The 1,068,704-nt window shown below is 39.2% G+C and overlaps 3 protein-coding genes, 1 non-coding gene and 3 pseudogenes across 16 annotated transcripts; 5 read left to right on the top strand and 2 right to left on the bottom strand.

Annotated features, from left to right (window-relative positions):
* Window positions 1–97,439: 97,439 nt before the first annotated feature.
* LOC118146485 (U6 spliceosomal RNA) lies at window positions 97,440–97,546 on the bottom strand. The gene has a single exon (XR_004732345.1). It is a non-coding gene; the product is annotated as a U6 spliceosomal RNA (small nuclear RNA).
* A 12,915-nt stretch (window positions 97,547–110,461) lies between these two features.
* Window positions 110,462–991,142, top strand: HPSE2 (heparanase 2 (inactive)). Of its 2 annotated transcripts, XM_035268743.3 has the most exons (13): window positions 110,462–111,603; window positions 112,254–112,297; window positions 115,415–115,572; window positions 219,877–220,038; window positions 682,212–682,385; window positions 688,084–688,255; window positions 720,874–720,921; window positions 788,446–788,539; window positions 821,790–821,896; window positions 827,455–827,569; window positions 958,690–958,835; window positions 966,085–966,231; window positions 988,477–991,142. In XM_035268743.3, the coding sequence occupies exons 1-13, from the start codon at window positions 111,601–111,603 to the stop codon at window positions 988,640–988,642; spliced, it is 1,536 nt and encodes a 511-aa protein (XP_035124634.1). In that variant the 5' UTR covers window positions 110,462–111,600; the 3' UTR covers window positions 988,643–991,142. The 2 variants fall into 2 exon arrangements, with proteins under 2 accessions (XP_035124634.1, XP_002756552.1); XM_002756506.5 differs by lacking the exon at window positions 110,462–111,603 and having other exon boundaries at window positions 111,975–112,297.
* On the top strand, window positions 332,749–406,150 carry LOC128929214 (ADP-ribosylation factor-like protein 5A pseudogene; annotated as a pseudogene).
* LOC118146484 (U6 spliceosomal RNA) lies at window positions 757,816–757,916 on the bottom strand (annotated as a pseudogene).
* LOC103796837 (60 kDa heat shock protein, mitochondrial pseudogene) lies at window positions 901,253–902,952 on the top strand (annotated as a pseudogene).
* Window positions 991,143–1,000,425: 9,283 nt separating the features above from the next.
* Window positions 1,000,426–1,030,325, top strand: HPS1 (HPS1 biogenesis of lysosomal organelles complex 3 subunit 1). Of its 10 annotated transcripts, none has more exons than XM_035268740.3 (20): window positions 1,000,426–1,000,475; window positions 1,001,972–1,002,086; window positions 1,004,093–1,004,209; window positions 1,011,466–1,011,603; window positions 1,011,823–1,011,965; window positions 1,013,116–1,013,224; window positions 1,015,586–1,015,746; window positions 1,016,214–1,016,313; window positions 1,016,965–1,017,063; window positions 1,017,211–1,017,280; window positions 1,019,586–1,019,635; window positions 1,020,878–1,021,045; window positions 1,021,143–1,021,322; window positions 1,022,526–1,022,587; window positions 1,023,650–1,023,784; window positions 1,023,868–1,023,933; window positions 1,025,028–1,025,172; window positions 1,027,315–1,027,428; window positions 1,029,086–1,029,168; window positions 1,029,618–1,030,325. In XM_035268740.3, exons 3-20 carry the CDS (start codon window positions 1,004,093–1,004,095, stop codon window positions 1,029,778–1,029,780), a joined length of 2,103 nt encoding a protein of 700 aa, XP_035124631.2. In that variant the 5' UTR covers window positions 1,000,426–1,000,475; window positions 1,001,972–1,002,086; the 3' UTR covers window positions 1,029,781–1,030,325. The 10 variants fall into 10 exon arrangements, 7 of the variants coding, with proteins under 7 accessions (XP_035124631.2, XP_035124625.2, XP_035124627.2 ...); XM_035268734.3 differs by having other exon boundaries at window positions 1,023,868–1,023,977; window positions 1,025,036–1,025,172; XM_035268736.3 differs by having other exon boundaries at window positions 1,000,426–1,000,610; window positions 1,023,868–1,023,977; window positions 1,025,036–1,025,172.
* A 1,822-nt stretch (window positions 1,030,326–1,032,147) lies between these two features.
* On the top strand, window positions 1,032,148–1,068,353 carry PYROXD2 (pyridine nucleotide-disulphide oxidoreductase domain 2). 3 transcript variants are annotated; one of them, XR_624610.5, is made up of 17 exons: window positions 1,032,148–1,032,333; window positions 1,036,000–1,036,019; window positions 1,038,963–1,039,056; window positions 1,039,244–1,039,317; window positions 1,046,476–1,046,631; window positions 1,049,167–1,049,320; window positions 1,051,284–1,051,345; window positions 1,051,442–1,051,539; window positions 1,053,606–1,053,747; window positions 1,054,119–1,054,253; window positions 1,055,545–1,055,617; window positions 1,055,873–1,056,029; window positions 1,058,099–1,058,253; window positions 1,059,338–1,059,444; window positions 1,061,508–1,061,628; window positions 1,066,768–1,066,917; window positions 1,068,039–1,068,353. XR_624610.5 is itself a non-coding variant. In XM_035268741.3 (17 exons), exons 2-17 carry the CDS (start codon window positions 1,032,593–1,032,595, stop codon window positions 1,062,770–1,062,772), a joined length of 1,632 nt encoding a protein of 543 aa, XP_035124632.1. In that variant the 5' UTR covers window positions 1,032,148–1,032,333; window positions 1,032,506–1,032,592; the 3' UTR covers window positions 1,062,773–1,063,013. The 3 variants fall into 3 exon arrangements, 2 of the variants coding, with proteins under 2 accessions (XP_035124632.1, XP_002756551.1); XM_035268741.3 differs by lacking the exons at window positions 1,066,768–1,066,917; window positions 1,068,039–1,068,353 and adding exons at window positions 1,032,506–1,032,605; window positions 1,062,702–1,063,013; XM_002756505.7 differs by lacking the exons at window positions 1,066,768–1,066,917; window positions 1,068,039–1,068,353 and adding an exon at window positions 1,062,702–1,063,013.
* Window positions 1,068,354–1,068,704: the final 351 nt, after the last annotated feature.

Here is a 1,068,704-nt window from a genome sequence, read left to right as displayed (position 1 = left end):
ATCTTCTGGATAACTGGTGAGGCTTCTACATCCAGCACTTGCTGCTTCACCTTGTAATTTTATGTTATGAAGATGGCTTTTTTCCTTAAACCTCAAGAACCAGCCTTTACTAGCCCCAACTTTTCTTGGGCAACTTCCTCACCTCTCTCAGCCTTCATAGAATTGAAGAGAGTTAGGGCCTTGCTCTCAATTAGGCTTTGGCTTAAGGGAATGCTGTGACTGGTTTGATCTTCTATCCAGAGCACAGATTTTATCCATATCAGCAATAAGGCTCTTTCAGTTTCTTATAATTTGAGTAGCACTTTTAATTTCCTTCAGTAACTTTTTCTTTGTATTGATAACTTGGCTAACTTTGGCACAAGAGGCCTAGCTTTCAGCCTGTCTCAGCTTTTGACATACCTTCCTCACTAAGGTTGATTATTTCTAGCTTTTGATTCAAAGTGAAAGATGTGTTACTCTCCCTTTCATTTGAACACTTAGAGGCCATTTTAGGGTTATTAATAGGCTTGATTTCATTATTGTCATATCTCAGGGAATAGGAGGCCTGAGAGGAGGGAGAGAGAAAGGGGAATGCCCAGTCAGAGGCACAGTGAGAACACATATATTTATTGATTAAGTTTGTCATCTTATATGGGCATGGAACCCCCAAACAATTACAATAGTGATATCAGAGATTACTGATTACAGATCACCATAACAAACATGATAGTAATAATGAAAAAGTTTGAAATATTAAGAATTATTGCCAAAAAGTGACATAGAAACATAGAGTGAGCACATGTTGAAAAAATGGCACATTTAATGTAGGATTGCCACAAACCTTCAGTTTGTGAAAAACACAGTGTCTGCAAAGTGCAATAAAGTGAAACCCAATAAAATGAGGTGTGCCTACACATTGCCAATGCAATTTTTATGTTGAATATCTATATACATTTTATGATGTTTATGTTATTTTGCTCAATTGGGTACTACTAATAATTATCATGACAATATAACTCAGAAAACTTTTTAAAATACTCAGAGCCTTGTGGTCAGAAAAGTTAAAATATTAAGTTTGTCATACTTTTGTATACAAGAATTATTATATGATTGATAGATCTTCAAATATAAAAGTATAATACCCTTAGATTAAACGCAGTAGGGAAAGTGGAATGAAAAATCATGTTACAGGAGAATACAACTCCTGTTGTAAAACTGAAGTTTAACAGTAGTGTAGGTACTCAATGACACCTGATAGAGATTCTTCCATTCTGATTGTAAACGATCTTCAGAGGATCCTTCTTTCCAAGTTTTTAGCAAGACTAAGTTTTCTGGTTAAATAGGGAGGTTAATTATTTCCCTTTGTGGAGGGGGCAATATTTTATTTCCATATGCTTGGAGGGCCTTTGGAACCTGGCCTAAATTAATAATATGGGTGCTCATTCTCTGTGTCTCTTAATCAAGCAGGAGGTCCGAAGTTTAAGAGGGTCTCCCATAAGTCAACTCGAATGGACTAAGTTTTAAAGTTTCCTTACACATAAAAGGGCTATTGGTAAGAGAGAAACCCAGGCCTCAGATCTTCTGACAGAGCTTTGCTAATGTCCTTTTTAAAATATGAGCTTTTTATGCCTTACCCTGAGGATTGAGGTCTCCAGGAGGAGTGAAGTTGATAGGTAATACCTAAGGCTGAGGAAATCTGCTGGGCCATGTTAGCTGTGAGGAGGGTCCATTATTACTCTGCAGACTTTTAGGTAATCCAAACCTTGGGATGATCTCTTTAAGTAAAAATTTGGGTACTTTTAGTGCCTTCACTGTCCTTGTAGGGAAAGCTTCAATCAACCTAATGAAAGTGTCTATAAGTACTAGCAAGTATTTTAGTCCCCTGCAATATGTCATCTGAGTATTTGCCAGTCCTCCTCATGCTATGTCCCTTGATGTTGTACAGGTTTGAGTAGAGGTGGGGCTTCCTGGACCACTACAGGCACAAAGTTCACAGGCCCTGGTTACCCTCTTTATAGTCTGGAATAGTTCTTTTCCTAAAAAAATTGAAAACCTAATTTGAATATGGAGTCCCAAACCAAATGTGAGGAGTCATGGGAATACTTAACTATCTTCCATTGCTCAACCTTGGGAAGAAAAAGTTTGTTGTTTCCTAGTAACCATCCTGAGAAATCTTTTTGTATGCCTTTCTGTTCTACCCTATTATTTCCTCATGGGTGTAATATTGGGTGGCTGGCAAGGGTGGAGTAGCTGGCATTAATGCAGCGGCTTGTAATACTGGTGTTCTTCAGCTGTGGTCTTAGCTGCTCTGTCAGCCAGAGCATTTCCTTTGATAATAGAGTGAATAGTGAATAACTGTTACCTCCTTTGGGAGCTGGAGAGAATGTAAAAGTTTCAGGATCTCAAAGTGATATTATATGAGGGATCCCTTAGTTGCTAATAATCCCTTTTCTTTCCATATAGCAGCATGAGTATGGAGCACCAGGAACCCATATTTAGAGTCAGTATATATATTGACTCTTAAGTCTTTTCCCAGTTGGAGGGCCCTGATAAATAAAGCAATTAGTTCTGCTTTTTGAGTGGAAATCTAGGGAGACAATGCTTTCGTGTTAGTGACTGTTTGTTGGCTAACTACCACATAACTCACCCTTTTTACTCTCTCATGTGTAAAGCTACTCTTATCTATAAACCCTTCAACATCAGGATTAGTCATGGGCTCATCTTTGAGGTCAGGCCTGCTAGAGTAGATCTGTTCTGTGGTTTCCACATAGGAATTGATGAATTGGGGAACCGTTTCCTGGGACATAAACTTTGGTAACAAGGTAGCAGGGTTTAAAACTTGACACACTTTAAGAGTTACATCTCGGGTGTCAAGTAGAAGGGCCTTGTATTTAGGTAAGTGAGCTCCTGTTAGCCACTGGTGTCTTTCTGTTTCTAAGACCTCTTATACTTGGTGGGGGTCATGACATCTAATTGTTGTCACAAGGTAAACTTTCTGGCTTCTTCTACCAATAGAATGGTGGCAGTCATGGCTCACAAGCACCCTGGCCACTCAGCTGCCATCTAGTCTAGCTGTTTATAAATGTAAGCCACTGGTCTGGGGCTATTCCTGAACCTTTGAGTTGGGATGCTGTATTAGTCCATTTTCACACTGCTGATAAAGACATACCTGAGACTGGGCAATTTACAAGGGAAAGAGGTTTAATTGTACTTATATTTCCATGTGGCTGGGGAAACTTCACAATCATGGTGGAAGGCAAGGAGGAGCAAGTCATGTCTTACATGATGGCAGTAGGCAAAGAGAGAGCTTGTGCAGGTAGAGTCCTGTTTTTCTTTTTCTTTCTTTTTGAGGTGGAGTCTCACACTGTGACCTGGGTTGAAGTGCAGTGGTATGATATTGGCTCACTGCAACCTCTGCCTCCCCAGTTTAAGCAATCCTCCTGCCTCAGCCACTTGAGTAGCTGGGATTAGAGGTGCCTGCCACCACACCTGGCTAATTTTTTGTATTTTTAGTAGAGATGGGGTGTCACTCTGTTGGCCAGGATGGTTTTGAATTCCAGACCTTGTAATCTGCCTACCTCAGGCCCCCAAAGTGCTGGTATTACAGATGTAAGCCACCATGCCTGGCCTGAGTCCTGTTTTCCAAAACCATCAGATCTCATGAGACTTACTCACTATCATGAGAACAGCGCAGGAAAGACCTGCCCACATGATTTAATTACCTCCCACCAGGTCCCTCCCACAATGGTTGGGAAATCACAATGAGATTTGGGTAGGGACTTAGCCAAACCATGTCATTCCACCCTTGGCCTCTCCCAAATCTCATGTCCTGACATTTCAAAACCAATGCCTTCCCAACAGTGCTCCAAAGTCTTAACTCATTTCACATCTGGTGAAACTTATTCACTATCAAGATGAGATTGGGGTGGAGACACAGCCAAACCATATCAGATGCCCAAAGCCATCTCTTGTTTTTCAGCCATATAAAGGGTGAAGAGTTTTTCTAAGTTAGGAATTCCCAAAGCAGAAGTAGTTTCCAGCTTTTCTTTTAGGGTTAAGAAGTTTGTTCCTAGCTTTCATCCTAATGTAAAGGCTCATGATTACTCCCTTTAAAGCTTCAAAAGTGGCTTTGCTATAAACACAACCCCACGACTCTAGATCTTGCAGAATCTAGCCATTATCCAAAAGATTCTTAACTGTCCTATAATCTGAGGGGGCTGGACTGCCATGATGGTCTTTTTTCACCCCTGGGCCAAAATCTTTGTCCCAGGAGTGAGCACATACCCCAAATATTTAACCTTCTGCAGAGATTTGGGCCTTATATGGGAGATACCCAATACCCTCACTTTCCCAGAAAATTAAAGGCTGGATTGTGTCTCTGTCACAGTCTTCCCTAGCAAGGCTAGAAACCGATAAGTCATCTATGTATTACAAGAGGGACCCATTAGTTTACTCTAGTTCCCTTAACTCTTTGGCCAAATCATTGCCACAGAGGTGGGGACTATCTCTAAAACCTTGGGGAAGGACTCTCTAGGTAAGCTGAGGTGCAGCATGAGTGTTTGGATCATTTCATTGAAAAGCAAAAATATACTAGGAATATAAAAAAAGTGTCCTTTAAGTCTAACAGTGTGAACCAATGCACATTTTCAGGGACTTAGGTCAATATTGTATAAGGATTAGGAACTATTGAGTGAGCTGAGACTACCACCTTATTAACTATCCTTAGATCCTGAACAAATCTATATTCCCCATTTGGTTTCTTTACAGGTAAAATGGGGGTGTTACATGGAGACTGACAGCACTGTAATAATCCATACTTTGGGAACTTTGTTTTTAGGGCCTGGATGCCACTCTGAGCCACAGGTCTCAAAGAATACTATTTTTTCCATAGGTAATTAACATTGGGCTTTAAAACAGCCTCAACTAGGAATACATTAACAGCTCTGCTGGGAACTTCCATGTCCTAAACAGAGGGGTCTACTTGAGAAACGATATGTGATGAAAGGAAGGTCTTCTCTTTTTCTGTGTTAAGGCAATCACTTAGAGTTAGAAGAAGTGTCCCTTTCTTGTCTGTTGCCTTCTCATGAGGCATCCCAAACTGAACTTTGGCCTGTAATTGGGAAAGCAAGTCTATCCTCATTAGAGGGATAGAACACTCAAGCATGAGTAAGAACTTGTGGGAAAATGCATGGTACCCCATGGTAAAACCAAGGGGGTGGGTAAGTCTCCTAATTTTTGTCTGGCCATCAATTCTCATTACTGTACAAGAGTGGGAAGACAGTGGCCCTGGGAAATGGGTTAAAACTGAGCAGGCTACTGCTGTATCCAATAAGAACTCAAGTATTTTTTCCTGCTACATCAGGAGTTACCTCAGGCTCTTTTGTGGAGATTGTAAGATGTCCAGTGGGAGCTGTAGAGGACCTTGGGCCTTATCAGTCCTCTACCTTCTTGGCCATTATGGGTCTGGATGTCTTAGACTCCCTCTTAAGCCTGAGACAGTCTTTCTTCCAATGGCCTTCTTGATTACAGAAGGCACACTGATTTTTGCCTAGAGGCTGGTGAATGGTGGGGAAGCTCTTGTCTGAACATTCCAGTTGCTGATCTCATGACATTTCCTTGATGGGGGTAACCCTGAGGCAGTAGGGGGCCTATAGCAGCCTCTAACAGTTGTGCTTTTTGGCCAATTCAGGTTTTTTTTTTTTTTTTTTTTTTGCCTCTTCCTCTGCCCTGTCCCTATTATTGTAAACCCCAAAAACAGTGTTTAAGAGTTGACTCATGGAGGTTTGGGGTCCCATTGATACTTTTCATAGCTTCACTTCTTAATGTCGGAGGCAGACTAAGTAACACAGTGCACACCCAGGAGAGCTCACTCTTCCAGGGAGTCTGTAATAGTATATTTCCTGAGAGCGTCAACTAAACAGCCCTGAAATAGAGCGAGATTTTAGTCTTTCTTCTGAGTTATTTCTCTCACCTTTTCATAATTTACTGGTTTAACTGCATACTTCTTCATACTGACTATTAAACAAGTTAACATTTGATTTCTAGATTCAATATCTTGAGATCCTCTTTGGTAATCCCAGGGCCTAGATCTGGAACTGCGTCTCCTCCCACACTATACATGGCATGGCCTGGATTATGCACAGCCACTCCATTTGCATGTTCATGAGCAATACCTTGAATTCTTCGTTTTTCCTTTACAATACAACAAGTGGATGATAATTTCTTCATGTCATGCCAAGTTAAATCAAAAGACATGGTCAACTTAACAAACTCTTCCATAAACTTTTTTGGGTCCTCCAAAAACCAACCACATTTTTCCTTGCATAAAGCCAAATCAAACATGGAGAAAGGCACATATACTCTGATTGTTTCTCCATTTCCATCAGCTGCCTCCTGCAATAGACACAAGTTCAGTTTAGGGGGCTGATATGGGGCCCACTCCTGGTAGTACTAGTAATACTGGTTGGCTTATTTCCTCAGGCAGTGGAAATAGGGACCAGGGCTTGTTGAATGAAGGGGAGGGGTTCCTGATGACTTTGGAGTAGAATTTTGCACTAGAGAACTGGTGGGGCCCCTCTCAGAATGAGGGTGTTGGGGAGGCTCCAAAGTGGAAGCACAGACCTCCTATGGGGAGCAATTAGGAGGGGGTCATCTAGGATACCTGATGCAGCTTCCAGGTCTCTGGCAGTATGAGACATTCTATGCCAGAGACATTCTATAGCTAGAATATTCCAGAGACATTCTATAGCTAGCCCTTGAGGTAGCATTCTGGTAGAGGGTTACAAAAGCCTGTACATAGAGTACTTCTTCCCATTTTCTTTCCTTTTTATAAAAGAAGTCTAATTGTACAATATCATTATGACATAAAGAACCATGTCTAGGCTAGATTTGTTGATTTGCCAATTTTTATTGAACCCAAACATGATTGCCATAGTAAATGAGTTTTTTCTTTTTTAATTTGGCTGATAATGTGAACTTACTCTAGTGTCTAAAAGACACTCTAGTGCAAGTCTTTTAGGATACTTGCTGTTGTCCCTATGTCTAGTGAGGGTTACTACAAGGGATTTCGGTTAGCCTAAATTTAGCAAATGCCTACTTACTTTTCTCTTTTCATTTCCCACTTTCTATTGATAGCAAGGTGTTACAAAAATAGACTACAAGCTTCAAATGGGCTTAGGGTGTTAAGCCTAAATTCCACAGAGAGCGAGGGTTGTGCAGAGAGAGAGGCAAAATGGTGACTGTGTAAGGGAGAAAGAGAAGGGTAAACAGTGTTGCCAAGATGGAGATCTCAGAGGCTCTGACTTGCCAGAGAACCTACCTGGTAGCAGAGACACTGAAAAAGAATATTTGGGTGGCCACTTGTCTATGCTGTAGGTGGCTTTGGCAGGCTAGGGGCCTGGGAACTACCATTTCCTTTGACCAAGAGGGGCTTGAGCAAGGCAGTTATAAGACAGCACATAGGAAAGTGTTTGCAATTGGCAATTAAGAAAATAATACTTCTAACATTAGGGCAGAAAACGGTAAGACCAATATTACCCTGGGGGTGTGCCTATAACCACAATACTAGAGGGAATGTCAACACCAAGTACCCCAAAGCTTCTGGGGGCAGTCAAATTACCAATGCTGAAAATTCACAGTGCCCAAATTACAGCCAGTAAGGGTTCCCTTGCCAAATGCTGAAAACCCTGGGCCACCCAGGGGGTGGCCAGCAGTGAACCCAAGACCAAGTTGGGGTCACAGAACAACATGACTCTGGCATCTCAGAGTGAACAAAATGGGTCTCTCACAACCAAGTGTCTTGCTTTAATTGCCCACACATAATTAACAGAAAGTTAAAAGCAAACACAAGACTACCCATTTTAGGACTGAAAATGAAATGACTGATGGAACAATACAATGGAGTCAGAAGACAAAGAACTGGGAGAAGGGGTGACAAGGACCTGCTTTCCAGCACTCAAATGATAAGGGACGTCTAAGCTAAAGGCTGTTATTTTATTCCCTAGTTCTCCTGATACTATGTGAGTGGGGGTGGAAGGGCCAGTCACTTCTTCACCAGAGCAGAAACGGAGCTGACTGATCTTTTGTGTGGGACCTGGGTAAAGATGTCTCCAGGATACCTCAGCTTGCTTGGGCTTGGCTCAACTGCGGCAGTGGGAAGGGCTTGCATGTGTGGTAACCCACTGGGCTGCCAGTGGGAGGGGCTGGTGTCACATGAGGTAGACTGCACTATGGCCACTCCACCAGTAGGCTCAATTGTGGCAATGGGATGGTCCTGCCCAGGCTGGTAACCCACCAGACTGCGGGCGGGAGAAGCAGGCCTTACACAAAGTAGTGGCACTATGGCTGCTTGCCCTTCTGATGAGCTCTACTGCCTGCCAGGGAAAATGTCGCTCTGAACAGAGCCCTTCATTAGTGTTTTAAGGCTATGCTTTGCTTCCTTTCTGCTCCTCATCTCGCCAACTGCCATACCATTGACTGCTCTCCTGCCTTCCTGCCCTCCTGTTGATGATCGCCATCCTGCCAACTGCCATCCAGATGATTACTTTCCTGCTGACTGTCACCCTGTGGATTGCCAGCAGGCTGATCTCTCACTGCCGCCTGGCCAGTCCTTGACTACTGCCCAGCAGACTGCCGCTGGCTGACTGCCACCTTGCAAACTGCCACTCCCAGATTTCTGACTGCCATCTCTCATGAAGGCATCTTCTTTCTTCACCCTGCATTGGGTGCCAAGCTGATGCAGAGCAGGCGAGCCCCAAAGTGGATTTTAGCTCAGGAGGGTTCTGGGCTTTGCCCAGGAGAGAATTCAAGGGCAAGCCAGAGATAGAAGAAAACAGCATTATCAAATAAGCAGTGTTACAGCTCTGTGACTGCTCCTGCCTGTCACTGCTCCTCTCTCTCCCTGTAGGCAGAGAGAAGCAGCTCAGGAAAGTTTTGTGGTCATATTTATGCCCACTTTTAATTGCATGCAGATTGAGGGGTGGTTTATGTAGAAATTTCTAGGAAAGAGGTAGAAATTTTTGGCTCATTGGGTCATTTCCACGGAAAGGGGCATTAACTCTGTGTTGCCATGGCAAATGCAAATTGAAATGGCACACCACTTTGGGGGCATCTGATTGAAAGCTGCTTCTGTCCTGGACCTGTTTTAGCTAGTCCTCAATCTGGTCCAGCATCTGAGCCCTGGCTCTGGAGTCCAGTCTCACCTCCTAACTCATATCCAGCCTTTCCTTACAGTTATTATTATAAGTGGTAATGTTTACATGCTTCAGACTACTCCATCCTCCAGGGAAAGCTAAGTGTTCAGAGGCCTGTATTTAAAAACAGTCTTTTTGGAAGGCTATATGAGCAAGTTTTTGAAGTCTGCTGCAAACTTCAGGATAGCTAGTGAAGACCCCCCAAATAGAATGTGATAAAACAGACAATACTGCAGTGTGATAAGTGATATGTCACCTTTAGGGGAGTAATTGCTACCTAAGTCAAGGCTAAAGAAGCTAGATTTAGGCAGTCAGGGGACACCTTTTGGAGGCAGTATTGTCTAAGATGATGACCTAAAGGTTATGCTGGCCTGTACCTCAGACTGAGGAATAATACCAAATTTCTTTCCAATTTGTTTCCACCTGAGCCATCTTATGTGATTTTTGCAGTGATTGTAGGGTTTGTTTATATCTCCACTCTACAATTGAGGATAAATCTTCCTTACAGGATTTAGGTAGAGTGTTCAGGTTTTTCAGCTTATGTGTTTTGATTCCGCAGCTGTAATCTTTATTTGCCTTACCTTGCTGTTTTTCATAAATATGTTTTGAAAACAAAGTGTGTCATTGAGATATATTCTCTCATCAGTGAAAGTATGGCTGTACTTTCCAGTTGCCTCTTGTGTAATGTAAAAAGTTAGATACAGTATTATAAAGATTTTAGAGGGAAAAAGGGAAAAATTTTCTTTAATTCAGTCTTTTCTTTTGCCTTGCTTTTATGTAGTTGGAATAATAACCATAAGTGTGTTTATGTATATATGTTTTTTCAGGAAAAGCAGGAATTTCTTTAGGTTTAGTATTTTTTTTGTGTGTGTTATTGTGATAATTTTTTTATTGCATTTTAGGTTTTGGGGTACATGTGCAGAACATGCAAGATAGTTCCATAGGTACACACACGGCACTGTGTTTTGCTGCCTTCCTCCCATTCACCCACATTTGGCATTTCTCTCCAGGCTATTCCTCCCCATCTCCTCCCCAACACCACTGTCCCTCCCCTATTCCCCCAATAGACCCCAGTGTGTAGTACTGCCTTCCCCATGTCCATGTGTTCTCATTTTTCCTCACCCGCCTATGAGTGAGAATATGTGGTATTTCATTTTCTGTTCTTGTGTCAGTTTGCTGAGAATGATGTTCTCCAGATTCATCCATGTCCCTGCAAAGGACACGAACTCTCATTTTTGATTGCTGCATAATATTCCATGGTGTATATGTGCCACATTTTCCCAGTCCAGTCTATCATCGATGGGCATTTGGGTTGGTTCCAGGTCTTTGCTATTGTAAACAGTGCTGCAATGAACATTTGTGTGCACGTGTCCTTATAGTAGAACGATTTATAGTCCTTTGGATATATACCCAGTAATGGGATTGCTGGGTCAAATGGAATTTCTATTTCTAAGGCCTTGAGGAATCGCCACACTGTCTTCCACAATGGTTGAACTAATTTACACTCCCACCAAGAGTGTAAAAGTGTTCCTATTTCTCCACATCCTCTCCAGCATCTGTTGTCTCCAGATTTCTTAATGATCACCGTTCTAACTGGCATGAGATGGTATCTCAGTGTGGTTTTGATTTGCATCTCTCTAATGACCAATGACAATGAGCATTTTTTCATATGTTTGTTGGCCTCATGTATATCTTCTTTTGTAAAGTGTCTGTTCATATCCATTGCCCATGTTTGAATGGGCTTGTTTGTTTTTTTCCTGTAAATCTGTTTGAGTTCTTTGTAAATTCTGGATATCAACCCTTTGACAGATGGGTAAACTGCACAAATTTTTTCCCATTCTGTTGGTTACCGATTCACTCTAGTGACTGTTTCTTTTGCCGTGCAGAAGCTGTGGAGTTTGATTAGGTCCCATTTGTCTATTTTCGCTTTTGTTGCCAATGCTTTTGGTGTTTTGGTCATGAAGTCCTTGCCTACTCCTATGTCCTGAATAGTTTTGCCTAGATTTTCTTCTAGGGTTTTTATGGTGCCAGGTCTTATGTTTAAGTCTTTAATCCATCTGGAGTTAATTTTAGTGTAAGGTGTCAGGAAGGGGTCCAGTTTCTGCTTTCTGCACATGGCTAGCCAGTTTTCCCAACACCATTTATTAAACAGGGAATCCTTTCCCCATTGCTTGTTTTTGTCAGGTTTATCAAAGATTGTATGGTTGTAGATATGTTGTGTTGCCTCTGATGCCTCTGTTTTGTTCTATTGGTCTATATCTCTGTTTTGGTACCAGTACCATGCTGTTTTGATTACTGTAGCCTTGTAGTATAGTTTGAAGTCAGGTAGTGTGATGCCTCCCGCTGTGTTCTTTTTTGCTTAGAATTGACTTGGCTATGCGGGCTCTCTTTCACTTCCATATGAAGTTCATGGTGGTTTTTTCCAGTTCTGTGAAGAAAGTCGATGGTAGTTTGATGGGGATAGCGTTGATTCTGTAAATTACTTTGCTCAGTATAGCCATTTTCAGGATATTGATTCTTCCTAACCATGAACATGGAATGTTTCTCCATCTGTTTGTGTCCTTTCTTATTTCGTTGAGCAGTGGTTCATAGTTTTCCTTGAAGAGGTCCCTTACGTTCCTTGTAAGTTGTATTTCTAGATATTTTATTCTTTTTGTAGCAATTGTGAATGGCAGTTAATTCTTGATTTGGCTTTCTTTAAGTCTGTTGTTGGTGTATAGGAATGCTTGTGATTTTTGCACATTGATTTTATATCCTGAGACTTTGCTGAAGTTGCATATCAGTTTCAGGAGTTTTTGGGCTGAGGCGATGGGGTCTTCTAGGTATATTATCATGTCATCTGCAAATAGAGACAATTTGGCTTCCACCTTTCTTATTTTAATACCCTTTATTTCTTTTTCTGGCCTGATTGCTCTGGCTAGAACTTCCAATAGTATATTGAATAGGAGTGGTGAGAGAGGGCATCCTTGTCTAGTGCTGGATTTCAAAGGGAATGCTTCCAGTTTTTGCCCATTCAGTATGATATTGGCTGTTGGTTTGTTGTAAATAGCTTTTATTACTTTGAGATACGTTCCATCGATACTGAGTTTATTGAGGGTTTTTAGCATAAAGGGCTGTTGAATTTTGTCAAAGGCCTTCTCTGCATCAATTAAGATATTCATGTGGTTCTTTTTTTGGTTCTGTTTATGTGGCGAATTACGTTTAAAGACTTGCATATGTTGAACCAGCCTTGCATCCCTGAGATGAATCCTACTTGATCATGATGGATAAGTTTTTTGATGTGCTGTTGCAATCGGCTTGCCAGTATTTTATTGAAGATTTTTGCATCGATGTTCATCATGGATATTGGCCTGAAGTTTTCTTTTCTTGTTGAGTCTCTGCTGGGTTTTGGTATCAGGATGATGTTGGTCTCATAAAATGATTTGGGAAGAATTCCCTCTTTTTCGATTATTTGGAATAGTTTTAGGAGGAATGGTACCAGCTCTTCTTTCTGTGTCTGGTAGAATTCAGCTGTGAACCCATCTGGACCTGGGCTTTTTTTGTGTGGTAGGCTCTTAATTGCTGCCTTGACTTCAGACATTGTTATTGGTCTATTCATAGTTTCGGCTTCCTCCTGGTTTAGGGCTGGGAGGACACAGGTGGCCAGAAATTTATCCATTTCTTCCAGGTTTAGTAGTTTATGTGCATAGAGTTGTTTTAGTATTCTCTGGTGATGGTTTGAATTTCTGTGGAATCTGTGGTGATTTCCCCTTTATTGCTTTTTATTTATTTATTTATTTTTTATTTTTTTTATTTTTATTTTTTTATTTTTTTAAATTTTTTATTGGATTATAGGTTTTGGGGTACATGAGCAGAGCATGCAAGACAGTTGCGTAGGTACACACATGGCAGTGTGCTTTGCTTTTCTTCTCCCCTTCACCCACATTTGGCATTTCTCCCCAGGCTATCCCTCCCCACCTCCCCCTCCCACTGGCCCTCCCCTTTTCCCCCCAATAGACCCCAGTGTTTAGTACTCCCCTTTCTGTGTCCATGTGTTCTCATTTTTCATCACCCGCCTATGAGTGAGAATATGCGGTGTTTCCTTTTCTGTTCTTGTGTCAGTTTGCTGAGGATGATGTTTTCCAGATTCATCCATGTCCCTACAAACGACACGAACTCATCATTTCTGATTGCTGCATAATATTCCATGGTGTATATGTGCCACATTTTCCCAATTCAGTCTATCATCAATGGGCATTTGGGTTGATTCCAGGTCTTTGCTATTGTAAACAGTGCTGCAATGAACATTCGTGTACATGTGTCCTTATAGTAGAACAATTTATAGTCTTTTGGATATATACCCAGTAATGGGATTGCTGGGTCAAATGGGATTTCTATTTCTAAGGCCTTGAGGAATTGCCACACTGTCTTCCACAATGGTTGAACTAATTTACACTCCCACCAACAGTGTAAAAGTGTTCCTTTTTCTCCACATCCTCTCCAGCATCGGTTGTCTCCAGATTTTTTAATGATCGCCATTCTAACTGGCGTGAGATGGTATCTCAATGTGGTTTTGATTTGCATCTCTCTGATGACCAGTGACGATGAGCATTTTTTCATATGATTGTTGGCCTCATATATGTCTTCTTTCGTAAAGTATCTGTTCATATCCTTTGCCCACTTTTGAATGGGCTTGTTTGTTTTTTTCCTGTAAATCTGCTTGAGTTGTTTGTAAATTCTGGATATCAGCCCTTTGTCAGATGAGTAAATTTTTTCCCATTCTGTTGGTTGCCGATCCACTCTAGTTACTGTTTCTTTTGCCGTGCAGAAGCTGTGGAGTTTCATTAGGTCCCATTTGTCTATTTTGGCTTTTGTTGCCAATGCTCTTGGTGTTTTGTTCATGAAGTCCTTGCCTACTCCTATGTCCTGGATAGTTTTGCCTAGATTTCCTTCTAGGGTTTTTATGGTGCCAGGTCTTATGTTTAAGTCTTTAATCCATCTGGAGTTAATTTTAGTGTAAGGTGTCAGGAAGGGGTCCAGTTTCTGCTTTCTGCACATGGCTAGCCAGTTTTCCCAACACCATTTGTTAAACATGGAATCCTTGCCCCATTGCTTGTTTTTGTCAGGTTTATCAAAGATTGTATAGTTGTATGTATGTTGTGTTGCCTCCGGTGCCTCTGTTTTGTTCCATTGGTCTATATCTCTGTTTTGGTACCAGTACCATGCTGTTTTGATTACTGTAGCCTTGTAGTATAGTTTGAAATCCGGTAGTGTGATGCCCCCCGCTGTGTTCTTTTTGCTTAGAATTGACTTGGCTATGCGGGCTCTCTTTTGGTTCCATATGAAGTTCATGGTGGTTTTTTCCAGTTCTGTGAAGAAAGTCAATGGTAGCTTGATGGGGATAGCGTTGATTCTGTAAATTACTTTGGGCAGTATAGCCATTTTCACGATATTAATTCTTCCTAACCATGAACATGGAATGTTTCTCCATCTGTTTGTGTCCTCTCTGATTTCGTTGAGCAGTGGTTTGTAGTTCTCCTTGAAGAGGTCCCTTTCGTTCCTTGTGAGTTGTATTCCAAGGTATTTTATTCTTTTTGTAGCAATTGCAAATGGCAGTTCGCTCTTGATTTGGCTTTCTTTAAGTCTGTTATTGGTGTAGACGAATGCTTGTGATTTTTGCCATTGATTTTATATCCTGAGACTTTGCTGAAGTTGTTTATCAGTTTCAGGAGTTTTTGGGCTGAGCGATGGGGTCTTCTAGGTATACTATCATGTCGTCTGCAAATAGAGACAATTTGGCTTCCACCTTTCCTATTTGAATACCGTTTATTTCTTTTTCTTGCCTGATTGCTCTGGCTAGAACTTCCAGTACTATATTGAATAGGAGTGGTGAGAGAGGGCATCCTTGTCTAGTACTAGATTTCAAAGGGAATGCTTCCAGTTTTTGCCCATTCAGTATGATATTGGCTGTTGGTTTGTCATAAATAGCTTTTATTACTTTGAGATACATTCCATCGATACCGAGTTTATTGAGGGTTTTTAGCATAAAGGGCTGTTGAATTTTGTCAAATGCCTTCTCTGCGTCAATTGAGATAATCATGTGGTTTTTGTTTTTGGTTCTGTTTATGTGGTGAATTACATTGATAGACTTGCGTATGTTGAACCAGCCTTGCATCCCTGGGATGAATCCTACTTGATCATGATGAATAAGTTTTTTGATTTGCTGTTGCAATCGGCTTGCCAATATTTTATTGAAGATTTTTGCATCTATGTTCATCATGGATATTGGCCTGAAGTTTTTTTTTCTCGTTGGGTCTCTGCCGGGTTTTGGTATCAGGATGATGTTGGTCTCGTAAAATGATTTGGGAAGGATTCCCTGTTTTTGGATTGTTTAAAATAGTTTTAGAAGGAATGGTACCAGCTCCTCCTTGTGTGTCTGGTAGAATTCGGCTGTGAACCCATCTGGACCTGGGCTTTTTTTGTGAGGTAGGCTCTTAATTGCTGCCTCAACTTCAGACCTTGTTATTGGTCTATTCATAGTTTCAGCTTCCTCCTGGTTTAGGCTTGGGAGGACACAGGAGTCCAGGAATTTATCCATTTCTTCCAGGTTTACTAGTTTATGTGCATAGAGTTGTTTGTAATATTCTCTGATGATGGTTTGAATTTCTGTGGGATCTGTGGTGATTTCCCCTTTATCATTTTTTATTGCATCTATTTGGTTGTTCTCTCTTTTATTTTTAATCAATCTGGCTAGTGGTCTGTCTATTTTGTTGATCTTTTCAAAAAACCAGCTCTTGGATTTATTGATTTTTTGAAGGGTTTTTCGTGTCTCTATCTCCTTCAGTTCAGCTCTGATCTTAGTAATTTCTTGTCTTCTGCTGGGTTTTGAGTTTTGTTGATCTTGCTCCTCTAGCTCTTTCAATTTTGACGATAGGGTGTCAATTTTAGATCTCTCCATTCTCCTCATATGGGCACTTATTGCTATATACTTTCCTCTAGAGACTGCTTTAAATGTGTCCCAGAGGTTCTGGCACGTTGTGTCTTCATTCTCATTGGTTTCGAAGAACTTCTTTATTTCTGCCTATATTTCGTTGTTTACCCAGTCAACATTCAAGAGCCAGTTGTTCAGTTTCCATGAAGCTGTGCGGTTCTGAGTCGGTTTCTGAATTCTGAGTTCTAACTTGATTGCACTATGGTCTGAGAGGCTGTTTGTTATGATTTCAGTTGTTTTGCATTTGTTGAGCAGTGCTTTACTTCCAATTATGTGGTCAATTTTAGAGTAGGTGTGATGTGGTGCTGAGAAGAATGTGTATTCTGTGGATTTGGGGTGGAGAGTTCTGTAAATGTCCACCAGGTTTGCTTGCTCCAGGTCTGAGTTCAAGCCCTGGGTATCCTTGTTGATTTTCTGTCTGGTTGATCTGTCTAGTATTGACAGTGGGGTGTTAAAGTCTCCCACTATTATTGTGTGGGAGTCTAAGTCCTTCTGTAAGTCATTAAGAACTTGCCTTATGTATCTGGGTGCTCCTGTGTTGGGTCCATATATGTTTAGGATCGTTAGCTCTTCTTGTTGTATCGATCCTTTTACCATTATGTAATGGCCTTCTTTGTCTCTTTTGATCTTTGTTGCTTTAAAGTCTATTTTATCAGAGATGAGAATTGCAACTCCTGCTTTTTTTTGCTTTCCATTAACTTGGTAAATCTTCCTCCATCCCTTTATTTTGAGCCTTTGTGTATCCTTGCTTGTGAGATGGGTTTCCTGGATACAGCACACTGATGTGTTTTGGCTTTTCATCCAATATGCCAGTCTGTGTCTTTTGATTGGTGCATTTAGTCCATTTACATTTAGGGTTAATATTGTTATGTGTGAATTTGATACTGCCATTTTGATTCTAAGTGGCTGTTTTGCCCGTTAGTTGTTGTAGATTCTTCATTATGTTGAAGCTCTTTAGCATTCAGTGTGATTTTGGAATGGCTGGTACTGATTGATCCTTTCTATGTGTAGTGCCTCTTTTAGGAGCTCTTGTAAAGCTGGCCTGGTGGTGACAAAATCTCTGAGTACTTGCTTGTTCGCAAAGGATTTTATTCTTCCTTCACTTCTGAAGCTCAGTTTGGCTGGATATGAAATTCTGGGTTGAAAGTTCTTTTCTTTAAGAATGTTGAATATTGGCCCCCACTCTCTTCTGGCTTGTAGTGTTTCTGCCGAGAGATCTGCTGTGAGTCTGATGGGCTTCCCTTTGTGGGTGACCCGACCTTTCTCTCTGGCTGCCCTTAGTATTCTCTCCTTTATTTCAACCCTGTTGAATCTGACGATTATGTGCCTTGGGGTTGCTCTTCTTGCGGAATATCTTTGTGGTGTTCTCTGTATTTCCTGCAATTGAGTGTTGGCTTGTCTTGCTAGGTGGGGGAAATTTTCCTGGATGATGTCCTGAAGAGTATTTTCCATCTGGGATTCATTCTCTTCATCCCCTTCTGGTACACCTATCAAACGTAGGTTAGGTCTTTTCACATAGTCCCACATTTCTTGGAGACTTTGTTCCTTCCTTTTTGCGCTTTTTTCTCTGATCTTGGTTTCTCGTTTTATTTCATTGAGTTGGTCTTCGACTTCAGATATTCTTTCTTCTGCTTGGTCAATTCGGCTATTGAAACTTGCGTTTGCTTCGCGAAGTTCTCGTATTGTGTTTTTCAGCTCCTTTAATTCATTCATATTGCTCTCTAAGGTATCCATTCTTGTTATCATTTCCTCGAATCTTTTTTCAAATCTTTTTTCAAGGTTCTTAGTTTCTTTGCATTGATTTAATACATGATCTTTTAGCTCACAAAAGTTTCTCATTATCCATCCTCTGAAGTCTAATTCCGTCATTTCGTCACAGTCATTCTCCATCCATCTTTGTTCCCTTGCTGGTGAGGAGTTTTGGTCCTTTCTAGGAGGCGATGTGTTCTGGTTTCGGGTGTTTTCTTCCTTTTTGCGCTGGTTTCTTCCCATCTTTGTGGATTTGTCCGCTGGTCGTCTGCGTAGTTGCTGACTTTTCGTTTGGGTCTCTGAGTGGACACCCAGAATGTTGATGATGAAGTATTTCTGTTGCTTGGTTTTCCTTCTACCAGTCTAGCCCCTTCGCTGTATGACTGTTGAGGTCCGCTCCAGACCCTGCTTGTCTGGGGTGCACCTCTAGTAGCCGTGGCACAGCGAGGGATGCTACCAGTTTCTTTTTCTGCTCTCTTTGTCCCAGGATGATGCCTGCCTAATGACAGTCTTTTGGATATAGAGGGGTCAGGGAGCTGCTTGAGGAGACAGTTTGTACTTTATAGGGGTTTAATTGCTGAGCTGTGCACTCTGTTGTTCATTCAGGGCTGTTAGGCTGCTATGTTTGATTCTGCTGCAACACAGCTCATTAAACAACCCTTTTTTTTTTTCTCAAATGCTCTGTGTTGAGGGGTTTGGGCTTTATTTTTGGATGTCCGATCAGGTGTCCTGCCCAGCTCAAAGGCAGTCTAGCCACTGTTTGGCTGCCGAGGCTCCGCCCTGCTGTTGTGTGATTCGCGCTGTTCTTGCGGGCTCTGCTGTGGTCTCCGCCACGCCCTGCGGCGGAGTCTCTTCGTTGTAGCGTGTTGCCTCAGCAACGGCAGGCTGCGTCAGCAGTGGGCGTGTATCTCAGTAGGGACGGGTTGCCTCGGCAATGGCTGGCTGCGTCAGCAGTGGGCGTGTATCTCAGTTGGGGCGGGTTGCCTCGGCAACGGCTGGCTGCCTCAGCAGTGGGCGTGTATATCAGTTGGGGCAGGCTGCCTCCGTAGTGGTGGACGCCCCTCCCCCACAGAGCGTCTCGGACCGTCTGCCCGGGATAGTTTGAAATCGCGGTTTTTTTCATCCCACTGGGTATCCCAAACGATCTGTCCCTGCAATCCCCTGGGCTGGGCTACTGTGCAAGTCTCATTCAGTCTCAAGTCCAGCCCTCTCAAGTCTCAGGTTGCCAGTTCAACAAGGCACCCGGACAAGCGTGCCCTGTGGGGATTGCTGGGTAGGGCCGGTCGCCGCCGCCCCGGCTGCCGGCTTCGCCAGGCAGACCTACTGCCTGGCGTCCCGTGTCTTTTTATACTTGGGAGTTTCCTTGTTCTGTGGGCAACAAAGATCAGTCTGGAAATGCAGCACTGACTCACCGTTTGCGAATTCAACGTGGGCTCCAATCCTGGGTTGTTCTCACAGCGCCATCTTGAGTCCCCTCTCCTATTGCTTTTTATTACATCTATTTGGTTATTCTCTCTTTTCTTTTTTATCAGCCTGGCTAGTGGTCTATTTTGTTGATCTTTTCTAAAAACCAGCTCTTGGATTTATTGATTTTTTGAAGGTTTTTTTTGTGTCTCTATCTCCTTCAGTTCTGCTCTGATCTTTGTTTTTTCTTGTCTTCTGCTAGGTTTTGAGTTTTTTTGATCTTGCTCCTCTAGCTCTTTCAATTTTGACGATAGGCTGTCAATTTTGGATCTCTCCGCTCTTCTCATGTGCACACTTATTGCTATATATTTTCTTCTGGAGACTGCTTTAAATGTGTCCCAGAGATTCTGGTATGTTGTGTCTTCATTCTTGTTGGTTTCGAAGAACTTCTTTATTTCTGCCTTCATTTCATTGTTTATCCAATCAACATTCAAGAGCCAGTTGTTCAGTTTCCATGAACCTGTGAGGTTCTGAGTTAGTTTCTGAATTCTGAGTTCTAACTTGATTGCACTATGGTCTGAGAGACTGTTATGATTTCAGTTGTTTTGCATTTGCTGAGGAGTGTTTTACTTCCAATTATGTGGTCAATTTTAGAGTAGGTGTGATGTGGTTCTGAGAAGAATGTATATTCTGTGGATTTGGGGTGGAGAGTTCTGTAAATGTCTATCAGGTTTGCTTGTTCCAGGTCTGAGTTCAAGCCCTGGATATCCTTGTTAATTTTCTGTCTGGTTGATCTGTCTAATATTGACGGTGGAGTGTTAAAGTCTCCCACTATTATTGTGTGGGAGTCTAAGTCTCTTTGTTAGTCATTAAGAACTTGCCTTGTATATCTGGGTGTTCCTGTATTGGGTCCATATATATTTAGGATTGTTAGCTCTTCTTGTTGTATCAATTCTTTTACCATTATGTAATGTCCTTCTTAGTCTCTTTTGATCTTTGTTGCTTTAAACTCTATTTTATCAGAGACAAGAATTGCAACTCCTGCTTTTTTTTGTTCTCCATTTGCTTGGTAAATCTTCCTCCATCCCTTTATTTTGAGCCTTTGTGTATCCTTGCATGTGAGATGGGTTTCCTGGATACAGCACACCGATGGGTTTTGGCTTTTTATCCAATTTGCCAGTCCGTGTCTTTTGATTGGTGCATTTAGCCCATTTACATTTAGGGTTAATATTGTTATGTGTAAATTTGATACTGCCATTTTGATTCTAGCTGGCTGTTTTGCCCATTAGTTGATGCAGATTCTTCATTTTGTTGATGCTCTTTAGCATTTGATATGTTTTTGGAGTGGCTGGTACTGGTTGTTCCTTTCTATGTGTAGTGCCTCTTTCAGGAGCTCTTGTAAAGCTGGCCTGGTGGTGACAAAATCTCTGAGTACTTGCTTGTTCACAAAGGATTTTATTTTTCCTTCACTTATGAAGCTTAGTTTGGCTGGATATGAAATTCTGGGTTGAAAGTTCTTTTCTTTAAGGATGTTGAATATTGGCCCCCACTGTCTTCTGACTTGTAGGGTTTCTGCTGAGAGATCTGCTGTGAGTCTGATGGGCTTCCCTTTGTGGGTGACCCGACCTTTCTCTCTGGCTGCCCGTAGCATTTTCTCCTTCATTTCAACCCTGGTTAATCTGACGATTATTTGCCTTGGGGTTGCTCTTCTTGATGAATATCTTTGTGGTGTTCTATGTATTTCCTGGACTTGTTGGATTCATTCTCTTCGTCACATTCTGGTACACCTATCAAATGTAGGTTAGGTCTCTTCACATATTTCCACATTTCTTGGAGACTTTGTTCATTCCTTTTTGCGTTTTTTTCTCTAATCTCCCCTTCTCATTTTATTTCATTGGGTTGATCTTTGACCTCTGATATCCTTTCTTCTGCTTGGTCAATTTGGCTGTTGAGACTTGTGCATGCTTCGCAAAGTTCTTGTGTTATATTTTTCAGCTCCTTCAATTCACTCATATTCCTCTCTAAGTTGTTTATTTTTGTCATTTCCTCAAATCTTTTTTCAAGGTATTTAGTTTCTTTGCATTGATTTAGAACATGTTCTTTTAGCTCACGGAAGTTTCTCATTATCCACCTTCTGAAGTCTGATTCCATCATTTTGTCACACTCATTCTCCTTCCAGCTTTGTTCCCTTGTTGGTGAGGAGTTTTGATCCTTTGTAGGAGGCGAGGTGTTTTGGTTTCCGGTGTTTTTCTCCTTTTTGCACTGGTTTCTTCCCATCTTTGTGGATTTATCAACCTGTCATCTGAGTAGTTGCTGACTTTTCGATTGGGTTTCTGAGTGGATGCCCAGGTTGTTGATGATGAACTATTTCTGTTGCTTAGTTTTTTTTCTAACAGTCTAGCTCCTCTGCTGTACAACTGCTGAGGTCCACTCCAGGCCCTGCTTGTCTGGGGTACACCTGTAGCAGCTGCAGAACAGTGAGGGATGCTACGAGTTTCTTCTTCTGCTATCTTTGTCCCAGAATTATGCCCGCCAAATGTCAGTCTGATCAGTCCTTTTTGAGATGACTCTTTGGATATACAGGGGTCAGGGAGCTGCTTGAGGAGATGGACTGTACTTTATAGAAGCTCAAGTACTGAGCTGTGAGCTCCGGTGTTCATTCAGGGCTGTTAGGCAGGTGTGTTTATGTCTGCTGCAGCAGAACTTATAAATCCCATTTTTTTCCTCAGATGCTCTGTCTTGGGGAGTTAGAGCTTTCTTTATGAGTATCTGTTGCACTGTTCTGCTCAGCTAGGCGGCAGTCTAGTCCCTATTTGCCTGCCGTGGCTCCACTCTTCTACCACGGGGTCCGCTCTGTGGCCATGGGCTTTGCCCTGCTGCCGTGTGCTCCGCCCTGCTGCCATGTGCTCTGCCCTACTGTCATGGGCTTTGCCCTGTTGCTGTGGGCTCCGGCCTGTTGCCCGTGAGCTTCACCCTGCTGTCATAGGCTCCTCCCTGTTGGTGGAGTCTCTCTGTTATGGTGGGTTGCCTCGGCAACAGCAGGCTGCGTCAGCAATGGGAGTGTACCTCAGTAGGCGTGGAATGCCTCGATAGTGGCAGATGTCCCTCCCCCACCGAGCTGCACTGTCCTGGATTCAGCTGTGCCCATGGTGAAACTCTCAACCCCGAGCGTTTCGAATCGCCATTTTGTTTGTCCCTGTGGGGGTGGGACCCGCTGAGCCTGATCACCTGGCTCCCTGCCTCAGAGCCCTTACTGTCTCTCTCTCTTTTTTTTTTTTTTTTAAGTTGAGCGGTTGACTCTCTCCCAGGTGTTTTAGTCGCCTGCTGAAAGGCCACTGGGATGTGTGCGATTTCCCCTGAAGTGACCCACTGCACCAACTAAAATGTCACTTCCCAGGAATCTCCTGGTCTGGTTCTCTGGCCAAGTCCCGTTTAATCAGATGGATATGCTAATTTGCCCTCCCAAATCTCAGATTGTTGATTTAACAGCCACCCAAACCAGCACATTTTGTGCAGGGTGCCACTGCGCTGCGGCGTCAGCTGAAATGGCGGCGCAAGCTGAGAAGGCTGCGCTGGCGTCCCATGTTTCTCCTACTCCTGGGAATTTCCCCGTTCTGTGCGCAACAAAGATCTGTCTGGAAATGCAGCTAGGACTCACCCTCTGCACCTTCACTGCGAGCAGCAATCCTGAGTTGTTCCTACTGCGCCATCTTGGAAATTTCCCCTAGGTTTATTTTTATTTATTTATTTAAATTTTTATTGCATTTTAGGTTTTGGGGTACATGAGCAGAACATGCAAGACAGTTGCGTAGGTACACACATGGCAGTGTGTTTTGCTTCCTTTCTCCCCTTCACCCACATTTGGCATTTCTCCCCAGGCTAACCCTCCCCACCTCCCCCTCCCACTTGCCCTCCCCTTTTCTCCTCAATAGACCCCAGTGTTTAGTACTCCCCTCCCTGTGTCCATGTGTTCTCATTTTTCATCACCCGCCTATGAGTGAGAATATGTGGTGTTTCATTTCTGTTCTTGTGTCAGTTTGCTGAGAATGATGTTCTCCAGATTCATCCATGTCCCTACAAACGACACAAACTCATCATTTCTGATTGCTGCATAATATTCCATGGTGTATATGTGCCACATTTTTCCAGTCCAGTCTATCATCAATGGGCATTTGGGTTGATTCCAGATCTTTGCTATTGTAAACAGTGCTGCAATGAACATTTGTGTACATGTGTCCTTATAGTAGAACAATTTATAGTCCTTTGGATATATACCCAGTAATGGGATTGCTGGGTCAAATGGAATTTCTATTTCTAAGGCCTTGATGAATCGCCACACTGTCTTCCACAATGGTTGAACTAATTTACACTCCCACCAACAGTGTAAAAGTGTTCCTTTTTCTCCACATCCTCTCCAGCATCTGTTGTCTCCAGATTTTTTAATGATCGCCATTCTAACTGGCGTGAGATGGTATCTCAATGTGGTTTTGATTTGCATCTCTCTGATGACCAGTGACGAGGAGCATTTTTTCATATGATTGTTGGCTTCATGTATGTCTTCTTTCGTAAAGTGTCTGTTCATATTATTTGCTCACTTTTGAATGAGCTTGTTTGTTTTTTTCCTGTAAATCTGTTTGAGTTCTTTGTGAATTCTGGATATCAGCCCTTTGTCAGATGGGTAAACTGCGAAAATTTTTTCCCATTTTGTTGGTTGCTGTTTCACTCTAGTGACTGTTTCTTTTGCTGTGCAGAAGCTGTGGAGTTTGATTAGGTCCCATTTGTCTATTTTGGCTTTTGTTGCCAATGCTTTTGGTGTTTTGTTCATGAAGTCCTTGCCTACTCCTATGTCCTGGATGGTTTTGCCTAGATTTCCTTCTAGGGTTTTTATGGTGCCAGGTCTTATGTTTAAGTCTTTATTTTTTTTTTTAATTTTTATTTTATTTTTATTTTTATTTTTTTTAAATTTTTTATTGTATTATAGGTTTTGGTGTACATGAGCAGAGCATGCAAGACAGTTGCGTAGGTACACACATGGCAGTGTGCTTTGCTTTTCTTCTCCCCTTCACCCACATTTGGCATTTCTCCCCAGGCTATCCCTCCCCACCTCCCCCTCCCACTGGCCCTCCCCTTTTTTCCCCAATAGACCCCAGTGTTTAGTACTCCCCTTTCTGTGTCCATGTGTTCTCATTTTTCATCACCCACCTATGAGTGAGAATATACGGTGTTTCATTTTCTGTTCTTGTGTCAGTTTGCTGAGGATGATGTTTTCCAGATTCATCCATGTCCCTACAAACGACACGAACTCATCATTTCTGATTGCTGCATAATATTCCATGGTGTATATGTGCCACATTTTTCCAATCCAGTCTATTATCAATGGGCATTTTGGTTGATTCCAGGTCTTTGCTATTGTAAACAGTGCTGCAATGAACATTCGTGTACATGTGTCCTTATAGTAGAAGGATTTATAGTCTTTTGGATATATACCCAGTAATGGGATTGCTGGGTCAAATGGGATTTCTATTTCTAAGGCCTTGAGGAATCGCCACACCGTCTTCCACAATGGTTGAACTAATTTACACTCCCACCAACAGTGCAAAAGTGTTCCTTTTTCTCCACATCCTCTCCAGCATCTGTTGTCTCCAGATTTTTTAATGATCGCCATTCTAACTGGCGTGAGATGGTATCTCAATGTGGTTTTGATTTGCATCTCTCTGATGACCAGTGACGAAGAGCATTTTTTCATATGATTGTTGGCCTCATATATGTCTTCTTTCGTAAAGTATCTGTTCATATCCTTTGCCCACTTTTGAATGGGCTTGTTTGTTTTTTTCCTGTAAATCTGCTTGAGTTGTTTGTAAATTCTGGATATCAGCCCTTTGTCAGATGGGTAGACTGCGAAAATTTTTTCCCATTCTGTTGGTTGCCGATCCACTCTAGTTACTGTTTCTTTTGCCGTGCAGAAGCTGTGGAGTTTCATTAGGTCCCATTTGTCTATTTTGGCTTTTGTTGCCAATGCTCTTGGTGTTTTGTTCATGAAGTCCTTGCCTACTCCTATGTCCTTGATAGTTTTGCCTAGATTTCCTTCTAGGGTTTTTATGGTGCCAGGTCTTATGTTTAAGTCTTTAATCCATCTGGAGTTAATTTTAGTGTAAGGTGTCAGGAAGGGGTCCAGTTTCTGCTTTCTGCACATGGCTAGCCAGTTTTCCCAACACCATTTGTTAAACATGGAATCCTTGCCCCATTGCTTGTTTTTGTCAGGTTTATCAAAGATTGTATAGTTGTATGTATGTTGTGTTGCCTCCGGTGCCTCTGTTTTGTTCCATTGGTCTATATCTCTGTTTTGGTACCAGTACCATGCTGTTTTGATTACTGTAGCCTTGTAGTATAGTTTGAAATCCGGTAGTGTGATGCCCCCCGCTGTGTTCCTTTTGCTTAGAATTGACTTGGCTATGCGGGCTCTCTTTTGGTTCCATATGAAGTTCATGGTGGTTTTTTCCAGTTCTGTGAAGAAAGTCAATGGTAGCTAATGGGGATAGCGTTGATTCTGTAAATTACTTTGGGCAGTATAGCCATTTTCACGATATTAATTCTTCCTAACCATGAACATGGAATGTTTCTCCATCTGTTTGTGTCCTCTCTGATTTCGTTGAGCAGTGGTTTGTAGTTCTCCTTGAAGAGGTCCCTTTCGTTCCTTGTGAGTTGTATTCCAAGGTATTTTATTCTTTTTGTAGCAATTGCAAATGGCAGTTCGCTCTTGATTTGGCTTTCTTTAAGTCTGTTATTGGTGTAGACGAATGCTTGTGATTTTTGCACATTGATTTTATATCCTGAGACTTTGCTGAAGTTGCTTATCAGTTTCAGGAGTTTTTGGGCTGAGGCGATGGGGTCTTCTAGGTATACTATCATGTCGTCTGCAAATAGAGACAATTTGGCTTCCACCTTTCCTATTTGAATACACTTTATTTCTTGTTCTTGCCTGATTGCTCTGGCTAGAACTTCCAGTACTATATTGAATTGGAGTGGTGAGAGAGGGCATCCTTGTCTAGTGCCAGATTTCAAAGGGATTGCTTCCAGTTTTTGCCCATTCAGTATGATATTGGCTGTTGGTTTGTCATAAATAGCTTTATTACTTTGAGATACCTTCCGTCGATACCCAGTTTATTGAGGGTTTTTAGCATAAAGGGCTGTTGAATTTTGTCAAATGCCTTCTCTGCGTCAATTGAGATAATCATGTGGGGTTTTTTTTTTTTTTTGGTTCTGTTTATGTGGTGAATTACGTTTAAAGACTTGCATATGCTGAACCAGCCTTGCATCCCCGGGATGAATCCTACTTGATCATGATGAATAAGTTTTTTGATTTGCTGTTGCAATCGGCTTGCCAATATTTTATTGAAGATTTTTGCATCTATGTTCATCATGGATATTGGCCTGAAGTTTTCTTTTCTTGTTGCTCTCTGCCGGGTTTTGGTATCAGGTTGATGTTGGTCTCATAAATGATTTGGGAAGGAATCCCTCTTATTGGATTATTTGGAATAGTTTTAGAAGGAATGGTTCCAGCTCCTTTTTGTGTGTCTGGTAGAATTTGGCTGTGAACCCATCTGGACCTGTGCTTTTTTTGTGTGGTAGGCTCTTAATTGCTGCCTCGACTTCTGCCCTTGTTATTGGTCTATTCATAGTTTCAGCTTCCTCCTGGTGTAGGCTTGGGAGGACACAGGAGTCCAGGAGTTTATCCATTTCTTCCAGGTTTACTAGTTTATGTACATAGAGTTGTTTGTAATATTCTCTGATGATGGTTTGAATTTCTGTGGAGTCTGTGGTGATTTCCCCTTTATCATTTTTTATTGCATCTATTTGGTTGTTCTCTCTTTTATTTTTAAACAATCTGGCTTGTGATCTGTCTATTTTGTGTATCTTTTCAAAAAACCAGCTCTTTGATTTATTGATTTTTTGAAGGGTTTTTCGTGTCTCAATCTCCTCCAGTTCAGCTCTGATCTCAGTTATTTCTGTCTTCTGCTGGGTTTTGAGTTTTTTTAATCTTGCTCCTCTAGCTCTTTCAATTTTGACAATAGGGTGTCAATTTTGAATCTCTCCATTCTCCTCATATGGGCACTTATTGCTATATGTTTTCCTCTAGAGACTGCTTTAAATGTGTCCTATAGATTCTGGCATGTTGTGTCTTTGTTCTCATTGGTTTCAAAGAACTTCTTTATTTCTGCCTTTATTTCATTATTTATCCAGTCAACATTCAAGAGCCAGTTGTTCAGTTTCCATGAAGATGTGCAGTTCTGGGTTGTTTTCTGAATTTTGAGTTCTATCTTGATTGCACTATGGTCTGAGAGACTGTTTGTTATGATTTCAATTGTTTTGCATTTGCTGAGGAGTGATTTACTTCCAATTATGTGGTCAATTTTAGAGTAGGTGTGATGTGGTGCTGAGAAGAATGTATATTCTGTGGATTTGGGGTGGAGAGTTCTGTAAATGTCTATCAGGTTTGCTTGCTCCAGGTCTGAGTTCAAGCCCTGGATATCCTTGTTTATTTTCTGTCTGGTTGATCTGCCTAATCTTGACAGTGGAGTGTTAAAGTCTTTAACTATTATTGTGTGGTTGTCTAAGTCTCTTTGTATGTCATTAAGAACTCGCCTTATGTATCTGGGTGCTCCTGTATTGGGTCCATATATGTTTAGGATCGTTAGCTCTTCTTGTTGTATCAATCCTTTTACCATTATGTAATGGCCTTCTTTGTCTCTTTTGATCTTTGTTGCTTTAAAGTCTATTTTATCAGAGATGAGAATTGCAACTCCCGGTTTTTTTTGTTCTCCATTTGCTTGGTAAATCTTCCTCCATCCCTTTATTTTGAGCCTTTGTGTATCCTTGCATGTGAGATGGGTTTCCTGGATACAGCACACTGATGGGTTTTGGCTTTTTATCCAATTTGCCAGTCTGTGTCTTTTGATTGGTGCATTTAGCCCATTTACATTTAGGGTTAATATTGTTATGTGTGAATTTGATACTGCCATTTTGATGCTAAGTGGCTGTTTTGCCCATTGGTTGTTGTAGATTCTTCATTATGTTGATGCTGTTTAGCATTTAGTGCGATTTTGGAATGGCTGGTACTGGTTGTTCCTGTCTATGTGTAGTGCCTCTTTCAGGAGCTCTTGTAAAGCAGGCCTGGTGGTGACAAAATCTCTGAGTACTTGCTTGTTCACAAAGGATTTTATTTTTCCTTCCCTTCTGAAGCTCAGTTTGGCTGGATATGAAATTCTGGGTTGAAAGTTCTTTTCTATAAGAATGTTGAATATTGGTTCCCACTCTCTTCTGGCTTATAGTGTTTCTGCCAAGAGATCTGCTGTGAGTCTGATGGGCTTCCCTTTGTGGGTGACCCGACCTTTCTCTCTGGCTGCCCTCAGTATTTTCTCCTTTATTTCAACCTTGTTGAATCTGACGATTATGTGCCTTGGGGTTGCTCTTCTTGCGGAATATATTTGTGGTGTTCTCTGTATTTCCTGCATTTGAGTGTTGGCCTGTCTTGCTAAGTGGGGGAAATTTTTCTGGATAATATCCTGAAGAGTATTTTCCAGCTTGGATTCATTCTCTTTTTCCGCTTCTGGTACACCTATCAAACATAGGATAGGTGTCTTTACATAGTCCCACATTTATTGGAGACTTTGTTCATTCCTTTTTGCGCTTTTTTCTCTGATCTTGGTTTCCCATTTTGTTTCATTGAGTTGATCTTCCACTTCAGATATTTTTTCTTTTGCATGGTCAATTTGGCTATTGAAACTTGTGCATGCTTCGTGAAGTGCTCATATTGTGTTTTTCAGCTCCTTTATTTCATTTATATTCCTCTCTTAGTTATCCATTCTTGTTATCATTTCCTCGAATCTTTTTTCATTTCTTCTTTCAAGGTTCTTAGTTTCTTTGCATTGATTTAAAACATGTTCTTTTAGCTCAAAAAAGTTTCTCATTATCCACCTTCTGAAGTCTAATTCCATCATTTCATCACAGTCATTCTTTTTCCAGCTTTGTTCCCTTGCTGGTGAGGAGTTTTGGTCCTTTCTAGGAGGCCAGTTTTTCTGGTTTTGGGTGTTTTTCTTCTTTTTGCCCTGGTTTCTTTTCATCTTTGTGGATTTATCCACTTGTCATCTGCGTAGTGTCTGACTTTTCGATTGGGTCTGTGAGTGGACACCCAGATTGTTGATGATGAAGTATTTGTGTTACTTGGTTTTCCTTCTACCAGTCTAGCCCTCTCCCTGTATGACTGCTGAGGTCCACTCCAGGCCCTGCTTGTCTGGAGTGCACCAATAGCAGCTGCAGAACAGTGAGGGATGCTACCAGTTTCTTTTTCTGCTATCTTTGTCCCAGGATGATGCCTGCCAAATATCAGTCTTTTGGATATAGAGGGGTCAGGGAGCTGGTTAAGGAGACAGTCTGTACTTTATAGGAGCTCAATTGCTGAGCTCTGAACTCTGTTGTTCATTCAGGGCTGTTAGGCTGCGATGTTTATTTCTGCTGCAGCACAGCTCATTAAAAAACCCGTTTTTTCTCAGATTATCTGTCTTGGGGGGTTGGGGCTTTATTTTTGGATGTCCGTTGTGCTGTCCTGCCCAGCTAGGAGGCAGTCTAATCACTATTTGCCTGCCGAGGCTCCGCCCTGCTGTTGTGAGGTTCGCCCTGTTGCTGCAGACTCTGCTCTTCTGCTGCGGTCTCCGCACTGCTGCCACGGGCTAAGCCCTGTGGTGGAGTCTCTCTGTTGTATTGCGTTGCCTTGGCAACGGCAGGCTGCGTCAGCAGTTGGCGTGTATCTCAGTAGGGGCGAATTGCCTCGGTAATGGTGGACGGCCCTCCCCCATGGAGCGTCTCAGGGAACGTCTCCACTGGGAGCGTTTGGAATTGCTGTTTTGTCCATCCCACTGCACTACCCCAAACGCTGTGTTTCTGCAGTCCCCTGGGCTGGCCCAGTGTCCAAGTCCCGTTCAGTCTCAAGTTCAGCCCTCTCAAGTCTCAGGTTGCTGGTTCAACAGGGCACCTGGACAAGCGCGCCCTGTGTGAAGCACTGACTAGGGCCGGCCACCGCCATTTCGGGTGCCGGCTGTAACAGCCAAAACCTCTGCCTGGCGTCCCGCGTCTCCTTTATACCTGGGAATTTCCCCGTTCTGTGGGCAACAAAGATCAGTCTGGAAATGCAACTCTGACTCACCTCTCCGCACATTCACCGAGAGCTTCAATCCTGGGTTGTTCTCACAGCGCCATCTTGAGTCCTCCTCCAATTTTTGTACTTTTAGTAGAGATGAGGTTTCACCATTTTGGCCAGGCTGATCTTGATCCCTTGATCTTGTGATCTGCCTCGGTTTATTTTTAATACAAAAATAAATAGAAGCGCAAGAAGTCCATAGAAAAATAAATACAAATGGCCAATACATAAATGGAATGATACTTGACTTCATAGAGAAATTGTATGTAAAGCAGAAGTATATTTAATTTCACTTATTAGAATTCTAGGTAGTATTGCTGAAGACATGGGGAAATAGGCATCCTTCTACAGTGCAGATAGATGTGTAAATAGGAACAGCTTTGGGGGACAATTTGACACTTTTTTTAAAAGACATATAATAATAAATGAATTTATTTGATTTTCAAATTTTTTTATTAACAGAAAAATTCTGAATTACAAAAGACAAATTTAACCTGCTTGTTGATATTTTTTAGAGGTGAATGTTCACATTTTATTTGATAATATATAATTTGGTCCTATAATTGCTTAGGCACTTAGGCATTAGTTAGGTAAGTTTTACAGTGTGTCGAGCAACTCACAAAATAATATATTAAATTTGTGTGTTTATGTGTAGAACATATTTTTTTTATTTTAAGTTCTGGGATGCATGTGAAGAATGTGCAGGTTTGTTACATAGGTATGCATGTGCCATGGTGGTTTGCTGCACTCATCAACCCGAATTTGACTTTATTAATTCTCCTGTAAATAACCTATCCTATGTATATGCTCATAAAGTGATAATCCCAAAAGAATACTGAAGTATGTATATATACGTGTGTGTATATATTTATAAATTCATATATATGTGCATTGATAATCATAAGTGTATATATTGCATCAAATGCAAGGCTTAAAACATTCTAAGTGTACATGTTGAGGAACATAGTTTAATATATGATGATATATTTATAGAAAAGAATAACGAGAAACTGTTAAACATCAATGAAATTGATGGGTATATGCTTGATAGGGAAGGCTCTGCAAGAGTTATAGCTCATTTCTTTTTATTTCTTAGCTCATGTAGACTGGTTTTATGTAACTTGACTTATGGAAAGTACCCAGCACTGTTTTCTTTTTTGTTGTATTTGACAGCTTTATTGAGTCATAATTCACATAGCTTATTATTCACCCTTTAAAGTGTACAATGCATTGGTATTTAGTCTATCTACAAAGTTGTGCAACCAATACCAGAATCAATTTTTGTCCCCCTCATAAGAAATCCTGCATCCATTAGTGGTTACTTCCCATTACCACCCAACCCCTAGCCCTAGACAATGACTAATCTACTTCTTGTCTCCGTATATTTTCCTCTTTTGGATATTTCTTTTTTTAAAAAATTATACAAGGTCTGGGGTACATGTGCAGAACCTGCAGGTTTGTTACATAGGTATACATGTGCCATGGTGGCTTTCTGCACCCATCAATCTGTTATCTACATTAGGTATTTCTCCTAATACTATCCCTCCCCTAGACCCCCACCCCTGACAGGCCCCAGTGTGTGACGTGTGTGTACACACATGTTCTCATTGTTCAACTCCCACTTATGAGTGAGAACATGCAGTGTTTGGTTTTCTGTTCTTGTGTTAGTTTGCTGAGAATAATGGTTTCCAGCTTCATCCATGTCCCAGCAAATGTCATAAACTCATCCTTTAATGTTCTATGGTTTATATGTGCCACATTTTTTTCAAGCCAGTCTATCATTGATGGACATTTGGGATGGTTCCAAGTCTTTGCTATTGTGAACAGTGCCACAATAAACATACCTGTGCATGTGTCTTTATAGTAGAATGATTTATAATCCTTTGGCTATATACCCAGTAATGGGATTGCTGGGTCAAATGGTATTTCTGGTTCTAGATCCTTGAGTAATCGCCACATTGTCTATCACCATAGTTGAAGTAATTTACACTTTCACCATCAGTGTAAGAGCATTCCTATTTCTTCACATCTTCTCCAGCATCTGTTGTTTCCAGACTTTTTAATGATTGCCATTATAACTGGTGTGAGATGGTATCTCATTGTGGTTTTGATTTGCGTTTCTCTAATGACCAGTGATGATGAGCTTTTTTCATATATTTGTTGGCTGCATAAATGTCTTCTTTTGAGAAGTGTTTGTTCATATCTTTTGCCCACTTTTTGATTGGATTGTTTTTTTTTCTTGTAAATTTATTTAAGTTCTTTGTAGATTCTGGATACTAGCCCTTTGTCAGATGGATAGATTGCAAAATTTTTTTTCCCATTCTGAAGCTTTTCTTTTTTTGCTGTGTCTCTGTCAGGTTTTGGTATCAGGATGATGCTGGCCTCATAAAATGTGGTAGGGAGGAGTCCTTCTTTTTCTGTTGTTTGGAACAGTTTCAGAAGGAATGGTACCACCTCTTTTTTGTGCCTCTGGTAGAATTTGGCTGTGAATCCATCTGGTCCTGTGCTTTTTTTGGTTGGTAGGCTATTAATTTCAGAACTTTTTATTCTGCCTCAATTTCAGAACTTTTTATTCTTCTGAAGGGATTCAGCTTCTTCCTGGTTTAGTCTTGGGAGGGTGTATGTGTCCAGGAGTTTATCTGTTTATTCTAGATTTTCTATCTTATTTACATAGAAGTGTTTATGATATTCTCTGACGGTAATTTGTATTTCTGTGGGATTGGTGATGATATCCCCTTTATATTTTTTATTGTGTCTATTTGATTCTTTTCTCTTTTCTTCTTTATTAGTCTGGCTAGCAGTCTATCTATTTTGTTGGTCCTTTCAAAACAGCTCCTGGATTCATTGATTTTTTGAAGGGTTTTCCATGTCTCTTTTCAGTTATGCTCTTATCTTAGTTATTTCTTGTCTTCTGCTAGCTTTTGAATTTGTTTGCTGTTGCTTCTCTAGTTCTTTTAATTGTGATGTTAGGATGTTGATTTTAGATTTTTCTTGCTTTCTCTTGTGGGCATTTAGTGCTATGAATTTTCATCTGCATACTGCTTTAAATGTGTCCCAGAGATTGTGGTACATTGTGTCTTTGTTCTCATTGTTTTCAAAGAACATCTTTATTTCTGCATTAATTTTGTTATTTACCCAATAGTCACTCAGGAGCAGGTTGTTCAGTTTTCATATAGTTGTGTGATTTCGAATGGGTTTCTTAATCCTGAGTTCTAATTTGACTGCAGTGTGGTCTGAGAGACTGTTTGTTATGATTTCCATGCTTTTGCATTTGCTGAGGAGTATTTTGCTTCAAATTATATTTTAGAATAAGTACGATGTGGTGCTGAGAAGAATGTATATTCTGTTGATTTGGGGTAGAGACTTCTGTAGTTTCTATTAGATCTGCTTGGTCCAGAGCTTTGTTTAAGTCCTGGATATCCTTGTTAACTTTCTGTCTCATTGATCTGTCTAATATTGACAGTGGGGTGTTAAAGTTTCCCACTATTATTGTGTGGGAGTCTAGTCTCTTTGTATGTCTCCAAGAACTTGCTTTATGTATCTGGGTGCTCCTGTATTGGGTGCATATATGTTTAGGATAATTAGTTCTTCTTGTTGCATTAATCCCTTTACCATTATGTAATGCCCTTCTTTGTCTCTTTTGATCTTTGTTGGTTTAAAGTCTGTTTTATCAGAAGATTAGGATTACATCCCCTGCCTTTTTTTTTTTTTGCTTTCCATTTGTTTGGTAAATGTTCCTCCAACCCTTTATTTTGAGCCTATATGTGTCTTTGCATGTGAGATGGGTTTCCTGAATACAGCACACTAATGGGTCTTGACTCATTATTCAGTTTGCCAGTCCGTGTCTTTTAATTGGGGCATTTAGCCTGTTTACATTTAAGGTTAATATTGTTATGTGTGGATTTGATCCTGTCATTATGATGCTAGCTGGTTATTTTGCTTGTTAGTTGATGCAGTTTCTTCATAGTGTCGATGGTCTTTACAATATGTTTTGGCAGTGACTGATACTGGTTGTTCCTGTCCATGTTTAGTGCTTCCTTCAGGAGCTCTTGTAAGGCAGGCCTGGAGGTGATAAAATCTCTCAGCATTTGCTTATCTGTAAAGGATTTTATTTCTCCTTTACTTATGAAGCTTATTTTGACTCGATATGAAATTCTGGGTTGAAAATTCTTTTCTTTAAGAATGTTGAATATTGGCCCCCACTCTCTTCTGGCTTATAGGGTTTCTGCTGAGAGATCTGCTTTTAGTTTAATCTGATGGGCTTCCCTTTGTGGGTGACCTGACCTTTTTCTCTGGCTGCCCTTAACATTTTTTCCTTCATTTCAACCTTCATGAATCTGGCAATTATATCTTGGGTTTGCTCTTCTCGAGGAGTATCTTTGTGGGGTTCTCTGTATTTTCTGAATTTGAATGTTGGTCTGCATTGCTAGGTTGGGGAAATTCTCCTGCATAATATCCTGAAGAGTGTTTTCCAACTTGGTTCCCTCCTCCCTGTCTCTTTCAGGTACACCAATCAAATGTAGATTTGGTCTTTTCACATAGCCCCATATTTCTTGGAGGCTTTATTTGTTTCTTTTCACTCTTTTTTCTCTAATCTTGTCTTCTCACTTTATTTCATTGGTTTATCTTCAATCTCTGATATCCTTTCTTTCACTTGATTGATTTGGCTATTGATTCTTGTGTATGCTTCATGAAGTTCTTGTGCTATGTTTTTCAGTTCCATCAGTTCACTTATGTTCTTCTCTAAACTGGGTATTCTAGTTAGCAATTCCTTTAACGTTTTTTGGAGGTTCTTAGCTTTCTTGCATTGAGTTAGAACATGCTCCTTTAGCTCAGAGAAGTTTGTTATTATCCATCTTCTGAAGCCTACTTCATTTAATTCATCAAACTCATTCTCCATCCAGTTTTGTTCCTTTGTTGGCAAGGAGTTGTGATTTTTTGGAGGAGAAGAGGCATTATGGTTTTTGGAATTTTCAGCCTTTTTGTGTTAGTTTCTCCCACCTTTGTGGATTTATCTATCTTTGGTCTTTTAAGTCGGTGACCTTCAGATGGGGTCTCTGGGTGGACGTCCTTGTTTGTTGATGTTGATACTATTCCTTTCTGTTTGTTAGTTTTCCTTCTGTGAAGCCCCCCTGCTGCAGGTTGCTGGAGTTTGCTGGAGGTCCAGTCTAGACCCAGTTTGCCTAGGTATCACCAGTGGAGGCTGGAGAACAGCAAATGTTGTTGCCTGTTCCTTTCTCTGGAGGTTTCATCCCAGACGGGCACCTGCCATATGCTAGCCAAGCTCTCCTGTATGAAGTGTCTGTTGGCCCCTACTGGGAGGTATCTCCCAGTCAGGATACACAAGGTTCAAGGACCCACTTTAGGAGGCATTATATCCCTTATCGGAGCTTGAACGTTGTGCTGGGAGATCCGCTGTGCTCTTCAGAGCTGTCAGGCAGTGATATTTAAGTCAGCTGAAACTGTGCCCACACTGGCCTTTTCCCCAGGTTCTCTGTTGGGAGATGGGGGTTTTATCTATAAGTCCCTGACTGGGGCTGCTGCCTTTTTTTTCAGAGATGCCCTGCCCAGAGAGGAGAGGCAGTCTGGCTGCAGCAGCCTTGCTGAGCTGTGGTGGGCTTTGCCCAGTTCAGACTTCCCAGTGGTTTCGTTAACACTGTGAGGGTAAACTCAAGCCTCAGCAATGGTGGCTGCCCCTCCCCCCACTAAGCTTGAGCAACCCAGGTTGAACTCAGACTGCTGTGCTATCAGTGAGAATTTCAAGCCAGTGGATCTTAGCTTGCTGGGCTTTGTGAGTGTGGAATCTGCCAAGCCAGACTACTTGGCTTGTTGGCTTCAGCCTCCTTTTCAGGGGAGTGAATGGTTCTGTCTCACTGGCATTCCAGGTGCCATTGGGGTATGGAAAACAAACTCCTGCAGGTAGCTCAGTGTCTGCTCAAATGGCTGCCCAGTTTTGTGCTTGAAACCCAGGGCCCTGGGGGGGTAGGCACCAGAGGGAATCTCCTGGTCTGTGGGTTAGAAAGACCATGGGAAAAGTGCTGTATTTGGGCTGGAGTGCATGGTACAATCCCTAATGGCTTCCTTGGCTAGAATAGGGAGTTCCCTGACCCCTTGTGCTTCCTGGGTGAGGCAACGCCCTAGCCTGCTTCAGCTCACCCTCTGTGGGCTGTGCCCACTGTCCATCCAATCCCAATGAAATGAACCAGGTACCTCAGTTGGAAATGCAGAAATCACCTGCCATCTGCATTGATCTCACTGGGAGCTGCAGCTTGGAGCTGTTTCTTTTTGGCCATCTTGCCAGCAATCCTCATGTATAATTTTTATCTTGCTTTTCTTAATTTAACATTACAATGTAAGCATTTTCAAAGTTTGACTATATCGTTCATAAACCCAAATCAGTGTTTATTTAGTAGTCTATTGTGTGGACATACTATAATTCCATTCTCCTGAGAGGCAGTATTTTATGGTTGTTAAGAACACAGACTTTAGATTATTTCCTGGTTCTACCACCTTTTATCTGTATGACTTTGGACATCTTAATTTGGATATTTCAATTTCTCTATTTTAAAATAGAGGATATAGTACCCCTCTGTTGAAAGGATTCAATGAGTCAACACAGGAAAAACCCTTAGAATATTGCCTAATACAAAGTACATGCTATTTATGAAAGGCTGCTATTACTGTGAATTTTCCACTGATAAATATTTGGCTTAAATTCATTTCTCATCTAACAGATAATGCTATTATGAACATCTCTGTTTTTATAGATTTTTGCAAGACTATAGTTACTTCAAATAGAATTCAGGGAGTAGAATTACTGAGTTAAAGTGTGTGTGTGTGTGTGTGTGTGTGTGTGTTTTGAGACTGAGTCTCACTTTTTCGCTCAGGCTGGAGTACAGTGGTGCGATTTTGACTCACTGTAACCTCCACTTCCTGGGTTCAAGTGATTCTCCTGCCTCAGCCTCCAGAGTACCTGGGATTACAGGCATCTTACCTGTAACTGCCTGGCTGATTTTTTGTATTTTTAGTAGAGACAGAGTTTCATCACATTGGCCAGGCTCTTCTCAAACTCTTGGCCTCAGATGATCCACCTGCCTCAGCCTACCAAAGTGCTGAGATTACAGGTGTGAGCCACCACGCCTGGAAAAAGTGTATTTTTTTTAAAGCTCTTGAAATATCTCTCCAAATAGATTGCTAATTTACAGTTTGCCACTCCCACTTACAATGTCTTAGAGTGAGTATTGCTCTGTCCTGTTACTGCTGTTGGGAAAATATAATAAATACAGCACAACTACACACACTCACACACACACACACACACACACATATATGGTTTATATATAAATATATATCTAAAAACATATATATGCAAGTTTACATATATAGTATATAAATATAGCATAGCTCTCTCTCTCATATATGTATGCACACACACAAATATATATATACATATACATACACATATATATATACTCACACACACACATATATACACAAATTAGAAGATTAATCTTCATAAGAGTGGGGATTGAAAACCTGGTGGTTTAATGCTCAAGTCTGCACTATTTACTACTACTCTATTTTGAACTTTAAAAGGTGTCAATTAAGGTGCAATCTTGTTAGATATAAATTTTAGAACATAATCCACTTGTCAGACACTACTGCCACATTCATCTGAGATAAATATCTTGAAGAAGGGTCATTTATGCCCTGAGTAGGTTAGCAGCAGGTGAAGACTGAGGATGAAACCTAAATCTGGTTTGGAGTTCAAGACATTAGCCTTGTCCATCAGTGCTGGACCTGGAAAAGAATTTGTCCAGGCATTTGGACAAGCATTTTGTCTGATGGACTTGGGAAATTACAGGAATGACTTGGGTTTGGACTGAGAGAATATGTCATTTATACCTTTCTATTTAGGCCCTGCTCTGCACATATTTTCCATCTCTTGTAATTGACTATAATCTAGTGTTGAAATTTTGAAAACTCATAATTGTTATATTATTGATTAAAGTATAATTTTCTGTTTCCTTGATTAATTTTTCAGTTATACTTTTGTCACTATATACCGTTTTAAATTTTTAAAAGATAAAAAAAGGTTTGCTAGTGACTATTTTCTTTTAAAACTGGCAGCTGTAAAAAACAGTTATGTTGCACTTGATCAAGACACTTAATCTACTACCCTACCCATTTTTATATGAAGGACTAAATGTTCTTATCTCTTTCTATAAAAGTTATCCTAGAATTGGGTACACAATCTTCTCAGAAATTTTAAAAAATGCATTTTAAGTCATGACTTGACCAAGTTTTCAAATTCTTATTTTTATATGACAAAGGCAAAGTATTTTATGTTTTATTTCAATGTGACTGTTCATTTTTCAATATACAGTTCAAATCCCATTCCCCCAATAAAGGTTTATTTGACTGCTCTGGCCTGTCCAATATTTCTCAATTCTAACTCATACCATTTGCTGTATGATCAGGCACTACTTTTTGAATCAACTTATATGGTTTTTTTTCTTTTTTTCTGCTTACTTCCCATTTTACTATTTTATTTTCTATTTGTGTGGTGTTAAGATTTTATGGCAATTTTCAAATAGATATATGTGTGAGTGGTAGGTGGAGTATGGGTCACTAACTATCAGACCTTACAGGTGAAGAGGGTTGCTGTATGTTGGAAACCCATAGAACTTTTGGCCCTCTGCTTTAGGCAGCAAAGCAGAGATTATCAACTGGGTAGGAAAGGAGGGGCAAAAGTGGAGAGATAATTCCTCCTTGAACAAGGAAGGGTTTGGGTAGGTGGGAGCAGAGAAGATACATATAAAAAACTTCAGACAAATGTAATATTTATGTTTATCAAAAGAAGTTTGAGAAGTATCATTCTCTATCTGTACTATCCAATAATGTAGCTCACATATGGTTTGTGAGCACTGGAAATGTGGCTAGAGTGAATTGAGATGTGCAAATACACAGTGGATTTTAGACTTAGTATGAAAAAAAGAATGTAAAATATAAAATATCTCATTAATTATTTTATATTAATTACATGTTGAAATAATATTTCAGCTATGTTTGGTTAAATAAAATATATTATTACAATTAATATATCCATTTTTTAACCTTTTAAAATATGGCTGTTAGAAAATTTAAAAATATATATGTGGCTCATATTTGTGGTTCTTACTATTTTTCTGATGGACAGCTGTGCTCTAGAATGTGAGTTCCATGAGTGCAGAGGCTGTCTCATTGTTCTCCATTATACCTAGCACCTAGCACCTAGCACTGTGCCAGGCATGTGGTAAGCACTCCCTGAATGCTTGTTTAATCATATGTCTTCCCTCCAACTAAATTATAAAGTTCTTATAACTCAGACTGCATTTTAATGTTTTGAGTACTTCCTTCTAGGCTTAGAAGAGTGTTATACACTAGTAGGCATTCAGAACATGTTTATTAGATGAATGAATAAAAGAATAATGCTTTCTGATGCAAATTTCCAGCCAACTTCCCAATTGTTTACTTACTCTGCTTTTAGTCAGTTCCCAGCCTGTTTTCAAACATTTTCCATATGATATGTCTGGCTGCTTCTTCCTCTCCCCTCTCCTCCCCTCCCTTCACACTGTAGTGAGCCCCACTGAGAAAGTCCTGAACAGGCATCTGGGCAGAGAGAGAAAAGCCAGATTCTTTCATTTGATTTGACTCCCCCCCTTCCCCTCTCCCTCCCCTCCCCCTTTCCCTCCCCTCCCCCCTCCCCCTCCCCCTCTCCCTCCACCTCTCCCTCCCCCTTCCCTCTCCCCCTCCCCCCTCCCCCCGCCTTCTGCTTTTCGGACATTTTCAAACCAACAGGATATGTAGGCCCTTACAACATTTTATTTATTTCTTCAAAAGCCATTTATTTTGCCCCTTCTGGTTTCTAGATTTTTTGTTCATTCTTAAAAATTTCATTTAAATTTAACTGGAGGGGAATGGAGCTTGCCAAAAGCTGAATGGAAGAATCTGGCTTTTCTTTCTCTCTGCCTAGACACCTGTGCAGCCCTTTCTCAGAGAGGCTCACTACAATGTGATTTACTCAACAGATTGGAACTCAGTATAGACCATTATCTTTTATAACAAAATGACTAAATGGGAGTGAGAACAAGAGAGAGAATGTGAGCCAAGGAAGAAAAAGTATGTAAATCTAGATCTGAAGATCTGGGTTTGTCTCAGTGATGGGCATAGCCCTATCACTTACTAGAAGTGTAGTTTTGGAAAATCTCTTCTCTTGGGGCTTCACAGATCTTCATCAGAAAAAAAAAAAAAGGAGGATAATGATGATTTCCATGGTCTCTTCTGGTACCAACATATGGCGATTCTTTAATCACCAGAGAGGGCAGAAGTGAGAAGCAAATGAAGATTGGACCCTTGTAAATTCAGGATGGGAACTCCATTGGTTTTGATCCATCCCCTGTGGCCTTGTGTGCTAATTCATGTTATTCTAACATCAACCTTGTAAACTCTTTTACCCTTTAATCCTACTTGTAATTGTTTCCTCCCCAGTATTCTTTCTAGGGACAGAATACCTTTAAGAAGGGGGCTCCTTCATGGTTCACTTTAGCTCAAATTCCTTTTCCTTGTTCAATAATTACTTTTACCCGTTTCACTTATATCAGACCAAAAAGTCTTTTTAAACCATTGCTAAGAGTCATTAAGTATCCCAAGGACTTAATTTTCTTTGTTAGAAATATTGACTACACCTCTAAATATCCTCAGAAATCTTCAGCTTTGTTGATCCAGGAGCTCAAGAAAGTTCTACACTTCATATTCTAATAACTTGTCTGGGTCATCTAAGGTCACAGAATGGTAAAGTTGGATTAGACCTTTGAGATTATTTGGTATAACCTTCTTTTACCATTAAATTGAGACTTGGAGAAATTGTTCTTCACATAGCTAGTTTGTGGGAGGTTCATAACTAGAAACCAGCTGTTCTATTCCTTAGGACTCTGTGCCCCAAGCCATTATGGGCCAATAGGCCATAAATGGAGCGGTGATCAAAGAGAAACACAAGAACCACCTAATCTGAGGTGAGAAATTCACTCAGCCTTTTTGCTCCATTGATAGCTGTATCTTAGTAAATCACATGATCATCTCCAGTAAAGAGATGGATTCCTTTTTTTAAAAAAATATTTTATTGCATTTTAGGTTTTGGGGTACATGTGAAGAACATGCAGGATTGTTGCATAGGTACATACATGGCAATGTGGTTTGCTGCCTTCCTCCCCATCACCTATATCTGGCATTTCTCCCCATGTTATCCCTCTCCAACTCCTCACGCCCTCCTGTCCCTCCCCTAGTTCCCCACGACAGACCTCAGTGTGTGATGCACTCCTCCCTGTGTCCATGTGTTCTCATTGTTCAATACCCACCTTTTAGTGAGAACATGTGGTGTTTGATTTTCTGTTCTTGTGTCAGTTTGCTGAGAATGATGTTCTCCAGGTTCATCCATGTCCATACAAAGGACATGAACTCATAGTTTTTTATGGCTGCATAGTATTCCATGGTGTATATGTGCCACATTTTCTGTGTCTAGTCTATCATTGATGGACATTTGGGTTGGTTCAAGGTCTTTGCTATTGTAAACAGTGCTGTGATGAACATACATGTGCATGTGTCTTTATAATAGAATGATTTATCGTCCTTTGGGTATATACCCAGTAATGGGATTGCTGGGTCAAATGGAATTTATATTTCTAGGTCTTTGAAGAATCGCCACTTTATCTTCCACAATGGCTGAACTAATTTACCCTCGTACCAACAGTGTAAAAGTGTTCCTATTTCTCCACATCCTCTCCAGCATCTGTTGTCTCCAGATTTTTTAATGATTGCCATTCTAACTAGCGTGAGATGGTATCTCAATGTGGTTTTGATTTGCATTTCTCTAATGACCAGTGATGATGAGCATTTTTTCATATGTTTGTTGGCCTCATGTATGTCTTCTTTTAAAAAGTGTCTGTTCATATTCCTCACCCACTTTTGAATGGGTTTGTTTTTTTCTTGTAAATCTGTTTTAGTTCTTTGTAGATTCTGGATATCAACCCTTTGTCAGAGGGGTAGATTGCAAAATTTTTTTCCCATTCTGTTGGTTGCTGGTTCACTCTACTGATTGTTTATTTTGCTGTGCAGAAGCTCTGGAGTTTAGTTAGATCCCATTTGTCTATTTTGGCTTTTGTTGCCAATGCTTTTGGTGTTTTAGTCATGAAATCCTTGCCTATGCCTCTGTCCTGAATGGTTTTGCCTAGGTTTTCTTCTAGGGGTTTCATGGTGTTAGGTGTTATGTTTATGTCATTAATCCATCTGGACTTAATTTTAGTGTAAGGTGTCCAGAAGGGGTCCAGTTTCTGCTTTCTGCACATAGCTAGCCAATTTTCCTAACATCATTTATTAAACAGGGAATTCTTTCCCCATTGCTTGTTTTTGTCAGGTTTGTCAAAGATCAGATGGCTGTAGATGTGTGGCATTGCCTCCAAGGCCTCTGTTCTGTTCCATTGGTCTATATCTCTGTTTTGATACCAGTACCATGCTGTTTTGATTACTGTAGCCTTGTAGTATAGTTTGAATCAGGTAGTGTGATGCCTCCAGCTTTGTTATTTTTGCTTAGAACTGACTTGGCTATGTGGGCTCTCTTTTGGTTCCATATAAAGTTTAAGGTGGGTTTTTCCAGTTCTGTGAGGAAGGTTATTGGTGGCTTGATGGGGATAGCATCGAATCTGTAAATTACTTTTGGCAGTATGGCCATTTTCACAATATTGTTTCTTCCTAACCATGGGCATGGAATGTTTCTTCATCTGTTTGTGTCCTCTCTTATTTCATTGAGCAGTGGTTTATAGTTCTCCTTGAAGAGGTCCTTTACATCCTTTATCAGTTGTATTCCTAGGTATTTTATTCTCTTTGCAGCAATTATGAATGGCAATTCATTCTTGATTTGGCTCTGTTTAAGTCTGTTATTGGTGTATAGGAATGCTTGTGATTTTTTCACATTGATTTTGTATCCCAAGACTTTGCTGAAGTTGCTTATCAGTTTCAGGAGTTTTTGGGTTGAGACAATGGGGTCTTCTAAATATACAATCATGTCATCTGCAAATAGAGACAATTTGACTTTCTCCTTGCCTATTTGAATACCCTTTATTTCTTTTTCTTGCCTGATTGCTCTGGCTAGAACTTCCAATAGTATATTGAATAGAAGTGGTGAGAGAGGGCATCCTTGTCTAGTCCCAGATTTCAAAGGGAATGCTTCCAGTTTTTGCCCATTCAGAGAGATGGACTTTTTAATAGTGAGTTGCCCTGTTGTCATTTGGGCTCAGTGGTACCCCTTGCCCTCATGGAAGGAATGTAAGAAGATATGTTTGACTGACATCATTCGAAAGCCTTACATAGACCTTCTTCCATAACGCTTTTAGAACTCTTACAAGGTATGAGTCATAGTGTTGGGTACTAGGGACACAGAGGTGAATGAAATACTCAGGGTTCTGCCTTTTAGAAGCAAAACATTTAGGTTGATTCTATGTCTTTGCTATTGTGAACAGTGCTGCAATAATTTGTACAACAAAATTCCATGACACAAGTTTACCTATGTAACAAACCTACATTTGTACCAGTGAACTTAAAATGAAAGTAAAAACTATTTTTAACTTCAGTGAATGCTGCTTACCTATTTTTTCTTCTGTTGCTTGTGCTTTTGGGACCATATTTAAAAAGCTGTTTTCAGCTGGGTGTGGTGGCCCATGCATGTAATCCCAGCACTTTGGAAGATCAAGACAGGCAAATCACCTGAGGTCTGGAGTTTGAGACTAGCCTGATCAACATGGAGAAAGCCCATCTCTACTAAAAATACAAAAGATTAGCCAGGCATAGTGGTCCATGCCTGTAATCCCAGCTATTAAGGAGGCTGAGGCTAGAGAAGTGCTTGAACCTGGGAGACGGAGGTTGCAGTGAACCAAGATCATGCCATTGCACTCCAGCCTGGGCACCAAGAGTGAAGCTCCATCAAAAAATTTTTAAATAAATAATAAATAAATAAATAAAAAGCTATTACCAAAAAAGAGAGAAACCGTTGCCAAATACAAAGTCATGAGGATTTGCCCATGTTTCCTTCTAAGAGAAAACTTAGAAATTTTGATAGTTTTAGCTCTTGATTTTAAGTCTTTGAAGTTAATTTTTGTATCTGGTATAAGGTAAGGTTCATCTTCATTCTTTTGCCATTGAGTATGATGTTAGATGTGAGTTTTTTGTACATGGCCTATATCACTGTGAGGAATTTTTCTTCTATTCCTAGGTCAAGTGTTTTTATCATGAGAGGGTATTGGATTTTGTCAAATTCTTTTACTGTATCAACTGAGGTAATAATATATTTTTTCTTTTGTTCTGTTAATATGGCATATTACATTGATTGACTTTGTATCTTGAACCATCCTTGCATTCCTGGGGGTTAATCCTACTCACTTGATTATGGTAAGTATCCTTTTGATATGAAGCAATTAATATGATTGCTAGTAGTTGAGGATTATTAATGTCTATGTTCATAAGGGATATTAGTTTGTAGTTTACTTGTGTGTTTCTTGGGCTTTGGTAACAGGGTAATGCTGGCCTTTTAGAGTGAGTGAATGTTTCTTTCTGTTTAACTTTTTTGGAATAGTTTTTAGAAGGATTGGTGTTAAGGCTGGGCATGGTGGCTCACGCCTATAATCCCAGCACTTTGGGAGGCCAAGGTGGGTGGATCACGAGGTCAAGAGATGGAGACCATCCTGGTCAACATGGTGAAACCCTGTCTCTACTGAAAATACAAAAATTAGCTGGGCATGGTGGCATGCGCCTGTAGTCCCAGCTATTTGGGAGGCTGAAGCAGGAGGATTGCTTGAACCCAGGAGGTGGAGGTTCAACCCAATGAACTGAGATCACACCATTGCACTCCAGCCTGGGTAACAAGAGTGCAACTTCGTCTCAAAAAAAAAAAAAAAAAAAAAGGATTGGTGTTAATTTCTTTTTAAATGGCAGAACTGGTAAAACTCATCAGTGAAGTCATCCAATTCCTGACTTTTCTTTGTTGAAACATTTTTGATTGCTGATTCACTCAAGGTTTTTGATTACTAATTCAATCTCCTTACTTGTTTTAGGTCTATTCAGATGTTCTGTTTCTTTTTGAGTTAGTGTGTTTCTAGGAAATTGTCCATTTTCTCTAGGTTATTCAATTCTTTGGTTTATAGTTATTCATAGTATTTTCTTATAATTCTTTTTATTTATATAAAATCAGTAGTAATGTCCCCTCTTTCATTTCTGAGTTGTGTAATTTGAGTCTTCTCTCTTTTTTGTTTATCTTAGTCAATTTGCCTAAAAGTTTGCTAATTTTGTTAATCTTTTCAAAGAACCAACTTTTGATATTGCTGATTTTTTTTGGTGTGTGTGTGAGGATCTTGCTCTGTCACTCAGGCTAGAGTGCAGTGGTATGATCAGCTCACTGCAGCCTTCACCTCCTGGGCTTAAGCAGGCCTCCCACCTCAGCCTCCCAAGTAGCTGAGATTATAGGTATGAGCCACTGCAGCCAGTCTGTGGATTTTCTCTTCTTTTTTTCTTTATTTTATATATCTCCAATATTTATTATTTTCTCGCTTCTGATGGCTTTGGGTTTGTTTTGCCCTTATTATTTGTAGTCCTTTAAGTTTATATTATTGATTTGAAATCTTTCTTTTTTTTTTTTTTTTAATGTAGGCATTTACAGCCATTAATTTCCCTGAGTAATGCTTTTGCTGCATCTCATATGTTTTGGTATGTTATATTTTCATTTTCATTTGTCACAGTGTATTTTCAAATTACTCTTGTGATTTCTTTTTGAACTGATTGTTTAAGCATATGCTATTTAATTTTCAGATATTTGCGAATTTTCCAATTTTCCTTTAGTTGTTTTCTTAGTTTCTTTCTATTGTGATTGGAAAACATATTTTGTATAATTTTAGTCTTTTAAAGTTTGTTCTGTGGCTTAACTTATAGTCTGTCCTGGAAAGTGTTTCTTGTGCACTTGAGAAGAATGTGTTCTGTAATTGTTGGCTAGAGGATTCCATATGTTTGTTAGATGTTATTAGTTTGTAATGTTGTTGAAATCCTCTATGTCTTTGGTGATCTTCTATTTGATTGTTCTATTATTGAAAGTGAGTTATTGAAATCTTTATGATTGTAGAACTATGCATTTTGCCCTTTAGTTCTGTCAATTTTTGCTTTTTTAATTTTGGGACTTTGCGTGTATGTATATGATTTTTATATCTTGATGAGTTAAGCCTTTTTTTCAACATACAATGTCTTTATTTGCCTTTTGTAACTTTCTTTGGCTTGTCTATTTTTTTCTGATAATAATATAGCTACCTCAGCTCTCTTTTGGTTACTGTTTGCATAGAATATAGTTTTCTATCCTTTTACTTTCAACTGGTTTGTGTCTTTATATCTTCTTCTTCTTATTTTTTTTTTTTTTTTTTGAGAAGGAGTTTCACTGTTGTTACCAAGGCTGGAGTGCAATGGCACGATCTCGGCTCACCACAACCTCTGCCTTCTGGGTTCAAGCAATTTTCCTGCCTCAGCCTCCTGAGTAGCTGGGACTACAGGCATGCACCACCATGCCCAGCTAATTTTTGTATTTTTAGTAGAGACAGGGTTTCACCTTGTTGACCAGGATGGTCTCGATCTCTTGACCTCATGATCCACCTGCCTCGGCCTCCCAAAGTGCTGGGATTGTAGGCGTGAGCGACTGCACCAGGCCCTTTATATCTTCTTAAAAGCCTTAAATGCCTTTCTGGTATATTTAGAATTAAACATAAACTATTTACCATGATCTACAGGATCTTAAACAATCTGTTCCTTGCTTAACAATCTTAATTTAAATGAGACAAGCTCTTTTAATAAAGGAATCCAGTAGAGTCACAGGATTAATCACAATCTTTAATGATAAAGAGAAGAAAAAGGAAATTTCAAAGCTCTTTTCTTACTTAACAACGAAACTTTCCAAGTTGTATACTTTTCAGAAAATAGATAATAATTCAAATACTATTACAACATCAGTAAGTTAGTAAATGAAATAATCAAGAATGGAGAATTTTAGGAGTTATAAGTTACTCTCATAAGACAAAGCAACAATTACTTCTTTCTTGTGTTTTTACAAATCACACTTTTATTATAACAGAAAACAGAATATGTTTTCAGATGTCTTCAAATGAGGTAGCAGAGTAAGTCAGATATTTTGTGAATTTTCTTGATATAACACTTTATTAAATATAGTAATTATAAAAAAAGTAACATATATTACTTATACAATGTACCAGGCACTATTCTTAGTTTTTAATATTTACTGTTAATCCTTCTAATGACTCATGAGACAAGTACTATTATTATCATAATTTTACAATGAGATTTGAGGTACAAAAAGTTAAGTAATCTACCCAAATCACACATTTAGTATGTAGCAGGTCAGGATTTGAATCCATGCAGTCTGGCTCCAGGTTCCATACTTTTCACATTACACTATATTTCTCCTCAAAGATAACACACTATATCTTTTTGTTATAGAATATATCCTTCTTTTCTTTCAGTTATATGGTAAGAGACAACCTTTTTCTGAACTGTCTGAGACTCTTGCTCAAGTAGTTTTTTAGGGAACAGAGCTTCAAGGCTAAGCACTGGAATTTCATGACTTGAGAAGAAAGAGCATATTTGAGATTCTTAAAACTTTTGACATAAAAAACATCAGAATTGTGAAAAATGGAATATGAGGCATGTAGTGTTTTCCATTAATATTTTCCAACCTAATCTCTTGCTACTCTGTCTATGGTTTACTAAGCCCCTTTGGCCCACTGAGAACCAAAAAACACAGTGACATTTTGGTTCTTCCCAACCCATCAAGTTGTGACTGCCTCAGGACCTTTGTACTTGCTGTGATTTCTACCTGACATGCATTTCTCTCAGTTCTTCCAGTTGCTGACTTCTTGACATTTCTGTCTTCATTCAAATGTCACCTCCTCAAAAGATGCCTTGTCTCACCATCCTATATAATGTTGTCTTCTCTTTCATACTTTATATCATATTATCTTGTTTTGTTTTCTTTATAGCAATAAATTATTTGTTTACCTTTTTATTGCCTGTTGCCTCATTATAATATAGTCTCCATGAAGTCAGGGACCTTGCATTTTTCACTGTTTTACCCTCAGCATCTAGAACTGTACCTCACACATAAAGGCACTTAATATTTGTTGAGTGAATGAATAAAATCCCATTTAATAGATTGAGCATCAGGGATTTAAGTGTTTAGTTCAAGGTCACAGAACAATTAAATGTAGGAATTTGGATTTGAATCCAGAGCTGGGATTTTAACAACCGAGCTATAGGCCTAGCTTGCAATGTGAGACAGACATACTCACAGTTAACCATAACACTGGATGGCAGGAAGTGAGAGCTGTGTTATGTATGCAAAGTAGGTAGGGAAGGTACTGAATAGTTTCTGAATTTGTTCAGAGGAGCTTTTATGCTTCAAATTGTTACTGTTTCTTTGTCCTTAAGAGTCTGGGAAAGTAAAGGGGAAATTTTGTCATTGTTAACTGCTCTGATGAAAGGTGTGGAAGGAAAGTTGAAGTAATCATTAGGTAATTGAGATTTGGGAGTGCATATGAATCTCAAATGCCCATTTTGTTCCATTTTTATGTAACTGGGGACATTTGAGGCTTTAATATATATCAGATGTTAGATAAATGCAAGTGTGCTTTAAAAGTTGCAGTGGTATTCAAAGCCCTTCATGTTCTGGCCAGACCTCTCTCTTCAACCTTTTCTCCTGTTATTACCCATACTGAATCCTTCTTTAGATGGTCAGGTTCATCCGCTGACCCTCTAATAGAACTTTCACTCTCCTTTCCTTAGCTCTTGTCTAATGAGGCCTGTAACCACCCTTGTAACAAATCTGATATTCACAAACTAATCATTTTGGATTTGGAAGGGACTTTGAAGAACTTTTAATTCAGAGAGCTGAAGATACTTGTCCGAGGTCATGCAACAGTTAATGGCAAAGCCAATCAAGAACCCAGCTGAGCATAGTCCCACTCTACCTGACTTTTGGGTTGCTAGAAGCAGTCTCCAAAGGATATGCTGAGAAGGCTTCTGGGTCTCCTCTGACATCAACTTAAAAATATGTGCCAGCGTGAATTTTCTTATACAGAGTATGGGATTTTTCAAGAAAGTCACGTCTGTTTTATTTACTCAGTGTAGTCCCTGACAGCAATATGCAAATATAGAATTTATTTAGTCTGCCTCCCCTGGTCACTTGCCAGTCTCTGAGGGGGTGGAACACATTTTATGTTTCCCATGGGTTTTGTTTGTCATAGCTTGATTTCCCATAGTAAAAAGAGCCCTGGGTAGCCCCATATGGGACAAAGCTGGAGATTATTAAATGCTTCTGTCTTATGTACACTAGGCATTCATATTTACTTATGGAGTTGTTCCATGTAGTAAATTTAGAGGTTGCTAAAACCTACCACTCAAAAATTGGTTTCATGGATATTCTGATGAATCACAGTATTTGACAAAGGAAAGCTATTCGTTTAGTTGTAGTGTAAGAAATTGGAACCTTGATTTTATTTACAATTTAGGAATCTCTCTTAGTAAAGCATACTCCCTTAGGTAAAGAATAAAAACCTTGATTTTTATTGAGAACTATAAACTCTTTCACTTCTGTTTTTCCTGTGCCAACATGTTCTTAATCAGAATGGATGTTCTTGGTCCAAAAAGCCAACATCATCCTGGCTTTCTGTATATAATTTGCTTATAGCACTTCTCTGAGATAGCTCATCTATGTGCTATTATTTTCCATGGTATTAGTAAAGAAAAATGGAATCCTTTCATGGAAAGAATCCATTTTCTTTCTCCTTACTAATTGGTTCTGTCATCTATCAAAAAGAACAAAACTTGCAACCATGTTGTTCTGAAATGATACTTTTTTTTCTGATAATAAATGCAGAGCCAGGGAATCCATATGAGCTCAACAACTAGGAGAGAAACATAGTTGTGGTAAATTGTGATTTTGATGACTTAGTTATCTTTCTTTGGTAGTTTGAAGTGTAGAATCTAAACAGGCATTTTTTGAAAGGGAAATATTTGCCTAGACATAGTCTCCTTTAAACATTTCATGATTACTCTTATTCTCCATTGCAGAATACCCTTTTGGTATTTTCAGTAAAGGAACCCCCTGAATCTTTCATTTACTGAACACCTACTGTGTGACAGCTACTTTTACATACTCTCCCTTCAATAAGTTTATGAAGTGGCTATTTTGATAGTAAATTAGAAGAAGAAATAGAAAGTAAATTAGAAGAAGAAATAGAAAGAAAATTCAAATAATTTGCCTAAGATCACAGAGTTATTTTAGTGGAATTGGGATGTAAGCCCAGATTTGTTGATTTCTGTGGCCATGAATGCTAGTTGTCTACTCAGTATTCATCCTTTTTTCTTTCTTATAAACAGAAACCCACATTTTATTTGAAGCAGCAAAATTATGTATTTAGCAGCTTCCTTTTCAGCCAGGAGTGGCCATGAGATATAAGTGGACATTTTTGGATGGGAAATCCAGGAATGACACAGCCATTGGTGTATAGAAATTAGGTATGATGACTGGAGTTCCAGTAGCTGTCTTGTGAATGTGAGGGAACCTTGATAATCGAAACTATGTGCCAATGATAAGGCACAGTGCAAAAACAGGAATTTGAGATCCTGGTGATAGAGTCAAAATTGATTTTTAAAAACTTATTATTTTGTAAGGACATAAATAATGTGTATTTATTATAGAACATTTTGGAAATCTAGAACACTAAAGAATAACAGAAAATCACTTGTAAATCCAGAAATAGCTATGTCTATCTTCCAAACTTTTTTTATCACATACATATTACTTTAAAAATGTTCATATTCAAAATATTGTGAGGAGTCTTCTATCCCTAATTGATTAAGTTTGGAGTTTTGCATATTTTTTTTTTTTTTTTTTTTGAGAGAGAGTCTCACTCACACTGTTGCCCAGGCTGGAGTGCAGTGGCGTGATCAAGGCTCACTGAAACTTCCACCTCCTGGGCTCAAGCTATTCTCCCACTCCAGCCTCCCTAGTAGTTGGGATTACAGGCCCGCACCATCACACCTGGCTAATTTTTGTATTTTATTAGAGACAGGATTTCACCATGTTAGCCAGGCTGATCTCGAACTCTTGACCTCAAGTGATCCAACTGCCTCAGACTCAAAAATGTAATCCCAAAGTGCTGGGATTACAGGTGTGAGACACCACACTCAGTCGCATATCAGTTTTTTTAAAGTGAGGTCACGCATCTTATTCTGTATTATATGATAGACATCTTTCTATTTTTTCTTAGGAATCTGTGGATTCATATTATATTATGCATATGGCATTTATACACAGAAAAACCACTATGATACACAAATTCTAAATGTTTTTGTTAGAAATATTAAATAGAAATGCTAAATATTTCTATTAAATGCCTGTAACATGGAGGGTTGGGAGGGAATCAAGTACCCTTAGAGGTAGAAGGGCTCATAGAGCTTTCACTTGGTGAAGAACTAACCCTCTGCCACTATTTCATCTTTTCATGGTTTCATCCAATGACACAGAGCTCACTACCTCATAAGGGATTCATTTCATCTTTCTTGAACAGCTTTGCTTGGCAGACTTTTCCTTAAATTAAGCCAGAAACCTTATTTTCCTTTACTTTTTACTTGTTGGTTCTAACTCTACTGTCCATAGCAAAATAGAATAAAATGCTTGAGTTTCTTTCTGATTTTCTCAAAATGGGGTGTAAGCATGCCAGGAGAATGAATGAAATTACCTACTTTGTTTTACTTATATTTTTGTGGATGCGTGCACCTGTGTGCATAATTTGGACTTTATAAAGTCATAAGATGATATGACAGAGATGATTGTTTTTATGTTATTTATATCCCCACAGGATATCTTGATTTGACTGGATGTAAATTAACTCCTGGCAATTTTCAAACGTCTGCTTTAAATAGTTTCCCTGTAATTAGATAAAAACCCACAAGATGGCAGTCACTATCCATTGTCTCCTCTGTCCCATTCTTTCAGAATTGACCTGACAGTTTAGATTATGACAGGTAATATAGCACCATAGTTTAATATTTCTATTCTAACCAAGTGACAGAAGTATAAATGGTTTCAATCAGCAGTTTTGGCATTATTTTAAAATTACAACTATGTCTCATTATTATAGTAGGATATTATTTTATTTTATTTTTTGAGATGGAGTTTTGCTCCTGTTTCCCAGTCTGGAGTGCAATGGCATGATCTCCACTCACTGCAACCTAAGCCTCCCAGGTTCAAGTGATTCTCCTGCCTCAGCCTCCTGAATAGCTGGGATTATAGGCATGTGACACCATACCCAGCTAATTTTTGTATTTTTAGTAGACATGGGGTTTCACTATGTTGGTGAGGCATATCTCAAACCCCTGACCTCATTATCTGCCTGCCTCAGCCTCCAGAGTGCTGGGATTATAAGCCTGAGCCACTGTGCCTGGCCAAGGACATTATTTTTATATTACAGTATTCTTTCCAGTACCTAAGACACTCGATGGTATCCAAGTTGACATACTAGGGTACTTCTGTAGAACAAAATGGCACCCCTGTGGCTTGAATAAAAAAGAATTTGCCTTTCTTTTCACTTGTGTCACTGTCACTGATTTAATAACCTCTGCAGAGAATAGAACTCAATATTATTTCTTGTCTGCTGTTACTAATAGCAGCTTAACCTATTTATCAGTTATGGGGATTTCAAGACTCTAAGCACAGATTTTAAAAAAGATGTAAAAAGAACTCTGGAATGCATAAAAGAACATTATAAATATAATTTGCAGGAGTTTATGAATGCTCAGATGACAGCACTAGAGAAAAGAGGGGGCTAATAGGTTATTTGAGAAATATATATGAAAGAGATTAATGTGTAGTGAAAAGCCCTGGGCTGGAAGCAAAATTCTTCTAAAAGTGATGGTCAGACAACCATGCCACACAAATACCCGACTATGAAATTTTAATACTTTTATATAGAGTATTGTATGCTAATGAAATAAAGACATTTAGTAATACAAAGAATAATTATTTGGCTGTAATGTAAATAGGCATTAGTAGAGAAAATATATACAAAGTATATAGTGTCTGGGTCACTGTAGGTGTTTCTAAATGGAGCTGTTGTGATTATTGTTCCAACGAATAATATTGCTATTTATATGTAATAAAATAGTTCAAAAATGAGTTTTATTCATTTTTCAACATCATTATTAGGCATTTACTACAGGCAAAGCACCATGTGTGATAAAATGAATAAAATCCTACTGTTTTGGGTGTATATGCTATCATTATTAAATATTACTAATAAAACCAAATTTTCAGTTATTTCTATTTGGCTGTTTTTTTTCATGTCTATGTTCATGATGTGATGTGCTTTTAATAAGTCATTAACATTACCAGGATTGCACATCTCTCACACACACACACACACACACACACACACACCCCTCCACCCTGACCTCCACTCTTTCATATAATAATCTCTTCCCTTCATTCCCAATAGAAGTGTTCTCTTACAGTCCTGTGTCCTAGATGTTCTGGTCTGAAGGAGTCTGCTCTGAGATGGTACCAAAGATGATGTTGCCTGCCCAAGAGAAGCACTACAGTCATTTTGTTGGGGGCAAGGGTATGGAGAAACCCCAAGAAAGATGTTACTGTTGGAAAGAGGGAGGATTCAAATAGCATGGGTTTCACATATCCCTGGGATGGAGTTTAGGATTGGTAGAATGTTGTGAACTGGGTCAGGATTAAAATCAAAAGGAAAGAAGGGAGAGGAGCTGTTGCTGGGATGGTTTTTAGCCCAGACAACCAAAGTGGGTAATACTTAAGAAGGGTGACAATAACATGTTCCAGTTAGTCTAAGAAAGTTCACTTTATGCATTAGTCCTTGTTTACTTATTAGTTATATTCCCTTTAGTGCTCATAAATGTCCCAAGTTAGATAATACATTATGTAATCACTCTACCCTTAGAGTACTAAGGCGTAGGAGTCAAAAAATACTTCCTGGTTCATGAAGAAAACAGAGATGTCCTAAAGGGAAAATGATAACAAAAAAGGTTAACCATAAATGATAAAATAAGCTTTAAAGATTTCACCTTAGTTTGCCTTTATCTTGATGGAAAAAATTAGAAGCTGAATACAAAAGTACTTCAGTCTTTTGACAGCCATTACCTTTTTTCTCTTCCCAGACATTTTTGGAAGGAACTAATATTGGATTTGAGGGGAACTATTTTTTAAATCTGAGTTATTAACTTGCCACAGTATATGACTTACCCTTTCTGTCCATGCAGGAGCCCAAGTTTCTATATCTGTAAAATTAAGGGCTAGATTAAATTGTTTCTTAGGTACCTTGCAGTTCTGATATTAAATAATTATTTTTTCATGAGAACTGGACTGGAAAACTGTGCCCTTGCAGAATTTTATTCTAGTTTAAAAGGTTACACAAATGTAAGTGAGATAGCTAAGTCTTCTGTTGATGAAGTATATTTCCCAGCTGAATGGTATATGGCTTAACTTTATGTTATATGAAAACTTGCTCCTGTTTGCTCTCTGGAAATTTAAAAAGAAGTTATTTTTCAGACAGCTGCAGTACCATCCCTGTTAGAGAATTTCATTAGCTGCATTTAGCCTCCTAAGAACTAATCTCAGACAGAATGGGAAGTTCTGAAAGCATCCAGCTGCTCCTGGAGATGTTATTGCTCTTTTTTTGTGGTTGAATTTTTTAAAAGTATACAGGGTCAAATTTCTTTTAAAAATGGTTAACACTTAAATATTTGGACACAGAGTACCAGCTTGACACATTTAAGTATAAAATAATTTTAAGGAAAACCTTACTCCTCTATTAATACATTTTTGATTTTTGTTAATTTTTATTAAAAATGAGTCTTAAAAATAATTCTTTTCTGTTTGAAGGTTTTTTAAAACAATATTTTAAGTTCTGGGGTACATGTGCAGAATGTGCAGGTTTGTTACATAGGTATACACATGTCTTGGTGATTTGCTGCAACTATCTCCCCATCATCTACATTAGGTATTTCTCCTAATGTAATCCTTCCCCAATACCCTGACCCTGTGCTATACCTCCCCTAGCTCCCCTACCCCATGACAGGCCCCAGTGTGTGATGAATGGGGAAAAGTAGAAAGCATCCTTGTGAGAACTGGAACAAAACAAGGATGCCCACTCTCACCACTTCTATTCAACAGAGTACTGGAAGCCCTAGCCAGTGCAGTCAGACAAGAGAAAGAAATAAAGGGCATCCAAATAAGTAAGCAGAAAGTCAAACTGTCAGTGTTTGCTGATGACATGATCATATACATAGAAAACCCTAAAGACTAATCCAAAAAGCTCCTAGAACTAATAAAGGAATTCAGCAAAGTTTTAGAGTACAAAATTAATATACACAAATCAGTAGCTATGTTATGCACCCATCACCACCAACAACAAAAGACTTGAGAATATACCTAACCAAGGAAGTGAAAAACTTCTACAAGAAAAACTACTAAACACTGCTGAAAGAGCTCATAGGCAACACAAACAAATGGAAACACATCCCATGCTCATGGATGGGTAGAATCAATACTGCGAAAATGACCATACTGTCAAAAGCAATCTACAAATTCAATGCAATTTCTATTAAAATACCATCATCATTCTTCACAGAACTAGAGAAAACAAACATGTAATTCATATGGAGCCAAAAAAAGAGCCCATATAGCTGAAGCAAGACTAAGCAAGAACAAATCTGGAGGTATTATATTGCCAAACTTTAAACTATATTATAAGGTTGTAGTCACCAGAACAGCATGGTACTGGTATAAAAACAGGCACACAGACAAATGGAACAGAATAGAGAACCCAGAAATAAAGCCAAAAAGCCAACTAATCTTCAACAAAACAAAAACATGAAGTGGGGAAAGGACACCCTGTTCAACAAATGGTGCTGGGATAATTGGCAAGCCAGATGTAGAAGAATATAACTAGATCCTCTTATCTCACCTTACACAAAAATCAACTCAAGATGGATCAAAGACTTAAATCTAAAACCTGAAACCATAAAAATTCTAGAAGAAACATTGGAAAAATGCTTCTAGACATTGGCTTAGGCAAAGACTTCATGACCAAGAACCCAAAAGGAAATACAACAAAAACAAAGATAAATACATAGGACTTAACTAAACTGAAATGCTTCTGTGTAGCAAAAGAAACAATCAGTACAGTAAACAGACAACTCACAGAGTGGGAGAAAATCTTCACAATCTAAACATCTGACAAAGGACTAATATCCAGAATCTACAAGGAACTCAAACAAATCAGCAAGAAAAAAAAAAAAATTCCATCAACAAATAGACTAAGTACGGGAACAGACAATTCTCAAAGGAAGATATACAAATGGCCAACAAACATATGAAAAATATGCTCAACATCACTAATTATCAGGGAAATGCAAATCAAAACCAAAATGCAATACCACTTAACTCCTGCAAGAATGGCCATAATCAAAAAATAAAAAAATAATAGTTGTTGGCATGGATGTGGTGAAGAGGGAACATTTTTACACTGTTGGTGGGAATGTAAACTAGTACAACCACTATGGAAAACAGTGTGGAGATTCCTTAAAAAACTACCATTTGATCCAGCAATCCCACTACTGGGTATCTACCCAAAAGAAAAGAAGTCATTATATGAAAAAGATGCTTGCACATGCATGTTTATAAAAGCACAGTTCAAAACTGCAAAAATATGAAACTAGCCCAAATGCCCATCAATCAACAAGTGGATAAAGAAATTGTAGTATATATCTACCATGGAATACTACTCAGCCACAAAAAGGAATGAAATAATGGCATTTGCAGGAAGCTGGATGGATTTGGAGAGGATTCTTCTAAGTGAAGTAACTCAGGAATGGAAAACTAAACTTTGTATGTTCTTACTCACAAGTGGGAGCTAAGCTATGGGATGCAAAGGCATAAGAATAATACAACGGACCTCTTGGGTATAGGACAGGAGCCTGATGGATAGATAGACAGACAGATGCAGGGAGGAACAAATACATGATCCAGTAACTGACAGAACTCTCTCTTAAAAGTGAGTATTACAGGTGGGAAGGATTGCCTTTTAACCATGGCAGAGACAAAAAGAAGCCATGATCCTTTGGCCAGTGAGAATGTGTGCACTATCTCTGCTGCCAAGGGTAAAATTTCTAAGATCCAGTCTGAAGTAAGCCTTTATAGAAGATAAGGGCAAAGCCATCATTAATCAATCTGGAGTCATATAACTTCCCTGGTAATAGTTGTATAAATAAAGAACAGCTACATGCCTATTAACAGTGTAAAGCAGGCCAGGTGTGGTGGCTCACATCTGTAATCCCAGCACTTTAGGAGGCCAAAGCGGGTAGATTGCTTGAGGTCAGAAGTTTGAGAAAAACTTGGCCAACATGGCAAAACCCTATCTCTACTAAAAATATAAAAATTAGCTGGGCATGGTGGCCCGCACCTGTAATCCCAGCTACTCCAGAGGCTGAGGCAGGAGAATTGTTTGAATCTGGAAGACAGAGGTTGCAGTGAGCAGAGATCCTACCACTGTGCTCTAGCCTGGGATTCTGTCTCAAAAAAAAGAAGAAAAAGAAAGAAAGAAAGAAAGAAAGAAAGAAAGAAAGAAAGAAAGAAAGAAAGAAAGAAAGGAAGGAAGGAAGGAAGGAAGGAAGGAAGGAAGGAAGGAAGGAAGGAAGGAAGGAAGGAAGGAAAGAAAGAAAGAAAGAGAAACAGTGTAAGGCAAGAAGCCCACAAACCTGCAGGTCCTGCACATGTATCTCAGAACTTAAAGTAAAATAAGGTAAAAATAAAAACCCCTTCAAACAGAAAAGAATTATTTTTAAGACTCATTTTAAAATTAAATTAAATTAAATTTTATTATACTTTAAGTTCTGGGGTACATGTGCAAAATGTGTAGGTTTGTTGTAGGTATACATGTGCCATGGTGGTTTGCTGACCCATCAACCCATCATCTACATTAGGTATTTCTCCTAATACTATCCCTTCCCTAGGCCCCCACCACCTAACAGGCCCTAGTGTGTGATATTCCCCTCCCTGTGTATATGTGTTCTCATTGAGGGATAAAAGACTACACATTGGCTACAGTGTACACTGCTCAGGTAATGGGTGCACCAAAATCTTAAAAGTCACCACTAAAGAATTTATTCATGTAACCAAACACTACCTGTTCCCCACAAACCTATTGAAATGAAAAATAAATAAAATTTTTTTAAGTTGAAGAAAAAAATTCATGGTCTAAGAATTTTCCTTCTGCCTCTGTCTTTGGCCTAAATGCAATAAATGACAAGTGATAGACAAGGAAAATGGAATCTGAGAAAATTGAGTACTAAATCCAGGCACTGAAATTTGGGAGAATCAGGTCCAAGACATAAACCAACCTCTACAGATATGAGACTAGTTTCTAAGAGAAACAAAGGACATAAGTCTTCTCTCCTGGAATTGCTTGATGCATATATTTAGAAAGGGCACATATAAAATGGGCAGATGGACAGACAGATGGGTGATAGGTTTGGTTGTTTAACATAATCACAAAGTGCTTGGAGGCTTTGTTCATTTTTTTGAAATTATTTTTTATTTGCCTTTGCTGAATTGTGTTAATTTGAAAACTTTGTCTTTGAGCTCTGAAGTTCTTTCTTCTGTTTGTTTGATTCTATTGCTGAGACTTTCCAGTACCTTTTGCATTTCTCTAAGTATGCCCTTCATTTCCAGAAGTTGTGATTGTTTTTTATTTATGCTATTTCACTGGAGATTTTTCCCCTCATGTCTTGTATCATTTGTTTGATTTCATTAAGTTGAACTTACCTTTCTATGGTGTCTTGATCAGCTTAATAATCAATCTTCTGAATTCTGGCATTTCAAGGATTTCTTCTTGGTTTGGATTCATTGCTGGTGAGCTAGTGTGATCTTTTGAGAGGTGTTAAAGAACTTTGTTTTGTTATATTACCAGAATTGTCATTCTGGTTCCTTTTCATTTGGGTAGTCTGTGTTAGAGGGAAGACCTGAGGCTCAAGGGCTGCTGTTCAGATTCTTTTGTCACATGGGGTGCTCCCTTGATGTAGTATTCTTCCCCTTCCCCTAGGGTTGTGGCTTCCTGAGAGCCAAACTGTAGTGATTTGTCTTCTGGATCTAGCCTCTCAGCAGAGCTACTGGGCTTCAGGCTTGTACTGGGGAGTGTCTGCACAGAGTTCTGTGATATGAACCATCTTCAGGTCTCTCAGCCATGGAAAGCAGCACTTGCTTTGGTAGAGGTAGCAGGGGAGTGAAATGGACTCTGTCAGGGTTTTTAGTTGTAGGTTTGTTTATTGCACTCATTTTGTGTTGATGGGCATCTTGCCAGAAGATGATGCTTTCAAGAGATCATCAGCTGTGGTAGTATAGGGAGGATTAGGTGGTGGGTGGACCCTAGAGCTCCCAAGAGATTATGTCCTTTGTCTTCAGCTGCAAGGGTGGGTAGAGAAAGACCATCAGATGGGGGCTGGGTTAGGCTTGTCTGAGCTAAGACTTTCCTTGGTTAGGGCTTGTAGTGGCTGCTGTGGGGGAGGGTTGTGGTTCTCAGGCCAATGGAGTTATATTCTCTGGGGAATTATGGCTGCCTCTGCCATGTCATGCAGGTCACCAGAGAAGTGTGAGAAAGCTGGTAGTTATAGGCCTTATTAAGCGCCCACACACCCCAAAACGTTGTTCTCATTCCAACCATGCCTCTAGAACAGTACAGAGTTTAATTTCAGGCAGCAGGTGAGCAGGGCTGAGAACTTGCCCCAGGCAACCAGCCTTTTGGCTGAGAAAGCAAGCAGGGCATTCAGATTTTATGTTTCCGTACCTCCTGTGGCTTTTGTGGTGTGTCTACCCTCCTGATTAACCCCCTCCTTCAAGTTTTGTCCAGGAAACTTTGTGTTAGGTTGCAATTGTTACAAAGTTCAGCTGGAAGTTTCTTGCTCCCTGTGGTCTTTTCTCAGTTACTCTGGCAGCCCTCCCCAAGGACCTCTGTGAGACAAAGTCATAAATGGCTTCCCTGAAGACTAAGAGACCCCACAGGGCTCTTCTTGCTGTTTCTTCTACCCCTGTATTTCACTTGGCTCCAGATAAGGTCAAATCTTTCTCCTGTGATCTAGACCTTCAAGTTTCCCTGTTAGGGTGTGTGTTTGATGGCAGATAGTTCCTGTTACACACTTTCACACTTTGGACTCACAGTTTTTTCTCTGTCTCCCAGGGCCTCTAGGAGCAATCCACTTTCTTTAAAGGGTTTGTGGATTCTCTCAGTTTTCCTGGTATGTTCCTGTCATGGTTCTTGGAGCAAAAGTTCTTGATGTGAGCTTCCACACACTGCTCTGTCTGTCTGAGTGGGAGCTGCGATTTAGTCCTGGCTGTTATCTGATATTTTTCACTATCACTCCTTTCTTCAACTTTTAAGTTCAGGGGTACATGTGCAGGATGTGCAGGTTTGCTACATAGGTAAATGTGTGCCATGGTGGTTTGCTGCACAGATCATCCCATCACCTAGATATTAAGCCCAGTGTCTATTAGTTATTCTTCCCTCAAGCCCCCTCAACAGGCCCCGGTGTGTGTTTTTCTTCATGTGTCCATGAATTCTCGTAATTCAGCTCCCACTTATAAGTGGGAACATTCAGTGTTTGGTTTTCTGTTTCTGTGTTATAGTTTGCTGAGGATAATGGCTTCCAACTCCATCCATGCCGTATGAAAGATCTTGTTTCTTTTTATGGCTGCATAATATTCTATGGTGTATATGTACTACATTTTGTTTATCCAGTCTATCACTGATGGGCATTTAGGTTGCTTCCATGTCTTTGTTATTGTGAATAGTGCTGTAGTGAACATACACATACATGTATCTTTATAATGGAATGATTTATATTACTTTGAATATATCCTTAATGGGATTGCTGGGTCAAATGGTATTTCTGCCTCCATGTCATTGAGGAATTGTCACACTGTCTTCCACAATGGTTGAATGAATTTACACTCCCACCAACAGTGTAAAAGCATTCTTTTTTCTCCTCAACGTTTCCAGCATCCATTTTTTTTTGACTTCTCGATAATAGCCATTCTGACTGGTGTGAGATGGTATCTCATTATGGTTTTGATTTGCATTTCTCTAATGATCATTGATGTTGAGCTTTTTTTCATGTTTGTTGGCTGCATGTATGTCTTCTTTTGAGAAGTGTCTGTTCTTGTTCTTTGCCTACTTTTTAATGTGTGGTTTTTTTTTTTTTTTGTAAATATGTTCAAGTTTCTTGTAGTCTCTGGATATTAGACATTTGTCAGATGGATAGACTGCAAAAAAATTTTCTCCCAATCTATAGATTGTGTGTTCACTCTGATAATAGTTTCTTTTGCTATGAAGAAGTTTTTTAGTTTAATTAGATCCAATTTGTCAATTTTTGCTTTTGTTGCAATTGCTTTTGTGGTCATGAAAATTTTGCTTTTGCCTATGTCCTTGAATGATATTGCCTTGATTTTCTTCTAGGGTTTTTATAATTTTGGGTTTTACATTTACGTCTTAATCCATCTTGAGTTAATTTTTGTATATGGTATAAAGAAGGGGTCCAGTTTCAATTTTCTGCATATGGCTAGCCAGCACTCCCAGCACCATTTATTAAATAGGGATTCATTTCCCTCATTGTTTGTTTTTGTCAAGTTTTGGAAGATCAGATGGTGGCAGGTGTGTGGGCTTGTTTCTGAGTTCACTATTTCTGTTCCATTGGTCTATGTATCTGTTGTTGTACCAGTACCATGCTGTTTTTATTACTGTAGCCTTGTAATATAGTTTGAAGTTGGGTAGCATGTTGCCTCCAGCTTTGTTGTTTTTGCTTATGATTGTCACAGATATTTGGGCTCTTTTTTGGTTCCTATGAATTTTAAAATAGTTTTTTCTAAAGCTGTGAAGAATGTCAATTGTAGTTTAATGGGAATAGCATTGAATGTATACATTACTTTGGGCAATATGGGCCATTTTCATAATGTTGGTTCTTCTATACATAAGCATGGAATGTTTCTCCATTTGTTTGTGTCCTGTCTCATTTCTTTGAGTAGTGATTTTCTTAACATTAAAAAACCTTTTTATTATGGAGCTTTTCCAAAAGACTGTCAAAATAGAATTGTATAATTATACAATTATATCTACCCATGTATCTACCCAGATTCAATAATTACAACATTTTGAGAATCTTTTCCACTTGTCTTCCCTGTCACTTCTTTATCCTAGAGTATTCTAAAGTATTCTACTTATAATTTCACTTGGGAAATTGGGAGACAGAGAAAAAACTGTGAGTCCAAAGTGTGAAAGTGTGTAACAGGGATTGTCTGCCATCAAACACACACCCAAATGTAAACATTTCAGGATGCATATGTACCTTATCAGGACTGCATTTTTACACAATATAATGAACATGACAACCTGAATTTTGTTCTATCTTTGTTGACCTAGTTTCTGTTTAAGGGAACTTTTATAATAGGAAAAGTGTAAGAAATGAAGGGGAAGTTGGGATATGTAGATGGGAGCATAGGAACCTAGCAGTGAAGGTCAGAGTTATTTTTAAAGGGAATTTTAATCCCCCCCTTTAAAACCAGATACAGGTGATCAGATGATTCAGACTCTAAGTTGTTACTTCTGATATTGCCATGTTATAGTTATTATTTAATCTTGCTTGTAAGTAAGTGCTCTTGTAGGGCTCCCTAATACTGGTCTAGGAATTGAGGACATTTTTGTACATGTTTTATTATGTATCTAGAATACAAGGACTTTTATTAAAGAATGTAACTATAACCCTTTAGTTAACACATACCTACAACCCTATATATAACACACATATAACCATATCATTTTGGAGACATACTAGGTTGATCATCATTTCTAGGTTATTTCAGTGAATAGAATGAGGAAATATGATTTTAAGAAAGTTAAAACACATCCTGAATTTTTAGCAATACTCCCTATTCAAATTTAGTACTACAGGATTTTTACTTGACTTCATCTTTTTGTTTGTATGTTTTTAAATATTAGGTGTGTTATTCTAATTGTATTTCTTTTCTTCTATGCTGAGAACTCTGGCTCTCATGAAGGCTGCATGTGATAGAATAAAATAGAATATTACATATAATTCACTTGGTTTGTCTGTATTATTTTATAGTATTTGACAGTAATAATAGTATAATACTACTGAAAATTGTGATTATTACAAAAATATAAATTACTGTGCTTTAAAATCACTTGAATACTTACTCTGTGTGTGGTTATATCCTGAGTTGGATATATATTTAGGTTGCTTTGCTGTTATTTATTTTCATTTTTAAGGGGCTGCTTTTAAAAATAGTTTTCTTTTATATTTAATTAAAATATTTACCTGGTTCTAAAGTCAAATCAGTAAAACAAGTTATATTTTAAGAGTTCAATATCTCTATATAATATTTTAGTCCACTTGTACTTTGTTTTTATTGTTAGCTTCCTAATGTGAGCAATATTGAAATTAGCCAGGTAACTTCCCTCTCTTATTTCTTCTTGCCCAGCATCTGATATGATGTACTATCCTTCTACTCCCAGTTAATAACTATGGGTCAATTAGTAAGCTTATTCTTTTTCTATCCTTTTTCATTTTTTAAATATTTGTGTTGGATCTACATTGTTAGAGCATATAGCCATTGTCTACTATGTTCTCTCCCTATAATCATCACCTAGTCTTAGTTCTATAAGTAAATACAGTCACAAATTGTTTAATGATGGGGATACATTCTGAGAAATGCATAATTAGGCAATTTCCTCATTGTGTGAACATCAAAGAGTATACTTACATAAATTTAGATGGTATAGTCTACTACATACCTAGGCTATATGATACAGCCTATTGCTCCTACGCTACAAACCTGAATAGCATGGTACTGTACTAAATACTGTGACAGTTGTAACACAATGGTAAGTATTTGTGTATCTAAATATAGAAAAAGTATAGTAAAAATACAGTATTATAATCTTATGGACCACCATCCCTTGTTGATTGAAACTTTGTAATGTGGTACATTATCGTACATAGTTAATGCTTACCATCAGTTCTTACATAGATATCTCTCCAGTAATTTGAATTTTCTAGAGTTTATTTTCTGATAGATTTCTCTGGAAGGCCTCTTGGGAACAATATTCTTTGAGTTCTTATATATCTCTATTAGTTTTTCTGTGGCCTTTATACTTGAAATTCATTTTGGCTTAATATAAAATCCTTGTGAAAGCAGGAGGCAATCAAATTCCTAGGCAGATAGGGGTGGATCCCTAGTGAAACCTGGCCTACAAGCCAGACAGCCTAAAGCCTGAAAACCAAGCTGCCAGTTCCTGGTAAAGCCCTCAACTGAAATTAGAACTTTCTGTTTGACCACTCTTTCCCAATTGGTCTTTTTGAATAATGCTTTTTAACCAATCAAATGTTGCCTCCTCCAAATCTACCTACAGAACACCTCACTTATTCTGAGCCTGTAGAAACCCTGACTCGGCCACACTTTGGGACTACCTGCCTTTGGGTGGGGGACTACCTGACCTCAGGTAGGGGGCTGCCCACTTCAGGTCCCCTCTCCATTGGGAGCTGTTGCATCGTTCAATAAAACTCTTCACCTCACCTACCCTCCAGTTGTCTGTGTAACCTCATTCTACTTGGACAGAGGACAAAAACTCAGAACTCGCCAAATGGCAGATGAAAAAAGGATGTAACACCATAACCCTCCCTCCTGCTCTCCGAGCAATGGGGGAGAAGAAGCCACTGAGTGTGACACACCCCCTCCCCCATTCACTGAAGCTGTGGATGGTGGGAATGAACTAGAGATGTAATGCTTTCCCAGAGCCCAAACTTGAGGACTCCCCAAACGAGGGCTGTAACATGCTCTCACTCACCAAGCTGTGAATGGTGAGAACAATCCAGCTGTGACACCCTTGGGGCTCTGCAGTTCCTGGGGTCTCTGAGTTTTTGGGCGCCACCGTGTGCCCTTTGTCCAGATGATGGTGCCCAAGGGGGAAGCAGGTCACAGCATACCTGGCCCAGCTATGGGTCAGAGTGCAAGCTGAGCATGGCCCACCAGGCCGAGTGGGAGGAGTACCTCCAGTGGCAAGCAGGCAGGGGTGTTGCTGGTCACAGAGGTCTCTGGCTGGTAAAGAAACACCAAAAAATTCCTGTAATCACTTGGCTTACATTTTCTGTCTTTGAATATCTTAAATCTGTTTTTTGTTGTGTCTGAGAATAAATTGTTGCTGTTGGAAACTTCCAATATATCTGATTTCCTTTCCCTTATAAGTAACTTATTCTTTTTGTCTGTGCCCAAAGGATATTGTTTTTCTTTTTTATCCAGTATTTTACTGGAATGTATCTAGCTATTGGTCATTCTGTGATGCAATGTGTACTTCTATATGTAGTTTAATATTTTTCAGGTCTAACCCAATGCAAAGAAACTAAGAACCTTGACAAAATGTTTGATGAAATGCTAAAGAGAATAAACAGCTTAGAGAGGAATATAAGTGAATCATTGGAGCTGAAAATACAACACGAGAACTTCGCATAACATACACAAGTTTCAACATCAAATTGAACAAGCAGAAGAAAGGATATCAGAGGTCAAAGATGAACTCAATGAAATAAAATGAGAAGGCAACATTAGAGAAAAAAGGGCAAAGAGAAATGAATAAAGTCTTCAAGAAATATGGGACTATGTGAAAAGACCAAATTTACATTTGACAGGTGTACCTGAATGTGACAGAGAGAATGAATCCAAGCTGGAAAATACTCTTCAGGATATTATCCAGCAAAACATCAACAATGAAATGAAGGCAGAAATAAAGATGTTCTTCAAAACCAATGAGAATGAAGATACAACATACCAGAGTTTCTGGGACACATTTTAAGCAGGATCTAGAGGAAAATATATAGCAATAAATACCCACATGAGAGGCAAGGAAAGATATAAAATTAACACCCTATCATCAAAATTGAAAGAGCTAGAGGAGCAAGATGAAAAAAACTCAAAACCTAGCAGAAGACAAGAAATAACTAAGATCAGAGCAGAACTGAAGGAGACAGAGACACAAAAAACCCTTCAAAAAATCAATAAATCCAGGAGCTGTTTTTTGGAAAAGATCAACAAAATAGACAGACCACTAGCCAGATTAATAAAAAGGAAAACAGACAATAATCAAATAGATGCAATAAAAAATGATAAAGGGGATATCACCACAGATTTCACAGAAATACAAACCATCATCAGAGGTTGAAGTATGGCAAACAACTCTATGCACATAAACCAGTAAACCTGGAAGAAATGGATAAATTCTTGGACACTTGCATCCTCCCAAGCCTAAACTAGGAAGAAGTTGAAACCCTGAATAAACCAATAACAAGAGCTGAAGTTGAGGCAGCAATTAATAGCCTACCACCCAAAAAAAGCCCAGGTCCAGATGGGTTCACAGCTGAATTCTACCAGACATACAAAGAAAAGCTGGTACCATTCCTTCTGAAACTATTCCAAACAATCCTGAAAGAGGGAATCCTTCCCAAGTCATTTCATAAGACCAACATCATCCTGATACCAAAACCTGGCAGAGACTCAACAAGAAAAGAAAACTTCAGGCCAATGTCCATAATGAACATAGATACAAACATCTTTAATAAAATATTGGCAACAGCACATCAAAAAGCTTATCCGATTTAAGATGGCGCAGTAAGAACAACTCAGGATTGCAGCTCTCAGTGAATGCACAGAGGGTGAGTCAGAGCCTCATTTCCAGACGGATCTTTGTTGCCCACAGAACGGGGAAATTCCCAGGTGTAGGAGAAACACGGGATGCCAGCTCAGCTGTTTCAGCTGGTGTGGCCACTTCAACCGGCGCTGCAGGGCAGCGGCACTCTGCAACACTCCACACAAAACACACTGGTCCGGGTGCCCTGTTAAACGGGCAATCTGAGATTTGGGAGGGCAGATTAGCATATCCATCTGATTAAACGGGACTTGGACACTGAGCCAAACCAAAAGATTCCTGGGAAGCAGACTTTGAGCCAGCGGAGTGGGTTGCTGCATGGGAAATCACACAGGTCCCAGTGCCCGAACAGCAGGTGACTAAAACACCTGGGAGAGAGCCAATCATTCAATGTAAAAAAAAAAAAAAAAAGAAAAGGTGCTCTGAGGCAGGGAACCAGGTGAGCAGGCTCTTTGAGTTTCACCCCCACAGGGACAAACAAAATGGCAATTCAAAATGCTCTGGGTGGAGAGTTTCACTGCGGACACAGCTGAACCCAGGACGGTGCACCTTGGTGGGGGAGGGGCGTCCACCATTACTGAGGCAATCCGCCCCTACTGAGGTACACTCCCATTGCTGATGCAGCCTGCCATTGCCAAGGCAACCCACCATAACAGAGAGACTCCACCACAGGGCGGAGCCTGTGGCAGCAAGGTAGAGACCACGGCTGCAGGGCAGAGCCTGCAGCAATGGGGTGGACCCCACACCAGCAGGACGGAGCCTCAGCAGGCAAATAGTGACTAGACTGTCTCCTAGCTGGGAAGGATAGTGCAACAAACACTCATAAAGAAAGCCCCAACTCCCTGAGACAGAACATCTGAGGAAAAAATAGGGGTTTTATGAGTTTTGCTGCAGCAGACTTAAACGCAGCAGCCTAACAGACTGAATGAACAACGGAGTTCACAGCTCAGCACTTGAGCTCCTATAAAGTACAGACCATCTTCTCAAGCAGCTCCCTGATCCCTGTATATCAAAAGAGTCACCTCAAAAAGGACTGATCAGACTGATATTTGGCAGGCATCATTATGGGACAAAGATAGCAGTGGAAGAAACTGGTAGCATTCCTCACTGTTCCACAGCTGCTACAGGTGTACCTCAGACAAGCAGGGCCTGGAGTGGACCTCAGCAGTCATACAGCAGAGGGGCTAGACTGGTAGAAGGAAAACTAAGCAACAGAAGTAGTTCATCATCAACAACCTGGGCATCCACTCAGAAACCCAATCGAAAAGTCAGCAACTATGCAGACGACAGGTGGACAAATCCACAAAGATGGGAAGAAACCAGCGCAAAAAGGAGGAAAACACCTGAAACCAGAACACCATGACTCCTACAAAGGACCAAAACTCCGCACCAGCAAGGGAACAAAGCTGGATGGAGAATGACTGTGATGAAATGACAGAATTAGACTTCAGAAGGTGGATAATGAGAAACGTTTGTGAGCTAAAAGAACATGTTTTAAATCAAGGCAAAGAAACTAAGAACCTTGAAAAAAGATTCGAGGAAATGATGACAAGAATGGATACCTTCGAGAGGAATATGAATGAATTGAAGGAGCTAAAAAACACAATACAAGAACTTCACGAAGCATGCACAAGTTTCAACAGCCGAATTGACCAAGCAGAAGAAAGAATATCAGAAGTCGAAGATCAACTCAATGAAATAAAACAAGAAACCAAGATCAGAGAAAAAAGCGCAAAAAGGAATGAACAAAGTCTCCAAGAAATGTGGGACTATGTGAAGAGACCTAACCTACGTTTGATAGGTATACCAGAATGCGATGAACAGAATGAATCCAAGATGGAAAAATACTCTTCATGATATTATCCAGGAAAATTTCCCCCACCTAGCAAGATGGGCCAGCACTCAAATGCAGAAAATACAGAGAACACCACAAAGATATTCCGCAAGAAGAGCAACCCCAAAGCACATAATCGTCAGATTCACCAGGGTAGAAATAAAGGAGAAAATGAAGGGAAGCCCATCAGACTCACAGCAGATCTCTCAGCAGAAACTCTACAAGCCAGAAGAGAGTGGGGGCCAATATTCAACATCCTTAAAGAAAAGAACTTTCAACCCGGAATTTCATATCCAGCCAAACTGAGCTTCAGAAGTGAAGGAAAAATAAAATCCTTTGCGAACAAGCAAGTACTCAGAGATTTTGTCACCACCAGGCCTGCTTTACAAGAGCTCCTGAAAGAGGCACTACACATAGAAAGGAACAACCAGTACCAGCCATTCCCAAATCACACTAAATGCTAAAGAGCATCAACATAATGAAGAATATACAAGTAACAGGCAAAAAAGCCAGCTAGCAGCAAAATGTTAGTATCAAATTCACACATAACCATATTAACCCTAAATTGAAATGGACTAAATGCACCAATCAAAAGACACAGACTGGCAAATTGGATAAAAAACAAAAACCCATCAGTGTGCTGTATCCAGGAAACCCATCTCACATGCAAGGATACACAAAGGCTCAAAATAAAGGGACGGAGGCAGATTTACCAAGCAAATGGAGAGCAAAAAAACAGCTGGAGTTGCAATTCTCATCTCTAATAAAATAGACTTTAAAGCAACAAAGATCAAAAGAGACAAAGAAGGTCATTACATAATGGTAAAAGGATCGATACAAGAAGAGCGAAAAATCCTAAACATATTATGGACCCAATACAGGAGCACCCAGATACATAAGGCGAGTTCTTAATGACTTACAAAGAGACTTAGACTCCCACACAATAATAGTGGGAGACTTTAACACTCCACTGTCAATATTAGACAGATCAACCAGAAAGAAAATTAACAAGGATATCCAGGACTTGAACTCAGACCTGGAACAAGCAAACCTGATAGACATTTACAGAACTCTCCACCCCATATCCGCAGAATATACATTCTTCTCAGAACCACATCACACCTACTCTAAAACTGACCACATAATTGGAAGTAAAACACTCCTCAGCAAATGCAAAACAACTGAAATCATAACAAACAGTCTCTCAGACCATAGTGCAATCAAGTTAGAACTCAGAATTCAGAAACAAACCCAGAACCACACAGCTTCATGGAAACTGAACAACTAGCTCTTGAATGTTGACTGGATAAACAATGAAATGAAGGCAGAAATAAAGAAGTTCTTCGAAACCAACGAGAATGAAGACACAGCATGCCAGAATCTCTGGGACACATTTAAAGCAGTCTCTAGAGGAAAATATATAGCAATAAGTGCCCATATGAGGAGAATGGAGAGATGCAAAATTGACACCTATCGTCAAAATTGAAAGAGCTAGAGGAGCAAGATCAAAAAAACTCAAAACCTAGCAGAAGACAAGAAATAACTAAGATCAGAGCAGAACTGAAGGAGATAGAGACACGAAAAACCCTTCAAAAAATCAATAAATCCAAGAGCTGGTTTTTTGAAAAGATCAACAAAATAGACAGACCACTAGCCAGATTGATTAAAAAGAAAAGAGAGAACAACCAAATAGATGCAATAAAAAATGATAAAGGGAAAATCACCACAGATTCCACAGAAATTCAAACCATCATCAGAGAATATTACAAACAACTCTATGCACATAAACTGGTAAACCTGAAAGAAATGGATAAATTTCTGGACTCCTCTGTCCTCCCAAGCCTAAACCAGGAGGAAGCTGAAACTATGAATAGACCAATAACAAAGTCAGAAGTCGAGGCAGCAATTAAGAGCCTACCACACAAAAAAAGCTCAGGTCCAGATGGGTTCACAGCCGAATTCTACCAGACACACAAAGAGGAGCTGGTACCATTTCTTCTGAAACTATTCCAAATAATCCAAAACGAGGGAATCCTTCCCAAATCATTTTATGAGACCAACATCAGCCTGATACCAAAACCTGGCAGAGACCGAACAAGAAAAGAAAACTTCAGGCCAATATCCAGGATGAACATAGACACAAAAATCTTCAATAAAATACTGGCAAGCCGATTGCAACAGCACATCAAAAAGCTTATCCATCATGATCAAGTAGGATTCATCCCGGTGATGCAAGGCTGGTTCAACATACGCAAGTCTATCAATGTAATTCACCACATAAACAGAACCAAAAACAAAAACCACATGATTATCTCAATTGATGCAGAGAAGGCATTCGACAAAATTCAACAGCCCTTTATGCTAAAAACCCTCCATAAACTCGCTATCGATGGAACGTATCTCAAAGTAATAAAAGCTATTTACAACAAGCCAACAGCCAATAGCATACTGAATGGGCAAAAACTGGAAGCATTCCATTTGAAATCCGGCACTAGACAAGGATGCCCTCTTACACCACTCTTATTCAATATAGTACTGGAAGTTCTAGCAAGAGCAACCAGGCAAGAACAAGAAATAAAGGGCATTCAAATAGGAAAGGTGGAAGCCAAATTGTCTCTATTTGCAGACGACATGATGGTATACCTAGAAGACCCCATTGCCTCAGCTCAAAAACTCCTGAAACTGATAAGCAACTTCAGCGAAGTCTCAGGATATAAAAATCAATGTGCAAAAATCACAAGCATTCCTCTACACCAATAACAGACTTAAAGAAAGCCAAATCAAGAACAAACTGCCATTCACAATTGCTACAAAAAGAATAAAATACCTTGGAATACAACTCACAAGGAATGTAAGGGACCTCTTCAAGGAAAATTACAAACCACTGCTCAACGAAATAAGAGAGGACACAAACAGATGGAGAAATGTTCCATGTTCATGGTTAGGAAGAATTAATATCATGAAAATGGCTATACTGCCGAAAGTAATTTACAGAATCAACGCTATCCCCATCAAGCTATCATTGACTTTCTTCACAGAACTGGAAAAAACCACCATGAATTTCATATGGAAGTGAAAGAGAGCCCGCATAGCCAAGTCAATTCTAAGCACAAAAAACACAGTGGGGGGCATCACACTACCGGATTTCAAACTATACTACAAGGTTACAGTAATCAAAACAGCATGGTACTGGTACCAAAACAGAGATATAGACCAATGGAACAAAACAGAGGCATCGGAGGCAACACAACATATCTACAACCATACAATCTTTGATAAACCTGACAAAAACAAGCAACGGGGAAAGGATTCCCTGTTAATAAATGGTGTTGGGAAAACTGGCTAGCCATGTGCAGAAAGCAGAAACTGGACCCCTTCCTGACACCTTACACTAAAATTAACTCCAGGTGGATTAAAGACTTAAACATAAGACCTGGCACCATAAAAACCCTAGAAGAAAATCTAGGCAAAACTATTCAGGACATAGGAGTAGGCAAGGACTTCATGAACAAAACACCAAAAGCATTGGCAACAAAAGCGAAAATAGACAAATGGGACCTAATCAAACTCCACAGCTTCTGCACTGCAAAAGAGACAGTCACTAGAGGGACCTAATCAAACTCCACAGCTTCTGCATGGCAAGAGAAACAGTCACTAGAATGAATCGGCAACCAACAGAATGGGAAAATATTTTTGCAGTGTACCCATCTGACAAAGGGCTGTTATTCAGAATTTATAAAGAACTCAAACAGATTTACAGGAAAAAAAAATATGCCTATTCAAAAATGGGCAAAGAATATGAACAGACACTTTACGAAAGAAGACATATATGAGGCCAACAATCATATGAAAAAATGCTCATCATCACTGGTCATCAGAGAGATGCAAATCAAAACCACATTGAGATACCATCTCATGCCAGTTAGAATGGCGATCATTAAATAATCTGGAGACAACAGATGCTGGAGAGGATGTGGAGAAATAGGAACACTTACACTGTTGGTGGACGTGTAAATTAGTTCAACCATTTTGGAAGGCAGTGTGGCGATTCCTCAAGGACCTAGAAATAGAAATTCCATTTGACCCAGCAATCCTATTACTGGGTATATATTCAAAGGATTATAAAGTGTTTTACTATAAGGACACATGAACATGAATGTTCATTGCAGCACTGTTTACAATAGCAGAGAGTTGGAACCAACCCAAATGTCCATTGATGATAGACTGGACAAAGAAAATGTGGCACATATACACCATGGAATACTATGCAGCCTTAAAAACTATGAGTTTGTGTTTTTTGTAGGGAGATGTATGAACTTGGAAACCATCATTCTCAGCAAATTGACACAAGAACAGAAAATCAAACACCACATGTTCTCACTCATAGGTGGATGTTGAACCATGAGAACACGTGGACTCAGGGAGGGGAGCATCACACACTCTGGTCTGTCTGGGGGGAGATAGAGGAGGGACAGCAGGGGTTGGGGAGTTGGGAAGAGATAGCATGGGGAGAAATGCCAGATATACGTGATGGGGAGGAAGGCAGCAAAACACACTGCCATGTGTGTACCTATGTAAGAATCGTGCATGTTCTTCACATGTACCCCATGAGTTGTGGAGGATTCCTTTTTTTTGTATTGTTCAGAATAGTCACAGAAGGAATGGTACCAGCTACTCTTTGTATGTCTGGTAGAATTTGGCTGTAAACCCATATGGACCTGGGCTTTTTTTGTGTGTAGGCTATTAATTGCTGCCTTCACATTTTGTTATTGGTCTATTCAGGGATTCAACTACTTTCTGGTTTAGTCTTGGCGGGGTATAAATGTCCAGGAATGTGTTTATTTTTTCCAGATTTGCTGGTTTATGTGCATAGAGTTATTTGTAGTAATCTCTGATGGTGGTTTGAAAAACCCACACCAATTTTGTACTGTTTGGGCAAAAACTGGAAGCATTCCCTTTGAAAATTGGCACTAGACAATGATACCCTCTCTCACCATTTCTATTCAATATAGTACTGGAAGTTCTAGCCAGAGCAATCAGGGAAGAAAAAGAAATAAAGAGTATTCAATTAGGAAAAGAGAAAGTCAAATTGTTTCTATTTGCAGGTGACATGATTGTATATTTACAAGATCCCATTGTCTCAGCCCCAAATCTTCTTAAGCTGATAGGCAATTTCAGCAAAGTCTCCTGATACAAAATCAATGTGCAAAAATGGCAAGCATTCCTGAAAAGACAAACAGAGAGCCAAGTCATGAGTGAATTCCGATTCACAATTGCTAAAAAGAGAATAAAATACCTAGGAATACAACTAGCAAAGGATGTAAAGGACCTCTTCAAGGAGAACTGTAAACCACTGCTGAGGGAAATAAGAGAGGACATAAACAGATGAAAAACATTTCATGTTCATGGTTAGGAAGAATCAATATTGTAAAAATGGTCATACTGCCCAAAATAATTTATAGATTCAATACTATTTCCATCATACTACCATTGGCCTTCTCCACAGAACTGGAAAAAACCACTTTAAACTTTATATGGAACCAAAGAGAGCCTGCAGAGCCGAGGAAATTCTAAGCAAAAAGAACAAAGCTGGAAGCAACACTCTACCTGACTTCAAACTATACTGCAAGGCTACTGTAATCAAAACAGCATGATACTGGTACCAAAACAGAGATATAGACCAATGGAACAGAACAGAGGCCTCAGAAGAAATGCCACACATCTAGAATCATCTGATCTTCGACAAACCTGACAAAAACAAGCAATTGGGAAGGGATTTCCTGTTCAATAAATGGTGTTGGGAAAACTGACTAGCCATATGCCAAAAGCTGAAACTGGACCCCTTCCTTACACCTTACTCTGAAATTACTCCAGACAGATTAAAGATTTTAAAATAAGACCTAATACCATAAAAACCCTAGAAGAAAATTTAGGCAATACCATGCAGGACATGGGCATAGGCAAGGACTTCATGACTAAAACACCAAAAGCAATGGCAACAAAAGCCAAAATAGACAATTGGGATCTAAATAAACTTAAGAGTTTCTGCACAGCAAGAGAAACAATCATTAGAGTGAACTGGCAACCAATAGAATGGGAAAAAATTTTGCAATCTACCCATTTGAGAAATGGCTAATATCCAGAATCTACAAAGAACTAAAGCAGATTTAAAGAAAAAAAACAAACAAACCTATTCAAAAGTGGGCAAAGGATATGAACAGACACTTTTCAAAAGAAGACATTTTTAAGGCCAGCAAACATATGAAAACATGTTTATTATCACTGGTCATCAGAAAAATGAAAATCAAAACAACATTGAGATACCATCTCACTGCAGTTAGAATGGTGATTATTTTTTTTTATTTTTTATTGCATTTTAGGTTTTGGGGTACATGTGCAGAACATGCAAGACAGTGGCATAGGTACACACATGGCAGTGTGTTTTGCTTCCTTTCTCTCCTTCACCCACATTTGGCATTTCTCCCCAGTCTATCCCTCCCCAGCTTCCCCTCCAACTGGCCCTCCCCTTTTTCCCAAAATAGACCCCAGTGTTTAGTACTCCCCTCCCTGTTTCCATGTGTACTCATTTTTCATCACCCGCCTATGAGTGAGAATACGCGGCATTTAATTTTCTGTTCTTGTGTCAGTGTGCTGAGAATGATGTTCTCCAGATTCATCCATGTCCCTACAAACGACACAAACTCATCATTTCTGATTGCTGCATAATATTCCATGGTGTATATGTGCCACATTTTCCCAATCCAGTCTATCGTCAATGGACATTTGGGTGGATTCCAGGTCTTTGCTATTGTAAACAGTGCTGCAATGAACATTCGTGTGCATGTGTCCTTATAGTAGAACGATTTATAGTCCTTTGGATATATACCCAGTAATGGGATTGCTGGGTCAAATGGAATTTCTATTTCTAAGGCCTTGAGGAATCGCCACACTGTCTTCCACAATGGTTGAACTAATTTACACTCCCACCAACAGTGTAAAAGTGTTCCTTTTTCTCCACATCCTCTCCAGCATCTGTTGTCTCCAGATTTTTTAATGATCGCCATTCTAACTGGCGTGAGATGGTATCTCAATGTGGTTTTGATTTGCATCTCTCTGATGACCAGTGATGATGAGCATTTTTTCATATGATTGTTGGCCTCATATATGTCTTTTTTCATAAAGTGTCTGTTCATATCCTCTGCCCAATTCTGAATGGGCTTGTTTGTTTTTTTCCTGTAAATCTGTTTGAGTTCTTTGTAAATTCTGGATATCAGCCCTTTGTCAGATGAGTAAACTGCAAAAAGTTTTTCCCATTCTGTTGGTTGTCGATTCACTCTAGTGACTGTTTCATTTGCCATGCAGAAGCTGTGGAGTTTGATTAGGTCCCATTTGTCTATTTTGGCTTATGTTGCCAATGCTTTTGGTGTTTTCTTCATGAAGTCCTTGCCTACTCCTATGTCTTGGATGGTTTGGCCTAAATTACCTTCTAGGGTTATTATGGTGCCAGGTCTTATGTTTAAGTCTTTAATCCATCTGGAGTTAATTTTAGTGTAAGGTGTCAGGAAGGCGTCCAGTTTCTGCTTTCTGCACATGGCTAGCCAGTTTTCCCAACACCATTTGTTAAACACGGAATCCTTTCCCCATTGCTTGTTTTTGTCAGGATTATCAAAGATTGTATAGTTGTAGATATGTTGTGTTGCCTCTGGTGCCTCTGTTTTGTTTCATTGGTCTATATCTCTGTTTTGGTACCAGTACCATGCTGTTTTGATACTGTAGCCTTGTAGTATAGTTTGAAATCCGGTAGTGTGATGCCCCTCGCTGTGTTCTTTTTGCTTAGAATTGACTTGGCTATGCGGGCTCTCTTTTGGTTCCATATGAAGTTCATGGTGGCTTTTTCCAGTTCTGTGAAGAAAGTCAATGATAGCTTGATGGGGATAGCGTTGATTCTGTAAATTACTCTGGGCAGTATAGCCATTTTCACGATATTAATTCTTCCTAACCATGAACATGGAACGTTTCTCCATCTGTTTGTGACCTCTCTTATTTCGTTGAGCAGTGGTTTGTAGTTTTCCTTGAAGAGGTCCCTTACGTTCCTTGTAAGTTGTATTCCTAGGTATTTTATTCTTTTTGTAGCAATTGTGAATGGCAGTTTGTTCTTGATTTGGCTTTTTTTTTTTTAAATTTTTTATTGGATTTTAGGTTTTGGGGTACATGAGCAGAGCATACAAGACAGTTGCATAGGTACACACATGGCAGTGTGCTTTGCTTTTCTTCTCCCCTTCACCCACATTTGGCATTTCTCCCCAGGCTATCCCTCCCCACCTCCCCCTCCCACTGACCCTCCCCTTTTCCCCCCAATAGACCCCAGTGTTTAGTACTCCCCTTTCTGTGTCCATGTGTTCTCATTTTTCATCACCCACCTATGAGTGAGAATATGCGCTGTTTCGTTTTCTGTTCTTGTGTCAGTTTGCTGAGGATGATGTTCTCCAGATTCATCCATGTCCCTACAAACGACACAAACTCATCATTTCTGATTGCTGCATAATATTCCATGGTGTATATGTGCCACATTTTCCCAATTCAGTCTATCATCAATGGGCATTTGGGTTGATTCCAGGTCTTTGCTATTGTAAACAGTGCTGCAATGAACATTCGTGTACATGTGTCCTTATAGTAGAACGATTTATAGTCCTTTGGATATATACCCAGTAATGGGATTGCTGGGTCAAATGGGATTTCTATTTCTAAGGCCTTGAGGAATCGCCACACTGTCTTCCACAATGGTTGAACTAATTTACACTCCCACCAAGAGTGTAAAAGTGTTCCTTTTTCTCCACATCCTCTCCAGCATCTGTTGTCTCCAGATTTTTTAATGATCGCCATTCTAACTGGCGTGAGATGGTATCTCAATGTGGTTTTGATTTGCATCTCTCTGATGACCAGTGACGATGAGCATTTTTTCATAAGATTGTTGGCCTCATATATGTCTTCTTTCGTAAAGTGTGTGTTCATATCCTTTGCCCACTTTTGAATGGGCTTGTTTGATTTTTCCTGTAAATCTGTTTGAGTTCTTTGTAAATTCTGGATATCAGCCCTTTGTCAGATGGGTAAACTGCAAAAATATATTCCCATTCTGTTGGTTGCCGATTCACTCTAGTGACTGTTTCTTTTGCTGTACAGAATCTGTGGAGTTTGATTAGGTCCCATTTGTCTATTTTGGCTTATGTTGCCAATGCTTTTGGTGTTTTCTTCATGAAGTCCTTGCCTACTCCTATGTCCTGGATAGTTTTGCCTAGATTTCCTTCTAGGGTTTTTATGGTGCCAGGTCTTATGTTTAAGTCTTTAATCCACCTGGAGTTAATTTTAGTGTAAGGTGTCAGGAAGGGGCCCAGTTTCTGCTTTCTGCACATGGCTAGCCAGTTTTCCCAACACCATTTGTTAAACACGGAATCCTTTCCCCATTGCTTGTTTTTGTCAGGTTTATCAAAGATTGTATAGTTGTATGTATGTTGTGTTGCCTCCGGTGCCTCTGTTTTGTTCCATTGGTCTATATCTCTGTTTTGGTACCAGTACCATGCTGTTTTGATTACTGTAGCCTTGTAGTATAGTTTGAAATCCGGTAGTGAGATCCCCCCTGCTGTGTTCTTTTTGCTTAAAATTGACTTGGCTCTGCGGGCTCTCTTTTGGTTCCATATGAAGTTCATGGTGGTTTTTTCCAGTTCTGTGAAGAAAGTCAATGGTAGCTTGATGGGGATAGTGTTGGTTCTGTAAATTACTTTGGGCAGTATAGCCATTTTCACGATATTAATTCTTCCTAACCATGAACATGGAATGTTTCTCCATCTGTTTGTGTCCTCTCTGATTTCGTTGAGCAGTGGTTTGTAGTTCTCCTTGAGGAGGTCTCTTACGTTCCTTGTGAGTTGTATTCCAAGGTATTTTATTCTTTTTCTAGCAATTGCAAATGGCAGTTCGTTCTTGATTTGGCTTTCTTCAAGTCTGTTATTGGTGTAGACGAATGCTTGTGATTTTTGCACATTGATTTTATATTCTGAGACTTTGCTGAAGTTGCTTATCAGTTTCAGGAGTTTTTGGGCTGAGTCAATGGGGTCTTCTAGGTATACCATCATGTCGTCTGCAAATAGAGACAATTTGGCTTCCACCTTTCCTATTTGAATACCGTTTATTTCTTTTTCTTGCCTGATTGCTCTGGCTAGAACTTCCAGTACTATATTGAATAGTAGTGGTGAAAGAGGGCATCCTTGTCTAGTGCCAGATTTCAAAGGGAATGCTTCCAGTTTTTTCCCATTCAGTATAATATTGGCTGTTGGTTTGTCGTAAATAGCTTTTATTACTTTGAGATACGTTCCATCGATACCGAGTTTATTGAGGGTTTTTAGCATAAAGGGCTGTTGAGTTTTGTCAAATGCCTTCTCTGTGTCAATTGAGATAATCATGTGGTTTTTGTTTTTGGTTCTGTTTATGTGGTGAATTACGTTGATAGACTTGCGTATGTTGAACCAGCCTTGCATCCCTGGGATGAATCCTACTTGATCATGATGAATAAGTTTTTTGATTTGCTGTTGCAATCGGCTTGCCAATATTTTATTGAAGATTTTTGCATCTATGTTCATCATAGATATTGGCCTGAAGTTTTCTTTTCTCATTGGGTCTCTGCCGGGTTTTGGTATCAGGATGATGTTGGTCTCGTAAAATGATTTGGGAAGTATTCCCTCTTTTTGGATTGTTTGAAATAGTTTTCGAAGGAATGGTACCAGCTCCTCTTTGTGTGTCTGGTAGAATTCGGTTGTGAACCCGTCTGGACCTGGGCTTTTTTTGTGTGGTAGGCTCTTAATTGCTGCCTCGACTTCTGACCTTGTTATTGGTCTATTCATAGTTTCAGCTTCCTCCTGGTTTAGGCTTGGGAGGAAATAGGAGTCCAGGAATTTATCCATTTCTTCCAGGTTTACTAGTTTATGCGCATAGAGTTGTTTGTAATATTCTCTGATGATGGTTTGAAATTCTGTGGAATCTGTGGTGATTTCCCCTTTATCATTTTTTATTGCATCTATTTGGTTGTTCTCTCTTTAATTTTTAATCAGTCTGGGTAGTGGTCTGTCTATTTTGTTGATCTTTTCAAAAAACCAGCTCTTGGATTTATTGATTTTTTGAAGGGTTTTTCGTGTCTCAATCTTTTTCAGCTCAGCTCTGATCTTAGTTATTTCTTGTCTTCTGCTGGGTTTTGAGTTTTTTTGATCTTGCTCCTCTAGCTCTTTCAATTTTGACGATAGGGTGTCAATTTTGGATCACTCCATTCTTCTCATATGGGCACTTGTTGCTATATATTTTCCTCTAGAGACTGCTTTAAATGTGTCCCAGAGGTTCTGGCACGTTGTGTCTTCATTCTCATTGGTTTTGAATAACGTTTTTATTTCTGCCTTTATTTCATTGTTTACCCAGTCAACATTCAAGAGCCAGTTGTTCAGTTTCCATGAAGCTGTGCGGTTCTGGGTCGGTTTCTGAATTCTGAGTTCTAACTTGATTGCACTATGGTCTGAGAGGCTGTTTATTATGATTTCAGTTGTTTTGCATTTGTTGAGCAGTGCTTTACTTCCAATTATGTGGTCAATTTTAGAGTAGGTGTGATGTGGTGCTGAGAAGAATGTGTATTCTGTGGATTTGGGGTGGAGAGTTCTGTAAATGTCTTTCAGGTTTGCTTGCTCCAGGTGTGAGTTCAAGCCCTGGATATCCTTGTTGATTTTCTGTCTGGTTGATCTGTCTCGTATTGACAGTGGAGTGTTAATGTCTCCCACTATTATTGTGTGGGAGTCTAAGTCCTTTTGTAAGTCATTAAGAACTTGCCTTATGTATCTGGGTGCTCCTTTGTTGGGTCCATATATGTTTAGGATCGTTAGCTCTTCTTGTTGTATCGATCCTTTTACCATTATGTAATGGCCTTCTTTGTCTCTTTTTATTTTTGTTGCTTTAAAGTCTATTTTATCAGAGATGAGAATTGCAACTCCAGCTTTTTTTTGCTTTCCATTAGCTTGGTAAATCTTCCTCCATCCCTTTATTTTGAGCCTTTGTGTATCCTTGCATGTGAGATGGGTTTCCTGGATACAGCACACTGATGGGTTTTGGCTTTTTATCCAATTTGCCAGTCTGTGTCTTTTGATTGGTGCATTTAGTCCATTTACATTTAGGGTTAATATTGTTATGTGTGAATTTGATACTGCCATTTTGATGCTAAGTGGCTGTTTTGCCTGTTAGTTGTTGTAGATTCTTCATTATGTTGATGCTCTTTAGCATTCAGTGTGATTTTGGAATGGCTGGTACTGGTTGATCCTTTCTATGTTTAGTGCCTCTTTTAGGAGCTCTTGTAAAGCAGGCCTGGTGGTGAGAAAATCTCTGAGTACTTGCTTGTTCGCAAAGGATTTTCTTTTTTCTTCCCTTCTGAAGCTCAGTTTCGCTGGATATGAAATTCTGGGTTGAAAGTTCTTTTCTTTAAGGAGGTTGAATATTGGCCCCCACTCTCTTCTGGCTTGGAGTGTTTCTGCAGAGATCTGCTGTGAGTCTGATGGGCTTCCCTTTGTGGGTGACCCAACCTTTCTCTCTGGCTGCCCTTAGTATTCTCTTCTTTATTTCAACCCTGTTGAATCTGACGATTATGTGCCTTGGGGTTGCTCTTCTTGCGGAATATCTTTCTGGTGTTCTCTGTATTTCCTGCAATTGAGTGTTGCCCTGTCTTGCTAGGTGAGGGAAATTTTCCTGGATGATGTCCTGAAGAGTATTTTTCAGCTTGGATTCATTCTCTTCGTCCCCTTCTGGTACACCTATCAAACGTAGGTTAGGTCTTTTCACATAGTCCCACATTTCTTGGAGACTTTGTTCATTCCTTTTTGTGCTTTTTTCTCTAATCTTGGTTTCTCATTTTATTTCATTGAGTTGGTCTTCGACTTCAGATATTCTTTCTTCTGCTTGGTCAATTCGGCTATTGAAACTTGTGTTTGCTTCGCGAAGTTCTCGTATTGTGTTTTTCAGCTCCTTTAATTTATTCATATTCCTCTCTAAGGTATCCATTCTTGTTATCATTTCCTCGAATGTTTTTTCAAATCTTTTTTCAAGGTTCTTAGTTTCTTTGCATTGATTTAATACATGATCTTTTAGCTCACAAGAGTTTCTCATTATCCATCTTCTGAAGTCTAATTCCATCATTTTGTCTCAGTCATTCTCCGTCCAGCTTTGTTCCCTTGCTGGTGAGGAGTTTTGTTCCTTTCTAGGAGGCGAGGTGCTCTGGTTTCGGGTGTTTTCCTCCTTTTTTTGCTGGTTTCTTCCCATCTTTGTGGATTTGTCCGCTGGTTGTCTGCGTAGTTGCTGACTTTTCGATTGGGTCTCTGAGTGGACACCCAGAATGTTGATGATGAAGTATTTCTGTTGCTTGGTTTTCCTTCTACCAGTCTAGCCCCTTCGCTGTACGACTGCTGAGGTCCGCTCCAGACCCTGCTTGTCTGGGGTGCACCTCTAGCGGCTGTGGCACAGTGAGGGATGCTACCAGTTTTTTTTTCTGCTATCTTTGTCCCAGGATGATGCCTGCCTAACGTCAGTCTTATGGATATAGAGGGGTCAGGGAGCTGCTTGAGGAGACAGTTTGTACTTTATAGGAGCTTAATTGCTGAGCTGTGAGCTCTGTTGTTCATTCAGGGCTGTTAGGCTGCTATGTTTGATTCTGCTGCAACAGAGCTCATAAAAAAACCCTTTTTTTTTTCTCAAATGCTCTGTGTTGAGGGGTTTGGGCTTTATTTTTGGATGTCCGTTGAGGTCCTGCCCAGCTAGGACGCAGACTAGCCACTGTTTGCCTGTCGAGGCTCCGCCCTGCTGTTGTGAGGCTCGCCCTGGCTCTGCTGTTCTGCTGTGTTCTCCACCACGCCCTGCGGCAGAGTATCTCTGTTGTAGCAGGTTGCCTCGGCAACGGCTGGCTGCATCAGCAATGGGTGCGTATCTCAGTTGGGGCGGGTTGCCTCGGTAATGGTGGACGCCCCTCCCCCTTAGAGCGTCTCGGGCCGTCTGCACGGGGCTTGTTTGAAATCGCAGTTTTGTTCGTCCCACTGGGCCACCCCTAACGCTCTGTCCCTGCAATCCCCTGGGCTGGCCCACTTTCCAAATCTAGCTCAGTCTCAAGTCCAGTCCTCTCACGTCTCTGGTTGCCGGTTCAACGGGACATCTGGAGAAGTGCGCCCTGTGGGGAGTGCTGGGTAGGGCCGGCCGCCGCCACCCCGGCTGCTGGCTTCGTCAGGCGGAGGTTCTGCCTGGCTTCCTGCGTCTCCTCTTCACTTGGGAATTTACCCGTTCCATGGACAACAAAGATCAGTCTGGAAATGCAGCTCACACTCACCTCTCCGCAGACACAATGAGAGCTCCAATCCCCGATTTGGCTTTTTTTAAGTCTGTTATTGGTGTAGACGAATGCTTGTGATTTTTGCACATTGATTTTATATTCTGAGACTTTGCTGAAGTTGCTTATCAGTTTCAGGAGTTTTTGGGCTCAGGCTATGGGGTCTTCTACGTGTCCTATCATGTCGTCTGCAAATAGAGACAATTTGGCTTCCACCTTTCCTATTTGAACACCCTTTTTTTCTTGTTCTTGCCTGATTGCTCTGGCTAGAATTTCCAGTACTATATTGAATAGGAGTGGTGAAAGAGGGCATCCTTGTCTAGTGCCGGATTTCAAAGGGAATGCTTCTAGTTTTTGCCCATTCATTATGATATTGGCTGTTGGTTTGTCATAAATAGCTTTTATTACTTTGAGATACATTCCATCGATAGCGAGTTTATTGAGGGTTTTTAGCATAAAGGGCTGTTGAGTTTTGTCAAATGCCTTCTGTGCGTCAATTGAGGTAATCATGTGGTTTTTTATTTTTGTTCTGTTCATGTGATGAATTATGTTTATAGACTTGCATATGTTGAACCAGCCTTGCATCCCCGGTTTGAATCCTACTTGATCATGATGGATAAGCTTTTTGATGTGCTATTGCAATCGGCTTGCCGGTATTTTATTGAAGATTTTTGCATCTGTGTTCATCATGAATATTGGCCTGAAGTTTTCTTTTCTTGTTCGGTTTCTGCTGGGTTTTGGTATCAGGATGATATTGGTCTCATAAAATGATCTGGGAAGGATTCACTGTTTTTGGATTATTTGGAATAATTTCAGAAGGAATGGTACCAGCTCCTTTTTGTGTGTCTGGTAGAATTTGGCTGTGAACCCATCTGGACCTGGGCTTTTTTTGTTTGGTAGGCTCTTAATTGCTGCCTCGAATTCTGACCTTGTTATTGGTCTATTCATAGTTTTGGCTTCCTCCTGGTTTAGGCTTGGGAGAACACAGGAGTCCAGGAATTTATCCATTTTTTCCAGGTTTACTAGATTATGTGCGTAGAGTTGTTTGTAATATTGCCTGATGATGGTTTGAATTTCTGTGGAATCTGTGGTGATTTTCCCTTTATCATTTTTTATTGCATCTATTTGGTTGTTCTCTCTTTTCTTTTTAATCAATCCGGCTCTTTGTCTGTCTATTTTGTTGATCTTTTCAAGAAACCAGCTCTTGGATTTATTGATTTTTTTGAAGGGTTTTTCATGTCTCTATCTCCTTCAGTTCACTCTGAACTTAGTTATTTCTTTTTTTAAAAAATTTTTTATTGGATTTTAGGTTTTGAGGTACATAAGCAGAGCATGCAAGACAGTTGTGTAGGTACGCACATGGAGTGTGCTTTGCTTTTCTTCTCCCCTTCACCCACATTTGGCATTTCTCCCCAGGCTATCCCTCCCCACCTCCCCTCCCACTGGCCCTTCCCTATTCCCCCCAATAGACCCCAGTGTTTAGTACTCCCCTTTCTGTGTCCATGTGTTCTCATTTTTCGTCACCCGCCTATGAGTGAGAATATGGTGTTTCATTTTCTGTTCTTGTGTCAGTTTGCTGAGGATGACGTTCTCCAGATTCATCTATGTCCCTACAAACGACACAAACTCATCATTTCTGATTGCTGCATTATATTCCATGGTGTATATGTGCCACATTTTCTTAATCCAGTCTATCATCAATGGGCATTTTGGTTGATTCCAGGTCTTTGCTATTGTAAACAGTGCTGCAATGAACATTCGTGTACATGTGTCCTTATAGTAGAATGATTTATAGTCTTTTGGATATATACCCAGTAATGGGATTGCTGGGTCAAATGGAATTTCTATTTCTAAGGCCTTGAGGAATCTCCACACTGACTTCCACAATGGTTGAACTAATTTACACTCCCACCAACAGTTTAAAAGTGTTCCTTTTTCTCCACATCCTCTCCAGCATCTGTTGTCTCCAGATTTTTTAATGATCGCCATTCTAACTGGCGTGAGATGGTATCTCAGTGTGGTTTTGATTTGCATCTCTCTGATGATCAGTGACAATGAGCATTTTTTCATATGATTGTTGGCCTCATATATGTCTTCTTTCGTAAAGTGTCTGTTCATATCCTTTGCCCACTTTTGAATGGGCTTTTTTTTTTTTTTCTTGTAGATCTGTTTGAGTTCTTTGTAAATTCTGGATATCAGCCCTTTGTCAGATGGGTAAACTGCACAAATTTTTTCCCATTCTGTTGGTTGCCGATTTACTCTAGTGACTGTTTCTTTTGCTGTGCAGAAGCTGTGGAGTTTTATTAGGTGTCATTTGTCTATTTTGGCTTTTGTTGCCAATGCTTTTGGTGTTTTGTTCATGAAGTCCTTGCGTGCTCCTATGTCCTGGATAGTTTTGCCTAGATTTCCTTCTAGGTTTTTTAGCGTGCCAGGTCTTATGTTTAAGTCTTTAATCCATCTGCAGTTAATTTTAGTGTAAGGTGTCAGAAAGGGGTCCTGTTTCTGCTTTCTGCACATGGCTAGCCAGTTTTCCCAACACCATTTGTTAAACAGAGAATCCTTTTCCCATTGCTGTTTTTTGTCAGGTTTATCAAAGATTGTATAGTTGTAAATATGTTGTGTTGCCTCCAGTGTCTCTGTTTTGTTCCATTGGTCTATATCTCTGTTTTGGTACCAGTACCATGCTCTTTTGATTACTGTAGCCTTGTAGTATAGTTTGAAATCCGGTAGTGTGATGTCCCCTGCTGTGTTCTTTTTACTTAGAATTGACTTGGCTATGCGGGCTCTCTTTTGGTTCCATATGAAGTTCATGGTGGTTTTTTCCAGTTCTGTGAAGAAAGTCAATGGTAGCTTGATGGGGATAGCGTTGATTTTGTAAATTTTTTGGGGCAGTATAGCCATTTTCACAATATTAATTATTCCTAACCATGAACATGGAATGTTTCTCCATCTGTTTGTGTCCTCTCTGATTTCGTTGAGCAGTGGTTTGTAGTTCTCCTTGAAGAGGTTCCTTACGTTCCTTGTGAGTTGTATTCCAAGGTATTTTATTCTTTTTGTAGCAATTGTGAATGGCAGTTCGTTCTTGATTTGGCTTTCTTTAAGTCTGTTATTGGTGTAGACGAATGCTTGTGATTTTTGCACATTGATTTTATATCCTGAGACTTTGCTGAAGCTGCTTATCAGTTTCATGAGTTTTTGGGCTGAGGCGATGGGGTCTTCTAGGGATACTATTATGTCATCTGCAAATAGAGACAATTTGGCTTTCACCTTTCCTATTTGAATACCCTTTATTTCTTTTTCTTGCCTGATTGCTCTGGCTAGAACTTCCAGTAGTATATTGAATAGGAGTGGTGAAAGAGGAAATCCTTGTCTAGTGCCAGATTTCAAAAGGAATGCTTCCAGTTTTTGCCCATTCAGTATGATATTGGCTGTTGGTTTGTCATAAATAGATTTTATTACTTTGAGATACGGTCCATCAATACCGAGTTTATTGAGGGTTTTTAGCATAAAGTGCTGTTGAATTTTGTCAAATGCCTTCTGTGCGTCAATTGTGATAATCATGTGGTTTTTTATTTTGGTTCTGTTTATGTGGTGAATTATGTTGATAGACTTGCGTATGTTGAACCAGCCTTGCATCCCCGGGATGAATCCTACTTGATCATGATGAGTAAGTTTTTTGATTTGCTGTTGCAATCGGCTTGCCAATATTTTATTGAAGATTTTTGCATCTATGTTCATCATGGTTATTGGCCTGAAGTTTTCTTTTCTTGTTTGGGTCTCTGCCAGGTTTTGGTATCAGAATGATGTTGGTCTCGTAAAATGATTTGGGAAGGCTTCTTTCTTTTTGGATTGTTTGAAATAGTTTTAGAAGGAATGGTACCAGCTCCTCTTTGTGTGTCTGGTAGAATTCGGTTGTGAACCCGTCTGGACCTGGGCTTTTTTTGAGTGGTAGGCTCTTAATTGCTGCCTTGACTTCTGACCTTGTTATTGGTCTATTCATAGTTTCAGCTTCCTCCTGGTTTAGGCTTGGGAGGAAATAGGAGTCCAGGAATTTATCCATTTTTTCCAGGTTTACTAGTTTATGTGCATAAAGTTGTTTATAATATTCTCTGATGATGGTTTGAATTTCTGTGGAGTCTGTGGTGATTTCCCTTTTATCATTTTTTATTGCATCTATTTGGTTGTTCTCTCTTTTCTTTTTAATCAGTCTGGGTAGTGGTCTGTCTATTTTGTTGATCTTTTCAAAAAACCAGCTCTTGGATTTATTGATTTTTTGAAGGGTTTTTCGTGTCTCAATCTCCTTCAGTTCAGCTCTGATCTTAGTTATTTCTTATCTTCTGCTGGGTTTTGAGTTTTTTGATCTTGCTCCTCTAGCTCTTTCAATTTTGACGATAGGGTGTCAATTTTGGATCTCTCCATTCTCCTCATATGGTCACTTATTGCTATATACTTTCCTCTAGAGACTGCTTTAAATGTGTCCCAGAGATTCTGGCATGTTGTGTCTTCATTCTCATTGGTTTCGAATAACTTCTTTATTTCTGCCTTGATTTCATTGTTTATCCAGTCAACATCCAAGAGCCAGTTGTTCAGTTTCCATGAAGCTGTGTCGTTCTGGGTTGGTTTCTGAATTCTGAGTTGTAACTTGATTGCACTATGGTCTGAGAGACTGTTTGTTATGATTTCAGTTGTTTTGCATTTGCTGAGGAGTGCTTTACTTCCAATTATGTGGTTAATTTTAGAGTAGGTGTGATGTGGTGCTGAGAAGAATGTATATTCTGTGGATTTGGGGTGGAGAGTTCTGTAAATGTCTATCAGTTTTGCTTGTTCCAGGTCTGAGTTCAGGTTCTGGATATCCTTGTTGATTTTCTTTCTGGTTGATCTGTCTAATATTGACAGTGGAGTGTTAAAGGCTTTAACTATTATTTTGTGGGAATGTAAGTCTCTTTGTAAGTCATTAAGAACTTGCCTTATGTATCTGGTTGCTCCTGTATTGGTTTCATATATGTTTATTATCATTAGCTTTTCTTGTTTTATCAATCCTTTTACCATTATATAATGGCCTTGTTTGTCTCTTTTTACTTTGTTGCTTTAAAGGCTATTTTATCAGAGATGAGAATTGCAACTCCTGCTTTGTTTTCCTCTCCATTTGCTTGGTAAATCTTCCTCCATCCCTTTATTTTGAGCCTCTGTGTTTCCTTGCATGTGAGATGGGTTCCCTGGATACAGCACACTGATGGGTTTTGGATTTTGATCCAATTTGCCAGTCTGTGTCTTTTGATTGGTGCATTTAGTTCATTATTTTTAGGGTTAATATTGTTATGTGTGAATTTGATTCTGCCATTTTGATGCTAGCTGGCTTTTTTGCCTGTTAGTTGTTGTAGATTCTTCATTATGTTGATGCTCTTTAGCGCTTAGTGTGATTTTGAAATAGCTTGTACTGGTTTTTTTTTTTTTTATGTGTAGTGCCTCTTTCAGGCGGTGTTGTAAAGCAGGCCTGCTGGTGACAAAATCTTTGAGTACTTGCTTGTTTACAAAGGATTTTATTTTTGCTTTACTTCTGAAGCTCAGTTTGGCTGGATATGAAATTCTGGGTTGGAAGTTCTTTTCTTTAAGGATGTTGAATATTTGCCCCCACTCTCTTTTGGCTTGTAGTGATTCTGCCGAGAGATCTGCTGTGAGTCTGATGGGCTTCCCTTTGTGGGTGACCCGACCTTTCTCTCTGGCTACTTTTAGTATTTTTTCCTTTAATTCAACCTTGTTGAATCTGATGATTATGTGCCTTGGGGTTGCTCTTCTTGCGCAATATTTTTGTGGTGTTCTCTGTATTTCCTGCATTTGAGTGCTGGCCTGTCTTGCTAGGTGGGGAAAATTTTTCTGGATAATGTCCTGAAGAGTATTTTCCAGCTTGGATTCATTCTCTTCGTCACATTCAGTACACCTATCAAACGTAGGTTAGGTCTCTTCACATAGTCCCACATTTCTTGGAGACTTTGTTCATTCCTTTTTGCACTTTTTTCTCTGATCTTGGTTTCTTGTTTTATTTCATTGAGTTGATCTTCAACTTCTGATATTCTTTCTTCTGCTTGGTCAAATCGGCTGTTGAATCTTGTGCATGCTTTGCGAAGTTCTCATATTGTATTTTTCAGCTTCTTTAATTTATTCATATTCCTCTCTAAGGTATCCATTCTTGTTATCATTTCCTTGAATCTTTTTTCAAGGTTCTTAGTTTCTTTGCATTGATTTAAAACATGTTCTTTTAGATCACAAAATTTTCTCATTATCCTTTTTCTGAAGTCTAATTCCGTCATTTCGTCACATTCGTTTTCTGTCCAGCTTTGTTCCCTTGCTTGTGAGGAGTTTTGGTCCTTTCTAGGTTTCACCATGTTGGCCCATCTGGTCTCAAACTCCTGACCTCAGGTGATCCACTCGCCTTGACCTCCCAAAGGGCTGGGATTACAGGTGTGAGCCACTGTGCCCAGCTGGGATTTTTCATAAAGCTAAATGTATTCATTTTAAACATCTGTTCTTTATTTTGACATGTCATTTTAGCTTTTGTTCAGATGTTAAAATTTTCGGTTTTTTTGGAGATGAAATCTCGTTCTGTTGCCCAGCTAGAGTGCAGTGGTGCAATCTCAGCTCACTGCAACCTCCACCTCCTGGGTTCAAGTAATTTTCCTGCCTCAGCTGCCAGAGTTGCTGGGATTACAGGTGCCCACCACCACACCAGGCTAATTTTTTGTATTTTTAGTAAAGATGGGGTCTCACCATGTTGACCAGGATGGTCTTAAACTCCTAACCTCAGTTGATTCACCTGCCTCGGCCTCCCAAAGTGCTGGGATTATAGGCATGAGCCACTGTACCCAGCCTAAAATTTTCTTTTCTTTTGGAAGGTAATAGAGATAAGTAGCTGACAGCTTTTTTAAAGGTCCTTACTAGACAAAATAAAAAATTGACAAACATATGTTCACTTTCCCATTAAACTAATATTTATTTTGAAATACCAAAGTCTAGAAATCACTGAATCAGTTAAGCTTCATATTTTCTTACATTTCTGGGAAGCTGGGCTCTTAGATATTAAAGCAATTTCTCTATGAGACTATTCAGTCGGTACTAAACAGAGTGTTTCCAAAGAGACATCAATGCATCTAGTTCCTGACAGTTCATATTTTACTTTATCTTGTTTTTAAAAATTTTAGTTTTAATTTTCTGAGATGGAGTCTCACTCTTGTCCCCTAGGCTGTAGTGCAATGGCACCATCTCGGCTTACTGCATCCTTCACCTCTCAGGTTTAAGCAATTCTGTCTCAGCCTCTTGAGTAGCTGGAATTACCACCTCACCCAGCTAAATTTTTAATAGAGATGGGGTTTCACCATGTTGGCCAGGTCTCGAATTCCTGACCTCACTCAGGTGATCTGCCCACCGTGGCACTTGGTTTCGGGTGTTTTCCTCCTTTTTGCACTGGTTTCTTTTCATGTTTTTGGATTTATCCACCTGTCGTCTGTGTAGTCACTGACTTTTCGATTAGGTCTTTGAGTGGACGCCCAGATTGTTGATGATGAAGTATTTCTGTTACTTGGTTTTCCTTCTACCAGTCTAGCCCCTCCACTGTATGACTGCTGAGGTCCACTCCAGGCCCTGCTTGTCTGGGGTGCACCTATAGCAGCTGCGGAACAGTGAGGGATGCTACCAGTTTCCTTTTCTGCTATCTTTGTCTTAGAATGATGCCTTTCAAATGTCAGTCTTCTGGTTGTAGAGGGGTCAGGGAGCTGCTTGAGGAGACAGTCTGTATTTTATAGGAGCTCAAGTGCTGAGCTGTGAGCTCTGTTGTTCATTCAGGGCTGTTAGGCTGCTAAGTTTAATTCTGCTGTAACAGAACTCATAAAAAAATGCTTTTTTTCTCAGATGCTCTGTCTCGGGGGGGGGTTGGTGCTTTCTTTGTGAGTGTCTGTTGTGTTGTCCTGCCCAGCTAGGAGGCGATCTAGTCAGTATTTGCCTGCCGAGGCTCTGCCTTGCTGGTGTGAGGTTTTCCATGTTGCTGCAGGTTCTGCCCTTGTGCTGCGGTCTCCACCCTGCTGCCACGGGCTGTGCCCTGTGGCGGAGTCTCTTTCTTGTAGCGGGTAGCCTCGGCAACGGCAGGCTGTGTCAGCAATGGGCGTGTACCTCAGTAGGGGCGGATTGCCTCGGTAATGGCGGACGACCTTCTTCCACAGAGCTGCATTATACTGGGTTCAGCTGTGCCCTAAGGGAACCTCTCTACCAGGAGCGTTTGGAATCTCCGTTTTTTTTGTCCCACTGCGCTACCCCAAACGCTGTTTTTCTGGAATCTTCTGTTCTGGCTCACTGTCCAAGTTCCATTCAGTCTCAAGTTCCACCCTCTCAAGTCTCAGATTGCCAGTTCAACAGGGCACCCGGAAAAGTGTGCTTTGTGCAGAGCACTGTGTAGCACCACTGCGCTACAGCATTGGCCACCGGCCACACCAGCTGCACCAGCCAAAACCTCTGCCTGGTTTCCCACGTCTCTTTTATACCTGAGAATTTCCCCGTTCTGTGGGCAACAAAGATTTGTGTGGAAATGTGGCCCTGACTCACCCTCTTTGTGCATTCACCGAGAGCTTCAATCCTGGGTTGTTCTCACTGCGCCATCTTGAGTCCTCCGGGGTTGCTCTTCTTGATGAATATCTTTGTGGTGTTCTCTGTGTTTCCTGGACTTGAATATTGGCCTGCCTTGCTATGTTGGCGAAATTTTTCTGGATTATATTTTTAAGAGTATTTTCCAGCTTGGATTCATTCTCTTCGTCACATTTAGGTACACCTATCAAATGTAGATTAGGTCTCTTCACATATTTTCACATTTCTTGGAGACTGTTCATTCCTCTTTGTGCATTTTTCTCTAATCTTCCCTTCTCTTTTTATTTCATTGGGTTAATCTTCGACCTTTGATATCTTTTTTTCTGCTTGGTTAGTTCAGCTGTTGAAACTTGTGCATGCTTCGTGAAGTTCTCGTGTTGTGTCTTTCAGCTCTATCAATTCACTCATATTCCTGTCTAAGTTGTCCATTCTTGTTATCATTTCATCAAATCTTTTTCAATGTTCTTAGTTTTTTTTGCATTGAGTTAGAACATGTTTTTTTAGCTCATGGAAGTTTCTCATTACCCACCTTCTAAGGTCTGATTCTGTCATTTCATCACACTTATTTTCTGTTCAGCTTTGTTCCCTTGCTGGAGGAGTTGTGATCCCTTGTAGGAAGCAAGGTGTTCTGGTTTCAGGTGTTTTCCTCCTTTTTGTGCTGGTTTCTTTCCATCTTTGTGGATTTATCCACCTGTTGTCTGTGTAGTTGCTGATTTTCCAGTTGGGTCTCTGAGTGGATGTCCAGATTTTTGATGATGAAGTTATTTCTGTTTCTTAGTTTTCCTACTAACAGTGTGGCCCCTGTGCTGTAGGACTCCTGAGGTCCACTCCAGGCCCTGCTTGCCTGGTGATCATCTGCAGTTGCTGCAGAACAGTAAGGGTTGCTACCGGTTTCTTCTTCTGCTATCCTTGTCCCAGAATTATGCCCACTAAATGTCAGTCTGATTAGTCCTTTGTGAGGTGACTCTATGGATATATGGGGGTCAGGGAGCTGCTTGAGTAGACAGTTTGTTCTTTATAGGAGCTCAAGTGCTGAGCTATGAGTTCATTCAGAGCTGCTAGGCAGGTACGTTTAAGTCTGCTGCAGCAGAACTCATAAACTCCCTTTTTTTCCTCCATGTGCTCTGTCCCGGGGAGTTAGGGCTTTGTTTATGATTATCTGTTGTGCTGCTCCCTTTTTTTATTTTCAGGGTTGTCCTGCCCAGCAAGGAGGCAGCCTATTCACTGTCTGCCTGCAGAGGCTTTGCTGATCTGCTGTGGGGTCTGCCCTGCTGTCATGGGCTCCACCCTGGTGCTGTGGGCTCTGCCCTGCTGCCGTGTGTATTTCCCTGCAGTCATGTTTATATGGGTTGCTTAGAACTGCCTTGGCAATGGTGGTTCACCTCTATAATGGCAGACTCTCTGTTATGGTGGGTTGCCTTGGCAATGGCAGGCTGCATCAGCAATGGCAGACTATCTCTGTAGGGATGGAATGCCTCGGTAATGGCGGACGCCCCACCTCCACAGAGCTGGACCATCCCAGGTTTAGCTGTACTTGCTGTGAAACTCTCAACTCCAAGCGTTTCAAATTGCTGTTATTTTTGTTTGTTTGTTTTTTGGGCATGGGACCCAACGAGCCTGATCACCTGGCTTGCTGCCTCTGAGCCCATTTTTTTTTAAGTTGAACGGTTGACTCTCTCTGAGGTGTTTCAGTCACCTGCTGAAAGGTCACTGGGATCTGTGTGATTTCCTGTGTGGCTACCCACTGCACTGGCTAAAACAATGTCACTGCCCAGAAATCTCCTGGTGTGACTCTATGTTTCAGTCTTATTTAATCAGATGAATGGGCTAATCTGCCTTCCTGGATCTCCAATTGCCAATTTAACAGGGCAACCAGACCAGTGTATTTTGTACGGAGAGCTGCTGTGCTCCGGCACCGGCCAAAACAGCCGCACCGGCTGAAACAGCCATGCTGGTGACCCGTGGTGCTTCTCTGCCTGGGAATCTCCTCGTCTGTGGGCAATAAAGATCGGTCTGGAAATGCAGCGTCCACTCACCCTCTGTGCTTTCACTGGGAGCTGCAATCCTAAGCTGCCCCTACAGCGCCATCTTGAATCTTCTGTCACCACATTTTCTTTATCTATTCATGTGTTGATGGGCATCTCGGTTGATTCCATGTGTTCACTATTTTGAATTGCGCTGCCATGAACTTGTGAGTGCATATGTCTTTCTGGTAGAATTATTTGCTTTCTCTAGATAGATACCCAGAAACGAGATTGCTGGATTGAATGGTAGTTCTGTTTTAAGTTCTTTGAGAAACTCCAAATTGCTTTCTACAGTGGCTGAACTAATTACATCCACACCAACAATGTACAGGCATTCCATTTTTAAATAATAGCTATTCTGGTGGGTGTGAGATGGCATCTCATTGTGGTTTTGATATGCATTTCTTTGATGATTAGTTATGTGGAACACTCTTAACTCTTTGTTGGCTGCTTGTATATCTTTTTATGAGAAGTGTCTATTTATGTCTTTTTCTCATTTTTAAATGAGGTTATTCATTTTTTACTTGTTAAATTGTTTAAGTTCCTTATAGATTCTGGATATTAAGCCTGTGTTGGATGAGTAGTTTGTGAATATTTTCTTCCATTCTCTAGATTATCTATTTACTCTGCTGATAGTTTCTTTTCCTGTGCAGAAGCCACTTAGTTTAATTAGGTCCCACTTGTAAATTTTTGTTTTTGTCACAATTGCTTTTCAGGTCTTAATTATAAATTATTTACAAAGGCTAATGTCCAGAATGGTGTTTCCTAGGTTTTCTTCTAGGATTCTTTTTTTTTTAATTTTTAAGACAGAGTGTCCCTCTTGTTGCCCAGGCTGGAGTGCAATGGTGCGATCTTGGCTCACTGCAACCTTCACCTCCCAGTTTCAAGTGATTCTCCTGCCTCAGCCTCCTGAGTAGCTGGGATTACAAGCATGTGCCACCACGTCTGGCTAATTTTTGTATTTTGAGTAGAGACGGGGTTTTTCCATTTTGGTCAGGCTGGTCTCAAACTCCTTACCTCAGGTAATTCACCTGCCTTGGCCTCCCAGAGTGCTGGGATTACAGGTGTGAGCCACAGCACCCGGCCTCTTCTAGGATTCATATAGATTGAGTTATTTTTTTCATATGGTGAAAGGTAGGGGTTCAGTTTCATTTTGCTTATGACTAGTCAGCTATGCCAGCAGCACCATTTATTGAATAGGGAGTTTTTTCCCCATTTTTTTGGTCAATTTTGTCAAAGATCAGATGGCTGTAGGTATGCAGCTTTGTTTCTGGGTTCTCTATTCTGTTCTATTGGTCTATGTTCGTTTTTATACCAGTACCATACTTGGTACAGTTTTGGTTACCATAGCCTTATAGTATAATTTGAAGTTAGTTAATGTGATGCTAGTGGCTTTGTTCTTTTTCTTTAGGGTTGCCTTGGCCCTTCAGCCTTTTTTGGGGTTTCATATGAATTTTAGAGTAGTTTTTTTCTAGTTCTGTGACAAATGACATTGGTAGTTTGATAGGAATAACATTGAATCTATAGGTTGTTTTGGGCAGTATGGCCATTTTATAATATTGATTCTTCCAATTCACGAACATGGAATGTTTTTTCATTTGGTTTTTTCATCTGTGATTTCTTTAGCAGCATTTTGTAGTTCTCCTTCAGATCTTTCACCTCCTTAGTTAGATATATTCCTAGCTATTTCATTTTTTTGTGACTATTGTAAACGAAATTGTGTTCTTGATTTGGCTCTCAGATTGAACATCATTGGTGTATAAAAATACTGCTGATTTTTATATATTGATTTTGTATCCTGAAATATTGCTGAAGTCATTTCCCCATTCTAGCAGTTTTTTGGTGGTATCCTTAGGGTTTTCTACATATAGAATCATATCATCTATGAAGAGAGATAGTTTGGCTTATTTTATTCCCTATTTGGATGACCTTTTTTAATTTCTTTTGCATGATTGCTCTGGCTAGCACTTCTAGTATGAAGAATGAGTGCTAAGAGTGGGCATCCTTGCCTTGTTCCAGTTCTGAAGGGGAATGTTTCCAGTTTTTGCCCATTCAGTACGGTGTTGGCTGTAAGTTTATTATAGATGGCTCTCATTATTTTGAGGTATGTTCCTTTGATGTCTAGTTTCTTGAGAGTTTCTTTTTGAAGGGATGTTGAAAAAAAAAAGCCTTTTCTGAATCTATTAAGATGATCATATGTTTTTTGTATGTATGTATGTATGTATGTATGTATGTATGTATGTATGTATATATTTTGAGACAAAGTCTCACTCTGTTGCCCAGGCTGGAGTGGAGTGGTATGGTCATGGCCCATTGCAGCCTTGACCTCATGGGCTTAAGCAATTCTCCTATTTCAGCCCACTGAGTAGCTGCAACTACAGGCACGTGCCACCATGCCTGGCTAATTTTCTTTTCAGTAGGGAGGGGGTTTCAATATGTTTCCCAGGCTGATCGCACACTCTTGGTCTCAGGTGATCCTCCTGCCTTGGCTGCCTAAAGTGCAGGGATTACAGGTGTGAATCACCATGCCTGGCCAATTGCTTTTAATTCTGCTTGTATGGTGAATCACATTTATTGATTTGCTTATTTTGATCCCACCTTGTGTTCTATGAGTCATGCCTATAAGCCTATGTGATCATTGTGAATTAGCTTTTTGATGTGCTGCTTGATTCAGTTTGCAAGTATTTTGTTGAGGATTTTTGTATCTATGTTCATTTGGGATGTTGGCCTGCAGTCTTTTTTGTTGTGTCTTTGCCAGATTTTGGTATCAGGTGATGCTGGCTCCATAGAATTAGTTAGGGAGGAGTCCCTCCTCCTTAATTTTTTGGAATAGTTTCAGTAGAATTGATACCAGCTCTTCTTTGTATGTCTGGTAGAATTCAGCTGTGAATCTTTCTGGTCTGGGCTTTTTATTTTGGTAGGTGCTTTATTACTAATTAAATTTCTGAACTTGATGTTGGTCTGTTCAGGGTTTCAATTTCTTGCTGATTCAATTTTGGGAGATTGTTTGATTCCAGAAATTTATCCATTTTTTCTAGATTCTGTAGTTTGTGGCATAGAAGCATTTATAATAGTCTCTGAGGATCTTTTGTATTTTTGTGAGATTAGTTGTCACCTTTATCATTCCTGATTTTGCTTATTTGGATCTTTTATTTATTTATATATGGAATGCTATATGAATTTGCATGTCATCCTTGCACAGGGGCCATGCTAATCTTCTCTGTATCGTTCCAATTTTAGTATATGTGCTGCCATAGCAAGCACTTATTTGGATCTTTTCTCTTTGTTAATCTAGCTAGCAGTCTATTGATCTTCTTGATCCTTTCAAAGAACAAACTTTTGTTTCTATTGATTCTTTGTATGGATATTTGAGTCTCAGTTTAGCTCAATTCTGCTCAGATTTTAGTTATTTCTTTTCTTCTGCTAACTTGGGAGTTTTTGTTTTTCTGGTTCCTTTTGTTTTTCTAGTTCCTAATTCTAGGAGGAATGTTAAATTGTTAATTTAAGATCTTTCTAACTTTTCTGGTAGCTATTTAGTGCTATAATCTTTCCTCTTAATATTACTTTTGATACAACTCAGGGATTTTGGTATGTTGTGTCTTTGTTTTCATTTTTTATTTCAAAGAATTTTTCAAATTCTATCTTAATTTTGTTGTTCACCCAACATTTAGGAGAAAATTGTTCAATTTTCATGTAATTTTGTAGTTTTGAGAGATCTTTTTAGTATTGATTTCTTATTTCACTGTGGTCCAAGAGTATAATTGGCAGGATTTTGATTTTTTGAATTTATTGAGATCTGCTCTATGGCCTAGCATGTGGTCGACCTTGCAGTATGTTCTGTGTGCAGATGAGAATGTATATTCTGTGGTTTATGGGTGGAGTATTTTGTAGATATCTATTAGGTCTAATTGGTCAAGTGTCATGTTTAAGTCCAGAATCTTTGCTATCTTTGTGCCTCAATGATTTAGTAGTGACAGGGTGGTGTTGAGGTCTTCCACTATTATTGTGTGACTAAGTCTTTTTGTAGGTTTATTTATTAGTCTATTTTCATCCTGTTATTAAGAAATACCTGAGACTGGGTAATTTATAAAGAAATGAGGTTTAGTTGGCTCACAGTTCCATAAGCTGTACGGGAATCACGGTTGGGGAGGCCTCAGGAAACTTTCATTCATGGCAGAAGGGGAAGAAGGCACATCTTATATGGCTGGAGCAGGAGGAAGAGAACAAAAGGGGAGGTGCTATACACTTTTAAACAACCAGATTTCATGAGAACTACTCATCCACTAGTGCAAGAATAGCAAGGTGGAAATCCACTCCCATGATTCAATTACCTCTCAGCAGGCCCTTCCTGTAAAATTGGGGATTACAATTCAAAATGAGATTTGGTCAGGGACACAAATTCAAATCATATCATTCTGCCCATGACCTGTCCCCAATTTCATATTCTTCTCATATTTCAAAATATAGTCATTCCTTCTCAACAGTCTCCCAAGTCTTAACTCATTTCAGCATTAACTCAAAAGTCCACAGTCCAAAGTCTCATCTGAGAAAAGGCAACTCTCTTCTTCCTGTGAGCCAATAAAATAAAAAGCAAATTAGTTGCTTCCAGGATACAATGGAGGTACAGGCATTGGGTGAATACTTTTCCAAGATGAAAAAGTCAGCCAAAAAAGAGGGGCTACAGGCCCTATGCAAATCCAAAACCCACAGGGCAGTCATTAAATCTCAAAGCTCCAAAATAATCTCCTTTGACTTTATGTCTCACATTCAGGGCACACTGATGCAAGGGGTGGGCTCCCAAGGCCTTGTACAGCTCCAATGCTGTGGCTCTGCAGGGCTCAGCTCCTATGGCTGCTCTAAAGGGCTGGCGTTGAGTGTCTGCCACTTTCCCAGGTGCTATATAAGCCATCAATGGATCTATCATTCTGGGATCTGAAGAAAAGTGGCCCTCTTTTCACAGTTCCACTAGGCAATGCCCTAGTGGGGAACCTGTGTGTGGGCTCCAATCCCACATTTTCCCTCCACACTGTCCTAGTAGAGGTTCTCCATGACAGCTTCACCCCTGCAGCAAACTTCTGCCTGGATATCCAGGCATTTCCATACATCCTGTGAAATCTAGGTCAAGGTTTTCAAGCCTCAGCTCCTACACTCTGATAATCCAGAGGCTTAACACCACATGCAAGCTGCCAAGGCTTATGGCTTGCACCCTTTGGAGTAGGCGTCTAAGACCTATCTGGGGCCCTGTCTGGAGCTGGAGGAGCTGGGATTCAGGGAGCAGTGTCCTGAGGTTGCACAGGGTATTGGGGTCCTGGGCCTGGCCCATGAAACCATTCTTCCTTCCTAGATCTTGGGACCTGTGAAGGGAGGGGCTGCCACAAAGGTCTCTGAAATGCCTTTGAGGCATTTTTCCTATTGTCTTTGCTATTAACATTTAGTTCCTTTATACTTATGCAAATTTCTGTTCCTGGCTTGAATTCTTCCCCTGAAAATGGTTTTTCTTTTCTATCACATGGCCAGGCTGCAAAATTTCCAAACTTTTTTGCCTCCCTTTTAAATATAAGTTTCAGTTTTACATCATTTTTTTTTTTTGTTCATGAGTGTGCATAGGCTACTAGAAGCAGCCAGGCTACATCTTGAATGCTTTTCTGCTTAGAAATTTCTTCTACTGAATATCCTAAATCATCACTTTCAAGTTCAAAGTTCCACAGATACCTAGGGCAGTTGTGCAATGCCTCCAACCACTTTGCTGAAGCATGACAAAAGTGACTTTTGCTCTAGTTTCTGGTAAGTTCCTCATCTCCATCTGAGACTCTCTCAGCCTGGACTTCATTGTCCATATCGCTATCAGCATTTTGGTCACAGCATTTTAACAGGTCTCTAGAAAGTTCCAAACTTTCCCTCATCTTCCTGTTTGCTTCTGAGTCCTTCAAACTGTTCCAACCTCTGCTCATTGCCAAGTTTCAAAGTCACTTCTACGTTTTCAGATATCTTTTTTTTTTTTGAGATGGAGTCTCTGTCATCCAGGCTGGAGTGTAGTGGCACGATCTCGGCTCACTGCAACCTCCACCTCCCAGGTTCAAGTGATTCTCCTGCCTCAACTTCCTGAGTAGCTGGGATTCCAGGCATGTACCATAACAGTAAGCTAATTTTTGTATTTTTAGTAGAGACAGGGTTTCACCATGTTAGTCAGTCTGGTCTTGAACTCCTGACCTTGTGATCTACCTGCCTCAGTCTCCCAAACTGCTGGGATTACAGGCTTGAGCCACTGTGCCCAGTCTTCAGGTATTTTTATAGCAGTACCCTGCTCCTGGTACCAATTTTATGTATTAGTTCATTTTTACACTGCTATAAAGAAATACCTGAAACTGGGTAATTTATAAATAAAAGAATTTTAATTGGCTCATAGTTCTGCAGGCTATACAGGAAGTATGGCTGGGAGGTCTTAGGAAACTTACAATCATGGCAGAGGTGGAAGTAGGCATGTCTTACATGGCTGGAGTCTGGAGTCTGGAGAGAGAGAAGTAGGTGCAACAAACTGAAATAACCCAATCTCATGAGAACTCACTCAGTGTCATGAGAATAGAAAAGGGAGAATCCATCCCCATGATCCAGTCACCTCTCACCAGTCTCCTTCTCCAACACTGGGGATTAGAATTCCACAGGAGATTTTGGTGGGGACACAAATCCAAACCATATCACCAACCCTTTACTTTAAGCCCATGGGTGTCATTATGTGTGAGATGGGTGTCTTGAAGACAGCAGATGGATGGGTCTCAGTTTTTAAAAAAAATCAAATTACCACTCTGTGTCTTTTAAGTGGGGCATTAAGACCATTGGCATTCAAGGTTAATATTGATGTGAGGTGTTGATCCTATCATGACACTGTTAGCTAGTTGCTTTGTGGTTTCTATTGTGTGGTTGCTTTATAGGGTCTATGGGTTATATACTTAAGTGTGTTTTTCTCATAGCAGGTATCATTTTTTCATTTCCATGTTTATAACTTTTTTACTTTTAAAAATACATAGTATAGCTGGAATGAACTTAGGTGTGACTTCAGAACTAATTCTTTTCATGTTACAGTAAACTGCCTTACTAAGATTGTTTTCGTGGAAAGCGGTCTTTACCAAAAGGTTTAAAAATGTCTTATGCAAGCCTTTAAAGGAGATTATGTGTTTATCTCCTTTAAAGATATTTTAAAGGAGATTTAGATAGTTTAACTTTGTGAGTCTTTACTGTATAGCATTCTGTGACATTTACAATGGTGATGGAAGGGTGTGTGTGTTCTTGATTTTCTTAAATGAGATAAAATCTTGCAAGAAAGATACTTCCTACTGTCTAAAACTAGGGTCCTGAACCAGATGATTTCTAAGATTTCTTCAAGCCCAATTATCCAATGATGGATATGATTGTTTTTGATTTTGGTGAACAGATTGTGAGGTAGATGAGGGGAATTTCAAACATTTCCACCAGCAGATGGCGCTCTAGCATTTCTACAGCAGGCAACTCTTTACGATTACCAAAGTAGAGACTAGGCAAAACTGGACAAATAAAAAGAAACAGTATGGACACAGAAAGGGGAGTACTAAACACTGGGGTCTATTGGGGGAAAAAGGGGAGGGCCAGTGGGAGGGGGTGGTGGAAAGGGATAGCCTGGGGAGAAACGCCAAATGTGGGTGAGGGGGAGAAGGAAAGCAGAGCACACTGCCATGTGTGTACCTACGCAACTGTCTTGCATGCTCTGCTCATGTACCCCAAAACCTAAAATCCAATAAAAAAAAAAAAAAAGAAACAGTATGAAATATTTTAGTAATCATTGTGATGCAAAATTACATATGTATCAAGTAATAGGATTCTATATGTACAAATCGATTTTTTTAAATCTGAGACGGAGTTTTGCTCTTGTTGCCCAGGCTAGAGTGCAATGGCGTGATCTCGGCTCATTGCAACCTCCGCCTCCCGGGTTCAAGTGATTCTTCTGCCTCAACCTCCCGAGTAGCTGGGATTACAGGCGCCCAGCACCACACCCGGTTAATTTTTTTGTAGTTTTTAGTAGAGACAGAGTTTCACCATGTTAGATTAGATCGAACCTCTGATCTCAGGTCGTCCACCCACCTCAGCCTCCCAAAGTGCTGGGATTATAGGTGTGAACCACCGCACCTGGCCTACAAAATACTTTTATCTTGTAATTCCTTTTTGTGTTCCACAGCACTTTTCACCATATTTTTATTATTATTATAGCACTTACCAAATGGATTTGTTAGCCTGTTCATTTTTCCAGGCAGACTGTGAGGTTTCCAAGAACAAGGATATTCTTATTTCTCTTTGGATCTCAAGGTGGCAGGAGGATACAATACCTGGTTCATTGTCAGACCTCAATAAATCTTTCTTATTCTTTTCCCCCAGAAAATTGATTAAGTATTGCCTTGAATGCAGGAGACTATTTACGAACATTGGTCCATGAAAAGTCTTTTATTTTCTTTTTCTTTTGACAACTATCTTATAGGCATCAACTCTAATGCATTTGATGCATGTCCTTTAATGTTTTCATATCCTTGTAAAATATATTGTTTAACATATATGTTTAATTTGCACTAACATTATTGTGCTATAGATATCATTCTGGTTTTATGTGTTTCTTATCTATCATAGTATTTAAAACCTATCTATTTCATGTACATATCTATGTGTATATATTTAGTTCATTGCTTCTAACAGTTGTCCTGATTTTACCTATCCACTCCTTTATGATGGACATCTAGGTGCCTCCAATTCCTCACTATTAAACTCAGTGCTTTACTGACCATCTTCGTTCAAATTTTTTAATAGCATTTTTGCAAATTTTACTACTGGAGTTTATGCCCAGTAGTGGGATTACTGGCTCTTAGGGAATATACATATTTAATTTCACTAAGTATTGCCAGATCAGTCTCCAGAGTGGTCCAATTATTTTATATTTCCATCAGCATGCAAGAAGGTTCCCATTTTTCTACATCACAATTAGTGTTATTCAATATTTCAAATTTCTTAATCAGATGGAATAAAGTGAAAATATTTCTTGAATGAAAGAATGATCAGTTTGAGAATCTGTTAAAGATAGTAAGATGTATCGTATTTATTTGAATAGTTTTCCTCCTTAGGAGATGGTCCCTCTCTATCTTTCTAAATTATGTGTAGAATAGATTCCAATAATTTTTTGAGATATCCCTTTGAATATGACCTATTTCTCCTCATTATCTGAAACCTAGGAATCAAATAGATTAAGTAATATGGTATCCTTTGTCATCTAAATTGGCTCTCTGAAATTGGAAACCAAATAGAATTGTACAGTGAGGGATCCAGAAAATTCTCAGGCCCTACTCCAAATCAATTATTAAAAAGCTCCTCAGATGATTTTAATGTGCAGCCAGGGCTGAGAACCCCTGACCTAGGCTTGTGCATTATTTTCAATTCTACTTGAAAAGAGAAAAGATTATTTTTAAGTATTGGAGCACAGAAAATACTATTTTATTGTGTTGCCCAGGCTCCAAAAAATCAAAAGAAGAATTTAAAATTTAAGTGTCTGATGAAAATTAAACATACTTCCCAGGAGTCATCAGCATGTCAGTATTTCTAAAAACGAAAAGGACTAGAAGAATTAGAAAGTTTGGTGAGAGTTAAGGCTTATAAGGTTTAACATAACTAGCACTGAATTAAGGAAGGTCTTGGATCTGCTTATGTGGGGAAAAAACTACTCCAAAGAATTAGGGGTCTAGATATTAATTTAGGCAGAAGTAAAATATTCAGTTGCCTAAGTATGTACTAGTAAAGTCTATCAGCTGATTTTGATTATTGAGTAGTGGAATGAACTAGTGGTAAGCCTTCTGTTATATACATTTGGTTAACTCTCCTTATAATGAGCTAAACATATTAGAGTATTTTAAAAGGTCAAAGTCTCATGCCTGTAATCCCAGCACTTGGGAGGCTGAGGTGGGAGCCCAAGAGTTTGCTCTAGCCCAAGAGTTTGAGACCAGCCTGGGCAACATAGTGAGACCCTGCCTCTATAAAAAATAATAAAAAATTATTCAGGCATAGTTAACACCTGTGGTCTCAGCTACACAGGGGTGCTGAAGCAAGAGGATTGCTTGAGTCCAGGAGGTAGAGGCTGCAGTTAGCCATGATCATGCCACTGTACTCCAGCCTGGGTAACAGAGTGAGACCATGTTTCAAATAATAACAATAATAATAATAAAATAAATAAAAATAAAAAGGTCAAAGTATGCCATTAGCCTAGAGAATAAAATAAAATACAGTCATAGCTAGTCACTTTTTTGGAGTTGACAAACACAATTGTATTAGAGGCAAATGTTTTATTTCAGGTCCATTAATCTCAATGTTGAGATTAGTATTTTATTTTATTTTTGAGACAAAGTCTCACTCTGTTGCCTAAGCTGGAGTGCAGTGGTGTAATCTCCGATCACTGCAACCTCTGCCTTCCAGGTTCAAGTGATTCTCCTGCCTCAGCCTCCTGAGAAGCTGGGATTATAGGTGTCTGCCACCATGCCTGGCTAATTTTTGTATTTTAGTACAGACGGGGTTTTGCTGTGTTGGCCACGCTGGTCTTGAATTCCTGGCCTCAGGTGATCTGCCCACCTTGGCCTCCCAAAATGCTAGGATTACAAGGAGGTTAATAAATATACTTATGCCTGTTTTATAGATGGGGAAATTGGAACTCGGGGAGGATAAATGACTTGTTCAACAAAGGTCACATTAACAGATAGTAAATTGGGAACCTGATTTTAATCAGTCTGTTAGACTCTGAAGTCCATGCTTTTTTCAGTATAATATGATGCTTTTCAGGACTTACCTGAATGTATAAATTGAGAAATTGGCAGGAATGGTAAAAGATAGATTCTTTAATGGGTGTGACTAAGACATTAGTAATTTTCATTTGTTTTTCTGTTAGTTTTCTATTTCTAGCAGTCCTCCAAATAACTGTCATCCCTACCCCAAAACATGCTAAGGGGCTTCAAACTGAACTTATGAGTTGATCACATTTATTATGGTTATGATCTTCCCCAAATAAATTTACCGCTTGATGGGGGTAGTAAGGACAAAGACCAGAGTTTTCTCATATACTGAGGTGGAGCAATCACAGAGTTATAAATTATGAAGCCATTGAACACATGAAAGGCAATCTGTTTTTTTTTCCCAGGGATATTACACATAAAAATTCTCAGGTATTTTCAATAACAAACATACCTATAGTTTAGTAAATAGAGCTGGCAATTATTTTCTTCTTCAGTGTTGCATATGGAGAAAGTATTGTTATTCCTTGCTTCTTCTGGCGGGACAGAGACAGTCCTTGATAGTAAAATAACATACTTTGTAACCCCTTTCCTAGTGGAAAATTGAAGACATGTAAAACCTACTTGAATTTCTTCCTTAAAAGATGCTAATCACAGGCAGAAGAACCTACATGGTTAAAATATGTGGTCTGGAGTTGTTTGACCATATTATATTAGATAGAGTTGACCTTTTGTTTCAAGTTTACCACTAAGTCATTTATGTATAGCTTAATTCTTACCAGAGTCATCAGTTTTTTTTTCAACATTTCACCACATATATTTCTTCTTATGCAGTTTAAGCTGAGAATGCCATGTAAATGGGTCACTTGAAAATGCAGCAATTTAATTTTTCTCCAATTAAAATAAGAAACAAACCAGTATGATCTCACTTCTATTAACTTTTGAAGGTTTACAGCAGTTAAAGTATTTTTGCTTCTATGTGTGAAGGTTAAAAAAAAAACATTTTTTTCCATAAAATACAAAAGCAACCAATATCACCATTGGGTAAAAGTAAAAACTGGGATTCTTTTTTAAATTAGTCCAAAGTGGCATTTAGGAACTTAGTTGTAGGCTGCTGCATTGACACTATGACAAACCAAAGTATAGGGTTGGGTCTGGTTTTCTTTTGGTTTCTTTTCAATATCTAATGCTCATGGGTTAAGTTCTAGAAATATTCCAATTGTAAGGCAGGGATCTGTTTGGATTCCACCATGGGTATGCTCCTTGGGTTGGATGCCGGAGGGTGAGGCACGTTTTGGCAGATCCATGTCGACTATCTAGTAGTCAGGGGACTTACTATAGTCATCAGTTAAGTGGCACATGTGTGAGACAGGAAATAAGAATGAACAAGAAACCAATAGCACAATTGCATAATTCTTTTTTTTTTTTGAGATAAGGTCTTGCTCTGTTACCCAGACTAGAGTGCAGTGGCATGATCATGGTTCGCTGCAGCCTTGAACTCCTGGGCTCTAGTGATCTTCCCACCTCAATCTCCTGAGTAGGTGGGACTACAGGTGTGTGCCACCGTGCCCAGATAATTTTCTTAAAGTTTTTGTAGAGACAGAGTCTCTCTGTGTTACTCAGGTTGGTCTCAAACTCCTGGGCTCGAGTGATCCTCCTACCTCAGCCTCCGAAAATGCTGGGATTAGCATGAGCCACTGTGCCTGATTGATAGTATATTTTAGAATTTGTAAAGTACTTTCCCCACATATAACCTTACTGATTATTACTTTAATCTTGGATATTATATCAGTTTTACAGGTAAGGCAGCTGAGGCTTAGAACTGTTAAAAATTTTATCCAAGTTTATAAAACTAGATCTAGTAAAGTCAGGATTTAAACCTAGGGCCTCCAACTCCTACTCTAAGATTTCTTTTCCCCACTATACATTGACAGGTTCTAGAGGGTTATACAATACTTTAGCCACTTGTGGTGACTAAGAACACAAACCTAGGCTTTCGAGTCAGATGGCCCTGGGTTTAATTTTGTGTAGGTACTTATTTACTGTGTACCATGAGAAAGTAGATTAATAGCCGACTCTCAATTTTTTTCATATGTAAACGAGGTATAAGAAGAAGCTTATTTAAAAACTCTTCTTAGAGTTTTTTGAGAAGATTAATATGATAACATATATAGCCCTAGCATCATGTCTGAACCATGAGATCTCAATAAATAGTAGTTATCATAGTTGGGTATACAGGCAGTAAATGGGGACACAGTTGACTGGTTGTTATATCTTCATGCTTCCCAGTCCCAGTTATGTTGTAAAACATTTTTTTTCTTTCTGTTAGACAGCTAGACATAATTATTGCAGGAGGGAGAAATGGGAATAGTGAAAACTAGGCTTTGAATGCTTAGTAGGAGAAAAGGCCATATAGAGTTAATGAGTTTGTGACAAGCTGAAAGTGACAAAAAGGCATGGGAAAAGTCATAAGAAATCACTGTAATCAGGATGACGGGTATGTTAGCCTGTACATCTTGCAACATGATATGCTACAAAGTAGAATTTGGCCATAAACACAGAATAATATCTCAGTAGTCCCAGTCACCAGTCCTGGTACCCATGTTGGTCACTGGTATATATTTCCTCTTGTCTGAGATGAAATGATAATAATATGGGATTTTTCTTTTCTTTTCATTTTTTGAGATGGAGTTTCACTCTTGTTGCCCAGGCTGGAGTGCAATGGCATGATTTCAGCTCACTGCAACCTCTACCTCCTGAGTTCAAGTGATTTTCCTGCCTCAGCCTGCTGAGCAGCTGGGATTACAGGCACCTGCCATCATGCCCAGATAAGTTTTGTATTTACAGTAGAGACTAGGTTTCACCATGTTGGCCCATCTGATCTCAAACTCCTGACCTCAGGTGATCCACTCGCCTTGAGCTCCCAAAGGACTGGGATTACAGGCGTGAGCCACTGTGCCCAGCTGGGATTTTTCATAAAGCTAAATGTATTCATTTTAAACATCTGTTCTTTATTTTGACATGTCATTTTAGCTTTTGTTCAGATGTTAAAATTTTCGGTTTTTTTGGAGATGAAATCTCGTTCTGTTGCCCAGCTAGAGTGCAGTGGTGCAATCTCAGCTCACTGCAACCTCTACCTCCTGGGTTCAAGTAATTTTCCTGCCTCAGCTGCCAGAGTAGCTGGGATTACAGGTGCCCACCACCACACCAGGCTAATTTTTTGTATTTTTAGTAAAGATGGGGTCTCACCATGTTGACCAGGATGGTCTTAAACTCCTAACCTCAGTTGATTCACCTGTCTCGGCCTCCCAAAGTGCTGGGATTATAGGCATGAGCCACTGTACCCAGCCTAAAATTTTCTTTTCTTTTGGAAGGTAATAGAGATAAGTAGCTGACAGCTTTTTTAAAGGTCCTTACTAGACAAAATAAAAAATTGACAAACATATGTTCACTTTCCCATTAAACTAATATTTATTTTGAAATACCAAAGTCTAGAAATCACTGAATCAGTTAAGCTTCATATTTTCTTACATTTCTGGGAAGCTGGGCTCTTAGATATTAAAGCAATTTCTCTATGAGACTATTCAGTAGGTACTAAGCAGAGTGTTTCCAAAGAGACATCAATGCATCTAGTTCCTGACAGTTCATATTTTACTTTATCTTGTTTTTAAAAATTTTAGTTTTAATTTTCTGAGATGGAGTCTCACTCTTGTCCCCTAGGCTGTAGTGCAATGGCGCCATCTCGGCTTACTGCATCCTTCACCTCTCGGGTTTAAGCAATTCTGTCTCAGCCTCTTGAGTAGCTGGAATTACCACCTCACCCAGCTAAATTTTTAATAGAGATGGGGTTTCACCATGTTGGCCAGGTCTCGAATTCCTGACCTCACTCAGGTGATCTGCCCACCTTGGCCTCCTGAAGTACTGGAATTACAGGTGTGAGCCACTGTGCCTGGTTTGACAATTCATATTTTATACAGAGGCCCAATACTTGTCTCCGAGAAAATTACAATCTAAAACAATACAGAGATGCAGATTGCTGTTACCTAGCAGACAGAAGATCGTATAGAAATATCAATCTAATATACTGATTAATAATGAACAACTTACAGCATATAATTTAGGGCTAGATGAAAGGCAAGACAAAAATAATGATATGGTATGTGCATGACAGCTATTTGCAAAGAGTATCTCTGGAGATCTAAACCCAAATTAAACCAAAGGACCAAACAATAAAATCATCTTTGAGACCAACGAGGGCTAACCCCATAAATATCTTTGATTTTTTCCCCCTGATGTCCTGTATAGAATTACTTAGAATTTCAATGGCTGGAGTAAAGAAATAGTTTTCATCAGGAATTAAGAAAACAAGCACTTTGTTTTTTTGATTTTGAGTTTAATACCACATACAGATTCTGATAAAAACATTAAATACTACTTAAGTTAACGAGGCCAGCAAACCATTACAGAGTAGTTGGGTTGGTAAGCAAAAATGGTAAAATTCATAATTAAGCAGATTCTCATTATACTCAAATTCATTCTTGATCACAAAAATAGGTATTTTTGAAAGGTATATTAATTATAGACATCTAGTGGGTATATTTATTCAAATTGTCTTCCACCAGTCCCAATTAACATGGCTTCTAAAAGTGCATTCACTTGTAAGCCAAGGGTTATTTAGGCCCTTGGAAAATCTGGCTCATTGTCAAAAATATGTAACTAAAAGAATTCTTAATTTAGCAGATGAACTAATGGCTTTACAAGGTAAGTATTTTCTGAAGGAGATGGCCAGGGAAATGTTAATAATTGGGAAAACAAATTATTGAACAGAGATCCAAAACATAATTTACTGTTACAAATAAAAGCATTTATTTTTCACATTCTTCTGGAGAGGGGCATATTATTTCAGTGTTGAGCATGATTGGATTTACCATTAATTTATTTAACAGAATTTATTGAATGCCTACTAAGTGCTCCAGTCGGTCTGGGAACACAAAGACAAAAGTGTTTGCTCACCATGCTGTTGCATCTCTCAGAGGTGGTCAGTACATACTTAAAAATTACAAGAATTTTGACTGAAACTTATACCACACCACACACCCACACACCTACACACACACACACACACACACACACACAGTTTAAAGGATCTAAATGTGTTGGAAATGTTCAGAAACTGAAGGAAATAGGCCTTAGTTCTGGAGCCAACATCCAGTACTTCAGTATGTAACAGCTTGATTTTAAAAATCATCTTTAAATAATATGACTTGCATTTGCTTTCTCCCATATCCTCATTTTATGTAGTCCTATTTCTAGAAGGTCTTCATGGCACTTCACAGATGAATGCAACACAATCTCGATTTCCTGGGTGCTTAGGTTAGTAGGCATCCTTCAGGGAATTTCAGCTGAAGGTCATCTACTTCAGCTCTTTTCAGATTTGTTACTCCTGGTCTGGGGGGAGGGAAGAGGAGACAGGTTGCTGTTACCCTTGTGCATCCACCCCTATGGAAAACCCTTGCTCTGCATTTTAGGATTTTGCTTCATACCCAGGAGGCCCTTGGACGCTTCTGCAATTCTGTCTGCCCACACTGCATAAAGTAGTTCTCTTCATCTGCCAAGTAGAAGGCCCATTTTGTTCCAGAAAGAAGCTGAAAGTTGGGCCCAGCCATGTGACTGCAGCAAACTGCACCTAACCCCTTCCGCTCGCTTCAGGATAGGACCTAGAGTTCAATTTGCAAGCTGTTGTGGGGTGGAAGCTCGAGGAGCAGCAGCAGGTTGTGCATCTTGAGGCTTCCGGCTGTTATCTCCCATTCAGGGGGACTCTGGTTTTGACTGAGGGCCAATGGAAACCCGAAAGTGTCACTATGGTCCCATATGGCACGTAAAGGCACACTTCCCTGCAGTAAGGCTAGGTATAGGATTGACCTCCAAGAGGGGCTGGGTGTGTGTGTGGGGACTCTACCTGTGTGTACAGCAGAATAGAGTGGCCAAGCAGTGGCACAAATGAACGCAGAGCCGCCTTGACTATCCAAGCACCATCCAGGTAGCTTCGATTTGGCCAAAGCCAGCGTATATTGACGCCCCCAAGACCTTTATTCCTTGTTTGCTGGACCAGGGTGCGTGTCCCTTTTGGCCCTCGAATCAGAGAAACTGCTTGACCAGGTCACTGAGTTTTTCTTTCTGGTCATTTTTGCCCTATCGAGGTCAGAGGATGCTTCTGTATGGCTACCCGGCGCGTCACAGAGATCAAGGCTCCTGTTCAAGGAATCTTCAGGGCTCTACGCTTTGACAGGATTATCGCCTCAAGATCCCTCTGCAGCTTAATCGCCCTTGCTTTGCTGCTTCAACCAGAAAAGGGCTCTGAGCAGACGAAGTGCATGACGCTGTCAGGACAAACAAGCGCGCTGTCGGTTGGAATACAACCCCAGTGTGCCCGGGGTTGGTGCTGGGGCTTTCGGGTCGGAGTCGGAGCTTGAACCACTCTCCAGAGCCTCGCAGGGAGGGAAGTTAAAACAAGACGCCTCGGTCTGTACTGAGATGGTACAATAGCACAGTTTGGATTCCTCCCTCTGCTTCCTGACCCTAGAGGGTTAAATTAGGAGGGTACAACGCCACCCTTTTCTCCTCCTTCCTGCCTGCCCCCCTCCCTTACCTTTAAAAAGTTAAAAAATGTCTGCAGTAGAAATCTCTTAAAGGGGCGGTGCCGGTGTACGAGTTCTCTTGGCAGGAGTCACTGGGAAGGCTGGCTAGGGGCGTGAGTTCGCTCCACCAGCACCAAAACACTGAAGAAAAAAAAAAGAGCGAGCGAAAGGGGGGGGGGATACTGGGGGGGGTGGGAGGAAGAAAAAAAGGGGGGAAAAGGCGGACAGACACACACTTTAGATAAGGACAATTAGTCACTAGCGAGATCCAGTAGGAAGAGAGGTTTAAATCTGAGGGATTGAATGAGGGTGCTCTGTGCCTTCCCTGAAGCCATGCCCTCCAGCAACTCCCGCCCCCCCGCGTGCCTAGCCCCGGGGGCTCTCTACTTGGCTCTGTTGCTCCATCTCTCCCTTTCCTCCCAAGCTGGAGACAGGAGACCCTTGCCTGTAGACAGAGCTCCAGGTTTGAAGGAAAAGACCCTGATTCTACTTGATGTGAGCACCAAGAACCCAGTCAGGACAGTCAATGAGAACTTCCTCTCTCTGCAGCTGGATCCGTCCATCATTCATGATGGCTGGCTCGATTTCCTAAGGTAAGGCAGGGGCTTCGATGCATCATTTAAAATTTTTAGTAACACCACCCCAACCCCTTCCTATCCCCCATTCCAAAGGGGAAAGAAGAAAATAAGTCAAGCAGATCTCTCAAAGAGAAGAAAGGAGGTTTTCCTCCTCCTGGATTATGTGCTATGAGGCTGTAACTAGTGATTGAGAAAAGCAATGTTTTCTATTAAGATGCACATGTTTGCAATGCAGAAGGCATTTCAGAAACTTATCAGTTATGACTGAAAAAATGTTGTGCTTACATATATCCACAATTAGCTTCCCCATCTCCTTCTGAAAAAGAAACAAGAGGTTCAGGGCAGTTACAAAAGCGAAGAAAAAGGTCCCAAACAACAAAGACCTGAAAGGAATGGGGGTGTGTGTGTGTGTTTGTGAGACAGAGAAGAGTGTTTGTGTGTGTGTGTGTGTATGAGTGTTCAAGCGGGGATTGCACGAAAGTGGAATTTTCCACGGAGAGATCGTTTCGGCGGTTTTCTCTCACTTCCAGAGAGAAAACGAATTTAAGCAGAGGCTTGAGTGGTGGGCAAGTGGGACCGAAGTTAAAATTTTTTATTTTATATCTTCCGCTGTCATCTCCAGACTTCAGGACTTTGTAAGGCGCTTTTTATAGACAGAATGCCCCCTCCCCCCCCAGTTCCTCCTCCTTAAATCTCCTGCGGTAACTGCAGTTTAGCTTTTCTTTAAAGAAAAAAAAAATCCTCGCTGGGGTCACAGCATTATAAGGGAAGCGGTAAGAGTCCCAGAAATACTACAGGGAGGCTTTAGAGATCTGAACCCCGCACCAGCGGATTAGCAAACCCGGAGGTTTGGGATCCCCTTTGCTCTAGAGTTTATAATCTAATTGGGCTCACATTCTCCCGGGTTGTTGCAGTTTGGCAGTTAGGCAACTGAGATCCCTTCCCAACCAGGGACAGAGTTGCAGTGTAAAATAATAAATAATTCCTCTGTAATGTCGAATCCAAGTGTTGAGTTTTTAAAAATTCCCTCCAAGTTGGAGCCTCAGCCTGTGGGTTCCCCTCGAAGAGCCCTCAGCGCTCTCAGTCCCACTCTGCCCCAAGGCCGCGTCTGTGTGCGTCCTTCATATTTTTCACTCCTTGCGAAATTCGAGTTTTGCTTCTTGAGGTGCGCCTGCCTCTCAATTCTTGGGGTTGTCCCCCTCGCCCGAGTCGGATCTGCGGACGCGGCAGGTAACGGGAGGGGCCACGTGGAGCGCTCCTTCCAGACGGAGGAAGGGTAACCGGAGGACTGACAGGCTGTAGCTGCCCTTGCCGAGGCCGTTTCGGTTCCTGCTCCTGCGGTTGCTGGGAGGGTGGAACAGCTAGCTCCGCGAGGCCCAGCTTTCTCTTTGAAAGCTCTTTCGTGCAGCAGAGCGTGTCTCTGAGCTCGTCCGAATGTAGGGTGCAACAGGGGTTTTCCGCAATGCTTGCCCCACTTTCATTGAACTCCTTCAGCTGCACAACCGCCCCCGCCCCCCCCACCCCCCAGCTTGCTTTCTTCTTTTTTAAAAATTAGCCTATTCGCCTAATGCTTTCCTGTCGCTGAAAAGAGTCTGGAAGGCAGCTTTTCGGGGAGAAGTCCTGGCGGAGCGCATTCGCATTGGCTGTGCAGGCTTCCGGATGAAAGGTTGTTGGACATGCCGTTTCCCCAGGACTGGATTCACGCGGACGTCTCCTTTGCGATAGAAGGCCCACGCGATGCCCTGACTGTGCCTGTCCTGGAGCGCGGTCCCGGAGACCTCAGCCTAACGACCCTTCTTGGTTACGAGATCCTGGGGTAGCCACATCTCTTCTCAAAAACTCTCCAAAAACGGAGTTTCTGTTTTTTCTGTCTCGTATCCACCTCCTTTATGATGCTCTTTAACGTCACCATTTGGATTTGGGTTTTCAGAGTCTGAAACAGCAAAGCATTAAAAAATAATTTACAAACCCGGAACTCAACAGCTGATTCCCTTTAGCATTATCAGTGTCTGCATTGCTCCTTCCCTACTCCTTCCCAAAGCAGAAGCCTTTGGCTTTTAAAAAGACCTATTGATAGAAATCCTGACCTTAAATAGATGTAAATGCTATTGTTTTGGTGCTTATTTAGTATTCTCTAATGGGCAGGTTCCACATTTCGGGAAGCTTCATTTTCCCTAGTGGTTCCAAAAGGCCCCAAATGGGGAAGAAGAAAGATGGAGCCAAACTCGGAGGTGGGGTGGGGTGGAGGATGTTACCTTTACTGAGATCAGATGGAATTATTCAGAGGCCAAAGAGACTTTGCCTTCCCTCTCTCTCTCTCTCTCTCTCTCTCTCTCTCTCTCTCTCTCTCTCTCTCTCTCTCTCTCGTGTGTGTGTGTGTGTGTGTGTGTGTGTGTGTGTGTGGTGGTGGGTGGTGGTGGTGGTGCGGGATAGGAGAAGTGTTCCTGTAGAGGCAAGGGTTTACCCTGGAATCTTTCCATCCGGGGATTTGGGAAACAATGCGGTTTTTACAATATAGTGAAAAAGGAAAATCAACTTGGACATTAAAAGTAAAAAGTAGGAATCCACTTGAGCTCAGGCGCCCGGCCTGGTCTCAGAAACAAGGCAGGTTTCGCCTCATGCACGGAGGTTTGTGGGGCCGCTGGGGCTGAGGAGGCAATGCCGGCTTTCAGCATACAAGTTTTTGGCAACGGTCTGAAGCCCGAGGTAGGCGCGCCTGGCGCGTCTTCGCTCGGAGCGCTTTCCTGGCAGTTTCAGAAGCCGGGCAACTGCGCCTTAGTGCCGTGCTCGTAGCGCGTACATCTCCATCCCATACAAACACTCTATGAACAAACGCAATCTGTAGCCTTCAGATCAGGATCTGGGTGTCTGCGGGAGGGGACCGCTGCGAGTGCCTGGAAGCGGGAGGCGTAGCCCCGGGAGCCGGGCGGTGAGGGCGGGCTGGGGCGCGGGGCACTAGGGAGACGCTGTGGAGCGGCCAGGGGCCAACGTGGACTGCGGGCTGCGGCAGGCACAGAGCTTCTAGCCTCGGCCAGGTCGCCCTCAGTGAGTGGGAAGAGGGCCCTTTTCCGTGGCCCACGCACTCTTGTCCTGTCTCGGGAACCTTTCCTCTCTTTTTCTGTACCTCTGCAGCTCCAAGCGCTTGGTGACCTTGGCCCGGGGACTTTCTCCCGCCTTTCTGCGCTTCGGGGGCAAAAGGACCGACTTCCTGCAGTTCCAGAACCTGAGGAACCCGGCGAAAAGCCGCGGGGGCCCGGGCCCGGATTACTATCTCAAAAACTATGAGGATGGTGAGAAACTTGATTACCATTCTTTATCTGGGGAGCGGAAGCGAGCACCAGCTCTGTGTGTGTGTGTGTGTGTGTGTGTGTGTGTGTGTGTACATGCGTATGCGTGCGCGTGCGCGCGCGCTGGGGCAGATTTGGAGAGCCTAGTTGTAGCTCGCCTGAAAAGTTGGAAACTTCAGATGAGGGGACATTGCAATGTGGAACTCCTGACCCATTGTGCAAAGGGGGGGGGGGGTGGTTCTCCAGGTTGTCCTCACCAAGCTGCTCGCCTTTTACTGGCCAGCTGCCTTGGAGGCTGCGAGCTGGTAGCCCAAGCTGCTGGCAGGCTGGTCCTGCGGATTGTAGATGTAGCAGGTTTCTTGAGCAAATTCAGCCAGTTCATAGATTATTAAAAGCCAGAGTCATATTTCATAGCTAAAATTCTAGACAAGTGCCTTTTTGTTTTTCTTATTTCTTGCCTTCCTGGGATAAGGGTATAGAAGGGATTCAGTCGTTTCTGAAACCCACTCTAAAGTTTTCTGGAATAATCCCTTTTAGATTGGTCCCTTATTGAGGAAGGTTTGAAAATATCTACAGTGTGTTCTTCTTCAGATTCCCTGATCTCAGAGTTGCATTTTTTTTTTTCTGTTTTAAATAGGATTACAAATGCCAGCTTTCTTTCCTGACAGGATTAGATAACTGTTGGAAGGGCTTTGAAAACTTGACATCCTATTTCAATCTGAGAGGTCAATCTTTTTTTGGTTTGAACAGTCTCATTTTTACTAGATAAAAAATGAAAATGCTATTGAAAATTTTTTGTTTAGAAGGTTAGGCATTATAGCTATGAACTTTCTGTTTGAGTGGTGGGATGTACTTTCAAAGAGGCATGATGGGTATTGGCGTTTCTTGAGCTATTGACACTGTTAAGATTATATAGAAGAGGCAGTAGTATCCATTCTTGGAGGGCTATTTCCTGGCTGCTGTTCCTTCTCATAAGTAAACTACAGTTTTATTTACAAAGGGCTCAGGGACAGGTTTTCAGAGCTCCCTGAATTTTGTTATATCTTGTCCTGACAAATCAGCTAAAGGAGCAAATGCCCTGTGTTTTCTTGGGCCTTCATTAAATTGGATTTCTGGAGAGATATTGAAATGTATTTCCAGGTTGGCCGAGAAACATTTTTTTTTTAAGTGCCAGAACAGAGAAAGAGGGCAAGGCTGAGACTTCTTGAGTTTGGAACGTGACTAGGACTTGTTCTTTTATGACATTTGCCAAAGCAGATAGGTGTTTAAGTCTATATCTTTTCAAAGATAAAAGTCGTTGCTATAAAAGTGTGTATTGCAAGTAGACTTTTGCTGTCACTCAGCATAAATGCTGAAAGGTAAAAGATAGTCTTTAACAGCACCTTTGATGGTAATTTGACCCAGAACCAGCTACTAGAGTCACTGTCAGCTCTGTGATCACACATAAGAAGGGAGAATATTAATGGTTTTCCTGATGAAATAGCTCTTCTTCCAGTCCATTTGAACTACTTCCTCTTTAGTTTGTGAGAAAACTTGTAAGAGCCCCAGGAATTGCTGGGGGGAAAAGGACCACTATAAGTTTAGAAATTGGTTTGTTTCTCCCAGCCTTGTACCTAGGATTGTATTACACTGAGAACAATGAGATTTGCTTAAAGCGAAGACTACAATTTGTTTCCCTTTGTGAAAGGAGAAAGTGGGCATCATGGGGAGAAAAGAAATTGGCAAAAGGCAGTGCCCTGTAAAACTTCACAGAATTAAAAAAAAAACATCAATGGTAACGATCTAAGAGGCCATCTTTAGTCCTTCTACCATGTCAGGGGCCACTATAGGATCATTCCATATGGAATCCTTTTCTTGTTTTGTCCAACCTGGCATTAAATATCTCTAGAAATTTAGTTTTCATCACTCCTAGGGGAGAGAGTTTTTCTCTCTCATAAGCTTTTGCTGGGAAATTTCTCCTGAACTTTATAAGTGTTTACAGTTATTCCTGTTTGCATTTTTCTGATATAATTTCTGCCTTTGGTGTGGGTGTTAGCTTAAAAAAAAATTTCCTCATAGCTGTTTTTTATCTTGACTACCTGGATCTAATTCTTTTAAAACTTCCTTTAAAGTCAGTCCTTCCAGACACTAATCTGTTTTATTGCTCCTAGTTGAACTCCTTTTGATTTATGTTTTCCTAGTAATAAGATGCTCTGAACTATATCAGTATTTAAGGATTAACTGAGTTAAAGAGAATGAGGATGTCCTATTTCTGCCCTTTGAAGCTCACATTTCCTTAAATTACCCATACTGTCTTTGCTGTTGTGTGTTGTATTGCAGAATTCAAGGCAAAATGTTCTTGGTGTAGTCTCAGCAATTTTGTAAACATTATGCTTCCACTGTCCCTTTTCATCTAGTGATAACTGTTATCTTTATGAGCATCTTAAAATAATTAAGCCTTCTTAGTAAATGGTCCTGTAGTAAGGACTTGGGCATAAAGGCATCTTATTAAAAGATGTATTTTCTTAAACATAGTACAGAATAATGACATGCATTTTGAGTAATAGGATATACCTACTGGCATGTTATGAAACTCAATGACACAGTGAAGAGAAAATGGAATTTGGACTTAGAAAGTGTGCATTGCAGGCCTGGTCCTATCATTTATGAATGTATGGCCCCGGGCTTACTCTTTATAGCACGTGGATGATGATAATTACCTGCTGTGAATTGCTTCTCTGAAGGTTCTAAGAGGTAATGTTTGTAAGTTATTTTTTTTACTGTACAGCACTGTAAGAAAGGAAAGGATTTTTACTTTCATTAAAGGCAACTTCAGCAAATTTATAATATATATTTAATGTTTTAAAATGGGATTAAGGTGTGAGTAAGATTTTATGAGACTAAAGTTCATACAGAAGGTAGATTTATGAAATTATTTGAGAGGATTGAGAGAATGTAGGGAGAATTATCTTTAAGGAACAGAGGTGAGAACCAAAGGTCCCTTTTGTTATGTGCTGATATTAAGATGAATGGATACTTGCAGTTTTGAGCAAAAAGCTTCCACTTTTTTGGTTAATCCATTTATATTGCTACCCTGATGTGATTTTTTTTTTTTTTTTTGAGATGGAGTCTTGCTCTGTTGCCTAGGCTGGAGGGCAATGGCACAATCTTGGTTCACTGCAATCTCTGCCTCTCGGGTTCTAGCAATTCTCATGCCTCGACCTCTTGAGTAGCTGGAATTACAGGTGTGCTCCACCATACCTGGCTAATTTTTTTTGAGACAGAGTCTTGCTCTGTTGTTGCCCAGGCTAAGTAAGTAAGTAAGTAAGTAAGATCCTGGCTCACTGCAACCTCTATCTCCTGGTTCAAGCGATTCTCCTGTCTCAGCCTCCCAAGTAGCTGGGACTACAGGCACGTGCCACCATGCCCTGCTATTTTTTTTTTTTTTTTTTTAAAGTAGAGATGGGGTTTTACCTTGTTAGCCAGGATGGTCTCAATCTCCTGACTTTGTGATCTGCCTACCTCGGCCTCCCAAAGTTCTGGAATTACAGGTGTGAGCCACTGCGCCTGACCAATTTTTGTATTTTTAGTAGAGATGGGGTTTGGCCATGTTGGCCAGGCTGGTCTCAAACTCCTGACCTCAAGTGATTTGCTCAACTCTGCCTCCCAAAGTGCTGGGATTACAGACATGAGCCACTGTGTCTGGCCCCTGATGTAATTTTGTCATCCCCGTTGTTTCCCCCGAATTAATAATGCAATTAACAACTCATGTGGCTTTCTCTAACTTTGTAAAACCACTGTTTATGTATCACTTTGGGAGCTTCACTGGTTACTCCTTTAATGCAGTTAACTATTCTGCTCTATGCTTAGGTACCTTGAATTCCACACACATATAGTATTGATGGAAGAAGTAAAAATAGAGTTGTTCTTTATGCCCTGGAATCTTACCGTTGCCTGACTTCCTTTCTGGTTTATGTAATGTTATGCTTTACTTACTCTCAACGAAGAAATCTTGGGTTATTCTTCTCTTTATAAGTTTATTTTTTTTCCCAGTCTTCCCCTCTTTGTATTATATTCAATGTGCTTTATTTGTATGCATTTTTTTATGACCATAACTGTATCTTTAATGAAGACATACACCATTTTTTAATGTACATCAAAAGCCAGCTTAATATTTCTAAAATGTCATATATATTATGTTACTCTTTTGCTAAAAAACCTTGGTTATTTTTGGATTGCTCGCATAATATGTTCAAACTCCTCAACTTGGTATTCAAAACCTTTCACATTTCAGTCTCAGCTTACTTTTACTACCCTGTGTTTCCATATACCTTTTGTTACAGCCCACTTATTTGATTGTTCACTGTCTCCTTAAAGCACCTTCATTATCTCAACCCCATACCTTTGTTTGTTAGTATATGAATATGCCTTGAATGTCTTTCTCCTGGCTCAAGTCAGAGCTTACCCCATCCCACCTAGTTTTTGAAGGCTCACTGCAAATGTTCTTACTTGCACAAAACTGTTCTTGAACAGGTCATTCCACAGTGACCTCTTGTCTTTTCCTTCTCTGGACTGCTGTGGCTTTTACTCTTTATGCTTTTCTTTTGGCTCCTTCTCCCTTGTTCTGCCATTTAACTTTATATACATATATAAAATATTTTAACTATATATTTTATATATATATATTTAACTTTAAATATATATTTATATTTTACCTTTCCAATTAGAATGCAAATTCTTTATAGGAAGAACCCATATCTAATTATTATATATCTACAATGTGTAGCCTTTATGACACATGGTAGATCTTCAGCAAATTTTCTTGGATATAGTAGTTTAAAGCACTGTGAAAGGCCCTGGGGAAAAGGAGGTGACCAGTGGAGAAATGAGTGAAGGTATACGTGAAGACTATTCATTTTACACCTTCAACACATATTCCCATGCAGTCCATTCTTGATGCTTATTTTTTAATGACATTCTTCATGATTTTAACCATATACTCTTAATTTTTGGTTTTCTAAGTTGTCTTGGTTTTATGCTATTCATCAAATTAATTTTATCACCCAGTTTAAAGCCTTGCACTAGAACTACATTTTAAAAAATTGGATTGGTTTCTTCCTTGACTTTACTTTTGCTTTTCTTTGTTAGCTTAAATGTAATTTCTATCCCTGATTTTTCAATTCCTGGTGTAACGGTGCCTTTTCACAATTGTCAAATATCTTTTATCTTTATCTCATGAAGATTCTTCTCTTTGGAGAGCTTCTAAATTCTAAATGTTGAATATGTGGATACTTTTAAACTCTAAGACACTGTGTAACTATTATTATTCTCTTTTCTTTAGGAAGTTTTCCCACAGGTGAAGTAGTTAATTCTTTGTCTTTCTAATCCCAGTCCATCAATCAAAACATATGGTGTAAGAGCACCACAACTGCCAAAATATATATTTGCCTTGAACTTATCCACCTTCTATTATCCCATTTTATTTCACATAATGTTTTTGAAATTCTGTTACATTTAACAAGTATTTACTGATTATCTACTCTCTGTTTAGTTTCATGCTAGACAAAGAATGGCCGAATGTAAAATAAATAAAAGATGCTATCCAAAATCACCATTATAACACAACCATAATAATTGCTTTAGGCAAGATACACTAATTAAATGTTGAACTTAGTGGGTGGAACTTTAAAATAAAAGAGGATATTTGCATAGCCTTAAAGCGTCTCCCTCATAATATTTATTAACTCATTATTGTGGTGTTTTTAATATATGTCCACAAATTCTCCACTTCTGGGAAGTGGAGCTTAATTCTTCTTTCTTTGAATGTGAGTTGGATTTAAAGAAGAGAGTCTCCAAAGGGGAAAGTAGTAATTTTTCATGGGAGAAACTGACAGACATAATTTCAACAGTGACTAAGGTTAACATCAGCAAATAAGTCATATTGATATAATGTATTATTCTCTGATATGATATGATAAGTTAGTAACTCTCAGTAAACATGAGAGAACATTAGTCAAACTCAAACTGAAGGATATTTTACAAGATACCTGACTTGTATTCTTCAAAAGAGGCTATGTCCTGCTGTCAATGAACCAATAGTGTAGTTGGTAAGGTAATATTAACACAGATAAAACTGAAGAGTAACAAAAATACAATTTAGAATGAAGTGCTAAGTGGAATATAATAGTTTTCTAGGGTATAAGAAAAAAAGTAGAGTCGAATGCTGGTGAGACTTAGGTGGGAGTTAGATAGATAGATTGACCTTGGAGAGATAGAGACAAGAAGAGAAGATACATAACTCAAGGGTAGGAGCATGAGGCAAATCCTTTTATATATTTGGATAGGAAGGAGACTGCCCTGGCTACATAGAAAGTATGTTAGAAATTATCTCAGTTCATGTGCTAGAACCATGTAAAAGTCTCTTTTACAGAAGCCTATTTACATGTTTTTGTTAATTTAGAAATGTTTATAATTAAAGAAAATATATAAAAAATAAAGTACATTACAAATTGTCCCGAGCAAAGTTCATATTGCTAGAATTATGTCAAAATTGGGTTTTAATACATTCTAATCCATTTTTCTTAACTGCAAAATATGTAATTGAAGAAGAAAAAGAAAGTACGTGTGTGAGAGAAAAGGTTGGTTGGGTAACTCCAGATCAGATTATGGGAATCTTGAAATTTAGGGACAGTAAAATGGAATTGGCCCTGTAGGAAAAAAGAGGTTATTATAACTTATTTTACTCCATTGGAGATGGGAAGGACACATTTTCAACAAGGGGCTTCCATGACACTTGGTGTCTCCTATCTTCCCTTTCCAAGTCACTAGACACGTTCATCCCCTCCCTCTAACTAAACTGTGTTATAATAACTGCATTTGTCAAGGTTTGAGTTACAAAGCATGCTTAAAAGACAGATATTGGAATTGAATTATTAATTAGATTATTACATTGCAAAGTTTATAAAGTAAAAGGTCTTAAAATTTGCTTGATTATTTTTATGTCACTCTTTTTACTTTTGTAGAGTAAGAACAGGCTAGTATTTTATAATATTCATTTATTTACTCATTGAATAGGCTTCTTGTTTCAGGTTTCCATTTGACACTGAAGCTGGGAAGATTAATGGGGCCCAGGTATAATTGTCAAATTACTTACTACTAACCTCTTGTCACTTTAGCAGCAGTAGCCAAAAGCAGTTTTTAGAGACTTTTAGGGCCAAGAAAAGCCTTCATTCTAACTTCATCTTTGGCATTTCACAATTTGTCTGCCAATAACTTTAGAAGGATTTGATATAATTTAATATTATACTAAAAAGTTTCGGTAATGACCTGAAGTTTTATGTATTTGTATTTATTTATGAAGTTTTATTTACTATTATTTTATTCTGCCTTTTGAAATAAAAATGGATGCATTTCTGTAATACCATTGAAATTTTGTGCTCAGTCGCTGAGTATGAGCTGCAGTTCACCATATCCCAATAAATTTGAATTTGTGTCTTGCAAAGATTTAGTCACCATAACTAGTCACAGTGTAGTCATTGTGGCCATGTGCATACTGCTAGAAGTGGTAGAGACCAAGAAATATTGGTCCATTACTTGTGGAGGTAGCTTCATTAATTTCAGTGAATCAGAAAAGCCAGTAAATAAACCTTTTAGTGCTGACCACATTTATATAATTTACCACTTGGGCAGTGGGGAAAAAGATAATTCATCAATTTTTCTGTATAATGCAACTGTACTACTGTTGCCAATACCAAATTTTTAATTCTTCTGCCAAATTCATTTTAATTATCTCTCCTGTTCTCCAAATCCCTATTGATGAGATAAAGACCTCATGGAAGAGAAGCAGTTTCTTTCAAAAAGTTTCCTGGTTTTGCTTAGCCTGCTGGTCACGTGGTCTGGACTCCTATAGTCAGGAGCCTCTTCTGAGAATTCTTCATCAAAATGGATTAGATGTTAAGAGTCTTATTTTGGGTGCTTCTTAGTTTCTTAATCATGCTATCAGCGATCTCAGTCTATAAGACAGTAGATTGGAACTCTGAGCTCTGCATGTGTGAGAGAAAGAGAGAGAGAGAATGAATATGAGAATGAGAGAATTTGCTGTTTCGTTCCCTGAACTTGTCCATCAGTGGTCATTTAGGCAAAGTATATACATATTTCTTGGCTATTGATTAGTGCTGTTCAAGGTTTAGTTACAAGTTTGTTATTTTATCCTTTCGCTTTTATTATCTGATTGAGTTGAGTTCAATCCCATTCAGTTTTGTTCACTTTGGTTGGCAAAAGACAGTGTAATTTTGCTCAATTCAATAATTGTTTTTTAATTATTAGTTATATATAAGCCAGACTTAGTGCTAGATATTGGGGAACCTAAGGAGGACACACATCTGCCTTTCCCCTGAAATGGAAAATTTTACCTGTACTTCAAAGCTCTGCTCAAATTCCATCTTTCATTAAACCTTCTGCTAAGTCAGTCCCCATTAATCTTTCCCTCTTTCTCTGAAATTTTTTTAAATTCTTCCCAAATATGCAGTCTAATTTATTCCAAGTACCCAGATGGACTTAAACAGGTCATTTTTGTCCTTAGGAGTTTACAATAAAAATACACTGCCATTGTTACACACACACAAACTCAGAACTAACCATCATCACACTGCATGGAACAGACACATTAAGTCAAACAGAGTATGTTATTTACAAAGCTAAATATATGTGTTTTGGTTTCATGTAACAAATGATGAAGAGTGAAATATATATGCTGTGTATTTAGAAAAGATGGGTACATGTATGTATCTATATGTTTGTGTTGAAGGAATTAGAGGTTAAACCAGTACCTTATTTTCACTGGGTTTGGAATGTGACGTTAGAAAGCTGGGAAAAGATTTTCACTTGGTTTGGAATGTGAGGTTAGAAAGCTCTTAGAAAACTGAAAATTGCCCAGATTTGGACAATGTCTCTTAAATACTATGAAAGAAAAATGTTTCCCTGCAGCCCAATAATAATAATAATAGAACAATAATATAATTCTTGTTATTGAATGCTTATTATGCGCCAGGTACTGTTTTAAGCAATTTACCTGCATTAATACATTAATCCTTCCATCAATTCTATGAGGAAAGTACTGTTTACCCCATTTGACAGATGGAAAAACTGAGGCACAGAGTGGTTAAGTAACTTGCCCAAGACTACCTGGCTTGTGCTTCAGGGACCCAGGGATGTCAGTCATTAAACCTTCAGGCTCAAATGGAGCCTCTGCTATGAAGTATTAAATAGTTGGTAGAACCGAGATTAGATCCCATTCCTGTACTCTTCTCCTTGCTTAGATAAGAGAGAGATCCAGTCTTTTAATCATGCATTGTCTCATTTGTTTATTCATTCATTTGTTTGGCTCCAAAAGCCCTAAACCAAGCATTGTGGAGCATTAAAAAAATGTGTGCCATAGGTATTCCCATGAATATAGTCTCATGAACATATTCAAATGTCTTGTGGGTTATGACACAAAACAGTTTTTAGGTAAAACAGAGAACAATAACTGCAGGAAGACACATGAACAATTGAAAGAAATGATTATCAAATTTTAGGACATAGTAAAGGAGTAGAACAACAACTGATCCAATTACAGTTTCTCTGGGAAGGAGGTATATTTTGGAATCAGATGCATTGAAGGGAATAATAAGAATGAATCAATGGTGTTATTGATGAAAGGGGAATTTCAGGAACAAAAGAGAAAGAAGAATATTTGAAAAACTTATTGGACAATTTTGAGATTATTTGAAAAAATTACTGAGCAATTTTATAATTATTTTTTATTTATACACTGAACCATACTCTGACTTATTCTTCCTTGATGTTCTAAGCCTAGTGAAGTCCTGTGGAGAGAAAAGGGAACTGATAATGGTGAGATTTCAAGAAAGCCTTTTCTTCATACCTGTTTCCCTTATCTTTGTGTTTGAACTGAGATTTTGTTAAATTCAAGTAGAGAACACAGCTATACACATTTAAAATGAAGAAATCAAGGAAAAAAGAGATTATATAGTCTGCGAAATGTTTCCGGGGTTAAGTAACTATACTAGTAAATGGCTGAGCTGTGGTTGAATCCAGGACAGTCTCACTCCACAGCTGGTGATTTTCATTACCCCTCTTACAACATAACACCACAGTGTTTCTCATTCCTCTACCAAGTCAGCTTCAAAGGCCTTTCCCCAAGAGGAAAAGGCCTTTATATTAGCTGGAGTCTGATTTGAAAGTTAGCTTGAAAATAGGGCTACATGATAATTAGTGTTGTTTCCCTTGTGATTGTTTTCATCTGGTTTGGGCACGCATCACCTCATACCTGTTCTGTAGCATCTCCGCTGGGTTCCCTGTCTTCAGTCTCTCTCCATCTTGTCTGATTAATCTTTCTGAAGCTCCACTTTCCTCCTGTCACTGTCTAGCTAGAAACCTTCTCGGACATCCCGTCTGCTAGCTCAAGTTTTTGAACTTTCTAAGGCTCCCTACAGTCGCCTATCCTCCTTGGCTAGCTTCTCTCCACCTCCCCATAGGAACCTGTTTATTCACAAGCAGATGATACAGCTTTTTGTTATGCTACTTCTACCCTCTCTGACATTCTTTTCATTTCTAACCCTGTGAATATTCTACCTCATCATCCCTTTGCCACATTCTACCCATTTCTGAATTCTGCCTATCTTTCAAAGCCCTGCTTAAGTTTGTCCTCCTTTTCTATGATTCTTTACTATCTTAGCTCAAAGTGTTTAATTCATTTATGAAACAGTTACTGAGCCTGAGTTTCTAAAATACTTATTATCTAAAAATCACTCTTGTGGCTATTTTCGTATTCTGCTTTATGTTCTCAGATATTTTTTGTTAATGTTCATGTAGACTTGGCTCTACTCCTAGATTACAGGTCACTGTAAGAGTAGTGATTGTAACATTTCTGCAGTTTCCACAATCTAGTGAATTGCCTTTTGTGTAGTAGCTCTTCAGTAAGTACTTGTTAACTGGTTATTTCTCACTTATTTGGTAGCTTAATATGCTAAAGGAAATAACCTCTCTTCCATTTCTAGTTGTTGCTTAACTTCTTCATACTTTTACAGATTTATGCTTTTTATTCATATTATTATCAATGTAATGCAGGGACATGAATACTCATTAAATAATATGTACATCAAATAAAAAGTGAAAGCTGGCCAGGTGTGGTGGCTCACACCTTTAATCCCAGCATTTTGGGAGACTGAGGTGGGTGGATCATCTGAGGTCAGGAGTTTGAGACCAGCCTGGGCAACATGGTGAAATCCCATCTCTACTAAAAATACAAAAATCAGCTGGGCATATTGGTGGGTGCCTGTAATCCCAGCTACTCTGGAGGCTGAGGTGAGAGAATTGCTTGAACCTGGGAGGTGGAGGTTGCAGTGAACTGAGATATGCCATTGCACTCCAGCCTGGGCAATAAGAGTGAAACTCTGTTAAAAAAAAAAAAAAAAAAAAAAAGGAAGCCTCCCTTCATGTTTTATCCCCAATTCTACTCTATAGCCACTTTCAACAGCCTGACATGTATCTTTTCAGATCATTTGCCATGCATACAGAAGTATATGCATTTTAAAGTTTATAGATAGAATCACATTGTTGTAAAACTTGCTTGTCTAGATAACCTTTTAGTCGGTAATTACTGTTTGTTTTTCAGTGGGTAAAGAATATATGCAGAGGAACTGTTGTTTAATTACTGTCTTTCTTTTTTTTTTCTTTTCTTTTTTGACATGGAGTCTCACCCTGTTGCCAGGCTGGAGTGCAGTGGCAAGATCTTGGCTCACTGCAACCTCTACCTCCCAGGTTCAAGCTATTCTCCTGCCTCAGCCTCCTGAATTGCTGGGACTACAGGTGTATGCAACCGCGCCCAGCTAATTTTTGTATTGTTTTACCATGTTGGCCAGGATGGTCTCAATCTCTTGATCTCGGTGATCTGCCTGCTTTGGTCTCCCAAAGTGCTGGGATTACAGACGTAAACCACCGCGCCCGACCAGTTATTCTCTTTCAGTGGTACTTTTTTGTTTGTTAACAAGAAGTTATCTGTTTAATATTTGTGCTATAGTATCATATTTCTCTGATGTAAATTCTTTCCCCCAACCTATCTTTAAACACCATTATTTATCTTAATTCTTTTAATTGTATTACATTCTTTGGGTAAGTGTCAAAGCATAGCAAGACTTACCATATGCATCAAAATATGATTTCCTTTAATAAAACAAGTGCTTTGTAAAGTTTAGGATGCAGATGGAAAGTGATACATTATTTTGATTTTCGGCTCAAATAGTATATCACTATGTCATTTGTAAGAAATCCTGGCTAAGGAATTTTTGATTCTCTTTGAAAATCACTCATCTCATTAAAACTGCTCTGTGAATTTGAATACTAGTCAGCCCACAAAGACAGATTTTTAAATACCTTGGATAATGTTTACTTAGAAACAGATTAAAGAAGGCAGAGGTCGTCATTTTTGAATAGTTCCCTAGCCAGTCATTTGCAGATGAAAATTAATTGCATTTTACATTTGTAATATTTAAAAACTGTAAAAAACTCCTCTGATTTTCACAGTACAGTAACTTTCTTTTAACTTGGTATCTCCATTTTATAACTGAGAAAACACTCAAGGAAGTTGCTCAAAGTAACAGGGCTTTTAAATAGAAAAGCTGGGATTAGAACTCAGTGCTTATCCTTTAATCATGACATTCTTAAATGAAAGTATACAGCTGAAAGTAATCCCTCCACTCCACTGAAGTGAACTGGGGTAGGTACTTGTGTTTTGGGGGTGGTTGGGCCAATCTGAAACAGGTTCTCAGGGGGGCTAGAGTGGGTCTGTGGTTTCTGGGAGAGGCCATGCGTGCTTATAGGTGTGCAAGGGTTACTTAACTCCTGGATTCTTGCATGTTTTTGAACTGTTCTTCATTGACAGACTACAGAAGAGGCTGTAGAATGCCAATTCTTGGAGACTTAGGACTTGAATCCCAGATCCCCTTTAAGGTAGGACCCATACCCAAGGTGTGGTTAGGAACCAGTCCAGAGAATAGGAGCACTATTTGAGAGCACTCTGTGGGAATGGCAAAATCACTTCAGAAATGTCCCAAAAGACTCTAAAAGCCTTTGAAATGCAGACATTCATTAGCTATTACAATGCACCCAGTGAGAGGAAGGAGGAGGAGTCTGCTTCCTTTACTGCAGAGGAGGCCTTAGTGAATAAACAGAGGAGTGGAAATAGAACTTGAGCTTTCTGGTTACTTAGTCACTAAGACATGCACACTTTTAAAAATGTATGTAAAGTGTATGTAAAGATTTACCACCATTGAGGTAAATCTTTGGTTATCTTTCAGTGGCCTGATAGGTATGTTATTCTCATCTGGGTGTTAATTTCCTTGTAATTGTTGGAAAAGCAGATGATGGACTTATTTGCCTGGCCATTACAAATCTCCTTGGAAGAGTAGATTTAGGGTAAATCCTGTGAGACGTAGATTCAAAAGGAGCTGCAGGCTGGGCTTAGCCAAATTAAAATCCATAGGTGAAACTAAACATGTTACATAAAACTATTAGAAAAATAAGTGCTATGGTTTCATAGAACCATTTGTAGAAACAAATGAATGGCACCACAGTCCAAAGGTCAAGATTTTCAGCAACTTGCAGCAGAAAACTTACGCTTATGAAATATCTTCACTTAGGGTTTTTGTGTCAGTGAATGACTGAGGTCTTTTGTTTCTTTTGTTTTCCTCATGGCAATAAAGTTGAAATTTAGCAAGCTTTCAAAATGAAATTTCTCATAGATGTTATAACCACAGGTTTTAAGTTTTCAACACCTAAATGTGGAACAGAACAATTGAAAACTTAGGGGGAGGGGAAAAGAGAGTTGAGGTCACATGTGGTGTGTATCAAGAATCAGTGTAAATCAGGAAGGTGTGGTAAGGGGGATTTCCTGTGTTACAGACTTGCTGAAATCATGCTCCCCCACCTTCCATCAGTAAATTCCAAATGAAGGTACTGGCCTTTCTGACACCTTGCAGAGGCAGTTTGCCCCTTACATGACTGTGAGTTTCCTTCAGAAAGCTTCAAGGAAACTCAGATTGTCAGGTAAGGGGCAAACTTGTCCTTGGAGATAATGTATTCTTTGATTGTGGCAGTTACCTACCTGTAGAATGGGGTCAGACTAGTACATCTGAGTCTATTCTTTTTATTCCTACTGTCGCATTCATTTCCGGGTTTAGAGGTATTATAATAAGTACCATTTGTTGATGACTTAAGTGTCGCAAGCAGTGGACGACGAACTTTTCAAAGGTGATCAGATTTGGTCTTCACACCCCTATGAGGCAGGTACTATTAATTGTCCCATTTGATAGTAGCTTTTAGAAGTTAATCACTGGTTCCCAACTCTAGCCATCCGTTAGTATTACCTAGGGGAGCTTTCAAAATTATTGGGGCCGGGCACAGTGGCTAATGCCTGAAGTCACAGAATTTTGAGAGGTTAAACCAAGAAGACTGCTTAAAGCCAGGTGTTTGAGATCAGCCTAGGCAACATAGGGAGACCCCCCCCAGTCTCTAAAAAATAAAAAAATTAGCTGGGCTTGGTGGTACACATCTGTAGTCCTAGCCACTCGGGAGGCTGAAGTAGGAGGATTGCTTTAGCCCGGGAGTGTGAGGCTGCAGGGAGCCATAATCATATCACTGCACTCCCTCCTGGATGACAGAGTGAGACCTTGTTTCTAAAGCAAACAAACAAACAGCAGCAGCAGCAGCAGCAGCAGCAGCACACCACCACCACCGCCAGCACCACCACCACCACCATCAACATTGGGTCCTAGGCCAATTCAATCAATCTCTAGGGCAGAGCTTAGACATGTGATTTAAAAAAATCTCCCCAGGTGGTTCTAAAGTGTACACTAGGGTAAGAACCTCTGGGTGAAGTGATTTGAACTTCAGCTGGTCTGTAGTGGAGTTCAAATCTAGAGCCCAACTATAGCCACCTTGAATCTAAAGCCAGGCACAGCCAGCTCTCACAGCAGAAATGCCTTAACTTTTAATGCGCATTTGAGTTGCCAGTGGATCTAGTAAGAAATAAGATGCTAACAAACTTCCAGGTGATGCCCTCCTCCTGGCCCCCGGAACCAGGAAGAGGGCATCACGTGAAAGTTTGGAACAGTAAAGCTAATGTTAGTACTATGTTAGCCAGAGAAAATATTCGCTGAAAGGCAGAAACAACATGGGGAGTTGGGAAGGGTTGCTCATGCATTTTACTTTAGTGATGATGGCAGGGATCACAGGCTAATTATATAAACTTCTCAGTGTTTTCTCAAGGCTATCATAGGCTTTCCTAGGGTTTAAATAGACTGTTATGGGTTATTTTTCTATTCTTGAGAATGCTTGGAAATTGAAGACTGTGGTGAAACTAGTAAAGCTTCACTTGTTCAGGTGTTTTAATCTGTTAGGAAAAGATGTGATTGTAATTAATAAATTGGTCGGTTATCAAACCCTTTTTTCTTGTTCTTAAAGGGGTTCAGATAGGTGAGAAATGATAAGATATCCATGAATTTTTACAGTTACATGTTCATTCAATTAAGTACCTACTATGTAGCAGCATTGCAATATGCTGTCCTTATAGGATACAAAAATGAATGAGACATTGTCTTGTCCTGATAGAACTTACACTTTAGTGGAAAAAATGACATATAGAGTAGATAATGATGTAGTAGAAATATGAACAGGCGATTTATAGAGGAAGAAGCAATAAACTTTACTTGAAATAGTTGAGGAGGACTTCACAGTTGTGTCACCAAATTCACTGTTGTTATTATCTCTGATTGTTGTAAATGTAAGAGTTTAAGTTATTAGACCATTGCTGAGATTTTTAAAAGTTTCCTCTGCATTTAAGAATGGTTTTATAATTTTGAGATTAAAAGACCAGGTTATTCTCATCAATTACATGCATGACAAATTTTTAGAATTAAATGTATTTTCTTCTGGAAATAGTAACAATATCAGCAACATTATCAGACTACATTTATTAAGCACTTCCATGATGCTAGGCACTGTGCTGAACACTTTACAAATATTTGTCTTATTTAATCTGCCTTCAAAAACAGCTTTATTGACATAGAATTCACATCATATACAATGCACATACCATTTAAAGTTTACCATTCAGTGACTTTTATTATAGTTAGAGTTGTGTAGCCATTGCCATAGTCAATTTTAAAACATTTTCATTAGGCCAACAGGAAAACTCACACCTTGGCCATTTCCTTGTAACTTTTCCATCCCAGCCTTAGGAAATCACTAATCTACCTTCTGTCTCTATTGGTTTGCTTATTTTGGATATTTCATATGAAAGGAATCATACAATATGTGGTCCTTTGTAACTGACTTAAAAATTTCATTTTTCTTTAAATTCCAGGGATACATGTGAAGAAAGTGCAGATTTGTTACATAGTTATATGTGCGCATGGGGGTTTGCTGCATCTATCAATCTGTCATCTAGGTTTTAAGCCCCCCATGCATTAGCTGTTTGTCCTAATGCTCTCCCTCTTCTTGCCCCTCACCCCCGACAGGCCTGGTGTGTGTTGTTCCCTCCCTGTGTCCATGTGTTCTCATTGTTTAACACCCACTTATGAGTGAGAACAGGTGGTTGGTTTTCTAATCCTATGTTAGTTTGCTGAGGATGGTGGCTTGCAGCTTCATCCATGTCCCTGCAAAGGACATGATTTAATTCCTTTTTATGGCTGCATAGTATTCCACGGCATTTATATATGTTTTCTTTATCCAGTCTATCATTGTAGGCATTTGGGTTGGTTCTAGAGGTTTGCTATTGTAAATAGTGCTGTAGTAAACATATGTGTACATGTGTCTTTATAGTTAAATGATTTATAATCCTTTGGGAATATACCCAGTAATGAGATTGCTGTGTCAAATGGTATTTTTGATTCTAGATCCCTGAGGAATAGCTGCACTGTCTTCCACAATGGTTGAACTAATTTACATTATCACCAACAGTGTAAAAGTGTTCCTGTTTCTCCACAGGCTCGCCAGCATCTATTTTTTCTTGACTTTTTAATAATTGCCATTCTGACTGATGTGAGATGGTATCTCATTGTAGTTTTGATTTGCATTTCTCTAATGATCAGGGATCTTGAGCTTTCTTTCAAAATATTTGAAATGTTTATGTTGGTCACATAAATATCTTCTTTTGAGAATTGTCTGTTCATATCCTTCACCCACTTTTTGATGTTTTTGTTTTTCTCTCGTAAATTTGTTTAAGTTCTTTGTAGATTCTGGATATTAGACCTTTGTCAGATGGTTAGATTGCAAAAATTTTCTCCCATTTTGTAGGTTGCCTGTTCACTCTGATGATAATTTCTTTTTCTGTGTAGAAGCTCTTTAGCTTAATTAGATCCCATTTGTGTGACTGACTTCTTTAACAAAGTTTTCAAGGTTAATATTTATAGCACATATTCCTTTTATTATGAAATTATATTCTACTGTATACCTCATTTTGTTTATCCATGTATTAGTTTAATGGACTTTTTGGCTCTTATGAATATGCTGCTATGAAAATTTGTATATAAGATTTTTTATGGACATACATTTTCCTTTCTCTTGAGTATATACCACAGAGTAGGAATATATGCTGGGTCATGTGGCAATTCTATCCTTTTTGAGAGAATGACAAATTGTTTTCCCCAATGGCTGTACCATTTTAAGCCAGCAGGGTATGAGGGTGCCAGTTTTTCCACATCTATGCCAACACTTATTATTGGCTTTCTCTATGATTCTTGATATCTTAGTAGGTGTGAAATGATATCTCATCATGGTTTTGATTTTTATTCACTGATGGCTAATAATGCTGAGCATCTTTTCCTGTGCTTTTTGACCATTTGTATATTTTCTTTGGAGAAATCTCTCTTCAGATTCATTGTCCCTTTTTAAATTCGGTTGTCTCTTTATTATTGAGTTGTAAAAGTTTTTCATATATTCTAGATATAAGTCCTTTATCAAATATATGATTTACAAAAGTTTTCTCTCATTCTGTAAGTTGTCTTTTCACTTCCTTGAGCATGTCTTTTCAAGAACAAATGGTTTTTAATTTCCATGATGTTTCATTTAATTTTCACAATGTCTCTGAGAGGTAGATTCTATTATTATTCCCATTTTGTAAGAGAGGTTAATTCACTTGCACAAGTCCACATAGATTATAAGGAGCAGAGCCAGGATTTCACATCCATACTCCCCCACCTCTACCCATTGGTGAGCAGTTTGACTTGGTATATAATTCTTAATGCCTCATTTGAATTTCATTTTCTGAAAAGGTGAACCAAGAGCACAAATATTCAAGAGAGAACATAAGCCTTCTATGGCTCTTAATGGCTCTGGCAATTGACAATGACATTGTATAAGATGTATGCCTCAAACTGAAGTTGTGTGTGTGTGTGTGTGTGTGTGTGTGTGTGAATGCCTCGAAGAAAATGGTGTTTTTTGTTTTTTTGCCAAACACTCAATGAAATATGATGATGCTTTTCTTTGGTCATGGACATTATTATCTTGGGCAACAGAGGGATGGAACCTATGGTTAGAAGTGGTCTCTGTAATAATTGTATGATTCTTTATCAGAGACTGTTTATGAAGCAAATCATTAATGTTGAACTCTTTAGAGAATTTTTTTTCTTCTTGTTGAAGTGTAATGACCCAGAATATTTTATTACAAGGGTATTTTTCTCTTCTCTGCATTTTAGACTTACCTTAGAAGTCTTATTTTTTCTTAAGATAGAAAAAAAATTCATTTTTATTTTGAGACTCAGTTTTTTTTCTGTAAGAGAACATTTGTTTTAGTTTGAGTATAATGAAGCTTTTTTGATGCAGTGCCAATTCTCTTTCCTACCTGTTTGACTGCACTGCCTTTTGGTATTTCTCACTTTACCTTTGGTCTGTTATTGTCCTATTCCAGGCCTTATGCTAAAATGGTAACCTCCTAATTGGAGTCAGTAGCCTTAATTTCTTTGAAAGGAAGGAAATAAACATTTCCTGGGTACCTATCCTCTGCAAGGCATTTTATTTATTTAATTAACAAAGACATTCTATGTTATTTACAACATGATGTTTTGCAATACATATACATTGTGGAATGGCTCAGTTGAGCTAATTAACATATTTATTACCTCATGTACTTACCTTTTTTTTGTGGTGAGAACACTTAATATCTATTCTCTTAGTGATTTTAAAGAATATTGTTATGACTTCTGCCAAGATGGCTGAATAGGAACAGCTATGGAGAGCAGTTCCCAGCGAGAGCAATGCAGAAGGCAAGTGATCTCCACATTTCCAGCTGAAGTACCAGGTTCATCTCAATGGGACTGGTTGGACAGTGGGTATAGCCCAAGGAGGGCAAGTTGAGGCCTCACCCACGAAGTGCAGCTGGCTGGAGGACTCCCTCCTACCCAGTGGCCTCCACTGGGGACTTATCCTGGGCCACTCCAGTACTCCACTTCAGATACTGTGCTTCTTCCATGGGCTTTACAACCCGCAGACCAGGAGATTTTTGCTGGGTCAACAAGTGCTGTGGGTTACCAGCACAAATCAGAGTGGCTGTTTTAGCAGCCACTGCAGGTTTTGGCTGGCACCAGAAATGCCTGCAAGACAGACCCTCCTACTCCCCACAAAAAAAGGGGAGATTAAGGCAGGGGCCAAGTGATCTGGCTTGATGGGTCCCTCCCACATAAAGACCAGCAAACTGAAACCCTCTAGCTTGAGGGTTTCACAGCCAGCACAGCAGTTTGAGCTCAACCTGAGATGATCGAACTTGTTGGGGGGAAGGGCGTCTGCCACTGCTGAGGCAGTTCTAACTGCACTTGTGTAAACAAAATCATGGAGAAGTTTACACAAGAGCTGGACCCAGCTGTGGCAGCTCAGCAGGACAACTGCAGGCAGACTGTGACTAGATTCCCTCCTTGCTGAGCATCTCTGAAAAAAAGGTAGCAGCACTTCAGTAACTTATAAATAAAACCCCATCTTTCTGGGACAGAGCACCTGGGAAAACGGGTGGTTGAGAGCTCGGTGGCAGCATATTTAAATGTCCCTGCCCAGCAGCTCTAAAGGGAGCAATGGAACTCCCAGAACAGCACTTGAGCTCTGATAAGGGACAGAGTGCCTCCGCACATGGCTCCCTGACCCCCAAATATCCAAAAAGACACCTCATACAGGAGAGCTCTGGCTGACATCTGGAGGGTACCCTTCTGGAGTGAAGCTACCAGGGGAAAGAACAGGTAGCAATCCTTGCTCTTCATCAGCCCCCGAGGATGCTTCCTAGTCAAGTGGATCTGGAGTGGACCTCCAGCAGTCCTTCATCAGAGGGGCCTGACTGTTAGAAGGAAAACTGAAAAACAGAAAGAAATAGCTTCCACATCAACAGAAAGGATATTCACTCAGGAACCGCTTATGAAAGTCACCAACTTCAAAGACTAAAGGTAGAAAAATCCACGAAGATTGGAAGACCAGTGAAAAAGGATGAAATGACCAAAACCCAGAATGCCTCTCCTCCTCCAAGGGATTACAACTCTTCACCAGCAAGGGAACAAAACTGGATGGAGAATGAATTTGATGAACTGACAGAAGCAGGCTTCAGAAGGTGGGTAATAACAAACTCTGAGCTAAAGGAACATGTTCTAAACCAATGCAAAGAAACTAAGAACCATGCCGGGTGCGATGGCTCAAGCCTGTAATCCCAGCACTTTGGGAGACCGAGGTGGGTGGATCACGAGGTCAAGAGATCGAGACTATCCTGGTCAATGTGGTAAAACCCTGCCTTTACTAAAATTACAAAAAATTAGCTGGGCATGGTGGCATGTTCCTGTAATCCCAGCTACTCAGGAGGCTGAGGAAGGAGAATTGCCTGAACCCAGGAGGCAGAGGTTGCAGTGAGCCAAGATCGTACCACTGCACTCCAGCCTGGGTAACAAGAGTGAGAGTCCATCTCAAAAAAAAAAAAAAAAAAAAGAAACTAAGAACCTTGAAGAAAGGTTAGATGAAATACTAACATAAATGACTTGATGGAGCTGAAAAACATAGCACAAGAACTTTGTGAAGCATACATAAGTTTCAATAGCTGAATCAATTAAGCAGAGGAAAGGATATCAGAGATTGAAATAAACTCAATGAATAAAATGAGAAGGCCAGACTAGAGAAAAGAGTGAAAAGAAATGAACAAAGCCTCCAAGAAATATGGGATTATGTGAAAGGCCTAATTTATGTTTGATCAGTGTACTTGAATGTAATGGGGAGAGTGAAATCCAAGCTGGAAAACACTCTCAGGATATTATCCAGGAGAACTTCCCCAACCTAGCAAGGCAGGCCAACATTCAAATCCAGGAAATACAGAGACCACCACAAAGATATTCCTGAAGAAGAGCAACCCCAAGGCACATAATCATCAGATTCACCAGGGTTGATATGAAGGAAAAAAATGTTAAGGGTAGCGAGAGAGAAAGGTTGGGTTGCCCACAAAGGGAGGCCCATCATACTCACAGCAGATCTCTCAGCAAAAACCCTACCAGCCAGAAGAGCATGGAGGCCAATATTCACCATCCTTAAAGAAAAGAACTTTCAACCCAGAATTTCATATCCAGACAAACTAAGCTTCATAAGTGAAGGAGAAATAAAATCCTTTACAGACAAGCAACTGCTGAGAGATTTCATCACTACCAGGCCAATCTTACATGAGCTCCTGAAGGAAGTACTAAACATGGAAAGGAACAACCAGTACTGGCCACTCCAAAAATGTACCAAATGGTAAAGACCATTGACACAATGAAGAGACTGCATCAACTATCAGGCAAAACAACAAGCTAATATCAAAATGGCAGGATCAAATTCACACAAAACAATATTAACCTTAAGTGTTAATGAGCTAAATGCCCCAATCAAAAGACACAGACTGGCAAATTGGATAAAAGTCAAGACCCTATGGTGTGCTGTATACAGGAGACACATCTCACATGCAAAGACACACATAGACTTAAAGGGATGGAAGATTTACCAAGCAAATGGAGAGCAAAGGAAAGCAGGAGTTACAATCCTAGTCTCTGATAAAATGGACTTTAAATCAACAATGATCAAAAGAGACAAGGGCATTGCATAATGGTAAAAAGATCAATGCCACAAGAGCTAACTATCCTACATATATATGCACTCAAACAAGAGCACCCAGATACATAAAGCAAGTTCTTAATGACCTACAAAGAGACTTAGACTCCCACACAATAATAATGGGATACTTTAACACTCCACTATCAATATTAGACAGATCAATGAGACAGAAAGTCAACAAGGATATTCAGGACTTGAATGCAGATCTGGACAAAGCAGACCTAATAGAAATATACAGAACTCCCTACCCCAATCCACAGAATATACATTCTTCTCAGCACATCACACTTACTCTAAAATTGACTACATAATTGGAAGTAAATCACTCCTCAGTAAATGCAAAAGAATGGAAATTATAACAACCAGTCTCTCTGACCATAGTGCAATCAAATTAGAACTCAGGCAGGAGAAACTTTGCCAAAATCACACAACTGCATGGAAACGGAACAACTTTCTCCTGAATGACTACTGGACAGATAATAAAATGAAGGCAGAAATAATGATGTTCTTAGAAACCAATGAGAATGAAGACGCAATGTACCAGAATCTCTGGACCACATTTAAAGCAGTATCTAAGAGGGAAATTAGTATCAATAAATGCCCACATGAGAAGTGAAGAAAGATCTAAAATTTCATCACAATTAAAATAACTAGAGGAGCAAGATCAAACAAATTAAAAAGCTAGCAGAAGACAAGAAATAACTAAGATCAGAGCAGAACTGAAGGAGATAGAGACTCAAAAAACCCTTCAAAAACTCAATAAATCCAGAAGCTGGTTTTTTGAAAAGATTAACAAAATAGATAGACTGCTAGCCAGACTAATAAAAAAGAAAAGAGAAAAGAATCAAATAGATGCAATAAAAAATGATAAAGGGGATATCTCCACCAATTCCATAGAAATACACACTACCATCAGAGAATACTACAAACTACTCTATGCATGTAAACCATTAAATCTAAAAAAAAATGAATACATTCCTGGACACTTCCACCCTCCCAAGAGTAAACCAGGAAGAAGTTGAATACCTGAGTAAATCAATAACAAGGTCTGAAGCTGAGGCAGTAATCAATAACTTACCAACCAAAAAAGTCCAGGTCCAGATGGGTTCACAGCTGAATTCTACCAGACATTCGAAGAGGAGCTGGTACCATTCCTTCTGAAATTATTCCAAACAATAAAAAAAGAGGGAATCCTCCCTAACTCATTTTATGAGACCAACATCATCCTGATACCAAAACCAGGCTTAAAAACAACTTATAAACAAAATTACAGGTCAGTATTCATGATGGGCATTAATGTAAAAATCTTCCATAAAATACTGGCAAACTGAATATAACAGCACATCAAAAAGCTTATCCATCATGATCAAGTAGGCTTCATCCTGGTGATGCAAGACTGGTTCAACATATGCAAATCTATAAATGTAATCCATCACATAAACAGAACCAAAGACAAAACTATATGATTATCTCAATAGATGCGGAGAAGGCCTTTGAGAAAATTCAATAGCCCTTTATGCTAAAAACTCTCTATAAACTAGGTATTGATGGAACGTATCAAAAAATAAAAGCTATTTACGACAAACCCACAGCCAGTATCATACTGAATGGGCAAAAACTGGAAGCATTCCCTTTGAAAACTGTCACAAGACAAGGATGCCCCCTCTCACTGTTCCTATTCAACATAGTATTGGAAGTTCTAGTCAGAGCAATCAGGCAAGGAAAAGAAATAAAGGGTATTCAATTAGGAAAGGAGAAAGTCAAATTGTCTCTATTTGCAGATGACATGATTATGTATTTAGAAGATCCCATTGTCTCAGCCTAAAATTTCCTTAAGCTGATAAGCAACTTCAGCAAAATCTCAGGATACATAATCAATGTGCAAAAATTGCAAGCATTCCTATACACAAATAACAGACAAACAGAGAGCCAAATCATGAGTGAATTCCCATTCACAATTGCTACAAAGAGAACAAAATACCTAGGAATACAACTAACAAAGGACGTGAAGGACCTCTTCAAGGAAAACTGGAAACCACTGCTCAAGGAAGTAAGAGAGGACACAAACAGATGAAAAGAAACATCCCATGCTCATGGTTAGGAAGAGTCAATATTGTGAAAATGACCATACTGCCTAAAGTAATTTATAGATTCAATGCTATCTTTATCAAGCTACCATTGACTTTTTTCACAGAACTGGAAAAACTACCTTAAACTTCATATGGAACCAACAAAGAGCCCACATAGCCAAGACAATCCTAAGCAAAAAGAACAGAGCTGGAAGCATCATGCTATCTGACTTTAAACTATACTACAAGGCTATAGTAATCAAAATAGCATGGTACTGGTACCAAAACAGAGATATAGACCAATGGAAGAGAAGTAATGCCACACATTTACAACCATCTGATCTTTGATAAACCTGACAAAAACAGGCAATGGGGAAAGGATTCCCTGTTTAATAGTGTTGGGAAAACTGGCTAGCCATGTGCAGAAAGCTGAAACTGGATTCCTTCCTTACACTTTACACAAAAATTAATTCCAGATGGATTAAAGATTTAAACATAAGACCTAACACCACAAAAACCCTAGAAGAAAACCTAGGCAATACAATTCAGGACATAGGCATAGGCAAGGACTTCATAACTAAAACACCAAAAGCAACAGCAACAAAAGCCAAAATAGACAAATGGGATCTAATTAAACTGCAGAGTTTCTGCACAGCAAAAGAAATATTTGTTAGAGTGAACTGGCAGCCAACATAATGGGAAAAACGTGTGGTAGGTACAACAGTTAATTTTATGCAGTTATGATTTAGTACTGCATTTTACATTTGTTTACATTTCTCTTGACCATGAATTGGTATGCTCAGTCTGTGTTTGTGTAAGGTTTGATAGTATTTTTTTTTTTTTTTTTTTTTTGTGGATCACATGGAATCCAAGAAAATGGGCTATTTATAAAAAGTTATTCAGGGGGAGGACTCAAGATGGCACTGTGAGAACAACCCAGGATTGGCGCTCTCGTTGTGTCCGCGGAGAGGTGAGTCTGAGCTGCATTTCCAGACTGATCTTTGTTGCCCACGGAACGGGGAAATTCCTAAGTGAAGAGGAGACGCGGGACGCCAGGCAGAACCTCCGCCTGGCGAAGCCGGCAGCCGGGATGGTGGCGGCCGGCCCTACCCAGCGCTCCCCACAGGGCGTGCTTGTCCGGGTGCCCCGTTGAACTGGCAACCAGAGACGTGAGAGGGCTGGACGTGAGACTGAGCTAGACTTGGACAGTGGGCCAGCCCAGGGGATCGCAGGGACAGAGCGTTAGGGTTGGCCCAGTGGGACAAACAAAACCGAGATTTCAAACAAGCCCCGTGCAGATGGCCCGAGACACGCTGAGGGGAAGGGGCGTCCACCATTACTGAGGCAACCCGCCCCAACTGAGATACACGCCCATTGCTGACGCAGCCTGCCGTTGCCGAGGCAACCCGTCCCTACTGAGATACACGCCCAATGCTGACACAGCCTGCTGTTGCTGAGGCAACCTGTCCCTACTGAGATACACGCCCACTGCTGACGCAGCCTGCCATTGCCAAGGCAACCCATCCCTACTGAGATACACGCCCACTGCTGACGCAGCCAGCCATTGCCAAGGCAACCTGTCCCTACTGAGATACACGTCCACTGCTGATGCAGCCTGCCATTGCCGAGGCAACCCGCTACAACAGAGAGACTCCACCACAGGGCGTGACGGAGACCACAGCAGAGCCTGCAGGAACAGGGCGAATCACACAACAGCAGGGCAGAGCCTCAGCAGCCAAACAGTGGCTAGTCTGCATCCTAGCTGGGCAGGACCTCAACGGACATCCAAAAATAAAGCCCAAACCCCTCAACACAGAGCATTTGAGAAAAAAAAGGGTTTTTTAATGAGCTCTGCTGCAGCAGAATAAAACATAGCAGCCTAACAGCCCTGAATGAACAACAGAGCTCACAGCTCAGCAATTGAGCTCCTATAAAGTACAAACTGTCAACTCAAGCAGCTCCCTGACCCCTCTATATCCAAAAGACTGACATTAGGCAGGCATCATCCTGGGACAAAGATAGCAGAGAAAGAAACTGGTAGCATCCCTCACTGTGCCACAGCTGCTAGAGGTGCACCACAGACAAGCAGGGTCTGGAGCGGACCTCAGCAGTTGTACAGTGAAGGGGCTAGACTGGTAGAAGGAAAACCAAGCAACAGAAATACTTCATCATCAACATTCTGGGTGTCCACGCAGAGACCCAATCAAAAAGTCAGCAACTACACAGACGACAGGTGGATAAATCCACAAAGATGGGAAGAAACCAGCAAAAAAAGGAAGAAAACACCCGAAACCAGAACACCTCGCCTCCTAGAAAGGAACAAAACTCCTCACCAGCAAGGGAACAAAGCTGGACGGAGAATGACTGTGACGAAATGACAGAATTAGACTTCAGAAGATGGATAATGAGAAACTTTTGTGAGCTAAAAGATCATGTATTAAATCAATGCAAAGAAACTAAGAACCTTGAAAAAAGATTCAAGGAAATGATAACAAGAATGGATAACTTAGAGAGGAATATGAATGAATTAAAGGAGCTGAAAAACACAATACGAGAACTTCGCGAAGCATGCACAAGTTTCAATAGCCGAATTGACCAAGCAGAAGAAAGAATATCTGAAGTCGAAGACCAACTCAATGAAATAAAATGAGAAACCAAGATTAGAGAAAAAAGCGCAAAAAGGAATGAACAAAGTCTCCAAGAAATGTGGGACTGTGTGAAAAGACCTAACCTACGTTTGATATGTGTACCAGAAGGGGATGAAGAGAATGAATCCAAGCTGGAAAATACTCTTCAGGACATCATCCAGGAAAATTTCCCCCACCTAGCAAGACAGGCCAACACTCAATTGCAGAAAATACAGAGAACACCACAAAGATATTCTGCAAGAAGAGCAACCCCAAGGCACATAATTGTAAGATTCAACAGGGTTGAAATAAAGGAGAGAACACTAAGGGCAGCCAGAGAGAAAGGTCGGGTCACCCACAAAGGGAAGCCCATCAGACTCACAGCAGATCTCTGCAGAAACACTCCAAGCCAGAAGAGAGTAGGGGCCAATATTCAACACTCTTAAAGAAAAGAACTTTCAACCCAGAATTTCATATCCAGCCAAACTGAGCTTCAGAAGTGAAGGAAAAATAAAATCCTTTGCGAACAAGCAAGCACTCAGAGATTTTGTCACCACCAGGCCTGCTTTACAAGAGCTCCTGAAAGAGGCACTACACATAGAAAGGATCAACCAGTACCAGCCATTCCAAAATCACACTGAATGCTAAAGAGCATCAACATAATGAAGAATCTACAACAACTAACGGGCAAAACAGCCACTTAGCATCAAAATGGCAGTATCAAATTCACACATAACAATATTAACCCTAAATGTAAATGGACTAAATGGACCAATCAAAAGACACAGACTGGCAAATTGGATAAAAATCCAAAACCCATCAGTGTGCTGTATCCAGGAAACCCATCTCACATGCAAGGATACACAAAGGCTCAAAATAAAGGGATGGAGGAAGATTTACCAAGCTAATGGAAAGCAAAAAAAAGCAGGAGTTGCAATTCTCATCTCTGATAAAATAGCCTTTAAAGCAACAAAGATCAAAAGAGACAAAGAAGGCCATTACATAATGGTAAAAAGATCGATACAACAAGAAGAGCTAACGATCCTAAACATATATGGACTCAACAAAGGAGCATCCAGATACATAAGGCAAGTTCTTAATGACTTACAAAAGGACTCAGACCCCCACACAATAATAGTGGGAGACTTTAACACTCCACTGTCAATACTAGACAGATCAACCAGACAGAAAATCAACAAGGATATCCAGGGCTTGAACTCAGACCTGGCGCAAGCAAACCTGATAGACATTTACAGAACTCTCCACCCCAAATCCACAGAATACACATTCTACTCAGCACCACATCACACCTACTCTAAAATTGACCACATAATTGGAAGTAAAGCACTGCTCAACAAATGCAAAACAACTGAAATCATAACAAACAGCCTCTCAGACCATAGTGCAATCAAGTTAGAACTCAGAATTCAGAAACCGACCCAGAACCGCACAACTTCATGGAAACTGAACAACTGGCTCTTGAATGTTGACTGGGTAAACAACGAAATGAAGGCAGAAATAAAGAAGTTCTTCGAAACCAATGAGAATGAAGACACAACGTGCCAGAACCTCTGGGACACATTTAAAGCAGTCTCTAGAGGAAAGTATATAGCAATAAGTGCCCATATGAGGAGAATGGAGAGATCCAAAATTGACACCCTATCATCAAAACTGAAAGAGCTAGAGGAGCAAGATCAAAAAAACTCAAAACCCAGCAGAAGACAAGAAATAACTAAGATCAGAGCTGAGCTGAAGGAGATTGAGACACGAAAAACCCTTCAAAAAATCAATAAATCCAAGAGCTGGTTTTTTGAAAAGATCAACAAAATAGACAGACCACTAGCCAGATTGATTAAAAAGAAAAGAGAGAACAACCAAATAGATGCAATAAAAAATGATAAAGGGGAAATCACCACAGATTCCACAGAAATTCAAACCATCATCAGAGAATATTACAAACAACTCTATGCGCATAAACTAGTAAACCTGGAAGAAATGGATAAATTCCTGGACTCCTGTGTCCTCCCAAGCCTAAACCAGGAGGAAGCTGAAAGTATGAATAGACGAATAACAAGGTCAGAAGTCGAGGCAGCAATTAAGAGCCTACCAGACAAAAAAAGCCCAGGTCCAGACGGGTTCACAGCCGAATTCTACCAGACACACAAGGAGGAGCTGGTACCGTTCCTTCTAAAACTATTTCAAACAATCCAAAAAGAGGGAATCCTTCCCAAATCATTTTACGAGACCAACATCATCCTGATACCAAAAACCGGAAGAGACCCAATGAGAAAAGAAAACTTCAGGCCAACATCCATGATGAACATAGATGCAAAAATATTCAATAAAATATTGGCAAGCCGATTGCAACAGCAAATCAAGAAACTTATCCATCATGAACAAGTAGGATTCATCTCAGGGATGCAAGGCTGGTTCAACATATGCAAGTCTATCAACGAAATTCACCACATAAACAGAACCAAAAACAAAAACCACATGATTATCTCAATTGATGCAGAGAAGTCATTTAACAAAATTCAACAGCCCTTTATGCTAAAAACCCTCAATAAACTCGGTATCCATGGAACGTATTTCAAAGTAATAAAAGCTATTTATGACAAACCAACAGCCAATATCATACTGAATGGGCAAAAACTGGAAGCATTCCCTTTGAAATCCGGCACTAGACAAGGATGCCCTCTGTCACCACTCCTATTCAATATAGTACTGGAAGTTCTAGCCACAGCAATCAGGCAAGAAAAAGAAATAAAGGGTATTGAAATAGGAAAGGTGGAAGCCAAATTGTCTCTATTTGCAGAGGACATGATAATATACCTAGAAGATCCCATCACCTCAGCCCAAAAACTGCTGAAACTGATAAGGAACTTCAGCAAAGTCTCAGGATATAAAAATCAATGTGCAAAAATCACAAGCCTTCCTCTACACCAATAACAGACTTAAAGAGAGCAAAATCAAGAATGAACTGCCATTCACAATTGCTACAAAAAGAAAAAAATACCTTGGAATAAAACTCACAAAGAACATAAGGGACCTCTTCAGGGAAAACTACAAACCACTGCTCAACCAAATCAGAGAAGACACAAACACATGGAGAAGCATTCCATGTTCATGGTTAGGAAGAATTAATATCGTGAAAATGGCTATACTGCCCTAAGTAATTTACAGAATCAACGCTATCCCCATCAAGCTACCATTGACTTTCTTCACAGAACTGGAAAAAACCACCTTGAACTTCATATAGAACCAAAAGAGAGCCCACATAGCCAAGTCAATTCTAAGCAAAAAGAACACAGCGGGGGGCATCACACTACTGAATTTCAAACTATACTATAAGGCTACAGTAATCAAAACAGCATGGTACTGGTACCAAAACAGAGATATAGATCAATGGAACAGAACAGAGGCATCAGAGGCAACACAACATAGCTAAAACCATACAATCTTTGATAAACCTGACAAAAACAAGCAATGGGGAAAGGACTCCCTGTTCAACAAATGGTGTTGGGAAAACTGGCCAGCCATGTGTAGAAAGCAGAAACTGGCCCCCTTCCTGACACCTTACACCAAAATTAACTCCAGATGGATTAAAGACTTAAACATAAGACCCGGCACCATAAAAACCCTAGAAGGAAATCTAGGCAAAACCATCCAGGACATAGGAGTAGGCAAGGACTTCATGAACAAAACACCAAAAGCATTGGCAACAAAAGCCAAAATAGACAAATGGGACCTAATGAAAATCCACAGCTTCTGCACAGCAAAAGAAACAGTCTCTAGTGTAAATCGGCAACCAATAGAATGGGAAAAAATGTTTGCAGTTTACCCATCTGACAAAGGGCTGATATCCAGAATTTACAAAGAACTCAAACAGATTTACAGGACAAAGACAAACAAGCCCATTCAAAAGTGGGCAAAGATTATGAACAGACACTTTACGAAAGAAGACATTTATGAGGCCAACAATCATATGGAAAAATGCGCATCGTCACTGGTCATCAGAGAGATGCAAATCAAAACCACATTGAGATACCATCTCACACCAGTTAGAATGGCGATCATTAAAAAATCTGGAGACAACAGATGCTGGAGAGGATGTGGAGAAAAAGAAACACTTTTACACTGTTGGTGGGAGTGTAAATTAGTCCAACCATTGTGGAAGACAGTGTGGCGATTCCTCAAGGCCTTAGAAATAGAAATCCCATTTGACCCAGCAATCCCATTACTGGGTATATATCGAAAGGACTATAAATCGTTCTACTACAAGGACACATGCACACGAATGTTCATTGCAGCACTGTTTACAATAGCAAAGACCTGGAATCAACTATAATGCCCATCGATGATAGACTGGATTGGGAAAATGTGGCACATATACACCATGTAATATTATGCAGCAATCAGAAATGATGAGTTCGTGTCGTTTATAGGGACATGGATGAATCTGGAGAACATCATTCTCAGCAAACTGACACAAGAACAGAAAATGAAACACCGCATATTCTCACTCATAGGCGGGTGATGAAAAATGAGAACACATGGACACAGAGAGGGGAGTACTAAACACTGGGGTCTATAGGGGGTAGAGGGGTGGGCCAGTGGGAGGGGGAGGTGGGGAGGGATTGCCAGGGGAGAAATACCAAATGTGGGTGAAGGGGAGAAAGCAAACAAAACACACTGCCCTGTGTGTACCTATGCAACTGTATTGCATGCTCTGCACATGTACCCCCAAACCTAAAATGCAATAAAAAAAAGAAAAAAGAAAAAGAAATAAAGCATATTCAAATAGGAAAGGTGGAAGCCAAATTCTCTTTATTTGCAGACGACATGATAGTATACCTAGAATACCCCATTGCCTCAGCCCAAAAACTCCTGAAACTGATAAGCAACTTCAGCAAAGTCTCAGGATATAAAATCAATGTGCAAAAATCACAAGCATTCGTCTACACCAATAACAGACTTAAAGAAAGCCAAATCAAGAGCGAACTGCCATTCGCAATTGCTACAAAAAGAATAAAATACCTTGGAATACAACTCACAAGGAACATAAGAGACCTCTTCAAGGAGAACTACAAACCACTGCTCAACAAAATCAGAGAGGACACAAACAGATGGAGAAACATTCCATGTTCATGGTTAGGAAGAATTAATATTGTGAAAATGGCTATACTGCCCAAAGTAATTTACAGAATCAACGCTATTCCCATCAAGCTACCATTGACTTTCTTCACAGAACTGGAAAAAACCACCATGAACTTCATGTGGAACCAAAAGAGAGCCCACATAGCCAAGTCAATTCTAAGCAAAAAGAACACAGTGGGGGGCATCACACTACCGGATTTCAAACTATACTACAAGGCTACAGTAATCAAATAACATGGTACTGGTACCAAAACAGAGATATAGACCAATGGAACAAAACAGAGGCACCGGAGGCAACACAACATACATACAACTATACAATCTTTGATAAACCTGACAAAAACAAGCAATGGGGAAAGGATTCCCTGTTTAACAAATGGTGTTGGGAAAACTGGCTGGCCATGTGCAGAAAGCAGAAACTGGACCCCTTCTTGACACCTTACACTAAAATTAACTCCAGATGGATTAAAGACTTAAACATAAGACCTGGCACCATAAAATCCCTAGAAGGAAATCTAGGCAAAACTATCCAGGACATAGGAGTAGGCAAGGACTTCATGAACAAAACACCAAAAGCATTGGCAACAAAAGCCAAAATAGACAAATGGGACCTAATGAAACTCCACAGCTTCTGCACGGCAAAAGAAAGAGTCACTAGAGTGGATCGGCAACCAACAGAATGGGAAAAAATTTTCGCAGTCTACCCATCTGACAAAGGGCTGATATCCAGAATTTACAAAGAACTCAAACAGATTTACAGGAAAAAAACAAGCCCATTCAAAAGTGGGCAAAGGATATGAACAGATACTCTATAAAAGAAGACATATACGAGGCCAACAATCATATGAAAAAATGCTCATCGTCACTGGTCATCAGAGAGATGCAAATCAAAACCACATTGAGATACCATCTCATGCCAGTTAGAATGGCGATCATTAAAAAATCTGGAGACAACAGATGCTGGAGAGGATGTGGAGAAAAAGGAACACTTTTACACTGTTGGTGGGAGTGTAAATTAGTTCAACCATTGTGGAAGACAGTGTGGCGATTTTTCAAGGCCTTAGAAATAGAAATCCCATTTGACCCAGCAATCCCATTACTGGGTATATATCCAAAAGTCTGTAAATCGTTCTACTATAAGGACACATGTACACGAATGTTCATTGCAGCACTGTTTACAATAGCAAAGACCTGGAATCAACCCAAATGCCCATTGATAATAGACTGGATTGGAGAAATGTGGCACATATACACCATGGAATATTATGCAGCAATCAGAAATGATGAGTTTGTGTCGTTTGTAGGGACATGGATGAATCTGGAGAACATCATCCTCAGCAAACTGACACAAGAACAGAAAATGAAACACCGCATATTCTCACTCATAGGTGGGTGATGAAAAATGAGAACACATGGACACAGAAAGGGGAGTACTAAACACTGGGGTCTATTGGGGGGAAAAGGGGAGGGCTCGTGGGAGGGGGAGGTGGGGAGGGATAGCCTGGGGAGAAATGCCAAATGTGGGTGAAGGGGAGAATAAAAGCAAAGCACACTGCCATGTGTGTACCTACGCAACTGTCTTGCATGCTCTGCTCATGTACCCCAAAACCTAAAATCCGATAAAAAATTAAAAAAAAAAAAAGTTATTCATACCAGATCTGGTCTAGTTTTTTATTTTTAAATTTTATTTTAGATTCAGGAGGTACACAGGCTTGTTTGTTACATGAGCATATTACATCCTGGTAGGGACTGGGCTTTTAGTGTACCCAGTACCCAAATAGTGAACATTGTATCTAATAAGTAATTTTTTGGCCCTTGCTTCCCTTTCACCTTCCTTACTTTTGGAGTTCTTGGTGTCTATTATTTACATCTTTATGATGAATTCTACCCATTGTTTAACTTCCACTTGTAGGTGAGAACATGCAGCATTTTGTTTTCTGTTTCTGAGTTTGTTCATTTAGGATAATGTCCTAAGCTCTATACATGCTGTTATGAATGACATTTCATTCTTCTTTATGGCTGCAAAGTTTTGATAAATATTAGCTCTTATAAAGATTTGCATATATTTTATGGCAGTAAATGATAACATATACTTCTTTCTACATATATTTTATGAATTCATGCCATACTTAACATATTTTTTTCAATATTTCTATGCTATGCAGTTCATCTGCAACTTTTTTCAAATTGTTCCAAATCTCTAAAAAATGTTTCAATATATTTATTCAAGAAATCTACATATAGGTGAACAGAGAGTTTACAGGGTGCTGGTCATGAGCCTACTGTATTTTTTTGAGGTTTGCTGAGCTTCCTTTAAACAATTACTTTAAATTATTTATCAGGCAGTTTATACATCTCCATTTCTTTGGAGTCAGCTATTGGTAAATTATTGTGTTCTTTCAGTGGTGTTAATATTTCTGAGGTTTTTCTTGCTTCCTGTTACCGTACATTGATGTCTGTGCATTTTGTGAAGTGCGAACTTATTTTCAATTTTTATAGACTGATTTTGTCTAGGAAAGCTCTTAAGCGCTGAGCCAATCCAGAGATTCAGGGAGGATTTCTGGCATGGTCCGTGGATGGACTTGCTGCTAGAATCATCAGGCAGGCTGACCTGGTTCCTGAGTCAGCAGGTGTGTGGGCCTGGCACTTGGTTACATGGGGTTGGACCTGGAACCTGGATCTACTCAGGAGGTTCTGTTGTTTGGGTCTGTGGGATTGGGCCTGGAACCTAGGTTTCTGAAGGCATGCCTGGGGCCTGTATGAATGGGCATCTGCCTGAATTCTGGGTCTAATGTAGGAGACCTGGCACTGGTATGGGCCTTTACCTGGATTGTACAGGGGCTGACAATGTGCTGGGATATGCCTGGCTCCTGGATCCACTGGGATAGGCCTGGAGTTTGTGTCTATAAGTGCTGGCCTATAGCCTGGGTTTGTAGGGGTGGTCCTGGAACCTTGGCCTGTGGGGGTCAGGTATGTCACCAGGGTCTCCTGGAGTGGGCCTGGACCCTTGGGCCTGGGGGAGGAAGCCTGGCTTCTGGGTTTGTGGCAATTGGCCTGGAGCCTGAGACTACGGGTGCTAATCTGGTTATGGAACTGTGAGTGCTGGCCTTGGAGCCTGTGGCCATGAGGACTATCCTGGAGACTGGGTCCACTGGGGCCAGTCTGGAGATTCCGTATGTGGGTGCTGGCTTGGATGGTAGGTTTTTGAGGGCTGGTGTCAGTCTTGGGCCTGAAACCTGGGCCCACATGGAGCTCCTGAAGCCTGTGTCTGTGGTGGCCATTTTAATGCTGGAGTCTGTTGGGATGGGCCTGGATCCTGGGTCTGACTGAGCGGTACTGGATTCTTGTTCTGCTGGAGTAGGGAGCTGCAGGGACTGGCCTGGCATTGGGTGGGCCTGGAGCCTATGTCCATAGCTATTAGCTTGGTACATGAAGCCAGGGTTGCTAACCTGGTTTGGATGGTCTGAAACCTGAAGTAATTGGAATCTGAGACCACAGGGGCTGGCCAGGTGTTTGGTAGGGCTTGAGCCTGCATACAAATTGGGTTTGAGAGTGCTAGCCTCATGACTAGGGCTGCAGGGAGCCATGTTGGAGATGGGAATTGTCTAGGATCAGGCGTCAGTAGGGCTATCCTCACCCTGGGGGAAGGCCTGTAGTCTGAGTCTCTGGGAGCTGCCTGTTGCTAGCGTTGGGCCAGCCTAGTGCTGAGGCTGATCTAAACCCTGGGACCACTGGGGTCATCCTCGTGGTGGGGTGGGTCTAGAGACTGAATCTGCTAGGCAGGCCAAGAGCTGGTGCTGCAGGATATGACTTGGCATTAGGGAAGGTTTGGAGGCTCATTTTGGGGTTATGGGGGTCTGTCCAGCACTGGAGTTTACTGAGGAGGGCCCAGTTTTGTGGTCCAAGGAGAAGCGATTGCTCACTTTCTTCTCTTTCCTGCATACAAAGGCTTTCTCCATGATGTGCTGCCTAGAATTGGGGGAGGCATGACATGGGTAAAATTGTCCCTCTTAACTCTCTTCAGTGTGTCTTTTCTTATTTTTTGTTCTATTCCCAGGTGCTGTAATCTCTCACCTAGTTTTCTTAGCTATTGTGAAGGTTCGTTTGTGTGTGGTTAGTTGTTCAAATGGATGTGTCTATGGGGTGATGAGTGCTGGAAAGTCTTATTCTACTATCTTGCTGACATCTGGCTGGGACTCTGCCTTATGTTTTATCTCATTTACTTCTCACAACTACCCTACTAAGCAGGTTTCCAAATACCACCATTTAATTCATTTTTAAATTGACACATAATAGATGTACATATTTTGGGGGTATATGTGATAAACTACCTCCATTTTAAAGATGAGGAAACTGAAGTTCAGCAGGGGTTGAAGAACTTGTCCCAGCTTTCCAACTAGGATTTGAGAGTTAATGCTAATGATTCTAAAATCTGTCATTTTCACCAATACCTGGTTACCCTTACTACATTTAAGAGTACCATCATTTTTAGTTTAGTTATGAATACATATGATTGATCAGAAATGCTTGCATACTTAGATCGAATTTCTAAATACCCTTATAACATTTAAAAGTCAAATAGGGCCTGATGATCCTCTTAGTATAAAATAATAAAGCCTGAGGATTTGCTCTATATTTCATTGTTTCTGTTCCTGGTATCTCTGCTCTTAAGTATATCATGGTATCTTAAAAATCACGATATATATCTGATATCTCTATATATGTGTATCTATATCTATCTATATATCTATTTATATATCATATGTGAGGAGGGTATTGATTCTCTTCTGGCCTGGCAGTGGATTTACTTTGTTACTTCCAGCACCTGGTTTGCTCTTCCAGTGATCTCATTTTATTTACTAGAATAGTAGGGGGCTGTGGTTAGAGTATGGAAGTGTGAAACCCTGATGATATTGTGGTGGGATAATGAGTTACCAACATGGAATATAGTGTCATGTTTATCTGGCAATTTTGGTTTCTTGGGAGTTGGAAGGGCTCTGGAAAAACTGGGAGTCTAGGCTGAGAAATAAAATTTTCTTGGAAATGACGGAATATGGGATGAATTTTTGTTTTATGCATATTAACCTTTGATCCATTTTCTGAGGTTTTTAGTCATAACCAGGAGTATTTGGAAAGGAAGGGGTACTCTTGTTCATGTTTCATGAAGTGCCTAATATTTGGAAATTGGTAGGTTACAGATAATAATCATGTGTCATTGGGCAAATCCCATTTCCAATATACCAACATAATCTTAGAACCAGTTATAAAAGACTTTCCTGAAAAAATTAAATTGGAGAGGGGTCAGACTGTGGAGGACTGTCTGAGACTTAGCTTTATAATTAAGGGTGTTTGATTTTTCTTTAAGCAATAGGGCATCAAGGAAGGATTGTGACTAAGAAAATTATGTGTGATATTTTAGAAAGATTTATTTCATGGCTCCTCAGAGGACAGAATGGTGGTGTAGATGCCTAGCTTAGAAGGACCAAAGAGGCTAGTGAAGATATTCAGGAGTGAGATGAGCATTATTACATTAGTGAAGCAGAAGTGGAAAAGAAAGGGATAGTTAGGGACTCATTACAAAGGAAAAATTGACAGAATATGGTAATAGATTTGATATGGATAATGTCCTTTGCAATTATTTGTATTTGAGTTACAATATAAAAGGGAGACATTTGTATTTTTTTTCTGGAAAATATACTGGGATGAAATAATGCTTGTAAACTGAAAAGTTTAACATGAGCATAGGTCAAACTGAATTAAAAAAAAAATCAGTCCAGAGGCCAGGTACAATGGTTCACACCTGTAATCCCACCACTTTGGGAGACCCAGGCAGGTGGATCACAAGGTCAGGAGATCAAGACTACCCTGGCTAACACAGTGAAACCCCATCTCTACTAAAAATTAGCTGGGCATGGTGGCACATACCTGTAGTACCAGCTACTTGGGAGGCTGAGGCAGGAGAATCACTTGAACCAGGGAGGCAGAGGTTGCAGTGAGCTGAGAGCGCACTACTGCACTCCAGCCTGGGCGACAGAGCGAGACTTCATCTAAAAAACCAAAAAAATTCATTGCAGAGCAGATTTTTGGCTTCGTTAAATAAACTGAAAACAATTCACTTTTCTGCTTTTATTTATTTATTCTTTCTGCCTGAGTCCTCTCCTAAAAGCCAAATGCAGACAGACAATTGATAGTTGAAAAAATGGTTTCCAAGTATGGGTACATGGGCAGGAAGTACTTTTGTATGTGAACTACCTTCTTATACAGCTATATATGACATACCAGTATGACAGATATGTATGAATCTAGTTAATATAGCGGGGAAAAATCTTTCTGTAGCTAATAATGTGCTCTTAAACCTACCCTTTTTTCTTACAATTATATGTTCTTACTTATCAATAAGGACTAGATGAGTGAATGGCCCAGTTACTTGTCATCATCATCATTGTCATCTATTTTATTATTATTATTATTATTATTTTTTTTTTTTGAGACGGAGTTTCACTCTCGTTACCCAGGCTGAAGTGCAATGGCGCAATCTTGGCTCACCGCTACCTCCGCCTCCTGGGTTCAGGCAATTCTCATGCCCCAGCCTCCTGAGTAGCTGGGATTACAGGCACGCACCACAATGCCCAGCTAATTTTTTTTGTATTTTTAGTAGAGACGGAGTTTCACCATGTTGACCATGATGGTCTCCATCTCTTGACCTCGTGATCCACCTGCCTCAGCCTCCCAAAGTTATTTTATTATTGACATTTATTAAAACATTTAATATGAACCAGACATTGTATTCATATTATACATACCATTTAATTTAATTATTGTAACCATCTTATTAGGTGGATACTCTTTTTATTATTGCACAATTGAGGAAGTTTAAGCTGAAAGATATCAAGTAACTCGTTGAAGGTTGTACTGCTAATAAGTGTCAGAGCTAGGACTGGAACTCAGATTGCTTGACCCCAAATCTCTACTATATCTACTAAAACACTTCCAGGTACCTCTTTAGCAGACACATGGGGAGCATCAGTTTTTTTTTTTAATTTTTTTTATTTTTTATTGCATTTTAGGTTTGGGGGTACATGTGCAGAACATGCAAGACAGTTGCATAGGTACACACATGGCAGTGTGCTTTGCTTCCTTTCTCCCCTTCACCCACATTTGGCATTTCTCCCCAGGCTATCCCTCCCTACATCCCCCTCCCACTGGCCCTCCCCTTTTCCCCCCAATAGACCCCAGTGTTTAGTACTCTTCTCTCTGTGTTCATGTGTTCTCATTTTTCATCACCCACCTATGAGTGAGAATATGCGGTGTTTCGTTTTCTGTTCTTGTGTCAGTTTGCTGAGGAGGATGATCTCCAGATTCATCCATGTCCCTACAAATGACACAAACTCATCATTTCTGATTGCTGCATAATATTCCATGGTGTATATGTGCCACATTTTTCCAATCCAGTCTATCATCAGTGGGCATCTGGGTTGATTCCAGGTCTTTGCTATTGTAAACAGTGCTGCAATGAACATTCGTGTACATGTGTCCTTATAGTAGAACGACTTATAGTCTTTTGGATATATACCCAGTAATGGGATTGCTGGGTCAAATGGAATTTCTATTTCTAAGGCCTTGAGGAATCGCCACACTGTCTTCCACAGTGGTTGAACTAATTTACACTCCCACCAACAGTGTAAAAGTGTTCCTTTTTCTCCACATCCTCTCCAGCATCTGTTGTCTCCAGATTTTTTAATGATCGCCATTCTAACTGGCATGAGATGGTATCTCAATGTGGTTTTGATTTGCATCTCTCTGATGACCAGTGACGATGAGCATTTTTTCATATGATTGTTGGCCTCATATATGTCTTCTTTCGTAAAGTGTGTGTTCATATACTTTGCCCACTTTTGAATGGGCTTGTTTGTTTTTTTCCTGTAAATCTGTTTGAGTTCTTTGTAAATTCTGGATATCAGCCCTTTGTCAGATGGGTAAACTGCAAACATTTTTTCCCATTCTGTTGGTTGCCAATCCACTCTAGTGACTCTTTCTTTTGCCGTGCAGAAGCTGTGGAGTTTCATTAGGTCCCATTTGTCTATTTTGGCTTTTGTTGCCAATGCTTTTGGTGTTTTGTTCATGAAGTCCTTGCCTACTCCTATGTCCTGGATAGTTTTGCCTAGATTTCCTTCTAGGGTTTTTATGGTGCCAGGTCTTATGTTTAAGTCTTTAATCCATCTGGAGTTAATTTTAGTGTAAGGTATCAGGAAGGGGTCCAGTTTCTGCTTTCTGCACATGGCTAGACAGTTTTCCCAACACCATTTGTTGAACAGGGAGTCCTTTCCCCATTGCTTGTTTTTGACAGGTTTATCAAAGATTGTGTGGTTGTAGATATGTTGTGTTGCCTCTGTTGCCTATGTTCTGTTCCATTGGTCTATATCTCTGTTTTGGTACCAGTACCATGCTGTTTTGATTACTGTAGCCTTGTAGTATAGTTTGAAATCCAGTAGTGTGATGCCCCTGCTGTGTTCTTTTTGCTTAGAATTGACTTGGCTATGTGGGCTCTCTTTTGGTTCTATATGAAGTTCAAGGTGGTTTTCTCCAGTTCTGTGAAGAAAGTCAATGGTAGCTTGATGGGTATAGCATTGATTCTGTAAATTACTTTGGGCAGTATAGCCATTTTTATGATATTAATTCTTCCTAACCATGAACATGGAATGTTTCTCCATCTGTTTGTGTCCTCTCTGACTTCGTTGAGCAGTGGTTTGTAGTTTTCTTTGAAGAGGTCCCTTACGTTCCTTGTGAGTTGTATTCCAAGGTATTTTATTCTTTTTGTAGCAATTGCGAATGGCAGTTCGTTTTTGATTTGGCTTTCTTTAAGTCTGTTATTGGTGTAGAGGAAGGCTTGTGATTTTATATCCTGAGACTTTGCTGAAGTTGCTTATCAGTTTCAGCAGTTTTTGGGCTGAGGCGATGGGGTCTTCTAGGTATACTATCATGTCGTCTGCAAATAGAGACAATTTGGCTTCCTCCTTTCCTATTTGAATACCCTTTATTTATTTTTCTTGCCTGATTGCTCTGGCTAGAACTTCCAGTACTACATTAAATAGGAGAGGTGAAAGAGGGCATTCTTGTCTAGTGCTGGATTTCAAAGGGAATGCTTCCAGTTTTTGCCCATTCAGTATGATATTGGCTGTTGGTTTGTCATAAATAGCTTTTATTACTTTGAGATACGTTCCATGGATACCGAGTTTATTGAGGGTTTTTAGCATAAAAGGCTGCTGAATTTTGTCAAATGCCTTTTCTGCATCAATTGAGATAATCAAGTGGTTTTTGTTTATGGTTCTGTTTATGTGGTGAATTACGTTGATAGACTTGCGTATGTTGAACCAGCCTTGCATCCCTGGGATGAATCCTACTTGATCATGATGGATAAGTTTCTTGATTTGCTGTTGCAATCGGCTTGCTAATATTTTATTGAAGATTTTTGCATCTGTGTTCATCATGGATATTGGCCTGAAGTTTTCTTTTCTTGTTGGGTCTCTGCTGAATTTTGGTATCAGGATGATATTGGTCTCATAGAATGATTTGGGAAGGATTCCTTCTTTTTGGATTATTTGAAATAGTTTCAGAAGGAATGGTACCAGCTCCTCTTTGTGTGTCTTGTAGAATTCGGCTGTGAACCCGTCTGGACCTGGGCTTTTTTTGTATGGTAGGCTCTTAATTGCTGCCTCGACTTCTGCCCTTGTTATTGGTCTATTCATAGTTTCAGCTTCCTCCTGGTTTAGGCTTGGGAGGACACAGGAGTCCAGGAATTTATCCATTTCTTCCAGGGTTGCTAGTTTATGTGCGTAGAGTTGTTTGTAATATTCTCTGATGATGGTTTGAATTTCTGTGGAATCTGTGGTGATTTCCCCTTTATCATTTTTTATTGCATCTATTTGGTTGTTCTCTCTTTTATTTTTAATCAATTTAGCTAGTGGTCTGTCTATTTTGTTGATCTTTTCAAAAAACCAGCTCTTGGATTTATTGATTTTTTGGAGGGTTTTTCGTGTCTCAATCTCCTTCAGTTCAGCTCTTATCTTAGTTATTTCTTGTCTTCTGCTGGGTTTTGAGTTTTTTTGATCTTGCTCCTCTAGCTCTTTCACTTTTGACCATAGGGTGTCAATTTTGGATCTCTCCATTCTTCTCATATGGGCACTTATTGCTATATACTTTACTCTAGAGACTGCTTTAAATGTGTCCCAGAGATTCTGGCATGTTGTGTCTTCGTTCTCATTGGTTTCGAAGAACTTCTTTATTTCTGCCTTCATTTCGTTGTTTATCCAGTCAACTTTCAAGAGCCAGTTGTTCAGTTTCCATGAAGCTGTGTGGTTCTTGGTTGTTTTCTGAATTCCGAGTTCTAACTTGATTGCACTATGGTCTGAGAGGCTGTTTGTTATGATTTCAGTTGTTTTTCATTTGCTGAGCAGTGCTTTACTTCCAATTATGTGGTCAATTTTAGAGTAGGTGTGATGTGGTGCTGAGAAGAATGTGTATTCTGTGGATTTGGGGTGGAGAGTTCTGTAGATGTCTATCAGGTTTGCTTGCTCCAGGTCTGAGTTCAAGCCCTGGATATCCTTGTTGACTTTCTGTCTGTTTGATCTGTCTAATATTGACAGTGGGGTGTTAAAGTCTCCCACTATAATTATGTGGGAGTCTAAGTCTCTTTGTAAGTTGTTAAGAACTTGCCTTATGTATCTGGGTGCTCCTTGGTTGGGTCCATATATGTTTAGGATCGTTAGCTCTTCTTGTTGTATCGATCCTTTTACCATTATGTAATGGCCTTCTTTGTCTCTTTTGATCTTTGTTGCTTTAAAGGCTATTTTATCAGAGATGAGAATTGCAACTCCTGCTTTTTTTTGCTTTCTATTAGCTTGGTAAATCTTCCTCCATCCCTTTATTTTGAGCCTTTGTGTATCCTTGCATGTGAGATGGGTTTCCTGGATACAGCACACTGATGGGTTTTGGATTTTTCTCCAATTTGCCAGTCTGTGTCTTTTGATTGGTGCATTTAGTCCATTTACATTTAGGGTTAATATTGTTATGTGTGAATTTGATACTGCCATTTTGATGCTAGCTGGCTGTTTTGCCCGTTAGTTGTTGTAGATTCTTTATTATGTTAATGCTCTTTAGCAATTAGTGTGATTTTGGAATGGCTGGTACTCGTTGTTCCTTTCTATGTGTAGTGCCTCTTTCAGGAGCTCTTGTAAAGCAGGCCTCGTAGTGACAAAATCTCTGAGTACTTGCTTGTTCAGAAAGGATTTTATTTTTCCTTCCCTTCTGAAGCTCAGTTTGGCTGGATATGAAATTCTGGGTGAAAGTTCTTTTCTTTAAGGATGTTGAATATTGGCCCCCACTCTCTTCTGGCTTGCAGAGTTTCTGCCGAGAGATCTGCTGTGAGTCTGATGGGCTTCCCTTTGTGGGTGACCCGACCTTTCTCTCTGGCTGCCCTTAGTATTTTCTTATTTATTTCAACCTTGTGGAATCTGACGATTATGTGCCTTAGGGTTGCTCTTCTTGCAGAATATCTTTGTGGTGTTCTCTGTATTTTCTGCAGCTGAGTGTTGGCCTGTCTTGTTAGGTGGGGGAAATTTTCCTGGATAATGTCCTGAAAAGTATTTTCCAACTTGGATTCATTCTCTTCGTCACATTCTGGTACACCTATCCAACGTAGGTTAGGTCTCTTCACATAGTCCCACATTTCTTGGAGACTTTGTTCATTCTTTTTTGCGCTTTTTTCTCTGATCTTGGTTTCTCGTTTTATTTCATTGAGTTGATCTTCGACTTCTGAAATTCTTTCTTCTGCTTGGTCAATTTGGCTATTGAAACTTGTGCATGCTTCGCGAAGTTCTCTTATTGTGTTTTTCATCTCCTTTAATTCATTCATATTACTCTTTAAGTTATCCATTCTTGTTATCATTTCCTCAAATCTTTTTTCAAGGTTCTTAGTTTGTTTGCATTGATTTGAAATATGTTTTTTTAGCTCACGAAAGTTTCTCATTATCCACCTTCTGAAGTCTAATTCCGTTATTTCGTCACAGTCCTTCTCCATCCAGCTTTGTTCCCTTGCTGGTGAGGAGTTTTGTTTCTTTCTAGGAGGCGAGGTGTTCTGGTTTCAGGTGTTTTCCTCCTTTTTTTGCTGGTTTCTTCCCATCTTTGTGGATTTATCCACCTGTCGTCTGTGTAGTTGCTGACTTTTCATTTGGGTCTCTGGGTGGACCCCCAGATTGTTGATGATGAAGTATTTCTGTTACTTGGTTTTTCTTCTACCAGTCTAGCTTCTTCACTGTATGACTGCAGAGGTCCACTCCAGACCCTGCTTGTCTGTGGTACACCTATAGCAGCTGCGGAACAGTAGGGATGCTACCAGTTTCTTTTTCTGCTATCTTTGTCCCAGAATGATGCCTGCCAAATGTCAGTCTCTTGGGTATAAAGGGGTCAGGGAGCTGCTTGAGGAGACAGTCTGTACTTTATAGGAGCTCAAGTGCTGAGCTGTGAGCTCTGATGTTCATTCAGGGCTGTTAGGCTGCTATGTTTAGTTCTGCTGCAACAGAACTCGAAAAGAAGCCCTTTTTTTCTCAGCTGCTCTTTCTGAAGGGGTTGGGGCTTTATTTTTTAGTGTCTGCCGGGTTGTCCTGCCCAGCTAGGAGGCAGTCTTGTCCTGCCGAGGCTCCGCCCTGCTGGTGTGAGGTTCACCCTGTTTCTGCAGGCTCTGCTTCTTCTCCTGCGGTCTCCGTCCTGCAGCCATGGTCTCTGTCCTGCAGCCGCGGGCTCTGCCCTGTGAAGGAGTCTCTCTGTTATACCAGGTTGCCTCGGCAACGGCAGGCTGTGTCAGCAATGGGCGTGTACCTCAGTAGGGGCTGATTGCCTTGGTAATGGTGGACGCCCCTTCTGCACGGAGCTGTGCCTTACGGTAACCTCCTAACAGCGAGCGTTTGGAATCCCGTTTTGTTTGTCGCACTGCGCTACCCCTAATGCTTTGTCCTGGGCTTGCTCACTGTTAAAGTCCCGTTCAGTCTCAAGTTCAGCCCTCTCAGGTCTCAGGTTGCCAGTTCAACAGGGCACCCAGAACAGTGCGCTTTTGTGCGGACCTCTGTGGAGCGCCTCTGCTCTCCGGCGCCAGCCGCAGCCGCACCAGCTTCTGGCTTCACCAGTCAAGATCTCTGGCTGGCGTCCCGCGTTTGTTTTATATCTGGGAATTTCCCCGTTCTGTGGGCAACAAAGGTTTATCTGGAAATGCGTCCCTGACTCACCTTCTCTGCGCATCCAGTGAGAACCTCAATCCTGGGTTGTTCTCACAGCGCCATCTTGAGTCGTCTCCCAGAGCATCAGTTTTAGAACTATAAAACTTGCATCCTAATATTATTGTACTTCCTAAAGAGAAATCTGTTTATAGGAACAAAGTTACTTATAAAATGTTTGATGTCATGATTCCAGGTGCCCATCACTTCGCTACATACAGACCACATTTTATTCAGGCAGTTACTACTAGAAATGGGTCACTATCTGCCCAGGTAATTTTTTTTTATTGTGGTAAAAAAACACATAACATAAAATTTACCATTTTAAACTAATAAATGAATTCAGTAAAGTCGTAGATAAAAAATCAGCATACAAAAATCAGTTGCATTTCTTAACACTGACATTGAACTATCTGAGAAGGAAATAAAACAATTCCAGTTACAATAGCATCAAAGAGAGTAAAACATTTAGGAATAAATTTGAGGAGGTGAAAGACTGCTATGCTGAAGACAACAAAACATTGATGAAAATATTGAAGAACACACACATGAATGGAAGGACATCGCATGTTCATGGGTTAGAAAAATTAATATTTTTAAAGTGTCCATACTACTGAAAAAGATCCACAGATTCAATGCAATCCCTATTAAAATCTTAATGGCAATTTTTTTTTCTTAACAGAAACAGAGAAAACAATTCTAAAAATCCATCGGAATCACAGAAGACCTTGAAATGCCAATGCATTCTTGAGAAAGAACAAAGCTGGAGGCGTTATATGTCCTTATTTCAAAATATATTACAGAGCTACAGTAATTAAAACAGTTTAGTAAAGGCATAAAGACAGGCATATAGACCAAAGGAACATAACTGAGAGCCCAGAAATAAGCCCAGATATGTATGATATATAAATGATCTTTGACAAGGGTGCCATAAATATACAATTGGAAAATGACAGTCCTTTCAACCAGTGTTGTTGGGAAAACTGGATATCTGCATGCAAAAGAATGAAATTGGGCCCTTATTTTACACCAAACACAAAAATCAAGCAAAAATGGACTAAAGACTTAAATATAATGCCTGAAACTGTATAACTCCTAGAAGAAAGAAAACATAGGGGAAGAGCTTCCTTACATCAATTTTGGCAATGATTTCTTGGTATGACACCCCAAACACAGGGAACAAAAGCAAAAATAGGCAAGTGGGAATACGTCAAACTAAAAAATTTCTGTATAGCAAAGGAAACAGTTAACATAGTGAAAAGACAACTTATAGAATTGGAGAACTATTTGCCAACCACATATGTAATAAGGGATTAACATCCAAAATATAAAATGATTTTTTCAAATCAATAGCAAAAAACCAAATAACTTGATTTTTTTTAAATTGCCTTTTAGGGTTTTGGGTACATGTGCAGAAAATGCAAGATAGTTGCATAGGTACACACGGGGCAGTGGGATTTGCTGCCTTCCTCCCCTTCGCCCACATCTGACATTTCTCCCCATGCTATTCCTCCCCAACTCCCCACCTCGCTGTCCCTCCCCTTTTCCCCCAACAGGCCTCAGTGTGTAGTGTTCCCCTCCCTGTGTTCTCTTTGTTCATCACCCGCCTATGAGTGAGAACATGCGGTATTTCATTTTCTGTTCTTGTGTCAGTTTGCTGAGAATGATGTTCTCCAGGTTCATCCATGTACCTTCAAAGGACACGAATTCATCGTTTTTGATTGCTGCATAATATTCCATGGTGTATATGTGCCACATTTTCTCTGTCCAGTCTGTCATCGATGGGCATTTGGGTTGGTTCCAGGTCTTTGCTATTGTAAACAGTGCTGCAATGAACATTCATGTGTATGTGTCCTTACAGTAGAACTATTTATAGTCCTTTGGATATATACCCAGTAATGGGATTGCTGGGTTAAATAGAATTTCTATTTCTAGGTCCTTGAGGAATCGCCACACTGTCTTCCACAATGGTTGAACTAATATACACTCCTACCAACAGTGTAAAAGTGTTCCTATTTTTCCACAACCTCTCCAAAATCTGCTGTCTCCAGATTATTTAATGATCATCATTCTAACTGGTGTGAGATGGTATCTCAATGTAGTTTTGATTTGCATCTCTCTAATGGCCAGTGATGATGAGCATTTTTTTATATGATTGTTGGCCTCATGTATGTCTTCTTTTGTAAAGTGTCTGTTTATATCCATTGCCCATTTTTGAATGGGCTTGTTTGTTTTCTTTCTGTAAATCTGTTTGAGTTTTTTGTAAATTCTGGATATCAGCCCTTTGTCAGATGGGTAAACTGCAAACATTTTTTCCCATTCTGTTGGTTGCCGATTCGTTCTAGTGACTGTTTCTTTTGCCGTGCAGAAGCTGTGGAGTTTCATTAGGTCCCATTTGTCTATTTTGGCTTTTGTTGCCAATGCTTTTGTTGTTTTGGTCATGAAGTCCTTGCCTACTCCTATGTCTGAATGGTTTTGCCTAGATTTTCTTCTAGGGTTTTTATGGTGCCAGGTCTTATGTTTAAGTCTTTAACCCATCTGGAGTTAATTCTAGTGTGAGGTGTCAGAAAGGGTTCCAGTTTCTGCTTTCTGCACATGGCTATCTAGTTTTCCCAACACTATTAAAGAGGGAATCCTTTCCCTGTTGCTTGCTTTTGTCAGATTTATCCAAGATCCAAGATTGTATGGTTGTAGATATGTTGTGTTGCCTCCGATGCTTCTGTTCTGTTCCATTAGTCTATATCTCTGTTTTGGTACCAGTACCATGCTGTTTTGATTACTGTAGCCTTGTAGTATAGTTTGAAGTCCGGTAGTATGATGTCTCCTGCTGTGTTCTTTTTGCTTAGAATTGACTTGGCTATGTGGGCTCTCTTTTGGTTCCATATGAAGTTTATGGTGGTTTTTTCTAGTTCTGTGAAGAAGGTCATTGGTAGCTTGATGGGGATAGCATTGAATCTGTAAATTACTTTGGGCAGTATGGCCATTTTCACGATATTGATTCTTCCTAACCATGAACATGGAATGTTTCTCCATCTGTTTGTGTCTTCTCTTATTTCGTTGAGCAGTGGTTTGTAGTTCTCCTTGAAGAGGTCCTTTACATTCCTTGTGAGTTGTATTCCTAGGTATTTTATTCTCTTTGTAGCAATTATGAATGGCAGTTCATTCTTGATTTGGCTCTGTTTAAGTCTGCTATTTGTGTATAGGAATGCTTGTGATTTTTGCACATTGATTTTATATCCTGAGACTTTGCTGAAGTTGCTTATCAGTTTCAGGAGTTTTTGGGCTGAGGCGATGGGGTCTTCTAGATTTACTATCATGTTGTCTGCAAATAGAGACAATTTGGCTTCCTCCTTTCCTATTTGAATACCCTTTATTTCTTTTTCTTGCTTGATTGGTCTGGTTAGAACTTCCAGTACTATATTGAATTGGAGTGGTGAGAGAGGGCATCCTTGTCTAGTGCTGGATTTCAAAGGGAATGCTTCCAGTTTTTGCCCATTCAGTATGATATTGGCTGTTGGTTTGTCATAAATAGCTTTTATTATTTTGAGATATGTTCAATCGATACCGAGTTTCTTGAGGGTTTTTAGCATAAAGGGCTGTTGAATTTTGTCAAAGGCCTTTTCTGCATCAATTGAGATAATCATGTGGTTTTTGTTTTTGTTTTGTTTATGTGGTGAATTAACGTTTATAGACTTGCGTATGTTGAATCAGCCTTGCATCCCCAGGATGAATCCTACTTGATCATGGTGGATAAGCTTTTTGATGTGCTGTTGCAATCAGCTTGCCATTATTTTATTGAAGATTTTTGCATCTGTGTTCATCATGGATATTGGCCTGAAGTTTTCTTTTCTTGTTGAGTCTCTACCGGGTTTTGGTATCAGGATGATGTTGGTCTTGTAAAATGGTCCCATGAGTCACCTCACAAAGGATTGATAACTTGATTTATAAAAAGATGAAGGACTTGAATAGATATTTCTCCAAAGAAGACATACATATGGCCAACAAATGTATGAAAATATGCTCAGTATCACTAATCATCAGGGAAATGCAAATTAAACCACAGTGAGATATCACTTCATACCTGTTAGGATAGCTATTATTTTAAACATGATAACTGTTGGTGAGAATGTGATGAAACTGGAACCCTTTTTTACTATCAATGGAAATGCAAAATGGTGCAGCCACTATGTAAAACAGTATAGAAGTTTCTTAAAAAATTAAAATGCTCTGTGATCCAGAAGTCCTCTTTATCCAAGAGAATTGAAATTAAGATCTCAAAGAGATATTTGCACTCCTATGTTCCTTGCAACAATATTCACATTAGTTAAGATGGGGAAACAACCCAAAGGTCCATTGATGGATTAATGAATAAAAAATGTGATATATATATAGACAATGGAATAATATTCAGCCTTAGAAGGCGTTTTGTCATATGTGACAGCGTGGTGGATCCTGCAGCACATTATGCTAAGTGAAATAAACTAGTCACAGAAGGACAAATGCTGCATGATCCTGCTTAAATGAAGTATCTGAAGTAGTCAAACTAATAGAAACAAAAAATAGAATGGTGGTTTCCAGGTGCTGGGAGAAGGGGAAAATAGGAAATTATTATTCAGTGGGTATAAAGTTTCACTTTTGCAAGATGATTAATTAATTAGTTCATTAAGATAGGCTGTAAAATTTTGTGACCTTCGTTAACAACAGTTATTTGTAAAAATTAAGAGGGTAGATCTCGTGTTAAGTGTTCTTACCATAATAATATAAACAATTTCCATCATCATCTTCCTATTATAAAACGCTAAAGTTTATTATGTGTATATATTAAGGTTTTAAAGTGTTGTACTACAAGTCTTATGTATAGTTAGGTCATGAGTAGTGATTTGCCATTTCAACAAAATGATGCCATCTATCATTATTTTTGGTATCATAATTCAATTGTAAGCTTTATAAAAGTGGAGTTTATATCTTTTATTTTTTCCATACCCTGTCTATTGGAGAACCATACAGTAGTTAGTGCTTTTGATTTATGCATAGATTTATTAATTATGAGGTGAGTAAGCAACTTCAAACTAAAGGCTGGAAAGCCTTATTTTTTGAACATGAACTGTGTACCAGACACTGTGCTAAATGTTTAATACAGTTTGTTTCATTTAAGTATTTGTTAAACTCTGAGAAAAAATTATTATTACTCACGTTTTAAGGATGAGGTATCTGAGATTCAGAAACATGTGAGTTTTGTGAAATGACATAATTAGTAAGATTTGAAACCAGGTCTTTGCTGTTTTTATTGTTTTTTATTTCTCAAGAAATATATCTTATTTTATGGTAATAAATTATTGTGATCTTGAAAAAAGTTCACCATTGTAACCATTTTTTTTTTGAGATGGAGTCTCGCTCTGTCACCCAGGCTGGAGTACAGTGGCATAATCTTGGCTCACTGCAACCTCTGCCTCCTGGGTTCAAGCAATTCTCCTGCTTCAGCCTCCTGAGTAACTGGGATTATATGCGTGCACAACTGCACCTGGCTACTTTTTGTTATTTTAGTAGAGACAGGGTTCTACCATGATGGCCATGGTTGGTCAGGCTGGTCTTGAACTCCTGACCTCAGGTGATCCACCCTCCTGGCCTCCCAAAATGATACGATTATAGGTGAGCCACTGTGCCTGGCTCATTGTAACCACTTTTAAACTTAGAATTTAGTAGTGTAATGCTCTGGTATTACTGAGTCTATGAAAGGGATATATTGGCTGGGTGCAGTGACTCACGCCTGTAATCCCAGCACTTTGGGAGGCTGAGGCAGGCAGATCACCTGAGGTCAGGAGTTCAAGATCACCCTGGCCAACATGGCAAAACCCTATCTCTACTAAAAATACAAAAATTATCCAGGCTTGGTAGTGGGTGCCTGTAATCTCAGCTACTTGGGAGGCTGAGGCAGGGAGAATTGCTTGAACCCTGGAAGTGGAGGTTGCAGTGAGCTGACACTGTGCCACTGCACTCTAGCCTGAGTCTCAGAGTGAGACAATGTCTCAAATAAAAAAAAAAGGAAAAAAAAGGGATATATTTCTCTGTCTTCTTTACCTTCATCAGACTTATGTTTTATATTATTATTTCTATATTACATTTACATGATATTTTACTGTTTGCTAAGTGCTTTGGATATATGTGTCATTTAGTTAAAAAATTTTTTCAGGTCAATACTCATTCTTTTCTTAGCAGTATTATTTATTTTGTTTTCTTTTTATTTATTTTTATTTTTAATCTTTGTGTACATAGTTGGTGTATATATTATGGGGTACATGAGATGTTTTGATATAGGCATGCAATGTGAAATAAGCACATAATGGAGAATGGGGTATCCATCATCTCAAGCATTTATTCTTTGAGTTACAAACAGTCCACATACACTCTTAAATTATTTTAAAATGTATAATTTATTATTTACTGTAATCACCCTATTGCGCTATCAAACAGTAGGTCTTATTTATCCTTTCTTTTTTTTTGTACCCATTAACCATCTTCACCTTCCCACCAACCTCCCAAAAACCCTTCCTAGCCTCTGGTAACAATCCTTCTGCTATTCCATGAGTTTAATTTTTTGAATTTTTTAGATCCCACAAATAAGTGAGAACATGCAATATTTGTCTGTCTGTGCCTGGCTTATTTCATTTAATATAATGATTTCTAATTTCATCCATGGTGTTGCAAATGACTGAATCTCATTCCTTTTTATGGCTGAATAGTACTTCATTGTGTGTATGTACCACATTTTCTTTATCACTCATCTGTCGATGGAAACTTAGGTTGCTTCCAAATTTTAGCTGTTGTAAACAGTGCTACAACAAACATAGGAGTGCAGATATCTTTTTGATATACTGATTTGCTTTTTTGGGGGATATATATACCCAATAGTAGGATTGTTAGATAATATGGTAGCTAAATTTTTAGTTTTGTGAGGAACCTCCTAACTGTTCTCTCTAGTGGTTGTACTAATTTACATTTGCACTAGCAATGTACAAGGATTTCCTTTTCTTCACATCCTTGCCAGCGTTTGTTATTGTCTGTCTTTTGTATATAAGGCATCGTAACTGGGATGAGATGATAGCTCGTTATAGTTTTGATTTGCATTTCTCTGATGATCAGTGATGTTGAGCACATTTTCATATGTCTGTTTGCTGTTTGTACAACTTCTTTTGAAAAACGTCTGTTGAAATCTTTTGCCCATTTTTTGATCAGATTGTTAGATTTTTTTTCCTATAGAGTTTGTTTGAGCTTCTTATGTATCCTGGTTATTAATCCCTTGTCAAATAAATAGTTTGCAAATGTTTCTCCCACTCAGTGGGTAGTCTCTTCACTTTATTGGTTGTATCCTTTGCTCTGCATAAGCTTTTTAACTTGATGAGATCCCATTTATTCATTTTTACTTTGGTTATCTGTGCTTGTGGGGTATTACTCAAGAATTTTTCATCCAGACTAATGTTCTAGAGATTTTCTCCAATATTTTCTTTTAGTAGTTTCATAGTTTTAGATTTAAATCTTTAATTCATTTTGATTTGATTGTTGTATACAGTAAGAGATAGGGACCTAGTTTTATTCTTCTGCATATGGATATCCATTTTTTCCAGCACCATTTATTGAAAAGAGTGTCCTTTCTCCAATGCATGTTCTTTATACCTTTGTTGAAAATGAGTTCACTATAGATATATGTACTTATTTCTGGGTTCTCTATTCTGTCCATTGATCTACGTGTCTGTTTTTATGCCGCCACTATGCTGTTTGGGTTACTATACCTCTGCAATGTAATATGAAGTCAGGTAATGTGATTCCTCCAGTTTTGCTATGTTTTCCTAAGGATAATTTTGGCTATTCTTGGTCTTTTGTGGTTCTATTTAAACTTTAGGATTATTTTTTCTATTTTGATGAAGAATGCCATTGATATTTTGGTAGGGATTACATTGAATCTATAGATTACTGTCAGTAGAATGGACATTTTAACAATATTGATTCTTCCAATTCATGAACATGAAATATCTTTCCATTTTTATGGTGTCCTTTTCAATTTCTTTTATTAATGTTTTATAGTTATTAAATTAGAGTTTTTTTTTTTACTTCTGTTAAGTTTATTTCTAGATGTTTTACTCTATTTCTTGGTATTGTAAATGGGATTACTTTCTTGATTTCTTTTTCACATTGTTTGTTGTTAGCGTATAGAAATGCTAGTGATTTTTGTATGTTGATTTTGTATATTGCAACTTTACTGAATTTATCAGTTCTAATAGATTTTTAGTGGAGTCTTTGGGTTTTTCCAAATGTAAGATTATATCATCTGTGAACAAGAATAATTTGACTTTTTCTTTTTCAATTTTGAGGCCCTTTGTTTTTTTCTCTTGTCTTATTGCTGTAGCTAGAACTTCCAGTACTATGTTGCATAGCAGTGGTATAATTGGGTGTACTTGCCTTTTTCCATACCTTAGAGGAAAGACACATTCAGTATAATACTAGTGATGGCTCTACTGTACATGGCTTTTATTGTGTTAAAGCATGTTCCTTGTATACCTAGTTATTTGAGCATTTTTATCATGCAGGGATGTTGAATTTATCAAATGCTTTCTAAGCATCAGTTGAAATAATTTTTTTTGGGGGGTCCTTCTTTCTGTTGACATGATTTATCATAATGATTGATTTGTCTATGTTGAAACATGCTTGCATCCCTGAGATAAATCCCACTTGGTCAGAGTGAATGATCTTTTTAATGTGTTGTTAATTTGGCTTGGTCGAATCTCATTGATTCTTGCAACAATGTTCATAAGGAATTTTGGCCTGTAGTTTTCTTTTTTTAATTTGTCTTTTTCTGGTTTTGGTATTAGGGCAATCCTGGCCTTATAAAGTTCCTTCTCTATTTTTCAGAATAGTTTGAACAGGATTGGTATTTGCTTTTCTTTAAATGTTTAGTAAAATTCAGCAGTGAAGCCATTGGATCCAGGCTTCTTTGCTGGGAGACCTTTTATTATTATTTTGATCTCATGATTTGTTATTGGTCTGTTCTGTTCAGGTTTTGCATTTTTTTCGTGGTTCAATCTTGGTGGGTCGTATGTGTTCATTTCTTCTTGGTTTTCCAATTTATTGGCATGTAGTTTCTCGAGTAGCCTCTAATGATCTTTTGAATTTCTGCAGTATCAGTAGTAATGTCTTCTTTTTCATCTCTGATTGTATTTATTTGGGTCTTCTTCTTCTTCTTCTTTAAAATCTGGCTAAAGATTTGTTGATTTTATTTGTCTTTTTAGAAAATGAACTTTTTGTTTTACGTAGCCTTTGTATTTTTTTGTTTCAGTTTCATTTATTTTTGCTTTGGTCTTTATTATTTCTTTTTTTCTATTGATTTTGGGTTTGGTTTGCTCTTGCTTTTACAGTTTGTTAAGGTGCATCATTAGATTGTTTATTTGAAGTTTTTCTACATATACATATATATATATATATAATTGCATTTTAGGTTCTGGGGTACATGTGAAGAACATGCAGTATTGTTGCATAGGTACATACATGGCAATGTAGTTTGCTGCCTCCATCCCCATTACCTGTATCTGACATTTATCCCCATTTTATCCATCCCCAACTCTCTACTTCCCACTGTCCCTCCCCTAGTCCCACCCACAGATATCAGTGTGTGATGCTCCCCTCCCTGTGTCCATGTGTTCTTCTTGTTCAATACCCACCTATGAGTGAGAACATGCGGTGTTTAATTTTCTGTTCTCGTTTCAGTTTGCTGAGAATGATGGTTTCCAGGTTCATCCATGTCCCTACAAAGGACACAAAATCATTGTTTTTTATGGCTGCATAGTATTACATGGTGTATATGTGCCACATTTTCCCTGTCCAGTCTATCATCGATGAGCCTTTGGGTTGGTTCCAAGTCTTTGCTATTGTAAACAGTGCTGCAATGAACATACATGTGCATGTGTCCTTATAATAGGATGATTTATAATCCTTTGGATATATACCCAGTAATGGGATTGATGGGTCAAATGGAATTTGTATTTCTAGGTCCTTGAGGAATTGCCACACTGTCTTTCACAATGGTTGAACTAACTTACACTCCCACCAACAGTGTAAAAGTGTTCCTGTTTCTCTACATCCTCCCCAACAGTTGTTGTCTCCAGATTTTTTAATGATCGCCTTTCTAACTGGCATGAGATGGTATCTCAATGTAGTTTTGATTTGCATTTCTCTAATGACCAGTGGTGATGAGCTTTCTTTCATACGTTTGTTGGCCTCATATATGTCTTCTTTTGAAAGGTGTCATTCATATCCTTTGTCCACTTTTGAATGGATTTGTTTGATTTTTTTTTTTTTGTAAATCTGTTTTAGTTCTTTGTAGATTTTGGATATGAGTCCTTTGTCAGATGGGTAGATTGCAAAAATTTTTTCCCATTCTGTTGGTTGCTGGTTCACTCTAATGATTGTTTATTTTGCTGCACAGAAGCTCTGGAGTTCAATTAGATCTGATTTGTCTATTTTGGCTTTTGTTGCCAATGCTTTTGGTGTTTTAGTCATGAAGTCCTTGCCTATGCCTATGTCCTGAACTGTTTTGCCTAGGTTTTCTTCTAGGGTTTTTATGGTGTTAGGTTCTATGTTAAAATCTTTAATCCATCTGGAGTTAATTTTAGTGTAAGGTGTCAGGTAGGGGTCCAGTTTCTGCTTTCTGCACATGGCTAGCCAGTTTTCCCAACATCATTTATTAAACAGGGAATTCTTTTCCCATTGCTTGTTTTTGTCAGGTTTATCAAAGATCAGATGGTTATATATGTGTGGTGTTGCCTCTGAGGCCTCTGCTCTGTTCCATTGGTCTATATCTCTGTTTTGATACCAGTACCATGCTGTTTTGGTTACTGTAGCCTTGTAGTATAGTTTGAAGTCAGGTAGCATGATGCCTCTGGTTCTTTTTGCTTAGAATTGTTTTGGCTATGTGGGCTCTCTTTTGGCTCCATATGAAGTTTAACGTTTTTTTTTTCCAGTTCTGTGAAGAGGGTCATAGGTAGCTTGATGGGGATAGCATTGAATCTATAAATTACTTTGGGCATGTGGCCATTTTTACAATATTAATTCTTCCTAACCATTAATATGGAATGTTTATTCTTCCTAACCATTAATATGGAATGTTTTTCCTTTTGTTTGTGTCCTCTCTTATTTTCTTGATCAGTGGTTTTTAGTTCTCCATGAAGAGGTCCTTTGCATCCTCTGTCAGTTGTGTTCCTAGGTATTTTATTCTCTTTGTAACAATTATGAATGGCAGTTCATTTTTGATTTGGCTCTCTTTAAATCTGTTATTTGTGTATAGGAATGCTTGTAATTTTTGCACATTGATTTTGTTTCCTGAGACTTTGCTGAAGTTGCTTATCAGTTTCAGGATATTTTGGGCTGAGATGATGGGGTCTTCTAAATATACAATCATGTCTTCTGCAAATAGAGACAATTTGACTTCCTCCTTTCCTAATTTAATACCCGTTATTTATTTTTCTTGCCTGATTACTCTGGCTAGAACTTCCCATACTATACTGAAAAGGAGTGGTGCGAGAGGGCATTCTTGTCTAGTGCCAGATTTCAAAGGGAATGCTCCCAGTTTTTGCCCATTCAGTATGATATCGGCTGTTGGTTTGTCATAAATAGCTTTTGTTATTTTGAGATACATTCCATCAATACCTAGTTTATTGAGGGGTTTTTAGCAAAAAGCATTGTTGAATTTTGTCAAAGGCCTTCTCTGCATCAATTGAGATAATCATGTGTTTTTTGTCATTGGTTCTGTTTATGTGGTGAATTATGTTTATAGACTTGGGTATGTTGAACCAGTCTTGCCTCCCAGGATGAAGCCTACTTGATTGTGATGGATAAGCTTTGTGATGTGCTGTTGCAATCAGTTTGCCAGTATTTTATTGAAGATTTTTGCATCTATGTTCCTCATGGATATTGGCCTGAAATTTTCTTTTCTTGTCTAGTTTCTGCCAGGTTTTGGTATCAGGATGATATTGGTCTCATAAAGTGATTTGGGGAGGATTCCCTCTTTCTGTCTTGTTTGGAATAGTTACAGAAGGAGTGGTACTAGCTCCTCTTTGAATGTCTGGTAGAATTCGGCTGTGAACCCCTCTGGACCTGGGCTTTTTATGGTTGGTAGGTGATTAATTACTGCCTCTACTTCAGCTCTTGTTATTGGTCTATTCAGGGTTTTGAATGCTTCCTGGTTTAGGCTTGGGGGGGTGCAGGTGTCCAGGGATTTATCAGTTTCTTCCAGGTTTACTGGTGTATGTGCATAGAGTTGTTTGTAGTAATCTCTGATGGTGGTTTGTATTTCTGTGGAATCTGTGGTGATATCCCCTTTATTGGTTTTTATTGCCTCTCTTTGATTATTCTCTATTTTCTTTTTTATTAATCTGGCTAGTGGTCTGTCTATTTTGTTGATCTTTTCAAAAAATCAACTCCTAGATGTATTGATTTTTATGAACATTTTTTGTGTCTCTATCTCCTTCACTTCTGCTCTGATCTTAGTTATTTCTTGTCTTCTGTTAGCTTTTGAGTTTTTTAATTTTGCTCCTCTAGCTCTTTCAATTTTGGCAGTAGGGTGTCTATTTAGATCTTCATTTCATTGTTTACCCAGTCAACTTTCAAGAGCCAGTTGTTTAGTTCCCGTGAGGTTGTGCAGTTATGAGTTAGTGTCTGAATTCTGAGTTCTAATTTGATTGCACCATGGTCTGACAGACTGTTATAATTTTTGGGGTCTTTTGCAATTACTGAGGAGTGATTTTCTTCCAATTATGTGCTCAATTTTACAGTAGGTGTGATGTGGTGGTGAGAAGGATGTATATTCTGTAGATTTGGATTGGAGAGTTCTGTAAATGTTTATTAAGTTTGCTTGGCCCAGGTCTGAGTTCAAGTCCTGGATATCCTTGTTAATTTTCTTTCTCGTTGATTTGTCTAGTATTGACAGTAGAGTGTTAAAGTCTCCCATTATTGTTGTGTGGGAGTCTAAGTCTCTTTGTAAGTCATTAAGAACTTGCTTTATGGTTTTGGGTGCTCCTGTATTGGGTGCGTATATATTTACGTTCATTAAGTCTTCTTGTTGCATTGATCCTTTTACCATTATGTAATGCCCCTCTTTGTTTCTTTTGATCTTTGTTGGTTTAAAGTCTGTTTTATCAGAGACTAGGATTGCAACTCTCACTTTTTTTTGCTCTCCATTTTCTTGGTAGATTTTCCTTCATTTCTCTGTTTTGAGCCTATGTGTATCCTTGCATGTGAGATGGGTTTCCTGGATACAACACATTGATGGGTTTTGACTTTTTATCCAATTTACCAGTCTGTGTCTTTTGATTGGGGCATTTAGGCCATTTATATTTAGGGTTAATATTGTTATGTGTGAACCTGAACCTGCCATATTGATGCTAGCTGGTTGTTTTGCCCATTAGTTGATGTATTTTCTTTATTGTGTTGATGCTTTTTACCATTTGGTATGTTTCTGGAGTGGCTGGTACTGATTGTTTCTTCCTATGTTTAATGCTTTTTTCAGAAGCTTATGTAAAGGAGGCATGGTGATGATGATATCTCTGAGCAATTGCTTGTTCATAAAAGATTTTATTTTTCCTTCACTTATGAAGCTTAGTTTGGCTGGATATGAAATTCTAGGTTAAAAGTTCTTTTCTTTAAGTATGTTTAATATTGTCCCCCACTCTCTTCTGGCTTGTAGGGTTTCTGTGGAGAGATCTCCTGTGAGTCTGATGGGCTTCCTTTGTGGGTAACCTGACCTTTCTCTCTGGCTGCCCTTAGCATTTTTTCCTTCATTTCAACCCTGATGAATCTGACGATTATGTGCCTTGGAGTTGCCCTTCTTGAGGAATATCTTTATGGTGTTCTCTGCATTTTCTGAACTTGAATGTTGGCCTGCCTTGCAAGGTTGGGGAAGTTCTCCTTGATAATATCCTGAAGAGTATTTTCCAGCTTGGATTCAATCTCTCTGTTACATTCAGGTACACCTATCAAATGTAGAGTAGGTCTTTTCACATAATTCCATATTTCTTGTAGTCTTAGTTCATTTCTTTTTACTTTTTTTCTTTTATCTTGCCTTCTCTTTTTATTTCATTGAGTTGATCTCCAGTCTCTGAAGATCTTTTCTTCTCCTCGGTCAATTTGGCTATCAAAACTTGCATATACTTCATAGAGTTCTTGTGTTGTGTGTTTTAGCTCCATCAATTAATTTATATTCCTCTCTAAGCTGTTTATTCTCATTAGCATTTTGTCAAACCTTTTTTTTAAGATTCTTAGTTTCTTTCCATTGGTTTAGAACATAGTCTTTTAGCTCAGAGAAGTTTGTTATACCCACCTTCTGAAACCTGTTTCTGTCAGTGCATCAGACTCATTCTCCATTCATCCTTGTTCCCTTGCTGGTGAGGAGTCGTGATCCCTTGGAGGAGGAGAGGCCTTCTGGTTTTGGGGATTTTCATTCTTTTTGTGCTGGTTTATTCCCATCTTTGTGGATTTATCTACCTGTGTTTTTTGTGGTTGGTGACTTTCAGATGGGGTTTCTGAGTAGATGTCCTTTTTGTTGATGATGAAGTTATTTATTTCTCTTTCTTAATTTTCCTTCTAACAGTCAGTTACCCCTGCTATAGGACTGCTGGAGGTCCACTTGAGACCCTGCTTGCCTGGGAATCACCTGCAGTGGCTGTAGAATAGTAAGGGTTGCTACCAGTTTCTTCTTCTGTTATCTTTGTCCCAGAAGGAAACCCGCCAGGTGTCAGCCTTAGATCTCCTTTATGAGGTATCTCTTTGGGTATATGGGGATCAGGGAGCTGCTTGAGGAGGCAGTCTGTCCTTTACAGGAGCTTAAGTGGTGAGCTGTGAGCTCAGTTGTTCTGTTCAGAGCTGCTGTGAAGGCACATTAAAGTCTGCCACAGCGGACCTCATAACCACCTTTTTTTTTTCTTCTTATTTCCTCTGTCCTGGGAAGGTGGGGCTTTGTTTATAAGTTCCTGTCATTCTACTGCCTTTTTTCAGAGTTTCCCTGCCCAGCAAGGAGGTAGCCTAGTCATAGCCTGCCAGCAGAGGTGTTGCTGAGCTGCCGTGGGCTCTGCCCAGCTGCTGTGTGAACTTCCTTGCAGTTTTGTTTATAGGGGTATAGTTGGAAATGCCTTGGTAATGGCAGTCTGCCTCAGTAATTGTGGACTGTTTGTAATGGTGGACTGCCTCAGTAATGGTGGACTGCCTCAGTAATGGCGGACTGCCTCAGTAATGGTGAACTGCCTCAGCAGTGGTGGACTGCCTTGGTAATGGTGGATGTCCTTCACCCCACAGAGCTCAACCATTCCAGGTCCAGCTGTGCTTGTTGTGAAACTCTCAATCCAGAGCATTTCAGATTGCTGGTCTTTGTGTGTGTGGGAACAGCCAAGCCAGATCACCTGGCTCCCTGTTTCAGCCCCCTTTTTTTCAGTTGAATGGGTGACTCTGTCTCCCAGGCGTTCCAGTCACCAGTTGAAATGGTGCCTGGATTTATGTAATTTTTTGTGTGGAGACCTGCTGCACCGGCTGAAACAGCCACATTGGAGACTTGTGGAGCTTTTCTGCCCAGGAATTTCCTGGTCTGTGGGCAGTAAAAATTAGTTTGGAAAAGTGATGTTCACTCACCCTCTGTGTTTTCACTGGGAGATGCAATCCAGAGCTGTTTCTATTTGGCCATCTTGGATTGGAGTCTCTTTTTCTACTTTTTTGATGTAGATATTTTGTGTTATAGTTTCCTCTTAGTACTGTTTTTGCTGTGTCCCATAGGTTTTGTTATGTTGTGTTTCCATCTTTATTTGTTTAAATAAATTTTTATTTTTTTCTTAGTTTCTTCAATGTCCCACTGGTCAGTCAGAAACATACTGTTTAATTTCCATGTGTTTTTATACATTCAACATTTCTGTTGTTATTAATTTCTAGTTTTATTCTGTTACATTCAGAGAAAATACTTTGTATGATTATAATTTTTTTGAACTTTTTAGACTTGTTTTGTGGCCTAACCTAGTCTATTTTTGAGAATGATCTATGTATCAAGGATAAGAATGTGTATTCTGCAGCTCTGGGATGAAATATTCTATAAATGTTCGTTAGATCCACTGGGTCTCTAGTGCAGATTAAGTACAATGTTTCTTTGTTGATTTTCTGTCTGGATGATCTGTCCAATCCTGAAAGTGGGGTGTTGAAGTCTCTAGCTTCTATTGTATTGGAGTCTATCTCTCTCTTTAGCACTAATAATATTTGCTTTTTATTATATATCAGGTGCTCCAGTGTTAGGTGCCTATATATTTTTAATTTTTGTATTCTGTTACTGAATTGGCTCCTTTATTAGTATATGATGACCTTCTTGGTCTCTTTTTATAGTTTTTATCTTGAAATCTATTTAGTGTGTTATAAATATAGCTACTCTTGCTCTTTGTTGGTTTACATTTGCGTGGAATACCTTTTCCCATCCCTTTATTTTCAGTTTGTGTGTGTCTTTATAGGTGAAATGTGTTTTTTAGAGGCAACAGATCATTGGGTCTTGTATTTTTTTCTATTCATTTGGCCTCTGTATGTCTTTTGATTGGACAGTTTAGGCCTTTTACATTCAATATTGTTATTGATAACTAAGGACTTACTCCTGCCACGTTGTTATTTGTTTTCTGGTTGTCTTACAGTCTTCTCTTCCTTCTTTCCTTCCTTTCTATCTACATTTTAGTGAAGGAGATTTTCTCTGGTAGTTTCTCACTTTTTATTTTTTTTCATATTTGTTGTATGCTTTTTGATTTTAGGTTACCATGAGGCAAACAATGTGTTGTAATTCATTATTTTAAAGTGATGATGGTTTAATACTGCACAAGAAAAGAGAAAACTAATAAAAACTTGACACTCTCTGCCTCTGCTTTTAAACTTTTTGTTGTTTCTATTCATATTCTATTTTACTGTTTATGTCTTGAAAAGTTGTTGTAGTTATTATTTTTGATAGGTTTTCATCTTTTAGTCTTTCTATTCAAGATATGAGTAGTTTACATATTACAATTATAGTGGTATAATATTTTGTATTTTTCTTCATACTTAATATTACCAGTGAGTTTGCTACTTTCAGATGATTTTTTATTGCTCATCAACATCTTTTTCTTTTTCATATGCAAAACTCCCTTTAGGATTTTTTGTAGGACAAGTCTGGTATTGGTGAAATTCCTCAGCTTTTGTTTGTTTGAGAAAGTCTTTATTTCTCCTTCATGTCTGAAGGATGTTTTTGCTGAATATACTATTCTAGGATAAAGTTTTTTTCTTCAGCACTTTGAATATGTCATGTTGGCCAGGTGCAGTAGCTCATACCTGCAATCCTAGCACTTTGGGAAGCTGAGGCAGGAGGATTGCATGAGCCCAGGAGTTTGAGACCAGCTCTTGGAACATGGTGAAACCCCACCTCTACAAAATATTAGCCAGGTATGGAGGCACAAACCTGTAGTCCCAGCTATTCAGGAGGCTGAAGTGGGAGGCTTATCTTAGCCTGGAAGATTAAAGTCTTAGCTGCAATTGTGCCACTGCACTCGAGTGTGGGTGACACAGTGAGAACCTATCTAAAAAAAAGGTTATGCCACTCATTCCTGGCTCATAAGATTTCCACTGAGAAGCCACTGCTAGATATATTGGAGCTCCTTTGTTTGTTACTGGTTTCTTTTCCCTTGCTGGTTTTGGGATCCTTTCTCTAGCTTTGACCTTTTGGAGTTTGATTATAAAATGTCTTCAGATAGTATTCTTTGTATTAGATGTGTTTGATATTCTATAACCTTCTTGCACTTCTTTCTCTAGGCTTCGGAAGTTCTCTGATATTATCCCTTTGAATAAACTTCCTACTTCATTTTTTCTCTCTACCTCTTCTTTAAGGCCAGTAGCTCTTAGCTTTGTCCTTTTGAGACTATATTCTAGGTTTTGTAGGTATGGTTCATTTTTAAAATGTCTTCTTTTTTCTTTTGTCTCCTCTATGTATGTTCAAATACCCCATCTTCAAACTTACTAATTCTTTCTTCTGATTAATTCTCCAATTAATGGAGATTGATACATTTTTCAGCTCCAGATTTTCTGCTTTGTAAAATCATTTCAGTTTCTTTCTTAAATTTATCTGATAGGATTCTGAATTCCTTCTCTATGTCATCTTGAAGTTCTTGGAGTTTCCTTAGAACAGCTTTTTTGATTTTTCTGTCTGAAAGGTCACATTTCTCTGCCTCTCCAGGACTAGTCCCTGGTGCCTTATTCAGTTCTTTTGGTGAGGTCATGTTTTTCTGAATGTTCTTGATGGTTGTGGATGTTCATTGGTGTCTGGGCATTGATGAGTTAGATATTTGCTGTAGTCTTCACAGTCTTTTTGTATCCATCCTTCTTGGGTATGCTTTCCACATATTCGAAGGGATTTGGGTGTTGTGATCTAAGCCTTTGGTCACTGCAGCCATATCTGCATGGGGGATACCTTAAGCCAAGTAACAGTGTGGCTCTTGCAGTGTCATAGAGGTACTGCTTTGGGAGTCTTGGGTAAGATCCAGGAGAATTCACTAGATTACCAGGCAGAGATTCTTGTTTTCTTCCCGATTTTGCCTGCAAACAAAAGGAAACAGAGTCTCTGTCTCTCTGTGCTGAGCTGCCTTGAGATAGGGGAGAGGTGACACAAGCACCTCTCTGTTGACCACACCTGGGACCGTACTGGGTCAAACCTGAAACCAGCACAGCATTGGGTCTCACCAATGGTTCATGATCATGACTGCCTGGCTGCCCCCTAAGGGGTCAGTAGTGGTGGAGCCAGCCATGCTTGTGTCCTTCCATTCAGGGTGGTAAATAACTCCCCCTCCCCCACAGCCTCAGGCAGGTCCAGAGGTGGTGTCTGGGAGCCAGGGTGTGGAGTTAGGAACCTTAGGAATTTACCTGTTGCTCTATTCCACTACAACTGAGCTGGCACCCAAACCTCAAGACAAAGTCCTTCTCCTTCTTCCTTCCCCTTTCTTTAAGCAGAAGAGCCTCTCCCTGTGGCCACCACTGCCCTAGGCCTGCTATGAGTACTGCCTTGTTACTGCCAATATTTACTCAAGGCCCAAGGACTCTTCAGTCAGCTTGTGTTGAATGCCACCAGTCCTGAGTCTCTTCCTTCAGTGCTGTGGGCTCCCCTCTGGCCCAGGGCAGGTCCAGATATGCCAACCAGGTGCCAAGGCCTACAGTTGGGGACTCCAAGAGCCTGCTTTGTGCTCTATTCCACTGTGTCTGAGATGGTACCCAAGCTGATTTTTTTTTTTATTTGTATAAAGGTGTTTTTTTGTGTAGATATTCAATTTGGTGTTCCTGTGGGGGGCAGGGTGGTGGGAGGGTAAACACAATTGCTGGAGGCTTCTATTTGGCCATCTTCCTCTGCCTTCTCCTCTCCATTTCACATAGAACATTCTTGGAGAAAGTCTGGGTCTGAGAATATTTTGGGGAGTCAAAGTGGTATAGCAGTTAAGGACCCTGGATTTAGTCAGGCAGACATATATTTGAACTCTAACTGCATGCTCTTGGACAAGTCAGTTAATTTTGCTAGACCTTAGTTTTGTTTTTGTTTTTTAATCTGTAAAACAGAAATAATAAATAGCTAATACTTATTGGGTACTTTATTTAATCTTTACAGAAATTCTGTGTAACAGATTCTTTCATTATTTCTGTATTATAGATAGATGTGGAAACTAAGGAATAAAGAGATTATGTAGCTTCTTGAAGGTCACTTAGCTTATAAGAAATGAAGTTAAGACATCTAACCCAAGTAGTCTGACTTTAGAATTTGAACTCCTAATTATTCATCTGTATTGCCATTTTGTGTTGTTGTGAAATGATATATTATACATGTATAGTATTAGCACAGTGCCCAATGCATAGTAGGTACTTAACAAATGGTAATTATTCTGTTCATTTAGATAAGTCACTACATGGTTGTCCCATAAAGTGATCTATGATAGGAAGGACTCAGTACTGAAAGAAGTTAGAAAATCCGACAGAGAGGCAGACAGTGGTGGAGATTCATGTAAAGTAACCAAAGCATCTACCTAGGCTAGTTCTCAGAGGGTTGGAGGACCTGTCTCTGCTCTCAAAGCTGGACAAACAGCCCTTGGGGCCCACTCTGACTATAGAACAGCAAAAACGAGTGCGATCAATTAATTCAAAAGGAGATATTTTAGAAACTTTCAAGAGTTTACCTCAGTCTCAAAATGGACCCACAAGAGATGCACTGTTCCTTTTAGACCCACAGGCAGAGCCCATTCAGAAGATTATATGCTACATGAACAAAAACAAACAAACTGGCAAACAAAAATAACAGAAAAATCCTTGCTTGGTATGGCATTGGTTACCTGTAGGCTGCAGCCAAGTGTATTCTTTTAGAATACCAACTTTGGCACTTCCTAATTTAGGGTTAAGCTATCATTTTCATGTGGCTCTGGTGTTATTTTGTATATGGCTCCCACATACACAAACTTTGCAGTAGAGAGCACTTTATTAGAATTTCAACACAATGACAGAACCACTTAAGTAAGTTCATGCTTTTTATTGAGGCCTTCTCCTCTCCTCCCAAGGTCAGGGTCTTTTTCTCCTTAATTGTCTACTGTGACATGTGGAAAAGGAGAACAAGGTAGGTGTTTCTGCCTTTTGGGGAAACGTGGTATCTTCCATTTAAACTTACTCGCATATTGTTTTGCTTTCTTGGCCTGTTTATATAAATACAAGAAGCCAGAAGCCAGTGAAAATAAAAATCATGAAGTTATCCATGAGACATGCAGAAGCAGCCTCGTTGTATGATAAACAAACTCAGCTGCAGGAAGATCTGTGGTCTGATACTCATTACTGAAAAACTTGCATTGGATGGACAGTTTTTCTGGTTAATTAATTTTAAGAGTTCTCTGCTTCTTAGAAATATGCCATTCCAGATTGACTGAAAACATGTTTATTTTCAACATTTATCAGTAATTCTGGGTCAGCCACTACACAGTTTGGTTTGCCTTGGTGCCAGCTGCATGTGGCAGGATAGTTAATTAGATGTCTCTTGTTAAAAGGGGAAAATGTCATGTAGGGGAACAGGACTCTTAGAGAGAAGGGAGTGTAGAATTTCCAGTTTTTCTTAAGACTGAGAAGTCGTGAGCATTCAGGCTAGTCCATGAGGAACTCAGGGACTCTTTCCAAGGATAGCTTCTCATTTCTGCAAATCCATTTGGATATTCTAAAAATATTTAAACAAATTATTTCATTTGTCCAAAAGTTCTTTTTCTGTCTCACATTTATCGTGTCTTCCAAGTCCTATTTGGGTCCTACTTTTACTACCAAACATTCTCTTATTACAGGCGGTTTAAGATTAAGCCTCCTCTTCTCTGAAGTTCTAAAGAACTAACCATGCTCTTTTCCAATATATTGTACTATTTGCTGTTGTTTCCACATATTTAGTAGATATCTCAATTAGATTTAGGTGAGGAATTACGCTGTGAATGGGTAAAATGAGATAAACTTCGCAAGAATTTTTTAAAAAAAATTTCTGTTTCTTTTCCTTCTCTTCCCTATCTCATTTTAATTGGACAACATTATTAAGGTAAAATTTGCCAACATTTAAGTATACAATTTGGTGAATTTTTAAATATATATGTTCATTTGTTAGCTACTACCATACTCATGATACAGAACATTTCTATTCCTCAAAAAGTTTCTTCTTGTCCCTTTACAGTCAACCCTCTACCCCATTCCCCCTAGGAACTACTAATCTGCTTTCTGTCATTATAGTTGTGCTACTTTCACTTAGTATAATGCTTTGGGGATTTATCACTGTTGTTGCATATATCAATAGTTTGTTCCTTTTTATTGTAAGTAATATTACATTGAATATATATATACACTCATCCCTCAATATCCATGGGGGATTGGAGGACCCATTGTGGATGTCAAAATCCATGGATACTCATGTCCTGTAGTTGGTCCTGCAGAAACCATGGATATAAATTTGCTTACTCCACAATTTGCTTATCCATTTACTACCTTTTTGAAATGTAGGTTGTTTCCAGTTTGGGACTATTATGAATAAAACTGCTATGAAGATTTATGTCTTTTCATGGACATATGTTTCTAACTCTTTAAAGCAAATACCTAGGAATGGTTTTGATGGATTGTGTGGTAAGTATATGTCTAACGTTTCTAAAAAATTGTCAAACTTTTTCCCAAAGTGGTTGGACCATTTCGCATTTCCACCAACAATGTGTGAAAGTTAAAGTTGTTCCACATCCTTATCAAAGCTTGTTATAGTCAGTCTTTTTAATTTTAGCAATTCTAGTGAGTATTCAGTAGTATCTTACTCTGTTTTCATTTGTATTTCCCTAATAACTAGTGATAATGAGCATTGTTTTATGTGCTTGTCATTTGTATGCTTTCTTTGGTGAAATTCCTGTTCATATCTTTTCTTTATCTTTAAATTGAGTTGTTGGTCCTATTATTGAATTGTAGGTATTTTTATATATTCTGAATACAAGTATTTTGTCAGATATTTGTTTTGTAAATATTTTTCCTTGTATCTGGTTTGCCTTTCATTTTCCTAAAGTGTCTTTTGAAGAGTAAAAGTTTTAAATTTTGATGAAGTTCAATTCATAATTAAAAATTAATTTGTGCTGAAAGAGGGTTTTCAAGATGGCACAGTAAGAACAACTCAGGATCGCAGCTCTCAGCAAATGCTCAGAGGGTGAGTCAAAGCTGCATTTCCAGACGGATCTTTGTTGCCCACAGAACGGGGAAAGTCCTAGGTGTAGGAACAAGAGCAGTCAGTTCGGCTGTTGCGGCCACTTTGGCTGGCACCACAGCACAGGCACTCCCCAACAATCCGCACAAAACACACAGGCCTGGGTGCCCTGCTAAAATGGCAATCTGAGATTTGGGAGGGCAGATTAGCATATCCATCTGATTAAACAGGACTTGGACAGTGAGCCAGATTAGGAGATTCCTGGGAAGTGGCGTTTGAGCCAGCACAGTGGCTAGCTGCATGGGAAATCACACAGATCCTGGTACTCTAACAATGGGCAACAAAAACACCTGGGAGAGAGCCATTCGTTCAACTTAAAAAAAAAAAAGAAAGGTGCTCTGAGGCAGGGAGCCAGGCGAGCAAGCTTGGCGGGTTTCACCCCCACAGGGACAAACAAAACAGCAACTCTAAACACTCCCAGTGGAGAGTTTCACTGAAAGCACAGCTGAACCCAGGATGGTGCAGCTCGGTGGGGGAGGGGCGTTCGCCATTACCGAGGATATCCACCCCTACGGATGTACACTCCCATTGCTGATGCAGCCTGCCATTGCCAAGGCAAAACACCATAACAGAGAGACTCCGCTGCAGGGCGGAGCTGGTGGCAGCAGGGTGGAGCCTGCCACAGAGACTGCGGCTGCAGGGCAGAGCCCGCAGCAACAGAGCCAACACCACATCAGCAGGGCGGAGCCACAGCAGAAAAATAGTGACTGGACTGCCTCTTAGCTGGGCAGAATAGTGCCATGGACACTCATAAAGAAAGCCCCAACCCCGCTGAGACAGAGCATCTGAGGAAAAAAAGGGGTTCTAAGAGTTGTGCTGCAGCAGAATTAAACGAACCTGCCCAACAGCTCTGAATGAACAACGAAGCTTACAGCTCAGCACTTGAGCTCCTATAAAGTACAGACTGTCTCCTCAAGCAGCTCCCTGACCCCTGTATATCCAGAATCACCTCAAAAAGGACTGATCAGACTGACATTAGGTGGGCACCATTCTGGGACAAAGATAGCAGAAGAAGAAACTGGTAGCATCCCTCACCGTTCTGCAGCTGCTACAGGTGTACCCCAGACAAGCAGGGCCTGGAGTGGACCTCAGCAGTCATACAGCAGAGGGGCTAGACTGGTAGAAGGAAAACCAAGTGACAGAAAGATCTCATCATCAACAATCTGGGCATCCCCTCAGAGACCCAATTGAAAAGTCAGCAACTACTCAGATGACAGGTGGATAAATACACAAAGATGGAAAGAAACCAGCACAAAAAGGAGGAAAACACCCGAAACCAGAACACCTCGCCTCCTAGAAAGGAACAAAACTCCTCACCAGCAAGAGAACAAAGCTGGATGGAGAATGAGTGTGATGAAATGACGGAATTAGACTTCAGAAGGTGGGTAATGAGAAACTTCTGTGAGCTAAAAGAACATGTTCTAAATCAATGCAAAAAAACTAAGAACCTTGAAATAAGATTTGAAAACAGATTTGAGGAAATGATAACAAGAATGGATAACTTAGAGAGGAATATGAATGAATTGAAGGAGCTGAAAAACACAATACGAGAACTTCACAAAGCATGCACAAGTTTCAATAGCCGAATTGACCAAGTAGAAGAAAGAATATCAGAAGTCGAATATCAACTCAATGAAATAAAATGAGAAACCAAGATCAGAGAAAAAAGCACAAAAAGGAATGAACAAAGTCTCCTAGAAATGTGGGACTATGTGAAGAGACCTAACCTACGTTTGAAAGGTGTACCAGAAGGGGACAAAGAGAATGAATCCAAGCTGGAAAATACTCTTTAGGATATTATCCAGGAAAATTTCCCCCACCTAGCAAGGCAGGCCAACTCTCAAATTCAGGAAATACAGAGAACACCACAAAGATATTCCGCAAGAAGAGAAACCACATGGCACATAATTGTCAGATTCAACAAGGTTGAAATAAAGGAGAAAATACTAAGGGTAGCCAGAGAAAAAGGTCGGGTCACCCACAAAGGGAAGGCCATCAGACTCACAGCAGATCTCTCGGCAGAAACTCTACAAGCCAGAAGAGAGTGGGGGCCAATATTCCACATCCTTAAAGAAAAGAACTTTCAACCAAGAATTTCATATCCAGTCAAACTGAGCTTCGTAAGTGAAGGAAAAATAAATTCCTTTGCGAACAAGCAAGTACTCAGAGATTTCATCACCACCAGGCCTGCTTTACAAGAGCTCCTGAAAGAGGCACTACATATAGGAGGGAACATCCCATACCAGCCATGCGCAAATCACACTAAATGCTAAACAGCATCAACATAATGAAGAATCTGCATCAACTAATGGGCAAAACAGCCAGCTATCATCAAAATGGCAGTATCAAATTCACACATAACAATATTAACCCTAAATATAAATGGACTAAATGCACCAATCAAAAGACAAAGACTGGAAAACTGGATAAAGAACCAAAACCCATCAGTGTGCTGTATCCAGGAAACCCATCTCACATGCAAGGATACACAAAGGCTCAAAATAAAGGGATGGTGGAAGATTTACCAAGCAAATAGAGAGCAAAAAAAAAAAGCAAGAGTTGCAATTCTCATCTCTGATAAAATAGACCTTAAAGCAACAAAGATAAAAAGAGACAAAGAAGGTCATTACATAATGGTAAAAGGATCGATACAACAAGAAGAGCTAACGATCCTAAACATACATGGACCCAATGCAGGAGCACCCAGATACATAAGGCAAGTTCTTAATGACTTACAAAGAGACTTAGACTCCCACACAATAATAGTGGGAGACTTTAACACTCCACTGTCAATATTAGACAGATCAACCAGAGAGAAAATCAACAAGGATATCCAGGGCTTGAACTCAGACCTGGAACAAGCAAAACTGATAGACATTTACAGAACTCTTCACCCCAAATCCACAGAATATACATTCTTCTCAGCACCACATCACACCTACTCTAAAATTGACCACATCATAGGAAGTAAAGCACTCCTCAGCAAATGCAAAACAACTGAAATCATAACAAACAGTCTCTCAGACCATAGTGCAATCAAGTTAGAACTCAGAATCCAGAAACCAACTCAGAACCACACAGCTTCATGGAAACTGAACAACTGGCTCTTGAATGTTGACTGGATAAACAATGAAATGAAGACAGAAATAAAGAAGGTCTTTGAAACTAATGAGAACAAAGACACAACATGACAGAATCTCTGGGACACATTTAAAGCAATCTCTAGAGGAAAATATATAGCAATAAGTGCCCATATGAGAAGAATGGAGAGATCCAAAATTGACACCCTATCGTCAAAATTGAAAGAGCTAGAGGAGCAAGATAAAAAAAACTCAAAACCTAGAAGAAGACAAGAAATAACTAAGATCAGAGCTGAGCTGAAGGAGATAGAGACGCGAAAAAGCCTTCAAAAAATCAATAAATCCAAGAGCTGGTTTTTTGAAAAGATCAACAAAATAGACAGACCACTAGCCAGATTGATTAAAAAGAAAAGAGAGAACAACCAAATAGATGCAATAAAAAATGATAAAGGGAAAATCACCACAGATTCCACAGAAATTCAAACCATCATCAGAGAATATTACAAAAAACTCTATGCACATAAACGAGTAAACCTGGAAGAAATGGATAAATTCCTGGACTCCTGTGACCTCCCAAGCCTAAACCAGGAGGAAGCTGAAACTATGAATAGACCAATAACAAGGGCAGAAGTCGAGGCAGCAATTAAGAGCCTACCACACAAAAAAAGCCCAGGTCCAGACTGGTTCACAGCCGAATTCTACCAGACACACAAAGAGGAGCTGGTACCATTCCTTCTGAAACTCCTTCAAATAATCCAAAAAAAGGGAATCCTTCCCAAATCATTTTATGAGACCAACATCAGCCTGATACCAAAACCTGGCAGAGACCCAACAAGAAAAAAAAACTTCAGGCCAATATCCATGATGAGCATAGATGCAAAAATCTTCAATAAAATATTGGCAAGCCAATTGCAATAGCAAATCAAAAAACTTATCCATCATGATCAAGTAGGATTCATCCCGGGGATGCAAGGCTGGTTCAACATACGCAAATCTATAAACGTAATTCACCACATAAACAGAACCAAAAACAAAAACCACAAGATTATCTCAATTGATGTAGAGAAGGCATTCGACAAAATTCAACAGCCCTTTATGGTAAAAACTTTCAAGAAACTCGGTATCAATGGAACGCATCTGAAAGTAATAAAAGCTATTTATGGCAAACCAACAGCCAATAGCATACTGAATGGGCAAAAACTGGAAGCATTCCCTTTGAAATCTGGCGCTAGACAAGGATGCCCTCTCTCACCACTCCTATTCAATATAGTACTGGAAGTTCTAGCCAGAGCAATCAGGCAAGAACAAGAAATAAAGGGTATTCAAATAGGAAAGGTGGAAGCCAAATTGTCTCTATTTGCAGACGACATGATAGTATACCTAGAAGACCCCATTGCCTCAGCCCAAAAACTGCTGAAACTGATAAGCAACTTCAGCAAAGTCTCAGGATATAAAATCAATGTGCAAAAATCACAAGCATTCGTCTACACCAATAACAGACTTAAAGAAAGCCAAATTAAGAACGAACTGCCATTCACAATTGCTACAGAAAGAATAAAATACCTAGGAATACAACTCACAAGGAACGTAAGGGACCTCTTCAAGGAAAACTACAAACCACTGCTCAACGAAATCAGAGAGGACACAAACAGATGGAGAAACATTCCATGTTCATGGTTAGGAAGAATTAATATTGTGAAAATGGCTATACTGCCCAAAGTAATTTACAGAATCAACGCTATCCCCATCAAGCTACCATTGAATTTTTTCACAGATCTGGAAAAAACCACCATGAACTTCATATGGAACCAAAAGAGAGCCCGCATAGCCAAGTCAATTCTAAGCAAAAAGAACACAGCCGGTGCATCACACTACTGGATTTCAAACTATACTACAAGCCTACAGTAATCAAAACAGCATGGTACTGGTACCAAAACAGAGATATAGACCAATGGAACAAAACAGAGGCACCAGAGGCAACACAACATATCTACAACCATACAATCTTTGATAAACCTGACAAAAACAAGCAAAGGGGAAAGGATTCCCTGTTTAACAAATGGTGTTGGGAAAACTGGCTAGCCATGTGCAGAAAGCAGAAACTGGACCCCTTCCTGACACCTTACACTAAAATTAACTCCAGATGGAATAAAGACTTAAACATAAGACCTGGCACCATAAAATTCCTAGAAGAAAATCTAGGCAAAACCATCAGGACAGAGGAGTAGGCCAGGACTTCATGACCAAAACACCAAAAGCATTGGCAACAAAAGCCAATATAGACAAATGGGACCTAATGAAACTCCACAGCTTCTGCATGACAAAAGAAACAGTCACTAGAATGAATCAGCAACCAACAGAATGGGAAAAAATGTTTGCAGTTTACCCATCTGACAAAGGGCTGATATCCAGAATTTACAAAGAACTCAAACAGATTTACAGGAAAAAAACAAATAAGCCCATTCAAAAATGGGCAATGGATATGAACAGACACTTTACAAAAGAAGACATATATGAGGCCAACAATCATATGAAAAAATGCTCATCATCACTGGTCATTAGAGAGATGCAAATCAAAACCACTTTGAGATACCATCTCCCACCATTTAGAATGGTGATCATTAAAAAATCTGGAGTCAACAGATGCTGGAGAGGATGTGGAGAAAAAGGAACACTTTTACACTGTTGGTGGGAGTGTAAATTAGTTCAACCACTGTGGAAGACAGTGTGGTGATTTCTCAAGGCCTTAGAAATAGAAATTCCATTTGACCCAGCAATCCCATTACTGGGTATATATCTAAAGGACTATAAATCATTCTACTATAAGGACACATGCACACGAATGTTCATTGCAGCACAGTTTACAATAGCAAAGACCTGGAACCATCCCAAATGCCCATAGATGATGGACTGGACTGGGAAAATGTGGCATATATACACCACAGAATATTATGCAGCAATCAGAAATGATGAGTTTGTAGGGACATGGATGCATCTGGAGAACATCATTCTCAGCAAACTGACAGAAGAACAGAAAATGAAATACCGCATATTCTCACTCATAGGCGGGTGATGAAAAATGAGTACACATGGACACAGGGAGGCAATTACTAAACACTGGGGTCTATTGGGGGGAAAAGGGGAGTGCCAGTGTGTGGGGGAGCTGGGGAGGAATAGCCTGGGGAGAAATGCCAAATGTGGGTGAAGGGGAGAAAGGAAGCAAAACACACTGCCATGTGTGTACCTATGCAACTGTCTTGCATGTTCTGCACATGTACCCCAAAACCTAAAATGCAATAAAAAATTTAAAAAAATTAATTTGTGCTATTTATGTCCTAGGGTTTATAAAATACATTTGAAAATAATAAGAATCTTTTTACAAATATTATACTGCTTCATGCATAGTATAAGTACACTTCTCTGTCTTGTCTCTTGCTGTTGATGTCGTAATTTTACTCAAACATGTTCTATACATAAAAGTTTTTGTTCCCATTTTTGCTTGAAACATTGTTAACTCTTAGGGTGATTAAAAATAAGAAAAAAAGTCATTTTGATTTTATCTTCATTTATTTATTTTCTGATACTGTTCAATTTTCTTTTACATTCAAATTTTTTGAGGCTGGGTGGGGTAGCTTATGCCTGTAATTTTAGCACTTTGGGAGGCTTGATGGGTGGATTGCTTGAGCCCAGGAGTTCAGGACCAGCCTGGGAAGCATGGCAAAACTCTGTCTCTACAAAAATACAAAACATTAGCTGGGCAGGGAGGCATGTGCTTATCGTCCCAGCTACTAGGGAGACTAAAGTGGGGGGATAGCTGGAGTCAGGGAGGCTGAGGCTGAGGTGAGCTGTGATTGTGCCACTGCACAAAAAGGTTTATCCTAAGGATAAAACAAGTACAAGTTTCAAACTTTAACAGCAGAAAGGTCAATTTCTGTATATCCAAAACAACTCTCTATAGGACTAGTGGGCCTATAGTTCCAATAGTCCTTGCCTCTGTAATTTTCTCACATGCATGTATAGATTATTACCTAAACCATCAGGGAACTTCTTTGCAGGTCTCTGGAGCTTTTGTTTTTTGTGAAGCTTCCTCCTCTCCTATACTCTGTCCTATAAATTCTAGTTGCCTTGGCCGCTCTTTTTTTTTATTTTTTATTTTTTATTGCATTTTAGGTTTTGGGGTACATGTGCAGAGCATGCAATACAGTTGCATAGGTACACAAATGGCAGTGTGTTTTTTTTGCTTTCTCCCCTTCACCCACATTTGGCATTTCTCCCCAGGCTATCCCTCTCCACCTCCCCCTCCCACTGTCCCTCCCCGCTTGGCCACTCTTAACTCTGAATTGTGTTTCCTTGACTCAGTAAGACTTCTGAGCTCTATTTGGAATCTCCCTGTCTGTACTACAGCCTGAAAACTATCTGTAGGCATTGAGGTGGGGGTTCACCTTATTTGTTTTTTCTCCCTCAGATATCACTGTCCTGCATTTTCTATTTCCCTATATCTGAAACTGTTGTTTTGTTTATTTTTATTTGTTTTTTATTTTTATTTTTTATTGTACTTTAGGTTCTGGGGTAAATATGCAGATCATGCAGGATTGTTGCATAGGTACACACATGGCAATGTGGTTTGCTGCCTCCATCCCCTCGTCACCTGGATCTGGCATTTCTCCCCATGTTATCCCTCCCCAACCTGTTTTTCAGTTTTTAAGATGGCATGGTTAATCTGGTTCCTGTTATTCCATAATTACTAGATACCTAATATCGTGTTGTAATTTTAAGTTTCTCAGAATGTCTGCCTGTCCCCAGATATCTTCAGGACTGCCTTTCAGAGTGCTTATAATTCCATCATAAAATAATCATTACTTTGGACTTTTTCATATTTGAATACCTGCTTAAGATGCAAAAGTGTCCCATGGGAAAAGAAGCATACTGGTATAAGCAGCTTGCTAAAGCTGCTTATATTTATATTTACAGGGCATCCGAAGGCATGGAAATGTATAGACCTGGAAGTCTGGGTACCTGGCTTCAGTTTGAATCTACCACAAACAAGGTGTGATGTGGCTAAGTTATATGACTTTCCTGGGCCCAGTTTTATCGCTTGTAAAATAAGGGGGGTAAAGTAGGTGATTACTTGGCCTCTGGCCTTGTGTGAATTGGCAGAACATAGAAGCCTGGAATTAGATGATTTGGAGGAGTTAAGGAAAACCACTAAAAGGGGAATAAAGAGGCCTCTTTTAAAATTATCCTTAAACCTTGTACATTAATTTGCTAGGGCTGCCATAATGGAATACCACAGACTGGGTGGCTTAAACATCAGACATTTATTAATCACAACAGAAGTTTATTCCTCTCACTTTTGGAATATGGAAGACAAAGATAAACCTGTCAGCAGGTTTAGTTTCTTCTGAGGCTTCTCTCCTGGGCTTTCAGATGCTCTGTCTTTTCATTGTGTTCTTACACGCTTTTTCTTCTGTGTGCAAGTGTCCCTGGTGTCCCTTTGTATGTCCTAATCTTTTTTAAAAGAGACCAGTCAGATTGGCTTAGGACACATCCTGATGGCTTCTTTTTAATTTAGTTAACTCTTTAAATACCCTGTCTCCAAATACAATCATGTTCTGAGGTACTGGAGGTTAGGGCTTCAACATATGAATTTTATCTAGGTGGATACAATTCATCCTATAACAGCTAGTAGTTCCATAAGTACAAACTTGACAGGTACCTAATTATTCACAACAAATGCCTGAATTTCTGTGATTTGAGTTAGAAATGTTACCAATCTAGAATTTGAAATGGCTGATCCTAAGTATTGATACCTTTATCAACTTTGCAGGATAGGGCACAGAATAATGATCATCACCAATAACAGGGAGGCTCACTCCCATAGTATGATCATTGTCGGCGTTACATCTCCTCTATGGTTAGCTCTGTGATAGAAGCTATAGAAGCTACAGAAGTAGACCCTCTGTTAGTTTTTAAGGAACTTAAATATAGTTTGAGAAACACAACAAAATTTTCTTAAAACTCCAGCAAATCATAAAGGAAAATGTAGTGGAATATTATTTATGCCAAGTGCTATGAGCGTTTAGATGTCAGAACTAATAAAGTCTGAAAAAATAAGATAAGCGTTTGTGACAAAGGTGGAACTCAAGATGTTTCTTGAAGGTTGGATATTTTTGGATAAACCAAAGAGGACAAAAGTAAGGGGAATAAAATGTTCATTTTTGTTAGAAAAATTTTATTGGCTAATGAGAGTTTAGTCTTCTGAGACTGGGTCAATTTCAGAGTGTCATTTGTGAAAATGAATGTAATTATTCCTTATCACTAAGGGATGACAATAATCAATATTGTAATTGTGGTTATAACTCATAGTTATTTCAAGATGGTTATAATATATAGTTTTTTCACTTATAAGTTTTGCAGACCCTTTCTAGTATTTATTAAACACTTTTCAGATCCAATTTGCATCACAGAATTTACTAAAGTTTCTCAAATAAAATTTACTAAAGTTCCTTATTATCACTTCTCTTGGCTTCTCTTGTGTTTTCTACTTTGGTTAAGGGCATCACTGTCTACCTTGGATCTTAAGGAAAACTTCGAACTATTTTTGACTGTTTCTGAGTCTAATCTCCATTTTAACTTGGCTACTAGGTGTAGCTATTCCTACTTCTATACTAACCTTTCTTATATCTTTCCTGGTCTATTATGGTAGACCTCTTTGCTTCCCAGCTCTCCTGTTATATTTCTTATACTGCTATTAGAGTTATTCTAGTGAATAGACTTCAGTAGATTGCTTTTCTGAGGGCTTCTGACATCTCTTCAGGACCTGGAGGATAAAAAACTATGAGGGCACTTACAAATTTGCTTCTAGCCTGGCTTTCTAGCTTTCTTCCCACGCTACTATACTCTAGTCTTAGTATTCTGAATATTACAGCAAGTGGAAAAGGGAATATGCTAAACAAGAGGCATGAAGATGCGTAATGTACTTATATTCTCCATTAGTAGTCTTGTACTTACTCTTTATGGCTTGGTGAAAATGTCATTCCCTTTTTTTACGCATTCTCTGACTTCATCCCCTTTCTTAATTTATATAGATTATAAGTACTTACTACATTGTTTCAGAGTTATTTCTGTTCTTGGATGTTTTCATACTAGGCTGTGAGCTCCTTGAGGGTAGGGACCAATATGTTATTCATCTTAATATTCCTAGTGTCCAATATCTGTAGGTCCCCTGAGACTGCCACTAGGAGGCTCCAAAGCCATCCATATGAGGAAATTTGTTTTGCTTCCAGCTTGACAAATTCTTATAAAAAAAATTGAGATGTTTTCAAGATGGCAACAGTACACACTGGGGACTAATGGGAAAGGGAAGGAGGGAGCCAAGGGTTGAAAAACTAACTCTTGGATACTATGCTCACTATTTGGATGATGGGATCATTCATATCCCAAACCTCAGCATCACACAATATATCCATGTAACAAACTTGCACATGTACATTCCCTTGAACCTAAAATAAAAGTTGAAATTACAAAAAAAGTTATGATATCTAAATCTTTTTTTTTTTTTTGGAATTCTGTTGTGTTTTCTGGTGGACTTTGGCATTTAACAGCTTTGGATTACACAGCCCTTTGGCAAACTTATTCCTAAATGATGGTAAGTCAGGAATATACACATTTCAATCCTAGACACTCCAGGTAAAAGTCAATTCTCAAGAGGCTTAGTTTTTTTCAGTCACAGAATGAAGGCAAAGACTACTGATGCCATAATCCAAGGCCTAAATACTTATTTGTGTCTTCTTCAAAAAGAATATATCATGTCTTTGTAAGATGTAAGTGTTTTTAATTTGAATCTTTTAAAGATACAAAAAGAATGTATCAAGTGTTTTTTAATTTGAACAATGGTTCAATTAACTTCAAAAGGATCTTCATATACAGATTCTAACAGAAATTGGCATCTCAGATTATTACTGCTCAATGGTCAAATATGTTAGGGTATTGGCTCTAATTGGCACTCATGAACACTGCTTTGGTATAGTCAATTCTAACTCATTTTGTTGTAAGGTTGTTTTTTAGGGTCCTCTTGATATTGGAACAATCTTAGAGCTTCTGTTTGGAGGTGAAGAGTAAGAAAGGAACATGCAGAGCTACATCCACCTCTTCACGCACCTCTGTCGTTTTTTCCACATCTAAATTCTGTCTTTATGGTTGAGTTCATCTTCTCTGAGTGTTTCTCCAGACTGTAGTAGTCTTTTTCCTAAATTCAGAATAACAGCATCCTCGAGTTAGAATAACTTCAGTTAATGTAGTGCAATGTTCTACCCAATGTGTGAATTCTGCCAAATGTGATTTAAAATGGCCCCAGATACACTGAATGAATCAGCACATGTCTTGATTTTGGCCTAGGCTAGTTATGTAGCTATTCTTGTCTAAATCCCATCCTCTTCTAAGAACGAATGCTTTGCTTCAAGTTATGTATATCACTGCTGACAATTTATTATTATTATATTTGTCTCTTGGTATTTGTGGGGGGTTTGTTACAGTTCCCCCAGTGGGTACCCAAATCTGATTAGATGCTCAAGTACCTGATATAAAATGGTAGTATTTGCATATAATCTGTAAATAGCCTCCTATATACTTTAAATAATCTCTAAATTACTTTTAATACTTAATACAATGTAAATGCTATGTAAATAGTTATTACGCTATTGTTTAAAGAATAATGACAAGGAAAAGTCTGCATCTGTACAGACACAATTAAAATATGTTTTCAATCTATGGTTGGTTGAATCAACAGACATAGAACTCATGGATACAGAGGGTGGACTGTACTCAGTCCTTTTCTTTAGCACTTTTGTGAAGAATCAGTCCAGCCAGCCAAACAAAATATCATTGTGGATGGAATCACAAAATTGCAGGAGAAAGAAATGAAATAGATTTGATACATTCTGATACTTCATATAGAGTAGTACTAGATCCAGTTCTGCAGGGATTTTCACTTGAAAATAGCCTTCAAATCGATTGAATACAAGTCCTGGTATACAGATGAGAAATCATGGCTGTGGTCAATACTGTGAGGAGGGCCTTAGAAATATTTAGCTGATGAATGATTTATGCTGATTTGTTGTAGCTGCTGCTGAGTTTGGCCTCCAGCCCTATTGTATTGCATGTTTTCATGAACATTCTTGAGATGGAACTATAGTGTCTTCATATGGGAATGATGTAAAGCTAGAGAAACAATGCAGGCCAGAGAGGAAGGATCTGGAGCAGAGACTTGAATATTCATGGATATCTGTCAAGTATCCATATATATTTGCATACATTTAGAAGTGGCTAAAAATACTTGCTAAGGCAGATTCTGCCAGAGTGTCATTTGTTCTGCTGGGTGATACAGTGAGAAGATCATTAACAATCAGGAGGCTTGGGTTCTAATCTTTCCTTGGTAAATGGCTGTGAAACCTCAGACACATCACTTCATCCCTAGCCCCAATTGTATCTGTGAAAGGATATTGTACTCTACCCATTCCTCTAGAGCAGGAGTCAGCAGAGTACAGTCTGCAGACCAAATTCTGCCAACACCTATTTTTGCAAAGTTTTATTGGCACATAGCCATGCCCATTCATTTGTGTATTGTATATAGCTGCTTTTGCATTTGGCATCAGAATTTTTTGTTTTTTAATTTGGAAAGATCTTTATTTTTCATGGAGAGTGGCAGCCCAGCCACAAAGTTGAGTAGTTGCAAGAGATTGTATGACTCACAAAACCTAAAATACTTTCTGTCTGGTTCTTTATAAAAAAGTATGCCAAACCTTGCTCTAGAGAACATTTGAAAAATAAGGGGGTTTTCAAAGAGACTGGGGATGGTACTACTGGTATCTGGTTGGTAAGGCCAAGAATGTCAACTGTTCTGCTGGGCAGTACACAGTGAAGCACCGTCTTGCCTGAAATTCTGATATCTCCCTCCTAAATATTCCTTCTCCTTTGTGAGTCTAAGAACAGCCACTTTGAAAGCTTTATTAACTATGCAGTTTTGCAAGTTAAATGGGTCAGGACATGTTTTAACCACTCTCCTTAACCTTAAAAAGGCTATCTACCTCAAAATGAAATCATTTGTTATGTTTCATGGTGCAATATTACAGCATTTCCTTTAAAATCAGGAAGAAACCAGTGATGCTTACAGGTTACCTTTGTACAAGAGATTCTAACCAGCACAATAGTGAAGGGTCTGAGGTTTTATCCTACTTAGAAGCTAAGAAAGGTAGTCTACCAGAGTTTCATGGAAACTGGCAGAATATATGAGACTCCCATGTCTGAGACAAAGGACTTTATTTTCACAGCAATAACAGTGGCTAGAATATCAGCAATTGTTTTGTACTATTTTCCTAAGTCTCAGTTCCCATATGAAAATAAGAATTGGGCTAAGTGATCCTTGCTGCAATGGGTTGTATTACAGGAGGGGAACCCTGAGTTTAGAGAGCCTGAATTTTTCATAATGAGCAGTAAATAGACCTGCTCTTTCCTCTGGAGAGAAATATTATCTTTACTATATTGGACAGTAAGCATGCCTGTCCTTTGCTCTGGAGGGAAGTACTATCTCTGTCTTCCAAGACTGTTTACTGTAGAAACATCCTTGAAAAGATACTTTGGAACAAGGGCAGTCAATGTCTCTGATCCTAAGATAAGTAGAAACTCAAGAGTTCTGTCTTACTACAAATAAGAAAGATACAGTAAATAAAAAATAAAAGTTGAGAAGAAAAAAATAAAATTGCTACGATTAGTAGATGATATTATTTCCAGAGCGAATTCATGAACATGTCTAGATACAAATAGAAATAATGGGAGAGATTACCAAAATTTCTGAATTCTAGCTCCATATACCAAAACCAGTTGCATTTTTTTCTACAAAAATCTAGAACATACTATAAAAATGATACCATTTATAAAGGCAGCAAAATCCAAAGTACCTATGAATAATCTGACAAATGTTGCACCAAATTTTAATAGAGGAAATTGTAAAACTTTTATTGAAAAACATAAAAGAAAACCTACATGGAGATATGTCATGTCATATCATGGATAGGAAGACTAAATATCTTGAAATTGTCTCTGAATTAGTGTATAAATTCAATGCAATTCAAACTCCTACAAGCCACTTGTGTGTGTGTGTGTGTGTATAGTAAGCTGATCACCTCAGTAGATGCAGAGAAAGCATTTGATAAAATTCAGTATTTATTCGTGATTAAAAACTCTCAGCAGGTCCGGGTATGGTGGCTCACACCTGTAATCCTAGTACTTTGTGAAGATAAGGCAGGCAGATCACGAGGTCAGGTGTTTGAGACCAGCCTGACCAACATGGTGAAACCCTGTCTCTACTAAAAATAAAAAAATTAGCTGGGCATGGTGTCATGTGCCTGTAATTCCAGCTAGTCAGGAGGCTGAGGCAGGAGAATCACTTGAACCCAGGAGGCAGAGGTTGCAGTGAGCTGAGATCGCACCACTGCCCTCTAGCCTGGGTGACAGAGTAAGGTTCCATCTCAAAAAACACCCCAAAATACAAAAAGACAAAGACTCTCAGCAAACCAGAAGAGTAAGGAACTTTCTTAACAAATCTAATAAAATGTATAGGGAATACATTTATGTGTACATAGAGCTCAAAACTACAAAAAGTGGTGAAATAAATCAGATTAATTGAGAGAGAGAGAGAGAGAGATGAAATGTGTTCATGGATTAGAAGACTCAGTATTATTAAGATATTGATTCTTGGCTGGGCATGGTTGCTCACGCCTGTAATCCCAGCACTTTGGGAGGCCAAGGTGAGTGGATCACAAGGTCAGGAGTTCGAGACCAGTCTGACCAACATGGTGAAATCCGTCTCTACTAAAAATACAAAAATTAGTGGGGTATGGTGGCACACACTAATCTCAGCTACTCAGGAGGCTGAGGCAGAAGAATGGCTTGAACCCAGGAGGCGAAGGTTGCAGTGAGCCCAGAACTTGCCATTGCACTCTAGCCTGGGTGACAGAGTGAGACCCCATCTCAAAAAAAAAAAAAAAAAAAATCAGTTCTTCTTGATGTGATCTGTAGATTCAACTCAGTCCCCAAAAACCATAGAAAACTTTTCTGTATATATGTGTTTGTGTGTGCACACACACACCATACACTCACACACATGAACTAGAATAAGTAAAATAGTTTCAAAAAAGTAAGATAATATAGAGCCATTATAATCAAGGGAGTACTACGGTATTCATAGAAGAATAACACATAGATTAGTGGAGCAGAATAGAGGGCTTAGAAATAGACCCACAAAATAATGTCAACTAAATTTTGACAGAGATACAAAGGCAACTCAATGCAGAAAGGAGAGTCTTTTCAACAAATGAAATTGGAAAAATTTTAAGTTCTTGTGTGAAAAGATAAATCTTGCTACCTTTCTCATACTTTATACAAAAAATAACTAAAACAATCATATACCTAAATGCAAAACACAACACTTATAAAACTTCTAGAGGTAAAGGGGAGAAATCTGTTTTGACTTGAAATTAACAAAAAGTTTTTAGATACACTAATGAAAGTATGGGCCGTTCATGGTAGCTCATGCCTGTAATCCCAGCACTTTGGGAGGCTGAGGCAGGTAGATAATTTGAGGCCAGGAGTTTGAAACCAGCTTGGGCAGCATGGTGAAACTCTGTCTCTGCTAAAAATATAAAAATTATCCAGGTGTGGTGGCACATGTTTGTAATCCCAGCTACTCAGGAGGCTGAAGCAGGATAATTGCTTGAACCTGGGAGGCAGAGGCTGCAGTGAGTCAAGATCACACCACTGTACTCCAGCCTAGGGGACAGGGCAAGACTGTGCCTCAAAAAACAAACAAACAAATAAAGAAAGTATGATCCATAAAAATAAAAAAGAAAAATAGATAAGTTGGGCTTTATCAACATTTAAAAATGCTCTGTAAAAGACCCTTTAATGAAAAAGTGATGCCACAGACTAGGAGTGAATATTTTAAAATTTGGTAAAGGATTTGTGCCTAGAATATGTAAAGAACTCTTGAAATTAAAAAAATTAGAAAATAACCAAATAAAACACAGGCAAGAGGTATGAACAGACACTTTACCAAAGAAGATATATGGATAGAAAATAAGTATATAAAAATATGCTCAACATCATTGTCATTAGGGAAATGGAAATTAAAACCACAGTGAGATAATACTACAAATCTGTTAGAAGTCAAACAAAGATAATTGAAAATACTGCAATGAAATACCCCTACAACTCTATTAGAAGTCTAACAAACAAAACTGAATATAACAATTATTGTTGAGGATGTGGAGCACTTGGAACTCTTATCCAATGCTAGTGAGAATGCAAAATAATACAGCCATTCTGGAAAAAAGTTTGACAGTTTCCTATAAAGCTAAATGTGTAATTACCATATGATCCTGTAGCTTTGCTTTCATGAATTTACTTAGGTCAACTGAAAACTAATGTTCACAGGAAAACTGGTATGTGAATGTTTATTGAAACTATATATTCATTCTCGAAAACTGGAAACAACTATATTGTGATTTCTTTCAGTGGGAGAATGGGTAAACAAACTATGGTACAGTCATTCAATGGAATATTATTCAACAATAAAAAGGAATTAACTATTGATTGACAACAACTTGGATGAATTCTAAATGCATTTTGCAAAGTGAAAGAAGCCATATCCCAAAGACTACATATTGTACGATTCCATTGTTATGACATTCTGGAAAAGAGAAAGCTATAGAAACAGAAAGCTATAGAAACAAAACCAAAAAACAACAAATAAGTGTTGGCCATAATGAGGATGGATGGAGGGCTTGATAATGGAAAGTAGCATGAGGGAGTTTTTTGGGGTGATCATATTGTTTTGTATAGTAATGCACTAGTGGTTACTTGATCCTATGTACTTGTCAAAACCCATAGGACTGTATGCAACAAAGAGTGAATTTTACTGTCTTGAATTTTAAAAAAACAACCAGGATATTGGGAGAACCTAAGGTAGACTGCAGATTTGCCAAATACATTTAACTGTATTGTGATGAATGGCACAACCATGCTGAAAACTTGGAGGAGAAAGAAGCTGAATAACTTTATTTTGAATGGATACTGTAAAGCTAAATAAAAAAGAAGTATGCAAAAACACTGTACTGTCATTGGTAAATATGTTTCTTAAAAGAGTATGGGTTAGCAATTCTGTAACTACTTTGTATGTATATTAGTGTTGAGCAAATAAGCAAATATATTGTAGTTTATTAAAAGTAGGCTTTTTACTGTCAGAAAAGAAATTACAGATAAGAAAATGAGAATGCTAAAATGAATTCTTTAGTGTTGGATTGAAGTTGGACTAGTGTGTTCTTCTTTTCCTTTTAAGATAGAAAAATAAATATAGATATATGTGTGTACATCAGTTGGTAACCCTATATACCTCTCCAAGCTCTTTCTACTTGAAAGGGCCTAGAAGTAGTGATACCCCAGTAGCAATGAACACATGTGGTACCTAAATCCTGGTTTCTAAATATTATTCTCCAACAAAAGGAACCAGGTCTCCTTAAAGGAGTGGATGATTCTAGGATGGGCAGGAAAATACAAGATGAGCCTGGGACCTTTGTGGTGCCAGAAAATAAGGAAGTGCTTATAAAAAAAGATTGAGGGTATGTCGAAAAGTCACAGAGGCTGAGCTGAAAGAACTCTCAGTAGCCAAAGCTGGAACAATTTGTGCAACAAAATAAATAAATGTGACTTAATAAAATAATATCCATAAGTTCATATACACACACACACACATGCACATGTGCACGCACACACACACACACACAATGCTTGAATAAATAAATGAGTGGCAAAGAAAAACTCTGTCTTATAGAAGAATTCCAATTAATAAATGTAGAGGGAATGAGAAAAACAGGAATTGGAACACCAGAGTAATATTTGCGGTAGGTGCGATAAATTGAGGGATGGTAAAATTAGTGGATAAAAGTTTACAGAAAAATGTGATATTGCATAGCCTAAAAATATCTCTTACAAAATATTTTTTAATCACAAAGGCAAAATAGTAACTTTGTAGTGGAGAAACCCACAAGAACCCATTTTAACCAAGGGAACAAGGTTATTAATGTCACCATTAATAAGATCTAAACATACTTTTGTGGTATCTTTCCACAAAATCCATAACTTTTTCAACAACAAAGAAACTTTGGTCAGCCCAAATTGAGCGATATTCTACCTAAAACTGATGATTACCTGACCAGTACTCTTCAAGAGCATCAAGGTAATAAGAGACAAGGAAAGACGAAGAAATTATCGCAGTCTAGAGGAGACTAAGGAAACATGTAAACGAATGCAATATGGGATCTTGGATTAGGTACTGGAATAGAAAAAGGGTATTCCTCCTGCCCCTAACCCCCTGACAGGCCCTAGTGTGTGATGTTCCCCACCATGTGTCCGTGTTCGACTCCAACCCTTGAGTGAGAACATGCAGTGTTTGGCTTTCTGTTGTGTTAGTTTGCCGCAAATGATGGTTTCCAGCTTCATCCATGTTCCTGTAAAGACATGAACTCATCCTTTTTATGGCTGCATAGTATTTCATGGTGTATATGTGCCATGTTTTCTTTATCCAGTCTATCATTGATGGGCATTTGGGTTGGTTCCAAGTCTTTGCTATTGTGAACAATGCCACAATAAACATACCTGTGCATGTATCTTTATAGTAAAATGATTTATAATCCTTTGGCTACATACCCAGTAATGGGATTGCTGGGTCAAGTGGTATTTCTGGTTCTAGATCCTTGAGGAATCGCCACACTGTGTTCCACCATAGTTGAACTAATTTACACTCCCACCAACAGTGTAAAAGCATTCCTATTTCTTCACATCCTCTCCAGCATCTGTTGTTTCCTGACTTTTTAATGATTGCCATTATAACTGGTGCAAGATGCTATTGCACTGTGGTTTTCATTTGCAGTTCTCTAATGACCAGTGATGATGAACATTTTTTCATGTGTCTGTTGGCTGAACAAATGTCTTTTCTTGAGAAGTGTCTGTTCATATCCTTTGCCCACTTTTTGATACATTTTTTGTTCCTATAAATTTGATTAAGTTTTTTTTATAGATTTTGGGTATTAGCACTTTGTCAGATGGATAAACTGCAAATTTTTCTCCCATTCTGTAGGTTGCCTGTTCACTCTGATAAGAATTTCTTTTGCTGTGCAGTAGTGCTTTAGTTTAATTAGATCCCACTTGTCTATTTTGTCTTTTGTTGCCATTCCTTTTTGTGTTTTAGTCATGAAGCTTTTGCTCATGCCTCTGTCCTGAATGATATTGCGTAGGCTTTCTTCTAGTGTTCTTATGGGTTTAGGTCTCACGTTTAAGTCTTTAATCCATGTTGAGTTAATTTTGTATAAGGAGTAAGGAAGGGATCCAGTTTCAGCTTTCTACATATGGCTAGCCAGTTTTTCCGACACCATTTATTAAATAGGGAATCCTTTCCCCATTGCTTATTTTTGTCAGGTTTGTCAAAGATCAGATGGTTGTAGATGTGTGGTGTTATTTCTGAGGTCTCTGTTCTGTTCCATTGCTCTATATGTCTGTTTTGGTACCAGTACCAGGCTGTTTTGGTTACTGTAGCCTTGTAGTATAGTTTGAAGTCAGGTAGCATGATGTCTCCAGCTTTGTTCTTTTTGCTTAGGATTGTCTTGGCTATGCAGGCTCTTTTTTGGTTCCATATGAAATTTAAAGTAGTTATTTTCAGTTCTGTGAAGAAAGGTCAATGGTAGTTTGATGGGAATAGCATTGAATCTATAAGTTACATTGGGCAGTATGGCCATTTTCACAATATTGATTCTTCCTGTCCATGAGCACGGAATGTTTTTCCATTTGTTTGTGTCCTCTCTTATGTCCTTGAGGAGTGGTTTGTAGTTTTCCTTGCAGAGGTCCCTTACATTCCTTGTAAGTTGTATTTCTAGGTATTTATTCTCTTTGTAGTAATTGTGAATGGGAGTTCACTCATGATTTGGCTCTCTGTTTGTCTGTTATTCATGTATAGGAATGCTTGCGATTTTTGCACATTGATTTTTGTGTCCTGATACTTAGCTGAAGTTGCTTATCAGCTTAAGGAGATTTTGGGCTGAGACGATGGGGTTTTCTAAATATACAATCATGTCATCTGAAAACAGAGACAATTTGACTTTCTCTTTTTGTTTGAATACCCTTTATTTCTTTCTCTTGCCTGATTACCCTGGCCAGAACTTCCAATACTATGTTGAATAGGAGTGATGAGAGAGGACATCCTTGTCTTGTGCTGGTTTTCAAAGGGAATGCTTCTAGTTTTTGTTCATTCAGTATGATACAGGCTGTGGGTTTGTTATAAATAGCTGCTATTTTCAGATATGTTCCATCAATATGTAGTTTAATAAGAGATTTTAGCATTGAGAGCTGTTGAATTTAAGGCTTTTTCTGCATCTGCTGAGATAATCATGTAGTTTCTGTCATTGGTTCTGTTTATGTGATGGATTACATTTACTGATTTGCATATGTTGAACCAGCCCTGCATTCCAGGGATGAAGCCAACTTGATCATGGTGAATAAGATTTTTGATGTGCTGCTGGATTTGTTTTGCCAGTATTCTATTTAGAATTTTCACACTGATGTCCCTTAAGGATATTGGCCTGATTTTTTTGTTTGTTTGTTTTGTCTCTGCCAGGTTTTGGTATCAGAATGATGCTGGCCTCATAATTAGTTAGGGAGGAGTCCCTCTTTTTCTACTGTTTGGAATAGTTTCAGAAGGAATGGTACCAGCTCCTCTTTGTACCACTGGTAGAATTCAGTTGCGAATCCATCTGGTCCTGGACAGTTTTTTGTTGGTAAGCTATTGATTGCTGCCTCAATTTCAGAACTTGTTATTGATCTATTCAGGGATTCAACTTCTTTTCAGTTTAGTCTTGGGAGGATGTATGTGTTCAGGAATTTATCCATTTCTTGTAGATTTTCTAATTTATTTGTGTAGAGATGTTTATAGTGTCCTCTGATGGTAGTTTGTATTTCTGTGGGATTAGTGGTGATATCCTCTTTATCACTTTTTATTGTGTCTGTTTGATTCTTTTCTTTTTTCTTCTTTATTAGTCTGGGTAGTAGTCTATTTTGTTGATCTTTACAAAAAACCAGCTTGTGGATTCATTGAGGTTTTGAAGGGCTTTCTGTCTGTCTCTCTCTCTCTTTCAGTTCTACTCTGATCTTAATTATTTCTTGTAGTTTCAGCTACTTTAAAAGATCAACATTGTTTTCCATATTTGTACTTTTCCTTGGATGTACTCTAGGTTACCAGGATCTATCTGAGACTATTATAGCTGGAAATATATAGTACCACAAGCAGGACACTAATAACAAAAATAATTATAGGGACTTTTCATTGTGCTCTTATTGTATGAATAGTGCAATGCCTTTTGTGTATCTGTATAATAACAGTAGATAAAGAAATGAAATCTTAGAAAGCTGCTTTGTCTACCACTTTTGTAACTAATAAGTGGGTACCAAGCCAGGATTTGAACAGAGGTCTGCTTGACTCCAAACTCTTCACTGTGCTGCACTTGGTAACCATGGAATATAGCACAACTGTTGCCTTCTTTATTCTGCATGTTCTTGTTCAATTAATTTAGAATAAGATTGCATTAATCACTTTGACAGCAATATTATAGCACTGACTTATATTAAGTTCACATTCAACTAAAGCCTAAAAATCTTAATAAGATCTTAAGTATATGAGCTCCTGTTTGGTCTGGCGTTCCCTTCTTAAATCTTATGTTATTAATTTTCAGTATAAATGTAGGCCTTTGTGTCCATGTCTTTACCTACCGTTTTTGGGATTTCAGCATAAATTTTTAGATTTCCAAGTTAATTTTGAATTTTGAGTGTGTCATATGTGATGCTAACTCTTCCAGATATATTACCATGTGCATCTTTGATATTTTTGCTTTGTATTTATCTAGTCCTTGATACAATTTAAAATGATTAGAATTAAATAAGGAATCTATACTTTTACTTTTTATATGGTGTGTCTATTTTTTTCTCTAAACATTTTTGAAATCTACTTTTCTAAAGTTTAAGACATATGTTTGGGCATGTTCATAGTTTTCTTTTCTGATTGTTATTAAATAAAGGTAATGTCATCACTTTATTTCAAGGTTCTTGTTGGAATGATGTTGAGGATGTAAGTTACAGTTGTTGCTTCTGCTGCTTTCTGAGCAATATATATATATATTCTTTTTTTTTAAGTTGCCAGTTATGCTTTATTAGCAGGTCATGAAGTTAATTTAGTGAGTAGCCAACATTCCCTTTTTTATTTTTTCTTACTTTTTTTATTGTATGTTAGGTTTGGGGGTACAAGTGCAGAACATGCAAGATAGTTGCATAGGTACACACATGGCAGTGTGTTTTTCTGCCTTCCTCCCCTTCACCCACATTTGGCATTTCTCCCCAGGCTATCCCTCCCCAGCCCCCACACCCCACTGTCCCTCCTCTATTCCCCCCAGTAGACCCCAGTGTGTAGTACTCCCTTCCCCGTGTCCATATGTTCTCATTTTTCATCACCTGCCTATGAGTGAGAATATGCAGTAATTCATCTTCTGTTCTTGTGTCAGTTTGCTGAGAATGATGTTCTCCAGATTCATACATGTCCCTACAGAGGACACGAACTCATCATTTTTGATTGCTGCATAATATTCCATGGTGTTTATGTGCCACATTTTCCCAGTCCAGTCTATCATCAATGGGCATTTGGGTTGGTTCCAGGTCTTTGCTATTGTAAACAGTGCTGCAATGAACATTCGTGTGCATGTGTCCTTATAGTAGAATGATTTATAGTCCTTTAGATATATACCCAGTAATGGGATTGCTGGGTCAAATGGAATTTCTATTTCTAAGGCCTTGAGGAATCACCACACTGTCTTCCACAATGGTTGAACTAATTTACACTCCCACCGACAGTGTAAAAGTATTCCTATTTCTCCACTTCCTCTCCAGCATCTGTTGTCTCCAGAATTTTTAATGATCACCATTCTAACTGGCGTGAGATGGTATCTCAATGTGGTTTTGATTTGCATCTCTCTAATGACCAGTGATGATGAGCATTTTTTCATATGTTTGTTGGCCTCATATATGTCTTCTTTTGTAAAGTGTCTGTTCATATTCATTGCCCATTTTTGAATGGGCTTATTTGTTTTTTTCCTGTAAATCTGTTTGAGTTCTTTGTAAATTCTGGACATCAGCCCTTTGTCAGATGGGTAAACTGCAAAAATTTTTTTCCATTCTGCTGGTTGTCGATTCACTCTAGTGACTGTTTCTTTTGTCATGCAGAAGCTGTGGAGTTTGATTAGGTCCCATTTATCTATTTCAGCTTTTGTTGCCAATGCTTTCAGTGTTTTGGTCATGAAGTCCTTGCCTACTCCTATGACCTGAATGGTTTTGCCCAGGTTTTCTTCTAGGGTTTTTATGGTGCCACGTCTTATGTTTAAGTCTTTAATCCATCTGGAGTTAATTTTAGTGTAAGGTGTCAGGTAGGGGTCCAGTTTCTGCTTTCTGCACATGGCTATCCAGGTTTCCCAACACCATTTATTAAACAGGGAATCCTTTCCACATTGCTTGTTTCTGTCAGGTTTATTCAAGATTGTATGGCTGTAGATATGTTGCTGAGGTTGACTCAGATGCCTCTGTTCTGTTCCATTGGTCTATATCTCTGTTTTGGTATCAGTACCATGCTGTTTTGATTACTGTAGCCTTGTAGTATAGTTTGAAATTCGGTAGTGTGATGCCCCCCGCTGTGTTCTTTTTGCTTAGAATTGACTTGACTATGCGGGCTGTCTTTTGGTTCCATATGAAGTTCATGGTGGTTTTTTCCAGTTCTGTGAAGAAAGTCAATGGTAGCTTGATGGGTATAGCATTGATTCTGTAAATTAATTTGGGCAGTATAGCCATTTTCACAATATTGATTCTTCCTAACCTTGAACATGGAATGTTTCTCCATCTGTTTGTGTCCTCTCTGATTTCGTTGAGCAGTGGTTTGTAGTTTTCCTTGAAGAGGTCTCTTACGGTCCTTGTAAGTTGTATTCCTTTGTTTTTTATTCTTTTTGTAGCAATTGTGAATGGCAGTTTGTTCTTGATTTGGCTCTCTTTTAGTCTGTTATTGGTGTAGAGGAATGCTTGTGATTTTTGCACATTGATTTTATATCCTGAGACTTTGCTGAAGTTGCTTATCAGTTTCAAGAGTTTTTGGGCTGAGGTGATGGGGTCTTCTAGGTATACTATCATGTCGTCTGCAAATAGAGACAATTTGGCCTCCACATTTCCTATTTGAATACCCTTTAATTCTTGTTCGTGCCTGATTGCTCTGGCTAGAACTTCCAGTACTATATTGAATAGGAGTGGTGAGAGAGGGCGTCCTTGTCTAGTGCTGGATTTCAAAGGGAATACTTCCAGTTTTTGCCCATTAAGTATGATATTGGCTGTTGGTTTGTCATAAATAGCTTTTATTACTTTGAGATACGTTCCATCGATACCGAGTTTATTGAGGGTTTTTAGCATAAAGGGCTGTTGAATTTTGTCAAATGCCTTCTCTGCGTCAATCGAGATAATCATGTGGTTTTTGTTTTTGGTTCTGTTTATGTGGTGAATTACGTTTACAGACTTGCGTAAGTTGAACCAGCCTTGCATCCGTGATGAATCCTACTTGATCATGATGGATAAGTTTTTTAATGTGCTGTTGCAATCGGTTTGCCAGTATTTTATTAAAGCTTTTTGCATCTTTGTTCGTCATAGATACTGGCCTGAAGTTTTCTTTACTTGTTGAGTCTCTGCCGGATTTTGGTATCAGGATGATGTTGGTCTCATAAAATGATTTGGGAAGGATTCCCTCTTTTTGGATTATTTGAAATAGTTTCAGAAGGAATGGTACCAGCTCCTCTTTGTGTGTCTGGTAGAATTCGGCTGTGAACGCATCTGGACCTGGGCTTTTTTTGTGTGGTAGGCTCTTAATTGCTGCCTCGACTTCAGACCTTGTTATTGGTCTGTTCATAGTTTCAGCTTCCTCCTGATTTAGGCTTGGGAGGACACAGGAGTCCAGGAATTTATCCATTTCTTCCAGGTTTACTAGTCTATGTGCATAGAGTTGTTTGTAATATTCTCTGATGATGGTTTGAATTTCTGTGGAATCTGTGGTGATTTTTTCTTTATTGTTTTTTATTGCATCTATTTAGTTGTTCTCTTTCTTCTTATTTATCAGTCTGGCTATTGGTCTCTCTATTTTGCTGATCTTTTTGAAAAACCAGCTCTTGGATTTATTGATTTTTTGAAGGCTTTTTTGTGTCTCAATCTCCTTCAGTTCAGCTCTGATCTTAGTTATTTCTTGTCTTCTGCTGGGTTTTGAGATTTTTTGATCATGCTCCTCTAGCTCTTTCAATTTTGATGATAGGATGTCAATTTGGGTCTCTCCACTCTTCTCATGTGGGCACTTATTGCTATATATTTTACTCTAGAGACTGCTTTAAATGTATTCCAGAGATTCTGGTATGTTTCGTCTTCGTTCTTGTTGGTTTCGAAGAACTTCTTTATTTCTGTGTTCATTTCATTGTTTATTTAATCAACATTTAAGAGCCAGTTGTTCAGTTTCCATGAAGCTGTGTGGTTCTGGGTCGGTTTCTGAATTCTGAGTTCTAACTTGATTGCACTATGGTCTGAGAGGCTGTTTGTTATGATTTCATTTGTTTTGCATTTGCTGAGCAGTGCTTTACTTCCAATTATGTGGTCAGTTTTAGAGTAGGTGTGATGTGGTGCTGAGAAGAATGTATATTCTGTGGATTTGGGGTGGAGAGTTCTGTAAATGTCTATCAGGTTTGCTTGCTCCAGGTCTGAGTTCAAGCCCTGGATATCCTTGTTGATTTTCTCTCTGGTTGATCTGCCTAATACTGACAGTGGAGTGTTAAAGTCTCCCACTATTATTGTGTGGGAGTGTAAGTCTCTTTGTAAGTCATTAAGAACTTGCCTTATGTATCTGGGTGCTCCTGTATTGGGTCCATATATGTTTAAGATCATTAGCTCTTCTTGTTGTATCGATCCTTTTACCATTATGTAATGGCCTTCTTTGTCTCTTTTGACCTTTGTTGCTTTAAAGTCTATTTTATCAGAGATGAGAATTGCAACTCCTGCTTTCTTTTGCTCTCCATTTGCTTGGTAAATCTTCCTCCATCCCTTTATTTTGAGCCTTTGTGTATCCTTGCATGGGAGATGGGTTTCCTGGATACAGCACACTGATGGGTTTTGGCCTTTTATCCAATTTGCCAGTCTGTGTCTTTGATTGGTGCATTTAGTCCATTTACATTTAGGGTTAATATTGTTATGTGTGAATTTGATACTGCCATTTTGATGCTAGCTGGCTGTTTTGCCCGTTAGTTGTTGTAGATTCTTCATTATGTTGATGCTGTTTAGCATTTAGTGTGATTTTGGAATGGCTGGTACTGGTTGTTCCTTTCTATGTATAGTGCCTCTTTCAGGAATTCTTGTAAAGCAGGCCTGGTGGTGACAAAATCTCTGAGTACTTGCTTGTTCGCAAAGGATTTTACTTTTCCTTCACTTCTGAAGCTCAGTTTGGCTGAATATGAAATTCTGGGTTGAAAGTTTTTTTATATAAGGATGTTGAATATTGGCCCCCACTCTCTTCTGGCTTGTAGAGTTCCTGCCGAGAGATCTGCTATGAGTCTGATGGGCTTCACTTTGTGTGTTAGCCGACCTTTCTCGCTGGCTGTCCTTAATATTTTCTTGTTTATTTCCACTTTGTTGAATCTGACGATTATTTGCTTTGGGGTTGCTCTTCTTGTGGAATATCTTTGTTGTGTTCTTTGTATTTCCTGCAATTGAGTGTTGGCCTGTCTTGCTAGGTGGGGGAAATTTTCCTGGATAATGTCCTGAAGAGTATTTTCCAGCTTGGATTCATTCTCTTCGTCACATTCTGCTACGCCTATCAAACGTAGGTTAGGTCTCTTCACATAGTCCCACATTTCTTGGAGACTTTGTTTATTCCTTTTTGCACTTTTTTCTCTGATCTTTGTTTCTTGTTTTATTTCATTGAGTTGATCTTCGACTTCTGATATTCTTTATTCTGCTTGGTCAAATCGGCTGTTGAAACTTGTGCATGCTTTGCAAAGTTCTCGTATTGTGTTTTTCAGCTCCTTTAATTCATTCATATTCCTCTCTAAGTTATCCATTCTTGTTATCATTTCCTCAAATCTTTTTTCAAGGTTCTTAGTTTCTTTGCATTGATTTAAAACATGTTTTTTTTAGCTCACAAAAGTTTCTCATTATCCACCTTCTGAAGTCTAATTCCGTCATTTCTTCACGGTCATTCTCCATGCAGCTTTGATCCCTTGCTGGTGAGGAGTTTTGGTCCTTTCTAGGAGGCGAGGTGTTCTGGTTTCGGGTGTTTTCCTCCTTTTTTCGCTGGTTTCTCCCATCTTTGTGGATTTATCCACCTGTCGTCTGTGTAGTTGTTGACTTTTCGATTGGGTCTCTGAGTGGACACCCAGATTGTTGATGATGAAGTATTTCTGTTACTTGGTTTTCCTTCTACCAGTGTAGCCCCTTCGCTGTATGACTGCTGCGGTCCACCCCAGACCCTGCTTGTCTGGGGTGCACGTAAAGCAGCTGCGGAACAGCGAGGGATGCTACCAGTTTCTTTTTCTGCTATCTGTGTCCCAGAATGATGGCTGCCAAATGTCAGTCTTTTGGATATATAGGGGTCAGGGAGCTACTTGAGGAGACAGTCTGTACTTTGTAGGAGCTCAAGTGCTGAGCTGTGAGCTCTGTTGTTCATTCAGGGCTGTTAGGCTGCTATATTTAATTCTGCTGCAACATAACTCATAAAAAAACCCTTTTTTTCTCAGATGCTCTGTCTGCGGGGGGTTGGGGCTTTCCTTGTAAGTGTCCACCTGGCTGCCCTGCCCAGCTAGGAGCCAGTCTAGTCACTATTTGCCTTCTGAGGCTCCGCCCTGCTGGTGTGAGGTTCACCTTGTTGCTGCAGGCTCTGCCCTCCTTCTGTGTTCTCCTCCCTGCTGCCAGGGGCTACACCCTGCAGCAGAGTCTCTCTGTTTTAGTGGGTTTCCTCAGCAGCGGCAGGCTGCATCAGCAATGGGTGTGTATCTCAGTAGGGGTGGTTTGCCTTGGTAATGGCAGGCACCCCTCCTGCACGGAGCTGCAACGTCAGGGAACCCCTCGGCGGGGAGCATTAGGAATCACCGTTTTGATTGTCGCAGTGCGCTACCCCAAACGCTGTCACCCTGGAATCTCCTGGGCTGGCTCAGTGTTCAAGTCCCGTTCAGTCTCCAGTTCAGCCCTCCCAAGTCTCAGGTTGCTGGCCCAACAGGGCACCCGGATGAGAGCACCTTGTTTGGACCGCTGTGTAGCGCCACCACAGCACAGGCCACTGCCGCACCGGCCACCGGCTGCGCCAGCCAAAACCTCTGCCTGGCATCTCGTGTCTTCTCTCTATACCTAGAAATTTTCTTGTTCTGTGGGCAAGAAAGATCTGTCCTGAAATGTGGTTCTGAGTCACCCCTTTTATGCATTGACTGCAAGCTTCAATCCTGGGTTGATCTCACAGTGCCATCTTGTGTCCTCTCTGTCTCCAGATTTTTTAATGATCACCATTCTAACTGGCATGAGATGGTATCTCAATGTGGTTTTGATTTGCATGTCTCTGATGACCAGTGATGATGAGCATTTTTTCATATGATTGTTGGCCTCATATATGTCTTCTTTCATAAAGTGTCTGTTCATATTCTTTGCCCAATTTTGAATGGGCTTGTTTGTTTTTTCCTGTAAATCCGTTTGAGTTCTTTGTAAATTCTGGATATCAGCCCTTTGTCAGATGGGTAAACTGCAAAAATTTTTTCCCATCCTGTTGGTTGCCGATTCACTCTAGTGACTGTTTCTTTTGCCATGCAGAAGCTGTGGAGTTTGATTAGGTCCCATTTGTCTATTTTGGCTTTTGTTGCCAAAGCTTTTGGTGTTTTGTTCATGAAGTCCTTGCATACTCCTATGTCCTGGATGGTTTTGCCTAGATTTCCTTCTAGGGTTTTTATGGTGCCAGGTCTTATGTTTAAGTCTTTAATCCATCTGGAGTTAATTTTAGTGTAAGGTGTCAGGAAGGGGTCCAGTTTCTGCTTTCTGCACATGGCTAGCCAGTATTCCCAACACCATTTATTAAACAGGGAATCCTTTCCTCACTGCTTGTTTTTGTCAGGTTTATCAAAGGTTGTATGGTTGTAGATATGTTGTGTTGCCTCCGATGCCTCTGTTCTGTTCCACTGGTCTATATCTCTGTTTTGGTACCAGTACCATGCTGTTTTGATTACTGTAGCCTTGTAGTATAGTTTGAAATCCAGTAGTGTGATGCCCCCCGCTGTGTTCTTTTTGCTTAGAATCAATTTGGCTATGCGGGCTCTTTTTTGGTTCCACATGAAGTTCATGGTGGTTTTTTTCCAGATCTGTGAAGAAAGTCAATGGTAGCTTGATGGGGATAGCGTTGATTCTGTAAATTACTTTGGACAGTATAATCATTTTCACGATATTAATTCTTCCTAACCATGAACATGGAATGTTTCTCCATTTTTTTTGTGTCCCCTTTTATTTCGTTGAGCCGTGGTTTGTAGTTTTCTTTGAAGAGGTCCCTTACATTTCTTGTGAGCTGTATTCTTAGATATTTTATTCTTTTTGTAGCAATTGTGAATGGCAGTTCATTCTTGATTTGGCTTTCTTTAAGTCTGTTATTGGTGTAGAGGAATGCTTGTGATTTTTGCACATTGATTTTATATCCTGAGACTTTGCTGAAGTTGCTTATCAGTTTCAGGAATTTTTGGGCTGAGGCGATGGGGTCTTCTAGGTATACTATCATGTCGTCTGCAAATAGAGATGATTTGGCTTCCACCTTTCCTATTTGAATACCCTTTATTTCTTGTTCTTGCCTGATTGCTCTGGCTAGAACTTCCAGTACTATATTGAATAGGAGTGGTGAGAGAGGGCATCCTTGTCTAGTGTCGGATTTCAAAGGGAATGCTTCCAGTTTTTGCCCATTCAGTATGATATTGGCTGTTGGTTTGTCATAAATAGCTTTTATTACTTTGAGATACGTTCCATCGATACCGAGTTTATTGATGGTTTTTAGCATAAAGGGCTGTTGAATTTTGTCGAATGCCTTCTCTGCGTCAATTGAGATAATCATGTGGTTTTTGTTCTTGGTTTCGTTTATGTGGTGAATTATGTTTATAGACTTGCGTATGATAAACCAGCCTTGCATCTTCGGGATAAATATCACTTGATCATGATGGATAATTTTTTTGATTTGCTCTTGCAATCGGCTTGCCAATATTTTATTGAAGATTTTTGCATCTATGTTCATCATGGATATTGGCCTGAAGTTCTCTTTTCTTGTTCAGTCTCTGCCGGGTTTTGGTATCAGGCTGATGTTGGTCTCATAAAATGATTTGGGAAGGATTCCCTCTTTTTGGATTATTTGGAATAGTTTTAGAAGGAATGGTACCAGCTCCTCTTTGTGTGTCTGGTAGAATTCGGCTGTGAACGCATCTGGACCTGGGCTTTTTTTGTGTGGTGGGGTCTTAATTGCTGCCTCAACTTCGGACCTTGTTATTGGTATATTCATAGTTTCAGCTTCCTCCTGGTTTAGGCTTGGGAGGACACAGGAGTCCAGAAATTTATCCATTTCTTCCAGGTTTACTAGTTTACAGGCATAGAGTTTTTTGTAATATTCTCTGATGATGGTTTGAATTTCTGTGGAATCTGTGGTGATTTCCCCTTTATTGTTATTTATTGCATCTATTTGGTTGTTCTCTCTTTTCTTTTTAAACAATCTGGCTGGTGGTCTGCCTATTTTGTTGATCTTTTTAAGAAACCAGCTCTTGGATTTATTAGTTTTTCGAAGGGTTTTTCGTGTCTCAATCTCCTTCAGTTCAGCTCTGATCTTAGTTATTTCTTGTCTTCTGCTTGGTTTTGAGTTTTGTTGATCTTGCTTCTCTAGCTCTTTCAATTTTGATGATAGGGTGTCAATTTTGGATCTCTCCATTCTCCTCATATGGGCACTTATTGGTATATACTTTCCTCTAGAGACTGCTTTAAATGTGTCCCAGAGATTCTGTCATGTTGTGTCTTCGTTCTCATTGGTTTCAAAGAACTTCTTTATTTCTGTCTTCATTTCATTGTTTATCCAGTCAGCATTCAAGAGCCAGTTGTTCAGCTTCCATGAAACTGTGTGGTTCTGAGTTGGTTTCTGAATTCTGAGTTCTAACTTGATTGCACTATGGTCTGAGAGACTGTTTGTTATGATTTCAGTTGTTTTGCATTTGCTGAGGAGTGCTTTACTTCCAATTATGTGGTCAATTTTAGAGTAGGTGTGATGTGGTGCTGAGAAGAATGTGTATTCTGTGGATTTGGGGTGGAGAGTTCTGTAAATGTCTATCAGGCTTGCTTGCTGCACGTCTGAGTTCAAGCCCTGGATATCCTTGTTGATTTTCTGTCTGGTTGATCTGTCTAATATTGACAGTGGAGTGTTAAACTATCCCACTATGATTGTGTGGGAGTCTAAGTCTCTCTGTAAGTCATTAAGAACTTGCCTTATGTATCTGGATGCTCCTGTATTGGGTCCACATATGTTTAGGATCGTTAGCTCTTCTTGTTGTATCGATCTTTTTACCATTATGTAGTGGCCTTTTTTGTCTCTTTTGATCTTTTTTTGCTTTAAAGTCTATTTTATCAGAGATGAAAATTGCAACACCTGTTTTTTTTTTTTTTTTTGCTCTCCATTTGCTTGGTAAATCTTCCTCCATCCCTTTATTTTGAGTTGTTGTGTATCCTTGCATGTGAGATGGGTTTCGTGGATACAGCACACTGATGGGTTTTGTTTTTTTATTCAATTTGCCAGTCTGTTTCTTTTGATGGGTGCATTTAATCCATTTACATTTAGGGTAAATATTGTTTTGTGTGAATTTGATACTGCCATTTTGATGCTAGCTGGCTGATTTGCTTATTAGTTGTAGATTCTTCATTATGTTGATGCTCTTTAGCATTTAGTGTAATTTTGGAATGGCTGGTACTGGTTGTTCTTTCCTATCTGTAGTGCCTCTTTTAGGTGCTATTGTATAGCAGGCCTGGTGGTGACAAAATCTCTGAGTACTTGCTTGTTCGCAAAGGATTTTATTTTTCCTTCACTTATGAAGCTCAGTTTGGCTGGATATAAAATTCTTGGTTGAAAGTTCTTTTCTTTAAGGATGTTGAATATTGGCCCCCACTTTTTTCTGGCTTGTAGAGTTTCTGTCAAGTGATCTGCTGTGAGTTTGTTGGGTTTCCGTTTGTGGGTTACCTGACCTTTTCCTCTGGCTGCCCTTAGTATTTTCTCTTTCATTTCAACCTTGTTGAATCTGATGATTATGTGCCTTGGGGTTGCTCTTTTTGCGGAATATCTTTGTGGTGTTTTTTTGTGTTTCCTGCATTTGCGTGCTGGCCTGTCTTGCTAGGTGGGGGAAATTTTCCTGGATAATGTCCTGAAGAGTATTTTCCAGCTTGGATTCATTCTTTTTATCTTCTTCTGGTACACCTATCAAACGTAGGTTAGGTCTCTTCACATAGTCCCACATTTCTTGGAGACTTTGTTTATTCCTTTTTGCGCTTTTTTCTCTGATCTTTGTTTCTTGTTTTATTTCATTGAGTTGATCTTCGACTTCTGATATTCTTTCTTCTGCTTGGTCAATTCGGCTATTGAATCTTGTGCATGCTTCGCGAAGTTCTCGTATTGTGTTTTTCAGCTCCTTCAATTCATTCATATTCCTCTCTAAGTTATCTATTCTTGTTATCATTTTCTTGAATCTTTTTTCAAATCTTTTTTCAAGGTTTTTAGTTTCTTTGCATTGATTTAAAACATTTTTTTTTAGCTCACAAAAGTTTCTCATTGTCCACCTTCTGACGTCTAATTCTGTCATTTTGTCACAGGCATTCTCCGTTCAGCTTTGTTCCCTTGCTGGTGAGGAGTTATGGTTCTTTCTAGGAGGCAAGGTGTTCTTGTTTCGGGTGTTTTCCTCCTTTTTGTGCTGTTTTTTTCCCATCTTTGTGAATTTTTCCAACTGTTATCTTTGTAGTTGCTGACTTTTTGAGTGGGTTTCTTAGTGGACACCTAGATTGTTGATGATGAAGTATTTCTGCTACTTGGTTTATTTTCTACCAGTCTAGCCCCTCCACTGTATGACTGCTGAAGTCCACTCGAGGCCCTCCTTGTCTGGGGTGCACCTATAGCAGCTGCAGAACAGTGAGGGATGCTACCAGTTTCTTTTTCTGCTATCTTCTTCCCAGAATGATGCCTGCCATATGTTAGTCTTTTGGATATAGAGGGGTCAGGGAGGTGCTTGAGGAGACAGTCTGTACTTTATAGGAGCTGAGGTGCAGAGCTGTGAGCTCTGTCGTTCATTCAGGGCTGTTAGGCTGCTACGTTCATTTCTGCTGCAGCAGAACTGTCAAAAAACTCTTTTTTTCTCAGATGCTTTTTCTTGGGGGGGGTGGGGCTTTCTTTGTGTGTGTCCATTGTGCTGTCCTGCCCAGCTTGGAGGCAGTCTAGTCACTATTTGCCTGCCGAGGCTTCACCCTGCTGGTGTGAGGTTCGCCCTGTTTCTGTAGGCTCTGTCCTGCTGCTGTCGTCTCTGCTCTGCTGCCCCAGGCTACGCCCTTCGGTGCAGTCTCTTTATTTTAGCGGGTTGCCTCAGCAACGGCAGGCTGTGTCAGCAATTTGCGTGTACCTCAGTAAGGGTGGATTGCCTCAGTAATGGCGGACGACCTTCCCCCATGGAGCTGCATCGTACTGGGTTCAGGTGTGCCCTCAGGGAACCTCTCCACCTGGAGCGTTTGGAATCGCTGTTTTGTTTGTCCCAGTGTCCTATTCCAAACGCTGTTTCCCTGAAATTTCCTGGCCTGGCTCACTGTCCAAGTTTCGTTCAGTCTCAAGTTCAGCCCTCTCAAGTCTCAGATTGCTGGTTCAACAGGGTACCCAGACCAGTGCGCTTTGTGCAGAGCACTGTGTAGCGCCGCTGTGCTACAGCGCCGGCCACCGGCTGCACTGGCTGCTGGCTGCACCAGCCAAAGCCTCTGCCTGGCGTCTTGCGTCTCTTTTATACTTGGGAATTTCCGTGTTTTGTGGGCAACAAAGATTTGTCTGGAAATGCGGCCCTGACTCACCCTCTTTGTGCATTCACCGAGAGCTTCAATCCTGGGTTTTTCTCACCGCACCATCTTACGTTTCCTCTATATATATATTGTAGCTTTTAATCTATATAATAGATGAAGGCAAGGGAGAAAGGATTGTTTTTAGAGTTTTGGTCAACCGTCAGCAATATCTGCTATTTACTTCCATAGTATTGTTGGAAGGATTGAATGAGATGATGTAATCCAAGAAGTTTTAAAGAGTATAATTTATATCAATTTACACTGTATTATTCTTCCTGACTTCTATGTGATTGTCTGAAAAACGAGTATGTTCTTGCACTAATTTATCCAATTTTTGTATTTAAATCTCAGAAAATCTGTGAGACTAGTTATTTATGTTAAATGAGTTATTTATGTGTATTTCCCATATTCCAGAAATTGGTGTATATATGTTTAGGCATAAATGCTGCATTATTTCTACTCAGCTCTTCTGTTTTAACCTGAGAATTAGTGAAGATCACTTTCACATCTGACTTACCTTTTTGTGCGACTCATCCTAACTCTCATAGTCATGGGTTTGTATTTGTAGGTGGGATTTTCCTTTAGAAATATAAAAGAAAAAACTACTTCTCCAGAAGTGTTCCACCCTTTTGGCCATATGACCTCTATTTTCTCTTGTCACTGAGCATAGCTTTTATTTTAGTACCTTCCAAAATCATTGGTGTCAAAAGTGGCAAAGCAGTTATTTTTTAACTCCTTCTATTAAAATTCTTTAGTTTTGCTATGCAGAACTTGAGCATTTTTAGAGTTTCCACCTAGATTACTGCTCATAGTATCATTTGTTCCTATGAGAATCAGTTAAATCATATTTTAATCAATCAAATTTAATTAAATTAATAATTATGTGAAATCAATTTATTTTATTAATCATTAATTAATTTAATAAATTAACCCAACAATTATAAATTAATCAAATTAATTCAATAAATTGACCTAATATTTATAAATTAATCAAATTAATTTAATGAATTAATTTAATTGTAAATTAATAGATGTATTATGTAAAAATACATCGTTATGTAAAAATTAATAAATAACTAGGGCATGAGAGCTTCCTGCTAGTTGGGAAGCATTCTGTATGAATTTTTATTTTTGAAGGAGCTGTTTTCTGGAGACTACATCTGCTTTGAATGAAAATCATGCATAAGTATAAAAAGCAGTATGGGAAAATAATTGGGGAAAAGCTGTATCTCCCATGACTCTAGACCTCCTGTGCTCTTTTTGGTGACTCGAAAAAATTCCTAGATTGAAAGAATGATTTCTGAGTCATAATTAAGCTATTTCACTCACGGTACATGAAAAATAGCAGAAAAAACCCTGACCGGGTAAGCCATAGATCAGCAGCTCTAACTTGAGCTGAGTAGACTGACTGGCAGGTGAATTTTAGAAATAGACCAAGTACCCTAAATACACATGCTGAAGCTATCACCTGGTCCTGTAGCATGAGGTAGAGAGAATGACCTACATAGTCACTAGTATTTAAAATTGTATGATAATACTTTTTTTCTATGGAAAATGGTAAGAGAATGTTAAAAAATCTCTTATTACCCAGGAGGTAAATACGTTCTGAAGGTGAGCCAGGAAGGAGAATTGAGGAATGAGAATCTTAAATTATGTCAGAGAGAGCTAAGAAACAGATAGATCTCCCAAGAATTTGGAAATGATTAGAGGAACTTTCAAGATGTGCCATGGAGTTGAAGAGCCTTCTGATTGATTACTTCTGCATCTGTTTAGGCTAATGAAAATGCCAGTAGCTTATTAATTGTCATTTTGGGTAAAGCAAGACTTTGATGGTATATTATTTTTTGTTTTGTTTTAGTTTTTGCTGCCTGCCTTCTTTCTTTCTTTTCGTAGACATTGTTCGAAGTGATGTTGCCTTAGATAAACAGAAAGGCTGCAAGATTGCCCAGCACCCTGATGTTATGCTGGAGCTCCAAAGGGAGAAGGCAGCTCAGATGCATCTGGTTCTTCTAAAGGAGCAATTCTCCAATACTTACAGTAATCTCATATTAACAGGTAAGGCTATTGGAGTTGGTTGAAATCTTAGAGCATTCAGTTAGCAGCTTGTTACTTGGGGTATGCACCTGTCTGTCTCCACTCACTATATGACTTTTTAAATTGTGATGACTTGTTTTTCTATTACAAATACTCCTTGTAGTTTGCAGATATATTTTGACTTGAAATTATGGGTGATTCACCATGTGTTTTCTTCTCAAAACACAGAAGCAATAAAAACCTAATGAAGCCTTTAAAAACATGACTTTCTATATGTGTGCCAGTAGATTTGAGAGAATTACTAAATTTGGTGTCTTTTAAGAAGCAGCTATTTTTCTATTTCTGTGTATGCCCTTTCTATGAACCCAGTGAATATAAAGATGAAATGTAAAAGAGATAATGGTCCTTATGCAGAGCAGAGAATGTTCTATTCTTGGTGGAGTCTGGAAATATCTGGGGAATTTGCTTTTCTTTTTAAGAGCAAAGAGGCTATGAGACTGAGCCATGCTTCCTTACATCCTTGGTTCTAGGAGGAAAGTGAAAATGTGTCAGAGCTACAAGGAGAAACAATTTTTTGCAGGGCTGCTTGCAAACTTTGCTGGTAATGAGCAAACGAGCTGCATGCTTTTGTCAGGCTTTGTAAGAGCAGAATCTTATGTGAGAATCATTAAGGATTTGAGGTGAACTCAGAAAAGCAGTCCAAGTTACCTCCATTTTCTTGAGACCACGTAAGGCAGACCTGCATTATATTGACCCAAATCAACTTTAACAAATCAAAACTATGTGTTTTCCCCTGTTTATGAATATTAAAAAATAAAAAGATGGATTGTCTGACAGGCTATGACCATCTCACACTTATTTTTGTAAGTTCTAAATTAGGAAAACTTTAACTTTTTTTCACAGGTTTTTTGGCATGTCACCAGGAATTGCTGAGTGGCAACCAAATTGTTTTGCTTTTAGAAAAGCACAGACTCTTCCAACTTATCATCTTGTACCTAGTGAAAAACCCAACAGCATGAGATGAAAGCCAGACTTAAATGTAGCTTTGGTGAGCAGAGAAGGGGATTATGGATTTCATAAGTATAGGCCCTGTTTTTTGCTCTTTGATAGGTCATTAAGAAGGGAAAAGTTGAAAGTGATTTATGGCCAATGCATGTATTTCCCTAAGTTGGTTACTGACACTGGGGGGTAAGTTTAGATGTTTGGGAAGAGCATAGATATTTCTTCAAGTTTTTTTCAGTCAACTTCATATATATGTGTGCATCTGTGTGTGTGTATAAATATGTGAGTGTAATGAGGGGGTGGGTATTTTCCAATTCAATAAGTGGAAATGAAATATTTTTATTTCATCTTTAGTCTAATATTTTTAGGCATTTATTAGAGGGGTGAGACCTTGTGTTCTTTAATGTGGCATAGTAAGGGCTTAGGGTAATTCTAACCCTAAACCAAGGCTCCAGAGTATGGCTTGAAGGCATATTATCTTTGAAAACACAAGTGTTCTATTAAGTTTAGTGGAATCTTTTCTAATTCTCAGTAACATAATCCCTTTGGATGTTTATTCACAGTTCAAACTGTTGGAATCAACATTGTCAACTTTTACCCTGACAAATTGCTTACTTTCTACTAAACAAACTTACCCTAGAGAAGAGCCTCTTTCCTGCTCTCACTTCTTCTAAGCTGCTTCAAAGAGTCCTTAGGCATTTTCCACATTTTTCACCCAAATGCTTGTGCAGAGGTGATACCCTACTGCAGACAGCATTTTGCATGCCCTGGTTTGTTTACATGAAAGTGCAGAAGGTTTAGTTCCAGGTGTTGCGAAGAGATGGAGCCATTTCAGTTTAGCACCAATGGTAAAACTATTTTAATTTCCTTTAACCAAGTCTTTGATTTTACACAGTATGGTTTTCTAATTGTTATGAAGTTTAATCCTTGATTTCTTATATAAATCTTGAGAACATGGTCTCCAGACAGCTAAACATAATATTTAAACATAACTAAACTAACTTTTGTAAATATTTCCCTTTTCAGTGATGAATGTATATTGGTAAGGAGGGTGAGGTTGAAGGGGCAGAGACCTCTCAAATGAAGTAACTTTCTTTACCAACACATTCGGAACACATACTCCAGGATTTTTATCTGTATAAGTCTGGCATAATGTTTGAAATATCTGCAATGAAAAGTATTTATGTGGGAACACAATAAGGAAACTGGGCCTCTAAAATCTCAGAAAGAGATCACTTTAACCTCCTTCTCCTCTACCCACCCATTATTTATAGAATTTCATGTGGATGGGTGTGTAGTAATTATTTTCTGGTCAGTTACTGGTATATTCTTTATTTTAAAAATGGGACAACTAAGATACCAGTACAGTAAAAAAATTAAGTGATTGAAATGTCATATGGTTAAAAGCATGTTAAAAATGATAGTTGTTGAGTTCCACCTCACAAGCAAGTCCTTATTCTTTGATGTTCCACCTTTACCTTATGTGACTGTCAGCTGTTGATGGGAGAGGCATGCCTTCATATTCTACATTACAGCTAATGATCCCTCTTAAACAGCCACTCCTCAGAGAAGGGCAAATTTTATTCTAGCTTTGAAGGTCTTTTAACCATTTAATAAAAGAAAACAACTCTGCAATTGTTAGTGATATCTGAGTTAACGGAAACAATAAAAACTAATAACTTTTAATGTATATACCTTGTTGAAGTATTCCTTAATACGTGTATTTGTAGAAAAGTAGATTCTTTTTACATATTTTTGCATAGTTTTAAACTCATCTTAATGTTTTCATGTCAGTGGTTTACATGGTACTGGAAATAATGTTAGCCTCACCTAGCCTAGAGGGTTTTTCAAGTAAACTCTAAAGTTACAGGGAGATGATGGAGTAATTCCAGCAGACCATCAGTGATGGAACTGTTTTAAATGGTGATGAGTCATGTACTGCACTTTTCCCACTCACCTTTGGGGGTGTAAATGTTTGTCCTGCAGTTTTTTGAGTTGGAGATTGTTGTCATTGTGCATGTCACTCAAAGTGTGGCTGTGAGAGGGAGAATTGGACCTAATGAGAGGGAGAATCGGACCCTTTAAAAAAAGACAGGAATCAGATGTCTTATGTTTCTTTGTGCTCTCATGATTTCTAATACAACAATGCTCTATAAATTTGTTGATAATATTCTGCTGTGTACATAAAGAATGAATTCATTAGATTACTTTTTAGGTATAATACTGACATGTATTAAATAACTTTTATGGGTTCAAATTCAGTTGTTTTCCTTCACCTTGCTCCCTCCCCTTCTTTGAGAGAGAAATTGAAGTTTTGGGGTAGATCCTTGTGTAATCAAATTAGACACATAAAAGTCAGCCTCATGGGGAAATAAGGTTTCTAGGATTTTGTTTAGAACATAAACTTCTAGAGAGCAAGAAATATCATATGTATGCAGCATTCTGGATTGAATGTAAAGCATAGTGAATGATTCTGAAATGAGGTCAAATTTCTAAAAATGTATTTGTGTTGTGAAAGTCATCTAGTCAACCCTCTGTATACAGGCAGTTTGAGAGTAGCCATTATAGACGGATGACATTACTCAAGACACTTTCTAATACTGCTTTATGAAGATTCTTGTCATGTGTTGGCTGCCACTTTTGGTTTTCTTTTTTTTTTTTTTTTTTTGAGACAGAGTTTTTGCTCTTGTTACCCAGGCTGGAGTGCAATGGCGCGATCTTGGCTCACCACAACGTCCGCCTCCTGGGTTCAAGCAATTCTCCTGCCTCAGCCTCCCGAGTAGCTTGGATTACAGGCACGCGCCACCATGTCCAGCTACACTTTTTGTTTTCTACCTCTTCATTCAGTAATTAGATTCCAAACTGGACTGAGATTCCTATGGTTGGCTTTATAGTATTACTGTGGCAAATAAATTAAGCCAAAGAGACTTCCACTTTCAGTTGTGGCCCATTCTGTTAACTTCAATTGAGCAAAAGTGTGCAAATCAATGACACAAGGACTATTTTCCCAGTTACCACAAACAATAACAATCTGGGGACTATTGCTAGGTAAGCATCAGACTACAGTAGCTAACAAATGCAAAACAATCTGTTAGACTCAAATTCTTCCTCTGTAGCACTTTTATCACTGTTCTTTAATAATTTTGCCATTAATTTTGCATTTTAATAGAAGTCTAAAATAATTTCTGCCAATGATTATTGATTTTAATTATGCTCTATAAAATTATACTATAAAAAATTAATTTTATTAGTGGTTTGGATAAATCATTTCCATAACGAAAATGGCTCCTATATATTCTCACTAGAGTGAGTCCTCTTACTGTTGTTTTTGAGATTTTGGGAGATCACCTTCCCTCCCAGTGTTACTCATTCACCTTTCCTTATTTTCTGCACCTAAGTGAGTGTACTATAAATTTATCTGCACAAACTCTATCATTAAATACTCCATATTTTCTTTCACTCTACCCTAGATGCTCAGAGCAGCCTCATTTCTCCCATTTGCCATATTCTCCCATAGTGCATTCAAAATTATCTTTAAAACCCCTTTATACCATAGTAACTCATTTTACATTAGTGTCAGGAGACACGAAGCAAAGCATCTACTACATTCACTTTCTGCTTTGTAAGAAAATACATTTGTGTATCAATATGAACCTAGGTGGGTGTGATTGGATGTAAAACACAACCCAAACTCCTGGATCACAGACTTTAATTTCCGGTTTTGTCCCCCTGGCATTTGCTTCCAGATTTATCAGACAAAGCAAAATAATGTTTAAAAATCACTTTGAAAAGTGATTAATATGTAGCATTGTGTGCTATTTATTTGCATGTTTATTAAAATACTATAGAGTGATGTGGATTATATCACTATAGATGACTCTTCCAGAGGGCTAAAGATTGTGTCACATATATGTTATATATATTCTAAACTTTCTAGGGAAATTTTTCAATATAAAAATTTATAAACTAGCACCTGCTATGGTGAAAGATATGTTTTAGAACTAGCTGATAAATGAAATCCCTGTATTAATTCATGCTTTATAAGTAATAAATATAGTAAACATTATAACTCTTCGAACACACTTGATGGGATTTTGAGTGTGATTTTGAAGTAACACAAACATATATTCAACCTCCCTTTTTCTTTTTGTTTACTTATTAATTTTTATTATTTATTCATTTAAAATGTCAATAGCTTTAGGGGTACAAATGGTTTTTGGTTTTATGGATGAATTGTATAGTGGCAAAGTCTGAGATTTTAGTTCACTTGTCACCTGAGTAGTGTACGTTCTACCCTATATCTAGACTTTTGTCCTTCTCCTTTCTCGCTTCCCCGACTTCTGAGTCTCCTCAGAAGCTATTATACCACCATGTCTATTATACCACTCTGTATGCCTCTGTGAACCCATAGCTTAGCTCTCTCTTATAAGTGAGAATACATAGTATTGGTTTTCCATTCCTGAGTTACTCAGGACTCCAGCTCCATGCAACTTGTTGCAAAAGGCATTATTTTATTCGTTTTTATGGCTGAGTAATATCATATGGTGTATGTTCCATTTTCTTTATCTACTCATCAATTGAGAGGCACTTAGGGAGGTTCCAAATCTTTACGATTGTAAATTGTGCTGTAGCAAACGTATATGTGAAGGTGTCTTTCTGATATAGTGGCTTTTTTTCCTTTAGGTAGATACCCAGTAGTGGGATTGTTGGATTGCAAACATTCACCTCTTGTAAATTATTCTGGTGATTCTGGATTTCAGGATTCCTGAATCAAAATCAAAGAGTTCATTTAAAAAATTTATTAACATTTTTCAATAGTTTATGGGGAACAGGTGGTTTTGGGTTATATGGATAAGTTCTTTAGTGGTTCCTTCCTTTTCCCCTCCCCTCCCCTCCCCTCCCCTCCCCTCCCCTCCCCTCCCCTCCCCTCCCCTCCCCTCCCCTTCCCTTCCTCCTTTCCCTCCTTCCCTCTTTCTTCCCTCCCTCCCTTCTTTTTTTTTTGAGACAGAGTTTCACTCTTGTTACCCACTGCAACCTCCGCCTCCTGGGTTCAGGCAATTCTCCTGCCTCAGCCTCCTGGGATTACAGGCATGTGCCACCATGCCCAGCTAATTTTTTTTTTTTTTTTGTATTTTTAGTAGAGATGGGGTTTCACCATGTTGACCAGGATGGTCTTGATCTCTTGACCTCATGATCCACCCGCCTCGGCCTCCCAAAGTGCTGTGATTACAGGCTTGAGCCACCGCACCCGGCCCTCTTTCCTCCCTCTCCTTGCCCCCCTCCCCTCCCCTCCCCTTGGCCTCCCTCCCCTTCCCTCCCTCTTCCCCTCCCCTTTCCCCCCTCCTCTCCCCTCCCCCCCTTTCCCCTCTTCTCCCCTCACCCCCTTCCCATACCCCCTCCTCTCTTCTCCTCTCCCCTTTCCTATCCTTTCCTTCCCTCTCCTCTCTTCCCTCTCCTCTCTTCTTTCTCTTCTCTCATTATTTTTGAGACAGAGTGTCACTCTTATCAACCAGGCCAGAGTGCAATGATACAATCTTGGCTCACGGAAACTTCTGCCTCCTGAGTTCAAGTGATTCTCCTGCCTCATTCTCCCGAGTAGCTGGGATTACAAGTGTGCGCCATCACATCCAGCTAATTTTTAAATTTTTATTTGAGGTGGGGTTTCACCATGTTGGCCAGGCTATTCTTGAACTCCTGATCTCAGGTGATCCACTCACCTTGGTCTCCCAAAGTGCTGGGATTACAGGCATGAACCACTGCACCCATCTTTAGTGGTGATTTCTGAGATTTTGGTGCACCCAGCACCAGAGCAGTGTACATTGTAACCAGTGTGTCATCTTTTATCCCTCATCCCCCTCCAACCCTTCCCCCTGAGTCTCCAAAGTCCATTGTATTATTCTTATGCATTTGCATTTTCACAGCTTAGCTTCCATTTATGAGTGCAAACATATGATGTTTGGTTTTTTCATCCATGAATTACTTTACTTAGAATAATGGTCTTTAGGTCCATCTGGGTTGCTGTGAATGGCATTATTTCTTTCCTTTTTATGGCTGAGTAGTATTCCATGGGGTGCGTGTGTGCATGTGCATGCCTGTCTCTCTCTCTCTCTCTCTCTCTCTCTCTCTCTCTCTCTCTCTCTCTCTCTGTCTGTCTATCTATCATCTATCACATTTTCTTTACTTGTTGGTTGATGGGCATTTAGGCTGGTTCTGTATTTTTGAAGTTGCAAATTATGCTGCTATAAATATGCAAGTGCAAGTGTCTTTTTATAATAATGACTTCTTTTCTTCTGGGTAGATACCCAGTAGTGGGATTGCTGGATCAAATGGTAGTTCTGCTTTTAGTTCTTTAAGGAATCTCCACAGTTTTCCTCAGTGGTTGTACTAGTTACATTTCCACTGGCAGTGTAAAAGTGTTCCCTTTTTACCATGTCCATGCCAACATCTGTTATTTTTTTGATTTTTACATATGGCCATTCTTACAGGAATGTAGTTTTGATTTACATTTCCCTGCTAATTAGTGATGTTGAGCATTTTTTCATATGCTTATTGGCCATTTGTATAGCTTCTTTTAAGAATTTTCTATTAATGTCTTTTGGGCAACTTTTGATGTGATTATTTGTTTTTTTTTTCTTGCTGATTTGTTTGAGTTCCTTGTAGATTCTGATATTAGTCATTTGTTGAATACATAGTTTGTAAAGATTTTCTCCCACTCTGAAGGTTGCCTGTTTATTCTGCTGATTTTTTTCTTTTGCTGTGCAAAGCTTTTTACTTTAATTAGGTCCCATCTATTTATTTTTGTTTTGGTTGATTTGCTTTTGGGTTCTTGGTCATAAGGTCTTTGCCTAAGCCAATGTCAAGAAGAGTTTTTCTGACATTATCTTCTAGAACTTTTTGGTTTCAGATCTTAGATTTAAGTCTTTGATTCATCTTGAGTTGATTTTTGTCTAAAGTGACAGATGAGGATCCAGTTTCATTCTTCTACATGTGGCTTTCCAATTATCCCCACACAATTTTTTGAATGTGGTATCCTTTCACCACTTTATGTTTTTGTTTGCTTTGTTAAAGATAAGTTGGCTGTAAGTATTTGCTTTTATTTCTGGGTTCTCTATTCTGTTCCATTGATCTATGTGCCTATTTTTATAACAATACATACTGTTTTGGTAGCTATAGGCTTCAAGTATAGTTTGAAGTCAGGCAGTGTGATGCCTCCAGATTTGTTCTTTTTGCTTAGTCTTGCTCTGGCTATGTGGGCTCTTTTTTGGTTCCATATGAATTTTAAGATTTATTTTTCCAGTTCTGTGAAGAATGATGATGGGAATTACAATGAATGTGTAGATTGCTTTTGGCAGTGTGGTTATCTTCTCAATATTCCAGCAGTGTTTTGTAGTTTTCCTTGTAGAGATCTTTCACCTTCTTGATTTGGTGTATTCCTAAGGTTTTTTTTTTTTTTTTTTCTGTTGTAAAACAGATTCAGTTTTTCATTTGATTCTCATATTGGTCATTGTTTGTATATAGTAGCACTACTGATTTGTGTGCATTAATTTTGTATTTTGAAACTTTTCAATTCATTTTTCAGATGTAGAAGCTTTTTAGATGATTCTTTAGGGTTTTCTAGGTATATAATCATATCATCAGGAACCAGCAAAATTTTGACTTCCTCTTTAGTTATTTGGATGCCCTTTATTTGTTTCTCTTGTCTGATTACTCTGGTTAGGACTTCCAGTGCTATGTTGAATGGAAATGCTGAAAGTGGGCATCCTTGTGTTGTTCCAGTTCTCAGGGGGAGGTTTTCAGCCTTTCCCTGTTCAGTATTATGTTCACTGTGAGTTTTTCATACATGGCTTTTAATACATTGAGGTATATCCCTTCTAAGTTGATTTTGCTGAGGGCATTTTAATCATAAAGGGATGCTAGATTTCCTCAAATTATTTTTCTGTATCTATTGAGATGATCATATGATTTTCGTTTTAAATTCTGTTTATGCGATGTATCACATTTATTGACTTGTATATGTTAAACCATCGTGCATCCCTGGAATGAAACCCACATGATCATGGCATATTATTCTTTTGATATGCTGTTGGATATGGTTAGCTAGTATTTTTTTTTTTTTGAGGATTTTTACATCTATGTTAATCAGGGATATTTGTCTGCAGTTTTCTGTTTTTGTTATGTGCTTCTCTAGTTTTGGTATTAGCGTGATACTGGCTTTGTATAATGATTTATGGAGGGTTATCTCTTTCTTTATCTTGTGGAATAATGTCAGTAGGATTGCTAGCAATTCTTTGAATGTTTGATAGAATTCAGCTGTGAATCCATCTTGTCCTGGACTTTTTTTATAAATTGGCAATTTTTAAATTACCATTTCAGTTTCACTACTTGTTATTGGTCTATTCAGAGTTTCTATTTCTTTCTGATTTAATCTAGGAGAGTTGCAGACTTCCAGGAATTTATTCAACTCCTGTAGATTTTCTAGTTTGTATACATAAAGGTGTTCATGGTAGCCTTGAATGATCTTTTGCATTTCTGTGGTATCGGTTATAATATCTCCCATTCTATTTCTAATTGAGCTTATTTGGATCGTCTCTCTTATTTTCTTGGTTAATCTCACTAATGGTTACCAATTTTGTTTATCTTTCCAAAGAGCCAACTTTTGTTTCTTTTGTCTTTTGTTGTTGTTGTTGTTTCAATTTCCTATAGTTCTGCTCTGACCTTTATTTCTTTTCTTCTGCTTGGTTTGGGTTTGTTTGTTCTTGTTTCTCTAGTGTCTTGAAGTGTCACCTTAGATTGTCTATTTGTGCTCTTTCAGAATTTTTCATATAGGCATATGATGCCATGAACTTTCCTCTTAGTACTGCTTCGGCTGTATCCCAGAAGTTTTGATAAGTTGAGTCGTTGTTATAATTCAGGTCAGAGATTTTTAAAGTTTCCACCTTGATTTTTTTGTTGATCCAAAGATCATTTAAGAGCAGATTATTTGATTTCCATGTATTTGTATAGTCTTGAGGGTTTATTTCTAGTTTTATTCACTGCGCTCTGAGAAGATACTTGGTTTAATTTCAATTTTTAAAAAATTTATTGAGACTTGTGACATATCATATGGTCAGTCTTGGTGCATATTCTATGCACTGATAAAAAGAATGTATATTCTACAGTTTTTGGGTAGAATGTTCTGTAAATATATGCTAAATCCATTTGTCTAGGTTATAGTTTAAGTTCATTGTTTCTTTGTTGACTTTCTGTCTTGATGATCTATCTAGTGCTCTCAGTGGAGTATTGAAGTTTCCCACCATTATTGTGTTGCCGTCTATCTCATTTCATTGTTTCATAAGTTTGGGAGCTCCAGTGTTAGGTGCATATATATTTAGGATTGTGATATTTTCCTGTGGACTGATCCTTTTAGCATTATATAATGTCCCTCTTTGTCTTTTTAAACTGTTGTTGCTTTTAAGTCTGTTTTGTTTGGTGTAAGAGTAGCTACTTCTGTTCACTTTTGGTGTCCATTTGCATAGAATATCTTTTTTTCACCCCTTTACCTTAAGTTGATGTGAGTCCTTGTGTGTTAGGTGAATCTCTCAAAGACAGCAGGTACTTGAATAGTGGATTTTTTAAAAAAATAAAATAAAATTTTAAGTTCTGGGATACATGTGCATATTTGTTACATAGGTAAACAAGTGCTATGGTGGTTTGCTGCATCTATCAACCCATCACCTAGGTATTAAGCCCTGCATGTATTAGCTATTTTTCCTAATGCTTTCTCCCCCACCCTGCCCCCACCAGCAACAGGCCCCATTATGTATTTTTCCCCTCCCTGCTCCATGTGTTCTCACTGTTTAGGTCCCACTTATAGGTGAGAACATATGGTATTTGGTTTTCTTTTCCTGTGTTAGCTTGCTGAGGATAGTGGCTTCCAGCTTCATCCATGTTCATGCAAAGGACATGATCTCATTTCTTTTTGTGGCTGCATCATATTCCATGATGTATCTGAACCACATTTTCTTTATCCAGTCTATCATTGATGGACATTTTTGTTTGTTCCATGTCTTTGCTATTGTGAATAGTGCTACAATGAACATATGCATACATACATCTTTGTAATAGAATAATTTATATTTCTTTGGGTATATACCCAGTACTTGTATTTTTGGGTCAAATGATATTTCTGATTCTAGGTCTTTGTGGAATTGCCACATCATCTTCCAAATGGTTGAACTAACTTACATTCCCAGGTTGATGGATTTTTATCCATTCTGCCATTCTATATCTTTTACATGGAACATTTAGGCCATTTATATGCAACATTAGTATTGAGATATGGGGTACTGTTCTAGTCCTTATTCTAGTTGTTGCCTAAATACCTTGTTTTTTTTCCCATAGTGTTATTGTTTTATAGATCCTATTTGATTTATGCTTTAAAGAAGCTTTTTTTTGGTGTATTTCAAGGTTTGTTTCAACATTTAGAACTCATTTTAGCATTTCTTGTAGTGCTGGCTTGGTAGTGGTGAATTCTCTCAGTATTTGTTTGTCTGAAAAAGACTTTATCTGTCCTTCATTTATGAAGCTTAGTTTTGTTGGAACAAAATTCTTGACTGACAATTATTTTGTTTCAGGAGGCTAATGTACCATATTTTCTTTATATCCTAATCTCTTCTTACTTGTAGGGTTTCTGCTGCGAATTTTGTCAATCTGATAGGTTTTTCTGTATAGTTTACCTAATGCTTTCATCTCACAATTCTTAAGATTCTTTCCTGCATCTTGATTATAGATAACTTGATGTTTATGTGCCTCGGTGAGGGTCTATTTGCAATGAATTTCCCAGATGTTCTTTGAGCTTCTAGTATTTAGTTGTTTAGATCTCTAGCAAGTCCAGGGAAGTTTTCTTCAATTAGTCTCTCAGATAAGATTTCCAAACTTTTAGATTTCCCTTCTTTCTTAGGAACACCAGTTATTCTTAGGTTTGTCTGTTTAACAATTTCAAATTTCTTGAAGGCTTTGTTCATTTTTCTCAAATTCTTTTTTTTTTTTGTCTTTGTCTGATTGGGTTAATTCGAAAGCCTTCTCTTTGAGCTCTAAAGTTCTTTCTTGTGCTTGTTCTAGTCTATTGCTGAAACTTTCTAGTGCATTTTGTATTTCTCTAAGTGTGTTTTTCATTTCCAGAAGTTGTGATTTTTTATGATACCTATTTCGCTGAAGCATTTTTAAATCCATACTATGTATTGCCCTTTTACTTTCTTTAAGTTAGTTTTCTCCGTTCTCTGGTAGCTCCTTGAGTAGCTTAATAATCATCTCCCTGGATTCTTTTTTTTTTTTTTTTAATTTTTTATTGCATTATAGGTTTTGGGGTACATGAGCAGAGCATTCAAGACAGTTGTGTAGGTACACACATGGCAGTGTGCTTTCTTTTCTTCTCCCCTTCACCCACATTTGGCATTTCTCCCCAGGCTATCCCTCCCCACCACCCCCTCCCACTGGCCCTCCCCTTTTCCCCCCAATAGACCCCAGTGTTTAGTACTCCCCTTTCTGTGTCCATGTGTTCTCATTTTTCATCACCCACCTATGAGTGAGAATATGCGGTGTTTCATTTTCTGTTCTTGTGTCAGTTTACCGAGGATGATGTTCTCCAGATTCATCCATGTCCCTACAAACGACACAAACTCATCATTTCTGATTGCTGCATAATATTCCATGGTGTATATGTGCCACATTTTTCCAATCCAGTCTATTATCAATGGGCATTTTGGTTGATTCCAGGTCTTTGCTATTGTAAACACTGCTGCAATGAACATTTGTGAACATGTGTCCTTATAGTAGAACGATTTATAGTCTTTTGGATATATACCCAGTAATGGGATTGCTGGGTCAAATGGAATTTCTATTTCTAAGGCCTTGAGGAATCGCCACACTGTCTTCCACAATGGTTGAACTAATTTACACTCCCACCAACAGTGTAAAAGTGTTCCTTTTTCTCCACATCCTCTCCAGCATCTGTTGTCTCCAGATTTTTTAATGATCGCCATTCTAACTGGCGTGAGATGGTATCTCAATGTGGTTTTGATTTGCATCTCTCTGATGACCAGTGACGATGAGCATTTTTTCATATGATTGTTGGCCTCATATATGTCTTCTTTCGTAAAGTATCTGTTCATATCCTTTGCCCACTTTTGAATGGGCTTGTTTGTTTTTTTCCTGTAAATCTGTTTGAGTTCTTTGTAAATTCTGGACATCAGCCCTTTGTCAGATGGGTAAACTGCAAAAATTTTTCCCATTCTGTTGGTTGCCGATCCACTCTAGTGACTGTTTCTTTTGCCGTGCAGAAGCTGTGGAGTTTCATTAGGTCCCATTTGTCTATTTTGGCTTTTGTTGCCAATGCTTTTGGTGTTTTGTTCATGAAGTCCTTGCCTACTCCTATGTCCTGGATAGTTTTGCCTAGATTTTCTTCTAGGGTTTTTATGGTGCCAGGTCTTATGTTTAAGTCTTTAATCCATCTGGAGTTAATTTTAGTGTAAGGTGTCAGGAAGGGGTCCAGTTTCTGCTTTCTGCACATGGCTAGCCAGTTTTCCCAACACCATTTGTTAAACAGGGAATCCTTTCCCCATTGCTTGTTTTTGTCAGGTTTATCAAAGATTGTATAGTTGTATGTATGTTGTGTTGCCTTCGGTGCCTCTGTTTTGTTCCATTGGTCTATATCTCTGTTTTGGTACCAGTACCATGCTGTTTTGATTACTGTAGCCTTGTAGTATAGTTTGAAATCCGGCAGTGTGATGCCCCCCACTGTGTTCTTTTTGCTTAGAATTGACTTGGCTATGCGGGCTCTCTTTTGGTTCCATATGAAGTTCATGGTGGTTTTTTCCAGTTCTGTGAAGAAAGTCGATGGTAGCTTGATGGGGATAGCGTTGATTCTGTAAATTACTTTGGGCAGTATAGCCATTTTCACGATATTAATTCTTCCTAACCATGAACATGGAATGTTTCTCCATCTGTTTGTGTCCTCTCTGATTTCGTTGAGCAGTGGTTTGTAGTTCTCCTTGAAGAGGTCTCTTACGTTCCTTGTGAGTTGTATTCCAAGGTATTTTATTCTATTTGTAGCAATTGCAAATGGCAGTTCGCTCTTGATTTGGCTTTCTTTAAGTCTGTTATTGGTGTAGACGAAGGCTTGTGATTTTTGCACATTGATTTTATATCCTGAGACTTTGCTGAAGTTGCTTATCAGTTTCAGGAGTTTTTGGGCTGAGGTGATGGGGTCTTCTAGGTATACTATCATATCGTCTGCAAATAGAGACAATTTGGCTTCCACCTTTCCTATTTGAATACCCTTTATTTCTTTTTCTTGCCTGATTGCTCTGGCTAGAACTTCCAGTACTATATTGAATAGTAGTGGTGAAAGAGGGCATCTTTGTCTAGTGCTGGATTTCAAAGGGAATGCTTCCAGTTTTTGCCCATTCAGTATGATATTGGCTGTTGGTTTGTCATAAATAGCTTTTATTACTTTGAGATACGTTCCATCGATACCGAGTTTTTTGAGGGTTTTTAGCATAAAGGGCTGTTGAATTTTGTCAAATGCCTTCTCTGCATCAATTGAGATAATCATGTGGTTTTTGTTTTTGGTTCTGTTTATGTGGTGAATTACAGTGATAGACTTGTGTATTTTGAACCAGCCTTGCATCCCCGGGATGAATCCTACTTGATCATGATGAGTAAGTTTTTTGATTTGCTGTTGCAATCGGCTTGCCAATATTTTATTGAAGATTTTTGCATCTATGTTCATCATGGATATTGGCCGGAAGTTTTCTTTTCTCATTGGGTCTCTGCCGGGTTTTGGTATCAGGATGATGTTGGTCTCATAAAATGATTTGGGAAGGATTCCCTCTTTTTGGATTGTTTGAAATAATTTTAGAAGAAATGGTGCCAGCTCTTCCTTGTGTGTCTGGTAGAATTTGGCTGTGAACCCGTCTGGACCTGGGCTTTTTTTGTGTGGTAGGCTCTTAATTGCTGCCTCAACTTCAGACCTTGTTATTGGTCTATTCATAGTTTCAGCTTCCTCCTGGTTTAGGCTTGGGAGGACACAGGAGTCCAGGAATTTATCCATTTCTTCCAGGTTTACTAGTTTATGTGCATAGAGTTGTTTGTAATATTCTCTGATGATGGTTTGAATTTCTGTGGAATCTGTGGTGATTTCCCCTTTATCATTTTTTATTGCATGTATTTGGTTGTTCTCTCTTTTATTTTTAATCAATTTAGCTAGTGGTCTGTCTATTTTGTTGATCTTTTCAAAAAACCAGCTCTTGGATTTATTGATTTTTTTGAAGGGTTTTTCGTGTCTCAATCTCCTTCAGCTCAGCTCTGATCTTAGTTATTTCTTGTCTTCTGCTGTGTTTTGAGTTTTTTTGATCTTGCTCCACTCGCTCTTTCAATTTTGACGATAGGGTGTCAATTTTGGATCTCTCCATTCTCCTCATATGGGCACTTATTGCTATATACTTTCCTCTAGAGACTGCTTTAAATGTGTCCCAGAGGTTCTGGCACGTTGTGTCTTCGTTCTCATTGGTTTCGAAGAACTTCTTTATTTCTGCCTTCATTTCATTGTTTACCCAGTCAATATTCAAGAGCCAGTTGTTCAGTTTCCATGAAGCTGTGTGGTTCTGGGTCTGTTTCTGAATTCTGAGTTCTAACTTGATTGCACTATGGTCTGAGAGGCTGTTTGTTATGATTTCAGTTGTTTTGCATTTGTTGAGCAGTGCTTTACTTCCAATTATATGGTCAATTTTAGAGTAGGTGTGATGTGGTGCTGAGAAGAATGTGTATTCTGTGGATTTGGGGTGGAGACTTCTGTAAATGACTATCAGGTTTGCTTGCTCCTGGTCTGAGTTCAAGCCCTGGATATCCTTTTTGATTTTCTGTCTGGTAGATCTGTCTAGTATTGACAGTGGAGTGTTAAAGTCTCCCACTATTATTGTGTGGGAGTCTAAGTCCTTTTGTAAGTCCTTAAGAACTTGCCTTATGTATCTGGGTGCTTCTGTATTGGGTCCATATATGTTTAGGATCGTTAGCTCTTCTTGTTGTATCGATCCTTTTACCATTATGTAATGTCCTTCTTTGTCTCTTTTGATCTTTTTTGCTTTAAAGTATATTTTATCGGAGATGAGAATTGCAACTCCTGCTTTTTTTTGCTTTCCATTTTCTTGGTAAATCTTCCTCCATCCCTTTATTTTGAGCCTTTGTGTATCCTTGCATGTGAGATGGGTTTCCTGGATACAGCACACTGATGTGTTTTGGCTTTTTATCCAATTTGACAGTCTGTGTCTTTTGATTGGTGCATTTAGTGCATTTACATTTAGGGTTAATATTGTTATGTGTGAATTTGATACTGCCATTTTGATGCTAAGTGGCTGTTTTGCTTGTTAGTTGTTGTAGATTCTTCGTTATGTTGATGCTCTTTAGCATTCAGTGTGATTTTGGAATCGCTGGTACTGGTTGATCCTTTCTATGTCTAGTGCCTCTTTTAGGAGCTCTTGTAAAGCAGGCCTGGTGGTGACAAAATCTCTGAGTACTTGCTTGTTCGCAAAGAATTTTATTTTTCCTTCACTTCTGAAGCTCAGTTTGGCTGGATATGAAATTCTGGGTTGAAAGTTCTTTTCTTTAAGAATGTTGAATATTGGCCCCCACTCTCTTCTGGCTTGTAGTGTTTCTGCCGAGAGATCTGCTGTGAGGCTGATGGGCTTCTCTTTGTGGGTGACCCGACCTTTCTCTCTGGCTGCCCTTAGTATTCTCTCCTTTATTTCAACCCTATTGAATCTGACGATTATGTGCCTTGGGGTTGCTCTTCTTGCGGAATATCTTTGTGGTGTTCTCTGAATTTCCTGCAATTGAGTGTTGGCCTGTCTTGCTAGGTGGGGGAAATTTTCCTGGATGATGTCCTGAAGAGTATTTTCCAGCTTGGATTCATTCTCTTCGTCCCCTTCTGGTACACCTATCAAACGTCAGTTAGGTCTTTTCACATAGTCCCACATTTCTTGGAGACTTTGTTCATTCCTGTTTGCGTTTTTTTCTCTAATCTTGGTTTCTTGTTTTATTTCATTGAGTTGGTCTTCGACTTCAGATATTCTTTCTTCTGCTTGGTCAATTCAGCTATTGAAACTTGTGCATGCTTCGCGAAGTTCTCGTATTGTGTTTCTCAGCTCCTTTAATTCATTCCTATTCCTCTCTAAGTTATCCATTCTTGTTTTCATTTCCTCAAATCTTTTTTCAAATCTTTTCTCAAGGTTCTTAGTTTCTTTGCATTGATTTAATACATGATCTTTTAGCTCACCAAAGTTTCTCATTATCCATCTTCTGAAGTCTAATTCCGTCATTTTGTCACAGTCATTCTTCGTCCAGCTTTGTTCCCTTGCTGGTGAGGAGTTTTGGTCCTTTCTAGGAGGCGAGGTGTTCTAGTTTCGGGTGTTTTCCTCCTTTTTGCGCTGGTTTCTTCCCATCTTTGTGGATTTGTCCGCTGGTCGTCTGCATAGTTGCTGACTTTTCGATTGGGTCTCTGAGTGGACACCCTGAATGTTGATGATGAAGTATTTCTGTTGCTTGGTTTTCCTTCTACTGGTCTAGCCCCTTCGCTGTACGAGTGCTGAGGTCCGCTCCAGACCCTGCTTGTCTGTGGTGCACCTCTAGCAGCTGTGGCACAGCAAGGGATGCTACCAGTTCCTTTTTCTGTTATCTTTGTCCCAGGATGGTGCCTGCCTAATGTCAGTCTTTTGGATATAGAGGGGTCAGGGAGCTGCTTGAGGAGACAGTTTGTACTTTATAGGGGTTTAATTGCTGAGCTGTGAGCTGTGTTGTTCATTCAGGGCTGTTAGGCTGCTATGTTTGATTCTGCTGCAACAGAGCTCATTAAAAAAACCCTTTTTTTTCTCAAATGCTCTGTGTTGAGGGGTTTGGGCTTTATTTTTGGATGTCCGTTGAGGTCCTGCCCAGCTAGGATGCAGACTAGCCACTGTTTCCCTGCTGAGGCTCTGCCCTGCTGTTGTGAGGCTCACCCTGGCTCAGCTGTTCTGCTGTTCTCCGCCATGCCCTGCTGTGGAGTCTCTCTGTTGTAGCGGGTTGCCTTGGCAATGGCAGGCTGCGTCAGCAGTGGGCGTGTATCTCAGTAGGGGCGGGTTGCCTCGGCAACGGCTGGCTGCGTTAGCAGTGGGCGTGTATCTCAGTAGGGACGGGTTGCCTCGGTAATGGTGGCCGCCCCTCCCCCTCAGAGCGTCTCGGGCTGTCTGCACGGGGCTTGTTTGAAATCGTGGTTTTGTTCGTCCCACTGGGCCAATCCTAACGCTCTGTTCCTGCAATCCCCTGGGCTGGCCCACTGTCCAAGTCTAGCTCAGTCTCAAGTCCAGCCCTCTCACGTCTCCGGTTGCTGGTTCAACGGGGCACCTGGACAAGTGCGCCCTGTGGGGAGCACTGGGTAGGGCCGGCCGCCGCCACCCTGGCTGCCGGCTTCGCCAGGCAGAATATCTGCCTGGCGTCCCGCATCTCCTCTTCACTTGGGAATTTCCCCGTTCCGTGGGCAACAAATATCAGTCTGGAAATGCAGCTCAGACTCACCTCTCCGCCGACACAACGAGAACTCCCTCCCTGGATTCTTTATCAGGCAATTCAGAGAATTCTTTTCGGTTTGAATTCATTGCTGGGGAGCTAGTGTGATCTTTTCAGGGTGTTATAGAGCCCTGTTTTTTTTATATTACCAGGACTGTTTTTCTGGTTCCTTCTCATTTGTGTAGGCTATGTTAGAGGGAAGATCTGGGACTGAAGGACTGTTCAGATTCTTTTGTCCCATGGCATGATCCCTTGTTGTGGTACTCTTCCCCTGGGGATGGGGCTTTCTGTGAGCCAAACTGCAGCGATTGTTATTTCTCATCTGGGTCTAGCCACCAAGTGGGGCTACCAGGCTCTGGGCTGGTTCTGGGGAATGTCTTCAAGGGTCCTGTGATGTGATCCATCTTCAGGTCTCCCAGCCCTAGATCCTAGCATCTGCTCTGGGGGAGGTGGCAGGGGAGTAAACCAGACTGTTTGAGGGTCCTTGGTTGTAGCTGTGTTTAATGTGCTGGCTTTCTTGAATGATGGTTCTGCTAGCAGTTGTCACATGGAGAGACGTAGGACCTCTGGTTAGGCAGGATGTTGTAGGCAGTGGAATTACCTGTTATTTCCTTCTTCTTGGGGGAGCAGGGTTATGCTGTCATGAGTTGCTGTAATGGCCTAATTTGGTTGACCTCCAGCCAGAAGGTGGTACTTTCAAGAGAGCACCAGCTGTAGTAGTAGTAAGGGGATTTCAGCTTGCTATACATTGGCCAGGGTAACTCTTCTGGTTTTCTAGGTAATGGGTGGGGCCACAAAGATTGGAAGTGTTTCTGTCTTTTGTGTTCTGCTACCAGGGTAGGTAGTGAAATACCTTCAGGTTGGGGCAGGATTAGGTGGGTCTGGGCTCAGACTCTCCTTGGGCAAGGCTTGCTGAGGCCACTGTGGGGGATTGGGTGTGGTTCTCAGGCCAATGGGGTTATGTTCCAGACGGGATTGTGGCTGCTTCTGCTGTGTCATATTGTTCCCCAAGGGCACAGCTGGTAGCAAAAGGTGTCACTTAGCTCCCACACAGTTGGCAAGGCTGGTCTTGCTCCTGCAGTGCCCTACTCAGACCTTGCCCAGGTCATAAGCTTCCTTGTTGACAAAGCAAGCACCTTCCCACACTGTCATCAGCAGCTCCTGAGCTTATACCTACAGCAGTCCCCATTTACTCCCTGGATTCTACTCAAGAAAAATCACTCCGAGTCAAAATTATTACAAATTTCAGTTTGAAGCTTCTTTCACCCTGTGGAAAGGCCTACAAGGCTCTTCCCATTGTTGTTTCTATTTCTTTCTTTCTTTCTTTTTTTTTGCTTTTTAGGTTGTTACTTCTATTTCTGCTTTTGTATGGTTCCCCAAATCCATTTCAGCTCTATGTAAGGTTATATCTTTCTCCTGTGATCTGGATTTCAGATTACCCAGTGGGGATGTGTGTTCAGAGGCATATATTCCCCCTCTCACACTTTGGGAACTTGCAGTTTTTCACTTGTCATGCAGAATTTGCCGTGGCATGCCACTTCTTTCAAAGGATCAATGTATTCTTTCAGTTTTCCTGTTATATTCCCATGGTGGTTCTTGCAGCGAAAGTTCACAGTGTGGATCTCCACATGCTGTTCTGTCCATGCAAGTGGGAGCTGCATGTTAACCCTGTATCCTGTCTGCCATCTTCCTAAGCTATCTCAGCTTCCTAATCTTATAGTCTAGGAGCCAGGTGATTAGACAGAGTCTGAGCAGTGATCTCTCCCATACCATAAAGAAAAGTTTGAAATTAAATTTTTATCATGGATGAACCAATTGTAGACACAGTCTCTGCACGATTCACTCTCCAGGTAGTATAGCAGAGTTCATTTTGAAGTCTGGTTTAAAATAAATAACTTTTCATGGTCTTTATCCAGAGCAGTAATTCTTAGGTTTGCGAAGGTGAAGCTTTCTTTATTAGGGATCAGGAGAGAGAGATTTTTGTGTGTGTAATAAAGAGGTTTTATAGCTATTTTCTGTCTGGTTGGGGGCATGGGTAGTCAAAATACCCTGATTTAACTTTAACGGCATTTGTGGTGTGCTTACTGTATACCAGTATCTTCTGCTGCTACTCATGATACTGTACTATGTAATCTGTTGGGACACTCCATTATCAGTCTTCCCTTATGCTATTGATGGCAGTGGCAGCCCATATGGAGTAGCCACTGTGAAGAGGCCAGCTGCAGCAGGGGAGGTACAGCCAGGGCTGCACACTCCATGGAGCTGGCAGGAGCTCCACCCCATTCTGAGTTGGCAGGGTGGGAGCCCCACCCTCCCAGACACAGCTGAAGCTGCCCAGCCATGGCTACAGACCCAGGCATCCCTGCACTCTCAGATGCCAGGGAAGCCCCTCTGCCTCAACAGGCTTGGGAGTGCCAGGAAGTAGGCACTCCTAGTGACTGCTCCAATTTTGGAGCAAAGTTGAGGCTGAGCCTGGGCACTGGTGCAACCTGGCTGGGTGTTCATGTGCTTGGGGCAGTGCTGACACACCAGTCCCCTGCTGCCTTGGTCCCCTCTGGACTTTGGGTGCTGACAAACACATAAGGGAGTCTGAGGGAGGGGCTGAGTGTGACTTGGTGCAGGCCTGCAGGCACCCCTTGGCACTGACAGCCTGGGTGCTGTGGACATGACTGATGGTGGCAGGAGGCAGACAGGTTCCTGGGAAGAAAATGTTGGGTCCCTGGTGAAGCCCACCTTCAAGCCAGGAATTGTCTGAAGCATGGAGGCCAGGCTGTGAGTTCTGGGTAGAGTCGATGGACTGGAGTGAGAACTTATTGTGCTTTTTCCAGGCCCACCCATGGCAACCCATGGACCAATCAGTACACACTTTCTCCCTTCTAAGCCCATAAAAATGCTGAACTCAGCCAGACTCAGGCAAAAATCAGAACAACCTGCCTGCAGATAGGAGCCACCCATTACAGGTCTCTTCTCCATTCAGGACTGCAGACTCAATGGGACAAACAGCCTCTAACAGTGCCTAGGCTGGGCCTCAACTTTGCTCTGAAATTGGAAAGGAGCTACCCATTCTGGGTCCCCTTTTTGCTGAAAGCTGCACAAACATCAAGACTACCTGCCTGTGGATAGGAGCTATCCACTTTGGGTCTCCTCTCTGCTGAGATCTGCACACTCGTTGGGATGACCTGCCTGTGACTAGGAATACCCACTGTGGCCACCTCTTCGCTGAGCAGGGCACTCATCAGAATGACCTGCCTGCAGAAAGGAGCTACCCACTGTGGATCTCCTGAGAGTTGTATAGTCACTCAATAAAGCACCTCTTTGCCTTGCTCACCCCCTGGTTGTCCATGTAACTTATTCTTCCTGGACACAGGACAGAAACTCAGTGGTGGGACTGAAAGAGCTGTAACACAAACAGTGCTGGAACACGCCCCCACTTGCCTTGTTGTGGGTGACAAGAAGGAGAGAAGAGAGAAGGAGAAAAGAACTGAAACCACTCAACCTTTAGTGCTGTTTTTCTTTCTTAAGTCTAATAGGTGAAGCCTTTAGTGCTCTTTTTAATTTTTTTTCAGTCTAGCAGCTAAAAAACATCTAATTGTTGCAGTTTTCTCACTATAATTGGGGTTTGTATATTTTAACCTGTTTTGGTGATTTGCATATCCTTTTTGATGAATACCTTTTCATATTCGTTGCCTTTTTAAATTGGATGTTGATCTTTTTCTTAACAGTTTGTGATTGTTATTTGTGAATAGAAATGTTTATCCTTTATCATATGTATTGCAAAGCATTTTTCACTCTGAATATTATCTAATTTTTGACTCTGTTTTAAATTTAGAGCATTCATTTCACTGTGACTGGAATTTATGTTTACTTGTAGTTTGATGTTTAAGTATATATATTGTTTTCTTCAAAATGACTAGCCAGTTTTGCCTATATGGTTTTAAAAGACCTTTTTGCCACTGTATTGAAATACCATCGATGTTATATATTATATTCCCACATAGATTTGTACCTATTTCTGAATTCTGTTTTCTGTCATTTTGTTATTCTTTATTTCTCTGCCAATGGTATATTGTTTTGATTTCTGGTAATGCTTATTAACTACCCTTTCATTTTTCTTTTTAAAGATTTACTTGACTATTCCCATATAATTACTTTTCAAAATTAACATTTCATTTTCTCCAGTGCAAGTAAATTCATCACTGTATTCCATTTGGAATTACAGTCAAATTATTGCCCAATTTGGGAAGGATTGGTACTCTTCAATATTGTCTTCCACTTAAGAAATAGTATATTCCTCCACCTGTTCAGTTATTTTGTGTCACTTTGTAACTTGGTAATATTTTAGAATTTTCTTTCTATACTTTTCCTATTAAATTTATTTTAAGATATTTTATAGTTTTATTGAGAGTGATATTTTTTTTTGAGATGGGGTCTTGCTTTTTCACCCAGATTTGGAGTGTAGTGGCACTATCTCGGCTCACTGCAACTGCCACCTCCCAGGTTCAAGCAGTTCTCTGCCTCAGCATCCTGAATAGCTGGGATTACATGTGCCTGCCACCATGTCCTGCTAAAAATTTTTTTTTTTTAAGTAATTTTTGTTGAGACAGGGTTTCACCATGTTAGCCAGGCTGGCCTTGAACTCCTGATTTCGTGATCCACCCACCTCAGCCTCCCAAAGTACTGGGATTACAGGTGTGAGCCACTGTGCCTGGCTGAATTTTTTTCACCTTATAGGTTTTTCTTATATAAAGAGAAGATATAGATTTTAATTATTTTAAACTTGTATTCATTCCCTTTACCAAATTTTCATATTAATTCTAGTAGCTTGTTCATAGAGTGTTTTGTGTTTTATAGGTTTACAGTCTTATCAAAGACAAAGGCATATTTGTCTTTTTTTCTAAATTTTTACCAATTATTTTTCTTTTAATTTACAAAACCCCCCAAAAGAAGATTGAAAAATAATGGTGCTAGCTACCTTTCACATGATTTAAATGCAAATAACTTTATTATTTTATGTGCATAACTGAGTATTTTCTCACTGAAACCAGCACTTTTGAGGTAAAAATAAGATTATATATATTTAAAAGTAGAATGACTTCTGTTATTATTTCTGATTATAGTAGAGATAAAATATTTTTATTAATGTTCTTCCAGTTATCTCTCTATGCATTCTCACACACATGTAAATAAGTGTCATAAATGTAGAACCATATACATATACATACTTTTATATAAATCAAATAATACAGTACATACCTTTTATTTTGTCACCACCTTAAAACTTTGTGGACTTCTTTCTGTATATAGCAATAAATATAGGTTCACATTATTTTTAATGGCTACATTGTATGGATATATCATAATTATTTAATTTGTCTCTTGATAGCTAGCATGGTTGTCTCTAATTTTTCATGGTTATAAAGGATGTCATGATTAACATCATTGAAGATATATCTTTGCATAATTCTTAGAAGTGTGATTGCTATGTCATGTCAAAGGAATGCATATTTAAAATTTTAATGTATTTAGTAAATGGACTTTTAGAAATATCCTGGCAGTTTATACTTATCCCAGAAATACAAGGAGAGCTCATAAATCTTATCTCATTTTTTTTTTTTTTGAGATGGAGTCTCACTCTGTTGCCCAGGCTGGAGTGCAATAGCACACTCTTGGCTCACTGCAATCTCTGTGAGCCAAGTGATTCTCCTGCCTCAGCCTCCCAAATAGCTGGGATTACAGGCATGTGATACCATGCCTGGGTAATTTTTGTATTTTTCATAGACAGGGAGTTCCACTATGTTGGTAAGGCTGGTCTCGAACTCCTGACCTCATGATCTACCTGCTTTGGCCTCCCAAAATGCTGGGATTACAGACGTGAGCCACCTTGCCTGGCTTATCTCATGTTAATCATGATTATTTTCCTTTTTTTTTTTTTCTATCTCAAAAAAGTTAAAAACTTTTTTTAAACATTTCTTTTTGTAAACTTTATTTAATATATTTTTTAAGTTTAAGGCTACATGTGCAGGTTTGTTATATGGGTAAACTTGTGTCATGGGGATTTGTTATACAGATTATTTGTTTACCCAGATATTAAATGTAGTACCTATTAGTTATTTTTCCTGATCCTCTCCCTCCTCCCTCCCTCCACCTTCTGATAGGCCCCACTATCTGTTGTTCCCTTCTATGTGTCCATTTATTTTCACTGTTTAGCTTCTACTTATAAGTGAGAGCATGAAGTATTTGTTTTTCTATTTCTGTGTTATTTTGCAAAAGATGATAGCTTCCAGCTCCATTCATGTTCTTGTAAAGGACATGCTCTTCTTTTTTATGGCTACATAGTATTCTGTAGTGTATATGTACCACATTTTCTTTATTCCATCTACCATTGATGGACATTTAGGTTGATTTTCTGTCTTTGCTGTTGTGAATAGTGCTGCAATGAACATAGGCATGTATGTGTCTATGATAAAATGATTTATATTTTTTTGTGTATATAGTCAGTGATGGAATTGCTGGGTTGAATGGTAGCTCTGTTTTTAGCTCTGTGAGAAATCACAACACTGTTTTCCACAATGGTTGAACTAATTTACACTTCCACCCATGGTGTGTAAACATTCCTGTTTCTTGACATCCTCACCAGCATCTGTCATGTTTTGACTTTTTAATAAAAGTCAGAATGGATATTATTAAAAAGTCAAAAAACATGCAGAAGAGGATGTGGAGAACAGATGCTGTTATTATCTTTGAAATGGTATCTCATTGTGGTTTTGATTTGCATTTTGCTAATAATCAGTGATGTTGAGCTTTTTTTCATAGGATTTTTGGCTGCATGTATGTCTTTTGAAAAGTGTTGTTCATGGCTTTTGCTCACTTTTTAATGGCTTTTTAAATCTTTGCTGCGGAGATACCTAGGTAGAACATCCCTTTCTCTTGCTGTCTGCACGACAATTGCTACAGCACTCTGTAAGTTCCCCTAATAAATGCTTTGGACTGTTCAAAAAAATTTATTTAAGTTCCTTAATAGATGCTAGATATTAAACCTTTGTCAGATGCATAGTTTGCATCTATTTCTCCCATTTTGTAGGTTGTCCGTTTACTAGTTTCTTTTGCTTTGCAAAAGATCTTAATTTTTTTTTTTTTTGATGGTGTCTCCCACTGTTGCCCTGGCTGGAGTGCAATGCTGCAATCTTGGCTCACTGCAGCCTCTGCCTCTCAGGTTCAAGTGATTCTCCTGCCTCAGCCTCCTGAGTAGCTGGGATTACAGGCATCTGCCACTGTGCCTGGCTAATGTTTTGTATTTTTAGTAGAGATGGAGTTTCACTATGTTGGCCAAGCTGGTCTCAAATGCTTGACCTTGTGATCTACCCACCTTGGCCTCCCAGAGTGCTGGGATTACAGAAATGAGCCACCATGACCGGCCAAGCTCTTTAGTTTAATTAGATCCCAATTAAGTAAAAAATTGCTAATTTTAATTTTTGTTGTGATTGTTTTTGGCATCTTTTTCATGAAATCTTTGCCAGTTCCTATGTCCAGGATGGTATTGCCCAGATTGTCTTCCAGGTTTTTTTAAGTTTTGGGTTTTACATTTAAGTATTTAATACATCTTAGTTGATTTTTGTATATGGTGTAAGAAAGGGGTCCAGCTTCAATATTCTGCATATGGCTAGCCAGTTAGTCCAACACCAGTTTTTGAATAGGAAGTAATTTCTCCATTGCTTGTTTTTGTCAGCTTTGCCAAAGATCAGATAGTTGTAGATGTGCAGCTTTATTTTTGGGCTCTCAATTCTATTCCATTTGTCTATGTGTCTGTTTTTGTACCAGTGCCATGATGTTTTGGTGACTGTAGTCCTGTAGTATAGTTCGAAGTCAAGGTAGTGTGATGTGATGCTTCCAGCTTTGTTTTGTTTAGGATTGTCTTGGATATTAGGGCTCATTTTGGTTCCATATGAATTTTAAAATAGCATTTTCTAGTTCTGTGAAGAATGCCATTGGTAGTTTAATAGGAATAACATTGAATCTATAAATTGCTTTGGGCAGTATACCCATTTCAACAATATTGATTATTTCTGTCCATGATCATGGAATGTTTTCCCATTTGTTTGTATTGTCTTTGATTTCTTTGAGCAGTGTTTTGTAGTTTTCCTTGTAGAGATTTTTTTACCTCTCTTGTTAACTGTATTCCTAGGTATTTTATTCTTTTTGTGGCAGTTGTGACTGAGATTGTGTTCCTGATTTAGGCCTCAGGTTGACAGTAGGAATGGTAGTAATTTTTGAACATTGATTTTTTTATCTTGAGACTTTGCTGAAGTTTATCAGTTTAAGGAGCTTTTGGCTGAGATTATGGGTTTTTCTAGATATAGAATCATGTCATCTGTAAACAGGGATAGTTTGGCTTCCTCTCTTCCTATTCAAATGCCTTTTTTTTTTTTTTCTGAGACATAGTTTTGTTCTGTTGTCCAGGCTAGAGTGCAGTGGCATACTCTTGGCTCACTGCAACCTCTGCCTCCTTAGTTCAAGCGATTCTCCTGACTCAGCCTCCCAAGTAGCTAGGAATAGAGGTACCCCCCACCATGCCTGGCTAATTTTTGTACTTTTAGTAGAGACAGGGTTTCACCATGTTGGCCAGGCTGGTCTCGAACTTTTGATCTGAAGTGCTGTGCCCACCTTGGCCTCCGAAAGTGCTGAGATTATAGGTTGAGCCATCACACCCAGCCCAGGATGCCCTTTATTTCTTTCTTTTGCTTGTTTCTCTGGCCAGAACTTCTAATACTATGTTGAATGGAGTGGTGAGAGAGGGTATCCTTGTCTTGTGCTGGTTCAAGGGAAATGCTTCAAGCTTTTTCCCATTCAGTATAATGTTCACTCTGGGTTTGTCATAGATGGCTCTTATTATTTTGAGGTATGTTCTTTCAATACTTAGTTTATTGAGAGTTTTTAACAGGAAGCAGTGTTGAATTTTATGAAAAGCCATTCCTGCATCTATTGAGATAATTATGTGGTTTTTGTTTTTTTGTCTTTAATTCTGTTTATGTGATGGATCACATTTATTGATTTGCATATATTGAACCAATCTTGCATCCCAGAAATAAAGCCTATTTGATCATGGTGAATAAGTTTTTTGATGTGGTGGATAAGATTTTTGATGTGCTGCTGGATTTGGCTTGCCAGTATTTTGTTGAGATTTTTGCATCAATGTTAATCAAGGATTTTGGCCTAAACTTTTTTTTCTTTTGTTGTGTCTTTGCCAAGTTTTGGCATCAGGATGATGCTGGCCTCATAGAATGAGTTAGGGAGGAGTCCCTCATCCTCAATTTTTTTAAGAATACTTTCAGTGGAAATAGTACCAGCTTTTCTTTGTATAACTGGTAGAATTTGGCTCTGAATCTCTCTGTTCCTGGGCTTTTTTTGGGGTATTAGGCTATTTATTACCATTTCAGTTTCAGAGCTCATTATCGGTCTGTTCAAGAATTCCATTTCTTACTGGCTCAGTCTTGGGAGGTTTATGGGTACAGAAATTCATTCCTTTCTTCGAGATTTTCTAGTTTATATACATAGAGATGTTTAGAATAATCTCTTATGGTTATTAATATATCTATGGGGTCAGTAATAATGCCCTCTTTGTTGTTTCTAATTGTGTTTATTTGGGGCTTCTCTCTTTTCTTCTGTATTTTATTTGTCTATCTAGCATTCTATCTGTTTTATTAATGTTTTGTTTTTAAAAAAAAAAACTCCTGGTTTCGTTGACCTTTTGAATGTTTTTTTAATGTCTCAGTCTCCTTTAGTTCAGCTCTGATTTTGGTTATTTCTTGTTTTATGCTAGGTTTGGAGTTGGTTTTCTCTTGGTTCTCTGGTTCTTTTAGTTGTTATGTGAGGTTTTTGTTATTTTTGTTTATTCTGTAAATTACTTATTTAGAATTAATTTATTAATTTATTTAGAATTATCTATTTATTTATATGACTTTTATTTATTACTACTTTTATTGTACTTTAGATTCTGGGATACATGTGCAAGTCATGCAAGATTGTTGCATAGGTACATGGCAAAGTGGTTGGCTGCCACCATCTCTCTATCACCTATACCTGACATTTCTCCCACGTTATCCCTTCCCACCCTACCTCCCTCCAACGAATCCCAGTGTGTGATGCTCCCCTCTTTGTCCACATGTTTTCATTGTTAAACACCTGCCTATGAGTGAGAGCATGCCATGTTTTATTTTCTGTTCTTGTGTCAGTTTGCTGAGAATGATAGTTTCCAGGTTCATTGATGTCCCTACAAAGGACACAAACTCATTTTTTTATAGCTGCATAGTATTCCATGGTGTATATGTGCCACATTTTCTTTGTCTAGTCTATCATTGATGGACATTTGGGTCGGTTCCAGGTCTTTGCTATTGTAAACAGTGCCGTGATGAACATACATGTGAATGTGTCTTTATAATAGAATAATTTATGGTCCTTTGGGTATATACCCAGTAATGGGATTGCTGGGTCAAATGGAATTTCTATTTCTAGGTCCTTGAGGAATCGCCACATTATCTTCCACAATGGTTGAACTAATTTACCCTCGCACGAACAGTGTAAAAGTGTTCCTATTTCTCCACATCCTCTCCAGCATCTGTTGTCTCCAGATTTTTTAATGATCACCATGCTTTTTTTATTTATTTTTTTTGAGATGGAGTTTCACTCTTGTTACCCAGGCTGGAGTGCAATGGCGCGATCTTGGCTCACTGCAACCTCTGCCTCCTGGGTTCAGGCAATTCTCTTGCCTCAGCCTCCTGAGTAGCTGGGATTACAGGCACGCACCATCGTGCCCAGCTAATTTTTTGCATTTTTAGTAGAGACAGGGTTTCACCATTTTGACTAGGATGGTCTCGATCTGTTGACCTCGTGATCCACCCACCTTGGCCTCCCAAAGTGCTGAGATTACAGGCTTGAGCCACCGCGCCTGGCCTAATGATTGCCATTCTAACTGAGAATAGTATCTCAATGTGGTTTTGATTTGCATTTCTCTAATGACCAGTGGTGATAAGCATTTTTTTTATATGTTTGTTGGCCTCATATATGTCTTCTTTTGTAAAGTGTCTGTTCACGTCCTTCACCCACCTTTGGTGAAGGACGTGAACAGACACTTTACAAAAGAAGACATATATGAGTTTGGATGGGTTTGTTTGTTTTTTTTTTTCCTTGTAAATCTGTTTTAGGATTTTGTAGATTCTGGATATTAGCCCTGTGTCAGATGGGTAGATTGCTGAAATTTTACCATTCTGTTGGTTTCCAGTTCGCTCTAATGATTGTTTCTTTTGCTGTACAGAAGCTCTGAAGTTTAATTAATTCACATATGTCTGTTTTGGCTTTTGTTGCCATTGCTTTTGGTGTTTTGGTCATGAAGTCAAAACCTATGTCCTGAATGGTTTTGCCTAGGTTTTCTTCTAGGGTTTTTATGGTGTTAGGTCTTATGTTTAAGTCCTTCATCCATCTGGAGTTAATTTTAGTGTAAGGTGTCAAGAAGAGGTCCAGTTTCTGCTTTCTGCACATTGCTAGCCAGTTTTCCCGAAACCATTTATTCAATGGGTCCTTTCCCATTGCTTGTTTTTGTCAGTTTGCCAAAGATTAGATGGTTGTAGATGTGTGGTGTTGCTCTGGAAGTCTCTGTTCTGTTCCACTGGTCTATGGCTCCATTTTCTTACCAGTACCATGCTGTTTCGATTACTGTTGCTTTATAGTATAACTTGAAGTCTGGCAGCATGATACTGCCAGCTTTATTCTTTTTGCTTAGGATAGTCTTGGCTATGTGGGCTCTCTTTTGGTTCCATTTTAAGTTTAAAGTGGTTTTTTCCAGTTCTGTGAAGAAGGTCATTAATAGCTTGATGGGGATTGCATTGAATCTATAAATTACTTTGGGCAGTATGGCATATTCACATATTGATTCTTCCTAACCATGAGCATGGAATGTTTTTCCATCTGTTTATTTCTTCTTTTATGTCCTTGAGCAGTGGTTTGTAGTCCTCCTTGAAGAGGTCCTTTACCTCTTTGTTAGTTGTATTCCTAGTATTTTATTCCTAGCAATTGTGAATGGGAGTTTGCTATTGATTAGGCTCTCTCTTTGTCTGTTTTTGGTGTATAGGAATGCTTGTGATTTTTGCACATTGATTTTGTATCCTGAGACTTTGCTGAAGTTGTTTATCAGCTTAAGGAGAATTTGGGATGGGGTGATAGTGTCTTCTAAATATACAATCATGTCGCCTGCAAATAGAGACAATTTGACTTCCTCCTTTTCTAATTGAATACCCTTTATTTCTTTTTCTTTCCTGATTGTTCTGGCTAAAACTTCCAATACTATATTGAATAGGAATGGTGAGAGAGGGCATTCTTGTCTAGTGCCAGATTTCAAAGGGAATGCTTCCAGTTTTTGCCCATTCAGTATGATATTGGCAGTGGGTTTTTCATAAAAAGCTTTTATTATTTTGTGATATGTTCCATTGATAACTAGTTTATTGAGAGTTTTTAGCATAAAGCGCTGTTGAATTTTGTTGAAGGCCTTCTCTGCATCTATTGAGATAATTGTGTGTGTGTTTTTTGTCTTTGGTTCTATCTATGTGGTCGACTGCATTTATGGAATTGCGTATGTTGAACCCAACTTGCATCCCAGGATGAAGCCCACTTGATCGTGATGGTAAGCTTTTTGATGTGCTGTCACAATCAGTTTGCCAGTATTTTATTGGATATTTTTGCATCTATGTTCGTCATGGATATTGGCCTGAAGTCTCCTTTTTTTGTTTATTCTCTGCTGGGTTTCGGTATCAGGATGACGTTAGTCTCATAAAGTGAGTTGGGGAGTATTCTCTCTTTTTGTATTGTTTGGAGTAGTTTCAGAGGGTGGGGGAACCAACTTCTCTTTGTATGTCTGGTAGAATTTGGCTGTGAACCCATCTGTACCTGGACATTTTTTAGTTGGTAGACTATTAATTGCTGCCTCAACTTCAGATCTTGTTATTGATCTATTCATGGTTTCAACTTCTTCCTGGTTTAGTCTTGGGAGGGTGCAAGAGTCCAGGAATTTATCTGTTTCTTCCAGGTTTACTGGTTTATGTGTATAGAGTTGTTTGTAGTAATCTCTAATGGTAGTTTGAATTTCTGTGGAATTGGTGGTGATATCCCCTTTATCGTTTTTTTATTGCATCAATTTGATTCTTCTCTCTTTTCTTTTTTGTTTTTTTAAATTTTTATTGCATTTTAGGTTTGGGGGTACATGTGCAGAACATGCAAGACAGTTGCATAGGTACACACATGGCAGTGTGTTTTGCTTCATTTCTCCCCTTCACCCACATTTGGCATTTCTCCCCAGGCTATCCCTCCCCACCTCCCCCTTCCACTGGCCCTCCCCTTTCCCCTTCAATAGACCCCAGTGTTTAGTACTGCCCTCCCTGTGTCCATGTTTTCTCATTTTTCATCACCTGCCTATGAGTGAGAATATGCGGTGTTTCATTTTCTGTTCTTGTGTCAGTTTGCTGAGAATGATGTTCTCCAGATTCATCCATGTCCCTACAAATGACACAAACTCATCGTTTCTGATTGCTGCATAATATTCCATGGTGTATATGTGCCACATTTTCCCAATCCAGTCTATCATCAATGGGCATTTCGGTTGATTCCAGGTCTTTGCTATTGTAAACAGTGCTGCAATAAACATTCGTGTGCATGTGTCCTTATAGTAGAACTATTTATAGTCCTTTGGATATATACCTACTAATGGGATTGCTGGGTCAAATGGAATTTCTATTTCTAAGGCCTTAAGAAATCGCCACACTGTCTTCCACAATGGTTGGACTAATTTACACTCCCACCAACAGTGTAAAAGTGTTCCTTTTTCTCCACATCCTCTCCAGCATCTGTTGTCTCCAGATTTTTTAATGATCACCATTCTAACTGGCGTGAGATGGTATCTCAATGTGGTTTTGATTTGCATCTCTCTGATGACCAGTGACTATAAGCATTTTTTCATATGATTGTTGGCCTCATATATGTCTTCTTTCGTAAAGTGTCTATTCATATCCTTTGCCCAATTTTGAATGGGCTTGTTTGTTTTTTTTTTCTGTAAATCTGTTTGAGTTGTTTGTAAATTCTGGATATCAGCCCTTTGTCAGATGGGTAAACTGCAAAAATTTTTTCCCATCCTGTTGGTGGCCGATTCACACTAGAGACTGTTTCTTTTGCTGTGCAGAAGCTGTGGAGTTTGATTAGGTCCCATTTGTCTATTTTGGCTTTTGTTGCCAATGCTGTTGGTGTTTTGTTCATGAAGTCCTTGCCTACCCCTATGTCCTGGATGGTTTTGCCTAGATTTCCTTCTAGGGTTCTTATGGTGCCAGGTCTTATATTTAAGTCTTTAATCCATCTGGAGTTAATTTTGCTGTAAGGTGTCAGGAAGGGGTCCAGTTTCTGCTTTCTGCACATGGCTAGCCAGTTTTCCCAGCACCATTTGTTGAACATGGAATCCTTTCCCCATTGCTTGTTTTTGTCGGGTTTATCAAAGATTGCATGGTTTTAGCTATGTTGTGTTGCCTCTGATGCCTCTGTTCTGTCCCATTGGTCTATATCTCTGTTTTGGTACCAGTACCATGCTGTTTTGATTACCGTAGCCTTGTAGTATAGTTTGAAATCCGGTAGTGTGATGCCCCCCGCTGTGTTCTTTTTGCTTAAAATTGACTTGGCTATGCGGGCTCTCTTTTAGTTCCATATGAAGTTCATGGTGGTTTTTCCAGTTCTGTGAAGAAAGTCAAAAGTAGCTTGATGGTTATAGCATTGATTCTGTAAATTACTTTGGGCAGTATAGCCATTGTTACGATATTAATTCTTTCTAACCATGAACATGGAATGTTTCTTCATCTGTTTGTGTTCGCTCTGATTTCGTTGAGCAGTGGTTTGTAGTTTTTCCTGAAGAGGTCCCTTACGTTCCTTGTGAGTTGTATTCCAAGGTATTTTATTCTTTTTGTAGCAATTGTGAATGGCAGTTCGTTCTTGTTTTGGCTTTCTTTAAGTCTCTTATTGGTGTAGAGGAATGCTTGTGATTTCTGCACATTGATTTCATATCCTGAAACTTTGCTGAAGTTGCTTATCAGTTTCAGGAGTTTTTGGGCTGAGGCGATGGGGTCTTCTAGGTCTACTATCATGTCGTCTACAAATAGAGACAATTTGGCTTCCACCTTTCCTATTTGAATACCCTTTATTTCTTGTTCTTGCCTGATTGCTCTGGCTAGAACTTCCAATACTATATTGAATTGGAGTAGTGACAGAGTGCATCCTTGTCTAGTGCCGGATTTCAAAGGGAATGCTTCCAGTTTTTGCCCATTCAGTATGATATTGGCTGTTGGTTTGTCATAAATAGCTTTTATTACTTTGACATACGTTCCATCGATACCGAGTTTATTGAGGGTTTTTAGCATAAAGGGCTGTTGAATTTTGTCAAATGCCTTCTCTGCATCAATTGAGATAATCATGTGGTTTTTGTTTTGGTTCTGTTTATGTGGTGAATTACGTTTATCGACTTGCGTATGTTGAACCAGCCTTGCATCCCCGGGATGAATCCTACTTGATCATGATGGATAAGTTTTTTGATTTGCTGTTGCAATCGGCTTGCCAATATTTTATTGAAGATTTTTGCATCTATGTTCATCATGGATGTTGGCCTGAAGTTTTCTTTTCTTGTTGCTCTCTGCCTGGTTTTGGTATCAGGATGATGTTGGTCTCATAGAATGGTTTGGGAAGGATTCCTTCTTTTTGGATTATTTGGAATAGTTTCAGAAGGAATGGTACCAGCTCCTCTTTGTGTGTCTTGTAGAATTCGGCTGTGAACTCATCTGGACCTGGGCTTTTTTTGTGTGGTAGGCTCTTAATTGCTGCCTCGACTTCTGCCCTTGTTATTGGTCTATTCATAGTTTCAGCTTCCTCCTGTTTTAGGCTTGGGAGGACACAGGAGTCCAGGAATTTATCCATTTCTCTCAGGTTTACTAGTTTATGTGCATAGAGTTATTTTTAGTATTCTCTGATGATGGTTTGAATTTCTATGGAATCTGTGGTGATTTCACCTTTATCATTTTTTTATTGCATCTATTTGGTTGTTCTCTCTTTTCTTTTTGTGAGTCTGATGGGGTTTCCTTTGTGGGTGACACGACCTTTCTCTCTGGCTGCCCTTAGTATTTTCTCCTTTATTTCAACCTTGTTGAATCTGACGATTATGTGCCTTGGGGTTTCTCTTCTTGCGGAATATCTTTGTGGTGTTCTCTGTATTTCCTGCAGTTGAGTGTTGGCCTGTCTTGCTAGGTGGGGCAAATTTTCCTGGATAATGTCCTGAAGCGTATTTTCCAAGTTGGATTCATTCTCTTCGTCACATTCTGGTACACCTATCAAATGTAGGTTAGGTCTCTTCACATAGTCCCACATTTCTTGGAGACTTTGTTCATTCCTTTTTGCGCTTTTTTCTCTAATCTTGGTTTCTTGCTTTATTTCATTGAGTTGATCTTCGATTTCTGAAATTCTTTCTTCTGCTTGGTCACTTCAGCTATTAAAACTTGTGCATGCTTCGCGAAGTTCTCGTATTGTGTTGTTCATCTCCTTTAATTCATTCATATTCCTCTCTAAGTTATCCATTCTTGTTATCATTTCCTCGAATCTGTTTTCAAGGTTCTTAGTTTCTTTGCAATGATTTGAAACATGTTCTTTTAGCTCACAAAAGTTTCTCACTATCCACCTTCTGAAGTCTAATTCCGTCATTTCGTCACAGTCATTCTCCATCCAGCTTTGTTTCCTTGCTGGTGAGGAGTTTTGTTCCTTTCTAGGAGGCGAGGTGTTCTGGTTTCGGGTGTTTTCCTCCTTTTTGCGCTGGTTTCTTCCCATCTTTGTGGATTTATCCACCTGTGTAGTTGCTGACTTTTCGATTGGGTCTCTGGGTGGACCCCCAGATTGTTGATGATGAAGTGTTTCTGTTACTTGGTTTTCCTTCTACCAGTCTAGCCCCTTTGCTGTACGACTGCAGAGGTCCACTCCAGGCCCTGCTTGTCTGTGGTACACCTATAGCAGCTGCAGAACAGTAGGGATGCTACCAGTTTCTTTTTCTGCTATCTGTGTCCCAGAATGATGTCTGCAAAATGTCAGTCTTTTGGATATAGAGGGGTCAGGGAGCTGCTTGAGGAGACAGTCCGTACTTTATAGTAGCTCAAGTGCTGAGCTGTGAGCTCTGATGTTCATTCAGGGCTGTTAGGCTGCTATGTTTACTTCTGTTGCAACAGAACTCAAGAAAAGCCCTTTTTTTTCTCAGCTGCTCTTTCTGAAGGGGTTGGTGCTTTATCTTTGAGTGTCTGCCAGGTTTTCCTGCCCAGCTTGTCCTGCCAGGGCTCTGCCCTGCTGGTGTGAGGTTTACCTTGTTTCTGCGGTCTCCACCCTGCAGCCGCGGGCTCTGCACTGCTGCGGAGTCTCTCTGTTGTACCGGGTTGCCTCGGCAATGGCAGGCTGCATCAGCAATGGGCGTTTACCTCAGTAGGGGCTGATTGCCTCAGTAATGGCGGACGCCCCTCCTGCACGGAGCTGCACCTTAAGGTAACCTCCTAACAGCGAGTGTTTGGAATCCCGTTTTGTTTGTCGCACTGCGCTACCCCTAAAGCTTTGTCCTGGGCTGGCTCACTTTTCAAGTCCCATTCAGTCTCAGGTTCAGCCCTCTCAGGTCTCAGGTTGCCAGTTCAACAGGGCACCTGGAACAGTGCGCTTTTGTGCGGACCTCTGTGGAGCGCCTCTGCGCTCCGGCGCGGGCTGCAGCCACACCGGCTACTGGCTACACCAGTCAAGATCTCTGGCTGGCATCCCGCGTTTGTTTTATATCTGGGAATTTCCCTGTTCTGTGGGCAATAAAGGTCCATCTGGAAATGCGTCCCTGACTCACCTACTCTGCGCATCCAGCGAGAGCCTCAAACCTGGGTTGTTCTCACAGTGCCATCTTGAGTCGTCCCCCCGAGCAGAATCCTCTCTTTTCTTTTTAATCAATCTGGCTAGTGGTCTGTCTATTTTGTTGATCTTTTCAAAAAACCAGCTCTTGGATTTATTGATTTTTTTGGAGGGTTTTTTGTTTCTCAATCTCCTTCAGTTCAGCTCTGATCTTAGTTATTTCTTGTCTTCTTCTGGGTTTTGAGTTTTTTTGATCTTGATCCTCTAGCTCTTTCAATTTTGATGATAGGGTGTCAATTTTGGATCTCTTCATTCTTCTCATATGGGCACTTACTGCTATATACTTTCCTCTAGAGGCTGCTTTAAATGTGTCCCAGAGATTCTGGCATGTTGTGTCTTTGTTCTCATTGGTTTCGAAGAACTTCTTTATTTCTGCCTTCATTTCGTTGTTTATCCAGTCAATATTCAAGAGCCAGTTGTTCAATTTCCATGAAGCTGTGCAGTTCTGGGTTGGTTTCTGAATTCTGAGTTCTAACTTGATTGCACTATGTCTGAGAGGCTGTTGATTTCAGTTGTTTTGCATTTGCTGAGGAGTGCTTTACTTCCAATTATGTGGTCAATTTTAGATTAGGTGTGATGTGGTGCTGAGAAGAATGTATCTTCTGCAGATTTGGGGTGGAGAGTTCTGTAAATGTCTATCAGGTTTGCTTGCTCCAGGTCTGAGTTCAAGCCCTGGATATCCTTGTTGATTTTCTGTCTGGTTGATCTGTCTAATATTGACAGTGGAGTGTTAAAGTCTCCCACTATTATTGTGTGGGTGTCTAAGTCTCTTTGTAAGTCATTAAGAACTTGCCTTATGTATCTGTGTGCTCCTGTATTGTGTCCATATATGTTTAGGATTGTTAGCTCTTCTTGTTGTATCGATCCTTTTACCATTATGTAATGGCCTTCTTTGTCTCTTTTGATCTTTGTTGCTTTAAAGTCTATTTTATCAGAGATGAGAATTGCAACTTCTGCTTTCTTTTGCTCTCCATTTGCTTGGTAAATCTTCCTCCATCCCTTTATTTTGAGCCTTTGTGTATCCTTGCATGTGAGATGGGTTTTCTGGATACAGCACACTGATAGGTTTTGGCTTTTTATCCAATTTGCCAGTCTGTGTCTTTTGATTGGTGCATTTAGTCCGTTTACATTTAGGGTTACTATTGTTATGTGTGAATTTGATTCTGCCATTTTTATGTTAGCTGGCTGTTTTGCCCATTAGTTGTTGTAGATTCTTCATTATGTTGATGCTCTTTAGCATTTAGTGTGATTTTGGAATGGCTGGTACTGGTTGTTCCTTTCTATGTGTAGTGCCTCTTTCAAAAGCTCTTGTAAAGCAGGCCTGGTGGTGACAAAATCTCTGAGTGCTTGCTTGTTCGCAAAGGACTTTATTTTTCCTTCACTTCTGAAGCTCAGTTTGGCTGGATATGAAATTCTGGGTTGAAAGTTCTTTTCTTTAAGAATGTTGAATATTTGCCCCGACTCTCTTCTGGCTTGTAGTGTTTCTGCCGAGAGATCTGCTGTGAGTCTGATGGGCTTCCCTTTGTGGGTAACTCGACCTTTCTCTCTGGCTGCCCTTAGTATTCTCTCCTCTATTTCAACCCTATTGAATCTGACGATTATGTGCCTTGGGGTTCCTCTTCTTGCAGAATATCTTTGTGGTGTTCTCTGTATTTCCTGCATTTGAGTGTTGGCCTGTCTTGCTAGGTGGGGGAAGTTTTCCTGGATGATGTCCTGAAGAGTATTTTCCAGCTTGGATTCATTCTCTTCGTCCCCTTCTGGTACACCTATCAAACGTAGGTTAGGTCTTTTCACATAGTCCCACATTTCTTGGAGACTTTGTTCATTCCTTTTTGTGCTTTTTTCTCTAATCTTGGTTTCTCGTTTAATTTCATTGAGTTGGTCTTCGACTTCAGATATTCTTTCTTCTGCTTGGTCTATTCGGCTATTGAAACTTTGCTTGCTTCGCGAAGTTCTTGTATTGTGTTTTTCAGCTCCTTTAATTCATTCATATTCCTCTCTAAGTTATCCATTCTTGTTATCATTTCCTCAGATCTTTTTTTAAGTTCCTTAATTTCTTTGCATTGATTTAATACATGTTCTTTTAGCTCACAAAACTTTCTCATTATCCACCTTCTGAAGTCTAATTCCGTCATTTCATCACAGTCATTCTCTGTCCAGCTTTGTTCCCTTGCTGGTTAGTAGTTTTGTTCCTTTCTAGGAGGCGAGGTGTTCTGGTTTCGGGTGTTTTCGTACTTTTTTCGCTGGTTTCTTCCCATCTTTGTGGGTTTATCCACTTGTCGTCTGCGTAGTTGCTGACTTTTTGATTGGATCTCTGAGTGGACACCCAGATTGTTGATGATGAAGTATTTCTGTTACTTGGTTTTCCTTCTACCAGCGTAGCCCCTTCGCTGTATGACTGCTGAGGTCCACTCTAGGCCCTGCTTGTCTGGGGTGCACCTCTAGCAGCTGTGGCACAGCGAGGGATGCTACCTGTTTCTTTTTCTGCTATCTTTGTCCCAGGATGATGCCTGGATGTGGCTCTCTTTAAGTCTGCTATTGGTGTATAGGAATGCTTGTGATTTTTGCACATTGATTTTGTATCATGAGACTTTGCTGAAGTTGCTTTCAGTTTCAGGAATTTTTGCGCTTAGATGATGGGGTCTTCTAGATTTACTATCATGTCGTCTGAAAATAGAGACAATTTGGCTTCCTCCTTTTCTATTTGAATACCCTTTATTTCTTTTTCTTGCCTGATTGATCTGGCTAGAACTTCCCATACTATATTGAATAGGAGTGGTGAAAGAGGGCATCCTTGTCTAGTGCCGGATTTCAAAGGGAATGCTTCCAGTTTTTGCCCATTCAGTATGATATTGGCTTTTGGTTTGTCATAAACAGCTTTTATTATTTTGAGATACATTCCATCAATACCGAGTCTATTGAGGGTTTTTAGCATAAAGGGCTGTTGAATTTTGTCAAATGCATTCTTTGCATCAATTGAGATAATCAAGTGGGTTTTGTTTTTAGTTCTGTTTATGTGGTGAATTATGTTTATAGACTTACATATGTTGAACCAGCCTTGCATCCCAGGGGTGAATCCTACTTGATCATCGTGGATAAGCTTTTTAATGTGCTGTTGCAATAAGCTTGCCATTATTTTATTGAAGATTTTTGCATCTATGTTCATCCTGGATATTGGCCTGAAGTTTTCTTTTCTTGCTCAGTCTCTGCCGGGTTTTCGGATCAGGATGATGTTGGTCTTTATAAAATGATTTGGGAAGGATTCTGTCTTTTTGGATTATTTGGAATAGTTTCAGTTCCTCTTTGTTTGTTTAGTAGATTTGGCTGTGAACCCATCTGGACCTCGACTTTTTTTGTGTGGTAGGCTCTTAATTGCTGCCTCAACTTCAGACCTTGTTATTGGTCTGTTTATAGTTTTTACTTCTTTCTGGTTTAGGCTTGGGAGGACATAAGTGTCCAGGAATTTATCAATATCTTGCAGGTTTACTAGTTTATGTGCATAGAGTTGTTTGTAATATTCTCTGATGATGGTTTGAATTTCTGTGGAATCTGTGGTGATTTCCCCTTTATTGTTTTTTATTGCATCTATTTGTTTATTCTCTTTTTTCTTTTTATCAGTCTGGCTAGTGGTCTGTCTATTTTGTTGATCTTTTAAAAAACCAGCTCTTGGATTTTTTGATTTTTTGAAGGGTTTTTCGTGTTTCTATGTCCTTCAGTTGTGCTCTTATCTTAGTTTTTTCTTGTCTTCTGCTAGGTTTTGAGTTTTTTTGATCTTGCTCTTCTAGCTTTTTCAATTTTGACAATAGGATGTCAATTTTGGTTCTCTCCACTCTCCTCATGTGGGCACTTATTGCTATATATTTTCCTCTAGAGACTGCTTTAAATGTGTCCCAGAGATTCTGGTATGTTGTGTCTTCATTCTCATTGGTTTTGAAGAATTTCTTTATTTCTGCCTTCATTTCGTGGTTTATCCAGTCAACATTTAAGAGCCAGTTGTTCAATTTCCATGAAGTTGTGCAGTTCTGAGTTAGTTTCTGAATTCTGAGTTCTAACTTGATTGCACTGTGGTCTGAGAGACTGTTCGTTATGATTTCATTTGTTTTGCATTTGCTGAGGAGTGCTTTACTTCCAATTATGTGGTCAATTTTAGAGTAGGTGTGATTTGGTGCTGAGAAGAATGCATATTCTGTGGATTTGGGGTGGAGAGTTCTGTAAATGTCTATTAGGTTTGCTTGTTCCAGGTCTGAGTTCAAATCCTGGATATCCTTGTTAATTTTCTGTCTGGTTTATCTATCTAATATTGACAGTGGAGTGTTAGAGTCCTACACTGTTATTGTGTGGGAGTCTGAGTCTCTTTGTAAGTCATTAAGAATTTGCCTTATATATCTGGGAGATCCTGCATTGGGTTCATATATATTTAGGATTGTTAGCTCTTCTTGTTGTGTCGATCCTTTTTCCAATATGTAATGTCCTTCTTTGTCTCTTTTGATCTTTGTTGCTTTAAAGTCTATTTTATCAGAGATGAGAATTGCTACTCCTGTTTTTTTTTTTTTTTTTTTTTTTGCTCTCCATTTGCTTGGTAAATCTTCCTCCATCCCTTTATTTTGAGCCTTTGTGTATCTTTGCATGTGAGATGGGTTTCCTGGATACAGCACACTGATGGGTTTTGGCTTTTTATTCAATTTCCTTGTCTGTGTCTTTTGATTGGTGCATTTAGTCCATTTACATTTAGGGTTAATATTGTTATGTGTGAATTTGATACTGCCATTTTTATGTTAGCTGGCTGTTTTGCCTGTTAGTTGATGCAGATTCTTCATTTGGTTGATGCTTTTTACGATTTGGTATGTTTTTGGAGTGGCTGGTACTGGTTGTTCCTTTCTATGTGTAGTGCCTCTTTCAGGAGGTCTTGTAAAACAGGCCTGGTGGTGACAAAAATCTCTGAGTACTTGCTTGTTTGCAAAGGATTTTATTTTTCCTTCATTTATAAAGCTTATTTTGGCTAGATATGAAATTCTGGGTTGAAAGTTCTTTTCTTTAAGGATGTTGAATATTGGCCCCCACTCTCTTCTGGCTTGTAGGGTTTCTACTGACAGATCTGCTCTGAGTCTGATGAGCTTCCCTTTGTTGGTGACCCGACCTTTCTCTCTGCCTTCCCTTAGTATTTTCTCCTTCATTTCAACCCTGATGAATCTGACAATTAAGTGCCTTGGTGTTGCTCTTTTGGAGGAATATCTTTGTGGTGTTCTCTCTATTTCCTGGACTTGAAAATTGGCCAGCCTTACTAGGTTTGTGAAGTTTTTCTGGATAATATTCTGAAGAGTATTTTCCAGCTTGGATTCATTCTCTTCATCACATTCAGGTACATCTATCAAACGTAGATTAGGTCTCTTCACATAGTCTCACATTTTTTGGAGACTTTGTTCATTCCTTTTTGTGCTTTTTTTTTCTAATCTTCCCTTCTCATTTTATTTCATTGAGTTGATCTTCGACCTCTGATATCCTTTCTTCTGCTTGGTCAGTTTGGCTGTTGAAACTTATGCATGCTTCACGAAGTTCTTGTGTTGTGTTTTTCATCTCCATCAATTCACTCATATTTTTTTCTAAGTTGTCCATTTTTGTTATCATTTCCTCAAATCTTTTTTCAAGGTTCTTCGTTTCTTTGCATTGAGTTAGAACATGTTCTTTTAGCTCATGGAAGTTTCTCATTACCCTCCTTTTGAAGTCTGATTCTGTCATTTCATCACACTCATTCTCTATCCAGCTTTGTTCCCTTGCTGGTGAGGAGTTGTGATCCCTTGTAGGAGGTGAGGTGTTCTGATTTCAAGTGTTTTCCTCCTTTCTGCACTGGTTTCTTCCTATCTTTGTGGATTTATCCACCTGTTGTCTGTGTAGATGCTGATTTTCCGATTGGGTTTCCGCATGGATGTCCAGATTGTTGATGATAAAGTTATTTCTGTTTCTTAGTTTTCTTTCTAACAGTCTGGCCCCTCTGCTGTAGGACTGCTGAGGTCCACTCCAGGCCCTGCTTGCCTGGGGAACATCTGCAGCAGCTGCAGAACAGTAAGGGTTGCTACCAGTTTCTTTTTTTGCTATCTTTGTCCCAGAACGATGCCTGCTAAATTTCAGTCTGATCAGTACTTTGTGAGGTGACTCTTTGGCTATATGGGGGCCAGGGAGCTGCTTGAGGAGACAGTCTGTGCTTTATAGGAGCTCAGGTGTTGAGCTGTGAGCTCCATTGTTCATTCAGAGCTTCTAGGCAGGTATGTTTAAGTCTGCTGCAACAGAACTCATAAAACCTCTTTTTTTCCCCCAGGCCTTCTGTCTCAGGGAGTTAAGGCTTTATTTATGAGTATCTGTTGCACTGTCCTGCCCAGCACGCAGGCAGTCTTGTCACTGCCTGCCTGCAGAGGCTTTACTGAACTGCTCTGGGGTTTGTCCTGCTGCCGTGGGCTCCACCCTACTGCCGTGGGCTCTGTCCTGCTGCCTTGTGTATTTCCCAGTTATCCTGTTTATATGGATGTGGTTAGAATTGCCGTGGTGATGGTGGCCTGCCTCTGCAATGGTGAACTCTCTCTGTTCTGGCGGGTTGCCTCGGCAATGGCAGGCTGCATTAGAAATGGCAGACTACCTCCGTAGGGGTGGAATGTGTTGGTAATGGCAGATGCCCCTCCCCCACTGAGCTGCATAATCCTGGGTTCAGCTGTGCTTGTTATGAAACTCTCAACCCAGAGTGTTTCCATTGCAGTTTTTGTTTGTTTGTTTTTGTGGGGGTGGGATCTGCTGAGCCTGATCACCTGGCTTCCTGCCTCAGAGCCCTTTTTTTAAAAATAAGTTGAATGGTTGACTCTTTCCCAGGGGTTCCAGTCACCTGCTGAAACAGGGCCGGGATCTGTGATTTTCTGTGCAGCGACCCACTGTGCCAGTTGAAACAATGTTGCCCGGGAATCTCCTGGCCTGGCTTTATATTTTATGTTTCAGTCCTGTTTAAACAGATGAATGGGCTAATCTGCCTTCCAGAATCTCTAATTGCCAGTTTAACAGGGCAACCAGACCAGTATATTTTGTATGGAGAGCTGCTACACTATGGCACTGGTTGAAACAGCACGCTGGCCGAAACAGCAGTGCCGGCCAAAACAGCCGTGTTGGCGACCTGTGGGGCTCCTCCACCTGGGAATCTCCTGGTCTTTGGGCAATAAAGATTTATCTGGAAATGCGGCATCCACTCACCCTCTGTGCTTTCACTGGGAGCTGCAATTCTGAGCTGGTCCTACAGCACCATCTTCGATTTTTCTTTTCATATGAACTCTTTGTCAGCCATACAATAAGGTTAAAAATAGCCTGAAAAGAAGTTGACCAAAAAAATCTAAATTACTTCCCTAATACACAGTATATACATGTAACACAATTGCACGTGTACATCCAACTCTATAAAAATAAAAAATTTAAAAAGCTAAAAAGGTCTAAATTATGAAAAAATGATTTGAAACTTAGATTTAAATTTGTTATTTTTAATGAATCTTATTGAAAGTTTATATAATACCCAGAACATAATTATTAATACTATTTTTAAAATGGAGCAAAAAACGTTTTGCACCACTATTGAAGTAAAACAAAATTTAAAAGTATTATTTATTTATTTTTTAGCTGATTAATTTAAAATTCTAGTTGACTGGTTTTATAATTTGTAGTTAAATTAAATATTACCATAGTAGGTTCATGTGTAATATATATACATGTGTGTGTATATGCTTATATATACGTGAATGATATATATTCAAATTGTTTTACCAATAAATATATACATTAAAAATATTTGAAACCAACAACCTGTGAAATTTTTTATTCCTAAAAGCAGCATAGAAGAATGGTAATGAGCAGGAACTTTGGGGTTAAAAAGACCTAGGTTTGGATACTGTATTTACCATGTACTAGTTGTATAGAGCTTGGGCAAACTACTTGGTCTCACTCCCATTTATATAGCAGGGAAAGAAATAGAGGATCATGAGGATTAGATTAGCTAGGATTATTGAATACTTATTATGAAGCCATGCACTCAATGAATTGTTGCTATTGTTGTCATTGTTATATTATTACTAATAAAGAGTTATCTATCTTTTACTAAATCTTCAATAAATAAGCTTATGTCTCAGATACAATCACAATGCAAAGTGAAAGTGAGCTAAATGTAGTTCAAAAGAAGTACGTCCTTAAGTTTCATGGTTGCTAGAACTAAAATTTTCCCTGCATGTGTGTATGTGTGATTGTGTATGAGTCTAGGCCTTACAAGACAGTTTATTATAGAGATGGTATGGGGTGGGCAATTGAACATACTTGCCACACTGCTTTGCCAGAGCAATTCCAGTCTCTGTTAGAGTTCTGAAGAGAAGAAATGCAACCATCCTACCATTTCTTTAGTGTTTTGTCTGTTTCCTTAAAATGTAATGGCTTCAGCTGTTGTATGTTACCTGTTCATTTTCTTAGTATGAAGAAAATTTACAAATCTGAAAATAAAGTTCACATATAATCTGGGAGATGGTGGAAGTATGGTGGGAATAGGAAGTGGTAAATTATAATTATGCAGCAGGGAAAAATAACTTTATCTTCATTTGAAATAGCCATTTTATTCTCCTATGGCTTATGTTATAAAATATATTATTGTTACTGTATTAGGGAGAACTTTTCAGAGTTGAGAGACCTGGATTTTAGCTTTGCCCTTTGCTTCACATGTATTATTGGGCAAGTGTCAGCTTACTCTTTCATAAACTTGAAATTAGAGTATCTGCCTTTTGTTAATATTCATTCAACCCATATTTGAGCACTAGAATGTGTATGCTAGCATGTGCTAGCACTGTACTACTCACTAGGGATATGTAGATGATAAGACTTGATTCAATTTCTGCTCTCACTGAAATTATAATTCAATATGTACAAAATTTAATATTTGATATATGTGCAAATAATACTGATCTCTAGAATTGGGGCTATATTGGTGGAATAGGAGTCTGAGTTGACCCTGGGGAATTAAAGGGGTCTTCATAGAGGAAGTGGTACTTCTGGTTAGCATCCGTTTTGGAAATTAAGAACTGTTTGACAACTAAAAGGCATAGGCACAGCAGCACAAGTTTCTTCAAAGTTATTGGTAGTCTCTGATGCTTTCAAATAAAAGTTTCTTCAAAGTTACTGGTAGTCTCTGATGCTTTCAAATAAAAAAATTAGTTTATAGGTAAGTAGCATACCTTTTTTGTATACTAATATTAGAGGTACTATATTTAGGTACCTGCAGATATGTGGTTTGGAATTAGAACTGTTGAACAATTTGGAAGGAATACAGTCTTTCTTTCTTCTTGTTCTTTTTATTAATTTCTCTCTTTGCTTATATAAGGGTATTTATCAGGGTTTCAACCCTCTGCTGTCCCCCTCTAGATTTTAATCTACAGTCATAATTTGAACTATGCAGAGGTGGGTCCTGGTTTTGTAGAGTCTGTAGCTTACAGAATTACAGAGGCTTTCTTTAAGAAAAAGAATACAAAATAATGAATTCAAAGTTGCTTGTAAAAGTTTATATGGAAATGTAAAATAATCACAATAGTCAACACAGTATTTAAAAGGAAGAACAAAGTCAGAGGGCTGACAACTTCCAACTCATATTTACTGTAAAGTGACAATAATCAAGACCATGTGATATTGGAGAAAGAATAGACAAATAGATCAATGGGACAGAATAGAGAGCCCAGAAATAGACCCCAATGTATATAGTCAATTGATATTTGACAAAGGAGGAAGGGCAATTCAATGGAGGAGTATAGTCTTTTTGACACATGGCTCCAGAACAACTGGCTATCTACAAACACAAAAAAATGAGTCTGAAAACAGACTTTATAACTTTCATAAAAATTAACTCATTGATCATGGATTAAAAATGGATTAATAGACCATTTTAATAGATCATTTAAAATGTATTATAGACCTAAGTGTAAAATGATAAAATGTAAAACTTGTAGAATATAACTTAGGAGAAAATATAGATTACCTTGTGCCTGGCCATGAGTCTTTTGATAATACAAATGAGGGATGATAATTTGACAAAAAATAACAATGATTTGACTGACACTTTTACAAATCTTTTGGGTAATTTCAATAGAATTTTTGTGTTTTCTAATATATTAATAAATAAGAGATGAATAAAATGGTATTTTTCTTCTGTCATTAGCATTTAGGTATAATATTTATTTTATCCAGTAAAATCATTATTTTCAATTGCCAATTTCTATTTATTTTGAACATATTTTCTCAGGATTACTATTTTTCAACTTATTTTGTGAAAAATGCAATTTTATATATCCGGTATAGTTGAGTCTTACTTCTCTTCTCCTTTCTGATGCATTGAAGTCATAATTTGTGTTGGAAGGAAGGAGAATACTTATTATTTTCTTCTCTTAGGGCAAGGAGGACATAGTATACCTTTCAAGGATGGAGCTTTTGCACATACCCTGAAGAGCAGTTCTATATTTGTTCTGTGGCTACTGTACCATTCTCTTAAGAGTGGATTTAGGGCTGAAGAACTAACTAGGCTCTCCAACTGCTAATGCAATCTCTTCTTCAAGCAGGCCACTAGCCTAAAAGAAGAGCATATACTAAGCAGGAAACAGTGTGGAAAACTAGTGCTATTGAGCCTGTCTTTTTTTAAAAAAAAATCTTCAAGATTATATTCTCTTAGGAGGAAAAATGTCCAAACTAACATCCTTATGTCTTTGAGTCTGATAATTTGAGTCATTATGTTTAAGAGATGTTTACTTGTGATGCAAACATTTTTGCTATCATATAATTTCTAGAGAACAAGTTGGTCTGCCTTCCATAAAGAATTTTTATTTATACTTCCCTCCCCCACCTCACATTACTGACTCCAGACCTTTATTTCTTGATCCTTCATATGAGTAGATTCACAGAACTTGATTTTCATGGGACCTCCACAGGCAGGCTCATATTTAACACTATTGTTTACTATTTTTATTTATTCCAACTTAATTATTATCTGTGATAACTCCATAATTTTTCTCATGAACTGGCAATATCCAACCTACTGTGTGAAAAATTTTCTTCGTGTCATCTTTAAACTCTTTGTACAAGAAGAGAGTGGAAGAGAAACACAGGGCCCACATTGGTTTTGTAGCCAAAGCACATTCTGGAGTGTCTGGTCGGTAATGAATGCTGCCAGTTTTGTTCTTGAGAAGACTCCTCTTGAAGGGAAGAGTGGTAAAGAGACAACTCCATATAGCACAAGAGCTTGCTGGTTAGCATTATCATTCCTTTCTTGGAGTTGCCCAGTTTCAGCTGTGAAATAATCTATTCCACCCTGTGCTAGTTGGGAATGACTTGTTTGCTTGGCTGAAGTCATCATTTCAGCATTTAGTACTCTAGGCAAGAATTCTAAGCAACTCATAAAAAGTTAACCAGATAAAAAGTTTTCAAATTAAATAAAATTTAACTTGAAAGTGTTATTAGAAATCAATTTTTACCCTGCCACATTCTAGGTAGATAAACTGAGGGTGCTTGTTCAAGGTCACACAGTTATCTAGGTGGGACCAAAATCTAAACTTTGGATTTTGAATTCGTTGTTCTTCCCATTATATTGCAAAATGCTTTCTTTCCTGGAAACGAAATAACATTTTGCCCAATTGGAAAGCAGTTATATAATTAAAGACTTAATTTATATATGTACTCCACAATTTTTATTGACAGTCTGCTTTGTTGAATACAGAGGTTGGCACTCACAAAATGGTTGCCAGTACATTTGTGTTTCAACCCTGAATGAGCCTTCCTGACCAAGGGATTCATGACAACACATGGAGGATAAGTGTTTTACTCTCAGAGATAGTGATACAGTGTTGTGGAACTCAGACTAACTTTCCTGGGAAATAGGGAAGGGCTTCACTATGTGGATGTCTTACCTGAGTCTTGAAGAAAGAATATGAATTGTAAAATGCATGAGAAGATATAGTTAAATTTTATTGAAAATGTGCCATACATTTAGCCTTTTATGGCCTATTGAGACTTTCAAGTCCCTGTAGTAAAGGTGTCAGTTACAAGAGCGTCTAAATTAAGAAACCACTTCAGGCTAAAAGGACCAAGGCTACAGTATAAACCTAGAAAGAACTTCTACATTTTCTTTCTTTTTTTTTTTTTGAGATGGAGTTTCACTCTTGTTGCCCAGGCTGGAGTGCAATGGCACCATCTTGGCTCACCACAATGTCTGCCTCCCAGGTTCAAACGATTCTCCTGCCTTAGCCTCCTGAGTAGCTGGGATTATAGGCATGCCAACACACCTGGCTAATTTTGTATTTTTGTAGAGACGTGGTTTCTCCATGTTGGCCAGGCTGGTCTTGAGCTTCCAACCTCAGGTGATCCACCCACCTCAGGCTCCCAGAGTGCTGGGATTATAGGTGTGAGTTACTGCGTCCGGTTGGGGCTTCCAAATTTTCTATAAGTCTTTCATTTTTATTTTTGGTGGCTGTTGGTAGTTGCTAATATGGTCTCTTTTTAGGGTAGTCATTAAACTTTAGGTATGGATAATAGAGAAAAACAATATCTCTCTATCATGTGCTTATGTTTTTAATAGAACTATGATTGTTTATGTGATCATCCATGAAATATTATATACAGTGAAACTGGAAGAAACAGATATCTAAACATAAGGGGCATAATGTGTTATTAAAATAAACTCATTTTTTTTTCTAAACAGTGTCTTCTCTCAGAGTTACCACACTAGTCGCTACAGGTTTCTTTTAGTATGTCCTCTTTTTAGTTTATGCCTGTTAGTCTGAAGTTATAAAATACCTTCTAAGTACTTTTCTTCTAGTCTCTCAGAGCATAATAGGCTTTCAGCAGACTCTCAAATCCTCTGGCAAAAATCAGTTTTCCAACTGCCTAGTTACCTGTCTCTCTCTCTCTCTCTTTTTTTTTTTTGTTCTTAGCTGTTTGCTCTGTAGTAGCTCAAAATAACAGTATTTTAACTCCAGGAGCTCTGAATGATCTTTCAAAGAGGAGGCATGGAATGTCACTATCTGCTTCAGCCATTTTTAATTCCTTCACCTAGAGGAATAGTCTGTTTAATTTATGGGAATAAGACCTATATTTTTATATCCTAACTGAAAATGCAAAACGGATTTAAGCTGTTAAAAGGTCTCCTTACAAATGGTCCAATATTGCTTCTCAGTGGAATATTAATATTTGCAGAAGGATAGGATAATAGGATGCTCTTTTAGATAATGAATCCAGGAAATACTTAATGTTCACTTTATTCCCTTTCTTCATTCTAAGAAAATCAAATATACTAAATGAGCATGTACCTGGAAGGTACTTCTTGCATGTTCATCAGAAGTTCAGGAACTGCCATGTGTGTACCTACGCAACTGTCTTGCATGCTCTGCTCATGTACCCCAAAACCTATAATCCAATAAAAAATTAAAAAAAAAAAAAAAAAAGAAAATTTCCAATAATGTGCTTTTGGTATTTTGAGTAGTCTTTTATTAATCAATCATTTATTAATTAAAAATTAAATGTGTACATAGGTACAATGCTAGGTGCCATGGAGAAATTTAAATAAGTTGAATATATGTTCTTGATTTCCAGGATAGCTCACTAAACAAAGTGTTAAATATTGATCTAAAAATAAATGCCAATATAAAAATATAATTTAGAATTACAATCTTAATAGGCACATGTGAAATTAAATTTATGCTTAGTGTTGCTTGAGGTAGAAGAGGGCATGGTTCTATGGAAAGTACCAACCCATTTTCCAAATTATATGGGAAATATGGAGATAAATTGCTAAGACATGATAAAGGGCTAGAAAAATCAATGGCAGAATTTCAAAAAATTACAGTATAAAAATAGAAATTAGTATTGAAAAGTATGATTGGTTAATCTTTCATAACTAAGGGCTTTATTTAAGGGAAAGTTTAAATACTCTGTTTCAAAAGATGTCTAGACTATTATCAGATTAATATCAAAGAAAAGGACATGGAAAAATTAGTCAAAAGTAGTAAATTCTTAAAACTTAAGAGTCAGAAGCCAGACATGGTGGCTCACACCTGTAATTCCAGCACTTTGGGAGGCTAAGGTGGGCAGATCACTTGAGGTCGGAAGTTTGAAACCAGCCCAGCCAACATTGTGAAACACTGTCTCTACTAAAAATACAAAAATTAACCAGGCATGGTGGCGCATTCCTGTAGTCCCAGCTACTGGGGAGGCTGAGGTAGGAGAATCACTTGAACTCAGGCTGTGGTGGTTGCAGTGAAACACGATTGTACCACTACATTCTAGCCTGAGTGACAGAGTGAGACTCCATCTCAAGAAACAACAAAAACAAACTTAAGAGTCAGAAAGGCCTAGAATGAGTCAGCAGGACTACAATGCTAACTTTAACATCAATAATAAAACTTTGGAAAATAACCACTGTAAGCCCCAGCTTTCTTAGCTACAAAAAGGGGATAATATTATCTACTTAATAAGGTTATTATAAAGATTAAGTAGTTTGTATGGTTAGGGTTTAGCACAGCACCTATCGTATAGTAAGCCCTTAGGTAAGTGGCAGCCATTATTAATATTATATAACCAAAGCTTTGGGGAAAAAAAGATGCTTGAAATACAGTAATGTATATTTAATTTTAACATTGTTTTTCTCTCATATTAAAATCAGATCTGCTGTTTATATACTAGTACATGAGAACTGTAGCACTTTAGTCAGCTTGTGCAGGTTCAAAAATTGTTGGTGAAATATTATTGATAAAATATTAACATGCTATGTAAATTGAAACTGAACCTTGTTAAAGTCTATGTCAATAAAATAATGATCATAAGTGAAGCTGATTCTGTGACTTTTTTCTAATGGAAATTTCAGAATTTTCGTATGGAAATTTCTATATGTAATAAATAAAGTAGCAATATTTTAACATATGCAAGTCTATCAACGTAATTCATCACATAAACAGAACCAAAAACTAAAACCACATGATTATCTCAATTGATGCAGAGAAGGCATTTGACAAAATTCAACAGCCCTTTATGCTAAAAACCCTCAATAAACTCGGTATCAATGGAACATATCTCAAAGTTCTAGCAAGAACAAGAAATAAAGGGTATTCAAATAGGAAAGGTGGAAGCCAAATTGTCTCTATTTGCAGACGACATGATAGTATACCTAGAAGACCCCATCGCCTCAGCCCAAAAACTGCTGAAACTGATAAGCAACTTCAGCAAAGTCTCAGGATATAAAATCAATGTGCAAAAATCACAAGCATTCATCTACACCAATAACAGACTTAAAGAAAGCCAAATCAAGCACGAACTGCCATTCACAATTGCTACAAAAAGAATAAAATACTTTGGAATACAACTCACAAGGAACGTAAGGGACCTCTTCAAGGAGAACTACAAACCACTGCTCAATGAAATCAGAGGGGACACAAACAGATGGAGAAACATTCCATGTTCATGGTTAGGAAGAATTAATATCATGAAAATGGCTATACTGCCCAAAGTAATTTACAGAATCAACGCTATCCCCATCAAGCTACCAGTGACTTTCTTCACAGAACTGGAAAAAAACCACCATGAACTTCATATGAAACCAAAAGTGAGCCCGCATAGCCAAGTCAATTCTAAGCAAAAAGAACACAGTGGGGGGCATCACACTACCGGATTTCAAACTATACTACAAGGCTACAGTAATCAAAACAGCATGGTACTGGTACCAAAACAGAGATATAGACCAATGGAACAAAACAGAGGCACCGAAGGCAACACAACATATCTACAACCATACAATGTTTGATAAACCTGACAAAAACAAGCAAAGTGGAAAGGATTCCCTGTTCAACAAATGGTGCTGGAAAAACTGGCTAGCCATGTGCAGAAAGCAGAAACTGGACCCCTTCCTGACACCTTACACTAAAATTAACTCCAGGTGGATTAAAGACTTAAAGATAAGACCTGGCACCATAAAAACCCTAAAAGGAAATCTAGGCAAAACTATCCAGGACATAGGAGTAGGCAAGGACTTCATGAACAAAACACCAAAAGCATTGGCAACAAAAGCCAAAATTGACAAATGGGACCTAATCAAACTCCACAGCTTCTGCACAGCAAAAGAAACAGTCACTAGAGTGAATCGGCAACCAATAGGATGGGAAAAAATGTTTGCAGTTTACCCATCTGACAAAGGGCTGATATCCAGAATTTACAAAGAACCCAAACAGATTTACAGGAAAAAAACAAACAAGCCCATTCAAAAGTGGGCAAAGGATATGAACAGACACTTTACAAAAGAAGACATATATGAGGCCAACAATCATATGAAAAAATGCTCCTCATCACTGGTCATCAGAGAGATGCAAATCAAAACCACATTGAGATACCATCTCACGCCAGTTAGAATGGCGATCAGTAAAAAATCTGGAGACAACAGATGCTGGAGAGGATGTGGAGAAAAAGGAACACTTTTACACTGTTGGTGGGAGTGTAAATTAGTTCAACCATTGTGGAAGACAGTGTGGCGATTCCTCAAGGCCTTAGAAATAGAAATTCCATTTGACCCAGCAATCCCATTACTGGGTATATATCCAAAGGACTATAAATCGTTCTACTATAAGGACACATGTACACGAATGTTCATTGCAGCACTGTTTACAATAGCAAAGACCTGGAATCAACCGAAATGCCCATTGATGATAGACTGGATTGGAAAAATGTGGCACATATACACCATGGAATATTATGCAGCAATCAGAAATGATGAGTTCGTGTCATTTGTAGGGACATGGATGAATCTGGAGAACATCATCCTCAGCAAACTGACACAAGAACAGAAAATGAAACACCGCATATTCTCATTCATAGGCGGGTGATGAAAAATGAGAACACATGGACACAGGGAGGGGAGTACTGAACACTGGGTTCTATTGGGGGGAAAAGGGGAGGGCCAGTGGGAGGGGATGGTGGGGAGCGATAGCCTGGGGAGAAATGCCAAATATGGGTGAAGGGGAGAAAGAAAGCAAAACACACTGCCATGTGTGTACCTACGCAACTGTCTTGCATGTTCTGCTCATGTACCCCAAAACCTAAAATGCAATAAAAAATTAAAAAAACAGATTTTTACAAATCAATGTTTTCTACATACCTGAATGTAATAAATGAATTTTGCATTTTAGTGATTCAGAAAAGATGGAGTTAAGAATAAAAGAAGCACATAAGAAGTACTCATGTAGGGTTTATTATATCATAGGAAAGAAATACTAAGAGAGACAATCTCTGTAAAATTCAAGAAGGCTAAAAAGTAATGGAATTTAATATAACTTATTTACAAAATATACATTCATCTCTCAGCATCTGTTGGGAATTTATTCCAGGATCTGTATGGATACCAAAATCTGAGCATGCCCAACTCCTTTACATAAAATGGGTTAGTATTTTCATATAACCTACACACATCTAGATTTACATCACTTCTAGATTAATTTTAATATATAATACAGTGTCAATTCTATGTAAGTTAGTTGTTATACTATATTAGTTTTTAAATTATATTATTTTTATTGTCGTATTGTTACTTTTCACTTACTTATTTTCAATACATGGTTAACTGAATTCATGAATTAAAATTTGTGGAACCCATAGAAATGTAGGACCAACTGTATGGGCTTTTTAAAAATATGAAATGTTAGTAACATCTTGTGTCAGAATTGAATGACAAAGGGCTGAGATTGTATTATATTTGGAAATGCAAAAGATGGACCTCTAATAAAAACAGACTCAGTGGGAAGTATAGACCCTTCAACAATAAGTTATAGCCATAGAAGCCCCAGCCACATCAGTCTTGACAACTTCATAAGGAGACAGTGACTTTTCCTATATGTTTTTTTTTTTTTTGAAAGCAAAAGATCTGGGATTCAGTCCTAGTTCTTCCACTTACTAGCATTTTCATTTTGGACATATTATTTAATTTTTCTGAACTCATTGTCTTACCTATAAAATAAGGATAATTTCTATCTAGTTCATAGGATTATAGTTCAGATTATATAAAATAAGATACATTAGAAGTACTTTGCAAATTATAAAAGCTTACTTAATTTTGTGGCAGTATTACAACATCAGGATACTCCTAGGTGTTAACTATATTGTGTTTAAGGAAATAATTTTAAAAGATTACTGTCGTAAAGTTATCATTATTAAAATAAGTTTGCAGCCATGTAAAATACAGTTTTATTAACACTTTAAAAAAATGTAGCCAATGGAGACACTTAAATTGTGAAAAGAGAATGCTAGAGTTTACAGCAAAAAAGCAAGCTTTAGAACTGATTGGGCTGGATCAGTTTTTTTCCAAAATGTTAGAGAAACCCTAAAACATATTAAAGACATGAAATTTTGTCATATTATTCAAATGACCAAATGTCTCTTAAGGTGTAAAAGAGGCTTTGCTTTTTAGCTTTGTAGGGACTTAGGACATATAAAAATTCTTAAACCAAAAAAAGATGCCTTTTCTTTAAAATTATTTTTTCTTTGTTACCTTATAGTAGATATAAGGGCAGTGAACTGTCTCTGTCCCCTGTTTGAAGCACAAATGCAAATGGTGTTGCTTTTTTCCAAATTAGTGTTCAAGTATGTTGGGAGACTTAGACCCTGGCCTTGTGCTGGTCTTGTCTTTGGATATATACTGTCTGATAATGGGGTGAACTGAATTTAGTGGATTTTATTCCTAGGCAGCATATTGGCATATGCTCCTAAAGTCTGCAAATAATATAACTCCTGAGGTAACCTTAGATGCAAGGTTTTGTCAAGACCTAGTGGTCCACCCTGTCTGGCATGGCTTTCCCTTGGCTCCCACTGATGCTGCATTTGTCTCCAGTCTCTGTCATGCAGTGCAGATAGCTCTGAGCCAGCCAGCTGCCTCTTGTACCCTTTTCCATGGATTCCCTTTGCTCCTGAACATAGAAAGCCCTATATCGTGATTGCTGTAAGAACAGTTACATTCTCAATTTTTTCCTCAGGAGTATGCAGAAGCCTTTGGGTTTGCTCAAGGATGCTTTTTCCCCACAGTGGGAAAATAGGAAAAGAAAAACAATTTAGTCCAATTTCCACAAGTTAGAGAAAAATACCATTCCTGAGAAACATTTTAATGTCCCATGATATGGATTATCCCTAAAAATAAAAGTTTAATCAGTCATCCCAGAAGAAATATACTAAGAAGTGTGTAAAATATAGACAATAAAGAGAAATTTTTTTTTTTTTTAGACCAAGTCTTGCTCTGTCGCCCAGGCTAGCGTACAGTGGCCGATCTCAGCCCACTGCAACCTCAGCCTTCTGGGTTCAAGCAATTGTTTGCCTCAGCCTCCTGAGTAGCTGGGACTATGGGTGTGTGCCACCACACCCGGCTAAATTTTTTAGTTTTAGTACAGACGGGGCTTCACCATATGGGCGAGGCTGGTCTTGAAGTGCTTACCTTGTGGTCCACCTGCCTCGGTCTCCCAACGTGCTGGCATTACAGGTGTGAGCCACTGTGCCTGGCCCAGGACATTCTTGGTTTTAACTTTGGGAACATTCTTCAACAACCTTGGACCTCATCTCTAAAATAGGCAACAAAATGTTTATAAGTGCCAGCCATAGTATTCAATAAATTTAAGTAATACTGTTATTTTCATTGTTTATAAACTCTAGGGGCAAGCTAGATAAGAAAACAATCATGTTTTAAAATTATGTGCTACTGTATAATTATTCGGTAAAATGTTATGCAGCTATTCAATTTATAGATTTATTTTTATGAAGAGAAAAATATTTGTGGATAATGTTAAGAGTAAAACATATTCAGAGGACTCAAGATGGCTCTGTGAGAACAACCCAGGATTGAAGCTCTCACTGGATGCGTGGAGAGGGTGAGTCGGGGACGCATTTCCAGACGGATCTTAGTTGCCCACAGAACGGGGAAATTCCCAGGTATAAAAGAGACACGGGACACCAGGCAGAGGTCTCGGCTGGTGTAGCCAGCAGCTGGTGCGGCTCTGGCCCGCACCGGAGGGCAGAGGTGCTCCATAGCCCTCCATACAAAAGCACACTGTTACGGATGCCCTGCTGAACCACCAAACTGAGACCTGGGATGGCTAAACTTGAGACTAAACGAGACTTGGACAGTGAGCCAGCCCAGGAAATCCCAGGGACAAAGCGTTTGGGCTAGCACAGTGTGACAAACAAAATGGCGATTCCAAACCCTCCCAGTGAGGAGGTTTTCTTAAAATGCATCTCCGCAGGGAGGGGCGTCCGCCATTACCGAGGCAATAAGCCCCCACTGAGGTACACGCCCATTGCTGACATAGCCTGCCGTTGCCAAAGCAACCCGGTACAACAAAGAGACTCTGCTACAGGGTGTAGCCTGTGGCAACAGGGCGTAGCCCATGGCAACAGGATGGAGACCGCAGCAGAAGGGCAGAGCCTGCAGCAACAGGGCGAACCTCACACCAGCAGGGCGGAGCCTCAGCAGGCAAATAGTGATTTGACTGCCTCCTAGCTGGGCAGGACAGCAAGGCGGACACTCACAAGGAAAGCCTCAATGCCCCCCAGAGAGAGCATCTGAGGAAAAAAGCGTTTTTTTCAGCCTATCAGCCCTGAATGAACAACAGAGCTCACAGCTCAGCAATTGAGCTCCTACAAAGGACAGACTGTCTCCTCAAGCAGCTCCCTGACCCCTTTATATCCAAAAGACTGACATTTGGCAGGCATCATTCTGGGACAAAGATAGCAGAAAAAGAAACTGGTAGCATCTCTCGCTTTTCTGCAGCTGCTATAGGTGCACCACAGACAAGCAGGGCCTGGAGTGGACCTCAGCAGTCGTACAGCGAAGGGGCTAGACTGGTAGAAGGAAAACCAAGTAACAGAAATACTTCATCACCAACAATCTGGGTGTCCATTCAGAGACCCAATCGAACAGTCAGCAACTACGCAGACGACAAGTGGATAAATCCACAAAGATGGGAAGAAACCAGCACAAAAAGGAGGAAAGCACCCGAAACCAGAACACCTCGCCTCCTAGAAAGGACCAAAACTCCTCACCAGCAAGGGAACAAAGCTGGACGGATAATGACTGTGATGAAATGATGGAATTAGACTTCAGAAGGTGGATAATGAGAAACTTCTGTGAGCTAAAAGAACATGTATTAAATCACTGCAAAGAAACTAAGAACCTTGAAAAAAGATACGAAAAAAGATTTGAGGAAATGATAACAAGAATGGATACCTTAGAGAGGAATATGAATGAATTAAAGGAGCTGAAAAACAAAATACGAGAACTTCGCAAAGCATGCAAAGTTTCAATAGCCGAATTGACCATGCAGAAGAAAGAATATCTGAGGTCGAAGATCAACTCAATGAAATAAAACGAGAAACCAAGATCAGAGAAAAAAGTGCAAAAAGGAATGAACAAAGTCTCCAAGAAATGTGGGACTATGTGAAAAGACCTAACCTACGTTTGATAGGTGTACCAGAAGGGGATGAAGAGAATGAATCCAAGCTGGAAAATACTCTTCAGGACATCATCCAGGAAAATTTCCCCCACTTAGCAAGACAGGCCAACACTCAAATGCAGGAAATACAGAGAACACCACAAAAATATTTTGCAAGAAGAGCAACCCCAAGGCACATAATCGTCAGATTCAACAAGGTTGAAATAAAGGAGAAAATATTAAGGGCCACCAGAGAGAAAGGTCGGGTCACCCACAAAGGGAAGCCCATCAGACGCACAGCAGATCTCTCGGCAGAAACACTACCAGCCAGAAGAGAGTGGGGGCCAATATTCAACATTCTTAAAGAAAAGAACTTTCAACCCAGAATTTCATATCCAGCCAAACTGAGCTTCAGAAGTGAAGGAAAAATAAAATCCTTTGTGAATAAGCAAGTACTCAGAGATTTTGTCACCACCAGGCCTGCTTTACAAGAGCTCCTGAAAGAGGCACTACACATAGAAAGAAACAACCAGCACTAGCCATTCCAAAATCACACTAAATGCTAAAGAGCATCAACATAATGAAGAATCTACAACAACTAACAGGCAAAACAGCCACTTAGCATCAAAATGGCAGTATCAAATTCACACATAACAATATTAACCCTAAAGGTAAATGGACTAAATGCACCAATCAAAAGACACAGACTAGCAAATTGGATAAAAAGCCAAAACCCATCAGTGTGCTGTATCCAGGAAACCTATCTCACAGGCAAGGATACACAAAGGCTCAAAATAAAGGGATGGAGGAAGATTTACCAAGCAAATGGAGAGCAAAAAAAAGCAGGAGTTGCAATTCTCATCTCTGATAAAATAGACTTTAAAGCAACAAAGATCAAAAGAGACAAAGAAGGCCATTACATAATGGTAAAAGGATCAATACAACAAGAAGAGCTAATAATCCTTAACATATATGGGCCCAATGCAGGAGCACCCAGATACATAAGGCAAGTTCTTAATGACTTACAAAGACACTTAGATTCCCACACAATCATAGCGGGAGACTTTAACACTCCACTGTCAATATTAGACAGATCAACCAGACAGAAAATCAACAAGGATATCCAGGGCTTGAACTCAGACCTGGAGCAAGCAAACCTGATAGACATTTACAGAACTCTCCACCCCATATCCACAGAAGATACATTCTTCTCAGCACCACATCACACCTACTCTAAAATTGACCACATAATTGGAAGTAAAGCACTGCTCAGCAAATGCAAAACAACTGATATCATAACAAACAGCCTCTCAGACCATAGTGCAATCAAGTTAGAACTCAGAATTCAGAAACCAACCCAGAACCGTACAGCTTCATGGAAACTGAACAACTGGCTCTTGAACGTTGACTGGGCAAACAATGAAATGAAGGCAGAAATAAAGAAGTTCTTCAAAACCAATGAGAACAAAGACAGAACATGCCCGAATCTCTGGGACACATTTAAAGCAGTCTCTAGAGGAAAGTATATAGCAATAAGTGCCCATATGAGGAGAATGGAGAGATCCAAAATTGACACCCTATTGTCAAAATTGAAAGAGCTAGAGGAGCAAGATCAAAAAAACTCAAAACCCAGCAGAAGACAAGAAATAACTAAGATCAGAGCTGAACTGAAGGAGATTGAGACACAAAAAACCCTTCAAAAAATCAATAAATCCAAGAGCTGGTATTTTGAAAAGATCAACAAAATAGACAGACCACTAGCCAGATTGATTAAAAAGAGGGAACAACCAAATAGATGCAATAAAAAATGATAAAGGGGAAATCACCACAGATTCTACAGAAACCATCATCAGAGAATATAACAAACAACTCTATGCACATAAACTAGTAAACCAGGAAGAAATGGATAAATTCCTGGACTCCTGTGTCCTCCCAAGCCTATACCAGGAGAAAGCTGAAACTATGAATAGACCAATAACAAGGGCAGAAGTCGAGGCAGCAATTAAGAGCCTACCACACAAAAAAAGCCCAGGTTCAGACGGGTTCACAGCCGAATTCTACCAGACACATAAAGAGGAGCTGGTACTATTTCTTCTAAAACTATTCCAAATAATCCAAAAAGAGGGAATCCTTCCCAAATCATTTCATGAGACCAACATCATCCTGATACCAAAACCCAGCAGAGACCCAACGAGAAAAGAAAACTTCTGGCCAATATCCATGATGAACATAGATGCAAAAATCTTCAATAAAATATTGGCAAGCCGATTGCCACAGTAAATCAAAAAACTTATTCATCATGATCAAGTAGGATTCATCCCGGGGATGCAAGGCTGGTTCAACATATGCAAGTCTATAAACGTAATTCACCACATAAACAGAACCAAAAAGAAAACCACATGATTATCTCAATTGATGCAGAGAAGGCATTTGACAAAATTCAACAGCCCTTTATGCTAAAAACCCTCAATAAACTCGGTATCGATGGAACGTATGTCAAAGTAATAAAAGCTATTTATGACAAACCAACAGCCAATATCATACTGAATGGGCAAAAACTGGAAGCATTCCCTTTGAAATCTGGCACTAGACAAGGATGCCCTCTCTCACCACTCCTATTCAATATAGTACTGGAAGTTCTAGCCAGAGCAATCAGGCAAGAACAAGAAATAAAGGGCATTCAAATAGGAAAGGTGGAAGCCAAATTGTCTCTATTTGTAGACGACATGATAGTATACCTAGAAGACCCCATCGCCTCAGCCCAAAAACTCCTGAAACTGATAAGCAACTTCAGCAAAGTCTCAGGATATAAAATCAATGTGCAAAAATCACAAGCATTCCTCTACACCAATAACAGACTTAAAGAAAGCCAAATCAAGAACGAACTGCCATTCACAATTGCTACAAAAAGAATAAAATACCTTGGAATACAACTCACAAGGAATGTAAGGGACCTTTTTAAAGAGAACTACAAACCACTGCTCAATGAAATCAGAGAGGACACAAACAGATGGAGAAACATTCCATGTTCATGGTTAGGAAGAATTAATATCATGAAAATGGCTATACTGCCCAAAGTAATTTACAGAATCAACGCTATCCCCATCAAGCTACCAGTGACTTTCTTCACAGAACTGGAAAAAACCACCGTGAACTTCATATGGAAGCAAAAGAGAGCCCACATAGCCATGTCAATTCTAAGCAAAAAGAACACAGCGGGGGGCATCACACTACCGGATTTCAAACGATACTACAACGCTACATTAATCAAAACGGCATGGTACTGGTACCAAAACAGAGATATAGACCAATGGAACAAAACAGAGGCACTGGAGGCAGCACAGCATATCTACAACCATACAATGTTTGATAAACCTGACAAAAACAAGCAAAGGGGAAAGGATTCCCTGTTTAACAAATGGTGTTGGGAAAACTGGCTAGCCATATGCAGAAAGCAGAAACTGGACCCATTCCTGACACCTTACACTAAAATTAACTCCAGATGGATTAAAGACTTAAACATAAGACCTGGCACCATAAAAACCCTAGAAGGAAATCTAGGGAAAACCATCCAGGACATAGGAGTAGGCAAGGACTTCATGAACAAAACACCAAAAGCATTGGCAACAAAAGCCAAAATTGACAAATGGGACCTAATCAAACTCCACAGCTTCTGCACAGCAAAAGAAACAGTCACTAGAGTGAATCAGCAACCAAGAGAATGGGAAAAAATGTTTGCAGTTTACCCATCTGACAAAGGGCTGATATCCAGAATTTACAAAGAACTCAAACAGATTTACAGGAAAAAACAAACAAGCCCATTCAAAAGTGGGCAAAGGATATGAACAGACACTTTACGAAAGAAGACATATATGAGGCCAACAATCATATGGAAAAATGCTCATTGTCCCTGGTCATCAGAGAGATGTAAATCAAAACCACATTGAGATACCATCTCATGCCAGTTAGAATGGCAATTATTAAAAAATCTGGAGACAACAGATGCTGGAGAGGATGTGGAGAAAAAGGAACACTTTTACACTGTTGGTGGGAGTGTAAACTAGTTCAACCATTGTGGAAGACAGTGTGGCGATTCCTCAAGGTTTTAGAAATAGAAATTCCATTTGACCCAGCAATCCCATTACTGGGTATATATCCAAAGGACTATAAATCGTTCTACTATAAGGACACATGTACACGAATGTTCATTGCAGCACTGTTTACAATAGCGAAGACCTGGAATCAACCCAAATGCCCATCGATGATAGACTGGATTGGGAAAATGTGGCACATATACACCATGGAATATTATGCAGCAATCAGAAATGATGAGTTCGTGTCTTTTGTAGGGACATGGATGAATCTGGAGAACATCATCCTCAGCAAACTGACACAAGAACAGAAAATGAAACACTGCATATTCTCACTCATAGGCGGGTGATGAAAAATGAGAACACATGGACACAGGTAGGGTAGTACTGAACACTGGGGTCTATTGGGGGGAAAAGGGGAGGGCCAGTGGGAGGGGGAGGTGAGGAGGGATAGCCTGGGGAGAAATGCCAAATGTGGGTGAAGGGGAGAAAGGAAGTAAAACACACTGCCATGTGTGTACCTACGCAACTGTCTTGCATGTTCTGCTCATGTACCCCAAAACCTAAAATGCAATAAAAAATTTAAAAAAAAAGAGTAAAACATATTCAATGTTAATGAGAAAAACATATACAATGTTGCATTTTATGTATGAGAAAACATATAATGTGAAGAGAAAAACATATACAAAACCATCTGCTGAATGATATCAATTTTGTTTTGAAAGGGAATATATGGAGTTTATAAAGTTTTGAAAAAGATATATCAAGGACAGTTTATACCAGAGTGGTACATTATGGGTGATATTAATTTTCTTTTTAGATTTTTGCATATGGTCTTTATGTTTCCAGTAAAATAATAGTTTCAGATTTCACCATTAGGCAAAACCTTCCTCTGCTGTATACAAGCAAAGTACTTTAACAATCAATTCAGAAGGATTGAAAATAAGAGTGTGAAAAGTATACCAGAATGTCCACACAAAAACTTGTATACAAATATTTATAACAGCATTAGTCATAATTGCCACAAGTGGATAAACAAAATGTGGTATATCCATACAATGGAATATTACTTGGCAATAAGAAGAAATGAAATATTGATACATGCTACAATGTGGATGAAGTGGAAAACATTGTGCTGTGTCAGTCACAAATGGTTACATTATTTTGTAATTCTATTTATATGAGATGTCCAGCATAGTCAAATCTATAGAGACAGAAAGTAGGTTAGTAGTTAACTAGAACTGTAGGCTTGGAAGTACAAGGGGAGTGCCTGCTAATAAGTATAGGGTTTCTTTTTGGGGGTGATGAAAATGTAAAATTGAACGTGGTGATGATTGCACAACTATAAATATACTAAAAACTATTGAATTGTACAATTTAAATGGTTGAAGTATATCAGAATTCTATCTCACTGAAGCTGTTTAAAATGTATACCAGGTAAATAAAAAAAAATGTCACAATAGAAATATCAGTAAAAGTTAATATTTAACTAAAAAGCATTACGTGAGTTGAAACAAACTTTACCATGCTAATATTAATAGATACAATATGCAATGATAGTTGTAATATCTATGTACCAAAACAACTTTTCTCTCTTTTTTTCTTTTCTAAGAGACAGTGTCAGGTCTGTTACCCACCTAAAGTGCAGTGGTGTAATCATAGCTCACTGCAGCCTTGAACTTCTGGGCTCAGGTGATCCTCCTGCCTCATCCTCCCTAGTAGCTGAGACTACAGGCACGTACCACCACACTTGGCTAATTTTTAAATTTTTTGTAGAGATAGAGTCTCACTTTGTTGCCCAGGCTGGTTTGGAACTCCTTACCTTAAGTGATCCTCCCACCTTTGCCTCCCAAAGTGCTGGGATTATAGGTGTGAGCCACTGTACTCAGCCCCAAACTTTTCTAAAGCAGAAGTTTAAGAGATAAAAGAATAAGATATTTGTCCTGGTGTGGTGGCTCACACCTATAATCCCAGCACTCTGGGAGGCGGAGGCAGGTGGACCACTTGAGTTTCGAGTTTTGAGTTTTGAGACCAGCGTGGCCAATACAGTGAAACCCTGTCTCTACTAAAAATACAAATATTAGCCAGGTGTGATGGTACTTGCCTGTAATCTCAGCTACTCCAGAGGCTAAGGCAGGAGAATCGCTTAAGCCTGGGAGGCAGAGGTTGTAGTGAGCCGAGATGGCACCACTGCACTCCAGGCTGAGCCACAGAGTAAGACTCTGTCTCAAAAAAAAAAAAAAAAAAAAAGAACAAATAAATATTTAAGATAGAAAAAATAATTGCAATGTTAAAATATCCATGACTTCACCTCTCAATTCAACATAGAGCAAGTAGACACCAAAAATATGATTTGTTATACTTTTACTTTGAAATAAAGATACGTCTTTTTAAGTGCCGTATGGAGTATTTTCTGCACTTGATTATAAAATGTTCATAATTCACAAAGAAAGTTTCAATGAAGTTCCAAATATTAAACCATGTGTGCCATAATAAAACTAGAAATTAATAACATGAACAACAACAAACACTGCTCCAATCTGGAAATTAAAAAAAAAAAATAAAAACCCTGAAACTCTCTTTTAAGTAGTTCCTGGGTCACGCAAAAAAATAAGCAACTTTAAATTATAAAATTTCTGGAAAATAATGGTAGCAAAAATACTAGATATTAGAAACTATGAAATAGAGCTTAAACAGTGGTCATAGGAAAATTTGGAGTGACAGATAATTTGGAGTCACAGGTAATTATCAATAAAGTAAAAATCAATGTATTGAGCACATAATTTAAAGAGTTGAAAAAATGAAAATATATATCTATACATATAGTATGTGTTTGTGGAAAGAAATTCAAGAGAGAAACATAAGAAGCAAATAAAAGTGATTATCTAGAGATGGACCCAGGCAGGTTATGGAATAAATAAAAATAGGTTAAGAGGCAGTTTTTTTCTCTACCTACTTGCTATGGTTTGAATGTATCCTCCAAAATTCATGTATTGGAAGCTTAATCCCAATGCAACAATATTGGGGAGTGGTGCCTGATAGGAGGTGGTTAGTTCGTGGGGATTCCGTCCTCATGAATGTATTAATGCTGTTATAAAAGTGCTTTGGGGAGTGGGCTCTTGCTCCTGACATTCCACCTTCTGCCGTGTGATGATGGAGCATGCAGGGCACCATTTTGGAAGAAGAAGGTGGCCTCACCAGACACTGAACATGCAGATGCCTTGACTTTAGACTTCTCAACCCCCAAAACTATCACCTAATAAATTTCCCCTTGTAAATTACTCAGTATGGTGTTCTGTCATAACAGCACAAAACAGTCGAAGACAGTGCCTCTTTATGATGTTTTGCTTCTTAAACTATGTGAGTATAAAAATGTATTCAAAATTTTAAAGAAATTTATTATAAAGTCAGTGTTACTAGTTTTTTTGTTTTTTCAGAAAAATAGTCTCATGCAATATTAACAAGAAAGCTATGATTGATAGCTAGTTAATAGATCTGAGAGGGGAATTCCTGAGAGGTAGAAAGGGCAATACTTTTTAAGAAATGTCCTTATTGGAAAATGAAGTGGATCTCTGTTTATATGACTGCATGTTACATAATTTAAGATTCCCAGAAGTCAACAAGTCTCATTGCAGCCAAAAAAGCAGTTACTTTTTTTTTTTTAATGTTTACTGTGTCTTAATTGTCACAACTGCTTTGCAACAGTTGGTAGTGATATTACCAATTATATATTAAGAAAATGGTGGCTCAGAAAGGCTAAGGGACAAGGCTGGCTTTGAATGTTTGACTCCAAAACTCAGTTAGGCATCTTCCCTCAGACCATGCTGTATTCAAACTTCAGTTGATTATGCTTGCAAATATTTTGAAGTAGTAGCATTTTGGAAGTATTGATGCTAAATACTTAGGTTCTTGAGGGCTTTCAGGATATTTTTTCCTGTGAAATTTCTATTGGAAATTGCAAATTGACATTATTTTCAAATGTCAGTGAAGGTGCTTGCTTTGGACTGAACACATTTGAACCACAGTTTACAATTTTTAAATTAATAGATTAATTGAGTCACAATACTTATTGACCTGATTATTAATGCCAATGACAATAATATCTATCACTTAGTAAGCTCTTATTATTTAGTAGGTATTATGTTTATTGTGTCTTCTAATGTTTATCATACAGTAAAATTCTATGGGATTTTATTAGATGTTGTGTGGTGGGGAAGAGGTTGCCTGGTAAGCAGGTTCAGGAAATACTGAGTTTAAACAATTTTTCATGTCAGACTTATCCAAGCCTTTAATATGCGGATATATATGTGAATCTTAATGAGGTGGATATAGAATGTGTTTTTCACTAATTTTATTTGATCAGTAACTCTTTTCCTCCCCCTTTTCTCCCCACTTTCCCTGCAAGTCTTGAGACTGGAATGATTCAAAGAATGTATTTTCAAAAGTACCCTTTAAAAAGATTTGTTTGGAAAGGATTCTCAGCAATTGAGTTCATGCATGTAACAAAAATGACAGTAATTTTTGAGTTAAAGAATTTCTGAATGCTCACAGATAATTAAAAATCCATAGTGGATTTAAGTTAATGAAGGAAGCAACATGTCCTTTAATGAGAGAGAATACGGTAAAAGGATGAGAAAAAATGATATGGCAGAACTACAACATCAAGAACATTTGAAATAGGGGACACAGTAATGACATCCATGCCCACATAAAAGGGTAAATTAAAGTCAACTTGGCGGAAGAATATGCTAGCAGTGCTATCAAAAAGCACCACAATAGGGAATAGAGCACAGAATGACAAATGGAGCATGTTTAGGAGACATTATGCCTTCATTTTTTTTTTTTTTTTTTTTTTTGAGACGGAGTTTCGCTCTTGTTACCCAGGTTGGAGTGCAATGGCGTGATCTCGGCTCACCGCAACCTCCGCCTCCTGGGTTCAGGCAATTCTCCTGCCTCAGCCTCCCGAGTAGCTGGGATTACAGGCACGCGCCACCATGCCCAGCTAATTTTTTGTATTTGTAGTAGAGACGGGGTTTCACCATGTTGACCAGGATGGTCTCGATCTCTTGACCTTGTGATCCAGCCGCCTCGGCCTCCCAAAGTGCTGGGATTACAGGCTTGAGCCACTGCGCCCGGCCGCCTTCATTTTTTTGTTTTATTTGTTATCTTACATTTTAGGTCAGAGCAACTCCATTTTTAAGGAAACAGAATGGGTCCAAAATCACAGCAAGTAGTGGCTGTGGCTTTAAAAAAACTCTGTTAAAAGATTGATGTAGCAATATTTTAGAAGTAATCATGGACATAGAGTCTAGAGACCGGGGTTCAGCTTTTGCTCTGCAGGTACCAAATAAGAGGCTTTGAACAAATAACATAGTGTTATTTGCTCTTTTTTTTTTCCCCACAAGGTTTAGGTTTAATAAGGTGATGGGTACATTTCTCTGTGCTACATAGGCATTTAATAAGTTTAATTGTAGTTCTGTGTCTCTTTGAGTACAGAAAAGAAGATTGGGATATTTTAGAACTTCTATTTCATTTTTAGTTTTATGGGATGCCATTACCAGAAACTGCTAAGGGCTAATAATTTTAAAAGGATATTTTTGTCATTGGTAGAAATGTTGATCTGTCAATAATATATCTGAAGGCTTGTTAGAATCAAAAGAAGATATAATTTATTTTATTTTTTATGTGTAGTTAAGATAAAATCTAAGTGTTGGAATTAAAAGAGATCTGCATTCAAGGAGACAGCCCTGTAGAAGGCAAGCAAGAACAGAGTTGACTAGAGTTGGCTGCAGTGGATTTTGAGGACTGATAAACTAAAACAATAGTTTTCAAATATAAGTAAGCATAAGAATTACCTGAGGAACTTGTTAGAAAAATGTAGATTAATAGGCTGTAATTTCAGAACTCTTGAGAGGAGGTGGGAAATTCCTTTTTTTTTAAATAAGCACCTCAGATGTTTTAAGGCAGATGAATCTTTGATTATATATTGTAAACATTGAGTTACAACCTATGTAAAACTATCATTAAGTAATGGAAGTTGACATAATAATATAACAGATGAAAGAATGTTTTTTAGAAAATTTAATATTTTCATGTATTTGATTACTGTGTCAAAATAAATTCCTTGAATTTATTTTCTTATCCTACTCATTTATTTATTCAAGTATTTCTCCTTTATGCATGTATACTTAAATTTTATTTACCATTTACTGATACTTAAATTTATATTTATATTTTCATAAGGAAAGTATTCTGGTAATGGTTTACTGCTTTGGGAAAGTCTTGTTTCAGTAGAACTTCCCAAAAGCTCTAGGCTCTTCTTAAAAATTCTTTCATTCATTCCAAATATATTTTTTGGGGATAGACTATGTGCCAGGTACTGTTTAATTACTGTAGAATATAGTAATGGCCATTTTAGAAGAGAAGAGAAAATAAACTAAACAAAATATATATTCTGCTAGATGGTGATGAGTGATATGGAGAAAAATTACAGCAGGAAATGGGCCTGGGGAGTATCCAGTTTTAAATAGAGTATTGAGCCCTAACCAGAGCAATCAAACAAGAGAAAGAAATAAAGGGCATCCAAATCAGTAAAGAGGAAGCCTGACTGTCACTGTTTGCTGATGACATGGTTGTATACCTGGAAAACCCTAAAGACTCATCCAAAAAGCTCCTAGACTGGTAAATGAATTCACCAAAGTTTTGGGATAAAAACTTAATGTATAAAAATCAGTAGCCTTGCTATACAACAACAGCAATCAAGCTGAGAATCAAATCAAGAACTTAACCCCTTTTATAATAGCTGCAAAAAAATAAAATACTTAGGAATATACCTAACCAAAGAGGTGAAAGACCTCTACAAGGAAAACTACTAAACACTGCTGAAAGAAATCAGACATGACACAAACAAATGGAAACACTTCCCATGCTCATGGATAGGTAGAATCAATATTGTGAAAATCACTGTACTACAAAAAGCATTCTACAAATTTAATGCAATTCCTTTCAAAGTACTACCAGCATTCTTTATAGAACTAGAGAAAACAAACCTATAATTCGTATGGAGCCAAAAAAGAGCCCACATAGCCAAAGCAAGACTAAGCAAAAAGAACAAATCTGGAGGTATTATGTTACTCAACTTCAAACTATATCTTAAGCCCATAGTCACCAAAACAGCATGGTACTGCTATAAAAATCGGCACATAGATTAGTGGAACAGAATAGAGCACCCAGAAATAAAGCCGAAAAGCCAACTGATCTTCAACAAAGCAAACAAAAACATAAAGTGGAGAAAGGACGCCTTGTTCAACAAATGGTGCTGTCACTGATAATTGGTAAGACACATGTAGAAGAATGAAACTGGATCCTCATCTCTTACCTTATACAAAAATCAACTCAAGATGAATCAAAGACTTAAATCTAAGACCTGAAACCATAAAGATTCTAGAATAGAACATCAGAAAAACCTTTCTAGACATTGGCTTACACAAAGAATTTATGTCCAAGCACCCCAAAGCAAATGCAATCAAAACAAAAATAAATAGATGGGACTTAATTAAATTAAAAAGCATCTGCACAGCAAAAGAAATAATCAGCGGAGTAAACAGACAACCCATAGAATGGGAGAAAATGTTCTTAATCTAGGCATCCAACAAAGGACTAACATCAAGAATCTATGAGGAACTCAAACAAATCAGCAAGAAAAAAAAAGAAATAATCCCATCAAAAAGTGGCCTAAGAACATGAATAGACAATTCTCAAAAGAAGGTATACAAAGGGCCAACAAACATATGAAAAATGTTCAACATCACTAATTATCAGGGAGATGCAAATCCAAACCACAATGTGATACCACCTTACTTCTGCAAGAATGGCCATAACCAAAAAAATCATAAAATAATAGATGCTGATGTGGATGTGGTGAAAAGGGAACACTGTTGGTGGGAATGTAAACTAGTACAACCATTGTAGGAAACAGCATAGAGCTTCCTTAAAGAACTAAATGTAGATCTACCAGTTGATCCTGCAATCCTACTGCCGGGTATCTACCCAAAGGAAAAGAGGACGTTATATGAAAAAGATACTTGCACATGCAGGTTTATAGCAACACAATTCACAATTGCAAAAATATGGAACCAGCCCAAATGCCCATCAGTCAATGAGTAGTTAAAGAAAATGTGGTGTATATACACCATGGAATACTACTTAGCCATACAAAGGAATGAAATAATGGCATTTGCAGCAACTTGGATAGAATTGAAGAACATTATTCTAAGTGAAGTAACTAAGGAATGGAAAACCAAACATTGTATGTTCTCATTTATAAGTGGGAGCTGAGCTATGAGGATGCAAAGACATAAGAATGATACAATGGACTTTGGGGACCTAGGGGAATGGGTGGGAGGTAGGTGAAGGGTAAAAGACTAGACACTGGCTACATTGAATACTGCTTGGGTGATGGGTGCACCAAAATCTCAGAAATCACCGCTAAAGAACTTACTCATGTAACCAAATCACCTGTTTTTCCAAAACCTATTGAAATAACTAACTAACTAACTAACTAACTAACTAACTAACTAACTAACTAACTAACTAACTAAGAGTATTGAGGGGAGAGGTCACTGGCAAAGCAACATTTGAGGAAGACCTAAAGTAGTTGGGGAGCAGGTGATACAGATAATAGGGAAAGTATTACAGGCTGATGGAGTATCATGGGTAAAACTCCTGAGCCATGAGTGTGTTGACTGTGTTCCAGAGACTTCCAGGAACCCAGTATGGCTGGAGAGGGATGAACAAGGGGAATCTAGTAGGTGAATACATTTAGAGAGTTATGAGAAGGGGAGTTCAGGAATTAAGGGATGGAAGGGAATGGATGGATGGCTTATGATCCTGGGAATTCTAAAATTAGAAATTCAATTAAAATCTATATAGATGTCATAATTTCAACTCTTCAGATGAAAGTACTCTTTTGTATTGCCATATTTAGACTGTTAAATAATACTTCCTGTTTTTTAAATTATCAGCATTCATTGGAATCTCAGTTTTATTTTCTCTTTAAATAGAGGGCAGATCCAGAAATGAAAAATTATGTTGTGGGCTAGTCGTCAGGACAATAGCAGCCCCAGAAACTTACAGAACATAAAATCTCATTCTTTGCTTATGTCAAAAGGCCACACAGAATCCCTCCTGGTCACTCACGTAGCTTTTCACTTGATCACAGCCTTCATGCATCACTTCTGGTACTGTGTGCACATTTAAGAGAAAAGGAGCCAAAATCAAACAAGTCTTAACAAACAGAATTCGGCAGTCATGTTAGGAATATGCAGAGGACCATAGTCTGCCCTTAGATGCACACCCACAATTTCCATTGACGTCAATACTTACTGCTCACATGTATCCAAGGGCAGGATCTGGTCCTTAGAAATTAAATTAAATAATTCCCTGTGTGGGACGCCAGAAAGTATCACAGATTTACTGAGAGTGACAAGCTACTAACCATGAAAGGGAAGTTTTTCTGTGGTAATGTCAACACTGAGGAACTTAAATGGCCTAAGGGTGCAAAATATGGGCCCTGCCCATTACTGTTTAAGTTTACAAACATTGTGATCTGCAAATGTGCTTTTGAAAGTATACATAATTTTTCAAACACGCAAGAGATGGCTCCAGTGAAGTTTTAATTTGTTGCCTGTTATATGCATTTAAATGGAGTGAAATTAAAATTCTAACCCCTAACATTTTAAAATAACTTTTATGCTATAATTTTAGCTTGGAATAATATGAAGAAACCCAAACATTCTTCAAGCTAGTGGTACATTTCATCCATTGGTGGATGCGTTTTCTACAATGAAGTTGTCTGGAGTTTAAAAATTGCTAGTGATCTTTTAGACTGAACAAATGGGAGAGTGATACTCTGCATGATCTGATTTGTGAGTTGGGTGGAGGTCAAGCTCTTGTCAATCCTCAGAAGGAGAGAAATAGTTTTATGCTTTTATTTGGCATAATAGTAAATGGCATGAAGTCTTCAAAATGTGAAAACATGTTTACTTTTCGGATGAAAGATGAGATTAGGATGATTTGTTTCCTATAAAAGATCCAATTCAAATATATGTAGAGGTCATCATTTAAAATCTTCAGATGAAAGTACTTTTCTGTATTATCACCTTTAGACTGTTAATTGCTGCCTAGTAATAATTCCTTTTTTTCAGGCCTTCAATTCATGTAAAGTAACATTTATTGTGTGACTCTTTCACGTTAATGTGAGGGCTAGCACTCTGGGCTAAACACTGAGTCCCAGCTCTCTAGATACTCAGTATTTGTTGAAGGGGACAGACATACTATACTGTACATAGAAGTTAGAGTATGGTAATTTCTGAAGTATGGTAATTTCTGTAATAGCCATATAAACAAAATTCTGGAATAGAATGAAGTGGGGGAGAAAGAGCTTAAATTTGCCTGTTAATTTGGAAATGCCTTAAGTAGCCCTGATAATCTGTGATGTACTTTGGAAATGAGTGTGGTTTTGACAGGTGACAGAGGTGTGGGCGGGGCAATAAGAACAATATTCTCGGTAGAGTGATAACCCAGAACAAAGAATTAGGTGAGTGCTTGATGTAGATATTAGGGAGCAGTGAGGCATCTGATATAGTTAGAACATAGGTTATATTGAATAGGAATAGTGGAGATAAAATAGTTGAGACCAACCTTTGACCCTTAAATGCTAAGCTGAGGAATTTGGCTTTTGCCTTGAAAGTACTTCACATTTCTTACTGTTTTTGTCTAATCTCAGACCATATCAGGATAACATTCTTGTCATTTCACTTAAAAATAAGCTCAGATATAATATTGCATACACACATCCAGTTTTTATTTTTTTATCTTCTCCCAATACTTTTAATAAATATGATTCCTTACCCACTCAGCAAGGTTTTAATGCTGAGTAAACAGGTTTATGAAGCAGTATGATGGATGTCATAGAAGGGACTCAAAGTGCAAAGAAGTGATATGAAAATCTTTGGGTGAGAAAAAGAAACTCCAGTAAGCAGAAATAGCTTTCAGTTCTTACCCTCTTGCTGGAGTCTTCTTTTGCTTAGAGATGATGTAGGTTTATAGCACAGGCATGCAGCTAGCCCCAGCCTGGCAAACTATGGTGCTGGTAAATAAACCTGGACCTTAATATTAGCCACAAATACAGGGTCTTAGGCAAATTACTCGACTTCTCTAGACCTCATTTTCTTTATTATGAAAGTGAGAAGTTGGTTCAAACAAGTTCTAGGTTCCCTTCCTCTTCCATGATTCAATACTGAGCAGTCATGGCTGCACCTAGTAAGAGAGAAACCTCTTAGATTTGTCTTTGTTACTGCTGGGCAGTGCTAAAGCACACTAGCATCTCACTCCAGAGGCACTCACAGATTTCTGCACCTGACTTGTCCTCCTCCCTCCCCTTGCTTTGCACACACAGGCCAAATGAAGGGTGATGGAGAAAGGTGATAGAAGTGAAGAGAATGAGAGGTAAGGAAAGTTGGTAGTCAAAGTGTACTTTGAGCTGGAGGTGTGAAGTATGTAAATTAGGAGAGGGAGAAATATAAAATAAGCAAAGCTGTTCTTTCTCACTGCTGAGTTTGTTACTCTTTAATGTACCTTCTGTGTGTCAGGCAGTGGTAATGGGCAAGCTGGCTTATTGGCTTATTTTTACAGGTTTTACTCTGTTTACTTCTTTAAATACAATTGTGTTGTTTGCTGGAACCAAAGGCAAGCATTTACAAGAGGTACTGTCTCTGCCTAGCTTTACTAGGATTTTGTTTTTGTTTTTGTTTTTGCCTTTTAGAGTTTTGTCCCTTGAAGAGATAAAGTTCAAACTGATGGCCTCATGCAAATCAACTTCTAACCAGTGGAGCCAACCTGTGCAGCAAAAATCATTCCCAAGGGAAGCTCAGTACTGGCACTGTTTGCAGAAGTCTCTAACTTTAAAAATAACTCTCTGAGTATAAGGAAAAGAAAACCCATACCCTGAGAATATTTGAATCCTTCTTCTGCAAGGAAATTTGACCTACCTTGGAACAAATATGCACCTTATGATTTGTCAGTGAAAGGGGCCAATACATATTTGCAGAGAAAAGAAAGTCCACTTTATATTTTAATTTCCCCCTAGCACTTTCCTTAGGGGGCAAAAAAAGAACCGGAACCCTTTGTTTTGTTCTTAGTTCTCAAGAATAGAAAATATGGACTTCAGTGCCCTGAAATGCACTGGTTACCAAGAAAAGCAAATGCTTGTCTGTGGCATTCTGTTGACGTTCTGAAGCATTACTCTGCCTAGCATTTATTTCAGTATGGGGAGGGATTGAGTTTTATAGTCCTTGCTACAAAGGGCATAAGCCAAACAAGACTTAGACTTCTAACCTGGCTCTGAATGACAGCCCTTTTCCAATAGCTATATTTTCTGTTTCAGATCAAAAATGGGATAACTGAGTCTGAAATGACTCTTTGGAAAAAACCTAGGGCAGTTACTTAAAAAAAAAAAGATTTTCCCACATTCCCATATGGTTTTTTGGGCCTTTAGTTCAGACTTGCAGATGAACAATGCCTTCTGGCTTAGGTATTTCCAGTCTTTTGCAAACTTCTCATTGTCTTCTTTGACTTTTGTTCTTTCTCCTTCAAGACATTTTCTCTTCTATTATTGACACCAAAAGCGTATTTGTTGGAGGAAAGGAAACTCAAGAGTCTATCTCAACAAATACCTCTTTTCAAGAAAAATAAATGAAAAGATAGTTGAGAAGGAATAGAGGACTTAGTTTAATTAAAACCAAGATTTCTGATCTCTACTTACCTCCCCCTGCCCCTGATTTTTAATCCTTCAAGCTTAGGCAGTAAATTTGGGGTACCACTTTATATACAAATGAAGAGGCAAAATACTTGAAAGCCCACTGTAAATTATGAAATGCTACCTAAATGTAAGATCTTATAAAAAGTGGAAGAAAGGATTTAAAAGAGATCTCCTAGACCTATTATGTGATTTACTTTAGGTATTTGGAAATGCCCTATTTTTCAGATGCTTTTGATTACAAAATTTGTAGAATAGTGACCTTTAGCTTATCTACTTCAGTTTCCTTTGGGCAGAAATCCATTTAAATCATGTTAGAAATATGGATAGTCTTTTCATGAAAGTCTATAGAGTAGGATAATCCACATCTCTTTTGATAGTCTTTGCCAGTGTTTCACATCCCTTGAGATTTGAATTCTGATTTTTGATCTAAAAACCTCCTGCTGGTATTGTAAGACTATTCCTTTGTCCCATTCTCAGTGGAAACAGGATAGCTGTACTATTCCTTTATATGCTTGAAGGCTTGGCTTTTCTAAGTGAAACATGTCTGGTTCCTTTTGAATTTCTATGTAGTGTCTATTTCCTAAAACTTTATTCCTCTAAACATCTCATTCCCCAAATCTTGTTTTAGCTGTAGAGGCCCAAAGTAAAGATCTCTAAATAAAGGTTTCCTCAGTGCTGTAAAATGAATTTGTATCTCTTTGCTGTTCTCTTCTTTTATGTATTTCTATATATAAAAATCACATTTATTTGTTTTGTTACTAAATGGCATAATTTAGTTTTTGAAATTAAGATATTTTTGTATTTTACATGTTCAGGCTCTAAGCCTTAACTTAGTGCTAGGGTAAATATGAACTCCAAGGCTCTTAAAAAATAGGGTAGAAATAATAGCAAAATTAATGCTGTTTGTATTCCCTGTGAATTTATTTTTTCATTTGTTCAATAAATAATGTGTATCTAGTGTGTGCTAGGCATTATAAATTTAGCAATGAACAAAGATGATAAAATCTCAGCTCTCCTAGAGCCAACATTTTAGTGAAAAATTTCTCTTTCTCCAGCTTTTTCTGTTGACATTTATATGATCTAACAATGCAGCTGAGGCTGGATATATAAGGTGGATGAAAGCAAGGTACCTGCTCAGCTGTAATATGGAATGAATGACCCCTTAGCCATGAACTTCTAAGGAAGTAATAGCAACAGACTGATTGCCCAACATTCAGAAGCTTAACTGGGGTGTTCAGCCTTAACAAAGATATGAAATGGTCTGTGTAGCAACTTTTTCACCCCAAGTCTCAGTTTGTCATTGTGCTCATGAATTATTCCATTATAATTATCTTTGAGGTCTTTTGGGAACTTTCCAGCTGATTGTCAGTACACCAAGTACTTTAACTTTCTTAGTGTTTGTGTATTTTAGATTTTTTTTTTTTCTGGTAGGTTTAGATTTAGGGTTAAGGTGAAGTTTTCTTCTCATGGTAACCACATGTAGCAGACCCCTACCCTTTCTTTACCACCTTTCCCCTTTTATAAACTTATAAAAGCAGCAGCTTTTATAGATTGTAAATGACAGATTATGTCATTGCTTTTAGTCATCTGAAGAACTATGGAAGAAGGATTAACCATGGTACAATTTAAAAGGAAACACATTTAGTTCACTGTATGGAAGGGTTTTACAATAAAGCTGTCTGAAAATGAATTGGTAGCTTTAGGAAATTGTATCACCATGATTATTATCATCTTTAGTAGTAGTAGAATTGTACTCTAGTAGCTACTTGAGCTACTACTGAGTGCCTAATATATCCAGATACCATGCAAAGGGCTTTAAAGACATTATTTTAATTTTTAGCACATCCTGTAAAGTATCACTATTCCTGTTTTGCAGATGAGGCACCTGAGACTTAGAGAGTTTGTGAGTTCTCAATTCAGCATATAGGCTAAATGATAGATGGTGATGTTGTAAAGTGATCAAGACAGTACATGGGAGAAAATGGACCAGTATCCATCTTTATATTGTGCAATGGAAGTTTTAAATACAAACAAAAGAGCATTTAACTTGTATGTGGAACCACAAGATTATATACCTTATACATGCATTTGTATTTACAAATGCATGTTCTTATCAGAATAGTAGAAATGCTGTGAAAGTTTAACAGTTTTTTACTTTACCTTTTGATATTTTCACACTCTACCAACATTCTTTATGTTTGGCTTACTCATGAGTAAGGAAGGCCTGAGGCTGGGCATGGTGCCTCACGCCTGTAATCTCAGCACTTTGGGAGGCTGAGGCAGGCAGATCACCTGAGATCAGGAGATCAAGATCAGCCTGGCAACATAGTGAAACTCCATCTCTACTAAAAATACAAAAATTAGCCAGGTGTGGTGGTGCATGCCTGTAATCCCAGCTACTTGGGAGGCTGAGGCAGAAAAATCGCTTGAACCCAGAAGGCAGAGGTTGCGCCACTGCAATTCAGCCTTGGTGACAAAGTGAGACTCTGTCTCAAAAAACAAACAAACAATGACAACAAAAAGGAAGGCCTGAAAGGAAAAGGAAGGTTGTTCTATCTTTCCCTTTTCTCTTATGTCATCATTTTCATTGTTAAGTGGTTTGCTAAATAGGAAAGGAACATGAATAAGAAATAATATGATAGGTTTTGTTGATTGTTTTTCTTAGAATGCTACTACTTTCTTCCTGTATTGGAGTAAAGTTCTGATTTGAATGGAAAGGGACCTCTCAGTGCTGTTAATACCTCTATTTTCTCAGTAATAGATATAGCATGCTTACCCAGGCTCACTTTGAGTATTGCTGACCTTCTGTATATTGTGTATCCATTAGGATTATGTGCTCACAGATCCTCATGAAAGGCACATGTGAAATTGGTAGCAAGGAACAGTGGAGGATATGCAACAATGCATATTGTTCATATCTCTTCTACTCATGCTCATGCTTCATTGTCTCATTTGACCTCATTTACAAAACAGAAGTTTAAAGGTGAAATTATTAGAAGTTTCAAGACAGCAACAGCAGAAAATTAAATCAATCATGGAGTCCTTTGGAGCATAGGGCCTTGAGTATAAGGTAAGCATGTTATAGAAATTGTGCTGTGGGCATCATAAATGCTATATGCTAATGCAGCAGACATATTATGTGCATCTCCTCTGCTCACATGCATGTTCCACTGTCCCCTCAGATTTTACTTACAAAACACAAGTCAAAAGAGGAAAGTATTTAAAATTTTAAGGCAGCAATGACAAAGCATTAAGCGAAGCATAGGTCTTTTCTAAATATGGGCCCCTGTGTGAGGACACGGGTTCTGTTATCTATGAAGATTCTCCTAGCTTCTTCATTCACATTTCTGGTACCTGGGATAGAATTACCCAAAGATTGAACTTAGCTGGACCTGTTGACTGGAACACCTACATGTGGTCTCTCAATGTGACTTGGGCTTCCCCCAATGTGTTGGTTGAGTTCCAAGTGGTAAAGCCCTTAGAGGGACCCTTTAGGGAGCAGACATTTCAAAAGGCAGGTGGATCATATCACAGAATGTCACTTTTCCTGTACTCTGCTGGTAGAAGTGGTCAAAAGCCTACTCAGACTCAAGGGGATGGAACACAGAACTCAATTCCTACTGGGAAGAGTATCAGAGATTTTGGGACCATGTTTGTTTGTTTGTTTTGAGACAGAGTCTTGCTCTGTTGCCCAGGCTGAAGTGCAGTGGCATGATCTCAGCTCACTCCAACCTCTACCTCCTGGGTTCAAGCAATTCTCCGGTCTTAGCCTCCTGAGTCACTGAGACTACAAATGCCAACCACCATGCCCGGCTAATTTTTGTATTTTATTTTAATTTTTTAATTTTTTATTGCATTTTAGGTTTTGGGTACATGTGCAGAGCATGCAATACAGTTGCATAGGTACACACATGGCAGTGTGTTTTGTTTGCTTTCTCCCCTTCACCCACATTTGGCATTTCTCCCCAGGCTATCCCTCCCCACCACCCCCTCCCACTGGCCCTCCCCTTTCCCCCCCAATAGACCCCAGTGTTTAGTACTCCCCTCTCTGTGTCCATGTGTTCTCATTTTTCATCACCTGCCTATGAATGAGAATATGCGGTGTTTCATTTTCTGTTCTTGTGTGAGTTTGCTGAGAATGATGTTCTCCAGATTCATCCATGTCCCTACAAAAGACACGAACTCATCATTTCTGATTGCTGCATAATATTCCATGGAGTATATGTGCCACATTTTCCCAATCCAGTCTATCATCAGTGGGCATTTGGGTTGATTCCAGGTCTTTGCTATTGTAAACAGTGCTGCAATAAACATTTGTGTGCATGTGTCCTTATAGTAGAACGATTTATAGTCCTTTGGGTATATACCCAGTAATGGGATTGCTGGGTCAAATGGAATTTCTATTTCTAAGGCCTTGAGGAATCACCACACTGTCTTCCACAACGGTTGAACTACTTTACACTCCCACCAACAGTGTAAAAGTGTTCCTTTTTCTCCACATCCTCTCCAGCATCTGTTGTCTCCAGATTTTTTAATGATCGCCATTCTAACTGGCGTGAGATGGTATCTCAATGTGGTTTTGATTTGCATCTCTCTGATGACCAGTGACAATGAGCATTTTTCGATATGATTGTTGGCCTCATATATGTCTTCTTTCGTAAAGTGTGTGTTCATATCCTTTGCCCACTTTTGAATGGGCTTGTTTGTTTTTTCCTGTAAATCTGTTTGAGTTCTTTGTAAATTCCGGATATCAGCCCTTTGTCAGATGGGTAAACTGCAAACATTTTTTCCCATTCTGTTGGTTGCCCATTCACTCTAGTGACTGTTTCTTTTGCCGTGCAGAAGCTGTGGAGTTTGATTAGGTCCCATTTGTCTATTTTGGCTTTTGTTGCCAATGCTTTTGGTGTTTTGGTCATGAAGTCCTTTGCCTACTCCTATGTCTTGGATGGTTTTGCCTAGATTTCCTTCTAGGGTTTTTATCATGCCAGGTCTTATGTTTAAGTCTTTAATCCATCTGGAGTTAATTTTGTTGTAAGGTGTCAGGAAGGGGTCCAGTTTCTGCTTTCTGCACATGGCTAGCCATTTTTCCCAACACCATTTGTTAAATAGGGAATCCTTTCCCCATTGCTTGTTTTTGTCAGGTTTATCAAAGATTGTGTAGTTGTAGATATGTTGTATTGCCTCCGGTGCCTCTGTTTTGTTCCACTGATCTATATCTCTGTTTTGGTACCAGTACCATGCTGTTTTGATTACTGTAGCATTGTAGTATAGTTTGAAATCCGGTAGTGTGATGCCCCCCGCTGTGTTCTTTTTGCTTAGAATCGATTTGGCTATGCGGGCTCTCTTTTGGTTCCATATGAAGTTCATGGTGGTTTTTCCCAGTTCTGTGAAGAAAGTCAATGGTAGCTTGATGGGGATAGCGTTGATTCTGTAAATTACTTTGGGCAGTATAGCCATTTTCACGATATTAAATCTTCCTCACCATGAACATGGAATGTTTCTCCATCTGTTTGTGTCCTCTCTGATTTCGTTGAGCAGTGGTTTGTAGTTCTCCTTGAAGAGGTCCCTTACGTTCCTTGTGAGTTGTATTCCAAGGTATTTTATTCTTTTTGTAGCAATTGTGAATGGCAGTTCGTTCTTGATTTGGCTTTCTTTAAGTCTGTTATTGGTGTAGAGGAATGCTTGTGATTTTTGCACACTGATTTTATATCCTGAGACTTTGCTGAAGTTGCTTATCAGTTTCAGGAGTTTTTGGACTGAGGCGATGGGGTCTTCTAGGTATACTATCATGTCGTCTGCAAATAGAGACAATTTGGCTTCCACCTTTCCTATTTGAATACCCTTTATTTCTTGTTCTTGCCTGATTGCTCTGGCTAGAACTTCCAGTACTATATTGAATAGGAGTGGTGAGAGAGGGCATCCTTGTCTAGTGCCGGATTTTAAAGGGAATGCTTCCAGGTTTTGCCCATTCAGTATGATATTGGCTGTTGGATTGTCATCAATAGCTTTTATTACTTTGAGATACGTTCCATTGATAGCGAGTTTATTGAGGGTTTTTAGCATAAAGGGCTGTTGAATTTTGTCAAATGCCTTCTCTGCGTCAATTGAGATAATCATGTGGTTTTTGTTTTTGGTTCTGTTTATGTGGTGAATTACGTTTACAGACTTGCATATGTTGAACCAGCCTTGCATCCCCGGGATGAATCCTACTTGATCATGATGAATAAATTTTTTGATTTGCTGTTGCAATCGGCTTGCCAATATTTTATTGAAGATTTTTGCATCTATGTTCATCATGGATATTGGCCGGAAGTTTTCTTTTCTTGTTGGGTCTCTGCCAGGTTTTGGTATCAGGATGATGTTGGTGTCATAAAATGATTTGGGAAGGATTCCCTCTTTTTGGATTATTTGGAATAGTTTCAGAAGGAATGGTACCAGCTCCTCTTTGTGTGTCTGGTAGAATTCGGCTGTGAACCCGTCTGGACCTGGGCTTTTTTTTTGTGTGGTAGGCTCTTAATTGCTGCCTCGACTTCTGACCTTGTTATTGGTCTATTCATAGTTTCAGCTTCCTCCTGGTGTAGGCTTGGGAGGACACAGGAGTCCAGGAATTTATCCATTTCTTCCAGGTTTACTAGTTTATGTGCATAGAGGTGTTTGTAATATTCTCTGATGATGGTTTGAATTTCTGTGGAATCTGTGGTGATTTCCCCTTTATCATTTTTTATTGCATCTATTTGGTTGTTCTCTCTTTTCTTTTTAATCAATCTGGCTAGTGGTCTGTCTATTTTGTTGATCTTTTCAAAAAACCAGCTCTTGGATTTATTGATTTTTTGAAAAAGTTTTCGTGTCTTAATCTCCTTCTGTTCAGCTCTGATCTTAGTTATTTCTTGTCTTCTGCTTGGTTTTGAATTTTTTTGATCTTGTTCCTCTAGCTCTTTCAATTTTGACGATAGAGTGTCAATTTTGGATCTCTCCATTCTCGTCATATGGGCACTTATTGCTATATACTTTCCTCTAGAGAGTGCTTTAAATGTGTCCCAGAGATTCTGGAATGTTGTGTCTTCGTTCTCATTGGTTTCGAAGAACTTCTTTATTTCTGCCTTCATTTCATTGTTTACCCAGTCAACATTTAAGAGCCAGTTGTTCAGTTTCCATGAAACTGTGTGGTTCTGGGTTGGTTTCTGAATTCTGAGTTTTAACTTGATTGCACTATGGTCTGAGAGGCTGTTTGTTATGATTTCAGTTGTTTTTCATTTGCTGAGCAGTGCTTTACTTCCAATTATGTGGTCAATTTTAGAGTAGGTGTGATGTGGTGCTGAGAAGAATGTGTATTCTGTGGATTTGGGGTGGAGAGTTCTGTAAATGTCTATCAGGTTTGCTTGCTCCAGGTCTGAGTTCAAGCCCTGGATATCCTTGTTGATTTTCTGTCTGGTTGATCTGTCTAATATTGACAGTGGAGTGTTAAAGTCTCCCACTATTATTGTGTGGGTGTCTAAGTCTCTTTGTAAGTCATTAAAACTTGCCTTTTGTATGTGGGTGCTCCTGTATTGGGTGCATATATGTTTAGGATCGTTAGCTCTTCTTGTTGTATTGATCCTTTTAGCATTATGTAATGGCCTTCTTTGTCTCTTTTGATCTTTGTTGCTTTAAAGTCTATTTTATCGGAGATGAGAATTGCAACTCCTGCTTTTTTTTGCTCTCCATTTGCTTGGTAAATCTTCCTCCATCCCTTTATTTTGAGCCTTTGTGTATCCTTGCATGTGAGATGGGTTTCGTGGATACAGCACATTGATGGGTTTCTGCTTTTTATCCAATTTGCCAGTCTGTGTCTTTGATTGGTGCATTTAGTCCATTTACATTTAGGGTTAATATTGTTATGTGTGAATTTGATACTGCCAGTTTGATGCTAAGTGGCCATTTTACCCGTTAGTTGTTGTAGATTCTTCATTATGGTGATGCTCTTTAGCATTTAGTGTGATTTGTGCATGGCTGGTATGGGATGTTCCCTCCTATATGTAGTGCCTCTTTCAGGAGCTCTTGTAAAGCAGGCCTGGTGGTGATGAAATCTCTGAGTACTTGCTTGTTCACAAAGGAATTTATTTTTCCTTCACTTACGAAGCTCAGTTTGACTGGATATGAAATTCTTGGTTGAAAGTTCTTTTCTTTAAGGATGTGGAATATTGGCCCCCACTCTCTTCTGGCTTGTAGAGTTTCTGCCGAGAGATCTGCTGTGAGTCTGATGGCCTTCCCTTTGTGGGTGACCCGACCTTTTTCTCTGGCTACCCTTAGTATTTTCTCCTTTATTTCAACCTTGTTGAATCTGACAATTATGTGCCATGGGGTTTCTCTTCTTGCGGAATATCTTTGTGGTGTTCTGTGTATTTCCTGCATTTGAGTGTTGACCTGTCTTGCTAGGTGGGTGAAATTTTCCTGGATGATGTCCTGAAGAGTATTTTCCAGCTTGGATTCATTTTATTCATCCCCTTTTGGTACACCTATGAAATGTAGGTTAGGTGTTTTCACATAGTCCCACATTTCTTGGAGACTTTGTTCATTCCTTTTTGTGCTTTTTTCTCTGATCTTGGTTTCTCGTTTTATTTCACTGAGTTGATCTTCGACTTCACATATTCTTTCTTCTGCTTGTTCAATTCGGCTATTGAAACTTGTGCATGCTTTGCGAAGTTTTCATAATGTGTTTTTCAGCTCCTTTAATTCATTCATATTCCTCTCTAAGTGTTCCATTCTTGTTATCATTTCCTCAAATCTTTTTTTAAGGTTCTTAGTTTCTTTGCATTGATTTAATACATGTTCTTTTAGCTCACAAAAGTTTCTCATTATCCACCTTCTGAAGTCTAATTGTGTCTTTTCGTTACAGTGATTCTCCGTCCCGCTTTGTTCCCTTGCTGGTGAGGAGTTTTGGTCCTTTCTCGGAGGCGAGGTGTTCTGGTTTCAGGTGTTTTCCTCCTTTTTGCGCTGGTTTCTTCCCATCTTTGTGGATTTATTCACGTGTCGTCTGTGTAGTTGCTGACTTTTCGATTGGGTCTCTTAGTGGACACCCAGATTGTTGGTGATGAATTATTTCTGTTACTTGGTTTTCCTTCTACCAGTCTAGCCCCTTCGCTGTACGACTGCTGAGGTCCACTCCAGGCCCTGCTTATCTGGGGTGCACCTATAGCAGCTGCGGAACAGTGAGGGATGCTAGCAGTTTCTTTTTCTGCTATCTTTGTCCCAGGATGATGTCTGACAAATGTCAGTCTTTTGGATATAGAGGGGTCAGGGAGGTGCTTGAGGAGACAGTCTGTACTTTATTGGAGCTCAATTGCTGAGCAGTGAGCTCTGTTGTTCATTCAGGGCTGTTAGGTTGCTATGTTTGATTCTGCTGCAACAGAGCTCATTAAAAAACCCTTTTTTTCTCAAATGCTCTGTCTTGGGGAGTTGGGGCTTTGTTTTTGGATTTCTGTTGAGGTGTCCTGCCCAGCTAGGAGGCAGTCTAATCACTATTTGACTGCCGAGGCTCCGCCCTGCTGTTGTGAGGTTCGCCCTGTTGCTGCAGGCTCTTGCTCTCCTGCTGTGGTCTCCGCCACGGGCTGCGCCCTGCGGCGGAGTCTCTGTTTTGTAGCGGGTTGCCTCGCCAACGGCAGGCTGCGTCAGCAGTGGGCGTATGTCTCAGTTGGTGCGGGTTGCCTTGGTAATGGTGGACTCTCCTCCCCCACAGAGCGTCTCAGAAACCGTCTCCATGGTGAGTGTTTGGAATCGCCGTTTTGTCTGTCCCACTATGCTATCCCAAATACTGTGTCCCTGCAATCCCCTGGGCTGGCCCACTGCCCAAGTCCCTTTCAGTCTCAAGTTCAGCCCTCTCAAGTCTCAGGTTGCCATTTCAACAGGGCACCCAGACAAGCGTGCCCTGTGGGGATCGCTGGGTAGGGCCGGCCGCCACCACCCCGGCTGCCAGCTTCTCCAGGCAGAGCCTCTGCCTGGTGTCCCGCATCTCCTTTATACTTGGGAATTTCCCGTTCTGTGGGCAACAAAGATGAGTCTGAAAATGCAGCTCTGACTCACCTCTCCACGGATTAACTGAAAGCTTCAATCCTGGGTTGTTCTCACAGCGCCATCTTGAGTTCCTTCCTAATTTTTGTATTTTTAATAGAGATGTGGTTTTACCATATTGGTTAGGCTGATCTTAAACTCCTGACCTCAGATGATCTGCCTGCCTTGGCCTCCCAAAGTGCTGGGATTACAGGTGTGAGCCACTGCACCCTGCCGAGACCACATTTTAAAACTGCTTAGAGCCTAATCTTATCAGATGCTCATGTGTTTTTACATTCTTTTCTCTCTTCTTCATTCCCATTTCTTCCCAACTAGTTCCTTCTTCTTTTTATTTCTCCTCTTTCTCTTTATCTTTCTCCTATTGTACTACACTTTTTGTTGTTATTGAAAAGGAAACAATATTTACAGAATTGGAGAGTGGTCAAAGACTATGAGAGAGGAACAGAGTCTAAGTTGGATTAGCACTTACCTCCTTATTTAGCTATGAAATTCATAGCAATATTTTAAAACTCAACACGTCTAGGTTAACTCCAATTGCTCTGTGTGCCAGCCTGACCTCCATTTCAAGAGGGATCTGAGATTATAAACATTTTGATTTCTTTCTGATTATTTGTCATCTACTTACCTTTGACTGTAAGCACTTATACTGGCTCTGGTCTTATTCTTTGCTCCTCACATATTTACCAACCCTATTACACTTCTTGAATCTTCTAGAATTCAAGAAACATAGCTTCAAATATTCTACAGTCAGCATTACATAAGATATAGGTACTTATTCCAAATAAACTGAACCAATATGTGTCTATAAGAGGAATTTTGGCCTATAAATGTGAAAAAAAACCCTAATTGTATATGCTAAGAGATTGCATTTGGCAAGAGCATCAGCTTTAGTGGAAACTGATAGAGCTGGTTTGTATAAAGCATCTTTAACCCATCTGCCACTTGAATGATGGGTTCTGACTCAATCTCCCTATTTCAAACGATACCATTTGAGTATTGTCTTAAATCTCAAACAGCACTTGTAAAACAGCATTTTGATTTGCTAAGTGGAACTAAGTCAGAAACATGTAGACTTGGCATCCCTGAGATTTACAAAATGATTGAGCAGTGTCAGGGTAATGCCAAGTAAAACAATGCGATGAACTCTAAATATTGTTTTCTCACATACCTAAGACTACAAGGTTCAAGGCACTCCAGTGTCAATGCCACAGATGCCCCACCCTGATATGACCTATGGCTTTAAGAAATGTACCATAGTATTTACCCTCAAAGCCATTTCCCCCACATGCCATTGCCTTGTTTATATTGTTTATTTGATGGTTAAGAAGCAATGAGAGCACTCTTTGTTGCTATTATTGGTTTTATTTGGCTAAGATAATTCAAACTACACTCATTTAAGTAGTGTCCATAAGGAATATTAGGCCAACAACTTAAAAACCAAACAGATTTTTTTTTTAAAATAAGAAATTATTGAGTGAGAATGAAGGATAGGAAGCTCTGAATTCTCCTTTCCCCCACAAATACACCTGTCCAACAGCAAAGCATGGACAAATTCCTTTATTGAGACATCTGGAAACTAATTGAGAGGCTCTTATATCCTGAGTGAGTGTGAAACCAGCCACATTAAAACTGGTATGGAAATTCAGGATACCCTTACACAAGACTTGCTACCCTGTCATAGCACCATACAATCAGAACAAAACCTCTCAATTCCCAGCTTCTCCTTGGAAATGGGAAGAGTTGGACCATGTGTCCAATACTCCAACTTTTCTGGGGACAGCTGAAAAGACTGCTATATGTCTTGAGTATCTTGTAATGCTGATAGGACCTGACATACTTTAGCTGCTTGGGCACCAGTAAGAAGAAAGATGGTAGTTTGGACTGGCTGTTACCATAGCTCATGCCCACAACTCAGCACAAAGTGAATGGATGAATAAATTCAGCTCTGAAATTTTTCCTGGTGAGAAGATGAGTTGGACCACACATTCAATGCCTCAACTTCTCTAGATCTTGTTTTGCCTGTCATTGGATGCTGACAGGGTGTGGAATATTATAGCAGCCTTGGGACCAGTGAGATCAGACATGGTGGTTTAGGCTAGCTATTACTATGACCCCCACCCCCAGCTTAGCACAGAGTAAATAGGTAAATAACCCCAGATCCCAGCTTCTCCCTTGTATGAGAAAGAGTTGGACCACCTGTCTAATACCCCAACTTGTCTGGGGAGTGCCTAAAGACTACCTCTGTCTTGCCTGCCTCAGAGTGCTGATGGGACCTGGCATAGTCTAGTCACTTGGGGCCAGTGAGAACAGAGGTGGTGGTTTGGCTGGCAGTTGTCATGGCCCCTTCCCCTGGCTCTACACAAAGCAAGCAGATGAAAATACCTTAGTTCCCAGCTTCTCCCTGGGGAGGGAAAGAGGTGGATATTACAACCAATGCTCCAACTTCTCCGTGGGCTGCCAAAGAATGATTTCTTTCTTGACTCTTATGGGGCTCTAAGGGACCCAGCATACTTTGCTGCTGGGGACCAGTGCAGACATACTGTGGTTTGAACTAGCAGCCTCGTAGCCAATTTTCATGACTCAGTACAGAGCAAATGGGCAGAAAATCTTGCATCCCAGATTTTTACTGTGAAGGGAAAGAGTTGGATAGAACATTCAAAGATCTAACTTTTCCAGAGACTGCCTAAGAGACTAGCTTCAGTCTCATTTATCTTTGACTGCTGACTGGACCCAGCATATTCTTGAAGCCTAAGGGTGGCTAAGAGCAAAGAAAATACATTGTATCAGGATACAGGCTTGAAAAGTCCCCAGAATTTCTAGCTAGGCTGATTGATGAGGGCCTTTTCCTATAAAAGGACAGTCTGGGAAAGGTAACTGTTCTCTAATGCGAAGATATCGTCACAAAGAATCAAGGAAAATAAAGAAACAAGGATATATGTCCCACACAAAGTAATAAAGTGAATCTCCTGAAACCAACTCTAATGAATTGGAGATACAGTTGGCCCTCCATATCTGTGGCTCCTGAATCCATGGATTCAACCACCCACAGATCAAAAATATTATAAAAAATTTATATCCCAAGACTCAGCATCATACAATAAATTCGTGTTATAAACCTGCACATGTACCTTCTGAACCTGAAACAAAAGTTGAAAGTAAAAGAAATTGCATCTGTATTGAACATATGCAGACTTTTTTGGGATTATTATTCCCTAAACAATACAATATAACAACTGTCTACATAGTATTTACATTGTATAGGTATTATAAGTAATCTAGAGATGAGTTAAAGTACACAGGAGAATATGCATAGATTATATGCAAATACTATGCCATATTTTTTCAGGGACTTGTGCATCCATGGATTTTGGTATCTATGGAAGGTCCTGGAATCAACCCTGGTGGATAATCCAGGGATGGCTATATATGACTTACCTGAATACGCTGAGACATAATTCAAAATAATACTCATGAAGATGATTGTGTTCATCTATTTGTGTTACCATAAAGGAATACCTGAGACTGGGTAATTTATAAAGAAAAGAGATTTATTTTGGCTCATGGTTCTGCAGGCTGTACAGGAAGCAGGGAGCTGGTATCTGCTTCTGGTGAGAGCCTCAGGAAGCTTCCACTCATGGTGGAAGGTGACAGGGGAGCAGGCCCATATCACAAAGAGGGAATGGGAGTGGGGTGGGGAGAAGTGCCACACTTTTAAACAACCAGATCTTGTGTGATCTGAGAGCAAGAATTCACTCATTACTGTTAGGAGAGCATGAAGCCATTTAGAAAGGATCTACCTCCATGATCCAAACACCTACTACCAGGCCCCACTTCCAACAGTAGGGATTAGGTTTTGACATGAGATTTGGAGGTGACAAACATCCAAACCATATCATGATCAATGAAATCAGGAAAATAATATATGAACAAAGTGAAAATTTCAACAGAGATAAATTTGTGTGTATGGCACACACATATATGAAATGGATATATATAGATATTTATACACATATATGTATTTAATGGATCTATATATGAAATAGATATGTGTGTGTGTGTATATATATACACACACACACATATATATGAAATGGATACACACACAAATATACACATATACATGTATACACTCACATACACCCTCAAACAAATCTTGGAGCTAAAGAATACAATAATTGAACTAAAAAATTCACTGGGAGGTTGAATAGCAGAGTAGATCAAGCAGAAGAAAGGATCAGTAAACTCAAAGAGAAATTGCCAGAAATTATTCAGTCAGAGGAACAAAAAGAAAAGTGAAAAAGAATTAAGATAGCTTAAGAGCTTTATTAAACACCATGAAAGCAGACCAAGAGACATAATATGAATGTTCCTGATGGAGAAGAGATAGAAAAAGAGGGAAGAAAACTTATTCAAAGAAGTAATGGCTGAAAACTTTCCAAATCTGGCAGAGAAACTTTATATTCAGATCCAGAAGACCTAACAGACCTCAAATAAAATGAAATTTACACCAAAGAAATCCACACCAAGACATGATGTAGTCAAATTGTCAAAAATCAAAGAGAAAGAGAACATTTTGTAAGCAATAAGAGAAGAACAATTTGTCACATACAAGGGAACCCTCATAAGATTACAATGTATTTCTCAGTAAAAACCCTGCAAGCTGGCCGGGCGTGGTGGCTCATGCCTGTAATCCCAGCACTTTGGGAGGCCGAGGCGGGTGGATCACAAGGTCAAGAGATTGAGACCATCCTGGTGAAAATGGTGAAACCCTGTCTCTACTAAAGATACAAAAAATCAGCTGGGCATGGTGGTGCGTGCCTGTAATCCCAGCTACCCAGGAGGCTGAGGCAGGAGAATTGCCTGAACCCAGGAGGCGGAGGTTGTGGTGAGCTGAGATTGCGCCATTGCTCTCCAGCCTGGGTAACAAGAGCAAAACTCCGTCTCAAAAAAAAATAAAAAAAAAAAAAAAAACCCTGCAGGCCAGAAGAAAATGAGATGATATATTCAAAGTACTGAAGGAAAAAAACAGGCCAACCAAGAATAGTATACCTGGCAAAATTGTCCTTCAATAATGATGGAGATTAAAAACTTTCTCAGATAAACAAAAGCTGAGAGAGTTCATTGCCACCCTAGACCTGCCTTAAAAGACTTCTTAAAGGGAGTTCTTTAAGTGAAAATAAAAGGACACCTAACAGTAATACAAAAGCATATGAAAATGTAAAACTCACTGATAAAGGTAAATATATAGACAAATAGAGAATAATGTAATATTGTAATAGTGGTAGGTAAGTCACTTTCGATTCTTGTGTAAAAGTTAAAAGACAAAATTATGAAAAATAGAGCCAGGCATGGATCACACCTGTAATCCAAGTACTTTGGGAGGCCAAGGCAGGTGGATCACCTGAGACCAGCCTGACCAATGTAGTGAAACCTTGTCTCTACTAAAAATATAAAAATTAGCCAAGTGTGGTGGCTCACACCTGTAGTCCCAGCTACTGGGGAGGCTGAGGCAGGAGAATTGCTGGAATCCAGGAGGTGGAGGTTGTAGTGAGCCAAGATCCTGCCACTGAACTCCAGCCTGGGTGACAAAGTGAGACTCTGTATTAAAAAGTATGAAAAATAACTATAAATATAAAAATATGTTAATGGATACACAAAATAAAAAGATGCAAATTGTGACATTATTAACATAAAGTGTGGGGGAGGGAGAAGTAAAAGTGTATAGGTTTTTATGCATTTGAAGTTAAATTATCAGCTTTAAACAGATTATTATAAGATATTTTATGTAAAGTCCATGGCATTCAAAATGAAAACACCTATAGAAGATACACAAAAGAAAAAAATAAGGGACCAAAGTACATCAATGCAAAAAAAAAAAAAATCAATGAAACACAAAGGAAGACAGTGAGAGAGGAAAAGAGGGACAAAAGAACTATGAGACAGACAGAAAACAATGAAAAAATTGAAAAAAACAATGAGAAAAACTAATGGAAAAAATGGCCCTTTCCCATCAGTGGTTACTTTGCATGTAAATGATTGAACTGCCCTGTCAGACAGTATAGCATGGCTGCATGGATTAAAAAACAAGATCGAGGTGTATATATTGTCTATAAGAAACTCATTTTACATTTAAAGATATACATAGGCTAAAAGTAAAGGGTTAGAAAAAATATATTCCATGTAAGAGAACAGAGTGGCTATACTTATATAAGACAAAATAGACTTGTAGTCATAAACTGTTTAAAAAGACAAAGGATGTTATATAATAATGAAAGAGCCAGCCAGGCGTGGTGGCTCATGCCTGTAATCCCAGCACTTTGGGAGGCCAAGGTGGGTGAATCATGAAGTCAGGAGTTTGAGACCAGACTGGGCAACATGGTAAAACTACATCTCTACTAAAAATACAAAAAAAAAAAAAAAAAATTAGCTGGGTGTAGTGGCAGGTACCTATAATCCCAGCTTCTTGGGAGACTAAGGCAGGAGAATCACTTGAAACTGGAAGGCAGAGGTTGCTGTAAGCCAAGATCACAACACTGCACTTCAGCCTGGGCAACAAAAGTGAAACTCCATCTCAAAATAATAATAGTAATAATAATAGAGTCAATTCACCAAGAAGATATAAATATATATGCACCCAACATAAGAGCACTAAATATTTAAAGCAAACATTGACACAATTGAAGAGAGAAGTAGATGAAAATCCTATAGTAGTGGGAGACTTCAGTATCCCACTCTCAATAATCAGTAGAACATCCAAACAGAAATCAATAAGGAAACAGCTGACTTGAAAAACACTATAGACCAAATGGACCTAACACATATATATCAACTGTTTAATCCAGCAACAGAAGAATATACATTTTTTGTCAAATGTACCAGACATTCTCCAGGATAGATCATATGTTTAGCCACAAAACAAGTCTTAGCAAATTTAAGAATATTAAAATCATACCAAGTATCTTTTCTGATTGTGGTGGTATGGAAACTAGAAATAAACAGTAGATGGAAAGTTGGGAAATTCACAAATATGTGAAATTAAACAGCATACCCCTGAATGGCTAATGGATCTAAGAAAAAATCATAAGGGAAGTTAGAAACAAATGAAAATGAAAACACAACATACCAAAACCTCTAGGGTGCAGCAAAAGTGATACTAAGAGAAAAGTTGATAGTGATACATGTTTGTATTTAAAAAGAAAGAGAGCTCAAGTAACCTAACTTTACACCTCAAGAATTAGAAAAAGAGCAAACTAAGCCCAAAGGTAGAAAGGGAGAAAATAAAGATTAGAGTAGAAATAAATGTAATAGAAAATAGAAAACAATAGAAAAGATTGACAAAACTAATAGTGGGATTTTTTTTTTAAAGATCAACAAAATCAACAAACCTTTAGTTAGATTAATCAGGAAAGGGGAGAGATCTCAACAAATTATAAATAATGAGGAGACATTACAACTGATACCACAGAAATACAAAGAATCATAAGAGACTACTATGAAAAATTATAAGCCAACAAATTGAAAAACCTCAAGAAAGGACCTGTTCTTAGATATGTTAGTCTACCAAGACTCACTCATGAAGGGTAAGAAAATCTGAACAGACCAATAATGAATAAGGTATTGAGTCAGTAATCAAAAACCTCCCAACAAAAAGCCTAGTGCTGGAAGGCTTCACTGGTGAATTCTACCAAACATTTAAAGAACTAATATCAATCCTTCTCAAACTCCTACAAAAACATTGAAGAGGAGGGAACACTTCCAAGTCCATGTATGAGGCCAGCATTACCCTGATACTAGAGCCATAGAAAGACACTACAAGAAAAGAAAAACTGGCCAATATCCCAGATAAACACAGAGGCAAAAATCCTTAACAAAATACTAGCAAACCAAATGAAAGAGTACATTAATAGGATAATATACCATGACTAGATGTGGGATACAAGGATGATTCAGCCTACAAAAATCAGTTAAAGCAATAAACATAAACAGAATGAAGAATAAAAATCACATGATTATCTCAATAGATACAGAAAAAAATCTGACAAAATTCAACACCATTTTATGATAGAAACTCAACAAACTAGGAAAAGAAGGACATTACCTCAACATGATGGTCTTATGTGAAAAGCCCACATTTAACATTATATTTAATGGTGAAAAACTGAAAACATTTCCTCTAGGATTGGGAACAAGGCATAATGCCGACTCTCATCACTTCTGTTCAAAATTATACTGAAAGTCCTAGCCAGACCAAATAGGCAAGAAAAAGAAAAGTAAACCAAATCAGAAAGGAAGAAATAAAAATTATTTCTGTTGACAGATGACATTATCTTTTTTTTAAAATTGTGTTTTAGGTTTTGGGGTACATGTGAAGAACATGCAAGATAGTTGCATAGGTACACATGTGGCAGTATGATTTGCTGCCTTTCTCCCCTTCACGTATATCTGGCATTTCTCCCTATGCTATCCCTCCCCAACTCCCCACCCCCCACTGTCCCTATTCCCCCCAACAGACCTCAGTGTGTAGTGCTCCCCTCCCTGTGTCCATGTGTTCTCATTGTTCAACACCTGCCTATGAGTGAGAACATGTGGTATTTCATTTTCTGTTCTTGTGTCAGTTTGCTGAGAATGATGTTTTCCAGGTTCATCCATATCCCTACAAAGGACATGAACTCATCGTTTTTCATGGTTGCATAATATTTCATGGTATATATGTGCCACATTTTTCCAGTATAGTCTGTCATCAATGGGCATTTGGGTTGATTCCAGGTCTTACATGTAGGAAATTATAAGGATTCCACCAAAAAAACTTTTAGAACTAATAAGCAGATTGAGTAAAGCTGTAGGATTCAAAATCAACATATAAAAGTCAGTTTTGTTTCTATACAATAACAATGACCTATCAAAAAAGGTATTAAGAAAGCAATCCTACTTATGATATCATCAAAAATAATAAAATACGTAGTTACAAACTTGACTAAGAAGGTGAAAAACTTTTACACAGAAAGTGACAAAAAATTGATGAAACAAATTTGACAAACATAAATGGAGAGACAGCTCATGTTTATGGATTGGAAGACTGAATATATTATTTTTTTAACTTTATTTTTTATTTTAAGTTCTGGTGTACATGTGCAGATTGTGCAGGTTTGTTACATAGGTAAATGTGTGTCATAGTGGTTTGCTGCACCTATCAACCCATCACCTATGTATTAAGCCCAGCATTCATTAGCTATGTTGCTTAATGCCCTCCCTCCCCCACCCCACCTCCAATAGGCTCCAGTGTATGTTCTTCTCTCTGTGTCCATGTGTTCTCATTGTTCAACTCCCACTTATAAGTGAGAACATGTGGTGTTTGGTTTTCTATTCTTGTGTTAGTTTGCTAAAGATAATGGCCTCCAGCTCCATCCATGTCCCTGCAAATGACATAATCTTGTTCCTTTTTTATGGCTGCATAGTATTTCGTAGTGTATCTGCACCACATTTTCTTTATTTTGTCTATTATCTATGGGCATTTTGGTTGATTTCATGTCTTTGCTATTATGAATAGTGCTGCAATGAACAGATACATGCATGCATCTTTGTGATAGAATGATTAATATTCCTTTGGATATATACCCAGTAATAGGATTGCTGGGTCAAAAGGTATTTCTGGTTCTAGATCTTTGAGGAATCACCACATTGTCTTCCACAATGGTTGAACTAATTTACATTCCCACCAGCAGTGTAAAAGTGTTCCTATTCCTCTGAAACCTCACCAGCATCTGTTGTTTCTTGATTTTTTTTAATAATTGCCATTCTGGCTGGCATGAGATGGTATCTCATTGTGGTTTTGATTTTCTTTTCTCTAATAATCAGTGATGTTGAGCATATATATATTTGTTGGTTGCATTAATGTCTTTTTTTGAGAAGTGTCTGTTCATGTCCTTTGCCCACTTTTTAATGGGGTTGTTTTTCTCTTGCAAATTTGTTTAAGTTCTTTGTGGATTCTGGATATTAGACTTTTGTCAGATAGATTGCAAAATTTTTCTCCCACTCTGTAGGTTGCCTGTTTTGCTCTAATGATAGTTTCTTTTGCTGTGAAGAGCTCTTTAATTAGATCTTATTGGTCAATTTTTGCTTTCCTTGCAGGTTGCTTTTGGCAATTTTGTTATGACATCTTTGCTTGCTCATGTCCTGAATGGTATTGCCTAGATTTTTGAAAGACTTCATATTATTAGAAAGTTCATACTACCCAATGCCATCTCTAGATTCAATTCTATCTCTATCAAAATCCCAGTGGAATTTCTTTTACAGAAAGAGACAATTTCTTTAAAAAAAATTGTAAAATCCACATGTAACCACAATGGACCCTAAGTAACCAAAACAATCTTTGAAAAAATAATACCAAGTTGGAGGCAATACACTTCCTGAATTCAAAATATATATGGTACTGGTGTACAGACAGACATATACCAATGGAACAGACTTGGGAGCTCAGAAATAAACCCAGTTGACCCATTTACAGTCAACCAATCTTTAACAACCATGCCATGAATACATGAGGAAAAGATAGTCTCTTCAATAAATAGTGTTGGGGAAACTGGATGTTCACATGCAAAGTAGTGAAATTGGACTCTTTGCTTACACTTGCAAAAAAATTAATGTAAAATAGGTTAAAGATTTAAACATAAGACTTAAAACTGCATAACCCACTAGGAGGAAACCTTCATGACATTGGCATTAGCAATGGTTTCTTGGATATGACACCAAAAGTACAGACAACAAGACTATAAAGAAGTGAGACTATATCAAATAAAAAGCCTTCTGCACAGCAAAGGAAACAGTAGACTGAAAAGACAGCCTATGGAATGGAGAAAATATTGCAAGCTACATATCTGATAAGAGGTTAATATATAAAATATATGAGGAACTCCTTTAACTCAATAGCAAAAAAATAACATGATGTAAAAATGGGCAAAGAACTTGAACAGGCATCTTTCAAAAGAAGACATACAGATGTCCAACAGATATATGAAAAGATTCTTAACAACATTACTCATAAGGGAAATGCATATCAAACTGCAATGAGATAGAAATCACCTCATATCTGTTAGAGTGGCTATTATAAAATAAACCAACAAAAGATTAACCAATTCTGGCAAATGTGTGGAAATTGGAACACTAGTACTCAGTTGGTGGAAATGTGAAATAGTTGCAGTTATTATGAAAGATGACATTTCCTCAAAAAATTAAAAATAGACCAGGTGCAGTGCTTTATGCCTGTAATCTCAGCACTTTCAGAGGCCAAGGTGGGTGGATTACCTGAGGTCAGGAATTTGGGACCAGCCTGGCTAACATGGCAAAACCCTGTCTCTACTAAAAGTACAAAAATTAGCTGGGCGTGATGGCAGGTGCCTGTAATTCCAGATGCTCAGGAGGCTGAGGCTGGAGAATCTCTTGAACCCAGGAGGCAGAGGTTGCAGTGAGTTGAGATTGCACCACTGCACACTAGCCTGGGCAATAAGAGTGAGACTCTGCCTCAAAAAAAAATAATTGAAAATAGAAATACCATATTATCTAGCAATCCCACTTGTGGATACTTATACAAAAGAATTGAGAACAGGATATTGAAGAGATATTTTCACTCCTATGTTTGTTGCAGCATTATTCACAACCACAGATGTGGAATCACCCTAAATATCTATTGATGGGTAGATGAATGGATAAAGAATATGTGGTAAATATGTACAATGAAATATAATTAAGTCTTACAAAACAAAGAAATCTTGAAACATGCAGCTACATGGATGAAACTGGAGGACATTATGCTAAGTGAAATAAACCAGTCACAGGAAGATAAATACTGTATATTCATTGAATACTGTATATCCCACTTATACAGAGTATCTATGATAGCCAAACCAATGGAATTAGAAAACAGAATGGTGGTTGCCAAAGGCTGGGTGCCTGGGATGGTAAATGGGGATTTGCTATCCAATGGGTATAACGTTTCAGTTTCACAAGATGAATAAGTTCTAGGCATCTGCTGTACAACATTGTACCTAACCATTGCAGTTAACAATACCATTGTAGTTAACAATACTGAATTATATACTTGATTTTTTTTAAAGGGTAGGTGTCATGCTAAATGTTTTTAGTACAATAAAAAGGAATTATCTTTTATCTCAATAGCCAAAGTATTTTTCAAGTATTTTAATTTTTGCCCTTTTTAGATCATAGGTAGTAGTACCTCACTGTAGTTTTAATTTGCATTGTACTAATTAATAGGTGTTGAGCATCATATCGTGTGTTATTTGCCATCAGCATATTTTCTTTGCAGAAGATTATATTTAAATATTTTGTCCATTAAAAAATTTGATTGTTTACTATTATTGAGTTTTGAGAGTTCTTCATACTCGAGATCCAAGTCATATGTCAGATATATGATTTGCAAATAATTTCTTCCAGTTTGGCTTGTCTTTTCATTCTGTGAATGTCCTTCAAGCAGAAGTTTTTAATTTTGATGAAGTCTAGTTTATCAGTTTTTTTTTCTTTTGTGGGTAATGCTTTTGGTGTTATTACATTGTTAATGCACAGAAAACCTTTTTTAAAAGGTTTTAGATATCTCTCTCTACATTGCTCTTGACAACAGTGCTGAAAAGCCTTGCTTTACAGTTTCCCCAAATCTCCTCAGTGCCTAGATATGCAGACACTTTTCGTTTCACTGCCTCCATCCCACTTTCCCTCTCTTTGTTAAGGACAGATTATCTCAATTTTATTTGTTCAAGTAAGTATAGCTTTTTTTGTTTTGTTTTGTTTTCATGTTACCATATGAGAAGCGGTTACTCTTATAGTGGTTATCTGTGTAACCCTCTTTAGTTAAGAACAAACATGGACACTGTGAGCATTAGATGAGATGATACATGAAAACACAGAATGCTAAGTAAATGCTAGATATGGCTATTATCATTGTCATTTTATGCTGATTTTTAGCTAAATTGTTTCATAGCATCACTCACAACTGTGAAGAAAATTGAGTATTGGTACTGTATAGATATAACTGTAGTGAGCATGTTACAAATGTAAACACATAAGAGGGAAGGAGAGAGGGAAGAAAATGTATTTTGGCATCATATTCTTTAATATTTTATTTTAACTGGAAAATCACTTATTTTCCATAGATGTAATAACCTGAAATATGAGATACCACTTAAACCAATAAACACATCTATACATTAATTTAAGAACTGCAAGGTCTAGTTCTCATGATTTGATTCCAGTATTGCACTGCAAGCCAAAATATCCTATTATGTTACATATAGACTTTTAAGGTAGCTATTCTCAATTTCCCCATGATAATGGCCTTAAATATTTCAAAGACTTCTGAAATTCAGGATGGTTCTAGAGCTTTCTTAACCTAGAGTTGGACAAAATTTCTAGCTTTCCAGATAGCCTTAAGAAACTCAGAGTTATGAGAACCAACTAAGTTGTACTCTTCTGGGTTTTGTTTCAACTGGGTTAGGAGTACTCGCAGGGAAATACTGAACGTGTAGAATGAGTTGGGAAGTATTCCCTGCATCTTCAGTTACTGGAAGAGATTGTGAAGGATTGGCATTATTTCTTCCTAAATGGTTAATAGAATTCACCAGTAAAGCCAGGTGGGGCTGTGCTTTTCTTTGAGTGATTTTTTTAATTACTAATTTTATCTTTACTCATTATAGGTCTATTCAATTTTTCTATGTTTCCTTGAGCCCATTTTGTTAATTTTTCTTTCTAGGAATTTGTTCATTTCAGCAAAGTGAAATTTACCTAATTTACTGGAATAAATTTGTTCATAATACTCATTTACATTTTTAGCAATTTCTGTAGGATCATTGGTGATATGCCCTCTTTCATTCATAATTTTGGTGATCTGTTCTTTTTTTCCATAGTAGATCTTGTTAAAAGTTTGACAATTTTTTGAACATTTTAGAGAAGCATTTAAAATTTTATTTATTTTTCTGTTGTTTTTCTATTTTCTATTTAATTGATTTACACTCTTGACTGGCCGTATCCCCACACAAATTTCACTTTGAATTGTAATAATCCCCATGTGGGGCCAGGTGGAGATAATTGAATCATGAGGACAATTTCTTCCACACTGTTCTCATGGTAGTGAATAAGTCTCATGAGATCTGATGGCTTTATAAATAGGACTTCCCCTGTGCAAGCTCATCATGTAAGATGTGACTTTGCTCCTCATTTGCCTTCTGCCATGATTGTCAGGCCTCCCCTGCCACAAGGAACTGTGAGTCAATTAAACCTCTTTCCTTTGTAAATTACCCAGTCTTGGCTAAGTCTTTATTAACAGCATGAGAACAGACTAATACAGTAAGTTGGTACTAGGTAGTAGGGTGCTGCTATGAAGATACCAGAAGATGTGGAAGCAACTTTGGAACTGGGTAACAGGCAGAGGTTGGAACAGTTTAGAGGTCTCAGAAGACAGGAAGATGTGCAGTTTGGAACTTCATAGAAACTTGTTGAATGGCTTTGACAAAAATGCTGATAGTGATATGGACAAGAAGGTGCAGGCTGAGGTGGTTTCAGATGGAGATGAGGAATTTGTTGGGAACTGGAGTAAAGGCCACTCTTGCTATGCAAAGAGACTGGTGGCATTTTGCCCTGACCCTAGAGATCTGTGGAACTTTGAACTTGAGAGATATGAATTAGGGTATCTGGCAAAAGAAATTTCTAAGTGGCAAAGCATTCAAGAGGAAGCAGAGCATAAAAGTTTGGAAAAATTTGTAGCCTAATGATGCAATAGAAAAGAAAAACCCATTTTCTGAGGAGAAATTAAAGCCTGCTGCAGAAATTTGCATAAGTAACAAGGAGCCCAAAGTTACCCATCAAGACAATGGGGAAAAATATCTCTAGGGCATGTCAGAGACCTTCAGGGCAGCCCCTCCCATCACAGGCCCAGAGCCCTAGAAGGGAAAAATCATTTGTGAGCCAGGCCCAGGGCCCCTTTTGCTGTGTGAAACCTTGGGACTTGGTGCCCTGTGTCCTAGCTGCTTCAGCCGTGGTTAAAAGGAGCCAACGTACAGCTCAGGCTGCCGTTACTTCAGCAGGTGAAGCCCTAAGCTTCGGCAGCTTCCACATGGCATTGGGCCCATGAAAGTCAAGAATTGAAGTTTGGGAATCTCCACCTAGATTTTAGAGAATATATGGAAAGGCCTGGATGTCCAGGCAGAATTTTGCTGCAGGGGTGGAACTCTCATGGATTATCTCTGCTAGGGCAGTGTGGAAGGGAAATGTGGGGTCAGAGCCCCCACACAGAGTCTCCACTGGGACACTGTGTAGTGCAGCTGTGATAAGAGGGCCACCGTCCTCCAGATCCCAGAATGGTAAATCCACTGACAGCTTGCACCATGCATCTGGAAAAGCCACAGATACTCAACACTACACTGTGAAAGTAGTCAGGAGGTGGGCTGTATCATGCAAAGCCACAGGGGCAGAGTTGCCAAGGCTGTGGGATCCCACCTCTTGCATCAGCATAACCTGGATGTGAGACATAGAGTCAAAGGAGATCATTTCAGAGATTTAAGATTTGACTGCCCTGTTCTATTTTGGATTTGCACAGGGTCTGTAGCTCCTTTATTTTGGCCGATTTCTTTCATTTGGAACGGGTGTATTTACCCAATGCCTGTATCCTCATTGTATCTAGGAAGTAACTAACTTGTTTTGATTTTATAGGCTCATAGGTGAAAGAGACTTGCCTTGTCTCAGTTGAGACTTTGGACTGTGAACTTTTAAGTTAATGCTAAAATGAGTTAAGACTTTGAGTTAAAATCAATAGAGAAGTATGACTAGTTTTGAAATGTGAGGACATGAGATTTAGGAGGGACCAGGGGCAGAATTAATATGGTTTGGCCTGTGTCCCCACCCAAATCTCACCTTGAATTGTAATAATTCCCATGTGTCAAAGGTGGGGCCAGGTGGAGATAATTAAATCATAGGGACAGTTTTCCCCGTACTGTTCTAATGGTAGTGAATAAGTTTCACAAGATCTGATGGTTTTATAAATGGGAGTTCCCCTACACAAGTTCTCTCACCTGCCACCACATAAGATGTGATTTTGCTCCTCATTTGCATTCTGCCATGATTGAGAGGACTCCCTAGCCATGTGGTACTGTGAGTCAGAGTTGCCCAGTCTCTGATATGTCTTTATTAGTGGCGTGAGAACAGACTAGTACAACTCTAATTTTTACTTTCTTCTCTCTCTTCTCTTTGCTTTGGGTTGAGTGTACTCTCCATTTTCTAGGTTCTTAAGGTAGAAACTTAGGTCACTTATTTGAGAGATCTTTTTCCTTTTCTAATAGAACCATTTAAAACTATAAATTTCCCTCTAAGTATTGCTTAACTGAAAATAGATAAATTTATTACTGATTATTTTTACTTCAGAAGATATAGTAACAGTTTATAATATTGGTTTGGCAGAGACTATCCAGATATTTGTTCTGTTTGGACATTGGGGTTGAATATTTACTGCCCTGCCAAAGCTACAATCTTTAGGAGCATATACACTGTTGCTGGGAATTCTGTTTTGTCCCAAACATTTGTCCTCCAGAGAAAGTTTTAGAAAACAATTTTCCCAGCTGTCTGCCTATACTTATTCACTTTCTGCCTTGTACGTATGGTTTTCTGTGGCTTCTTATTTTACTTGTTCAATTGTTTTCCACGATCTCTTAAAGCTGAAGGGAGGTGAAGAGGTGAGGGAAATAATATTCCAAACGATGAAAGAAACTGGAAATTAGAAGGGTTGGATTTTGTTCCCAACATCATTGCTTATCAGGGTCAGACATGTGTTTTGGATAAAATGGGTTATGTGATTTTAGAGGTATCAATGAGTCATTTTTCATGCTTCCTTCCTCCCCCCTACTTTTGTCTGGTTAATGCCTACTCATTCTTCAAGCCTTGGGTTAGATGTTTCTTCTTCTAGAATTCTCTGAGCCTTTGTACTTGCTTAGACTTCCTCTCTCATAACACTGTGTCTTAACCCTATCATAGTGATTATGATACAATTTAGTATGCTGTTTGCCTGTTTACCTATTGTCCATATTCTCTGAGGACAGGGCCTACTAATTTGGTTCAACTCATCAAATACCTGGCAATATGTGGGGTTCATGCTGAATAAAAATAATTAATTTTGTTAAATTTAGCAGTTATAGCTGCATTCCTTTATATGTTTTTTACTAATCAATGTAAATTTGTTTCTTACACCCTTTCCAGAAAGCAGGCTTTTTTGGGAGGGAGATGGGTATCTTGGAAAGCAGCAGATAAAGTGGGTGCAGAAGGTAAACTGGGTGCAGAAGGGAAATGGGCACACTGAAGACAGACTGCACTGACCGAATAGTTTTGAATACTGTTGCTCCATTTGCTTCTGAGCTTAACACATTTTTTTCATGGTTCATATTTTTTGATAACATCATAGCATGTTTATATTGTCTTTACTGATGAAGTGGAAAGACTATCACAAAATTGAGCAGATGGTCTCGTACCAGAGAGAAATATGTTCAAATTTAAAATTATCTGACAAACTGAGAAAATGTGAAGATACTAAAAGAAGGAAATTTAAGTTTGGTATAATTGTTTTAGAAGACAAGTAGGTCAGGGAAAGCTTCCTGTTCTAGAAATAATATTAATGTCTGTAATAAGATTTAAACATGAGAATAACAGTAGAAAAGAAAAAATTTGCTGGCATTTTTTTCTGATTATATTGTTTCTAAAGAGTGTTATAATTCTGTATTTTAAAACTAGAATGACCACATTTCCTTATGTCAAGCATAGGAAAGGTTGAAATAACTTCTAAAAAAAATCTTCTTGACTGTAAAATAATTTCAAGTAAGAAATTCTGACAAGAAATAGTAGCACTTCATACTGTGTATCACCTTAATTTTTTTTATTATTAAGGTATATTTTAGAATAATAATATACTTTTTTTTTTGCAATCGGCAAAACATTTTTTTCTTTAAATGTTAGGAAGGAAGTTTATGTTGGTTGGGGAAAATTATGGGATATATATACTTTTTCCCCATTATTGGGAATGAGACAGTGATTGCATATGACTATAGTAAGGTCATGGAGGTGGTGAGGAGGGCAGAGGAGGCAAAGAGGAGGGAGAATTGGGCATCGAAAGCAATTATGCCAAGTCTTTTATCAATTTGCTTCTGAAATCTTTATCAAGAGGGTTTTGCTTCAACTGGTCAGTAACTTATACTGCCTATGAGTTACAATCCTAACCAATATTACATTCTAGAGTAGTGTATTATTTTATAAGAGGATTAAACTATGCATAGTGTTCTGTATCTTGCTTTCTTTATTTGATGATAACTCCCTCACACAAATGTTACTTTGTTTCTTAGATTTCAGATTGACTAGGAGGTACATGGCAGTTTATATATTTAAAATATATAAAGTACAGGTTTCTCCTACCCCCACTCTTGTTATCTAATCCTATTTCCCTGGAATATATATCATTAGCAGTGTATAAATTTCAAGAACTTTTTCTTTTTCTTCTTTTCTTTGTTTCTTTTCTTTTTTTTTTTTTTGAGATGGAGTTTCACTCTGTTGCCAGGCTGGAGTGCAGTGGCGTGATCACAGCTCACTGCAACCTTGGACTCCCTGGTTCAAGTGATTTTCCTGCCTCAGCCTCCCAAGTAGCTGGGATTACTCGCACTGATTATGACACCCAGCTAATTTTTGTATTTTTAGTAGAGACGGAGTTTTACCATGTTGGCCAGTATAGTCTCAATCTCGTGACCTTGTGATTCGCTTACCTCGGCCTCCCAAAGTGATGGGATTACAGGTATGAGCCACTGCACCTGAACTTCCAGAACTTTTTCTATGCACATATAAATATATTTAGATTTATCTGCACATATAAACACATTTATATAAACATATAACAAATGATTAAATATAAAATATCTATATATAAGCATACATTTATTAACCATTAATTTAGTTATTTTCATCTACATCCTTGTATATGTATTTTTATGAACTTGTGATGGTATTACTGATTGAGAATTTACTAGAAGTAGAATTGATAGACAAAAGGTTATTCACATTTAAAATAGTACAGGGAAATTACCCACCTAAATAGTTTACCTCTTTTCAACTGCAAATGTGAGAATCCTTTTTCTCCACATCCTTGCCAACATGGGTGTTATTGACCTTTTTAATTCTTGCCAAGCTGAAAAGTAGTATCTTCCTGTTTGCAATTTCTTTATCCCCAATGAGATGAAGTTTCTGGCATTTCTTTTGCAAATTGCCTATGTATACCCTTCTGTTTTTTTTTCTATGTGTGTATTGTTTGTATTTTTATATTGATTTGTGAGCATCTTTGGATTATGAAGGGTACTAACATTTTGTTAAATATTTGTTATAAATATTTTCTCTCAGTCTTATGTTTATCTTTTAACTTTTAACTATTCTTCCAAAAAATTTGTCCAATCTTCAATATTTCACATATATTCTCATATAACTCCTAAAACAAATGTGTGAAGGTAAGAATTACTATCATCATCATATAGTTGAACTAGTTGAGGTTCACAAGGCTTCAGTGATTTGCTCGAGAAGGAAGGGCTCACATCTAGGCTCACAGTAGAAATGCACACCATGACAAGGGAAACTAGAAAATAGGTAAATAGGAACCACAGAACAAAGAGGGTTTTAGTATCATCACCATCCTTATTTTCTTTCAGACTAACTGCTCCTTAGAAACCAGCCATTGGTCAACAGTATTTAAAGAGGGTGTGCCTAAAGCAGGACTAAGAGTTCAGTTTTACAGTGGTCTCTGGGTGGTTCTGGTGATATGAGGTGTTTGTAACTTCTTTGGCTTACATCTGACACCCATTTCCCTTCCTCACCTCTCCTCTGCCAATGTTGTTTTATGGCTCTTGGCTCAGATCTTAGCTATGAGCTTTGCTTACTTCATGATTTCTGGCTCTGATCATTGGCTGTGCCTATGGACAGATTACTGGCTGAAATCTCAGTGTTCCCCTTGATTCCAGATCTAAGGTTTTGGCTCTGGTTGAAGGTAGTGGTGCTGATACTGGTCTCTTAGGCCTTGTATCATTAGATAACAGAGAGATGACAAGTAGGGAAAAATGCAACAGAAAAAAGGCTGTTTAAAAGGCTCTCAAAATATTTAATGAGTAGATTTGGCTACTGGATACCAAATGTCTGTGAACAAGGAGAAAGTTGGAAGCATGGTACATTTCATTCTTCTGTCTGAGAAGAACTAGTTGTTGGCAGTTTACTCTCTTAGCATGGATTAAATCATATAAATTCTTCTTAAACATTCTGTCACTTCAAGTTGGACAGGAGCAGGGACACTAGGAGAAACTGGCATGCACCTCCTATCCAATCTGAAATCTAGAAAGCAAGGTAAGACTCATGTGAGGGCATTATCATCAAATAAAGGAAACAAGATACAGAACACTGTGCATGGTTTAATCTTGTAAAATAGGACACTGCCCTAGGATGTAATATTGGTTAGAATTATAAGTAATAAGCAGTATGAATTACTGGCCAGTTGAAGTAGAAACCTCTTGACAGGGATTTTGAAAGCAAATTGATAAAAGACTTGGCTCAGTTGCTTTCCATGCCCAATTCTCTTTCCTCTATGCCCTCTCTGCCCTCCTCACCGCCACCATGACCTTACTGTAGTCATACGCAATCACTGTCCTATTCCCATCCATGGGGAAAAAACCAAACTTGTCTCCCCAGTACTTCTCAGTAGATGGAAATTCCTACCTTTTTTTTTTGAGACGAAGTTTCGCTCTTGTTACCCAGGCTGGAGTGCAATGGCGCGAGCTCGGCTCACCGCAACCTCCGCCTCCTGGGTTCAGGAAATTCTCCTGCCTCATCCTCCTGAGTAGCTGGGATTACAGGCACGCGACGCCATGCCCAGCTAATTTTTTGTATTTTTAGTAGAGAGGGGGTTTCATCATGTTGACTAGAATGGTCTCGATCTCTTGACCTCATGATCCACCCACCTTGGCCCCCCAAAGTGCTGGGATTACAGGCCTGAGCCACCACGCCCGGCCCGGAAATTCCTACCTTATGAATTTATTTTTGTTAACAAAAGTAACTTATGTATACTATCTCATTTAATCCTCACAACAAATATATTTTCAGATAGAGATCATGAGACAGAGAGAGTAATTTTCCTAAGCTCAAACAGCTAGTAATTGGCAGAGCAAAGGGCTCCATAGTCTATGCTCCTAACCATCTTAACTATTATGCTGTAATGCCCAACTTAGGTGAAAATATGGGAGAGGGTGAATGTGTTAACAATAGCTAACATTTATTGAGATTTTATTATATTCTAGGACATCTACTACGTACTTTACAGGTAAAATGTTACTTAATATTTGTGACAGTTCTTTGTGGAAGGTCATATTATTATCTCCACTTTTTAGATGTAAAACTTGAGATTTAGAGAGGTAAAGTAACTTAATTAAAGCCATACAATCAGTAATGGCAGTGCTGGAATTTAAGCATAAATTTGTCTCATGCTAGAAGCTATATTAACTCTTTTGCTAAACTGATAAAAAAAACAAATGAAAACAAATCCCAGCTACATTTAGTCTTCTAAGTAAACTTAAAATTATATGTTCAGATATTGAAGGGTAACTTTTAGAAATTTTTGAGAGAGTAACAGAAATGAACACACATCACTTGAGGACTTGGTGTGGGGGATATATGTTACAATGGATGCATACTGGGTCATCTAGGACACAGGACACTAGAGTTGGAGTCCTCAACCTGTTGCACCACATCTTCCTCTCAGCATCTGGATTTGTTTTCTGTACTGCTTAATGCAGGACGATGATCTTCTATAAACCCCCACCCTAGTCCACAGCCTTCTCTGGATTTCTGGATTAATTATCTGTACCTGTCAGCATATAATTTATTACCTTGAATTCTTTATTGTTGTCCTCCCCCACCCATTTTTCTGCAAAATTTTAAACAGTTTGAGCTTAAACTTTTTAAAATTAAAAAAAATTTAAATTTTTATTAACCATCTTGACTCTACCAATGCCAACAACTCTACTCTTACCCCCAACAACTACCATTCTCAGCCTCTGATAAGCATCATTCTACTCTGTATCTCCAGGAGTTCAGTTGTTTTAATTTTTAGTTCCCACAAATAAGTGAGAATATACAAAGTTCATCCTTCTGTTCCTGGCTTATTTCACCTACTGACCTCCAGTTCCATGTGTGTTTTTGCAAGTAATAGGATCTCATTATTTTTCTGGCTTAATCGTACTCTATTGTATATAAGTATCACATTTTCTTTATCCATTAGTCCTTGGATGAACACTTAGATTGCTTCCAAATCTTCGTTATTGTGAATAGTGCTGCAATAAACATGGGGTGCAGGTATCTCTCTGATATACCGTTTATTTCTTTTGGGATATATCTAGCAGTGAGACTGCAGGATCATATGGTAGCTCTATTTTTTTTTTAAGGCACCTCCTAACTCTCCATAGTGACCATACTAATTTACATTCCCAACAGTATACAAGGGATGCCTTTTCTCCACATCTTGCCAGCATTTGTTATTGCCTGTCTTTTGGACATAAGCCATTTTAACTGGGGTGAGATATCTCATGGTAGTTTTGATTTGCATTTCTCTGATGATCAGTGATATTGAGCACCTTTTCATTTGTCTGTTTGTCATTTTATGTCTTCTTTTGAGATATGTTGAATCAGATCTTTTGCCCATTTTTGATCAGATTTTAAGATTTATTTCACTATAGAGTTGTTTCGGCTCTTTATGCATTCTGGTTATTAATCCCTTTCAGATGGATAGTTTGCAAATATTTTCTTCTATTCTGTGGTTTGTCTCTCCCTTCACTTGTTGATTATTTGCTGTGCAAAAGGTTTTTTTTTTCTTCTTTGTGATGGAATCTCACGCTGTCACGCAGATGCTATCTCAGCTCACTGCAACCTCTGCCTCCTGGGATTACAGGCATCCACCACCACACTCAGCGAATTTTTGTATTTTAGTAGAGACAGGGTTTTCATCATGTTGGCCAGGTTGGTCTCAAACTCCTGACCTCGTGTAATCCACCCATCTCTGCCTCCCAAAGTGCTGGGATTACAGGTGTGAGCCACCATGCCCAGCTTGCTGTGCAGAAGCCTTTAACTTGATGTGATCCCATTTGTCCATTTTTTCTGTGGTTGCCTGTGCTTGTGGTGTATTACTCAAGAAACCTTTGCCCAGTCCAGTGTCCTGGAGAGTTACCCCAAAGTTTTTTTTTTTTTTTTTTTTCAGTAGTTTCATGGTTTGAGGTTTTAGATTAAGTCTTTAATCTATTTCGATTATATATGGCAAAATATAGGGGTCTAGCTTCATTCTTCTGCATATGGATAACCAGTTTTCCCAGCACCATTTATTGAAGAGATTGTTCTTTCCCTAATGTATGTTCCTTGCAGGAGGAACATACATTCTGGCTGTATGTGTTTATTTCTGCATTCTGCATTTTATTCCATTGGTCTATGTTTCCGTTTTTATGCCAGTATCATGCTGTTTTGCTGTAGCTCTGTAGTATAATTTGAGATCAGGCTATGTGATTTCTCCAGTTTCGTTCCTTTTTGCTAAGGATAGTTTTGGCTATTCTTGGTCTTTTGTGGGTTCATATATTTTAGAATTTTTTTTTCTATTTTGGTGAAGACTCATTGATATTTTGATGGGGATTGCATTGATTCTGTAGATTGCTTTGGGTAGTATGGATACTTTTAACAGTATTGTTTCTTCCAATCCATGAACATGGAATATTTTCCATTTTTTTTGGTGTCCTCTTCAGTTACTTTAATCAGTGTTTTATAGTTTTCATCACAGAGATCTTCACTTCTTTGGTTAAGCTGATTTCTAAGTATTTGTAGTTACAGTAAGTGGATTACTTTCTTGATTTCTTTTTCAGATTGTACACTGTTAGCATATGGAAATGCTATTGATTTTGTATGTTAATTTTGTATCCTGTTACTTTAGTGAATTTATCTGTTCTAATAGTTTTTTTTTTGGTGGAGTCTTTAGGTTTCTCAAAATAAGAGGCATATATAATTTTTTTCTTTTGAGATGGAGTTTTGCTGTTGTTACCCAGACTGGAGTGCAATGGCACAGTCTCGGCTCACCACAACCTCTGCCTTCTGGGTTCAAGCGATTCTCCTGCCTCAGCCTACTGAGTAGCTGGGACTACAGGCGCACAACACCACGCCCAGCTAATTTTTGTATTTTTAGTAGAGACGGGGTTTCACCTTGTTGACCAGGATGGTCTCGATCTCTTGACCTTGTGATCCCACAAAGTTCTGGGATTATAGGTGTGAGCCACCCCGCCCAGCCGAGGCATATATAATTTACAAACAAGGATAATTTGACTTCTTTCTTTCTAATTTGGGCATTCTTTAGTTCTTTATCTTGTCTGTTTGCTCTTGATAGAACTTCTAGTACTATGTTGAATAGCAATGGTGAAGGTAGACATTCTGTGGTATCCCAGATCTTAGAAGAAGGGCTTTCAGTTTTTACAAATTCAATATGATACTTCCTGTGAGTCTGTCATATATGGTTTTTATTATGTTGGGTATGTTCCTCCTATCCCTAGTTATTTTTTTTTATTATGAAGTGATGTTGAATTTTATCAAATCCTTTTGCAGAATCAGTTGAAATGATCATATGGTTTTAGTCCTTCGTTCTGTTGATATACCGTATTACATTGATTGATTTACGTATGCCGAACCATCCTCACATCTCTGGGATAACTTCCACTTGGTTGTAATGAATAATCTTTTTAATTTGATGTTGAATTTGGTTTACTGTCATATTGTTGAGAATTTTTGTATCAATGTTCATAAATATTGGCTTGTAGTTTTCTTTTTGTGATGTCCCTTTGTCTAGTTTTGGTATAGGGTAATACCGACCTAGTAGAATGAGTTTGGAAGTATCATCTTCTCTTCTATTTTCCAAAATAACTTCAGAGGATTCATGTAACTTCTTTTTAAATGTTTGGTAAAATTCAGCAGTGAAGCCATGAGGTCCCAAGCTTTTCTTTGCTGAGAGACTTTTTTTATTATGGTGTTGATCTTGTTACTTGTTATTGGTCTGTTCATGTGTTATATTTCTTCATGATTCATTCCTAGTATGTTGTATGTATCTAGAAATTTATCCATTTTCTCTAGATTTTTCGATTTATTGGCATATAGTTGCTCATTGTGGCTTCTCACAGTCCTTTGAATATCTGCAGTATCGATTGTAATGTCTCCTTTTTCATCTCTGATTATATTTATTTGGGTTCTCTCTCTTTTTAGTCTTAGTCTGCCTAAAGGTTTGTCCTTTTTTTTAAAAAAAAACAACTTTTGTTTTATTGATATTTTATTTTTTTGTTTTGATTTTCTTTATTTCTTCTCTGGTCTTTATTATTTCTTTTTCCCTTCTGATTTTGAGTTTGGTTTGCTCTAGCTTTTCTTGTTCTTTAATATACATCATTAGATTATTTTTTTGAAGTTTTTCCACTTTTTCATGTAAGCACTTAGAGCTATAACTTTTTCTCTTGATACTTCTTTCACAGTATTGAGTTTTGGTATGATGTGTTACAACTTTCATTTGTTTTAAGAAATTTTTCATTTTTTTCTTAATTTCTTCATTGCATTGCTGGTCATTCAGGAGCATACTGCTTAATTTCTGTGTATTTTTTTTTTCAGATGGGCTTTTGCTCTGTCACCCAGGCTGGAGTGCAGTAGTGCAGTCTTGGCTCACTGCAACCTCCATCTCCCAGGTTCAAGCAATTCTCCTGCCTCCCAAGTAGCTGGGATTACAGGCATATAACCACCACGCCTGGCTAATTTTTACATTTTTAGTAAAGACAGGGTTTCACTATGTTGGCCAGGCTGGTCTCAAATTCCTAACCTCAGGTGATATGCTCACCTCAGCCTCCTAAAGTGATGGGATTACAGGTGTGAGCCACCTGTAATCTGTAATTAAGCCGTAAATTAATTACAGCTTAATTTCTGTGTATATTTTAGTGTCCAAAGTTCCTCTTATTATTGATCTATAATTTTATTCTGTTTTCATTTTGACTTGCTTTGTGGCCTAATCTATAGTGTATCCGTAAGAATGATCCATGTGTTGAGAAGAATGCACATTCTGCAGCAGCTGGATGAAAAGTTCTATAAATATCTATTAAGTCTGTTTGGTCTATATTGCAGATTAAGTCTGATGTTTGTTGATTTTCTGTCTCAATGATCTGTTCACTGTTGAATGTGGGGTATTGCAGTCTCTAGTTATTGTATTGGGATCTATTTCTCTAGTTCTAATAATATTTGTTTTATGTATCTGGATACTCCAGTGTAGGTGCATATATATTTACAACCATTACATTCTTAGACTAAATTGACCCCTTTATCATTATATAATGGCCTTCTTTGTGTCTTCTTATAGCCTTAAAGTCTATTTTATTTAGTATACAAAATCTGATATTTGTATAGTGATTCCTGCTCTTTTTTGGTTTCCATTGGCGTGTAATATCTGGTATATCTAGAGATGTCATTCTTGAATATGTCCAGTGCAGTTTTCAGCTCCAGAATTTCTGCCTGATTTTTTTTTAGAGTCTTGCTGTGTTGCCCAGGCTGGAGTGCAGTGGCATGATCTCAGCTCACTGCAATGTCTGCCTTCTGGGTTCAAGCAATTCTCATTCCTTAGTCTCCCAAGAAGCTGGGATTATAGGCATGCACCACCACTCTAATTTTGGTAGTTTTAGTAGAGATTGGGTTTTGCTATATTGACCAAGCTGGTCTTGAACTTTTGGCCTCAAGCAATTCACCCACCTTGGCCTCCCTAAGTGCTAGGAACACAGGAGTCAGGCACTGTGCTCAGCCCTACCTGATCCTTTTTAATTATTTCAATCTCTTTGTTAAATTTATCTGATAGGATCCTTCTCTGTGTTACCTTGAATTTCCTTGAGCTTTCTCAAAATAGCTATTTGAATTATCCAGCTGAAAGGGCACACATCTCTTTTTCTTCATCTGAAAGGTCACATATCTGTTTCTCCAGGATTGGTCCCAGGTATCTTATTTAGTTTGTTTGGTGAGGTCATGTTTTCCCGTATGATCTTGAAGCACGTTGGAGTCTGGGCATTGAAGAGTTAGGTATTTATTGTAGTCTTCACAGTCTAGACTTGTTTGTACCCATTCTTCTTGGGAGGGCTCTTCAGGTATTCGAAAGGACTTGGATGCTTTCATCTAAGTTTTTGGTCACTCCTGCCATATTTTTATTAAGGGGTAATGCAAGCCTTACAATGTTATTGTTATGGCTCCTGCAGACTCATAGAGGTGTTGCGTTGGAGTTCTTGGGTAAACTCTGGAAAAATTCTCTGGATTACCAGGCAGTGACCCTTGTTCTCTTCCCTTATTTTCTCTCAAATAAATGGGGTCTCTTCATGCTGAACTGCCTAGACCTGGGGGAAGGATGATACAAGCACCTGTGGCCCCCTGTGCTCTGTCAGACTTTAAGCCAGCACAGTACTAGGTTTTGTCCACGGCCCATGGTAACTAATGCCTGGCTCCCATCTATGTTTGCTGAAGGCCCTATGCCTCTACAGTCAGCACATGGCAAAGCCAACCAGGCTTGTGTCCTTCCCTCCAGGGTTCCAGCCTCCCCCCAGTACAAGGTGGGTCCAGAGATGCCCTCTTGTAGACAATGTATGGAGTTGGAAACTTGAGGAATGTACTTGGTGCAACTGAGCTGGCAGGCACACTGCAAGACACAATCCCTTCCACTCTTCCCATTCCTTTTCTCAAGCTGAGGAATCTCTTCTCATGGCCACCACTGCTCCAGGCCTGCTACAAGTACTGCTTATCTGCCACTGATGTTCACTCAAGGCCCAAGGCCTCTTTAGTCAGCTTGTGGATGATGCTGTCTGGTCTGGGACTCACCCTTCATGGCAATGGGATCCTCTGTGGCCCCAGGTAGTTCTATAAATGTCATCCAAGAGCCAATACTTGGAAGTGGGGACCATAAGGGCCCACTTAGTGCTCTACCCCACTGTGGCCATGCTGGTACTTAAGCTTCAAGACAAAGTCCCCTTTACTCTTCACTCTCCTTTTCTCAAGCAGAAGGAACCTCTCCCTACAATCACCACAGCTGGGAATGCGCAGGATTACACATGAATCCAGCATGTCTCAGAGTCTCACCCAAGGTCCATAGCATGTACTATGTGGCCACTGCTGCTGATTTTCATGGCCCAACGGCTCTTTAGTCAACAGATGATGAATGCTGCCAGGACTAGGTACCCTTCCCTTCAAGGCAGTGGATTTTCTTCTGGTATGTCTAGAGATGTCATTTAGGAGCCTGGAATAGAGACCTCAGGACTCTGCCTGGTACCCTATGCTATTGTGTCTGAGCTGGATCCACATTGCAGGAGAAAGTCCTTTTTATTCTTTACTCTCCTGTACTTAAGTGGAAGGAAGGATTCTTTCTTGGATCTGCAAACTGTGCTACCTGAGGCTGGGGAAAAGGCAGCATAAGCATGTGCTTGGCTGTCCCAGCTGATGTCTCACTAGGTTCCATGCTCCCTCAAATCCACTGGCTCTGAACTCATCCTAGTACCTGGACTTGCTCAGGAATTATAGTTCTTATGGCCTAGACTGCCTTTCAAGTTTGTTTAGAATCCCACAACACTTTAACTTATCAGGGTGAGGCTTGGCAGAACTCAGAACTTGACTGCTGGTGGGATGAGTGATTCCCCTCTGGCCAGGACTGATCTAAATGCTCCTTCTGTGAGTGCTGGCTGAGTTCTGCCTGGTGTTGATTTCTGTTATGATAGGGCAGCACTGAGTTCTAGCGCAAAGTCTCACAAATACTGTGCACTGATTCACCTATGCATGCAGATTTTATCTCCACACCACGTGGTCACTCCTGGGGTGTGTGGGAGGGGTGGTGTCAATAATTCAAGACTGTCATTCCTATCCTCTTCAGTGCCTTTTTCTGTGATCTAAAGTTAAAACAAGGTACTATGATGGCTCAGCTGATTTTTGTTTTTTATGAAGATGCTTTTTTGTGTAGATAGTTGTTAAATTAATGTTCTTGGGAGGACAGTTAGTGAAAGATTCTATTTGGCCATCTTGCTCTGCCTCTTATAAACTTAAACTGTTTAATACATAGTTGACATTACATATAAAAATATGTCCCCCAATGTATGCCTTAAGGACATTATTTTATGCCTGTATTATTTTTTTTATTGTGTCTTTTGTTATTTATTTCCCATATTTTACTATGTTTTTAATAATTGTCCTCTTTTTCTTTTTGAATAATTATTCTTTTATATCCATAGGTTTATTTTTGTGAGTGTGGGGGAGATGTTGTATTATATTATTGCTTTTTGTGGTATATTTCTAATTATAATTTCTGTAAGTTTTTATTTTTATTATGTCAATATAGCATTTTATATTATTATAAATTTTCATAAATATTGAATTATGTGAGGTGCTTGTGGTTATTATATTACTCTTTTGTGTGTCTTTTATACTTCTACAACTAGATTGTACATTTTTTAAGAGCAGGACCATATTTTATCAGCTCTATTAGCTTATATGCTGGTATCTTTATCTACATTTAGTTCATTCAGTAAAAGCTATGGAAAGTATTTGTAAAAACTTAACAGTTATAAATTTTGTGCTCTTATGTATTTTTTTGTTCCCAACTCTTTTAAAATGACATGCATTTGTTGTTCCTAGAAAATAAATCTATTAAGATAGAAATGCCAATTATTTGGGTGGACATATTAGTATTTTTATTTTAAAAAGGAGAGAGAGAAAAGAAAGGTATTGGTAACTGTATTAGCCTTTATTATTACCAAAATAAAACACTTGTAAATATTTGAAAATGTTCATGATCACCAAAAGACTACTTTTTCCTGAAGCCGGTGAGAAAGAAGATATATAAAAAGAATGGGCAACTAGAGAATTTTTGAAAGTTAAAAGTAGTGAAGAAATTAATATCAGATATATATTTATTTAGACCTCCAGACGTCTGCTGATCCTGAGAGTGAAAAATTCACAGTTTTTCACAGTAGAGTTGAACACTTAAAAAAACTACTCTGGGTAAGACACCATGTCAGGCTCTTACTGTAACCATTGTGCAATTCTAAAGCTGAAACTTGTATAATGGTTTTTACTGGTATGTTACAAGGATTGGTAAACTATGGCCCATGTGCCAAATCTGGCCTGCTTCCTGTTTTAGTATAGTCTGCAAACTAAGAACGGTTTTAACATTTTTAACTGATTGAAAAAAATCAAAGGAAGGATAATATTTCATGACATGTGAAAAGTATATAAAATCCAAATTTCAGTATTCATAAATTGGAACACAGCCATGCTCATTCATTTACATATTGTCTATGGTTGCTTTTATGCTACAACAGCAAAGTTGAGTGGTTGTAACAGAGCCCATATGGCTTACAAAGCCTAAAATAATTACTATCTCCCCCCCAAAAAGGTGGGGAGCAGACTGAGGCAGAATTTCTTTCCTGTTACCTTTTATTTCTTCCCTTGTCCCCCATTTCCAAGTATGCTCAGTTCTTCTTTTTCACACATTGCCACCCAACTCCACCTTCATATTCACGAACACATATATGTTTGTGAAAAAAAGAAAAATCAAAGTCTTCCATGATTATGAGAAATACTGATTGCTCTTAGTATTTAAAATCATATTTTCTTTTATTTCTTAAAATATGGAATTTGGATCATCTTGGAAAGAGCTGAGGATCTCAGTATGTAGGCTCTCCATTTGCCAATACCTAAATGAAGTGCTAGAACTAGGCAAGAGGAGAAAAACTGAAAATGAAGCTTTGTTGGCTTGTATTGGGAAATTTGGATCAGATCCAACAGTTTGAGTGCCATTTTTGACCATCATGCTGGGAATCCTGTTTTGTTCCTTGGTACAGGAAACCTTTAGGGGTGAAACTCCAAACATTCAAGTCTTTGTGAGGAAATGACCACACAAAACTAGAGCCTCAGTTTGGAGAAGCTGAAACTGATTCAAACAAGATTTCATTAACTAATTTGGGGAACATTTGAAGCTGTTTTGAGCTATACAATTCCGCCTTCTTCTCATCTCTACTGGCACTCTGAGAATCAGATCACCTGGGGAAAGCAGATTTTAAAAATTCCAGATGGTGTGTGTGATACTCCAGCTGTGGAGAATCTCTCCCAGTCAGGCAATCTGCCTTTCTGCCGGAACCCTCTAAAACTGTGCTGCCCATTTGTCATGCTTCTCCAATTGCAGCCTTCTGGATAGCTTCTCTTTGCCTTGTCTGACTCTTCCTTTCCAGTTTTTATCATTCCCCTCCATGAGCTAATGTTGTAACATCTCTTCATTGGCTGCAAATCCATATAAGAACCCAATATAAAATACAGTTTTGTGAAGGAAAATTGGAAGACATCTTTTTTTTACCCATAAGAGTCAGTGTTCACTTGTCTTGTAAGACAATGTGACTGTGCATGTGTGAAAAGTAAAGAAACAGGAAGAGGGGAGGGAAAGGCTAGCATGAGAGCGAGCAAGAAAGAATTCATGCATGTGTTTTTGCAGCCAGCTGAACAATATAAGTTCATCACCATGTCAGCTTGATTAGAATCCTGGGTTAATGTTGGGAAAGGTCAATCTTCCTGACTTGAATGACTTTGATGGGGCTACTGAGGAAGCGACTGCTTCTGGATTGGACCTGGTTGTTGTCTTGTTGACAAGCTGTGTCTGGAGTTATCCCCAACTTATGGTGGTAAGGTCTAAAAGTTTCTAGGCATTTTTTGGTCTACAGAGGGGTCAGGTGGGTTTTTCTTGAAAGTTAAGCATTGTTGGGGAGAAATCCCATGCTGTTGCCTGCCCTCCTTGTGTGCATATTCATGATAGAAGTTGTGAAGATACCTTTCCTAATCTGTAGAGTATTAAATGGGAGGATTTTAGAATCTTTCATTTTAGCTATGTTATGGTCTATAATTCAGTTCAGGTAAGGCACATGGGTCACTTGGTTTTATTTTATTTAGTACTTGGTACTTTTTGAAATCTAGATTGAAAGTTACATAAATTGGTAGGAACTGAAAGATCTTTTCCCATATTGTAACTTTAAAAAATTGAAGTAAAATGTATATGTGGTAAAATGCAAACATGTACAATTTGATTAGTTTTGATAAAATTATATACCTATGTAACCACTATCTCAGTCAAGATCTGGATTTCCATCACCCAGAAAATCCCCTTATTATTCTTTTCTAGCAAATCCTCACCTCCCAAAGACAACCTGTCACTATTGATTATTTCACCTGTTCTTGTACTTCATGTATACTCTTCTGTTTCTTGTTTAAGCTTAACATAATGTTCTCAATACTCATACATTTTGTTATGTATCAGTAGTTCACTTTAAAAATTTTTATGAGTTTTTCATTGTATGAATATTCTACAATTAATATATGATTTCTCATGTTAACTTCTAACTTGTTTTCAGTTTTGTAGGGTAGAAGGTTTTAATTATGATAAAATCTAAATTATCAAAACTTTATTTTATGGTTAGCGCTCTCTGTGTGCCATTCAAGAAATTGTTGTTTACTCCCAAGGGCAATAATTTTTTTCTCCTTTGTTTTCTTCTACACATGTTATTGCTTTAGCTCTTACAGTGAAGTTTATGATCCATTCCACATTAATTAATTTTTAGGGAAATTAATATTCACTTTCCCCATATGTTTATTCAATTGTTCCAGCAGCATTTGTTTAAAAGACCACCCTTCCCAGAACTTAGTTGAAGATTTGGGCTATTGGTCTATAACCTTTTTATTCTTGTCAAATTAACAGCTTGTCAGATTTTTACATCAGGCTTAAGATATCTTATAAAATGAGGTGAAAGCATTCTTTTCTCCTTTATTTTCAGGAAGCATTTGTGAACTACTGATGTTAAGCATTCTTTCAAGGTTGAATTTACCAGTGAACACAATTGGACCTGAAGTTTTCTTTGAGGAAATTTTTATTATATATTTGGTTTGTCGAATGTGTAGAGGAATATTCAGATCTTCTGTTTCTTCTAAGTTAGTTTTGTTAGGTGTTTTTTTAAAGGAATTTCCTCATTTCATTTAAGCTACCAAATATATTGCCGTAGAGTTGTTTATAATAGTCCCATATCATTCTTTTAATGTCTGTAGGATCTGTAGTGATGTTCTGCTTTTATTCCCAATATCGTTAATTTGTGTTCTTAAAATCTTTTTCCTTATTCTTGCTAGGTGCTTATTAGTTTTAATAATCCTTTAAAAGAAAAACTTTGAATTTCATTACTTTGTTCAATTGTTTGCTGATTTCAGCTCTGATCTTTATTGTTTCTGTCTTACTACGTACTTTGGATTTAATTTGCTCTTCTCTAGCTGTTAAGGTGGAGATTTAGATAGTTGATTTTAAATATTTCTCTTATCTCTAATACAGGCATTTAAAGGTGTAAGTTCCCTTCTTTAAACACTGTTCTGGCTGCATCCCACAAGTTTTGATATGTTATGTTACTATTATTCAGTTAGAAATACATTCTAATTTTTCTTCTGATTTCTTCCCTGACCCATGTATTATTTAGAAATATGTTATTTAATTTGTAACTATTAAGAAATTATCTAGATATCTCATTATTATTAATTTTCAGTTTAATTTTGTAGTGAGACAACATATTTGTGAATTTCACTCTTTGGGTTTTAAGGTTTACAGTGGGTGTTTTTCATCAAAATTGGGAAATTTGTGGCCATTATTTTTTCCAATATTTTATCAGCTCTAGTTTCCTTCAGGACTCAATTATATTAGATCATTTTATATTGTACCAAATATCCACGAAGCTATTATATTTTTTCAATAATTTATTTTCTTTCTTCTTCAAATTGTATTATTTTTATTGACTTGTCTTCAAGTTCACTTCTCTTTCTTCTTCAACCTACTTTTAAGACCATCTAATGAGTTTTTAATTCCAGTTCTAGTATTTTTATTTGGTTCCTTGTATGTGTTTGTAGTTTCCATTTCTCTACTCTTAATCTCTTATCTTATGAAAACTATGTTTTTTTTTAATTCTTTACATATTTACAATAGCTGCTCAAATGTCTTAGTCTGTTAAGTCCAACATCTGGACCATTTCTAATTTGGTTTCTGTTGACAAATAAAATGCTTTTTTTGGTTTATTTATTTTTGATTATAGATAACATTTTTTATATATAGCTGGTGTGTGTTTCTTATGTATCTGGTGAATTTTTAATTTAATTTAAATACTGACATTACAATTAAAAATATTGTGGAATAAGCTGGATGTGGTGGCTCATGCCTGTAATCCCAGCACTTTGGGAGGCCAAATCGGGTAGATGACAAGGCCAGGAGTTTGAGACCAGCCTGGCTAACATAGTGAAACCCTGTCCCTACTAAAAATACAAAATATTAGCCAGGTATGGTGGTATGTACCTGTAATCCCAGCTACTCATGAGGCTGAGGCAGGAGAATCACTTGATCCTAAGAGGTGGAGATTGCAGTGAGCTGAGATCATGCCACTGCACTCTGGCCTGGGTGACAGTGCCAGACTCCATCTCAAAAAAAAAAAATTGTAGAGTAGTTGGATTCCATTTTCTTGCTCTGAATAGTACTTATTCTTATTTTAGCAGGCAATTAAGTTACTGGCTGGTCACCTTAAACTTTTGTAGATTGGTTTTATGTTTTGTTAGTACAGATCTGTGGAAGATCTGTGATTTTGAGGTGTTTCTTCAGGTCCTTCTATTTTAATAAGACTTAACTTGCAAACTCTGTCTCTCTTGTGAATCTCCTCAGTACTTGGTTTCAGACCTTGATAGTGTAGATTGAGGGGAGATCTAAACCAGAGCTTGGTTTTTACTTCTATAGTGTAGTCTTTTGGTGTCTCAACTGAATCCCAGCAGTGTTATTAACATTATTAACAAAATTTGTTCTACTAGGACCAGGAACTCTGCTTTGACTCTAACATTGCTTTTCTTTTAATATCTCTCTTCCTCTCTTAACTCGATAATACCTGATATCTGACAAACCTAGCACTATCTAACTCTGAATCAATTTAGGAATCACATCCAATTTTCCATGTAAACTCCTGGGCCTCCCTTCTCTGCATAGCCACCTTTTCTCTGATGTCATGCCTCATAGATTACAGGCGACTTTCACCAGCCTGAACTCTAATTTCTGCTGCCTCAGCTCAGTGGGATCACTTTGATGTGTTAAGACTGAAACTCTCTGTACTTAATTCGTGAAATTGTGCCCAGTCAGATCCAGATGATCATGGGCTCACATTGTTAGATTCCTTTCTGTCAAGGGTTGTAGTCATGTGCTATCTATTGTCCACTGCCTGAAAATGGTTTCCTCAAATAGTTTGTTCAAGTTTTTCGTTGCTTATGTCAGGAGGGCTTGTCTAGTACCAACATGACTGGAAGTGGGTCTACCATTTTGTTGTTTGTTTTCTATTTGTCCTGTTTTGTTTTTCTTGTATGTTTTAATTTCCTGCTTTCTTTTGGGCTAATCAAATCTTTAACTGTGTTATTTTATTTCTTCTAAAGGCTTTTTAGCTATAACTTTTTATACTATTTTTTAGTAGTTACACTACAGATTACAATATGGGTCTTTAACTTACCACAATCTACTTAAAGTTAATATTATACTACTTTCATAAAATAAAAAAATTTTGCAACAGTATAATTTTATTTAACTTCCCACTCATAATTTTTGATACTGTTGTCATGTATTTTATGTTTATGTATATAAAAATCCCCACAATATAATATAATTTTTCATTAAAGTATCCATTTTTATTGTAGTAAAAATACATTATAAAATTTATGATTATAACCATTTTAAGTGTACAGTTTAATAGTTTTAAGTATATACAGCCAGTTTGACTTTTTTCAAGAAATTAATAAAAGATGGAAAATATCTCCTGTTAAAACTATCTATATATTTATCATTTCCAGTCCTCTTTGTTTCTCTTTATATGTTTGAATTTCCATCTGTTGTTATTTCTCTTCACCAGAGAACTTCTTTGGCATGAAGTGTGTGTTTTTTCAAGATGAATCCCCTCTGCATTTGTTCATATAAAGATGTCTTTATTTCAGCTTCATTTTTGCAGGTTATCTTACTAGCTATAGAATTCTAAGTTGATAGTGTTTTGCTTATTTTTTAAATGTCTCACTTTTGTCTTGGCCTTTTCTTCTATACAGTGAGAAGTCAGTTTTCTTTTTTTTCTTTTTCATTTTTATTGTACTTTAAGTTCTGGGGTACATGTGTAGAACGTGCAGCTTTGTTCCATAGAGACACACATGCCATGGTGGTTCGCTGCACCCATCAACCCACCATCTACCTTAGGTATTTCTCCTAATGCTATCCCTCCCCTAGCCCCTTATCCCCTGACAGGCCCTGATAGGTGATGTTCCCCTCCCTGTGTCCATGTGTTCATATTGTTGAACTCCCACTTATGAGTTAAAACATGTGATGTTTAGTTTTCTGTTCTTGTGTTAGTTTGCTGAGAATGATGATTTCCAGCTTCATTCATGCCCCTGCAAAGGACATGAACTCATCTTTTTTTATGGCTGCATAGTATTCCATGGTGTATATGTTCCCATTTTCTTTATTCATTCTATCATTGATGGGCATTTGGGTTGGTTCCAAGTCTTTGCTATTGTGAATAGTGCCATAATAAACATGGGTGCATGTGTATTTATAGTAGAATGATTTATAATCCTTTGGGTATATACTCAGTAATGGGATTGCTGGGTCAAATGGTATTTCTGGTTCTAGATCCTAGAGGAATCACCACATGTCTTCTACAATAGCTGAACTAATTTATACTCCCACCAACAGTGTAAAAGTGATCCTATTTCTCCACATCCTCTCCAGCATCTGTTGTTTCCTGACTTTTTAGTGATTACCATTCTAACTGGCATCAGATGATATCTTATTATGGTTTGGATTTGCATTTCTCTAATGACTAGTGATGATGAGCTTTTTTCCATATGTTTGTTGACCACATATATGTCTTCTTTTAAGAAGTGTCTGTTGATGTCCTTCACCTACTTTTTGATGGGTTTGTTTATTTATTGTAAATTTGTTCAAGTTCTTTGTAGATTCTAGATATTAGCTCTTTGTCAGATGGATAGATTGCAAAAATTTTCTCTCTTTCTGTAGATTGCCTGTTCACTCTGATGAAAGTTTCTTTTGCTGTACAGAAGCTCTTTAGTTTAATTAGCTTCCATTTGTCAGTTTGGGCTTTTGTTGCCATTGCTTTTGGTGTTTTAGTTATGAAGTATTTGCCCATGCTTATGACCTGAATGGTAGTGCCTAGGTTTTAGGTTTTCTTTTAGGATTTTTATGATTTTAGGTCTTACATTTAAGTCTTTAATCCATCTTGTGCTATTTTTTGTGTTAGTTGTAAGGAAGGGGTTTAGTTTCAGTTTCTCCATATGGCTAGCCGGTGTTCCCAACACCATTTATTACATAGGGAATCCTTTCCCCATTGCTTGTTTTTGTCAGGTTTGTCAAAGATCAGATGATTGTAGATGTGTGGTGTTATTTCTGAGGCCTCTGTTCTGTTCCATTGGTCTATATATCTGTTTTGGTATGAGTATCATTCTATTTTTGTTACCGTAGCCTTGTAGTATAGTTTGAGGTCAGGTAGCGTGATGCTTCCAGCTTTGTTGTTTTTGCTTAGGATTGTTTTGGCTAGGTGGACTTGTTTCCATATGAAATTTAAGGTTGTTTTTTCTAATTCTGTGAAGAAAATCAATGGTAGGTTGATGGGGATGGCATTGAATCTGTAAATTGCTTTGGGCAGTATGAGCATTTTCACAATATTGATTCTTCCTGTCCCTGAACATGGAATATTTTTCCATTTCTTTGTTTGCTCTCTGATTTTGTTGAGCAATGGATTGTAGATCCCTTTGAAGTGGTCCTTCATGTCCCTTGTTAATTTTATTCCTAGGTATTTTATTCTCTTTGTAGCAATTGCAAATGGGAGTTCACTCATGATTTCTATTCTGTTTGTCTATTATTGAATAGGAATGCTTGTAATTTTTGCACATTGACTTTGTATCCTGAGACTTTGCTGAAGTTGCTTATCAGCTTTAGGAGATTTTGGGCTGAGATGATGGGGTCTTCTAAATATACAATCATGTCGTCTGCAAACAGAGACAATTTTACTTCCTCTTTTTTATTTCTTTCTCTTGCCTGATTGCCCTGGCTAGAACTTCCAAAACCATGTTGAATAGGAGTGGTGAAAGAGGGAATCCTTGTCTTGTGCTGGCTTTCAAAGGGAATGCTTCCAGTTTTTGCCCAATCAGTATGATATTGGCTGTGGGTTTGCCATAAATAGCTCTTATTATTTTGAGATACATTCTATCAATACCTAATTTAATGAGGGTTTTTAGCATGAAGGGCTGCTGAATTTTGTTGAAGGCCTTTTCTCCATCTTTTGAGATAATCATGTAGTTTTTGTCATTGGTTCTGTTTATGTGATGGATTATGTTTATTGATTTGTGTATGTTGAACCAGACTTGCATCCCAGGGATGAAACTGACTTAAACGTGTTGAATAAACTTTTTGATGTGCTGCTGGATTTGGTTTGCCAGTATTTTATTGAGGATTTTTGCATGAATGTTCATCAGGGATATTGACCTGAAATGTTCTTTTTTTGTTGTGTCTATGCCAGGTTTTGGTATCAGGATGATGCTGGCCTCATAAAATGAATTAGGGAGAATTCTCTCTTTTTCTATGGTTTGAAATCGTTTCAGAAGAAATGGTATCAGCTCCTCTTTGTACCTCTGATAGAATTCTCCTGTGAATTCATCTGGTCCTGAACTTTTTTTGGTTAGTAGGCTATTAATTACTGCCTCAATTTCAGAACTTGTTATTGGTCTATTCAGGGATTCAACTTCTTTCTGGTTTAGTCTTGGGAGGGAGTTTGTGTCTAGGAATTTTCCATTTCTTCTAGATTTTATAGTTTATATATGTAGAGGTGTTTATTTTATTCTCTGATGGTAGTTTGTATTTCTGTGGGATTGGTGGTAATATCCCCCTTATCATTTTTTACTTTGTCTATTTGATTCTTCTCTCATTTCTTAATTATTAGTCTGGCTAGTGGTCTATTTTGTTGATCTTTTTAAAAAACCAGCTCCTGGATTCATTAATTTTTTGAAGGGTTTTTCATGACTCTATTTTCTTCTGTTCTGTTCTAATCATAGTTTTTTCTTGTCTTCTGCTAGCTTTTGAATTTGTTGCTCTTGCTTTTCTAGTTCTTTTTCATTTGCATCATTCTTCCTTTATATGTGATGTGTCATTTTGCTCTGGCTGCTCTCAGTATTTCTTTATCACCTTTGGTTTGGATATTTTACTATGTGCTGAGTACAGTTCTCTTTATGTTTTTCCTGATTTGGTTTGTTGAGCTTCTTGTATCTAAAAGTCAGTGTTTTAAAATCAGATTTTGGAAATTTTCATCCATTATTTTTTCATGATTTTACCCTACAATTTCTTTTTTTTTTTGGGATTCTAATTATACATGTGTCCAGCTATTTGATATTGTTCTACAAACTCTGAAACTCTATTAATTTTGTCCAGTCTTTTTATTTTCCTCTGTGGTCCTTAGGGTTAATACTTTTTTTTTTCCTTTTTTCAAGTTTGTGACCTTTTCTTGGCATGGCTTCATCTTTTGTTAATCTCATCTATTTAGGTTTTTATTTTGGATGTTGTACTTTTTATTTCTAGAGTTTCTACTTGGTTATTTTTTATAGTCTTTTTTTGCTTAGGTTTTCTATCTTTTTATTCATCGTGTTAATTCTTTCCAGTAGACCTTGATTATATTCATAATATCATCTTTAAAGTTCTTATCTGCTGTTTTTAACCTCTGTGTCATTTTGGGGTTCCTTTCTATTGACTGATTTTTCTTTTAATTATGGGTCACATTTTTATTAACCTGTAGGGTAATTTTTTATTGTAACTGGAAATTAAATTTGATATACTATGGAGGATCTGGATTTTGTGTGTGTGTATGTGTGTGTGTGTGTGTGTGTGTGTGTGTGTGTGTGTGTGTAGACAGTGTAGTTATTGGCTGAACTCCATAAACTAGTTTAGGCTTTATTTTACACTTCACTAGAGCAAGTCTGTTTTAATTTTTCTTTTAGTTTTAGTGTGAATCATTAGTCCTGAGACATAGTCTTTACTCCTGTGGCATTACCACTTTCTGTATATACACTGTAGAGTTAAAGATGTTTATCAAGCCTTTTTAAGTTGACAGGATTCAAACTTAAAACACACTTTTCCTGAATTAGGTAGCAGCTGAAACCTCTGTTCACACTTTTCAGCTTTCCAGCTGTTGCTTTACCAGACTTTTTGGAGTCTCACAGTGTGAAAGTGAGTTTACACTTAGATTACAATTGCATGCTTACAATTTATGCTTAGTTTTGTTAACTCCCTGTTCTGAGGCTTTTTCTCTTCCTGGATTTCCTATCTCAATTTCTAGTTTCTTTGCCTGCCCTGAACTCTGTGTTCTGTGGATTTTGGCACCATTTGGCAAAGACTGGTGAATGCCCTGAATAGAGTATTGGGTAAATGATTATTCATAGATCTTTCATTTCTTGTTTATGTGCTAAACCAATTCTGCATGGGAATAATAGAGACTACTTTACAGGGATACTTTAGAAATATTGCAGGTTCTGTACCAGACCATTGCATTAAAGCAAATATTACAATAAAGCAAATCACTTGAATTTTTTAGTTTCCTGGTGCATATGAAGGTTATGTTTGCACTATACTGTAGTCTATTAAGTATGCAGTAGCATTATGTCTAAAAAAGCAATGTATATGCCTTAATTAAAAATACTTTAGTCTGGGCATGGTAGCTCAAGCCTGTAATCTCAGCACTTTAGGAGACCAAGGCAGGATTACTGCTTCAGCCCAGCCATTAGAGACTAGCCTGGACAACATGCCAAAAGCCTGTCTCTATAAAAAATAGAAAAATTAGCCATGCTTGGTGGCACATGCTTGTGGTCCCAGTTACTTGGGAGGCTGAGATGGGAGGATTGCTTGAGCAGAGGGAGGTTGAGGCTGCAGTGAGCCGTATTGTGCCACTGTACTCCAGCCTCGGTGACAGAGTGAGACCCTGACTCAAAAGAAAAAAAACCTTAATATGGAATCGATCTAAATATCCATCAACAGATGAATGGATAAAGAAAATATGGTATACATATATGCAATGAAATACTACTTAGCCAGAAAAGAGAATGAAATTTTGTCATTTGCGGCAACATAGATGGAACTGGAGGTCAGTAGGTCCAATTTATAAACCAAGCACAGAAAGACAAATATAGCATGTTCTCATTCTTGTAAGAGCTAAACATGTTGGTTTTATATAGGTAGAGAGTTATATCACCAAGTTTGGTAACAGAATTCCCCCAAAGAGTAGATACATTTTCCCTTCATGTTTGGTTGTAGTAGAATGAAAATAGATACTTTTCTTTGTGAGCTGCCCAGGTAAGTTGCCTTGTAAAACCTCACATACTTCAAGAAATAGCATTTATGTGTCTTCTTCTGGTTTGTAGTATTCATGGAAAAGGATTTCTGGTGTGTTTGCCCCGCGTATTTTATTTTTATTATTTCTGGTTACAATATTCCACCTTTTTTTTGGAGAACTCTTTATGTGGTTTATCTGGATAAGTAGTTCATACTTGTGTTCCTTACCTATCTCCTTAATCTACATCACATTTTTTTTTACCTCACATGTGGAAATCTGGCCCAAACTTACTTTAGTGATTGATTCAGGCATAGGCCAAAATATCAGTAAGACCAAATAGAATTCTCTTCAGTACATTTCTGTTTAACTTAGACAATGAGCTACTAAGGCAAGAACTGTGTCTGTTTGGATCACCATTGAATCCCCTACACCTAGCACACATCTGGAACAATGTAAATAAATATCAAGAAGACTGACTGGTCCTTGGCAAAATTATGCATTTATAGTGACTTTCACTTTCCAAGGCTGGATGTTTCTTTTCCTAGCCAGATGCTTCTTTTTCATGTTTCTATAAGAAATATAGATCAGAAATTGGCAAAGCTTTTCATCAGATGGACCTCAACACTATATCACTGGGGCATAAGAGATAAAGAAGAAAATCCCAGGGTAAGTAGGTTTACAGCTAAAACCTCATTTCCCCAGTGCAGCACAATTTTGATATACTTTTTTTCACTGAATTGTTCACTTTGTGTTTTTTAAATTGGATATTAACAAATGATAACTGTATATACTTATGGGGTATAAGTGATGGTATATTTTACACACACACACACATATTTTTACACACACACACACGATTGAAACTAATTAACATAGCCAAACCTCAAATATTTATTGTTTATTTCTGCTTAAACTTATGGTTAACTTAAACATTATACCCTTTGACTGACATCTCCTCATTATGCCCACTCTGTAGCCTTTGGTAACCACCAGTCTGCTCTATGCTTCCCTGAGTTCAATTGTTTTAGATTTGATGCGAAATTTGTCTTTCTGTTCCTGGCTTATTTCATTTATACTAATGACCTCCAGGTTTGCCCATGGTGTTCCACATGACATAATTTCCATCTTTTAAATGGCTAATTGTTTCTATTGTGTATATATGCCACATTTTCTTGGTGTCCATTGCTTGATGGACACTTAGGTTGATAGATGGTTAAGTTGAGTCTATAACTGATTGCAGTGATTTCATGTTTATTGCAGCGTTATCATGAATATGAGAGAGCAGTTATTTATTTGGCATACATAATTCAAACCCTTTGAATATACACCCAGAAATAGGATTATTGGATCATATGATAGTTCTACCTTCAGTTTTTAGAGGAATATTCAATCCATACTGTCTTCCATAATGGAAAATTTATATTTCCCATTATATAATATATCAATTTATATTTTCACCAGTAGTGTACAGAGGTTCCCTTTTCTTTACATTCTTACCAACACTTGTTATCTTTTCATGTTTTGGGGTTTTGATTTTTTTTGAGACAGTGTCTCACTCTTTTGTCTAGGCCTGAGTTCAGTGGTTCAATCATACCCCACCATAGCCTCAAACTCCTGGGCTCAAGTGATCCTCTCACCTCAGCCTCCTAAGTAACTGAGATTATAGGTGCTTTTCACCATGCCTGACTAATTTAAAAACCTTTTTTTCTTTCCATTTTTAAAATTTTATTTATTTTTTTATTGCATTTTAGGTTTTGGGGTACATGTGAAGAACATGCAAGATAGTTGCATAGGTCCACACATGGCAGTGTGATTTGCTGCCTTCCTCCCCTTCATCTATTATCTGGCATTTCTCCCCATGTTATCTCTCCCCAACTTCCCACCCCTCATTGTCCCTCCCCTATTTTCTGCAACAGACCCCAGTGTGTAGTGCTCCCCTCCCTGTGTCCATGTGTTCATGTAGAGACAAGGTCTCATTATGTTGCTCAGATTGGTCTTAAATTTCTGGCATCAAACAATCTTCCTGTCTTGGATTCCGAAAGTGATGAAACTACAGGCATGAACCACTGTGCCTAGCCTATATTTCCCTAATGACTAGTGATGTTCTGTGTCTTTTCATGTGTGTATTAGCCATTTATATATAGTGAAATGTCTATTTGGTTCCTCTGCCCATTTTTTAATGGGATTTCATTTTTATTATTAAGTTGTCAGAATTCTTTATATATTCTGGGTAGAAGTCCTTTATTAGATAAGTGATTTGAAAAAAATATTTTTTCGGGAGCTCTCGTTGAATCCACAAACAGGTGAGTCAGAGCTGCATTTCCAGACTGATCTTTGTTGCCCACAGAATGGGGAAACTCCCAAGTATAAAAAAGACACGGGACGCCAGGCAGTAGGTCTGCCTGGCGAAGCCGGCAGCTGGGGCAGCGGCGGCCGGCCTTACCCAGCAATCCCCACAGGGCGCGCTTGTCTGGGTGCCCGTTGAATTGGCAACCTGAGACTTGAGAGGGCTGGACTTGAGACTGAACGAGACTTGGACAGTAGGCCTGCAGGGACAGATCGTTTGGGATACCCAGTGGGAGGAACAAAACCGCGATTTCAAACTATCCCGAGCAGACGGTCCGAGATGCTCTGTGGGGGAGGGGTGTCCACCACTACTGAGGCAACCCGCCGAAACTGAGATACACGCCCACTGCTGACGCAGCCAGCCGTTGCCGAGGCAACCCGTCCCTACTGAGATACATGCCCACAGCTGACGCAGCCTGCCGTTGCCGAGGCAACACACTACAACGAAGAGACTCTGCCGCAGGGCATGGCGGAGACCACAGCAGAGCCTCCAGGAACAGGGCGAATCACGCAACAGCAGGGCGGAGGCTTGGCAGCCAAACAGTGGCTAGTCAGCCTTCTAGCTGGGCAGGACACCTCAACGGACATCGAAAAATAAAGCCCGAACCCCCCAACACAGAGCATTTGATAAAAAAAGGGTTTTTTTAAATGAGCTCTGTTGCAGCAGAATCAAACATAGCAGCCTAACAGCCCTGAATGAACAACAGAGCTCACAGATCAGCAACTGAGCTCCAAAAAAGTACAGACTGTCTCCTCTGACCCCTCTATATCCAAAAGACTGACATTTGGCAGGCATCATCCTGGGACAAAGATAGCAGGAAAAGAAATGGGTAGCATCCCTCACTGTGCCACAGCTGCTAGAGGTGCACCCCAGACAAGCAGGGCCTGGAGTGGACCTCAGCAGTCGTACAGCGAAGGGGCTAGGCTGGTAGAAGGAAAACCAAGTAACAGAAATACTTTATCATCAACAATCTGGGTGTCCACTCAGAGACCCAATCGAAAAGTCAGCAACTATGCAGACGACCAGTGGACAAATCCACAAAGATGGGAAGAAACCAGTGCAAAAAGGAGGAAAACACCCGAACTCCTAGAAAGGACCAAAACTCCTCACCAGCAAGGGAGCAAAGCTGGATGGAGAATGACTGTAACGAAATGATGGAATTAGACTTCAGAAGGTGGATAATGAGAAACTTTTGTGAGCTAAAAGAACATGTATTAAATCACTGCAAAGAAACTAAGAACCTTGAAAAAAGATACAAAAAAAGATTTGAGGAAATGATAACAAGAATGGATAACTTAGAGAGAAATATGAATGAATTAAAGGAGCTGAAAAACACAATACGAGAACTTCGCGAAGCATGCACAAGTTTCAATAGCCGAACTGACCAAGCAGAAGAAAGAATATCTGAAGTCAAAGACCAACTGAATGAAATTAAACGAGACACCAAGATTAGAGAAAAAAGTGCAAAAAGGAATGAACAAAGTCTCCAAGAAATGTGGGACTATGTGAAAAGACCTAACCTACGTTTGATAGGTGTACCAGAAGGGGACGAAGAGAATGAATCCAAGCTGGAAAATACTCTTCAGGACATCATTCAGGAAAACTTCCCCCACCTAGCAAGACAGGCCAACACTCAAATGCAGGAAATACAGAGAACACCACAAAGATATTCTGCAAGAAGAGCAACCCCAAGGCACATAATCGTCAGATTCAACAAGGTTGAAATAAAGGAGAAAATACTAAGGGCAGCAAGAGAGAAAGGTCGAGTTACCCACAAAGGTAAGCCCATCAGGTTCACAGCAGATCTATCGGCAGAAACACTACCAGCCAGAAGAGAGTGGGGGCCAATATTCAACATTCTTAAAGAAAAGAACTTTCAACCCAGAATTTCATATCCAGCCAAACTGAGCTTCAGAAGTGAAGGAAAAATAAAATCCTTTGTGAACAAGCAAGTACTCAGAGATTTTGTCACCACTAGGCCTGCTTTACAAGAGCTCCTAAAAGAGGCACTACACATAGAAAGGAACAACCAGTACCAGCCATTCCAAAATCACACTAAATGCTAAAGAGCATCAACATAATGAAGAATCTACAACAACTAACAGGCAAAACAGCCACTTAGCATCAAAATGGCAGTATCAAATTCACACATAACAATATTAACCCTAAATGTAAATGGACTAAATGCACCAATCAAAAGACACAGACTGGCAAATTGGATAAAAATCCAAAACCCATCAGTGTGCTGTATCCACGAAACCCATCTCTCATGCAAGGATACACAAAGGCTCAAAATAAAGGGATGGAGGAAGATTTACCAAGAAAATGGAGAGCAAAAAAAAGCAGGAGTTGCAATTCTCATCTCTGATAAAATAGACTTTAAAGCAACAAAGATCAAAAGAGACAAAGAAGGCCATTACATAATGCTAAAAGGATCGATAAAACAAGAAGAGCTAATGATCCTAAACATATATGGACCCAATGCAGGAGCACCCAGATACATAAGGCAAGTTCTTAATGACTTACAAAGAGACTTAGACTCCCACACAATAATAGTGGGAGACTTTAACACTCCACTGTCAATATTAGACAGATCAACCAGACAGAAAATCAACAAGGATATCCAGGGCTTGAACTCAGACCTGGAACAAGCAAACCTGATAGACATTTACAGAACTCTCCACCCCGAATCCACAGAATACACATTCTTCTCAGCACCACATCACACCGACTCAAAAATGGACCACATAATTGGAAGTAAAGCACTGCTCAACAAATGCAAAACAACTGAAATCATAACAAACAGCCTCTCAGACCATAGTGCAATCAAGTTAGAACTCAGAATACAGAAACCAACCCAGAACCGCACAGCTTCATGGAAACTGAACAACTGGCTCTTGAACGTTGACAGGGTAAACAATGAAATGAAGTCAGAAATAAAGAAGTTCTTTGAAACCAATGAGAACGAAGACACAACATGCCAGAACCTCTGGGACACATTTAAAGCAGTCTCTAGAGGAAAGTATATAGCAATAAGTGCCCATATGAGGAGAATGGAGAGATCCAAAATTGAAAGAGCTAGAGGAGCAAGATCAAAAAAACTCAAAACCCAGCAGAAGACAAGAAATAACTAAGATCAGAGCTGAGCTGAAGGAGATTGAGACACGAAAAACCCTTCAAAAAATCAATAAATCCAAGAGCTGGTTTTTTGAAAAGATCAACAAAATAGACAGGCCACTAGCCAGATTGATTAAAAAGAAAAGAGAGAACAACCAAATAGATGCAATAAAAAATGATAAAGGGGAAATCACCACAGATTCCACAGAAATTCAAACCATCATCAGAGAATATTACAAACAACTCTATGCACATAAACTAGTAAACCAGGAAGAAATGGATAAATTCCTGGACTCCTGTGTCCTCCCAAGCCTAAACCAGGAGGAAGCTGAAACTATGAATAGACCAATAACAAGGTCAGAAGTCGAGGCAGCAATTAAGAGCCTACCACACAAAAAAAGCCCAGGTCCAGACGGGTTCACAGTCGAATTCTACCAGACACACAAAGACGAGCTGGTACCATTCCTTCTAAAACTATTTCAAACAATCCAAAAAGAGGGAATCCTTCCCAAATCATTTTACGAGACCAACATCATCCTGATACCAAAACCCGGCAGAGACCCAACAAGAAAAGAAAACTTCAGGCCAATATCCATGATGAACATAGATGCAAAAATCTTCAATAAAATATTGGCAAGCCGAATGCAACAGCAAATCAAAAAACTTATTCACCATGATCAAGTAGGATTCATCCTGGGGATGCAAGGCTGGTTCAACATACGCAAGTCTATAAACGTAATTCAGCACATAAACAGAACCAAAAACAAAAACCACATGATTATCTCAATTGATGCAGAGAAGGCATTTGACAAAATTCAACAGCCCTTTATGCTAAAAACCCTCAATAAACTCGGTATTGATGGAACGTATCTCAAAGTAATAAAAGCTATTTATGACAAACATACAGCCAATATCATACTGAATGGGCAGAAACTGGAAGCATTCCCTTTGAAATCTGGCACTAGACAAGGATGCCCTCTTTCACCACTACTATTCAATATAGTACTGGAAGTTCTAGCCAGAGCAATCAGGCAAGAAAAAGAAATAAAGGGTATTCAAATAGGAAAGGTGGAAGCCAAATTGTCTCTATTTGCAGACGACATGATAGTATACCTAGAAAACCCCATCACCTCAGCCCAAAAACTCCTGAAACTGATAAGCAACTTCAGCAAAGTCTCAGGATATAAAATCAATGTGCAAAAATCACAAGCATTCCTCTACACCAATAACAGACTTAAAGAAAGCCAAATCAAGAACGAACTGCCATTCACAATTGCTACAAAAAGAATAAAATACCTTGGAATACAACTCACAAGGAACGTAAGGGACCTCTTCAAGGAGAACTACAAACCACTGCTCAACGAAATCAGAGAGGACACAAACAGATGGAGAAACATTCCATGTTCATGGTTAGGAAGAATTAATATTGTGAAAATGGCTATACTGCCCAAAAAAATTTACAGAATCAACACTATCCCCATCAAGCTACCATGGACTTTCTTCACAGAACTGGGAAAAACCACCATGAACTTCATATGGAACCAAAAGAGAGCCTGCATAGCCAAGTCAATTCTAAGCAAAAAGAACACAGCAGTGGGCATCACACTACCGGATTTCAAACTATACTACAAGGCTACAGTAATCAAAACAACATGGTACTGGTACCAAAACAGAGATATAGACCGATGGAACAGAACAGAGGCACCGGAGGCAACACAACGTATCTACAACTATACAATCTTTGATAAACCTGACAAAAACAAGCAAGGGGAAAGGATTCCCTGTTTAACAAATGGTGTTGGGAAAACTGGCTAACCATGTGCAGAAAGCAGAAACTGGACCCCTTCCTGACACCTTACACTAAAATTAACTCCAGATGGATTAAAGACTTAAACATAAGACCTGGCACCATAAAAACCCTAGAAGAAAATCTAGGCAAAACTATCCAGGACATAGGAGTAGGCAAGGACTTCATGAACAAAACACCAAAAGCATTGGCAACAAAAGCCAAAATAGACAAACTGGACCTAATGAAACTCCACAGCTTCTGCATGGCAAAAGAAACAGTCACTAGAGTGGATCAGAAACCAACAGAATGGGAAAAATTTTTTGCAGTTTACCCATCTGACAAAGGGCTGATATCCAGAATTTACAAAGAACTCAAACGGATTTACAGGAAAAAAACAAACAAGCCCATTCAAAAGTGGGCAAAGGATATGAACAGACACTTTATGAAAGAAGACATATATCAGGCCAACAGTCATATGAAAAAATGCTCATCGTCACTGGTCATGAGAGAGATGCAAATCAAAACCACATTGAGATACCATCTCACGCCAGTTAGAATGGCGATCATTAAAAAATCTGGAGACAACAGATGCTGGAGAGGATGTGGAGAAATAGGAACACTTTTACACTGTTGGTGGGAGTGTAAATTAGTTCAACCATTGTGGAAGACAGTGTGGCGATTCCTCAAGGCCTTAGAAATAGAAATTCCATTTGACCCAGCAATCCCATTACTGGGTATATATCCAAAAGACTATAAATCGTTCTACTATAAGGACACATGTACACGAATGTTCATTGCAGCACTGTTTACAATAGGAAAGACCTGGAATCAACCCAAATGCCCATTGATAATAGACTGGATTGGAAAAATGTGGCACATATACACCATGGAATATTATGCAGCAATCAGAAATGATGAGTTTGTGTCGTTTGTAGGGACATGGATGAATCTGGAGAACGTCATCCTCAGCAAACTGACACAAGAACAGAAAATGAAACACCGCATATTCTGACTCATAGGTGGGTGATGAAAAATGAGAACACATGGACACAGAAAGGGGAGTACTAAGCTCTGGGGTCTATTGGGGGGAAATGGGGAGGGCCAGTGGGAGGGGGAGGTGGGGAGGGATAGCCAGGGGAGAAATGCCAAATGTGGGTGAAGGGGGGAAGGAAAGAAATGCACACTGCCATGTGTGTTCCTATGCAACTGTCTTACATGCTCTGCTCATGTACCCCCAAACCTAAAATCCAATAAAAAATTAAAAAATATATATGTATTTTCCTAGTCTGTAGCTTGTTTTTAAAATTTTCTTAATGATATCTTTTGAAGAACAAATGTTTCTTATTTTATAAAATTCTTCTAATTAATAATTGTTTATCTGGTATATCTTTATTACACCCTCACATTTGTAATATACTTTTGGTGGATTTAGAAACTGTGGTAGACAAGTTGTTTTTTCACCTTGTGTTTTGAATATGTCATTCTATTGCCTTCTGTTCTCTACTGTTTCCAACTAGAAACCAGCCTTTAATTATATTGTTATTCTTCTGTGTGTAATTAATAGTTTTTCTCTTGCTTTCAAAAGTTTATCTTTGCCTTTGTTTTTCAAAGTTTGACTATGATACTAGGTTTGGATTTTTTGATGTTTATCTTACTTGGGGTTTCTTGAGCTTTTTCAATATTGAGTTTTTATAATCGTTTTGTAGACCTTTTCAGCCCGTGTTCTTCTAATATTTTTTCTGTTCCATTTCTCTTTGATCTCCTTTTGGGACTTCCTTCACAGCGTGTTAATATAATGTATGTTGTCTCTGAATCAGTTTACTTTTCTTCAATCTTTTTTCTCACTCTACTTAATATTGAATAGTTTCCTTTGATCTGTCCTCTAGCTTACTGATTTTTTCTTCTGGCATTCCCAATTTGCTGCTGAGCCCATGTAATGCATTTTTCATTCCAATGGTTATAGTCTTCAAATTTAGAATTTCCTTTTAGGTATATATATATTTTTAAGTTTCTACTCTCTTGCAGATTTCCTAATTGTTCAGTCATTATCCTCATATTTTCCTTGAACTTCTTGAACAAAGTATTTAAAAAATTTTTTTGAACATATTCATAATAGCAGCTTTGCTTATTTAAATCGAACGTCTAGACCCACTCAGTTTTTTTTCTTTGTGAGTGTTTCTTTGAAAGTCTTATAATTTGTTATTGTTGTTGGTGAAACTTGGATAGTTTAGATAATGTATTTAGCAACTCTGGATTTTTTTTTTCCCATTAGGGTGTGTGTGTGTGTGTCATTTTTTTTCTTTTTCTTTTTTTTTTTTTTTTTTTAGAAATCTGCCTGTATTTATTCAGAGGAATCTATTTGCCCTGTGATGTCCTGCTATTAACGTCACTGCTGAGGTTTTTGTTCTTATATTTACTTTGGCTTTCTAGGGGTTGTCCTGTGTCTCTGTAGGTTACTGGTCACTAATAATTTGAGCAGAAATTGTGCTCACATTCTCTAAAGCCTACAAGGTTTCTACCTTCTGCTGATTAATTTCTATGTGGCTTGGAGAGCATATTCAAGATTTAGCTCATTTACAAGTCTGCCTTCACTTTCTGCCTGGCTCTTTCTGGTCTCCTCTCTGCATGTCTGTCAGGCACGGCTGTATGGTGAACTTACCTAGCTCTTCTATGGCTCTTTCATTTCAAGGATCTCCCTGTTCAGTTTCTGGCTAATCTGTTGCTTGTATCAACTGAAACTGCTTGTTTGAGGGAGTATTTGCTGATCTCTTCACCCTGTGATAACTGGAAGTATCATTTGTTGTGATGTTTTTAAGACTATCAATGTAAATTACAGAATTTGCTTCATTATTTTTTAAGTCTGTATGTCTGAAAATATTATTAAAAGTGAATAATTGAAAGCATTATTGTATGGGTTCATGAATATTTGAGAATAGCTTTCAGTTTTCTTCACATATGAATGACAACTTGGCTTGGTATAAAATTTTGTGGTCACAGTCATTTTGTTATTTTCACAGTAAATTTTGTTATTCTTAGTTGTCTTGCATTTGATATTATAGAGGAAAAATTTGACTTTTGTCTCCATATATATATTGGCCAGGGATATTGGCCTTAGATGTTCTTTTTTTGCTGTGTCTATGCCATATATATATATATATATATATATATATATATATATATATATATATATTTTTTTTTTTTCTTGCTTGCTCGGATGATTTTACGGTTTTTTCTCTGTCATTTCAATTTCAAACAGTGTATGTCTACACATAGGCATTTTCAAATTAATTTCACCTAAAATTAAAATAAATTTAACCAGAAAGACATGAAATCTAAATAAATAAAATAGTAAAGCTTTACTGAAGTTCATAAAACTAGAGCTGAATAAATCGAGTTGCATACAATAATCCTGTAGAAGAGCTTCCCAAATGCTGTGTACTTTCTTTCATCATATCAGGAGAAACATAATATTTGGTTGCCCCACCATTGATAATACACTTCTAATCTGAACACCAAAGGCGTTTTTTTAAGATGGAATGTGACAACTTGATTTTAAAATTTATTTATAAGAATATGTGAGAGTAGCCAAGAAATTTTAAGAAAATAATATGTTGTAATGCTAATGTTTTAAAACACTGGAATAAATGAAAAGATCAATGGCATAGAGTCTAGAAAAGAAGTAAAAAAAATATGTAGGATTTTTTATATTTATTGATTTGCATATATTGAACCACCCTTGTATCCCAAGGATGAAGCCAACTTCATCATAGTGGATAAGCTTTTTGATGTGCTGCTGGATTTGGTTTGCTAGTATTTTATTGAGGATTTTTGCATCAATGTTAATCAGGGATATTGGCCTTAGATGTTCTTTTTTTGCTGTGTCTATGCCAGTTTTTGGTATCAGGATGATGCTGGCCTCATAAAATGAATTAGGAAGGATTCCCTCTTTTTCTATTGTTTGGAATTGTTTCAGAAGGAATGGTACCAGCTCTTCTTTGTACCTCTGGTGAAATGTTACTGTGAATTCATCTGGTCCTGGACTTTTTTTGGTTAGTAGGCTATTAATTACTGCCTCAATTTCAGAATTTGTTATTGGTCTATTTAGGGATTCGACTTTTTTCTGTTTTAGTCTTGGGAGGGTGTATGTGTCCAGAAATTTATCCATTTCTTCTAGATTTTCTAGTTTATTTGTGTAGAGGTGTTTATATTATTCTCTGATGGTAGTTTGTATTTCTGTGGGATCGATGGCGATATCCCCTTTATCATTTTTAAATGTGTCTATTTGATTCTTTTCCTTTTTCTTCATGATTAGTCTGGCGAGTAGTCTATCTATTTTGTTGATCTTTTCAAAAAATCACCTCCTGGATTCACTGATTTTTCAAAGGATTTTTCATGTCTCTATATCTTTCAGTTCTGTTCTTATCTATTTCTTTTCTTCTGCTAGCTTTTGCATTTGTTTACTCTCACTTCTGTAGTTCTTTTAATTGTGATGTCAGTATGTCAATTTTAGATCTTTCTTGCTTTGTCTAGTGGGCATTTAGTACTATAAATTTCCCTCTACACACTGCTTTAAGTGTGTCCCAGAGATTCTGGTATGTTGTTTCTTTGTTCTCACTGGTTTCAAAGAACATCTTTATTTCTGCCTTAAATTCATTATTTACCCAGTAGTCATTCACGATCAGGTTATTCAGTTTCAATGTAGTTGTGCGATTTTGAGTGAGTTTCTTAATCCTGAGTTCTAATTTGATTGCACTGTGGTCTAAGAAACTGTTTGTTTTGATTTCCATTCTTTGGCATTTGCTGAGGAGTGTTTTACTTCCAGTTATGTGGTCAATTTTAGAATAAATGTGCTATGGTGCTGAGAAGAATGTATATTCTGTTGATTTGGGGTAGAGAGTTCTGTAGTTGTCTATTAGGCCCACTTGATCCAGAGCTGAGTTCAAGTCCTGGATAGCCTTGTTAATTTTCTGTCTCATTGATCTGTCTAATATTGATAATGGGGTATTAAAAATCTTCCACTATTATTGTGTGAGAGTTTAAGTCTTTGTAGGTCTGTAGGAACTTGCTTTATGAATCTGGGTGCTCCTGTATTGGGTGCATATATATTTAGAATGGTTATCTCTTCTTGTTGCATTGATCCCTTTACCATTATGTAACGCCCTTTTTTGTCTCTTTTGATCTTTGTTGGTTTAAAGTCCATTTTATCAGAGACTAGGATTACAACCTCTGCTTTTTTTTGCTTTCCATTTGCTTGATAAATATTCCTCCATCCCTTTATTTTGAGTCTATTTGTGTCTTTGCATGTGAGATGGGTCTCCTGAATACAGCAAGACCCATACACCGATGGGTCTTGATGCTTTATCCAATTTGCCAGTCTGTGTCTTTTAATTGGAGCATTTACTCATTTACATTTAAGGTTAATATTGTTACATGTGAATTGGACCCTGTCATTATGATGCTAGATGGTTATTTTGCCTGTTAGTTGATACAGTTTATTCATAGTGTCAATGGTCTTTACAATTTGGTCTGTTTTGGCAGTGGCTGATACTGGTTGTTCATTTCCATGTTTTGTGCATCCTTCAGGAGCCCTCATAAGGCAGGCCTGGTGGTGACAGAATCTCTTAGCATTTGCTTGTCTGTAAAGGCTTTTATTTCTCCTTCACTTATGAAGCTTAGTTTGGCTGGCTATGAAATTCTGGGTTGAAAATTCTTTTTTTTAGGAATGTTGAATATTCGCCCTCACTCTCTTCTGGCTTTTATGATTTCTGCTGAGGGATTTGCTGTTAGTCTGTGAGCCTTCCCTTTGTGGGTAACCTGATCTTTCTCTCTGGCTGCCCCTTAACATTTTTTTCTTCATTTTTACTTGGTCAATCTGGTAATTATTTGTCTTGGGGTTGCCCCTCTCAAAAAGTATCTTTGTGGCATTATCCATATTTCCTGAATTCGAATGTTGGCCTACCTTGCTAGGTTGGAGAAGTTCTCCTGGATAATGACCTGAAGAGTGTTTTCCAACTTGGTTCCATTCTCCTCATGACTTTGAGGTACACCAATCAAATGTAGATTTGGTTTTTCCACATAATCCAGTATTTATTTATTGGCAGCTTTGTTCATTTTTTTTCACTCTTTTTTTTAAAATTTTGTCTCCTTACTTTATTTTATTGAGTTGATCTTCAATCTCTGATATTCTTTCTTGAGCTTGATTGATTCTGCTGTTGATACTTGTGTATGCTTCATGAAGTTTGCAGGCTGTGTTTTTCAGCTTCATCACATAAACAGAACCAATGACAAAAACCATGATTATCTCAATAGATGCAGAAAAGACCTTTGACAAAATCTAGCAGCCTTTATGCTAAAAACTTTCAATAAACAAACTAGACATGGATGGAACATATCTCAAAATTGTAAGAGCTATTTATGACAAACCCACAGCCAGTTTCATACTGACTGGGCAAAAACTGGAAGCATTTTCTTTGAAAACCAGCACAAGACAAGGATGCCCTCTTTTACCACTCCTATTCAACATAGTATTGGAAGTTCTCGCCAGAGCAGTCAGGCAGGAGAAAGAAGTAGAGTATTCAGTTAGGAAAAGAGGAAGTCAAATTGTCTCTGTTTGCAGAAGACATGATTGTAAATTTAGAAAACTCCATCTTCCTAGCCCCAAATCCCCTAAAGCTGATAAGCAGCTTTAGCAAAGTCCCTGGATACAAAGTCAATGTGTAAAAATCAGAAGCATTCCTATATATAGCAGTAACAGACAAACAGAAAGTCAAATCATAAGTGAACTCCCATTCACAATTGCTACAAAGAGAATAAAATACCTAGTCATACAACTAACAAGGGATGTGAAGGACCTCTTCAAGGAGAACTACAAACCACTGCTCAAGGAAATAAGAGAGGACACAAATAAATGGAAAAACATTTCATGCTTAGGGATAGGAAGCATCAATATTTTGAAAATGGTCATACTGCCGAAAGTAATTTACAGATTCAATGTTATCCTCATCAAGCTACATTAACTTTCTTCACAAAATTGAAAAAAATACTTTAAATTTCATATGAAACCAGAAAAGACAACACAGAACAAGACAGTCCTAAGCAAAAAGAATAAAGCCAGAGGCATCAGGCTGTCTCACTTCAAACTATAATACAAGGCTACAATAACAAAAACAGGTCACCCACAAAGGAAAGCTTATCAGACTCACAGCAGATCTCTCAGCAGAAACCCTACAAGCCAGAAGAGAATGGGGGCAAATATTCAATATCCTAAAAGAAAAGAACTTTCAACCTAGAATTTCATATCCACCCAAACTAACCTTCATAAGCGAAGGAGAAATAAAATCCTTCATGGTGAAGCAATTGCTGAGAGATTGCCTCACCACCAGGCCTGCCTTGCAAGAGCTCCTGAAAGAAGCACTAAACAAGGAAAGGAACAACCAATACCAGCCACTCCAAAAATATACCAAATGGTAAAGACCATCTACACAAAGAAAAAAATGCATCAACTAACAGGCAAAACATCTAGCTAGCATAAAAATGGCAGGATCAGATTCACACACAACAATATTAAGCTTAATGTAAATGGGATAAATGCCCCAATCAAAAGACACAGACTGGCAAATTGGATAAAAATTCAAGACCCATCAATGTGCTGTATTCAGGAAACCAATCTCACATGCAAGGACACACATAGGCTCAAAATAAAGGGATGGAGGAAATTTATCAAGCAAATGGAGAGCAAAAAAAAAAAAAAAAAAAAAAGGAGCTCAATCCTAGTTTCTGATGAAATGGACTTTAAACCAACAAAGATCAAAAGACACACACAAAAAAGACATTACATAATGGTAAAAGGATCAATGCATCAAGAAGAGATAATGATCCTAAATATATATGCACCCAATACAGGAGCACCCAGGTACATAAAGCAAGTTCTTAATGACTTACAAAGAGACTTAGACTCCCACACAATAATAGTGGAAGACTTTAACACTCCACTGTCAATATTAAACAGATCAATGAGACAAAATTAACAAGAATATCCAGGACTTGAACTCAGATCTGGACCAGGCAGACCTAATAGTCATCTACAGAACTCTCCACCCCAAATCCACAGAATATACATTCTTCTCAGCACCGAATTGCATCTACTCTAAGTTTGATGACATAATTGGAAGTAAATCACTCCTCAGCAAATGCAAAAGAATGGAAATCATAACAAACACTCTCTCAGACTACAGGGGAATAAAATTAGAACTCAGAATTAAGAAACTACCTCAGAACTGCACAGCTTCACGGAAATGGAACAACTACCTCCTGAATGTCGACTGGATAAACAATGAAATGAAGGCAGAAATAAAGATGTTCTTTGAAACCAATGAGAATAAAGACACAATGTACCAGAATTTCTGAGACATACTTAAAGCAGTGTCTAGAGGGAAATTTATAGCACTAAATGCCCACATGAGAAGTGAGGAAAGATCTAAAATTGATGTCCTATCATCAGAATTGAAAGAGCTAGAGGAGCAAGATAAAAAAAAAAAAACTCAAAAGCTAGCAGAAGACAAGAAATAGCTCTGATCAGAGAAAAACTGAAATAGATAGAGACACAAAAAATCCCTTCAAAAAAATCAATAAATCCAGGAGCTGGTTTCTTGAAAAGATCAACAAAATGGATAGACTGCTAGCCAGATTAATAAAAGAGAAAAGGGAGAAGAATCATATAGATGCAACAAAAAACAATAAAGGGCATATCACTACCAATTCCACAGAAAAACAAGCTACTATCAGAGTTTACTAGAAACAACTATGCACATAAACTAGTAAACCTGGAAGAAATGGATAAATTCCTGGACACTTACACCCTCCCAATCCTAAACCAGGAAGAAGTTGAAACCTTGAATAGACCAATACAAGGGCTGAAGATGAGGCAGCAATTAATAGCCTACCAACCAAAAAGAGTCCATGTCCAGATGGGTTTACAGCTGAATTCTACCAGACGTACAAAGAGGAGCTGGTACCAATCCTTCTGAAACTATTCCAAACAATCCAAAAAGAGGGAATCCTTCCCAAATCATTTTATGAGACCACCATCATCCTGATGCCAAAACCCAGCAGAGACTCAAAAAAAGAAAAAGGAAAACTTTAGGCCAATCTCCATGATGAACATAGATGCAGAAATCTCCAGTAAAATACTGGCAAACTGAATGCAACAGCACATCAAAAAGCTTATCTATCACGATCAAGTAGGCTTCATTCCAGTGATGCAAGGCTGGTTCAACATATGCAAGTCTATAAACATAATTCACCACATAAACAGAACCAAAGACAAAAACCACATGATTATCTCAATAGATGCAGAGAAGGCCTTTGACAAAATTCAATAGTGCTTTATGCTAAAAACTCTCAATAAACTAGATATGTAAAGAACATATCTCAAAACAATAAAAGCTATTTACAGCAAACCTACAGCCAATATCATACTGAATGGGCAAAAACTGCAAGCATTCCCTTTGAATTCTGGCACTAGACAAGGATGCCCTCTCTTACCACTCCTATTCAATATACTATTGGAAGTTCTAGTCAGAACAATTAGGTAAGAAAAAAAAATAAAGGGTATTTGATTAGGAAAAGAGGAAGTCAAATTGTCTCTATTTGCAGACTAAATGATTGTATATTTAGAAGACCCTATCATCACAGCCCCAAATCTCCTTAAACTGATAAGCAACTTCAGCAAACTCTCAGGATACAAAATCAATGTGCAGAAATCACAAGCATTTCTATACACCAATAATAGATTAACAGAGAGCCAAATCATGAGCAAACTCCCATTCACAATTGCTACAAAGAGAATAAAGTACCTAGGAATACAACTAACGAGGGATGTAAAGGACCTCTTCAAGGAGAACTACAACCCATTGCTCAAGGAAATAAGAGAGGACACAAACAGATGGAGAAACATTCCATGCTTATGGTTAGGAAGAATCAATATCATGAAAATGGCTATACCACCCAAAGTAATTGACAGATTCAATGCTATCCCCATCAAGGTGTCAATGAACTTCTTCACAGAACTGGAAAAAACCACCTTAAACTTCATATGGAATTAAAGAGAATCCACATAGTCAAGACAATCCTAAGAAAATAGAACAAAGCTGGAGGCATTATGCTACCTGATTTCAAACTATACCACGAGGCTACAGTAATCAAAACAGCATGGCACTGGTATCAAAACAGAAATATAGACCAATAGAATTGAACAGAGGCCCCTGGAGGGAATGCCACACATCTACAACCATCTGATCTTTGACAAACCTGACAAAAACAATCAATTGGGAAAGGATTCCCTGTTTAATAAATGGTGCTGGGAAAACTGGCTAGCAGTATGCAGAAAGCAGACACTGGATCCCTTCCTGACACCTTACATTAAAAATAACTCCAGATGGATTAAAGACTTAAGCATAAGACCAAACACCATAAAAACCCTAGAATAAAACCTGGGCAAAACCATTCAGGACATAGGCACAGGCAAGGACTTCATGACTAAAACACCAAAAACATTGGCAACAAGAGCCAAAATAGACAAATCAGATCTAATTGAATTCCAGAGCTTCTCTACAGCAAAAGAAATAATCATTACAGTGAACCAGCAACTGACAGAATGGGAAAAACTTTTGCAATCTCCCCATCTGACGAAGAGCTAATATCCAGAATCTACAAAGAACTAAAATAGATTTACAAGAAAAAATGAACAAACCCATCCAAACATGAGCAAAGCATATGAATAGACACTTTTCAAAAGAAGACATATATGAGGCCAACAAACATATGAAAAAATGCTCATCATCAATGATTATTAGAGATAAGCAAATCAAAACCACATAGAGATACAACCTCACACCAGTTAGAATGGCGATCATTGAAAAATCTGGAGACAATAGATGCTGGAGAGGATGTGGAGAAATAGGAACACTTTTACACTGTTGATGGGAGTGTAAACTAGTTCAACCACTGTGGACTACAGTGTGGCGCTTCCTCAAGGACCTAGAAATAGAAATTCCATTTGACCCACCAATCCCATTACTGGGTACATACCTAAAGGATTATAAATCATTCTGTTCTAAAAACACTTGCACACATATGTTCATGGTGGCACTGTTTACAATAGCAAAGACCTGGAACCAACCAAAATGCCCATTGACAATAGACTGGACAAGGAAAATGTGGCACATATACACCATGGAATACTATGCAGCCATAAAAAGTGATGAGTTAGTGTTCTTTGTAGGGACATGGATGAATCTGGAAACCATCATTCTCAGTAAATGGACACAACAACAGATAATCAAACACCACATGTTCTTACTCATAGGCGGGTGTTGAACAATGAGAACACATGGACACAGGGAGGGGAGCATCACACACTGGGGTCTCTTGGGGCAGGCCAAGGGAGGGACAGTGGGGTGTGGAGTTTTGGGAGGGATAACATGGGGAGAAATGCCAGATGTAGGTGACAGGGTGATGGAGGCAGCAAACCACATTGTCATGTGTACCTACGCAACAATCCTGCATTATCTGCACATGTACCCCAGAACCTAAAGTACAATAAAAAAAAGAAAAGATAAAAAGCTCATCATTACTGATCTTTAGAGAACGGCAAATCAAAGCCACAATGAGATACCATCTCATGCCCATTAAATAACAGTCATTAAAAGGTCAGGAAAGAACAGATGCTGGAAAGGATATGGAGAAATAGGATTGCTTTTACACCGTTAGTGGGAGTGTAAATTAGTTCATCCATTGTGGAAGACTGTGGCAATTCCTCAAGGATCTAGAATGAGAAATCTACCATTTGTCCCAGTATTTTCATTCCTGGATATTTACCCAAAGGATTACAAATCATTCTACTATAAAGACACATGCACATGTATGTTTATTGTGGCATTGTTCACAGTTGCAAAGACTTGAAACAAACCTAAATGCCTATCAGGAAGAGAGTGGAGAAACATAAAGTTTTACATATACACTATGGAATACTATGCAGCCATAAAAAATGGGTGAAGCTGGAAACCATCATTCTCAGCACAGTAACACAAGAACAGAAAATCAAACACTGCATGTTCTCACTCATAAGCAGGAGTTGAACAATGGGAACACATGGACACAGGGAAGGGAACATCACACACCAGCACCTGTTGGGGGTTGGGGGCTAGGGGAGGGATACATTAGGAGAAATACCTAATGTAGATAACAGGTTGATGGGTGCAGCAAACCACTATGGCATGTGTATACCTATGTAACAAACCTGCATGTTCTGCACATGTACCCCAAAACTGAAAGTATAATTAAAAAAAGAAAAAGAAGATGTGGCATAGATACACCATGGCATACCATGCAGCCATAAAAAAGAATGAGATCATGTTCTTTGCAGGGACGTGGATGAGGCTGGACGTCACTGTCTAGAACAGAAAATCACCACATGTTCTCACTCATAAGTGGGAGTCGAACAATGAGAACACATGAACACAGGGATAGGAATTATACATAGGTTGGGGGGCAATGGGAGGGAGAGCATTAGGCCAAATACCTAATACATGAGGGGTTTAAAACCTATATGATGGATTGATAGGTGAACCAAACCACCATGGCACATCTATACCTATGTAACCAACCTGCACACTATGCACATGTATTCTGGAACTTAAAATTTTAAGAAATGAAAGTCAGCTTAAAAATATTATCTCTTAGAAAAGATACTCTATTCATAATTTATGATGACTTGAATGTACCCTTTGGGGCTCAGAAAATGATACACCAAAATACGGTGCCTTGATATGCTGAGTACTTGAACAAAAGGATATGGGAAGACATCTGAAGCAGCTTCTGAGCCAAGGTTTCTCGAACATCTCCCTTCTCTCACCCTTCATTCTCCCACAAAGTGAGTCATAGAAATAAGACTTTCTCTTGCTCAAGGCAGGTCATAGAAACTAGAACCCCTTTTCCCCCAAACGGCCATAAAACTTAGAAACATTACTCTAAGATTTCCCTGCCTTTCTGTTTAGGAGCTAGCTATAAAAAAATTCTCTGACTTACTCTTGTCGGATAGTTGGTAATAAGACCTTCATTCCAGGGGTCTTGCCCCATACCCAGGAGGAAGGAATGCCGCAATAGAGAGGCTAAGAAGAATCTGAACAGACAGGCCTTGTTGAGCCTCCCTCCTTATTCTGCTAGCATTAGTTCATGCCCATTTGTCCAAACACATTTCTACATGGTTGCCCATGTTTTGTGGAACCAAATCATAAAAATAGACAGTTTTCCTGGAGTCTTCATGCCTTCATTTCCAAAGATCCTCCATGTTATATAAAGCTTTGATTAAATAAATCTGCCATATATATATATATATATATATGACTAGATATATATATATATATCTGCCATATATATATATGACTTCTCTAATGACTAGTGACAATGAGCATTCATATATATATATATATATATATGAATATTTTTAACTTCAACTTTTATTTTAGCTATAGGGACTACATGTGCAGATTTTTTATAGGTATATTGCACCCAGATAGTATGCATAGTACCCAATAGGTAGTTTTTCAAGCCAAGCCCTTCTCTATTCTTCCCTCCTTAGGTAGTCTGCAGTGTTTATTTTTCACATGTTTATGTCCATGTGTGCTCAATGTTTAGCTCCCACTTATAAGTGAAAATATGTGGTTTTTGGTGTTATGTTCCTGTGTTAGTTTGCTTAAGATTATGGCCTCCAGCTCATCTATGTTGGTGCAAACAATAGGATTTGATTATTTTCTATAGCTGCATAATATTCTATGGTATATATATGTACCACATTTTTTTTATCTAGTCCACCATTAATGGATACCTATGTTGATTCCAGGTCTTTGCTATTCTGAATGGCACAGTGATGAACATGGAAGTGCATGTGTCTGTTTGGTATAATGATCTAGTTTCTTTTGAGTATATACCTAGTAATGGAATTGCAGGGTGGAATGGTAACTCTGTTTTAAGTTATTTGAGAAACCTCCAAACTGCTTGCCACAGTGGCTGAACTAACTTACATTCCCCAAAACAGCAAGTGTTCCTTTTCTCTCCACAGCCTCACCAATATCTCTTGTTTTATTGACTTTTTAAAAATAGCCATTCTGACTGATTTGAGATGGTATCAAATTGTGGTTTTGATTATAATGACTAGTGACAATGAGCATGTTTTCATGTTTCTTGCCCACTTGTATGTCTCCTTTTGAGAAGTGTATGTTCATGTGTTTTGCCTGTTTTTTTATGGGATTTTTGCTTGTGGATTTTTTTTTCAGTTTGAGCGTAGGCACTATTTATTAACTGACCAGCTTAGAAAAATAATCATGAGACGCCTTAGTTCATTTTTCTAATAAGCCTGTTGATCTGGTCCTCCCTGTTGCCGGCATCTCTGCCTTCTACAAGATGGGTGCTCTTTTTCTTCATTCCACTTTGTGGAGACAATAATTTGAAGGGTCACAGGAAGTATTTGCTTCTTTGATGCATTTTCCAACAGTATAGATCTGTTGGAAAATCATATCTATCCTCCATATTTACCAAGAGATCATGCAATCAAAGCATTTTCCGTCAAAGCAATTTGCTTCTTACTGATTTTGCCATAACTATGTTTGTAGATTAGTCATTTACTGACTTCAGATTTGGGTACCCCCATGCAGTATGTGGTTCTACAGCCTTCAGCATGTCAGTTGAAGCCTTATTGAGCTTCATAAAGGTTCCATTGCAGATTTGATGAAGGTGAAGACGCTGAAACATCTTTTGGAGCTTTGGGTTCACACCATTGATACCTCTGATCCTGATGACAAACTCCAATTTGGATTCTGAAGGTACACAGAAGTTGCCAGCTTTTCTTGCCATCCTTGCCATTCAAATTTCAATTCTGTACATCTGCTTATTCCTTGTGATAGTACTTCACTTTTTCATAGATAAGCTTCCTCCTTGCCTTTCAAAGCATCTTTGGGGCAGACTTCTTTCTCAGGCACTCAATCTTCAGCTCTGCAAAATTCTTCACTTTTTCTTAAGGGTTTCTGGCACAGCAGGATTATCTTCTACATCATCCATGGTTCCAGCTGGAAAAGAGCTGCTTGTTGATTTAAGTCCCTTATAGATTCTGGCTATTAGACCTTGGCATATGCATAGTTTGTGAATATTTTCTCTTGTTGTGTAGGTTGTCTCTTTATTAATAGTTTCTTTTACTGTGCAGAAGCTCTTTTGTTTAATTAGGTCTCACTCATCAATTTTTGCTTTTGTTGCAATTGCTTTTGGGGAGTTAGCCAAAAATTATTTGCCCAGACCAATATTGAGAAGTATATTTCCTGAGTTTTCTTGTAGGGTTTTTATAATTTGAGGTTTTACATTTACATTTTTAATCCATGTTAGGTTAATTTTCGTATATGGTAAAATTAAGTGTCAGTTTTTATTTTTCTGCATATGGATAGCCAGTTATCCCAGCACCATTTATTGAATAGGAATTCCTTTTCCCATTGCTTGTTTTTATTAGCCTTGTCAAAGATCAGATGGTTGTAAACATGCAGCTTTACTTCTGAGTTTTCTACTCTGTTTCATGGATCTATGTTTCTGTTTTTCATACCAGTACCATGCTGTTTTGGTTACAGTAGCCCTGTAATATCATTTGAAGTTGGGTAGCATGCGGTCTCCACATTTGTTCTTGTACTTAGGATTGCTTTGGCTATTTGGGCTCATTTTCGTTGTTGTTTCATATGAATTTTAGAATATCTTTTTCTAATTTTGTGAAGACTGATGTTGGTAGTTTGATAGTATGGCATTGAATCTATAGATTCCTTTGGGCAGTATGTCCATTTTAATGATATTGGTTCTTTCCATACAGAGCATGGAATGTTTTTTTATTTATTTTATTTATTTCAGGAGTGTTTTGTAGTTCTCCTTGTGAAGATCTTTCACCTCCTTCATTAGGTGTATTCCTAGGTATTTCATTTTTTTGTGTGTGCCTATCATAAATAGAATTATGTTCTTAATTTCACTCTCAGCTTGGACATTATTGGTGTATGGAAATGCTGCTGACTTGTGTACATTGATTTTGTATCCTGAAACCTTATTAAAATAATTGATCAGTTCTAATAGCCTTTTGGGTTTTTTTTTTAGGGTTTTCTAGGTATAGAATCGTATTTTCAGCAAAGAGAGGGAGTTTGATGACTTCTTTTTCTATTTGTGTTTTATTTCTTTCTCTTTCCTAATTGCACTGGATCATGCTTCCAGAACTATGTTGATTAAGAGTGGTGAGAGTGGGCATCTTTGTCTTATTCCAGTTCTCAAGGGGAATGCTTCCATTTTTTCCCTTTTCAGTATGATGTTGGCTGAGGGTTTGTCATATGGCTCTAATTATTTTGAGGTAAGTTCCTTCAGTGCTTAGTTTGTTGAGGGTTTTTTTTTTATCATAAGGACATTTTGGATTTAGTCAAAAGCTTTTTCTGTATTTGTTGAAGTAATCATATGGTTTTTGCTTTTAATTCTGTTTATGTAGTAAATCATATTTATTAATTTGCATATGTTGAATAAGCCCTGCATCGAAGGAATTAAAGCTTATTTGATTCTGGTGTGTTAGCTTTTTGATGTACTGTTGGATTCAGTTTGTTAGTATGTCATTGAGGATTTTTTTGTCATCAGGGACATTGGCCTAAAGTTTTCTTTCTTCATTGTGTTTCTGCCAGGCTTTGGTATTAGGCTGATGTTGGCTTCCTAAAATAAGTTAGAGAGGAGCCTCTCCTATTCAGTTTTTTGGAATAGTTTCAGTAGAATTGGTACCAGTTCTTCTTTGTACATCTGATAGAATTCATCTGTGAATCCATCTGATCCAGAGCTATTTTTGGTCGGTAGGGTTTTAAAATTCCTGATTTAATTTCAGAGTTTGATATTGATCTATTCAGTCTCTTCCTGATTCAATTTTGAGAGATTGTGTTATTCCAGAAATTGGTTCATGTCATCTAGATTTTCTAATTTATGTGTATAGAATTGTTCATAGTATTCTCTGAGGATCTTCTGTATTTCTACGGGACCAGTTGCAACGTCATTGCCATCTTTTCTTATTGAGCTTACCTGCATCTTCTCTTTTTTCATTGTTAATCTAGCTAGCCATCTGTTAATCTTGTTTTTTTTTTTTTGAGAATGAATTCTTGTTTTTATTGATTTTTTTCATATGGATTTTTGCTTCTCAATTACATTTGGTTCCTCTCTAATTTTTGTTAGAGAAGAATTGCTAGCTTTAGGGTTGGGTTGTTCTTTTTTCTTCTAGTTTCTTTTTTCTTTCTTGCTTTTTTTTTCTTTTTGAGGTGGAATCTCACTCTGTTGCCAGGCTGGAGTGCAGTGGTACAATCTCGGTTCACTAAAACCTCTGCCTCCTGGGTTCAAGAGATTCTGTTGCCTCAGCCTCCTGAATAACTGGGACTATAGGCATGGGCCACCATTCCTGGCTAATTTTTGTATTTTTAGTAGAGACAGGGGTTCACCACGTTGGCCAGGATGGTCTCAATCTCTTGACTTCGTGATCTGCCCACCTCGGCCTCCCAAAGTCCTGGGATTACAGGCGTGAGCCACCATGCCCAGCCTTCTTCTAGATTCTTTAGGTGCAATGTTATATTGTTAACTTGAGATCTTTCTAACTTCTTGATGAAGGCATTTTATACTATAAACTTTCCTTTCATACTGTTATAGCTGCATCCCAGAGGTTTCAGCATGTTGAGTTCCCAATTTCATTAATTTCAAAGAATTTTTGATCTCTGCCTTAATTTCGGTGCTTAAACAGGAATTATTCTGGACCAAATTGTTTAATTTCCATGTATTTGTATAGTTTTGAAATATCTTTGACTTTTATTTTTATTGCACTGTTATCCAAGAATATTGTTGGTATTATTTCAGTTTTTTGAATTTATTGAGGTTTGCTCATATTTTAGAATATGTTCTATATGCATGTGGAAAGAATGTATATTCTGTTGTTGTTGTTGGGTGGAGTGTTGTGTAGATGTCTATTAGGTCCAGTTGGTTAAGTCCATAGTTTCTTTGTTGGTTTTCTGCCTTGATCTGTCTAATGCTGTCAGTGAGGTGTTGAAGTCTCCCACTATTGTTGTGTGGTTGTCTTAAGTCTTTTTGTAGGCCAAGAAGAACTTCTTTTATGAATCTGGGTACTCCAATGTAGGTGTATATATATTTTAGGATAGTTAAGTCTTCTTGTGGGCTTTTGCTGTTTGTCATTATGTCATGCTCTTCTTTGCCCTTGTTATTTTATACCAGTTTAAAATTTATTTTATCTGATATAAGAATAGCAACTCCTATTATTTTTTGTTTTCTATTTGCATGGTAACTCTTTCTCCATCTTTTTACTTTGAGCCTATGGGTGTTGTTACATGTGAGATGGATCTTTTGAAGACAGAGGATGGTTGGGTCTTCTCTTCTTATTCAGCTTGCCACTCTATGCCTTTTAAGTGGGGCCTTTAGTTCATTTACATTCAGGGTTAATTTTAAAATGTGAGATTTTGATTCTGTCATTATGTTTTTAGCTGGATGTTTTCTCAACTTGATTGTATGATTGCTTTATAGTGCCTTTGGGATGTGTACGTAAGTGTGTTTATGTGATAGCAGGTGTTATTCTTTTGATTCCATGTTTAGCATGCCCTTAAGAATATCTTGTAAGGCTGGTCCAATTGAAATGACTTCTCTTAGTGTTTACTTGTCTGTGAAGGATTTTATTTCTATTTCATGTTTCAAGCTTAGTTTGGCAGGATATGAAATCTTGCTTGGAACTTCTTTTCTTCAGGAACTCTAAACAGAGGTTTCCTAATTTCTTCTGGCTCGTAAGGTTTATGCTGAGAAGTCTCCTGCTAGCCTGATGGGGTTTCCCTGTAAGTGACTTGACTCTTCTCTCTAAGTACCCTTAAGATTTTTTCTTTTTTGTTGAATCTGATGACTATGTGTCTTGGGGATAGTCATTTTGTATAGTATCTAGCCAGGGTCCTTTGTATTTTTTTGCATACCAACCTCTCCAGAAGGATTAGGGAAATTTTCATGGACTGTATTCTCAAATATATTTTCTAAGTTGTTTATCTCTCTTTCTCAGGAATGCCAGTGAATCATACATTTGGTTTCTTTATAGAATCTCATATTTCTTGGAGATTTTTTTTTATTTAAAAAATTATTTTTTATTTTTGTCTGGGTTGATTTGAAGAGCCAATCTTTTTGGTACTTTCCAGTTTTTGGCTATTGCAAAATAATATATGAACAATTGTGTGCAGGATGTTGTGAGGGCATAGCCTTCATTTCTCTAGGATAAATTCTTAGGAGTATGATTGCTGGGTGGATGGTGAGTGTATGTCCAGTTCCTTAATAAACTGCCAAACTATTTTTCAAAGTGACTATACCATTTTCACACTCTTACAAACAATGTTTCTTTGCATTCTTGCCAGCACTTAATATTACTACTACATTTTATTTCAACTGTTCTAATAGATATGTAGTGATATCATCATGGTCTTAATTTGCATTTCCCTAATGGCTAGTGATGTTCAACATTTTTTCATGTACTTATTGGCCATCTGAATCTCCTTTTTGATGAAATATCTGTTCATGTATTTTGCCCATTTCTAAGTGAGTTGTTTTTTTACTGTGAGTTTTGAGAAATTTGATTTAGTGTGATATTTTATAATGTCTTTTTTTTTACTTCTCAGGTTTTTCTTATTTTTTGAATCTATTGTGCAAAGTATTGAATTAATCATTCCTTCATGTCATAGAACATTATCATCATTGATTAATGCAAGTCTCCTCTCATTTTATTTCTTTATTCCTTTTAATCTCTGTACTTTACTCTCATTCCTTTCTCCTTCTTATAAATGACCATTCTAATTTATTAACATTGTATACATATATGTCTGTATTCTAGCAAGTTTGTTTACACTTTGTATTTAATTGCTGTCATTTGAATTATATACCATGTTTCTATGTTTTTAAGGTTAGTCTATATAGCTAAGTGCTTTTAAATTTTTTTAATTTCAAACTAATTTTATACCTAAAGAAGAGTTGCTAAGATAGTGCAGAGTTTACATATGTGCGTCACCAGCTTCCCCAATCTGATCTTGTATAACTATAGCATCATTATCAGAACTACGAAAGCAATATTGTGTAATACAACTAACTATACATTTTATTCAGATTTCCCCAGTTTTTCTACCAATTTCCTTTTTGTGTCCCAGAATCTAATATAGGATACCACATTAAATTTAGTTGTCATATCTCCTTAGTCTCATCTAATATGTGATAATTCTTTGATATTTTCTTCTTTCATGGCCTTGATAGTTTTGAAGAATACTAGCCAAGTGTTTTGTAGAACATCCCTCAATGTGGGTTTGTCTAATGTGTTCTTATGTTTAGACTGAAGTTACGGATTTTTGGGAAGGTTACCCCAGATGTGATGTGCCTTTCTCTTTACATCATTTCAGAGGGTACATAATACCAGTATTTCTTCTTTCTTTTTTTCCAAGAGACATCCACGCTCTTATGTTTATTTTATCATCAGTCACAATAGTCAAGACCTGGAATCAACCCAAGTGTCTACCCACAGATGAATGGATAAAGAAAATGTGTTATATAGACACAACAGAATATTACTCAGCCACATAGAAGAATGATCTTCCTGCTTCAGGAGGATCTTGTCAATTGCAACAACATAAATGAGACTGAAGTAAGCTAACATCCTGTCTCGATTCCAGGGTCCCATCCAGGATGCTGTATTACGTTTGATCATCATGCCTCCTTTGGCTCCTTTTGGCTGTGACAGTATCTCCAGTGTGTCTTGTTTTTCATGACCTTAACAGTTTTAAAGAATACTGGTCATGAATTTTGTAGAATGTTTCTCAATTGAGATTCATCTTATGTTCTTCTCATGTTTACACTGAGGTTATGTTTGTTTGATTTTTGAAACAGAGTCTCGCTTTGTTGCCCAAGCTGGAATGCAATAGCACAATCTTCACTCACTGTAACTTCTGCCTCCCAGGTTCAAGTGATTCACTTGCCTCGGCCTCCTTAGTAAGTGGGATTATAGGTGCACACACCATGCCCCGCTAATTTTTGTATTTTTGTAGAGATAGGGTTTCACCATGTTGGCCAGGCTAGTTTTGAACTCCTGACCTCAGGTAATCCGCCTGCCGTGACCTCCCAAACTGCTGGGATTATAGGCATGAGCCATGAGGTTATGGTTTTATTGAGAGGGAGATCACAGAAGTAAAGTGCCGCTTTCATGATGTCATACCAACGGTATATACTATTGATAGGATATAGCTGTTGATGTTAACCTTGATCACATGGTTGAGGCAATGCTTCTCAGGTTTCTCTGCTGTAAAGTTACTCCTCCTCCATCACCCCTTCCATAATGTACTATTTATTTTTTATTATACCTACATGTGCAGAATGTGCAGGTTTGTTACATAGGCATACATGTGCCATGGTGGTTTGCTGCATCCATCACCCCGTCATCTACATCAGGTATTTCTCCTAATGCTATTCCTCTTCTATCCTCCCACCCCCTGGTATCCCTCCCCTAGCCCCCCATCTCCTAGCAGGCCCGAGTGTGTGATGTTCCCCTCCCTGTGACCATGTGTTCTCATTGTTCAACACTGACTTATGAGAGAACATGTGGTGTTTGGTTTTCTGTTCTTGTGTCAGTTTGCTGAGAATGATGGATTTCAGGTTTATCCATGTCCCTGCAAAGGACATGAACTCATCCTTTTTTATGGCTGCATCGTATTCCATGGTGTTTGTCTTGCTCTTTTAGTTACTGTGGTGTTTGCTGTTTTTTTTTCTGTTAACTTGCAATATTTTTTTCCTTGACTATTCATTAGAAGCAAATAACTAACCAACTAAGTAAGCGTGCTTACCCTTAAGGAGATGGAAATTAAGGTTCACCCCATGAAATGGAGTATGGAAGAATTTCTGGATATGTGTTAAAGCCACCACAGTAATTAATAAGTATCTTGGGCAGAGATTTTTTGAAGCTATGAAAATATCCATTACCTCTTTAAACTTTTAGCCACTAATTTAAGCATGTGTCTGTGGACCTTTCCTGTAGCAATTATTATTGTAGTGTTCTAGTGCTTATTTTCATTTATATCATTCATTTAGCATTCATAATTTAAAATTCTTCTGTAAGGAAGAATTAGTTGTCCTTTCACCCTCATTTATTCATTTATCCAGTTTTAAAATTTGTATTGCTAAGGACATAGGAATATTTATTTTATTCGTTAGGTAATGATTAAATACTGATATTATTTATTTTGTTCCTCAGATTATTCCAGCTTTGATCATTGAGAATTCCTTCAGGTTGACTTTTGTGTTTTTTAGATATGTCTCATTCTTGTTTTGAGCACCACCTGTCTTTCTAGCAACACAAGGTGCTCGAGGCTCATCTATATTTTCCCTATCTTGATTTCCTTGGAATTAACTATTTTTCTACTAAAGATCCCTGTTTTTATTAATTGTATAATCATAGTTATTTTTATTATATTTAGTTTAGTTATTTTGTGTCAGGGTCTTAATCTGTCACCTAGACTGGAGTGCAGTGGTGAATTCATAGTTCACTGCAGCCTCCATCTCCTGAGCCCAAGCAATTCTTCCACCCCAGTCTTCCAAGTAGCTGGGACTATGGGCACATGCTTCTATGCCTAGCTTAAAATGTTTTTTGTTTTTTTGTTTTTCTTTAGAAACAGGGTCTTGCTTTGTTGCCCAGTCTGGTCTTGAGTTCCTGGCTTCAAGTGATCCTCCTGCATTGGTCTTCTAATGTGCTGGGATTAGAGGTGTAAGCCACCAGGCTCAGCCTAGATAATGGTATTTAGAGACCACTATCTGGGTGTTAAATGTGCTCATTGCTGCTGGAGTGTCACTGCATCTTGGTTCTCTTATTGGACAAAGCTAGAAAGTATATGTAGTCATAGGCTGCATAATGACATTTCTGTCAATGATGTCATATGATGGTTTATGAGAAAAATTCCTGCCTTAAAAACTCCTATCACATAGTGACATTGTAGCTGTCATAACATTGTAGCACAATGCATTACTCATGTGTTTAATGTGTTTATAGTGATGCAGGTGTAAACATCATCTGCTGTGCTCCCAGTTGTATAAAAGTATAGCTAGCACATAAAACTATATACAGTATTAATATTTGATAATGATAATAAATGATTATGTTACTGGTTTACTATACTTATTATTTTAAGCACTCTCTTTCTAGTTATTAAAAGAAAAGTAAGTGTAGAACAGCCTCAGGGAGGTTCTCCAGAAGGTATTCCAGAAGAAGGCATTGTTATCTTAGGAGATGACATCTCCATGCATATTATTGCCCCTGAACACCTTTCAGTGGGACAAGATGTAGTGGTGGAAGACAGTGATATCGATGATCTTGATCCTGTGTAGGCCTAGGTAATATGTGTTTGTATGTTTGTTTTTAACAAAAAGTTTGAAAAGTTAAATTAATAGAAAAAAGTTTTTAACCCATTTGCATTTAAGATTAATATTGTTATGTGTAAATTTGATCCTACCATTATGATGCTAGCTGGTTGTTTTGCCTGTTAGTTGATGCAGTTTCTCCATAGTGTTGATGGTCTTTACAATTTGGTATGTTTTTGCAGTGGCTGGTACTAGTTGATCCTTTGCATGTTAAGCGCTTCCTTCAGAAGCTCTTGTAAGGCAGGCCTGGTGGTGACAAAATCTCTCAGCAGTTACTTGTCCATAAAGGATTTTATTTCTCCTTTACTTATGAAGTTTAGTTTGTCTGGATATGAAATTCTGGGTTGAAAATTCTTTTCTTTAAGAATGTTGAATATTGGCCCCCACTCTCTTCTGGCTTGTAAGGTTTCTGCTGAGAGAGATAGAATAAGGAATTAACAACATATTTTTTGCACACCTCTACAATGTGTTTGTGTTTTAAGCTAAGTGCTGTAACAAAAGTACAAAAGTCCGAAATCTTTAAAAGTTTATGAAGTAAAAAAGTTAAAGTAAGCTAAGGTTAATTTGTTATTGAAGAAAGAAATATTTTAAAAAATAAATTTAGCTGGGCATGGTGGTTCATGCCTGTAATCCCAGCACTTGGGGAGGTCGAGGCAGGTGGATCATGAGGTCAGAGATTGAGACCATCCTGGCTAACATGGTGACACCCTGTATCTACTAAAAATACAAAAAATTAGCCAGGCATGGTAGTGGGTGCCTGTGATCCCAGCTACTCAGGAGGCTGAGTCAGGAGAATCCCTTGAACCTGGGAGGTGGAGGTTGTGGTGAGCTGAGATCGTGCCACTGCACTCCAGCCTGGCCAACAGAGCAAGACTCCATCTCAAAAACAAAAAAATTAGTGTAGCCCAGTGGACAGTGTTTATAAAGTCTACAGTAGTGTATAATAATGTATTATTATACAGTAGTGTATAATAATAGTGTATAAAAATTATACAGTAGTGTATAATAGTGTATAATAACTAATCCTAGTTCTTCGCATCTACTCACTGCTCACTCACTGACACACTCAGGGAAACTTATGGTCCTGCAAGCTCCATTCATGATAAATGCCCTATAAAGGTACACCATTTTTTATCTTTTATACAGTATTTTTACAGTATCTTTTCTATGTTTAGATATGCTTACATATACTCATAATTACCACGTGTTAGAATTGCCTATAGTTTTTAGTACAATAACATGCTGTTCAGGTTTGTAGCCTGGGAACAATAGGCTATACCACATAGCCTAGGTGTGTAGGAGGCTATACCAGCTAGATTTTTGTAAGTACACTCAATGGCATTTGCCTAAGAACAAAATCAAAATCGCTTAACAATGCATTTCTCAGAACATATCCCTTTGTTTTGATGCATGACTGTATGTTTACTGATGTATATGTACACATATGTGTCTATTTTTATTTCTATATCTGTGTATATATTTTTGTCTCTGTGTACATGTATCATGTGATACAGGTAAAATCATTTGTCACAGTTTGCATTTCATCTTCCTCTGACATTGTGGTTAACTAAAAAAATTTTTAAACAATAAAATTTACTCTTGGTGGTATACAGTTCTATAGGTTGTGATGAATTTATAGAGTCATGTATCCACCCCTACTATAGACAGTTCTATTATTCACTGAATTTCCTCATGGTACCTGTTGATAGTTAATCTTTCCTTCACTCCAACCCATAGGAACCACAGATCTGTTTTTCATCCTCATAGTTTGCCTTTTCCAGAATGTTGTATAAATGGAATCATACAATACATATATATGTATATATACAATTGCAACCAGCCTTTTAGATCTGATTTCTTTCATTAAACAAAATACATTTATTATTCATCTTTGTCATTGCATAAATTGTAGTTTGTTCCTTTTAATTGTTGAATAATTTTCTATTATATGGAAAAGCTGTACTTTGTTTACTCACGCATCTATTGAATTGAATTTGGGAGCATTTTCAGTTTCTGCAATCGTGAATAAATTTGCTAAAGATGCACATATAGGTTTTTGGTGAGGATGTTAAAAATTCGCTTTCATTTGATTCACTCTACTTTGGAGTATAGAGTAGGATTTCCGGGTCAAGTGGTAAGTATGTGTTTAACTTTATAGGAAACTGCCACGCTGTTTTCCAAACTGACTGTACCATTTGCATTTCTACCAGGAGTGTATAAGTTCTCACTCATAGGTGGGTGTTGAACAAGAACACATGGATTCAGGGAGAGGAACATCGCACACTGGGGGCGGTTGCAGGGGGAGTAGGGGAGAGACAGTGAGCATGGGGAGAAATGCCAGATATAGTATGCACCTAAAGTAAAACAAATAAATTAAAAAAAAAGAATTTTGGTTAGTCTGTGTCCTTTACAGCACCTGCTGTTGTTGGTTTTTTAAAGCTTTTCTAATAAGCATATAGTGCTATATCATTGATGTTTTGATTTGCATGTCCCTAATGATTAATGATGTTGAGTGTCTTGTCATATGCTTACTTGCCATCTGTATGTCTTTTTGGCAAAGTGTCTATTCATACTTTGGATTTTTAACTTAGAAATAATATTTTGCCTTCATTTAAAATAAATAATTTTTTGAAGAAAAATTAGAAAATACAAATAATTTCTAATTATTTCCCCAAAAGGAAATAGAAAACATTTCACCAGCTAGTAATAGCCATATTTTTCATATCTTTCTAGACCTTTTTCTATTCAAATATATGAAATATATATGTATTTAATCAAATGCATATTCTGTCTATTGTTTTCTATACACTTTTTTGAAACTTCAGTGTTTTAGTAGCTAGAAGAATGTTACCCCTCCCCTCCACCCCCAATATCTGTGTCCTAATTTCTGGAAATATGTGAATATGTTAACTTACCTGGCAAGGGGAATTTAAGTTGTAAATTAAATTAAGGTTTCTGATTAGTTGACCTTAAAATAGGGAGATAATTTTGGATTGTCCAGGTAGATTCAATGTAATCACACAGATCCTTAGAAGTGGAAGACCAACGCAGAAGAGCAAATGTGAGAGATTAGATGTGATGTGAGAAGGACTTGACTTCTTGTTACTGGCTTTGAGGATGGAGGAAGTGGCTTATGAGCCAAGGAGTATGGACATCTTCTAGAAACTGGAAAAAGAAAGAAAACAGACTCTCTTTTAGAGCTTCCATAATGGAATGCAGCCTTCCTAATAACTTGATTTTAGCCCATTAAAAACCATTTCATACTCTGACTTCCATTTATATAAGACTAGTTTGTATTGTTTAAGCCATAAAGTTTGTGATAATTTGTTATAGCAGTGATAGAAAACTGATACAAATGTCAACATAATTCTTCTACGTCAATGTGTTCATCCACTATAGGTTTTTTAAAAAAAGTTATAAAAGCAGAGGCATAAGTAAATGTTAAAATAGCTAACATGGGTTTGAAAGGGATGGGGCAGGGAGTAAGTGGGGATCCTGGGTTACTTCAGTGGAATCTTTAGGGTTTCATGGAATTCACGTTGAAGATTACTGATTTTTAATGATTGGATGATGGTATAATTTTCTGATTTTCATGTACTCATAGTTTGTTATTTGATGATTTTTTTTCTTTCCACCCCTTCCTTAAGCAGTGGGTGAACAGAGGGGACATCATGATCTCAGGAAGTAATTGCCAGTTGAAGACATTTTCTAAATATTGCCCTATATGCAAATGTATGACTGCTGAATCTAGCTATAACAGCTGTTTCTCACCTTCTTACTGATGTCCTTCAAACATTCAGCAGTATCTGTGAAAAATACCTTTCTTTTTTTTTTTTTTTTTTTTTAATTTTTTATTGGATTATAGGTTTTGGGGTACATGAGCAGAGCATGCAAGACAGTTGCGTAGGTACACACATGGCAGTGTGCTTTGCTTTTCTTCTCCCCTTCACCCACATTTGGCATTTCTCCCCAGGCTATCCCTCCCCACCTCCCCCTCCCACTGGCCCTCCCCTTTTCCCCCCAATAGACCCCAGTGTTTAGTACTCCCCTTTCTGTGTCCATGTGTTCTCATTTTTCATCACCCACCTATGAGTGAGAATATGCAGTGTTTCATTTTCTGTTCTTGTGTCAGTTTGCTGAGGATGATGTTTTCCAGATTCATCCATGTCCCTACAAACGACACGAACTCATCATTTCTGATTGCTGCATAATATTCCATGGTGTATATGTGCCACATTTTTCCAATCCAGTCTATTATCAATGGGCATTTGGGTTGATTCCAGGTCTTTGCTATTGTAAACAGTGCTGCAATGAACATTCGTGTACATGTGTCCTTATAGTAGAACGATTTATAGTCTTTTGGATATATACCCAGTAATGGGATTGCTGGGTCAAATGGAATTTCTATTTCTAAGGCCTTGAGGAATCGCCACACTGTCTTCCACAATGGTTGAACTAATTTACACTCCCACCAACAGTGTAAAAGTGTTCCTTTTTCTCCACATCCTCTCCAGCATCTGTTGTCTCCAGATTTTTTAATGATCGCCATTCTAACTGGCGTGAGATGGTATCTCAATGTGGTTTTGATTTGCATCTCTCTGATGACCAGTGACGATGAGCATTTTTTCATATGATTGTTGGCCTCATATATGTCTTCTTTCGTAAAGTATCTGTTCATATCCTTTGCCCACTTTTGAATGGGCTTGTTTGTTTTTTTCCTGTAAATCTGCTTGAGTTGTTTGTAAATTCTGGATATCAGCCCTTTGTCAGATGGGTAGACTGCGAAAATCTTTTCCCATTCTGTTGGTTGCCGATCCACTCTAGTGACTGTTTCTTTTGCTGTGCAGAAGCTGTGGAGTTTCATTAGGTCCCATTTGTCTATTTTGGCTTTTGTTGCCAATGCTCTTGGTGTTTTGTTCATGAAGTCCTTGCCTACTCCTATGTCCTGGATAGTTTTGCCTAGATTTCCTTCGAGGGTTTTAATGGTGCCAGGTCTTATGTTTAAGTCTTTAATCCATCTGGAGTTAATTTTAGTGTAAGGTGTCAGAAAGGGGTCCAGTTTCTGCCTTCTGCACATGGCTAGCCAGTTTTCCCAACACCATTTGTTAAACATGGAATCCTTACCCCATTGCTTGTTTTTGTCAGGTTTATAAAAGATTGTATAGTTGTATGTATGTTGTGTTGCCTCCGGTGCCTCTGTTTTGTTCCATTGGTCTATATCTCTGTTTTGGTACCAGTACCATGCTGTTTTGATTACTGTAGCCTTGTAGTATAGTTTGAAATCCGGTAGTGTGATGCCCCCCGCTGTGTTCTTTTTGCTTAGAATTGACTTGGCTATGCGGGCTCTCTTTTGGTTCCATATGAAGTTCATGGTGGTTTTTTCCAGTTCTGTGAAGAAAGTCAATGGTAGCTTGATGGGGATAGCGTTGATTCTGTAAATTACTTTGGGCAGTATAGCCATTTTCATGATATTAATTCTTCCTAACCATGAACATGAAATGTTTCTCCATCTGTTTGTGTCCTCTCTGATTTCGTTGAGCAGTGGTTTGTAGTTCTCCTTGAAGAGGTCCCTTACGTTCCTTGTGAGTTGTATTCCAAGGTATTTTATTCTTTTTGTAGCAATTGCGAATGGCAGTTCGCTCTTGATTTGGCTTTCTTTAAGTCTGTTATTGGTGTAGACGAATGCTTGTGATTTTTGCACATTGATTTTATATCCTGAGACTTTGCTGAAGTTGTTTATCAGTTTCAGGAGTTTTTGGGCTGTGGCGATGGGGTCTTCTAGGTATACTATCATGTCGTCTGCAAATAGAGACAATTTGGCTTCCACCTTTCCTATTTGAATACCCTTTATTTATTTTTCTTGCCTGATTGCTCTGGCTAGAACTTCCAGTACTATATTGAATAGGAGTGGTGAGAGAGGGCATCCTTGTCTAGTACCAGATTTCAAAGGGAATGCTTCCAGTTTTTGCCCATTCAGTATGATATTGGCTGTTGGTTTGTCATAAATAGCTTTTATTACATTGAGATACGTTCCATCGATACCGAGTTTATTGAGGGTTTTTAGCATAAAGGGCTGTTGAATTTTGTCAAATGCCTTCTCTGCGTCAATTGAGATAATCATGTGGTTTTTGTTTTTGGTTCTGTTTATGTGGTGAATTACGTTGATAGACTTGCGTATGTTGAACCAGCCTTGCATCCCTGGGATGAATCCTACTTGATCATGATGAATAAGTTTTTTGATTTGCTGTTGCAATCGGCTTGCCAATATTTTATTGAAGATTTTTGCATCTATGTTCATCATGGATATTGGCCTGAAGTTTTCTTTTCTCGTTGGGTCTCTGCCGGGTTTTGGTATCAGGATGATGTTGGTCTCATAAAATGATTTGGGAAGGATTCCCTCTTTTTGGATTGTTTGAAATAGTTTTAGAAGGAATGGTACCAGCTCCTCCTTGTGTGTCTGGTAGAATTCGGCTGTGAACCCATCTGGACCTGGGCTTTTTTTGTGAGGTAGGCTCTTAATTGCTGCCTCAACTTCAGACCTTGTTATTGGTCTATTCATAGTTTCAGCTTCCTCCTGGTTTAGGCTTGGGAGGACACAGGAGTCCAGGAATTTATCCATTTCTTCCAGGTTTACTAGTTTATGTGCATAGAGTTGTTTGTAATATTCTCTGATGATGGTTTGAATTTCTGTGCAATCTGTGGTGATTTCCCCTTTATCATTTTTTATTGCATCTATTTGGTTGTTCTCTCTTTTCTTTTTAATCAATCTGGCTAGTGGTCTGTCTATTTTGTTGATCTTTTCAAAAAACCAGCTCTTGGATTTATTGATTTTTTGAAGGGTTTTTCGTGTCTCTATCTCCTTCAGCTCAGCTCTGATCTTAGTAATTTCTTGTCTTCTGCTGGGTTTTGAGTTTTTTTGATCTTGCTCCTCTAGCTCTTTCAATTTTGACGATAGGGTGTCAATTTTGGATCTCTCCATTCTGCTCATATGGGCACTTATTGCTATATACTTTCCTCTAGAGACTGCTTTAAATGTGTCCCAGAGGTTCTGGCATGTTGTGTCTTCGTTCTCATTGGTTTCAAAGAACTTCTTTATTTCTGCCTTCATTTCGTTGTTTACCCAGTCAACATTCAAGAGCCAGTTGTTCAGTTTCCATGAAGCTGTGCGGTTCTGGGTCGGTTTCTGAATTCTGAGTTCTAACTTGATTGCACTATGGTCTGAGAGGCTGTTTGTTATGATTTCAGTTGTTTTGCATTTGTTGAGCAGTGCTTTACTTCTAATTATGTGGTCAATTTTAGAGTAGGTGTGATGTGGTGCTGAGAAGAATGTGTATTCTGTGGATTTGGGGTGGAGAGTTCTGTAAATGTCCACCAGGTTTGCTTGCTCCAGGTCTGAGTTCAAGCCCTGGGTATCCTTGTTGATTTTCTGTCTGGTTGATCTGTCTAGTATTGACAGTGGAGTGTTAAAGTCTCCCACTATTATTGTGTGGGAGTCTAAGTCCTTCTGTAAGTCATTAAGAACTTGCCTTATGTATCTGGGTGCTCCTGTGTTGGGTCCATATATGTTTAGGATCGTTAGCTCTTCTTGTTGTATCGATCCTTTTACCATTATGTAATGGCCTTCTTTGTCTCTTTTGATCTTTGTTGCTTTAAAGTCTATTTTATCAGAGATGAGAATTGCAACTCCTGCTTTTTTTTTGCTTTCCATTAGCTTGGTAAATCTTCCTCCATCCCTTTATTTTGAGCCTTTGTGTATCCTTGCATGTGAGATGGGTTTCGTGGATACAGCACACTGATGGGTTTTGGATTTTTATCCAATTTGCCAGTCTGTGTCTTTTGATTGGTACATTTAGTCCATTTACATTTAGGGTTAATATTGTTATGTGTGAATTTGATACTGCCATTTTGATTCTAAGTGGCTGTTTTGCCTGTTAGTTTTTGTAGATTCTTCATTATGTTGAAGCTCTTTAGCATTCAGTGTGATTTTGGAATGGCTGGTACTGATTGATTCTTTCTATGTGTAGTGCCTCTTTTAGGAGCTCTTGTAAAGCAGGCCTGGTGGTGACAAAATCTCTGAGTACTTGCTTGTTCACAAAGGATTTTATTCTTCCTTCACTTCTGAAGCTCAGTTTGGCTGGATATGAAATTCTGGATTGAAAGTTCTTTTCTTTAAGAATGTTGAATATTGGCCCCCACTCTCTTCTGGCTTGTAGTGTTTCTGCCGAGAGATCTGCTGTGAGTCTGATGGGCTTCCCTTTGTGGGTGACCCGACCTTTCTCTCTGGCTGCCCTTAGTATTCTCTCCTTTATTTCAACCCTGTTGAATCTGACAATTATGTGCCTTGGGGTTGCTCTTGTTGCGGAATATCTTTGTGGTGTTCTCTGTATTTCCTGCAATTGAGTGTTGGCTTGTCTTGCTAGGTGGGGGAAATTTTCCTGGATGATGTCCTGAAGAGTATTTTCCAGCTGGGATTCATTCTCTTCGTCCCCTTCTGGTACACCTATCAAACGTCAGTTAGGTCTTTTCACATAGTCCCACATTTCTTGGAGAATTTGTTCATTCCTTTTTGCGCTTTTTTCTCTGATCTTGGTTTCTCGTTTTATTTCATTGAGTTGGTCTTCGACTTCAGATATTCTTTCTTCTGCTTGGTCCATTCGGCTATTGAAACTTGCGTTTGCTTCGCGAAGTTCTCGTATTGTGTTTTTCAGCTCCTTTAATTCATTCATATTCCTCTCTAAGGTATCCATTCTTGTTATCATTTCCTCGAATCTTTTTTCAAATCTTTTTTCAAGGTTGTTAGTTTCTTTGCATTGATTTAATACATGATCTTTTAGCTCACAAAAGTTTCTCATTATCCATCTTCTGAAGTCTAATTCCGTCATTTTGTTACAGTCATTCTCCGTCCAGCTTTGTTCCCTTGCTGGTGAGGAGTTTTGGTCCTTTCTAGGAGGCGATGTGTTCTGGTTTCGGGTGTTTTCCTCCTTTTTGCGCTGGTTTCTTCCCATCTTTGTGGATTTGTCCGCTGGTCGTCTGCGTAGTTGCTGACTTTTCGTTTGGGTCTCTGAGTGGACACCCAGAATGTTGATGATGAAGTATTTCTGTTGCTTGGTTTTCCTTCTACCAGTCTAGCCCCTTCGTTGTACGACTGTTGAGGTCCGCTCCAGACCCTGCTTGTCTGGGGTGCACCTCTAGTAGCCGTGGCACAGCGAGGGATGCTACCAGTTTCTTTTTCTGCTCTCTTTGTCCCAGGATGATGCCTGACTAATGACAGTCTTTTGGATATAGAGGGGTCAGGGAGCTGCTTGAGGAGACAGTTTGTACTTTATAGGGGTTTAATTGCTGAGCTGTGCACTCTGTTGTTCATTCAGGGCTGTTAGTCTGCTATGTTTGATTCTGCTGCAACACAGCTCATTAAACAACCCTTTTTTTTTTCTCAAATGCTCTGTGTTGAGGGGTTTGGGCTTTATTTTTGGATGTCCGATCAGGTGTCCTGCCCAGCTCAAAGGCAGACTAGCCACTGTTTGGCTGCCGAGGCTCTGCCCTGCTGTTGTGTGATTCGCGCTGTTCCTGCCGGCTCTGCTGTGGTCTCCGCCACGCCCTGCGGCGGAGTCTCTTCGTTGTAGCGTGTTGCCTCAGCAACGGCAGGCTGCGTCAGCAGTGGGCGTGTATCTCAGTAGGGACGGGTTGCCTCGGCAACGGCTGGCTGCCTCAGCAGTGGGTGTGTATATCAGTTGGGGCAGGTTGCCTCCGTAGTGGTGGACGCCCCTCCCCCACAGAGCGTCTCGGACCGTCTGCCCGGGATAGTTTGAAATCGCGGTTTTGTTCGTCCCACTGGGTATCCCAAGCGATCTGTCCCTGCAATCCCCTGGGCTGGGCTACTGTGCAAGTCTCGTTCAGTCTCAAGTCCAGCCCTCTCAAGTCTCAGGTTGCCGGTTCAACAAGGCACCCGGACAAGCGCGCCCTGTGGGGATTGCTGGGTAGGGCCGGCCGCCGCCGCCCTGGCTGCCGGCTTCGCCAGGCAGACCTACTGCCTGGCGTCCCGTGTCTTTTTATACTTGGGAGTTTCCCCGTTCTGTGGGCAACAAAGATCAGTCTGGAAATGCAGCACTGACTCACCGTTTGCGAATTCAACGCGGGCTCCAATCCTGGGTTGTTCTCACAGCTGAAAAATACCTTTCGATGTCATATTTATGATGTGGCAAGTGGAGATTAAGATTATTGTGCTTATATTTAAGTGAGATATATGTGGTGTGAGTGTTGTAGACATTCAAACTAAAACTAAAAGCCTAGGTTGATTCATGCATAGTTTGTAAATGTGATTTCTCTCATGCTTAATTAGATAGTGGAAATCCCAGGAACAAAAATTTCTAATAGCTTGCCATATTTGAACCTGGCTGGTATTTTCTATATAAACCTAAAAAGTGCTGAGCCAGTTCGTTTTTTATTGCCAGTATTTCACATTTACCTTAGAGATGGACTTACTGACTTAACTGAGAACTGTTTATCAATGTAGTTGAGGACTTTCACAATCTTTCCTGCTCTGTGTTCCAATATTAATCTGTAAATAACCCAAATATTATCAAAACTGGTTGTTTCCTGTTCCCCGCAACTCGTTCTGTCTTTTCCTTTACTCAACTTGGAATTCCTCTTGCTACTTAGAATTTTCTCCAATCATACTTCCATTTTATTGTACTGAAAGTTCAAGCATTTAAAAAATTCGAGCTCAAATTCTATCCCTTACATGAAATGTACTCTTATTCCCTCTGAATAGGAAGAAATATATTTATCTCATAGAGAGGACTGTGCTGTCCTCTCCATTATGGAAATTTGAGTATTCATTAACTCCTTGAGATAGGGAATTTCTGATTCTTTTCATTCCTCTAGGACCTAGTAAAAATTTTAGGTTCAGAGGATAGTGCATAGGATTATATGAGATTAATATTAGAGTAGAAAGACTAAGACTATGGACGTGGATCCCCACACAGAAAACTCTTCACATTGAAAATTTTTTTTCAAAATTTTAACTTTTGTGGGTCCATAGGAGGTACATGTATTTATGGGATATATGTTATGTTTGGATACAAGCATGCAAAGTGAAATAAGCACATCTTGCAGAATGTGATATCCATCCCCTCAAGCATTCAGCCTTTGTGATATCTTATTTATTTTAAAATGTACAGTTGAATTACTATTGACTATAGAACTCTATTGTGCTTTCACATACTGAGGTTTGTTCATTCTTTCTATTTATTTTGCACCCGTTAACCATTCCCTCCTCCCCACTGCTCACACCACCTCACTACTCTTTTCAGTCTCTGGTGACCATCTTTCTACTCTCTATGTCCATAAGTCCAGTTGTTTTGATTTTTGGATTCCACAAATAAGTGAGACCATGTGATGTTTGTCTTCTGTGCCTGACTTATTTGACTTAACATAATGATCTTCATTTCATCCGTATTATTGCAGATGACTAGATCTCAGTCTTTTTTATAGCTGAATGGTACTCCATTGTGTATATATGTACTACATTTTCTTTATCCATTCATCTGATGATGACACTTAATTGGCTTCCAAATCTTGGCTATTGTAAATAGTACTGCACCAAACCTGGGAGTGCAGATAACTCTTTGATATACTGATTTCCTTTCTTTGGGATATATAGCCAGCAGTAGGATTGCTGGATTGTATGATAGCTCTATTTTTAGTTTTTTGAGGAAGCTCCAAACTGTTCTGTATAGTGGTTATACTAACTTACATTTTCAACAGTAGGGTACAAGCTTTCCCTTTGCTCTACATCCTCATCAACGTGTGTTATTGCCTGACTTATGACTAAAAGCCATTTTGATTGGGGTAACATGTTATCGCATTATAGTTTTGATTTGCAATTCTCTGATGATCAATTATGTTGAGTGCTTTTTCACATCTTGTATGCCATTTGTATGTCTTCTTTTCAGAAATGTCTATTCAAATCTTTTGCTCATTTTTAATTGGATTATTAAATTTTTTTCCCAGAGAGTTGAGCTCCTTATATATTCCAATTATTGATCTCTTGACAGATGGATACGTTGCAAATATTTTTTTCCATTCTGTTGTCTCTTCACTTTATTGATTATATCCTTTGCTGTGCAGAAACTTTTTCACTCTTTATGATCCCATTTGTCCATTTTTCTTTGGTTGCCTGTGCTTGTGGGATATTGCTCAAGAAATCTTTGCTCATACCAATGTGCTAGAGATTTTCCCCAATCTTTTCTTGTGGTAGTTTTATAGCTGGAGGTCTTAGATTTAAGCCTTTAATCCTTTTTGAATTGACATATATATGACGATAAGGACCTAGTTTCATTTTTCTGCATATGGACATTCAGTTTTCTCAGCACCATTTATTCAAGAGACTGTCTTTTTCCCAGTGTATGTCCTTGGCACCTTTGTCAAAAATGAGTTTGCTGTAGGTGTGTGGATTGTTTCTGAGTTCTCTGTTCTGTTCCATTGGTCTATGTGTCTGTTTTTATGATAGTATCATGCTGTTTTTGGTTATCATTGCTGTTTTAGTATTGCTGTAGTATAATTTGCAATCAGGTAATGTGATTCCTCCAATTTTGTTCTTTTTGCTTAGGATAGTTTTGCCTATTGTAGGTCTTTTGTGGTTCTATACAAATTTTAGGATTATTTTTTCTATTTCTCTGAAGAATGTCATTGGTATTTTGATAGGGATTGCATAGACTCTGTAGATTGCTTTAGGTATTATGAACATTTTAACAATATTGATTCTTCCAAACCATGAACATGAAATATTTTTCTATTTTTTTGGTGTCCTCTTCAATTGCTTTCATCAGTGTTTTATAATTTTTATTACATTTCTCTTTCACTTATTTGGTTAATTCCTAGGTATTTATTTCTGGCTATTGTAAATGGGATTACTTTTTAAATTTCTTTTTCTCACCGTTCACTGTTGACATATAGAAATACTACCGATTTTTGTGTGTTGATTTTGTATCCTGTAACCTTACTCAATTTGTTTATTAGTTCTAATAGTTTTTTTCCATGGAATCTTTAGTTTTTTCCAAATGTAAGATCGTATCCTCTGCAAACAAATGTAATTTGACTTCTTCCTTTCCAATTTGGCTACCCTTTACATCTTTGTCTGATTGCTCTAGCTAGGACTTCCAGTACTGTGTTGAATAACAGTGGTGACAGTGGTTATCCTTATCACTAGCTGTGGGTCTGGTATACATGACTCTTATTACATTGATGTACATTCCTTCCATCCCCAGTTTTTTGAGGGATTGTAATTTGAAGGTTTGAATTATGAAGGGATGTTAAAGTTTCAAATAATTTTTCAGCATCAATTGAAATGATCATGTGGTTTTTGTCCTTCATTTTGTTGATGTGATGTATCATATTGGTTGATTTACGAATGTTGAAACCTCCTTGCAACCCAGGGATAAATTCCACTTAATCAAGATGAATGATTTTTCTAATGTATGGTTGTATTTGCTTTGCTAGTATTTTGTTGAGAATTTTCACATCAATATTCATGAGCGATATTGGCCTATAGTGTTATATATATGTAATTGTTTTTATTGTACTTTAAATTCTGGGGTACATGTGCAGATCTTGCAGGATTGTTACATAGGTATACACATGCCATGGTGATTTGCTGCATCCATCACCCTGTCACCTACATTAGGTATTTCTCCCAAGCCCCCCAACCTCCAACAGACCCCAGTGTGTGATGTTCCCCTCCCTGTGTCCATGTGTTCTCATTGTTCAGTACCCACCTATGAGTGAGAACATGCACTGTTTGGTTTTCTAGTCTTGTGTCAGTTTGCTGAGAATGATGGCTTCTAGATTTATCCATGTCCTTCCAAAGGACATGAACTCATCATCCCTTTTTATGGCTGCATAGTATTCCATGGTGTATATGTGCCACATTTTCTTTATCCAGTCTATCATTGATGGGCATTTGGGTTGTTTCTAGGTCTTTGCTATTGTAAACAGTGCCTCAATGAACATGCATGTGTTGTTGTTTTGATGTGCCTTTGTCTGTTTTGGTATCAGGGTAATCCTGGCCTCATAGAATGAGTTTTGAAATATTCCTTCCTTTCCTATTTTTCAGAATAGTTTGAGTAGGATTGGTTTTAATTCTTTAAATATTACGTAGAATTCAACAGTAAAGCCATCAGGCCCCAGGCTTTTCTTTAGTGGGAAACTTTTGATTATGACTTTGCTCTCATTATTTGTTGTTGGTCTGTTTAAGTTTTGGATTTCATCTTGGTAGGTTGTATGTGTTGGGAATTTGTCCAGTTCTTCTAGATTTTCCAATTAATTGGTATATAGTTCCTCATAGTAGCCACTCATGATCCTTTGCATTTCTGCAGTATCACTTGTAATGTCTTTTTTTAAATTTCTGATTTTATTTATTTAGATCATCTTAACTTGTTTTTGTCAATGTGGCTAAAGGTTTGTCAATTTTGTTTAACTTTTCAAAAAAATAGCAACTTTTGGTTTCACTGATTTTTTTGTATTTTTTTTCAATTTATTTCTGCTCTAATCTTTATCATTTATTTTCTTCTATTATTTTGGGGTTTCATTTGTTCCTGCTTTTCTAGATATTTAAGATGCATTATTAGATGTTTCATTTGAAGTTTTTTCTATTTTGATGTAGGCACTTATAGCTATAATTCCCTAATAGTACTTCCTTTGCTATATTCCACAGGTTTTGGTATGTTGTGTTTTCATTATCATTTTTTTCAAGAAATTTTTCAATTTTATTCTTAATTTCTTTATTGACTCACTGATCATTCAGGATCATATTATTTAATTTCCATGTATCTGTACAGTTTCCAAAATTCTTCTTCTCTTCAATTTCTAGTTTTGTTCTACTGTGGTTAGAGAAGATGCTTGATACTATTTCAGTTTTTTAAAATGTTTTTAAGACTTGTTTTATGACCTATCCTATGGTTTATCCTTGTGGATGATCTGTGTGCTGAGAAAAATAATGTGTATTCTGCAGCTGATGAATAAAGTGTTCTGTAAATATTTTAGATCCGTTTGGTCTGTAGAGCAGATTAGGTCTGATGTTTCTTTATGGATTTTCTGTCTCTCCAATGCTGAAAGTGTGGTGTCAAAATTTTCAGCTATTATAATGGGGACTATCTCTCTCTTTACCTTGAACAATATTTTCTTTATATATCTAGCTGCTCCAGTTTGCATGCATATATATTTTATATTTTAAATTTTTATATTCTCTTGCTGAATCAACCTCTTAATCATTATTTGGTACTTTGTCTCTTGTAGTTTCTGTTCTGACATCTATTTCATCTGATATAAGTATAGCGATTCCTGCTTTTTATTGGTTTCCACTGGCATGGAATATTTTTTCCATTCCTTTATTTTCAGTCAATTTGTGTCTTCATAGGTGAGGTATGTTTTTTGTAGGCAACACATCAATGGGTCTTATTTTTTCATCTATTCAGCCAGTGTGTGTTTTTTGATTGAAGAGGTTAGTTCATTTACATTATATGTTATTATTGATAAATGAGAACTTACTCCTGTCATTTTGTTATTCCTTTTCTGGTTGTTTTGTGGTGTTCACTTCCTTCTTTTTTTCCTTCCTGTGTTCCTCTAGTGAAGGCAATTTTCTCCACTCATATGATTTAGTTTCTTGCTTTTTATTATTTGTGTATCCATTGTATGGTTTTTTTGGTTTGAGGGTGACCCGAGGCTTGCAAATACTATTTTATAACCTATCATTTTAGCCTGATAACTTGTTTTTAACTTTTTTTTTGAGATGGAGTTTCACTGTTGTTATCTTAACTTTTATTTTAGGTTTGGGGGTACATGTGAAGATTTGTTACATAGGTAAGGATATGTCACAGTGGTCTGTTGTACATATTATTTCACCACCCAGGTATTAAGCTCAGCATCCAATAGTTATCTTTTCTGCTCTTCTCCCTCTTCCGACCCTCCCCCTTCAAATGTACCCAGTGTCTGTTGTTTCTGTCTTTGTGTTCAGCAATTCTTATTTTGCTCCCACTTATAAGTGAGAACATGTGGTATTTAGTTTTTTGTTCCTGTGTGAATTTGCTAGGGATTATACCTCTAGCTCTATCGATGTTCTTGCAAAAGATAGGATCTTGTTCTTTTTTATGGATGTATAGTATTCTGTAGTATATATGTACCACATTTTCTTTATTTAATCTGTCATTGATGGGCATTTAGGTTGATTCCATGTCCCTGCTATTGTGAATAATGCTGCAGTGAACATTTGTGTGCATGTTAGAATGATTCATACACCTTGGGCATATACCCAGTAATGGGATTGCTGGGTTGAATGATGGTTCTGCCTTTAGCTCTTTGAGGATTTGTCATACTGCTTTGCACAATAGTTGACCTAATTAACATTTCTACCTTAACACTATTTGCATAAACAAAGGAGCAAAAAGAAAACCAATTAAAACTCTACACTTTAACTTCATCTCCCTGTTTTTAACTTTTTTTGTTTCTATTTGTCTTAGTGTGCTATGTCTTGAAAGTTGTAGTTATTATATTTTATTGGTTCATTGTTTAGTTTTTCTATTTAATAGGATAAGAATAGTTTACACACAACAGTTACCATGTTATAATATTCTGTGTACTTACTATTATCAGTGAGTTTTTTACCTTTAGGTGATTATTCATTGCTCATTAATGTCTTTTTCTTTCTGATTGAAGAACTTCCTTTAGCATTTCTTGTAGGATAGGCCTGGCATTGGTGAAATCCCTCAGCTTTTCATGGTCTGGGAAAGTCTATTTCTCCTTCATGTTTTAAGGATACTTTACAAGATATACTATTCTACGGTAAATGTTTATTTTCTTCAGCACTTGAAATATGTCATGCCATTCTCTTCTGGCCTGTATGGTTTCCACTGAAAAGTCTGCTATTAGACATGTATATTATTTGTTTCTTTTTTCTTGCTGCTTTTAGGATCCCTTCTTTATCTTTGACCTTTGGGAGTCTGATTATTAAATGCCTTGAGGTAGTCTTCTTTGGGTTAAATTTACTTAGTGTTCTATAACCTTTTTATACTTGGATAGTGATATCTTCCTTTAGGTTTGGGAAGTTCTGTGTTATTATCCCTTGGAATAAACTTCCTACCCCTATCACTTTCTCTACTTTTTCTTTAAGGCCAATAACTCTTAGCTTTGCCCTTTTTAGGCTATATTTTATTTTATTATTTGTGTATATGTTATATGGTTTTTGGTTTGAGGGTACCCTGAGGCTTGCAAATACTATTTTATAACATATCTAGATCTTGTAGGTATACTTCATTGTTTTCTATTCCTTTTTTTTTTGTCTCCTCTGTGTATTTTTAAATAGCCTGTCTTCAAGTTCACTATTTCTTCTGCTTGATCAGTTCTGCTATTAAAGGACTCTGATGCATTCTTCTTCAATATGCCAATTGCATTTTTCAGCTCCAGAATTTCTTAATCGTTTTTAATTATTTCCATATCTTTGTTAAATGTATCTGATAGAATTCTGAATTCCTTCTCTGTGTTATCTTGAATTTCTTTGAGTTTCCTCACACAGCTATTTTAAATTCTCTTTCTGTAAGATCACATGTCTCCATTTCTCCAGAATTGGTCAGTGGTGGCTTATTTAGTTTATTTGGTGAGGTTATGTCTTCCTGGATGGTGTTGATGCTTGTAGATGTTTTTTGGTGTCTGCACAGTGGAGTTAGGTGTTTATGGTGTTCTTTGCTATCTGGACTTATTTTTAGCTGTTTTTCTTGGGAAGACTTTCCAGATATTTGAAAGGACTTAGGTATTGTGATCTAAGCTATATCTGCTTTTGGGGGCACCCCAAACCCAGTAACACTGTAATTCTTATAGATTCATGGAGGAACTGCCTTCATGGTCTTGAACTAGATCTTTAAGAATTCAGTGGAGTATCAGGTAGAGACTCTTGTTCTTTCCCCTTACTTTCTTTCAAGCAGAGTCTCTCTCTCTCTCTCTGTTCTGAGCCACATAAAGCTTGGGCTGGAGTGACACAAGCACCTCTGTTGCCACCACTACTATGATTGTGCTGGGTCAGTCCTGAAGCCAGCACAGCATTGAGTCTCGCCTAAAGTTTGTTGTAACCACTCCCTGGCTACTGCCTATGTTCACACAAGGGCCTGAAGCTCTACAATCAGCAGGTGGCAATGCCAGCCAGGCCTGTGTTCTTCTTTGCAGGATAGTGAGGTCCCACAGTCCCACCTAGGTCCAGAAGTGCCATCTGGGAGTTAGGGACTAGAGTCAGAAGCCTTAGAAGTCTACCTAGTGTTCTACTGTACTTTGGCTGACCTGACACTCAAACTACAAGATGCAGTTCTTCCCACTCTTTTCTCCCATTTTAAAAGACAGAGGAGCCTCACCCCATTGCCGCTGCCACCCCAGGCCACAAGGAATACTGCCAGACTTCTGCTGATGTTCCCTTAAGGCCCAAGGGCTCTTAAGTCAGCTTGTGGTGAATGCTGCCTGGCCCAGGACTCACCCTTCAGGGCTGTAGCCTCTCCTCTAGCCTACAGCAGGTCCAGAAATGGCCATGAGTCAAGTCCTGGAATCAGGGACCCCAAGAGCCCACCCAAGAGCTCTATCCCTCTTTGGTCATGCTGGTACCTAAGGTGCAAGATAAAGTCCCCTTTACTTTTCCCTCTGTTTTTCTCAAGCAGAGGGAGTTTTGCATTGTAGCCAGTATAGCAGGTAATGTGCATCTCACCTGAAGCCAGCAAGTCTCAGACGCTCACCCAAGGCCCTTGACATAGTACCTGGCTATCGCTGCTTGTTATTCTGGGCCCAAAGGCTCTTCAGTTAGCAGGTAATGAATGCTGCCAGGACTGGGTATTTTTCTTCAAGGCAATGGGATCCCTACTGGCCCAGGTTTCTACAAATGTCATCTGGAAGCTAGAGCCTTAAACTTGGGCCTCATTAATCAATGATCAATGCCTATTCAGCTGTGGCTGAGCAAGTATCCAAGATACAAGATAAAGTCCTCCCTACTCTTTCTTTTCTTGGCAGTGGAAGGAAGGGATCTCTTACAGAGCTTTGAGCTGTGCAACTTGTGGTTGGGGGAAGGGTCATGCAAGCATTTCCTTGTCTTCTCCAGCTTGTGTCTCAGTATATCACATGCCCTGTCAAGCAACTGTGTTTGGGACTAGTTTAATACTAGGATTGGCCTAAGAGTCAGTCCTTAATGGTATAGACTGCCTTTAAAATTTACTTGAAGAGTGCTGTAGCCCTTCCTGGCAAGGTTTGCAGGCACTCAAGTTTGGACAACTGGGATTGGTGATTCCCTTCCGGCTAGGGCTGGTTTAAATGCTCCCTCTGTGGGTGGGCATCAGCTGAGTTTGGTCCAGTTTTCTTTGCTGCTTTATCAGGACAGCACTGAGTTCAACTTCTCAAAATTTCTGTGTTCTTCCTCCCCTAGTGCCCAGAGAAGCTCTCTGCACCAAGCTGCCACTGCTATGGGGCAGAGGAGGGATGGTGTCAGAGATTCAGGGCTGTAGTTTCAATCTCTTCAGTGTCTCTTTCAGTGGTAAAAACCAGGTACAGTGAGTGCTCACTGATGTTTGGTTCTTATGAAGGTTTTTTTGTTTTTGCTTTTTGGTGTAGTCATTAACTCGGTGTTCTTCCTTCATATATGTAACTGTTTGCAGGTGATGCCTGCAGCTGCTGTAGCCATGTTGCTGTAGCCATGTTGCTATGATTAAGGCACAAGCCTGAGTGCAAAAGCCAATGTTCTAAGGACAGCAGAGAAGAAATTAGAAAGGACATACATCATATCACTAGGCAACTGAATTAATCAGTTTTTAAAACACCTTACTTTGTCTTCTCTTTTTATATATTACATTTATGTATTGTTATTTTTATTTTTTCTTGTTATTTGCTGTTCAAAGTGTCTTAATTAATTTAGAGAAGAACCCTTAGTGAGATGCTCTATATCTTGTCTTATCTAAACCATCAAGCAGGAAATAAATATGGTGACCAGGATCATGAGCTTTGAAGTGAAACAGACTTTTTTAAAAATCCTGGCTCTTGTCTTTTGTTAGATGAGTAACCTTGGATGAATTATTTAACATTCCTAATCTCATTTTTTTCTCATCTATGAAATAAGAGTAATATTTTTAGCTGTTTTACTGTGTTATTTGAATTAATAATGCATTCATAGCCTTAACATCTCTCACATACTAAATGCTCAATAAGTTCTTATTATTAATGTTCATAAGTACATCCTGATGCCACTGTCCACACCATTTATATATTAAATAAATATTGATTAGGGATCTAGTTTGTAGGTTGAGTGTTGAAGACAGCTTGCTTCTCTCCTGTGGAAACAGATATGTAAACTGTAAAGCTTTTAATGGAGGGATCAGATAGTTTGGAGTTCTTTACTTTTGTGTCCTCTAAGATCTGGAAAGGAATAAATGGATTATCTGGTTCTGCTACTTTGACTTTTGAGATAATGCTTCAGAAAGCCCTGGCTCTTCTCTTGCAGCCAGAAATATCCTCTGCCATAGTTGGCTAGTTTTCCAGGACATATCCATGGCCTGTGTGCTCTCTGGCCCTATAAGTTGGCTGGCTCACCATTTTCAGCTAGTATTTATGGCAAAGCTGGTGGTGATTTTAGAAAATCACTTAGAATATCTCCCTTCACTCGTCACCTGGTACATCTCTTTGTCACTGTAGGCAGGGATCACAAAAGGCTAAATGGACACTGCTGTATTTCTTTTACTAGCATAGTCATGTGTTCTTCACAAAAGCTTAGGAGACCTCCATTATGATGTTCATCACCCTCCTCCAACACACAAACTTGCATACACACAGCCCTTCCCTCAGGTAAACCTTAGCAAAGAGCAAAGCATTTTATACTTGCACATGGAGGTAAAAAACTTGAAAAGCCCTGCTCCGGAGAAGCTGCTATGAGACTGCCTTGGAAATGGAATGTCAGATCATCTTTTGATCCAGGGAAAGCACACTGAAATGCACTAGGATACAGAGTAAAAGAGAACGGGGCTGGGAGCTAGGAGACCAGTATTCTATAACAGACTTAGGATGGGACCTTAGAAAGTCACTTCACCTTTCTATGTCTGTTTACTCATCTCCAGTTAGCAACTATACATTCATTGAATAGTTATTTAATTTATTTAATAATTATAAGTATTTAGTTTATGAATTATATATTTATTTGAATAATTACCTATTTAATTGTTTAATTAAATATCTCCAGGGGATCAGAGACTACATCTGGTTCTATTTGGTATTGTAACCACTAGTATAATGCCTGATACAGAGTAAGCACTCAAAAAATAATTATCAAAAATTTGTGACTGAAGAAATGAATATGATAGGAATGGACTCTGGGACAGGATCCTGAAAGTCCTCTTCTATTCTATGAATAAAGAGAAAGTTATGTTTCCTCACATCCTCTTTAGTATAAAACTGAATAGGCTGGATGTGGTGGCACACACCTGTAATCCCAGTGTTTTGGGAGGCCGAGGTGAGCAGATCACTTGAGGTCAGGAGTTTGAGACCAGCCTGGCCAACATGGTGAAACCCATTTCTACTAAAAATACAAAAATTAGCAGGGCATGTTGGTGCATGCCTATTATCCCAGCTACTGGAGAAGCTGAGGCAGGAGAATTGCTTGAATCCAGGAGCCAGAGGTTACAGTGACCCAAGAGTGCACCACTACACTCCAACCTGGGGGACAGAGTAAATGTGACTCCATCTCAAAAAACCTTAATAGTGCTTCTTTGAAAAGGAATACAACTGCCATTGTATTTAAGAGGGTGAAAACCACCTCAAGAAACTGGAAGCACTGGAATGAACTTTTGAGGAAAATCTGGCTATTTTGACTCTACAAGAGTGTATTTAGCAGAGCCTGAAGGTATATGCATGTATGCACTTACCTTAAAGACCATGGTAGAATCATATAAAGGTAAGACCATTACCTTGGACTATTTAGTGTCAATCGGAAATAAGAGAAAGTCCAATTCTTCATGTGTTGAAATAAATTTGGGGGCTTCCATAAACGGTTGTAGGAAAACTAAAGAATTCTGCAGGAGGAATTACCTCCTATATGTGAGATGCCTCTGATGCAGAGGACATCTTGAAGTAATATGCAACACTTGATGACACCTCTTCAACACTTAGTAAATCTGACCTTTCCTTTCATCTGTCATTATGCTGAATCACATGGCCCAGCAAGCAGCTAACACATTGCAACCAAACTTCACAATTGCAGACTGGGAACATGTGCTTCCTTACATTGATTAGTGATATTACCAGTGTTTAAACCCATTTCCTGTCACCTTGGAGGATGGAGGTTACTTGACAGGAAGTCATTCTGCTGTCATCCAGCAGGGCTGCCAATGGATTCTTTAAACTTGTCGATGAGTAGAAACGCAGACGGCTTTACTCTGGCTTAAAGCTTTTGCACATGTTGAGTAATGCTGCATTTAGTACATCATGGAAGCACCTAGTTTTGATACTAATGGAATGTGCATTTCTTTGAGATGTCTAAATTCCCAAAGGTTTTAGCAAATGCTGACATGGAAACTGTTTTAGTTAAAAATGAGCTTACTTTATGCTTAAAGGGTCATTTTGCATTAGCTGTGTCTTCAAGTTGATTTTGAAAAATCACCTCTTTGAGGAGTGGGCAAAAAAAAAAAAATGTCCCAAGAGGTAGTCCATTTCCTTTAATAAATTCAAGCAACTTTTTCTTTGTATTGAAGATATTATTTGTCATACATTTTCCTTGTCATATTGAGCATTCCCAGACCATCATTTAAAATAGATTGGTAATTTGGCCCTTAATTTTGGCACCTGTACATCTTTTAAAGCTCTGGGCTGCGTTTGGAAACTTTACTACTCTGTAAGTTAATACCCTTTTAGGGCCTAAACACCACCATTAACAGCAAATTGGCCTCTCAGGATGCTGGATAGAACCATTTTTTATATTTATTTGCTTAATCTTTATTAGCCAAAGGTTGTCCAACAGCTCTAAGGGAGTGATTTGCCCATGAGGCCTGGAAGCATGTTTAAATCTTTCCCTATAACTTCAGGGTTAGGAGAGAGTACTTCAGCCTGCTTATAATTCCAACTGCTGTTTCTAGGCAGTCTTGAAAACCCAGCCTTTGCTATTTCCATTCCCTGACCTTTAGGCCTATTAAGTCTAGATTTTCATACTAGAGAAGACCACAGAGATCATCTGGTCAAAACCCCTTATTTATAGGGGAAGCTGGAGTCCAAAGTGTGGAAGTGATTAAACTGCTAGAGTTTTAAGTTATTTCTCTTTCCAGGGGATATTTGCTTTGTAATAGAAGTCTTCTAACAAAACCTTCAAGAATCAAGGGAACAGATTCCTGTTGACTGGGTTTCACGAAATGTTAGGTGGTAAAGAGCCATTCATAGACAGGGAAGCTCTTAAGTAGGTATATATTCCTTCTACTTTTCCTCCTTATTGATACAAAATCCTCCTTTGTTAGGGTAGGAAAAGTTTTTAAGGTGAAAGAGGCTTCAAGAAGCTTCATTCCATATCATGTCAGAGTGTCTTTATTTCAGGACAATACCAAAGCATGGTGCCTGGCTTGAAGTAGGTATTCAAAAATGTATATTGAAAGCATATATCAAAGTCGCTTTAAAAACATCAATATAAAGAAAAGTAACGTTCTTTTGAAGAAAGAGCATTATACTTAGGAGTAAAGATTCCCAACTCCTAATGGTAGCCAGGTCAAGTAATGAGCTTTGAAATTGAGACAGTAACAAATAGCTTACCAACTAAGAAAAGCTCAGGACTAGACAGATTCACAGCTGATTTCTACCAAACATACAAAGAAGAGCTGGTACTAATTTTACTGAAACTATTTAATAAAATTGAGGAGGAGGGATTCATCCCTAACTCATTCTGTAAGACCAGTATCATCCTAATACCAAAACCTGGGAGTGATACAACAAAAAAAAGAAAACATCAGGCCAATATCCTTGATGAACATTGATGCAAAAATCCTCAACAAAATACTGTCAAACCGAATCCAGCAGCACATCAAAAAGCTTATCCACCACTTGATAGTAAGTTTTATCCCTGGGATGCAAGATTGGCACAACATACACAGATCAATAAACATGATTCACCACGTAAACAGAACTAAAGACAAAACCACATGATTATCTCAATAGATACAAAAAAGGATTTCCATACAATTCAACATACATTCATGTTAAAAACTCTCAATAAACTAGATATTGAAGAAATATACCTCAAAATAATGAGAGCTATCTATGACAAACCCATAGCCAACATCATACTGAATGGGTAAAATCTAGAAGCATTCCCCTTGAAAGCTGACATAAGACAGGATAGCCTCTCTCACCACTCCTATTCAATATAGTATTGGAAGTTCTGGCCAGGACAATCAGGCAAGGGAAAGAAATAAAGGGCATGCAGATAGGAAGAGAGGAAGTCAAAGCCCAAAAGCTTCTTAAGAAGGTAAACAACTACAGCAAAGTTTCAGGCTACAAAAGAAATGTGCAAAAATCACTAGCATTTCTACATGAGTACAGTCAAGCTGACAGCCAAGTCAGGAATGAACTCACATTCACAATTGCCACAAAAAGATTAAAATACTTAAGGATACAGCTAAATAGGAAGGTAAAAGATCTCTATAAGGAGAACTACAAACTGCCACTCAAAGAAATCAGAGATGACACAAACAAATGGAAAAACATTCTATGCTCAAGGACAGGAAGAATTAATATCATTAAAATGGCCATACTGCCCAAAGCAATTTATAGAGTCAGTGCTATGCCTATTAAACTACCATTTACATTGTTCACAGAACTAGAAAAAAAAACTATTTTAAAATTCATATTAGGCCAGGCGTGGTGGCTCAAGCCTGTAATCCCAGCACTTTGGGAGGCCAAGGTGGGTGGATCACAAGGTCAAGAGATCGAGACCATCCTGGTCAACATGGTGAAACACTGTCTCTACTAAAAAATACACAAAAAATTAGCTGGGCATGGTGGTGCGTGCCTGTAGTCCCAGCTGCTCGGGAGGCTGAGGCAGGAGAATTGCCTGAACCCAGGAGGTGGAGGTTGCTGTGAGCCAAGATCGTGCCATTGCACTCCAGCCTGGGTAACAAGCACGAAACTCCGTCTCAAAAAAAAAAAAAAATTCATATTAAACCAAAAAGGAGTCTGAATATCTAAGGCAATCCCAGGCAAAAAGGAAAAGCTGGCGGCATCACACTACTTTACTTAAAACTATACTACAGGACTATAGTAACCAAAACATCATGATACTGCTACAAAAACAAACACATAGACCAATGGACCTGAATATAGAACCCAGAAATAAGACCACACACCTACAACTGTTTGATCTTTGACAAACCTGATAAAAATAAGCAATGGGGAAAGGATTCCCTATTCAATAAATGGTGCTGGGATAACTGGCTAGCAATATGCAGAATATTAAAACCGGACCCCTTCCTTACACCATATATAGACATGAACTCAAGATGGATTAAAGACTTAAATGTAACACCCAAAACTTTGAAATCCCTGAAGGACAATCTAGGCAATTCCATTTGGGACACAGGCATAGGCAAAGATTTCATGATGAAGATGCCAAAAGCAATTGCAACTAAAGCAAAAATTGACAAATGGGATCTGATTAAACTAAAGAGCTTCTGCACAGCAAAAGAAACTATGAACAAAGTAAATAGCCTACAGAATGGCATAACATTTTTGCAAACTATGCATCCAACAAAGGTCAACTATCCAGCATCGACAAGGAGCTTATACAAATTTACAAGAAAAAAGCAAACAAGCCCATAAAAAAGTGGGCAAAGGACATGAACAGACATTTTTAAAAAGAAGACATACATGTGACCAACAATCATGTGAAAATAAAAGCTCAACATTCAGTCATTAAAGAAATACAAATCAAAACCACAATGAGATACCATCTCACACCAGTTAGAATGACCATTATTAAAAAGTCAAAAAATAACATATGCTGGTGAGGTTATGGAGAAAAAGGAACACTTATACACTGCTGGTGGAAGTGTAAATTAGTTCAACCATTGTGAAAAACAGTGTGGCAATTCTTCAGAGACCTAAAGACAGAAATACCATTCAACCCAACAATCCCGTTACTGAGTATATACTCAAAGGAACATAAATCATTTTGTTATGAAGACCCATGCACATATTCATTGCAATACTATTCACAATAGCAAATACATGGAATCAACCTAAGTGGCCATAAATAATAGACTTAAAGAAAATAAGGTATATATACACCATGGAATACTATGCAGCCATAAAAAGAATGAGATCATGTCGTTTGGGGGACATAGATGGAGCTGGAGGCTATCATCCTTAGCAAACTAACACAGGAAGGGGGAGGACGGTAGCCTGCGAGTCTCATTGCAGACAATTTGGTGGCAATGTCCATGAGCCAGGTGAGTGTGCGGGGGGCGGGGCAGAGGGCCTCATGTGTGGCAGAGACCTAGGTTTTGGCCTTCCTCCAGTTCCCTGGAAGCGGGTCACCAACCAGGGCAGGAGCAGGTGCAGAGACAGAGGCTCCAGCATCTCTCTCTCCATGCCCCATTCAGCCCGAGCCAGGGAGGCCAGGTGGTGTGGGTGGCTGAAGACAGGGTCCACTGCCCAAGAATGGGAATTCTCTTCACCAGGATATGGAGACTGTTCAATCACCAGGAGCACAAAAGTATAATTGTTGGGCTGGATACTGCAGGGAAAACTACCATCCTTTAACAATTTTCTATGAATAAAGTTGTACATACATCTCATACAATAAGAAGTAACATAGAAGAGATAATGATTAATAATACATGTTTCTGGCTAGGCATGGTGGCTTATGCCTGTAATCCTAGTATTTTGGGAGGCTGAGGTTGGTGGATCACCTGAGGTCAGGAGTTCAAGACCAGCCCAGCCAACATGGTGAGACTCCTTCTCCACTAAAAATACAAAAATTAGTTAGACATGGTGGTAAGCACCTGTAATCCCAGCTATTCGGGAAGCTGAGACAGGAGAATTGCTTGAACCCAGGAGGTGGAGGTTGCAGTGAGCCAAGATCACACCACTGCACTCCAGCCTCGGTGACAGAGCAAGACTCTGTCTCAAAATAATAATAATAATAATAACAATAACAATAATGTACATTTCCCAATGTGTGATGTTGGTGGCCAAGAATCCTTCATTCTTCCTGGAACACTTACCATACTAACACAGAGTCTGTATACTTGTTGTGAACAGTACAGACAGAAAGAGGATTTCTGTAACTAGAAAACTCTATAAAATGTTAGCACATCAGGACCTAAGAAAAGCTGGATTGCTGATTTTTGCTAATAAACGAGATGTTAAAGAATGCATAACTGTAGCAGAAATCTCCCAGTTTGTGAAGCTAACATCTATTAAAGATCACCAGTGGGTATCCAGGCATGCTGTTCTCTAACTGGTGAGGGATTGTGCCAAGGACTTGAATGGATGATGTCACGAATTAAGATTAAATGATCTCTACTGACCTCTTCTTACAGACTTTGCATGAATAAAGTGCTAAAGTTTACCCAAAAACTGCAAAAATTAAAGGTTTAGATATATTTATAATTAATTGATTTAAATTTGTTCTATAAGAAGAAAAATTAAGACTACTTATTTGAAACCAAGATGAAGTCTCACCTTCCAATTTGCTTTCTCATTAGTTTTTTCCAAAGTAAGTTATTAAAGCTGTGATTGACATTTTTCTCATAATGAATCCTCTCAGGACACTGTGTAGCCTGTGGTAAGTACAAAAGGAGGGGAAGACATTTTGAATTTTAAGAGCTTTATTATTATTATAACCTTCCCTAGTTGAATGCTGTTCTCTTCTTGTTCCATTCAGTCAAAATACAAATCAGCACAGATACTCAGTTTTCAATATTTTAAAATGTAATGTTACTTATGAAAAGTATTTTGCATAAGGTTGTGTATGTATTGTGTATATATCTCAAGTTCAAGTTAGTGGCTTTGATTTGTGTGCTAAAGAAAAGCAAATAACATAATATTAATAACATCCTTAGCTAAAGCCATAATGAGATAAGTATTGGCATTGGTGTTAGTGCCATTTTATACTTTCTCCCTATATTGTATTGCACTGCATTACCCAACCCTCCAAATCATTGAGCTGCTTGTGAAAAAAAAAAAAAAGGAAAAGAAAAAAAGGAGGCCAGGGGGCATGGTGGCTCATGCCTATAACCCCAGCACTTGGGAAGGCCAAGGTGGGCGGATCACAAGGTCAGGAGTTCGAGACCAGCCTGGCCAATGTCCTGAAACCCCACCTGTACTGAAAATACAAAAATTAGCCAGGTGTGGTGGCAGGTGTCTGTAATCCCAGCCACTCAGTAAGATGAGGCAGGAGAATTGCTCGAACCCAAGAGGCGGAGGTTGCATTGAGCCGAGATTGTGCCATTGCATTCCAGCCTGGGCAGCAAGAGCAAGACTTTCTGTCTCAAGGAAAAAAAAAAAAAAAAAAAAGGAAAAGGGAAAAGCATGATATTGTGTATCTAAACCAGTCACACAGATGGAAACATAATTCAACAGAAGGTGATATCTATTAGATTCTTGACTTAGTATTACTAATTGGCAGGATTGTACATGAGTAATTACCAGATTACTACTTCGATTGGTTCTTATGGCATCTAAATTACTGAATAAATTATTAATCCATTAATCAGTCTTTCATAAATTGTGATTCGAATTATCAGCATTAATAGGAAACTGTTGTGTGAAACATGTCTACTCAGAGAAGTAATATTCTATAAATACTATAAAATAATTTAGCTATATTTTTATATGTTAAGTTATATGTCATTCAGTTAAAGTGAATTTCAAAGTAAAAATAAGGTATGCTTTCTGAACAACATTGATAATTTCTTAATTTGCAGATTTCTTCTTTTTTATTTTATAGTGTGAGTTTTTTATTTTTGTAAGTTTTGTTGTATCTTCTGTAACATAAACACACATTTGACAATTAGAAAATGCAAGTGTTTCTTGAATGCTTTTAGGAATTACTTTCAAAAATTGATTGATACAAAGTATTATTTGTACTGAGAAGTAACTTAACCCAAAACATAGTTTATGTTGGTTTACGGCATATTTTTCCAGTATCTGAAAGTCAAAGATGTTCCTGTCAGAACTGTAAACAAACTTATAAATGTGTTAAAACATACTCTTGGGTACTCTATTTGTGTATCTTTCATGGCCTGAAAATCTGAAGGTTAATTCAAACTGATATGTTTTCACATATTTAAGAAAAAATAACTACTTAAATATCAGCTTTAAAAATTTTGAGAATATTTTGGTGAATAATAGTACATATTATAAGTATTGATCACACTTTGCAAGTTCCTTTCTGTAAAATGTGAAATATTCAAATCTAAATCCAGGTCAGGCATAGGAGATCAGTATTTAACTTTGGATGTTTGCGTTTCATATTTTTAATGTTCAAAATGCAAGCATAACATTTAGTATTTGTTTACATGGTTTTGCAAAAGTAAATCCTAAATTACCAAAAAAATAAAATAAAATAAAATAAATAAAACTTAACACAGGAACAGAAAACCAAATGCCACATGTTCTCACTTACAAATGGGAACTAAATGATGAGAACACATGGACGCAAAGGGGGGAACAACACATATTGGAGCCTACAGGGTGGGTGAAGGCTGGCAGGAGAGAGAAGATTAGGAAAAGTAACTAATGGGTACTAGGCTTAATACCTGGGTGATGAGATAATCTGTATAGCAAACCTCCATGACACAAATTTACATATATAACAAATCTGCATATGTATCCCTGAACTTAAAAGTTAAAAAAAAGACTATTGATCACTGAGTTGTCAGTGTTCCAAAACTGTGCAGTTAATATTCATCTTCATGAGAGTTTTGTGTCTATCCTTGAGTATTTGACTAAGCTTTTGTTGACTCTTGGCTGGTAAGGACTGGGATGGGAAAGGAACCTTAGATTTTTAGAGTTAGATGGCTTCTTAGAAGTTATCTGAGCCAATATATTACCTTGATTTCCATTTTCAGTAAAGCTGCCAAATGGTTAACCAGGTTTTGCTTAAGCAAATGGTTAACCAGGTGTTGCTTAAGTAACCTTTTAGGATACTTGGCCTCCTATACCAGGAAGTTGCCCAGTCATCTTTGAATTGGTTTAGGAAGTTATGCTTCTAAAAACAAGTTCTTATCTGTAGCTAAATACTACCTCTCTTAAAATTTCTTCCTGTTTATGGTAATTCTGACTCTAGAATCACAGGAGTCAAGTAAATCCCTTTTTCACAAGACCGTAATTCATGAGGCTGTATTTTCCCAAGCTCAGGAGTATATATCATTAACATTATTATTGCTTCTAGGTGAAGGTGAAGATTCCCAAACAGGCAGCTTTTATAATCATTTTTCTTTCCAAGTATGTTTTATTTACCATTTATAATGTTTTGTGCTAAAGGATTTTAAAACATAAAATAAAAATAAACGCATTTACTTTCCTTCCTGGTCTTCTGGCTTTCCAGAACAATGGTTGCTACAAGTTTTATTTGATGTCCTCTTTAAGTAGAGCAAATCATCTTATTCCCTAAAGAATCTCACTGAGTTTTGGATTATTAATTTATTGGAGAACAGCTGTGATAGTAACAGAGAGGGTTCTAAGGGGCTGCTAATAAGAATTAAACTAGCTAATTGTTACCAAACAATGGTCTATAAATGAATTTGTTTATGATTAAGGTTTTAGCAACTTGGGACAAAATGAGAACCAAGTGATGGATTTTTATGAAGCTAAATTTATTTAATTTTTAGGTTCCAAGTTTATGTTCTTCCTACATTTTTGTTATTGAAATTATGAGGTGATGTTGATAATTAATGGTAGTTGCTATTTTAAAGATCTTTGTTTTGAAAAAGCAAATGACTATGAAAAAAATGAGCAACCCTATTTTGGTGCCTCAATATTTTTCTTTTTGAAATATTACTGGTCCTGAAATTCATAAGTATGTGAATCACCAGCTTAGATGGTCTTTGCCTCCTCCCAGGGTTAACATTCTATAGTCTATGAATTGTGGTTTAATCAGACTTGGACATGAAACCCCTATGGAAACCAGGTGCTACAGGAACTGAAGTTTGGAATTCTACAAGAAACTGGCTGCCTTTTCCCTCTGGTCCACTGTTGAATCAGTACTTCCAGATGGTGGCAAGGAAATGTGGCTGCCAGTAGTAACCTACCTCTGGAGGGAGATTGAATGCTGTCCCTAGTGCTTAGTCCTGGTTTTCTTATTGTTGTTTGTTTTTTGAGACTGGATCTCAAAAAACTCCTTCAGGCAGGAGTGCAATGGTGCAATCATAGCTCTTACAGCCTCAAACTCCGGGACTCAAGTGATCCACCCTCCCCAGCCTCCTGAGTAGCTAGGCCTACAGGGCATGTACCAGCCTGCCTGGCAATCTGTTTTGTTTTGTTTTGTTTTGTAGAGACAAACAGCCTTGTTATGTTGCCCAGGCTGGTCTTGAACTTTTGACTTCAAACGATCCTCCCACCTCAGCTTTCCAGAGTGCTGGCTGGGATTATAGGTGAGCCACCGTGTCTGACCTCAGTTCTCTTTTAATACCCTTCAGAACATTTCTAAAAGCCTTTGCACTGAAAAACTACATAACTGAACCCAAAATGGAGATTTTCATAATTCCCCTCAACCCATGCAAAGTTTTTGGTTCACACTTAACAGGGAAGTAGGAACTTTCAGGTTGAAGTTATAAAAGTGGTGTCAGTTAATGGTAAATACCAATTCTTCTGCAATGATTAATGTTTTTAGGAATAGGACTGAACTATGTTGTGACAATAAAGGGATCATTTCAAAAAAGCTTATCAAAACTATCTTCAGGGGTGCTTCTTTTTATTTCCATTTCAGTCCCCTAAGTACTGAGTCTCGCTGCTTTAGAATTCAAACAGATGGACTTGAGGCTTTCTGTACCTAATTTACAGTAGCACATCTCTCGATTATTGACACATTAAAGGCAATATATTTCTAGCTTAGAAATATGATGCTAATTGGCTTTGGAATATTTTGTTTAAAAACATTTTCCAAATGGGGCTGTGAATTGTTCAGTTTCTTTATTCAGGATTAAAGAAAACATTAATTCTGCCAGGAAAAGATTGTCCAGTGGGGCAGAAACATTAGAGCCTTGGAGTTTACCTGTCAATCTTGTATTTTCAAGTCCTTTGTCTAGAAACAAGCCTACAGGCTAATTGACTTCTGTTTCTTTCCTTTTGGCCTCTCATTTTTCTGAACATAAAGACTCAAATTAAAACACAGATAAAATTCCAGGGGAAGCTGGCATTGATCAAGATTTGGATCAAATTAAATTAAGTGCTTTTTATTGAACTCAGCAGTATTAGTTATTAAAACCAGAAGGTTTTACCCTTGCTAGTGTAAAAAAAGAAAACAGTGACTCATGCTGTGGCACAGATTTTATTAGGAAGTTAAAGCACTCGTTTTCTCTTATTGCATTAAAACTTTTGCAGATAAACACATGTAAACAAGATCAGGAGATGTAAAGCAGCGAAGAGTCAGTCCTGGGCTCGGATGCTCCATGGGTTCTAGCTTTCAATTGCAGGAATTTAGGGAAAACAATATTATCTGGGAAGCAAGCAAGACAGCATACTAGGATCTTCTTTTCTGGAGCACATAAGTCAGTTGAATTGCCAAAGTGCTTCTCTGTTTCTTGAGTGACTTGGAATTATGCATATAGGGCATGGGGAGAGGGCAGCAGCCTGGTGTAGCATAAAAAGCATTAGCCAGGAAGTTGGACCCTGAATCTCAGCTTTAGGTCCACCAATTACAGACTGGTTGGACCTGAGTAAGAAACTTAACCTCACTCTCCTGCTTTCTCAGATGTGAAATAAGTGCCCTGCTCTCATTTTGTCATCTATTTCTCTTTTTTGTTATGCCTGTGGGAGACCATCAAGACCTGTAGTAAATACGGCAATTAACTCAGACTGGATTCAGAAAACTATGGCCTCTAGGCAAAATCTGGCCTACTATCTCTTATTTATATATTTTTTAATTAACTAAAGTTCTGATTGATGTCAGCAAGATGGCAGAATATGACTTTCCAGTGATTGTGCTCTGCAAAAACATCACTTAGAACAATTCATGCATGAAAATTCCTTTACCACAGCAAAAGAAGCCAGATGAGACATTTCAGCACCTGAGTATAGCACAGAAATAAGAAATGACACATTGAAGAGGGTAGGAAAGACAGTTTTACATCACCTGCATCACTCCTCTTTCTACTCCAGGCAGCACAATGTGGAGACAGATACTCTCTCCTTGGGAGAAGGAGAGGGAAGTGAGCATCAGATGCTGCTTGGGACCCCAACATCAGCCCCGCCCCAGTAAAACCCAGTGCCACACAGGCCCACACAGCATCAGCCTCCAGGCTGGTATGTATGGACTGAATGTCTAGGTGCCAGACCAGATCCCACTCTATACTTCAGGTCTACCTGGAGGACTTGGTCTATGTACTTTCCTACCACCTGATTGATCCCCACAGCCCTAGGCTCCATGCCACCCCAAGCAGTCAGCTAGTATCAACAATCCCAGACTTCAGGCTTCCCCAGCACCAGACTAGCCCTTGAAGCCCTGGTCATCAGGCCAGTACGTGGGGACACAGCCTCCAGGCTGGCTTCTGTGGAAACAGGCTCCAGGCCCACCTAGCACAGGGCCAGCTCTGAAAGCCCCAGGATATAGACTAGTATCTGTAAATTGAGCTTCCAAGCCCACCCTGGCACAAGACAGAATCCTGCCACCTTGGCTCCAGGCCTGCCTTGTACACTAGGATTTGGGGCTGCCCCAATACCAGGCCTATCCCAGCAGCCTCAGGCCTCAGACTGGTACTAGCACTGGGCTGGCCTCAATGGCCCTGGGTTTCAGGTATGACATAGCACCAGACCAACCTCTCCAGACTTAGGCTGTTAGGTTCACTCCTGCACAAGGCCAGGCCCTGAAGCCCTAGTCATCAAGCCAGCACTTATGGACCAAACCACCAAGCTAAACCTCACAGTTACAGGTTCCAGGCCCACCCAGTGCCAGGCCAGCTTCTGGGACCCCAGGCTTCAGTTCTGCCCTAGGTTTTGGAGCCTGGAGCCATAATGGCCCATATCTGCAAAGCCAGAATGGTGGCAGGCCTTTTTCAGGCTTCAATTTCACTCTGGCACCAGGTTATAGCCTCTGGCATCGGATACAAAGCAATCTCTTGTGGACATAGGCTCTGGGCCTGCTCATTGCCAGACTTGTCCCTGTGGGATCATCCTCCAGGCCAGTCCTTGTGGCCACCAGCTCCAGCAGATCTAGGGTTCAGGCCTGCTCCAACAGACTCTGGTTCTAGGCTGGTCTTCATGGATCAAGACTCAAGACCACCTTACATACCCAGAATGCAGGCTTACTCTTGTGGACTCAGGTCTCATCCCTACTCCAGTGCCAGGCTAGCCCCTGTGGACTCAGTTCCTAGGACTATCTCAGCACCTGGCTGACCTCTGCAGACTCAGGCTCAGAGACTACCCCAGTGCCAGATCAGTTCATGTGGATACAGCCTTCAGGGAAGCCCCTTGAAAATATGTTCTTGGCCTACCCTCCATGACCTAGGCTCCAAGTCTACTCCTGAGGAACCAACCCATAGGTCCACTCTTGTGTGTTTAGGCCCCAGGCTTAACCCCATGGAACCAAATTCCAGGCCCACATACCTGCTGACCCAGTTAGGAGTCCACCTCTCCAAAGACTCCAGCAGGAAGCCCACCTATAGACCATGCCCTACTCAGAATCTCTGGATGGACTGACAAGGAAGGGCTCTCCCATACAAAGCCAGTCAGCAAAAACCAGAGTGAGTTCTGACTTCTTTAAATGTGCAAACTTCAATGTAAGATAAGAGGAAACATGACAAACCAAGGAGATATCATACCACCAAAAGAATACAGTAATTTTCCAGTAGGTAGCCCTCAAAGAAATAGAGATTATGAACTGCCTAAAAACAATTCAAGATGGTTGTTTTAAGGAAGCCCAGCAAAGTTCAAGAAAATATAGAAAATATTTATGAAATCAGGAAAACAGTAAACTACCAAAATGAGAAATTTAATAGAGAGATTGAAATTATTTTTAAAAGTCAAATAGAAATTCTGGAGGTGAAAAATACAATGAATAAAGTGAAAAATTCAATAGAAAGCATCAATAGCAGAATTGATCAAGCAGAAGAGTGAATCTATGAACCTGAAGACAGATTATTTGAAACTGTATAGTCAAATAATCAAAAATGAAAAAGAAAAGGAATGAAGAAAATGTACAGAATTTATGGGACAGTATACAAAGAGCAAATGTTTGAGTTATAGGATTTCAAGGAGAAGAGAAAGACAAATGGGATAAAAAGCTTACTTAAAGAAATAGTAGCAGAAAAACGTTTCAAATCTGGGAAAACACATGAAGATCCAGAGATCTAGGTAAAAGAAGGTCAAAAGTATTCAATCAAATTCATTCCACACAAGATTATACCAAGACATATTATAATAAAACTGTTAAAAATCAAAGACAAAGAGAAGACCCTGAAAGCAGCAAAGAAAAAGAAGTAGATCACATAGAAGGTAGTTCGAAAAAGGTTATCAGAGGACTTCTTAGCAGATACTTTACAGGCAGGAGAAAGTGAAATGATATATTCAAATTACTAAAGGAAAAAGGAAACCCTGCCTATCAAGAATACTGTATTCAGCAAAGCTGTCCTTCAGAAATGAAGGCAAAGTAAAGACTTTCTCAGAGAAATAAAAGCTGAGGGAGTTCATCACCACCAGACCTGTCTTATAAGATATACTAATGGTAGTTCTTCAAGTTGAAAGGAAAGCACACTAATTAGCAATACAAAAACTTATGAAAGTATAAAACTCACTAGTAAAAGTAAGTACACAAATTTAGAATTCTCTAATACTACAAAGGTAATCTGTAAATCACTAATATGTTTGGTATGAAGGTTATAAAACAAAACTATTAAAAAGATTAACAGGTACAAAAATTTCTTAAGGAATATACAATATAACAAGATGTAAATCGTGACATGAAAACAAAATATTAGGGGAGGAATGAAAGTGTTTAGTTGTTTTAATGCAATCAAATTATTGGGTTAACGTAGCCTGTTAAAACTATAAGGTTTTATGTAAGACTCAAGGTAACCACGAAGCAGAAACCTATAATTGATGCACCAAAGATCAAAAGTAAGACTTTAAAACATACTTCTAGAGAAAAAAATCACTTGACTGCATAGGAAGACAGCAAGAGAGAAAGAAAGAGGGTCTACACACACACACACACACACACACAAACACACACACACACACACCCAGAAAACAATAACAAAATAACAGTAATGAGCTCTTACATATTAGTAATTACCTTGATTGTAAGTAGTTTGAATTCTCCTATTAAAAGACATAGAGGGCTGAATAGATTAAAAAAAGAAAGCAGGGCCAACTATGTGCTGCATACAAGAGACTTATTTCACCTTTAAGGGCACACAGACTGAAAGTGAAAAGATGGAAAAAGATATTTCATTCAAATGTAAACAAACAAAAAAGGGCAGGATAACTATACTCATATCAAATAAGATAGTGTTGAGAAAACTGAATTTCCATATGTACTAGAATGAAATTAAACCCTTATCTCGTAACATATACAAAAATCAACTCAAAATGGATAAAAGACTTAAATTTAGAATCTGAAACTTTACAGTTACTGTAAGAAAATGTAGGGAAAAATGGCTATGACCCCAAAAGCACAGGCAACAAGAGGAAAAATAGACAAATAGGTTTACATCAAACTAAAAATTTTCTGCACAGCTAAAAAAATCAACAAAATGTTGAGAGAACCTATAGAATGGAAGAAAATATTTGCCAACCATCCATCTGGTAAAAGCTTCATATCCAAAATGCATAAGGAACTCAATAGCAAGAAGAGAATCTGATTAATAAATGGGCAAAGGACCTGACTAGATATATCTCAAAAGAAGCTATATAAATGGCCAACAGGCATATAAAAAGGTGCTTAACCATTAGAGAAATGCAAATTAAAACAGTGAGACCTCACCTCACACCTATTAGAATTGCTATTATCAAAAAGACCAAAGATAACATGTTGGTGAGGATGTGGAGTCAAGGGAACCCTTGGATGCTATTGGTGGATATGTAAATTAGTACAATTATAATGAAAAATAGAATGCACGTTTCTCAGAAAACTTAGAGAACACTTAAGAGTAGTCAGTTAATGCACTCGTACTTCACTGCTGGAACCCTTGGTTCTAGTTTTACTAAATTTACCAATAAAATAAGCTTGATGGACTTGTACAAAACTCTAGTCAACATTCCTCATTTCAACAAAATTCTCTAGTTATCTGCTTCCATAGGGTAGTCCTAATGCCACCAAGAAGAAATTTCTCAAGCACACGCCATTTAAACAACTCAGGCCATGATTTCATAAATTATTTCAGTCGAGGTTAGTAAAAAGAATAAAGACAAAATAGACCTTATCTTTAAATTTTTTCTTTCACCAAAAAAACTGCTGACAGAAAAGGCACTCTGTAACTAGTCAAGTGTCCAGGCAAGAAAACTCTAAGCCATATGCTGTGACCTATAGTGAGAAAAAATAAATCATGAGGCTTCATTGTGGTTTAATAAGTCTAAACATCTGGATTTAAACATAAATCTTATATCAATATGGTTTTTACATTTCAACATCATCATTTCACCAAATTAGTAAAGTTGTTAAGGTGATTAGAGAAATGAGGTTATTTATTTGAGATAATAAACATATTAAAGTCCCAAAGAAGCAACATTAGTTTTATAAATTCAAATGACAGTTCGACTGTTTAATAACACAGATAGGAATGGCATGGAAAAGGCTAATACACATATGCTTTCTTCGGTGTATTGAGAACAATATCCTATATAACACCATGCACACAGGGACAGGACAGGATTTGACCCACAGTATAGTTTAATTCAGGTTGTAACATAGTGGTGCTTTAAAATAGAATTTTACTATAAAAATAAAAATTAAAATAACGGATCTAAAAAGTTAAAGTTCTCCTAGAGACATTAAGCTTAGCACATAATATAAAATCTTCTTTCTTCTTGTACTGCCAATCTTTTCAAATAAGTAGTCTGTCTTACAGCCTCCATTTTTCAATTCACACTCTTCCTTAACAGTCAGAAATCTGCATTTTCCTCTGATTACTTGGCTGAATCTGAGCTCTTGAAGGTCACCATGACCTAACTGCCAACTCAAATAGTCTTTTCTCAGCCTTAGTGTCTTTGATTTGCATGCAACATTTGATACTGTTTTGTACCTCAGACTGTATGCTTTGTATGGTTTTTGTACCCTTTTCTAAGCCATTATCTCTTGTCACTCTATGCAATTTTTCTTTCTTGTTTTTATCTTTTTAAAAATTATAATTTAAGTTCTGGGATACATGTGCAGAATGTGCAGGTTCGTTACATAGGTATACACGTACCAAGATGGTTTGCTGCATCCATTCCCCCCATCACCTACATTAGGTATTTCTCCTAATGTTATCCCTCCCCAACTCCCCACCCCCTACTATGCCTCCCTAATTCCTCCACCCACTGCTATCCCTCCCCTATCCTCCCAGCCCCCCAACAAGCCCCAATGTGTGATGTTCCCTTCCCTGTGTCCATGTGTTCTCATTGTTCAACACCCTCTTATATATTTTTTTAATTGCATTTTAGGTTTTGCGGTACATGTGCAGAATATGCAAGATAGTTGCATAGGTACACACATGGCAGTGTGTTTTGCTTCCTTCCTCCCCTTCACCCATATTTGGCATTTCTCCCCGTGCTATCCCTCCCCAGCTCCCCCAGCCGCTGTCCCTCCCCTATTTCCACCAATAGATCCCAGTGTGTAGTGCTTCCTTCCCTGTGTCCATGTGTTCTTATTGTTCATCACCCACCTATGAGTGAGAATATACGGTATTTCATTTTCTGTTCTTGTGTCAGTTTGCTGAGAATGATGTTCTCCAGATTTATTCATGTCCCTACAAAGGACACGAACTCATCGTTTTTGATTGCTGCATAATATTCCATGGTGTATATGTGCCACATTTTCCCAGTCCAGTCTATCATCAATGGGCATTTGGGTTGGTTCCAGGTCTCTGCTATTGTAAACAGTGCTGCAATGAACATTTGTGTGCACTATAGTACATTCGTGTCCTTATAGTAGACTGATTTATAGTCCTTTGGATACATACCCAGTAATGGGATTGCTGGGTCAAATGGAATTTCTATTTCTAGGTCCTTGAGGAATCGCCACACTGTCTTCCACAATGGTTGAACTAATTTACACTCCCACCAACAGTGTAGAAGTGTTCCTATTTCTCCACATCCTCTCCAGAATCTGTTGTCTCCAGATTTTTTAATGATCATCATTCTAACTGGCGTGAGGTGGTATCTCAATGTGGTTTTGATTTGCATCTCTCTAATGACTAGTGATGTTGAGCATTTTTTCATATCTTTGTTGGCCTCATGTATGTCTTCATTTGTAAAGTGTCTGTTCATATCCTTTGCCCATTTTTGAATGGGCTTGTTTGTTTTTTTCTTGTAAATCTGTTTGAGTTCTTTGTAAATTCTGGATATCAGCCCTTTGCCAGATGGGTAATCTGCAAAGATTTTTTTTCCCATTCTCTTGGTTGCCGACTCACTCTAGTGACAGTTTTTTTTGCCGTGCAGAAGCTGTGGAGTTTCATTAGGTCCCATTTTTCTATTTTGGTTTTTGTTGCCAATGCTTTTGGTGTTTTGGTCATGAAGTCCTTGCCTACTCCTATGTCCTGAATGGTTTTGCCTAGATTTTCTTCTAGGATTCTTATGGTGCTGGGTCTTATGTTTAAGTCTTTAATCCATCTGGAGTTAATTTTAGTGTAAGGTGTCAGGAAGGGGTCCAGTTTCTGCTTTCTGCACATGGCTAGCCAGTTTTCCCAGCACCATTTGTTGAACAGGGAATCCTTTCCCCATTGCTTGTTTTTGTCAGGTTTATCAAAGATTCCTTGGTTGTAGCTATGTTGTGTTGCCTCCGATGCCTCTGTTTTGTTCCATTGGTCTATATCTCTATTTTGGTACCAGTACCATGCTGTTTTGATTACTGTAGCCTTGTAGTATAGTTTGAAATCCGGTGGTGTGATGCCCCCCACTGTTTTCTTTTTGCTTAGAATTGACTTGGCTATGCAGGCTCTCTTTTGGTTCCATATGAAGTTCATGGTGGTTTTTTCCAGTTCTGTGAAGAAAGTAAATGGTAGCTTGATGGGGATAGCATTGATTCTATAAATTACTTTGGGCAGTATAGCCATTTTCACGATATTAATTCTTCCTAACCATGAACATGGAATGTTTCTCCATCTGTTTGTGTCCTCTCTTATTTTGTTGAGCAGTGGTTTGTAGTTTTTCTTGAAGAGGTCCCTTACGTTCCTTGTGAGTTTTATTCCTAGGTATTTTATTCTTTCTGTAGCAATTGTGAATGGCAGTTCGTTTTTGGTTTGGCTCTCTTCAAGTCTGTTATTGGTGTAGACGAATGCTTGTGATTTTTGCACATTGATTTTATATCCTGAGACTTTGCTGAAGTTGCTTATCAGTTTCAGGAGTTTTTGGGCTGAGGCGATGGGGTCTTCTAGGTATACTATCATGTTGTCTGCGAATAGAGACAATTTGGCTTCCACCTTTCCTATTTGAATACCCTTTATTTCTTGTTCTTGCCTGATTGCTCTGGCTAGAACTTTCAGTACTATATTGAATAGGAGTGGTGAAAGAGGGCATCCTTGTCTGGTGCCGGATTTCAAAGGGAATGCTTCCAGTTTTTGCCCATTCAGTATGCTATTGGCTGTTGGTTTGTTGTAAATAGCTTTTATTACTTTGAGATACGTTCCATCGATACTGAGTTTATTGAGGGTTTTTAGCATAAAGGGCTGTTGAATTTTGTTGAATGCCTTCTCTGCGTCAATTGAGATAATCATGTGGTTTTTTTTTTGGTTCTGTTTATGTGGTGAATTACGTTTATAGACTTGCGTATGTTGAACCAGCCTTGCATCCCCGGGATGAATCCTACTTGATCATGATGGATAAGTTTTTTGATTTGCTGTTGCAATCGGCTTGCCAATATTTTATTGAAGATTTTTGCATCTATGTTCATCATGGATATTGGCCTGAAGTTCTCTTTTCTTGTTGGGTCTCTGCCAAGTTTTCGTATCAGGCTGATGTTGGTCTCATAAAATGATTTGGGAAGGATTCCCTCTTTTTGGATTATTTGGAATAGTTTCAGAAGGAATGGTACCAGCTCCTCTTTGTGTGTCTGGTAGAATTCGGCTATGAACCCGTCTGGACCTGGGCTTTTTTTGTGTGGTAGGCTCTTAATTGCTGCCTCGACTTCAGACCTTGTTATTGGTCTGTTCATAGTTTCAGCTTCCTCCTGGTTTAGGCTTGGGAGAACACAGGAGTCCAAGAATTTATCCATTTCTTCCAGGTTTACTAGTTTATGCGCATAGAGTTGTTTGTAATATTCTCTGATGATGGTTTGAATTTCTGTGGAATCTGTGGTGATTTCTTCTTTATCATTTTTATTGCATCTATTTGTTTATTCTCTCTTTTCTTTTTTGTCAGTCTGGCTAGTGGTCTGTCTATTTTGTTGATCTTTTCAAAAAGCAGCTCTTGAATTTATTGATTTTTTGAAGGGTTTTTCGTGTCTATTTCCTTCAGTTCTGCTCTGATCTTAGTTATTTTTTGTCTGCTGCTAGGTTTTGAGATTTTTTGATCTTGCTCCTCTAGCTCTTTCAATTTTGATGATAGGGTGTCAATTTTGGATCTCTCCACTCTTCTCATTTGGGCACTTATTGCTATATATTTCCTCTAGAGACTGCTTTAAATGTGTCCCAGAGATTCTGGTATGTTTTGTCTTCGTTCTCATTGGTTTCAAAGAATTTTTTTTATTTCTGCCTTCATTTCATTGTTTATCCAATCAACATTTAAAAGCCAGTTGTTCAGTTTCCAAGAACCTGTGCGGTTCTGAGTTAGTTTCTGAATTCTGAGTTCTAACTTGATTGCACTGTGGTCTGAGAGACTGTTTGTTATGATTTCAGTGTTTTGCATTTGCTGAGGAGTGCTTTACTTCCAATTATGTGGTCAATTTTAGAGTAGGTGTGATATGGTGCTGAGAAGAATGTATATTCTATGGATTTGGGGTGGAGAGTTCTGTAAATGTCTATCAGATTGCTTGTTCCAGGTCTTAGTGCAAGTCCTGGATATCCTTGTTAATTTTCTGTCTGGTTGATCTGTCTAATATTGACAGTGGAGTGTTAAAGTCTCTCACTATTATTGTGTGGGAATCTAAGTCTCTTTGTAAGTCATTAAGAACTTGCCTTATATATCTGGGTGCTCCTGTATTGGGTCCATATATATTTAAGATCGTTAGCTCTTCTTGTTGTATCGATTTTTTTACCATTATGTAATGTCCTTCTTTGTCTCTTTTGATCTTTGTTGTTTTAAAGTCTATTTTATCAGAGACGAGCATTGCAACTCCTGGTTTTTTTTTTGCTCTCCATTTGCTTGGTAAATCTTCCTCCATCCCTTTATTTTGAGCCTTTGTGTATCCTTGCATGTTAGATAGGTTTCCTGGATACAGCACACTGATAGGTTTGGCTTTTTATACAATTTGCCAGTCTGTGTCTTTTGATTGGTGTATTTAGTTTATTTTCATTTAGGGTTAATATTGTCATGTGTGAAGTTGATACTGCCATTTTGAGGCTAGCTGGCTGTTTTGCCCATTAGTTGATGCAGATTCTTCATTTTGTTGATGCTCTTTAGCATTTGGTATGTTTTTGGAATGACTGGTACTGGTTGTTTCTTTCTACATGTAGTGCCTCTTTCAGGAGCTCTTGTAAAGCTAGCCTGGTGGTAACAAAAATCTCTGAGTACTTGCTCGTTTGCAAAGGATTTTCTTTTTCCTTCACTTATGAAGCTCAGTTTCGCTGGATATGAAATTCTGGGTTGAAAGTTCTTTTCTTTAAGGATGTTAAATATTGGCTCCCATTCTCTTCTGAATTCTAGGGTTTCTGCTGAGAGATCTGCTGTGAGTCTGATGGGCTTCCCTTTGTGGGTGACCCGACCTTTCTCTCTGGCTGCTCTTAGCATTTTCTCCTTCATTTCAATGCTGGTGAATCTGACGATTATGTGCCTTGGGGTTGCTCTTCTTGTGGAATATCTTTATGGTATTCTCTGTATTTCCTGGACTTGAATATTGGCCTGACTTGCTGGGTTGCAGAAATTTTCCTGGATAATATCCTGAAGAGTATTTTCCAGCTTGGATTCATCCTCTTCGTCACATTCAGGTACACCTATCAAACCTAGATTACGTCTCTTCACGTAGTCCCAGATTTCTTGCAGACTTTGTTCATTCCTTTTTGTGCTTTTTTCTCTAATCTTGGCTTCTCATTTTATTTCATTGAGTTGATCTTCGACTTCTGATATTCTTTCTTCTGCTTGGTCAATTCGGCTGTTGAAACTTGTGCATGCTTTGCAAAATTATCGTGTTGTGTTTTTCAGCTCCTTCAATTCACTCATATTCCTCTCTAAGTTGCCCATTCTTGTTATGATTTCCTCAAATCTTTTTTCAAATCATTTTTTAAGGTTCTTAGTTTCTTTACATTGATTTAGAACATGTTCTTCTAGCTCACAGAAGTTTCTCATTACCCACCTTCTGACGTCTGATTCCATCATTTCATCACACTCATTCTCCATCCAGCTTTGGTCCCTTGCTGGTGTGGAGTTTTGGTCCTTTGTAGGAGGCGAGGTGTTTTGGTTTCAGGTGTTTTTCTCCTTATTGCGCTGGTTTCTTCCCATTTTTGTGGATTTATTTACCTGTCATCTGAGTGGTTGCTGATTTTCTGATTGGGTCTCTGAGTGGATGTCCAGATTGTTGATGGTGGAGTATTTCTATTTCTTAGTTTTCCTTCTAACAGTCTGGCTCCACTGCTGTAGGAGTGCTGAAGTCCACTCCAGGCCCCGCTTGCCTGGGGAACTCCTGTAGCCACTGCAGAACCATGAGGGTTGCTACCAGATTCTTCTTCTGCTATCTTTGTCTCTGAATGATGCCCGCCAATTATCAGTCTGATCAGTCCTTTGTTAGGTGACTCTTTGGATATACAGGGGTCAGGGAGCTGCTTGAGGAGACTATCTGTACTTTATAGGAGCTCAAGTGCTGAGCTGTGATCTCCGTTGTTCATTCAGGGCTGCTAGGCAGGTACGTTTAAGTTTGCTGTAGCAGAACACATAAAGCCCCCTTTTTTTTCCCTCAGGTGCTCTTTCCCGGGGAGTTAGGGCTCCATTTATAAGTATCTGTTGCACTGTCCTGCCCAGCAAGGTGGTGGTCTAATCACTGCCTGCCTGCAGTGGCTATGCTGACCTGCTGTGGGTCCCGCCCTGTTGCCGTGGGCTTTACCCTGTTGCTGTGGGCTCCACCCTGCTGCTGTGTGTAATTCCCTGTAGTCCTGTTTATATGAGTGTGCTGGCCTCTGTAGTGGTGGACTCTCTTTGTTATTGTGGGTTGCCCCAGCAATGGCGGGTTCCCTCGGCAATGGCAGGCTGTGTCAGCATTGGCATTGTAGCTCCATAGGGGTCGAGTGCCTCAGTAATGGCAGACACCTCTCCACCTCCGAGCTGCATCATCCTGGGTTCCGCTGTGCTTGCTGTGAAACTCTCAACCCTGAACGTTTCCAATTGCTGTTTTGTTTGTTTTCTTGGGGGTGGGACCCGCCAAGCCTGATCACCTGGCTCCCTGCCTCAGAGCCCCCCCCCTTTTTTTTAAGTTGAGCGGTTGACTCTCTCCCAGGTGTTCCAGTTGCCTGCTGCAAGGGCGCTGGGATCTGTGTGATTTTCCATGCAGTGACCCACTGCACCAGCTCAAACCACGTTGCTGCCTGGGAATCTCCTGGGCTGGCTTTCTGTTTAAGTCTCGTTTAATCAGATGAATCTGGTAATCTGCCTCCCCAGATCTCCAGTTGCCGGTTTAATAGGGCAACTAAACCAGTGTATTTTGTACAGAGTGTCACTACGCTGCAGCCCTGGCCGAAACAGCCGCACCGGCCCAAACTGCCACGTTGCCCATGGGGCTCTTACACCTGGGAATCTCCTAGTCTGTGGACAATAAAGATCCGTATGGAAATGCGGCGTTCACTCACCCTCTGCGGATTGACTGGGAGCTGCAATCCTCTCAACACCCACTTATAAGTGAGAACATGCCATATTTGGTTTTCTGTTTTTGTGTCAGTATGCTGAGAATGATGGTTTCCACATTCATCCATGTCTTTGCAAAGGACATGAACTAATCATTTGTTATGGCTGCATAGTATTCCATGGTGTATATGTAGTACATTTTCTTTATCCAGTCTATCATTGATAGGCATTTGGGTTGGTTCCAAGTATTTGCTATTGTAAAGCAGTACCTCAATGAACATATGTGTGCATGTGTCTTTATAATTGAATGTTTTATAATCCTTTAGATATATACCCAGTAATGGGATTGCTGGGTCAAATCCCCAGCACCTGTTGTCTCCTTATTTTTTAATAATCGCCATTCTAACTGGCATGACATGGTATCTCAATGTGGTTTTATTTGCATTTCTCTAATGACCAGTGATGATGAGCTTTTTTTCATATGTTTGTTGGCTGCATAAATGTCTTCTTTTGAGCAGTGTCTGTTTATGTCATTCACCCACTTTTTGATGGGGTCATTAGTTTTTTTTTTTTTCTTGTAAATTTATTTAAGTTCTTTATAGAATCTGGTTATTAGCTCTTTGTCAGATGGGTAGATTGCAAAATTTTTCCCTCGTTCTCTTAGTTGCTGATTCACTCTAATGATAATTTCTTTTGTTGTGCAGAAGCTCTTAAGTTTAATTAGATTCCATTTGTCTATTTTGGCTTTTGTTGACATTGCTTTTGGTGTTTTGGTTATGAAGTCATGTTCATACCTATGTCCTGAATGGTATTGCTTAGGTTTTCTTCTAGGGTTTTTTTGGTGTTAGGTCTTGTGTTTAAATCTTTAATCCATCTGGAATTAATTTTTGTATAAGGTGGAAGGAAGGGATCCAGTTCCAGCTTTCTGCATATGACTAGTCAGTTTTCCCAACACCATTTGTTAAGTAGGAAAATCCTTTCCCCATCGCTTGCTTTGTCAGGTTTGTTAATGATCAGATGGTTGTAGATGTGTGGTGTTACTTCTGAGGCCTCTGTTCTGTTCCATTGGTCTATATCTCTGTTTTGATAACAGTACCATGTTGTTTTAATTACTGTAACTTTGTAGTATAGTTTGAAGTCAGGTAGTGTGATGCCTCCAGCTTTGTTCTTTTTGCTTAGGATTGTCTTGGCTATATGGGCTCTTTTGGTTCCATATGAAGTTTAAGGTGTGTTTTTTTTTTTTCCAATTCTGTGATGAAAGTCAATGGTAGCTTGATGGGGATAGCATTGAATCTATAAATTACTTTGGGCAGTATGGCCATTTTCACAATATTGATTTTTCCTAACCATGAGCATGTAATGTTTTTCCATCTGTTTGCATCCTCTCTTATTTCCTTGAGCAGTGGTTCGTAGTTCTCCTTGAAGAGGTCTTTTACATCCCTTGTTAGTTGTATTCCTAGGTATTTTATTCTTTCTATAGCAATTGTGAATGGGAGTTCATTCATGATTTGGCTCTCTGTTTGTTGGTGGTGTATAGGAATGCTTGTGATTTTTGCACATTGATTTTGTATCCTGAGACTTTGCTGAAATTGCTTATTAGCTTAAAGAGATTTTGGGCTGAGATGATGGGGTCTTGTAAGTATACAATCATGTTGTCTGCAAATAGAGATAATTTGACTTTTATTTTCCTAATCAAATACCATTTATTTCTTTTTCTTGCCTGATTTCCCTGGCCAGAACTTCCAGTATTATGTTGAATAGGAATGGTGAAAGAGGACACCCTTGTCTAGTGCTAGTTTTCAAAGGGAATGCTTCCAGTTTTTGCCTATTCAGTATGATATTGGCTGTGGGTTTGTCATAAATAGCTTTTATTATTTTGAGATATGTTCCATTGATACCTAGTTTATTAAGAGGTTTTAGCATAAAGGGCTGTTGAATTTCGTCGAAGGCCTTCTCTGCATCTATTGAGATAGTCATGTCATTTTTTGTCTTTAGTTCTGTTTATATGATGGATTATGTTTATAGATTTGCATATGTTGAACCAGCCTTGTATCCCTAGGATGAAGCTTACTTGATCATGATTGATAAGCTTTTTGATGTGCTATTGGATTCAGTTTGCTGGTATTTTATTGAAGGTTCTTGCATCAATGTTTGTCATGGATATTGGCTTGAAATTTTCTTTTTTAGTTGTATCTCTGCCAGGTTTTGGTATCAGGATGATTTTGGTCTCATAAAATGAGAATTTTTATGGTGATTTTGTTTCCACTTTGGTTGCACCATGGTGCAGATGATGGGCAAATCTAAATTTCCAGCCCGATCTTTCTCTTGGGTAATTGCATCCACTAAACATTTTCAAGGCACTTTGAGTTGTCACAAATTTGGTGTTTAATAATCTTAACCTGTTAATTTTTCTTTCTTAAATTTGGCTTTATCATCCTAAATTTCTTACTTCTATTAATGATCCCACTCTCATCAAGGTTGTCTGAGTCTGACATTAGAATGACATTTAATACACACTTTCTCTTGTTTTCTGTAGTAAGTTAACAAGTTCTAATGATTCCTTACATTACCTTTTTCCCCTCTGCTTGGCCTTTTTGTAAATATTATACTTACTAAGTAGTGTCTACTGCATGCCAGAGATTGTTTTTATTTTAATTTTTCTCTCCATTCTATCATAGTTTACCATTTCACATCTGCACGGCCATAACAAACACCTCAGACTGGTTTCTCTACTATATCCTTTCTCCACTAATTCATCTATCATACTCCAAATGCCAGATGACATTTCTTAAAAGTGAATTTAATAATGTCATTCAAAGAACCTTAGTGGCTCTCCACTCTCAAGAAAATAAGGTAACACCAGTAAGCTTAATGGTAAAATCTTTCTATGATTTTGTCCACGCCTGTCTTTGGAGTGTTAGTTCCCTCTCCTTTTCTATATAATCTTTCCTTTAAAGCAAGCTTTCTTATAGCTGACTGAACAGATCTTTTGTTTGGTCTTTTCTGCTTAAAAAATCATGAAAGAGTGTAGTCTGCCTATCTAAAATGCTTTTCCCATTCCTCTCCACAGAATATCCTTCCATTCTCAGCTCACCTCTCACTTCCAATGAGATTACTTCATTACAGACTGGCAACATAAAAAAGCAGCTTGGTGCACAGATAGAAGAACAAGAGATTTGAACTCAGAGGACTTACTTCTAGTCTCCATATGAATAACTTTGGATAAATCACTTTTGCTTGTCCAACCATCATTTTCTCATCTATAAAAATAAGAGTATACAATTACTTTCACAAGGATGTTGCCTATTATAAGGAGCTAGCTCTTTTTGATCTCTCTCTCTTTTTTTCTCTTTATACATACACACAGTTTATAACACTTAGCAGTATGCTTTGGGCCAATGACTGATATATTATTTCATTTGATGGCATTAGTGTTTAAGTGCAATACTTTCTGTTTTTTTCTGCCAACCTCAATCATTCTAGGAAACATCTCTCCTAATATGTACATACCCATATACTTGGATCCAAGCAATAATAGATAAATTTAATTCCAGTCTTATATAGGATTTCATGTCTAACTTGGCTTGTCCTTCGGGAAGAATTGAAGGGGAATAATAATGTGCCTTTTGATTAAGATTGGAGTCTTATTAGTATCCTTTGGTATCCGGGAGGTGTCGCTACAGCCTTATATGCCTTGTGAAAGAGTAGCGTATACCTTTTCCATGGGTAAACTCTTTATTTTAGTACAGCACTCTGGGTATTGGGTTATCTTTATCTGGCCTTTTAAATAGTGAATACATGAGTATAAAGGGGGAGGCATGGAAATTCAAGATACAAATTCTTACATAATCCTGAGAGTGATGGCGGAGCTGCTGGAGGGCTGAGTGATCTGGTTCACTTCCTATGTTTGGAAGAAATGATTTGAGGTCTGGCATCCAGAAAAGTTTGGAGCTAAATAAAGGAGGGTCAATGTTTTCGGGGAGCTGAAGCCAAGGTGTGATGATTGTTTACAGGCATGCTGATGCCCCTCTTACAAGAAGCCTTCATAGGCAGATAGTGCTGGCCAAAATCAAGTGAAGAAATCTGAGGTCTTCTTCCATCTCGTCTACATCTAGAATTCTCCTCTAGGCTTAATGAAACTAGTTGAGATTTCACCAGGAATATACTTTAAGGCTATCACAGGAAAAAAAAACACTCAAAATTTTCTTCTTTAACTTGGCAAAACAAAATGAAACAAAAGTTTTAAAAAACTATTTAAAAGGAGAGTGTTTGCATGATAATGTATTTGCCTGTAGTCCCTTAACACAAATCACATCTTTCTCTTTTCTATTTGCGTATGATAAAATATATCCAACTAAGTGTTGGCTGAGCTTCTGACATGAGGATAAATACCTTGTCAAATTTCAGCACAGCTAAACTTGTGTGTGGTGTAGTACCTGGAAGGTATCTTGTGTGGTGTAGTACCTCCAGGAAGACTTTAGGAAGGAATGTTTTGGGCATGACTAGTGTGAACATTTTTTTCTATTGTATTAGAAATGCCATCAGTGGAAGGAAAAGGTCACTGTGCTGTGGGACATGCATTCTGTGAGATGAGGCTCTGACCACTAATGACACTTGTGCTTTTCATTACGACAGATGTGTTAACCACATCGTGCTGGCTGTGCTCCAGCCCAAGCCATTGTAGCTTTCTGCTTCTGCAGCATTCCTCCTCTTCACTTTGGTTGGCTATAGAATTCTTTACTTCCTGTCCTAAACTTTTGTGAGGTGTCATGGCTGTTAAACAGCTGCCATGTTGCAGGCCAGATGTGGCTGCACTTCAGTTTGCATGAAATGTTCTTCTTATAAAATATTACTTTAAAAATCTGTTTTGAAGATTTGTAAAACACTTAGGATTCCTTCAGATAAGAGGGCTATTTGTATATTCTTAAATTGGGTGTGAAAATGTGCCCAAGTATATGATACAAATGCTGGAAATACTGCAGTCCCTTCAGTCTCCTGTTTATGGTAAGTTGCCAGTTATTTTGAGGGGAATAAGTGTGTATATTCCAATTAAGACTTTCAAAATCTGTAACAAGGCTTCTAATCAAAGACCTTTAAGATGTAGCCATTGCATTGAGTGTGGAGTAGAAAGGGTCTGTTTTGGCCAGGTGTGATAGCTCATGCCTGTAATCTAGCACTTTGGGAGGCCAAGGTGGGAGGATCATGAGGTCAGGATTTGAGACCAGCCTGGTCAATATGGTGAAATCCCATCTCTACTAAAAATACAACAACAACAAAAAAATTAGCCAGGTGTGGTGGTGCACATCTGTAGTCCCAGCTACTTGGGAGGCTGAGGCAGAATAATTGCTTGAACTCAGGAGGTGGAGGTTGCAGTGAGCCAAGATGACACCACTGCACTCCAACTTGGGTGACAGAATGAGACTCCATCTCAAAAAAAAGGAGGGGTGTTTATTTTGACTAAAGTACAGATTTTAGGGACAGCAAATAAAAAGGTATAAACGTATACATTATTAAAATTTTTTATTGAGATATAGTTTACATACAGTGAATAGTAAAGGTCCTAAGTGATCAGTTTTCACAAATGCATACTCTTGTGTTACTCCAACACTATCAGCACCCAGTACATTTTCATCATTCCCAGAGAGTTTCCTTATGCTCCTTCCCAGTCATCACTTATTCTGTCCCACTTCTAAGCAACCACTTGTCTGATTTCTATCACCATAGATTAAATTAGACTATCATAGAGCTTCATATAAATAGAATCATGTAGCATGTACTTTTTTGTGTCTGGCTTCTTTCACTTTGCATAATGTTTTTGATATTCAACCATTGCTGTTTATATAAGTGCTTTGTTTTTTGTTGCTGAGTACTGTTCCATTAAATGAGTATACCACAGTTTATCTGTTAACCTGTTGATGGATGGGATGTCTGAATTGTTGATCGATATGTGAATTTACTGACTGTAAAGTATTTGGTTATTATGAATAAAGATTTTATGAACATTCTTAAGGTTTTTTATAGACATAGGTTTTCATTTTTCCACAAAAATATATAGGAGTAGAATTTCTGAGTAGCTAGAGGTATGTTTAATGTTTTAAGAAACTGCCAAACTATTTTCAAAAGTGGTTTCTACCATTTCACACTCTTACCAACAATGCATGAGAGTTCTGGTTGCTCCATATCCCCACCAACATTAATTCTTTTCACTGATTCTAGTGGGTGCTTAGTGGTATCTTGTTATTTTAACTTTTAATTTTCAAACAATTTTAGATTTGCAGAAGAGTTGCAACTCAACATTTCGCATTATTAACATTTTATATAAATCAAAACTAATAAATTGATAGATTGGTCAAAACAAAGAAATTATTATTGTTATAATATCGTTAACCAATCTATAGCTTTTATTTGAATATCCTTAATTTTTACAGTGTCTTTTTTTGATTCTAGGATTCAATCCAATATACCACATTGCATTTAATTTCATTATGGTTTTAATGTGCACTTTCCTGTTGATTAATCATGCTCATCTTTTCATGTGTTCATTGTCCATTTACAGATTTTCTTTTATAAAATATATGTTCAAGTGTCTTGCCTGGTTTTCTTTTGTTTCTTTTTTTTTTGAGGGGGTTGGTTATTGGCTTTTTATTTACTGATGTTTAAGAATTTATTATTTGTTCTGGGTATAACTTTGTCAGATATATATGTTGTGAATATGTTTTTCCTTAGCCTATCACTTATTTATTTTCTCAATAGTGTCTTTTGGTAAGCAGAAGTGAATACGTATCTTAAGGGGGAAGTATAATAGAGTTCCTATGGAGCAGAAAGAGAACTCAGGTTTAATATTTAAAACATTAATCTGGAGATGAGAATAAATGGTGACTTTTTCAAAGAGGTAGGTTGAACTAATTTTTTTTGGACACTGACATACAAACCTGGACGGGGATACATTAGGAATGGACCTAATATTACAGCAATAATAATAACAGTAATTGATAATACTTGTTGTGTGTACTGTATAGCACACTCTTTGCTTATTGCTTTATCAGCATTATCAAGCTCATAAGATAGAATTATTATTATCTACCTTTAAAGGTACGGAAACCAAGGCTTAAAGATGGTAAATACAATTTTGGGAGACAAGATGCCTGACTAGATGCAGGTAATATGTACCTTCTCCATGGAGAGGAGCCAGACTAGGAAGCAGATATATTTTGAACAGATTATTTAAGAGAGAATTCTAGGGTTCACCAGAGAAGAGATGGAAAGAACTAGAAGCAAGGAAGGAGAGGGTTTGAACCAGCTTCCTCAGCTAGGAATAGACTGAGAGTTGGGAAAGCTCCTAGACATGGGGAAACAGTGACAGAGAAACCCCAAGGAATCCAAAATGGGCTTTTGCAATCTTGCTACATGAGAAACTATAGACCCACTAAGGTCTGGGCCCAAGGTGCCACTTTGAGAGTTTAATGCTGGGCTGTACCCCACCCTTGGCTTGAGTTTGGGCTGATGTGGCTGTATCCACCACTCTGCCAAGGAGGGATAGGGAAACCAGTTATCCTATGCATATCTAGGACAATACCCACTGCCCTATAACAGCTTGCTTTGAGACTAAGATGTGAGTGGACCAGAATTCCTATAGCCTCTTGCCCATGCTGTAGCTTGGAAGGGAACTTACCCTCTCTGGTCCCATGACCAAGGGACCTGAGAATTCAACACTGAGCTGTGCCTCACTCTTGGTCTGAGTTTGGGCTGACATGGCTATAACCACTGTTTGGCTAAGGAGAGATAGGAAAAACCAGGCTATACTATGCATATCTAGGACATGACACACTGCTTTGCAGTAGGCTGCTGTGAGACTGAAACATGAGTGGACCACATGCCCCACAGCTACTTGCCTTTGGTGCCTGTTTGAGAGGGGTCCCATTCTCCCATTCTCCCTGGTTGCAGGCCCAAGCTGCCATTTTGAGAGTTTAATGCTGTGCTGTGCCTGCCCTTAGGATGAATTTGACTTGACATAGCTGCAGCTGCTGTCTGGTTGAGGAGGGACGGAGAATCTAGGCTCTCCTATACATACCTAGGACAATGCCCACTGCCCTCCTATGGGCTGCTGTGAAACTAAGACTTGAGCAGATTACAGTCTCCACAGCTTCTTCTCTAGCTGCTTACCTGAGAGGGGCCACACCCTCTCTGGTCATAAGCCCAAAGCTGGCATCATTTTGAGAGTTTAACACTGGGCTTTGCTCCACCCTCAGGCTGAGTTCAAGGTGATGGCAAGAAAATGGTAAATTGAGAGTTTCAATACAGGCAATCTGACTCCAGAGCCTTCATGCTTAATTTCTATGCTATTCTGGCAGAAATAAATGTAATAGTGAACTTCAGTGTGTCTACCAACATGGAAACCAAGAGCTACGGAATACTGTTTCAGATTTCATTGTTGTGGCAAAAGAAGTATGTTGATAATTCTCTGGAAAACATTGTTTTATCCTTAAATAAAATTAGTGCCTTTCTATCTAGGACACCATATATAATTTTTGGGTCACTATACTTTAAAATTATGAAATCAGAAGGGTCAACTAGTAAAATAATAGAGTGAGGAGGAAGTGTGATGGTATTAGAGATGCTGTTCAGGAAAATAATTATATACATTGGAAATGATATATGAAGCTGAGAAGGAATGTAACCAATCCATTAAAGTATCCAGAGTATGGACAACATGGGCATAGTCTTATTTGCTGGATCTCAGTACTGTAGCATAAGAGGACCAACACTGAAGCTTCCTTAATAAATGGAAGCTTAAGTAAAAGGAAATAACTCTCTTACACAACTTCTGGAATGTATTAACTGAAGAAGTAGTGAAGGGTAGAAATAAAAATCTATTCAAAGTAAATTTTGAAAAGTTTAATGAATGGCAGGTCCATGAATTATTGGAACTACGTACTATTATGGCAGCCTAGGGAAACTAGGCTGTGACAGCGAGGGGACAGGGACATGCCTCAACTTTGAAGTTAATGTCCAAGGAGACAACCATATTCAATTTTAACAAATTCCATTGTAAAACTTTAGAACATTGTATATGTGAGCAATTTGTCTTTTCCAGAATGAAATTCTATGCTTATGTTGTTATATATGCAGTTCTCTCTGGCTCAGATGCCCTAGTCCTCTTCATTTTTTAAGGCCTAGCCAAAAGGTACCTCTTTGTGAGGTATGTGAAAGCTTACCCAACATTTCCAGGGAGTTAGTTACTCCCTGCTCTGTACTCTTTGTATTTTCGTCTATTTTAGCATTGATCACAGTATTTAGGAATTTTACAGCCTAAATTTTCACTGATGAATGACTGGATAAGGAGGTCTTGGCTCTAACTTAATATATGAGAAATTTCCATGGAAATCAAAGAAATCAAAGAAGGGATAAGAAAATATAATTATCCTATGTACTCAGAACTAGAAACTGGATACTGGTAAACTGTAGTAATTCCCATAACTATTATCCCCACTGTGAGCTGAGACTCAAAGAAGTTAAATAATTTTTCCAAGGTCCAATAGCTGCAAAGAATTATAGCCCGGATTGGAACCCAATGCTAACTTCAAACCCTGTGCTTCTGGCCAGTACAGTATGAAGATGTTTTGATTCCTATATCACATTTTAACTTGCTGTATACATGGCTACCATTGAGAATAATTGTAGCAAAGAATGATGCTATTTATTTCTCTGAGAACTTTGTGCCTCCTTCCTTGCATATAATTTCTTGGATAATAAGATCCTTGACTGGAAGACTTCTTATTCTTTGTGCTTTCCTTGACAGATCTAGCACAATGGCTTGTACATAGTAAGTACTCAATGAGAATCTATTGAATTGAATGAAATCCTACTGTACTTCAGTGATTCAACACAGAGGCTGAGCTGTGGCTTGGAAATCAAACCCTCATGGCGTCAGCTTCCCTATAGATCTCCCTAGTAAATGATTAGCAGCAATATAATCTCATGCCTGTGGTCTGGAAAACATTAACATTTTCTATTTTAAAATGTCTTATTTTGGTCCTTTTAGAGGGTTATTACTAAGAAATTCTATTAAAAACCCAAATCAGTTACTCTGAAAAAAAAAAAAAAACTATTTAAATTATAGGATTAGTCCAAAAGAAGGCAGAAAGCTAAAGGGAAAAGGGGTTATTCTAGTTTCTTAAATCCCAAGGGAACAATAAAGTGTATTATCCAGTGAAATATATTTTTGTCATTTTTTTTTTAAATTTTTTATTGGATTATAGGTTTTGGGGTACATGAGCAGAGCATGCAAGACAGTTGCGTAGGTACACACATGGCAGTGTGCTTTGCTTTTCTTCTCCCCTTCACCCACATTTGGCATTTCTCCCCAGGCTATCCCTCCCCACCTCCCCCTCCCACTGGCCCTCCCCTTTTCCCCCCAATAGACCCCAGTGTTTAGTACTCCCCTTTCTGTGTCCATGTGTTCTCATTTTTCATCACCCACCTATGAGTGAGAATATGCGGTGTTTCATTTTCTGTTCTTGTGTCAGTTTGCTGAGGATGATGTTTTCCAGATTCATCCATGTCCCTACAAACGACACGAACTCATCATTTCTGATTGCTGCATAATATTCCATGGTGTATATGTGCCACATTTTTCCAATCCAGTCTATTATCAATGGGCATTTGGGTTGATTCCAGGTCTTTGCTATTGTAAACAGTGCTGCAATGAACATTCGTGTACATGTGTCCTTATAGTAGAACGATTTATAGTCTTTTGGATATACACCCAGTAATGGGATTGCTGGGTCAAATGGAATTTCTATTTCTAAGGCCTTGAGGAATCGCCACACTGTCTTCCACAATGGTTGAACTAATTTACACTCCCACCAACAGTGTAAAAGTGTTCCTTTTTCTCCACATCCTCTCCAGCATCTGTTGTCTCCAGATTTTTAATGATCGCCATTCTAACTGGCGTGAGATGGTATCTCAATGTGGTTTTGATTTGCATCTCTCTGATGACCAGTGACGATGAGCATTTTTTCATATGATTGTTGGCCTCATATATGTCTTCTTTCGTAAAGTATCTGTTCATATCCTTTGCCCACTTTTGAATGGGCTTGTTTGTTTTTTTCCTGTAAATCTGCTTGAGTTCTTTGTAAATTCTGGATATCAGCCCTTTGTCAGATGGGTAGACTGCGAAAATTTTTTCCCATTCTGTTGGTTGCCGATCCACTCTAGTGACTGTATCTTTTGCCGTGCAGAAGCTGTGGAGTTTCATTAGGTCCCATTTGTCTATTTTGGCTTTTGTTGCCAATGCTCTTGGTGTTTTGTTCATGAAGTCCTTGCCTACTCCTATGTCCTGGATAGTTTTGCCTAGATTTCCTTCTAGGGTTTTTATGGTGCCAGGTCTTATGTTTAAGTCTTTAATCCATCTGGAGTTAATTTTAGTGTAAGGTGTCAGGAAGGGGTCCAGTTTCTGCTTTCTGCACATGGCTAGCCAGTTTTCCCAACACCATTTGTTAAACATGGAATCCTTGCCCCATTGCTTGTTTTTGTCAGGTTTATCAAAGATTGTATAGTTGTATGTATGTTGTGTTGCCTCCGGTGCCTCTGTTTTGTTCCATTGGTCTATATCTCTGTTTTGGTACCAGTACCATGCTGTTTTGATTACTGTAGCCTTGTAGTATAGCTTGAAATCCGGTAGTGTGATGCCCCCCGCTGTGTTCCTTTTGCTTAGAATTGACTTGGCTATGCGGGCTCTCTTTTGGTTCCATATGAAGTTCATGGTGGTTTTTTCCAGTTCTGTGAAGAAAGTCAATGGTAGCTTGATGGGGATAGCATTGATTCTGTAAATTACTTTGGGCACTATAGCCATTTTCACGATATTAATTCTTCCTAACCATGAACATGGAATGTTTCTCCATCTGTTTGTGTCCTCTCTGATTTCGTTGAGCAGTGGTTTGTAGTTCTCCTTGAAGAGGTCCCTTTCGTTCCTTGTGAGTTGTATTCCAAGGTATTTTATTCTTTTTGTAGCAATTGCGAATGGCAGTTCGCTCTTGATTTGGCTTTCTTTAAGTCTGTTATTGGTGTAGACGAATGCTTGTGATTTTTGCACATTGATTTTATATCCTGAGACTTTGCTGAAGTTGTTTATCAGTTTCAGGAGTTTTTGGGCTGAGGCGATGGGGTCTTCTAGGTATACTATCATGTCTTCTGCAAATAGAGACAATTTGGCTTCCACCTTTCCTATCTGAATACCCTTTATTTCTTGTTCTTGCCTGATTGCTCTGGCTAGAACTTCCAGTACTATATTGAATAGGAGTGGTGAGAGAGGGCATCCTTGTCTAGTACCGGATTTCAAAGGGAATGCTTCCAGTTTTTTCCCATTCAGTATGATATTGGCTGTTGGTTTGTCATAAATAGCTTTTATTACTTTGAGATACGTTCCATCGATACCGAGTTTATTGAGGGTTTTTAGCATAAAGGGCTGTTGAATTTTGTCAAATGCCTTCTCTGTGTCAATTGAGATAATCATGTGGTTTTTGTTTTTGGTTCTGTTTATGTTGTGAATTACGTTGATAGACTTGCGTATGTTGAACCAGCCTTGCATCCCTGGGATGAATCCTACTTGATCATGATGAATAAGTTTTTTGATTTGCTGTTGCAATCGGCTTGCCAATATTTTATTGAAGATTTTTGCATCTATGTTCATCATGGATATTGGCCTGAAGTTTTCTTTTCTCGTTGGGTCTCTGCCGGGTTTTGGTATCAGGATGATGTTGGTCTCATAAAATGATTTGGGAAGGATTCCCTCTTTTTGGATTGTTTGAAATAGTTTTAGAAGGAATGGTACCAGTTCCTCCTTGTGTGTCTGGTAGAATTCTGCTGTGAACCCATCTGGACCTGGGCTTTTTTTGTGTGGTAGGCTCTTAATTGCTGCCTCGACTTCAGACGTTGTTATTGGTCTATTCATAGTTTCAGCTTCCTCCTGGTTTAGGCTTGGGAGGACACAGGAGTCCAGGAATTTATCCATTTCTTCCAGGTTTACTAGTTTATGTGCATAGAGTTGTTTGTAATATTCTCTGATGATGGTTTGAATTTCTGTGCAATCTGTGGTGATTTCCCCTTTATCATTTTTTATTGCATCTATTTGGTTGTTCTCTCTTTTCTTTTTAATCAATCTGGCTAGTGGTCTGTCTATTTTGTTGATCTTTTCAAAAAACCAGCTCTTGGATTTATTGATTTTTTGAAGGGTTTTTCGTGTCTCAATCTCCTTCAGCTCAGCTCTGATCTTAGTAATTTCTTGTCTTCTGTTGGGTTTTGAGTTTTTTTGATCTTGCTCCTCTAGCTCTTTCAATTTTGACGATAGGGTGTCAATTTTGGATCTCTCCATTCTCCTCATATGGGCACTTATTGCTATATACTTTCCTCTAGAGACTGCTTTAAATGTGTCCCAGAGGTTCTGGCACGTTGTGTCTTCATTCTCGTTGGTTTTGAAGAACTTCTTTATTTCTGCCTTCATTTCGTTGTTTACCCAGTCAACATTCAAGAGCCAGTTGTTCAGTTTCCATGAAGCTGTGCGGTTCTGGGTCGGTTTCTGAATTCTGAGTTCTAACTTGATTGCACTATGGTCTGAGAGGCTGTTTGTTATGATTTCAGTTGTTTTGCATTTGTTGAGCAGTGCTCTACTTCCAATTATGTGGTAAATTTTAGAGTAGGTGTCATGTGGTGCTGAGAAGAATGTGTATTCTGTGGATTTGGGGTGGAGAGTTCTGTAAATGTCCACCAGGTTTGCTTGCTCCAGGTCTGAGTTCAAGCCCTGGGTATCCTTGTTGATTTTCTGTCTGGTTGATCTGTCTAGTATTGACAGTGGAGTGTTAAAGTCTCCCACTATTATTGTGTGGGAGTCTAAGTCTCTTTGTAAGTCATTAAGAACTTGCCTTATGTATCTGGGTGCTCCTGTGTTGGGTCCATATATGTTTAGGATCGTTAGCTCTTCTTGTTGTATCGATCCTTTTACCATTATGTAATGGCCTTCTTTGTCTCTTTTGATCTTTGTTGCTTTAAAGTCTATTTTATCAGAGATGAGAATTGCAACTCCTGCTTTTTTTTGCTTTCCATTAGCTTGGTAAATCTTCCTCCATCCCTTTATTTTGAGCCTTTGTGTATTTTTGCATGTGAGATGGGTTTCCTGGATACAGCACACTGATGGGTTTTGGATTTTATCCAATTTGCCAGTCTGTGTCTTTTGATTGGTGCATTTAGTCCATTTACATTTAGGGTTAAGATTGTTATGTGTGAATTTGATACTGCCATTTTGATTCTAAGTGGCTGTTTTGCCTGTTAGTTTTTGTAGATTATTCATTATGTTGAAGCTCTTTAGCATTCAGTGTGATTTTGCAATGGCTGGTACTGATTGATCCTTTCTTTGTGTAGTGCCTCTTTTAGGAGCTCTTGTAAAGCAGGCCTGGTGGTGACAAAATCTCTGAGTACTTGCTTGTTCGCAAAGGATTTTATTCTTCTTTCACTTCTGAAGCTCAGTTTGGCTGGATATGAAATTCTGGGTTGAAAGTTCTTTTCTTTAAGAATGTTGAATATTGGCCCCCACTCTCTTCTGGCTTGTAGTGTTTCTGCCGAGAGATCTGCTGTGAGTCTGATGGGCTTCCCTTTGTGGGTGACCCGACCTTTCTCTCTGGCTGCCCTTAGTATTCTCTCCTTTATTTCAACCCTGTTGAATCTGACGATTATGTGCCTTGGGGTTGCTCTTCTTGCGGAATATCTTCGTGGTGTTCTCTGTATTTCCTGCAATTGAGTGTTGGCTTGTCTTGCTAGGTGGGGGAAATTTTCCTGGATGATGTCCTGAAGAGTATTTTCCAGCTGGGATTCATTCTCTTCGTCCCCTTCTGGTACACCTATCAAACGTAGGTTAGGTCTTTTCACATAGTCCCACATTTCTTGGAGAATTTGTTCATTCCTTTTTGTGCTTTTTTCTCTGATCTTGGTTTCTCGTTTTATTTCATTGAGTTGGTCTTCGACTTCAGATATTCTTTCTTCTGCTTGGTCAATTCGGCTATTGAAACTTCCATTTGCTTCGCGAAGTTCTCGTATTGTGTTTTTCAGCTCCTTTAATTCATTCATATTCCTCTCTAAGGTATCCATTCTTGTTATCATTTCCTCGAATCTTTTTTCAAATCTTTTTTCAAGGTTGTTAGTTTCTTTGCATTGATTTAATACATGATCTTTTAGCTCACAAAAGTTTCTCATTATCCATCTTCTGAAGTCTAATTCCGTCATTTCGTCACAGTCATTCTCTGTCCAGCTTTGTTCCCTTGCTGTTGAGGAGTCTTGGTCCTTTCTAGGAGGCGATGTGTTCTGGTTTCGGGTGTTTTCCTCCTTTTTGCGCTGGTTTCTTCCCATCTTTGTGGATTTGTCTGCTGGTCGTCTGCGTAGTTGCTGACTTTTCGTTTGGGTCTCTGAGTGGACACCCAGAATGTTGATGATGAAGTATTTCTGTTGCTTGGTTTTCCTTCTACCAGTCTAGCCCCTTCGCTGTACGACTGTTGAGGTCCGCTCCAGACCCTGCTTGTCTGGGGTGCACCTCTAGTAGCCGTGGCACAGCGAGGGATGCTACCAGTTTCTTTTTCTGCTCTCTTTGTCCCAGGATGATGCCTGCCTAATGACAGTCTTTTGGATATAGAGGGGTCAGGGAGCTGCTTGAGGAGACAGTTTGTACTTTATAGGGGTTTAATTGCTGAGCTGTGCACTCTGTTGTTCATTCAGGGCTGTTAGGCTGCTATGTTTGATTCTGCTGCAACACAGCTCATTAAACAACCCTTTTTTTTTCTCAAATGCTCTGTGTTGAGGGGTTTGGGCCTTATTTTTGGATGTCCGATCAGGTGTCCTGCCCAGCTCAAAGGCAGACTAGCCACTGTTTGGCTGCCGAGGCTCCGCACAGCTGTTGTGTGATTCGCGCTGTTCCTGCCGGCTCTGCTGTGGTCTCCGCCATGCCCTGCGGCGGAGTCTCTTCGTTGTAGCGTGTTGCCTCAGCAACGGCAGGCTGCGTCAGCAGTGGGCGTGTATCTCAGTAGGGACGGGTTGCCTCGGCAACGGCTGGCTGCGTCAGCAGTGGGAGTGTATCTCAGTTGGGGCGGGTTGCCTCGGCAACGGCTGGCTGCCTCAGCAGTGGGCGTGTATATCAGTTGGGGCAGGTTGCCTCCGTAGTGGTGGACGCCCCTCCCCCACAGAGCGTCTCGGACCGTCTGCCCGGGATAGTTTGAAATCGCGGTTTTGTTCGTCCCACTGGGTATCCCAAGCGATCTGTCCCTGCAATCCCCTGGGCTGGGCTACTGTGCAAGTCTCGTTCAGTCTCAAGTCCAGCCCTCTCAAGTCTCAGGTTGCCGGTTCAACAAGGCACCCGGACAAGCGCGCCCTGTGGGGATTGCTGGGTAGGGCCGGCCGCCGCCGCCCCGGCTGCCGGCTTCGCCAGGCAGACCTACTGCCTGGCGTCCCATGTCTTTTTATACTTGGGAGTTTCCCCGTTCTGTGGGCAACAAAGATCAGTCTGGAAATGCAGCACTGACTCACCGTTTGCGAATTCAACGCGGGCTCCAATCCTGGGTTGTTCTCACAGCGCCATCTTGAGTCCCCCTCATTTTTGTCATTTTTAACCTTTCTTTTTAAACGTTGCCTACATATGAGTTTATTCTGTATTTGAGAATGTGCAGTCTATATTTTGTCTCTACCCTTAAGGAAATTAACATTTGATTGGGAAGATAAGATAAAGAAAAATATGCAGTTGATTCATTTCTACATGGAAATGTAGAAAGGCACTTGTGCTATATGGCTTTAGAGAGATGTACGTGGAACTGATAAAATGAAAATGGTGATTGGTCAGAGAGGGTTTTGGAGACAGTGGAGTCACCTGGGAGCAGCCTGCTTCAGACCTGCTCCCAGTCAGTTTTATGTTGGTGGAGAAAAACACATGACTTTGCTAACTGGGCTCACTATACTTTCATAACCATTAACCTGAAATAGGTGTTGGTGATGCCCACCAATCTCACTGTTTTTCTTGTCCACCACACATTCTCCTATTCTCTGCACTATCTCTTCTCTATTCAAAACCTATAACACTTATTTTCCTTTCTTTATCCTTTATTTTCATTGGCATATATACATGGATCCTGTTAAACCTAAGTCAAACCATCTGATTCTTCTGCTCAAAACCTCTTGGTGGCTTTTCATGTCCCTCAGATGAAAGCTACCATCTTGCAGTGACTTATAAGGAAATAAAGTCTGCCATCTACCACCCACTTTACTCCCCAGTAAAGGCAGGGCAGTAAAGACACTGTCTGCCTACTCTCTGGCCTTTCTCCTCCTACTCTCCCATTTGTTATATTCATTGGCCTCTTTGCTTTTCCTTGAAAATACAGACCATACTGTTGTGTCAGGGCCTTTGCATTAGCTGTTTTCCTGCTTGAAAATTTCTTCCCTCAGATATCTGTGTGGTTTGTTTCTCATTTCCTTCAGGCATCTGTTCAAATATCAGAGAGACTTTTCCTGGCCACCTAAATAAAATACCAGTCCCCACTCTGACCTCAGCACTTCCTAGCCCCTTTATTTCTCTTCACATTTTATGCTTGTTTAACCATTTATTGTTTGTAACTTCTCCTTTGAATGTAAGAAACTTTGTTCTGTGTTATATTCTTAGGGCCTATGTGTTATATCACTTGATGAATGAATGAAATAGACATTTAACAAGATGGCTGATCGCTAACAGCTTGGGATTGTAGCTCCCAGTGAAAATGCAGAGAACGAGAGGATGCCACACATTCAGACGAATTTTCGTCACTCAAGGACCAGAAGATTCCCAGTGGAGGAGCCCTGCGGGTTGCCAGCACGACTCTTGTGGCCAGCGCAGTGGTTTTGCCAACCCCTCGGCATGGCAGCTCTTGGTGCAGAGTAAACGGACTGGTTCCCATTCTGACCAATGTTTGGAGCTCCGGGAAGGCAGAGCTGCTTATTACAGACCTCAAGAAGGAAGCCAGACTGGAGATTCCCAGGCAGAAGGGCACCATCAGTTTTAATGCTGCTGTTTCGGCTGGCGCAGTGGGTTTCTCGGATTCCAGCACTGGAAATCAATAAATTGGATGTCCACTCAGAAACCTAATTAGAAAGGCAGTAATTGTAAAGACGACAGATGGATAAATTTATAACAAAGGGAAGAAACCAGCCTAAAAAGGCTGAGAATACCCAAAATCAGAACCCCTCTCCCTATACAGGGGATTACAGTTCCTCATCAGCAACAGAACAAGCCCTGATGGAAAAGAACTGTGTTCCATTAACAGAAGTAGGCTTCAGAGGTGGATGATAAGAAACTTCTGGGAGTTAAAAGAACTTGTTCTAACCCAATGTAAAGAAACTAAGAACTTTGAAAAAAGGTTTGACGAAATGCTAACAAGAATAGACAATGTAGAGAGGAATATAAATGAACTAACAGAGTTGAAAAACACAACACGAGAACTTAGCGAAATATGCACAAGTTTGAATAGCCGAACTGATCAAGCAGAAGAAAGGATATCTGAGGTCGAAGAACAACTTAATGAAATAAAATGAGAAGACGAGATTAGAGAAAAAAGGGTAAAAAGGAATGAGCAAAGTCTCCAAGAAATATGGGACTATGTGAAAAGACCTAATTACGTTTGATAGGTGTATCTGAATATGATGGAGAGAATGAATCCAAGTTGGAAAATATTCTTTAGGATAGTATTCAGGAAAACTTTCCCAATCTAGCAAAGCAGGACACTATCCAACCCCAGGTAATACAGAGAACACCATAAAGATATTTCTCAAGAGCAACCCCAAGGCACATAATCGTTAGATTCACCAGGGTTGAAATGAAGTAGAAAATACTAAGGGCAGCCAGAGAGAAAGGTGAGGTTACCCACAAAGGGAAGCCTATTAGACTTACAGCAGATCTCTCAGCAGAAACCCTATAAGCCAGAAGAGAGTGGGGGCCAATATTCAACATTCTTAAAGAACAGAACTTTCATCCCAGAATTTCATATCCTGCCAAACTAAGCTTCACAACTGAAGGAAAAATAAAATCTTTCATAAACAAGCAAGTACTCAGAGATTTTATTATCACCAGGCCTGCTTTACAAGAGCTTCTGAAAGAAGCATTACACATAGAAAGGAACAACCAGTGTTAACCTTTCTAAAAATATACCAAAAAGTAAAGAGCATCAACATAAAGAAGAATTTACATCAATGAATGGATAAAATAGCCAGTTAACATCAGATGGCAGTAACCCTACATTTAAATCGGCTAAATCCCCCAATCAAAAGATACAGCCAAAACCTAACATCCAGACCCATTTCACATCCAAAGATACACAAAGACTCAAAACAAAGGGATGGAGAAAGATTTACCAACCAAATGCAGAGCAAAAATAAATAAATAAATAAATAAATAAATAAATAAATAAATAAATAAATAAATAAAAAGCAGGAGTTGCAATTCTCGCATCTGATAAAATAGATTTCAAAGCAACAAAGATATAATGATAAAAGGATCAATGCAACAATAAGAGCTAACGATCCCAACACCCAGATACATAAGACCCATAAAGAGATTTAGACTCAACGAGACAGAAAATTAATAAGGATATCCAGGACTTGAACTCAGATCTGGAACAAGTAAACTTAATAAACATTTATAGAGATCTCCACTTTAAATACACAAAATATTGATCGGCTATTATTAATACCCATTTTTAGAATAAAGCCATATTTTCATTCTCTCTCTCTTTTTCGTCCTCTTTCTTCCTCTCCTTCACTCCTTTTTTTTCTTTCTTTCCTTCTCTCCTTTAAAAAAAAAAGAAATAGATATTTAAAACAAAGGGTAGACATTTGATATATGAAGGCTAGTTAGGTCATTTTACATTAGGGAACTGGTATGAGAAAAAAGTGGAGGTGGGAATATGTGCGATCAGTTATAGAGATGGTTAATAGATCAGTATGACTGGGGCATGGAGTTTGATTTGGGAAATGGATGGACAAAATTTAGGATGTTATGTTAAGAGTATATTGGGAAAAGTTCTGAAAAATAAACTAAGACATTTTGTATGTTTGTGTAGGTAATGTGAAATTATTGTAGAAGAGTGGAACATGCCTTTCTTGCTATTAAATAGAATCTATTAGGCACATCTCATAGAAGCTAACAATCTCTCCAATGTCCCTGTTGCTAGAGCTCCAGGAACTAAGCTTAACTATTTTGAAATATAGATAAACAAATTTTAATTAATATTCATTTTAGAGATGGAAAACTCATTTGAGTCTTGTTGTTCAAGCTACTATCATGGTACTATAAGTGCTTTCATGGCAAAGACCATTGTTTAGCACAAGGGTTCCCAACCTCTAGGCTGCAGACCAGAATATGGATAAACAGATTTTAATTAATTTTCATTTTAGAGATGGAAGACTCATTTGAGTCTTGTTCAAGCTACTATCATGGTACTATAAGTACTTACATGGCAAAGACCATTGTTTAGCATGGGGTCCCCAATCTCTAGGCCACAGACCAGTCTTTTAGGAACCAGACTGCACAGTAGGGAGTAAGTGGCAGGGCAGGTGAGGGAAGCTTCATCTTTATTTACAGCCTCTCCCCATGACTTGCATTATTGCCTGTGCTCCACCTCCTGTTAGATAAGCAGCAGCAATAGATTCTCATAGGAGCATGAACCCTATTGTGAACTGCACATGTGAGGGATCTAAGTTACACACTCCTTATGAGAATCTAGTGCTTGATCTGAGGTGGAGCTGAGGTGGTAATGCTAGTGCTGGAGAGTGGCTGCAAATAAAGATTAGCATTAGCAGAGAAGTTTGACTGCGCAGAGACCATAATAAACCAATTGCTGACTCATATCAAAACCCTACCAGTGAGTGGCAAGTAACAATTAAGCTGCATCTGGTGGCAGGCTTTATAGTGGCAAGTGAGTTGATGTACTTCAGTTGTCCAGCTTTAAGTCAGAATCTGACACTTGCTTTAATATCCACATGGCCTGCCCATTATTTTATTTACTATTTTTGTTTGTGCCTCTTTCTCACACTGCGCACTTGTCTCAATCACAGTTTTGGTAAGCCCACAAGCTAACCCTAGGCAAAACATGAGCAAAAAACAAATGTCACTGGAGAGCTTCTTTGAAAAGGAGGAACGATCCAATGATAAGATAGCAGAAGACTCTAAGAATGCCAACAAAAGAAAGTTGCACTTAAATGAAAATACAAAGAGTCCTACTTAAATTACAATTCATTACATTCTCCAAGCCTGTTTGTATAATATGTGGCAATCAGCTATCCAAAAAAGGCCATGAAATCTTCAAAACTGCTTCTCCGCATGCAGACCAAGCATCCTGCATTAAAAGACAAGACTTTGAAGTATTTTTTTTCTTTTCTTTTTTCTTTTTTGTTGAGATGGATACCCAGGCTAGAGTGCAATGGCACGATCTTGACTCATGGCAACCTCTGTCTCACTGGTTCAAGTGATTCTCCTGTCTCAGCCTCCCAAGTAGCTGGGACTATAAGCATGTGTCACCACGTCTGGCTAATTTTTTTTTTTTTAAGTTAGAGTCAGGGTTTTGCTATCTTGGCCAGGCTGGTCTTGAACACCTGACCTCAGGTGATCCTCCTGCCTTAGCCTCCTGATGTCTTGGGATTACAGTTTTGAGTCACCGCATACAGCCTGGAGTTTTTCAAAAGAAAAAAATATGAACACGAAGAATAGAGGCAACTGTTTAAGGCCATTACTTCATCAAATGTGTCTGCACTGAGAGCATCATTCTTAGTGGTTAACTGCTTCGCTAAAGCTAAGAAGCCCTGTGCTATAGATGAAGAAGAGTTGATCCTGCCTGATGCTACAGACATTTGTTGTGAACTTTTAGAAGAGGCTGCAGTTCAAATGGTGGCATGTGTTGCTTTTAGCTAGAACCATAACTAGACAAATTGATGAAATATTAGAGGATATTGAGACACAAATGTTAGAAAAGATTAATGAGCCACTGTAGTATGCAATCCAGGTTGATGAGTCTACCAATGCTGACAACAAGACAGCAATGCTTGTTTTTGTACATTTTCAGGAAGATATGCATGAGAATATGTTATGTGCACTTTTTGTTGCCAACCAACACCATAGCTGCAGAACTATTTAAGTCTTTGAATGACTACATATCAGGAAAACTGAATTGGTCATTTCGTATTGGTACATGCATGGACACAGTGGCTGTCATGACTGGACAGCTTTCTGGTTTCACTACATGGGTCAAAGAGGTCGCTTCTGACTGTGAGTCTATGCATTGTGTCATCCATAGAAAAATACTGGCTAGCTGAAAAATGTCACCTGAGCTTAACAGTGTTTTGCAGGATGTGATTAAAGTTATCAAGCACATTAAAGTACATGCCCTTAACTGACGTCTGTTTGTTCAGCTCTATGAGGAGATGGATAGAGAGCACACATATCTTCTCTGATACATGGAAGTGAGATGGTCTTCTAAAGGTAGATGACTGGCCATAGGTTTTGAGTTATGAGAGCCACTCCAGAGATTCCTTTCAGAAAAACAGTCACCACTGGCGGCACATTTCAGTGTCACAGAATGGGTCACAAAACTTGTTTACTTGTGTGACATATTCAGCTTGCCCAGTGAACCCAATATGTCACTTCAGGGGAAAATGACAGCTGTGTTCAAGTCAGCAGATAAAGTGGCTGCCTTCAAAGCCAAACTGGAATTATGGGGGCAATGAATGACAACTGGGATTTCTGATATGTTTCAAACATTAGCAAAGATCTTGAAAACGACTTAGCCAGGGCCTTCTTTCTCCCAGCTGATGGCATGATCACCTATCTCAGCTTTCAAAAGAGTTTGAGTATTATTTCCCAACCATGAAAGGTCCTCAACCTGGGAAGGAATGAATCCACAACCCACTTGTGAATAAGCCAGGTAAATTGACTTTGTCTATGCTGGAAGAGGATCAACTGCTTGAGATCGCAAATGACAGTGGCCTTAAAAATATGTTTGAGACAATTTCAAATCTCCATACGTTGTGGATTAAAGTCAAAGTAGAATATACTGAGATTGCCAAAAAATCACTGAAAAGCCTGCTTCCAACATCCTATCTTTGTGAAACAGGGTTTTCTGCAGCGACAGCAACCAAAACGAGATTACAGAGTAGACTAAACATAAGTGACACACTTCGGGTTTCAGTGTCTCCCATCACCCACAGATGGGACCATCTAGTTGCAGGAAAACAAGCGTGGGTCTCCCAATTATTCTACATTATGGTGAGTTGTATAATTATTTCATTGTATATTACAGTGCAATAATAGAAATAAAGTGCACAATAAATGTAATGCACTTGAATGATTACAAACCATCCCCCGCTCTCCAGTTTGTGGAAAAAATTGTCTTCCATGAAACTGGTCCCTGGTGTCAAGAAGGTTGGGGACTGCTGGTTTAGCACATTGTCTGGCATTTAATAGTAGCTAGTAAATATTTATTATATTAATAGTATTTGCTGAGTAGAAACTAATTTCTAAGAATTTGAATGACTTGCCTTCAGTTCAGCCAACAGAATGTTTCCCAAACTAGTCTTGCCAGTTGCTTATATTTTCTAGAGAACAGATAAGTCAAATGATCAGCTGCATAGTTCAAAATTGAGACTTAACTTTTTCCTCTTAATGATTAACTATCAGAATTTGACATTATTTGTTTTATTAGAGGTAAATAACTAAATAAGATAAACTTTGGATTAAAATGGAATAGAATAGTACTGTAAGCACAATTCATTTTCCTTCTAACTAGTTTCCTATCCTCAGTTGATTGCTTATTAGGATTGTAATCTTATCTAGAATGCATAGTGAATTTTCTTTATCAAAATCAACTTTATTTGGGACTTTACTTGATTATTTACTGGCAACTTTGCCATTAGAAAGCTGTATCTGTTTTTAGGTGCTTAAAAGCTCCCTTTTCCTGATTCTCAATTTTCCTTTATTCCTTCGTATCAAAAAAAGATAAAAACTTATTTATTTTACTTTTAGATATCAAATGTTCAGTGACTTTACCCTAAAAACTGGGTGAGATAGGAATTTGAATTGATAAGAACCTTGTGTTAAAAAATCTATTGAGTTTATAAAAGTTTCTTCATAAAGCTTTCTCTTACCCCTAGATTTTCCACCTGTTTTATTGTGTTGTTTTTGTATGTTTTGAAATTAACTTAAATATCTTCTAACCTGGCAGTTTTACCTTTATGTCTCTTCGCACTGCTCCAGATTCCTCACAAGACAGCGTCTCTGCAGGTAAATTACATAGCAGTTAAAAGAGAGATTTTGATGACACTATTCAGATCAGTGGGAATTTTTGTTTTTCTGACAGGTGATCTTTTATATCTTTACCTGAATTTCTGATGAAGGCCAATACTTTTTTCTCTAAAAAATATTTAAAAATGTATGTTGAGTGAGGAGAAACAAAATCAAATTTTTGTAAAAGGATAGAAAAACCATTTCCTCATAGAGATAATTTGGAAGTGTTGCTTTAAGATTAGCATGGGGTTAGTGACAAGTCAAGTGGATAGTTTGAGGGAAAAAGGTCAGTAAGGAGGGTATTGTTTGTTCCAAGGCTCAGTTATTAGGGTTACAGAGGCATTAGGGAAATGGGAAAGAATGTATGAATGTAAAGGTAGGATTGACTTTTTCTAAAGAATAGTAAGAAAGAACTACAAATAGCTGTAGAAATAAGGCATTCAAGGGGGAAGATCAGTTTTACATATATTAAGGAGCTGGAAGGGGAGAAGGACAAGGAGCTAGAAATAGCTACCAGAGAGGTGATTAGTGAGACAGGGAGCTAGAGAAGATATCAATTTTTGAAATAGAGTCATTAAATTTCAGGAGTCTAGTGTCCTTTTATGCAAAGACTGGATCTCTTAGTGGGGGCAGAAACAGGGAAAGCAGGAGGAATTAACATTCTTGAACCTGTCTGTAAATCATATACCATGCCAACTTTTCATAAACATTATTTCAATAACTCTTACACTAACCCTATGAGGATATGAGCCTCCTTTTTCAGATAAAGATTTTAAGGGACTTGTCCAAGCTCTTACAGTAAGTGCACTTGGTAGAGCCAGAGTTAACTCAATATGTTTATTTCCAAAACCCATACTCTTCTTACTTATATCACATCAACTCTAGACAGGGACAAATTGGAAAGGAACTTTGGAGGTCGTGATTAAGAAATGCATAGATATAAGGTCAATGGAGAGCATGAAGGAATTAAATTGTATTAAAAAGAAAACAGTAGCTCAGACAGGTGAAAATCTGACTGTTTCACCAGTAATATTTTATTCAAAACCTGGTTATATAAGTGTAGACTTGATTCTATGTGAGATTTATTTCAGTTTTTTGGTGGCTGGTATGGTTGAATTTTTCTCTTAATATTTCAACTACTCAATATACTGGAACATTGCCACCTAACATAAACATATTCCCATTTTTGGCTAGAGATTCCATGAGAGATAGCTACTGAAATTGTCAGAATTTAGAAAGATTCTAATTATAATATCTTATCTTATTCCTGATTACTAACCAAACAATGGCAAATACTGAGTTATAGAGGAAAAATATTTTGATTTGGCAACCAAAATACATAGCTTCTACACATAAATGTTGTTTTTACTGTTTATTTAACATTAAAAGTTGAGCTATGCAATAATAAGTTTCATATGACCTGAGAAAGCCTCTGTATTTCCATATTTGGGTCCTTACGGACAAACTGTAATCTAACTTACTAGGTAAACAAGACTGAAAACCTAACTTAGGTGTATGCTACTATAACAAGAGCTGTGTTTCAGTCAATTCCAGCAGCCATAATTCAGCCACTCATACACTGCTGACTGTTCAATTGTGTTCAAATAATGCAAAAGCCAAGCTGTAACCAATCCAGCTGTTCCTGTATCATACTTCCATTTTCTGTACCTCACTTCCCATTTTTTGTCTATAAATTTGCTCTGACCATGGAGACATCCCTGGAGTTTGTCTGAATCTGCTGATTCTTGAGGCTGCGTGATTCATGAATTGCTTTTTTTTCCTTGCTCAATTGCACTCTGTTAAATTTAATTTGTCTGAAATTTTCTTTTAACACTAATATTCCGTGATTTTTACAACAGTAATTAACAAAATAATAAACTTTATTCATGTTATTAAATCTTTATGATGTACTAAATGATTAATATAATTATTTAATTCTTAAAGCAAAGTTGTGAGATTGATATTATTTCCTCTTTTTAGAGATGAGGCTAACAAATGTTAAGAGTTGTCCAAGGGCATTTAAGTTGGATGGCAGCAAATTCTGGGTTTGAACCAAAATCTCTCTGACTTTAAATGTCCTGACTTGTAGTATACTAGGTTGATTCCTTATTGGGGAATTACAAACATGGAGATACATGCAATAATAATTACTGGTCTGCAGTGTTCCTCTCACATAGAATGTGTTATTTTCCTTTTAACTAAGCCATACAAAAATGGATATCCACTCTAGCTGCTTGTGAGTTCCTAATGTGGCTTTGAGTTTAGAATAATCATCATTTCTGAGGCAAATCTAATATGGTTTTTCCTCATTCTTCTCCTTGAAAATTCCTTCCCTAGACATTTCTGGTTTTGTTGTTTAAATATCCTTTGGAAAATAGGGAAGATGTTTGAAACAGTATAACCTGAGAAAGGATTTATTTCTTTTCTATTTGTTGTTTCTCTTTTAATGAAGTGATGTAGTAGTCCTGTTCTATAAAGTTGTAGTAAACACTGAATTAGCAAATAGTGAACCATTGCTACTAGGGGAAATACAAGGTTAAGTTTTTGGTCACATTTAAAATCAACCAATCAATACATAACCTTATTTAGTATATGTTTCTGTTTAAAGACGTGTGCCTCTTTAATATGTATTCCATACAAATAATTAACTGTATATAGTATTTCTTTATAATAAAGCACTAGCTGAGAAGGATGTAATTTTTTCCAAACCTTGAGTAATGTGACTATAAATTTATTTGGTTTTCAGCCTCACAACAACGCTGTACACTATGTTTATTATAAAAAATAGGTTATCGTCTCATGAATCCACAAATTTAGCTACTTTTTCATCTTTTCTATAGCTTCATTATGCACAGTAGATGCTATTTTAGCACTCTCTGGTGTAGCCTCTGGTATCGATTAGCAAATTTCTTCTTTCTTTTTCTGGCTGTGTTGTATTGTTGATTGATTAACATTGAATTCATGGCCAACAATACTCTAGCTCATGCCTGAAGGAAGTTTACCTAACACACATATTTTCTCCATCAGGCATATCACAACCTTCTTGCGCTTAGGAACCCTTGGTAGCACTTAAGCACTGTGCTTGGAAGCCATTTTAAACAGCAGAATCACCAACAAAAAGCACAAAAATGTAAAAATGGTGGCACTAAACAGACCAAGAAAAGAACGCGTGTTTACAATTTAAGAGCAGAAACAAGAAGGCAGAGCATCTCTTTGTTTGACCTCAGTTGGAAACATGCATGTCTGGTGACTCCAATTTTTTACCTTTCTGTGTATGTCCATAAATGACCAAGAAAGTGTTGAGGATATTGACTTTAGGGTTATAAATAAATTTTAGCAAGTAGATAAACATGCAAATACAGAATTATCAAAAACAAAGATGAACTGTAATTAGATTTATTGTAAACCACATTTTTGTATGCTTTGTAATTTTCAGACTTTTATGATACTTTGAATGAATTAGGAAGAATAAAGTAGTAAGAATAATGTAGTCACATGCTTTATTACTGTATATTTCTCAGAATATCCATGTAAAGAAAATTTTTAGATTTATTTCAGGTTACTACTAGCCATACAGAAGCTGAAGTAATTATTTTCAAATCGCAGAATAAGCTACCAGTTGGTCAAAATGCAACTGTGGCACAACAGTACCAGATTGTCAGAGTTTTTCTTTCTTTCTTTTTTTTTTATTTTTGTTGGTACTATCTAATACTTGTAATTAATATTCTAACAGTAGGGCAACAAGATTCATTCTAAATTGATAACAGGAATAGCTAACCTAGACTTAAGGGTAGCAGAGTCTGTGAAACAAGTCTCTTAACTTCTCTATGACTTCATTATAAAACAAATAAATAACACGGATATTTTCTTTTTTCTTTTTGGCTTATAGAAAGTGATTCCTTTGAAACTATAGTCTTTTAAAAATTTCTCTCTTATGCCCACTCAAAGGTACATATTTATTTAATATACACTTATTGAAGGCTTTAACAGTATTTTTAGTTTTTAACATTTGCATAACAAATCTGATAGTAGTGGTTAAAACCTCAGGCTATGAAATTAAGCCTGTTTCAAATCCTGGCTCTACCTTGTACTCGTTATGTGGATTTAGGCATTGTATTTATTGTCTCTGAGTCTGTTTTCTCCATTTGAAAAACTGTTAAAATAACAATACATTATTTCATACATACTGTAAATATATGAAATACATAATCCTATGGATATATAAAAAATATATGAAATTTATATTTTATATATACCATAAAATTAGTATATAATTTATATACATAATAATTTTTAGGTTGTGAGAGTTAAATGCATAATCTGTATAAGACGGATAGCACTTTCTAAGCTTTTTGTAAAAAGTATATATTTTATTATAAAACCCTGTTTTAAATGATAATACAATAACTTTTCACTCTTTGTGTGGAAAAGCAGAGAGGCGAAAGTGACTGTAGTCTCATGGAAGAATATAACGGCAGACACTAAGGAAGACAGTGTTTGTATCACCCCTGTTATTTATTACTTGTTTTATAATGAAGTCACAGAGAAGTTAAGTGACTTGCTTGCCAGACTCTACCACTGTTAAATCTGGGTCAGCTGTTCCTCTTAATGAATTTACAATGAATCCTATTTTCCCACTGTTATTGATTATAAGAAAATGTAATAAATCACTTGATATGTGGGCCAAGGTCATATTTGTTGCCTTTGTGGTTCCTGGTTGCCCAGCTCAGTGCCTGGTACCTTAATATATCCTTAGTGTATGATTATTGAATGAACAGATTAAATGCATAAGGTCACACAGTTTTTATGTTGTAAATCTGCCTTCTTGTTTTCCATTTTCACTTTTATTTTCCAATGTCATTGCCATTGTATCTGCACATCACAGGCACTACACTAAATTGATAGAGGAAGGGCTCCAAAGATACATAAAACACAGTAACACAGTTCCTATACAAGGACCTTCTAGTCTATCACAGTTAGCAAATGGATGGCTTCCTATGGTTGCTATAACAAATTACCACGAATGTGGTGATATAAAACAATGGAAATGTACTCTCTCACAGTTCTGGAGGCCAGAAGTCTAAAATCAAGGTGTCAGCAGATCCAGGCTTCACTAGAAAGCTGTCGGGTAAATTATGTTCCTTAACTTTTACAGCATCTGGTGACTCCAGGCATTCCTTGGCTTGCAGCTGCATCACTCCAATCTCTACCTGTCACTTTGCCTCCTCTTCTTCTGTCTCTTTTTTTCTGGGTGTCTTTAATAAGTATACTTGTTATTGGATTTAGGGCCCACTCACACCAAGCAGATGATCTCATTTCAAATGCTTAACTACATCTGCAAAGCCCATTTTCCCAAGAAAAGTAACAGTTATGTTTTGAATGACTTTTTTTTTTTTTTTTTTTTTTTGGCTTACCACAGATAGAAACAATTATCAAGTCCATTTTGATGAGGGCACAAAGTGTTCCTTACTTCAGGTGTGAGGAATGATTATGTTGCCAATTATAAGCAGAGATGGTAGTATGTACAAAACATAGCTCAGCCATGCTTAAGAATTATGTTTTTCAAGTATACTAAATTCTGAATATATTCCCAACCATCTATGCTAGGTTCTTACTGAGAAATTTCATATGCAGCTCCCATTCCCAACCCTGGAAGGATAGTAGAATGCAGGCTCTGGAATTAGATTACTTGGCTATAAATCCCTCATCCTATCCCCATCATAGGCTAGCCATATGGCCTTAAATAAGACTTGCCTGTAAAGTTGGAATTATAATTGTGCTTGTTATGAGGATTAAATTAGCTAATACGTGTAAAACATTTAGAACAATACCTGGCACATAGTAAGCACTTAATATGCATTAACTATGATTAGCTATTGTTGTACTTGCCTTATAGCTGAGTTCTGGTTGGAGAATGATATACCAAAAGTCTATCTCAGAGGTTGTTGTACTAAATCTTCTGCAAGATTAAGGAGGTCTGAACTGGAGCTGTGATATGAGAATGGAATGGAAAGGTTGGATAAGTGAAGAGTTTTTAAGGAAAAATAGACAAAACTTGGTAACTTTATCTACTTTGTTATGAGTGGGGAAAACACTCTTTTCCTTAGTTCTATTTCTAAAACTTGCATTAATTAGTTTTTTCTCTGAAATGAATTAATTATAAGACTCTTTTCACATATCAAGTTTTCTGAATCTGAACTCTTTTGATTTCTGAAGAACCCTCCCATGTCTAACAATTTGTTCAGGCACACTGAGTGTCCAAAGCCTAACCTAATTCAAACCTCAACTGTTTGCATTATTCTCTGGTGAGTAATCTATACTTATATCTACTCATGTCTTCTCTTGTAACTCTTGAAACACGTGAGGTGGGTCTCAAACACCTCTGATATAAAAGAGAATTTCCTGAATAAATTACATAGGCTTATATTTTTAAATAAATATTTATTCTCCTTCCTTTCCCTTCCCCTCTGATGAAAATAGAAATAGCCAAGAAGAACGAGTACATGTCTTATGAAAAGAGGTGGCTGCTGTTTCTTTTCTTTGATCAATTAGTATACTCTCACAGTAGTTTTCTGCCTTGTAGGCATCCAACAGAGTGAACACTGATTCAACCAGATATTTCAACATTATAATCTCAGCAACTGTTGCAGTGTCTTTATTAAATCTAATAAGATTTCATGAAAAGCAGTCACCCAAACAAAAGTGAAACAGAAATCCACTTAGGAAATAATGCTGAAGAAAGTAAAATCAAAAGTAAATTAGTAGAACATCCTTACTTTATTTTCATAGTTTAGGTTTCATACAGTTGTTATTCATTCAAAGATGATAAATCCAACATTTCATCTGCTATATTGAATACCAGAATAACAAAACTATGCTGAAGATCAGAATAATAAAAGTAATAGCATTAAGTTTTCTTACCAATAAAGGCTTGATGTTATTTTTTTTCGACATCAGTTCTCTGCTTCCAAAATAAAATTAATACTGCTACATACAATCTTTAGTAGTTACTTATGAAGAGGTATTTATTAACAACAAAAGGGAAATGATGACACAATTTCCATAATGATTGTATTGTCTTCAATCAATATAATGGATACTTAATAATGAATATATTGGTGCCTCAAGTTGAGTTACCATGCCTAACATACAACTAGAATTTTCCCTCATCTTTTTATATGAAACCAGATAACCCTTTTGTCTGTAAAATTGCTGTAGCCTTTTAAAATCCTACCTTAAGGATAATTAAAAACAAAACTAGTCTGGGCACAGTGGCTTATACCTATAATCCCAGCACTTTGGGAGGCCTAGGCAGATGGATCATGAGGTCAGAAGTTTGAGACCATCCTGGCCAATATGGTGAAACAGGTCTCAACAAAAAATACAAAAATTAGCCAGGCACGGTGGTGCATGCCTGTAGTCCCAGCTACTTAGGAGGCTGAGGCAGGAGAATCACTTGAATCTGGAAGATGGAGTTTGCAGTGACACTGCACCCCCGCCTGGGTGAAAGAACGAGACTCCATCTCAAAACAACAACAGCAACAACATCAAAAACTATTTGGCATTACAAATCCTTCTTCTTCTCCTTCTTCTTCTCCTTCTCCTTCTCCTTCTCCTTCTCCTTCATCTCTTTCTTCTTCTTCGCCTTCTCCTTCTCCTTCTTCTTCTTAGACAGAGTTGCTCTTTGTTGCTCAGGCTGTAGTGCAATGGCATGAATTCGGCTCACTGCTACTCCTGCCTCCTGGGTTCGAGTGATTCTCCTGCCTCATCCTCCCAAGCAGCTGGAATTACAGCCATGTGCCACCATGCCCAGCTAACTTTTTGTATGTTTAGTAGAGAGGGGTTTTTGCCATGTTGGCCAGGCTGGTCTTGAACTTGTGGCCTCAAGTGATCAGCCTACCTCAGCCTCCCAAAGTGCTGGGATTAGAGGCATGAGCCCCCGCCCAGCCTGCATATCATTCTTCTTGATCATTTATTCTTCCACATATTTTGAACCTCTCTTTTGTCACTGTGTAGGTGGTTGGTAATATTGGTAGTAGGGGTATGGAGGATGATGAGGATGAATATAGTATTTTAATAAAAATTATATCACTCTTTTCATTTTTGCTCATTATAGGCAATTTGGAAAATACAAATTAGTAGAAAGGAAGGTTGGAAAACCACTCAAATGTACTTCTTGAAAATTTCAATGACAAACTCAGGCCCCTTATTTTTTTCCCTTGGCAAAAATGTCATATTCTTGTTCTTAGAAGTTGTTCACATTGGTAAGGTAAGCTTAAGATATACCTTTTGTTATAACTAAGATGTGATCATCAAGACAATCTAGTTCAGCAGTACTTTTTATGTGCCAGTTGCTTTTTAAAGTTTTGTAGTCTTGGGTATCTTATCTTGGAGGCAGCATCTTCAGTGTACATAAGAATTTACATTTGGAGACAAAGGTGTTTGCAGGCAGGAAATTCTTTAAGGCTTCTCAGATTGTAGGGATAGCCAGCAATTAGTGGCTCAGCTTGGTGCTTTTACATGGGTAACAGAATCCTCATAGCTAGCTCCCAGTTATAAGTGAGAACATGAAACATTTGATTTTTCATTCATAAGTTACTTAACTTAGAACAACAGCCTCTAGCTCCATCTAAATTGCTGCAAAGGCCATTATTATTAATTTTTTTTTCTTTTCTTTGAGATGGAGTTTTGCTCTTGTTACCCAGGCTGGAGTGCAATGGCATGATCTCAGATCACCGCAACCTCCGCCTCCTGGGTTCAGGCAATTCTCCTGCCTCAGCCTCCTGAGTAGCTGGGATTACAGTCACGTGCCACCATGCCCAGCTAATTTTTTGTATTTTTAGTAGAGATGGGGTTTTACCATGTTGACCAGGATGGTCTCGATCTTTGACCTTGTGGTCCACCCGCCTCGGCCTCCCAAAGTGCTGGGATTACAGGCTTGAAGGGCCATTATTTCATTCTGTTTTATGACTGAATAGTATTCCATGGTGTATATATACCACATTTTCTTTATCCTGTCATTGGTTGATGGACATTTAGATTGGCTCCATATTTTTGCAACCATGAATTGTGCTGCTATAAACATGCATGTACATGTGTCTTTTTCATATAATGACTTATTTTCCTTTGGGTAAATACCCAGTAGTGGGATTGCTGGATCAAATGGTGGTTCTACTTTTAGTTCCTTAAGGAATCTCCATGCTGTTTTCTATAGTAGTTATACTAGATTACATTCCTACCAGCGGTATAAAAATGTTCCCTTTCCCCTGCACCCACAGCAACATCAATTATTTTTTGGTCTTTAAATTATGGCCATTATTGGAATGCAGGAAATGTTAATAATAAGAAACCTAAACAGTGTATCTATGGGGACCCAAAGAGGGCTAATTTCCCATAGGCAAACTAAGCATATGATGAGGGTGCTTGCAAAAATAGAGTACCTTATGTTTTTACAATAATTTAAATTATTAATTTTTAAAGGCATAAGGGTGGCCATTGTGAGGAAATTTAGAAACCTGTCAAGCTTCCTTAAATGTTTTTTTCTCTTATAGGTTAGTATTGTTTTTATTTTGAATTTCATGGTGGGATCTATAGGGAGGGGGATGTCTATAATTTTCAGTCCTTTAAAGGTTTTAGTCCTTAATCTTAAAAATCCATTATTCAAACCAGGAGTAAGTGAGTCATGTGTGTAATAGACTTTTTTTCTAGTATTCCCCAGGGTCTCAGAATTTCCGTCTTTACTTGTCAGATAGTCCCTCTCCTTTTGCTTGTAGCCCCTGGTCAATTTGGAAAGACACCCACCATAATTAGGTTGTTTCTGGGCTCTCCCAAGTTAAATCTTATTAGCATTTATCCGTAACAAGTGGCAGTTTGAGGTCACTAGTGGTTACTCAGCTGAATCATTGTTCAAATATTTAACTTTATTTGCTTTACCAGTTCATTATTTAAATTATTTTTCTCCAAACTAAGCTGAGAGTCTGTGTGAGGCTTGACCACATGTGAAGTGTGACATTTTTAAAGGTCAGCTGGTTTGAGTTATTTGTATGTAAGAGTCAACAGATTTGTTTTTCTTTTTAAACAGGGAAACGTCTATTGTTTTTTCCAATTGAGAAACCAAATAAAATATACAAATATCTCATGAGCTTTCCTCAGACTTTCCCAGAAAGAGTTTGTATTTGTGCTGAGACAAAGCACAGAGAAGTTGCAAACTCAAATGGCTTGGAGACAGTTCACGTTGAAATAGCTGAAGAGTTAGATAAATCTGCAGAAAGAAGACTTCAACTGGAATAAGTGTGAAGAAGAAAATATGACTTTGTTTTCTCTGTGTTATAGCATTTTACAGTATCATAAACTCCAATGGAGAATCACATTTGGGGCATGGCTGGGGTGGGGCTAATATGATTGTGCTAAACTCTTTCTAGTATATATATATATATCTATATAGTACTTTAGATTCTGGGTACATGTGCAGATCATGCAGGATTGTTGCATAGGTACATACATGGCAAGGTGGTTTGCTGCTTTCATCCCCCCATCATCTGTATCTGGTATTTGTCCCCCCATTATCCCTCCCATCCTCCCAACCCCCCACTGTCCCACTATAGCCCTCCCCAGCTAATGGCAGTGTGTGATGCTCCCCTCCCTGTGTCCATGTGTTCTAATTGTTCAACACCTGCCTATGAGTGATAACATGTGGTGTTTGGTTTTCTGTTCTTGTGTCAGTATGCTGAGAATGATGGTTTCCAGATTCATCCATGTCCCTATGGAGGACACGAACTCATCGTTTTTTATGGCTGCGTAGTATTCCATGGTGTACATGTGCCACATTTTCTTTATCCCGTCTATCATCAATGGACATTTGGGTTGGTTCCAGGTCTTTGCTATTGTAAACAGTGCTGCAGTGAACATACCTGTGCATGTGTCTTTATAACAGAACAATTTATAATTCTTTGGGTACATACCCGGTAATGGGATTGCTGGGTCAAATGGCATTTCTATTTCTAGGTCCTTGAGGAATCACCACACTGTCTTCCACAATGATTGCACTAATTTGCACTCTTGCCAGCAGTGTAAAAGTATTCCTATTTCTCCATATCCTCTCCAGCATCTGTTGTCTCCAGATTTTTTAATGATCGCCATTCTAACTGGAGTGAGATGGTATCTCAATGTGGTTTTGATTTGCATTTCTCTAATGACCAGTGATGATGAGCATTTTTTCATATGTTTGTTGGCCTCATAGATGTCTTCTTTTGTAAAGTTCTGTTCATATCCTTCACCCACTTTTGAATGGGTTTGTTTGTTTTTTTCTTGTAAATCTGTTTTAGTTCTTTGTAGACTCTGGATATTAGCCGTTTGTCAGATGGGTAGGTTGCAAAAATTTTTTCCTATTTTGTTGGTCACCAGTTCACTCTAATGATTGTTTCCTTTGCTGTATAGAAGCTCTGGAGTTTAATTAGATCCCATTTGTCTATTTTGGCTTTTTTTTGCCAATGCTTTTGGTGTTTTACTCACGAAGTCCTTGCCTATGCCTATGTCCTGAATGGTTTTGCCTAGGTTTTCTTCTAGGGTTTTTATGGTGTTAGGTCTTATGTTTAAGTCTTTAAAGCATCTGGAGTTAATTTTAGTGTAAGGTGTCAGGAAGGGGTCCAGTTTCTCCTTTCTGCACATTGCTAGCCAGTTTTGCCAACACCATTTATTAAACAGGAAATCCTTTCCCCATTGCTTGTTTTTCTCAGGTTTGTCAAAGATTGGATGACTGTAGATGTGTGGTGTTGCTTCTGAGGCCTCTATTCTGTGCCATTGATCTATGTCTCTGTTTTGGTACCAGTACCATGCTATTATGAATACTGTGGCCTTGTAGTATAGTTTGAAGTCAGGCAACATCATGCCTCCAGCTTGTTCTTTTTGCTTAGGATTGTTTTGGCTGTGTGGGCTCTCTTTTGGTTCTATATGAAGTTTGAAGTATTTTTTTTTTCTTCTATTTCTGTGAAGAAGGTCATTGGTAGCTTGACAGTGGTAGCATTGAATCTATAAATTACCTTGGGCAGTATGGCCATTTTCATAATGTTGATTCTTCCCAACCATGAGCATGGAATGTTTTTCCATCTGTTTGTGTCCTCTTATTTCATTTATCTGTGGTTTGTAGTTCTCCTTAAAGAGATCCTTTACATCCCGTGTTAGTTGTATTCCTAGGTATTTTATTCTCTTTGTAGCAATTGTGAATGGGAGCTTACTTTGGATTTGGCTCTCTGTGTGTTATTGGTGTATAGAAATGCTTGTGATTTCTGCACATTGATTATGTATTCTGAGACTTTGCTGAAGTTCCTTATCAGTTTCAGGAGATTTTGGGTTGAGACAATGGGGTCTTCTGAATATAGTCATGTCTTCTGCAAAAGAGGCAATTTGACTTCCTCTTTTCCTAATTGAATATCCTTTACTTCTTTTTCTTGCCTGATTGCTCTGGCTAGAGCTTCCAATACTATATTGAATAGGAATGGTGAGAGAGGGCATCCTTGGCTCATGCCAGATTTCAAGGGAATGTTTCCAATTTTTTCCTGTTCAGTATGATATTGGCTGGGGGTTTGCACAAGAACTTCATGAAACATATACAAGTTTCAATAACCGAATCTATCAAGCAGAAGAAAGGATATCAGAGATTGAAGATCAACTCAATGAAATAAAAGGAGAAGGCAAGAATAGAGAAAAAAGAGTGAAAAGAAGTAAACAAAACCTTCAAGAAATATGGGATTACATGAAAATACCTAATGTATGCCTGGTCAATGTACCAGTAGATGACGGGGAGAATGAATCCAAGCTGGAAAATACTCTTCATGGATATTAACTGGGAGAACTTGCCCAACCTAGCAAGGCAGGCCAACATTCAAATACAGAAATACAGAGAACACCATAACAATGCTCCTCTAGAAGAGCACATAATCATCAGAAATAAAATACTGGCAAACAGAATGCAACAGTAAATCAAAAAGCTTATGCATAATGATCAAGTAGGCTTCATCCTGGGAATGCAAGGCTGATTCAACATACGCAAGTCTATAAATGTAATCCATCAAAGAACAGAACCAAAGACAAAAAAAAAACACATGATTAACTCAATAGATGCAGAGAAGGCCTTCGACAAAATTCAACAGCCCTTTATGCTAAAAACCCTCAATAAACTAGGTATTGATGGTATGTATCACAAAATAATAAAAGCTATTTCTAGGATATTTTATTGCATCTGAGCTTATTATAGATCTGAGCACCAGTATCGATATCAACTTTTTGAGCCTAAGCCTTCATGGTAACTGCCAGCTAAATGCTCAGAAAAAAACTGTTTGGAGTCTACCACCTTCTCCTAATTGCTTTCTTCTCTAAATCATGGTTCACTCGTGCCAGTCATAGCAGAGGGTGATCTTCTTAGAATGCAAATGAGATAAGGTTCATTACATAAAGCCCTAACTTTCTACCTTAACTGGGAAGAGCCCTACAGGATCTGAACTGCAGCCTGGAAGGATTAAAAAATCTTTCTGATATATTTGTACATATTTATGGGGTACATGTGAAATTTTGTTACCTGCATAAAATATGTAATGATCAAGCCAGAGTATTCAGGTATTTATCACCTGAGCATTTATCTGTTCTATGTGTTGGGTGCATTACAAGTCCTTTCTTATAGCTATTTTGAAAAATGCATTATATTGTCATTAACTACAGTCACCTTACTCTGCTATCAGGCATTAGAACTTATATTTTTCTAACAGTAGAAGAATTTTAATGTCAGCTGAGTTGAAGAGGAGCATCACAGAGGGAGTAGAGGTGTGGCCATTAGTTGGTAGAAGAGTAACAATCAAAATAGAACCTCACCATTTAACTGTTTCCTCTTTTTGTTACCATGGTAGCTTCCACGCCACTACTTCTGAAGTCTTTTCATTATGGTATTAACAGCTCTCATTCAATATATGACTAGTACCTTTTTAAAAAATATGACATATTCTTCCCCTTCTCTGCCACCTTATGCTGCTTCTCTCAAGTCTCTTTCTGTCTCTCTACCTTATCTTTTTTTTTTCAGTTATTTTATTTTGCCAAACTATTTTTTTGGCCTTAGAACCTTCATACAAGCTGCTCCTTTTTCTGGAAGATTTCCCTCCCTCTCTTTGCCTGGTCACTTTCTACTCATCCTTTAAAACTCAGTGTAATGCAGTCCTCATCAAATAGGGCTTTCTGGCCAGGCACAGTGGCTCACACTTGTAATCCCAGCACTTTGGGAGGCTGACGCTGACAGATTACTTGAGATCAGGTGTTTAAGACAAGTCTGGCCAACTTGGTGAAACCTCACCTCTATTAAATATAAAAAAATTACCTGGTGGCAGGCACTTGTAACCCCAGCTACTCAGGAGGCTGAGGCAGGAGAGTCACTGAAGCCTGGGAGGCAAGTTGCAGTGAGCCCAGATTTGTGCCACTGTACTCCAGCCTGGGTGATAGAACAAGACTCCATCTCAAAAAGAAAAGAACTTTCTATAAATGATTGAATGAATGAACAGGGCATACAAAGAGGAGCCATGCAGATCAATAGTCCTCAAGGAGCATGTGTTATTGCTAGAATGATATATTCTGAATACATGAAAAGTTTATGATGCAAGACAACTAATAAGTTAAGAGACCTGAGTGCTAGAGTCACTGACCACTTTTGGATGAAGTTTATGTTGTAGACCTCACAGAGTAGGTAGGTTTGGAAGAGAACTTGAAGGATGGTAATATTTGTGCAGGTGTAGAAAAGAGAAACAAGAGAATGGAAGAATTTCTGTTTGGGAAAAGTGAAGACGGGAGTTGGACTGGAATTGGAAAGACCGATTAGAGAAGAGAATCATTGAACTTTAGAGGTAGAAGTGATCTCATATTCAGATTTAGACTGATTGAATGACTACCATGTGTCATGCATGTCAATTTTTTAAAGTTAATTTGTATTTACCCCAACTATTTGAAAACATTCTTATTTATCTTTATATTCTAGATAAATAATTTGACATTCATAAGATCGCACTATTACCAACTTGTACTAGTATTTAAACACCTTATCTTCTTACTCAGAGTCTACTATCCTTTATACTTTCCTGAGCTATTTCTTTTCTTTTTTTTCTTTTTCTTTTCTTTTCTTTTTTTTTTTTTTTTTTGAGACGGAGTTTCGCTCTTGTTACCCAGGCTGTAGTGCAATGGTGCGATCTCGGCTCACCACAACCTCCGCCTCCTGGGTTCAAGCAATTCTCCTGCCTCAGCCTCCTGAGTAGCTGGGATTACAGGCACGCACCACCATGCCCAGCTAATTTTTTTTATTTTTAGTAGAGACAGGTTTCACCATGTTGACCAGGATGGTCTCGATCTCTTGACCTCGTGATCCACCCGCCTCAGCCTCCCAAAGTGCTGGGATTACAGGCGTGAGCCACAGTGCCTGGCCTCCTGAGCTATTTCTTAATCCCCAAATAAGAATGTTGAGTTGGAAATCATGGAGAATTTGATGTGAAACTGGAACTTTATTTTCTAGACAACAGTACCTATTAAAGATTATTTTGATCAGGAAATTGCATGATGAAAGTAATATTTTAGGGAGATTATTCTGGTAGGCATGTACAGGATAGATTAGAAGTGGGTGGTCTGTTGACAGAGAAACTAGTAAGGAAGGTATTCTAGTAGTCTCTGCACGCCATAATAAGTGGCTATATCTGGAAATTGGAAATATGAGAATCAAGTTATGAATATTAAAATCAAGGAAGAATCAATAGTGCTTGTTGAGGATTAAATGTTATGGGCTAGAGAGCGAAGCCATAGGTTTTGGGTCATCTAAAGAAATGGTTTACCTCCATTAAGAGAGAAAGATAAATCAGAAATTAGCATTGATTTGGGGGAAAATATAAAACCAAGTTATTAATATGATGATAATAAGACATACAATTAAAGATATTCTATAGCATGTTAAGAAAATATGACTAGAACTGGAGAGAGAAGTCAGGTCTTGAAAGATTTATTTAAGAGTTGACCTAATAAAAGAGGTAGGAAATATCTTAAATGCATATGAAGGATTAGGAACTTTTGATAGATACAAGAACAGAGGACTGTGAATAGATCCTTGGTGAATAATAACATTTAGAGTGAAGGAGTGGGAGGAGGTACTTGAAATATAGAGTGTAGAGTGATTAGTGGTTGGGAAAACCAAACTAGAGGAATACTATGGAAAGAAGGTGCATTAAGAAATCAAATGTAGTAAGTAGTGTGGCAGTAGCAGATGCTTGATACTGGCAGATAATATGGATTCTAAAGCATTATTAAAACAATAATAATTGCTGTTGTTATTAGCTAGAAAGTAATGTCAATGAATACCAAGTAAGTTCAATTTAATTCAACTTCTAATAAAATTATTTATTTATAATATGTGACAGCTATTTTCTTTCAAAGAGCTTAGATTCCTGTACAGACATCTTAAAATAAGGATTGCTTATGTTATACATTTATGAAAAGGAAAGGAGAAAATAATTGAAAAATTAAATAAAAGACACAAATTTAGGAAAGGGTGGGCAGTTGAAAGAAGAGAAAGATAAAAATTCAGGAGGGTGATAGTGACAGTTCACTGGACAGACTCTGGAGTGAGGAAAACATTTTGTTAATTTATTGAACTATGCAGGTATTCCTCAGATAGTAATAGACATGCTCTTCTGAAGTTGCGTGAACACTCTCACCTGTGTATCCCATTGACTTGCATTTTAATGTGAAATATTTTATTTCCATCTGGCATTTGGTTTAGGTAATAGACCCTGCTGTTTTGTGTTCTGTAGTCAGTGTTCTTTGCTGAGTCACTAACTTTATCTTGACCTTTGTTTCCTAGTCTTAAAAAGGCATCTCTAAAACCTTTTCCAGCCCACGCAGTCTATGATTCCATGACTAACCCCCAATTGGAAATGCCCACCACTGATGTTCTCCACTTAGAGAAATATTCTGATGCATCTTTTCAAAACTCTTTTTATGTTTTTTGTTAAGTTATGGAATGTCTCTACTTGGAAAAAGTTTATAAGGAGACATTTATACCCATATTTCTGTATTTCTTGATGTTTCTCCATTACTTGTCATTCAGGCAGCTGGCATATAGAAACCAAATACAAAACAAGGTGGCATAAGAGTGTATGTGGGATGAGTAAGTAAAAGCCAGAAACATTATTCAATACACAAATGCATTCTCAATTTTGCAAACAAGCATATCAAGACTGAGTCCTTGTAAAAAGAAAGCTTAGCAACTATTGGAGAGGTACTAATGACATACTAGGGTGGCACTGAAACACAAACAAAAAAGACTGGAAGAAAGCACTCTAAAATGTTAATAGCAATCTGCAGGTGTGGGAATTAGAGTTTATTAATTTTTATACCTTATGGTTTTTGGCCTTTGCTTTTTGTATTGTCTAAATTTTCTGCAGTTATATTTGAACGTTTAAAATCAGAAAACAGAGAGTTATAAAGTGTGTTGTTTACTTTTTCTGCATACTCCAAAGGACTTGAATATGATAGAGGTCAGAAAGTACATATTGATTTTTATTGACTGGTATTTAAATAGTAAGTAATGAGAATCTCATGCTATAGAGAAATCTTTTTTTTTTTTTTTTGAGATGGAGTTTCGCTCTTGTTACCCAGGCTGGAGTGCAATGGCACAATCTCAGCTCACCACAACCTCCACCTCCTGGGTTCAGGCAATTCTCCTGCCTCAGCCTCCTGGCTATAGAGAAATCTTATGCTATGTGCATCCTGAGGGTCCTTAAAGGATTACCACTATTCCACAGGTGGGATGGAGGTGAATCAAGTTTTTAATTCAACAAACATTCACAGAGAATGCGCTCTGTAAAACATAAAACAGATCCTTAAAAATGAATAAACCAAAGACCCTGACTTCTATTTAGGGAATATAAGAAATGTACTTAACATAGTTAACTATAATTCAAAGAAGATGAACTCATATTGTATTGGAGATGCAAACAAGGCTGTGGAGCTATAGAGGAGGGAGAGATTAGCTCTGCCTTGGGGTAGTAGCAAGATACAGTTTAAACTTTTCTTTTTTGAAGTTATATAATAATTAGTATCTCCCACATTTAATCATTCTCAACCCTCTTTCATAATTTTTATCTGCATACAATTTTATTCTTGATTCATCTTTTAAAGTTTAATAACATAAATAAATGAATTTAGAAAGTAAACCTTATTTTACTACTATAAATGGAAAAACAATTCACTTGCCTTAAACAGAGCATAACTAAAAATAAAGACGGTATAAACAAAATGGTGTTATTAAATTCTATCTAGGTAGTGTTGCTTGTTCCTTGGCTTTGAGACTGAGTCTTTATAAAAAGAAAGCTTAACAGCTGTGGGAGAGGTGCTAATGACATACTAGCACGGCACTGAGACATGCTTCTTAACAAATCAGAAATTCATAAAAAGAAATGAAAATGGAATGGCTTTTTCCTATGTGATTTAATGTTATTTAATGCCATCCCTTAACCACTTGTAGTACCAGTCTCACTTCCTTGGAAGTATTTTGATGAATCAACAGTTCAGATTTTAAGTTTGATGGATATTATCTCAGCAGGAAAGAGGCAGAGTTTATGGAAGAGGTGGTGTCTGAGGCTTTTGACTGGCAGAATCTGAGGCAAGGATATTCCTGCGGGGTGGAGCAGAAGGGTTGTGCAGAAGTGGACTGGCTTCTATGGTAGCAGTAGGAAGAGGAGAAAGAAGAGAGCGAGGGAGACTTGCTCTTATTTCATAGCTTTATTTTTCTGTACCTAGAATTCATTTTGGGTCTAGAGTAAAAATGAGCTTAGCGTCAGTCTTCCTACATTTCTAATGCCTTCTTTCTAGTTGTCTCTACATAGATGAAGGCCTCCACCCCCAATCTGTCTGTGTGTCTGCTTTAAACTATAAATGCCTCTGCAGATGTGAATAATGGATGCCTTTTCAAATCCAGATGAAGTTTATGCACTGAAAATAGACTTCACTAGGGAGATTTGATAGAGTTTATCAGCTTCAGAAATACAACCTCTCAAATGTAGATCATTGAACACGTTAGTATCATTTCACAAAACATTTTGGGCACAAACAGTGCTTTGATGCTTTAAAATCCAAGATAAATGCTGTCAGTCAAGACAGAAAGTGTTATTTATTTCTGAGTTAGACTGTTCAAGAGATATGGATTTGGCAGGACGTCAGCAGCCACTGGGCCTCTTTTCCACTGGCCATTTTTTTTTTCAGAGATAGTTTTGACAAGAAACTGGAAAGAATCCTTTTCTGTACTATGGGGAATGTGAAATTATTAGATTTATAGAATTTATTTTGTTTGCCTCAAAAGAACCCAACTTTAGTAATGTTGAGAATTGCAATTTGTAGTAGAATGAGCAAAGTTATAATGAAACTTTACATCTCCCACTAATGTTTATAAAACATAATCAATGTCCTAGTCACCTTCTTCTTTGAATAATAATAAATATATTGGCTCTTGTATTTGTAGTACTTTCTATACCTACTACATGCTAAACATTGTTTTTGACTTCATATACATTATCTCTACTCTTCACATCAACTCTTTAAAATCAATATTTTTCCCACTTCAAATGAAGAAATTGAGTCTCTTATGGAACTAGCCAAGGTAACATAGCTAGCAGTGGTTGGAGCCAGTACTTTCTAACTCTAAAAGTCTGTATCAATAAATTTGGCTCCTAATTTGACAGGATGCTTCAGGTAAGGTATAACAGGAATTTAATCCAGTAGAAATATTATAAATTTTAATGATTACTGTAGCTTAAGTTTACATTTTCTTTGTCCTCCTTCCTATCCCATGTGGCATATGAGTATCACATAAGCATAAGAAGCTGTTAGAGCACAGGGTTTAGTTAAGCAGATCTAACTTGATTCCAGCTCAATCACTTACTGATTCTCACATCCTGGCAAGAAATTTGATCTTTAGTACTCAGTTTCTTTAACTTTAAAGCAGATATAATAATAGTGCCTGTCTCTTAAGGTTATTATTATTAAATGAGGTAAACTTTGTCTCATTTAACATGTGCTAAGTAGGTAGCATGGATAATAATAATTATCATTATTTATTCATTTAATTGAAGTTCATCTTTTCCTGGTGCATTAGAGTCTCCTTTGTTCCACAGCTCTGTGTGACCCCTTCCTTGCATTTTTTTTTAAACCTTGTTATATGTTTGACTAATCCTTGACTTTAACTTGGTCTTTAAGCTGCCAGATTCTGCTGCACATGTATTAAATTGTTTCATATGCAAATTACTTGACCTGCTTAACTGTTTTATATGTATACAAATATATGTGTGTGTATGTAAATATATGTGTGTGCATTTGAGTGTGTAGTGAGTAATCTAGACCAGGAAAGCCCTCTGAGACACTAGCCTTATAGGGTATTATTTTGTTCACAATCCTACTAATCTCTTGGGAATTTAGATCCATCTTTAAACAGCTGAACTTTCTGGAAGATCAGTGACTCACTCAGATTATCAAAGCTTACAGAGAGCAAATGCTGGAAGAAGAGACAACCTCTCCAGCTGTTCCCTTTCTTTTCTCTGCAGATGTGAGTACTCCCCACAAACCCCTGTATGAAATCTGGGAGAATCAGAGGGAAACTGTTGAGCTGTTTATTTTATTGCAAACAAAGGTTGAGAGAGTCTTTTCTGGATATTTTTCTTGGAAGCCAAGAATGAAATCTTATATTACTTGACTGATATGTTTATTTTGAAGGAATTTAAGAAAGATTTAATTACCTTGAATGTATCTCTGTTCATGGCATGCCTACATGATCTTGTTAAAGCCCAAGCACTCCAAAGTCACAATTGGGAAAAGCTGCTAAGGAAGTGGGGAGAGGGGGAGTAAGACTCAAGAACCAGAGCTGCTTTATTGACAGAGCTGTGGAATCAGAAGACTATGTGGGCATGCATTTACAACAAGGAGTTAGATAAATTGGATGTTTGACAGCTCAGGCTAAGGCTGCTGTCACATCCTATCACAATGGTCATGGCCCTTTCAAGGGGACTGGAAATACTCCAATCTAAACTTATAAGCATGACTTATTATTACATCTAATATGCCAGTCTCCTGACTACATGCTGTAGCACTCTGTTCTGCAGTGAGAACAGTGAGAACAGTGAGCAGGTCTGTGCACACCTACCCCTGAAGGCTGAGGGAGCTGAGAGGTCAGAGAAATCTAACAATTCTAGTTTCTTAGAAAGAAACACTTAATAGAAACTTGCAAAGAAATGTCCTGTCTTGGGCAGCTCTAGATAGTAGATCCCCACACCTGGCCTTAAGAAAGTATCCTTCACATAGCAAACTTTTAGTGTAAAGTCATGCCTCAAGACTTTCTTGCCAAATTTGTGACCATTGGAGAAGTTAGATAAGTATCTTTATGAGGACTTATCTATGCTACAAGTCTTGTTTAAATACTTTGCTGCAGAACATGTTTCTCTGCAACATTGGTCATCATGGTGATTTCATTTCAACATGGCATCACTCTTGGAATGCAACAGACTGTTTTTCTATATGCTCTTTCTCTCATTCAATGTGTGCCATTGCCCTGGCTTTCTTTTGATTTCTACACAGAGTTCCTTCCCACTTCAGGGATTTTGCACCTATTCTTCCCTTTGATTGAAACCCATCATTTCCAGATCCTTTCATGGCTTCCCTCTTCTCATCGTTGAGGCTTCAGGTCATAGGAGTCCTCGGAGAGGCCTTCCCTGACCTCCTCTGGCACAAATGCTAGTGGCTTCTCAAAGTCCTTCTCCTTTTCTTCCTTTGTTAGGCACATTGCTACACAGCTGAACAACTGTATTTTCCAATGTCCCTTCCAGCTGAGTGACTAAGTTCTAGCTAAGGAAATGTAAACAAAAGTATACTGTGGTACTTTGAAAGGAACTGTAAAAGGAAAGTTGTATTCTTCTTTCTCCTCTTCTCCATATGTTCTGTTTCCTGGTATACCTAATGTGGTCACTGAGCTCTAGAAGCCATCTTGGACAATGGGGGAAAGGGTATTCACTAGGTATGGTGGAACCGATATCTGGAAAGCCTGACTCGCTGATAAATTTTTGAGGCTTTACAGTAGCCCCAAGCTGTCTACCTCTTTGCTTCTTTTAAATGAGAGACATAAGCTTTCTCTTACTTAATCTGCTGGTTTTTTGGGTAAGTTTGTATATGCTGCCAAACTTACTCCAAACCAATTTAAAGTAGCATGTTTCCTGCCTGAACACACTATGCTCTATTATACTATTATTCTATGGTTTGACTTCTTCATGGCATGTTTAATGACTGGAAAGTCTCATTTTTCTCTTTTTTTATTGTTCGTCCTTCCTGCTTTAAATATAAGCTTTGTGGGAAGGGACCTCATCTTTCTGCTTACTGTATTGTGTTCAGAGAGACAACAATGTCTAGTAGGTACTCAATAACAAATTGTTTTTATTTTAATTTAATATAATTTAATTTAAAGTTCTGGGATAGACGTGCAGGACGTTCAGGTTTGTTACATGGGTAAATGTGTGTCATGGTGGTTTGCTGCACCTATCAACCCATCACCTAGGTAATAAGCCCACATCCATCAACTGTTTATCTTGATGCTCTCCCTCCCCTCCACCCCTGAGAAACCCCAGTGTTTATTGTTCCCCTCTGTGTCCATGTGTTCTTATTGTTCAACTCCCACTTATAAGTGAGAACATGCAGTGTTTGGTTTTCTGTTCCTGTGTTAGTTTGCTGACCATAATGGCTTCCGGCTTCATCTATGTCCCTGCAAAGGACATGATCTTGTTTCTTTTTATAGCTGCATAGTATTCCATGGTGTATATGTACCACATTTTCTTTATCCAGTCTACTATGGATGGGCATTTGAGTGGATTCAATGTCTTTGCTATTGCAAATAGTGTTGCAATGACCATATGCATTCATGTATCCTTATAATAAATGACTTAAATTCTTTTGGGTATATACTCAGTAATGAGATTGCTGGATCAAATGGCGTTTCTGATTCTAAGTCTTTGAAGAATCGCCACACTGTCTTCCACAATGGTTGAACTAATTTACATTCTCATAAACAGTGTAAAAGCATTCCTCTTTCTCCACAGCCTCACCAGTATCTGTTGCTTCTTTTTAATAATCACCATTCTGACTGATATGCAATGGTATCTCATTGTGGTTTTGATTTGCATTTCTCTAATGATCAGTGATTTTTAGCTTTTTAAAATATGTTTGTTGCCCACATAAATGTCTTCTTTTGAGAAGTATATGTTCATGTCCTTTGTCCACTTTTTAATGGGGTTGTTTGTTTTTCTCTTGTAAATTTGTTTAAGTTTCTTCTAAATTCTGGATAGTAGACCTTTCTCAGATGAATAGATTGCAAAATTTTCCCCCCATTCTATAGGTTGTCTAATAACAAACTGTTGAGTGAATGAAATCCATAGGTTAAATTCCTTCTACTTATATCAGCATTTATCTCTGTGATTCCATTTCCATGGCTGATCAGTGAATCACCATTCTTTCAGATAGAGTAATATATATAAATAAGTCTTTTTAGCCCTAGAGTTATATATAAATAAATATGTGTGTGTATATATATATATATATATATATATATATATATAATTGATGCTTAGATCCACTGAATATTTAATATTAAACTTTCATTTCTAAGTGTTTTTTGGGAGACATCCACTGTCATCTCTAAGCATGTACAGCAATCAAATTTGGGTTATTGGTAGTTTCACTACCACATAACTGAAACTATACATATAATAGAAACAAGGTGGAAAATGCTAATTTTATGTTGTACTGACCTTATATTTATGACTGTTGCCTCAAATCCAATGGAAATTTTTGATTTTATTTATTTCTCCCTGATGTGCTAAATGGGATAAGGTTAGTGCTTTCAAGATCCTAGTGGCTACATGATGCTGAATGGTGTTCAACTTGCCATCTCTTTTGACCCCACAAAGAAAAACACATTAAAAGTGATTCAGAGGCAACCACTGGTGATATAAGAAAATACTGATTTAGAGTACTTTGCAAGTAGTGGAAAACTAAGGAACATTCATTAATTTAAATATTTTTAATGTTTTAACTGTCACAAGTGTTAATTTAATCTGTAAGATTTTTAGTGACACATTCAGTGCCCTAGGGTTCCCAACAGAATGAAAAGGGAAGAAGATTTTTAGGCCTTTCAACTTTCCTGCCTATGCCCTTCTTCAAACTTAGTGCTCTTTTCTTCCCACTTCATATTCCTTCCCAATAGTAATAACTATTGTTTACTTAATGCTTATTATAGATTTGGCACTATACTCAGCACTTTGATTATGGTGTATTTTCAATCCTGGCAAAAACATGAATTTTGAGGTGTTATTTCCAGTTTAAAAGTGAAGAAGCTGAGACTTAGAGGAGCCAAATAAAGTAGTCAATGTTGCATAGTCACCAATAGGCAAAACTGAGATGAAGACTTAGGTTTATCGAGCTCTAAAGCCTGTGTTTTTAGCCAGTTTCCCTGTCATATGGTCATATTATACTGTCTCCATGATGCCTGTTTTTTCACTTCCTAGTTGCCATGTAGCATCCAAATATGTCTGAACCATCTTCCCCAATTCCTCAAGCTCCAAAACAATTCATCCTCCCACTCTCAATGTGGAGCTGTTTTCTTTTGCTCTGAACCAAGTGAGCCCACAGGCTTCAAGCAGGGCCAGATAGATAATACAGGATACTAAGGAACATAGGCCTAGATTGGGGTTAGAAGGGAACAGATATAGGCAGTATGAGAAGAGTTTGATGTAGTGAGATGGCTCAATCTGTCCAGGTTCTTGCTGTATTAGACAGAAACATGGTGAGGTAAGCTGGCATTGATAAGGCCAAAGGGTCATAGTCACAGTGGCAGAACTGGATTAGACGTGTGCAGTATGGGATACGGCCAAGTCAGCAAGTTTCTAGACATGTAGAAAGAATCATATCTCAAGGCCCCTACACCAAGGAGAACCCCAAATGAATTACAACTCCCACAGAAATCTTATAGCTGGAGCCTTTTATGGAACATCTTATAATTGCCAGGTTTACCCTGCCACCAGAAGGAAGTCAAGCTCTCTTGTATAAGAAATATCCCCCTTGTCCACCAGAAGCCTTCAGCATCTTTTTTCAACTATGCAGCAGTCTCTAAGACTTATTTCAGGCCATGCCAGAAGTCAGGGGAAGAGAAAATGTGGGTTGGGTGTCACAAGTCATCGTTCTTTGTCAGAGCTTACTACCACTACTTCTTTGGACTGAATTGTTTCCCCTACTTTCCCTAATTTTGTATATTGAAGCCCTAACTCCCAATGTGGACTATATCTGGAGACAGAAATTTTAGGAGGTAATTAAGGTTTAATGAAGTCATAAGGGTAGGGTCCTAGTCCGATAGGATTGGTGGACTTATAAGAAGAGAGATTGGCCGGGCGTGGTGGCTCAAGCCTGTAATCCCAGCACTTTGGGAGGCCAAGGTGGTGGATCATGAGGTCAAGAGATCGAGACCAACTTGGTCAACATGGTGAGACCCCGTCTCTACTGAAAATACAAAAAATTAGCTGGGCATGGTGGCACGTGCCTGTAATCCCAGCTACTCAGCAGGCTGAGGCAGGAGAATTGCCTGAACCCAGGAGGCAGAGGTTGCAGTGAGCCGAGATTGCGCCATTGCACTCCAGCCTGGGTCGCAAGAGCAAAACTCCGTCTCAAAAAAAAAGAAGAGAGATTATGTGTGTGGAAAGGCCATGTGAGTGAGGACATAGCAAGAAGGCAGCTATGTGCAAGCCATAAAAAGAGCCTTCACCAGAACCCCACCATACTGGCACCCTGGTCTTGGACTTCCAGCCTCCAGAATTGTGAGAAAATAATTTCTGTTTGTTTAAATCACCTATTCCCTGGTTTTTTGTTATGGCAGCCCAGGCTAATGCAATGTTTTTATCCTCAGTGACTGGTCATTTTTCTTTGGCCAGAGCAACAGGAATTCTTTTAGTTTCTAAGAGAAAAGCAAACTGATCAAAGTAATTCACATTGAGTTGTGAGTGACTGGTAAGTCTTAGCTGGGGAAGAAGGGATTCACCATTTTAAAATGACGTTTTTTCACCCCATCTTCCACTCCTTTCCACCTTTCAAACCCTTGCCCATTTTCCCCTACTATACCCAACCTGATGCACGCGCACACACACACACACACACACACACACACACACACATTCTTTTGATCGGGGAATCCTTCCTCAATTGGTCTTTCATTTTCTTGACACCCTGTTTACACACACTGGAGTGGCAGAACCAGGGGAAAAACAGGTGACCTGCTTAGCACCTCATTTGTGAAAAGGAGTTTACCTCTGACAGTAGATTATTTTTTCTGACCATGACAAGTGAAAAACAAAATCCTGTGAAGTAGAATCAGAAAGGGGCCACTCAACATCCTCTTGTATACATAAGAACAGCAATTCAAATCAACAATCATTTGATATAGGGTTAAAAGTTGTTAAGGCTTTGGAATCAGCTACCAGGGCTTGAATCTTCATTCCACAGTATTGTTTTAAGAACTTGGTCACGCCTGTAATCCCAGCACTTTGGGAGGCCGAGGCGAGTGAATCACGAAGTCAAGAGATCGAGACCATCCTGGTCAACATGGTGAAACCCCGTCTCTACTAAAAATACAAAAAAATTAGCTGGGCACGGTGGTGCGTGCCTGTAATCCCAGCTACTCAGGAGGCTGAAGAAGGAGAATTGCCTGAACCCAGGAGGCGGAGGTTGCGGTGAGCCGAGATCGCACCATTGCACTCCAGCCTGGGTAACAAGAGCGAAACTCCGTCTCAAAAAAAAAAAAAAAGAAAAAGAACTTGGGAAAGTCACATTACCTCCTAAACTTCCATTTTCTCATCTAGAAGATGGGGTTTATGGTAATACCTATTCAAAGGGCTGTGGGGATTTAGTTGGATAATCTATGTTAAGCTTATAGTAGAGAATCTGGCTGAGTAGTGAATAAATGTTAGCTTTATTATTATATAGTAAGGATCTCCTATAAAGGGCACTATACTTGGAAATATGAAGGGAGATAACTCTCTGTTTCTGCCTTTGGAGAGCTTATGAGTATGAAAAATGGCATGCAGGAGTCCTGTGAGATTAAGAGAACCTCATAGATACCATGTCTTTTAAACATCTTCAGAATTCCTGTTTTCCAGTAAAGCCACAGTCACATTTTCCTGCACACTTAGTTTATCTGTCTTCCTAAATCTTTTTGAAGTCAGCTACACTAGGCTTTTTTGCATTCTTCCTCCTGGCCCTGTGCACAATGTGGCCAAATATTATACCTCATGTATTACTTTTTTTGTCACTTCCCTGGTGCTTCTCCAAAGCAGACCCTTTTCCTGCATGCAAAGAGGGACAATTACTTGGAAGAACATCTAGTGTAGAGACTCCACGTATCATACATGCTGACTTTGTCATTTCTTCCTGAAGACAGTATATTTTCTTGTACAAACAAAACAGCTCTGTACAAATGATCAGGGTATCTTAATGGTACCAATTAAGATAAAAACACTTTTGTTTCTATTATTAGTTGGAGACAAGTCTGCAGCATTTCTGTAGTCTTACTCTTGTCATCCAGAGTTGATGGTGTGTTTTTTGGTTTAAAAAAGAAGAGTGGCCAGTATTTATCTCCTCATGCTGTTAAAATGGCACTTTCATCTTCTTCCTCATTTTGTGCCCCTCTTCCTTCTCTAGTTAAACTAGAGTAGTAAGAAGAAGGGGCTGACCACCACCTTTTTTGCCTTTTGATTTGTTTAATGGATCATAATTATTCTTTCTTTTTTTTTTTTAAATTATACTTTAAGTTCTGGGTTACATGCGCAGATCTTACAGGGTTATTACATAGGTATACATATGCCATGGTGATTTACTGCATCCATCCTCCCTTCACCTACATTAGGTATATCTCCTAATGTTATCCCTCCCCAACCTCTCTACCTTTTGCTATTGCTCCCCTAGCCCCTCACCCCTCAACAGACCCCAGTGAGTGATGTTCCCCTCTCTGTGTCCATGTGTTCTCATTGTTCAACACCCACTTATGAGTGAGAACAGGTGGTGTTTGGGTTTCTGTTCTTGTGTCAGTTTGCTGAGATCATGGTTTCCAGTTTCATCCATGTCCCTGCAAAGGATATGAACTCATTCTTTTTTATGGCTGCACAGTATTCCATGGTGTATATGTATCACATTTTCTTTATCCAGTCTGTCCTTGATGGGCATTTGGGTCGGTTCTTTGCTATTGTAAACAGTGCCAAAATGAACATACATATGCATGTGTCTTTATAACAGAATGATTTATAATCCTTTAGATATATACCCAGTAATAGGATTGCTGGGTCAAATGGTATTTCTATTTCTAGATCCTTGAGGAATCACCACACTGTCTTCCACAATGGTTGCACTAATTTACACTCCCACCAACAGTGTAAAAGCATTCCTATTTCTCCATATCCTCTCCACCACCACTTTTTTCGTCACTTGCACTTACAGACCTGTCTTGGATCGTCATCACATGAACTTTCCTTTTTTAGTCTCTGACATAAAGTGGGACAGAAAGCCAGACAGAGGTCAGTGTGTGTAAACAGTGGTGCCAATACTTAGAACAAGTAAAGATGAGTGGATGAGTCTTGCTACTTCTCAAAGCACTAAACATCACAATGGGATTATATGGTTTTTGGAAGAGGTAGCATGTTGTCAACTCATAGCTTAACATTTGAGTTGCTTATCCTCTTGAATGAGTTATTTGAGATGGGAATGTTGATTTTTTTATTGAGTGAACATGCGTCAATGTTTCACTGAATAAAAAGGTGCTGATGTGTTCTCCCATCACTGTAATACTACAATTAAATGTCAGATTAATTATGTTGTTTCTGTGTTCATGACTTTAAGAAAGCCAGTGTGAAGAAAGTTGGCACAGCCACAGAGATGGTCAGAAACTTTGGAAATATTGTGAATATAGCAGGAAAATTATAATTGATTTTTTCAAAAAGGATAGCATCATTTTTTCCCATCCATTTTAATCATTCAACAAACATTTACTGGGTACCTCCTAATGTATTTCAATGACTCTAAGACTTTGATTGTGAAATACGTTATTATTAGTATTTCAGGTACCACTAGTGTGTCAGGCTGCTTATCACATAACTCCTGCTAATCCCTATGCCTGGGTATTTATGCCTTTGGGTAATCCTTGCGTGTGGGTGGGCTGGATCTAGTGACTTGCTTCTTAAGAACAGAATATGGCAAAACATATGGGTTATCACTTCATATAGGCTACGGAAGACTAGGATTTTAACCTTGCTAGGACTTTCTTGCTGGCACTCTTCTTTGCCTTGTTGCTTGCTTTCTGATGAAGCAAGCTGCCACGTTGTAACACGCTCTATGGAGAGGCTCATGTGAGATACTAAAAGAAGACCCAGTTAAGCTGCACCTGGATACCATATAAAGAAAAAAGAAAAAAACACTAGGATAGAGTCAGCTGTTATTCAAGATTCTCAAGAGTTTTGTTTCCTAACTTAATAAAGAAAACTTGATATTTTTAAAGTTTCAACTTGACATAAATGCTGTTATCATTTTTGTTCACTTTCCTTACTTCTGCCTTCCTGTTCTGTTTTCTTCTTTTATGTATCTTTCCTTTAGCTGCTTTTTTCTTCAATGGGATGCAACTTGTCTTTATAAAAAACACATGTGCTTCCAGACCAAAGCTAACTTTATAATCTTACTTAATTTTTCTGAACTTTAGGCTTTTTGTATATAAAAAACAGAAATAATAATATCTGCTATATTAGGCATGACTTTTTATTTCAAATGATAGAAATCCAGCTCTGGCTAACTTAGACAAAATATAACAGTATAAATTTATTGATTCAGGTAACTCCAGAAAGGGGTGCAATTGAGGCTCCAAAATTACTGACATCAGGTACTAAAATGTTGTAAGAATTGCCTATTTCCATCTATAAACTCTGCTGCTCCCTGGTCAGCTTCATCTTGTCAGACTGGCTTTTTTTTTCATACAGCTGGAAGCTTGGTTACTAGCAGCTCCTATTTTTTACATCTCTGATACAACTATGCCACGAGAGACTGAATTTTTCTTCTCCAGCTCCAGTGTAATAAATGCCATAGAAATACTGATTGGCTCACCTTGAGTTACATCCATTGTGGGATGGGGAAGGGGTCTATATTAACAATCCTCAAGAAAACTACCAGGTTAGAATTCTGTGTATGTGTGTGTACACGCACGTGTGTATGTGTGCATGTTGGAGGGATTATACCTTTTTTGAAGGATTGTTAGAAACAAAAATTCTTTTAAAACATGGCGTTTGTATACCTATGTAACAAACCTGCACATTCTACACAGGTACCCCAGAACTTAGAGTATATTAAAAAAATAACCACTTGGTTATTTTATTGTTGTTATTTTTTATATGTGTCTGAAAGGAATAGTCTGATCTGTGTGTCTACAATAGAGACTACAGTTGACCCTTGAACAGGACAGGAGTTGGAGGGGCACCAACTCCTGGTGCAGTCAAAATTTGCACATAACTTTTGACTTCCCCAAAACTTATCTGCTTATAGCCTACTGTTAACTAGAAGCCTTATTGATAACATAAGCAGTCAGTTAATACACATATTTTATATGTTATATGTATTATATTGTATATTCTTATAATAAAGTAAGCTAGAGAAAAGGTTATTAAGAAAATCATAAGAGAGAAAACATATTTACTATGCATTAAGTAGAATGGGTCATCATAAAAGTCTACATGTTGAGTAGGCTGAGGAGGAGGTGGAAGAGGAGGGATTGGTCTTGCTGTCTCAGGGGTGGCAAAGGATGAAGTGAATGAAGTAGAAGACAAGGCAGGAAAGGCAGGCACACTTTGTATCACTTTATAGAAATACAATTTCTGTCTCACTTTTTTGCTTTTTCTTTACCATAAAAATGTTTTTATACAGTACCAATTCTTCCTCTACCATTTGCTTTAGTTTTAGTGCCCATATCATAGAAGGATCCACATTGTAAAGGAAGTCAAAAGCAGTCTTGAATAATCAGAACCCTTCTGCCAGATTGTTTAATGTCAATTTGTTTTCTGGCATTGCTTCTTCTACACCATCTTTCTCATCATCGGGCACTGGTTTGGAAGCACTCATCTCCACCAAGTCATCTTTTGTTAATTCCTCTTGTGTGGTGTCCATTAGCATTTGAATTTCTCTAAGATCCATACCTTGAAACTCTTTACCCCCCTCACCTTTTTTGTCATATCGATAGTATCTTTCATGATTTCCTTGACTGGCTCTGTTATAAATCCTGTGAAGTCATACATAAAATCTGGCACAGTTTTTTCCAGCAAGAATTTATTGTTTTGGGCTATGGCTTTCACAGCTTTTTATTTTTAAACAATGATGGCATCTTTGATGTTGTAATCCTTCCAGACTTTCATGATGTTCTCTCTGTTAGGGCTCTTTTCCATAGTGTTGATGATCTCTTCCTATAGTACTGTGTGTAATGACCCTTAATGGTCCTTATGACTCCCTGATCTAGGGGCTGAGTTAGAAATGTGTTTGGGACACATAGACCACTTTGATGCCTTCAGTGTTGAATTCATGGGGTTCTGGGTGGCCAGGGACATTGTTTAATATCAAAAGAACTTTAAAAGCCATCTCTTACTGGCAAGGTGCTTACTGACTTCAGGGACAAAGCATCAGTGGAATCAATCCAGGAAAAGGGTTTTTCTTGCTCAGGCCTTCTTACTGTACATCTAAAAGATGGGTAACTTGTGTTTATCTTTTTCCTTTAAGGCTTGGGTTAGCAGCTTCATAGATAGGGGCAGTCCTGATCATAAACCCTACTGTATTTGCACCAAACAGTAAAGTTAGCCTGTCTCTTCCTGCCTTCAATCTTGGTGCTTGCTTCTCTTTCTTAGTAATAAATGTCCTTTGTGTGGCATTTTATTCTAGAATAGGGCACTTTTGTTTGCACCAAAAATCTGTTCAGGCAGATGTCCTTTCTCCTTAATATTTTCTTAATGGTGCCTGGGAATTTATCTGATGCCTCTTGTCAGCAGGAGCTGCTTCTCTTGTTATCTTTACTTTTTAAAAGTCACATTTCTTTCTGAAATCATCAAACCAAACTTTGTTGGCATTATATTCTCCAGCTTTAGATACTTCACCTTCCTTTGCTTTAAGTTGTCATATATGACTTTGCTTTTACTCTAACCATATTACAGTCTATGGGTATGCCTTTAGCAATTCTATACCTACATAAAAGCTGCACTTTCAATATGCGGTAAGAAGATATTTTTCAAAAAGTGCAAGGTTATCACACCTTCTTGAATAGCTGCAGTGATGGCCTCAGAATTTTCCTTTCTTTTTTTTTTTTTTAACAATGGTTCTTATTCTAGGTTCATTTATCTTGAAATGGTGGGCATCACAGCTACAAACCTCAATCTGTGGTACATATCAAGCAATTCAACTTTTTCTTGACTTTCCTCTGCTTCTTGGAAGCACTTACAGCATCACTAGTGGCACTCCTTATGGGCCCCATGGTTTCTGGTATTGCACTTAATATAATGAAAAATATGTGAGAACTCCAAGTGATCACTTTTTACTGTGATATGCAACTTACTGGAGAGACAAACTGCTCACGTGAAGATGATTAGCCTCACATGGTGTTTTAAGGGAATACAACTGTTGAGCTCACCACAATAGCAAAGGAGTAGCTTACAGAATTATTACCATGGTACAATAGATAGTAGTTAATCTTATGCAGTTATGATTTAATATTGCTTCTTTACATTCGTTTACATTTCTTTTAACTGTAAATGGTGCCATTAATAGTCTATAAGTATTTGTGTGCATACTTTTTTTTTACAATATCTAACAACATTCCATTTTTAAATTAACTTTCCATTTTAGAATGGTTTTAGGTTTCCAGAAATGCTGTAAAGATAGTAAGTTCCCATATACCCAATGCTCAGTTTCCTCTGCTGTTCTTATTTTACATTAATATGTTGCATTTGTCACAATGGGTTTTATTTCTTCTTTTCTGTTTATTTTGTTATTTGTTTTTTGAGTAGGGGTCTCACTCTGTTGCCCAGGTTTGAGTTCAGTGGTATGATCATGGCTTATTGCAGTCTAAAACTTCTGGGCTGAAATGCTGCTCCTTGTAGTGAGTAGCTAGGACTACAATCATGTGCTACCACACCTGGCTACATTTTTTGTTTTTGTTTTATAATAGAGATGGAGTCTCAGTATGCTGCTCAGGCTCGTCTGAAACTCCTGACCTCAAGCAATCCTCCCACTTTGGCCTCCCAAAGTGCTAGAATTACAGGTGTGAGCCACCATGTCTGGCTATGCATATAAGTTTTGACAAATTTTAACCTATAATAGATTGATATAATATTTTATGGTAGAAAATGATAGACTATAGCTATACATATTTTATGCACTCACGACAACATTTTTCTTATTTATGTTATATTTCTAGGCCACATGGTTTGTCTGTTTTTTCAAATTGTCACAAATCTTGAAAAAAATTTTCAATATATTTTGTTGAAAAAATCTGCATATAATTCTACCTGCACAGTTCAAACTTGTGTGGTTCAAGGATGAACTATATGATCTGTGCTCTATCTTCATCCTAGTTAATTTTGATGAATGGGCAACAATTAAGTATTGCAACATGAACAATAAATGCTAAACAAGACATCAGAATTACCTGATTCTCTCTTTTTATTTCATTTTCTCTAAAGGAGCTTTGATAAGGAAAACAGTAGATAGAAAATTAAAGAAAAACTTTGAAAAGAAAGTAATTACCCACAATTTCATTTGCTTAATGCACTTTTGCATAGTCTTTTCTTAGCCTCTTTGGATCCCAAAAACATTTACAGAGTTATAATTGTGCTAAAGTCTCACTTTCTATTCTGCTTTTAATATTATGTAGCAAGTATTTCCTGTTTTTCTAGGTAGCAATTAAAATGATAGCCTGATGGTAACATATTATTTCATTATGTAGATGGATCATAATTTATACAGCAGTTCCTCTTTATTGGTTGGATTAAGAGGATAAAGAAAGCAATGAGAGAATCTTTCTGTATCATCTACAAATGTGATAAGAAGAGAAAGCTATCAGCAGATCAAATATGAGCAAAAGGTTGTTTTTTAAAGAAAAGTAGTAAATTCTGGAAATATTAACCTAATAATAGAGTGCTTTTATGTTTCAATATATGTAAAAACAATTTGGAGAATTATAAAGCTTGTACTTTGTGACTATTTAGAAGAAAAAGTATTAATCAGCAAGAACCAACTTAGGTTCACTAAGAAGAAATCCTACTAAAGTAAATTTGCTTCTTTTTTTGGGTGGGGTTAGTGGCTTGATGTATTGGGGAATTCTGTACACAAAGGGCATATTGACTTCAGCAAAGCAATTTACAAAGGCTTACATGTCATACATCTTGTAGCTAAAATGGTGAATTTGCACCTAGGTGAATTTGCAGTTGATTGAGCAACCATTGCAGTGTGACAGCAAAACAATCTAAGGCAATCTTAGGCTCCATTAATAGATACGTAATACTCATAAAAAGAGACATAATGGTCTCCCTGGTTACTAAAATGAATAGTGCTTAGTCAGGTCCCTGGCTTTCAGGTCCCCTTTCTTTCCAAAGTTAGCAATGTGGAGAAGATAAAAGACTATATGTAAAAACTTAAAAAGGTCAAGGACAAAGAGAGTGGAAGCTAAGGATTTCAAACATGGATGAATGAAGGAAGATACTTGTTACTTGATCTAATAATCAGGCATTGTGATAATGTTAGGCCAGGCAGAATTAGTGTGTTTTGCATCCCTTGAGGAATGGTATTGTGCCTTATTGATCCTTCTTTTATTATTATTGCTATTATTATTATTTTGAGATGGAGTCTCACTCCGTCACCCAGGCTGGAATGCAGTGGTGTGATTTCAGTTCACTGCAACCTCTGCCTCCCAGGTTCAGGTGATTCTCCTGACTCAGCCTCCCAAGTAGCTGGAATTATAGACACCTGCCACCACACCTGACTAATTTCTGTATTTTTAGTAGAGATGGGGTTTCGCCATCTTGGCCAGGCTGGTCTTGAACTCCTGACCTCAGGTGATCCACTGGCCTCAGCCTCCCAAAGTGCTAGGATTACAGGTGTGAGCCACTGTGCCCAGCCCTTACTGACCTTTTAATCCATCCTTTCTCCCCTCTATAGCCTAGTATGTTATGCCTAGGACAGAAGAAATACTCAGTAAACAATTACTGAATAAATGATAAATGCATATGTATAAATTGGGTTGCTTTCCAGACTGAGAAGGTGCCCTACCAATAGCTTGTCCCTCAAAACCACTGAAACAGTATAAACTATAATTTACCCAAGGCAGTGCTACCACCTCTAGCATTGTACAAACGGAATATTCCAATGGTAGAATTTATAGTCATCCCATCTCTTTCCTTTTTAGATAAGAAAACTAAAGCCCCAGAGTGGCCTAGAGGCTTGTTCAGAGTCCCATTTGGCTTAGGAAATGCTGGTCTTTTAAATCCCAGTCCAGCAGAGCTCTTTCCTCCCTCCTTCCTGTCCTCTTGATCTCTGCCTCAGCTGCTTTAGCTGCTGTCCCTTATACATTTTCCATCTGGGCACTTATAGACTCATGTCAATCATTCTTGAGCTCATTACCTGCCACTACCCTTTGCCTTTCAAATTGATTTGCATTCTTGTTCTTATACCTATTTGGCCCATAAGCATCTTCCCTGTACCTCTTGCTGCTCCCTGTCTGTTATTTTGGTCCTCAACCCTATCCCATGTTTTTCTTTTTCTCTTAAAAAGTCAAAGATGATTGTTTTATTAGATATCTATTTCTGTGTAACAAACTACTCTAAAACTGAGTAACTTAAACTACAAACATTCATCATTTCAGTTTCTGTGGGGAAGGAATTGGAAGCTGCTTAGCTGGATGGATCTGATTAAGGTCTCTCATGAGATTTCAGTCAAAATATTGGCTGAGGCAACTTCAGTCTCATCTGAAGGCTCAATTTGGGGAGGATACATTTACAAAATCATTCACATGTTTTTTAGCAGGCCTCCATTCCTACCTAGCTGTTGGTCAAAGGCTTCAGTTTCTTACCACATGGCCTTTCTATAGGTTTCCTGAGTGTCCTCATGATATGACAACGGGCTTTATCCAGAGCTAGTATGGAGAGATAGAGCAGGGGAGAGAGAGAGAGAGAAAGAGAGACAGAGTAAGAGAATAAGATGGAAATCATTGTCTTTATCACCCAATCTTGGGAATGACACACCATATGTTCTTTGTCACATAGACCTTCCTAGTATGATGTGGGAGGGACTCACAACCACTGAAACAGTATAAACTATAATGCCAAGGGGTGGGGATCATTAAGGCCTGTCTTGGAGGCTGGCTGTTACATGGGTACAGAAATGGTCTTTGCAGAAACCACTGTAATTTATTTTAAAAGGCAATTTAATAGGTAATACATTAATGTAGTATAAAAATCAAAATAATATTAAAACATACTCAATACAAGTCTCCCATTTTTAGCCTTAGCCTTTACCCTTCTCATAGATAATTATTTTAAAAGCTTTATTGTATATTGTTTTAGAGGAGGAGGTTGAAAAACTTAAAAATTTCCAAAAAGTTAGAAAACTTTTAAAATAAGTAAGTGTTTTAGGCTTTATGGGTCATATAATCTCAGTCACAACTACTTAACTCTGTTCTTGTAGCACTGAAAGCACTCATAGGGAAGAGGGGCTGAGACGGTAAAATAAAAGCAGCTCCCAGGGAGACCAACACAGAAGGCCGGTGATTTCTACATTTCCACCTGAGGTATCCAGTTCGTCTCATTGGGACAGGTTAGGTGGTGGATGTGACTCATAGAGAGTGAGCAGAAGCAGGTGGGGCGTTGCTTCACTCGGCATGTGCATGGAGTGGGGGGACTTCCCTCCTCCAGCCAATGTAGCAGTGAGGGACTGCACTACCCTCAAGGGGTACTACACTTTCACCACAGGTTTTTGCAATCTGTGGATCAGGAGAGTCCCTCATGAGCCTACACCACGAGGGCTCTGAGTCTCAAGCACAAAACTGGGTGGCTGTTCAGGCAAGCATTGAACTACAGGAGTTTTTACATATTTCAGTGGTACTTGGAACTCTAGTGAGACTGGAGAATGATCCACTCTTGTGGAAAGGGGACTGAAGCCAGGGAGTCAGGTGGTCTCGCTCAGTGGGTCCGCCTCCCACAAAGCCCAGCAAGCTAAGAACAACTAGCTCGAAATCCTCATTGGCAGTACAGAAGTCTGGAGTCTGCTTGGGGTGATCGAATTCCCAGACGGGGGAGGTGTGACTGCCATTTCTGTGGCTTTAGTAGGCGGTTTTCCCCTGACAGTGCTAAGGCGATTGGGAGGTTTGGACTGGGCAGAATTCCCCACGGTGCAGCAAAGTGGCTGTGGCCAGACTGCTTCTCTAGATCCCTCCTTACTGGGCAGAGCATCCCTGCAGTAGTCTACCAGCTCCAGTCAGGAGCTTAGAGACAGAACTCTCATCTCCCAATGCCAGAGCATCTTGTGGGGAGGTGTGGCTATGGTCCTGGTTCAGCAGACCTAACCTTTCCTGCCTGTCAGCTCTGAAAAGATCAGCTGATCCCGACAAGGGGGATTTCTCCCAGCACAGCACACTACCTCTGCTAAGGGACAGACTGTCTCCTCAGGAGGGTCCCTGACACCGTGCCTTCTGTCTGGGTGAGACCTCCCAACAGGAATTGGCAGCCACCTCATACAGAAGAGCTCCAGCTGGCATCAGGTTGGTGCCCTTCTGGGATGAAGCTTCCAGAGGGAAGAGCAGGCAGCAGTCTTCTGTTGTGTAACCTCCACTGGTGATACCCAGGGAAACAGGGTCTGGAGTAGACCCCCTGCAAACTGCAGCAGATCTGCAGAAGAGGGGCCTGATTGTTAGAAGAAAAATAAACAGAAAGCCCCAACAACATCAACATCGATAAAAAGTACCCCACAAAAACCCCATCCAAAGATCATCAACCTCAAAGATCAAAGGTAGATAAATCCATAAAGATGAGGAAAAACCAATGCAAAAATGCTGAAAATCCCAAAAGCCAGAATGCTTCTTCTCCTCCCAATGATTGTAACACATCTCCAGCAAGGGTACAGAACAGGGCTGAAGCTGAGGTGGATGAACTGATAGAAGTAGGCTATAGAAAGTAGATAATAACAAATTTCACTGATCTAAAGGATTATGTTCTAACCTAATGCAAAGAAGCTAAGAACCATGATAAAAGATTACAGGAGCTGTTAACTAGAATAACCAGTCTAATGAGATCATAGATGACCTGATGGAGCTGGAAAACATAGCACAAGAACTTTGTGATGCAAACAGAAACGGAAGTATCAATAGCCAGATTGACCAGGCAGAAGAGAGAATATCAGTGCTTGAAGGTTATCTTGCTAAAAAAAGGCAGGCAGACAAGATTAGAGAAAAAAAAATGAAAAGGAACAAACAAAATCTCTGAGAATAATGTAAAAAGAACTATGTAAAAAGAACAAACCTATGACTGATTGGATACCTTAAAGAGATGAGGATAATGAAACCAAGTTGGAAAACACCCTTCAGGATATCATCCAGAACTTCCACTTCCTCAACCTAGCAAGATAGCTAATATTCAAATTCAGGAAATTTAGGGAATTCAGGAAATTTAGAGAACCCTAATAGGAACCCTCCACAAAAAGATCTGCCCCAAGAAACATAATCATCAGATTCTCCAAGGTCGAAAATGAAGGAAAAAATGTTAAGGGCAGCAAGAAGGTAAGGCCAGGTCACCTACAAAGGGAAGCCCATGAGATTAATAGCAGACCTCTCAGCAGAAACTCTGCAAGCCAGCAGAGATTGGGGGCCAATATTCAACATTCTTAAAGAAAAGAAATTCCAACTCAGAATTTCATATCTGGCTAAACTAAGCTTCATAAGTGAAGGAGAAATAAAATCTTTTTCAGAGAAGCAAATGCTGAAGGATTTTGTCACCACCAGGCCTGACTTGCAAGAGCTCCTGAAAGAAGCACTGAACATTGGTAGGAAAGACCATTACCAGCCACTACAAAAACACACTGAAGTACACAGACCAATGACACTATGGAGCAACTACATTGACAAGTCTGCAAAGTTAACCAGCCAGCATCATGATGATGGGATCAAATTCACACATAATGATATTAACCTTAAATGTAAATGGGCTAAATGCCCCTATTAAAGACACAGAATGGCAAGCTGGATACAAAGATAAGACCCATCAGTGTGCTGTATTCAAGAGACACACCTCATGTGCAAAGACATACATAGACTCATAATAAAGGTATGGAGGAAAATTTACCAAGCAAATGGAAAGCAGAAAAAAGCAGGGGTTGCAATTCTAGTTTCTAGCAAAATAGACTTTTGACCAACAAAGATTAAAAAAAAGACAAAGAAGGGTATTCCATAATGCCAAAGTGTTCAATTCAACAAGAAGAGATAACTATCCTAAATATATATGCACCAAATACAGGAGCACCCAGATTTATAAAACAAGTTCTTAGAGACCTACAAAGAGACTTCAATCCTCACACAACAATAGTGGGAGACTTTAATACCCCACTGTCAGTATTAGATCATTGAGGCATAAAATTAACAAAGATATTCAGGATTTGAACTCAGCTCTAAATCAAGTGGACCTGATAGATCTCTATAGAACTCTCTACTCCAAAACAACAGAATATACATTTCTCTTCAGTACCACATGGCACTTATTCTAAAATTCATCACATAATTGGAAGTAAAACACTCCTTAGCAAAAGAACTGAAATCATAACAGTCTTTCAGACCACAGTGCAATCAAATTAGAACTCAGGATTAAAAAGACCACTCTAAACCCCACCATTACATGGAAATTGAACAACCTGCTCCTGAATGACTCCTGGGTAAATAATGAAATTAAGGTAGAAATCAAGAAATTCTTTAAAACCAATTAGAACAAAGAGACAATGTATCAGAATCTCTGGTACACAGCTACAGCAGTGTTAAGAGGGAAATTTATAGCACTAAATACCCACATCAAAAAGCTAGAAAGTTCTCAAATCAACATCTTAACATCACAACTAAAAGAACTAGAGAACCAAGAGCAAACAAACCCCAGAGCTAGCAGAAGACAGAAAATAACCAAGCTGTGGAGATAGAGACCTGAAAAATCCTTCAAAAACATCAACAAATCCAGAAGCTAGTTTTTCAAAAAAAATCAGTAAGACAGATAAACTGTTAGCAAGACTAACAGAGAAGAAAAGAGAGAATATTCAAATAAACACAATCAGAAATGATGAGGGGGAAACCATCACTGACCCCAGAAAAATACAAACCACCAATAGAGAATACTATAAACAACTCTATGAAATAAACTGAAAAATCTAGAAGAAATGCGTAAATTCTTGGACACATACACCCTCCTAAGGCTGCACCAGGAAGAAGCTGAATTCCTGAATAGACCAATAACAAGTTTGGAAATTAATAGCCTACCACCAAAAAAAAAAAAAAAAAAAAAAAAAAAAAAAAACCCAGGCCCAGATAGGGTTACAACTGAATTCTACCAGAGGTACAAAGAGGAGCTGGTATCATGTCTTCTGAAACTATTCCAAACAATTGCAAAAGAGGGATTCCCCCTAATTCATTTTATGCGACCAGCATCATCCAGATTCCAAAACCTAGCAGAGATACAAAAAAAAAAAAAAAAAGAGAGAAAACTTTAGGCCAATATCCCTGATGAACATCGATGCAAAAATCCTCAATAAAATACTGGCAAACCAAATCCAGCAGCACATCAAAAAGTTTATCCACCATGATCAAGTCAGTTTCATCCCAGAATGCAAGGCTGGTTCAATATATGAAAATCAATAAATGTAATTCATCACATAAACAGAACTAAAGACAGAAACCACAAAATTACCCCAATAGATGCAGAAAAGGCCTTCAATAAAGTTCAGTATACCTTCATGTTAAAAACTCTCAATAAACTAGATATTGAAGGAACAGAGCCTCAAAATAATAAGAGCCATTTATTACAAACCCACAGCCAATATCATACTGAATGGGCAAAAGCTGGAGACATTTGCCTTAAACACTGGCAGAAGACAAGGATGCCCTCTCTCACCACTCCTATTCAACCAAGTGTTGGAAGTTCTGGCCAGAGCAACTAGGCAAGAGAAAGAAATAAAGCATATTCAAATAGGAAGAGAGAAAATCAAATTGTCTATGTCTGCCAATGACATGATCCTATATCTAGAAAACCTCATCATTGCAGCCCAAAAGCTTCTTAAGCTGATAAGCGACTTTACCAAAGTCTTGGGACACAAAAATCAATGTGCAGAAATCACAAGCATTCCTCTACACCAACAACAGACAAGCAGAAATCCAAATCATGAATAAACTACTGTGCAATTGCCACAAAGAAAATAAAAGTCAGCTAATAAGGGAAGTGAAAGACCTCTTCAAAGAGAAGTAAACACCACTGCTCAAGCTAATCAGAGAGGGCACAAGAAAAACATTTCATGCTCCTGGATAGGAACAACCAATATTGTGAAAAGAAACATACTGTCCAAAGCAACTTATATATTCAGTGCTATTTCTATTAAGCTACCATTGACATTCTTCACAGAATTAGAAAAAACTATCATAAAATTTATTTGGAACCAAAAAAGAGCTTGCATAGCCAAGACAATCCTAAGCAAAAGAAAAAAGCTGGAGGCATCACGCTACCTGACTTCAAACTATACTATAAGGCCACAGTAACCAAAATAGCATAGTACTGGTACAGAAACAGGCACATAGACCACTGGAACAGGATAGAGAACTTAGAAACAAAACCACACATCTACAACCATCTGATCTTTGAGAAACCTGACAAAAGCAAGTGTTGGAGAAAGGATGCCCTATTTAATAAATAGTGCTAGGAGAAATAGCTAGCCATATGCAGAAAATCGAAATTGGATCTCTTCCTTATACCTTATACAAAAATTAACTAATGATGGATTAAAAATGTAAATGTAAAACCCAAAACCATAAAAATTCTAGAAGAAAATCTAGGGGATACTATTCAAGACATAGGCATGGGTAAAGACTTTATGATGAAATCACCAAAAGCAATTGCAACAAAAGCAAAAATTGACAAATGGGATCTAATTAAACTAAAGAGCTTCTGCACAGCAAATGAAACTAACTTCAGAGTGAACACACAACCTATGGTATGGGAGAAAATTTTTGCAATCTATCCATCTGACAAGGTCTAATATCCAGAATCTACAAGGAACTTAAGCAAATTTACAAGCAAAAACAACCCCATCAAAAAGTGGGCCAAGGATATGAACACACTTCTCAAAAAAAGACATACATACAGCCAACAAACACAAGAAAAACAGCTCAATGTCACAGATAATTCAAAACCACAGTGAGATACCATTTCATGCCAGTCAGAATGGCAATTATTAAAAAGTTAGGAAAAAAACAGATGCTGGCAAGGTTGTGGAGAAATAGGAATGCTTGTACACTGTTGGTGGGAATGTAAAGTAGTTCAACCATTGTGGAAGACAATGTGGCAATTCTTAAAAGATTTGAAAACCAAAAATAACATTTGACCCTGCAATCCCATTACAGGGTATATACCCAAATGAATATAAATTATTCTATTATAAAGACACATGCATGCATATGTTCATTACAGCATTATTCACAATAGCAAAGACATGGAATCAACCCAAATGCCTATCAATGATAGACTGGATAAAGAAAATGTACTACATATACACCGTGGAATACTATGCAGTCATAAAAAGGAATGAGATCATCTCCTTTGCAGGGACATAGATTAAGCTAGAAGCCATTATCCTCAGCAAACTAACACAGGAACAGAAAACTAAACACTGCATGTTTTCACTTATAAGTGGGAGCTGAACAATGAGAACACATGGACATACGGGAACAACACTTACTGAGGCCTGTTGGGAGGAGTCAGGGGAGTAAGCATTAGGGAAAAGAGCTGATGCATACTGGGCTTAATACATAGGTGATGGATTAATAGGTGCAGCAAACCACCATGGCACACATTTACCTGTGTAACAAACTTGCACATCTTGTACATATACCCCAGAACTTAATTTAAAAAGAAAAATGAAAGCACTCATAGACAAGAGATCATGACTGTGTGCCAATAAAACTTTATTTGTGGGCACTGAAATTTTAGTTTTTAAGAATGATTCCCTGTTTTGTGAAATATTTTTCACTTTTTTCAACCATTAAAAAATGTAAAAATCATTCTCAGCTCGTGGGCTGTTTAAAACAAGCTGATTGATCAACAAAATAGACAGACCACTAGCCAGATTGATTAAAAAAAAGAGAGAGAACAACCAAATAGATGCAATAAAAAATGATAAAGGGGAAATCACCACAGATTCCACAGAAATTCAAACCATCATCAGAGAATATTACAAACAACTCTATGCGCATAAACTAGTAAACCTGGAAGAAATGGATAAATTCCTGGACTCCTGTGTCCTCCCAAGCCTAAACCAGGAGGAAGCTGAAACTATGAATAGACCAATAACAAGGTCTGAAGTCGAGGCAGCAATTAAGAGCCTACCTCACAAAAAAAGCCCAGGTCCAGACGGGTTCACAGCCGAATTCTACCAGACACACAAGGAGGAGCTGGTACCATTCCTTCTAAAACTATTTCAAACAATCCAAAAAGAGGGAATCCTTCCCAAATCATTTTATGAGACCAATATCATCCTGATACCAAAACCCGGCAGAGACCCAACGAGAAAAGAAAACTTCAGGCCAATATCCATGATGAACATAGATGCAAAAATCTTCAATAAAATATTGGCAAGCCGATTGCAACAGCAAATCAAAAAACTTATTCATCATGATCAAGTAGGATTCATCCCGGGGATGCAAGGCTGGTTCAACATACGCAAGTCTATCAACGTAATTCACCACATAAACAGAACCAAAAACAAAAACCACATGATTATCTCAATTGACGCAGAGAAGGCATTTGACAAAATTCAACAGCCCTTTATGCTAAAAACCCTCAATAAACTCGGTATCGATGGAACGTATCTCAATGTAATAAAAGCTATTTATGACAAACCAACAGCCAATATCATACTGAATGGGCAAAAACTGGAAGCATTCCCTTTGAAATCTGGCACTAGACAAGGATGCCCTCTCTCACCACTCCTATTCAATATAGTACTGGAAGTTCTAGCCAGAGCAATCAGGCAAGAAAAAGAAATAAACGGTATTCAAATAGGAAAGGTGGAAGCCAAATTGTCTCTATTTGCAGACGACATGATAGTATACCTAGAAGACCCCATTGCCTCAGCCCAAAAACTCCTGAAACTGATAAACAACTTCAGCAAAGTCTCAGGATATAAAATCAATGTGCAAAAATCACAAGCATTCGTCTACACCAATAACAGACTTAAAGAAAGCCAAATCAAGAGCGAACTGCCATTCGCAATTGCTACAAAAAGAATAAAATACCTTGGGATACAACTCACAAGGAACGTAAGGGACCTCTTCAAGGAGAACTACAAACCACTGCTCAACGAAATCAGAGAGGACACAAACAGATGGAGAAACATTCCATGTTCATGGTTAGGAAGAATTAATATCGTGAAAATGGCTATAGTGCCCAAAGTAATTTACAGAATCAATGCTATCCCCATCAAGCTACCATTGACTTTCTTCACAGAACTGGAAAAAACCACCATGAACTTCATATGGAACCAAAAGAGAGCCCGCATAGCCAAGTCAATTCTAAGCAAAAAGAACACAGTGGGGGGCATCACACTACCGGATTTCAAACTATACTACAAGGCTGCAGTAATCAAAACAGCATGGTACTGGTACCAAAACAGAGATATAGACCAATGGAACAAAACAGAGGCACCGGAGGCAACACAACATACATACAACTATACAATCTTTGATAAACCTGACAAAAACAAGCAATGGGGCAAGGATTCCATGTTTAACAAATGGTGTTGGGAAAACTGGCTAGCCATGTGCAGAAAGCAGAAACTGGACCCCTTCCTGACACCTTACACTAAAATTAACTCCAGATGGATTAAAGACCTAAACATAAGACCTGGCACCATAAAAACCCTAGAAGGAAATCTAGGCAAAACCATCCAGGACATAGGAGTAGGCAAGGACTTCATGAACAAAACACCAAAAGCATTGGCAACAAAAGCCAAAATAGACAAATGGGACCTAATGAAACTCCACGGCTTCTGCACGGCAAAAGAAACAGTCACTAGAGTGGATCGGCAACCAACAGAATGGGAAAAAATTTTCGCAGTCTACCCATCTGACAAAGGGCTGATATCCAGAATCTACAAAGAACTCAAGCAGATTTACAGGAAAAAAACAAACAAGCCCATTCAAAAGTGGGCAAAGGATATGAACAGATACTTTACGAAAGAAGACATATATGAGGCTAACAATCATATGAAAAAATGCTCATCGTCACTGGTCATCAGAGAGATGCAAATCAAAACCACATTGAGATACCATCTCACGCCAGTTAGAATGGCGATCATTAAAAAATCTGGAGACAACAGATGCTGGAGAGGATGTGGAGAAAAAGGAACACTTTTACACTGTTGGTGGGAGTGTAAATTAGTTCAACCATTATGGAAGACAGTGTGGCGATTCCTCAAGGCCTTAGAAATAGAAATTCCATTTGACCCAGCAATCCCATTACTGGGTATATATCCAAAAGACTATAAATCGTTCTACTGTAAGGACACATGTACACGAATGTTCATTGCAGCACTGTTTACAATAGCAAAGACCTGGAATCAACCCAAATGCCCATTGATAATAGACTGGATTGGAAAAATGTGGCACATATACACCATGGAATATTATGCAGCAATCAGAAATGATGAGTTCGTGTCGTTTGTAGGGACATGGATGAATCTGGAGAACATCATCCTCAGCAAACTGACACAAGAACAGAAAGTGAAACACCGCATATTCTCCCTCATAGGCGGGTGATGAAAAATGAGAACACATGGACACAGGGAGGGGAGTACTAAACACTGGGGTCTATTGGGGGGAAAAGGGGAGGGCCAGTGGGAGGGGGAGGTGGGGAGGGATAGCCTGGGGAGAATTGCCAAATGTGGGTGAAGGGGAGAAGAAAAGCAAAGCACACTGCCATGTGTGTACCTACGCAACTGTCTCGCATGCTCTGCTCATGTACCCCAAAACCTATAATCAAATAAAAAATTAAAAAAAAAAAAAAAAAAAAAAACAAGCTGATTTTGCCCACTGGCAGTAGATTGCTGACCTCCGTTCTAGACTTTCTTTATGCAAATAGAAGCAAATATGAATATATAGTCTTATTTTTTCTCCATTAGGGACATTAAACAATTCTGGATTACTCCAGAACAAACCTCTTGTCTATAGATTTTTCAAGTTTTGACTGTTGGAATTGTCTGGCAACTACACTGGGCCTTCAGCAGCCACTCAAAATGCTTCTTTACAAAACTGGGCTTATCTTCCCCTTGTTCGGTATAAAGATAGCTTTAGTATGTAAAAACCTGGATTAATAGGGCCAGAGAGGATCTTGAGTATTATCTTTTCCACCTCCATTTACCATTTTGTAGACAAGAAATCTGAAGTCTAGTGTTTTTAAATTTTTATTTTATCAGGAGTAGAGATAGTACCACAACCCCAGTCAAGGAAAGCCTTGCTTTGCTATAGGTTATGAACAGTAAAAAAATGGAAGATTATAGGATTTGCAGTGTCCGCTGACACTGAGGCTTCCAATTTCTTTATCCTTTTGCCTGGCACATTGACAGTGGTGTGTGTTTCTAGAAGTTTCTGCCTGCTATTTGTGTTTATAAGGGCACATGTGATGTACCACGAGTATTAATAGGAAAGAAGGTATGGGTTTTTGGTAGAATTGTGGCATTTGGTGGTAAGTGGATAAATAAATGCTTAAGTTTGTGTGTGTGTGTGTGTTTTTTTTCCTTTTTAAAAACATTTTCAGTTTGGGAGCAGGGTTTTAGTGGCATGGGAAAAATAAGGATAAGTAAGCAATAAGATGTATCACAACTTTTTAATTAATGGGTCCTAATCACTGCCTTTAAAATTTTTTACCTGTGGTCTTGGTGGGAAATGTGTGTCTCATGCTTATTTAATGGCCTTGAAGACAGGTTGATATTTGACCATTGTTGTCAGTGCTGGAAAGAGGGTGATTAAAAGGGAAGACAATGAAAAGGTATTTAGGCAGACAGGTTGGTGACAATTTGAGGAAACCAAACTTTATCCACCACCCAAAAAGCTAATATGAAGCATGCCTCCTTTTTCTCATGCTTTATTTAGTGCTTGCTCATCATAGAAGTAGACTAAATTAGATATATTTCCATGAGTGGGTAATCCTAGCTGTGTTGTACCATTACCTTCCCTCAGTTGGGCTCTGTAAATTCCATTTCACTATTGTCTGATTAGATTTAATTTTAATTTTGTGTCCTACTACAGTTTTTATGTAGACCTTTCCTTCACTCCTATTCACCTTTAGACCTTCTCCTACTGGTTTAGCACCAATTTAAAAAATAAAACTTAAAAATGATACCTTTTCCAATAGCACTAGCTTTGTGGCTTTATACATTCATTCAATAAGCTACTATGACCAGAAAAAAAGCAGGCCCTTTTGAGGTTTACTTTCTACCAGGGGAAAATAGATAACAAAGAATACATAGTCAGTATTTTAAAAGTCAATAATACCTACTTCTACTTCCAAGAAGATAAAGTAAATATACTTTCCCCTATTACTTTATTAAGGGTAACTAAAAACTCTAAATGTTATATATATATATATATATATACACATACATATAGTATATAAGAAGACTCAAAGGTATAAAGAAGTCAGCCAAGAGCCCAAGAAACAACATGATGGTGAGTTCTCTGGGTTTTCTTCTTGTCTAAAATATCCTAAACTTGGAGCTGAAGAAGCTAGAAACCTGAAAATATTAACAAATACAAACAGAAAAGACCCCAACAAAAGCGAGTTTTCTGTAGCCAAGGAGATCAATAAGGGAGCAGTCTAGCAAGACAGAAAGGTTTTGCACAATAACCACTCCACCCTAGCCAAATATCATAAAAAATTTGTGTCCTATTTCTCACACAAACAAAGGCTGAGTAGGGAGCCTGGACTTATCCTCATGAAACTCTAATGTGCCCCCGCAACATCCTTGCCTGAATGGTGTCCAAGTAGAGAGCCTGCACTTTCATCCCCATTGGTTGGTATTGAGGGAACACCCTTCCACTTCACTGCAATTTTAGTTGAGACTCTGGAGAGGTGAAACTTACCCACCTGCTCAGTAATAATGAGGTGCCTTCCCATAGGTGTCAATGAAGGCTGAATGGTTAACCTGGACTTTGACATCCACCTGGCAGAAACAAAGCAGTGCCCTCACTTATACCCTGCCAGAGCAGTGTCAAAAAAAAAGCCAATTAAAACAGAAATTTTAAATAAGATCTAGAGAGGTAAAGCAAGATGGTGGGATAGAAGCCTACACTGTTTGTCCCTCTGGCTTGAACACCAAATTTTAACAACTCTCTGCATACAGCAAAGCCCCATTACAAAAAACAAAAATCAGGTGTGCAATTACAGTACTTAGGTATAACTTCATATCATGGAAAGAGGCATTGAGGAGGGCAGTAGAGATACTCTTGAATCACTGACACCACCTCACCTCTAGCTTCCAGCAGTAGCCATGCAGTGCAGAGAGAGAACTTGTGTACTTTGGGGAGGGAGAGCACAGCCACTGGGGAACTTTACATAGAACTCAGTGCTGCCCTGTGACAGTGGAGAACAAAGCTGTATTGAGCTCAGCCAGTGCCTGCGAATAATGGGAGCATCTGGACCAGCCCTAGCCAAAGAGGAATCACACATCCCAGTGGTCCAAACTTGAGTTTCTGGACAAGCCTCACCACTGAGAGCTGAGGTGCTCTGGGTTCCTAGGTAAACTTGAAAGACAGTCTAGGACACAAGGACTGCAATTCCAAGGCAACTCCTATTACTAGGCTGGGCTTCGAGCCAGTGAACTAGGGGTGAAAGGTGACCTAAGGAGATACTAGCTGGCACAGCTTTGGGAGGGCTTGTGTCATCCCTCTACCAACTCCAGGATTGCAGCTTGTAGCAATGAAAGTGACTGCTTCTTTCTGTTGAAGGAGAGGAAACTGAAGTGGCCACAGGGGTGATGACATCCCTCCACCCCAGTTCCAGGTGGCTTGGCACAGAGAGAGAGAGAGAGACTCCATGTGTTTGGGAGAAAGTAATGGAAAAGAACAAGGTAATCCAGGGCATTCTTCTGCATCTTATCCAAGACCAACACAGCAGTACCTCTATGAGTGTACAAAACCCACAGCATTATTGGGCTTGGGGCCTAAGTCCTTTTGAATAACTGGAAAACCTTCCCAAGAAAGACAGGCACGAATAAGCCCAGATTGTGAAGACTACAGTAAATATATAACTCTTTTATGCCCAGACACCAAAGAACATCTACCAGTGCCAGCATTATTCAGGAAAACATTACTTCACCAAATGAACTAAATAAGGTACCAGGGATCAATCCTAGAGAGATAGCTATATATGACCTTTCAGACAGAATTCAAAATAGCTGTTTTGAGGAAACTCAAAGAAATTTAAGAACACTGAGAAGGAATTCCGATTTTTTTTCAAGTAAATTTAACAAAGAGATTGAAACAATTAAAAGGAATCAATCAGAAATTCTAGAATTGAAAATGGCAGATTACATGCTGAAGAATTTATCAGAGAGTCTCTTAATAGCAGAATTGATCAAGCAGAAGAAAGAATTAGTGAGCTTAGAGACAGGCTATTTGAGAATACATAGTCAGAAAAGACAAAAGGAAAAAAGAATAAAAAAGGATGAAGCATGCCTACAAGATTTAGAAAGTAGCTTGAAAAGGACAAATCTAAGTTACTGGCTTTAAAGAGGAGGTAGAGAAAGAGATAGGGTTAGAAAGTTTATTCAAAGGGATAGTATCAGAGAATTTCCCAAGCCTAAAGAAAGATACCAACATTCAAGTACAAGAAGTTATAGAACACCAAGCAGATTTAACCTAAAGAAGACTACTTCAAGGCACTTAATAATCAAACTCCCAAAAGTCAAGGATAGAGTAAGGATTCTAAAAGCACCAAGAGAAAAGAAATAACACACAATGGAGCTCTAGTAGGTCTGGCAGCAGACTTTTCAGTGGAAACCTTACAGGTTAGGAGAGAGTGGCGTGAGATATTTAAAGTCCTGAAAGAATAAAATCTTGTCTTAGATTAGAATATCTGGTGAAAATATTCTTTAACCCTGAAGGAGAAATACATTTCCAGACAAATATAAGCTTAGAGATTTCAATATCATACCTGTCCTACAAGAAGTGCTAAAGATAATTCTTCAATCTGAAAGAAAATGATGTTAATGAGCAGTAAGATATCATCTGAAGATATAAAACTCATTATTACCATAATAAGCACACAGAAAAACAAGAAAAGTATAACTTTACAATTGTGGTGTATAAACTTATCTTGACTAAAGTAGAAAGAATAAATGATGAACCAATCAAAGATAACAGCTACAACAACTTTTCAAGACAAAGACAGTACGATAAGACATAAAGAGAAAACAAAAAGTTAAAAAGCCGGGGCACTAAGTTAAAGTGTGGAGTTTTTTAGTTTTCTTTTTGAGTGTTTGTTTAGAATGGTGCCAGCAAGGCTCCCACTACCTCTCCTGCTGGCCATACTTGAAGCATATCACACTATGTATTTATGGATTCTGAGTACTAGATATCAGATCACCCCAACTGGTGTCCATGAAAGCTGGATACCTTTAACATCAGCCTTGCCAGAAAATTAATTCCACTTATACAGGGCCACTTTCTTCATTTTTTTCTGTTTATAATTCAAATCTCATATGGTTGTTTCTGGTTGGTCAAGCACAGGTTACCTTCCAATGCATTAGCTGAAGGAGAATCTGAGAAATTGAGTTCTCTTTTGTACCTTAATGAAATGAGACTCATACTATGAAAGCTTTAAGATAGAAAGAGTGTTCAAAAGATGCTAAGCAACACAAAATGATAAACATCTGTAGCAGTGTCTTGGTTTTTTTATAGAACCTTATCATTTCCCAGTCCAACTCCCCTGAAAGGCACTATCCAATTTGGTAACCACTACCCACAAGGACATATTGAGCACTTGAAATGTGGCTAGTCCGAATTGAGGTGTGCTACAAGTATAAAATACACATGGGACTTTGAGAACTTAGTATAAAATTAGAATATTAAAAATCACATTAATAATTTTATACTGATTGTATGTTACAAGAATGTTTTAGATATATTGATAATTAAATCATGTGTGTTAACTAAAACTAATTTTACTTGTTTATTTCTTCTTGTGGTTAGTAGAAAATTTTAAATTTTAAATATAACTTGCATTTGTGACTTACATTAAAATTCTGTTAGACATTACAGGTCTGAAATGCAGATCTGAGTCTTAGCCCTTTCCTTACAGCTAATCACTTGCATGCAGCACACCAGTCTCTCCCCATGAATTGGCACCTACTAATTTATAGTTACTAACCCTTACTTTAAAAGAGAAACAGGGTAGGTGACAGAACTCCATGAAAGATATTCGCATAATAAGTTTCTCTGGCACCTGTGGGAGGAAATCTGTGACTGCATTGATTTCAGAAAATGTCCTCATGGAGCACTGGCCTCAACTGCTGGGGAATATGAAAGGAGAAGGTCTGCTGATAAGTGATGTCATAGTTGGGCAAAGGAGTATGTGCTAATGAACCATGCAAAGCTCCAGTCACTAAAGTTGGGGGTTTACAGATGTGTTTTTATGGATTCTTATTTACCATGAACATTTAGATGGTAATTGGAGCACAAATTGTCTGTTAAAATAGTTATTTCAGCTTTCCCCTGACCATCGTAATCTTCTGGTAATCCCTCTTTTGGCCCTCTCCAGCTGTCTACCCCTAATTCAGAAAGAGGCCAGCTTCCCCTTTGCTGCTGTGAGTGAAGGCTGAGCCTTAATGTGTGGCCACGTACATAGCTTCTCAGCTTTCTAGTTAAAAAAAAAAAGCCAGACCATTTTATATGGCCACTGGTTTCTCCAGTGTGGATAAGCAACTCCATCCATTCTCAGAACAGATGCTCCCACTAACAATGACATATATAAATAATTCCCAGTTACTGAGTGCTCAGTATGTGCCAGGAACTGTGCTAAATGCTTCATCTACTTTTGCCCATTTAGTCCTCTCAACAAGCATATGAGGTAAGTACTAGTATTATATTCAGTTTACATATGAGGGAGTGGAGGAATAGAGAGGGGCAGGGGGAAACATGCCTAAAGTCTCCTAGTTTGAGCACCTAGTAGAGCCAGTATTTAGATGCAAGTGTGTAGGAGTACAGAGCCTGCACACTTAACTATTATGCCAGACTGCCTCCCTTGACTAGAATTCTTGTGTGTTGACTCTAAGGAAATGTCATCCAAATATTCTACTGGCAGCTGGATGAAGCTGTTTGCAGCAGGAAAGGCAAATTCCCCTGAGAAGGTGGATGAACGTTGTACTCCAGAGGAGACTATGTTGTCTGCCTGAATTGCTTGTACCCCTGGGGCTCAAAGAGAAGACTATGATTATTTAAGCTGAGAATTCACTTCGTTGAAAACAAAATTCTTATGGAATAGAGTTTTCACTATTTTTAGTTCAATCCAGTTTTTATAGGAAGTTTAATCTAATTTAATTCAATTATATGAAATGTTAGTAAAAGATGTTCTGGAAGTTAGAATGGAACATATGGCCCAAGGGAGGTGGGTAAGTCATTAGGAGTAAAATATCTGACAGTGATGGCTGTTAAACACTGGACTGGGTGTGTATTCTTAAGAAAACCCTGAGGACCAGGGTGGTTTACCTGTAAGATGCTCTGAGGAGGAATTCACATTTCCTTGTGATTTTCATTCTTAATAAATTTACTTAAACCATTGTGTCAGTTAAGGTCCTCTGAGGAGCAGACACTGAGATGGGGTTAGACATATATAAGTTTTATTTGGAGAAATATCCATGCTGAATAAAGGGGAAGTGAGAAGGCGTAGGCAGGGAGAGCCTTCAGCCAGTGATGCAGGTCTGACGCCTATGAATGGAGCAGAGGAAGGAAAAAAAAATTGGGCAGGAAGAGGCTCAGTCCATAAGGCAGTTCTGAGAAAGTCTTGGCCAGGCTGGGAACACAAGCCTTTAAGCAAAAGTTCCCCATTAGAGAAAACTCACATTGTGGGGAAAGGATGGCTTAGCTCTACCATGCCTTCTGTGCTTAGTCATTGCCTGGGAGCAGCGTAGGGGTCAGAAGTGTGGAAGTGGAAGCATGACCTCAGAGTGAACACTGCAATGGATCTAAACATAAACAGCTGGAGACTATCAGACAGCTATGCTTCTAACAGCAGGTTCTCTTGAAGAGAGATATGAGCAGTGCACCTCCATGTCTACCACCATTACATATTGCTTTCCCACACTAGAGTACTTCCTTCAAATTCACTGCTAGTGTTAAGTGAAACAAGAAGCAACTTTCCATTAAAAGTAAATGCTGTACCATCAAAGTGCATCCTCCGTAAAAACCTCTTCATTCCTTCTTTTCCAGATACCATATCCAACTATCTGTACTTTTATTTTTATTCTTTCTGGAATTTGTTAAAACTTTATCATTTGGTATCTAATATTTTTTCTAAATGCTTCAAGTTTCTGTTCTGATATGAGTAGAAAGAACACACTTGTACATACTTTACACTTTTATTTTTCCATTAATATTGATTAATCTAAAATTATTGTTAATTTTTTCTCTTGAATATATTTAAAATGTATTCATTCTCTCTGTTCCTTTTACTGTTAGATTAGCTCAGTTCACTTATCCTCACTTCCTTGGGTTATTTTAGTAGTTTCCTGTCTTTTCTCCCTGCCTCTAATCTTGTCACGGTTTAGTTTGCCTTCTGTATAATTTCCAACTTAAATCTGACATTTTTAGATGTAAATGCTAGTAAACCACCTTCAATGGTTTACTAGCATTTAGAGGGAAAAAATAATCCAAGTTCCCTAGCATGGCATATGAGGCATTTCATGAATTTATCCACGTCCACCTTGCTAACTTCATCTCCTTATATTCTCCCCCTCATGCTTTCTAGGCCAGTGCTATGGAACCAATTATACATCTGCATATTGTTGCTTATATATATACTCATTTCTTTGTGTAGAATGTGCTCTTTTTGTTCACTTTACACATTGCTACTAAATATTTCATCAAGTATTACATTCTTTGAAGTCGTTCTTGATTTCTAGTCAGCATTGATCACTTTATCTTTTGTAATCCTATAAAATCTCTCAGCAGTCTGTAATTGCAGGCTCTATGTTTTGTATTATAATTATTTGGCCTTTTTCTCAAGGGCCCAGGCTGTATCTTATTTTTCTTTACAACCCTTGCACCTAGCACAGTGCTTGGCCCATGAGAGGTGCTCAATAAATATTAATCAAACAAAGCCAAAATTGAGTTATATTCTTTGTATTGCTCCACAGTATGTACCACAGAGTCTTGATGAACAAATGTTAGTGTAATGGGATGTAAATGAATAAGATGAAAATGTATTTAAGGAAAAATAAGAAACCTCAATTTAAATATTCAGTAAATAGATTTGTTATTGTTGATGTTTTTATCTTAATCTTACCATTTTCATTACTTGTGAGCAGTTGCCTTACTTGCCTTACTACTGGGTCAACACATTGTATGTGTATCACATATGTATAGAGAAATGTGATGATGCAGGAGGCAAGAATTTACGGCCTGAATTATCTTGCAAGTATGGCCCTGAACTGGTATCATTTTCATTTCTGTATAACCTGCACCTGAACAATTATGTTGTGTTGTATTTGTAGAAAATTGTCTCTAATGATGTGTCCCAGCTCTTCATTAAATTCCCTACAAGCATTGCCACCAGAAAGACTAACAAAAAATAAGTGAAACTTGCTTGCTAGATGCCTACCAGTTTTTCCTTTACGAGTATTACTAAACATTTATTTGTTCCTTCATTCATTCACTTTTACTTATCTATTATTCATTCATCATTCAGCTTACAGTGGTAAGTGAACACAATCCATGAGAATAGTAATAATAATAATAATAATAATAAGGGTAGATACCATTTATTGAGTCCTCATTCAGGGACCAAACTGGTGACTTAATTGTCAGAACAGTTCTATGAGAGAGAATATACTATAAAGATGAAGAACTGGATGCTCAGAGAAGTTAAGTTGTAGAGCTAGGATTTTAAGGCAGGAGTTAATCCTTTCAAATAGTCCTATTCCAGGGTTGATTTCAGAATCATCTGTTTCAGAATCATTTCCACCCACTCACCTGATGATTGCTTAGATAATTTATATTGCTGAGTTTTTTTCCCACTTAATCTTGGAATCCGTTGATGCCAATTTCTAAATTAGATGATGGCATACAAGATAAAATTCTGGCATCACCATCATGTTTTTTGAAAACCTAATATATAATTAGAAACTTTGTAGCTTGGGTCTTATTTTGCCTATAAGAGTTGTTTCTGTTAGAAATGCTAGTGTGTCCCCCTCAAATTCTTACAGTTTTCAACACACTAATAGTGAGTGGGGGTGTCAGGGTGGTCTGCATGTAAGTTGACAATGATAAAATAGTTTTGGATGGATTTGTTGATTCCTTTCATACACCTCCAACAAAAGAGCAAGAATCAAAAAACCTAGCACAAGCTTTGTAATAGTTGCCAAGTCCACATGTGAGGCCTTTATTTTTCTTTTAATAAAGACAGACCACATACAGCCCAAGGGAAACTTCAGTCAGAACAATAGCAGCTTCATTTCCTCCCAGTAGGAGGCATGGTAAACAAATGGTTCTGAAGATAGATGGTCTAGAGATATTCACAGCAATACTGATGCGAAAAAGGCTGATTGAAAAATTCAGAGGAAGGGAATGGGGTTGAGCTATGCGTAGAGACAGGGGCCAGACCTATGTGTTAAGGTTAATCAGAATAGATGATCTGACTATCTTCCAGAATATAAACACCCCCTAAACTTAATGGTTCTATTTATGTTGAAAGAAATCATGAAACAAACTTTGTTATGTTCTTTGAAATAAATCTGTGCAGATGGTAAGCAGAACCAGAAACTATTTGAAGTTTTGTGACAAGCCAGAGGCCTACATGAATATGATAACTTTTCCCTTTTGAAAGCACTTGATTTTATCAGCTTGTTTACTTATCTGTCACAATAAAGCATAAAACCAAGAAACAATTTCATAAACTGATATCTGAGAAATGTGTTTCTGGTAGCTGAGAAGAATTAAGAGAGTTATATATCAGTTTTCTGCTCCTTGTTAGATGAAGTAATAAACTAGTTTTTTAAAAGTCACCTAACTGATGTCAAATAATATGTGACAGTGGGCAGATTTACAGCAAGGAGTAGACATTGTCTGTGTGACAAATTGCTCTCTTGTACCAGTATTTCATGCCCTGTGCAGATAAATCAAAAGAAATTTGTCACATCCTCAAAAATGCATTTCCATTAAGTTGTTAAACATAGCAAGTAATTTTGGTGCAGTTTTATATTCTTTAATCTTCAAAGGACACCATTTAGTCCTCTGACAACCCTGGATGGTTATCGAAGCCAGAGCAGAAATGGTTAAATCTTATTCTGTCTTCCAACAGGGAGCTAAAAGGAATTGTAAAATATCTTACCCCCTTGGCTCCAAGCATAAATTTAAAATTAAATTGGTTCTGGTTAGTAAGCTAGAGCAGGGCAACTAAATTGAATTTTCTGAGGAATGCTGTGAATCCTATGTGGAAAAAAAAGTCATACAAAGTTTGTGTTTCCTTCTATCCTTTCTTTGTTCACTGCTCTCTCCTATCCATTGCACTCTTTCCAAACTCTCCCTCCTGTTGGTAAGCCCAGCCTCTACTGTATCTCATTTGGAGTTTTATATGCATTTCTACCCATTTCTCTGGAAGTTTCAATCATTCCCTCTAGTCACCCTTTCCAAATGCTCTTTCTTTTCCCATGTGAAAATTGTTCTTTCTTTTCCTTCTCATTCACACTTTTTACGGAACAAGACTATTGAGAGCATTTAATCAAGTTTGCACAGAGGAAAAGGAAGCACAGAAAAGAGTGGAGACTGGGGCATGTGAAGTGTTAGGCTTTGGCTATGCATAAGCTCAGATTTTGATGATTCTATCTTTCAGAATAGATGATGGCATTCTAAAATACTAGAAGCATTTATTTAGAAGTAAATTTTTCCCTCACTCTCATTTTTCTTTTAACATTTATTTTCTTTCTATAAAACTAATGCTTGCTCATTGTAAAAAATATGGAAAATTTAGAAAAGTATATAGAACAATATAAAATTGCATCAAAGTTTAATGAGGTTATATAAATATATAGAAGAAAAAATAATTTTATTATCAAAGACAAAAGCAATCTATGATTTGGCATATTTCCTTCCAGTGTTTTTTTTTTCAGTGCATATTTGTTTCTAAATGGTTGAGATTATACTGTGTGTATAATTTTGTATATTGCCTTATCTTTGGAAAAGATAAAGATGGATATGCTTTTTTTTATTTTCCCTTTGCCCTTTAGTATTAGAGGGCAGGTATCTTAATGCTGCCATGGTTCAGATTTCTCAGCTTATACTAGGGTGCTTTTTCATAGGACCTAGGTAACTTTTCTTTTATAATTTTATTTTTTAAACTGACATATAATTGTACATATTTATTGGGATCTGGGTAACCTTTTTTTATTAAACACTCATTTTGTATATAAGAAGATACTAGATCAGACGTACATCTGATGTTACATCAAGTTACTAAGTGCAGTTTCCCTGGATTAAGAAGTGTTTGCTATTTGGCCTTTATGCAGCATGTTGGAGCAATCTTAATTTTTATTTTACAGTTCCTTCCAGCAAGAAAATGCCCCAACTGATGCTAAGTTATGAGGGTCTGAGAAATTTATAGTGATTTTTGTTTTACCTCTGTATTAGTCTGTTTTCTTTCACACTGCCAATAAAGACATACCCAAGGCTGAACAATTTATAAAATAAAGAGGTTTCATTGAACTTACAGTTCCAACTAGCTGGGGAAGCCTCACAATCAGGGTAGAAGGCAAGTCACATCTTACGTGGATGGTGGCAGGCAAAAAAAAAAAATGGAGAGCTTGTGTAGGGAAACCCCTCCTTTTAGAACCATCAGATCTCATGAGACTCATTCACTATCACACAACAGCACAGAAAACACTTGCCCCCATAATTCAGTCACCTACTACTGGGTCCCTCCCACAACACGTAGGAATTGTGGAAGTTACAATTCAAGATGAGATTTGGGTGGGGACACAGCCAAACCATATCAACCTCTTATTTTTGTTGAAGGAATAATACTAAATCCTCCATTTTCACCTTCTAAAATTTCATTTCCCTCAGTGATTATATGGGAAAGAGGAAAGTGTATGAGCTGTTTACTTTGTTATCCCCAACTATTTGTGGATTTGAGCTCCACCAGTCATTTAGTTGAATAGTTTGCTTACTGTGTTAATATTGAAATAAACAAACATCAATATGTCCCACTACCCAATGCCTAAACAATGAAGTCTAGCCTTCTTGGTTTGTTTCAACTTGATTACAGCTGGACCCCTATCTCATCTCTGATTACTCTCCTGCCCGTTTTCTATCCCTCTACCTGAGCTCCTTATGTTTCAGCTGCATCAAAATGTGGTAGTATTATGTGAATGCTTAATGTCTCTGTGCTATTTCAGTTATCTAGAATGCACTCTATACCTGCCCTCTTTGGTCTGTTCACAGACCAAAGTAAGGGTGTCTGACCAGAGACAGCTTTATCTAACAAAGCAGCTCTGTCTTAGTGCCTTATGTCCACCCTGGGTACCAGAAGTACTAGCTCCTCCCTCACAGCTGTCAGTCTCTTTCCTCTGTAAGCAGATGGTCCGTAAGTGCAAGCCCCATTGCATCAGTGATATTGCTGGTGCCTTTATCATAGCACAGTTAGGTATTATTTTTATGAACACTTTCTTTTCTTCTTATAACAGCATTATGGTCTCCTTTTAGAAAACTTGGAAAATACTACAAAGTACAGATGAGTATTAAGTAACATGCAGAAATAGCTTGCATTTCTGTTAACAATTTTTTCCCATATTCGGACAACTTTTAATCTTGCTTTTTCATGTAATATGATATTATAAACATTTGCTTGTATCATCAAAGTTTTTATTAAAGTAATTTTAATGATTGCCTAATATTCTATCACATGAATATAGTTTACTAAACTTTCTTGTGTGAATGGCATTTAAGTTTTGTTTTAAGTTTTATAAGTAACCTTGTAATAAACACTTTGATGTATAAGTTTTTGTCTGCATTTCAGTTTATTGGCTTAGTCTAAATTCCCCAAACTGGAATTACTGAGTTGAAAGTCATGCATTAAAAAAAATTGTTTTTTAATATGAGTTGTAGAGCTATTACATGTTCCTTTTTGGCGTTTTGGAAAATACAGGAAAAGAATAAGTAAAATTACAGAAATTACCTTATCAGTTACTGAGGTAACAAACCCTGAAATGTCGGTAGCATAACACATTAGTAGTTTATTTCTTTCTCAGAGAAATGCAGATGAGGCCTTCCCTATGTGACTATCCTTCAGGAGTCAGGAATGCAGGATACTACTGTTTGTGGCTCCACCATTTTGTTGCCTCAAAGTTGCCTTGATGTCAACTGACTGACAGGGGCAAAGGAAAGTGTGGAAGATCACACATAGATTCAGGCCTGGAATTGCCCTATACCACTCCTGCCCACATTCTATCACCTGAATTCAGTGATATGGCCAAGGAGTTACAAAGATATAAAGAGAAGGTGTTTAAGGCAGGAATGTGTCTTTCTGTGACAGGAGGAAAATGAAATGGCTTGGAGAATAAATAGCATTGTTTTTTAAGCATATTACCCACAATTCTGTCTCCCAGAAATAACCCTTGTTAGTATGCTGATATATTTCCCTTTAACCCGTTCCCTTTACATATATAAATATATGGAATATTAAGCAAATCATACTTTCTGTATACCATCTTATATCCACTATGTGTCATCTAATATTTTAGGAATATTTTTATGTTATTAAATATTCTATTTTGGAAGCTCTTGATGTACAATGACAGGTTGTTTGTCAAAATGTGGCAGCAGCTGTGTGTGAGAGTGACTTGTTGTTTCACATTTTGCTTAACTTCTTTGGGTCTTGGTTTCCTTATCTGCCTACCTCATATGATTATTGTGACTAACACCTTAATGCAGGTGAAGAGCTTAGAATAGTGCCTAGCACAGTAAATATTATCTATTATAGTTGGATGAAGATACTTAGACTTCCCAAATCACTTATCAGTCTTATGCTTTCACTTTGGTATCTTGGGTATGTTTTGCATCTCTTGGTACCTGATTATGAGTGTTCTGAGCACTTTTTGGTTAACTTTTTATTCACAAAATAGACTGATTTTTATCAAATAAGCTTAACTACAGTGGTGAGAGATTTTTAATATATGTTAAATGGTTTTGGTAGATACAGGAAGTAAAAGGAAATTATAGTTTGTTGAATACCTACCATGTGCCAGACCTGCTTTGTATACTTTCATACCAAATCTCATGTAATTATCCTAGTAACCCTGAAAAGCAGGAATAGTGTTTTTATCCAGATTGACTTGTTAAGGACAGTAAGGTTCAGATAATTAATCCAAGACCACAGATGCTATTAAGTAGCAAACTTAGGATTTAAACCTAGATCTGTCTCCCATCAAAGTCTACTATTTATCCTGTTTTCCTATTGCACTTGTGGTATGTTAATGTGTAATAAGATGCTATTTTTAGACCATGTCTTGTCAGAACAATTACATTGACTATTGTTAAGCTGAAGAAAGAAAACTGTGGGGTTTGTTTCTGTTTGTTTTTGTTTTTTAGTTAGAAACCAGGTGTCACTATGTTGCCTAGGTTGGCCTCAAACTCCAGGGCTCCAGCAATCCTCCTGCTTCAGCCTCTTCAGTAGCTAAGTCTATAGGCACATGCTACTGCACTCAGCTTATGAACATACATTGAACGTATATTGAAACACACTTCCTCCTAAAATTTTATATATTGAACTTGCTGGCCATTTAAAACTATACTTGACACAGATAGCAACAGAGGCCCCCAAAAGACTCTGTAATTTGTCTATGTCAACCAGTCAGTTTCTCTCTGGATTTAGGAAAAGTAAGCAGGTCTTTTCATCTTCTGAGATTCTCACAGTACACAATGTATATACATGAAGAGACAATAGCTCTGGACAAGTTATTTTAACTTTGTAAGCCTTAATTTCTTTGTCTATAAATTGGGCATAATAATTGGACTTCCTCATATACTTGTTGTGAGGAATTTAAATAAGATGACATGCTTAGTTCCCAACATAGTGTAAACTCAGATCATTGTTATTAATATAATATTAAATGAATAAATGACCTTCATTACTAAGTTGGTCTACCATTCTAGCATTTTTAATTATTGGGAAAAATCTCTTATATCTAACCTAAATTTACTAAATTTTACTATTTTTATACTCTTGATTTTCATCCTATCATTTGTTTCTGAAATAAATATTTTGAATTCCTTTAACATTTCCTCTCATGTTTTTTTTTTTTTTTTGGCACCTGTGTCTCCTCCTCAGATTTTCTGTGGCTTATTTGGTTGTTAAGTACTGAGTTGATCACCATACCAAGCAAGAACCTGATCTACTACTTAGTGTCCGGGATTACCTAGAGATGTGCGGTCTTCCTAATATCATGGTTTCTTCACAATTAAACTCCAGGACAGTAGTTCAACATCTTCTTGGCTTGCTGGTTGGGTTTCCAAGAATGCAGATTCTGAGATGGAGATTGGCATGAAGGGAATTTTCTGGGGAGGTTGTTCTCCAGAATCAACACTTTTGGGGAAAGGGAAGAAAGCAGAATTGGGCAGAGGGAGGCATTGGTCTCTGATGCCTTCTAAACAAGGGCTCAGTGAGCCAGAAGCTCTGGAGCTGAGATGGCCTTTTAGAGTAGAGGTGAGAGAATCAGACCTTCAGACTCTCACACTGACCCACCATTGGATGCAGGCAGTATGATCTTGGAAAAGATGGCTCTTTACAGCTAAGAACAATTCCTGGAGAGTTGTCAGCTGGCGACACTCCCAGCAGCTGGGAGACTAGGTCCTCCAATCCTGAAGGGAGATCTGGTGGGTACAACATAGCATCCACTATAGCTTGTTTGGTGCAGATTTTGTCCCTGACCCTGAAGGGCATTGCATTCCATTGTCTCTAGTGAATATCATTCTTTTAGTTTCCAATTATTTCTTCGGTTTGTGTCCTACTGGTTTAGTCTCTAAAATGATAAAGAGTGCATCTGAACACAATGAGGGTATTTTCAATCCAAGGCCAGTTAACTCTCAGCCTAGTCCTTTCCTGCCTTTATTAAATAGTACCATGTTGGAGCTATTTATAGTAGTTTATTGAGAAAAATTTTATAACCAGTTGTGTTTAATGCTGGTCTGGGAGTAGGGGTCACCCAAATGCCATGGGTATATCCATACTTATAGGCTGAACGAATAGAAGTCATTGGATCCTGAACATACAAGTATTTTTCTAGGTTACTGAATAAAATACCTCCCTTTTCCTAAGTTTAACCTGTTTCCTCTGACCCTCACCCCGACTCCCATCTGTCAGTTTCTATGCTCCAATTAGAAGTAATTGTTAGTAATCATAAGTATATAGGGATAAATACAAGGACTTAGCCCATATATGTGATGAATATTATCGGTGTTTTCTATTTTACTCCTGTGGCAATAATGTATTAAATGTTAAAGACTTTTTGAGAATACTTTACATTTTTATGTCATTAAGATTGAAACATATACTCAGAAGAGTCAGGACATTAAAATATTAAATGTCAAATAGTACTATTCACTCTGGTATATTACACTGAGTATTTCATTTAAGATTATATTTTAAGTTGTTTGTCCAGACAATTTGTATGATAGGGTGAATTTACTTTTACCATTAATTTTTTTCTTGACTTTATATGAATCTATGATTTCTTGTTCTTTAGCATATAATTTCTTCAAATGTTTTTTTAAAGAATTGGAGAGGCATAGGAAATATGGAGATATTTCACAGCTTTTACCAGAAGCCACCATTCTACAGACAAGTGAACATTAAATCAATCAGAAAGCAGACTGTTTTTATCCCTATGTATGTAGATGCTTAGGTCCTAATTTGTAAGAAATTGGAACTATAGTAGAACTTTGTGTTTCAATTATTCTGGGACAAGATGTTGTGCTCACTGAATTACCTTCACTTTTGCCTTTTTTAAAAGAAAATTTATGTGACTAATAAAGATATATGGCAAGGTTGTACTTACTAAATAAGATTTCTCTTTATCTTCAAAGCCCTGCCTTCAGCACCATGTTTTTCTACCATACCTGTGTTCTCTTCAGGCTTACTATCTAGTTGGCCTTTGTCTCTTCCAACCATGACAACCCTTCTTCCATATTATTCTTCATCTTTTTTATTACATTTCAAGCTGTTTCCTTTTTTCCCCCAGAAACTATTAAAATTCCATCTGTTATTCTCAGTTACAGGAAAAATATTGTAATAATTATTTTTTTCGCAGATTTTAAAGCATATTACTCTGTCCTCACTAATTTACAAAGAAAGATAACAAAGCAATGATTATTTCTAAAATATTGATATATCACAGTGTACTATAATGCATTGTGATATTATATAGTTTACAAAATACTTCATTGACATGTTTGCATTTAATTATCACAATAACCCAGTGAGTTCAATGGCATTTTCACTATTATACAGTTGAAAAACTGAAACCTTGAGTAGTCAAATGACTTATTTAAGATTATAAAACTGCTAAGCCTATTTCAGTTAACCAAATTTTCTAACTCTACATCTAGTGGCAGAATCTGTTCTTAGTACTTTTACATGCTTGAATTATAGTACATGTTAATTGATATGTTACTGTGTGTTTACACATCTGTCTCCCTTATTAGATTGTAAACTTTTTGATGGCAGGCACCTGGTCTTACTTGACTTTGTACCTTAGGTGTTTAACAGAGTGTCGGACACAATGTAGCCACTCAATATAAATTTGACAGGATAACATGAATGACTGAAGTCAGGAAAGCATCACAAATTATTGTAGTTCAAGAACAAAAGTAAAATATAATTTCAAAAGAATATCTGATATGCAGTTTTCTAGGAATAGTTAAGAAAATTGCAATTGCCACTAAAGCAAGATGAAAGAGAGTGAGATCACTTCTTGATCTTAGCACTAAAGAGATAAATGGTAGAGAAGAAACTGGAGAGACCTGATACATTTTTTCCCTTTTTAAAAAATCTTTCTTGAGATATAATTCATGTATCATATAATTAATCAATTTAAAGTGTACAATTCCATATCTTTTAATATATTCATAAAGTTGTGCATTTATGTTACAATCAATTTTACACTTTTTACAACCCCCAAAATAAAATGTGTGCTCATCAGCCATCACTCCCAAACCCCCACCCCTCTAGGCCTAACCCACAGCCACTAACCCACTTTCTGTCTCTATAGATTTTCTTATTCTGTGCATTTCATATAAATGAAATAATATAATATGTAATCTTGGTGACTGTCTTCATTCATTTAGCCTAATCTAGTCAAGTTTCATTCATGTTGTTGCATGTAAAATACTTCCTTTTATGGCTGAATAATATTCCATTGTATGACCATATTACATCTTATTTATCAATTCTGCTGCTGGTGGACATTTAGATTATTTCTCTTCTTTAGCTATTATGAGTAATACTGCTATGAGCATTGTGTTTAAGTTTTTGTGTGTGCATATGTTTTTAATTCTCTTGGGTGTGTATATCTAGGAGTAGATTGTCATCTCACCTGGTTTATCCATTCAAGGGAATTTATCACCTATCTATCCATCTACCACCCATTAATCTGTATTATTTTTGGTGCACTTTAACATAAATTGCAGAAATCATTACACTTAAGCCCTAAATATTTTAACATACATATCATTAACAAAATTTATTATTCATATGTAGGGTTTTTAAATTTTCACATAAAGTGTGCATACGATTAAATGCACCAAAAATCAGTATATGTTCACTAATTTTTGACAAGTGCATTCACATGTGTAACCCAGATTATAGGGTTTTAAGTTAGACAGTACTGTGGAGGTATTAGAAAACCCCTCCCATTTTACAGAGGAAAACTGATATCCTGAGAGGGGGAGTAACTTGTCCAGAATCAAAGGAGTAACAGAGCATCAGCCTATCATGCTTTGACTCATATTGTCATTCATACTTTAGGTATTGAGGTTGCCGTAATTTATAGGCAGCACCTTAACATGGTGATAAAGTTACCCAAGATCTTGGGCCTTAAACTCATGCTTATCATAATAGATTTAAATGAAGTAGGACTTTATATGCCAAGTAATAAAGTGTTCTTGCAGCAAATGAGTTTAGACTTTGAAAGTCTAGCCAAGATCACAAGTTAAATTCTCACTTCTTTCTTCAGTCAAATGCACCTTTATTCATATACCTCCTAGTTTGCAAAACTGTATTCAAATGCTACTTCATCTGATACTTTATTCTAAATCTCTCTTTTCTAATCCCTTTCCTTTATTGTTTGTCTCAAACAACGCTTCTTATGTCAGCATTTTGTAAATGCAGATTCAGATTCTAAGGCATCTTTTATGTTGAAAAAAATAATGGATGACAGTATGAGTTGTGATTACATGAACAAATCATAGCATATTTAGGAATCCTAGATGTTGAGCACTCTGGAATTAAAGTCTTAGAGACTAAGGTACCTGGTGTTGATTAGCCTGTGTGAGAAAGATAAGGAGAGCTGGTAATGATAATTGAGCATGCACCACATGCCAGGCATTATGTTAAGTGCTTTACATGCATTATCTCCTCAATCCTCATAATCCTCATAGTGCTATTATTATGAATATTTAGCAGCTGAGGAAACATAGGCCTACAAAGGTTAAGTAACTTGCTTAAAATCACTCAAAAGTGACATGGTCAGAGTTAAATTCTAAGCCTGCCAGTTCTCAAAGCGTATTTTTACATAAACTCTCTCAGTTATACTGTCTGCAAGATAGGCAACTTTTAATATTTGAAGGCCGTCAAGGAAGATTATATGAGAATAGCTCCAGAGGGCAGAACTTGGACAAAATATGGCCATTAGAGGGAAGTTTATTTAGACTCAGCATGGAAAGATTTTTCTGACAGAGCTGTCAAGAAGTGCACAAGGCAGCATTGTTTAGCAGCAAGCTTCAGATGTAAGAAATACTCAAGTAGGGCTAGGTGACTGTTATAGAAAATTTATCTGCATTCAGTTGGAGATTGGATTTGCTCAGAGATTTCCCTAATACCAGAATCACTTGGAGGACACTTTGTTTTCCAAATCAACTGATTGAAATAAAACTAACATACAATAAAATGTACCCAAATTGTAAATTTTTAACAAATTTATGCAACCATGTAACCGCCATCAAAATCAAGATATAACGTGTTTCAGCAAACCCCAAAAGTGTTCTTGTGCTCCTCCTTGGCCAACACCTCCTCCATCCCCAACCCCAAGCAATCACCAATCTGCTTTCTGTCACCTTAGGTTAGACTGTTTTTTTCCTAGAGTTTCATATAAATGAAGTTATTCTGTATGTTATCTTTGTGTTTGGCAGTTTTTGCCCAGCACAGTAACTCTAAGAGTCATTCATGTTGTTGCACACATCAAGCACTCATTGCTTTTTACTGCTGAGTGGTATTCGACTGTAGAGTATACCACAATTTCTTTATTCATATACCTGTTAATGGACATTTGGGTTTTTTCGAGTTTTTAACTACTATTAATAAAACTGCTATGAGTATTTATGTATACATTTTTATATGTACATATATATTCATTTCTCTTCAATAAATACCTAGGAGTGGAATTGATGGGTTGTATGGTAAATGCAAGAAATTGCCAAATTGTTTTGCAAAGTGATGGCACTGCTTTTACTCCTTCCAGTAATGTATGAGATATTTGATTTTTCCACATTGTCACCAGCATTTGGTATTGTCAGTGTTTTACATTTTCTCCCCTTTGATGAACATGTAGAGGTATCTGGCTTTATGTGCTTTTTATAAAAGTTTTGTTGGGGTATAATTGACATTATAAACTGCACTTAAAAAGTCTTCAATTTTGGCATATCATATATAATGTTCATGTATAATGAACATGTACTGTATATCCATAGCATATATAATGTTCATACATTTGTATGAACATCTACTATATATGCATTATCCCCCAAAGTTTTCTTATGCTTTTTTCTTATGCAACTTTTCCCTCCCTTCCTCCACTTTGTCCCAGGTAACACTGATTTGCTTTTAATTGCTATAGATTAGTTTGTATTTTCTTAAACTGTACATAAATGGAATATTAAAGTTTTTGGCTTCTTTTACTCATCTCATACAATTATATTAATATGTATCTATGTTGTAGTCTTCCTTTTTATTGCTAAGTCATATTCCATTGTATGGCTATACCACAGCTTGCTTATCCATTCATTTATTAATGGAGATTTGAGTGGTTTCTAGCTTTTGGTTCTTAAAGATAAAGCTGCTATGAATGTGCTTCTACAAGTCTTTGTGTAGACATATGCTTTTATTACTTTTGGTCAAATACCTAGGCGTAGAATGACTGAATCACAATTGGCAAGTATATGTTTAATTTTGTAAGAAACTGCCAAAATACAAGGAGTTTGAGACCAGCCTGGACAACATGGAGAAATCCTGTCTCTACTAAAAATACAAAATTAGCTGGGCTTGGTGATGCATACCTGTAATCCCAGTTACTCAGGAAGCTGAGGCATGAGAATTACTCGAACCCAGGAGGCAGAAGTTACAGTGAGCCGAGATCATGCTACTGTACTCCAGCCTGGACTACAGCCTGTTTGTCTCAACAGCAAACACAAACAAAACTCAAAAAAAAAAAAAAAAGAAACTGCCAAAATATTTTTTAAGTGATGGTATCATTTTACATTTCCATCAGCAGAGTCTAAGATTTTAATTCTTTTACCTCTTCACCAAAACTATCTATTGTCAGTCTTATTATTAGCCATTTTAAGAGGTATGCAGTAGTACATCATTCTGGTTTTAATTTACATTTTCCTAATGATTTATAATGTTGAATATTTTTTCGTGGGCTTAGTTGCCATCTATATTCCTTCTTTGGTGAAGTGTTGGTTCAAATCTTTTGCCTATTTTAAAATTTGGCTGTTTGTTTTCATATTATTAAATTTTAAGGGTTTTTAAAAATATCTTCTGGATACAAGTCCTTTGTCAGATATATGGTTGGTAAATATTTTTCTCCCTTTGTTTTACTTGTTGTGTTATTCTCTTGATTGTGTCTTTCAACAAGCAAATGCTTCAATTTTGAGAAAGTCCAATTTATCGATTTTTAAAATAGACTATGCTTTTGATGTTCTATCTAGAGCCCATGGGTCAAATCTGGTCTGCTGCCTGTTTTAGGCAATAAAGATTTTTTGGATCACAGCCATGTCTCCTTGTTTACATATTGTTTATAATTGCTTTCAAGCTACAAAGGCACAGTTGAGTTGCGGGAACGAAGACCACATGGCACACAAAATCTAAAATATTTGCTTTCTTGCCCTTAAAAAAAATTAAGCCAAGGCACAGAGTTTTGCCTGTACTTTTTGGTATATTTTTGGAGTTTTACATTTTGCATTTAGGTGTACTATTCATTTTATCTTTTTCTTACATTTAGAGTTATGGATAAAAGTTTGCTGTTTTATACATGGACATACGTTCCAGCACAATTTGTTGAGCAAGCTATTCTTTTCCACTGAATTGCCTTTGCACTTTTGTCAAAATCAGTTTTCCAAATAAGGTTTGTTTATTTCTGGACTCTATTGTTTTCCTTGTGTCTATCTGTTGATATTTACACCAGTTGGATTGTATTGTTACATTCTGCATTTCATCTTGGAATTCTCTGATCTCCTAAATAATTTTCTGAAATTTGCATACATTAAGGTTCACTTTTGTATGCTCTTTTATTTTTTGTCAGATGGATAGTGTCATGTACCTATTGCTATAATATCATACAGAATAGTTTCATCACCCTAAAAAAATTATCTGTACTGTCTATTCAATTCTCTCTTTCTTCCTTTGATCCGTTAGAAACCACTGATCTTTTTACTATCTTGATATTTTGCCTTTTTCAGAATGTCATATATTTGGAATCATATAGTACCATAGCCTTTTCATGTGCTGGCTTCTTTTATTTAGTATTCGTTTAAGATTAATCCATGTCTTTGTGGCTTGATAATTTCTTTCTTTTTATCACTAAATAAGACTCCATTATATGATATACCACATTTGTTTATACATTCACCTATTGAAGGAAATCTTGGTTGCTTCTAGTTTGGGGCAATTATGAATAAAGCTGCTGTAACATTCACATGCAGGGTTTCTTTGCAGACTGAAATGTTCAAGTCAGTTGGGTAAATGTCTATGAGTGTAATTGTTGGATTGTAAGGTAAGACTGTGTTTAGCTTTGTAACATAGCTGCCAAACTGTCTTTTGAGGTGACAATATTATTCTTATTTCATTTGCAATACCTTAATGACAGATGAGGCTGAGCATCTTTACATATGCTTATTTGCCATCTGTGTATCTTCTTTGATATGGTGTCTGTTCATATCTTTTGTATATGTTTTAATTGGGTTTAGGTTTTTTTCCTTATTGTTGAGTTCTAAGAGTTCTTCGGTATATTTTTGGTATAAGTCTTTTATCAGGTATGTATTTGAAAATCTTTTTTGCTCAGTCTGTGGCTTTTCATTCCAGTAATGGTAGCTTTTGCTGAGCAGAAGTTTTTAATTTTTATAAGGTCTAACTAATCAGTTTTTTTCTTTCATGGGTCATGCTTTTGGTGTTTTATCTAAAACTCATTACCAAACTCAAAGTCTCATCCATTTTCTCCCGTTTTTGTCTAGAAGTTTTGCATTTTACTTTCAAATACAGAATACATGTTGAGTTAATTTTTGTGAAGGGTATGCGGTCTGAATCTAGCTTAGTTTTTTATTGCATATGGATGTCCAATTGTTTCCACACCATTTTTTTAATTGCATTTTAGGTTTTGGGGTACATGTGAAGAACATGCAAGATAGTTGCATATGTACATACATGGCAATGTGATTTGCTGCCTTCCTCCCCTTCATCTACATCTGGCATTTCTCCCCATGCTATCTCTCCCCAACTCCCCACCCCCCACTGTCCATCCCCCATTTCCCCCAACAGACCCCAGTGTGTAGTGCTCCCCTCCCTGTTTTCATGTGTTCTCATGAAACATGCGGTATTTCATTTTCTGTTCTTGTGTCAGTTTGCTGAGAATGATGGTCTCTAGGTTCATCCATGTCCCTACAAAAGAAATGAACTCATCGTTTTTGATGGCTGCGTAATATTTCATGGTGTATATGTGCCACATTTTCCCTGTCCAGTCTATCATCGATGGGCATTTGGGTTGGTTCCAGGTCTTTGCTATTGTAAACAGTGCTGCAATGAACATTCGTGTGCATGTGTCCTTATAGTAGAATGATTTATAATCCTTTGGATATATACCCAGTAATGGGATTGCTGGTTCAAATGGAATTTCTATTTCTAGGTCCCTGAGGAATTGCCACACTGTCTTCCACAATGGTTGGACTAATTTACACTCCCACCAGCAGTGTAAAAGTGTTGATTTTTCTCCACATCATCTCCAGCATCTGTTGTCCCACACCATTTTTTTTTGAAAGATTATCCTTTCTCCATTGAATTGTCTTTGCCTCTTTATTAAAGATCAGTTGACTTTATTTGTGGGTCTTTTTCTGGACTTTCTACTCTGTTCTATTAATGTGTATACCATGCTGTCTTTACTGTCGCTTTATTGGTCTTAATTGATGTAGCCTTACGCTATTTTACTGTAGTCTTTGAAATGGATAGTGTGAGTCTTCCAATGCTGTTCTTTAGTATTGTGTTGGCTATTCTAGGTCTTTTGCTTTTCCATATAAATTTAATTTTTCTATTTTATTTCAATAGTTTTGGGGGAACAGTTGGTTTTTGGTTACATGAATAATTTCTTTAGTGGTGATTTCTGAGATTTTGGTGCACCTGTCACCCAACAGTGTACCCTATGTACTCAGTAGGGTTTTTTATTCCTCACCCCAATCCCACCCTTCTCCTGAAGTCCCCAAAGTCCATTATATCATTCTCATGGCTTTGCATCCTCATAGCTTAGCTCCCACTTATAAGTGAGAACATATAATATTTGGTTTTCCATACCTGAGTTACTTCACTTAGAGTAATAGCGTCCAGCTCCATCCAAGTTGTTTCAGAGGCCATTATTTTGTTCCATTTTATGGCTGAGTAGTATTCCACGGTGTATATATACTACATTTGCTTTAGCTACTCATTGGTTGATGGGTATATGGGTTGGTTCCATGTTTTTGCAATTGTGAATTGTGCTGCTATAATATGAATGTGTCTTCTTCACATAATGACTTATTTTCCTTTGGGTAGATAACCAGTAGTAGGATTACTGGATTGAATGGTAGTTCTACTTTTAGTTCTTTAAGGACTTTCCATACTGTTTTTTACAGTGATGGTACTAGTTTTCATTTCCACTAGCAGTGTAAAAGTGTTCCCTTTTCACCACATTTATGCCAACATCTATTATTTTTTATTTTTTTATTATGGCCTTTTGCAGGAGTAAGGTGATATCTCACTGTGGTTTTAATTTGCATTTTCCTGATAATTAGTGATGTTAAGCATTTTTTTTATTTCTTTGTTGGCTGTTTGTATATCTTTTTTTTTTGAGAATTATATATTCATGTCCTTTACCCACTTTTTGATGGGATTATTTGTTTTTTTTTTTCTTGATGATTTGTTTGAGTTCCTTGTAGAGTTTGGATATTAGTCCTATGTCAGATGCATAGTTTGTAGAGATTTTCTTCCACTCTGTGGGTTTTCTGTTTACTCTGCTGATCACTTCTTTTGCTGTGCAGAAGGTTTTTAGTTTAATTAGGTTTGATTATTTATTTTTGTTTTGTTATATTTGCTTTAGGGTTCTTAGTCATAAATTCTTTGCCTAAGCCAATGTCTAGAAGAATTTTTCTCATGTTATGCTCTAGAATTTTTATGGCTTCAGGTCTTAGATTTAAGTCTTTAATTCATCTTGAGTTGATTTTTGTATAAGGTGAGAGATGAAGATCCAGTTTCATTCTTCTACATGTGGCTTGCCAGTTTTCCCAGTGCCATGTATCAAATAAGGTGTCCTTTCTCCAGTTTATGTGTTTGCATGCTTTGTCAAAGACCAGTTGGCTGTAAATATTCGACTTTATTCAGGCAGGAAAATTGCTTGAACCCAGGAGGCAGAGGTTGCAATGAACCAAGATCATGCCATTGCACTCCAGTCTGGGTAACAACACGGAAACTCTGTCTCAAAAAAAAAAAAAAAAAAAAAAAAGACTTTATTCCTGGATTGTATCTTTTGTTCCATTGGTCTGGATGCTTACTTTTATACCAATACCATGCTGCTTTGGTAATTATAGCCTTGTGGTATAATTTGCAGTCAGGTAATGTGATGCCTTCAGATTTAATTTTTGCTTAGTATTGCTTTGGCTATGCAGGCTCTTTCTTGTTTCCATGTGAATTTGAGGATTGTTCTTTCTAGTTCTGTAAGGAATGATGATAGTATTTTGATGAGAATTGCATTTAATCTGCAGATTGCTTCTGGCACTATGGTAATTTTCACAATATTGATTCTATCCACCCATGACCATGAGATGTATTTCTATTTGTTTGTGTCATCTATGATTTCTTTTGACAATATTTTGTAGTTTTCCAGACCTTAGAATCAGCTTGTTGATATGTACAAAATAGCTTGGTGGAAATTTTATTGGGATTGCATTGAATTTATAGATCAAGTTTGAAATAATTCACATCTTAACAATAGTGAGTCTTATAATCCATGAATATGAAATATTCTTCTATTTTTTAAATATCTTATTTGATTTATTTATTCTAGGTTTTATAGTTTTCAGCATATAGATCCTGCACATATTTTGTTAGACTTATTTCTAAGTGTTTTATTTTGGGGGTACTATTATAAATGACATTTAAAAATTCAAATTCCAGTTGTTCATTGCTGGTGTGTAGGAAAGCAATTGAGTTTCATATATTAACCTTAAATCCTGTGTTCTTGTTATTCTTATTAGTTCCAGGAGGTTTTTTTTGGTGATGATCTTTTGTTATTATCTGCATTAGAAAATCACCTCATCTATGAACAGTTTTATTCCTTCCTTCCCTTTGGGAGGGGTTGTAGAGAATTGGTAGCATTTCTTCCTTAAATGTTTGGCAGAATGTACCAGTGACACCATATGAATCTGGTGCTTTTTTTTTAGAAAGTATTCATTCAACTTCTTTAATAGATATTGGCCTATTCAGATTGCCTATTTCTCCTTGAGTGAGTTTTGTTAATTTGTGTCTTCTGAGGAATTGGTCCATTTGATATAAGTTACCAAATTTGTGGCCACAGAGTTTTATCTAGCATTCAATTATTATCCTTTTACTATCAGTTGGATTGGTAGTGATGCCCCCTGTTTCATTTCTGATACTGGTAATTTGTGTTGGCTCTCTTTATTTCCTGTTTAGCCTGACTAGAAGTTTACCAGTTATTGATGGTTTTAGTTCCATTATTTTTCCCTTTTGCCTTCTTAATTTCAATTTTGTTGATTCCTGCTCTAATTTTTATTAATTCTTTTTATTTCGCTTGCTTTAGGCTTAAATTGCTTTTTTTTTTTCCTCTAGTTTCCTAAGGTGGAAACCATCTTATTGATTTTAGATATTTTTCTCTTTTCTAATACATGCATTTTAATGCTAAAAATTTCTCTTAAACCATGTTTTTTCTTCACCATTTTGTCCAGGTTTCAGACAGCCAACCAAACATATGATTAGAACTACTCCCTATTGTACTGGCTACTGTACTTAATATAGAATCTCTGGTAAATTCACCTATAGCCACAAATTAGCTGGTTCTAAACGTATTCGTCTCTCTCACTGGTCTAGCTCCCTCCAAATTCCCCCCTACCACATAGTTTCCATCAATGTATAACTAGCAAATCTTTTGCCATGCAAGCATTTTCCACCTGGGTTTGACTTTGCAATTGGCCACCTGAAAATATAATAAGATCTATTGTAGGCAATGAAATATTTAGATGAAACATGAGAAAAATGGTATCTCATTGCAAGGGAACTACTTTAGAGGAGATACTATAGATGAGTTTTTAAGTAAGTCAAAAATAGACTTCTCAAATACTGGGGTGAAGTTCCTTTGGTTGACAGTGTAGAGAGAGTAGTGTTTTGGAGATCAGAGTACTTAGAATTATCTGAATCTTCCTAAATTTCCCCAATGAATATAATTACCTTTACAGAGAGACCTGATGAGGTGAAATAATTAAAATATACACAGAATTGGACTCTGCATCCAGTTTTCGTCTACATGGACTCTGTGGCTGTAAGAAAATTTCTTCTAGTGTGATCATAGAAACTCTAGCTAACTGTATCTTAGGCAATAAATTTAAAACATTGGGCCTATTTTGATAAGCAGTAATTTTTGTTGTTCTTCAACTCCTTGTATTTTCTATATGTTATAATTTCTTACTTGAAAAAATCCTATGTATGATCCACTGTTTAGAAGTGTGTTTTAATTTCTATATGTATGGGTTTTTCTAATTAATTTTTTTGTGAATCCTAACTTCAGTGTTTACTCTCAGAAATTGTGCTGGTCTGAGAGTATGGTATGGTATATGCTCCTAAAATTGTTTTTTAAACTTCAGATGTTTTATTTTATTATGATTTTTGAAAAATTGTTTTGTTTTGTATATAATTTTTATATAATTTCAGGTTGCTTGTTATTTGTTTTCTTATCACTTAAGGTATTATTTCACTATCTTTTGGCATTCACTGTTGTTTCTGAGAAGTCAGATGTCAGTATAACTCTTTCTGTGTATACCGTCTTTCTTTTCTCTCTAGTTGCTTTTAAGATCATGTCTTTAATGTTTTTTGTATTTTCACTATGTCTTGGTGTAAATCTATTTTTCTTTATCTTGCTTTGCAATATTCTTATTCCTCAATATGAAAATACAAGTTTTGGCAACTCTGGAAAATTCTTAGTCATATCTTTTAAATATTGTTCTTTTAAATATCTTACCCTTATTTTGTTTGGACATATTGAACCTTCTTAGTCTAACCTCATTGTCTGTTAATTTCACTTTCATATTTTCCATATCTTTGACTTTCTATGCATGCTTTTAGGTAATTTGTTTAACTCTGCCTTCCATGTTATTAACTGAAATTTTGCTTTCCTATTCTGTTTAACCTTTTACTGAACTTTTGTTTTCCCATTCTGTTTAACCTTTTATTGAACTTTAAATAGTAACGTTTTTCATTTCTAGAAGTTCTGTTTGATTCATTTTGAATTTTGCCTCATTATTTAAGTGTTTAAAATATCCCCTATTGTATCTTTAAACATAGAAAACGTGTTTATCATATTCTTACCTGTTAATTTCTTTTTTGTTTTTTTTAATTCCATTTTAGGTTTTGGGGTACATGTGCAGAACATGCAAGATTGTTGCATAGGTACACATGTGGCAGTGTGATTTGCTGTCTTCCTCTGCTTCTCCTATATCTGGCATTTCTCCCCATGCTATCCCTCCCCAGCTCCCCCCTCCACTGTTCCTCCCCTATTCCCCCCAATAGATCCCAGTGTGTAGTGCTCCCCTCCCTATGTCCATGTGTTCTCATTGTTCATCACCCACCTATGAGTGCGAATATGCAGTATTTCATTTTCTGTTCTTGTGTCAGTTTGCTGAGAATGATGTTCTCCAGATTCATCCATGTCCCTACAAAGGACATGAACTCATCATTTTTGATTGCTGCATAATATTACATGGCGTATATGTGCCACATTTTTCCAGTCCAGTCTATCACCGATGGGCATTTGGGTTGGTTCCCGGTCTTTGCTATTGTAAACAGGGCTGCAATCAACATTCATGTGCATTATAGTACATTCGTGTCCTTATAGTAGACTGATTTATAGTCCTTTGGATATATACCCAGTAATGGGATTCCTGGGTCAAATGGAATTTCTATTTCTAGGTCCTTGAGGAATTGCCACACTGTCTTCCACAATGGTTGAACTAATTTACACTCCCAGCAGCAGTGTAAAAGTGTTCCTATTTCTCCACATCCTCTCCAGCATCTGTTGTCTCCAGATTTTTTAATAATCACCATTCTAACTGGCGTGAGATGGTATCTCAATGTAGTTTTGATTTGCATCTCTCTGATGATCAGTGATGATGAACATTTTTTCATGTTTGTTGGCCTCATGTATCTCTTCTTTTGTAAAGTGTCTGTTCATATCCTTTGCCCATTTTTGAATGGGCTGATTTGTTTTTTTCCTGTAAATCTGTTTGAGTTCTTTGTAAATTCTGAATATCAGTCCTTTGTCAGATGGTTAAACTGCAAAAATTTTTTCCCATTCTGTTGGTTGCCGATTCACTCTAGTGACAATTTCTTTTGCCGTGCAGAAGCTATGGAGTTTGATTAGGTCCCACTTGTCTATTTTGGCTTTTGTTGCTAATGCTTTTGGTGTTTTGGTCATGAAGTCCTTGCCTACTCCTATGTCCTGAATGGTTTTGCCTAGATTTTCTTCTAGGGTTCTTATGGTGCTGGGTCTTATGTTTAAGTCTTTAATCCATCTGGAGTTAATTTTAGTGTAAGGTGTCAGGAAGGGGTCCAGTTTCTGCTTTCTGCACATGGCTAGCCAGTTTTCCCAACACCATTTATTAAACAGGGAATCCCTTCCGAATTGCTTGGTTTTGTCAGGTTTATCCAAGATTGTATGGTTGTAGATATGTTGTGTTGCCTCTGATGCCTCTGTTTTGTTCCACTGGTCTATATCTCTGTTTTGGTACCAGTATCATGTTGTTTTGATTACTGTAGCCTTGTAGTATAGTTTGAAGCCTTGTAGTGTGATGCCTCCTGCTGTGTTCTTTTTGCTTAGAATTGACTTGGCTATGTGGGCTCTCTTTTGGTTCCATATGAAGTTTAAGGTGGTTTTTTTCCGGTTCTGTGATAAAAGTCCATGGTAGCTTGATGGGGATAGCATTGATTCTGTAAATTACTTTGGGAAGTAGAGCCATTTTTACGAGATTGATTCTTCCTAACCATGAACAGGGAATGTTTCTCTATCTGTTAGTGTCCTCTCTTACTTCGTTGAGCAGTGGTTTGTAGTTCTCCTTGAAGAGGTCCCTTATGTTCCTTGTTAGTTGTATTCCTAGATATTTTATTCTCTTTGTAGCAATTATGAATGGCAGTTCATTCTTGATTTGACTCTCTTTAAGTCTGTTATTGGTGTATAGGAATGCTTGTGATTTTTGCACATTGATTTTATATCCTGAGACTTTGCTGGAGTTGCTTATCAGTTTCAGGAGTTTTTGGGCTGAGACGATGGGGTCTTCTAGATATACTATCATGTCATCTGCAAATAGAGACAGTTTGGCTTCCTCCTTTCCTATTTGAATACCCTTTTGTTTCTTTTTCTTGCCTGATTGCTCTGGCTAGAACTTCCAGTACTATATTGAATAGGAGTGGTGAGAAAAGTCATCCTTGTCTAGTGCCAGATGTCAAAGGGAATGCTTCCAGTTTTTGCCTATTCAGTGTGATATTGGCTGTTGGTTTGTCATAAGTAGCTTTTATTATTTTGTGATATGTTCCATCGATACTGAGTTTCTTGAGGGTTTTTAGCAAAAAGGGCTGTTGAATTTTGTCAAAGGCCTTCTCTGTGTCAATTGAGATAATCATGTGGTTTTTGTTTTTGGTTCTGTTTATGTGGTGAATTATGTTTATAGACTTGCATATGTTGAACCAGCCTTGCATCCCCGGGATGAATCCTACTTGATCATGGTGGATAAGCTTTTTGATGTGCTGTTGCAATCGGCTTGCCAGTATTTTATTGAAAATTTTTGTGTCTATGTTCATCATGGATATTGGTCTGAAGTTTTCTTTTCTTGTTAAGTCTCTGCCGGGTTTTGGTTACAGGATGATGTTGGTCTCATAAAATGATTTGGGAAGGATACCCTCTTTTTGGATTATTTGGAATAATTTCAGAACGAATGCTATCAGTTCCTCTTTGTGTGTCTGGTAGCATTCGGCTGTGAACCCATCTGGACCTGGGCTTTTTTTGTGTGGTAGGCTCTTGATTGCTGCCTCAACTTCAGACCTTGTTATTGGACTATTCATAGTTTCAGCTTCCTCCTGGTTTAGGCTTGGGGGGACACATGTGTCCAGGAATTTATCCATTTCTTCCAGGTACTAGTTTATGTGCATAGAGTTGTCTGTAATATTCTCTGATGATGGTTTGAATTTCTGTGGAATCTGTCGTGATTTCCCCTTTATCATTTTTTATTGCATCTAGTTGGTTATTCTCTCTTCTCTTTTTTATCAGTCTGGCTAGTGGTCTATTTTGTTGATCTTTTCAAAAAAACAGCTCTTGGATTTATTGATTTTTGAAGGGTTTTTCATGTCTCTATCTCCTTCAGTTCTGCTCTGATTTAGTTATTTTTTGTCTTCTGCTAGGTTTTGAAGTTTTTTGATCTAGATCCTCCAGCTCTTTTAAATTTTACATTAGGATGTCAATTTTGGATCTCTCCACTCTTTTCATGTGGGCATTTATTGCTATATATTTCCTCATGAGACTGCTGTAAATGTGTCCCAGAGATTCTGGTATGTTTTGTCTTCATTCTTGTTGTTTTAGACGAACTTCTTTATTTCTGCCTTCATTTCATTGTTTATTTAGTCAACATTCAAAAGCCAGTTGTTCAGTTTCCATGAACCTGGTGGTTCTGAGTTAGTTTCTGAATTCTGAGTTCTAACTTGATTGCACTATGGTCTGAGAGACTGTTCGTTATGATTTCAGTTGTTTTGCATTTGCTGAGGAGTGCTTTACTTCCAATTATGTGGTCAATTTTAGAGTAGGTGTGATGTGGTGCTGAGAAGAATGTATATTCTGTGGATTCTGGATGGAGAGTCCTGTAAATGTCTATCAAGTTTGCTTATTTCAAGTCTGAGTTTAAGTCCTGGATATCCTTGTTAATTTTCTGTCTGGTTGATCTGTCTAATATTGACAGTGGAGTGTTAAAGTCTGCCACTATTATTGTGTGGGAGTCTAAGTCTCTTTGTAAGTTGTTAAGAACTTGCCTTATATATCTGGGTGCTCCTGTATTGGGTCCACATATATTTAGAATCGTTAGCTCTTCTTGTTGTATCGATCCTTTTACCATTATGTAATGTCCTTTTTTTTGTCTCTTTTGATCTTTGTTGCTTTAAAGTCTATTTTATCAAAGACAAGAATTGCAACTCCTGCTTTTTTTTTGCTCTCCCTTTGCTTGGTAAATCAGCACACCAATGGCTTTTGGCTTTTTATCCAATTTGCCAGTCTCTGTCTTTTGATTGGTACATTTAGCCCATTTACATTTAGGGATAATATTGTTATGTATGAATTTGATACTGCCATTTTGAGGCTAGCTGGCTGTTTTGCCCGTTAGTTGATGCAGATTCTTCATTTTGTTGATGCTCTTTAGCATTTGGTATGTTTTTGGAATGGCTGGTGCTGGTTGTTCCTTTCTTTGTGTAGTGCCTCTTTCAGGAGATCTTGTAAAGCAGGCCTGGTGGTGACAAAATCTCTAAGTACTTGCTTGTTTGCAAAGGATTTTATTTTTTCTTCACTTATGAAGCTCAGTTTGGCTGGATATGAAATTCTGGGTTGAAAGTTCTTTTCTTTAAGCATGTTGAATATTGGCCCCCACTCTCTTCTGGCTTCTAGGGTTTCTGCTGAGAGATCTGCTGTGAGTCTGATGGGCTTTTCTTTGTGGGTGACCCGACCTTTCTTTTTGGCTGCCCATAGCATTTTCTCCTGTATTTCAACCCTGGTGAATCTGATGATTATGTGCCTTGGGGTTGCTCTTCTTGCAGAATATCTTTGTGGTGTTCTTTGTATTTCCTGCACTTGAATATTGGCCTGCCTTGCTAGGTTGGGGAAATTTTCCTGGATCATATCCTGAAGAGTATTTTCCAGCTTGTTTATTCTCTTCATCATATTCAGTTCCACCTATCAAGCGTAGATTAGGTCTCTTCACCTAGTCCCACATTTCTTGGAGACTTTGTTCATTCCTTTTTGCACTTTTTTCTCTAATCTTGGCTTCTCATTTTATTTCATTGAGTTGATCTTTGACTTTTGATATCCTTTCTTCTGCTTGGTCAATTCAGCTGTTGAAACTTGTGCATGCTTCGCAAAGTTCTCGTGTTGTGTTTTTCAGCTCCTTCAATTCACTCATATTCCTCTCTAAGTTGTCCATTCTTGTTATCATTTCCTTAAATCTTTTTTCAAGGTTCTTAGTTTCTTTGCATTGAGTTAGAACATGTTCTTTTAGCTCACGGATGTTTCCCATTACCCACCTTCTGAAGTCTGATTCTGTCATTTCATCACACTCATTCTCTGGCCAGCTTTGTTCCCTTGCTGGTGAGGAGTTGTGGTCTCTTGTAGGAGGAGAGGTGTTCTGGTTTCAGTTGTTTTCCTCCATTTTGCTCTGGTTTCTTCCTATCTTTGTGGATTTATCCACCTGTCATCTGAGTAGTTGCTGATTTTCCGATTGGGTCTCTGAGTGGATGTCCAGATTGTTGATGATGAAGTATTTCTCTTTCTTAGTTTTCCTTTTAACAGTCTGGCCCCTCTGCTGTAGGACTGCTGAGGTCCACTCCAGGCCCTGCTTGCCTGGGGTACACCTGTAGCAGCTGCAGAATTGTGAGGGTTGCTACCAGTTTCTTCTTCTGCTATCTTTGTCCCTGAATGAAGCCTGCCCAATGTCAGTCTGATCAGTCCTTTGTAAGGTGACTCTTTGGATATATGGGGGTCAGGGAGCTGCTTGAGGAGACTCTCTGTACTTTATACTTGAGGAGACAGTCTGGACTTTATAGGAGCTCAAATGCTGAGCTGTGAGCTCTGTTGTTCATTCAGGGCTGCTAGGCCAGTATGTTTAAGTCTGCTGCAGCAGCACTCATAAAGCCCCTTTTTTTTCCTCAGGTGCTCTGTCCTGGGGATTTAGGGCTTTATTTATGAGTATCCATTGCACTGTCCTGCCCAGCAAGGAGGCAGTCTAATCACTGCCTGCTTGTAGTGGCTATGCTGAGCTGCCATGGGCTCCACCCTGTTGTCGTGGGCTCTGCCCTGCTGCCGTGTGTAATTCCCTGTAGCCCTGTTTATATGGGTGTGGTTAGAGCTGCAGTGGTGATGGTGGCCTGCCTCTGTAGTGGCGGACTCTCTCTGTTATGGCGGGTTGCCTCGGCAACAGCAGGCTGCGTCAGCAATGGCAGTGTACCTCCGTAGGGGTCAAGTGCCTCGGTAATGGTGGATGCCCCTCCTCCTCTGAGCTGCACCATCCTGGGTTCAGCTGTGCTTGCCATGAAACTCTCAACCCCGAACATTTCCAATTGCTGTTTTGTTTGTTTGTGGGGGTGGGACCCGCTGAGCCTGATCACCTAGCTCCCTGCCTCAGAGCCCTTTATTTTTTTTGAAGTTGAGTGGTTGACTCTCTCTTAGGTGTTCCAGTCGCCTGCTGAAAGGGTGCCGGGATCTGTGTGATTTCCCATGCAGTGACCCACTGCGCCAGCTGGAACAACGTTGTTGCCCAGGAATCTCCTGGCCTGGCTTTCTGTTTAAGTCTGGTTTAATCAGATGAATGTGCTAATCTGCCTTCCAAAATCTCCAATTGCTGGTTTAACAAAGCAACCAAACCAGTGTATTTTGTACAGAGTGCTGCTGCACTGCGGCCCCAGTGTGCTGGCAGCCCTTGGGGCTCCTACACCTGGGAATCTCCTGCTCTGTGGGCAATAAAGATCCATCTGGAAATGCGACATCCACTCACCATCTGCGCTTTCACTGGGACCTGCAATCCTGAGTTGGTCCTACAGTGCCATCTCGCCTGTTAATTTCAATATCTGAAATATTCTGGTGTCTGATTCTAGTATCTGTTGCTGTACTTGCTGTTTCTTGCTCATGGTGCCTTGTTTTCTGTTGTTACTTTGAAGGATTGTTTTCTTCAAAGAGTATTTGAGTGTTGTTTTGCCAGGTACTTTTAGGCACCAGCAATCTATGCCCACTTAAGAATAAATACTAAGATTATGATTTTTTCCAGCTATATCATTAGTGTGAATTTAGGTTCTATATTTATGTGAAGGCTAATCTGTGGCCTGTGTTGTCAGAAAGTAATTGTTTTCTTTCCATCTGTCCATTTCTTCCCAAAAAGGGGCAGTTTTCCCTGTTGTCACTTTTTATGGAATTTTTTTTGGTTGCCTATTTTTTTCTAGTTTACCACTTAATTGTAGTATAGCTCTTTGAGGTCCTGGCTTTATAAAGGAATCTTCTGACTCCTTGCCTTTCGAAGCTCTAGAGTTTGTCTTCTGTCCTTACAGCAATATCACAATACCAGTACTTAGAGTCTCCAGGCAGTTAGAGATGTTCCCAGGGCTTTTGGCTTTAGTGCTTACTTTTCTTACTGGATTTCCTACTTTGTACCCTCTTTGGTTTTCCTTACTTTCTTAACAGCTCACTAATGCATTTTACAAGATATTTTTATATTTTATTCAGAATTTTTTTTAATGCAGGTCAAGTAGTGTTCAGGGTATCCAATTTGCTATCTATCTAGAAATGGAGTTCAGACATTTTCTTTTAATATTTGATCTCCTAGCCCATGACTTACTTAGAATTTGAATCTATAAATGCAGATATTAACACAGAATGCATACTATTTTAGCTTTAGAAGGAACAGGTATGTTTACTGTCTTTGTTACTGTGTACCAGTTAGTTAACCTTTTTAGCCTCATTCTGAAAATGAAAGTGATAGTGATACCTACTTTATAGTATTGTTTACAAGAGTTCAATGAGATAATGTACCTAAAGCACTCATATTAGTGTATGGCATTTATAGATACTTAAGTTAGTTGACCTCCTGTTCCCTGCTCCAGGAGAGAGGCCAACTCTACAAAGGTTTAATGCTGGGGGAAAATAAAACAAAAACAAGAAAAACATCACCATGTTAATAGCTTTTTAGACAATGTACTCCTCACTTCTGACACAGAAGTTAGTCACAATTTTTGGCTACAGGGATAATTAAAATCATTCAGGGGAAGTGAGAAGCTTGTCACAAGGCAATTTATTTTAGTTGTGAGACAGTTAACTTGTTGATGAATTAACTTGTGGTTTTTGGAAGTTGAGAATGAAATTCAACTCAGTAGAAAGGGCACCGGCCCAGTTGTGAGTATCTTGCTTGTTCCTAAAGAGATCTATAAAGGATAATAGAGAGTTCTGCTTAAGAAACATCTGAGAGTTCATAGATTGGGAAACGTTCACATTTGCTCATTTCTGGATTAATTTCCTTTGCTTACTCCCATGCCTTAAACATAATAAGCACTCAATTAATATTTTCTGGGGTAAGTAGAAGTTGCACTTGGTGGTGTCAGAATAAATTAAAGAATATTTATTCAGATTTTTTCCAAAGCTCATTTAGAAATCTTTGGGATGGTGATAGGGTTTTGGTAGTCATACTAAGTCTTAAGCTTTGATAATTAAAGATTTGGATAATGCCACAGAGATATAGTCCACCTAATCCTGAGGTGTCTCTTATAACATTTAGTGTGAATTTTTCCCTCTTTCACTTAATTTTGAGATGTTTCAACTTTTTACTCATCTTTCTAAATGTTTTCAACCCATTTTGTGTCTGAAAGATCTCTGACCAAATGCTCAAAGTATAAGTAATTTCCCTATACTTTCAGTTTAAGAATGTAACTGGCCAGGCACAGTGGCTCACGACTATAATCCCAACACTTTAGGAGGCAGAGGCGGACAGATCGCTTGAGCCCAGGAGTTCAAGACCAGCCTGGGCAACATGATGAAATCCCGTCACTACTAAAAATACAAAAATTAGCCAGGTATGGTGCCACACATGTATAGTCTCAACTACTTGGGAGGCTAAAGAGGGAAGATCACCTGAGCCGGAGAGGTGGAGGTTGCAGTGAGCCAAGATCATGCCACTAGACTCCAGTCTAGGCAATAGAGTGAGATCCTGTCAAGAAAATAAAATAAAATAAACAGAATTTAACTAGACTCATTGATCCTGTATTGTCCACATGGTTCACATTTTTAAAACCAGAAACATCTGCATGGAGAGGAGATGCTAATAGTAAATTATTAAATTTAGCACTTTCAATGTCTTAGACCTCTTCATCCATGTTATTTAGTTTTTTTATGTGATAATGGAGCTAGTAGGCCATATTATCTTTTCCCCCACTGCAGGAATAAAGGAAGTTAATGACCTGAGAAAATTTAGATAAACTGAGATCCAATCTTGGAATTTAGTCAGTATTAAAGCTGATATTATGATTCTTAGCCTTGACCTGAAAAAATTAACTTATTCTGTATCTTTGTGTTCTAAAAGACCATAGATCAGAGGTGATGGTGTAGATTTTGTGATATAGGAAAACTTACTGTTCAGTATATTAATCATTTCCACTTTGTGACTTTTTGTGACAGTCAGCCTCTGAGGCATTCCTTTGTACTATCTATAAATTTATGTAGGATCCAAAGCCATTAAGTCTGCTTTGCCTTCTTCAGAAATCAAAAAAATTGAGAAAGATCTGACTACATTGTTTTATCTTCGCATGCATATAACTAATTGCAAATGTTACCCATTGAAATTCAGAAATTATTTTTAAATAGTGAGATATACTATCTGCCAGATCCATGATTCATCTTATCACTCCCTGTTTAATAAATGTTCTGACTCCCAGTTTTCTGTTGAATTAAGGAAGCTCTCCTAGAGTTCTACCAGCCCTACTCTGCTTTAAACACATTAATTCTGTTCTTGTCTTATGCTTGTCTGATTCTCTCAATTTTTATCTCCACTACTGATTAGCTTACCAGTAGCCAGGCCATTGCAGTATTTTGCACTAAGCCTTTAACATGGTAGGAACTCCATGATTCTTTGTTAAATTGATGAATCTCAAAACTTCTCCTTATGAGTTCTTTTCTCTCTCTCCTTTGAATCTTCCTAACTTTTGGCATGAGCCTTTGCTATAGCACTCTTTTCTTACTCTCTTACTATGCTTTCTATATAAGTCATTAGCATGTATCTCCTCTGTCTCTTAAAAACACTTTAATTCTGGGTTTGATTATGTGTTGCAGTAATGTCAAGGCATTACACATAATAGATGCACTGTAAATTTATGTGAACTTAGGCATATGTGAAAATAGTGTAATTATATTTTAAAAATATGTTCTATTAGATTAGATTGGCATGCCTTTTATTTAATCCTAAAAAGGTGTTTTTACCTTCTGTGTCTTGGATGTATCTGGAATATAGGTACAATACATAAATATTTACACTATTTTCTCTGTACTCTTGTTTTTGAAAAACCATGTGACAGGAGATTTGTAACTGAAATATCTAAGAATTTATGGCAAAAATAATATTGGGGAGGGGAGCTAAGATCTCATATATAAACATCTTTATAAAATTCTTATTCTTGTATATCTTAATACTGATACCTCAAAAGAAATTTTTAGTTTTGTTTCATCCTACAGTTTTAAAAAGATGCTCATAAATTGATTATGCATTTTTTGGCAGATAATATGGATACTAAGAGGGTGTTTATTTTTCAATAGCTGGCCCTTCATCTAAACCTTCAACACCTTTCAGATTTTATGCTCTGTCTCCAGGTTTCACCATAGTAACAGAGATGAAAGTAATTTGGATGCAGACATACCTCAGAGATAAACAGGTTTGGTTTTAGACCACCACAATAGAGTAAATTTCTCAATAAAGCAAATCATACGAGGTTTTAGGTTTCCCAGTGCATATAAATGTTCTGTTTTTATTATACTATAGTGTACTAAGTGTGAAATAGCATTATATCTTTTAAAAGTACATAGATTGATTTAAAAATATTGTCAAAGAATGTTGACAATCACCTGAACCTTCAGTGAGTTGTAATCTTTGTACTAGTGGAGGGCCTTGGCTCTATGTTGACAAACGCTGACTCATCATGGTGGCAGTCGTAGGTTGAAGTGGCTGTGACTATTTCTTAAAATAAGACAACAATGAGGTTTGCCACATTGGTTGACTCTTCTTTCATGAAAGATTTCTGTGTAGCACATGATGCTGCTTGACAGCATTTTACCCACAGTAGAACTTCTTTCAAAATTGAAGTAAAATTCTACAATTGCTTTATTAAGTTTATGCAATATTCTAAATACCTTGTAACTTCAACAATGTTCAGAGCATTGTCACCAGGAGTAGATTCTAACTCAAGAGTGAGAACCAATTCTTTATCCATTAAAGTTTCATCATGAGGTTGCTGTAATTCAGTCACATCTTCAGGCTCCACTTCTAATTCCAGTTCTCTTGTTATTTCTACCATATCTGAAGTTACTTCCTTCACTGAAATCTTGAATCCCTCAAAGTCATCAATAAGGTTTGGAATCAATTTCTTCTAAACTCCTGTTAATGTTGCTATTTTGACCTCCTTCCACGAATCTTAAATATATATTTTTTTTAATTGTACTTTAGGTTCTGGGGTGTGTGTGCAGATCATGCAGGATTGTTGCATAGGTACATACATAGCAAGGTGGTTTGCTACCTTCATTCTCCCATCACCTATATCTGTATTATCCCTCTCCACATTCCCCACTCCACACATCATCTATATCTATATTATCCCTCTCTACACACCCCACCCCTGATGTCCCTCCCCTAGCCCCAAACTACTGACTGCAGTGTGTGATGCCCCCCTCCCTGGGTCCACATGTTCTAATTGTTCAACACCCACCTATGAGTGGTAACATACGGCATTTGGTTTTCTGTTCTTGGGTCAGTTTGCTGAGAATGATGGTTTCCAGATTCATCCATGTCCCTGTGAAGGACACGAACTCATCATTTTTTTATGGCTGCATAGTATTCCATGGTGTATATGTGCCTCATTTTCTTTATCCAGTCTATAATTGATGGACGTTTGGGTTTGTTTCCGGTCTTTGCTATTGTCAACAGTGCCGCAATGACCATACATGTGCATGTGTCCTTATAATAAAACAATTTATAGTTCTTTGGGTATATACCCAGTAAAGGGATTGCTGGGTCAAATGGAATTTCTATTTCTAGGTCCTTGAGGAACTGATACGCTGTTTTCCCAAATGGCTGAACTAATTTACACTCCCACCAGCAGTGTAAAAGTGTTCCTATTTCTCCACATCCTCTCCAGCATCTGTTGTCTACGGATTTTTTAATGATCGTCATTCTAACGGGCATGAGATGGTATCTCAATGTGGTCTTGATTTGCATTTCTTTGATGACCAGTGATGATGAGCGTTTTTTCTTATGTTTGTTGGCCTCATTGATGTCTTCTTTTGTAAAGTTCTGTTCATATCCTTCACCCACTGTTGAATGGGTTTGTTTGTTTTTTTCTTGTAAATCTTTTTTAGTTCTCTGTAGATTCTGGATATTAGCCCTTTGTCAGATGGGTAGATTGCAAAAACTTTTTCCCATTCTATTGGTTGCCGGTCACTCTAATGATTATTTTGTTTGCTGTACAGAAGCTCCAGAGTTTAATTAGATCCCATTTGTTTATTTTGGCTTTTGTTGCCATTGCTTTTGGTGTTTTAGCCATGAAGTCCTCGCCTATGCCTATGTCCTGAATGGTTTTGCCTAGGTTTTCTTCTAGGACTTTTATGGTGTTAGGTCTTATGTTTAGAGCTTTAATCCATCTGGAGTTAATTTTAGTGTAAGGTGTCAGGAAAGGGTCTAGTTTCTGCTTTCTGCACATGGCTAGCCAGTTTTCCCAACACCATTTATTATACAGGGAATCCTTTCCCCGTTGCTTGTTTTTCTCAGGTTTGTCAAAGATCAGATGATTGTAGATGTGTAGTGTTGCTTCTGAGGCTTCTGTTCTGTTCCACTGGTCTATATCTCTGTTTTGGTATTGGCACCATGCTGTTTTGATTACTGTGGCCTTGAAGTATAGTTTGAAGTCAGGCAGCCTGATGCCTCCAGCTTTGTTCTTTTTGCTTAGGATTGTTTTGGTTATGTGGGCTCTCTTTTGGTTCCATATGAAGTTTAAGGTAGTTTTTTCCAGTTCTGTGAAGAAGGTCATTGGTAGCTTGATGGGGATGGCATTGAATCTATAAATTACTTTGGGCAGTATGACCATTTTCATAATGTTGATTCTTCCCAACCATGAGCATGGGATGTTTTTCCATCTGTTTGTGTCCTCTCGTAAGAGAGGTACTTTATATCCTTTGTTAGTTGTATTCCTAGGTATTTTATTCTCTTTGTAGCAATTGTGAATAGGGGTTCACTTTTGATTTGGCTCTCTGTTTGTGTGTTATTGGTGTATAGAAATGCTTGTGATTTCTGCACATTGATTTTGTATCCAGAGACTTTGCTGAAGTTGCTTATCAGTTTCAGGAGATTTTTGGCAGACACGATGGGGTCTTCTAAATATACAATTATGTCATCTACAAATAGAGACAATTTGGCTTCCTCTCTTCCTAATTGAATACCCTTTATTTCTGTTACTTGCCTGATTGCTCTGGCTAGAACTTCCAATACTATATTGAATAAGAGTGGTGAGAGACAGCAACCTTGCCTTGTGCCAGATTTCAAAGGGAATGCTTCCAGTTTTTTCCCATTCAGCATGATATTGGCTGTGGGTTTGTCATAAATGGCTTTTATTATTTTGTGATATGTACCATTGATACCTAGTTTGTTGAGGTTTTTAGCATAAAGGGCTGTTGAATTTTGTTAAAGGCCTTTTCTGCATCTATTGAGATAATCATGTGGTTTTTATCTTTGGTTCTGTTTATGTGATGGATTACGTTTATAGAATCACAAATATTCTTAATGATATCTAGAATGGTAAAACCTTTCCAAAGGTTTTCAGTTTGCTTTGCTGAGAGCCATAATAGGAATCACTGCCTATGGCAGTTCTGGACTTACAAAATGTGTTTCTTAAATAATAATACTTGAAAGTCCAAATTACTCCTTGATCCATGGGCTCCAGAATGGATATTGGATTAGCAGGCATAAAAGCGACATGAATCTCTTAGTACCTCTCTATCAGAGGGATCTATGTAAAGGATCTATGTTGCATGCTCCTTATGAGAATCTAACTAATGCCTGATGATCTGAGGTGGAACAGTTTCATCCTGGAACCATCCTCTTTCCCAACACTCCCCAACCTCCACCATCCACAAAAAAATTTTCTTCCACAAAACCAGTCCTTGGTGCCAAACAGGTTGGGGACTGGTGGAGTAATACATGCTCTAAACAGATATGCTGTCATCCAGGTTTTGTCATTCCATTTATAGAGCACAGATGGAGTATATTTGGCATAATCCTTAGGCAACCTAGGATTTTTGAAATGGTAAATGAGCACTGGCTTCAACTTCAAGTCCAGCTGCATTAGCCCCTAATAAGAGAATCAGCCTGTCCTTTGAAACTTTGAAGCTAGGCATTGACTTTTTCTCTCCAGCTATGAAAGTCCTATATGGCACTTGCTTCCAATAGATAGCTGTTTCAACTACATTGAAAATCTGTTGTTCAGTGTAGCCACCTTCAACCATTATATTGGCTAGATCTTCTGAAGAACTTTCTATAGCTTCTACATCAGCACATGTTGCTTCATCTGGTACTTTTATGTTCTGGAGACAGCTTCTTTTTTTAAACTTCATGAACCAAATTTTCTTCAGCAGCTTCCTCACCTCTCCTAGCCTTCAAAGAATTAAAGAAAGGTAAGACTTTGCTGTGGATTAGGCTTTTGCTTAAGAGAATGATGTGGTTGGTTTGACCTTCTATCTAGACCTCTAAAACTTTCTCCATATCAGAAATAAGGTTGCTTAGCTTTCTTATAACTTCTGTGTTCACTAGAGTAGAAATTTCTATTTTCTTCAATAACTTCTTCCTTTACATTAACAAGTTGGCCAGCTGGTGCAAGAGGCCTAGCTTTGGGCCTTAGCTTTAGACATGCTTTTTTCACTAAGCTTAATTGTTTTGAGCTTTTGATTTAAAAATGAGAAACATGTGACTCTTTTTCATTTGAACAGTTAGAGGTCATTGTAGGGTTATTATTTTATTTTACTTTACTTTTTAGATTTGGTGTCTTGCTATATCTCCCAGGCCGGAGTGCAGTGGCACAAACATAGTTCACTACAGGCTTGAACTCCTGGGCACAAGCAATCCTCCAGCCTCAGCCTCCCAAGTAGCTGGCATTACAAGCACATGTTATTATGTCTGGCTAATTTATTTGTATTTTTAAAGATGGTCATGATATGTTGCCCAGGCTGGTTTTGAACTCCTGGCCTCAAGTGATTCTCCTGCCTTGGCCTCCCAAAGTGCCAAGATTACAGGTTTGAGCCACCGCACCCAGCCAAGATTCTTAATTATTATCTAGCTCCAAAAGTTTCTAGCTGTTTTGGACACTGAAAAACTGCTTTATTACTACTGTAATAAAACCTTTAATTAACTGAGAGTGAATGTGTCTATGTTTTTAGAATAATTTTCATAGAATTATAGAGTTTCTTGGCTGAAAGAATTCTTAAAGTTTTAACTATCATTCAGGCTAACTTGATTTTTCATATTATTTTGGAATAATCTTTATAACATCCATGCCTTGTAGTCACCTAGGTATTTACTTGGATACATGCCATCATTGAGAAGTTTTTACTGTTAAAAAAGTTTTTTTTTAAATTGTGCCAAAATGTATTATCCTTTGATCTCTCTACCCACTACCTCTACCAAGGGTACCACATTTTTATGACACATAAAACAAATCTTATCTCTCTTTTCCATATGATAGCCCTTTAGAGCTAGGAAGATGGTCAACACATGGCTTTTCCTCTCCATGAAAAACAGCTCTGCATGTTTTAGACATTGATCATAGGGCATGTTTGGAAGGAGGTGAAACCGACTGATAGAGTGTACAGTCTTTGGCATCATACTCCTAAGGTTCAAATCTTATGACAACAACCTGCTAACAGTATGATATTTGCATGGTTACTATCCTTTCTGTATCTCAGTTTCCTCAGATGGTACTAGGGAAATTGTGTTTATTCCATAATGTTGTTGTGAAGATTCAAATAAACAATTTGTATAGACCACTGGGCTAGATTGGACAGTCATCGTTCTGAACTTTCCATAGACTCTCTGTGTTAAAATATTTTACATTTATCCTCTTTGCTACTATGCAGGGCCTGCCACTGTGAGTGGAGCATACTTTCCTGTTTCAGTGATGTTGAGTTTAGCCAAATGACTGGCTCTAGCCAATGGAATATTAGCAGAAATGATATAATCAGAAACTTTAATATACTTGCATTTTTTTTAGCCTCTTATACTCTAATGATCTTCTATAAGAATATGCCCCAGAAAGTCATGGAAAATAAGAAAGTATATGGAAAATAAGAAAGCACACAAAGCTGATTTGAACCCAGTCTACACCCTGAAACCAAGCCCAGCCTGTTTTAGCCTTGTCTAGCAGAGCCCCACTGACTCATGTAATTGAGAAAAAAAAATTGTAAGTCATTGAGACTTTGAGGTTGTCTGTTAATATATTAATCAATTATTGCCATAATAGTGCTGTGTAACAAACTCCCCCAAAACTCAATAGTGTACAACAATAGGCATTTATTTCTAGCTCCCTTGTCTAGAGGTTGTCTGAGATTCAACTGATCTACGCTGGTCTTGGCTGGAATTCACTCCCAAGGCTGCAGATCAGGTCTGGGTCTTCTCCAAATATGCCCCTTCTTACTCAGACTAGCAGCTACCCAAGGCGTGTTCATCTAATGGTGATAGGCAGGAGTGTAGGAGGGAAGAGCCAACTAAGAAGAGACACAAAAAGCTGGGCTTTTGCCTCCAACCTCTTCTAGCTTACCATTGATAAGAGGAAGTCCTGTGCTGAAGTCCAAAGTCCAGAGGAGGGGAAGTAAACTCTGCCAACCATGAGCCCAAAACAAGTCACATAGCCACATTCAACATCAAATTGGGTGGAAAAGTATACATTTCCAATGGATGCAGGGGAGGGAAGAGTGAATAGTTAATAAAAAATAATGTAATCTACACTTAACAAAAACTAATATAAGCACTCAAGAGAATGTTCGGTACATAGAAACTGGTAAACAAATGCTAGCTATCATAACTAAACATCATCACAATGATTCAGGTTCTTCTCCATTTTGATTGTTTTTCTGTAAGTGCAGTTTATTACTGTCTCTCTCAAAAATAATATGTTGATATAGAAAACAATAGTCATTTATGGTCTAATTGGATGAAATTATCACAGTTTTCATTCTGTGTTCTTATTTGCAAACACCCTAAGCATTAATGTTTTGTTAGTACCTTCACTGTGAACTAAAGCCCTAGTTTATCTTTCATACACACTGATATGCAAACGTCTCTTTCCATCAAGTAACACATCATTTAGCTATATGCATATTTAGGCCCATCTTGCTATATTTAATTTGGTCACAGCCTGTTCAGATAGTTTTGGATCTTGACTTTACATTTAACACATCCCTCCCAACTTCCTGTCATATATGCAATCTCCACCTTCATCCATGTAATTGACTGAAATGTATATTGCCAGTGTTGGAAGGGATGAGTTGACTAGACTTGATCTACCAAGGGAAGCCATGGAATCCCTATCCATAAGAAAAGAGCCAACTGCTTCCAGCAAGAGTAAACCTCCCAAAAACCTGGCAATTCTATGAGTTCATCATTCTTTCTATGTTCTTCCTGCACAGCTGCTTGCAGCCTGTGCTGAGGCCAGAGACTATGGAGAAAGGAGGGTGAAGGCCTAGATCTGGAATTAAACAAAGCTATGCTTCTGGGCAGGATTCTTGGGTTCTGAGAGCTGTCTTCAAACAGAGGAGCCATACTATGGGATATAGAGAGCAGCAGGCTTTACATCCTTTGCTGGCTTGGCCGACTTCCCAATGACAGTAGAGAGGATTAACCAATTAGGAATGGGAAAGCAATCTTAGGAATAACTGAAAAAATAAACCAAGAAATAGAAATATTTCTCACAGTTCAGAAGATGGGGGCTTATATTCACATTGATTTTCCTTCTTTGTCTTTAGCAAAGTTATATTTAAACATGGAAAAAAACCCAATGGTACAAAAGGACATATAATGAAAAATAGGTCTCCTTCTTACCTTCAGTTCACCTCTGGGGGCAGCATTTGTTACTTGGATTCTGTAATGGCTCCACAGAGTCATTTCTATGTAAAAATAAGCATATTAATTTATATATATTTAATAATCAAAAGGAAGCAGAGCATATAGAGTCATTTAATTTGAATATTCGTTTTGTACCTAGTGAGAGTAGGACATCTGAGTTACACATATGAACCGCCTGAGGTTCATAGAGGCTAAGTGACAAGGTCACAAGTCTAAAAGAGGCAAAAACAGTATCTGATCTGAAATGCCAGGCCTGGCAAAGACCTAACCCTACCAGGCATGAGTTTACATAAAAGAAAAATGCCCATGATGTGATGTAGGAAATGTTTTCCAAATCTTCAAATAGAGTGTAGATATTTGAAGGGTGCAAAAAAGAGTTGCAGGACACTTAGTTGTGACTGTGATTCATATCCATGCCCTGTAACCTCAGCCACACCATGGCAGCTTAAAGGAATAACTGATTATTATTTTGTGCACTTTGTGAGTTGGGGATCTGGTATTTCTCAAAACTCTAAAATATTCTAACTGAAAACTGTCTTAAGAAAAAGGAAATGTTTCTATTTGAAATCCTTAATTAAAATCACATTCATAATTCTAAGTATTTAAAGAGAAAGTTAAAGAAGAAATTTACATCACAGAGATTATAATAAACACAGAACCTTGCCAAAAGACATGCCTCCATCTGCACTGAAGTAACATCAGAATAGAGCAGCACTGCAGCTTCAGCAAGTGAAAGACTGAAGGCAAAGTCATGTACAGAAAGGCAAATAATGTTAATGTAAAACTCATGTTCCCTGGTGGAGTAGGATTCTGCAGAAACACATCTTACACACACACACAAACACACACACACACACACACACCCCACCGGTTGTTTCCCAGTATTAAGTAAAAAACTTTCAACTCTAAGTCTATTTTTTTGAGGTCCACCACGGCCACAGATGTTTGCTCCATAAAACCATTTCTAATTTAGGGACAAGCTCAATCAATTTGTGCCTGAAAATGATTCACATAGATCTTTACACTGCAGAGCTCATTGCTTCACGGATTTCCCAGAGCACTACATTCCTGGCTGCCTGCTCTAATAAGAGAATGCATATTTATTTTCCAGAATACACATCATGGTAGAAAAAAGTCCTTCAAAATTCCTGTAATTCCTAAGAAATCCATTGCCTTGAATGTGGAATGCTATACCTGTAAGGGAGAAAAGTGCATCCTCACCAGACACCAGTTGGAACAAGAGTAATGTTTTCTGGTTTCTCTATTGTAAGTGTCTGTAGTGTTATGTACTGTGTATAGGGGCTTATTCTAGAGGCTAAAAAGAAGTAGAGGTAATATATGGGAAATCAAAGACTACGAGCATCTCTTACAGCATACAGATATGGGTGAAACACCTTGAAACAAACTACTGAGCATACAGACAAGTAAGACACAAACAGTATACTTTAGATGTACTATGGTGTGACAGGGCTATTTTAAATGCATCCATGACTTCTATTACCATTTACATGGTAAAAACTCCAATATCTTGCTGGCACTCTCCCCCGAGCTCTAGACCTGTGCATTTACCACATTGACAGCTCCATCAGGATATTTCATAGGCATCTCAAGTGTAATATAACCATAGTTGGATTTATTTTATCTTTCTCCCAATATGCTCCTTCTTCAGAATTGTCTTTGATAAAGGACATCATTCTCCTCCCAGTTGCTAGAGATAGAAACAGAGAATTCATTCTTGACTTCTCTTTCCCTTACGTTTTGCCAGATATTTAATCTATACTCCAGTTTCTCTCACTCATCTTCATACTATAATCCAGTCTTTATAATCCTTTACTGGGGCATTTGCATTAGCTTCCTAACTGATCTCCTTGCTTCTAGCCAATTCCAACTCATTCTTGACTTGAAGCCAGAGTAATATTTTAATTATACAAAATCGATTCAAATCAAATAATATGTTGATATAGAAAGCAATAGTCATTTATGGTCTAATTGGATGGAATTATCACAGTTCTCATTCGATATTCTTATTTGCAAACACCCTAAGCATTAATGTTTTGTTAGTACCTTCACTGTGAACTAAAGCCCTAGTTTATCTTTCATACACACTGATATGCAAACATCTCTTTCCATCAAGTAACACATCGTTTAGCTATATGCATATTTAGGCCCATCTTGCTATATTTAATTTGATCACAGCCTTTTCAGATAGTTTTGGATCCAGACTTTATCACTTAGCACATCCCTCCCAACTTCCTGTCATATATGCAGTCTCCAACTTCATCCATGTAATTGACTGTGTATTGCCAGTGTAGGAAGGAATGAGTTGACTAGACTTGATCTACCAAGAGAAGCCATGGAATCCCTACCCAAGAAAAGAATTAGGTCTCTTTATTATATAATACTATAGCATTCTGTACATTGGCTATGACCTAGAAACTACCTCTAGGCAATATGTTGGAAAAGTTTGTTTTTCTCTTCTTAGTGATCACTGGACTGTGCTGGCTGTTGTCAAAAATTTGAAACCTGTCTCATATATTTTGTCCAGCTTTTTAGTTGTTTAAGTCAAGAGAGTGATTCTGTTTCTTGTTATCCTATCTCAGCTGGAAGTAGAAGTTCCAGGTCACATACTTTCTCTTGGAATTACTCTATATTAGCGTTCTCTGAGGTTTGGATTCTATTTCTCCCTGAAGTTAGCCTTTTTTCTCTTAGACCATCTTAAACCTGGAAAGTTATTCATTAGGCTAGGACTGTGTTTTGTTTATTTCTGTATCCCCAAAGCCCAGAGCATATGTGAAGAATGTAATAGACACCGAATAAATTAAAGGTTGAATTAAGCCAGCCCTGAACATGCCCTCCTTCATGGCATATCTGCTACTAGAACTAGGCCTAGGCAAATGACAAACCTACAAAAATTTGGTATATTAGTTTTGGAAGTGAGAAAACTCAACATTTAATTTTTAGCTGTATTACTTCTTTATCAGTTTATTCCTCATGATGATTATATCCTGTTCATTATTTGTCATATTCCTTAGTTTTGAAAAATAGCTAATATTTATTTTCAGTTATGATTTGCCAGGTACTATACTAAACATTAACTGATGTAATCCTGCCAATAAACTTATGAGACGGGGCCTATTTTTGTACCCACATTATTGATAAGAAAAATGAGGCACAGAAAGATTAAACAAAATGTCAGAATAGCAGCTGAGAAGCAATGGAGCTAGGATTTGAACACAGGGAGTTTGAGTGTGCACTTATTGAGTGTGCACTTTTTCTAAACTGCTTTCTAGTACTTCTTGTCTTTTGTTTTGTTTTGTTTTGTTTTGTTTTGTTTTGTTTTGTTTTGTTTTGAGATGAAGTTTCGCTCTTGTTACCCAGGCTGAAGTGCAATGGTGTGATCTTGGCTCACCGCAACCTCCACCTCCTGGGTTCAGGCAATTCTCCTGCCTCAGCCTCCTGAGTAGCTGGGATTACAGGCACACACCACCATGCCCAGCTAATTTTTTGTACTTCTTGCTTCTGAATTAGATTATAGATGGCTTACAAAAAATAAATCTAGAAAACATTATATTAAAATAGAAATTTAAAATAAAAGTCATAGCAATAGGAAGCATATATTCCCTTAAAAACCCAAGCTAATGTGCATTACCATAAAAGGACATTTCAAGCTTTCCATAACTCAGGAGCAAAAATGAAATTTAGTAAGTCAAATAAATTTTGTTTTATAATAAAATGAAGGATGCTCATTCATTTTCTGAAAAGAATTTGCACAGCAGGTTTTTATATAAGAGATATTTCACAACAAACAATGTTTGTGAGCATGTATTTTTAAAGAAAATATCCAACAGCAAGCCCTATAAAAGGTCATGTTATTAATACTGTTAATAAACTTCAGAGGTGTAACAAAAAAATCTCAATGAAGACATATTTAGAAGATATTAAGTAATGAGATTCAGGTCAATAGTCATATATTGGTTTTATCTGGTCTGAGAATAGAACTTGGAATTCACAGAAAAGTAGGGAGACGGTGTATGTCTTCAACTTCCTCAACTGTTAATAGTTCTTGCTACGATTGTAGCAACAATTCTGCAAGTAACATTTCGGGACAGAGCTCTCTAGTGAGTCGGCTATGAAACATTCTATTGCTGCTGCTGCTGCTGCTTGCAAGAAAATCCATATGCTGTGAATATTAATGGATAGTTGGCAAAGTTGCCATTTATTATGACTAGAAAAATCCACCCTAAGTCTGCATAGAGTTAGACTATGGGATGGCTGAAAATAAACTCAATATTTTCCTTAAAAATAAAATAGAAAAGGTGAGTTTTAGTCAAGAAAATTCTATTGATCTGTATATCAGCTAAAAACATTAATTGGTCATTTAACAAATATTTATGGAGTGTTTGGCATGTGCCAAGTTATGTACTAAGTTCACTGGTCACTAAGAAATTTTGAAATATTTCCATGGAACATTTGATTTGGAAGGCATTGCCTCTTGGTGATCCCATCAGAACTGGTTAACTCATTTATAACTAACAATTATGAATGAGTTAGTTATAAATGAGTTATAACTAAAGCCTAGCATAATACTTTCCAAAGTTTAGTCACCACCATCATAATTTTAGCTATAGCCTTCTACTAACTATATATAATATTTTTCTATACATTGACCATTTTTTTTATTTCTCAAATTTTGTTTTAACTTAAAGTTAACTCCTTGCTAAAATGGAAAACCATTATCACCTCCTAAAAGTAAGTACAATAGCTGACAATTATTAAATATTTCCTAGTGCTTCATATTATATTGTTTTCCATGAATTAGCTCTTTGATCTTCACATGAACCCCATTAAGTAGGTGCCATTATTAGACACATGTACAAATGACAGCAAAGAGACACAGAAGCAACCTACCCAAGAAATCAGTCAATAGTTAGCAAACCTGCATTTTTTTTTAATTCAAGCTGAGTAACTTCAAAGCCTGTAATGCTTAACCACTATAAAAATCACTGTAAAAACATAGATACAAATGACAAACAGAACAATACTATTTAAATATAGTTACCTGCCTTTTGAAGTTTTTGAGAGATATTCAACTTGTGCCAAACTAAGAGTTTATTTGATGCAAATAGAATTCAAGGAGGTTTGAAACTATAATTTTCTGAAGAGTTCTTTTTTTGTTGTGTCTCTGCCAGGTTTTGGCATCAGGATGATGCTGGCTTCATAAAATGAGTTTAGGAGTCCTAAAGGAGTCCCTCCTTTTCAGTTGTTTGGAATAGTTTCAGAAGGAATGGTACCAGTTCCTCTTTGTACCTCTGGTAGAATTCACCTGTGAATCTGTCTTGTCCTGGGATTTTGTTGATTGGTAGGCCATTAATTACTGCCTCAGTTTCAGAACTTGTTATTGTTCTATTCAGGGATTCAACTTCTTCCTTGTTTAATCTTGGGGTTAAAGTATGTGTCCAGGACTTCATCCATTTCTGCTAGATTTTCTAGTTTATCTGCATAGAGGTGTTTATAGCATAATTTGATGGTAGTTTGTATTTCTGTGGTGTCAGTGGTGATATCTCCTTTATCATTTTTTATTGTTTCTATTTCATTCTTCTCTCTTTTCTTTCTTAATAGTCTAGATAGTGGTTTATGTATTCTGTTATTCTTTTCAAAAAGACAGCTCCTTGATTCATTAATTTCTTGGAGAGTATTTTTTTTTATCTCTATCTCCTTCAATTCTGCTCTGATCTTAGTTATTTTTTGCCTTTTGTTAACTTTCGTATCAGTTTTCTCTTGTTATTTTATTTGTGATGTTAGGGTGTCAGTTTGAGATCTTTCTAGCTTTCTGATGTGGGCCAATATCCCTGATGAACATCAATGTGAAAATCCTCAATAAAATACTGGCAAACTGAATCCAGCAGCACATCAAAAAACTGATCCATCATGATCAAGTCAGCTTCATTCCTGGGATGCAAGTGGTTCAACCTATGTAACTCAGTAAACATAAACAGAACCAATGACAAAAAGCACATGATTATCTCAATAGATTCAGCAAAGGCATATGATAAAATTCAACATCCCATCATGTTAAAAACTCTCAGTAAACTAAACGAGGTATTGATGGAACATATCTCAAAATAATAAGAACTGTTTATGACAAACCCACAGCCAATATCACACTGAATGGGCAAAAGCTGGATGCATTTCCTTTGAAAACCAGCGCAAGACAAGGACGCCCTCTCTCACCACTCCTATTCAACATAGTATTGGAAGTTCTGGTCAGGGCAATCAGGCAAGAGAAAGAAATAAAACACATTCACACAAGAAGAGAGGAAGTCAAATTATCTCTGTTTGCAGACAACATAATTCTACATTTAGAAAACCTCATCATCTCAGCCCAAATACTCCTTAAGCTGATAAGCAACTTCAGCAAAGTCTCAGGATACAAAATCAATGTGCAAAGCCACAAGCATTCCTTTAGACAAGCAGAGACCCAAATCATGAATGAAATCCCATTCACAATTAACTCAAAGTGGTTTAAAGACTTAAATGTAAAACCCAAAACCAAAAAAACTTCAGAAGAAAAAGTTCCCTTTTCTGCACATACTCATCAGCATTTGTTATTGCTTGACTTTTGGATAAAAGCCATTTTGACTGGAGCGAGATGATATCTCATTTTAGTTTTGATTTCCATTTTTCTGATGATCAGTGTTATTGAGCACTTTTTCATATGCCTTTTGCGATTTGTATGTCTTCTTTTCAGAAATGCCTATTCAAATATTTTGCCCATTTTAATTGGATTATTAGATTTTTTTATAGAGTTGAGTTCCTTATATATTCTGGCATAATCCTGTGTCATATGGGTAGTTTGCAAATATTTTCTACCCAAAATTTATTTATTCCCTGTTAGTCTGAATGAAGTGTTTTGGCCTCCCCAGACTTTTATCTCTATCTCCTCAAATCAAGGAGCTTACTAAGCTCCTTTCACTTCATATTCCCTGTGTCATGACCTATAAATTCCCTTAATGAAGAAAGTTGAAAAATTACAGTACTCACCTTATTTAGTTGTCATTTCTCAGAGTTTACTCTCCTTTATTGTCTGGATGTTCAAACCATTGTTAAGTCAGGGACTATCTGTAGTTACTGTTTCCAGTACTCTATATTATTTTACATAGAAATAGATTTCCATTTGTTATTATTTTCATTGTTCCTTAAGGACAATCTTTAACATTTCTTATAGTTCATGTATTCTGGTGATGACCTTTTGTCAGTTTGAAAATGTTTTTATTTCACTTTTATTTTTTGAAAGATATTCTTATTCTCTATAGCATTCTAGGTTGACAGTTTTTTTTTTGTTGTTGTTTTTTGTTTTATTCTTTAAGTACTTTAAAAATGTCGTTCCTATTGTCTCACTTGCATTGTTTCCAATGAGGAATCTGAAGTCTTACTTATCTTTGCTCCTCTGTATGTAATGCATTTTTCTTCTCTGGTCACATTTAATATTTTCTGTTTATTATTGGTTTTTTGCAATTTGGTTCTTTGGTATAGTTTTCTTTATGTTTCTTATGCTTAAGATTCTTTGAGCTTTTTGAATTTGTGTTTCATGGTTTTCATGAAATTTGTAAAGTTGTCTGCTGTAATTTCCTCAAATATATTTTCTGCCCTTTCTTCTCCCTGTTCTTTCTAAGACTCCAATTATCTCTATATTAGGCCACTTGAAGTTGTCCCAGAGCTGACTGATGCTGTTTTTCCCATTTTGGATTCTTAGTTTATAATGGATTTCATTTTGGATTGTTTCTAATATTACTCCTTCAAGTTCACTAATATTTTCTCTTGCATTATCTAATCATCTGTTAAACCTATCTTGTGTATTTTTTATCTCACACATTGTAGATTTTATCTCTAGAAATTCATTTTGGATATTTTAAAATATTTCTCCTTTAGAACATATGGAATGTAAGTACAATATGTTATTCTTTGATAATTCTAACATATCTCTTGGTTCTGGGTTGTTTTGGATTAATTGATTATTTTTCATTTCATGGGTCATGTTTTCTTGCCTCTTTGCATACTAAGTAATCCTTGATTGAATGAGAGATATTGTACATTTTACCTTGTTAAGAAGTGTATATTTTTGTATTGTTCTGAGCTATGTTTACGAAGAGTTGAGTTACTTCAAAATAGTTTGATCCTTTCCTGTCTTGCTTATATGATTTGTTAGGCAGGGCTGGAGCAATGTTCAGTCTAGAGCTAATATTCTCCATAACTGAGGCAAGACCTTTCTGACTACTCCTTATAGTACCCTATTTTTTTTTTTTCAGGCTTACTGGCAGGAATAAGTACTATGCTCAGTCATGTAGAATATGTTATTCCTTATAACTTTCAGATAATTGCCTAGCCTTTGGTAGTTTCTTCATGCTCATGTGATTATTTGTATTCTGCTGACTATTTTAGGAGAACTTTCTGCAGATATCTGCAGAGAGTTATATCTCTGTGCATTTAAAAAAGGATGAGTTCATGTCCTTTACAGGGACATGGATGAAGCTGGAAACCTTCATTCTCAGCAAACTGACACAAGAACAGAAAACCAAACAGTGTATGTTCTTACTCATAAGTGAGTGTTGAACAATGAGAACACATGGACACAGGGAGGGGAACATCACATACTGGGACCTGTCAGAGGTTGTGGGAGCTAGGGGAGGGATAGCAAGGGGTGGGGGGATTGGGGAGGGCTAACATTAGGAGAAATACCTCATGTAGATAATGGGGCCATGGATGCAGCAAGCCACCATGGCACATGTATACCTATGTAACAAACCTGTACGTTCTGCACATGTACCCTGGAATTTAAAGTATGATAAGAAAAAGGAAGAAAGAAAAGAATGTCTTGATTATGACTCGCTTTGAATAGAAAATAAAACCAAACTACCTATCAAACATGTTAATATCTTTACCACCTGAGCAGTTGTCTCCATTAGAATGTTTTGTTTCATATCAGGCAGCCAACTGCCTTCACATTCATGCACTTGATTATTTGCAGTAGATGTCTTCATGAAGCACCTGCTCTATATGATGTAATGAATGGTATGTTTCTTGCCCAGAATGAGGTTAAAATTCACACTTTGTTTATATATGTGCCTGAGTTTGGAAATACAACATGTAAATTAGAACACAGAGTAAACTAAACTGAGTACTTTTATAGACAAATAGAGAGCTCATAAAACGTAAATACAATTATTTTGAACTTGTGGGCATGGGAAATCTTGGAAAAAAGCCTTCATTAAAAAGTTGGTATTTTAATTAGGTCTTATAAGTTGAAAGGGCTTTCAAAAGTTGCAAAAGGGTTATAGCCTTGTGGTTGGTAGTTAATAGCATAATATCTGAGATTGTGTTAGATTTCCAGAGTTTATGACCTAGCTCTAGCACTTACTAGAAGTGTGACTTGGAGCAAGTCTGGGTTTCGGTTTCACCATCTGTAAATGGGCATATTAATAGTAACTATCTCATTCTGTTATTGTGAGGATTAAAGTAATGCATGTAAGTGCTTTAAAAATGTAGAAAATGCTCAATTTTCTTAACACATAAATGTTAACCATACAGTTTTTCTTATTGGGGAGAGGTATTCCAAATTGATGAAACAGCTTGAGCAAAGGTAAAAAGTATGACCTTGAAAAGTTCATTCTGATATTCAATGCTTCCACAACTGGAAATGCTACCTGAGTTCTCAAAATAATTCAAGGCATAGACTTTGGAATTCTATTAACACCACAGCACAACCACTTTTTTTTTAATTTTTTATTGGATTATAGGTTTTGGGGTACATGAGCAGAGCATGCAATACAGTTGCGTAGGTACACACATGGCAGTGTGCTTTGCTTTTCTTCTCATTTTAAATGATACTGGCTTTTGCCAGCCAACCTGGGAATGTAATAATCTTTTGTAACAAGAATCATTGCATTAGTCAGGGTTCTTCAGGGAAACAATCAATAGGGAACATATAGATATATAGTAATCCCCCCTTATCCATGGGGGATACACTCCAAGACCCCCAGGGGATGCCTGAAACTGCAAGTAGTACCAAAGCCTATAGACACTATGTTTTCCTCTTATATACCTATGATAAAGTTGAATTTATAAACTAGGTACAGTAAGAGATTATCAATAATTAATAATAAAATAGAACAATTATAACAACATATTATAATAAAAAGTATATGAATGTGGTCTCTCTCGCTCTCAAAATACCTTACTACGTGTAGTAATTTTGGACTGTGATTGACCAAGGATAACTGAAACCTCAGAAAGTAAAACCTCAGAGAGGGGAAGACTCCTATTTATATAAGGAGGAAATTTATTATGAGAATTGACTTGTGATTATTGGAACTGAGAAGTCCCACAATATGCTGTCTGTAAGCTGGTGGTATAATTCAGTCCAAGTCTGAATGCCTGAAAACCAGGGGTGGCTATGATTATCTCCCAGTCTAATACTAAAGGCCTGAGAACCTGGGAACGGAGAAGAGGGTTGGTCTAAGTCCTCAAGTCCAAAGGCTTGAGAACCAGGAACTCCAATGTCCAAAGGCAGGAGAAGATGGATGTCTCACCTCATGGAGAGAGAGAATTTCTATTTCTCCATCTTTTTGTTCTATCTGGGCCATCAATGGATTAGATGATGCCTGCCCACATAGATGAAAGTGGACTTTCTACACTCATTTTTCTGATTTAAATGCTAGACACGCAAGAAATAATGTTTTATCAACTATTTGAGCATCCCTTACAACAAGGAAGCTTTTAATGTAAAGGGCCAGATAGTGTATATGTATGTGTATATTTTAGGTTTTGTAAGTCATATAGTCAAAACTACTCAATTTTGCTGTGATGTGTGAAAGTTGCTGTAGGGAATACATAAACAAATAAGCATGGCAGCATTCCAATAAAACCTTATCAATGGACACAGATCATTGAATTTCATGTTATTTTCATGTTCCATGAAATATTAGTCATTTAAAATTGTTTCACCCATTAAAAAATGTAAAAACCATTTTTAGCTGTGGGCCATACAAAAACAGATACAACTAGCTTCGGCAACATAGTGAGACACCTTGTCTCTATGAAAAACCATATTTAAAAATTTTAACTGGGCGCAGTGGCATGCACCTGTGGTCCTAGCTACTCAGGGGGCTGAGGTGGGAGGATTGCTTGAGGCCAAGAGTTGGAGGCTGCAGTGAGCTATGACTGCACCACTGCACTCCAGCCAGAGCAACAAAGTGAAATCTCAACTCTAAAAACAGAAAACAACAAAACAGATGATAGGATGGAGTTAGCATGTGGACTATGGTGCTGACATTGTTTCCATGGTGAAGTGTATTCTGCATTCTAAATAAGTAGCTTTGTAATAGACTTAAAATACAACCTGTTGGTAAGATAGGAAGGGTTTGTGTATCCTCTATTTCTTCTGGCAGTCCCCTCTGCTGATTGGTCTTATACACAACCACATTGTTGTGAACTTAGATTTCTTGTAAATCAGTCCCCTTATAAACGATTTGTACTACCAGCTGCCATTTACTAGTAACAGTAAGTCTGGAATCCCTACACACAATTCCACAGAGGCTTTTTCAGCAACTTTGTTAAATCTCCAGCTTTTAGCCTCATATACAAGCCCACTGCTCCTTCGCCAAATCTGCCTTACTCTAATGTCCTGGTGAATTATTAATGAAAGTTGTGGCATTAAAACCATGGAAGTCAAGCTAGTAAATACAGGAATGAATTTCCTGTTGCCAAATTTGGTTTTCTATCAGTTTCCCTAAACATATTACAGATCTATAAAGTTGCCAGGGAACCAAAGCTTCACAGGGGTTTTTGTTTTTGTTTAACAGGCTGCTAATTGCCAGCAATTATTCTATTTCAAACTATCCAAGGACAAGAGTGGCAGAATTCAGTTTCTGGGTCAACCTTTGTCTTGATAGTTGGAAAACCAAATTTCATCTTCCAAAGATTAGGATGTGAATGATTAAGACAGGTTCATTCACATAGACATTCAACAATAATTGTTGTAGCATTGGGCAAACTGCTTAAACTTTCTGAGCCTCAGTTAGGTTGTCTATAAGATAGGAAGAATAGCTAGTTTGAAGGATTGTTAAAAACTGAATGAGATAATGTATGACACTTGATAGATATTGATAGCCATGAATATTACTTGGTAGCCATTATTATTATTTGCCTCTAAGACCAGTGGTTTTCCTTTTTAAAATTATATTTTTCTCTAATAAAAATATAGTCTTCATACTTTTTCCTACTCAAAATATTTTGTGAGATCATATTATGTTTTATGTTTATTACTTGGACATTTTGTAATCTAGAAAAGAGTCTATGTCCTACAAATGTAAATATTCTACTCTGTATTTCCTGTTTCAGATAATGTATAAAAATGCCAGATTAAACTGCCTTTAATCAGGTCCTTTGGTCTCTCCATCATTAATACTTCATTATTAAAAGTCACATACATTTAACTCTCATCTTTGCTTCTGATTATTAGTATAATTATTTTTCTATTGTAACCACAACTCCTTTGAGATCCATGACACAGTTTTTTTTTAATTAATTTGTTTTATTTTATTATACTTTAGGTTCTGGGGTGCATGTGCAGATCATGCAGGATTGTTGCATAGGTACATATATGGCAAGGTAGTTTGCTGCCTTCATCCCCCCCATTACCTATATCTGGTATTTCTCCCCACGTTATCCCTCCCCACCCTCCCCACTCCATGCTGTCCCTCCCCTAGCCCATCCCAACTGGCCACAGTGTGTGATGCTGTCCTCCCTGTTTCCACGTGTTCTAATTGTTCAACACCCGCCTATGAGTGAGAACATGCAGTGTTTGGTTTTCTGTTCTTGTGTCAGTCTGCTGAGAATGATGGTTTCCAGATTCACCCATATCCCTACAAAGGACACCAACTCATAGTTTTTTATGGCTGCATAGTATTCCATGGTGTATATGTGCCATATTTTCTTTATCCAGTCTGTCATTGATGGACATTTGGGTTGGTTCCAGGACTTTGCTGTTGTAAACAGTGCTGCAATGAACATACGTGTGCATGTGTCTTTATAATAGAACAATTTATTATCCTTTGAGTATATACCCAGTAATGGGATTGCTGGGTCAAATGGAATTTCTATTTCTAGATCCTTAAGGAATCGCCACACTGTTTTCCACAATGGTTGCACTAATTTGAACTCCCACCAACAGTGTAAAGGTGTTTCTATTTCTCCAGATCCTCTCCAGCATCTGTTGTCTCCAGATTTTTTAATGATTGCCATTCTAACTGGTATGAGATGGTATCTCAATGTGGTTTTGATTTTCATTTCTCTGATCACCAATGATGATGAGCATTTCTTCTTATGTTTGTTGGCCTCATACATGTCTTCTTTTGTAAAGTGTCTGTTCATATCCTTCACCCACTTTTGAATGGGTTTGTTTGTTTGTTTTTTTCTTGTAAATCTGTTTTAGTTATCTGTAGATTGTGAATATTAACCCTTTGTCAGATAGGTAGACTGCAAAAAATTTTTCCCATTCTGTTGGTTACCAGTTCGCTCTAATGATTGTTTCCTTTGCTGTCCAGAAGCTCTGGAGTTTAATTAGATCCCATTTGTCTATTTTGGCTTTTGTTACCATTGCTTTTGGTGTTTTAGCCATGAAGTCCTCGCCTATGCCTATGTCCTGAATGGTTTTGCCCAGGTTTTCTTCTAGGATTTTTATGGTGTTAGGTCTTATGTTTAGAGCTTTAATCCATCTGGAGTTAATTTTAGTGTAAGGTGTCAGGAAAGGGTCTAGTTTCTGCTTTCTGCACATGGCTAGCCAGTTTTCCCAACACCATTTATTATACAGGGAATCCTTTCCCCGTTGCTTGTTTTTCTCAGGTTTGTCAAAGATCAGATGATTGTAGATGTGTGGTGTTGCTTCTGAGGCCTCTGTTCTGTTCCACTGGTCTATGTCTCTGTTTTGGTATCAGTACCATGCTATTTTGATTACAGTGACCTTGTAGTATAGTTTGAAGTCAGGCAGCATGATGCCTCCAGGTTTGTTCTTTTTGCTTAAGATTGTCTTGGCTATGTGGGCTCTTGGTTCAATATGAAGTTGGAAATGTTTTTTTCCAGTTCTGTGAAGAAGGTAATTGGTAGCTTGATGGGAATAGCATTGAATCTATAAATTACTTTGGGCAGCATGGCCATTTTTATGATATTGATTCTTCCCAACCATGAGCATGGGATGTTTTTCCATCTTTTTGTGTCCTCTCTTATTTCAATGAGCAGTGGTTTGTAGTTCTCCTTGAAGAGGTTGTATTCCTGGGTATTTTATTCTCTTTGTAGCAATTGTGAATGGGAGTTCACTTTTGGTATCGCTCTGTTTGTGTTTTATTGATGTATAGAAATGTTTGTGATTTCTGCACATTGATTTTCTATCCTATGACTTTGCTAAAGTTGCTTATCAGTTTCAGGAGTTTTAAGCTGAGACGTTGGAGAATTCTAAATATACAATTATGTCATCTGCAAATAGAGACAATTTGACTTCCTCTTTTCCTAATTGAACATGCTTTATTTCTTTTACTTGCCTGATTGCTCTGGCCAGAACTTCCAATACTATGTTGAATAGGAGTGGTGAGAGAGGGCATCCTTTTCTAATGCCAGATTTCAAAGGGAATGCTTCCAGTTTTTGCCCATTCAGTATGATATTGACTGTGGGTTTCTCAAAAATAGCTTTTATTATTTTGCGATACACTCCATCAATGCCTAGTTTATTGAGAGTTTTTAACATAAAGGACTGTTGAATTTTGTCAAAGGCCTTCTCTGCATCTATTGAGATAATCATGTGGTGTTTGTCTTCGGTTCTGTTTATGTGATAGATTATGTTTATAGGCTTGTGTATGGTGAACCAGCCTTGCATCACTGGGATGAAGCCTACTTGACCATGATGAAGAAGATTTTGATTTGCTGCTGCATTCTGTTTGTCAGTATTTTATTGAAGATTTTTGGGTTGATGTTCATCACGGATTTTGGCCTGAAGTTTTCTTTTTTAGTTACATCTCCGCCTGGTTTTGGGATTAGGATGATGTTGATCTCATAAAATGGGTTGCAGAGGATTCCCTCTTTTTGTATTGTTTGGAATCATTTCAGAAGGAATGTTACCAGCTCCTCTTTGTACATCTGGTAGAATTTGGCTGTAAACCCATCTGGACCTGGGCTTTTTTAAGTTTGTAAGCTATTAAATGCTGCTGGAACTTCAGCCCTTGTTATTGGTCTATTCAGGATTTCAACTTCTTCCTGGTTTAGACTTGGGACAGTGCAAGTGTCCAGGAATTTATCTATTTCTTCCAGATTTACTGGTTTGTGTGCATAGAGCTGTTTGTAGTAATCTCTGATGGTAGTTTGTATTTCTGTGGAATCAGTGGTGATGTCCCCTTTATCATTTTTTATTGCATCTATTTGATTCTTCTCTCTTTTCTATTAGTTTGGCTAGCAGTCTGTCTATATTGTTGACCTTTTCAAAAAACGAGTTCCAGGATTTGATTATTTTTAGAAGGGTTTTTTTGTGTCTCTATCTCCTTCAGATCTGGTATGATCTTAGTTATTTCTTGTCTACTGCTAGCTTTTGAGTTTTTTTGATCTTGCTCCTCTAACTCTTTCAATTTTGATGGTAAGATGTCAATTTTAGACCTTTCCTTTGGGCATTTATTGCTATGAATTTCCCTGTAGACTCTGCTGTAAAAGTTTCCCAGAGATTCTGGTATGTTGTGTCATCGTTCTCATTAGTTTCAAAGGACATCTTTATTTCTGCCTTCATTTAATTGTTTATCCAGTCGACATTCAAGAGCCCATTGTTCATTTTCTATGAAATTGTGCGGTTGTGTGGTTTTCAGTTAGTTTCTTGATCCTGAGTTCTAATTTGATTGCACTGTGGTCTGATAGAGTGTTTGTTTTGATTTCTGTTCTTTTGCATTTGCTGAGGAGTGATTTTACTTCCAATTATATGGTTGATTTTAGGGTAAGTGTGATGTGGTGCTGAGAAGAATGTATATTCTGTGGATTTGGGGTGAAGAGTTCTGTAAATGTATAGTAAATTCATATGGTCCAGATCTGCATTCAAGTCCTGGATTTCCTTGTTGATTTTCTGTCTCATTGATCTGTCTAATATTGACAGCGGAGTGTTAAAATCTCCCACTATAATTGTGCAGGAGTCTAAGTCTCTTTGTAGGTCATTAAGGACTTGCTTTATGTATCTGGATGCTCCTGTCTTGGGTGCATATATATTTAGAATACTTAGCTCTTCTTGTTGCATTGATCCTTTTACCATTCTGTAATGCCCTCATTATCTCTTTTGATTTTTGTCCTTTTTATCAGAGACGAGGATTGCCACCCTTGCTTATTTTTGCTCTCCATTTGTTTGGTAAATCTTCTTCCATCCCTTTATTTTGAGTCTATGTGTGTCTTTGCACATGAGATGGGTCTCCTGAATACAGCACACCAATGGTTCTTGGCTTTTTGTCCAATTTCAAGTCTGTGTCTTTTGATTGGGGTATTTAGTCCATTTACATTTAATGTTAATATTGTTATGTGTGAATTTGTTCCTGCCATTTTATTACTGGTTGATTGTTTTGCCCTTTGGTTGGCATAATTTCTTCATTGCTTCATTTGTCTTTACCATTTGGTTCCTTTTCGAAGTGGCTGGTACTAGTTTTTTCTTTCTGTTTTTAGTACTTCCTTCAGGAGCTCTTGTAGGGCAGGTCTGGTAGTGACAAAATCTCTCAGAAATTGCTTGTCCATAAAGGATTTCATTTCTCCATCACTTATGCAGCTTAATTTGGCAGGATGTGAAATTCTGGTTTGAAAGTTCTTTTCTTTAAGGATGTTGAGTATTGGCCCCCACTCTCTTTTGGCATGTAGAGTTTCTGCTAAGAGATCCACTGTGAGTCTGATGTGCTTCCCTTTGTGGGTGACCCAACCTTTCTCTCTGACTGCCCTTAGCATTTTTTCCTTAGTTTCAATCCTGGTGATTCTGACAATTATGTGCTTTGCGGTTGCTCTTCTAGAGCAGTATAGTTGTATTGTTCTCTGTATTTGAATGTTGGCCTGCCTTTTTAGGTTGGGGAAGTTCTCCTGGATAATATACTAAAGAGTGTTTTCCAGCTTGAATTCATTCTCTTCATCATCTTTTGGTACACTGATCAAGCGTAGATTAGGTCCATTCACATATCCCATATTTCTTGAAGGCTTTGTTCATTTATTTTCACTCTTTGTTCTCTTTTATTGCCTTCTCATTTTATTTCATTGAGTTGATCTTCAATCTCTGATATACTGTCTTCTGCTTGATCGATTTGGCTATTGAAACTTGTGTCTGCATCATGAAGTTCTTGTGCTGTGTTTTTCAGTTCCAACAAGTCATTTATGTTCTTCTCTAAGCTGGTTATTCTAGTTAGCATTTCGTCTAACCTTTTTTCAAGGTTTTAGTTTCTTTTGGGATAGAATATCTTCCTTTAACTCAGAGAAGTTTGTTATTAACCACCTTCTGAAGCCTTCTTCTGTCAGTTTGTCAAATTTGTTCTCTGTCCAGCTCTGCTCCCTTGCTGGTGAGGAGTTGTGATCTCGTGGTGGGGAGAGACATTCTGGTTTTGACGGTTTCATTCTTCTTGCGCTGGTTTCTTCCCATCTTGTTGTATTTATATAGTTTTGATCTCAGGTAGCTGCTTAGGGAGGCAGCCTTTTGTTTGTCTGCCTGCAGAGGCACTGCTGGGCTGCCACAGATTCAGTGGAGCTGCTACGTCTTTTATTTACTCAGGGAAATTAGCCCGCTTCTGTAATGGTGGCTGCCCTTCCCACCGCCAAGCTTGATCATTCCTGATCACTCTCTAACTGATGTTCTGGATGTGAAACTCTGGAGTGAGAGTTTTTAGTCTGCTGGGCTTTGTGCAGGGTGGACCCATCCTACCATATGGGCTGTTTCCCTGCTTTCAGGTCCCGTTCTTTTTGGGGGGTGAGTAGCTCCATTCAGCCAGCTTTCTGGCTTTCACATCAGCCAATGCTTCCACTTAGATCTATGTGGACAGCCCTGGAACTGGCCAAAGTTGCTGTTCTGCCCTGTTCATGCAGCGTGCTGAGGCTTTTTAGCCCAGCAAAGATCTCCTGTTCTGTGGGTTGTAGAGGGCTTGGGTGGAGCACTGTATCCGAACTGAAGTCCCAGAAGGGGAGATTCCCCCAGTCCTCTGGTCAGTTGCATGCACCTCCTGGGTGTGGCAGTGCCCCACCTTGCCTTAACTTGCCCCATTTGGTTTATACCCACTGTCCAACCAGACCCACAAAATGAACCATGTACCTCATTTGGAATTGTGGAGATGACTCGGCTCCTGTGTCTCTCTCGCTGGGAGTTGCTTTCTGGAGTGGCCTCTTATTTGGCCATCTTGGGATCCTCAGAAGTAACTATGACACAGTTTTTAAAAATGCCATTTTATGCCTTGATTTTTGGTTTGAATGTATTTACTATTCTGTATTTTAAAACCTCATTTTTATGTTGTAAATATTGCACTCATATGAATCTACCTTTAGGAATGATTTAAATTTGTGGTTTTTAATGTTCTCAACCAATTAAGATACATTTCCAGCTCTACAAGATCATACTATTTCTATTCCAACTCACAACTGGAGGACTGGATTGCCTTCATCTTATAGTGAGCCATCATCTTATATAGATCATATAAAGGTGTTTTATTTCTTTTATTACATGTAGGTCTGGCTGCAAAGTACAACTGTGAACTCCTGCCTATCTGTGCAATTAAGTTACCCACAGAGGACTATGGAGTAAAGTTAGTGACCCTAGAATAAATAAGAAGGGCTAATCTTCTAAGGTAGACAGAAGATCCAAGAGAAAGATGATGAATTAGTACAAAGACCCCAAAATGGATCTGTCTTTACAGATTTAGTTTATTATCTCCTGAGAAATGATGCCTCTGAGTGACTCTACTAATTTTAACATTTTGTGATTAAGACATGATGGACATGGACCTAGAGAGAAGAGTCAACTGAAGAGAAGTTAAATGTGAGGAAGTGATAGAAGAGAAAGAAGATATTATCTATATTGTGGAAAAACTAGATTGCCCACTGGGTCACTGAGTGTTGGCCAGATTGCAGCTAATTGTTGGCTGCTTTGAACAAGAAAGATTCTTATGTGGGAAATAGGAAAATAGTTTCTAACACAATGATTCTTATTTTTTACTTAAAACAATGAATGATTACATGTGGGGTGACTAGGAAACAGTTGAAAAAAATCTTAACTTCTCTTTCATATTTTTAAAAATAATTTTTGTAGTGGTAAAACATACATTTACCATTTTAAACTTTTTATAGTTCAGTGGCATTAAGTACATGCAGATTGTTGTACCACCATCACGGCCATCCATCTTATTCATATTCTGAAAGATATTTTTGTTGCTTATGAAATTCCAGATTAACAATTCTTCTTTCTTCCAGCACTTAACTTCTGGTTTGCTTGGTCCCTAATAAGCCTACTGTAATTCTTACCTTTATTTCTTTTTTTTTTTCTATGTAATGCATTTTTTCCCTTTAACTGCCTTTAAGATTTTTTATTTATTTGGTTTACAGAATGTAAGCTTGAATATATGAGTATGTGTTTTTGTTTGCTTTTTTACTCTTGTTTAATGCTCTACAAGCTTTCAGAATCTGCTTATTCATTCACTTACTTTTTGCCACTGGAACTTTTAACATGTTAATTATAATTGTTTTTAAATCCCTATCTGATGATTCTCACATCTAGATTATCTCTGAGACTTATTTTATTGGTCATTTTGTCTCTTGTTAGGCAATTGTTTCTCTTGGTTTTTTGTTTGTCTTATAATTTTTGGTTGAAGGCTTGACAATTATGTGTAGAACAATGGAGACTGAGGTAAATCGTATCTATGTCTGCAGATGGGTATATCTCTCTTTCTACTAGGTCTTTAGTATGCATAGGTGATGTTTTAGCCAACCTCAGGAGTTCAGATTTTATGGTCTGGATTTTATTGGTAGCTGGAACTGGATTTTATTGTTGCTATGGTTACCTCATTGCAATACCAGTGTCAAATTCCTCTATCATTACCTTGTGCTTAGTTAAGGGCTGCACCGTCAGAGGGTTTTTCCTCAATATTTTTGTTACAGCCTCAGCTTCAGGCTTTCTTTGTGAGTCTGCACCTGAAAGTCTTTTTTCACAGTCTTGACTTCTCAATGGTAGATTTTTTTTACTACCTTTTTTAACATATTACTACCTTTTTTTTACTACCACTATTTTTTACTCAATGTTTACTACCTTAGTTGGGAAAGACATGGGGCAGGCATTCAGCCTATGTTGTTCGGATTCAGCCTATTCTTAGATTGGCATTTTGTCTCTGAGTCTCAGAGGTGGGACTTTCTTATCAGTCTTTTTTGTTTCATTCTGGATGATTGGAAATCTTTAATGGTCTGAGCCCAGGACTATTGCCTGCCCCACCCACAGAGGAGTAGGTATTTTCTGTTTCCTTTTCAGAGTTACAATGGGTTTTCAACTGTGCCCTGAGAGTCACAGGGCATGTTTCCTGTCACATAGTAGTGTGGAGCTTTTGTACATTAACGAAGAGAGAAGAAAAGGATCTTAACTGGACTTTGTGCCTTTCCCAGAGTGGTTATTACCATCCTCCCCACCCCCATTTCCAGATCTGAACCACCAAGTGCAGCTCTCCTTGGTCTCCAGCCTTGTCTCCCTCCTCTTTATCTACAATCCCCACACACCCAATCATTTTAAAGCATGCCCAGTGAGATCTAGGGATAAGAGCCTGCGAGTATATGCAAAACTCTCTGTGTGTGAGACTCCCAGGTGTTCTGTATGCTCATACTAGTCCACACTCCACCTTTGCAATGTGTTGGACCTCTTAGTTGAGTTCTTACCAGCTTGTATGGTGCTTGGCATCACCTGCTCCCATGCTCTGCCCCAGGTAAACAAGTGCAGGTATTTCTTCTCTTCCTGGGGGTGCCTTTCTTTAGAATTCATGCTAGTTGGTTGCCCTGAGAGTTTTTAAGTTCCTCTGATGGGATCTAAATCTCATAAATTTTCTTGTCATTAGGGTGAGAGTGAAGTTCTTTATAGTTTCCTTATCCTAAGTAAAGGTCAAAACTCCAGTGAGTTAACACTTGAACTTTTAAAGATGTTGAATAATTAAATTCTTCCCCTTTTTAAGCTTTATTGGTTATTAGAGGTAAATATGATATATAAGAATCCTCAGTGGTTTAAAATTGTTTCCTATAAAACTAAATCTACAAGTAGAGACTTGGTTTTTCTCACCCATCAGCTAGTAATGAGGGCCCTCTCTCTTAGTGCCCATAGATCCTGATTTTCATGTTTCTCAATGGGTTACTTACATGTTATATGTCCTTTTCTTTTCTCTCTACCAGAATTTCAACTCCTTGAGGGCAGCAGTTATATCTATTATTCAGATTTGTTTTTCCTCAAGTCTCCCTGCCTCTTTTTGTATAGCAGTAGGTACATCCATGCTTGCTGAATGCCAACTAAAGAAATTTATCCTAAATCATAAATCACTACACTACTAGATCTTTAGTGTGTCATTCCATTTCCTACATGAGAATTTAAAAAGTTATGAGTTGGCCTTGAGAAGCAAGGAAGTGCTGGCCTGTTACAGCTAATGATACATTAAAAATAAAAACAAAAAAAAACAGATTTCAGTCTTCTCTGTTTGACCAGCACTTTTAGTAATTCATAATTGAATCTGTTGTAGGTGACCTTGAGACAATTCTCTCTGCTTGATTTCACAGTAAACCATTTCTCATAAAAGAATCATCAACTCATAAAATAGTCATTATGATGCAAAGTGTGCATGAAACATGCAATATGAGTAAAGTAGCCTAGATGAAATTAAGAAAAAGAGCAGAGGCGGGCCGGGCATGGTGGCTCACACCTGTAATCCCAGAACTTTGGGAGGTTGAGGTGGGTGGATCACGAGGTCAAGAGATCAAGACCATTCTGGTCAACATGGTGAAACCCCATCTCTACTAAAAATACAAAAATTAGCTGGGCATGGTGGCGCATGCCTGTAGTCCCAGCTACTCAGTAGGCTGAGCCAGGAGAATTGCTTGAACCAAGGAGGCAGAGGTTGCGGCGAGCAGAGGTTGCACCATTGCACTCCAGCCTGGGTAACAAGAGCAAAACTCCGTCTCAAAAAAAAAAGAAAAAGAGCAGAGGCCATTTAAGAAATCTTCACTTTTAAAGTCTCATTCTTAACTGTAGATCTTCTTTTCCCAAGGTTATGGAAAAGAGGCAACTTTTTTGTTGAATTATTCCATAACACTTTTCTTAATATTTTTTTAAATTATTGAGACATATAAGTCTTACTTATTGTCTTGGTATTTCTGATCAGCCTACTTAGAAAAAGACCAGAGGGAAGATGAAGATAATAATGTTCCCTTACAATTGTCTTACAGTTTACAGTTTACAAAACAATTTCACATATCTTATGTGTAAGATCGTTGGGACCTTTAGTTCCAGGTAACAGATAAGTAACTTAAGCTTAGAGCAGAGTCATGACTGGCTCAAAGCCACACAGTAAAAAATCACAGTAGCATTTGGGTTGTCACTTGTGGCTTAGCATCATAAATTTCCTCTTTATAACTTCCCTTTTATAGTTAGGATTCATATATGTATGTTTCAAATACATGGAATAGTATTGCAGAAGAGATTACTGTGGGCAGGTGGGATTCATGACAGAGATACAACTCTTACATTTTCTTGGCTAGATTATTCTAAATAATGCTACTTCATTATGTAAAAACATTTTTTCTAGTGACATGTGCAGAAAAAGGAGGAGATGAAAAGAAAGGGGAGGTGATAAGGAGACAAGAAAAAAGAAGAGAAAAAAGAATGAGAACAAAACAAAGATAGGGAACTCTGTTTTTCTTGCTGTCCACTGTCAATATCAAAGGCAATAATGTTGACTTGAAGAACTGAGATTAGTACTCAGATCTCAGGAAGTTGTTTGCTGGAGCACCTTGCTTCTCTGAAAAGGAATAAAATGAATTGTCTCAATGCCTTATTTGACTTTATGGCAAACAAGAGGGAAAACATCTTATCTTTGTGTTTTTTTTAAAGCCCCTCACAAATGCTGGGAATTTTTAGTGGAAGTTTTGCTGTTCCTCCTCATTTAACTGTGAAAATAGAATGGCTCAGCCTTCCATAAATTGCCTATTGCATAAGAATTTTTCAGAGATGATTAATGACAAGGATATTTATGAAAATGTCACTGTGACTTATATTTGCAACTATTCAGATATGTGACTTTGGCCATTTGTATTTAATTTACATTTTAAAACTTTTGTTTTAGAGCTCAGTCAGACAACATAAGGCCCCATAGAGGACCTTAAAACTGTGTAAACAAATAAATAAATGATCCAGTGTATGTTATGTGCATATAGGCAACTTTTTAGATCTTGTTCAAGAAGGTCAGCAGGCCTCTAGTGGCAGGTGGATATAAGAGATCATCTTACTTTTCCCAATTTATTTTTTCAGTTTCTTCCTTTAGTTTATGGGTTGCTTTTATAAAAAATAGAGGGCTACGGGGTGCGTAGAAAAAACACAAACTGGTTTCCTTCTATTGTCATACCACAATAGTCAATACAAGAAAACTTCTGTTACATTTGGTAGCAAAAGACTTCTGTTACATATGGAAGACTTCATTGAATAGGCATGACTGAAGCATGGACAGTCATGTAGAAGTGTGATTGGATAAAAAGTGTATGATCTAATACTAATACACTGAGTGGGTAAATCCCGGAAGGCCTGTCTGTTCACATTCTTCTTGGCCTCTGTATAGCATTCTGTTCTCTTGAGTATGGGAAAGGATCCATTTTAAATTGAGAGTCTTAAGCCAGGTACAGTGATGCATGCCTGGCTACCCAGGAGGCTGACGCTAGAGGATTACTTGAGCCCAGGGGTGAAAGAATGGTGTAAGCAATATAGTGAGACCCTGTCTTATGACCTATAATCAGAAAAGGTAGGTCAGAGAATTCTTTATTGCCAGCTCCAAGACAAAAAGGTGAAGATTTCTGCCTTGGGCCGAAAAGGGAACAGGTGAAAGGAGAGCAGGATAAGGTCAGAGGGAGAGAGATTCTGTTTTCCAAAACCTAAAGTGTCCCAAGATTGTAACAAGGGTTATGGGAGTTATCAGCCAGGAAGGATGGATGAAAACCAAACATATATATATATATCTCATAATATCATACAAGGTTTGCAAAACCTTCCTCTAAAGAGGATTAGTTTTTTTAAATGTAAATGAATGTTTGAGCTGCTATAGTTGGGCACCAGTATTGTTGTCTGCAAACTTAGTTTGATATGAATTCATGATAAATCTTAAATTTGAAAGTCATTTTTAGTCTCCCTTCCTAGTTTGCCTCCTAATTGCAATATGTTTCTTGCAGCTCTCTTAGAAAACAAAGTAAAGAAGAAGCATTACCAAGCTGGGTTTGTCTAGGTGATAAGTGATTCTTATTACTTAGGCTACTCGGTTGTAGTGTAAAGAGTTCCAGATAGAATTGATGTGACCCCATATTGAAACTTTCTTGGATGTGGAAGGGAGCTTATTTGTATCACACTTAAAGTAAATACTGGTTTACTCTTTGCCTTAATGACTCAAGAGGTCAACATTCTAGCTAGATTTTAAAAGAAGTATGTGTTGGTTTAGGGAAGTTTCTAAGGAAGAGCCCCTGAAAATACAGAGGAATCTGGGAAAGAAGATATAGTGGTGAAAAGCCAGGGAGAAACTACAGAGAAGGAATTGTTCCATATGAGAGACATTTGCTCTTTGTAGAAAGAGGAAAAGCAGAAGAATCCAGGAAGTGGCTACAGGAGAGCAGGTGTTGGTTATGGAACATATTTTCTTAAGGAATGCCTTTCTGGTTTGTGCTTAACAAAAATGTGAAATCTTTTCAATTTACCTGTGTAGCATCACTAAAATTCAGAGGCCTCTCTCTCTTTGTGCTCAGCTAGCTTCCCAGTGTCATAGGTAACTTCCTGCCTATGTCATCAAGACCTTTTGGGGATTCACTTCAAATTTTCTATAAGGTCCAGAACACATGGCTGTCTCTCCTGAGGTACTTTTTTCCTTTCAAATTCCTCTCTACTCAACATGTATGGTTAGCTGTTTAAGCCATGCTATCACTCTGTGGAATAATCTCAAAAACACAAACTGGTAGTTTTCAGACATTTAGTTTCACTCACGTTGCCAACTCAGTTTGACATTAGTTCACAATAAATCCTAAGTTTTATAGTCATTTTTAATCCCCTGTTGTTTTTCATCTGCTAATTACACATCTATTCCAATTCTCTTAGGCAAAGTAAGGAAGAAATAATGTCTACCTCATTTTGCCTAGGCAAGTTATTCAATCTCTCTGATATTTCTCACTTATGAAATTGCAGTTTGCAGCTGCTGCATCAAACTATAGCAGTATCCACTTTGCAGGCGTATTAGGAAGATTAAAGTAATATTTCTAACTCACTATAATACCTGGATCCCAGTTCAAGCACTGGAACTTAGCAGTTGGCACCAGAAAAGCTATTTTTTCTAAAGTTGCTGAACTATTCCTGTTAATTCTTTCCTTATCACTTCCAGGCTATACTTCTCACTTACGTAAGAGCTTGGATTATCTGTTAAACAATGTCAAATAGAAATATGGAATGTATAGTTCACTCTATATTGGATGATTTGTGCACTACAGAGAGACCATTTTTTAATCAGAAAACTTCTCTACAATCAGCATGTATAAGACTAGTACTTTTTACCAAAGTGATGGCAATTGGTTTATTTAATTTACCTTTTTTCATAAACCAAATAAAAATAAATATTTTTGAATTTTATTTTCTTATATTTACTTTTAAATAAAGATTGATGAGCTTAAATAGGGCCACCTTAAAACTTAAAATACTTTATTTTGTAGCCAGTTACAAATTATTTCTATTTATTTACTAAGAAAGAAGAATAGATCTACCTAATTCTCCAGTTATCATCTTTGTTTTCCCTTAGAAGAGGCTAAGCCATAGCAAAGCCTTGACTTTTACTTCCAAAGACTTTGGTGAAGCTATTTCTTAATTTCTTGATGATCAGTCCAACTAGATTTCTTGCATAGTTTATCCTGAACCTTGAAATGTATTGCTTTTTGCAAGCAGAAGGATGGCTGCCAGATATTTCAAATCTTAGCTTATTTTTGGCTTATTTAATCTGATTCTGGTTAATGATGGTGCTAAATTCTATTTGCTTAATCTTTTGAAAGGTGCAGAGTAGTTTCATATATACCTAATGTTATCCTTCACACACGTGCATGTATGTGTGTATATGCATGTGTGCATACACATGAAGTACATCTCTTTTAATTATGCAGACTATAGTGAAAATTATTTAACTGGGAGGGAAGGAAGGTATCATTAACTTTCATTTCACTAATTCTTTTCTCTTTTGTTTCCTCTTTATTACCTATATTCTACATTGGGTGGTTAATTTTGAACAATTGCTTAACCTCTTTGGGCTTTGGTTTCTTCATTTTTAAAAAGAACATAGTAACTCACTGCCCTGTGTGAACAACTGCTTTGTAAAGGGCTATGAAATTATAATGGTTTGTGTTTTTTGTCTTCCCCACTTGACTGTGGACCTTGGAATTACAAATTGTAAATCTAATTCACTTGTGTAAACCTAAAGTACTTTCAGTGTAGCTGACCCTCAACAATGTCTTATGAAATGAAAAAGTGGGAAGAGTAAAGAAAGGAGGGGAAAGCAGCAAGAGGAAAGACAGAAGGGAGCACAGAAGTTAAGAGGAAAAAGAGAAGGTGTAGGAAAGTTCTTCCCAGCATGTGGTACTTTTTTTTAATCATGGTTGAGTTTAGCAGGCGAGACTGTTGAAGGTAAAGGAACACATTGCAACTAAAGGAAAACTAATAGCCTGACTTTTCTGCCATTTTCTCAGGTCCTGGGTGCTCTCACTCATTTCACTAATTTCCATGGCCTCAGAAATAAGGAATAGAGCAATACAGAATAGTACATGTTTCTTGCGTCCACAAGACTAACTCTGATTCATCTGTTTTGGTGTAGCAATAAAAATTGCCAGAATATAAACAGTGAGTCCATCATTCTTTCTTAAGAGTAAGAGATGGTGTTTATGAGTTTCCTGCTTTGATCTGATTTCCTCTTTTTCTCTAACCTGCTCTTTGACCTTTCTTAATATTTTTTAAAGACAGAGTCTCAATCTGTTGCCCAGGCTAGAGTGCAGTGATGCGATCTAGGCTCACTGCAACCTCCGCCTTCCGAGTTCAAGCAATTCTCCTGCCTCAGCTTCCTGTGTAGCTAGGATTACAGGTGTATGCCACTGTGCTTGTCTAATTTTTGTGTTTTTAGTGGAGATGGGATTCCACCATGTTGGCCAGGCTGGTCTCAAACTCCTGACCTCAGGTGAGCCTCCTGCCTCGGCCTCCCAAAGTGCTGGGATTACAGGCGTGAGTCATGGCACCTGGCTTTTTCTTAATCTTGAATCCCTTTATTCAGCTACCCTCATACCCTAAATTAACTCCCTTGGCTGTGAATAAGTCTGCTTAATCTGAGTTTTAATCTTTTAAAGGCTATTTTTTACCTGAACTATTTTATATATTATATACACAGAAAACATCTAGCTAGTGCATAAAGTTTCATTAACACTTTTTGATTGATATACTGGTTCTTCCTGTTCTCTCATCCCGGTTGAGCCACACATTTTTTGTGGAAACTTAAGTCTAGTCCCTATTTTCCACAAATAGTACAGAGATGACACAGTATGGATATTCTAATAAAGTACCATTTAGGGAAATTTCATTGACAGACCATTTGTTCTGATATTAGTCTGATAAAATATGATCACACAGGTATGTCATAAGCTGGTCTGCAGAGGAGATTACATATCATGCATAAAAAAGCAAGCATTACCTAAGGCAGAGGTGGCAAATAACTGTTGCATGTAAAACCACTACCATTTTTCCATCTATTGCCATAACAGACATCAATAAGTTATCATGATTCTTTTTCCCACTGAACTTATGCTTTGCCTAATAACAAAGAAATGTGTTTATACTCCAGATAAATTGGCATATAAAGTAAAATACAATAGCCATGGCTGGTAGTGGTCAAAACCATAGGCTTCAGTGTTAGGCAAATTTGAGTCCAGTTCCAGTTCAACCATTCATTCTCTGGGTATTCTCTCTAGCCTTAATTCCCCTCTCTATCAAATGAGGATAATGATGTTTTTAGGGTTGTTATAGACATTAAATGAGATCATATGAAGCACTTGGCAAATTCTTTTATATATATATATATATATATATTATTGCACTTTGGGTTCTGGGGTACATGTACAGAACATGCAGGATTGTTGCATAGGGACATACATAGCAATGTGGTTTGCTGCCTCCACCCCGCCCCCATCACCTATAACTGGTGTTTCTCCCCAGGTTATCCCTCCCCAACCTCCCTACCCCAACTGTTCCTCCCCTATTACCCACCACCGACCTCAGTGTGTGATATTCCCCTCCCTCTGTCCATGTGTTCTCATTATTCAACACCTGCCTATCAGTGAGAAGATGTGGTGTTTGATTTTCTGTTCTTGTGTCAGTTTGCTGAGAATAATGGGTTCCAGGTTCATCCATGTCCCTGCAAAAGACATCAACTCGTCATTTTTTATGGCTGCATAGTATTCCATGGTGTATATGTGCCACATTTTCCTTATCCAGTCTATGATCAATGGGCATTTGGGTAGGTTCCAGGTCTTTGCTATTGTAAACAGTGCCATAATGAACATACATGTGCATGTGTCTTTATAATAGAACAATTTATAATCCTTTGGGTATATACCCAGTAATGGGATTGCTGGGTCAAATGGTATTTCTATTTCTAGATCCTTAAGGAATTGCCAGACTGTCTTCCACAATGGTTGAACTAATTTACACTCCCACCAGCAGTGTGAAAGTGTTCCTATTTCTCCATATCCTCTCCAGCAACTGTTGTCTCCAGATTTTTTAATGATTGCCATTCTAACTGGAGTGAGAATGGTATCTCAATGTGGTTTTGATTTGCCTTTCTCTAATGACCAGTGATGATGTGCTTTCTTTCATATGTTTGTTGGCCTCATATAAGTCTTCTTTTGAAAAGTGTCTGTTCATGTCCTTTGCCCACTTTTGAATGGGTTTGTTTGTTTTTTTCTTGTAAATCTGTTTGAGCTCTTTGTAGATTCCAGATATTAGCCCTTTGTCAGATGGGTAGATTGCAAAAATTTTTTCCCATTCTGTTGGTTGCCAGTTCACTCTAATGATTGTTTATTTTGCTGTGCAGAAGCTCTGGAGTTTAATTAGATCCCATTTGTCTATTTTGGCTTTTGTTGTCAATGCTTTTGGTGTTTAGTCATGAAGTCCTTGCCTACGCCTATGTACTGAATGGTTTTGCCTAGGTTTTTTTTTCTAGGGGTTTTATGGTGTTAGGTCTTATGTTTAAGACTTTAATCCACCTGGAGTTAATTTTAGTGTAAGATGTCTGGAAGGAGTCCAGTTTCTGCTTTCTGCACATGGCTAGCCAGTTTTCCCAACACCATTTATTAAAAAGAGAATCCTTTGCCTATTGCCTGTTTTTATCAGGTTTGTCAAAGATCAGATGGTTGTAGATCTGTGGCATTGCCTCTGAGCCCTCTCTTTTGTTCCATTGGTCAATATCTCTGTTTTGGTACCAGTACCATGCTGTTTTGATTGTTGTAGCCTTGTAGTATAGTTTGAATCAGGTAGCATTATGCCTCCAGCTTTGTTCTTTTTGCTTAGGATTGTCTTGGCTATGCAGGCTCTCTTTCGGTTCCATATGAAATTTAAGGTGTTTTTTTCCAATTCTGTGAAGAAAGTCAGTGGTAGCTTGATGGGAATAGCATTGAATCTATAACTTACTTTGGGTAGTATGGCCATTTTCATGATATTGATTCTTCCTAATCATGAGCATGAAATGTTTTTCCATCTGTTTGTGTCCTCTCTTATTTCCCTGAGCAGTGGTTTGTAGTTCTCCTTGAAGAGTTCCTTCACATCCTTTGTTAGTTGTATTCTGAGGTATTTTATTCTCTTTGTGGCAATTGGGAATGGTGGTTCGTTCTTGATTTGGCTCTCTTTAAATCTGTTATTGGTGTATAGGAACGCTTTTGATTTTTGCACATTGATTTTGTTTCCTGAGACTTTGCTGAAGTTGCTTATCAGTTTCAGGAGATTTGGAGCTGAGAAAATGGGGACTTCTAAATACACAACCATGTCATCTGCAAATAGAGACAATTTGACTTCCTCTTTTCCTAATTGAATACTCTTTATTTCTTTTTCTTGCCTGATTGCTCTGGCCAGAACTTCCAATACTATGTTGAACAGGAGTGGTGAGAGAGGGTATCCTTGTCTTGTGCCAGATTTCAAAGGGAATGCTTCCAGTTTTTGCCCATTCCGTATGCTATTGGCTGTGGGTTTCTCATAAGTAGCTTTTAATATTTTGAGATACATTCAATGGATACCTATTTTATTGAGACTTTTTAGCATAAAGTGCTGTTGAATTTTGTTGAAGGTCTTCTCTGCATCTATTGAGATAATCATGTAGTTTTTGTCTTTGGTTCTGTTTACGTGGTGGATTACGTTTATAGACTTGCATATGCTGAACCAGCCTTGCATCCCTGGAATGAAGCCTAATTGATCATGAGGGATAAGCTTTATACATGCTGTTGCATTTGATTTGCCAATATTTTATTAGAGATTTTTGCATCTATGATCATCATGGAGATTGGCCTGAAGTTTTCTTTTTTTGTTGAGTCTCTGCCAGGTTTTGGTATCAGGATGATGTTGGTCTCATAAAATACTTTGGGAAGTATTCCCTCTCTTTTGGATTGTTTGGAATAGTTTCAGAAGGAGTGGTACTGGCTCCTCTTTTTATATCTGGTAGAATTCCACTGTGCACCCATCAGGATCTGGACTTTTTTTGTAAACCCATCTAAATCAGATGTGAACCCATCTGGATCTGGTAAGCTATTAATTGCTGCCTCAACTTCAGCCCTTGTTATTGGTCTATTTGGGGTTTCAACTTCTTCCTGGTTTAGGCTTGGGAGGGTGCAAGTGTCCAGGAATTTATCCATTATGTCCAGGTTTACTGGTGTATGTGCATAGTGTTGTTTGTAGTAATCTCTGATGGTAGTTTGTATTTCTCTGGACTCGGTGGTGATGTCTCCTTTATTGTTTTTTATTGCATCTATTTGATTCTTCTCTCTTTCATTTTTTATTAATCTGGCTATCAGTCTGTCTATTTTCTTGATCTTTTCAAAAAACCGAATCCTGGAATTGTTGATTTTTTGAAGGGTTTTTTGTGTCTCTATCTCCTTCATTTCTGCTCTAATCTTAGTTATTTCTTGTCTTATTTCTTGTCTTTTGCTAGCTTTTGAGTTTCTTGATCATGCTCCTCTAGCTCTTTCAATTTTGATGATGGGGTGTTGATTTTAGATATTTCCTTGCTTCTAATTGGGCATTTATTGCTATAAATTTCCCTCTAGACACTGCTTTAAATGTGTCACAGAGATTTCAGTGCATTGTGTTTTTGTTCTCATTGGTTTCAAAGAATATTTTTATTTCTGCCTTCATTTCATTATTTATCCAGTCAACATTCAAGAGCCAGTTGTTCAGTTTCCATGAAGTTGTGTGGCTCTCAGTTTCTTAATCCTTAGTTCTAATTTGATTGCACTGTGGTCTGAGAGACTGTTTGCTTTGATTTCCATTCTTTTGCATTTGCTGAGGAGTGATTTACTTCCAATTATGTCATCAAACTTAGAGTAGGTGCAATTCAGTGCTGAGAAGAATGTATATTCTGTGGATTTGTGGTGCAGAGTTCTGTAGATGATTTTTATGTTTGCTTGGTCCAGATCTGAGTTCAAGTCCTGGATATCCTTGTTAAGTTTCTATCTCGTTGATCTATTATTGACAGTGGGTGTTAAAGTCTCCCACTATTATTGTGTAGGAGTCTAAGTCTTTCTAGGTTATTAAAAACTTGCTTTATATATCTGGGTGCTTCTGTATTGGGTGCATATGTATTTAGAATCATTAGCTCTTCTTGTTGCATTGATCCTTTTACTATTATGTAATGCCCTTCTTTGTCTCTTTTGATCTTTGTTGGTTTAAAGTCCGTTTTATCAGAGACTAGGATTGCAACTGCTGCTTTTTTTTTGCCCTCCATTTGCTTGGTAAATCTTTCTCCATCCCTTTATTTTGAGCCTATATTTATCCTTGCAGGTGAGATGGCTTTCTGAATATAGCACAATGATGGGTTTTGACTTTTTATCCAATTTGCCAGTCTGTGTCTTTTGATTGTGGCATTTAGCCTATTTACATTTGAGGTTAATCATATTTTTTTTTAACAAGTGCAAGCTGCTTTTGTTTTCTTTCTTTCTTTTTCCTTTAGAAAGAAAGAAAGATAAAGGGGGAGAGAGAACAGGAGTCTTGTTTTATTGCCCAGGCTGGAATGCAGTCTAAAAATAGGTATTAAAAACCTCTTTTATGCCAATAATTGTGCTTAACAGCAGAGACAGGAAGGAATAAGGGAAGAAAATGATGAACAAACAGCCAACCAATATTTCATTTAAGTCTGTGAAATGCTATACAAATGCTGAAGAATGATTTACTTCCAATTATGTGGTCACTTTCAAAATAGGTGTAATGTGATAATGAGAAAAATGTGTGTTCTGTAGACCTGCAGTGAAGAATTCTGTAAATATTCACTGAGTTTACTTGTTCCAGGTCTGAGTTCAAATCATAGATCTCCCTGTTAATTTTCTATCTCATGGAGCCGTCAAATATTAACATTGTGGTGTCAAAGTCTCCTGCTATTACTGTGTGGCAGTCCAAGTCTCTTTGTAAGTCATTAAGAACTTGTCTTATGTATCTGGGTGTTCCTATATTGGGTGCATATATATTTATGATCATTGACTCCTGTTGTTGCATTAATCCTTTTGCCATTATGTAATGTCCTTCTTTGTTTCTTTTAGTCTTTGTTACTATTAAAGTCTATTTTGTCAAAATAGAGGAAAGTTACAACTCCTGTTTGTTTTTTGTTGTTGTTTTTTTTTTTTTTGCTCTCCATTTGATTGATAAGTCTTCCAGCAACCCTTTGTTTGAGTCTTTTTGTGTCCTTGCTTATGAGATGGATCTGGATACAGCGTACCGATGGGTTTTGACTTTTTATTCAATTTGCCTGTCTGTGTCTCTGATTGGGGCATTTAATCCATTCAAATTTAGGATTAATATTGATATTTGTGAGTTTAATATTGTTTTTGAATGCTAGCTGGCTATTTTGCCCATTAGTTGATATAGATTCTTCATTATGGAGATACTCTTTACCTTTTGGTAAGTTTTTGGGATGACTGATACTAGTTGTTCCTTTCTGTGTATAGTGCTTCTTTCAGAAGCTCTTGTAAAGCAGGCCTGGTGGTGATGAAATCTCTGAGTGCTTGCTTGTTCATGAAAATTTTTATTTTCCCTTCATTTATGAAGCTTAGTTTGGCTGGATATGAGATTCTGGGTTGAAAATTCTTTTCTTCAAGGATATTGAATATTGACCCCCCCACTCTCTTCTAGTTTGTAGGGTTTCAGCTGAGAGATCTGCTGTGAGTCTGATAGACTTCCCTTTATGGGTAACCTGACCTTTCTCTCTAGCTGCCCTTAGAATTTTCACCTCTATTTCAACACTGGTGAATCTAACGATTATGTGTCTTGGGGTTGTTCTACTTGAGGAATATCTTTGTGGTGTTCTCTGTATTACCTGGAGTTGAGTATTGTCCTGCCTTACTAGGTTAGGAAAGTTTTCCTGAATTATATCCTGAAGAATATTTTTCAGCTTGGATTCATTCTCTTCATGACATTAAGGTACACCTATCAAACATAAATTAGGTATTTTCACATAGTCCCATATTTCTTCGAGACTTTGCTCATTCCTTTTTACTTTTTCTTCTCTAATCTTGTCTTCTCATTTCATTTCATTATGTTGGTCTTCGACCTCTGATATCCTTTCTTCTGATTGATCAATTTGACTGTTAGAAACCTGTGCATACTTTGCAGAGTTCTCATATTGTATTCTGCAGTTCCATTAATTAACTTATATTTCTCTCTAAATTGTCTATCCTTGTTAGCATTTCGTCAAACCTTTTTTCAAGGTTCTTAGTTTCTTTACATTGGGCTAGAACATGTTCTTTTAACTCACAGAAGTTTCTTATTATCCACTTTCTGAAGCCTAATTCTGTTAATGGAATGTACTCATTCTCCATCAGGCCTTGTTCCCTTGTTGATGAGGAACTGTGATCCCCTGAAAAGGGAGAGGCATTCTGATTTTGGGTATTCTTAGCCTTTTTATGCTGGTTTCTTCCCACCACTGTAAATTTATCCACCTGTTGTCTTTGTAATTACCAACTTTCAAATTAGGTCTCTGAGTGGACGTCCAACTTGTTGATTCCCAGCACCAGAATCTAAGCAACCCACTGCGCTGGCTAAAACAGCAGCACTAAGTTTCATGGTGCTTTTCTGCCCAGGAATCTCCAATGTGGCTTTCTTCTTGAGTCCCTTTTTCAATCAGCTGAATAGGCGATTCTGCATTCCTGGAGCTCCTAAACGTTGATCAAAAGGGGACCTAGTCTCGTTTACTCTGCACCAAGAACTGCCATGCTGGGGCACCGGCAAAACTGCTGCACTGGCCACAAGAGTTGCACTGGCGACCCGTGGGGCTCCTCTGCTGGGAATCTCCTGGACCGTGAGCAACAATAATTCATCTGAAAGTGTGGCATCCTCTCATTCTCTCATTCTCTGCACTTTCACTGGGAGCTACAATCCTGAGCTGCTAGTAATCAGCCATCTTGGATCTCTCTTCTCAAGGTTAATATTGTTATGTGTGAATTTGGTCCTGCCATTTCGATGCTAGCTGGTTATTTTGCCCATTAATTGAAGCAGTTTCTTCATTGTGTCTATGCTCTTTACCATTTGGCATGTTTTTGGAGTGGCTGGTACTGGTTGTTCCTTTCTATATTTAGTGCTTCTTTCAGGAGCTCTTGTAAGGCAAGCATGGTGGCAAAGAAATCTCTCAGCTATTGCTTGTTTGTGAAGAATTTTATTTCTCCTTCGCTTATGAAGCTTAGTTTGGCTGAATATGAAATTCTAGGTTGAAAGTTCTTTTCTTTAAGGATGTTGAATATTGGCCCCCACTCTCTTCAGGCTTGTAGTTTTTCTGCCAAGAGATCCACTGTGAGTCTGATGGGGTTCCTTTTGTGGGTAACCCAAACTTTCTCTCTGGCTGCTCTTAGCATTTTTTCCTCATTTCAATGCTGGTGAATCTCACAATTATGTGCTTTGAGATTGCTCTTCTTGAGGAATATCTTTGTTGTGTTCTCTGTATTTCCTGGACTTGAATATTGGTCTGCCTTGCTAGGTTGGGGAAGTTCTCCTGGATAATATCCTGAAGAGTGTTTTCCAGCTTGGATTCATTCTCTTCGTCACATTCAGGTACACCTATTAAGCTTAAATTAGATCTTTTCACATAATCCTATATTTCTTAGAGACTCTGTTCATTTCTTTTCACTCTTTTTTCTGTAATCTTGCCTTCTCATTTTATTTTATTGAGTTGATTTCAATCTCAGATATCCTTTCTTCTGCTTGGTTGATTTGGCTATTGAAACTTATATATGCCTCACGAAGTTATCATGTTGTGTTTTTCAGCTCCACTAAGTAATTTATATTCTTGTCCAAGCTGTTTATTCTCATTAGCATTTCATCAAACCTTTTTTGAAGTTTCTTAGTTTCTTTGCATTGGGTTAGAACATATTCTTTTAGCTCAGAGAAGTTTGTTTTTTTTTTGTTTTGTTTTGTTTTGTTTTTGTTTTTGTTTTTATTTTTTATTGGATTTTAGGTTTTGGGGTACATGAGCAGAGCATGCAAGACAGTTGCATAGGTACACACATGGCAGTGTGCTTTGCTTTTCTTCTCCCCTTCACCCACATTTGGCATTTCTCCCCAGGCTATCCCTCCCCACCTCCCCCTCCCACTGGCCCTCCCCTTTTCCCCCCAATAGACCCCAGTGTTTAGTACTCCCATTTCTGTGTCCATGTGTTCTCATTTTTCATCACCCACCTATGAGTGAGGATATGCGGTGTTTCATTTTCTGTTCTTGTCTCAGTTTGCTGAGGATGATGTTTTCCAGATTCATCCATGTCCCTACAAACGACACGAACTCATCATTTCTGATTGCTGCATAATATTCCATGGTGTATACGTGCCACATTTTTCCAATCCAGTCTATTATCAATGGGCATTTGGGTTGATTCCAGGTCTTTGCTATTGTAAACAGTGCTGCAATGAACATTCGTGTACATGTGTCCTTATAGTAGAACAATTTATTGTCTTTTGGATATATACCCAGTAATGGGATTGCTGGGTCAAATGGAATTTCTATTTCTAAGGCCTTGAGGAATCGCCACACTGTCTTCCACAATGGTTGAACTAATTTACACTCCCACCAACAGTGTAAAAGTGTTCCTATTTCTCCACATCCTCTCCAGCATCTGTTGTCTCCAGATTTTTTAATGATCGCCATTCTAACTGGCGTGAGATGGTATCTCAATGTGGTTTTGATTTGCATCTCTCTGATGACCAGTGACGATGAGCATTTTTTCATATGATTGTTGGCCTCGTATATGTCTTCTTTCGTAAAGTATCTGTTCATATCCTTTGCCCATTTTTGAATGGGCTTGTTTGTTTTTTTCCTATGAATCTGTTTGAGTTCTTTGTAAATTCTGGATATCAGCCCTTTGTCAGATGGGTAGACTGAGAAAATTTTTTCCCATTCTGTTGGTTGCCGATCCACTCTAGTTACTGTTTCTTTTGCTGTGCAGAAGCTGTGGAGTTTCATTAGGTCCCATTTGTCTATTTTGGCTTTTGTTGCCAATGCTTTTGGTGTTTTGTTCATGAAGTCCTTGCCTACTCCTATATTCTGGATGGTTTTGCCTAGATTTCCTTCTAGGGTTTTTATGGTGCCAGGTCTTATGTTTAAGTCTTTAATCCATCTGGAGTTAATTTTAGTGTAAGGTGTCAGGAAGGGGTCCAGTTTCTGCTTTCTGCACATGGCTAGCCAGTTTTCCCAACACCATTTGTTAAACATGGAATCCTTTCCTCATTGCTTGTTTTTATCAGGTATATCAAAGATTGTATAGTTGTATGTATGTTGTGTTGCCTCTGGTGCCTCTGTTTTGTTCCATTGGTCTATATCTCTGTTTTGGTACCAGTACCATGCTGTTTTGATTACTGTAGCCTTGTAGTATAGTTTGAAATCCGGTAGTGTGATGCCCCCCGCTGTGTTCTTTTTGCTTAGAATTGACTTGGCTATGCGGGCTCTCTTTTGGTTCCATATGAAGTTCATGGTGGTTTTTTCCAGTTCTGTGAAGAAAGTCAATGGTAGCTTGATGGGGATAGCGTTGATTCTGTAAATTACTTTGGGCAGTATAGCCATTTTCACGATATTAATTCTTCCTAACCATGAACATGGAATGTTTCTCCATCTGTTTGTGTCCTCTCTGATTTCGTTGAGCAGTGGTTTGTAGTTCTCCTTGAAGAGGTCTCTTACGTTCCTTGTGAGTTGTATTCCAAGGTATTTTATTCTTTTTGTAGCAATTGCGAATGGCAGTTCGCTCTTGATTTGGCTTTCTTTAAGTCTGTTATTGGTGTAGACGAATGCTTGTGATTTTTGTACATTGATTTTATACCCTGAGACTTTGCTGAAGTTGCTTATCAGTTTCAGGAGTTTTTGGGCTGAGGCGATGGGGTCTTCTAGGTACACTATCATGTCGTCTGCAAATAGAGACAATTTGGCTTCCACCTTTCCTATTTGAATACCCTTTATTTCTTTTTCTTGCCTGATTGCTCTGGCTAGAACTTCCAGTACTATATTGAATAGGAGTGGTGAGAGAGGGCATCCTTGTCTAGTGCCAGATTTTAAAGGGAATGCTTCCAGTTTTTGCCCATTCAGTATGATATTGGCTGTTGGTTTGTCATAAATAGCTTTTATTACTTTGAGATATGTTCCATCGATACCGAGTTTATTGAGGGTTTTTAGCATAAAGGGCTGTTGAATTTTGTCAAATGCCTTCTCTGCGTCAATTGAGATAATCATGTGGTTTTTGTTTTGGGTTCTGTTTATGTGGTGAATTACTCTGATAGACTTGCGTATGTTGAACCAGCCTTGCATCCCTGGGATGAATCCTACTTCATCATGATGAATAAGTTTTTTGATTTGCTGTTGCAATCGGCTTGCCAATATTTTATTGAAGATTTTTGCATCTATGTTCATCATGGATATTGGCCTGAAGTTTTCTTTTCTCGTTGGGTCTCTGCCGGGTTTTGGTATCAGGATGATGTTGGCCTCATAAAATGATTTGGGAAGGATTCCCTCTTTTTGGATTGTTTGAAATAGTTTTAGAAGGAATGGTACCAGCTCCTCCTTGTGTGTCTGGTAGAATTCGGCTGTGAACCCGTCTGGACCTGGGCTTTTTTTGTGAGGTAGGCTCTTAATTGCTGCCTCGACTTCAGACCTTGTTATTGGTCTATTCATAGTTTCAGCTTCCTCCTGGTTTAGGCTTGGGAGGACACAGGAGTCCAGGAATTTATCCATTTCTTCTAGGTTTACTAGTTTATGCGCGTAGAGTTGTTTGTAATATTCTCTGATGATGGTTTGAATTTCTGTGGAATCTGTGGTGATTTCCCCTTTATCATTTTTTTATTGCATCTATTTGGTTGTTCTCTCTTTTCTTTTTAATCAATCTGGCTAGTGGTCTGTCTATTTTGTTGATCTTTTCAAAAAACCAGCTCTTGGATTTATTGATTTTTTGAAGGGTTTTTCGTGTCTCAATCTCCTTCAGCTCAGCTCTGATCTTAGTTATTTCTTGTCTTCTGCTGGGTTTTGAGTTTTTTTGATCTTGCTCCTCTAGCTCTTTCAATTTTGACGATAGGGTGTCAATTTTGGATCTCTCCATTCTCCTCATATAGGCACTTATTGCTATATACTTTCCTCTAGAGACTGCTTTAAATGTGTCCCAGAGGTTCTGGCACGTTGTGTCTTCGTACTCATTGGTTTCGAAGAACTTCTTTATTTCTGCCTTCATTTCATTGTTTACCCAGTCAACATTTAAGAGCCAGTTGTTCAGTTTCCATGAAGCTGTGCGGTTCTGGGTCTGTTTCTGAATTCTGAGTTCTAACTTGATTGCAGTATGGTCTGAGAGGCTGTTTGTTATGATTTCAATGGTTTTGCATTTGTTGAGCAGTGCTTTACTTCCAATTATTTGGTCAATTTTAGAGTAGGTGTGATGTGGTGCTGAGAAGAATGTGTATTCTGTGGATTTGGGGTGGAGAGTTCTGTAAATGTCTATCAGGTTTGCTTGCTCCAGGTCTGAGTTCAAGCCCTGGATATCCTTGTTGATTTTCTGTCTGGTTGATCTGTCTAATATTGACAGTGGAGTGTTAAAGTCTCCCACTATTATTGTGTGGGAGTCTAAGTCCTTTTGTAAGTCATTAAGAACTTGCCTTATATATCTGGGTGCTCCTGTATTGGGTCCATATATGTTTAGGATCGTTAGCTCTTCTTGTTGTATTGATCCTTTTAGCATTATGTAATGGCCTTCTTTGTCTCTTTTGATCTTTGTTGCTTTAAAGTCTATTTTATCAGAGATGAGAATTGCAACTCCTGCTTTTTTTTGCTTTCCATTAGCTTGGTAAATCTTCCTCCATCCCTTTATTTTGAGCCTTTGTGTATCCTTGCATGTGAGATGGGTTTCCTGGATACAGCACACTGATGGGTTTTGGATTTTTATCCAATTTGCCAGTCTGTGTCTTTTGATTGGTGCATTTAGTCCATTTACATTTAGGGTTAATATTGTTATGTGTGAATTTGATACTGCCATTTTGATGCTAAGTGGCTGTTTTGCCTGTTAGTTGTTGTAGATTCTTCATTATGTTGAAGCTCTTTAGCATTCAGTGTGATTTTGGAATGGCTGGTACTGGTTGATCCTTTCTATGTGTAGTGCCTCTTTTAGGAGCTCTTGTAAAGCAGGCCTGGTGGTGACAAAATCTCTGAGTACTTGCTTGTTCGCAAAGGATTTTATTCTTCCTTCACTTCTGAAGCTCAGTTTGGCTGGATATGAAATTCTGGGTTGAAAGTTCTTTTCTTTAAGGATGTTGAATATTGGCCCCCACTCTCTTCTGGCTTGTAGTGTTTCTGCTGAGAGATCTGCTGTGAGTCTGATGGGCTTCCCTTTGTGGGTGACCCGACCTTTCTCTCTGGCTGCCCTTAGTATTCTCTCCTTTATTTCAACCCTGTTGAATCTGACGATTATGTGCCTTGGGGTTGCTCTTCTTGCGGAATATCTTTGTGGTGTTCTCTGTATTTTCTGCAATTGAGTGTTGGCCTGTCTTGCTAGGTGGGGGAAATTTTCCTGGATGATGTCCTGAAGAGTATTTTCCAGCTTGGATTCATTCTCTTTGTCCCCTTCTGGTACACCTATCAAACGTAGGTTAGGTCTTTTCACATAGTCCCACATTTCTTGGAGACTTTGTTCATTCCTTTTTGCACTTTTTTCTCTGGTCTTGGTTTCTCATTTTAATTCATTGAGTTGGTCTTCGACTTCAGATATTCTTTCCTCTGCTTGGTCAATTCGGCTATTGAAACTTGTGTTTGCTTTGCGAAGTTCTCGTATTGTGTTTTTCAGCTCCTTTAATTCATTCATATTCCTCTCTAAGTTATCCATTCTTGTTATCATTTCCTCGAATCTTTTTTCAAATCTTTTTTCAAGGGTCTTAGTTTCTTTGCATTGATTTAATACATGGTCTTTTAGCTCACAAAAGTTTCTCATTATCCATCTTCTGAAGTCTAATTTCGTCATTTCGTCACAGTCATTCTCCGTCCAGCTTTGTTCCCTTGCTGGTGAGGAGTTTTGGTCCTTGCTAGGAGGTGAGGTGTTCTGGTTTCGGGTGTTTTCCTCCTTTTTGCGCTGGTTTCTTCCCATCTTTGTGGATTTTTCTGCTGGTCGTCTGCGTAGTTGCTGACTTTTCGATTGGGTCTCTGAGTGGACACCCAGAATGTTGATGATGAAGTATTTCTGTTGCTTGATTTTCCTTCTACCAGTCTAGCCCCTTCACTGTACGACTGCTGAGGTCCGCTCCAGACCCTGCTTGTCTGGGGTGCACCTCTAGCAGCTGTGGCACAGCGAGGGATGCTACCAGTTTCTTTTTCTGCTATCTTTGTCCCAGGATGATGCCTGCCTAATGTCAGTCTTTTGGATATAGAGGGGTCAGGGAGCTGCTTGAGGAGACAGTTTGTACTTTATAGGGGTTTAATTGCTGAGCTGTGCGCTCTGTTGTTCCTTCATGGCTGTTAGGCTGCTATGTTTGATTCTGCTGCAACAGAGCTCATTAAAAAACCCTTTTTTTTCCCTCAAATGCTCTGTGTTGAGGGGTTTGGGCTTTATTTTTGGATGTTCGATGACGTGTCCTGCCCAGCTAGAAGGCAGACTAGCCACTTGGCTGCCGAGGTTCCGCCCTGCTGTTGTGTGATTCGTCCTGTTTCTACAGGCTCTGCTGTGGTCTCCGCCATGCCCTGCGGTGGAGTCTCTTCATTGTAGCGTGTTGCCTCAGCAATGGCAGGCTGCGTCAGCAGTGGGCGTGTATCTCAGTAGGGATGGGTTGCCTCGGCAACGGCTGGCTGTGTCAGCAGTGGGCGTGTATCTCAGTTGGGGCGGGTTGCCTCGGCAACGGCTGGCTGCGTCAGCATTGGGCGTGTATCTCAGTTGGGGCAGGTTGCCTCGGTAGTGGTGGACGCCCCTCCCCCACAGAGCATCTCGGGCCGTCTGCTCGGGATAGTTTGAAATCACGGTTTTGTTCATCCCACTGGGTATCCCAAACGATCTGTCCCTACAATCCCCTGGGCTGGGCTTCTGTCCAAGTCTCGTTCAGTCTCAAGTCCAGCCCTCTCAAGTCTCAGGTTGCCGGTTCAACAAGGCACCCGGACAAGCGCGCCCTGTGGGGATTGCTGGGTAGGGCTGGCCGCCGCCGCCCCGGCTGCCGGCTTCGCCAGGCAGACCTACTGCCTGGCGTCCCGTGTCTTTTTTATACTTGGGAGTTTCCCCGTTCTGTGGGCAACAAAGATCAGTCTGGAAATGCAGCTCAGACTCACCGTTTGCGGATTCAACATGAGCGCCAATCCTGGGTTGTTCTCACAGCGCCATCTTGAGTCCTCCTCCAAGAAGTTTGTTATTACCCACCTTCTGAAGCCTATTTCTGTCAATTCATCAGACTCATTCTCCATCCAGCTTTGTTTGCTTGCTGGTGAGGTGAGGAGTTGTGATCCCTTAGAGGAAGAGAGGCATTCTGGCTTTGAGTATATTCGTGCTTTTTGCACTGGTTTCTTCTCATCTTTGTGGATTTATCTACCTGTGGTCTTTGTACTTGGTGACTTTCGGATGGGGTCTCTGAGTGGACATCCTTTTTGTTGATGATGAAGTTATTTCTTTCTGTTTTTTAAGTTTTCCTTCCAATAGTCAGGCCCCTTTGCTGTAGGACTGCTGGAGTTCTACTCCAGATCCTGCTTGCCTGGGGATCACCTGTGGTGGCTGCAGAACAGTAAGGATACTGCTAGTTTCTTCTTCTCTTTTCTTCGTCCCAGAAGCATACTCGCTAGATGTCAGCCTGAGCTCTCCTTTATGAGGTGTTTCTTTGGATGTACGGGAATGGGGAAGGTGCTTGAAGTGACAGTCTGTCCCTTGTAGGAGCTCAAGTGCTGAGCTGTGAGCTCCGTTGTTTCATTCAAAGCTGCTAGGCAGATACATTTAAGTCTGCTGCAGCAGAACTCATAACTGCCTTTTTACCCAGGAGCTCTGTCCTGGGAAGGTAGGCCTTTATCTGTAAGTTCCTGACAAGCTGCTGCCTTTTTTCAGAGATGCCCTGCCCAGCAAGGAGGTTGCCTATTCACAGTCTGCCAGCAGTGGTGTTGTTGAGATGCCATGGGCCCTGCCCAGCTGCTGTGTGAACTTTCTTGCAGTTTTCTTTACAAAGGTATAGTTAGAACTGCCTCAGTAATGGTGGTCTGCCTCAGTAATCTCAGCAAATTCTTGACACATAACAGATATTCAATAAATGGTGGTTACTATTACAATTAAAATTAAATGAGTTACCAAATGTATTTTTTCCCTTCCTTCCTTCCTTCCTTCCTTCCTTCCTTCCTTCCTTCCTTCCTTCTTTCTGGTTGGAGTTTTGCTCTTGTTGCCTATGCTGCAGTGCAATGGTGCAGTCTCAGCTCACTGCGACCTCTGCCTCCCAGGTTCAAGCAATTCTCCTGCCTCAGCCTCCTGAGCAGCTGGGATTACTGGCATGCACCCCATCACCTGATTAAGACACGGGGTTTCTCCATGTTGGTCAGGCTGGTCTCAAACTCCTGACCTCAGGTGATCTGCCTGCCGCGGCCTCCCAAAGTGCTGGGATTACAGGCGTGACCCACCATGCCTGGCCTACCAAATGTATTTTTGAGAGGCAGTATTAGCCATCTGTGATGGAAAGGCAAAGGGGAAATAGACGCTACTCTTTTTTTGTTTTGTTTTGTTTTTGAGACAGAGTTTTGCCCTTGTTACCCAGGCTGGAGTGCAATGGTATGATCTTGGCTCACTGCAACCTCCGCCTCCTGGATCCAGGCAATTCTCCTGCCTCAGCCTCCTGAGTAGCTGGGATTACAGGCACATGCCACCATGCCCAGCGAATTTTTTGTATTTTTAGTAGAGACAGGGTTTCACCATGTTGACCAGGATGGTCTCGATCTCTTGACCTCATGATCCACCCACCTCGGCCTCCCAAAGTGCTGGGATTACAGGCTTGAGCCACTGCACCTGGCCTGGCTCTTAATACAGTATTCATACAGCGTTGACAAACCTCTTAATAATTCTGAGTTTGTGTCTTCTGTCAAATGTTGTTACTGAATCTAAAGGTAAATGGTGAACTGAAGCGATGACTGTGCCAGATAATGCCAGGATAGCTTGGACTAACTTCACTCATCAGTATTCTTCCTCTGTAGTTTATATTTGCTTCCACCTTTTCTGAGATCATGATGTCATTTTGCCTCTGCATGTGCACACCCTCTGACTTGTACAGAATAATATTGTGGAATTTGCCTTCTGTACTTGTAAGTATGAACTCTGTCATTGGAAACAATGTCTCAGAGCTGGGTACAGTGGTGTGTGCCTGTAGTCCCAGTTACTTGGGAAGCTGAGGCAGGAATATTCCTTGAGCCCAGGAGTTTGAAACTAACTTGGGCAACATTTTAAGACACTGTCTATAAAAAAAGAAAAGAAAAGAATGTGTCATTACAGCACTTCGGCAGCTGCCTTAGTCAAACTCATTTAACAAAGGCATTTGTTTATTTGTTTTAATATGCTTCTTTGTTGGCTTGAGTCTCAGTAACTTCTTGATTTTTTAGGTTTTATTGAAAGCTTTTTCATTAATGATCAAGTTGTTTGAATTGTCCATCATTTATTCCAGACAGAGCTCCAGCTAATGCTACCTCACTGCAGGGTTGCCTCAACAACAGGGGAAAAATGTGTGCAGAGGAAACATGTAGCAAAGCATGTCTCCATGTTCAGCATACTCACTACAGCCTGTGCTGTATTTTTTAAGTTCCTTTTCATCTAATCACAAACTTGAAAACCCAGGTTTAATTTTCTTTACAATCAAGTAATTGTATGTTGGATCTAAATATTTTGCTTTTCAAAGCTCTTTCTTATAAATAGATCTGAATAATAATCTCAGGAGCTAAGCAGTCAGGGCATGACATAGTTATCAAAATTTTAAACTTTGACTTTTACCTTTTAAAAAATTCTCAAAAGCTGATATAGGCTTTTGATCCAGCTTATTTTCCTGTTATGTTGTATAAAGACAAAATCAGTAAGTCTATAAAAACATCATATTCCCCTGTAGAATCAGCCATGACAAAAACTCATCTGATGGTGAATAAACTCTAGTTTTAAAGACAATCTCAAAAGTTATCTTGCTTGATAGGAAACAGAAATCCCACACCACATGCCAGGCCCAAGGCCACTTATTCTGCATCTGTTCAAGGGGAAAATACTTGGAATGGAAAAGAATTCCTATTGGTTGGGAAACACAACTACTGGTAATTAAAAGCTCTCATTCCTTTACTGAGCAGTCCCAAGACAGTTAGTAGGAGCTTGTGCTCTAAAGACTCCAGCTGCCTTCAGCCTGCAAATAACCCAGTTCCCAACCCTATTTTAGTCCATGACACACCTGTGCACTGGTCAGGACACACTGGAGAGTAGACGGGAAGTCCCCTGTCCAGCCTATTCCCAGCCACATCAGAGACGTACACCAGGTGTGACTGGAAAGTAGTGAGGCTCACTTACAAACAAAACAAGACAACTCAACTAAGAACAGAATTTATGCATCCAATTGAGGATTTTTCAACAAGGTGGTCACCATAGAAAATGTAAAATGCTGCCACTGCTCATAACATTTTTAGAATGGCTCCTTGGAATGGCCTTTAGATGTTACTATTCTCTCATGAAAATTCGCCCAATACTTTATTCTCACATGTTGGTCTTTTGACCCAAAATTTTGTGATTTGCTATATAGATCCAGTGCTCAAAAGAGAGGTCTATATAGGAGAGACAGACACCGTCAAGGATGTCACCACTGCCATCAACCACGTGTAACAAACAGTATAAGTTAGTTGAGAAACTAATATTGAAAGACATATTTTTTGGCTGTTCACATATCCTCCAGCACTGCAGCCTTGATTTGAGTGGAGAGACAGGAGTAAAGGAATAGGCTCTCCTGCTCTTAGCCCATGTTCCTAACTTAGTTTCACAAATTGCTTTTATTTCTTTCACCAACTTTCATACCTGTCTAGCTCTTAGGCAGAGGCAATATGCCTAGAATTATCTTCCCTTTCTTGTTCCTAGCCAATGCTTAACTTCCTTTCTCCTCCAAGTCACAACTTTAGGAGTTACCTTCATTTTATTTGTGTCACATTTGGCTATGTCTTCAGCCAGGAAATTAACATCTTAATAGCATTTAACAATTGCCTTACCCTGCACCAAATAGAAATAAATATTCTTGATTTGATATACATAATTTGCTAATAGAGGAGCACACTTGAAGAAGGTTGGGGTTTTCAATCAAAAGACCAACGTTAGAATTTTGGTGTTCTAAATTAATGTCACCATTTTGAGCTTTGGATTGCTTATCTTTAATTGGGAATACTGCTACCTATTTCTCATGGTTTCTTATAAAGATTAAGTATTAGAAATGCATATGTAATATAAACCAACATAATGCCTAGAACATAGTGTATATTTAATATGTGAGAGCTATCATTAAAAGTACATGCTGAAGTTCAGCAAGACTAAGTGACTTTCCTAAGTTAGGCCATATGGGTGATTAATAACCTGGTATGGACATGGATTCAAGTATGTCAAATTTATGATTACTACTAATCCATGACACTAACTTTTCATTTCATTAATATTTCTTTATCTTTGTCTCTGAAACTTTCCTGTGCACAGGTCAAATATTGACAAATGGCCAAATTCTTCTAGTTCCAGGGAAATTATGATTGGACATACTGGTATCATTTAAATAATTATATAAAAATCACATAAGAATATGAATAATATTACAAACTTAAGCATGGCCTACCACCCTAAAATCTAAGAAGCTGTAAATGAAGATTCTTGGAGTCTACAGACTGACCCCTCCTTGCATAGCCAGTTGTTCTTTCTGGAAGCTTTAATCTTGCAAATGCTTTCTGACAAAGTGCAACCCTTCTGAGGAAGCTCCTCTCCCCATATTTTATAGTAATCAATTCAGAAAATATCAAAGATGAAAGAGACCTCAGAGATCACCTACTCCACTTCCTCAGTTTGCTGGTGAGGAAACTTAAGTCCAGGGAGGTAAGTGACTTGCCCAAAGTCACATAGCTTAGAAGTAGAATCAATACTGCTTGATTCAATGAGCCCCTGCCACTGGGTAACTCTTCAGAAGCATCAAGGAATTCCTGTTTTCCAATGAAACCACCATCCTAGAAATGAAAGAGAATCAGTCTTTAACCAGAATTAGAATTGATGTAATATTAACATTTTCTAAAAAGTTTTTTGAAATGGAAGATAAACATGTATATAAAATTAAGTCAGAAGACTCAGAATTTTACTGCTTTTGCTCACCAGGCAGTAAGCTCATCACTTGAAAGGTTTGAAACCAGAATATTTCAATACCATTTCCCCAAACTAGGGAAGGAGTAATGAACAAATGTAGCCATTTGGAGAGAAAGGAAGATGTACTGTGTGTAGATTTGTTGTAGAATGCTAGTTTTTTATGAGAGGTGATGTTTTCTTTTTTTTATTGCATTTTAGGTTTTGGGGTACATGTGCAGAACATGCAAGATAGTTTCATAGGTACAAACATGGCAGTGTGATTTGCTGCCTTCCTCCCCTTCACCCATATTTGGCATTTCAGGCTATCCCTCCACAGCTCCCCGCCCCGCTGTCCCTCCCCTATTTCCCCCAATAGACCCCAGTGTGTAGTACTCCCTTCCCTGTGTCCATGTGTTCTCATTTTTCATCAACCGCCTATAAGTGAGAATATGCAGCATTTCATTTTCTGTTCTTGTGTCATTTTGCTGAGAATGATGTTCTCCAGATTCATCCATGTCCCTACAAAGGACACGAACTCATCATTTTTGATTGCTGCATATTTCATGGTGTATATGTGCCATATTTTCCCAGTCCAGTCTATCATTGATGGGCATTTGGGTTGGTCCCAGGTCTTTGCTATTGTAAACAGTGCTGCAATGAACATTCGTCTGAATGTGTCCTTATAGTAGAACAATTTATAGTCCTTTGGATATATACCCAGTAATGGGATTGCTGGGTCAAATGGAATTTCTATTTCTAAGGCCTTGAGGAATCGCCACACTGTCTTCCACAACGGTTGAACTACTTTACACTCCCACCAACAGTGTAAAAGTGTTCCTTTTTCTCCACATTGTCTCCAGCATCTGTTGTCTCCAGATTTTTTAATGATCGCCATTCTAACTGGCATGAGATGGTATCTCAATGTGGTTTTGATTTGCATCTCTCTAATGACCACTGATGATGAGCATTTTTTTCATATGATTGTTGGCCTCATATATGTCTTCTTTTGTAAAATGTCTGTTCATATCCTTTCCCTATTTTTGAATGGGCTTGTTTGTTTTTTTCCTGTAAGTCTGTTCGAGTTCTTTGTAAATTCTGGATATCAGCGCTTTGTCAGATGGGTAAACTACAAAAATTTTTTCTCATTCTGTTGGTTGCCGATTTACTTTAGTGACTGTTTCTTTTTCTGTGCAGAAGCTGTGGAGTTTGATTAGGTCCCATTTGTCTATTTTGGCTTTTGTTGCCAATGCTTTTGGTGTTTTGGTCATGAAGTCCTTGCCTGCTCCTATGTCCTGGATGGTTTTGCCTAGATTTTCTTCTAGGGTTTTTATGGTGCCAGGTCTTATGTGTAAGTCTTTAATCCATCTGGAGTTCATTTTAGTGTAAGGTGTCAGGAAGGCGTCCAGTTTCTGCTTTCTGCACATGGCTAGCCAGTTTTCCCAACACCATTTATTAAACAGGAAATTCTTTCCCCATTGCTTATTTTTGTCAGGTTTATCCAAGATTGTATGGTTGTAGATATGTTGTGTTGCCTCTGGTGCCTCTGTTTTGTTCCATTGGTCTATATCTCTGTTTTGGTACCAGTACCATGCTGTTTTGATTACTGTAGCCTTGTAGTATAGCTTGAAGTCCAGTAGTGTGGTGCCTTCCGCTGTGTTCTTTTTGCTTAGAATTGACTTGGCTATGCGGGCTCTCTTTTGGTTCTATATGAAGTTCATGGTTTTTTCCAGTTCTGTGAAGAAAGTCAATGGTAGTTTGATGGGGATAGCGTTGATTCTGTAAATTACTTTGGGCAGTATAGCCATTTTCATGATATTGATTCTTCCTAACTTTGAACATGGAATGTTTCTCCATCTTTTTGTGTCCTCTCTTATTTCTTTGAGCAGTGGTTTGTAGTTTTCCTTGAAGAGGTCCCTTACGGTCCTTGTAAGTTGTATTCCTCTGTATTTTATTCTTTTTGTAGCAATTGTGAATGGCAGTTCGTTCTTGATTTGGCTTTCTTTAAGTCTGCTATTGGTGTATAGGAATGCTTGTGATTTTTGCACATTGATTTTATATCCTGAGACTTTGCTGAAGTTGCTTATCAGTTTCAGGAGTTTTTGGGCTGAGGCGATGGGGTCTTCTAGGTATACTATCATGTCGTCTGCAAATAGAGACCATTTGGCTTCCACCTTTCCTATTTGAATACCCTTTATTTCTTGCCTGAAGTTTTCTTTTCTTGTTACGTCTCTGCCGGGTTTTGGTATCAGGATGATGTTGGTCTCATAAAATGATTTGGGAAGGATTCCCTCTTTTTGGATTATTTGGAATAGTTTCAGAACGAATGGTACCAGCTCCTCTTTGTGTGTCTGGTAGAATTCAGCTGTGAACCCATCTGGACCTGGGCTTTTTTTGTGTGGTATGCTCTTAATTGCTGCCTCGACTTCAGGCCTTGTTATTGGTCTATTCATAGTTTCAGCTTCCTCCTGGTTTAGGCTTGGGAGGACACAGGAGTCCAGGAATTTATCCATTTCTTCCAGGTTTACTAGTTTATGTGCATAGAGTTGTTTGTAATATTCTCTGATGATGGTTTGAATTTTGAAAATCTGTGGAATTTGGTTGGTTGTTCTCTCTTTTCTTTTTAATCAATCTGGCTAGTGGTCTGTCTATTTTGTTGATCTTTTCAAAAACCAGCTCTTGGATTTATTAATTTTTTGAAGGGTTTTTTGTGTCTCTATCTCCTTCAGCTCTGCTATGATCTTTGTTATTTCTTGTCTTCTGCTAGGTTTTGAGTTTTTTTGATCTTGCTCCTCTAGCTCCTTCAATTTTGACGATAGGGTGTCAATTTTGTATCTCTCCACTCTTCTCATATGGGCACTTATTGATATATATTTTCCACTGGAGGCTGCTTTAAATGTGTCCCAGAGATTCTGGTATGTTGTGTCTTCATTCTCATTGGTTTTGAAGAACTGCTTTATTTCTGCCTTCATTTTATTGTTTATTCAGTCAACATTCAAGAGCCAGTTGTTGAGTTTCCATGAAGCAGTGCGGTTTGAGTTAGTTTCTGAATTCTGAGTTCTAACGTGATTGCACTATGATCTGAGAGACTGTTCATTATTATTTCAGTTGTTTTGCATTTGCTGAGGAGTGATTTACTTCCAATTATGTGGTCAATTTTAGAGTAGGTGTGATGTGGTGCTGAGAAGAATGTATATTCTGTGGATTTGGGGTGGAGAGTTCTGTAAATGTCTATCAGGTTTGCTTGTTCCAGGTCTGAGTTCAAGTCCTGGATATCCTTGTTAATTTTCTGTCTGGTTGATCTGTCTAATATTGACAGTGGAGTGTTAAAGTCTCCCACTATTATTGTGTGGGAGTCTAAGTCCCTTTGTAAGTCATTAAGAACTTGCCTTATATATCTGGGTGATCCTGTTTTGGGTCCATATATATTTAGGATCATTGGCTCTTCCTGTATTGATCCTTTTACCATTATGTAATGACCTTATTTGTCTCTTTTGATCTTTGTTGCTTTAAAGGCTATTTTATTCGAGATGAGAATTGCAGCTCCTGCTTTTTTTTGCTCTCTGTTTGCTTGGTAAATCTTTCTCCATTCCTTTATTTTGAGCCTTTGTGTATCCTTGCATTTGTGATGGGTTTCCTGGATACAGCACACCGATGGGTTTTGGTTTTTTATTCAATTTTCCAGTCTGTGTCTTTTGATTGGTGCATTTAGCCCATTAACATTTAGCATTAATATTGTTATGTGTGAATTTGATACTGCCATTTTGATGCTAGCTGGCTGTTTTGCCCATTAGTTTATGCAGATTCTCCACTTTGTTGATGCTGTTTAGCATTTGGTATGTTTTTGGAATGGCTGGTACTGGTTATTCCTTTCTATGTGTAGTGCCTCTTTCAGGAGCTCTTGTAAAACAGGCTGTTATGTCTACTTTCAACAGTGAGTATAGAGGTGGTAATAGATTTTAGCAGGAAGTGGTTTAGGGAATTTGAAGAACTTTTCATTTATTTTTCCATTAGTCTTCATGTTATGACTTAATTTAATTATTGAAATTTTATATAGGTTTCAAACATATTGTTTTCAAAAATAAGTGCCCAAATTCTAAAGCCAAATACAAACGTCTTTTGAATTAAGTATATCATTGTTTTCCTCCAATTTTGCAATAATAAAAAATATATTGTGTTCTCTTTGAATTATCCTAATACCAACCATTTCCTCTATACCCCAATCTAGAATTTTTAGTTAGAAGGGATATCAGTCTAAGCAAAGTAACACAGGAACAGAGAACCAAAAACTGCATGTTTTCAATTGTAAGTGAGAGCTAAATGATGAGAACGCATGGACACATAGAGGGGAACAACAGACACTTGGGCCTATCAGACAGTAGAGGGTGGTGAGGAAGAAGAATATCAGGAAAAATAAATATTGAGTATGAGGCTTAATACCTGGATGATAAAATAATCTGTATCACAATCCCCATGACACAAGTTTATCTGTATAACGAACTTGAATATGTTCCCCTGAACTTAGAAGTTAAATTTTAAAAATGACAAGTGAGCTATCAAGCCATGAAAAGAGTGGAGGAAATATAAATATATACTATTGAGTGAAAGAAGCCTGTCTGAAGTATGGCATTCTGGAAAAGGCAAAACTATGGATACAGTAAAAAGACAGTGGTTGCCAAGGATTAGGATGGGAGGGAGTGACAAATGGGTGGAGGCCAGAGCATTTTTAGCGAATAAGAAACATTCTGTATTATATTATAATAGTAGATGCATGTCATTATACGATTGTCCAGAGTTACAGAATGTACTACACCAAGAGTGAACCCTAATGTAAACCATGGACTTTGGGTGATAATGATGAGTCAGTGTAGGTTTATCAGAAGAAAGGTACCACTCTGGTGGGAGATGCTGATAACAGAGGAGACTGTGCATGTGCGGGGACATGGGTATACAGGAAATCTCTGGAACTTCCTCACAATTTTCCTGTGAATCTAAAACTACTTTTAAAAAAGACATTTAAGAATCAACAAAAAAAAGAACTAGGAAAAAAATAAAAAGAATTGATATTAAAGCTCAATGAATCCAATTTACATCATTTACATGACAGATTGGCAAACTCTACCAAAACGAGTTCAACGAACTGGACACTGCCCCTTGTAATAGTAGACTTTTGGGGCAGAGACCATGTAGCCATGACAAGCTTGGAGCCTGCACTATGTTGTCACTCCTAGGTAAAGCATGCATATAAAAAGATAGAATCTTCTGAAGACCTACTCTATTTTTAGACCACTGATGTTTCCGTATATTCGTTTTGATTGCTTCAACATATACTGCTATATCTCCTTGTCTGGGTCATAACAGATACTCAAGAAATTATAATAGTGGATGCATATTATTATACAATTGTTAAAATTTATGGAATATACTATATTCAAATCAATAAATTTCTTGAGTGAGTGTCTGTTATGAGCCAGACAAGGAGGTATAGCAATAAACTAGGAGTAATCCCTACAAAAAGTCATGGAATTTACATTCCACTGGGGAAAGATAATGTACTTTTTGTTAACATCCTTAACAACTCTCATGTTAGCATATTACAGCAAAATTATTGAAAAGGCATCCTCATGGAGAATATACTCAGATGAAGTGATTGCTGCCCTATTATCACTCACAACCACATTTCTGGGGGCAAGACTAATAGGATTCCAAAAATCCATTATAGGTGCATAGAAGTAGAGTGAATTTTAGCAATACTATTGAGTGAAAAAGTTAAGTTCCAGAAGATTACTAAAGCATGAAGGTAAAACATCAAGGCACCTTTTAAAAATAAAGCTAAATACAAATAAAGCTTAAAAATATTTTTTTTAGGAACATAGGTATATCAAACTATATTTTTAAAAAACACCAAGGGAAATATAAAGGATTGGGATAATAGTTACCTCAGAATCACAACTATTGGAAAGGTGGAGTGAAGGGTTAGGGAAGAAGAATATAGGTAAATATGTGCTATTGTTAAGTATTATAGATTTTTTTGTTGTTGAAGCAGTGTCTCTCACTCTGATGCCCAGGCTGGATGCAATGGCTCAATATTGGCTCACCGCAACCTCTGCCTCCAGGATTCAAGTGATTCTCATGCCTCAGCTTCCCAAATAGCCACGATTAGAGGCCCATGCAACCAAGCCCAGCTAATTTTTGTATTTTTTGTAGAGATGGGGTTTCTCCTCATTGGTTAGGCTAGTCTCCAACTCCTGGCCTCAAGCAATCCGTCCACCTCAGCCTCCTATGTGAGCCACCATGCCCAGCTGTACCTATTATAATTCTTCTGTCAAGTGTTAGGTTCATGAGCGTTAGTTAACCAAACAATAATTACAAATGTGTTATGAACCAAGAATTGTGGATAATCCAATGCTGTGTACAATAAATTAAAACTTTTTTCTCTCTTAAAAGTAACAGTACTTTAAATAGTTCAACCTGGCTAACATTATTTCCTTTTGTTTATTTAGTTCTAGGCTAAAAATGCTAATTTTCTTGTATCATTTTCATGATTTCAGTATGACTAAAATTTGACTTACTTTCTTCCCGTTCTTTTCTTCTGCATTTTATGTTTCGGCTGATGACACTATACTCCTCTGAGCCACTCAGGCATGAGAATTTGAAATCATCTCTGAATCCCTCCTCATTTTTTGTCTCTTCCTAATTGAATCAGTTTACAAGTTCTGTGGAGTCTATCTCTGCTTTTCCCACTTTGCTCCTGTCTTCTCTGTTCCCACTGTCATCACCCTAGTCCAAGCCCTTATTATCTCTCTTCCACAGTATTGAAATAGCTCCCAACTGCTGTCTCTGCTTCTAGCCTATCATCTCTCCTATCAGTTTTCCACTGTGCTGTCAGATTTATTCTTTTTCCATCCTTTCAGACTTCAAGTCATTCTTCTGTTCAAAACTTTTTAATATCTATGGATGGAGTCCAAATTTAATAGCTTGCTCTTCTAGACCTTCTGCCATCTATTCCTACCTATTTCCAACAATTTTTTTATACTCTTCTCCTTTATCTACCATATAATACAGCCTAGCTGACTTTTCATCAAAAGATCCTGTAGTTTTCTGCCCCATGCTGAAAGTCATGAGGATTTAAAAAATAGTTTATTTGCTGAAATGAACAATGAACATGAAACAAGACAACTTGAGTTCAAAATCACCAATTATAAGGCCTTGTACACGTCATTGAATTTCTCTAAGTCCTAATGTCCATATTTGCAAAAAAGAAAAATCCAACTAAATGATTTTCATGAGGCTTAAATAAGGATGTATATTTTAAAATATTTTAAAAATATTGTTACGCGTAATGTTTCTCCCATTTATGCTTCTCAAAGATTATCTTAAATGCCACTCTTGCAAATTTTCATTTATCGCCATCACTCCCTCCTACGTTTGAATCAAAGCCTTTCCTTTTGCGAATCCTGGTAGTACTTTTCCTATGCTTTGCTGCCTATGTGATCCACAGATGTGCCCATATGTGCATTGTTAGGAGACCTCTGCCTTATAGAGGTCACCTGAGAGCTCAGGAGGTCAATAACATGGATAAGATAGGGAAATAGACATCTTCCCACATTCCTTTATAATCATTTGAACACCTGGCACTGTGTTCCTGTGAGGAATATAAAAATGAATCAGGCTTGGTCACTTAACCTGTGTACTTTTTATTACAACTATTTATGTGTATCTCCTTTTTCTCCTACTAAATTGTGAGGATTTGAAGAACTAGTTCTTTAATCATTTTATCTTTGTATCCCCTTTCTTTAATTTAACCTGTTGTCTTAAACATTGTGGATGTTCTCTTATACTTAGTGAATGAGTGATAAATTTAAATTCATGATCACAAAAGTATTATTCACCTTTCTACAATATATTTCTTTGCCTAATCTCCATCTTACATTTCAAAAACAGAGTATTGGTGAGGTTTTGGAAAGGGTTTGAATCTGATAGGAGTTCAGAACCTCATAACTAATATCATATGCAACAGCAGTTTGGTTGCCAGTCATTAATAATATGAGAAAATTATCTCTCCTAACTTCTGCATTTAAATTTTCAGCCTTAATGTTGCATAGCTATAGGTTTGGACTTTAATTTTTAAAGTCTCCATATTTTAATTATGTCTAGATGAATGAAGTAAATTTTCTTTATAAGGCTCATTACCTACATTAGTAAAGACATGCTGTAGTAAAATGTGAATCACATATTTTTTTTGCTGGTCTATTTCTAAAACTGATCTATTACAGTTTTATATTAACTTCTCTAGCTGGTTTATGAATTTTAAATTTAGACTAGATCATAACTTTCTAACCTCTCATAACCTGTGAAGACTGTACACAGGATCTACAGATGAGCCCATATGTGCACTGTCAGGAGAACTGTCTTCTAGAGGTCAGTTGAGAGTTCAGGAGGCCATCAGCATGGATAAAATGGAGAAATAGACATCTTCTCACACTCCTTTGTAATCATTTGAACACCTAGCACTGTGCTAGGTGATGTGAGGAATATAAAAATGTATCAGGCCAGGTGTAGTGGCTCACACCTATAATCCCAGCACATTAGGAGGCAAAGCAGGAGGATTGCTTGAAGCCAGTAGTTCAAGATCAGCCTGGGGCAGCATAGTGAGACCCCCATCTCTAAAAAAAAAAAAAGGTGAAAAAAAGGTAAATAATTAGCCAGGCATGGTGGTACATGCTTGTAATCACAGCTACTTAGGGGACTGATGCAGGGGGATCATTTGAGCCCAGGAGTTTGAGACTAGCCTGGACAATATGATGAAACCCCATTTTTAAAAAAACGAATCAGGCCTGGATTCTTCTCTGAAATAGAAGATGAAAATGTGACAAGATAATTATATCACAGATAGAAATAATACAATGCATTCAGCTACGTGCCAGGCTCTATGTACATTATCATTATATTGAATATAGTCAATCTCTATGATAGGAGGGTGAGATACATATTATTATCTACATTTTACAGATTAGGTGACTGAGATTCAAAGAGATAAAGTGATTTGTCTGTGCTATACAACCAGTAAGCTTTGGAGTTGGGATTTTAACTCGGGCCTGGCTGATTCACAAGTCACTTACAAGAGGATTTGAGCCATAGGTGAGAGAAACAAACCACTATGGGAGATTAGAGACAGGAAATACTCCCAACTTGCTATGTTAGGGACAATTTCAAATGTATTTGACAGAAATTTGTGTGAAATATGTCACGTACTTTTCTGATATCTTTTTAAAAATTAAATATTTTAAGCATACAGAATAATGTAGAAAATAATGTAATGAATATTCATGTATCTACTACTCTGGTTTGTCATACATTAGTATTTTATTAAGTTTGTTTCAAAAAAAAATTAAGCAAAACCATATAGATATACTTGAAGGTTTCTTTGTATTCTTCTTAGATCCCATTTCTTCTCTCCCCTAAGGTAACCACTATCATGATTTTGATATTCTAAATTTGATCTCTTTGTTTCCTATACATGGAAAACAGTAATAATTCCAAGGGGTGAAATTAGATGGCAACTTTAGCACCCTCCATATTTTTCTGATGCCTGTCCCATTCTTTGAAATAGACAATTGCCATTTTTCTGCCTTATATAAAGTACAGTGTAATGCTGTTTAAGTCATTCTAATCAGTTCACTGCCTCTAAATCTCTCCAACACAAAATATTTTGGGTCACCACTAACCAAAAATAATGCATACATTTCTTGATGTTGCTGTTTCAAACTATGAGTATTAATGATTATTCTATCTTATACTGTGATGGTATTTCTGATGTGTCAACTTGAATGAGTTAAAGTCCTCAGCTATTTAATTACAATCCAATCTAGGTATTGCTATGAAGATATTTTGTAGATATGATTAAAGTTCATAATCAGTTGATTTATGGAAGATTTTCCTACATGATTTTGGTAGGCCTAATTTAATCAGCCAAAAACCCTTTAAAACAAGATTGAGGTTTCCCCAGAGCATAAATTCTTACAGTCAACAGCTTCAGTTTGTGCTCATGAATTCCAGCCTGTCCTTACCCATGACCTATTCTACAGATTTCAGACTTGCTAGCCAGATTCCATAACAGCATAAACCTTGTAACAAATTTTTATAGAAGTCACTTTAAAGCTTGTTAGATTGATGATGTCATTGCTTTCCTGAGAACCTGCTTTTTGCCAATCTGCTTCAAGGGGGTAGGTGTATAAATGGATAAAGACAATAAACCTTTCTAGATTCTGTACTAGAGATTTGCATGGGGTATTTGAAGGTTCTGAAGGAGGCAGGAGATTACTTTATAACTCAGGTTACTAACAATATGAAACACTTTATTTTCAAAGGTGGTTTTAGACTCTAAGAACAAAATTTCAACAAATTGAGTTTTAAAGGTCTAATTGGCTTTTATTAGCAATGAAATATGAAATAGAAAGGTGTTCTGCAGAGCTAATCAGAGGGAGTGAGCTTTATATGTAGGAAAGGCTGAATAAAGTAGAAATTGGTAACAAAAAGCATATTAGTCATTTCAAAATTACTTTCTTTCCTTGTATGGGTTGAAGCAGAGAGGACTTTCTTATGCTGGCTCAGGTTGACTCGGCCCCTTTTGATTGATTGCTGTCAATCTCCTGTTTTTAGAAATACTGTCCCATTTTCAAGTTCAGTTTGATTTTATGGTACCTAGCATGAGTGAATCCATTCTGGTTTGGTTTGATTTGTTGGGGTCTAGTGTAGGCGCCCAGTCCAAAAAAATGGCCTCCCATAAATTTTATTTGGCAATTCCAAAGAAAAGGTGTGAGGACTCATGACTCATAATTAGAGAGTTATAGACACAAGAACTTGAGAGGCATATAGGTAGTATCTCATCTTTTTAAAATATGTGAGTGAAGAATGGTCTCTTCTAGTTGTAACACATCCAACAATATTGAATAATGGTTAAGCATACAGGCTTTGGACTCTTTCCTGCACTTGGCAGGATTAAGTGACTCTGTAACTTGCCATATTTCATTGATTCTAAGAACTCTTTATGACTTGGTAAGTTATTACAAGGTAAACACCTTTATAGCCACCACTTAGGTCAAGAGAATTTTTTAAATCACCCTGAGTCCCATCAATGTGTATTGCCCCAATTAACCTTCTCCCTACCTTCAAAGTAACCCACCATAGCAATCACTTTCTTACATCTTTAAATATTTTTTATTAACCAAGGTACATTCCTAGATGCTATAGTTTTGTCTATGTGTGTATTAATTTCATGTTTTTGAAGTGTCTTTTAATCTAAGATATTTTCTATCCTTTTCTGTTTCTTACAGTTGCTTTGTGAAAGAATTCAGGGCATTTGACCTGTAGAGTGTCCCATAGTTTGAATTTTGCTGATTATGTACTAATATGTTGCAGTTCAACATGTTCATCTGTCCTCTGTATTTCCTGAAAATTGGCAGCTGGATCCAGGGACACAATCAGATTTCACCTCTTTGGCAAGACCAACAATTCTCAAATATTTTAGTTTGAGAAATAATCTTATTTTATTTATTTGATGAACCCCTAAAGACTTTTGTTTATGTGGGTCATATTTATCAATATTTTCCATATTAGAAATTAAGACTGAGAAATTTAAAAATATCTATTAATTCATTTTAAAATAACAATAATAAAATAATTACATGCGAATATAATTTTTTAAATCAGAAATAACTACATTATGCAAAACAAAAAAAGTCTGGTGAGAAGAATGACAATGTTATACAATTTTTGCAAATCTCTTTAAAACCTGGCCTAATAAAAGACAGATGAATTATAATATTGGCTTTTACATTCAATCTGTTGCATTATGTTCTTGTTTTTGAAGTATATGAAGAAAACCTGATCTCACACAGATATGTAGCTGGAAATGTAAGGACTTCACAGATATCCTAAAGAGTTCCAGGATCCTTAGAGTACACTTTGAGAACCTCTGAATAATGCTATATGTGTTTTTGAGATTTTTCACCATAAGGGACATTATTTCTACTTGCTCTTCTTTTTTTATGATGTTACAGCTATTGATGCTGAGTGTACAGCTGCATTATGGATGCTGCAAAATGGTGATGTTCTATCAGTTCTTTTTTTTTTTTTACTTTTTTATTGGATTTTAGGTTTTGGGGTACATTAGCAGAGCATGCAAGACAGTTGCGTAGATACACACACGGCAGTGTGCTTTGCTTTTCTTCTCCAGTTCACCGACATTTGGCATTTCTCCCCAGGCTATCCCTCCCCACCTCCCCCTCCCACTGGCCCTCCCCTTTTCCCCCCAATAGACCCCTGTGTTTAGTACTCCCCTTTTTGTGTCCACGTGTTCTCATTTTTCATCACCCGCCTATGAGTGAGAATATGCGGTGTTTCATTTTCTGTTCTTGTGTCAGTTTGCTGAGGATGATGTTCTCCAGATTCATCCATGTCCCTACAAACGACACAAACTCATCATTTCTGATTGCTGCATAATATTCCATGGTGTATATGTGCCACATTTTTCCAATCCAGTCTATTATCAATGGGCATTTGGGTTGATTCCAGGTCTTTCCTATTGTAAACAGTGCTGCAATGAACATTCGTGTACATGTGTCCTTATAGTAGAACAATTTATAGTCTTTTGGATATATACCCAGTAATGGGATTGCTGGGTCAAATGGAATATCTATTTCTAAGGCCTTGAGGAATCGCCACACTGTCTTCCACAATGGTTGAACTAATTTAAACTACCACCAACAGTGTAGAAGTGTTCCTTTTTCTCCACATCCTCTCCAACATCTGTTGTCTCCAGATTTTTTAATGATCGCCATTCTAACTGGCGTGAGATTGTATCTCAATGTGGTTTTGATTTGCATCTCTCTGATGACCAGTGACGATGAGCCTTTTTTCATATGATTGTTGGCCTCATATATGTCTTCTTTCGTAAAGTGTCTGTTCATATCCTTCGCCCACTTTTGAATGGGCTTGTTTGTTTTTTTCCTGTAAATCCGTTTGAGTTCTTTGTAAATTCTGGATATCAGCCCTTTGTCAGATGGGTAGACTGCGAAAATTTTTTCCCATTCTGTTGGTTGCCGATCCACTCTAGTGACTGTTTCTTTTGCCGTGCAGAAGCTGTGGAGTTTGATTAGGTCCCATTTGTCTATTTTGGCTTTTGTTGCCAATGCTTTTGGTGTTTTGTTCATGAAGTCCTTGCCTACTCCTATGTCCTGGATGGTTTTGTCTAAATTTCCTTCTAGGGTTTTTATGGTGCCAGGTCTTATGTTTAAGTCTTTAATCCATCTGGAGTTAATTTTAGTGTAAGGTGTCAGGAAGGGGTCCAGTTTCTGCTTTCTGCACATGGCTAGCCAGTTTTCCCAACACCATTTGTTAAACATGGAATCCTTTCCCCATTGCTTGTTTTTGTCGGGTTTATCAAAGATTGTATAGTTGTATGTACGTTGTGTTGCCTCTGGTGCCTCTGTTTTGTTCCATTGGTCTATATCTCTGTTTTGGTACCAGTACCATGCTGTTTTGATTACTGTAGCCTTGTAGTATAGTTTGAAATCCAGTAGTGTGATGTCCCCCGCTGTGTTCTTTTTGCTTAGAATTGACTTGGCTATGCGGGCTCTCTTTTGGTTCCATATGAAGTTCATGGTGGTTTTTTCCAGTTCTGTGAAGAAAGTCAATGGTAGCTTGATGGGGATAGCGTTGATTCTGTAAATTACTTTGGGCAGTATAGCCATTTTCACGATATTAAATCTTCCTAACCATGAACATGGAACGTTTCTCCATCTGTTTGTGTCCTCTCTGATTTCGTTGAGCAGTGGTTTGTAGTTCTCCTTGAAGAGGTCCCTTACGTTCCTTGTGAGTTGTATTCCAAGGTATTTTATTCTTTTTGTAGCAATTGTGAATGGCAGTTCGTTCTTGATTTGGCTTTCTTTAAGTCTGTTATTGGTGTAGAGGAATGCTTGTGATTTTTGCACATTGATTTTATATCCTGAGACTTTGCTGAAGTTGCTTATAAGTTTCAGGAGTTTTTGGGCTGAGGTGATGGGGTCTTCTAGGTATACTATCATGTCGTCTGCAAATAGAGACAATTTGGCTTCCACCTTTCCTATTTGAATACCCTTTATTTCTTTTTTTTGCCTGATTGCTCTGGCTAGAACTTCCAGTACTATATTGAATAGGAGTGGTGAGAGAGGGCATCCTTGTCTGGTGCCAGATTTCAAAGGGAATGCTTCCAGTTTTTGCCCATTCAGTATGATATTGGCTGTTGGTTTGTCATAAATAGCTTTTATTACTTTGAGATACGTTCCATCGATACCGAGTTTATTGAGGGTTTTTAGCATAAAGGGCTGTTGAATTTTGTCAAATGCCTTCTCTGCATCAATTGAGATAATCATGTGGTTTTTGTTTTTGGTTCTGTTTATGTGGTGAATTATATTGATAGACTTGCATATGTTGAACCAGCCTTGCATCCCCAGGATGAATCCTACTTGATCATGATGAATAAGTTTTTTGATTTGCTGTTGCAATCGGCTTGCCAATATTTTATTGAAGATTTTTGCATCTATGTTCATCGTGGATATTGGCCTGAAGTTTTCTCTGCCGGGTTTTGGTATCAGAATGATGTTGAACTCATAAAATGATTTGGGAAGAATTCCCTCTTTTTGGATTGTTTGAAATAGTTTTAGAAGGAATGGTACCAGCTCCTCCTTGTGTGTCTGGTAGAATTCGGCTGTGAACCCATCTGGACCTGGGTTTTTTTGTGTGGTAGGCTCTTAATTGCTGCCTCGACTTCTGAACTTGTTATTGGTCTATTCATAGTTTCAGCTTCCTCCTGGTTTAGGCTTGGGAGGACACAGGAGTCCAGGAGTTTATCCATTTCTTACAGGTTTACTAGTTTATGCGCATAGAGTTGTTTGTAATATTCTCTGATGATGGTTTGAATTTCTGTGGAATCTGTGGTGATTTCCCCTTTATCATTTTTTATTGCATCTATTTGATTGTTCTCTCTTTTCTTTTTAATCAATCTGGCTAGTGGTCTGTCTATTTTGTTGATCTTTTCAAAAAACCAGCTCTTGGATTTATTGATTTTTTGAAGGGTGTTTCATGTCTCAATCTCCTTCAGCTCAGCTCTGATCTTAGTTATTTCTTGTCTTCTGCTGGGTTTTGAGTTTTTTTTATCTCGTTCCTCTAGCTTTTTCAATTTTGACGATAGGGTGTCAATTTTGGATTTCTCCATTCTCCTCATATGGGCACTTATTGCTATATACTGTCCTCTAGAGACTGCTTTAAATGTGTCCCAGAGGTTCTGGCACGTTGTGTCTTCGTTCTCATTGGTTTTGAAGAACTTCTTTATTTCTGCCTTCATTTCATTGTTTACCCAGTCAACATTCAAGAGCCATGAAGCTGTGCGGTTCTGGGTCTGTTTCTGTATTCTGAGTTCTAACTTGATTGCAGTATGGTCTGAGAGGCTGTTTGTTATGATTTCAATGGTTTTGCATTTGTTGAGCAGTGCTTTACTTCCAATTATGTAGTCAATTTTAGAGTAGGTGTGATGTGGTGCTGAGAAGAATGTGTATTCTGTGGATTTGGGGTGGAGAGTTCTGTAAATGTCTATCAGGTTTGCTTGCTCCAGGTCTGAGTTCAAGCCCTGGATATCCTTGTCGATTTTCTGTCTGGTTGGGCTGTCTATATTGACAGTGGAGTGTTAAAGTCTCCCACTATTATTGTGTGGGAGTCTAAGTCCCTTTGTAAGTCATTAAGTACTTGCCTTATGTATCTGGGTGCTCCTGCATTGGGTCCATATATGTTTAGGATCGTTAGCTCTTCTTGTTGTATTGATCCTTTTACCATTATGTAATGGCCTTCTTTGTCTCTTTTGATCTTTGTTGCTTTAAAGTCTATTTTATCAGAGATGAGAATTGAAACTCCTGCTTTTTTTTGTTCTCCATTTTCTTGGTAAATCTTCCTTCATCCCTTTATTTTGAGCCTTTGTGTATCCTTGCATGTGAGATGGGTTTCCTGGATACAGCACACTGATGGGTTTTGGATTTTTATCCAATTTGCCAGTCTGTGTCTTTTGATTGGTGCATTTAGTCCATTTACATTTAGGGTTAAGATTGTTATGTGTGAATCAGATACTGCCATTTTGATGCTAAGTGGCTGTTTTGCCTGTTAGTTGTTGTAGATTCTTCATTATGTTGATGCTCTTTAGCATTTAGTGTGATTTTGGAATGGCTGGTACTGCTTGATCCTTTCTATGTGTAGTGCCTCTTTTAGGAGCTCTTGTAAAGCAGGCCTTGTGGTGACAAAATCTCTGAGTACTTGCTTGTTCACAAAGGATTTTATTTTTCCTTCACTTCTGAAGCTCAGTTTGGCTGGATATGAAATTCTGGGTTGAAAGTTCTTTTCTTTAAGGATGTTGAATATTGGCCCCCACTCTCTTCTGGCTTGTAGTGTTTCTGCCGAGAGATCTGCTGTGAGTCTGATGGGCTTCCCTTTGTGGGTGACCCGACCTTTCTCTCTGGCTGCCCTTAGTATTCTCTCCTTTATTTCAACCCTGTTGAATCTGACGATTATGTGCCTTGGGGTTGCTCTTCTTGTGGAATATCTTTGTGGTGTTCTCTGTATTTCCTGCAATTGAGTGTTGGCCTGTCTTGCTAGGTGGGGGAAATTTTCCTGGATGATGTCCTGAAGAGTATTTTCCAGCTTGGATTCATTCTCTTCATCCCCTTCTGGTACACCTATCAAACGTAGGTTAGGTCTTTTCACATAGTCCCACATTTCTTGGAGACTTTGTTCATTCCTTTTTGCGCTTTTTTCTCTAATCTTAGTTTCTCGTTTTATTTCATTGAGTTGGTCTTCGACTTCAGATATTCTTTCTTCTGCTTTGTCAATTCGGCTATTGAAACTTGTGCATGCTTCGTGAAGTTCTCCTGTTTTTCAGCTCCTTTAATTCATTCATATTCCTCTCTAAGTTATCCATTCTTGTTATCATTTCCTCATATCTTTTTTTAAGTTCCTTAGTTTCTTTGCATTGATTTAATACATGTTCTTTTAGCTCAAAAAAGTTTCTCATTATCCACCTTCTGAAGTCTAATTCTGTCATTTTGTCACAGTCATTCTCCGTCCAGCTTTGTTCCCTTGCTGGTGAGGAGTTTTGGTCCTTTCTAGGAGGTGAGGTGTTCTGGTTTCGGGTGTTTTCCTCCTTTTTTCACTGGTTTCTTCCCATCTTTGTGGATTTGTCCGCTTGTCGTCTGTGTAGTTGCTGACTTTTCGATTGGGTCTCTGAGTGGACACCCAGAATGTTGATGATGAAGTATTTCTGTTGCTTGTTTTTTCTTCTACCAGTCTAGCCCCTTCGCTATATGACTGCTGAGGTCCACTCCAGACCCTGCTTTTCTGGGGTGCACCTCTAGCAGCTGTGGCACAGCGAGGGATGCTACCAGTTTCTTTCTCTTCTATCTTTGTCCCAGGATGATGCCTGCCTAATGTCAGTCTTTTGGATATAGAGGGGTCAGGGAGCTGCTTGAGGAGACAGTTTGTACTTTATAAGAGCTCAATTGCTGAACTGTGAGCTCTGTTGTTCATTCAGGGCTGTTAGGCTGCTATGTTTGATTCTGCTGCAACAGAGCTCATTAAAAAACCCTTTTTTTTCTCAAATGCTCTGTGTTGAGGGGTTTGGGCTTTATTTTTGGATGTCCGTTGAGGTCCTGCCCAGCTAGGATGCAGACTAGCCACTGTTTGCCTGCCGAGGCTCCGCCCTGCTGTTGTGAGGCTCGCCCTGGCTCTGCTGTTCTGCTGTGTTCTCCACACGCCCTGAGGCGGAGTCTCTCTGTTGTAGTGGGTTGCCTCGGCAATGGCTGGCTGCATCAGCAATGGGCGTGTATCTCAGTTGGGGCGGGTTGCCTCAGTAATGGTGGATGCCCCTCCCCCACAGAGCATCTCAGGCCGTCTGCACGGGGCTTGTTTGAAATCGCGGTTTTGTTCGTCCCACTAGGCCACCCCTAACGCTCTGTTCCTGCAATCCCCTGGGCTGGCCCACTGTCCAAGTCTAGCTCAGTCTCAAGTCCAGCCCTCTCACATCTCCGGTTGCCGGTTCAACAGGGCACCCGGACAAGCGCGCCCTGTGGGGAGCGCTGGGCAGGGCCGGCCGCCGCCACCCCGGTTGCCGGCTTTGCCAGGCAGAGGTTCTGCCTGGCGTCCCGCATCTCCTCTTCACTTGGGAATTTCCCCATTCCGTGGGCAACAAAGATCAGTCTGGAAATGCAGCTCTGACTCACCTCTCCACAGACTCAACGCAAGCGCCAATCCTGGGTTGTTCTCACGGCGCCATCTTGAGTCCTCCCCCCTATCAGTTCTTTTAAATGGTCATAATAATTTTATAAAAATCTGCTTCCCCTCAATTACTGGCTACTCAGTGGTACAGTTAGTACAGGAGAACCAGGATAAATTATTGATTCTTTTCCCTTATTTACCATTTTTTTCCAGATAATGAATTGGTTCTCTATCATTCTCCAGATGTCACCAATTAGTTTTTAAAGTATCACTAATGGGTTAATAAAATTAGTATATTTCATGGATCTCTATCAATTGCAGTTGTCCTTTTTGAAGCTTATATTGTGCCATCTTTAACAAATCAGAACTTATCTCCTCCCACAACAGCATGGGAGCTGTCTCTCTCACTCTTTCTCTCTTTCGAATAAATTGACCTTCCACCAAAAAAAAAAAAAATCAGAACTTCTTGAAATTGTCTACTGAGTCCTGATAGTGAGGAAGCTATAAGCCTTGTCATTTCTTTACAATTTGGCTTCTCTAAAATAAAGGTGTGTTTTACAATCTTGGGTGTTATTGTTCATTTGGCAACACTTTTTTTTCTTTCTTAGCAATACATAAAATAACAATGCATATGCAATCAATAGCATTTTAAATTTAGTGAAATACCTTAACATGACTCAGATTTATTTCTGCTTAAAGTCTAATTGAGACAAGTTAGGCATACCTCCCTCATTTTGTTATATCATCTGAAACACTGCTCTCTAAGCTTATTTTTGAAGGGTTACAAAAAACCTGAGAATTGTACCAAATATTTTAAAGGTTTAGGCTCAAAAGTGGTTTCTGTCACTTCTAAGCATGCTTCCCATTGGATGAAATTAATCACATGATTACAACAGCCATTGATGCTGGGAAATGTAGTCTTTGTGCCTAGGAAAAGGTGGTGTGATGAACATACAGTGTCTCTACCACATTAAGTAACTTGCATAATATCTGTGTCTCAGGTTCCTCAACCTGAGGAAAGATAATAACAAGACCTACTTTACAGGGTTATGTTAAGTATTAAATGAACCAGTACATGTAAAAATGTTTGGTACAGTAGCTGACATAAGTGCTCAGTAAATGTTACCTATTAATAACAATATCATTTTGATAGTAACTTTTTAAAACAAATCCTTACTATATTCCAGAAGTCTGAAGCATGGTTATTCCTTAAAAGGAATAACCTTAAAAGGTTATTCCTCGGAACGTGCTCAGGATTTTTAAAACAAATCCTTACTATATTCCAGAAGTCTGAAGCATGGTTATTCCTTAAAAGGAATAACGTTAAAAGGTATTCCTTGGAACATGCTCAGATTCAAGAAGCACAGAAGACTTTGGCACATATATCTATGCTCTAAACCAATCCCTTAGTGAGCCCATCTTTTTTGCATTCACCTTAAATTGTCAGGTCAAAGAATAAGATCTCCAGGAAGAAAAGTAGTTGGTAGTTATGGCTTGGGTTTGCTTCTTCCCCAAGGAATCCAGTTCCATTTTGTCTCTCTAACATTCTTGTAGATTGTTAGGTGTTTGGAGAGCTGTCTACTTCTTGACTATTTGAGAATGCTTTTAAAAGCTTCCAAAAATGCTGTTTGTTGATAAATCAGAATAATCAGAAAGAAGAGTATTAGTGAAACTATAAAAGTAAGAACAAGATTTTATTCAGTGGTGCCAGCTGTCATCCCACTTAGGAACACACATCATAGATTTCAGTGCTTTTCAGACATCTGCTCGCTTAGCCATATAAAACAGCCGTTCTGTCAGCAAAACTCCTGGCAAAAGATGTCCATTATTTCAGGAATCACATTCCCAGGCTTGCTGCCTATATTCCTCTTCATAGTTATGGATATGAAGAAGCACATAATATTCTTTTGCAAATTAGCTCATGACCTAGTATACATATTTTCTTACCACCCAATATACACATTTTCTTACTCCCATGGCTGGAATTCAAGCTCCTTTTTATATTATCTAAATACATTGCACTAGGTCAATGGTGTCTGGTCACTCTCTCTATCTCCTAATCTGAAAAGAGTACTCACTATATAAATCCTTTCTCAGGTAGATCCTGACCACAAGTTGTCTCTAATTATCTGGTGCAGATTCTTAGCTACCTCACCTAGACTTTTAGAATCCACCAAACTGAATTCATTTCTCATGACAATTATCTAAACCCTTAACATTTCAAGATTGAACCCAGATCTTGCAGTTTATTTCAAGCTGTTTGTCAGCTTTCACTTGAACCTAGAAACCATTGTTGTCATTTGAACTCTTTACCATCTGACGATTGAAACCAGACCCCAGGCATCTTCCAAGCATTTTAATGACAAGAGATTGAACCCAGACCTCATTCCTGACATCCAAAACTCTTACCATTTGAGGATTAAATTCATTCCCAAATATCATCCAAGCTTCATGCCATTTGGGGACCAAACTTTAGGTCTTAGGACTTTTATCTAAATCCTTTACAGTTTTTGGATTTAACCCATGCTGCTCATATGTTATCAAAGCATTATATCAATTGGAGATTGACTGAACACCACAAGGCGGACAGCCAAGCTCTTTAGCAGTTAGATATTGAACCCAGACCTCACTGAGGATTGTCTTCCAAGTATTGTGCCAGCTGGATTTCTAGCCCAGACTGTGGCTGCCTTCCAACCCCCTTATTGATGGGGGAGAAACAGAGGTCCCCAAACCACTTTAAGTATTCTATCCCAAGGGATCAAACCTATCTGTGGTCATCATCCAACCTCTTTACCAGCTGTAGATTGGACTAGCCTGTCAAAAACTAAGCAGAAAGATTGGTTGAAAGTCTCTTTATCATTTTTAGCCATAAAGATCTTGAATGATGATCTTAGTAGCTCTGAGGAGCAGTACTTCTCAAAATGTTGTTTTCTATCACCCACATCAGAATCACCTGACTCTGCTTATTAAAAAGCAGATTTCTGGGGCCTACCCAGATCTTCTGGCTCATAATTGTTAGACCTGTGCATTTTTAGCAAGCACTCTAGCTGATTCCCGTGCACACTAAAATTTGAGAACCACTGCCCTTGAGCAAGGTCTCTCTTATCTGTTAGAGAACAATCCCAAATTTCCAGCTGCCATGCAGCTGCTCACCAGCTGGGTCTAAAATGCAGGTTCTTATTAATATACACTATCAGTGCATTACTTTATTAGCTTGGATGTATAAGCCAAGTTTTTCCTGTTATTCAGTTTTGCTAGTTTATAGGATGGGGTTCATTCCCTTGTTTCAATAAATATTGGGGGAAGGGAGTAAGTTGATTTGTAGTACAGCATAGCCAACTCTGCCACAGAGTTTTTATTTCCCACTCAAAGAGGACCACCAATATAGTACCTTGCCTTGGGGGAAGCACATTATCAGCCCTGAATGTATATCCTTCAGGACTACACCCTCCTGCAAATATAGAAAGGCTAATATGGCTTCTATTAAGGTGAAAACTGGTCTTCCCCCAGCTTACTCTAGCAAAAAGTTGGTCCAATTGGCATAGCAGATGAGACCCAGATTTCTTGCTCACCCTATTTCTTCCTGCTCTCTTGTACCACCCTCTCATTAAAAATTCAGCATATTTACAAATGTGCTGTTTTATAAGGAAATGCAGAGGGGGGTGGAGAATGAAATACAAACAATCTAGATGTTAACATCTGGAGCAGACCAAATTAAGATATAGAATTCATTACTGCAGCAATTACTTACTAAGTCTGGGAAACTGAAACCTAAATCTGGGCTGAAAGTTTTCAAGCATGCCTTCATATAAAAATAACTTGGAAAAAAATCTGCATGGACTATTGTGAATCAAATTGAATTTCATCTCCACTATTGAAAATGCGTGGCCTTGCTTTCCCATTGATTCTGGGGAGAATCATACTCTCTAGGGCAGAAATGGGTGCCTTTGCTTTTGACCAAGGGATGCTAAGTTAAAGAATATTTTAAGTCACAAAGTCATTTTCCCACAAATAAGATGGCTGTTTACTTTTTAAATCTCTTGGCTAAAGCAAAGCTAAGATTCCCATAATGTTGGGAGTCTTTTTAATAATCCGTGCTTATGTCTACTCACGCAAATTTTCTATAGAATTAGACTTTGTAGCTATCAAGCATAATTACTGTAAATTCTTCACCCTCTTTCCAAGAGAGTATAAGCTCTGAGGCCCAGTGTTCTGTTATTGAACTTGCTGTTTTCAGATTTGTGAATCGTAGGTGTCTTTTGCCCATTAGGTAGAGGAAGGCATGATATATAAGGCATCTAAAATATTCCCTTCCTTCCTGTTAAGTCCTGTTTCATATCCTGCTTTGTTCTTTTTTTCATCTTTTCCTCTTCTTCCTCCTCTCCCTACCCATCATCATCACACTTATTATCTTCCTCCTCCTTCTCTCTGTTGCATTTATTGTTTTCTGTCTTCCCCACTAGAATGTAATCTCTATTAGCACAGATGCCTCATTCACGGCAGCTTCCTTAGTGCCTGGAACATAGTAAGCAATAGTATTTATGAACTAACTACCTGTCTGTCTGCTTGAATAAATAAATGAATGAATGAGTGAATGAATAAATGAGTGAATGAGAATAGCCAGAAAAGAAACAAGTAACTTAAAAATCCCCATTAGTGAACAATACATACCAGGGCCTGTTGGTTGGTGGGAGTTGAGGGGACGGAACTTAGAGGATGGGTCAATAGGTGCCACAAACCATCATGGCACACATATACCTATGTAACACCTGCACATTCTGCACATGTATTCTGTTTTTTTTTTTTTTAGAAGAAATAAAATTTTACAAAGAAAAAAATAAATTAAAATAAAAACCCCTAGTGGTATTAGAGAAAAGTGAGAGGTTAAAAATTTCATAAGTAGGGTTGAAAAATCACTTTGAAAATACAGTCCAGTCCATATATTAAAGGCTAGATAAGGTTTTTGGTTTTTTGCTTTTTTTTGTTGTTTTTTGGGGAAGTTTAAATTATATTTTTAATTATGGCAAAATATACATAACATAAAATTTACCATTTTAATAATCTTAAGTGTACTATTCGGGGCATTAAATACATTCACATTGTTGTGCAATCATTACCATCATCTATCTCTAGAACTTTCTTCATCTTGTAAAACTGAAACTCTTTTTTCATTAAACAGTAAGGCCCCATTTTCTCTTCCTGTTATCCCCTAGTAACCACCATTCTTCTAACTCCATGAACTTGACTATTCTCAGTATCTCATTTGAATGGAATCATCAGTATTTGTCCTTTTCTGCATGGCTTATTTCACTTAAAATAATGTCTTCAAGGCTCATCTATGTTATAGCACATGTCAGAATTTCCTTCCTTTTTAAGGCCAAATAATATTCCATTGTTTGTATATACCATATTTTTTTTATTCATTCATCTGTCTATGACACTTGGGTTTCTTCTACCTTTTAGCTATTATGAATAATGCTGCTATAAATGACTATACAAATATCTGTTCATGTCCCTACTTTCAGTTCTTTTAGTTATTTAGCCAGAAATGGAGTTGCTGTATCATATGGTAATTCTATTTTGAATTTTTGAGAGACTACCATACAGTTTTCCATATTGCTGTACCATTTTACATTCCCACCAGCAGTACACAAGGATTCAAATTTCTCTACACTCATGCCAGCCAACACTCACCTTCTGGGGGTTTTGTTTGTTTATTATAATAGCCATTCTAATGATGTGAAGTGATGTCTCCTTGTGATTTTGATTTGCATTTCCCTAATGATTAATGATGTTGAACATATTTTTATGTACTTATTGGCCATTTGTGTATCTTTGTAGAAATGTCTATTTAAGTCCTATGCCCATTCTTAATTGGTATTGTTTTTGCTGTTGAGTTTTAGGGATGCATGAGATTTTATTCATGAGAATGTATCAAAGTTAATACAGAAGGCAGGATGATACAGTACAAATAATCTAAACCAGGAATCGGATGATTACAAGGTCTAGGCAGGCTCTAGTATTTACTTAGCCTTGTGACTTTGAAAAACTTCTTTATTCTTTCCCAACTTTACCCTCCTTGAAATTTTCTTTCTGCTTACATTTCATGGTTGTGGGCATATAAGACAATATATATGAACATTATTTGAAAAATACAAAGCATTATGCAAAAAGAAACAGTGTGTATTAGTTAGAATTCTACAGAGAAACAAAACCGTAGGGTATGTCTGAGAAACAGAGAGAGGCAGAGATTAATTTTAAGGAATTGACTCATATACTTGTAAAAGTTGTCAACTCTAAGTCTGCAGGGTAGCCTGTAGGCAGGACACCCAGAGAAGAGTTGCAGTTTTAGTTCAAAGGCAGTCTACTGGCAGACTTTTGTCTTTACCCAGGGAGGCCAGTCTTTTCAAATTGAAGCTTTCAACTGATTGAAGTTTACTCATATTATGGAGAGTAATTTGCTTTACTCAAGATCTACTGATTTAAATGTTCATCTCATCTAAAAATATAACCTTCACAGAAACATCTAGAATAATGTTTGACCAAATATCTAGGTATTGTGGTCTAGTCAAGTTGATACATAAAATTATCTATCACATGGTAATAAGTGGGCAGATATATGCCTTGCTGGCACCACTGCTTCAACAACCTTAAAGCAGCTTTTAACTACTAATTTTTACCACATGACAAAATACGTAATTCATCCACAATTCTATTTCCCCAGTCCTTTAATTACCTTACATAATCACTACCATTACTGTTTCCCTTTGCAGTCAAATTTAAGCTGTCCTTCTCTAAGCATCTTTTTGCCCTTTTCTGTTGAAGCGTGTTTCCATTTTCTGTTGCAAACCCTGTAGTGTAAAACAATAATTATTTAGCTTAGATTAAAACATTTTTTTTTTTTTTTTTAGAGAGCAAAGTCTTACTCTGTTGCCTAGGCTTGAGTGCAGTGACACAATCCTAGCTCATTGCAGCCTCTAACTCCTGGGCTCAAGCTATTCTACTTCAACCTCCAGAATAGCTGAGAATACAGGCACACACCACCACACCCAGTTAATTTTTTAAAAAACATTGTAGAGACGGGGTATTCCTATGTTGCCCAGCAAAGTGCTGGGATTATAAGTGTGAGCCACCATGCCTTGCCTCATAAGTTTTCAATTTGTACAGTGCTTGTGAAAGAAGGCTCACCTCTGTTTTATGAGGTATCATCCAGCTGGGCAACTTAAGCTGGTGTATTTACTCCCAATATGGCTGACTCACATGGCTGGTAAATTGGGCCTAGCACAATGTCTACTGAAGCTGAAGGCTAGGGGCCTTATTTCTTCTTTACTGGGTCTCTTTTTGAGATATTTGTTTTCCTCATGGCACGATGGCTAGTTATCAAGAGTAAGCATTATAAGAGATAAGAAAAGGAAATGGCCAGTTTTATGAGGCCTGGACCTAGAAACTGGCACACTGTAATTCCTGGTATATTCTATTTGTACAGTAGTCACACAGTCTGAATTCAAGAATGGGAGATATATACCCCAACCTTTCTTTGAAAGGAGTGTCAAAGGATTTGGGACCCTGATTTAAATCTGCCACAAAGGTATTTCCACAAACCCCAATATTTAGTCTTGTTGACTCTTTTCAGTGTTGCTATTTGAAGCTTAAATTTTATACAGTGTAGTAAAATAAATGTGAAAAACATTAGAGTCTTTTGTTGTTGTTGTTGACCCTACACAATACGGACACAAAATTGTTCAGAGTTTTCTCTTGTATTCATTCAATAAATATTTATTGAGCATCTGCTGTGTACTTGGCACCATTCTAAATACTTGGAATACAGTGGTGAGCGAGATAGACAAATTCTTTTAATTCTTTGCAGCATATATTTTAGTGGTGAAATAAATACATAAAAATCAAATGATAGATACTATGCAGAGAGTTAAACTACAATGATGTGTTAAATGACTGAAGATGAATGCTTTCAGCTGCAAGTAACAGCTGAATTTAATTAAGAGTAATTTAAATGATGAGGTGTGTGGAAGTAGGGTGGTTCTGGCTGGTTAATTTAGTAGTCAGACATCATCAAGAATCCAGGTGCTGTCCATCTTTCCCCTCTCATAGTCATAAAATGGCTGCAGCTGTCTGGAACCATATGCATTCATGACCATGTCCAATGACAAAGAGGGGGAAAAAGGAGTGTGTGTATATAAATCTTCTCCCTTTTCCTTTTGCATAAGTGAGAGAAAATTTTTTCAGAAGTAGGTTTTTCTTCCATCTCATTGGGTAGAACTATGTCACATACACATGCTTGAACCAATCCTAGCAATGTTAGTGAGACCACTAACACCAATTAGGTTTCACATCCTGGGGCTGGAGCCTGTATCCTTATAAGCACCTGTGTGCTCAGAGAGGCTAATTTAATTCTTGTTAGCAAAGGAGAAAAAGAAATTGGCTTCAGCTTCAGTAACTAAGTTAGGAAGTTAGGGAAGGCCTCCCTTGAATAACTGTTATTTAGGCTGAAATCTGAATCACAGGAAAGGTCTAGCCTTGCTCCAGGAAAAGCAAACACTTAAAGACTTATACAATTGGCTTCTTACCTAGTTTGCCAGCCCTTTCTCAAATAATTATCTGCATATTCATCCCAGCCTTTGTTTATGACATTTTGGCTATACACTCTTTTTCCCTCTCTTTCATCACAGTAATACCTATTTTTCCTTTAGGAAAGCTCAGCTCAAGTATGAGTTCTTCAGGAAAGCCTTTTTTTTTTTTTTTCTTTTTTGCCTCTCTCCACCTTAGAAACATCCAAAAACAAGATAAACCTTTTTGGATTGATACACTCTGAAGAAGTACGCATCTCTCTTTTGTTGTATTACAGCAGGGTTTTGGGTATACTTGAGTAGTATGTGCTACTCCTACCAGACTGTTAGTTGCAAGAATATAGATCGGATCCATTTTTTTCTTTGTATCCCTAATGACTACCACAGTGCCTGACACACAATAGATTACTGATAAATGTCTGTTGAGTGAATAAAAGGGAAAAAGGGAGGAAGGAAATGTTTACCCTTATGAAACATACAGGCTACTGAGGAAGGTGGGGAGGTAAGCAAATAATTGCAATGAAGACTGCTAAGTGCTATAATAGAATTAAGATATTTGAAAAGGTTTTAAGAGCAGAAGCAACAACAGCTACATCTGACTTGAGGGGTTTTCTTGAAAACAATGCAAATTCATGAAGTGGTTTTGATATTCTAGAAAATTCACATTATTTAATTCTGTCCTTAGATGGACCAACTGAATAGTTCAAGGGAATAAAATAATTTTAGTAGGATAAGCAGAATGTGACTAAACTTTTCTCCAGGTTATAGAACCATAAAAGATTAGAAATGAGATGCATTTCTGAAGTCACCTAAATATTAGCTCGATTGTTTTAAAGATGGAGTGACACTTTTTTAACCTAGATAGCTTCCTGTGATGGTAAGAGACATTAGCACATACAAAAAAATCTTCAAGTACCACAGAAAATAAAAATCAAGAAAAATTTTGCTGAGTTATGTTAATAACATTTTAGTGAATTAAAACATACATGCAGAAAAGTGCACACAGTATTAGAGAATAGCTAGATGCATTATCAGTGAACACACAGTGAACGTAACTGCTTAGAGCAGAAACTAGATCATTACCAGCACTAAGATGGTCTTTCCATGACCACCTCCACTCACTAACCTGAATCTCCTCTTTGAACATAACCATTGTTTATATTCTTACTGACTTTAAAAAACCACAAAATTAGTTTTGCCTGGTTTTAAACTTTGTTTATATGGAATCATACAGTGTACACTCTTATATTTGGCTTCTTTCACAACATTATTTTTGTGAGATTCATACATATTGTTTCATATAGCTGTAGTTTGTTCACTATTGCTATATTGTATTCTATTATTTGAGTATATCAAGTTCATCTATTCTGTCTGTTGTTGATGAACATTTGGGTTATTTCCAATTTGGGGCTATTGAAAATAGTAATTTTACCCAAGAATGTTTAGAGACATTTTGCTTTTTGGTAAACATATGTTTATATTTCTGTTGGGTCTATGCCTAGGAATGAATTGGCAGATCATAAGAGATAAATAGGGTTTTAGGTATTGCCCAGTAGTTTTCCAAATGTATCTAATTTACATACCCATTAGCTCTTTCAGTTTTTTTCTACATCCTCAGCAACAGTTGATATTGATGGTCATTTTTATTGCAGCCATTCTGATCAGTATGTAGTGGTATCTTAGCACATTTCCTTTCTGAAATGCCTACTCAAACCTACCTGTTTTTTATTACCTGTCTTTTTCCGATTGATTAGGTGTTCTGGATTCAGTCCCTTTATTGATTAAAAATATTTTCACCCACTTTTTGGATTGCCTGTCAACTGGCTTAGTGGTGTCTTTTAATGAAAAGGAGTTATTAATATTATTATAGTTAAACTTATTAATCATTCCCTTTCTGGTAGTGCTTTTTGTATCCTGTTCAGCAATTTATTGTCTACCCCAAAAGACTAATATATTCTTGGCCAGGCGCGGTGGCTCATGCCTATAATCCCAGCACTTTGGGAGGCTGAGACGGGTGGATCATGAGGTCAAGAGATCAAGACCATCCTGGTCAACATGGTGAAACCCCGTCTCTACTAAAAAATACAAAAATTAGCTGGGCATGGTAGCGCACGCCTGTAGTCCCAGCTACTCGGGAGGCTGAGGCAGGAGACTTGCTTGAACCCAGGAGACGGAGGTTGTGGTGAGCCAAGATCGTGCCATTGCACTCCAGCCTGGGTAACAAGTGCGAAACTCCGTCTCAAAAAAAAAAATAAAAGACTAATATATTCTTCTGTGTTATCTTTGAGAATTTTTGTTATTTTACCCTTTATATTTAGAACCACAATACAAATGGAATTGATTTTTTTGTATATGATGTAGGAATGGAAGGTGGGTTAAATTTTTTTTTCTATTTCTGTATCCACTTGACCAACTACCATTTTTTTGAAAAGATCATTTTTTCCCTAATTGTTTGCAGCAAAGTCTTTATCATAAGGCAACTGTCCAGATATATGTTGATATATTTCTGAACTCTGTCTTCTGTTCTATTGGCTTATTTGCTTATCTTTATACCAATATCACACACTCTTAATTACTGTGGATCTGTAAGTCTTGATGTCTGTTAGAATAAATTCTGCAGCTTTGTTTTCCTTCTTCATGGTCTCCTTGGCAATTCTTAGCCCTTCACATAACTATATAAATGTTAGCATTAGCCAATCTATTTCTATGTAGAGTCTGCTTATGATTTAATTGAACATGTATTCAATCTATAAATCAATTGGAGAAAATTAATATTGAATTTTCCAGCTCATAAACATAAAATATACCTTTGTCTTTTGTTTTCAGCAATATTTCATAATTTCTGTGTAGATTTCTTTAACATCTTTAAATTTATTCCAATATGTTTATTTTTATATGCATTTTGCTATTGGGCATGTTTTTATAACTTTATTTTCTACTTGTTTTTGATGAAATATAAAAATATACTTGATTTTTAATATATTGATCTTATATTTGGTGACACTGCTTAATTCCCTATTAAATCTAAACATTTATCTGCAGACCTTTTGGATTTTTTATGTATACAATCATGTCACATATGAATAATGACAGTTTTATTAATCACTTTCCATTTATTATACCTTTATTTTAAATTCTTAGCTGATTATTTGATGAAGACCTCCAATGCAATGTCAAAAGGAAATAGTGCTAGTGGGCATCTTCATTTCATTACCAATATCAAGCAAAAATCTTTCATTTTTCTATGATTAATATGAGGTTTGCTGTAGATATTTGTAGATATCCTTTATCATCATAAGGATGTTTCCTTCAATCCTAGTTTGTTCAGAATTTTTATCATAAATGAGTGTTGAGTTTTATCTAATGCTTTTGCTGTATCCATTAAGATGGTCATACAAATTTTCTCTATGGTGAATTACATTAATTAATTTTTGAATGTTAAGCTAACCTTACATTTCTGGAATAAACTCAGTTTAGTTTTGATGTATTATAGTTCTTATATATTGCTATATTTTCTTTACTACAATTTTATGCAGGATTTTTACATCTATGCTCATGGGAATGCCTGAGTGCTATGTTTTATTTCTCATAAGGCCATTGTCAGGTTTTTGTATCAGAGTTATACTGGTCTGATAAAATGAATTGTGAAGAGTTCCCTTTTCATTTTAATTTTCTAAAAGAGTTGGTATGATATTGGTATTATTTCTTAAATTAAGGGAAGAATTTACCAGTGAAGCCATCTGGATGTAGAGATTCTTTGTGAGAATGTTTTCAAGTACTGATTAAACATATATAGCCTTGCAGTGCATAACCATGTTTTGGTCAACAATGGATCAGATATATGACATTCCTCCCATATGTTTATAATACTGTGTTTTTACCATATCTTTTCCATGATTAGATATGGAAATACTTAGCATTGTGTTACAATTGTTTACAGTGTTCAGTACAGTAATATGGTATACAGGTTTATAGTCTGGGAGCAATAGGTTATACCATATAATCTAGGTATATAGTAGGCTATATGATGTAGATTTGTGTAAGTACATTGTATGATGTTTGCACAATGACAAAATCACTCAGCAACATATTTCCCAGAACTTATCCCTGTCATTAAGTGATGCATGAATGTAAATGTATAAGTATGAAAAGCTAATTGGAAATGGTCCTTTTTGATGCCTTAAATTAGAATTAGGACACATGTTAAATCTGTGAATGTAATTTTATGGATTTAAAAAAGCAAGTGTCAAAAAATTAAGGTATTAGACTACTCATATTTTTATTTTTTATGTCAAGTTTGGTAAACTGATTTTTATAAGAATTTTTCCATTTCATATGTAGTTTTAAATCTAATGGAATTATCATTTCAGCCTCAATATATTATTAGTATATGTAGGACCCATAGAGATGTGCCGATTTTAATTCCTCATACATGTATTATTATTTGTGCATTCTTGATTTTTCCTTTTTGTTCAGTCTTGCCAAGAGTTCAATGTTGTTAATCTTCTTAAATAACTAATTTTTGGCATTGTTGATTTTTTTTCTATTTCATATCTGTCTTTTATTCATTGATTTCTGTTATTCCATTTATTGCTTTCATTGTATTTCATTCTAATTTGCTATTCTTTTTCCAACTTCTTGAGATGGAAGGTTAGATTATTTCTTTAGTTTTTTCTAATATATCTATTTCAGGCTAGATACATGTATTAGAAAATGAATTAGCTTTATCTCCATCCCTGGAGTTTTCACGTATTTTATTTGTATTGTTCAATTCAAGATATTTTCCAATTTTTCTTTTGAGCTATTCTTTGATCTGCTGGTTATTTAAAAGAATGTTGCTAATTTCTAGTTATTTTTTAATCTTCTTCATTTAATTCTACTGTAGAGAACATACTCATCAATCTTTAAAACTTGTTACGACTTGCCTTGTAACCCAGTATATATGCTGTTATAATAAATGTTGATTGAAAAGTATGCATTTTTTTCTATTTGGAGTTCTGTAAATATTAGGTGAAGTTTGTTGATTATGTTTTATAAATCTCATATATTCTTACTGATATTTTCTATCTGCTTCTAAAGATTACTGTTAGAGGTATGTTAAAATGTCCTACTGTGATTTGTGGGTTTGTTTATGTATGCTGTTTTCTTTTTTTTTATTTTTTTATTGTATTTTAGGTTTTGGGGTACATGTGCAGAACATGCAAGATAGTTGCATAGGTACACACATGGCAGTGTGATTTGCTGCCTTCCTCCCCTTCACCCACATCTGGCATTTCTCCCAAGGCTATTTCTCCCCAGCTCCCCCAACTGCTGTCCCTCCCCTATTCCCCCATAGACCCCAGTGTGTAGTACTCCCTTCCCTGTGTCCATGTGTTCTCATTGTTCCTCACCCGCCTATGAGTGAGAATATGCAGTATTTCATTTTCTGTTCTTTTGTCAGTTTGCTGAGAATGATGTTCTCCAGATTCATCCATGTCCCTACAAAGGACACGAACTCATCATTTTTGATTGCTGCATAATATTCCATAGTGTATATGTGCCACATTTTCCCAGTACAGTCTATCATTGATGGGAATTTGGGTTGGTTCCAGGTCTTTGCTTTTGTAAGCAGTGCTGCAATGAACATTCGTCTGAATGTGTCCTTATAGTAGAACAATTTATAGTCCTTTGGATATATACCCAGTAATGGGATTGCTGGGTCAAATGGAATTTCTATTTCTAAGGCCTTGAGGAATCGCCACACTGTATTCCAAAATGGTGAACTACTTTACACTCCCACCAACAGTGTAAAAGTGTTCCTATTTCTCCACATCCTCTCCAGCATCTGTTGTCTCCAGATTTTTTAATGATCGCCATTCTAACTGACGTGAGATGGTATCTCAGTGTGGTTTTGATTTGCATTTCCCTAATGACTAGTGATGATGAGCATTTTTTCATATGTTTGTTGGCCTCATGTATGTCTTCTTTTGCAAAGTGTCTGATCATATCCTTTTCCCATTTTTGAATGGGCTTGTTTGTTTTTTTCCTGTAAATCTGTTTGAGTTCTTTGTAAATTCTGGATATCAACCCTTTGTCAGATGGGTAAACTGCAAACATTTTTTCCCATTCCGTTGGTTGCCGATTCACTCTAGTGACTGTTTCTTTTGCTGTGCAGAAGCTGTGGAGTTTGATTAGGTCCCATTTGTCTACTTTCGCTTTTGTTGCCAATGCTTTTGGTGTTTTGGTCATGAAGTCCTTGCCTACTCCTATGTCCTGGATAGTTTTGCCTAGATTTCCTTCTAGGGTTTTTATGGTGCCAGGTCTTATGTTTATTTAATCCATCTGGAGTTAATTTTAGTGTAAGGTGTCAGGAAGGGATCCAGTTTCTGCTTTCTGCACATGGCTAGCCAGTTTTCCCAACACCATTTGTTAAATAGGGAATCCTTTCCCCATTGCTTGTTTTTGTCAGGCTTATCAAAGATTGCATGGTTGTAGATATGTTGTGTTGCCTCCGGTGCCTCTGTTCTGTTCCATTGGTCTATATCTCTGTTTTGGTACCAGTATTATGCTGTTTTGATTACTGTAGCCTTGTAGTATAGTTTGAAATCTGGTAGTGTGATGCCTCCCGCTGTGTTCTTTTTGCTTAGAATTGACTTGGTTATGCAGGCTCTCTTTTGGTTCCATATGAAGTTCATGGTCGTTTTTTCCAGTTCTGTGAAGAAAGTCAATGGTAGCTTGATGGGGATAGTGTTGATTCTGTAAATTACTTTGGGCAGTATAGCCATTTTCAGGATATTGATTCTTCCTAACCATGAACATGGAATGTTTCTCCATCATTTTGTGTCCTCTCTTATTTCGTTGAGTAGTGGTTTGTAGTTTTCCTTGAAGAGGTCCCTTACGGTCCTTGTAAGTTGTATTCCTAGGTATTTTATTCTCTTTGTAGCAATTGTGAATGGCAGTTCGTTCTTGATTTGGCTCTCTTAAGTCTGTTATTGGTGTAGAAGAATGCTTGTGACTTTTGCACATTGATTTTATATCCTGAGACTTTGCTGAAGTTGCTTATCAGTTTCAGGAGTTTTTGGGCTGAGGCGATGGGGTCTTCTAGGTATATTATCATGTCGTCTGCAAATAGAGACAATTTGGCCTCCACCTTTCCTATTTGAATACCCTTTATTTTTTTTTCTTGCCTGATTGCTATGGCTAGAACTTCCAGTCCTATATTGAATAGGAGTGATGAAAGAGGGCATCCTTGTCTAGTGCCGGATTTCAAAGGGAATGCTTCCAGGTTTTGCCCATTTAGTATTATATTGGCTGTTGGTTTGTCATAAATAGCTTTTATTACTTTGAGATATGTTCTGTCGATACCAAGTTTCTTGAGGGTTTTTAGCATAAAGTGCTGTTGAATTTTGTCAAATGCCTTTTTTGCATAAATTGAGATAATCATGTGGTTTTTGTTTTTGGTTCTGTTTATGTGGTGAATTATGTTTATAGGCTTCCATATGTTGAACCAGCCTTGTATCCCCAGGATGAATCCTACTTGATCATGATGGATAAGTTTTTTTGATGTGCTGTTGCAATTGGCTTGCCAGTATTTTATTGAAGACTTTTGCATCTATGTTCATCATGGATATTGGCCTGAAGTTTTCTTTTCTTGTTGGGTCTCTGTCGGGTTTTGGTATCAGGCTGATGTTGGTCTCATAAAATGATTTGGGAAGGATTCCCTCTTTTTGGATTATTTGGAATAGTTTCAGAAGGAATGGTACCAGCTCCTCTTTGTGTGTCTGGTAGAATTCGGCTGTGAACCCATCTGGACCTGGGCTTTTTATGTGTGATAGGCTCTTAATTGCTGCCTCGACTTCAGACTTTATTATTGGTCTATTCACAGTTACAGCTTCCTCCTGGTTTAGGCTGGGGAGGACACAGGGGTCCAGGAATTTATCCATTTCCTCCAGGTTTACTAGTTTATGTGCATAGAGTTGTTTGTAATATTCTCTGATGATGGTTTGAATTTCTGTGGAATCTGGGGAATCTGTGGTGATTTCCCCTTTATCATTTTTTATTGCATCTATTTGGTTGTTCTCTCTTTTCTTTTTTATCAGTCTGGCTAGTGGTTTATTTTGTTGATCTTTTCAAAAACCAGCTCTTGAATTTATTAATTTTTTGAAGGGTTTTCCATGTCTCTATCTCCTTCAGTTCTGCTCTGATCTTAGTTATTTCTTGTCTTCTGCTATGTTTTGAATATTTTTATCTTGCTCCTCTAGCCCTTTCAATTTTGATGATAGGCTGTCAATTTTGTATCTCTCCACTCTTCTCATGTTGGCCCTAGTTGCTATATATTTTCCACTGGAGACTGCTTTTAATGTGACCCAGAGATTCTGGTATGTTGTGTCTTCGTTCTCGTTGTTTTCAAAGAACTTCTTTATTTCTGCCTTCATTTCATTGTTTATCCAGTCAACATTCAAGAGCCAGTTGTTCAATTTCCATGAAGCTGTGCAGTTCTGAGTTAGTTTCTGAATTCTGAGTTCTATCTTGGTTGCACTATGGTCTGAGAGACTGTCCATTATGATTTCAGTTGTTTTGCATTTGCTGAGGAGTGATTTACTTCCAATTATGTGGTCAATTTTAGAGTAAGTGTGATGTGGTGCTGAGAAGAATGTATATTCTGTGGATTTGGGGTGGAGAGTTCTGTAAATGTCTATCGGGTTTGCTTGTTCCAGGTCTGAGTTCAAGTCCTGGATATCCTTGTTAATTTTCTGTCTGGTTGATCTGTCTAATATTGACAGTGGAGTGTTAAAGTCTCCCACTATTATTGGGTGGGAGTCTAAGTCTCTTTGTAAGTCATTAAGAACTTGCCTTATATATCTGGGTGATCCTGTATTGGGTCCATATATATTTAGGATCATTGGCTCTTCTTGTTGTATCGATCCTTTTACCATTATGTAATGATCTTATTTGTCTCTTTTGATCTTTATTGCTTTAAAGGCTATTTTATCAGAGAAGAGAATTGCAACTCCTGCTTTTCTTTGCTCTCCATTTGCTTGGTAAATCTTCCTCCGTCCCTTTATTTTGAGCCTTTGTGTATCCTTGCATGTGAGATGGGTTTCCTGGATACAGCACACTGATGGGTTTTGGTTTTTCATCCAATTTGCCAGTCTGTGTCTTTTGATTAGTGCATTTAGCCCATTTACATTTAGGGTTAATATTGTTATGTGTTAATTTTATACTGCCATTTTGATGCTAAGTGGCTGTTTTGACTGTTAGTTGATGCAGATTCTTCATTTTGTGGATGCTTTTAGCATTTGGTATGTTTTTGGAATGGCTGGTACTGGTTGTTCCTCTCTATGTGTAGTGCCTCTTTCAGGAGCTCTTGTAAAGCAGGCCTGGTGGTGACAAAATCTCTGAGTACTTGCTTGTTCGCAAAGGATTTTATTTTTCCTTCACTTATGAAGCTCAGTTTGGCTGGATATGAAATTCTGGGTTGAAAGTTCTTTTCTTTAAAGATGTTGAATATTGGCCTCCACTCTCTTCTGGCTTGTAGAGTTTCTGCCGAGAGATCTGCTGTGAGTCTGATGGGCTTTCCTTTGTGGGTTACCTGACCTTTCTCTCTGGCTGCCCTTAGCATTTTCTCCTTCATTTCAACCCTGTTGAATCTGACGATTATGTACCTTGGGGTTGCTCTTTTTGCGGAGTATCTTTGTGGTGTTCTCTGTATTTCCTGGACTTGGATATTGGCCTGCCTTGCTAGGTTGGGGAAATTTTCCTGGATAATATCCTGAAAAGTATTTTCCTGCTTGGATTCATTCTGTTTTTCACATTCTGCTACACCTGTCAAACGTAGATTAGGTCTCTTCACATAGTCCCACATTTCTCGGAGACTTTGTTCATTCCTTTTTGCACTTTTTTCTCTAATCTTGGTTTCTCGTTTTATTTCATTGAGTTGGTCTTTGACTTCTGATATTTTTTCTTCTGCTTGGTCAATTCAGCCTTTGAAACTTGTACATGCTTCGCAAAGTTCTCGTGTTGTGTTTTTCAGCTCCTGCAATTAATTCATATTTCTCTGTAAGTTGTCCATTCTTGTTATCAATTCCTCGAATCTTTTTTCAAATCTTTTTTCAAGGTTCTTAGTTTCTTTGCATTGATTTAGAACATGTTCTTTTAGCTCATGGAAGTTTCTCATTACCCACCTTCTGACGTCTGATTCTGTCATTTCATCACACTCATTCTCCTTCCAGCTTTGTTCCCTTGCTGGTGAGGAGTTTGGGTTTTTTGTAGGAGGTGAGGTGTGTTGGTTTCGGGTGTTTTCCTCCTTTTTGCACTGGTTTCTTCCCATTTTTATGGATTTATTCACCTGTCGTCTGAGTAGTTGCTGACTGTTCGATTGGGTCTCTGAGTGGACGCCCAGATTGTTGATGATGAAGTATTTCTGTTTCTTAGTGTTCCTTCTAAGGGTCTAGCCCCTCTGCTGTAAGACTGCTGAGGTCCACTTCAGGCCCTGCTTGTCTGGGGTACATCTGTAGCAGCTGTGGAACAGTGAGGGATGCTACCAGTTTCTTCTGCTGCTATCTTTGTCCCAGAATGATGCCCCCAAATGTCAGTCTGATCAGTCCTTTTTGAGGTGACTCTTTGGATATATGGGGGTCAGGGAGCTGCTTGAGGAGATGGTGTGTACTTCATAGGAGCTGAAGTGCTGAGCTGTGAGCTCCGTTGTTCTTTCAGGGCTGTTAGGCAGATATGTTTAAGTCTGCTGCAGCAGAACTTATAAAGCCCCTTTTTTCCCTCCGATGCTCTGTCTCGGGGAGTTAGGGCTTTATTAATGAGTATCTTTTGCACTCTCCTGCCCAGCTAGGAGGCAGTCTAGTCACTATTTGCCTGCCAAGGCTCTGCCCTGCTGCCGTGGGGTCCACCCTGTTGCCATGGGCTCCGCCCTGCTGCCGAGTGCAATTCCCTGTAGTCCTGTTTATATGGGTGTGGTTAAAACTGCTGTGGTGATGGTGGCCCGCCTCTGTATTGGCAGACTCTCTCTGTTATGGCGAGTTGCCTCGGCAATGGCAGACTGCATCAGCAATGGGAGTGTACCTCAGTAGGGGCAGTATGCCTCGGTAATGGTGGAAGCCCCTCCCCCACTGAGCTGCACCGTCCTGGGTTCAGATGTGCCCGCAGTGAAACTCTCAACCCTGAGCGTTTCGAATCACCATTTTGTTTGTCCCTGTGGGGGTGGGACCCACCGAGCCTGATCACCTGGCTCCCTGCCTCAGAGCCCTCTTTTTTTTTTTAAGTTGAGCAGTTGACTCTCTCCCAGGTGTTTCAGTTGCCTGCTGATAGGGCACTGGGATCTGTGTGATTTCCCATGCAGCAACCCACTGTGCCAGCTCAAACATCGCTTCTCGGGAATCTCCTGGTCTGGCTCACTGTCCAAGTCCCATTTAATCAGATGGATATGCTAATCTGCCCTCCCAAATCTCAAATTGCCGGTTTAACAGGGCACCCAGGCCAGTGTGTTTTTTGCGGAGTGCCACTGTGCTGCAGCGCTGGCCGAAACGGCCACACCAGCTGAAACAGCTGCGCTGGCATCCCATGTCTCTCCTACACCTGGGAATTTCCCCGTTCTGTGGGCAACAAAGATCCATCTGGAAATGTGGCTTGCACTCACCCTCTTCACCTTCACTGAGAGCTGCAATTCTGAGTTGCTCCTACTGCGCCATCTTCCCTCGCTCCCCTGCTGTTTTCTTTTTTAATGCATTTTGAGGCTATATTTTATGGACATGAAAACCTAGAATTATATCTTCTTGGTAGATTAATGCTTTTAATCATTCTATCTATCTATCTATCTATCTATCTATCTATCTATCTATCTATCTATCTTTTAGAGATGGGGTCTTGCTCTGTCACCCAGGCTGCAGCAGTGGCATTATCATAGCTTACTGCATCCTTAAACTCCCAGGATCAAGCAATTCTCCCATCTTAGCCTCCTGAGTAACTGGGACTACAGGCGTGTGCCACCATGCCCGGCTATTCTTTTTTCCATTTTTTGTTGAGATTTGATCTCCTTATATTGCCCAGGCTGCTCTTGAACTCCTGGCCTCAAGCAGTCCTCCTGCCTTGGCCTTTTAAAGTACTGTCATTACAGGTATGATCCACTGTGCCTGGTGCATTATTTATCTATTCATAGCAATCCATCTATATTGATTTTGACTGCTGCTATAACAAATCACCACAAAGTTAGTGGCTTTAAATAATGCAAATTTATCATCTTACACTTTGGGAGATCAGAAGTTTAAAATTCCTTCTCCACAACTGTGTTCCCTCTAGACATTCCAAGAGAAAATCTGTTTCCTTGACCTTTTCAGACTCCAGAGGCTGCCTACATTCTTTGGCTTCTGCCTCCTTTCTTCCATCTTCAAATCCAGAACCATAATATATTCAAATTTCTTTCTCTCTGTTTCTCTGCTGCTTTTATCACATTGCCTCCTATCTAACTTTGACCCTACTTATATCTCTTTTACAAGAAGACTTGTAATTATATCAGGCTCACTTGGATAATGTAGGATAATCTCCCCATCTTAAGATTCTCGATTTGATCACATCTTCAAAATCTCATTGGCCGTATAAAGTAACATTCGTAGGTTCAAGGGATTAGGATGTAAACGTTTTGGTTGGGAGAGGGCAGTCATCATTCAGCCTACCACAACATCTTTAACTTTCATTGCCTGGTAGAAATATATAGGTACCTACAACTTTTTTTGTTAGTGTTTGCATAGCATTTTTTACATCTTGTTACTGTTATCATTTTTGTTTTCTTATAGTTAAAGTTGGCCTGTTTAGCTGATAGTCTTCGTGTTTTAATTAGCATTCTTAATCCATTTCCACTGAATGTTGTTACTGATGTATTTGGATTTACATCTACACCTTATTTATTTTCTAATCATCCTACAATTTTACATCCATTTCCTGTATTGAATTTTCAAATTTGTGCTTAATATTTCATTTTCTCTATAAGCAGTTTATTAAACATTATAATTTTTAGTAATTATCCTTGAAATTATATAATGTATTCTTATACAGTATGATACTGTTAACAAAAAAATCCTTTGACATGGAAGTCAAAGGAAATATCATACAAAATTATAACAAGAACATATTTATAATCTTGATATGGAGGTGGCTGATTGAAATTCATTTGCCAAACTTTGCAGTATTCATTAGGTAGGTTAAAATGACCTGGGACTATCTGAATTGTCTTTCCTGGGCTGAATTTTGGACAAACAGTACAAAACAGCTCTAACTCTTTGGCAGCCCTTGAAATGTTTCCCCACTAATAATATTGCTTCATAAAATTTATCAGTTGCCCAATTAGTCATCTGATGTGTCATTTTGAGTAGGATTTTAAAAGACATATATATCCTGGTAATAGCAGCTTATTATTGGGACCATACCATAAATTTGTCGTTGGGAAAAAAATGCATTATTATCAACCCAATGTAATTTTTTATGTGATGCCCAAGACTGAGCACCTTTTACAACATCATTTAAGTCCTTTTTTTGAAAACAATCAATATTAGCTATAAGGTTTTAGTCTTAGTGGAACTCCAGGTAGTTGCTTTTGCTGTATGATCAGCCAAATGGTTTCCCTTAGCCTTTCTAATTTAGAGTGCCCAGAAATTTTGATTATAGCCAAGGCAGAAGGGAGTTGAACTGAATTTTATAAATTATTGACAAAAGTGCCATTTTTAATTTGGTTCCCTCTGGAGATTAAAAATCCTTCTTGTTTCCAAAGCACACCAAAATCATGAACAACCCCAAAGGCATAATGGCTATTGGTGTAGAAGTTTGCAGTTTTATTTTTACCAGAATACAAGCTCTAATTAAGACATAAGTTCTGCTTTTTGGGCCATCAGCAGTGCAGCTTCTTCAATGACAGTCATGTGCTACATGGAGTCATGTGCTCCAGTCATGCACTGCACATTTTTGTCAACTAACCACATACATGACAGTGGTCCCATAATTGTAATACCTTATTTTTACTGTATCTTTTCTATGGTTAGATATGTTTAGATACACAAATACCTAGCATCATGCTACAATTACCACAGTATTCAGTACAGTAATATGCTATACAGGTTTTTAGCCTAGGAGCAGTAGGTAATATCATGTAACTAGGTATGTAAAAGCTACATTTAAGTACACTCTATGATATTCTGTTCACACAATGATGAAATGACCTAATAATGCATTTTTCAGAATGTATTCCTGTCATTTATCAATGCATGACTGTACTTCAAGAAGAGTTGTATATCTAGCACAGTATTTTCCTATATTATCTGTCATTTAGAATGCATCAGAAAATCATGAAAGTTCTGCATTTGGTATAAGAATTTCTTGTAAACCAACTTTAGGTTTTAGCTGTCCAGTTAGATTTGAACAGTCATGAGATGTCTCATCAACAGATAGGGGAAGGAGGGTTACTGGATTAAGAGTGTCACCATGAGAAAGAATATGAGAAATCAACAACAAGATCTCATAAGAAGTTAATCTGCTTGCAGAATGATGCTGAGTGTGAAGAGAGTTCTCTATAGTTTCTACAAAGTTTCCACAGCATGAGGAACATAAACAGTGAGAGGAGAGTTCATGATTATCTCTTCTGTAGAGTTAATTAAAGTTGTAGTGGCTGATATAGCTCTCATGCAAAGAGGGAGTCAGCTATTGAACCTAAATGCTGGCTATAGTAGCCAGTGGGTCTGTGTTGAACTCAGTGTTTTGGGGTAAGAACCCCCAACACATTTATTTCTTTTTCATGTACAAAAATGAAGAAAGGGAGCTGGTGATTGGGATACCTTAAGGCAGGAAGACTTAGGAAGGCCAGACAGGCATTCTCTTTCCAATCCAGGGGATCTGGTTTGTCAAATTTCCGAAAATCATATAAGGGTTACACTATCAAAGGAAAATTAGGTATCCAGTTTTGACAGAACCCTGCCAGGCCCTAATGCTCTTGTAATTGTCTCAGTCTGAGATTGAGAAAAGTTTAAATGCCCTTAAGGCTGTCAGGATCCAAAAGAAGTCCTTGGTTTTATATAATGTGTCCCAAATGTTTGATATGGCCCTGGGTAAACTGTAGTCTTTCTGTGGAAATTTTGTAGTTGTTGTCTGCTAGAGGTATAAGGAGATGAACATGATCATGTTCACAAGGAACAAAGACAAAGAAGGAGGTTATCAACACTGCAAGAGAGTCAATCATTGAGGAAAAGAGATGTTTGTTAAATCTATCTTTGGAATATCCAGAATCTACAATGAACTAAAACAGATTTACAAGAAAAAAACGAACAAACCCATTCAAAAGTGGGCAAAGGATATGAACAGGCACTTTTCAAAAGAAGACATATATGAGGCCAACAAACATATGAAAAAATGCTCATCATCACTGGTCATTAGAGAAATGCAAATCAAAACCACATTGAGATACCATCTCATACCAGTTAGAATGACAATCATTAAAAAATCTGGAGACAACAGATGTGGAGAAATAGGAACAAGTTTACACTGTTGGTGGGAGTGTAAATTAGTTCAACCATTGTGGAAGACAAGTGGCAATTCCTCAAAGACCTAGAAATAGAAATTCCATTTGACCCAGCAATCTCATTACTGGATATATAACCAAAGGATTAGAATTCATTCTATTATAAAGACACATGCACATGTATGTCCATTGCAGCACTGTTTACAATATCAAAGACCTGGAACCAACCCAAATGCCCATCTATGATAGACTGGACAAGGAAAATGTGGCATATATACACCATGGAATACTATGCAGCCATAAAAAATGACGAGTTGGTGTCCTTTGTAGGGACATGGATGAATCTGGAAACCATCATTCTCAGCAAACTGACACAAGAACAGTAAATCAAACACCATATGTTCTCACTCATAGGTGGGTGTTGAACAATAAGAACACATGGACACAGGGAGGGGGGAGCATCACACACTGGTGTCTGTTGGGGGGGCTAGGGGAGGGACAGCAGGGGGTGGGGAGGTTGGGGAGGGATAACATGGGGAGAAATGCCAGATATAGGTGATGGGGGGATAGAGGCAGCAAACCACCTTGCCATGTATATACCTATGCAACAATCCTGCATGATCTGCATATATACCCCAGAACCTAAAGTACAATAAAAAGAAATCTATCTTCAGTACCTGAAAAGTAGGGAGGGCTTTTTGTATATCCTTGAGGCATTACTATCTAGGTATATTGTTGACTTTCCTATGTGAAGGCAAATAAAATTTGACTCTCAGTATCCACATGAATGCTTCTAAAGAAAAGCACTATAAAAGTATGTCACTGTAAAATTTACATTCTGAGGATGGAAGTCATGAGAGTATGTAGACTTGTAGCAACAGGGTATCAAAGAGTGACAGTATTAATGGTTCACAGCTCTTGTACAGATCTCCATCCATGTCTGTGAAATGTCTTTATAGGAAGGATAGGAGTACTACAGGGGCTAGCACAAGGTACCACAAGATTCTTAGCTTTATATTCTTCTGTAATTGCCTTAATTTCTGCAGAAGCTTCAGGATTTAAGGAGTATTGTCTGATATTAGAAAGGGGCTTGTTTGGGTCAATTTGAGTCTTTATCAGGAGAGCCCAATGTATTTGTCCAATGTCTATTTTAGATTTATCCAAAACTTCCTCAAAAAGCTCTTTTAAACAGACCTAAACTCAGCATTTTCGTTAAGTTAAAGACAAAAGTAGGCAAGGGTGTTGACGAATTTTCACTGTTGTTAATTAAAGGTGATGGAGATGTGAATCTGTTTCAAGAATTACCTTACACTTATGTGAAAAGGAAATGGTCACATAATGTTTTTCTTAGAAGTCCCTTCCAAGTAAGTGAACTGGGGTTGAGAGAACTGGTAAAAAAAAAAAAAAAAAAAAAAAAAAAAATGGTTGCAGGACCTAATTGAAAAAGCAAGGGGAAAGATTTGTAAACTATTTAAAGTATATTAGAAACTCCCACCATTTGCATTTTTCTTCAGTACTTCAAGGAAGGAACTGATTGAGGCTAATGACTATCAAATACAGAGGATTGCCTAATTATTGATAGGGAGAGTGAGAATCTCCTTTCTTATCATGACAGGGGTTTCACCCAAATGATTAACAGACAAGATTGAAAAATTGCCTGTGGGTTTTCTGGAGCACCCTCAGTCTATAAGGAACATAGAGGGTGGCTTATTCAAGGGTCATTTAGCTTGTTTGAATGGTATGCAATTTCCCTCCACTCCACTCCATGTCCAGGCGTTTTGTAGTAGTGGCAGACTGGTTTGGTTTTATAGTGTTAAAATACCATGTTTTATTATGAGGAATAGAAAGATGGCAAAGCTGTAGCTTTATTTTCTTTGCCCTCACTTCATCCACCTTACAAATTGTTCAGGCTAATTGGCTGTCCAGGTTAAATGAATCAGAGGTGAACATCACACTGTTTCCCATTCAAGTTGAGCCTATTTAGAATTGTAAGATCTTTGTCTTGTAAATGGTTTCATTTACAAACATAGAATTAAAAGCCAGTTGGATAGATTTGGTGGCCGAGGGGAGTCCAGAGTTTTCCTTGATAACTATTTCTTTTCTATTATAATAACTATGTATTGCCTCAGCTTCCTTTTGGGTACAGGCCTGGATCCCGTTTTAGTCTACTGGTTTAGGGAATGTTCAAGGAATAGGCGGGTATAAAGTGTTGGTTCTTCCTTGGAGTTTCTCCCTATTGGAAGGCAACATTGCATTGGAGGCCCATTAGAGCAAGGGTCTGTAACAGCTGGGCCAAAATAGGTACTGTTCCATGGCCTGCTAGAAACTAGGCCACATAGCAGGAGGTGAACAGTGGGTGAGCAAGCTAAGCTCTGACTACCTAAGCTCTGCCTCCTGTCACATCAGCAGTGGCATTAGATTCTCATAGGAACATGAACCCTATTGTGAACTGTGCATGTGAGGGATCTAGGTTGCATGCTCCTTATGAGCATCTAATGCTTGCTGATCTGAAGTGGAACAATTTCATCATCCCCCAACCCCTGTCTGTGGAAAAGGGTGTCAAAAAGGTTGGGGACCACTGGATTAGAGAATTGTTCTAACTTGCCTTGCCATCTTATATTGTGCTGATGTTCTCTGATGGGCATGTATGTACAGGCAAACATTGACTAATACAAATTTGAAGTGCATGGGTCCACTCATGGATTTTTTTTACGATATTCACAGGATGTGAAACCTGCATATATGGAGGGCCAACTTTTCATATATGCTGGTTGGTGGGGCCAACTGAGGGATTGGAGTATGAATTGATTTGTGTATAGCATGGGTCTGGAAACAAATCCGTTGTGTATACTGAGATATGACTGTATTAATGGATGAACATTAGAGAAATCAGATTTATGAGTTTGGATAACAATTTTAAATTTTTCAGCAAGTTTATGAGGGTACTCGGTAATCTTTTTTTTTTTTGAGACAGAGTTTCACTCTTGTTATCCAGGCTGGAGTGCAATGGTGCAATCTTGGCTCACCGCAAAATCCGCCTCCTGGGTTCAGGCAATTCTCCTGCCTCAGCCTCCTGAGTAGCTGGGATTACAGGCACGCGCTACCATGCCCAGCTAATTTTTTGTATTTTTAGTAGAGACGGGGTTTCACCATGTTGACCAGGATGGTCTCGATCTCTTGACCTCGTGATCCACCCACCTCGGCCTCCTAAAGTGCTGGGATTACAGGCTTGAGCCACCGCGCCCGGCCTCAGAAATCTTGATGAACTCTTTCGCTATATTCCTAAATTCATCTTTTGTCCAAAGTGTACAGGAAACAGTAGCGTGCCCTTGTCATTTGGATAGAGCTTGAAAGGGTGAATTTGAACAGGCTTAACAGAAACAGGGGAATCAAGGGAAGCTTTAGAGTCGGAAAAGAAGAAGAGAAGTTCAGCAAGTGTAGGACATAGAGGTTAATGAGCAGGAGTAGGAGAGTGAGAGTTAGTGGAAGAAACCAGAGCCTCAAGGACTTTTTTTTTCTCTTTTCATTTTTTGTTAGCCTCTGTGACTTTAAAGACTGTTTTTTGGATACCTCTAAATGCTAACTAAAAGACGTACCTTATTCAGGTTGTTTTGTTTTAGAATCATGGTCTTCCAATTTAATTTGGAGAAACCTAGTTTTGAGGGAAAAAAACCCAATGTAGTTATTCCGAAGTATCTTTTGTTTAGAAAGTTAACTGTTCTAGTTAAGTACAGATGGAAGGCCCACAATTTTTGAACAAATAATCAGCCATAGTCTAAGAAAACGGACAATCACTGGAAGGTTTAGAATTAAAGCATCTCAAACTTATAATAAGAATAATAATACTGACCAATAGGACAATTTCCAACTATTAAGAAAACTAACATACCCGGAAAATGTCCTACATGGGCTAAAGGCCTTTGTGGGCACTCATAGAGTAATGTCCTCAAATTCCCATATAAAGGCATTGATCTCAACCAAAAGGATCAAGGGAGGAGCTCAAGAAGACTTAAAAATTAAGGGTGCCAGCAGTCCAAGGAAGCAGAGAAGGAGAGCACAAGGGGCTCTTCATTGTAGGTAACCCATCCAATTCCAGAGAAGCCAGTACACTAGAAGGTAAGACTACCTCAGGTCCTGCTGACATCAACTATGCTATCAAAAAAAAAAAAAAAAAAAAAAAAAAAAGATTGACATGGAGGTAAAAGTCAAAGGAAATAGCATTTACTTGGTTAAACAGAGAATTGCAGTTCAGACACACTAACTCAGGACAGCCCTGAATAGTGTCCCATAAGGCAAGTATAGGAGAGTGTTTTTAATCAAGAATTTTCACAAAAAAGTTGTTTATGGAGGCAGTTCATTGGCTGGGCAGAAATCCTAAACTGTAAACCTTTTCTATTTGGTTAGTTAATTGGGATATTCCCAGTTGGAAAGATGTTGAAGGCTGGCAGATACTAACCTCATCTTTTTTTCCAAGTCTATTGGAACATTCCACCTTTAGCAGGTGTGAGTGCAGCCCTCTCACAATCTCCTGACTCTACTTTAGAAAGCCTTACCTTAGTTACCTCATTTTCTTTCACAATATAAATTATTAATTTTGTAATTTACTGGACTACACAAGGGCCACGAAATACTTTAACTCTATTTATCCACTCCCCATCGTTTATGCTGCTATTGTCATTTGCCTTACTATTAGGTATATTTTGCAGCCTGCACTCCCAGGGCTGGAAGCTAAACCCCTGAGCATCTTCACATCTGTTAAGAAACACCTTTGATTGGAGGAAAAAAAAAAAAAAACCCTTTAGATTGTAATGGCTGGTGCTTATCTTTGCTTTTCAAATCTTACATTAATTCCTTGTTGGCCAACTCCAACCTGGAACTATATGGAGAAGAGGATGTGGAGAAATGTAGTTTCCAGCTTAACCAAGTTAGCACAGCACAAACTATCACATCATTTTCTTCCAGAAAATATTTACTGACAGATTATGGGCCAGTTACCTTAATCCTATTTGGAACTGAGCTGACTTGAAGCTTGCTTCTGTCTTTGTGAGGACCATTTTATTTCTGGTTCATTCTTCTTTTTTTTTTTTTTTTTAAGATAGGGTCTTGCTCTGCCACCCAAGCTAGAGTGCAGTGGTGCTATCTCAGTTCACTGCAACCTCCGCCTCCTGGGTTCAAGTGATTCTCCTGCCTCAGCCTCCTGAGTAGCTGGAATTACAGGCACCTGCCACCATGCCCAGCTAATTTTCGTATTTTTAGTAGGGACAGGGTTTCACCATGTTGGCCAGGCTGGTCTCGATCTCCTGACCTCATGATCCACCTGCCTTGGCTGCCCAAAGTGCTGGGATTACAGGTGTGAGCCACCACACCCAGCCTTCTGGTTCATTCTTACCCTTGGGTTGCATCCTTTCTGGTTCCCCACAGAAAGCATAGGAAATTTACCAGGGCATATCCTCCTAAACTATAAGTACTAAACTGGTATCCCAGCACTGTGAGACTGCTGGAAACTGTGCTCAGCATTTTAGCCTCATAATGTGTTTCTTAATTGATTATTTTCTCTGTCTCCAGTATTTTAATCAATGTTGCCTTTTCCTTTGGCTGGGCAGTCATGTGGGTCTGCATTTGTGCTTCACTTTCAGCTGCTAGTGATGATGATTGTCTGCCTCTTTAAAGGGTTCTGAAAGTCATCTCCTGATAGACTATTATTAGCCTAATCACATATTTTCCAAATTTGATGAAAATTTATGTAGTCATTTTTACTTGACATGGAACAGAGAAGGAGACAATTTATAGAGATTGGGTCTGTATAATCTACAAGAATACTGGCAGGACTAGTAAGTGAATTTAGCTAGATCATTGGCTATAAAGTCGATACACAAAAATCTATTGTATTTCAATGTACTAGTCACAAATAACTGGAAAATAAAATATTTAAAAAAATTTTTTTCAATTGCATTAAAAACAGTAACAAATTTAATAAATTTGATCTGTGAAAATTTACATTAAATGATTGTATTAACATTTATAAGGGTGTACTGAAAAGGCCAAGGCCTTTTGTGTAGAAGTAATTCAAACACTTGCTCCACTACTTACTAGCAAGGTAACCTATAACAAGATACCTAGACTCTCTAGACTTCAGTTTCCCCCTTTTTGAAATGAGAATAGTAGAAATTATCTCAAGGCATTGAAATGATTTAACGTATATGGCACATAGCAAGTGTTTAATAAATATTAGTTGTCTCTTTCCTCTTTACATAACAACATAAGGATCATCCTGTACCTCTGAGTTTAAAATGTTTTATTGCAAATGTGGCTATCTTAACATTTTCAAGATACTGATTGATTCACCAAAGGAAAAACATTGAAAAAAGAGTACCATTTAAAAATATAATGAGTATAACCATTTGTTAATTCAAAATAAAAAGTTCCGGGAACCGTCATACTGTAAAATATTGCTTTCAGTGCTGATAGTAACAAATAAGATTAGTTATAGAGAGATAGTAATTTGGAACCCATAGGATAAAATGTGTCCCAATCTGATTGATTCCAGAATCTATGTCCTTAAATTTTACATTCTACTCTTGAGTAACATTCCTTTAATGGATCTGGTTCTATCTAACCTTTGTGGGCAGGGCCACCTTTGTGCATAGATGGAGAAGGCAGTGATTTCAGGAATTCTAAGATCAGCAATTCTTCCTCAACTTCACAGTATTCTGGAGGCTATGAATTGAAGCTTCTTATTGAGGTGAGCACGTTCAAGCTAATGACTGTGAAAGAAAAATCTGCCTATAAAAGAGATATCGTCTTTCATACCTAGGGTATTTAATTTAGAGATCCAGAATACTGGAGTTGCTGGAATTTTTCATGTATAGGAAGAAAAACATGAAGTTCTGGTCACATGTTTTTCGTTCAAATTTGAGGTTTAAGTAGCCCAGGTCTTGCTATGAGTGATAATCATATTAGTTGTTCAATACTTGGTAAGAATGCTGGAACAGAAAGCAGTTTTCCGGGGAGGAAGAAAGCAAGGCCATTGGGGGTAATAGAAATATCCTTGAGGTAAGAAGTAAACAGAATTGGGATACTGGAGAAAGTCAAGACCAATAATTCTTTCATGTTCTGGGATTTCCTTATTAAGAGGTTGGCATTACCCAGCCCATAGCAACTATTTGCCTGAGAGTCTATATGAGCTTTTGTTCATGTGCTGCTGTTGTGACTCCCAAACTTCCCTGAAAATATGAATCACCTATAGTGGCACAAATTCTTAAGGCTTGTATAGAGTTAGAATTTTCAGGGGAGAACCTTATTAATTTATTTTTAAATAAGCTTTCAAGAAGAAAAAAAAAGTTTGAGGTGACTTTTGTTATCAAAGAAGTTGAGCAATATTGCTTAAAATCAAATATTCATATGAAAGTGCTGTTTCATATGAATAGCCACATGTGGCTACTGAGTGCTTGAAATGTGGCCAGTGCCATATGTCAAAATGATAATATTTTGGATACATTGGGCCAAGAAAAATATGTTTTTAAAATTAAGTTTATCTTTTTAAAGGCATATATTTGGTAAAAAAGAGTATGAATCCACCCCTCCCTGCCTTCCTGCTCACAGCTGTATTTTTGAGGCTCTAATAAAAACTTGTCCAACCCATGGCCCACAGACTACATGCAGCCCAGGACAGCTTTGACTATGACCCAACACAATTTTGTAAAGTTTCTTAAAACATTAGATTTTTTATTTTTTGCGATTTTTTTTGTAAGCTCATCAGCTAATATTACTGTAAGCATATTTTTTATGTGGCCCGAGACAATTCTTCTTCCAGTGCGGCCCAGGGAAGCCAAAAGGTTGGATACCCCTGGTCTAATACATTTAAGGCACTGTGCTGAGTGCTAAGAATACAGCAATGTGGAAGCCACACATGGATTTACTGTGAAGCTAATGAAGCTCATACTTCAGTATATACCACTTTCCTGGGCCCTTGTGAATTCCATTAATGGGAAGGGAAAGCCAGGTTGTAATTGAAGTGCATTTCTATGTAAACATTTCTGGTAAATTGTCTAAAGAAGTCTCAGAAGAGAAGAATCTTAATCTCTAAAGCTTCAAGAATGTGTTATAATTTATTTTCTCATTTTAAATAAATATACATGTTTATGCATAATTCAGTATTTATAATTTTATGTATTTTTTAATAAGGCTCCCTAAATTGTATTAGTTTCAAGCCCCATAAAACTTGGATCCACCCCTGGTTGGAGCCCACTTAACAGTCTTACAAGGGAAGCAGATAAGTAAACAATTTCAGAATACTTAAGTAAGTGTTATGATAGAGGAAGACATCTGATCCAGATGTGGGTGGAGAGATAGTAAAAGGCAGGGAATCTTGGACATGAAGATTACAAAACTCAGCAGTACCAAAGCAAAGATAACTGCAAATTCTCCTTGCGGGAGTGGTAGGAGCATCTTTGGACAATATATGCAGAAACATACAAATTGACTTTGATCATGATTTTATTAAAAAATTATGAATTTGGACTAAACTGAGGGGCAAGAAAATCTTTTATGATTTTCCTCCATCTGTTTTGCCCATAACAGGAAAGATCAAAGAATTAAGTAAAATCTTGCCAGAAGGTAACAGAAGGCAGTCCCAGATAAGGTTGGTAGAAAAAGCACCTAATTAAAGTCAATGCCTTGAGAGAATACATCAAATAAATTTATTTTACCTTCAATACGTAGCATGCTTTGAAGCATAGATGTATACTTTTATTATTCTTTAGTATTTAATGCTTCAAGAATATGATCCTCAAGGTCCACCTAGCACAAAATATTTTAGTTGTTAATACTATTTTCTTTATTTTTAAAATTTTCAGATGTTGGTTGTAAAAAAATTACTGCAGCAAAAAGAGTAAGCTATGATCATCCACTGTAATCCTTCCTAATTGCCAGGTTTAGCTGTTAGTTTGGTGGGTCCAAAGTAACCAGATTTTTATCTGTGGACATACAAAAATATATACACATAAACAGATACATACAGAGTCTGTAAAACCCAAAATGGAGTATTATTGTTTAAAAAGTTGCTATCTCACTTAACAGTATATCATAGCCCTATTTCTGTGAGTACAGATTGATCAATCTTAATTATTTCTAGTAGTTACATTATATTAATAGTACCCTAATTTTATTTATTTATTTATTTATTTTGATACGGAGTTTCACTCTTGTTACCCAGGCTGGAGTGCAATGGCACGATCTCGGCTCACCGCAACCTCTGCCTTCTGGGTTCAGGCAATTCTCCTGCCTCAGCCTCCTAATAGTACCCTAATTTTAAAAAGTTGTATTATGGAAGAAATTTTAAACATGCAAAAAGTAGAGATAATTATAAAATGAACCCATCACTCAATTTCAACAATTACCAACTCATGACAATTTTTTCATCAATATGCTTACCCATTATTCTACCCACTTATAAATAGACATTGTTATGACTGACTGAAATTCTGCTAGACAAATGCAACTATAGTGAATATAATTTCAAATGAAACTTTATATGTTTATTATCAAAACTTTGAGTCCCAGAGCACTGGAGTGAGTGAGTGTCAGTTGGGGTATTCTCTGAAGAAAGTCACCTGGGAAGGTAGATATCTGACGATACTATAATACATAGCAAGAGAAAAACTAAGCAGAAAGTTAAAATCTGTAAATTAGCTGTTTTGTATTGTTAGGGGATTGGTTTTAATAGAAGCCAGTCATTAGAGATAAGTGTTCTCAGTTAAGATAAGCTCTAGCTTGCATGTTAAGCTAGTAAACTGAAACTTCAGAGCTATGTAGCTAGGACACTAATTGGAGACTATCAAGACTGGAACTTTATGGCACCTTTGAAGGGCTCTCTAAATGTAATAATGGGAATATAAGTCTTTATATAGAGACTGTAAAAATTAAGGAAATGTGAGCTGTATTTGAGAAGGCCCAGATTGCACTCAGATTTTGTTGGTGTAATTTCTCTAAAGATTATCAGATGCTTGCATTATTCAGGCCTAGTTATAAAATAACATGCTTTACCAATAAAGAGAATGTTGTTTTTTTCTGGCTCAGAAAAAGGATTTATGTCTTTTTAAACTCTCCTAAGTGTTAGTTGAAGGGCTGCTGAGGCATGACTCTCACTTAATTCCTAAAAGTGTTTAGAATCCTGGTTTTTTGATAAAACGTTATATGCTAGAAAGTATATTTTTTTGACTTTATAAGCTATTGTATTAATTAGGCTGTGAAGCTATAATGCCCCCATTTAGTGGAGTTGGATAAGAGCAGAGCAAATAAAAGAAACATTTCTAAGGAAGAATCACTCTTTGACTTGGGTGTAAGAGATACAGAATTGTAAAAATGGAAGGACGAGTCTCTAGTTTAAGACAGTCTGACACAGGGGTGATGGTATCAACAGTAGAAACAGAGGGTTTCTGAGAGGGCAAAAGATTTGGGGGGGGTGATGAGTTTAGGTTTGAATATGGTTCTTTTGAGTTTCAGAAGATTCTTGGAGTCAGACAATTGTTGGCTGGAGATGTTTATTTTAGAGTTCCTCATATAGAGATGCAAGCTGAAGTAATATAAATAAGTCACCCACTGGTGCTTGTAAAAAAACCTCAAAGAAGTGGAGTAGGTCTTAGAATATGTCCCCATTTAGTATGGAAAAGGATACAGTGAAGCTGAGAAGAACTTATCAGAGAGGACAGACCTATTTTGACCTAGAAGAAATCAGCATTTTTCTGTGTCCTTCGCAGTGACTTCATCATTAAAGGTAAGTTAAAGGTGTTTTCTATTTGCCTACCAATACACTTTAATAAATAGCTACAATGACTTCAGGACCTTCTCACTTATGCCACTGGAGCTTATTCTATTTCTTTTATAATTATTTTAGAAGCAAATGCTATCACCAAAAAGATACAAAGAACTCTTTATTACATTTATATAAATATCATTATTATTTAAAACGCTTAATTAGGTTATATGTCTCACCTTGATAAAGTAAAAAGGAACAATGAAGAAATATTTTTAAAAATGCTCTAAAGAAAACTTGGGGTGTGGGGGGCTAGGGGAGGGTTAGCATTAGGAGAAATATGTAATGTAGATAATGGGTTCATGGGTGCGGCAAACCACCATGGCATGTGTATACCTATGTAACCAACTTGCATATTCTGCACATGTACCCCAGAACTTAAAGTATAATTAAAAAAAAAACTTAAGAGCCATTACTTCAGTGAAATGGAATCCATCATGTTATCAGTACAACTCTCTGGGAACAGTCATACCTATGAATGGTGGGAGCAAGTGAGCTAACATTTACTGAGTACTAGCTATATGATGTTATAGAACATCCATTGACATTCACAATAACTTTGAGAGACGGTTGCTATGACACTCATTTTGCTGAAGAGGAAACTGAGGCTTAGAGCAAAAAAGTTTCATACAAATTTGGATGAAAATTGAAGTGCTAGATGTTTGCTTTAAAAAGTGAGATCTTCATAATTATCAAGTGTGTAGGTGGGAAGTGGATGGAAGTTTAAGACTAGCAGACACAGCAATATAAATGTAGTTGATGTCATTGAACTGTGCTCTTAAAATGGTTAAAATGGTAAATTTATGTATATTTTACTACATATCAAAAAGAATGGCAGAATTTCGAAAATATGGAAGCTGAATGATGGCTATTTGGGATTCATTTTATTCTTTTTTTTTTTTTTTGAGTGAGATGGAGTCTTGCTCTGTTACCCAGGCTTGAGTGCAGTGGTGTAGCCTTGCCTCACTGCGACCTCCACCTCCTGGGTTCAAGCGATTCTCCTGCCTTAGCCTCCTGAGTAGCTGAGATTGTAGGCGCCTGTCATTCATGCCCGGCTAATTTTTTGTATTTTTAGTAGAGACAGGGTTTCACCATGTTGGCCAGGCTGGTCTCGAACTACTGACCTCGTGATCCACCCTCCTAGGCTTCACAAAGTGCTGGAGTTACAGGCGCGAGCCACTACACCCAGCCAGGATTCATACTATTCTAATCACATTGTAAATATTTGAGATTTTTTGTAATTAAAAGTTTTAAAAAATTCTTTAAAGTCAAATTTAAACATATGCAACATCTTTTCTGAATCATAAGAATTAGAGACAAAATATATTACACAACATTCACATAATAGTCTAGTTACTTGAAAAATATTATTTCCATATAAGTAGTGACTATGAGATCATCACCATTATCATATATTCTAATAGTTTTATTATCTTTTTTCACAAAGCACTTTCACACAGAATATACATAACATTTTTAAGAAGTAGGTCTTAATCATTACCATTTTTCAGAGAGCTGAAATGACTTGCACATGGTCTCACAGGAAGTAAAAGATAGAGCTGGAATTCAAATACAAGTTTTCTGACTCTAAGTCCAATTCTCTGTTCCATGAGCTCCCTGGCCAGTGGCATTTTGATCGTGACATATTTATGATGTCTCTATTAGCATTCTGGGGCGCTAAGCCTAAACTGTTTGCTCATCAGTAGTGTTATTGTTGGGTGACTTTGGGCAAATCAATTAACTTTAATGCACTTCATTTTCCTTATTTGAAAACTGAGAGCGATGGACCCGATGAGAGTCTTGGTTCTTTATTTCTAAAATTCTGCATATTATTAGATTTGAAAGTAACTTAAGTGCTGGTAGAGTTCTGGTGATCAAAAGGGAAACAGTTGTCCTGTTGTATGCGCCAGGTCATATACAGACTTCTGCTTTTATTTTTGCATGCTATATCTTAAGGGAGACTGGTAAAGAAAACTATACCAGAGAACAATAGTCCATGCCCTGAAGGCCTCTATGGGTCAGTCGACTATTTAAATTCATGTTACAGAGTTTCTTGCTCATTCCGTATCTCCTCTAATTTCTTATACTTTCTATATAGACTTTGGATTTTCTGATCTTTCCCTTCTCCATCATCCCTATTGACAAAATTTACAATCACACTTTTCCCTTGTTTACTTTTAGCTAGTATTCATGGCAAAATAAACAATACTGTGCTTGGAAGAAAAAAAATTTGGAAACTTTGCATTTGCCACTGGGTATCTAAATTAATTACAATTCATAAATGATCAACAATTCCTTTTTACACTGTGTAAAAGCAACTTATTTATTTACCTAAATATCTAGTCTATTTTAACTATATAAATTTATATTTAAAGTCAGTTATTTTTATTTGTTGAAAGTTTATAAACATATCTTGTCTCATCACTAATAATGCACATTCTATTTTCCATCTCTTTTTTAATTTTTAATTTTTTTATTTTTGTGGATACATAGTAGGTGTGCGTGTATATATTTATGGGGTACACAAGATATGCCCCATGTAACCCATAAATATGTATACCTGCTTTGCAATAGGCATGCAATGCATACTAATCACATTATGGAAAATGGGTTATCCATCCCCTCAAGTTTTTATCCTTTGTGTTACAAACAATCCAGTTATACTCTTAGCTATTTTTAGTTACAATCAAAATATTATTGACTATAGTCCTCCTGTTGTGCTATCAAATACCAGGTCTTATTCATTCTTTCTAATTTTTTAAGCTATTAACCCATTTATGCCAAAGTTTGCAAATTTTTTGTGTGAAAAATCAGACCTTGGCAATGACCTTCAGCAGTAAGATAAAAATAACTTCCACGAGTGTAGTGTTCCAATAATAGAACGCTAGGCATAAATGAGTTAATCATCCCCACCTTCTCCCCACCCAGCTCCTAACTACCTTCCCAGCCTCTGGCAACCATCCTTGATTTTTAGATGCTACAGGTAAGGAGAAGATGTGATGTTTGTCTTTCCTTGCCTGGCTTATTTTATATAGCATAATGACTGCCCGGTCCATCTATGTTGTTGCAAATGACAGGATCTGATTTTTTTTATGGCTGAATAGTATTCTATTGTGTATAAGTATCACATTTTATTTATTTATTTATCTGTTTATGGACACTTGGGTTGCTTCCAAATCTTGGCTTTTGTGAACAGTACTGCAACAAACATGGGAATTCAGATAGCTCTGCAGTATACTCATTTACTTTCTTTTGGGTATATACCCAGCAGTGGAATTGCTGAATCATATGGTAGCTCTATTTTTAGTTTTCTGAGGAACCTCCAAACTTTTTTCCATAGTAGTTGTACTAATTTGCATTTCTACCAACAGTGTAGAAGCATGCCTTTACCATCCACATCCTCTCCAGCATTTGGTATTGCCTATCTTTTGGATAAAAAGCATTTTAACTGGGTTGAGGTGGTATCTCATTGTAGCTTTCATTTGCATTTTTCTGATGATCAATGATGTTAAGCATATTTTAGTGTGCCTATATGCCATTTGTATGTCTTCTTTTCAGAAATGCCCATTTAAATCTTTTGCCCATTTTTAAATAGAATTTATAGATTTTTTTTCCTTTGAGTTCCTTAGATAGTTTGGTTATTAATTCCTTGTCAGATGGGGAGTTTGCAAACATTTTCTCTTATTGTGTGGGTTATCTCTTTATTTTGTTGAATGATTCCTTTGCTGGGCAAAGCGTTTTAACTTGGTGTGATACCATTTGTCCATTTTTGCTTTGGTTGCCTGTGCTTGTGGAGTATTGCTTAAGAAATTTTTGCCAAGTCCAATGTCCTGGAGAGTTTTTCCAGTGTTTTCTCTTGGTAGTTTTATAGTTTAAGTCTAAGATTTAAGTCTTTAATCCATTGACCATGGTGAGAGATAGGAATCTAGTTTTATTCCTCTGTATATGCATTTCTAATTTTTCTAGCACTATTTATTGAAGTGACTGTCTTTTCTCCAACATACATTCTTGGAAACTTTGTCAAAAATGAGTACACCATAGGTGTATGGATTTGTTTCTGGGGTCTTGATTCTATTCTGTTGGTCTATGTTTTTAAGCCAGTACCATGCTATATTGGCTACTATAGCTCTGTAGTATAATTTGAAGTCAGGTAATGTGATTCTTCCAGTTTTGTTCTTTTTGCCCAGGATAGCTTTGGCTATTCTGGATCTTCTGCATTTCACATAAATTTTAAGATTGTTTTTTCTGTTTCTAGGAAGAATGTCACTGGTATTTTGATAGGGATTGCATTGAATCTATAGATGGCTCTGGATAGTATGAACACTTTAACAGTATTGATTCTTCCAATCCGTGAATATGGAATATCTTTTGAGTTTTTTTATGTCTTCTTTAATTTTTTATCAGTGTTTTATAGTTTTTATTGTAGAAATATTTTGCTTTTTTATTGTAGAGATATTTCACTTGTTTGGTTAATTCCTAGATATTTAATTGTATTTGTGGCTATTGTACAAAGGATTACTTGTTTGATTTATTTTTCATATTGTTCACTGTTGACATACAGAAATACTACTGATTTTTTCATGTTGATTTTGTATCCTGCAACTTACTGAATTTATTTAAATAGTTTTTTGATGGGGTCTTGAGGTTTTTTCAAATATGAGGTCATATTATCTGCAAGCAAAGAAATTTGACTTTTTCCTTTGGATGACCTTTATTTCTTTCTTTTGTCTGATTTCTCTAACTAGGGCTTCCAGTACTATGTTAAGTAACAGTGGTAAAAACAGTGGGCATTCTTGTTGTGTTCCAGGTATCAGAGGAAAGACTTTTGTTTGTCCCTGTACAGTATGATACTAGCCATGGGTCTGTTGTATATTGCTTTTATGTGTTGAGGTATGTTCCTTCTGTACCTAGTTACTTGAGGGTTTTTATCAAGAAGGGATGTTAAATGTTGTCGAATACTTTTTCAGCATTAATTGAAATGATCATGTGGTTTTTGTCCTTCATTTTTTGATATGCTGTTTCACATCGATTAATTTGCATATGTTGAATTACCCTTGCAAACCTGGGATAAATCTCACTTGGTCATGATAAATGATCTTTTAGTGTATTTTTGAATTTAGGTTACTAGTATTTTGTTGAGGATTCTTGCATGAATAGTTGTCAGCAATATTGGCCCATAGTTTTCTGGTTTTGATGCATCTTTGCCTGGTTTAGCTAGCAGGGCATATCACTGGCCTCAAAGAATGAGTCTGGAAGTATTCCATCCTCCTCTATTTTTCAGAATAGTTTGAGTAGGATTGGCATTAGGTCTTCTTTAAATGTATGTAGAATTCAGCTGTGAAGCTATCAGATCCTGGGCTTTCCTTTTCTGGGAGACATTTTATTATGACTTTAATCTTATTACTTGTTATTGGTCTGTTCAGATTTTGGATTTCTTCATAGTTCAATCTTGGTAGGTTGTATGTGTCTAGGAATTTATCTATTTCCTCTAGATTTTTAAATGTATTGGCATATAGTTGCTCATAACGGCCACTAATTATCCTCTGAATTTCTGCAATATCAGTTGTAATGTCTCCTTTTGTATTCCTGAGTTTATTATATGTATTTCTCTGTTATATAAATATATTTATATATTATGTATAATATGTAATATTATATAAAATAATTATTTATGAAAAATATATACTATATATTATAATATATTTTGTAATATATATGTTATAATATACATATATTTTATTAGGATCTCACTCTGTCACCCAGACTAGAATGCAATTGTGTAATCATAGCTCACTGCAGCCTTAAACTTCTGGGTTCAAAAGATCCTCCCAACGCAGGCTCCTGAGTAGCTGGGACTAAAGGCATGTGCTGCCATGCCTAGCTAATATTTTATAATTTTATTAGAGATGAAGTCTCACCACTTTGCCCAGGCTGGCCTTGAACTCCTGGGCTCAAGCACTCTGCCCACCTCAGCCTCCTGAAGTGCCAGGATTACAGCCATGAGCCACTACTACCAACCTGGTTTTATTTATTAGGGTCTTCTCCCTTTTCTTTTTTTAATTTGTTAGTTGGACTAGAGGTTTGTCCATTTTGTTTATCTATACAAAAAATCAACTTTTCGTTTCATTGAACTTTTGTTGTTTTCTTCATTTCAAATTCATTTATTTCTGCTCTAATCTTCATTATTTCTTTTCTTCTACTAATTTTGAGTTCAGTTTGCCCTTGTTTTTCTAGTTTAAGATGGATCATTAGGTTTTTTATTTGAAGTGTTTGCTCTTTTTTTGATATAGGCAGTTACAGCTGTATATTTTTCTCTTAACTTTGCTTTTGCTGTATCCCATAGGTTTTAGTATGTTGTGTTTTCATTATTATTTGTTTCACAAAATTTTTCAATTTTCTTCTTAATTCTTTCATTGACTTACTGGTCAGGCAGGAGCATATTGTTTAATTTCCATGTGTTTGTGTAGTTTCCAAAATTATTCTTGTTATTAATTTATAATTTTATTCCGTTGTGGTCAAAGATGTTGTAAATTATTTCAGTTTTTCTTAATATTTTAAGACTTGTTTTGTGACTTAACGTATAGTCTATTCTTGAGAATGATCCATGTGCTGAGGAAAACTATGTGTATTCAGCAGCCAGTGGATGGAATATTCTGTAAATAACTATTAGGTCCATTTTTTCTATACTGCAGATGAAGTCTGAAGTTTCTTTCTTGATTTTCCATCTGAGAGATCTGTCCAATGCTGAAAGTGGGGTGTTGAAGTCTCCAGCTATTATTGTATTTGAGGCCTATCTCTCTCCTTAGCTCTAATAATGTTTGCTTTACATATCTGGGCACTCCAGTATTGGGTACATACATATTTACAATTGTTATATCCTCTGGCTGAATTGACCCCTTTATCATTATATAATAAGCTTCTTTGTCTCTTTACTGCTTTTATCTTGAAATCTATTTTATCTGATGTTAAGTATAACTACTCCCGCTAGTTTTTTTGTTTTGTTTTGTTTTCATTGGCATGGAATATCTTTTTCCATCCCTTTATTTTCAGTCTATTTGTATCTTTATAGGTGAAGTGTGTTTCCTATAGGCAACAAATAGTTTGGCTTTTTTTTTTTTTTACATCCATTCAGTCACTTTATGTCTTTTGATTGTAGAGTTTAGTCCAGTTTCCATTCAATGGAATCTCTACATTGTTAAGTAGAGATTTACCTCTGCCATTTTTTAATTTGTCTGGTTGTTTCATGGTCTTCTCTTCTTCTTTTCTTCCTTCTTGTATTTCTTTTAGTGAAGGTGATTTTTTTCTGGTGATATGATTTAATATCTCACTTTTTATTTTTTGTGTATCTATTCTAAGTTTCTTGATTTGAAGTTACCATGAGGCTTGCAAGCATTGTCTTACAACTCATTATTTAAAACTGAGGACAACATTGATTATGTAAACAAACACACGAAAAGAAAACTAATTAAAACTCTATAATTTCATCCCCTCAATTTTTAACTTTTGTTGTTTCTTTTTATGTCTTATCGTACTGTCTATGTCTTAAAAAGTTGTTGTAGTTATTATTTTCGATTGGCTTGTCTTTTATTCTTTCTGCTTAAGATAAGTTTATGCAGTACAATTATAGTGTTACAATATGCTATGTTACAATATGCTATGTTTTCATGTGTGCTTACTCTTACCATTGAGTTTTGTACCTTCCAATGATTTCTTCTTGCTCATTAACTTCTTTTTCTTTCAGAATGAAGAACTCTCATTAGCATTTCTTGTAAGACAGCTTTGATGTTGATGAAATTCTTCACCCTTAGTTTGTCTGGCTAGGTCTTTATTTCTCCTTCATGTTCGAAGTATATTTTACCAGATATAACACTCTAGGGTAAAAAGTTTTTTTTTAATTTAGCATTTTAAATATGTCATGCTCCTCTTTTCCTGGAGAGTGAGGTTTCCACTGAAAAGTCTGCTGCCAGACCTATTGGAACTCCATTGTATGTTATTCCATCCTCTTCTCTTGCTACCTTTAGGGTCCTTTATTTATTCTTGACCTGTGGGAGTTTGATTATTAAATACCTTGAGGTAGTCTTCTTTGAGATAAATCTGCTTGGTGTTCTATAACCTTCTTACACTTGACTGTTGGTATCTTCTCCAGGTTTGAGAAGTGTTCTGATATATCATCCCTTTGAATAAACTTTCTACCCCTAATCTTTATCTACATCCTCTTTAAGGCCAATATCTCTTAGATTAACCCTTTGAGATTATTTCATAGATCCTGTAGGCCTGCTTCATTCTATTTTACTCTTTTTTTTATCCTCTGACTGTATATGTTCAAATGGCCTGTCTTCAGGTTTACTATTTCTTGATCAATTTTGCTATTAAGAGACTCTGATACAGTTTTCAGCATGTTAATTGTCTTTTTCAACTATAGAATTTCTGCTTGATACTTTTTCATTATTTCTTGCTTTTTGTTAAGTTTATCCGATAGAAGTCTGAATTCCTTCTCTGTGTTATCTTGAATTTCTTTTGAGTTTCCTTAAAACAGCTATTTTGAATACTCTGTCTAGAAAGTCATATATCTCAGTTTCTCCAGAATTTATCTCTGATGCTCTATTTAGTTCATTTGGTGAAGTAATGTTTTCCTGGATGTTGTTGATGCTTGTAGATGTTCTTCAGTGTCTGAGCATTAAAGAATTGGGTATTTATTGTAGTCTTCATAGTCTGGGCTTATTTGTGCCTGTCCTTCTTGGAAAGGCTTTCCAGGTGTTCAAAGGGACTTTGGCCCCAAGCTTAACACTGTGATTTTTACAGACTCATAGAGCTACCACCTTGGTGATCTTGGGTTCAATCTTGAGGAGTTCTCTGGATTACCAAGCAGAGACTCTGTTCTTTTTTCTTACTTTCTCCCAAACAAATGTAGTCTCTCTCTCTCTGTACTGAGGTGCTGGAACTGAGATGCAGTGATCCAAACACCCCTGTGCTCACTACCGCTGGGACTGCACTGGGTTAGATCTGATGCCAGAACAGCACCGGGTCTTGCCCAAGGCCTGTTGTAATCACTACCAGGCTACCATCTATGTTCACTCAAAGCACAATGTCTCTGTGATCAACAGGTGGTGAAGCTAACCAGCTTTGTGTTCTTTCCTTCAAGGCAGCAAGTTCCCCCAGACCCCAGGCAGGTTCAAAGGTGCTATCTGGGAGTCGGGGATTGGAGTAACAAACTGTAGAAATTTACCTGATGTTCTATTCTACTGTGATTAAACTGGCACTCACACCACAATATAAATTCCTTCCCACTCTTCTCTCCCCTTTTCATAGGCAGAGGAGCCTCTCTCTCTGGCCACCACCATCAGCAGCCCTTACAAGGCTCTGCCAGGCCATTGCTAATGTTCACTTAAAGCCCAAGGGCTCTTTCTTTAGCTTATGGTGAATGCTACCAGGTCTGGGACTAACTCTTCAGGGAAATGATCTCTTCTCTGACCCAGTGAAGGTCCAGAAATGCTGTCCGAGGGCCTAGGCCTGGACTAAGGGACCCCCAGAAACTGCTTGTTGCTTTACCTCACTGTGGCTAAGCTGATACCTAAGGCAAGGTGCAAGACAAATTCCTTTTTACTTTTCTCTCTTTCTCAAATATGAGGAGTCTTTCACCATAGCCACCACAAATGGGAATGTCTCGGGTCACCTCCTAAAGTGAGCACATCTGAGAGCCTAAGGCCAATGGCATACTACTTGGTTATCACTGGTGATTATTCAGGGTCCAAGCGCTCTTTAGACAGCAGTGATACATCCTGCCAAGACTAGGTCCTTCTCGTCAAGACAGCTAGTTCCCTTTTGGATTGGGATGTGTCTAGAAATGTCAGTGCACTCGGGCCTAGAATGAGGGCCACATCATTCTGTCCAGTGCTCTATCCTACTGTGATGGAGCTGGTATCCAAGATAAAGACAAAGTCCTCTTTGCTCTTAGCTCTCCTCTGTATAAGTAGAAGGAAGGAGTCACTTTCAATGCTGCTAGCTGCACTGCCTGGGGCTGTGGGAGAGGTGGCACAAGCACTCCCTTAGCCTTCCTGGCTGGTATCACCCTAGGTAACATGTCGCATAAGTCTATTGGCTCTGAACCCAGCCTACCTCTAGGTGTTCCCTGGGAATTGCAGTCCTTGTGGTCTAGACTGCTTTCAAGTTTACCTGGGGCTCCAGAGCACTTTGACTTGTGGTGGTGAGACTTGCTAAGAAATTCAAGCTCTGACTGCTAGGATAGGTGATTCCCTTCTGGCTAGTCTGGTCCAAATGCTCACTCTATGCACAGGTGCTGGCTGAGCCCAAGACAGCTTTGCTCTCTGTGACAAGGCAGCACTGAATTCAATGTAAAGTCGCCCAGTTGCTGTGCTCTCTCTCCCCCAAGTGTACAGACTTTCCATGCTGCAGGCTCACTGCCATGGGATGTAGGAGGGATGGTGTTGGTGATTCACAATGGTCTCTCCTACCTTCTTCAATGCCTTTTTACAGTTATATGAAGTTAAAACCGGGTACTGTAATTACTCACCTGATTTTTTTATTCTTGTGACAGGGATTTTCTATGTGAAAACAGTTGTTAATATCTGATATTCTGGGGGTGGGGCAGTGCAGGGAGACACATGCTATTGGCTTTTATTCTTCCATCTTGCTTCTTGCCCTTCCTTCCTTTCTTTCTCTCTCTTTCCTTCTTTCCTTTCCTCTCTCTCTTTCTCTCTTTTCCTCTCTCTCTTTCCTTTCTTTCTTTCTTTCTCTTCCTCCCTCCCTCTTTCCTTCCTTCCTTCTCTCTCTCTTTCTTCTCTTGAGAGATTTTCCAAGGCTATATTTCGTTTTGAACAAGGAAGGAGAAAGCCTTCTTGCATTTGATTTTAATTCACAGGCATTTGCCTAATTATATTTCTAGTTTTGCACTTAACATTATATTTTTGTAATCTTTTAAAGCATAAACATACATTGATCTCCTCCTAGCAAAGCATACAATTTTTAAATCCCACCTTCCCAGCATATTAGTAATGGAACAAGGTGATACTCTGCACCTCCTGATAGGCTATATTGAAAATGATAACTTTTTTATAACCTGTATCACCTGGATACAAGGAAATGGAAACATCAAACCAAACTAAACTGAAGGACATACTACAAAATAAATCACAAGTGCTTTTAAAAAATGTCAAGTTCATGAAAGACAATAAAATATTAGGAACAGATTAAAGGAACTAAAGAGGTATGAAAATTAAATGCAATAAAGAGGCGTGAAAATTAAATGCAACCCAGCTGGGTGCAGTGGCTTAAGCCTGTAATCCCAGCACTTTGGGAGGACAAGGCAGGTGGATCACTTGAGGCCAGGAGTTCAAGACCAGCCTAGCCAACACAGTGAAACCCATCTCTACTAAAAATACAAAAAAAAAAAAAAAAAAGCTGGGCATGGTGGTGCATGTCTGTAATCTCAGGTACTCAGGAGACTGAGGCATGAGAATTTCTTGAACCTGGTAGGCAGAGGTTGCAGTGAGCTGAGATCATACCAGTGCACTCAAGCCTGGGTGACTGAGTGAGACTCTGTCTCAAAAAAAAATTAATGCAATGTATGATGCTGGGCTCTATCAATAACATTTCTTTAAAGACATTTTGGGAACCATTAGCAAAATTTAAGAAAGGTTTATAAATTAGATAAAATATTAATGTTATTTTCTGCTTTTAATAACTGTACTATGGTTATAACAATGAAAATGTTCTCATTTTGGTAACTTTGCTTTCATAACTTCCTTAATCTTAGGAAAAATGCACTAAAATATTTAGAAGTTAGAAAAAAAAACTTTACAATTTTAGAGATCCCCCATGTATAACTTCTTCATGATCTAGCAGCTCCAACTTGCGTCTTGAATTTCTCAGAACTCATGTCCTACCTCCCACTTCCTTTAATTAGTATTCAACAACCTTGGCTTTGTTTTTGCTCCTCAAACATTCCAACCTTGTTCTATTTTCAAACCTTCGTACTTGCTCTTTTCTCTGCTGACAACATTCCCCTCCCAAACCTGTGTGCATGGCTGGCTTTTTGGCTGGCTGTGCATTGGGCCTTAACTCAGAGGTGGCACTTCAACACCTCATCTGAGGGCAGCAGTTTTTACTATTCAAACAAAAGTAGTTCTCCATCCAGTTATCAATTATTTAACTTGTTTTCTTGTCTTTGTGTGACTTATCACTATCTGGATGCATATTGTTTATGTATTACCTATTATTTCCCTCATCCCACACTCTTCTGTTCCTACCTATCTGGAATGTAGGTCCATACAGCCACACCTTGTCTGTTTTGATGGTTTCCATGTTCCCACAGTCTAGAAAGAATTATACCTGACACATAACAGGTGCTCAGTAATATTTGCTGAATGGATGGATACATTTATATTTACAAGGAACTAAAGATGAATAGCAGCAGAAAAGAAATCAGTTGTTGGAAGCGACATGATGAATAACCAAAAAATGTATTTAGCTCAATAACCATTTGATTTTACAATAGCAAAGTGCCTGTGATCCCCAAAAAGTTAGCACCTAAATTGCCGTCTGTTGTAACGTTACCAGTGACTGGCTATTTCTACCTAAAACCAAGGCCCTGAAGTGATAGGACATGCATAAGACTTAAAGAGAACAGGGTTTTCAAGCTTAACTTGTATGACAGTTAAGGGAGAACATATGAAATACAAACAGTCCTTGACTGTTTAATGGAGCAATAGATATGTCCCTCAGGTAGGAGCAGTCTCCAGGCTGGTAGAAAGAGGCCATTTAGAACAACCCATTGGCCTAAGGGCCTATACTAATGAAAAATTTTACATTCCAATTTATTTTTTGTCTGTGAAGTGGATGTCATTACTACTTTGCCACATTTGAGACATGCTGGAAAAGAGCTAAGACAAGCATTTGTTTAATAAAGGCCCTAAGTTACAACATTCCCATTTCATCTTCTTCTGACCTTTTCAAAGACATCCTTCAAAGCTGTTCTCTTTGAGGCTATATTTACCCCATATTAAATGTCTCTCTGAGTAAATTCTTTGGGTATGGGCCAGTCTTCATGGGTTCTTGCTAATGTAAGACTTTGGAACTATCTATAAATGACAGGTCTCCTTTGTACAATTGGTTGGAGAAACAACCACCACTCTCACCCCTGGGTGGCAGGAGACATTTTCCATTCTTCATGTTTTTTTGGTAGGAATTTGTATGGAGCTGGACTTCATTAGACTCTTTAAATGCACAAAAATGCCAACCACACTTTGCAGACACGATGTTTTCAGGCACTCTAAGTTCAAAAATATCCTTTATTCTTTCCAACTCAGTAAGAAGGCTGTTCCCTGTGGAGGTCTAGCCACAAAGCAAGTTTGAAGTTTTCTTTTGTTTGGTTTATGTGGAGTTATTGGTGAACTAGCTATAGAAGCCCCGTCCACCAAAGGGAGGGGTCTCTATATTTGGGGTAAAGAAATTGAATAAGAAGAGCAAAGCTAAAGTTGTCTTCCTTTCACACTTTCGTATGTCCAAAGAGATTAGATTTTACTTAGATTCCCACAAATACAGAAACTGACTTTCACCTTATGATAAAAAAAAAAAGAAAAATGAGTATGTAAAGATTAGATTTATTGGCTAAAAAAAAAAAAACCCTTTGATTGTGTGGTGAGACTGACTGTATTCCAGCAGAAGTACCTATCCACCTGAAACAGTAAGTACAGGATTTTACCTGTGAAACAGTGTAGTGATTTATAAATTCTTTTTGGTTGAGCTCAAGATTATACTCAGTTTTACACAAAGCAGAGACAAGAATTAGCCATTTTCCCATGCTATTCTGGAGACAGGTAACTTTTAACTGTTCCATATCTGAGACAACATGGAAATATTCAGAACAGGTTAATTTCATATAGCCATTGTTACTTTATACATGCTGAAAAAACAAAGTTGATAATAAGTGGAAAACTAAAATTAGAAATCAAGTAACAGAAAAAGGAATTCAGTAAAAGGAATATGGAATTATACAACAGAAAATTTTGACTCATGTCTCTGTTTCTGTCTAGCTGTGGGAATGCTAGGCAAATTTTGTATTCTCTGTAGACCTTGATTCAAACATTCACTCAATACATATGAGAAAAAGGTATGAAATTTTATATATATAATATGAGAAAAAGGTGTGACATTATTTTGAAAAGAAAAAAGTGCTATAATATAGAGGGACTGAAGAAGTTCTTCCGTTAAGTAGAAGTATCTCTGCAACACAACTACATTTGTTTTATAAAGATATTTTTATGTGAGGCAACTGCTGTTCAAGAGGTATTTGGTCAAATATTTGATACTTATGTGTAAAGTAAACAAATGCTTATTTGGAAAATAATTCCTGATAAGGAAAAAGTCCACCTATTTTCCCCTTTTTTCTTTTATAGCAGATGTGCTAAACATATGGTATGTCTTCACTGCTTCTACTTTCTCAGCACATTCTCATTCCTCAGCATCAGGCATTCTGGCTACCACTTCCATCACTGTTCTTAGTTTTCTTGAAACTCATCACTCATCATCTGATTGTTAAATATAACAGCCTTTTGTTAAGGCTTTGTACTTTGTATCTGTAATAGCATTGCATCTGCCCCCTTCTCCAGGTTCTAATGCCAGTCTCTCTCCCCTCAGTCAATTCCAGCATTCATTATATCTTCATGTTCTAAAAGGAAAAATGATAAGTTGTGGGAAAATGATATAACATGAAACTCAACGCTATAAGTTGTGAAACATAAGATAGTCTCTTTGTTCTATAATAATAAAAGATTTCTAGAATATTTATTGATAGAAACTCAGAAAAAGAAGGAACTATGAGTGCCATCTTGTGGCAAAGCATGCCTTACCACATCTGCTTTGACATACCTCATCACCCCTACAAATATTTTGGCTGTGTTTTGCCTATCCCTGTGTCATTTGACACTGACGGCCACTCTTTTTTGAAGGTTTTTATTATCTCTAGTCTCTTAGTCACTGCAGTAATCATCAGTCATCTTCTTTTATACATCTTTTTCATTTTTCAAAATTCAATATTATATCACATTATTTTTATCTATTTATTTTAATTGACAAATTATAACTATGTATAATAAATATATATATACTGACCTCACTCCAGTACAATGTGATATTTTGATCTATGTACACATTGTAGAAACATTCAGTCAACATATCCATCACCTCACCAACTTATGATTTTTTTGTAGTGAGAATGTTAATCTATTCTTTTAGCAATTTTGAAATATATATTATTATCAACTGTGGTCACCATGCAGTACAATGGATCACTAAAACTTAATCCTGCACTCTGAGGCTTTGTACCCTTTGATCAACACGTTCCCTTTCCCCATCCCTTTTTCTCCCTCCCAGTCTCTGGTAACCTCCTTTCTGATTTGTTTCTATGAGACTCTTTTAGATTCCACATACAAGTGAGATCATATGGTATTTATGTCTTTGTGCCTGACTTATTTCACTTAACATAATGGCCTCTAGTTCCACCTTCTGAGTTTATATTCAAAGGAATTGAAACTAGCATATTGAAGAGATATCTGCATTTCTATATTCCTTGCAGCACTATTTACGATAGCCAAGATGTAGAATCAACCTATGTGTCCATCAAGGAATGAATAAATAAAATGTGGCATATATACACAGTGGAATATTATTCAGTCTTTAAAAAATAGGAAATACTATCAGTCACCTCATTATTTTGAAAGCCATCTCCTGCTTTATGTCTCAATGCTATTACTTCATCTTGGCTCTTGGATCATTATCTGACTTTCTCTCATCTCTTTTTGGCAATTCCACGTACTTCTCTCCTGACTGCTGTGGCTCTAGCCTGACTCAGCATTTAATAGAATTGACAGATAAACACAAGACACTCAGTTAAATTTGAATTTTAAATAAACAACAGATAATTTGTTAGCATAATTGTGATTCAACTATTACATGGGAATATTTATATTAATAACTTTTTTGTTATTTATCTGAAATTTAAATTTGACTGGGTGTAATATTGATATTTGCTAAATCTGGCATCTCTAGCTATTAGCCTTCTTTTCTCTATTCATGGTAGATATGGAGATGTACTGCTTATATTTCCCTTCAAAAAAAGTACTTGCCATCTAGCTATAGAGAATGAGGTCAGTAGACAGCTTCCAGCTGTCATCTCCCTTCGGATCTGCCTCATCTGCCAAGAGCAGCCTCATCCAAGCTCAGCCCTACTCAAGACAGCCCACATCAGTGACTGAATGAGATGGAGCTATAAAGGTTCAACCATTTGAGTCTATTTCAGGACAACTCTGACAGGCATTTACTTCACATCCCTCAGTGACTGTGTTGATATGCCACAGAGACCACATCTCAGTCACAATGTGACCCTACAGAACACATACCTTCTTGCTTTAAACCCACCAATTAGAACTTCCTAAGGGAAACCTATTTGGGTAATACCCTAGATCCCAATAAAGGCTTTGGCCAACAGGTCCTTCTCTCTCTTTCTCTCTTGCTCTCTCTCTCTTTCTGTGACTGAGAATCATGCAGTCTCCAGATTTCTTGCTGGTCCTCCTGGGCATGTGCTTCTCCCATGGATCTTTAATAAAATGCTTCTGTTATTTCATGTGTTTTGTTATGCACCTACCTCTGTGTCCCACTTGATTGACACACCTGACCCTAACTTTCTTCCCATTCAGGGCTCTCCCTGAAAGTGGGTATTCTGGATTATGGCCACTGTCGAGAGAAATCTCAAGGCCAAACCAGGAAGAAATAATAGCAAGCAGAATTATGGTCTCCTGACTCCCTCTATGTATAGAGCTGGACTTGAGTGTTGCTCTGTCTAATATGTTTGCATTTGGCATACCTGTGCCATGAAGGGCCACATCATGTTTCCCTTGATTTAAACTACCATCAAGAAATCCTGGTGGTGTGATAGAACCCCTGCTTTCAAGTAAGTACAACTAATTAAATGTGGCTGTAGCTTACGGAATAAAAGAGCCTGATGTGACAAGGGACGAAGAAGGACAAGAAGACAGGGACTCCTCCATAAACAACCTAGAGGTTGCTGGTCTAAATGTGATAAGAATTTTTATCAGGGCTTAACATGGAGGGTTTTAAAAAAAATTGTTTTGTTATAAGGCAAAAGAAAATTATAGAGGACAAACATCAAATTAATAATTCTAATAGAAGAGAAACCAAGACCCAACCGTCCTGTTTTTCAAAGGTTGACATGTTTACCCTTGTAAAACCTCTAGTATTACATAATAATGCACATTACTGGTTTGACAGTTATAAAAACTCTAGTATGTAATTCAGTTTGGTTTTCCCTTGGTTTTCTCATTTCTAAAATGAAGCTATGTATCTCATTTGGTTATTATGAAGATTCAGTGAGAATTTGCATGTAATTGTTTTTATATTCTTGTGTATGTAAAAAAGAAATTGCGAGTTTGAATTCAATTTGTCTGTTGAACTAGCCAGCTACTTCTATATATAGCTTTTAAGTTTTGGGTCATCAACTTGTGTTGCTGTATTTACTCTCTAATTAAGCCTGCCCAAGGTGATAAGGATGAGAGTAAATGCCTTTGGTAAGTCAACCTCACTGACCTTCCTACCATTTGTTTTTTAATCTACAAGAACTTCAAATTGTTTTTGTAACAATTTGGACAACTGTCCACTGGAAGAAAAGTTTAGCAGTGGTGACTGGCTAAGGTCTTTTCTTTCTTCTTATTTTCTCTTCTTAACTTATTATTTTGAAAACTTTTAAACATAAAGGAAAGTTGAAAGGCTAGATTAATCAATTGGTCACATTTTACCAAATTTGCTTTCTCTCTATCACCTGTTTATGTGATCTTTGCTGAATTGTTGGAAAGTAAGTTGCAAACATCATGACATTTTAGCCTTTAGCATGCATCTCCTATAACAAGAACATTCTCCTGAATAATTGCAATATTATTACTCCACCCAAGAAACCCAATATTCATTGATTTAATAATCATCTAATACACAGTTTGTATACTATTTTTTCCTAATTATCCAATAATGTGTATGTTGGCTATTCCTACTCCCTACCCCACCAATCTTGGATCCAAACAAAGATCAGGCTTACATTTAGTTTTCTTGTCTCTTTAGTCTTTTAAAATCTAGAATAGTTTCCCCAATTATATTTTGTCTTGTGTGACATTGATATTTTTTTTAAGAGTGCAAGCAAATTTTCTTGTAGAATGCACCTAAATCTGGATTTATCTGATTGCTTCCTTATTGTTACACTCTGTTTAAATATATTTGGCAAGAATATGACATAGGTAATGTGTAGATGTGCCGTTTATTATTATTACTTAAGATGGAGTTTTGTTCTTGTTGCCCAGGCTGGAGTGCAATGGTGCAATCTTGGCTCACTGCAACCTCTGCCTCCTGGCTTCAAGTGATTCTCCTGCCTCAGCCTTCCTAGTAGCTAGGATTACAGGTGTGCACCACCACATCTGACTAATTTTTTTTGTTGTTGTATTTTTAAGAGAGACAGGGTTTCACCATGTTGGTCAGACTGGTCAGGCTCCTGACTTCAAGTGATCCACCCACCTCGGCTTCCCAATGTGCTGTGATTACAGGCGTGAGCCACTGCACCCCACCAGATATACTGTTTAGAAAGCTCCCCAGGATGCAATGGAGATTCTGTGAGATTGAAGGTGTTAAATGGGAAGGCTGCGGCACCTATTTGGGTGAATGATATAGTGGCCTGAGTTAGAGTAATGGTTGTGGGGACTGAGGAGGGACAAATCTAGGAAGGGTTTAAAAGATGAACTTGATGACCTATTTTTGTTATGATTAGATAATAGAGAGGAACCTAGGACAATACTGGGTTACTGAAATATGACTGCATCATTCATCAATTCAGGGAATATAAAAAAAGAAATAGATTTATTGGTTAGCTGATGAATTTGTTTTTCACATGTACCAACTGAAATGCCCGTGGATTGTTCAGATAGAAATGATGGATATCACTGGCCTGGAGTTCAGAAGAAGCCTGGTCTGGAGATTTAAATTTGGGACTCCAGTGTTAGTATATAGGTAGGGGCTAAAGCCATAGGGATGGATGAGATTGTGAGATTGTAAGATTGCCTAGACAGTACTAGGTGAAGAGAGAGAGTCGATAAAGCATTCTTAGTGAAGATTTAGCTGTAGTGCTCTTTTCCAATAGTTGTTGCATAGTTTTCAGAATTTTAAGTTCTAGGGTTGTCCCACTGATTTGCTCTTTAGACATCAGCTAAACTCATTATTGTTGGGCTTCATCACAGATTGCATTTGCCCCAACTGGACTAGAGAATAACTGGCACTTACTCCATATTCATAGTCATCTATGTTTTATCCTGGTACCCTTTGGTAAATGTGAGACTGGTTTCTCCCAAAGGAGATGTGCCCTAGTTAAGATGGGGTTCCAGACCTCCTCCATTGTTACTTGTTTCAATCCCAGAACACGCTGAGGCACAATATGCCAATCAACCAGACATAATAAAGATGATCATACATCAGCTGTGCATGTGCACATATGTGTTTCTGCAATCTATATTGTAATTCTGCAATGGAATAGTTCCAGACTGAATTATCAGAAGAAAAAGAAATGAAATCTAAGGAATATTCTCTCAGCTCTATTTCATACTTTGGCTTTATCAAATTTGTGTGCTGGGTTTCTGCCTGTATCTCTCAGCATATGGAGAAAAGGGCCAGGACTCAATTGTTTCTCCCCAATCCTCCAAGAATTCTTTTGTATTTCTTCCACAGGTTGAAGCCTAGATCACCAACAACACTAAAGCGTGTTTTATTTGACACTTGTGGATTCTATTGCCACTTTCCATTTCCAACATGCTTAGAATCATGTCAGATGAATATCTGCAAAATGGAAATTTTTAGTCAATGAACTCTAAAGAGGGGATGAAGGAGATAGCATAGGGCAGTGCAAGAGGAAAGGGGAAAAGCCTATGTACTTCTTCAGGGAAAGGGAAGGCTGAGCCCAGTGGGGAAGGCTATGTGTTCAGTTGCCAGTACCTGTTATTTAAGGTTGACATTTTCCAGATCTTACTTCAAGGAAGGCAACACCTGATTTCACTTAAAACTGCAGCATCTGCCCTGGTGCTTTTTCCTGACCAGCCCCATGCCTCACCCACCAGATCCATGAAGACTGAAAGAATAGAGGATACAATTAGTGGGGAGGGGATTGGGATGAATAGGAAGCCCTTAGCGCCTCCATCAGAGGTGTGATCTGAAGATGTAGCTGACTTATATGTTATCCACATGGATAACACTGACAATATAGTCAAGTGCCAAGAAGCAAGAGAGAGAGAGAGAGCTGACACAATCATTTAAACAGAATGCTACTTTTTTGTTGTTGCTTGTTTTGGTGGTGGTTGTTGTTTTCATAGCTGTGCATGTCTAGCTTCTGTTCTCTGCTTTATATATGGAGGCGATAGGAATTTTTCTCTTGAATATATTAGCCTTGCCAAGGAGAACTGAAAAAGATGATCAGAGCACTAATACTCAACTATTTTGATCCTTTTTATTCTGGTCCTTACTGTCTCTCTGCTTTCACTGTGCATGTATGTATAGATAGGAGTGTATATGTGTATATACAGACATATGAAAATATATTTTAAGTATATATATATATATATGTTTATCAAAAAGGTGATCCAAATTTTTTGACATTTATTTTTACTCTGTTTTTGTTTGTTTGTTTGTTTGTTTTTTGCTATGGGATATCACTGTCACCCAGACTAGAGTGAAGTGTGCAGTGACACAGTCATGGCTCACTGCAGCCTTGACCTCCTTGGGCTCAAGTGATCCTCCTACCTCAGCCCCCAAAGCTGGAGCTATAGTCATGTACCACAATGCCTGGCAAATTTTTAAAAATTTTTGTAGAGATAAGGTCTCACTATGTTGCCCAGACGTCTCAAACTCCTCAACTCGAGCAATCCTTTCACGTCAGCATCCCAAAGGCATGAGCCACTGTGCCGGGCCTCAAAAGATATATTTTTCTATAGTACGTTTATTGATTGAATTTCATCCTATAGATTTATGTATTCACTCTTCTTTTTGATCATTCTCTCTCTTTGCCATAAAACGGTAATGAACATTCTTATGTACTTGTGCATCCTATTCTGATTATTTCCTCAGAAAAAAATTTTAGAGGTAGTGATTTTGAATCAAAGCATATATGCATTTTTAAAGGTTTTGATACATATTGCCAAAATGTCCCTTACCAGAGGAGTGTTCGGAGTTTAATGAGGATGACCCAGCTTAAAATTTCCATATGCAGACTTGGAGTTTACAGCAAGAAATTACAAATTATAGGGAAAATCATTGCCATATATCCTAAAAGTATTTAGACCAGTTTAACTGGGGTAGTTATCATTGAAGGCTGGGTAGTAAGTCCTATCCACCCTTCTGGACTGGCTTAGAGAAAGACAATCTGATAACTGAGCCTCTGATTCTCTATTGATGACATTGGAGACATGAACCCACAGGATCCTAGAGCTAGTCTCATTAAAAAATTATAGGAGAATATAAAGATATAATGTCATAGTAGAAAAATAATTAAACTGTAAAGGAATAGATTCTTGCATATGTCCCTATGGAATTAAATACTTCTGATATGCAGGATGTCCTTGATTGCTCGATGGAGGTTCCTATGCCTTTGGCTAGGATTTTGAAACAGATCACCATAGGAAGAAAGCTTTTAAATGGAAGGCAAGTGAAGTTGAAGTTAAAGGCCCTCTAAAAGAAGAGGAAATAGGTCCTTCCTAATCAATCATAATTCTTTGCTGGCCTCGTGAGCTTATTTCAGCCTAATGGAAGAACTGTCCTTGGAATTCTTGCCTTTCCTAGAAACATCTGGTGTTTAATAAATTCCTGTTTAGAATTCAACCTCCTAGCAATAATTCTCATATCAACATTTTTTGCTAATTATGTTTGTGCTTTATAATGTACATGGAAGATTATTTTTGTAGTCATATACAAGGAATAAAACATTTCTCTTTATTTTTTATAAACATTCTTGCAGTGAATCCAATCAATCAATAAGGCATCTAATTTGCATTAAGCACAATTCTAGGATTCCACTTATTGCCTGGCCTCCATGAATTCCTCTGGAATATGGAGGGCATGATGACATTTTGGGTTTCCAGGTGTCACTGTCCACTTAGACCTTGTATTAAATATTCCTTGAAATGTATTTGTTTTCCCCTTTTCCTTAGTTTACAGTCACCTGAGTAAATGATCATAAGTCCCTTTGGGAAAGGAGAATTATAATATATAATGCTATAGTGCTCCTCCTAACGTCCTGGCCATGTCTTCAGTCAAAGGGTCTGGAAATTGACTCAGGACCAGGAACTAACTAGCACGGGATCAGGACTCTTGACTGGAACAACCATCCTCAGTCTTTCACTCATCCATTTTTGTCTTTTTTGTGATTACAGATGTTAAATAACACTCATGTAGGCTGCCCATCTATTATATTTGCCCCTGGGGATGTCATGCTCTGTTAACCACTTCATAACTCCCTGCCAGTCAAGCACCCTTGGCTGCCCCTCTGACCTTGCTAGTCATTACGATAATTGCAACTTTCTGGCTTCCGGAAGTTAAACACCTACACCTAAGGCTCTATTCCTTTGCCTCTCCAACCACAATCCTCATGGTTATTGCTGTATTCCTTTGCCTCTCCAACCACAGTCCTTATGGTTATTGTCAAGTGCAAAATTGGCCTGCAGATAAGAGCCATCACTGAACTTCTTAGTGACGCTGTGCACCTCTCACCAGCACATTCCTAACGGCCTTAGCAAATGGTGTCCTTTGAGTTCTCCCCTGGAACACTCTCTGTTGAATCTTCTGGCCTTATTAATATATCCATTTCAACACGACCACTTCCTTCAGTCTCTTTTATACAAGCCTGTCTTTACCATCTGCCAGGGCAACTCAGGTACTTCTGCCTTATTCAACATGGCTATTACTTTTTTCAGACTTCTTAAAGTCACCCTAGCAGGGAGTTTGCCCCATCCACTGGGATCCTTGCCAGGCTGTTAAATCTCACATCTCAAGAGAGTAACCTGAAGTCACTGAAGGTTTTCCAGTCTTAACATCCTAGCCCACTTGATCAAGCTCTTTCAAAATCCAGTCCTAGGAGTTCATCTCTGGGTCCTGTTGATACATCTTAGCTAATTTTCATAACTCCTGGCTACATAGTCTCATTGTTTTTTTAGTTGGGTTATGCTGGGCTTTAATCCTAGTTATCAGCCTGGTAGCCAGGAGAGGAGGTGGGGGTGGCTCCTAAAGGGATCAACTGTTGCCTTGCAGGGGAGAGGCTTCTGCAGGGTTTTCCAACACAGGGTAGGTGCCACCTCTTATTAGGGAAGGCTGTTCACTTTCTAAACTCAGAATTCAGGGAGGTCTTCAACTCCAATATTTGGAGCTGAAATCCATCTAAATGGCCCTATCCTATATTTCAGGGTACTGAGTTTTTGCCATGTAGCCCTGATAGCATAACAGACCAACTTTGATTGAGTATCGAACGTCTCTGAAGCCCTATAACTCCATCAGATCTTCAGTTTTCTGCTTAGCTGTGTCTGTTCTTCCACCAAGATGTAACAGCACTTTTATTAGTGGCCAGAGAAGTCCCCCAACTCTCTCCTTAGCCATTAGTTACTTGGTAACTCCCTCCATTTCTCCTTTTTTTCAGGGCATCAATATAATTTTGCGGTAGCCTGCACCTCTACTCTCTTGATAGATATTTTCTTCTCATGTCTTTTAAATCCCTGAATTATTGCAGCTGCATCCCTCTACCTAACTAAATTCTCAGATAACCACTGACGAAATCTTTAGTAAATGAGCCATCACCTTTGTCAGGGGCTGTTCATGCTCACCTACCCCATTCAGGATGGCCCACTTTTTCCCTTTTGGTTGGTGAATCAGTCACAAATCTCCATTGTATTGCCTGTTTTTTTGGACCATTTTCACTATTACTTATGGTAGTTTGAGTCTACCAAGATACAATTAGATGCTCCAGAGATTGATTAGAAGCAGGGAGGAACTGGTGAAGGTGAAGAATGCCCTCAGATCAGTTTAATGTCTGTGAAGGAGAGGGGTGGGGAGGGGAGGGGTGCCCTCAGATCAGGGAAGAATGTCCTCAGATCAGTCTAATGTCTGTGAAGAGAGGGGATGGGAGGGGAGAGGTGCCCTCAGATCAGAGAAGCATGCCCTCAGATCAGTCTAATGTCTATGGACAGAGGGGGACGAGGAGAATATAGAAGGAGGAATCTTAGACTATGGCACTTCCAAAAATGGTTCAGTCAGGCTCATGGGGAGCCCTCAAGCCAAAATTTTCTGCAGGAAGAGTCCTATGACTTTCTGGAATAAACCTGTCTTAGTATCCTTGGCCACTGTGTTCAGTCATTGACTAGAAGCAGCTCACGGGAAGTATGACCTTGGCACAAATGCAGTGGTTTATGTAGAAAGAAGAGCAATAGTTAGAACCACTAATCAGTTATACTCCCTGTGGCAGATGTGAGTGGTGTATTTTCATGGGACACATATACACATGCACACACATATACAGACACATGTATGCTCACAGATAGTTACACCTAGGGATCAGATTCCACCATTCAATTAGTATTATTCAGAATGGATATGTACAATCTTTTTTTGGCCCATCTAAAGAAATGACCCCAACTTGTGGCTTTCTTTCAATGTGGAAACACATACCAAGTTTCCAACAGCTGATTCACAAGTAAGTCTTTGGAACAGAACAATATTATAAGCAGAGAACTTCTTAGCCATAAGATGCCACTTGGACTATTTCTTGGGCACACACCAAGTGTGTGCTCTATTACTATTTCAGTGGTTTGGGCAAAGGGATTTCTCTTTCTAGATAAACTTTCCACTTTCTAGGTAGACTCTTCAAATTTAAGCAATAGCATTCCACCTTTGTATCCAAAAGAAAAATAATATACTATTAATATAAAAGTGTGGTTTTTGTATGTGATCAACATGAATAGTGCATATGTTTCTGACTCATTATTCCATCCCATGTTGATAATCTGCTGGTTGTGTCCAAGTTACTATGTCTCAGCCTATAAATTCCTTGAAAGCAAGGACCATGTCTCATCTTTGATTACACTCAGTACCCAAGTGACTAATTCAGTGCCAACAAATATTTGGTGACCTCTTTTCTTAACTATCTCCTTCCTTCCTAGGCCAGCTCTTTATAGTTTCACATTAGAATCACTATTTTTGGAGAGAGGCCCCATATCTCTAAATAATCATTGCTCTTCCCTGGATTCTTTAGTACCCACACCCCTCACTCATGGGACAGCCAGATCTGTCCTAGAGCCAAAATGGTTTTAAGTCAAGAAAGAAGTGTTATACTTGTTATTGCTTTATTACTGGCTCAGTGGAACCTTTACCAAAAAACTGATTAGAGTGTCATCATGCCATCTTAAGAAATTCTTCCTAAGAAAATATCTTTAATCATAACTAAAGATGCCTATTTCCACAATATTTCTACCCAAAATATCACCCCCAACACCTACCCTGACTCCACCAAAACAGCAAGGTATATTCAGATTTTCAAGACACATATGTGGAAAGAAGGTGTTTTTTGTGGTCACTAACGTTGTCTGGAAAACTATGGCCTGTGGATATTTATGTGATGATATGATCTCTTAAGAATTCTTCCCCATCTTCCAGTGGTCTCCTACATTTCTTCAATTTGCGTATACTTTATACCTTTCAAGAACAGTTTATTTATATACATTTTCTTATTTAGATCTTAAAATAATGTTGGAAAGTAGACAAGTTATTATTATTACTATTACTATTATTTGAGATGGAGTCTTGTTCTGTTACACAGGCTAGAGTGCAGTGGCATGATCTCCCCTCAGTGCAACTTCTCCCTAATGGGTTCAAGTGATTCTCCTGCCTCAACCTGAGTAGCTGGGATTACTGGTGCCTGAAACCACACCTGGCCAATTTTTGTATTTTTAGCAGAGATGAAGTTTCACCATGTTGGCCAGGCTGGTCTCAAACTCCTGACCTCAAGTGATCTGCCTGCCTAGACATCCCAAAGTGCTAGGATTACAGGCATGAGGAACCACACCCATCTTACCCATCCTTTTAACCTATTTATGGCATTATATTTTAAGTGGGTTTCTTGTCGTAGCATATAATTGGATTTATTTTTAAAAATCAAATCTAACAAAATGTGTACCCTTTGGTATGTTTACATTTAATCTTAATTGTTGATATGATTCTATAAATTTTAAAAGTTGTTTTTATTTGCTTTGTGTTTGTTACTTGCTTTTAATAAATTTATTTATATCCCTCATGTTTTTTTGGTACCTCTATTCCCCCATTGTTTGGATTAAATGAATATTTTTACTGTTCCATTTTTATCTATTGATTTTTTACTACATTTGCAGTATTTTAATGGTCTCTTCAAGAATTAAAAAACACATACATAACTCTTCTCAGTTTAATCAGAATTAGTATTTCACCATTTCTATCATTTTTACTAAATTATAACCAAAAATATAATTATAATTATAACCAAAGTTATAACATGATCTGAAGAAATTTCAACATACATAGATGTAATACATTAAATAACTAAGGGAAAGAAGATAGTTGTTTAATATACTACATCTATGAATGTTGAAATTCCTTCAGACAGTGTTATAATTTTTGCTTTAAACTGTCATTTATCTTTTAAATTATTTGAGAGGAGAAAAACAGTCCATCACTTTTAGCCCCAGATTTATGATTTCTTTTGCTCCTCCTTTGTTCATTTCCCTTTCGCATCATTTCTGTTTAGCCTAAAGAACTTCCTTTTGCGTTTTAATTAGAGCAGGTTTCTTCACAATGAATTCTACTAGTTTTTCATCTGAAAATGCTTTGTAACACCTTTATTCCTGAAAATATATTCTCTAGATATAGTCTTTTCTTTTTTAGTACTTTGAAGATGATATTTCACTTTCTTCTGAGCGCGATAGTTTCTTATAAGAAATACATGAGGAAAAAAATTGTATTTGGAGCAAAAGAAGTGAGGAAAAGAGTCTCTTAAATCGAGAGAGAGAGAAAGAGAATAGGTTATTTTTCTCTTACATGTAATGTCTTGCTTTTCTCTGGCTATTTTCAAGGTTTTTTCCTTATATTTGGATGTAATCAGTTTGATGATTATGCGTCTGGGTATGTATGGGTTTTGTTTTGGTTTTTAGTTTATATTGTTTGAGAGTCACCAAGAACCTTGATTCTGTTAAGTTTATTTTTTCAATCAAATTTGGGAAGTTTTCAACTACTGTTTTTTTAAATATTTTTTTTCCTGCATTAATGTCTTTCTTTCCTTATTCTGGGATCCCAATGACATGAGTTTAAAAAAATTTTATATTATTTCACAGTTCACTGAGACTATGTTCATTTTTAAAAAGTTCTGTCCTTAAATTATATATTTCTCCTGTTTTATCTTAAAGTTTATTGACTGTTTTCTTCTGTCATTTTCATTCTGGTATTGGTCCCATCAAGTAAATGTTTTATTTCAAATATTACATATTTCAGTTCTAAAATTTCCATTTGGTTCTATTTTATGGTTTCTATTTCTTAGACGTATTTTATTCATTTAAAACATGTTCATCAGTACATCATGGGAGATGGCTATACTGGCTGCTTTCAAGTCTTTGATAATAATTATTATTATTCGATAACACAATGTCTGGATTATCTCAGCATTGTCTTCTGCTGATTGTCTTTTCTCTTGAGAATTGGTCAGACTTTCTTTTTTTCTTTTTGTTTTGTTTTATTTGATTTTTTTTCATGTGGCTTAATATGAATCATATTCTGGACATTTTGAATGTTACATCATCAGGAACTGTGTCCTATTTTTTTTTAAGTATGAGATCAACGTGATTATGTTCAGATTGTAAATTTGGTCTCATCTCCCATGCATGGTGGTTTCAGTGTCAATTCTATTTTAAAAGCCATTGTTTTACTGTTTGAGTCTACCCAGTATATGTACCACTCAGAAATTAGTTTGGGACTTGGGCCATGGTTTTATCATATTTCAATTCTTAAATACTTTTCTGTGCTTCTTTGCGTCTCTTTTGCATATAGGTAACTCCAGTGGATCCTGGTGTTTCATACCCAGAATGAGATGAGTCCCCTTCTCCAGTGTTCTCTTCTTGGGAATCCTCCAGCCCCAAACATTCTCTCTCTCTCTCCTTCTCTCCCTCTCTCTCTTGTTCCTCTCTCTCTTTCTCTTTCTCTCTGGATTTAAGAGACTTCTCACTTCTTTTGTTCCAAATATATTATTTTTTTTCCTCAGGTTTTTAGCACACCCACTGCCCCCCACCACCAGGTTTTCAGTTCTGCGAGACTGAGGCTGCCTTAGAGGCAAACTGGTGAGAACAAGGGATTTTTTAAAAGGGAAATTCTTCCACATTATTTGAGCAACAAGATCCCATTTTCCAGTTCTTCTGTGCAAAGAGATAAGTCCTTTCTCAGAATTTTAGGTGCCTCTGTCATCAATGTCATAGCTGTAAAATTCTGTAAGTGGCTAGTACTATGAGCAGGACTGAGAGAGAAATGAGAAAGGAAAGGAAAGGAAGGCAAATTCAACAGCCCATTAAGAGAATAATTTATCATGATCAGATGGGATTTATTCCAAAGATGCAAGATGTTCAGTATACACAAATTGCTAAATGTGATATACCATGTTAACAGGCTAAAGGACAAAAACTATGTGATCATCTCAATAGATGCAGAAAAATTATTGGATAAAATTCAACATTTTTATGATAAAATGCTAAACAAATTGATATACAAAGAATGTATCTCAACATAATAAAGGTCATATATGACCTACCCACAGCCAAAATTATATTAAACAGTGAAAAGCCAAAAGCTTTTCTTCTAAGATTAGTAACAAGACAAGGATGTCCACTCTTACCGCTTCTATTCAACATAAACCTGCAAATTCTACCCAGAACAAGTGAACAACAAAAAAGAAATAAAACCTACCAAGACTATATCATAAAAAAGAATTAATGGAAAGGAAAAAGTGAAATTATTGAAAGATGACATCATTTTATATAGAGAAAATCCTGAAGACTTCACCAAAAAATTGTTAGAACTAGTAAATGAATCCAGTACAGGTTGCAGGGTATAAAATCAACATACAAATATCAGTAGTGTTTATATATATTAACAACAAACTGAAAGGATTTTTTTAAACCTAATTTGTAATACCATCAGAACAAAACACTTAAGCATAAAATTAACCAAAAATGTGAAAATTTGTATAGTAAAAACTATAAAACATTGATGAAAGAAATGAATAAGAAACAAATAAATGGGAAGATACCCATGTTTATGAATTTGAATAATTAATATTGTTAAAATGTCTCTACCACCAAAATCCATCTACAGATTCAATGCAATTCATATCAAAATTCCAATGGCATTTTTCACAGAAATAGAAAAAACAGGCTGGGCGTGGTGCCTCACACCTATAATCCCAGCACTTTGTGAGGCTGAGGCAGGCGGATCACCTGAGGTCAAAAGTTTGAGACCAGCTGACCAAAATGGTGAAACCCGTCTCTACTAAAACTACAAAAATTAGCTGAGCTTGGTGGTGTGTGCCTGTAATCCCAGCTACTTGAGAGGCTGAGACAGGAGACAGGAGATTTGCTTGAATCCAGGAGTCGGAGGTTGCAGTGAGCCAAGATCATGCCACTGTCTGGGTGACAGAGTGAGACTTCATCTAAAAAAAAAAAAAAAAAGAAAAGAAAAGAAAAAAGAAAGAAAGAAATAGAAAAATTCTAAAATTCACGTGGAACCACAAAAGGCCAAGAATAGTCAAAGCAATCTTGAGCAAGAAGAACAAAGTTGGAGGCATCACATTTTGATTTCAAAGTATTATTACAAAACTAAACTAATCAAAAGAGTATGGTTCTGGCCTAAAAATAGACATATAGACCAATAGAACAGAACAGAGAGCCCAGAAATAAACTCACACATTTTTAGTCAACTGATCTTTACCAAGGATGCTAAGAAATTACAATGGGGAAGAGATAATGTCTTTAATAAATGGTATTGAGATACTGGATATACACACACTGAGGAGTGAAATTCGATCCTTATTTCACACTATATGCAATATGTAATTCAAAATGGATGAAAAACTAAAACAATAAGACCCAAAACTTGTAAAACTACTAGAAGAAATCACAGGGGAAAAGTGTCTTGACATTGGTTCTTTTCAAAGAATCCACTTAACAGTATTGTCTGATTTCCTATTATACTATTGAAAAATCTTTCAATATTTGTTTTCTTTTGGCCAGATAACATGCTCATACCTCCATTTATTCATTTAATAACTTTAGCTCTATTGGCTCTTTGCTGAGAAAAAAATGAGGATTTAGCTCACTTAACTAATCTTTTCTTCTCAGTATTTGATATATTTTTGATATAAATATATTTGATAAGGATATACAGTGTATTAATATTTATTAACTATATAAATATATACATAAATATATTTAAATTCATAAATATTTTAGAATATCTACTGATTAGCATTGTAACTTTAAATAACACATTTTGACTTCCACTTCCTGTTCTGTCAACTGTTTTTCAAAGGCTTTATTTACTTTTTATTTCAATGAAGGTGGTTGCCCTTTTCTCTGGTGCTTTTAGCTATTTCATCTCTCTTTTGTACTGTTTCCAGAGCTTCCTGTTCTTTATAGTCATTTAAAAAAATAATAACTAGTTCTTATGTAATTTTTGCCATATGTCAGGCACTGTTGTAATTGATTAATACATATTAACTCATTTAGTCCTCACAACACCCTAAGAATAACTACCATTATTTATCCCCTTTTACAGAATAGGAAACTGAGGTACAGTGAGGTTAACTAACTCACCCAACAACACATGGCAAGTAAACAGCCAGGCCAAGATTTAAACCCATCAATCTGGCTACAGCTTATTACAGTGATACTGACAGTAACACTAACTAGGATTTTCAAGAACTTAGTCCCTATCAAACTCTCTGTGAAGCCCTTTATCCATATTATCTCCCTTAATCACCTCACAACCTTATGGAATATTAATGATTGTTGTCACTATTTTACAGATGCGGAACTTGATGCTGAGTAACCTTGCTGACCTGGTCACTTAGTTGATAAAATGTAGGTCATTTCAATGCTGGTTCTACCTAGAGCGACCTCTCTCCGCCACCTTCACTTCTTTGCTTGGCTCAGTCCTGCTCATTGTTCTTTGTGTGAGGATCCTTCTGTGACACCCTCAACAGTCTCATTAAATGCCCTCAGCTCTGTGTGTATGCTACCATAAACTACAATAGCTGATTTCCTTGTCTGTCTCCCCTACCATGAGACCATGAGCTCCTCATACAATATATATTCACAGTAAAACAAGTATTATAAACATTGACAACTATAAAAAGGAAAAAAAACACTCTATATCCCTAGTACACCTAGGTATTTTATACACACAGACACACACACACACACACACACACACAAATATAGACAACATAAAATATAGAAAGCATAAAACTTTATCATTTTAAGTATACAATTCAGTGGCATTAGACACCACATTTATGGTGTCGTATAACCAACACCACCGTCCACCTCCAGAAATTTTTCATCATCCTAAATAGAAACTTTATACCCATTGAACAATAACTCCCTATGCCCCATCCCTTGGTAATTTTTATTCTATTTTCTGTCTAAATTTGCCATTCTAGGTACTTCACAAAAATGGAATCATACAACATTTGTTCTTTTGTGTCTGGCTTCTTTCCTTTAACATAACGGTCTCAAGGTTAATCTATGTCGTCACATATATGAGAATTTCATTCCTTTTTATGGGTGAATAATATTTCAATGTATTCATATACCACATTTTGTTTGTATACTTATTAGTAATGGATACTTGAGTGTTTCTACCTTTTTGGCTATTGTGAATAATGCTGCTGTGAACATTGATGTACCAGTATCAGTTTGAGTCCCCACTGTCAGTTCTTTTGGGTATATATCTAGGAGTGAAATTGTGGAATCATATGGTAATTTTAGATTTACCTTTTTGAGAAACTACAACTGTTTTCCACAGAGGTTGCATGCAGCATTTTACATTCCCACCAGCAATGCAAAGCATTTGAATTTCTCTCACCCACACCAGTACTTGTCATTATCTGACATTTTTTTTCATATAGTTATCCTTTTTTGTAGTGAGAATACTTAACATCTGTTCTCTTTACATTCTTCTGGAATACAATGTATCATCATTAACTATAGTCACCTTGTGTACAATAGATCTCTTGAAATTTATTCCTCTTATGAAACTGTAATTATATATTCTTTAATTAATACCTCCTCATCTCCACCTCCCAGCTAAAGTCCTCAGCATCTGGTATCAAACATTCTACTCTCTGCTTCTTTTAGATCAGCTTATTTCAGATTCCACATATGAGTAAATCATGCAGTATTTGTCTTTCTGTGCCTAGCTTATTTCACTTCATGTATTGTCCTCCATGTTGTCACAAATGGCAAGATTTCATTCTTTTTATGGCTCAGTAGTATTCCATTGTGTATATGTGATACATATCCTTTATCCATTCATCTGATGGACACTTAGGCTGATTCCATATCATGGCTAATGTGAATAGCGCTATGATAAACAAGGGAGTGCAGATATCTTTTTGGTCTCGTGACAGTATTTCTTGATGCTCTTATAGCTCTGTAAGATGGGAATATTAATACTGATACCCTTTTATCTATTTCCTCTACCCCCTTTCAAGACTCTTACATGTTCACTAACACGTTTATTTTTACTTTATCATTGGTGTTATTACATGTTGTTCTGTAACCCCAGCCAAATTATTTATACTTTTCTGTAGAAGGTATCCAGATATTGAAAAGCAATAAAGGGGATTTACATAATTATGACAGTCTAAATGTCATTTACTGCTGGGACAAGATCTATGTTAGGTTAGCATTTTCTACTGCATAGTCTAATGTTAAAATCCATGAGCTACTCAAAGAATCTTCCTATCCTCAAGGTCAAATTGTCTCTTTTTACTTTGTACTCTTTTAACTGCTTAAGACCATATCACATTTTAGTTTATTTCATATTGGACTTTACTTTCTTATGCAGCTCTTTTGCTCCCAAGTTTTCAGAAGAACTTTTTCCTTACAAAATGTGTCTTTGACATAGTCACATATTTTTCTATCCTTTTCATACTATTGTTTATTTTTCAGAGCCTGAAAATTCCTTTCATTAACCTAGATAAGAAAAATCCATATGTTCTTCATCTCACTACAACCAAATGCTAGGTTGTATTAAGAGCAGTGAGTAGGGAGCCTGTTCTGTCCAAAATATACATGGAATAGACTCATAGGAAGATTGACAATTGTATTTTTAAAAGAACACATTTTTGTAGAATAATTAATCAATAGCACTAAAGACTTATTTTTAAAAAAATCTTTCCACAAAAGTAAACCCTTAAATTTTAACTTCTTAGTAATTTTGGCTACCAATTTTGCTTCTTGAGTTCTATCACAACACATTAAATCTCCTACATAACTCAATACTTAAGACGTCATCCCTAGTATTAACCCAACCCCAAACAGCCCCCTTTCCATTGCATTTTTTCCCCTTGGGAGATTATGGGAAAGCTGGCCTCAGAGGCCTGACATCAAAGTATTGAGTTCTGTTCAAGTATGTCTAGTCTCTATATTTTGTTGTTCATGTGACTTGATAATCTGTCCATAGTCTCACGTGCTCACAATTAGAATAAGTTGACACTGTTCTGTAGGCATCCATTTTTCCTTCTGGAGTCACCAGCACTGTCTTCCAAGAGCTAAGGGTCTGGATCATATGCCTGAGTCCTTAACCACACAGAAAAATCACGCTTTCTTCATGTGAAGGTTGAAAAAAAAATAAGATAGTCACAAAGGGGTATTATAGTTCTTTTTTGCTAATTAAGAAAAGAACGGTATTGAACTGAGTCCTTAAAACATATAACTATGTTTTCTATGTTATACTTGGATACACTTGGTCTCAAACACTAGTCTGATAAAATCTGTGCCAATTTGACTCCATTATTTATATAGAAGAGGAGTTTAGAGGGGGCCATCAATTTAAAAAGTGAGGGCTGGGGCCATGTCTATAAGCTTTGTTTGCATAGTAGCTTCCATAACATGAAGAAAATGTTAATCGTCTCTGTCAAATAATGCAGGGGAAAGTAGGGTAGCTGAGACTTTGAGCGAAATACATAAACAAAAATGAGATAAAATGGTGGGACGTTAATCCTGAATGAGGAATCAAGGAAGGTGAGACTCAAGAAGTAGATGCTCAGCAGTAACGGAGGAGGGAAGAGCTGGGATGGAAACTAAGCTACTTTGATGATACTGGCATCTGTAAAATGGAAGATCCCTATGACAGCTCCTGTCTCTCTTCTTTCCAGTGAAAGGTTCTCTACCTCTCCGAACCTTTGAAAATGTTTTATTTAGTCAGCTTTATACTTTTCATTCACATCTCACCCCTTAACTCTGGATTTGCATATTCTGCCCACTCAAATTCTTTACCCAAAAATCTAAAGACATTACAAACTTAGCATGTCCCAAACCCAAATTCTCATTTGGCCTCCTTCTCTCTTCTCCCAGTCTTTCACACTTCATTCATAAATATCAAGTTTATCTTTCTGTTGCTTAAGCCAAAAACTTAGAGTTTCTTGGCTCTTTTTCTCTCGCACACCATAACCAATCCTTCAGCAAATCTTACTGGCTCTACCTTTAAAACATCCCAGGAAACCATCCATTTCTACCACTCTGCTGCTACCACTCGGGTCCAAGCCACAATGATCCCTGGCTTCAATTATTGCTATGGACACCTAATTTCCTTGCTTTCACCCTTACTCTCCCCACCCACTTCAGTCTCTTTACCTCAGCAGCCAGAATGAAGATTTTAAAATGTGAGTTGGGTCATATTCAAAACCATCTAATGGCTTTCTGTGTCAATGAGGGCAAAAGGCAAACTTCTCATAATGGTCAACAAAGGCCTACACAACACAACATGGCCCTGCTACCACTGTGATCTCATCTCCTACTGTTCTCCTTCTCATTCATTCTGGGGCAGCTACATTGGCCTCTCAGTGTTCTTCACATTTATCAGCCTCACACCTGTCTTGGGCCTTTACCCTTACTATAGGACGCTTTGCCTGGAATTCTTTCTATAGTTATCTACTTGACTTACTCCCTTACTTCCATTGGGTCTCTGATCAAATGATACCTTAATTGTGATGCTCATTTAGCATACTAACTCCTACTGGTTCTATACTATCTCCTATCCTGCTTTACTTTGCTCACCAGCCACATTAAATGTAACCTCCATGAGGGTAGGGCCTGTTTTGTGTTTTGCTCATGGCTATATAAATGTGTGTATAAGTATATATATATTAACTACACATGCAGATGCTCCTCAACTTATGATGGGGTTATGTCCCAATAAACCCATCATAAGTTGAAAATATTATAAGTCAAAAATGCATTTAAAACACCTAACCTACTTAACATCATAGCTTAACCTGGCTTTCCTTGAATGCGCTAAGAACACTTACAGTAGCCTACTGTTGGACAGAAATCATCTAACTGAAAGCCTATTTTATAATAAAGTATTGAATATCTCAAGTAATTTATTGAATACTATACTGAAAGTGAAAAACAAAATGGTTGTATGAGAACTTGAAGGATGATTTCTACTGAATGTGCATTTCTTTTGCACCATCATAAAGTTGGCACTGTTATGTACTGTACAATCTTCTTGTATATGTGTATATATATATCTTCTTGTATATATGCATGCATATATCTGTATATGTATAGATATATGTGGTGTATAATAGTGCCTGTCACATAAGTGCTTAATATTTGTTCAATAAATTGGTAAGTTAATAAATAAGTCCAATTTTTTGTTTGTTGGATTGTTTGTCTGTTTTGTTTTTAAAGTGTCAACACCTAGGGAAACTAAGAGAAATAATCTTTCATTGATATCTTACTGTGAATTCATTGACCCTTATCCACATTTTCCTAATAGAAAACTGGGATTAGCTTTATTAAAGAAGTGGCTTTTGCCAGATGTGGGTGAAGGGGAGGAAGACAGCAAATCACACTGCCACGTGTGTACCTATGCAACTATCTTGCATGTTCTGCACATGTACCCCAAAACCTAAAATACAATTAAAAAAAAAAAAGTGGCTTTTCTTGGATCTTGATTTAAAAAAAAAAAACAATCTGGTGCTTTGCTCATTTCTATTTTCTTTTCTTCCTTTTATTGCCACAGAACTTCAATAAGTAAGCTGAATGTACCAGAATCTATTCCTTGTTCTCTATCTACTCATTCTTTTAAGTTCTCATCACATCCCAAATCTAATTTCTAACCTCACTGTTTGATTAATCTAATAGCTTTTTTTCCTCAGTCCTTTTCCTCCTCAGTTTGTCATGAGCACCTACTGTTATGGAACAGCATCTCCTTGCAACTCTCTTTTGGGTTCCTTAAGACTGCATATCTGCATATCTCTGTTCTTTTTTTTTTTTTTTTGGTCTTTCTTCATGAGCCTTTATGTGAACATTTCTTAAGGTTTTCTCTTCAGCCATCTTTCTACATTTTGCCCTTCAGAAGTCTCAAGGACTTTCACAGAATCAGCTATCAATACTGAGTGACTCCCAACCTTGTATGTATACATTTACATCTCTCTCAAGTGCTAGCTCCTCTTCAACTACTTACTACCCAATGCTTCTTAGAATTACAAGCCTATGAACTGTCAATGCACCCTGACTAGAAGACAGAGGGATTGGCCCCATCTGGTGGAGGGAGTAGAAAGTCAACTTTAATTATCTACTTGCTTTGATGGAACCTGAGCAAATATTCTAAGGGAGCATGTGTTGAGTAGGTACTAAGTTATCTATATTCAAATATGTATACTTTTCTAATAAACCATAAAACTTATATATCTTAGGTTAGCAATAATAAATTTTTTTGAGACAGATTTTCACACTTGTTACCCAGGCTGGAGTGCAATGGTGTGATCTTGGCTCACTGCAACCTTCGCCTCCTGGGTTCAAGTGATTCTTCTACCTCAGCCTTCCAAGTAGAGTAGCTGGGATTACAGGCATATGCCACTCACTATGCCCAGCTATTTTTATTAGAGATGGATTTCACCATGTTGGTCAGAATAGCCTCTAACTCATGACCTCAGGTGATTCACCCACCTCCGCCTCCCACAGTGCTGGCATTACAGGAATGAGCCACTGTGCCCAGCCTGGCAATAATTATTTTAAACAGATCTCTCTTTGGCCCCTTTCTATTTCTTACAGACCACTTTTATGCAACAAAAAGGATTTGGGTCTTGAGAACTCTTTGGCATGATATTAAGGTAGAAAATTGCTCTGTATTAGATGCTATGTACGCATATAAGATATCCTTATAGGATATAAGATACAGTACCAGACCTAAGAAACTTCACAGTTTAACAGGGAAAACAAGCCATTCATGCTGGAGAAGTGAATAAATGAAGAAGTAAATCCCGAGTTAATACCATGGGACAGGGCAGTGAGATGCCAAAAAATGGTATAGCTCATGAATTTAGAGAAAGTTGAAGTCACTTTTGGGAGGTTGGTGTGCTCAGGAATGGCGTTATGGAAAAGGCAGGACTTAAACTTATTCTTGAAGAAGTATTTCCCAAACTTTTCGCATCTAGTTCCCAATTTTTGCCATGTGAACAAACCGTCTATACTGTTTCTCCCATACTGTTCTTTATGTTGACGCACTTTTTGCAAATAAATTTTGCCTTGCCTTAAACCGTGAAATCCATGAAATCACAGGTTTGATATGCTTTTGTGTTTGATGTGTAACAGCATGTGATATGCTCTTGTGTTTCTAATACATATGAAACATATAGATAAATATTCATTATGTGGAAATAATTAATTTTAGTAAACTTAGATTACTTAACTGGAATCAATCTATCCAAAAGGAATATCAGTCATTTATATTAAATTTTGATGCAAACATTTGATTTGGATTTTAGTATATAAATGAAACTAGAAATTATGAACATGAGTAGTTTTATTGCATTTTAATAGATTATAAGATGTCACTGCAACTATGGATGAACAAAATATTATTTAATTGAAAATTGAGTATTTTTCCTGATAATATAACTTTCATGGCACAAATATTAGAGGACTTAACAATGGACCTCTGTTGACCTTATAATAATATTCAGATTATTTTTTGAGTAACCTATAATAATAATTCTTATCTCAGGGAATCTCTGGATAAAAGTTATTATATCTAAAGCTCATAGTATATTAGACTGACTATTTAGTTGTAGATATATAATTATCCAGTATTGCCAATGCCCTTTTAAATAGAGTCAAATTTTCCATAGATTCTGTTTAGCTTGACCAATTTCTTAGCCTATTCTTCTGCATAGTTTCTCCCTTCCCACAAAGAATACCAATTCTAATGGTATAGATAAAAGAAACTTCAGTTTTTCTTTTGTATCTTATCCAAGTGGGCCTCAAAGTCTTAACATAAATTTCTATTGTATCAATACTACTGAGGTACGGTAAGTGCAAGTCCTATTTAAAACTAAAAATGACTTTTTAGAAAATATTCTTGAAAAGAAAAAAAGAATAATCTTTCTTGAAATTAATTTCATTATTCCCTTTTCATAAATTTTAAAATCTTAGGTCAAACATACTTTGTTTTTGTAAAGTAACTAGTTTAAGCCACAATGGTATAAAATTTTTCTAAAGGTAGGTTTGTTAGGTTTAATTTAAATGAAAGTTATGAATTTAATTAACATTATTTTGAATATAAAATGTATTTATGTTGAATGGTAAAGCATCCAAAATTATACATCAAAGCAATATGAATAAAATTATAGCCCATAAAACAATTTTATATGAGACTGAAAAAAATTATTATTTTACCTAGTGGCATATAGATAGTTATAAAATTATTATATACTGGTTTCATGATCACTTTGCTAAGCCTATAAATGCATTTTAATTTTAATTGTTATTGTTATTTTGGAACCAAAAAAAAAATTTATTTCTTGAATGTGAAATTGATTCCCTTTGTTGTTGTTGCCAAATTACTCAATTCTGGGTAGAGTATGAGATAAGTTGACATGGATTTTATTTCTGACTGGAATGAGACAATTTCTGTCCTTATTTTTGGCACTTCTAAGAAATACATTCTTACATATGCAAGAAGATGAAAATGGCAATCTCCCTATATCCTGCTTCAAAAACTGAGAAAAGATTCAACTCAATGATCATGGTTCTACTTTAAAGTACTAAAAGATCTATAATAAAATTGCTAATGAGGCAACTTGGACACTCTGCATGATCTCTTGCAGAACCTCTGGTGATTTGTTGTGGAACCCTAGTGTTCCACAGAACCCCATTTGAGAAACTCTGCATTAGGTGCAGTGAATACTAGGATAATGTAAACTCTTCTACATAGTTTTTAATCTGAGAAGCTTTTTAAAACCATGTACTACCTGAAGTCACGTTATCCATACCTTGGGAAACACTGTGTAAAAGGACAAGTAAAATATGGATATGTTTTAAAAAGGAATAAGGGAGGTCTAGGCATGGTTGCTCACGCCTGTAATCTCAGCACTTTGGGAGGGCAAGGCGAGCGGATCACAAGGTCAGGAGATCAAGACCATCTTGGCCAACATGGTGAAACCTCATCTCTAGTAAAGTACAAAAATGCAAAAAACTAGCCGAGCATGGCGGCACACACTTATAATCCCAGCCACTCAGAAGGCTGAGGCAGGAGAATCACTTGAACCCAGGAGGTGGAGGCTGCAGTGAGCCGAGATTCCACCACTGCACTCTAGCCAGCCTGGGTGACAGAGCGAGACTCTATCTCAAAATATAAAAATCAAGAGGAATAAAGGCATGACAAATAAGGAGAATAATTAGAGGAAAAGTCAATAGGGTAAGGAGTTCTCTAACCAATAAACTGGCTGACATCAACAAAATACTCATTGAGAGAAAGAGTGAAGCATAAAGTTGATGGGACAATTATGGGTGTGTTATAGAGGCCTTGAATGAAGGAAGAAAATGGTCTTGAAAATCCACTAGGGTTTTGAGTATTGAGTGTAACTGGCTAAGAGCGACTGGGGGGAGATGAATTAGCAGGATGGAAGAATCTAGAAGTACACAGGCAAGTACAGAGATTGTAAAAAGTTATGCAGGTGTAAATAGCCAGAAAAAGAATGGTGGCAATGGAAATGAAGGAATGGGAAAAATAGGAGACAGATAGTGATAGAGTTGATGGTTATCTGGGATCAACCTGATAATGAACATATTTCTAGTAATGGTCATAGTATTTCCATTGTCAGAAATATTAGAAATCCGGACTTGAACATTTTTGGAAATCATATTTAGCTCAGCTATTTTCCAAGACCCACCAGCCAGTCATCCCTCCTGGCCTTGTACCCTGACTATTATTCCTATTATGTCCTGTAGGAATGTGGACCCAGCAGTGCCATATTGTCTGACTTTTCAAGAAAAAATTAAGAAATTCATCTACTTTGTGAAATCTTCCTATTTTTAAACACCAAGAATTCAAATTTTTGTTAAATAAAACATATGGCAGACTAGATTTGGTTGCCAATTTGCAACCTCTGTCTGTAATTCTGTCTACTGCTTTCTAAAGTCACCTTGAAATGTACCCCAGACCAAAAGGTAATAGTCTCTTTTAGAATCCTATCTGTGTTATTCCTTATTAGTGAGAAGCTCATAGAAAGACTTTTTATATTAGCTATTTTCCTTTTTTTGGAATGCTGATTTGAAAGTTACAAGCCTTTCTCTGCTTCTTCCCAGCCAGGTCTCTAGACAAACTTTATAACTTTGCTGATTGCTCTGGACTCCACCTGATATTTGCTCTAAATGCACTGCGTCGTAATCCCAATAACTCCTGGAACAGTTCTAGTGCCCTGAGTCTGTTGAAGTACAGCGCCAGCAAAAAGTACAACATTTCTTGGGAACTGGGTAATGGTAAGTAAGGATGTTACTTTCTCTGAATTGACAGAATAAAGGGGAAAAATCAGTCAGCTTGTGATACAGTCTCAGTCAGATCATCTCTAGGGCCCTGGCCCAGAAAACATTTGTGATGTTTGGCCACTGAGTGGACTATCCAAATGGTAAATGACCAAAGAGTAGATTTAGTGAATACACATTTTTTGCATTTATAGTTATCTCTAGTTATCTCATTCCAAATATGGGGAAAATTCCACAAAATGGGAAATAAATCATGATTTATGACTAACAAATTGATTTTATAACCTGTGTCCACAGCCTGAGCTGCCTTTTACAATATGTGCTCTGTGGAACATTGGTCCTACAAGATGATCCTTATAAAATAATAACTCAAAAGAGCTTTAGTCAAATATATTTGAGGACCTTTATGCAGTATGAACCTCCTGAAGGTTCACAGTGCACATTAGTATACAAAAGGCTATAAGAAGTCTTGTTGCAAAGAAATCTGTTTGACATTTTTAAACCCAGCATTTCTTAAACAATTTAACCTAGGCTAGTTTCAAGGGTGTGCAGCCTGTGCAGTCACATGGGGCCCATGCTTAGAAGAGATCAATTCTCGGCTGTGCAGAGTGGCTCACGCCTGTAATCCCAGCACTTTGGGAAGTTGAGGTGGGTGTATCACCTAAGGTCAGGAGTTCGAGACCAGCCTGGCCAACATGGTGAAACTCCATCTCTAATAAAAAAACAAAAATTAGCTGGGCTTGGTGACATACCCCTATAATCCCAGCTACTTAGGAGGATGAGGCAGGAGAATTGCTTGAACCTGGGAGGCAGAAGAGACCCATGCTTGGTTTCATTCTTTGTGGTCACCATCTTGAAATTCTTAATAATTTTTTAACAGAGGGACTCACACTTTCATTTTTCACAGGGCCCTACAAATTATGTAGCCAGTCCTGCTTAATCATTAAAGAGAATGTGTGTGTGTGTGTGTGTGTGTGCATGTTCGTGTGTGCGTGTGTGTGTGTGTAGCATAAGTTATTCATTCCATGGAACACTATTCCATGAAACACAATTTGGAGAAGTATTTCCTAAATCATGCTGTTTTCTCAATGATATATATTTATGTCTAACAGATATGTTATTCTGTAAATGTCATGATTCTGTAATATTGAGTCAATATGGATTATAGTTAAAACTATAGATCATATAGATATGAAAATTTGTGATTCTCAAAATACTTTTGGTATACTTTAGAACAAAACAATTGAATCAAACAAACCAGGAAATCTCTTAAAATTACTGATACAAATTGATTCCAACATTTTCACTGACAGTCTTATATGTCTCTAGCTAACTCGTATTTGTTTGGAGCACGACATGTGTGAGTGTGGATGTGCACATGTGTATTTATTGCAAACTGGAATTTGGGCTTCTCAAAATAAGATAGCAAGGGAAGACAAGAATAAATGTCCAACTTACCAGTAGCTACTAACTGGAATGTAGCTCTCAGTTTCTTTTCTCTTTCTCTGATTTTCTCTCTTCTTTACCCATGGAAATTTGGGGATAGTTAATGACCAAATGAAGACCTGTTTGGTTGAACTGAGGATTCCGTGACTGTAAGAGGCTCAACTAGGGTAGCCTGAGGTTTTACATGTTCCAGACTAGCCTGAGTATCATACATTGACAACAAAAGCAGGAATGATATCATCAGCTTTGCAGTAGGCAAAAGCATTACATTATAAGTAAAGTATTTTACTGATCCCTTTCCATTCCATCTTCTATTTATACTTTTTGACATTTTTGGTATTTCATGTCGTCTACTCACAACCACCCACCTAACCTTATAAGCCCTGCTCAAATATTAGATTCTTCCCAACTTAGCTTTATTCTCCAAACAGGGCAAACAGGGCATGATACCTGTCATGAGAGACCAAGAGGTGAGTATTAGACACTAAAGAATGGTAGGGCTTTTGTTGAACTTGAGAATATATGCCCAAACGCTTTGTTTAGTTTTCTTATAAAAGTATTGTGCTGCCTGCACAAAATTGGTTTGTAAAAAAAACTCAACTAATAATAGATAAACCCACAGCAATTAAAACTTACCTACAGGTGACTGATGGGAGTACTTATTCTAGGGTTTTTGGCATCTCTGAGTATGCAAGCTTGTTAAACTAAGGGGGTGAGTTGGAGGAGAGAATATATACATCTTTCTGTATACATCTATTCCAGACAAGTAAGAACTTGCCCCTCCCCATCAACCTCCTTCCTTCAGACTTTGTTATATAGTTCAGAAGGGGAGCTAATTACATTTTTAAAATGTTATTTAGACACCTTAGCCACACATCATTTGGTTCCCATCGTCATCTTTTCAAGTGCCTCCTCGGGGCTTAACAACAACAAATAATTATTTATGACGAGGAGAAAAGGCACTGTCACTGATAATAAAATAGGAATATAGATAGAAATGGATAGGAAAAGGACCAAAAAATTCAATGAAGTGAAAAATAGCCAGTAATGTGTGAGTATTTTTGTAGGTCATTTTGAATCTCTAGTCAGAAAGTCTGGAGTTACTGTTTTCCCCTTGAAGTGCATTTTATTTTTATGTAACCATAATAAATGATGATTAATATATAATAATAAATGATTGTTAATGATAAATAATAAATAATCATTTATTAAGGTTACGTTTTAGAGTTTAAAGGATACATTTTAGAGTTTGAAGATTTACGTTGCTGTTTCTTTAATTCATTTTATAACTACTGATAGTTTTTCTTATACTAGAATCATCTTTCAAGATAATCAGTGTATGATATTCTGCTCAAAACTATTCTGTGTTGTAGATTCAGCCTCTTCCTCCTCAAAATATAAGCAAGTAAAAGCTACTGTAATTAATTACTGAATCAATATTATATATTAATACCTATACCTGAATTATATACATTCACACATTATTCTCTTAGGAGAATTAGCTACATGACTCAGTTCTCTGGAGCCTGTCTACTAAATGATTTTATAAAATCAAGTTCCTGACCTTAGAAAGTCAGCGATAATGATTCTTATGGTACTGGCAGCACAGCTTGATTCATACATTCCCTCAATATTTATTAAGATTTTAGTCTGTGTTTAGGTGGATACATATATGATGTATATACACATTTTTTTCTTTTTTTTACATGTGCAGAACATGCAAGTTTGTTACATAGGTATACATGTGCCATGGTGGTTTGCTGTACCCATCAGAGAAGAAAGGAATAATGAATATTTTTAACTGCATTTTACAGATACCTATGTAATTACCTTTTCTTATATCTTTTATTTCTTTGTGTGATTTTGAGTTACCATTTGGTCTCATTTTATTTCAATCTGAGTGACTTCCTTTCTTATTCCCTATAAGGCCTAAAAGATTTTGTTGCTCACAACAAAATTTCTTCTCTCTGTTTTTCTCAGAATGTTTAGCTTTGCATGCGGTTTTGAAGGACAGTTTGTTGCATATGTTGCATATGGAATTCTTGGTTATCAATTTTGTTTTCTTTCAGCATTTTGAATGTATTATCCTACCATCTTCTGGCCTCCAGATTTTTCTGAATAAAAACTCAGCTGTTAATCTCATTCTGTTCTCGTGTATGAGATTAGTCATTTCAGTTCAAGAATGTTCTTTGACTATTTTCTTTATGCATATGTATACTCTTTAGTCTTTTTTATTTTATTTTATTTTATTTTATTTTTTGAGAGTCTCACTCTATCACTTATCTGGAGTACAATGGTGCAATCTTGGCTCACTGCAACCTCCACCTCCCGGATTCAAGGAATTCTCCTGCCCTAGCCTCCCAAGTAGCTAGGGTTATGGACCCATATCACCATGCATGGCTAATTTTTGTATTTTTCACAGAGACAAGGCTTCACTGTGTTGGCCAGGCTGGTCTTAAAATCCTGACCTCAAGTGATCCACCTGCCTTGGCCTCCCAAATTGCTGGGATTACAGGCATGAGACGCTGTGCCCAAACTCTGTTTAGTTCTTGAACATATTTATAATAACAATTTTGAAGTCGTTGCCTGCCAAGTCTAATATTTAGGCCCCCTAAGAGGTAGGCCTTTTTTTTTTTTTTTTTTTTTTTTTTTTTTGCTGGTATGGGTCAAACTTTTCTATTTTTTTCATGCATAATAGGTTTTTTGTTGAAAACTACACATTTTAGATAATACACTAGACCAACTCTGAATTCTGAATCTCCATACCAAAGGTCATGGACAAACTTCTATAGAGTCTGTTTCCCTTGTGTCATGTAGCTACTGATATCTCTTAAGTTTTCTATTTCTTATTCATCTTTTAATTGTTACGACCAGTCTCCTGGGGGTTCCACTTGTGTCAACACATCTTAATGATGAGCTGAGGATTGATCAGAGGTTTTGCTTAATTCCCTTAAGCCAGTAAGCCTTCGACCTTTTGCCAGTGGATCTCTATGTTGGTTGGGAAACAAGAAAATATAGGCCTTTTACAAGTCTAACTGGGATTTAATTTTCAGTCATGCCTTCTTATGTTTCCTTTCTAAGTGTCCTAGGTTTCAAACTTATCTGGGAACGTGTGGATAGCTAGGGCCCTCTGTAGTTCCTCCTAAGCATATTTAGCCTTCTAGATTACAAGGGGTATGTGTGAGACTGTCAGGGTTCACTGTGGCTGCCTTATTCCCCAAATCTTCCTATTATATTTCTTGCAAGTCTACAAGTACATTTCTTGTATCTACCAATATCATAGTCTCAAGCAGCTGAGATATTAGCCTTTCCTGTGGTATGTACACCATTCCAAATCAAATTAGCCTCCTCCAGCTGTGGAGCTGCTGGTTTTGGGGAATTTTTCTCCCCTTTAGGAGTACCAAGATAATGGAAGCTGGAAAATGAGGCTTTGCTCAAAATTATTTCAATTAGCTACTTTGTTATTATTGAACATTAATATGTTTTCCAACTTTTTGGCAGTGAACATTTTTATGAAGATTTCACTTCTTACCATGTGTATTAGTTTTCTGGGCCTGCCATAACAAATTATCACAAACTTAGTGGCTTAAAACAACAAAAATTTCTTCTCTATAGTTTACGAGGCTAGAAGTCTGAAATCAGAGCCTCAACAGGATTGGTTTCTTCTGAGGTTTTGAGAGAGGATCTATTCCATCCTTCTTTCCTAGCTTCTGGTGGCTATAAGCAATGCTTAACCTAGCAATATCTCTCCAATCTTTGTTGTCACATGGCAATCTTCTCTCTGTGTCTGTGTATCTGAACTTGCTTTTCCTTTTTCTTATAAAGATAGTAGTCATTGGATTTAGGGCTCACTGTAATCTAGTATGACCTTATTATAACTAGTTCCATCTTCAAAGATCCTGTTTCCAAACGAGGTCACATTCTAAGGTTCTGGTAGACACAAATTTTGGGGATATTATTCAATCCAGTACACCATTCATTATGAAGTGTCATCTGAAAATCTGTATGGTCTCTGGTGTTGAGTAGATTATCTTTTTATGAAAATTAGTTTAAAAATGAATGGAAAAGCAAGCTAACTTGACTTTTAACTTTTGTGTTTGAGTGGCTCTTCAAGTTAAAATAATTCACATCCACTTTTTAATTTTTTTTTCACACTATTAAGAAAAAGGCAGAGAGATCTGTGGACAGGAAAGTGTTGGCAGAGCCTTACCCTTTTCAACTCTGACTTACATGTCTGCTTTTAATCTAGAGCCAAATAACTATCGGACCATGCATGGCCGGGCAGTAAATGGCAGCCAGTTGGGAAAGGACTACATCCAGCTGAAGAGCCTGCTGCAACCTATCCGGATTTACTCCAGAGCCAGCTTATATGGCCCTAATATTGGGAGGCCCAGGAAGAATGTCATAGCCCTCCTAGATGGGTAGGTCAGATTATTATTTTGCTTTTCTTATGACATTTTTCATTTAATGAATTAATGTATTTTCATTTCTCCTGGCCTTTTTTTTGTTTTTTGTTTTTTGGTTTTTTTTGGTCTTAAGAAAAAAGAAGGGACTATTTCCATAGTGGCTTCACCCACTCTGACTCAGAGATTCTCCATCTTTCTCATCATTCTAGGCCTTTCATAGTCAACGGGGTGGTTGGATGGGGAAGGGATATCACAATCTCTAGGATGAGTTGAAAAGGATACATTGTTTGAAAAACCACAATTAATATTATGCATTTTAGGTCAGGTGTGGTGGCTCACACCTGTAATCCCAGCACTTTGGGAGGCCGAGGCGGGCAGTTCATGAGGTCAAGGGATCGAGACTCCTGACCAACATGGTGAAACCCTTTCTCTACTAAAATTAGCTGGGTGTGGTGACATGCACCAGTAGTCCCAGCTACTTGAGAGGCCAAGGTGGGAGAATCGCTTGAACCCAGGAGGCAGATGTTGCAGTGAGCCAAGATCATACTACTACACTCCAGCCTGGTGACAGAGCAAGACTCTCTCAGAAAAAAAAAAAAAAAAATGCTTTTTATAGCATCATTTTATATTTTAAAAAATACTCTTTATCAGTGTCCTCTTATAGAAAGTGAAGCTTTACAAAATTTTGGCCTGCAAAGTTGGGTTAAAAAGTTCAGAAACACTACAAATACTTGTAGATTAAAGGTGTTGATAGACCTGTTAGCAGATATTCTAGAGAATTGCTACCACTTTTATTTAGTTTAGACTGAATTTGACAATCATTTTAAGCATTGTATGGATGAGGGTCTATGATAAATGCTCTCTGCCTCACTCCTGCTGGTGGGGCCAGGCTCCAACTGATAATTGAGACATTCATGCACATTGGGCACAGTTACAAAAAGGCAGAGGAAATATCTCACCATCAATTTGTTGCCTGGAAAGAAGCAGCATTGTGGTCAAATGGAGCCATGGTGGTATGTGGAAGATTGATGAATGTTGAATCCACGGCCCAAAGTGGAGCTGTAACTGGTGCAGGGAGAGTAGGAATAGTGAGGTTGGGAGAGGTAGGAGTTCATCTGGTACATGGTACCCATGCACCAAGGCATACTATTTACATGACATCTTTTCATAGGCTGGAATAAGTATGGTGACTCCTGTGAACTTAAACACAAGTAAGGCATTTTCCAGTGAAGTATCCAGACCAGGTAACGTTAGGGAGATGCCATACAGGTATAAATAAAGATACATGAAAAGAGGGAAGTCTATCTCTTGGATGGTCCTTGTGATTCACTCCTCCCTTTCCTAGTGATTCAGTCTTGATCTAAGTTTTGAACATAATAGACATTACTGAAGGTTTGAAAAGGTAGAAGATGTACATTGTGAAAACATTAACAATCTGAATGAAGAATATATGGACTTAAATGAAATTTAAGGCATTTTTCTTTAAACAAGTCCCTGAGCTCTTGCTTACTGAACTCCTATTCTTTCCCCACCCTTCATTATTCTCCCCTTCTCTATCAGGAGCATTTTCTTCTTTTTTTGTAGAAAATTTTTATGACCTAGGCCCCTACTCATAAATATAGCTCTGGACTTCCCTTTACATATTTTCACTGAACTTTGAAATTACTCTTTGTATGTTTTCTGTTAGCAATGTGTGAGTGGAATAGAGATTGAGTGGTTGGTTTCATTTTACCTGTTATAATTAGGGCATAAAGATCATGAGTATAGACTTTCCTTACATTTTTTTAAGAAATATAATCAGCAGAGCTAACAATGAACATTTAAGTCAATATATTCTTTTGGATTATCCTTTTTATTTAATGGCTTAAGTATTTTCATAGGATTCATAATATCCTCTCAGTAAGCATGACGCTATATTAATTATTCTTTCACTCTGTTAATGTTTCCTGAGCAACTACTATGTTCCATGTATTATATAAAGAATTGGGTTAGTAATAAACAAAAACAAATACTTTCTTTGCCCTCATGGGTTATTCACTAGGGTAGAGGAGACATAGGTATTAATCAACTACTTTTAAAATTAAGAAAATCTCAAGGAGAGGTACATGGTACTATAAATGACTATAAGGTCTGGGGTTTGATTGGGTTAGAGAGGTCATGGAAGAGTTCCCTAAAGAAGTGACACATAAGAGGAAGAGATATTTAAGGCATAATCTAATGGATGAATAGGAGTTAACTAGACAAAAGTGGGAAGCAAACAGTATCAGTGTTCTTGGCAGAAAGAAAATGCCCTGTGGATGAACAAAGGGCCAGGCTGGCTAGAGAAAGGTATAGTAAAGAAGTAATTAGGAGTCACGCTATATAGGGGTTTATATGCATAACGAGGGCTTAGAATTTCTTCTAAGTACATTTGGGAAGAAATTGAACATTTTTAAACTGGAACAAAAATGATTTCTTATATAAAAAGTATATTATATCTAGTATGTAAGAGATGGACTGGAAGTGAAGCAGGGAAGTTGGTGATAAGGCTGCTGCATGAGTACAGAGAAAGAAGGATGGGGACCTAGAATAAGAAGGTAGCACTGTAACATGTTGTTAAAGATAGAATTCACAGGACATGATGATATATTGGATAAGTATATGATAATGTGACATATGGATCTGTAGGTGACTGGATAGATGCTATTGTTATTTACTGAGATGGGAAGACTGGGTAATAACTGGTTCTGGGAAGAAAATAATAACTTTGGTTTTCATGTTATGTTTATTATGCTGGAGTCAAAATGGAAATGTCAAGAATATCATTGAATACGAGACAAGCAATCAAGGTATCTGCTAGAGATATTAATCTGGGGAATCATTAGCATGAAAATGGAATTTAGGCTGGATCCCAAGATGGTCAAAAAAGAGGCAGCTCCGGAAACTAGCTCCCAGCAAGAGAGATGCAGAAGCCGAGTGGTCTCCACAATTCCAAATGAGGTACAAGGTTCATTTTGTGGGTCTGGTTGGACAGGGGGTATAAACCAAAGAGAGCAAGTTGAGGCAAGTTGGGACACTGCCCACCCAGGAGGGATGTGCAACCTATCAGAGAACCAGGGGATCTCCCCATCTGGGACTTTGGTTCAGATACAGTGATCCACCCAAGCCCCATACAACCCACAGAACAGGAGATCTTTGCCAGGCTGAAAAGCCTCAGTGAGCTGAATGAACAGGGCAGAACAGCAACTTCGGCCAGCACTGGGGCTGTCAGCATAGATCTAGGCAAAAGCACTGGCTGATGCTGAGAAAGCCAAAAAGCTGGTGGGATGGAGCTACCCGCCCCCCCAAAGGAAGGATAACTGAATGCAGGGAAACAGCCCAAACGACAGGGTGGTCCACCTCACCACCCCTCACAAAGCCCAGCAGCCTAAAAAACTCTCACTCCAGAGTTACCCACCCAGAACATCAGTTAGAAAGCAACCAGGAATTATCGAGCTTGGCAGGGCGAAGGGAAGCCACCATTACAGAAGCTGGCATAATTTTCCTGATTAAATAAAAGACGAAGCAGCTCCACTGAATCTGTGGCAGCCCAGCAGTTCCTCTGCAGGCAGACAAAGGAAAGGCCACCTCCCCAAGTAGCTACCTGAAATCAAAACTGTAAATTCAAGAGATGGGAAGAAACCAGCTCAAGAAGAATGACACCATCAAAAACCAGAATGTCTCTCCCCCACCACGAGATCACAACTCCTCACCAACAAGGGAACAAAGCAGGAAGGAGAACAAATTTGATGAATTGATAGAAGCGGGCTTCAGAAGGTAGGTGATAACAAACTTCTCTAAGTTAAAGGAACATGTTTTATCCCAGTATAAAGAAACTAAAAACCTTGAAAAAAGATTAGATGAAATGCTAACTAGAATAATCAGCTTAGAGAAGAACATAAATGACTTGATGGAGGTGAAAAACACAGCACAAGAACTTCATGAAGCATACACAAGTTTCAACAGCTGAATAGATCAAGCAGAAGAAAGGATATCAGAGATTGAAGATCAACTCAATGAAATGAGAAGTCAAGAAAAGAGAACAAAGAGTGAAAAGAAATGAACAAAGCCTTCAAGAAATATGGGATTATGTGAAAAGACCTAATCTATGCCTGATCGGTGTACTGGAAGATGACGGGGAGAATGAATCCAAGCTGGAAAACACTCTTTAGGATACTATCCAGGAGAACTTCCCAAACCTGGCAAGGCAGGCCAACATTCAAATACAGGAAATACAGAGAACACCACAACGATACTCCTCTAGAAGAGCAATACCAAGGCACATACTCATCAGGTTCACCAGGGTTGAAACGAAGGAAAAAATACTAAGGGCAGCCAGAGAGAAAGATCGGGTCACCCACAAAGGGAAGCACATCAGACTCACAGATCTCTTGGCAGAAACCCTACAAGCCAAAAGAGAGTGGGGGCCAATATTCAACATCCTTAAAGAAAAGAACTTTCAAACCAGAATTTCATATCCAGCCACACTAAGCTTCATAAGTGATGGAGAAATGAAATCCTTTATGGACAAGCAATTGCTGAGAGATTTTTGTCACTACCAGACCTACCCTACAAGAGCTCCTAAAGGAAGCACTAAACACAGAAAGGTAAAACCAGAACCAGCCACTGCAAAAAAAGAAAATTGTTAAGACCAACAAGGCAATGAAGAAATCATGCCAACCAAAGGGCAAAACAACCAACCAGTAATAAAATGGCAGGATCAAATTGGCACATAACAATATTAACATTAAATGTAAATGGACTAAATGCCCAATCAAAAGACACAGACTGGCAAACTGGATAAAAAGCCAAGAACCATTGGTGTGCTGTATTCAGGAGACCTATCTCACATGCAAAGACACACACAGACTCAAAATAAAGGGATGGAAGAAGATTTACCAAGCAAATGGAGAGCAAAATAAAGCAGGGGTGGCAATCCTAGTCTCTGATAAAATGGACTTTAAACCAACAAAAAACAAAAAAGACAAAGAAAGGCATAATGTTAAAAGGATCAATGCAACAAGAAGAGCTAAGTATTCTAAATATATATGCACCCAGTACAGGAACACCCTGTACTCCTGTACTGTACATACATAAAGCAAGTCCTTAATGACCTACAAAGAGACTTAGACTCCCACACAATAATTGTGGGAGACTTTAACACTCCACTGTCAATATTAGACAGATCAATGAGACAGAAAACCAACAAGGAAATCCAGGACTTGAATGCAGATCTGTACCAAGCAAACTTAATAGACATTTACAGAACTCTTAACCCCAAATCCACAGAATATATATTCTTCTCAGCACCACATCACACATACTCTAAAATTGACCATGTAATTGGAAGTAAATCACTCCTCAGCAAATGCAAAAGAATGGAAATCATAACAAAGAGTCCCTCAGACCACAGTACAGTCAAATTAGAACTTGGGATTAAGAAACTAACTCAAAAACCACACAACTGCATGGAAGATGAACAACTGGCTCCTGAATGTAGACCGTATAAACACTGTAATGAAGGCAGAAATAGACGTTCTTTGCAACCAACGAGAATGAAGACACAACATACCAGAATCTCTGGAATACATTTAAAGCAGTGTCTAGAGGGACATTCACAGCAATAAATGCCCACATGAAGGACAAGAAAAGGTCTAAAATTGACACCCTATTGTCAAAACTGAAAGAGTTAGAGGAGCAAGATCAAAAAACTCAAAAGCTAGCGGAAGACAAGAAATAACTAAGATCAGAGCAGAACTGAAGGAGATAGAGATACCAAAAAACCCTTCAAAAAATCAAGAAATCCAGGAGCTGGTTTTTTGAAAAGAGCAACAAAATAGATAGACCACTAGCCAGACTAATAAAAAAGGAAAGAGAGAAGAATCAAATAGATGCAATAAAAAACAATAAAGGGGACATAACCACTGAGTCCACAGAAATACAAACTACCATCAGAGATGACTACAAACAACTCTATGCAAATAAACCAGTAAATCTGGAAGAAATGGATAAATTTCTGGACACTTGCACCCTCCCAAGCCTAAACCACGAAGAAGTTGAATCCCTGAATAGACCGATAACAAGGGCTGAAGTTGAGGCAGCAATTAATAACCTACCAGCTAAAAAAAGTTCATTTCCAGATGGGTTTACAGCTGAATTCTACCAGACGTACAAAGAGGAACTAGTACCTTTCCTTCTGAAACTATTCCAAACAATACAAAAAGAGGGAATCCTCCCCAACTCATTTTATAAGACCAACATCATCCTAATACCAAAACCAGATAGAGAAGCAACTAAAAAAGGAAACTTTAGGCCAATATCCATGATGAACATTGACGCAAAAATCTTCAATAAAATACTGGCAAACAGAATGCAACAGCAAATCAAAAAGCTTATTCATCATGATCAAGTAGGCTTCATCCCAGAGATGCAAGGCTTGTTGAACATACACAAGTCTATAAATGTAGTCCATCACATAAACAGAACCAAAGACAAAAACCACATGATTATCTCAATAGATAAAGAGAAGGCCTTCGACAAAATTCAACAGCCCTCTATGCTAAAAACTCTCAATAAACTAGATATCAATTGTACATATCACAAAATAATAAAAGCTATTTATGACAAACCCACAGCCAATATCATACTGAACGTGCAAAAACTGAAAGCATTCCCTTTGAAATCTGGCACTAGACAAGGATGCCCTCTCTCCCCACTCCTATTCAATATAGTATTGGAAGTCCTAGCGAGAGCAATCAGGCAAGAAAAAGAAGTAAATGGTATTCAATTAGGAAAAGAAGAATGCAAATTGTCTCTGTTTGCAGATTACATGATTGAATATTTAGATGAACCCATTGTCTCAGCCCAATATCTCCTGAAACTGATAAGCAACTTCAGCAAAGTATCAGGATACAAAATCAATGTGCAGAAATCACAAGCATTTCTATACTCCAATAACACACAAACAGAGAGCCAAATCAAAAGTGAACTCCCATTCACAATTGCTACAAAGAGAATAAAATAACTAGGAATACAACTAACAAAGGATGTAAAGGACCTCTTCAAGGAGAACTACAAACCACTGCTCAACGAAATAAGAGAGGACATAAACAGATGGAAAAACATTCCATGCTCATGGCTGGGAAGATTCAACATCATGAAAATGACCATACTGCCCAAAGTAATTTATAGATTCAATGCCATCCCCATCAAGCTATCAATGACCTTCTTCACAGAACTGGAAAAAAAAAACACTTTAAACTTCATATGAAACCAAAAGAGAGCCCACATAGCCAAAACAGTCCTAAGCAAAAAGAACAAAGCTGGAGGCATCATGCTGCCTGACTTCAAACTATACTACAAGGCTACAGTAATCAAAACAGCATGGTACTGGTGCCAAAACAGAGACATAGACCAGTGGAACAGAACAGAGGCCTCAGAAGCAACACCACACATCTACAATCACCTGATCTTTGACAAACCTGAGAAAAACAAGCAATGGGGAAAGGATTCCCTGTTTAATAAATGGTGTTGGGAAAACTGGCTAGCAATGTACAGAAAGCAGAAACTAGACCCTTTCCTGACACTAAAGTTAACTCCAGATGGATTAAAGATCTAAACATAAGACCTAGCACCATAAAAATCCTAGAAGAAAACCTAGGCAAAACATTCAGGACATAGGCATAAACAAGGACTTCATGACTAAAACACCAAAAGCAATGGCAACAAAAGCCAAAATAGACAAATGGGATCTAATTAAACTCCAGAGCTTCTGTACAGCAAAGGAAACAATCATTAGAGTGAACAGCAACCAACAGAATGGGAAAAAATTTTTGCAATCTACCCATCTGGCAAAGAGCTAATATCCAGAATCTACAAAGAACTAAAAGAGGTTTATAAGAAAAAAACAACAAACCCAATCAAAGTGGGAGAAGGATATGAACAGAACTTTACAAAAGAAGACATCTATGAGGCCAATAAACATATGAAAAAATGCTCATCATCACTGGTCGTTAGAGAAATGCAAATCAAAACCACATTGAGATACCATCTCATGCCAGTTAGAATGGCGATCATTAAAAAATCTGGAGACAGCAGATGCTGGAGAGGATGTGGAGAAATAGGAACACTTTTACACTGTTGGTGAGAGTGCAAATTGGTTCCACCATTGTGGAAAACAGTGTGGCAATTCCTAAAGGACCTAGAAATAGAAATACCAGTTGACTTAGCAATCCCATTACTGGGTATATACCCAAAGAATTATAAATTGTTCTATTATAAAGACACAGGCACATGTATATTTATTGCAGCACTGTTTACAATAGCAAAGACCTGGAACCAACCCAAATGTCCTTCAACAATAGACTGGATAAGGAAAATGTGGCACATATACAGCATGGAATACTATGCAGCCATAAAAATCGATGAGTTCATGTCCTTCATAGGTACATGGATGAATCTGGAAACCATCATTCTCAGCAAACTGACGCAAGAACAGAAAACCAAACACCGCATGTTATCACTCATAGGTGGGTGTTGAACAATTAGAACATGTGGACACAGGGGGGAGAGCATCACACACTGTGGACAGTTCGGGGAGGCTAGGGGAGGGACAGTGGAGGTGGGGATGGTGGGGAGGGATAACAAGGGGAGAAATACAGGATGTGAGTGATGGGAGGATGAATGCAGCCAACCACCTTGCCATGTGTGTACCTATGCAACAATCCTGCATGATCTGCACATGTACCCCAGAACCTAAAGTACAATTAAAAAAAAGAAAATGGAATTTAAAGCCAGGAGAATAGAGAAGATCATTTGAAGAGAGCATAAAAATAGAAGAGCCTGCGGCTTAGGAGAGAGCTCTGAGGAACTCACACATTTAGATATGAAGAAAAAGAAGAATGGCCTTGGAGGGGAAAGGAAAGGAGAACATGAGGTACACAGGAATGAAGGAAACAAAGTTTTGAATAAGGAAGGAGTGCTTCTAGGAACTCAGGAGATCAAGTATTAAGAGGACAAGAAAGGTCTTTGAATTTGGCATATGTAGGTTGTTCATGACTGAGAAATAGAGTTTAGGGAAGTAGTGGGAACAGAAGTTGGATTGCAATAATTAAAAGAGTAAATGGAGGGTGAGAAATTGGAAATGATAATGTGGACAACTATTAGGACAATTTTTACTGTGAAGGAAAGTAGAAAAATAAGGGAAGATGTGTGGTCAAGGAAGACGATGGAATTTTCCCCCTTTAATGTGGGAGATACTAAAACAGGTTTGTAGGTTGTTGAGAGGAGAGGAGAAGAGCTAGATGATACAAGAGAAGAGAAGGAGTATATAGCAAAGTGAGAAGTCCTTTAAGACTGGAATAAATGGAATCCAGAGGGCTTAACCTCCATTAGATGGAAGGGCAATTCTTCCAGGGTAACAAAAGATGAGAAACAAATATTTCTCTATGTAAGAAGTAGAAAAAGTCATACTTAGGAGAAGCCTCTTCCCAGTATCTTAAGTGTAGTCAGGACATCCCACTTTGTGTATGGGGTATAAATGTGAACACGTAGATGCTGGTTCATTATGAGCAAGTCAAGACTCTTGGACACAATAATAAGCAACAGATATAAGAAATGAGTATGTGACTAGAGTGTTGTGGCACATGGTGATCATCATTTCTACCATATCCAAAAATAAAAATAGGACTCAGACTAGAGAAAATCACCTAAGGCAAGGAAAGATACTGATCAGGAATTTTTCTTTTATGTGTCAGAAAAAAAATAGAGATTTATCTCTGTTAATGTATGTGTACTAAATATACAGTGAAATATAACTAGAAACACATAAACATCCCTAGCAACTTGAACTAACAATAACAAAAATGTCAGCACTCTAAATTACCAGCTCTGTATTCCTTTCTAATCCTCCTGGTTATACAGATACTATTTTACGTAGTTGTGATCATTGTATATGCATCATTTTGAGTACTGCATTTTTTACTCATTGCTTCACATGACCCTTTCCTTATTTCTACATAGTTCTCATGTTGTCATTCTTAATAACAATAAAATACTCCATTGCATTAATGCACCAAAGTCTGCCTCAGCATTCCCTTACTATTGGGCATTGGATTGTTTCCAAATTTCACTGGTAATATACAGCACAGCTAGAAACATTTTTATACAAATAGGTTATTTATTTCTTTTGAATTACATCCTTGGGCTATATTCCAAAAACTTGGGTTTCTTGGTCAAAGTATATGATAATTTTTATGGCTTTTATATTCATTGCCAATTTTTTTTTTCAGAACAATTTCTTCAGGTCGCAGGGCAGCAGTGTATTAGTATATCTTTTTTCCCAATATCCTCTAGCAATGGATGTTGTCAATTTTATTAACTTACCCTATTTTAATTAATGCAAGATCATGTTGCATGGTTGTTTAAACTTGAATTCTGTTGACTATGAAAAGAACTCAGCATTTTCAAATCCTTATGTTGTCCTGTTTCCTCTTATCCCAAATTTGGTTAGTAACACAATAACCATTTTGCCTGAGACCCAGACACGGAAGCCATTTTAGATCAGTCTTCTCCTTTGTTCACACACTCAATTAGTTATTAAGTACTGTAATTTCTGATTTCTTAGTACCCCTCATAGTCCATCTTCTTTTCATTTTTATTTTAAACCTTATTTTTTTTAATCCTAAGTGATTTCTTGGTATCTAGCTAGCAAACTCTAATAATTTTTCCATATTGACCATATAGATTTCTGAATCTTTTCTTTTTTAAGACAGGTTCTCACTCTGTTGGCCAGGCTGGAATGCAGTGCTGCAATCTCAGCTCACTGGACCCTCCATCTCCTGGGCTAAAGCAATTCTTGAAATTGAAAGCTAGGATTACAGACATATGCCACCACTGCTGGCTAATTTTTATATTTTTAGTAGAGGTGGGGTTTTACCATGTTGGTCAAGCTGGTCTCGAGCTCCTGACCTCAGGTAATCTGCACATCTCGGCCTCCCAAAGTGCTGGGATTACAGAGTATTTTTTATTTTTTTAATGCAACATCTGATCAAGTCACTCTTGTTTGAAATCCAAACCCATGTTTTCTAATTACATCTAACTACATTAAAGTATAATATATGTAAATTTTGGAAGATTCCATACTCTTTTGTACCTTTATATCTTTCTATTTTGTGTCATTCTGTTGAAAATACCACCCTCTCCTCTTGTTTCCCCTTTCTCTAGATCTTCTCTGACATGTTCAGGCAGCATTTCTTAGGGCCTTCTCTCTCCTTGCATGTCCTTGTGTTTTTCTGCTATGGCACTTATCAAATTGATGGTAACATTTGTTTATATATCTGCCAGCCATGATAAACCACAGAGTAGGGTCAGGACCACATCGGTTTTATTCATTCTATATCTTCAGAACCTAGGAATTAGTAAGTGCCTCATAAATACTTGTTGAATGAGTAGTATCTGTCTTATTCAACAACTGATTTTAAAGTCATCCAACATAAAAACAAAATATGTAATTGTAATTGTGAACCATTGAAAAGCATTGTATAAATAATCATTGGAATGAATTATGTTGATTTTATAAATCATGATGACTAACTTCTGTTTTATGAAACTATTCCAATGTCTAAGTTTTTTTAAAAAAATTTATTGATACATAATAATTGTACATATTTGTTGTACATATTTATGACAACTTTTTTATCATTTTTTTCCATTGGGAACATTCCAAGTCTCTTCTAGCTATCTGGAATATACAATAAGCTACTGTTAACTACTGTCACAGTACTTTGCTATTGAACACTATAACTTATTTCTTCTAACTGTGTTTTTGTACCCATTAACCAACCTCTCTTCATCCTCCCTCTCTCCTTCCCTTCCTAGCCTCTGGTAACCACCAATTCTCTACCTCCATGAGATCCACTTTTTCATTAGCTCCTACATGTGTTTGACAAAGTATAATATTTGTCCTTTTGTGCCTGGTTTATTTCACTTAATATAATATCTTCCAGTTCCATCCATGTTGCTGAAAATGACAGAATTTCACTCTTTTTATAGCTGAACAGTATTCCATGTGTACATATACTACATTTTCTTTATTCATTCATCCATTGATGTACACAGATTAATTCCATATCTTGACTATTGTGAATATTGCTACAATAAATGTTGAAGTGTACATAATCTTTTGGATATACTGACTTCCTTTATTTTGGATATATACCCATAGGTGGTATTGCTGGATAAGCTTTTTTACTTAGGTAGTTACAGAACTAAACAGGACTGTCTTTCCAGTTAGGATATGAACTGCATGAAGACAGAGATAGAATCTTTATGTTTGTATTTAGTATCTTTAGGGATTAGCCTGTGGCCTGGAAAATGGTAATTACTTAACAAAATGCTTATTTTATTGTTTTCATTTTCTCATTTGGGAACTGGCTATTCCTAATTATCAGTTTTTATCTAAAGGCATGAAGAATTACTATTTAGAATTATGTCAGTTTCTTGTTTCTCTTTTGTAAACTTTTATGCAACATCTATGTAATGACAATTATATCTTAATCTAGTGCTTTTTGTGCCCTAAAACATGCTTTCATTGTTTCAGAAGTTTCTTTTTGTTATAATTGTTCTTATCTCATATTGGTCAACAGGCTCTGCCTACAAAATAGAAATCCTAGTCAAAAAGAGATTTATCTAAAAAAAATTATATATCCAATAACGGAGAGAAATCTATACTGCTACCTTGACACATCTACTTAGTCCCTAATTTTTAAAAAATGAATACAGGCAAACCTCATATTTATTGTGCTTCACAGATACTGAACTTTTTATAAATTGAAGGTTTGTGGTACCTCACCTCACGTGTCTGTGTCACATTTTGGTAATTCTTGGACCATCTCAAGCTTTTTCATTATTATTATATCTATTATGGTGATCTGTAATCCGTGATCTTTGATGCTGCTATTGTAATTATTTTGGGGCACCACGAACTATAAGATGGCAAACTTAATCAATAAATGTGTGTTCTGACTGCTCTACCAACCAGCCACTCTCCCATCTCTTTCCCTGTTCTCGGGCTTTTCTATTCCCTGAGACACAACAATATTAAAACTACACCAATAAATAACCCTGCAATGGCCTCTAAGTGCTCAAGGGAAAGACTTGCATGTCTCTCACTTTAAGGCAGAAGTTCAACACATTAAGCTTAGCAAGGAAGGCATGTTGAAAGCCATAATAGCCTGAATGCTAGGCTTCTTGTGCCAAAGAGTTAGCCAAGTTGTGAATGTAAGGTAAAAGTCCTTGAAAGTAATTAAAAGTGCTACTTTGGTGAACACAAGAATGATAAGGAAGTGAAACAGCCTTATTGCTGCTATGGAGAAGGTTATAGTGATCTGGATAGACAATCAACCCAGCCATAATGTTCCCTAAGCCAAAGCCTAATCCAGATCAAGGCCCTAACTCTCTTCAATTCTGTAAGGGCTGAGAAACATGAGGAAGCTACAGAAGGGAAGTTGGAATCTAGCAGAGGTTGGTTCATGAGGCTTAAGGAAATAAACTATCTCCATAACATAAAAAGCACAATGGGAAGCAGCCAGTGCTCTCCAGAAGATACAACTAAGATAATTAACGAAAGTGACTCCACTAAACCACAGATTTTCAATGTAGATAAGACATCCTTCTCTAGGAAATCTGAAACTCTGAAAATCATAGAGTACCTATGAATTATGTCAAATCTACTTCACCTGTGCAATATAAATGGACTAATACAGCTTGGATGACAATGTATCTATTTACAGCATGATTTACTGAATAGTTTACACCCACTATTGAGAGCTACTGCTCAGAAAAAAATATATATTTCTTTCAAAATATTACTGCTCATTGGCAATGTGCCTGGTCACCCAAGAGCTCTGGTGGAAATATATAAAGAAATTACTTTTTTTATGCCTGCAAACTCACTCTCCATTCTGCAGCCTAGAGATCAAAGAGTAATGTTGACTTTCAAGTCTTATTATTTAAGAAATACATTCTTTGAGAAATACATTTTATAAGGCCATAGCTGCCATAGATAGTGATTCCTTCTCTGATGGATCTGGACAAGGTTAATTGAAAACCTTCTGAAAAGGACTCACCATTCCAGATGCCATTATGAATATTTGTGATTCATGGGAAAAGGTCAAAATAGGAATATTAACAGGAGTTTGAAAGAAGTAGAGTCTAGCCCTTGTGGATGACTTTGAGGGATTCAAGACATCAGTGGAGGAAGTAACAGCAAATGTGGTAGGCATAGCAAGAAGATTAGAATTAGATGTGTAGCCTGAAAATGTGCCTGAATTGTTGCAGTCTCATGATAGAACATGAATGGATGATGAGTTGCTTATATATGAGCAAATAAAATGGTTTCTTGAGATGGAATGTACTCCTGATGAAGATGCTCTGAACAGTGTTGAAATGATACAAACGGATTTAGAATATTACATAAACTTAGTTGGTAAAACAGTGGCAGGGTTTGACAGGGTAGACCAATTTTGAAAGAGTTTCTACTGTGGGTAAAATGCCATCAAACAGCATTGCATGCTACAGAGGCATCTTCCATGAAAGGAAGAATCAATTCATGTGGCACACTTCACTGTTGTTTTATAATAAGAAATTGCCACATACACCCCAACCTTCAGTAATCACCACCTTGATCAGTCAGCAGCCAGCCACATCAAGACAAGACCCTCTATCAGCAAAAAGATTATGACTCACTGAAGGCTCAGATGATCATTAGCATTTTTAGCAATAAAGTATTTTGAATTAAAGTATATACATTGTTCCTTTAGACATAATGCTTTTTCATATTTAATAGACTATGGCATAGTATAAACATTACTCTTATATGTACTGAAAAACCAAAGAATTTACATGACTCTCTTCATTGTAATATTAACTTTATTGCAGTGGTCTGGAACTGAACCTGCAATACTTCTGTGGTATGCCTGTAGAGAGCCGAAGTTCACAAGACACAAAAAAGAAATCAGTAGCATGAAAGACAAAAACCAAGATAAATTAATTAAACAACCAACCCAAGAAGAATTATAATTCAAAATAAAAATATGTAATTAGTATCCTTATAATGATCTAGAAAGATGTGGTATTTATGGAGTAAAAACACATTTCTATGAAAAGGCTACAAATCAGTACAAAAAGATACTTTTGAAACTAAATGTATTATTGCTGAAACTGTCTAATAAAGTTTAAAGAGTGATTTCTTAGATACAACACTAAAAGCAAATGCAATCAAATGTATCAATTATATACTTGACTTTATCAAAACTAAGAACTTTTTTGTGTCAAATGGCACCATCAAGAATGTGAACAGATAACATGCAGAATAGGAGAAAATATTTGCAAGTCATATACCTGATATGAGAATGGTATCCAGAATATACATATAAAATATGGACAGAAGGGATTTGAGTGGACATGTTTGCTAAGAAGATATACAAATGGCCAATAACTGCATGAATAGATATTTAACATTGTTAATTGTTAGGGAAATGCAAATTGAAACCACAGTGAGATACCCCTTCACATCCATTAAAATAACTCTAATCAAAAAGACATACAATAACAAGTATTGGAGAGGATGTAGAAAAATTGGAACTCTTTTTTTTAATTTATTATTGCAGAAAAATTGGAACTCTTATGCAATGCTAATGGGAATATAATATGGTTCAGCTGCTGTGGAAACAATCTGGCAATTACTTAAAAGGTTAAACATAGTTAACATAAGACTAAGTACTCTCTAAGAGAAAAACATATTTCCACACAAAAACTTGTATACAAATATTCATAGCAGCAGTGTTCATAATCCAAATGTTCATCACTTGATTAATAGGGAAAATATGGGATATCCATATAATTAAATATTGTTAGGCAATAAAAAGAAACAAAGTACCAATACATGTTATAACATGGTAAACCTTAAAAATGTTACGGTCACTGCAGGAAGCCAGTTACAAAAGGCCATATGTTGTATGGTTCCTTTTATATTAAATGCCACAAATAAATAGAGACAAAAAGTAGTTTAGTAGTTGCTTAGGACTGATGAATATTGTGAGGAAATGAGGAGTGACTGTAATGGATACAGGATTTCTTTTTGGAATGATGAAATATCCTAAAATTAGATTATGTTATTGGTTCACAACACTTAAAATGTAATAAAAACTATTGAACACTTCTGAGTGAATTGTATGGTATGAATTATATTTTCTAAAAGTATTTAAGAGTCTAACAAAATATTTAGAAGACAAAAGATAAAGCTGCTATACAAAGAGCTTTATACAGAGGCAGAGAAATATTACTGATATAGAGTATCAATTAAGGATATCCAACAGCTGACTTATAGGAGAGCCAGATCCTGAAACAAGAAAGAAAAGTATGGTTACAGAAAGAATGAGAACTTTATCAACCTTGACAATATAAAAGTAAAGGGACGGCTGACAGAAATAGAAGGTAGAAATGGAGAGAAGATATACCACATGTGAAGGGTGATATGCTTATATAATATATGGTGATTCAGAAAATATTGTCTAAACCATTAGAATAATAAATAGAGAGGTAAAGGAGAGAGGACCCTGTAAACCAAGTACATGGAATTTGCTTGACTCTTGGTTAGAATAACTTACGGCCACACTTTCTTAAATATGCTCTGGAGAATATCACGTCTACAGGATATTAACATTATGTGGAGGAAAAAAAAATAAAACGTTCCATGAACAAGTCAGCTTGAGAAATGCTGGGATCCACACATTTACTGAAACACTTACCTGTGCTTTTAATACATTAGTTTACATTCTAAGTCTTCAAGAAGGAGATTTAGCATGCAGAATTTTCTGAATTTATTTGACCACAGAATCTTACTTTCAGAGACCATCTTGTGGGACTAATGTTCCACTAACGTTTGGATAACATTGACTAGAATATGCACTCTGGTTTCAGTGCATGATGGCAGTAAAGGAAACATTAAAGAAAGAATTACAATTTGGAGAAGGCAGAAAACCTGGACTGCCTCTGTACCCTCATTATTGGTCTACTTGCTTGCATTCTTGTCCCTCTCCTATCTGTTCACTCATTTGCCAGAAAAATCTTTTACAAACCGCGTTCATATGTCAGTTACCTGCTAAAGACTCTTTAATAACTTTTCATTACTCTTAGAATAAAATGTAACGGCCCACAGGGCCATGCAATGAATGAGCTAACCTCTCTCTAGATCTTCACTTTTATCTTCTACCACACTCTCTTTTTCTTACCTCACTCAGTCTTCATGGGCCTGGTTCTGTGCTAAGCTTGCACCACACTAGAGCAGTCTTCTCCCCAAACGCTGATTTCTTCTCATCCATCAGAGTGCTTCCTTGAGTAATTTAGCTAAGTAATTCTCTATCTAAACTAACAGGGTGTAGATGGTTATACTTTGTAACTGTATATTTATTGTTTGCTCGTCTTTTATAAATTATAAATTCCATGAGGGCAAGAATTATGTTGTATTTACTATTGTATATGCAGTGCTAGCATAAAGCCTAGGACATAGTAGGTACTTCCGTTTGTTGAATGAGTGAAGAATGAAGAATGGAAGTTAATATAACATTCTACAAAGTTGCTAGTGGAATATTCTAACCTGAACTTCTGTTAGAATAGAAAACTAGACAGAGTTTTCTGCTCCCATGGCGGGTCAGATAGCTATGGGAAGCATTTAAATTTGAGCAAAGGAGATAGAAACAGGACAAAACTAGGAAGCAAATAATGTCCTTTGCCATCACAGCAGACCACATGATGTCTGCTGTATAGTCAATAAAACCAGAAATAGAAAAATTGCCATTTTATATCCAGAGTTTCTATCTTTTTTTTTTTTTTTTTTTGAGATGGAGTTTCACCCTTGTTATCCAGGCTGGAGTGCAATGGCACAATCTCGGCTCACCGCAACCTCCGCCTCCTGGGTTCAAGCAATTCTCCTGCCTCAGCCTCCCGAGTAGCTGGGACTACAGGTGCACACCACCATGCCCAGCTAATTTTTGTATTTTTAGTAGAGACAGGGTTTCACCATGTTGGCCAGGATGGTCTCAATCTCTTGACCTTGTGATCCACCCGCCTCGGCCTCCCAAAGTGCTGGTATTGCAGGCATGAGCCACCGCACCTAGCCTACTGTATTCCTATACACAGGCTTCCATTGTGACTTTTATGGGCCCAAGGCACTTTTGACTTCATGCGTTCCTTCCTTAAAGATATATTAAAAATTATATTTTACACTCCATTGGTATAAAGACATATGAAAATCTTTTAACTTGTAACTTGTTTGTTTTTTTTTTTTCCTTCTAATTTTAAACCAAAAAAGTGGTCTATAACAATGTTGTGGTTCCCAGGCACTGTGTCTGCTGTGCCTAACGGACAAGTCAGTCCTGCCTATACATGCCAAGAACAGAATTCAAATAGAGACAAAAGATAATTTTGGATATGTAATTGTTATGATAGCCACTCAAGACATCAGCTCCTCAAGTTATTTATGGTGTCCCTTTCATCTCTCTTTCATGACTTCTATGACACTTAGTTTAGCATACAACAAATTCCTGATTTATTTTCTAATACATAACAATAGCCTTCCACTTTCTCTAATAGTGAATCAATATAGCAGGATGGTGAAGAGCCTGCACTTTGGAACTACAGACCTGGATTATCGATTCACTGAGTAGTTGTTGTTGTTTTGAGACAGGGTCTCACCCTGTCATCCAAGCTGCAGTACAGTGGCACACACATAGCTCACTGCAGCCTCTAACTTCTGGGCTTAAGCAATCCTCCTATCTCAGCCTCCCAAATTGCTAGCATTACATGTGTGAACCACCATGCCTGGCCATGTGTGAATAACTTTGAGCCAGAAACATCAAGTCTCTGGGTCATCTGGAGCCACAATTGTTAAGAAGAGATATATTTGAAAGATGAAAAGTCAGGTTTTAGTCTAATAACTTTTTACTTATGACTCAATGTAGCTTTCTAAGCAGTTCAGAGAATTGAATGAGGAAAGAAACTAGAAAGATTAGCTACAAAAACATGTCAGTATAATGACAGTAATCACAGCTCTACTTCTTGCCTAAGAACCTGCTTATACCACATTCTTGTTTGGAGCAGGAAGATGCACAGCTGGGTACAATTTGGGGCACAGTAATTATCACAATGTTAGTCCTAATAATTGGTCTGTTTTACTTCAGCTGTGAAAGAGTATGACTTAACCAAATTACAGGAGGAGAGAAGATAACAATGTATTTCTCTCAGTTTATGAGATGAAAATATCCATCTCTCTGCCTCTAGAGAGACCAAAGCTGTTCAGAGCTCATTAACAGGGAAGCACTGGATACTGCAAAGGTCTACTCCCTAGCTGAGAATTGTGTTAATGACCAGTTACTTCTAAACTTGCTTTAATTTACTTTTATTTTGTTCCTGAAAAGGCTTTCTTTGCTGATTGAGAAAGCAGCCTATTTCTTTTCCCAAACTCAAGCTTTTGAGTTACAGCCATTATAATCAAGGATGTTTCTCTCTGCCTCTAATACCAGAGTAGTCAGTCAGTCTGGGATAGGTGTCAGAACATTGGAGGAGGCTGGAGTCCTGAAACATAGACTTAGATTTGACACTTTACAAGTCAGGTGGTCTTGAGAAACATTCTTCCTCACTTTATTTCCCAGTTTTTCCTCGCTTCCCTCTTCTTCTTTCCCTTACAACCCTGCTTTCTCCTCCAAGAATGTTCTACCCTTATAGGTGCTGCTAAGATCAGAATTTGTCAGAGGTGTGGGTCATGGTCCTCCTGCATTAGAAGCACCTAGAGCGATTGCTAAGCATGCAGCATGATTCTTAGGCCAGCTCATACCTTCTGAAGCAGATATGTGGGGATTTGAGCCAGATATAGTCATTTTAATAAAGACCTCAAAGAATTCTTTACACACTCACATATGAGAATCACTACCCTGTAATATAGGCAAAGCAAGTTTTATTATCTTTAATTTACAGATCAAAGAATGTAGGTGCACAAATATTAAATGATTTACCAAGCTCAAAAACCAGAACCAAGAAGAGGAAACTACACTTATTGAGTGCCAACAGTGGACCAGGCACTACATTTGTTTCTGCAGTTTGTTTTCTTGTTAATTCTCACAACACTTCTGGGAAATAAGTTCTGTTCTTCCCATATGATGGATCAAGTAGGTTAAACAACTTTCCCAAGGTCACATGGTTAATGAACCGTGGAGCCAGGTCACAAATCAGGTAAGTGTTTGACACTAGGACCATTGTCTTGCTACTCAGTGAAGCTATTTTTCTGAATCTTCATCTTTCAATTAAGTTAAATAGTCAAGTGTACAAAATAAATACATTTCTTCTCCACCTCAGTTCCTCAATGTTCACTCTTAGAGCCAGGTTTGTAGCAGGGTTTGAACGTAGAAAAAATTGCTTTTTCATGTGAAATCCATAACCAAATCCTGATGTATTTTTCCTCCTTCTCACCAGGATCTACAGCCAGGTCAAATAATTTCAGGTTATTAGAGCCTTCTTTGCTTGAATCCAAGTCTTTACAACTTCCTCAGCAGCATTTTTGACTGTCAAGCCATGTCTTTCATGATCTTCTCCTAACCAGCACCCTCCAGTCCAGCAGGAGCCTTCCAGATCTCTTTCATCATCGTTTCTCATCATCCCTCATTTCCCTGTCTTTTTCTCATTCCAGTCAAGCAAATCTATTTCGTCTTCTCATATGTGTTATTCTCTCACATTTGCCTCTGTCTTGTTCCAGACGTTGTCCTATAGCCTGCCATCTCCCAACCTTCCACTGGCAGCAAATAGGCTCCATCTCGGGGGCCAGTTTTAGTAAACAGGGCCTGGCACTCTATCTTGAGAAAAACTCTTAGGCCAATTGTGAGATAAATAAGGGAGTATTGAGATCTTTTACCAGAGGCTCAGCAAAAAGAAATAGCACATGTAGTACGGATTCGCTGTCTCTGCATGGTTATAACAAGGGCTTTAGAATCAGAATTGGGTTTGAATCCCAGCTCTGGAATTAACTCCCTCTGTAATCTTGAGCACAGTTTCTTATCTATAAAATGAGACTGATAATACCAACCTTATAGAGTTGTAAAATAGATAATCTGCTTACCAAAAGCCTGTCAACAGACAAACAGTAATTAACTTATTTTTTCCTTTCTTCATTCAGGATTTTCCTTAAATTAAACTGCCAGGAAGTAACTTTTATCAACAAGATGTATTGGTTGAAGAGTCTCACCCATCTTAATTTCTGTATATTTAAGGCTCTATAAACCTACCACACTAAGGGAAATGTAAGCTCCAAGGGAAGCCTAAATGGTACTGGCCATTAAAGTCAACAAACATATAACTGTATACTATTTATCAGTCTACTGCCAACGTGCTATTATTAACATACATAAATAGGGATGGGTAGAGAGGAGAGGCAAGGAGTGAGTAAGGGAGAAAGAAAAGGAGGACTGAAGGTGAGTGAGAAAAGGGGGAAGGGAGAAAGAGAGAGAGATCAATATTTCATTTCTTCTGTGTAGCACCCAGACTAGCTCAACATATAATTAACCATGAAAAAGTAAGTGACTTTGGACCAAATGGAATATGCCCCAAAATGTTGTTTATCCAGAGTTCAGCCTGGTTTACTGTAACTCATGATGAATTCTTTGCTCACAAGTTTTCTGTAGGCTTTTGTGTTAGTCACAAAATGGCTGTCACATCTTATTTGTGTTAGTTAACATAAGCAAAGATTCTCTTTGTGGACAGGAAAGATCAGGCTGCTATACTCTTATTAACGTATATATTCAGTTAGATATCGAGTTCCTGGTGAAGGATTTATCCTCTTTCCTGGGAGCAAAATTCAGAAATCAGATTTTAGGATTGCAATCTGTGATCCAGAAGTAGAAATCAAACCCCAAAGACTATGAGTAAAGATGGGCCTTATTATATTGTTACAATAGAGAGCTGTGATATGCCCTGGGAGAGAAGGCTCGATGATATTTCAGATACGTCATCTGTGCAGGTGGATAACAAAGAAAAGAAATTCTCCCAGATTTGTAGTCCCCTGTGTGTGTGTTGAGGGGGTAGTGGGGGCGGTGTGGAAGGAACTCTCACAATGAAAGGAGATATTTTGTTCGTTTCTCTAGTAGCAGATTGGCCCTAATGGGAAGACTCCCAAATACTGAAATGTGTGTCTGGCACTGGCCAATTTCATTAGATATAGATCCTGTCCTCTTCCCTCTCTTATGCTTCTTTGCATGACTTGAGGTCAGCATGAGGGCAAATATCCCTTGTCCTCTAAAATCATAGTCCAGATTTCTGTCATCATAATTCAGGTATGGAAACATCCAACCTTGGAAAACCAAGGTCTTCCACTCTTGTCAGTATTCACAGCCTGAGTCATCATTAACGTGTAACTTCATAGACCTAAATCTAGGGATTAGAATGGAAGTAAATGGTAGAAAGTCCTTGGATAATACCAGACCCTAAACAGAATTTCACTCTCCCAGTGGAATTTCACTCCTGACAGCACCATTCTGTGTGCATGTTATTCCACCTCTAATATTACTGTTGCTGAGCAGTTTGCAGCTGTGGTAAAGTTGTTCATTTATGTGGTTTGGGCCAGTTTCTGAGAAACAGGCAGAACTAGAGAGCAGAAGAATCTATCAATGTTAGATTTGAATAAAGAAAATAATGATCTTTTTGGAATTGTCCTCCACAGTGTCAATACAGACATAAAAATGGAGTATAGGAATGGTATAGATTTCTACATATAAGATATAGAAACCCTTAATGTTCAGGGAAGGTGCATGGGGACAGAGAGAATACCCCAAACTCATTGACTGTAATATCCATTCCTTGAAATTGTATCTAATCATTTTCCTTTGTGTTATTTCTATGGTTGGTTTTCTTTTTCTAATTTTAATATATATATATATATAATATATATATATTATTCAAAAACTTCTGAAAACAGAATGTTTGCCCCATTTTAGATGAGGTTTTTCTAAAAAGACAAGGATGTGTTTGGTCATCTTGTCAGGATTTGGAAATGCATATTTTATTTAACATTATTTGCAAATTTGATTTTTCCTCTTCAAACTAACTGTAGAAATGCTTCCATATGCTTGAAGTTGAGCTCATCATTTTGTTAAGAAAGAAAAAGGTAAAAATGCAGTTTATAGCAATTTTTACATGAATGTATACTTAACAATGGTGTTTCCTCAAAGTTAGCTAAAACAACTTTTCTACTGCTTCAATATACCACTAAGGTTAAAAAGATAATATAATTTGTCTTAAAATATTAAATTGTGATTGAAATTTTTTAAATACAAAGTAACTAAACTACATTTTAATATTTTTATTTCTTATACAAAATATTAGGTGAGGATCTGACTTTAACTTTTTTTCCCAAATAGACAACAAATCATATAGCACATTTCAAAATCCTTCAGGTGTTCAGATGCTGAATTCCTTCTTGTGTAATAAATTCTTATGTAGCTTTTAACATCCTATTCCATAGATCTCCTTACTAAATTTTGAATGTTTTAATCACTACAAATATCATGATAATATATGATAGATCCCATAAATGCCCCTGCATTATTCCAATTTTTCAAAATTTTCTTGGCTTCTTCCAGATGAATGTTAGAATGGTTTTGTAAACCTTCAAAAATTTCTGCTGGCATTTTTTATTAGAATTTGATTAAGGTTATAAGTTGATTTAAGAAGAGTAATTGATATTCCTCTGTAGGATCATGGCTATTTTTCTATATTTTATTTTAAAATATTTTTCTGTAAACTATATAATCTACTTATGGGCTCAGGATATTTCTCATTTAATTATAGATTTTATGGATTTTCTCTGAGAGATGTGGAGTGCAGAGGTGGAGATGCCTTGTCAGCATCTATTGTTTCTTGACTTTTTAATTGTCACCATTCTAACTGGAGAAGGTATCTCATTGTGGTTTTGATTTGCATTTCTCTAATGATCAGTGATGTTGAGCTTTTTTTTTTCATATATTTGTTCACCACATAAATTTTTTTTTTTGAGAAGCATCTGTTCATATTCTTTGCCCACTTTTTGATGGGGCTGTATTTCTCTTGTAAATGTGTTTAAGTTCTTTGTAGATCATGGATATTAGACCTTTGTCAGACGGATAAATTGTGAAACTTTTCTCTCATTCTATAGGTTGTCTGTTTGCTTTGATAATAGTTTCTTTTGCTGTGCAGAGCTCTTTAGTTTAATTAGATCCCATTTGTCAATTTTGGCTTTGATTACAATTGCTTTTGGCATTTTCGTCATGAAGTCTTTGCCCACACCTATGTCCTTAATGGTATTGCCTAGGTATTCTCCTAGGGTTTTTATGGTTTGAGGTTTTACATTGAAGTCTTAAATACATCTTGAGTTAATTTTTGTATAAGGTGTAAAGAAAAGGTCCAGTTTCAGTTTTCTGCATTTGATGGCTAGCCAGTTTTCCCAGCACCATTTATTAAATAGGGAATCCTTTCCCCATTGCTTATTTTGTCCAGTTTGTCAAAGATCAGAAGGCTGTAGATGTGTGATGTTATTTCTGAGGTCTCTGTTCTGGCCCGTTGATCTATATGTCAGTTTTGGTACCAGTACCATGCTGTTATAAATACTGTAGACTTGTAGTATTGCTGGTAGCAGGGTGCCACCAGCTTCGTTATTTTTGCTTAAGATTGTCTTGGCTATATGGGCTCTTTTGTGGTTCCATATGAAATTTAAAGTAGTTTTTCTAACTCTGTGAAAAATGTTAATGGTAGTTTGATGGGAATAACATTGAATCTATAAATGTCTTTGGGCAGTATGGCCATTTTCACAATATTGATTCTTCCTATCCATAAGGATAGAATGTTTTTCCATTTATTTGTGTCCTCTCTGATTTTCTTGAGCAGTGGTTTGTAGTTCTCCTTGAAGAGGTCCTTTACATCCCTTGTTAGCTGTATCCCTAGGTATTTTATTCTCTTTGTAGCAATTTCGAATAGGAGTTCATTCATGATTTGGCTCTCTGTTTGTCTATTGATATGTATGAATGCTTGTGATTTTTGTACATTGATTGTGTCTCCTCGAACTTTGCTGAAGTTTATCAGCCTAAGGAGTTTCGGGGCTGAGATAATATGGTTTTCTGAGTACAGGATCATGTCATCTGCAAAGAGAGACAACGTGACTTCCTCTCTTCCTATTTGAATATGTTTATTTCTTTCTCTTGTCTGATTGCCTGTCCAGAGCTTCCAATATTATGTTGAATAGGAGTGGTGAGAAAGGGCATCCTTGTCTTGTGCTGGTTTTCAAAGGCAATGCTTCCAGCTTTTGGCCATTCAGTATGATATTGGCTGTGTGTGTTTGGCATACATAGCTCATTATTTTGAGATATATTTTTTAAAAACCTAGTTTATTGAGAGTTTTTAACATGAAGAGATGTTGATTTTTATCAAAGGCATTTTCTGAATCTATTGAGATGATTATGTAATATTCGTCAGTGGTTCTGTTTATGTGATTGATTATGTTTATTAATTTGTGTATTTATTGTGTGGGACTCTAAGCCCTGCATCCCAGTAAGTTTCTTGATGTACTGCAGGATTTAGTTTTGCCAGTATTTTATTGAGGATTTTTGCATTGATGTTCATCAGGGATATTGGCCTAACGTTTTATTTTTGTGTGTCTCTGCCAGGCTCTGGTATCAGGATGATGTTGACCTCATAAAATGAGTTAGGGAGGAATCCCTCCTTTTCAATTGTTTGGAATAGTTTCAGAGGGACTGATATCAGCTCTTCTTTGTACCTCTGGTAGAATTCAGCTATAAATCCATCTAGTCCTGGGCTTTTTTTGATTGGTAGGCTATTAATTACTGCCTCAATTTCAGTACTTGTTATTGGTCTATTCAGGGTTTTAACTTCTTCCTGGTTTAGTCTTGGTGGGTGTATGTGTCCAGGAATTTATCCACTTCTAGATTTTCATGTTTACCTGTGTACAGGTGTTTATAGCATTCTCTGATGGTAGCTTGTATTTCTTTGGGGTCAGTGGTGATATCCCTTTTATCATTTTTTATTGTGTCTATTTGATTCTTCTCTTTTTTCTTCTTAGTCTAGTTTTGTTACTTTTTTTCTAAAAACCAGGTCCTGGATTCGTTGATTTTTTTGAAGGTTTTTTTTTTTTTTTTGTCTCTATCTCCTTCAGTTCTGCTTTCATCTTAGTTATTTCTTGTCTTCTGCTAGCATTTGGATTTGTTTGCTCTTGCTTCCCTAGCTCTTTTAACTGTGATGTTAGGGTGTTGATTTGAGATCTTCCCAGCTTTCTAATGTGGGCATTTTAGTGCTATAAATTTTCCTCTAAACACTGCTTTAGCTGTGTTCCAGAGACTTTTTGGTATGTTGTATCTTTGATCTCATTGGTTTCAAAGAACTTCTTTATTTCTTCCTTAATTTCATTATTTACCCAGGAGTCATTCAGGAACAGATTGTTCAAATTCCATGTGTTGTGTGGTTTTGAGTGAGTTCCTTAATCCTGAGTTCTAATTTGATTGCACTGTGGTCTGAGAGACTGTTATGATTTCCATTCTTTTGCATTTGCTGAGGAGTATTTTACTTCCAATTTTGTGGCTGATTTTAGAATAAGTGCCATGTGGCACTGAGAAGAATGTATATTCTGTTGGGTTTTGGCTGGAGAGTTCTGCAGATGTCTATTAGGTCCACTTGATCCAGAGCTGAGTTTAAGTCCTGAATATCTTTGTTAATTTTCTGTCTTGTTCATCTAGTATTGACAGCGGGATGTTAAAGTCTTCCATTCTTATTGTGTGGGAGTCTAAATCTCTTTGTAGGTCTGTAAGAACTTGCTATATGAATCTGAGTGCTCCTGTATTGTGTGAAAATATATTTAGGATAATGCACTCTTCTTGTTGAATTGATCCCTTTACCATTGTGTAATGCCCATTTTTGTCTTTTTTGATCTTTGTGGGTTTAAAGTCTGTTTTGTCAGAGACTAGGATTGCAACCCCTACATTTTTTTTCCATTTCCTTGGTAAATATTCTTCCATCCCTTTATTTTGAGCCAATGTATGTCTTTACACATGAAATGGGTCTCCTGAATACAGCATACCAATGGGTCTTGACTCTATCTAGTTTGCTAGTCTGTGTCTTCTAATTGGAACATTTAGCCCATTTACATGTAAGGTCAATAATGTTATATGTGAATTTGATCCTGTCATCATGATGCTGTCTAGTTTTTTTGCACACTTGTTGATGCAGTTACTTCATAATGTCATTGGTCTTTATATTTTGGTATGCTTTTGCAGTGGCTGGTACCAGTTTTTTCCCTTCCATATTTAGTGCTTCCTTCAGGAGCTCTTGCAAGGCAGGCCTGGTGTGACAAAATCCCTCAGTGTTTGCTTGTCTAGAAAGGATTTAATTCCTCCTTCATTTATGAACCTGGCTGGATTTGAAATTCTGAGTTAAAAATTCTTTTCTTTAAGAATATTGAATATTGGCCCCCACTGTCTTCTGGCTTGTAGGATTTCTGCTGAGAGGTCTGCTGTTAGTCTAATGGGCTTCTCTTTGTGAGCAACCCAAACTTTCGGGCTGCCCTTAACATACTTTCCTTTGTTTCAACCTTGGAGAATCTGATGATTATGTGTCTTGGGGTTGATCTTCTCATGGAGTATCTTAGTGGTGTTCTCTATATTTCCTGAATTTGAATGTTGGCCTGACTTTCTAGGTTGGGGAGGTTCTCCTGGATAATATCCTGTAGTATGTTTTCTAACTTGGTTTCATTCTCCCTGTCTCTTTCAGGTGCTCCAATTAGTCAGACATTCAGTCTTTTGACATAGTCCCATATTTCCCAGAGGTTTTGTTCATTCTTTCTTTTCTAATCTTCTCTGCATGCCTTATTTCAGGAAGATGGTTTTCAAAATCTGATATCCTTTCTTTCACTTAGTTGATTTGGCTATTGATGCTTGTGTATACTTCACAAAGTTCTCATGTTTTTCAGCTCCATCAGATTATTTATGTTCCTCTCTAAACTGGTTATTAGTTTATGAACCAAGGTTCTTATCTTCTTTGCATTGGGTTAGAACGTTTTCCTTTAGCTCAGTGGAATTTGTTATTAGCCACCTTCTGAAGCCTACTTCTGTCAATTCATTCGTCTCAACTTCCATCCAGTTCTGTGCCCTTGCTGGGGAGGCATTGTGATAATTTGGAGGAGAAGAGGCACTCTGGCCTTTAGCTTTTCAGCATTTTGTCATTGAGTCTTTCTCATCTTCATGAATTTGTCTAGTATTGGTCTTTGAGGCTGCTGACCCTTGGATGGGGTTTTTATGGGGACTTTTTTTGTTGTTGTTGATGCTGTTATTACTGCTTTCTGTTTGTTTTTCTTGCAATAGTCAGGTCCTTCTTCTGTAGGGCTGCTATAGTTTGCTGGGGGTCCACTTCAGGCTCTATTCATCTGGTTCACTCCCATGCCTGGAGATGTCACTTGAGGAAGCTGGAGAACAAGAAAGATGAGTGCCTGCTCCTTCCTCTGGGATCTCTGACTTCAAGGGGCACCAAACTGATGCCAATAGGAACACTCCTGCATAGGGTGTCTGACAACCTATGTTGGAAGGAATCACCCAGGTGGGTGGCACAGGGAACAGGACCTATTTAATGAAGCACTTTGACTATCTCTTGATGGAGTGGGTGTGCTTCACTGGGGGGAATCCCACTCGTCTGGGCTGCCTGGATTCCTCACAACTAGCAGGAGGAAGGACTAAGTCTGCTGGTCCATGGAGACTGTGGCCACACCTCCCATTAGGGGCTCAGGCCCAGGGAGATCAGAGTTCTGTCCCTGACCCCTGGCTAAAGTTTTGAGAGTTCTGCCCAATGAGGAGAGATGGGTCAAGGTCAGGCCTGAAGAGGCACTTTGGTCACAGTATGCCACAGCCAGGGTGTTGGGCTGTGGGGATACCCCTTGGGACCAAGCCATCCTCCTGGCTCTAGCAGGGGAAAGCACAGCCTGGAGCTATAGAGGTGGCTACTGTTCTTCTCTCACCCTGTGAACTTAGTGTATTAGGCAGGTATCAGTCCCAGTGTTGGCTGTCACCCCTCCCCCAGGAACTCAATAGGCTTAGATAGCAGGGAGCTGCAGCTGTGGTGCTGGTCACCCCTCCCCCTGAGAGCTCAACAGGCTTAAGCAGATTCTAGTTTAGTGGCTGTTGAGAATCAATGCAGCTCCATGTTTGGAACCCTAGCCCAGTGGTATGGGATCATAAGGTGGGAACTTCCAATTCATGGGTTGCACAGTTCCATGGAAAAAGCATGTTTTCTCAGGCTGGGTAGCACACTCACTGACTGCATTTCCTGGCTAGGGGGGTGGGAGCTCCTCTGCCCTGTGTGGTTCTCAGGTGGGCTGCCGCACCACACTGCTTTTCCTTCCTCTCCATGGGTCATGCCAGCAGCCTCGTCAGTTCTGATGACAGAACCTGGATACCTTGGTTGCTGGTGCAGAAGGGGCACGCTGTTTTTGCTGGGAGCCTCTCTGATCATCACTGCTTCTAGTCGGCCATCTTGGCCCACCCCTACATCAAATATTTCTATTTCAGAGACTTTAGACATTATTTTGGAGGAGTAAATTGAATGTAAACATTTGTTTTTACATTTCCTTCTTTGAAATAACACTTGTGTCTAAGATTTTCTAGGTTTTTAAATTTTTTGAGTATCTAAGAAGGAGGTACAAAATTTCATCTCTTCCTCTTTATTTTTTGGCCATCCTACTTTTAAGATTATTATCAGGACTTCCCTGCTTAGATTGGCATAGGTGGCAGGGATAGTATTATGAATCTTAATCTGTTTTCTTTCTCTTTGTATTTTTTCGTCTTCTTTCTATCCACTCAAGAGCTGGTTGTCTGCCTGTTGATAGAGTAGTATGTGACAAGAGGAAAAGGCAAATACTGCTCAAGTCGTTCTGGCTTTTGAATTCCAGAAGGGGAACTTTAGAGGACATAGAACCAGAAATAGTGAGGAGAGTGGAGCTACTCTCCCAAATTTAAAAGAGATTGTCCTGGGCTGGGGAAAGGAGATGAGGTAAAGAGAAAGAGAAATCCATGGGCTTCAAATGCAGAGGATGTCTGTGCCATGTTTCCCAATGACTGCTGCTAGGAGGTGTGGCATGACTCCATCAAAAATTGGCCATTTGGGGTTTTAGGAAATGTACTTCTCTAGCCATCTCCTAAAGAAGCTAGTAATCCATGTAATGGAATTGACAATATTCACCTTACCAAGCAAAGGAATTTTTAAGAATTATAAGAAATAACATGTGAATCGTTGGCACTCAGTAGGTACTCAGTAAATGTTACATTCCTTCCAACCCACATTGACATTTTGGCCCTGCTCTTCAAACCAGTTCTATTCCTTGGTCACTCCCATGTGCCATTTTCTGCGTTCTTGCTTGAAGATTGCTGAATGGTACTGGAGAAAGAAAGGCAAAACCATGCGGACAAAGGCCAAGCCAAGGCTTCTGTGTTATTTTCCTCATCCTCCATCCTCATCCTCCTTCTCCTCCTCCTCCTCCATTTCCTTCTCTCTTTTTCTTCCCCCATTCTCAGTCCCATTGTTTCCTTCCCTTCTTCTTTTTCTCTCCTTTTATAAACTTCACTTTAATGCTAACCAACAGTCCTGGCATCCAGCCCTTATGTTTCTCTCACGTACTCCTCCAGAGAGACTCAATTCTCTTCTGCTGTCACAGCAAAGCAGAGCCTCTGTTTAGACAACACAGCAACCCACACAGCATGAGCAACATGCATCTGCCTTGCAAGATTATGCTGGGGTAAAGCAGAGAGAGGGCCTTCTAGACAAAACACCATCTTTCTCCCTGGTAGAAGAATTCTTCAGTTAAGAAGTACTATTAAAGATTGCTTCTCCCTCTGCAGCAAAATTCCTTGCCAGGGTCTCAGGACTAAAAGGAATATCCTAAAGAACTGAGATATTCCTTTTGGTTTCCTGTGCCTGGGCAATGACTCCTTTAACTAGTAGTAATAACCATGATAACACATAGCCTCAGAACATGTGGACAGGGAGAAGGAGGTAGGTAGGTAATTGAGTTATTCACAGACATGCAATTTATGAATCCTTTGTCACCTTTGGGCCCCCAGAAGCATCCTCTTGGCCTATTGATTTTCCTGGAATCTCCAGAAATACAGAAGGTGGGGAACTGCTAGCAAGGCTTTGATATATGCTTGACTACATGGAACAAAGTCTGGCTTCCCTTTTGAGCTGAGCATGATTGTCAGATAACACTCAGTCCTCTACTTAGCTGCTCCAAAAGTAGACAATAGATTTCTCTTTGTGGGGCTCAACTTTCTGTGCTGATACAGGTGTGGCAGCCCCTCATTGGGGCATATTTGATGGTCCTTTTTACATGTATAAATAAATTGGGTTTTCCCATGCTCGCTCCAGGAAAGCCTGAAGTTTTTCAAAGGCATCTTTTGTGCTGTCATCCTTGGGAAATATTATTTTGTTTCCTAGCAGAGATTGGAGTCCTTAGAGAAAAGAAAATGGGATAGATAAGTCTTGGCTATGGGGAAAATTGATGTGGGAGCCATCAGGCATGGGCTTGGAAAGACAAATATAGATAGAATGCCTTACTGGGATTATGATTTCCAGATGGTGTGGTGTTGGGGTCCGGCACATCTGCCGGGGGGCTACCGACCTGTGGGAGTCCCCGAGACTGCCAACATAGATGTCTCGTTCAACCTGAGGGAGAGAGTGTGTGGAAGTGAAAGAAAAAAGAAAAGCAGAGTCTGGAGGGCTGGCTTAGGCTATGTCCAAGCAGCAATTTTATTTTTGCAATATGTTCCATTATATGCTTTTCTGAAGTTAATGTTGTTTACGCCAGGTCAACATACTTAAGTTACAGTAAGCAAGTTATGCCCACTAAGTTACACCCAGTAAGTAAGTTAAGCCCAGTAAGTCAGTTATGCCCAGTAAGCTATGGTAAGTAAGTTATAGTTACGCCCAGTAAGTTATGGTAAGTTATAGTTACACCCAGTAAGTTACAGTAAGTAAGTTACCAAGTGTAAATACTTAAGTTAATATTTTACAATGAAGGTAACAAGGGTCCAAAATGAACACAATCAAGCAATAAACCATAAGGAGCCGAAAGTGGACACAATGCCTACCAAGTCCTCATATCCATAAAGTAATATCTGTTAATTATTTTGAATAGCATAGTCCCTCTCTCGGCTCCTGCTTTCCCTCAGCTCGACTCCCCCAACCGGGGATCTGTGTCTGGGCTCAAGCTCGCCGTATGGCGAGGCCCATTTCCTAGGGGCCTCACACGGAAGCGATCCCCACAGATCCCTCAGTGAGGGATGTATAGGGAGCTGGAAGTATGGTTACCTTCATCTTTATAGTTTGACCTCCAATAGCTGTGTCTAGGCCATCATTGTGACTATGGAGGCTCCTCTCAGAAAGTATACCTGCTTAGGGGTTGGTCTAATCTATGCCCCAGTTTATTTCCTTTTGATTTGAGGGATGTGGTTTAATCTAAGTTGTAATATCTTTTTTCTTTCTATTCCTTACAGATTCATGAAGGTGGCAGGAAGCACAGTAGATGCAGTTACCTGGCAACAGTAGGTATTCACCATTTTTGCTCTTACTTATTATCAGCTGCTGTGAAATGAAAGATAATTAGTGGTCACCAAGTTCATAGCTGACATTTAATAAGCTATCCTTCATCTTCCAGGAAAAAATTTAAAAGTAACTCTAAAGTTGCTTTTATGGCACATGCTGTCTCAAAGTACTATAATTTTGTTGGGTTGTTTTCAGAAAAATTAAAAAAGAAACTGATGAATTTTGGAGATTTCAGCTATTATATAACCTTTTAATTAATCTGTCATCAGTGAACAAGTAATGGGGATCTGAGCATGCCACTGTTTTCCCGTAGGCTTTTTCTTTGGGAGTAAATTTCCTTGTATAAAACAGGAAATAGTTTTAATTGCTTAATATGTTTGTGAAAATAGAAACACCTTGTTATATGAGTGTCAGTGGTCTAAATTAGTGCCAAGTGAATCTCTAATATGAAGCAGTTAAAAAAAAAAGAATGTCAAGATGAAGCAGCTTGAAGAGAGAGAATAAACTCCAACATTGCAGGAAGACTCTTACAATGGGCCCTCATAGGTCTTGGCAATGGCCCTCTCTCTCAGTTACTGTAACCCTTCCCATCTAGCCTATGCACTCCTTTTGTCTATCATCTGTTTGAAGTGGGTCACAATGTCCACTGTGGATTCATGACAGATGTGAAAGAAAATGAAGTGGATGAAATCTTTATTAAATATCCCTAAAGTGTTTTTGTTTGCTGGCAATCAATAATTTCAACCATAATGGGAATTATTTTAGTCCATATTTAGACACTTAATTTCTCTAAAAAATAAAGTTCCGAATGTTTTCAGAAATTCTTATTCTTCTTCAGTTTGTTTCTGTGAGTTATGGATTGAGTAAGTTTGAGGATCTTGTCATTCCCTTGCTTGAAAGCCCACCGTGTCTCTCCTTTGCACTTGGAAACAAAGCCAAACTCTCCATGCTGGCCTTTCGTGTTTGGGCTCTGTTATTTTCTGATTTCATCTGATGCCACTCTGCCCTTATTCTGTCCCAGCTCACTGGTAGTCTTTTCATTCTTTCAGGTCCACTTGCCTGTCTGCCTCTGGATCTTTGTCTATGTTCCTCCTCCTGCTTGAAATGCTGTTCTCCCTACTCTTGTGTGGCTAACTCCTTTTTATCTTTTAAGTCTCACCTTACATGTCTTCTCCTAGAGAGGCTTTCCCTTCTCTGGTGATTGTATCCAAAAGAGATCCTCCATTTCATTCTTTTTCTTAGCTGTTTTATTCATAGCACTTATAATAACTTATAATTACTTTTTCCATATGACTTGTTTTTGTAATTTGTTTGTTTTTCTCTTCTACCAGATTGGCACTTATTCAATTTACCCAGTACTTATTTAGACAATAGTTTATCAGACAATAAAAATAGCAATGACAACAACAATGAGAATAAAAATAATAATGTACCAGGAACGGTTCTTAAACTTCATATGCCTTATTGTAGCTGATCCTCACAACCGCCAAATGAGCTAGGGTCTATTTTTATCTCTGTTTTACTGTAACTTAGAGGAAATTGTGGACTATCCAAAGATAACACAGAAAGTGGAAAATGTTGGACTTAAAGTTGCGTCTGTCTCACTCCAAGGGCTATTGTCTTAACTATTACTGCTTTGATAACAAGATAATGTCCCTTTACTGAAGTTCTGTTCAGTGTCCTCACCAAAACAGCTATCTGGATAATGTAGCATAAAGGCTGAACCCTTAAGAATTTATAGGATTTGTGGAGAAGATAAGGATATCAGCATTAAAAAAATTATTGGCTAAGAATGTATGGCTTTAATTATTATGGCTGACAGGGAGGGATAAGCGAAAGCTTTTCTTTTCTATTCAAGTACTCTTCCTGACACAAAAGGAATGAAGGGAGCACAGTATTATTTTTATGATGCAAAAATATATTTTAATAAATACATTTTGTTTACTGGCTACTTTAAAAATATTGGCCACATCTCCAGATAAATACCACTGTTTGCAACTACTCCAAAAATACCCTCAAAACCAAGCAGGAGGATGTATTTCTTTTGGCTTCAGGATCAGTATTCATTTGAGGACAAGTAGCCCGTGAAATCTACAGTTTATCCTTTCCAGCCACAGTTTTCAGTCAAGAATTGGAAAAATCAAGGAAGAAAACCAGGCAATTCTGGCCAGAAGGACCTCATGAAAATTAAAGCCAACCGCCACATTTCTTCAATCCTGAGAAATGCTAAGGTGAAGATGTCCTAATAATGTAAAGAAATCAAGAGATATTGCTAGAAAAAAAAAAGGAGAGGAGACTAACATAGAATTTGTCATTTGTCACTATATGTAGATGGCCAGAAGAAACATTTCAATATTGGAATGTTGAGCTTGGATCTTGAACAACCTAATTTCTCAGTCAGAAGTTATGAATAAACAAATCTCTGTAGTTTGACTATTTTAATTTGGAAGCATATTCTTGGATTTGCTATACTTTGAGGACCAAGATATATGACTTAATAATTGATCCTGCCCAACAACCCATTGAGAAAACCCAGAAAAAGTTATTAAGATAAAAGCATAAGTACAAGTATAGTGTAGTAGCTTGTATCATAATAATCGTTATATAGACAGCATTGATAAAATATAAAGTATTTTTTAAAAAAAAAAAACCACTGGAGTATGACCAAAAAAGGCAGAAACTAAAGGAAGGTACTCAACCTTTAAAAGAAGTGAACAGTACTAGATGAGATTTACTTTTATTTAACTTTTATTTAACTGTAGTTACTTAACAATTCATTCATTAGCAGGTAACTAGAACTCAAACAGAAATGTACGCTCGCTCATATTGGCTAGAAGTGTCCAGAGGCTGGAAATTGAGGGTGGAAATCTCACAAAGAAGGAACTTCAGGGTAAAAATACCAAATATGCATATAAACTTCCCTCAAACCTTTGTCTGATGCCTGAAATGTATATATTCATGGGATGTTCCAAGGAACCTAGTGGAAAGAAACATCTGGAAGCCTAAAAAAGTTGAACAGAGATTTCAGCTGCCATTTGTCACATGAGAGACAGAGGTTGGAATTTGAATGTCACAAATTTAAAGGGACTTGATAAACAACTTGTTATTACAGTGAAATGTAAAAGAGTAGTTATGCCTTAAGTGTAGTCTATTCAGGACTAAGATTTGCTCTAAGACTCAAGTATAACCAAAACAGACTTGCCCAAAGAAAGCATAAAATGATGCCTTCAGAAGAACAAGAAAATCCGTCATTCATTCAACTTCCTGCTAGATTCAAAATCAGCATTCTTCTCTCCCTATGGTATATCATTGACACTTGGCTATATTCAATAAAAAATTCCTGGACATGCAAAAAACAGGAAAATATGACCATGATGAAGAGGATAAGCAATAAATAGAAACCCAGAGATGACCCAGATATTAGAATTAGCTGACAAGGATTTTAAATAAGCTATTATAATTACATTTTCCCTGTAATTTTATATTCATAGAGTTGCAGGGAAAATGTCCATATTGAGAACATATGGACATTTCTCCATATTAGCCTGGAGAAATATCAGCAATGAAATGGAAACTATAAAAAAGAACCAAAATGAAGTTCTTGAAGTGAAAAGACAAATATCTGAAATGGTAACTCATTGGATGGGCTTGACAAGAGATTGGAAACCACAGAAGAAAGAGTAAACTTGCATACTGAACTGTAGAAATGATACAATTTAAAGAACAGAGAGGAAAAAATAGAGTGAAAAAATGAACAGTTTGAGTGACCTCATTGTCAATACCAAGTAGTCTAACATATCCACAATTAGAGTTCAGACAAATAGTAAAAATAAAATGTGGCAGCATTGTCTTTTTTTATTGTGCATGTTATTTATTTATTTGTTTATTTGTTGTTTTATTATACTTTTAAGTTCTGGGGTACATGTGCAGGTCGGGCAGGATTGTTACGTAGGTATACACATGCCATGGTGGTTTGCTGCACCCATCCCCCCGTCACCTATATTAGATATTTCTCCTAATTTCATCCCTCCCTAATCCCCCCACTCCCTGCTATCCCTCCGCTAGCCCCCCATACCCCACAACAGGCCCCAGTGTGTGATGTCCTCCTCCCTGTGTCCATGAGTTCTCATTCTTCAACATCCACTTCTGAGTCAGAACATGCGGTGTTCGGTTTTCTGTTCTTGTGTCAGTTTGCTGAGAATGATGGTTTCCAGCTTCATCCATGTCTCTGCAAAGGACACGAACTCATCCTTTCTTATGGCTTCATAGTATTTTATGGTGTATATGTGCTACATTTTCTTTATCTAGTCTATCACTGATGGGTATTTGGGTTGGTTCCAGGTCTTTGCTGTTGTAAACAGTGCCTCAATGAATATACGTGTGCATGTGTCTTTTTAATAGGATGATTTATAATCCTTTAAGTATATACCCAGTAATGGGATTGCTGGGTCAGATGGTATTTTTATTCCTAGATCCTTGAGAAATTGCCACACTGCCTTCCACAAGGGTTGTACGAATTTACACTCCCACCAACAGTGTAAAGTGTTCCTGTTTCTCTGCATCCTCTCCAGCATCTGTTGTCTCCTGATTTTTTAATGATTGCCATTCTAACTGTCATGAGATGGTATCTCAGTGTGGTTTTGATTTGCATTTCTCTAATGACCAGTGATGATGAGCATTTTATCATCTGTTTATTGGCCTCATAGATGTCTTCTTTTGAAAAGTGTCTGTTCATGTCCTTCGCCCACTTTTGAATGGGTTTGTTTGTATTTTTCTTGTAAATCTGTTTGAGTTCTTTGTAGATCCTGGATATTAGCCCTTTGTCAGATGGGTAGATTGCAAAAATTTTTTCCCAGTTTGTTGGTTGCCAGTTCACTCTAATGATTGTTTATTTTGCTATGCAGTAGCTCTGGAGTTTAATTAGATCCCATTTGTCTATTTTGGCTTTTGTTGCCATTGCTTTTGGTGTTTTAGTCATAAAGTTCTTGTTTTTGCCTATGTCCTGAATGGTTTTGCCTAGGTTTTCTTCTAGGGTTTTTATAGTGTTAGGTCTTATGTTTAGATCTTTAATCCATCTGGAGTTAACTTAAGTGTAAGGTGTCAGGAAAGGGTCCAGTTTCTGCTTTCTGCACATGGCTAGCCAGTTTTCCCAACACCATTTATTAAACAGGGAATCCTTTCCCCATTGCTTGTTTTTCTCAGGTTTGTCAGTGATCTGATGGTTGTAGATGTGTGGCATTACCTCCGAGGCCTCTGTTCTGTTCAATTGGTCTATGTCTCTGTTTTGGTACCAGTACCAAACAGCAGTACCATGCTGTTTTGGTTGCTATAGCTTTGTAGTATAGTTTGAAGTTAGGTAGCATGATGCCTCCAGCTTTGCTCTTTTTGCTTAGGATTGTCTTGGCTATGCAAGCTCTCTTTTGGTTCCACATGAAGTTTAAGGTGGTTGTTTTCAGTTCTGTGAAGAAGGTCAATGGTAGCTTGGTGGGAATAGCACTGAATCTATAAATTACTTTGGGCAGTATAGCAATTTTCATTATATTGATTCTTCCCATTCATCATCATGGAATGTTTTTCCATCTGTTTGTGTCCTCTCTTATTTCCTTGAGCAGTGGTTTATAGTTCTCCTTGAAGAGGTCTTTCATGTCCCTTGTTAGTTGTATTCCTAGGTATTTTATTCTCCTTGTAGCAATTGTGAATGGGAGTTTGCTCATGATTTGGCTCTCTGTTTGTCTGTTATTGATGTAAAGGAATGTTTTTGCCCATTCAGTATGATATTGGCTGTGGGTTTGTCATAAATAGCTTTTATTATATTGAGATACATTCCATCAACACCTAGATTGTTGAGAGTTTTAGCATAAAGGGCTGTTGAATTTTGTCAAAGGCTTTCTCTGTATCTATTGAGAAATCATGTGGTTTTTGTCTTTGGTTCTCTTTATGTGATGGATTATGTTTATAGATTTGCATATGTTGAACCAGCCTTGCATCCCTGGGATGAAGCCTACTTGATCGTGATTCGAAAGCTTTTTGATGTTCTGTTGGATTTGGTTTGCCAGTATTTTATCGAAGATTTTCACATCAATGTTCATCATGGATATTGGCCTGAAATTTTCTTTTTCAGTTGTGTCTCTGCCAGGTTTCAGTATCAGGATGATTTTGGTCTCATAAAATAAGTTAGGTAGGATTCCCTCTTTTTCTATTGTTTGGAATAGTTTCAGAAGGAATGGTACCAGCTCCTCTTTGTACATCTGGTAGACTTCAGCTGTGAACCTGTCTGGTCCTGGACATTTTTTGGTTTGTAGGCTATTAATTGCTGCCTCAACTTCAGACTTTTTATTTGTCTATTCAGGGATTCAACTTCTTCCAGATTTAGTCTTGGGAGGGTGTAAGTGCCCACGAATTTATCCATTTCTTCTAGATTTACTGGTTTATGTGCATAGAGTTGTTTGTAGTAATCTGTGATGGTAGTTTGTATTTCCGTGGAATTATTGGTGATATCCCTTTTATCATTTTTATTGCATCTATTCATTTCTTCTCTCTTTTCTTTTTTATTAGTCTAGCTGGCAGTCTATTTTGTTGAGCTTTTCAAAAAACCAGCTCCTGCATTCATTGATTTTTGGAGGGGTGTGTGTGTGTGTGTGTGTGTGTGTGTGTGTGTGTCTATCTCCTTAAGTTCTGCTCTGATCTTAGTTATTTCTTGTCTTTTCCTAGCTTTTCAATTTGTTTGATCTTGCTCCTCTAGTTCTTTGAATTGTGACTATAGGATGTTGATTTTAGATCTTTCCTTACTTCACATGTGGGCATTTAGTGCTATAAATTTCCTCTAAACACTGCTTTAAATGTGTCCCAGATATTCTGGTACATTGTATCTTCATTCTCATTGGTTCTGAAAAACATCTTTATTTCTGCCTTCATTTCGTTATTTATCCAGTAGTCATTCAGGAGCAGATTGTTCAGTTTCCATGAAGTTGTACAGTTTTGAATGATTTTGTTAATCCTGAGTTCTAATTTGATTGCACTGTGGTCTGGGAGACTGGTTGTTATGATTTCTGTACTTTACATTTGCTGAGGAGTGATTTACTTCTAATTATGTGGTCAATTTTAGAGTAAGTGTGATGTGATGCTAACTTGAACTCAAATCTGGACCAAGTGGACCTAACAGACATCTACAGAACTCTCCACCCCAAATCCACAGAATATACATTCATCTTTAAGAAATCAAAGTTGAACTTCTTCCAATTTTGGTGGATAACATTAATTTACAGATTCAAGAAGCTAGGTAAATCCTAAGATGGATAAATTCAAAGAAAATCATATCTCGGTGCATGATACTCAAACTGCTGAGAACAAAATAACAAAACTCTTTAAAGCATTCAGACAAAAATACACTTTATATATAGGGAACAGAGACACAAATGGTGGCCTATTTGACATCAGAAACAATGCAGGACAGAGTACAACAGAACAATATTCTGAAATGATAAGGAAAAAAATGTAAAGCTAGAATTCCATATTCACCAAAAATATTATTCAAAAATGAAAGTGAAATAACGAAATTTTTTATCACTGAAAGCCAGTAGATTCGTGTTGCAAGAAATAGGGTGCAGTGGCTCACACCTGTAATCCCAGCATTTTGAGAGACCAAGATGGATGGATCACCTGAGGTCAAGAGTCTGAGACCACCCTGACCAACATGGTGAAACCCTGTCTCTACTAAAATATGCAAAAGTTAGCTGGGCATGGTGGCAGGTGCCTATAATCCCAGCTACTCAAGAGGCTAAGGCAGGAGAATCACTTGAACCTGGGAAGCAGAGGTTGCAGTGAGCCAAGATCATGCCATTGCACTCCAGCCTGGGTGACAGAGCAAGACTTCACTGCCCCACCTCACCAAAAACAAAAGAAATACTAAAGGAAATTCTTCAGAGAGAAAGACAGTAGCACCAGAAGGAAACCTGGATCTCAAAAAACAATGAAGAGCATTGGAAATGGTACATTTGTGGCTAAATATAAAAAACTATTTTTTTCCTAATTTATTTTAAAAATACTGACTCGTAAAAATATAAATTGTATTATGTGGTTGATAACATATATAGATGTAAAAATATATGGTATAATACCACAAAGGATGAGAAAAGGAGGAGTCAGTAAATGGAATTATAGTATTACAAAGTTCTTTTATATGAGTAGTACAATATTTACTTTGAGAAGGTTGTGATATGCAAGGGTGATAATTATATTTCTACAGCAGTCCCTTTAAAAATAATGACAAAAAGTATAGCTGAAAAGCCATATTAAAATTCAAATGCAATACTAAGAAATACTGAATTAACCTGAAAAAAAGGAGAAAGAGAGGAACAAAAAATAAATGGGAAAAAGAATCAAATAACAAAATGGTAGACTGAACCATGACTATGTCAATAATTATATTAAGTGTAAATGTTCTAAACAGTGTAATTAAAAGGCAAAGTTTGTCAGACTGGAAGCTATAGAAGACTATTCTGTCTACAAGAGACACACTTTAAATATAAAGACATACAGATTGAAAATAAAAGGATGGGAATAATATGTCATGCAAGCAGTTATAAAAAGCTGGTGAGGCTACATTAATATCAACCAAAGTAGGCTCAAAAAAAGGAGAATTTTCAGAGAAAAGGAGATTATTCATAGTGATACAAGGATCAATTCATCAGGAAGACATAATAATCATAAATGTATTATCCCATAGTAGACAGTATAATGAACCTACCCCAAAGATATCTGCATTCTAATCTCTAGAACCTGTAAATATGTTACATTATATGGCAAAGGGGAATTAAGGTTGCAGATGGAATTAGCTGCTAATCATCTGACTTTAAAGCAAGGAGTTTATTCTGGAATATCCAAAGGGACCCAATATAACCACAAGAGTGGAAGAGGAAGGCATAAAGAGGAGGCACAGGGAGATTTAACTTTGGAGAGGAGGTTAGAGAAATGTAAGGTAAGCAGGATTTGACCTACAATTGCTGGATTTGGAGATAGAGGAAGAGGAACATGCGCCAAAGATTGGTAGCCCATAGAAGCCAGAAAAGGCAATAATATGGTTTTTCCCTTAGCATCTCTAAAAGGAAGATAGCCTTCCACATACTTTGATTTTAGGCCAATTAGGCCCATATTGATTTCTAACCTATACAACTATAAGAGAAAAATTTTGGATTGCTTTAAGCTACTGTTGGTGATAATTTGTTTGGAGCAGCAATAGAATATAGCACTGAAGAACAGATTCAAAATATCCAAAGAATAAAATAACAACAAAAGGAGAAAAAAACAGGAAAATCCACTATTATCGTTGGAAATTAAAAAACACCTCTTTCAGTAATTAATAGGACTAGGTTAAAATAAATAAAATAAGGATATAGCAGATTTTAATAACACTATCAAACAGATTGACTTAATTCACATTGACAGAATATAATTGAACACACATTTTTTTCAAGTGTACATAGAACATTAACGAAGTTGGACCATATGCTCAACTGTAAAACAAGTCTCAATACATTTGAAACAATTGAAATAATGCAGAGTATGGTTTGGGATGACAAAGAAATTAAGTTAGATATTAGTAACAAAAATATCTATAAAATGCCAAAATATTTGGAAATAAATAACATACTTCAAAATAATGTATATGCCTGTAATCCCAGCTACTTGGGATGCTGCAGTGGGATCACTTGAAGCAAGGAGTTTGAGACCAACCTGAACAACCTAGCAAGACTTCCATCTCTAAGGAAAGTTTTAAAAATTAGCTGTGCATAGTGCCTTGTGCCTGTAGCCCCAGGTACTTAGAAGGTTGAGGGAGGAGGATCCCTTGAATCTAGGAGTTTGAAGCTGCAGTGAGCTATGATCATGCCACTGCAGCCTAGCCTGGGAGACAGAGCAAGACCCCATCTCTAAATAAATAAATAAATAATCTATGGATCAAAGAAGAAGTCATGAGTAAAGGTAGAAAAATATTTTGAAATGATTATGAAAATACAATATATCAAAATTTGTGGAATCCAGCAAAAGCAGAACTTTAAGATAAATTTATAGTCTAATATGCTTATGTTAGAAAAGAAACATTTACAAGTAATGATCTCAGTTTCTATCTGAAAAGCTATTAAAAGAACATACTAAGCCCAAACTAAGTAAAATGAAGGAAATAAAGATATAAGCAGAAATCAATAAAGCAGAAGTTAGATAAATGGTAGAGAAAATTTACAAAACCAAAAATGTTTCTTTGAATAGATCAACAAATGTGAAAAACCTTAGACAGAGAAAGAATGAGAAGCAAAGTACGAAAATTGCAAGTATCAAGAATGAAAGAGGGGTTCTTACTACAGAATGCAGACATTAAAAATACTGTAAGGAATTACTATGAACAACTTTATACCAACAAATTTGACAAAGTAGATAAATTCTTTAAAAAATACAACTTATGAAAATGATATGATTTAAAATTCTTAAAATCCTGAAATATCTGGTTCATTTTTGGAAAATCTGGCTGTTTCTCATATAACTAAGTATATACCTGTGCTATGACAAAGCAATTCCACTTCTAGTTATTTCTCAAAAGGAAATGAAAACATTTGCCACCAAAAAAACCTTTTACAAGAATGTTTATAGCAGTTTCATTCTGAATAGGCAAAAAATCATAAAATCTCACGTGTTCATCAGAAGGAGAATGGGTAAACAAGTTGTTGTATATTCATATAAAGGGATACTACTCAGCAAGATAAAGAAATAAACTAATGATACATGCCACAACATGGATGAATCTCAAAATCAATAGGCTGAGTGAAAAAACCTTATTTAAAAAGCACATTTCTATTATTTCAGTTATATGAAGTTTTGGAATAAATTTTTAAAATCACTGCATTGCTTTAGTGAGTGTTGAGGGTAGGGCATGAGGGAATTTTCTGGAGTGATTGTAATGTCCCACATTTTGATAGGGTTTTATGTCACGCAGGAGTATGCATTTATCAAAATTTATCAAATAATATGCTTAAGATTCGTGTATCCCTTATATATAAAATTGCATGAGAAAAAGAACCATAAATAGATATTAAACTCTGTTTAGTGGTATGCCTGATAACATATTCAGGATGAAATTTACCAAAGTCAGCAACTTATTTTGAAATGCCTCAAAACATAAAATGGATCAATGGATGGATAGAAGGATAGATAGACTGATATATTCTTTAAAAAGTATAGTAAACTGTTAAATGTAGAACCTAGTGGAGGATATATGATGTTCCCTACACAATTCTTTCCACTTCGAAATTTTTTAATAAAATATGGATAAAGAACCTAACCTATTACACCTAAACAAACACACTTACCTATTGTGAAATAATATATTGCTTTGAAAATATATATGATAAATATAAATGGGAAATAATTTTGTCAGGAGTGTTAATCCTTGGATGTAGGAAGTATAGGGAATCTTTTTCTTATTTTTTCTTTTCCGTAGTTTCCTTTTTTTAATGGAATGAGCTTATAATACATTTTTGTTTATACTTTAAAAATCATCAGTGTCCACTTCTCCCTTCCCACTCCAAATTTCCCCACTCCAGAAGCAACCTTGCCAGTGTTAGGCACTTCTGACCTTTGCTTTCATGTTTCTAAATAACAGTCTAATGCTCCTATGGAAGATGAGAATTTAGCTCTCATACCTCCCTAACCACTCACACACCCAAACATATTTATTTACATACTTTTTTCATCCTCCAATACTTTATATCTTAAAATTGGTCAGAATTCATTGTTTACATTTTTATTACTATGTAAATATTATTCACAGCAGGGACATATGGTATGCTATGATTACATTTTCTTTCTTTCACAACTTTTTGTTTACCCTGGAGTTATTAACTATCTATCTCTTTTTTTATTTGCTTAGCCTCCTATTAATCTATTCCAAATTCATCTCTAAACTGTACCAGAGTAGTAAATCTCCTATCTCTGTATGCAGACACCTCAGGTAACCATCAGTTTCATCTTCTCCTTGGAGATCTGCTCCTGGAGCCATCCCTCCTTCTGTTCCCATCTGGACGGGTTGATTGCTGTGTTTCCTGAACAGCTGTTGTCCTGGGAGTGCCCTTCACCATCATCCTGGGGATTCCTTTTGACTCTCTTATTTGTTGGATATGTGCCCTTTTTGGAGGTTTACTCCCTCATTTCAGTGAAGCATTTCTTCCAAGAACTTCCTGAGAAAAGATAAATGAGAGGTGAACATGTCGAGACCCTGTATTAGAGTTTGATTTATATTTTGGATGCACATAGATTTCCCTCACATTTTGATGCTTGTGTTTCATTTCATCCTAGTTTTCCTTTAACTATTGAGAAATCCAGTACCTTTTAAACTTTCCAGTCCTTTTCTTGGTCCTGCTTTTTTTCTGTCTTGATACTTTCTAATAAAATCTCCCTGTTCCTAGTGATCTTTTGTGTGGCTCTTTTTATTCTGTTTATTAGGTATGTGATTAGACCCTCTAAATCTGAAATTTGTGCCCTTCAGTTTAGAGAAATTTTCCTGAACATTTTTTCTTTGATAATATCATTCTTTCCTTTTTGCGCATTCTTTCTGAAATTTGTATTAGTCAGATATTGGAATTCCTCAAACAGTACTCTAATTTTTATATATTTCCCCTCCTTTACTTTTCCTCTCTTTTCTGACAAACCTCCTTAATCACCTAAATTTTCTGTTGAAACTTCCATGTTGCTATTATATTCTAATTTTCCAAAGCTCTTTTCATTCCTGAAAATGTCTCTTTTACAGATTGTTTTCTTGTTTCTGGATGCAATACCTTCTATATTCTCTTGGAGGATATCAATTTTGTTTGTCTTCTTTTTTTTATTTCTCTTCTTTTCCTATTTTCTCTTTTTTCTTTCTTTCTTCCTTGTTTTTTCTTTTCTTTGTCCAATTGCTTTTTTTCTTCTCCAGTAGGTAGTTTTTTTTTTTTTTTAATGGTCCCTGCATTCCTGTTATTTTCTTTATGTTCTTTCCTCTTCTCCCCATTTATTTTAGTTCCTGGCTTTGACTTTAAAGCTTTTCCTCCAAAATCTGATGACTCCTGAATCTCTACTCTTATTTAGGAGAGCAGCATAAAAAGGTGATTGGATGATTTTGTTTATGGACATTTCTTCTTAACTAGTAACAGTCTACATAAGTGATTTGATTAAGTCATTAGGGGATTCCTAAATGTCCATATCTGTTCATCTTTTCTCTTGGGAAAATTAGTAGTTCCAAAGAAGAATTCTCTATTCTCCCATTTTGGAAGTATAAATCTTCTAGCATACTTACATCTGAAAGAAAGAGCTGGATGTCTCATTGCTTAGAATATAGCCTTTCACTTAATCCTCTAGGTTTGCTTGTGATTATCCTCTGCCTCCACTGTGCTTGATGGCCCTGACTGTAGTTCGATCTCTAGCACTCTGCTTTCTTGGAAATGAGGCAGTTTCTTAACTATGTGGGGAAGTGGTTTCCCAACTTTTTTGTCTCAGGACCCTTTCCACTCTTGAAAAATATTATGGACTCTCAATCACTTTTTTTTATGTGGATCATGTTTATAGACTATATAAATGCTTCCCAGCTTACAATGGTTTGATATGATTTTATGACTTTACCGTGATGTGAAAGTGATATGCATTCAGTAAAAAGTATACATCAAATTTCAAAACTGAAGACACATGGATTCCCATATCTTTTGCATTCTGTAGAAATATTTTGTTTTGGTTTGTTTAAGAATATGAAGAAAATTTGACCTCATAGGGAGAGGTAGCTGGAAAAAAGAGCTGTATTTGAATATCCTTTTCAGGTAAATGTGGCTTTTCTCAGATACCATAACAAAATTCAACAAATGATAGTTCCTTAAAAGTTAGTTACAATGTGGACTATTAAACCATATGCATGAACTTTTCATACTATAATGTATCAAATTCCTTTGGTCTTGTACTTGGAATAGACCTTTTACCCATGCATGAGTTTACAACATCGTGAATTGGTCACTTGGAAAATATTACAAAACCAGTTATGAGTTATAAAGATGTTCTAAATGTTGGCAAATTTTATTACAAAATATGTTTAAAATAACATTCATCAGTGTCATCACATATCTAGTCCAAAGTCTTTAAGTTTTGAAAAGCTAACAAGCTCACAGTAACAGATACAAATTTTCGAAATTGTTAATTTTCACTTAACAGCTCAAATTTCTTTTTTTTTTTTTTTTTGAAACATTGTATTTTATTCTTGATTTTTTTTTTAATTTTTTAATTGCATTTTAGGTTTTGGGGTACATGTGCAGAACATGCAAGACAGTTGCATAGGTACACACATGGCAGTGTGTTTTGCTTCCTTTCTCCCCTTCACCCACATTTGGCATTTCTCCCCAGGTTATCCCTCTCCACCTCCCCCTCCCACTGGCCCTCCCCTTTTCCCCCCAATAGACCCCAGTGTTTAGTACTCCATTCCCTGTGTCCATGTGTTCTCATTTTTCATCACCCGCCTATGAGGGAGAATATGCGGTGTTTCATTTCCTGTTCTTGTGTCAGTTTGCTGAGGATGATGTTCTCCAGATTCATCCATGTCCCTACAAACGACACAAACTCATCATTTCTGATTGCTGCATAATATTCCATGGTGTATATGTGCCACATTTTTCCAATCCAGTCTATTATCAATGGGCATTTGGGTTGATTCCAGGTCTTTGCTATTGTAAACAGTGCTGCAATGAACATTCATGTACATGTGTCCTTATAGTAGAACAATTTATAGTCCTTTGGATATATACCCAGTAATGGGATTGCTGGGTCAAATGGAATTTCTATTTCTAAGGCCTTGAGGAATCGCCACACTGTCTTCCACAATGGTTGAACTAATTTACACTCCCACCAACAGTGTAAAAGTGTTCCTTTTTCTCCACATCCTCTCCAGCATCTGTTGTCTCCAGATTTTTTAATGATTGCCATTCTAACTGGTGTGAGATGCTCAAATTTCATAATCAGCCGCAGGTTTTATCAGATGTTTTTCTCAACAAGCTCACTTTGTTCATTTTTGAGAAAATGTCTTTTAAAAGCCTAACTCTAAATAATTTGTCTTTAATTGTTTCAAGTAAAAAAGTTATTTCATTTAAAAAAAAAAAAAAAAAAAGACCAATTCAGGGCCAAGCATGGTGGTTCACACCTGTAATCCCAGCATTTTGGAAGGCTGAGGTGGGTGGATGACTTGAACTCAGGAGTTTGAGACCAGCTTGGCCAATATCTCTTCATAGAGGAAAGCCCATCTCTACTAAAAATACAAAAATTAGCTGGGCATGGTAGTGTGCACCTCTAGTCCCAGCTATTCTGGGGGCTAAGATTGAAGGATTGCTTGAGCCCAGGAGGCAGAGGTTGCAGTGAGCTGAGATCATGCCTCTGTACTCCAGCCTGGCAGACAGAGTGAGATCCTGTCTCACACAAAAAAATAAAAATAAGAAATTACCAATTTAGTTTTCAGCTCAATCATACAAGTGCTTTTCCTCAAGATAACAACCATATTTTGCTAATGACACCAAGTATGTGTATTTCCCATTTAGTTATGCAGAATACTTTTTTAAATGTATACTCAGTAAAATTAATTTAAATTACTTTATCAAGGACATCCTCAAGTGAAAGTAGCATTTTTGTTTTATTGCAAGTATGTGACAGTGACCACTAATACAATTTGATGTTCCTGTCTTGATTTGTCCTAAGGTACCAGCAGTTTTACCCACTGTTGCTTTAAACATCAGTCCAAATATTAACATAGTTTTTCCAATACAAACCATGAGAGTCAAATAAATGATTTAACACTTTATATATTTCATCATCACTTGTATTTACTTCCAGGCATTCACATAAAAGATCTTGATCAATGACAATGCTGATATTGGAGAGAGAGAAGAAAAAACACTATGTTTATAGATTTATCCATTTGTAAGGCAAAGTGTACTTTTACTAACATGATATTAACTTTGTCTTCATGTTTGTGACAAATATTTCATTTCAATTCATAGTTATTGAATTGTTGGTAAGGGCCACTGGGTATGATTTCTTTTAATGACTTTTTATCCAGTGGGGGCATTCAGCAATGTCAACTGTACGAAGCTCTTTTTTTTTTTTTTTTTTTTGAGACGGAGTTTCACTCTTGTTACCCAGGCTGTAGTGCAATGGCGCAATCTCAGCTCACTGCAACCTCTGCCTCCTGGGTTCAGGCAATTCTCCTGCCTCAGCCTGCTGAGTAGCTGGGATTACAGGCACGTGCCACCATGCCCAGCTAATTTTTTGTATTTTTAGTAGAGATGGGGTTTCACCATGTTGACCAGGATGGTCTCAATCTCTTGACCTCGTGATCCACCCACCTCGGCCTCCCAAAGTGCTGGGATTACAGGCTTGAGCCACTGCGCCCGGCCCAGCTCTTTTAATCTCCGAGCTACTTTGTATGTTTTTCCAGTCAATGCAGCACAAAAACTTACCCTCTCAGATGCTTTTCTAAATTTAAAAATTAGTTTTCAAAAAAATTTTAAAATGTTATTGTAAAACAAAATAAGAGGGCTGGGCCCAGTGGCTCATGCCTGTAATTCCAGCACTTTGGGAGGCTGCAGCAGGAGGATTACTTGAGTTGAGGGGTTTGAAACTATCCTGGGTCACATAGGGAGACCCCATCTTTACAAAAACAATTTTAAAAAATTAGTCAAGTGTGGTGGCATGTGTATGGCCCTAGCTACACAGGACACTGAGGCAAGTGGATCTCTTGAGCCCAGAAGTTAGAGGTTATATAATGATCTGTGATCACACCACTGCACTCCACCCTGGACAACAGAGCAAAACCATATTTCTAAGAAAACAAAACTAAAAGAATCCCACAAAGTGTTCTTATTTCCATGTAAGCACAAGAAAAACGTTAGGATTTCAAAAATAATAATTTATTGGATGTTTATGAGTTTATACTGGTGATGGCAAGTATAAAAATAGCTTATAAAAACACAGTAGAAAGTATTGAGATCAAACTGAGTCAATCTTTGAAAACATATACTCCAAAACCATACCTTAGAAAAGCCTAGAAAACAAGGATATACAAGCATACATTCCATTAATTATCAGAGCAATGACATTGTCACATGTCATATGGACTCTGGAAAATGCCACTGTACTCTTGTGAGAGATGAGAATGAAAAAGGCAAATAATGTCTTAGTATTGTAACAAAAATAGTTTTAATCTCAAGGACTTCTGAAGGGGTCTTTGGAACCTCCAAGAGTTCCTGGACCATTCCCTGGAGAACTGCTGATGTAGAGTGAGGATGGGGATCTGAAGGTCTAATTGCTTCTCATTTCTCCTGTTTCAGTCCATGCATTCCCTCATTCTGAAAGACACATGATATTTCCAGCTCCTAAGACTTACTGGGGTTCTGTCACAAGAATCAGCTGCTTTTAGACTTCCTTTACCACAGGTGTATAATTCAGCTTTCTCTGGTCAGCTAAGATAGTTACCACTCTAATACCAACATTTTTATTGCTGGTTTTCTTGCCCAGTTCTTTTAGACCTTGTGAGCTAATGCCCTGTTTTTGTTTTGTTTTGTGTCGTTTGTTTTTTAGTTCTGTTACTATTGTTTTAGTGATGTTTGGGGAGACAGCTTTAGTAAATGCCTGTACTTAAACCACCGTTTTAACCTGAAATCTTACTTTCTGCATTTTTTTCTCTAGGATTAGTTTTAATAAGGCAAATTAAAATTTTATGTCCAAAAAATATGAAATTAATTTTTAGTATTTATTGTTAGCCAAACTCAGATGTTCCCAGTGTCTAAGTCCCACCAGAGACCAAAAGAATTTTCAAGAACCTCCACCAGAAACCAAAAGAAGTAAAAAACAAAACAAACTTTCTGGCTGTGTGATCAGACATCGGTGTTTTTAAGTTCATTAGGTGAGCCTGAACTACTACTGCCCCGGAGCCACCTGACTCAGCACAGAAACTCCTGGGTACTTAAACTCCATGGAGTATACTCAAAGTGTAGTTTCTAGATCCACATCACCTGAGAACTTATGAGAAATGCAGATTTTCAGGCCCCATCCCACAGCTGCTGAAGTAGAAACTTTGGGAACGGGACCCAGCAGTCTATTTTAATAAGCCCTCCAGGTGATTCTGATGGGCTTTAAAGCTTGAGAACCACTACCATAGAAGATGACTGCCTGGATCTGATTTCTAATAATACATCCATCATTACATTTTTTGGCATAAAACTTCCTTCAGTAGCTTCTTTTCTGACATGTATGTGGATGGGGGAACAAAATGTAAGAAAAATTGTCCTGGGAATTGGCCTTTAGAAAATTCCTGCCCTTTATACTGAAAGTCATAGCTTCGAGTCATCTAATTTTCAGTACGTTTTCTCTTATATAAAAGTCAGCACTTTTTCTCTGTTTGGTCTTACTTCGTCCACACTAATATTCATCATTCATCACTTCTGCTGTTGCAGAAAAACAAAATATGGTGGATATACTACAGCTGTAGGCTTAAAGAGATACATTTGATAATTTAAATTTTTAGCTTGTTTAAAGCCTAAAAATGAATATTTTAAAAAGTCATTGCAAGAGTAGCTATGAATTTTCCCACAATATAAGTAAATGTGAGCAAAATGACTCTGATAGTACCATCTATTAGAAATTAATGAATATTTCTAAGGGTAATGGGACATTAGCATGACTTGTTAAGCAAAGATTGTGCTTAAAAAGAAAAGCTGAAGAAATCCATCACTATTTTTTGTGAAAAATCCACCACAATTTTTAGAGATTATCTATCTCTAGCATAGTATGATTTGGTCAAAACAATAAGGTCTTTAAAATCAAATAGCGCTGGTCAGAATCCCTTTGACCTTTAGTAGAGTTGTAGCCTTAAGAAAAAAATAAATCCCTCAGAGCTCAGTTTTCCCATCTATTCGGTGGGGTTAATGCCCACCTCACAAAACTCATGAAGACTAAATAAGGTAATATATGAAAAAGTGTTTGGCTCAGTACATACAATACATTAAGCCCTCACGAAGTGTGAGTTTCCTTCTATTTTTCTAGATCTCTCACAATCTCTTTTTATGAAAGTGTCTTGCTGTAGAATATACAGATGTTTAGCACAGATTTCTGAACATTTTTATACATTCTACACATGCTTCAAGGCTTTTGCCTATGACCATTTCAGCCAAAGGAAGAAACTGGATGGTTCTGTGGGGTAACGCTGTTACATTTTATTTATTAATTCATTCAAAAGATAGTTATTGAGCACCTACTATGTGCAGGCACTGCGATAGATGTTAAGAATAGAAAAGGGAGCAAAAAGAAACAAGATCCCTCACCCTGGGAAGCTTAGTTAACAAGGAGTTTCTCCCTCTAGGGACCACTTCTACAAGCTATACTTATTTCTTTCTTCTGAAAGAGATGGTAGAAAGAGAGAGGTGCTCCTGGTGGGGAAGCAAGGACTTCATAGGGAGAAAATTCTCATGAGCCCCAGACAGAACTATGCCTAGACAAATGTCTGCTGCAGAGGATTTAAAAAGAGAAGGATAGGGAGGAAAGGGAACCATTAATGACATATGGAACTTGACTGAAAAAAAAATGAAACAGAAAGAAAAAGACAACTTTCTGAAAGCAGGTTAAAGAAGCAAAAAGCGTTACTTGTTTTAAGAAAGAGAATGCTATGCATGCACAATAAAATCCAAAACAGCTGGGAGAGCAAAAAATTGAACTTTATACTCTCTAACTCCCTTGGACCTAAGCTCTATATCTAAATGTAGCATCTCCTGGCCTAGATCTCTAGGGGTTTCCTCATAGTGACCCCCTCAGTCAGTGGATAGTGTTCTACATGAACCCTCTCCTCTACACTCCCTGCTGAATATCTCAGCCCTTTTCATTCCTTTTCTTTCTCCAGATTCTTGCCCAGTTAGTTCACTGCAGTTCATCACTAACCAAAGGAGAAAGCTCCTGCCTCATGAACTAATTGATTTCTTCTGGCTCGTTGACTAAGGTAGTGTCTGTAACAAATTGTAATGATTCTTTCTAGAAGGGCCTGGGGCTGTACTCCCCAAAAGAGAACAGTATTTCGTAGAGACCTAGGTGTTGGTCCAGCAAGTATTCAAAGCCATGGGATAAACAAAGTGGCATCTTTCTGGATTTTACTGGAAGAGTAAGGCTGGAGGGCTATACAGTGTTTAAAAGTCTGAAAACAGTCTGAGCAACCTCCAGCTCTGTTCACAGGTGTCTCCCTGACTAAGGAAGGAAAGTTTGAGAAACTGGTTTAGGACCTTGCATATAGTTAATAACACTGGCCACTCATTAAAGCTTCCCAAGCACATTGTATACATTATAGCAGGGGCATCTGTTAAAGGTATGGTTATTAAAAGGCTTATTTTTAAAGACATACTAGGCATGAAATCCCCATATCACCCCTTCAAAGACTCTGGCCCTCACTTTCTTTTTTTTTTTTTTTTTTGAGACAAGGTTTTTGCTCTATCATCCAGGCGGTGGCTCAATCACAGCTCACTGCAGCCTGCATCTCCTAGGCTCAAGCAGTCCTCCCATCTCAGCCTCCAGAGTAGCTGGAACTACAGATGTGCACCACTGCACCAGCTAGTTTTTTTTAAATGTTTGTAGAAATGGGGTCTTGATATCTCTACAAAAAATACCTCAGGCTGTTCTAAAAATCCTGGGCTCAGGCAATTCTCCCACCTCAGTCTCCAAAGTTCTGGAATTACAGACCAACTCACTCTCTCTCTCTCTCTCTCTCTCTCTCTCTCTCTCTCTTTCCTGCCTTCATTCTTTCTCTCTTTATTTCTTTTCTTTCTTTTTCTTTCTTTCTTCTTTCTTTCCTTTCATAGGGGTCTTATTTTGTCACCCAGGCTACAGTGTAGTGGCAGTGGCATAATCATAGTTCACTGTAGCTCCAACCTCCTGGGCTTCAGTTATCCTCCCACCTCAGCTTCCCAAGGAGATGGGACTACAGGTATGCACCACCATAGCTGGTTAGTGGGTGTGTGTGTGTGTGTGTGTGTGTGTGTGTAGACAGGGATCTCACTGTGTTGCTTAGGCTGGTCTCAAATTCCGGGGCTCAAACAATCCTCCTGCCTTGGCCTCCCTCCTGTGCTGGAATTACAGGTGTGAGCCACTGTGTCCAGCCCTTGCTTTCTTTGTTCCTCTGTTACACAAGTATTGCACTAGTCTGGAGTCAGATTATCTGGTTTTGAATTCTGGCTCCAATACTTATTTATCTTAGACAAGTCATTTGCTGCACTGAATCTCGACTTTTACATTTGTAAAAGAGAGTGATCATTTAGAAGATGAGATTTGAACACAGATGTAAAAGAAGTGAGGGAGCTAGCTAAGCAGACATCTTAGGGGAATATGTTCCAATGAGAGGGAGCAGCTAGATAGAAGATTTCAAGGTGGGAGAGGGTTTTGGGTGTCATAACAGTTCTCACTACACAGTGTTTTTGTTAAGAGAAATGAGATGATGCATGTAAAGCATTTAGCATATGTGCAATCCCAAGTGTTTAATAAGTTTGGTTTATAATGATTATCATTGTTATTAAAGTCACATTTCTAAATGTTTAGTATTTGGTAGAATCTTTAAAATAATCCATAAAACACAGTCATGTAGTGATGCCTCTTTGAATTTGCTATTTTCATATGTATATATATATATATATATATATATATATATGTATATGTATATGTATGTGTGTGTGTGTGTATATATATATATATATGTATATTTTTAAGACAGAGTCTCACTCTGTCACCCAGCCTGGAGTGCACTGGTGTAATCTCAGATCTCAGCTCACTGAAAACTCTGCCCCCCAGGTTCAAGCGGTTCTCCTGCCTCAGCCTCCCAAGTAGCTGGGATTACAGGACTGTACCACCAAACCTGGCTAATGTTTTTGTATTTTTAGTAGAGACAGGGTTTCACCATGTTGTCCAGACGGGTCTTGAACTCCTGACCTCAGGTGATCTGCCTGCCTCAGCCTTCCAAAGTGCTGGGATTACAGATGTGAGCCTCTGTGTCCGGCTATTTTCTTCTATGTATTTTCTTGATTCTTATAAATACAGTCTTGAGTGGAAAATATTATTTCTGAATTATTTTCTTCCTTGGTAAGAGCCATGCCAATGGTATAAACTGTTATATTAAGAATTTTTCAAAAACTAAATGGAAGATGTGACTACTGTTCTCATGTGTTCAGTTGCTTTTATCCAGTTCTCAGTGCTTTTTATCTGAAAGGCTGCTACTGTCAAAAGCACAGCCACTTTCTAGGGAGGACTTTCTATTATTCCCAATCAATCTAGCCATCTTTCTTTTCCATTTCTCTCTTCATTTTAAAATAAAAGAGGGGGGAGATTTTTTGTAATTGGAATTCTATTTTACAGTCTCAAAATGCATATCCTCAGAGAAATAAAAGTTTTACATGCACATTCGTGCTTTGTGAAATACACTGTATGGGAGTGAGGATGATGAAATTAAAAGGCAGGTTCATTGCAGCACTGTTTACAATAGCAAAGACCTGGAATCAACCCAAATGCCCATTGATAATAGACTGGATTGGAAAAATGTGGCACATATACACCATGGAATATTATGCAGCAATCAGAAATGATGAGTTTGTGTCATTTGTAGGGACATGGATGAATCTGGAGAACATCATCCTCAGCAAACTGACACAAGAACAGAAAGTGAAACACCGCATATTCTCCCTCATAGGCGGGTGATGAAAAATGAGAACACATGGACACAGGGAGGGGAGTACTAAACACTGGGGTCTATTGGGGGGAAAAGGGGAGGGCCAGTGGGAGGGGGAGGTGGAGAGGGATAACCTGGGGAGAAATGCCAAATGTGGGTGAAGGGGAGAAAGGAAGCAAAACACACTGCCATGTGTGTACCTATGCAACTGTCTTGCATGCTCTGCTCATGTACCCCAAAACCTAAAATGCAATAAAAAATTAAAAAATAAAAAGAAAAGAAATTAAAAGGTAGGAAATAACATTAACTGGAAGCCTTCTGAGTGCCAAATATTGTCATAGCTTCTTTATATTAAGTTAAATCCTTGAAAGACCTGCCTACACTGGTATTAAAGTATGGTCCAGACCAGCAGCATTCATATTACCTGGGCGTTTCTAGAAAGGGAGACACTTGAGCCCCAACCTGGACCTACTGAGTAGAAATCTGTATTTTAATAAGATTCCTCAGGTGTTTCATATGCACATTAAGTTGAGAAGTATTTCCCTAGCAAGATGAATATCATTAATATCATCTTCCTCCAGTGGGAGAGGTATGCTTTAGAGAGAGTGCATAACTTGTCTAAATACTCACAAATACTCACAGATACTGGTGGTCCAGGATTTAACTGAGGTCTATTTACAGAGTGGAGTTCATGCTTTTTCCCCTGCACTATTTCCCTCACTACTTCTTTTTGAAAGGTACATTTCATAATCTATTTTACAGAAAAAAAATATACAAGAAATCGGTCAGCTCCCACTTGAATGCACTTTGAAAGCATTTGCCCAGACAGACAGGCTGAGAATAAACACCTGGTCCAAAGAAGAAAGATGGGAAGATGATAATTGAGTTTGTGTGTGGCTGTGGGTGGATGAGTCACATATTCCCCTGCTGTCTTGAGGTAACCTGCCTTTCTATTGAATTAGGGAACCCAAGTGTAATTGTTGGCAGGATTCTCCTAAAATTCTGCTCTGATGAGCAGAAGACAAGAGCAAATGGTGAAAGGCAGACAAGAGCAAATGGGGAAAGGCCTGAGGAGATGAACAATCTGGCGTATGAGCCAGTGAATGTCTTTTTTTATGAGCAAAGAGGTATTTTTATGGTTTGTCTTGAGTGAATAGCCTCTGATGTTGGGAAGACAGACTGGTAACAGCTGGACCACACTTTGGATCAGTTGCCACAACAACTTGATACATTTGTCTCTAATGTCATTTGATCCCTTTGAGAGCTGTATTATCTCAATGTATATGTTTGATTTTCGGGCCTACTCTGTGCAGTGAACACGTCTGTTTGATTGTACCTCAGATTACAGAGTTATTCATTTGGGAGTTTGCATTCTATGATTATAGGCGCTGGCAACCTCACAGGGGACTGGAACCTAGGCTCTAATAGAACCATCTTTATATTTGCCACCCTTAGAACTCTAATTTCAGGGGCAAATTATACTTTATAGCATCTGGGAAAATCATGCAGATATTTAAAGTCATCCCTAATTTCTGATAATATATTCCACTTTCTCATCTCAGGTGATCTTTGCAAGAAACACTTTTCAAACTTGATCTCAGTATGAGTTAACATTAGTAGTTATCTTTTTTTCTGGAAAAATTAAGCAAGAGACACTCATCTTTTAAAGGGTTACAAAATAAAATTGAATGCACCTGTGTGATTTCAAGAGCAATTTACATTTTTCCTCTTAAGAAGCTTAGAAATGACTGATGTGTTGATGACAAATTGAGAGTGAGCCCAGCTACTGTCATTAGAGAAAGAGCTGAGTGCTTTGCATGAATCATTTATTCTGACAGACATTTGTTCTCCTTAGGAAAAGCACCCACTTTCTCCTCTTCTTGATGAGCAATGGTCAACCACTCTTATCCCATCTCCCAAATTTATGGGCGCTGAAAATGGAGGGCCTGATAAATTATATCACACATCTGTGCCCACCATCACCACCACCATCATCTTCTTTGAAACTCATGGCTTGTTTCAGAAGAACAAAAGCATGAAAAGCAAAAATAAACGAATGTCATTAGAAGCTATGGAGGAGGGTTTTGAGCTTCTGAAAGATGTAATTTCATTATTGTCTAGATTTTCATGGCTGTTTCTGGGATCAGGGAGTTTCCTAAACAGAATATACTATTGTTAGGTGGCAGCGTAACTGTGATTTTCTGCTGGTATTTTGGTGCAGAGGTGGATAGCTATTTCCTGTCATTTTCCCCCTTTTTCTCTTCCTTGCCACTTCATGTCATATAAATAAAAAGAAACAAAGTTAAGAGTAACATGGAAGAACTACCAACAGCAACTACTTCTGTTAAAGTTCTGTACTTGGCCTATAGAAGTCACGGAATTCAAAATTTATGTAATTTTTTGCTCATGTACATTGTATATAATTAATATAGTTTTTAATGTGAATCACATGAAAAATGTGGCCAAACATTATGAGCACTTCAACATTTGCATTTCCTGTTCTGTGTAAGTAATTTTGTAAATTTGAGGTTAGCCTCCAAGCTTTGAGGGGAGCAAGGAGGGAGATGGCCAGGTGGATTTGGAAAATGCCCCTCCTTTTTGGATATTTGGTGTGCCCTGAGTGAAGGGACAGTGATTTCCTTGTGGCATGTTAGGGGTTTTCATTGCACCAAGAATGCAATGAAAAGTGGGGCACAAAGCCTTTGTTCCAGGCAGGGAAATGTCAGTAGCATCACCACTACTAGCAATCTTTCAATGCTTGAGAAAACCACCTTATTCCGCCAAATGAGTGGGCAGGCCGTGGGCTGGTGAGAGTGGAAACCCTAGGAAAGACCTCAAGGACATAAGAGATTTCTCACATTCTTGCCCTTTACCCCGTAAGCCAAAACTCTAATGCTACATTTTTAGGGTTTAAAAGACTTGAAGATCGTAAATTCTGTTACAATTCTGATTAAAAGTATTGATCTTAGAAAAATGTGTAAGTGTATGTGCAGAAATAGATACACACATACAGAGTTTTATGAAGAGCTCAAAGTTTTTGTGGATACCTAGATCCCATCCATGGACCTCATAAGGACTCCAGATACTCTATTTTAAGAACTAGGTTTGGACATGAACAGACACTTATCAAAAGAAGACATTTATGTGGCCAACGAACATATTTTTAAAAAGCTCGGCATCACTGATTACTAGAGAAATGTAAATCAAAATCACAATGAGATACCATCACACACCAGTCAGAATGGCGATTATTAAAAAGTCAAGAAACAACAGATTTTGGCAAGGATGCAGAGAAAAATGAACACTTTTCCACTGTTGGTGGGAATGTAAATTAGTTCAAACATCATGGCAGACAGTGTGATGATTCCTCAAAGATCTAAAAGCAGAAATACCATTTGACCCAGCAATCCCATTACTGGGTATATAAATCCAAAGGGATATAAGTCATTCTATTATAAAGATATATGCACTAGTATGTTCCTTGCAGCACTATTCACAATAGCAAAGACATGGACTGAACCCAAATGCCCATCAATGATAGACTAGATAAAAAAATGTGGTACACATACACCATGGAATATTGTGCAGCCATTAAAACGAATGAGATCATATCCTTTGCGGTGACATGGATGGAGCTGGAAGGCATTATCCTCAGCAAACTAACACAGGAATAGAAAACCAAACACCACAAGTTCTTACTTACAATTAGGAGCTGAACAGTTGGAACACATGGACGCATGGGGGGAACAACACACTGGGGCCTGTTGGCGACAGGGAGGGGGGCGCAGCATGGTGAAGAGAGAGCATAAGGAAGAATAGCTAATGGATGCTAGGCCTAATGCCTAGTTAATGGTTGATCTGTGCAGCAAACCACCGTGGCTCTCGTTTACCTATGTAACAAACCTGTACATCCTGCACATGTACCCCAGAACTTAAAAGGTGCAGGAAAAAAAGGAACTAGGTTTGAGCATCACTTCCTCCTGCCCTCACACCCTCATACCACACTGCTAACTTCCAGGTCCCCAACTATTTATCAGTTGTGGGGCTTTAGGCAAGTCAGTTTAATTTATCTGAGCTTTTATTTCTTCATCTATAAAACTGGACTAATATAATCTACCTCATAGAATAATTGTAAGAGAAAAAAGATATAACACGTTAAAGAATTAGGCTAACGCATAATGAAATTGCCACAATTTCTGACCCACAGTAAAAAGCAATCTCATAGTTCAATCTAATATCTAACACAGATCATTGTAAGTGGGAAATAGTCAATAAATGTTGAATCTGAATCTGTTTCATTTGGGGAGGAAGTGGAATGATGATAATTAAAGATTGCTTTTAAGATTACTTCCCCGATCACATTGTAAAATACATACTTTATTCCTGAAGAACACCCTTAACAGTGCTCTGGGGAGACAATTCTGGGTCTGTCCTGTATCACAACTTGCTCCTGAGCACAAAATACAAAAAGTTTCAAGGCCACAGTTTTAGATTACAAGTTGGTTTAAAGATCTCCCATAAAGACCAGGTGCAGTGGCTTATGCCTGAAATCCCAGCACTTTGGGAAGCCATGGCAGGCAGATCATGAGGTCAGGAGTTCGAGAGCAGCCTGACCAACATGGCAAAACCCCATCTCTACTGAAAATACAAAAATTAGCTAGGCATGGTGGTGCACACCTGTAATCCCAGCTACTCAGGAGGCAGAGGCAGAAGAATCGCTTGAACCTGGGAGACAGAGGTTGCAGATAGCTGAGATCAAGCCATTACACTCCAGTCTGGGTGACAGAGTAAGACTCCATCTCAAAAAAAAAAAAAAAAAACTCCCATAAAAAGAATAAACTTAAACACAATACTTTTTAGCTTTTCAGCAGTCTAGCCAAAGTTGTATTATTTAATAAATAAAAATTATGTCATAGCACATGTATTAAGCATATTGTTCCTGGAGCTATGCTTTTGGTCAAAACAATATTATTATTCTACAGTTGACTCTTAAACAACACAGGGATTGGAGGAACCATCTCCTGCACATTCAAAAATCTGCAAATACATTTTGACTCCCCAAAAAGTTAACTTTTAATGACTAGAAGCATTACTAATAACATAAACAGTTGATTAATACATGTTTTATATGCATTATATACTGTATTCTTACAATAAAGTAAGCTACAGGAAAGAACATGTTATTAAGAAAATAAGGAAGAGAAAATATATTATTTAGTAAGTGGAAGCGGATCATTATAAAGGTCTTTATCTTGTCTTCACAGTCAGTAGACTGAGGAAGAAGAAGGGGAAGAGTTGGTCTTGCTGTCTCAGGAGTGGCAGAGGAGGTGGAAAGGGAGGCAGGAGAAGCAGGTGCACTCAGTACAACTTTTATTAGAAAAAAAAAGCCACATATAAGTGGAACCACACAGTTCAAGCCCATGTTGTTCAAGAGTCAACTCTATTTTGTAGATGATCAAATAGAAGTGAGAAAGTGAAATAATTTAATCAGTGTGTTGTCTTTATAATAATACATTTAATCAGCAGCAAAATATCTTCTAGACCTTAGATTTCTAGTATTTTGTGTCTTCTTTTATTTCTTTACTTGATCGGACATATACTTATTGAGCATCTGCTGTGTGCCAGGCTCTATGCTCTATGTTCAGTCCTATGGTATGGTTTATCAAGTTCTCCTGCCTGCCCCTGAGTTTACCTCAGGCAAGTCTATCTCTGAGGTTGTTTCTAATCTGTCAAAATAGTTGTTTAAGCTGAGTCATCTCTAGACTGCATTTTAGTTCTAAGTACTATTCTAAATAGAAACAAGATAAATCATGTCAAGTATCACTATGATAATGATGTTGGTGCTGATTTTTCATATTCTACCCAAATAGATAAATTAAGTATCTGTAAGTAGACTAGAAACAAGATTAGTCTACTGTATAATCAGTTTTGTGGTGGCAGAATGAGGCACTTTGTAATTAGGTATTACATTTACATTGGATATAAGTAAATAAGGAGATGAAGTAGAAGAAAATAAAGGAGCAGAGAAACAGGAAGAAGATTGGAAAATGAAGACAACAGGGAAAGAGCAATGACCAAGGATAGTTGCTGTTTATATCTTTTATCTGTGATCGGTTTAAAATATTGAAAAGTATGACCATATAGGATACTTTTTCTAAGAGGGATTGTCTTTTTCTGAACATTTACTAGAAGAACAGTAAAAAGGAGATGAAAACTGCGAATGCTAAAACAAACTTATCCCTTTAAATGTAACCAGTTTTCCCAAGGCTGAGACTGCCTTTAGGATACACATTAAGACATGTTGGATTTGGGGGGAAGTGACTATGTTCCTCCAGTTAGGCGGAGGCGTACCTACTTCAGGGGTCCAGAATAAAAGTTTTACATATTGTAGAAGGGTTTTTTAAAAATTAAGCCAGTGGGTTACTTTATGTCTTCAAGTAGGAGTTAGTTAAGAGGAAGAAAATGGTTGCATTTCATATAGGTCTCCGCTAGGTGCCAACCCTTCTAATGTCAATTGGCAATCAACCAGTATTTCAGGGCCAGGTGACACTATGACTAGCATCTCTATGCCAAGTATCTCAAGACCCTCAAACTGTTACAATTAAGTGACATGTTGCTAGAATACTCATTACCAAGGGCGCCATGCTTGTACTGTTAGAGCCTTAGCACATGAATTTGACCACCTGAATGCCAGCATGGCATACTCCTTGCAAGGCCACTTCATGGCCTTACGACCTGTGTAGTACAAAGGGCTCAGAGCTCACCAGGGCTCTGTTACTTGCTTTAATGAGCTGCTGTCACAGTCCTGAAATTCTTAATAATTTTTTAATAAGGGGTTCCACATTTTTGTTTTGTACTTGGCTCTCCAAATTATGTAGCCAGTTCTAATTCCTTGTAATCACTTTTAGGCTTTTTTATTTTTTGCTCTCTTTTAAGATTTTCACAAAAATTCTGGGATGGTCATCATATATCTGTCTAAATCATTGCAATAAGGGGTACCAAGGAATAAGTAAATAGAATCATTCAATATGATTCTGCTCTGCTTCCAACATGACAAATGCTGAAATTCCTCTTTTGGACTATTAACTCAGGTTTACCTTACCCAAGATCTTTTTCTTACAGAGCTAACTCTTTGCCTTCTCCCTGCTGGAATTAATAGCTATATAGGTCAGGCACTTACTATATACATTGTACTTTATATGCATTATCTCATTTAATCCTCACAAAGAACATGGAAGGTTGGAACTATTATGCCTTTTTTACACATGAGAAAGGCAAGGCTCAAGGTCTTCACTAAGTTACCCAGGATTTGGATTTAGAGCTAGGCCTAACTCTTTTTGGCCGTGGGGTTGGGGGACACCACCAGCATCTGTTCCCCGTTACATGAAGGGGTGTGTGTGTGTGTGTGTGTGTGTGTGTGTGTGTGTGTGTTTAAGACCAATATTTGCTGCCATTTGGAGTCCTTTCTCTCTCTCAGTTCTGACTCTTTCTTTCCCTTTGTCTCATCTCCTATCTTCCCCCTTATTCTCATTCCTTTTTTTCTAGGTTCTTACTCTTTCTGGACCAGGACTCTCCTTTCTTACTCATTCTCTAGCCCTTACTGAAAATTCTTTTTGTTGTAAGGAAATTCCTCCACATCCCACATCCTTTTTTGCTCTGTCGCCTAGGCTGGGGTGCAGTGGTGCAATCGTAGCTCACTGCAGTCTCAACCTCCTGGGCTTAAGGAATCCTTCCACCTCAGACTCCAAATAGTGCCATCATTCCAGGGTAGTATTTTTTCTTTTAGAGACAGGATCTCACTATGTTGCCTAGGCTGGTCTTGAGCCCCTGGCTTCAAGTGATCTTCCTACCTCAGCCTCTCATCCTCCACATCTTTCACCTTTACAACAAATACCCCCTTTATCTTTTTGCCTTTTGCAATTTTATGACTTTGATATCGTCTAGTAAATAAAGTTTATGTAAACCAGCCACAACTGCAGGAGAGAGATAACTATTTTGCATATATCATAGAAAATATTATTCTCTGAAGTAAAAACTAATCAGTTATAGCAAACTTGATATTATTATTATTGATCTCTCAGCAAACAAAGCAGATTAGATAATGTATAATAAATTAATGCCTTTTCTACCTTAATTTTACAAATATTTATTGAACACCCTGCATGTTAATATTTTTAAAGAAAATATAATTATTAGCATTCAATTATTTTAATTCTATTCAACAAGGTTTTTGTAGATTTTAATAAAAATCCTTGTATGCCTGGCCTATTTAGTCTCACCCAGCTGTCAACAATCAGCTAACTGTTCTCCCTACCTCTGGTCTATCTTACTTCTCAATCCTTTTTTACCACTGCCACTGGTTATTTTCTAAAATGTACATCTGAATATATTTATCTGTTTAAAAATAGGAATTCATTAAGTAGCTATTTATTGAACATAGCATATACTGAGCACATTATGGGTACTATGAATACAATGGAGAAAAAGACGGACACGAGGACCTATTGTTATAGCAATTAAATTCTAGAGATAACTTCCTATTTTCTCCTTAGTAAGATCAACTCTTTAGAACAACATGTAAGGTCTGTCATAATCTAGATGCCACTTACCTTTCCAGCTTCTACCTTCTCTCTCCATTCTTCTACCTCCCTTACCCTTAACATGCTGTGCTCCAATTTAGGCAATGGTTATTTTTCCACACCGTGCTCTTCTGAGCTAATGCTATTTTTTTCTCCCTGGAATGCCTTTCATTCCCTTCTTCATCTTACAGAATCTTACCTCTTCTTTAAAGTTGCACTTCAGTGCCAAACTTCCGTCTTCTTTACTAAGTCTTTCCTAATGAATCTACATCTCAACATAGTAACTATGGAATTAGAATGTCCTTCTTTCCCTTCCCTATATCACCCTTGGAAACTGGGGCTTGTTCTTAAGCACTAAATTTAAAGATCCACAAGAAAAGTAAAAGAAGTTGGGGGCGGCGGTGAAGAATTACAAAGTCTATTAGCAAACCAAATGCAACACTATTATTTACCTAGAGTTATTATTTAAGGATTGGTTGTTCTCAATCACTTGATAAGTAAACATTGAATGATATATAGGAGTATTAGACAAGATCGATAGATTATTCTCCTTTATAATGAGGTGGGGAAGATACACTTTTTATATGAAACTATAGTGATTCATACAAAAGAGTAGGTAATAGAGTGCTAATTTTGAGTCATGGACTAAACCAAATTTATAGATCTTCATACCGAAGGCACATAAAGAGACCATTTGACTTGGCTCTCTAACTCCAAGCAAGAAGATAAGGTGACCTCATTTTACAGATGGAGTAAGTCCCCAAATCAATGACCAAATAGTAGCAGGAGAGACCATAACTCAGGATTTTATGTTCCTCATGCAGAACTCTTTCTTCTATACTATCCCCAGGCAATTCATCAGCAAATCCTGTTAGTTCTCCTTTCAAAATAAACCTAGATTTTAAACTCTAGTTATTTTTACTACTACAGTTGAGTATCCCTAATTCAAATATCTAAAATCTGAAATACACTAAAATTCAAAATTTTCTGAACACCAACATGACTCTCAGAGGAAATGCTCACTGGAGCATTTCAGATCTTGAATTTTCAGATTCTGGATGCTCAACTAGTAAGTATATAAATGCAAATATTCCCAAATCTGAAAAAAAAATCCCAAACCTGAAATGCTTCTGGTCTTGAGCATTTCCAAGGGATAGTAAACCTGAATCACAAAAATTCAAAAACAGTTTTCATTTCTTCCCCAGACTATTCAATAGATTCCTATCTGCTTGCTTCCACCTATACCCTAGCCCAATAAGCAGCTCTGTTGATTGTACCATTCCTCTGCTCAAAACCCTTAATGTCTTTTTATCTGACTTGGAATAAGAACCAAAGCCCTTGAAGTGGCCTACATGACCCTATTTAACTGGCTTCCTGAACTCATCTCCTGCACCACTGTCCTACACTCTGCCATGCTCTACTCTCTCCTCTAGTATACTTCCTGTTCCTTAAAACACGACAATGAGGCTCCCACTCTAGGTCTTTGTGTTTGCTTCCCCTTCGCCTCGAATAGTCTTCCTCCAGATATCTGTATGGCTCCTTCATTTCTTTCAGGACACTGCCCCAATGTTAAAGTGGCCTTTCCCGGCCTCCTTTTGTAAAAGAGCAATCTTTTCTCCTCATCTCAACCCTCTTTGTAACCCCTTTATTCTTCTTTATTTTTTCTTTTTCTTTTTTTTAAATTTTGGATTCAGGGGGAACATGTGCACATTTGTTACATGGGTATATTGTGTGATGGCGAAATTTGGGGTACAAATGGTTCTGTCACCCAGGTAGTGAGCATAGTACTCAATAGGTGGTTTTTCATCCCCCTTTACTCCCTCCTCTCTTCTGGTAGTCCCCAGTATCTATTGTTCCCATCTTTATGTCCACGTATATTCCAAGTTTAACTGGCACTTATAAGTGAAAACATGCCATATTTGGTTTTCTGTTTCTGTATTAATTCACTTAGGATAATGACCTCAAACTACATCCATGTTGCTACAAAGGACACAATTTTTTATGGCTACATAGTATTTCATGGTATATACTTACCAAATTTTCCTTATCCAGTCCACCATTGATGGGCACCTAGGTTGATTCTCTGTCTATTTACTATCGTGAATAGTGCTGCCATGAGCATAGAAGTGCATGTGTCTTTTTGGTAGCATAATTTCTTTTCCTCTGGGGATATAGTCCCAGTAATGGGATTGCTGAAATGAATGATAGTTCAGTTTTAAGTTCCTTGAGAAATCTCCAAACTGCTTTCCACAATGACTGAACTAATTTGCATTCCCACAGTTTATAAGCATTCCCTTGTCTCTGCAGCCTCCACAGCATCTGTTATTTTTCACTTTTTAATAATTGCCATTCTAAGTGATGTGAGATGGTATCTTATTGCAGTTTTGATTTGCGTTTCTCTGATGATTAGCGATGTTGAGCATTTTTTAAATATGTTTGTGAGTCACTTGTACATCTTTTGGTAAGCATCTCTTCATCTCCTTTGCCTGTTTTTAAATTGGATTGTTTTTTGCTTGATTTGTTTAAATTGGATTACTTGGTTTTTTGCTTGATTTGTTTGCTCAATTTGTTTAATCCTTGTGGATTCTAGATAGTAGATCATTATTGAATACATACTTTATGAATATTTTATGTAGGCTATTTAATCCATGGTTTTCTTTTGCTGTGCAGAAGCTCTTTAGTTTAATGAAGGCCCACTTGTCAGTTTTTGTTTTTGTAGCAGTTGCATTTGGTGACTTAACCACAAATTCTTTACCAAAAGCATGTGAAAAAGTGTATTTCCTACATTTTCTCTATGACTTTTATGGTGTGAGGTATTACATTTATATCACAATACATCTTGAATTGAGTTTTTTGTATATGGTGAAATCTAGGGGTCCAGATATATTCTTCTGCATATGCTTAACCAGTTATCCCAGCACTGTTTATTGAATAGGAAGTCCTTTCCACATTGTTTATTTTTGTCAACTTTGCTGAAGACCAGATGGTTGTAGCTGTGTGGTTTATGTCCAGGTTCTTTATTCTGTTCCAATGGTCTATGTGTGTGGTTTTGTACCCATACCATGCTGTTTTGGTTACTGTAGCCTTTTAGTGAAATTGGACAACATTATATCTCTGGTTTTGTTATTTTTGCTTAGGATTGCTTTGGCTAATTGGGCTCTTTTTGGGTTCCATGTGAATTTTAGAATAGTTTTTTTCTACTCATTTGAAAAATGACATTGGTTTTTTGATAGGGATAACATTGAATCTGTAAATTACTTTAGAAAGTATGGCCATTTTAACAATATTAATTCTTCCAATCAATGAGCATAGAATATTTTTCTATTTATTTGTGTAATTTCAATACTTTCAGCAGTATTTTGTAGATCCTCTTATGGATATCTTTTACCTCCTTGGTTAGATATATTCCTAGGTATTTACTTATTTTTTTAAATGCATTTTAGGTTTGGTGGTACATGTGAAGAACATGCAAGATTGTTGCATAGGTACACACATGGCAGTGTGATTTGCTGCCTTCCTCTCCATCACCTATATCTGGCATTTATCCCCATGCTATCTCTCCCAAAATCCCCACTCCCCTCCACTGTCCCTCTCTTATTTCCCCCCAACAGACCCCAGTGTGTGATGCTCCCCTCCCTGTGTCCATGTGTTCTCACTATTCAACACCCGCCTATGAGTGAGAACATGGGTGTTTAACTTTCTGTTCTTGTGTCAGTTTGCTGAGAATGATGGTTTCCAGGTTCATCCATGTCCCTACAAAGGACAGGAACTCATTGTTTTTGATGGCTGCATAATATTACATGGTGTATATGTGCCACATTTTCCCTGTCCACTCTATCATCGATGGTATTTGGGTTGGTTCCAGGTCTTTGCTATTGTAAACAGTGCTGCAATGAACATTCGTGTACATGTGTCCTTATACGATTTATAATCCTTTGGATATATACCCAGTAATGGGGTTGCTGGGTCAAATGGAATTTCTATTTCTAGGATCTTGAGGAATCACCACACTGTCTTCCACAATGGTTGAACTAATTTACACTCCTACCAACAGTATAAAAGTGTTCCTATTTTTCCACATCCTCTCCAGTATCTGTTGTCTCCAAATTTTTTAATGATCACCATCCTGATTGGCATGAGATGGTATCTCAATGTGGTTTTGATTTGCATTTCTCTAATGATCAGTGATGATGAGAATTTTTTCATATGTGTGTTGGCCTCATAGATGTCTTCTTTTGTAACGTGTCTGTTCATATCCTTCGCCCACTTTTGAATGGGCTTGTTTGTTTTTTTCTTGTAAATCTATTTTAGTTCTTTGTAGATTCTGGATATTAGTCCTTTGTCAGATGGGTAGATCACAAAAATTTTTTCCCATTCTGTTGGTTGCTGATGCACTCTAATGACTGTTTCTTTTGCCATGCAGAAGCTGTGGAGTTTGATTAGGTCCCATTTGTCTATTTTGGCTTTTTTTTTTTTTTTTGAGACAGAGTTTCGCTCTTGTTACCCAGGCTAGAGTGCAATGGCGCGACCTCGGCTCACCGCAACCTCCGCCTCCTGGGTTCAGGCAATTCTCCTGCCTCAGCCTCCCGAGTAGCTGGGATTACAGGCACACACCACCATGCCCAGCTAATTTTTTTTATATTTTTAGTAGAGACGAGGTTTCACCATGTTGACCAGGATGGTCTCAATCTCTTGACCTCATGATCCACCCACCTCGGCCTCCCAAAGTGCTGGGACTACAGGCTTGAGCCACCACGCCTGGCCTATTTTGGCTTTTGTTGTCAATGCTTTTGGTGTTTTGGTCATGAAGTTCTTGCCTACTCCTATGTCCTGAATGGTTTTGCCTAGATTTTCTTCTAGGGTTTTTATGGTGCCGGGTCTTATGTTTAAGTCTTTAATCCATCTGGAGTTAATTTTAGTGTAAGGTGTCAGAAAGGGGTCCAGTTGCTGCTTTCTGCACACGGCTAGCCAGTTTTCCCAACACCATTTATTAAACAGGGAATCCTTTCCCCATTGCTTGTTTTTATCAGGTTTATCAAAGATTGTATGGTTGTAGATATGTTGTGTTGCCTCCGATGCCTCTGTTCTGTTCCATTGGTCTATATCTCTGTTTTGGTACCAGTACCATGCTGTTTTGATTACTGTAGCCTTGTAGTATAGTTTGAAGTCCAGTAGTGTGATGCCTCCTGCTTTGGTCTTTTTGCTTAGAATTTACTTGACTGTGTGGGCTCTCTTTTGGTTCCATATGAAGTTTAAGGTGGTTTTTTTCCTGTTCTGTGAAGAAGGTCATTGGTAGCTTGATGGGGATAGCATTGAATCTGTAAATTACTTTTGACAGTATGACCATTTTCACAATATTGATTCTTCCTAACCATGAACATGGAATGTTTCTCCATCTGTTTGTGTCCTCTCTTACTTTGTTGAGCAGTGGTTTGTATTTCTCCTTGAAGAGGTCCTTTACATTCCTTGTTAGTTGTATTCCTAGGTATTTTATTCTCTTTGTAGCAATTGTGAATGGCAGTTCATTCTTGATTTGGCTCTCTTTAAGTTTGTTACTGGTGTATAGGAATGCTTGTAAAAATATGGAACACTTCATGAATTTGCGTGTCATCCTTGCACAGGGGCCATGCTAATCCTCTCTGTATCATTCCAATTTTAGTATTCCATTTAGTAAATGCCACTGATTTCTGTACACTGATTTTGTATCCTGAAACTTCATTGAGGTCATTTATCAGTTCCTGGAGCCTTTTGGATTTTCTATGTATAGAATTACATCATCAGCTAAGTGAAAATAGGTTAATTTCTTCTTTTCTTACTTAGATGCCTTTTATTTCTTTGTCTTGCCTGACTGCTCTGGCTAGGACTTCCAATACCATGTTGAATAGGAATAGTAAGAGTGGGCATCCTTGTTTTGTGCCAGTTCTCAAGGGGAATGGTTGCAGCTTTTGCCCATTCAGTATAATCTTGGCTGTGGCTTTGTCATAAAGGGCTTTTATTATTTTGAAGTATGTTCCTTTGATGCCTCATCTATTGAGGATTTTTATCATGAAGGGATGTTGAAATTTACTGAAGGCTTGCTTGTTCTTCATCTATTGAGATGATCATATGGTTTTCGTTTTTTATTCTGTTTGTGTGGAGAATCACAATTATTGATTTGCATATGTTGAACCAACCTTGCATACCAGGAATAACACCTACTTGATTGTAGTGAATTAACTTTTTGATGTGCTGCTGAATTTGGTCTGCTAATAGTTTATTAAGGACTTTCTTGTTTATATATTATTAATTTACATATGTTGAGCCAACCTTGCATACCAGGAATGCCTGATTGATTGTGGTGAATTAACTTTTCAATGTGCTGCTGAATTGGCTTTACTAATGTTTTATTAAGGATTTTTATGTCTATGTTCATCAGGGATATTGGCCTGAAGTTTTCTTTTTTCACTGTGTCTGCCAGATTTTGGTATCAAGATGGATGCTGGCTTTATAAAATGAGTTAGGGAGGAGATCCTCCTCCTTGATTTTTTTGGAATAGTTTCAGTATGATTGATACCAGTTCTTCATTATATATCTGTGGAATTTAACTATGAATTCATCTGTTCGGGGGCTCCTTTGTCTTGGCAGGCTTTTTATTACTGACTCAACTTCTGAGCTTATTGTCTATTCAGGTTTTCACTTTCCTCCATGTTCAATCTTGAGAGGCTGTGTGTTTCTAGGAATTTATTTATCCATTTCCTCTAGACTGTCTACTTTGTGTACATAAAGGTGTTCATAATAGTCCCTGAGTGCCTTGAGGATGGTTGTCTTTTCTGTTCTAGTCTATTTCTGTGGGATCAGTTGTAATGTCATCTTTGTCATTTCTGATTGTCCTTATTTGGACCTTTTTTTCCCTTTGTTAACTAGCTAGATGTTTAACAATCTTGTTTATTCCTTTAAAGAAGCAGCTATTGGTTCTATTAATTTTTTGTTTGAACTTTTGAATCTCAAAGTCTTCAGTTCTTCTCTGACTTAATTATTCCTCTTTTTCTTCTAGAAATAATTATTTTTTATCTTGTTTCTCTAGGTGCAATGTAAGCTTATTAACTTGAGATTTTTCTAACCACTTGACAAAGGTGTTTAGTGCTATAAACTTTCCTCTTACCACTGCTTTGTTGCATCTCAAAGATTTTCTTAAATTGTTTCTCTATTATTATTAATTTCAAAGGATTTTTAATTTCTGCTTTAATTTCATTGTTCATTCAAGAATTATTCAGGAGCAAGTTGTTTAATATCTGTGTTTTTGTGTAGTTTTGATAGGTCTTTTTGGTATTAATTTTCTATTTTTATTGCACTGCCGTCCAAGAGTATGCTTGGTATGATTTTGATTTTTTAAAATATATTGAGACTTGCTCTATGACTGAGCATGTAGTCAATCTTAGAATACGTTCCATGAGCAGATGAGAAGAATATATATTCTGTGGTTGTTGGGTGGAGTATTTTCTAGATCTCTATTAAGTCCAGTTTGTCAAGAATTGAGTGTAAGCCTAGAATTTTTTTGTTAGTTTCCTGCCTAAATGATCTAACATTCTCAGTAAGGTGTTAAAGTCCCCTGCTATTACTGTATGGCTAAGTCTTTTCATAGGTCAAGAAGAACTTGTTTTATGAATCTGGGTGATCTAATTTGGGTATGTATAAATTAGGATAGTTAGGGCTTCTTGTTGAGTTGAATTATTTATCATTATACAATTCTCTTCTTTGTCCTTTCTGATTGTTGGCTTAATGTCTGTTTTATCTGATATAAGAATAGCTACTCATGCTCTTTTTTGTTTTCTCTTTGCATGTTAGATCTTTTTCCACCCTTTACTTTGAGCCTGTGGATATTACATGTGAGATGGGTTCCTTGAAGACAGCAGACAGTTGGGTCTAGTCATTTTTATCCAGCTTGTCACTCTATGCCTTTTAAGTGGGGACATTTAGACCATTTACATTCAGGGTTAGTATTTATATGTGAGATTATGATCCTGTAATCATGTCATTAGCTTTTGTTAGATTTGATCATGTAATTGCTTTATATTGTCTGTGGGCTATGTGCTTGAGTGAGTTTTGTGGTAGCAGGTATCAACCTTTTGTTTTCATGTTTAGCAATCCCTTAAGGACTTCTTATAAGGCTAGTCTGGGAATAACAAATTCCCTTACTGTTTGCTTGTCTGAGAAGGATTTTATTCTCCTTTGCTTATGAAGCTTAGTTTGGTAAGATATGGAATTCTTGGTTGAATTTTTTTTCTTTGAGGATGCTGAAAATAGGCCCCAATCTCTTCTGGCTTGTAAGTTTCCTGCAGAGAGGTCTGCTGCTCGCCTGATGGGGTTCCCTTTGTAAATGGCCTGACCTTTCTCTGTAGCTGCAGTTAAGATTTTTTCTTTTCATTTACCTTGGTGTATCTGATGACTATGTGCCTTGAGGGAGGTTTTCTTCTTTTTTTTAATTTTTTATTGCATTTTAGGTTTGGCAGTACATGTGCAGAACATGCAAGACAGTTGCATAGGTACACACATGGCAGTGTGTTTTGCTTCCTTTCTCCCCTTCACCCACATTTGGCATTTCTCCCCAGGCTATCCCTCCCCAGCTCCCCCTCCCACAGGCCCTCCCCTTTTCCCCACAATAGACCCCAGTGTTTAGCACTCCCCTCCCTGTGTCCATGGTGTTCTCATTTTTCATCACCCGCCTATGAGTGAGAATATGCGGTATTTCATTTTCTGTTTTTGTGTCAGTTTGTTGAGAATGATGTTCTGCAGATTCATCCATGTCCCTATAAACGACACAAACTCATCATTTCTGATTGCTGCATAATATTCCATGGTGTATATGTGCCACATTTTCCCAACCAGTCTATCATCAATGGGCATTTGGGTTGATTCCAGGTCTTTGCTATTGTAAACAGTGCTGCAATGAACATTCGTGTGCATGTGTCCTTATAGTAGAACGATTTATAGTCCTTTGGATATATACCCAGTAATGGAATTGCTGGGTCAAATGGAATTTCTATTTCTAAGGCCTTGAGGAATCGCCACACTGTCTTCCACAATGGTTGAACTAATTTACACTCCCACCAGCAGTGTAAAAGTGTTCGTTTTTCTCCACATCCTCTCCAGCATCTGTTGTCTCCAGATTTTTTAATGATCACCATTCTAACTGGTGTGAGATGGTATCTCAATGTGGTTTTGATTTGCATCTCTCTGATGATCAGTGATGATGAGCATTTTTTCATATGATTGTTGGCCTCATATATGTCTTTTTCATAAAGTGTCTGTTCATATCCTTTGCCCACTTTTGAATGGGCTTGTTTGTTTTTTTCCTGTAAAGCTGTTTGAGTTCTTTGTAAATTCTGGATATCAGCCCTTTGTCAGATGGGTAAACTGCAAAAATTTTTTCCCATCCTGTTGGTTGCCGATTCACTCTAGTGACTGTTTCTTTTGCCGTGCAGAAGCTGTGGAGTTTGATTAGGTCCCATTTGTCTATTTTGGCTTTTGTTGCCAATGCTTTTGGTGTTTTGGTCATGAAGTCCTTGCCTGCTCCTATGTCCTGGATGGTTTTGCCTAGATTTCCTTCTAGGGTTTTTATGGTGCCAGGTCTTATGTTTAAGTCTTTAATCCATCTGGAGTTAATTTTAGTGTAAGGTGTCAGGAAGGGGGCCAGTTTCTGCTTTCTGCACATGGCTAGCCAGTTTTCCCAACACCATTTGTTAAACAGGGAATCCTTTCCCCATTGCTTGTTTTTGTCAGGTTTATCAAAGATTGTATGGTTGTAGATATGTTGTGTTGCCTCCAGTGCCTCTGTTTTGTTCCATTGGTCTATGTCTCGGTTTTGGTACCAGTACCATGCTGTTTTGATTACTGTAGCCTTGTAGTATAGTTTGAAATCCAGTAGTGTGATGCCCCCCGCTGTGTTCTTTTTGCTTAGAATTGACTTGGCTATGCGGGCTCTCTTTTGGTTCCGTGTGAAGTTAATGGTGCTTTTTTCCTGTTCTGTGAAGAAAGTCAATGGTAGCTTGATGGGTATAGCATTGATTCTGTAAATTGCTTTGGGCAGTATAGCCATTTTCACGATATTAATTCTTCCTAACCATGAACATGGAATGTTTCTCCATCTGTTTGTGTCCTCTCTGATCTCGTTGAGCAGTGGTTTGTAGTTTTCCTTGAAGAGGTCCCTTCGTTCCTTATGAGTTGTATTCCTAGGTATTTTATTCTTTTTGCAGCAATTGTGAATGGCAGTTCGTTCTTGATTTGGCTTTCTTTAAGTCTGTTATTGGTGTAGACGAATGCTTGTGATTTTTGCACATTGATTTTATATCCTGAGACTTTGCTGAAGTTGCTTATCAGTTTCAGGAGTTTTTGGGCTGAGGTGATGGGGTCTTCTAGGTATACTATCATGTCGTCTGCAAATAGAGACAATTTGGCTTCCACCTTTCCTATTTGAATACCCTTTATTTCTTGTTCTTGCCTGATTGCTCTGGCTAGAACTTCCAGTACTATCTTGAATAGGAGTGGTGAAAGAGGGCATCCTTGTCTAGTGCCGGATTTCAAAGGGAATGCTTCCAGTTTTTGCCCATTCAGTATGATATTGGCTGTTGGTTTGTCATAAATAGCTTTTATTACTTTGAGATACGTTCCATCGATACCGAGTTTCTTGAGGGTTTTTAGCATAAAGGGCTGTTGAATTTTGTCGAATGCCTTCTCTGCGTCAATTGAGATAATCATGTGGTTTTTGTTTTGGGTTCTGTTTATGTGGTGAATTACATTTATAGACTTGCGAATGCTAAACCAGCCTTGCATCCCCAGGATGAATCCTGCTTGATCATGATGGATAAGTTTTTTGATTTGCTGTTGTAATCGGCTTGCCAATATTTTATTGAAGATTTTTGCATCTATGTTCATCATGGATATTGGCCTGAAGTTTTCTTTTCTTGTTGGGTCTCTGCCGGGTTTTGGTATCAGGATGGTATTGGTCTCATAAAATGATTTGGGAAGGATTCCCTCTTTTTGGATTATTTGGAATAGTTTCAGAAGGAATGGTACCAGCTCCTCTTTGTGTGTCTGGTAGAATTCAGCTATGAACCCATTTGGACCTGGGCTTTTTTTGTGTGGTAGGCTCTTAACTGCTGCCTTGACTTCTGACCTTGTTATTGGTCATAGTTTCAGCTTCCTCCTGGTTTAGGCTTGGGAGGACACAGGAGTCCAGAAATTTATCCATTTCTTCCAGGTTTACTAGTTTATGTGCATAGAGTTGTTTGTAATATTCTCTGATGATGGTTTGAATTTCTGTGGAATCTGTGGTGATTTCCCCTTTATCATTTTTTATTGCATCTATTTGGTTGTTCTCTCTTTTCTTTTTAATCAATCTGGCTAGTGGTCTGTCTATTTTGTTGATCTTTTCAAAAAACCAGCTCTTGGATTTATTGATTTTTTGAAAGGTTTTTTGTGTCTCTATCTCCTTCAGTTCAGCTCTGATCTTAGTTATTTCTTGTCTTCTGCTGGGTTTTGAGTTTTTTTGATCTTGCTCCTCTAGCTCTTTCAATTTTGATGATAGGGTGTCAATTTTGGATCTCTCCATTCTTCTCATTTGGGCACTTATTGCTATATAGTTTCCTCTAGAGACTGCTTTAAGTGTGTCCCATAGATTCTGGCATGTTGTGTCTTCGTTCTCATTGGTTTCAAAGAAATTCTTTATTTCTGCCTTCATTTCATTATTTATCCAGTCAACATTCAAGAGCCAGTTGTTCAGTTTCCATGAAGCTGTGCAGTTCTGGGTTGGTTTCTGAATTCTGAGTTCTAAGTTGATTGCACTATGGTCTGAGAGGCTGTTCGTTATGATTTCAGTTGTTTTGCATTTGCTGAGCGGTGCTTTACTTCCAATTATGTGGTCAATTTTAGAGTAGCTATGATGTGGTGCTCAGAAGAATGTATATTCTGTGGATTTGGGGTGGAGAGTTCTGTAAATGTCTATCAGGTTTGCTTGCTCCAGGTCTGAGTTCAAGCCCTGGATATCCTTGTTGATTTTCTGTCTGGTTGATCTGTCTAATATTGACAGTGGAGTGTTAAAGTCTCCTACTATTATTGTGTGGGAGTCTAAGTCTCTTTGTAAGTCATTAAGAACTTGCCTTATATATCTGGGTGTTCCTGCATTGGGTCCATATATGTTGAGGATCGTTACCTCTTCTTGTTGTATCGATTCTTTTACCATTATGTAATGTCCTTCTTTGTCTCTTTTGATCTTTGTTGCTTTAAAGTCTATTTTATCAGAGATGAGAATTGCAATTCCTGCTTTTTTTGCTCTCCATTTGCTTGGTAAATCTTCCTCCATCCCTTTATTTTGAGCCTTTGTGTATCCTTGCATGTGAGATGGGTTTCCTGGATACAGCACACTGATGGGTTTTGAATTTTTATCCAATTTGCCAGTCTGTGTCTTTTGATTGGTGCATTTAGTCCATTTACATTTAGGGTTAAGATTGTTATGTGTGAATTTGATACTGCCATTTTGATGCTAGCTAGCGTTTTGCCCGTTAGTTGTTGTAGATTCTTCATTCTGTTGATGCTCTTTAGCGTTTAGTGTGATTTTGGAATGGCTGGTACTTGTTGTTCCTTTCTATGTGTAGTGCCTCTTTCAGGAGCTCTTGTAAAGCAGGCCTGGTGGTGACAAACTCTCTGAGTACTTGCTTGTTTGCAAAGGATTTTACTTTTCCTTCAGTTATGAAGCTCAGTTTGGCTGGATATGAAACTTTGGGTTGAAAGTTCTTTTCTTTAAGGATGTTGAATATTGGCCCCCTCTCTCTTCTGGCTTGTAGTGTTTCTGCTGAGAGATCTGCTGTGAGTCTGATCGGCTTCCCTTTGTGGGTTACCCGACCTTTCTCTCTGGCTGCCCTTAGTATTTTCTCCTTTATTTCAACCTTGTTTAATCTGACGATTATGTGCCTTGGGGTTGCTCCTCTTGCAGAATATCTTTGTGGTGTTCTCTGTATTTCCAGCATTTGAGTGTTGGCCTGTCTTGCTAGGTGGGGGAAATTTTTCTGGATAATGTCCTAAAGAGTATTTTCCAGCTTGGATTCATTCTCTTCGTCACATTCTGGTACACCTGTCAAACGTAGGTTAGGTCTCTTCACATAGTCCCACATTTCTTGGAGACTTTGTTCATTCCTTTTGGCGCTTTTTTCTCTGATCTTGGTTTCTCGTTTTATTTCATTGAGTTGATCTTCAACTTCTGATATTCTTTCTTCCGCTTGGTCAATTCGGCTGTTGAAACTTGTGCATGCTTCGCGAAGTTCTAGTATTGTGTTTTTCAGCTCCTTTAATTCATTCATATTCCTCTCTAAGGTATCCATTCTTGTTATCATTCCCTCGAATCTTTTTTCAAGGTTCTTAGTTTCTTTGCATTGATTTAAAACATGTTCTTTTAGCTCACAAAAGTTTCTCAGTATCCACCTTCTGAAATATAATTCCGTCATTTCGTCACAGTCATTCTCCGTCAGGCTTTGTTTCCTTGCTGGTGAGGAGTTTTGTTCCTTTGTAGGAGGTGAGGTGTTCTGGTTTCGGGTGTTTTCCTCCTTTTTGCACTGGTTTCTTCCCATCTTTGTGGATTTATCCACCTGTCGTCTGTGTAGTTGCTGACTTTTCGATTGGCTCTCTGAGTGGACGCCCAGATTGTTGATGATGAAGTATTTCTGTTACTTGGTTTTCCTTCTACCAGTCTAGCCCCTCCACTGTTTGACTGCTGAGGTCCACTCGAGGCCCTGCTTGTCTGGGGTGCACCTATAGCAGCTGCGGAACAGTGAGGGATGCTACCAGTTTCTTTTTTTGCTATCTTTGTCCCAGAATGATGCCTGCCAAATGTCAGTCTTCTGGATATAGAGGGGTCAGGGAGCTGCTTGAGGAGACAGTCTGTACTTTATAGGAGCTCAAGTGCTGAGCTGTGAGCTCTGTTGTTCATTCAGGGCTGTTAGGCTGCTACGTTTAATTCTGCTGCAACAGAACTCATTAAAAAACCTTTTTTTTTCTCAGATGCTCTGTGTCGGAGTAGGGCGGTGGTTGGGCCTTTCTTTGTGAGTGTCTGTTGAGCTGTCCTGCCCAGCTAGGAGGCAGTCTAGTCACTATTTGCCTGCCGAGGCTCCGCCCTGCTCGTGTAAGGTTCACCCTGTTGCTGCAGGCTCTGCCCTTCTGCTGTGGTCTCCGCCCTGCTGCCACGGGCTACACCCTGCAGCGGAGTCTCTCTGTCGTAGCGGGTTGCCTCGGCAACAGCAGGCTGTGTCAGCAATGGGCGTGTACCTCAGTAGTGGCGGATTGCCTCGGTAATGGCAGACGACCCTCCCCCATGGAGCTGCACCGTACTGGGTTCAGCTGTGCCCTAAGGGAACCTCTCCACTGGGAGCATTTGGAATCTTCATTTTGTTTGTCCCACTGTGCTACCCCAAACGCTGTTTTCCTGGAATCTCCTGGGCTGGCTTACTGTCCAAGTCCCATTCAGTCTCAAGTTCAGCCCTCTCAAGTCTCAGATTGCCGGTTCAACAGGGCACCCGGACCAGTGCGCTTTGTGCAGAGCGCTGTGTAGTGCCACTGCGTTACAGCACCAGCCAAAACCTCTGCCTGGTGTCCCACATCTCTTTTATACCTGGGAATTTCCCCATTCTGTGGGCAACAAAGATCCGTGTGGAAATGCGGCCCTGACTCACCCTCTCTGCGCATTCACCAAGAGCTTCAATCCTGGGTTGTTCTCACTGCGCCATCTTGAGTCCTCCAAGGGTGGTTTTTTTATATGGTATCTCACAGGGCTTCTCTGTATTTCTTAAATGCATAAGTCCACATCCCTAGAGAGATTGGGGAAATTTTCATGGACCATTTCCTCAAATATGTTTTCCATGTTGCTTACTCTCTCATCTTCTCTCTCTGGAATGCCAGTGAGTTGTAGATTTTGTCTCTTTACATTATCTCATATGTTTCAGAAGTTTTGTTCATTTAATTTTTTTCCCCCCTTTAGTTTTGTCTGAATTCATTTAAAGAGCCAGTCTTGAAACTCTGAGATTTTCCTCGGCTTGATCTGCTCTGCTGTTAGTGGTTCTGATTGTATTATGAACTTCTTCTAGTGAATTCTTCAATTCTAGAAGTTAAGTTTGATTCTTTTATAAAATGGTTACTTTATCTTGGATCATTTTATTGGATTTGCTGGATTGCATTTCAGCTTTCTCCAAGATCTCAGTGAGTTTTCTTGCCATCAAGATTCTGAATTCTGTGTCTGGCATTTTAGTCATTTCAATCTGGTTAAGAAGCTTTTGTGGGTTGGAGTGGCTATTATATTCTTTTTGAGGTAAGGAGAAACTCTGGCTTTTTGAATTGCCAGAATTTTTGTTCTGATTCTTTCTCATCTGAGAGGGCTGGTATTTCTCTGTTTGTAATGTAAGATGAGTATAGTCAGTTGGCTTCATTTCTGGGTGCTTTCAGAGGGCCAAGACTCTTTACAGGATCTTTATTTGTGTCTAGATTTTTGCCTTAGGTTTCACAGGCTCTATATACTGGCACAATATTTTCAGTGTTGTAATTTGGGCTACAATCCAGTAGATGATGCTTGAGAGTGATGGCCAATAGATAGTTGTTACTCAGCCACCAGCCTCTTTTGTGTTTCAGTGCATTCTCAGTAGTGCTGTGATAGTGGGTAAGAAAGATGATCCCTTTATCAGGTCCATTCCTGTGCCTTGGAGAAGCCCCCTCTGATCAGTGGTACCCATGTTTCCTTAGCCAGGTGTTCTGAGCCATGGGGCTGCCTCAAGCAGAGTCCCTGGCTGGCAAACAGGCTACACCCTTCTTGGACTGGCCCTGTGGAAGGAGGTATGCCCTGCTTCCCTGCCAGCCCACAAACCAAGGCATATCACCCCAGTGTTCTAAGAGTGGGAGCTCCTCCCCTGCTTGGGCAGAGGAGTTGGGTGGAATCACCAGGTCCACCATCCGGGTGTTTACCAAGGTAACACAGTTGTGCCCACTGGCAAAGTTTAAGCCGGGTCTGAGCCGCTTGCACTGAAAGCCCAAGCCAGTTTTGCCTGGCAAGGAGCAACAGAGATGGTGGAGTCATCTGGTCTGTCATCTGGGTGCCTTCCAGGGTAACACAGAGCTATACCCACCAGCAGAGTTCAAGCAGTGTCAGGGCTGTGGCACTGGAAACCCAAGCCAGTAAGTCCCACCATACTAGAAGCAGCAGGTGATGGGAGGAGGTCTTAACATGTGAGTGATGGAGTAAATGTTTGCTAAGAGGCAAAGCAAAAAACACCAAGCCATCCACGGCAAAAAACTGCTAAAATAAGCAATGTACTGATCATGCACATTTAAACCAGCTCCCAAAACACAGAATATTTAACCTTGTCCCCATTGCTAACTCACAGAGTGCTATTTAGCTTATTTCTATCTTAGTAGTCAACAGGCATTATCTGCCTGTTTAGTCTATCTTTATTCCATAAAAAAACACTAAGCACCTGCTTATTAAAAATAATCACTTGTTCACAAAGAATAAATACGTGGATCAGAGTCTGCTTTGGGCTGTCAGCTGGAAAATGCTGCCAAATCCCTAACGGTCCCACTCTAATCCCACTTTGCACTCTATCTTTGTTTCTGTGTCTTAATTCCTTCAGCACCGCCTGGGTTGGGTTCTCTACAACCAAGCTAGTCTCTGCAGCAGGGGTGGGTGGAGTCAGCCGATTCACCTTTCACCAGGGAACTTAGAGCTGAGCCTACCCACAGTGTTCAGACAGGGGCAAGGCCACTGTGCTGGAAGTAGGAGCCAAGCTTTGTCTGGCAAGGAGGAATGAAGCAGTTTGAGTGTTCCCGAGCACTGTGACTGTGACTGTAACCACTGTTGGTGGTATGGTAGCTGGTGCCAAGATACTTAAGGATCCAAGGTCTGTTGGGACTCCCTGTGGTCTTGAGTGACCTCTACAAAAGTTCCCTGGGTGGTTCTCTATATCAGTCCAGAGGCCCATAGTGGTAAAGAGAGTTCTCCCATTCCCAAGATTGCACAGGTCCCTGTGGGAAGTGTGATCACTTGGTGGTTCTTACTTTCTCATTATTTCCCCCTATTAGGGAGCATCTCATGGCTCTGCACCAGTCCAGGGTGAGTGGCTCCCCAGCTTCAGTCTTCTCTGTTCTTCCTGTGTCCCCTTGCTCTCTTATTGAATCCCAACATGGTTTCTTAAACAAGCTACTTGAAGAGTTACTATTTACTCACTACTTTGTTTCTTCTCTGTGAGAGTAACATATACTAGCCACTTCTAGTCAGCCCTAGAACCCTGTAGCCCTATATTTTTTCCTTATAGCACTTATCCCCAGTACGATTCACTTACTAGGTTTCTTTTACCCTTGTCAAATATAAGTTCCATGAGAGCAGAGGCATTGTCTCTTATTCACTGCTCTACCCCCAGTACCTAGAATGGTGTCTGGTACAACAGATGCTTGACAATGATTGTTGAATGAGAGAACTAAAGGAAGATTGGTGAAGACTGGGGGCCTAATCAAACTGATTTCCATTATGCCCAGAACATGCCTTGTGTTTTCTTGGAGTATCTAACCCTCATCCCCTTGCCCTTGAGTCTGTTCATCCTTTGTGACTCCTATTAAGTCTTACTTCCCCTATAAATATTAAATGACCTTCATCTATTTCTAAACTCTTGTGGTCCTATGATGTCCTACCTTGGTCTCATCAAGCTTTTCTTTATTGTTCTTTAAATCTTTCTAAATTTATTACATAGGCTTTTATTATCTCCCTAAATAGATCTCTGTTGGCTTAATGCAAGTCAAACAGTATTTATTGAGCTATATTGTTCAAGCATGTGTTAGGTGCTGAACATCCAAAACTTCTATGAGTTCTTAGCTGTAAAATAAGAGGAAGTTAGAGTAGACATTCTTTTCTCAAAGTGCATTTTAAGGAAAATTTCACAGCATGACAACTGTTGATTCCTGAAAAAAAAAATTAGTCTATTATTTTTTTAACTTTCATTCTAGGGTCAGGGGTACATGTGCAGGTTTGTTATTAGGCAAATTCATGTCATTTGGGTTTGTTATACAGATTATTTCATCACCCAGGTACTAAGCCTAGTACTCAATGGTTATTTTTTCTGATCATCTGCCTCCTCCCATCCTGCACCCTCAAGTATATCCCAGTGTCTGTTCCCCTCTTCGTGTCTATATGTTCTCATCATTTAGCTCGCACTTATAAGTGAGAACATGCAGTATTTTGTTTGCTAAGGATGATGGCCTGCAGCTCCATCCATGTTCCTGTAAAGGACATAATGTCATTCTTTTTTATGGCTGCATAGTATTATTAAATATATGTGTGAAGCCCTGAATAAATTCATCTACGTTCACTGTGGTCTTCTCAGTCTAATGTGTACTGTCAATTTCCAGGGGAGGGACACACTTTGGGATAATTGTTCCATGTACATGCTTTGGAAAAATGCTACAACAAATGGTCAATAAGATTCTCTCCATTTTGGCCAGGTGCAGTGGCTCACACCTGTAATCCCAGCATTTTTGGAGGCTGAGGCAGGCAGATCACGAGGTCGGGAGATTGAGACCACCCTGGCCAACATGGTGAAACCCCAACTCTACTAAAATACAAAAAATTAGCCAGGGCATGGTGGCATGCACCTGTAGTCCCAGGTACTCGGGAGGCTGAGGCAGGAGAATCACTTGAAACCAGGAGGCTGAGGTTGCAGTTAGCTGAGATTGTGCCACTGCACTCCAGCCAGGCAACAGAGCAATGACTCAGTCAAAAGAGAGAGAGAGAGATTCCTTCCATTTTGAAAAGGCCAAAGTCCTAACTGACTTGCCCAAGGCCACACAGCTGCATAGAATTAAGACTGAAACTGAGTTCTCTTGGACATTCATTGCACAAGGTCATTTATTTCATCTTTGTTTTTAATAGCAACAGATTAAAAACAACTTAATGTTTAGTAATAGGGAATGGGCTAGATAAGAATTATGGTATAGGCATGTAATAGAATACTAATCAAATTAAAAAGGGAAAGAGGAAGCTCTTTGTAGACTGATATGAAACAATCCAAGATGTATTGTTTAGGTGAGAAAAGGGAAGTTAGGAACAATGTGCATAGAATGTTACCTTTTGTATAAAAATATGTTTGGGGGAAATATATACTCTGCTTATATGTGCTCAAAGTCACTTACATAAAATAAACTGATAACATTTGTTGCCTCCAAGGAGGGAAAAAAGGTCACCAGGATGCAGAGATGGGAGGAGACTTTTTACCACATACTTTTTGTTCCTTTTGATTTCTGAGCCTTGTACCTATATTAGCTACTCAGGAACTAAAATTAAATAAACTAAAAGCAATCCTAAGTGAGTCTGATGCAACAGGGATTTGGAAACCAATAAACTATATTTTATTCTCCAAGACCAGAATCCTTTTGAGACTTCATTAGTCCAAGTGTTATCATGCTGCTTCCAGTGACTTTCCTTATTTATCCTTTGAAGGAGATAATTAGTTCCTACTCCCTTCACCAGCCTCTCAGACTTTTCAGCCTGCATTGGGTTTGTGATTCCCAGGGGAGCACTAGTGCAGGTTATTCTATGCCAAACAGGCTCATACACCCTGGGAGGAAGGCTTTATCCAGGGAAGGAGGAGTTAAAGAATGGCTAGCAGTCCAGATTCAAGGTGGGTGTCCTAAAATGAGCCCTGGCCTCTGGTGCCAATTCAGCCTACTGCCTCCTTACATTTTAAATTTCTCCTCTTGAAAATTGGGATAATAGAGCCTGACTAGGAAGGTTTTGAGGTTCAGTGAGAGTGTAGATGAAAAGGTATTTGGCAAACACATTGGGTTCCACATAGATGAAAGACAGGGATTCATTGTGGAGAGAAAATTGCTCAAGAGGCACCTAATGCCATGATCATAAGGTAGCACCATTGCAAGGCCTCTGGTTCTACCCCCATCCCTCATAAAGGAAACAGAAGGTGCCTATATCATCTTTAAATTCTGAAACTTCATCCTGAGTGTATAAGGACCGTTATGGGAAAGCCAAAGTGCAGAGACGCAGCTGATGTCATGAATTGCCCCCCCTGTTCAAATGGGCTCCCTTGCCAGACCTTTGCCAAGATTTTTCTTGTGGCCAAGAGAGGCTATGGTGTGCCAGGGGTACGTCTTAAAATCTGTGTTTAATAGTGGGTAATTTTAAAAGTAGAACTTAGAATTATTTTCAGTCATGGGAAGGAGCCCAATAATAAGTTGTATGACCTTGGCCCACAGTTTCACCTCTCTGGGTCTCAGTTTCTGTGTCTATAAATGAGAAGACCTTTAGGATCATGTAGTCCCTTCCGGTTCTAAAGTAACAAAACCACCCAACACAACTGGAAAAAGAAAAAAGAAATCTCAGGCATTTGGACAATTCTGCACTCACAGTGTCAACAAATTTAGAAAATAAATTTGCAATGAGAGGATTGTGCTGAGAACCCCTCAGGGATCAGCTCCCTCCTACTGCTTAACACATGACCATTTTTTTTCACCTCACGTGTACTTCTGTTTGACCTGCTCCACCAGCAGTACTTTCTGTCTTCATTCAGGCAACAAAGAAAGAACCAGGCTGGTAACCAGGAATGAAATTAGTAGCAGGCAGAACAGCTTAGTTTTAATGATGCTGCAACCAAAGTTTAATTGAAAAAAATAGTTTAACTTTTCCCATTCTTAGCATATTAATGCCTCACAAGTACTCAGTGAAGTTAGCCATACCAGGTCTCCTAGGGAGAAAAATGCTAATACTCTTGGCATCTATTATCAGCTTGCCTTTCCTCTTCTCTGAATGGACCCATTGTCCTGTGTAATTTAAATTTCACTCTAACCTAGATTGTCTTTGTTTGTTTTCTTTATCTCTCTAATTTTTCATGTGGAAATTTGTTCAAAGGAGACTCTTTACTGACTCTTCTGAGGTGAGAGAGTGATTTCCATCCATAGGACCTTCCTACTGTTACTGTATAACTCAGTGATTTCACTCCTAGGTGTGTATGCTCCAAATAATTAAAAAACAGGCATTCAAACAAATATATGTACATGAATGTTCATATAGCACTACTCACAATAGCTAAAAGGTAGAATCAGCCCAAATGTCTGTCAATGAATGAATACATAAAATATGGTATATCAATAACATGGAATGCTATTCTGCCATAAAAAGAAATACTGATACCTGGTACAATGTGAACAAACTTCAAAAACATTAAGTGACAGAAGCCAGTTATAAAGGACAACATATTGTAGGATTCCATTTATCGTTGACTCTTGAACAACATAGTTTGAACTGTTCAGGTTCACGTACACATGGATTTTTTTCAATCAAATGTGGATGGAAAATCAGTATTCCTGGGATGCAGAACCTGAGTATACAGAGGCCTGACATTTTTGTTTACACAGGGTCAGCAGGGCTGACTGCAAGACTTGACTATGTGTAGATTTTGGTAATGTGGGGTCCTGTAACCAATCCCCGACATATACTGAGGGATGAATACATATGAAATATCAAGAATAGATAAATCCGCAGAGGCAGAAAAAATGATTAGTAGCTTCCAGGTTCTATAGGGAGGTGGGGAATGGTGAGTGATTGCTTAATGGATATGGGGTTTCCTTTTAGGGTCATGAAAATATTTTGGAACTAGATAATGATGATGGTTGTACAACTTTATGAATGTACTAAATGCCACTAAATTGTACTTTAAAATGGTTAATTTTATGTATGTGGGTTTTATCTCAATTAAAAAAAACATTTAAGAAGTACCTCAGCCAATATCAATCAAGATATATACAAAAGAAACCACAGCTATGTAAATCATAGTCAAATTGATGAAGACCAAATTTGGCTGTCTAAATATGTCATTTCGTTATCTTCTAGCTTCAATAATTTGTGTTGATAAATCAAATGTAAATAATATGGTGAGCTCTACGTCCTACTTAAGAAATCTTTGCCTACCCCAAGTCCATAAGAATATTTTGTTTTCTTCTTAAGCTTCAGTGTTTTACATTTTGCACAATACTTTTATGTATGATGTAAGGTATGTATGGATGAGGCAAAAATCCTAAAAAACAGCAAAAGAAAATAGACATTACTTTCAAAAGAGTCAAATGATGAGAATCCCGTTAGTGGACTTCTGGTTTCAGCTCGAACATGTAAAGAACTTGGAAGTAGTTATTTCCCATTCCTACAAGAAAAAGTTCAAGCTGAAATTTCATACAAGAAAAAGCTGAGCAAACTGACAATCAATGACTTTTCTTGAATGCATCAGAGAATCGATGCTGCAGAGCAAACACCACCCTGAAATCTGGAAAGACAGGTAAATCCACAGTTACCACCAAAATTTACTTAATAAGAGCAGAAACTGCTGAAGCTATAAGCTGGTATCAATCATTCTAATTCCAATGAATTGCTGGAGACTTGAGGTGAACTGATTTGAGTTCAAAAACCTGGGATCTGCAGTCTTTGGTTCTACACTTTTGTGAGATCCAAAAAAGATTTCCTAGTAACTCTGGCAGGGAGAGGATAAGAGTAATTATTGTGAAATATGACCATAGCATTTTCCATAAAAGAAGCCAACTCTCCTTATCCCAGATGGGAAAGGGCATTCCCCCTACTCTAGCATCCTCCAGCCTTTCTGTCTTACATAAGAGTGGGAAAGCTATACTACTGGGAAAAAAAGGTGAAGATCATAACCCAGAGACACAGGTCCACTAAAAGACTGAGATTTAACCAGAAAGTTATGGAACACTTTGCTTCTCCTACAACTTACTGTCACACCAGCAGCATAGTAACAGTGAATACAACTGATAGAGTTTACCAGACACAAATTCTCTCTGAGGAGGAGTCATTAGGAAAGCCTAAAGTCAAGAAAAGAGGCAAAAACAAGGATACTAGAGGAATTTGAAGACTCTAGCATCTACAGATACAGCAAACACAGTCCAACTCTGCCCAAAGACTCACACCAAAAGTCTTTTTCCTTGGTTCCTATTACCTAATTCAGCATGTCAGTTTTCAATAACAAAAAATTACAAAGTATGCCATAAGCAGGAAAAAACACAGACTGAACAAACAAAGCATCAGAACAAGTCTTATATATGACACAGTTGTTAGAATTATTAGATGGATAATTTAACTATGATTAATACATTAAGCACTCTAATGAAAGAAGTAGACAACATGCAAAAATAGTTAATATAAGCAGAGATATAGAAACTCTACAAAGGAATCAAAAGGAAATGATAGAAATAAAAAAACACTGTCACAAAAATGAAGAATGCCTTTAGTAGGCTCATTAGTAGACTGGATACAGCTGATGAAAGAATTGGAGAGCTTGAGGATAAGTGAATAGAAATTGCTCAAACTGAAATGCAAAAAGGCAAAGGAATGGAAACAACAGAACATCCAAGAAATGTAGGACAATTTCAAAATGTGTAGCATACACATAATCAGAATACCAGAAAGAGAAGACAGAAACAGAGCAGAAGAATAATATAATAGCTTGAAGTAATTCAAGTATTGAGGTCATAATAGCAGAGAACTTTCTGGAATTAATGACAGGTATAAGACCACAGATTCAGGAAGCTCAGAGAACTCCAACAAGGACAAATTTCAGGAAAACTACAGCCAGGCATATCATATTCAAACTGCATAGAACCAAAGAAAAAAGAGAAAATCTTGAAAAGCAATAGGAAAACAACACCTGACCTAAAGAGGAACAAGGCAATGAAGTGCATTGATATGAAACAATATGAACAGGATCTTAAGTATCATAAGAAACAACGCAATCATGAAAGCAGTGGAATGAAATCATTAAAATGTTGAAAGAAAAAACTCACCAACCTATAGCTCTGTATCCAGCAAAATTATCCATCAAAAGTGAAGGAGAAATAAAGACTTGCTAAGACAAACAAAAACTGAGGGAATTTAGCACCAGCAGACTTGCCCTGCATGAGAGATTGATAGAAGCTTTTCAGTTAGAAGGACTGTGATATATATCAGAAATGCAAGTCTACATAAAGAAAGGAAGAGTGTCAGGGAAGGAATAAATGAAGGTAAAATAAAAATGTTATTTTCCTTCTTTTAATTTATCTAAAAGATAAGTGTTCAAAGTAATAATAGCCACAATGTACTGACTTATTATAGCCTATCTGGAAGGGAAATGAATGATAGAAATGAAGGTAGAGGTAAATTGAGGATACTCTATTATTACCTGTACTGCATATGAAGCAGTATAGGGTTATTTGAAGATACACTCAGATTCATTAAAAATGTATATTGGAAACTCTAGGGCAACCACATAACACTTTTTAGAAAGAAATGTAATAGCATGCTAAGAGAGGAGATAAAATGTAATTATATAAAATGTGTAATTAAAACCAGAGAAAACAGAAAAAGAAGAGATTTAAAAAAATAACAGATACAAGGAATAGAAAACACTTAGAACATAATAGATATTAATCCCAACTATAGCAATCATTATTCTAAACATGAATAGCCTAAATATAGCAATAAAAGACAAAGATTGTCAGGGAGGATATAAAAACAAACTTAACTATGTGTTACAGTAAACCCAGTTTAAACATAAAGACTCAAATAGGTTAAAAATAAAGAGACAGAGAAGTACACCGTGCACACACAAATCGAAGGACTACTGAAGCAGCTACGTTTCAGACAAAGCAGGCTTCAGAACAAGGACAGTTATCAGGGATAAAGAGCACCATCACATAGTAATATATAGACCAATTCTCCAAAAATTATCCTAAACATGTATGCACCTAATAACAGAGTGTCAAAATATGTGAGGCAAAAACTGATAGAGTACTATTAGTTAACAGCCATCCTTAACCTAGGCTTAAAAACCATTTTGGTAGATGAATGAAGATGAAGCGGTTAAGTGACTTGCTTAAGGTGACAAGACTAATACTGGAAAACCCAAGTCTCCTAGCTCCTTGTCCAGATTGCTATCTAGTAAGTAAAAATTTTGTTTGAATAATTATTATCCTAGTTAATGCAGATTCAGACAGGACTAAGAACCATTGGTTAAGGAGCGTGTCCAGGTCACATTTTAGCCAAGATATTATTCAATTAAGCCTAGGTTTTGAGTAGAGAAGGCTGAACAGATGAAAGTCTCCAAAGACCAGTCATATAGACCTTGTAGTTTTGCCAAGAAGGGTTGCATTGCTTGGGAAATGGAAGTGGAGGTTGAGACTTGGTTTGCCACTCAAGTGACAGAACTCAGGAGATTTGGAGTAGTTGCTAGATAAGGGGAGACTGAGAATGGGCAAGGGCTAAAAACTGCTCTGTTATGGTTCACTGACGGTGGTAGGATTGGACAGGTGGTGGTATAGAGCTAGTGAACCATGGGAAGTCACTTTTGGACTTGGTGACTGAAAAAAAGCAAATGGCCGAAATGATGTGTGTGGGACTGGTTGTTGAATGATGAGGCTTGGAAGGATACACAGATGTAAAGAACAGAGGCAAGGAGGATGAGTTGGGGTTTGGAGGAACCAAAAGATCCTCAATGCACTATGTTGGTGTGTCCTCATCTGGCTCCTACCTTCCTATTCCCTTTTATTTCTTTCCTTCTATTTATACACTTGCTTCTACTTTAATTGTCTAAAATATGTGATGAGAATATATTAAATGAAAATTTACCTCTTTTATCTTAATTTAGAAAGTGAACTATCATTCTTTCAAGAAGCAATTGCTTTTTATTTCTGCCTTTAATTAACTTTTAAAAATGGAACTATTTCTTTAAAGGAGATCTACCTTCTACTTAACATAACTTCAAAACAATAGCAGTCAGTTTGCTTTCTCTTTTATGTTCAGAATCTTTCCTCAATCACAGAGAAGACAATATGCTGATATTTCTCTAATTTTCAGACTCTTTTTGGTTAGCTAACTAAAGTGAATTTGTAGGATATTGGAGGCAAAAAATTGAATATTTTAGGGTACCATTTCTTTAAATTCCTTGAAATTTTTTTAAAAGGAAGAACAGTAAGGAAGCATTCTGCTATGGAGGGACATGTGAAGCTTTACCTTAGAATTATGACATTAGAATTCCTTTAGCTGAATAAATTTAACTGCATCATCTGTCAGTTTCCAATAGTATATATTCTAAGCTCTAGTCCAAGGAATTTAAATTTTATTTCCTGGTGCTGATGTGATTTGCCTTATACAGAACTGACTGTCTCTCCCTCTCAATCCCTTTCTGTTTTTCTTAACACCTATCTACACACAGGCTTGTATGCATATACATATATCTTCATGGTAAATTATCCCTTTAAAGGCTTTATATGGTGAGAACTAGCTTTTCTTTTTAAGCAGAGAAGTGGCAATTGTTATGAAAAGAATCATAATGAGGTAAGATTTTCTTTCATAGCAATATTCTCCATAGTGAGTATCCTTTAAGAAGATATAGCTCTATGACATTGAATTTGCTGGTTGTAAAAGTTAGGTGCAGGAACTAAAATATACAGGGTGTTGGTGAGTGTAGGTAGAAAAGCAGTTTGATGTGTGTGTATATTTGTTAACACTGGGCTGTCTGGACGTTAGAAACATCATGCAGGCTAGAATTGAACCTCTAGCTTTTGTGATGCATGCAAGTTAGGACACATGATTTCATGTCCTCAGTGAGACACAAAATAATGAGAATGCTTCAGTAAATCTACCGCAAACTATTGGCTGTCCCTAAGGTATCTAGAAGCCTAATGGAGAATATTCTATGTAGTCAAAAGGCTGCCACCTACTGATATGTGACCTTTATAAACTGGTCTCCCTTCCAACATTCTAGATTCCACGTCCTTTTTGATCATTATTAATCACTTTGGTCACTGTGTTTTTACACCAGGCTCAGTGTGTCTAGATTAAAACAATAATAAGAATAACATCTCCCTTCATCAACTGTTCTTGTATGGGATTAGAATAAAAGTTATTATTCAGCCAGTCACTGATAGACAGTCAATTCAAACTAGAATTGTAAGTGAGTTCTCCAGGCTAATCTTTTTAATTTTCATACAAGGACAATTTCCTCTCAAAGGAAAACCTCTTTTATTATGAATCGTTAGCCGAACAGATTGATTAGTGTAAAGGTGTTTTGTTGTAATGAATATCCAGGTATTAGTTAATGTAACACACATTGTTTTAACAATTAAATCCCCACATTTCAGTGGCCTGGCAATAGAAGTTTGTTTCTCACTAATGTGACAGTACAATGCTGATGTACCTCAGGGATGGCCTTACATGTGGCCATTCCAGTACCCAGGTATTTGCCATCTTGTGGCTTCTCCTCAGAGACTTTTCCATTCAGCCGGCAATGGGGACAGACACTACAAAGAAGACATGGCTTCTTAAATTCTGCTCAAAAGTGAAAAACACCAAGTAATGCCACCTGAAGTGACATTACTTCTGCTCCCGTTGCTTCGGCAGTCCCCTGCCTCCACCGCTTAAGAGGGGCAAAGCAATGTAGGTTCTGGCCGGGCGGCTGCTTCTTGGTAACAGCTCAGCACTGTGGAAGGAAAGCTCACATTTTTGGTGGTCAGTAAACGGTCCTTACCCTGGTCCAAGGAGCAAGCACAGGTGAATGGAATCTGAAGTTCACCTCATGTGCCCTAACCTCTCTCAAGAATCACAGCCTGACTTGGTTGCTGTTCAATTCTGTCATAGCTGAAACAGGAAGTACTATTTAATTTGGTTTTAACCCAGCATTTCCCAATCTTATTTGACCATGGAGCCCTCTTTTCTGTATATAACAATTACTAAAACCCTTTGAAAAACTTTTTGGCAGAGAAAAGAATAAAGTTTTACCACGTCCATGCTTTTACTTATCTACCCCGGTTTTCTTTGCTTTTGTTATTGTTTTGGGTTGGTTTAGTTGTCATTGTTTTGTTTTCTTGAGAAATTTGCATTTCGTTCAATACTGTTTAAATCTGGTTGAAGTAGGCAAGATTAAAGGCAGTCGAAAATCAATTTGACTTGATTACAGGACAAATGAAGTAAGCATGGTGCTCTATTGTTGGGACACTTTGCAGCTCAAAGCACAGAGGGAAAACTTTGTTGTCTGTTGCTTAGCGCCTACATGATCTCTGGTTTCCTACTTACTAATATCGTGTGAGCTGTAGTTCTGTGGTTTTTATTTTATTTTGTTTTATTTTTAGAGACAGAGTCTTGCTCTGTTGCTGTCCAAGCTGAAGTGCAGTGGCATGATCATAGCTTGCTGTAACCTAGAACTCCTGGGCTCAAGCAATCCTCCTGTCTCAGCTTCCCGAGCTAAGACTATGGGCGTGCACCACCAGGCCCAGCTGAATTAAAAAAAAAAAATTATAGAGTTTGGCAGTGGCAAAGCAGGTGGGGCATCGTGTCTTACTGTGTTACCCAGGCTGATCTCACACCCCTGTCTCGAGCAATTTTCCTGCCTTGGCCTCTCAAAATGCTGGGAATTACAGGTGTGAGCCACAATCTCAGCCTGTGAGCTATGGTTTGTAATCTGCAAAATAGAGAGTGTTCATGAAGATTAAACGACACTGTATATAAAATAGCTAGCAAAAAAGAAGGAACTTAATACACATAAGACTCCTCCCTTCCTCTTTCTCCTTTCTGTTTTCTCCTAGTTAGTAATACACTAACTTAATCATAGTTGAGTTGTGCTATTCTGCCATAAACAATGACAATGACATGAAAGGATGTGGTAACAGTATAAGCAACCCCCAATTTACAAACACTGAATTTTTAAAAATACTGCACATAGATGGTTGGGTTCCAGCAACTTAGATCCTATCATTCCTGTTATCGATGCCTCACAATTAGATTTACCATGAAGCCAGTGAATTAAGCTTCAGACCCCTCTCTTGCATTGATTCCTATGAGTGCTGAGAGTTGTAGGAGGTTCTAGGTGGTAAGGGTATGAGAGAAGGTTGCTATCAGAAAGCATTATGTACACATTTCTGGTAAATTGCCTGAAGAGCTATCAGAAAAAGAGGAAGTTGATTCTCTAAGTTTATAGGAGTTTTTTGTGATTTATTTTGTCATTAGATATAAATATTTACTTTTGTACCTAATTATGTGTTTCGTAGTTTAAAAAATGCTCTTTAATTTTTTTTTTTTTTAGAGAGAGAGAGTCTCGCTCCATCACCCAGGCTGGAGTACAGTGGTGCCATAATAGCTCACTATAACCTCAAATTTCTTGGCTCAAGTGATCCTCCTGTGCCACCATGCCCAGCTAATTTTTTTATTTTTTGTAGAGATGAAAGTCTCTCTATGTTGCCCAGGCTGGTCTCAAATTCCTGGCTTCTGGAAATCCTTCCACTTTGGTCTCCCAAAGTGCTGAGACCACAGGCATGAACCACGGTGCCCAACCTTGTTTTGTACTTTTGATTTCCTCTTCTTAAAGAGTGCCCCACAACTTGTGTAAGTTTCAGACCAAAAGCACATGGATCCATTTCTGCCCACAATTCTGGTGCCATCACCTGTACTACTCTGAAAATTTTCAGAGATCCCTCCCCAGAGCCCACTCCAATGTCTGAAACTGCGTATGATTTCCCTACCCCTTTCCTTTCCCAGCTTCTTGTACACCTCTCCTTAACACCTCTGGGATCAAGATGATTTGAGCCTCTGCCCACACTCAGTGCCTCTCCACATACAACCCTGGATATATGGGAAAAGAGTCTGGGTTTGAGGCTCAGGACCCAAAGTGTGCAGAGTTAGGGTAGCAAGAAGATGAAGAAAATGGAGCCCTTGGCATAGCACTTGAGTCTTGGAGCCACCGGTGTGGCTCATTGTGGATTAAATCATACAGGCACACATTCTTTCATTAAAGACATTATTTGCCTTTAGTATTTTTCACAACTCTGACCTTTACCTGTATCATTTTTCTATAACATTTTTCCAGAGTACAAATTCTTCATACTGAACTATATCCCTTTAGTAGGTTAGATGATTCCTGTATGGAATTATTTGAACTGGTTTAAGAAAGCCAAAGAAACATCTGTATTCTGTAGAACCTTTCTTTGCAAGCTTTCCTGCCCAAAGCAGTTCTGAAACACAAGATAGGAAGGTTGACCCATTGCAAAGAAGCTGAAAACTAGTGTAGCCTCAGAAGAAAAGCCTGAAGGCAAGTGCTCAACAGGAGCCCGTGCTGAGGGCGTTTGGAAGAGGGGCAAGTGCAATTTATAAAACCTTATGGAGACTCAGATCAATCAGCCTTTCTCCAGTGTTTGCTTCGAGGTGTCAGAATAGGTTTTATAGGTCAACAGGGTTTTTCTAATGATTATCCAAGCTTCTCTCCCTTCAGTGGGAAAGGCCCTGATTTTCTGGAATTAACTGCCCAGTCAGCAGGCTGGGTGTTAGAATTCTGAGCAGACTGCCCCTCCTCCTTGAAACCAGCAGGCAGCAAAATAGGTCCGGAAATTCCTGAGCATTGGAAAGCCTGCACTAATGCAATTACCTCAAATAAAAGAAGGAGTCAGATAATAAAGGGCAAAGGTTTTTCCTTTTAAAGTAAAGGTCCAGGTAAACAAAACCAGCTGCTCCTGGAGCCAACAAACTCTCCTTATTAAATGTTTTAAGAGCCTAATGGGCGTAAGCAGCTAATTGTAGGACAATCCTGAGGACTGAATCTAGGGGCCTGAGGAACGGAGTTAGTAGGATGGAAATGGGGTTAAACTTGGCTGGCAGAGACAGAAAGGAGGTGAGATCTGCCCCTGGCAGAGGACCTCCACATGGCCAGAATGAAATTAAAATAAGAGTAAGATGCTTTGACTGGGAGTCTCTAATCTTTCTGATAGTATCGCTGTGACATAGCCTTGGATGCCTCATTTGGGGCAATTTTAAGTTTAAATGCTAGTTGAATAGGATCAGGAATACAGATTTATTAAAAAACTAATTATGGGAAATGTTATGTTTATTTACTATGAAAAACTGGAAGAGTATGCAGCAGAATGTTGCAATGATCCTCTAGGCGTTGTGCTTATACTATAGGTGATTTTCCATTTTTCCTATTTCTATTTTGTTTATGTTCATTCTCTATTTTGTCTACAGTGAGCATTTAGTTCTTTTATAATAAAAACAAAGAGCAACACTAAATAAAATAAGATGAAGAGTATTGTACTGGAACTAAAATGTAAAATTAAGGGGGCAGGAGAATTGGTGAATATGTTAATAAGTGGTTCCTTTTACTTTGTATATTCTGCTATCTTTGCCACTTCCTCAGATATATGCTTGATATGACCTGCCAATCTAGAGGCAGGAATGAATTACTGGCATTCAGCGAGACAGACCTTTTGACCACGTATTAAAACAAAAGTTTTAACTTCATTGCTTTTATGATAATTCCCAGAAAGGTTATTTCTGCACAACCTTTCTTGGCTTTGGTTTTTACTGGAATAGCTCAGCCACTTGTGGTATGATCTTAAGTGATGCTGAAATTTCAAGAGAGCTGGGAGGATGATTATGATTTACTTAAAAGTGTCGGTCTAGGTGATTCTAGATCATTCTTCCAGGGTTTTTGTGGAAGTTGTCAGAACACTTATTATTTTTTTCAGAAACAAGATTTCACTCTGTTGCCCAGGCTGGAGTGCAGTGGCACCTTCTTAGTTCACTGCAGCCAGGGTTCAAGTGATCCTCCTGCCTCAACTTCCCAAGTAGCTGGGACTACAGGCACATGCCACCAGACTGAGCTAATTTTTAAATTTTTGGTAGAGACAGGAGTCTTACTATGTTGGTCAGGCTGGCCTGGAACTCCTGGCCTCGAGCAATCCTCCTGCCTCAGCCTCCCAAAGTGCTGGGATTATAGGTGTAAGCCACCACACTGGCCCAGAGTACTTCTGATTGATGAATTTCCTTCTTCCCTCCCTTCTTTCTTTCCTTTTCTCTATCCTTCCTTTTCTCTTTGATTTATTTGGTCTTTAGTTTCCTTTGTAGCCATTACTATGTTAATTAGTTATTGTGGAGACTAGCAGGTAGATAAGAATTTCTTTATCTTCCCAGTGTGAAAGACAGAAAAGCAGAGAGTTGCTCCCAGATCACTGGACAGTCAGTTGGCATCCAGCCCTTTGCTGAGTCTTTATTAGAAATCACCATTATCATCATTTTAGCAATTTATTCTTGCCAAATGGTCACCACAGACTACTCCACCTCCTTCATGCCCAAATATAAACAATATGTTTAGATTGGACCCATCACCATATGCATCTACCATCTGAGACCTGAAGCTCTGTAACTAGGAAGAAGCTTTCAAATAGCCACATATTGTCCATGCTGAATTTTTTCTTAGAAGTTTCACATTTCCAATGGGTAAGTGCAGTAAGTTAGTTGTCCAAGAATATTCAAGAAAAAGGATTAGGTATTGGTAAATTCATGCCCTATGGTTAAATTATCCCCTTTTAAAAGTGACATTGAATTCTGGATGACCAAAGTTTCTATTTCCATAGTACAATATAAATGTGGGTTTAAGGTTGCAAATGAGTTGCAGAAACCTCTCAGTATAATGTGAGGATTCCTTTGACATTCAAATGTGAATTGGACTCAGACTGAAGTTACTAAAAAGATGCTATGATCATCAGGCTAGAGGAGGAAGGGATCCTTAGCTGGGTCAAAGGTAGAGACAATGCCCAGGGCAATATTTTAGAAGCATTGTGAAGGGTCTCTGACATCTCTGTTAATTTCCCTTATCTTCTTGAAGAGCTCATCTGCACCCATGGCTTTGTCCATTACTTAGAAGCTGAAAAAGACCCCCAGGTCAACATTTCTTGTCTCAACCTTTCTCTGTACCTCTTTCTCCTATCTCCAGCTATCTGGTGTCTAGTTCTTTCTTGGTATTCTATATACTTTTGATATATCAAACAATATTTTTCATTCCCCTTAACAAACTGTATTCCAGTCTGACTAAACCACATTTTTTTTTGGCAGCAGTGTTCTCTAAGACAATCTCTCTTGTATGTTCATGGTCATCAATGACTCCCTTCCTCTCTTTTACCCTCTACAGAAGCTTTGTTTGTTCTTCCTTCACAGCTGCTCATTTTCACTTTTTTGTTCCCTCCCTTGTTTAAATCTAGATCATTGCTTGCCAGCTCTATTGAGATAAGATAACTTTATTGGTTTTCATGCCTGTATCTCCTCCAGCTCCAATTCAATTCACAGCTTATGGGAATAGTCCAAGATTGGACTGAGAATGATTGGATCCAGTTTGTAAGGTTAAAATTGGGTACAAGAATAAGCTAAAAAGCTTAAGCCATCTCCCATGTATCACATGGATTTCATCTCCCTTGTATCACATGAAGGAGCAATTGGACTATTTCTGGGTTCAAGAAGATACAGTGTTAGCCATTGAGAGGACAGTAACAGGGATCAGATTCAGCACCATGTCAGAAGAGCTTTTCATCAATTAGAACTGTGATGCAATGAAACAGTCCTAGTAGTGTATAACAGTAGATTCCTGTCCCTGGATATGTTCAAGCAGAGGCAGAAAATCACTTCTTAGGGATATTGTAGCAAGTTTACATACTTTAGGCCAGCTGACCACTAAGGTCTTTCAAACTCCAAATTTTTACAACATATCACAGCTGTCTCCATCCCTGCCTCTGCCTTACACCTGCTGAGAATCCAGAGTATGTTCTTGCTGCTGTATACTTTCCTCACTCCAAGTTCTACAGTGGATAGTAAGCTCTCCTCCAGAGGGATGCTCCCCCTGCCCACACCATCCCATGGTCTTTCACTGTAAATTTCTGCTGCGTTGGGCGGTTAAGTAACCTGAAAAGGGTAGATCTGGTTATTGAATAACTTTTATGTGCCAGGACCCGTGCCCATTGTTTTTCCTTATGCGATCATTAAACCAGTCCTGTGAAAATACTATAGCTTTGGATTATTTTTTATCTTTTATTTATTTTTTTTTTTTTGAGACAGTCTCACTCTGTCACCAGGCTGGAGTGCAGTGGTGCGATCTCAGCTCACTGCAACCTCCGCCGCCTGGGTTCTGGGTTTAAGCAGTTCTCCTGCCTCAGTCTCCCAAGAAACTAGGACTACAGGCATGTGCCACCACACCCAGCTAATTTTTGTATTTTTAGTAGAGATGGGGTTTCACCATGTTGGCCAGGATGGTCTCAATCTCTTGACCTTGTGATCGCCTGCCTCAGCCTCACAAAGTGCTGGGATTACAGGCTTGAGCCACCATGCCTGGCCAGATTTGGATTGTTTTAAAACCCATTTTAAAGAAGGGATTTACCAAAGTTGTTTTCTAACTCCAGGTTCTGGTAGGTACTTAAGAAAAGGAAGGAGGAAAAGAGTGAAGGAACCCTCAACCATGGCCACAAATTGGGTAGGCTAGGGAGCTTCTTCACAGGAAATCCTACATACTGAAAAATTATATCTGGCATTTTTATCTCAATAAATATTAAACTATGTGTATTGCCAACAAAAATTATAAATACTGATGTTTAATGTAGTTACTGGGGAACTGAGAAAAGAGGAAACTATAATATATTAGATGAAAAAATAAAAAAATAATTATAATGCATTGCTTGTCATGTTCCTGGTCACCATATAATATAGCAAGTATTCATGTCCTCAAATATGTGTTAGATTCACATTCCATAAATTATTTTTTAATTTTAGCACAACTCTGTCTCAATATGTCTGGCTTTCATGTAGTATGCCATGTATCTCATCTTTTTTTCAAAAATCAGAGGTACTAATTAAGAAGTACTACTATGAATAGGTTATGAGATAGGATAATGGATGTGGATATGCCCAGCACTGTGTGTTGCACATGGTAAGTGTTCACTTGATTGAGTCTGGCATCTATACTAGGGATGAGGCAAAGGACACGTTATTGTTTTATTTCCTAATGTAAGCAACCATCAAAAATTTTCAAATAATGTACCCGCTGACACAGCAGTTCCACTGTTATAGTATTCTGTATTCACACATTACTTAATCAGTCTCATTGTTTATAACCCCATCTTTGTGAGCTGACAATCAGAAAGAAGTAAAAGTTGTTCAGTGCCTACTGTATGCCATGAACTTTATGTTTGTTGTCTCAATTCTGAGTTAAGCCTAAGGAAAAGATATGCTATCCCTCTTTTAAGAATAAAAAAACTGAGGCCCATAGAGACCAAGTAACTTGACCAAGATCATATAGTTAGTAAATACCAGCTCTGGAATTTGAACTCTGATATTTCTGGCTAAAACCCAAATTTGTTCCAACATTCCAGTAGTTTAAGCACAGGTTCTGTGGAAATGTCTTGAAGTGGTAAGCAAGGCCAAAAGGAAGGCTCAGTGGGTGGATCATTTACCACCCTTACCTCAACAAAAGCACCTGCCTTACCATAAAACAAAAATTTAAAACTTAACCATACCAATACATCACATGTTGGTATAGCAATTTGAAATTAAAAATAATTTTCACACAGTTCTATAATATGTACTGATGAGTGGCTGCCTCTTTAAAATTAAATAATTTATCATTAGCTAAGAGCCAAGGATAACTTGATGGATTGGAAAAGGCACCCAGGAATCATAAGCATTTATAAATTGATTCAATTCATAACCAGACCAAAACAAAAACCAATGAGTACCAACTGGTTACTATTCTAGGAGAGGGCTTTTCCACCTTTATACATTCATTCAGTCGTTTGTTCATTCATTCTGGAGGTAGTAGCAACCGCAGCATATTTTGGTAGTAGGTTGGCTTCAGAGTGTTTGCCCACAGGAGTGAGCTGGAGACTCACCACACTAATTCAGATTTTTGCTTTGGTGTATACTTTCCTATTTAAAGGTATGGAAAAACTTATTAAAATGATTCAGTAGTCTTTCAAAACTCTCACATACCTTAATACTTTAAGGTGGGATTAGCAATGGGCATGGTATGGGTGTTAAATTACTTTCCCAATGGGGAAAAAATAATCATTTCCTTATTACCTAATTTGTATTGTGAAATTTCCATCAATTCCGTCAAGTAAGCAATGGAGTTTCATGTGACAAAAGTTGAAAAAATTACAGTATTAGCCCACAAATAGAGGTGAAAATGGAGAAGATAAAAAGGATATTATTTGTTTGAAAAGTAGCCAGGGTCAAAACCTTTTAGAATATGAAAGCCCAGTGGAACCCTGGTCTGTCAGAGACCTCCGGCTAGAGAAGTGTATTTGTAGTCCCCTGTTTGACATTTTATCTGATTCTTATTTTATTTTTATTCCAGTTGCTACATTGATGGCCGGGTGGTCAAGGTGATGGACTTCCTGAAAACTCGCCTATTAGACACACTCTCTGACCAGATTAGGAAAATTCAGAAGGTGAGTAAAAGTATCTTGGTAAAAAAAGAAGCGAGTCTGGGGGTAAGGCAAGGAGAAAGACACAAGGTTCCAGCTGGATCTCAGCACTGTGGGAACCAGGGTAAAACAATAGGAAAATTGTGCAGACCAAGTGGGCATAGTCACAAGCTCCCCATCAAAATTGTTGCCTGTCATTCATTGTTTTACAAATTAAAAAGGGTCTGTGTGTGCCATATCAAGGTTTAAAGCATCTCTATTTTTTTAATTATTTTTTTTGAGATGGAGTCTTGTTCTGTTGCCCAGATTGGAGTGTAGCGGCATGATCTCAGCTCACTGCAACCTCTGCCTCCTGGCTTCAAGCAATTCACCTGCTTCAGCCTCCCAAGTAGATGAGATTACAGGCACAAGCTGCCATACTCAGCTAACTTTTATTTTTTTATTTTTATTTTTTTGATTTCTTTTTTTTTTTTCTTTTTAATTGCATTTTAGGTTTGGGGGTACATGTGCAGAACATGCAAGACAGTTGCATAGGTACACACACGGCAGTGTGTTTTGCTTCCTTTTTCCCCTTCACCCACATTTGGCATTTCTCCCTAGGCTATCCCTCCCTAGGTCCCCCTCCCGCTGGCACTCCCCTTTTCCCCCCAATAGACTCCAGTGTTTAGTACTCCCCTCCCTGTGTCCATGTGTTCTCATTTTTCATCACCCACCTATGAGTGAGAATATGCGGTATTTCATTTTCTGTTCTTGTGTCAGTTTGCTGAGAATGATGTTCTCCAGATTCATCCGTGTCCCTACAAAAGACACAAAGTCATCATTTCTGATTGCTGCATAATATTCCATGGTGTATATGTGCCACATTTTCCCAACCAGTCTATCATCAATGGGCATTTGGGTTGATTCCAGGTCTTTGCTATTGTAAACAGTGCTGCAATGAACATTCGTGTGCATGTGTCCTTATAGTAGAATGATTTATAGTCCTTTGGATATATACCCAGTAATGGGATTCCTGGGTCAAATGGAATTTCTATTTCTAAGGCCTTGAGGAATCGCCACACTGTCTTCCACAATGGTTGGACTAATTTACACCCCCCCCAACAGTGTAAAAGAGTTCCTTTTTCTCCACATCCTCTCCAGCATCTGTTGTCTCCAGATTTTTTAATGATCACCATTCTAACTAGCACGAGATGGTATCTCAATGTGGTTTTGATTTGCATCTCTCTGATGACCAGTGACGATGAGTATTTTTTCATATGATTGTTGGCCTCATATATGTCTTCTTTTGTAAAGTGTCTGTTCATATCTTTTGCCCAATTTTGAATGGGCTTGTTTGTTTTTTTCCTGTAAATCTGTTTGAGTTCTTTGTAAATTCTGGATATCAGCCCTTTGTCAGATGGGTAAACTGCAAAAATTTTTTCCCATCCTGTTGGTTGTTGATTCACTCTAGTGACTGTTTCTTTTGCCGTGCAGAAGCTGTGGAGTTTCATTAGGTCCCATTTGTCTATTGTAGCTTTTGTTGCCAATGCTTTTGGTGTTTTGGTCATGAAGTCCTTGCCTACTCCTATGTCCTGGATGGTTTTGCCTAGATTTCCTTCTAGGGTTTTTATGGTGCCAGGTCTTATGTTTAAGTCTTTAATCCATCTGGAGTTCATTTTAGTGTAAGGTGTCAGGAAGGGGTCCAGCTTCTGCTTTCTACACATGGCTAGCCAGTTTTCCCAACACCATTTGTTAAACATGGAATCCTTGCCCCATTGCTTGTTTTTGTCAGGTTTATCAAAGATTGTATGGTTGTAGATATGTTGTGTTGCCTCCGATGCCTCTGTTTTGGTCCATTGATCTATGTCTCTGTTTTCGTACCAGTACCATGCTGTTTTGATTACTGTAGCCTTGTAGTATAGTTTGAAATCCGGTAGTGTGATGCCCCCCGCTGTGTTCTTTTTGCCCAGAATTGACTTGGCTATGAGGGCTCTCTTTTGGTTCCATATGAAGTTCATGGTGCTTTTTTCCAGTTCTGTGAAGAAAGCAATGGTAGCTTGATGGGGATAGCGTTGATTCTGTAAATTACTTTGGACAGTATAGCCATTTTCACGATATTAATTCTTCCTAACCATGAACATGGAATGTTTCTCCATCTGTTTGTGTCCCCTCTTATTTCGTTGAGCAGTGGTTTGTAGTCTGCCTTGAAGAGGTCCCTTACGTTCCTTGTGAGTTGTATTCCTAGGTATTTTATTCTTTTTGTAGCAATTGTGAATGGCAGTTCGTTCTTGATTTGGCTTTCTTTAAGTCTGTTATTGGTGTAGAGGAATGCTTGTGATTTTTGCACATTGATTTTTATATCCTGAGACTTTGCTGAAGTTGCTTATCAGTTTCAGGAGTTTTTGGGCTGAGGCGATGTGGTCTTCTAGGTATACTATCATGTCGTCTGCAAATAGAGACAATTTGGCTTCCACCTTTCCTATTTGAATACCCTTTATTTCTTGTTCTTGCCTGATTGCTCTGGCTAGAACTTCCAGTACTATCTTGAATAGGAGTGGTGAAAGAGGGCATCCTTGTCTAGTGCCAGATTTCAAAGGGAATGCTTCCAGTTTTTGCCCATTCAGTATGATATTGGCTGTTGGTTTGTCATAAATAGCTTTTATTACTTTGAGATACGTTCCATCAATACCAAGTTTATTGAGGGTTTTTAGCATAAAGGGCTGTTGAATTTTGTCGAATGCCTTCTCTGCGTCAATTGAGATAATCATGTGGTTTTTGTTTTTGGTTCTGTTTATGTGGTGAATTACATTTATAGACTTGCGAATGTTGAACCAGCCTTGCATCCCTGGGATGAGTCCCACTTGATCATGATGGATAAGTTTTTTGATATGCTGTTGCAATCGGCTTGCCAATATTTTATTGAAGATTTTTGCATCTATGTTCATCATGGATATTGGCCTGAAGTTTTCTTTTCTTGTTGGGTCTCTGCCGGGTTTTGGTATCAGGATGATGTTGGTCTTATAAAATGATTTGGGAAGGATTCCCTCTTTTTGGATTATTTGGACTAGTTTCAGAAGGAATGGTACCAGCTCCTCTTTGGGTGTCTAGTAGAATTCAGCTGTGAACCCATCTGGACCTGGGCTTTTTTTGTGTGGTAGGCTCTTAATTGCTGCCTCGACTTCTGACCTTGTTATTGGTCTATTCATAGTTTCAGCTTCCTCCTGGTTTAGGCTTGAGAGGACACAGGAGTCCAGGAATTTATCCATTTCTTCCAGGTTTACTAGTTTATGTGCATAGAGTTGTTTGTAATATTCTCTGATGATGGTTTGAATTTCCGTGGAATCTGTGGTGATTTCCCCTTTATCATTTTATATTGCATCTATTTGGTTGTTCTCTCTTTTCTTTTTAATCAATCTGGCTAGTGGTCTGTCTATTTTGTTGATCTTTTCTAGAAACCAGCTCTTGGATTTATTAATTTTTTGAAGGGTTTTTCCTGTCTCTATCTCCTTCAGTTCTGCTCTGATCTTAGTTATTTCTTGTCTTCTGCTGTGTTTTGAGTTTTTTTGATCTTGCTCCTCTAGCTCTTTCAATTTTCACGATAGGGTGTCAATTTTGGATCTCTCCATTCTCCTCATATGGGCACTCATTGCTATATATTTTCCTCTAGAGACTGCTTTAAATGTGTCCCAGAGATTCTGGCATGTTGTGTCTTCATTCTCATTAGTTTCGAAGAACTTCTTTATTTCTGCCTTCATTTCATTATTTATCTAGTCAACATTCAAGAGCCAGTTGTTCAGTTTCCATGAAGCTGTGTGGTTCTGGGTTGGTTTCTGAATTCTGAGTTCTATCTTGATTGCACTATGGTCTGAGAGACTGTTTGTTATGATTTCAGTTGTTTTGCATTTGCTGAGGAGTGCTTTACTTCCAATTATGTGGTCAATTTTTGAGTAGGTGTGATGTGGTGCTGAGAAGAATGTATATTCTGTGGATTTGGGGTGGAGAGTTCTGTAAATGTCTATCAGGTTTGCTTTCTCCAGGTCTGAGTTCAAGCCCTGGATATCCTTATTGATTTTCTGTCTGGTTGATCTGTCTAATATTGACAGTGGAGTGTTAAAGTCTCCCGCTATGATTGTGTGGGAGTCTAAGTCTCTTTGTAAGTCATTAAGAACTTGCCTTATGTATCTGGGTGCTCCTGTATTGGGTCCATATGTTTAGGATCGTTAGCTCTTCTTGTTGTGTCGATCCTTTTACCATTATATAATGGCCTTCTTTGTCTCTTTTGATCTTTGTTGCTTTAAAGTCTATTTTATCAGAGATGAGAATTGCAACTCCTCCTTTTCTTTGCTCTCCATTTGCTTGGTAAATCTTCCTCCATCCCTTTATTTTGAGCCTTTGTGTATCCTTGCATGTGAGATGGGTTTCCTGGATACAGCACACTGATGGGTTTTGGCTTTTTATCCAATTTGCCAGTCTGTGTCTTTTGATTGGTGCATTTAGTCCATTTACATTTAGGGTTAAGATTGTTATGTGTGAATTTGATACCTCCATTTTGATGCTAGCTGGCTGTTTTGCCCGTTAGTTTTTGTAGATTCTTCATTATGTTGATGCTCTTTAGCATTTAGTGTGATTTTGGAATGGCTGGTACTGGTTGTTCCTTTCTATGTGTAGTGCCTCTTTCAGGAGCTCTTGTAAAGCAGGCCTGGTGGTGACAAACTCTCTGAGTACTTGCTTGTTCGCAAAGGATTTTATTTTTTCTTCACTTATGAAGCTCAGTTTGGCTGGATATGAAATTCTGGGTTGAAAGTTCTTTTCTTTAAGGATGTTGAATATTGGCCCCCTCTCTCTTCTGGCTTGTAGTGTTTCTGCTGAGAGATCTGCTGTGAGTCTGATCGGCTTCCCTTTGTGGGTGACCCGACCTTTCTCTCTGGCTGCCCTTAGTATTTTCTCCTTTATTTCAACCTTGTTGAATCTGACGATTATGTGCCTTGGGGTTGCTCTTCTCTGGAATATCTTTGTGGTGTTCTCTGTATTTCCTGCATTTGAGTGTTGGCCTGTCTTGCTAGGTGGGGGAAACTTTACTGGATAATGTCCTGAAGAGTATTTTCCAGCTTGGATTCATTCTCTTCGTCACATTCTGGTACACCTATCAAACGTAGGTTAGATCTCTTCACATAGTCCCACATGTCTTGGAGACTTTGTTCATTCCTTTTTGCACTTTTTTCTCTGATCTTGGTTTCTCGTTTTATTTCATTGAGTTGATCTTCGACTTCTGATATTCTTTCTTCTGCTTGTCAATTCGGCTGTTGAAACTTGTACATGCTTCGCGAAGTTCTCGTATTGTGTTTTTCAGCTCCTTTAATTCATTCATATTCCTCTCTAAGGTATCCATTCTTGTTATCATTTCCTCGAATCTTTTTTCAAGGTTCTTAGTTTCTTTGCATTGATTTAAAACATGTTCTTTTAGCTCACAAAAGTTTCTCATTATCCACCTTCTGAAGTCTAATTCCGTCATTTCGTCACAGTCATTCTCCGTCTAGCTTTGTTCCCTTGCTGGTGAGGAGTTTTGGTCCTTTCTAGGAGGCGAGGTGTTCTGGTTTCGAGTGTTTTCCTCCTTTTTGTGCTGGTTTCTTCCCATCTTTGTGGATTTATCCACCTGTCGACTGTGTAGTTGTTGACTTTTCTATTGGGTCTCTGAGTGGACGCCCAGATTGTTGATGATGAAGTATTTCTGTTACTTGGTTTTCCTTCTACCAGTCTAGCCTCTCCAATGTATGACTGCTGAGGTCCACTCCAGGCCCTGCTTGTCTGGAGTGCACTTAAAGCAGCTGTGGAACAGTGAGGGATGCTACCAGTTTCTTTTTTTGCTATCTTTGTCCCAGAATGATGCCTGCCAAATGTCAGTCTTCTGGATATAGAGGGGTCAGGGAGCTGCTTGAGGAGACAGTCTGTACTTTATAGGAGCTCATGTGCTGAGCTGTGAGCTCTGTTGTTCATTCAATGCTGTTAGGCTGCTACGTTTAATTCTGCTGCAACAGAACTCATACAAAAACCCTTTTTTTCTCAGATGCTCTGTCTTGGGCGGGTTGGGGCTTTCTTTGTGAGTGTCCGTTGTGCTGTCCTGCCCAGCTAGGAGGTGGTCTAGTCAGTATTTGCCTGCCGAGGCTCTGCCCTGCTGGTGTGAGGTTCACCCTGTTGCTGCAGGCTCTGCCCTTCTGCTGAGGTCTCCGCCCTGCTGCCACGGGCTACACCCTGCAGTGGAGTCTCTCTGTTGTAGCAGGTTGCCTCGGCAATGGCAGGCTGCGTCAGCAATGGGCGTGTACCTCAGTAGGGGCAGATTGCCTCAGTAATGGTGGACGACCCTCCCCCACAGAGCTGCACCGTGCTGGGTTCAGCTGTGTCCTAAGGGAACCTCTCCACCAGGAGCGTTTGGGATCTCCATTTTGTTTGTCCCTCTGCGCTACCCCAAATGCTGTTTTCCTGGAATCTCCTGGGCTGGCTCACTGTCCAGGTCCCATTCAGTCTCAAGTTCAGCCCTCTCAAGTCTCAGATTGCCAGTTCAACAGGGCACCCAGACCAGTGCGCTTTGTGTGGAGCACTGTGTAGTGCCACTGCGCTATAGCGCCGGCCGCTGGCCACACCGGCTGCCAGCCGCACCAGCCGAAACCTCTGCCTGGCGTCCCGCGTCTCTTTTATACCTGGGAATTTCCCCATTCTATGGGCAACAAAGATCCATGTGGAAATGCGGCCCTGACTCACCCTCTGTGCGCATTCACCGAGAGCTTCAATCCTGGGTTGTTCTCACTTGCCATCTTGAGTCCTCCCCTAATTTTTATATTTTTAGTAGAGACAAGGTTTCACCATGTTGGTCCAGTTGGTCTCAAATTCCTGATCTTGAGTGATCCTCCCACCTTTGCCTCCCAAAGTTCTGGGATTACAGGCATGAGCCATTGTGTGCCTGACCTAAAGCATCTCTGTTTTAATATGAAGTATTTGTTCATAGTTTGCTTATAAATTGTGAGTTCATAAAGGAAGGATAGATTTACTTTATGTTTTCTTTTTTGAAGGGGTTTGTTTTAGGTTACTTTAAGGAGAGCATGATTATATTCATTCAGTAAAATTCCAATCTGGGGCACTGGCAATTCTGAGCCATATTTACACCGTTCCAAGGTGTCTTAGAATTAGCCGAGAAAGATCTTAATTTTGTAAAGATGAGAGGAAAGCTATATTATATTAAGCAATTGCATGTAGGTGCTATCAGCAAGACACCTTTGGTCAGTGATTGTCAGACTCAAATACAATCAAAATCACCAGTGGTGCTCATTAAAGTTTCCAATTTCACTTCTGATGTTCTGATTTAATATGGCTGGAGTAGATCTCAGAGGTCTCTATTTTCAATGATGTGTCAGGTGATTTTCCATAATGCTAATAACTCTAGGATCTCATTTTGAAATTTACTGGATTAGTTAATTCTAAATGTGAGGATTTTATGTCTACAATTGTCATGGGCCTCCACAATATATTTTCTGTTGCCCAGTTGAAGTTCTTTTCCATGGAATGGAGACCCTTTGAACAGTTTGCTATTTCTTGAGCAGATTAAACAAATCTTTGCAGAAAAAATTGTAGCAAGTAGGCCCTCAATAAATGAGATGAATTAATAGAAAAATGAATAGCTCATGTATAGCTCTGAAAGAAAATCCTCTTTGAAGAAATTATAGAAGATCAGTTTTGAGAGCTAAAGTTGAAGTCTTTACCTTTTTTGTATTCATCCCAGTGTCATACTCAGATTATAAATAGCCTCTGGAGTTCTCTTGTTCTCAAGAGTTAGAGAGGCTGAGAAGCCTCAGGACTTCTGGAGTCCTGCATCCCAATCTTATCCCCCTTATCTGTCACTGCCTTCCACTAGGCAAAGCCTAGGAGAACTAAGTGATTTTAAATATTTCTACCAGTTCCTGTTTGATATTCATTTAATGAAAAATATTCACTGAGCACTTAGTGAGTACCTAAGACAAAGTGCCAGATGCTGGGGATACAAAATGGTATAAGACATGGTCTCTGCCCTCAAGGTAAAGAAAGTTTTAACACTTACTTTCTAAATCTTTTTTTTTATTGCATTTTAGGTTTTGGGGTACATGTGAAGGACATGCAAGATAGTTGCATAGGTACACACGTGGCAGTGTGATTTGCTGCCTTCCTCCCCTTCAGCTATATCTGGCATTTCTTGCCATGCTATCTCTCCCCAGCTCCCCACCCGCTGCTGTCCCTCCCCTATTCCCCCCAACAGACCCCAGTGTGTAGTGCTCCCCTCCCTGTGTCCATGTGTTTTCATTGTTCAACACCCGCCTATGAGTGAGAACATGCAGTATTTCATTTTCTGTTCTTGTGTCAGTTTGCTGAAAATGATGTTCTCCAGGTTCATCCATGTCCCTACAAAGGATACGAACTCATTGTTTTTTATTGCTGCATAATGTTCCATGGTATATGTGCCACATTTCCCTGTCCAGTCTATCACAGATGGGCATTTGGGTTGATTCCAGGTCTTTGCTATTGTAAACAGTGCTACAATGAACATTCGTGTGCATGTAACACTTACTTTCAACAGATTGAAAATATATTACCTAATGCAATAGAATGTTAACCTATTGAATACTCTAGTTTTCTAAGCACATTATGCTAATCTAATATTACATATCTCCCTCTACAAGGAGGGAAGAATTTTCTGTCATTAACTCATTTGTTTATTGCTTCATTCAATAAATATTTATTGAGTGTTTACTATGTCTAGATACTATTCTAAGTGTTTATATTACAATAGTGTATAAGATAGTCAAGTTCCAAGAGTTTTGGCTTTTCCAGTTTTGAGTTTAAGGATGTCGTTGTAAGTAAAATGATTCAGTTCTGTCATGGCACTGTGAATGAAGGTTCTAACTGTACTTACGTTATTATTTAAGTAGAGCAAGTGGCTCTAGGTCAGAATTAAGATAAAGGTGTTGGAAGTTAGGTTCTTTCCTTTTCCCCCACTTCCCATTGCCCTCCCTACTGCATATGCCTTAAACATATGAACCAGTTTGAAAACTGAAATAAGTGGCTGAACTTACCTCCCAATTTATCCAGGGCCCAAGAAACTTAAGAAAAAGAGCTAAAATCCTGTGCACAATTGGTATTCAGTCTTTAAAAACAAGCCTAATGGACTTAGAAGGGGAAGAGGAAGTGCTGTCACAGGGAGGAACAGTAGAGCCCCTAAGAAATGGCCTATATGCAGAAAGGACCTGGCTGGAGAGGGCTAGGCTTAGCAGCACTGTCTGAACTTGCCTTTGGCAAATGCAAACAGAACATGCCCTGGGTCCCCTCAAACTAGGATTCCTATTCTGATTATCTCTAGCTGTGCAACAAATTACCCCAAAACTTAGTATCATAAAACAGCCATTTACTAAGTCAATGGATTATATGGGTCAGAAATTCTCAAAGGGTACAGAGGCAATGGTTTGTCTCTACTCCATGATGTTTAAAGCCTGAGCTAAAAGACCTGAAAATTGGGATTACTGAAAGGTTAGTATCTAGAACCATCAGGCTTGTTCACTTACACGTCTGACAGGTGATGCTGTATCACTTTTTCTAACCTGCCCTTAGAAGTCACAGGGCATCACATTAGCCATATCCTATTCATTGAAGTAGTTGCTGGGACCACAAAGTTTCAAGGTGAAAAGAAATGAAATCCTTCCTTTGATGGGGGAGTGGCAAGATTCTGGAAAAGCATATAAGACCAGAAATGTTTTTACAGTCATTTTTGGAGCATATGATCTTCCACAGTTTCATCCTCCCCGTTTCGTTTAGTAGGCTCGTGCCAGATACTGCCTTACCTGAGTATGTGCTAGAGGTGTTGCTGAATCATGGATCCTCTGAGATTTGAACCATTTGATAGACTTATTGGCTGCAGCAGCCTGGACCCAGTTGTAAGGGCCTCCAAGATAAGAGTCTCTCTCACCACAGCCTAAGGTGTGCTAAGCACTGGCCTTCCCTGGGGACATGAGAACTAGGAGACTAGAGCAGGATACCCAAATTTTGATTGTTGAAGTGTTGCTTTGGCTGTTCCCGAAGTCTCTGGTAGGTGGGGAGGAGGGTTCTTGGGAATTAGGGTCCAAAGTACAAACTAGAGCACACTAGCCAAATGGCTTTCTTGCAAGTTCCTCAAACCAGTTCAGAGATGGACCAAGTTAGATTTGTTTTTCTTTAATTTTTTTTTTTGAGATGATTCTTACTTTGTCACCCAGGTTGGAATGCAGTGGTGGGATCTCAGCTCACTGAACCTCAGGCTCAAGAAGTCCTTCCACCTCAGCTTCCCTAGTAGCTGGGACTACAGGCACACACCACCACCACGCCTGGCTCATTTTTTGTATTTTTGGTAGAGACAGGGTTTTACCATGTTGCCCATGCTTGTCTTGAATTCTTGAACTCAAGCAATCCACCTGCCTTGGCCTCCCAAAGTGCTAGGATTATAAGCATGAGCCACCGTGCCTGGCCTTCTAAGTAAAATTTTAATGTCTATGTACCTAGAATCTTCACCTCAAAACTAGAAGTATCATCTTTGTTTCTTCTCCATTTGTAGAAGTAAAGTCCTAAGGACCTCATTAGGCCTACAGTAATAGAAAAGGGGCAGATTTTTCACCAAAATGGTGACAGGTGGGAGTGGCTTGATAAATCAGTGATGAGGGTGTTTGAATAGGATATTAGGCCCAGAATTTGAAGTCTGATGGCCTGGCTTAATAGCTATGTGGCTTTGGGCCAGTCACTTGATTTCTCTGGTTTTCTCTGTTTGTTTGTAAAATGAAGATGCTGAGGATATTATTCTCCCTCCCTCTTAGGTAGATTAGGAAAGTCATGTGAGAAAGCCCTGTTTTGTTCATTGTTATTGAATGCTAGTTCTTATTGCTGTTATTGTTGTTATAGTCATTATAGCTATTTTCAATAATTTCTGTGACTAGAGAAGCTTTACATTACCTTTATCCTCAACTTGTTCTTTGCTTTTTCTCCTCTTTCCTATTTCTTTGAACTCTGGGGAATACAATAGGTGATACTTTTGGCACCTGAAAGGCAATGACTCAATTGCTAAAAACAGCTGTGGTTTGCAAATTTGGACTGCCACTTAGAGAAGAATTCTCAGTTTTCTGAGCAGTGGGTGAATTATCTGGTTATATGAAAATCTGCATGACACATTTGAAAGCCAAACAGACATGTTTGAACAATGTGCGGACAACTCACCCCTTTGGATGATCCACACATTCTTTCCCTTTCATTAGAATTATTATGATCATCTGTACATTGGGAGATGAGTCAAAGGAAAGAGTTGATAATCTAAAAATCAGGGAAGAATTAGATGGGAAAGTAAGAGATGTTTAGGACACAGTGCAGATGGTATAGTCTGGATAGCTGGGCTGACTCCAAAACAATGACTTAAGAACCAAGAAGAACCACTTTGGCTGAAGTCATTTGGACTCTATGATTTGTGTCTTCATCTCCTAGAGGAATCAGAAGAGGAAATAACACATTTTGATATTATTTTCAGTAATTCAATTAAGCACAGGAAGGCATTGGTCACAAATCCCAGTCATAAAGGAAATGTTTCCAAAAGTACTGTCTATATTATTGCATTTTGAATACTAAATAAACTCAACCATTGGCTGCCCCAATATTTGAAAATTTCTTCCTTCCTCCCTTCCTTTTTTCTAAAATTATTTTTAATTGATACATAATAATTGTACATACTTATGGGGTACAGAGTGATATTGCAATATGTGTATATAATGTGTAATGATCAAATTAGGTTAACTTGGCCAGGTATGGTGGCTCATGCCTGTAATCCCAGCACTTTGGGAGGATGAGGCAAGCAGATCACCTGAGGTCAGGAGTTTGAGACCAGCCTAGCCAACATGGTGAAACTGCATCTCTACTAAAAATACAAAAATCAGCTGGGCATGGTGGCAGGCACCTGTAATCCCAGATACTCAGGAGGCTGAGGCAAGAGAATCACTTGAACCCAGGAGGCAGAGGTTGTAGTGAGTCGAGATCACACCACTGCACTCCAGTCTAGGCAACAGACCAAGACTCTGTCCCCACAAAAAAAGTCAGGATAATTCACACATTTATCACTTCAAACATTTATCATTTATTTGTGTTTGGAACATTCAAAATCTTCTACATATTAGAAAATATACAATAAGTTATATTAATTATAATCACCCTATGGTGCTATCAAACATAGAATGTATTCCTTTTATCTGGCTGTAATTTTGGATTTGATAACCAGCCTCTTCTATCTCCACTCCCTACTCTTCCAGGCCTTTAGTAACCACTGTTTTACTCTCTACTTTTATGTCATCAAGTTTCTTAGCTTCCACATATAAACAAGAACAGATGTGGTATTTAGCTTTCTATGCCTCACTTATTTCACCTAACCTGATGTCCTCCAGGCTCATTCATGTTGCCTCATATGACAAGATCCCTTTTTTTTTTTTTAATGGCTCGATAGTATTCTATGAATATATGTGCCACATTTTCTTTATCCATTCTTTTGTTTTTCTCCTGAGGAAAAAAAAAATTGAGCTACTGTGCAATTATAGCTCACTGCAGCCTTGAACACCTGGGCTCAAGCCAACCTCCTGCTTCAGCCTCCCAAGTAGCTGAGACTACAAGCCCACAGCACCATACCTGGCTAATTTTTTAATATTTTTGTAGAGACAGGGTGTTGTTGTGTTGACCATGCTGGAAACTTCTGGTCTCAAGTGATTCTCCTGACCCACTTACCCAAACATACAGGGATTACATACCTAAGCCACCACACCTGGCTCCGTGTAGCTGTTGATGGGCACTTATGTTGATTTCATAACTTGACTAGTGTGAATAGTATTGCAGTGAACATGAGAGTGCAGATATTTCTTTCACATATTTTCTTTTGGATACATACCCTGAACTGGAATTGCTGGAAAAGCTAGTAGGTATATTTCTAGCTTTTTGAGGAATTTCCATACTGATTTCCATAGCGGATGTCCTAATTTACATTCCCACCAACAGTGTATAACAGTCCTCTCTTCTCCATACCTCACAGCATTTCTTACTGTCTTATTTATAGTAGCCATTCTCACTGCTTCTGTTTCCTTCTTTCTTCCCTTTCTTCCCTCATGTATTGACTATTTGTAACATTCTTAGAATTTTCCAGGTCCCTGAGAACAAAATGGTCAGCAAGACTGACATGATGCTTGTCTTCATAGACCTTATAGTCTAGTGAGAAAATTGATAATAAAACAAGCAACAGTTATAAAATGTTATGATTCCTATTACAGGATGCTATAGGAGTCCATGGTGGGAAGTATCCACCTTAGTTTTTAAAGGAAAGAAAACCGGCCGGGCGCGGTGGCTCAAGCCTGTAATCCCAGCACTTTGGGAGGCCGAGACGGGTGGATCACGAGGTCAAGAGATTGAGACCATCCTGGTCAACATGGTGAAACCCCGTCCTACTAAAAATACAAAAAATTAGCTGGGCATGGTGGCACATGCCTTTAATCCCAGCTACTCAGGAGGCTGAGGCAGGAGAATTGCCTGAACCCAGGAGGCGGAGGCTGTGGTGAGCTGAGATCGCGCCATTGCACTCCAGCCTGGGTAACAAGAGCGAAACTCCATCTCAAAAAAAAAAAAGGAAAGAAAACCAGGAAGTCCTCTCAGAAGAAGTGACATTGAGGCTAACACCTAAAAGTCAGACCCTCTCTAATTTACAGTTCTTCCTGAGGTGTGATCAGAGGATCACTGATGGTAGACATGTATGGATATGGGAATGGTTTGTATGGTTCATCATATGAGCATGATCATTCTTTTAACATCATTACTGCTATGGTTGTTTATATTTAATACAGATCAACTCTTTTGAAGTCTTAATAAATGCTATGACATTATGCCACTTCTTCCAATATATTGTAGTTGCAGGACCATGGAAGTAAGACAAAGGACATGTAATTCCTTTGAAGTAATTAATAGATTTTAAAGGAAACCTTTGCTTTTAACCAGCTTTCCAGTTAACCTGCTTATTTGAATCTCTTAGTAAGTAAGAAGAAAGGAACAAAACAAACAAAACCCACTTATCCTTGAAGACCATAGAATAACTGGAGGCAAAATTAAAGGAAACATGAGGACACTGATAATATTAACCTTCTCTAATGAAGAAAACTGGAAAATGAAAACACATTACTATGGTAAGAACAGTAGTATCAGGAGCAATTAGAGGTCTGCAGGCAAGATGGCCGAATAGGAACAGCTCCAGTCTGCAGCTCCCAGCAAGATTGATGGAGAAGAGAGGTGATTTCTGCATTTCCAACTGAGGTAACTTGTTCATCTTGTTGGGACTGGTTGGACAGTGTGTGTAGCCCACTGAGGGTGAGCCAAAGTAGGGTGGGGTGTCGCTTCGCCTGGGAAGTGCAAGGGGTCAGGGGATTTCCCTCCCCTAGGCAAGGGAAGCTGTGAGAGACTGTACAGGGAAGAATGGTGCATTCCAGTCCAGATACGGTGCTTTTCCCATGGTCTTCACAACCGGCAAACCAGAAGATTCCCTCTGGTGCCTATGCCACGAGGGCCCTGGGTTTCAAGCACAAAACTGGGTGGCCATTTGGGCAGACACTGAGCTAATAGCAGGAGTTTGTGGGGTTTTTTTCATACCCCAGGGGTACCTGGAATGCCAGCCAGACAGAACTGTTCACTCCCTGGAAAGGGGACTGAAGCCAGGGTGCCACCCCCATGGAGCCCAGCAAGCTAAGATCCACTGGCTTGAAATTCTTACTGTCATCATAGTCTGAGGTTGACCTGGGATGCTCCAGCTTGGTGTGGGTAGGGGCATCCGCCATTGCTGAAGCTTGAGTGGGTGGTTTTCCCCTCACAGTGTAAACAAAGCCACTTGGAAGTTAGAACTGGGTGGAGCCCACCACAAAGATACTCCTCGAGAAGAGCATTACAAGACACATAATAGTCAGATTCGCCAAGTTGAAATGAAGGAAAAAATGTTACGGGCAGCCAGAGAGAAAAATGGGGTTACCCACAAAGGGAAGTCCATCAGACTTACAGCAGATCTCTTAGCAGAAACCCTACAAACGAGAAGGTGGGGGGCCAATATTCAACATTCTTAAAGAAAAGAATTTTCAAGCCAGAATTTCATATCCAGCCATACTAAACTTCATAAGCGAAGGAGAAATAAAATCTTTTATGGACAAGCAAATGCTGAGATATTTTGTCACCACCAGGCCTGCCTCACAAGAGCTCCTGAAGGAAGCATTAAACATGAAAGCAAAAACTGGTACGAGCCACTGAAAAAACATACCTAATTATAAAGACCATCAACACTATGAAGAAACTGAATCAACTAATGGGCAAAATAACAAGCTAGCATCATAATGACAGGGTCAAATTCACATATAACAATATTAACATTAAATGTAAATGTGTTAAATGCCCCAATTAAAAGACACAGACTGGCAAATTAGATAGAGTCAAGACCCATCCATGTGCTGTATTCAGGAGACCCATCTCACATGCAAAGACATAATATTGGCTCAAAATGAAGGGATGGAGGAATATTTACCAAGCAAATGGAAAGCAAAAAAAAAAGCAAGGGTTGCAATCCTAGTCTCTAATACAACAGACTTTAAACAAACAAAATCAAAAGAGACAAAGGCATTAAATCATGGTAAAGGGATCAATGCAAAAAAGAAGTGCTAACTATCCTAAATATATATGCACTCAATACAGGAGCACCCAGATACATAAAGTAAGTTCTTAGAGATCTACAAAGAGACTTAGATTCCCATACAATAATAGTGGGAGACTTGAACACCCTACTGTCAATGTTAGACAGATCAATGGGACAAAAAATTAACCAGGGTATCCAGGACTTGAACTCAGCTCTGGATCAAGCAAACCTAATAGACATTTATAGAACTCTCCACCCCAAATCAACAGAATATACATTCTTTTCAGCACCACATTGCACTTATTCTAAAATTGACCACACAATTGGAAATAAAAGACTACTCAGAAAATGCAAAGAATGGAAATCATAACAAACAGTCTCTCAGGCCACAATGCAATCAAATTAGAACTCAGGATTAAGAAGCTCACTCAAAACTGCACAACCACATGGAAATTGAACAACCTGGTCCTGAATGACTATTGGGTAAATAACGAAATGAAGGCAGAAATAAAGATGTTCTTCGAAACCAATGAGAACAAAGGCACAATGTACAGAACCTCTGAGACACATTAAATGCAAGGTGTAGAGGGAAATTTATAGCACTAAATGCCCACAAGAGAAGCAGGAAAGATTTAAAATCAGCACCCTGACATCACAGTTAAAAGAACTAGAGAAGCAAGAGCAAACAAATTCAAAAGCTAGCAGGAGACAAGAAATAACTAAGATTAGAGCAGAACTGAACAAGATAGAGACGCTGAAAAACCCTTCAACAAATCAATGAATCCAGAAGCTGGTTTTTTGAAAAGATCAACAAAATAGATAGATGCAAGCCAGACTAATAAAGAAGAAAAGAGAGAAGAATCAAGTAGACACAATAAAAAAAAATGATAAAGGGGATATCACCACCACTCCCACATAAAGACAAACTACCATCCAGGCGCGGTGCCTCACACCTGTAATCCTAGCTCTTTGGGAGGCCGAGATGTGCTGATCACCTGAGGTGACCAGCCAGGCCAACATGGTTAAACCCCATCTCTATTAAAATTCAAAATTCAGCTTAGTATAATAGTGGGCACCTATAATCCCAGCTATTCAGGAGGCTGAGACAGGAGAATTGCTTGAACCTGGGAGGCAGAGGTTGCAGTGAGCTGAGATTGTGCCATAGCACTCCAGCCTGAACAACAAGAGTGAAATTCTGTCTCGAAAAGGAAAGGAAAGAAAAAAAAGAAAAGAGAAAAGCTACCATCAGAGAATACTATAAACACTAAACACCTCTATACAAATAAACTAGAAAATCTAGAAGAAATGGATAAAGTCGTGGACACATACACCCTCCCAAGACGGAACCAGGAAGAAGTCAAATCCCTGAATAGATTATTAACAAGTTCTGAAATTGAGGCAGTAAATAATAGCCTACCAACCAAAAAAAGGCCAGGATCAGACAGATTCACAGCCAAATTCCACCAGAGGTACAAAGGAGAGCTGATACTATTCCTTCTGAAACTATTCCAAACAATAGAAAAAGAGAGAATCCTCCCTAATTTAATGAGGCCAGCATAATCCTGATACCAAAACCTGGCAGAGACACACAAAAAAAGAAACTTTCAGGCCAATATTCCTGATGAACATCGATGCAAAAATCCTCCATAAAATACTTGCAAACTGAATCCAGCAGCACAACCAGAAGCTTATCCACCACGATCAAGTCGGCTTCATCCCTGGAATGGAAGTCTGGTTCAACTTACACAAATCAATCAATGTAATCGATCACATAAACAGAACCAATGACAAAAACCATATGATTATCTCAATAGATGCAGAAAAGTCCTTTGACAAAATGCAGCAGCCCTTCATGCTAAAAACTTTCAATAAGCTAGGTATTGATAGAACATATCTCAAAATAATAAGAGCTATTTATGGCAAACCCACAGCCAATAACATGCTGAATGGGCACAAACTGAAAGCATTCACTTTGAAAACTGGCACAAGACAAGGTTGCCCTCTCTTCACTCCTATTCAACATACTATTGGAAGTTCTGGCTAGGGCAATCAAGCAAGAGAAACAAATAAAGAGTATTCAATTAGGAAAAGAGGAAGTAAAATTGTCTGTTTGCAGATGACATGATTGTTTATTTAGAAAATCCCATCATCTCAGTCCAAAATTTCATTAAGCAGATAAGCAACTTCTGAAAAGTCTCAAGATATAAAATTAATGTGCAGAAATCACAAGCATTCCTGTACATCAACAATAGACAAGCAGAGAGCCAAATCATGAGTGAACTCTCATATACAATTGCTACAAAGAGAATAAAATACCTAGGAATACAACTTACAAGGGACATGAAGGACCTCTTCAAGGAGAACTACAAACCACTGCTCAAGGAAATAAGAGAGGACACAAACAAATGGAAAAACATTTCATGTTCATGGATATAAAGAATTAATATCATGAAAATGGCCATACTGCCCAAAGTAATTTATATATTCAATGCTATTCCCACCAAGCTACCATTGACCTTCTTCACAGAGCTGAAAACAACAACCTTAAACCTCATATGGAACCAAAAGAGAGCCTGCATAGCCAAGACAATCCTAAGCAAAAAGAACAAAGCTGGAGGCATCACACTACCTGACTCAAACTATACCATAAGGCTACAGTAACAAAAACAGCATGGTACTAGTACCAAAACAGATATAAAGACCATGAGAACAGAACAGAGGCCTCAGATATAATACCACACATCTACAACCATCTGCTCTTTGACAAACCTGACAAAAACAAGGATGTGGAAAGGATTCCCTATTTAATAAATGGTGTTGGGAAAACTGGCTAGCCAAATGCAGAAAGCTGAAACTGGATCCCTTCCTTACAATTTATACAAAAATTAACTGAACATGGATTAACAACTTAAATGTAAGATGTAAAACCATAAAAACCCTAGAAGAAAACGTAGGCATTACCATTCAGGACATAGGCTTGGGCAAAGACTTCAAAACAAAACACAAAAAGCAATGGGAACAAAAGCCAAAATTGACAAATGGGATCTAAGTAAACTACAGAGCTTCTGCACAGCAAAAGAAACTGTCAGCAGAGTGAACAGGCTACCTACACAATGGGAGAATTTTTTTTCAATCTATCCATCTGACAAAGGGCTAATATCCAGAATCTACAAAGAACTTAAACAAATTTATAAGAAATAAATGACCCCATCAAAAAGTGGGCAAAGCATATGAACAGACACTTCTCAAAAGAAGACATTTATGCAGCCAACAAACCTATGAAATAAAAGCTCATCATCACTGGTCATTAGAGTTATGCAAATCAAAGCCACATAGAGATACTATCTCAAGCCAGTTAGAATGGTGATTATTAAAAAGTCAGAAACAACATATGCTGAAGCCGATGTGGAGAAATAGGAATGCTTTTACAATGTTAGTGGGACTGAAAATGAGTTCAATCATTGCAGAAGACAGTGTGGTGATTCCTTTAAGGATCTAGAACTGAAAATACCATTTCACCCAACAATCCCATTACTCAGTATATATCCAAAGGATTATAAACCATTCTACTATAAAGACACATGAACACATATGTTTATTGTGGCACTATTCACAGTAAAAAAAACTTGGAACCAACCCAAATGCCCATCAATGATAGACTGGATAAAGAAAATGTGGCACATATATGCCATGGAATACTATGCAGCCATAAAAAAGGATGAGTTCATGTCCTTTGCAGGGACATGGATGAACCTGGAAACCATCATTCTCAGCAAAGTAACACATGAACAGTAAACCAAATACCACATGTTCTCACTCATAAGTGGGAGTTGAACAATGAGAACACATGGACACAGGGAGGGGAACATCACATATTGGGGCCTGTCAGGGTGTGGGGGTTTAGGGAAGGGATAGCATTAGGAGAAATACCTAACATAGATGATGAGTTGATGGGTGCAGCAAACCACCATGGCTACCTGTGTCGCAAACCTGCACATTCTGCACATGTACCCAAGAACTAAAAAAAAAAAAAGGTAGTATCACCAAAAAATCAGTTTTTGCTTGATTAATTCATTAATTCCCTCATTCATTCAGCAATATTGACTGTGTATTTCAATGTCTCAGTTCCTGTCACTTAGCAGGTGCTCAATGGCAGGTTAATGAGCAGAATAAAGCACTAGAAGTATAAAAGAAGGAATGTCTTATCTCAGTCACATTTATATGTGCTATCTCTGCTGTTCACACTACAGAGTAACCTCATCTGCTGCTAACTTTTGTAGTGTTGAATAGATGGAAATCAGTTTAGATAGCCTTACGAGCTGCATCTACATATAAACATAGTAGGAGAGTATCTTCAGTGTTTGTGTTTGGAGTGAAGGAAAAGTCTCTTTGTGGCCCCAAATAACATTTCAATCTCTTTGTTTCAGATATTTCATTTGAGTGAATAATCTTTCATTCTACATTAGGATGATAATGAAGAATGTAAACAATCTGGGAAGTGGTAGATACACTGGCTGAAATTAACACTAAGGCTTTAATGGCAAATAGAAGATCTTTTCCCAAGATCAGGTTTTGACAGAGGGCAAGAGAAACACAAGCCAAAGAAATATGGTTGGCCCTTGAATAACGAGGGTTAGGGGCACTGACCCCCTTGCATAGTCAAAAATTCGTGTATAACTTTTGACTCTTCCAAAGCTTAACTGCTAATAGCCTGCTGTTGACTAGAAGCCTTACTGATAACATAAACAGTTGATTTATACATATTTTGTTATCAGTATTATCTATTGTATTTTCATAATAAAGTAAGCTAGAAGAAAGAAAATGTTATTAAGAAAATCATGGGCTGGGTGTGGCAGCTCACATCTGTAATCCCAGCACTTTAGGAGGTCAAAGTGGGTGGATCATTGGAGCCAGGAGTTTGAGACCAGCCTCGGTAACATGGCAAAACCCTGTATCTACACACACACACACGCACACACACACACACACACACACACACAAATTAGCTGGGCATCGTGGCACATACCTGTGGTACCAGCTACTTGGGAGTCTGAGCTGGGAGGATTGCTTGAGTCCAGGGAGGTTGAGGCTACAGTGAGCTGGGATCCTGCCACTGCACTCCAGCCTGGGCAACACAGCAAGACCCTGTCTCCAAAAAAAGAAAAAAAAGAAAGGAAAAAAGAAAGAAAATAAAATTAGAAAAAAGAGAAAATATATTCACTATGTATTAAGTGGAAGCAGATCATGATAAAGGTCTTTACCTCTTCGTCTTCACATTGAGTAGGCTGAATAGGAGGAGAAAGAGGAGGCGTTGGTCTTGCTGTCTCAGGAGTGGCAGAGGCAGAAGAGGTGGAGGAGGTGAAAAGGCAGGAAGGAGAGGCAGGTGCACCCAATATAACTTTCACTGAAATAAATTCATATATAAGTGAACTCATGCAGCTCCAACCCATGTTGTTCAAGGGACATCTGTATTCAGAGAAGGCACAGGACCCCAAATACAAACTGTACCACATTAATACCTTGGGATAACATCAATGAGTGATTCTGAGTTTTTTGGGGCCTGACATTTATACAATGGGGACCTTTTTAAGGAAAATAAAACACGGAAATCTGCAAATTATATAAATATTTGACCATATGAACACATTAGCAGGGCCCTTCTTAGGATATTGTTAGATGCCTGTGAAAGCATGGAAATTTAAGCTCCATGAACTTCTGGGTAAATTAGCTTCTGTGACCCCACTTGGCTGTGCATCTGCAAATGGGAGAATATGACCTAAGGGCAACTTTGGCTCTTTGCCTTCATATATAAGACATGAATAATATTATAGTGGGGAAGTCTAATCTGAAAGCTATATTTATCATAAAAGAGCACCAAAGTTTCAGTCATTATCATCTCATGAACCTTAATTTCCTTGATTCTTAGATACAAATATTTCCTTGAATCTTAGAACAAATAATTATAAAATACACCATTAATTTAATAACAACTGGGGCCAGGCGCAGTGGCTCACACCTGTAATCCCAGCATTGGGAGGCTGAGGCAGGCGGATCATGAGGTCAAGAGATCAAGCCATGCTGGCCAACATAGTGAAACCCCGTCTCTACTAAAAAATACAAAAATTAGCTGGGCATGGTGGCACGTACTGTAGACCCAGCTACTTAGGAGGCTGAGGCAGGAGAACTGCTTGAACCCAGCAAGCAGAGATTGCAGTGAGCCTCGCACCACTGCACTACAGCCTGGTGCCTGGCAACAGAGTCCGACTCTGTCTCAAGAAATATAAAAAAATAAAAAATAACAACTGGGAAGGGAGAGGGTAAACAGCAGGCAGGTTTCATTTAATACTGATTTTAAATAATATTCTGATTTCAAAAGCATTAAATTGTGAAAAATGCATCATTAACTTACAAAAATATAACAATTATATTACCTCTTGGGTTATAAATGCCATTTATTGAGTGCATTATGTATTATTAATCCATTGAAGAAATGAGTGATTTGCTTAAGGCCACCAGAACTTTTTAAGTAGTAAAATTCTAATTCAAACTAAGGCTCATCTGACTCCAGAACCTGCACTCTTATCCATTACACTATTCAGTATTGCCCACACTTATCAGCTATTTATTTTATAACCTGTGTAATATTTATATTCCTAACCACCCAGGGCTAGGAAGGCTTTCAAAGAAGAATACTGAATGTTCTTGTTGAAAGAACATCAATTTGATCCCACAGTCAATTAATAATCTAGGGTGGGTATTCCAGAAGTGAGGGTCGAATGAATGAATGAAGTTGGGTCTTATGATATTAGGCAAATGATAGTGGAAAAGGACAAGACTTTTCAGAGTGTTATTTGCATTGATCTACTGAATTCCACTCTGTTTCATATGCACAGGCTTCTTGGTCAGTGTTTAGTAAGGTCCTGCTATATGCAAGGCAATGACAATGTGAAGAAGGTTATGTGCTACCCATGGACATTTGGAGGAATGGTCCTGGGAGCAAATTGCTGTTTGAGGCAAAAAAACTTCCTCAGGAGGAAGAGGCAACTTTGGATGACCATCCGGTGTTTCAACATGTAAGTAGGAGGATTATAGGGTTTGTCCTAAGCAAGAGTAAAATTACCAGTGAGGCTGCTGGTGCCTATGACTTGTGAGTAGGTAGGAGTTGGTTAGTCACAGAAAAGGACTGGGAAAGAGAGGAAGAGTAATTTACATGCAAGTGGCTATTTCCAATCTCTCTCTAACTAGCACTTATCCTTGAATGTAGTCATTGCTTTGGGATTCTGTGAAACTTTTCTTTCCCATTTTATTGCATATGATCATAATGTCCTTGCCTCCCTAGTGACTTTATCTTTTTTGTGTATGTTCTTATTTTAATTTAATGTTTTATTGCAATTACATTCAACTGCTTTTCTGTGGTTTGAGATAACAAGTGCAGAGGATGCAATTTTTAAATCCTAAAAATGTCACAGAAACAGAAGCCGCAAATTAAAAATTGATCTGATACTGAAAGAAAATGGGCAAAGATGGCACTCCAGAACACAGAGATGATAAACAGAAATTATACAGAAAAAGATTAATGAAACTGACAGCAAGTACATTAGACAGAAGAAATACATCAAGAGGAATGTGATGAGATACTGGAATGACTGAGCTCAGAATAGCCCAGCTTGTCTAACCTAAGGACATGTTAAACAAGGAGGCAGTTTAGCCAACCAGAAGTTATGGGTCTCCTCAAACAGGAAATTCAATTAGAAAGTGAACAGAGCCCTAAACTGGAACTGTGAGGATTTGGTGTTTGCCCTATGATACTGAGATTATAGTTATCTGCTCTGAAATTTAGCATCAGTAAAGTATTATCTCTCTCATTTATTTATAAGTATTTTAAAAGCAAAGCAATTGTCAAGTATTCTATAGGGCATGCAAGAAGGAAAAAAATAGAAAATTACAAGTCAGTATAATAAGGTCAAGGTCAGAGGTAGGTTCAAATAACTTTAGAACCCAGAGGAGAGAAGAAATAACTTACTGAAGGTTTGAGGAAAGTTCTACAGAGGAAATAACTTTGAAATAGGCTTGAAAAAGAAATCAGACAATGTAGATGAGAGGTGAGTAGGGGGAAGGTAATCAGTAAAAAACTGTAACTTTGTTAGTTGAAAATTCTTTGTAGTGAACCATAGGTCTTCCTCCTATAGGGGAGAAATAGGAGAAGAGAGAGCTAGGGGGTGGTTGTGAAAGTCTAAATAAAGCAGTTAGCATCTTATCCTGTGGGTCAGTGGTTCTCAGCTTTATTTTATCAGGTCTAATATGCTCCCATTGACAAATAGATAAAATAGACTATGGGTTATGGGCAGTTACTAGCTCCTTAGCCTTTTTTTCCCAGTTAAGGAAACATTTCAGAATTTTGGCAAAATGTTATTATGACAACTTTGAATTTACTCTTTTTATTTTGAAGTAAATTATTCCCAAATCACTGCTTTCAACAGTATCTGAAACAAGTTGCTTGTAGCATATCTCCCAGCTGATCAAACAGACCTCTTAATACAAATAATTGAGTACCGCTGCTAGCAATGGGGAACTACTGAAGGTTCTTAAGCTAGTCAAGTTAACAAATAGCAGCAGAGTGAAGGATGGACTAGAAGAGGAAAAGATTAGAGGCAAGAAGACCAAGGAACAAATGACAAGATCCAGAACTCAGGGAGGGGCAGTGAGGAAGGAGCACAGAGTCAATATCCTCTGCTCTAATGTAGCAGGTAAGTAGAGAGTCAAAAAACACACAAGAAGAATGGAAAGAAACATAGGAAGGGCACAGAGTTCTCACCTTGATCACTTATAAGGAACAAAGACTGCCAAGAGGCAAGGATATCTATAAGAAGAACTCTGTGTAAGGTGTAAGAAGTTTGCTGTAGCTATTCAGCTCTTTGTAACCAACTCTGTAGAGAACCAATTTGGGTTATTTAAAGAGCTACTGCTCTTCCTGAACTTCTGGGGAAGGTTGATTTCCAAGTAGATGAGATGCTAGAATTAATGGTCTTCAGCTTCTTTTGGAGGGTGGGCCTCCTGCCAGAGCTGATTAGCCCAGCTGGCCTGTCCACTATTCCTGTTTTATTGCTTCCTTTCTCATTAACAAAGGTGTTGGGTTTGGATAACCATAAACAACATGTCTGCTGCTACAAGGCTACCATTTCTCACACAGCTAGTGGCTGAAGCCAGGCTCTCAAGAGTCTTTTCAAAGGACTTAGATCACAGTTTTAGAGGCAGGATATCAAGGAAATACAGGAAAAGGAAGCTCAGATTTGAAAATGTGCTACATAAATTGTTATTTTCTTATTTTTACTGTTTTTTTTTTCTTTTTTGTTTTTAACTCAAAGTGGTAAGGAAAATAAACTCAAGTATCCAGGCTGTTTTCTCTAGCCTCTCCTCTCTTTCTCTCTCCCCACTCCTCCCTCAGCATGTCCACATGAAACAGTCCTCATAGTCCTCAACCTTGAAATATGAAGGATTGGAGCTAGAAGGGTTTCCCTTTACATAACTCTGCCTCTAGCAGGCCCAAAGATTCTGAGCAGCCCCTGGCCCTTTACTGAGTGGTTTTCTGGGTACCTGAAAGCCCCCTTGACCACGTGGACCCAAGGGTTGAAGTCTGTTTGGGAACAGAACTGCTGAAAGGCAGCCAACCACTCAGTTCCCTCTACCTTCACTTAGGTAATTTCAGCATTCGTACTTCTTCCTCCCCAGACAGTGTATCCCTTAAAATAACCTTCAGTGGCACATCATTTCTCACCAGGAACTGCACCCTTTTGCTTTCCAAAGTCCTCCAATTTTCTCTCTTGTAGCACAGGGAGAATCATATTTACTACAAAAAACCACAGTGTTGAACTATAGCCCTCAGTTTCTTAGAGTTTTACTATCTAAGGGAATTTTGCAGCTGGTTCCATTTGTTTTTCCTAATTTTTTTTCTCTCCTCTCTGTCCATGCTTATTTCCTTCCCAGACCCAACCAACACCCAGCCTCAGTGTCTGTACCTCCACCACATGTCACCATGATGCTTCTTTGCTCATGGAAGATACAGAGTTCATAAGCCTTCCACCATGACCCAAACAGTAAATACTCAGAAAATATTTGTTGGTTTATATTGACTACTCTTAGAACCTTTAACATTGATAATTTCTAGGAATATTTTCCAAAAAAAAATTCATATAACTGGTTTAGTTTTTGTATCAAAGTTGTTTCTTATTGTGTGTTTTTGTTCATGTGGCTTGACTGGAATTACCCCGGTGCTGAGAATGGATAAATGAACTACTCTGAATGATGATTATGTTTGTGTGACTTGTCCATGTGCATTTTAAATTCTAAGCTGGACTTTCCTGCTGCTTAGGAAACATCGGGCTATTACCTATCACCACAAGTGCTATGTCTGAAGGAAAAACAACCAACTCTAACGTTATTCATTCAAACACGAGTTCATGTGCATTGGACAAGGAGTGGTCTCGATGACGTTCTGGTTTACACCTCTCCCTGCTTACTATATGCCAGACACTACTTCAAGTGCTTTACAAATATTATACAACTTAAATATTATAAAATCCTCTGAGGTAGATATTATTCTGATTTTACATCCAAGAAAATTGAAACAGAGAGAGGGAATGTAACTCACTCACAGTCATTCAGTAAGTAAATGATAGAACCAGAATTCAAATGCAGGCGATCTGTCTCCAGAGTCCATGCCCCTAACTGCTACTCAATTTTAGATTGTTTCCTTTCAAATCTCCCTGCAGGTCAGAAGAGAATTCTGATTAACTTTTTTTATTTTTATTATTTTTAAGGGACTCTTGCTGGAGCACAGTGGTGTGATCATTAACTCACTGCCTCCTGCCTCAGCCTCCTGAGTAGCTGGGACTACAGGCACAAGCCACCATGATTGGCTAATTTTTTTTTTCTTTTTTGAGATGAGGGATTTAGCTATGTTGCCCAGACTGGTCTCAAACTCCTGGCCTCAAGTGATCCTCCCACCTTGGCCTCCCAAGTAGTAGAGCAACAGGCGTAACTTTTATTTACACAGAGTCTATGTCCTTGAAGGGTCCTGTAGACAAGTATTTTATAAATCCAACTGTTTTCTGGAATCAAGTTCTCACTTAAAGGAGCTAGACTTTGAACTCCTTTTGAAAAGTAATCATCTCATACAAATCACTCCTTTGAGTTGGGCATGCCACCATCCAAATAAGTACCGTAGATTTTTGAATAATTTCATTTCATTCAGCATCATTTTATTATAATATTGATGGAAGAAAAATCAATTCGCAGCTGGGGCCACTGTCTATGTGGGTTTTCTCTGTATTCTCCTGCAAATATGTAGATTACATTAGGTTTCTTGGGTGTCTCAATGGTCCCAGGCCAAGTGAGTATGGGTGTGGGTATGAGTGGCCCTGCAATGGAATGGTGACCTGTCCATAGCTGGTTCTCATCTTGTACCTTGAGCCTCCAAGATAGGCTCTGGCTACTCTCAACCCTGAACTGGTATAAGCAGGTTGGAAAATAAATGAATGAATAAAAATTATTGTAAAATAAAAATTTGTAAAGTCTGCAATAATACAAATTCACAATAAACCATGTGGCACGAAAGCACACAGCAAGTCTGTCATGTTTTTTATTGTTTTTGAACTTCCTGGTGGTAGGAGGTACTCCTTTTTGCTTTGCAAACAGATTCCTTGATTTAACCCTCCCACCTCCATGGCTGCGGCCACTCACTGATACACCAAAAATTGGATAAATACTTTTCTTACTTGTTTTTATTCATCTTTCTTAAATGTATATATAGATCACACTTATTTTAATGATTAGTATTAAAAGTTTTGAGAATTTGGTGATTTTTTTGTGACCAGAAATATGTCATAGGAACTTAATTCTTTTTCTTTTTCTTTTTTTTTTGAGACCGAGTCTTACTCTGTTGCCAGACGGGTACAGTGGCATGATCTCGGGTCACTGCAACCTCTGCCTCCCAGGTTCAAGTGATTCCCCTGCCTCAGCCTGTTGAGTAGCTGGCACTACAGGCACACACCACCATGCCAAGCTAATTTTTTGTATTTTGATAGAAATGGGGTCTCACCATGTTGGCCAGGATAATCTTGATCTTTGACCTTATGATCTATCCACCTTGGCCTCTCAAAGTGCTGGAATTACCGCACCCAGCCAAGAACTTAATTCTTATTAGTATCACATAGCCTACAGTAAAATTGGTTATATTATTGCATAAAGTTGCCATTTCCAAGGACCTATTGATGAGTTTAAGTGAAGACTTATAGTTAATAGCAAACGTCCTCAAGGGATAAATGTGAAAATACATGATTATTTCCTTTCTTAATATCAGAATATTATGAGCTTAATAACACATAAAATCCTTCTGGTATCCAAATCATCTAGTATGGTAAATGACCTTTAACACTTCTGAGGTTATTGGATTCCATACATAAATCACCTGCTAAACAAAGCAGAATATTCCTTTTCCCTCTGAGATCAAGAAGACTCCAGGCCTGATAACCTGAGATTTGGCAAATAAACCTAAGTTGAAACCTAAGTTGCTCTTATCTAGATCTTTCACGTTGTGATAGATTTTGATCGTATGCCTTTATTTTTCCTGATCTCTAAGGTTGCTTTTGCAATCAGCATATTCCCTCCAATTATTTGATCAGTTTAGTCACCCTTTGTCAGGCCATATAACTTCCTTAAGGAGTGACAGTTTACTGTGAGCTGTGCAAGGGCAGGTATGGAATTGCATTAACTTCTTTGTGTTGCACACAATCTCCTGTGAAGCACTTACTCTGTCAGGCATTCTGCTAAGAATTAAATACAAAAGTGAATAAGTCAGTATTTCCTGCCTTCAGAGAGCTAATGGTTCAAGATTTCTAGGAAATGTCCTGAATTTCTTACTTGGATCAAAAATGGTAGTTCAGAATCCTATCACCAGACTGTAAGAATATTTTGCAGTAGTTCTTCTGAATTTATACGTCACCATGGAAGGACCCACATAAATGTGTATCTACTAGGTCTGTGCCCTTTTCCACTAGCTCTTAGGATCTTCCTGTGATTGGCCTAGTGTATGTGTCTTTGGCCTTTGACAAAGAAAAGATCCTTAACACAATCCTATCAGGTATTATTTCAACTTACATGTGAGGAAACTGAAGCTCAAAGTGGTTCCAGAAATAATAAAACTGGCTGTGTGCGATGGCTCACGCCTGTAATCCGAACACTTTGGGAGGCTGAGATGGGTGGGTCACGAGGTCAGAGGATTGAAACCTCCTGGCCAACATGGTGAAACCCCATCTCTACTAAAAATTAAAATTAAAATTAAAAAAATTAGCTGGGCGTGGTGTTGAGTGCCTGTAATCCCAGCTACTTGGGAGGCCAAGGCAGGAGAATCATTTGAACCTGGGAGGTGGAGGTTGCAGTGGGCTGAGATTGCACCACTGCACTCCAGCCTGGTGACAGAGTGTGACTCCATCTCAAAAAAAAAAAGAAAGAAAGAAAGAAAAAGAAATAATAAAACTTTAATTTGTATATCATTTTATAGTTTTATCATTTTATTATTTAAATGATATACAGATAACTGTATCATGATACAGTTTCTGTGTGTGTGTGTGTGTGTGTGTGTGTGTGTGTGTGTTTATGATCTCATAGCAGCTGCAGGGATCTTTACATTAAGTCAGATCAGATCACTTTCTTGGTTAAATCCCTCCAGTAGCTCTCCATCACACTCAGAATAAAAATATTCCTTTCTTTTCTGATCTCGTTTTTAAATCTGAAAACGGCAGACCTGTTTCCACCTAAGGTCCTTTTACTGTGCTGTTCTTCTAGATCCATTAAGGGGCTGGTTCCTTCACTCAGTTCTCAGCTCAGATACCACCTTCCACATGAGCCTTCTCTGACCACTATAAAGTACTGACCCTCCCCTCCTTTCAAATTGCTCTCTAGCATGTTACGCTGTTTTGTTTTCTTCCATCCCTTATTATGATCTAAATTGCTTTTATTAGCTTGTTTATTATTATTCTTCTTCCCTTGACTAAAATGTAAGCCAATAAGAGCAGAGACTTGTTCCATTTCATTGATGTAGACTCGCCCCTAGAACTCTGCTTGACATATAGTAGGTGCTCAATAAATACTTGTTGAATAAATAATGCACTGGATAATGCATTAATGTTTTTAGATGGAAATCTTTAGCCCTTTCTAGCCTCATATTTATATATTCTCCCTAGGCAATTTCATTTACTCCTGTGGATTTTTCTACCTTTCTCAGTGTTTTTCTCCAGCCCAGATCTTTGTTTCTGAGATGACCAGCTCTAAGCTGTGTTTGACCTTTTTTTTTCATTTCCCATACTTGTTGTTTACGTAATTTTAACTTTCATAATCAAAGATACTCTTGACCTTTGGGTGATAGCCAAGGGAATCCACATTAGCATTATAAAATACTAACACATTTTAACATTTATATTTAGATGGAACTTAGAGTTTATCTACTATAAATTCATGACTTTAAATGTGGATGGAGAAACTGAAGTCCTAGATAATTACTGCCACAAGTACCACAGCTAGCATGTAGCATAACCCAGAATTTCCAGGGTACATTCTTCTTTCCACATTATGGTTATTTACCTACTTAGACCATACATCTCCTTTTGTTAATGTGTTCTTTTACACATATTTATTTACTGAGATATAATTCAAATAGCAGAAAATTCACCTTTGAAAGTATGAAATTCAGTGGCTTTTAATATATTTGCAGAATTCTGAAATCATCCCCACAATCTAATTTTAGAATATGTTCGTCACTCCAAAAGAAACCTCATACCCATTAGTAATCACTCTCCTTCCAGCTCCCCCATGTTAAACTTCCTCTTCTTCTTCAACCATAGGAAACCATTAGTCTACTTATTGTGTCTATGAATTTGCCTATTCTGAACATTTCATATAAATAGAATCATATAATATATGGCCTTTTGTGTCTGGCTTCTTTCACTTAGCTTAATGTTTTCAAGATTCATTCATGTTATAGTATTTCCCTTTTTGTTTTGTTTAACCAAAGCTGCTTTCTCTGACTGCCTTTAATATGTCTTTGAGCACAAAATTAAACATTAAATATCCTGCAGTCCAAAGACAAAAAAAGAGATGGTTACTCACAAAGGAAGTAGATAGTTTATCATGTACACAGATTTTTTTAGCACTATATTTTAAGAGAAATCATAGATGTAGTCCTTTAATCTGGCTAGATGGATGCATCTTTTGATTATTTAAAGCATTTTTCTTAACTTTCTTAGTCTAACACTTCCGTGCTTCCCTTGAGTTGGGTACACTGCAGAGTGTTGAAAGGGGTGAGAGGACTACCTTGTAGTGTCCTCAAATGACGCTTCTCTTTTTGTATATGAGAGTAAATTTTTACGTAATATTTACCAACATGTTATTTGACCACCACCATTAATTCTCAGGATTTTTCTTCCATTTATGATCATAATGCTAACTTTAATCTCAAATTTGTGTAATTTTCTTATACCACTTCGTTTCTGAAAAGGGTCAATGACTTTACCAACCCAAAATACGTTCCAAATAATGCAAATTCTCTAGCAAATGTTGGGGGAGAGAGCAGGAAGTTGTACCTCGCTAGAAATGAAAAGAGGAATATGATCGATTATTGATGTCTGTGATTGATTGTTGATGTCTATGTACCATGGCTTTGGCCACATATGTTTTTTTCTTTTTGAGGGCCCTCGGGTACAGAGAATTAAATTAACACAATACTCCTAAACTAACCAAAAACTATTTTTATCAGTTCATGAAAGGTCTTGTTTTCATTTAAATTTTACCTCTCTCTTATACATGCCTTCCTATGTGTTTGATATACGTTCTTAAGAGGCATGTGTCATTACAGGGTATTTAGTGCTACTGGGTGTCAATGAGCAATTTTATTTGTAATATTGTGTCATAAATCTCGTTCGGTGTTTTTTTGTTAATTTATCACTAAACCTTTAAAGCCTATTTATGTTGCTGGATTTACATTGGTTTTATAGTTTTAACTGCTGTGTAATATTGTATAGTATATATCTACATTTTATTTTTCCATTCCTCTAGCAATGGACGTCTGCTACAGTGATGTAGAGAGATTTCTCATCCTTACCTCTTTAGAGACCTGAGGAAGAATTGTTTTGGTGTGTATGTCTAGGAGAGTAGTTCGTGGTGGGGAGGAATAGGACCTAAATACACTATTTTCTTTATCCAGCCTCTTTAGTGCATAGCTGGCATCCTCCCAGTCCCACCTCTACTCTAGCCATCATTGTAGAGATCAGGGCTGGGCCGGCATGCGGGCTGCAGCAAATAAACATGTTGCTTTTATCTAGATCTTTCATGTTGTGATAGGTTTTCATTGTATGCCTTTGTCTTTCCTGATCTCTAAGGTTGTTTTTGCAATCAGCATATTTCTCAGTGCCAGTGCACTAGGTAGTGCCTCACTTCTCATTTCCTACTCTGGGACTTATCTGAGACAGAAATGAGGAACACTCAGGGAATCTGCTCAGAAATCAGTCCTGTATGTGAAATAGGGATAGGGGAGCAAGGGGTTAATGGTCCCAAGGCTACTCATGGTTCTGATACACTGTCTGTTATGATCTTAAGACTGAGTAGTTGCCAGCATTGGCTGTCAATTTGAAAATGCATCCTTGTCGTAGTTTTCCCTTCTTCCCTATTTCAGTCCCCCAGTTCCTCATTCCTGCTCCTTGGTATTATTTCTCAAGTGGACTATCTGTAGACAAGTCTTTGACTCAGGCTCTGCTTTCAGGGACTACCCAGCATACAGTCTTACCCCTAGTGCCACCAGATTGCAATCCTGTGCATCTGTACCCTGATCTGAATAGTTTGGTCAGTTTTCACCTTGTGGGTCAGAGACTAGGCCGTTTCAAATCTTTAGCACACCACCTTTCAATAAGAAGTTTTGCTTCTGCTTAGAAGGCATGCAGAGTTATTCCCTGTGTGGGATGTGTCATTTGTGGGTCACTGACTTTTCTTTTTACCCTTACTGCAGTTATTTTCAAAATGTGATTACAATATACCTGCCTTAGTAATTATAAAACACCTCTCCCACAAACACTGCTCCTCTACCTTCTTGTGATTTGTGACTTTGATGCTTGTGATATATTTGTGGCTTTTAGGTAGTACATGTGTCGTAGATGTGCTATAAGAGAAACTGAAAATAATTGCTTCTCAATACTTGTTAATAATGGAAACACAATATGATTCATATTTTTTAGTGGAAGGTACTGCAGTCAGTTTACATCCTGGAGTATGATTTGTTCTGTCAATTGTCACTTGGGTTTATTTAGGGAAAAATGATAATTTCTTTGGTGGACACAGGTCAATATTAATGCGTTTTGGTTTGTGAAAGTCAACACATGGAATTGGGTGCATTATTGTAAAAAAGCACAAATCATGACCCCCTGAAAGCAGGAAATCAGATCAACTTCCTTAAGGGAATGTGTGTTTTTTTCTCATGTTGGAATGCTTTTAAAATCTCACTATCTCCTTCTGCTTCTATTGTGTAAACAGGTGGTTAATACATACACTCCAGGAAAGAAGATTTGGCTTGAAGGTGTGGTGACCACCTCAGCTGGAGGCACAAACAATCTATCAGATTCCTATGCTGCAGGATTCTTGTGAGTAACACTTGGAATTTCACCCCCAGGGGCTTTCAGGAGGGAAGGACAGTGAATTTCAGACATTGCTGATTATTCTTTGCATGGAAGGGGTGAGGCGTGTTTCCCAATGAAAGTTCATTTCATTCATTTGTGTATGTATTAAACCATTCAACAGTGATCGATGCCTTCTCTAGATATTAAAATGTCAGGCACAGACATCAGAGCAAAGATTATAGTAAGTAATAGTAGTAACAGTAATAATTAAAGTAATAAGAGCTTCATTGAATGTCAAAAGTTCAAAACAACATACATTTTCTAATCCAATTTTCATTATAATCTCTGGAGATAGGTAACAATAAAGCATGGTTTTTTCCCTCCAGAAAAAATAGGATTGGAGGAACTTGGATAGGAGATAACTTCAAAACTGTAGGAGATAAGTGCTGTAATTATACTTTTAATGATATGGTGCTTACCATGTACCAAGCATTGTCTGAAGTCTTTATTTATATTTCATAATTTAGCAACCAATGAAATGGATGCTACTGCTTTTATGACAATTTAGTGAAATAGATGCTATTATTATCCCATTTACAAATGAGAAAACTGAAAGAGTTGAAGTAACTTATCCAAGATCATTCATTTAGTTAGTGGTACAGCTTGGACCCAAACCCAGGCAGTTTGCTCCAGAGTACAGCTTCTTTATTATTGCAATGGACCACCTGCCTTTCTGCCTCACATGGTGTGTCTACAAACGAAAAATGGCAGACATGCGAAGGAATAAATAATTTCTGTGACTGGGAGTATCAGGAAGGACTTCTTGGAGGAAGTGGCATTTGAGTGCAGCATAGAAGGATTACTCTAATTTCTATAGGTGGGAGTCATGGTGATGGCAGAGAGGAGACTTCTAGGCCCAAGAAACATCATGAGCAAAGGCACAGAGGAGCAGAGAATGACTAATATGACTAAATCCTTTTTATCTGCAGGGATGCAGTGAGGTCTGAGACTAAGGAAAGCGTTTGCCACCAAATTACAGAAGGTCTTAAAAACCTGGTAGAGGAAATGAGGACTTGTTCTATATTCACAGAAAGCCACTAAAGATTCTGAAGGAAAAAGAGAAAGAGAAAGAATCTGACCTGTGTTTTCAAACTTTGGCTTTGGCAATAGTATTCACAAGAGTTGGGAAGGAATGGGAAAATGAATTTGAAGGTTACTGTAGTCGTCTGGAGAATGACTTAAGCCAGAAGCATAAGGGCCTCTCATTAGCCTGCCAGTGTCATGTGGCAGGGACAAACCCCTCAGGATCACTAAGTGACTTGTTCCTGCTCCAGTACAGTCCCGTGGTCTTGGATTTTTGACTGAGCAATGTCCTCCTAAGAACTGCAGCTTTGTCCTCAGCTATGTGTTTTGCTACTTACAACTTTCCTAATTATGCAGTTTCAGTTCCCCTCTATAGAGGCAGCTTCTTTAATACATGAATGAAGGACAAATCAGGCCAGTCAAGTGGAATGCCTTTGCAGGTAGAGTTCTGGCAAATGCAGATGAAGAAAATGAGTCATTGTAATTCATGGTGATACCTTGGGTCTTCCATTTCTGTGTCCTCAGCATCTAACCTTGCGTAGCACAGACACTGTCAGCAAGCATGGTTCAAATCCATGAAGCAGAGTGAGTCAGCCTTTGACATAGTGTTGCTAAGAATCTTCTTTCAAAAGTATACTCTCTGCCAGGCACGTGGCTCACGCCTGTAATCCCAACACTTTGGGAGGCCAAAGTGGATGGATCACTTGAGGTCAGGAGTTCGAGACCAGCCTGGCCAATATGGTGAAACCCCATCCCTAGTAAAAATACAGTATTAGCTGGGCGCAGTGGCATGCAGCTGTAGTTTCAGCTACTCAGGAGGCTGAGGCGGGAGAATCACTTGAATCTGGGAAGCAGAGGTCGCAGTGACCCAAGACTGCATTCCAGCCTCGGAAACAGAGCAAGACTCTTTCCTCCCTGAAGAAAACCCACGAAAGTACACTCCCACTCTCCACTAGGTTGATATGAGGCCTGTTGAAAGAGTGAGAAGCCAGGGTGTCAGTGCTGCAGGGGCCCCCTTCGAAGCAGCAGAGGAATGGCATTTACTCAGTAGTCACCACAGGATGCTGCTGCAGGGCCCAGCAAGCAGCCTTTTGCACTGAGTGGTTTTGTGAACATTCTTCCCTTTAGGGAATGATAGAAATGAAAAATACCACAGACCTTCATGGAGGAAGCTAAAGCAGAGAACTACCTTTTCATGAGCATCAGCCAAATAGCCATAGATCCCTACAGTTACTCTGGAGAATACGAATCAACATAGTTGTTTAGATTCCGATTGTCATTCAGCTATCCAATGCTTGGTTGGCACAGATCAGGTGAAAACTAGTTTATTCTGCTCCCTATCTCCCTTACCACTTTGTCACCCATTTGGTCTCAACTCCACTGGCAGCACCCAGCAATGTGGCCTTTGAGTCCAGTTCTCCAAGGGGCATAAATTGTTTCCTATGGTAGGCAGTGAGGGCAGTAAAGCATTCTAGGAAGCTCTAGGAGGCTAGCAAGAAATGAAATAGAAGGCATTTTCCAGCCTTTTTGAAAAATTAATATATCACATAGCTATGATTTCACCAGGACATATACACGTGCATTTATGCATAAACCAGAATTCTCTGCTACCAAGTGTTCAAGAGTAGTGTTTTCTAGCTAGGTCTTTGAGATTCTTTGGTGTACCACAAATACTCCTGGCATGTTGCTGTGTCTCAAGCACCTAATAGTGTCTGGCACATAGTAGATATTCACCTTTAGTGGAGCGGGAAATAATGGCAGGGTAGCATCTTTGGTGGGATATACCAGTCATTTTATCAACTTTCTCTAGCCATGCATAGAAAGGAGCCTTGGAAGACCATTTCTTTCCCTCTCTGAGGGGGCTTGTTATTATAGGAGGAAGATGAAGATAACTTTAGTACTAACCATTCTATTCTGAAAGCCATAGGGAAGCAGTAGTTCTGGTTATAGTTATTTTTGAATGCTCCAGATTCTGCATGTACTTATAGGGATGTAGGTTTGCAGGGAGGATCCATATTCTTCCCCCTCATTTTTGGATTTATTAAATATCTTCCTATACACTAGTGAAAACATGAGGTTTGTGAATTGATATTTATTTGTTGAGTATATACTCTATGCAGGTCACTAAGCTAGGCTCTGTAGAGGTCAAAAGTAGAAATTTGGTATGATTCCTTTAAATGTGTATACACAGGCATTTATTTACCTAGTGCTTCACCAATGACTTACATGGTCACACATTTTTGTGTATCTTCTCAGTTCTGAAAATAATGCCTAGCATTTAGCATTGACTGTTATTGAAAAGATAATGAATGAGTGAACAAATGGGATATTTTCATATGTAAAAACACCAAGACAGAGCCCTATATTGACATGAAGATGCTGGTAGATGGAGGAACTTACATATGTGACTATGTGTTTCTTCATTGTTTTTTTTCTTCCTTCATTTAACAAGCATATGGATGGAAAGTCGAATAAGACAATTTGCTTTTAAAATACTGTTAGATATAGACCCTATTGTATTTGTGCCATTTCAGTGTAGAAAGAACACTACTTAAGAGGCAGTAACCTGCAATTCATGTAATAGGTCCACCACAGGACAGCCTTTGATAAGGTATTTCATAGTATATCTCAGTGGCTAAAGGAAAAGCTAGTATCTTGATGTCTAGGACTGCCAGATTAATAAAAACAATGAAGGCAAATAGCTTGTTTAGCCATGTCATGCTCCAAAAGTAATTTCAATTTCCTAGGTCACAATGTTCCAATTTGAACAACAACAACAAAAATAATTCTACTATATTACAGTCAGATTTTCCTTTTGATTTAAAACTTTTGTTTTGTGTTTTGCTTTGCTTTTTTGTTTTATTTTTGTAACTAATTGTCAGTAAATATTTGTTAGTTTTTATGAGAATAAAATATAATTGAAAATGTGAAAAACATTTGAATATAGAAATAATATTTATTTACAGTATAAAAATTAGCAATGCTCTTTATTGCAGCAAGGAAAAAACTTAATTCTACAAGTCACGGGCTTGGAGCTCCATATGGTTTCAGATTTGGGAAATCATAACTATGCGTAATTTTCCCCAGTGTGCTGAATGGTGATTCTCAAAGTTCCCAGAATCTAATTTTATCCAGACAGATTTCAAGTCAACAGAGTATTGAGTACCTACAGTGTGCCAGAAATGGTGATGGGTGTTTGGGGTACAAGTTCAGACATTGTGTTTATGCTCGATGAGCTCATAACTGACAAGGGAAAAGTAAAGAAGTAAGTGATTCTGTGGCTTTTCTGAGGGTATGAATAAGAGATCTGGGGAAGTACAGAGGAAGGTCCTACTGTTGGCTGGGGCAGCAGTTTAGAAGAAAATGACACTTGATTTGGAGATTCATATATGAGAAGATATCTGCCAGATAAAAGGGGTGGGTTCAAGGAAGAGAGGAAGGGAATTCTAAGCAGAAGTTAAAACATGCATAAAGACTTAGGTAAGTGTAAGAAAGCAGTGTGTATTTGGGTAGCTAAGAGTAATTTCATGTGGCTTGGAGCCTGTAGGAAATGGGGTTTAGGGTGAGAGAAGGGGGGGAAGAGGTGACAGATAAAGCTGGACACACATATGTTAAGGACAGGCTGTGAAATGCCTTATCTTTCATAAAGGGAAGACTGAATCTCTAAGCCACATTTATTCCATGTGTTATTACAAGTAGTAGTTTCCCTAAGTTTCAGAAGTAGGAAGAGAAAGAGAATCCCAAATGAATGCATGAGTGGATGAATGAGCTGAATGTGTAAATAATGAAGGCAGAGTCGGTGGTGTTGGAATAACAAAGAGGGCAGTCTTTGAAGAATGGCATGCCCTAGAAAGTGGGTGTTTGGCATAGTGGGATAGATGGTAAGGGTGTGAACAGTGCAGGTCCTCCACTACAAAATAAGTGTGGTGGTGGCATACTTGAATCCCTGAATAGTTACTTGTAGTGCCAATGAAAATTATTATTGCATTGACTACTGACAGTGATATATGAGGGTCACTCCTGATTAGACTATGTTTGCATAGGTCATAGGAGTATTTGAGTTAGAATTTTGTTAAAGGTACATGTTCAGTGACAGGGTATAAGCAGGGGAGTTCGATGAATGGAATGCATAATGTGTGTTCTTCTGTAATTGTATGTCCTTTGGCCAGGAGGGATGACATTAGGCTTACAAATGTCTAGGATGTTCATTTGTTAGTATTTCAGCAATATAATGTTAAGTCATTAACAAACTAATGATCAAGGGCAATTCATTTTACTCCCTTAAACTTCTGGGTTTTTTTTCTATCAAATTAAGAGGTTGGATTTGATAATCTCTAAAATATATTACAACTGTGCATTTACTGCTTAAAATAACCCTCTTTAAAGTACTAAATAAATTTGGTGATGAGAGATTGGTATATATGTAGACAGTCTCTATAGAGCTTGTTATATGCCATTTTAAAAATGTATTGATGTAGCTCTTTTTCTCTGCCTTTTAGATGGTTGAACACTTTAGGAATGCTGGCCAATCAGGGCATTGATGTTGTGATACGGCACTCGTTTTTTGACCATGGATACAATCACCTTGTGGACCAGAATTTTAACCCATTACCGGTAAGTGTGGGATAAAAATTCCCAATTCCTTTTCCATATCACTCAGTTCTTTAGATCATGCCTTGTTCCATACTAGGAGAATATTTTTCCTCTTGCTGTTACCAGTTAATTTCATAAATTGAACAGAAGCATTCTTATTTTTGTTTCCTTGATCCATTTCACAGACTTTTGACTTCACTACACACACACACACACACACACACACACATATCTATATACTCACTTACTTTTATATATACACATACATATGTATGTGCAGTATGCAATATACATATATTTGTATATCTATTACTATTGTTTTAACAATCCTTGTGCAGTTGAGATTCTCCATCTACTTGTGGCCTGTTTGAACTCTGCTTGAGAGTGAATTTTTTCCAGATTGTTTTATTTTAATGCTAATAGGAGACATTAGTTAACATCAAATGTAACATGTTGAAAGCAGATGGGGAAGTGTTAGCCAAGATCAGACGCACTAGGAACCCATCTCTTGGGGAGTGGCTGAAGTGCAATTACATTTAGACATGTAGCCCTATGTGACAATGAGGGGATTTACCAAGAGTGCCAACTTCTCTAGGAAAGAGAAGAATAAACTAGAATGGCAAAAGCAGAAATCTGTGTTTGTCTAGTGACATTATTGGCCAATTCCACTGACCGGAAAAGCTATGCTTACCAGAAATATTACAAGGGTTATCCTTTGTCACAGAAGTCATGATCATGACAAAAGATCAGACTCCACTCATCAAGTCATAGAATTAAGAGCTGGAATTCCCCTTTGAAATGATCCAGTTCCACTTCATTTAACAGAGGGACTGCTGGCTAGGGGTGGGGCAAGGAGGTGGGGGCGTTGCTTAGAGCGAGCCCTGGAACCTGTTTCTGTGCCCTGATTTGGTGCTCTTTCTACAGAACTACTTGTTGCCCTGGGGTCCACAATAAACAAACCCAAACTGGAATCAGTGAGCATTGCTACCACTTGCCTCTCTCTGCCTATGTCTTCCACTCCCTCCACTCCCCAAGCCATGAGCCAGGAAGCCTCCAAGCCCGAAGCAGAGAACAATGCTCACAGCACCAGTTCCACATCTCAGTCACAACCAAGTAATTGTCGTATCACTTGGTGTACATGACTCCAAGAGTTCAATTAAATCACAAAGAGTAAAACTAACTAGCATAGTTGCTTTCATTTGCTGGACAAGAGTACCTCTCCCAAGGTACATGTGTGGGAGACGGGTGGAAAGGGGTAAAAAGAGAGTTTTCAGTTTGGAACCATAGAGGATTGTTTTGTTTTGTTTTTGCAGAAATAAAATAATTTTAAAAGTATCTATGAAATGTAAGCACTAGACAAATATAATGGGACACAGAAATAAATATTTATTGAACATCAGGCACAGAAGAGGACTAGTAATAGATAAGTGAATCAACAAGTAAGAGCACTGCGTGGGCCTTTTAGGGTGCCTGTGCAGGAAAGGCTTCTCTGAGAAGGTGACACGTAAGCCAAAAGCCCAATTACAGTAAATAGCCAGCTATGCAGATTTCGCAAAAGAACTTTCCAGGCCAGGGAAGAAACTTACACAAAAGATCCAAGGCAGGAACACACTTGGCATGTTTGAAGATACACAAGAACACTAGAGTGACCGGGGCATGATGAGGAAGGGGGAGAAGTTGGAAATGAGGTAGGCAGGAATCATATCACCTAGGGCTTTGTATGCTGAAAGGAATTGACTTGTAAATAACATGAAAAGCCATTGGAAGGCCTAACCAAGGAAGTAACATGATCTAACTTGCATTTTAACAGATCACCCTGGCATAATTAATGCATCAAATGTTAGTTATAAAAGATGCAGATAATACTTAGCAATGTACAGATCACTTTCATAAATGGCATCTACAATGCTCTGAACACTTTCCTCTGTCCTTCCTTATATTATTTCCTTTTTTCCTTTATTTCTTTCATCACTCATTCAAATTTTATTCACTCTTCTTGATCATGTACTGTGTGCTGATTGCTGTTCCTGGCAATGGGCCACAGTGGCGAACCAAAAAGACAAGATTCCTGAACTCTTGGAGTTTACAGTGTAGTGCACTGTACTGAGAAATGGCAAATAAATAAACATATAAACCAAATAATGCAATTTGTCATAATTGCTCTGAAAAGAGCCTGATGAGATAAATATGACTATTTATACTTATTTCGCTAAAGAGAAACTAAGGTTCTATGACATTGTTGAGTGACTTATCCAAGGTCAGATGAGTAGTAACAGAGCTGGAACTCAGAGTTTTCTGGTTCTAAATTGTGTTTTCTTTTCACCGTCCCACATTATTTCTTATGGTAGATTCTTAGATGTCTTTGCTCTAGTCTGAGGCCAACATTGCCTTAGAATTGAGTCTGGAAATGAAAACAGGTATGTTGGGAAATTGAAGAGAAGAAAACAGACTAGAAAAACATGGTCTTTGGGTGACTAACAGGCTTCATTTCCAGAGGTGCACAAACTTGGATTCCATATCAACCCTCTTTGTCCCTTTGCATGGCCATGTGTAAGTTAAGGATGTCAGTCCTTATGGCTTTATCCTCCTCAAATGAGAGTGGCTGCCAGTGACTTTCTTTAAAAGCATGGCACAAACAACCTTAGTTGATACACAGTGGAGCAGAGCTCATAGAAGTTCCTAGGAAGAGAAAACAAGTTCCATTGATTCAGCACAAAGGCTCAAATGAGCTGGGCAGCTGTATTTCTGGAAACACCAAGCTGTAATAAAGAAATTGTATGTAAAAGCACTTAAAAAGGTAGCAGGCTTTCTTTTTTACCTTTCTTTGCACTAATAAATTCTGCACCTTATAAGTAGAGAACTTGGCAGCTGGGAGAGTATGTTCTAAGTCTCCCCTGGAAGGAATTTACAAGGCTAGACCAGAGCACCAGTCTGACACACATTGCCGGCAGGCCCCTGGAATGTGTAATGGAGACAGACCTGGGAATCGTACTGGTTGCCACTTCAGAGAGTTGTGCAATTGATAACTAAACACTGCCAATAAAAACTTGTGGATTTTACACTGTGATTGAATCTTCAAGAGAGTTTGTTAAGAGCTTAGGGGATTAGTGAGTTGCATTTTGGTTGTCTCCCAAAACCAGTGCTCTTGAATAAATTCTGAAAAAGTGAGCATCCTGGCCTTATGGCTCTTTGACCCATATCCTATATTACCCATCCCCCTGCCCAGTCAACCTTAATCCCAGTTTGTGGCATTCTGGCATAGCTCTGGCAGGACCATTTCAATATCTCCAATCTAAGATAAGAGAGAATATGAGGACGGCTCTTTAAAAGAGAAACTCATCCTCAGAAAAGATCATTTTCAAATAAACCCCATGTTCTTCATGGTTGTTCCAATATAAAAGTGCCACCCACCTCCTGCTGTGACATTTTCCTTCTCCTGGGAAGAGAATATTTAGGTCAGCCGAGCTTCATAACTCGACTCCCACTCTCTTCCTCTGGCCCCCCCAACACTGGGAAAGAGGGGACATGTGAGTCTCCACAGCCGGTCAGTCAGTCACGGGATCCCTTGGGAGTAGGCAATGTTTGTGCGGAAGAGATCTGCACATTTGGTGGACATAGTCCAGACCCCTCCAGTCATGGGCATTTCTCCTCAGAGAGAGTTTTGGAATTTAGCTAGCTGCTTTTTTTAAGAGCTTGATTTACAGAGATTTCAGGGAAAGGAATGGTGAATTACTAGTCGACATCTTCTTAACTCCCACACCAGGCTGTCTTCACACAATTCAATTCAAAAAACATGGACACCTCAGTTGTGTCTGGCTCTGTGCTTGGCATTCCAGGGACATGCACTTAAATTCATCTATGGAACGAACAATTTGATGTGTGTTTGTGGGACAACAATTTAATCCTCTATTTGGAATAAAATAAAAAGCTAGATCACATTGGATTGCCTTTTCCACACTGGACATAGTGGTATGGAAATTTACTGCCAGCATGATTTTTTTGCCTGCTTTCCCTGACGAATAATATACATTCAATTCAGCCCAAATGCACATTTATTGAGTGCATGCTGTGTACATTGTTCCGGAATATACTTACTGGTCATGGATTGGAGTATAACTCACTAGACTATATTGAGATGAAACCGGTGGTTGCAGTTCCCATAGCAACATGCTCTGAGCCAAGCTATCGCTGCTCAGATATCATCAGAAGGAAACTCTACCCCTTACTCATGCCTGCCTAGCACAGCTGATGAACTTATCACACGATCCTAGGGCAAGATGCTAGATGCTCCATCCCTGTTTCCCTCCAAAGTGTTAGAGACCGTGCCCCGTATGCACTGCTGAGACACGGTGTGGACACAGGTTTAAATCTTTCCCTGTGTAGAGCAAGGACACCCAGTTACAAACTCATGTTCTATTGATGCTGGATTGATACAAGAAGAATACCATCAAATTAGAAGGCATCGTAGGAAACAGCAAGAGCCTGGAACTATGGCAAGTTTCATGCGTTCTAGTCCTAGCTCTGCCATTAATTAGATGTGTACTTGGTATTCCAGTTTTCCTATCACTTAAATTGGAATAAAAATGCAACCTCTACCTCCAGAAGTTATTGTTATAATCTTTGAAAAAATTAGGTAGAAAAATAGGATTCTGATTTTAGGTCTAGAGCTCTTTCTACTTCCCAAGGGGACTTCCATCAGAGTGAGCTGTTACAAATGCTAGTGTCGTTGCCGACATCCTGTGCACACTGCTCAGTCTGATAAATAGGCAAGGGAGGAGAACTCAGCAGAAAAATCAGAGGAGCATCTAAGTGAAAGCATTTGGGGCAAAAGAACTGCCTAGCATTTGTATGTGTATATACATGGGGTATATACACATACATGTAGAAAATTGCTGGAAGGGACTACATCTAAATGTTAAAAGTGGTTTTCTTTGGATGCAGTTTTTATTTTCTTATGTGAATTTTTTTGTTTGTAAAATTACTGTGATCAGCATTATTGCTTTTAAGATATAAAACAAAGGCCTATTTTTCAAAGAAAAGAATGTTTCAAAAAGATGGTATTTTAAATAACTATGCAAATGTTCAAATATTATTAATGTTTCAATTATTCATAAACACTTATTACATTGATACAATGTGCTAGATACTGTGATAGACACTAGAGACACTGGCCTGCCCTCAAGGAGCTTTCAGTAGAGATGGGGAGATAGGCAAGTTAGCAGGGACTATAACAGAAGCCCTACAGTGAGATAGAAGAGAAGTACAGAAGCCAGACTGGGTGGAGGGCAGGGATGGGGCATCAAGGAAGGCTTTCTGGAGGAAACAGTGCATGAGCTGAATCTTTAAAAAGGGAAAGTTAGCCTTAGGAAAAAGAGTTTGGGGTCTGGGGAGGAGCTTCCAAACAGAAGCAGTAGCATATGTAACGGTACAGAGGCATTAATTTTCCAGTGAGTCATGTTAGATGGATTAGGAAAAATTAAGGAAGCTTTTCCCATTGCTTTCCAGTGGCCACACAGGGTGTGTGAAAATTAAAGTATTTCAAAGCTACAGACCTGGAGGAGGTAGGGCGGGGGAGGTACAAAACCCAGCCAGACCAGCCTGTGACCTGTTTCTTGGTGTAGCTGCCTTTCTCTTTCTTTTCTTTCCCGTGGGAGCCATCAGGAAGATGAAAGAAGCAGAGTGTACCTGTTTAGGGGTAGCTGTGATGTGAAACCCAATGCTCCCATTAGGGGCCCTGACAAAGACTTCACCATGTGCAGCCTTCCTTTGTGGGAACCTGCGGCTGATGAGAGAAGGGCATCCTTGGCTGCAGGATCAATCACTGCAACTCAGGCTGGCTCCACGTCAGTGGCTGAAGTGCCTGGGCTGCATGCCCAGTGGACATGACTTGCTTCTTTTCTCCTCTGTGTCTCTAAACACTGGCTGCTCAAATCAGAGCCTGTGCTCTGTACCATCTGACCCGGAGGCAGTTCTTTTGCCCCAAATGCTTTCACTTAGATGCTCCTCTGATTTTTCTACTGAGTTCTCCTCCCTTGCCTATTTATCAGACTGAGCAGTGTGCACAGGATGTCGGCAACGACACTAGCATTTGTAACAGCTCACTCTGATGGAAGTCCCCTTGGGAAGTAGAAAGAGCTCTAGACCTAAAATCAGAAGGTCCAAGCTCAAAATGCAGCACCGCAATCTTCTAGTTACATGAGTCTTCATTTCTTCCTCTGTGAAATAGGGCTAACTGTGCTGGTGTCTGAGAGAGGGAAGTATTTGAAATGTACTACTTTAAAGTATTGGCTTTGGAATCAGACTGACTTACGTCTCAAAACCAGCTCTACCACTTACTAACTATCTGTCCTTGGATTTATAAGCAACAATAGACATCAATTTCCTCTCATAAAATGGAGACAATAATAGTGTCTACCTCAGAGGGTTGTTGGAAAGGACTAAATGAGCCAATGCCTATGTATTTTTTAACCACATAGTAAATACTCAATAACCACTATTATTATTTATGAAGTCATTTTATTAAAATTCTGTAAGTCACAATAATTATAATTAACCCGAACATAACTGTGGTGAGATAATATACATTTGAATATTTGTTTCCATATCTGGAAATCAATTCAAGCAATGATGACTAAAGAATGAAAAGTAGATTTTTTGGTAAAAATAATTTAACTTTTTATAACTTTCAAGTAACTTAACTAGAAAATGAGAAGAAAAAAAAGGAAAGCTGTGGTTCCTTCACTTGAGAGGAATTGACTGCAAATGGTAAAAGACAAACTAAAAATTACATTTAATTTACTTCCGGAGAAGATGCTGGCAACCTTTCCCAGTGAAGGCAATTAAGGCAGTAAGCAGGCGGCAATACTAGCTCCAGCACCTTCATTTGTTATTTATAAATGGTCCAATAAGCACTAGAAACCATGATATGTCACATCGAAGTGTTAATGACAGCACATTATGTGAATCACTGAGAAGCAACAATTGAAAATCTCACTCTGCCATGAGCCATTTATATTGTTCTCACATTGCAATACTGAGGGATTACAGCTATGCAAATTGGGTGGCCTTCTAAATAAATTAGGGAGAAGAAGCAATTATAGTCTCGCTGCACTTGAACTTAAGAACCTGATTTGCCATCCTTGGATCAACCTGCAGACAGTAAGGAGCAAGGTCAGCTCTGGAATGAGAACTGCACTCACCTAACCTCATCAGCTCACTGAAAACACTAAACGATTATCTAAAAATGATCTGAGAAGAAAGAGAGGGAGGGAGGGAGGAAGAAAAAAGAAAGGAAAGAAGGGAGAGGAAGAAAAAAGTTCTTTGCTAGGTTGGAAGACACTTTTGTGAATGCCACAATTTGACAAATTTAAATAATACTTCATCTTAAAGACTATATTTGCAAACATTAAGGGCACAATGATGCCTGGTTATGACCTTTAGGAATGAAAAAATAAGCCTCTGATAGAACCAAGATAATATATTATGTTGTTTTCTAACTCAATTATGGTTTTATGGTTGTTTATATAAAAGCAAAAGTCTTTATAAAAAAATAGAAATAGATCAAAGAAATATAAATTCTGTTTTTAATTCTTATTTGAATGTACTACAGTATAACATTTTTTTAAAATCTGTCAGTCATTAGATACCTCACTTACTAACTTTCAACCATTATCAACCTCTGCTTATTTTACCCTTGATTCGGTTTTAATGATTGAAAGGATTCAATAGAACACACCATTTTTACTTATCCTAAATTTGATGGCAGAAGACCTGCCTTCTAGTCTAAAATTCACCGTCATCTTGTTGTCACAGTCCTTACAGCCTTTCTTTGTTAGAGCAGTGGTTCTCAAGCCTGGCAAACATTATAGTCACCTAGGGAGCTTTTAAAAAAATACCTATGCTTAGGCGCCAACCCCAGAGAGTCTTGTTCAAGTTGGTCTGTAGAGGATCCCAGGTGTTGATATATTTTTGAAGTCCAAGTGATTCTAATGTGCTGCTAGAATTGAGAACTGTATTAGAGGTTTATGTTGCCCTGATTAAATTATTAACTACTTTTTTTATTTTTCTGTACTCCTCTGTATTCAAGTTTTGCTTCAATTATGGAGATATTAACAAAATATTTAGTACCGTCTATCATTCATTCATTTGACAACTGTTTTATTGAGTATCTAATATGTGCCAGACACTTCTAGATTCTGAGGAAGTGGAGGTGAAGGAGAAAGACAAGATCCTGCACTCACTGGAGGTTACAGTCTAGAAGGAGAGACTAAAAATAAACAAGTAAACTAACAATGAATTACAAAATTCAGAATGCTGTGTAGGAAGCAAACCGGTTGCTAAGTTGAATAATGAGGAGGGGAGACTTCTTTAGAAAGTGTGGCCAGGGAGGTCTTCACTGAAGAGGCAGCCATTAGAGAGGCTGGTGGAAAAGCAAAGCATCACTCAGCAGCAACAGCATCAGCAAAGGCTGCAATGGGGGAAAGACACCCAGTCACACATCAGAGGCCACACAGCATCTCTAAGACCAACCTGAAGTATAGTCCACCCACAGCCAGGCACAGAGGCAGACAACACTGCTCAGCATAGTTTAGCTCAACCTCCCTATACCTGATGCTCTGCCCTGCCCTTGCCACTAGCACTTGGCAAACTTCATTGCTTCCTATTGCCCTTTATGCAAATAATAGTGGTGTATCTCACTGCCTGGCCCTATATCTAGGATCCCTGACTGAGCCTAATGCCTAGAGTTTTCCTGTCATTGACTCAACCATTTGCACTTTCTGTTACCTGTCATCAGACTCTGAAACGAAAATTGCAGAACATTTGGTAGTTTATTATACTATTCCATTTTTCTTATGTTTACAAATTTCACTGGTAATTCCTTTAATGTTCTTGTATGAGAGCCTTATGACATACACTAAAGCAAAGTACTGTTTCAGTTTCTTTAGAACATAAAAAATAACGTTAGATTCCTTCTCTCTATGTTTATTATCTGTTTGGGGTGACATAGAGCCTTGGAGAGAGAGTTAATAGGTGATGGATGTGTATGTTGAAGTCTGTCTTGTTTGCTCATTATCCCCAGAGCCTAACATAAGGTGCCTTGCGTAGGAAGTACTCAATAAATGTTTGTGAAAAGAAGGGAGGGAGGAAGGAATCCAAATGATCAATAGACAATAGGTTTTTTAGATGTCTGAGGTAGGAGATGTTACTACTGGCTGGAAGGGAGGAGCTAGAGGGAAGAATAGGAAAGACTGTGCAACAAGATGTCATTAGTGGACATTTATAATATTAGTTACCCAAATAATACACGTTCCTGAGAAAGCTTCTTACCCCAGGGCACCACAATGATGTAACAGTAGGAAGGAAGGATAGAAGGCTCACCAACTGGAAGACCAGGAGTTCTGGATCTAATTCCACATTCTGACACCAACTCACTCACTGGAGGACACTGGGTGCCCTGGGTCTGTCTCAAAAGTAGACATTTAATTGGACAATCTGATATTTCCTTCAGCTCTGAGTTTTCTGATTCATTTCAACATGTTATTTCCATACTAGTGTCTTCAGATGGACCTCCCAGCTGAATCTAAACTAATAAAATCTTTTAAAATAACAATACTGCTTCCCTTTGAAATCATTTAGGGAATAAAGCTTTTTTCCTCAAGGCTCCTGTAGCCCTGTTATATAACTTACAACTTTGTTGTTATTAGAACTGTTGGGGTCCAATTAATTCTTCTATTCCTTTTTCTTTCTTCTCCTTCTAGTGTGTTACACCTTTTGTGTTGTCCCACAGTCCTCAGATATTCTGCCCTGTTTCAGTAGTCAGTCAGTGTTCACTTTGCTGTTCAATTAGGGAGATTTCTATTGATATATCCTCAAATTCAGAGATTATTTCCTCAGCATGTCCAGTCTACTAATAATCTTATCAAGGGCATTTTTCATTTGTGTTATAGTATTTCTGATCTCTAGCTTTTTTTTTTTTTTTGTAGTCTTAGGATTTCCATCTTTCTGCTTATATTGCTCATCTGCTTTTACATGCTATTTGCTTTATCCATTAGAGCCTTTAGCATATTAATAATAGCTGTTTGTAATTCCTGTTCAGATAATTTCAACATCCCTGCCATGCAAAATGTTTGCTCTGTTTCTTTAAATTGTGTTTTTTTGCCTTTGAGTGTGTCTTATAATTTATCTGGATAGCTGTGATGTATCAGGAAAAAAGAACAATTGTAATAGGCCTTTAGTAATATGACGGAGTTGGGCATTTTCTTTCACTTAGGTCAGTGAGGCTCTGATAATACCCCAACAGGTTAGTCTCAGGTTACCTAGTTTCTCCTGAGGGCAGAACTTGTTAAGAAGAACAGAGGCTGGATCACTAGGTCAAGAGATCAAGACCATCCCGGTCAACATGGTGAAACCCCGTCTCTACTAAAAATACAAAAAATTAGCTGGGCATGGTGGAGTGTGCCTGTAATCCCAGCTACTCGGGAGGCTGAGGCAGGAGAATTGCCTGAACCGAGGGGGCGGAGGTTGCAGGGAGCTGAGATCACGCCATTGCACTCCAGCCTGGGCAACAAGACCAAAACTCCATCTCAAAAAAAAAAAAAAAAAAAAACAAGAACAGAGGCTGAGCACAGTGGCTCATGCCTGTAATCCCAGCTACTCAGGAGGCTGATGAGAGCAGATCACAAGGTCAGGAGATCAAGACCATCTGGCCAACACGGTGAAACCCCATCTCTACTAAAACACAAAAAATTAGCCAGGCATGGTGGCGCATGCCTGTAATCCCAGTCACTTGGGAGGCTGAAGCAGGGGAATTGCTTGAACTCGGGAGGCGGAGGTTGCAATGAGTCAATATTGCATCACTGCACTCCAGCCTGGCTATAGAGCAAGACGCCATCTCAAAAAAAAAAAAAACTCTGTCACATTTCAGAATCATTCCTTTTCCCCTTCCCCTACTGGAAGCATGAAAGAATTTTTGCCCAATATTTGCTGTGAGATCTCGTTTGAGCTCCTGGAGGTAAAACTCACAAAAGTGTGGGGTTCTCCCAATGACTGGGTTTCCCTGGAGTTGCTAACTATCAAACTTGTCCACACTGAGCCTCCAGCACAGTTACAGTTTAGGTTGTCTGCTGCAGTATGCCATGACTCCCTGTATTCGTCTATCTGTCTCTCCAATTTGGGGGGCAGCAGTTTGCCCTGTGTCCTAACCTCTCTAATGGATCCAAGAAAAACTTGATTTTTCAGACTTCTCAGCTTTTTATTTATTGTTCAGGAGGAATGGTGACTTCTAAAATCCTTACATATGGAAGTGGAAACCAGAAGTCCAATAATCTGTGTGTTTTTTATTTTCTTGATAGTGTCCTTTTAGGCACAAAAGTTGTTAATTGTGAGGAACTCTAATTTATCTATTTTTTGGTCCTTTGTACTTTTGGTGTTCAATCCAAAGCCACAAAGATCTATTCCTATGTTTTCTTCTAAGAATTTGTATAGCTTTAGCTCTCTTACTTTTAGGTCTTTGGTCCATTTGCGTTAGTTTTTGTATATGATGTGAGGTAGAGATTCAACATCATTCTTTTGCATGTAGATACAGTTGCTTCAGTACCATTTGTTGAAAAGACTATTCTTTTCCCACTGAATTGTCTTGGCACTTTTATTGAAAATTAAATGGCCATAGATGTAAGGGTTTATTTCTGGACTTTCAATTCTGTTCCATAGGTCTTTATGTCTACCTTCATGCATATATCTATATGTGCAATAATCAAGAGAGTATGGCCAATACCATAATCTCTTCATTACTGTAGCTTTGTATTAAACTTTCAAATTGGAAAGTGTGAGTGAGTACAAAAATGAATGTCTTCATTTTCAAGACTGGTTTAGTTGCTACTTTCAGTTTTGAGTGGTGTGACAGCTGCTCACAGCTCAACCAAATGAATTTCCAATGTTTTCACCCCTTCCAAAGCCCCATGCCAGGTGATAAGTTCGTAATTACTGACATCATCTATTTCAGCTTTCAGTAAGCACGGCCACATTGCATTTGGGTTAGGATCACAGGGCATGCTACCCCATTGTCATGATAAACATCCTTTCCCTCACCCTCCTTGGGAAAGTGACCAACAGCCAAGGTACCATTTTTGTGGCTTGTTTCAATCTTATCACTGCTCGCCTCAGAATAATTCATTCCACTTTTGTTCATTAACAAGTAGGACACTGGAGAACACTTACTCCACAGCATCACTCACTATTTTGGTGAGAGCATTTACTACCAGCTCCTAGGAAGTCTTATGTCCCCAAACCCAACCTGCAAAGCCTCTATCCTTCTGCTTTCAGAAAGTCATTTCACTGTTGGCATCCCATCCTCATCACTATAGCGTTCAATAACTGTGAAGGTCCTGAGAGTTACCCTATTTGCAAGCCAACAAGTTTGCCTTTGCTGCTTCACAGATGCAGACAGAAAGCTCAAGTCTTCTAGGTCAGAAAGAGAAGACTATGTACTCTGCAAACATCATGAGCATTAGCATATTCGCACTGCTTTCCCTGGCCACCAAGTCCCATAGAAACAATGCAGCGGGCCCAAATTTATCCTACACATGCAGGGGTCTGAGTTGCAGTTGAGGAATTCAGGCCAAAAGTCTAGCACTTTTTAGGCAATCAGCAAATATTGTGGTAGCAGCAAATAAGCCCATATTCCTCCCCCTAGAGGTGGGCAATTATACAGTAGTGATGCTGTGGTGATTTTGACTATTTAGTTGCCTGTGTAAGTAGCTGCAGAAACTACTTTTTATCAGAAGACATAAATCTTACAGTCTGGCACATTCAGCAAGAACATGCAGAGGTAATCATGGCTGGTAGTCAACTACCTCTCCCAGCAATCCATCTCAGCCTTACATGTTCTTGGCTGAACTCAGATTTACACTGAGTATGCCACTCCACCAGCCACTCTGGTTAATCTGATGGATGGAGGCTGGGACCAAATTTGTTCCATTTGTCTCATATAGTATTATGGTTAATTATATGTTTCAACTTGACTAGGCCGTGTTACTCAGGTATTTGGTCAGATACTATTCTAGACATTTCTATGAAGATATTCTTTAGGTGAGATTACCATTTAAATCAGTAGACTTTGAGTTAAGCAAAATACCCTCCATAATGTGGATGGGCTTCATCCAATCAGTTGAGTACCTTAATAGAAAAAAGACTGGCCTTCCCTGAACAACAACAACAAAAATTCTGCCAGCAGACTGCCTTCAGCCTTGAACTGCAACCTCAGCTCTTTCCTGGGTCTCCAGCCTGCCAGCAGCCTACCCTGCAGATCTCAAACTTCCCAGCATCCATAATTACATGAGCCAGTTACTTAAAATCAATCTGTTTCTCTCTCTCTCCCTCTCTCTCTCTCTCTCTCTCTCTCTCTCTCTATATATATATATATATATATATACACACACACACACACACGTGTGTGTATGTATGTATATGTGTGTGTCTATCTGTATATGTATATACACACATATGTATATATACATACATGTTTATGTATGTGTGTATGTATGTATTTGTGTGTGTACGTGTAGAGAGAGAGAGAGAGAGACAGAGAGATCTCCTATTGGCATTGGTTCTGTTTCTCTGGAGAACCAAGACTAATATATACAGCATTTAATTAAGGACTTATATGAAATACTGATCATACTATATTGCAGCTCATCTGTTCATTTTTTTTTTTTTTTTGAGACAGAGTTTCGCTCATTACCCAGGCTGGAGTGCATTGGCGCGATCTTGGCTCACCACAACCTCCGCTTCCTGGGTTCAGTCAATTCTCCTGCCTCAGCCTCCCGAGTAGCTGGGATTACAGGCATGCGCCACCATGCCCAGCTAATTTTTTGTATTCTTAGTAGAGACGGGGTTTCACCATGTTGACCAGGATGGTCTCGATCTCCTGACCTCGTGATCCACCTGCCTCGGCCTCCCAAAGTGTTGGGATTACAGGCTTGAGCCACCGTGCCCAGCCTGTTCATATCTTTTTTCCTCCTCCATGAGGAGGAGAAACATTTGAGTTGGAAGTGATTGAAATCTGACACACAGAGACTTTTTTTTAGTAATCTCTGTCCTCCTCAAACACAGTAGGTACTCAATAAAAGTTTGATGAATGAAAGAGGAACTGAGTGTGTAAGTGTATGATTGGATTTCTTCAACACCCATAATTGCCTTCCCCAACAATCTCCGTTAAACAAAACTCAAGCTATCTTTCAAAGTTTATCTCAAAGACAACCAACTCTTTCTTGGAGCTTTTCTTGAATTATCCTGAGTGAATGTTTTCTCTCCTGCTTCTAAAACTCATTAACATGTTATCTGTATCCATTTATGCATGTAGTATATATGGTGTTATCTACAGGTATTTACAGTCATTTGTAAACTTATCATTATTTCCCTTCCTAGAATATAAGCTCCTTGAGGATAGGGACTTGGTATACTCTTCCTATATTTCCTCTAGCAACCAGTACACATCCTTACCTAATATACACTAAAAAATTATTTGTTGAATTGGACTGTCTCAAGCCAGAGAAGAAAATCACTAGTGCAAATGTGCTAATTACCCACAGCTGGTCTTAAAGGTGTTTTTGATTATTAGTTAGCAGCTCAGATTCCCTTTAGGAAACATGGCCGTTTTGCTAATGATCACTTTAACCACTATACATCATTGTAATGACTGGTTGCCTTTAAAATTAGCCAATAAAGAAGGCTGGTAAGAGTATAGCAGCAAGATGGCAGATTAGGACTTTCCAGAGCTTGTCTCCCTGTAGAAACATCCATTTGAACTGCAACAATCACATGTGAAAATACTTTCTCAAGAGCAAAAGAAGCCAGGTGAAATATAGCACCTGGCTATAGCCCAGAAGTAAGATAGGACACATTGAACCTCTTCAGTATGGAAGGAAAAACAGTTTTATACTGCATCTCTGACCCTAGGCAGCATAGCATTGGAAAAGATACCCTGCACTTGGGGGAAGGTGAGGGAAGTGAGCACCAGACAATGCCTCAGACCCTCAACACCAGGACTGTTCCAATAAAACTTAGCATTGTTCAGGCCCCCATGGACCCAGACTCCAGGCCAGTACCTGCAGACTCAGTCTCCAAACCCACCCTGCACCAGGCAGGGTCCCACAGCCCCAGGCTCCAGGCTGCCCCAGTATTGGACTGGCCCTAGTGGTCCTGGGCTTCAGGCCCACCCTAAAAGGCCAGGCCAAGCCAGCCCCAGCAGGCACAGGATCCAAATGACCCCTGCAGTCTTAACCATCAGGATAGCACCCTGTAATTCAGCCTCCAGGCTGGCCCCTGTGGATACAGACTCTAGACCCGCCTAGCACCAGGCCAGCTCCTGTGGCCTCAGGTTTCAGGACTACCCCAGAGCCGGGTTGACACATCTAGCCTTAGGCACCAGGCTGGCACACATGAACACAGAATCTGGGCATGCTCATTGCCAAGACAGTCCCTTTGTTCTACCCTTCAGGTCAACCTCTATGGCCCCAAGCTCCAGCAGACCCAAGGTCTAGGCCACTCTCAGTAGATCCCAGTGCTGGCCGGACCAGTCCCCATGGACCCAGGCTTCAGGACCACCTCTGTGGACCCAGGTTCCATGCTGGCCCCATGGCCTGAGGACCCAGGTAACCCCTCATAAACTTAGTTTCCATGCTAGCACCTATATACCCAATCTCCAGCCCCAGTGGAACCCAGGCTTCAGGCCAGTCCCCACAGCCCTAGGCACCAGCCGGTACCCATGATCCCAGGCTCCATACCAGCCCTCATAGACCCAGGCTCCCTGTCTGCTCCATCACTGGCCAGCCCCAGTATCCAGGTCAGTCCTGATGGCTCCAGACTCCAGTTGACCCAAAATCAAGACCCACCTTTGTAGATCCCAGTGCCAGACCAGACCCTATGGGACTAGGACCCAGGTCTGCCTCCACAGGCTCAGGTTTCAGGTCTGTCCTGGCACCAGGTCAGTCGCTGTAGACCAGGACACAGACCCATCTTCCATGAGCTCAGGCTTCAGGCACAACCCTATGGACCCAGGTATCAGACCCATCCTAGCACCTGGCTGCTCAAGGCCCACACCAGCACCAGGTCACCCTCTATGGACCCAGTATTAGACTCGATGTTATGGTTACAGGCTCCAGGCTCATCCTCACAGATACAGGCTCCAGGCCTGCCCTAAATGGGCCCAATTAGTCAGTCTACCCCAGTGGATCCAGGATCCACCCCCAGCCCTGAGGACTTATACATCAGGCCTGCTAACCTGACCCAGGCACCAGGTCATCCTACCAAAAGACTCCAGCAGCAAGCCCACCTATGGAACACTTCAGACAGCCTTCCCAGAATCTCCAGATGGGCTAACTGGTAAAGCCACTCTGCAGCAAATAGAGAAAGTCCCCACTTCTTCAAAATGTGCAGATATCAACCTAGGGCAATAGGTAACAAAAAAAAAAAAAAAAAAAAAAAAAAAAACAAGATAACATACCACCAAAAGAACATGATAAGACAAGTTATTTGAAAATATATACAGTCAGAGGTGAAGAAAAAAAAAATGAAAGAGGCTGGAGTGCAGTGACAGGATCTCAGCTTACTGCCACCTCCACTTCCTGGTTTGAAGCAATTCTCCTACCTCAGCCTCCTGAGTTTCTGAATAGCTGAGATTACAGGCACATACTACCATGCCTGGCTAATTTTTGTATCTTTAGTAGATATGGGGGTCTCACCATGTTGACCAAGCTGGTCTTGAACTCTTGACCTCAAATGATCCACCTGCCTCAGCCTCCCAAAGTGCTGGGATTAAAGGCATGAACCACCACTTGGCGGAGCAAAATTTTAATTGTAGGAGTTCAAGGGAGAGAAAAGGGACAAAGGAATAGAAATATTATTTAGAGAAATAACAGCAAAAGAACATTCCTCATCCAAATCTTGGAAAAGATACAGATATCTAAGTACAGGAAGTTCAAAGGCCTGTGATATGGTTTGGCTGCATCCCCACACAAATCTCATCTTGAATTGTAGTTCCCATAATCCCCATGTGTTGTGAAAGGGACCTGGTAGGAGGTAATTGAATCATTGGGACAGTTTCCCCCATGCTATTCTCATGATAGTAAGTTCTCATAAGAGCTGAGAGTTTTATAAGGGGCTTTTCCCCCTTTTGCTTGGCACTTCTCCTTGCTGCCACCATGTGAAGAAGGATGTGTTTGTTTCCCCTTCCACCATGATTGTAAGTTTCCTGAGGCCTTCCCACCCATGCTGAACTGTGAGTCAATTAAAATTACTTTCCTTTACAAATTACCCAGTCTTGGGTATGTCTTTATTAACAGTGTGAGAACAAATTAATACAGTTTCCAATCAGATTCACTCCACACAAGACTACACCAAGACATATTATAATTAAATTGTCAAAAATCAAAGACAAAATGTAGATATTGAAAGCAGCAAGAAAAAAGAAGCAAATCACATATAAGGGAGTTCCAATAAGGCTAGCAGCAGACTTCTTAGTAGAAACATTACAGGCCAGGAGACAGTGAGATGATATATTCAAAGTGCTGAAGAAAAAAAAAAAACCTGCCAACCAAGAATACTTTACCCAGGAACGTTGCACTTCAGAAATAAAGGAAAGATAGACTTTCGCAGACAAACAAAAGCTAAGGGAGTTCATCACCACTAGACCTGCCTTACCAAAAATGCTAAAGGGAATGCTTCAAGCAGAGAAAAAAGTGGGGTACTAATTACTAACATGAAAACATAGGATTAAAATCACTGGTAAAAGTAAGTATAGAGTCAAGTTCAGAATACTTTAATATTCTGAAGTAAGTAAGGGTGTTGTGTATACCACTTATATCTTTAAAATAAAGATTAAAAGGCAAAACTACTAAAAATGACAATGGCAACAATAATTTGTTAAGGCAAAACTATTAAAAATGACAATGGCAACAATAATTTGATACAACTATCAAAATTATAAAATGTAGGAACAGAGAGTAAAGTGTAGTTTTTTTGTAATCAAAGTTTATTTGTTCTAATACCAAAGCCAGATAAGGTCACTAAAAATGAAAGAAAAGTATAGGTCAACATTCCTGATGAATATAGATATAAAAAAATCACCCAAAAAATACTAGCAAACCAAATTCAACAGCACGTTAAAAGGATTATTTATCATGATCAAGTGAGATTTATCTCAGGATGCAAGGATGGTTCAATATGCATAAATCTATAAAAATGACACACTACATTAAAAGAACAAAGGACAAAAACATGTAATCATTTCAAAAGATGCAGAAAAAGCATATGACAAAAAACATTGTTTCATAATGAAAACTCTCAACAATTAGGTATACAAAGAATGTATCTCAACACAATAGAGGCCACATATGACAAACCCATGGATAACATTATATTCCATGGTGAAAGTTGATAGTTTTTCCTCTAAGAACAGGGACAAGGCAAGAATGCCCACTCTCACCATTTCTACTCAGCATAGTACTAGAAGTCCTAGGCAGGGCAGTTAGGCAAGAAAAAGAAAGCAAAAGCATCCAAGTTAAATTTTTCCTCTTTGAAGATGACATGATCTTATATAAGAAATACTCCACTAAAAAAAAATTAAAATTAATAATTTGATACAGTGAAATTGCAGGATATAAAACTAATATATAAAAAAGTAGCATTTTAACATACTAACAAGGAACTATCTGAAAAATAAATCAAGAAAATAATCTTATTTAGAAGAAATGAGATTTCTTATAAAAGTATTTAAGCTACAGAAATACTTAGGAATAAATTTAACCAAGGAGGTAACAGACCTGTATCCTGAAAACTATAAAACATTGATGAAAAAAAATTTAAGAAATAAATAAATGGAAATTTATTTATTTACACAAATAAATGGAATGATCTCTTGTGTTCATTGATTGGAATAATTAAATGTTCATACTACCCAAAGTATGAACTCTGATCAAGATTGCATTAAATCTGCACATCACTTTGTGCAGATTTAATGCAATCACTATCAAAATTCCAATGATGTTCTCTACAGAAATATAATAAACAATTCTAAAATTCATATGGACCAACAAAAGATCTCAAATAGCCAAAGCAGTTTTGAGCAAAAAGAACAAAGCTGAGGGCATCATACTATTTGACTTCAAAATATACTTTAAAGCTATAGTAATCAAAACAACATGGTACTGGCACAAAAACAGACACATAGAACAAAACAGAGAGCCCAGAAATAAATGACTGCATGCACTTGCAGTCAATTGATTTTTGACAAAGATATCAAGAACACAATGGAAAAGGACAGACTCTTTCATAAACAGTGTTGGGAAAACTGGATTTCCACATCAAAAGAATGACAATATACTTTTATCTCATACCATATGAATCAACTCAGAATGGATTAAAGACTTAGATATGAGACCTGAAACTATAAAGCTACTAGAAGAAAATATAGAGGGAAAGTTCCATGAAATTAGTCTTGGCAGTCATTTTTGTTCTTTGTTTGGATATGACCCCCAAAGCACAGGCAACAAAAGCAAAAATAAACAAATAGGACTGCATCAGAGTAAAAAGCTTCTGCATGGCACAGGAAACAATCAACATAATCAATTGACAACCTATGAAATACAAGAAAATATTTTCAGAGTATACATCTGATGGGGCTAATATTCAAAATCTGTAAGGAACTTAGCTCAGTAGCAAGAAAACAAATAGCCTGATTTTAAAATGGGGCAGTGCACCTGAATAGACATTTCTCAAAAGAAGATATACAACTGGCCAACAGATGTATAAAAAATGCTCAACATTATTCATCATCAGAGAAATGCAAATTAAAACCACAAATGAGATGCCACTTCACACTTATTAGAATAACTAATATAAAAAGATGAAAGGAGTGTTGGTGAGGATATAGAAAAAAGAATGTCCTTTGCACACTGTTGGTGGGAATGTAAATTGGTACAGTCATTACTTGAAAACAGTATGGAGGTTCCTCAAAAAAAAAAAAATAATAAGCTACCATATGACCCAGAAATCTTGCTAGTAGATATATATCCAAAGAAAATGAAATCAATATGTTGAAGAGATATCTGCCCTTCCTTGTTCATTGCAGCATTACTTACCATAGCCAAGATGTGGAAACAATCTAAGTGTCCATCAACAGATGAATAGATAAATATAATGTGGTATATATACACAATATAATACTACTCAGCCTTAAAAAGAAGGAAATCCTGTCATTTGAGACAAGAAGAATGAACTTAGAGAAGGGCATCATGGTAAGTGAAATAAGCTAGGCACACAAAGACAAATACCACATGATGACACTTATATGTGGAATCTTAAAAAGTTGAATTCATAGAAGCAGAGTGTATCATGGTGTATATCATGGGCTTGTGATGGGGAAAGGGGAAGGGGAGGCAGGGTATGGAAATGTTAGCCAAAGGATACAAAATATCAGTTTCATGGGAGGAATAATTTTACGTTATCTTTGTACAATGTAATGGCTCCAGTTAATAAAAATGCATTCTTGAAAATTTCTAATAATATGTTTAAGTGTTCTCACTATTAAAAAATGAAAAGTATGTGAGCTAATTCATATGTTAATTAGGTTGATTTAGCTGTTTCACAATATATACATATTTTGAAACATGTTGCACACCAAAAATATATGTATAATTTTTATTTGTCAGTTTAAAACTGAGCCAGTAACTAGATATTTGTAGAGATACATACATGTGAAAGGTATTTAAATAGAATATACCAAAAGTTCAGAAACCTGAGAAGCATGGGTATTAATTTGTTCTGGAAATCTTAGTTCTCAAACCTCATTTTCATCTTTATTTTCTGTGTTACCATGAAATGAGAGCCCACTGTACTCCAAGAAGGAACTAAGACATTTCTTTCATACTGTGTTTTGCTAATCCTTAACATAACTGGAGATGTTATCTTCAATCTATTGTCAAGGAAAAGGAAGACCCCAACACTGTAGGTAATTTACCCAGAGATCACTCACAGCCTACCTAGTCTTCATATCTTACTCACCTCTAAGCTCTATGAAGCCCATCTCAGCAATATGTCTCAAACCCAAGCCATCCACTGTCATTACTCTAGTCTCTGTCATCATTCAGAGCCTCTAATTCCTGTCTGGATCATCACAGCAGCCTTCTGAATCTTCCCCTGCATATAGTTTCTTTCACTTTTGATCTGTCTTCCTCATTATCAGAGTTAATCATATCATTCTTTGTATTGACAAAGAAAAAAAACTTTGTTGGATCCCCTTTGCCTACATAGTAACCCAAATTCTTAAGCATAGCATTTAACACTTTCCATAATGTGCATTTTAAATCCTGTTTCAGTGAGCCAGTCCCAGATTGCATGTCTTCCACTGGAACCACCTACTCATAATTTTTTTTTTTTGACCTTTGGGTTTTTTTGTTTTTGTTTTTGTCTCTCTTTTTTTTTTTTATGAAAGAAAGAAAGAGAAAGAGAAAAGGGGGAGAGAGAACAGGAGTCTTGCTCTATTGCCCAGGCTGGAATGCAATCTAAAAGTAGGTATTAAAAACCTCTTTTACACCGATAATTGTGCTTAACAGCGGAGATAGGAAGGAATAAGGAAAGAAAATAACAAACAGCCAACCAATATTTCATTTAAATCTGTGAAATGCTATGCAAATGCTGAAGAGTGATTTGCTTCCATTTACGTGGTCACTTTCAAAATAGGTGTAATGTGATACTAAAAACAATGTATGTTCTGTGGTCCTGGGGTGAAGAATTATATAAATATTCACTGTTTACTTGTTCCAGGTCTCAGTTCACATCATAAATGTCCCTGTTAATTTTCTATCTTGTTGATCCGTCGAATATTAACAATGTGGTGTCAAAGTCTCCTGCTATTATTGTGCGGGAGTCCAAGTCTCTTTATGAGTCACTGAAAACTTGTCTTCTGTATCTGGGTGCTCCTATATTGGGTGCATATATATTTATGATCATTGACTCCTATTGTTGCATTGATCCTTTTTATCATTATGTAATGTCCTTCTTTGTTTCTTTTAGTCTTTGTTGCTATTAAAGTCTATTTTGTCAGAGATGAAAGTTACAACTCCTGTTTTTTTTTTCCTCTCCATTTGGTGAGTCTTTCTCCAAACTTTTGTTTTGAGTCTTTGTGTGTCCTTGCTTATGAGATGGATCTAAATACAGCGTGCCGATGTGTTTTGACTTTTTATTCAGTTTGCGTGTCTATGTCTTTGATTGGGGCATTTAATCCATTTAAATTTAGGATTAATATTGATATTTGTGAGTTTAATATTGTCATTTAATGCTAGCTGGCTATTTTGCCCATTAGTTGGTATAGATTCTTCATTATGGAGGTACTCTTTACCTTTTGGTAAGTTTTTGGGATGACTGATACTGGTTGTTCCTTTCTGTGTATAGTGCTTCTTTCAGAAGCTCTTGTAAAGCAGGCCTGCTGGTGATGAAATCTCTGAGTGCTTGCTTGTTCATGAAAATTTTTATTTTCCCTTCATTTATTAAAAGCTTAGTTTGGCTGGATATGAGATTCTGGGTTGAAAATTCTTTTCTTTGAGGATATTTAATATTGACCCCCACTGTCTTCTAGTTTGTAGGGTTTCAGCTGAGAGAAACCCTACAAACTAGAAGCTATGAGTCTGATAGGCTTCCCTTTATGGGTAACCTGACCTTTCTCTCTATCTGCCCTTAGAATTTTCTCCTTTATTTCAACCCTAGTGAATCTAACAATTATGGGTCTTGGGGTTGTTCTACTTGAGGAATATCTTTGTGGTGTTCTCTGTATTACCTGGAATTGAGTAGTGTCCTGCCTTACTAGGTTAGGAAAGTTTTCCTGAATAATATCCTGAAGAATATTTTCCAGCTTGGATTCATTCTCTTCATGACATTCAGGTACACCTATCAAATATAAATTAGGTCTTTTCACATAGTCCCATATTTCTTGGAGACTTTGCTCATTCCTTTTTACTTTTTCTTCTCTAATCTTGTCTTCTCATTTCATTTCATTAGGTTGGTCTTCAACCTCTGATATCCTTTCTTCTGCTTGTTCAATTCAACTGTTAAAACCTGTGCATACTTTGCAGAGTTCTCATATTGTATTCTTCAGTTCCATTAATTCACTTATATTCCTGTCTAAATTGTCTATTCTCATTAGGATTTCGTCAAACCTTTTTTCAAGGTTCTTAGTTTCTTCACATTGGGCTAGAACATGTTCTTTTAACTCATGGAAGTTTCTTATTATCTATCTTCTGAAGCCTAATTCTGTTATTGGAATGCACTCATTCTCCATCAGGCCTTGTTCCCTTGTTGATGAGGAACTGTGATCCTCTGTAGAGGGAGAGGCATTCTGATTTTGAGTATGGCCTTTTTACTCTGGTTTCTTCCCGTCATTGTAAATTTATCCACCTGTCGTCTTTGTAATTACTGACTTTCAAATTAGGTCTCTGAGTGGATGTCCAACTTGTTAATTCCCAGTGCCAAAACCTGAGCAAACCACCGCCTGGCTAAAACAGCAGCATCAAGATTCTTGGTGCTTTTCTGCCTGGAAGTCTCTGGTCTGGCTTCCCTCCTGAATCCCTTCTTCAATCAGCTGAATGGGCGACTCTGCCTTTGTAGAGCTCCAAACGTTGACCAAAAGGGGACCCAGTCCCATTTACTCTGCACCGAGAACCACCGTGCTGGGGCGCCAGCAAAACTGCTGCGCCAGCCCCAAGAGTCAAGCTTGTGACCTGTGGGGCTCCTCCGCTGGGAATTTCCTGGTCCGTGAGCAACAAAAATTCGAAAGTCAGTAAGACAATTGGCTTTCATCTGAAAGTGTGGCATCCTCTCGTTCTCTGTGCTTTCACTGGGAGCTACAAGCCTGAGCTGCTAGTGATCAGCCATCTTGGATCTCTCTCTGCCACCTACTCATAATTACCACCAACATACTCAATAATTTCGTAAGTACAGCCATATTACCATGTTTCCTGATGTCTCCAACAGGAATTTCTGCTTCTTTCATAGCACTTTGATTATATGTTACATTTAGTTTTTTCCATCATAGTTTAAATAGATGGATCAATCTTTCCTTTTAAACAGTGAGCAAACTGAAGGCAGGAAATACTATGACTTATTGTACCTAGCACATAGTGAAATATTATTAAATTGACTGGATTAAATTAACTTTGGATGAATCAGCCATTAGAAGCCATAGCCCACTCTGAGAAGCAGTTATGGCTGTTGCTTAAAAGAATCTTGATAATAAATTATTTAATCACTCTCTATATTGTAAGATACCCACCATTCAGGCAGTTATATGTCAACTATAAGATGGACCGAATGCTTCTCAGATATTCAGAATGGCTTTTTGAAATGTTTTGCCAGCATTGAAAAGCACTTGGGTAGAGTTCCATACCAACTCAAATAAGACCTAAGATGGAATTTGAAGCGTGAGAGAGGTAGCTTGCCAAATGTAATGTCGTAGAAACACCAACTTAGTGACTTATATATAAATTAATTATAAACATGTGGATTAAATTTCTCCCAGAAAACACATGTTTAGGCTCTCTCTGGACCACAAAAGATTGACAAATGATTGGAAATATTTCCTGAGCTCAAAGACTGAGAAGGAGCAGGTCTTTACTTCTTTAACTGCAAATATTAATGCAATAGATAAATTATCCAGGGGGATCTGGGGAAGTTAAAAATATGGACAGGAAATAAGAAAATGAGATTTGGCTTGAAAGTATTCTCCAGATGCATTTAGGCAAATAATCAGAAATAGAGAAGTTTTGTTTGAGGGAGAACCCAATTAAGTTATACAAACTATAAGACATTTAGGGTGATTTCTAGTTGGCATGGTCCATGTGACAGAAAGCTGGTTATTCTTATTCCCAAGGATGCAATAGAAAAGGCCCTGAACTATGGAATATGAAATCATATCCTTTGCCCACAGGATGTAAACAAGATCTTCACTTTGGGTTATATCAAGCTTTACCTGGTGCAGGAAAGGGTTAGCTAAAATCAGATTAATTTCTCTGGATAACTTAAAGAAATGAATGACCAAAGTCGAGACTGCAGCAGTCTTTGAACATGGATTACAGAGGCAAAATGAAGTTTGAGATCCAAACCAAGAGAAACTGAAGCTTATGTTCAAACAGGATACCTTTTCTAGGGAAGGACACAATCCACAGGAGACTTTCCTAAAAGTGTTTTATCCTTCTTTGTCATCTGAAAGCACTTTGGAAGAGATCAAATATTCATCCAAATAGGCCAATAAGCCAAAATGAAGTATCACCATCACAGGCAAGCTCTGACCTTGAAAACTGGGCCATGTTATATATGTACTAATACATTGAAATGAGGATAAAATGCTGTAATGCCTAGGAAATTCAAAGGGGCTTTCTTCAAGTCTAGAAAACAGGGTTAAAGAAAATAATCAATTTCTTTCTATAAGACAGAATATCCTGATTTATTTTTTATTTTATTTTGAAACAGTCTCACTTTGTCACCCAGGCTTGAGTGCAGTGGTGTGATCTTGGCTCACTACAACCTCTGTCTCCCAGGTTCAGGCTATTCTCATGCCTCAACCTCCTGAGTAGCTGAGATTACAGATGCACACCAGTCAATTTTTTGTATTTTTATTAGGGACAGGGCTTTGCCATGTTGCCCAGGCTGATCTCAAACTCTGGCTTCAGGTGATCTGCCCCCCTCAGCCTCCCAAAGTGCTGGGATTACAGGCATGAACCACCACGCCTGGCCAATTTCCTGATCTTATACATGTCTCTGGATGCCAATGAATTGTGAGAAGAATAATGATCAATGATATTAATGACCTTTTACATTTGTACAGTGCTCTGCCATTTACCTGGTGCTCCATATAAATTGTTCCATGGTCTTCTCAGTAACTACCAGGTAATATTCCTATCTCATTTTTGCAGTTGATTAAATTGGAGCACAGAAATCATAAATAATTTGCTAGCTAGTGGCAGTGTTAGGGGCACTTCTCTTTTTGATCCCTATTTCAGCATTCTTCCTATATCTAAATAAATTTATAGCTCATAGGTATAACTGTACAGGGAAGAAGATTATTAGCTGGTTCAGAGTCTCTTGACATCACTTACATCTCTTGTTGACTGGATTAATTGGAGAGTCTAAGCATTTTATATATATTAATGCATTTAATGCTCACAACAACACTATGAGGTAGACCTTATTGTTGCATTCATTTAAAAAAAAACTTCCCATTTCAATTATTTATTTTTTAAAGATAGAGAAACTCAGACACACACGAATTAAGTAATTTTCCCACTGGCTAGTAAGTGGAGGGACTGGAATTCAAATCCAGGCAATCTGGCTCCAGAAACCACTCTCTAACCACTACTTTGTCTTGAATTTCAAAGCTACTTTATCACAAATATCATTTTCCCAGTATGAGGAAAGCTATTGGAAGTTGGCATACAATCTTGGGTCTATGTAATCCTGGTGTACAGATTTCAATTTACTGTATGTTTCTGTACTGGAAAAATGCTTATGTGACATACCTATTCACAGAGAAGTGCATTGTGGCTCCAACCTAGACACAAAACTCTTTTCTCAGCCACTAATGACTATTGAGTCCTGAATGAAAAAGACAATTTGAAAATAAAAGAATAAGGGACTATACTTAAATAATACAATGTTTGAATGATATGACTCCTGGAAGCATAACCAGAGATTCCCACTGGCAGGATGGTTATGTCTTCCAAACAGGGAATGGAGAAAATGAAAGTTATCTTTTATGATTAAGGCTTTGGGGGTTGGTGTTAGAACATGCAGACACTCCTTCTTTACTCTCTTACTTTTCTGTTCTTGCTTTGTAGAGAAGTAGTGCCCAGGGAACTTGGACCCAACAGTTGATTTTCTAATTAAGCTCATTTCCTCATCTCTTTGTTTTTTTTGTTTTTTTTTTTATTGCATTTTAGGTTTTGGGGTACATGTGCAGAGCATGCAATACAGTTGCATAGGTACACACATGACAGTGTGTTTTGTTTGCTTTCTCCCCTTCACCCACATTTGGCATTTCTCCCCAGGCTATCCCTCCCCACCTCCCCCTCCCACTGGCCCTCCCCTTTTCCCCCCAATAGACCCCAGTGTTTAGTACTCCCCTCTCTGTGTCCATGTGTTTTCATTTTTCATCACCCGCCTATGAGTGAGAATATGCGGTGTTTCATTTTCTGTTCTTGTGTCAGTTTGCTGAGAATAATGTCGTCCAGATTAATCCATGTCCCTACAAACGACACAAACTCATCATTTCTGATTGCTGCATAATATTCCATGGTGTATATGTGCCACATTTTCCCAATCCAGTCTATCATCGATGGGCATTTGGGTTGATTCCAGGTCTTTGCTATTGTAAACAGTGCTGCAATAAACATTCGTGTGCATGTGTCCTTATAGTAGAACGATTTATAGTTCTTTGGATATATACCCAGTAATGGGATTGCTGGGTCAAATGGAATTTCTATTTCTAAGGCCTTGAGGAATCGCCACACTGTCTTCCACAATGGTTGGACTAATTTACACTCCCACCAACAGTGTAAAAGTGTTCCTTTTTCTCCACATCCTCTCCAGCATCTGTTGTCTCCAGATTTTTTAATGATCGCCATTCTAACTGGAGTGAGATGGTATCTCAATGTGGTTTTGATTTACATCTCTCTGATGACCAGTGACGATGAGCATTTTTTCATATGATTGTTGGCCTCATATATGACTTCTTTAGTAAAGTGTCTATTCATATGCTTTGCCCAATTTTGAATGGGCTTGTTTGTTTTTTTCCTGAAAATCTGTTTGAGTTCTTTGTAAATTCTGGATATCAGCCCTTTGTCAGATGGGTAAACTGCAAAAATTTTTTCCCATTCTGTTGGTTGCCGATTCACACTAGAGACTGTTTCTTTTGCTGTGCAGAAGCTGTGAAGTTTCATTAGGTCACATTTGTCTATTGTAGCTTTTGTTGCCAATGCTTTTGGTGTTTTGGTCATGAAGTCCTTGCCTACTCCTATGTCCTGGATAGTTTTGCCTAGATTTCCTTCTAGGGTTTTTATGGTGCCAGGTATTATGTTTAAGTCTTTAATCCATCTGGAGTTAATTTTGGTGTAAGGTGTCAGGAAGGGGTCCAGTTTCTGCTTTCTGCACATGGATAGCCAGTTTTCCCAACACCATTAGTTAAACAGGGAATCCTTTCCCCATTGCTTGTTTTTGTCGGGTTTATCACAGATTGTATGGTTGTAGATATGTTGTGTTGCCTCTGATGCCTCTGTTCTGTTCCATTGGTCTACATCTCTGTTTTGGTACCAGTACCATGCTGTTTTGATTACTGTAGCATTGTAGTATAGTTTGAAATCCGGTAGTGTGATGCCCCCCACTGTGTTCTTTTTGCTTAGAATTGACTTGGCTATGCGGGCTCTCTTTTGGTTTCATATGAAGTTTAAGGTGGTTTTTTCCAGTTCTGTGAAGAAAGTCAATGGTAGCTTGATGGGGATAGCATTGATTCTGTAAATTACTTTGGGCAGTATAGCCATTTTTACGATATAAATTCTTCCTAACCATGAACATGGAATGTTTCTCCATCTGTTTGTGTCCTCTCTGATTTCGTTGAGCAGTGGTTTGTAGTTCTCCTTGAAGAGGTCCCTTACGTTCCTTGTGAGTTGTATTCCAAGGTATTTTATTCTTTTTGTAGCAATTGTGAATGGCAGTTCGTTCTTGATTTGGCTCTCTTTAAGTCTGTTATTGATGTAGAGGAAGGCTTGTGATTTTTGCACATTGATTTTACATTCTGAGACTTTGCTGAAGTTGCTTATCAGTTTCAGGAGTTTTTGGGCTGAGGCGATGGGGTCCTTTAGGTATACTATCATGTCGTCTGCAAATAGAGACAATTTGGCTTCCACCTTTCCTATTTGAATACCCTTTATTTCTTGTTCTTGCCTGATTGCTCTGGCTAGAACTTCCAGTACTATATTGAATAGGAGTGGTGAAAGAGGGCATCCTTGTCTAGTGCCAGATTTCAAAGGGAATGCTTCCAGTTTTTGCCCATTCAGTATGATATTGGCTGTTGGTTTGTCATAAATAGCTTTTATTACTTTCAGATACGTTCCATCGATACCGAGTTTATTGAGGGTTTTTAGCATAAAGGGCTGTTGAATTTTGTCAAATGCCTTCTCTGCGTCAATTGAGATAATCATGTGGTTTTTGTTTTTGGTTCTGTTTATGTGGTGAATTACGTTGATAAACTTGTGTATGTTGAACCAGCCTTGCATCCCCAGGATGAATCCTACTTGATCATGATGAATAAGTTTTTTGATTTGCTGTTGCAATCAGCTTGCCAATATTTTATTGAAGATTTTTGCATCTATGTTCATCATGGATATTGGCCTGAAGTTTTCTTTTCCTGTTGGGTCTCTGCCGGTTTTGGTATCAGGATGATATTTGTCTCATAGAATGATTTGGGAAGGATTCCTTCTTTTTGGATTATTTGGAATAGTTTCAGAAGAAATGGTACCAGCTCCTTTTTGTGTGTCTGGTAGAATTCGGCTGTAAACCCGTCTGGACCTGGGCTTTTTTGTGTGGTAGGCTCTTAATTGCTGCCTCGACTTCAGACGTTGTTATTGGTCTATTCATAGTTTCAGCTTCCTCCTGGTTTAGGCTTGGGAGGACACAGGAGTCCAGGAATTTATCCATTTCTTCCAGGTTTACTAGTTTATGTGCATAGAGTTGTTTGTAATATTCTCTGATGATGGTTTGAATTTCTGTGGAATCTGTGGTGATTTCCCCTTTATCATTTTATATTGCAAGTATTTTGTTGTTCTCTCTTTTCTTTTTAATCAATCTGGCTAGTGGTCTGTCTATTTTGTTGATCTTTTCAAAAAACCAGCTCTTGGATTTATTGATTTTTTGGAGGGTTTTTCGTGTCTCAATCTAATTCAGTTCAGCTCTGATCTTAGTTATTTCTTGTCTTCTGCTGGATTTTGATTTTTTTTGATCTTGCTCCTCTAGCTCTTTCAATTTTGATGATCAGGTGTCAATTTTGGATCTCTCCATTCTTCTCATATGGGCACTTATTGCTATATAGTTTCCTCTAGAGACTGCTTTAAATATGTTCCAGAGATTCTGGCATGTTGTGTCTTTGTTCTCATTGGTTTCGAAGAACTTCTTTATTTCTGCCTTTATTTTGTTGTTTATCCAGTCAACATTCAAGAGCCAGTTGTTCAGTTTCCATGAAGCTGTGCAGTTCTGGGTTGATTTCTGAATTCTGAGTTCTAACTTGATTGCACTATGGTCTGAGAGGCTGTTCGTTATGATTTCAGTTGTTTTGCATTTGCTGAGGAGTGATTTACTTCCAATTATGTGGTCAATTTTAGAGTAGGTGTGATGTGGTGCTGAGAAGAATGTATATTCTGTGGATTTGAGGTGGAGAGTTCTGTAAATGTCTATCAGGTTTGCTTTCTCCAGGTCTGAGTTCAAGCCCTGGATATCCTTGTTGATTTTCTGTCTGGTTGATCTGTCTAGTATTGACAGTGGAGTGTTAAAGTCTCCCACTATTATTGGGTGGGAGTCTAAGTCTCTTTGTAAGTCGTTAAGAACTTGCCTTATGTATCTGGGTGCTCCTGTATTGGGTCCATATATGTTGAGGATCGTTAGCTCTTCTTGTTGTATCGATCCTTTTACCATTATGTAATGGCCTTCTTTGTCTCTTTTGATCTTTGTTGCTTTAAAGGCTATTTTATTAGAGAGGAGAATTGCAACTCCTGCTTTCTTTTGCTCTCCATTTGCTTGGTAAATCTTCCTCCATCACTTTATTTTGAGCCTTTGTGTATCCTTGCATGTGAGATGGGTTTCCTGGATACAGCACACTGATGGGTTTTGGCTTTTTATCCAATTTGCCAGTCTGTGTCTTTTGATTGGTGCATTTAGTCCATTTACATTTAGGGTTAAGATTGTTATGTGTGAATTTGATACTGCCATTTTGATGCTAGCTGGCTGTTTTGCCCATTAGTTGTTGTAGATTCTTCATTATGTTGATGCTCTTTAGCATTTAGTGTGATTTTGGAATGGCTGGTACTGGTTGTTCCTTTCTATGTGTAGTGCCTCTTTCAGGAGCTCTTGTAAAGTAGGCCTGGTGGTGATGAAATCTCTAAGTACTTGCTTGTTCGCAAAGGATTTTATTTTTCCTTCACTTCTGAAGCTCTGTTTGGCTGGATATGAAATTCTGGGTTGAAAGTTCTTTTCTTTAAGGATGTTGAATATTGGCCCCCACTCTCTTCTGGCATGTAGAGTTTCTGCCGAGAGATCTGCTGTGAGTCTGATGGGCTTCCCTTTGTGGGTGACCCGACCTTTCTCTCTGGCTGCCCTTAGTATTTTCTCCTTTATTTCAACCTTGTTGAATCTGATGATTATGTGCCTTGGGGTTGCTCTTCTTGCAGAATATCTTTGTGGTGTTCTCTGTATTTCCTGCATTTGAGTGTTGGCCTGTCTTGCTAGGTGGGGAAATTTTCCTGGATAATGTCCTGAAGAGTATTTTCCAGCTTGGATTCATTCTCTTCATCACAATCTGGTACGCCTATCAAACGTAGGTTAGGTCTCTTCACATAGTCCCACATTTCTTGGAGACTTTGTTCATTCCTTTTTGTGCTTTTTTTCTCTGATCTTGGTTTCTCATTTTATTTCATTGAGTTGATCTTTGACTTCTGATATTCTTTCTTCTGCTTGGTCAATTCGGCTGTTGAAACTTGTGCATACTTCGTGAAGTTCTCGTATTGTGTTTTTCAGCTCCTTCAATTCATTCATATTCCTCTCTAAGTTGTCCATTCTTGTTATCATTTCCTCAAATCTTTTTTCAAGGTTCTTAGTTTCTTTGCATTGATTTAAAACATGGTCTTTTAGCTCACAAAAGTTTCTCATTATCCACCTTCTGAAGTCTAATTCCTTCATTTCATCACAGTCATTCTCCATCCAGCTTTGTTCCCTTGCTGGTAAGGAGTTTTGGTCCTTTCTAGGCAGCCAGGTGTTCTGGTTTCGGGTGTTTTCCTCCTTTTTGCGCTGGTTTCTTCCCATCTTTGTGGATTTATCCACCTGTCGTCTGTTTAGTTGCTGACTTTTCGATTGGCTCTCTGAGTGGACGCCCAGATTGTTGATGATGAAGTATTTCTGTTACTTGGTTTTCCTTCTACCAGTCTAGCCCCTTCGCTGTACGACTGCTGATGTCCACTCCAGGCCCTGCTTCTCTGGGGTGCACCTATAGCAGTTGTGGAGCAGCAAGGGATGCTACCAGTTTCTTTTTCTGCTATGTTTGTCCCAGAATGATGCCTGCCAAATGTCAGTCTTTTGGATATAGAGGGGTCAGGGAGCTGCTTGAGGATACAGTCTGTACTTTGTAGGAGCTCAAGTGCTGAGCTGTGAGCTCTGTTGTTCATTCAGGGCTGTTAGGCTGCTATGTTTAATTCTGCTGCAACATAACTCATAAAAAAAAAACCTTTTTTTCTCAGATGCTCTGTCTGCGGGGGTTGGGGCTTTCCTTGTGAGTGTCCGTTGTGTTCTCCTGCCCAGCTAGGAGGCAGTCTAGTCACTATTTGCCTCCGAGGCTCTGCCCTGCTGGTGTGAGGTTTGCCCTGTTGCTGCAGGCTCTGCCCTTCTGCTACGGTCTCCGCCCTGTTGCCACGGGCTATGCCCTGCGGCGCAGTCTCTCTGTTGTACAGGTTGCCTCGGCAATGGCAGGCTGCATCAGCAATGGGCGTGTACCTCAGTAGGGGCTGATTGCCTCGGTAATGGCGGACGCCCCTTCCCCACGGAGCTGCGCTTTAAGAAAACCTCCTCACCAGGAGCGTTTGGAATCACCGTTTTGTTTGTCGCACTGCACTACCCCAAATGCTGTGACCCTGGGATTTCCTGGGCTGGCTCACTGTCCAAGTCCCATTCAGTCTCAAGTTCAGCCCTTTCAGGTCTCAGTTTGCCAGTTCAACAGGGCACCCGTAACAGTGTGCTTTTGTATGGAGCGCTATGGAGCGCCTCTGCGTTCCGGCGCAGGCCGCAGCCGCACCAGCTGCCGGCTACACCAGCCAAGGCCTCTGCCTGTCGTCCCGCATCTCTTTTATACCTGGGAATTTCCCCGTTCTGTAGGCAACTAAGATCCGTCTGGAAATGCGTCCCCGACTCACCCTCTCCGCGCATCCAGCGAGAGCTTCAATCCTGGGTTGTTCTCACAGCGCCATCTTGTTACTTTTATTATTAAGATGATCTATTCTTTTTCACTGACATGGTATTCCAATGTTCAGACCGCATATTTCCATGTGTACTTCAGGCACCCAACTTCTGCCATGGCCTAGGACTTCAGTCTTCACAGTTTGAGCTCTTCTTATTTCTTTAACATTCTTGTAAGTTTTAGAATCAGCTTATCTGGACATGGTGGCGCGTGCCTGAAGTCCCAGCTACTCGGGAGGCTGAGGCAGAAGAATTGCTTGAACCCAGGAGGAGGAGGTTGCAGTGAGCCGAGGTCGCGGCACTGCACCTGGCGCCTGGTGACGGAGTGAGGCTCCCTGAGATCCCAGGTTCCATTAAAACGCTCAGCTGCATTCGGCAACTCTCGAACACCAAACGCCACCATCTCTTTGTTTAAACCTACCAGCATCAGGGAGATAAGATAGGGAAAATTGTGGACATCTAGATAGTTGAAGCTGCCAGAGGCCTTCTCCTGACAGGATGACTAAATTCTGTGTAATTCTAAGAGAGGTTTGAGTCAAAGATGAGGATTCAAGGTAATGAAAAGAACCATTCCAGTCATGGCTGAGGACAAAGGTAGAGTCTTATCAAGCAGTTATGTGCAACAGTGTGAAATTAGTATGAAGGAAATATAGGTAACTTGCAAATACTTGTAGAGAGAGCAGTCTGGATGGTGACAGGGTGATGGATCACATGATGTGACTATGGATTGAAATGTCTAGAGAACATAGACTAAGGAAGGACAAACTCTCAGGGTGGTCATCAAAGGTTGTCTTCTGACATCTGAAAGGCTGTCAAGTATGAGAGGGCTAATTTATTTTGTTGGGCATAGATTTCTTTTAAGGGCATAGAACTGTGCTCCTGGGTGGTAACTAAAAGGAGGAAGATTTCAACTCCTGCTAAAAAGTGTTGAGCCAGAATTGGAAGCATGAAGTCTCATCCCAGGGCTCATCATCTTGACCACTATGTGTTAGGTTCCAGCACAAGCTCAGGTCTGAGGGGAGTCGGTGGGGTGGCAGGTAGCTGAAAGAACACTCGAGAGACTGCAGGTAGGTGGGATGTGGCTTTATTCAGCAGCTCACACTGTCAGTGCTGCATTTATGCACCTCACAGACAAGAGTGACTCAGAGCCAGGTGATGAGCCCTCCCACATTATGGCTATATAGCTGTGATTATACAATGCACAGGATTGTGTGCCTGCATTCCAATCCCACTGAATCATGCTGTTCCAGATGTGTATCTCGGCCTATACTTGACTGCAGTGCAGCCATCGTCCTTACGCTATGTTATTTTAACGTTCTACCACTCAGATATTTTTTAAAAACACACTTTATTTCATAGATTGATCACTCTTGAGCCCCAACTCTGCTTGGAAATAACAAGATCTCAATAACTACAACAAATCAACTTTCCAGTTAAAGGTAGCTCAGGTTTTTCTTCCTGGTAATTTTTCATATTTTTTAGCATTTTGAACTCTTTTTCTTTTTTTCCCTTTAGATGCCATCTAGGAACACAGAGATGCTAACACCATGTGCTGGCACTGAACAGGGGCCTTGTGGCTCATGTGCTATCATCTGGTTACTCACTGGCCTTCACTCAGTCATCCACCATCCCTGATTACTTGGCACACTACCCTTTTACTCAGTGTTTTACTGAGCTATGGTGGGTGCTGTTAGGTCTTTCTGGCTTCATCTCAGTGCCTGCCGTTGAGCATAAGCATTACCATTGCTCCATGTTAAGCTCTCCATATTCTGAGACTTCCTTGTACTGTCACCAGTATTATTTTAGAAAACCAGTCCCCTCAGAAGTTCTCTGTAGCTTCACAGTGCACATAGGAACTTGTGGATCTCCTGCAGGAAAGCAGAGACCATGGCAAACTGGAAGCACTGACTTAGATCTTTGCAGAATCACACCAAGCCATTGTTTCTGTGCCACTGTAGCTGCTCCAGGCTGGTGAAGTCTCCCCACAGAGCTGCATGTGAAAAGTCAAACACGTGCATGCTTGTCTATCAGTTTCTCCTTCTCCCTGGTCTGAAAATTAGTGGGATAAACACTGGGCCTCTTTTCAGTGATGCAGGCAACATCCTGACCCTGGTCTCATCCCCTCCAAACTTTCCCTGTGTCATATCCTCAATCCTCTCTACAGTAAGGCTTCTAGTGAAACATTATGTCACACCTCTAAGCTTTGCTGTGTTAAGAACGGCTTTAAGAATTTAGGGAGAAAAAAATTAATAAAAATCTGTTTTCCAACTTTGCCTCACTAAATGTTTTTAGGCTAATTTGAAACTCAAAGCTGGATATTGACCTTTTTGTTCTAAGTGGTATCTGATCTTCTGAAGAAGCTTGAATGTCCTCGATTCAATATATAAAGAACTGAAGGGCAGCATGATTTATAGAGAATGAAACCTAAAACTGGTTACAGAGAATGAAAACTAAATTAGCTATTTCATATATTCTTTTGTTTCAGTGAAATATTTTATAATTTTTAAAAGTTTAAAACATTGGTTTAAGATCTCTAAATATCATTCTCACAAAACTTACTGTTTTCTGTAATGAAGAAAATCAACTGGGGAATGTTAGCATAAGCCTTTATTAAAAATGCCAGGTCAAAGGAGGTTCTGAAGGAGCATTTTAATGGGGAAGGAGGGCAGAAGTGTTTATAGGGATTCAGAGGGAGGGTGAACTAAAGTTCATCTAGTTTCAGGAATATTTGGATCAAGACAGTTCTCAGAAGAGGAGGAATTGTACTCAAGAGTTAGCAGCCATTGTTTGGCAACTTGAATTTTTTTTATTAAGAGGAGTAGAACAGCTGTGGGAGACAAGGGCATGCTGGGACATGTGGAAAATTATCTGGCCCTAAGTGTCTTGCCTCTTAATTTACAAAGTAGAAACATATATAGTCTTTTTAGCATATATAAGGCTGTTTCCTGAGCAACTGTTCTAATGATATGGCCATAACCTGCCTGAGTGCTCAATCTCTTGCAGGTTTAAATTTGTAAATATTTTCCCACATCATGATATGACTCACAGAGCTTTGGACAGAGTAGACTTTCAGTCAATGTGTACTTTGCTCTGCTGAGAGGATTTGCCTTTGAAAAACTCACTAAACAATGAGTCAAACAGATATAAATAAATCATTCAAATGGAAGTATGTTCAGATTGCTGTGAAATTCCAGGGAAGAAACTGATGTTTTTACAGAGGGTATTATTTGATCCATGCCTTGAAGGATGATAATGATAAAGATGATAGTAACATAAGCTATGGTTTATTAAGACATCTCATGTGCTAGCCATCTTATAAATAACTTATCTCAAATCCTTCAAATCTCCCACTGAGGTTGATCATATTTACTTAAGAAAAAAAGGAAGTTTACAAAGGTCAAGTGACCTATCCAAAGCCAAATTTATAAATGGCAACTCTCAGGTTTGAGCATAGAACAATCTGGCCCCAGAGCCCACCATTATTCCTCTGCACCAATGTTTCCCAAAGTGTGAGGCACACAGCACTGATGATATGGGAGAGAAATCTAGCTGTGCTGTGACTGTGAATAGGAGAAACATGGCACAGTATTGCATAGCATTGAATCTCACCATGGGAGAATTATTCCCTTTTCATTGTTCTGATCAAGTCTAAGAGGAAGTTTCAGTATGTTGGAGTGTGTCCTTACCTCTTTAATCTTGCCAATCTCCTATTTTACAAAGAGTCCCAGACTCAGAGCATTTGTTAGCTTTCTAGCTAGAATATAACAATGTATTTTTTCCAGAGTATTTGTTTTTATGGTTGCTTTCTAATTATGGAAGGTAATGCTATTTAAATTTTTACATAATATAATATGAAGTTTCCATTTATACACTTAAGAAGAAACATTTAAACAAATATTAGAAAAACACTAGTGGAAATAGATGTTGAAGGTGTAACAGTGGCCTACATGAATGTTGTTTAGGACATTAAAGCACTACACCTGGCTGAATAGGATTTCAGTAGATAAACAGAGATGGTGGAACACAGCTGTTGCTGGTAAGACGGAAAAGAGCACTCCAAGGATAGAAAATGACTCATAAACTCAGAAACATATCAAAATATGATGCATTTGAAAACAGTGAACAGTTTGGGGAGGCTAAGATATGCATGGTAGATACTGAGGCACAAATCTGGCAATTGTATTATATATGAATCCTTTACCTTTACAATGTCCTAACAGCAATGTAAGTTATATTAAATAGTGTCCATGTCTATTTTGTTGTCTACTGTGAACTCTCTTTCCCTTTATATCAAATATTCCTTTATATCAAAGTTATGTCATAACTTTGATTAAATAATTGGAAAGCTTCATTTATGTAAGTAGATAAGAGATGAAGGACTTTTAAGCAAATAAGCCCCATCACAGTTATCTGAAAGGGGATTATGGCGAAGAACAAGACTGTTTCTAATGCCCCTGTAGTGAGGTATGCCCATCTTCTTAAAGACATTTATTTTTAGGAAATTATCTGACTTTCTGTAATCCTCTACCTTCAGTTATTTCAAGTAAAACAATACTAAGAAAAATATGTGAGATCCGCACACAGATCTTGAGACAAGAATAAAGAAAAATATGTGAGAATCTATATGCAAAGCAGGTTGTATTTATTTCCAGCTAGATAAATAATTTCTGAGGAAGACAAAAAGAAAAGGCATTTAGTCATAGTTAAGCCTTCTTATGTAGAAAGCAAAGCCTGAGAGACCATTATGCTTCCCAGAGCAAACTGCCCTTTGCCACCTCTTTCCTTTCATCTGTGATATGTATGGAGAAGGAGGATCCTTGAAAGAACAGAGTTGGAAAAGGAATTGAGGCCTTCTCATGATTTAACTCAAATGCCTTAGGCAAGGTAAATAGATACATATAGCAAAAGCCATGAATAATGATATCACTAAGTGTCTCTCCACTGAGCCAGCCTTAAGGGTGAGGACCAGAAAGGTGAAATAAACCTTAAGGTAACTTATGTCTTAATTCCAGGGTGGAAGCTGCTACCACCCTTCCTCATATCATCACAAACAAGTTTTTTTTTTTTTATCATTTTGAGACGAAGTTTCTCTCTTGTCGCCCAGGCTGGAGTGCAATGGTGCAATCTTGGCTCACTGCAACCTCAACCTCCTGGGTTCAAAAATTCTCCTGCCTCAGCCTCCCTAGTAGTGGGATTACAGGTGCCCACCACACCAGCTAATTTCTGTATTTTTAGTAGAGACAGGGTTTCACCGTGTTGTCCAGGCTGGTCTCAAGTTTCTAACCTCAAATCCACCCACTTCGGCTTCCCAAAGTGCTGGGATTACAGGGGTGAGCCACCATGTGAGCCTTAATAAGTTTTTGCTTACCGAAAACATACCTCTTGAGCATAAAACGTTTAGCATCAAATAAACATCAGAGGACTGTTCCCTTGAAAAGACACTGCTTTAGAACCACTTTTAAAATAAAGAAGTGCTTATGGTAGAATTTGTTATCTTTCTTACTGATTATAACTTTTCATGTAGCAACTAATCCTAGGCTTAGAGCAAAAAAACCCCTAGGCTTTAAGCCATTTTTGGTCATGGCTTGGCCATACGACCACCACCTAGTACTAGTAGACCAAACTGCAGATAAATTTAGGGGGATTGAGTAGGTAGATTATTGAAAAGCTCAGAGAACTTGTATTATAACAGAACATTTAAATTATGTTTTCTGTCTTTGTTTTTCTCATTTTACTACTCTACTATTTTGTGACTTTAAACAAGATTCTTCTTAGTAATACAGGATCTTTTATTTTTCATTGCTAGGCAGGTCTGACCATCTAGGTACGGATGCAAGACACCTGACTATGCATGCATGTGGTGTTGCAGGCTTCCTTTCACAAATATCCACTGTCAAATCCTAGCTTTCCAAAATGTCTCCAAAGCAACTTGTTTTGTTAAGACAAAACTGAGTTTGTTTATACTGGTAGAGAAAACACTACCTGAACAGACTCTTGGCAGCATCTTAGAATGCAGAGGGCAAAGTAAGACTATTTATGAGATTTTTTTGAAGTCTGTTTTAGGCTAGGTCTTAGGATTAGCTAAGAATTATAATATAATAGTTTAGTATTAGTGGAAAGCCAGGTGGGGATTTTGAGGTGAGTTCAAAGGAGACTCAAGGTGCAAACTATTGTTTGCTGCTTTCTTTTGAGGGGGGGTTGATGGATTTTTTAGGAAGTTTTGCAGCTTTTATCTTCCTGACCAAGAATGTTCTGGAAGAGGAAAGCTACATCGATGAAGACATTAGAATGATAAAATCAGATTACTATGGACAGTAAGAGGTGTGGCTATAGTTTTGATTCCCGCAACCAAACCACCCAATTTCTTATTTCCGCCCTTACACAGTGGTAAATTCAGTCCAGTCAAGGCTTTTTGGTCCTCAGGGTTTTACAACCAAAAGTACATAGATTTTGGAGTTCATGCATATTTTATGCTCAGTGCTCAGTGAATGTTTACTCCCTTCACACTCTTTTTACCCCCTACTTCCAAAGACTTCTATTAAGATATGGAGCAACTGGAACCCTCCTACATTGCTGGTAGGATTGTAAAAAGGTACAGCCATATTGCACAAAGAGTTTTGCATTGTTTCAAAAAGTTAAACAGTGTTACCATATGCCCCAGCATTTCCATTGCTAGGTATATACCCAAGAGAATTAAAAACATGTGTCCACACAAAAGCCTATACATGAATTTTTACAGCAGCACTACTCACAGTTGCTAAATAGTGGAAACAGCCCAAATAGTCACCAACTGGTGATGAAGAGGTAAATGAAATGTGGTATGTCCATGCGATAGAATATTATTTGGCAATAAAAGGAGCAAGTTTCCATGCTACAGTGTGGATAAACCTTAAAAACATTACGCTATGTGAAATGTCCAGAATAGGTGAATATGTAGAGATTCATGAAAGTAGTGTCATCATGAAATAAACATAAGAGTGATGAATCTTCAAGCAAAGGGTTTATTTAGAAATCATATACAGAAATTATAATTTGGGGCACACAACCCAGGCAGCCATTAGGTATGTCCTAGAATAAAGGAAAAGCCTGGGGTTTTATTGGGGAAAAGAGGAAGGTTACATATATTATTTTGAAATAAATCTAACTGGTGTGGGCAGTGTTTTGCAGGAGCAGGCAAGTTCTGATTGGTGAATGGCAGCAGTTTCTAGGTAAAACTTGTATTTTAAAGTCATAGTGTTACCGGTGAAGGATGTCCATGTTCTTGGCATTTTAAAAGAAAGAACCAGACAAAACACACAACCAAAGCAACAAAAGAAAGCACACATTTATTGAAATGAAAGCACACTCCACAGAGGGTGAGTGCACTCCAGGGAGTGCTCAAGAGCACTGATTGCAGAATTTTCTGGGGTTTAAATACCCTCTAGAGGTTTCCCATTGGTTACTTGGTGTATACCCTATGTAAATAAAGAGAATTAAGTGAAGTTGCAAAGTTATTTACTTCGTGCACACCCTGTGCAAATGAAGAGGATGCTTCCTGCCATAGCTGAAGTGAAGTTGCAAAGTTATTTACTTGCATGTAGAAGATTGGGGTTTTCCCTTTGATTTTGTTCTAGGAAGTTCTTAGGTTCCCTGCCTCCAGACCTTATTCTCCTGCCTCAATAGCAGGCTGATGCAGTTTTGGATTGGATTTGTAAGAGGTCCTGGGGTAGGCATTTGTGACCTGTTTCCCTATGCTCCCCTACTCTATTTTGGTTGGGTATGACAATAATCAATTCATTTTGTATCATCAGTTTGCATAGTAGATAAGTGATTACCTGGGGCCAGGGAGTGCAGAGGAGAAAATGGTTGGGGATGGCAGGAGTTATAGAAATAGGGAATGACTCCTAATGGTTATGGAATTTCTTTCTGGGGTGATGAAAATATTCCAAAATTTATTATGGCGATGGTTACAGAACTGTGGACATACTAATTGGATTATGTACACTAAATGAGTGAATTATACAGTATGTGGATTATATCTTAATAAAAGTATTTACTTTAAAGTAAAGGCTTCTGTAAAATGTAAATAGTCAATAGAGAGGGTTATGCCAAAAAAGAATACATTAACTGACTGCAGAGAGCAAGACTTCAGAAGTGGAATCTTGAGTTGGTGAAGCTGGGGTGAGGCCTGGGAAGGGCCAGGGCTTGAAAGAGGAGGCACAGATGGAGCTAATGAACTGGTGCCACACTCATCTGCTTCACAGTACTGCCTGGTCTTGCCCTAGCAACCTGCCAAGTCATGCATGCATGGGCATGCTTAGCATGTTGGCACCCAGAAGGAGATCATTTTTCAACATCCCCTTCTTCAATATGACAGTTATTTGTAGTGATCATCAGTAATAATATTGTTTTCTTGATTCCTTTTATAGTATTAAAGTAGTTGACAATTTAAAGGAGCAAATGCATTTCTATTTTAAAGATAATTCTGTTTAAAAGTATTGTTCCAATTCAGTAAAATATTTTAGTGTAAACTAAAACTTGCATTTGTCCAATAGAAATAGAACACAGTTTGTACTCTGTTTTCCTATTTACATTTTCAACACAAAATCTCCAAATGGTCACAAAAATTGACAGAATTGAAATAACTTTAGTTCTGTTTTCTCATCTTTAAGATTGCCATGTTATCATGGCTTATTTTGAACCCCCTGTTTAAGTGTAGGACTATGTAGTACCATTAAGAGTTGGAGATGTGAAGTCCTGGCTGGAGGAGAGCTTGCATAATGTCAAACAGCTCACGCGGTCACAAATTCATTCTCACAAGGAACATGTGTGTGTAGGGGACCCACTAAATAACTGGGAGTTCTTGGAATTAACTTTCATGTAGAGTACAATATTTACTAAAGGATAAATTATTAAAATGTGCTAATTTGAAGCTTACACACATATTATTAAAACTCAACAGAAATCAGAGGGGTTGTTTAGAAGTTAGCAACCAACAAAAGATTGTTTCAGGGAAGAGTATTTTATGACTGGCAACATCTAGAATTGTTGGCACATGGCAATAATAAAAAGCAGACTGACTTTAGTTTTATAATTGCTTTAAAAATATCTACACACAATGTATCCCTCTCAATGCCTGTACCAAGACTGTTCCCACTACCCTACATGTGGGATGCCACAGTTGCATAAGCCTGTATGGATTTAACCGTATCTGTGGTAAATGATTGCTTATATATTCTAACAACTGTAGTTACTGTGATTCAGTTATGTTAACTAATAGTCAAAAGAAAGTATATGATTTAATCTAAATTACTATTACTCTGTTATACAATCCTTGGGATTCAAAGGTAAATTTTAATTAAGTTTCTGACTTATAGATGTTCTAAAGCCAACAGTAAGTTGTTGTTGGGCTAAAATGGATTTATCAAGGTAAAAAGTGGTTTTGTTCATCAAGAAGAAAAAGCTAACTTTCATAAACTGCTTATAGCCAGATGTTGAACTCTTGGGACACCAAACACATATTTTGTTTTTAAATGTTGAAAATACTTTAATATAAAAAGTAGTACATAAAAAGATAAATAGATTGGGCACAGTGGCTCATGCCTGTAATCCCAACACTTTAGGAGGTCGAGGTGGGCGGATTGCTTGAGCCCAGGAGTTTGAGAGCAGCCTGGGCAAGATGGTGAAACCCTATCTCTACTAAAAACACAAAAATCATCCAGGCATGTTGGCATGCGCCTGTAATCCCAGCTACTGGGGAGGCTGAGGCATGAGAATCACTTGAACCCAGGAGGCGGAGGTTGCAGTGAACTGAGATCATGCGACTGCACTCTAGCCTGGGCGACAGAGCAAGACTCAGTCTCAAAAAAAAAAAATAAAAGATGAATAATAATAGGCAAGTAATTTTAATAATGCCACATAAAAGCCATATATGTGTGTGTGTGTGTGTGTGTGTGTGTGTGTGTGTGTGTGTGTGTATGTATATATATATATATATAAAACTAAGCACAAGTTCACTAAACAGATTTGGGGAAAAATCATAACCTCTTCTTAATAAGTATTAAACTCCCCCAAAGGGGAGTGCCAGCGGGAGGGGGAGGTGGGGAGGGATAGCCTGGGGAGAAATGCCAAATGTGGGTTAAGGGGAGAAGCAAAGCAAAGCACACTGCCATGTGCGTACCTACGCAACTGTCTTGCACGCTCTGCTTATGTACCCCAAAACCTAAAATTCAATAAAAAATTAAAAGAAAAAAAAAAAAAGAATACAAAAAAAAAATAAGTATTAAACTCAGCTGATAGAAGTAGGAATGTGGGCAAACCAGTGAATAGCCTAATAGCCATGAGCATTCACTGTGTTACACACACTGGAAAGTGTCCATTGATCCAGTAAGTTCAGAACCAGCACAGTAAACTACATTATATATTAAAATTGGGAACAATTAAAATATAAGGACCACTTGGAAATTAAAAATATAATTTCCAAGCAAAAATAATAATAAAAGGACTGGAAAATGAAATCAAGAAAAGTCCCCAAATATAGAACAGACAGAAAAAAACAAAAAGATACAAAATATTGTAAGAAAAATTATAAAATGGAGATAGAAGTTTCCCCCATTTCACTAGTAGATGTACAGAAAGAGAGAACAAAGAGAACAGAGGAGAGGAAATGATCAAGGAAATAATGCAGGAAAATATTCCATAACTCAATATCCCCCTAGGTTGAAGGGAAATAAACGCTTGACATTTGAAAGGCCTAGCAAATTTCAACCTGAATGAAAGAAAACCAAGCCATGTGTACACACATCACTGAAAAAATTTTAAAAACCAAGAATAAATAGAAGATACTAAAACCTCCAGAGAGAAAAAGGAGTAAGGCTAAGATTGACATCAACTTTCTCATCAATGACATGGGAGACTGCACTATAATGGAGCAATGCTTTGAAAGTTCGTTTTCAACACAGAAACATATAACTCACTTGACTTTTAATCAAGTGTGAGGGCAGTGACATTTTCAGACATGAAAGTCCAAAAATCACCAGCTGGGTAGCAGACTTACAGAGCAGATAGTCCAGATTGGAGCAAAAGAATGGAGGACTCCAGGAGGAAGGCTTCCTGGGCAGAAAATGGCAACTTGATGAAACAGATAGTATGTTAGAGATTTTGGGGAAAACTGAGAACATAATAAAGATATAGGAGTTCAAGAAGAAGAGAAAAGCCTTTTCGAAACTGTGAAGTAGAGGGGAAAGGTGAGAACTAAATGAAAAAGTCATGATTCAAATATGAGTAAACTAGAAGTTGAAAGGTGGTTTTCAACATTTAGACTACATCTTCTGATAGCCTTGGTTGAAGAATCGTCTGGGCTCAGTGGCTCACACCTGTAATCCCAGCACTTTGGGAGGTTGAGGCCAGGCAGATTATGAGATCAGGAGTTCAAGACCAGCCTGGCCAATATGGTGAAACCCCGTCCCTACTAAAAATAGAAAAATTAGCCAGGCATGGTGGCATGCACCTGTAGTCCCAGCTACTCAGGAGGCTGAGGCAGAAGAATCACTTGAAATGTTTAAAAACAAAAACAAAAAAGAACAGATCATAAATATTATAAATCTTGGAAAGATATAAAAGGAAAGCACAGCTGACCGAATTAGGAAGTGGAACGTGGGATGAGTGGTGGAGGGAAAAGATGGAAGAACTATTGACCTCCTCTTACAAAGTAGAGTTGAATGCCTGCCCACTCCCTGAAAATATCAGCAAAATAACCTGGTGATCACGCAAAGCTGAGTGGCTTGCTTATCACAGTAATGGAGAGCACTACCTTGGCAAGTCTTATTCTGTTTTTGTTCTAAGACTCTTTTTAAATCTTCAGTGAGGTGGTGGAGGTCTGGCAATAAGACTGCTTCCCATTCTAGATTTTGCTTACATATTAAATCCTCTATTTCTAGGCTAGTCACAAAAAGTGAGGCAAGAACTGGGGTCAGCTCTGCTTCAGGATCCACTCCTCAATGCTGTCCAGCAGTGTTAAAGAGCTGATTCTTCAAGTTTCAAATAGACTTGTCCTTCTTTACTCACAGGACTGAATAGGAGCTTCTGATGCAATTCTGGGTCTTTTACATCATCCTCAGTGTCTTCCCATTTTTCCTTCTCCATCCAATCTTTCTGCATCTGAGATTCCCACTGACATATAAGCTAATTGGTATAGATCTGGGAACCACACATTATATACAATTAAACCTATTCTAAATTGCTATGCAAATTTAATAATACCTTGTCTAGGCTTTGGAAATTCTTTTTTCAATGGCTCTCAGCTCAGATTGAGACCAGGAATTAAAAGCCAGGGGTTTTTCCTGTTCTGAAAGGGGTTTGATTTTAAGGTGTAATTGAGCTTTGAGGGTTTCTGGCTAGCCAGGAGAAAAGGGGAATGCATCTGAAGAAGATAGAGAAGCAGAAGGAAATGAAAGAGTGTGGGATGAGGGAAGATGAAGGCCATTTGTTTCGAGCTGTGATTTGTAGGGGGTAGCTAAAGAAAAAAAGTCTTAAGCGTTTCCCAATTTTTCCTTTGCCTTGGCCAAGGAATCTCTTAAAGAAGTAATTTTATAATTTTAATTTCTTTTGGATGCTTGTTTATAATCAAAAAATGCAGACTATTTGATATTTACTTCATTTTTCATTCTAAGGTGTTTCTCAAGTGAACATTTTTCTTCATATTAAAAATTCTGTCATTCTAAATTATGCTTGATGAGATTAAGCCATTTAGAAAGGAAGTTCACAAATTTGGATTTTGTTTAAGAACACATAAAAAGCAGGAGTGTGGCCCAGAACACTGAAGCCTTAGATTTAGACTGAGACAAACCCATGACAGTGTGGAAATAGTTGGTTGAAAGTGTCGCTGTGTACCTCATGACTTGGGTCCCCATCCAAAAGACTGGGCCATCTCCAGTGGAAAATTTGATGAATTTTCAGTTCCCATGGGACAGAATGTTTAGACAGGAGATCTCATCCAGAATCAGAGTCTCAGAGACAAAACAGCAACAGTGAGAAAAATTTTTATAAAGTTTTGAAAACTGACCTAAAGCATAGTCTTTCCAAAGGAGGCTGGTCAAGAAGAAACCTTCTGTACTTCTTAGTCCTTGGGGCCAGCTTGAGTAGTAGACTCTGTGATTTTATCCTCTCCCTTTGGACTTTCCTTTAAAAATGTACAAGAAGAAATGTCAAGGACAGATAGAAACAAATAGCAGGGTTAATAATAAGGCCGATTTCCACCAAGGATAAAAGTTTTCCCAGTCTTATCAAATAATCAAAGAAATCCTGAAAAGGGTTTCTTAACCCTGTGATGCAAAATAAACTCAGCATTTGGAAAGCTCAAAGAAATGAAATGAAAAAGAAAGAGTCAGGTCCAATGCAGGACTTATCAACTTAACTGTGCTCAGGGCTCAGGGGAATGCTGTTTTTGAGTTGAGTCTTAGGTAGTGATAGTGAGGAGGTCCCAATTGAATTTCAGTGGCACTGCCAAAATTGTTGAATGTGGGCACCAAACTAACCTGTTGAGAAGGCAATACTGAGTTTATTGCTTACTCTGATAAGAGAAAGAAAAATGCCTTTCCAAAGTTTTAGTAGCACCTCAGTAAAGCAAGGACAAAATGGAATATGTATAAGGCCTTTTGTGAGATCTGGTTTAAAGCGAATCTTTCATTGTGGGGGCTTGATTAGGGCTAGGTAAATATCATAAAATAATAGTGTAGGACTGGTGAATACCACAAAGCAATAACATTGAAGCGAGGGTTGTCCACTTTGTGCTTAGTTCACACAGGATGAGTCTTAGAGAGTAAACAGTCATTTGATGCTGTCTATTGAAAATTTGTGCAATCTGATGTTTATTTAAGTGGATTTTCAGGAAATTGCTGAAACAATCAATGAGCATTTTCAAGTTGTGTCTTCCTGGGCAAGAGCTTCCTGGGACAGTAAAGTCATATTGATAAAGACAGTGGAATAAATAAAGGGAAGTTAAAGTAATCAGCAAGCTGCTTGCCTGTAGATGGTTTCCATTCTCCGTGGGGTATCACAGATAATTATGTATGGTTGTTACCAAAAGAACTATAGGTTTAAATATGTTGCTTGGAGTTGCAGAAGTGAACAGAAGAGAAAGTAAGAATATAATTTCATCATATCAGGAAAAGGAAGGAGAGAATAGAACGTGGGTGTTTTTCAAGAGCTAAATCCTCATTTTTCATACCAGAAATTCAGAAATCATGGTATATTTGATGGAAAAAGCTGCATTCATCATGCTAAGCTTTTTTGGCATTTTTTTAACCATGTGAATATATTACTGTGGTGATTTAAAAAAAAAACAATAAAGAAAGAAGGGCTGATTAGCAATTGAAAATCCAGTAGAAAGACTATAGAGAACAAGGGCTGTGAAATAGAGCAGGGGTCCTGGTGATCTGTTTTCTCAGACTGTCCTGGGGGCAGAGGGGCAGGATAGGATGGGGGAGGGAGAAAGCAGAAGCAAAGGTTGTGCTGGAGTGTAGGAGGCAAGGAAACAAAGAAACCGGGCAGACTGAGGAGGGCCCTCCGTGAAACACAGGGGGTCTGACAGTGACAGATGCAGAGGTGCCTGGGACCCTGCAGAGCTTCCTCTTCTCTCTTTTGTCCCCCACCTCCCTCTCTGCTTCTCCTTGTCCTCTTTTGCTGGCTGTAACATGGGCCCGAGGTAGTTTTTATTACAGTTTTTGGTATATTATTGAGTATAGTTTTATGTTTCCTGTTCATAATTGAAAAAGCAGATGAGTTCAACATTTTCTGTTTCTCTCTTAAAAAAATATTAAACTAAATTGAGTTGCTTTTTATTTCTTTGTGGCCTTCAGTTGTCTTCATTCCGTGGGTGAGTGGCCTCAAAGAGGCCCCTCCCTCTCCCCAGCCTACAGGATTCCCTTTGGAAAATGTAATCCACCTTCTCATATGCCAGAATTTTTAGTTTCCCTGGTGATTTGTGCTCTTCCATGACACCTTTCATTATTTCAGCCTACTCTAGGTTTTACCCATGATATCATAAGTTGTTCACTTTGTAGTTTCGTATATATTATTCCAATTATTTCAGAATTCATTTTTTACCTTTACATATATTTCTTCCAGTAAAGAGAGAACCAGGGGCTTCATTCTACTTAGAAACAATAGAATCAATTTCAATTTTTAGCTAAATGGTGACAACAAACACCTAAATGATAAGTATCAGCTTATGAAAATACTAACTGGAGATGCACACAGGATGAGTGAAAAATCTAGAAGGTAATTATTTACTAATATAACCTTTTGTCTTTCTCGGGTGAATTTAACTCAAATATACAGTTTAAAAATTACAAGAGAAAAGGTCAGTAGTCTGATTTCAAATTGGAAACTCTGGGGAATTAAAAATGTCAATGGCTGTAGGAGGCTAGAGAAAGAAAGTCAAGAATCTGCACCAAGCATGGTAATAACATTGGACTAGAATCAGAAGATGTGATGTCTTGCTCTAGCCCCCAACTGGCTGTGTGACGATAAGCAAAATATCTCATCTCTCTGAGCCTTTATTTCATTATTCATAAAATGAAGGTCATGACAGCATCTACATTATAAGGCTGTTGTGAGGATTAATTGAAATAATGAATATGAAATGTTTAGCACAGTGCTTGGTACATAGTAAGTACTTAATAAATATGAACTGTTATCATCACTATTACTATGACTGTTGCTACTACAGATTCACCATTTGACTTCAGGCACATGACTTTACCTGTTTAAGCATCTGTTAGAATCGATGAGTTCTACCTTACCACTGTTTTTTGTGACACTCCAATTTGGCTCTTTTCCACCTGAGATCCACCATTTATCATCATGGCCATGTGGTGCTCTGTGGAAAACAGGTACCCTGAACATGGGTACCTATATTCCAACCCTAGATGTATAGATAGCAGATATTCCTTCTAATGTCATCACATAAGCAAATTCAGTTATGCCTAGGTCTTTAGCATTATCAGAGACTATTGAAAGCGAAAGTAAATTCTTTTCACGACCCATAATTGGTTGTTTAAACCCAGGATCCTATGTGACGCCTTTTCCTTTTCAAGGTTGCTTAGACTGTTTACTGAGGTCTCTTCCCTTACAGTGGTTGGCTGTGCAATCAACCTATCCAGCTATCCTCTTCCCTGATTTCCCAGGAAACAGTAAACATAGAAAAGAAAAAGGACAAAAGGGTCCCCTTTTCCCCCTTTTGTTTCAAGATCTACTCCACTAAATCTGTGGAGACCACTGAGGTCAAGATAGTTCCCAAGGTCTTGAAGTTGGATTTCCATCGCAGTATGTATGTACAAATAGTCAGGGTCTTGGATAGTGTAGTTCCTGCCCTACTTATATTTCCTGGGAGCTTGACAGTGTCTCCCACAAGTCAGAGTCCCCAGTCTTCCTACCCACTTCCCTTTAAATTAGTAGGAAATGAGGACAACTGAGGTTGTCCTGTGGTTGAAGTAGACCTTCTCTCCGATGCCAGTGCACAAAGGGGATCACTACTCCCTGGGCTTTGCTTCAGGGCTGCATCTTATCCAAGGAGTTTTTTGCATGTTGGGTAGACTGGGTGAGTCTACCCAGCTGAATGGATCAGAGTGGTTCCAGATTTTTCAGCAACAACAGGTAAGCTTGGACTTCCTGCCCCACTTCCATTTGGGACTTCCAAGGAAAGCTCCTGCTTCTCTTTCTCTTATTTCTAATTTTCTCTTTTTAATTAATTTTCAATTATAAAAGTAATGCATGAAAGTTTTTCTTGGAAAACATTAATAGGGAGGGCCCTCTTTGCATTCTATTCCTAGTCTTATTCCTGTCTCCCCCTCCCTGGAGATCTCTTCTTTTGTCACTTTGATGTATTTTCTTCCAGATTTTATATTTATGTGCATATGTTGATCTACCTAACTTTTTTGATGCTGCAATAATCCACAGTATAGCTACACTTTGCTTTCTTTAGCAATTCTCCTTTTGTCAAACATTGAAGATACTGCTGTTGTTAAGAAATATAGTGGTATTAGGTGAAAGAAGCCAGTCACAAAGGACCATATATTATGATTCCATTTATATGAAATGTCCAAAATAGGCAAATCTGTAGAGGCAGAAAGTAGATTAGTGGTTTCCTAGGTGTGAGGGGTAGGGGCAAGGGCTAGGGGGATGATAGCTAAGGGGTGCAGGGTTTCTTTTGAGGTTAAAAAAATATCTAAAATTGACTGTGGTTATGGATGCACAACTCTGAATATACTAAAAGCCACTGAATTATATACTTTAATAGGTGAATTACATGGAATGTGAATTATATCTCAATAAAGATGTGTAAGTTAAAGAAATATAGTGGTATTCTCATTAGGTATGCTTCATTAGGACTAATTAGAGGCCATCTCAAGAGGCTGCCTGATAGTGCTGGTGGTTTTTAACCTCAGCTCTTTATCTATACAGCTAGCATATTCTGTGATTAGCCTGGTCTCCTTAGCAGATAAAGCCTTTTTTATGTTTGCGCCATGACCTGCATGACCCATGGCCTTTGTGAAAAAGTGAGGGGAGAAGAAGATAGGAGTTGAGCAGTGCTGAGGTCCAGCTGGTTTCCATGTTCCATCCTAAGAGTGGAAGTCAAGCAGGTAATGCTCTCATCCCCTCTGACCTGTGCTTTTAGAATGGAGGACAACAATACCAATCTTCTCTTCATTCTGGTGGGCCTGAGCAACAAGGAACACTCCGAGAGTGGGCTCTCCACAGAGTCCCTCTTCAGTTGCCTCATGGTAAAATTGGGCCCTTTTGTGGGGGAGTAGAAACATGTTCTATATGCAGGCCTCGAGAGTCAGGCTTACCAATAAGCCTGGAACAATTTCTTTCTAATACATGTTAAAGGCAGCTCTGAAAGCATTTCTACAATAGAAGTGAGTTCCAGATTTGGTTTGGCTGATTCTAGAGTTCTAATAGTAAATGCTACTGTTGTAATTTAAAAATAATAACAGTAAATAATTAACTGTCATTTATTGAATGCTTAGTATATAGTACCTGCACTAGTGAATCCTCATAAGAACCCCTAGGAGATAGGTATTATCTTTTGCAGTTGAAGAAAATAAGGTTAAGTAACTAGTCCAAGGACACTCAGATCTGTTGCCCCAAAGCCAGTGCTCTTTCTGCTATACCAAGCTGTAATTCATGTATTTTAGCCTTGACTATCATGCTAAGGACCTTAGAGCTCTTTGAGGTCAGGAACTGTATACTCAATTAATATCTGTCTCATCCACCCCTCCTAGCAGGATGCTGGGCACGCAGTCAGTTCCTAGTACATGTCAGTAGAAATACTCTCTTAGAACCATCCTTTTCACTTGGTCTGGGCAGGCCTTGCCTGTTTGTGGCCACGTACCACCTGAGGCATCTGAGCCTTGTAGGGGGATTTCACACAGGAGGCATGTGGAGCCTATGACTAACTCCAAGAAGGGATTTTCTTTTTTAAAAGAGGATGTTAGGAAGAGTCTAAAGGGAAATGTTAGGAAATTAAAATCTGTAGAATCAGCATGAAGGCTGCTTATGGATTGCATTAGTCATGGAAGGTGAGTTCACTCTTGAGAAAGCAGAAAAGTGGAGAGATGGGAAGATGCAGTTGGCAGGATGCAAATGACAGGTAAAATAGTTCACAAAATATCTTGAAAAGGAAGAAATCCAACCCCAGGCTTCCCTAATACACACGAGCATGTGTGGATCAGGTCAGGAAGGAGAGAAAATTAGAGCAAGCAACCAAAGCAGAAAGATCCACATTGAGATATGGTTATACGTTCACAGAAACAAATAAAACTGACCTCTGGAACATGCAGATGCTATCTCCAGGGAGTAAATAAATCATCAATTATAGCATCCCGCCTTAATGAAAAGTAGATACTATATTTAGAAAGAAGTTTTGTTTTTAAATTAGAAATGAGACCAGATAAGAAAAAGCCGGGGTTGGTGGCTTAAGGCTGTAATCCCAGCACTTTGGGAGGCCGAGGAAGGCAGATACCTGAGGTTAGGAGTTCCAGACCAGCGTGGCCAACAGAGTGAACCGCATTTCTACTAAAAATACAAAACGTAGCCGGGCATGGTGGTGGGCACCTGTAATCCCAACTACTTGGGAGGCTGAGGCAGGAGAATCACTTGAACACAGGAGGCGGAGGTTGCAGTGAACCAAGACTGCACAGAGCCAAGACTCCATCTCAAAAAAAAAAAAAAAAAGAAAAAGTAAAAGAAAAGAAAAGGAATTCTCTTGCTCTGAAATAAAACTCTGAGGATTCATGATCCAAAGTAGATAGATAGAAATCTGAGTGAGACTCACAGCTGTGAAAATAAGTCTGGCCTAACTGCCAATGCCTGAAATGAATCAGGCTGCACTGACTGTCCCTTGCCCAGCAGTTATTTTGTGTGAGATTTTTATGGAATTGTATCTCGAACGCATCTTTGAATGCCTTCATTTCTGCTCACAATTTCTTAATCTTATGAAATATGTCAGTTGTCCATGCATGTTGTAATTTTGAAATGGGAGTCCAATAACTGGAGTAAGTAAATCTTGAATTCAGTCCTAGGTCTACTATGGATGTGTTAGGAGACTCAGTCAATTACTTCCTTTTTGTTTCTCAGTTTCTCCTTTTGTAATAGAGATAATGTAGTTTTATTGGCCACTTACATCAAGATAAATGCTTTTCTTAAACACAAAATTATTTTACCCCTTTGAAGCCCATTCAACAATCATTCACTACACATTGGTTACCTTTTGCAAGGTTCAGGATGCGTCTATGCAATATGATCCCCCATGATTTTTTAAATGTTGTTTTAGTAGTAGTAGTAGAAGTAGTAGTAAAGACAGAATCTCACTATGTTGCCCAGGCTGGTCTTAAACTCCTGACCTCAAGCGATACTTCTTCCTCAGCCTCCCTAAGTGCTGGGATTATAGGCATAAGCTACATGCCTGGCAGGTCCCCATGCTTAATCCACAGGATTATTGTACCAGGCAGCAAATGGACCAAGCACTGACATACATGAGGTCTTTCTACTTTCTTTTCTAGAAATACCTCTCCTGGAATCCAACTCTGGAATTTCCTGACTGTTCAAAGTTTAGATAATAAATCTTTGATTGCGCTAGTACAACTTAAAGCCTTTATTTGCTTGAATTATATTTTAAAAAGAAGGTTGTACAGTCCCACTGCCCTCAGCAAGACCACAACAAGCATATTTCATTAGATTTATACCCTTGAGTTTCTACACTGTGCAGCACTATGAACTTTAAACATGCAATAACTAACACTACGTGGTGGAAAACAGTCTGAGAAAGAATCGTGTTTTTTTAAATTGGACAGGATAGATCATTTCAAACCTCAAACTTAGAGCCTGAAGACATGAGGTACATTTTATAATGGGACTCCAGTTCACCTATCCAGGTTAGTTGTCCACCTGCAAACCCTTCATCTTTGGCCACAGCCAGGGTTCCGTTTGTAGAAAATGGCTGCTTCTATGGTACCACCTGGTGAGCCTGTTTTATGTGAAAAAGCTAAGGGAATTTGTAGATGGGGTCTGAGCAGACAAAGCAATGTATCCAACTACCAAGTCACTACTAACTGCTGGGTTTTTTATTCTAATGCCCAGGTCAAAAAAAGAAAAAGGAAAAAATATATAGTCCCCTCAGTGCCTAGCATGTGGGCAATTCAGAGCTAATTTATTAATTATCGGCTTATTATTTTCAAAACAAGACCAAAAAAAAAATAAGCCACAAAAACACTTCCTCTTAGTCCAGAGGGAAAGCTCCAAAGCAGGCAGGAGGTTTGTCTTAAAGAAGGGAAGACAGCATTCATTTGAGTACCTACTGAGTACAGAGCATCGTGCTGTACATACAGTAAAGGCATAAAGCAACAGGACCCGTGCCATGCAGATAGCAGCAGGAAGGACAAACAACAGACAGCAGGCTGAGCACAGAGATAGCAGGTAAATGAAACAAGGCTCCTTGGGGGAAGACTGCCTTCAAAGAGAAGGAATGTTCGGAGCTGGCCATGGAAAGAGGTGAGAGGCAAGGAAGGAGCAGCTTGAGGCAAGTATTCCACCTGCCGGGAAGAACGCTTGCAGAGACTCATAAACCAACTGGCTAGAATAGAGTGGGAATGTTGTGAAGTGGCCAGAAATGCCAGTGAGATACAAAACAGCTGTCCCAGAGAAGACCTCTTAACACGTAGTTGGATTATGTGTGTAATTGGAGTCATTGGAGTTCTTAATTAGGAGAATAAAGTAAATGAACATGAATACGAAGAAGTTTACTTTGTGGCAGCTGTTTGGGAGTTGGAGGAACCAGGAGGCAGGAAGGTAGCTTGGGCATCAGTCCTGGTCTGAAATGGAGACTGGGGAGCTATCCTGGAAGAGGTAGACAAGAGACTTCTGGGTAGAGGGCATCCTAGGAGTGGAATCGTTAATATCTTCCTTTACCCCCACTCATCTGTGCATCCTAGAGCCTAGTCCTGTGCAAAACAGATAGGAATAACTTAGCACAGATTTAAAAAGTGATTAGGAAGAGGAGACTTGTTGATGGAGAAAGGCTTCATGGGATAAATCTAGAAAGATAAATTGAATTTTGACAGATACAGTAGCACTTGAGGAGGAGAGAGAGAATGAGAAGAATATGGATTTGGAAGGATTGAGGTGGTATTTAATCGATTCAAAATGTTGTATGGTGTAACTCTATATTTTAATTAAATTTATATTTTAAATTTGTCATTTAAATTTATCATTAAATTTATTTTACATTTTAATTAAAACTAGAGGACGGAAGAATGTAAAGCTAACTAAATAATCAGACTTTTGGCCGGGCGCAATGGCTTACAACTGTAATCCTAGCACTTTGGGAGGACAAGGTGGGTGGGTCACCTGAGGTAAAGAGTTCAAGACCAGCCTGACCAACATGGTGAAACCCTGTCTCTGAAAAATACAAAAAATTAGTGGGGCATGGTGGTGGGTGCCTGTAATCCCAGCTACTTCGGAGGCTGAGACAGGAGAATCACTTGAACCCAGGAGGCAGAGGTTGCAGTGAGCCAAGATCGTGCCATTGCACTCCAGCCTGGGCAACAAGAGCAAAAAATCCATCTCAAAATAATAATCAGACTTTTAAAAATAACAGTTTTATTGAGATATAACTCACAAACCATAAAATTTACCCTTTTAAAGTGTATAATTCAGTGGTTTTTGGTATATCCACAGAGTCATACAACTACCTCCACTTTCTAAATTTAGGACATTTCATTATACCAAAAAGAAACCCCATACCCGCTAGCTGCAGTCTTACCTATTTTTAATTTAAAACTCACAAAAACAATGAGTATTGATTGCCAGGAATTAGGAATTCTCTGTCTTCCTTAGCTGGGTGGAAACCTTAAATGACTCATTAATCTTCAAGTCTCATGTCACTGCTGCTCTGAGGAAAAACATCCTGGTGTGGCTAGACTGCCAGGGTGGGGGTGAAGGGAAAGAACCTGAAGCCCAGAAAGGAAAGAGGTTTAAGAGGACCTCAAGGCAGAGAAAGGAGTTGTTGGGCCCAGAGAGAAAGAGAAATCAACCAGGATTTCAGAGAAGATAACAAGGCCGCACTTCTCCAAGAAGCCCCAGTAACCCGAGAATCTTAAAGGACAATCCTGTGACTGCTCTATCCCAACAGACTTTTAGGGCTTGGCCAACAGGAAGTTCTCTCTCCCCTTGTCTATTCATCCTCCCTGGAGCAGTATTCATCCCCCACCTTCAGCCATGGCTCCTGAAATGTGCCAGTCCCTGATCTAGGGGCTTTCTCAATGCCATCTCACTGAATCCCCACAACAGACCTATGAAGTAGATATGGCTATTTTCCATTTTTATAGATTAACAATTGCAAATTCATAGAAGTTAAAGTAACCTGCTCAGGATCATACTCTTAAACTGATTTTAAACTAAGGACTGCAACCGACTCATTTCACTCCTGGATCTTTACTGTCACTGCCTCAGCAGGGTCAACAGGATTTCTTCTAAAGAGTTCAGTTCATCCACATCCTTCTTGACACGCTGAGGCAAAGAATCAGGGCACAGGAAAAAGTCTGCTACCTAAGTCTGATAAAAGCATTATGGTGACTAAGGTTACAAACCCCTTTGAACCCTGCACTAATGATTTTGAGAGCTATGTGGTCTTCCCAGCAGTGTCTTTTCCATGTCAGCCCTTTACACATCTGGTACGCTTGATCCCAGATGTGTGATTTTTATCCCATGAGGTGGGGCCACAGTACTGGGAATCCTGCTGGCTCAGCTGTGTTCGCAAAGGCCTGTTTCTTTGACAGGGCCTGCAGGAGGTAGCTAGTGGTGGTTTTGTAACCCCTGATTTATTACTGTCTCCAGCCAGAGACAAGTGCTATACAATTTGGTACACTTACATGTACACACACACCATCCATTTGTAGAGAAACACGAAGAAGGAAACATTCACAAGGGATCACCATTGATTCCTCTTTTCTCCCATATCAGCTGGTCTGACTTTTCCCTGTTGCCTCCTTTGCCTGTGGTCTGTCAGCTGGAGGTGATGACAAGGAATATTTCAGACTCTTTCCCCATCTGCTCCAAACACCAGGAAGCTGCAGGCCTGCTTCCCTCCAGGCCAGCTTAGAAATCCTGGTGTCAGGATAGAGCAGGCTTCCAAAAGCCAACCACAGAACATTTAATACCTGTGCAAACCCCACGTAGAATTCATATGCCATGGGGTCATGGCTTTATGAGTGTTTCCATGACATGGTATTATTACACCCCAAATCTCTCACCTCATATGTCACTCAAGTATTCTCTGTCAGGAAACCAAGGAATAAACATCCAAAAAGAAGATTAATATTAGAGAGACTAAAAGAGTAAAGTTCACCCAACCATCTGGTTCAGCTCAGAAGGGATATGTGTGAGCCCTTCTCTCTGTTCCTTCACCCCTGCGTTACACCTCATCCTGTCTCACACTCCAGTAGGAATCCCTTTATAGCAGTATTGCTTGGGCTACCTGTGTCAGAGTCAGTGGGGAAACCTGTAAAAAATGCAGCTTCTTGGGAATCATAATTTCTGGGATATGACTTAGGAATCTGCATTTCACAAGCTCCCCAGGAGATATCTGTGCACTACAGACTACCTTATCCCCTTCCTGAGAAGCAAGCCATCTACTCATGTTTGAGTACAGTTAGTCATGTAGAATTCACTACTTCCTTGGGCAGCTAAGTCTAGTAAAAGTTTACGGTGATGAGGAGAAAAATATCTTTTATTGAGAATAATTTGACTTTCTATAATTCTCATCCATTTTTCTTTTCATTATTCCTCTTCCATCTGGAGCATCAGGAACTAAGTCACCTCCCCTTCCATAGGAGAGCCTCTAACTCAAACCCTTCTGTGTTCCATCTTAGGAAGAGGAGAAATTATCCCAGTTCTCAAACATAAGCACATTGTGTTCAGGGGCAAGTTTTTTCCAGCGCTCTAGATTATACTGTCTCTCACACCTTCCCTGGGCACATGGCATATACCCATTACTGATGGCCTGATGTTGGGCTGCCTTTGCACAAAGTCTTGGGGAAAAAAGTGGGCAGAAAATCTACCTGCTATGGAAAATAAATTTGACTTAAAAAAAACAGTGGTTGTTTCTGTGTCCCTAGATCTTTAGCATGGCTTCCTAGAGATCAGGTAAGAACTTACATAAGAGGTGTAGTTTGAAGGCCACTAGAAAGGTTCTCCATCCCCAAATGCCTCCCTTGCATGTGCAGTGGTGGCCCAAATCCCCCTGTTTACAGATCATCCCTTGTGGTAGGCTTTGCCTTTCCAAAACAACTCAGTTGAAATGGAAATGCCCATGAGGAATATCACATGTTAAGTTATTAGCAATTTGTGGAAAGAGCAGTCAGAGCCAAGTTCTATGTCATGGTCCTAGCTATGCCACCTTTTCTGTATATAGCTTAAGTTTCCTTCCTGAGCCTCAATTTACTTCATGTATTAAATGAGAAGAACAATAACCTTCACTAACCACCTCACAGGGTTGTGAGGATTTAAGAAGATAATGTATATTTCACACATTGGAAGTGTTCTGAAGTGTTTTTATTATAATGCAGTATTATAGGAATAGCCAGTCTGGGTTGGGCACTGAAGGAAAAGGTCTTGTCTTGCCACGGTTTTGCAGGAGGCCTGGAGGAGAGCGTGTTGGCTAAGAACGCAGCCTCTGGACTTCCTTGGGAAGATCTTGGCTATATAGCCTTAGCTGATAAGCTCTCTCTCTCCCTCTCTCTCTTGGTGACCCATTTCTTCATCTGTAAAACAATAATGATGATGATGATGATGCGGGTTTTTATGAAGATTCAATAAAACAATACATGTAAGACACTCACCTAGGATGTCTATTAAATGTTCTGTAAGTATCATCAAGGACAAGGAATAAATTCTTCCAAGTTTTCTTAGAACCAGAAATACCATTTGACCCAGCAATCCCATCACTGGGTATATACCCAAAGGAATATAAATCATTCTGCTATAAAGACACAGCCACACCTATGTTTATTGCAGCACTAGTTACAATAACAAAGACATGGCACCAACCCAAATGCCCATCAAGGACAGACTGAATAAAGAAAACGTGGTACATATACACCATGGAATACTGTGTAGTCATAAAAAAGAATGAGATCATGTCCTTTGCAGGGACATAGATGAAGCTGGAAGCCATCATCCTCAGCAAACACAGGAACAGAAAACCAAACACTTCATGTTTTTGTTTGTAAGTGGGAGCTGAACAATGAGAACACATGGACACAGGGAGGGGAACAACACACACTGGGCCCTGTCAGAGGGCTGGGTACAAAGGGAGTGAGAGCATCAGGACAAACAGCTAATGCATGTGGGGCTTAAAATCTGGATGATGAGTTGGTAGGTGCAACAAACCACCATGGCACATGTATACCTATGTAACAAACCTGCATTATTCTGCACATGTATCCTGGAACTTAAAGTACAATTTTTTTTAATTCTTCAAGTTTTATCTGTCTGCCTGGATTTCTGTTTCTTTTTCCCTCATTCCACAAATTGACAAAAAAGTAAAAGCTTAAGAATATAAGGTTGTTATGTAGACCATGGGAACCAGTTGTTCTTTTCTGCTAAGTACTAAGTAATATAATGTGAACAATACTCAGAACAGGACAAATCACCATGCAGGACGATGACTCTGTGTCCCAGTTCGTCCAGAACTGTCCCAGTTTATTTTGGTAGTAAATGTTCAGTGTCCTGGTTTGGATGATACATTGTAGAGTCACCCCAGAATTAGATTTTCAGAACTTTCAATGATGGTTGGAAACATTAAGACAGGTTACTGAGAAAGCTTGTGAAATTTTCTTCCTTGGAAACATTTAAAACATACCCATCTGGCTGGGATGATTTAGAACAACTGCAAATAAGTACTCATTTATAAGACCCCTAAAATGCTTTGTTTGGTTTGGTTTAACTAAACTGCCTTGCCCTGCCTCCAGGAGGTACGTAGGTAGTAAAATTAATGGAAACAACATTCTTAACTACTCAATTTGCCAAACAAAAATTGCTTTGTGTTGTTGGCTAGTGGATGTGGATGAGCAACCATTATGAGTTGGAGCCGCAAAATTCTGCTTTAGATTGTAGAAAAGAAATACCATAAGTTTGGAATTTAACAAATTATTGGACAACTAAAACTTTGAGAGAAGAACCTAGAATACTACATAAAGAAATTGCACCAATAGTTAACAATGTGCCACGTTCTCTGCAAATACTAACACACCACATCCTCAAAACAAAGCCTATAAATTTGGTACTACTATTATACATATTTAAAGATGAGAAAAATGAGTCACAGAGAGGAAAGGAACCTGCTCAAGTTAATGGCAAAGACAGAATTTGGCCCAGGAGGTTTGGATCTAGAGCTTATGCTCTCAACCACTGTGCTTCGTACTCCTGGGAAAGAGGTAACACTTTTGTTTAAACAAAGGCAGGGAGTGGGAACAACAGCACTGGCCAGGTTTTAGCACAAAGTGGCTGGCTGCTGTTGAGAGCAGTTTGCCTTGCAACTGGGGAAAACAAAGCAGCTCTCACTAAAGGGAGGAGGGATGGGAGGAACAAAGAAAAATAGCACTTATTGAGCTTTGTGTTTAATCTTCTAGACATGCATGGAAAGTAGGTGTCTTCATTTCCATTTTAGTTACAGAAGCTGTAGGTTAGAAAGGTTAGAGTGGAAGAAGCAAGGTTTCTCCCCAGGAATCCTGGTTCCTCCTTAGGAATCCTGTGTATAGCATCTGTGGAAAGTGCCCATGATTCATACTAAGCCAAACAAGCAGGCTACAGTCTTGAATATTGAAGATGACCCTAGTTGTGTATGTTTGTGTAGGCACATACACATGTGCACATGGATACACAGAAAAGAAAGTATAGCAAATATGTCCACAGTGGTTATCTCTGAGTAGTAAAATAATGGGTAAGTTGTTGCTTCTCTGTATATTTCTTTATTTTCTAAGTGTTACTTAAGGAACATGCATCTTTTTTATAATAGCTTTATTTGACATATAACTTATGTGAGCTACAATTTACCCATTTAAAGGATACAATGCAATGGCTTTTTTATATAGTCACAGAATTGTACAATAATCACTTTTGGTACCTTTTTATCGCCCAAGAAGAAACCTCGTAATTATGAGCACTCACTCTATGTGCCCCCAGTCAGTCCAGCCCCAAGTAATCACTAATATAATTTCTGTCTCTACACAATTACCTATTCTGGACATTTCACATGTATTAAATCATACAACATATGGTCTTTTGTAACTGGCTTCTTTCACTTAGCATAATGTCTTCAAGGTTCATCCATGTTGCAATGTGTGCTTATACTTCATTTATTTTTACTATAGAATAATATTCCATTACATGGATATGTCATGTTTTATTTATCCATCCATCAGTTAATGAATATTTGAATAATGTCTACTTTTTGGCTATTATGAACATTTGTGTACAAGTTTTTGTGTGTATACATGTTTTCATTTACCCTGGGTATATATCTAAGAGTGAAGCTGCTAGATCGTATGGTAACTCTGCATGTAACTGTTTGAGGAATACATGTATCTTTGAAAAGGGTTTTTGGGTTGGTTGGTTCATTTTTTTAAGCCAGAGCCTTAGGAACCACTTGTGTGATACCTGGCCCAATGAAGATTATCCTAACATAAGATTTTCCATATCAAATCTCTTGTAAAATCATACAAATAAAAAATCAACCCATCCAAATATAAAAAATAGAATAAAAGAGGAACTAATCCTCAAGAGAAGTTTATACACAGAATCATTTGTTTATCCTACAAATATTTTTGAGTATCTGTTATATACAAAGATTAGACCAGCAGATTTTAAGTCAGAAGACCTGATCTCTGCCTTTCCATGCTCTCAAAGGGTGTCTGTGAGGATCTAACAGGATTGAGTAGACTCATGTATCACTTAATGTTAAGGATACATTCTAAGAAATGCACTGTTAGCAATTTCATTGTTTGTGTGGATATCATAGTGGGTATTTATGCAAATCTATATGGTATAGCCTACAACATGTCTAGGCTACATAATATAGCCTATTGCTCCTAGGCTACAAACCTGAATAGCATGTGACCATATTGAATACTGTAGGCAACCATCACATAATGGCAAGTGTTTGTGTATCCAGACATCAAAACATAGAAAAGGTACAGGAAAATATGGTATAAAAGATTTAAAAACTGTACACCTGTATAGAGCAGTTACCATGAATGGAGCTTGCAGGACTAGCAGCTGCTCTGGGTGAGTCAGTGAGTGAGTGATGAGTGAATGAGAAGGACTAGGGCATTACTGTACATTACTGTAGATTTATAAACAATGGACACTTAAACTACACAAAACCGATTTTAAAGTGTTTCTTTCTTTAATAATAAGTTAGCCTTAGCCATCTACTAAATGGCTTACTAAATGGCTTTAGTAACTTTTTTACTTTATAAACTTTTTAATTTTTTAAAACTTGTTGATGATTGTATAATAACATTTAGCTTAAAAACACATTTTACAGCTATACAACATTTTCCCTTTTATTTATTTATTTTTTTTTGAGATGGAGTCTCACTCTGTCACCCAGGCTAGAGTACAGTGGCACAATCTCTGCTCACTTCACCCTCCGCCTCCTGGGCTCAAGCAATTCTCCTGCCTCAGCCTTCTGAGTAGCTGGGATTACAGGCGCATGCCACTTAATTTTTTGTATATTTAGTAGAAACAGGTTTCACCACGTTGGCCAGGCTGGTTTCAAACTCCTGACCTCATGATCCGTCCACCTTGGCCTCCAAAAGTGCTGGGATTACAAGCGTGACCACGCCCAACCACAAAATTTTCTTTATATCCTTATTCTTTAAATTTTTTTCTGTTTTTTACTTTTTAATATTTTACCTTTTAAAATATATTGTTAAAAACTGAGACACAATCACACACATTGGCCTGGGCCTACATGAAGTCAAGAGAATCGGTATCCTACTGAGGAGGCTGAGGCAGGAGGATTGCTTGAACCCCCAGAGATGGAGGTTGCAGTGAGCCGAGATCATGCCACTGCACACCAGCCTGGATGACAGAGTAACTCTGTATCTCAAAAAAAAAAAAAATTATCGGTGTCACTGTCTTCCACCTTCACATCTTGTCCCACTGGAAGGTCATGTCCCGTGGCCTGGAGCTCTCATTTCCTATACAAATGCCTTCTTCTGGAATAGCTCTTGAAGGATCTGCCTGAGGCTGTTAAATTTTAATAAGAATGATGAAAACTATAGTATCATAAATACATAAACCAGTCACAAAGTCATTTGTTATCATATCATGTATTAGGTGCTATACATAATAATTATATGTGCTATACTTTTATACAACTGGCTGCACAGTAGGTTTGTTTTTTACCATCAACGCCACAAACATGAGTAATGTGTCACACTACATTACAATGGCTATGATATCACTAGGCAATAGGAATTTTTCAGTTCTATTATAATCTTATGGATCCACCATTGTATATGTAGTCCATCACTGACTGAAACATTGTTATGCAGTGCATGACTGCACTTGGCACACTGGAAATAGCTGTTCATCTGTGAAGGAGTTATAATGGGACTGATCTAAAGGAGGCAATGTCCTGCTGAGGTGGACTAAGAAAACCCACTCAGTCAAGAAAAAAAGACCTGAGTGGCAAAGAAAAAGGTGGGGCCTACATAGGGACAGGATTGGGCTTTGGTCTCAGGCTTCTTAGGGTTCATCAGGAAATCCCCAAGGGAGGAGTAAGGCATGGGACCGCTTGTGAGGTGCATCTCAGGGCAGAGACAAGTCCTGTGTGGCTTTGCCCCTTCCTCCATCTGCCTGTTTGTCACATAAAATCTGGTTAGGAGGCCGGGTGCAGTGGCTTATGCCTATAATCCCAGCACTTTGAAAGGCCAAGGCGAGCTGATCACAAGGTCAAGAGACCGAGACCATACTGGCCAACACAGTGAAACCTATGTCAATTAAAAAATGCAAAACTTAGCTTGGCATGGTGGCGCATGCCTGTAGTCCCAGCTACTCGGAAGCCTGAGGCAGGAGAATCACTTGAATCTGAGAGGCGGAGGTTGCAGTGAACCAAGATCTTGCCACTGCACTCCAACTTGATGACAGAGCAAGACTCCATCTTAAAGAAAAAAAAAGGAAAGAAAAAAAAAAAGAAATCTGGTTGGGAGAAGCCAACTCATCCAGTCACACTTCCTTCAGGAGACCCCTGGCTTATCAGCAAAGGAATAGGGAGAAAATGTGGTGGTGACCATCATTCACAGTGTCTAAGATCTGCTGTGCTGATTGGAGGACAAGACTTCCAAGGGTATTTGGAGATGAGATTGGCATAATGGTAGGTTGAGCTTGAGGGGGAGGCTAAGTGACTCAGAGAGAGCAGGAGAAATGAACATGGATGAAAGACTCTTTATACTCCTAGCTCTGCACTCTATTTTTTAAAGGCTTTTAATAGTCTGCACTACCTATGCAAGAAAAGTCTGTAGTGAGGCCTCCATGACCCTCCACTCCAGCTTATTTTCCACCGTAACTTCCCACTGCTACCTTTCAGGACATCCAGCCACAGTGAAATATATACTCTATCCCAACTGAACCCAGAACCCAGCCTTTGTCTGGAACAGTCTCCTTTACTCTCTGCAAATCTAAATAGCTGCCAGTTCTAAAAAGTACAACTCACAAACCATCTCTTCCACAAGGACTCTCCAGAATCCCCACATCCTCCTTATAGATTAAATCTCAGACTTGCTGCGTTCTTACAATGCTTTATCTGCATAGTGACTCTCCCAGGCTGTCTTTACTTCTCATCAGAGGGTAGGGCCCTCAGGGCAAAGACTATCCCTTCATTCACCTGCTCTTGATAGACAGTCTGGCACATAACAGGTAGTCAATAGAAGCTTATCAGTCAGTGAGAGAGTAGATGGAGAAATGAAATGGGGAAGTGGATAAGGGGAGAGTGAGAAGGACTTGGGGGATGTGAGGATAGACATAATCAAACGAGTGCCAGCACAGGCAAGGAGAGAAGGCTTCAGGGTAAGATGACTGGAGAGTGCTGAGTTACAACCACAGTGGAAGTGGAGAGTTGGGGCAGGGGGAGAATAGAGGGCAGAAGGAAAGAGCATACAGGGCAAAGAATGAGTTCAATCCTAGGGACTCAGAACTGAGTTAAAGAACCAATAGACAAGGCTGGGTGTGGTGGCTCATGCCTGTAATCTAGCACTTTGGGAGGCTGAGATGGGTGGATCACTTAAGGTTAGGAGTTCAAGACCAGCCTGGCCAACATGGTGAAACCCCATATCTACTAAAAATATAAAAATTAGCTGGACATAGTGGCAGGCGACTGTACTCCCAGCTGTTCAGGAGGCTTAGGCAGGAGAATCGCCTGAACCTGGGAGGCAGAGGTTTCAGTGAGCCAAGATTGCGCTACTGCACTCCAGCCTGGGCAACAGACTGAGACTCCATCTCCAAAATTAAAAAAAAAAAAGAATAAATAGACAGAGAGACTTTGATTCCCAGGGACACAAACTCAGATGCCTAGAGAGGCTAGACAGGGAACGTGAATGAGCAAAGTGGGTAGCAAATGGTGTGTACCCTATCTCTAGGGTACAGTCTCTGCTCAGCTCCAGAGGATTCTTAGAAGTAAGCCACCATGGCTGGGCACAGTGGCTCATGCCCATAATCCCAGCACTTTGGGAAGCTGAGGTGGGCAGATCACGAGATCAGGAGTTCAAGACCAGACTGGCCAACATGGTGAAACCCTGTTTCTACTAAAAAATACAAAAATTAGCTGGGCATGGTTAATTAGCTAGGTGATCTTGGCTCACTGCAGCCTCCACCTCCTGGGTTCAAATGATTCTCCTGCCTCAGCCTCCTGAGTAGCTGGGACTACAGGTGCACGCCACCACACCTGACTAATTTTTTGTGCTTTTAGTAGAGATGGGATTTCACCATGTTGGCCAGGATGGTCTCGAACTCCTGACCTTGTGATCCACCCACCTTGGCCTCCCAAAGTGTTGAGATTACAGGTGTGAGCCACTGTGCCCTGCCTCTAGCAGACATCTTTTCATAAACATATGTACACATTTCTATGTATACCTGGGGATGTACACCTAGGGATGGAGTAGCAGGATCATATAATATGTTTATGTTTGGCTTTAATACATACTGCCAAAGTGTACAAAGTGTATAAATTTATATTCCTACCAGCAGTATATGAAAGTTTTGTTTTTTCCACAACCTTATCAACACTTTAATTTTTTTTTCATTTTAGCCATTTTCATATACATGTAGTGGTGTCAATTTTGCTTTACATTGCTGTGATGACTGATGAAGTTCAGCACCTTTTCCTGTATTTATTGGCCATTTGAATAGTTACTTTTATGAGGTGTCTGTTCAGGTTTTTATTCATATCTCTATCAAACTGTATATCCTTTTCTTTATACTGGTTATGAATCCTTTGACAGATACATGTATCATGAATATCTTCTTCTACCCTGTCAATGACCTTTTCATTCTTTTAATGGTGTCTTTTGAGAAACACACATTCTTAACTTAACATTGTCCAGTTTATCAATTGTTTTCTTTATGATCAGGATTCTTTGTGTCTTGCTTAGTAAATATTTGCATACTGCACTGTGACAAAGATGTTCTATGTTTTCTATTTTCTTAATGCTTTCATGTTTTACATTTCATATTTAGATCTGCAGTCCATCTGGAATTGTTTTATTGTACAATATAAGGTAAGAGTCAATAAACATTTTTCCATATGAATATTCAATGGACTCAGCAGCATTTATTGAAAAAGATCATTCTTTCCCCAGTATACTACATTGGTGCCTTTGGCATCAATCAGATGATCATGCATAGGTAAAGGTCTGTTTCTGGACCTTGTATTATGTTTCATTTGTTTGTCTATTCTTGCACCAAAATCTCAATGTCTTCTTTACTATGGCTTTATAATAAGTCTTCATATCTCGTAATATAAGTCTCTTTCAACTTTGTTTTTCTTCTTCAAGATAACTTTTAATATATTTTGCTTTTGGCATTGCCATATAAATTTTAGACTTAGCTCATTAACCTGCACAAGAACCTGCTGAAATTCTGACAGAGGTTAGATTGAATCTGTAGTTTAATTTAGGGTGAATTAACATCTTTATAATATTGAGTCTTTCATTCCATGTATATCATAAATCCCTTCATTTATTTTGATTTCTTCATTCCTCTCCATAAGGTTTCATTTTTTTCAGGGCAGAAGTCTTACCTACCTTATTAGATATATTTCTAGGTATCTGATGTTTGTTGAAGTTATATCTTTCTTAAAGTTTTATTTTCTTTATAGTTGTTGCTAGTAGTGATCAAATTAACATTTGTTTATTGACCTTATATCCAGTGATGTTGCTAAGTTCACTTAGTAATTTTAATAGTTTGTGGATTCTTTTGAATTTTCTACATACACAATAATATTGTCAGCAGATAAACATTTTTCTTTCTTCTACTCTAATTACTACTCGTCTTTGAATGGAGCCATCTATTTGCAGAAGTATGTGTATGGGGGCAGGATACTGTCTATTAGAATCTGTTGTTCATACTTCCTTCCACAAAGTTTGCATTTCCTGTGCTCTGGGAGTATGCTCTCCCTTCTGTTCTCCACATTCCAGAGGTCAGTGTAGCTCACAGCAATTTCCCTTAGATCTAGACTCTGTGTCGCTATCTGGTAAGCTCACCCCTTTCTTTATCACTATCAGTCTTTTTTGGCTAGAAGTACATGTGGCAAATACTAAAAGTGAATTAATAGTAATAATAATAAAAGACAGAGTTTAATATGGGTTCTTCTTCAACTCAGTCTTTCTGTGGTGAGGAGCTAAGTCTATATAGAGACACTCTCGGCTTCCACCTATACTTTTAGAGTTCTTAGTACGCTTTCAAGTCTGTGACAGTTTTCAAGACTCTATTCTACTTCAATCAAGCAAGCAAGCCTAATACTTTGTAAGTATGCTTTGTAATTATGGTGCTTAGCATGATGGCTGTTTACTTCCTTCAATGATAATGGCCTTCTTCTTAAGGCTGCTTTACATTCTTTTCATTTTTGTCAAATTGGTTTTGAAAGAGAAGAATGAAGTTACGATGTCTTTATTCCATCATCTGCAACCAAATGTCCTCTTCACATGTTTAAAAACTAAAATTTATAGTTTTTCTTATTATAAACTTCATACATGCTCATTGTATAAAGTATAGAAAATAAATGGAAATACACAGAAGAATAGTTAAGAATAGAATCGTGTGGTCTTATTTGCTTGAGGCAAGAGCAGCAAAGACTTTACTATAACTGCAAGAAAAGAGGTGTTAATGGACAAACGAATCCCATGGAGAGCCAGACTGTGCCAAAATATACAGCCCTCAAAGGGGAGCTTAGTTAGACAAGTCCACAGGACAAGCTGAGTGTGCAAACATAAACAGCCCTCAGAGGGGAGATCTGGGCAGGCAGACACATACAGGGCCCTGCAGGAAAGTGGAGGCTGCAGAAAAGGCAGAATGTGCAAACAGCACCTCGCTCAGAGGGGAGGCATTAAAAGGGTGGAATCCCAGTCATTAGAGGTGCTGGAAGGCTTATTAAGTTACATTCTATTCCCTGAGGCTAATGCTGAATTATTCCCATTCAAGATTCCTTTAATACATTTTGTTAAATGGCTCAAGAGGGAGCGTAACTTCCCCAGAGAAGATTTTAAAGCCCTTAGAGCTGAAAGGAACTTCAGGGGGAGTCTAAACCAGTACCTCCTAAAGCATGGCCTGTGTGCTTTGGAGTGGCATAGGAAGTTATTTTAACGGTACATAGATTTTTATTTTTACTTAAAAGTTATATTAAATTTATGTTAACAAATAATAGCTGCTGCAATGAAACCACAGTTTCACAGATATTCTTATTTAGGATGAGGCAAAAGTTGGTAGTAATGTTAGGCCTTGGGTGATTTAAACTATTAAGCAAATACAGCCCAGGTATTGTACAGATACCGCAAAAATTAAGGTTTGGGAAATAGTGATCTAGAGCAACCCACTCATCTTAACTATGAGAAGACTAAGCCGGAGAAGAAACACGACCTACCCAAGGCAGAACCAAGACTCACATCCAAATCCCTTGATTTCCAGACTAGTGTTGCTTTCTTCTGCAACCGACTTTCCTGTTAATTTTAGAGAATTCAAAATTGCCAGGGTTTCTAGGTATTCATCTTACTCTTCTGGAATATTATTTACTTTAATGACACGTGTATCACTGTAAACAATCTCTCTGCCTTTGTGTAGTCAACCATTTAGTAAACGTCATATACTGATGTAAGGAATTTTGGGGCTGATGTAAGGAATACTGAGACAAGATGCAGTCTCTGACCACAAAAAAACTTAGAATTTTATGAGGAATTAGCTGAGTACAAATAATCTTTCAAGATACAATGAAGTACAGACCCAGCAATACAAGAAAACTGTTGTGGGAGAACAGAGAAAGAGACAGTTATTTTCAGGTGGAGACTGAGAGACTTCTTGAAGGAGGTGCTACTTTAGTCAGGTTTGAGTGAATGAATAAAATTTCAGTGGCCAAAAAGAAGAAAAGAGAATTCCAGCCTTAGACAAATAATAGGAACAAAGATTGAGAGGTGGCTGAGTCCATGGAGAGTTTGGATGCTGTCTTATAGTCTGATCTGATCTAACCCTTGGTGGCCATAGGATGCACTGCAAATTTCTCTCAGAATTATGGGAAAAGATAGATGATAGGACTGAGGTATTACATATTCTTATAGCGATCATAACATGCCTATAACCCATTTACTTAATGCTAAGAGTACTCAAAGTACCCTTGGATCCTTGGTGAGTTCTATGGAGGAGAGAGTACTCAATGAACACGATCACAATGCAAGATTGTACTGTAAAAAGAAACAAGGGCTAGAGGACTGACTGGACACAGACACATGTGGCTGTCCACCTGAAGATGAGAAGTTCCACCGAGAACAAAAGACAACTCCCCAAACAGCAAAGGAAGAGCCATAGAGAGAAAAGAGAGAAACAAAATAGCAATCATCAGTGTCAGCAATTAAATTCCTCTTTCTTATTGTGACACTGTACAGGCTTCTTTAACCTGTAGTCTTGGAAAAGAAGACAGGCTAATGTGATCTAGGATCCAGAAAGCAAGACGTGGTATTCGGGTTCGAGCAGTGGGATGGCAGAGCCAGAAGCAATGGAGAGAGGGATGGTAGAAAATTCAGCTGGAACAGACCAAGAGAATTTACTTGGCCATTACTAAGGTTTGAGGTGTTGTCTGTGTAAAGAGTAGGCTTGAAGAGGAGGTAAGCTCTTTACTTCAATAATAATAGATATCTTAGCATGTAGTTGACCCCTAGGGATTTGGTGAGACTGAACACATGGGTAATAGCCACCCAAAGTCTCACATGTAAACAGGGAAAGGAATAAATCTTCATGAACAGAAAGAACAGATAGCATAAACTAAGATAATACATAAAGAATAAACATCTGCAGTAATTATACAGTTAATTATTAATATGTGCATGAACAGTGTTCTCTATTCTCAATATAACTTTGTAGCAAGATTTCTGGTCTTATCTTTTTAATATTCCCAGGAATGCTGGGAATGTGTTTTCTTGAAATAGTTCATGTAACCAACCACCTGGGGAATTCACATTGTAGATGCTTTGAATCAGGTGTAATGTTAGTAATCTGAAAACAAATGTGTACTTATGCATGTCAAATTAACTAGCAGATGTAAATAGCAATGAGGCTAATTGCAAAATATCAGAAATTCTAAAAATGATTATATCCTGCTTTAGAATTCAATTTAATCCTAACAATTTTTTATTAAGGGTCGTATCCAGGCAAAACCATTTAATGTGTGTCCTTTGAGAAACAAAAGGAAGAGTCAGAGATGTCTTGACCTTTGGGGCCCTTGCAGTCTAGTAGCTGATGGACAACTCTAATATACAGCAGACTAAAATAAATGTTATAGAAGAGGCTGACGTGGGATGTCTTAGAGGTTCAAAGAAGAGAGATCATACTTCTTATATCAAATCTAAGATGCTGTCAATTGAAGGGCACAAAATTATTTTATGCACCACTAAAAAAGAAAGAACTCTGGTAATTAAACAATGATAGGCGGGGTGCAGTGGCTCATACCTGTAATCCCTTTGGGAGGCTGTGGTGGGTGGATCACCTGAGGTCAAGAGTTTGAGACCAGCCTGACCAACATGGAGAAATCCTGTCTCTACTACAAATACAAAATTAGCTAGACGTGGTGGCACATGCCTGTAATCCCAGCTATTCAGGAGGCAGAGGCAGGAGAATTGCTTGAACACAGGAGGCAGAGGTTGCGGTGAGCCAAGATTGCACCACTGGACTCCAGCCTGGGCACCAAGAGCAAAACTCTGTCTCAAAAAAAGAAAAAAAAAAACATGTCTTTGATGACAAGAGGCATCCCTTTTCCGGAGATGTTAAAAATGTGAAAAAAAAGTCATCATAGAATTGATAAAATGTAGTCAAGAATTTTGAAAGGTTGAAATAATACAAAAAGCCCACCAAGTAGGTTCTTCCATTTTTTATATGCTGTAGATACACGGATTCTTAGATCATTCACTTCCATGACTTCTGTCATGCCCTCTAGGATCATAACTCAGAAGGCTTAGTCTCCTGCCAGAATTTCTCTCCTAAAATGCAGACCCTTATATCCAACTTTTTACATTAATTTCTCTATCAATATGTGCCAGGCACAGTTCTAAGTGCTTTATGTTAAGTGTCATAAAAACCCTATGAATAAGTATTATAATTACTAAGATGATAATGATGATGATTATGATGATCTCCATTACACAGAGAAGCTAAGTAACTTACCCAAGTTCACACTTCTAGTAAGTGGCAGAACCATTTACCAGCTACCTGTTTTCCCTTAAATATCCTACATTATTGAAATATCAACATATCCCAAAACTAAATTAATTATTCCCCTATAAACATGCTTCTCCTTAGGTTTTATAGCATCATCATCCTCACAGTCAGGTCCCTCTCCCTCATCTACCACATCTAACTTATCGCTATGTCTGTCAGTTTCTTCCTTTTCCTTTCCCCACTGTCTTTGCCCTAGTTTGGTGTTTGCCAAAATTTACCTGGTCATTAAAACCAACCAGAGAAAATATATTAATGATAAAGATTCCTAGGCCCTTCTTCTGGGATTCTTGATTCAATGATTTTGGCTAGGGTAGGATCCAGAAATATGTATTTTTAACAAGTACCTTAGATGACGTTTATATTCAGGCAAATTTGGGATACAGTGCTGTATCAATTAGTGTACTTTGATTACAGGCAACAGAAACCAACTTTGGCTAACTTAAGCAAAAAAGAAAAAAAGAGAGTTTATTAGAAAGATACAGAAAGCACACAGACTATTTTAAAAAGCTAGGCGACCAAGAAAGGGTAGGAAATTGGATAACTCTGGGGATCCAGGGAGCAGGAACTAATGAACAGTCTCTTCAGAGGCTGCAACTGGGGTGAATAAGCCCCAGTCATTTTTCAGTCTTTGTGTTGCTCATTTTGCATCTCTGACTCCAGAGAGAGAGCATCTGATTGACTTAGTTTGGATCATACTCCTGCCCCTTGGTGGGAGGGCTGGGCATCTTTATTGACAGTCTCAACAGAACAACATCCAGTAAGGAATAGATACTTTTTATAAAAGGAAAATGGGAGCACTGTTGTCAGAAGAAATGGGAGTTGATGACGGGCAGGCAAAAGCAGCAGATGTTCACTACAAACAACCCAAACACATAGTCCACTCTTCATTCCCCTTCATCTAGAGAAGTATGCATCCTCTCTAATCTCTCTTTTATGCAGCACTGTCAGTGTGATCTTCCAAAACATACAACTGATTGTCTTACTTTCCTGATTGCAACTCCTAGCAAACCCAATCCCACATACAGAATAAAGATCAAGCTTCCCAACACGCCCACTGGGCCTGCAGTAAGCTGACCCCTGCATGCCACTTCAGTCTTGTCTTTTGCTGCTCCCCGTCTCCCACCCCTTCACCCAATTCCCTTATGTTTCAGTCATAAAACTATTTCTAGTTCCTCAGATAGGCTCCACTGTTTGATGCCTTTGTATTCATTCATTCTTTTGTCCATCAGTGAATAGTTACGGAAGGCTCACCATAAGTCAGGCACTGGAGGCACAACTGAGATCAAAACAAACTAGTCCTGGCCAAGTTCAGTGGCTCATGCCTGTAATCCCAGCACTTTGGGTGGCCAGGGTGAGAAGATCACTTGAAGGAAGGAGTTGGAGACAAGCCTGGGCAACAAAGCAAGACCCTGTCTCTTTAAAAAAAAGTTAAGAAAGAATTAGCCAGGTGTGGTGGCCTGCACCTGTAGTCCCAGCTATTTGGGAGGCTGAAGCAGGAGGACTGTTTGAACTCAGGAGTTCGAGGTTACAGTGAGGCCGTGAACTATGACTGTGCCATTGCACTCAAACCTGGGTGACAGAGTGAGAACACATCTCTACAAAAAAAGAAAAATGCTAAGCATTAATAAGGATGGAAGGGCTTCCCTGAGAAAGGGACATTCAAGCTAAAGAAGTTTACTAGACTGGGGAAAAAAAGGAAGTTTCTAATAGAGGTAGCATGGGCTGTAAAGTGGCATTTTAAAGGAATGGAAACAAGGCCAGCATGTCTGGAACACAGAGAGAGTATGGTTTGAGAAGAGGTACTAACAGCAATAGGTAAATCAAATAAAATTTTCTTTTGAGGAAAAATGTTTAAACTTAAATAAGTTGAATTTTTAAGTGCAGCAAGAAATGCAAGTGCAAATGACCTCTACTGAGTTGGAAATACTAGTCTTTAGACTCTCAGATATGAGGCCAGGGATATGATCTGGGAGTCAGCTGCAGAGCTGAATCATGGGAGTAGATGATATTGCTCAGGAATAGATCTGGTAGAAGGAGACTGAGAACAACTTGAGAAACGACCATGTTTAAGAAAGATGTAGAGAAGGCTCACTCTGAGAGGTAGGAAGAGAGTCACAGAAGGCAAAGGAAGAGAGTTTCAAGAAGGAGGAAGTTGCTGGTCAATGTTCAGTTGCTAGTAAATGCAGAGGTGGAGAAAAAGAGTGACCAAGAAAAGCTCTCACATTTGGTAGCTGGAAGTCTACAAGTGATGAAAAAGAACACTTGGACAACATTGATTAGATAGAAACAAGTGGGTAGGTGATTTTAAAAGGAGGCAGGGGCTTTGTTAAGAAGTTTGTCACTCACTGCCGACGTCCTGCCTTGCCATGCACACGCCCTACCACCACCCCGCAGAAATCCTTCAGTTACCTACAGTGCGTCGCTAGATGAGACCGGTGTCGAGGATACTGGCTCCTCATCTCACTAGGGCTTTTGCCAAAGATGTAAAATTTGGTGCAGATGCCCGAGCCTTAATGCTTCAAGGTGTAGACCTTTTAGCTGATGCTGTAGCCATTACAATGGAGCCAAAGGGAAGAACAGTGATTATTGAGCAGACAGGGGAAGTCCCAAAGTAACAAAAGATGGTGTGACTGTTGCAAAGTCAATTGACTTAAAGGATACAAATAAATATATTGGAGCTAAACTTTTTCAAGGTGTTGCCAATAACACAAGTGAAGAGGCTGAGGATGGTACTACCACTGCTACTATACTGCCACCATCTATTGCCAAGGAAGTCCTTGAGAAGATTAGCAAAGGTGCTAATCCAGTGGAAATCAGGAGAGGAGTGACATTAGCTGTTGATGCTGTAACTGCTAAACTTAAGAAGCAGTCTGTTACCACCCCTGAAGAAATTGTGCAGTTTGCTACAATTTCTACAAACAGAGACAACGAAATTAGCCATGTCATCTCTGATGAAATGAAGAAGGTTGGAAGAAAGGGTGTCATCACAGGATGGAAAAACACTGAATGATGAATTAGAAATTATTGAAGGCATGAAGTTTGATCCAGGCTATATTTCTCCATACTTTATTAATACAGCAAAAGGTCAGGTCAGAAATGTGAATTCAGGGATGCCTATGTTCTGTTGAGTGAAAAGAAAAGTTCTAATGTCCAGTCCCCTGTACCTGCTCTTGAAATTGTAAATGCTCACTGTAAGCTCTTGGTCATAATCATTGAAGACATCAATGGAGAAACTCTAAGTACACTCATCTTGAATAGGCTAAAGGTTGGTCCTCAGGTTGTGGCAGGTAAGTCTCCAGGGTTTGGTGACAATAGAAAGAACCAGATTAAAGATATGGCTATTGCTACTGGTGGCGCAGTGTTTGGAGAAGAGGGATTGACCCTAATCTTGAAGACGTTCAGCCTCATGACTTATAAAATGTAGTCAAGAAATCATTGAGAAGTTAAATGTCACAACTAGTGAATATGAAAGGAAAAACTGAATGAATGGCTGGCAAAACTTTTAGATGGAGTAGCTGTGCTGAAGATTGGTGGGACAAGTGACGTTGAAGTGAATGAAAAGAAGGACAGTTACATATGCCCTTAATGCCACAAGAGCTGCTGTCGAAAAAGGCATTGTTTTGGGAGGGGGTTGTGCCCTGCTTCAGTGCATTCCAGCCTTGGACTCATTGACTCCAGCTAATGAAGATCAATGCAAATAAGTCAAGATATAAGATGCACATAATTAAAGTCAACATCTGAAGGAGGCCAGAGGAAAGAGGACCTCTAACAAATATGACATGTATCTTCATTCTCAGCAATGGAGGAATAATAATAATAGTTATTTTGTAGTTTTGTGGACTATCAGGTTCTATTCTAAGTAATCTAGAAGTATTTAATTTAATCTTATCAACAACTATATAAGGTAAATACTATTAATTTCCTCATTTTACAGATGAAAAAACTGAGGCTTAACTTTTTTTTTAGCCCAATATCTCAAAGACAGTAAGTGGTATAAGCAAAATTTAATTCCAGAAAATTCGATTCTAGAATTTCTACTCTTAACCAGTATACTGTAAGATGATAAAGGTTTTGAGGTTGCTGGAATGGAACCTTAACATGAGTACTTTAGGATACTCATGTCAGATGACATACAGCTTTGTAGGAAAATAGGACTTGAAGGTATCTGCTGCAAGTGGGTAAAAGAAGGTGCGATTGTGGGACTCTGTGGGAACAGGGATGATTTGGGAATCTGTCGTGTGACAAATTCAATGGGGATCTAGTATAAGATGAATTAAAATATTAATCCTCTTATCCGCCACAGTGAGAGAAATATGAGTATCACAGTAAGATTAATGTTCTTGTTTTTCTTGACCCTTTCAAGATGCCAGATGCTGAAGAACTTGGTTGTAGAAATAAGGGCAGGGGGAGTGGGTCTAATGTCTGTTTCCACGTGTGTTCCTGTGCAATTCCTACTATGGAATGCCTATGTCAGTGCTCAGAGGAGCTCTTGTTTCCCTTACCTAAAGGTTGAAAAGACATTCATCTCTGAATTTCTTTCTTTCTTTTTTTTTGAGATGGAGTCTCACTCTGTTGCCCAGGCAACCTCTGCCTCCCGGGTTCAAGTGATTCTCCTGTCTCAGTCTCCCAAGTAGCTGGGATTACATGAGCACACCACCACACCCAGCTAATTTTTGTAGTTTTAATAGAGACAGGGTTTTGCTACATTGGCCAGGCTGGTCTCGAACTCCTGACCTCAAGCAATCCTCCCACCTCGGCCTCCCAAAGTGCTGGGATTACAGGCGTGAGCCACCGTGCCCAGCCTCATCTCTAGATTTCTGAAAGTATACAAGGAAGTAGAGGGGAAAGGAAATTTGCCTACCCACTGTCAGCAATATAATTTTTTCTGTCTAGCACCATTCACAAAGTCATCAGAAAATCAGGATTACAACCACAGTTTTATAAGAGCTATTAGAAATGAGTAATATGTTCTTCCCTGTGACCATGATGCTTTGTTCTATTATGGAATATATGACTATTATTATTTATATTATAGTTATTTATGGGCATTTTTGTCCCCCTATGAGACCATCAGCTTTGGAAGACAAGGCTATGTGTTATCCATATCTGTATTTCCAATGCCCAGATACTGCCTGGAATCTCATAAATATATTATACATATTTAAATTGAATTATTGTAGAAGAGAGAGACCTCTTCCTCAGCTTCTTGAAATTTTGTCTAGTTTAAGTAATTCTGAATTTAAATGAATGCTTAAACATGGACAAATCAGTTTTAATATTTTCACTTGAGTTTTTTAAGTAGTTTGTGAAGACAATTGCAGTGTTTTAATAAATAGATAGATAGGACCTAAGTGCCATGAGGAGAGAGCTATTGTCTGTCTTTTTCCCCCAGGTATCTATCACAGGGCCTGGCACAGAGTATATGCTCACTGTATATGTTATTGGCTGAATGATTGGTTAATATCTCAGAAGAATAAAAGAGTGATTTGTTCCTTTGCTTTTGCCCCCACACTGTATTCCTCTCATCCGCAGGTAGAATGGCTAAGCCTGTATATTCAGATTTCTAGACCCCTGTGTCCCTAGTGTTGTTTGAAGACTTTTTGTTTCAGAGCAGAAAAGAAGTTGACATTCAGAAGAAACCCTCCACCTAGACTGGTTCTTTGATTGAAAGGGGCAGAGCTGGAACTGAGAGATAGATAGGCGGGTAGAAACAAGTCCATTGAAGGCTGGCAGCCTGGCTAGATCCTGACAGAGCTCTGTGTGGGAACAGAGCTTCTGATGGAGTAAATATGAGAGCCTTGGTAATTCTTCCATTTGGAATTTGTCATATGCAGTACATTTCAGAAGAACAAAGGTCACCTTTTAAAAATTAAATTTAACAATGAAACACTAGAGTCACAGTGTAAGGACAGCATAAAGTTAAAGCCTTTTTAATTATAATTGAAAAGAGAAAACCTTTTTACAACTCCAAGAATTCTAAACATTTACCCCCTCTAATTTATTACATTAAAATCTGTTTTTTAATTATAAGAAGAGAATTAATGAATAATTCTCCAATGAGTCATCTGAGTCCTAAATAAAGATTATTTTTAAAAGAAAAGCTATTTCTCTTCCTCACATTATTCTTGATTTTCCTTTTTTATTTGATACAGTTTATAGTATAGTTCTTAAGTTCACACAGTCTCAAATTTAATTATCCTCATATTTCCTTTTTACATCTAAAGTCCAATTATATCATGGTGGATGCATCTGAAATGGCTCTTCACTTCAAATTTGCTGTTTCCTGACTGTATTATACGTCTTAATGTGCTATGGATTAGTTGCTTTTGTTTACTTAATTTTCTTGCTGTTTAACCTTCTCTCCATCTTGCAAACTATATTTCCAGAGAGCAAGCATTATCTATTTCGGTTATTTATGCACTTTTGAAGAAGTTTATGTTCTATATCTTTGACTTACTACTCCAAGATGCTCTGGATTCATGTAGTCTGTTTTTCAAAAATGATTCTTTTGCTTTGTTCATATGCTCTTGATTTTCTAAAAAATGTGTTTAAGACACACTTGTAAATGGCTTTAGAGAATGCTCAAACCACCTATAATTGCATTTGGCCTACTACATCTTTATGGTTCCACAATGGTCAAGGTCATGAGCCCTTAAGCTCATGGGCCAATTTATGTCACACCATTTACAGATCACAGACCTTGCTCAAAATTCACACAAATGTAGATTTTCATGCCCAAGAGAAACTAGAAGAAAACATATGTATGAATATATGCAAATTCAAACCTATTGCTAAAAAATGGTTTAATGTATATGCTCTGCCATTGGTGGTCTATTCGGGCAACAAATTTAGTCATTTATTCCACAAAAATTTTTGGCCTCCTACTATGTTCCTAGCATTCTTTTAGTTACCGGGGATACACAGTGAACAAAAGAGACCATTTATATCCCTCTTCGGAAGCACTGACTCATACCAACTTTATTTTTATGTGCAGAAACTGAGACCCAGAATGAGTAAGTGGCTTATCCCAGGAGATAGTGCTGTCACTGACCAGGCAGAACCTGAAACCCCAGTTCCCTCCTTCTCCACTCAAGGGCTATTTCTCCTATAGTGCCTTCTCTTAAAGATGAAGGAAGACTGTTGAAGGGTGCAGGGATAATGACAGAAGACAGACAAGGAAAGGTGTGCCTAAGGTGGAGGTAAACCCAGGAATGAGCATGGAAGTTAAAAGAGTCAAAGTGCGGCAGGGCACAGTGGCTCAAGCCCGTAATCCCAGCACTTTGGGAGGCCGAGGCAGGTGGATCACGAGGTCAAGAGATTGAGACAATCCTGGTCAACATGGTGAAACCCCGTCTCTACTAAAATTACAAAAAATTAGCTGGGCATGGTGGCGCGTGCCTGTAATCCCAGCTACTCAGGAGGCTGAAGCAGGAGAATTGCCTGAACCCAGGAGGCAGAGGTTGCGATGAGCCGAGATCGTGGTGAGCCGAGATCGCGCCATTGCACTCCAGCCTGGGTAACAAGAGCTAAACGCCGTCTCAAAAAAAAAAAAAAAAAAAAAAAAGAGTCAAAGTGCTTATGGCAAAATGCCAAGAAACTGAAAGAGGCAGAGGTGTGCGAGAAAGAGAAGAAAACAAATCCAATTAGAGAGAGAGTGAAGAAAGGTGGTATAGGGCAGAGAGAGCCAGAAACAAAGAAAGGAGATACAGAGAGGGTAAGAAAGAGGTAGGTGAGAAAGTCCCTGAAGTAGAATGCCATCCACACTTATCTAATAATCTGAGTAAAATGCTAAAAAATAGGATCATACAAACAGCTTTCTTAACATGCTCTTTTTATTTTTTACTTTTTTGAGACTGAGTCTCGCTCTGTCTCCCAACCTGGAGTGCAATGGTGCAATCTTGGCTCACTGTAACCTCTGCTTCCCAGGTTCAAGTGATTCTCCTGCCTCAGCCTCTTGAGTAGCTGGGATTACAACCACACCCGGCTAATTTTTGTATTATTAGTAGAGACAGGGTTTTGCCGTGTTGGTCAGGCTGCTCTCGAACTCCTGACCTTGGGTGATCCACCCACCTCGGCCTCCAAAAGTGTTGGGATTACAGGCGTGAGCCACTATGCCTGGCCTCATAACATGCTTTTTAAGGAAGGGTAAGTGTCATGCCTTGTAGTTACCAGACTGTTAAATATGGTGGAGTTGATTTGTTGATAAAATGGTTTGACAAGAGATAACCAAAAACTGATTTGAACCTCTTTACCACTTTCCTAAGCCTAATATTAAGCAGTCACCTATTGCCTTCCCCCATGTAGTGGGTCTGTAATTCTGGAGAACAGTATTCTGATTTCTGTTTGGTGCTGCTGGGAGAGAACTAGCCTATGTTGCAGGGTATCAATGGACAACTTAGACAAGATGTGTCAAAGTACTTGACAAAACACATGAATCCATCTGCTGTGGCCCCATAAGTGTCTTCACTGTCCCCACAAATGGATATGCTTATGCCTCTGTTCACTTGTATCCCTGAAGGACCTATTTGAACTTTGCACTTCTTCCATTAAGCTAAACAAGCAGTTCTCTAGAGATGATTATATGTCCTTTATTTGGAAACACTGATGCAAAATCAAAAGCCACATTAATTACGCAGGATCTAGGTCAGTTGTTCTCAAGCTTGGCTACACATTTAGAATCATCTCAGGAGCTTCAAAAAAATCCAATTCCCAGACAGCAAAAGCAGAATTGGCAGGGACTGGGGCTTAGGTCCCATTTATCAGTATTTTTTTAAAGCTCCCCAGAAGATTCCAGTGTATAGTAAGATTGAAAACCACTGACCTAGGCCTCTTAACAAGATATTTTGGGGGACATTATATAGACATAGGGAATAAATAACTGCATTGCTTGCTCTTAGCTGCTCCAAGAAACTAGTGTAAAATACTAATAAATACGTTCCTAAATCTACTGGTAATATTAGATAAACCTAATTTCAGGAAGGTTCAAGATTGTCAGGACCCACAAAAAGATGAAGAAATCCCAATAGAAAAGGAGACTACTAAATGCTTGACTTTGAGCCACCGTTCTTTTCTGAATTTCTGCCTACCTCTCTGGCTATACTTCATTTGACTTTGTAAGCTCTTCTTCTCTACCCATCTATAAATATCACTATTTTTCAAGGCTATTTCTTTTCTTATTCTACTTATATCTTATATCAGCTCATCTACTCACAAATCTCCAATTATTATCTATTTGTCATTCACAAATACATATGTCTTGGCCATTTCTCTCTTCTGGCCTTCAGATTTCAATTGGATGTTTCACAGGCACATTTATCTAAATGAAGCTCAACATCTCCATTCCCCTACCTCTCCATTCCCCTGCTATAAGTTGAATCTTCTCTAGTGTCCATATCTAAACAAATGGCATTACCATCACACAATCACCTGAGTTAGAAACTTAACTTACCTCTTTATATTACTCCCCAAGTCCCCTTAACTTATTTCTGCCTCTCTTTCAATCTATTTTCTATACTGAGGTCAAAATTATTTTCTAAAATACAGTGCTTGTTAACACCTTCTTAAAACCCTTTAATTCATTGCCTCTGGAATAAAATTCAGATTCTTAAAATGGGCCACAGGGACCTGCAGGATTTGACCTTTATCTACATCTCTGGCCCCGTCTCCTGCCGTCCGTCTTCTTACACTCTGTTCTTCAGACAAACTGAATTTATTTTAGTCCCTTGAAGGTGGTTTGTTTTCCTCTAAGTAAACTCTCTTGCATTCATTGCTGCAATCCCAGTGCCTACCTCTGTCCCTGGTACTGAGTTAGCACCAGGAAGCATTTGTGGTATGTGTGTGCATGAGTGAGTGAATATGTACTTAAAACTTTTGATGTTCTCTTTCCTGGCAATGAGCTAATTCCCCTGCACGAATCTGTTGATTGAGGGCTATGAAGCTTCTCCAGCCTTACCTGACTCTGTTTCCATTGGCTTTAGATGGGAAACACAACTCTGGACCCCTATTATATTGACCTCACTTCCTGATATCTCTCCATCAACCCTGACCTTCCCCTTTTTTCCCTATTTCTGGTAACCGGATTCATCCGCAGTTCACTTTGCCTTTACAGTTCAGAAGGAAGGACCATCAAGATTATTTGTTCACATCAGAAGTACTCTCTCTTTCCAGCATCACCTCAATGGTTCCCACCAAGCCTGCTTCATTAGCAGTTTTGTTTGGGCTCCCCACTAACCTAAAATAAAGCAGTAAAGAAATAGTTGTGTCTCCATAATGGTCTTTCTAATAATAAACTGAAAATGCCCTCTCAGCTCCGCCATGACTCTGATTTTGATTCTCATTGAGTCTTTACTTTTGTAACAAGTGGGACTTTTCTGTTGTTCATTCCACCTGAAGCCCCAAAGCTGGGGTCAATGGGTATAAAGTGCCCATATATCTTAAAGAGAAGTTTGAGCTAACCTGTCCATGCAGGACTTCCTAAAGGGTCGCTCCAAAACAGCTCTGGACCCAAATGAGATTGGACCTATTGCCCATCTCCTGTCTGCATGTAAGAGGGGACTGGGAGGTTAATAAGAGAGTAGTTTGGTTTGTGTCTGTATCTGAAGGCAGTCGTGTTGGCCTGGCAGTAGGAATAGAAGGAAAGCTCTTCTCCTCTCCAAGCCCAGTGATCAGGTTCCTTGGCCCTAGAAACACTCTAGGGTATCAAGAGTTCTTGGAAAGCCTTGCTATGTGCTAAAGTTTGGCAGGCACAGAGCCCAGTGCCTGGTTTCTATCTGGAAAGGTTTAATGAAGAGGCAGGCTGGAACTGTCCCTAACAGTTGAATGAGGTGAGAGGGCAGTTGTATTACGAAATTACATCTCTACTGAGGGCAGAACAAAGATGGCTCTCTCTCCTGGGCTAGTTACCACAGCAGGTAACGAAGCTTTCAGTTATCTTTTCTTTGTTTTTGTTTTTGATTTTTGAGACAGAGTCTCGCTCTGTTGCCCAGGCTGGAGTGCAGTGGTGCAATAGCTCACTGCAACCTCTGCCTCCCAGGTTCAAGCAATTCTCCTGCCTTAGCCTCGCGAGTAGCTGGAACTGCAGGTGGACACCACTGCGCCTAGCTAATTTTTGTATTTTTGGTAGAGACGGGGTTTCACCATATTGGCCAGGCTGGGCTGTCAGTTATCTTTAAAGAATTATGCCCCGCCAATATTCAACATCCTTAAAGAAAAGAACTTTCAACGCGGAATTTCATATCCAGCCAAACTAAGCTTCATAAGTGAAGGAAAAATAAAATCCTTTGCGAACAAGTAAGTACTCAGAGATTTTGTCACCACCAGGACTGCATTACAAGAGCTCCTGAAAGAGGCACTACACCTAGAAAGGAACAACCAGTACCAGCCACTCCAAAAATATACCAGATGCTAAAGAGCATGAACAAAATGAAGAATCTGCATCAACTAGCAGGCAAAACAGCCAGCTAGCATCAAAATGACAGTATTCAATTCACACATAACAATATTAACCCTAAATGTAAATAGGCTAAATGCACCAATCAAAAGACACAGACTGGCAAATTGAATAAAAAGCCAAAACCCATCGTTGTGCTGTATCCAGGAAACCCATCTCACAAGCAAGGACACACAAAGGCTCAAAATAAAGGGATGGAGGAAGATTTACCAAGCAAATGGAGAGCAAAAAAAAGCAGGAGTTGCAATTCTCATCTCTGATAAAAGAGACTTTAAAACAACAAAGATCAAAAGAGACAAAGAAGAACATTACATAATGGTAAAAGGATTGATACAACAAGAAGAGCTAACGATCCTAAATACATATGGACCCAATGCAGGAGCACCCAGATATATAAGGCAAGTTCTTAATGACTTACAAAGAGACTTAGACTCCCACACAATAATAGTGGGAGACTTTAACACTCCACTGTCAATATTAGACAGATCGACCAGACAGAATATTAACAAGGATATCCAGGACTTAAACTCAGACCTGGAACAAGCAAACCTGATAGACATTTACAGAACTCTCCACCCCAAATCCACAGAATATACATTCTTCTCAGCACCACATCACACCTACTCTGAAATTGACCACATAATTGGAAGTAAATCACTCCTTAGCAAATGCAAAACAACTGAAATCATAACAGTCTCTCAGACCATAATGCAATCAAGTTAGAACTCAGAATTCAGAAACTAACTCAGAACCTCACAGCTTCATGGAAACTGAACAACTGGCTCTTGAATGTTGACTGGATAAACAATGAAATGAAGGCAGAAATAAAGAAGTCCTTCGAAACCAACAAGAACGAAGACACAACATACCAGAATCTCTGGGACACATTTAAGCAGTCTCTAGAGGAAAATATACAGCAATAAGTGCCGACATGAGGAGAGTAGAGAGTTCCAAAATTGACACCCTATCGTCAAAATTGAAAGAGCTAGAAGAGCAAGATCAAAAAAACTCAAAACTTAGCAGAAGACAAGAAATAACTAAGATCAGAGCAGAACTGAAGGAGATAGAGACATGAAAAACCCTTCAAAAAATCAATAAATCCAAGAGCTGGTTTTTTGAAAAGATCAACAAAATAGACCACTAGCCAGATTAATAAAAAAGAAAAGAGAGAATAACCAAATAGATGCAATAAAAAACGATAAAGGGGATATCACCACAGATGCCACAGAAATTCAAACCATCATCAGAGAATATTACAAACAACTTTATGCACATAAACCAGTAAACCTGGAAGAAATGGATAAATTCCTGGACACCTGTGTCCTCCCAAGCCTAAACCAGGAGGAAGTCGAAACTATGAATAGACCAATAATAAGGTCTAAAGTCGAGGCAGCAATTAAGAGCCTACCACACAAAAAAAGCCCAGGTCCGTGTGGCTTCACAGCCGAATTCTACCAGACACACAAAGAGGAGCTGGTACCATTCCTTCTGAAACTATTTCAAATAATTCAAAAAGAGGGAATCCTTCCCAATTCATTTTATGAGATGAACATCATCCTGATACCAAAACCCGGCAGAGACTCAACAAGAAAAGAAAACTTCAGGCCAATATCCATAATGAACATAGATGCAAAAATCTTCAATAAAATACTGGCAAGCCGATTGCAACAGCAAATCAAAAAACTTATCCATTATGATCAAGTAGGATTCATCCCGGGGATGCAAGGCTGGTTCAACATACGCAAGTCTATAAACGTAATTCACCACATAAACAGAAACAAAAATAAAAACCAAATGATTATCTCAATTGATGCAGAGAAGGCCTTTGACAAAATTCAGCAGCCCTTTATGCTAAAAACCCTCAATAAACTCGGTATTGATGGAATGTATCTCAAAATAATAAAAGCTATTTACAACAAACCATCAGCCAATATCATACTGAATGGGCAAAAACTGGAAGCATTCCCTTTGAAATCTGGCACTAGACAAGGATGCCCTCTCTCACTGCTCCTATTCAATATAGTACTGGAAGTTCTAGCCACAGCAATCAGGCAACAAAAAGAAATAAAGGGTATTCAAATAGGAAAGGAGGAAGTCAAATTGTCTCTATTTGCAGACGACATGATAGTATATATAGAAGACCCCATCGTCTCAGCCCAAAAACTCCTGAAACTGATAAGCAACTTCAGCAAAGTCTCAGGATACAAAATCAATGTACAAAAATCACAATCATTCCTATACACCAATAACAAACTTAAAGAGAGCCAAATCAAGAACGAACTGCCATTCACAACTGCTACAAAGAGAATAAAATATCTCTTTGTAGGAATACAACTAACAAGGAATGTAAAGGACCTCTTCAAGGAGAACTACAAACCACTGCTCAATGAAATAAGAGAGGACACAAACAGATGGAGAAACATTCCATGTTCATGGTTAGGAAGAATCAATATCATGAAAATGGCCATACTGCCCAAAGTGATATACAGATTCAACACTATCCCCATCAAGCTACCAATGACCTTCTTCACAGAACTGAAAAAAACCACCTTAAACTTCATATGGAACCAAAAGAGAGCCTGCATAGCCAAGGCAATTCTAAGCAAAAAGAACACAGCAGGAAGCATCACACTACCGGACTTCAAACTATACTACAAGGCTACAGTAATCAAAACAGCATGGTACTGGTACCAAAACAGAGATATAGACCAATGGAACAGAACAGAGGCATCGGAGGCAACACAACATATCTACAACCATACAATCTTTGATAAACCTGACAAAAACAAGCAATGGGGAAAAGATCCCCTGTTTAATAAATGGTGTTGGGAACACTGGCTAGCCGTGTGCAGAAAGCAAAAACTGGACCCCTTCCTGACACCTTACACCAAAATTAACTCCAGATGGATTAAAGACTTAAACATAAGACCTGGCACCATAAAAACCCTAGAAGAAAATCTAGGCAAAACCATTCAGGACATAGGAGTAGGCAAGGACTTCATGACCAAAACACCAAAAGCATTGGCAACAAAGGCCAAAATAGACAAATGGGACCTAATCAAACTCCACAGCTTCTGCATGGCAAAAGAAACAGTCATTAGAGTGAATTGGCAACCAACAGAATGGGAAAAAATTTTTGCAATTTACAAAGGGCTGATATCCAGAACTTACAAAGAACTAAAACAGATTTACAAGAAAAAAACAAACAAGCCCATTCAAAAATGGGCAAAGGATATGAACAGACACTTTACAAAAGAAGACATACATGAGGCCAACAAACATATGAAAAAATGCTCATCATCACTGGTCATCAGAGAAATGCAAATAAAAACTACATTGAGATACCATCTCACACCAGTTAGAATGGTGATCATTAAAAAAATCTGGAGATAGCAGATGCTGGAGAGGATGTGGAGAAATAGGGACACTTTTACACTGCTGGTGGGAGTGTAAATTAGTTCAACCATTGTGGAAGACAGTGTGGCGATTCCTCAAGGACCTAGAAATAGAAATTCCATTTGACCCAGCAATCCCATTACTGGGTAATATCCAAAGGATTATAAATCATTCTACTATAAGGACACGTGCACACAAGTGTTCATTGCAGCACTGTTTACAATAGCAAAGACCTGGAACCAGCCCAAATGCCCATCGATGATAGACTGGATTGGGAAAATGTGGCACATATACACCATGGAATATTATGCAGCCATCAAAAATGATGAATTCATGTCCTTTGTGGGGACATGGATGAATCTGGAGAACGTCATTCTCAGCAAACTGACACAAGAACAGAAAATGAAATACCTCATGTTCTCACTCATCGGCGGGTGATGAACAATGAGAACACATGGACACAGGGAGGGGAGCACTACACACTGGGGAGAATAGGGGAGGGACAGCGGGGGGGGGAGTTGGGGAAGGATAGCATGGGGAGAAATGCCAAATGTGGGTGAAGGGGAGGAAGGCAGCAAATCACACTGCCACATGTGTACCTATGCAACTATCTTGCATGTTCTGTACATGTACCCCAAAACCTAAAATGCAATAAAAATAAAAGAGAGAATTATGCCCCAACAGAAAGAGGCTGAGATATGTATCAACAGTATACACTTAGAGGAGTTTTTTGTTTTTGTTTTGTTTTGTTTGTTTGTTTGTTTGTTTGTTTGAGACGGAGTCCCGCTCTGTTGCCCAGGCTGGAGTGCAGTGGCACAATCTCTTCACTGCAACCTCTGCCTCCCAGGCTTAAGCAATTCTCCTACCTCAGCCTCTTGAGTAGCTGGGATTGTAGGCACCCGCCATCAAGCCAGACTAATTTTTTGTATTTTTGGTAGAGACGGGGTTTCTCCATGTTGGTCAGGCTGGTCTCAAACTCCTCCCCTCAGGTGATCTGCCCGCCTCAGCCTCCCAATGTGCTGGAATTACAGGCATAAGCCACCACGCCTGGTCTGCTTAGAGGAGTTTTAAGTGGTCAGCCAGAGTATACTACTAGCCTAAGAAAACAGTATGACATGGGGGTTCCTAGTAGGAAAGCATTGGAAGAACCCACAAAAATATCTGGCAAGAGAAGAGTCCATGATTTGGCATCACTCTCAGAGGGTGAACAAAAGCCAGATTATACCACCACCAGTCAATAAGGACGGTTACCCCAATTATACCTTTTTTCTTTTCCTCTGCTTTTTCAGGAATTAGTAGGGGAGAGGATTAAATCAAAAGCAAACAAAAATATGTAGCCTCTCCTCTCATTGCAGTTTTCTGATTTGTGTCAAGCCTGAATTGTCAAAGATGTAAATGAAATTGGATGAAAAACTAATTTTGATATAAGATTGCCAGGATGTTTTTAAATCTGAAAATGAAATTGTTCATTATTATCTAAAAGCTAAAAAGTCTGCCTTGAGAAAACATTCACTGATAGGAAAGCAGGTTTCAAAGACAATAGTAAAAAAATAGTATAAAGTAGTTTTCTGCAGGTAACCTGCAAAGTTGAATCCTTTCACTTGCTTTCCTAACATCTGAGAGGCAGGTGGAAGGGAAGGATGACCTTACATATGAAGTAAGCTTAGGAGGTAATATGCTAACTTTTTATCAAACATCTTAGAACTTGTATACCCAAATGAAGAAAGTTTTCTTCAAAAAAACTACTTCAAAAGGCTCTATAGTTCTTTTACTGATGTTGCCTTTGCTGAAAATATCTGGAAATATCTCTTTAGGAATTGCTCTCTGAGAGCATAGCACATTCTTTGGTACCTTATCCATCACTAATCTTATCTGTTAGTGGTAAGTTGGATTTTTCAAAATAGCCAAAAGTTATTTGGTGCCAAAACTAATGAATAGGCTGGGTGCAGTGGTTCACACCTGTAATCCCAGCACTTTGGGAGGCTGAGGCGGGCTGATCACGTGAGGTCAGGAGTTTGAGACCAGCCTGGACAACATGGTGAAACCCTGTCTCTACTAAAAATACAAAAATTAGCAGGACGTGGTGGCACACACCTGTAATCCCAGCTACTTGGGAGGCTGAGGCTGGAGAATTGTGTTACTCTGAGAGGCAGAGGTTGCAGTAAGCAGAGATCACACCACTGCACTCCAGCCTGGGCAACAAGAGTAAAACTGTCACACAAAAAAATTAATAAAGCGAATAATTAAACTGGGACATTTCAGTTGGGATGAAAAAAATCTCAGGTTATGACTATGAGGCAGATTTCTTCCAGGACTTTTATTGGCTCAAAAGACAATTCAAATGTAAATATCCAAATGCTTATGAGTCATGGCAGTGTTATTTGAAGCGTCAAGTGGGAAGGAACTTTAAGAATCAAATTGTCCTCCATTTCCTTGTAGGATAAAGCAGACAGCAGTTGTCAGGTCTTCAGAGCAGATGCCACCCATTCCTTCATATCATGGTTTTTGCCAGTTCTCATTGTGATGTCCTAGCACTTAAGACTTATGTCTAAACCCTGTATCTGTAACTTTTTAAACTATAAATTTCTTATTGTCCTGAAAGGCTAAGTCATCTCCCAGCCTCCTTTCCTTCAGACAAAACAACAAGCACAATTGTTGGATACCAACAAAAAGCCTGGTTAATTGCTCTCTGAGGACCAAGTGAAAACTGTTTCACATCAGTAGAAAAAAATGAAAATGGTCATTTTGAAATTCAGATGACTATTAATGACCAACAAAATCAGTATGTTCTCCATCTGCATTTAAAGTCCCCACAAAAGGGTTCTCACATTGGCTTTCATTGTTCTGTGCAATTTTCAAATTTCCAGATCCTACCAAAGTCTGCCGGACAGCTTCCCAACTTCCTCCATTACTTGGGGTGAGCAGTATTCACTGAGCTATCCCAGATTTTATGCTTTGTTTCAGGAAGTAGTCTTCCTTAGCTGACCCCATTGCTGGAGTGATCTACGATTTTCTCCCTTTCTGAAGAACAATCAGAACCACCTCTGAAAAAAAAAATCAGACCCTAATTTCATCAAAGAGTTAACTGGTGTTTGGAACTATACAGATCTATTCAATATAAAAAACATATGTTTAAAATTGACATTTGGACCAATTTTTGCATCCATTAGATCCCAGATTTAGAAGAATTGCATGTGATTAACATTACGAAACATAAACACTGTGTTCCAGTGACTCAAAAGAAAGCCAGGAAATTTTGTATTAAGGCATTATTATATCTTCAGAATGTCCCATTGTGACTTCCATAAAAACCTCCAAAAGCCCACCGTCTATAAAATTCTACTTTACGCTGTTTAAGCCTCAATTATGGTGATGCTTCCCGACATCACAGCTGCTTCGTATGCAGTCCTAGCCAATGGCTGAAGTCTTTATTGCCCACACTGCCCTTGAATGCGTCCAGCTTTGTGGCCGTCAAGGCAAACCAGCCGGAAAGGGGTACCAGTTAGGATTCAAAGACTCAAGGAACGTTGGAATTAGAAGGGATCTTAGAGATCATCCAGTCTCTAAACTGAGAAAACTGAGGCTCCAAGAAGGGGCATATCTAGTTCTAGTTCCTCAGTGAATATCAAAATAGAAATGGATCAAAGTAAGCCCAGAACATCTGTTGAAATGGAAATAGGCTCAGATCCATGAAAGAGAAAGAATCAGGTCAGCACTCATCCCTGAAAACCAGTAAGGCCAGAGCAATAAAGGCCAAATAGACAAATAAAAGGAAGCTTTTCCAGAGTCTGCAGTCTGTTCCCCGAATCCCAGAGAGAGAGAGAGAAAGCTATTGTTCTGCCCTCTGAAAGGAAAGATAGAGGCTAAAAAAGCCAATTACACCTGTGAAGAATCTTTTGAAATCATCTTCTCCTGCTCCTTTATTTTACAGAAAAGTGCAGCTCCAGAAATTATTATTGGACATTAATAGTGACACACTTGGACTAAAACTCTGTAACTTCAACTTCCAGTCTGGTCTTCTTTACATTATGCTATAAGAGCTAATATTATTAAGTGGGTATTGTGTATCAAGCACTATAATAATAATGCTTTACCCAAATGTATTATTTAGTCCTCTCAGTAAGCCCCTGAGGTTGGGACCTATATCATCTTTTTCAGCTAAGTAAAGTGGAGCAAAGGGTGCTTAAGATGTGGGCCCAAGATCACAAAGCAGAGGCAGAATTCAACCCAGGCTGATTCAAGGGTCCACAGATTTCCATTTCCAGCTTCCTCAAGAGGCAGTTCAAGATTTCTGTGCTGGTCCTTTGTGTTGTAGGATCGGATGTACCTTCTCCTCTGTTTTTGAAGCTTCATATGTAACAAACAATTTGGGGGAGGTATTGAGGAAATCCTAGAGACTCCCAACATAGGAACAGGAGAGTTTTCTTTCCCAAACTCTCAAAGAGCTTCTCAGCCATAGTGATAGATTTGGGGCCTGCCTTGTTAAACAGCCAAACATTGCACATGGCCTGGCTTAGGAAGGGCCCTCTTGAAATCCAGATAAGAGTTCTGAGTTAAACACACACAGAAAAAATAGAAATAAGGACCTTCTAGGGCTGATTTACCTTAAAATACGTTTACTTGGTTTAAATGTCAATATAAAAAAAACAACTAGCATTTATGGAGTACTCACGTGTATTAATTCATTTAATTCTCACAACAACTCTATGCGTTTAGGTATTATTATGATCTCCATTTGTGGATGAGGAAAATTGACACACAGAGAGATAAAGTAACTTGCTAAGGGTCACACAATTGGTAATCAATGTCACCAGGGGGCTTCCCATGTTAAACTTTCATCTTAGGTATCCAGAAAAATAGCAACTGTCTTTTTTTTTTTCTTGTGCTACCACTAGACTGTATAAAAGTATTATCTTTTTTATGTAAAAGGATATAAGTTAAAAAATTTAAAAGCCCACATGCCTGATAAGGCTTATGTATGAGAAGATAAGAAATGTAAGATTGAGCATGTTGCCCTACATCTGAAAAAGTGGACATCTTTCCCTAGAAAGACCTCGTTTGGACTCTTAAGCCATGAGGATTAGTTGTGGGTTCTCCCCATTATGAGCCTGCATGTGCACTACAGCTGTTTGGATACGAGGCCCAGGGTACAGTAGATCCCAGCAGCGACTACTAGTGTGGACGGTTAGAAGACACCCTGGGATGTGGAGCTGCAGCCAGGAAGGGCTGGTGCTCTTGATAGCACTAATAAAGGCTTGGAAATATGCTGCTTCCCCATCGAAAAGGGGTACCACCCTAAGGGGAGAGCTTAGCAGTTTCTGCTCTCCAAAGCACAAACTCCTCTTTCTTCCCATTCTCCTCCTGGGACCAGTTAAAATGGCACCCTCTTATTGAAGTCTTTCCTAATTTATCTTGTCAGAATCCATTGTTCCTACCTCTGTGTTCCCTGTATTTCCATGTATTTGCATTTTAGCACCTATTTCTTTTCATCTTCTATGGTAGTCACTTAATATCTATCTCTGCCACTGGGGCATAAAATGTTGGAGGGTGAGGACTGGGTTTTCCACATTTGTTGTCCCTAACTTCCCTAGTATAGTGCCTGGCACAGAGCATATATTCAGTTAATATTAAGGAAAGAAAGGGAAGAAGAAAATGGCAGGGCAGGCAGGGAGGGGAGTAGAGAAAATCAAGGGCAGAAATGACTGTCTGACTTTCAGAGCCTTCTTCACAGGCCCAGACCCCTTCCTTTAGTAACAGCCCTCACTAGAGGGTCCCTCTGCTGGCTCCTCCTGGAGTCTTCTCTAGCAGGGCCACCTCGGGGGTGGGGAGCATCGTGTAGGGGATGCCTCTATGTGGGGCTGCATCCTCTCCTACATCTGATTCTCCAGAGCCCTGCTACAGGTTACCTATGGATGCTGTGTATATACTATAGGGGGGTGGCTGCAATCCTGGAGCCAGTCCGAGCAGAGCAGACACATTCCACACAGCTACTTGCCACAGAGACTGCCAGGAGCCTGTCAGGCAGTGTAATCAAAAGCCTTTGGACTGAGAGCTAACAAAAGGGATGGATGCACTCCTGTATTACCTCATGACACTTGCCACAGGATCCCTTGTACATGGATAAAGGAGAATCAGAGTTACCCCACTGAAGTAGCAGTTCTCAAAGTAGAATTCCAGACCATCAGCATCACCCGGGAACCTGTTAGAAACACAAATTCTGGAGTCCACGTCAGTCTCATTGAATCAGAATCTCAGGGGATGGGGATCAGAAATCTGGTTTAACAAGCCCTCTGGGTGATCCTTTATGCATGCCAAAATGTGAGAACCACTGGAAAATTTAAAGTCCTCCCAGTGAGGGATGAAACACACAAGGTGAACTGAAGCAAATCTGGCTGGGCTTAGTACACTTGAGCAGGAGAGAGCGCAAACCCCACCCCACTTCATCCCCATGTATATACACTTCTCCATATGACTGTCTATAAATAAAGATGAAGCAGCCAGAAGGAAACCAAAAGGAGCCAGTGGACATCAGTTTGCTCTGCAGGTTTTTCCAACCAGATGATGCCCTGGCAGTTGGTAAGGATCCAAGCCATATGTGCCAGAGTCAGCAGAAATGACTCCAGTCATCTAGGTGCTCTATCACAGAGTGCTCTACAGTTATTTAGGTGTGGCATAAACTTTTCTACCATAGCTGAAGATATAAATGTGTAAGCATATCTAAATCCAGGTGAAGAGGAGTGAGGATGCAGGAGAGAAACAAGGTGAGAGATGACAGACACAGACAGAGCCTAGCCTTGCTTGGGAAGAGCAGCATTTAGCACATCCAATCTGTGCAGGAGAAAAGAAAGGGTACAGTGGCAATTACGCATAGATTGGGCGGCGAGAAGAAAGAAGAGCTTCCAAATCTTAGCTTTCTGTACTGCTTGAAGTGCGAGGCAAGGCTAAGAGGAAGGGAAGTGATTGGAGAAGAGGTTTTGAAGAGAAAGGAAATGTACAAACTAGTCATATCAGAAATTAGAAAGGCAAGCTTGATAAAGAAACTAGAGAAACATCTAGGATAACTGGCAGCATTGAGAGTGTGTGAGGTTTGAGATCATGTTAAAGTGAAACCTATCTGCCTGACTGCGTGCTTTTCTCCAACTAAATTCAGCTGCCTGAGTACAAAAATGGAGAAGATGGATGCATAGGGATGTCTTTGTATATTTTTGCACGTCTTTAATAAAAATACCTAGAAATAGAATGACTGGGTTAAGGGTATGTGCATTTTAAGTGTTGATAGAGATTACTATCAATCAATATTTGCATATTTAACTAGAAATTTAAAATATGGTTTTCATCCCTGTTAGTCTATCTCAACACAACAACAAAAAAAACATTAACTGGATAATAGAATTATTAAGACTAATAACTTAGGAGTTTCAAAAGAGAAAAGCTTCATTCAGTTTGAGAGAAAATAGGAAATTTATTTGCATAATTCATCTTCTGTGTGTGAGGCTATCACTGCAAGTGTGTTGGTTGAGTAAGGAGTTTAGGGTGTGTGTGTGTGTGTGTGCACGCGTGTGTATGTGTGCACACGTGTGTGTGTGTTTGAAAATGGAGGGTGACCCTGCCCCGAATGAACCCAAAGATATCATAATTAAGACCAGGGTGTATCATAAGTGGCTTGTGGTTCTTACCACTGATTTTTCACAATGTCTTCCCACTTTGCAAGTCTCTGTCAGGAAAACAGAGTGGTTTGGCTAGAGATGACAGTTTGCTATGAGTGGGGAGGAGCCGTCAGATTTATATGGCTTTTTCTCTTAAAAATATATGGCCTTTCTTTTTCATTTGCAGTAACTGTAAAGCCCATTTGGGGCTGCTGCTTCCCGATCACTTGGCTCCCCGTGTTCTAATGAATGCACAGCACTTCTCTCTGAAGGGCTGCCCTTCCGGCTGACAATTGGATAGGAAACTCAGAGGCCTTTGGTCCCGAAATTTGTTCTGGGTGTCCAAGTTTCCATAGTTCCTTCCTTTCACTTACCAGTCAAAGGTTATTATAACTAATTGGGTGTCTGTTCTCCACTGGCTCTCCTGGTTTGATCTGCACACACTGTGCTTCACTGATGGAATCACCATGTGGCCTGGGGAATGAGTGTTGATCAAAGCATCGTCCATCCTTTTGCTCTCCTACTTTTTTTTTTGTAATTCCAGCTCTGCCTCCGGAAATGCCCTCTAAAACTCACATCATATGCATTTTTGAGAAAATGACATGACTCAGAGAATGTAAGTGTCTAGAATTATAAAGCTCAGCTTTCAAAACTGAAGTGTATTTTGATCTAAGCCAGTCAAATGAACTAAAACCTGGCTGGGGGAAGGCAAACATAGGAGAGTGATGAGTGGCTCTGGTTGAGCAGGGAGTGCCTGCTGTGAGGCTGTCAGAGATGAGGATCCCTTTAATTAATGTCTCTGTCATCGTTCTGCAAGATCTAGAAGACAGATGTTAAAGCCACCATAATGAGAATGCAGGCAATACAAAATTTAGAGGCATTCTCCAACGCATAGAAAATGTAGGTAGGAAGTAACAGAAGGAAAAAAAAAAGTTTTTCAAAGCTGCCAGTGCTGCAACAGAAGCTTTAGAGAACACCTGACCACGAATTATATCCACCTGTCCCACTGCTGATCAGAGGACCACAGATCAGCAACTTAAGGGGTTAAAAATATATAGTTAAGTTTACTATTCAGGTACATTCATTAGCTCTGTGGCTATAGATAGCCTCCCTAGGAATGACCATAGGATTCAGAAGTCCAGTTTTTAAATATGCTTGGCATGGCAGTGGCCTGTGATGAGAGACAGTTTTAGTTACTCAACAAATATTTATTGAGTGCCAGCCTTGTGCCAACACTGTGCTAGACTCTGGGAATATAGCTATGAAGGAAACAGACATAGCCTCTTGCTCTCAAGGAGCTCAGTGTTGATTTGGAGCAGAGGCAAATAAAAATAAGTAACTGGATAAATAAGATCATTCCAACAGATTGTGGAAAATGTAATAAGGGGTTGGAGAATTCTGGGAAGTGACCACTTTAAATAGGTAAAGATAGGTCTCTAAGGAGGAGCACTTAAGCAGAGACCTGAAGGATGAGAATGAGGTGGGGTCTCGAGGAGCTAGAGGAAGCACCATCTTGTGCAGGGGCCTTAGAAGGGAGAGGGTCCAGAAGGTTCGAAGAATAGAGAAGAAAGCTAGATGTAGCAAAGCAGTCGTGTGATAGTAAACAGGTTGGAGAGCTGAGCAGGGGCAGATCATACAGAGTGTGCAGATCACCATAAGGAGCTTGAATTTTAGTCCAAAAGTAGTGGGCAGCCAGTGAAGAAACTTCACAAGGAACTGATATGATTGGATTTAAGTTATAGGAGAAGGACTTAAGCTGCTCTGGGGAGAACAGATCACAAAGAGTCAAAAGTGGAGGAAGCTGTTGGCTCAACTAGGTTAATGATAATAAACAGGGCAGAAGGGAACAGATGAAAGATATTAGGAGGTAGAAATTAAAGGACATGTGGATGAATCAGCTGAGAGGGATAAGATTAAGAGGGAAACCAAGGGATAATTTTTTACATTCTGCTTCTTTTTAGGCACACCTGGGATAGTATCATCCTAAATCACATCAATACTGCACAAACCCCAGAGTGGGTTTGAGGTCCCTTTAAAAAAACTTTCTACCTCTTCCAAAGCAAGAGTGGACTAGTTAAATATCTTTGCAAGAGATCCGAATTCATATTAACACAGTTGGACCCTGAGTGCTATGCCCCAGAAATTTATACCAGCTTCATCCCCATAACCCCAGTGAGCCCTGGTCCTAATCTAGTCATAGCCACACAAAACCAGCCCTTCCCCATCATTTACTTTTATGGTTAAGATGTTCTCCCCAGGCCTCTACCCTGCATGTACTCTTATGTGGAATTCCTAACACGCCCTTCTTCCCATTAGTGTCATCTGTAAACTTAATGATGACCATGTTCTGTGTTTCAGCCTCCAGGTCTTTTAGAAACATTGTTCTCTGTATTTATTTTTAAAGTCCGGAGCAGATGGCCATGCTGCCTGAGCACAAGCACTGAAATTTGAACCAAAGAAATGTGATTTTTGAATAAGGCTGGTTCCCCATAACTACTGCTAAACATTATACTACAGGAGTTTAATTTAATATAGGAGTTGGTATTGTAATCAAACTAAAATTGACATCAGAGTTGCTCTGATACACCTAATATGACTGTTACGCTACAAGAGGAGTGACATTTGTGTAAATGATTTATACACATTCTATTTCACAGCCACATGAAAGTTTTAATTTTCCTTATAACTGTGCAAACACCAACTCACAGTAAAAGACAAAGATTCTATCTAGACCTTCCTTCTAACCATTATACCCAGAGGGCTGAGACTTCCTTGCTACACCCAGTCTTCTATACCTTCTGCCCACACCCAGGCCCTTCAGTAGCATGTGTTACCATTTTTAGCATTTACATATTAGAAGGCTAGAAATAGCAGAAACTCTAGCTTCTGAGGCTGTGGAATTTTTGTGTAAGGGATGATGACAATTGTCATATCCCTGTTCTATGGAGTAGCCAGGATATACATAATGTTGGGAAATACATCTTAGACAATGCCTTCTCAGACTGTTCTTCCTGCAATTTTGCCTTCCACTCATAGCAGCATCTAATATATAGGATAGCTACTGTTACTAGAGTGTTACATCAAAAAATTTAAGTTCAGATATTATTCATGGTTGGTGTTAAGAGCTGCCAAATACTACTTTACTTGTGCTTCCAAATTTCTGAGTTCTTTTATGGAGGTAAAACACTGAAGACTCTTTTTGCCAGTCTCAGCCTTCTGAGTTATATGCCCCCAACCCATCCCACTCCCATATTTCACTTCCTGCCCCTCAGACATCCAGAGGCCACCCAGGTAAATAGGTCACCACAACACCCCACAGACCTGCTTTGCTTTCTCTGGAATTTGTGGGTCTCACCCATCAAACTCAATTCTTACCAAAGGAAGATCCTCCCATTTCCCTTAACTAGCAGCGGCCATGGTTTTCTCTCCTAAAGCTTTTCCTTTCGTCATCAGAAAGCCACCGTGGGGCTCCCTTAGGCCTGTTTTCCCAGTGGGTAGTCCATAAGTCTCTCCTCTGTTTTTCAGACTCCTATTCCATTTTATGGTATATGCCTATGAATTGTATAACAAGACGAAGGAGCTACTGTGATGGCACAGAGTTGTTAGGGTGAGGACTAAATGGGCCATGCAATGTGGGTCCTCTGTGTTTTAAAAGTGCCATTAGGCCTGATGCAGTGACTCACGCCTGTAATCCCTTGGGAGGCCAAGGTGTGTGGATTACCTGAGGTCAGGAGTTCCAGACCAGCCTGGGCAACATGGTGAGATCCCATCTCTACTAAAAATACAAAACTTAGCTGGGCGTGGTGGTGGACACCTGTAATCCCAGCTACTCAGGAGGCTGAAGCAGGAGAATCACTTGAACTCAGGAGGCAGAAGTTGCAGTGAGTTGCAGTGAGCCAAGATCGCACCACTGCACTTCAGCCTTGGCAACAAGAGCGAAACTCCATTTCTAAATAAATAAATAAATGTGCCATTAAAGGTCCCAAAAAGGAAAGCTTTGTCTTTTCTTCCAGTCTTTCTCTTGATTTGTCGTGGTATTTTTAATGTGCTATTTAACATTGTTCTAAGTAAAGAAAAATTAAAATTTTAAATAATTAGCATGAGTGTTCCCATTCATCTTTATATTGTGCACATAAGATTTAAATGCTAATAACAGAAGAGCATTCATTATATGCAAAATTACCGAAATTATATAACTCATATTTCACAGCTTGTATAATACATACATATGTATTTTGTTCTAACCAAAACCATAGAAACATTGCACAAAACTAACTCAGCTCTTTTTATTTCACTTCTTAATATGTGTGCTTTCTTCCAACACATTCTACCTTCAGATTAATAATTAAGGAAGGACTGAAAGAAAAAGGAACAATGGGTTGCCTTATTCCCTTTCCTTCTGTATTATTATTTTCAGCAAAAGTGGTTGGCTAATACAGAGAAGTAACATGAGAAAGAAAGGATGTGATCAGATTCTTTGGTCATTTGTGTTACTTAGAACAAACACCATTGCCTTCTTCCTGCATTCAAAAAAAAGTTCTGGGATGAAAGAAAGTGTGGCCTCTCAGGCAGTCAGTCCCTCCACTCCCTACGTACACATACTTACCTTGCACTCACTTGAGCATCACTGAAGTCCCCCACCCACCTTATGGCTCCACCAGAACTCTGTGCTCACAGGGCATTGCAGCACTATATGTTAATATGACAGCAAGGCTCTTGGGACATGCATATTGTGCTCATCTCCTCAACTCATGCGCGTGTCCCATTGTCCCATTGGACTTCATTTACAAAGCAGCAGTTCAAAGACAAAGTTATTGAGAATTTCAAGATGTCAACAGCAGAGCATTAAGCCAAGCACAGGGCCCTTTGGAGCATGGGGCCATGTGCAACTGTACGGGTTGTGTGTTATGAGGCTGACCCTGGGACTGAGAAAGGGTTTGAGGATTGGGTAGCTGGGAGAAAGCAAGTGGAGCAGAAATCCTTCACTCTTCCAAAAGAAATCTTTTATTATATTATGAAAGGCCCCTAAGCTATTGTACTTTCTCGTCCAATTTCTGTTAAGAACATCTGAAATTTTTGTTTATATCTTTGGCTAAGGAGGTAGAGAAGATAGGAGACTCTGCCAATATTTTCATTAGAGTTGACAAGGAAACTTTGCTGAGGGAGAAGTGAGAGATCAGGCAGTGAACTTACACTGTATAGACTTTAATTCCTAATCATAATGGAAATTTAAAAATATATTTTGTGTGTCCCACTTATACATTTAAAACAACTACTGGCCCTTAAAATTGCAGAATGGTGATCAGAGCAAAATAAGGAAAATTTTTTCACCCAGCTTATTTTCTATGGAGAGTTTGTGCAATTCAAGATTTATGTCATATGCATTTGTAAATGTCAGAATTATCAGATTACAAAATGAAATTTATAGTAATGTCTTTATTTCGGATTCAGTAAGCTATCTTCCAGCCTGCAGTTTTCTGAAATTGGACTTTCCTTCAACTTGGAAAAACTGTCACATTTCCAAGAGTCTATATTCTATTTCATACTGGGTTTCTGTGCCAAGGTGGCCTTCTTTCTAACTTTCTCATCAACTAATGTTTTCTTATACAAAGTCTGTAGAACCCCACAGCTAAAGCTCTTTAGATTTATAATATTGATTTCCAGTATTTGGGTGGTTTTGTATGAAAATATCAGAGGCAGTTACTGAGTTGGTACTGTGCCTTCCCATATATACCTGCCTCTTAAGCATAAGAATATAAATTGGCAAAGTACCTGCCCCAAAGTGATCCTGTCACTCATCCACAATTACTTTCTGAATAATAAGGACAAGGTGATGGCTGGTGGGGGGGGGACCCTTTCCAATGGTTGGGTGCTGTGCCCAAGTGAGAGAACTGTTTGTTGTCCCTGATCATAGGACAGCATCCAAATTGGAAGAATTAAGCCACAGCCCAGAAAAAAACTCATACTGTAAGGATGCCATTTTGGTTAATTTTGTTTCTAGTATATTATCTCTTGGGAATGATCCAGTTTGGCAGTGTGGACTTGCCAGTTAATTACTAGTCGTCTTCCTCACTAGATGTCAACAAAACTATTTGCCAGACTCAGGATAAAATGCAAGTCTTCTGCCTTTTCTCTATACTGTGTCCATCTCCTCCTTTCAAAGATTTGCTGATGGAGGTGGCCTTATTCCACAAGACCTGTTTCCCCCACCCCTGGCACTGCCTCACACACCTAATACACTTCTTTCCTGTTCAAAAACAGCAAAGTACCTATTAACTTCTCATATAGCAGATGGAGGGGAACAAAGAAGCTCTGTCTCTCCCCAACTTGATTCTTTCTTCTTCATAATTCTACACTTATGTCTTAGCTTTAGGGTACAGCAATACACTTTGGAAGTTGCAAAGTTAACTATTATTTTTTAATCACATAAAACCTAATATCAATGAAAATATCCTAAAAGCCATTAAACATACAGTTTCTTCTTAAAGGACAGATCTTACTTTGACCTTGAAGCCCACTTTACTGTGAGGCTTGGAACCACTTGAGTTTGGACCTTTGAGAGCAGGATCTGATGTCCCAACAGGTTTAGTGGACCCTGTGAAAGCATAGACAGTATAGTCTACACTTTAAAAAGTGAAATGTGAGGTTACTTGGGGCCATTTCCTGGGAATGTGGTTTGTAAGTCTCTTTTTAGGTGGTCTGTACGTTGTAGCCTGTCTAGCAACTGAACTTGTGCTCACGAGTGAGGAGAGAAATGGAGGCGCTGGCCTCGTTGTCTGCAGCCAGCATTTCTTTTTCTCAGGAAAGATCCTGAACTTAGAACTGCCTTAAGCATAGAAAACATGTCCCCAGTGTTCAGAGAACAAAGAATGGCCCCTTCTCTCTAACCGAGTGGAGTTCTGGGTATAGTTGCCCTGCAGAGGGTAGACTGATAGACAGAACTCCTTTAGTCATGCTTTCCCACCAGTTACACATTGTAGCCATTTCAGGTTCAGCCATGCATGCCAGATTGAATTAAATGCTTTTTAAAAAGTCTCCAAAGCAGGAAAACATCTTTCCCCGGACTGTTTCTTTTTTTTTTTTTTTTTAACGTATTTGTTAATGAGTGTCTGCACAATAAAGACATGGTCTGTAGCTTGTTTTCCAAGAAGGAATCCAATTTGGCTCTCACGTATGTTGCTGCTACTCAGATATAATTTAATTCTTTAATTGAAGCAGCTGCAAAATAGCTTGTGGACAACACAGTGTTCCACAGGCTTTCCTGGAGCTGTCTGGGTAGAGACCACCTTCGATTTTGTGCTCTGAATCTCCTAAGCCTGTCAGAGTGACTGTCAAGAAAATGTCTCCTCTGTGGCTGGTTGACCCAGCTGCTGGCCTGCTAAAGTTGCAGTTAGGTCTGCAGCTGAGTTCAGAGACTAGATCATACTCTTTGTAGCCAGAAAGATGCTAGCATGATGCCCATCCTGGGCAAAGGAGTCAGCCAGTTACTTCCAAATGCCCTTCCAGAGATTCCTCCACTGGCTCGGCTTTTGCAGCCTGCCAAGAAGGCAGTGGTTATTATGAAACCTCTTCCTTAAGCACAGTGCATGCACTTTAACTTTCCTGACTTGTAGAAATACTTTCTGTGCAGAAAAGCTTAGGTGGTAAAAGAGGGCAAGAGTATTTGGGGAGAAAAAGGACTTGCTGAAGCCCACAGGGGCTTGTACTCCTCTGCCCACCAGCATCCAGAGATGTGTCAGTCGAAGGAAAGTGGGACCTCAGAATTAGCTCAGAAACTGTACTTAGAGACTTTCCTGGCTTTGGGTCAACTAAACCATGAGCTCCTCAAGGTGTGAGACTGTGTCTTAGTTGTTTCTATTTGTCCAGTATGTCACAGGTGCTCAGCAAATGTTAATTGATGATGATGATGATGATGATGATGATACTATGTAGCCAAAAAGTCATTCTAATATCTATCTATTTCTATTCAATGTAGGGCCATGCTCCTAGCCTGAATGTAAGACTTTGGGGCACATATGTAACTGGTCCCCAGCTTTCACAAAAAAAAGTTGCACTATTCACTTTTGACCTTTGTCTTTTTTGCCTACTTTCTCTTGCTTTTCTCTGCATTTTCTCCCCATTGGTACTTTATCCTCAGCTTGTTCTTTTGATTGGTTAGCTGTTTGAGTTCTGTCTTAACTGTCTTGGACCTTGTTTCCCTATTATTTATCCTTTCAAGAATATATTCAGATGTAATCATATTGTGCAGGCATTTACAGAATATGATTATTAATATTAACATCAGTTAATATTTCACAGTGTCTACTACTCACCAGGAACTGGGCTGATTTTCTTGCATGCATTATCTTGTTAATTTTCATAATAACCTGATGAGATAAGCTCAAGTATTATCCCTTTTCTTTTTCTTGTGACATGGAGTCTTACTCTGTCTCCCAGTCTGGAGTACAGTGGCTCAGTCTCAGCTCACAGCAACTTCCATCTCCTGGGTTCAAACCATTCTCCTGTCTCAGCCTCCTAGGTAGCTGGGATTACAGGCACATGCCACCATCCCAGAGTAGAGATGGGATTTTGCCATATTGGCCAGGCTGGTATCGAATTCCTGACCTCAAGTGATCCACCCCGCTTTGGCCTCCTGAAGTGCTGGGATCACAGGTGTGAGCCACCGCACCTGGCCCATCCTATTTTATAGATATGGATTCTGAGGCTTAGAGGCAAGTTTTTGCCCAAGGTGGTAGTCTCATCTAGGAAGTACTGAAGTTGAACTAGAATCCACATCTAACTTCTAATTACCATCATCTGCATTATAGCTTGCAGAATGATGTAGAAGTCTTCAGAAGGAAACAGAACTTCTGCACCTGCAGACCTCTCACCCATAGGCAGACTTTCTCCCTGAAAAAGCCCCATCCACTCAAACTCAGTCTTTAATTACTGCCTCCCAAATTGCTTCTGACCAACTCTAGGCAAAAACTGTAAATCACATTCAAAAGCCTTCCCTAATTATCCCAGTATTACCTAGCCCCCTCTTCTCACTATGTTTTGGGAAGAGCTGAAGGAATATTCTGTGGTACTAGTCACTGGGAGGGAAGCTTTCTCTCACTGTCACTTCATAGGTGATAATCAAGCATTGAAGGAAGAAAATATTTATAAGCAGGAACTGGTTCTACCAACCAGGCCTGTGCCAGGCACGTTTCCAGGCCTCATCTCATTCAGTGTTGACCACAGTCAAATAAGGGAGGTTTTTATGGTTGGGGAACTTGCATCTCAGAGCAGTTTAGTGACTTTCAGTGAGCACAGGTAAATAAAAGTTTTCACTGGAATTTCAATCCAGGGTGCCTGACTCCAAACCCCACGCTTTTCTGTCTACTAGGGATATACACAAACATCCAGAAATCCAAAATAGTCCAGGAAACCACCTCCATTCAAAATACTAAGATTGCAATACAAGCATTCCATGCTTGGAAACCTTAGTTGGCTGGGTGAATGGAAAAAAAGGTTCTTAAGTGGACATTAACAAAATATTAGACATTCTTACATATCACCATCAGACATGGAATGTTAGGTTAATGGGATACCTTCTCCCTTCCTCCACCCCAGGTAAATAAACTAGCATCATGTGTCCACATGTGTATTTAGGAGATACTCTATGATGTTCTATGGGAAGGGAATGAACCAGTGTTTTCCATTTGTCACACTCTAGGTCAGTGGTTCTCTGATGAATGGGACAGGAGGTGTGATTTTGCTCCCCAAGAGACATTTTTGGTCGTTATAGCTGGATGGAGAATGGGGGGTGTGCTACTGGCATAGGACAGGACAAGGATGCTGCTAAATGTCCTGCAATGCACAGGACACACCGCCCCCCACCACCTGCAATCCCACAGAGAATTGCCAGGCCCAAGCTGTCAATAGCGTTGAGGATGAAAGCCCTGCTCTGGGTCTTAGGATCTGGGAAATAGTATGCTTTCTCTCAGGTTCCTGGGATTCGAAAGAAGAGATTATTATTCCTGCTGTATTCTGGATAAAAATAACTCCTGAAACTAAGAATCTGTCTACTAGGGATATATCTCCTGAAACTAAGAATCACTCAGAGTCAGGGAGACCGTAGTAAGTTTAGGAACTTTGGGAATCCTAGTGAAGAGCAGATTTCTTATCACTTACTTTTCGTCTTGCTGAATTCCAGCTTCAAGTTGAGATTTTGGCAGCCTGCTCCTTTTCTTTTCATAGCAGTGCTTCATTGATTATCATGTTTGTCCCAGGTTTGTATTTCAGGCTCCTACTCACAATGTGAAGGTCTGGACAATGAGCTTCACATCTGGGGTTCTGGCTCTGTTCAGGTATTCCAAGTTCAGCAAAGAGGGATCCGGGGCACTTTGGGGGCAGTTCAGGTGAGAGAGAAGCACTTTTACCTCTTGCCTTTTACTGCATGTAATTCAGTCAGTGAAGAGTACCTTCCTAGTTTAATAATTCTCACAGAAGCATTCAGCAGCAGAAAAAAATGGGACTGATTTATATCTTTAAGCAGTAGTGGCTCTGAATTTTTAAGAGAGTTTCACAGTGAAGTCACTAATTAGTGAGATAAGATGTTTTCCCCTCTCTGGCTGCATATTGACATTTTACCCATTTCATCAGGCACTTTAATTCTGGCAAGGCTTTTTAATTATAGATTCAGAAAACTGCAATTGGGAGATTTATCCCCATAATTTTAGTACCTTCATTCATTCATTCAACAAATACTTATTTATTAGGCACCGATTACATACCTAGACCTTGTGCTGGGTCCTGTGGCTACAACTGTGTCACTTAGGTAAATTGCTTTCTGTCTCTAAGACTCAGTATCTTTATTTGTAAAACAGCACAAACAACATTACCTCTTTATAAGATTGTTTCCTGAATTCAATAAGATAATACATGTGGAGGGCCAAGCACATCTTAAGCACTCTAGAAATGTTCATTGACATTGTTATGAACAAATACGGACCTTTCTCCCACTGAAGGGTCTAATAGAGAAGACAGCTAAACTGGCAATTCGCATACAGTGTGAACCATGCTTTAGGGAATGGAGGTCAGTGGGGAGAACTGCAGTATTCCACAGGGTGGAGTACAAGAGAAACCCTAACCTGGACTTGGGAGTTCAGACAGGCTGCCTAAAGCAAGTTTCAGTGGACCTGGTGGGGAGAGAGGGGAATTGATATATTTAGGTACTTTACATACTGAGTTCGAGGTGCTTGTAGTACTGTAGAAAAGGCAGTTAGAAACACAGATCCATTTAAAAAAAAATACAACTGTAAAAGCAGAGAAATAATCAGATCTCCCATTTTAAGCCTAAGAAAGTTATCAACAGAAATAGGTGTATACATCTTTAAAAATAAAAACTTTTTTCATTTTAAATGTTTATTCCTGAAAGTTTAGAAAATATTTTCAAAAAGAAAATGCACTATAATCCTACTATCCAGAGATAACAACTATTTTCATTTAGTTGTATATCCTTCAGGTTTAACTGCACAGAGACATGTTTTATTTCCCCTTAAAACAGGATCATTCTGTTTTAGAGTCTGTTTTTTTCTGCACACTGTAATGACCATTTTTGACATCATTATATTCTTCTAAAATATAATTTTTAGTGACTACAATGTATCCATAGTTGGATCTACCATAATTTGTTTACTAATTAATTTATTGAACTTTGTTTTCAAGATTTTTTCACATTAAAAATAATGCTAGGATGACCATTCAACCACGATTCTTTGGTAAGAAAATAAGGAAGGAAGGAAATGTAGGTAACATAAGCAGAGAAGAAAAGGTAGAGCAGCCAGCTTGGAAAGGATAGGATCCAGGGAAACATGGGAGATCTAGATGTTGGCACCCATAGGACCTGGGTCCTGTCCTATTTTAGGGTCTGTCTCCTTACGGTGCCACTCCATACAATAAGTCCTCTCTAGCCACTCTCAATAGGTTTGACCACTCCACCCAATTTTCAGATTCCCTGAGAAAGTCCAAGTAGGCCAATATGATTGCTTACCTCGAGGGAGACCAGGGAATCTAAGTAAACAGTATATAACCACGGCCAAATGATTTCCTAAAAGAAAATCCAGATGCTGTCACCAGAAGCAGGAGGAACTGATTAGAGAAGAAAACCAGCAATGGCCACTACAACCATCTTACAGATAAATTTTTGAACACATCTGTGATTATTTCCTTAAAATAAATTATAAGAAGTGGAAGTGTTGGTTCAATGGGTATGCAGCAATCAAGGCTTTTGATACATATTGCCAAGTTACTCTCAAGAAAGTTTGTTTCTAGAAATTCATTATTTTCTTTTTTTGTTGTGGTAAAATATATATAACATAACATTTGCTATTTTAACAACTTTTATGTTTACAATTCAGTGTTATGAAGTACATTTGCAATGGTATGCAACCATCTCTATTACCTAGTTCCAAAATTTTTTATCACTTCATATAACAACTCTGTGACCTTTTACAATAACTCCCTATTCTTGCCTCCCCCTTCCACCTCTGGTAACCTCATTCTACTTTCTGTGAATTTACCTATTATAGATCATTCATATAAGTGGAATCATACAACGTTTGTCCTTTTGTGTCTGGCTGATTTCTCTTAGCATCTGGCTTATTTCACTTAGCATGTTTTCAAGGTTCATGTATTTTATAGCATCTTTCAGAACATAATTCCTTTTTATGTCTGAATAATATTCTATTTATGTGTGTATGTATATTTATATATATGCTATATTTTGTTTATCCATTTATCTGTTGATGGACACTTGGGTTGTTTTCACCTTTCGACTATTGTGAATAATGTTGCTGTGAACATTCATGTACAAGTATCTATCTGAGTTCCTATTTTCATTTCTTTTGGATATATAGCTAGGAGTAGAATTGCTGGGTCATGTAATAATTCTATATTTAACTTACTGAGGAACCACCAAACTTTTCCCTAGTGACTGTATCATTTGACAATTCATTCTTGATACTAAACACTAGGAAATGTTTCATTGGCAAACCAGACTTTCATGATCTGACTCTCCAAGCTGTTGAAACAAGAATAGTTCAAATGCATTTTCTACCAAAAAACAGCTCTCACTGAAAGCATATCATTGTCACTTTTTTACAGCAAACTTGTCAGTTCTGCCCTTGACTTTTTGAGCCTAGACAATATCACCTACCTTTTTACAGTGAGCAGATGAAGGCATACCTTTGTAATTCTGTGTGCAAGTTTATGATTGCTTTCACTTGCAGCACACCTGGAATTCTGACTTCATGCTCCAGTACTTCTGGTGCCCCTTATGTGATGACCTTCTGGACTGTAATTCTAGATTGGGGGCTTCATGGGTCTCCATTCCACTCAATTATCTAGTTTGGGCAATACCCCCATTGTATTGGGTTAAATGTTTCTCACTGTTGCCCCTGGCTGCTCCGGGAACCCCAACAGAGAAAATGCCTCCTCCCACGATTACTCAGGTGTGGGATTGATAAGGTTGAAAATATAAAAATTCTGTAATTTTTTTAAGGTATATTACCGGAAGTCCAACCATAGGTAAGACTGGGTAAGAGAAGCAAGGGGCAGGAGGCCATACAAGGGGAACATAGGTACTTCAAGGCCCTCATAGTTACAACCATATATTGAGCACCCTTATGTTCTAAGTGCTCTGTTAGACTCTAGAGATACATCTGTGAGAAAACATAATCCCATCAACATGAAATTCATAGTCTAGAAGGAAAGCTAGAAGTTTTGAAAGACACATATGAATCAGATAATCCAACCAATAAATATGTAAATACAAACTGAATCAAGTGTCCCAGGAGAAAGAAATGGTTCTATAAGAACATATGATACAGAATGTGATTTCACCCAGGCCAGGGATGTGGGTGGTCCAAGAAGGCTTCACTGGGAAAATGACTCTTGAGCTAATACCTGAGTTGAGTTAACAAGTGTGCTTGTGTGTGTGTGTATTTGGGGGTAAGAGTGGAATTGGTTTGGGAGGAGTGGAGTGGAAGGTAAGTGGAGAAACAGAAAGGCCCTATCCTTGAAGGGAGGGAGAAAACCATCAACATCCTTAAGTATGAAAGGCCAGTTAGAAAAAGGTGAATCAGTAAGGAGACAATTCATATTAAAACCACTGATTTTCCTACTTTATCCAGCAAGCAATGGTAAGCCATTTGACAATTTTAAGTAAAGTAGTCAAAAAAAATGGGTTGGAGGGGATTTCATTACCTCTAGAGGGAAAGCAAGGGAAATAGTAGCTTTCAAAATTTCCAAAGATGCTTAAGTCACTTGAAAACCTTCTGGATCTGCCTTGCAGCTCCCTCTCTGTGGAGGAAGCTGGAGCAGCAGAGCTCTTTCCCTCTCATGTTAGCTCTGGCATCCTGCCTCATCTGGTGCAAAAACCAACGGTAACGTTCCACTCCATTTCTTCTTGGCTCTCCAAGGTCAAATATCTAGATGAAGAGGAGCTACTGGTTTAGCATTTGTGCCTACTAGAATTAATTAGGTTTTACAACTTTGGAAATCACACAAGAGGCTCCAGGAAGGAAAAATATTTGTCATTTTGCCATCACACTTCAGAGCATTTATACTTCCCAGAAGCAAAAAATGTTGAGATTAAATGAGCTCGTGAACCTGCAGCAAGGCCTGTCAGTGCTCAGGAAAACCATGACCTCTGAACTTTGCAAAGTTACTTTATTCTCATTCAGCCCTGGGAGTTATTTCATTCTCATCAGCTTCAGGAGGTGAATCTTAATTTGATCATTTATTCAATCAAATAATATTTATTAAATCCCAATATCTATGGCACTGGAAATGCAAAGATAAGCCCTGATCTCAAGAAACTTCCTTTCGGCTGGGCGCAGTGGCTCATGCTTCTAAACTTTGGGAGGCTGAGGTGGGCAGATCACCTGAGGTCAGGAGTTAGAGACCAGCCTGACCAATAAGGAGAAACCCCATCTCTACTAAAAAAAAAAGTAAAATACAAAAAAAAACTTCCGACTATTCTAAACCTTCCCAGCGCGCGCGCAAGCGCGCGCGCACACACACACACACACACACACACCATAGTTATGTTTCAGAACAACTTGAAGCATACCTGTGTACATAGTAGAATATTTTCATGAGCTAAAAAAATAAAAAGAAACAGCTACACATTAAATACTTTTATGTATCAGATACTGTGATAGATATTTCCAGATATGTCATCTCATTAAATTCTGATGAGGAAACTGAAGTTTAGAGTCAACATATAACTGTAGAATTTGAACATATGTTTCAATTCTAAGCAAATCACTTCATTTTTGTTTCTCAGTGAATCTGTCCCCAAATTCCTCCAGTTATAAAAAATCATTTCCTCTTCTGAATTCCCAAAGTACTACACGTGGTTCCCGCTCATGTGATGTTTACTGAAGCCTCATTTCACAGAGAGTTGTATACATGCATCTTTGCCCCTGCTGCCCTCGATGACAGAAGGACATCTTGTTCATCTTTGCATTCCCCCAGGCTGCACAGGAAACCTTACGCATGATGAATATGTGCTCAGAAAATGCTGGTAGAATGAAAGGACTGACTAACATGTTAACCGCTATGCCTGAGTTGGTCAGAGCCTAGGGTCAGAGTCCAGGGCCACAACCCAGTTTCCCCTTCTCACCCTTGGCTCTGTCATATATCATCAAGAGTCTCATGGGCCTGCAGTGTAGATGGTCCAGTTCACAAGTCCATGCTTTATCACGCCTCCATAAGCAGGTTCCCTTTGCCACCTTTCTGGCCTAGCAGTGCACACCCCACTGGTTTGCTCTCAAGAAGCCAGACTCCAGGTTGCAGCCCATGCAGGTCCTGGCAACAAGCTAGGGATGAGAGCTGAGCAGAGTCCTGAGTATTCAGAGCATTGTCTAGAAAGGGGTACTAGCTCCAAGTAGGCAAAAATCCTTAGTCCTGTGGACTTGCCCCACGGAAAGGGGTGTGAATGAAGGAGAGCTGGAGCTTGGCCTTCTGAAACAAAGTCTTGCCCAGCTATAGGTATTGGAAATAATAAACATGAGAAATGGTGAAGTAAAGACAAAACATTTCAAAACAATGCATGGGATTCATATTTATCAGTAAATGTGATTTTAAAAAAAAGTAACGCTCCCCAGAAAAATGACCCTTGAGCTAATATCTGAGTTAACAAAGAGTGTGTGTGTGAGTGTGTCTGTGTGTGTGTGTGTGTGTGTGTCCCTAGCAGAACTTGATAGCACCAAGCTTTTGTGGCTGAAATTGGGATAGGAGGGGCAGGATGAGGAGAGAAGAGAAATGCTGCTCTTACTGCTGTACTACCAGTAGCCATCCCCACCTCCGGAGTTAAGCATTTAAGGATTGAAAAGCTATGAATCATGTTTTATGCTCATTCTCTATATCCAATTAATCACCAAATCCTATCAATGCTATCTCCTAAATATCTCCCAAACCCTATTCTAAGTTAACTTCCTCACCTTAATCAAAACTTCATCTTTCTTCTGAACTAACCTCTCAAGTGGTTTCCTCAATTTACTTTCTTCACAGCTGTGAAAGTCAACTTGCTAAATATAAATTAAATAATGTCATTTTCTCTCTTAAAATTTTGCAGTGGCTTCTCATTTATTGTAAAATGAATTCTGAAACCCTCAGGCCTATAATATGATCTGGCCCTATCACCCTCATCCTGTCCCACTATTGCCTTAACTTGCTGAGCTCCAGCTGAATTGGTCTGCTTTCAAATTCTCAAACACACCAAACTCTTTCCCATCTCAGAGTATTTGCATATGCTCTTTCTGTTGCCCCAAACACTTTCTGTCCCCTCCCTCTTTTCCTCAAATCTTAAATGTCACTTCATGAGAGACTTCTTCCCTGGCCCGTAAATGTGGTCACATCTTCGGTTTGATCTCTTAGAGTCCTGCCCTGCTTCTTCTTACCATTAGCACTACCAAAATTAAGAAATTGCTTAACTCATTGGCTTAAGGACTGTCTTTCTTGCTAGGTTAGAAACTTCATGATGGCAAGAATGTAAGCATAGTAGGCATTCCATTATTAAATTCTAGCACCTCCTATAGCCAGGCACTCTGCTAGGCACTGGGCTATAGGAATTGGTAGGGAGTTTTAGACCTCAGGGAACACATAGTTGAGCAATTAATCCAGCAAATTCTGTAACCTTCTGTCAGTTTCTCTTTTCCTATTTACTTTGGTTTGACTCACTCCATATACTACTTTGTCTAGCTTTCAGACAGCAATTGACTTTTTGACAAATACTAAAGAAAAAGAAAAGATTTAAAACCTCTGTCTTTTTAGTGTCATCTGCTATTAGTTTCTCTCCAACTAATAAATGGACACTATTTTTCTTCAACCTCTCCTCATGTCTAATACTTTAAAAAATGTCTGTGTCTCTTTTTGTCCCTTAGAAATTGTAATGCATTTCGTCCTTTGGATTTTTTTTTATTATTGACATTTTAAAAACCATCGTATTTGCCTTCCTTCTTAATCACGCTTATTGTCTGCAAACTTTTCATTACCTTCCATCTTCCATGCAGTGTCTTTGTTGTTGCTGTATGTGTATGTGTATGTGTTATTTTTTCCTATCCTGTGCATAAAGATAATTTTATGCATTTTCATGTCATTGCCTTAAGAAATATTCACGAGTCATTTCATTTGTTTAATATTATTTATGATTATATAAATGGAACCTATTTATAATAAAATAAAAGAAAGATGGGGAGGGATGAAGGGAAGGAAAGAAGAGAAGAGGGAGAGATGAAGGGAGGGAGGAGGTGAACAAGGAAATCTAATTTGATTCACTGAGAGCTGGTTTACATAAGGATGCAATAAGGACAGAGAAAGGGAGGCTAGAGTTTGAAAAAAACAGCTAGGATAGATAGGGACTGAGAGAAATGCAAGGAAGAAAAAGGAGTCTGAAATGGTACAGGGAGCTAAGAAAAGGTGAAAATTCCACATTTACCTTGGCTTTCAACCTACCATCAGCTGACTTAAAAACCAAAACCCTCCATTGCCCTGAGGGAAGACATGGTGAACTAACAGCAAATCATCATAAATTCTTCTCTCTCTGGGTAAAACAATTCAGAGATGCCAGCCTATACCTGGGTCAATAATGTCGCCTTCCTAAAGGAAGCTCTCATAAGTCATATAGAACTCTTCGTGTGTTAGCTTTTAAATATATTATTTGACACATACAAAACATTATCTGTGCCTATATGTTACTTTTAAAGCAAAATAATACACTTAGGACCTGTGAATCCACCACTCCACCCCAAAACTAAAATGTTACCAATAACTCCCATCAACTTATGAGTTCTTTTACTACCCCATTTCCCTGGTTTCTCCTGTCCCACCCAAGGTAACCATTATTCTAAATTTTATGTTTATCAACCATTTATACACACAACTTTCTGACAAATATATGTGTGCTTAAGCAATATGCATGAGCTAATTATTTTTTTTCTTTTTTTAATGTATTTTTTATTGTACTTTCAGCTCTGGGGTACATGTGCAGATCATGCAGGATTGTTGCATAGGTACATACATGGCAATGTGGTTTGCTGCCTGCATGAGCTAATTATAAACAGATTTCTTTCTTTCTTTGAGACAGAGTCTTGCTCTGTCACCCAGGCTGAGTGCAGAGGTGCAATCTTGGCTCACTGCAACCTCCACCTCCCGGATTCAAGCAATTCTCTGCCTCAGTCTCCCGAGTAGCTGGGATTACAGGTGCTCACCACCACACCAGGCTACTTTTTATATTTTTAGTAGAGACAGGGTTTCACCATCTTGCCCAGGCTGGTCTTGAATCCCTGACCTCATGATCCACCTGCCTAAGCCTCCCAAAATGCTGGGATTACAGGCATAAACCACGGCACCCGGCCACAAAAAGGCAAACATTTGCCTACAGTATATGAGAAACATACAGCTATTACCTACATCACATGCTTTACCTGCTTACATCACATGCTTTATTCTTGAATTGGGGATGGGGTAAAAAAATGAAAGCTTTTGTCCGGTAATGTACACTTTTGGAAATGGAAATGAAGAGATCCATCACAAATATTTTTTATAGACTATCAAAAGGATAGGCAGGGAGAGTAGAAACATAGAAGCACTTTGAAAGCACTCTCTAGACACAGAAAATTAGGCCAGGTTCAATGGCTCACGCTTGTAAGTTCCAGCGCTTTGTGAGGCCAAGCTGGGAGGATCACTTGAGGCCAGGAACTCAAGACCAGCCTAGGCAACATAGCAAGACTCTGTCTCTACAAAAAATGTAAAAGTTAGCTGGGTATGGTGGAGCATGCCTGTAGTCCTAGCTACTTGTGAGGCTGGGAGAAGCTGAGGCAAGAGGATCACTTGAACCCAGGAAGTTGAGGCTGCATTGAGCTGTGGTTACACACCATTGCACTCCAGCATGGACAACAAAGCAAGACCTTGTCTCAAAAAAAAAAAGAAAAAGAAAAAAGAAATGGAAAATCAGTGAATCTGCCCACAGGACAAGTTTGGGGCTTAACACTGTTTTCCTAATTGCTTTGCTTACTACTAAATGGTTAATAGCAAACTCCTAAAAATAAAATGTTTTTGGCTGGGCATGGTGGCTCATGCCTGTAATCTCGGCACTTTGGGAGGCTGAGGCAGGTGGATCACAAGGTCAGGAGTTCAAGACTAGCGTGACCAACATGGTGAAACTCCGTCTCTACTAAAAATACAAAAATTAGCTGGGCGTGGTGTCACATCTGTAATCTTAGCTACTCAGGAGGCTGAGGCAGGAGAATTGCTTGAACCGGGGAGGCAGAGGTTGCAATAAGCTGAGATGGCACCAGTGCACTCCAGCCTGGGTGTCAAAGTGAGACTCTGTCTCTAAATAAAAAAGTAAATATAAAATAAAATAAAATGTTTTTTGGGATAATTCTCTAAACTTAAAAGGTTTTCATGTTTTTTCCTCCATTAAAGATTTATTTTCATTATAAAAGATCTAGGACAATTTCTTAATAGAGAAAAATTACATGATTGGGACCTTTCACCTCCAAAGCAGAAAGAGAAAATAAAGATTCCCTACTTGGAAGGAGTTTTCAGGTTTTTTTTTTCATTTTGATGGATAAAAAGACTCAATATCATAAAAATATAAATTCTTCTCATTTGAATTACAAATTCTATGCAGTTCCAAAGTTCCAACAGATGTTGTTTGGATAGTGGATAATCTGATGCTGAAGTATCTATGACTGAGTAAAGACTAAAGCTTAACAAAGCCATTTCTGAAGAATAAGAAAGGAGGACTTGCTCTATCAGATTTCAACATATAGTATAAAACAATGGTAATTATAACAGTGTGGTATTAGTGCAGGACAAAGAAACAGAGTGGAACAGAGAGCCCAGAAACAGACTCACGAATATGTGGGAGCTTAATATAGGACACAGGGGTCATTTCAGATCATTGAAGAAAGAAAAGATGATTTAATAAATGATGCTGGTATAATTGGACTATCCATATGGAAAAATATCAAATTAGATACCTATCTCACAAATACCCCAGATCAATTCTATATTGGTTAAAGACTTACCCATGAAAGAAAAAAACTTTTAAAAATTCAAAAAGAAAATATAGAATATCTTTATGAACTAGATATAGGGAAGTTCTTCTTAAACAACACTTTACAAAAAGAGAAAATTAAGAAATCTAAAAACAATGAGTGTTGGCAAGAACATAAATCAAGAGGAGACCCTATGGACACTGGTGGAGGGAGTATAAGTAGCTGGGAATCGCTCTGGGAAACAATTGGGCATTAGCCTATAAAGTTGAATATTCATATACTTGTATATGACAGCAATTCCACTCATAGGTATATATACTAGAACAAGCTTCTTAAACTTTAATGAGCATCAGAATCATCTGGAGTGTCACACAATTTTAGATCCTCACTCCCTGGAGATTCTAAATCAGTAGGCCTGGGGTAAAGTCCTTGAATTTTCATTTCTTTGAAGCACCCAGGTGAGGAAGTTGCTGCTCGTCTCCAATCACAGCTGCAGTAACATTCCTCCAGATTTTTTCACTTGTGTATAAGGAAACGGGAACCAGAATTTCAAAACCACATTGCTTACAATAGCAAAAGTCTGGACACAACCCAAATACCCATTAGTAGGAGAACAGATAAATAAATTGTAGAATGTTCACACAACGAAGTATTATACAATATTAAAAATGAACAAACTGTAAGTGTATGTAACAACCTGGATGAATCTTAGAAGTATAAAGTTAAGTGAAAAAATTAAGACACAGGAAATTGCATACCACTTTTATAAAGCTAACACACTAAATAATATTTTGCTTAGGAGTAGATATGTGGATAAAGCTATAAAACAAAGTAAGGAAACAATGGCAAAGAGAAGAATCACATAACTCAATGCAACAGTATGGGTATTACAGTAGATGGTAGGTTCTCATGTGCTTCAGAACTGTCATGTAAGTTACATATAGTGTGCTGTATATGGGAAACACATACATAATATACATAAAATGGAAAAATGTAAATGAGAGCCAGAAAATAAGGTGAGCTAATGGAGACAAGAAAATATTACAAGGAAACTAAAATTATAATAACAATTAAAATGCTCATTGGACATAGTAAATAACAGAAATAGTCCTGGAGAAAATAGATACAGCAATGTGGAAGACAAACTTGAGACAACCTCTTGAAGAGTGAAAAACAAAATGTTTAAAAAATAATCAGAAAAGAGATGATAGGTGTGCAGAATGGAGGATGGAGATCTAATCGATTCCTGAAGCAGAGACTAGAGAAATAGAAAGGAATAAAAATTCAAAGTTGTATTTATTTATTTTGCTTGTAATAGTCTACTTTCATCAAAAAAAATCTAAATAAGTTATTTAGTGATTTTTTTCCATAAGTTATTGGGGTACAGGTGGTATTTGGTTACATGAGTAAGTTCTTTAGCAGTGATTTGTGAGATTTTGCTGCACCCATCACCTGAGCAGAATATACTGCATTCTATTTATAGTCTTTTAGCCCTCACCCCGCCCCGCCACCCTTCCTCCCAAGTCCCCAAAGTCCTCTGTATCATTCTTATGCCTTTGCATCCTCATAGCTTAGCTCCGACATATCAGTGAGAACATGTTTGGTTTTCCATCCCTGAGTTAGTTCACTTAAAATAATAGCCTCCAATCTCATCCAGGTCACTGCAAATGCCATTAATTAATTCCTTTTTATGGCTGAGTAGTATTCCATTTTATAAATATACCACAGTTTCTATATCCACTCTTTGATTGGTGGGCATTTGGGTTGGTTCCACGATTTTGCAGTTGCAAACTGTGCTGCTATAAATATGCATGTGCAAGTACCTTTTTGTATAATGACTTCTTTTCCTCTGGGTAGATACCCAGTAGTAGAATTGCTGGATGAAATGGTAGTTCTACTTTTAGTTCTTTAAGGAATCTCCACACTGTTTTCCATAATGGTTGTACTAGTTTACATTCCCACCAGCAGTGTAGAAGTGTTCCTTTTTCACTGCATTCACGCCAGCATCTACTGGTTTTCATTTTTTGATTACAGCCATTCTTGCAAGAGTAAGGTGGTATCACATTGTGGTTTCGATTTGCATTTCCCTGATCATTAGTGATGTTGAGCATTTTTTTTTTTTTTTTTGAGATGGAGTCTTGCTGTTGTTGCCTGGGCTGGAGTGCAGTGGCGTGATGTCAGCTCACTGCAACCTCCACCTCCTGGGTTCCAGCAATTCTCCTACTTCAGCCTCCTGAGGAGCTGAGATTATAGGTGCCTGCCACCATGCCTGGCTAATTTTTGTCTTTTTAGTAGAGACAGGTTTCACCATGTTGGCCAGGCTGGTCTCAAACGCCTGACCTCAGGTGATCCACTCGCTTCAGCCTCCCAAAGTGCTGAGATTAGAGGCATGAGCCACCATGCTCTGCTTATTGAGCATTTTTTCATGTTTGTTGGCCATTTTTATATCTTCTTTTGAGAATTGTCTATTCATGTCCTCAGCTCACTTTTCGATGGATTGTTTTTTCTTACTGATTTGAGTTTGTTGTAGATTCTAGATATTAATCTTTTGAAAGATGTATAGATGGTGAAGATTATTTTCTCTCACTCTGTGAGTTCTCTGTTTATTCTGCTGACTGTTCCTTTTGCTGTGCCAAAGCACTTTAGTTTAATTAAGTCCCAACTATTTATCTTTGTTTTTATTGCATTTGCTTTTGGGCTCTTTGTCATAAAATCCTTGCCTAAGATAATATCTAGAAGGGTTTTTCCAATGTTGTCTTCTAGAATTTTTATAGTTTCAGGTTGTAGATTTAAGTTCTTAATCAATCTTGAGTTGATTTTTGTATAAGGTGAGAGATGAGGATCCAGTTTTATTCTCCTACGTGTAGCTAGCCAATTATCCCAGCACCATTGTTGAAAAGGGTAACATTTCCCCACTTTATAGATTTTGTTTGCTTTGTCGAAGATTAGTTGGCTGTAAGTATGTGGGTTTACTTCTGAGTTCCCTATTCTGTTCCATTGGTCTATGTGCCTATTTTTGTACTAGTACCATGCTGTTTTGGTGACTATGGCCTTATAGTATAGTTGAAATCAGGTAGTGTGATGCCTCCAGATTTGTTCTTTTTGCTTAGTCTTGCTTTGGCTATGTGGGCTCTTTTATGGTTCCATATGAATTTTAGAATTGTTTCTTCTAATTCTGTGAAGTATGATGGTGGTATTTTGATGGGATTGCATTGAATTTGTCGATTGATTTTGGCAGTATGTATGATCATTTTCTTTCTTTTTTTTTTTTTTTTTGAGACAAAATTTTGCTGTTGTTGCCCAGGCTGGAATGCAATGGCATGATCTCGACTTGCTGCAATCTCCACCTCCCAGGTTCAAGCGATTCTCCTGCCTCAGCTTCCCAAATAGCTGGGATTATAGGCATCTGCCACCACACCCAGCTCATTTTTGTATTTTTAGTAGAGATGGAGTTTTACCATGTTGGCCAGGCTGGTCATGAAGGCAATATGGTCATTTTCAGAAAGGAAGAAACCAAAAGAAAAATATTAATATGTTTTCCCATAAAATTTTTTTTAATTCTCCATGTCAAAAAACCAAAAACAGTGATAAAAGCCAAACTACAAACTTGAACAGAATATTTATACCATATACAACTAAAGGATTGTTGCTACCAAAATTAAAAGATATGTTACAGAGGATTCTGGGAAGATGGCAGAATAGGAAGCATCATGAATCTGTCTCTTCACCCAGACAACAATTGCACTGGCAGAATCTGTTTCATGTAACAATTTTAGAACTCTAAGGTCTATTAAAGGCTTGCAGCTTTCAAGGAAAGACTCAGAAGGTGAAGTGTAGCTAATTTTCATCAATTTCAGCTCTTAACTCAGTAGGGACTACCCATTTCCCACCTCTTAGCCCAATGTCAGGTAACTGTGTATATGTTCCTGGAGCAGTTTGCATACAGTTTGCAGGAGTCAGGGTGGTCAAAAATACCCCATCTTCTAAATACCAGGGATCTCTACTCTGATCTCTGATTACTGCTTCTGACCAAGAGGTGCAAATAGAGGCAAGCAACCATTTTGTTGCACCTCCCTCCATTAATACAATCCCCCTCTGGCTAAAGTGCCTGTAGGGAATTTACAAGGTTGGTGCTCTTTTTTTCTCCCTCTCTCCTTTCTTTGTCTTTTTCCTTTCAGACATTAAATACAGGAATATTCAAAAGCAACTGTGTATACAGGGAAAAGTAGAAAGTAACTACACATACCCAGGAAAAGGTGCAGGCTCAAAAAAGACCTGAGAAGACCTTAAGTTTGTACCTCAAGCTGATCCTTGACACAGAGACAGCCTACAACACTTAAACACACACACACACACAAAACAAAAACAACTAAAAACCAGCAAACCCTAGGGAGGAAGAGGATGTGATTTCCAGAGTCATATCCAGTTTTCAACAACAAAAGATTACAAAGCATACAAAGAAACAAGAAAGTATGGCTCATTCAAAATAAATAAATAAATCCATAGAAACCATCCTTGAAAAAGACCTGATAGCAGATCTACTAAGCAAAGACTTTAAACCAATTCTCTTGAAGATGCTAAAAGAAGATGTGGGAAAAGTCAAGGAAATGATGTATAAACAAAACAGAAATATCAGTAAAGAGAAAGAAAAGCTGTAGAGAAACAAAAAATTCTGGTGCTGAAAAGTACAGTGACTGAATAAACATTTAGTAGAGGAATTCAAAGGCAGACTGGAGCAGTCAGAAGACAGAATCAGCAAATTCAAAGGCAGGACAGTGGAAATTATCTAGTCTGAGGAACAGAAAGAAAAAAGATTGAAGAAAAATGAACAGGGCCAAAGGGACCTGGGGGACACCATTAAATGGACTAATATACACACTGTAGGAGTCCCAGAAGAAGAGAAAAAAAGAGCACAGAAAAGAATCAATGAAACAATGGCAGAAAACATCTCAAATTTGATAAAGAATATGCATATAAACATCCAAGAAGCTCAATGAACTCAAAATAAGATGAATCTAAAGAGATCCACACTAAGACACTTTTAATCAGACTTTTAAAGGCCAAATCAAATCTTGAAAGCAGCAAGAGTGAAGTGAATTGTCAAATATAAGTAATTCTTAGTAACATTATCAGCAGCTTTCTCATCAGAAACTTGGAGGGCCAGAAGCCAGAGAGCCAATATATGCAAAGAGCTAAAAGAAAAAAAAACTGTCAACAAAGAATCCTATATCCATCAAAGCTTTTTCTTCAAAAATGGGGGAGAAATTAAGATATTCTCAAATAAAGAAAAGCTGAGAGATTTTGTGACCCCTACATGTTTCAATGAAAGTATACTAGACAGTAATTCAAAGTTGTATGAAAAAATAAAGACCTCAATAAATATTAAATATATGAGCAAATATACAAGCTGGCATTATTATAACAATAAGTTTTAACTCCTATTAAGACAATGGGTTTTAACGTTTTTTCTGCATGATTCAACAGACTAATACCTCTTTTAAAAACAATTATTAGTCTAAAAGCTAGTATTATTGTTACTTTAGTTTGTAACTCCAATTTTTGTTTCTACATAATTTAAGAGACTAATGTATTTAAAAGAATTATCAGTTTATGTTTTGGGGGCACATAATGTATAAAGATCTAATTTTGTGACATCAACAAACAACAGAAGGGTGAGGACAGAGCTGTAAAGGAGCAGAGTTTTTATATGTTGTTAAAGTTAAGCTGGTATAAATGCAATCGAGTGTTATAATTAGGATGTTAAATGTAATACCAAAGTAACCACAAAGAAAATACTATATGCAAAAAAAGTAATGAGAAAGGAATTTAAACATTTCACTAAAACATATCAACTAAACACAAAAGAAGACAGTGATATAGGAAATGAGGGAGAAAAAAGCTACAACATATAGAAAACATCAAAATGGCAGAATTCCCTCCTTATCAGTAGTTTACTTTAAATGTAAATTGATTGGAGAGGATCCAAGATGGCCAAATAGGAACAGCTCTGGATTGTAGTTCCCAGCAAAAATGGAGGGGGAGTGATCACCGCATTTCCAAACAAATTTTTACTGCCCACAAACCAGGAGATTCCCAGGTGAAAAAGCACCATGAGCCTCCAATGTGGCTGTTTCAGCTGGCACAGCAGCTCTCCACACAAAAACTCACACAAATCCAGGTGCCATTTCAACTGGTGACTGGAATGCCTGGGAGACAGAGTCACCCATTAAAATGAAAAAAAAGGAGCCGAATCAGGGAAACAGGTGATCTGGCTAAGCTGATCCGACTCCCACAAAGACCAGCAATCTGAAATGCTCTGGATTGAGAGGTTCACAGCAAGCACAGCTGGAACCAGGACAGTCCAGCTCTGTGGGGGAAAGGGCATCCATCATTACTGAGGCAGTCCACCATTACCAAGGCAGTCCACCATTATGGAGGCAGTCTGCCATTACTGAGGCAATCTGCCATTACCAAGGCAGTCTGCCATTATAGAGACAGTCCACAAATACTGAGGCAGACCGTCATTACCAAGGCAGTTCTAACTATACCCCTATAGACAAAACTGCAAGGAAGTTCACACAGCAGCTGGGCAGAGCCCACGGCAGCTCAGCAATGCCTCTGCTGGCAGATTGTGAGTAGGCTACCTCCTTGCTGGGCAGGGATTCTCTGAAAAAAGGGAGCAGAATCACAGGAACTTATAAATAAAACCCCACCTTCCCAGGACAGAACACCTGGGAATAAAAGGCAGTTATGAGTTACGCTGCAGCAGACTTAAACGTACCTGCCCAGCAGCTCTGAACAAAACAACAGAGCTCACAGCTCAGCACTTGAGCTTCTATAGGGGACAGACTGTCTCCTCAAGCCGCTCCCCAACTCCCATATAACCAAAGAGACACCTATAAAGGAGAGCTCAGGCTGACATCTGGTGGGTATCCTTCTGGGACAAAGATAACAGAAGAAGAAACTGGCAGAAACCCTTACTGTTCTGCAGCCACTGCAGGTGATCCTCAGGCAAGGAGGGTCTAGAGTAGACCTCCAGCAGTCCTACAGCAGAGGGGCCTGACTGTTAGAAGGAAAACTAAGAAACAGAAAGAAATAACTTCATCATCAACAAAAAGGATGTCCACTCAGAGACCCCATCTGAAAGTCACCAACTACAAAGACCACAGGTAGATAAGTCCACAAAGATGGGAAGAAACCAGTGCAAAAAGGATGAAAATACCCAAAACCAGAACACCTCTCCTCCTTCAAGGGATCACAACTCCTCACCAGCAAGGGAACGTGGCTGGATGGAGAATGAGTATGATGCATTGACAAAAACAGGCTTCAGAAGGTGGGTAATAACGAACCTCTCTGAGCTAAAGGATTACGTTCTAAACCAATGCAAAGAAACTAAGAATCTTGAAAAAAGGTTTCACAAAATGCTAATGAGAATAAACAGCTTACAGAGGAATATAAATAAATTGATGGAGCTGAAAAACACAACACGAGAACTTCGAGAAGCATACACAAGTTTCAATAGCTGAATCAACCAAGCAGAAGAAAGGATATCAGAGATTGAAGATCAAGTCAATGAAATAAAACAACAAGGCAAGATTAGAGAAAAAAGAGTAAAAAGAAATGAACAAAGCTCCAAGAAATATGGGATTATGTGAAAAGACTTAATCTATGTTTGATAGGTGTACCTGTATGTGACGGAGAGAATGAATCCAAGCTGGAAAACACTCTTCAGGATATTATCCAGGTGAACTTTTCCAACCTAGAAAGGCAGGCCAACATTCAAGTCCAGGAAATACTGAGAACACCACAAAGATATTCCTCAAGAAGAGCAACTCCAAGGCACATAATCGTCAGATTCAACAGGGTTGAAATGAAGGAAAAAATGTTAAGGGCAACCAGAGAGAAAGGTCAGGTTACCCACAAAGTGAAGCCCATCAGACTCACAGCAGATCTCTCAGCAGAAACCCTACAAGCCAGAAGAAAGTGGGGGCCAATATTCAACATCCTTAAAGAAAAGAAATTTCAACTTAGAATTTCATATCCAGCCAAACTAAGCTTCATAAGCGAAGGAGAAATAAAATCCTTTATGAACAAGGAATTGCTCGGAGATGTCATCACTACCAGGCTTGCCTTACAAGAGCTCCTGAAAGAAGCACTAAACATAGAAAGGAACAACCAATACCAGCCACTCCAAAATGTACCAAATGGTAAGGAGCATTGACACAATGAAGAAACTGCATCAATTAATGGGCAAAACAACCAGCTAGCATCAAAATTGTAGGATCAAATTCATATATAACAATATTAACATTAAATGTAAATGGGCTAAATGTCCCAATCAAAAGACACAGACTGGCAAATTGGATAAAAAGTCAAAACCCATTGGTGTGCTGGATCTAGAAAACCCATCTCATGTGCAAGAATACACATAGGCTCAAAATAAACGGATGGAGAAAGATCTACTACACAAATGGAGAGCAAAAAAAAAAAAAACAGGAGTTGCAATCCTAGTCTCTGATAAAATGGACTTTAAACCAACAAATATCAAAAGAGACAAAGAAGGTCATTACATAATGGTAAAAGGATCATGCAACAGAAGAGCTAACGATCCTAAATATATATGCGCCCAATACAGGAGCGCCCAGATACATAAAGCAAGTTCTTCATGACCTACAAAGAGACTTAGACTCTCACACAATAATGGTGGGAGACTTTAACACTCTACTGTCAATATTAGACAGATCAATGAGACAGAAAATTAACAAGGATATCCAGGACGTGAACTCAGACCTGGAACAAGCAAACCTAATAGACATTTACAGAACTCTCCACCCCAGATCCACTAATATACATTCTTCTCTGCACCACATCACACCTACTCTAAAATTGACCACATAATTGGAAGTAAATCACTCCTCAGTAAATGCAAAAGAACAGAAAGCATAACCAACAGTCTCAGACCACAGTGCAATCAAATTAGAACTCAGGATTAAGAAACTAACTCAGAACCACACAACTGCATGTAAACTGAACAACTGGCTCTTGAATGTTGACTGGATAAACAATAAAATGAAGACAGAAATAAAGATGTTTTTTGAAGCAAATGAGAATGAAGACACAACATACCAGAATCCCCGGGACACATTTAAAGCACTGTCTAGAGGAAAATTCATAGTAATAACTGCCCACATGAGAAGCAAGGAAAGATCTATAATCAACACCCTATGATCAAAATTGAAAGAGCTAGAGGAGCCAGATCCAAAAAGCTCAAAAGCTAGGAGAAGGCAAGAAATAACTAAGATCAGAACAGAACTGAAGGAGATAGAAACAAACAAAAAAAAGTTCAGAAAGCAATAAATCCAGAAGTTGATTTTTTTTGAAAAGATTAACACAATAGACAGACCACTAGTCAGATTAATAAAAAAGAAAAGAGAGAACAATCAAATAGATGCAATAAAAAATGATACAGGGAATGTCACCACAGATTCCACAGAAATACAAACCACCATCAGAGATTACTACAAACTCTATGCACATAAGCCAGTAAACCTGGAAGAAATTGATAAATTCCTGGATACTTATACCCTCCCAAGCCTACACCAGGAAGAAGTCGAAACCCTGAATAGACCAATAACAAGGGCTGAAGTTGAGGCAGCAATTAATAGCTTACCAACCAAAAAAAAGCCAAGGTCCAGATGGGTTCACAGCCAAATTCTACCAGACATACAAAGAGGAGCTGGTACCACTCCTTCTGAAACTATTCCAAGCAATCCAAAAAGAGGGAATCCTCTCCAGATCATTTTATGAGACCAACATTATCCTGATACCAAAACCCGGCAGAGACTCAACAGAAAAGAAAACTTCAGGCCAGTCTCCATGATGAAGACAGATGCAAAAATCTTCAATAAAATACTAGTAAACTGACAGCAACAGCACATCAAAAAGCTTATCCATCACGATCAAGTAGGCTTCATCCTGGGTATGCAAGGCTGGTTCAACACATGCAAGTCTATAAACGTAATTTGCCACATAAACAGAACCAAAGACAAAAATCACATGATTATCTCAATAGATGCAGAAAAGACCTTCGACAAAATTCAACAGCCCTTTATGCTAAAAACTCTCAATAAACTAGGTATCGATGGAACGTATCTCAAAATAATAAAAGCTATTTACAACAAACCAACAGCTGTTGAAATCTGGCACTAGACAAGGATGCCCTCTCTCACCGCTACTATTCAATATAGTATTGGAAGTTCTAGCCAGAGCAATCAGGCAAGAAAAAGAAATCAAGGATATTCAATTAGGAAAGGAGGAAGTCAAATTGTCTCTATTTGCAGACAACATGATTGTATATTTAGAAGACCCTGTCATCTCAGCCCAAAATCTCCTCCTGATAAGCAACTTCAGCAAAGTATCAGGATACAAAATCAATGTGCAAAAATCACAAGCATTCCTATACACCAATAACAGACTTAAAGAGAGCCAAATCAAGAATGAACTGCCATTCACAATTGCTACAAAGAGAATAAAATACCTAGGAATACAACTGACAAAGGATGTAAAGGGCCTCTTGAAGGAGAGCTAGAAACCACTGTTCAACAAAGTAAGAGAGGACACAAACAGATGGAGAAACATTCCACGCTTATGGTTAGGAAGAGTCAATACTGTGAAAAGGGCCATACTGCCCAAAGTAATTCATAGATTCAATGCTATCCCCATTAAGCTACCAGTGACCTTCTTCATAGAACTGGAAAAAACCACCTTAAACTTCATATGGAACCTAAAGAGAGCCCACATGGCCAAGTCAATTCTAAGCAAAAAGAACAAAGCTGGAGGCATCACGCTACCTGACTTCAAACTATACTACAAGGCTACAGTAATCAAAACAGCAAGGTACTGGTACCAAAACAGAGATATAGACCAGTGGAACAGAACACAGGCCTCGGAGGCAATGCCATACATCTACAATCATCTGATCTTTGACAAACCTCACAAAAACAAGCAATGGGGAAAGGATAACCTGTTTAATAAATGGTGTTGGGAAAACTGGCTAGCCATGTGCAGAAAGCAGAAACTGGACTCCTTCCAGACACCTTACACTAAAATTAACTCCAGATGGATTAAAGACTTAAACATAAGACCTAACACTATAAAAACCTTAGAAGACAACCTAGGCAAAACCATTCAGGACATAAGCATAAGCAAGGACTTCATGACTAAAACAACAAAAGCATTGGCAACAAAAGCCAAAATAGACAAATGGGATGTAATTAAACTCCAGAGCTTCTGCACAGAAAAAGAGACAATCATTAGAGTAAACTGGCAACCAACAGAATGGAAAAAAATATTTGCAATCTACCCATCTGACAAAGGACTTACATCCAAAATCTATAAAGAACTAAAACAGATTTACAAGAAAAATACAAACAAACCCATTCAAAAGTGGGCAAAGGATATGAACAGACACTTTTCAAAAGAAGACATATATGAGACCAACAAACATATGAAGAAATGCTCATCATTGGTCATTAGAGAAATGCAAATCAAAACTACATTGAAGAATGGTGATCATTAAAAAATCCAGACACAACAGATGCTGGTGAGGATGTGGAGAAATAGCAACACTTTTACACTGTTGATGGTAGTGTAAATTAGTTCAATTTACTAATTGAAGTTTGGAGATTCCTCAAGGACCTAGAAATAGAAATTCCATTTGACCCAGCTATCCCATTACTAGGTATACATCCAAAGGATTATAAATCATTCTATTATAAGGACACATGCACACGTATGTTCACTGCAGCACCGTTTACAATAGCAATGACTTGGAACCAACCCAAATGTCCATTAATGATAGACTGGACAAGGGAAATATGGCACATATACACCATGGAATACTATGCAGCCATAAAAAAGGATGAGTTCGTGTCCTTTGTAGGGACATGGATGAACCTGGAAACCATGATTCTCAGCAAACTGACACAGGAACAGAAAATCAAACACTGCATGTTCTCACTCATAAGTGGATATTGAACAATGAGAACACATGGACACAGGGAGGGGAGCATCACACACTGAGGTCTGTGGCAGGGGGACTAAGGGAGGGACAGTGGGGGGTAGGGAGTTGGGGAGGGATAACATGGGGAGAAATGCCAGATATAGGTGATGGGGATGGAGGCAGCAAATCACATTGCCATGTATGTACCTATGTGACAATCCTGCATGTTCTTTACATGTACCCCAGAACCTAAGATGCAATAAAAATATATATTAATTAATTAATTAATTTTTTAAAATGTAAATTGACTAAACTTTCTAGTCAAAAAACAGAGCTTGGCAGAAAGGATTTAAAAAGAAAAACAGGATCCAAGTACATGCTGTCTACACAGAGATTCACTTTAGACCCAAAAACACAAACAGATGGAAAGGATGGAAAAATATATTCCATAAAAATAGCAACCAAATAAGAGCAGGGCTGCTTTACTAATATCAAACAAAATAGATTTTAAATTTTAAAAGGTTATAAGAGATGGTAGGGGGCCAGGGAGGGACAGCATCGGGGGGGGCGGGGGGGAGGCCGGGGTGGGAAAACGTGGTGAGAAATGCCAGATGTAGGTAATGGGGGGATGGAGGCAGCAAACCACATTGCCATGTGTGTACCTATGCAACAGTCCTGCATGATCTGCACATGTACCCCAGAATCTAAAGTACAATTTAAAAAAAAAGAAAAAAAAGATTATGAGAGACAAAGAAGGATATTATATATTAATAAAAGGTTCAATACAGCAAGAATATATAACAATTATAAATATTTACACACCTAATAACAGATCACAAAAATATATGAAGTGAAAATTGCCAGAATTAAAAGAGAACAGACACTTTTGCAATAACAGTTGAAGACTTCAGTATCCCATTCTAAGTAATGATAAGAAAAACAAGAGAGATATAAGGAAGTAAAGGAGTTAAACAACAAAATAAATCAACTAGACCTAACAGACATACCAAACACTTTACCTAGCAACAATAGCATAAACATTTTTCTCATCGAATATGGAACATTTTCCAGGATAAGGCTGCAAATTAAATTCAAATGTGGGATACAAATGCAATGGAATATTACTCAGCCTTACAAAAGAAGAAAATTCTGACATATGCTGCAACATGGATGAACCTTGAGGACATTATGCTAAGTGAAATAAGCCAGTGGCAAAAAGACAAATACTATGAGTCCATATTTATGAGGTACTTAGAATCGCTGCAGAGGCAGAAAGTGGACTGGTGGTTGCCAGAGGTCAGGGGAGGGGGAATAAAGAGTTAATATTTAATGGATACAGAGTTACAGTTTTATAAGATGAAAAGTTATAGAGATGGACAGTGGTGATGGTCATATAACATTATGAATTTACGTAATACCACTGAACTATACACTTAAAAAAGGTTAAAATGGTAAGTTTTATGTTATGTGGATCTCACCACAGTAAAAAAAAAAAAAAAAAAAAAAAATTGGGAAAAATGTTGGTCATTAGGAATTAACCTCTTTAGAGTTTTGCCCAGGTATCCTCATCTACTTTCTTAGAGAATGGCATGGCATTTAGCTAGCTCCTGTTGAAAAGCAGACAGGTTTCAAGTTAGTAAATTTAAAGTTTGCCACTCAATAATGGTGGGGGTTATATAAGTTTATTTTTTACCTCTACATAATTATTGAGAATTAAGCATAATAAACATACTAAATATCTCCTTTTTCCTGAATGTGAGTGACTTGCGTACAAACATGTCTCACATTAAGTGAAAATTGCTATGGACACAAAGATAATGGCCACACCCAAATACAACTTTGAGAGCGAGTTAGCCTTTTCAAGTTACCTAAATAAAAACCAGGGTGTTTGCGATAAGACATTGGAATGAAGAATAAGAAAAATGGGAACGAACTGTAGTGAGTCGGAACTGGAGAAACAGAAGTATTCGTGCTTTTGCTCTTCTTGTCTTCTAAATGCTTTGTTAAGTGTAAAAATCAGAAAATAAATTTTGGCAACCTCTATACAAAAACTAAGGATCCCTTCCAGATTCTATACCCACCCTTTATGTTGAATTTCTTGTTTGTCGGCCGCCTGTGTCTTTATATAATATGACTCTGTACTTCACAGCATGAAGGAAAGTGTTGTACAGCCACTGGAGGCAAATAGATCTCTATTTGCTTTGGTGGTCAACCATTCACTAGTTTGTGACCTGAAATATACCTTGAAACATTCTCATATCTAATTATTATTATAATTATATCAGAGGAGCTACTGAGAAAATAGTACTAATTGTAGCTAACTTGCAGTTCTTTACTTTTATTATTTAAAAGAAACTACCTTGCAAATTAGTAGGAAAAAGGTAGAAATCCCCTTGGAATGTGATAACCACTTCATAATCACCAAAAACACAAAAAGTTTCAAAAAACACAGAAATTGTAATCAAATTTGAGCACATAAAACCCACGACACTTTTTCCATTTATATAATTGATAATGATCATTTGCCATTTTTAGTATCAGGAGACCATATTTAACAGCCATCCTAAGGTCACTTAAAATTAAAGCAAACGGTTGGGGCCGGGCGCGGTGGCTCAAGCCTGTAATCCCAGCACTTTGGGAGGCCGAGGCGGGTGGATCACGAGGTCAACAGATCGAGACTATCCTGGTCAACATGGTGAAACCCCGTCTCTACTAAAAATTACAAAAAATTAGCTGGGCATGGTGGCACGTGCCTGTAATCCCAGCTACTCAGGAGGCTGAGGCAGGAGAATTGCCTGAACCCAGGGGGCGGAGGTTGCGGTGAGCCGAGATTGCGCCATTGCACTCCAGCCTGGGTAACAAGAGCGAAACTCCGTCTCAATCAATCAATCAATCAATCAATCAATCAATCAATGAATAAAGCAAACGGTTGGGCATGGCTTAGAGCACACTACTCAGGGCAGATTTGGAGCCATTCTAGGGGCAAAAGGGCTTTGAGACTTTGTTCTGATTTACGTAGTTCATCAGATATTTTTAAGTTGCTGATATTATAAATGACCACGCAAGAAAAAAACAGATTATCAAGGCTTCTGCCTGAAAAGATGAAGGCTAATAAAACACAGCTGATGTCTTTAAGGCATTGAAGAGTATGCACTGAATAGTATATTCACTGAATTCAGGAATTAGAGAGCGGTAAGAGGTCCTAAACATATTAGGAAGCCCTATCTTATACAGTGCGTTATAAATACTAAAGTCATTACTTCATAATAGATAAGAGCTTACACAATAGAAATATAAATTTTATATTTATATCAAATGCAAACATAAACTATTATAGCAAATACAACAGAAATTAAACTGGGCTTTTGTAAGCGCAGATAAATGTGTGGCCCACAGATTGAATGTCTTTAAATGAATTACAAATGTTCATAGAATGGTTAAAGCGTCACATTCTTTACACTTTTTATTGCCAAACTATTGAGGATAACCAAGAATTAGCATCGTGGTTTGCAAACATTTTTCTGTTTGCCTTTATGGCTCTGGAATCAAGGACTCTAGTCTCCTACGTGGAGAAGCTTCACCTCAGTCCCACTACAGTAATAGTCTTCAGTGACAATATTTGGAGAATGACAGTTTGGATTATCATGTTAGTAACAGTTCTAAGGAATAGAAATAGTCCATTCCATAATTAAACAGGAATTATAAACCACTATAAAATTAAAGTCATAGGCCTCTAATCCCAGCACTTTGGGAGGCTGAGGCGGGTGGATCACGAGGTCAAGAGATTGAGACCATCCTGATCAACATGGTGAAACCCCGTCTCTACTAAAAATACAAAAAATTAGCTGGGCATGGTGGCTTGTGCCTGTAATCCCAGCTACTCAGGAGGCTGAGGCAGGAGAATTGCCCAAATCCAGGAGGTGGAGGTTATAGTGAGCTGAGATCGAGCCATTGCACTCCAGCCTGGGTAACAAGAGCGAAACTCTGTCTTAAAAAAAAAAAAAAAAAAAAAGTAAAGCCATAGGAAAAGAAAGTTGAAAATGTAAAGCCACGAATGGTTTTATTTCATATATGAAAAGCCTTGATTCATTTGTTCAAATGCTGCTGTGGGCCGACTCCACTTACAAATCCCAGTTTAGTTGAAAGGCCACTCTAGACAGTGCCCACTTCATCATCAACACGGGTTCGTGTTTCACAGGGCTGACCATGCTTGCAGGCTTAGGGCCGCATTGGTCATGACTCACTTTGCTCCCAGTAGGAAATGATTTCTGGCCCTGTGTTGTTTAGTCTCAGAACACCTGTACATGTGTTCTCTCTCTGACCCTCTCCCTCTCTATTCTCCTCAGGACTACTGGCTCTCTCTCCTCTACAAGCGCCTGATCGGCCCCAAAGTCTTGGCTGTGCATGTGGCTGGGCTCCAGCGGAAGCCACGGCCTGGCCGAGTGATCCGGGACAAACTAAGGATTTATGCTCACTGCACAAACCACCACAAGTAAGTCCTCAGAGAGACAGCGCAGAAAGGCCACCTCAAGGGGCTCCCACCCCATCCCATTTGGGACCCCGTCAAGACTCAATTCCATTCACTAATCTTATCGAAAACTTTTTGCCTCTGGAATCACCATACCTACTCTTTGCAGGTTTCAAATCATTTCTGGTAAATAGCTTTTACTCCAAGTAAACCCTCCCTTCTCATACTTAGCGGATTAATCATAAAAGGTTCCTAAAATTTTTGCCATTTGTTCATTTACTTATTCATCCAACAAATTTTTATTGGGCATTTTCTCTGTGCCAGTTGATGTAATGCCCACAAGGCTTTTTTGTGTGCCTAAGCTTCAGCCAAGTCAAGAGGTATAAAATCTTTTCCTATGATCCACCAGCAGAGCTTGAGAAAATAAATCTCCCTTCTTAAGATGCATGCTGGAGAGCTATGCCACTAGAAAACCAGCAGTAGATCAATGTGTCTCAAGCTGGGGGTCCCCAGAACTAAAGGAGTGCCCAGAGGTAGGCATCTGAGCTTTAGAGCCATTTCCAGTGTGTTGAAAATCTTTTTGGTGATTTTAAGAATTAAGAGGCTAAATGAAATCTGGGCTTCCTTTTTGGGGGGCTCTGGACTTATGACAACCTAATGTGGTAGTGTGGGCTTATCTTTCTTTTTTAGAACAGAAGCACTCGTTGTCATTACAGTTGTCTTTAAAACAGGAAAATAAATTATCAGTAAACAAAGTTTGGCAGATAAAAAATTTTAACACATGAAGACCATAAGGGAAAACTTTAAAACTGGGGGCACGGGTTGGGGAAGGGGGGCTCTAAAGCAAAATCCATCTGGCCAAATATGGCTTTCTTACATCACTTCCTGTTTAAGGCAGAGTAGGCTGCCCTGGAAAACAGAATTCTTTCTCTTTTTTTTAATGCAAAGACATCCTGGTGGGGGATATGGGGCAGGAATTGTAAGCAAGTGTCTCCAGCCAGACCTTCATTCCAGCCCAGGCCTATCAGGAGCTGATCAAGGGGAGTAGATAGCACAAAGAGCATGGAGTGGTCAGGTTACAACAGATGCTCCTTCTCCTTCCTTGATGAGAGAGGAGCCAAGCCAATTAATTTATCATGATAAGACTTTTCAAAGAATCACTCTGAGCAGAGGGGGGCTAGGGGCCAGTTGTCTTGTCAGTAGATACAAGTGCCTATTGTAAATGAGGGGAGGCTGGCTTGGGCAGAGGCCAGAGGCTGTCAACATCCCTTTTGCTCAACAGGAAGCTCAATCCAATACCTGACAGAGAGTGACTGCTTTATGGCCTTGGCCTGGAGTTATCTGATCATCACACAAGGAAACATTGTATTCCTTGTCTCTGCCCTGGCCCTGAGGTAACCACCCAAAAGGTAGACCTCAGATTCAAGAGAGAAAAATTACTCCTGGCACCTTATATATCTGTTGGAAAGCACATCAGTCTGTGGCCTTTATACTGCTAGTCTGAGGACTCAGGGAAAAAATGTCTGCAGCCATGAGCTTAGCAGAATTTGCATCTCCTCATAGAAGCCTCCTCACATAATCTCACTCAGTGTTCATCCTCATTCTTTAACATTCTCATGGGAAGTTGTCATTAATATTCTGAGTATACCATGAACTCAGGGCCAGTGCCTCATTCATTTTTGTGTTCTTGACGTCTAATGTAGTGACTGGCATGAAGGTCCTGGGAAATGTTTGCTAATGAATGAATGCATGCAGAAATTGGGCAGCAAGATGCTACTGCTGATTTAGAGTTAAAGCTTTTTCCCCTTTGATATTACCATGTCAGCCAGAAGAAAATGGTATGGTGGAGTGGTTAGGAATTCTACCATTCCCTAGCATGAGACCTCAGACAAGTTACTGAAATCATCTGTATTCAAGACTCTCTGTCTACACCACCAGCTTTCCCCAGTTTCTATGCAGTCACTCCAGAACCTCTCTGGAGAAAGTGTCACTGGGCTTCTATCAGTACAACCTTTCTCCCTGCTAAAAAAACAGAAAGAAAAGACTTTCATAATCCATTCTACATATGACCCTAATGATAATAATTGGGGTGAAGGTGTTTTTGTTCCTATTAGATTCATAAAGAAAACCCACCATGAATGCATGGAGCTGGCTGAGGTTGCAGGGCTCCTCCATGTCAACAGGTGTCAGTGCTTAGCTAGGATAGGTCAAAGATAGACGTGTCTGCTCACCTATCTGAGAAACCACGTGCCGTTAAGGAAGCACTGCTGAGTCAGGTATCTGTGGCTAACAGGACAAAATCACAGAATTATCCCAGAGTGGCCATGGTGGATTCATACTATTCAACCTTGACCAATACTCTGAAAATATCTGTCATGTGTCAAACCAGGGATTAGGAGAGAAGGTATAAACTTATGAGTAGAATAATCCAGAGAAAGTGTCTATTAAAACAACCCCTGCACTCCAGTGTGTATTGAATACTTGCTGTGTGACAAGCATCTTGCCAGATATTTGCATTTATTTTATTGAATTTCAAAAGTTTTCACCCTTTGCAATTTCACCCCTACATGCAAATAACAGCATTAATAATGCAAAGAATGTTACATTTGGAAAGAGCCCTTAGAGATCATTCAGCCCAGTGTCCTGTTCAATACAGGAATCCATTTCACATATCCCTGGCAGTCATGCAACCTCTGCATGGACACCTCACTGCCTGTCATGGCAGTCCCTTGCATTGTGGGTCATTTCTGACCTTGTAGAGCGTTGCGCTCTCTCTTATGATTGATTTAGGAGAAAATGTTAGATTCTCATACCAACACCAGCAGGTGCTATTCTGTTTTCTGTTCTAGAATTAACAAATTAGGACACTGGCAGAATGGCAGTTCTTGCCCTCGATCTTCTTGTTCAGAGAACAATCAAGTTTTGACAAGGAAGCCTTTTTTTATGAGCCATTCTGCAGAGACAATGTATGTTTCTGGGGTGGAGATGAGGTCCTTAGCCAAGTTCAGAACCAATTAGAACCTGGTGGATGTTGAAGCAAAATTAAGCCTTTTGGGGTTCAAGTTCGTTTATTATTGGCAAAACATGACTTCCTGTTTTTCAGAAGAAGTTTTTTTTAAAACTCATAAAAATGGTTCCTAAGGCTTCTTGGACATCAAATGGGTCTTACAAAACAATATTTTGATGAGTTAAGTGTAAATGAATCAGAAACATGTGGATTAAATTTCCCTTAAAATACACAGGGGCTTTGAAATTAAGGGAAAAAATGTTTGGCAAAACATGGCCTGACTTTTACCGAACCCAAAACCTTTATATTAGATTTGGAGACAATGGATCAACCCAGTTTCAAGCACATTGACTTTCAGTGGGAATGACTGTGGACTGCAAAGCATCATCCTCCCTTCCCTTTCCCAGCCTCCCAGCTTCACTGGAGACATTTCTAGAACATGACTGCTTTCTATCTGGAAGTCAAGATGCGCACCTCCCCACATGACATTCCCTACCTCATACATGTGGGATATTCCAATTCCAGCCTCCCTTCCCTGACTCACTTCCCCCTCCTCTCATGGCAACACAGAGAAGATGTCAGGCAGGAAAAGAACAGCCAGAAAAAATGAACTCCAGATACATGGATTCTCTGCTGGTGAAAAAAAAAAAAAAAAACTCACCCATGAGTGAGACATGGGGCAAGACAGATGGTCCTCTCAGAAAACTTCTCTCCTGAAAGGAACATTCACTAAGGTAACCAAAAGCCACCTGGACTTGACAATATCAGAAGGCCAGCAATTGCTTGCAGGCCAAGCCTTCACACACCATTTTCTCCAAGATTATTTTTCTGTGGTCAGAGAATATATATTCCTTAGGAATTTGGATTCTCAACACACTACTTTCAGGTTGGTGCTGCACTCCCAGCCAAGAATGTGTCTTTGCAGCAAAAAGTCCTCTCTTAATTGTCCTTGCCCATAAGCCAAGCAGGGAGAGGGATGGCTAAGGCAGTCTTTAATGCCAATTCCTACCTGAGAAGGCACTATGAGTTCTGAGAGCCTCTACATGTGGGCCTCTGGGCTGTACTGGTTTGTCTCCCCCAGGGGAACTATGTAAGTGGAAATCAGGCCACTGCCAAACAGCTTGAAAAAGACAGCTTTCCCTGCAGCAGTGCTGTGATTTTAGGTCTCCCTCCCACCCACCACTTCCCCACATCCCACCTTCTCTTCTGCAGTCTCCAGGGGCTCATTCTGCCCCAGCTCTGCAGAGGAGAAACTCATAAATGCAAGCACGTGGCTCTCTCCTCCTCCACGGCTGGCCTTTGTTTGATGGTAGCCAGCAAAAGAGTTTACTGCAGTCTGGCAAAACTGATACCCATCCACATGTATTTTGTTCCCACTCTGAAGCCTAGAGGTCCTGCAATTAATAGTGTCTTCCTCAGTTTTTCAGATAGCTAAGCTAAGCTGAAAGCCCACCAATGGAAGAGAGTCGATATTCTTCTTTAATGATGGTCAACACTGCTTCAGACTGCCAGCATCCTTGCTGCCAGCATCATTTTTCAGAGTTCTGGGGACACAAGTCTGCTTAAATCAACTGGCATTCTCTTCTGACCTAACTCATTTAGCTACAAAAGCTAGTTCACATGCTGCAGGGGATTAAGAAGGACCAGCAGAGGAGAAATCGGATGGAAGAGTTGTTTTAATAGTTTAGCAGAACACAAATGCAGGCATCCAAAAGCCTTGAACACAATAACGTACCCTCCTGCAGATGCAAGAAAAACCCTCTGACACACAGGCAGCAGAATATACTTTGGCAGTTCTTCCAATAATCTTAATGGGTTGTTCTAAGCAAGTGATTCCCAAACCTAATTCATCTGCCGAATAGCCCAGAAAGATTTTTTTTTTAAGATTCCCAGTCCCTAATCCCAAATAGATTGAATCAAAATCTCCAGGGAAGAGTCCTGGAAACTGTGCTTCTAAAAAAAACAAAAACCAGAAAAACTCCATGTCGCCATACTGACCTGTCCCCGGTCACTCAACTCTTAATTAGCACCTTTAGAAGCAGAGGTGAGTGACTCAGGATGAGGGGTGCTATTTCTACAAGGAATGATGCTTTCCTCTGGGCAAAGTTGACTTAGAGTTTCTCTGAACTCCTTTGAAGGTGGCGCTGGGTCATTTTTTTCTGTTTCCTCTCATTAACCCATCCAGATGGGGCCCTAAGGGACCCCTTAGAAACAAAGTATTTTTTCCTGCGGAGAGAAGGAAATCATTATAGCTTTGTTGATACATGCTGAAAGGCTTGTGGTGTAGGCATACAGTTCTCTCAGGATTCTCAACATCTTATGCTGGTTTAAAAGGATTCCAAAAAGGTGAATAGTCTTATAATCTTGAGGTAGGTAAAACAGCAAAAGAAGAAATCAAAAAGATAAATTTGACAACATAAATGTTGTTTAACTTTTATATATTAGAAAACAATGCAAATAAACTGAAATGGTCAAAGAAAACTGGGGGAAATTTTTCAGACAAAAGATTGCTCTTTAATAAATAAATGGTTTTTATAAATCAATGGAAAAATAGGCAAAAGTGGCTGGGTGTGGTGTCATGCCTGTAATCCCAGCACTTTGGGAGGCTAAGGTAGGCCATTACTTGAGGTCAGGAGTTTGAGAACAGCCTGGCCAACATGTTTCTGCTAAAAATACAAAAATTAGCTGGACATGGTGGCGCACACCTGTAATCCTAACTACCAGGGTGACTGAGGCAGGAGAATACTTGAACCCAGGAGGCGGAAGTTGCAGTGGGTCGAGATCACACCACTGCACTCCAGTCTAGGTGACAGAGAAAATAAAAAAAAAGAAAAGAAAAATAGGCTAAGGACATTGTCAGCTTACAAAAGAAATTAAATGGTAAATGAAAAAATGCTGTATGTCAGCATCAATTTTTAAAAATATGAATTAATACAACATTGAAATCCCATTTTCACCTCTCAGGTTGACAAAGGTATTTTAAAAGAACACCTTGGAAGTGCTCTAAGGGGTATGGGGAAATAAGTGCTCTCATACAGAGCAAGTGGGGGCAAAATTAGTGAAAACTTCTCAGAGTTAATATCAGTGTCATCAAAATGTGTGTATCTGTCAGGATAGGGGAAGTTATGCTGCAATAATGAAGAACCCCCAAATCTCCATGGCTTTCAATAAGAAAATTTATTTCTCATTCACACTACTTGTCCATCATGGCTCAGCTGTATCTCTGCCCGTATCATTTTCATTTAATCGAACAGACTCTGTCAAGAACATGGTCGGTTTTCAACTGAAAACACTGGCAGAGGGAAATGAAACATGGCAAAAGATAGGCTGAGTCCTAAAGCTTCTGCCTAGAAGTTTTACCATGTCCACTTACATTTCACTGGACAAAGCAAATCACGTGATTACTCAATAGAGCAGGAATAAAAATTAAAAAAAAAATCTTCCCACAGGGAGATGCATCACTGGGAATGAACTGGGAAATTTGGTGAGGAATCATACAACATGCATTTCCCTTGGACTAATGATTCCAATATCTAGGACTTTATCCATCAGAAATAATCAAAAAGTTTCCATGCAATGAAGCCCTTCGTGACATAATTTATAATGGTAAAAATTTTCAAACATGAATTGTTTGAACTGCAAAAGTAGGGGGTTAGTTAAATGAATTATGTTACACTTCTGTGATTGAAAAGTTTAGCATTCTTCTACAAGTAGAAAAAGATGTAATGACATGGGAATATGTTTAAGGTGTTCATTAATGGAAAAAAACCTCTGTAAATAATGTGATTCCAGTTATGTAATACTGAGTAATAATGTGTCAAAGGACTCAATGAATATTTATTGAAACTAAAAAATACTGGAAGGATGTTTGCCAAAATATTATCATATCTCAAGATATGAGGGTTATGGGGAATTTTGTTTTTCTTCTTTGTGTTTCTCATGATTTTTCCTTCTTTGCAATCAGCATGTTTTACTTCCATACTATGGTAATATATGCCATAAAATATATACATTATATTTTCTAAAATCATTGCAATAAATATAAACAAAAACAAAAGGAGTATAGGAGGAAGTGGCTATCATCTTTGCAAGAAACCACGATAACAAGGCCTTCCTGTCTTTTAGGGTCTATGGTGGCCAAGTTTTTAAGTGCCATTTTCTGGGGTGTTCATATTTTGTACAGTCTATAGACTGTACAATTATTTAGGAGCCTCTAACTGACCACTTTGTTTCCATCTTTCCCTTTTCTCTTTCTCTGGATCTCAGCCACAACTACGTCCGTGGGTCCATTACACTTTTTATCATCAACTTGCATCGATCAAGAAAGAAAATCAAGCTGGCTGGAACTCTGAGAGACAAGCTCGTTCACCAGTACCTGCTGCAGCCCTATGGGCAGGAAGGCCTAAAGTCCAAGTACGTGCCCAACCTGATAATACCTCGGGAGGAAGTGCAGCAGCAGCTGAGGGAGCAGGGAGCTGAAGGCACCAAGGTTGCTAGTAATTCCCTCAAGGGCTCAGTGGGATGGAGTAGGACAAAGAGTGGTCTGGGGTCAGGTGACCGTTGACTCCTTTTGGGAACCTGCTTGAGCCCCTTCCTATCTTTGATTCCTCAATTGTAAAGCCAAATGGTGGAGAAAGTATTTCTCAAGGAGGGTACTCTTGATATTTACGCAAGATAATTCTTCATCATATAGGACCATCACACTGTAAGCTGTTTAGTATCCTTGGCCCCTGCTCACCAAATGCCAATAGTGCCCCATGGTCATGTAGCAACCAAAAATCCTGGTATTTGAGAACTACATCCCTCGCAGCTGTAACATTCTGTAATGCTACATTCTGTGACGCCTTCGTTGTTAACATCTATTAACCTCATAGGGCTTGGAGGAAGGAGCACTATAAACAAAGAGTTTAGTGCTCAAAACTTCAGAGATAAAGAGTCTGTCCTGCCCCTAACTTTATAACTTGAGCATATCATTGCTCCATCTCAGCTTCTTCATCTGAATAATAGAACAGACATTATATTCTGAGGGCTCTGTGGCCCCTTCAAAACTCTACAAATATATGATTCTGTGACACTCTCTACCTCCCTCAATCTCTGCTAGAGACCTATTGACAACATGGATCTCTACGAACAGAACAACTCTAGGCTACAGTGAGAAGGGCCTGGTCAAGGGCAAGGCCACCCCAGCTCCCTGAGCAAGGCCTCTCAGGAAGGCTGTGGGATACTCTACAGACTGGAGGCATTCCCATTCCATTTTTAATGTTTACCAAGTTTAACAAAGCTGTAAACTTGGAGCAGGTGGCTTGCACTCCAAGAGCTGCCCACAAATATTTGTGCTATAATTATTCACTGTTTCATTGCAACCTTGGTGGCTTGCATTTGGCTTCCAGTCGTATTTGCAATGGGAGCAAAAAGCAATCTGGGAAGTCACTTATTGAGTCTCTTTAGCCCACCCTAGATCTTCATTTTCAGTCTCGGTTCACATGCTGGCTGGCTCTTTTTTCTGGCTACATGTACATTGCCTCTGCTTTTCTTTCTTCCCAATCCTACCTATGTCAGCAGGATTCTCTTGAGTGTTTTATCCCTTTTCTCTCCACTTCTGAGTAGTTCATGATGAGTGTGCTGAATTTCTGGCCTTCATCCTAGGCAGGAGACCTGGTTCTGGTCCCACCTTTGCCACTAAATAATCATACCTGGGAAAGTATTTTATTCTAATGCTTTGGCCTCAGTTTCCTAATCTTCAGATTTCAAGGGTTGTTGTATATTTGGTAAGATCCTGTGCAGCTTGAAAACTCTTATCCTGGGTGTGATTTTCTGAGGACCATGAGTGATTTAAATCTCCTGCTGCCATTAAATAATGATCTGCAAAGCCATTTCTGTCAGAAAGGCTGACTCCACAGCAGTGATTAGGGTCCTCTGGTTAGGGTCCTCTGGAACCGAAGAGCTTAGGAGCTGAGCCTGCCCAGTGTCAGGAAGACTGTGTGCAATGTGTGGAGGGGGACTGGCCAAATGCTTTAGTGTAATGAGCCAAGGTGTCCATCCCTGCTCTGCTACTTGCTGGCTGTGTGTCTTTAGGCAAGTTATGTCATCTCTGTGAGCATCAGTTTCCTCATCTGTAAAACCTCTCTAGTGTAGCAAAGTAAATAAGGTCATCTGTGTAAAGTTCCTGACACACAGTAAATGTTCAGTAAATGTCCACTGTCTTCCTTTTCCTCAACTCAGAACTCGAGCTGGCTGGGAAAGAGGGAGGATACAACTGCTTTCCCCAAGAATGTTCTTCTAAAGAGGATTGTTTTCAGACTTTTAAGATAACGTGTAGACAAGACATTTGTTAGGATGATGATAAAAATTCATGCTAAGAATTATAAAAAAGCGAAAGCATGAAACAGAAGATGGTAGTCAAGGGTAGCATTTTTTCATGAGCTTGTTTTCCGTCCAACCAAGGATGCAGGCAGGCCTCTAAACCTATTTACCCCATCCCTACGTCCCTGCCTCCAAGATGATTCCTCTGTGTTTGGAGCTGGCCATACCTTAACCCCTGTCTTTCTATACCTATCCTTAAGGGATAGTATAGTCGTCCCCTGAAGGGACGACTCCCACTGGCTAGTGATATGCTGTGTTCAACTTCTGCTATCACTGTACTAGTGAGGAGTTGTGTTACAACTTTGTTAAGAATGTAGGAGACCAGCCAGGCACAGTGGCTCACACCTGTAATCTCAACACTTTGGAAGGCTGAGGCAGGCAGGTTACTTGAGGTCAGGAGTTCAAGACGAGCCTGGCCAACATGGTGAAAACCCTTCTGTACAAAAAAAATCCAGGTGTGGTGGCAGGCGCCTATAATCCCAGCTACTTGGGAGGCCAAGACAGGAGAATTGCTTGAACCTTGGAGACAGAGGTTACAGTGAGCTGAGATCATGCTACTGCACTTCAGCCTGCGTGACAGAGCAAGACTCTGTCTCAAAAAAAAAAAAAAGTAGGAGAGGGACAAGGACAAAGAGAATTCTACAGGGATCCTTAAGAAGGATTTGGTAATATCCACTAAGCTCAAATAATGTCACGTAATTGGAAGAACATTGGAACTGGAATTAGAAGGTGAGGATCTGAATTCATTTACTTTTGTGATCAAACCTGAGCTTCCTTAACTGTCAAATGGGATTATTACGAGAAACAATTTGGAAAATATGGTTGAAATAAAGCCTTCCACAAATGCAAATTCCACACACCCATGCATACACATACATCTAAAAATGTAAGTACAGATACACACATAACAATTTTACATATGTTGAATTAGAAAGTTTTGAATCGGAATTCAAGGGAAGTGGATTCCAACCCCTGATCCTGCCACTAATTCACTGTGAAACGTTGGGCCCTTGATTCTTCTGTGTCTGTTCTGCCTATAAATTACTGTCAGTTTATCACCTCTCCTATTCTAGATCTCACTGGTTCAACACTGGGCTGTGCCTTGGTGGACTGTACCTGCCAGACAGGGACTGGTCTGGTCATGTACATGTTCAGGACCACGTCTAGTGTTCTCTTCAGTAGCTACTAAAGAGCTGAGTGGTCTAGGATGGGGGTCTCACAGGAAGGGTGCGGTTTCAGTGAAGCAGACTATGCAGAAAGGGATGAAAGGAAATGCTAGAAGTGATTTCAGCCTTTGGTGTCTCTTTCTTTCATAAGCCTCTGGGGCCAGACTCTGTGTTCTATGTCTGCTAGTTCCTTGCTACAGCCTGAAGCGGTATTAGCTCAGAAGGGGATAGGAAGTTCTGGGAGCAGAGGAATGTGTAATTGCTCTTGTCTGGAGGAACCAGGGAGAGGGTATAGAGCAAATCAGTACCCTCCTATTCAAGCCACCAGTTGGGTATTCTAGTCTAGCATTTCAGCAGTAGGGAGAAGCCAGAAGACTTCTTTGCTTGCTCAAAGACATGGGTAATTCTCATTCTCTTAGAATTGCCCTTGGGGCTGGGAAAATTTGAAATCTGAGAGGGCATCTCCATGTGAACTCAGAGCTAAGCTATGTCAAGTATCACACAGGAAGCACTGTTGGGGTCTCTATTCAGGTATGGTCTAGGCGTCTACATTCACAAGAAGGTTCTTGTTTCCCATCTCAGTGAATGAAGAGATCCTCTACTTCAGTCCCAACTCCTTATATAAGAGACTGTTCTTATTCTAAGAACCAGACCCAAAGTGGGTGCTCTCTAGCCCATAGGACAGAAGTTTTAGAAAATTGTAGTGTGTACAAATAAGAGTATTCTGCATCTGGAATACATAGTCTTCAGGGAATAGCTGAAGGAAATGGGGAAATTTAGTTCAGAGGAGAAAACTAAGGTAAGTCATGAGGACTTTCTTCAGAGAACTGCCAAGTGAAATGAAACAGATTTGGCCTAGAATACTCCAAAATGACAGAAAACCAAGGAGTGCAATTTAAAAGAGATAGATTTCACTTCAAAATGAGCTCATTTTCTAAAGGCTTGCCTTGTCTGACCGAGGTCAGGATAGGCTTTCTCCAGAGGTAGCCTATTAATCAGAATGTGAGCAGGCATCTCAGAGGTGCTCTAGGATTCCTTCCTCAGTGGGAGGTTGGGCAAGAGATTACAGCCTCCCTTTGAGCTCTGAAATTCTATTCTCTTCTGGTCCCCATTCCCCCTGCTTCCTCTTCACTTTTAGAGCTTGTGTTCTCAGTGGTCACCAGCAAAGTAGCTTCCTCAAGCCACTAAAAGGCCACACAAAGAGGCTCTAAGACTGGAGGAAGTGGTAGCAGTATCTGGCTAGTTTCTTTTTTTTTTTCCCCAGAAAAAAATCCAGCTGTGGGTTCCTCCCTTGTCATGTTCCCTCATTTCTTACCTTTCTGGGAAGAAGATGGCCCCATTCACATCCCGAACAATAGTTCCCATTCCGGATTAGTCAAGAGTCAAGAAGAGCACTTTGGGGGCATCTGCAAAACACAGAATCTACCCATTGCCTTGTGCGATCACAAAGCAATAACCACTGTCCTCTAGGGCAGCAGTCCCCAACCGTTTCAGCACCAGGGACTGATTTCATGGAAAAGACTGTGAGGGCTTTGGGGGTGGTTTTGGAATGAAATTGTTCCACCTCAGATCATTAGGCATTAGATTCCCATAAGGAGCAGGCAACCTAGATCCCTTGATGTGCAGTTCACAATATGGTTTGCATGCCTATGAGAGTCTAATGCTGCTGCTGATCTGACAGGAGGTGGAGCTCAGGTGGCAATGCTCACCCACTGCTCACCTCCTGCTGTGCAGTCCAACCTGTTCCTAACGGGATTGGTCCATGGCCCAGGGATTAGGGAGCCCTGCTTGAGGGAATCATTTGTACCTAATAAATAAAGCCAATGTCTCTCAACAGAGAAGCAACATGAAGTTTGGCCTAACAAGCCAACTGATATCTAAAATCAAAGGGACTTACCTTTTCAGATAAAAAGCAAACCAAGAACAGGTGTTAGGTCAGATCCCAGCATTCTTCCTTATGTGCCTTGTTCAATTCCTTTTGAAGGGAAAATACTACAAAAATTAGGAAACAAGGATGGAACTTTCATCACATTGGCTATTCTGTTCTGACACATTGACCTGAGGGAACCAGCAGATGCTAAGAATCTTGAGGTGGAGTGATACTGGGAGGTGATCTGGCTCTTTCCCCCAGCCTTCAGCCTGTGGCCAAGCCATCTGGACCAAAGGATGGCCCACATTTAAAGAACTCTCAGAAAGGGGTGACCACAATTTCAATCCTGTCTGAGCACTTAATTTCATAAGAACACCAGGTCCTGCGTACCTATGGCTGCAACTTTATAGATAATGAAGAACTTTTAATAGCCGTCTTCTCATTTAATCTTCTGACAGAACCATGAAGCATATCAAATAATTCTTGCCTCCCTTCCATTTTAGAGTTGAAGACACTGAGTCTCAAAGCATTAAGTGACTTATTCAAGAGTCACACAACTAGTAAGTGGCAAAGCTAGAAGTCCCTAGCATCCAGTTCTCCTGACCCTTACTCTAGTGCACTTTTTCAACCATGTGCTGTAGTCCAGTAATATAAAATTACAATCACATAAGACAAAGATACAGTCTGGATAAATTAACTCTGTCATGATATTGTCTGGGTTCATTTCATCGTAGGCTCTTTAGAGAATGAATATATTTGAAGAGTATTACGTTACCCAGAATTTTTCTCCTTCAGGCTAATTCACGCCAGTTTCACTAACTTTTCTTCAGAAATCCAAAATTAAGATTTTTTTTTTTTCTTTGAGACAGAGTGGTGCAATCTTAGCTCACTGCAACTTCTGCCTCCCAGGTTCAAGCAATTCCCCCGCCTCAGCCTCCCAAGCAGTTGGGACTACATGTGTGCGCCACCATGCCTGGCTAATTTATTTTTAGAACAGATAGGGTTTCAGCATGTTAGCCAGGCTGGTCTCAAACTCTGACCTCAAGTGATCTACCTGCCTCAGCCTCCCAAAATGCTGGATTACAAGCATGAGCCCCGTGCCCAGCCTCCGACCATTTTAAACGTTCTTCTCTGAGCTATTTCTAAGACTGTCTCCCAATCACAGAATTCTAGTAAAAGCACATTTTTTTCCAGGAAAACTGGGGAATTCCCTTCTGTTTTTATTATGTTCTTCTCACACAAAGGGATTATTAAATACCAGCAATAACTCTAAATTTCTTTGAGGTATATAAAAATCAGTATCAATATATTCTATTCCAACCCCGTATACACAGGCACCTCCAATTCCCTCACACCTAATGGAGTCCATTCTCAGAGCTATATTTCTGAGGGAACTACGCCAACGGGGAGACTTCCCAAGGAAACTGGAAAGTATATCCCTTCATCCATTCATCAACTTTTATTGATCCTACTTTGTGCCAGACAGAACTTCCTCCTCTTCAGTGATCTAATTTGCAATGACTGACCAAAATGTTAAAAGAATTGTGGTCCCATAGCTGTAAGTACTCAAGAGTTCCAAGTAGACAAATTAGGGGGAAACTCTGAATATTCAATGTGAATGTGTTTCAGACAAATTAGGGGGAAATTCTGAAAGTTCAATGTGAATGTGTTTCAGATCAGAATGTCCCTTGATCTTTCTATTGCTAGGCCATATCCTCACCTGGCTTTCAAAAGCTATTTAATGTGGGGTGTTTTGGGGTTGTTGGGGAGGGGATTCTGAGATGAATCTCACAATCTCCTAAAGGAGCTCAGAAGAATCTCCTAAAGGAGCTCATCTCTTACTAGAAACAAACAACGAACAGGAAGCAGCCTGTAGGCGGTGCCATAACAGACATGTAAAGTATTTCTGCTCTGGGGCTAACAGGTTCCATATTCATGTTGAAATTTCATATCTGCATGAGCCTCTCCTTTAGCTGCCATGATTTTAGCTGAAAAGAATCTCAAGGCTCCTATGAACCAAGAATCTTATTGCCTATTCTGTGAAGAAATGAACATCTTTTTTTTTCTTTTTCCACATACTGCTCATTTTTTCCATCTCTCTGGGATATAACTTTTGCTTTGATTTCACCCTCATTAAATCCTATATCAAAGAAAAACATTGGCATCTAACTGCATGCCTTTAGAGAGGTGTCATTTGATGTTAACCAAACAGAATGGTTCTGAAAATAGTCAAGTAACTCCCAGGTGCTAAGACTTTAAAAATATCTTCATGTCCCTGCTGGAACAGACCAGATCATGTTATGATATTTCATCTCTGGATTCAGAGCTTGACTAAAATGTGAAAAATCCTGAGGGCTAGACTGGCCACCACCTGACCCCCCACAATCTCTGTAATGATACCTGGAAGCACCGTGTTTGGTTTCTGGACAGACCAGGTAAAAGAACCTTTGGGAAAAACCTTAACCCCATTAATTCAATACCAAGACTCAGACACTCAAAAACAAAACATGAAGACTTGTTTTCTGGGACCAGTAGGCCATTAGTTCATTTATCCCAGCAGCCACAAGACATCTAAGTATTTTAGTTCTCTACTGCTGATATTAGTTGGTACCTAGACTTTTTGAACTCTGAACAACCAGATATACTCCCTGCAGGTCTCCATTATCTTCACTTGTCTGGGATCATTTAAATTAGTTTCTTTTAAAAATAAACCATTCTATGAAAGTTCTGTAGTTAGTAAAAGATGACTTTATAAAGGAAAAATTTCAAAGAACTTGTATGGGTCAAGAGGTTTCTTCTATAACATTCCCGACATAAAGCTTTTCAGCTTGTTTGATGGGATAGCTCGTCTCAGGAATTGGCTCATGCTAGGACTAGACACCTCTGATTGTAGGAAAGAACTTCCATGTATTAGACCAAAGGGTGTTTTCTTGCCCTTTCTACTCTTGCTTTGGAAAAAGTAAAAACATAAAATATATACCTTCTTTTCAATTTTTGTATATATCTACCCTAAAAATTCTAGTCTCCAAGCTAAGCACTCTCAAATCCTTCAGCCATTCCTCAAATGACTTGATGTTCACATTGCTCACCTTCAATCCATTAAGTTTTAGGATCTTATTTCACAGGATTAACTTTTCAATTTTCTGGGGTTTTTTGTTTGTTTGTTTGTTTTGTTTACTTGTTTTTTTGAGACACATTCTTACTCTGTCGCCCAGGTTGGAGTGCAGTGGCGCCATCTCGGCTCAATGCAACCTCTGCCTCCCCAGTTCAAGGGATTCTTCTGCCTCAGCCTTCTGAGTAGCTGGGACTACAGGCCTCTGCCACCATACCTGGCTAATTTGTATACTTTTAGTAGAGACAGGGTTTCACCGTGTTGGCCAGGCTAGTCTCAAACTCCTGACCTCAGGTGATCCACGTGCCTTGGCCTCTCAGAGTGCTAGGACTATAGGCATGAGCCACTGTGCCTGGTCACCTTTCAATTTTCTTACCTCACCCAAACTTAGTTGAAGAGGTCTGAGATGTAGGAGGAAATATGAACATTGTGTTATTACAATTCATCTCACCAACACAGTATAGCAACGTTTTTTACATCTTTGCTGACTTCATAATAAAAAATAGTATTCTTATGTTAATTTCTATTCTTTGAGCATTAATGAGACTGAAGAGTTTTCATTGTTAGTATTGTATTGCTTTTATGAATTTTCTATGTCCTTTGCTTATTTTTCTATTGGGGTATTAGTCTGTTTTACTAAGTTTGCTCTAATACAGGTCTAAGGCAGTTTCCCCCTTTGCTATCATATGTATTAAAATATTTGCTCTAATATTTTATTTGCTATTTTTCTAACTATATAATAATTTTCTGGACATACAGAAGTATATTTTCTTGACATACAGTATTCCCATTTTACATAAATATGTTTACCTTGTACTTTCTTCCATTCTACTTATATGTGTATGAATTTTTATTCTTGAAATGAGGTCAATATGCATCTTTATTTTCTTCCAGTTTCTTTTTTGTTTCACTCATATTCATTTATTTATTCACTCAAGATCTGTTTTGATGCATGGTAAAAGGCAAGGCGCCTCAGTACCTGTGACATTCAGGCTGAGAGCATGTGAGGAAAGCTGTTAACTCCTGCAGGGCCTCAGATGTTAAAATATCGTGAAAAAATAGGATAATTTTGTATAAAGCAAGACTTAGAATGGAAACATCTTTGACCTGGAGCAAAAGGCCCTGCTGGTGCAGATCAGCCACATCAGCTGCAGCCCTTTTGAAAGGCCATTCAGAGCCCCTCAGCAGGAAGGACAAGCTGCAGAGGCCGAGAGCACTGAACGGCAAGAAAGCGCCTGAGATCAGGGAGATTTACGAGCTGCCTGTGAGCGAACAGGAAAGTGGTACTTACTCTAAACACTAACATTCAGGTTAGTGCCCAGTTCAGAAAGGCCAAAATAGACACTTTCAAAAGCAGAAATATAAATATATATACGTATACGTATATATATTTATAAAAATACTTATACTTAAGGTTCTGAGGCAGTATATAGAAAAAAGAAAGAAAATATTTAGAGAAATGAGCCTCACAAATCTTGTTAATGCAAGCTTACTCACTGAAACCCAGAGGATTTGGATTCTTTTAGCCCTTGTGCTAATTTGTGGGTGTTTTGTGGCTCATGAAGAGGAAGTGGCTGTAACCAATGTTATCTACATAAATAAGCATATACATATCTGAAAACTACAGTGAGGATACTGAATGGCACATTCTTCATTCCCGTAGTTCCTCTTGCCTGACGAGAACTTGAACCACTTTCTGTCTATAAGGAGCTCTCTGCAATATAGTCTAGAACTTAAGAAAAATCTAAATGATTTTATAGAAATTAACTTTCAAGAAAAGAAAAACATTTTTCTTTTCAGTGTTCATGGAACAGAGTTGGTTATCAGTGCTGATGCTTCATCTGATTTGTTTCCTAAGTCATCCTGTAAAGTGCTACACACAAATATCCCTGGTACACCAAGGAGCATAATCGCCCCACCAAGGTACAAGCGGAAGGGGCAAGACGTTCAGTGAAGCATTTCTACTGAAATAGCAAAAATCCTCACTTCAGTCTATGCAGCAAAAAAACTTGTCTTTGGAAAGTTCACATCTTCCTTTTAGGTTAAAAATATAGAGAGAGCCTCCTGGCATGGCACTCAAAAAGTAAGAAAATCTCTTTTTATTCAAAATAAATTCAGAATGTAATGGTTAGAAAGATATCTGCGGCTGCGGCCCCTCCACCCCCAGCTACAAACATACTCACCCCTTCTTCTACCCCTGGTGTTCAACATTGGCTACACTTCCAATTACCTGGGGAGCTTTAAAAACCCCAATGCCCAAGCCACACCACAAACCAATTAAACCAAAATCTCTGTGCTGAGACCCAGGCACCAGTACTTATTAAAGCTCTCCAGGTGATTCAAATATGTGGTCAAGGTTGAGAACCACAGTCCCTCTATAAACTGCTAGAACAAGATCCCAGCTGATTTGCATCTTGGATTTTTCCCAGATTATATCCTTCATTCAGGCGCCACACCATTTTGCAAAGGCGTGAACATGCCATGAGCCCCGGGAAGTTCTCTATGACTTAGTGGAAGGATGGTTGCTGGCCTCCCAAAGGGTTTATTGTTTGTTTTGTTTTAACTCCCAGATCACTAATGTGGAGATCACTGTGCCGATTAGAGGATTATAAAATGCTTTTATATTTTACAGCGACTTGACATCTTAAACCAAGATGTTTAGGAATCTAGGCTTTTCACTCTTATTTTCCGAGAGTTTTATATTTGTTCTCAGATCCAGATTTTTTCTCCAGCTCATTCCCAGCAGCTGGAAACTCTCTGCATAGCTGTCCATTAAGGCTGTGGTCTCCCCTCTTCACCTCCACTCACTTAGGGACCCTCGTTGCAGGCAGGGATTTCCATTCTGTCTGAAGACCTAGACGAAACACCTGTAAATGGATGTGTTAGGGTAGAGCTAACATATTTCTAAACAGTTGATTCTAAAGTGAGAGGCAGAGCATCAGAATATGTAGGCAGTTCTGGCAGACTGAGAAGAAACGGCCCTTGTCGTCTTCTTTCCCTGTGCCTTTCAGAGGCTATGATTTGGTGATGGATGAATGTAAGCTTTAAGGAACTGAAAAGTTCTAATCCGGCTTAGCTCTATAGTGGGGCCTGGGTCCCAAACTGGTGTTTCTTTGGCTGCTAAGCATCAGGAAGGCCAGGACAGGATGTGGCTCATTCCAGACAAGGGGCCTGGAACATTAAACTGTGGACCCACTGCCAAACACCAGCAATACTGGTGCAGACTAGCACTTCCCTGCTTACCCATGCAATGATGATTCAGAGTCACCCAACACTTTGCACTTTGAAATCTGTGGCACCTGGAACAGAGCCTGTGCCACCTGAGACATCTTTTTTTTCCCCTTTTGAGAGTATACCAGTACACCTGATATCATGGGGAATACTTTGTCAAAAGCTAATAAAACAGGTATTTATCTCTTTCACATGTGTGTTAAACATAACTAAACACGTTTAAAACATGTGTTACCACGTGTGCATACACACACACACGTGCCTTCCTACCTGTCTTCACCTGTAGACTGCTGTAAAGGGGATGCTTTGCATCCCCACATTGTCTCCTCTAGCTCCACACAATTAGGGCTGAGGAAACCGTGTCCCTCTCCACAGAGCATTCATTAACTCGAAGACAAAACAGACCACATAAGGGTAAATATAGGAGATAGGATTTTGAGAGAGAGAGAGAGAGATGAATTCTGACTTGGGAATCTGGAAAGTCCTCAGGGCTGAAGGCTGTGGAGTTGGAGCCTTTCTCTTCTAGGAAAGGCTGTAGGGAAGGCAACTTCTAGCACCAGGATGAGCTGACTAAAGTTTTGGAAGTACACAAGTTCAAGGCACATTTTGTTTGGGAGGTGGCAAATCATCTCATGTGACTGGAATACAGAATGCTTTGTGGGGCAAGGGGAAAGGCCACAAACACATATTAAGGCCAGACAGCAGAAGACCTTGAAATCCAGACTAAGCTTGATTTTCCTTCCTTCCTGCTCTTTGTATGATGTGTTTATTACGGTGTGTCTGGGCAGACATTTGCATATTTCAGTGTTTTCTGTCTTAGATTAAGTCTGTTGTAATTTAGTTTGTACAATGAAAAGAACAGTGGAACTATGAATAATGCCCCTTAAACACTGCTTGTTAATGATGATGATGGCACCAATTCTTTACAATGGGAAGGGGACATAGTTAACCACATGCTGAAGTCTCCATGGTTTTTATAGCTGATTCCTATTGTGTCCTGTGGTTTGAGTGTGATATGCCTATGACATGGAGCTTTGAGATGGCTGCAGGATCAAATTTTCTTTCTAAACTTCCCCCAGATGATTCCCTCATCTGCTGGGAGTTAACAATATCAGTATAAATCCAGGTTCCTTAGTCAGGCTCTCATTTTGTCTGCCAAGTGTGCTAAATTATTTTAAGCCATTAGGAGCACATGGTGGAATCCATTATGGTTAGGATCACTATTATACAGACTTGGACAGAATACAGATCAAATCCTGACCCCAAAACCACACTACATCCAGGAAAAGCCTATATCCCTAACAACTTGCCTATAAAACCCCCAGCTTTGCCTGTACAAAGGAGTCCTGGTATTTTCTCCGGTCAGTGATACAGAAGCTAGATCAAAATTCCTCACCATTTCAGTTTGTCCCTCAGAGGGTAGCATGGAGGACAAGTAATCTTCTCAGCCTCAAAATGTCTCAGGGACCAGGAACTTCAAATAGGATGTAGGCTGTTGGAGGGGCAAGGGATTAGGACACTATTTTCCCCATTTTCTTTATCCCTCACAGTCCTCTCTCTTGAACAACAGTGGAGGAAGAGATTGGAACTGGAACATACAGCCAGGCATGACTGCTAGAGCAGTTGATAGAGCAGAACTCAGCACGTATTAACTACACAGCTACCACAGACAAGAAGGCACTGAGCCACATACTACTGAAAATTAAGAAATGAAAACAAGTCAGTAGCAGACAAATGGCACAAGGATACAGATAAAATAAGGCTGAAAGGGACACTAAAAAGGAGATGCAGATAATGTGCCGCTCTCCCTTCCAGGTGTCTTATCAGGTAAGGTCCCAAGCAGGAGGCTACCTCTGACAGGGCCTGGAGGGAAGAACAGGTGTATGAGAGATTCCACCAGATTCTAAGTAGAGCAAAAAGCACATGGAAGAAAAGTTCAGGACACACTTGAAAGGAAGTAATCCTCCCCGTGACTCCTGAGGAGTGGGAGCACCCCAGAGAGGGTCATGACCACTTATCGAGCCTTTCCCTGAGCCAGACATGGGGAACCAGGCGACACTGCCTGCAGGGGCCACTCCTGAGCAGCCTTCCTCAGCGTGGTAGCCATCACTCAAGGCAATTTCAGACGAACTTCCTGTCCAAGTTGCACCAGATGCACCGTCTCCCCACCGAGCAGGAAAGAGAAGCAAAGCCCTTCTGTCCTCAAACCTGGCTGGGGCCCCTCCGGGCTCTAACCTGCCCCTGACCTGGAGAAGGGCAGGGCAGCTGCACGTACCAGCTTCCTCACTCAGCCAGGGGGGCTGGGGGGCTGCAAAGCACAAACAGGTGCGGGGCCGACCCTACGGGCGGCCGGGGACCCAGAGCCCGGGAGAGCCCGGCGCCGAGTCGTGCGGGCGCCTCAGACCCCGCACCTGCGCCGGGACCCCCCTTCTCTGCACGCTGGCCGGGAAGCCGGCACCCCTGCAGGAATTGCAGCCCGGCCTCGCACGTTTCTTTAATATTAGGCCACATTCCAGGTGGGACCCCTGCCAACGGGACCGCAACGAGGTTCTTGTTGGGATTTGATTCTTTGATTTGTTCCTCCGGGAGGCCAAGCGCGGGGTACATCTGCCGGCCTTCCCGGGACTGGAGTGCGGGATTTGGAGGCAAGCGGACGCGTTCCGGCTTCCTGGGAGCCACCGCGAAGCAGGCGATCCTGTCACCATTGTGTAGAATAAGAGTGACCTCTAGCGGTCCTTAGGAGAGCACACTAGAGGAAAGGATGCTGATAAGCAGGCACAGACCCATACAAACATACAGTCAGATTCATTCTCTCCCCTGTCCCTCTTCCTTTCTCTCCCCCTTCCCTCTCTCCCTCTCTCTCATCATTTAACAATACAGAAACTGAGACCAGAAGCGGCTGGTCACATACCTAGACATGCACATTTCGTGTCCCAAGTCTGGACTAAAACTGGTTTCTGGCCTTCCGGTTCAGTGTCTTTCCTTCTAGGTAGTAGTTCTTTTGCCCACGTGTTTATATCCAAGGTGGCTTTTATTGACACCTCCTGTGTGAGTGGGTGGACAGGATAGTGAAGGATGAGTAAGACAGATGGGCTTCCTATCTAGTGGAGAGACTGACAAGCACTTAGCTTAGCCATCACAATACTGTGTGACAGGAGCTGAGACCCAAGTAGCACTGGGTCCTGTAGGAGCACCCCTGACTTGCAGGACAAGTATGATCCAGGAGAAGGAAGCTGGAAGGGAGGAGGGGGGCAAATGGAGAAGGGTCCAGGTAGAGGTAAACCATGTGCAAAACCCTGCACTTAGACGCGATTGGAGAAGTGGCGTGTAGATTGAAAGGAGGTGGGGGGTGGAAGGGAGCTGGAATGGGCAGGAGCTAGCGTGAGGCTCTCGACGGTTGCAGAAGTAGATAGATAATAGGGCCTGTGCACGGAGACTTCAGGCAACGTTCTAAGATCAGCAGGAAGTCATTTAGACAGGTGAATGTCATGGTCAGATTTCTGTTTATGCGGGATCACTCTGGGTTTGGGATTAAACTTTGCCTCAGGCTATCTGTTAGTCATAGGCAACCTACCTGAAAGATGGTTAAGTCAGAAGGGATTTTAGGGTTCATTTGATCTATCGACCCTCACCTTACAGTTTGAGAAACTAGGCTCAGAGAAGGCAAATGTTCTGAAAGTGACTGAGACAGAAATGATTTTAAATCTCTTCACCTCCCACTCAAGGTCCCCAAATATGCCAGCCTGAGCTACACATGAGTTCCAAAGGCTGCTCCTGATAAAACATAATTCCCCACTAAAGTTCCTCCTGGCTCCACTGGAATCCAGTAAATTATATTCAAGCTTTAAAAAAAAACATACTAAGCCGGGTGCAGTGGCTCATGCCTGTAATCCCAGCACTTTGGGAGGCTGAGGTGGGAAGGTCACGAGGTCAGGCATTCAAGACCAGCTTGGCCAACACGGTGAAACCCCATCTCTACTAAAAAAAAAAAAAAAAAGTAGCTGGATGCATGGTGGGTGTGCACCTGTAATTTCAGCTGCTCAGGAGGCTGAGGCAAGAGAATTGCTTAAACCAGGAGCTGGGAGGTAGAGGTTGCAGTGAGCCAAGATCACATCACTGCACTCCAGCCTGGGCTGCAGAGTGACACTCCATCTCAGAAAAAAAAGAAAGAGGACATCCTCATTAGACTTGCTTCCCTGACATCTCAGAACAGTTGAAACCTTGCTTAAATATCCATGGCTATCGAGAACGGTGATAAAACACAAAGGCCAAAAACTGTAGACAGGTGGGTGGAGGGTAGCAGGGGAGTGACCGGGCCACGGGGCTCCCATGGAGACCTGGGGAGCAGAGGGCTTGACTCCAAACTGACACATTGAATCCCATTTTAAATAACATTCAAAGTTAATAAAACAAGTTTAGGAATTGGAAAGTAACTCAGACTTTGTAAAAACAGATGGTGATAAAATGCAGTTGTCCTAATATTTGGATAATTTAAATGCCCTCAGCAGTTCAGGCAAACTAGGGAATTAAGAGAAATAGTTCAACTTAGGCTGGATCATTCAGCATTTGGTTTGAAAAGTAGTAGGCCAGTTAGGAGGTATCAGAATACGATGAAAATATGATAAGGATGATTTTCAAAGAAAGAAACACAATCCTGGTGAACACCAGCTGGAATTGGAGAAATGACACGAAATAGCAGAAAGCGGTGGTCAGGAGGCCAGAATTTGAGACCTAGCTTAGCCACTTATTAGCCATATGACCTTGCCCAGGCCACTTGACCTCTCTAACCTTGTCCCCATAGTAAAGTTGCAATAATAGTAATACTGGCCTGTGTATCTCCCTGGGCTCTTTAGCAATCACAAGTGACAAGGGAGGCCAGATAGAGCGGTGGTTAAGGGCATCAGTGCAAATCTCAGCTCTGCCACTCATTGGCTGTGTGACCTAGGTGAGTTTTAGACCCCTCTAAACTTTGATTTGCTCATCTGTAATACGGTAATGCTAACACCTGCCTCAGTTGTTGTAAGAACTAAATGAGACAGTCAAAATAAATCATGGCATAGTGCCTTTTGCATAAATAGTGATGCATAATTGATGAATTTTATCATTAATGTGATTATGTTTACAAGCTTACAAGCTGTTCAATGTACATAAATGAAAGATTATTGTTATATTTAGCATGATATGACTTTGCTGGTAACAAGATAAATGTTAGAAGAAAAATATAAGCAGGAAGGAAAGAAAGGGAGTGATAAAGCACATGGACCATCTTTATAATGAAGGGACTTTGTAGATAAGAACATATGAGGACTCAAGGTCTTACAAAACCTTATTCACAAAATTAACTTATGTTCACTTAGCTGAGAGATGGTCACATAGATCTTATTTAAGGATGAAAAGTATTAACAATGATCAATGGTCTCACGTCAGGTTGGGATAAGGTATCTAGTGAGTGACTGAGAGGATCAGTGATAATTCAGATCTTATCTAACATCTCCACAAGCCACCAGAGCAAGAGTAACTGGCACATTAATGAAATCTGTAAACACACTCAGCAAACCTCCAGGGAGCCTCTTTAGAGCTAGAGAAACTCTAAAGAAATGATGCAAAAGAGCCTCAAAAGTCCATTCACTCATTCAGGAAATATTTAGTCCCTACTCTGTGCCAAGCAGCTCTTTAGGCACTGAGGATTCATACAACTAACTCACTACATTAAGGGCCGCAGTTATAAGTGACTTTGGGTTGCTGAGGGAGCCCACAAGTGGGGCTCCAAACCCAACCTAAGGGTCAGAGAAGGTTCTCCAGAGGAGGCAGCGCCTGCAGACTCTGCAAGGATCATTACAGTTAGTCTGGCAGAGGAGGACAGCTGGAGGGAGCACCACACACAACAACACAACGACTCAGAAGCAAAACTGCAAGTCATTTAATTTGGTCATACTAGGGCACGGGGGGCTTGGCCTCTTCAAGCATGTGGGTTCCTTTTAAATGTCAACAAATGTCCTGGCCTTCCCACATTACAGTAATCGTCCTTCCAAAATCTATTTCTTAAAAGTACATGATACCTCCCTCCCCACCAAAAAAATATATTGGGAATTAGAGAACAGTTTTTTATGAACTAATGTTTTAATCCCAAAACTGCTATACTCTGGTTTCTCTTCATATTATATAAATCTTTCGCCTTTTACCAAAACTGCTGACTAGCATTTACATCTGAAAAATATTTTCTGGCCGGTTGCAGTGATTCATGCCTGTAATCCCAGCACTTTGGGAGACCAAGGCAGGCAGATCACAAGATCAGGAGTTCAGAACCAGCCTGGCCAATATTGTGAAACCCTGTCTCTACTAAAAATACAAAAACTAGCCTGGCGTGGTGGTGGTGGACGCCTGTAATCCCAGCTATTCGGGAGGCTGAGGCAGGAGAATCGTTTGAACCCAGGAGGTGGAGGTTGCCGTGAGCCAAGATGGCGCCACTGCACTCCAGCCTGATGACAGAGGAGACTCCATCTCAAAAAAAATTAATTAATTAATTAAAAAATAATTTTTAAAAAGGAAAAATATTTACTATCATTTTTGTTATTTTGGACACAAGGTCTTGCTGTGTCACCCAGACTTGTGTACAGTGACGCAATCTCAGCTTACTGCAGCCTCCAACTCCTGGGCTCAAACAACCCTCCCACCTCAGCCTCCCAAGTATCTGGGACTACAGGCGTGTGCCACCACCCCCATCTAATTTTGTTTATTTTTTGTAGAGATGGAGTCTCCCTCTGTTGCCCATGCTGGTCTCAAACTCCTGGACTCAAGTGATCCTCCTGCCTCAGCCTCCCAAAGTGCTGGGATTATAGGCATGAGCCTCTACACCCAGCCTACTATACTTTTAAATGAACTTGTGTATTTTAATCCCAACAATATCTACTTACATTTGCATTGAGAAATATTTACCTCATCTCTGTGAAAGACATTATTTTTCATTCTTAAATAATCTTTGTGCATGCATATATTAATGAAATTCTTACAATAACCAGCAAACCCCCCTCCACACACACACACATACTCCCAGAGGTCTGCCATCCACAGTGAGCATTGGAGAAGGGTCTGGCGGATCTGAGATTGGAAAGGTAGCTGGAGCTGGCCATCATTGGTCACAGTAAAGTGTAAGGGAAGGAGAGTGTTGGTGAATTTGAAGTAGTGCAATAACAACAGATAACTCTGTCAGCAATGTGGCACAGAGATAGGTTAGGAGGCAAGTTCTGAACTAAAAATGTAGCAGTGAGTAGAGAAAAAGGAGCAGATTTGAAAAACATTAGAAGATTGAATTGTTTTGACTTAGTTACCCTACACATGGGAATTGGGGGAGAAGTCTTAGAAGACTCCCAGCTTTCTGGCTCAGGTAATTGGATAAATGGTGATACCATCACAAAGATTTTTTTTTTTTTAAGGCAGAGATAAGGACAGAGTTTGAGGAAAAGATTTGGATTTGGACCTATTGACTTTGAAATTCCTGTGGACAGCCAAATGGAGATAAGGAAGTTCATAGAAGGAATCCAGGGTAGAAATACAGGCTGGGGAGCATCAACATGTGGATAGTAACTGAAGTCATGGGTGAGAGTAGCAGCACCCCAGGAGGAGTGCAGAATGGGGAGAGGAGAGTCCAGGGGCAAAACACTAGGAACTCTAGCATCTGAGAAGCAGGCAGAGGGGAACGGCTCCCCCTCAAAAGGAAACACCATCCAAAGATGAAGGAGGAAAACAGAAAGAAATGTCATGGGACCAAGGGAAGAGAGGGTTTTCCGAATGGAGCCTTGAAAAGTGTCAGCACCACAGAGCAATCAGGTATGATAAGGACCAAAACGTGCATCTGTCCACAATCACATTTAAAAGGATAACAACAACAGCCAGGCACGGTGGCTCACACCTGTAATCCCAGCACTTTGGGAGGCTGAGGCGGGCTGATCATGAGGTCAAGAGATCAAGACCATCATGGTCAACATAGTGAAACCCCATCTCTACTAAAATATAAAAAATTAGCTGGGCGTGGTGGCGCGCGTCTGTAGTCCCAGCTGCTTGGGAGGCTGTGGCAGGAGAATTGCTTGAACCCGGGAGGCAGAGGTTGCAGTGAGCAGAGATTGCGCCACTGCACTCCAGCCTGGCGCCTGGTGACAAAACGAGACTCAGCCAAAAAAAAAAAAAAAAGAATAACAACAGATCAGGCATGGTGGTGACTCACACCTGTAATCCCAGCACTTTGGGTGGCCGAGGCAGATGAATTGCTTGAGGTCAGGAGTTGAGACCGGCCGGCCAATATGGTGAAACCCCATCTCTACTAAAAATACAAAAATTAGCCAGATATGGTGGTGGTACATGCTTGTAGTCCCAGCTACTCAGGAGGCTGAGGCAAGAGAATCGCTTGAACCCAGGAGGTGAAGGTTGCAGTGAGCCAAGAATGGGCCACTGCATTGCAGCCTGGGCAACAGAGTGAGACTCTGTCTCAAAATACATAAATAAATAAAAATAAAAAGAATAACAACAAAAACACCATATCTTAAGTATATGGCTCATTATGCTTTCAAAGCACTTTCCTATTTTTTATTTCATTTCTTTGATGCCACAGCCTATATAATGTTCTTACAGATGCAAAAGCTGCAGGGCAGCAAGGTTAGGGGATTTGCCAAAGACATCTAGCAAGTTAGCAACTTGGCTCCTAGAATTAGAAATTTTGGTCCAGAGTCCACCATGCTTCCTGGCTCTACTCTTAGCTTTTTAACCAACCAATAAAGAAACCAGAATAGGGGCTATTCTAGGATAACTACTCATTATTAGTGTAGATTTTTAAAGATTTGCTTATCACGTGTTGTTTTGCACTCCCCAGAACCCAATGATGTCAATACTCTGGGAACATCTGACTCTAAAAGGGCATTACCTAATTCTTCAGAAGAAAAGCTTTCACCTAATTCTATGTATGGGAGAAACTACTGAAGGTTTTCAAGTGGAGATCTGAAACAAATTTGAATATGCCTTAGAAAGATTAATAAACATTATTGAACTTGTATTTGACTGTGCTATGCAGATACTCATAGCACCTAATATAAAATAATGAAAATACTGTGAAGACCCATCTTGGCTTCTTTTTTAACTGAACCACTCTCCTCGCCCTGCCTTCCACTCCAATGAGTAGGTTGTCTTCACTAGGGAGGGTCACTTCTCCTATTTGGAAGCAAAAGCTCCTTGCATATGTGATACACTCAACACTGACCTTCAGATCTCAATTCTCCCACCCCCACCCCTTCCGAAGCAGGCCTCGCTCTTCATATAGGAGCCTCCTGCTCACTTACTCACTCAGTCATTCTACCAAGAGTAAGGGGCCTGTTCCCTCTGGCCTGTTAGATCTGGACCTATCCCAAACTTACCCATGTGGGGCCAGGCCTGGATCTCTTCTCTGCCTAGCTCTCCATTGGGAGCAATTTACAACACACTTAACTCTGAGAACTCACTCCTCTACTGGGCATGGGTCTGATTATCTCTCTCTCACCCTGTCTATCATTCATAGCACAGAAGGAACACTAAACAAAGACCTCTATATCCATTTATAACATTTTATTCTCTTTTCAGCTAAGATGATATCATGGCAATGTTATCACACTGGAGATTGGGAAAGGCCCAGAAACAGTCATCACTATGCAATGTTGACTTTCCAAGGGTGACTCACAACCTAATTTTCAGCTGGTGGCCTGTTTCTGGCCTTCTCTACTGACCCATAAAACTAAGCTTCCACCTGGGTTCATGGCTGTCAGGAACAGCTGGAACATCACCTGGATTCTGATACCGTAGGTCAAGGATGGAGCACCTCCCTCTCAGCCAGCATAAGATGAGCTGTTTCTCCTTTCTAAGTTTGCTATGCATGTGGTCCCCCTCCTCAGGATGAAAGTGGCTGGCTATATAGAAAGAATTAAAGCAAGATAGGTGAATTGTGATCACAAATGCCTACTTTATCACCTACTTTGTTGTGTTGCTAAATAAAACATCTGTTAATATTAAATATGAACACTTTTTTTTTGAGATAGAGTTTCTCTCCGATACCCAGGATGGAGTATAGTGGTACAGTCTTGGCTTACTGCAACCTCAACCTTCCAGGCTTAAGCCATCCTCCCACTTCAGCCTCCTGAAGAATTAACCATTCCTGGCTAATTCTGCTTTTATATTTTTGGCAAAAATGGGGTCTCACTATGTTTCTCAGATTAGTCTCAAACTCCTGGACTCAAGCAATCCTCCCTTCTAGGCTTTCCAAAGTGCTGGGATTACAGGCATGAGCCACTGTGCCCAGCCAAAACTCATTCTTAAATTAGAAAAAGTAGAGTTTTTAGCTATATCTCTGTCTCCCTTCAGTATAACTCTAGACAAGCTGATTATCTAATCTGTCAAGTAAACTGATGAGTTATGAATTATACTCATTTGGGCTGAGATCATCTGAAGCCCAAATATCATTCCACAGGTAAAAACAAAACTTTTAAAATGGAAAAGTCAAACTGAGCTGATATTATGATTTTTTGAAAAATAGGAATGAAAGATTCCAGCTTCTGCATCACAGACTTTTCACTTGTCTGAATGATGTGTCTCTGAAGGTAGACTTTCTGGGTTCAAACTCTGGACCTCCAAGCTATGTGACCTTGGGCAAGTCACCTAGCCACTCTAGATAAAATGGGGATAATGATATTAATAGTTCCTTACCTCAGGGGGTCATTGGGATGTTTGAGTGAGTTATTAAAGTAAAGCATCTAGGTCAGAATCTAGGGCATAGACAATGCCAGTAAGTATTAGCTATGTGTGTATCAGACACTGCCAGGCCATCTGGGGCTAACAGGCTTTGTTGCAATGGCTCCCTTATAATGCAATAATGAGTCCCATACTGTTTTTCCTCGCTGTAGGTCAGTGCAACTGAATGGCCAGCCCTTAGTGATGGTGGACGACGGGACCCTCCCAGAATTGAAGCCCCGCCCCCTCCGGGCCGGCCGGACGCTGGTCATCCCTCCAGTCACCATGGGCTTTTATGTGGTCAAGAATGTCAACGCTTTGGCCTGCCGCTACCGATAAGCTATCCTCACACTCACAGCTACCAGCAGGCCTGCTGGGCTGCTTCCACTTCTCCACTCTAGTAGTATCCTCTGTTTTCAGACATCTTAGCAACCAGCCTCTGCTGCCCATCCTGCTGGAATCAACACAGACTCGCTCTGCAAAGAGACTAAATATCATAGCATAATCTTAGCCTAGTTAGGCCACATCCAGCCCAAAGGAAAATGTAGACATGTACCTATATAAGGATAAAGGCATGTGTATACAGCTGAATGTCTCCCTTCATGTGCACTGTGAAAACAAGCTGACAGCACACTCCCAGGAGAAATGTTTCCAGAAAACTCCCCATGACCCTGTCACACAGCATTAAACCACTAACCCAAACCTTAGCCTGCTGCTGCTGCCCTCAGAGGAAGATGAGGAAAGAAAAAAACTGGGTGGACCTGCAAAAACCCATTCTCTCCCAGTTCCTTCTTTGTCTGTTTCTTGCCGCTGCCCTGAGTTTTTTGACACATCTCTTTCCGTAGGGGAGCAATGGGTGAATCAGCCGTGGCCTGCTGGGAGAGCTGTTTATGTGATTTCCTGGCTGATGTATGAGCGTGTGCATCTGGGTTCCTGACAATGGCATCCATCACTGGCAATTCCTCTGGGAAGCGGGTGCTTCAAAAGTAAAATTACAATCACACTCCAGATTTGGTAAGAAGGTTCTATTACTCTGTGAATTCAGATTCCCCCCAGAGTTGCAATGGGAGCCGGGTAACAATATTCATTGAGTGGAGAGTAACTTACTTGGCACAACAAAAAGCAGTCATTATTCTTCATGTTGCTATGAGGGAGAGAGTTTGAGTACAAAGAGAAAGCACACTGAAACATCAGGTACACACAAGCACACACCAACTGAACAAAGCAAATTAGACCTCCCCAAAATTAAGAGAATAGTAAGGGCTCTATAGGGTAAGCCCTTAATTGTTTGATTAACCCAAATCATTATTTTTTAAAAAAAGAAGAAGGTGTGAATCAAAGGTCATCACTGGAAGACACAACTGAATCTAACCTTTTTGCCTCTTCCCAAGTAGCCTATTTGATCTAGAACAACATTGTTAGCCATTTGGGGAGAGAATGGGGAATCTAAAGAATGAAAATCTGGGCAAAACTTTAGAATGGTAGATAGGAGGCTTCTGAGTTGCGCAGGTGTGAAGTGGGGAATGAGAACCTTCTATATGATTCAAGGGGCATGAGGGTCTTTGCCAACAAGCTACAGCTGAAATGGCTTTCTTTTTTATGGATGTGATTTTCTTTCTCAGGATAAATGACACGAATGATACTTTCATTAGAAGGAGGAGAGATTTGACACTATTCCAAGTGAGATGGTGATACAATTCCTGCTGTTGTGAAAGGATAGAAATGGGGTGAGGGCAAGGCAGGGTTGCTAAGGGCAGAGGCTAGAGAGGCTCCCTAAGATGCACAAGGAGTTAAGGATTTGGACCAAGTCTGCAAAATGAGAGATGGAAGGAAGATTAGACCAAAGGGGAAGGAGAGAATTCTCAGCTTGGAGAAGTGGGGATTTGGGAGAGGGTAGCTGACTACCTAATTCCAGGAAGCTAGGGGCCTCGGGTTTTGGCATGCTTATTATTAAGCACAGGAGGAAAAGCACACAGGAGATGGACTACAGTAGCAAGAAGGGGAGAGACGGAGGACCAGGCTGCACCAGGTTAGCAGCTATGCTCAGCACGGAAGCAACTGGAGAGGGGCAGACCCTGAGACTGCCCTGCAGGGCTGCCCAGAAGGGGCCGCTTTCTCTGGGACCAGGCACCTCCCACTGAGGCTTCAGCTCTGAGAGGGCAGGAGAGTGAAGTGCCAAGACGGGGGTGGGGGTGGGGGTGGGGGTGGGGGATGGGCAGAAAATAGGAGAAAGAAGAAACAGATTGTCAGGCCAAAGTGAGAAAGAGAGAGGAAAAGAGAAATGAGATTAAAAGGTTGTTTCCCCCAACTGTTAAAAATGTGTGCAGATATCAGCATCTCTTCTGCATACTGGTACAGGTGCAGCTGCAGGGACCCCTGGTATAACAAGAGTAACCAAAGGTCCCTAAGGGCCCGGCCCTGGCAACCTATGATTTGCTTCACATCCACAGTAACCCCATGATAGAGGGCCTACTACTGTTATCTGCAGTTTTCCTATGAGGCATGGAGAGGATCCATGCTTGCCCAGGGCACCCAGGGGAATGGGTGGCTGAGTGTGAAATAATCCAGACCCTGCCCACTGAACCACCAGGCTCAGTGCTCCGCAGGTGCAGACACCTCCTTCACATCTTTATAGGTTCTGCTCATTCGGAACAGCCAGAGCTCCACTCAAACACGCTTTCTGTAAATAAGTGTTGATTTTTTTTTTCCTTAACTAAACCTTGCAGATTATGGGTAATTCCTGCTTCTTTTATCTTTCTCTGTGTATTAAATGCTGCTCCCATGAGGTTTAAGTTTTGTTTATTTTTTAGTTAATAAAAGGAAGAGGGAATTACTGAAATTTCTCTCTGGAGTCCTGCAATTCTAACTGTTCAACTGTTTCACAGAAGAAATAATTGCATTGTCTAAAGTATACCAGAAAAACATTCCATAGAAACACCTTGGCTTGGAGGGGTGGGTTGCTGTCATAGGGATTCCTCAGTCACACCCACCAGCAAAAGACAGCCTGTGGCAAAACTCGGCATCACAATGCATTTCAAGGGAGCAGTTTGCCAGCTGGGACCAGGGACAAACGCATAGAGGAGCTCATCCAGCAGCTGCTCCAGATCAGATGTTTCCTTCCTAAAACAAGATGTGGCCATAATAATCTGAGACTTAAAAGCCACTTTATTTTAAACCTAGATGAGCTGGCAGAAACGCTCATTTGAAAGAGTAATAATGCAAAAATGAAACATTTCTGCCTTTTGTTGAGATGGTTTTCTGCTTCTGCCTCCAGGAATGATTTTCTTTCTCATTTCTTATCACAAAGGCTCAGAAGAAGTTCTCATTGTTATTTGGAGAGAAAGTCCCAATTCTAGTACCCGGAACAATGCAGCAACTGTGGGATATTAGCATTGTCTCTGCTGGAGAAAAGCTTGAAAATACCAGAAATGGGCTACAATGAGACTAAGGCCTGGGACTCCCAGAAGCTCAATTCCCAAAAGCCTAGTGGCCCTCTGCAGCCCCCCACTTCCCCAGCAGTGGGTGGTCCCTAGGCTGGTGGGCTCAAAGCCCTGCACACTCTGGCAGGGCAGAGGTTTCTAGGGGATGCTGCCTGAGAGGCCCCCACCTGCTGTCAGCACTGGGAGTCTCTGGCCTCCTGGCGGTGAGGACTCAGTCTGCTAACCACTGAGCCTCCCCGTGGTCACGGTGAGGCCCAGCATCTGCAGGTGTGCTCCACAGGCACTCAAGGCCCCAGTGTCTGGGATAGATGCAGCCGTGGGACTCACCTTGGAAACCCACTTAGAGTAACTTTATGTTTAAAAACAAAGGGAAATGTTGAGTCTCTGCAGAAGCAGAGGTGAACCAGGTGGCTCCCTGACAGTAAAAACACTGGGAAAAGGACGGACTTTAACATTTTGAAATATCAATAGAGCAACCAAAAACAATAGAGCTATGGCTTAGAAAAGGCAAGGGAAGAAAGGGCATAAACCCTTACCTAGCATGGCTTCCTCCACGTCTCCTCTCTCCAGCTGCGGCACAACTGTCCCAGCCTGGACCCTGCTGTGTGTTCTTTTCTGCTAACTTACTCTCCACATCCACAGACTCCCATCTGCCAGCCGCTCTGTCCCCAGCCAGAGCCCAGGGAAATCAGCTGTACTGAAGTGAAGTTTCAATTTTAGAATTGTTTGTAATCTTTTCTTAGGATATACCAGAATTGAAAAGAAGATAAGAAACACTCCAAAGAGAGATAGTGCTAAAATGAAATTTATTATTATTACAAGGCCCAAACAACTGGGACGTACAGAACCCTTCCCTCTGAGTTCCACTAACTGTGGCACAAAGGCTTCTGTGGCTGCCCTTCTTTGATCGAGTGCCTTCTTCCTATCACACATGTTATTTCACTGAATGCTCACAGCAGTCCTAGGTGGTATGGTGAGTGTTCAAACCCAATTATAGATGGGGAGGATTAGAGAAAGAAGTTGTCCAAGACCACCCAGAAAAACAGTGTGACAGAACTAGGAGTTGAACCCAGGTCTGTTACATTTCAAAGCCTGCTGTCACTACACTGTGCTACCTCTCACCTGACTGATCGTAGCCAACTTTTTGTCATCTCTGTGTGACCCATCGCTAGATTCCTTAACATCTCATGCATGTCCTACAGAGAACCCTAGCAGTGCCTTACCCCAGTACAACTGCTCTCTGGTTTGAAGATGCCAACTAGAAGCTCTCGTGAGTAGTAAGTAGTGTGTGGACAGCCTTTGCTGTAGAACTTTGAGTCCAGGTTCACCTTGGCCCACCAGTGGCCCTCTTGGTCTGCTCCTCTATGATTTTCTATAAAGCAATTTTAAGGACCACTCCCACCATCACCATCAATCACAGGTGAGGATCTTCGGTATTCCTAAGGCCTGAGAGCTGAGCGGCAGAGCCAGTCAGCACCCCACACACACACAGCCTCCCTGAGTGCTGCTCCCTGGCCCCGAAGACCCAAAGGTTAAATCCATTAACCATTGCCCTAGGGGAAGTATTTGCAAATACTACTTTAAAACAAGAAAGTCAAAATCCAGCAAACCCGCTGCTTTGGCCCTACCTCCTTCCAAACGCAAAGGCAGTCCTGTGGGCACTGGGAGCATTTTAGTGGAGTTAATCAAGTTCCACATGACTGGCTCCTAAGTAAATCCCAGGGTTGCAGGGGCCTATGCACACAGCAGAGAAAAGGAGCCCTTCCTATGTGAATATTACTCTTCAAATTATTATTCATGAAAATATTCTAGGATTCTTTTTCAAGTTGTAAATGTTATATGATAATTTATATTTTTGGAAGAAGGAAAAAGAAGCTTTAGTTTTGTTCATCTGGAAATTGGCAAAATGAGTTCAGGAATACCTCCCAGAAAAATTTCCTCTCTGTGCAGGGAATTTTAACAGGTTAATATTTTCTTTTAGAAAACAGATTAGATTATAGTTTATGAAGCCTGGTGATTGTAGAGAGTTTGGGTCCAGGAGGTAGTTTACATTTTGAGGTAATGTTTTGTAAATAATAACATGCGACAACTCCAATCTCCTGTTCTCAGGGTGTTCTGTGGGGAGAGGAAGGCAACTGCTGCCCCACCCTGACCTTAAGACTGATTGACGGATGAACTAACACATACTGGGCCCTCTGATTTCATGGTGTGCTGTCTGTCCTCTTCCCCTCCCCAACAACCTTTGCTTCAATTACTCTAAGTAGAAACTAAACTTCACAATTCAGTTAGATGCCATTGACTATATTAGTTAAAGTCATTGTTAACTCTAACAGTTAAACCCCAGAATCTCAATGGCTTAACACGGTCCAGGTTTATTCCTCACTTATAAATCATATAAAGTTGAATTGGTGGTATCGGGGTGGGGGTGGCGGTTCTGTTCCATCGACATGCACAGAACAGTTGGAGGCCTAACCTGGAAATGGCATCAGTCCTTCCCACTGAATTCCATTGACCAGCAGGCAGTTGGTCCCATCTCGATGCTAGAGGAAATGCATCCTTATCTGGGCAGCCACTTTCCAACAACTGTATTTCATGGAAAAGGAGCACAAAACTATGATGGATGCTGGAAGACCAGAGAATGAGTCAATGATGTTAGGCCCCTCTAGTTGATTTGCCATCAAGTGAGCATTACATACCATTTGTGTGTGGTGTTATCTAAATTCACAGGACTTTTTTGCACACTCCATAATAACCTAAGCTTCTTCTCCATCTCCTCCACTTCTAATGTCCTGCCTCTCCTAGCACCCAGCTGATTTTTATCAGAAAACAATCTCTGTGTCACTCCACTGCCATCCAATTTAGATGCACGTAGTAGAAGATGCTGCACCCTCTACTGGAAACATCAAAAATATAATTTGAAACCTCAAATAGCAAAGTGGGTTAAAAGGTAACTAGAGAATCATAGAGGCCAACTCTAGACCCAATGAACATTCACACCTGGAGTTCACAACAGGCTATTCCACTGATTTTATCCACCTGAAAAGAGAAGTCACTCAGCCTCTCTGGACCTCAGTATCCTCATTTGTAAAATGAGGACTTTGGATTTAAGTGAACTCTAAGGTTACCTGAAACTCCATGTTGCCCGATGTTATGTCAGATGGTCCCTGTTCCAGCTGTTGTTGTTTTTCTATTTCCTCCTCATGTTAGCTTACAGTTAGATATATCCTTTTGAGAAGTTTCAAAGTCAGCTTTAAATTGTCACTATTTCTACATAAATGCAATGTGCCTTTTCGAATTCATGCACACGAAATTCAACACAGACAACACGTTTGAAGATCCTGTCACCCTCGGGGATAGTGTCCTGACTTTTTTTTTTTTTTGAGTGAATTACTTGACTCTTGCCACCCCAATTTCTTCCAAGCAGTAATTTAGTGCAAATCTAATGTAGGCTAAGCATGCTCCAAGGCATACCCACCTTATTAGGTTTTTAAAAGGAAAAGATTGACCTTACATTGGAAAAATTAGTTAAATTGAACTTTAAGACAAATACGTGGGATTACTGCAGCACCGGGTGAAATGTATTATAGTAGAATTTCACCAGGTGTGCACCTAATGTCTTAGAACTCAGCTATGTCTAGGTGTGGGTGGTGGGTGGGGGGAGGGTGAGAAAATTGGAGGGGACAATGAAAGGAAAGATGAAGAGAGAGACAGAGAGGGAAAGAATGAACAAAATAATGCAATGAGAGATGCAGGAAAGAATGAAAAGCAGCATGAAGGGTAATTATGTGGGAAACTCTAAATAAATATAAAATAATAATAACTGTCTCATACAATTTAAAATATGCAAGTAATTAAAAATGCATTACAATAATAGCATAAATATTGAAAGCTGGTAAATGGAAGATATACTAACATCCTTACATTTTCAAGAAAGAGGTAAAACTACTAATTTTCATTAAACTTGGTGAGTCAAAGATACATGTTTTAGTCTCTATGGCAACCACTAAAAGAATATTTAAAAGGGTATATTTTTCTAAGTGAATGGGAAGGCAGTGGAATCATCACAAAAATGCTTAATCTAAGAGAAAGCAAGAAAGAAGAGAAAGTGAATGAAGAACAGTTGGGACAAATATCAACTTGCAACTAGCAAGATGATAGATTTAAAACCAAATTTATTTGTAATGGCACTAAATGTAAATGGAATAAATGCTGCAACTAAAAAACAAAGATTATCAGACAAGATAAATGAAAACAAAGTCCAACTAAAAGCTATTTCAAAAGAAATATCTAAAATGTAAGAAATTAAGAGGTGTAAGGAAAAGATATCCATGCAACAAAAGATGATGTCTTTATGTTTATATGAGACAATAAATGCTTTTGTAAAACAAAAAAGCATTGCTAGTGATAGAGACATTTCATAAAGATGAAAGGTTTAACAGTAAAATATATATTTATAAATCTGCATGTACCTAATGACAACTCCTATATGTGAAGCAAAAATCTTACAGACATAAACGGAGAAACATACAAATTTGTAATTATAATAGATTTTTAACTGTTATTTCTCTCAGAAAATTAAAGAAGACAAAAATCAGAAAGAATAGAAAAGATTTAAACAATACAATTAACATATTTCATCTAAATGATACATACAGAACATTACAAAAACAAATGAGTAAAGTCCTTTTTCAATAACACATCGAAACACTTATAAAACTTGATTATATACGGTGAAATAAAGTTGTAAACAACTTCAAAAGAATAATAACATACAACATATTCCTGACAGCAGTGGAATACAAGTGGAAATTTATATATATGTGTGTGTGTGTGTGTGTGTGTGTGTGTGTGTGTGTGTGTATAGAAAATCTCCCTGTGCTTGAAAATTAAGAAACACACTTCTAAATACTCCATGAAAAAAAAATCAGAAATCACAATAGGAAGTAGAACATATTTTAAACTAAATGGAAAATATTACATATAAAAATGTGAATAAAGAGCTTCCAGTTTCTGGTAATGTTAAAGTCATATCAGACTGACCCCTTTGCCATTAACAATTACAAACCTTAGACAAAACTTTAAAAAACAATTCTCTGAAGGCAAAGATTAATAATGATATAGGCATTAATTCATCAAGAGAATCTAACCCTAAATATTTACGCATCTAAACAGAGCTTCAAAATATATGAAGCAAAGCTGATAGAACTGTAAGAATAAATAAATCCACAATTATAGTAAATGAATTCAATACTACTCTCTCAATATTTGATCGAACGAGTAAACAGAATATCATTCTGTATATAGAAGACTTGACTATTACTATCAACCAACTTGACCTAATTGAAATTCATAAATCATTCAGCCTAACAAAAGGTTACACATTCTTTTCAAGTGTACATGAAACATTCAAACATTCAACAAAGATAGACCATATTCTGAGCCATCAGTGCATTTTAAAAGATTCAAGTTGCACAAATATTCTCTGACCAGAATGTAATAGAAATAGAAATCAGTAACAGAAAGCTATCTTAAAAGTCTCCAAATATTTGGAAACTAATAACATACTTCTAAATAAATCAAAGAAAAATGAGTAATTTTAAGTAATTGAAAATGAAAAAACAACAGATAAAAAGTTATCAGATGCTCATAAAGCAGTACCTTGGGGAATATCTATAACACTGGAATCTATTAAAAAAGACAAAAGATGTCAAATCACTAGCCTCAGTTTCTACCCTAAGAAACTATTAAAAATAAGAAAGAAATAAACCCAAAGTAAACAGAAGATAGGAACTAGTAACTATCAGAACAGAAATTGATGAATTAAAAACAGAAAATCAGTAAAAATTGATTAAACCAAAAACTGCCTCTTTAAGAAAATCAATAAAATCCTTTTAAATTTATTGAACAACATAGACTCCAAAACTAGATTTACACACAGATGGTCAATTGATTTGAGACAACTGTGCCAAGGTAATTAATTCAATGGAGAAAAGATTTTTTTAAACAAATGACTCTAGAAAAATTGGACATCTATATGCAAAAAACAAAAATAAAAAACTAACACCTCAACCTTCTCTCACACCATACAAAAAACTAAAAATGGATTGTGAACCTAAAGACAAAATCTATGACTATTAAATTTCTGCATAAAAGAAAGAACAGGAGAAAAATCTCTGTGACACTGGCTAAGCAAAGACTTTAAATAGGACACAAAATGTACAAAGATTTCTGCTCTTCAAAAGTCACTGTAAATAAAATGAAAACACAAAGCCACAGACTGGCAAAAAAGAAAAAGTAAAAAGCAAAAAAGATATCTAATAAAGGGCTTGAATCCAAATATATAAATCAAATAAATAATTAAAACAATACAATTTTTAAGTAGGCAAAAGATTTGAACACTTTACATACTACCACATACCTACTAGAATGACTAAAATTTAAAAAGGACAATAGCAAATGCTAAGAAGACTACAGAGCAATTATAACTCAGAGTTGCCAGAAGGAATATAAAATGGTACATCCACTTTGGAAAATGGTTCAGCAATTTAATATAAATTTAAACATAGACCTACCATACAGCCCAGAAATCCCATGTGTAGGTATTTACCTAAGAGAAATAAAAACTTACATTGAACTACCTCACACCCATTAGGATGGCTACTATAAAAATTTTAAAGAAAATAGAAAATAGCAAGTGTTGGCAAAGATGTGGGTAAACTGGAACCCTTGTACACTTTGGATAGGAATTAAAATGATGCAGCTACTGTGGAAAACAGTATGGTAGTTCTTTTAAAAATTAAAAATAGAATCATCATATGATCTAGCAATTTCACTTGTGGATATATGCCCAAAAGAATTGAACGCAGAGTTTCAAAAAAATATTTGTACACTCATGTTCATGACGGCCTTATACACAATGGATGTAACCTAAGTATCCATCGACAGATGAATGGATAAGCAAAATGTGGTATATACAGACAATGGAATATTATTCAACCTTAAAAATAGAAAAAGGAAGGAATTCTCACATATGCTACAACATGAATGGACCTTGAGAATATTATGCTAAGTGAAATAAGCCAGTCAGAAAAAGACAAATACTGTATGATTCCATTTCTATAAGGTACTCAGAGTAGTCAAATTCAGAGACAGAAAGTAGCATTGCGGTTGCCACGAGGAGGAGGAATGAATTATTGTTTAATGGGTAAAGTTTCAGTTTTAAAAGATGAAAAGAGCTATGGAGATGGACGGTGGTGATGGCTGCACAGCAACAGGAATTTAATTAATACCACTGAACAGTGCACTTAAAAGGCTTAAATGATCAGTTTTACATTATATGTATTTTACCACAAACAAATTTGAAAAAGAGAAACATGTTGACACAAAAACCTGTACAAAACTAAAAAACAGATTATATTGGATTACATAAAAATTTAAAACTTTAGTGCTATAAATGATACCACTAAGAAAGTGAAAAGACAAGCCACATAATGGGAAAAAAACTTTTGCAAATCATGTATCTGATAAGGGGCTTGTATCCAGAGCATTTAAAGAACTCTTAACAACCCAATAATAAAGATAGTTTTAAAATGGACAAAGGATTTGAGTAGACATTTCTCCAAAGAAGGTACACAAATAGGCAAAAAGCACATGAAAAGATGCTGAACATCAGGGAAGTGCAAATGAAAATCACAAGATACCACTCCACAAACACTGGGTGACTATACTTAAAAATTAACATAACAAGCGTTGGTGAGGATGTGGAGAAATCGGAATCCTCATACATTGCTGTTGGGAAATGGAACGAGTAAGTAAATAACAGCATATCCATTTGACAGAATTCATTCAGCCACTGAAAGCATAGCGAGTGAACGATCGGAACGGGGGCTGGGGAGAGACATGCCTGCGGCAGATGGGGAGTTGGAAGAATTTGCCCTAAGGCGAGCTGGAAGGGGTGGGTAGTGGGCTAGCGGGAGTGATGCTCTCTTTGATCTGCAGGTGGTGGAGGTATGGATTCTTGGCCTCTGCCTTTACCCCAGAGGATGTTCAATCTACTACATCCCCAGCCAGCGTATGGGTCCTGCAACCCATACCCTGCTGGGCTGGGCTCAAAGCTCCGAGGTGGCACCAAGGCACTGAAGGGTGGCTTGTTCGGGGATTTAGCTTCTTACATTAACATCAGAGCGCCCCCTCCACCTCCAACCACCCCCAATACACATACGATTTTTAAAAAAATAAATATTGCAAACGCAGGTTCAACACAAAACTCCTAATGTGCACTCCACTCCCAAAATAGAAAACTCCTATAAAGAAATTCCAGCGTTGGCACTCTGGAGGCAACTGACCCTTTCTGTGCGCTGTGTCACCTCCCCAAAGGTCAGGGAGAGCAGTCACAAAAGGACAGCTCTAGCCCCAGAACTTCAGTTCATTAAGTAAAGCGTAGTGTTCCAGGCCTGGTGGGGGAAGAAAAAGGATCAGCTGCGGAGCCAGGAAACCTGAGTTCTGAGCCTGGTTCGGCCCCTCAGCAAGTTATTTCTTCCCTCTGAGCCTCCGTTTCCTCTTCTGTAAAGCGGGTCACTGGGAACGCCTGGCAGGGGCGGGGCTCGAACCTGCGGAAGGCGACGGCGGCTCCGGCCCCTCCCCGGGAGGGGGGGTCACGTACGCGGTAACGCAGCCCTACCCGGAAGCGCTCCCGGGCTCCTGGAGGCGGGCTGTGTGAACGCCGCGATCCGGTACGTGGGCATCCGGGCTGTCCCTTCCCGGGGCGGCGATCCTTCCTCCGGACCCCCCGCCGCAACCCTCCCAGAAGTAGAGGAGGGGCCGTAGGGGTCCCGGAGCGGGCCCACCCCCAGCCTCACCCACTCCAGGTGTGTGGCCGTGGGCCGGTCGCCTCCTAGCTCGGAACCAAAGTTCCTCAGCCACGAAGAGGGGCGGATGTCACAAGTCAAGTCTCCTTCCCAGGGTGCCCGTGAGGTTCGGGGGTCGGGGGAGGTGGGGACTTGGGGTGAAGCTGCACTGAAACTGGCGTGCTAGGCAAACCGGAGCCCAGAGGCGGCGAGCCGCTGACTGGCGCGCGCTCTGCAGAGACTCAGGCAGGTCCGGGCTCCGAATGTGTGGGACCCCGAAGGTGTGGAACCCCAAAAGGTGTGGGACCCCAGACAGAGCTGCTGAAGACAAGACCAAGGGCCACAGGGCGGTTTGCTGGGTCCAGATGGTGAACGTGGGCGCTGAGGGTCGCCCCGGGTTGGCCCCGTGCCATCTGGAGCTCCCTTTGTCAGTGAGTCCCCATTTGAGTTCCCTTTCTAGGCAGGAGGTGTGAGAAGTGGAAATCACAATGTGACATCAGCGAGGTTCCCTTCCCAACAGCCTTTGGGAAGCATCCCCCTGTTTCAGGAATATGGCATTCAGGCCAATCTTGTGGGTGATGGAGACCATCTCAGGGTTAGGTTGCTAAAGGCCGAACTCAACAGCCCTCCCTGTCATGTAGTCACTTGCTCCTTATTCACTTCCTAATTAAGTTTTCTGTTGTTCCTGCCTTCTATCAAATATGAATGATTCTGGAACCAGATTCCTTATTCCTGTTATCTGAAGAAGGGAAGCCGGGAAATAGGAATAATGATTCCTGTACCTATATAAGAAAGCCAAGCTTGCTAAAGTTACTTTGCAACTTGCCTGGTCACTCCCTTGACTGACCCTGTAGGGAGGTAGAGCAGGGGAATGTTGCTGTATTTCTCTGCAGGAGGTTGAGGCTCAGAGAAGTTTATGCGACTAGGCAAAGCCAAAACTAGAACCTGATCCCTGATGTCTTTCCTGTTAGTTTCCTTCCATTCGTTGCCTCATCCCAGGATCCCCACTGTCTTCACTGGGACTGCATCCCTGCCGCCTGGGATGTGCTATGCTGTCTTGGGTCAGACCCTCCTAAGCAAGCTCCCTGGGGCTGCTTGGGGAGCTCTGAGTGACCCACGGAAGTGAGAGGAGAAGCGCTTCACTGGAACAGAGGAGGAAGGAACAAAAGTGGGCACCTGCTCTGTACAAAGGGCTGTGCTGACTGGGTTCCTGTTCTCCATTATGGGAGGTGAGGGGCAGGATCCTGGGTGTATTCTTAGCAGACTGCCTCAGAGTCTGGAGAGAACAGGGACCATGCAGCTCTCCTCCAGCTTATCCTTCCCCAACAGGCAGCAGTCAGGACCAGGGTATCTGCCTGCCCTCATGTTCTCTCTGTTTTCAGCATTTGCAGGCAGGGATGCCATGCTGCTCTCCCATGAACCAGTCCCCGAGTCTGTCTGCTGCAGCCCTTCCTGAACCTCTGGCTGTCTAGCTGCTCCACTGTTCTCCTTGCCAAGGTAGATGATCTTACCCTACCTGGGTAGACAGGGAAGCAGGCAGCATCTACCCTGGGTACTGGGGAGGCAGAAGGAATGAGGTAGGCAGTGGACTGAGTGCTCCTGGGCTCTGCAGACCTGCTCATCTCCCCAGCCCTGTATCCTGAGGCCACCCCCATCCTGATGCCTCTTCTGTCCTTCACCCCTCACATCCACGTGGGTCATCACAGCCTGCTGAGTCTCTAAAGCTCCTCCCAGCCCCCACCAAGGGGTGAGCACTCATTACCCAACACTTGTACCTAGATGACCACCTTCATGACTCAACCTGCCCATCTCCAGCCAGCCAGTCACTTCTCTGCTCACAACCACAGCCTCCCCATAGCCCACTGCTCCCCAGCCCATATAGTCTGATCAGCTTTGTCACGTGTGCCTGGAAGTCCCAGAGCAGCCTCTTCAGGTCAACCTGCCTCTCCCAGCAGCCTCCTCTTTCACACCTGTTGCACTCTCCGTTTCTGCCTTGGCATTGAGTAATTCGACGGGAATAGGCTGCATTCCTTCTTCACTGTGCTGTTACGTCTTCTGACATTCACCATAAATACCTTAGGGCTAGTTGCACTGAGTTCGTTTGGGAGGAATTCAGTAAGGACCACTGAGCTGGACATGGGGATCCTGAAGATGATGGAACACAAGACCTCGAGATGCTGTGATCCTGCCAAGAAAACTAGAAATCCACTTGTGTGAGAGTTACAGCACAGCTTCCTTATTGTCATGGCTTAGCACAAATACCATGTGACTATATCTGCGTGACACCCTGAGGCACGTGAGAGGATTTGAAACCACTGCCTGAGGCCTCTCAGCTACAGCAGGCAGCCTAGAGCACTGTCCTCGCCAGGCCTAGTCAGGCTGCCGCAAGGGTTTTAGAAGATCAAGGGCTTGCTGTACCCAGAGGGCCATGGCACAGTGTGGGAAGCTGTGTTAAGGATCTTCCAGTGGGTGAAGAGTTAAGACATTTCTTACATAATCAAGCACAGAGTGTGTGGTGTTTGGGGGAGAGTGTGGGGAAGGAGATTTGGGAGGGAGAGGACACTGGTTGCTGTGGCCGTGGAAGCTGCAGCCTACTAAGTACAAGATCCTTAGGCAGGGGGAGCAGCATTTGAATGAAACTTCTGTGGTGCTGCAATAAATTCAGGGGCTTTGAGGCTCATCTTCAGGAGCTGTTTTCTTTTTTCTTTTCTTCTTTTTTTTTTTTTGAGACAGTCTCGCTCTGTGGCCCAGGCTGGAATGCCGTGGCATGATCTTGGCTCACTGCAACCTCCGCCTCCCAGGTTCAAGCAATTCTCCGGCCTCAACCTCCCAATTATAGGTACCTGCCACCACGCCCAGTTAATTTTTGTATTTTTAGGAGAGATGGGGTTTCACCATGTTGGCCAGGCTGGTCTTGAACTCCCGGCCTCAGGTGATCCACCTGCCTCAGCCTCCCAAAGTGCTGGGATTACAGGTGTGAGCCACTGCGCCCAGCCCTGGAGCTGTTGTTATCTGAGGGAGAGAGATCTCTGTGCTGCCCAGAGTTGGAGGTACACCAGCACCCTCCGGTCCACACCAGGCACTAATTGCAGTGAGCATGGCTTCCCTGGGCATGAGGCTCCATGTCCAGGCTAAGAACTGGGTCTCTTCCCTCCCAGTCTGGTTCCAGTAGGCCCGTGGTGGGTCTAATGCTGTGGTGAGAGGAGCCAGACACCACAGAGGAAAGAGCCCCAGCCTTGGCATCAGAGAGGTCCTGGGTCCAGATCCCAGCTTTGCCACTTCAGGCTGTGCCTGTGTCCTGCTCTCTAAAATGGGGGTACCTGAAGAGTCCTACTTTATATAGTTGCGAGGGTACAACAGAAATGGAAGGCCCTTGTGGTGCCTGGTATGCAGAATGGGCTCAGTGAATGTTTCTTGGTGTTGGGGTCCTCCTCTTCATTACTCAGGCTGAGCCCATGGATGTAGGGGCTGGGACTGACCTGGACCTTGCCTTTTCCTGGCAGATGAAGTGTGTCTTGGTGACCACTGAGGGTGCAGAGGTCCTCTTCTACTGGACGGATGAGGAGTTTGAAGAGAGTCTCCGGCTGAAGTTTGGGCAGTCAGAGAATGAGGAAGAAGAGGTGAGTGCAGGGTAGGCAGTCCCAGGAGGGGTGGATAGGAGGGAACAGTACAAAACTACCAGCAGGCAGAGAGGCAGGAAAACCTGTGTTCACCCTGTCCTGGGCAGCGTGGGCAGGGTGCTGTGTGAGGTCCAGCATCCTTCATACCTAAACTTCATCCTCAAGTTCGGCCTCCTGATGCTCTGAGTGCAATGACCCCACCCCGCCACCCCGCCAGGACTCTCTGGACTTAACAAGGACAAGAGGAAGTCAAATTTTAACCACATAACAGAGAAACTTGGAGCCATCAGTTTCTGTACCCTAAAAAGTTTAATAAGGCTGGGCATGGTGGCTCAGGCCTGTAATCCCAACACTTTGGCAAGCCAAGGTGGGCCAATTGCTTGAGCTCAGGTGTTTGAGACCAGCCTGGGCAGCATGGTGAAACCTGTCTCTACAAAAAAAAAAAAAATTAGCCAGGTGTGGTGGTGCATGCCTATAGTCCTAGCTAGTTGGGAGGTTGAGGTGGGAGGGTCGCTTGAGTCCAGGTGGTAGAGGCTACAGGGAGCCGAGATTGTGCCCGTGCACTCCAGCCTCAGTGGCAGAGCATAACAAAAAGTTTAACATAAACTGAACACATTAATTTTTTAATAGCCATATTAAGGTCTGATTAACATACCATAAATTGCACATATATAAAGTGCACAATTTGATATGTCTTGATATGTATATCTACCTATGATTCTCTCACAATCCATAAAAGGAATATATCCACCACCCCAAACATGTAATCCCTTCTTTCCCATCGCCATCCCGTAGGAACCGCTGGTCTGCTTTCTGTCATGATAGATGAGTTTGCATTTTATGGGCTGAGTCATACAGTATGTACTGGATTTAGTTTGGTTTTGGTTTGACTTTTTCACTTGGCGTAATTATTTTGTGATTCATCTGTGTTGTGGCATGTATCAATAGTTCCTTTTTTCTCATTGAGTAGTAATCTATTATATCAGGATGCCACCATTGGTTCATTCATTTACTTGATGGACATCTGTGTTATTTTCAGTTTTTGACTATTACAGATAAAACCACTGTGAACATGCATGTACAAGTCTATGTATAGATAGACGGATGCTCTCATGCCCGAGGACAGATACTTAGGATAGAATGGCTAGATCATGTAGGTGTATATGTAACTTTTTAATAAACTACCAAGCTTTTCCAAAGCTTGTATAATTTTTTATTCCACCTGTCGTGTTTGAGAGTTCAGTTCCTCCATATCCTCACCAATGCTATGGTCCATCTTTTTCATTTTAGCCATTCTAATAGATGTCCACTAGAATCTCATTGTGTTTTAAATTTTGCTTCCTTAATGATTAATGATTTTGAGCTTCTTTTCATGTGCTCGTTAGCCGTATCTTTTGCCCAGTTTATATTTGAGTTGATTGTTCTTTTTCTTACTGTGTTTTGAAAGCCTCTGATATATTTTGGATTGAGTCCTTTATCAGATATATGTTTCGCAAATACTTTCTTGTAGTTTGTGGCTTTTGTTTGTATTCTCAATGGTATCTGTCAAAGAGCAGAAGTTTTAGAATTCCAGTTTATCCATTTTGCTTTTGTGGATTATGCTTTTATATCTAAGGAATCTTTGCCCAACTCAAGATCACAAAGTATTTTCTCTACATGTTCTTTTGAAAGTTTTATAGTTTCAGGTTTTATCTGAGGTCTGATGATCTCCTTTGAATTTTTGTGTTTGGTGAGAGTTATGGATTGAAGTTATTTTTTTTTTCTTTGGCAATGTGGACATCCAGTTTAACACTTTTACATTACAACTCAGGAATACTGTCATTTTCACTTACATAAGTTCCACTGTATATTTTAAAGGAGTAATTTATTTTGAAAATGTTTTCCAGATTAATTTTGAGTTAAAGATATGTTTATTGGGGATGCAGTGGAGGGTGTTCTTACATTTCCGTAGCACCACTGCCCCTCTTGCCCTTCCTGTTCTAAGGGGTCTCATCGTCCAGCCAGTAAGTGAGCCAGCTCCACTTCAGGGGGTCCATTTACCATCAACATCACCCATGTTCTCATCACAGTCTTGAGGCAAACACAAGATATCAGAGGTCATAAACATTCAAGTGGTTTTGTTTAAGCTAAAAACAAGACTGTTAGACTTTATTTTTTAGCAGTCAATACATATACTATTTAAATTAAGAATTATTAAGTATTCCAGTTTTTAAACTACTGTTATAACTATATCAACTTAAGAAACAAACAATTTGGTTGCCTTTCTCTTCCTCTTTGTTAAAAACCTGGCAAAGAAATGAACCGAGTTTTCAGTTCCTAAAAATGAGTAGCGTAAAGGAAAGGAGGTCTTTAAAGTTATTGTTTTGTTAATGTGCAATACATTTTTTTCTCATCATATAAATAACATGAGTTAATTCTAGGAAATTTGGAAATACAAAGAAATAGTTTTTAAATGACCTATAATTCCACTATCCAAAGCTATTCGCTTCTTAATATACTTTCTTTGGGTCTTTATTTTTTTCTATATAATTGGAATCATATCACATTTACAGTTTTATTGCCTTTTTTTTTTTCACTTGCCATTATATCAAGATATTTCTTCCATTTTCTTAAATAGTTTCAGAAGCATCATTCTTAATGGAAACACTATACTCCAGTACATGAATCAGTGTATCATCCTTTATTTAACCATTTTCCTAATATGGACAAATATATTGCTCCTAATTAGCTATCACGCTTGCTTTAATGAATATTTGTGCTTGAATTTTATCTCATGTCAGATTATTTCCCTAGGATAAATTCCTAAAAACAAAAATATTGAGTCGAAAGCCATTCAAAGTTATTGTACTACTTTATAATTCCACCAAGTAATATGTGAGTATGCTCCTTTATACTCTATGTACATACACATTTTTATCTCCCTGTATTAGTCTGTTTTTATACCACTATAAAGAAATGCCTAAGACTGGCTACTTTGTAAAGGAAAGAGGTTTAATTGACTCATAGTTCAGCATGGCTGTGGAGGCCTCAGGAAACTTACAATCATGGCAGGAGGTGAATGGAAAGCAAGGTGCCTTCAGGAGGCAGTGGGAAGGAGAAGTGCTGACTGAAGGGGGGAAGAGCCCCTTATAAAACCATTAGATTTCATGAGTACTCACTATCACAAGAACAGCGTGGGGGAAACTGCCCCCATGATTCAATTAGCTACACCTGGTCTTTCCATTGACACATGAGGATTATGGGGATTATGGAGATTACAATTCAAGATGAGATTTGGGTGAGGACACAAAGCCTAACCATATCATTCTGCATCAGGCCCCTCCCAAATCTCAAGTCCCTTTCACATTTTCAAACCAATGGTGCCTTCCCAAAAGTGTTCATTCATTCCAGCATTAACCCAAAAGTCTAAGACCAAAATCTCATTTGAGATAAGGCAAGATCCTTCCACCTATGATCTTGTAAAATAAAAAACAAATTACTTCCAAAACACAATGGGGGTATAGGCACTGGATAAATGTTCCCATTCCAAATGGAGAAAATTGGCCAAAACAAAGGGGCTACAGTCCCCATGCAAGTCCAAAATCCAGTGGGACAGTCTAATCTTAAAGCTTTAAAATGATCTCCTTTGACTCTATGTCTCACATCCAGGCCACACTGATACAAGAGGTGGGTTCCCAAGGCCTTGGGCAGCTTTAACCCTGTGATTTTGCAGGGTACAATCCCTCTCCCAGTTGCTTTCACAGGTTGGTGTTGAGTGTCTGCAGCTATTCCAGGTGCACGGTGTAAGCTGTCAGTGGATCTACCATTCTGGGGTCTAGAGGATGGTGGCCATCTTCTCACAGCTCCGCTAGGCAATGCCCCAGTGGGGACTCCGTGTGTGTGTGTCTGACCCCACAATTCCCTGTGCACTGCCCTAGCAGAGGTTCTCCATGAGGGCTCCACCCCTGCAGCAAACTTCTGCCTGCACATCCTGGCATTTCCATACATCCTCTGAAATCTATGTGGAGGTTCCCAAACGTCAGTTTTTTATTTATGTGCACCTGCAGGCCCAACACCACAGGTAAGCCACCAAAGCTTAGGGCTTGCATTCTCTGAAACAACTACCTGAGTTGTATGTTGGCACTTTTTAGCCATGGCTGGGTTTCAGGGGACCAAGCCCTGAGACTGCAATCTCAAACAAAGCAGCAATGCCCTGGGCCCAGCCCCTGAAACCATTTTTTTCCTCCTAGGCCTCCAGGCCTGTGGTGAGAGGGGCTGCTGTGAAGTATTCAGAGGTGCCCTGAAGACATTTTTCCCATTGTCTTGGTGATTAACCTTTGGCTCCTCATTACTTATGCAAATTTCTACAGCCAGGGCTTGAGTTTCTCCCTGGAAAATGGGATTTTCTTTTCTGTTGCATCGTCAGGCTGCAAATATTCCAAACTTTTATGCTTTTCTTCCCTTTTAAACATAAGTCCCAAATCCAAAGCATCTGTTAATGAATTCATAAAACTGAATGCTTTTCAGCACACCCAAATCACTTCCTGAATGCTTTGCTGTTTAGAATTTTTTTCCACCAGATACCCTAAATCATTTCTCTCAGGTTCAAAGTTCCACAGATCTCTAGGGCAGGGACTCAATGCTGCCAGTGTCTAAAGCATAACAAGAGTCACCTGTGTTCCAGTTCCCACTAAGTGCCTCATCTCCATCTGAGACCACCTCAGCCTGGACTTCTTGTCCATATCACTATCAGAATTTTGTTCAAAAGCATTCAACAAGTCTCTGGGAAGTTCCAAACTTCCAAATAGGCATCTGCCTATTACCCAGTTCCAAAGTCCCTTTCACATTTTCAGGTATCTTTATAGTAGCATCTCACTCTCTGCAGTATCAATTTACTGTGTTAGTCTGTTTTCACACTGCTATGAAGAACTGCCTGAGATTGGGTAATTTATAAAGAGAAGAGGTTTAATTGACTCACAGTTCAGCATGGCTGGGGAGACCTCAGGAAACTTACAGTCATGGTGGAAGGCAAAGAGGAAGCAAGGCACCTTCTTCACAAGGCAGGAGGAAGGAAAAGTATCAAGCCAAATGGGAAAGAGGCCCTTATAAAACCATCAGCTCATTCACTCTCATGAGAACAGCCTGGGGGAAGCCACCCCATGATTCAGTTATCTCTACCTTGTCTCCCTTGACATGTGGGAATTCTGGGGATTACAATTCAAAATGAGATTTGTGTGGGGACACAGGGCTTACCAAAAACATGGTCTATTCCTGCAGAAAAAGCTGTAGTCATGCCTCCTCTAATGACGGTGATACATTCTATTAATAATAAATTCATCATTAGGTGATTTTCTTGTCATCTGAACATCATAGTGTATACTTACACAAACCTAGATGTATAGCCAACTACACACCTAGGCTGTACAGTATGACCTGTTGCTCCTAGACTGTAAACCTGTGCAGCATGTGACTGTACTGAATACTGTAGGCAGTTGTAACACAGTGGTAAATGTTTGTGTATCTGAATGAACATAGAGAAGGTACAGCAAAAATACGGTAGCATAATCTTATGGGGCCACTATCATGCATGGTCTGTTTTTGTCCAAAACGTTGCTACTCAGTACATGACTGTACTGCTTTTAAGATGAGTTTTTATATAAAATCTAGATTCATAAGTGACTTTTCTATTAATAAAATTTGTTCACAACAGTTCAAAAAAATCATAGTATATGAATAATTCAGCAAATATTTGAATTCTTGCCTGTTCATTGAATTCTCTCCTATCTGCGGGGGTATTCATTAACCAAATATTAATTGAGAACCTACCATGTGCCATTCTTTGGCGGTAATGCAGTGAACGTAGCAACATGATCTCTGCTTTCATGGAACTTAGAGTCTAAAGAAGGACATTGTACAGTGAACCAGATGGCAAATAAGTACCATGAGTTCAGGTAGTGACAAATAGTCTGGAGAAGTTAAATGAGATATGGGATGGGGAGTGACAGAAGCAGGGGTTGGGGGGTGGTGGTGGCCTGAGGTGGCCAGAAAAAGAACAATCTGAGCTGGGACCAGAATGATGAGTAGAAGCCTCTGTGAAAACTTGAGAGACAGACTGTGGGAGCTGGACACAGTCCTGGGTTCCTGAGTGTTGAGGAAAACCTACTCCATAATGCTGTGTCCCACTTGTACTTTACTACTGCACCTTACCACTGGCCAATTGCCCGTCTTTCATTTCAAGGCAAAGTCTTACTCAGCTCCTTATAGATTTCCCCCGCTCCAAGTTAGAACTCTGCCTTCCCTATGTTTCATTCATGTCTCCTGAAATCCTCTTGGGAAGTCTGCGGTTTTCCTCCTTTCTTTTTATTCCACTGTGGAGAATTTGAGTTGTAAGTGTTCCACTGGCTTTATCCTATTTTATTCACACATTTTTGACAAACTCATCCAGTTCCTTTTTGTTTTTGTTTATTTGTTCTCTTCTTTTGGAGAGCTCAGATAATGGTTGGAGGAAGAGCTTATCAGAGTCATGCAGGCTTGTTATGCAAAATAGGGAAAGTACAGAAACATACTTAAAAATAGAGGGAAAAAAATCACTCCTAATTCCTCTATCGAGAAGTAACTTTAATAGCATTGGCTTTCTCAATACTTTGTTTTTTCAATGCATTCACCTTCTTGTTTTATTTTTAGCTACAACATTATATTAGAGGAATTTTCCACGTCATGAAAACACTGTAATATTTTAAGTGGCTATAGACTCTTCCATAATTTTGAGGTACTGTTATTTATTTGACTATTTCCCTGATACTGGATGTTTACATTTTTTTTCCGGTTGTTTGCTATTATAAATTATGGAGTAGTGAACATCTCTGTGCATGTGTCTTTGTCCCCATCTCTGATCATTTCCCTTAGGACAAATTTTCCAAAGTAGACTTAGTGCAAAAAGCAGCATAGACTTTGATACATGCCGCAAACTTCCTTCCAGCTCCCTGTTCAGTGCTCCCCACATTCCACTACTGTGATGAGGCCTAATTCCTTCATGTTTCCTTGTAGATTCAGAGCCTAAACAGCACCATTACTTGGCTGGCCTTCCCCAGTGTTCCTAACCACCACCCAAAGTGTTGGGGGCAGTCTCTTTTTGTCCCCCTGCCTATCAGGACAGTGATACCCTCCCAGGAGGGTCTAACACTATGGAGCCCTTGATGTCAAGGCCTGGCCTCATCCCTTCCTTTGTTCCTGGTGTCTGGCCCATTCTAAGCTGTGCTGTTTTTCCCCTTTTGCAGCTCCCTGCCCTGGAGGACCAGCTCAGCACCCTCCTCGCCCCGGTCATCATCTCCTCCATGACAATGCTAGAAAAGCTCTCGGACACCTACACCTGCTTCTCCACAGAAAACGGCAACTCCCTGTATGTGCTTCACCTGGTGAGTCTTTAGCTCTGGGGTCCGTGTTCCTCTTCCCTCGGCTCCATGGGGAGTCCACAGGCTCCCTCTTATCTGGAACTTTAGACTCCTTTAGAAAGCAGAAATGGCATCTTACCAAACTCCCCTGGGACCTGAGCTTCCCCTGGCTTGTCTGTAGAGACCAGGGCAGGTGAAGGGAGTGCCTGGGGCTGGCTGACTCCGGCCCACCTGTGCCTGCAGTTTGGAGAAATCCTTTTCATTGCCATCAACGGCGACCACACTGAGAGCGAGGGGGACCTGCGGCGGAAGCTATACGTGCTCAAGTGCCTGTTCGAAGTACACTTCGGGCTGGTGACTGTGGACAGTCAGCTTATCCGAAAAGAGTGAGTCCTCAAAGCTGGTCCCCTCTGTCCTTTGCCGACCACCCTGCCCAGCCCCTGTGAAGCTGCCATTTTTCACACACTGCTCCCGGCTGGGTCCCTAGGTCACAGAAACAGAGCTCAAATGAACCTTGGAGTTCATTTGACTTTATATCTAGTGAAACTGAGAGCAGGGAACTGAACTAACTCGCCTGGGGTCATCCAGCTGGTTGGTGGCCACATCCAGACTGGAAATCGGAGCTCAGGACTCTCGGTCCAGTCCTCCTTCCATTCTCCCAGTGTCGTCACCTGTCATTACAAATCTGGTCTGAGCTAGTCCTGTCTGGCTTCTCAAGCTTCAGACTCTCTCTCCAGAAGAACCTACGCCCAGGCACACTCATGCAGTCTTGTGAAGGTTTTCTCAGGAGACAGACCCTAAAACCTGTCTCTGGGCCTACGGTAAAGAACTTGGGGAAAGAGAATGGTGGTTCAGAGTATACACTGAGGTGGGAGGGACCCCAGGAAAGGCTTGTAGTTGAAATGTGGACCTAGAAAAGAGAAGTTCATGGTATCACCACCCCTGATTCTCTGAGATGGATTGGGAAGCTGCAGAGTTTGAAACTTTGGGACTTCAGAGTTTTGTAATGATATAAGTAAGCACTCAAGTCGAGGCATTTCTCAAACGAGCAAACATCATTTCATGAGTCATTTTAGCCCAGGTCGGTCATGGTTTCAATGGCAAATGCGACAGGTAGTGGATGCCTGTTACATGAACCACGTTGGCCAGTGCAGACCTTGCCAGACTCCAAGATGGCTGCGACCCTGGGTAGGGCCCTAATGATAGACCAGTCCTTTCTGTGTTCAGTGGCCTCTGTGTGACATGATTAAGCAGCATGCTGGCTCTCTGTAGCTGGCTTTGTGTGATGGTTGTTTGTGTGACAGAGGTTGAGGAGTGAGGTAAATTGCTCAGCGACCTGCTTTCTGGCTCCGTGCCTATCCCACCCCACTCTGCAGCTAGAGCTCGGCCAGAAATCTGGTCCTTTTTCCCAGCTGTATAGGCAGGTCACATGGGCTCACCCAGCTGTGGCACCGAGCTGGGACTGTGGTCCTTTGGTGGGTTTGGGGGAGCCAGCTTTCCTGTGGTCTTTCCTGCTGTCTCTGGCTCTGCCCTCAGGCTGCGGCCCCCAGACCTAGAGCAGCGTGTCCAGCTGTGGACACACTTCCAGAGCCTGCTGTGGACCTACAGCCGCCTGCGGGAGCAGGAGCAGTGCTTTGCCGTGGAGGTGACTACTGGGCGCGGGAGTCCTCAATCCTTGGAGCTGTCAGGTCAGGGGGGCATCCAGCTTTGAGACTGTGTTTTAACCCTGATGAGTGAAGGCACAAGCAGCCTCTGAAACTTGTGTAATCATAGAGAGTTGTTCTTTCTGGCTGTAGGGAGGGTAGGGTACGCTGATGGGTTTTCCCATAGTAAAACAGCTTATCCTGGATAACACACACTTTTGATGTAATTTTGGGGTTCACCGTAAATTACAGAAATCTTTAAAGACAGTTTCTTCAACCCTCAGCTCTTCCTCCCACAAAATTATATTGACCTGGAACTGGAGTGGAAAGCAGTGGAGAAAAACACAGCACTAAAGGCAAGATTGCCTTGAGTGCAAATGACACCAGCACTACAGCCAGTAAACAGCCTTAGGCCATCAGCAGCATAGAAGAGCTGAGCCTGCAACTCTAAGTTAAGCCCAGCCCTAAGGAGTTAAAGTGGCTGCTGGTCCCTTTATAAAGCCTAGTAAATAAAAAAGTAAAATATTAAAAATAAAAACTAAAGTGCCTGCTGGTCAGTAGAACTCCTTGGCTTCCTAAACAGGTAAACCAAATTCTCTTGTGAACAGTGGTTTTCATACTCCAGTGTGTGTCAGAATCCTCTGCAAGGCTTGTCAAATACAGGTTACTGGGCCTCACTTTCAGCGTTTCTCATTTACTAAGTTTGGGATGGGGCCTCTGGAACTTGCATTTCTAAAAAAATTCCTGGGTGCTGTTTACTGTGCTTGTCCAGGAACCACACTTCAAAAACCACTGCTTTAGAGGACAGGTTAAAATCAAACAAATGTGAACTCACAACTGAAGAAAATCAGATACAGAAGAAAATAAGTCACCATGAGTGAGAGGAAAATCAGTCACCAGCATATTTAGATCCCAAGGCACTTGATACATTGGACTATTAGGTATAGGATATAAAATAACTATGAAATATTTAAAGATATAAAATATAGAATCACAAAATGAGATAAGAAGAAGCTCTAAAATGACCAGGCAGATTTGAAAAAGAACACATACAGATATTTAGGACACGGAAACATAGTTGTTAAAATGAAAAACTCAAGGGGTATGTTAAATAGCAGATGTGACATAGCTAGAGACAGAATTAGTGAGTTGGAAAATAGTTCTGAAGGAATTCATTCTCACACCCTCCACTCACTCGGTTTTCTGATAAACATATAGTACCTATTATATGCTAAGAGTTGTGCCAGGCCATGGGAATAAAGAGATGAACAAAGACACATTATTTGCCCTTGAGGGGAAATCAGCCATGATTTATGCCAAGATATAATAAAGAATCCTGGATGCCATATTAGGATTTTCATCAAAAGCCATGGTGGCACAAGAGATGGAGTGATTAACTCTTTCTGGGACATTAGGAAAACCTTCTTTTAGGAGGTGACCTAATGCCATTAATATAAAATCCAAACTCCTTCCCAAGCCTACCAGGCACTGTGTGATCTATTGCTGCCTGTCTCACTCCAGCTTCATTTCATGCCTCTCATCCACACCTACTGAGCACTAGTCACATGAAACTTCAGGAAAACTCTCCATTTAGATCTGTCCAATATGGTAATCATTAGCTACATGTGGCTGTTGAACATTTGAAATATAGCTAGTCCAAATTGAGTTATGCTATGCCTGTGAAATATATACCAGATTTTGGTAACTTAGCACAAAAAAAGAATGTAAAACATTCCATTAATAAGGCTTTTATATCATATGGTGATATTTTGGATATATTGGATAAAATGAAATATACTATTAAAATTAACGTCAACTGTTTCTTTTAACTTTTTTAATGTGGTCACTGGAAAAATTTAAATTATGCATAGGGCCCGCCTTTTATTTTTGTTGGACAGCACCATTCCAAACTCATTCCCCACCTCAGGGCCTCTGACTATGCAGTTTCCCTGGCTTGCAGTGTTCTCTCACTCCCTCTTTCTCTGGCAGACCATCTGGTTCTTTAGATATTAATTTAAAGGTGACCTAATTCAGGGACGTTTCTTCAGACACCCCACCCAAGGAGGTCTCTGCGATTTCTCCCTAGTCCAGTGCTGCATATTTTGTACTTGGTGCTTATTTACAAATGGCCCTTACTTTATTTCCTTGTGTATTGCCTTGCCTCATCCACTGGAGTCTAGTGACCAGACAGATGGTAAGCCTCAGGAAGGCTGGGACCCAGTGGGTTTTAGTTCCCCTGTTCACATATCTGGTGTAGAGTCCAAGCTCAGTGTTGTCAGAGTGAATGTTCCCACTAACCCAGGGGCTGGAGTCGGGCAGGGTGGTTGGTGACACAGCTTCTTCTCCCTGCCTGCCCTGGCCAGGCCCTGGAGCGGCTGATTCACCCCCAGCTCTGTGAGCTGTGCATAGAGGCACTGGAGCGGCACGTCATTCAGGCTGTCAACACCAGCCCCGAGCGGGGCGGCGAGGAGGCCCTGCACACCTTCCTGCTCGTGCACTCCAAGCTGCTGGCATTCTACTCTAGGTGAGCTCAGGGTCTGGCGTGTGGTGGCCAAAGGCTCCCTGGCCTCCCACTTCCCCTTATTCCCTCTGCCTGAAAAGCACCACCTGCCCAGCCAAGAATCACCTCCTCCATGAAGCCTGAAACCTTCCCAGATTTGCTTCTCCGTTTTTTCATCTCACTCATGTCTATCATTTCTTCCTGGCACACTGTCTTAGAGTCTCAATCTAGGACTTCCTTTTATGTTGTTCTTGGCCTCTGGTGCTTTCCCACTGGTAAATCATTTTCTTTTGTTGTTGTTTAAAAGAAAACCAAGTTTTATTTTAAAATGTGATGAGTTCATTAATTGTATTGGTGCCTTGCCTGTCTCCAGAAAGGATTAAGTACATTGCTTCTTGAGGGCAGGGGCCAGGCTCCGCACTCCTTTAACCTGCCTGCCCCATCTCCTGCCGGGCACATGCTGATGGGTGGCCATGCTCCTGTGTCTGCAGCCACAGCGCCAGCTCCCTGCGCCCGGCCGACCTGCTCGCCCTCATCCTCCTGGTTCAGGACCTCTACCCCAGTGAGAGCACAGCAGAGGACGATGCTCAGGTCTCAGGGCAGCTCTCTGGGTAGAGGGAGCTGGTAGGGAGGTGGCTCAGAAAACCTGCCTGGAAAGTGGTGGGCAGGCACCCGCTGGGGAGTCCATGTTTTCTAAGTCCCAATTCTGGGTGTATGGTTGGGTGTGACTTCTTTCGCACTGCTTTCAGATGTGAGGGGAATTCTTGAGTGCACATGGTCCAGTGGGTTAAAAGTGCAGAGTTTTCGAGTCAGCCATGGTTTGAAACCCAGCTTCACCACCTCACCGGGCTCTGTGAGCTGAGCACATACTTGCACCCTGGGAGTGTCAGTGCCCTTATCTGTGCAATGGGAGTAACAAAGCATCCACCTCTCAGGGGTGTTTGGAGGGACAAAAGGGACAGTTTCCATGGAGCCTGGCAGTGCTTGGGGCACAGTGAATGCTCAGTGTTAGCCACCACCATCACATCACCAAGGGTAGTGGTGGGTTGGATACCAGTGTGTTGGAATTTCCACAGAATAGACCACCTAGAATCAAATTCCTGGGAAGTCTGAGGACTGCACACCTAGGACTGCACCTGGAACGCGTGGAGGGGTGGGGGCTTCTCTGTGAAGTGCTGGGAGTCAGAAGGAGTGGAGGGAGGTCAGATTGGAGCTAACCAGCCTCTTCCCTGCCCTGCACAGCCTTCCTCACGAAGGGCCCGGAGCAGCCAGAACATCCCCGTGCAGCAGGCCTGGAGCCCTCACTCCACAGGCCTAACCGGGGGGAGCTCTGCAGAGACGGTGTGTGCTGTGCCTTCGTGGAGCTGGGGGCAGGAGGGGATCGGTCTCTACAGGCAGCCAGGCCTTTCCCGCTCCTTCCAGGAGAGCAGGAACAGGCTTGAGCCAGCTGGAAGAGCCTCTCAGACTAAGTTGCCTTCTCCCTCCCAGGAGACAGACAGCTTCTCCCTCCCTGAGGAGTACTTCACACCAGCTCCTTCCCCTGGAGATCAGAGCTCAGGTGAGGCCCAGAGGGGAGCAGGAGACTATAGCTAGTGGGCAGTAGTGATTGGCAGCCCAGGAGATCTCTCTTAGGCTTCAATGCCCACTCCCCCTACCCCCACACCCCGGCCCTGTGCCTTGTAAGGCCTGAGCGCAGGTGCCCATGTTCCTAGAGCACAGGACACTGTCCATGGCTCCCCATCTTCTCTGCCAGCTCCAGCCTGAACTCAAGGACTATTAAGACCACTCCACTTATCCCTAAAGCTGTTGATGACAAGTTGATTTCATTGAAGACTTTTGTGCATTCTCAGACTCATCTTTCTCTTTTGTAATTAAAAATTAAGTTCAATTAAGTAATCATCATCTCATTTCAATACATTCTAAAATATAAATATTCAGCCTCTATAGTTTATACTTTACCTGTTTTTCCAAAGTATGTGGGTAAACAATTAAAAAACTATAAATATTCAAACTGTCAACAAAAAATAGACAACTTTGCTTACAGAAATAGATAAACCAAAATCCAGACTGTTGTGGTCACTATGAATGAGCATTACATTTATCTCTGAAGTTCTTAGGAGAAAAAAAAAGGATCCTGTGGTCCATCCACATCATCTGATGGAAACAAGAAGGCCAGGGTGTCAGGAGAAGCCTGTTAGGGACTAGGATTTGAAAAGAATTTATTATGTGGCTCCTTTTTTTTTTTTTTTTTTTTGAGTTGGAGTTTTGCTCTTGTTGCCCAGGCTGGAGTGCAATGGCACGATCTCGGCTCACCACAACCTCCGCCTCCTGAGTAGCTCGGATTACAAGCATGCACCATCATGCCCGGCTAATTTTGTATTTTTAGTAGAAGCAGGGCTTCTTCATGTTGTCCAGGCTGGTCTCGAACTCCCGACCTCAGATGATCTGCCCTCCTCGGCCTCCCGAAGTGCTGGGATTATAGGCGTGAGCCACCGCACCTGGCCATGTGGCTCCTTTTAACCAGTGGCTCCCAACCCTGGCACATTGGAATCACCTGGCAATTTCAGCCAGCCCAATTATGTTAGTTTGTGGGCCTGGGACCCAGGTGTGAATACTTCTAGGAAATTTTCCCAGCTGAGTCCAATGTGCCTCAGGAGCGAAGAACTGCTGTGCATAGAGTTAGGTTACAGCATGGTGTGCCCGCTGACTGCATCTTGAACTCACCTGGGGATCTTTAACAATTATTGAAACCGAGCTTGTACCCAGAGATGCTGACTCACTTGGTCTGAGCTGTGGCCTGAGCGTCAGGATTTTGTAGAGGTCCCCAAATGATTTTCATGTATAGGCGAGGTTGACAGCCACTGGGTTAGATGCTCTTAAATTAGGTCTTTGAACTGGCTAGAAGCCTAGGACTCCCTGAGACTGTGTGTGAACCCATCTATGCCTGTGTATTTCCTGGGCCGAGGGTTCCTGGCTATCTTCAGATTCCCTAAGCTCTCTCTGAGCCTGAGACCTGTTGAAAGCAGTGCTTCCGGGTAATCTCCGAAGTTCCTCTTCTTCCCTCATTCATCACCGTCCTTCTCCCAGTCCCTCTCTCTCCATAGTGGTTTTTTATGCCTCAGAACTGTAAAAAAAATAGTGCTGTTCCACCATGCACAGAACTCACAACTTACAAATGGCTTGAATTGCACTTCTCCATTTGTAAATCAGGTGTTTAAAATGTAGGAACACACTTCCCCCGGAGAAACATGATTATAAATGAGGGTTGTCTGCAATGAAATATGAGAGGGAACAGTATTATTACAAACACATAATTTGTAATTTGAAATATGTAAATAAACACATATTTCAGATATGTGGTGGGTTCAGTAGATTTTTGTGCACTATATTAGGAAGGAAATCCAACTTAATTTCTAGCACACAGTAGGTGCTCAGTAAGAATTTACTGGTTGAATAAATGAATGGGCAAATGTGGACTGTGTGCTGACTCCTAAGGGGTGGGTTGAGGCCTGAAGCGGAACAAGGAGGGGATTAAGGGGCCAAGGGAGTTCAGGGAGGAAGATTCCCCCTGGTCCCAACCACCATTACCAAACATGTCCTCAGGAGCTCCATTCTCAGCAGCTGGCTCTTGGGGAAGCTTCTCTGCCAGGCCCAGGCTGCCTTAGCCCTGTCCTGCAGAGTTCACCTTGCACCTGCTAACTTAGGATGTAGGGGGTGTTGCTCCAGTCACATTAGCATCCCTGCCTAGAGCTTCCAGCCAAGGGCTGGGTTGTGGGGCATCTGGGCCCCCGACCCCATGCTGTTGGGCTGTGGCTTACATCTCATGGTACTTACATTGTTATGTTATTACCTGTGGCCTGCAGGTAGCACTGTCTGGCTGGAGGGGGGTACCCCACCCATGGATGCCCTTCAGGTGAGTTTCTCCTGCGTCTGCCTGGGGACCAGCTGATCTGAGATGCCACAGTAAGTATTGGGGGCTCCGAAGGCTTTGCCTCCAGGATGACTCTACCCAGGCCAGCCCTTCTCCTTCACACCCCAGGCTGGTCAGTGCAGGGGCCTGTCCTGGTGCCAAAGCTCAGCCCAGAGGCAGGGTCTGGGGATGGGCTGTGAGGGTGGTGACCTTGCCCCTCCCCTCCCCCAGGTACTGTCCCTCAGCTCCATTGTTCTTGGGAGTGAAAGCCTAATGGAATTTTTTATTTTTTTTTAAGTGAGCATGTACATTTATTGTAGAAAAATTGGGAAATACAAAAGTAAACTATAAAAAAGGGAATAAAAATCACTCTCAATTCCATCCTCAAAATGAGATGAACATCTTGGTTGTTTCCTTCTAGTCTTGTTTTCCCCTCTGACTTTACACACACACACACACACACAACATAGTATATGTACATGTGTGTATTTTTAAAATCAGATTCGGATGAGAACGTACTTCATTATACTTTCTTATTTAAACATTTTTCCGTTTGCTAAGCACTCCCACAGTGTGGTTTTAATGAGTGTCTGGGAGTCCCTCGCAGGCATATGTTCTTTATCTAGCAAATCCCCAGGAAAATCGGGACATTGTGTCCAGTGTTTGCTGTTATATGAAACACTGAAGAGGAATTTTTGTGGCATTTCTCCTGATTTCCTTAATTCTATAATTTTTTGCTCTAAAGGCTTTCTTACTCTGAGCCCTTCATAAGGCTGGAGCCTTGCTCATTTGGTCACTTTATGCCTCAGTTTCCCCAATTTGAGGGGCTGTTGGGATGTTCTGAGGGTGACTGAAATGACAAAATGTTGGACGTTAGATACCTCCATCTGTCAAAAGTGTGGGGAGGGGACCTCTCCCCATCCACGAGTGCGCGTTTCCCTGCCTTCTTGATCCTCTCTGTGCCACCACCCAGCTCCTCTGCCCCTGCCCACTCCCTGCTTGGCACCCAGGCCAGACTCTGGGCAGAAAGGACCAGGAACAGCTGAGGGAGAGGGGCGACAGTGGAACTGGAGCTGCGAGGGCCGGTTCAGCAGAATGCTGGGACTTGAAAACTGGAGTTTCTTAGAGCTAAAAATGTTTATTTCTTGTGCTTCACAGATAGGGCAGCAGTGGACATGCTGGACCCACAGAGGTGGGTCCGACTTGGGGATCCCACCTCTCATTGCAGCTCTTCTTCCTCGGTAGATAGCGGAGGACACTCTCCAAACGCTGGTTCCCCACTCTCCTGCGCCTTCCAGCCCCAGAAGGATCTTTCTGGACACCAACGTGAAGGAAAGCTACTGCCCCCTAGTGCCCCACACCATGTACTGCCTGCCCCTGTGGCCAGGCATCAACCTAGTGCTCCTGACCAGGGTATGAGAGCCCCTCACCCTGCCCTGGTGACGCTTGGGGCTGGCGCGGCTCCCCCAGGGGCAACCCTGTTCACCCACCTCTTGGTCTTTTCCCTCAGAGCCCCAGTGCACCCCTGGCCCTGCTCCTGTCCCAGCTGCTGGATGGCTTCTCTGTGCTGGAGAAGAAGCTGAAGGAAGCGTCAGAGGCCGGGGCTGCCCTGCGCTCCCAGCCTCTTGTGGGAGACCTGCGCCAGAGGATGGACAAGTTTGTCAAGAATCGAGGAGGACAGGAGATTCAGGTGAGATCCAGGTTCCAGTCCTCCCCACCTGGAGGAGAAGGGGCAGGGCTGGCAGCAGGGGCCACCGGGTCCACAGCAGCTGAGGGGCCGGCGGGCCTGGGTTCCTGTCCTGGCTCCACAACAGGCTTACAGTCCTTGTTTTCCCTATTATGAAATGATAATGAAAACTTAGCTGTTTTTTAGGCTTTCAGAAGCTTTTTATATGTGTTTGGCACAACACGAATTATAATTCCCCTTTTATGGAAACTAAGGCTTAGATAAGTTTTAACTTGGTCAAGATGATGTGGCTCCTGAGCGGTGGAGCCAGAGCCTGGATGCAATGAGCAGGTGCAGGCCGGGGATCTGCCAGTCATGGGCCTCCTCCCTGCAGTGGGGCCTTGCACCTGGGCTCTCAGGGCAACACCAGGACATGCAGGACACAGTCCCACCCTACCCGCAAGGAGCTTAGGGCCCAAGTTGGGAGCTGAGATCAGGAGACATGTGACAACATGCAGGCATAGAAACAGGCCCTCACCACACGCTCTACACAGCCCAGGTCAGGGCCTGGATGGGGCAGGGTCAGGGGGCAGCACTGGATTTAAGCAGCTGGGGGCTGCTTCTGCAGCTGGCGGTGCCTGGGGTGTTTTAGGAGCTGGGACTCATTGTGGCTGGAGTGCCTGTCAGTCTGAAGGCAGCAGCAGGACTGGATGGAGGAGGCAGAGCAAGCAGCTGATGCCCAGACCCAGGCTCCTCTTCTTGGAGGCAGAGGCAGGGCCGTCCCACAGTGCCTCAGGGCATCCTAATGAGCGCTTTCACTAGAAACCAAGTTCTCCTCCTTTATAGAGGCCGCCCCCTGCAAGGCTGCCCCATGCCCTCCCAGCTTCTGCAGCAGCAGCTTCTCCGCACATCTCAGCCCCTGCCCTGTATGTGCCCCCAGAGGGGCTGGCCAGGTCGTTGTGATGGTGCTACTGTATGTGCCTATGGCCATCAGGCAGTGAACTCCTGGAAACTCCCCTTTAAATAAAGGCTGCTAAGTGACTAGAATATGAACACTGCAGTGTGCAGGAGGCTGGTAAGGCCTGCCAGGGTAGCCCATATTCACCAGATGGGCAGATTTGTCTGGGGGCCCTGTGCTTGCTCAGAGCCTAACCTCGGAAGGACTGTGGCCTGGACCCCACTGGAAACATGATCAGGAAGCAGACCTGCCACCTGTCTTCTTTACAGAGCACCTGGCTGGAGTTTAAGGCCAAGGCTTTCTCCAAAAGTGGGCCCAGATCCTCCTGGGAGTAAGTGGTGGGCCCTCAGGACAAGGGGTGGGTCATGTGCCTGGGGGACTGTTCCCTAAGAGACCATGTCTCCTCCACCACTGCACTTTGTTTATCAGCAAAATAATTTCAAGAAAGGAGGTTTCTTCCCATGTATGTGGAACATCACATGGAGAAGCTGAGGAGCTCCTTCCTATTGCCTGATCAGCTGTGGATGTTCCCTTAGGTGTTTCCATCTGTCTGTCCTGGGAGCAGGAGCGGGGTGGTGTACATGGGGGCGAGGGGCTCCCCAGGTCTGTCTGTCCTGGGTGCAGGAGCAGGGTGCTCTACATGGGAGTGAGGGGCTCCCCAGGTCGGTCTGTCTGTCCTGGGTGCAGGAGCAGGGTGCTCTACATGGGAGTGAGGGGCTCCCCAGGTCGGTCTGTCTGTTCTGGGTGCAGGAGCGGGGTGGTCTACATGGGGGTGAGGGGATCACCAGGTCAGTTTGTCTGTCCTAGGTGCAGGAGCAGGGTGGTCCACATGGGGGCAAGGGGCTCCCCAGGTCGGTCTGTCTGTCCCGGGTGCAAGAGCAGGGTGGTCCACATGGGGATGAGGGGCTCCCCAGGTCGGTCTGTCTGTCCTGGGTGCAGGAGCAGGGTGGTCCACATGGGGATGAGGGGCTCCCCAAGTCAGTCTGTCTGTCCTGGGTGCAGGAGCAGGGTGGTCCACATGGGGACGAGGGGCTCCCCAGGTCGGTCTGTCTGTCCTGGGTGCAGGAGTAGGGTGGTCCACATGGGGACGAGGGGCTCCCCAGGTCAGTCTGTCTGTCTGTCTCTACTGGGTGCAGGAACGAAGTGGCCCACTTGGATGCAAGGGGCTCCCCGGGTCTTTCTGTCCTGGGGGTAGGAGTAGGTGGTCCATATGGGGCGAGGGGCAAGGGGCTCCCCTAGGTCTGTCTTTTGTGGGTACAGAGTGGGGTGGTCCACATGGGGTGAGGGGCTCCCCAGGTCTGTCTGTCCTGGGTGCAGGAATGGGGTGGTCCATATGGGGCCAGGGGCTCCCCTAAGTCCCTTCTGCTGTGATGCTCTCCTTTCTCATGCCCAGGCTGCTCCAGGCATGTGGGAAGGTGAAGCGGCAGCTGTGTGCCATCTACCAGCTAAACTTCCTGACCACAGCCCCCAGCAGGGGAGGCCCACATCTGCCCCAGCACCTACAGGACCAAATGCAGAGGCTCATGCAGTAAGTGTGGTGCGGCCCCCTGGATGGCCAGGGCAGGGTGTGGGGCCTGACCTCCTTCACACAGCCGGAGCTTCCCTTGGCAGGGAGAAGCTGACAGACTGGAAGGACTTCTTGCTGGTGAAGAGCAGGAGGAATATCACCATGGTGTCATATCCTCACACTGGGGCCCCAGCCAGCCCCACAAGCCTCTCAGGTCTGCTGCCTCCACACCTGCTCCCTGGAAGGACCACGGGCCCCAGGGAAGGGGAATATATATGTTCCACCCCCTCGGCTATTCACCACCTCTGCAGGAAAATAACAGGACACAGTGGCTCATGTGCCCTGTCTATAGTACACTCCAAGCTGAAATTTCTGCAGTTCCTCCTGTCCCAAAGTTCATTCACAAAAGCCATAAAGCCCTTTATGTCAGCATTGCCCAGCTGGCAAAATGGTAATAGGTATTCCTTGAGGGGTAGGGACGGGGTGGGTTCCTGTGGTCTAGTTGGGTGGAAACCAGGGCCATGGCCTTCTTGGATCACAGTGCACAGTGGCATGGAAAAGCTCTGAGAAGGCCTGCAATAAATGTTTATCCCTCTTTCAAAAACCATTCCTAAGATGTATTTGACCCTTTCATTATAGAAAACTAGTTTTATTGAATGCTGCCTTACCATGAAACTTTAAGTAAAACAGCTTTTCCTGTACCATCTCAAGTGTCCAGCCCCCGGTCTCCTGAGACAGGTCCTCAGTGGGCAGGTGAAAGATGTCAGGGCCTCTTTAGCCACCAGTGGCTGCCCTTCCATGGATGTCCCTTCCCCTCCCTAATGGGAGCCTTCCAAGCTCTCATGATGAAGTGTAAGAATTTAGCAAGATCACAGTGAGGCACATAGGTTGGGTGGTCAGCTAGACTCACTCATGAACCACATGGCTGTGCTCACACTCCAGCCTCTCGTGTGTCTGACTTAAATTCATCCCTCATGGAAATGATGAACTGTGAGCATCCTATGTTCCTGTAGGGCCAGAACTGCCCGTGTTAAATGTACGAGTGTCAAGGATCTTAGAGATTCCCAAGGCCTGGGGAACTGGAAGGTAGTGGGGGATCCGAGGAAGCAAGGATACAGGGGGCTTGGCTGAAATGGAAGTCTCTGGAAAAAGGTAGTCCTGGCCCTCCTGCCACCATGGCTGGGCACAGCTGGAAGCCCAGGGCATGGATAGGCAGGCCGTCCCTGGCTCCTGGCTTGGTAAGCACCTTGACTCAGATCTTTACCTACCTAGAAGACTTCCCAGGCTTGGTACACTTCATCTATGTGGACCGCACCACCGGGCAGATGGTGGCACCTTCCCTCTGCTGCAGTGAAAAGACCTCATCGGAGTTGGGCAAGGGGCCGCTGGCTGCTTTTGTCAAAACCAAGGTAAGCATTTGGGCCCAGTTCAGGGCTGGGTGGGCCTCAGCCAATGTTAGGAGCCCCTCCTGCTGTAATCCCCATGCCTGGGGCTATCAGAGTGTGCTGGGCAGCAGGCCAGAGTAGGAACAGCCAGCACCACGTAATTAAATGCCCACAAGTGTTTGGTGAATGAGCTAGAATGGAGAGAGCTGCAAGGTACATCAGCTGGGCATTGGAATTTAGGACAAGGTGATTTCAGTTAAGGAAGCATTCCCTGGAAATGCTTTTTGTTCTCCTAATTTAATGGACTGTTTTTCATGGCAATTTGTATTTTTGGTAGAGGAGGACCCCTGCCATTCTCCAAAAAGCTATATGTGTATGTGTTTTCTTTTTTTTTCTTTTCTTTTTGGCCAAATAATATATATTCTAATGGTTAAAACAAGATGGGAAGTTGGGCAGCAGAGGAATGTGTTGGAAGCCCAGCCCCATCTCTCACTAATTTTGTGGCTTTGCGTGTTACTTAGCCCAAGTGTCAGTTTCCTCATCTGTAAAGGGAAATAATCATGCTATTTACATCACAGAATTACGAAGATTACATGAGATGATGCATGTAAAGTATTGAGCATAGCCCATGGCACAAAATACAGATACAATCCATTCAGTATTTGCTGGTGCATCATCACCACCTTCGTCCTTGTCCCTCATTCTGGAGACAGGTGGGGTTATCGCAGTACGTTTCTTCTTGTTTCTCTGTGCACAGTTTGTTGTAGCTGAGATCACTCCATATGCGCAACGTTGTTTACCATGTCTTCACTTCACATGATATCAGATGCATTTCCTCATGACGTTATTTATAGACATGATTTTTAGCCTCTTCATAATAGTCCATCATGTGGATGTAACACAATTTAACCATTTCCCTAATGTTTAGACATACAGATTATTTCTAGGCTTTTGCTGTTATAAATAATTCTGCAGTACACACCTTACATACATCTGTGTCCTCATCTCTGATTATGTCCCCAGTATGGATTCCTACAATTGGAATTACTAAGTCAGATGGGAGGCATGTTTTTAAGGTTATTGGTACATGTTGCCAAATTTCTTTCCTGAAAACTATAGCCAATCCATGGCAGACTTAATTAGTAATTGCACTGTGATGCAGTTTGTAGCAGATTGCCTGTCCCTCTCCTCCCAGCCCTGAGAGGTGGGGGAGAGCCCACTGTCCCTGCTGCCTTCCCTCGGGCACTTAACTGGTGGCACTGGTGTTGATCCCTGCATCAGGCAAGAGGACATTCCCAGGGGAGCTAAGGCACCTGGTTTCTCAGGTCCTGTGTTTCCATCTGACCCCTTGGTGAGCTCTCATTTGGACCTCACCCCTGGCTCAGGATATCCCCTGGCTCAGGACATTCCCTGGCTCAGGGTCACCTATGTCATCAGTTCCCAGCCTGGAGAGCACTGGGTGAGTGGGTGACCCCAGGCAGAGGAGGGGATTCAGAGGCCCACACCTTTTTCTCCTACTGTGTTAATTATTGATGTCCCTGGCTGTTTTCTGGCCTGAATGATCAGTTCACTAATTTATTTCTTTATTTATTTTATTTTTATTATTTCATGAGACAGAGTCTCACTTTGTCACCCAGGCTAGAGTGCAGTGGCACAAACACAGCTCACTGCAGCCTCAACATCCTGGGCTCAAGCGATCCTCTCACCTCAGCCCCCAAAGTAGCTGGGACTACAGGTGTGTGCTACCATGCCCAGCTTATCATTTTGTATTTTTTGTAAAGACTAGGTTTTACTATGTTGTCCAGGATGGTCTCGAACTCCTGAGCTCAAGCAATCTACCTACCTCCGCCTCCCAAAGTACTAGGATGACAGGTGTAAGCCACCACACCAGCCCAGTTCACTAATTTATGGTTTATGTATGTAGTAAAGTTACACAAAGTTTTTTTGCGTATATTTTGCACCCATACTAACTGGAGGGTAGTCTATCCATCCAATAATGATTTATTGTTGAGCCTCCTGCTCTGGGCTGAGGCAGTGCCCAGTTACTCACGGCCCCTGTTACTCACGGGCTTCTCGACTGCACACTTTCCTCGCTCCGGAGGCAAGAGCTGCCCAGGCTGACCGAGGCCGGGAGAGTGATGATGCTCCCTCTCCTCTCTTCCCCAGGTCTGGTCTCTGATCCAGCTGGCGCGCAGATACCTACAGAAGGGCTACACCACGCTGCTGTTCCAGGAGGGGGATTTCTACTGCTCCTACTTCCTGTGGTTCGAGAATGACATGGTAGGTGAGGCCAAGTCTCTGGGCCAAGACAGTCCACACACACTTCCCACTCTGTAACTCTTGGATTCCTCTCTTCTGATTGTGTTGTCTGTCTCCTCTTCTTGTCCCCAATAAGCCCAGCAGGTTGGACCTCAAGCTCAGAGGTCACCTTTTCACTTGGGCATTTAACCGGGATCCCTCTGCCCAGCTGTCTGGCAAACTCCCACCGTTGTCCACGCAGGGTCCCGGCATGCATGTGAGCAGATAGGCACATGCCCCATGGTGGGAAAGGTGACTCAGACCACACGCTTCATCAGTAGTGCTTCCACATTGCCAGCGTCATGTGCTAAGCATGGCATACAGTCATCCCTGTAGCATAGGACCCTGCTTGAAGCAGTGAGCCCGGCCACCCGAGAAGGCGCTGGCGGTGGGACTGGGGCCCTGGCCTCCTGGCCTCACACTGCTGCCTCTGGGTCTCACTGTTCCTGCAGGGTAGGCTGTGGCGAGAGGAACTACTATCTATGGCCACCTCCCCCTCTCATCTCCTCCTGCCTCTTCCTCCTTCCTTTGTCTCTTCCCTTTCTTTGCTTTCCTTCTGTTTCTCTTTTGTTTGCATCTCACTTGTCACCATGAGTGGTTGTTCCAGCTCTCAGGAGCCTTCCTCCTCCCTCGCAGTCTTGGTCTCTGGGTCCCTGCACTCCTGTGCCTTCCTGGGCACCCACCCTGCACTCTCATTGTTCACTAAGGATGACAGCCACCCCTTTCCATGGTGCAGGGTGGTTACCAGGGCCCTCCACTGCTCTTCTCTCAGTCACCCCTCACAGCTATGTGCAGTGGCTGGGGAAGGGATCCCTGACCCCAATGTACAGATGGAGACACGATGATCTGGAGACCAGACGCATGGCCAGGGCCACCAGGACTATATTTTGAGGAAGCCGGAGCCCAAGCTCCACTCCCCCAGCCTGCAGGCTCCCAGCTTTCCTCTGTGCCTTTAGAAGTGTGCACAACAGAAGTGCTAGAAAATTCCTGTGACCTCTACCTACACTTCTAGGGAGAGACAGGAGTCTATGTGCTTGGGTGGCCCCATGGGGTGATACAGTGAGGCAGAGCTGGCAGCTGGGGAGGCCAGGTTTGAACACCAAGCACACAGCCCAGCTGGTGCCATGGGGGCAGCCCTTCATGCTGCAGAGTCCGCTCTCCCTGCAGGCAGGCCTCACAGTGCCTACACAAGCATCAGCTAAGCACCATGTTCGTGCCTGGCACCCAGGGCATGTCCAGTCCAGCAGATCTTAATTCTCGTCCCCATTTTATCTGACCCTGGGAATTCCCAGTTCTTTCGCCACAGAGCCTTTGGCGTTTTGTGAGCGCTTTGCTCTTCAAGACCCTGCATGACAGCCCTGCGGGTTGCCCTCCTGGGCGTGTGCTCGTGGCCTGCACAGGTCCAGGTATTGATGGTCATGAGAACCACCCTGCCGGGGCCTGGAAACTTGATACACATTGTCTCTAATGTTCATAAGGTGACTGTTGTTATTCCCACTTCACAGATGAAAAAAACAAGGGCCAGGCATTTTCTCAAGCACCGAGCACACATGGCAGGGCCAAGCCAGGTGCAGGCCTGTGCGTCTGACTCAGGCTCTGCGCCCCCCATACCCACCACTGCCCTGTCTTCCCTCCTCAGGGGTACAAACTCCAGATGATCGAGGTGCCCGTCCTCTCCGACGACTCAGTGCCTATTGGCATGCTGGGAGGAGACTACTACAGGTGACGCCACCGCGTCGGGAGCTGCTGGGGACAGATGCCCCATGTGGGTTCTAAGCGCCCACCCCTGCTGGGAGCAGCTTCTGCTTCAGCAGTGCCCTACCCTGGACCCAGAAATCCATGCTGGGAACACCTTCCCAGCTGGCCCTGTGTGCAGTGAGGGGGGATGGGAATGCAGGGCACATCTGTGTTCCTGCCTCATTCCTGCCGGCATGGTCTTGGCAGCATAGGGAATGTCTGTGTGGGGCCCAGAACATCCCTGCTGAGGCCTCATAGCCAGAATACCACTGTTAGGTCAGTGAGGAGCAAGAGCGGGTGTCAAGGCCCATGTGCAGGGGCCTAGTGAGATGACCGAGGCCATGGGCATTTGCTCATAAGGGCCAGGAGAGGCCTCTGGTGCTGGAGGAGTGCCACAGCCTCGCTCCGAATCCCATCCTCCCTTTCCTCCACAGGAAGCTCCTGCGCTACTACAGCAAGAGCCGCCCGGCTGAGACTGTGAAGTGCTATGAGCTGCTGGCCCTGCACCTGTCGGTCATCCCCATGGACCTGCTGGTGCAGCAGGCCAGCCAGCTGGCCCGGCGCCTCTGGGAGGCCTCCCATATCCCCCTGCTATAGGCCAGGGTAGCTGCAGTCTGCCCTTGCACCCCATCCTCCAGTCACGCTTGCTTGCCACTGTTCTGCATGATGAGAGCCTCCTGTCTGCAGTGGCCATCCTGAGGATGGGGCAGAGTGCCCAGGGTAGCCCCAGGGTTTCTAAAACCCCGCCTAGTGGGGTACTGAGCAAGGCCCCAGATCCTTCTCTCTTTAGGAAGATGGAAGCCAGGGGTTCTGTTGGTCTTCATTAATCAACAGCGGCAACAGCTCCTCTTCCAGAGCCTCCTCTGCCTTTATCCTGGGAGATGGGGAGGGAGCCCCTGTCTCTGCTGTTCCCTGAGTGCAGTGGAGGAAGCCCACCCAGCAGGCTATCTCCTATCCCAGGTAAAAGGTGCTCCTTTGACTGGGTTTGAGTTCTGGCCCTGCCACTTCCTCTGTACCTCCTGGCAAGTTTCTTATACTCCTCACATTTAGAGTGATGGCACCTCCCGCTCAGGGTGACGCAAGGATTACCCCATGCGGTAGGTGCTCAATAAATGCTGGTCATTGTTATCACAGAAGCCCAACACGCTTGTGCTTCTAGACCCTTCTGTTGGTGCTGATAAGCGCTTGCTAAGTCCTGGCCCCTTCACGCTCGGCTGGGTCTGCGCTAGGGCTGGGGTTCTCAAGCTCCTGGCCCTGGCCGTGTCCCAGAAATTGGACTTGCTTGGTGGCTGTGGAGCCCAGGCTCTGATGTTTGTCAAAGCTTTCGTGGTGTGCCCTGGATTGAGAACCAACACCCGAGCAGCCCCTCTCTTCCAACAGAGAAGCTCCTGTCCCAGAACGAACTCAAGGACAAGAGACCCTCAGAGCCCTAAGACTAGGAGCATTTGCTCCTCTGAGGCCAGGAGGCTGGTGCTGGTCCAGAGAGGGCGGTGTGGCAGAAATCAGCGTCCAGTGCAGCCCAGGAGCAGATGCCTGCGTGCTGTGCCCGCTGGAGCCACACCTTCTGTGATTTTGGTCTTGAGCCAAAATTTGCACAGACTCGTCTCTCCCTTGCAGGGAACAGCCTTGGGGAGGCACTGGGGGAGCTCAAACCACTCACTGGGCCAAACCCTGAGAAAGTGGCAGTGAGGAAGTGTCCCCTGAGGTGACTGGATCTGTGTTCCTCCCTAACATCGTCATCTGATGGATGGAAATGAAACACGTGGATTGTGGAAAACAGAAAAACATAAAGGAAAAAACCCTAAGCCTCTAAGCCCACCACTGTTCAGAACCCCTGCTTTTGTCACCTACTATTTTCCCTTAGTTTTTAGCAGCAGCTTGATGTGGTATATGTCTGGTTTAACCAGTCGCCCTGATCTTTTTTATAATCAATAACATGGGCGTGGAGATCTTGAATCAGATCTTACAGTTGCCCCCATGTAGGTTGGCTGTCCACGCATGTGGAGGGGTCCCCTTCTTAGGTCATCTCCACATACTCCCCCAGTTCTGAGATTCATTACCCATAGCAGGTTTCCGTCACACGCAATGTCAGATCAGGGAAGGGACTCTCCATGCCGAGGGGCTTTCCCTCCTAGGGAAATGGTCTGCTGAGTAATGGGCAGAGAACAAAGGGGCTCCTAATTCAAGGCAGGCCTAAGGGAGGGTCAGAAAGAACTTTAGCTGGAGGTTTTTACAGATGTGATCTCTAATCCTTGAGGATTCTTGGAAAATAGGCAAGATGCCAAAAGAAGAGAAATGGCCAGGCCCTCCAAAGAAAAAAGCAAACCCAGAGAATTAAGGACAGTGAACTTGCCCCTGAGCCCTGGCGAGGTTCTGCAGCAGCCCGTTAAGGGATGTGTTTGAGCGCCAGTGCTCCTCAGCGACAGATACAGCTGCCTCTGCAGTGCCTGAAGGCCCCGATGTGGTGACCTAGGCCCTCCTGTGGATATAGAGGCATCACCACTCTGCACTGTCAGACTCTGCATGGAGTCAGAACAGAGACTGACCGGAGCACTTCCCATCCCAGGCATTTCAGTTCTTATTGAGAAGTGAGGCACACAGGGGAAGAGAGGGCCTTTGGGGCTCTACTCTGGCTCTGGCTCTGCCACTCACTCCCTAATCCAGCAGCCTCAGCACCCTCATCTGTAAAATGGAGAGTTTTGCCTGCAGGGTTTAGCACAGTGCCAGCCTGACGTGGGAACCCCAGTGGATGATCAGTTGTCATTACTCTCCTGCATCCTGGAGGTGACTGGCCTGGTTAACAGGCCACCCCTCCCGGAAGGCCCAGTACAGCCACACAGCAGCAGGAGGCTGGCCCAAGGCCAAGAATCCTGGGATGGGGGAAGGAGGGAGGAGGGGGAAGGCCAAGCTGCTGCAGCTCCTCCTCTTCCTGCTTCCTCCCTGCCCCACCCCCCTGCCTAGGGCAGTGCAAAGGCCAATCGCTAGCAAACTCCCTGCCTAGCAAGGCCCAGCCTGGGGCAGAAATGGCTGCAAGTGGCCGAGGACTCTGCAAGGCTGTGGCCGCCTCTCCCTTCCCTGCTTGGAGAGGAGCTCACTCGGAAGCCCGGGGAGGGCTAAAGTCTGAGTATGATGCGGTGGTGATAGGAGCAGGTAAAGTGATAAAGCAGGCTGGGCCAGAGCTGAGGGGTGGAGAGACAGTCCTGCTCAGAGCTTGGTGGGGAGGGGGAGGCTCTGCCAAGCCCCACTGCTCTCCCTGGGCATGACCCAGCCAGAAGCTTATGTGATAGCAGAGGCTGCAATGGAAAGCCCTTTCATCTGGCAGGCAGGCACCTGGGATTCCGGTGCTGGCTCTGCTGTGTGGCCTGGGATAAATGCTTGCCTTCTCTGGGCTTGGATCTTCCCATGAAGAATGAGAAGACTAGGTGAGCTCAGGGGTTTCCCTGTATCTCCTGCAAAATGACCTAGTTTCTACCACATTCTCAGAAAGCCTATGGTTTGTCAGGGTTGGAAAGCACCCTGGGACAGCAGACAAGCGAAATCCATCCACCTCCAGTGCCCTGAGTTCTGGTCACACTACCTTATCACTGAGGCCTCCCATCCTCAAAAGAAACTGCAGTCATTTCATAAAGGCCAGCTAGGATAAAATAGAAATGAGTCCCAGAGTTCCTACTGCGTGTCTACAGAGGGAGGTGACCCCCACTGCCTTGCACCTCTGGGACATTTGGGGGTCTGCGGTGATCCTGCCACACTTTGCCAATCCCTGGGCTCAGAGTATCAAAGTCTACTGGGTGCTGGGGGAAGAGGCAGGCCCAAGACCAGGTGGCCTATCCTTAGTGCCTTCCAGTCACACTTGCAGAGGGCCCCAAATGTGTGATTGCCAACTAGGTCTATACAGAGATAGTAGCGGGACTGGAAGTTGCAGTTGCACTCGTCATGCAGTTTTGTGGGCAAGTCTTCACTTTTGTATGTGCAAGAGCAGTGCGAGCTGGTAGATACTAACAGTCACCTCTCCAGGGAAAAATATGTGATGTGTGTGTTTCCCTGTGTATATGTATGTATATATCTACATATCGTGTGTGTATATGTATGTATACATGTATACATATGTATGTGTGATACATAAATACATATATTTTAAATATTGAAATGGATACGTTACACACAATTTTACAAATAAAAATGCAATACTCTCAATTTAAATGCAGTGTAGCCAACTGATTCTTACCAAAGATTTTCTTTGATTTTTGCCAAACTTGTAGCCAACCTGTAGTTACAACTGACAAATGAGGGTAGCTCCAAAAAGAATGGTGCTCCATATTTTCTGCGCAGAGTAGGACGAGTATGAAAGTGAAACAGCAAAGATTATGTCCCAGCTTTACTCCTTCAAATGGCAGGAATGATGTTACTCAAATAAGTTAATGTTTTTCTAATACTAGAATATTTTCTTCACTTTCTTCCTATTTATGCTGTAACAGCTAACACTGTTAGGTATAATCTGCACTATTACTGTTTTCCCAGCGCTTTCTTAAGCCTGACCACAGAACAATAAATTCAGCCTTGCTGTGTAATATTTGCTGATGACGGTGGTGTAGATACTCCCACCATAGCCTTTTTTGTCACCAAGATGAAGTTGTTGGATGTGATTTGGGAGAGATACCCAGCAGCACATCCTCGTACAGTGTGTCCACCATGCAGATACGTACACAGAGGCAAATGACGGCAAGGGCATGGCTGACAGTCAAATGGAGTAAGACAAATAGGAGGTAGTGTGTTTGAGTGTTTATTACCTTTGTTTTTAATATAATTGATTTAATTGTAAGCTTATATAATTTCATTTGTAACCATGGCTGTTTGACAGCCAGCTCACAAACTTCATGGGCTGGTGGGAGCCATCTCCAGCACCTTGCTTAGCCTCAGAGAAGCCCCGCTGCCCGCTTTCGTGCTCAGCCACAGCTCCCCTCACTGTCTCCTAATGGGGAAGGTTGACTCTAGGTCGCCAGCTGCCTTGGTGGCTTGCCTACAAGTGCGAGTGAGTCTCAGTGTGTGAGCTTCTCCTTGACATGATTTCTTTAGTTGCTAAACAAAGCATGAATCCTGGTTTAAAGGCATCTTGGGCCTGAGTGAGGAACAGAGTGGCATCTTCTGAGACAAGGGTTACCTCTGAATCCCTCAAGTCATATTGGCACCTGGCAGTCACCTTGAAGATGACTCTGACTTAGTCATTTGACTAAATGTGCCTGAGAATGACTGAGGAGCCTGTTAAAATTGAGATTCCTGGCCCCGGACCTGGTGATGAGCATTCTGAGGGCAGGAGGTGACTCCAGCCAACACTGCCTGAGGCAGGCAGCTACAGAGCCCACGCCCAGAGCAGCTCCTCAAGGGCCAGGTACCTGCTGTGGGGTCCCCAAGGACCCCACAGCTGAAGTCCTCTTCAAGGGAACAGTGGCATCAACAGAAGCCAAGGAGGGCTCAGCCAGAGCTTGGGGGTGGGTACTGGGAGGGGATCTTGTGTTTTGGATCCTTGGCCTTAGTCATTTGAGGTCTACTGTGATTGAACTGGACCCAGTTGCCTGGAAAACTTTGTTTTCCAAGACAGATCACCAGCACCAATTAAAAGACAAATAGCTCCCATTTATCTCATCCCTGCCACACTGCAGGGTCCCCAGCACTCTCTGTTTCCCATGTGAAGAAGCTCAAGGCTCAGGGCAGCTGACAACTCTCTGATACCACACCCTGGTAAATAGCAGAGGCTGAGCCGAGCCCAGGACTATCTGCCTTTAGTCTGTTGCATGTGTCTTTGAGAGACCGGGGTTTTCAAACTCAGATTCCATCTGTTCATGAGTCCCAACTGGCAGATTGTTTAAACTTCCTTATGAACATTTCAAAAGCCCATACAGATAAAAAGTACATCAAGCAGCACTTCTTAAGATGAACTATAACCAACTAGCTTCTCACATGGTAAGAGTTAATTTTAGCTCATGAAACTTTTGGTTCTGTGAAACACCTGCTGAATAGACTCCTGGAGAGGGGTCTGGGAATTGACATTTACACAACCTCCCAGGTGATTCTGAGCTCATCAGGGCTGGAGAGGCACTCACTACCCATGGGCTTGGTGTGGAACATAAGATACCAAAGCCAAATTCAGGGCTCTCAGCCTAAGGTACCCTAAAGCACAGCTAGTCACTCCAGCACATGTTGAAGCTGTCTATGTTTATTGCATGTGGGTGGAACTGTTCATATTCTATTTTTGGAACACTGGGATTGGCAAAAACAAACCCATGTGAATAAAGCCTTCTAGGGTACCACTGTGCTGATTGTGAACCACATGTGGGCAAAACACGCCATGCTTGACAGCAGCTACCCACATGACCAGCACTCCACTGGATGCCAATGATGCCACGTGAGACGACACGTTGGCGCGCCAGCATACCAGCCACCCATTACTTCTCCTTCTTGCCAAGTCAACCATGCTGCTCCCTCAGACACCATCACCTGTACCCCTCAAGCGATGGAAGCCCTGTCAATGCTCTCATTAGACCCTCACTCCAGCAGAGCCACTGACTAAGCCAGGGGAGCAGGACTTATCCAGCCAGGGCAAGAAGCAGGGTTTTCTGACTCCTTGGAGATCAGGTGTTTCATGGAGTTGAGCTAGATCCTGTTCCAATATCTGAGAGCAGGAAGGGGAGGGGAGGAGCCACCAAAGATCTTCATGGGCTTGGGGATGGGGAGCGGTGAGCACACTCCTCAAGGACTGTGTCCGTCTGCCCACCTGCTGAACAGTGATGCTTTCCTTCCCTCTCTTCTGTCTTGTTGCAGGACACAACGGACTGGTGGCTGTGAGTACCTCCCCACTTGATCCCACTTCACTGGCCCCTGGGCAAGTGGCTCTCAGCAGCCTGGGAGGGAGTACAAAGAAGCAGATGGGATAAGGGCCTTAAGAGAGAAGGAAGAGGCAGGCTAATTGACCTCTCTGCTCTCCAGCGCTGACCAGGGACTGGGTGGAATGTGCATCTGCAGCCTGTTGAGGACATCACAGGCTCCTTTCCTCCCCTTCCCCTAATGGGGAAAGGTGGTTTCCCCCATGGCCTGTGAGGGAGTCAGGCAGCTTCCAAAAACAAGCCGACAAGGCAGAGAAGCATGTAACCAACACAGTATGGGAGCAGGTGGGAACCAGGGGACTGGGCACCTGGGACAGGGTGGGGCCCTTGACTCCAAATCACAGGCAGCCCTTGTGTCCAGAGCCCTGGCCTCCCAGCCAGGTCCAGGCCACGTACCACCCTGGAGTACACAGCCACTATGTGGCCAAACAGTGCCCTGGAGATATTGAGGTGCTCAGCCTAGCAGAAGGGCCAGCGTCCTGTCCCCAGCACAACTGACTTCCAGATCCTAAGCTGAGCTGGGTAGCCCAGAGCTATCCCTAACCTAAGCTTCTCGAACCTAAGCCCAGGACCTCTAGGAGGCCACATAAGGTATTCAAGGCCACAAAACAAACATGGAACAGCTTCTTGAAGCAGTGGCAGCTCTAGAATATCAATACGGGGGAAACAATGTGAATGTGCTAATGGACTGATGTTAAACCTTAATATTTACCTGATGTGTAAGTTTGACTTGAATATTTTACATGGCTCATTTTGTATCGCAATGGATCAGTATTTTAAAACATTTATTTTACTTTATTAAAAAAATTTGTTTTTGAGATGGAGTTTTGCTCATCACCCAGGCTAGAGTACAATGGCACAATCTCGGCTCACTGCAACTTCTGCTTTCTGCGTTCAAGCAATTCTTCTGCTTTAGCCTCCTGAGCAGCTGAGATTACAGGCGCACATCTCCACACCCAGCTAGTTTTTTATTTTTAGTAGAGACGGGATTTCACCATGTTGGCCAGGCTGGTCTCGAACTCCTGACCTTAGATGACCCACCCGCCTCAGCCTCTCGAAGTACTGAGATTACAGTTGTAAGCCACCATGCCCAGCCTGATTTTATATTAATATAAACAAAGATTGATCTCCCAGCTCTGCCACTTTCTATTTGCGAAGGTTAAGGTGAGTCACTTAGCCTCTCTTGAGTCGAGGTAAAATGGAACAATAGCACCTGCCCTCACAGAGCTGCTGTGAAGGTAATAGATCATTTGCTGCTAGGACCCGGCACATGCAGCCTTGCACACATGGTGGCTGTCATTATTGGAAGTTTTCAGCCCAAGGAAGGCTAGCGTCCATGCCCTTCTGCCAAAGCCCACCAGGCACACACTTGAAGTTAGTCTAGTTGGGTTTCTCGCTCTTTGCAGTGAGTAAAGTCTGCATCAGGCGAACCTCAGGATGCCTCAATAAGAAGGTGTTAGAAAGAACTTAGCGCAGGATTTGGGCTTTGGTTGATGATTCGAGGGAAGGCCCGAGAAAATAGGGGTTACCGTAGATTAGATACCGTCAGGAAGGAGGGACAGCCTGCAACTGGGCAGCTCAAGAAGTCTGATCTGTAGGGAGGGAAGATGAGTGTAAGGAGAGGAGTTGTTGATAAAGTAGCAGCAGTCACTCATTTCAGCCGAGATGGGTGTTTGGTGTTTTCTGAATGGTACGGAGACATTGCTATTGTTTGTGCTTGCCTCACTGTATCATCGTCTCGGAGAAACCTTGTTTGAGGTTGTCCATCTGTGAGATCATTCCCGTATCACAGGAGAATGATGCAGCTTACCTTGCGTGCCAGGCCTCAGCCCTGGAGTAACGGCTGCTGTTTCTCAGTGGGATGTGTTAGGAAGATAGATGCTGGTTTCGCACTCTGGTTTCATTTCCCAACACCTCTACTCATCAGCACCCTGAGCCTGAGGCAAGCTATTACACTCACTGAGCCTCTGCTTTCTCATCTGTAAAATGGGAGAATCATAGTACCTACCTCTTGGCTGGTGGGAAAAATTAAATAAGACGATATACTCCCTGTTTCTGGCACATAATAGTTACCAAGTGAGCTTTTTGAAAAGTCTTTTGTGTGACACCATTCCTGCGGTCACACAGTGGTGGTGGTGGAAGGGCCAGCATTTTAGATTTGTAGACTTATGACCAGTTTGGTTCAACAAATATTTATTGATTTTTCCACTAAGTGCTAGAAAAAAAATTAATAGAAATCCTTGCCTCATTTGTTCTCCCAAAATAAAGCTCTGCTATGAATAGCTTCATTTATGGGGCACATTCTCTGTGCCAGGGACAACTTAAAGTCCTGTGTAAGGACCAGCTCAGTTCATTCTCACAGAAGCTTTATGAAGTGGGTAAAGTCAGGACCGTTTTCATTAGCCCCATTTTTGCACATGAACAAACTGAAGCCAGGTGGATCAGGTACTGAGGCTGCAGCAGCAGAGAGAGAACGAGGGGCTGAACCTGGGCGGAAGAGTCAGCATTCACAAGTTTGACCTCACCATGCTGCGATCGTAGGAGAAATGAGGCTTGCTCCCTGCCTGGAGGAAAGGGACATCCCAGGGCAGGGTGGTAGGAAGCAATGTGAGTCCCCAAGGCACAGGCCGCTAAGGAGGGAAGACCACCTTCATCTGGGAAGTGGAGGGGCAGGAAGAGCAGGTGTGTCAGGTCTTAGAGGGCATCTAGGAAAGGCGAGAGTGGAAGGAGAAGCACAGGGAAGGGCATTCCCAGAGGCAGAAGCAGCATGAGCAGGTCGAGGGGGCATGGGTGGGGTGTGATGCATACTGGCTTAGAGTGAAGACCTTAGTCTGTGGGTCAGCTCCAGGGAGCCTGGACGTTTCAGAGGGATACAGGGAGGGCCCCACCCCCTCTTCCCAGGCAGCGTACCTGCAGAGACTGGGGGTGAACACTGCCGTCTTTGAGACACGCCATGTGATCGGAGGTGCAGCTGTCACTGAGGAGATCATCCCAGGTGAGCTCTGATATGGCATGGAGGAGCAGAGGGCGGTGACTCCTGGTGACAGTCTTCATCCCTGGAGACCCTGGTGACGGTCTGCATCCCTGGAGACCCTGGTGACTGTCTGCATCCCTGGAGACATTGGTGATGGTCTTCATCCCTGCTGACCCCTGATGACAGTCTTCATCGGATTCGGTTTCAGAGTTTAAGTTCTCCCGTGCATCCTACCTGCTCAGCCTGCTGAGGCCACAGATTTACACTGACCTGGAGCTGAAGGTAGGGTCCCCCCGGCCCAATTGTGGGGAGGGAGGCAGCAGTTTCATCTTCCCAGCCGGAGTGGGTTCCCTGTTCCGTGCCCAAGGTGATGCCCACCGCTGAGGGCTCTCTCTTCCACCCAAGTCTTGTGTATCCCACATGGTCTCCCTGCTGCGTTCCCACAGATGGGTTTTGTCTCACCCATATAGTGTCTTGAAAAGTGTGAAATTTCATACAAAAATCAGACCGCTTTTGAAGAATGGGCTTTGTCACCCTCAGGCCCACTTGGAACACCTGTCTGAAGCCTTGGGTGCCTGAGCTTACAGCAGCCTTGGGACAGGAGCCCGATTTCCACCCTCATTCAAGTTTAGAGCTGCTTCCCTCTCTTGGCAGCTGGAGCAGGAAGCGGGGCCTGGGGACTTTCACCTCTTCTGGCTCCCGGGCTGTTTGGAGGGATCCTGGAAGGCTCATCTGGTGCTGTTTGCCTCTCTTAGTCCGCTGACCTTTGTCCACAGCCTTGCCCAAGCCTGGCCCCCATGCTTTCACCTTCCTTCACCCCTACCGTCTTATAAACCACATCGCCACATTCCTGAGGCTGCTTGGTGCCACTGTCACCCACCACTCAGAGAAAAAGGTTCTTGGTGCCATCTGCACAAGCAGCTGCCACTCACTTTGGCGCCATCTTTGTTCTAAATTCAGAATTTGAAGCTAGTAAGATGTCCAGCAGCTTTCACAGCTCTTTGGCTGCTCTAACTGGTTCATGCAGAGAGTCTGTCAAGCCACCGAGACAGAGTATGTGCATCCTGGTACCAGTACTGGATGAAATCCAGTGAGGCCTGGGGGTGGGTCGCTGGCCTTCAGTCCAGTCCGGACCATAGCAGCAGGCAATTTGTAAATGCACCACTTATTCATAGTGGCAGATGTTGGGGAGCAGGGACCCACCTTTTGGCAAATCTGATTTATGAGACAAAGAATCACAGAATAGAGATTTTCACTTGATTATTCTCTTTATTTAAAAAATGTTACTCATTTGAAATGGTATTTTTCATAGTGTTCCTTCAACTAGAAGCTCCCAAGTGAACTGAGCAGATGCTTTAAGCTCTGCCTTGGCCGCATTAATAGGAGTACGGTGCCGAGATCAAGGGAGAAAGCAGTCCTGCCACGTGATGTGCAGGACTTGCCCCATCTGCAGAACCCTGTTTTAGCAGGACATTGACAGCCTGGAGGGCATCGACAGGAGGGCAGCTAAACTCTTTCCAGGAATATTCTCTTTCCAAAACTGTAATGGAGAGCATTTATTTTACCAGCATCACATCCTGGACTATGACCTTCCATGTTCTATCTCAATTGATCCTCACCTGTAAGGCAAGAACCATTTTACAATCAGGGAGCTAAAGTTCAGGGGTTAAGTTCACACAGCTAGAAAGTGATGGAGAATTCCAGCCAAGGCCTGACTGTCCCCTACTCTTTGTTCTTGAGCCTCTTGTCCTTGTTCAGGCCTCTTGATACTGATACCACTCAGACTCACACACATGGTCATAGACAGAGCACCCCTGGCAGCTCCAGACTGGGTGTGCACAGAGGCCAAGACTGGAGCTGCTGGAAACTAGCCAGCTGCGTCTGCCTCCCTGCTCCACAGCTCACCAGTTGTGTGATTTCATGACGTGGTGAAATCACATCTTTTATTCCTCATCTGTAAGATGGGAATGGTAACAGCACCCGCCTCCTAAGGGTCCATCAGCACAGTGCCTGGTGCACAGAAGGGCTCCTGAGGCTCCAGCCCAGTGCCTGGTACACAGAAGGGCTCCTAAGGCTCCATCAGCACAGTGCCTGGTGCACAGAAGGGCTCGGTATTTGTTGGTATTATTATCACCCCCATTTGGCACTTGAGAAAACTGAGGCTCCAGAAAGACCCATGGCTGGAGACTCCTCACCCACCCTGCCCCTTACAAGGCTGTAGCCCTGGACTGAAGCGTGAGGCTTGACTTCGGCACCCCTGCCCCTCCTCCCCTCCTTGAGCTTAAGCACCCTCCACTGACCTGCTGTGGTCCCCACCAGGGCAGGACCCCAGCAGCCTTCATGTCCTGGGAATTAGTTTCCACGGCTATCAATGAGAGCACTGAATTGGATCACTTCCCAGTTTCATCCACCTAGAAAATGAGTATGCTTTTGTAGCAGCCCCGTGCTGGGTGATGGAATCCAGGCTGGAAGGGCAGAGCCTTTGCACTGACAGAGAGGAGGGTATGGAGCAGGGCTTTTCATCCTCATCAACCAGAAGCCACCTTCCCCACCTCCACAGTGGGCCAGCCTTAACCTCATTGCCAGAGGCAACCCCATCCTCCCTCCCCTCCCTCACTGACCTTCTGGGTCTCATCCTTGTTTATTTTGCTCTTGCTTTTCTCTTGGAAATCTCTCTAAGGTAGGGCTCTCAAATTTGCAGGGCCACAGAGTATGACCTGGGAAACTGCCGGGGAAGTGGAGACTTCCTGGGTTCTTGCTCACAGGTCTGATTTGTGGCAGTCGTGGGGCCCAGAAAAGGTCATTTTTATGGCATTCTCAGGTCATTCTGAAAGAGGAGGTCCCCAGAACACAACTTTGAGAAGCCCACCCTTTAAATCCCTCATATCTCCGGTCCTTTAGACACACACCCGTCACACACACCCTTTCCAGCAGTTTCCATCCAGATGGCTATGCATGCTGAGAACTCTCATGGGGTAAGTAAAAGAAGGGTTTTGCTTTCATTTTGGTTTTTTTTTTTTTTAAGAAAAAAACCCTCCATAATCCAAACAAATCTCATGGATATAATCTGATGGTTATTTAACATTCCCCTTCTCATTCAGACTCCACATATTAAAACCATTGTTAAAAGAAAAACCTTTACCAAATTAAATTTAACAGAGTTTAATTGAGCAAAGAATGATTCATAAATGGATCAGCCTCCGGAGCCAGAGTATGTTCAGAGTCTCCAGCAGAGCCCCGTGGTGGAAGAAGATTTATAGACAGAACGCGAAAAGTGATGTACAGAAAATGGAACAGAAACAGCCAGATTGGTTACATCTCAGTTACTCCCCTTTGATTGGCCAAAACTCAGCGATTGACACGAGTAGGTTACCATCGGTTTACACCTCCTTCTAGGTTATAGTTCACTATGAACAGAGAAACCTTTAGGCTGAGCTTAGAGTATTTAAAGAGGCAGCTTTAAGCTAAATTTGATTTAACACCATTAAGAATGACAGAGCCTCCATTTATAAGAGAAAGTCCTGGAATCAAATGAAAAATTATTCATAGTCAATTAGTCATACTTGAAATAACTTTTGGATTCCTCTTAGGTCCCTGATTTGGGGGTCATTCATTCAGTCATTCAATTTCAGTCCATGTTTCTGAGCACCTGCTGTGGGCCACACACTGAGAGAAGCCCCTGGGAGCTAGGAAGGCAAGGACCCTGCTGTTAGGCAGAGAACTTCAGGTAGAGCTAAGTGCCAAGAAGAAAAGAAAAGAAGGCAGGATTAGAGAAAGAGAGTGGAAATTCCAGCCTAGATGGTGACCAGGAAGGACATCTTCTTCAAGGAGGCAACATTTGAGCAGGTATTCAAATACCAAGAGGCCACCAGCAGCAGCCATGTGGACATCTGAGCAGAGCGTCTAGTCAGAGGGAAGAAGAGATGGACCCGCACAGGCAGGTGTGAGCAGAAGGCAGGTCAGTGTGGCCAGAGCAGAGGAGTGACAGGCAGAGGGCAGCAGATTGGGGTGGGAGGGGAAGGGGCCACCTCAGGGACTGCATTTTATCCAAGTGTAGCGGAAGCAAGTGGGGTGTGTGATCAGGAAGTTCAGTGCTAGGATTTGTGATTTACAAAGGGTCAGCCGGCCGGCTGGCTGGTGAGGACTCGGTGGGAACAGGCGGGGTCGCATGTGGACCGTGAGGCCGCTGAGGCAGCACTTCCCAAAATGGCGGCTTGGAGGAACGTTCACAGATGCTGGAGGCAGCGGACCGGATGTCAAGGATGCCAAGGAGAGAAACTAAGGATGCCTCCTGGGTGTGAGACAGTTCACTGCGTTAAGAAAAACCAAGCTGAAAGTTTCTCCAGCTTAGAGTCAAACAGTGTCTCCATCTCAGGGTTGGGAGGGAGGGACCCCAGCGGCCTTCTGGCGCAGGGCCCTGCCAGTGTCGGGAATCCCTGTCACAGTGTGCGGAGCCGCGGCGAGCACGCCCGCCTGGAGGCTCCGGGCGTAGCGACTCCAGCAGTAATTGTTGGAAAAGCCTGTTTCGGGTTTCCTCGCGCTTTCCTAGAACCTCCAATCACAGATCTCGTCTGTCTTCTGTGGCCGTACTGTTTTATTCCGTCAGCAGAATACTTACTAACTGCACCGTGTCTGCACGCGGGGGTACAGCGGTGAATAAAATAGACAATGCCCCTGACCTCACAGGGCTTACATTCTACTTGGGGAGACAACGAAAACACTAAATATGTGGTTAGCTATGTGGGGACAAGTGCTTTGGAGGAGACTTGCAGGGTGGGGGGGCAGGCAGTGCAGGGGAGGCCTGGCTGATGAGGCGGCTTTCCCGTGACCTCAGAGCGCTGAGGGAGCAGGCCACGGATCTGGAGAAGGAAGTCTCGACAGGAGAAACTGGAGGTAGCACAGGCCCCTTTTGTTTTATCTGTGCCTCCTTTGCAGAAGTAGATGTGCACTTGGGAAGTTCTGTGTGCTAATCAAATATTTGTAAATCAAATCATATTTTAAATGCATCAAGGGAACTTCCATTTAAAGTGACCCTGGAGTAAATGAGTCTGCAAAGTAAATAAATGTTCTGATGTGAATAATTTATCTACCTTGTAAGTATAGATTTTCACATAACCATTGCTTTATTGTGTCTTTCCAAATTTTAATTATTAATTTTTGAAATGGGGCAGTTACAACCCGGTGCTGAGAGCCGGGGCCTTGGAGTTACAGAGCTGTGGTTTGGAAACCCAGATCTACCTCCCAAAGTGACCTGGGACAAGTTATTTAACTCCTCTGAGCCTCTCTTGTTGCTTTTGTACAATGAGGATAATGAGGCAGCCACATGCCACATGACACTATGTCGGTCAATGACAGACTATAGCCAGTAGTGGTCCCGTAAGCTCACAATGGAGCTGAAAAAGTCCCTGTCCCCCTGTGATGTCATAGTCGCAGTGCAACATGTTACTCATGTGTTTGTGGCGATACACCCACTGTGCCGCCATGGTCTAAAATCTAGTACATGTAATTATAAACAGCACATGATACTTGATAGTAAATGACTTTGTCACTGGCTAACCTATTTATTATACTATACTTTGTATCACTATTTTAGAGTGTGTTCCTTTTCCTTATTTAACAAATTCACCGTAAAACAGTCTCAGGCAGGTCTGTCAGGAGGTATCCAGCAGAAGGCATTGCTGTCTAGGAGATGGCAGCTCCACGTGTGTTACTGTCCCTGGAACCCTGCAGTGGGACAGGATGTGGAGGTGGAAGGGCAGTGATATGGACGATCCTGACCCCATGTAGGCCTAGGCTGATGTGTTTGCATTTTACTTTCTAACAAAACAGTTTAAAAAGTAAAAAATAAAAATTGTAAAAACAGGAAAAAGCCTATAGAATGAGGATATATAGAAAATATTTTTACGTAGCTGTACGATGTGTTTGTGTTTTAGGCCAAGTGTCTTTAAAATAATCAAAAAGGTTTTAAAAATTAAAATGTTTATAAAGTTTAAAAGTTGCAGTGAGCTAACTTGCTGAAGAGAATGTTTCAATAAATGTAGTGTGGCCTACGTGTGCTGTATTTATAAAGTATGTAGGAGCGTACAGCAGTGTGCCGGCCTTCACACCCACTCACTGCTCACTCACCCAGAGCAGCTTCAGGCCCTGCAGGCTCCATTCACCGCGAGGGCGCTATACAGCATCATTTTTAATTTTTTATGCCATATTCTTAATATACCTTTGCTATGTTTGGATATGTTTTAGGGGGTTTGTTTTGTTGAGACAGAGTCTCACTCTGTCGCTAGGTTGGAGTGCGGTGGTGCAATCTTGGCTCACTGCAACCTCTGCCTTCTGGGTTCATGCAATTCTCCTGCCTCAGCCTCTCAAGTAGCTGGGATTACAGGCTTGCGCCACTATGCCTGGCCTATTTTTGTATTTGTAGTAGAGATGGGGTTTCACCATGTTGGCCAGGCTAATCCCGAACTCCTGACCTCAAGTGATCCTCCTGCCTCAGCCTCCCTTTAAAGTGCTGGGATTACAGGCATGGGCCACTGCACCTGGCCTAGATATGTTTAGATACACCAATACTCACTATGGTATTACAGTTGCCTATAGTATTCAATGCAGTAACAGGCTACAGGTGTGTAGTAGGCTATCAGATGTAGGTGTGTGTAGATGCACTCTGTGATGCTCAAACCGTGATGAAATTGCCTAACAATGCATTTCTCAGAACATATCCCCATCGTTAAGTGATGCAAGGCTGTTACATCACATTACAAAGCTGTTGTGAGGTAACCACTGTAAACCCTAGTACAGTCCCTGGCATACAATGGTGTGGTGTGGTGTATGACGTGGCATGGTGTTGTGTGTGGTATGACGTGGTGTGGTGTGGTGTGGTATGACATGGTGTGGTATAGTGTGGTGTGGCATGACATAGTGTGGTGTAGTTTGGTGTGGTATGATGCGGCGTGGTATAGTGTGGTGTGGTATGATGTGGTGTAGTATGGTGTGGTATGGCATGGTATAGTGTGGTGTGGTATGACGTGGTGTAGTGTGATGTGGTATGGCATGGTGTAGTGTGGTGTGGTATGGCATGGTGTCGTTTGGTGTGGTATGGCATAGTATAGTATTGTATGGTGTGGTAGGGCATGGTATGGCATGGTGTGTATGGTGTGAGGTGGTGTGACATGGTTTGGTGGCGCATGGCATGGCATGTGTGGTATGTATGGTATGGTATGGAACGGTATAGTGTACTGTGGTATGATACAGTATCATATCCCATAGGGCACTTGGGCAAGAGGGCTTTTTATAAACTTATATTTAAAAAACAGACACCAGGGTCATATACTTGGGAAGCTGCACACAGGTACCTAAGTGGTCACACAGACACAATCGGAGAAAGGTGATGGGCAGAGACCACAGAACCATTAATATATTGCCTGTGCTGTTTGTGTCCTGCAGAAACATGGGCTGAGGCTTCATCTTCGAAATCCTCACTCCTTCACCCCCATGCTGGAAGAGGGTGCAGGCGGCAAGGTGCCCAGGTCCCTTCTGCTGGGCACAGACATGGCAGAAAACCAGAAGCAGATCGCCCAGTTCTCCCAGAAGGATGCCCAGGTAGGGAAGGCAACCAGTGACTGAGCTCCTCCTCCCTCAGCCGCCTGGAGATGGGTCTGGTTGGATTGTCCTAGAACAATTGTCCAAAGGCGATGGGCACTGAGCCAGGCCACCCCATGTTCCTGAGAGCTCCAGTCGGTGCCAGCTCTTGATCTCAGGCACTGTGAAGAGAAGCAGGTGGAGGATGCCAATTAAGACTGGTAAACTGGGAGGCCCGCACACCTGCGTGTGTGCAGTATGAGGCCCCTGTCCCAGGGCTGTGCATGCTGAGTTCAAGAGGAAATGCACTGGCATGTTCTCACACTGGTATGTGCTTCATACCCCCCTGCTCTCAGAGTTCCAAGTGTCCGTACACATGAAAGCCGAAAAGGAGGATAAGGGAAGATCAGAGGCAATTAAGGATAAAATGAACTGGATCAGGAACTTAGGACAAGGAAGTTCTAAGTATTCATTCAATGTGGCATCCCAAGGCTCCATCCTGGCTGCCCAAGGCAAAGTGTCCGTGATGGTGTGCAGGTCTGGTGACAGGAGGAACACATGACGGATGGGAATGCACTTCTTCTTTCTTGGGATTGCATTCTAGGCCTCTGCTGGGTGCCTTTGTCTAGGTGAGCCGCTGGGTTCCAGAAGAGGCCTGCCACGATTGGTTCTGCAGATACAGAAAGATTATTTGAATGGCCATTTTGTACGAAGCCTGGATACAAGCCGAGGTGTAGCAATGGAGACATTTTTGTAAGCAGAACCTAGGTTAATAGAACCCATGTACATTGCTTTTGTTGTGTTAATCTAATGTTGGGTAAAACTTAGAGAACCGCAAACACACAGCCTATATGTCTCTTCAACCAACAGTTTTCAAACCTGGCTGATGATCAGAATCACCTGAGGAGCTTAGCCTTTTATTTTGTTATTTTATTTTATTTATTTTTGAGACAAGGTCTCACACTGTCACCCAGGCTGGCATGCAGCAGTGCAGTCTTGGCTCACTGCACCCTCCACCTCTGGGGCCCAAGCAAGCCTCCTGCCTCAGCCACCTGAGTAGCTGGGATTACAGGCATGCACCACCATACCCAGCTAAGTTATTTTTAATTGATTTGTAGAGACAAAGGTCTCACTATGTTACCCAAGCTGATCTGGAACTCTCGAGCTCAAGAAATCCTCTCACCTTAGCATCCCAAAGTGCTAGAATAACAAGCATGAACCACTGCACCTGGCCCGAGAGGCTTAGCTTTTTAAAAGCGCTTCTCTGGGGGTTCTTTTATGCAGCAAGTTAGAGACCACTGCCTCCTCTCATCCAAATCCTGCCCATCTCAGATGCACTTGAGGGGACTGGGCACAAGGCCAGGTCCCCGGGCCTGCAGGACACTAGCTGTGGCCCTACACTCTAGGGACCACACACGCAGGAGGCAAGGGCCCATTTCCCATCATCAAAAGTGAGGAGCTTGATTTCTGGTTTTGTCTTTTCATGCTGTCATAATAAAGGCCACTTAGAGGAAGCCGTTTCACTTCATTTTTACCAAGACATCTCAAATGTATTTTAGCATGGAACTTTTCTTTATGTAACACTGATTAAAAGGCCATGGGTATGTCCATGGTTACAGATGGACCAAAATTAAAAGTTCAGGGCTAAGAAGAATCAGGTGGGGCCTCCAGTAGCACAGGCATCTATCACTGCTCCTGTGCCCACCAGGGAAGGAGGAGTGGGTGTTGGAAACCAGGCTTTCAAAAGTGGATTCTGACATTGGAGCTTGTGGGGTGAGAGGAGGCAGGCTTCTGTGACTGCAGGTGATGAGACAGCGTGGGAGACCTACAGACTAGAAAAGAGTACAGGCAAAGAGGCCTAACTCCTACCAGTAATATATGAAAGGACAGAAGGACAAGCTAGGTGCGGCGGCTCACCCATATAATCCCAGCACTTTGGGAGGCTGAGGCGGGCAGATCACTTGCGGTCAGAAGTTAGTGATGAGCCTGGCCAACATGGTGAAACTCTGTCTCTACTAAAAATACAAAAAATAGCCAGCATGGTGGCATATGCCTATAATCCCAGTTACTCAGGAGGCTGAGGCAGGAGAATCACTTGAACCCGGAGGCAGAGGTTGCAGTGAGCTGAGATCACACCACTGCACTCCAGCCTGGGTGACAGAGCGAGACTCTGTCTCAAAAAAAAAGGACAGAAGAAAGAAAGTTGTAACTTATTTCATGGTTTATCGCAGAGACCAAACTCTAGGATTCTTGCCAGTTTTCTGTGGGTGACACTTTGTGTTGGCCAGCATTAGCTCCTTGTCCCTGTCACCACTCCTGGTGGCTCTCCTGTTGCCCAGGGTCTCCCTGCCCCCACCCCCACCCCATGCACGCTTCCTGGTGTTGATGTTAACCCAGAGACCTGGAACTGGGGGAGCTCAACAGAGCCAAAGCCAAGCCACAGCAGGGAATAAGGCCTGAGGAACTGTGATGCTTTGGGGGGTGACAGATCATGTGGGGGCAGCATGGAGGTCAGGGATGTGGATGGTGGAGCCTTGATGCAGAGCTCTGTTCCAGGCCTTTCCCAGATACGAGGAGTTCATGCACTGCCTTGCATTAGCCATTGACCCTCTGCTGGATGTGGCCCCCGTGGACATGGCAGCCTTCCAGCGTGGCTCCCTGCTGCAAAGGATCAGGTCGCTCTCCACCCTCAAGCCCCTGCTGAAGGCAGGTAAGTCCAAGTGCAGGCACCGGGACATGATGAGTGACCTTCGAGGATGAAAGTCTATTGTCTTGATGCCTGGACACAAGCCTGGGCCTCCAGTGCAGCCTGCCAGCTGGGTTCGGTTAACATGCTGTGATCAATTAGGGGCGGCCTGGAGCACTTTGTTGAGAGTGTCATAGGCTGATGCACCTTTAAAACCTGAGACCAAGGCTTATGCATGGATAGTTCATTTGGAAGGGTGACGCCAAGGCACAAAAATAGGAGAAAGGAGGAGGGAAAGTGGAGAGAGAAAGAGTCAATACCAGAGTGTGTGGTTGCACCAGCCAGCACTGTGGGTGACATGGTGCTGGACCTGTGTGGGCCCTCTGGGAAGCCTTATGAAATGCAATTGAGGAACCTTCTCGGGAGATGGAAAGGAAAGTATTTATCCATTGAGTTCTATCCCCCATTGGTCAAGGCTTGCCTCACAGGGCATTGACTCCCACGCTTCCAGGCTGTGCATCTGTGGGTGCCAAGTAGGTTCCCATGAGCGCCCTGCTGTGCTGCCAAGAAGCCCTAGGGAAGAAATAGAGAGGCTCACTTTTCAGGACTGAAGTGAGAGGCTGTGGAGTTGTCCATGTGAAGCTGATCAAAGCCTACATGGAGCTCAGCATAAAGGCCATGGCTAGAATAAGATATAGGGACCAAGAGATTTGAAGAGCTGCCCCATACAGAAAGAATGCCAGATTTGGGCTCAGCAAGGAGAAGTTCTGTGATCAATTAGTATTGTCTGCCATGAGTATGAGAATGGAAGGCTCATAAAGTGTGCTATTATTTTCTACCCTACTTGAGGGTATACACACCAGTTTAGCTTCTATATCCTAGGGGAAAAAAAACCGAATCATTTGTTTCCCACACATCTCTGTGGTTCAGCTGATCCCAGCTGGCTCAGCTGATTTGGTCTGGTATCATGCACGTGTTTGTGTCTGCGGCAGCTCAGTGGAGGCAGCTCTGCTCCAGGTACCTCCCATCCTCCTTGTGGAAGCACATGCTGATCACATGCTTGATGTTTTCCAAGAATAGTGCTAACTGCTTAAATGTATTAAGTGCCTTTGAACTTGCAAATGCTTTACCTAGCTCACTTAATTCTCACCTTTAGCCCTTGGGGTATAAAATAGGATGGGCATGGACTTTTCACATCAGTGGCACAGAGAGCGTATCATTCTACTGACTGGCCAAGTCACATGAATAATCCCAGAGCCAAGAAGCCAAGCATGTTAACCCAGCTATGGTGGGTTGGGAGGCACTGTAGACTCATACATTGCAAAGAGTGTGGAGCCAGTGGAATCTATTACAAATGCAAAAATTAGACTCTACCTCTTAGATAACCAGTTCAAGGAGCTTTGTGTGGAAAACAGGCCAAAAAAAAAATTATTGAGCAACTATTATGTGCCAGACACTAAGCTAGGCCTGGGAGCTATAAGGCTAGAGACCATGAGTTCTACCCTGAAGGCCTTAAAGCCCAGTTACTCTCTGAAATGATCTGAATCGGGGTTGTAGGAATGGATCAGCCATGCCAGCTACCTCCCACAATATGGGCCTTCCAGACTTCAAAATAAGGGGATAAGGTACAAGTTTAAAATTTTCCAAGAATAGTGCTAGCTGCTTAAATGTATTAAGCGCCTATGAACTTGCAAATGCTTTACCTCGCTCACTTAATTCTCACCATAGTCCTTGGGGTATAAAATAGGATTCCCATTGTACAGGTAAAGAAGCAGGTTCAGGGATGTTAAAAACATGCCCAGGCCCTGCAGCCAGTGAGAGGTGCAGCCAGGACTCAGGCTGGGTCTGTCCCTGCACTGGCTGTGCTACGCCACTTCCTGGCAGGAAGTCTCGCCTCCTCCATTCTTTTAAGCCCCCACCCCAGGCCAGGTCGGAGGGTTTTTCTGTTACCTGTTTCTGCTTCTGTTTTGTGGATCATTTCTTGTAGGCCGCATCCTGGGAGCCCAGCTTCCCCGGTATTACGAGGTCCTCACAGCTCCCATTACCAAGGTGAGCAGTTTCCCAGCCTCAGACCAGACCAGGCAGTGAGGGACCCTCCTCCCATCGGGGCCCCTAAGCCCTTCTCTCTGCTGTTTTGCTGTCCAGATGCTGGATCAGTGGTTTGAGTCCGAGCCTCTAAAAGCCACTCTAGCCACAGATGCTGTGATTGGAGCCATGACAAGTCCCCACACTCCAGGGAGTGGGTGAGTCAGGGGGGTGAGGCAGGACACGGGAGTGGAGCACGTCCCCCAACAGGAGTGAGGACAGCAGTGGCAGTGGCAGCAACAACCACTGTCACTTATGGAGCTCACCCAGTGAGCCGGGAACCAGCCGGGCACATCACACACGATTCATTTATCCCTCAGAGCAACATCTGAGAACTGCAGTGCAGAGAGGGAGTGTCTTGCCCACAGCCCCTCAGCTAGTAAGTGGCAAGGCTGATTTCCAGCTCGAGGTGTCTGACTCCCCAGAATCTTCCTTCTTAATGACGGTGCCCTACTGCTTCACTAAGAAAAGGCTCTCTCCCGTCTCCCGCTTGATATCTCAATGTTCATATCAACGTTCTTTTCTCTCCTCTTCCCTTCCCTATTCCACCGCTCCACTACCACGAAGACCTGTTCTCCCTTCTCTCCCACCATTCCCTTCCCTGGGCTCTGGGACACACTCAGACAGACACCTCAGGAGGGACGGGAAGCTGCCTTTCTCTTTGTGAGTGAGGGTTTGTGCTGACAGCCCAATCCGAGAGGTGGCAGTCAGACACAGCGAAGCCTGCAGTGTGGTCTGACTTAATGAGCCCCGCAGGAGCAGGAATGGAGGGGTGTGTGTGTGTGTGTGTGTGTGTGTGTGTGTCTGTGTGTGTGTTGGGATGGAGGATGATGCCACCAAAGGTTGGACCGTTTCCAGTGCACCAGAAGATGCAGCTAGAAGCTAGAAGCTGTCGACGTGGCTTTTCTCTCAAGGGATGAGCACAGCCTTGGAAGCAGTTTTTCAACAAATATTAAGCCAGCCCCAAGTTCCCCCAGGGCCCTGTGGGAGGGGGCTTGGCAGAAGTTGCTACACGTTGGCCAAGCTCTGATCAACCAGCCTATCCGGATCTTCCAGCTGGGGCCTCCTGTCCATTTCTCTTCGGATCTCTGGGAGGCTGACCCACTGCTCAGTTTGTGAAATGTGCCTTTAAGTAATTTGTTCCTTCATTAATTATTCCTACAAATATGGATGAGTGCTTGCCTGTGCTAGGTGCTGGGGTTACGGTAGTGAGCGGAACAGACGTCCTGGTGGGTGAGAGACAGAGAGCGAGTGATGATAATGAAGTGGCGTGAGTGTGATGCTAGGAAGAGCAGCCGGGTCACAGCCTGGTCTAGGATCAGGGAAGCCTCCACATGGAAGAGGTGTTTGATCTGAGACACAAAGGACAAGGAGGAGTTAGCGAAACAGAAGGTGAGGGAGGAAAGGGCTTCAGGCTAACAGAACAGCAGGGGCAAACGCTGGGGTTGAGGGAACATGTGATCCATCCAAGGAATTGAGAGGTTCTGTTAGTTAGGAGGGTGGGGTACAGAGATGGGGACAGGATGAGGGATGAGGCTGGAGCACGTGCTAGGAGACTGGCCATTACCTGAACAGCAGCGCCAAGCCAGGGAGGCTTGGAACGGAGGTAAGTGAGCAGCAGAATTGCTGGGCTTTGAGATAGGGCTCTGGGATATATGTGGACAAAGACCTGCAGGGGAGAAAGTGTGGGAGAGGGGGTTCCAATGAGGGGGTGTTACTGCAGCAGCATAAGGAAGAGAAGAGAGGCCGAGAGATGGGGTGACCTTGAAAGCCCTCTCGAGGCTGAGTTGTTGGTGCTTTGTGGATGAAGATGGGGAAGGATGGTAGAGGTCAAGGCTGACACTGGAAGGTGCATTCACTGGAATGGGAAAGATCGAAGGGAAAATGGTTGATTTAAGATGCCTGCCAAGAAAGCGTCCAAATGGAGATATCTGTGGGTAGCTGGACACGGGCTGGAGCTCAGGAGAGTGCTGGAGCTGCAGGTTTGGGCATAGCTGCCTTATTTTTGGTAATAAAGCTATGGACATAGACTCATTTTCTTGGAAGAGGGTGTAGAGAAGGCAAAGGGCTCTTACAAGAACTTGAGTTCATTAAAGGCTGCTGGGAAAGGGCTTGGATGTTGGCAGGGAGGGGCTGAAGGTCAAGATGGAAAGCAATAGCTGCACCTGGAACTTTGGGGAGATTAGATGCCACCTCCAGGCTGAGTTGGATGGTCTGTCCTCAGGTATGTGCTGCTGCATCATGTGATGGGGGGCCTGGAGGGGACACCAGGGGCCTGGGGCTATGTCCAGGGGGGCATGGGTGCCCTCTCTGATGCCATCGCAATCTCAGCCACCACACATGGAGCAAGTATCTTCACTGAAAAGGTGAATGGCCCCTCTACCTCACCCCAACTGTTGGCAGGATCCCAGGACAGAACAGAGTCTCAGATTTGGAAGGTCCCTTGTTTTACCTATGAACAGAGGGGCAGTGGGTGGGTGGGGGGCAGGGAGGTTGAAGAATCAAGAGACTAAGGTCATGCCGCCTGCTAGTGGCTAACCACTCCCCTTGAATCCTCTGATCACGGAACCACCTGTGGGCTGAGGCTTCATGGAGAAGCTGCAGAACTTGGTGGGGCAGTCTTGGGATGAAGAAGCTGTGAATGCCTAGGAGCAGCACAGACCATGAAAATCCCACAAGATCTAACCCGGATCTCCCTTCTTGGGGGTTTCTGGGCTCTCTTTCTGGTGGGCTGTAGACAGTGGTGAAGGTGCAGGTGAACAGCGAAGGCCGTGTGCAAGGAGTCGTGCTGGAAGATGGCACAGAGGTGAGAAGCAGAGCGGTGCTGTCCAGCACATCTCCGCAGATCACCTTCCTGAAGCTGGCGCCACAGGTGAGGCTGCTGGAGGGTGGGGGGTGGAGTTTACATGTCTGCCTGAACGAAGGTTGGAAACCGTGGGGATTGAGGGAGCCAGGACTGCATCAGGGTGTGAGACGCAAAAGCGAAGTCTCTGCATTTGGGAAGCAGCAGGTAAGGGCAGGTAGCAAACAAAGAAGAAGCCTCACAGGTGAGGAGAAAGGGCCAGAGAGGTGAAGTGAGCAAGGTTCTGGCCACTGGCCAAGCCAGAGCTAGAACCCAGGTCTAACTTTCAATCTAGAGTTATTTCCACAACTTTCCTACATTCCTGATTTCTCACCTCTCAGCAGCTCTAATTCCATTGCCTGGGTCAACAATCTATTGTAATACCCATGATTATTAATTAATCATAACAAAAAGCCACAAAACTTTTGGGCATACAACAAGAAATACTGGCACCCAGAACTGGAGACCTCAGTTGATCTTGGTGGATTTCAGCTGCTCAAGGCTTGCCTGTGCATTTATAGTCGGCTATGGGTCAGCTTGCCAACTCTGCTGATCTTGGCGGGACACCTTCCTGTGCCTGGGAGCTGGCCGGTGGTGGCTGGTCCAGAACGGTTTCTGCTGGGATGATGGGGGACTCGGCTCTGCTCCGTGTGTCTGTCCTCCTCCAACACAGTGTTCAGGCACGTTCTCAGAGACTGGCAGAGGGCAAAGGCAGGCAGGCTCAGTCCTGCATGAAAGCATCACATGGTTTGATGTCTTTGCCAAGCAAGTCTCATGACGAAGCCCAGAGTCACAAGCGGGTGTGCAAACAGGGAGGGGTGAGCTCTGGGGGCAGTTTTTGCAATTGACTTTCCCTGTGCCCAAATATATGATAACATGTATATGAGCAAGAAGCTCCCAGCCATTCTTGGGGGGATTCTTAGGGGTAAAGCACTACTTTTTCTGCATGATTCCATTAATAAAATTCAACAAGCATGAGTGAAAAGAAACTTGTTAAGGCAATTCTAAGATCATTGAGGCTTCCAAGAGCTTACAGACCAGTAGCAAAAAGAGGCCTGCAAACCACTGACCCCTTTGCAAGCAGGGAGAGATGTGCACTATTTCACAGTCAGAACTGCTGGCCAAGAACAGAGGAGGAAGTGGTTAGAGCTGAGTAGGAGGGCATCTAGAAAGGCTTCACAGAGGAGGTGGTTTTGGCTGGGCTTTGAAAGATGAAGAGGATTTCCAGAGGCAGCAATGGAGGGATCTGCCTGAGCAAAGAAAGAAGGCAGCTTCCTTGAGGCCGTGGACGTCTCAGACTTTTCACGGAGCCTTCTTCCAGGAGTGGCTTCCTGAGGAGTTCGTGGAGAGAATCTCTCAGCTGGACACCCGGTCTCCTGTCACCAAGATCAATGGTAAAAGGCACACCACATGGCAGCACTGCCTCCTTTGACCCATCTGAGCAACAGACTTTTAGGCTGGGGGCAGCTGAGCTCCATCATCATCTCCATTCCCTTTCCTCCAGCCCGTGTCCCCCTGCACCCTGCTCAGAAAGTGAAACACCTGCTCTTGCTTTCCTACTCCCCTCCCCCAGTGGGGGTAGCACAGTGCTGGCTGTAGAGGGAGGACCTTGCAGAGCTGAGACCTGACCCTCCTCTTTGGTCCCTCAGTGGCCGTAGACAGGCTGCCCAGCTTCCTGGCAGCCCCCAATGCTCCCGGAGGCCAGCCGCTGCCCCATCACCAGTGCTCCATCCACCTGAACTGTGAAGACACCCTCCTTCTGCATCAGGCCTTTGAAGATGCCATGGACGGGCTGCCTTCCCACAGGTAGGGGCCCAGGGCTTTGTGTCCCCTGATGGTCTCCCACATGGGCCTGGGAGGTGGGCTGTTCATGCCACACACAGCAGGGATCAGGCCTGGCGTTCAACCTTCACCATGACCTGGGAGCTGCCAAAACCTATATTTAAGTTCTAAGGACAGGAAATGCATCCCAGGTGAAAAACCTGAGGACCTGGGCAGGTAAGGGGTGAGGAGCGGCACAGGTTAGTGGAAGGGGCAGAGGGGCAGAGAGCTGCCCAGGAAAGTGCTGGGGCTAGGGAAGAAGAGCAGAAAATGTTTTCTGGGAGACCAAAGGAGGTTCTGTGATTCAGAGCCCACAGAGTGCATACATTCACTGAGTGCCCTGCTCCATAGCCTTTCTTTTTCTGATAAGCTGCCTCCCACCTCCCACTGCAGCCGCATTTCCATCCTTCTGGAACAGGCAGGGGCGCTATAGGAGCAGGCGCCTTTCCATCCTGTCCACTGTCCAGCACACCCTGTTGAAAACCTGCTCTGTGCCGGGCTCTGTACTAGGTATGGGCTGGGGGAGTAGCGGGGCAGGGGCATGAACTGACACAAAGCATATTACTATAAGACGGGTCCACAGATATTTATAGCATGTGGTAGAGAAGATGTGCACCTGGGGAGGAGAAGGGTATAGGGCAAAGTTCATTCATCCATTTATACATATTTTGGGGTCTCTACTCTGTGCCAGTCTTGGTTCAGGGACTGGGCACAGATCAGCAAGCAAAGCCAACAAGGCCTCAGGTCACTGACTTTCTACTGGTGAGAGGAAGACGATCAACAAATGAGCACTGATGATGAGCACTGCAGAGAAAAACAGGCAAGGAGGGGAGGAAGGTCTTCTCTAATAAAGCGGTGCTGAAGCAGAGACTGGAAGGAAGTGAGAATGTGGGTCTTGTGGGTAACTGGGGAAGAACGAGACAGAGGGGAGGTCAGGTACAAAGGCCCGGGGCAGGCATGTGCTGCTGTGCAGGAGGCACAGGGGTGAGGCCAGAGTGGCTGGAGAGAGGGCACCTGGGAGCGATGGGTCTGAGGTCCTGCTGGGTCTTGTCAACTGTCCTGGCTCTTACTCCAGGAAGGTGTGTGCAGAGCCTGCCTTATATTTTAAAAAGACCAACCTGGACGCTGTATGGAGAAAGGGCTTTAGGGCATCTGTTGCAATGGGTTACTGTTGCAGAATCCAAGGGAGAGAGGACAGTGGCTTGGACAAGGGTGGACACAGTGGACATGATGAGAAGTGACGGAAGACTGGGTGTATTTTGAAGGTGAAGCCAACAGGACTTGCTGTTGGACAGGGAGTGGGACGTGGGTGGAAAAAAAGGAGTGACTGGGAGATGATGCCTCCATTTACTGAAAAGAGGAAGAGGCCGTGGAGGTGGAGCAGATTTTAGAGGATAATTGGGCATTGGGGTTTGAACATGGTGGACATGCTGTTTGAGACCCCTAGTGGACATCCGAGTTCAGGGAGAACATTGTGATTGAGGGACAGCAGGAGAAGGGGCATTTCCCGTGGCCTCGAAGGAGGCTCATGTTTGGAGATGAGCGGGATAATGTGCTCCAGGTAGAAAAGGTGTGGCAGGCAAAGGTGGGTGGGAAGCAGGTCACGGGTCCGCTGGGGCTCGGGCAGCCCTAGCAGCTCTGTTTTCTATTGGCCAGCTCTGGAAAAGGCAGGCCACTAAAGCCTGGCTGAGATCGGGCTGCCTGGGCGCCTGCTGTCTGAGGCCTGGCCCCCTTCCACCCTCGCACTGTCTGTGTGGACCTTGGAGACATTTGAGTTTGGGAGCCCTGGTTAGGGCACAGCGTGTGTGATGGAGGAAGGCAGGACAGGCCATGCATTCAGGGGTCTGGGGCTAGGGGAGCTCCTCACAGGTGATCTGGAACACGCTAGCGGCCACTAAGCCCATGCAGGTAGACACCCACTATGGCTGTACAGTGACAATCACCCAGGATTGCTGTCATCTCAGCGCCTCCACTGCGTCCCAAGTCATCTCAGAGGCCCTCCCCTCGGCACTGCTGCTCTTTAGACCTGTCGTCTCTCCTCCCCACTCGTACAGGCCTATGATTGAGCTCTGCATCCCTTCCTCGCTGGACCCCACCCTGGCTCCTGCTGGCTGCCACGTAGTCTCCCTCTTCACTCAGTACACGCCCTACACGCTGGCTGGAGGCAAGGCCTGGGACGAGCAGGAGAGAAACGCTTATGCAGACAGAGGTAAAGAGAGCGGCACGTTCTGCCTCCAGAGCCACAGCTGGGTATGTGACCCGACTGGGCCCACTCCTCCTCACCACCCCATCAGGATTGACAGCTGCAGATGCTGTCCCAAAGGGGGGAAATACTCAAGGGAACCTCAAGTCAGCATAGTGAATGACTGCTGGGCTCAGGCAAGAAGACAGTTCCTGCCCTCCAGTTGCTTGCAGTCTAGTGGGGTATGGAGGAGACTAATTAAGAAACCTGCCATTACAACACAGCTTGCTGTATGAAACAAAGGAGAAGCATGAGCCAGAGAAACAAGGAAGGCTTTCAAAGGAAGGGATGGTCATGACTAGGAGCTGCCCAGGCAGCAAAGGGCATTCCAAGCAAGAGAAGCAGCTTGAGCAGGCTGGGTGTGGTGGCTTACGCCTGTAATCCCAGCACTTCAGGAGGGTGAGGCAGGCGGATCACCTGAGATCAGGAGTCTAAGATCAGCCTGACCAACATGGTGAAATCCATAGCTACTAAAAACACAAACAAATTAGCCAGCCATGGTGGCACATTCGTGTAGTCCCAGCTACTCGGGAGGCTGAGGCAGGAGAATCATTTGAACCCAGGAGGCGGAGGTTGCAGTGAGCTGAGATTGCCCCACTGCACTCTAGCCTGGGCAACAGAGCAAAGGCTCTATCTAGAAAGAAAAAAAAGAAAGAGAGAGAGAGAGAGAGAGAAAGTAGGAAGGAAGGGAGGGAGGAAGGAAGGAGGGAGGGAGGGAGGGAGGGAGGAAAGGAAGGAGAAAGAAAGAGCAAGCTTGAGCAAAGTGATGAGGTGAAAAAAGCTTTGCATATGCAAGAGGAGACAAAGGATTGGGGTGGGGAAGCGGGGAAAACTGAGACTGGACTGGCCTACCTATCCATCTTTGGGATGAATTATTTGTTTGCTTGTCGACTGATTTTTGTTTTTTACCTATCGAGGTATAATTTGCTTGTGATAAAATAAACCCATTTCAGTGTGTAATTTAATGACTGTTAGTAAATTTACCAAGTTGTACACCACAGCACCTCTCTTCTTCTGAATACAGTCTGATTTCTGTTTGTTGGCACCCCAGTGTTTGATTGTATCGAGGCCTATGCCCCTGGCTTCAAGGACTCTGTGGTTGGCAGAGACGTCCTCACACCCCCAGATTTGGAGAGAATCTTTGGGCTTCCTGGAGGGGTATGTATAAGCCTGGGGGGTCTCCTGCCACAGTCTTCTCTCTGCACCCCCACTTCCTGGCTATGTCCTCTGTTCATCTAGTCCCTCTATACTCAGCTTGCATCAGGAAGGAGGACAGTGACAGGGACCCCAGCTGAGAGAAGACAGAGAAGTGGTCAAATCAAGGGAATGGGGGGTCCCTAGTGGTGACTCAGAACCCAGGCAGGACAGCCCCACTGGGGAGGTCACCAGGATTGTGGCCCTCTGCCTTGACAACCATGCTGGCTCTGCCACCTGACTTTCTTTAGAGAGATCACCCCCTTCTCAAGGAAGCAACACATCCTCAGACTTTTCAATTTATCAAAAACTAGAGATGGGAGACAGGGAGACCAGTTAGGAGGCCAGGCTCAGTTGCCTCATTGCAGCTACTGAGCACTTGAAAGGTCAGAGAGCAGCCTAGGTGACATAGTGAGACCCATCTCTACAAAAATAAAAAACTAAAAAATCGCCAAGTGTGGTGGTGCACACCTGTGGTCCCAGCGACTCAGGAAGCTGAAGCAGGAGCATCGCTTGAGCCCGGGAGTTCAGGACTGCAGTGAGCTGTGATGCACCATTACTTTTCAGCCTGGGCAACAGAATGAGACCCTGTTTCTAAACAGAAAATTTTTTAAAAAAGCAAAAGAAAGATCTGAGGCCAAAGTAAAACGTGCTGCAAGTGTAAATGCACACAGTATAGAAAAAATGTAAAATATCATCAATGATTTCTATATTGATTACATGTTGAAATTATAATATTTTGGATATATTAAGCTAAATAAAATATATTATTGACATTAATTTCACCAGCTTGCCCTTCCTCCCTCCTTTCCTTCCTTCTAGAGACAGGGTCTTGTTCTGTCACCCAGGCTGGAGTGCAGTAGTGCACTGCAGCCTTGACCTCTGGGCCTCAAACCATCCATCCTCCCACGTCAGTCTCCTGAGTAGCTGGGACCACAGGCATGCACCACCACGCCTGGCTAAATTTTTTTTTTTTTTTTTTTTGTAGAGGTGGTGTCTCCCAATGTTGCCTAGGCTGGTCTCAAACTCTGGGGCTCAAGTGATCCTCCCACCTTGGCCTCCCAAAGTGCTGAGATTACAGGAATGGGCTACCACAACCGGCTCTACTTTTACTTTTTAAATGTAGCTACTAATAAATCAAAAGCTACATATGTATCTCCTGTTACATTTTCACTGGACAGTACTGGTCCAGGTATAGAGGAAAGAAACCCAGGCAGCAGGAAGGAAGGGAAGGGCTGGGGGCAGCAGGCATGGGGCGGGCAGACTTAAGAAGCCTCAGTGACAGTATGCACGTGGGAGTCAGGGTGGAGGGATGTGAAGGGTGGGCCCAGAGGCCGGAGGGGAGGGAGTTGGTGTCACTCACTGACGCTGGAGGTTGGGAGGAGCAGACTCAAAGGAAGAGGCTGGCTTCAGTTTGGGGCAAGGTGAGGAGGGCAGTCGGGGGACACTCCTATGGTGATGTCCAGCAGACATCGGGCTTCTTGCCAGACCTGCCCCATGAGTCTGCCCTTTGCCTGTGCCACGCTGCTGCCCTTCTCAGCCTGGGGCTGGTCTCACCCAAGCCAGGGGGCCAGAACCATGCTCGGGCTCCATTGCCCCTTGTGTGCCGTTCACAGTGATCCTGATGGATCTTGGAGGCTGGAGTCCAGGTTCAGGTGGCTACTTGGCCAGAGAAGGGAGTTCCCGCAGAGATGCAGGCCAGCAGCCACAAAAGTCAGATGCTTGTGTTTTTCCAACAGAGCACAAGAAGGATGCAGGGTAGATCACAAAACCCTCTTTTCTTTCCCATTCAAGTTCCTGCTCCTTACCCTGCTTTCTTCCTCAAAAAGCCTTTGGAAAACATCATGCCCAGCCTCAGGGCATGTACCCATGCCATCTCATCTCCTTCTCTTTCTGCATTTTAAGAACTCAAGAGAATATCTCGGAAAGAGAAATTTTGCTGGAAAACAAGGGAGGCAAAGAAGCCCTGCCAGGGCAGTAAAGGCTGCACTGCTCCTGTGTTAATGACTGTGGCCCTGTCTCTGCAGAACATATTCCACTGTGCCATGACCCTGGACCAGCTCTACTTTGCCCGCCCTGTACCCCTGCACTCCGGCTACCGCTGCCCTCTCCAGGGCCTGTATCTCTGTGGAAGTGGCGCTCATCCTGGTAAGTGACTTGGAGTCCCACTTACCCTTTGAGGACTGGGAGGGCTCACTGGAGGTCAAAGACTTGGAAAGTAGGAAGAAGATAAACAACGAAGGCAGCAGAAAGGGAGGGGAGCAGGGAACTCCCACCATAAGAAGCTCCCCTGTGTTCAGAATTCTCCATGCACAGGTGAGCCCCCAGCCACTGCCTCCACCAGGATGACCACAGCTCGCAGTTGAGCTCATACCTTCCCTTCAGGAGGCCTGAGGATGCACCCTGGTGGAGGCATCTCACCACATTGCAATGTAGGGTTGTGAGAGACCCTATGTCCCTAAATTCCCCATCCGAATATATATTTAGATAGGGTTTCACTCTGTCGTCCAGGCTGGAGTGCAGTGGTATGATCACAGCTCACTGCAACTTCAACCTCTTGGGCTCAGGTGATCCTCCTTCCTCAGCCTCTGGAGTAGCTGGGACTACAGGTGTGTGCTACCACACCCAGCTAATTTTATATTCTTTTGTAGAAATGGGTTTTGTTATGTTGCCCAGGCTGGTCTTAAACTCCCGAGCTGAAGTGATCTTCCCACCTCACCTTCCCAAAGTGCTGAGATTAGAGGCCCCAGCCATATTTTAGACCAAGAAGGATGGATCAAGTTAACTTCTTCAGTCTTACAATTCTTTCTTGTGCCCATTCCAAGCCTCTCGGAGCTGGCGGGGCTGTCATTCGCTGTGCACATGTTCTCTGAGCTGTGTGGACTTTGTCCCCCTGAAGAGAATCTGTGCTTCCACATCCTCCCCCTCCCCCAGCCCCTTATTCTGAAATTTTAACTTTACTTACTAAGCATCTGCCAGTCCAGCACGTCCACCATCAGCCATTGAGACTGTGGGCTGTGGACCTGGCCCTTCTCCAGACCTTTGGTGCAGGAAGCCTGAAGGGAGCCAGGGTCTATTGAACGGCTGTCCTAGGTGATCCCAGTGCCCGTGCCCCACACCCCCACACCCCTTTTGTTGCTGGATCTCTGTAAGCCCTGCCCCCACCCCCACCTGTGTGGGTTTTTGAGTGGAGCTTTGGTTCATAGGAGATTCCCTTACAGGAGGAGGTGTGATGGGAGCTGCTGGGCGAAATGCAGCGCATGTGGTCTTTGGGGACCTCAAGAGCATGTGACCCCAAACCAGCTCTGACCCAGAAAGAGGAAAGACTTCACCCCTGAATTCTAGGTGCCCTATTGGATCAGCTTCCCAGGAAGCTCAGCTTCAGGGTTAGTACTGGAGGCCACCAAGTCCTCAATGCTCAAGCAATTATTTTAGAAAAAACATGTAAGTTACATTTAGTGCAAGTTAACCTTATGCCCATGCCTCTGTACATGGACTGGTTTTGTTTTATTAAAACTAATATTTCATACAGATTATTTGCCTGTATTTTTTCTCTGTGTTAGTTGGCGGGATAGACTTCTCTGGGGTGCCCATAATTCTTACACTAGCTAAGAAACAGTCCGTTTGAAGGCCAGGCACAGTGGCTCATGCCTGTCATCCCAGTCCTTTGGGAAGTTGAGGCAGGCAGATCACTTTGAGGTCAGAAACCTCATCTCTACTAAAAATACAAAAATTAGCCAGGTGTGGTGGCAGATGCCTATAATTCCAGCTACTTGGGAGGCTGAGGCAAGAGAATCACTTGAACCCAGGAAGTGAAGGTTGCAGAGAGCAGAGATTGCACCACTGCACTCCAGCCTGGGTGACAGAGACTCCATCTCAAAAAACCAAACAGATAAAAAAGCAACAAAAACCAGTCCATCTGACCAGTGGAAGAGTCTGATACAAGCATCCTCTTGTCCTTGGCTGGGCCCTCACTACCAGCAATTAGAGGACTGCCCAGGTGGGGCCCAGTCAATTACTGTCACATTCCTGGCAAACTATAAGAATGGACCCAATATCCCCATGATCCAGAGTAACCCAGAGGGGCCATGGGCCTGAACGATGCTTGGCATCTCAAGCCATCGAATCCTCCAATCAGGCGAAAAGCAAAGTGGATTCCACTAAGGCCGTCTGGGAGCCCGCTTTTCCTGATTCCAGAGCATTTAGCCTTCTGCTTCCTCTGAGCTAAGTCTGTCGCATCCCCAACACCTTTCAATATAAACCTCTGTAATTCCAAAGTGAGTTAACTGTCACTCTTGTCCAGCAAAACCCATCCAAAGTTCCCCTGGTAATGCAACCCTCCCAGCCAGCTTCTCCAGTTCCAGCAGTCAAGGCCGCAGTCCAAGCCGTCCCGTCTGCAAAGAAGGCAGGACCTTCACTGGGAAAGCTTCCTTTCCTCCATTTCCTGGGCAAATATATACAGATTCAAATAGATCCACCTCAGTACTTAATGTTGGTGAAATCAGATTTCTCAGCTGTAAGAGAGTTGTTTTAAAGCTCACATCAAACAATGGATCATGTCTCTGTCCAGTATCTGGCCTATGGTAAGTGACATTATTGTCATTTTTGTATTCTACAGAAGGTGGTCTTTTCTATATATTTATTTTAACCTGGCACTCAGAATTGAAACCAGCCCCCTAGAAACACTGTGACCAGGACAGCGCAGAACAATGTTTGGAAAAGGTCCCCAAGCCTTTTCCAAATTAGCCAAGCCCCCTCATTCAGCATTGATACAACCAACTTCTTGAGCCTGTTGAAAATGTGTTTTTGGTCAATATTGCCAGTTTTCTGGAAGGTAAGAAGGAACGCAGGGAGAGAGGGAGGAAGAATGAGAGAGAAAAAGAAAGGGAGAGAGGGAGGAAGGAAGAAAGAGAGGAAAATGAAAGAGAAGAAGGAAGAAGAAAAGGGAGGGAAGGCGAGAGGGAGGAAGGAAGGAAAGAAGGAAAGAAGGAAGGAGAGAGGGAGGGAGGGAGGAATGAACATGGAAAATTTTCAAGGGCCTGGGACAGCTCACATCAAACTTGATCTTTAAAAGTAATAACGATTTTTTTTTTTTGTAAACAAAAGTACAAATGCCTAATGTAGGAAATTGTAAAAATACAATAAGAGAGAAACATAAAATGCACACATAATTTTTCCTGCAGAGATCATCGCAGTTACCATTTTACAGTATCTCCAGATAGTCTTTCACATCATTGGTATTCTGTGTTCTGTGTGTGGGCTTTACATCTTTCCTTCATTTCACTTCATGTCATAAGCAGTTTTCAGTGCCATAAAGATTCTTCAAAAACATTTTTTTAATAGCTGCCTGATACTCTCTTGTAAGGATGTGCCGTAATTTATTATGGGACATTGGGTTCGCCATTGGCCTTGATTGCTAATTAGCATGAGCCAAAGGCCTGAAAGCTTCTTTTATGGTTGCTGTTCCTCTTTTAATGGTTCCCTATCATTTCTGGGATCACAAGGGTGCAGCTGTTGTCCCGGCAAAGGTTTCCTCTAAAGGAAGAGGAACTTGGAGGAGGCCAGGGAGAAGGGGGAAAAAGCATTTTTAGCACCGAGAGGAAGCATTTCCCACTGTTTTAGTGACTTTCTGTTCTGTGTCTCATGTCTCTGAAAGATGACATTTGATCCAGACCAAGAGACAAGATAAAGCCTCAGCACTACAGGGTGCCTTGATTCCTCCAAGACCCCAGCACATGCTGACCTCGCTGAGCAAGGCGGCCTGGTCTTACCCAAAGTGCTGACTCTGAAATCAGCCATGAATTGGGCAAGTGAGTCCCTTGCTGGCCCTAGTATGTAAAACTTGTAGAAGGATAAGTAAGTCAGGGCCTCAGTGTTACCTGATTTACAATTGCCAGTTTCCCCAAAGCAGTAGGGAGCACTTCCTTTGAGGCACAGTCCTGCAAACCCCAGAAGTACACTGGAACCTCACCTGGTTAAGTCATTACCAGCGGTCTCTCCTGATCTCACAGCCCCTGGGTGATGGTGTCCAGAGACTCAGCAAGATATGAGGTTTACAGCTCTGGGAGGAATGTGGCCCTCCTGGTGGGAGGAATGACAGATGTGGCTGACCAAGCCGGCTGTGGGCCTTGTGAGTGTGCATCTTTCTAACACATGTTTGATTTACAAGGCAGGTGACAATTACCAAGCTCTTCCGTGAGACCTTGGTATTACTCCTGCCCTGAGGGCCGGAGTGAGTGGGAAAGAGACCTGCTGAGCAGAGGACATCATTCTGTGGGGAAGTGGAGACACATGAAATGAGGAAAAGGAATGCAAAATGCAAAGCAAGGAGAAAGGCAAATGGACAGCAAACCTGGAAATATTTAAGCTCACCAGGAATCTGTTAAATGCAATGAAAACCAAACGATCATGCTTTATCTATAAAATGGAGAACAAATATTTGTATAGAAAATTACTAGTGTGGGCAAAAAAGACACTCTTCTATGCTGTTGACAACGGCATAAATTTGTACTTGATAATGAGACTCAAAAGCCAACATCTGTGTGCTTTGTGGGTTATTCTGCATCTTATCATTTCGCCTAAGGAAAATATCAGAAATGTCCCTAAGGATTTAGCTAGAAGGATATTCATGCAGTATTATTTGCAATGGCAAAATACTGGAAACGGCCTAAATGTCCCAAAATAGAGAATTAGTTAGATTAATCAGGGTAACTGCACATGATAGAATATCAGACAATAACTTTAAAAGTTACATTTTTGAAAGTACTTTTAGCACATGGAAAAAATATGCTAAAAAAAGTAAGATATGGGCAAACTCGGTGGCTCACGCCTGTAAGCCCAGCACTTTGGGAGGCTGAGGTGGGTGGATCACAAGGTTAGGAGTTCAAGACCAGCCTGGCCAACATGGTGAAACCTCATCTCTATTAAAAATACAAAAAAATTAGCCAGGCATGGTGGCACATGCCTATTATCCCAGCTACTCAGGAGGCTGAGGCAGAGAATTACTTGAACCCAGGAGGTGGAGGTTGTAGTCAGCCGAGATCACGCCACTGCATTCCAGCCTGAGTGACAGAGTGAGACTCCATCTCAAAAAAAAAAAAAAAAGATAATCAAAAGAGGAATTACATGAGACTAGACAAATACATTTGATTGGTATGCAGTAGTCTTCAAGACAATGTGTCTCTTAAGAAAAACAAAATAAAGATGGTTGTCAACAGCGAAAAGGTAGGTGAAATCTACACTTTCTCCACTGCACCCGTCGGCCTTCCCTCCTGTCTCATCTTTCAGGGCCCATGGAGAAGGTGTAGGTCTGACCCAGGCTGCTGTGTGTAAAGGGGATGATGATGCCTCCCATAGAGGGATGTGTGGATTGTATACACATACACACAGCTCGCCAAAATATGCACCCTGTGTGATCCAGCACTCACCCACTCCCAGGTAAGAAATGCTTACTGGTGTTCACCAAAAGAGACATACTAGGCTGCTCCTAGAAGCACTATTTGTAGTACTTCCAACCAGGAAGCTACCCCAAAATGCCCATTCACAGTAGAATGGAAAAGTAAATTGTGGTACCTTCATATGATGGACTGCTATTCAACAATGAGAATGCACAACGTAGAACCACAAGCAACAGAACTATGTTGAGTCAAAGAAACCAGACATGAAATAATACACGTTGTAGGATTCTGCTTATAAATTGTACAGAAACAGGCTAAATTAATCTATACTCTTATAAGTTCACCTTTGGCTGGGCACAGTGGCTCACACTTGTAATCCCAGCATTTTGGGAGGCTGAGGTGGGAGGATTGCTTAAGGCCAGGAGTTCAAAACCAGTCTGGGCAATGTAGCAAGACTTCATTTCTACAAAAAAAAAAAAAAATAGCAATGCACAGTAGTACATGCCTGTAGTCCTAGCTACTTGGGAGGCTGAGGAGGGAAGATCACTTGAGCCCAGGAGTTGGAGGCTTTAGTGAGTTATGATCACACCACTGCATTCCAGCCTGGGCAACAGAGTGAGACACTATTGAAAACAAAACTTCACCATTGAGGGTGTTAGGGCCTAGAAGGAAGCCTGAGGAGGGCTTCAGGGAGCTAGCAGTACATCCACCTGTTTGATCTGTGTGGCGGTTACATAAGCATGTTCAGTTTTTGAAGAATTTATTGATTTCTACACTTAGGATGTTACAGCTTTCTGTATATATATTATAGTTCAATAGAAAGTTAAAAAAAAAAAAACTAGCTTAGTGCCTGGAACATGGTGATGTCACTTATTAACATCATTACTGTAAAGCTCATGTTTAGTGGCAAAGCCCTATGTCTGAGGCTAGGCTTGGAAGAGGAAATAAAGAAGGAGGGTAAAGAAGGAAGAAAGGAGAAAGGGAAAAAGGGATGTGGTAATCAGACCCATAGGGTGCCCCCCCCATGCAGGACCCCTGCTTACTGGTGCCCATTGCCTTGTATGCTTTCCTCCCTTCAAGGGTAGGTGAGATCTGTGAAGTGCTTCTAACCAACTGAATATGACAAAGGTGAAAGCATGTATGTGATTATATCACACACAGCATCATCATGCAGGAACCTCAGTTCCTGGCTGGCTGTGAGGAGGCAGGTGGCCCTGTTGAAAACCCCAAGTGGCAAGTAACTGCAGCAGCCTCCAACTGACCCAAGTTCTCAGACCTACAAAGAACAGATGCTGCCAACACCACATGAGCAAGAAAATGGGTGTTTCCCCAGTTGAGCCTCCAGATGAGAACACAGCCTGGCCGGCACCGTGATTACAGCCTTGTGACACCCTGAGCAGGGGGTCCAGCTAAGCTGTGCCTGGATTCCTGAACAATGGAAACTGTGAGATAATAAATATGTGTTGTTCAAAGCCACCAAGTTCGTATTGATTGGTTACACAGTAATCAGTAACTAATACAAGGGAGAAGGTCACATACCCATGCACATGGTGGGTGCAAAATACAATGATATGAATTGAAATAATGCCCCTAGATTCAAAATGATCCTATGAGCTGGACTTCACCCCCATAGTAGCTGGGAAGCCATCTCCCAGCAGGGCCAAGCCTGGAGTCACCATCACAGAGGGCACCAAGTCAGACACACCTGGGTTTGGATCCTGGCTCTACCAGCATTGGATTTCAGGCACGTTCCGAACACCAAATCTCAGTTTCTTATGTGACTCATGGTGGTGATGTTTTTTTGCTTGGCACAAGGCACACAACAAA

The sequence above is a fragment of the Callithrix jacchus genome, chromosome 12 (assembly GCF_049354715.1).
Source record: "Callithrix jacchus isolate 240 chromosome 12, calJac240_pri, whole genome shotgun sequence".
NCBI classification, from domain to species: Eukaryota; Metazoa; Chordata; class Mammalia; order Primates; family Cebidae; genus Callithrix; species Callithrix jacchus.
This window is presented reverse-complemented; position numbering and strand designations above follow the sequence as displayed.

What these genes read in the sequence shown, in the direction of transcription:
- HPSE2 (XM_002756506.5), top strand. Translation starts at nt 112,008, where the DNA reads ATGAGGGTGCTCTGTGCCTTCCCTGAAGCCATGCCCTCCAGCAACTCC. An exon ending in GGCTGGCTCGATTTCCTAAG is followed by an intron (nt 112,298 to 115,414) that starts GTAAGGCAGGGG and finishes GTACCTCTGCAG; the next exon opens with CTCCAAGCGCTTGGTGACCT. An exon ending in TTCTTGGGAACTGGGTAATG is followed by an intron (nt 682,386 to 688,083) that starts GTAAGTAAGGAT and finishes CTTTTAATCTAG; the next exon opens with AGCCAAATAACTATCGGACC.
- HPS1 (XM_035268738.3), top strand. Translation starts at nt 1,004,093, where the DNA reads ATGAAGTGTGTCTTGGTGACCACTGAGGGTGCAGAGGTCCTCTTCTAC. An exon ending in CTGCTGGCATTCTACTCTAG is followed by an intron (nt 1,015,747 to 1,016,213) that starts GTGAGCTCAGGG and finishes CTGTGTCTGCAG; the next exon opens with CCACAGCGCCAGCTCCCTGC. An exon ending in GGGGGAGCTCTGCAGAGACG is followed by an intron (nt 1,017,064 to 1,017,210) that starts GTGTGTGCTGTG and finishes TCTCCCTCCCAG; the next exon opens with GAGACAGACAGCTTCTCCCT.
- PYROXD2 (XM_002756505.7), top strand. Translation starts at nt 1,032,207, where the DNA reads ATGGCTGCAAGTGGCCGAGGACTCTGCAAGGCTGTGGCCGCCTCTCCC. An exon ending in TCTCCCAGAAGGATGCCCAG is followed by an intron (nt 1,046,632 to 1,049,166) that starts GTAGGGAAGGCA and finishes GCTCTGTTCCAG; the next exon opens with GCCTTTCCCAGATACGAGGA. An exon ending in TGGAAGTGGCGCTCATCCTG is followed by an intron (nt 1,061,629 to 1,062,701) that starts GTAAGTGACTTG and finishes ATTCCCTTACAG; the next exon opens with GAGGAGGTGTGATGGGAGCT.